Source organism: Podarcis gaigeae, assembly GCF_964106915.1.
Source record: "Podarcis gaigeae genome assembly, chromosome: 8".
Lineage (NCBI taxonomy): Eukaryota > Metazoa > Chordata > Lepidosauria > Squamata > Lacertidae > Podarcis > Podarcis gaigeae.
In genome coordinates, this window is record NC_139684.1 from 59,459,605 (window position 1) to 60,613,037 (window position 1,153,433).

Sequence of the window (1,153,433 nt, forward strand, 5' to 3'; positions counted from 1 at the left end):
CTCACGATGCTCTCAGGGTGGTGGCACAGAATCTCACTTTCAATACTGTTTGTGTCTGGAAAAGTTTTTGGGCTGCCACACAGCTTCATTTCCAATCACTGCATATCCCGCTGAAATCGCATAACATTTTATACCATGAATGTGTGTGGGTGTTGTTCCACTCTAGCCCCTCTGGACAGCAACAATGTGGTGACACTGGAGAAGCACCACAGAACAAATTAAAGCAGAATAAAGCCACCACTACTGGTGCTATGATTACATCAAGAACCTGTTGCAGAGCACACCCTGAATAAAACATTGGTCCGAAGGTGGGGCCTTAATGATGATGATGATGATAATAATAATAATAATAATAATAATAATAATAATAATAAATTATATATACCCCACCCATCTGGCTGGGTTATGTCTCTCCAAAGATTGAGCTTCTTGTGAGATGCAGAGCTACGGTGGGGCGCTGTGAAGTTGGCAACCCTGCCTCCTTGTGGTTTTGCAAGAGCCCTTGGGAAAACATCCAAAGCAGAGTGCTCATTTTAATGGAATAGCCTGAGTAAATTGGTAGATTAATCGACAGCTGACTGCTTTAATCAGCAAAAACAAACAAAAAAGGAGAATTTTAATCAGTTGGGCAGGGAGGCTCAATTCACCTGAAAAATTGTTACTTTTCCAGAATGTGGCAGCTAGACTGGTGACTGGGAGTGGCCGCTGAGACCATATTATATTGGTCCTGAAAGACCTACATTGGCTCCCAGAACATTTCCAAGCACAGTTCAAAGTGTTGGTGCTGACATTTAAAGCCCTAAACGACCTTGGCCCAGTATAGCTGAAGGAGCGTCTCCACCCCCATCATTCTGCCTGGACACTCCTGGACAGTCCAGCTCCGAGGACCTTCTGGCGGTTCCCTCACTGCGAGAATTGAGGTTAGAGGGAACCAGGCAGAGGGCCTTCTCGGCAGTGTCATCAGATGTCAAGGAAATAAACAACTATCTGACTTTTAGAAGACACCTGAAGGCAGCCCTGTTTAGGGAAGTTTTTAATGTTTGATGTTTTATCACTTTAATAATAATAATAATAATAATAATAATAATAATAATAATAATAATAATAATAATAATATTTTGTTGGGAGCCGCCCAGAGTAGCTGCCTCCTTGTCCTGATTCTTGTATGTGTGATATATGAGTGAAAAGTGTTAATGTCCCGAGGCACATGGCTCTCAAGCCAGATTGGTGTGCCCCATGACTGAATGGAGGCAACAGGCTATTCTCCATACACAGACTCCTGCAGAGATAGATTGCAGACCATAGATCCAGGCAGGGAGGGCAAGGATTTTTGAAGCACCAGGAATCATCCAGTCATAGCTGATGTAGAGAAATAGCAGAATCACCTGATTCCACACACCCCTCCCCAGAGGAAGATGATTGGATGGAGCCAACAAGCCTAGAGAAATCAATCATTCAGAGATGCAACAGGCAGCCTCTACTGTGAGCAGCACTTCTTTGGACTCTTGGGAGCTTTTAGTTATGTGATGCATCTATTTCTGTTTGGGATTTTGTTGTACTAAGCAGATCAAATTAAACAGGGGGAAACTAAGGAGATCAGTAGGAAATTAGCAGCCACAAAACCACTAAATAAGGACCCAGTGTGAACTTTAATTGTCTCAATTTCTGATAGGAAGACCCAGACATGTTTCCCACCCAATTTTCTGCCCCTAACCACAAACATTAGTCAGGTTTCTGTGGGAACTCAGCAAGGGGGACAAATTATTTGTTGTTGTTGTTGTTGTTTGCTCCAACCTCACTGTGCTGAATTCTTTTTGGGGGGGGAGCAGGCGGGGGTCCTTGTCCCATTGAGGTTATTTTTTGTCCTAAATACTTTTACACTTACAAAAACCTTGGGGTTCCCCCAAGGCTATTGATATTGCCTGGATGACACTGTCTGGTCAACATAAAGATCCACACTCAGAGAATTCCAGCCAGACAAAAATATTCAGGGTGCCAAGCAAGGTCAGCGAGAGGTGGGCCTGGGGAAAGTTCCAAGGGCCAGATCTGGAAGCCTGGAGGGCCACATTCAGACCCCAGGCCTGAATCTCCTCATTCCTACTCTATTATATAACCACTCAGTTTGCCTTGTTAAAAAACAGGGGGAAGCCCCAGACATTTTAGTCTTTCCTCATAGGTAAAGTGTTCCAGCTCCCTGATATTTTTTCTGTCCCTTTACTGCAACTTCTCCATTTCTGCAATATGCTTCTCTTCTCTTCTCTTCTCTTCTCTTCTCTTCTCTTCTCTTCTCTTCTCCTTTTTTGAGTTGGGACAACCAGAAGTGCCCACAATATTCCAACTGTGGATCTACCATTGATTTGCATAATGACAATTCAATACAGTACTGGCAGTTTTGTTTTCTGCCCCTTTCCAAAAAATCTCTATCCTGAAAATTGCCTTTTTCACAGCTGTCATATACTGGTTTGACATTTTCATTGATGCCAGATCTCTTTGCTAGTTAACCATTGCCAGTTCAAATCCTGTTCTGTATTTGTGTGAAGTTCAGTTTCTTATTTTAGTCTCAGTGGGCATCACTTGGCACTTATTTACATCAAACAGCATTTCCTTGCTTTGTTGTTCATTCAGTTATTTTAGACAGGTCCATTTGGATCTCGTTGCAGTCCACTTGTGGTCACCCCACCACCATCCTGAACAATTTGGTGCCATCACAGACTTGACCTCTTCACTGCAAGCTCTTAGCCTTTAACTGTCCAACAGGGAGTGTGCCCAGTCATCAAAATGACTTAAGTTGCAAGCGCTGACCTCATTCAAGGCAAGACTCAGGATATACTAGAAGAGAGCAATGCTCCAGTGTTGCTTCAGCAACAGCCAGCCTCTTAGCCTTACGCTGGAGCAGCAGTCCTGTCTCAAATGTAAGTTCTACCTTTACTGAAAGGTGCCTCTTCAGTTAAAGAGGCCCACCCCACTCCAACAGTCTTTGACAGAGCATGCAGTGTTCTATCTTTAATGATGAATAAGTCAGAGATCATGATAGCTCAGTCGGTCGAGTGTGAGACACTTAATCTCAGGGTTGCGGGTTCAAGCCCCACATTAGGTGAAAGATTCTTGCATTACAGGGGGTTGGACTCAATGATCCTCATGGTCCCTTCCAACTCTGAAGTTCTAGGGTTCTAAGTTGAAAATGAAGTAGTTCTAATAAAGAGCCATGCACAACAGGTCTTCTCTCCCTTCAACAGCTTTAGGCCTCCTAAACTAGATGTGACAGATGCCCTTAAAGGTATAGTCACACTTATCCTTACAGAGCAGGGGAGACTGATTGCACTGGGCTTCTGTGATGGTGTTGTCTGCCATCAGAGACCAGCAGATGCAACATCCTCAGGCCAGAGGTAGGATGAGCACTGACTCACCTTGCAGACTTGCATCTGAGACTAGTCCTGTGTGCAAATTCCCTTCTAACTCATTCTTTAACATCATAATGAAGGAGAAGACTCCAATCCCAGGGTCATGGCAAACCAGTTTCATTTTTGTGGCACTGTCAGATTACATCCCCTTAAATCTTTGCCAACGGAACCACTTCCCCACCTACAGATTAATCCCACAGGAGGTTGGGTCTGTTATGCTTTCAAAACGGGCTTTGGTTCCTCCAAATGCACCCACGGGATCCCAACTGCTCCAAGCCACAAGGAACAAGAATGAAAATTAAAGGCTCATGCATTAGTGAATTATTTAATGTGTGGTTGAGGGGCTTGGCACCGATGCCCGGTCCTAATGAGCGTCGCTGCTTTCGGAAGGCACTTAGAGATGTGGGCCATAAAAGCATCAATAAGTAATACCTCTGCCACCTACATTCTCCTCCCAGCAAAGGGGCTTGCTAGGAAAAACTGGAGCAGAAGCAATCTCCCGACGCCCAGGAAAAGGTGACCAGTGGTTGGTCAAGGCACATGCTTCCAATGTCCCTATTTACTCCTGGGCCCTCAATATAAGAGGAGCCTTGCTGCTGGGTCAGGCCAAAGGAGGACCACATCTAGCCTAACAACCTGTTCTCACGGTGGCCAGCCAGGTGTCCATGGGAAGCCTGCAGGCAGGACCTGAAGGCACCAGCACTCTCTCCCCACAACAGCAGAGATTCACTGTTGCTCTGCCCATCTTATGCTAAAGGAGAACCCCAGTTAGCTTTCTTTCTATTTTATTTCAAATACGCTTTATTAATTTTGCACACACTTTAGAAAACAATAAAACACAATGGGGGAGAAATGGCGAATCACATTCGGATGGGCAGAAGATATAAATACAGTGGTACCTTGGGTTACATAGGCTTCAGGTTACATACGCTTCTGGTTACAGACTCCGCTAACCCAGAAATATTACCTCGGGTTAAGAACTTTGCTTCAGGATGAGAACAGAAATTGTGCTCCGGCGGCACAGCAGCACCAGGAGTCCCCATTAGCTAAAGTGGTGGTTCAGGTTAAGAACAGTTTCAGGTTAAGAACAGACCTCCAGAATGAATTAAGTACTTAACCCAAAGTACTACGGTAATATAGATGGTTTGTGTATCTTGCATTTCACAGAAGGAATACAAACTTATGGATAGAGCCATGTATGGGAATTGTAGAGTTGGAAGGGAACATGAGAACCCACCTGTCAAAGGCGGCCCACTCCCTTACACATTCAGTTACCCTGGGTTGACAAACTCTGAACTGAACTCATAGGCTTGGCACATAGTCTGAAGGCCCAGGAGGCCTCAGCCTTGCTGGAACTGAGCAGGTCAGGATATTGTCAGCACCTGGAGGGGAGACCACCTGAGAACCACATTTATGCTGTCCTGAGCTTCATGATGGAAGAAAGGGAGGAGATAAATTAAGTACAAGATTATATTAATTTTGTCCGCTTACTTAAGGAGGAGGATCAGAGTTGCGTGTTGCACTGGGGGTGGATTACATGTTCTCCAGGATCCCTTCCAACTCCAAATTCTGTGATTCTGTGAAGAAGAATCAGTGGTTCCTTGATTGTAGCAGCAGGGAACTCTTGACCAGGGCTGTTAACTCTGCATGTTGCAGTTCTATAGGAGAATGGAGACACACAACATATGGTTTCCAGCTTTCATTTGAAAAGAGAACTAGGTTTTGAGGCCTTATTAGTGTGAGGCTATATTTAGGAAAGGCTGCCTGATGACATCTCACTAATTAAAGAATGTGACTGCCTAGTTCTGTGCCCTTCCTCCTAACTAGCATGACCAGAGACAACTATGCAAAACAACCAAGTTCTCTTCGTTTGCCTAATTTCTACATGCCACAGAAATCACCTTTGCTTGAAGCAGGATTTTTCTTTATCAAAGAACACGCAGAGTAGCTTTCAGCCCTTGACTCACCTTGCTTTTTCAGGATAAACAATCATATGTACAAGGGCAGGATGATCTTTTTCTGGTGGGCGTCTCTAGAGAGACACAGCTGAGCTGTTCCTTTGCCTGCTGATCTGCACAATCAACAGTTCACATGCTTAGTCTGCTTTATGGGATTAGCAACTGGGCCAAAGCTGGTCCTGAGAGGGATATTGCAGCCATTCTCCCAGTTGCCAGGCCAGAGAACTCAGAGTCAGCAGTGCAGTGGTCAGAGCATCGGACTAGCCCCAGGAAGACCCAGGCTCACATCCCCACTCACCTGAGAAACTCACTGGGTGACCTTGGGCCAGTCGCTCTCTCTTAGCCCAGGGGACATGAAGCGCCTTTGGTTCAAAGCCTGCATTTCCATCTGGACATCCTTCCAGTGGTGGGTGAGGCCAGAGGCAAAAGGGGGCAGAGCAACCTGTATGACTTTTACCTTTGCCCAGTAGCTTCTGCACACACCCCACTCCATCCTCCATCCAGGGAAGCAAGAAACATCACAGTATTACTGTTCAAGGACAAATTCCAGTCAGGCAAATACAATCAAGGATGGTGCAATACAGGTCTGGTGAGGGGTGTGGCCTGGAGAAAGGGGTGTGGCCTGGGGAGAGTTCCAAAGCCAGAAAGGTGTACATTTGGCCCATGAGCTTGAGATTTCATGTTCTGGTCTCAGCCTAGCCTAACTCACAGGATTGTTGTGAAAATAAAATGGAGTGTGGGTTGGGGGAACTATGTGCATGGCCTTGAGCTCCTTGGGAGAGAGGTTGTATATATAAATGTAGCAGTTGGGGGGGGCAGCAACCTCTGTGGCATGGCACTTGCCAGCAGGCTACATAAACAAGCAGAACCAAGGCCTCCATTCTCAAAGCAGGCCTCCAGCATAGCCAGCCGCTGATCAGGAATCTACTCCTGTGAGTGGTAAGAATGGAGCAGTATGCCACAGATCAGTTTCTGCAACCAGGGGTTTTCCACATCTCTGTGCCTTTCCTGAAAAGGCTTGCACAAAGTGTGTTGATGGTCTCTTTGGGTTGTTTCCTTTCTCTCCTGAAACTGGAGTGGAAAGGCTCATTTTGCCCTCCATAATAGCCTAAATGTGTGGTGGTGTTGGGCCAAAGGGAATTTGTTTGTGTGCATCCAGGAACCAGTATATGGGTCACCAGTTGCCAACCCCTGCATTAAACCATCCCCAGCAGAGCTTCTTGCAGCTCAAGAAAATGCCTCAAGCCTTCCATTGTATTCCGTTGGTGAGATGAGAGCATCTCCTCTATTATGCAGGACACTGAGGTCATAGTAAGAGCCTGGGTCTCTGGGTATTTTGCTGGCCATCAAGACATCTCCAACCATGTGTCCAAATGACCGTGGACAACCAGTTCCTCATGATGGTTGGAGGACGGAGGACTTTCCCTTGGCATCGGCCCACGGACACACAAACCACACCCGTGATGAACAATGACAGCTGGGATATCTTTGCCTCTGCTTTTTTGGTGCCTCTTCTGAACCTAGAAACCTCCTCCGATCGATTTCATAGCCGAGAATATATTTTGTTAGTTTTTGTCTTGGTCCAAAGCCAGAGAGTCTAAATCAATATGGCACCAACTTATCCATCAGATCTGTCATGGGTTTCGGGAAGCCAGCCTGATCTCTTTTGCTGCCACAATGGTGCCTGGTTGGACTAAGCTTCAGCACTCTCCTCCTCCCCTCAATGAAACTTTAAAAAGGCTTTCCAAGGCCTGAGCTAATAAGAACAGGGAGTCCTGAGCGCCTGGAGCCCACTCCACTCCTGGGAACGAGGATTCAGTTCCTGGCATGGCACTAAGGACAGAAATGGCATCCTCAGGGTTTCCTGTAAGAGTAGCTACACACACACACACACACACACACAACTGCGATGGCAGGGGGTGAGGGAGACCACCTTTGAGGGAAGCGGGATTTACCGTATTTTTCGCGCTATAAGACGCACTAGACCACAAGACGCACCTAGTTTTTGGAGGAGGAAAACAAGAAAAAATATATTCTGAATCTCAGAAGCCAGAACAGCAAGAGGGATCAATGTGCAGCCAAAGCAGTGATCCCTCTTGCTGTTCTGGCTTCTGGGATAGCTGTGAAGCCTGCATTCGCTCCATAAGATGCACACACATTTCCCCTTACTTTTTAGGAGGAAAAAAGTGAGTCTTACAGAGCAAAAAATACAGTAAATTGCCAAAGTGGCCAGCGCCTCATTCTACAGTCTCCACTGTGTGTGGTGGACTGGATCACATCTGGGTGGTTTCTGAGCAGGCCAGAACTGTGGGAGGCAACTTCTGAGTCCAGTCCAGGAGGGTCTGCTTTGCAGATCAAGGTCTGTAGTTGAAAGCTGGGGGGGGGGGGGAGAAAACAGCAGCCTTCCTGGCTGAGGGCCAGGCTCCAATTATTTAAACCAGGACTGCCCAATCCAGTGGCTTGGTTCTGTCCACCACCAATCCAGAGGCGACGTGAGGCCTGAAAGACACTGCAAGCCATGCTGAGAGTCCTAAAGGAAGAGTGTAATCCAGGAGTAGGGAGCCTCAGGCCCTTGAGGCCTCTCTATCTGGCCCTCGGAACTGGGGTGTTTTTGCCCGGCTGGGATATACCTCTGATAACACATCTTGCTTGCCTACATAGTGGATGGAAAGGGGTGTGTGGATAAACTACAAAGGTTACAATCACATTTGTTGCTCTGCCTGCTTTTTGCTTCTGGCCCTGCCCACCAGGGGCATATTGGCCGCCAGAAGTTTAATGCAGACCTCAGGCTGAAAAGGGATTCCTCACCCAACATAATGAATAGAACAGGCCATCCACAAAGCTTGAGTGCAAGCCGGAAAAAAGCATGGAGCATCAAACGCCAAGGGATGCACTTACATGGCTCACCCTCTGCTAGGGGTCGAATCAAAGCAGCCTCAGGCAGGCCTCTGACCTCCTGAGTGGCTAAAGCTCCATCTGAGGAGTTTGGAGTCCACCCACTGGAGTCTTCAGCCCCAGTAGAAGCAATGCCAAGGAAACCAGTGTCAATGTTTTAATATGTGCATTCATCAAATTCCTAAATGCATGCTGAAAGCAAAAACATTAAGTCTTAATGATCAACTTCTGAATGATTAAGCTGTTTCATGAGTCTTTGCTTTTCTACTTCCTCTGTTTGTCTACTCCAGCATCTCTGACCTTGGGTGATAGTAAACAGGCTACTACAAACACATAAAATTGTCCAGGATCCTAAGATTTTGCAGGTTGTGCTTGCAAGACCTTTGATCTTGGTTCACTAGCAGCTCAGTCACATTTAATCTCATTTACCGTAGGACAACAGCAGACCCTCCAAGTGTCCCTATTTTCCAGGGACATCCCTGATTTAGGTAAGCCATCCCAGTTTCTGAATTGATCCTAGAATGTCCCACTTTTCCTTAGGATGTCCCTATTTTCACTGGAGAAATGTTGGAGGGTATGGAGTTATCTGACCCACAAGACATCTGAAGGCACTCCTCTATAGGGAAGTTTTTTTTAAAAAAAAATGCAATAGATTTTCAAGGTTCCCATTGCTCCAGCAGTTTAGCTTTAGACAAGGCTTAATCTCATTAGCTGGCAGAAGATATATTTTGCAAAGTGCTTTGCACTGATCCTGTAAGAGCAGCTCTCTGCAATCTTATCTTAATTCATAGCATATATTGTGGTTGAGAGGACCTTAACAAAGGGCAAAGGCAAAGCCCAGAGAGCACACTCTATGCAAGCAGGAGGCAAAAAGCAAACCAGAAAACCCAGCCTCGAATCCAGGTAGCCACCACTCAAAATAGTGATCAGCAGGTGCAGGTTCATAAGGGATTTTTTATTTTTTTATTTTTGCATATAATGAAGCTGACAAGCACCTGCTTAAGACACTATCGTTTAGGCAAGACATGGTAGATGTAGACATATTATAATTGCTTTGACTGTTAATTGTAATTAACTTTAAAATTAATTGTAATTAACTTTAAATGCTTTTAATTGTTTTTCACACTTTTCATTGATATTTCTTGTAAACTCTAGAAATTTAAGAGCTCCTACTACTTTCAAGCAGTAAATGCAGGGTGCTTTTTTTCAGCCAGAACTCAGTTCCAGCAGCTCTCAGGTGGGCACCATTGTCATGATAAGAGAACAAGGGAGGTGTTCATGTTGACTTCCGGCACCTCTTTTTCTAGAAAAATAGCACTGAGTATATGTATTTTGTTTAATTAATTAAGACTATGATAGTTAGCTAGGAAGGGATGTGGGTGGCACTGTGGATTAAAGCACAGAGCCTAGGACTTGCTGATCAGAAGGTCGGCGGTTCAAATCCCCACGACCGGGTGGGCCCCTGTTGCTCAGTCCCTGCTCCTGCCAACCTAGCAGTTCGAAAGCACATCAAAGTGCAAGTAGATAAATAGGTACCGCTCCGGCGGGAAGGTAAATGGCATTTCCATGTGCTGCTCTCGTTCGCCAGAAGTGGCTTAGTCATGCTGGCCACATGTCCCAGAAGCTGTACGCCGGCTCCCTCGGCCAATAAAGCGAGATGAGCGCCCCAACCCTAGAGTTGGCCATAACTGGACCTAATGGTCAGGGGTCCCTTTACCTTTAGTTAGCTAGGAGACAACACAGCCCCCTCCCCAGAAAACAGGATCAGCCTACAGCAGGCACCCCCAAACTCAGCCCTCCAGATGTTTTGGGACTACAATTCCCATCATCCCTGACCATTGGTCCTGTTAGCTAGGGATGATGGGAGTTGTAGTCCCAAAACATCTGGAGAGCTGAGTTTGGGGATGCCAGGCCTACAGCATTTTTTGGCCTGAAAAAAATGGGAATGGAGGAGAAATTCAAATCAGTTCACATTTAAAGGCAAATTTATCAAACTCACACTTCCTAAAACAACATGCAAACCAAAACGCTGCCATCCTCAAAATCCACATTTATCTGAATTGTGTGATGCAGTTCAGCATCAAAAAATGCATGTATTGGGGAAAGCTTGCGTAAAAATGAATATATTAGTGAAAATAGCATACAGAAATGCATTATATTAGGGGAAACTGCTTTGCAAAAATGTTTATGTAAGTCAAAGCTTCCTACAATAAATGTGCTTATTAGGAAAAATTCTCATTAAAATGTGGATGAATTTTCACGAGGCCCTAAAAAAAAGTAAAATAATTGTAAACTGATGTGGAAATTTGGAGATCTGAATTAGAAACTGAGAAAATAGCTGAAATTGACAGACCCTTCCATCCATACTGAGGAGAAGGGTAAGACATTGCCATCCATTCCAGATAAAGAAGCCAGCCATACTTCAACACAAGTGGGATCAAATTAGCCTGGAGAAGAGGAGGTTAAGGGGTGATATGATAGCCATGTTCAAATATATAAAAGGATGTCACATAGAGGAGGGAGAAAGGTTGTTTTCTGCTGCTCCAGAGAAGCGGACACAGAGCAATGGGTCCAAACTACAAGAAAGAAGCTTCCACCTAAACATTAGGAAGAACTTCCTGACAGTAAGAGCTGTTCAACAGTGGAATTTGCTGCCAAGGAGTGTGGTGGAGTCTCCTTCTTTGGAGGTCTTTAAGCAGAGGCTTGACAACCATATGTCAGGAGTGCTCTGATGGTGTTTCCTGCTTGGCAGGGGGTTGGACTCGATGGCCCTTGTGGTCTCTTCCAACTCTATGATTCTATGATTCTAAATCTGGTCCAAAGCTCTGTTAAAAACAAATATCATCTTCATCAAACTGTCCACTATGGCCCCAAGGTCACATTCCTGGTTAGTCACTGCTAGTTCAGATCCCATGAGTGTATATGCAAAATGAAAATGTTTTGCTCCAACATGCATCCCTAATGGGATTGTAAGGCCAAAGAAAAAATCCTGCCCCTCCCAAAAAAATAACAGCTCCACAGCAAGCTAAACATGACAAAACCATGGAAGCAGCAATATCACACAGCCAATAGGGTGAAAATGGCATCGCAAATATGCACAAGTCTGGCTGTTACTGAAGTCCTGAGCAATATGGAGAACTTGCGGTTAAAATTAAACCAGCACTTTCTGTAGAATCCAGAAAGAAACAGGAAGCTGTGAATATTTGTGTGTGTTCCTCTTACTGCAGAACTCCCAGCTTTCCTGACCTCTGTAGTTGCTGCCCATCCATCAGGGTTGTCATATTTCAAAGAGTGAAAATCCGGACAGAAAGGTTGTTGAGCATTTTTGGCAAATTTGCCAAAAGAAAATAAGTTTTTGAGCTATTTTTAAGGGACGTCACCACTGCCGACATGGGCGGCCATACGTCCAGATTTTCCCGAACATTTTAGCGATTGCTGCCCAGGCACTGCTTCCAACTGCAGTATTCCGGATATGTGCAGGAAATTCTGGACCTGTTCCAACCCTGCATCCATGCTACTCAAACTTCTCTTCCTTTCCCTCCTCTTCCATTTTCTTACTGTCATGAACTGGCAGGACAATGGGGAGGAGGAAGAGGATCCCGGTAAGGGGTTTAGCCGGGACTGGGACACACTGGGGCAAGTGGTGGGTGGGGAAGGAAGTACTCACAGTGTGAGGGAGGATTGGAAGCGGATGGGGGTCAGAGCACAGGGACCAGAGCAGCAGGACCCATCACCAGAGCCAGAGGGACCTTTGTCTCTATGAACACAGTGGGCTCTGAGCTGTAGGGAGCAGCAGGAAGAGGGGCGCTCTAGGAGGCTGAGGCAGGCAAGGACCCACAGCCCAGCTCCCTAGCTGGCCAAGTTGGGGCTCACTAGCTCTGGGGGGGAGGTGTGCGATTCCTCAGCTGGAGTAGGAACAGGTGAGGAATGCCTTGTCAAGCCCAGATGTTGCAATCAGCATGCAAGGTATAAAAGGGCAGCAGAGTGCAGGTGCTGGGTCTGCTCAACTGCCCATATTGGATGCTCCAGGATCTCTGTGGGGCTTTGGATATGTGGATTGATCCTGGACTGGAGACTTGACAACTGACTTGCTGCAAGGTAGGCCAGGGGCTCAGGACACTTACCAACGCAGGCCCCACATAATGAATACCCACCGGATTGATTGGATATGTGGAAATCCCTGCTAGCTCCCCAGCTCAGGCCCAACCCCAATCTCCTCTTCCTTCTCTTTCCTCCTCTCCATGGGCAACACTCAAGGCCACAGTAGACACAACAAACGATTGTGTGAATGGCATCTGAAAAATTAAATAACAGGTACAAGGGGAAGGTAATGGTTAAAGCCCCAATTTAGATTAGGGGCTCCTTCCACACCTGACATTTACAATAGAAGCAACTACTGAACCAGTCAGGCTAATTTCTGTAGCTGGTCAGTTAAGTGCTCTCTGCAGCATCTCAAAGAGTAAGCTATGGGACACAGCGAAAACTCAGTGGTGATGCTGTTCCAGGAAAGCAGTAGGCATTTTCCAACTCCACTCACCTGGCTGGATGTCCCTGTCATCCTAGGAAGGAGGAAAAGACAGGCAAAGTGAGTTAAATTTTTGGTGTATGAGTTTTGGCTGATGCTGTAAGCTGGATACACAGAGGCACACTTTGCTCTGTGCTGGACCCAATGCTGTGGCTTCAGATGTCCCTGGAAACCTATTGGGGAAGCAAGATCTATTGGCATGTTAATGCTGTGAGCCCCTTTATCATATCCTCCAACATTTCTCCGGTGAAAATAGGGATGTCTCATCCCATAATGATAATTTTACTATATATGCCCCACACATCTTATTGGATTGTCCCAGCACTCTGGACAGCTACCAACATATATAAAAACTTAAGAGAGCATTTTTTAAAAAATCCTTCCCTATACAGAATTGCCTTCAGATGGCTCAGGGGTTAGAGAACTCCGTACCCTTCAACATTTCTCCAATGAAAATAGGGACATCCTAAGGAAAAGTGAGGGACACGGGTGGCGCTGTGGGTTAAACCACAGAGCCTAGGACTTGCCGATCAGAAGGCCGGCGGTTTGAATCCCCGCAACGGGGTGAGCTCCTGTTGCTTGGTCCCTGCTCCTGCCAACCTAGAAGTTCGAAAGCACGTCAAAGTGCAAGTAGATAAGTAGGTACCGCTTCGGCGGGAAGGTAAACGGCCTTTCCGTGCGCTGCTCTGGTTCACCAGAAGTGGCTTAGTCATGCTGGCCACATAACCCGGAAGCTGTATGCCGGCTCCCTCAGCCAATAAAGCGAGGTGAGCGCCGTAACTGCAGAGTCAGCCATGACTGAACCTAATGGTCAGGGGTCCCTTTACCTTTAAGGAAAAGTGAGATATTTTGGGATAAAATCAGAAATCAGAATGGCTTCTCTAAAACAGGGATGTCCCTGGAAAACAGGGACATTTGGAAGTTCTGCCTCTATCCTATGCACAATGTGTGTTTGTGTGTGTAAATAAAACAACATACCATAGACACCGCAGTCTCCACTGACCTTCAATCCAAGGAAACAAAACCTTGAAGTGTTGTAACCTCTGGAGTCTTCAGCTGCTCAGAGAGTTAGTGGCAGACTTTAGGCTCTCAAATTTCAGTGGCATGTTGTGCAACACTAAAATTCAGTGCTCCCCCCCCCCACCTTTCACGCTCCATTCTACAGCATTGTTGTGGTGCCCCCTGCAGTGTGGCCCCAGTGCGGCCAGACCAGTCATGCTACCCTAAAACCTCCTTTGCCAGAGGCTGGGGATTTTGCAGAAACATGCTATTCTTTTCTGCAACAAAATGGTTGTTATGCCCAGGTAAATGTGCTGAGCATCAGGGCAGCAGAAGATGACATCCTTTTGTGAAAAGACGATAGTATTTCTTTGGAGCTGATTGAGATGGAGTGACTGTCCTGTGAGGAAAGGTTGCAAGTGTATGTGACATTTTAGTTTAGAGGAAAGGTGAGGAAGAGGTAATGTAATAGACGTTTATAAAACTATGCATGGCATGGAGAAACTGGATAGAGGAAGGTTTTCCTCCCTTTCTCACAACTCATGAACATCCGAGGGAGCTGAATGTTGGAAGATCCAGGACAGAGAAAAGAAAGGACTTCTTCTCATAGCACATAAACTACAGAATTCACTCCCATGGAAGGCAGTGATGGCCACAAACTAAGATGGCTTTAAAAGAGGATTAGGCAGATTATTGGAGGACAGGGCTAGTCTTTATGGCTGTGCTCTGCCTCCGTGGTCAGAGGCATACATTGCTGGAAACCACAGGAGAGAGGGCTCTTGTGATCAGGTCCTGCTTGTGACCGGCAGGTGAAAGCAGGATGCCAAACAAGATGGTCCACTGGCCTCATCCAGCAGGTTCTTACACATTTATTTCACAACACTTTCTCTCTTCACCTCGCTCTTTGCAACTCCATAACCTTCCCGGAGGCCTAGAAATAGTCCAAGCTTCACATCTGAAACCAGCAGAGACAACTTTGGTCTCCGGCCTTCCTTCTGCACATGGTTGCTTCCCTTCCCCTGCCCAAAATCCATCGTTTTGGAGACATCACAGAGGCAGGATCTGCAGCAGCAGCAGGAGCAGCCACCCCCGTGCTCTTAGTGCTAAAGTCGGGCATTCCCCGGCCTGCTGCTTTGGGAACTGAGAAACGTTCATGAAAGTTCTTTACCACACAGATTTTGCTCTTTTTAAATGCTGCGCCAGCGAGAGCTTAAGAGTGCTGATCACCCGTTAAAGCTACAATCTCATCTCGAGGGAAAATCCGATCACTTAATCGTTTGGCTGGCTCCTTCCGCCACCCCCCCGCCTGCAATCCTCCATCTCCTCAATTTGGCACAAATCTTTTTCCTCGTTTTTTTTTTCATTCCAATTATAAAAAACCCCTTTTGTTTTTAGAAGCACTGCCAGCGGAATTAGCTGTGGTGTCCCTGAGATATCCTATTTATCACTGTGTAGGCGCAGCCACTGGAGCGGACAAATGACCCCAGGGGAGGTTTTAACATGTGGGAAGCTGTGCACAGGGTGTGACCAGGGAAAGGGCCATAGCTCAGTGGTAGAGCATCTGCTTTGAAAGCAGAAGATCTCAGTCCCCAGTAACTTATCCAGGTATGGTGGTGAGAGACCCAGGTCTTACCCCTCGAGTGCTGCTGCCAGTCAATGTGGCCAGTATTGAAGTAGAGGGGCCAATGGCCAGACTCGGGATAAGGCAGCTGAATTGTCTGGGGGAGGCAGAGTACACAGTCAGTCCTAGGTTCAATCTCCAGCATAGAACCCCTGATTGAAAGCCTGGAAAGGAACTGCCAGTCAGTATAGAGACAATACCAAGCTAGCTGGACCAGTCGTCTGACTTGGTGTGAGGCAGCTCCCTATGTTCCTATGAACACCCAATACAGCCAAATGAAATGCAGACCTTCCACATGTCCCTATTTTCCAGGGACGTCTCTGATTTAGAGAAGACATCCCGGTTTCTGATTTCATCCTGGATGTCCCACTTTTCCTTAAAGGTAAAGGTAAAGGTACCCCTGACCATTAGGTCCATTCATGGACGACTCTGGGGTTGCAGCGCTCATCTCGCTTTACAGGCCAAGGGAGTTGGCGTATGGCTTCTGGATCATGTGGCCAGCATGACTAAGCCACTTCTGGCGAACCAGAGCAGTGCATGGAAACGCTGTTTACCTTCCTGCCAGAGCGGTACCTATTTATCTACTTGCACTTTGACATGCTTTCGAACTGCTAGGTTGGCAGGAGCAGGGACCGAGCAATGGGAGCTCACCCCATCACAGGGATCCGAACTGCCAACCTTCTGATCAGCAAGCCCTAGGCTCTGTGGCTGAGACCACAGCGCCACCCGCATCCCTCACTTTTCCTTAGGATGTCCATATTTTTATTGGAGAAATGTTGGAGCATATGGAAATGTTTACTAGACTCCCAGAACAAGGGCCACCCAGTCCAACCCTCTGCAATTGAGGAACAGAACCCCCTGTGGTACATATTTCCTACTGAAGTTTCTGAATTTGAAACAACCTTGCAGGGTTGTTCTGAGGAGGTTGAAGCAGGGAGGGGAGAACCATGCATGCCATGTTGCACCCCCTGGAGGAAAGGCTGAGTAGAAAAGTTAAACAAACAAACAAACAAACAAAAAACAAATTAGCATACATAGGGTTGCAGGCTTAGAGTTTAGCAACAAAGTTTACATATGCTTTCTAGCAGTTTAGCTAATTGCAACGTACCTCAAAGAATTATCAGTAGGTGTGAGGTGACTGAGAATTCTTCCTAAGAGATCTCTTCCACTCTTTTCCCTCACAAGCTACAGTTCCCAGGCTTCCCTGGGGAGAAAGAATGACTGCTGGAGCTATTTAAATCTGTGGCACACATAAACTAGGGAAGAAAGGATGCAAACGGCAGAAAGAGCAGCTAATGCCTGGGAAACAGGTGGGGGGGGAGCAGGGAGAAGGAATTATTATTAGAGGTCCCTCCCAATTTCACCCAGAGGCAACAATGATTCTGGATTTGGAGGGTCCTGTTGAGGCAAAACAGCTGCAGGATTTAAAGTGGAGTGAAATGAATGTCAGTAAGATTAGGAAAATCTTTTTCAGGCCAGCCGGACTTTCATCATTTTATTGTCACTGGATTTGGCACAAAGTTGACATTGCAAGGTGAATTTGGAGGAGGTTCACAGGAAGGGTTAAAAGGCAGGCCTTTTCTTAGAGACTACCTTGGCCAGCCTGATCCAAGATGCTGCTGGACCACAGGGGGCAGATAGATCAGAAACATCCCCAGTTGCTTACTCTGGTGCAACACCAAGTGCAGATCCTCTAAGCCCTTCCTAAGGTAAAGAGGTTTTATGGTCAAGGAGATGGTGCTTTTATGGACAATAGCAACCTGCTGCCAGTCTAGTTTGATGTACCAAGTACCCAGGTAGGCACAGCTGGGTAAGGTGAGGACCAGCCAGCTCACTCACCTCTCTCTCCTAGAGGAGAGTGTGCATGAAAATGCACATAGTACTGTAGTGAAAATAACTTACCAAAATGCCTTATACTAGGGAAGGCAGCTTGCCAAAAATGTGTATATGAGGTAGAAAATGAATTCCAAAATGTGTTTATTAGGCGGAATTCACACTAATAAGCTAACAAAATTTCATGAGCATTTTAAAAAAAAACCATTGCAAATCACTTCAGGAATGTGGAGAACTGAATTTAAGATTGGGAAAATGAAAAATGGAGAGAAAACAAAATGGACAGTGCCACCCGTACTCTAGGGATGGGTGCTAATTCCCCTGTGGTGATTTCAAAGAATGCTGCGCCTGATGAAACTGTAGATTTAAAGGAGAGATTTGAAAGGAAAGGAAGAGCTGAAGTGTTCAGGGAGGGAGTCCTGTGCAGGGCAGCCAGAGAGAATGGGCAGAGTTGCATCAGAAAGCAGTGAGGCCTCTGAGCAGTGATGGTGGTAGCGTTACTGTTTGTTTGTTTGTTTGTTTGTTTGTTTGTTATTTGAAATTATATACCGTCCTATACCTGGAGGTCTCTGTGTTGGAGTAGCAAATGCCAAGAGCAGGTTTTCCTGTCTGAAAAATGGATTGAGTACAGCACAGCCACTGAGGGATGGCACCCAGGTGACCTCCCACAGTAACAGTATCCCAAGTTTTCTGCTGAGTGGAGACACTCGCTTCCTTTTAGCAGAGCTTAAAAAATCTTGCCCTTGCGTGCGTCAGAACGTCCCCTTGATCTCAGCTGAGAAGCGGAGACACCTCCGTCCCCGTACAACTGAAACATCATTCCACTTGGCAACACCTTCCGTCATCTTGCTTCCACCAAACTCGTCCTTTTGATAGGATATAATTTCACAAGGCAAGGGAGGCACATTCAGCAAGGGGTGCTCTGGGAGACGGCCTGCCGCTTGGGCATCTTAGCAGAGGGCCCTTGATTTATTGTTTGGAGCTGTGATGTCCACAGGGCTGTCCATGCCCACGGTGGGCCTGGTCCGTCTTCCCTCAGAGGTTGTCGCTCCTGAGTCCGGACTATTTTTAGCAGCCTCTGCTTCCTGGCAATATAAATATACCCGGCATCACTTTACCTTTGTGCTGGTTCCCAATTTTACCTTTTCCACCCTCTCTCACGGGCAAAGGAAAAACATAAACATGAACAAAATGGAATTTCTTTATTGCTTTTGGCTGTCAGCTGACCAGGGGAAAAAGCTTATTTTATATTAGCCAGAATTGTAAGCAGCAAGACTGCACACTCATCTTCCCCATCCTCTGTCTTTTGCTTTGTTTCTAGACATCCACCTTATTTGACAAAATACTCCAAAGTCTCTTGAGTAATCTTAGCAGTCATGGAGTAAGAAGAGAGGTCCTCTTGTGGATCAGTAACTGGTTAAGCAACAGGAAGCATTGGTTAGGAACAGTGAATAGTTTTCACGATGGAGGGAGGTAGAAAGTAGAATCCCACAGGGATAGTTACTGGGACTTCAGTTTTTAGACTTATTCATAAGCAAGTTAAGGAGGGGCAATGAGGTGGCCAAGTTTGCAGATGAAACTAAGTTGTTAAGGATTATTTTTTAAGAAACCAAGGATTCTGAAGATCTCCAGAAGGGACCTTTCCAACCTGAGGGAATGGGCCATAAGATGGCAAACACAGTTCTACATAAGTATATAGAGTGATAAACATGAGGGCAAAATAATCTTTATTTCACATGTATACTTGTGGGGTCTGAACTGGCGGTAACTGACCAGGAAGGAGACCTGGGGTTTTTAGTTGATAGCTTGATCAACCCAATTTTTGACAGTGGGGGGGGGGGAGGCAAATTCTCTGCTGTGGATAGTTTGGAAAGGAACTGAAAATAAAAGTACCAATATCGTAATAATACAAATATGCAGTGTGAATCTTCTGTACAGTTCTGGTTGCCTTTACCTCGAAAAGGATATTCTAGAGTTGGAAAAGGCGAACCAAAATGATCAAGGGGGTGGAGCAACTCCTGTTTGAGGAAAGGTTGCAGGGTTTGGGCCTTTTTAGTTTAGAGAAAAGGAGAGTAAAACATGCTGGAAGTTTATTAAACGATGCATGGCATGGAGAAAGTGGATAGAGAACAGTTTTTCTCCCGCGTAACTCCAGAATTTGGGAACATCCAATGAAGCTGAATGAGGATTCAAGACAGACAGAAGGGTAAAATCTTCCACCCATTCAGATTGAATGAAGATACAGCTGTCCCCTGCATCCTTATCTGACAGAGCTCAGTCATATAACTATGTAACGTTTAACCAGCCATCTTTAAAGTGGGAAATTCGATGCTACTGTCTCCGGAAGAATAAAAAAAATTAAAATGAGTCCTGCGCCCTCTAGTGACCAGAAGAGGGATAAAATTTGTACATTCTGGGGTCGGCCAGCTGCTACAGTTGCAAAACACAAAAGGTGCAAAAGACAGAGGCCTCCACTTTCATCTTTTCAGTTCTCAAGCAGGTCTTGCCAGTATAGCAATGCCCCTGGGAGATCTCAGAAACCAGATTGGGGTTGGGGATGAGACTCTGGTGCTCCAGTAGAACTTGAGACAGAACAGAAGTCTGTAACTACACATTAAGGGTGCAAACTTAAATTTTAAAGAGACTAGTTAAACAAAAGGTGCTCCCTAACCAATCACGTTACATATGTTATTGTTAAAGCTTTTTTAGGTTCAAAGGACTTCTGAAAGTTGCAGATAGTGCTTCAGACATTGTCTTAGAGCCAGGCATTCTCCCATCACTCTCCTAAGTTGATGCTGTGATGTGCATGTGTTTTGAAGCACCTTCAAAGCACCTCATTTTAGTCTGATGCAAACTTAGGGAGGTTTAATTTAGAAGACCTTATTTTATTAGATGGTATAAGACATGGATGGGTAATCTCAGGCTCAGGGGCTGAATGAAGTCCCCCCAGGTCTCTCTGTCTGGCCTTTGGGGAACTTCACTAGTCATCAGCTCTGCTTCACACTCTTCCGGGTGTAATGGGACTTTGTATTCCAGTATTCCATTCTCGCTCACTTGGACAGTGTGTGTAGAAACTAGGCAAGTGGTACAATGGCAACATTTTCATTCATTACTCTGCCTGGTTTTGACCCAGGCTCTGCCTGCCTCTGGTATCCCCCCCCCCAAAAAAAAGATTGCCCAGAGAGGAATTTGGCCCTTGTTGTACAGGTTCCCCACCTTTGGCTTCAAACTTTATTCACTGGATGGAAGACATATATGGTCATGGAATGATTGGCAGTGGTGTCCAAACTTTTTTCAAAGAGGGCCCCCAAAATGGACTCTGGACATGCCTGGATTAAAGGAAACGTATCCTGCCCAATTGCATGTTGTTAGGTCTGAGGGTACATTTCCTCTTTTGGGAGAAGCAGTGAGAGCAAAGGGGTAAAACTGCTACAGTATGCTGAGAAAGCAAGCAATTAAATAATGACTGGCTCCTGTAAATCCAGCATATGCACCCACTGAGGAGGCTGCCTGCTGTGTCTCTGCTTGATTTGTTGCTCTGGTCCTGCTTCCATCAATTTAGCTTGCTAGGCAGGGATGGGAAGCTTAATGTTGCGTTCCTGCCCAGGTCACTCTTCCTTCCAATTAGGAAGCAACCATCGTTCTCACTGAAGCACAAAGACAGGGGCTCCACTGAAGCGGGGTGAGTTATTTTAAATCTTTACACAGGCTAGCACATAACCTTTTTTAGGCATAAGAGCCAACTGAGCTCCCAAAGACTGGGACACCCAATCGTAATAAGCACGCAGGTCAGAAAGGCTTCAGATAACTGTAGGATTTCTGATGGTATTTTCATTGCTTCTTCTATGTCTTGAATTTTATTGTATTACAGTTTGGAATTCATAGAATTGTAAGTGGCATTGGTTAGACATGCCATGGACGACCTGAAAGAATCCCTCAGGCCACTGGTGGTCTGCAGAGCACAGTTTGAGAACACTTGCTGTAGGGTGGCTTAGCTGCTTCATTTTACACTCCAGATCAGCTGTAAGGGCAGCCTCCCGAAGAACACATTACAGTAGTCCAATCTTCAGATCCAGAGCATCAGCATCTTAGCCATACTAGATTTAGAAGAAAATCTTCCTTTTCACTCTATAAATATCCAGGGATTTGGAAAGTGTGAATTTAAAGACCGTAACAAATTAATTCTTTGGGCAGCTTTCAAGACTATTCAAGTGCACAAACTGACCATTAAGCAGACATTTTCTCTCTTTCTGGAACTGGCTCCCTCTGGACTAGCCAGATGCCCACAAAGACAATGTTAATCGTGAAAGACTTTGCTTTCTTGACTTGTCCCCCCCCCCCCGAACTGGAGACTGTGAGGGGGAAACCACCACTGTCACCCTAACTTTGGAGTAGCACCATCTCAAGAGATGCTTTGAGGTGTGGTTTCAATTTTGAAATGAAAAGTGAAGGTTTTCACAACTACGCCATGCAGAGGGGGGAGACATACCATCCAGAATGTTACAACCAAGGAAGATCTAATTTCAGCTCTCTGCTAAACCGTAATCCCAGCTGTGCCATCATGGCACAATCACCAACACCCAGCCTAACCCAGCCTTCCCCACTGCTCTCTCTGTGTTTTGAACTATAACTCCCATGCCCGACACTGGCAATGCTGGCAATCATAATCCAGAACATCTGGAGGGCAGTAGGTTGGGGAGTGATGACCCAACCAATTCCAGAATGAAGTCTGCTATATACAGCTCAGTTTCTCCAGGGAGGGATGCCTGGATACAAATGTGTTAGTAGCCACAAAGCAATGTCTGCCTGTACTGACAAAACCAACTCCAGCCTACTTCGCACTCTTGAGAAATGCCATCAAGTTTACTAATTTTGAATTCCTTTCCTAATAATACTGAACTTGGGTGCTGAATTGTACCAGTCAGGTAGGCAATCTCAGCATTCTTGGGGGAAGGGGAACCACGAAGTTTGTGGGGAACAGGAACACTATGGCAGATTATCAGCCTTCCTTTTAGGGCAAGGCCAAGCCTTCCAGTGTTGTAGGACAGGGCAGCAATCTTGCCTCAAGCAGTGGATTCTAGGGCAGCCTTGAAATTCAGTAGATTTGTCACTTTACCACTACAGGGGAAGATGCCAGTTATATCTTCTGCCACTGGGCCCAAGTTGTCTTGGACCATCCAGTGGGGGCTGTTGGGCTGCTGATTTGAGAGAAGGCACACGGCTCTTGAACTATCATACAAAACAAGTTTATTGCATTTCATGCAGCTTTATTTTACACATGCATTGACTGAGACTTCATACAGTTAACCAATAACCCATATCTGCATCCAAACCGAAAGTATTTCAAAAAAATAGTTCAAGGCCAATGTTAAAGCCTATGGGGCAGCTTTCCCCAACGTGATTCCCCACCCCCAATGCCCTATCAGCCCCAGCCAGTTGTAGTCCAGAACATCTGGAGGGTGCCACACATTGGGGAAAGCTGCCTTCAAAAACAGGCTTAATACAGAACTGCTGGGACTGGTTTACTCCCCCTCCCTGCCCCCTCCCTCAGAAGCTGAAGTTAACAATACTTAGATCTGGGACATTAAAAAAAGGAGAAACCTTTCACACACATACACCCACACACAGGCTCGCACACTTCCTGACTGAAATATGAAGATGGGGATATGTCCAGCTTATGCAGCCAACGCAGGGTTGTTGCAGGATGAAAGTCCTGGAAGATGAAGTTTACTGGACAGGGAAGTGGGAGGGACAAGGAAAAGATGCTGCACCAATGAAGAAACAGGGAAACAGATACACTGCTTTTGACTGAGCCCTATAAAAATTCATCAGTTATATATACAAAGCAGAATTGCTGAGCAATGTAGAATTTGCCATTTTCTTTTAAAAAAAGAAAAGAAAAAGAAAAATATTGCAACATTGTCAGTTTGTGGGGTTTCCTTGTCTGCCACCAGATTGAAGCAGTTCATAGAATACAACGTAGATTGCTGCCCTTGGCAGGTTTATATCAAATGCAGATATATATTGGGGAAGGGATGGAGGAGAAGAGCTGACGAGGGCCTCTGGTTGGCAGTACAGCAATCAAGATGGTGTATCTTCCATAACATCCCACAGCCCTCTGGCTGAACCAACTCAGTCTCCTGTAACTTGTGGGGCCTGTCCATCTGTTGTCTGATTGGTGGACTGGATGAACATGGGCTGGGTGATGTCCTGGCCGGCAGGCATGGTCACTTGCTGGATCTGGTAGAGCTGTTGGAAGAGAACAAGCAAAGAGACCCACTGAGATTCCCTCTTCAATGGATACATTCAAATACAGAATCGCAGCATCTTGGAACAACCGTTACATAGGCAAAAGTGAGACCCACTATGCCAGGTCAAGCAGTTTAATAAACACACTGCCAATGCAGCGTACCCCACACCATGGTCATGTATGATACTCAAGGAGTCCCTACTTCAATGAAAGTGAAGAATTAACACAGCCACTTACATCCCTAACAACATCATTGCTCATCCCAAAGGCCCAGCTAGTCCAGCATCCTGTTCTCACAGTGGCCATCTAGTTGCCCATTATGGGGAACTTGCCAGAAGGACCCGACCGCAACAGCCCTCTTCCCACTTGTGATTCTCAGCAATTGGTACTGAGAAATATTGCCTCTACAGTTTCCCTTTCTCCTACTGTAAGTTTGAAATAATCAAATGGAGACACAGACTTAACTTTGCAGAAGCCATGAACTTCCCAAGCTTTTCATTTTTTTAATGAAAATAAGAGGCAGGAAGATGGCCAGATAGGAGCTAGAGAAGACTCACCTCCTTCTGAACTACATCAAGGTGTTCTAATGTCAGAGCCCCCCTGGATCAGCCCAATGACCCATCTAGTCTAGTATTCTGTTCTCAGTGGACAACAATATGCTTATAAGAAGCCCACAAGCAGGACCTGAGCACATCAGCATACTTCCCACTTCTGATACCAAGCAACTAGCATTCAGAGGCATACTGCCTCCAACTGTGGAGGGAGAACATAGTAGCATCATGGCTAGTAGCCACTGATAGCCTTGTCTGATCCTCTTTTAATCCAACTCAATGGCTGTCACCATGGGTTCGGAAGCTCATACCTGTCCGTCTGTAAACTGGCTGAATTGCTGCTGTCCCTGCTGAACCTCCGTCTGTGCAATCTACAAAATAGATGATTGATTTATTGACATTTGCAGCCCCACCATGTAAAAACAAAAAAGGAGGTCAGAGCCCACTTGCCTTAACTGCACCCCCACACAGAGAGACCATTTTAATTTTAAAGACATGCTTGCCCCACCAGGCGGCTCTTCTCTTCGGCTGGTATCAGAGCCCTTTGGTTCACAAATCTACCTCCTTGCCCCCATTTCACAGAACAAGGCAAAAAGAAAGGATTAGAATTATTCTATGGAAGTATCTTCAACGTACAAAAACACAGCAATTTGCAAAACAAATTTTCTTCATCAGAGAGATTAGAGAGAATAAAACCACATACGCCTAGAGGAAGGGTGAGGACAAAAGGATGATTGAGGCTGCTTTGTTATGCATGCTAGATTTTCAGATTATTTTGCTCATGTGAATTATTTGACCAAAAAATGCCATGGTGCCTATTGAGATTGGATGGATGGATGGATGTATTTCACAGGAGGAAGTGGTAGAGACACCTGGGGGGTGGAAGTGATATTGAAAACCTCAAGACAAGCCTTTGATATAGGCCAGGCATAGGCAAACTCGGCCCTGCAGATGTTTTGGGACTACAACTCCCATGATACCTAGTTAACAGGGCCAGTGGCCAGGGATGATGGGAACTGTAGTCACAAAACATCTGTAGGGCCAAGTTTGCCTATGCCTGCTATAGGCCATTCACACAGCCAGCTGAGAGAAGGAAACTGCATGCATGGAGTAGGAGAGGAAAGGCATATGTTTTTTAAAAAACTGAGTGTGTTGCTAGGCTGTACCTAAAGATGCATCCCAGACCTGAAAGAGCAGGAATACTGTTTACTGTAAAAGTAAAGGATGCTTTTAACGAATGTATTAACAGTGACTAAAAATGGTTCTTGCAAAGTACTGGAAATCAGATATGGTGACTGAACAGAAATAATGGCTGTGTTAAATCTGGCAGGTGGCCAAAACAGAAAAGCTGACCTATACAAGAAAGGTGGGAGTGGGAAGAAAAGGGAAGGAATAGCATTTAGCTGAATTTGCCAAACACTAAAGGAGGCCTGTGCCAAACAACAGCCAGGTATTTGTATTCCAGCATGTGTTCCAGGACAGGTTGTATCTTTTGTATCTTGTAGTTTTCTCTGATGCATGACAGGTATTTCCTGAAAGTGCACGTTAAATGCAATTTGTTTTCTGGGAGTTGTCTTTTGATGGAAATTCTGGAGATCAAGCCTCGGGACCTTGCTTGAAAAATGAAGGGGTGGGGTAGGATGGAGTAGGTCCAAAACAGGTTTCCGTACTTTTTAAAATGGAAAAAGGCAGGCAGCAGAAAAAAGACCAAGGAAACTACTGCCACTCCCTTGCCTGAGTGACCAAGTTCAGGAAAAGCCACTTCTTTTCTACAGACTAGGTACATTTTAACAGCTATTAACAAGCCACTGGACCTCAGTTTATACCTGTTGTGTGTTGGCTGCAAGTGTCTGGATTTGGCCCTGGACCACCTGGGCACCAGAAACGGGCTGAGTTAAGCGGATATACTGCAGCTGACCGGCGTTGAGATGTACCTAGAAACAGTAGGAGATGGCACATAGTTGGTAACCTAAAACATGCAGGCTTTACACCCTTGTTTCCGAAAGAGAGAGAGATACTACACAGGGAGGGTTAAATAAAGCTAGGGCTGAAACGTGACCACATGTCCCCCTTTTACATTATCCCCCCCGACAGCAAAACAATAGGAGCATGAAAGGAATCAGGCAGAAATATAGGTATCCACATGTTGCTCTTCAGTGAAGGGGAACATGCAACCTAGCATTTCTCATTGAGCTATAAGCTACCATGTTATGTTCTGAATTATTACTATTACCTATGTCAGTAATTGTTTACAAAAAAGTCTCAAAGCAACTTAACAATAAAAAATACAAAAACATAAAGATAAATTAAGAGCCTTTAAAAAAAAAATCAACGTACAACACTATAAGGAGGGTAATTCTTACCCTACTACCCTAAAAGATGAGCACCTCAGTATAGGCTACTTGACTACCAAAGGTCTGGGCAAATGGAAATATTAGCCTTGCATCTACAAACTGACTGTCATAGGGCCAGTTGTGTTTTTCCGGGGACAGCATTCCAAATAGTCAACTTTCTGTCCTTTAACATTAGACACTTGTGTACTATATGCATGGAACCCCCCCTTTTTTTTAGGAGCAGGTGGGAGAAGATCTTCAGACAGAGAAAGTGTTTTAATACCTGTCACTGATGCCCAAACTATTTGGAGCAGAAACTATGAAGCTTGCAGTTTGCCCCCTTGCCGATTTCTCCATGATGAAATATTTTTCTCTAAAGGTCATCACCCTGTTACAGGCAAAGTGTAGCCCCCTGTAGCAGATATACTCTATGTGAGCACAGGCATCTCTATGCATTTGTCTTTCAGCAACGAAATTTGCCTTCAGGGGAAAACCCTGTTTGCCACGAAAGGCCCCTAGTTAGATTTTAACCATAAGAGCTAACTCTGAAATGGACAAGGCAGATTTTCAGGGGTTTAACTATTATACTACTGCTCACAACCAGAAAGCTTTTGTCACAGAGTTAAAGTTAAATCCCATTGCCTCAAGCTGTTTTGAGGTGCACCTGCAAAACCTTTTCCTAAGGTGGGCTGGGTATAGTTTGCAAACACTTTGCAGCACACACACAGACTCTACATAACACTTGAACAGTTTATTATTTAAAAGCATTCATATATCTTTTCATGTTGTTTTAAGGACTGCAACCCATCCTGGTTGTACAAAGCAGACAAATGAAGATTTCAGCGCTGAATGCAGCTTTGGTAACAAAAGTTGCAAGACAATGTGATCTTTGACTTAAGAGCACTGAATATATATAGTGGTACCTCCGGAGGTCCGTACTTAACCTGAAACTGTTCTTAACCTGAAGCACCACTTTAGCTAATGGGGCCTCCCGCTGCCGCGCCACTGGAGCACGATTTCTGTTCTCATCCTGAAGCAAAGTTCTTAACCTGAAGCACTATTTCTGGGTTAGCGGAGTCTGTAACCTGAAGCGTATGTAACCCGAGGTACCACTGTATTGTCAAAGTGTGCTGTGCAGAACATACAAATGACAGCCAATCCTAGCCATAGGGCTTGTAGCCTATGCGACAATGAACAAGATGTGTGCAAAATGGATGTGTGGATATGTGTGAGAGACAAGGAGTTGGCTTGGTGGAAAGAAGGGAAGGCTGTCAGAGGCATAAGGCATGCTCAAAAATTTAATGAATTCAGGTCCCCCCCCCCCCAAAAAAAAATACTTTCAGAGCCTCACAACCCTCTGGCAGCCAAGCACACAATATACTCTCACTTATCTACATGAATGTATGCAATTAGCTGCTGTATATAAGGATCTGTTGACTGAGATATGATGCCAACAGTGGCATCAGAAGAGCACGACCATGGCTCATCCAAGTCTTCCTCTTTAACCCATTCCACCAAGTGAAAGAAGCAGGAAGGGAATGAGCTCACTGGAGCCAGGAGCTCCCACCTGTACCTCACCCATCTCTGTATCTTTCATGGTAAGCACAACTGCTCTGGTGGCAAAAAGTCTCTGGCTCTGCCTGCTGGAGGATCCTCTCTCGCTCCCTGAAACTCTGGACCCTTCCTCCCAGTATTATGCACAGTTTTAGAGCCACTGGCGTAAGTCAGCAAGAGAGAAAGAAATGGAGACAGAAGAAATTTAGAAGAGGAGCATGAAATTTAGAAGAGGAGCAAGAAAAAGGAGGACATTTAGGCATAAGGTAGACTGCTGTGCAATGAATGGAAGGACCTTGAAGCTCACACAGAAGAGAAACAGTATGGATTTGAGAGTCAAGTGTCCAGAAAGCACTCCAATATGTGCTGGTAGCAAGGATGACACCCCACCCCCCGCCACCGCCGAATGCTCCCACACATCAAAGAATGCTGTGCAAATGAAAAGCTATCATGTCAGGGTGTCAGGCTCTATCCTAATCTTTCTGATTAGTTGGCTTTTACAGAAAATTGTGGTTTATGACAAAAGAGTTATAATTATTTCAGCGATTATTTGCAACATGCAAACACTTAGCTGGATTACAGAAGTGTTCAGACTTGAGAGCACTGTACCACATATGCTTTTTCTGAACTTCTGAAATGATGGCAGGAAGGAGGGGTACAGATGGTTTGCGAGTGTGTGTGGGTTGGTGGGTATTTGAAAGTGCAGCACAGCAGAAGGCAGAAGTGGGAGAAACACACAGAAGGGAGCTACTGAGTTCTTTATTGTAGCACAATGTTCTTTAACCTTGGGGCCTCAGATTTTGTTGGACTACAACTCCCATAATCTCTGAGCAATGGCTAAATTGGCTGAGGAGCTGCAGTCCAACAGCTTCTGGAAACCCAAAGTTGAAGACTGAAGCCCACTCAAAGCAGTGAAGGGTGCTGAGCAGACAGAAGTAAACACAAGTCCCTAACACAGTGCCATTTCTGCCTTCTGAGTTGTCTTAAAAGCAGGATATCATCGTCAACAACAACAGCCTTCAGAGAGAAGACCCTCTTGAGAACAAGGGTCACAAGAGGACAGCCTGAGTACAAAGAATAAGATTAGTCGGATGCCTCCTTACCGGTATTTGCTGAATTTCTCCAGTATTGGTGATGATCTGCTGCATGACCTGCATGGTCTGCCCAGTCCCACTCTGTGCTGGCTGAGCCTGCCCCTGTGGCTGAGCCTGGACAATCTGAACCTGCTGCCCTTCTCCGACCTGCATAGTCACAGGGGTGGTCTGAAAGAACAGAGCACAAGAGAAGCATCCTGAGCCTTGAGGTATCCCAAATATGCCTGAAGCCTGGCTGGTTCCCTACAACAGCCAGACTGAAAAGAAAGAGAAAAAAACCCCACAGAGCCTCAACTTTTTCCAAGCAATGACCCAATCTGCCAGAATTTCTCTGCTGACTACCTTCAAGGAAATTCAATGGATAAGATTCTGATTTACACATTTTGTGGTAAAAACAATCCAAAAGCAGAAGTGACTAGTACCTCCACTCCCAGAGGAAAGTGAAAGTCGGTTAGAATCAGGACACATCTATGCAGCTCAGTTGCTTTCTACCTGAAAAAAGACTGCATTTTTAGGTGTTGCTATTGTTAAAACTATTATTGGTCCAAAACCCCATGTCAACATACTTCAAGACATCTGCCAGTCCATAATCTAAGGTGCCCAACTTAAGCTTCTCCACTAGTCTTAGTACTTCCAAAGAACTGTCCATCCAGCAGCCAAAGGATCTTGCCACGTTTCTGGGTCTCATCAGAGTGCTGGCATTTTCCACTAGGAAGTGGAATGGGCTGCGGTATTATCTACGACATTTGTGGTTTCTGCTGCTGTCAGAGCTAGGGAAATTCAGGCCCAGGGACTAAATATGGTCCTCCAGACCAGGACTTTTTTCAAGCAGAAACTCATTGGAACTCAGTTCCAGCACCTCTCAGGTGGGCGCCACTGCCATTTGAAGAAAACGAGAGGTGTTCATGGTGAGTTCTGGCACCTCTTTTTCTAGAAAAATAGCACTGCTCCAGACCTTTCCATCTGGCCCTCATAACTCTCCCTTTGTTACGCCCATTTGCTGACCACATCTTTTGTTAGCTGTGCTGTGTCCTCCTTGGGCACTTTCACCTGCCTGGAATTTATCACTTAACTGTGATAATGCCTCTTGCTTGCCTGTATGGAGGATGGAAAGGGGTGCGTGTGGTGAAGCCGATTTCGCATGGCCAGAACGTACCAAGGTAAGTCACACACGTGGCACTCTTCAGCCCACCTCTAACGCAGAGCACAAGCCCTCAGGAATGCCATTTACCAACCTGCCCTTGCTGAGGCTGTGCTATGATGATCTGCCCTGGCTGGATGGTCGTGGTGGACGTGGTCGTCTGCTGCCCTTGCTGCTGCCCCTGCACCTGGACAGCTGCAGGCTGCTGAGCAAGTGTGAAGTAGTACTGGACAGGCTCTGCCGGGGTCACAGCCTGGCGCACCTCCTCCTGTGCCAAAGGAAAAAAAGGGGATGAAAAAGCAGTTCATCAGTTGAAGTCCTCTTTGTGATATCCAGTACAGCAGCCTGTGCAGTGCTTCGGAATGGGATGTTCAGATCCTAAGTAATGTGCAGCAAGTCTATGCCTACTGACCTGAAAATGATGGGCTTCAATGGACTCAGTCTCTCCACTGTCAGAAACCTTATGGTGTGCGTCCCCCAATATTTTTATGGATTTTATTTTATTGATTTTTTGTTACATGCAAAAACATGACACCAAAACAAACCAACCAACCCAGATACCTTATGTTTGATTGGTTTTGTGCATCTATCAGCCACTTTGCTCAGCATTCAGTCCTGCTTTCTGCCCAAGCACATTGTAATTTTAATTATTTAAAGGAAGCCACAAGAGGTTAATGTGTGCTGCATACATGGGACATCCCTCAAGGGTTTGGTCTTAGCAGAAAGTAGGCCAAAAACATCTGGGGGGCCGAGTTTCAGGAAGCCTGTCCTAGAAGGTCACTACAAGCAGTGGAGAAAATGGCAGTCCTCTAGCTGAAAATCTAGGGTGCAACAGCCAGTAGAATGGTGACCTGGAAACAGGAACACCAGGGTTCAAATCGTTGCTCATCTATGAAGTTCATTGGGCAAATCTTGCCTTGCCATCTCTCCATCTAATCTACCTAGGTATGGGTGAAATGGGACAACCTCTCATATGCCACTCTGAGCTTCCTGAAGCAAGGGTGGGGTGCTAAATGAACTCCAGAAGGAGAAAAATCACTCCCATTCTGAATTCTCCAAGGTGGATTTGGAGAGCAGAAATACCTCCTTGATCATAACCACTGCAGGCTGGATGAAAACTTCTCTGTAACTCAAATGTCTGAGTGTATATGGTGTAGGTGGGTGGGTTGCCCTTTCCGGAAGCATGTGGCCGAGAAAATTATTTGTACCATCTGGACTAGTGTTGCCACCCTCTGCAGATATGGTCAGCGTTGGGTAATAAACAGCGTAACCTTTGGGCAGGAAGCTTTCATAGACTGCTTTTGGGCCCCTATCAAAGCTGTGAGTTAATAATAATGAATTATGGTGATAATCTAGGGCTCAAAACCTGGCTCGGGGGTGTGTGTGTGTGTGTGTGTGTGTGTGTGTGTGTGTAAGAACAGCATTCTCTTCCCCACTTTGAATCAGCCTGTAAGAGATGATTTGGAAGTAGAAGACGAAGATATTTGAAGATGAACAATCCATGGCAGAAGGCGTAAACAACCTTCTCCCAGCCACCACAAAGTCACAGCTGAGAGTGTAGGATGTTTACACATGCTGCTGCATGGGAAATTCTGGTTCTATGTAGAGCACATGCCACAAACTGCTTGCAAATCAGTTTCTTTTGACTTCCTTTCTATCCTTGAAGGTCGAGAAAGAAACAGGGTATGGACACTTGTCACCTTTCAATTGCCAACTTGAGCGGCAGTTCTGCAAAGCTGTTACACAACTACCTTCTGGTTCAATGGCAGCGCACCAAACATCCAGTTCCTAGTACACAGACATGCATATGAAGCTGAAAAGTCTGTAAGTTAGTTACAAGATCCCAAAGTATGTTGAAATCCCTTTTTGGGAGCGTTGGTTGCATCTGAGGGTTAGAAGTCATTCATTACTTTTTTGTTCAGCCACAGTTGGCTTCAATGTGCTCTCCCGCCTCCCCAAAACGGAGTAAATTATCTCCATGTAGGAAAAAGGAAGGTGTGAAGATGTCCTCACCTTCCAGTGTTCAAAACTGTAGATCCTGTGGGTTATTCTGGCTAACTTTACATCTTATGCTTATCAGACACAAACAGGTTACACAAAGCAATTATCCTCATACATCATGGGGGGGGGGGAATAGTTCAAGTACAATTTTCATTGTTTCTGAAACATTTTTGAATGCACAGTGATTGGATTTTAATGACTTGCGCTCCTGAACCGCAGTCACAGTCATCCAGCTCTCCCACCAGTAGTCTTGTAGATTAGTGGAGGCCAAGAGACAAGACCACCAAGAATGGCTGGAATGGATTCCATCAACATAATGTAAGGATCTCTTGTGTAAACTTATTGGTCTGTCCCACTCTGTAGATCCACGGTTGATTGCTTTAAGGGGAGGAAAAATCTCTTTACAACGCAAGTAATGGATAATGCTTTGCCAGAAGAATGCATGCCCCGCTTTTGTCTGAAGGACACACTAGATATCAACCCCAAATAATGCTGTTAAACAAATCTATGGTACAGCCATATTTGGAATACTGTGTACAATTCTGGTCACCTCATCTCAAGGGTAAAGTTGAATGGGATTAAAAAAAAGAAAAACAAGAATGATCAAAGGGCCAGAGCAACTCCGAGTATGAGGGAAAGTAACAGTATTGGGCCTTTTTTTAATTTAGAGAAAAGGCGAGTAAGAGGTGACATGATAGAAGTTTATAAAATTATGCATGGCATGGGGAAGGTGGATCAAGAAAAGCTCTTTCCCCTCTCATATGATACTAGGACCTGTCGACATCCAATGAAGCTGAATGTTGGAAGATTCAGGACCTACAAAAGAAAGCACTTCTTCATGCAGCACATGGTTTAACTACGGAATTCAATTAAACTATGTCCTCATGTTCTTAAAGAGCAAGTGTCAGAACCATTCCTGTTTTCCCTGCTGTGCCATATAGCACTAGAGGGCTGAGGAGCAGGGCTGGCGGTCAGTCCCAAAACTAGGCAAGTTTTAGCTATACAGCAAGAGTTGGGGGCTGAAGGGTGAAAAAGCTAAAGATCCATTTTCTTTTCCTACAGCAACCCTGTATAGTAAAGGGAGGGGAGTCTTTTTTATAACCCAAGTGTAAACATCTCCCTAACCCTAATCCCTCCTCCTCCACCTCCTCCTCCAGGATCATGACTATAAACTGCTAAGATCTTGAGCAGGTCAATTACCTCTTCTTCCCACACACCTAGTTTATTCTCCCTCCCCTTCTAATGACACCAGCTTTTATTACATGGTGAAAGCTCTTGTGAGGCTGTTTTGGTTGTGTTTTTTATAAAACGAAACAAAAAATCTTTTAATTTGCAAACTTATGTACCAAGAGAGCTCACCAAATACGTACAAACTACTATCTTACTTCTAGGTGGTCCTGGTTTGCTTTCAAACCAATGACAAACACGAGGTGGTTAAGTGCCTAGTAGATAGGCTGAAAACAAGCATCTCCCAGCAGGATGTGGCCCAACTCAAACTGGGGTAGATGTAAAGCCATTTCTGCTTGGAACACTGCAAAATATTAACTAGGAATGCAAGCTATTAAGATGCTGAGGGTGACTTCATTCTAGACAAAATCTCCTTTGGAATCTGAAGTGTTGCAATCCTTGAATCGCAATAGGGAGAAAGAGCTGCAGCTTTCCCCACACTTGGCCTCCTGAGGCACCTAACGTACTCTACGTTTGCAGTGAAGGCTCAGCTGAAACAAAGTCTGCTTTGGGATTCACCTGGGAAAGACAGAAAGTAGAAAAATCTTCAGAGTGTTGCAGCCCAACCAGCTAGAACCAGGGCTGCTGATTAAGCTAGCGTTTGTCTGATGCTCAGCAGCTTCCTTGGAATCTCTCTGCAGCTAAGCAAGCTCACCCTCCCACCACACCTGCTTTCTTTATGGATAGAAAACCAAGGGCTGTCCTGCAATCTGGCAGCTGGCTGAGTGGAAGCGAGGCCTTTGGTCCAGACTGCCTGTCCGGCATTTCCAGTTGTGTTTCCAACATGCACATTCTCCCCGGCACACTGAGATATTGGAATTGAATTTGGTATGTGCTGTGGACCACAAGTTCCAGGGTTCAGAAGTGACTGCCAATTCTTACGTACCCAAAATTACACAGTCACAAAGCAAGAGGGAAGGTATCAGTAGGGTACCTTGTGGTTTGCATAAGAACAAAAAATCTTTTGGAAAAAGAATTACCAAAACAGCCCAATGAGAACATCTGGAAATGGTGCCCCTGCTGGAGTTATCAATTGTGCTGGAGATAATATCCATCATATTCTGAAGTGCGGGTGGGGGGGGGGATTTTAAAATCACAGAAAGCAGGTGATAGTTCCAGTATTACTGTATGTTTATTCTATAGCAGCTTTCAAAATTCCAGACATATACATGCTGTACTAGCAGTAATGGAATTTAGAAACAGGCACTCCCTGTGGTTGTCAGATAACAGAAGCAGAGGCTGCTGTATTGATGAGAGATTGAATTTCAAAGACAGCAGACCGTCCTTACAGCAATCCTGGAGAGTCAGCTTCCTCAGAGCTGAGGAATCAAGGCTATCTTAAGCTTCCAAGTAAAAGCTCTTAGATAATCTTGGAGCTCCCCAGTGACAGCCTTGCCCAAATAGGAAGCTTTCCCTTCTGCAGTGACTAAAGGCAGATTCTCACACACTCCATATCAAGCCCGTTTGTGTGCCTGCAACCAAGAAGTACCAGATTCAATGGACCACATTCTCTTAGATTGTCCTTTACATAGCAGACCTCGCCAACTGATGCTGAGTAAAATGTTGGATTTCCAGCCCACAACTACGAGAAGAAATCAAATGAGGCAGATCAGGACAAAGATACCACTGCTCTAGTAGCTTCCTTTTTAGCCACAATTTTACCCGAAAGGGTTCCCAATGAACCATCCCCTTGGGAAACAGACTGGGTGTAGCAGAACATCTAAGTACACACGACAACAGTGTGACCCTATAACCCTTGACAGCTTCACCCTTGTCCTTTTAATTATCCCAGTGATTTGAAATGTTTTATATTGCGATGTATTTTATATTGTGAGGTATTTGATTTGATTTGGAAGCAGCTGGCCCCAGAATCTCCCTGGATCCAAGGTGTTTAACAGAAAGGAACAGCATTTTGCATCCCTGAAGGAGAAAGCTAAATTGTGATTTGTTGCATTCCTGCAAGGGGAAATTAGCAACTGCCATCTATTAACTCCACTTGAACTGCACATTAACATTCCCACACAGTAAATAAGCTTGCAGAAGACCATCAGCTTGATGTTCTCCAGATGTTTGGACTCCAACTCCCATCAGTCCCAGTTAACACAGCCAGTGGTCAAGGATGATGGGAGTTGCAGCCCAGCAACCAATTCCCCACTCCTGAATAAAGGGATGTTGACAACATTGCTATTAAGAATACTTAAAGGTCTCTGGTTCATGTAACCCAGCCTAATTATGTGTAGCTTCATTTACTTCACCCTTTCCTTTCCTCCACTCCTGCTGCCTCCTGAACTGTCAAAATTTAGTTTATCATTTCTGCGGAGCCAGGGACCTGTCTTTTTTGCTCATGAAACTGCAAATGTCCCATGTACAATGATGGCTACATTACTGCAAACTTCTCTCTGAAGGTCTTCCAAAGACATTGTCTCTGCTATAAGACAGGCACAATAAGGCACCGCCTTCAGCATTTTTCAGGAACAGTGGAATACAAAAACAGTGGGATACAAAAATACAAAACGCTCTTAGTATTCAATTAAGTAAAATTATATAGCAACATCTGTACAGAAATGCAAGTCTGTTTATGAGTAAAGAAAGATGGTAACATAGTTGTAGGCGTTAGAGAATGAATACACACACACACACACACACCATAAATATATATGGTTTAATGTAAAGCTGTGACCGAAGTGTTGATCCTTAACCTACTCTAACACTGCAGTTGCCTCCAACCCCCAATGTCACCTCACAGCGACTCTTCAATACAAACCCGTTATATGTTTCAGGAGAACTGCAGCAGCCTGCCGCTGTAAACATCCGACTGAAAGCCCCTTCAAGCACCATACAGCTTCCAGTCAAGGATGTTTACAGGAGCAACAACTGCCGAGAAAGATTCGGGATGTGACATTCCTGGGGTGGCTCAATCCTTGTGGCAGGGAGGACATGGGCCCTCAATGTGGCCTGGGCTGGTGCTCTGTACGGCGTCTTGGAGGAACTGGAGTCTTCTGGAAGACGGTGGTTCTTCTAAATTAGGAAGTCCATGTTTGAACTATTTGACCAGCACACTTACAAGGTGTTTTGACCAGTCGGATGTCAGCACCTTAATGAAAGTTCCAGATGGCTGTGAGGAGAGTGTCATAAACCTGTATGTATCCAGTCTCTAAGCACCTGGCATAAACTGAGGGCATTGTGCACAGGTTATTGCTTATGTAATGGGAGCCTGCTGTGCAGCTAATCAAGTGCCCAATTGTGCATCTGTGGAAGGGTGCATGTGTGTGTGCTCAGCACTTCAAATCAACACTCATGCTGCTTTTCACAATTTCTAAAAGATTCAATTATCCTTCTCAAAAGGCGCCAGCAATACCATTTGTCACTCCAACAAGACAGAAAAGGTAAGGGTTTTGAGAATAAGCCTCATTTAATATAGGCTGGTAGTATAACTATACCCAGTTTAAATATATATGCAAAAAGTAGAGTGTTGAAGTTGAGTGAATAGCTCTTTCCCACACCCACTAAAGAAGATGTGAACTCTGGCGGCCATGCAGGTCAGCTGAACTTTGTTCATATATAACAGTCTAAAATCCGGTTCTGTATGACATCCACTGTCTGGATCTTGTGTCTTACCCATTCATTCAAGTCACTATCCCTATTTCTTCCCCCAACCCTTTGTGCATCACCTCCAGGTATCTGCCTGTCCCAAAGGCATGTTCCAAGGGCAATGTTTCAGGTGTACCCAGTACTTTGTGCCTGGTCTTCCAGAGCCTCTGTCTGACCATGGAGCTTGAAGTTGCTTCCACTGCGCCATTCGGATCCCCAGACCAAGCTCACCTACAGAGTGCCAATTGTCCCAAATCTCCCCAACCTGAGGATGCTACATCAGCACTGATTGCAAGATGGTCTGATGGGCTCTAAATGGTAGATAACGGAGGCTGGAGAATTTTGAGGGTGGTAAATGCTGCTCATGCAAGACCTCAGCTGTCTAATATACAATGCTCTTGTTGTTTAAAACTGATTTTCTTTATGCAGTTGTATCAATTGTTTTTATATCTGTAATTGTTTTATATAGGTTATATTGTAAATCACTTCAGGTGCTGCATAGGAAGAAATTCAAAAATGAAATAAAATCACCATCATCTCATCAACATCACAAGAGATTTGAATATGTGCCCTGATGTTTTTTTTTTGGGGGGGGGGGGCAAACAGCTAGTTAAGAATCAATGCAATGTTTCCAGACTAGTTACATCTTGATCCTAGGCAAGCACTTTTGTCTGTTGTATGGTGATCCTGGGGGAAGGAATCAGCACAGGCAAAAAATACTAGCAAACCACCCCCCCCGCCCCGCTCTGCCCAAATCTTTAGAGACCACAAACAAAAACAGAGCACAGACTGGTTCACTCTCACCTGGCGCTTGGGAGGTTTAAGTTCATCCCTCGGAACAATGTCAATGAGAAAGTCAAACTGATCAAACTTAGTGATGGCCATGGCAATGTCGTTTCTCTGCAACAAGGAGAAGGTGGTGGTTACATTAAGCTTTGCCCACCTGTACACTGCTGGAATCGACCGGGCTCAGATTAACAAGCAATAGCACCTCATAGATGTTAGAGTAGCCTTTTTCAATCTTGGGTCCCCAGATGTTGTTGGACTACAACTCCCATGAATCCTAACAAGCCGGACAAGTGGTCAGTGAAGATTAGAGTTGTACTTCAACAACATCTTGGGATCCAAGGTTGAGAAAGGCTGCATTAGAGATACTTGGCAATGAAGAAGCGAATCCTTAGCAGTGGGAAGCTATCAGAAGATCTGGAAGGAAAGGTTATTCTCAAACTTCTGAGCCTTGTGGAAAGTCAATCAATAAGGGATATCCTGAATGTTGCTAGTTTACTCAACCCAAGGACACATGCACTGCTTATTTAATATTATGTGGATGTGATTCAAAATTTAAATTTAGAATAGATTTATTATTTGTACCCTGCCCTTCTGGCTGGGTTTCCCCAGCCACTCTGGGCGGCTTCCATAGAAACCAAAAAACACTAAAATATCACACATTAAAAACTTCCCTGAACAGGGCTGCCTTAAGATGTCTTCTGAATATCAGGTAGTTGTTTATCGCTTTGACATCTGATGGGAGGGCGTTCCACAGGGTGGGCGCCACTACCGAGAAGGCCCTCTGCCTGGTTCCCTGTAGCTTTGCTTCTCGCAATGAGGGAACCGCCAGAAGGCCCTCGGTGCTGGACCTCAGCGTCCGGGCAGAAAATCCACCTAAAGATACTCTACATCAGCTGGTTAAGGTCACAAGTCTTGTATGCTTCACACAAAGGAACAACATCATTTAGTACTACCAGCCAACTACTTTTAATGAGTTGTGGGTGGTCCACTTGCCCATAACTGACCCTCAAATTGGGTGGAGAATTCTGGATCCTGAGATCTGATCATGGAACTTTCAGCATCATGTCTATTTTGGTCCTTAGGGCAGCTTGCAAGAAATCCATGATTATTATATTGGATTACTACTAGAATTCAGCCCCATGCGTTTTGCTCAGGAACCTCTAGAAAGGTGAACCACTATTGCAGCCAACCAACTGCAAGCAGAAGCAGAGGAGCACTTCAGAAAGGGGACTTCCCCCCACCCAGAAGTTAGGGATTCTTTTTTGCCTTCAAATTGTTTCCAAGTATCAAACCAGTGTGGCCACCAACGACAAAAGTCTGAGCTGCGCTTCTAAAGGCAATGACATTGGCGAGGTTGAACAGAGCAGCCTTTGCCAACCTGGTGCCCTCCAGATGTTTTGGACTACAACTCCCATCAGTCCCGCCAGCCCTGCTGCTCTAGTAATCTGAAACATTTGGAGGTGAAAGGTGACATGGAGGTTCGACAGAAGTTCTCAGGACACACATGTACTGAACACAGAGGCCAGAACTTCACATTACTAGCCACCTCACATATGCAGACACCTCAGGGCCACTTTCTCCTCGCAACTCTATCCTCACCCATTAGCTCCATGGGGTTCTGACATATATCTTCAAAGGAAACAAAGTGCGGAAGGGTTAAGTTCCTAAATGCTGCTTCTCCATTGCAAACTGCCTCCTCCTCCTCCTGACACCACTCTGCAGCAAAGGTGCTGTAACTTGGTTTTGCATGCCCAAGTCAAATAGCTCCAGTCTACTCTCCATTCCACTCCCCTGCCCCAGCCCCTACTGGAGAAATATTCAGAGAGCAGAAGAGCCATGGCACTTTTAAGGTAGCTGAGAAATAAGTCTTCCATTACCTGTAAGGTCCTGCGCTTGTTGTCCTCTGTGTGTATCCAGGCCCGTAGTGTCAGTTCTGTGATGAATATCTGAGCAGCCTTGGCAAACAGAACAGGCGCCTCTGCACTGATCATCTAATAAGGGAAGGGTGCATTTATTCTGACTATAGAAAAAACATAACTAGATGCTAAAGTCTGTCCCCGCACACCCTTAAGTCTTGCTGCTCAGACTCCAGAAAGAGGACTTCCTCATGTACAGGAAAGAGATGTCAAATCATTTTTGTATTATCATATTTGTATCATGCTCTACTCGAAGTGGCACATGTGAGTTACATGTAAAAGCACCTCATGGCCTCTTCAACCCAAGTTGATGCAAGGTCTCAAGGCCAGCAATGTCACAGCAACTGATAATATATCTAAAGAAGAAGGGGGAGTTAGGTCTCTGTGTTCTTTACTCTAGTGCGGGGGGGGGTGTGTGTGTACTTGTGTTGGTCACCCTTGTAGTTTAAGAGCAGATATGACAATTCCCCAAGTCATCTGCAGAACAGACAAACTTCCTCTCTCAAACAGGAAATGTCTCCTTTCACACTGTCAGCCTCAGTGCAACCCTCACCGCATCCAAATACAGTAAAAATAAAACTGTCAGTCAAAGAAGTATTAGCCAATCATGAGTTTACTCAGTTAAAATTGCTTATAAATAAAACGTTCTGAAGTAAAAAAAAATATCATTTAAGACACAAACACAACTACATGCACAATGCCAGAAGAGGTATTTTATCTTCTGTTTATTGAACCTCATTTAGCTAATATGGAGTCTACAGACAGGGGTTCAGAACTTCCATAGCCTCTCCTGATCCAAAAGACCAGGAGAAAGAGAGCTGTGTATTATCTGCATACTGATGACACTGCAAATCCCCAGATGACCTCAACCACCAGTTTCATATAGATGTGAAAAAGCAAGGACAAGGAGGACAAGCTCAAATGCCATGGGGTCAAGCAGGAATCCCTCAGTGCTATGTTCTGAAATTAATCCTGCAGATACGAGTGGACCCAGCAAAATCGCTGAGTCTCCCAACCAACAGAACCAATCCAGCAAGATAACTATAGTAAATGGTATCAGAAGGTATTGAGAGATCAAGAATAAACTAAGCAGGAGTAAACTCCCGGCTCTTTCCTGACAGAGGCCATATTTCAGGGTGACCAAGGTTGTCTCTTTGCCAAACTCGGGCCTTAATCTGGACTGAAATGGGTCTGGATAATCCAGAATATCCAATAGTGCCTGGAGTTGGCTTTGTTACCAATTTGGGAAGAGGTATCCAGCAGGGATTTTTTTTTAAATATTAAATATGCTCAGAACAAATTTATTGACTTGCAAATGTCAAAAGTCAACATTTTTGACAGGAATTTTACCTTTACATCTTCATCTAGTTTCATGATCTTCTTTATGCGTGCCAATGGAAGTTCCTGAACTCTGAAATCTTTCTGCAGAGATCAACAGAGAAGACGAGACTTTTTATCACTCTGGTACACACAATTCAAAGGCATCTACTACTAAAAAAATTAGCTAACACAAGCTGGCTTACAAACATATTGTACAGGAGATTGTCTATTTTTCCTTTAGGCAGGCTTTTTCGACCTGGTGCCCTCCAGATGTTTTGGGCTACTACTGTACTGGCTGGGGCTGATGGGAGTTGCAGTCTAAAACGTCTGGAGGGCACCAGGTTGAAAAGGCTGCCCTGAGGGAGGACAAATGTGGCCACTTAACATTTGGAGCTGCTTCTGCTCCCCTTCATTAGAGTGCCATTGCTATGGTTATGCAAGTGACCCACAGATCTGAAAAGGACAGTTTGGCTTCTGTAATAAAATCAAAATCTCCACAGGGATTGTCAGGAAAGGCACCTGACAATTACCCAATTCAAAAAAGCAGAAACAAAACAGGCTTAGCAGCAGCGATGTCAACTCTTAGTTATCCTAAAAATGAATCCTGCTCTAATAAATTATGTTCTGTTATCTCCCCACCCCCAAGGTCAGACTGGACAGGCATTTCTAAAGTTCAAGGGAAAATCTCTATAGCTTCAGGGTCACTAAAAAAGCACAAAAGAGATTCTGGTTTATCTTCCAGCTGTTGTGACTGCTTATGAAGAGATGTTTCTAAGCAGAACCTCACCAGTCGATCTTAACAAGCATGGGATTAATATGGGGGGCACTCCCAGTTATGCAGGGTCCAGGCTGCAATATGATCTTTAAAGCAGTGTTTCCCAACCTTGTGCCTCCAGCTGTTTTTGGACTACAATTCCCATCATCCCTTGCCACTGGTCTTGCTAGTCAGGGATGATGGGAGTTGTAGTTCAAAAACAGCTGGAGGCACAAGGTTGGGAAACACTGCTTTAAAGATCCAACTCCTGTCCTCTGAAGTGGGCCTAGAATCTAAAAGGTCAGTACAGCTGCTACTGTATGAAGTATAGACACCCATGATTCTGCACCTTTCACAAGTGATGGCTTTTCACACCCGTTGAAACTTCAAGATCATTTGAGAGGAACAGCCATCAAGTAAGCAGTCTGTGAAAAGAACTGAGTGGCAGGAGACCTCTTGACCTGGATGGACATTTATCTGCACTGTTCTTGGATTCAACTGTCAACCCTTGTGTGCACAAACAAAGCAAGCACTGGTTCCAGAGAGAAAGAAGCTCCCAGATGCTTAGATCATACACACTGGCACCATCAGCATACAGGTGACACTGCATACCAAAGCTCAGGAAGATCTTGCCCAGCAGCTTCTTGCAGATGTTGAAATTACAGAGGTGACGATGTGAAACTTTGAGGAACATACTGGTAGCCGTGATGTACAACAGGCTGCATTCTGAGAGAAATTAGCACAGTAGTATGCTAGCTGCATGAGAATTATGTTGGCCTACTTCAGTAGGTTGTTAAAGGATGACCAAAATAATATGGGAAACACTTGGAAAAGTGCATTGCAAAAACTTTGTGTTACCATAATCTCCACTGTCTCCTACAAATAATGGAATTAACACCTTGTGGTTAATTCCAAATAATGGAATTAACACCATGTCAAATACAGCCAAGAGGTTTAGGACAGTGGTTGCCCAAATGTATTTCAAGAAACACCAGGATTCCTTGGAACATCAACAACCACTCTTCAGTTAAAAGAGTAGACACGTTTCTCTGAAAACAGCTGCTTCCCTGCAACACAAGGTGTGCTCCAGGACAGAGTGCTCAGCTGATGTGAGAGGCAACATGCCATGTGAAGTTAAGGATGTCTCAGAAGCATCCACAACTGCAGGCTAATGTGAAGGGTTTTTTCCTACAGTCAAGTCAATGTGTAACTAGTCTCCTTAAGCTAGAAAAATATGGGAGAAAGAAAGAAAGAAAGAAAGAAAGAAAGAAAGAAAGAAAGAAAGTTTTTCTTCTACTGATCTTTCAGAACAGCCAAGAGGGATACCATCAGTAAGAGTTGTATCCAACTCAATTTGACTCAGTAGTCACACTGAAATTAAAGGACTGAACACTGTCATTTTCACTTATTTAAATGGGTCTACTCTGAGCAGGACTAGAATGAAATACAAACCAATGCCTTTGTCTCACATCCAGACCAGGCATATGACTGAAGTGGGACTTGGGCCCATTGATTTCATTGGATACATATAGCCCAACAACAGACACTGAGGTCACATCAAACAGCAGCAGAATCTGAACATTTTGTACACCCGCCAATTGCACAGTACAGGCAAATCAAGACCTCTATTTGCATAGAGGAACATTTAGTGGACTGGCTGTACAAGACGTAATTTCAGCAATGATTATAAACAGTATAGCTGTAGAGGGCTTTTTTGTAATTATCTTTCTTCCACAGTCCCTATTAAAATTTCCAATCAGGCAGAAGGGTTATAGCTTGACATTCAATGTTTTGTTCATTCACAGTGTAATAAATTGACTCACGTGTCCAGAGTACTAAAAAAACCCAAAAAACCCGCACCAAAAAACTGCCCCTTTTTGGAAAGCTGCACAAGACTTTTTACCACTGAGCTGAAATCTCAGACTTGCAGCTCCTACATGTCAGAGCTATGTTTACTAAAGGAACATAATTAATTCTGATTTTTATGCATCAATATCTTTCCACTGGCCTCCAAAAAGGCAGCTCTAAGCATCAGATCCAAATGGGAAATTTATCTTTAGCCTCTGGTTCCAAAGTGGGCTCTAGGGTTTATTTACAATTATATCAAGACTCTAATACTGATTAATCTCTAAGGTAAATTCTTCAACAAACAGGTCCAAACTTCTTCATAAATTTGTTGATTTAAAAAGAAGTGGGAGCAAGGTCTAAAAGGTATTGTACTCCTGACTGGGAATCTAAGTATAGTTTTTACTTATCAGATTTGTAGAAGGAGGCATATTAACTAACCATTCAAATTTAGATTTTTCTCAGAGATGTGTATGTTTCTGCAATTGATTAGTTACGATGTGTCTTATTTTAAAATATTCAAAAAATTGAGAATTATATCCAATTTTTCTAACGTGGTGGCGATGCAGGTCTCTAAAGGCGTCTTATTCATCTGTGAATCAACTATGTTACGAGTTTAGTTCCTTCACAAATTTATAAAAGGCACTGGACCTCAGGCCAATAAGCCATATGAAAACCTTTCTGAATGCAAGAGTCCTGTTTGGTCCATCAACTGCAGCATGGAGATGCTCTAGAAAAGCCCTTCAGATTGTGCCCTCGTAACTGGTATTCAAAAGCTCACTGCCTCTCACCTTGGCGATTTCATTTGGCCATCATGATTAACAGGCACTAAAAAACCTAACCTCTGCAAATTTGTCTACTCTTTTCCAAGATTCCTCTGAACATACATCACACCACTGAGCTTCTATTAGAGAGATGTGATTTGTGAGGGCATGGGCCCCATGTATTTTCAGTGATCCCACACATATTGTGAAGCAGCCTCCCAAGAGAGACCTCTTCATTACTCGAAGTCCTCCAGAAAGCAAAGACCTTATTATTTGTAAATGCTTTTACCGTCTGATTTTAACAGGCTGATTTATTCCGGCATTTAAGCCTGTGTGTTGCCACATTTAGTATTTCTTGTAGCTAAAAATGACTAATATTTAGTTCTATGTATTTTCCTCATTTCAAATTTGCCACCTTGAGCTTTTTTAAAAAAAAAAGTGGGAAGGTGCTCGATAAATTAAAAACCGAAATAAATAAAATGTAAGAAAATCACATGCGCTAGCTAAAGATATGAATGTCCATGCTTAGTGTGGGTGGCAATCAGATGACAACCACCTAAGTGAGGCATCTACAACAGGCACAATCACTTCTGTGGGACTACAGGTAGCATGAAGGAATGGTGAATGACGGAAAACTGTACAGAAGACCAGATACCTGCCATCCACCTCAGCTGCACGGCCCTACCCACCCACAAAGGCAAACAATACGTTTTCTGACCTGAACATATGTGTCTCTTGTAGTTCTATGGCAGGGGTCAGCAAACTACAGCCCCTGGGCAGGATCAGGCACACCTGAGTCCTAAATCCCGCCCGCGCTGCGAAGTCGGAACCCGCAACTTCCGGTGATGGCAATGGGAGGAAGAGGCCGAGCAGCAGCGGCTCTGCCAATCAAGCGCTGCGCCTGGTTTACTTCAGCGGCATTTGATTGGCAGAGCCACTGCCGCTTGGCCTCTTCCTCCCGCCACTGCCGCCCTGGTGCCCCTGTGGGCCAGAGAGCGGAGCAGACGAGCTCGCTCTGCCTACCCGCTTCACGAGAAGCGGCGGCAGTGGTGGTGGCAGCAGCCCCTGGGAAGGTAAGAGCAGTGCCTTCTTTCTCTCGGTGGGGAGGAAGCCCTTTGCTGAATGAGGCAGGCGGCAAACCAAGAAGGTGGCTTGCACTGTGCATAGGAATTATAGTCCGGCCCTCCACAAGGTCTGAGGGACAGTGGACCGGCCCCCTGTGGAAAATGTTTGCTGACCCCTGTTCTATGGGTAGGCATGGAGCTACGTTATGTTACTGGACACACACAAAACACTGCATTTCTTTGTGTTCTGTTCAATAAGAGAACTGAGCAAATCATACTCCTGGAAAGGCAAATATTAGAGACTTGCCCCTACACAGAATCCAACTCTACAGATGTGGTCCCTTGTAGAATTTTCTCTGTACTGCAAAGCTTCGCAAAAAGGCAGCACAGGAAGCAATTCTCTCTTGTGAAAGGGATGCTGCATGGAAGATGGAGCAAACTTGTTTTCTCCTGCTCTAGAGGGTAGGACCCAAACCAATGGCTTCAAGTCACAGGAAGGGAGGTTCTGACTAAACATCAGGAAGAACTTTCTGAAAGTAAGAGCTGTTTGAGGTGGTAGCCTCTCCTCCATCAGACATTTTTAAGCAGAGGTTGGATGACCATCTGTCATGGATGCTTAGTTGCCATTCTTGCATTGCCGGGGGTTGGACTAGATGACCCTTGGGATCTCTTCTAACTCTACAGTTCTATGGCCCCCTGCTTGTATTGCTGAGTTTATTGGAGGTAAGAAGGACAGTTACAAAAAAAAATCAGAAATTCAAACCCACCCCCCCCGAGAAGGCAGCATAATAATCAGCAATCCCTTGTAGATGAAACTAATCTGGTGGAAAATAACTCCTCCTCAATAATGCTGCAAATATCATATGAAAGTTCTGATTATTATTTTTATGGAATAACTTACCACTGTTAGATTTCGAATCTCCTCCATGACCCGAGGCCAAAAAGACTGAAGGCATTGCTGGGCATCACTGTTGCCTCCTGAGCCAAAGCCCCCATCTGTGGACATTTTAGATGCTAGAAAGAAATTAAGAGACATGTTAGAAGAAGAACTGTCTTGAGGAGCTGCAGAGTTCACATTTCAAAGGTCCTCAGATGGCTTTGGGACATGAAGAGCAAATGCAAAGCCTGCAGTGTTATCCAATAATCTGGGGGTGCTTCCCACAATTCTCCTTCATTACTAAAATTTTCTTAAGAGTCTTGAGAAGACATAAAGGACTTCTCCACAGATTCTATTCTTATATACAGTACCTTTCAGAAAGATCTTACATTTTACATTTCTGACCAAGCAGTGTACTTTTGGGAGTTTATTCTTCTTCCGATTCCTTCAGATTAGGAATGGTTGTTCTGGCTGGGGCTGATGGGAGTTTTAGTTAGCAGTATCTGAAGGGTTGGAGAAGGCTACATTAGACCTTTTCTGCCATAGCACCTACGTTGTAAAACAGTCTCCCCAAAAACCTACATTCCACTATTTTAATTCAGATATTTTTGTACACCAAGGCTGCAATCTCAGTACAGTACTCATACACATGTATTAAATTCTACTGAGCCCTGTGGGTCTTTTGTCAGAGCAGATATGTCAGAAAAATAAATAACTAGATTGTTTGGCATTTAAGTTAACATTTCTTGGCTTGCAGACACTTGTTATGCTTTTTCAATGTTGTTGTCAATTTAACATTTTTGATGGTAAATTTACTGCTTTGTATGATGCTTTTTGAAAAAGTTTATAAATGATATATATCAACTTCAGATCACCTTAGCTTAGGTCTGGGTGGGAGGAAAAGGTTTCCAATTCATTGATGACCTTGAGAAATATTGCCTTTTGGTAGCACGATGCCTTTTGATAGCATGACGGCCACAGAAACAGAAGACATTCCTAAATGTAAAATGAGAATACACTTCACATTCTAGCTAGGAAACAAGTGTTTCCTAGCATTATCCCTTCAAAGACCTTTAACGAAATGGATGCAAAGAAGTGGCACATTTCTCCTAACTTCCTAAGGGCTGCTATCAGGCACAGAATTCTTTGGAATGGCAGTCTGGTAGGAACTTGAAGCTCCATAACTGTACTGCTCATAAGGTAAGTACTTCCTCACCTACAACAGTTGTATCAGAAGGGAAGAAGAAAACAAGAATTAAAAGGGGGAAATACAGAAATCAGCACTCTTTCAGAACAAATTGAGACCCAGCCTCACAGCCGCTAGGCAGAGCCTATCAGTGAGACTGAAGAGCCCTCCTGAGAAGCCAATCTTCAGCTGGCCCTGCCTCCTGTTTAGATGGAAGAGAATATCCCAAAGGAGAAGATATATCTCTCTTGCCTTCACCTGAGAAGTGTGCAATCTCCAGGAGGAGATTGTATACTAGTTTTTTACAGGGGACAAAAGCCTGGGTTGGCCAGAGAAAATTTAAGTTTGTAAGTAAGTAAGAAAATTTAAGACTAGTCAGAAGATAATTCCACAGCTGGTTTTTTCGAAATGACTGTGTTAAATATACCTTCCTAAGTTTGCACAGAGGGGAGAAGAAAACCAGAGATTGTTTTTATTCAGACTTTTAAAGAAAGCAATCTTTCTGCATAGTGGCGTAATGGGAAATGGCTGGGGGCCAGGAACAATTCTAACATAAGTGGGTATGATTCCCACTGACTTATGATCTATTGTGTGTGGTGGGGTTTATTTTGGACTTTTACTCAGGCCGAGAAAGGGAAGAGTGCTCCCCTCCCCAAAGAATGTTGAGAATGCCGTGGTCCTGGGGCAGCTAGCATCTGGACATTGGCTTATGCTATGTAAAGCAACAACCTATTGCTTAAAAAAATAGTAACCACAGTGCTAAATAATTCTATTGTGGAAAATTATTAGTACTTAAGTTTGCAGATACAACTCCATGAAGAACAATAAATTCTGCTGCTATAAAAGAAAAGGAAAAATCAGAAGTTAGATAGGACTGGTTAAGTTTTCTAAGACTGGATTTTGATGAATACTCCCTAATGGCACAGCATCTGCAATATCTTGAGAAAATAAAAGATCGCTCGCAGCTTCTATAGAACATACTTATTTAAATGTAATCAATCCACTCAAATATGCAATTAGTTGACAACCCTAATAAGTTATGCTGCCACGTGTATGTAATTTCCATAATATATACCAAATAGATAATTCATGTGGAGCTGAAAAGACCAAGGCAATATGCAGCCTGATCCCGGGCAACAAAAGCAGGGCAAACCCCCACCAGCTGCGAGCACATTGTTTACTGATGCAATCTATATCACAGCAGGCCAGAGCAAGCTTGCAACAGAAAAGCACCTGCAGAGCAAACAGGTCCAAATGACAAGGCCACACCACCCAACATCTCATCTCATCTCACTGCAGAATCTAATTAGGCCTCTGGGGAAGGGAAATAACTTAATACATAGTCATATATGGTGGTGTGGATTGTGCTCCGACCCCAGTGGGCCACTTTGTGTATTCTGCCCCATCCTGGGAGATCCAAAAAACATTTCTGCATAGTGGTGGTACATGCAGCAGGGCATGGCACTTGCATTGCGTTGTACTGAACAGTCAACCTGCTCATGCAAGATACATGTACTTCCACACCAGTGCAAACACCTTGTCCATGAGGTGGGGGAAGAAAACTTCAGGAATCATATAGATGATGACCCAAAACACACCTTCCAAAATTAATTTTAGTCCATCTTTAAGTTGGCATCATAGTTCTACAGTGGTACCTCGGGTTAAGTACTTAATTTGTTCTGGAGGTCCGTTCTTAACCTGAAACTGTTCTTAACCTGAAGCATCACTTTAGCTAATGGGGACTCCTACTGCTGCCGCACCGCCAGAGCATGATTTCTGTTCTCATCCTGAAGCAAAGTTCTTAACCTGAGGTACTGTTTCTGGGTTAGTGGAGTCTGTAACCTGAAGCGTATGTAACCCGTGGTACCACTGTATTATGTTCTTGCACTGTCCACGGGAGATTATTCCAGATTTCCACATCAGATTTCCATCAGACATTTATATTTTATTTTCTAGCCTTTTATGTAAAGAAAGGGCTTATCTGGAATTCTCAAACAGAAGTACAAGAATGATGACCAAGCGTCCCAGAAAGCTTGCCCAACGCTACCAGTTCCCCCAGTAAAATTAAACTGCATGGTATTTTACAGCACACACAGTTTTTGTGGGTTGATGGCAAGAAATAATGGCTCAGGTGAACTGAGAACATCTCAGGATATTCTCCCAGCCCCAGAATGCTCAGCAACAGAGGGGTCCTCAGCAAATAAGCTAGTATGTGGAAGTGTTCTCCTAAAAGGGGGGGGGGGAAGGGTTAAGAGACTGTTCCTTGACAAGAGCACACACATACTGGCATAAAATTTACTAGGGGGTTTATATCTCTTTTAACCATTAACACTGTTTGCCTTCAGATGCTTAGAAATTTTTAAGAACATCAGCAATTGAAAGGTGTGCCTAGATCTTTTCCCTACATAAAGGCAAGTCTTGATTTAAGGACACACAACTAATCCCCCAGATCTGCTCTGTCCTGGCAGGAATCTCTTATGTAACTGATCTTTCAATGTTAGCACACTAGAACCAGGCAGGACTTTCTCCTTTCAAGCAGCAATATAATTCACTCAAAAAACCAAAATCAATATAATATCCCACCACCCTGCAATTTCCCCCTCTCAGTAGCTATTTTGCATCCCAATCTATTTAACCTCTGCCTTGTGCTAAAGCGAGAGAACAAGAATAAAACATGCCAGTCACTTGAAAAAATGTTTGCTATCAGTTATACCACAATTTGGGTGTTTTTTTATGGTATATCTCACAAAAAAATAAAAGATCAAACTATTTTAAAGATACATCTGGGGGGAAATGACATTTTGAAAAAAATAACAGAACAGCAATGGAACAGAATCAGTTTAGGACTGAAGTAAAAGCATCTGGCACAAAATGTGTGGAGCAGGAGAAGAGAGGAAGAAGTTTGATTTCTTTTTCCCATAATGAGTCTAGGAAATATGGGGGGACATAAATCAAATCTTTTTATTCCTAGCTATTCTCTAACATAGTTGAAAATGTGTACTTGTTTTTCTAAGTTGCCTATTGGCACAGAGTGTCCCTAAGACTAAAGTGCTTCAATCCTCTCTTACTAGGTCAAGCGATAGGTTGACTAGAGCAGGGCAGGGCAGCCTTACTGATGCTCTTAAAGCACTTCACATACATTGCCTCCAGAATTGTTAACTCTAGCAAGATGCCATGTTCTCCTTGACATGGCCCCACTTCAAGTTTCTCTCTACCACACCCTCTCCGCAGAAGCTTAGGCACACTTCTTTGTGTAGTATATCATCATATGGTGCTATTCCCTAGCCTGCAACACTGGTTGTCACTGGCATGGAAACACATGAAATGAAGAAGTCACTACCACACAAGGAAACAAGCCTAAATGTGAAAGAAGGGGAGACAGAACTCAACAGAGCTGCCATTTTCAGAGGCAGCATTATGCTGAGTGTAAGGTGTTCTTCCATCTTAACACAAACCATTATCATTATCCCCTTATTGCTGGGGGAGGGGATTATGAAGGTTGACAAAAATCTGTGTCTTCCTGCATCAGCTACATGCTGGCAAGAACTGGAAGTCAGGTAGGCAATGGCATACCTGCAAAAACAGCCACATTATTCTACATTATGGTATTCTTTTAAAAAGTTTCCTGTTTTTACATGATGCTTTAAAACCTAAACATCAGTGCTTCCTTTAAAAGTATCAGGGAGAAGAAATGGAGCCTGGTTTAGTAAGTTGTCTGCAGAATGAAAAGCCTACTAGAAACTTTCATTCAACAATCACAGAATAGCAAGAGATAGCAAAACAGCATTCCTGCCCCCATTGTTGCATCCTACATTTGGGTGAATGCTTTAACATATCGCACCTCTGCTCACAAAACTAAATTGCTTACAGTAATTTTTCAAACTTTCCACCTTCAGAGAACATTTTCCACATCTTTGCTGAGGAACTTCAGCCTCGCCATCAGCCCACTTGAATTGCGACTGTGTCCGACTTCTGTAGGCGACACACATTTCAGGGAGGATTTCCCAACATTACTGATTTTCTCGTTCAGGAACCCCCTAGTTTCTCTGGGCAGAATTTCAAAAAACAATACCTTGAAGACTGCTAGGTCCATATGCTCTTTAAGCCTAAAATTTTCATTTACAATACCAGTAAGAAAAGTTTCTAGCTCTCAGTGCAAATGACAAAAGTTTGAGAACACATGGGGAAATGCTTAGTAAAGGTTGGGAGGGGACATGGCTACCAGAAAGATTTCCAACATCATTAGATGGTGGTGGCAAGAATGCAACATACATACTTTATTTGCTTATATTAAAAATATTGGATTGCTTTGGAACTGCATATAAATGAGATCCCACTTCCCATTCTGCAGTTGTTGCATATATATGTAGATACTTTTAAAGCGTGTATTAATTTTCCACGTTGAACTGTGCTATGCTATATTTATCTTACAAAAACAACACTGAAAACTGCTGCATATTCTCAGCAATAGGAGTTTCCAAAATATGGGCTCATTTTACATTCACTTTTCTTATACTGGTTTCTCTCTTCATCCCTAACACAAATAAACGGAAAAAAGAACGGGAGGGGAATAATTTGAGCATACAATGACACATACACCAGTCCCAAGGATGTTTGCTTCAAGCTTTATACCACTCTGCAAAATTCACAAGCAATGTTTCTCTTTTTAGCAACTGACCTAATCAGTGAGAAACGGCAAGCAAAATGTGTACTTTTGTTATCAGATAACATTATTCAGTATCAATAACCATCTACATGACATATGATTCTCCCAAACTGAAGCTTAATTTTATTTCTTTTAAACAGTATCATGCTATAGCAGCAAAGCCAGGAAAAAGAACAACATTTGGTTCTTTAACACACTATTTGCTGAAAGGACAAGAGTTCCTCCACCCAGAGCTGCACAACAGTTACTCAACTGTAGCCCAGCTGTTCAACTATGGCTCCCCCAACGCCTTCAGTGCAAGTCTGGCCTACAAGCTTGGCCCCATTCCTGCTCACTTTCACAAGCAACCTACACTGTTGTAGGCACACTATGTCTACAAGATATTGTGCACAATATGCATGGGAGACAGAGCTAAACCATACAACCTGAACTTATCTGATACTATGGACTCTAGTCCCTATCATTCCTGACTACTGCCTGTGGCTTATGGGAGTGCAATTTCAAAACATCTGAAAAGGCACCATGTTGTTGTTTCAGCCCTTACCTCTGGTAAAAGTATTTCTCAAACCCAGTTCACACATCACAGGAAGCCATGGTCAATGGCTCCCTGTGAGCAAGCAAGGTACATGGTGCCCAGTCACTCCACTTGTTGCTCCTTTGCCACAAGAAGGAGTAACAAGTGATGAAGCCTGGATTGCTGTTATGTCCAAACTGGGATCATCATTTGTTTATCCTTAACAACCATGATCAGGAAGCCAAGAATAAACCATGATTTAATGATAACTGTTTGTCAGGGAGAAACAAACTATGACCTCCAATTTGGATGCAAGGGCAACCAACACAAATGCTATTGGGGAAGAGCAAAGTGAGAGCAATCAGGCAGTACATGCTAGCATGCTGCTCATGCACGGTAAGTAATTAACTATGGCTTACCGTGATGTGTGAACTGGGCCACTGCCAATGTCAATCAGATTTCTCCCTCACCCCCCTTAAATTGCAGGAAACTGAACTGAAATAGTTCAGGCTTGTCAATATTTAAAAATGCAAAATACAACAAGAGACAATATGGTGTGTTGCTTTAACATTAATTTATTCAAAATTTAGATGCAGAAAGAATAAATGCACCTGCTTTTCTTTTAAAGAGATAGCACCGTATAATGGGATAACGGAACTTGGGTCTGGAAGACATAGTGTCCCAATCCCACATCAACCCCATGTATTTACTGGGAAGTCTCAGCTAGCTCCAACTGTTTCATTGTAGTTTCACATGAGTCAAAATGTGTAAACTCTATACATACTTGCAGTGGCAGTGGAAAGAACCCATACAAGTCTGACATCTCATGTGAAGATGACACTGGGATCTATTTTTACATACTCAATGCAAGTGAACTTTCAAAATAAAGCTGATCTTCCCATTAGAGGCCAATTGTGTGTGTATGCATATATAAATATGTAGATCTGCATCGAAGGTTAGAAAGCGCCCAGGCTAAAAAGCCACCCAACTCTTAGGCTGAAGCTGATATCTAGAAAGTGAATTTATTCCAAATTTATATTCCACTCTTCCTTCCCAAAAGGAGACTATGGCAGCTCACAATAAAATTATGTAAAAGCAATTCAAAACTACACATCACAAACAAATGTTAAAAACAGTACTATCCTTCATAAAAATATTGGCCAAATAAGTATTTACATGTTTGCTGAATACAGGAAAGGGGTGGTGGGGATGGCGGGGGAGAGAACTGCCTGACTTCCCTTAGGATGGAGTTCCATGGCTGGACCCAAATTATTTTTTCCAACACTACTTGTACCTCTACAGCTACACAAACTGAAATTTTGTCCACAAAATTACTGGCTGGAAAGTCTACACACATAGTAGGGAATCACCTTGCCCTCAAAAAGCAAGAGAAAAGGTTTATGTACACACAGAGGATGGCATAAGAACATAGAAATAAGTGTCAAGTGTTAAGGCAAGCATGCCTAGTCCTGGTTCCATTCCCCCATTGTGCATAAAGTAAAATATGTGGTTATGGCCAGACGGCCTTAAAAAGGGACTAGGCAATTCATGGGGGATAGATCTATCAACAGTTACTGGTCACATTAGATAAATAAAACCTCCATATACCTCAAGTGATGGGTGGGGAAAGCAACAGGGAGGAGCTATTGCCTTCAGGCAAGTTTCCCAGAAGCACATGGCTGTCCACTCTTGGAAACAAAACACATGCCTACAGGAATCATTGGCTGGGTCTGGCAAAGTCCTTATCATCTAGCAAGAGACATTTTCAATTGGCAGTGAAGTGTGTATCCCATGCATCTACAAATGCACTGGGCAGCACAGTAATTGACTTCTTGACTCTTTCAACTTTTAAGATCGTTTTTAGTTCTCATGGCTGCACAAGGAAGTTGGAAAATAAATCAGAGCAAAACAGCAAAAAGCCAGAGTAAACTTTTATAGGCAGCAACCAACTTCCCACCAGATGCATGAAGTAGACCAAGAAAGTGGGAACACAAGAGGGGTACTGAAAAAGGAACTTGTAACCAGCATGTTTATTGTGATCATAGAATCTCTCAAGGTGCAGACATGGCACTGCCTCTTAGAAGCATAACTGATTTGGTTCTATTGTGTTGCTTCTATAACCATCTCTTCTTAAATAGATACTCAAGTGCTAACATTTCCACATATATGAAAAAGAATCTGTGGCTCTTAACCTGGCTGTTAACTTGTGGAAAAGTTTACTTTCACTAACTTCTTTTTGTTAAGTGTTTATAATCCACACAATTAAGAGTAGCTAAGCACAAGTTGTGCCCACAAAATAAAGAATAAGAAGTTAAGTAAAGCCGCACCATACATAATCCAATTCATGTACTCAAAAACTTGATACACTGGTGAAACATAGTTGCCTTGGCAGTTTCTTTCATGCAAGGTCGGAGGATTTTCAATTTACAAGGAGACGGAGGAATCACAAGTGGCTACAGAAACAGCATGCAGCAAAATTCCAGAAGAAAGGTAATAAGCTAAATGCTCACCAAGAGAAGAAATGACCTTTTGCTGGTGCCGCACCACAATCACAGTCCATTTGGAAAATGCTTCACTTGCTAGTTTTAAAAAGTAATGTATTAAGAGAAAAGCAAAACTCATTGGCATTGCTATTTCCATCTATTGTAGTTGTCTTTAAACAGAGCAGTTCAAGGACATAAATAAAAATGGTACTTCCAAAGTTAAACATTTACTGGGTCTAGTTTATCAAACGGCTCATTATTTTACATTTCCTCACAACCATTCAGATTTTCCAGGTTAGCAAGGTACTTTCCAAATGTGGAACCACCTTAGAAAAGATCGATTCAACATTGTAATTTAGATATGTTGTTAAATGCAAGTCAGAAAAGACTGAAACTCAGGGGTGAAACACTGCATGTCATGTGCTGAATAGTACACAGGTGGTGTGGTTTGTTCTTTAAGTTTTGTGATTTGAGGGTGAACTCTGTGGTGTGCTCTCTTTTAAGCTGGTAACATTCTGAAAAACAGGAGACCTCATGCTTAAGGCACACTGATCCCACCCTAATCTGCACCTCCTCCTGCCCATTCATCTTTCCAAAGTGTTAAGAGACTAGTTTCTTCGACCCTAAGACACTGTTTAAAAACAGTAATCTTGAGCAGTATTTTATATACATTTTCCAAAAAAAACTAAACAAAACACACACACACATTTTAGAAATAGGTAAGATTTAACTTCCTATTGGGGAGAACGGCTGTAGCTCAGTAGCAGAGCACACATTCAGTATACAAAAGTTCCCATGTTCAGTCCCTGGCATCTCCTGATAGGGCTGGGAAGGACCCTTGCTTGAGACCCTGGAAAGCTGCTGCTAGTCAGTTCAAACCAGGGGTGGGGAACCTCCAGGCATAGCTATCAACTTTCAGATTTGAAAATAAGGGATCAGCAGCCTCACCTGTCCCAGGGTCAGTCTACGGGATATCTAACAATCCGGGATAGCAGTGGGAATAAGGAAATTTCCCACAAAAAAGGGAAGGTTGACAGCTATGCCTCCAGGTCATGGGCAAAATCTGGCCTGGAATGGATCACGTGACATCAGGTGTGAGGCAGGTACCAATGTGGCTACTAAGGAACTATTAGGGGCTTAATGAGTTCCCAATTGTTCCTTTGGTGGAGCAAGACACTTTCCTGTCCCCATCAATAGCACAATTCAAAGTGTTGATGCTGACCTTTAAAGCCCTAAATGGCCTCGGTCCTGTATACCTGAAGGAGTGTCTCCACACCCCCCCATAGTTCAGCACAGACACTGAGATTGAGCGCCGAGGACCTTCTGGTGGTTCCCTCACTGCAAGGTGAAGCTACAGGGAACCAGGCAGAGGGCCTTCTCAGTAGTGACATCCACCCTGTGGAATGCCCTCCCATCAGATGTCAAGGAAATAAGCAACTATCCTACTTTTAAACAACATCTAAAGGTGGCCCTGTTTTGGGGAGTTTTTAATGTTTAATGCTGTATTGTGTTTTTAATATTTGATTGGGAGCCACCCAGAGTAGCTGGGGAAACCCAGCCAGATGGGCGGGGTATAAATAAATTATTGTTATTATCATCATAGCACAAAACAGTTTGTATTGAAACTGCTGCTAAAACCTAGCTTTTTTGTAGAGAACTGACTTATGCAGCTGACACCGTCAGAAAACAGGTTTGAACCCAAAGCTGTTGCAAATACCTGACAACCAGCTGGCTGATGGACAACTCGGAAGCACTGCATAAGGACCTTAGACAGGTGAGTAGAACAAGTCACTTGTCAGGTATCTTCTGTCATATCGGTCTGACTCAGTATAAGGCAGCTTCCTTTATGTCTTCTTGGTGGCCTCTTAAAAGAACATATTTACTGTATCATTTCAGGAAAACATGGGAGCTAGAATTTTCATCAAACCTCTGAGTGGACAATTAAAGAGTTAGTATACCTTCAGGAGCCACACAGCTCACAGCTGCTTATTCCTAGACACTTTCCTAAGTCATCCAAATTTAGTACGAGGTGCCACACATTTCCACAGATAATTGTGTACTGGCTGTACTGCAACAATGAGGGGGCCAGCTACATGTCTTGTGATCTACACTTTGGCCACCCTTGGCCATTGTGTGATCTGAGCATCTTGTAGGTGGTCTTTACCAACTCAAGAAGTTGGCCCAGGTCAACATCAATGACCAGATTATAACAACTGAAAACATAAATGTTCTGAACCAGCTACTGAACCACAGCAAGCACAGCAATGTGAGTCCAACTTCTGTTATTTTTCATTCCATGTTGCATTTAATGGAAGCTCTAAGAAGTTCTAACTGTAGAGGGTACAGACTGCTTCCTCCATTCTCTGCAATTCATTCTCAGACTCTGGGAGAATTATGTTTTCAAAACATATCTTAAGCACCACACTCAACAAATGTAGATTTTCTTGATTTTTACAAAGCTGGCTAAACATTATCTGTAATCCCTTATCCTTTATGATTGCAGATGGTGTAAAATATTCTAATATTTTTTTTAGTTTGTTATGGTATTGTATGCTGAAAAGTTCCAATCTTTTTTTTTTTTTTGAAAAAGTAATTATTCTAATTATTTTTCATTGGCTTGTGTTAAAAGGACTAAAGGACAGAATAACGTTTAGTGAAAGCATAAGCCAATTACAGTGTTAGAAACAGAGATATTAAAGCTGGGGCTAAATGGTACCTTAAACCTAGGTTATGGGTGCCAAAACATAATGTCTAGGCACACTTTTTTATAACAAGAATACAAAAAGCTGAAAATGAATGAACTGCAGCTAAAATATTGTGTTCATTTTTCACATGGTCCGGTCTTTTCCCTGCCCACCCCCCAATACTCTTAAGAGGGTCTCTTCTCCAGTCTTCAGAGAGTAGCTGGGGTGGGGAGGCAGAAAAGATCCCCCTTTCCTTCCACTCTGCAGTTTTAAACAGAAATTTTACTCGCAATACTGCGCCCTGAACTCAGAAACTGCGCACACTAATGAAATTCCCTGTCGCAAAATGTGCCTAGAACAATGCAAGTTTCAAACACTGGCCAATTATTATTCCTTATAATTCATCCCTTCCTTTTATGGCCAAATTGCACATTTGCAATCTGGGAGTACTCTGTGGGTATGTGGGTGGGTGGGTATGTGTGTTTTCAGGTGTCAGATTCTATGTGCACCACCTCCTACCACTACCGTAGTCCTCTTGAACTTACAGCATTGTGTGTAATGCCCAAGTTCTGCAATCCTCCTCCATCCAAAGACACAGACACAAGGATAATGGAAATCAGGGTATTAAATACATATGTATATGCGTACCTATGTCTCAAACATTACACTGCTAGTGAGAGTCTGCTATATGTACAATATTTCCAGATCATAGATTAGTTGTCAATTTTCTATTTAATTTATGTATAAGATTCTCTCTAAGTGACATACAAAACATTTAATCTGCAGGGTGTGGGGTATCAGTTTAATACAAATTGTTATAGGGTGTGTTTAGAATTGGCTGGAAGCCATTAAACACAATTTCCATTTGTATGTACTGTAATGGGAAACTAAGGCTACGTGCAGCTTCCTGGTTTGTTTTGCCACTCATGCAAAGGGAGGAGCAACGGAACTGCATACTAAATAATAATAAACCAGGACATGATCATGTGAACACAGTCACAGTCTTAAAACTGATTCATTTTCACCTATCAAACATTGTGTTAAAATTTGTTTTTTCTATGTAAACAAGAATCACTGGAGAGGATATCTAACTACTTAGGTTAATTATTATAACATGTAGTTATAACAAATGCTATATACATGTGGATTTCCTACTGGACTGAGGGACTAGCAACCAGGAATTGCACATCCAACAACTTGAACTGTGCAACACGTATAGTTCTCCATAAATACTTATGACTCTACTCAGCGTTTGAAATTGAAAATTGAAATTTAGCACCTGGCTTTCGACTACTTGCGACCAACTGAAGATGCCTGGGTACCAGTATGGTGCCTTACATCTCCACCTTCTGGAGGTGCATGCCTGGGGATCCTTGGATTTCGACTGTGTTCACGCATTGGCAACACATCCTGACATCCTGTAGAATTCAACCTGCTATATTTTATCTGCACAATCAGGAACCAAAAAGTTGTATTGAAAAATAGGGCTTTCGAGCTGTCAGCCCCCAAAATGGCAACTAGACATTCCATTTTGGCGACTATAACCCTGGTTTAAGGAGCCATTTGGCACCTAGCTTATATATCTAAGTTTCTAACACTGGCTCTACTAAGCAAAAGCATGGACATTAAAAGTTTGCATCACACGGAGATTCTATTTTGCCTAGTAACTCCTAGTCTTTACTTTTGGAACAGTTACAACTCAATCTTATGCTTACTTGAAAGAAGTACCACTGTATTCAAATAGGACTTAGTCGAAAAAATGGGCGTGGAATTGCAGCCTCAGCCTTCATGTAAGCGATCTTGCTTAGCATCCTTACAAAGAAAGTCAACAGAAATATGTTCCTTAGCTCTAAGCAGCAGTAATTCTGCAGTATAAAAGGCACATAAGTTGAATGATGAAAGGCATTCTAAAATGCTGCTACACTGAAGGCTCTATATAGCTGCAAATAAGTATGTTTAATAGTTATAGCAACTATTTAGTATGCATGCTTCCAAATGCTTTCACAAGGTTGAAGAGATACAAGAAGTTATTGATATTATTAACACCTGACAATGCCCACACATAAATGTTCCATAAGCTATTTATCAGAAACCATAACCTGAAGTGCATTTACAAAACATGGTCTATGCCAACTATGTGTTAGCATACATAAACAAACCATATTGGAGGTAATAGAACAATAATAGCAGAGGTTACTACACCATCGAAAAAAGCTGAGTGCATGGGAAATGAAAACAGACAGGCACCTTTAAGACAGGTTTGCCTAGTGCTTTGGGGAAGCTCAAACCATGGCTTAGAACCATGGGTTCTAAACTATGGTTAGCACAAACCACTGAGGGAGGAAAATGGCAGTAGTGAGTAAGATACCCTGAAAATGAGCTTGTCCGCCATTATTAGTCATCTCATTATAGAACACCTAAAAAGCTGCAAGGATCCCCAGGGTTCCCTAGAATGCATGTCTGAAAAGCATCAAGCAGCCTAAAAACCATGGTAAATAGTTCTGATGTTCCATCATTCTTTTCCATGTAGCCTTTCTCTAAACATGTCCTCCTCATAGTCAAGACTCCTATTTCCTTCAGACTTCCCTCAAAAATGCACTTCAATAACCTCATCTTCTCCAAATCCTCTATAACAACCTAATGACAGCCTAAATTTTGTCAAACAGAAGTGAAGACCTCAGTCAAGGCCCTGAATAAGCCTGAACAGAGCAATACTGTTAATGTCACTAAAATGGCAACCACATTTTGAGTGACATCATCAATCCTTTACATGGAGATCTACTGCTATCCTCTATTTGCCAGGTGGTTCAATGACTTGAATAAAGGGACAGGAGGCATGCTTTCATTTTATCTAGGACACAGAACTGCAAGCTTTAGCGAAAACAGGGTCAATCTTGAGAAACTGGGGTGCTAGGATAAAAGGCAAAACAATGCCTGGTTTATGATTCATAAAAAGGCCAGTTCTGCAGTTTCCTAACACACCTTTATGCGTGCAAAGCAGAGTCTATGCATTTAAGGATGGTGGTGACCAATAGGCTTGGCTTGAATCTTATCAGTCCCTTCCATGAGGAGCTAATACTGGGGCAATGCAGAAGCTAGTTGGAAGGAGTAAGTGTAGCAATGTACACAGAATATGCCAGTGGCACAGTCCACATAGAAGCTCTACTGTACAAGCTCCACTAATGTTGCTATTCATTTCAGGAATGTGCCCTAAGTTCTTAACTACAGCAGAAACAGGGATGTGTAGACATTTGCAAAACTTCAGTGCCAGCTGGGGAGGGGGGGGGATGGGAGACCTGAGGACATCCATGAAATGGGATATCTTGCTTTTGCAGTTAAGTGAGAGCTGCTACTGGGCAACAAGAGCATCTGTTTGGGAGATCTATGTCCAGCAAAGGGTTGCTGCTTGCAAATGGGGACAAATGAAGTTAGAGGTAGCTGAAGACAGCAGCAATCTTGCAATCTCAATCTCTCCCTCTCTCTCTCTCTCACTCACACACACACACACACATACACACACACACACATACCCCAGCAGCAGCATACATGGGGTCAGGGCAGTGGAGGAGGAGAAACATGCTTCCTGTCCCCTTCAGCAACTCAAGACACCAGGGCCAATTTTGAGGCAACAAGGCTAATGGGTGGCTGGATTCTTGCCACCCTCAGTCATGAACAGCTGATTCTTGAAGGGTGGTGTAAAATCCATCCTTAGAAACTAACACTTGGTAAAGTTTATTTCCAAAAGACACTGTTATGTCAACACTATGTTTAATGTTGATGCAAAATTAGGTTGTGCCCCTGCTCATCATCCCATTACATTGGGGGGTGGCTGGCAACCTGTTTTGAACGCTCAAAATTTAACTCCCAAAGCCAGTGGAGAAAGGTTGGGCAGGATATAAGGACAGAAAACAACATTCCTTATCATCTTAAATATCACAATCCCTTGGAAACTTTCGGACTGAGGCAAAGGGAGGGAGGGAGAACAATTTCAAGGATTTTTGTTTAAATGGCTTCAGTTTCAGTCTTCCACTTACTTATACCAACTATGGTTTTGCTCAGGTATTACAAATAACTCTTCAGCCTCCTCCTAATCCAGATGCTTCTTGATAGCTAAGAACAGCATAAACAAACTTTGTCCTTCAATCGTTAAAACTCAGAGAAGCAGTGCTTCAAGGTCACTCTTGTTAGCAAAGGAAGGCCTTGCTCCAGCAACTTTTACTGCAACACCATTCCAGCTATGAGGGAGAAATGTAAAAAATAAAAAAGCCATGAGTGTCAGTCTTTACTCAATGCAAACAGGTAACCCATTCCAGAGTGCACTTGTTCCCCTTCTTCCAGTAAAGGATGACTGATCTCAGTGGCAGGAACATCCCAGTGACCTTCATCATCTACTTACAACTAAGAAGAAAAGCAAAAGCCATCTAATACTTGTCAAAAGAAAGCAGAAGTCTGCAAAAGAGATGCAAGTCTTTTGGTACCCACAGCAAAGTCTTTAGTAGCCTGTGACCAAAGGAAAAACTTGTCTCACTTAACCTAGATAAGAGGCAGAAACTACAAGGGCAAGAGATTAAACCCTTCTCTGTCCCCTTACTTTCCCACATCAACAAAATGTGGTTGCTGCAAAGGTTTTCAGATCACAGCACATGGAAACTGACTTTATGATACATGCAATACAATACAGAATGACAGCTGCCACTCAGAACGATGGTGATTTAAGCAAGTAATAACCCCCCTCACTGAAGCTTTATAAACACTGGGGGGCGGGGGGGGGAGATGACAGGTGATAAATGTTGCCAAGATTTACAAATGCATGGCACCTACATTAACTCTAATATGTACAGAGTAATGTATCAGTTTAAGGCCTCAGCTATTAAAAACTGAATGGTATATAGCAAGGGAGCAGGTTAATGCTAACTCTCCTCCCTACACCCCCACTCCTCCAAATGTGTTGCCAATGTTCTTTGTATTTCCCAAAATCAAAAGGGCATTTGAAGAACAACTCCCTTATGTTTTTCTCCTTCTATGAAAGCTTCAATGCATTTGAACAAAGACAAATTATCAGGAGGGGGAAGGGGGGGAGAGAAAGAGTTCCAGGTTTTCAACCCAGATCTTGCACAAAAGATTAGATATCTCTGCACAAATTAATCTCTTTCCTCACACATCTCCTTTTACAGCTACAGAAGTGGGGGCAAGCGGGGGGTGGGGGGAGGACGGGGAGCCAGCTAAAGGGCATGCACAAGCCAAGGAGAGCAAGGTAAACGTAGGTGCTCCTCCGCAAGGTATGCAAGGAATGCAAAGGGGCCATTTTCTGAGACAGTTTCAACTTATCTGCACTCTTGGCTTCTTGGTTACAGCTAGGATCGCTACATAGAAAACAAAACAAAAACAATTTAAAAAACTTACCAGGGATTGCGTTTATTTTATGTGCAGTTAATTGTGCTTCCTCTGACAGAGCTAATTAAGTCATTCCTAGCCCTTCTCCACACAAACACACACAAAACCAGAGGTGGAGGAAGAGGAAACAAAGGCAGCAGGAGATGCAGGAAAAGGTCTCTGGAGTGTCCACTGTGGTACAAAACTGAACAGCTGCCCTCCCAACAAACTATTCGCCATTTTTCTTTGTCTTTCAGCTGACCCCTGCCTCAGTGAAAAACTCCCAGAGACTCCAATGAAACACTGTGCAGCCTCCTTCCACTTTAACAGTCAAAGACATTCAATCTAGCATGCTATTTGACACCAAACCTCGCCTCCGCCTGCATCTCATTGGCTAAGCCCCTTTATCTAGGAAGATCACAGAGGCTGGATTGGCTGCTCCAGTCATCACTAACCTCCTTTGTACACTTCCTGTTTTAAAGTTACCTTGAGATGCAGAACAGGGGTCAGACACGGAGACTTCAAGCTAGAAAGAACTTACATAAAAGGAATTTCTGGCAAAGACACACTTTTAGCAATGGGAATAGGAAATCATAAAAAAGAAAGGCAAGCCTTTCCCCCCTTTTTTTGGCTGTACCCAGCACAGTAACATCTACATTTCTGGCCCTTTCCTTCACATTATATTAATAAAAACTTGGCTCAGCTAATCATAGGATTTTTAAAAATCAGGTAATTAAAAAAAATCATTTTTAAAAAAAGCTGTAATTTTCACAGCATGCCTATTGGCCCCACAGGCTGTCCATATACAGTATAGCTTCACCGGCATTGAAATACAGAGCAACAGCAAGCACCTAGGGTTGCTCAGAAGTAAAGGGGAGGGGAGAAACAGTGGGCACATATCATTATTAGAGTATAGAGGCACCCTTATGGCAGCAGGACTCATCAGCAGACTTGTGGTTTAGGAGCGCTGGTTCTCTTCCCACCCACTCCTCTTGTGAAAGTGGTCTTCTGGCAAAATTAGCTCCTCATCAAGGGATTCCCTTACTGCACACAGTCATCACAAACGCTTCCCACACATCAGCAGTTACACATCAATTGCCAGAAATGCGGCAGGTTTCCATGCCCGCAACTGAGCTCAGCTTCCTGCAACTGCCAACGACATGCCAATATAATAATTCAAAAGGCAGGTGAAATCATTTTATGCACCTACACCTGCACGCTTTTCATGAGAACATTGATACCGCATAAGAACATTCAGATACCGCATAAGAACCGCATGTAGCACCTTCCCTAACACAGCATAAGCTGACGTGGACTAAAGCCTACTTTGTCAGATGCATTTGTCTATCTACTGAATGACCCGCAGCCTCTCTCTCTTCCTAGGTTCCTTCTTCTCCCTGACACCGCTCCCTCTCTCTAATCCAAACCCTCCTTTCCTAATACTGCCTGCTTGTCTTGGGCTGCTGCCCTCTCAGGCCTGTTTTCCCTCTTTCTCTCTTTTTCCATGTCCTTCTCCTGCTTCCCTTGATCTCTGAGTGGCTCAGACCATGGCAACAAAGCTGCGCTTCCTCCACAACCACCATGACATTAGAGCAGGCATAGGCAAACCTGGCCCTCCAGATGTTTTGGGACTGCAACTCCCATCATCCCTAGCTAACAGGACCAGTGATCAGGGATGATTCGAGTTTGCCTATGCCTGCATTAGAGTAACTCAGCTAAACAATGTTAAGACCAACACCACCATAATCTCTTGCAACATTACAATGCTTTACCTGAATTGTAATAAAACACAGTATTTCACTGAACAAATGTAGGTGGAAAGTGGCTAACCTAACAGGCAAACCTTACTTCTGTTTTGCGGACCTGGAACTGCGACCAAGTACTAAATTAACTGTGTACACCAGTTTTCAATCCAGAGGCAAAAGCAGAAATGCTATGGTCCTTGCATTGCACAAATCCCTTCTTCCCCAAAGTCCAAGCTCTTTGATCAGGAGAACACACTGCATATGTTAGGCAAGCCTTGCAACTGGTCTTTGGGAAGAGTAAATGATTCCTTGTAATACAATATAGCAATATAATAATGCCATCCCAACTCACAGGCAAATGTGCACAACCTGTTGCACAAGCAAGCCAATTATTCTGTGCATATATGAAAGGCTGAATTCTTTTGCTTCTAATATCTCTTTAATAAAAGGGGTGGTGGGAGAAGCAGCAGCCATGAATGGGTTGGCAGAAGAGAATCTTTGCTGTTCCATTCACTTCTGCCAATCTAGATATGTCACTCTAGATATGAACTTTACACAATCTGATATACAAAATGCCAAGCAGCCCCAGCCCCCAAACACAAATGTGAATGGGTTTAAAAAACAACGTTAAAAAATAAAATAATCTTCTATATATTTTGGAAACAATTTGGCCTATCTGTCTGTTCTCTGAGTTTGGCACTTCTTGAGATATTGTTGCCAAAGTTGGCACAAGGGTTTCCAAGGTGACGGTGGCAGACTTAGGTGATGCCAGGCACCATTTTGAATTAAGATGGCAGACCAAAACATCATTTTGGCATGGCTTTGCCTATTTTTTGGCATAGGTTTGGCCATCTCTTGAGATTACGTCACCAAACCTGGCACAAGGGTTCCTTCAGTGATATTTGTCAAAAGTTGGGTGCCGGGTGCCATTCTGAATGAATGGACTGAAACCTGACTGGTGTGGCTTCTTCCTTTTTGTGTGTGTACCAGGTACAAACTATGCTGATTTGGACACCTCTGAAGATACTGTCATCCCATTTGGCAGGTCTTCAACAAATTTAACCTGACAGTCCCACTCTGCACCAATTTGGACAGGTTGGAATCAGCAAAAGTTCCAGAAGTAGAGGTGGAAATATTTGCCTATTTTTGGACATCAAGTGCCATTTTGATTCAAGACTGTGGACAAAATTAACCATAATTAACCATTGGCTTCCCCCTCCCCAATTGATTCAGGCCTGGTTCCTTAAAACTCACACAAAACACTATCCATTTACAATCACATTTTAACAAATTTCTTCAAATTTCTGGGAAGCGCCAGGCTCTTCCCACTACTATAAAATAACTTGCATATAAATATGTTAGCCCTAATCTCAAAACTAAAAGTAATACCTACCAAATACATTGAGTTAAATGAGTCTTTTCTATGTAACTGAAGAACCAATTTGGTCATTTCTAAAGTATGAGTATTTACATTCTACCTGCCAAACACAGGCAGCGAAGAGATGAAACACTGCAAAAACTACTCTATTCAATTGTAAATTAACAGAGTTTAGACTGTAGCCATGTATACCAGGGGTAGGGAACTTTTATGGTCCAGTGGGTACCACAGCTAAGGCTTACTTTGACAGGTACAAAGTTGACAGCAGCAAGTCCCCAAGCAAAGGCAAATGTTTTGGAAACAAGCATCAATAGGAAACTTGATTTAAATCAATTCTTTTTCTTACTGATTGTTTTGTAGTAATAATAATTTATTTTGCTTTTCCTTCCAAAGCAGCCCAGGGCAGCAAACAAGTGATAAAACAATAAAAACTAAAGCAAAAACAATTCCAATATAGATGCAGTTGGATCAGATCTCAACTTAAAAGGCTTATTGAAAGATGAAGGTATTCAGTAGGTGTCAAGGCAACTGAAATGGCACTAGTTTAATATTCAAAGGGGGGGGGGTCCAAAGGGTAGGTGCCACACCACTAAAAGCTGGATTCCTGCATTGTGCAGAACGGACCTCCTCATAAAATGGTATCTACAGGAGACCCTCACCTTCAGAGCACAGTGATCAACCAGGTATATATAGCAGGTGAGGTGGCCTTTAAGGTATCCAGGTCCCAAGCTGTTTTAAGGCTTTATGCAGCATAACTAGCACCCTGACCTTAGTACAGTACATCATCAATTTAAATCATTTTGGTTTAAATCAATCTACCTGCTACTATATTCCTGTCAGTGCAGCTACCAACTTGCACAAATCTTCACAGCTAGAAGGAACATGTATAGGAGCATAATTTTTAAATGATCTCGTGCAATTCCTCAGAACCAAGTTGCAGCTCGGAAGTCAGCCAGATCAAAACAAAAACTCAATGGAAGCCTGAAAAAGTACATTCTCCTGTTCATAATAAGGGTACTAAACAGTCTGACAATGCGATTTTGTCTTTGCTCTGTTTGCTTATATGAACAATACTCATTTTTGTTAAGAAGCTAGTTTCCACGTTGTTGTTTTTTAAAGTGGATGTTTTCAACTTGAAATATAAAATGTTAGAAAAGAATAGGGGCTCCTCACCATTCAGACAGAAAGAACATTTCCCATCCCTAACAAGGGAGTTGAGAAAAAGAAGTTTCTTGGAAGCAGAGAGTTCCAGACTAAAAAAGAAAAGAGGGTGTAGAACTGTAGCACAGAAGGTTTAGTACAGGCATAGGCAAACGCCGGCCCTCCAGATGTTTGGGGACTACAATTCCCATCATCCCTGACCACTGGTCCTGTTAGCTAGGGATGATGGGAATTGTAGTCCCAAATATCTGGAGGACCAGAGTTTGCCTATGCCTGGTTTAGTAGGAAGCTATACATGGAAGGAAGTTTATGAAGAGTGGGGAGGTACCTTATCACACCTGTTAATCCTAATAATTGGCATAACCCTCCACCAGAACGGACTGATTTAAATCAGAAAAGGAAGCTGATTTAGATCTCAGATTTAAACCAAGTTTGCCAATGATTCTTCATATATTTCCTAAACAAAGTTGCACATCTGATCACTAAATTGTGTTAATTTACAAGTAAACAAAATACTGTTTTACTCTTAGGGCAGTTATATAAATTGTGTAGATTGGAAACCTTCTTGAAAAGAGCAGTGTCATTATTAATACAGTTCCCTCAAGAGCACAGGGAGACACAAGAGATCAGCATTTTATATTCCATACTGCATAGTATTTTATGTTCTATAGCAGAAGGGTGGAAGGAAATGTAACAATGATATAGCCATATTACCTTTCAACATCCAAGGGTTAGGAGGGAGGGAATGTATCGCTAAGCTGTCCAAGCAGGCAATGCCTTACTATTATTAGTGAACTTGTGTGGTTGGGGAAGATACACAGAATGGACCCTTGGCCAACATTGGTTCTTTGAGTGGAATGCAAACACGTAGATTTGTTTATTTGTAGCTTTTCATTTACTTGATTAAAATAATTTGTATGTCGCCTTTCATTTCAACGAAATACCTGCTTTAGTGGGAAAAGTCCACATATGGAAATAACTCGCACAAAGTGGCTGCTTGCACAGATAAAAACCATGCTGGCTACTGTGCATTATCACACTGTTTACAGATAAAAAGGGTATTTAAGGCTCATAACTCTCTGTGAAACACTGTGATGTTAAGTTGATAATAGGGAGCAGGGAAGGAAGAATAAACTTTTTAAACTTCTGTTCATGGGTCCAAAGTACAGATTAAAATCATTGGCAATAACCACTGAAATTGCTCTGGTGATAGGAACCTAAGAAGCTACCTTACACAGGGTCAGACCACTGGCCCTTTCAGCTTAGTATTACAGTAGTGCCTCACAAGACGAAATTAATTCGTTCCGCAAGTCTTTTCGTCTTGCGAGTTTTTCGTCTTGCGAAGCACGGTTTCCCATAGGAATGCATTAAAAATCAATTAATGCGTTCCTATGGAAACCGCCTTCAGACCAGGTCCGGGGACAGTCTGTCCCCCGACCTCTTCTGAAGGCCGGCGGGGGGCAAAAGTCTTTGCTCCCCCCTGCCTGCCTTCCCGGGAGAGCGGAGAAACGCAGCGCGTTTCTCCGCTGTCCCGGAGGGCTTTTGAAGGCAGGCGGAGGGGAGCAAAGACTTTTGCCCCCCGCCCGCCTTCAGAAGAGGTCCTAGCGCTTCCCTGCTATCCCGGACTGCTTTTAAAATGCTGGCGGTGGGGAGCAAAGCCTTTCGGCCCCCGCCGGCCTTCCTGGACCTCTTCTGAAGGCCGGAGGGGGGGGGGGGAAGGCTTTGCTCCCGACCGCTAGCATTTAAAAGAGGTCCCCGGAGATTTCCCTATGGGCTTTCTTCTTGCGAAGCAAGCCCATAGGGAAATTCGTTTTGCGAAGCGCCTCCAAAACGGAAAACCCTTTCGTCTAGCGGGTTTTTCGTCTTGCGAGGCGTTCGTCTTGCGGGGCACCACTGTATTTTGACTGGCAGCAGCTCTCCAGAGTTACAGACAGAGGACATTCCCAACTCTTCTCAGAGATGCCAGGGATTGAGCCCAGAACATTCTGTATATGCATGGTAGATGCTCTCCAACTGAGCTATGGCCCTTCCCCATGTTCAAAGGTAGCATACTTTTGGCTGCTATGAAGTATTATTTACTTCTACTGCTTTCACAGCTCACATCTAACTAAACTGTGTGGCTTGGTCAAGAGAAACAAGATGCAAAGTGGGAGTTTTAGACTGCAGTGGAGAAGCAAACTTGCCCCTAACTTCTGGAGAAGAAAAACAAACCAAATCAGGAAAAGAAAAGGGGGTGGGGAAGGTCAGAGTGTAAGAAACAGTAAAGAAAAAGACCAAAGGGGAACAAAAAACTCAGAGGAAATAAGGCACGTTTTGGAGGAGAGCAAGGCTCTCAAAGTGGAACCTCTACAGGGACTGACAGAAAAAGCGGAGTAAGCAATAGGAAATATGGGTTTAGTAGAAAAAGCAAACCCTAGTTACAAAAGAGGGATAGCTTCAGGCCAAGTCTGCCCACCAGTGTTAGAAACTGAGATATGAAGGCTAGGAGCTAAATGGCACCTTAAACCTAGATTATGGGTGCAACAACAGAATGTCTAGGCACACTTTAAAAAAAAAAAGAACACAAAGCTAAAAATGAATTAACTGCAGCTAAAATATTATGTTCATTTTGCACATGGTCTAGTCCTTCCCCTGCCCACCTCCCTAATAATCTTAAGAGGGTCTTTTTGCCAGTCTTTGGAGAGTAGCTGGAATTGGGGAAGCAGAAAAAGGTTCTCCTCTCCTCCCACTGAAATTTTAGGTGCAGTACTGCGCCCAGAGCCCAGAAATTGCTCGCCCTAATTAAATTCTCTGTTGCCAAATTCACCTAGAACAATGGAAGTTTCGAACACTGTTGCCCAAAAGATCTACTTTGGAGGAGAATGGACCTCCAGGGCCATTAGAAAGCTTCACTGTGTTTGGTTTTGATCCTTGTCTCATAGTGTGAAACACATCCAGCACAAAGTATTAGCCCAATAACTGTATGAAATCCCTTTCAAAGCAGGGCATCCAGATATGTAGCTGACACTGCCACAAGAAAAGAAGAAGTACAGAGAGCCACTATTATGACATCTTGAGGCAAGACAATCATATGACCAAGAAAATCAGAAGTTCCTGCAGGAGAAATAATTTGAGGCAGGCTGAGGCTGAAAATAAATCAATATAGTGGAGTAATAAAGATCTCCAAAGACAATCTGGAAATCTCAGAGGCTGAAAAAGGAGTCCTACAACAGAAAATCCAAGATCAAGAATGGGAGGCCTCTGAGGCCTATACTTCAAAAACTGATGCCGAGATGTTCAACAAGATCAGAAGAATAAACCAAGTAGAGACAGTGAAGAAGAAGATTACTCTGGACAACCTGAGGCAAAAATTTAGGGCTAAGACACTACTACATGATGATTTGGAAATAGAAAACAAAAAAACCCATAATCCATGCCTCCAAGGCAGAAACTGTTATCAACAAAGAATAAGAGTCAAACAGGGCCATGATCCCAATTTTAAAACATGGGATGGAATCCAACTATACAGCTTCGCTAGCACAATAACTTTTAATTGCATAATGGAACTTTCCTGCCTGCTTCCTCTCCTCTAAACCTGTTCCAGGAGTTCCTTCAACCCTACAGAGCAGATTTACAGGCACGCAGGAGGTACACAGAGAAAGGAAAGTTCTATTGCATCACTGGAAGTCCTTGTGCTAGTCAAACTGTTTAGACGAATAATGTTCATGGTTGTGACAGATGTTGAAAACAAGCTTTTATAAGATGAAACATTGCATGTTCTCTTCCTGCTCCAGAATCAATAGTTTGTTTGCATTGACAGTACAAAAAACTCTTAAGACAGCTGTGATGGTGTCAGATTACATTAGAGCTAGAGTGAGGAAGATGGTGCCCCCAGATGTTGTTGGACTCCAACTCCCATCAGCCAGTGTCAACATGGACAATGACAGGGATAATAGGAACTGCAAACCAGCATAGGAAGCTGCCCTATACAGAGTCAGATATTGTTCCATCTAGGTCCATATTATCTACACACTGGCTGCCAGTTTGTTTCTGGGACCAATTGAAGGTGCTCATGCTACTGTTTAAAATTGTAAACAACTGATGCCCCAAATATCAGAGGTATTTCCCTAGAGACCCTCTCATGTGTTAAGAGCAGCCAAGGTAACTCTGCCACCCTCAGAAGTTTCAGGTGGTGGCAGCCTGAGAGACAGCATTTTCTGTGGCAGCACCTAAGATGTGGAACTCCGTCCCCATAGAGCTGCATCTCCCAACCCACTACACAGCTTTCGATGAATGCTAAAGATGCACATCTTTACCCTGGCTATTGATAATATGTGTTTCCTGTGATATGTTTTAACTGTTTTTAACACTGAATTTCAAGCTGCTGTAAACTACCCCAGAACCTGCTGGTGAAGGGCGAGTAATCCATTTCATTCATTCATTCATTCATTATCTGACTGGCAGCAGCTCTCTGGGTTTCAAATGAGGAACAGTCCCAGCCCTGTCTGAAGAGTCTGGGGACTGAATCAGGGACCATTTGTATGCAAGGCTCTACCAGTGAGTTATCTGAAAGGCCACAGGTTCTCCCCCTCTGCATCAGAGTAGTAGGCAAATTGAATGGGATGAACTGCAAAAATCATATGCATGCTTATTAGTAAGTCAGTTCCACTGATTTCAGGGGGATTCACGCCATAGCGCACAGAAGTGCACTACACAGTATAACACAACCGCCAAATGGAAATTAGAATAGAAAACAAGGAAAGAGATAGGTAGGGTGGAATTTGTTATTTCTTTCAAACAAATTTGAGAGGATTCAATATCAGCTTAGTGTGAGAAATAATGATGTGTCAGAGAAATCAGTTTATGGCCATTTCATAGTTCAATTCTGTGTCTATCTATTCAAAAATAAGTTTTATTGAGTCTACTGAGATTTATGAGGTAAGTTTATATCGCTGGGGTGGGAAATCTTTTGGGCTTCGCAGGCCAAATCTTGGAGATGGGGAGAGATACAGGGGCCAACTGTGAAAGATCCAGTTTGGGGGAAATTGCCTGGTAGGCAAATGAGGAGGTCTAAGCAAGCTAAATTTGGCACATGGCTCAGAGGTTCCTTTTTGTTTGTGGAAAAAAATGCACTTGGAAACAAAAACATATCCAATGGGGCTTATGCAGCAACATTACTGCAAGAATGCCTTGCAGCTCAGAGGTTCATAGAATACACAGGTCCCTTTCCCATTGCCTCTAATGCAACTGAACTGCTTCAATTTACACCAGGGTGTCAGCAACCTAAGGCCCGTGGGCCACAAGCGGCCCATGGGGGTCGTTTAACCAGTCCATGGACCGCTACCGCCCGCTTGGTCGGCTCCTGTGCGCCGTGCTAAACCAGCGTGGAGTAGAGCGGGGACCGCCTTCCACAGTGCTGGCTGGCTCCCATTGGCTGCAGGAAGCTCCTGCAGCCAATGGGAAGCTGGGCACGCTTCCTCCACATCGGAAATAGCACTCCGGCCCACCGCGGCGTCTGCGGGACCATGAACTGGCCCAAGCCACAAAAACTTTGCGAACCCCTGATTTACACCCACCAGCATTCCTAGCACATGCTCATTTTAACTAGACAATACTACCTGCTGAGAATAGATCAGTGTTGTGTAGGGAAGCACAAGGACACAGAAATCACAAGCAAAGTCACTATGAGTCAAATATAGCCCTGGGCTGCCTAGTTAATGCCAGGACATTAAAGGAAGATAATAGCAGTCAAGCTGGAAACTTGCTTGACAGAACACTTCAAGGTGTAGTAATGTTTCCCTTAACATAAAATCTGGAGTTTCAAGTTTAGTGTTTTCTCCCACATAGTGCATGTACTGTTTTTAGAAAACAGCCACCTAGTTCTACATGTTTATAGCTGAAGTGTTGTAATTTATCACTATTTACCCTACTTATTTACTTTAATTGTACAAAATACTTTAAAGACATTATATGAATAGTATTATTAAATGCTTTCCCAAAAACATCTTCATAAAGAAGTTGATATTAAAGAGCCTTATATATATGTTTTAAGGGAAGGCAAATAATTATAGTAGCATCTCGGCTTACATTACCCTCGGGTAACGTAAACTTCGGGTTGCAAAAGCAGCAAACCCGGAAGTGTTTCACCGTGCACGCATGCACAGAAATACTCTACCGTGCCGCATGAATGCACAGAAGCAGTCCCTCCGGTTGCGGAAACCTCAGGATCTGACCAGAGCTACTGATCGGATCCCGTCCACTGTATTTCGATTCCCAGTGTCGTGTTACTTGCCGCAAGAGCAGCTAAAACATGCCAAATGCTTTATCTACTTGATAATATCTCTAAGTACAGTCATACCTTGGGTTACAGACGCTTCAGGTTGCGTTTTTCCGGGTTACGGACGCGCTGAAACCTCTAAGTACCAGAACGAGTTACTTCCGGGTTTCGGCAATTGCGCTTTGCACAGAATTGCCAAATCACAACCCGCACGTGTGCAGACGTAATGCTGCGGGTTGCGAATGTGCCTCCCGTATGGATCACGTTCGCAACCCAAGTGTCCACTGTAGTAGTAACCTCCAAAACAACATTTACTCAAAAATGACATTTAAAAGTAGCTGACTATATTCATATTCACACAGGATTAAAAGCTTAAAGGCTAAAATGTGGAATGTTGCAAGGCAGTTGCAACTGCCCCTCCATCTCTCTCCTCCAATGCATTACAGCAGAGCTTTCCAAACTGTGTCGCGACACTGTCGGCTGAAAGCTCCTCCTGGAGTTAGTTTAACCTCTGGTTTGCTAGGAAAACTCTGTCGTAAAATATGTTCATATTAAGATATCTTTACTTGCTCCCATGCAAATATGCTCCCATTTCTATGCCTTTCTATCAGATAGCATATTCAAATCCACTTACAACAAGAGGATTAAATCAAGTTATGAGGAAACAATGAAAATTGTTTGGGTGAAGCTTGGGAAGTATACAGGGGTACCTTGGAGATATTACGGGTTCAGTTCCAGACGACCACAGTAAAGCAAATATTGCAATAGAGTGATTCACACCCTTTTTGGTTCTGTTCCCCAGTGCATATAAAAAGTAATATTTACACTATACTGTAGTCTATTAAGCTAGCCCCCGCCCCGGCTGGAGGCAACAAAGCTACCTGCAACTGCATCCTCGTATCTGTGAAGTGCAATAAAATGAGATATGCCTGCACAATAAACGTTTTATCAAAGCTAAACAAGCAATACACAAATGAAAAAAATGAAGTGTCACAAACTCTATCAGGGCAGCAAAGGGAGGGAAATCACAAAAGCAGTTGAACATAACTTCATTGGGTCTTAAAATATAATAAAAGCTTCTATGCAGAGTTTGCTTATTTTCTTCCTTTCCTCCTCAATCCCTTTTCCATGTGCATCATTAATGTTTTATAAATTATAAACCTGTATTGCTTCTTATTGGCCTGTAAGCCTATCTAGGAATCTTTTCGGCTGAACAGCAAGGTACAAAGATACTTTAAATAAAATCAGGTCAAAAATAAAGTCAAGGCTTTTATGAATGGAAAAGGACGAACACAATGACTGAGGCAGCTTCGTTCTTTATTTAAATATCACGATAGCCCTCCAATGAGCTCAGGGGAATATACATGGCCCTTTACTACCCCTCTCCCCATCCTCACAACAACCTGGTTCATTTATTCTTTATTACATTTGTATCTCATCCTTCCTCCACCTAGCTCACATTAGCATACATCTATCTCCCCCACTCTATTTTATCCCCCCAACAGCACTGTGAGGCAGGTGAGACTGAAAGACAGCGAGTGGCCCAAAGTTACCTAGTGAGCTTCATGGCTGCATAGGAATTTGGGTTCTAGTCTAATAATCTACCCACTATACCACACTGGATCTAAGAGGTAGGTAAGGCTGAGAGGAGAACACATAGCTCAAGGTCACACACTGAGCTTCATGGCTGACAGATGTGAGCTACTCTAACTACTGTGCCCACTGCCTTTTTCTCAGGATTCTAGGTCCTGCATCCCTATAACATCCTTACTCTGAGGCCCCACTTGGCTCCTTCTGTCCAACCACCTTAAGCGTGCACAGGATATTGATGCCTCAAGGTCTACTAAGATTCCAAAGCCTGAACTCCCCTGATCACCTTCCCCTCAGCTCCACTCCGACAACTTCTCCCGCTCTCTCCCACCCTCTATCCTGGTTACTTCCATAAACTTCCATGCATTCCCTTTCAGACGCAAGCGCTCGCACTCAGCCCCGCCCCAATACCGTTGGGCGCTTAAGGGCATCAGAAAGGGGCGGGGGCGGGGAAAACACGCGATTTCCGTTGCATCCTGCTTTCTCCACGGTCCGCCGGCGGCACTGACCCAATCGCCGAGCTGGAGTTCCGGGCGGCCGCCTTACCCCACTGCCGGCCAATCAGAGGCAACACAGAAGGGCTCATCAAACCAATCAGAAGCGGGAAGGGAGGGAATGGCGGCGCCGAGCGAGGGGGAGGGGAAAAACAGAGTCCAACTGCTGCTACTCCTCTCTACGAAATCTACCTCCCCCCCAACCAACAAACAAAAAAGATCCATCCCAGACTCACCAAGCTAATCAAGAGTCCGTGGCTTCCGCTGCGCTCCGGTGGCGGGTGCGAGTGCTAGTGCGTCAACCGCAGCCCGCGCGCTCCCGGACGCAACGAGGAAGGGGGGGCGGGGATGTGACGGACGGAGCGAGCGCAAAGTGGCGGTGAAACAAGATGGCGGCGGGGCTGGGACTGAGGAGGGTGAGCCCCGCCCCTTCTCTACGTTTGTTACTTCTTCCACTTACTGCGCAGGCGCAAATCTCCCCCCCTCCACGTTTCTCGTAGTCGTTCGGTATCGCGAGATTGTTTTTGCCGTACGCGAGCGACGCGCTTTCTTTCCGCGTGGGAGCCTGGGAGTTGTAGTTTTTGTTCTACCTACCCGGAAGGTAATAGTTGTACGTAACAAAGAAATAGAACCACGTTTCCCAAGGAGTAACAGGAGAAGTGAGCCAAGGAGGATTGTGGCACCGCGATATGATCCTGTGCACACTTAGTTAGGCGTAGATCCCATTTCTTAGTTCAGTGGGGTTAACTCCCGAATTGGTTTCCACTACCTGTAGGGTATAGTAGTAGGAGGTGTCTCCCTCCGTCCTCGTCGTACATCCACGAAATTTTGTTTTCATCATTTTATCTGGGAATGGTGGTTATACGTACTGTCCTCATCGGCAAAAGACCTAGGGCAGACCTGCTTCATTCCCTATCACAAGAACATAAGGAGAACCTGCTGGATCAGCCTAATGGTCCGTCAGGTTCGGCATCCTGTTCTCATAGTGGCCAACCAGATGCCCATTATGAGAAGCCTGCAAACACGACTCCAGCACAGCAGCCCCCTCCCCTTCCATCAATTTGTAATTCCAAGGAGACATGCTTATAAGAGCAGGGGCGGGCTTTGGTAATCTTCTGTAATACAGCGCCCTGTGCAAGGCCAAAATTTGGTGCGGATTATAGGACAACAGGAGTGCAGGAAACAAGCATAGTCTTTGGGCTTATCCACACTTACTTTTCCCCCCTCTTCCCAGGCATGGTCCAAACTTTAAAGCTCTAGGTCTGAGCTTTTTCTTTTTCCCCTCCAGAAACCTGTTCTTTAGTGCCCAATCTGAGCAAAGGGCAATCTGCTTAAAACTCGAACTGACGTTTGTCTGACTGAGAACTGAAGAGCGAGTCTTCATGGGGCTGCTGAATTTGCTCCCTGGTGCCCTTTTAGAACAGACCAGCACCTTATTTCAAACCATCTGAGAAGTCCAGATGGCTTCAGGAGATTTCTGTCCATCCACTTTCCTTTTTATGTCTTACATTCTCTACCACTCACCAAGTAATGCTCCATTTCCTACCCAACAGCCTCTGTATCAGTAAATGAAAGCCATTGCTTCAACAGAATGGCCAGCTTGCAGTACAAAAAACACCACTGTCTTTTGCAGAACAAGGTGTGTGTGTGCCAGGCAGGCCTGAAAAGTTGCAGCTTGCAAAAGTGAAGTTTTCTGCCCACCCCCACTCAGCACATTCCAAAATAGAGTGGTACCTTGGGTTACATACGCTTCAGGTTACAGATTCTGCTAACCCAGAAATATTACCTCGTGTTAAGAACTTTGCTTCAGGATGAGAACAGAAATCGTGCTCCGGTGGCGTGGCAGCAGCAGGAGGCCCCATTAGCTAAAGTGGTGCTTCAGGTTAAGAACAGTTTCAGGTTAAGAACAGACCTCCAGAACGAATTAAGTACTTAACCTGAGGTACCACTATACATTCGCCTCTGTCAGTTTCATGATAGAGCAATGTCTGCAAGTCTGCAGCATTTTTTGTTTTTGCACTTTTGTCTGGCACCTCATTCAGCCTTTGCTGAAACACAGAAAAAGAGAGTTGTTTCTTCAGAAGTTAATTGTTAATTTCAGAGCATAGAACATCACAAATCTGCATACACCAAGTTGTAGATTTATGGGTATGGGGGAACAAAGTACAAGATGTTTCCCCTGCAAAATAGGCACTTAGAAAAACAATAATCTGCTGTTCCACATTGCATAATTTGCCTTGAACAGAATAATCAGAGGTTTCACGGTCAGTTTGATGGTCATGAACCCCCTATGTGTATCAGCAAAGTAAGGAAACAATATATTTTTGTCTTTCTTTTTTGCCTCCAGATGGAGGCAGAGAGTAACCACTGATCCTCATCCTTTAGACTGCTTTAGTTACCTTGCAGAATGAGATTATGATGATGTGTTGCGAAACTGAGCCCACTCAAAAATGCTAGCTCCAGGGCCACCACAGCTGAAACCACAATTTTCCCAACACACTGGAATAATTAATATGTAATCAAGCAATCAATGGCTTGTTGGGGGCAGCTTTCAACAGCCGTCCCCAAGCCAGTGCCCTCCAGCTCCCATCAGTTAAGGGTGCTGAGAGGATGTTAGGAGCCCTCTATCTCCCCCCCCCCCCCAGACCTACAAGTCTCAGGGTGCTTTAATTTTCAGTCCCTCTTCCCAAGGAACTCTTGGAATTGTAGCTCTTTGAAGGGAATAGGGGTCTCCAACACCCTTAACAAACGACAGGTCCCATAATTCTTTGAGGGAACCCATGATTGTTTATTGTGGTATCATGGTGCTTTAAATGTGTGGTGTGAATGTGGCCTAAGGAAAAGCACAATGCATAGGGCTCATCCACACTTCTGCTTGTTCTGTGTGTAGAAAGCATGGGTCCAAGTGGATTTCTGCTTGTCCCATGTTGTTTAGGCAGGGGTCCAAGCAGTTTGGGAATTCCCCTGCTGCTTTACCCTGGAAAACCCATTCTTTGGTTCTAAATAGGATCAAATGGCAATCCAGGGAAAATCCTTTTGCTGTTTGTTCCAATTCAGTGGTAAACCATGGGTTTTCCTTGGGGAAAGCGACAGGGCAAACAGAAGAGTGGATGGGACCATACTTAGCATGGCAAACTTCAGGCTTGCCAGATCTACTTTTTCTTTTTTACTAGAATCTGTCATGGACTGTTTGGATGCAGAGGGAGACAACTGAGGGAAGAAGGCTCAAACGTCAGGGTGTGGTGGTCGGACAACGGTGAGTGGTGAGAGCGAGAAGACTGGGAGGAAAAGGTTTCAGAAGCTGAAGAGGTCACAGGACTTAGTGAGCTGGAAGAGTCTGTGGCAGAGAGAAGTCCAGAATCGGAGGCAGAAGCTGAAGCAGGAGCGTGAGATGAGGGAGGCCATGAGGTAGAGATGAGTCAGACTGGTGAAGAGTCATGGTATCTCCCTCTCCTGCTGCAACAAGCTGCCCTCCCCCTTGTCTCCCAGAACCAGAAGAGGCAGGAAAAAGGCAGAGGAGGCAGGGACTTTCAGTCTCCACTTTCACGGAGGAACTCATGGTTTTTAATGCTAAAAATGAGTTTCAAAAGGGTTGTGATAATCTTATAGCCATATGATGTTCTTTTAAAACTTCAATAATGAGTTATTAAAATGTGACACCAGAGGGCGCTGCATAATTTCCCCTTTCAAATAAGTGGGTAGACCGTGTAGAAAAGGAAGTGGGGGAAAGAGAATGCCTTAATGTTTAGAATATTAAAAATATTGTTCTAAGAATGTTTAAAGAGTGAGTATAGATCCAGCCAGGAAATGTGCTGCTCTGCTCATTAGGCCTGACAATCAAGTCTGTGGAGATTGTGTTTTTGCTAATAAAGAATCAATTCCATCTTTGAACTGTGTGATTACTGACCGGCACGCTCCTGTGACAGAACCGCAAGATCTACCAACCAAAGCAAGAAGTAAAAGAATTAGGTAGTCTGTGAGCACATTCTGAGACTCAGAATTTATTTTCAGTACCAGAAGTTTGTTGAAACCCAGACTCCTAGTTAGTCCATGCTTCAACAGTCTAATCTGGTATGCAGGGGAAATGATATTTTTGATGAGACTGCAAAATGTCTACTGCAAAATGTCCAGAGATCTGCCAGTAGATCCTGGTCTATTTTTGGTCCCAACCTGCAGGCTATGAAAAGTTTCCGACCCTGCTTAGCGGCCTGGGCAGAACTCAATCTGGAAAGGCAGGGATACTGGACTGTGGCCAAATGCAAAGTAGCTGGCACACCCAAAGCAGGGTTGAACTTCTTGTTTATCAGCCATGTCTTTAGCAGCCATGCTTGCTTTTCCCCACACATGTGGTGTAACATGTGTCCATGGTTTTGGGGAAATGGCCTGGCAGGGTAAGTTTCCTGCTAGAAAGCAACCAAAATGGAATTTATTAGATGCACAGACACCTACACAGTGGCAGAGCTACCTGCTCCAGCCCCAGGAGCATGTACATCTGGAGGTGTTGCTGGCGTACATCCCAGGGGGCATGGCGCACATTGGGGGGGAGTGGCCTAGGGCGTGTGCGGTGAGCAACCCAGGGGTGCGCTGCAAGCACCGAGAATCCTGGGGGACGCGGGCAGCCGTGATAGCACCCCCTGGGATGGCACCTGGGTGGACCACCCCCATTCGTCCACCAGTGCACCTCCAGAATGTCACAAGTTGACTCTGCACTATGCAGGAGATCTGTGCATGTCTGAGACCAAACAGGTGCTTCAGGTTTCACTTTGGAGCTTGAAATGGCTGCCCTAGAAGCCATTGGCTTCATTGGAAATTAATTTGGAAGCTTTGCTAGAACCTGGGAGGGTAAAGATCTAGGTTAAATCCCCCCCAAAAAATATATATATATGCAGAGGGAACCTTATTTCTACTATCTCAGTTGCTCTCGGTATGAAGCTGAGAAAAGTCTCCTACTGTAAAATAAGATTATGCAGCATGCTAACATTTCTCCATCCCTTTCATTTCGTATGTTTGTCCTTGTGCGTCGAAGGGGACCCATAAATTAATACATGAATGCCATCTGTCCAGAGGCAGCATCCAGACCTACCTTTTAGCCACCTGCATCACCAGCTCTTCAAACACTCCAGATCAGTTCACAGATCGTTGATGAGCTTTGGAGTCAAGCCTATCAAGGAAGCCCTCCTTGAATCCTCTTAAGACATGTCTCAGAAGGCTAATCCTGTTAAAGCCATGCCGTTCCTTATGCAGAGAACCAACTGACAGTGATCACTGCCAGGAAGTGGCAAAGATCCAGCTTCTCTCAAGCTTTAAAAGAATGATTTGAATCAAGAGATTGAAAAAGATCTAGGATTCTCTGGAACTTTAGGCCTACAGAACAGTCTAGGTTTTTTCTTTTTTTCTTTATTTTGATTTATGTTAGAAGAGCTGGCCCATGACATTTTGCAGCCTGAGGCGAAGGACCTACCACTGTTGCTTCTACTGCGCACTGATCCCATATACAAGAGCTGAGCAGAGTCTGTAAGACTCTGAAGTTTAAAACAGTTGTGGAGTACTTGTGTTCCTCCAGATGTTCCTATCTGGGCAAGTGGGTGGGCCTTTTTCCACCTCTCTTTCCTAGATGCCACACCCTCCTTGGAAGGGGAACGATAGGCCATGGTGGCTGGGTACATGAGAGTTGTGTGTCTGAGCTTTTGGAGTGAGGCTCAGATTTCCAGACACACAGGCATGTCTGTTCTGTGCCAGACTTTCAGCTCCAGGGAAGTCTTTAGCATATGCGCTGCCGGGGTACAAAGATCCGCCCAGAGCCCCCAACTCTAACAAGCACCACCACTGTGAATGACAAGTGCCATCGTTGAGTCTGACAAGCACCACCATTGTAAATGGCAAGCGCCACTGCTGGCGCGGCACATCTTTGTTAAATGAGCGCACAAAGTCAAAAGTCCTTTAGTGAAACAGTAGGTATACATTTCGGTAATACCTAAGTATTACCTGGGTATAAACTACTAGGTATATATTACCTGGGTATTTACCTAGGTATTACCTAGGTATACAGTGGTACCTCGGCTTAAGTACTTAATTCATTCTGGAGATCCGTTCTTAATCTGAAACTGTTCTTAACCTGAAGCACCACTTTAATTAATGGGGCCTCCTGCTGCTGCTGCACCACCAGAGCACGATTTTCTGTTCTCACCCTGAATCAAAGTTCTTAACCTGAAGCACTATTTCTGGGTTAGTGGAGTCTGTAACCTGAAGCATATGTAATCGAAGTACCACTGTATATACCTAGGTATATATGCATTTTGTTTTTCTAGCTTGATCAAAATTATTTATTATTTCATAACAGGTAGATAGTTAAGAGCTTGGGTGGCTTCACCGGTGGGTGCCTTGCACCCCCCAGAATTTGGCACCCGGGTGCTCTGCACCCCTTGCGCCCCCGGGTAAAGATGGCCCTGTTTTAGCTGCCTTGGAAACCTAATGGGGAAGCAAGATCTGCTGGGGTGTTAATTCTGCGAGCCCCTCCATACTATACTCAGGGTGTATATATGTGTAACTGTTGGTCTCTGTTGACTATTCCAAAGAAACTGAATCCTGAGGAAGCACAGGAACCCCTGGAGTTTCTTGCTGATTAGAGGTTGGAGCGCCTGTTTGCATCTTTTATCTAACTTTCAAACTCTTGTGGCATATATTGTGCAGCCACGTTCAATGTTTTTGTACATTTTATGTGCTATTTTTATTTATTTCTCATAGCTGCTTTGACTAGAATGTTTCAGAAAAGCAGATTCGTTCAGTAAGACAAATATATGTTCTGATCTTCATAAAGCATTTTCCAGGAAAGGAATATCCTGCTCATGCATGGTTTTGGCAAGGGCGCTAAAAAAATACACAAATAGTTAATAGTTTCTCCTTCTGGCCCATACAGGAAGGGCAGAACAAAGTCTGGCCGGAATTGAGGGATTTGCAGCTGGGCCAGCTGTGAGGAATTAATTAATTGATCCCTGGTCACATTGTGGACAAGGAGACCTATGGGGAGCTGAAAGATGGCCTGCAGGGCTCCACTCCTCTCTTCTTAAAAGGGGCTTAGCTCTAAGGAATGTTTTCTGAGTAAGCACAGCATCCTTGAAAACCCAGGAAAGGAGACTTTGATTAAACATTCAAATATTGATTAAACCCTAGGAAGAACTTTTTCATGGCAAAAGCTGTTTTGACAGTGGAACAGACTCCTTAGGTGGTGGACGGCCCTAGGATCATTAGAGGCTTTTAATCAGAGGTTGGATGACCATGTATCAGGGATGCTTTAGCCGAGATTCCTGCATCACAGCGAGTTGAGCTAGATGACCCTTGAGGATCCCTTCTGAGTCTACAACAATAAAGTTTAAATTCAAATGGCATTTATCAACCTGGCTTAGATTTGGAGTTGCCAACGTTTCAACCGGCGACTCTAGTTGTGTGCTTCGTAGCAGGTAATGACAGATAATGTTAGTGGGTGTTAACATTTCTTTTTGTGTTTGGAAGCTTCAGCTCGTGATATTCTTGCAAAGTTTCTGATAAAGGCAGAAACCCCACTGGAAAACTGGCACGCCCAGCCCAGCTGGCAGTGAGTGTCATTGGCAGTGTCTTGTGGAACTCTCTGCCAATAGAGATTCAGTAGGCACATTCTATTTCTTTTAAATGCCTGCTAAAAACTTTTTGATTCCATCAGGCTTATGCAGGCAATTAAAGAATATGTACCGTGTTTCCATAACAGCTGGCTGAGCTCCGATTCTAACTTTTTGATACTTTTTTTTATAAGTGCTGCTGCTTCTTCTTTTCTTTTCTTTTTTAGAAAAAAAGGTGCCCAGGGCTCACCATGAAGTTGTTACAGTAAGCACCACACTTTTAACATTTGAAAGGGAGAAAAAGGGTGCCAGTACCCTTGAGTACCCCCAGAAAAAGCACTGGTTTTTATTGCATGAATTTATGTATAATTGTTGCGACTCCTCATTATTAGTATTATTATTGGCAAAATATAAACATTTTAATAAATATTAAGGAAGCAAAACAGTCTAGCCATCAGGAGCGGATCTATGTTTCAGTCAGTCAATGTTTGTTACGGCAAACAGCCAGCATATTAAACCAGAAATTCTGCATAATTCTCTACATAAACAATAAAAACGACCTATATGGGGTTTTAACAGTCAATATACTAATTAAGTGTACTTAAAATACGTGTCCAGAGGAATAAAACACCATAAAAGAATAAGAGATTTAACTCAGAACTGTAGCGGTTTATGGTGATCTATATATGTAATGCATCCTTAAGCTTTATTTGATGAGCTAGCATTTATTTAATAAGGTGATCTGGTCATCCGTATAACAGGGGAAGCTAATCTAGTGCCCTGCAGATGTTTTGCATTTGCAGCTCCCATCAGCCTCTGTAGCCAGCTTGACTACCGGTGAGAAATGTAGTCCCAGCAACAGCTGGAGAGCCACAGGATTTACCACTCCTGCAGTAAAGAAGGTGTTGGACTTTCCTTCATTGCTATTTTTAAAACAGAAGCTGGATGATCACCTGCCAAAGGTTCTTTAGCTGTGATTCTGGCATTGCAGGGGGTTGGACTAGAGGACCTTTGGTGTGCCATCCTTCCAACCTGACGCTCTATGATTCTGTGTTCCAGTCTGGTACCCAGACAACGAGAGCTGATATCCCCACCGGGCAAAAAAGGCAATTGATGATTTGCATGCTGAGATGGAAGCAAAACTGCAGGGTGGAGACAGGTGTGTGTGTGTATGCACGCACCCAGTGTTTTCTTAACCGGAGCAGCAGCTGCATCTGAACAGCACAGCTCAGAGTAGCACCGTCCAACAGTTGGGCTTTCCCTTGCCTCCGCCCCAGCTGTGATTTCCAGAAGGGGATGCTGTGCTGCCACTGCTGAGAGAGACAGCTGGTACCCACCCCGCTCGTTTAAGGCTGCATCGTCAGATCCTGGCAAGCATCTTTCTACAACAGCAGAAGCAGGGAAAGGCTGCGAGAGACAGGTGGATGCATGCAGGAGGCAGCGGGGAGCAGCTCTTCGCCAGTGGCAGCAGGGAGAAGCGGGGAGGTGAGTAGCTACTAGCAGCCGGCTCTGTGGGGGGGGGGGAGTGGCATTTGTTCTTATTGAAGGCGGGAGATGTTCTCTTTGGGAACAATATGGATGTTGTCTAGGAAGGGTGCACAGCCTTCTGGTCTCCTGGGTTGTATTCAAGCGGCTGCAATTTACTCTCGGCTGTGATACTCTCTTAAGTTCGACAAAGGGCCAGCCTGGGTTTTAATTCAACCCCACTTCCAGCAACGAATGGACTAAAGGGGCTGGGTGGGGATTGGTGTGTGTGCATGCACAGAACTTGTCTTTTTCCTACAGGTCCTAAGGAATTCTGGGGTATGCGCTCCAGAGGGCTGTTGGTCATCAGTTCTGCAGATGTCCTTCTCCCAGTATTATAGAGGAGTGCATTATTACTCCCTCCCAGGAGTTCTGACTTTTTTTCTGTGACTGATCCTGGTGATCTTATGCCTTTTGCAGCAACCTGCCTGTCCATGCCCCATAATATGCTCCCCACCACTTGGCTCAGTGATAGCGAACATGTGGCCCTCCAGGTGTTGTTAGACGACAGCTCCTGTGGCCATTGGCTATGCTGGCTGGTGCTGATGGGAGCTGTAATCTAACAACATCTTTAATTTTGCTCCACAACTGGAAAAGCTTGTATCTGCTGGTTTTGCATGCTGGGTGGCTGTTCTAGGCGCAGCAGCAGAGTGAGTTAAAAACAAACATGGCAACCCAACTGGAAGTGACCATCTCTGGGGGAAAAAACATCACCCCTGAAGTGTGTGTACTTTTTACTCCAAGTGTTTCCTTGCCAACAGTGTAAAAATATGCATCACGGTGTTTCATGTTTAGAATATTTAGAATCATTTTTCTCAGAGACTCCTAGAAGCTTGAAATAAATAACTCATCATGCAAATTAAGGCAGTGGTCCTCCTATGCAGGTTTACTTGGGAATCGGCTCAGTGGGTATTATCTCTGAGTAACAAGGCATAGGTTTGGGTTGCATGTGTTTCTGCCATAAATTAATACCCCAAAATCTTCTACACAGTATTTTGTTTATCGTCTTACAATCACCAGTCAGGTTTGCCAACATCTTTACTGCTCTTTGTTACAGTACCTTTGGTAACAATTTGATCCATATGCATTGACAAGTATAAATCTCTTTAGGTGGGCTTTGATAGCTTTTTTCTTCTGTGTGGTTTTTAATGAGTAAATGCTGCTTTATATACTTTTTATATTTAATTCTCTGGATGTATTCTTGTTGTGTTCTAATATTGGGAGCCACACTGAGATAAAATTTTCTATTTTTAAACAGTGGGTAAAAATGATTTAAATATATAAATAATGATAATTTCCATGTTGTCAAGTGTTTCACTGGCTGGTTTCTATAGCTGTTATTAAAGGCATAAGAGCATATCAGTCCTTTTTTCCCCCTGCTGAACTGGCAACCGTAGCCAAAGTCCAGCCAAAGTCCATTGCGACTAACTACCCAGCTAGATTTATGTAGGAATTCCATGTTTAGAGCTTCCAACAAATTTTTCTGTCCTCAGAAATAATGGTGTGTGTGTGTGTGGTTTGGATTGGGGCCTCTGTGCAAAAGGAAGAGGTCAGGTCCTGGCCCCTGTGCTAATTCCCCACATTAAAGCAGTCCATGGAACACAGGAAGACATGAAGCTGTCCCAATTTAGTGGGAAGCATACAGCCCAATTCTTCATGTTTGTACTTTGGAGCAAGCCTAGTAAGCTCAGTGAAGTTTATTCTTAGTAAGGATACATAGGATCGTTGCCTTACAGTGCAGTCCTTTACATTTTCATTCAGAAGCAAGACCCATTCAGTTCAATGGGATTCTTTCCTAAGTCAGTGTGTATTGGGCTGCAACCTCTGAACTGACAATTTTAGGTAGCTTGGGATGAACTGAGCTGATGGACCATCCATACTGGACTGTGGTTTTGTTCTGTTTTGCTTTTGAATTAGTTTACACTGGGCCATCTGCACATCTTCTCATAGTGGGATTTTGTGTACAACTGCTCCTATTCCATCATAAGCACTAATCATTATGAATGCACAATAAAAATCATGTTTGGATACCCAGTGTCACTGGTGGATTGTCCTCCTGCAGTTGTTCAACAGTTGGTCTATTGAAAAACTTGACAGAACATTTGGAGAATGTTCTCCTAAGTCCACCTTCTCCAACCTAGTGCCCTCAAAATCTTCTGAGACTCCAGCTGGAAGTCAAACAACATCTGGAGAGCTGCAGGTTGTATCAAGACAAGCAGGGTTTCCCCCACCTTGCAATCTGCTAGCGGGGGAATATTTATCAGTCAGTCACTACTTGAAGGGCCATTCCGTCCACGTTCTGTTTAAATAACTGTAAGAAGGGAGACCAGGAGAGGGGCTCAAAGTGGTTAGCACCATCAGTAGTGAACAGCACCTGGGCAACTGACTAAGCAGGCACACAAAACGGATCACCTGGTTATACTCTTATTCCCCACTATGGTGAGACATACCATGTTTCTATTTAAATTATAATAATTATTTCTAATTGAACCTATAAATTAGCCTCTTCAGTTTTATGCAACTCTCTTTTTGTAGTGGGGTGTGTGTTAATGCACTTCCTTTTTTTATTTTGGCCGCATCTGTGACCACTCTACTGCTGCACTGTATGCAGTACCTTTGCCCTTCATAATGTTGCTTTATGCAGCTATAACCAGATAATGAATCAGTTGAAACTCATATGATTAACTGATGGAGATTTCCTAATTGACTGGGAGCATGCTTGGCTACTGATAGATCTTGTGCCATACCTCTTTCTGCTAGCATTGCCAGCTTATCAAGGGGAGTGGGTAAACTTGTGGAAGGTGAGGATGCGAAGCAGCAACTGTTCATGGTCATAGAATTGTAGAGTTGGAAGGGACCCCAAGGGCCATCCAGTCCACCCCATGTAATGCAGGAATCTTTTGCCCAATATGAGGCTCAAACTCACGACCCTGAGATTAAGAGTTTCGTGTTTTACTGGCTGAGTTGTGATATGCTACCTCCAGGGTCAGAGGCAGCCTGCCTCTGAATTACCACTTGTCGGGGTTTAGCAGCTGGAGAGAACTATTGTGCTCATATCCTGTTGGTGGGCTTCCTTCCCAAGGGCATCTGGTGGCCTGCTGTCAGAAGCAGGATTTGGACCACATACGCCTTTGGTTTGTTCCACCAAGGCTGCTCATATGCTGTTATGTCCAGGAAATAGCTGGTTTGGCTGATTTTCTCAATTGAACAGCAGCCAGAACCATTCCCAGGTACTTAAAAGATTTGAGACCTATGTCCATAGGCAGAATTTGAAGAAAATTAGAATATGCTCATTTGTATTGTGGGTGCGAATTTAGAATCTAAATATCACAAAAGGCAAGCCAACTGACTTTCCATCCAAATCACCCTAAATTAATTCTTCTTCGGTTATTTTGCACTCTACCCCCAAACCAGTTTCTTTTCTATTCATTTGCCCCAATTAATTTCCCAACAGATCCTGTTATAAATCAATTTTCTTTCCGTTGCCCCATTTTGTGCCCCCAAATCATCTCTAGATAAGGTGATCTTAAATTTATTTTACCAAATTAATATTCACCACTCCGACACACACACACACTCGGAACACTTGGGGCACACAGGAAAAGATTTGGAGCCTGTGCCCCATATGACCACCCCTAACAGCACCCAGACAGGAGCTGGAGAGTTGGGAGTTAGCAGGTGAAGCTTTACATGGTATTTTCATCTGCTAACCTTAGGAGATCAGGCTGTTGTTAAAAGCACAAAAAAGCAGGGGCCGTTCAAGAAGTTGGCAAGCTTTCTTTTCATTCCATTCCTATGAGGTGCAGCCAGATCCTACACAGATGTATCTGTAGGTAATATTCACTGTATTCAGTATGGTCTGAGTTCTATGGAAGTGTCAGCCTAATCCAAAGTATGATTATTCAGAAGTAAATCCCATTGAGCTCAACGGGGATTGTTTCTTAGTAAACCTGTTTTGGATGACAACTTTGGCTAGGCACAATCCAGCCAAAAGAACTCTTAAGGCCCAGTGATTTCAGTGGCAGAGAGTTAAGCATGTGTTTCACTTGTGGAAATCAGTGGGACTTGAATTCAGGCAAATTTAAAGACATTCTTTATTTTTGCAAAGCTTTTCCAATTACACATTGATTGGGAGTGAAGAGTAAAACCCTAATAACTAAATGTCCCAGTACTAGAATTTAGCCATGGCGTTTTTATGAAAAAGTACTTATATGAGCACATACCTATCCAAACTGCCAATTCTCCACAACCAGTTTGCACAGATCAGGAAGCAAGACAGATCATTCCAGTTCTCATCCAAACAAACTGGATCCAGAAGACCTCTTCTTCGAAATGAATCACTGAAGGTCACACAGCTGAAATTCCTGTGGGTAGACAGTTGCAGAGTAGAAATCCATTCCTACTCCACTAACTTAACAAAGCTGTATCCACAACCTTATTTTGCAGGGGTGACCACAGGTCAGTGGCCCCCTATCTAGCCTGCATTGCCTCTTCCTTGTGCTGCCTGCCACCCTGTGCAGGTTTTAATCTTGAAAAAAGTATTCTACTGGATCCATTAGGAGGATTTTTTTCAAAAATACTATGGAGAATGGAGGTGTTTGCAGAGGCATCACAGCTGGGGAGGAAAAGGTTAGGCCAGGGGTCAGCAAACTTTTTCAGCAGGGGGCAGGTCCACTGTCCCTCAGACCTTGTGGGGAGCTGGACTATATATATATATATATATATATATATATATATATATATATATATATGAACGAATTCCTATGCCCCACAAATAACCCAGAGATGCATTTTAAATAAAAGCACACACTCTACTCATGTAAAAATACGCTGATTCCCAGACTGTCCACAGGCCGGAATTAGAAGGCGATTGGGTCAGATCCAGCCCCCGGGCCTTAGTTTGCCTACGCATGGGTTAGGCTTAATTTGGGGAAATAAATTTTAGGTCGCCTTATCTAGAGATGATTTGGGGGCAGAAAATGGGGCAACTCCAGAGGTCTGGTTAACAGCGAATGCAACCCTCAGGCTGAAAAATATTCCTTACCCCTGTTGCTGGGTTGAGGTGAGGAGAGGGTCCAAGAAACTTTTAACAAAGGATCAGACAGCCAGGGGTTAACAGGCTACCTTCAGCCGCCAGAAGCTCTCTTCCAATTAGCTTTAATAAGACAGCAGCAGGTCCCTTTGGGGAAATGTGGCTTGGACTAATTGGCGGCAAACTTAAATGATCTGGCCAAGTGCTGGGAATGTAAAACCGATAATGGAACAGGGGTGGTGTGTGCATGTAGAGTGCACAAGGCCAAGAATGAGGAATGCAGGGAGGTCTCCTGGAGTGCCACCTTTGCATCTTTTTAAATCATTTAGTTGCTTGACCAGTAGAAATCCAACAGGTGAAGCAACCCACTTTCCACAGCTTCTCATGTCAGCCAACAAGGAAGCACATGGAACTGACACTTTCTGGTGGTTAACACAACAAAATAGAAAGAAAAGAAAGGTGTACTGGAAGCTTTATCCTCCCTGGTCCTCGGCATGTGGGGATGCACCATGTTCTTTTAGCACTCTGCATATTCTCTGCTGCACGTAGAGTGGTAGAGCTCTGGAACCAAAAAACCCCATGGCCAAGGCTGAGTCATGGGGAGCTCTGGCTTAGCATAAACATTGTGTAAAGGTAAAGGGACCCCTGACTGTTAGGTCCATGCGCGGATGACTCTGGGGTTGCGGCGCTCATCTCGCTTTACTGACCAAGGGAGCCGGTGTACAGCTTCCAGGTCATGTGGCCAGCATGACTAAGCCGCTTCTGGCGAACACCATTTACCTTCCCGCTAAAGTGGTACCTATTTATCTACTTGAACTTTGACATGCTTTCAAACTGCTAGGTTGGCAGGAGCAGGGACCAAGCAATGGGAGCTCACCCCATCGTGGGGATTCGAACCACCAACCTTCTGATCAGCAAGCCCCAGGCTCTGTGGTTTAGACCACAGCACCACCCTTCCTTGGTTAATCTGGGTCTTCATCCACATTATTGCTTGAAATAACCAGTGTGGCATCTGAATCACACTTTCACGTGTCCATCCAGGAAATTAATCCAGCTACTCTGGATTAACACTAGTGAGGATTTGGGTGGGTACACATATCACTAGAAATATCAAGTTTCAATGACCAGCGTGGGGGAGCAGTTTTTGTCACCCACCCACTTTGAGGCTTCAGGAAGGGGAAGGTTAGAACAGACTGTGTTGCAATTAAAATTATCTGCATAAACACACTGGGAATCGTTTTTATAGTATTGCTCCAGATCAATAACTAGAACACGGGTGATGGAAGGGATTATGCATAAATGCCTCTTGTTTTTTTCACTTCTCAGACAAGGAGGCATTTAAAGCGAACCTTCAAGGCTATGCTAAACAAGCAATTAGCCTGGCACTGTATTACATCACTCAGTGTACTGAGACAGTGTCTTGTCTAGAGTGGCTGATTTCATTAGCACCACGACAGGGCCTTGTATTATCTGAGAGATAGCAGCTTATACAGCCCACAGCCCAACAGCACTCTTTGGTGCCCTGCTGCTTAATTTCGGAATGAAAACTTTAGCATAGCTGTTCATTTATTTCAGAGCTTTTATACCCCAATTTTCCTCCAGATCTGAGCACAAGGTTGTTTGCAATATGCACCATAAATTATGAACAGTGATATAAAATAAAACAGAAGAAAACCATGCATCCATTATTTTAAAAAACAGCAGCACTAAGCCTAAGCTCCAATCGGCATCGACTTCATCCTGCTCCAAACACCTGAAAAAATAAATATATTTTCGCCCGTCACGTAAATATAGCTGCTGTTTTCATGAATATGTGCATTTTTAATGCACATTTTACTCCATTATATGCATTTTTGTACACATTAATTAGCCAATGAACTGCAGTTCAAAGTCTGGAGGCAAGTGAATTCCAAGGGATGGCTGTTTCAGGAAGAGTGAATAGGGAGGTTTACCTGTAAATGCTAACAATACCAAATTTCTCCCCCATCCCTAATGTAGAGTGACCAAAAAAGAAAGAAGAAAAGCAGACTGAACACCAATATTTTATCTTTCATAGTAGTGCACAAGAGAACATGAATTTAGCGACATAAATAGAAAAATAGCCTCTTGGGGGTCCTGAACATAGGAAGCTGTCTGATACTGTCAGACCATCCAACCATCTAGCCTGGTGGTGTTTACATAGGCTGAAAGTAACTCTTTGGGAATTTAAAGCTGGAATAATTCTTCTTTTAGCATTATTCCACAAGATCCTGAGTTGGCAAGAATTAAATATGGGACCACCTTCATCCAAGTCTGGGCTTTCTCACTGAACTATAAGCTAATTTTAATTTTTGTTTCTTTTGTTGCCAAAGGCAATAGGTTTCCATCATGCTGTAGCAAAATAATAGTAATAATAATTGACAATGAAGGGCTAGAGGGAGTAAAAGCAACAGTGCTAGAGGCTAATGACTTAATTGGAAATCATTTAGGAAACTGCAAGAAAGGTTGAAAGCAAACCAGAACACAGATGAAGTCAGTAATTCTGGTTTAGGGGTGTACAAGACTTGTTTTAGACTGGAAATTATCTTAATCTAATGGATTATTTTGCCAGATGTCTGGAAACAATCTGGACTGAAGCCAAGGTTCAGGGATACTAGCATGGGCTGAAGCCATGGGTCTGCATCAGTGTACCAGGACTGGACAAATGGAGGTGGGGAGAAAAGGGACACAGCTTTGGGTGAAGAAGATGATACTCTGTAGCATCTTCCTCGGCCAGTGGCCCTCCAGACATTTTGGGCCATGACTCCCATCAGCCCCAGCCAGTATAGCTAAGCCCAAAGCATCTGGAGGCACCAGGTGGCAGAAGGCCGTAGTAATGCATGCTGGAAATGGTTTGAATTTTGAACACACAGTCTCTGCCCTAGAAACGGATGTCTTGCAATGCAGCAAAAAACGGGTTCTGACCTATTCATTTTGTTTTAGGTGTTTTTATACCACCCTTCAATCATATTCTCAGGGAGGGATGGCGAAATAAGAAAAAAGAAAACAATTAAAATGCAAGTACAAGTCAACCCAAGGCCACAGAAATATAAAACAGCCAGTTTTCAGATTAAAATTGTGTCTGAAAAGCTTGGAAGGGAAGGTCTTTGGAGGCTGAAAAGACATGATGGTGGTCACCTCTGGGGAGAGCATTGGACACCTGGGGGGCCACCAACAAGAAGGCTGCCCTCTAGTAGCCTCCTGCTTCATGTCAGTTGGTGGGGCACCTGCAAGGATACCCTCCATTGAAGATCTTCAGGAGCAGAAGAAGACACACTCTTTCAAGTTCCTTGGTCCTCAGGATTTAAATACAGTGGTACCTCGGGTTACATACACTTCAGGTTACAGACTCCGCTAACCCAGAAATAGTGCTTCAGTTTAAGAACTTTGCTTCAGGATAAGAACAGAAATTGGGCTCTGATGGCGCAGCAGCAGTGGGAGGCCCCATTAGCTAAAGTGGTCTTCAGGTTAAGAACAGTTTCAGGTTAAGTACGGACCTCCGGAACAAATTAAGTACTTAACCCGAGGTACCACTGTATCTAAAACAGCACTTTGGACTGAGCCTGGAAAAAGAATGGGCTCTTACGTAGCTCACAGGGCACAGGTATAATGTGAACATAAGTACCTGGTCCCAGTTAAGTACTCCAGTAGCCACATTCTGTGCTAACTGCTGTTTCTGAGCAGACTTCTAAGGCAGGCTCACACAGAGTGTATCAAAACAGCCTAAACTGGAGGTTACTAGAGCATGGATAACTGAGGCAAGGCTATCTCTGTTGAGATATGGGTACATCAAACTTTTAAAAGAATATCTGCTTGTTTTCGGCCTTCTTAAACCTTAGGGCCCTTTCAGAGGGCTGATGGCCAAAACTCTAGCATCCTTCACTGAAATCCTGTATTTGTGGAACCTCTAAGCAGAGGCAAAGCATTGTCGGTCTCAACATTATGCACATGTCTGCTGAAGCTTTGGTGGGTCTGAATATACTGATGAGGCATGGAATTTCTCTCCATTTGAAAACCGATGCCTTGCTATCTGATTTCCCCCATGCTGACCTCACTAATTTCCCCCATTTCTAAAACACAGGCAATCTTTTTGCCCCATAGGGACACCCCTCCCTCCTTGAGAGCTTCTCTTTTGTTTGTGGTAAGCACAATCTTCTCCAGGGTTTGCTGCCAGCCTTTTGGAGTTCTCCCGAAGGGAAGATTAAGTTTTGTTGTTGATGAGGCTGCAGTGCCCTAATGAAACCCAAGCACTTGCTTTGCAGAGATCAGCTTCTGCTTTGCAAGTAAGAGCAAAGTATGACTAAGAAGCCATCAAGGAAGGGCCCAGCAACTTATCTCTCTGGGTGAGGGGACGCTGCTTGATCCCTCCAACAGCTTTCCCCAGGGCAGGTGAAGGGTATTGAGGTTAGACATGGATGACCCTGTCAATTTTTGTTTGTCTCAGTTTCTCATTTTTCTAACCAGTTCTCCACATTTCCCCATCAGTTTTCATATTTTTTCAGTCCTCGTGGAAATTCACCAGCATTTTAATGCAAATTTCTCCGCATATTTACATTTTGTATGCAATTTTGCCTAATATAGACACTTCCTCAAAGCTTTTTTGAACATGTTACTTGGCATTGCAAAATTCAGAGAAGTGAAGTGTGAATTTGAAAGGCTGGCTGTGTTTGGTTTGTGAATTGTTTCATAAAGTGTGAATTAAAGTAGGTTTTCCTTTAAATTGAAACGGCATTGATTCCCCCACCCCTCATTCCTCATAAGAGGGCTGTTGGAGATCACTGCCCAGGTGGAGGGGTTGATAGTTAGGGTTAAGCTGTTTCTGGTTATGTTAATTTCACATGTGTTTATTCATAACTACATTCCATACTTGTTTCTGCATTTATCTGCATTAATCTCCATGCGAAAATTGTATTTAAATGCCTATTTTGTTACAAAATAGGTATTTAAATATAAACACATACTTTGGGATAAAGCATAAATGAGACAGAATGGATTTATAAACTGGCACATGCAAAATTGACACAGTACATATTTCATCTCAGTGTGTGCATTTCTAAACATACTTAATCTTAAAGTATACATTTTCATAAACATGAATGTTGACTTTTTAAAAATTTGAGGACTATATTGTAAAATTTTGGAGATGTGCAAAATCCAAATGATAATTGCATTTCTATCTGTTTTTAGTCTGGGACTTGTGAATTAGATCAGTTCTCTTAAGAATATTGAACATATATATATATATTGTTGATACTACTGTATTATAGCTGCCATCCCAGGATTCTAGCTGCTAAGCAGAGGTCACTTCCAAGCTGATGAACAGGTGGACTGGACCAGTGAGTGGTTAAAGAGCTCAGTCTGTAACCAGCAGAGGTGGTTTTAGGGCAGCGTGACCCAAGCAGAGAGGGTACCCAGTAAGCATGTGGCTGGTTATGGGAAGGAGCAATGAGGGCTCTGACAGGCCCGTCTTTAGCATACCGTATGTGCCACTGGGGTGCAAAGATCCGCCCAGTGCCCCCAAATTTAGTTTAGCCACTCCAAATTGGGGGGGGGGGCAACATTTGAAGCTACGGAGTAACAGAGCGATGGAGGAGGGGGCGGGGACTTTCGCTCCATTGCTTTTCCCTGCCGCCGATTGAGAGGGACCGGTATACAGTAGTTATACATTTGGCTCCCCCCGGAATTCGGCACCCAGGTGCCCCGCACCTCTTGCACCCCCAGGTAAAGACGGCCCTGGTCCTAGAGTCCTCCCACCTCCTTCCCAAAGCATTGTGGGGAAAAACAAACCAAGGAGGCAACCCACCACCCCCAAAATAGCCCATCAAGGGCTGAGTATGCTCTGAGGCCTGTGAACATCATCAGACACAGGACGTTGAGTGTCAGTTGGAAAAGAAAAAGGGGAAATAGAGATTGAAGAGAGGAGAGTTAGTGTTTGAGACCCTAACTAACAGTTTATAGTATTCTGGGGTGAAGGAATTGTGGATTTGAAAAGCAGCCCATCTATTGGGCCCTAGCAGTTAGGGGATGAGGATACACAGCAACATTTCATTATAGTCCCACGGGTAAACAGGTATTATGAAAAAGCCCGAAGTCTTCAGTACACTCTTCACTCTCCCTGCTGAAAATGTCTACCCCCTCAGGACATTGGGGAATGCAAAGTGATACAATAGTCACATGTTTGAGCAGAGTACCTTGCAAACAAATAACCAGGCATGTGACACACCTGCCAGGCACAAAGGCAACTCAAGGGCTTCCAAGCAGCTCCCCTGCGACTCAACAAGCACCACATTCTCCCTCGGTTCCACTGAGATATGTTTGTGCAGCTCCTTGGGTCTGATTACATATTGATCCTGGTGGCAGCTTCCATTAAGCCCAGTTCCCCTGGTGCTTGGCCTTGCTTCATAACCCTGATGATGGAAAATGCAATGGCTTCCCACAAAGCATCCTGGGAACTGAAGTTTGGCAAAAGCGCCCAGAATTCATCACTAGAGGCCTTGTAGAACTGCATTTCCCAAGGTTCCTGGGAAAAGGGAGTGACTGGGAATCTACTTTAAGATGTGTAGCTCATGCTCTCAGTAGTACACGGATGAGTCATGCCAGTTCCTGCCTAGGCTCTTGTTCTCACACCCGTTTTTCTCTCCTCACAGTTGAAAATTAGCATATAAGGGCCTGGCGGGGGGGGGGGGGAGAGAGCAGGGACCACACTTTTTTGTTGTTGCTTAAATTACTCTGTAAAGGACTATATATACAATGCTGGTAATAGTCAATAACTGTTCTAGTTTTAATAAAAATACCCCAAGGAAGCCCATTTTTCCATTGGTCAAGACACCTCTGTCAAATCTCTACTTTTTGAGACCCTTTTCTTATCCTTACTTGAACAACCCTTTACATGCAAACTGAATCAAATCCCCCCCCATTCCCTACCTTGATTTGTGGTGCACCTTGGGCCTAGAGGGGACGCAGGTGGCGCTGTGGGTTAAAGCCTCAGCGCCTAGGACTTGCCGATTGAAAGGTCGGCGGTTCGAATCCCTGCGGCGGGGTGCGCTCCCGCTGCTCGGTCCCAGCGCCTGCCAACCTAGCAGTTCGAAAGCACCTCCGGGTGCAAGTAGATAAATAGGGACCGCTTACCAGCGGGAAGGTAAACGGCGTTTCCGTGTGCGGCTCTGGCTCGCCAGAGCAGCAATGTCACGCTGGCAACGTGACCCGGAAGTATCTCCGGACAGCGCTGGCCCCTGGCCTCTTAAGTGAGATGGGCGCACAACCCTAGAGTCTGTCAAGACTGGCCCGTACGGGCAGGGGTACCTTTACCTTTACCTTTTTTGGGCCTAGAGGGAGAAAGCAAGTGAGTGGATGGCAGAAGTTGTGGGAGGAGGAGGAGGGGAGCACAGTGGTGCCATCAGGGCCTTGCAGGCAGAAGCTTGTTTCGCACTTGTGAGTAATTGATCCTTCAGTGCGGCAACACCTACTCTTTGGAACTCTCTGCCCCTTGATATAAGGCAGATGCCTTGGCTGTATTGTTTTCAGCACCTGCTAAAAATGGTTTTGTTTCAGCAAGCCTAGCCAGGCATGTAATTTTAACATGCCGTTTTAACATGTAATTTTATTATGTATAATGGATTGCTGATTTCATTTGATTCCACTATCCAAATACAATCTTAGCAGCGTGGGTTATAGTCACTGGGAAGCAGTAATGATATTGCCCTGATGACGTATGAATAGGCCCTCGGTGGAATGATTTAATGTGACAATTGTAGTGGATCTGCCTCTAACTGGTCCTCCTTTCTTTTCCCTCCTGCTCCCTTGAAAAATTGGGATTTGCATCCTGTGCCTTAAAAGTCTTCATCATTTGCATGCTTCCCTGTGATTGGGCAGCACAAACTGCAAAGTCCTAGAGGATGCCCAGTGAGAGAACCGCATGTAAATTGCAGCGTTGGTTCTTGTTACTATGTCAGAAGTGTGATGCTCTGGCAGATCAGCTTATGGGCATCAGACATGCATCTCAGTGGCTTCAGATTAAGGGGGCTGTGATTGCTGAGCTGCTGCCACAGAGAGCAAGATATATAGAGAACAGGGATGAGGACCCATCTTCAACTAGAGGGGTGTATCCCTTTTGGACCCCCACCCAGAAACAAAAGTGATTAGAGCAATGGATGTGGATTTGACCTTTGTACAGTACGGTAGTTTCTACACCCAACTCACACACCCCTCTCTGTCCTCCATGCAGGAAAGAAAGAGGTGTTATCAGAGTTGAAGGACATATCCCAGCCCGGCAAAAACATGCAAGGAGGGTACAAAGCAAGGCCAGTGGGTGTTGTGACCTTGGGGAACTGCATTTGGCCTCTGGGCCTGAGTTTCTCAACCCTAATACAGAAGGATAAAAGCAGGAGTCTAGTTACACGCTAATCTTGATAGCAATGGGGCAATATAACCACAGCAAATGACATGATGAAATAACTAAAATATTACTTAAATGGTCTCATGTTCCATCTTCTTAGTGTAATAATCATGGCACTATGATTTAAGTGAGTTTTAACTGTGAAACTGTATGTGCTCAAAGAGTTTTTCTATTTTAAACAAGGTGGCAAGCTGCTTTTTGTTGCTGTTTCTTTATGCTTCCTAACTGCTTCTTCCTTCTGCTTCAGCATATTTCCACATCAGTTTGTGATTTTATTTTTTTAAAGAAATGTCCCCATGGAAATTCATCAGTGTATAATGTGAATTTCTCCTAAACGTACACATTTTTGTATGCAATTTTGCCTGATTATACATATCTTTGCAAAACATACTTTCCCTAATTTCCCCCTTATGCTCACTAATTGTGTTTATGCATACTTTACCTTAGTATATGCATTTTTGTACACACTATTCAGATGAAGAAATGCATTGCAAAATTTGGAGAACTGCAAATTTCAAAGGATAGCTGTGTTTCAGTTCACCTTTTTTTCTTTTTTGCAACCTGTGAATCGGGAAGGCTCATCTTTAAATGCGAGCTGAACTGAATTTCTTCTCCCACCCTTTTTTATTTTTTTATTTTATTTTTTAAAATAACCTTTTATTAAGTTTTACACAAATATCGCCAATCAAACAATTTCATAGATAACATATTTTTATCTTTTGGACTTCCCTCCGCTTCTCTGACAATCATCCGTATTTAAATTTTTATCTACGCATTCCCCAAATTTAGTATCGCCTTTTAAAATACCTTTTCAAACATGTTTACATTCTTGCAATATTCCTCCCACCCTTTATTCTGGCTCAGAGCCATGTATCAGGCTGCCATTGAATTACCTTGAATGGTACCTTTTGCCCTCTTCAGTAATGACCTTTAGAAGCGCAAAATCTCTCTTAGACAGTGGCATTTCACATAGTGAACACTTGTCACCCCCCTCTTCTCCTTCCAGGAAGCACTGCCTGAACACCCCCAACCCTCACATGTTGCTATAGGCTTTATTCTGCCTGCTGATAATTTACTCTGCAATAGCGAGTCCTGACCTGGCTACTGAAGTACAAAGTATGTCTGTCTGGAAAAGCAGTTGACTGGGATAGGAGGGAAAAGCATTACACTGCTCTGCCCAAACAACAGTGTTTGGGAAATGACTTTAGCTCAGTGGTAGAGCATTTGCTTTCCAGGTTCAATTCCTGGCATCCCTAGATAGGGTTGGGACCCCTGTTTGAAACTCTGAAGGGTCACTGCCAGTCAGTGTAGATAATACTGAATTAGATGGACTAAGTTAGATGCATTTCTGTACACATTACTTGACTGGAGAACGGTATTGCAAAACTTGAAGAAGTTTGGTTTTCAAATGATGGCTGTGTTTTTGTTCATATTGTTTCAGAAAGTGTGAATTGGGCATTTAATTTCTCCCGCATCCCTTCTGAGATAACAAAACCTTGTCCAAAGCCCACATGGATTAGGATACTGAGAAATCATTTACAAACCTCTCCTCAGATGCAATGGGTTTGCGTGTACATTCACACATACTTGCCTTCTATGAAGGGGCCAGTTCCAGCTTAGATGCTACTGTTGAGGTCTGCTATACATATGATGTTTCTCTACTTTGGCCTTCCCCATTTTTGGTGACCTCCCCTGTGTGATAGGTGGTGGATAGACTTCAGCCCTCTTCACTGACCTGTGCTCTGCAAAGATTGCTCTCAGCCTCTTCTTTTATCCTGAATTGGATTAGGAAAGTTAATCAGCCATTTGATGGAGGTCTCAACCCTTCCTGCACTTCAGGATTAAGAACCTGCTGCCAGAGCTGTTAGCCACTTCTCTAACATGATAATTGTTTCTTGGCTGCTAATATATCCTGTCCAACCCCCCCCCCCCCCGCTTCCTTGCAGTGAGAATAGCTCTGTCTTAGGAGAAAGAAAGGCTCTGGAAGATACTGGTATTGCCTGTTGGTACGACTGTGCTCTCTTGATGTCTAAGCCACAGGGAACCTTTCTTTCACAAGAAGAAAGATAAGAAAGCTCTGATTCACACATGTATGCATGTCCTTTGATGCCTGCAATGCACAGAATACCACTGAAGCTTTCTGACATCAACTTAAATGCATTGCTTTTCAATAGAGTTTGTAAAGGCCAGGGCTACACAAGTGGCAGCGTGGGGTGGTGCGATCCTGCAGTGGCAGAATGGACTGTGCCACTTCAGACTTCAATTAGGGGGCAGGACACGGGTGGCACTGTGGGTTAAACTACAGAGCCTAGGACTTGCCGATCAGAAGATCGGCGGTTCAAATCCCCGTTACGGGGTGAGCTCCCGTTTCTCAGTCCCCGCTCCTGCCAACCTAGCAGTTTGAAAGCATGTCAAAGTGCAAGTAGATAAATAGGTATTGCTCCAGCGGGAAGGTAAATGGCGTTTCCGTGTGCTGCTCTGGTTCACCAGAAGCGGCTTAGTCATGCTGGCCACATGACCCGGAAGCTGTACGCCGGCTCCCTCAGCTAATAAAGCGAGATGAGCGCCGCAACCCCAGAGTCGGCCACCACTGGACCTAATGGTCAGGGGTCCCTTTACCTTTACCTTACCATTGTTAATGGTCTCTTATGTGTTAAGAACCAACCAAACCCAAACTTCATTCAATCCACACGGAAATTGGGAGGGAAGCTTCTAGTCCAGTGTGCTGTTGCATAACTATTCTACTTGAACAGAGTCCCCACCACCACCTATAGGCTGACGGGGTATAGTCCAGTCTAGAACCTCAGAACTATGCCACTATGTTCAAGATTTTGGGCTCAGTCTTAATGTTCAGCAGCATGAGTTGATGTAATGCTGAGGCAATAGGAATAAGAAACCTTATTCTCTGAACTGCATGTGGAAAGGAGATTACCATTTTTGAATACTCCCCATGTTCCCAGTTAATTGAAATAAACAACATTGAGGAAAGCAATTCTAGCCTAACCCTGTCCCTCCTGTACCTGCTTTCTGTTTGCAAGGAGAGGTTTTTCTCCTTGATGTAGGAAAGCAGTAAAAAAATATATGATTGGCCCACCAGGAATGATGCAGATCATTTTACCACCATATTGCTTGTTTGTTTGTTTGAAACATGCCTATATTGCCCTTCAATTAAACAGATGTAGAGTAGTTTTCAATAGGCTCATAAAACACAATGCATTTGCAACAATAAGTAAAACACTTTATTGCAGCAATAAAAAAGCAATTGCAGCAGAAACGTTCTAGGCAGTCTTCAGGGACAGCCCTATGCACAATGCACTGCGGTAGTCTAACCTGGAAGTTACCCAGATGTGGGTGATTGCAGCTGAGCTATCTCCATCCACGAGGGGTTGCAGCTGGCAGAGCAGCCTTAGCTGGTGGAAGGTGCTCCATGACACTGAGGCCTTGTGGGTCATTAATCACAGAGCTGGACTAATGAGCATCCCCAGGCTGTAAATATGATGCTTTAGTGCAAGTGTGATGATTTCCAGAACAGGCTGAGTAACACTCCCCTGGACAAATGAACCGCTCAACAACAGTACTTCTGTCTTGTCAGTACTGAACTTCAGTTTATTCATCCTAATCCACTTCACCACTGCCTCTAGGCAATGATTCAGCACATGGACTACTGAATTTGTAGGCCCACTCTCAGTGGTCATTTGTAAATGTGTGGTAATCAAAGGTAAAGAAATCAACAGATGTGCAACCCAATCCAAACTTGATATTATTATTTTTTACCCTTTCTTTATGAGGGCAAGAGATGCACTTGTGACCAACTTTGGCTTTGTCCAGTGGAGGACTGAATCTGGAACATGGGGTGTAGAAGGAGGAGACACAGAAACTTGATAAGCTTTAAAGATGAACCAAGTGTAGAACACCATAGCTTACAGAATTTTTGTGGTTTGTGGTTGACTTTCCAGGCCTCTCTGGCTTTCATCCATCTCTGGCCCTCTTCTGCCCCTTCATAAGGTACTGTTGCCTGGCTGGAATGTGTTCTTGAGTTCTGATAATGCCCCTTGCTTGTCAGGATGGAAAGATTGCTCTGCCCACTTTTGTATCTGGTCCCTCCCACCCCAGAAGGTTGCCCATGAGGGGCCATTGGGCTGAAAAAGGTTCCCCATCCCTGGGCTAGAAGCTATATATGAGCTCTTCTGGGTCAAGAAGTCAGTCTTAAGGAATGGGTGTTCTCTTGGTGAGCCCTGGATATCTAAGCCAGGATTTCTGTATAGCAACTGCTGCCATTACTACTTCACCTCCTTTTCTGGGTCCTCACTCTGCAGTTATTTGGGAATTTCAGTCCATTGACAAGCCTGTTAAGTTGCTAAGAGCAAGTATCTATTCCATCCTCCATGAAACCTGGGACAAAGATATGTGAGGCTATATTTTCCTTGGTTCCTGAGGAATGCTGTTGGAGTAAATTTATTGTTCAGCAGTGGGCAATGAAACAATTCCAGGTGACTTCACTGGAGCCAGAGTTTTCATCTTAGTCTTCAAACATCTTAATTCTGAAGCCGCCTTTGTCTCCTGCATCATTCCCAACATGGACAAATGGACATTTGGATGCATGGGCTTTTTTATAGTCAGCCTAAGAATCAAGTGCTCTGCAAAACAGAGCAACGGCAACAAAAACAGGGCTTGTTAGAACTGAAACAACAGTACACAGATATTCAAATTCACCCCAGAATGTCATTTGACAAATTTTACGTGCAAAATTTTGAACCTGAAACTCACATTTAAACATTGTGTGAAATTTTAAAGGAGTCCAATTTTCAGTTAGATTTGTTGGCATCTCTCGATTAGTTTGATTTGGGCAGGTGTCAAACCTCATAAACTGTCACCTCTCAAATACTAAATCCGATTAGACATAGGCCCAGTACACACAAGCATAAATGTCACTTGGTATCTAATCACTCAACAAATCCCTTATGACTCTCGGCTCAATGTCACAAACAAACAAAATTCCCAGCATCCAAATTTTACCCAAAATTCTATGGTTTCAATTCACCTGAACTTGTTTGCGGATCAGCACTGAGGCAGTGCTGTCATTACCAAAGCACAGGAGCAACCTTATGTGCATTGATTAACATATCATTTAAAAAGGAATACTGATGTAATGAGACCATCACATCTGGAATTTTTTCCTGTTGTGATTTAATCAACGTACTTATACATAATTACAGCACCAGAAACAAACCCATCAAGATCCCTATGTTGCCTGTCGTTTTGATCAATGCACATTTGCTCTCCTCCACCTGGTGGTCTGTCAGTAAGAAAGAAAAATACATTATGCAAACCTGCAGCAAACTGTGCACCTACCAATCCTGAAATTAATTTTAGAAATCATTCCAGTCAAACCAGAAACCCACAGAATGAAAACAAGATGGAATGGGGTGCACACCCACTTGTCCCTGGCAATTTGCGTTTGAGGTGCTGTGAGGTGATGCTGAAGCTCTGTCTGTGGCATGTGATCTGCAATTTTCAATTCATGCATGATACAATCACTGATGTCGCCGCCATCAGAAGATGGAACGTGTTCATTTGCAGCAACTCACAGCGGCAGGCAAATTCCAAAGAAGAGGAGCCCGTTTGGAAGGATTTTAGGGAAACTGTGAGGGTAATAGGGATGCATGTGCTGTGTGCGTCACCACTTGTCAGTGATCTGATTAGCATTGTGGAATAATGAGCCAGTGATTTGTACTGCTGTGGTTGAAATCCAGAACACTTGGAAGATAAATATCCTGTGTATTCCAATGAACCTTGAACCTTTTCCATTGAGCCTTGAACCATTAGCACTGTACTGTCTGCTTTTCTGCACTGGCTCAGACCCAGCGCCGTATCAGTGGTACAGGGGTGGGGGTGAATGCTGCGAGTGGGTTCAGCAGATTCTTGCCCCTCTCTACATTTCCTCTGTGGCTAATCCCTCCCTGTCACTATATACTACCCCCCCATGACAATATAGTTAATGGGGTGGGGAGGAGGAGACACAATATTTCTCTCCCCCGTTTCATTTCTGGAGGGGGAAGAAATCCAGAGGCTGCTTCCCACATGCTTGGACTTTCTTTCTTTCTTTCTTTCTTTCTTTCTTTCTTTCTTTCTTTCTTTCTTTCTTTCCTTTTTTCTCCCTCTCCCCCCCCCCCCAACTTTTGGCTGTGAGGAGAATTGGGTCAGCAAGGTAACCATGGTAATGCTTAAGCAAAGAGAGTCTACAATTCAGCCCCCCTCCCCACCATCTCCCTCTCCCTCTCCCCTTCTCTCTCTTTCCCTCCAGAAACCCTTACATTACAGATTAACTAGATTGTCAGCTCCAGCAATGAGATTTGGGGCCTGAATCCCTTCCATTTGGGGGCCACGATTATTCCGATCTATTTCTGGAGGGGAGGTGGAGGGCGGGTTGTTGAGCTGCTTCCGTGACTCCATTTACACTTGGATGCAATATAGGACTCGTCCATCTCTAGGTAAGGAGCATCCTTCTTCCCATCAGCATTGATGTTTATTTTCATTGATGTTGGACAAATGGGGGAGGGGGAGGGGGAGGGGGAGGTGTAGCATTACTTTTGCAATAACCCTTGGCAGTGTCAATTCTGGGTTGGCAAAGCTGAATTTTTTTAAACAAATACAGTGAGGAATTTGTCCGTCCCCCTCTGCCAAATGACTAGGTCTATGCATTGTATTTCGCTTGCCACAAAGGGAGATTTCTGTTTGCATTTTGCATGCATGGCTCTTTCAAAGAACAACCAAGCTGGCACCATGAGGCAGGGATGCTAAAAGATGCATTCTTTTGATGTCCTGCCACCTCTTTGCTTCCTAAGGGTCCTAGCAGGGATGACAGGTCATCAGGAATGTGAAATGGATGCATGATTTAAAAGAAATCTCAGAACAGTGTCTGGAGGCACAAATCTCACACACTGAGTTCAGTGGCCCTTACTCCCAGGTAAGTGGATGTATAATTACAACCTGCTCAAGCATCTGTAATCCTGTTAGCTGGTGACTGCCTCGCTACAAACCGCACCCCCCCCCCCCGTTCTCTTGAAATAAGTTTTTCATGATTTTAGGAACCTGGTATCTTTGAGAATGTTTTAGTTTGTTATAAAGTCAGAAGATGAGGGACAGAATGCTTCTGCAAGAGAAAGACAGCAAGACTTGGGAACTGATTGAGCTTCTCTTGCAAACCTTCCCCTCTTCTTGCTGTTTATTTGGAGAGAAATGATGAGGAAACGAACAGCGGTTTGGTTTTGGGATGCTGAAGTGAATGATGGTATTAGCTGTTGTGGGTCTTACAGCAGCCACCCTGTGGCTAAATTAGCAGTGCAACTCTTAGGGTTTCTTTTTTGGAACTACCTTAAAGGCATAAACAGCCTGGGAGAGCCAAGGAAAAGGTAAACCGAAAAGACAGGCTAAGAAAAATAGATGCCTCATCTTGTGTTCCAAAATGAGCAAAGAAGCACCCACCATTTCAGTTTTTTGCCTCACCTTCTCTTTCACATGTTGCATTGCCAGCAATCTTACTGGCATCGCTGTGGCATAATGATCTAATTTCTGCACCCACCCTAGTCTGGTGAATCTCAGCAGCAGCAAATAAAGAGCAGGGCAGAAGAGACAACTGACATGGTCCTTTCTACCTGCTTTTAGAGAAGGCTCCTTTGATTATTATTGCTGTTGTTAATCATAAATGAAACATAAATTTGCTTCATTTATGAATCACTCCCAATGAAGCATATCAAATCAATTTCACAATACAATAAAAACATACAAGACAATTTCGAATCCAATGCAGATATCGATTGGGATAAAAATCTCCATTTGGAAGTCTTATTGAAAGAGGAAAGCAAGCCCTTTTACCAACACAAACGTTCTCTCATTTAGCTATCTATGGATACAAGAGGTTTGAAGGATTATTGCACTCCACATGTTCTGCCAGTCGTACCTTGCCCTGTCCTGAAGCACAAGTTCACTTAACATTGTGGAGTGTTGTCATTATGATAGCAAAAAGAACTGTGGTAATTAGTTCTTCAAACATGTGGGAGAGTGGGAATTAAGCAGACCAACAGTGCAATTTATTGGATGCCTATCTGGAAGCAAGCCCCATTGAGTTTCATGGCGCTTACCCCCAGGTAAGTGTATATAGGGTTGCAGTCTAGTAGCCAAACTATACATGACCCTAAACCAGGAGTGGCATTCCAGATGTTGTTGACCATTAACCAAACTGTATGGGGCTTGTGGGAGATGGAGTCCAGCAACATCTGGAGGGACACAGGTTACCCATCTAGACACATCACTTGCAGTTGGTGCCTATCATGTCGCTGCATTCATGTCCCCACTGTTGCCATGAGGGGGGCTTAGATGGAGATGACTCACCAGCAGCCACCAGCACCTCTTTGATACCACCCAAACCTGTGGGCATTGCTCTCCAATCATCCTCAGACTCATCAGATAAGCCTTCTGTAATTTCTCCTGCTCCATGGCCCTACAGGAGCATGCGACTGCAGAAACAGCTGTGGGCTTCGCTTGCCAACTTTAAGACTTCAGATGACTTTGGTCCTTTGCTGAGACAACATTTTCCTTAGCTCAGCCAACAGGGCCTAGCACTCCTTTAACAGAGGTTAGATGGCTATCTGCCATGCATGCTATAGCTGGGATTGCAGGGGGTTGGACTAGATGGCTGGTTGGAAAGAGTCGTGCATCTCCAGTAGGTTGCTTAAGAGAAGTTTGAAAAGGATTTAACTTGTTAAGAACTGAGGTTGTAGCCTTCAACCAGTCATTTGTTAGATTAGTCAACTAAAAAGCTGACCCCAATGAACAAAGCAGCAGGTTTTTTAAAAAAGTGGTTAACTGTCTCAACACCAGAATGGGCAAAACCTGTAGGTGGCAGACAACTTTTTAAAGTGGATGTTTCCCCTTCTCTTTCACACATGACTGTAAGTTGGGTGCTGCTGTGACATGCAGAGACAACACTTAAACACAAATAAAAATGTCTTATTTACTCATAGAGGTATTGCTTTACTCATTTGCTAATAGAATAGAAATAAAAAACCTGTATCAGGTAAGAGTTCTTTTAATTGGCTGATAGACCCATTAAGCACTTGAATAAGAAGCGTTAGGATAGCTTCAGTGCTGGTGTTGTATGGCATCATAATGAATTTTCAAAGGGTCCATCTCAGAAACCTCAGCAGCCTCCTTTGTAATTGTAAGGAGAGTTAAGTGTCTTTCACTCTATATATGGGTCTCAGTGTTGCTATAGGAGCATTCAGATGAATCACTAGTGATCCCATTTGGATCAAATTGGGCTCTTAGCACTTCCTTATGCACTCTTCTGGCTGGGGATATGGCTCTCCCATCTTATTCATACTCTGGCTCTGGCTCCCCTGTGGCTTCTTTAGCTCCACAGTCATGTAGGAACACACAAGTTTGGAATCCACTATGGGTCCTTTAAGGATTGCAGGCAGCTTTCCTGGGAGAGGCGGGCAGAGTCACTGGAAAAAGAGGTCCTGACCGTTTTTTATGGCCTTCACATAATTCTGGTCCTTTGCTGATAAAACATCTTTCTATAGCCCAGCTAGCAGAGGATACATAGAACTATCCATGGTCCTGATTGTTGCTCCCTAGAACCTGCTACGACAAAGGCAGTAGTCAACTGACCAGCTTTGACCTTGCTTTTTATACCTGGACTTGTCTCCACATAGCTGTGATCTTAAGGAGCTGGTGTTGTCCCATGCCAGTGGCCTTAGATGGAAGAACTCTAAGGTGCTCTAAAATGTCATTTATTCAACCCAATTTGTATCAGCATGTATTCTTTGTCAGGGGTGCTAGCCAAACAAAACAGTACACTGCATTTCCATGGAGCAGAACAAAGTGGTAGGATTGGTCTGTACCCCTTCAGGAAGCAGATGAAGGAATTCACAGAGCATTCAAAATCCTGTTTTGAATAGCAAATAGGCACTGTTTTTAGGGAGAGAGCAAAACTAGAGCTTTTCTTCCCAATGTGCTACTTTGCTACTCACAGAGAGTCTTTGCATGAAAGAGCATTCTCTTTCCTGCTATCAGAAGAGTGGGGACTGTCTTCTTTTGATGTTTGTGTTGACAAGGGCCAGGCAAAGTGGTAAGAGACGATATTTTTAGGGTCACCAGTATAGGAACATGAGATCTTCGCAATGCAAGTAGGAAAGGTTTTGCACCAACTCACAAAGTGAGGAGGGATGATAGAAACTCACAAAATGGATTTGCTGCCAATGTGATAAAGTGAAGGCAAAGTTTTTCAAACTGAGCTGCTCTTAACTGGGGGCAGGGGACAGGGAAATTTGAGGTGCTCTGCAGGAGGCTGCAGTAGAAAGCACTTGCCAGCAGCTGAAAAGCCATTGTGAGTACCAATGCTTAAAATGTGCTGGGATTATTTTAGCCAATTTAACTGTCATTCTTTCTCTGCAGGGAATTCTGGGCCCAGTAGTTCTGTGTGTAGGGCCAAGGAATCTGTGGTAGAGAATTATCAGCACCCTCATCAAATTTCAGTTCCCAAGATCCTTTGGGAGAAGCCACTGAAGTAGCATGAAACCAACTTTCCCCTCATTGTATGGCTGAATACCTAGGTTTGCTAACATTGAACAGGTAACAGCAGCCAATCACTACAGGAGAAGAGCTTTAGCTCAGTGCTAAAGCAACTGCTTTGCACTGGAGTGATTTCTGACATGGTACAGATAGGACAAATAAGCAAACACTGGCAATTTCTGCTCCTGTTTCAATTTTTGTCAGAATTCTCTGACGACCCTAGTGAAGTGCACCTAAAATGTAATGTGTGAAGTGACCCTGAGAACTTCAATTATATATCATTGAAAGCAGGATGTTACAAAAAGTGTGTGTGTGCAGTTAAGGATCTCATTATTTTGACTATTACATTACTCTTTAATTTTCACCACTGTGCTAAGTATTGCTTTGCCATTTATGGCTGGCTTGAAGGAAAGGTCCCCTGCCTCGTTCATTTTCAGAGAATAGAAAAGCGACCCGCCAACCCATTTTGTTACTAGGAGCTGGTTAACGCTCTTGAGCAACAGCCAAATCTTTTATTGAAAGGCTGGCAAGAGAGGTCTATTTATCTAAATTTCCTGGGGAACAGCTGATTTGCAGGACTAACTGAGGGCTGGGGTGGCATTGGCAATGATTTAAACTTGCCGCACAATGCCTGTCTAAAACAGAGTCCTGCTCCTTGACAGTAGAGATCATTGGCCTACAGCCTACAGCCAGCACTGTCTTTGTTCTGGGCCACAAAGAAAACCTCAATTTCACATCCAAATTCTGAACTGAGAAAAGCCTGATTCTGCAACCTGAATAGATTCTGCAAATCAAATGAAGGGAGTCCCCTGGAGATTGAATACCCTGCCCTTTTAATATTCTGTTCATTCCACCTTGGGGCTTTTTAGATATTGTGGCTGTTCAAGGTTAACTTGCATTGCCAGGGGCTTAAAATATGCAGAATGGAGAGAGAATTCAGGTTCCTATCCAATATCATTGTCCTTCCCTTTGACTCCCCATCCTGCCCCCACTATATGATTGGAACAAAGTCAAGGGGAACCATCCACAAGGGAGTTCTCTTGCAGAAACTTCATTGAACTGGATGGGGAAAGCCCATGGACACCATGCTCTTGAACTTCTGCCATTCATGCGCAGGAGCTTTTCCCAGTGAATGGTGCTTTTATTCAGCACCTCTGTTTCTAAATGCGTGAGTAGCCTGGTGTCTCCTGCATACACTGGGAAAACCAAAAACCAAACGTTCAAAGAGCAGTGCAGGGTTGTTTGCAAAAAGGCCTTCAAACAGCTCTGGACTGTGCTTTGAAGTCATGAGAGTTAGGGCTTCAAAGCACAGCATCATCTGATGCAAGATGATTGGCAGGTGGGTGGCTCTGCCTGATGAATTTGACCAGGGGTGGGGAGATAATGATCTTGTCTAGCCAGAAAAGCCTCCCCACCCCTGTGGTATAGAGTAAACTGCTAAGTCATGGCTGGGCCTCCAAATTTGACCCAAAAGGCCATTTTGCCCACCCAATATTCACCTGACATCAGGTGCAGGACAGGTAAAGCTGTGGCTGCAAAGGAACAATGGGAGCCTTAAAGTGAGCTCTCCCAGTTGTTCTTTTGCAAGCACAGTTTGGTTCAGAATGTTTAGAATTGGCACAAAATCCATGCTGTGCTGCTTACAGCAGAGGTTAGATCCACCCGACATCATATGATGCCAGATGATTGACAGGGGATCTGGTCCTCTGGCCAAAAGTGCTTCCCCGCTATGATAAGTAATCTGTAATTCTTTCAGGCAAACAGCAATGTTGGCAAGCACTCTTTCTGGAATCAGATCAGATGAAGAGACAGGGCTCCTATGCAGAGAGAAGCAGGCTTAAGGTTCAGTCACTCTAATTCACTTCTGTGATTGGTAGACTGTCAGGGAAAGCGGGGCAGCTACCCCCCTCCACTCCACAAACCTGAGTTACAAGGGACATATTCCTCCCAACATTTTCTCTATGCTTTTCAGCAAGTGGCTGCCATTCACTTTTATAGACGAGCCTTAGCTCAGTGGTAGAGATCTGTTTTATATGAAGGTCCCAGGTTTAATCCCTGGCATCTCCAGATAGGACAGGGGAAAACATTTCCCTTAAATTCTGGAGACCCGCTGACAGTTAGTGTGGGCAGTACTGAGCTTGTTAGATCAATGGCCTGACTCAATATATAAGGCAGTTTCCAATGTTCCAGTGGCAGAGCAAACCCATTGCATGCAGAAAGTCTCAGGTTTAATCCCTGGCATCTCCAGATAGGTCTGGCAGAGACTCCCTGTCTGAAACCCTGGAGAGATGTTGCCATTCAACGTAGCTAATTCTGAACAAGATAGACCAATGATCGGATTCAGAGTAAGGTTTCCTGTGTCACCACTAGATTTCTCCTTTAGGTTGATGAGAAACAGTCTATTCTCTATAACCTCAAGGTGCTCTGTACTCAGGTCTAGGTTAGTAATCCCTTTGCCCAGTATTGCCACCTGGAAAGGAGACCTGGGACAGAAGCCTCCCTTCTCCAGCCGTCCATAATCAGGGCCAGCCCTACCATTCGGTAAAGTGAGGTGGCTACCTCAGGCGGCTGATTTTGAGTATCATGAAAGAGCAGCAGATTGTTAGTTCTATCATGGTCCACTTTTTGCTGCTTGTGCTATTTTGTGCCCCAGGTGCCCAAATAATTTGGCAGGCTTTGGGTACAATGCACCTTTACTGGAGGGGGGACACCATTTGCAGCTCCACCTCAGGCAGAAAAATGTCTTGGGCCAGCCCTGTAAATAACAGGGATGCTTACCTGGCTTCTTGCCAGTGACTGTCTCAGCACTCTGGTCCTTTCCTTCTTACTGTCTCCGACGCTGAGGTGAGACTCGTGTGTTGCTGTATCATGCCTATTCTGGGTAAAGGGCCATGGCTCAGTGGCAGAGCATCTGCCTTGCCAGGAAATGACCTGTTGTGATAGACCACTATCTGAAAGAGAGAGAGCTCCTGCCAGTCAGTGTAGAAAATATTGGCCTAGAGCAGGGGTCTGCAACCTTTAAGACAAAAAGAGCCACTTGGACCCGTTTCTGAAGGGGAAAAAAAATCTGGGAGCCGCAAAACAAGCCAAATGTAAATAACCACACCTTCTTCCCTTTCCCCCATTCTCTCTCTTTTCCCTGAGTCTATTTCAGATAGCAAAGAGGGGTATGGTACCTCTCATATCCATTTTTTGCAAAGCACCATGTGCATAGAGGGCATTATACAAATTAATACATAGAAAAGTTTCTGTCCCTCCCTGCAGTTCAACTCCTTCTCTTTTTACTAACAGCACATATCCATTCCTTCTGCTGGTGCAACTTTCTCATCATTTCTACATAGCAGCATTTATAAACCAGTGCCAGAGAAACGGGTGAAAGGAAGGTGAGAGGGAAGAGATATGAATATTTATGTGTGTATATGTATACATACATACACCTACACAATTACAGGTTTGAAGCCAACTTAAAATAAAAAGCTGGTAAGCAAAGGAATCTGTGGTGCTTTCCATGGGATCCGGGGACATGTCAGCTAATACTCTTTCTTATTCATTTGCTTGTCTCTGCAGCAAATCTCGAGGGGGAAGGGAGAAGGGCAGCAATTGCATAGGCACGAGAGAACGGGGGAAATCCCGCATGCAGGATTTTGGTGCCTAACAGCCCCCCCTCCCTCTGCAATTGCTCTCGTGCTCCCCCGCCACTCTCTGAGGCCGAGATGCTGCATCACGGCACCTGCTGGCTACCTCTGGACCCCCTCCTCGTCACTGACATAATTCACCCCTTCCTCCCTGACAGGGAGGGCGGGCCCATTTTGTGGTTCACCTCAGGTGCTCTCCCTCAACTCGGCGGCCACTCAGAAGCAAGGCACGGAAAAGGATCCCGAAGCACCACACACACACACACACACACACACACACACACCGCCATTTCCCTCGAGCGCGCGCGCTCTCTCTCCCTCGCCTCAGGTGAGGCAGAACTTCCCTCCGGCGGCAGCAGCAGCAGCAGCAGCAGCAGCAGCAGCAGCCCTTCTCTGGCCGCCTCCTCCTCCTCCATCCCAGCAGCCGCCGCCTCTCGAGCTCCGCTGCCGCCGCCGCCTTACTTTGCCCGGCTCGGCTGCCCAGCTCCATCCCCCTCCTCTTTCTGGTGCTTCTGCTTTTCTGCTCAGGGTCCCCGAGGATCTGCGGAGCCGCGGGTTGCCGACCCCTGGCCTAGAGGAACCAGTGGGCTAGACAGAATTCAATTCGTCTGGGATGTTTTCCCACACAAATTCCACTGAAACAAATGGAGGGTGCAGAAGGCCACAGTAATGTTATTGTACGACACCCAACTATTTCAGTGAGGTTTGTGCTGTGGAACATCTTCGTGGATTGCGCCTCACATTCATCGGGGTCTACAAGTAGGTGGCCTGTGAACTTTCTGACTCCGAGCATCAAAGTATTTCAAGTTGGACCAGCAGTAACAAGCTATTTACCCTCTTCCTTGCCCCTTAGTGCTGTTTAGCGTCCAAAATTACGTTTGCCACCTGAAAGGAGGAGAAATGTATGCATTTAAACCTGCCCTTCCTCAGAAAGAGCCTTGGGCAGCTAACAACCTTTATCAATACATCTGGGGTTCCCAAAATGGTGCCTTCACTACAGTGGCGTAGCGTGGGTTGTCAGCACCCGGGGCAAGGCAAGTAATTTGCGCCCCCTAACCCATGGATTTGCGCCCCCTAACCCTAACTCCCAGATGTTGCGCCCGGTGCGGCCGGCCCCCCTGCACCCCCCACGCTACGCCACTGCTTCACCATCTGACAAGACTGCATTTCTCTTTAAAAAAGAAAGAAAAAGCTTTCATTGGTAGGGGTTGCTTGGTTGGGTGCCTGTTGTTGTTTTTTGTCTGTGCATTATTTGTTCAGGGATCCACGTTTTGTCTCTTCTTTGGGGTGAGTGTCTGAACATCACTGTTTATTCTTCTTTTGTGGAATGAGTATATTGATGTGCCCATGACAGAGCCTTAGCTTTCCAAATGTGCCCTCAGGACCCAGAAAGATTGAGGACCCCTCCAATAAATCAACATCACCAAAATCATCACGCCAAAATCACAAGGATGCCACACAAGTTGCTACAATGTGGAATAAAATGCCAGGAATTTGTTGTCTCCCAGTTAGCTCCAACCAGCTAAAAGTGCAGCACAAAACCTTTCCCACACAAAAGCAGTCCAATTCCACCCAGGCACAGCTGGTAACTTGGCAGGCCAGTGAGAAATGTCATCTCTTGAGATCAAGACAGTTTGCTCATATTTAATCTTTATTTTATTTTTTCCTCCCCTTCCTCCCCACTTTTTTCTTTCTTACCGCTTTCCTGGAAGTGTTTTCCAAGGCGCAGCCGCCTTCCCCTCTTATTACAAAGTGGCAGGGAATGAATAATTTAGCTTCCTCTAGATGATGGATGCATCCCATCACATGGGAAGGCTGAATTATTCATGGCAGGGAAAAGCAAGAGTGAGCAAGTTAGGCATCTGGGCATTTTAGAGGAGCGTTGGAAGCTGCCTTATAGCGAATCAGGCTGCCTGTTCATCTAGCTCAGTGCTGACTGCACTGACTGGCAGGGGCTCTCCAGGATTCCAGGCAGGGAATTTTTTCCCATTCCCTACTTTGAGATTCTGCTGGGGATTGAACCAAAGAGTATCTGCGCACAAAGTGGATGCTCCACCATCGGGTTGCAGCCTGTCCCACTACGGTCCCTATGGCAAGGATGAGCCACTTTGGCACAGAATGGGCAAAAGGAGACATTTACTGGGAATATGACTAAAACCTAGGCTATCCCAATGGCAGAAGCTGCCAAAGAAATTAAGTGGGGCTGCAGGTGGGGAACCTCTTCTCTGGGAGCTGAGAGTGGTGGCCATACCTGTTACTGGCCTTGCCGCACACCCTCCTTGAAGCGTGATAATGCTTTTTTACTTGCCTGGAAAGAGTGTGCGTTTGTGTGTGTAGACCTCTGCCTTGTGACATCAGCAAGCTCTAGTTTCTGAGTCCCAAAGGACACATATCAGAAAATGTCTGGGAAATAACTGGAATGGAGTGTTTTGACCATATTATGCCTGTGAAATGTCAGTTCATTTCTGGGCACAGTTTAAAGTGTTGGTTTTGGCTTTTAAAGCTGTTAATGACTTGGGAACAGATTAACTGAAAGAGCCTCCTTTTCTTGTAAGTACTTAGCCAGCTCTTAAGATCTTCAGAAACCCTAGTCTGAGTGCCCTCACCAAACAAAATGAGGTAGGCCACCACTAAGGAAAGGGACTTTTCATTCAGTAGAGGCACCCCAGTTCTAGAATAGCCTTCCCACAGATGTTTGCCTTTATGATCAGAAGAGAACCTTCCTATTTTCTCAGCTCTTTAACTTCTGTTTCACAGTCTGGGCCTCTCAGTTTTAAACTGTTTTAATTTTTCAGATCAAGCTGTTCTAGTTTTTATTGTTTTGTGCTGCATGCTAATACTGTATTATTTAAAAATGTGTTATTACAACATTATTAATATTGTATTAAAAGCTATAGTTCAGTGACAGGGCATAGTTCAGTCCTAGCTGCCATCTCTGGCCTCTCCAGATATGGTCGGGAGAGACTCCTTTCTGAAATCCTGATTTGCTGCCAGTCAGTGTAGATAATAGCTAGATGGACCCAATGGTCTGGCTTGGTATAAGGCAGCTAATGTTCCTATTTTAAGGGTGCAATCCTATGGCCTGGGAAAGGGGAGAGGGATACAACAGTACTTTAACCACTCATTGGACGCCCTCTTAGACAGGCACCCCCAAACTTGGCCCTCCAGATGTTTTGGGACTACAATTCCCATCATCCCTGACCACTGGTCCTGTTAGCTAGGGATGATGCCTGCTCTTAGAGATGCAGAAGGGGTGGATAGAGTAGCATTCTGTCTTCTTCCAGATATTTCTAGGCTTAGATTTAAAACAACAATAACATTGAAAATATTTTCCCTCCTGAAAGGGAAGCAATAAGTTTAGACACACTCAGAAGTGTGACCAAATTTCTCTTTGTTTGGGGACCTAACAGGGAACTGGAAGAGCTTAGGATAGTTCAGATCTCATCTGCTTTCCCATAAACTCCACTGTCAGTTTGGCCACAGCAGAGCAGAGGAGCCTGTGTCATTGGAGAAGGCAGCCAGGGACAGGAAGGCAGATCATGGGCCTACTGTATTCTATCAGTTTGGCACTCATACCCCTAATGGATCAAATATTTAATTCACTGGTGGTGATTCCCACAGAGACAACCTAAGGAAGAGATCCTGTATAATCTGTGCATATAGGGAGGAAACTGTATCTCAGTGGCTGGAGAACTCACTTTGCATGCAAAATGTTGAGGGTTCAATTTTTCAGCTAAAGTTTCATGGGTGATAGTCAAAGAAAGGTCTAAGTCTTGGAAGCAACCTCCCCCAACCTAGACAGTTTGGACTATAACTCCTATCAGCCCCAGCCAACATGGCCATTGATATCCTTCTAGCTGGCTGTGCCAGCCCACTTGCAGGCTCTGCCATTAGCTAACAATAAAGAAAAGAAATACGGTGATAACCATAATAACATTTTATATCCTTAGCTGTCAGTCTTTGTTTAATTATGGTAGTAAATGAAAGAACATATCAGAAGACAATGCCAAAGGACCTGCTTACGTTATATGAAAATCACAGTTGAGGTCTGGTAAATAGATCTCCTGGGCATCAAGGACAACAAAAACGATTCAAGAGCTTCCCAGAAACTTGTTTTCTGGGTGTTACAATGTTGGCTTCTAAAATAAGACTGAAAGTTACACCATCTAATGGGACTTTTCAAATGTAGATATAGCCATTGGGTATTCATTGAACAGGTAAAAATATGGCTATAGGAAATGTTTGGAGGATTTGACTAGATTTTCAGTAAGGAAATGATACATATTTTATTAAGAGCACTGTTTCTATGTACTCAAAAGTGTCCCATGGAGTCCAGTGTGTCTTTCTCCTAATTACGCTGTGGCTGAGGCTCCAAAAAGCGCCTTTTGTTATCCTCCTCTTCAGTGTGAGAAATAAGAATATCCTGCATGATTTATGTTGCTGCATTTTTTTTTATTAAAGACAATTATGGTCTGAGATGCAAAACATCTCTGTTTTCTAAAGACCCCATCTCTGTGTACTGCTTGGTACTGTCATAATTCAGGGACAAATGCCATTGACTAGGCACAGCTAAATCTAATCCATGCCATGCGAGAGAGCTAAAACAGCTCTAATGTTCAAGCTGGCGGTCAGTTCTGGCAGGGTGGGGCAGACAGCAACACTCAGCAAAGCTTTAGGGCCATGGTAGCTGGTGTCCTTCGAGACTGGCAGGGTGGAAAGCACGGAGGCAAATGGTAGATGGAGACAGGACCTATGAGAGGCAGAGCCAATTAATGCTGGTTTTGTTTCCCCCTCTTCTTGGTGGAACGCTCTGTCACAAGAGACTAGGGCCCTTCGGGACGTGACATCTTTCCGCAGGGCCTGCAAGACAGAGCTGTTCCGCCTGACCCTTATGTTTTTCCTCCCCTTACTGTTTTGATCTATGGGCTACTTTTAAAATGAGGCTGCATTTTAAATAGCATTTTAACCTGTATTTTAAATTGGTTCCCCCACCCCCCCTTTTATGTTTTCTTTGTAATTTTACTGGTGTTAGCCGCCCTGAGCCTGGCTCTGGCTGGGGAGGGTGGGGTATAAATAAATTGTTGTTGTTGTTGTTGTTATTCCCTGCGGAGTTCTGTTAGAGAAAACCTGAGATTAAGGACTTATCCACACTTCCTCTCATCCCTCTGCCCCTCCCCCCCCAGGGGAAACCACTCTTTTGTGCTCAATTGGAGCAAACAGAAAATTGAGTTTTCTCTGGATTGATGTTTGCTCTTAGTGCTAAGGAGTGGGTTTTCCCTGGGAAAGGAGTGGGGCAAGGAGGAAACTGCTTGGACCCATGCCTAGAAAGTGTGGGCCAAGTGGAAAATGGTTTGGATCCATGCTTTCTGGACACAGAGAAAATGTGGACGAGCTCTAAGGAGTAGGAAGCTGACAGCCGGGATTGCCATCACTTGGTCCTTTTTAGCTTTTTAAGAAACAGGTGAGTAAGGGGATGAGGACATGTTTACCCCCCCCCTCTCATAATACTAGAACCTGGGACTTTTGGTCTTATCCCAGCCTTTAAAATAGGTAATTATAATGTTCAAAGTGAAAAAACCATTGAGACATTGACAGTCTCTTTCCTTGGACACTCATGTCTCCTTTGTCTTCTGTTGCAGCTTCACCCTGCTGGCAAGGAGCCACTGAGATCACCTCAGGTGACCATGCTTAACGGGGAGACAAGTTCTTCCTCAGCCAGGAATGTGGTCCGGAGCTCCAGCATCAGTGGTGAGATGTACAACATTGAGAAGAGTAATGCAGGCAACCCGGATTCAGCTAGCCTCTCATCCAATAAGAAGCGGCGATCCAGCCTGGGGGCCAAGATGGTGGCTATCGTGGGGCTGTCCCAATGGAGCAAGAGTACGATGCAGCTCAACCATCCTGGTAGGGAGGCTGTCAGGGATTTTTGTGTGCTGCGAGATACCAGGGGAGGGAGACTGGAATCAGCCTTCATAGACCTGAGAGTTAAGCAGTCTCTATGTATGGAGGGCTGAGTAGGGAAGCCTCGGAGGACTCCCCTTAAGTGGAAACACTGCTTTTGATCATGCTCAGGGGCATCATTTCCTGCCATAAAGCAGAAATTTTATTCATTTCAGGAAGCAGAAGGAACTCCAAGTGTATCTGAAGAAGTGTGCATGCACACGAAAGCTCATACCAAGAAATAACTTAGTTGGTCTTTAAGGTGCTACTGGAAGGAAATTTGTTTTGTTTTGACTATGGCAGACCAACACGGCTACCTATCTGTTCCAAGTCCCATGCTACATGATAATAAATGACACTTGTAGATATGCTCAAGGACAGCCTTCCCCTTACCTGATATCCTCAGGTACTAGCCAAGGCTGATAGTAATTGTAGTCCAAAACATCTGGAAGGCACCAAGTTGAGGAAGGCTGCTCAGCCAAGCCACTGAGTAACTATAGTTACCATTTGTTAAACAGGCTGATATGCATGTCAAATTGACAAGCATCTCTGCCTAGAGAAGGAGTTACTCTTTCCTGATTTAAAAAAGTAACCACAACAAATGTTCTCGAGATACAGTTAGGTGCTTGGCAATTCCCTGAGTGGTGAGAAATGCCAAGAGATTTGGAGGCTTATGTTGTTGCTGTTGCAGTATCTAATTTATTTACATATATACCAGCAGCAGGGAGGCAAACTTGCCCCCTCCGAGGTTGCAAGTTCCATCTAACTTCCTCCCCCACCAGTGGTAGAGCATCTGCTTTGCATGCAGAAGGACTCGAGCTCAATCCCTGTCACCCCACAGGTAGAGCTAGTAAATAGTCCTGTCAGTATAAATAATACAGAGCTAGATAGACCAATGGCCTGGACTTGGTATAAGGCCCCTTCCTACATTCATATGATGCTCCTTGCTTCTTCTTCTTCTGCAGAGTCAATTAACTCCCCTCTCTCGCTTACATGCACATTTTGCCCTTTCTTTTGCCTGTGGAATAGTTTCTCCTTGCAGAATTTCATGCCACTGCTCTCCCCAGCAGATAGCTTATGCTTTTTTTTTGCTTCGGCTCGGCTGCGGGCATCAGGGTCAGCTGCTGCTATCTGGCACCATGCTTGCTAAGCTGCTGCCTTGTCCTCAGGAGTTAGGAAGGGTTAGCACATAATGGACAGCTCATGCTGGCTCAGCCACCTGCCCCTTTTCGTCCCATCTCTCGCCAGAACAGTGATCAAATTATAATCATTTAATAAGGGGAAATCCCATTCCCGTCTGTCCTCTTTCTCTTCTGCCCTCTCTCTTTTTCTTGTAACCTCTAACATCAGATGGAAGAAATCCCCTCCAGTCATTGTATATAAATCACACAAAAGGGTTCACAGTAGGATACCGAACAAGCCAAGTGGCTGAGCTACATCCCTAAGGTTTTGCAGCATGCCTCCCCAAAGGACTTTGGAGAAAGGCCCTGCCACACCCTCGCAGCCAAAGAAAGTTTCACTCTGTTTTGCATGCAATCAGTGTGTTTATTCCTCTGTTTGAGGGACAGGGAGTCTCTTTCATTGTAAGTGCCACACTTGCTTCTGGAAACCAGTGGTGGATGGGGCCAGAGGCATAAAGGAGAATAGCAATTAATGTAAACTAGCAAGAAGCTAACTTCTACACCCACACCCACACTCATCTATTTCTTCCATCCTAGGACTGGATATTTGTGTGGAGGGGCTGTGGGTTCCATTCAGTTCTAGCCAAAACAAATTACTGAGCTCAGAATTCATTATTTATGACGTCTGTCTGTCTTCTGCACCAGGCTCTGGTCTTTGGATCTCAGGGTTCTAGTGAAAAACAAGCCTCTCATTTCATAAAACAGTATCTATCAGCAGTTAAACACTTTAGAGCAGCCTTCCTCTACCTGGTGCTCTCTGGATGTTTTGTACAACAGCTCCCATCAGCTCCAGCTACTATGGCCTTTTTCACTCTGGCAAGAATCCTGGAAGTTGGGAGCTGCTCCTCTTCTTACCATTTGAGTTGAGGACCACCTGAATGGCTTAATTAAAAGGGGGAAGGCGTGCCTCCTCCATCATCTGTACAAAGGAATAAAGGAGAAGGGGCTAGGAGTCTGGTGCCCTTGTCAGTTAAACAAAATCATGTGGTGGGGAGGGGCCTGCTTTCCATGTCAAAGGTTGCCAGTTCAGTCCCAGGAAATCCGAAGAGCCATTGCTAATCAGTGTAATGCTAGCCCGGAAGGAACAATCATCTGAGTTGGTATATGGCAGCTTCCTATGTTCTCATGAGTGGCAAAGGTAACAAGTGACATACCTGTGCAAATTGAAACAGATGTTAAACTTGTTTTGGTTGGACCAAAGACTGGGGAGATATAACAAGGGCATCACAGAATGATCCTGGACTCTGTATCTCAGCCTATTCTACCTTAAAGAATTGTTGCTGCAAGAATAAAAAGGGGGCACTGAACTCCTTAGAGAAGGGGTGTTGTAAAAACACATGCAACATAATTGAGCAGGAGATCAAAGCAAAGGGGAATATGTCTCAGTAGAGATGCATATTTTGCAAATAAACAAAAAGGCTTTCATGCATTCAGCAATTGCATGCAAGTCATTTTTGTTATGCAATTGCATTTTGAAACTTTAGGCTTTGAATACCTACAAGGCATGGGACAGTGGGCAGTATCTTCTGTGACCTGCCCTTCTGCATTTGGCATCATGAATTTTCAAAAGGGACCATCAAGTGGAACTGCTGAAGGGGTGTGGAAAATGCTCTTTCAGAAGAAAAGGAGCTTGACAACTATTACAGCTTCAGGAAATTTTTATTTGCCTAAAATAGATATTTGGGGGAAAGCCTGAAAAATAATAATATGAAGAGCCCATTATAATCTTGGAAGTTTTTCAAAGTCGCCCTTTGCATTATTATAGTTCTGGTATTTGCTGGCATTTCATGGTTCAGCTGTGATTTGAAAAGAAGGAGTTTATTTGGAGCTTTTTAAGACTTGCACATCTGAGATGTATCCAAAGGGTTGTAATTATCCGCAGAAAGGCTAAGAAAAGAAAGAGCAAAAATAAATAAGTTAAAATGGTGAAGAACATAGCTCAGTAATGTGGAACCCCAAAGCAACATTCTCAAATTCTACTGAACATGAAGAAATACTGCCAGTTTAGCTGGAGAAAAGGTGATGCATAAGAATTTTAGATATGAAGAAAAAAATCCAGTGCTCATTGCCCACATGGAACAAGGAGCAGAGACACCAACCCAGGTTCACCTTTGGTGGAGTGAATCAAACTTTCCCAAACTGGTGCCATCCAGTTGTTTTAGCCTCTAGCCATGCTGGCTGAGGCTGATGGAAGATGAGGTCCAGGACAGCTGGAGGGGACCGAGCTGGGAAAAGGCCTCTTTCCCACAAATGACTATTGTGCAGCAGGGGAAATTATTTATCAAACCATTTATATCAGGCATGGGGCACATATGGCCCTCCAGATGTTTTTTGCCTACAACTTCCATCATTCCTGACCATTGGTTATGGTGGTTGGGACTGATGGGAGTTAGAGTCCACATGTTGCCCATGTCTGGTTTATATATTGTCTTTTAGCTTCAAAAGAACCTCCCAGACCAGTTTACAGCTTTAAAATCACAGTGAGATTAAACCAGAGCACATTAAACATGCCAATAAAAAGCAAATAATAATAATAAAGTATGTGTTAAAATAAGTCAGAAGCTTGGTGGAAAAAAGCTCATCTTTCCACCTAAAAATCATTTTTTAAAGTGCCATTCTAATGTCCCTTGCATGTGTGTGGGGAAGGGGTGGCAGTTCTACAGAGAATGTAGAACCACTAAAACTTGCTTCATGAACAACCAAATACCTCTTGGTGATAGAACACAGCCTCCAAAGGTTTATGCAGAATGAGGTGATCCTTCAAATACCTGGTCCCTAGGTAAAGGTAAAGGGACCCCTGACCATTAGGTCCAGTCTTGACTGACTATGGGGTTGTGGCGCTCATCTCACTTTATTGGCTGAGGGAGCCGGCGTACAGCTTCCGGGTCATGTGGCCAGCATGACTAAGCTGCTTCTAGTGAATCAGAACAGTGCACGGAAACGCCGTTTACCTTCCCGCTCGAGCGGTACCTATTTATCTACTTGCACATTGACGTGCTTTCAAACTGCTAGGTTGGCAGGAGCAGGGACTGAGCAACAGGAGCTCACCCCGCCGCGGGGATTCGAACCACTGACCTTCTGATCGGCAAGTCCTAGGCTCTGTGGTTTAACCCACAGTGCCACCCGCGTCCCTAGACATTCCATTTTTCAAAGGAAAAAAAACACCTGCCGACTTTGATTTTTGAGAAGCATGATCTCACAATAGGTGGGGATCTATTTCCAGATTTTGGAATGCAATACTCATCAAGGGTTGAGCACTATCACCTTCTAGCTCTTGGAAGCGGGGACAGAGAAACAATTTGAATGTGGCAGAGATGATCACAGTGATAGAGAGATTGGGGGAGATGGGAGATGAGAGAGAGAGATAGCCCTGAGAGTTTTTGTCTAGAGTTGGCTGATGATGAAGCAGCTGTGGGTATTGTGGCCTTCCCTGGAAATCTGGGAGATTTTCTGCCTTCTGGAGAGTATCTGTTTCCAATAAGCTCAGCTTGAATATTTGTAATTAAAACATATGTTATAAAAATGTCAATAGATCACTGTCCTAATCCATAGGCAAGTGAATTCTGCAGTGATGCCCCTGAACTTCTTGCTGTTCAGGGAAATAAGGAACCAAGTGGCAATATATAAAGATGCCCAAACATCTCTTCTTACAGAATGAGTACAGAATTCTGGCCCATTAGGCGTTCTCCTGAATCCAATGGCTTTGCCAATATTCTAGCAGCCACCTAGAAAAGGTCGGAAGCTTAGAGCTGAGCTGATGTCCCTTGGTGCTCAGTATTGTATTATTACATCTTATGTCCCCTGCTCTAGATGAGCTGCACAGCCTCTGGGGCAAAGAAGTGAGACATAATTCAGTTTCTGTTGTGCTTGCAACCCCCCCATACTCTGAAGCTGCTGGATTAGCATGGGCCGAGGGTGCTGGCTGTTTGTATGGCATAGGTGCCCACCTACAGGGAACTGGACCAGACACGAAAGCAGCAGTTTTGAGTTTCTACCCTCTTGAGTGTTGAGCAGAAAACTAGAAGCATCTGTGCCTTCCTTTCCCCCTCCCCTGTCAATCTCATCCAATGGGGAGGGGGGTTACAAATCAGTAACACTTTGCCTTGCTGTCCATGGTGCTGAGCTTTTATAAGTAGGGAATGCATGTCTTCTGAGATATAGAGTTGTAATCAACCAAGTTCTATTCTGAGTAGACCTGCTGAAATTAATGGGTCTAAGTTAGGCATCTTCAGTTCAATGAGTCTACTCTGAGTAAGCCTAGCAACAAATACAAACTATAGTGCAAGTGTGGGGAACATTTGACTCTCCAGATGTTACTGAACTACAGCTCCCATTAGCCCCAGAAAGCATGGTCAATGGTCAGGGATGTTGGGACTTGTCATTCAGGAGCATTCAGAGGGCCAAAGGTTCCCCACACTTGCTGCAATGTTCTGGATTTAGACCAGAATCTCGAACTGCTCCTGCTCTGTTTGCATACAAGTCATTTTCAGGAAAGTTAATTTCTGACTCTATTTATTCTCCCACCCTGCAAATCTTGAATCCAGGCAAATTGCAGCATGAAGGAGGGGGAAAAAAGAAGCACAGAGGTTCAGCTGTAAATTAGTGTCAATGCAAATGGGGTTAATTAATCCTTGCCATGGATTTGCCCACACTGTGTTCTGATCATGAAGCAAAATAGAATGGGGGTGGCAGGACTTTTATCCTCCATGGCTTATTAGGAAATAGCTCTCTTATGCCAAGTCAGACCATTGATCCACCTAGCCTGGTACGGTCTACCCTCTGGACTTTGGGCTATAACTCCTATCATCCCTATCCATTGTCCATGCTAGTTGGGACTGATGAGAGCTGCGGTCCAAGACACCTAGAGGGCACCAGATTTGGGCAGGTTGCTTCATTCTAACTGGCAACTCAATGTAGCTGCAGTTCCCTCTCAGGACCAGCAGCACTGGGATACCAGGTACTCCTTAGTTTGAGCCTTACAGTGTTTGCCCCCTCCCCCGTGGCTTAATCACTGGCTTGAGCAGCATCCTAACTTAGGTTTGAGGGAGCCTGAGAGCATCATACTAGGAAGGGAATCCTGTCCAGGCACTGATTGTGTCATTTGGTTTCCTCAGAACACTCACTGGAGATTTCTTGGCATTTGGGGTGTTTAAGCCTCCCTCCTGCATGTCATGGGCTGGATTTTGTGGGCGTATCTGTGGGGTTGATTTCTCGATAGACAGTAGGAATGGGATACCTGTATACTCTTGGGCTCCAACTCCTACCATCCCCATGGCCAATAGTTGGGAATGATGGGAGTTGTAGTTCAGCAACATTTGCAGGTTTGCAGATATCCCATCCCTGATCTAGGGAGACTTGGCATGCCAACATTCCTGGGGATGGTTCGGCTCCCCACTGCTGGCATTCCTTCCGCTGGTGAGCAACTCCGGGAGGGAGGGAGGTGCAGTCATGAGCAGCTGGTAGTCAGGCCATGCTCTGTGGGGATGAATCACAGTCAACAGGACCAGAGGAACTGCCATGTCAGATCAGGCCACTGGCCCGTCTCATTTCCCTTCCCATGACAGGCTTACGCTTCAGAAGAAACAAAGCAGCCGGCCTCCACGTTCTGCTCCTTCCTCCCACAATGCTGTTTGCCGTGGTACTGGATGTGTGTGGGTGGTGGACTCCAGCAGATTCTCTCCTGACCTTTAAATCAGTTGACTTATGTCCTGCAATGGTCTAGTTTAAATTCTCCCAGAAATGCCTCCTGAGTGACTGTAAACCAAATTGTCTGGTAACCGTGAATGAAGATGGGAGTGAGGGGGCTCTCCAGTCTAGCGCAAAGGTTCACAGATGCTTGTTATTAACACAATAAGTTATTCTGTTGTACAAAAGGAATCCTCTCTAGGTTTCTAAATAGTTAAGTATTTGATGGAGAACAACAGGCGTTTCATAATGGGCATTTTGTACTGCTCCTTGACTAAAGAGCCACATTAGAAAGTATCCTAGAATTAAAGAATCATAGAATTGCAAAGTTGGAAGGGATCCTGAGGGTCATCTAGCCCAACTCTCTGTTGTGCAGAAATCTCGACTAAAGCATCCAAGACAGATGGCCATCCAACCTTTGCTTAAAACCTCCAAGGAAGGAGAGTTCACCACCATCTTAGGGAATCCGTTCCACTGTCAAACAGTTCTTGCCACCAGAAAGTTCTTCCTGATGTTTAACCATACCCAACTCCCTCTACCATTCCTCATAAGGTTTAGTTTCCAGATCCTTGATCATCTTAGTCACCCTTCTCTCCACACATTCCAGACTGTCAACATCCTTCTTGGACACAGAATTGGACACAAGACTCCAGGTGTGGTCCGACCAAGGCAGAATAAAGCGGTATTATCTGAAAACGATACTTCTCTTGATGCAGCCAAGAATAGCAATAGCTTTTTTTGCTGCTGCATCACACATTTTGAGTGATACAAGACAGCTAGGGGAACTAAGGTCAGCTTTGATTAGCAGAAGCTAACACTTTCCTTCCCCAACCTGGAACCCTCCAGATGTTTTGGGCTACAATTTCCATCCACCTAAGCCAGCACAGTCAGTGGTCATGGATTATTGGAGTAATTGTCCAAACATCTGTAGGTTGGGGGTGGCTGGTTGCCATATAAGAACAGATCTGTGTAAAATTTGCATATGCAAATTATTTATATAGTTGAAAATTTAGGACCAATATAATTTAAATGAACATCCAGTGCACTGTCCCATAGTGGGGAAGGCTGTGACCTGGGGGCATGGTGTGCTTGCTGGCAATGCACTAACAGTTGATGCACAGTTTCAAGGTTCCTTCTCTCCTGTCTCAGGTTCTTTATCTTGAAACAGGACACTTTCAAATAGAGGACTGTCCTCTTTAGTGCAAGACATATGGTCACCCTAAGGCCATCTCTGGTTCTGCTTTGTCCTTTCTTCCAGGCCTGCTCCTCCCATAAGGGCCTGGCGGTATGATTTATGCCAGACTCTCCCTGGGGAACAGCCTGCTGAAGGATGCTGGCACAGACAGATTAGTATTAGTGAGCAAAAGAGAGAGCATAAGCCTGCTCTGGGAGGAAGGTAGGTACTGGGGAGGGGGTTGACAAGGAGAGGAAGGGTTGTCATGGCAACTCTGTGAATGATTGTGTGAAGTGCTGATTAGGACAGAAATTAGGGGGCCAAAAGGAGCCTGGATGGTCTTGCTCAGTGGTGCACACAACTTCTTTTGCTTCTGTTCTGAAAATTATCCTTATCTACACCAGACTCCTTCATTCCCTCTCTAGGGGCGCCCCGTTTTAAAGCAGTCTGTGCTCCTGCATCTGTAAGAGAAATTTAGCAGCTTTGTTTTGCTGTCCAACTGCCCACACCTCAGTCTGTGGCAGCATGGTCATGAGTCAACACCAGCTGGCTTCTGAATCACATCTGCCTTGGTGTGAGGCAGTCATGTGGATGGCCCCTACATCAGACAACACAGCATCCAAGCTTTAGAGCCTAAGGTTACCCAGATGCAAACTGGAAAGCCCTGTTTGCCTTTTATTTGTTGGTTGGCTTGTTTTAGTAATTACATTTGCATCCCGCCTGGGTGGGAGCCCGGGGTGGCAAACACAAAAGTGGTAAAATAAAAACAATTTTTAAAATGTAAAACAGTCACATACCCTCATATCTAACAATTTTGAGGTTGCCAGAAATAGTCTTTCAGCTAAAAGATGTCTGGGAAAGCAGAAACATATTAAAATTCCAACTGAAAGCCAGTAATGAGGGAAAGAGACATCTCACCAAAGATCATTCTACAAAGGAGCTGCTACCAAGAAGTCCCTGTAATGGGTCAGTGCCAACTGGGAAGCACCCGGTGGCAGCACCTCCAGCAGGGCCTCCCGTGTTGCTTGTAGGGCCTGAGATGGTTGGTACTGAGGGGAGGCACTCTTTTAGGTCCTTAGGTCTCAAGTAATTTAGGGCTTTGCATGTCAGGCCTGAAACCTTGAATTGGGCCCTTATAAAGCAGGAGCTGTGTGCTCTTCCACTCCTGCCTCTTCTCTACACCACCCTTCCCTCTGCTTTCCATCCCTTCCTGCAGCAGGTCAAAGGCTGCTGCAGATGGAGGTAGAGAAGGACAAAAGAGCTGAGGGGAAAGATGGGCTTGAGCCTCCAAACAGGTTCTTTTGTCTCTAGGATTGCCACCTGACCAGGGAAAAAGCAGCCTGCTCTGTTCCTGTGCTTTTAACTGATGCTTGATAAACAGTTCAAACCACTGCCAAAGGTACAATTTTGGTAGCTAGTTCAGAAATTGGAAAACTAGTGCCTTGCATTGTTGGAATTTGACATTAAGTTGAATTTAGCATCTAGGCCCGGGAGAACAAACCTTTATCAATCCAAGGTTCCCTCATTTGCAACCTCCAAGGGGCCATGTGCAGGTGGTGGGCAGGGCCAGAGGAATAAATGGTCAAAGAAACAGTGAGCAGTATACAAAGAGTTGTATTCCAGCCAAACAAAAGTCACCAAGGTCTACAAACACTAGGGCTGCCACATCTTGAAGAGCAAATAGAGTACGGCCCCAGCCGCTGCCAGCCCGAGTGGGGAAAAGAGGTGCGGGGGCTACCACACCACTTGCCTCTTTTCCTGACTTGGGCTGGCAGTGGCCGCAGCGTGCAAAGCAGCCTGAACCCGAGCCGCCCAAGCCCAATCCCCCCTCTAAAACCCAGACATTACATTTAAAATGTAAACATCCACCAGGATAAGCATATTGGCCCCCCAAAAGAGGACATGTTCGGGTTTTGCCGGACATATGGCAACCCTAACAAATGCATCATTCAGGCAAATGAGAATCGGCATCATCATCATGTTCAAGGACATTCTAGCCAGCCCAAAACACTCAAGGAAGGCATGAAGCAGGGCCAGTGAAGTGTGTGGCCTGGGGAGGGAAATGAGGGCTAGTTAGGTAGGATTAGAGGGTTGCATTTGACCCCCAGGCCTCAGGTTCCCCACTCCTGATCTAGACCAAATTGCTATCTCTGCTGGGTAGGGTTCAATAGAATTTTAATCAAAAACATACGGAAGACACCAGGGTGGAGAAGGTTAGATGCTGCCTTGCCACCAAGGATCTAGAGGAGGGAGACGTATTATCAGTAAGATGGGCTCACCTTCCTCTTTGTTTGGCTCCGAGATACACAGAAGTGCCTGAGTTTGGAGCTGGAAGGGTTTAAAAATAGCTCTTTTATTTTGGATTCTCCAGAGGCCTGGCAGGAGGCTTGTCCGCGTGAGGCTTCATTGCGCAATCTGTGACAGCCTCAACGAGTTGCTCTTGAGCCCCCAAATATTGTGAGTGGTGCTGGTAGCTCAGTGAGGAGGAGGCTGCTAATGAGTGGAAAGAAGTACAATCTCTTGCACAGAGGCAAGCCTTTTTGATAGGGCTGGGGAAGTTTTCTTAGGCTCAGTTCTGAATTGAGTCACATAAAATGAGCTGATTTGGGATTTCTTTGGACCCATCTTGAATAGCTTGGGTCTATTCTGGAGACTAGGACGTGGGTGGTGCTGTGGGTTAAACCACAGAGCCTAGGGCTTGCCAATCAGAAGGTCGGCGGTTCGAATCCCCGCGACGGGGTGAGCTCCCATTGCTCAGTCCCTGCTCCTGCCAACCTAGCAGTTCGAAAGCACGTCAAAGTGCAAGTAGATAAATAGGTACTGCTCTGGCGGGAAGGTAAACGGCGTTTCCGTGCACTGCTCTGGTTTGCCAGAAGCGGTTTAGTCATGCTGCCCACATGACCTGGAAGCTGTACGCCGGCTCCCTTGGCCGATAAAGCAAGATGAGCGCCGCAACCCCAGAGTCGGTCATGACTGGACCTAATGGTCAGGGGTCCCTTTACCCTTTATTCTGGAGACTCCCAAGTTTTGTCACACTCCTGATGATATCATTGCAGACATGACCAGCTCTAGGGACCTTTTCTCCTCCACCACCCAAATCCATGGCTATATCTGGGTGGCACAGCACATGCTTTGCTCACAGAAAGTCAATCCCCAGCATCCCTAGAGTGGGCTGAGAAAAATGCTTTCTGAAACACTGGAGAGCCACTGACACTCAGCATAGACAACACTAAACAAGATGGAGTATTGGTCTGGCTTCGTATAAGGCTTTAGGTTCCTTTGCAAGCCCTCTCTTTCCATTGTCCCTGTTTCTCAGAAATGATACGGGGTGCTGCTCTGGCAGTGGCACCACTGTGGGTACAAAGGACTCCTGGATCCTGCGTAGCCTTTGGTAGCCTTATCCTCCATGAATTTGTTTAATACTTTTGTGCAATCGTAATACAAGTTGCTGGCCATCACTACACCCTGTGGGAGAGAACTGCACAGTTTAACTATGTGCTATAAGAAGAAGAAAATATACCTCTTTGCCTGTCCTGAATCTTCCAATGCCCAGCTTTCTTGCATGGCCCCAGCTGAGTTCTAGCATAATGAGACTGTGCACGTGCAGGATCTTGTTTTTCATTCTGAGCCAGCAAAGAATTTGGAGGACAAATGCAGCTCACTTCATCATACATCCAAGCATTTTGAGCTTGCTCCAGAGGGCAATGTTAAGTATTTCATCACTGAAAGATCAACTGAGCACATTAAAGGCCTTTTGAACTTTTTTTTTAATATAAAAAATATTGGTTGTGAATAATTTATCAAAGGGCCAGGGACTGGCAATGCAGGGATCAGAAATCTGTTGTAGGGAGTGCGCAGTGTGAATCTGCTTTGCTCTCATCTGCTTTCAAGTATTCGCAAGCGATGCCACCCTTGATTCTCCCCTTCCAGAGCCTGGGGGTCTGCAAGTCAGGGACTGTTTCTAAGTGGTTAATCTTGTCTGCTCTACTGTCCCTATCTGAGGGAAAGGTCAGTTGTAAAGGGCAGGTAAACAGCATAGCTGAAGCACAAAGTGGAGTCTTGCTTTGGTGAGCCATCCAGAGGGAAAATTCACTCTCTTGTAACTCTCTTTGAATTACAGCTTGGCCACAGGGGATGGGGGTGGGGAACACACTAATGGAGACATATTTGCTCCTCCAGGTTAATTGCTGTGGATTCTGATGTTGGCTAGTCGTCTGATTTCAGTTGTGGTTGTGCAGTAGAATTATCAACTTTTTTGTTTTAACTTAGGACAAAGTGCCACATTTCGAAAATTCTCCCCAGATGTCAATTCTGCCTTTTAAATCCCGGTAATGTCCGGACATACGGCAGCCCTGTTTTAACCATAGCCCACCCTTGTACATTTAGCAGTAGATGAATTGGAGGTGTTTCTATCCCTGTTCTGAAAAGCATCACTTGCTAACACCTAAAGCAAAAGCACAGAGCAAGTGCTCCCCTCTCCCCACTATGGTGGTGCAGAACATGAACTGCGAACCAGGAAATCCCTGAGTGAATATTAACCTCAGCAATGAATTCACTTGCTAGCCTTAGGCATGATACTGTCCCACACTTGTGTGACTAGCCTCTGACCCACCAAGCTGAAGGCAGCCCACTGGGGGATCAACATTTTTGCTCCCTCCTTGGGACACCACAGGCCACGGAATTGTGAGCGAGTTGTGCCAGTAGGCTGTGTACAACTCAGTGGTCACCGATTCTGCAAACCTGCCCCATTTTCTCAGCCTTAGTTTACCATGCCTCAGTCTGCAACATGGGATGGGGGATACGATCATGCTAAAATATAAACAGATTGTCAGAATCTGTATATAAATTGACAGGTGATGGAAAAGGAAATGTCTAACTTAGTGTGTTAGACATTCTGTTACAGTATGCAAAAGTATACTACAAGACATATTCATTTTATACCAGTTTAGTGGTTTCCCCCAGATAATTCTGGGAGTTGTCATTTGATGAGAATTCTTTGTTGTTTAGCTTCCCCCACCAGACTTTCCATGTCTGGGGCGGGGTGTGTGTGTGTGTGTGTGTGTTAAAAAGCATTAACTAAGTTTAATAGTGTGATGGGAAAGAGGAGGAGCTTTGTTCCTCATGGAAAAAAAGATGTGCATTTTGCATACCTAGTGTTAAAGGTTGACATGGTTGAAGGCCCATATCCATTGACCAGAGCCCTCTTAGCCAGCTCCTCCTCTTTCCCATCACTTCTTCAGATACACACTTTAACTAAGTGTGTATCTGAAGAAGTGTGCATGCACACGAAAGCTCATACCAAGAACTAACTTAGTTGGTCTTTAAGATGCCACTGGAAGGAATTTTTTTGTTTTGACTATGGCAGACCAACACGGCTACCTATCTGTAAGTTTAAGTCTGTATTAGATGTTAATGATGTTGTAATTTTCAAATGGAAAGGCGGGGTATAAATTTTTAATTAATAAATGACATTGTGGCGTAGATGCACCCAAAGAGCAATCCTCAATAATTTGATGGACCTTAAGGCGTCTTGAAACCAATAATAACCCAACCATGGGCACTTTTAAAGTCTCTGAAATCTACTGCCCCTCTCAAGTATAATGATTTCTTTCTTTCAGATGGTGGGCCAAAAAAGCTTCGTAGTAACATCCGCAGGAGTACGGAGACTGGCATTGCTGTGGAGATGAGGAACAGGGTCACCCGGCAAGGCAGTCGGGAGTCAACTGATGGAAGCACCAATAGTAACAGCTCCGATGGCACGTAAGGCCCAGTGGCAGTGAAGGCCACTTTTCTATGTAGGGCAGATGTCCCACATCTTTTTGTAAATGGCTTTCAGGTTTTACAATCAAGTGGTATATAAATTTTATGAAATAAAATAAACATAAATAAGCATAAGCACAGGAGAGACAGATTACACAGTCGTTCCCCAGCGGCTTGGTTTTTTCTTTTAGTGATCTACTGTTGGCGGCTCATAAATGGGACAAAGGCATAAGAGGAACAGGAAGCATGATGCCCTGCTGCTTCCTGTTCCCCTACTCCTCTGCATTATCAAAAACACATTCCTCAACAGAAGCTTCTGCAAGAAAAGTGAATGAAACATGAGATAGTTGGCCTGTCTTTTCCTGCTTTGCTTCACCATCATGTCTGAAACCACCCTGTGGCATGAGGAAGGAAGGAAGGAAGAAAGGAAGGAAGGAAGGAAGGAAGGAAGGAAGGAAGGAAGGAAGGAAGGAAGGAAGGGAGGGGCAAATGAAGAAGTGACTCACACGCCTTACCCTCCCAGGCTTTATCTGAAGGCAGGGGATGCATTTCTTCTGAGGGAGATAAGTCCTCACACAGAAGACCCCTTTGTTCCTCATGGAAAAAAAGATGTGCATTTTCCAGACCTAGTGTTAAAGGTTGACATGGTTGAAGGCCCATATCCATTGACCAGAGCCCTCTTAGCCAGCTCCTCCTCTTTCCCATCACAACCTGCTTGTTCACCCAACTCTCAGGCAGGATGAGCAGGTGGGGAGATGGAAGCAGAATTGCTGCCACGGCCTGCTTGGCTCTGTCTGTCAACCAGTCAGGTGGTAACACTGATGAGGCAGGGGAGCAGTAGCTGCTGGCAACAGAGGTAGTGAGGGGAGTAAGTCTGCTGAGGGAGGGGGTCCCACTGATGGCATCTTGCCCAAGGGTCTGCCAAAACCTGGGGCTGGCACTGCATCTTTTCCATTAGACAAAGGGATGCAGGGATAACAGTGAATCTCATTTCTGCATCTTCTCACTTTTCACCTCTAAAATGTCCAGTTTAGCACCTGCTCACTGTATTTCCACACTGCCATTTCTCTCCCCTCACTCCCTAACTGTTGTCCTTTCCTTTAGGTTTATTTTCCCCACAACCAGGCTGGGAGCTGAAAGCCAGTTCAGTGACTTTCTAGATGGGCTGGGGCCAGCACAAATCGTAGGACGGCAGACACTTGCTACTCCGCCAATGGGTGAGCGAACCAGTTCTAGGCACTCAGTGCTACAAGGTCACCTGAACACCCACCTAATTTGGATTTTGTGCAGTTAACATGCTATCAAAGTCATCTTTCACTGAGCAGGCATGGCACAGGGGCGGATTCCTGCTGAGCTCTTCTCAGACTGACCAGAATGGTGCTGTTCCTCGGGCCCATTGTTGAGTTTTGATGTGTGAATCACAGGTTCAAATCCTCACAGAGCTATGAAGCTCTCCAGATAGCTTAAACAGGGGTAGCAAATGCTTGGCCTGTCTGATGTTGCTGGTCTCCAGCTCCCACCAGCAACATGGCTGACGGGGATGATAGGAGTTGTAGTCCGGCAACAACTGGAGGGTCACAAGTCCCCACCTCTGCTTTAAGTGGTTCGTATTAGAAACAATCAAAGAAGGCCAGGAAAGTGTGCCAAAAAAGAGCCACAAATCCCCTTTTTGTCATTGTTAAGAGGGAATCTGTGATTGCCTTGTGTTGATAACCTTGCTATTATGAGGTATAACAAAATGCTCTATAAATACACCTGTTGTTTTGCAATTGAGGTGTGAACCTTGAATCTTTTCACTCCAGTACTTAATTTTGAAAATGAAGGTTTTCTGAGAGATTCAACCACCCCTGCTTGAAAGCCTGCCTTTTAAAATTCCTCTCGTCTTTTTTATATGGGAGTAGGATGTGGTTGTTAAGCAGTGAGGAAAAGTCTATCTGCACATGTTCAGAGGTACTTCTACATCTTTTTTTCTCGTGTTCCAAGCCTGAGCTCTGGATCAGAACAAGGACCCCTTCCCCCAATGCTGTTCTGTTCAAGATCTGGTTCTCACCTCCTATCAGCTCCATGTGCCACTGTTACAAAAATTCCTTTGAGCATACTGTTCAATATAAAGCAACTGTGAAAATGCACTGTTGGCACAACAGTAGTTTTCTTAAAAGGAGAGCTCCTTTTGTTTTTCTGTTTCTTGTGCTGCTTTCATCTTTTTTATTTTCCTTCTGTGCTGCTTTATTTTATTTCAATTTGCCTTTTCAGCCTGAAAACTGTGCCCTCTAGTGGTAAGATATGAGATTACCGATGGCTAAATAAGACATATCATAAAGGAGTCGTCTATCCTTCTGCACTCCTAGCAATGGAGAACCCAGTTTCTTTTTTGCCCTCTGCTGGTTAAAAACAGGAATGATGGGCATAGACAACTATCCTAGGGCTGTATTCACATGAACAGGCAAGACAATTTTGCTTTGTGCTGTTCACACATTACATGTGGGATAAGCAAGGCTTTTTTCAGCCAGAACTGGCTGGAACTCAGCTCCAGCACCTCTCAGGTGGGTGCCATTGCTGTTATAAGAGAACAAGGGAGGTGTTCATGGTGAGTTCTGGCACCTCTTTTTCTTGAAAAATAGCACTGGGGATAAATGTGTACAGAGAGCAACAGGCTGTGCTTTTAGCTCCACCCTTGGTGTTTGTTTCCTACTTGTGAGTAAGGGCTCTGCATAATCAGAATACCAGCACAATCAGATGTCCTGATGTGAAGAGCCCCCACTCATTAGCAGTTGCTCATACATTGAACTTCCTCCTTGCAGAATTGAGGCCCACATGTGGTGGATGGGGCAAGGAGATTCAATGTCGGGGCAGTGTTTAATGCATGGCCCTGCTTTCTACACATGTATTCCCTGTACACAAGTCATGTGTGAATAGGGCTACAGTCTCAGCATAAAGGCAGGACAAGACCATGCAGTTCTGTGGATACAGCACTGAATTCTCCTCTTTGGTGCTTTCTGAAGAGGATCATAGCTCAGTTGTAGAGCATCTGCTTTACATGTAGAAGGTCCCAGGTTCAGTTCCTATCGTCTGCAGGTAATACAATGGGAGACCCTGGACAGCCTCTTCCACTCAGTGGCAAGGAACCTATGGCCCACTAGATGCTGTTGGATTACAAGTCCCATCATCCCTGATCAGTGGCCATGCTGGCTAGGAGGTGGATGGGAGCCCAGCAACCTCTGGAGAGCAACAGCTTCCCTGTCAGTGCTGTAAGCAATTCCTGAACTCAATGAACCAAGGAACTCAGTTAGTAGATGCCAGATTACTAGGTTCCTAAGCTGTCCAGCCTGTTCAAAAGCATCCTGGCAAGGGAATGCATCCTGGTGAAGGGCCACTTTTGGTAAACGCTTTGCACTGATGGGGAAAAATGTTTTCATCTGGTGAACCCTGCTTCCATTTTATATTGTTTTGTTTCAATATTGTTGTTTTATTATAGGATTCTGATGTGTCTGGATTTTTGAACCCCCCTTTAGCAGTGTTGGCTGGTATTCATTGGGACTGGTAGGGCAGAAGGCGGGCGGGGGGGGGGGAACGTAGGTGGAGCCAGAGCCAATGACAGGGAAAGCCAGCTAATTCTGGTTTCATTCCCATCCTCCTGCCTGATGAGTTCTAAAAAGGCAAAACTGAGATGGAGGAGCAAGCTGACAGCCAGGGCCACCCCCTGGGCTGGTTTTGAGTAAGAGGCATGCAGGGTAGGAGCAGGCTGAGGTTGGTGGGACAGTGCCCCATTTGCCTTTAGAGACCACCCTCCGCTGCCCTTTAACCTGTATCCAATCCATGGTGTCACAGTATTCCAAATGTGGATATGCTACAGAAATGTCAAGGTGGCATAAAGCAAGTTGCAGAGATGATACATGACCGGCACAGGATTGTGAATATGTTCCCATGCTGACTTCTCTGACTTCTTCTAGGTGATGTCCACATTGGAATGATTGACAGGAATGGACAGCTGGAGGTAGAAGTAATAGAGGCCCGGGGACTCAGTCCAAAGCTAGGATCCAAGTCTATTCCTGGTGAGTAGCCACATCAGAGAAGGCCGTATGGATAGAAAATATCACGTATGACAACCGGCATGGAGCAATTGGATGTGGTTTGGGGAAAACAGACTAGTGGACTAAATTTGGTCCATGCACCAGAGGTATCCCATGGAGGTGTTAATTGAGTTGTTTCTAGTTGTTTACTTTTTTCAGAGTGCTAAACCTAGTCATTATACATTCTCCTGCCTCCTCCTTTAGAAGTAGAAAGAATATGTAAAATGGGGTTCATGTTTGTAGAGAGGCAACTGGGAATTTGAGGAAAAAGTACAGGGAAGACTGGGTCTTTTCCAGTAACTCCTTCCTCACTTAGTTTTTCCTTCCAAGAGTTTTACCATCATTAGTCTCACTAAGACACCCAATTCTCTCTATCATATATTTTTTAACTCTGAACACACAGATTACTATTATAAATTGACTTAGTAAGAGTGCTAATAAATGCTTAACATTTAATTAATTCATGAGATGTTTTCAAAAAGTGCTATTTGATTATACCTTTGTTGCCTAAGGGGACGCAGGTGGCACTGTGGCCTCAGCGCCTAGGACTTGCCGATCGAAAGGTCGGCGGTTCGAATCCCCGCGGCGGGGTGCGCTCCCGCTGCTCGGTCCCAGCGCCTGCCAACCTAGCAGTTCGAAAGCACCTCCGGGTGCAAGTAGATAAATAGGGACCGCTTACCAGCGGGAAGGAAAACGGCGTTTCCGTGTGCGGCTCTGGCTCGCCAGAGCAGCGATGTCACGCTGGCCACGTGACCCGGAAGTGTCTCCGGACAGCGCTGGCCCCTGGCCTCTTGAGTGAGATGGGCGCACAACCCCAGAGTCTGTCAAGACAGGCCCGTACGGGCAGGGGTACCTTTACCTTTACTTTACCTTGTTGCCTAAATATCTGGCAGTTCCTTTTTAATCCTGCCCCAGCTTCTACCTTTTTCTTTACCAGAAGGCAACATTTTATCTGAGTTTCCCTGCCACAGGATAATTTTGTTTAACCACAAGGGCAAATGAAAGTGCCTTAATGTAAGAATAAAGTCTCCCCTCAAGCCCTATCCCCCAGAGACCTCAAAAGTGTTTCATCTGCTAGACCGCCTCAAAAACCAGCCCCGAGACATAGTTGCCGTTATAACAGGCCCTTCATGTTTTTCTCTCTCTGCCAATGCAGCCACCTACATCAAGGTTTATCTGCTAGAAAATGGCGCCTGCTTGGCCAAGAAGAAAACAAAGACTGCCAAAAAGACCTGTGACCCGCTCTACCAGCAGGCCCTACTCTTCGACGAGGGCCCTCAGGGAAAAGTGCTACAGGTGATTGCTTTCCTCCTCTTTAAAGGGTAAGAGGATCACTACCACAGCTCATCTTCCCTCGGACCGAATATGTCCTGGTGGTACATGAGGGAAAGAATATTCTACAAGCTTTTATAGAAGGGCAACCCATTGGGGCAAAGTGAAAGTTTCTGCTGAGGTAAAATGCCCTGGTTATGGGGAGGGGCTCGGTAGGCCTGTGTGGGCATGTGGGCAGCAATAAAAAAGCCAGGGTGGTGTAGTGGGTAGAATATTGTACTAGGACCTGGGAGACCAGGGTTCAAATCCCCACTCAGCCATGAAGATCACTGGGGCCAGACCTTGGGATAGTCACTGCTTCACAGGGGGGTTGTGGGGATTAAATGAGGAGCGGGGAGAAGTGTGTACACTAAAACCGCAAGACAAAGGATTTGCTTCGGCAAAACCCCCAGTTTTAGACAAGAGTGAAAATACATAAGGCATGTTCAGGCATTCACAAATGCTGAAAGTGAATGAGCATTTCCTCAGTCCCTTATCTTTCCCAGAAGTCTGCTTTCTCAGGGTCCCCCAATGCAAGTGGAAGCTCCTTACAGATCTTCCCCACACAACAGGGGAACTGGCAGCCACTGTTCAGGGTTTCAGGGAAGGAACATTTTCAGCTCTACCTGGAGAAGTTGGGGATTGAGCCTGGAACCTTCTTGGTTGCAAGGTAGATGCTCTGCCATTGAACTATGGTCCTTCTTGCATAAAGCAGCCCTTTGGTTGACTCTGTAGGGAGGGATTAAAAGGGATATAGTTTATGAATGTCAGCAAGTTAAAGGCAATGGAGCTCAGGATTGCTGACTGTATACAAATTACTTTTATTTATTTGTTTGTTTGTTTGTTTGTTTGTTTATTTATTTATTTATTTATTTATTTATTAGTCATGCATATACTATTCTATTTCCTGCTTTCCTGTGTGTATAAATGTCCAGAATCCAGTTCAGATACAAAGAAATTAGAGGTGTCATTTTAGATTTCATATGGGGCCAAGGAGCTGATGTTAAAAGCCTGCTCTTCAATATATTCAAAATACCGTAGATTGTAGACAGAAAAGGAAAGGAGAGTAGCATTAAGGGCTCATTCATACCTTTTGCCCCTGTGCTTTCTAGGCACAGGTGGCACAGGCTGTGCTTTAAAGTGCTGTATCCTCCTCTTTAAAGCTGAATAAGAACAAACAGAAATTTGTTTTTTTGTGGATTGCTGTTTGCTCTGATTCAGCAGTAAAGAGTGGGCTTTCATGGGGAAAGTGCCAGGGCAAAGACAAACCCAACAACAACAACGCTTGGACATGGTGCTTTAAAGTATACACCTGTGCCTGGAAATGCGGCATAAAAGGAAGTCTAGATAAGCCCAAAGACTATATCTTTGTGGTTACATTTTTATACTTCATAGTTGGCATAGGAATGTTAACCACAAAGGTCAAACAGTTGCACATATATTCCCCATTTTGGAACACATGGATTTAATTGTTTATTTATGTATAGAATTTACAAGCTTACCTTTTGATGGGAACATCCTCAAGGATGGCTAGCAGCTTACAAAAATCAGTACACAAAAAAATAGAAGATATAGTTGTTACGCATGTCTAATATACTCTCTGTGCATGTTTGCTCATAAATAAGGATTTTTCTCATTTTACCAAATTCAGTAGTAGTAGTAGAAATAATAATGATAATAATAATAATAATAATAATAATAATAATAATAATAATAATAATAATATGCTGCCCTTCTGACTGGGTTGCCCCAGCCACTCTGGGTGGCTCCCAGCAGAATATTAAAAACCCATGTCTGCAGGAGTGTGTAATTCATACATTTTTGTGTGCCATTTTCACTAATAAGTGCATTTTATGCATGCTTCCCTTAATATGCACATTTTTTTGGTCACAAAATCTGGAGAAGTGCTAATTTCAAATAATAGTTATGTTTTGATTTGCATATTATTTCAGGGACTGCAGATTAGGTAGTAACCTAACCAAATGTCTCCCTAGTCAGTTCCACTGAACTCATTGGGACTTACTCCCAGGTAAGTCAGTATAGGATTGTACAGCTTAAACTGCTTTTGCTGCAATCCCTCTTCACGCTTGCCTAGGAATAAATCCCATTGAATGGTATGACTCACTTCAGAGTGAAGATGGATAGGACTGTCCTGTGGATTATTTTGTCACTCAGCGGCTGTATTGCACCTCACAGTAAACCAGGGTGAATGATTTATCACTATGTACAGATCACTCCCACTTTGCTCCCCTAGGGAGAAGGAGCAAAAAAACATAGTCCTTGGCTTAGTATTACATCTGAACCAGGGTTCAAGCAAGCCATGATCTGAAGCTAATGCTTGTTCTTGGCTTACCAATCATGGGTTGTTTGGAGCGAAACAAACCACAATCCCTAGTTGAAATGCAATGCTTCTGGGGAAGATCTTCATGTGCTCTGTGAAACACTAATCATGGCTTAGGATGGTGTGCGAATGCACCCAATGTGTAGAACTAGGGAGTTGGCTAGAAACATAGGGGCTCCTAAGGATTAATCATGTGGTCTGAAAAAGCAGAAGGCGGACAGATTCCTTCCCAACTTCTCTAAGTGGCATATCTGGTAGGCCTCCCCCTTACTTTTTACTCCCCATAGTGAAGTTCTGCTGGCAGTTCAACTCCTCCTTCTCCTTCATTTTAGGTGATTGTTTGGGGAGATTATGGGCGCATGGACCATAAGTGCTTCATGGGAATGGCCCAGATCGTTCTAGAAGAGCTGGACCTGTCCAGTGTGGTGACTGGTTGGTACAAGCTCTTTCCCACCTCCTCGCTGGCGGACTCCACCATCGGACCCCTTACGCGACGTCTCTCCCAGTCCTCTCTAGAGAGTTCAATAAGTCCTTCTTGCCCTTAAGGATGGACTGGGAGGAAAGAAGGAAAGCAAAGGAGGAGACACCCTGCTCTGCCACAAATTTGGTAGCATGGTTTGTAAATATCCCATGTCTTTCCCTCCCATCACCCTTCCTTCTACTTCTTCACAGAGGGAAGACTGCTACCAACGATTTTAGGCATTCCCTCACTCACCCTGCAGGTATGCGATTAAAGGAAGAGATAATTCCAGAATGTGGTGGGGGAGGAATTAAAAGGAGATGGGGGGGAGGAAAGGAACATGTGATAAAAGGCAAGTCATGCGACTGGCTCCCCATTTTCAAGACTGTTGCATCACTTTCAAACAAATTGCCTTTGAAAAGGAGTCACCCATTTCTCACATCTCTAATGCATTTTGGGGGACACATCTCGAACCTGACTCAGTTAATCCCATTGCAAGTAGCATGTTAATTGAATATGTTTCTTTCCTGCTCCATATTGTTTCATTTCCATATCTCTGAAGGAGAAAGTAGAGCTTTTCTCATTTTTGTTTAGAAAAAAAGAAAAAAGAAAGACTGACTGAAATCAAGCACTATTCAGCTTTTTAAAAATGAATGTAGCATCTTCAGACATTATGTAGCCTGTCATGTGCTCACAATTCTCTCTGCAATATATGGGTAGACAGTTTTCCTCCTGAATTTCTGGGTGCAAGCCTTGGAAATGTTGAGCAGGCAATCAGAGTTTTGTTTGTCTTGCATATAAAGGGTGGGAAGACAGGTGATTCTGCCAAAGTTGTGAAGTGGGGGGGGGGGAGCTATAAATGGTGCATTTGACATGACTGTTAAGTTTAAAGTATATTAAGGTTCCTGTTTTGCTTTCTCATCTTAGGAACAATTTAATTTGTTTCTCCTACTCCAACCAAGGCATTAGCCTTTGGGCATAATCCAATCTCTCATCCAAGCCCCACTGGAATTGTGGGGCTTGTGCAAGAGCCCAGTAGTGCTGCATTGCTTCAGCTGAGAGATGCACACAAGATAATGCCAGAGAGATTGGTGTCCTTTGCAGTTTCATCTTTGCATAATCTTTGCCTTTGCATCTGGGTCCAGTTGGCAACCCAAGAGGCAGGATGTCAAACCACTGGCATTCAAATAGAAGGGGAAACTTTCACTGGACAAGGTAGAATATGCCTCTTTGAAACCCTATTGGTGGGCATATTTGAATAGCACATTGTGGTTTTCTCATAAGGGTGAATGCGGTTCTGTCAATCTACTGTTTTGAATTTAAAACGTTCTGGCTGCAATCATAAATGCACTTACTAGGGAGTAAGTCCCCACTGAATTCCCAGTGGAGTTTTACACCTGTGTAAACCTGCATGGGACTGGATTATTAGTTGTGTATTCATGTGTTCTTAAGTAGCAATCTGGCACCCAAAGCAAGGGCCAGTTCCTGTAGCAAAACTGAGAATTACAGCTTTTAATGAAGGTGCCTACTAAAATTTGATGAAAATACTCAGGGGAGATACTACTGGAAATCATTATTTCTTGTTCATTATTCCTATGTTTTTTAAGTTTCACACTGACCGTAGTGTAGGAGATCTAAAACAGAAGGACCCCTTGTCACTGCAGAAGCAAACAAGAAGTTTCGGGACAATTTCTGCTTGCCAGGTAGCTTTGGATGTTTCATATTCAGTCCAACAGTGCTCAAATTGAGATTTTTAAAGAAATTATTATTAGTAGTAGGGAGCACATTTCACAAAGAAATTTCATAATCCTAGATATAATGCACAAGATAAGATATGGGTTCTTCTGTTGCTCTAGCCAAGCACAAAACAACCAAGTTCTTAAGAAGAGTTAGATTCAGAGAGATAAGAAAACAGCAAAGAATCATTTCCACCATTGAAATGAAGTGGATGGCAACCTTTTGCTGATGATGATCTGAAGGGATCCTGTCTCTGCCCTCACAAGGCACAAAGATCTGCACAGTAACCCTCTTTCAGCAACTTTAAACCTTTCTGATCTTTTGGATTTGTAATTTATGTGCTTTCATGTTTAAGGCATCAGATGTACAATTTCAGCAAACCTGCAGCCTTCAGAGAGTTGATGAAATTCCATTGGTCTGGGTGTTCTCCTTGGCCATTTCATGCCTTTGTTCCAGTATTTTGTCCATTGTGGCTCCCCACGCCCCCCCACCCCACCCCCAGAATAAGCAATATGTTGGTTTGCACCCAAAGTGCTCATTCTCGGGTTAATGTTAGAAAGTCTTCAGCGGGGGTGGGGAACTGATGCTCACTGATGTGTTAGTCAAGTCATCTGTATTGATTGCTTTTTGCTATCCTCCTGCTGTACCTGCAGGTGTGGGCATTGCAGAAGATATAGCAAAGCATGAACTACTTTAAGTTACTTTGTCCATCAGCATTTATGACAACCAATGCATCCAGCTTTGCTCTTGCAGAAAAGTGAACAGATCTGTTTGGAGGTGGAAAAAACTACTAAATCACCACTTAGGTCATGACATGAAAGTTATTCAATTGGCTGTCCAAGCCACCTACTTTCTTGTGCCAATAGTAGAACTGTGCAACCAAATAGACCTATTTCTTGAAACCAAAAGAGGGCCATAACGAGATTTGCTGCCAAAGGCATCACTGAGCCCACTGCTTGTTTGTGAGTGAAGTAGGAAAGACAATTGAGATAGTGGACCAGTTGACTAGTTCTGCAAGTTACACCAGCTGGAAGAATATTCATGAAGCACCTAATGCCTCTGGGCCAGAATAGGGAGGAACTCTCTTGTAATACATGGCTTAAGTTTTCATAATGGCACTCATGCTCTGGAAAAACAAGAATACAAGAGCATCACTTCTAAACACATCTCGCAGATATTTCTTCAGATGAAACTGGAACATTGTTGCCAGGCGGAAAGCACCTGGCAGCAGACAGAAAGCGGGTCAATGATTCTCCATTCCTCTTGCATCCACATGGTGAAGTCATGACAAATCAGTTTCCAATATGGACGCAGTATTCTTGAGCCAGTGCTGATAGGCATGAAAAACCTGACCTGCTTCACATTGCAGGTACAAACTGGGGCATAGAACCACTCAGTCCATGTGTCAGCACATGGGCTTAGGCTTTATCAGTTGGCCCATAACAAACTGTGGCAGTGGGATATCTTCTTTGCTTTTCTTACCATGAAGAACCCCAACCCACATTTGTTCAGCAATGTGTGAATTAAGATTAGCTCTATATTTTAATGTCTGCTTCCAAACATAAGTGCACTGGCCGGCATCCAAAGAAAAAAGCAATTACTTTCATGCATGCATTCAAAGACCTTTAAAAAACACAGAACACATTTAAAACTTTTTTCTAATGGCTCATGTTTGTAGGCAAGGGGTTGCATCCATGGACAGAAGATATAAAGGTTCAAATGGTATTTGAAAAAAAACAAAACATTCCAGATTCTCTTGCACTAAACAATTTTCTAGGGGACACACAACCCATTCTGGTGGCAGTAATACTGTAGGAAAGAAAGCTGATGCAAACCAAGGGTGATGGGTTCATAGGAGCTCCTTTTATCGGAAACCAAGCTACCACGAAGCAGCTACTCTGCATTCCCAATCTTATTCCACTAATAAATGGGACTTTGAGCAGTTTCCCCAGCACATCCTGAAGGACAGTTTGCCCCATATATTATTTGCCCCATATATTAATCCAGGTTACAGGAAATGCATGAAGGTGGTATTAAAATTGGGATCTATGGTTAAAACAAAGCTGGAGGGGGGGCGACTCATTTGAAATATTTCCTCTGGGAGTAGAAATGGTGAACAGCAACAGTCTTGGCCTTGTGCTGTTAATTAATAGTGCAAGACTAGCTGCTCCAGTTAACTGCTAGTTATTGGTTGTATACCTCATTATTTTAATTACTAATATGTTGTGACTTGTTTCAAGTGTTTTTCTGTCTGATAAAGGAAACTGTGGGTGTTGAGAAACAGCTGTGAGAAGCCTCCATTAGCACATCTCTTCCCCCGTTTGCTTTGCCCGTGAGTAGATACAGATTCAGATTTTGTCTACTAGTGTGCGTTTATTTATTGCCATCATGTATATTTCACTTTTTAAAAAAGTTTACAAAAAAGGAGTCCGCAGAACCACAATAAAATCACAATTGAAATAGTATCAGATAATTATGAGCACTTCAGCACAAGCTGTATAAAAGGCAGCCACTCGGGTAGTAATTCCCAAGCTGGTGCCCTCCAGATGTTTTGGACGCAGTCAGCACACATGTGCAATAACAATGGTTATTAGAGTTCATATTGAAGTTGCTGTTGAGAAGTAGGTCTTGTAGAAGCCATTTGTCCGTTCCACAACTTCAAAAAAAGTAGTAGTAGATTTTGGCTTAAAAAAGCAGCCTCAGAACTATTGAGGAGTGTTGGCAAAGGGGTGATGTGTTAATTGAGGTTGTTTTTAAGTCACTGGTCTCTGTCCACATTTAGGGGGTGGGTGGGTGGGAGGGGAAGAGAGAACGATGTTTGTCAATTAGACATTCCAAGCACTTGCTGGAATGGAGGACTGTATTTCCGATATTCATAGCAAGGACCTCGAAGCAATGCTTTCCTGATGCCAGAGATGACAGCTTGTTCTCACTGGGCTTGGGTGCAATAGTCTCCCCCAAGACTGTGCACCTGGCTTTGGCCTAGTAGCGAACAGCTCTGGACTGTTAGCACTTTTGATGTTGGTGGCCTTGTTGGGGTTTTTTTCCTTCTTTTTTTAAAAAAGGGCTTATTACCGTACCGTATTTGTTAACTGAATGAAAATCCTTCACCTCCCCATCAGTTTGGTCTTCCCATCCCTTTTAAACAAAGCAACTAGCAAAATAGCACAGGTGATACCCACTGAATTCCCAGAGTGTGACAATGGAAACTGGAGGCGATTCTACCTCTAAATCCTGTTTGGCCTGGAGCTGTTCTGGAACTAGAATCATGGTAAGGCCTGAGATCTATTCATAAGACAATTTAAAAAACACTCCCAAAATGACCATTTAAATAAAAAGAGACACTGATAAATGCAAACCTGATTTAGAAACTCTTTATATTGCCATTGCTTTAAAATGAGACCTAATGCTTCCCTGAAGGAAAGAGTCATTGTGAATATGATTCCTTCAAAATTGCTGCCCATGGCAGATGTGGTGCAGGAATTCATATATTTGCAGTTTTATGTCACTTTTCATTATAAAAAAATTCAAAACAGTATACAAGTAATTAAACTGCATACAAAACATACACACACTGTAAAAACCACATTAGCAGTAGAGCTGAGCAGCATCTTAGCCAGGGGTCAGCAACCTTTTTCAGCCGTGGGCCGGTCCACCGTCCCTCAGACCATGCAGTGGGCCGGAATATATTTTGGAAAAAAATATGAACAAATTCCTTTGCCCCACAAATAACCCAGAGATGCATTTTAAATAAAAGGACGCATTCTACTCATGTAAAAACACACAGATTCCTGGAGTGTCCACGGGCCAGAATGAGAAGGTGATTGGGCCTCCTCCGGCCCCCGGGCCTTAGGTTGCCTACTCCTGATCTTAGCAGATGCCACTTCTAAATGCATAACAGAAAAATATGTTAATCTGCTTCTAAAGGGATGACAGAGAGGGAGTCAAATAGGCTAAATGTTCTGGGGCTAAAACAGAAAAAAGCTCTGCTTCATGGAGGCCAACTTGATTTCTATATATTATACTTTCAGCAGTAGACCTTAAATTGGTGGTGTTCATATGGAAACAGATTCCCCATGGGAGAATCTGGACCTAAACCATTTATGGTTCTTTAGGTCAAAAACAGAACCCTGAACTGAGCTCATTAACCAGGGGTGGCTGACATTTGGTCCTCAACATGTGGGACTACAGGGCATATTGGCTGGGGCTGATGGAAGTTGGAGCCCCAACATCTGGAATGGCACAGGTTAGCCCTGCCAGGTTAACAACCAATGCAGATTCTCCAAGGAGGTGTAATGCGACTGCCAATAGTCAGGCAGCAGCTTTCTGCTCTAGCTTAAGTTTTCAGACTTGCTTCAAGGGCAGTAACTGGGAAGCAGGCACATCCGTCACCTCACCCACGTTTCCTTCTGTCAACAAAGTAGCATGGGCCATGGGCCATTTCCATGGAGACAGGGAGATGAGGAACAAAAGATTGACTTAGAAGCCTGACATGACTGAGGAATGCAGAAGGGGTATGCATGTGACACAATCACAGCAAAGAATGCTTAATTAAGCAGGGGTGACACAAACAATCACTAGGAGTTAGAATACGGCAGGGAAGCAGGGATCAGTCTATTTCTGGCCTGTGTCAGTTTCACATAACCATTTCCCCCTCTTTTGGCTTTAATCCGCAACTTATTTATTTTCAGATCTTTACAAAAATTAATATTTAAATAAGTATTTCATCTAGATATATTTTATCCCAAAATATGAATTTTGGTACACTTTTTGAGCTGATAACTTTATAATAAAATTTGGACCAGGGCGAAAGCCAAAAGATGATTATTTTCCAATCAGTGTATTTGTCTGGGAGGTGCAAATCTTTTGCTTAAAGATATGGACCAAATATAGTTCTCCTTCAAGGAATAGCTATGGTAGTCTTCACCATACAGCACAAAAAAGGTTTCTAAATCAGGTTTTTAAAATTGTGGTTTTGGGGAGTGTGTTTTTTAAAGTATGTAGAAAATCAATATTCCTTAAGTTGAGGTGGAGAACACTTTTGCCCTCCAGATGTAGCTGAGGTACAACTGCCATAATCCTTGGCCATTATTCATGCTTGTTGATGCTGATGCAACATCTGGAGGGCCAAAGTTTTCCCATCCTTGCTCTAAGTCAACCAATACAACTGCCAACCTGCCTTCAAATCTCTCCTATTTGGCTATCTTTTTTTAAAAAACAACAACTATATAACGGCCTTTGCTTTAAATGATAGAGTTACCACAAAGTTTGAATACAAGGGAAAACCCCACACTCGGAGATTAGAGTTCAAAATCTCCTGGTCACACTGAGCACAAGAAGGGATGAGCTTGTGATGGGCAGTGGAAAATTTGATTATTTACGAACCAAGAAACATAACACACACAAATGGCAATTTTATACCTGCGCTCTGTAATGTTTTCTATGTGATGTGGTCTTTCCTAAATGTAGAACTCTTGTATTTTTCTGTGGGTTTATATGCAGCAGGACTGACAGCTTTGAGGGTGCACGCTCAATTTTGTATAAACATTCTTGACAAGTTTTTTCTCCTCTTTCCAAAGGAGACAAGATGGATTAAAAAAAAAAGTTAATGTCTCTCCATTTGGCTTGTTAAATGCATGTACAGTATTTGGGCAGCAAGTAAAGACAATTAAAGCCAGTTTTGAAAACTGTTTTGACTGCAAACTGTGTTTGGAAAAGTTGCGCCAATAGTATTTCCAGTTCTTGACTACACGTTTCATGCATCCAGTACATGCAACCACGCAAATAAGCGCCAAAGGTAGGTGTTTGCATAAATTCACACTTGGTTTTAATAGGAGTCTACCATAATTCTTGCAGATAAATGTATGTGGCCGTGTGTACGCCACACTAAAGATGGAAGTGATTCATTCAACTTCTCCACAATTTTATCCCACCTTCATTAATCCTTTCACACTATTGTCAGCAAATGGTTCAACGATCTTCCTTAATGTTTCTTGCATCTGAAGCATCTGCTTTAACACATGTTTTTAGCTTTGAAATCGTTTCCCCCCTTGCTGTGTTGTCAACCTGCATGCATTTGTTTTTCTGGAATTTGTGCTCTTTTATCATCTCCATTTAGGCAAGACTTCCACTTCTTTAAGGAAGCCTTCTTGCATTTGATTATTTATCCATCTAAAAAAATTATAAACTGCTTAATGAAAGTACACCTGAGCAGCACAAACAAGACAATATAAAATAATCACAAGGCAGGAATCGAAAATAGTATAAACAAGGGTGCATGCTTAATGTTAATGGGCAGGAAGTTCAGAGTAATAGATGTTGCCACGATGAAAGAGAGACTCCTGATAGACACAGAATCAATACTGTCATTTGTAAAATGTTTAACAGATTTACACTGAGGAATTTTACTTCCCTCCTTTTTAACTAGTCTCATGTTGAAGAAGTTTCTGTTTTGAAATTAGTAGTGGCCATGGTGGACTTTCTGGATAATTGTCCACTTACACCTGTTCCTGGGAGGTTTTTCGATGCTTGCCTCACCAGATTTCAGGTCCCTCAAAGCTTCTTTTAACTGCACAACTTTTCTTGTGACTCTTTTGTTTCTGTATGCTCATTGCCAAAGTTCACCCCTCCCTAGTTTGAGGATCTGAAACACTTAACACCATCCCTAAAGGGTGAGTTTTCCCAAACCACATTCTTCCAAGCAGACAGCTCCCTCCCTAAGAGGTCACTTAAAAACCCATAAAATCTCCAAGTGAGTGAAGCCTGTCTCCTTCAACAAGTCCAACATGTCCCAAAATGTTCTCAGTGCTTACCAAATCTAAGTCCTTCCTCCCAGCACCAGCCTCATTGTTAATTTGCTTGTCAGACCCTGTCCAGGCAGTGATAATGAAAGCAATGCCTTTGAGGTCCTGGGCTTAACATCCTAAAATTTGGCTGCCAGGACCTTGCAACTATATTTATGGGATTACAACACTCTGGTCAGCCACCTTGGACTAAAGATAACAGATTTGTTTTCATAAGAGCCAGAAGCTCACAGCACCAAGGACACATGCATGGGTTCTACCTAGCAGGCAAAAAAAAGCATACACAGGATGCTCCATGCAAACAAACAAAAAAACAAAAACCAATGCATAGTTCTTACAGTTGCTGATTAGCAGAGACAACTGAAATTCACTCAGCATAAATGCTTAATGCATTTGGGTACATGTGTAGAAGTATTAAAATAATTTTAACACAATGAGTTAAGATAGAGAGAAACAAGGTTTCACTGCAATATTTTTATTAAGGAATTTACATATACACAAGGTAAAGTAGACAGAAGATGCCTAGCTTTCATTTATGCTTTCTTTCAAAACCACAGATTGGATATTCTTCCTCTGTGTAGTTGCTGAGGCGAGTCGGACCACCCCAGTCCCATAGTTTGTATTCCACCACTAAAACTTTCAGGCTGGCAAGTGTGTGTGTTACACAGGAAAACAAAAAAGTGCAAAAAAAAGTGCAAGGAGAAAACTTGCCAGGGTCTTGGCCCTTTGATCAATTAGGTCATTAAAATGTAAAAGAAAGAAAATATTGGTGGGCAGGTGGGGAGAGGAGAGGTTGTTTAAATAGGTCGCCACCACTGGTGGTTAGAAAGAAGAAGCAGTTGTTTCAAAGTGGCGCCAATTTCACCCCACCTTGTTCACAGTTCCAGAAAAAAAGATTTGTGCTCAGGGGCCTCATGGGAATTCTACCAGTTCCAGGGTAATAAATTTCAAGCTCATGAAAGGTGGAACTAGTTCTGGAAAACTCCATAGTGTGTGTGTGTGTGGAAATGGAATGTTCAGTAGAAAAAAGGCAAAAGGATGAAGGCAAGATAACTTTTTTTTTTTTGGTATGGGGGAGGGGGGAGAAGAGATCGTAAACCTCAGAGAAGGGGCTTGATTTCTGAAATACAGGCCACCTCCCACCTTATGTGCACGCTCACATAGTTTAAAGAGCCAAGATAGTGAAATATCCAGTTCCATCATCAGTTCCATGGATGTGGAGTTGGAAAGCAGCAGAGAAGGTTTCCCTTATTACAGGGAAGGTCCAGCCAAGATCACCAGAATGGAAAGCAAAACCTTAAAATAACCTCAGGGAGCAACTTTTTAATAATGCGGAAAACAAACAAACAAACAAAAACCCCTCAAACAAGAAAACAGAAGCAAAGGAAGAAACAAAAGGTCCAAAATCCTGATGTATTATTTCCACACCTGGGAGCTGAGGGTTTGATTGGTTCCTTGGGCCCCTCCTCTGCCCATAGACTGTCCATATCCCACCATTCCATTTGTGCCATAGAAGTTCATCCCAGCCATCTGCTGCGTCATCTGAATGAGAGAGAAGGCAAGAAATTGGTCAGAAGGCCCATTCTACAATACCAGGGATGAGGATCCTGTGAGCCTCAAGATGCTATTTGACTACAGCTCCCAACAGCAGTGGCCAGCGTGGCCAATAACCAGGATGATGGGAGTTGGAGCCCAGCAACTTCTAAAGTAGCCTTCGTCAACCTGGTACCTTCCAAATGTTTTGGCTGAGAACTCCCATCACCCCTCACGCTTAAGCCATGTTGGCTGGGGCTAATGGGAGTTTCAGTCCAAATCATCTGGAGAGTACCAGGTTGGAGAAGGCCAGTCAGGAGCACTGCAGAGGATACTCATCCCTGTCCTACACACACCTTTTAAACAGATTTCAGCTGGCTATGACACCTTTGCTGCTCTCATTTTTCTGGACTTGCTAGCATCTAGGTCCAATAACCAGTTGCTAGTGACCATGGTGGTTCTCAGAACGGACTTAATGAGCTTCCACAATTTCTTATCCTTTACGGGGAGAACATGATTGTTATGAAAAATATTCATTTTCAGAATATGTTGGCAACTAACTCCCTAGGCTTACTGATTGGAGTTCTGATGGATTGAACGCCACCGGAGCCTGATGTTCTGTCTCTGGATCCAACCCATCCAAGAAGGCGGCTGCCTCTTTGCTTAAGAGAGGCAGAATGCCTTCTTGCAATGCCCAGCCTTGAGCAAAGGCCAGACATCACATGTGCATGGTAGGGCTGAGCCAAATGAAGCTTCATCAGGCTCAGTCCCACCTCCAACACACAGACAGCAATGTTTTGAGGGGACTGTGAAATAGTTCTTAGTGAACCCTGTAGCTATAAAAGGAAGCAACCAATGTATCCTAATGTATTTCATTGGCCCTTCATGACATCAGCACATAAGAGATGTGATGTCATCACACGCAGTACATGATCCCCAATTGGCCGGGATTATGGGGGTGGGGGGAGGCTACTGAAGCAGAAGAGGGAAAACAAGTAGTAGGTTAGTTAAAACCCTGCATTTCCCTCCATATGTTTTAGTTAGGGCTACCAGGTTATTGAAGGATTCAGTCAGCATATTACCCAAACCTCTACAGTGGTACCTTGGGTTACATACGCTTCAGGTTACAGACTCCGCTAACCCAGAAATAGTGCTTCAGGTTAAGAACTTTGCTTCAGGATGAGAACAAAATCATGCTCTGGCGGCGCGGCAGCAGCAGGAGGCCCCATAACCTGAAGTGGTGCTTCAGGTTAAGAACAGTTTCAGGTTAAGAACGGACCTCTGGAACGAATTAAGTATTTAACCCGAGGTACCACTGTATCTCTCAGTCCCGAAAGGCACCTATATGAGAGACCCTATTTTAGTATCTCCTTTCATTCCCTCTTACAAGTAGAACACAAGAGCCAGAAAAGCTCACCCTGTTTAACTCCCAGCCTCCATCAATTACATTTGTTTCAAGCATTTCATTTAAGAAACTTTGAGAACTGTTACACAGAGAGCTACCTATATAATGAGAATACACATAAAGTGAGAGGCAATTTTATTTGTCAACTATTGTACTTTTCTGTGTACGTACTTTTTGGGGGAGGATTGAACAGAATTTTTGGGGGAGTTGTTGAGCTTTTGGAGGGGGGGCAAGAGTTGTTGAGCTTTTTTAAGGGGAAAATGCCAAAAAACGCTCACACGGCAGACCAACAATACCGTGCGCGCGCGTCACCAAAGCAACCTATCCTCTGTCCCATTGCTGAAAAAAGCAGCATATTGACCAGCCATTTGCCGCAGCGACAGCCAATCAACAACAGCCCTTGCAGCAGCCACCAATCACAATCTCCAACTCGTGGCAACAACCTATCCCATGGCCCCACAATGCACTACCCATGTATAAGACGACCCCTAATTTTGAACATGATTTTGGAATAAAAAAACATACGTCTTATACTAGGAAAAGTACGGTAACTCTACTGACTAAAGATTGCTGCATCATCCCAGGCTTCCCCTTACTCATCCTTGATCTCCTGTATCCCTACACCCATTTCTCAGACCTCCCAATTCATTGAAAAAAGAGTAGGCTAGAAATGTAAAAACTAAATTCTACATTATCTGTAAGAGCAGGCAGCTTGTTTTTGTGGGAAGCGAGAGAGCTTGCCCCAAGCCCAAAGGAGTTATGCAGCAGCCACCCTTGCCCCCAATGCCCCCTCTTACCTGGGCAATGTTCCACTGTAACTGCTGTGCTGGTTGCACCCCATACACGGGGGGCGGGACGGGTGCCATGCCAGCCACGTACCCAGCCTGCTGTGCTGGCATCATCCCATTGGGGACGCCGATGACTGCTCCCTGCATGCCGCCTACGTAACCCGCTGGGATGGCCATGGGTGCCACCATGCCAGCTGCTCCCTGCTGTGCCATCATCCCAACTGGTGGTGCCATCATGCCACCCATCATGCTGCTGGGGGGTGGCATGCCTGGAAAACTGGGGTATGCTGCAGGGTACCCCATTTGGGCTGGGGTGATGAACACAGCTCCTAGATGAGATTTTAAAAAAAAGGTGTTAGTGCTGAAGGGAGTCCTGGGAGGAGTCTGGGTTATTTCAATTTCTCTGCAGACATGCTGTCTTTATGCCTGACGAGCCCACAAGGCAGCCTTTCTTTCCTACTCCATTCTATGGGCATCAGAGTTTGACATTTTGTGTGAGTCACACCGATTGTAATCAAGAAGCAAGGTTGGGAATTGGGGGTGGGGCAAGAGGAAGAGACAATCACCTCTTCGCATACGCATATCCAAATCGGGAACTAACCTTGGGACGAAAGACTAGTAATGCATTCCTCCTCTGCAGCCTAGAAAAGTGCTCTCAAAGGGTGTGAATGACGTAAAACAGTCTGTGATGATGGAGACAGGGAGTGGGAGGAGGAGAGTGCAACTACTTCTTTCTCATGCAGCGTGGTGAAGCAGTTAACAGTGTCAGATGAGGGCTGCATCAGAATGCTAGCCACACCACTGCTATCCAAATACAGGATATCAAACTAAATCCGATGCAGAGTAGACCCTTTTCAGCTGCTGTCCCTCCCCCACTGCAAATGGCTGTAGAATGCTCCCCCCGGCAAGGACTGCCTGGACTAGGTGCCAAAATTAATAACTTTTTGGTGCCCAGTTACAAAATATCTCTTCTCCCATGCTTTCGTACGATTGCGATAACCATGCTTAATGGAGCATAGGAGAGAGAGGGCACGGCTTTATTGCTAAACTTCATGGAGACTTTTCCCCCCACCTAGAGCTGCTTTGTACTGGATGGTCAATAAATCAAACAAGTAGTCCATCAATTTCTACTATTAAATTGCCTAACTCCAGTGATTTCAGTGGGCTTGTTCTGAGTATGATGAACATTAGATATCACCCATAGCATCTAGGAGAAGCACTTTACTTGCCTGTCATAGCCCCGGCACCATAAAAAACCAACATAAAACATTGACATAAACTCTTCAAGGAAACCAATTGCATATTCAACAAGCCTTCCTAGCTTTACCATTAGAACATCTCCATGCAGTCTACTAACTTGAACAAAACCTTTCCTAATTTTAGAAGCTGCACCAAACAATGCAACTTTATGCTTCAAACCCAGCAAATGAGTTAACCACTTACAAAATTATTCTTTACTGGTTACATTCATTCGCCTTCCTCAAATATAGCATTAGTGATAACTGTCCACAGGATCTTTCCCCTACCCTTCCCATCCCTCACTGGGTACCTTGTGCAGGCATTTGTGGGGTCTGGGAACCATATAAGGAGAGGATAGAATCCTTTGAGAGCTGCTTCTTCCCCATTTCTTCTGACTTGCTTCCAGGCTCTGGGAAAAGGTTCAGGTTTTCAGGAACAGAACCAGCACTCCCAGCTGTGGGCATAGAGCCAACAACCTGGCAAGAGAATGTACCATGTTTATTCCCAATGGCAGAGGGAGGAAGGAAACAAGGGATACAACATTCTTCCTAAACATTCAAAAGCATTTCACAAAAATATTTGAGATACTGTACCTCATTAGTGACCAAAAAGGCCCTCAAGGTAATGCACAGCGAATCAATGTACAGTCCTTACACAGCAGCCCTGCATGGTAGGACAATACTGCCATTCCCATGCAACAGATGAAAAGCGGAGGACAAAAGAAAAGTGGATTTGCTGCTCTTTGAAATCTCAGCCAGATAGTCCATCAGGGACAAATAAGAGCAGATAGACAATGGAGAGAAAGATGGTCAGCAGCTCCACAGTCAGCCTTTAGCTTTTCTGCCTGCCTGAGAGGATCTTCAGAATTCTCAAGAGGAACAGCCTGACTTGCACAGGGTTACCTTTTAAGTAATGTGTAACCAGAATCTAGTTACAGTGGAACCTCGGTTGTAGAACGTAATCCGTTCTGGAATACCGTTCGACTTCCGAAATGTTCAACAACCGAGGTGCAATTGTTGGTTGGCAAATTCCTTTTAAAAATAGAGAAACACGCCTCAGAAGCCTTTCGACTTTTGAGGCGCGTTTGAAAACAGCAGCATTCACTTCCGGGTTGTCAGCATTCGGCTTACGAAGCGTTCGACAACCAAGGTTCCACTGTATTAGCAATTCGCCGCAGATGTTGCAATCAAACACTGAAAGCAGACATGTCAGCCAAGCTTTCTTTGCTAGTCAATTTGATTTAACAACAGTGAGACGCAACAATATACAAGCATTTGGAAGCTGGCTGCAAGGGTACACCAGCCCATCAACATGAATCTTCCTCCTCCTTTCAAAACTTGGGTTGTTGGGTATTCTACTTTTCTCACCTTTCTCTCAGAGGTCATGGAGGCAAACAGGTCCAAGTCCTTCTCTAAACAGCTACTTGATCTGCCATTGGGGAGGGTTGTTGAAACAGGAACATCTGGAAAAGAGGAATGTAATGGGAACAGCCTGAAAGAGGGGCTAACTAATCCAAATCCAGTAAAAATCCACTCGTGGCCAGCGGCCCAATCACCAGCTGGCCCGCCACTTGCTTGGGCCTTTTGACCCCAAACAACAAGATGCATCAAATCCTTCTAGCTATATAAAAAATGTGCAAATTAGGGTGAGTTCTCTCACCATGGATTATTTCTGTCGCTGTGTTCATATGGAGGGCAAGGAGCTACACAGGGCAAAGTCCCATCACCTAGACCAAATGAAATCCTATTCAGCCTCCCCGTTACCTCTGGCTTCCGAGGTTTCATCAGGCATTGCTCACACATGTACAAGTGTAACTTGGCAGCTATGCTGGCAGCAGGCAGTGAATTTGTGGCCATCCAGATGTTGTTGGGCTCCCAACTCCTATCAGTCCCAGCTAGAATGGCTAATGGCCAGAGATATTGGGAGTTGGGAGTCCAATTGTGTCTGAAGGGCCACAGGGATTCACCATCCCTGCCAGAGGGGCTACAAATTTGATTTAATTTTTTTACATGAAACGTAAGATTCTTAGGAAGCTGAATTTTACTCCATATACTGTAATCTATGCAGGACTAGGGGAAGACACAAAGCATTGGCTTCAGGATATAAAACGTTAGTGCTGCCCATCCCCCCCCCCCCAGTCATCTGTCTTTTTTGAAAAAGGCAGGCTGGAATTGTCATGATCTCCACCCTAAGCTAGGCACCCACCACTAACCCAACCCCAATGGCTCATGGTGTGTGTTAATTTGGAACACGGTGTCCTTTAAACCAAGCTACGCTCTTCACTTTGCTGATCCTGCAGAAGCAACTGAGACCACAAGCTCTGTTGCAGTGCTGGGTAGCAGCTGCAGTTCAGAGAAGACTCAATTCGGTGATTTCTGCTGCAGAGGCAGATTTTCAGTAGCTCAAAGGATATGTTCCTGTCCACCTCCCATCAGGGGACAACTCTTGGGGAGCAAAGGCAGAATATTACATGCTACATAATCTGCAAAGAAGAGAGCAAGTGCAGAAGGGAGAGTAATGCAGAGAGCAACATCTGCAGCTGTTCCTTAACCCCATTAAGAGGGAGGTGAGCTGCTGCAGCCAGGATAAGAGGAATTTCATGCATGGCTTGCAGTTTTGCTTTGTCGTCCCCCTCCTTTAAATGTTTCATCATCTTTAAAGAACAGCAGTGAGATGGGCTGGGATCTAAACCTTGGTGCCAGATAGAACTATGTGAGCTGCAGAAAACAGAAGAATAGAATATCTAATTCACTTTAAGCTCAAAGGCAGCCCTACACCAACAGTCTAGCTCGGTAAAGCCTACTCCGACAGGCAGCAGATCTTCAAAGTTTCAGGTAGAGAGAACTACTCTGCTAGAATAGGGCTTACAAGGGACTGAACCTGGGGTCTTCTGCATGCTAAAGCACCTGCCAGGTTATGGGTGTGCAAAACCCCTATGCAAAAGCACAATGATGTAGAGGCAGAGACAAGTTATACTACACTGGAGCCCACCACGCAGGCAGATCAAAGAATCCTATTGCCAATGCCAATGGTGTGATCCATGCTGCCAAGAGGCCACCTGCCAGGAGCATGCTCACCTGAGGGAACCTGAAGCACCCCTTTCTGCACAGGTATACCTGCAAATCCTGCCTAACAATCTGCTTTGCAATCTACCAAAGCCACCAGATCTCTTCCAAAAGAAACAATGGATGGAAGTAGATCCAGGAACATCTACTGAAAGGTAGAGGTAGCACTGAAACACCCCAAAGGATTTGTTGCTGTGGCCTCTCTAGGGAGCAGCACTTGTTATTTCTGCCTCCTCTTACTCACGAATGCCTAGTTTTAATACCACACAGAGTATGACATCACCTTGCTGTGCTCTTCTCCACCCACACTGCTGACTGGCAATGGTGCAGGCAGGGGGAAAAGGCAAGAACAAGGATGTTGCGTTTTATGTTGTGTTCAAAGTGGATCTTTTGAGGAAGGCAGTCCCAGGAGTGTGGGAAGGGAGACAGACTGAGCCATGGGCTCTCTTGGAACACCCAGTCTCATTCCTGAGTGTTTCAGCAAATGTTGTTTATGCAGTTCCATTTCAGTCAAGGATGAAGAATGGATGATTAAAAGGTTAGGCCAGAGTCTTTATAGGAGGGGTTGGTCTTGGAACTTTGAAGGCAGTGATTTTTATGCTTCCCTGAAACACAGAAGTATAGCACAGAAAGCTGCCTTATACAGAGATAGGTCATTTGCCCATCTATCTCAGCACTGTCTACAGTAGGGGTGGGGAACCTTTTTGTCTTGGTGGGTCAGAAATTTATTTCCACCCATCATGTGTGCCAATTTTAACAGGTGGTTGGGACCACCCACCTCTTAAAGTGGGGAGAGATAGTGAGTGACCAGCGGGCTTGAACTCCTTACACATCAACTGATGAGCAGGAAACTCAATCCTGCTTTCTTCAGGTACACAAGTGAGTTCCCAGCAAAGAACCCGCTTGTGCACCCAAACCAAACAGGATTGGTTCCTGTGATGATGCATTGCAGAGGATTCTGGGTGACACACAGTTCACACAGGGGTGGTGCAGGGCCTGACTCTACATAAGCTTGGGAGCATACAACAACACACCGTATGTTCCTCCACATCTCACACTGCAGAGGATGGGCAGTAAAATCAGGCACAAGCTGTCTTTCAAAGAGGCTTGCCTGCCATGTGTGTTTTCCTTATGGATAAAAGCCCTTTGTTCAAGGGAACACAAGAGTGGACAGAATACCCTGTGGCAGCTATTTAACCTGTTTCCAGCACCTACAGTGTGTGTTATCATGTATAGAACATGACACCAAGGTGCATTTGGACAAAGAAAAAGCTCCAAAGCACACATCATCTTACCAAGTCCCAGCAAGTCCATGACGGGCTCAGAAGATCTGGAAGGACTTTTCCTGGATTGAGAGTCGTCTTTCTTCTGAGGCTGAGCCAAATAGAGTAAAAAGCCCCTCAGTTACATTGTTGCAGACTTCACCAACCTGGTGCCCTCCAAACACTTTGGACTACATGCTGGCTAGGGCTGATGGAAGTTGTAGTCCAAAACATCTTGAAGGTACCAGGTTGCCAAATGTTTCCTTTACATGTTGTCAAAAGCTGCCTCCAGTTTGAAAAGTTTTTTCAAATGTTTGGAGGCTGTTTGAAAAGCAGAAAATAAACCTACTAAGTAAATTGGAGACAAGTAATAAGGAGCACTCTAGATGTTGTCAGACTACAACTCCCATCATACCTGGGAGCTGGAGCCCAACAACATTTGAAGGGCATCTGGTTGCCTACTACCAAAGTAAAATAACACATACTAGTTCTGTAAATAATAATAATAATTATTATTAATAATAATAATAATAATAATAATAATAATAATTTATTATTTATACCCCGCCCATCTGGCTGGGCCTCCCCAGCCACTCTGGGCGGCTTCCATAAAAACCAAAAATACAGTAAAATATCACACGTTAAAAACTTCCCTGAACAGGGCTGCCTTAAGATGTCTTCTAAATGTCAGGTAGTTGTTTATCGCTTTGACATCTGCTGGAAGGGCGTTCCACAGGGTGGGCGCCACTACCAAGAAGGCCCTCTGCCTGGTTCCCTGTAACTTTGCTTCTCGCAATGAGGGAACCGCGAGAAGGCCCTCGGCGCTGGACCTCAGCGTCCGGGCAGAATGATGGGGGTGGAGACGCTCCTTCAGGTATACTGGACCGAGGCCGTTTAGGGCTTTAAAGGTCAGCACCAACACTTTGAATTGTGCTCGGAAACATACTGGGAGCCAATGTAGGTCTTTCAAGACCGGTGTTATATGGTCTCGGCGGCCGCTCCCAGTCACCAGTCTAGCTGCCGCATTCTGGATTAGTTGTAGTTTCCGAGTCACCTTCAAAGGTAGCCCCACGTAGAGTGCATTGCAGTAGTCCAAGCGGGAGATAACCAGAGCATGCACCACTCTGGCGAGACAGTCTGCAGGCAGATAGGGTCTCAGCCTATGTACCAGATGGAGCTGGTAAACAGCTGCCCTGGACACAGATTTGACCTGTGCCTCCATGGACAGCTGTGAGTCCAAAATGACTCCCAGGCTGCGCACCTGGTCCTTGAGGGGCACAGTTACCCCATTCAGGACCAGGGAATCCTCCACACCTGCCCGCCTCCTGTCCCCCAGAAACAGTACTTCTGTCTTGTCAGGATTCAACCTCAATCTGTTAGCCGCCATCCATCCTCCAACCGCCTCCAGACACTCACACAGGACCTTCACTGCCCTCACTGGTTCTGATTTAAAAGAGAGGTAGAGCTGGGTATCATCTGCATACTGATGAACACCCAGCCCAAATCTCCTGATGATCTCTCCCAGCGGCCGCATGTAAATGTTGAAAAGCATGGGGGAGAGGACAGAACCCTGAGGCACCCCACAAGTGAGAGCCCAGGGGTCTGAACACTCATCCCCCACCACCACTTTCTGAACACGGCCCAGGAGGAAGGAGCGGAACCACTGTAGGACAGTGCCCCCAGCTCCCAGCCCCTCAAGACGGTCCAGAAGGATGTTATGGTCGATGGTATCAAACGCCGCTGAGAAATCCAGCAGAACTAGGAAACAGCTCTCACCTTTGTCCCTAGCCCGCCGGAGATCATCAACCACTGCGACCAAGGCAGTTTCAGTCCCATGATGAGGCCTGAATCCCGACTGGAAGGGATCCAAATGGTCCGCTTCTTCCAGGCGTGCCTGGAGTTGTTCGGCAACCGCTCGCTCTATCACCTTGCCCAAGAATGGAAGATTTGAGACTGGGCGATAGTTGGCCATTGTGGCCGCATCTAAAGATGGTTTTTTAAGAAGCGGTTTAATAACCGCCTCTTTCAGTGGGTCTGGGAAGGCTCCCTCACGGAGGGAAGCATTCACCACCCCACGAAGCCCATCGCCCAGTCCTTCCCGGCGGGCAAGGATCCAGGAGACAGGTGGTTGGTTTCACTCGTCCAAGCAGCCTGTCCACATCCTCGGAGGCAACAGATTGGAATTGATCCCACTCAACTTGACTAGACAGAACTCTAGCACTCTCCCGCCCTGGCCCTGCTCCCACGGTGGAGTCTACTTCTTCCCGAATCTGAGCGATTTTATCTGCAAAAAACTTTGCAAAATCATTGCAGGAGAACATGTGGCCCGTACTGGGCCCCGATGTTGCAGGTGGTTCCGCTAAATTGTGAACCACCTGAAAAAGTCTCCTGCTGCTGTTTTCTGCAGATGCAATAGAGGCGGTGAAGAAATTCTTCTTCGCCGTCGCTATCGCCACTTGGTAGGCTCGACGTTGAGCTCTAACCTGTGTCCGGTCAGATTCGGAATGAGTTATCCGCCACTGGCGCTCTAGCCGTCTCAACGATTGTTTCATTGCCCTCAGATCCGTGGAAAACCACGGGGCTCTCCGGGCTCCATGCAATTGGAGAGGGCACTTCGGAGCCAAACAGTCAATAGCCCTGGTTAACTCCACATTCCAGCGGGCCACCAGGGAATCGGCTGAAAGGCCATCAACATGGGATAAAGCATCCCCTACCACTCTCTGGAAACCATTTGGATCCATTAAGTGGCGGGGGCGGACCATCCGAATTGGTCCCACCTCCCTGCAGAGGGGATGGGTCGCAGAGAAGTCCAGTTGCACCAGGAAGTGATCTGCCCATGGCACTTCTTTTGTTTCACTTTTACTTAGTGTCAGATCACCAACATCCATAGAGGTAAACACCAGGTCCAAGGCATGTCCGCGGCTATGGGTTGGGCCAGACTTATTCAGGGACAGCCCCATGGAGGCCATGCTTTCCACGAAGTCCCGAGCTGCCCCTTGTAAGGTCGTGTCGGCATTCATGTTAAAATCCCCTAGGACAACCAAGCTAGGTGTCTCCAGGAGAACATCTGCCACGACCTGAAGCAGCTCGGGCAGGGAATCCTTGGTGCAGCGGGGAGGTCGGTACACCAAAAGGAATCCTGTACTGCCCCTATTGCCCAACTTCCAGAACATGCACTCAGAAAACTGGGTCTTCCCAATAGGACGCCTGGTGCAAACTAATGACTTTCTAAAAATCACTGCAACCCCCCCTCCCCGCCCACATGACCTGGGTTGCTGTGCGTAAGAGAAACCTGGTGGACAAGCAGCGGCAAGGACAGGCCCATCTGCTTCATCCAACCAAGTCTCTGTTACACATGCCAGGTCAAGTCCTCCATCCATGATCAAGTCATGGATGGCAGTGGTCTTATGAATCATTGACCTGGCATTGCACAGCAGCACCTTCAGGTCATGTGGGTATCCCTTGCTGATTCTAGTATCCATCCGGTCAGGACCAGACCCGGAGGCAGGAATAGTCCTCAGACAATGACTAAACCTGCCTCCTCTGTAATGACATGGTCTGGTCTTAGCGTAACTCCTCCTCCTACCCGTGATCACTGAGATCGGTTGTCCCAGTGCATTCCCCCCTGTGGAACATGCCCCAGCCATTTTGTGGGCTGGGGCCCACTCTCCGGTAGCCCTGACCCCTCCCCCTAAGAACAAAATAACAACTTACATAAACAAACAAAACCAATAAAACAATACAAACAAAAAAATGTAAAAATTACAAAAACATCAAAATAAAAAAAATAATTCCCCAAACCCAACCAAACATCCATCCCACCCCCACCCCCCACATACAAAAAATCCAAAAGAAATAAAGAGGATTTACCCAAATTCCCAACAAAAAATGAAACAAAAGATACACGGAGCATAAAATTACAGTCCCAGATGTTAACATGCCCCCATCTGTCCATCTGAAGTTCAGGAACAACCACACACAGCAGAAGGAAGGGTTGTCTTACCATTTTCACTTTCTCAAAGATTATTGGCTCCAGCTTTTTCCCTGAGGCTGTCTCTTTTTTCCATTTGTCATCCTTTTCTCTCTGTGTATACAATCAAATGAAGCAGTGAGAGAGTGAGGAAGGTAGCTGAACATGACATTGTCTTTTCCAGGCCAGTGGGACAGAAAGCCCAGCTGGTCTGGCAAATGTAAAACCCCTTAAAACACACCACACTTCCTCAACAGAAGCGAAGCATTCCTAGTTTCCAGCCATATTACGTCAGAAATGGGACCTGTGTTGGTGCTTATTCCCTTTCAACTTCTGCAATGTGCAAGAGGACACAGTAGCCACATCTGGCTGCTGAGCAAATGCAAAAAAGGTTCAGGTAGTCTAAAGTCCCAGTATGCTGACCAAGATGGCAGCCTCTGGCAAGCTCAACTGGATTTCTTTTTTTTTTTTGGGGGGGGGGGGAGGTGAAGAACTCTCATCCTTTCTACCATAAAAGGACAGTTTAGATGAAAATTCTTCCAAAACCTGGGCCATCAACAGTTTGGCTGTCTCATGCTAACAAATTAGTCCAGATTATGGCTTTATACTTTTGAATTTATACCACTGCTTTGTATGCAGCAGATCCCAGATTCAAATCCAGGGATCTTGGGAAGCCAGGCTGGAAAAGACACCTCTCTGTCTGAGGTCTTACACTGGGGGTAGTCAGTGTGGCTCCTTCCATGCTTTGGACTACAACTCTCATCATCCCCAGCTGGCACAAGGTAATGGAAGTTGTAGTCCAAAACATTCAGAGGGTGTTATGTTGGGGAAGGTTGCCTTAAAAGAAGCACTGGCAGTCAGAATGAACAGGACTGGGCTAGATGGGACTTAATGGACATCATATATTCAGGATGCAGCAAGCATTCTAATGCATTTAAGACTCACTCGCAACACGTTGATATCGAGGCTTCTGTCGATGTACTTCTTCTTTTCGTATTTGTCCCTGATAAAGCCCTCCACTGCTCTGCACGGAAGTCAGTTAAAGAAGAACAAGGAAGGGTTGACAGCTTGTGCACAACATGGTCAGGCAGCAGCAAGATTCTAGCCCAAGCTAGATCTCTGTCATGGCATGGTTTGACCCACACCTTCTCTATTCTTGTTGAAAAGGTAGACATTGTGACAACAAGGATCCTTGGCTGAGTCGCTATAGCTGTGCTTGCCAGCCAAGTGGTAACAGTGCCTTTCTAGTATGAGCTACAGGACATGTGCAGATCCAGCAGCAATCCAGTGCCTTTTATGGTGCTTTCGCCTCCAATCTACCTAAACCGTGGTGGGGATACCATTTTAAGCCCAATAATTACATTCCCGTCTGGGCAACCTTCTGGGGGCCACATGCCAGTGGCAGATGAGGCCAGAGGCAAAGGTGGGCAGAACAACAAATGTTTTTACTTTTGTATGGTAGGCTAGTTTTTACACACACATCCCTCTCTATTCTCCATCCATGCAAGAAGCATTATCCAAGTTCAAGGGGATGTACCAGCTGGGCAAAAACACTCAGGGTGCAAGCAGAGGTGGTGTGGCCTGGAGAAAGTCTGAGAGTTAGACAGAAGGGCTGCATTAGTCCCTTGGGCCTGAGCTTGACAATTAGAAATGCAGAGGCCATAGCCTTGGAATGTGCAACACATGCCAAGATTTTCTGAGCGAATGCTGTGCACCACCCACTCCAGTCAGTTCTCTCTTCCGTCCCTTTGATCAGCCCCCCTGCCTCGCAAAGAGACAGAGAGACACACACACTTCGCTTTTCCAAGGAATCTTGGATACAGTATAATTAAGCTGAGCGTTAAAAAAAGCACCTAGAGCTGAAAGAGGAAGTGAGAAAACACCACTCTTCCAACTCCAGCTCTATGGACTTTTCATGGGTGAGAAAAGTCCATCTCATGACCAAGGGGGATATATAGGAATATGGCTCAAAGGCATCATGGGTGCTGGGGAAGACCTCAAAGGCACAACTACACCCATGGGCAACCCCCAGTTTGACCCGGTGGGAGTGGGAGCAAGAGCATGACTGCAGGGAGGGGAGAGCAGATGGGTGTGCACTGGAATGCAGGCAGAACTGAAACATGGTCACAGTCATGAGGAAGGCAACCACCAATGAAGTTTCACCACCTCTTCTGCTGGCCCTGCATTCAAGACCCATAGTCACAAAATGGGACAGACCCGCTGCATCTGTCTGCTTTGCTGTGGGCAGTCACCCCTCTAGCAACAGCACCTTCTGCAGCCTAATTTTCCAAAAAGTGCCAAGTAACAGAGAGGCCTCAATGAATACAGATTCTAACAAATAATTTAAAAAGTTATACATTCCATTTAAGGTAGACTTCTGCTCCCTTCAAAAGTATGTATTCAGAGATTAGTGAGATGCCCTCCATCCAACAATATGCTGGGAGAAGAGAGGCAGAAGAAGGATGCTGGTCCGTCTGAGGTCGTCTGAAGTTCTCCGGAAGGTAAGCTTCATAGAGGCGATTTGCTTTGCCATTCCCCATCTCCTGCATGCACTGGAAGAGAAGCAAGAAACCTTCAATAATGGCATGGCATAGGGTGCTGCCAGTTAGGCTATTCTTGCCATCATTTCACTTTGAGCATAAAACGTTTTATGGAACCCAGAATGCAGGAGTATCACAGAGCCTGCTCTGTGCTGGTATGAAGGAGATGAGAGTTTTCAAAGTCTGCCAAAGCAGTTTCTGAAAGGTGCTCCTACACCAATCTGCAGAGTCATCGGTAACAGTGACTTAGTTAATTCATGCCCTCAATTTCTGACAGATCAGCAGAAAATGGCTGCAGCTCCTAATGGCTACAAAGAGCAGGCTTCTTGCAGTTTTTGTTCTTTCAACAAGGAACACTTTTTGCTTTTGCAATAGGACAGATTTACTTTAATTCTTCTCTCCTTCCAAAGTGGATGCCTGATATATTCTCAAGTGCCTGCATCTGTATTTGTCTTGCCCATTCATATCGCTGCCTGCCTCAAACTTCCCACAGTTCAGCTTTCCTTTGACGATGCCGCTTTTTCAGCACAGTTATTTAATTTTAGTTTTTATTAAAGTCAAGGCAAGGAACAGAGAACACTGCCAGGAATACATTTGCAATTCTTCAGTACTTGTGTGAGAGAAGTTCATCCTCACTCACTCGAGAATTAGGAATATCAACTGAAGTACAGATTGGGCAGGGTTTTGTAATACTTAGGGTTTGATTCAGGCTGGATAATTTTGTTTGTGTGTACTACAACCATCTTTTTTTTTTTTTACTTTCTACAGAGTGTGTAAGCACTGCAGCAAGCATAACCTGATTTGCATAACACAATGATGTCCTAGATCTGAAGCACAGTGATAAAAAGCAAGAGCTGAACTGCAGGGCATGTCAATGACAATCTCTGAGTAATAGCACACAAGCTCAATTTACTCTTGTTCAGACCCCCCTCCTTAAGGAGCACTACCTACCAGATCCCTTCTGGAGGGCAGACTTCAGGCTTGTTGGATCTGCATTGGTTGGCAGCTCTTGGGGTTCTAAGCAAAAAACAGAGCTACACTCCAGCACAAAGCTATGCTCCAGCACATGAGTTTTCTAACTATTGGGGGCAGGGAGTGGGGGGGGAAGATTGCATGGAGGAGCACCCGAGTAGTCCAGGCTCACGTTTTCCCTTCTTATCTGACATTTGAGAAAAGAAGGCCAAGGTTCCCCATATTAATATAAGCAGAGATACAGAACTGCAGAGAAGCTGAATCGTCCTCAATAATGAAGCCCACATACAAGGGAGATGGTATTTTGTTACTAACCTGTATTTGCTCTTGTGTCCATTGGTCCAGATTGACAGATTTTACCCGGGATATGTGGACACCCAGGTTCCTGTGGATTCCGGCGCAACGTATGCAGATGAAAACACCAATATTCCATGACGCCCATCTTGGCCCTGCAAAAGTACAAAGGAAGTGGTCACAGAAGCACTTCTGAGCATCAAGCTAGTTATGATGGGCTCTGCCCTGAAAACTGCTGCAAGCCAGGCAGGGGCTGAAGAGTTTCCATCTGCAATGTAGGCTGGCTTTAACACATTCATTACCAAAGGTCACAACCATGCTGGAGAAACGAGGGATTGGGAAAGAATCCGACCATGCTTTCTATCTTAAAAAACAGGCACAGGACTGGAGAGGTGGGGGACAAAACGGATGCAGGCAGGAAAAGACAGTTTCATTTTCAGTTTCAGGTCCAAAAATTTGTCTATTCCAACCACATTGACTAGGAATCCATAAGAAAAGCATGAGTTTCAGAGCACCATCTTAGAACAAGAAGAAACATTCGTTTTCAAAGGCAAGAGTGGAAGATTTCTCTGTATGCAAAGGCCTCTGCAGCAGATATGCATAAATCACAGGGCGAAGGACATTGGACACTTTCTAGACGCTGCTCCCATCTGCACTTAGGTCTAGTTTACACATGTGAAGAGACTGAGGTGCAGATTGCAGGTGAGGGGGATGCACCTCATTAAAAAAAAACTTGCTGCAAATCTGTGATTTGGGAGCCCCCGCCCAAATATGAATTGAGTTTCATTCATTGCAAAGCCAACCACAACTCTTTCCCACACAAGCAAACTAGGAAGCCCACTGCAGAATACGAGAGGAGTCACTATGCAAGGCCGCACAGTGCTGCTCACTTTGTTCATGTGCCCTTGAAACTGAATAATCAGCTGCTTTGAATACAACCAGCAGTGTGGGACAGAAACGGTTTCTCGCCTACGCTGCTTTGCACAGGCAGATCCTTAAAGGAATAGAATCACAAGTCTTCAAGTCCAGCCACAGAGGCAGTTGAGTGCAGCAGTATTGGGAAGGGCTGCAATTCAGTGGCAGAGCATCTGCTTGGCATGCAGAAGGCCCCAGGTTCAATTTCTAGCAACCCCACATAGGACCAGGAAAGACTCCTGCCTGAAACCCTGCTGAGCTGCTGCCAGTCACATGATATAGTTACACCTCACTTTTCTTGCTGGCTCTACATTCATGTCTTGCTTTTCCCATGGCTGTCTTAAGCATATGCAGTGCCGGGGTGCAAAGATTCACCCAGTGCCCCCCCCCCAGGTTGCCCAGTCACAGGCGTGCAGGAGGACAGAGCCGGCCAGCCACCTCAGCGCCTCGCTGGCTTGGTCACCCCTGAACTCGCAGTGCAGAACTGCCCGCAGCAGAAGAACCCACTGTGGCGTTCTGACCAACGGGTGGGCTCTTCCCTGGACTCAACTCTCGGGCCCGACTCTCTTATTCCTGCCAATAGGTTGCCTAGCTAGGGGGAAGATGCAGGGGGTCCAGTCCTGTTGGCATGCCTGCACACGAAATCTCAGATGCCAGAGAAGTCAAGCGTTTGAATGATGAAAAGAGAACCCAGGTAACCACATATTATAAGTTATTTTTAGCCCTGAAAGTTAGCTAGGAATCATTTAGGGTTAGGTCTAAAGTCCCTGTTATATTTAGCATTTACTTTGTTGGAAAGGATTAGTAATCTAGATAAAGCCGTTTCATCACCTTGAGGGTTAGCACCAACTGATTCACATACAGCTCTAGCCTGCGCTAAGAGATGCAAATGTTGGAAACATCTGACCCCCCCTCCTTCATTGAGACAGTAGATGGGGGACATACACCAGTTCAGAATATCATGCTGGTAGGGCAGATTTGTTTTTCCTTTTCACCACCTGCATGCACAGTTCTATTGAAAAAGCTTAAGCAGACATAATGAAAGCATTAACTGTTTTAATTGTGTCCTACTATTAAGAGGCAATTTTCAGTTTAGCTTCTTGGCTTCTGCAGGCACAAGAGTCAAAACTTAAGGGAGAGATCAACTGCCACCAACTAAGTTGATTTTAAAGGTGTTTTTCTTCCCTATCCTTCACAATCTAAAACAGGAAGTCTGTTTTATTGTTTCATTTCTATTTTATAAATGATGTAAGAACAGCTTTGAAGGCGCTGGATAAAAAACAGAATCTAAAGCTACTCAGTAAATCAATATATACGTAAAAGGGGCTCCCCCCCCCCAATATCTACTATCTCTGAACCTACGATCAGCAGGGGAGGCCTTATTGGTGGTGGCACCACTGCTGGGTGCTGCCCTCTTGGCATTAACCCATGATGGCACTTTCTCTGTGGCGTTTCCCTATCTGTGCAAAACCATCTCTGGTGAGGTGAATTTTGTCTCCCTCATTATTAACATTCAGGCAGAATTTTAAAAGCATTCCTGCTTAAATATATTTTTATCCCTCCCTTCCTCCCAATGGAGCCCAGGATAGCAAATAAATGGTTTTAATGCTCTTAAATTTAATTTATTTTAAATTACATTACAGTGGTACCTCTAGTTACGAACTTAATTCATTCTGGAGGTCCGTTCTTAATCTGAAACTGTTCTTAAATAGAGGCGTGCTTTCGCTAATGGGGCCTCTTGCTGCCGCTGCACCACCAGCACACGATTTCCGTTCTCATCCTGGGGCAAAGTTCTCAACTCGAGGTAACTCTTCCAGGTTAGCGGAATTTGTAACCTGAGGCATTTGTAACTCGAAGTACCACTTAATACCAAAATAGGCTTTAATTATATTGTGTTGCCACTCTTCTTACCACCCTGGGCTCCGCTTTATTTGTCCACCCCAACCCACAAGCTCACAAGCAACAAATGCACAAACCACTGGACAACAAGCCAGACTTTGGAGAAACAAAACCATGGCCAACACCACCACTGTGAATGCTTGGGGAAAGCGTGACATAAAATACAAAATTTATAACCGCCAGACCCTTCCTCTCCAGTGTCGATGCATTTTCATGACTCCATAGAATAACTTGAAATCTACAACACAGAGGTATTGAGCGGGGATGGAGAACCTTTTTCAGTCTGGGGCCGCATTTACTCATGGGCAACATTCCAGTGGCTGTATGGCAGTCAAGAGTGAAGCAATATTAGTATGGCAGGCTACATTCCAGACACACAGAAGTCATAGGTTTCTATAGAGACATCCATTTCTCCATCCAGGTATGCTAGAGGCATCACTACATTTCAGAGACACATTCCAGGCAGGCCAAAGCACTAGAGGATGGAATGAAGCAGAACCAGTGATGCTCATGACCTGCAAATAGCCCTGGAGAGTTGCATCTGGCTCTTGGGTCGAAGGCTGCCCACCCCTGTTTCAAAACACAAGAAGCAAGGAACATCACAGTATCCAAGAGAAATGCCTGAACAGGATTAACTAGGCTATAGGTGGGCAGGCTTCAGTGGGCTGGGAAGTAGAGAAAGATATCTATATAAATAAAACATGAGCAGAACACAAGCAGCTCTGCCTGCCAGCTCCACCATGAAAGCAACTTAAAAATGCACAAATGAACAGCAACTGTACTGCCAACCTCTCATGGTGCTGCACAGCACTAAAAATGCATGTATGCTGGAACTTTGGTATGAGGGGAAGTGGAAGACGGCACAATTTTTATCTGGATATGGAAAGTATGTACCTGCTCTTGTTGGGAAAGGATAATGGCCAGTAAGGATATTATTGAAACCAAGTTGGATTGTGGGCTTAATCTTGAGGGCTTCCCAACAATATTCAAGCCATGGCTGTGGAAGAATCCCTTAGTACAGTGTTTTTCAACCACTGTTCCGCGGCACACTAGTGTGCCACAAGATGTTGCCTGGTGTGCCGTGAGAAAAATGGAAAAATTCGAAAGATATTTTTTTTATTTAAAAAAAGTCAAATTTTCGCCCACTAGGCAGGTGCCGGACTGTGTCCACCCTATTTTCCATCCATCCTGGGTGGGGATCAGATCAGATGGGATCGGATGAGAGCGGACAGGTGGTCTGCTCTCATCAGATTCCCCATAGAGAGCAGCAGGGCTCTGACATTTCCCTCTCCGCACACAGTGCAGGGACGGAGCTGTCATCCGCCGGCTCAGCGGGGATCAGTGGATCGATCCCCGTTGAGCAGAGAACGGTCTGCAACGTTTTTGTTTGCCATTAAAGAAAAAAATATTAAACATTTTCTAATGGTGGTGTGCCTTGTGATTTTTTTCATGAAACAAGTGTGCCTTTGTCCAAAAAAATGTTGAAAAACACTGCCTTAGTAGACTGTCTTCCTAACAAAAAGAGATTCTAATGTTTGCTGCTAAGGAATAATTAAATTGACTTTGCATCCCTACTGCTAAGCTCCTGTGCCTTGAAAAGACCCAAGTGTCCAAGAGAAAAAACAAAATTAGCAAGTTTCTTAACATGTTTCTCCAAAAACAGTGTGTACAGTCACCTTTCCAAAACTGGTGCCTCCAGATATTTTGGATCCAGCCAATAATCAGGGGTGATGGAATCAGTGGTTCTGGAGGGATCCTGGTTGGAGAAGCCTGGTGTAGAGAACTCTGTTATTACAAGAAACAGCTTTTTACGCTGTGAAAGATGCACATTTTCCCTATACCTTAAATCAAAGTAGCAGCAACAATTCAGATATTAACCAAAGGCTATTGCAGGAGGTAAATATCATCCTACAATTTTATGATCTCAAATACTCATCATGTTTTCCAGGGCAAGTCAAGAAGGGGGAAAGAAAACACTGTTAGGCCTTCAAATGGAACAAATCCCAAAGGCACAACTGTATATATAGAAGAGGGAGGGAAGGGAAGGTTGTTTAAATTGTGGGTTGTGCCCAATTTACAATTTTAAGTGGTTTTAAAGGCTACAATGGGTTGTTTTAAAGGGTGGCTGATCCACCACTGGAGCAATAGACTAGGGCCTTTTCTCCATTTGCCAGAAAAAAATTCTAATCTATGAAGGTCCAGCAGAAAGTTTAAGCACATACCTAATTCATACTTAGGAGGAATGAGCCTTCAGGGTCAGATATCTGACCCCAAGTAAATTGGCCAGGATGTACAAATTGGTTCAAACCTATGTTGGAAGTGTCAAGAAATGGAAGGCACATTTTCCCACATGCAGCAGACCTGCAAAAAGGCTAGAGGATTCTGGGAGACAATATATATTGAATTACAGAAGATGTTTAAGACGTCCCCCCCCCCCCAAATAAAAAAAAAAAAATAAACCAACCCCAGAAGCCTTTCTTCTAGGAATAATGGAATTGGATATCCCTAAGAAGCTACTTAATTTATTCCTGTATTCAACGACAGCAGCAAGAGTAACATATGCACAAAAGTGGAAAGACAAAGATATGCCACCGAAGGAAGTTCGGCTGAACAAGCCGACAGAGTATATGGAGTTGGCAAGTTTGACAACAAAAATCAGAGACCAGGAGGAATCTATATTTTGAGAGGAGTGAAAGCCCTTTGCTGAGTATTTGAAGAAACATAACAATAATCAGATTAACACACAAGTAGGATTTGAACTGTAATCAGCAATAAAACAGTAGCTATGATGTTTTGATGACACTGTGTGAAATGTATTATGAGAAGTTGTGGGAACTTTTATAACTCATGTAACCTTTTGTTCAGGGTTCTTCTTCCTTGTTTTTGCTTGGGAGTTGGAACCTTGTTGCAACAATAAATGATCAGGCTTAACTAGCTGTTAGTTTTGTTTCTTTAACTTGGCTTTGGTCTCATGCTTGAACCTGACCAGTTCTGAACCCACAGGGCTAGACCCAAAGTTGGGAAACAATTTAATTAGAGAACCCCAATATCTCGTCCTTAATAACATTAAGAACACATTACGGAGCATCAATAATAAAAAACATAATATAAAGCATACCGACAGCATAATAATAAAATAGTCATGATAACAGTCCCCCCCCCAACCCCACTTAACAGGTCATAGATTATTTCATGGTTAAAGCCCACCATCACAGTGACACAAGTTTACTGATATAATCTCTCACCAGCCAAGGAATATGCTCATAATGTGTGTTGCCCAAAGTCAGATTTTGACTATATTTACGAAAACAATATTTGCTTTCATCACTCCCCAGACAGACAAGTCTCTCTGTTAAACTCCAAGCAGGTTCTGTTTCAAAAGAAAGTGGTATCCACGCATGTGGGTTTTATGAAGGCGTTTTGACATCTCCCAAAAGGATTTCATACATTCATCACTATGGCAACCTGCCAGGTTTTTTTGTGAAAAAATATTAAATTGAAAGTTCAATTTTCTACAGAAAGCATCTGTCTTTCACACAAAACTCAAATTTAGAGGCTCCAGTTTCACAATACAGCCCATGCTATGAGCTCAGGGGAAAAAAATGTATACATTTCATTGTTCATAACCAGGTAGCTCAGGGCATCTGCAAAATGGAGTCTGGCAAAGACCAACTAAAACATCAAATGGCTTGCAACCAATGTTAGGGAACACTGAGCTGTACAGCTCAGTTAGGATATCAAATCTTCCACAAAAGGTGGACAGTCACACAATTACATCACACACATGCCATTTCCTTATCAAACCACCTATATATGCTTTAGATATGTTGCTGTCTCTGAAACATCACTGGCTTTGCCTTCTAGCTCTAATGAAACCACACAGTGGCAGTTAGATTGCAGATGTAGAAAGTTGTCATTTCCACAGCTTGGAATGCAGGGTGGCACACTGAAAATAAAACCACACAAAAACTAATACAAAAGTTGTTTCCAGCCTTACTACTTCAAGAGCAGCTGCACATATAATTTAGCCATCAAATGCTATGCACTTAGCTGGAACTCCAGAAGACAACCCCAAGTTGAGAGCAGGTAATATCTGCCCTCCAGATATACTTTTGGAAACACATCTTATGTAACAGCCTATGAAAACAGACATCCCTTCTCCCTTTGCACAACTGATTTGGTAACCACATATGATGTTAACTAACTGCATCAGAGGCTCTAAGGCAGAAGCTGGAAAGCTACCAGCCACCTAGAAATCTGAATCAAGCTGGCATCCAGGAGTACTGAAATATTTATTTAGGTCTGTCCAAGGCCGGAGCCCAGAAGCTTCCACTCCCAGGGTGGAAAAAAGTACTTGTGCCTTGGAATTTGAAATACTCTTCCAACTTTGCTTATGGGAAGTACCCATGATAAAAGCAATGAATAAATGCTATGGTTAAATACCAAGAACTGTGCGCCATCACAAAAGTAAGGAAGGGTAAGGTCTTCCCATCTACCTGGCAATGTGCTGTAAGAGGGTTGGATTTCAGAGAGGGACTTAAGGGGAAATTCCCACAACACACTGGGGCAAGAAGGAAGCAGGGGAAGGCAGGGGAATGATGTTTGAACAAACCAAAGGAGGAATTAGGGGGCAACCTTAAGACCTGATGAGCAGACACAGTAGAAGTTGCAATAATCAGCTGGTGAGGGCTCCACTTGGGGAAGAACCTGCAGCTCTTGTCACCTGTGGCTCTGGATCCAAAGGAACCTGTGGGAAAGAAGGGATGTGGATCTGGAAGTAGAGAGGAAGAGTTTGCAGAAGGGGAAGCATCAGATACAGTACATCTGCGCAGCGTGATCAGTTTAGTGTTAAAGATTCAAAGACAAGCGAGCCAGAGATTGTCACACATGCTTAGAAAACTCCAATGTTAGCTTGACAAACCATTCTCAGCATCCATACCCCACAGCAGGGTTAATACAAATCATAAGGCAAGTTGGGCCCAAGGCAACATGGCCAAAGACCATAACCTTTTCTGGTTATGCGAGGCACCGGAGACCAGTGGGACAAGCCTACCCATCTTTATTTGCATGTGAACAATGTAACCAAAGCAGCTATCCTGAAAAACACAGTAGCATCCAAGAATACAGTAAACCTGCAACTTATGTGCATTTAACTTGTGCACATTCAGCTTTACTTGCTAGGCGATTTTTGTTTTTAATTAAAAGGTGGAAAGGGGGCAAGCATCCGGAGGGTGGGAGGAAATGGCAATTCCACCCTTCATTGCACGCAATGTGTTTTGACTATGTGTGATTTTGGCTTTATGTGCTATCCCCGGAATGTAACCCCTGTGTAAGTTGTGGGTCTACTGTATTCAAACCCACTTTGCATGCATATGAAATGCCACAAGTGACCATGGTAGGCAGGCAGAACAGAGTACGTATCAAGAGCTGCCATGGGCAGCAGAGAAGAGAGTTGGGTCGCAAAAGCATTTGGGGATGGGAGAAACAGAGACAGGTGTGGGTCCTGCGAACAAATGTTTTGGTGGGGACCACCCCACCCTAGGCAAAGCAGCAATCAACCTAACTAAAGAGGGACATGCCAGGGACAGCAGCTAGAGTAAGCCTAACCATGACAGGCTAAAGGGGAACAATGGAAGTTGCCTTATTGGTACATCTAGCTCAGTATTGTCTGTATTTACTGGCAGTGGGTCTATAGGATCTGACGGGTTCCCTCCCAGCCCCACATGAGGATGCTGGGGATTGGACCCAGGACTACTGCATGTAAAGCATCAGATTTGTCAGAGTTACAGCCTGGTTTATGGTGTGTGTGTGCATTTTAATATTACGTGCGAATGCACACACCCCTGCTTAAGAAGAACCCAAATTATTCCAAGGTAACCAACATTTTACATCCTGTATAAATTATGCAAATTTAAGCATAATTTTTGCAGCTTGCCCTATATCCACTAGACAGGACAATGGGGCCATGGAAGGCCATGTTAGATGTCACGTCTGAGAGTTCACAATCATAGTTTGCATGCTTTCAAGCATATATTCTCAACCATAAGGGCTGGAATCTTGCTTTTCGAAAAATAATAGTCCTGATTCTAGGAAAATGGAATTGTGCACCCAACACTACATTCTGTACTTTTCTAGCGCTACTGCAATAACAGTAGTATAAGTTATCACTGCAATTTAAGCAATTCCATTTTGTGCTGTGGCAGTGTTACCTTACACTGAACCTTTGTGGGTAGGGGCCACATGAAAAAAGTTTTTCCAGCCTGGAAAACAAAATGAATTTGTTTCAACAAACACATTTATTAACACACACTGAGCAGCCTTGACTCAGCTTTACCATCAAGCACTGGGAACGATAAAGGACAATTTCATCATTTCTCTGTGTAGTCACAGGAAGTTAACGCAACAGGACCTTTTGAAGACGACAGCATTGGCTACAGCCAGTTGGAGGGTTTCTTGAGCAAGGCAAAGGAAGCAAGCGTGGTTGAAGAAACAGGAGCTAAGTTTATGGTCTGGAGAAAAAACCTGTCAACAGCCTTTGCCCTTCAGTTCCTCTATTTGCCATACTTCCCCCTCACCCTCAAGAAAAACTCAGATAGCTGCTATGAACCAGAATAAGCTGCCCATGGATCTATTTCTTTGTTTATAGTGGCTCCAGTTCAAGTTTCAACCAGATTAAACATGCCATTGTTGACTGCAAAAGGTTTGTCACCTCCTTAGTGTGTTCTGCAACTGTAACATCCCAGAAGGCACAGGCAGTTCAAGTTCTTAATTACCAAAAATTTGGGAAGTATGTTCCACTGCAATCAGTGGGTCAGGCTGCTCATCAAGCAAAAGAAGTGTCATCATCACTGCAATATGTACAGCACTGAGCACATTCTGCACTACATAAATGTTAGAACACAGCAACAGCCCCGCAAACTGCCTTCACTCAGACTCAAGTATTGCAGGCAGGCAGGCAGGCAGGCGATCAAGTTTGCTCAAAGCCAGAAGAACAACCTTAGGTATACACACAAATGGACATCCTGCAATTAGCCATGTTACGCACAATCTGATTAATCTTCTGTTGTTGCCTTTGTCCCATTTTCTCAGCACTGAAGTCTATATGCCTGCTTAGGGATAAAACCCCCTCGTTCACTGCCATCCCATTTCTACAAGGTATCTTTCCCTCTTCAAGGTTGCTGTGGCAGCGTTTGTGCTGCCTTATGCCCCAGTTGCAATCAATAGAAAAACAAAAACACAGGTTCAAGCCAAATGCAACCTCCCATGAAACAAAATTGCTACAAGCCTGTACTAGATACCATTATCCAAGTGGGGAAGTGCTTTAAAAATGACAAAATCTCAATGACCATTATATACAGAAGAGGAACACGGGAGGAGGTCAACCTTCCTGTACCATCTTCATCTTCTGACTTCTGCCAGGCGCTCTGGCTGAATCACTAATTTTTACTCCATCTTGATCAGGATGAACCTCTTGGAAGTATTGGGGTGCAACCTAGCTTGCACTGTAGGCCGATGCATCTGCATGAGAAAGCGCCAAGTTTCCTAGACTGTCCTTATCCCAACCTGGGTTGTTCTTCCTTTAGCGTTACTGGTAAATTAGACCGCCTTCTTCCTTAGCAACCCTCTTGGGTGCTGAGATAGGCAAAGAAGACCTGCTTGGTAGTTCCTCTGCCTTCATAGAGACTCAGGTGGGGGTGGGGTGGGGATGCCTGGGAGAGAGCATTGTCTGTGGTGGGCCCTAATCTGTGGAACAGCCTCCCTATGGAGGTGCATCTAGCAACTTCATTATACAGTTGCTGGAGAATGCTGAAGATGCACTTTTTTACCCTGGCTTTTGACACTTGAGGTGCATGTTTTTAGAACCCACCTTATTTGTATGATTGTAAGTTTTTAGTGTTTTTAATGATGTAACCTGCCCTGGGACTTTAGGGTGAAGGGTGGATGATGATTATTATTATTAATTGCTGACCTGATCTTACTTCCTACTTCTCTTCCCTCCCTTAACAAGACAGAACTAGCTTCTTTCCTATCCAAAATTTATTCCAATAATAAATATCTTTCCTATTCTCCTAAAACCAGACTCTTGATGTGATTGTATCCAGAGCAAAGTGTGCTGCTCCAACAGGGTTCAGCTTCTGCCAGCATTCAACTCAAATGCTAATGCCCCCAATTCTGCAGTCCCCATATTTATATTTTGTAAACCAATTAGAAGCCAAATTTAGCATTAAACAGTATGTAAATAAATAAAGTTCCGCTTAACTAGCCTGCACAAACCCTTACTGTGGAGGATGCAAACCAGACAGCAAAATGTAGCATTATAAGCAGAAAGAACAAGAGTACTGCAGGCGAAATAGAAGAGTATATTCAGATAACTTAGGGAAGAAGACCAACTCTCTGCAACAGAAGGCAGACCACTCCCTCTCTCTCCCCCTGCCAGCCCACCAACAGCTGCCAAATCCCCAAATTAGGGTTGTTAATCTTGCCCAAGGGAGAAATTGTTTCAGGCCCAAAATACGGCAGGGAAGCAAGCAGTGAGCATTAAGAAAACCCTATCTACGAAGTCATCCCAAGAGATATTTAAATTGAGCACACTGTGGATGTGCATAGCAATCTTCACAGTCAATTATCTGGCCAGGTGTCATTTCAATGTCAAAACATGGCTCAGGAGACTGTTCCATTGAAGACAAATGGAAAAAAACCACGTTACCAAGGAGAGTTTAAGTCAAACTCAGGCAACTGCAAAAGGTCACTTTCCCTACCCATCTCTCTCCACCTAAGGCTCTACTCACTTATAATTCCAGTCTGAGGTTCTGCACTTTTGACTAAGTTCGCCTGCGAAGTTGGAAGCTCTACCAAGGTGAGGCAAAACCTCCTACAAGATACAGAGGATTCTGGAAAATGTCTGAGGTCACATACACAGCCCATATGAGATGACAACAAAGCCTGTTTGGTCTTGCCATTTACTCTGCAAAAAGGCAAACATACCTGTGAATGGATCCTAGAAGTACACAACACAAGGAAGGGTTGCCCACCATTACTGACCTGGCACTAAGGATCCAGAACTGTTATAAGACACCCTTAGAACCCTAAGTGTCCCTGATCACAGTCTGAAAATCATGGATCTATCAGGTATTAACCGCAGACTTCCCTCGTCAAACCTAACCAGTTTTCTTCTCGTGCTAGGCATCCTTTTTCACTTTTGTTTCCTTTTTGTCTCCATGCTTTTAAAATTTTCTGTACAGTTTTGCGGGGACACTGGCTGTTTAAAATTTGTTAGCTGTGTGGTACATTTTACATTTTTAATGGCACGCTTCAATTTTACATTAATTATACCACCAAGGTAGCTTGCTGTTTTATGGGCTACTCAAAAATGAATGCTGGCAGGTCAGGGAGTGGATATTAAATACTGTACAGACTTTAGGGAACCTTTTAGAAAGTGGTTTCAGCCAAGTATCATAGAGAGCAAAACTATCAGTCTTGGCTTCTCAGGGAACTGTCATAGAAATATCTTCCAACGCTCAACCACGGGGAGGCTAGCGTAGGCTGCTTGGAGTCAAGGACTATGAGCACACAGGAAGCTATGCAAATGAAGAAAGGAAACTCAGAAAAACAGGAAGTGGACAGAAATATGAGGCAGGCACACCAACAAGAAACTAAGCAAAGGTCTTCAGCAATATTGGTCATTGGTGCTATAGATCTGAACCCTTATTGACATGGGATAACATAAGAAGTGCCTATGGACTTTACAAGAAGCTTCTCCCTCAGACATACACAGATCTTATGCCGGATATGAATCAATGGTTCATTCCAAACAGGCCAGCACATTTTTAACAAGATGCCCTTAGACAAGCAGAGCAAGACAGAAATCATGCCTCTAGCGACTGGTATTCAGAGTTATACTGCCTCTGAACCTGGAGGCTCCATTTAACCTTTCACCATCACTGGTGGCAATGAATTCCATCTTTTTAGGATGTGTTTTGTGAAGAGGTATTACCCCTGCCACCAGCCTTGAGCTTCCCATCAATTTAACTTAATGACCCAATTCTGTTTGCAAACACATGGGCATTCTTCACATGTTCTTTGTAGCCCAGCCTAGAAGCTCTGAAGTTTGGTGCAACACAAAGAGTGAAAGGGGTAAAACCTAAATCAGCCTTCCCCAGCCTGGTGCCCTCCAAGACTATGAACCCCTATGAGAATTCATAATCTAAAACATCTGAAGAGCACCAGGTTGGGGCAGGATGACTGAAATCATTGGTAACTCAAGCTTCAAGCCATCAACATCCACCAAAAAATCCACTTGACTACCAAAATACAGGAATCCTTCTGCCAAAACATTCTTTGCTTAGAGTTGGGCAATCTGGACTGCATCTAATCTTTTCCCAATTTTGCATTGCACTTTGCAAAGTGCCACTAGACCCCAGAGCAGAGTTTGTTGGAACATGTTTAATTTATACTGGGTTCTCAATTGTAATCTATATTACTATTCTTAACCATAAGCCTTGGAGCCTTGCATCATGAAAGCAACCAGAAGGCCACTGGGTCCTGCTTCCTGAGCAGCTGGTTTGGGTAGCAACAAGAACACAGGCACACAAGCAGAGTGTTTTCAGAATGGTTACTGCAGAGCAAACAGCAGCGGGCAACGGAAGTAAGGGGGCAAAGATATATGAAAGAAGCCAAACATGCTCCATTTTTCTAGCTATCTTGATTGGGGGAGGAAGCATCATCTTCTCCATCCCAGATATGGCAATCCCCTTCCAAAGAGTTTTCCAAAATCAGTTTTTGAGGATATCATGAGTCAGCCTTCCTGCGAACTCTGAAAAGATCTTAGTAACCAGAGGCATTCGGAATAAATCTTGAGCTGCCTTACCAACATGTTTGTTTGTGACCCTTCCACTAAGTTTTTTTCAAACTTCCTTACAACCCGAAAAGCTAAAAAGTTAAGGCATTTAACAGGGAGCTGAGACACAGTGATGTTAACAGGAGCCTGGGAGTACATAATGCTAGACTCCAGTAGGCAGATGCTGCCCATGGCTCACATATACATTTCCCAAATCTGTATTTTTTGTGAATCATCCTTCCCTTCTCTTTTCTGATGCGGCCTTCCCATGTGATCTGGCCTTATCAGCCTCCGGAAAGAATTCATCCCCAATGTACCTTCTTTAGATACAGAATTTATAATACAGTCTGTGCTGTCAATTTGCCCAGTTGATGCCATTATGTAACCAACTGCATGCAGTACCCCCTGCATTAGGCGTGGGTTCCCTCCCCCCCTTTACAAAAATGCCAGCCAGCCTGCCAGCAACCTTCCTTTCATACCGCCACTTGATTTCTCCAGCATCAGGGACCATTTTCACCACCTGTTTGCTTTTCCTCCCTCATCCAACTCAAGAGGCAGGGCACGAGCGCATACATCCAAGGAGCTAGAATTTCTGACAAAGAAACCTGCAGTACATGCTTCTGCCTAAGAGGAAGTCTCATCCTGATACCACACAGTATTTATGAAGATGACCTGAAATTCACAGCATTTACTGCTTACATTTATATAATGCTTTTAGTAATTTTTTAATTAAAAAATCCTTACATGTATTTGTATATTATGTATGCATATTATGTACATATGCATATTAACACACTCTGGCACACACCAATGAAGATATAATCATCATCCACCAACAGTGGCACAATCTTATCCCACCTACTCGTTGGCACACAGTTCCCTACGGTAAGGCTAAGCTCAGAGTTTTCCCCAACCCCACAATACGTTCACCAGTTCCGCATGTTACCTTTGGCCTGACAGTCTGCACAGTATTTGTTCTCCTCTTCCAACAGCAGATTGGCAAGGACAGCCTGATATCTATCCACATCCCGGACCGATTTGCCTGTCATTGCAGATAAGAGATGGCTGCGCAGGAGTGCAAAAAATATTAAAAAATAAAAAGGGAGAGATGTCCTTTCCTTCCTTTAGCTCTCTAAAGCAGGCCTTTCCAGGCTCCTTCACTCCACACCTCTGATAAAGTGCACCCCACCCTAAAATTCAGCTCACACCCTTCTACATAATCAAGATCTTGGTCTAGAGAGAAAACGGCCTCTCAGCTCCCAACAATGCAACTTCCCCTCTTGGTCTTTGCCAAAAAGGCCTTCTGCAATGCTGAGCCGAGCACTCCTCCCCAACTGACTGTCACACAGTTTTTAACCCCTCCACAGACCTTCCCATTGAAATAATATCCCAGAAGCACGCTAACATGCTACAAAGGATTACGCTCCGTAATAAAGCCTCTCTGCGGCCTCCCTCTGGTCACAGCATCCCTCTAGCACTTCCCGAACCGAAAGCACAGGCCAGGTCAGGCTCCCCCCTTTCCACATAAGAAGCAAAACCCAACCCCAAAACTAAATAAGCTGCAGCTGCCAGTTCCTCCTCCCCCAACCACCACCACCTCAATTGACAGTCCCCAAGGTTTCCCTACCCTGGCAAGTTCTCTGGAAACCAAGGCTCCAAAACTCAGCCTCCCCAAAGGCACCTAGCACCCCGGACGCCTGAATGCCCTTGCTACCTCCGCAAGCCTAGACCAGCGAAGGGCCACCCCTGAAAGTAGCTAAGGAGCATGTCCCAAGCACACCTCTTCTTCCCCCTTCGCCGGCAGGCACGACAGAAGGGGCCCTACAGGACCTGCCAAGCACCTGGCAAATAAATACCTCTCTTTCCTCAGATATACATGCAGTGCCGGCACTCAGGTGTACCTTCGACCCTGGGCGACTCAAGAGGGGTTTTTCCTGAGGGACTCCGGAGCCTCCCACCGCCACCTTCGTGGGAGGGGAGGAGGGGACAGGCGATGCCTGTGGCCCTTTAAAACCGCGCCTAAAACTCCAGCAAAGGTCACCCCCCAAAACCCCCCAATAATAATACAAAAAGCCCTTCAGCCGCAGCTCTCCCCTCTCACACAAAGCCCTTCTGGCCCCTCAAGGGGAAGCAGGGGGAGCCCGAAAGACCCCCAGCCACCGGTGGCGAAGGAGGACGTTGTCAAGGTACGGAGAGAGGCGGGCAGGGAAGGGAAGGGAAGGGAGGAAGAAAGAAAGAAAAAAGAGGAAGGAAGGGGGGGGAGAGGAAAAAGACGTGCGCGCGCGCGCGTCTCCAGGCAGCGACTGACGGCGCCGCCTCCTGGCAGCACAACGCGCGCGCGCGCACACGCACACACATAGCGCCGCTAGACGCTTCCGGGAGAGGTGGGCGGGGCTGTGACATAAGCTCCGCCCACCGGCTTTTCTGAGGGTTTTTTTTACATACATACTGTGTATACTTTAAACTTGTCAACCTCGGTTTATTCGACGAGTGGATTGCAGAGGCGCGTGGGTCGAACGGAGAGCCAATCAAATTGGAGGGGCGGGGCGAAGTCGGTGGGGGAGAGGGTGAGGGAAGAATGAATGAACGGAGAGTGAATGAATGAGGGCAGCGGCGGGGTGGGGGTAAATGGGTTGGGGAGGGGGAAGAGCGAAGTGGTTTTTGTTTCAGGAGAAGTGGAAGTTGCTGTGGAGGGGGGGGGAATTTCGGAGGATGGGGGGCTGCTTTGCCTGTCAGATGCCCAAAGCTCAATTCCCAGCATCTCCAGTCAGCCCTGCTGAAGCCCTGGAGAGCTGCTGCCTGTCAGTGTAGGCTGCATACTGCAGATGTTGCATACTGCACACTGCAGAAGGCATACGAACATTTCTGCACACGTTATTTGGTTGGAAAACTTCACTGCAAAAGTTGGCGAAGTGGGAATTTCAAAGCGCATATTGTTTTAGGAAGTGCAAATTAGGTATATGCACCTCCAAGTGCAAACTGAATTGAATTTCTTCCTCATCCTTAGCTTTTATACTCCAAACTGTAATACTGCTGCCCTCCAAGACTAAAAACCTACACAATGTTTTTGTGTGTGCGCGTGTGTGCACTGAGCTTTCAGATCCCAGAAGTCTCAATTTGAGGTGCTAATTGGATTAATTAAGAAATGACACTATAGGAAAAGTGAGTAACACAGAGGCAGTGTCACAAGTGGTTGGTGGTAGGGAAGACTGTTGAATGTGTATGGCCATGCAGGAGACGCTATAGACCTGCCTTCCCCAACTTAGGTTTCTCCAGTTGTTTTGGACTACTCCCATTAGTCCCAGCTGTCACAGAGTTGATTATATCAGTTAAGTGTCTTTAACTCTCCATCTTAACAGATTGACCCAGAGTGAGCCATGGGTGCTGAGGGTATATTGACCTTTCCAGTGTTTTGAATAAACAGCTACCACACACTTTCAAAATCATCTTTGGTCTTGGTGTTCTGAAATGCTGTGTTTCAGTTTCTCCATAAGAACTACATTCTAAAGCTAGCCTCAGACCAGGCAGTATCACCTCTCACACAATAGCAGAACCTTTTTCAAACACCATTTTCCAAAATAATTATACAGGTTTGCATTCTCATCATATTATTTAGTTATTTGTTTATTTAAAATATTTATATACCTCTAGCATAAACAAAAATATCAAGGCAGTTTGCAGCAATAAAAATATGAATTTAGCAGTTCCCATTGTCCATCTTAAGATGGACACTCAGGCAGGATTTATGGCTTCAACACCAAGCTTGCTTCGTTTTTGTTGTGTTTCAAACCTTGCTCCACTTCAGGGACAGGGGCAGACAAGATGGAGATCTTCTCTATTACATTAAAAACCTCTGCCACCATTGGTTTCCTCCAAGGAGTTCACGCAGCACTCATGATCTTCCATTTCCCCACAGCAACTCTGGTTAAGCTGAGAGTGATTGGCCCAAGGTCACCATTAGTTTTGTGGTAAATTTAATCCTGGTCTCCCAGGTCCTAGTCCAGTTCCTATAGTATCGCCTTCACCTTCTAGAGAAACAAAAAAGATATAGGAGTGAATAAGCTGGGGAAGGGGAATTCCCGCCCCCCTCCAAGGGCTCACCCACACTTCTGTTTGTTCCATGTTTTCTAGGCATGGGTTAGAGATCTTTCATTTGCCCCACCACTTCCCCCAGAAAAATCCTGTTTATTGCTGAATCAGAACAACCTTCAGTCTACAGAAAACCCAATTGACATTTGTTAGGATTGAGCAGTAAACAGTGGGTTTTCCTGGGGAAAGCAGCAGGGCAAATGAAAAACTTCGAAAGCATGGGACAAGCAGAGGTGGGGATGAGCCCTCAGGAAGGAAGCACCTGAACAGTGGCAAATAATTTCTGCAGTGTCCCACATCCCACAAGAGAGTGATATAGGCTGTTCAATGTCTGCATGTCTTCCCCAGCTGCTGCCCACATCTTATGGCACGGTGCAAAACCTTTTGGAATTGCAGCTCCCTCACCACGCTCAGTGCAAACAGAAAGAATTGTGTCCCTGCATAACCTTGTAGCAGGCAACCTGTGAAAAGGTATGACAACACAAGCAGTTAATGAATAGCTAAACATAGCTTTGAATGGGATTGGTACAGCCTAGTCTGCTGTACTTTACTTTCTTTCAACCAGAGGTGGGAGATTACTAAAGCCTGTTCCATAGGTTTATGTTCAGTGGGATTTTGTAATAAAATAAAATAAACTATTTTGGAGTTGTGGAGTTTTAAATGCTCAGTTTATTTAAATCACAGTAATTTACAATTTAATTTAATTAAAATGAATGCCTTGTGGTACTTGTTTATTTAAATAAAGATTTAAATAATCTTTAAAATAAAGATTTAAAATACCCCTTTGCATGATTTTAAAGTGCCCTCTTGAGTTCACCCCCCTCCTCACCAGTGAAAATTCATTTAAAAAGCAACAACAATAATTTATTATTTCTACCCCGCCCATCTGGCTGGGTTTCCCCAGCCACTCTGGGCGGCTTCCAACAAAAGATTAAAAATACATTAAAACATCAGTCATTAAAAACTTTCCTAAACAGGGCTTCCCTAAAAAAACCCCCTCAGTGTCTTAGTCAAACAATACCTGGAAGGACACAGATTTCCCACCTCTGTGCTAAGGAATAACAACAACAACAACAAAACAACAACAACAACAACAATAACAACAACAACAATTTATTTATACCCTGCCCATCTAGCTCAGTATCCCCAGCCACTCTTCGCAGCTTCCAACAAAAGATTAAAAATGCATTAAAACATCAGTCATTAAAAGCTTCCCTTAAACAGGGCTGAATAATGAATGTTTTATACTTTCCCACAGTCCAAGAGGAGACAAAAGGGCAGGAAGCCTACAGTAATTTCCCTTCACCTGGCCCATGAATTCCATCTTTGAGGCCAGCTCCTCTCGTCTCATATGTCAGTGGGCTGGGAGGGGAGTTCCCAGTCAGGTCATTAACTCCCCTTTCACCAAAATACTACATATTAATGACCCACCATCTCCTCCCTTCTGCCTTTCTCTCTGCTCCTGTTGGATCTAAAGATTTAGTCATTCAGGGCTGGCGGGCCCCCACTTTTCATCCAGCTAGCCTGAAGACCTCGATATGGCTAGTTTTTTGGGTAGCCTCAAATTCTGCCTTCTTCTCCAAACCATCTCTTTCTCCGTGGCACAATTCGTAAGTTTCCTTTTTACCTATGATTCTACTGGAAAATGTCTAGGTGTGATCCAGATGGGGGGTGGGTGGGGGCCTAGAAAACAGCAAAACTTGTTTGCAGTTTGGGATCCAGTGCTGGAGGACAATGTCTGAATAATTAGTTTTAATACACTATCTTTTCTTGCAAGCTTAAAATAATGAGGGGATCTGGCACAGCTTGATTGTTGGGGTTATAAAACATACTCTTTTTTCTTTTCTTTGGCTGGGTCAGGGGAGGAGAGAAGAGCGTTCCTTTTATTCCTGGCGAAACTGGTTTTTTTTTGTTTTCAGGGGTCTCCCTGTGCTTCTGCACTGAGACTCCTGGGGAATTGTACTCCTTAGAAGTGAACGGGGAAGAGATCTGTGGAAGAGATTTGTGGAAGCAATGTTGTAAGAAGCAAAACAAAAGTGATTTCAGATGTCTAAAAGGGATCTTGCATTATACCATTATATTGAGTAGGGTGATAGTAAGTATTATGGCAGGAAATGTTGCCTTTTGTAGGGCAGCCCTGGGCAGCTGCGGAAAAACATCTTGCCTTTGGGAACCAAATTAAAAAGTACTTATGTGGATCTGTCTTTTGGGGCAAAAGATGTGTTATTATTATCCTGATAGTGATGAACAGGGTATGTCCAGCAACTGGTACTCTCTGTGGACTGCAAACAAAAGGAGCTGAAGAAATTTGGCTGGTCATCTGATGATGGCAATGGGATGTTTTAAAATAAAAATCCAAGTCCCTGGTTAATTCTGAAAAGAAAAAGAAAAACAGTTTTTGAAGCAGAAGATAATGCTTTGAGTTATTTGGTTTGGAAAGCCCTTGATTTGCTGAATATTGGGTCTCACCTTAGGGACAGTGACATGCAGTCAGAGATACATGCAGTCCTTTCTACAACTTCTTTTTGGTTTGGAAAAGAACGCAGGACCTTAACACAGAGAAACTTTTGCCACGCTTTTTGAGGGACAAAGGAGGCTATTCATTCAGCGAATGCCTTCAGGAAGCTTCCATCCCCAGTGACTGCAAAGCTGGTATTTTATAAGTTCAATGCCTTATTTAGGAACATGTACATATATTATTTGCATCAGTCCAGACCCTACAATGTCACATTTAAAGTAAAGAGAAGTGGGGGAAATAAAGCCAGAGGCCTCAGATTGCTTTAGGATGTGACTGGACTGCTTTGTTTTACGTAGTTCCAAGGCTCACAGGGGCCTGGACTCAATTTGCTGTATTCAGTGCTTTTTTTCTGGGGGGACGCATACCCCCTAAACATTTTGTGAATCTTTGTACTTTTGTCCGTTTACTGTATTTATTTTCCCTGATTTGAACTGTAAAATGGTGATTTTCTTGAGTCAAAATGAGGGTACCCCTAAACAATTTTAAAGAAAAAAAGCACTGGCTGTAATCATACATGGAGACGGTTAAGATGATCCTTACTAACCACCTAGTAAAACTTCAGACAGGAATGCTTTGTTTTATTTCAAACAATGTCAGTCTAATCATCTACCATCCAAACCCTTAAATAAGAATACTGGTTGATCTAGCAAAATGTAAGCACGCATTGATTTCAATGGAATGTATTTACTGTGCACATGCTTAACCCCACTGAAATCAATGGAACTGCAAAGTGCTTACATTTATCATTCCCTTAGCATTTATTGTTGAAAGCACTTCACATACTGAAACTCAATCAGCCTTCCTTACTTATTATTATTACTTGCTATTATTTATAGCATGCCATCATTGGGGGAAAACACAGGCCAACCCCTGACAGCTATAAATATATACCAAAGGACCTGTGCTTTCATAGTAGCTCCTTGTTTTACACACAGTAGTAATCTTGGGCTGACTCATTACTGTCTGTATTCAGGTATGCAGCCATCTATTTAGAGAAATTATGTACTGAACACGTTAGAATGTGATTCATTCATATGCTGGCAAATTTAGATTGTGCATTTAAAGGCGATTTGGTGCTCTTGTGCAACAAACCTGCTTCGCCCGAAAATTGGGTGTTTTGTGATAAAAGAATGTGATGGGGAAATGGACTAGAAAATGTTCACATATCCTTTTACCACAATGAGAGGCTTAAGTCCTGTAATGTCTTCCCTTTGGTGGCCAAAGATGTTCTCGCTGTGGCCAGCATCCTCCTAAGGAGTTCCTTAGATTGGAGAGTTGCTGTCTGATCTTCCCACAAATTCAAAAGGCCAAGTTGCAGAGAAACTTGAACAGAGCATTTAAAATGTGTTGATATTACTTAAAAAATGTCAGTCCAAAATTTGGATGCCTGAGGGCATTGCCGCAGCCCAGTGTATGAAGCTGTATGTGTTGGACAAGTAGGCAGTTGAAGCCAGTGATTCATATTTAGGGGAAATTTCATTGAAGCCAAATTTCATGCTGTCTTAAGATCCTGTGTCCAATTCTAGGACACCCTGAGATCTGAGAGGAAAAAGAGGAGGAAGCAAGATCTATTTGCCTCTTTACCTGGTTGATCAAAAGGGCTACAAAGTTGCAGCCAAACCTTTTTCTTTTTCTTTTTCCAAACAAAATTCTGTCTGTCTGTTGTTGCCCTTTTGCATGGGCTAGTAGATTATCCCATCTTACCATTACAACAACCCTGCAAAGTAGCTCAGACCAATAGATGGTGCTTAGTCTAAGGTTGCTCAGTGATTTGCCCGCCTGCTTGAGGATTTTAATCTCAAATCTCCCGGATCTATCATGATCTGTACCATATCGCTTATTGTCACCCTGCTTCTCAATGGTTGGCTTCACCTATTTTCAGCTGATTTTTTGTTGGTTTGTTTTTTTGCAATATGATCAGGCATGGGGGTTTGTGGAAATCTGTCTGCCCTTCCCAAGGCTTCAGGCACACTCCTATCCACACCTCTGTTTTGCAACCCAGCTCTCCAGGGAAGAGGTTGAGGCTTTCAACCTTTGGCTTCTGTGGGGTTGTGATGTGATTGTGAGACAAGCTCGTCCAGCTTTGTTGGTTCTTGGTTTTCGCCAACCTTGTTCTCCACCAAAATAACTTTGCTTCTTGTTTGATTTCTCTCCTTAGCAAGGTCCTCCAGGAGAACCTGGACCCCGAGGGCCCCCGGGTCCGCCAGGAGTGCCAGGCGCTGACGGCATTGATGTAAGCACACCACACAGGAACCTGAGCAGCAGAAGGGATGGTGTGTGTGTGTGTGTGTGTTGGGGGGGAGAGAGATGTTTGGGTACAAAAGAGGACATTGTATACAGGATCCCAGGTGCAGTGCCCGTCCAAAAAAGCTAGAGGGAGCCTGTGGGCTTTGCTTTCTCAAATCTGATTTACAGTACAGACCAGAATCTTACAAATGCTTCAGGTTACAGACTCTGCTAATCCAGAAATAGTACCTCGGGTTAAGAACTTTGCTTCAGGATGAGAACAGAAATCGTGGCGCAGTGGCAGCAGGAGGCCCCATTGGCTAAAGTGGTATCTCAGGTTAAGAACAGTTTCAGTTTAAGAACGGACCTCCGGAACAAATTAAGTTCTTAACTCGAGGTACCACTGTTCTCTTCCCGCAATAACACCCTATTACTATACGTGGACTTATCTTTAAAAAACATTCCCTGGAATGCTGAGGAGAGCTATGGGTAGAGTGGGGTGTTCATTCATTGGCTTTATGTATCAGCATTGCCTTTTCCTGAGGAGGGGGTTGTTGGGCTTCTGTTATTATTTAAAAGCTGCCTAAAGGAGATGGATGTGGTGGGATGGAAAAATGTAAACTGGGGTGGATGATGATGATGTGGAGGGGAATCTGTTTTATGACCCCATGATCCTTTGGGGTGGGGCCCAATCCAGGTCTTCCACCTCCTTGCTTGTAACCCTTAGCACGCTTATGTGATTCTGGGATTGCAGTGCAAACTCAGAACAGGATATCTGGATTGCCCATTGGTAATACAGGCACCTTTGATTTCCAAGTGCAAGTTTCTAGTCCTTATGGCTGCAGACGAAAAGCTTGGAGGGGTGAAATTGCAGATGCCAGGGACTTGAGAGGGCTTCCAGTACACAGTTCTGGAGTCTTAGTGCCTTGGATGCAATTTTTGACTCCCTACCATGAAAGATGGAAAGAAAGAAAAGAAAACCTGAAAACATTTGTTTTATTTATGAGATTTATCCCCCACGTCTCTTCAAAAGCAAATCTCAGAGCAGGTTACAACAATATAAAAGGCATTTTAAAAAAATGTTGTTTAAATACAACTGTAAATTTAAAATGCAGTTAAGACAGGGGTCGGCAACCTAAGGCCCATGGGCCACAAGCGGCCTATGGGGGTCATTTATCCGTCCCATGGACCCCCGCCACCCACTCAGTTGGCTAAACTGACACGGAGCAGAGCGGGGACCGCCTTCCGTGACACTGGCCAGCTTCCCATTGGCTGCAGGAAGCTTCTGCAGCCAATGGGAAGCTGCGCACACCTCCTCCACGCCAGAAGGAGCACCGGAAATCATGTTTACGCATGCGTGTGTGTGTACTCTGGCCCACCACAGCGTCTGTGGGACCGTGAACCGGCCCAAGCCACAAAAACCTTGCCAACCCCTGAATTACGGCATACCAGCACATCCATCTGCATTATATGGCATGTTCAGAAGGCCTGTTCAGAGTATGTTTGCCAGGTCAGGAGCATCCCAGATTTAAGGCTCCAAATCTGAGACCTGGGGTCATCCCCAGTGATGTCATGGGACGGTGATGTCACAGGGGCAGCCTCCAGTGATGCCATTGAGCCTGACATATTAAGCCATAACCACAGTCACTGAGAGCATGCCATTAAATAAAAAACTGAAAGTCTAACAAATGAGCAAATATATCACTGCTTAGAAATTAAGATAGAAACCTCAGACACCCTTCCTTTTGAGAGTCTATGTAGTAATCTGCAGCTGGCTCCTGCTGGGCTGATGCTTGCAAGCTGCATACACGGTCTTCGTAATAAAAATGTTTCTTAAAACTGCTCTCACCCACCTGGGTTGTGAAGCCTTCCACCTTCTACCTGGGTGTGCCAGGCAAAACAACCATATTTCAGAGGCCTGCAGAAAGAGGACTGTATTCAGCTGATGCCAGCCAGATTGATGGAAGGAGGATGTGCTGCAGCTGGGGGTGCCATTGTTGAGAAAGCTTTGTGGGGCGGTCACTTAACAGCTGATGTTGGCATTGCCATCCCTGCTGAATCTCAGAGCCCAGACAGGACAATATGAGGAGAGATGTTCTTTCAAGTAACCAGGTCCAAAGGTTGTCGGGTCTTTACACATAAAAACCAACACCTGGAATTGGTTCCAAGGAGGCAGCCTGTGCATATCTTTCAGGACCAGGGAACAGATATGCTCATTATATCCCCCAAAACTGCGTATTGGTGACTTTGCATTTCCAGTTGCTTTGACAGCGATCATTTCAAGAGGAACATGCTATTAACCAGTTCTCCCCTTTTTTCTCCAGGGTGATAAAGGCCCACCAGGAGCAGCAGGGAGCCCTGTGAGTATCTAAGCAAGTAATGTCAGCAGGGGTTACTTGGGCCTATAATTTGTTTATAGTGTGAACATTAGTATTAATAAAAATCTGCAATCAGTTTCAGGTTACATACAGTACCTGTCTCCCAGCTTTGAGTTGTATTGAACTGTCAGGATTAGGTCTAGAATGCAGAGCTCAAAATACGATGCTTATGAGAAGCTCTGTTGTGGGAGGCTTAAGCCATGTTTTGTAACTGTTGGAAAGCAAAGACAGCCTTCAGTTTAATATGCATTGTTTGTAAGTAGTATCAGCAGACCTTACCACTGTAAAGCTGTGGTTGTGATTGTGTGGGAAATCAAATTAAATTTGCACTAAAAAACAACAACTCACCAGTCTGCTCCAGGGGGTTGGGGGACCCTCCAGAGCACATCTGGGGGACATGTGGAGAGGGAAGAGGGAGTTTCATTGCACAAGTGGAACTGAGCTTGCAGTGTTGGACAGAGCCTTTGGGCCGGCCCTGCAAACATCCCCCAGAGTGGCAGTGTGCAACTGTGATGCTTTCACTTTCTTTTCTCCCTAAGAACACTTTTAATTCCTCAAATGTTTTTGTGTGACAGGGGGCCAAGGGAGACCCTGGCCTTCCAGGTCCAAATGGCCCTCCGGGGAAACCTGGGATTGATGTGAGTACAAATGGTTGTCCTCCTTTACTCGCTCCAAATCTGGTATGATTTGCATGCTTTGCTAGTACAGTCAAACCTCGGTTGTCAAATGTAAACTGTTCCGGAAGCCCGGTTGGTTTCCCAAATGTTCCACAACTGAGATGTGGCTTCCGATTGGTCGCAGCAAGCTTCCTGCAACCAAGCAGAAGCCGATTGGGATGTTCAGCTTCCGAAAAATGTTCAAAAACCAGAGCATTTTCTTCCGGGTTTTCGCCGTTCGGGAGCTGAAACGTTCCAAAACAGAGGCGTTCAGGATCCGAGGTTTGACTATCCATTTTCAGCCTGTCCATGGCAGGGTAGCCATATTTAAAAATGTGAAAATCCGGACGCAACGTTGTTGAGCATTTTGGGGCAAAGTTGTTGAGCTGCAGAAACTGGTAGTTTTGCACCACACTCGGGACACTTTAGCAACTCATGCTTTATATTTGTTTATTTGTCACCCCTACTTCCATTAGATGGAAAATCTTCTGTATTTGTAAGACTCCTCGCCCCACTGCCTGAGCCCCATCCTGCCTGCACGAGGTTGAGCAAACCCTGCTCTATTTGTTTACTTTGCAATCGCCTGCCCTGTGCTGATTTAAAAAGCAAAGAGGGCGTGTTGTTTTGGTTAAAGATATCCTAGAAAAACACTATTGTCCTCAGTTACATCTTGAGCTGGTGATAACATGTCAGGGGCTGCAGCAGCAGGTGAAATAGCAAACTGCGTGCTCTGCTTGGTGCCGCTGTGTTCCTGCATGTGCTGTCAGAGGCAGATGCACTGTCAAGGAGATGCAGCCGCCTCCTGCTCAGAGATTGAACTGCTAGCTAGAGATGTGGGGGCTGAAGCCAGAAGAACTGCAACTTGTGCTATCTCTTTATCCCCCACATCACTCACAATCACCCCCAAAGCTAAACCTTTTTATTTATTCACAGCATTTTCTTCTTCTTTTTTTAAGAAATAAGCTTTATTTTCAAAAGCTATAAACTATAAATACAGGTACAAAAGAAATAGATGGATAGAGGAAATAAATGGGGAGAAAGTACAAGAGATGGAGAGAGAACACATATAAATAGAAGTACATAACATTTTTATAGTATCCCCAGAATCTGAATTTGTGGTTTAGCATTTTCCTGTATTTTAAAGCCCTATACGGCCTAGGACCCTCGTACCTACGGGACCGCCTCTCCTGGTATGCCCCACAGAGAAACCTACGGTCTGCAAATAATAACATCCTCAAGGTCCCAGGCCTCAGAGAGGTTAGGCTGGCCTCAACTAGAGCCAGGGCCTTCTCGGCTGCGGCTCCAATCTGGTGGAACGCTCTGTCACAAGAGACTAGGGCCCTGCGGGACCTGACATCTTTCCGCAGGGCCTGCAAGACAGAGTTGTTCCACCAGGCCTTTGGTCAGGGCGCAGCCTGACTCCCTCCTCTGGCAACCTGCACAGAATTTTGCTTAATCGGTTGCCATCAATTTGATTTTAATTAATTTTTATAATGAAATATTTTTAGAATGTGTGATTATTTGACTGTTTGATTATTTGATTGTTGTTAGCCGCCCTGAGCCCGGCTTCGGCTGGGGAGGGCGGGATATAAATAAAATTATTTATTATTATTATTATTATTATTATTATTATTATTATTATTATTATTTTGTGACACCAGTACATAATAAAGGGATTCCATCTCTTATCAAAATACAGTTGTGCCTTGGAAGTCAAGCAGAATCTGTTCGACTTCCAAGACGTTCGGAAACCAAAGCGTAGCTTCTGATTGGCTGCAGGAAGCTCCTGCAGCCAATCGGAAGCCACAGAAGCCCTGCCAGACATTTGGCTTCCAAAGATAGTTTGCTCTGGGTTTGCAGCATTCGGAAGCCAAAACGTTCGAGAACTAAGCTGTTAGAAAACCAAGGTACAACTGTAGTTATCTGCGTGGCCGCCTTCTTATAATAGTCCTCAGCTTCAGTGCTGCTGCTTCATATTCTACTACTCGGAAACCCGTCCAGTAGGAAGTGCTGGGTAGGGGGAATGGGCGCTTATGTATGACCCTTCTTCTTTTCTTTTTCCTTTTTTAAAAAAGTTTTTTATTTTGCTTTAAACAAATACAGGTAAATATAAACAACCAAAATTACAAAAAAAGAAATCCTCAATAATAATAATAAAAAGAAATCCTCAATAATAATAATAATAATAAGGGATACAAAACTACAAAAAATATCAAAATGCATGGCGCAAAACATGAGCCGTTATTTTGGGGGAGGGGGGGGGTAGGGAAGAAGAAGAAAAGGAAAAAAAGAAAATAGAAAAATGAGCCAAAACACAAGAAGGCTCGTCTATTGTACTCTTCCGTCAAGGTCACAACAGATCATTATTCTTATCAATTCCCTCTATCTGCATTCCATGGAGTCCCTTATCTTGGTATCAGGGAACATTTCCCTATGTGGTATCGTTCTAAACATAACCAGGTCTTTACTGATGAACCCTTGCCCCTCAAATAATTATTTAAACATTCCCAATCTTCTTTCACCATCTTTTTATGTTTATCTCCTATTGCATCTGTAATCTTCGCGAGCTCCAAGTACTCACACAATTTAACAACCCATTCATCTTTAGTGGGTGTATTTGTATCTTTCCAGTGTTTTGCCACTATAACCCTTGCTGTTGACGTCGCATACATAAATAACCTGATTTTGTTTTTGGGAATATTATTTGATACAATTCCTAATAAAAATTCTTCCATTTTTTTCTAAATGTAGTTTTTATTGATCTCTTTATCTCTTCATAAATCATATTCCAAAATATTTGTATCTCTGGACAGGACCACCACATATGGTAGTATGTTCCTATCTGTTCCTTACATCTCCAGCACTTATTATTATATGATTGATTTATTTTTGCTAGTTTTACCCTTGGTCACCTCATATATTTAAGGTAAGAATGGAAAGGTCAAAGCGGGTGGGGGAGGCATCTAGTCTGCCCCCCCCCCCGAACCTGGCTGTGCCTGTGATCACTGGGATTAGTAGCAGAAATAGGTAATTTAGGAATCTTGGTAAGGGAATGCACATTTTAGGTCTTTTTTCGAAATGCTGGTTTAGATGACTAGCTTATTCCTTGATTTAGCAGTGAAAGTTATACGCACATGCCTGCATTTCCACAAAAACTTTATTTTACACCTGCAGTTTCTATTTCTGGATGCTCTGCAGTTGTGGCAAAGATTTTTGGTTTGAATTCGCTGCTTCACCCATTTTATTGCAGATGCCAGTTAATGTCCCGCAAGCTGATCCTGTAATTCTCTTTCCATTTTTTTACAGGGCCTAACGGGAGCAAAAGGGGAACCAGGACCTTTTGGGCGACCTGGCCCGAAAGTGAGTAACTGTTTTCTGTGTGACTCGAGGAGTGGTTCTTTTAAGACTGTGACAGCTGTGCATTGCAGATGCTGTAGTGGGGGCTGAAGTCCTCCAAATGAGGACTATTGGGGGACAAAATGATTCAAAGTGGTTTTGGATGCATGTATGCACTGTATACATCCCCAAGCAACTACAGCAGGGGGAAACAGGGGATGTAATTGGCCTGTGCAAGGTAACAGAGGGCTTAGGTGAATTCAGACAACAATACTGTCCAGACTGCACCTGCAAACACAAGAGGTTCAATCTTATCTGGTAGGGCTGGGTCTTTGGAGCTTATATCTGGATCTGTCCCATGAAGTAGATCTGCAGCTTAAGTCATATTCCACTTGTGTGGATCCTGCTACACCAAATATCTCTTCCCTCTTGCATTCACTCAGGGCCAGACTGGACTTCCAGGACCTCCAGGGCTTCCGGTAAGTGTTTATTCTTTATTGGTTGTATTTGTCAAGAAAGTATACGCTATATGAACACGTCCAGTGTACACAATCACACCAACGTGTTGGATTATAGTTGAGTGTGATGAGAGTGGGGTTGCATACTCCCCATATCTCCTCTAGTGCGGCAGTAAGGAGGAGTTATATAGCATTCACTTTTAAACTAACCACAGTTGCTTGTTACCTTTGGACTTGGGGAAACTGTGGTTTGTTGAAACAAGCCAAAATCAAGCTGTCCTTTATGGTGCTGGCTTGTTAACAATCCGTAGTTTAAACTAGCCAGAGACTCCCCAGGTTCAGACACAGAGGGGAGCCTTCATTAGTTTAAAAGTGGAAGCAGGTACTTCCGATCTCTTCTTTGCAGCCAGAGGAGGGAGCATATGAGCCTCAGGCTTATCAAGGCTCATTCCTATAGCTCTAAGCTATAGTTTAGGGCAGGTGTAGCCAACATGGGCTACTTTGGGCCAATTGCCATCTCTTAGCCTAACCTACCTTTCAGGGTTGTCATGAGGATAAAATGGGGAGTGAGGGCGGGGGAGCTATGTATGAAACCTTAAGCCCTGAAGAGGAGAGATAGAAGGCAAACATACTAATAACTAAGTCACTTATTTGTTATTGTCCCATTGATTTAAGTAGAGCTACTCTAAGCATGGATAACAGTTCAGTCCTAATCATCCATCTCTACTCATAAGTAGAGTGGACTCTCTTTCACTGGAGGGTGTGTTTTGCCCTGTAAGATGTTTTAAGCCTCTGCATTGTGGCTTTGATGGATCTGAGTGATGTACGCTCAGTTGCTATATTAGACCTGTTTGTTGGTTTTTTGTTTGTAACTGTTTTTATTTGCCTAAACTGTCTGTCACCCAAAGAGAACCCTGGTTATGGGGCAGGTGACTCAGAAATGCAGTTAATTAATATGACGCAACCAGATCGGGAAAACGAGACAGCTGCTCTGCCTCTGGGAGATGCCTCAGCTGCAGCCTTCATGTTTTTCAGCTGGTTTCTTCAACGCAGCATGATTGTTTACTGTGGCTGTCTTCTCATTTCAGGGGCCTGGGCTGAAAGGATCTCCTGTAAGTGCTGTTCATGTGAGCTTGGGTTTGGCTGACGGGAGGCAGTGTGCTGGATTTGTGAGGGGTGCTTAAAGGAGTGTGTGTTCATAGCTTGGCTTGGAGGAAGGGGCAGTGACCCAACACAAAGGGTCTTGCGCTGTCACAGCGTTGTGAGCAGTGATGTGCCACTGGTTTGGCAATTTTTTATTAAAAAAATAATATTAGTTCAGCCATTTGGAAGAGGGATCTTGAGCCAAGACGTACCAGGGGGTGGGGTGGAGTTTTTCCAGCCAGTGGGCCAAATCCTGGGTTCTCTTGCTCCCGTAAGCTACTTTGGTGGGTAGGTAAGAATGCCCACATGCCAATCACTTGGTGTCATCATGGCATCATGAAACGAGGGTCTCTGCTGATCTGAGAAGGGCTTGAATTCAGCACCTCTCAGCAGAGTATGACTCTACTTGGGAGCACTGACTTTCAAGGAGCAACCAGGAGCCCATTTCAAGGCTCCCAGTTGTTCCTTTGCAGCCACATCCCCCATATATATATATATAAACGAATGAAACAAAAAAATAGACCAAGTCTTTTAACGTCATTTGTATATCACAAAAATTGAATAATAAATTTGCAGGAATATCTGTGGTTCATTATTTGTGGTCAATGCCACATCTTTACCTGCCCCATAACTGACATATATGATGACAGATGTGGGACAAGAGGATGTGGCTTGGGGGGAAATAGCCCCATGAGAGCCCTGCAGGCCTAATTTGGCCCATGAGGCAGGGGTTGCCCACTGCTTCTCTGCATGCACCAGACGCTGACTGACAGCAAGGGGTGGGTGAGTGGGAATTTTGCTTAGTAGCAGAGCACCTGCTTTGTATGCAGAATGTCTGAAGTTCGGTTTCCGGCATTTTCAGTTAAAATAATCCTCTAGCAGGTGATGGGGAAATGAACCCTCCCTACCTGACCTGCTGCCAGAGTATTGGGCTAGAATCTAGATCGATCTGACTCAGCGTAAAATAAACCAGCCTTATCTGTTGATAACTATCCAGACTTTTGCTGGATTAAACAGATTTTTTTCCTTGCTTGGTCAGTGCCCAGAATTAGAAAATGCAAACCCAGAAGCGCCTCCAGATGAGCTCTCTCACCTGTTACATGTGCACATACTTGTGCTGTCATAGGGCACCTATGTTCACCAATGTGTCACCTAAGTGGGAGAATGAGGTGCTGCATTTTCAGCAGACATAGATGGAATCGTTTGCTGTTAGCTTGAGAGTGCCTGCTCATCTCTCCTTGCTTGTTAGCCTAGCAAACCCTTTGCCACCGCAGACGTCTGACAGAGCCTGAACAGATGAACAAAGGGCTTTTCCCATCATATGACTAAAAAAGAGCATTTTCTCCCCTCTCTGTTTCTTTCTCTTAAGGGCTCTCCAGGCCAGGTTGGACTCCCTGGAGAAATTGGAGCTCTGGGACCCAAGGTAAGGGATCCAGCTGAGATGGGTGAATACGACTTGGGGTTTGTTGGCTTTCCTGGGCCTGCTCTGCAATAAGAGCCTGACTATATGCTGCTGGAGACAGAAGTGCCTGTCGTGCTCTGGTCCATGGGGTCACGAAAAGTCGGACACGACTAAACGACTAAACAACAACATATGCTGCTACAGTTGTCAGAAGTAGATAGGCTTTACCTGTTGAAAATTAAGATGTGCAGAGAAAACTGAAGGGGATTACAGGCAAGCACAGGGAAAGCTAAAGCTGGAGGGCCATATCTTAATAGTACCAGCACATTACTACCACTACTACTACTTAAGTTAAACATTAGTCATTTTCAAAACAAAAGTAACTCAAAGCGACTTACAACAATAAACAAACTCACACTAGCATAAAATAAAACAATGACAAATCTAAAAGACAGTCCTGTTTTTTAAAGGCAGGATTAAAACATCCCACCCAGTCAAGGTGGTTACAGTTAATTAAGAGCCAAAGGCTTGGAGAAAAATGAATGTTTTTGCCTGCCGGTTTAAGATATGTAATGATGGCCTCAGGGGAGGAGAGCATTTCACAAATGGGGAGCCACTGCTGAAAAGGCCTGTTCTTGTGTTGCCTCCCTCCATATATCTGTTATTTACCTCAACTGCCTCACTCATCCTCATCTCCTAACTCTTAATGAAAATTTGCCCCTAAAGGAGGGAGAAGGTGACCCTGAGATGGAGAAAGGCATCTAGGGGCACTGTGATCATCTCCAACATTCTCTGCTTTTCTCCTAATGAATTTTTCGAATTCTGAATTGTCAGAGCATAGATATTTTTCATGTATTGACTGTAGCACGTAGCCAGGCCTTAGACTAAGCTTCCTGAAACTCAGCCCTCCAGGTGTTTTTGAGACTACAATTCTCATCATCCCTGACCACTGGTCCTGCTAGCTAGGGATCATGGGAGTTGTAGGCCAAAAACATCTGGAGGGCTGAGTTTGAGGAAGCCTGCCTTAGACCCAATGTTCATTGGCATCCAGAGCTGCTGTGATTTATATTTGCGTATTCAAATGGATAGACCATGCTGCACAAACAACTCAGGTTGGGGTGGGAATCAGCAAGGCTGCAACAATATGCAAATCTAAACATAAAGAGGTGGGTGGGTCCCCCTGTAGCCGAGGGGCTCATGTGCTAAGGAGAGGGGAAAGGACAAAAGATCCAGAAATAGAAAGAAATATGTCAGCATAAAATGAAAACAGCTACATCTCTTCCCGATTGCTTCCATTCTCTCATCCTCTTCTGTATCACTAGGACTGTGTATGCTAAAATAAATGAATTTCTCTGCCAAATTCTGTATCAATATGTGCTGTAAGCTACAACTTTCATAAATTATGCAAAATTATATTTGCAAACAAAAATGTTCCCTTCCACCTAATTCAGAAATCCCTTTCCGTTCAAACACACTCTAAATGGGTTTCCCATGCACATTTTGCAATATGCCTTAGTAAGCATAAGAAACATACTTTTTAGAATGAAACATGTATTCAACTTCCCCATGATGTTTTGCTCTTCCTCTGTACCACTCTGCAGAACTGCAGCATAAACACAACCTGGCCTAAGAACTTTCCTCCCTGCCCTTATCGCTGTATGTTCATTCTCAAATTCCCCTTTATTCCAAGTGGCCAAACAGTCTTTCCAAGGGCTGCAGATCAGTGGAAGAGCAACTGCTTTGCACTCATGAGGTTCCTGATTCAATCCCTAGCGGCACCTTCAGCTGGAGCTGGGAAAGGCTGAGACTCTGGACTGCTGCTTACTAGTCACTGTTGACAACAGTAAGCTAGATGGACCAATGCCTGGCTTGCTATGAATGAGGCAGCTTCCTGTGTTCAAGCCTGGTCGTGTGTTCCCATCATCTGCTAGCCATTATTCACCAAAGACAGCCTCTGTTCTTTTCCTTCCTCAGTTAACTCATCCTCCCAGCGACTCCTGTCGCAGTCGTTATCTTCACCCTGATATTGATGCCACCTTACTGGCAGCCACTGTACTCTTGCCTGCCCATCAGCACCTTTGGGTATTTGGACCTTCATGTCTTCTACTGGTGGCTGTCAGTGATTCATGTTAAAAAACAACATTTAGTAACTTCCCTGCGTAGGGACTGTGACAGTATTAATGGGGAACATTCTGGATTGTTTTTTCACATGTTAGGCTGCTAGTCTCTTGACTTTCATGTCTCTTTTTCAGGGGGTACGTGGACCAGAAGGGCCACAAGGGCCTCCAGGGCCTCCTGGGAAACCTGTAAGTTTTATTGCTACTACTTGGGATAATTTCCATAGAATTGGAGGGGGAAACACAAGGTTGGAAGCAGCCCTGGCTGGCAGACTACAATGCCCATGATGCCATGCAAGTGTGATACTTTATTTTAAAAAAAGAGTAACTACTGTGGGCTGTGGGAAGCACCTTTCCCTGTGCAAGTTGACCATGCACATTTATTTTTTGATCTGCTCCAGGCTGTGACCTCTATTGGTTGAATCTTAAATCTTTTCTTCTGGTTAAAAAATGAGAGGGGACAGTCCGCCTCTCCCCTTATCAGGCTGATGCACATATTGCCTTTTTGGATACTTGATTGTTTTTCTTTTCTTCTGCAGGGCCCCGTTGGGCGCATCCAAGGAGTTGAAGGCAGTGCAGATTTCTTGGTAAGGAAGGTTGCATTTACATGCTGTGTTCCATTAAAAAAAAGAAGAAAGCCACCCATCTTGTACACGATGCTTGAAAAGTAGAAGGCAAAAGATAGGAAGTGCATTTGGGATTTTGGCTTGGATTCCTTTGTTGGCACAGATTCGTTAGATGTTTTCAGAGCTTGGCAGTTCCTGTTTTGCCATTCCTTTAAGGGTGGCAGTGTGCACAGCCATAACTAATCAGAATCCATGATGCTTGGTATGCATGGTGCACTGAATGCAGATGCATGTTAAGGACATAAGGGCCCTGCTGAATCACTCTAAAGGATTTAGCGCCTGCACCTTGTTTCCAACAGTGGCTGCCAGACACATGCTTCTGGAAAGCTTAGAAGCAGAGTATGGTACTCATAGCATACAGAAACTTCATGTAGCTATCATATCTGCTGATAGGCCTATTCACCATGAATTTGTGCTTTCTGCTTTTTCAGCCCAGCGGCCATCACCATAAAGCAAGCGTGGCTAACCTGCGGCTCTCCAGCTGTTCTTGTTGGACTCCAGTTCCTGTCTTCTCCAGCCAGTCTTGCCAGTTGGCACAGATGCTGGGAGTTGTAGTCCATCAACATCTGGAGAACCACAGCTTCTCCATCCTTGCTATGGGTTGTCAGAGCAGAGGGAAGGGAATTTCTTTCTCACCCTCATTGCCTCTCTGCAAAAGTAAATATTCACACAGTGCATAGTTAAACTAAGAGGGTTGCTTCCACAAGTTGTATATTGATGGCCACCAACTTTAGAAGAAGACTAGACAAATGCAGGAGGATAGTGTACTAAGTATGATGGCTATGTTCTACGTCCACCGTCAGAGGCAGTAATACCTCTGAATACCAATTACTGGGAATTGCAAGTGGGCAGAGTATGCTGTGCTCACATCCTGCACTGCACTGTGAAAACAGGAGGATTCCTCCTCATCTCTCTTTGCTTGTCCTGATGTTCTCCTCCTCTTTGCCCCTCACAAAAAATAAGGCCATGTATAAACCTATTAGTTTATCACTGTAAGGTTCCTGGAGGAGGATACTACCTGAAGATCTTGTGAAAGACCAGGTAATGTGGGCTTTAGGAGGACTAGCTTATGTTTATCCCTAGCTGCTAAATTCCTTCTCAGTTGAGACGGACCTATAATCGCCTCTTCCCTCCCTTTTCTCCCCACACAGTGTCCAACCAACTGCCCAGCTGGACCCAAAGGCCCTCAGGGATTACAGGGCTTGAAGGTAAAGCATTACATGTTGTTTTGGGGTTGATAGTGGTTATGGTAGAGAGCCAGTGTGGTGTAGTGGTTAAGAGCGGTAGTCTCATAATCTGGGGAACCGGGTTCGCGTCCCCGCTCCTCCACATGCAGCTGCTGGGTGACCTTGGGCTAGTCACACTTCTCTGAAGTCTCTCAGCCCCACACACCTCATAGAGTGTTTGCTGTTGGGGAGGAAGGGAAAGGAGAATGTTAGCCACTTTGAGACTCCTTTGGGTAGTGATAAAGCGGGATATCAAATCCAAATTCCTCCTCCTCCTCCTCCTCCTCCTCCTCTTCTTCTTCTTCTTCTTCTTCTTCTTCTTCTTCTTCTGGTAACCTCAAGGAGTTGGGGAATCTTGGACAGCTGTTCTTAGATAGCTCAATCCACATACCCTTGAATGCTGAGGTGAATGAACCTGAATTAGCTATCACTTTCTACTGTCATTGTCACTAACAGAAATACCAAAATCCTGGCAATATGTTTGACACCAGCTTGGCAGCAGGAGTTGCCAGAAGGAGGTGTACAAGATGCCATCCAAATATCTTAGGGACTCCACTCTGAATTTGTGTAGGAGGTTTGGGATCAGAGTTTTCCTTCCCAGGTAGACAAGCCCTATCTGCCCCTCGCTTCGCTCTACAGCATGTGCAGAAATTGCCTTGTTGACCATTGAACCCACTATTGGTCTCGAAGCCATTTCCCGGGGTGTGGCCACTGTCGCATGCTGACAGCTTCTATGAGCCACAAATGAGAGCTGAGTGCAGTGTGGGGACCAAAAGGGGACAACATATCCCCCACCAGAGGTACTACCCCTCCCCTAACACTTCATACAACCCAAGGCCTGAAGTGAGGAAGAGAAAACCTCTCTCTTTCTTCTCAAATTATAGTTCTTGTTCCATTTCCTCTGTAAAGTGTTAGCAGGATCCCCCCCCCCTTTCGACTCCATCTGTGTTATTTAAGTGACTTTGCTTTGCAGAGGGTTGGATTGGGATGTGGGATACACCAGTTCAAATCCCTGCTCAGTCACATACGGTTCACTGAGACCAGCAAGCTGCTGTTTCTCAGGACAATCTGCTACACAGGGTTGTTGTGAGGCAACAATAACTCTTGAGGAAGGGTGGGTTACAAAACTTGTATTGATGAAAACAGCAAAGAATCTTGTAGGACCTCAAAAGACTAGAGCAGATTTATGGTGGCATAAGCTTTTGTGGAACTAGAGCAGGGGTCTGCAACCTTTAAGACAAAAAGAGCCACTTGAACCCGTTTCCGAATAATAAAAAAAAACTGGGAGCCACAAAACTCATCATTATTAAAATAACTTTTTAAAAACTTTTTTATTATTTCTTTGTTTGACCCCTCAGAATTACTCCTCCTCATAGAAATAAACGTTAAATTAACATGTTACCTTTTTTTTGTGTGTGTTCTTCACTCCCTTTCAAAACAGTGACCAGCGTACATGCCCCTTACAATGTAGCGGGCAGGCAGGAAGGTGATGTTGGGACGGTGCGTGACTAACGCACGCACCGCCCCCATGCGACGTCACAGCCAGTACAGCGCCCGCCACAGTGGGGAGTGTTGGGGTGCACAATGCGCCTCCTCCCCTCGCTAGTATCCGCCCCGGAGCCACGGCAAAGGTGTAAAAGAGCCACATGCGGCTCTGGAGCCGCGGGTTGCAGACCCCTGAACTAGAGTATAATCATCAAATGTTTCTGTTGGAGTAGATTCTGGGCCATGAAAGCATTTTGCCATAACAAATTTGTCAGATTTTAAGGTACTAGAAAACGGTTGCTTTTGCTTCAAGAGACTAACATAAGTAGCTACCTCCCTGCTCAAACCTTATTAAATAATACAGCCTTCACCAACCTGTTGCCCTTCAGATGTGGTTGGACTACAACTCCCATCAGTCTCTGCCAGCATGCCCAGTCATCAGACTGGATGGCACCAGGTTGGCAAAGACTGAAATAATAGGCAAACGAGCACTGTTTGCCCATTCTCTCTCTCAAATGGTGAGCTAGGCCCACACAGAAATGGCAGTACTCCATCCTTTTTCTGTGGTGGTTACTAGGCCACAAAAACATGGTGGCTCTCCGTCTCTGCTTATAACGATGGTTGCTAAGGGAACATAGTCTATGGAGCAGCTGTCCATTGTGGTTGCTAAGCAACATGATATGGTCCTCTAGAGGTGGCTGCTAGGCAGTGCTGTAGCTGTGATGCTGTAATTTATCTTCTCATGTAGTGATAGGGAACCTGTTGCCCTCCAGATGCTGTTGGGCTCCAGTTTCCATCAGCCCAAGCCAGCATGGCTAGTGGTCAAGGATGATGGGAACTGTAGTCCAACACTAAATAGAGGGCCAAGATTCCCCTAGAATGGCATCTGCTATACCTTTTCCCGCTCTGTGAGTCTGTTGCTTCTTTAAATAAAACAATCCTGGCATGTCATTGTCTTTATCTGAGACCCAACTTTTTGAAATTTCAAAACAAATTTTCTTTCTTTCTTTCTTTCTTTCTTTCTTTCTTTCCTTGTGCTTGGAGTTGTGAAGATGTGTTTGGGATATGCTTGGACTTCTTATTGGTATGCCTGAGAACTCTCTCTCTCTCTCGTCTCAGTCTCTGTCTGTGCGCGTGTGTGCATTCGTGTGGTCAAACCCCATGTAACAACCACTAGCGAATCGCATCGTAATTGGTTGGAGAGGTGGCATGCTGTTTGATTATAGAGTAGGAAACTATTCATTCTATGTGAGACTCAGGCAGCCTTTAAAATGTTGGCTCTCTTTCTCTATAGGGACACAAAGGCCGTCCTGGAGCTCTGGGAGAGCCTGGCAGACAGGGCAGACCAGTGAGTACATACTTGGTCTATCTCTTCACGATACTTGCAGTTGATTTTAAGAAGAAGGTTGCAGCCTGGGCAACTGAAGTGCTTTTCACACATTACACAACAGCAAACCCAGCCAGGCAACCGGAATTACATTCAGCTGGAACCTCTATCTAATCTGGGCTCCCCGTGAAGTTTATGTGTATGTTACACACATTTGCAAAATTAAGGCTGTTCCCATCTACTCCATTTTCTTTCCCAATGTGTATATCCTTTAAACATAAAAAACCCCACATCATGTGTGAACCAGCCCCAGGTTCTGAGATCTTCATATCTAGAGTGTTGTTGGCATGGTCTCGGGGATCTTCCAGGCGACCTTTTTATTGAACATTCACCCTTATTTGTTTTCACAAAGTGTGTGTGGAAGTTGTACTACATTGTGTCAAGTGATGGTTATCCCCCCCCCCCCATTTGATTTCCTGTCACTTTCCTTACTGCGAAAAGTCTGGGTGTTTTTTTTTTTTTTATGGAAGCACATGTACACCAAATCTGCTTCCTTTATTATTTTAAAATTTTATAAGATTGAATCCCATCTGCAAAATAGCAACAGGGTTGCCATATTTTGAAGAGCAAAAAAGAAGACACATTTACCGACTTCTGCTTTTTTCCTTTGAATCGCTATGATGACTCTACCCATGAAAAAGAGGACGTGTCCTGGAAAAAGAGGACATATGGCAACCCAATGGAAACAGTTTCAGTGTTAGGTGTTGGAAAAGAGAGAAGCAGATAAAAAGAAGTTGTGGGGTGAAGATTTTTTTTTTTTTTAAGGCAGAAAGTAGCAAGGGAAGACATGAAAATAGCATGGCAATACCAAGGGCAAGGATAAAGGCAGACTTGTGTAGGTTGATGAAGGAAGACCTATTGCACCTTGACAACATAGAACTGAATGTAGATTTCCTAAATTCCTTTCCATTCTACCATAGAATCAAATGTACAGCTTAAAGTCCACATTTCAAAGCTGGTTTTTGCATTTTTGTTTCACTTGTAGCTATGACATCTTCCATTTATTTATTTATTTATTTATTTATTTATTTATTTTCATTTCCTCAGGGTCCGAAGGGTGGTGTGGGCCTCTCTGGAGAACAAGGCATTCCTGGCGCTCCCGTAACGTATTTATTTATTTCTGTTTCTTAATGTTCTTATTTTCATCTTAGACTTGTGGGGACATAATTTATATGTTGTATTTTGTCTTTCCACCAGGTCAGTGTAATTATATTAACTGTATTAATATGGACACTTTTTTTCAAGAAATACGTATTTCTTTTTTATTTTCCCTGCATGTTCGGTTGTGCAAATAAGTCCACGAAAGGGTTTACTAGTGTATCTGTTCACATACAACCTCACCTGGTCACCTAGAGAGATGTTCATTCCTTACCACAGGCGACCAGATATGCTATTGTTTATACCCCTGTATTAGATAATATTGAGACGTCCATACAGTTTATGAGGTTAATTAATATAACCTTCATTTTTACTTAGTATTAGGTTAATGGTTTCTATTTTTAGTTTCTCTACTTGCTAATTGCCAAAGGGGGGAAAATGGCTGGAGAAAAATATGCTTATGATGTAGCTGCTTCAGTCTAGGCATATTGGGGGGGCAGTGAGGTGAGCGAGTGGGGAACTAAATAAGGCTTTGTTTGCTTGTTTTTAAACTTCATATTATACGCATAGCACTGTTTTATTTGTTACTCACCTGTGGTGCGAGTCCATTGGACTCAATAAAATTTACTTCTGAATAGATATGTACAGGCTTGAGCTGTAAATTGTATATAATGCTTTTCGTGTTTGGAATGCAGCCTGCAATCCCCTGCTGCTTTCATTGCTTGCTTCTGGAAGAGTCTTTGCAGGGCACTTCCGGATGACCTGTTTATTGAGCATTCATCCTGATTTGTTTGTAGCGAGGTTACCAGATTTTTTTCAATGAATCCGGGGAAACTGTTTAGCTTCAATGGATTTTGTATGGGGACTGATGTGTAAATCCGGGGACTGTCCCTAGAAAATGGGGGCATCTGATAACTTTAGGTTAGAGTACCTGCATCAAAGCAGGTGCTTTCTCACATTCCGGTGCATTTCCCTATTACTTTTCTAATCTCAGAAAGTCCAAATCTTTTGGGGAAACACCTTTGTTGAGCAAGGTCTCTCAAAATCACCTACAATTGACAACCTGTAACAGATTTAATTCCACCCCGAAATAGTGACAGTCTGGGAAGGACCATAATTCTTAACAGTCAGAGCCTGATCACTTTTTGACATGTGGGGTGTATCATATGGGCAGACTCTAGAGTTCAAAGGCTAAGTGGGAGGAGGGTCAGTTTGGGACTATATTCTTGGCCAATCCATCTTAGTTTATTGCATTACCATTGAGGCATTCTGCTTTCAGGGTCTACAAAGAGCTCACTTTCCCACCAAATTCATTAGTTCAAAGCTCTTCTTCTTTGGTGATAAGAAGGAATTAACAGGACGGAATTCTTTGTTGAAGCCGGGTGGAAACTTTGTCTTTGCTTGAGTAAATGTTATGGTCCTTTCACTTCATATAATCATTAAACTAATGTCTCGACTCCTGTATGGGGTTGTGGGCAGGAAATATCAGCATTAGGTGATAATCAGTGAATCAGACAGAAAAGGTGGTGAGGAAACTGGTGATTAATCTTTACGGGTAATGACTTCCCACGCTTCATCCATGGATGGATATTTTTCAAGATGACAGATGGGTTGCGGGTTTGAACGGCTTTAGCTACGACATGAGACCTCACCCAGAAGTAAGGTAATTAATCCAGGCTTGGTTTTCTTTTCTTTCCAGGGCCCACAAGGTCTCAGAGGATATCCTGGAATGGCAGGCCCCAAAGGAGAGATTGTAGGTACACTAGGCAGAAGGGAAATGGTGAATGAGCTGATGATGTCACAACTCAGCGGGACACCATTTGGGGGGTTTACTTTTGTCATCGGAGCACAAAGAGTTTGCTATGAATCTTAACGTCTGCTTCTTTTCACTCTGTGTTTGCATAGGGCCCTCAAGGTTATAAAGGCATGATTGGAACCATTGGGGCTGCAGGGCCACCGGTAATTTATTTTTTCTTCATTTCTTGGTTTGTTTTTCTGGTTAACCCTACACGTTCACTATGGTCCCATGTTTGAAGCCTTTGACCAGTGGTGTTTGGTGAATCTTTTCATAGGGGAACAGTTAGGGCCGGAGGCGCCATCTTGCGAGGGTGATTAGCAGGAGAGGGGGATGACGTCGCACGTGTGAGCGTTGTGCCTCGCTCCTCAAGCCAGGCGGAAGCTTCAAAGGCTTTGGGAGGGAAGCACCAGGCCTCTGACAGGATGTTGGAGCCTTGTTGCCCCTTCCCAAAGCCAGATGGGCTTTGAGAAGGTGGAGGAAGGGCTCTTGGATCCTGTCAGAGCATCAAGCCTCCCTCTTTTAGCTGGGCAGAAGCTTCCCAGACTTTGGGAAGGAGGCGCCAAGCTTTAATACTTTAATACTCTAATTTAGGGGACTAACCTAGTTCCCCATGTCCACTGACTGCACGCTACTGCCTTTGACAGCATGGATGGAAACTATATTGTGGGTGCAAAAGTCTCTTCCTTGGTTTTTGCTAGAGGAGTTTTCTTAGAGGATAATCTGAGCACATGTCCCAGGAGCTGGACATCAAAGGACATCAGTTCCCTGACCCCACACAACTTCTCCTGGAGCACAGGGCTTGGCTGTTTACCCATGTTCCACTGTGCACCACACGCTAAAAGGAACTCGTAGGAGTTACCAGCCCTGAAAGAAGCATTCATAAAAGATGCTAGAAACAACATTTTGCCTTGCTCTCTTTTGAACTAGCGAAGATGGTTAATACAGCATGTAATGCAGCCATTTCTTAAACTCAAATAGTGGCTCCCTCAAGGGTTTCAATAAATCATTGCATTTATGGTGTACATTTCAAATTTTCAAAGTGTGTGCTGTACATGAGTTCAGCTAACCATCTTCTTCACATTCAGAGGCGGAGCTAGCTACTCCGGCACCCGGAACGGCGCATATGCTGTGCACCTGGGGTTAGGGCGAGCGCCCCAGGGGGGTGGGATGGCGATGTCACCCCCCTCAGGGATGACACCCGGGGTGGGCTGCACCCACCACACCTCCTTCCTCCACCAGTGTTCGCATTTTGTGTTTGGTCTGTTGTTAACCAGTTAAACTTTTTTCTAGGGGGTATCCGTGTTAAGTCTTTTTCAGAGTCTTGTAACCTCACAAAGCTGGTCAAATGGGGCTAATTCTACCATTTCCTGTTGCTGTCTTTTGGGTGCTTTAACAGTTGCTGGGTTTTTTGTGTGCTCTTTTATTGGATATATATTTAATTGCTTTGTGTTACACACAGATATATGCCACTTGGATTGCTTTGACAGAAAAATGAGGAAGAAATAATGAACTGTACAGCCTGATGCTGGTTATTTTGTGTTATTTGCATATCTTAGATGTGGGGGAAGAAGTATTGGGCCTTAAAATGACAGTGGCTTGCCTAAGTATGTTTGTGATTAAGAGTTTTTTGTTTGTTTGCTTTAAACCAGGAACTTCTTGGTTTGGAGCTCTCACACTTACTGCACAATCAGACTCATTATCAAAAAGGCTTACTCTCAATTTAGCAAGCATAGGGATTACAGGATTAGCCACTCCCCCACTCTCAAAAGATGTAAATTGTCTATCTATAATTACCTGGAATCAGAAGCTCTTCCCAGCGCTCTGGCTCTCCATGAACAAGTTGAATCAGGCTTCAGGGACTTAGAAGGATCCATGTTGGAGTCCATGTTCTCTGGGAAGGATCATTAGAGTGCTTCCAGATAGTTGGGCATGTTGTGGGATCAGTGCAGTGTCACCCAAGTTCATTGGCATTAAAAAGGTCAGCCCATATCCCTCCTCCTCTTTATTTGTTTATTTTTAAAAAAAACCCTCTGTTGCCACTGACCATTTTGTGATATCTCAGTAAACTGCCTGCAATATTAATGCCACGTGTTAATTTTAGGAAGGCTTGAAAATGTTCACTTTCTTTTTCATTTTCTATTTTAACCATAAAGTATTTGTTGTAGGGTGAAGAAGGACCCAGGGGGCCACCAGGACAGGCTGGCGAGAAGGGAGACCTTGTGAGTAAAACATTTGACTGCAGCATTCAGTTGAATCATCAGGAGATAAGCAGTTTCATGATAAGGGTGCTCCTTTGACCTTTTTTGATCTCTTGATAAACCCACACCACCCTATCCCAGGGGCTCAAGAGCATGTGACAACTCCCACTTCAATTTCATTAATTTATTCCATTGATTTTAGATATTTCAGTTATATATCCCATCCTTCCTCTAAGGCTCTCAGGGCAGCAGAGCATATATTTCTCCCCCTACCCCCTTTATCCTTGCAAGAGCCCTGTGAGGTAGGCTAGGCCAGTGGATCCATGCCAGTTTTATGGCTGTAAGGGGATTTGAATTTGGCTCTTCTAGATGTGAAAATAATAATAGTAATAATGATAATAATAATAATAATAATAATAATAATAATAATAATAATAATAATAATAATAATTTATTATTTATACTCTGCCCATCTGGCTGGGCTTCCCCGGCCACTCTGGGCGGCCTCCAACAAAATATTAAAATACACTAATGCATCAAACGTTAAAAGCTTCCCTAAACAGGGCTGCCTTCAGATGTCTTCTAAAAGTCTGGTAGTTGTTGTTCTCTGGTGGGAGGGCGTTCCACAGGGCAGGTGCCACTACGGAGAAGGCCCTCTGCCTAGTCCCCTGTAACTTGGCTTCTTGCAGTGAGGGAACTGCCAGAAGGCCCTTGGCGCTGGACCTCAGTGTCCGGGTAGAACGATGGGGGTGGAGACGCTCCTTCAGATATACTGGACCGAGGCAAGGGCTGCCACTCAGTGGCATAGCATCTCTTTGCATACAGAAGATCCCAGGCTCCATCCCCAATGGCATCACTAGGTAGGATTGGGAAAGGTGCCTGCTGCCAATCATGGGAGACAGCGCTGAGCTGTATGGACCAAGGGTCTGACTTCCCATGTTGCCAATAGCACTGGAAATTCACTTGGAACTGGGCCTCTTAGAGACGGCAGGGCATGTCCAATTAGAATTAGTTCTGTAATCTGCTCCCCATCCACATCTGAAATTGCTTTTTGAAACTCTCCCAAGAACCTGAAGGAAAGAGCTTTCTGACCTATGCTTCCCTCCCCCCAGCTGTGATGTTTGAACAATACCGCTCCTTCCCTCTTTATTTCACCGGGGCAACAAAAACCTCAGCTCCTTCCAGGTTCCACTGGCTCATTAACTCAGCCATCATCAAGATGCATGTTGACTTGCCTTCAGTACAAACGGGATTAGTGGGATTCCAGCCTCCCTGCTGTAGCTGAAGAGGGAGGAGTTGGAGTCTAAACTTGTATAATGAAAATTGCTTTTGAAATTTATCCAACTACTTTCCTCCTCTCTCTCACGCACACACTCCCTGGGGCCAGCCTAATACATTTTGCTGCCTGAGGTGAAAAACAAAATGGCACCCTCCTCCTGCTCCAGATTCTAAAGCTGATGGGACTGGCAGTTTGGGGCCGGCCCATCCATGAGGCAAGGTGAAGCAACTGCCTCAGGCAGCAGGATCCGCAAGAGCAGCAGATCTGGCCTCCCAGGAATGCACTGTCTGCTGCCACCGCTGCTGCCATGGTGGAGACGAAAGCTGTGGCACGCTCTTTGAAGGCTGCATTTGCCTTCTCCACAGTAGTCCCCCTGCTACCTCTGCAACAGCCCCTTGGTGAATAAGCTGGTCTCTTTCCACCCCAAGTGTAATGGCGGGAGCAGCCCTCTGCAGACACATGGGCTCTGCACCCAGCCAGTGGGTTTCAGAATAGTGTTCGCCCCCACTTCAATCATCAGGTAAGGGTGAATTGATTCTTCCTGTTGTCCCTTCTTCCCAGGTAGTGGGAGGGGCGCCATTGTGTGGTTTGCCTCAGGTGCCAAAACATCTTGGGCTGGCTATGGCCAGTTGAACCTTCAGCCCCATCAGCACCATGCATTTAAGGTACTATTATGATAGGTTCTTTAAAAATAAAAAAAATTGGTTGGCTTTTAGTTCCACTTAGCTGATTGCTTTTGATTTCCGGTACAATGTGCAGTTACTTGACGATTGAAACCCCAGAGGAATTCAATGCCACAGGAACTCCCTTCCTTCTTGCAGTCAAAAGCCAGCCATTGATTTTCTGCACATTCAATGTCTTGTTAAAGTTTGGCGGGTCAGTTGGTGGCAGCTATAAGCAGTGCAGAAACCACAGCCAGAAGCTCATTCAGATTTTTGTGGTTGTCATTTCTTTGGTATATTAACAATGGGTCTTTCTGGGGGTTACTTTTTTTAGGGTGCTCGTGGTTTCAGGGGCCCTCAAGGAGGAATGGGGCCAAAAGGGGGACAGGTAAGTATCTCCTTTTTTCTGACCTCCATCTTGGAGTCCAATGGTGTTTGGGGGAGAAAATGAAATTAAGATTCCTTGATTTCCTGCTTGGGGTAAATCAGCTTCCAAACTGACTGAAAACATGTAAACATCCAGTAAACAGTATTACATTTTTCTTCTTTCCCCTTTGCTATAGGGTCTTCCTGGGATTGATGGCAAAGATGGCACCCCAGGTATTCCTGGGGTGAAGGTAAGAAGATGCCCTTAAACAATGTAATTGACTCTTTGTTATGTATGCATTTTCTTTTGTGTTGTTTATTGTTCTGTCACAATTGTAACTTGTTTGTCTACGTACAGCAACAGTGTTTTGTTTTGTGTTGTGTAGGCTCCTATGATGTTAGTAATGGGCCCCACCTGCTAGCCTGCTCCCTAAAATATCACATATTTTGTTAAGTGCAAATGGCTTTAGATAACTATTAGGTCCATGAATTACCATGTAGCATTATTCAACACAAAAAACCAATGACAATTTGTTGTTGACAAACAACAGTTGAACATATAAAGGGCCCCATTACATTCAGTAGCTTAGGGCCTCATCAAACCTAAATCCAGCCAGAGTGAGGGTTTTTGATGGGAGGGGCAGCAAAGCAGCTATACCTATCAAGTCTTTCTGTATATATACTCTCTCTGTATATATATTTATATATTATTTCAGAAAGCTAATTTATGGACCAAAGTCCTCCCTTCACAACCACCAAGCACATGTGACCCCTCCCCTCCATATTATTTATGGTGCCATCACTACACAAGACTTACTCCCAGTCTCATTCCTGTTTGGCAACCATGTCATGTCTGAATGGGCCTGTTCTCCTTCTTCCCTTTCCCATTTGTAGCAGTTGCTAAGCAACACAGAGCCGATGTTGTCCTTTTAGTTGTTAGGCCTCGCAGGTGCCCAGACATCGCTTGTGTTTGCTTAGGAATTCCCAAAATTACAACCCCCGCAGGTAATTTTTGCATACTAGGCCACAGAGGGGCTGGGGTTGCTGTAACAGTATTGTTATTTTATTTCCCCCCATAATTGTGCCCAAAGTGGTTCATGACACCAGAACAACAATACAACAACAACAACAACAACAATGCATATTAGTACAACCAAGATTCTAATCCTAATTCGGTTCATATGTAATGGCTTGTATCCAACTAAGTTCTGCTCAAGAGTAGGCCAATTGAACTTAATGGGCCTAAGTTAATTTCAATAGGTCATTTCTGGGTAGGACTGACATTGGAAGCAGCCTGCTTAATAATCTAAATGAACAGTTCATTTTGCTAACACTAACCTTATAACATTTTAAAATATCATAAATCATTGGATTTATCCATAATTAAAACACAATATTATGTATGAATTATATCATGATAAATGATAAACATTTGTGCAGTGCTTTCAAATGTTCAAAGTGCATTATCTAGCTGTAGTCCTTACAACAACCCTGCAAGTTTATTCAGTATTACTGTTATATTATTACTACTATCATGAGTATTACTGTTACTATTATATTCTAGTTATAGAATATATCACCACATTCTAGACTGGGGGACTGAGGCTGAGAATTGCTGGGCTGAGGCCACTTAGCAAGTTCAGGCAGGAGGAAAATTCAAACTGGGAGCCTCTTAATATTTGACTCAGTCTTCAGATTGCAAAGAGATCTTGTTGTGACCTTTGCTTGATGTTAGATCCCTGTGAGATCCCGCGAGTCTCCTTTTTTAATAAGCAATAAGATGGTGTTCCCTTCTGTGAGGCTGGAGTTGTGTTCCTACAGCTATTGAAGTTTTATTTTTTTAAAAGACAAAATTGTAAGTGCTGCAACCGTGTCCTGTCTTGCTGTTTCTCAATATTTGCTTCATTCTTTCCTGCCTTCCATTAATGGCTATTCTCCTGTCTTGTAGGGAATTGCAGGGCAACCAGGTCTTCCAGGGCCTCCAGGCCACCGAGGCTTAGCTGTAAGTATTATTTCAAATCATTTTATTATATCACCTGAAGGTAGTTTGGCAACCTTCCTAGTTTAGAATCAGCCCAGTCAATTTATCCATTGGTAAAAAACTGCCACTGCTGTATTTCATTTAAAACAAACAAACAAAATCTTCTCGTCTGTGTAATCGTAAAGCTCTTATTGAATATGTGTTGGGAACAGTGAAGATTGTGATTCGAACTAGAAAATTGGATATTACTGGGTAGTTTGGGAAATCTTTAGCTGAAATGGACAGGTTAACTGGATAATGTGGCTGTGGATGGGAACTGGGAATTCTCAGGAACTGCTGCAGAGATGGGCTCCTTAGGTCAGGAGTGGGGAAACCTTGACTCTGCAGCTGTTGCTGAACTACAACTCCCATCAGCCCCAACAAGCATGGCCAACGGCCAGGGATGATGGAACTTGTAGTTCAGCAACAAATGGGTTACCAAAGGTTCCTCACACCTTTGTTAGATATTTGAGCAATAGCTGTAAAGGTCCTCAATTAGGGGTTAAACCACAGAGCCTAGGACTTGTTGATCAGAAGGCGGTTTGAATCCCCGCAACGGGGTGAGCTCCTGTTGCTTGGTCCCTGCTCCTGCCAACCTAGCAGTTTGAAAGCATGTCAAAGTGCAAGTAGATAAATAAGTACCGCTCCGGTGGGAAGGTAAACGGTGTTTCCGTGCGCTGCTCTGGTTCGGCAGAAGCGGCTTAGTCATGCTGGCCACATGACCCGTAAGCTGTATGCCGCCTCCCTCGGCCAATAAAGCGAGATGAGCGCCACAACCCCCAAGTCAGTCACGACTGGACCTAATGGTTAGGGGTCCCTTTACCTTTATGTCCAATAACATATGATTTTAACATTTTTTAAAAAAACAACCATAAGCATACCATAGATTCATAGAAGTGGAATGGACCCTGAGGATCAACTAGTCCAGGCATAGGCAAACTCAGCCCTCCAGATGTTTTGGGACTACAACTCCCATCATCCCTAGCTAACAAGACCAGTGGTCAGGGATGATGGGAATTGTAGTCTCAAAACATCTGGAGGTCCGAGTTTGCCTATGGCTGAATGAGTCCAACCCCCTGCAATGCAGGATTATGCAACAGTGCCACACAGGGATCGAACTTGCAACCTTGGCATTATCAGCACCACACTCTTAACCAATCTATCCAGGCTGCCACATGTTGGCAGAACTCTGCTTATAAAAATGATCCACGTGGCTTATCTAGCTGAGTGCCACATCCACCAACCATCTGTGGTAATGCATTATCTAGTTTCTCTCAGAAGGAATTTCTCTTTGGATCTGGACTGAGAAACCCACCCCTCCCCAAGCCAAAGAAGGGAAGAAATTCTGGTATAATAAATATGAAATTATCATACAATAGATAATTTGGGGTTGCTGTTTTGTTTTTTTTTAATCGCAGGGCTTGCCAGGCACACCTGGAACCAAAGGTGGCCCAGGACAGAAGGTGAGTGCCTTGACTTAATAATATCACCTGCTCTTCTTTCCTTTTAAACCAGCCTTCCCCTGGTTGGGGCTGATGGGAGATGTAGTTCAAAACCTCTGGAGGGCAACAGTTTCAGGAAGGCTGTTATAAACCACATAAAGATGGCCACCACAGGCACATTGATGGATCAGGGAACCATCAAACGCTTTGAATTATGTCTTTTGATGTTTTAAACAGGGTGAACCAGGGGGTCGTGGACTGGCAGGCTCATCGGGGGCACCTGGGAAACTTGTAAGTAAAAAGGGATCTCCGCCCCCCCATTATATTTTGTTTCTTAACTTTAAAAATAGACACTTCAAAACAGCAGACACTAAGAGCTCTGCAATATATCCCAGTCTCTGAGGTTTCCTTGCTTATCCAGTAGGTGTTTGCTTCCTGCCACCTTTCTCATAATTTATTGTTAATTCATTTTATTTATCCCCCCCCCTCTCTCTCACACACACAAACACTTTTTTCACTTTTGCTGTTTGGAGAACCTCTTTTTCTCTTCTGCAGGCTGTGGGGGCTTTTTTGGGAGTGAGAGAAATTGTCTTCTTGGACTCACAAGCACTTTCTATTACATTAATGCTGCTTCTGCTATTAATAATGTATATGTAAATGACATCTCTGTTGGTTGGTTTCTGCTAGCTGCCTTGGTTATATGCCACGGAAATATTCAACATTTATAAATGAAGTTGGGCTCCTGTTACTCCCCACTGCAGGGGGAGAAGGTCCAATATGGCTTCACCTGCGGACATCAGATGCTTGCATTTGAATGGCAAAAAGGTGCCAGGGCAAAGCAGGTGTTGCTTTTGGTGCTTGCACTTTCCTGCTTTGGACAGCAGGGGGCAGCACGAGTCTATCAAATTCTTAAAAGCAAGTAAAGGCTGTGCTGCTTTTAAAGAAGTGCAAATATAATGATATTGAATTACCGTAATTCTGTGCAGTAATTTTTTTTAGCTTCCTTCCATGGCCGAGTAATCTTTCTCTACCCCCCCCCCCCCAGCCCTGCAACAAAGCAGACTTCAGGCCTCACCAGACTTACGTCTGGGACTGGTGTGTTTTGCAGATATATTCTGTGACCTGTCATTGACACAATAATAGTGAACTAGTGGTGGATTTATACTGGACCCTCCTCACGTTGTTCCACAACATGAGAGCCAGTGTGGTGTAGTGGTTAAGAGCGGTAGTCTCTTAATCTGGTGAACCGGGTTCGCGTCTCCGCTCCTCCACATGCAGCTGCTGGGTGACCTTGGGCTAGTCACATTTCTCTGAAGTCTCTCAGCCCCGCTCATCTCACAGAGTGTTTGTTGTGGGGGAGGAAGGGAAAGGAGAATGTTAGCCGCTTTGAGACTCCTGAAGGGGAGTGAAAGGCGGGATATCAAATCCAAACTCTTCTTCTTCTTCTTTGTGAATTGTTCTGCAATGCTTATCTGCTGTTACCACATTCATGCTGTCTGGAGGAGAACTTTTGTGCTATAGCACAATAAAAGTGGTACAGAAAAAAATAACTGGAGCATTAGTGGTATAAAAAGTTGCAGGACATGCACTGAATGGAAATGAAGCAGTATGTCCACCCCAGAACCTTTGCAGGCACAAACATAAGTGGGATTGCGTATTGCTGCCCTGATACCATCATGAGCGCAAATTGTCATCAGTGCACAAAAAGGGGCTGTTTGTTCCTTAAAACCAGATCTTCAGTTGGTGTGTTCTGCCATTCCCATTCAGGGTGAGCCAGGACCTCAAGGAGAAGCAGGGCCTCAAGGGATCGCTGGTGTGAAAGTAAGTCTTTTAAAATTAATTCCTCTAAGGTACGGATAATGTAGAGGCATTTTGGGAGTGGGGACAGCAGACTTAGTTTGTACACCGAATTGCTCAACAAATATCAGTGCATCCCTAGGGCCTTTTGCAGTTGAGGCAGATGATTCCTTGAAGTAGAGTATTTGCTTCAGAGGGTGTGATATTTTTCCATTCAGAGTCTGAGGTTTATGCAGACCAGCCTTCCTCAGCCTGCATGATGTTGCTCAACTGCAACTCCTATCATGCCTGACTGTTGGCCATGCTGGCTGGGGCTGGTGGGAGTTAGAGTCCAATAGCCTCTAGATTGGAGGAGGCTGGTGTAGGCCTTGTCGGGCAGGGCGAAGGATGTCTTGCTCCCTGTGGACACATTTAGCTCACGGTTATGGCAGAATTGAACATCTTGACCTCTCCCCTTCTATTTCACAGGGAGATCGGGGTGAGAGAGGCCCAGTGGGTCCTCCAGGAGTGCAGGGGAAAGTGGTGAGTATGAATAAATTCAAATGCATTCCTTCTGAAAAAAGAACCAGAGCTCTTTTCCAAGAGCTCCGTTGGATGGTGGTCTCCCTTCCGGACACTTCTCTCTCTGTTTCACCTCAGAAGAGACCATAAGAATCAAACTTTCATCCTACTGTTTTCTCCAAGGAGCTCAAGGTGACGTACATGGTTCTCCCTCTCCTGATCTAATCTTCACATCAACCTTGTCAGGTACTGTAGGCTGTGAGGCAAGTGTTTGGCCCAAGGTCAACCAGGGAGCATCAGACCTGAGTGGGGATCTGAACTCAAGTCTCCCAGCCTCAGTTTTTGAACGTCTCCATTGACGAACATTTCGTTTTTCGAACACCGTAAACCCAGAACTAAATGCTTTGGCTTTCGAACACGCCTCAGAAGTCAGACATGCCACGCAGCTTCCACTGAGTGCGAAATCCGGAGGCCTAGCTGTCGGCTGTTGAGTCCTAAGCACCCGCGCAACATGGAAGTGATATTTGGGCTTATTTGGTGACTGGGTGCAATATATCTGTGCTCATCGCATCTCAGGAGCACTCTTCCAACCAATTTGTTTTTGTGACTGTGTGGATCTATGGCAGGCATGTCCAACTCCCAAGAGACTGATCTACTCCCAGTATAAAAAAAAACTGGCAGTGATCTACCCACTGTCATTGGAGGGAGGAAGAGCGTGCATGGGGTGGGTGGATTGCCCAGAGCTGTTGAGCTTTTGGGGGGGAGGATTGCACAGAGTTTTTCACCTTTCTCCCCATAACATTTTGTACATGATAAGGATCCCGCGATCTACCAGGAACAGCTGGAGATCTACCAGTAGATCGCGATCTACTAGTTGGACATCCCTGATCTATGGTATCGTTAGATGGTAAAATTCATGTTAAATTGCTGGTTTAGGGGTTGATTTTAAAAGTCTGGACGGATTAATCCATTTTGCATTACTTTCTATGGGAAACTGTGCCTCGGTTTTCAAATGTTTCAGAACTCAAACGGTCTTCCGGAACGGATTGTGTTCAAAAATTGAGATACCACTGTACTTTGACTCTGCTGTAGTGTCTGTTGTATCATTGACTATTTTATTGTTTTTTAAAATATATTGTAAGCTGCCTCAAGAACTTTGGTTAGTAGGCAGGGTATAAATAACTCCTAAATAAATAAATGCTTGGGCAATCTCTGTTTGTGGCAGGCAGCCCATCGTCCATGATTGTGGAAGGACTGGAACACCTGCTTTGCATTCAGAATGTCCACTTTCAGTCCCCGGCAGCATTTCCAAGTAGGGCTGGGAGATAGCCCTGCCAGACTAGGATAGCAACCTCTTCACTGTGACTTACTTTCCTCCTAATGTGTTTTCTCCTTTTCTTTCTTTCCAGGGTCCCAAAGGAGAGCAGGGCCCCCCAGGAATTCCAGGCCCACAAGGTCTCCCAGGAGTTAAAGGTGGCAAGGTACCATCGTCTTGAACTCTCTGACCAGAGTGGTGTTGAGGACGGAGTCACACTTGGCTTTTCTGCAACTCTAGAAATGTGACAGCAGGTTTTGAAACTTCCAAAGCCGCTTTTAGAGCAGATTCTGCAAACGGAGCAGATTTGCATAAACACACATAATTTGCATAGATGTGGACATGGGGATGGGTGGGAGGAGGCAAAGAGGAATATCTCCCAGAATGCACCAGGCTTCTTATGCCAGGCCTGAGTTCCACTGAGATGAACCAAAGCTCTAGTTCCCACACAGTGTGATGGCCTGTGTACATAAGTACAGATCTACACCAGGGATTCTAACTCCAATTCATTTCTAGGTCCAACTTAGTGTTTAAAATCCTAAACAACTTAGGCCTCAAATATCTAATAGACCCCCTCCTTCCCTACAGACCCCTCAAAATGTACAGATCAGCAGGGAGAAGGGACCTCTTGGTAGTTCCACCTCCCTTAGCGGTCCATGGTGTGTGTGACCTGGGAAAGGGGATTCTCTGTGACAGCCCCTAAGTTGCAAAATGCCCTCTTCGTGGATGTGTCTCTGGTGTCTTTACTATCATCAGCATATTTTCAGGCATATCTTCTTAGCCATAAGGGCTAGAGCATCTTGCTTGATTCACTGGTGTTTACTCTGCAAGCCCCTTTTCCGTTGAAACTGGGCCTGCACACACTGTGGTCTGGTTTGTGGAAGGTTTTTGAGAGGCTGATGAATCATTTGTCTTTTCCATCTCCAGTGATAAGCTGGAGTGGGTGGTCTATTACTGGAAATTTATATAGAATTCAGCATCTCTTGGATCTCAGCATTTCTCTCTTGTCTGCTCTAGGGCTTTCCAGGAAAAATTGGGCCCAAAGGTGACATTGTAAGTCTTTATGATTGATTTTTGTCTGTTTTTTTTACTGCTCTGTTTATAGGGTTACATTGGTGTGAGCAGCTGGAAATTTACTGCCTTCTACTTTTGCCATATTTTATTAATTATATTTTTCATCTTGCACCTTGAGTATAAAATGCTCCCAGAGGCTAGCTAACAAACCATATTAAAAAGTCTTATGCAATTAATCCATAAAAATCAACAACATGACAAACAGTAGGAGATAAAACCTAGTCAGTCAATAAGTAAATAAGGCGGGCAAAAAACCCACCAGCTTAGGTTGTCTGGAAGATCCCAACAAATCTAGAAACGCTAAAATATCTAGAAGGCCTGGAAGATAAAGGTTGGGGGGGGGACACATCCCCAGGGCCTAAAAGGAAGCAGTGTAAGTGCCAGGTGAGTCTCCCTGAGGAGGGTCTTCAAAAGGTAAGATACACAGTTGAAAAGACCCTCTCTCTGGTCAGAGGAATCTAGAGAAGAGCCTCAGATGACGACCTCAGTAGCTAAGGGCATTGGTGTCAGGAAGGCAGCCCAACAGGGAGGGGCTTAAAGATAACAGACACCACTTTGAACTGAGCTTGGAAATAGACCAAGGCATGAACCTGCCACCTGGCCTTGTGTGACCAGTGCTGGTCTGAGATGCTTTGCCACTGTAGGCAAAATGCCCTGCCGCTGCTGCCACAGATCCAGGCCCCTACATTCCCCCCTCCCTGCCTCCACCATCATGCCTGTGATGCCACTGCCCCACCACCACAATTGCACCCTCATCTGTGGCTGCGCCCACACTGCTGCCACAACGCAGCAGCAAGAGCGCAGTAGTGAGGGCGCAGTGGCAGCAGGGAAGGCAACAGCGCTGTGGCAGCTGCATTTGGCAAAGCCCCAGCAGGGCTGATAGCAGCACAGTGGCAGGGCAGGGGCGGGGAGGAGGTTGGATCTGCCGCCTGAGGCAAATGGCTTCACCTCACCTCACTGAAGGGCCACCTCTGCAGTATATGCGGAACTGCAGTTTCTGGATTGTTTTCGAAGGGTGCCCCATATACAATGCATTGCATTTCTCCAAATGCCAGATTGCCAGAGCATAGATTACCATGGCCAAGCTATCTCTTGTGCACTAGTGGCTTCAGTTGGTGCTCAGCCTAAGCTGGTAAACGACTGGACTTTGTAGCAATTCAGAGACAAAGGGGCATGCAAGACATGAGGGAGTGGAGCACTGAGAGGGAACAGGAAGTGTTAGTTTGGGGATGATCATTTGCTATTTTGGCTGGAAAATAAAGCTATTGTTCCTTCCTTATAGGGAGATCCTGGCGTTGAAGGCCTTCCAGGGGAGAAGGGGGAAAAGGTAAGATAGTTTCCAAAACTGTGCCTCTTGCCTTGCAAAAGCCAACATTGTCTGGTGGGCAGAATGTTGTAGAGCAATTTTTGGAGCAGGCTCAGTTATGGCCTTATGGCAGTTATGAGGAACCTGTGGCACTTCCAGATGTTGTTGGGTTCCAGCTCCCATCAGCCCCAGCCAGCATGACCAATGGTCAGGGGTGATGGGAGCTGGAAACATCTGGAGGGCCACCAGTTAGACATGGCTCCCTTACAGCATCTTTGTGTCCTTTCTGAAAAATGTTCCCTTCTGACTCCTTTTTGTCCCTGAAAGTGCTATTTGCTGCAAACATCATCTTCAGCAGCAAGCAGTAGCCAGCTGGGGAGTGCTTCTGGCAGAAAACGGGCTTGAAGCCCAAAGCTATTGCCCTACTCTAAATAAAAGCAGCTGGACTAAGCACACCTGTTGAAGCACATGACCAAGGTCTTGCCCTGTTGAGCAGCCTGGCTGCTGAATTAGGCACCAGCTGGCATTCTGTACTCTCTTCATAAGCAGCCCCATGTATAATGCATTGCAGTAATGTAACCTAGAGGTTACCAGAGCATAGACAACAGAAGTTAGGTTATCTCTCTCCAGATAGGGGAGCAGCTGAGCTGGGCCACCAGCCGAAGCTGATGGAAGATACTCAGTGCCACTGAGACCACCTGAGAAGTACCCTCAAGCTGCAGACCCACTCCTTCAGAGAGAGAGTAACCCCCTCAAGAGCAGGCAACCTCCCATCCATCAGGTTTAGGGAACCATTCACTAGCAGTGTCTCAGTCTTATCTGGATTGAGCTTCAGTTTGTTGGCTTTCATTCAGTCCATTCCCAAGGAAAGACCATCGGTCCAGTGCAACCTCTGCCACACCTGCAGATGTAAAGGAGAAGTAGAGCTGTGTGTTATCAGCATATTGCTGACAGTGTATTCCAAACTCTGGATGACCCCACCCAGCTGTTTCATGTAGATGTTAAACAACATGGGGGATAAAAGCAAATGCTGCAAAACTCCATGGGACTGATCAACACTCCCCAAACACCACATTCTGACAGCGACCGTCCCAAGTAGGATTCTTTTTTTAAAAAAATAAATAAATGCTTTAGTGGTTGGGTTGAAAATCGCATAACATAACAAAAATGATTGGTTGATGTTAAAAACAAAACAAAAATAAGAGTATACAATCTTTCATTCCTTAATTGATACGTGCTTTGTACATCGTTTTGTAATTCAATTTAACTTGACCTCCGATCCTCCCATTGTGTTCCCTGATTAAGTTCTTTAAATAGGCACATGGATTCACATGTAGTGGAACTGTAAAAAGATTAGACAGTTTTGGGAAATGATTTACCCCTAAAAAAACTTGAAGCTTTCCTGCTAGGAATTATAGGTCATGAAATTCCAAAAAAGTTCAGGAGAATCTTTATGTATGCCACTGGAGCAGCCAGAATCTTAATTGCAAAAGATTGGAAAGGAGAGGCTATACCATCTAAATCAGATTGGCAAAACAAATTAAGGGAATATGCTGAACTGGTGAGATTATCAGCAAGGTTTAGAGATGTTGCAGATGAAAAATTTATCAGAGAATGGGATATAAACAGACTTTATGTAAAAGAACACTGTCAAATTGCCAATCCATTGGCAGGTTTGGATTGAACTTCTGTGTGTAAAATAGGAAAACTTGATAAAACTCAAAGTAAGTCAGACAACATGGAGAAATCTTAGGCAAGTCTGTCCAAGTAGGATTTGAAGCACTACAGAGCAGTGCTGCCCACTGCCAGTTTAGGCAGACTGTTGATTATGGTGTGAATGAAATATACATAGGGAGTTTTTCCTCAGCTGATGTTTAGAGATTGCCCGAGCAAGCTGTTAAGAAAAAACAGTGGATGATCTTTATTTTTGGTCTCTGCTTTTCATCCGTAGGGTGAATCGGGTGAGCCAGGACCAAAGGGACAGGTGATTATTTGCAAACAAATATGCATTTCCTTTAGCATTGTGAATTAGGTCGGTTTACACCTTTAAATACAAAAAATAATAATGTTTTATTCTGATGATGATCGGGGAGGGTGGATTGCATTACTAATGGGGCAAAGTGTGTGACTAACTGAAGCTTTTTTAGGTAAGAAAAAACAATGAAGGGGAAACATGCTAGTGACTTAAAAAGTTATGTGGATAGAATTTGGTATGAAGAAAATGCAAGGAATAGAACCAATAATTTCTCACGCTTAGAAAGCAAGCGCTATGGAAACTGATGGCCAGCAAGTTTAAGGCAATCATAAGGAATTCCTCTTTCGTGCAGTGCATAATTAACCCTGGAATTTGCTGCCAGAGGATGCCCTAATGGCCATTTTCATAACTCTTTTTCTTTTGAAGAAATGGTTTAGATGGGTTTATGAAAGCTATTGGGCAATTAGACATTTTAATCAAAAATAGAATCCTCTATGGCTACTTGGGGATTCACAATGGGGTGGTGGTGGATATTACCCTCATGCCTAGCTTGTTAACTGCAAGAGGCATCTGGTAGGTCACTGAAACATGGAACAGTAAGCTGGTCTTACCCACCATTAGAGATTCCAGAGAATACTGTACAAAACAGATACTGGGGCGGAAATTGTTGCAATGCTTATGTTTCTCCAGGGACAGAACAGAAACCATGCAAGCAGATACAAGCAGTATTCACTATTATTTGCATGCTAAATAATAACAATGTTACGTAAATAATTATTTTACTTTCCACATGTTTTTAATGTTTTCCTTCCACTGAAATTCATTGGAATTGATTGCATAATTACTGAATGTTAGTTTCCGCCTTTAATAGTGAGATTAATAACCTAGGTTTTAGTAGAAACCAAACTGTAGTGGAACGGAAACAGTGCTGACTGTAAAGATCACAGGATGGGACATAAATTTCTGCCTCCTTATGCCCCTGTCCACCAGGCCATTCTTATCACTGTGCATTAGCTCTCCAGTCTTAAAAGGGGCTTTGTTGAGTCTTGGGCCTCTTCTTAACTAGCATCTGATCTTTCACAGCAAGGTGTCCGTGGGGAGCCTGGTTTTCCTGGACCTACTGGAGATGCAGGCGCACCAGGTATCAGAGGCTTCCTAGGACCTCCGGGGCCCCGAGGGCTACCTGGGGAGCGTGGTGTACCTGGAATGCCTGGGACTCAAGGTGCTCCGGTGAGTTAAACCTGATAATGCCCCATGCTACCACAGAAAACAGCCACACAGCACAGCACATGCCAGAGCTAGATGGACCAATGGTCCGACTCATAGTATAAGACCGATTCCTGTGTATTCTGGCAGTGGCTCTTCAGGCTCTGTCCAAGAGATCCTGTTCTCACAATCTGTTAGCAGGTTTTTATAATAAGAGGTACTAGGAACTGGAACTGGGTTCTCCTGGATTCAAAGCAAAGGGGCAACTCACAGAGGAAGCAGTTCACTGTGTGTCTTCATGCCCCTCTGTGCTGGTCTTGCATTCTTCAAGTTACCCTCCTCTAGAGGTGAATAATTCTCGTCTGTGTCTCCCTGCATCAGGTGCAATTGGATCACTGAGGAGACTGGCCTATTACACCTCTGCATGAATAATTATTCCTCCTTCATGTCAGGATGCATGCCCTGCTGTTGATACTTTGGACGGTCTGAATTAGGGCATGGCACCCTCTCATGGCCATCACTAAGTAGTGCAAAAATAATCTTTACAAAATCAGAAAATTAATCATTTGCACGTGAAGTAGAAACCCTGGTTGGCTGTTGCTGTTCTGCAAGGATGCAGATCCACTTGTCAGCCCAGCAGAGCTGAACTGCAGGTTGTGTGGACACTGCCTCTCCAAGGAGATGCTATCACACACTGATATTTGCCCATTGCTTCCTCTTCCACTGATTTGCACACAGAGTCTTAGCAGTACTACAAGCAGAGAGTAGAACTGGAAGAGGCACTCTGGAACTGGGCATTGCTTGATAAAACAAAGAGGGGCGAGTAGACCTTCCAGGTTTAGTGGTTGGGGTGTCAGGATTCTGCATGGCTTTTCGTCCCCCACTCCCAATCCTTCATTGCTAGTAGATGCACAGCTGCACAGCTCTATTTAGGTAGCAGGTCTGATAGCACATGAGTCAGATATTTTCCTCCATGTAGAGTCCTGGTTGTGATAACCAACAAATCACCTTGCAGGCCTGTAAGGTTTCTGGAGTCCAGAGCTAACTATGTTGGTTAGAAATTGGTGCAGCCTTCAATGGGGGGAAATTGTTAGGCTATGGAATTCATGACCACAAGAGGAATGATGACCACCAGCTTTAAAAGTTAATAGAACCAATGCATGAAGGATTAAGAGCCTTGTAGGTGGTGTTGCTCAGGAATTTTACGAAACCCCCCAAATTGGTGCAGTTTCCAAACGTTCAGTCTACCGTCTTGATTCATAATGGTGTCCAATTTTATCTAGACACAGATGAAAGCCTGTTCCTTGATCTTGGGAGTCATCGTGCAAAATTTAGTTATGATATTTTAAGAGGTGTCAGATGCATAGCAAAGAGACAAACAACTTTTCAAAATATATGATAGACTAGAGGGTTCCACTCTGCTTGCTCTACTTCCCAACCATGTTAGTGCCTCGCGCCCTTCTCTTCTTGGGATGACCCATTCTGAGGTGGATTCCTGGTAGGGCTTTCTTCCAAGTCTTGGCTCAGTCTGTGTGCCTCTTGTACCCCCTAGTGACTCAGAGTGTTGTCATTGGTCATGATAGCTGTGTATAATCTCTGGTATCAGAGCCTATGCCTTTGAATACTTGTTGCTGGGAAACAACAGCAGGAGAGGATTACTGTGCTCGTGTCCTGTTTATGGGTGCCTCATAGCTATCTGGTTAGCTGGTATGAGAACAGGATGCTGGCTTAGGCGGGCCTTTGATCTGATCTACCAGGGCCTTTTCTTAGATCTACTGTGAGTGTAATGGTGGTGCGTGACAAGATCTCCTCTCTTTCCACTTTCCAGGGCAGGGACACAGGAGATCAGCACATTATTGATGTGGCCTTAAAAATGTTACAAGGTGAGTACATAGAAAGAGCCTACTGGATCTGAACAAGTTGGGTCTGCCTTAACCAGTGTCTAGATTACAACAATGTCCAGCCAGATGCGTCCTATGAACCCACAAATGGAGCATGAATGAAACAGCCTCACCCTTCCATTGTTTGTCCCCAAGTAAATGACATTCAGGGGCACATTGCCTCTCAAATTGGTAGTCCCATACCTTCTAAAAAAACCCCCAGGGTTGAAATCCATCACAGAATTCACACAGCATTTGCACAGATGTAGATATACAATGACTATCAACCTAGCGAACTGGCAGGATTTAGAAAATGATCTTCCACAGCAGATCATCTATTAACTATGAAAATATTGATAGGAAAATGCAACGAATATAGCGGCCCTATATACGTTGGGTTCATCAGTTATGAAAAAGCTTTTGATGCTGTTGAAACCTGGGCTGTACAATGAGCATTATGAAATTGAAGAATTGACAGCAGATACAACCAGCTATTGCAAGAAATAGCAGACAAGGCAACAGCAATGTATCATATCCACAGAAAGACCAACCCAGTACCCTTAGAAAGAGGCATAAGGCAAGGAGATGGCTTATCGCATAAGCTATTTACACTTGCATTGAAAGGTGTGTTTAAAATGCTGTTATGGTCAGAAAAAGGAATTAACATCAACAGAAAATGCCTAAATAATTTATGATATGCAGATGATATATAATTGCCAAAAGTTGACAAAAAGTGCAAGAACTGCCAGCAGAACTAATTGAAGTATAAAAAAGGTAGGACTGAAGATGAATCTAGCAAATACCAAAGTAATGTTTAAAGAAGAGAGTGATATACAATTAGAAATTAAATAAAGCAAATTGAATAATGTCTATTTAAGCCAAAAGAATAATACTGAGAATTGAAAATCAAACAGTGGAAATAAAGTGGAAATTAAAACAATTGTGGGTGGCCTTGGGAAACTGTATAATGAAAAAAAAATGCTTAGGCCTTAAAGCTAAAGTGCTCAGTACATGCGTTTTACCTGTGATGTGTTATGTTGCCGAGAAATGGACCATGACACACAAATGCACAAACAATGTAAGAATAAAACAATATGGCATGGAATGCCCAATGTTAACATATAGAAGAACTAATAATTGTATGTGACATAGATTGAAAGTTATGGATGGTAGTGGAAAACGCCACAAAATTAAAATGGACATATGCAGGACATGTGGTAAGAGGCTATTCAGGCTGATGAAATTAGCAGTCTTAGTATGGAGGCACTACAATTTCAAATGACCAAGGGAGTGACCTCCTATGTGACAGGTTGATTATCTAAAACTCACAGCAGGGCTTACGTGGTTGCAAGAAACAAACAACAGAAAATAATGGTGAGAACTTGAAGAGGTGTATGTCCAAAAAAGGAAGGAAGGAAGGAAGGAAGGAAGGAAGGAAGGAAGGAAGGAAGGAAAGATATACAGTGTAGTCCTTCTAGAGTTTCATCAGCTGCACATTAGTAAATAATGTCCTCAAAATTCAGCCACTTTTGCAGTTTTATTCTGCAATAAAATCTATTGTATTTGGCTACTGGGGTGTTGTTTTTTTGTCCCAAATAATGCTAATGTGAAAAGTGTCCCATTCATTATTTTCAAGGAAAAAACAACTCGGAGAAGCAGGTAAATGTCTTTCTCCTGACACGTTTAGCTTTGTTTTGACACATATTATCACTCCAAGACACACTGGAATTTGGCTTGGAGTAACAAAATGTCCATATCTTAGTAGTGGAGGGACAGGAATTTGGCCCAGCATTTAAATGCAAAGCTACCCAATTTGCACTTTCCAAACCAAAACATGAACTCAGCAATCCTTCGAAATGCCCACTTCTCTGAATTTTGCAATGCATTTCCCTAGCCACGGGATGTGTATAAATATGCATATATTAGTGAAAATAATACATTCTATTAGGGGAAATTGCATAAATTGTGTCTATTAGGAGGGATTCACATGAAAATGCTGATGAATTTTCATGAGGACTGATATGGAAAAGTGGAGATTTGAACTCAAGATTGGAAAAATGAGAAACTGTGAGAAACTAAAATAGACCGATTGGCCCATCCCTATTTCTTAGTTTCTGTCTGTGGAGGTTAATAGCCAATCATAGATCCATCCTCCTTGAATATACGGAAAGCACATTCTTTTTGTCTGCCCTGAATCTGCTGAATCCAGTAAGGATGGAGGAGCCCCAGGTACATGCAATGTCCCTCTCTCATTCTCTCTCACTCACTCTGCATTACAGAACAACTGGCTGAGTTAGCTGTGAGTGCTAAAAGAGATGCCATAGGTGGGGCAGGTGTGATGGGACCACCTGGACCTCCAGGACCACCTGGCTCACCTGGTCAGCAAGGGCCACATGGACACTCTGGCCCTCGAGGCATCCCAGGAATCCTAGGAGCTGTTGGACAAATTGGCAACACAGGACCTAAAGGTAAGAGCCCATCTCTGCATGAAAAGCATCATTGAGTTTTGTGGCTCAATTCAAATGACATGTGGCACGCTTCCTCCTCCCCATGCTGCCTTTTCTTCAGTGCTTTAATTACTTCAGAGCCAGTGTGGTGTAGTGGCTAAGAGTGGTAGTCACATAATCTGGGGAACCGGGTTCGCGTCTCCGCTCCTCCACATGCAGCTGCTGGGTGACCTTGGGCTAGTCACACTTCTTTGAAGTCTCTCAGCCCCACTCACCTCACAGAGTGTTTGTTGTGGGGGAGGAAGGGAAAGGAGGATGTTAGCCGCTTTGAGACTCCTTAAAGGGAGTGAAAGGCGGGATATCAAATCCAAACTCTTCTTCTTCTTCTTCTGCTTAGCAATGGTTCATTCGGACATCCAAACCAGCAAAATATGGTTAGTGTTTGTCCTCCAAAACAGTATCAGAATCCCCTTGGTAAACTTTGCAAATATGACTATTTTATCTGACATGTTCTGCAGTGTTTACTGTGTTGCATAGTTTCAAGTTTTGCTAGTCATGGGGAAGGGTGTCAAGGAGCTATGTGTGGGCACTTAAACCCCATCAGATTCCAACCACCTGCTGATTTCAGCCATGAGGGCTAGAAACTTGCTCAAATTTTAAAGCTGAGATTCTGAAGAAACTGGTTTCTGCACACGTTTGCACATTCTATGGGTTTTCTCTGTGGAATCGCAGCATAACTAAGCATAACTGGCAATGGGGGTGGGGAAGCTCAATCATGTCAGTTTCCTTTGCGATAGCTTATTGCTGATTTTAATTACCATTGTATATCTTAAAAAAAAAAACTTGTTTTAAACTGCCTTTTACTGATAAGTTCAATGTTTTAATTTTTGTAAACCACTTTGAGGTTTTCACTGCAACCGAGTGGTTTATAAATTTTGTTAAATAAGAGCTTTTCTTCAGCAAGAGCAATGCAGAATCAGCTGCTCTGCTGTCAGTCCTGGAGGGATGTGTGCATGAAGTGTTAAAAGTCTCTCACTATTCCCCCCCTTCCAATTTTACAGGAAAGAGGGGCGAGAAAGGGGAGCAGGGAGAGCCCGGCCGTGGACATCAAGGGATGCCAGGGCCACCAGGAATACCAGGTAAGGTGACTGCAGAGGCACCAAGGGCAAATCACAAACAGTAAGCTTTTTCAGGGACTTCCCACATGATATCGATACAAGTTGCCTGGGGCAGTAGTGGTACATGTGGTGTGGCAGAGGCGCCTTCTGGTGCCCAGTTTGCCCCTGGATGGGAATGAAGCAGTAGTGAGGTTGGGGCCAGGACACTGGTACAACCACACTGCCTTGCCCCTGCTCCATTTAGGCCCCACAGATCTACCCCACCACATGCTCCATGGCCATGGGTCTTCCACTCAGCATGATCCCAGATCACTTATCGCACCTACCTTTCAGTCCACTGTCTCTTTGAGCAGCTTTGTCAAGGGTCTTGCCAACAGGCTGGCATCCCGCAACCCAGTCCCCTCCCCAAAATGCCCACCCAGAAAGCGTGAGAATAAAGAGGTCACAGCAAACAGGCCCAGCATCAGAATCTAGGCTGCCATGGGTATGCCAGGGCTGACCCCAGTTGCTGTGACATCTTTTTGTTCTTATTTCTTTTAGAAACCTTTTATAGTCAGGGGGCAGCCAACTGGGCATGTCCATGGCTACAGATGATTTTTTCAATATTTTTATTTTAAAGTATATTTATTGATTTCCATGGTGCTTAAGGTAAAGGTGTTTAGCTGCGGGTGGCGCTGTGGGTTAAACCACAGAGCCTAGGACTTGCTGACCAGAAGGTCGGCAGTTTGAATGCCCGCGACGGGGTGAGCTCCCATTGCTTGGTCCCTGCTCCTGCCAACCTAGCAGTTTGAAAGCACGTCAAAGTTCAAGTAGATAAATAGGTACCACTCCGGTGGGAAGGTAAACGGCGTTTCCGTGCACTGCTCTGGTTTGCCAGAAGCGGCTTAGTCATGCTGGCCACATGACCCAGAAGCTGTACGCCGGCTCCCTCGGCCAATAAAGCAAGATGAGCGCCACAACCACAGAGTCGGTCATGACTGGACCTAAGGTAAAGGGGTCCCTTTACCTTTACCTTTACCTAGCAAAAGCAAACCCATTTTATTCTTACAGTCATGATGGAACTATTTCGCCTCCTTTTTCTTTTATGATTGGTAACCAGGTTTGGGTTTTTCTGTTTGCTTTAACATACCAAGAATGTGGAATCAGCTGTGAAGCGTGGAATGGCAGTGGAGAGGAGAAGAGAAATGTTAATTGTGTGCTTCACACCTGAAGCAATGCACTTGGCTGCCTGAAGGGTGTGTGTGTAAAACTGTTACAGGTGTGGGAAAACTGTCCCACCAGATGTTGGGCTCGAGCTCCCATCAGCCCCAGGCATCATGGCCACATGGGAATCTCCTTTGCTTTTCTCCCAGAGCATTGAGGTCCACCAACTGGAGCCAAATGCAAAATAGTGTCATCGAAAGAGGCAGTGGCAGTGGATGAGGGCACTCCCAAATTCATCTCACTCCAGGAAATTGTTCTCAGTAGTAGAACTGAGATCACAGTTCTCTCACACAAAAATCTGTCTTTGTTTCAGCAAACAAAAGTTGTTGTGATCATTAAGTGGTTGGGTGCCAGAAACACTTGGTGATCTATTGCAAATCAGCCAGAGACCTACCAGTAGGTCCTGACCTACTTTTTGCCCACAAAAGGTGCACAAGCATGAACTACCCATGCCTCTTTTCATTCTTCTAGGTCTTCCAGGACACCCTGGCCAAGCCACGAATGGCAAAGAGGGAGAGCGAGGCACCCCAGGTGTTCCAGGAGAAGCCGGGCGGCCTGGTTTACCTGGCCCTCCTGGTTCTCCTGGGCTCTGTGAGGCAGCCGCTTGCCTAGGAGCCTCTGCCTATGCTTCAGCCCGCCTGACTGAACCAGGTGCTGTCAAGGGACCTTCGTACTAAATGTGGTCAGGGAAAAGTTCCGTTGCATCGAGCTGGCAAAAGCTCCACCACTGGCATTGAGGGACCAAACACACCAGGACTTGAGAGCAAAGAGACGGGGAACAGCCAATCAAAAGCTCTTACGGAGTGAGGAGGCTCTGTCAAGCTTGGGCAACAGTCCATTGCTGTTGAGAAGACAAAACTTGGCCACTGTGAGTAGCCTGAATCGAGGTGAATTAAAAGGCGCCCATGGAGACTCGCAGAGATGCAAAACTTGTCTTAATAGCTTGGATCGAAATTGCACATGAAACCTCACTAAATGACTGTTCCTCTTTTAAATACGTAGAGGTAATTGTTGACCCCATCTCACTGCCATGAAAATAAAAGTGTGTTTTGTCTAGATAGATGTTGTCAATGGTTCCAAAGCAAGGGGGAGGGGATTTTATCCTTTATCTTGACCCCAAATCATATTATAATTTGTTGACTCTGTAGAGCAGCCTTCCCTAATCTGGTTTCCTCAGATGTTTTGGACTACAATTCCCATCAGCCCTAGACATCATGGCTGTCCTGGCTGGGGCTTATGGAAGATGTAGTCCAAAAATTGAAGGCATCATTTTGGGAGAAAGCTTCTGTAGAGTACAGACAGTGACTTCTCTCTGTTGGTGTTTGTGTGGAATAGTTCCACAGTGAGGAAAAATTGGAATTACCGCATGAATGAATTTTCTTAAAAAGTAGCATTTGATTTTTCAAAATGTAGTCTTTGATCATTCCCTACCCACCCGAGTTTTTCTTCACCTCACTATGTGTAAATAGCACAGCAAAGCTTGCTATCAGAAGAATTTAAGAACAAGCTTATCAATTGATCCCTTGATAATTCTTTAATTATTTCATTGATTCACTGGGCCCCCTTTACTCTTTCAGCCCCTTTCCTTCTAAATCTCTAACTTGTTAACTTTTTGTCACATTATATTGCATTTGCATGGAAGGATTGAAGTCTCCAAATTTGTCCTCATTTTTACTTGCATTATTATTGTACTTTTTATGAGATACAATTTTGATTATTTATCAGAGTCGCCACGAATCATCTCTCCAAAGCTGTAAATCTTTGTAAAATAATGTTATTTTATAAGTACTAATTAAAAATCATTATTTTTTTCCCTCCACAAAAAATAGCTAGTCAAACAAGACAATAAAATGAAGAATGAATGCCAATTAACTTAATTGCTTCTCTGGGTTTAATAGACTTGTAAAAATTTGCTTTTCATTAGTGTGTATTTCAATAATCATCTTTTGTGGCTAATTAATCATCCTCATCATTTATTTACTGGATCTTGCTTCTGTTCGGGAGATAGAATGGATTACTTTGGAGGACCAACCTGGCTCTGTGATCCTTTAGATACCGTATTGTCCACATTTTGTGGAAGGGCTTGAAATGTACATAACTTTCCAAATTTGATTCAAATTCCAGTCTGAAATGTGTTTGGTGTGTGTGTGTGTGCAGGGATGAATCTCATGTTTTAATGCTAGGACTTTAGCTACATCATTTATTCTAGGGGAGAGCTATACTGGACGATGGAGAGTCATGAAATGCTGTGAAGACCAACCATTTTTTGGTGGCATAAGCTTTCATGGGCTTTTTTAATTGGTTTTAGGTAAAAGTTATACATAACAAACGCAACATTTTCAACATTAGAAAAAAGGTTCTTTTGAACCTTCAGACCTCCTTCCTTCCATGGGTTCCAAGTCTAAATCTATTATATAATCATAGTGTCCTAAATTCATGTTACTTTACGAGTGTCTTTGTATTCCTGCCAGTGATTTCAATTGTATACAGTGGCCTTTCAAATATGTTAGAAAGTTATTCCAGTCTTTTAAGAATACTTGGCCAAGGGTAGTGTTCCATGCATCTGATGAAAGCTGGTTCACAAAAGCTTATGTCACAATAAATCTGTTAGTTGTTAAGGCAACACAAGGCTGTTTTCTCCGTAGCTTGTCACTGAATTTTTAACCAAAACTTGAAATTCCCCTACCCAAACTCTGAAGCCCTGTGTCATTCTCATTTGACAATTTATCCACTTTTAAAAAACAATTAATTGAGGCTACCACTTCATATATCTGATAACCAATTTAGCTGTAAGATCTACGAATTTGAAATCTTACAATTCAACTTTCAAAGCAGGAGGATGTGGTTGTAGGGAATGGCAGTTTTCTTGAACTCTCCAAGGTCCTGAAAAGCAGAACTGTCCAGGTTATTTAAAATAGGAATTCCAAGCACTTCTTGAACTTGAGGCTCTGTGTATAAGACCATAATAAATGTTCACAGCTGTCCTCTACAGGAGCATTTGTAGTGACATTACTTTTATTTGTGGGGAAGAAATTTATTCTTTCATTTCTTTATTTTAGAACAAAAACCAGAATAAGAAATGGTGTCATGGCAAATATTTCCAGTTATGCCACACCCTGTGGCAGCCATTTTGTGGCTGGTGCTGATAGAACGTCATCAAAATTCCAAGTGTGCTCATTGGCTTTAAAGATTTCGCTACTCCTGATGTACAGTTTTGAAGGACAAAACCGCTACCACAGACTACAATAGGCAGTGCCCTTCTTTCAGTATGGAAGCAATATGCCAGCTTGCACGTCTCACCAATTATAGGGTTTGGTAGGAGAGTCTGAATGCATAATAAAACCATCACAGATTTCTCATCGCTATTGCATTGTGCCCTTTTACAGAATACAAGTCCAGGTATCATTAGCTTCTGTGGGGATTGGAGAGGGACTAATAAGGAAGAAGTTGTTGCGAGACCAGCCAGTATAGCGACATGGGCGTGTACCATCACTGGTGAGTCCTGTCATGTGACGCCCAGGGGACCACTTCCTTGATTCTCTGCCACCCACCACAAGTTGGGCAAAATAGGTGGAAGTTAATTTCCAATATTATATTTGTAAGATGAAATTTAATCAAGAAATTAAGCCTCTTGCATACTAACAAGGCTCCACGATGCATCTGACAAATGGAAAAAATGAACGAAAACCCTCTTCCCCCTCCCTCCTCTTCCCCCTTGCATGCTCCATCTTTTTCATTAAGGGCCTTCATAAATATTCATTGTATAAATAGAAGATTGGATGCCATGAAAGCAGTGGGGGCCGGGGGGAGAGAGAGAGAGATTGAAATCAGAGTGTTTCTGCAGGAATAAAAGGCCAGGCGACTGGCCAAACTTCAGCCCAAATAACAATAAATCATTGGCACAAGGAGGATAAGAAACAGTCCTGTCATCTTTGTCATCTCAGTCTTCAGGGTAAATCAAAAGAGAGTTAGCGATTTTTTTTTATTAAAAAAAATTAAACAAAGACCTGCTGGTGCTTTAATTGTATTGGACACTTAGAATGAAGTGCTATGAATATTAATTAATGTGGCCAGAGGCAGCTAAACAGAAGACGTGAGAATATAACCCAAGTCAGCCCCAACCACCTGCTTAACAAGTTACTGATTCGGAAAGAAAAACGAGTTCCCTAGTTAGCTTAATAAATTGCACATTATAATTTATATAGCAGCTCAGTGTAAGATAATGCTGTGCTGAAAGTTCTGAATTGATTTCTTTTCTTTTGGGCACATTCCCTGGGGTGAGGAACAATAAAATTTTTCTGGGGAGAGAAACCCACAATCTTTGGTGGGCTGGCCATTTCAGAGGCTGGAGGCTGAATTTTTTGATGGACATGCCCTCCACCGCTCAGGACACGGGTGGCACTGTGGGTTAAACCACAGGGCCTAGGACTTGCCAATCAGAAGGTTGGCGGTTTGAATCCCCACAATGGGGTGAGCTCCCGTTGATCAGTCCCTGCTCCTGCCCACCTAGTAGTTTGAAAGCACGTCAAAGTGCAAGTAGATCAATAGGTACCACTCCGGCGGGAAGGTAAACAGTGTTTCCATGCGCTGCTCTGGTTCGCCAGAAGCGGCTTAGTCATGCTGGCCACATGACCCGGAAGCTGTACACCGGCTCCCTCAGCCAATAATGCGAGATGAGCGCCGCAACCCCAGAGTCGGCCATGACTGGACCTAATGGTCAGGGGTGCCTTTACGTTTACCTCCACCCCCAACTTTTTTTCCGCCCAGGGCAACCAGGGTCCGCCCCTGCCCCCCAGCTGCAACCCCCCCCCCCAAATGTACCTGACCGGATGCTGCATTGTCACTGCTTTTCTGCAGAGACATTTTGGGGTGAAATAGCCCCAGACAATGCTTGGAGCACCACTTTTTGTTTCCCATTGTGGCAAAAACATTTATAGGATGCCTGTAGACCGTCAGTGTTTTGTGCGAGGGACTCAGCACAGACCATCAATTTAAGTTTGTGCAATTCGTTTTTTAAAAAAAGAATGGGACTTTTTGAAGTTAGGGAAGTGACAGGAAAATGCATGGAGAAGTCGGGTAAATGGATGATTCACAAGAAGACACATAAACACCCCAAAGCCAAATCAGGATGAATGCTCATTGTCATATAACGGCCCAGCAATGAAGAAGAAAGACTATTCAACAAATACCAGGCAGCATCTAACCTTGGAATGAACACTCAGTATACAGGTCATCTCACGGAGCCCATAGAGAAGAAGGGGCAAAGGGGAGGCCTGTGCTGCTGCATCTTGCCAACCTTTCCTCAGAAAGTGCCTCCCCACTTTTGCTGCTATAGAATGGTGATTTTAAATTGGCACTTTCAGCCTGTTAGGGCAATCAGTTCGTATGTGCAGTTGTCGTCATTTGTCTGTTTGTTTCAAATATTAACCTACCGCTTACTGTTCAGGACTACCAAGTGGTTCAGGAGGCTCTCTGCTTCAAGCTTGCCGTCATTTGTGGAGGCCGGGGATGAAAAGCAGGAAGGGTTCATGCCAGAGGGGCACTGTTCCTTCCTTCCTTCCCTCTCTCGCTTGCATGAAGATTGCGCTTACAACCTGAGTGTACGAATAAGGCTTTGGTGTGTGATGCAATTGGCAGAGTAACTGTAGGAGCATAAGATGAGCCTGGCTGTTGCATCAGGCCAGAGACCCATCTAGCCCAATAGTTTCTTCTCATAGTGGCTAATTTGGTGTCTATGAGAAGCCCAAAAGAAAGACCTGAGCACAGCAGAAGGTATTCAAACTTAGGGACTCTGGCAGCCAGAGCCTGGTGCCTCAGCCTCTATGCTGCTGTGGAAGCTTGTTAGAAGAGGAAGTTGCTGATCTACTCCTAGCTAGAACACAGAAAGCTGTCCTATACCAAATCAAATCATTTGCCCACCTAGTTCAATATTTTCTACACTGACAGGCAGCAATTTGCAGAGTTTCCAGCAGGATTCTTTCCCATATCATCCTGAACAGAGGGGCATGGTTTGAATCTCAGACCATCTGCAAGAAAAGAATAGGTTCTGCTCCTGCACTACAGCCCAGCCCCAAACAGACAAGTTTTAATGTTTGCAGTCATTGGTTCCTCTCTCTCTCTCTCTCTCTCTCTCTCTCTCTCTCTCTCTCTCTCTCTCTTTCTTTCTTTCACCAGGGGGCACTGTTTGCTTTCCAAAGATGAACTGCAAAGCATAAGAGTTTGTGTTGAGGGAACAGAGCACTAGTAAACTGGGAGAAGGGAGCAAGGTGTACGAGTGCCCCTCAAATTCTCCCACTTTCAGATTAGATTGCTGCTCAAAGATTCTCAAATGTCGACACCGCGTGGGTTATGGACAGGTCTTTAAATCGGAGACCTGCTTTCACTTTATATCAAAGTGGGAAAGACATACACAAACAGTCGAACCGATGAACATAAGAATGTCTTTGCTGTTTCAGGCTACAGATACGTCTAGCCCAGCTTTCTGCTTCTAACAGTGGACAGCTAGATGTTGTTGGGAGTTCATAAGCAGGGCCTAAGGAGGGTGGTGGCCACCCGCTAGGTGTTGTGACAACCCCAAACGTTTGTATGGATCTGAAGCTACTTAGCCTACTGAGATGTAACCCACAGGTAGAGCCTGTGCTTTCAGTATAGAAGGTCCTGGTTCAGTATTTGGCATTGCAAGCAAAAGGATCAGGTGGCAGATGATGAGGCCTCACAGAGCCAGAGTAGGCACTGAAGGCTATGTGCTTTGTAGGCAGGTGATATCATCATTTTACTGAGACTGAGCAGGTCTGGGTCTGGTCAGTGCTTGGGTGAGAGGCTGTATGGGAGCCACATTTACACTGCCTTGGGTGTTGGGGTGGAAGAAAGGTGGGATATACATATGCAACGGGATAAACATAAATAAACAAAAATGTGAAAGTAAATAGTGTGTAGAATGAGATGAGGAAGAGAATTAGGCAGGGATGCAACGGAGCAATTTTGGAGATAAGTGTGGAACCAGTTTGACAAGCTGTCATATAGTGTATCCATAAAAGAGGAGCAATATAAATTGCTCTTCAGATGGTACCTAACGCATAGCACTAGAAAGATTAAATAGACTCTACAGGGCTAATTATTTTAAATGCTGAGAGTGCCAAGCTGATTGTGCTCACTTTCGTCATATGTGGTGGGGCTGTCGGACTGCTACATGTTACTGGAGAACAATTTTTCAATGTATGCCAGACATCGTGGACATTACAATAGGAGCTACTTTTTTTTGCTGGTCCTGTTCAGTGTCATTGGAAAGAAATGAGGTGGAGAAGACTGTAAGATTTTTAGTTTTATCTTATTAATGGCTGCAAAAATCATGCAGGCAAGGAAATGGAAGGACCGGAATTTACCACCCGTTTGGGAATGGCTAATGAAACGTGTTGAACTGGCAATGATGGATAAACTAACAGATGCAATTCAGAAAAGAGAAGGCATGAAATGGATTTCAATAGCTGCAGAGAGATGGAACTGTTTGGAGGATTATTGGAATGAGCTATACAGAAACGAGATTAGAAATATTTTTGATTATTTAGCTTATGTATTTGACTATTCCACCTTCTGTTCATCAGCCTATCATAAGCTACCATTAATAAATGAATAAATTGTCCAATGGGTGGTTAACCTATAGCTCTTCAGGTGTTGTTAGACTCCAACTCCCATCAGCCTCAGCCACCATGAGGGATGATGTGAGTTGCAGTCCAACAGCATTGGGTCTCTTGGCAGCCTCTGCTATAAGACATGACTCTTATAAGTGTCCTCAGTAAAGCTGAAATAAAACAGATCAAGGCACTGGATCCTTATGAAGAAAGGCAAAATGCTTTGGAGCATTTTGCTGAAGAAGAAGGCAGGAAAAGGATTAGGGGGGGGGGACCTGATTGACATTTATAAAATTGCACATGGGCCAGAGGAATTGGAGAGATTTCTTCTCTCCCTCCCAACTCCCACTTCATGATAAGAACATCTAGTCCAGCATCCTGTTCTACAGTGGCCAACCAGATGCCTGCAGAAAATTTGCAAGCAGAACGCAAGCACAAGAGCCTTGTCCCCTCTTGTGGCTTCCAGCAACTCGTACTCCTAAGCACACCCATCGTGCCAATCAGCTATTGATATTTTTATCCTCCATGAATTCATCCAGTTCTCTTTCAAGGCCATTCAAGTTGGTGGCCATCACTACATCTTGTGGCAGCGTATTCCATAGTTTAACCAAAGTGTTGCATGAAGAAGTCCTTTCTTTTATGTCATTGGATGTCCATGAGTTCTAGTGTTATATTGGGGGGGGGGGAGCTTTAGCCTATATACTTTCTCCATACCATTCATAATTTTATAAACTTACATTGTGTCACCTCTTAAAAAGCGCCACTTGCTGCAACCTTTGTGGGGGAGTCACCTGTTGATGATTTCGGTTTTCCTTTTCTGGACCTTTGATACCATAACTAGTATGGAGGATGGGAGAGATCACTTGATGAAACTGACTGCCTGCAGCTTCAAGAGGGACCAAAGCATGTCCTCCTTCATGCAATGCAGAATTAACTTAAGGAATCCACTTCAGATGCCTGGGAGGATGTTTGTGTTCATAGACCCTCCCAGGCTTAACAAAATGCATGGCAGAGGAAGAAGGAGTAGGAGAAAACCCTTCCACAAGCTTATGATTAATGAAAATGCAAAGCTTACCCTTTGGAGGCCTGGCCCAATCTTCAGAGGCCTCAGCTCATGGAAGGCTACTGAGCTGATATGATTAAAGAGCTTTCCCCACAACTTTAACAAGGCATTGATTTGGAAGGACAGTGCCTGAGCAGATTAAGAAAGATTATGTTTTAATTAAAGTAGCTGCCCAGGCCTCAATGTCTTTCTTCCTTTCCCTTTGCCAGTGCATGTCTTAGCTTGGCTTGAGTCACTTCACTGGTGCAGACCAAATGGGACTCGCCAAACCTTGATATTGCAGGGATATCCCAGGATGCAAAAGGACCCAGCTGATATCTTCCACTGCCCTCGTCTCTGAGGTTTCCCTTTTCGTTCTTGGATTTGCAGCTGCTGACTGAACTCAGGCATCAGACTCATTCAGCACAGAGCTGAAATGGGCCACGAGCAAGGCATGTTGTGGAGCACTGAGAGCTTTCAAGCTCTGGAATGACACTGACCCTCTCACCCAGGCTCATGTTAGGAGGAAAATTAATTACCTGAAGGTTTTACACAGTGTGTGGGACTTTCCTCTGAGTAAACTTGCATATAAAGCACTGGGAGTCTCTCTTCTTCCAGAGTGCCACAATCTGTCTGGAAAAGATTCAGGTAGGTAGCTGTGTTGGTCTGACACAGTCTAAATAAATAAAAAATGGTCCAGTAGCACCTTAGGTAAAGGTAAAGGTACCCCTGCCCATGCGGGCCAGTCTTGACAGACTCTAGGGTTGTGCGCCCATCTCACTCAAGAGGCCGGGGGCCAGCGCTGTCCGGAGACACTTCCGGGTCACGTGGCCAGCGTGACAAAGCTACATCTGGCAAGCCAGCGCAGCACACGGAAACGCCGTTTACCTTCCCGCCAGTAAGCGGTCCCTATTTATCTACTTGCACCTGGGGGTGCTTTCGAACTGCTAGGTTGGCAGGCGCTGGGACCGAGCAACGGGAGCGCACCCCGCCGCGGGGATTCGAACTGCCGACCTTTCGATCGGCAAGCCCTAGGCGCTGAGGCTTTTACCCACAGCGCCACCCGCGTCCCCAGTAGCACCTTAGAGACCAACCAGCTAAATTTGTGCTGAGCTCCTGGACAATTTTTTATTTATTTTGTCTGGAAAATATCGAGGAACATTTAACCAAATAAAGGAGGCAGGACCAGCCCACACATTAGCCTTGGTGAGGCAGTTGCCTCAGGCAGCAGACTGGTGACAGCTGGGAGGCCTAGCAGATCTAGGCCCCCCAAGGGACATGTGGCCCCATCATCTCCAGTACAGAACCCAAAGGATTAACAGTCTGTTGGGAGTGATCTTCCTGCCTGGATTATAGTTTTCTTCCAATTCCCTTCTCTCTCTCTCTCTCTCTCTCTCTCTCTCTCTCTCTCTCTGTGTGTGTGTGTGCACGCGCTCATGATTATTAATTATTTCTGTACTCTCTCTTGAAAGCCATAGGACCTGGGGATGCTGAAGTGTTCTGTAATTAAAGGCACCCAGTTGTGAGCATTTACCAGCGGGGGGGGGGGGTGTTCCAGGGTGGGTGGCAGGCTGCAGTTTGCATTGGCAGAAGCCCCACACTCCATCCACTTCATGTTCAGACATGTTTTTGACTCAAGGGGCTGTGGATGCAATGGTCTTCTTTCTGGGGCACCAGGCAAAATAATTGCTTCCTGCTTCGCACACAGAAATACAAAAAGAGCCCTGTTTCTTTTCTTTTCTTGGAACAACCAGAAGGAAAACAAGAAAGGGGGGAGCAGCGGATGCCATTGTAATGCATACCAATGCTCAAAGACTTATCAGGACATCATTGTATCCATGTCTCAGGGCCTGAGCTAGACATTGTTGTTATAAATTCCCCCCCCAAAATTGTACAAAATTCTGCAAAACACAGTGTTATCAAACAGGATCTGATGACAGTATACACAGCCCATATACAATGACAAATCACTGTTGAACAAATACAGGCATGAAAGCAAATAAGCTACAGGTAAGTGAATGCGTGGAAGGTAGCAACTAAAACTGTATATACCACAGTCATAATGGTTAGACAAAACAACAGCCCTATTACACCAAGGGAAAGTAATTGGAATATTCAAATGCCCAAAGCCATTCTATATCAACCATATTCGTCTGTAGGCTGTGGGTAGGGGAGGGATGCGTGTCTATTTATGGAATCCTATCTCACTGAAAAATTCCCTGCAGAATGAAAATCATCAAGTGCGGGAGAAAGGACCAGCCCACCTTTCCTCCTGACATGCTTGTCCTTTAATTTTAATTGTGGAGTTTTCAAATATTCACCCCAGCTGCAGCCTGAAATATTATATTCCAGAGCGTGTGTATATGGGGGGGGGGGAGTGAGGGTCTGGCTGTGCTCCCACCCTATACACATTCATTAGAAAATCTGAACACATTCTAATAAACACGCATGTAGTCAGGAGGAGAAGCCTGTTGTTGTTTTCCACACTCTGGGGGACTGCAGGGAGCTTGGGAAAAGCTTTAGCATTTTCTTTCTGCTGTGAAGAGGCCCTGGGGGAGAGAAATGAAAGCAAACTGCAAAGAGGCCCACAAATAGCAACTGAATCCACTGACAGTTGTGTTGCTCTAACTGCTAGACAAGCCTCCCCCAACCAGAGCTACAGTTCCTGGCCTGCCACCCATACTGACGGGCTGATGGGAACTGCTAGATGCATCCAGGTTAAGGAAGGCTGCACTTGCCATTGCATGCAACAAAGGCTTTGTGTGGCCAATGAAGGGCTTGTGTAGATCCATACAAAGTTGTTGCATTCCATTATACAAAGATGGGGTGTTCAGCTCAACTTTTAACACAGGGAAAGCTGCATCCACCCCCTCAAAAACAAAACAAAACAAATAAAAACAATATTCCAGTCAATTCTCTCCATAACAGTCTTTTACTGAGCTCACACACACACACACACACACACACACACACACACTCACACACTAAAATTTAAATGACTATTAGCTGAATTTGCTGCTGACCGTGTGGACTGCCTTCACATCATATTGCCTGTTACATTCAGTTTAGGAGTGGGTTGTCTTTTCTTCTTCTTCTCCATTTCTGTAATGAGAAGCTGGGAGAGAAATGAGACCGTCACGCCTCAGCTTCTTAAATTGGAAATGCATTTTTAAATGTTTTGCCTTCCTGGCTGGGTTGCATTTATTCTCATCAAATGTGCAGCATAGCTACATTTCAGCCCTGGGTTTCCTAGAGTTCAGGAGTGGAATCTGGGACACTGATAAACAGTGAGACTTTTGTGTTGGGTCTTAGATCTTTCCCTGCCCCCCCCCCCTTTTTAAAAAAGCAAAACAAAAAAGAAAAAGAAAAAGTTTTTTTTTAATTTACATTGACAACACTTATACAGTGGTACCTCAGATTAAGTACTTAATTCGTTCCGGAGGTCGGTTCTTAACCTGAAACTGTTCTTAACCTGAAGCACCACTTTAGCTAATGGGGCCTCCAGCTGCTGCCGCGTCGCCGCCACGTGATTTCTGTTCTCATCGTGAAGCAAAGTTCTTAACCCGAGGTACTATTTCTGGGTTAGCGGAGTCTGTAACATGAAGCGTCTGTAACCAGAAGTGTATGTAACCCGAGGTACCACTGTATACTGCTTCATGTATGAAATTTTCCAAGTACTGTACAGAGATAATAAAATTGTAGAATAAAAAGACGTGGGCGGGGCATGTCTATATTTTATTTCTGTTATATTTGGTTCTTATCTGAGCCTCCACCAAGGTAGCTGTCTCTCCCCGCACCCGCCATACACACCTGATGGATGGTTAAACTACCTTATTTATTCAAATTGACAATGCCAGCAACAACAAAAATGTAGCATAGACAAGGATATCCCAGAGTTCTTTTTTTATAATATTTTTTATTAGTTTTATAAAATACAGAAAAAAGAATAAAGAACATATTATGAAAGTGGAAAAGAAAAGTTACAAATTTTTCTTACTCTTTTTTCCCAATCTGTTGGACTTCCCCACGTCCTCCCAACCCTGCATTCTCTGTGATACATAACGTCTGCAATTTGTTAACTTATTTCAATACTTATTGTATCTTCCTTTTTATCATGTTACCCAATTTCAAATAAATTATAACCCAAATCATGTACATTTTCATTTTAACACAATAAAGTTGTTTCATTGTTCTATCTCTGACTCCTTGTACCTTAATTTCCATTTCTTTAATTTAACATTACTGAAGCTAGAATTTCCTAAAAGGTGTGTTTTTTAACATTCATACAACTTATAATGTTTTTCCAAATAGTCTTTAAATTTTCTCCAATCCTCCTCAAATGTTTCTTCTCCCAAGTCTCGGATTCTGCCAGTCATTTCGGCCAGTTCCATATAGTCCATCAACTGCGTGTGCCATTCCTCCAGTGTGGGTAAATCTTGTGTCTTCCAATATTTTGCAATCAGGATCCTTGCTGCTGTAGTAGCATACATAAAAAAAGTTCTGTCCTTCTTAAACACTCTCCGGTCCACCATGCCCAGAAGGAAGGCCTCTGGTTTCTTAGGTAAGGTAAATCTCAGTACCTTTTTTAGTTCATTATGAATCATTTCCCAGAAGGCCTTTACTTTCGGGCAGGTCCACCAGAGGTGAAAGAATGTCCCTTCCGCCTCTTTACATTTCCAGCATTTATTATCAGACAGGTGATATATCTTAGCAAGCTTGACTGGGGTCATGTACCACCGGTATATCATTTTCATAATGTTTTCCTTCAAGGCACTACATGCCGTAAATTTCATTCCGGTGTTCCATAACCTTTCCCAGTCTTCAAACATAATGTTATGCCCCAAATCCTGCGCCCACTTTATCATGGCGGATTTGACTGTCTCATCCTGAGTATTCCATTTAAGCAGCAGGTTATACATTCTCGAAAGTAGTTTACTTTTTGGTTCTAACAATTCTGTCTCTAGTTTCAATTTTTCCACCTGGAATCCAACCTTCTTGTCTACTTTAAAGACCTCTTGAATTTGTGCATAATGCAACCAATCTCGCACCTTGTTTTTTAGTTTTTCCAAGCTCTGCAACCTCCAATTGTCTCCAATCTTTTCAATAATTTCCCCATATTTGGGCCAATTAGCTTCCATATTAGGTCTCTTACGTGCCTTGGCCTCCACCGGTGAGAGCCACCTCGGAGTCTTACTCTCCAATAAGTCTTTATATTTTGTCCAGACCATTAAAATTGCTCTCCTGACAATGTGGTTTTTAAACAATTTGTGCACTTTAACCTTGTCATACCACAAATATGCATGCCACCCAAAAGCATTGTCAAACCCTTCCAGATCTAGGACATCAGTGTTTTCCAGTAAAATCCAATCTTTCAACCAGCAGAAGGCTGCAGCTACGTAATATAACCTCAAGTCTGGCAGGGCAAATCCCCCTCTTTCTTTCGCATCAGTTAATATCTTAAACTTTATTCGGGGCTTTTTGCCCTGCCAAACAAACTTAGAAATATCCCTCTGCCACTTTCCAAAGCATTCCACCTTGTCCACGACCTGTAGGGTCTGAAACAAAAATAGCATTTTTGGCAGTACATTCATCTTTATAGCTGTTATTCGGCAAGGATATCCCAGAGTTCTTTCCACCCAGGGTCTACATGTGCCAATGAAAGTCTACATCCTGTCGCCTTACTCTTTGTTAATGCAAGGAGGTGTTTGGTGAGTTGGTATCCCTCGCTCGCTTTTCCACGATGAAAAAGAAGAAGAAGGGTTATGAATATAGTGGTCCAGTTTGTGGCAGAAGTAGGGTCCAGCAATTCTTCTGCTCCAACTGAGAGTTGTGATAACTGATCCAGCCAAAAGGATTGGGAAAAAACATTATCCCGGCTGAAAGTGTCCTTTCCTGGTTGAAAAATTGTCTCAGAGCATGTGGTTCCCCATAGAGGACCAAGCACTGGAGCAATACTCCACACATTTATGGGAATTTGAAGCCAATGAAAGCTGGCATCCCACCTCAGATGGAAAGGGGCTGGACCAATGCCAAACCAAGTTCCATGTAAGTGGAATCACAGTAACCAATCAGAAATTTACTTAGAGGTAGTTTGGAGATAAAACCAAGGATATTTGTTCCCAGCAGAGGTCCAGAGTCCCAAACACTCTAGATGGTGCTAGGTAGAACTTATTTAAAGTTCTACCTTTTAGTCCCTTTGTGGATCAGAAGAGTATAGAATTTTCCATAAAAGATTCTGGGAATAGGGTCAGTTTTCCAGAAGAGAGTGGCAAACCTACTTCAGATACATTGATTATTAAGAAGTTGTAGTTTAAGCTAATCTTAGAAAACAGTCGGGTACCTACACCCTTGTGCGAATTAATTGAAACAAAGCATGTTTTCTATCTTACTCGTAATCCTGTACTCAAAGCAAAGACAAAAAGTCAGCTTGATCTTTTTTTTTACGTTTTAATGATGCAATCATTATGTCAGCAGCTACTGTAATGCATCAGATTGTAGAATCCTGTCCGACCACCGTAGTGTGTGATGCAATCATTACATCAGCAGCTACAGTATTTCACCAGCTTTTGATTTGACTGCCGTTCGAGATGGATGTGACACCTAGGAAACGTACGAAGATCGTACCTTTGCACGAACACACAGCTAAGATGTATCGAAAGATTGCTTCAGTGCTTGGTGTGAGTTTAGCAACTGCCAGCCGTGTCATCAAGTTTCGGATCGGTTTCTCCTAAACATAAAGGAAAGTGTGGTTGTAAGAAGAAAACCACTCCTAGAGATGATGCTTTCTTGCTTCGGCAAAGCAAAAAGGATCCCCGCAAGATGAGTGATGCACTGAATATGGGTTGGAAGGAGAAAGGAATCCAAATCAGTTCCTCTACAGTTCGCAGACGCTTTATTACAGTCGGACAAAAAGCCAGAAGACCTGTCAATAAACAGCTTTTAACCAAAAAAAATGAAAGAAAAGTGGTATACATGGGCAAAAAAGTACAAGGAATGGATGAAAGACCAGTGGAGAAAAGAATTTGTGGGCTATACGCAAAAGTCACCTCCATGCTGTAGACTGTACAGCTTTGGAGAAGCTCATTCAGGCGCTGATTCAAGTGTGGTACAGGAATCCGAAAATCAACAGTGAATGTCTGAAACTAGTAGACGCCAGGCCAAACCGTGTTCAAATGCTGCTTAAAAATAGCAGTGGTCATATCCGTTACTAATGTACGTATATGTGAGTTTTGTACATGTACATGTGAATTTTGTACAATAAACTACTAAATTCATTGTTTGTTTCAATTAATTTGCACAAGGCTGTATAGGGAAAACAAACAAAAAACCTTCCAACAACTTAGTTTGATTCCCTCCCTCCCTCCCTCCCTCCCTCCCTCCCTCCCTCCCAGGGAGGTTTAGATAAAATAAAGAAACATCTGGAGAGCCACAGGTTTCACACTCCTGGTGTAGCAAGTAAAGTCATTTTCTCAGTCAAACTAACCTCACAGGCCGTTGTGGGGATGAAATGGAATGACTCCCCATAGATGCCAGCTTGCTCTCCTTGGAGGAAGAGAAAGGAGAGGATATAAATGGGAGAGAGGAACTAAGTTGCCCAGTATCCTTGCAGTCATTCACCGTCTCCAGCTGTTTGCCCTTGTCCTCCGCCGACGTGACTTGGGTAGTGGTTGTTGATACCTGATATCACTGACTTGTATCTTTCTTGACTTTATAGGCTTAATGATGCAGGGCCCCATGTCTTTCTTAACTGTTCACCTTTTTGCCCCTGAGTTTGTGATTGTTTGAATTAATTCATGTTCTCCAAGAGACAGATTGAATATCGGTTCATAGCCAAGGATGTAATCAGATTTGATCCATGCACCTGGAAAGTGATATGCTCAGCATCCCTGGAGGGCGTTAGAACATCCTGACGTGAGGCAGCGATGGCCTGATTTGAGCCTGAGTCTATCAGCTGTGGCTTAGCTCCCAAGTGTATGTTCAGTGTTAGAGCTCTGCTCTCTAGCTTATGATATGAGAATGAGTTTCAAGGAAACCGGAGAGGTGTGGGATTTTAAAATAATATGTACAATAATAATTATTTTTCGAAACTCTCCTAGAGAGCACAACACATAATGCACAGAGTACATGCTTGACAACAGATAATTGAAACAGAGCAAAGAATGCAAGTCCAATTACGAGTTGTTATTTATCCTTTTATGAACATTAGAGGGTCTTGTTTTGTATGAAACCTCTCTGCAGTTTTGCTTGAGCCACTCAGGGTTGTAATAGCCATCTATTCCATTTCACCCAAGCCAAGAAAGGCATTGAAATTGTCTTGAACGTGTCCTTCTCCTTTTCCTTTTGGCAAAACCCCTTAGAAATTTATTATGATACCTCAAGTGCTCTGAGAGTGCAATTTCCCAATTCCCACCCAGTCAGCATTTCTCAGAAAATGAGGGTGTCATCCAATGACTGGCAAGCTCCAGGCACACACCTGTGACCAAGAGAAGCACCAGTGCCTGAATTTAGTATCCTCTGACCACTTGATAACAGAAAGGCAGGTCAAGGCGGCATCACTTGCCCTGTAGTAGCAGAGATTTCTGCAAAGTCCATGTCCCAGTAATCCCTTACCATACTCATCCCTTCACCACATGTCAAGTTATTTTCCAAGTAACCTGCAGTTCTGGATTCCCATGCCCCTTTTCTGGGACCTCTTCCCCCCAAGTTGAAGCAGAAGCTTCATATTTCAGCCCCCACCCAGTCACACCCTCCATCACTGGCCTTTCCACTCACCTGTCCTGGTGGTGGCTGCAGCAGGAGGCTGGGAGATTTTATTCCCTTCCCTAAAACATGCACCAGGGACCATGGGGTGGGGGGAATCTGCCAGTTTTGGTTTCTCTCCATTTCTCATTTTTCCAATCATAAATTCAGTTCTCTACATTTCCACATCAGTTTGTCATTTTTGAAGAACACTCATAAAAAATTACTAGCATTTTACTACAAATCTCTCCTATTATTCAAATGTTTGTATGCATTTCCCCCTAATATAATGCATTTCTCCATGTTATTTTCACTAAAATATGCATTTTCTTGCATGTAATCTGTTTGGAAAACTGCACTGCAAAACTGTGAGAAGTGTGAATCTCAGCTGCATTTTGATTTGCATATTGTTTCTGGAAGCGAAAATTCCAGATACAGTCTCATTAAAATATGACCTGAACCAATTTCTCTCCCCAGCTCCCCATCCCTACAGTACAGGTGTAATTACAACCCCCAGTGCTGAGGAGCTTGGAAGGGGTCAAAAGACAGGGCAAGGTTGGGAAGGGTCAGTATTTGAGGGTTAACTAGGGACTCGGACCCCATTTTTAAAATTCATTTTCAGAAAATATAAATTGATTTTTAAAAGGGTTTTAGAAAAACAGCTCTTTTTCTGACCTTCAAGAAAACTGTTCAGTTAACTGAGCATATTCCAAGATCCAGCCCAGGGAAAAGATTTGTTCATCTCTACTTTATCACTGGAGTGTGTAGGTAATCCACACAAGGGTGGCACGTTCCGCTTTGCCAGTTGAGGCAAAATGGGAAGTGCTGCCTTTCCTTGCCCTTTGTTCCTACCACCATACCTGTGACCGCCCTAACACCTCCACCACTGGTGAAGAAGTGGCAGTGCCTTGGCACAGATTTCGGGTGAGATCTTGCCCATTTTCAAGATCTTGTGAAATTTTGGATGCGATTTCAGCTGATACTGGCATCACTTCTGTGGCAGTTGTGGAAGGGAAGGTGGAGCACTTCCCCGGCTGCTGTCTTGGGGGTTATGCCACCTGAGGCAGCCGTCTCAGCTTGACTAAGGACAAATCTGACCCTGATTCCACACACAGGATCCTAAGAACCCAGGAGACTGTCAGATGGTTAGGGAAATATTTGGATTCAATGTTCAATACCCTGTGGGTCCAGGCTGGATGGCCAATAAGACCCAAACTCCAATGGTCAGTCAAACAGCAAGGCCAGTGTGACACAACCTCAACCAACAAGCAGTTGAGGGTTGGCACCAGAATGTGTCTCCTTGCCTGCAGATTTGTGGACCAACCCCAATATTTCCCCAACAAGACCAATGGTCCATCTAGCTCTGTACTGCCTTACACTGACTGGCCCAGTGGCGCTCTAGGTTTCAGGCAGGAGAGATTCTGAGCCCTACCTAGAGATGCCAGAGATTGAACATGGTACAAAGCAAATGCTATGCCACTGAGCTGTGGCCTTTCATCAACAACCCCAGTCTTTGCAGGCAAAAGCTGAAATCCTTTTCACTCACGGGGGCCCCCCAGCAACCTCCGGCACATCTTCCAAGTGTCACCTTCATCGTGCTTTAATTAGCCACATCAACCACAGGGAAGTGACCCCCTGTCCTAGTAGAGGGAGCTTTTAAGAGCTTGCTTGTTCCCTCTTTGAAGAGGGCCCTCTGATGCTTGCTGCCATCAATGTGATAAAAGTGGGGCGGGGAGGGGGGGGAGTCTGATACAGAATGCACTGCGAAAAGGCTGTCTTAATTATGGAAATCATTCTGATTACAGCCTGCAAACACTGTTATCTTGTAATTATTGCCAAGAAACCACCATTAGTACATGATTAAACACAATGACTTGTGGGCCGCCAGCTGATCGTCTGATGCCTTAGGAACTTAATTGGTTTGTGCAGATAGAGAGCGATTGGGGAGAGGGCAACTGGGGTTGTGGGGCTGGGGGGGTGCTTTAGATTTAAGAGGGTGGTACTTGAAGGGGAAAACAGGCTGGCAACTCCTGATCATTTCCAACAGGGATGCCTTAGTGCTAATAAATCCAGACCTCCTTTTTATCTGAGGATTAAAGACTTCTTTTATATGCAAAGGTTATCTTCATTTATGCACATTCCCTGTGCTTGCTCTGTGAAATGCCATTCAAACTAAGATGGTTCCTACTGGCACAGACCATCTAGTTTAGCATTCTCTTTTCAGCAAGTGACCAACTAGAAGCCCTGAGAGGCTAACAGTTAGACTACGATGGTGATGCATTTCTCTGTTGTTTGCTCCCAACACTTGGTATTCAGTGGTACACTGCTTCTGAACAGGGATGCTCCATTCACCTAATAAAGGTTAAACCCAGAATCTGCAATAAATTAAAGCAAATTAAAACACTTATCAACACTCTACATATCTAGGTAAACAAACAAACAAACAAACAAACAAACAAACAAACAAATGGTAAAGTACCCCTGGAGGGTTAAGTCCAGTCAAAGGCGACTATGGGGTTGCAGTGCTCATTTCGCTTTCAGGCTGAGGGAGCTGGTGTTTGTCCACAAACAGCTTTCCAGGCCATGTGGCCAGCATGATTAAACCGCTTCTGGCACAAGAGAACACCGTGACGTAAGCCAGAGCGCATAGAAAAGCTGTTAACCTTCCTGCCACAGTGGTGCCTAATCATCTACTTGCACTGGCATGCTTTTGAACTGCTAGTTTGGCAGGAGCTGGGACAGAGCAATGGGAGCTCACTCTATTGTGGAGATTTGAACCACCAACCTTCTGACTGGCAAGCCCAAGGGGCTTAATGGTTTAGACCACAGCGCCACCCATGCCCCATTCACCTAATACCCATGGATAGGCCTGTCCTTCCCCCATGGATCTTTCTAATGCTCTTTTGAAGCCATCTAAGCTAGAGGCTCCCAGTACAACTTGTGACTCTTGCTATGTATTGTCTCCATAGGCTCTGTTAAGAACATAGTAGCCTTGCTGCTAGATCAAGCCAAACATGCAATGACAGTCACCTGGCTGAGAAGCCCACCTGGAGATGCCAGGGATTGAACTTGGAGTCTTCTGCATACAAGCAGACTCTTTGCCACTGAGCTACAGTCCTTCCCCAACCCATGAATGTTAAAGTGATTTTTTAAAAAAGTGTTTTAAATGTATAGCGTGGCTGTGACCTGAGAGAAACTGAAATTGACAGATTCGTCCATCCCTAGATCTTCTGAAAAGTCTGGGCACAAGAGGTTGCCTATTTATATCCTATAAATCACCTCTCCTTTCCTCTACCTCCTCCAGTTTTATAATTCAGCAAGATTCTGCATAGAGGGACTGATGAGCCTCTCTCAAGCACCGCCAACCCTGACCCCTTTGTGAAACAAGGGCTCACAAACTCATCCTGACATTTCATTAGCAGGGCTAATTTGCAGCCAGAGTCCCCAGCCCATTGCAAAAGCCACCCGCGTCTAAAGCTCCAGTGTAGCTCACAGCTGTCAGGCAAAATGTTGTGATGGCGAAGGCTGCCCAGGTCACCAAAGTGTTACAGTTAGGTGGTGGAGATGCAAAAAAGATGGAGACAGAATAAAACTGCAGAGCTTTGAAAAATTGAAAAATAAAGTGCGAGATTGGCTCCATTATTATCAAATAATGGAGGCATACAATTTGGACAAAAAAGTTGGTTTCCACGTGGAAAAATCAAAATTGGAAACAGAATTGTTAGATTCAAAAATTAAGAACTTGTCAAGAATGTATAACTTGCTGTTGAAATGGAACACACAGGATGAAATGGTGAAATCTGCTATGATAAAATGGGCACAAGATGTTGGACATAACATAATGATGGCTGACTGGGAACAGTTATGGACCACAGGTATGAAATTTACGGCATGTAATGCCCTAAGAGAGAATTTAATGAAAATTATTTACACCAGTCAAGCTTGCAAAAATTTATAATTTACCTGACAATAAATGTTGGAAATGTAATGAGACTGAAGGTACATTCTTTCACCTTTGGTGGACATGCCCAAGGATTAAGACATTCTGGGAGATGATCGATAATGAAATGAAAAAGGTACTTAAATATACCTTTCTGAAGAAACCAGAGGCCTTTCTCCTGGGTATGATCGGCCAATTGGTGCCAAAGAAAGACAGAACCTTTTTTATGTATGCAACAACAGCAGCAAGAATACTCATCGCGAAGTATTGGAAGACACAAGATTTACCCACCTGGGAAGAATGGCAGATGAAGTTGATGGACTATATGGAACTGGCGGAAATGACTGGCAGAATGTGAGACCAGGAAGAAGACTGGAAAAAGTTTAAAGATTATTTACAGAAATACTGTAAAATCAATGAATATTAGAAAAATGTTGGAATGAAGTTATAGGGCTTTAGTAGAAATGTTACAAGGAACTAAGTACAAATAGATTACTAATGCATTAAAGGGAAAAAAATAAGGTTAGAATATGTTAAGATAAATTACAGGACAGAAAACAGAGGAAGGAGGAAAGGAATTGCTGAAACAGTTAACTGAAGTGGAATACAAAAAGGGAGGTGTGAGGAGGTCGTTGAAACAAGTGAATGAAAGATAAGATATTGAAATTATTGGATGTGTTTTAAATTGTTTTTGTTTTGTTTTGTTAGTTTAATGTCTTAATGTCTTTAATGTTATGTAGTGTCTTTGTTTTTGTATTGTATTGTATTATTTTAATTTCCTTTCTTTTGTAGTGTTTAAACTGTTAATAAATATTATTTTAAAAAAAGAGACGCAAAAAAGAAGAAGGAAGAAGGAAGGAAGGAGAAAATGGATGAAACTATTCTAATAAAGATTGCTTTGGTCTTCAGCTTAAACCCTGTGGTGCAGGAAGAAAGCAGCAGTTCTTTTCTTGGCCAGTTATTGTTCCTGCAGGGTGGCATCAAGCTATGGAATTCACTGTCAGAAGATGGAGCCCTGGCCATGACCTTGGAGGGCTTGAAAGGTGAAAGCAAGCTGACCTCTGGCCATTGTGGGAAGCGGGAAGCTGACCTGGACAGACTCACCTTGATCAGATTTATTTATGACAGTCTTTCATTACCCTGAGCTTCAGTCAAAAAAGGCTCCTGACAAAGCTCACCGTGAACAATAGCGAAAGAGTCTCTGCCCTGAAGGACACCATTCAGAAGGAAAGAAGAACATAAAAGCAGAAGAAAGGCCTGCTGGATCAAGACACTTGCTCATCTAGTCCAGCATCTTGTTCTGACACTGACCAATGAGATGCCCCAAGAACAAGAGTCCTCTCCCCTCCTGTGGTTTTCATCAACTGGTATTCAGAAGACTGTTGAGGCAGAGCATAGCATTCTGGCCAGTAATCACTGATAGTCATATCCTCCATGAATTTGCCAAATCATCTTTTAAAGCCATCCCAGTTGGTGGCTCTCGCTACCTCCTGTGGCAGTGAGTTCCATAGACTATCCACTGCAAGAAGAAGTACTTGCTTTGCTCTGTCCTGACTCTTCCAACATTCAGCTTCCTTGGTTGTCCACGAGTTCCAGTGCTCTGAAAGAGGGAGAAAATCTTTCTCTATGCTGTGCATAATTCTATACACATAAAACCATAGAATCACAGAGACAGAAGGGACCTTCAAGGATAATCTAGACAGTTTTAATCTCAATTCCTTTCCTAACAATCTCTGTCATGGAATTTGCCCTTTTCACAGTTGCCCCACACTGGGGCAGAATCTTCATTGAGCTACCCAGTAAAACTACAAAGTCTTGTTCTTCGTCAGTCGCTACCAGTTCAAACCTCATGAGTGAAATACGCTTGTTTACATTGAATTGCATTTGCCATGTCACTGCCCATTCACTCAGTTTGGAGAGGTCCTTTCAGAATTCTTCACATTCTCTTTTTTGTTTTAATGACCCTGGATAATTTAGTTTCATCAGCAAAATAGGTCTAGAACCCTTAGGAAATTAAAGAGCATGTTTCTTGGTGACTATGCATACTGACCAGAGAATGTGCATATTACACAGAGAATGTACAAAATAGAGATGAGAGATGTGCACCACCCAAAGCCTGCTGAAGATTATACATAATGACCATAATGTACAAAATTCATTCAGTCATGCTATGCACATTCTCCAAGATCTGTTGGGGAATATATTGACTAGGAAATGTTAACAGTTCCCAATTCATGTGTTCATTCTCCACGGGGCTTGGTGATTGTGCACAATAGCCAGTTATTATGCACATTAATCACTCAACTTGCATTTCCCTTAACATATATATCCTACATTCCACCCATTTCTTCTACAAAAAGGATTGCCTCTCTGTCTCCAGAACTGGATTACCCCATGAGGCTAATTTAACATGAGCATTTGTGTCCAATTGTAGCTGACATGTCAAGCTGCACTGTCTCTCTTGTTGCTAAAATTGAAGGTAGTCTAAGTCCTTCCTTTTTATTATTGTTAGACCCCATCACTAGCCATCCAAAGAGAGGTGTTAAATAAACCACCTCTAAAATTAACCAAGCTGGGATAGTGAAGGAAGAATAAACTTGGCAATCATTTTTATGTGCTAACAAACCTGACTTACAATATAGGCTAATATCTGGAAAATTAAAAGCACCTTTCAGATACTGGCATTCTCTTAAGTATGTGTATGTATGTGTATACACACACACACACACTTGGAGAATATATAATGAAACACCATGCAGTACATATATTACCTGTTGAAATATATTAATCTTTAGTGTATTAACTTTACTCCCAGACACTATATATAAGTAATGCCTGTTGTTCCAAACCACTACAAACCTCCATTATCAACTTATTCAGAGGCAATTTAATCATCTCAGTAATATCTCTTGCATCAGGACACCCAGGTATGTTAAGATCTTCTAGTACATTCTGTCATCTTGCAACTGGGAAAGGCTTTACTCGACCTACCTGATCTTTGAGATTATTTCTCGCTGTAGTGCTCTTCCTTCCCCCCTTTTTCTTTTTTAAAAAAAACATATGCACACCCCCCCAACCCCTCAAACAAACCTAAGGTCAATTCTTAATAATGTGTGGGTAATGAAGTCCCTGCAAAGAAGGGCTGTTGATGGACGCCTGTCTTGATGGGAATTGACAACAAAAGCTAGCAGAGCTCAAGGAGGACATGACAGCCAGTCAATTGTCCTCTGGTGCATATATGATACCCTTGCCTCAGAGCAGCAGCCAGTAATTTGTCCTTTAAGAGGCAATGTCACTTCTGTGGAACTGGCTGCAATTTGGAAGACAAAGGATTCCTCTTTGGCTTGAGGTGAGACACCACTGGAGGTCAGGCCAACAGTGTTCTCATAATTAACTTCCCCACTTCAGGCTTCTCTTCCACTCATGAAAACCTCTCAGCACTAAAGGTTGCAGGGATTATGCCTGAGGAAAGAGGCACTTGATTGATTTTTATTCCTTATACCCACCTGGAACAAATCATATTCTATACTTGCATGGCCCAGACTCCTGCCATTTGCATTCAGGTTTCCTCTGGTGTCTCCAGGCCTCCATTTTTAGCCCTTCCAGACCCCCAGCACCTCTCTTCAGTAATATTTACTGCTGTGCCAAATCAACAAGTAATAAGGGGACGGCGATAACTGAGAATTGTTGGGGAAAAGAGCTGCATTCAAAAATCATCAGAGGGAAGAGAAAATGTTGGTGAAATTAGTTGTATATCTACAAACAGCTCTTTTGATTCAGATAGTTTCAGATATGAGAGACTCCAAACTTCATCTTCTCAGGGGGCTGTGGCTCCTGGCCCCATCATTTCTCTCAGCCAGGCTGACTCAGGGCTTGTCCACACTTCTGCTTGTTCCATGCCCAGAAAGTGATGGTCTGAGCTGTTTCCCTGTCACTGAATCATGGCAGACATCCATCTGCAGAACTAGCATTTGCTCTAATTCAACAGTACAGAGCAGGCTTTCCTGGAGGGGAAGTGGCGACACAAGTCACAGACTCTGGATTTCACTGTGACAATTCTCCCCTGCAAGTGTGGGGGACCAGTTAGGATGGTCCACCCCTGGAGACTGATGGAATCTAATAAATTCCTTGACTATTCTGAGGGGTTTTCCAGTGGCCAGAGCAGGTGATCCTGCTGAGGCCCTAGTTTCATAAGAAGACCCTGCTGGATCAGGCTAGTGGCACATCTAGTCCATTTATCCTGTTCTCACAGTGGCCAGCTAGATGCCTATGGGAACCCAACAAATTCCTCCTGATATACTGCATTCTTGAAGGTTATTTTCACAAATTTATGCATCCAAACACACAATTTATGGTGGTGTACACGTTTTGGTGAACATTACTTGATTTCCTTTACTGCGAAATTTTGAGAAGTTCGGATTTCAGTGTGTGGCTGTGTTCACATATTGTTTTAGAACATGTGAATTATGCAAGTTTGCCTTTAAATGTGATCTAAAATGAATCCCCCCCCATCCCTGCAGATGCATGTGCCTTGCTTTCCTTCCTCTGGATTGCTGTTTTCTACTTGTCTCCGTCTGGTCCTTCTGATTGACTGCTTGCAGGCCTTTCCTGACCTTGGAAGGTCCCAACACTCTCCAAAATATGCCTGTTCCTTGACATCCTCTCTAAGCATCCCACCCCACCCCCACATGCCACTTAAAAACAACAAGTGTTATAGAAGAAAATGAAGTGGGGGAGGCCCAGAAGATTTGTTGCTTTGCAGAGTCATGTTCGACATGAGCAAATCAATAAACAAAAACTGTACAATGAGGTTCCAGGGTCTGAATAAACAACAGGCTGGGCAATTCCAGCCAATTGTCTGCCATGTTAAGATTCTCAGGAGAGACAGATTTGAAATGGTACCAACATTTCTTTTTTGCATGAGTTAATTACACCTCTAAATTTTCCATTTCTTTCCCCTGCCAGTTCCATTCTGCTGATGGCTTCCAGTCAAATGGAACTTTGACGACACTTATGTGGGAGAAGATCCCAAGATTTTTACCATTCCTCTCTGCCCATTTAGCCAAGGATGCTTGGGAGTGGGCTGTTATGCTCAGGTCCTTCCTATAGGAGCATTCGGCTGGCCACTGTGAGAACAGGATACTGAACTAGACAGGGCATGCTCTGATCCAGCAGGCTCTCCTTATGTTCTGAAACATAAATGATAAAATCAGCATAAACCAAACCAAAACCAAACTGTGATGGGATGATGAGCTGCTTGTGCGTAAAAGCTTAGTCCCTCAGAGTTTGGCCTGATTATCAAAGCTCTGTCTATAGCGGAGCCCCTTAAGCATGACTCCCTCAATCGCTGACAGAATCCGACAAGTGGGCGTTTGCGGAATCTCTTCCAACATAAAAGCTCCTTAACGGAAACGCGTCTTCTGGATTCTCGGCACGACAGTTTCCGGCGAGGGGTGGGTGTCCCTATAGGAGGTCCTGAAACTTCCCCACTGTTTTCGCTGGAAGTGTCCCTGAGCCATCCCTCCGACTCACTTTCCCTCGGAGCTCCTTCTCTCCCCCTGCTGGTTCCCTCCTCTGCTGCTGAGTCTCTCCTAGCCTCCGTGAGCCCTTCCACCACCTGCCCTTCCGATGGCAGTTCCCTGACACAAACCATAGCTATAGTTTTGGACAGGGCACCTGTAGGTTCACTGGTGCCAGTAGAGGCCTTCATAGGCAGCCCAGATTTTGGTTTGTTGTTGGCGTTGGATAAAGGTTGTTGCATTTAACAGCATGGCAGGCAGGATAAACCTTTTCTAGCATGGACATAAGATTATGGTAAAAGCATCACCAACTACAGGAAAAGTTTCACTCTTTCTAATGTTGTGTTATGCCATGCCCTTCATTGTAACCATTTTGTGCAGGTCCAATATGGTTGGTGACCCATGGTTTATGAACCTGTGAGCCATTGTGGTGTAGCGGATAGAATTGATGGCTTCACGTTCAATATTGACAGGAGGTTGTTATTCAGGGTTGTGGACTGCAGAAATTCCCAGCCATAACTGGAGATGCTGAACATTGAACCTGCAAGTTTTTGCATGCAGATCAGTTGCTTTACCACTGAGCTACAGCCCTTCCCCTGGTCAAAATATATCCACCATTGCAGATCAGTTGCCCCAAGGCCCCTGTGATGGAATTTCACCTACAGATGGTAGCTTGAACCACCGGTTTTGTTTTGTTTCGGTTTTAGGCCCTCTGGGAAATCAATGCAAGCACACAAAAATGAACAGCTGTTGGTTATTGTTTGACATGCTTGGGAAGCAGCTATAATGCTATTTTCTCTGTTTGTCCTCCTCAATGTGTCTGCAGGCAAGGAAGGAGAGATCTAGAAAACCAATATATCTGATGAAGTAGCCCCATGTATATCTACTGCTTTATCTATTTTGCTATTTCCCTAAGTGATTTGAGATATTAAAGTCAAATTCCTCTCAGTACCAAACCTTTTTGTCAGAGGTTGCCAACCTTTTTAGACTAGTGGGCACATTTTGAATTTTGAGAGTCATATTAAATTATGCACCAATGCATATAAAGTAGCATGTGCACATTTTATGCTCATTTGTACCATGGGCCTTTGACCGAGTGTTTTAAATATCCAGCGATGCTCCTGTCAGCAGCTACCTTTCTGTATGGGCCAGACTGGACGATCGCAAGGGAATTCCTCTCAACTGTAAGCAGCAATCTACACAATGAATAATAAGGAGATGTTACTTACTCAGCAGCAATCCCATAAATTTACAAATTCAATTCTTTTGTGAAAATTGGTAGAAATCTAATGACAACTTTCTTTTTCTAAGTGGTGACCAGCATAAAGGTTGGAATGATTTCTCCAACCTGACATCAAATTAAGGGCCATTTTAGCTCTACTCAAGCCAAGAAGTACCTAAATATAAAAACAAGAGGCTGCAGTACCCACAAATAACATTGGTGTCATTTTAAAAAAACATTGCTGAATCCATGGCAACTGAAGAATTATTTGGGGCATGTAAAAAACCCGACATGTTGTGGGGCTGCCAAGTCACAGAACACAAGGGAACTAATTCGGATGATGCACGGCCTTCTCCTTGCCTTGGCAGACATATAAGATCGGTTGCAGCTGGTGACTTTGTTAAGAGGGGAATTCTGGACTCCTCTTGCAGATATCTCTCTCTCTCTCTCTCTCTATATATATATATCTAGAGAGAGAGAGAGATGGAAAATACAGAACTATCTCATGTATATGATTTATTTATTTAAACTGGATTTATATACTGCTGCTTGATTGTAATATAACCTCAAAGTGGTTTACAAGAAATATTCAAATTATTAGTTAGGAAAACAACTCAGCAGTTTAAAACAAGCAATTAAAAATATTTAAAAGATAATTGAAATTAACTGTGAAAGCTTAAAATGCCCCAATGTGCCGAGACAAGCTTACCTAAACAAATATTGCTTTCTTACTAGTGCAGAATGAGCATTATGTGGCACTTGCAAAGAGCGCCATGTGTGCAGATTAGAGTAAGGCGATCCTACATGAAACTGGTCCCTATCTGTTAAGGGCTTGATATACCAATAGTAACACTTGTGGTCTTTCTGAAATGACCAGTAGAGGATACAACTCAAGTTGTGAAATGAGCCTGGCCAAGGCAACAGTTCTCCTTTATGTAGATAAAAATGTTCCAGCTAGCGTCTTCCAGAGGTGCCTTGTTAAGGGTGCAATCTGACCCCCCCAAAAGATGAAAACCTTCCCTGAATCACCCAGATTCTCCTCATAATCCAGCATACGCACAATATATCCTCTTTTCCATTTAAAAGAAAGTGGTCAAAGCAGCTGACAACCTTCAAGACACATGACAAAATGAAATAATGCAACATTAATAATCAAATGGGCAAAGATCAAAACCGATAGAAAACAAAAAGGTTTTAGCCTGGTGGCATGATCAGCAATACTGGCACAAGACCTCCTTGTGGAGGTCATTCCATAGTTGGGGCCATCCTACTTCTGAAATACTGTATTCTCTCTGCAATTGGTGTAAAATCCCACCTATGTCAGAGGAGGGCTAGAGAAGACAGCCCTAGAAAATGGCTTCCAAACTGTTTTCACTCTCCCTTGTAAGAGTAACTGAATGCTTGTAACTACCTCCCCCGATAGATACTGCATCCAGAACCTTTGCTCCCAATGATGATATATCAGTCAGTTATTCTGGACTATTAGCAAGCTATCAGCCTAACCACAAATGCTACATTTTTGTACTATGTTCCTGCACTCACTGGAACTGCCTCTCATCCAGCTACACCTCATATAAGAACTGGTTGACACGTACCTGTATATTATTTGCTTTCTCTGTCTTATACTTGAATGGAAACTGAATTCGTGTACCAAGTTGGCTTGAGAGCTGGCATTTGCCGTCACACAGGTGTTCTTTCTGGGGTTTTGATCTGGCACCTGGCACTAATGTTCCATTCGACCCACCTATTGCTTGGTGAGTGCTACTTTTTGATTGAGAAAGAAACACCATCAATTGGGAGCATCCTTCCCATGCCCTTCCAGATGTCCTTAAACTCTCTCTCGAAAAACATTTGCCAGGGGAGGGTGTGTTTGGGGGGAGGGGAATGGCAACTAGAATGAGTCTGCTTACATAATCACAACAGGCAGGACTGGTGCATTGCCGGTTCTATTTCTCCTGACCGTTAACCTGCCCATTTGTCTAAAAAGATCATTCCGGCAACGTATAATTTGGTGGTTGGAGAAATGATGCAAAAAGGGGATGTTTACTGGCCACCGAGTTTTCTTGCACACATTCGCCCAGCAAATTACATACCCCCAGCTCCACACAGGGTGCTATTAGGGTGTTATTTCCATTTCATTAGATAGGAAAGCATAGCTGCTGTTTGTCAAGAGATAGGTTACCTAAGCTACCATATCCTTTCCCTCCTTCCTCTTTTAGTATTGTGGGTCTAGCAAATGGAAAGACAGCTGCCTGTGCTAGACTGATAGGCGCTTCTTTTTTTTTGCACAGCCCCAGAATAAATACGGTAGCAGAGAAATGGCACCATGCAGATCCCAAGAAATGTGTGTGCCATATTTAAATGAATCCCTTCAATTTCCCCCCCACAATGCACATCTGGTATCAGTAAAAAAAAAAAAGTTTTCAGTTTTTAAAGACATGTTTCTAGCCCTTGTTATCACCCTGGTCATTTGATTTGCAAAGGCACAACGATAGGACTGAAAATGGGGGGAATGTTAAAAAAAAAGGAAAACTATACTTCCTCTGACTACTTTTGTTGTTGTTGTTTAGTTGTTTAGTCGTGTCTGACCCTTCATGACTCCATGAAGCCAGAGCACGCCAGGCACTCTTGTCTTCCACTGCCTCCCGCAGTTTGGTCAGACTCATGTTGGCAGCTTTGAGAACACTGTCCAACCATCTCGTCCTCTGTCGTCCCCTTCTTCTTGCGCCCTCAATCTTTCCCAGCATCAGGGTCTTTCCCAGGGAGTTTTCTCTTCTCATGAGGTGGCCAAAGTATTGGAGCCTCAGCTTCAGGATCTGTCCTTCCAGTGGGCTGATTTCCTTAAGAATGGATAGGTTTGATCTTCTTGCAGTCCATGGGACTCTCAAGAGTCTCCTCCAGCACCATAATTCAAAAGCATCAATTCTTCAGCGATCAGCCTTCTTTATGGTCCAGCTTTCACTTCCATACATCACTACTGGGAAAACCATAGCTTTAACTATACGGACCTTTGTCAGCAAGGTGATGTCTCTGCATTTTAAGATGCTGTCTAGGTTTGTCATCACTTTTCTCCCAAGAAGCAGGCGTCTTTTAATTTTGTGATTGCTGCCACCATCTGCAGTGATCATGGAGCCCAAGAAAGTAAAATCTCTCACTGCCTCCATTTCTTCCCCTTCTATTTGCCAGGAGGTGATGGGACCAGTGGCCATGATCTTCGTTTTTTTGTTATGTTGAGCTTCAGACCATATTTTGCACTTTCCTCTTTCACCCATATTAAGAGGTTCTTTACTTCCTCCCCACTTTCTGCCATCAAAGTTGTGTTATCTGCATATCTGAGGTTGTTGATATTTCTTCCAGCAATCTTAATTCTGTTTTGGGATTCATCCAGCCCAGCCTTTTGCATGATGAATTTTGCATATAAATTAAATAAGCAGGGAGACAATATACAGTCTTGTCGTACTCCTTTCCCAATTTTGAACCAATCAGTTGTTCCATATCCAGTTCTAACTGTAGCTTCTTGTCCCACATAGAGATTTCTCAGCAGACAGATGAGGTGTTCAGGCACTCCCATTTCTTTAAGAACTTGCCATAGTTTGCTGTGGTCGACACAGTCTAAGTCTTTTGCGTAGTCAGTGAAGCAGAAGTAGATGTCTTTCTGGAACTCTCTAGCTTTCTCCATAATCCAGCGTATGTTTGCAATTTGATCTCTGGTTCCTCTGCCCCTTCGAAATCCAGCTTGCGCTTCTGGGAGTTCTCGGTCCACATACTGCTTGAGCCTGCCTTGTAGAATTTTAAGCATAACCTTGCTAGCGTGTGAAATGAGTGCAATTGTGCGGTAGTTGGAGCATTCTTTGGCACTGCCCTTCTTTGGGATTGGGATGTAGACTGATCTTCTTCAATCCTCTGGCCACTGCTGGGTTTTCCAAATTTGCTGGCATATTGAATGTAGCACCTTAACAGCATCATCTTTTAAAATTTTAAATAGTTCAGCTGGAATATCATCACTTCCACTGGCCTTGTCATTAGCAGTGCTTTCTAAGGCCCATTTGACTTCACTCTCCAGGATGTCTGGCTCAAGGTCAGCAACCACACTACCTGGGGTGTACGAGCCATCCATATCTTTCTGGTATAATTCCTCTGTGTATTCTTGCCACCTCTTCTTGATGTCTTCTGCTTCTGTTAGTTCCTTACCACTTTTGTCCTTTATTATGGTAATCTTTGCATTAAACGTTCCTTTCATATCTCCAATTTTGTTGAACAGATCTCTAGTTTTCCCCATTCTATTGTTTTCCTCTATTTCTTTGCATTGCTCGTTTAAGAAGGCCTTCTTGTCTCTCCTTGCTATTCTTTGGGAATCTGCATTCAATTTCCTGTATCTTTCACTATCTCCTTCGCATTTTGCTTGCCTTCTCTCCCCCCCCCCCCCCCCGCTATTTGTAAGGCCTCGTTGGACAGCCACTTTGCTTTCTTGCATTTCCTTTTTATTGGGATGGTTTTCGTTGCTGCCTCCTGTATAATGTTACAAGCCTCCACCCATAGTTCTTCAGGCACTCTGTCCACCAAATCTAAATCCTTAAAACTGTTCCTCACTTCCACTGTGTATTCATAAGGAATTTGATTTAGATTGTATCTTACTGGTCCAGTGGTTTTCCCTACTTTCTTCAGTTTAAGCTTGAATTTTGCTATAAGAAGCTGATGATCTGAGCCACAGTCAGCTCCAGGTCTTGTTTTTGCTGACTGTAAAGAGCTTCTCCATCTTTGCCTGCAGAGAATATAATCAATCTGATTTAGGTGCTGCCTATCTGGTGATGTCCATGTGTAGAGTCGTCTCTTGTGTTGTTGGAAAAGAGTGTTTGTGATGAACAGCTTGTTCTCTTGACAGAACTCTATTAGCCTTTGCCCTGCTTCATTTTGAACTCCAAGGCCAAACTTGCCAGTTGTTCCTTTTATTTCTTGACTCCCTACTTTAGCATTCCAATCCCCTATAATGAGAAGAACATCCTTCTTTGGTGTCATTTCTAGAAGGTGTTGTAAGTCTTCATAGAATTGGTCAATTTCAGTTTCTTCAGCACCAGTATTTGGTGCATAAACTTGGATTACTGTGATGTTAAAAGGTTTGCCTTGGATTTGTATCGAGATCATTCTATCATTTTTGAGATTGCATCCCAGTACAGCTTTTGCCACTTTTTTGTTGTCTATGAGGGCCACTCCATTTCTTCTATGGGAGTCTTGCCCACAGCAGTAGATATTATGTCAATATTTATTCTTGCCATCTTATTTTTGACCACATCCAGCTTACCATGGTTCATGGATCTTACATTCCAAGTTCCTATGCAATATTTGTCTTTACAGCATTGGACTTTCCTTTCACTTCCAGGCACATCTACAACTGAGCGACCTTTCTGCTTTGGCCCAACCGCTTCATCAGCTCTGAATCTACTTATACTTGTCCTCCACTCTTCCTCAGTAGCATGTTGGACGCCTTCCGACTGGAGGGGCTCATCTTCCAGTGTCATAACTTTTATATGCCTGCTGTTTTTGTCCATGGAGTTTTCTAGGCAGGGATACTGGAGTGGCTTGCTGCTTCCTGCTCCAGGTGGATCACGTTTAGTTAAAACTCTCCACTATGACCTGTCCGTCTTGGGTGGCCCTGCACGGCGTAGCTCATAGCTTCTCTGAGTTATTCAAGCCCCTTTGCCACGTCAAGGCACTGACCCATGAAGGAGCCTCTGACTACTACAGACAGGCAAATAGGGAGCTGGAAAACCCAGATTCAAAGTCCCATCCCTGTCATAGACTAACTTCATAGCTTTAAGTAAGTTTCTTGCTCTAGGGGGTCTCTGCTCTCTCAATGCACCAAACTGACTCTATTGTATTATGCTGTTAAATTTTATTTGCCACAATTACTCAGCTAATAACAAAGCCGCTGATCAGTCAAGTGAAAAATCTAATCAGTTCACAATTCAAGGAGAGAAGGGGGGGTGTATTACCTGGGCAGAAAAACATCTGGAAAACATACTGGAAAGGACTGAGGAATGCTTTGCCGAGGGAAGAGGGAAGGCTGAGACGGGAAAACAGCAACCCCACCATGGAGGCTGTGTCCAAACCCCTCCGCCTACCCAACCTGCCCCAGAGGGCTTGTCTGCCCATAATTAAGGGCCTATTTGTAAGCAAGGAAGCAAGACAGGAAGGAAGGAGGGTTCAAAAGGCACTGCAAAAAAGAAATAAAGGAAATGTATCACCGAAAGACGAGGACAAATTTGTATGTGTTAATTTAACTGCATATTATTCTGTGTTATTATTTATGACATTTCTACCTCACCCTTCCTCTCCAAGGAGCTCAGGGCAGCAAAGACCAACATATAAACACAATTAAGACCAAAATAAAAGCGTATTTAAAACATTCAAAAGCAACGAAAAGTGCCAAGAACGTCTAAAGGCAATCGCATACCCTGATAAACGCAAGCTTACCAGAAACAGCCCCTTTCAGCCATTAGATGCCCAGGTGAATGGGAAAGTGTTTACATTCCTCCTGAACACTAATCATGAGGGAGACAGACACATGTCACCAGGGAGCAAATTGCACAAATGAGGAACAGCCACCAAGAATGCCCAACAGGGTAACCAACAACAGGACCTCCCCTCCCAGTCATGACTGATACTGGGTGTGGAGGTGCCCTTTTAGGTATAGTTGCATATTTGGAAAGTTTCTGTAATGTAAACAGGAGTGTGTCTTGCTAAACAGCAGAGAAAACTGTATAAGCTCCAAAATTCTGCTGATTAAAATTGGGACACATTTCTTTTGGTGGTGCTGGCACTTGCGAGTCAACTGGTCTCTCTCCCTCAGAAAGTGGCGGACTCTCCATCCATGGAATTTTTAAACAGAGGTTGGATGGCCATCTTCAGGGATGCTTTAGTGGGGGTCATCTAGCCCAGCCCCCAGCAATGCAGGAACCACAATGCAGGAAGGGTTGTAGCCGAATGGTAGAGCATCGGCTTTGCATACAGAAGATCCCAAATCCAATCCAGGAAGTATTAGGAAAGTTCCCTGTCTGAAATCCTGGAAATCTGCTGCCAGTCTCTGTAGCCAATACTGAACTAGACAGAGCCACAGTCTGTCTCAGTATAAAACAACTTCTTACTTGGACTCCTCAGCAGCCAGCATTCTCAGGAATCAGGGCTGACAGAGCTTTGTGCAAGAGATGCAATAGGAGACTTTCAAGCTAGTGGGTTAAACTAAACGCTACACTTTTCCCTTGGAGAAAGTCAATAGCAGAATTTTTGCTTTGTTCGTAGAAGGTCCCAAGTTCAATGTTTGGCATCTCCAGATGGGCGAAACACTTGTCTGAGACCCTACTGAGATGCTGTTGTTTCTCAAAGGCAACAATGGGCTGCAATGGTCTTCACTCCCTCTTAGCATATATTTCCAGTGGGGTCTAATTTGAAGAGGGACGTTCTTTTGTGAGAGACATTTCTCCTGCTGTGCTTATTCTACAACCAGCTCTCTTGGCATCTATTTCAAAGGCTTCTTAAAATCAATATCTGATTTATGTTAGTTGTGTATGGAAAGAATTGAAAGCAGGTCATCCTGGAGCTGATACATTCCATGTACAAGAACCTACAGGGAGGCAATCATTTCCCAGTTTGCGTGCCAGAGGTGGGGGAAGCTGTTTAACTACTATTCAGACTTTTTTAAAAAAGCAAACCCACCACCACACACAAATGCTTCCAACAAGATAAAAAAATTGATGTCATTTTCTTGTCTATATATACAAAATAATGCTGTGGTTGTCCTAGTAAGAGAATGCTTTCATGTCAGAGATGAGGGCTGGCCAAAAGGGGGAAATGTAAGGTGGAAAATAAGGAATATTTTCCTAGCCTGGTAATCAACTCCCATCATCCCTTACCATTGGCCAGGCTGGCTAAGATTAATGGGAGTCCACCAATATCTGGAGGCACATAGGTGAAGCACCTTTAAATTAAGAGCTGGAGCTGCATGGTAAATGTGGAAATGGTCACAATGTATTACACTATAGCCTAGACAACCAAATATTTTGATAACCCTCTAAAAGGGGATTCTGGGTGTGCAATATTCAGCTGCAGCTTTCATTTTGTTAGCATCTCATTGACATTGCCATCTCCCTCTGGGTTACCAAGGTGCATGGATAAAACGCTTCAAAAAAGATCTTTCAAAATGTGACCATGTATATGATTGCACCAAGTTCCAGTGGTTCAGTGTTACTCAAATGTGCTTTTGTACATTTGGTAAAACAACTGCAGTGAAGTAACTTTGATACAACTAAATCTGCAGTCAGGTCAAGCTTCCTCTTCTTCTTTGCATAGCGTTATCAGTCAGCAGAAGTGAAGATGTACACTGGGAAACTGCGAAACCAAATGTACCTTTATGTAACAATGTATTATTTATTTTATTTATTAAATGTATATCCCTCCCATCCTCCAAAAGGAGCCCAGGGCAGCAATCATGTGCAGAAGCCATGAGGATTGCTTGTACGTGTATGTATTTTATTATGCTATACAGTATACACACATATATATGTAAAGTGAGGGGGAGCAACATGAAGAAATTGAAAGTGGTGGTGTTCATTCAGAGTCCTTTGTGCAACAACTGAATTTATTTGTTTGCTTGTTTTAGAATGAAGTAGCATTCCTAATGCATCTGCTCTGTTTTTGGAAACATGCCTAAGTAATTCGGGACTCCAAAATCCAGAGAGAAATTTGGATGAGAAGACTTACAAAAATACCATTGGTTACAGTTCCCAACACTTTCCAAAGGTTGCACCATTAACAGCTTCTTTATTATTTAATGATTAAGTAGGTTTGTGTCCCACTATTTTTTTACAGGAATCCCCAGCATGGCTGACAACTTTCACAAAAAGTAACAATTCCATTAAAAACCTTACGAAAGTTTAAATAAACAGATCCACAAGCAATATTATTAGAGATGACTCCTCTGTCTCTTAGGACCCTCACACAACCCCCAGGGTTGTCAACAGACCACTCCCCCCCCCGATCTGACCAGCCCCTCCACAATGTGTCTTCAGGACTTGTGACATAGCGAAATCATTACATCTCAATCAATTTCAGTGTAGTGCATATTACAACTGAGCCTATTTTTATTTTCAGAAGATCATTCTTCTGAGAACTGTTCTTCAAATGTTCTTCTGTGCCCTCCATAAACCCTTGGAGAACAAGGCCCCAAGGAGACTTTTTGGAGAAATGTCTCCTACCTGATTTTTCCACCTGCGGGAGGATGTAGAATTTGGGAGGCCACTCTTACTCAGGCTTAGTTTAAGGGATTGGGGAAGACTCAGAAGTTGTTTACATCCCGGCGGGGCAGTTGAAAGTCTCGCATTCCCCAAACACTTTCAGCAGATGTAGTTTTGTGAGCCATCCTGCTCCCTCCTGGTACATTCTCATCTCCAGAACCCATCGACCATGAAAATATAATAAATAACCAAGGATTCATTTATCACACACCTGTTCAGTTATAATTTTGCCAGTGCAAAAAAAAAAAGAGGAAGCAGTAACACCACCTGCCTTAACGGCCCTGCAACTTTTAAAAACATCTCTTGGGAAAAGGCTCTGAAGAGCGAGTTCTTTTTCCAACATTTCATTATGATTATTTTTAAACTCTCTCTCTCTCTCTCTCTCTCTCTCTCTCTCTCTGTGTGTGTGTGTGTGTGTGTTTGGAACAGAGTTTGGGGGAAATGCAGGAGTGGGGATCAGCACAACATTAGAAGCAGAAGCCCAGTAAAGTAAGTTCTGGTAAACTCCTGTAAATATCATGGTGGTGATTAGGATACCAACCCCTTGTTCATCCTCAGCACCTGGTTCAGAAGCATATTCTGTTTCTGAACATGGAGGCTCCATTCCATTATCTTGCATTTTAGGCAAAACATATAAGGACATAAGTTCATCAAACCAAAGGTTCATCTAATCTCACAGTGAGCAGTCAAACCTGAAGGCAGCAGGCTGCCCCGCCCCCTGTGGTCCCTTAGCTAGTGGGTGACATTCCTGTGCCAGTTATTTTCTAGGATGGCTCTTATGGGCATCACTAAGCCCAATTTATGTAGCTTGGCACCTACCAAGCAGCACAAGATAGGCACAAAACAGGTGAGAAGGCCTCTTTGCACATGGAATGGAATGACAAGAAGCTGCCTTACGGTGAGTCAGAACCCTAAAAAAATAAGATAAGAAGAAGAAGAAGAAGAGTTTGGATTTGATATCCCGTCTTTCACTCCCCTTCAGGAGTCTCAAAGCGGCTAACATTCTCCTTTCCCTTCCTCCCCCACAACAAACACTCTGTGAGGTAAGTGGGGCTGAGAGACTTCAAAGAAGTGTGACTGGCCCAAGGTCACCCAGCAGCTGCATGTGGAGGAGCAGAAACACAAACCTGGTTCCCCAGATTACGTGACTACCGCTCTTAACCACTACACCACACTGGCTCTCTGCTGGATCAAGCCAGTCGCTCATGTAGTCCTGGATCCTGTTCTCACAGTGGTTGACCAAATGCCTGTGGGAAACTAAATCGGGACCCAAACAGTAAAGCAACCTCCCCTCCTGTTGGTTTTAGCAACTTGTATTCAGAAGCACGACTGCCTCCATGGTGTATAGCCATTGTCAATATGCCTCTTTTGAAGCCATCCTTTGCTGCCTCCTGTGGGAGCAAGTTCCATTCAAGCACTTTATGAAGAAGGGCTTGCTTTTACCTGTCCTGAATCTTTCAACGTTCAGCTTCGTTGGATGTTCATGAGTTCTAGTATTATAAGAGATGGAGAAAACATGCCCTTTCTTTTCCATTCCCCCACATCTCATCTCTCTCTCTCTCTCTCTCTCTCTCTCTCTCTCTCTCCCCCTTCTCCTAGTGGTGCAACAATAAAATTGTGGATACATTTGGATGAGGGACTGCGTGTTAAGGTTTCCATATTGCAGAGGGTTGGATTGCATGAGCCTCTGGGTCCCTTCCAACTCTACAATTCTCTAAATCCGGAGCTCACTACAGGATCTTCCACCAGCCCATGCTCTTGCCAACTCCCTGCACTCCCAGTAGTTCAGAGGACATCCTTTTGTTGCCTACCAACCATGACCTCCTCCTTGTCCTCCCTTGCACCCAGCTGCACCCAACAGAATGAATTCTTTTCCTCACCCCAGAAGTAATTTCAGTGCACGATAGAACCATGGTCTGCAAGGTCATGAAACCTCAACCCATATTTCATCCTTTTCCTTCTCCCCACATTACTGCTCTGGGAAACCAGTTTTAGAAAGAAGGCTATTTTAAACATCAAATTAACATACAAATGTAAAAAGGGAAGGAGGTGGCCTGTGTCTCTGCTAGAGTGACATAAATATAGAGGGCGGGGAAAAATATAATGGTGCATTAATGCTAATTGAAACAGCGAGGGCTCCACTTATGAAATCTGAATATGCATCGATTGAAGAAAGAATTAATAGCACTTCCCTTTCACACAAATGCTGCATTCTGTCCCCCCCTCCACCCCAACCATACAGCCCTTTCCCTACCATGGGTAAAATGTGTTAATTTTTGGAATAAGTGCCTGGATTTGCAAATGGAGATTAACCTCTGAGTCGCCAGATTGCTCTATAATTAATGGCTTTACATGTTCATACAGAGAATGCCTGCAGATGGACTCAAAATGAGCTGTGATTCCTTTCCTATCCTCTGTGACTGCCTATCGAGAGAGTAAATCTGTCTGAATGCATTTGAGCTGCATCTGTTCTGTAATAAGTATGATCAGATCATTGTGAAATTAAATATTCAAGGCTTCATTCTTTCAAAGGAAACTGTTGTGGGCATTTCCACCCGCCTGTACTTCAGAAGTCAGATCTGGCCAGGCTATGTCAGAATATATGGAGAGGGGATGGAGAGGAATGCAGGAATCTTCACTAGCAATGGGGTGGAAAAGCTCAGGCAATTATGGCATTAACTATCCTGAAACTGCATGGGATGTGTAAATGTGTTCAGTGAAGCCCTGATGGACGCTTTTTGTTTCAAAACAAGCCACTTTGGAAAAGAGCAAATCTTGGGTGGGTGGGGAAGAAATGCTTAACCCTTCCACAACTCACTGGTTTTTTTTTGTTTTGTTTAATTGCACACTCCTAAGCTGTTTCTTATGTAAGTACATATTAGTTAATTAACTTATTGCACATTGTGAGGAGGAGGCAGCAATGCTGCTGTGTCTGTATGATTCTTTGCAGGAACCCCCCAACAGCAAGCCATCAGGTCAGGCTAGAGATCATGCTTCTCCTCTCAGCATGCAGAGATAATGCAGACTCACTTGGGGGGCTGTGGTGGCATGGGATTAGAAAATTGAGAGAAGGAGGACAGTGGAAAGAAGGAAAGGAGTTGGCAGGGTGCATTTCATGCCACTTGCAGAGTGAGTAGTTTGGGGGAACAGAGATAAGAGGGTGGAGCCAGCACAGCCTTTAGCATATGCGCTGCCAGGATGCAAAGATCTGCCCAGCGCCCCCAAATTTAGTTTAGCCCCCAAATTAAGTTTTATTACGCTTATGTCAGACACCATGCTTACACCTTATCTCTTGTTCACAAAAGAAGGTAGGAAAAAGAAGCAAACTTTTATTTGCTCATTTATTTGCAACACACTTATACTTAAGTATACAACACCACCACATTTAAACTTATAAGTATTGTTTAGGCACCTACTTAGGAGAAACATCAGTTGTGTCAAAGGTGCCGCTGACCCCGCTGCCGCATAGCAGCTCAGTACAATACGTAACATAATATTTTGATGTAAGAGTTAATTTCACGTGCATGGCACCGTTGTCAATGACAAGTGCCGTTGTTAAGTCTGACAAGCAGAGCGTGTCTTTGGTAAATGAGCACACAAAGTTGACAGTCCTTTAGTGAAACAGTAGGTATACATTTTGGCAATACCTAGGTATTACCTAGGTATATATGTATTTTGTTTTTCTAGCTTGATCAAAATTATTTATTGATTCATAACAGGTAGATAGTTAAGAGCTTAGGTGGTTTCAGTGGTGGGCGCCGGGCACTTCCCATAATTCAGCACCCGGGTGCCTCGCACCCCTTGCACACCCAGGTAAAGATGGCCCTGGGTGGAGCCCTCTAAAGCAGCATCAAAAGAAAGAGCAGAGGAGAAACATGACTTTGAACAAATAAGAATGCAACAAGAAAGAGAGTCAGGATTTTTTTTGGGGGGGGGGGGAGTCCTAGTGGTGAACCTATAACAGGAGATGGGTGGAAAATAAGGAAGTAGAGGTAGGAAGCAGGATAAGGCACATGCTGTTGGGAGGAGTCCAGTGATGAAAAGGAAATTGTAGCATTTGAGCTTCTGTAGCAATGGTCCCAACCCAGCACACTGTGAAGTAAAAGTATCCTGGTGTTCTGAGGATCCTCTGGCGAAGGCGGAAGATGATGGGTGAACACAGAGTGAATATGACAGATATGCTTTGTGTTAATGAACTGAAAGATTTACTGACTGACTTTCAGGCATAACAAAGTGGTGCAGGAAAGCAAGAGGGCAATAAAGTGACAATGTTCAGAATAAAACAGCCACTGCCAGAACAAACACAGGTAGCTAGAAGAATCCAGTGGGTATCAGTGGTGGATCTCGGGGTCTCAAATTTCAGTGATGTCCTGTGTGATGCCAAAATTCAGCATCTCCCAATCTCTCACGCACCATTCTAAATCATAGTTGTGGTGCCCCTGATCTCTGTGCCCAGTGCAATTGAATCAGTCAAACTTCCCCCAAATCCACTTCTGTTGGTATTAATGGACAAGAAAAGTCTATGTGCAAAAATGTGTTTTCAGCATGTGTTGAAGTTGTATGAATGAATGAATAAAGGAATGAATTCCCATGATGGATGACTTGGGCAATTATGGTCCATTGTTCTTATGAAGAAACTGACAAACCTTTATGGAGAAAGAACAACCAGGAAGGCAGAATCCCTTTGGCATGATTTAACTTTATGCTGCCATCAAAGAACACCATGGCCATCTTCCAATCACTCAGGGTGATTTGTGGAAGAATAATTCGGGTTAAACCTTTGCACTTACTTGAACATGGTGGATAATTTGGCTCTGCTGTCGAATGGACTGGTGTTACATTTCCTGTTTTCTTGCATTCACATGCATTGTCTCCATTTTCTTTTTTCCTTATGGGTGACTCTGCTAAAAATATATATATTCAGTAAATATCATTTGTTTTTAAAAGGACATAAGAGTTGACAGAGGAAGTGGGAAGAGCATCACTCAGCCAACCTTCTCTGCTATGTTATTTTGCAAGGTTGAGAAAGGTAAGTACCCTCACTGCCTCATGCCCAAGAGAAAAAAGGGAGGGGCTCAGAGGGTTCATGGGTGCCAGGGGAGGACCTCGAGGGCACCAGTGAGCCCAAGAGCACCACATTGGAAACTCCAGGTGTGTGACTTCATTGTAGGAGCTTGTCTTAGCAACAAGAGTGAACATACATTTGGTGCTTTGCAGATATAAGAGCAGCTATGGAGGGAAGAAGCAGTTGAGTGCCCTCTACACAAACTCCTCAGCTTTAGTCAGGGTTTTGTGCAAAAGTAGGGAACCTAATAGCTAATATAACCTCTCTCTATGTCCCCCAAGGCCACACCCCTAAATGAACCTGTTCCACCCCACCCCAGTGCTTTTGCCTGGGTGGCTTGTGTCATGGGAATCTGATGACGCCTCCGACCTCCCTGGATGGAAGAGATCTGTGCACACAGAAACCTCTGGGTTTTGCATGGCTGGAGTGTAGCCTGTTGCACAATGACCACTCCCCGCATAAAACGGGGGGCGACCTTTGCGTGGACACGCGCAGCCCCTGGATCTGGAGCATGAGCATAGGCTTGGCTTTGCTTTCCCTCAGGTGGGATACCTGGAGGTCTCCACCTACCCCAGTCAGTTGTCCAATCCCACCTGGGGGAAGCGTGCCAAGGAGATCAGGCCAGGTAGGGGAGGGATTACCTGCCCACACAATAGAGGGAGGATCTTACCTGGGAATTCTCACTTGGCTCCAGAGCTTCTCCCACCCTACCCACCCTCAGTTGATGCATTATTTTGCAGGTTAACTTTTCTTCACAGGTTTTGCAGGTTAAATTTTCTTCACAGGTATGCGGGCACTGCTACGTCAAGGTCGCTGTTAAAGGGCCGGAAAGGAATTTCCCTGCATTGGCAGGTTTCGCCTTTTCCGTAGCAAAACGTCACAACTTTGGCGGTATCAGGCCTTCCTCGGGCGGAATCCTTTTGTCCATCTTCCTCTTTGCAGCGGCGAAAGGTTCCCCATTAAAGGGGTTTCTGAAGGGAGGCTTTGACCGTAAGCCAAAAGGTTGTCATTGCTCTTCCCTGCGGCGGCCTAACAGGGGCGGCTATCTCTGCTCTCCAGAGCCGGCCCATCCCCCCCCCCCCGGATAACCCTGATGCTCCCTAGGTCCCCGGCTGGGGACTGGGGAGGGAGAACGCCCAATGCCTGAGCCAAGGTCTACCCACATTTGAAATTTAATAAAGTTGTGGCCAATTTAATCCCATAGCACGTTGTCTTGAGTCATTATTCCACATGGGGGGGGGGCGCTCGGGATCTGGGGACTCCGCCTGTCCACGCAATGGCAAAAGCATCATCTCTTGCCCCATCCACACCCAAGATTATTTATTTTTTTCTTATACCACCTCATTATTTCAGTGTAAATCTCTGCAGAAAGAAAAGATTACCACAAATATCTTGTCAGCCACCTCAAAAGTAAGGCAACCACAACCAAACTACACAAGAGCTATTCTGCATTTCTCAGAAATTGGCCATTTAGTGTGGCAGCACCTGCCCTTTGGAACTCCCTGCCTATTGACATTAGGCAAGTGCCTTCGCTATAATCTTTTTGACGTGGGTGGTGCTGTGAGTTAAACCACAGAGCCTAGGACTTGCCAATCAGAAGGTCAGCAGTTCGAATCCCCGTGACGGGGTGAGCTCCCATTGCTCGGTCCCTGCTCCTGCCAACCTAGCAGTTTGAAAGCACGTCAAAGTGCAAGTAGATAAATAGGTACTGCTCTGGCGGGAAGGTAAACAGCGTTTCCGTGTGCTGCTCTGGTTCGCCAGAAGTGGCTTAATCATGGTGGCCACATGACCCGGAAGCTGTACGCCGGCTCCCTTGGCCAACAAAGCGAGATGAGCGCCGCAACCCCAGAGTCGGCCACAACTGGACCTAATGGTCAGGGATCCCTTTACCTTTAGCTTTTAAAAACATTTTTATTTAGACAAGCCTACCCAGATATGTAGAATGTCAATGCGTTTTTGAATCTTCATGTTGATTTTAATTATTATTGTAGATGTTAAATAGCTGTTTTTAATCATTTCTACTGATAATTTTATTGTTTCATTTCTTTTTGTAAACTGGTTTGCGTGTTCTTACAATCAAGTGGTATCTATCTTTTATGAAACATGTAAGTAAGAAAAAAAGCAAATAAAACCCTGCAGTGTACCTATGAGAATTTTACCATTTTCTCTCTCTCCTTTTAAACAATTCCCAAATGCAATTTCTTTTCTCTTCAATTGACGGAGAAGGGTTGCAAAACGCACCCACCCCAGCAAGTTGCTAATGAACAATAGGAGAATGTCAGAACGTTGCTCAATGCATTCTGCTCAACCAGTAGAATATTTTGGGCAAGGTCCTCTTTAAAAACCACAAAGCCTGCATGGGGCTTGTGTGAGTGTTTAAGCAGCTGCTGTTGCTCTTGGCAGTGCCAGGCTGCCTTACGTGACCCTGCAGTTTGAGCATTCAATTAAAAGATCGCTGAAGATTGCGCCTCTGCTAACGTAGATGGGACGTCTTGAGCATCATCTATGGCAGGGTTCAAATGGCCCTCTTAGAGGTATCGTAGTCAGGATTTGGAACAGAGGTCATAATTAAGATTTAAGCACCTTTGCAGGAAGGGACAGGGAGCTGATTCTTTGAACTAACAAGCACGGCATGGCTGAGCAAAGACTGAAAACTCTAATTAAATTGAGGGGTCAAATAGAACATATTTAATCTTGATGTGTTTTAATGCCCAAAGGACCGATAGAATTCTCTTGGAGGGGTATACAATTTGCACTTGCATCCTTTTGACTTAGAATGACCTTCCTGCTAACCAGCCATGGGATGAAGTTCAGATTGTCTTATTAAACTGTTATTTGAGTCACAAGAAACTGTAGATTTGGGACCAGGTTGGTGTGTGGGTGGTTAAGAGAAATATTGCGTGAAGCTGAAACCAACAATTCTCTCCCACATATGTATTTTGATGTGACATTCCCTGATTATTTGAGGTGTGGTTTGGAGGAACCATGGAGACCTGGGTTCAAATCCCTGCTTAGTCATGGCCATTGGACCATGGGATGTTGAGCCTGGGCACTGGGCCATCTAGCTCATGACAGGCTGCTCTCAGTTCTCCAGAGTTTTAGACAGATTGGCAAGTATTGCCTTGTTAACATTCACCCTCCTGCATTCAAAACGAAGACACAACAGTTAATAACACAGGCATTCTGCCATTGGTAAGCCAATTAACACATGTAGTGTGATTAAAACCCAGTGTGCTGATTCAGTGCCTCTGGATGCATTGCAGTTCAACATATTATTGGTTCCAGCCTCCCTTTGAGTTTTCTTTGTTCAAGGATGGGCAGCTTAAAGTCAGCTGAGGAGTATCCTGGGAGGCTAAAATGTTACCCCACAGGCTTTTCTCTATATTTCTGATCTCAGATTTGTGCCCATTTGTTCTTTTGCATAGAGACTGTTCTGTTTGTCTTGTGGAGAATGCAGAAAGGCCACTGTTCGTTGATGTATTATATTGGAAAGACAGGCAGGGGAATGATGTTGTGAATGGCATTATTAGTTCCTGTAATGGTGCCCTGCAGTCCCATATCTCTCCCTCTCCTGTAACCTGATGGAGCAGAACATAAAAGAGCTAATTACTAGAAACAACAGGCCATTCAACAGTAGACCCAGATGCCAACTCTAGCCCCATCTCTACCCTGGCAGCACTATTACAGGAATTAATAATGTTATCCACAACATCAGAGCTTCATTCACCTGGTTGTCTTGCAATGCAGTGGCAACACCAGAAAAAAAATTCAGGAGGGAGTACAGAAGGGGGAGAGTATTTTTCTAGGTGGGCAAGTTTTGTCCCACATATTAAGATCTCCATTGACCTTCATTCCAAGGAAAATGAAGGCACTCCTCAAAACTGGGATGCGTGCACCAATATCACCATTCCTTGCAATTTCTGTTTTTGAATGGCGATATTGCCAGTGTCTCTGGCTTCCTAGTGCCCATCTAGTTCCCTGTTCTTCATTCCCTGTTCTAAGTGCCCTCCAGCTTGCTAGCGCTGTGTGTCCAGAGACAGATGCCAAACTGCCCTTCTCCTCCGCTCCCCCAACCCCTTGATACAAGTCTAATTTCATAGAGTTGCCACGGCAGATGAGTGGAATGGGCTGTGAGCAGTTGGTACGCTTTCAAAGTGTCAGAAGCGATGGAGGAGAATGAAGCTTAACTCAGACCAGCAGAGCATAATGTTCACATTGTGTTAATATTAACACTTCCAGAGGAGAATGAAAAAAGGCAGTGGGTGGCCTGTGCTTTTTTGCTCATCTCATTAGTCTTCACTGGCAGCCTTCCTCTTCCATAGGGAAAGGAACTCAGTTCCAAGGGGTGGCGGGCGGGGGGTGGGTGTCAGCTTCCAAACCAAACCAATGTCCCTGCAATCCCAATGAGATGTTGCATTCTATGAGGGTTTCAAAATGGGGTATGTTTGAGAGCAGGGGAAAGAAGAAGTAGGGAACCAGAAAAAAGACCATTTGGAATCTGCTCAGCAACGCAGATGGTGTTTATCCATTAGGAGTTAACCTGAGTCCACTTTGTGCTGCAGCACTTTAATAGCATGGCAAGAATTTGATCCATTTTTCCCCCAAGGAAAGCAACCCACCCCACAAACAAAAATGTCAGGAAATGGGAAAGTGGAGGATCAGTAATTTTGCATTGGCATGAGAGGATTAGCTCAAACCCTAAGAAATCCATCAGAGCTTGAAAGGGCACAGTTGTCCTTCACACCATTCAGAAATTGCTTGAAGGAAATGATTGTCCCAATCTCGAATCGGGTCAGCCCAGTGAGAGCTGGAGGTTCCACACTGTCCTAGTTCTCAGCCATGGCCTGTTCTGGGCAGCTGGTTACATCCCTGGCCTCTCCAGGTAGGACAGTCTGAAAGCACGGAGACCCTACCGCCAGTAAGTTTTGCTTTAAAATGTGGACTGGAGAGAAATTCTCCACCACCCCTGCCTGCGGCACAGTGATATGACAAGGCTGCGCTCGTCAATATTCCCTCACTGACACTACTCTGAAAGGGGTAGCAGGAGTGCCGGTGCTATTCATTTTGGCTGTCCCTGGTGTAAGAATACTTCTAATCATGGTGGCTTAAGGCAGCTGAAATATACAGCCATTTAGGTTCTTCTTTTTTTAAAAGGAACACAACCCTGCATGATTCAGATTGTCCTTTCTGCGAGGGAAGGGAGGGAAAAATCACCTGCTCTTTTGATCAATTGGCAGCTTTTCACTTTATTCTTGATTGAAGGCAGAACAAGGAAGAAGAGAAGAGAAAAGTGCCAGTGGAACCACATTCAGAAGCCCTGCTTGCTTCTTCCAAGTGTATTTAAAGTGGGCCTCCGGGGGACAGAGGATAGAAACATGCAGCACGTGACATGGAGGCCAATTTATTCTGATGGCATGCGGTTTATACCCAGAGCACAAAGACAAGGAGCGCATAACCAGAGCAGGCTGACACATCGCTGAGCTGCATTGTGATGACTTCCAATTCCACTTGTGTTTAGGAGGCGCCAATCCATCTATCCTTCCCGGTCGCATAGTAACGTGGTGAACTCTGACATGCCTTGCTGAACTTCTTTGAGGAATAATTATAAAGATCTGAAGGAGAGGGAACTGATTACTCACTTCCTTTTTGCAGCAAGGGCAACAATAGCTAAACATTAGAGGGGGAAAATGTTAAGGTCATGAATCTAGAATATCGTTAGATTGTCTCGCAAACTTTGAGTAAGGCAGAGGTCAAAGAAACACAGAGAAGTTTTTGGAAGGCAGGCATTGGACTACTAATATTATAAGTAGCCAGGAATCTGGGAGATCAGTTCCAACGGCATATAAAATGGTTTGTTCTTTTTAAGGGGAAATAGCATCAGTTGAAGAAGGGTGAGATGAATTAAGGACAACAAAATGCGAATCTTTTTAATGGAGTTAAGGTTATAGTAAACCATCAACGCTGTAAAGGGGAAAAAATAGTATGATCTATTATAGTAGTTCAAACATTAAATTAAATAAAAGAGTCTTAATTCTACTTGTAGAATATATTGTGCTTTAAATGTAACCTGAATTTTGAAATACTGTTGATGGAGTATTTCTACTTCAATCAATATTACTGTTGTAAAACAGTTTGGTATGGAAAATAAATATAACGAAAAGGAAAATGAAAACCTCTGATGTGGAGGGCTGGGACACTGGATTTTAAGTGTTTGCCACCCCAAATACATTCGTTTTTCAACAGATGCCAGACCAGCATCCCAGTGCTTTGGACTCCAACTCGCATCAACCTCAACCAGCATTCTCAGTGGTCAGAGCTGATTAGATTTGAAGTCCAAAGCATGTAGATGTCTCCCATGAGCCAAATTGGTGATGCCTTCTGAAATCTGATGAATCTCCCCATTTTCTGCATTTGTATGAAGGGGGGTTCCAGTGCAGCTGGGGAAAGGGATCCTGGGGGCTTAGGCGGCGGGGGGGGGGAAGGCTATGTCTTTGCATCTAAGCCATCCAGAATTCACCATGGCACTAGGGTGCTGCAGTTGCTTGCATATTCCTGATGTGCTGAGAAGTTTGAAACAATAAAAAGGGGAAGTTTATGTGTCCACAAACTCAAAAGTTTATATGTCCCCGGACACCAAAATAAACATTGGGATACTCCATATCATACACCTGCACAATCGTAACAATAATGGTTGTATAAAGTTATCATGCTTCCAGAATAAATGCATGATGACATTGCATTGTCTACACCAGGCATAGACAAACTCCAGCCCTCCAGATGTTTGGGACTACAATTCCCATCATCCCTAGCTAACAAGACCAGTGGTCAGGGATGATGGGAATTGTAGTCCCAAACATCTGGAGGGCCAGAGTTTGCCTATGCCTGGTCTATACACACACAGAGAGAGTTGTATTTATTCATTTGGGGTTTTCTTTCCCCCTCAGGCTTCTCTAAATGCAACACTCTACATAAATTCAAAGATTTCTGTGCTTAAAATACTTCAGTTTTGTGTGTTTTCTCTAATAACTTTTGAATTTGACCAGGATAAAATGTTCAAGCAGTGATACTGATGTAGAATAGAATGTCCCTATTTTCATCTGAGGAATGTTGGAGGGTATGAAGTGGTTGCATACAACAGTCATACTGGGAGTGGACCCACTGAAAGTAATGCACATGAATAGTATAGGTTCGTTCATTTAAGTGGGTCTACTCTTGAGGAGAACTTTGTTGAATGCAACTCTATAACTCCAAATCTAACCCCACATACATGAACTAGCCCTACTGATTTCCACGGGACTTCCCCTCGAGTAGACATGAGTTAGGCTTGCACTATAAACTAAGTTACAGATAGGTAGCCGTGTTGGTCTGCCACAGTCAAAACAAAAAAAAAATCCTTCCAGTAGCACCTTAAAGACCAGGCTCATCACAGCTATCTGCCAATCACCCATTCCCACCACCCTTCTGAGTAATACCCCTCCCCACCTTCTCACTATATAGAAGGGTCTGGAAACTTCTGTTTCAGTGTATCTGAAGAAGTGTGCATGCACACGAAAGCTCATACCAAGAACTGACTTAGTTGGTCTTTAAGGTGCTACTGGAAGCTATAAACTAACTTATCCAGTGTCACATGTGCTGCTGACATTGCAAAATTATAGCATCATCAACAGTAGAGAGCCAGGATGCTTTAAATGGGCACTTACAGAAAAAAGCTCAAAGTCAAATTTTATTAAGAGTCTATTAACAACTTGCCATCACCAGCTCATTAGCAGAGACGTGAGACAACAAAGCTATTAAAAATGTATAAAACCAGCAATATGCCTCTCTTCACTGTTTTACAGGCTACTAGCAAGGCCAATAAAACAGTGCGCCAAATTTATTTATTTAATTTTTTTAAAAACCCCCAACAACAATTACACAGCAGTTTAAAGATCTGGAGCATCCTTCCCATATTAACCCCTGACAAATGTTTGGAGTGAGAGAGAAGATATGCACTTATATACATTACAAGTGCTTTCAAGCCAAGAACATCAAAACATTCTTCACTATGAATTAATAAATCACCAAATCAATCTTTTATTTTATTTAATGTATCAATGCAGCTCCTGCTCTCAGGTTTATAATCTAAGAGACACAACAGGAAAGGGAAAGAGATTGGGGTGGAGTGGGGGAGGAAATTTAGGCACCAGTGCTGTGCCAAATGGTCTTTATATCAAACATTCACAGCATAAGGGAGTTGAAGTGAAATTATTGTTGGGGAAGGGGGTAAAACACTTTTTAAAAATTGTGAGAGATGAGGTTGGGAGGGCCATAGGAATCAAAAAAGGCGGTAGTACCTGAAAAAGACCCAATATGGAGGCCAAATGGCCAAAATATTGGGAAATATTAGAAAAAGATGGAGACAATTGGAAATTGCAGAGTTTGGAGAAAATGAAGGATAAAGTGCGAGACTGGTTACATTATGCTCAGATTAAAGAAGTCTTTAAAAACGACAAAAAGCTAGGGTTCCAGGTAGAGAAATCGAAGTTGGAAACAGAATTGTTAGAACCAAAGACTAAGGTACTCTCAAGAATGTATAACTTGCTGTTAAAATGGAACACACAAGATGAAATGGTTAAATCAGCTATGATAAAGTGGGCACAGGACATTGGGTATAATATCATGTTCGAGGACTGGGAAAGGTTGTGGACCACTGGGTTGAACTTCACTGCATGTAATGCTTTGAAGGAAAATGTAATGAAAATGATATATAGATGGTACATGACCCCAGTTAAACTTGCCAAGATATACCATTTGTCTGATAATAAATGTTGGAAATGTAAAGAAAATGAAGGAACATTCTTTCACCTCTGGTGGACCTGCCCTAGGGTGAAGGCCTTCTGGGAAATGATATATAATGAGCTGAAAAAGGTATTTAAGTATACCTTCACTAAGAAACCAGAGGCCTTCCTTTTGGGCATTGTCGGTCAGAAGGTGTTAAAGAAGGACCGAACATTTTTCATGTATGCAACAACGGCAGCAAGGATACTCATCGCTAAGAATTGGAAAACTCAAGATCTACCCACGCTGGAAGAGTGGCAGATGCAACTGATGGACTATATGGAACTAGCTGAGATGACTGGCAGAATCCGAGACCTGGGAGAGGAGAGGGTCGAAGAAGATTGGAAGAAATTCAAGACTTATTTTAAAAAACATTGTAATTTGGTTGAATGTTAAGAAAGGATGCTAGATCATAAATAATTGTGCACCACTAAATTAGATGGAATTAAGATGATAAGTAAATTTGAGGAAAAATTATAAACCTATTGGAGAATTAACAGATTATATTTAAATGAACCTGACACAAGAGTGTAAACAAGATGATAAATTGCGGGCAAGAATTGACAACGATGCAAATGGGAGCGGGAGGTGTGAGGGAGTCCAAAGATGTTAAGAAAGTATGTTATGACATATGTTATTCTGTTTCTTTATCTTTGCATTTCTATTCAAAAATCTTAATAAAATATTCATAAAAAAACAAAACAAAAAAGGCGGTAGTACCTTTGGTGGGGGAAATGTCATGCCCTTTCCGGGGGAATTTGTCCACCTTTGGTTCCCACCTGGCAATCGACTCTCACTTGTGGCTCCTGGAAGCTGTCAGTGTGCGACAGCAGCCACACTCTGGGAAACCGCTTTGACTGGCCAGCTAAACCAGATGTGGGTAGCTGATGGGTCTCAGGTCCTCAGTAAGTTAGGGACATCCATTGCATGCAAAGACACGTTTTGGTGGACTGAGCAGATGAGACCAATAGTGAGACAAAGCAGATGAGACAAAGGCCAATAAGCTCATCAACCTTGGAAGGTAGTCCATCAAACTCTCATCCTTAACCTCCACACCTTGCATGATACCTTCGGGAGAAGGAAAGGCTAAGGAGTACACCCTACACAAATCTGGAGTGGTGCCTTGTACGCTGCCTTCAGGCAACTCCTGCAGCCAAGCTAGTGCAAATGCATTGCTGTGCTTTCCTTTGGACCCTATCAGTGAGGCCAAGAGAGGGTCTTGTTGTCTGGGAGCCTAGGACCTCCATACACTGACCAGGCTTGTGTCCCATGGAGGTCACTTTAGTGGTGCTAACACAATGGTTTGACTTCACCCCCGGAGGCACACTCCATGGTTTCTCAAGACAGACAGATGCCAACAAAAGCAAAACAAGACGCAGATCACAAGTGTTCCTAAAACTATCTTGCAATATAAATATTCACTTGCCAGTTTAAAAAGCCAGGCTTGCAAGCAATTTTCATTCTGGTCTGCTCCAGAAGCTCACTGCTGAATTCTCCTTACTGCTCAACACCCTTATGTAGCCACACTGCCAATATTCATCTTAAACTGATGATTCGGGTTATTGTGACGGATCATACCACCAGGCTTTCCCTAACCTCAATACTTTCTTGTCTATCTTGCTTCTGCGCCAGACTTCTCTCTCATCTCCTTCTCAGCCGGTGTTTCTCTGTCATCTTCTTCATTCTTGATTTCCTCTTCTCTTCCAAAGTCTCTCAACAGAATATGCCTACTAGCAAGCCTATCCTTCAACCAATCAGCTTTGAATTGGCATAGAATGCTCCCCCTCCACTTCTCCCATCCAGTGAGTGACCATGAATTGCTACCCAGTAAGCCAATCAGGTGTGATTTTAGAATCCTCTCAGTATTTTAAAGAACCCAGTTTTCCTCAGACCAGTCTTCTGTTAGTAAATAACAGCTATCTGTCAGCCACCAACTGATACTTAATATTTCAAATTTGCATGACCCCACATACACATACATTATATCTAAACCAAACCCTGTTTTAGTAAACATGTTTTAAAAAGTGATTTCTCCGTGCTAATTATTAACATTATTAAAGAGGGAGGGGAGACCCCAGTGTCTCCAAGCTGAGATACGAGAGCCCCATCTGTATTGGCATTCTGCTGGCTTTTGAAGATGCACCTGTTTACACAGGTATTCCTTTGATTTCTCCTGTTTTCATTACTGTGTTTTAATGCAATTGCCTTTTTGTGTGTGTGTTAACTATGGATCTTTATATTTTAAGTACTTTTATGAGATTGTTTTACTGTGTATTTTAATTATGGGTGCTTATGCTCTGCACAATAGGATTTTTATACTTTAAAACCACTGAGAAGCCTACTTTGGTATTGAGAATTATACTGATAAACAATTAGCACAGGCCTCAGGATGCTGGCAAAGAACCACATAGTTAAGTCCCAGTTTAACCCAGCGGGTTAACCAAGAAAACCTACTGGGTTTCTGAAGTAGGATGGCAATCTCCTGTTTCTTGCGGATGAGGGCAACATGTGACACTGAAGGAGTGTGTGGCCTTTTGCCTAAGCACTGAGGCAAGCCTCTCCCACCAGAGGAGAGAAAAAAACAGGCAAATGCTGGTATAGGAACTGAACTCAGCTATACATCACTGTCGGCAGCAATTTGCACCAGGGCATGGAGCTCTCATAGGCGTGTTATTGGCTGGATGGTGCAGTGCTCCTGGCCATATATTACTGGTGCCTGCCAGGGGAGGGGATTGTTCAGAAATAAGTGAGCCAGCAGCAAGTAATTGATGCCCAAGGTGGAGTTCGTCTCATTTTTCTTTCTCTGGTGCACACATCCACTTGCAAATCTCTCTCCTGTTTTATAGTAAATACCATGATGAGTGCAACGTATCCGAAGGGGTGGCATCTTGGAGGAATCATGTTGCAGTCACATCATTGATGCACAGAGAAGAAGGTGAGGATGCATACTGAAAGGAGCCTTCCCCAAACTGGTGCCCTCCAGATGTTTTGGTCTACAGCTCCCACCAGCCCCAGCCAGCAGTGGACCCGAGAGAGCAAATATTGGGGGAAGGTCTCTTTTAGGCCAGTACCCAAGTACCAAATGTATCCCAAACAATTTAGGGCTTGTTACACCAGGGTCAACACTTTGACTTGGGCCTGGTAGCTCACTGGAAGCCTGTGCAGTTCTTTCATGACTGGCAACTCACGGTCCAGTTGGGTTGCCCACATTCCAACCTAATACAGTGGTACCTCGGGTTACATACGCTTCAGGCTACATACGCTTCAGGTTACAGACTCCGCTAACCCAGAAATAGTGCTTCAGGTTAAGAACTTTGCTTCAGGATGAGAACAGAAATCGTGATTTGGTGGCGCGGCGGCAGCAGGAGGCCCCATTAGCTAAAATGGTGCTTCAGGTTAAGAACAGTTTCAGGTTAAGAATGGACCTCTGGAACGAATCAAGTACTGAACCTGAGGTACCACTGTAGCTGCATTTTGCACTAGCTGCAGTTTCTAGAGACCAAGGGCAGTCCCATGTAGAGCGCATTGCAGTAGTCCACTTGGGAGCAGACCTATTTTGGGTGATATAGTCTAACATATGCAATGGTTAACTACACTGAGGAGGAGATATAAAAGGTACGTCCTTTTATTTTTACCCTAAATTTGAGCTCTTTGCGTGGTTTAGGCACTTTAACAGCTGTGCGGCTGGCTGAAATTATGGTGAGGGAAAATGTGCATTTGGATGAACTTGAACTCTATTCCTTTTAAAAGGTAACTTTCCAATCGCTGGGGGCTACTAACACAATGCTATTTAGTTTATCCAGAAGTAAATAAGCCCTACTATATTCTGAGGGGGACGTGCGTGGTGCTTTGGTCTAAACCAGGGGTGGCCAACTCCTGAGGGACTGTGATCGACTTTCAGAATTAAAATCTGGCAGTGATCTACCACCCCCCCCTTTTAGGGGTTCAAAGTTGTTGAGCTTTTTTGTGTAGGGCCACAAAATGTGAGTGTCCAACAGCTTGCTCACTCTGTGTGTGTGTTTAAACAGGACTGAGAGCAGAGATCTGAGTTTCTGTTGGCTACTGAGGAAGGATGCCTTATTTGTGTGCGTGCTCATGAGAGTCAGCATTGGCCTAAAGCTCTGTTAGTTGCTAAAAAGGTAAAGGTACCCCTGCCCATAGGGGCCAGTCTTGACCGACTCTAGGGTTGTGCGCTCATCTCACTCTAGAGGCCGGGAGCCGGCGCCGTCCGCAGACACTTCCGGGTCACATGGCCAGTGTGACATCGCTGCTCTGGCGAGCCAGCACCAGCGCAGCACACGGAACGCCATTTACCTTCCCGCTATAAAACGGTACCTATTTATCTACTTGCACTTAAGGGTGCTTTCGAACTGCTAGGTGGGCAGGAGCTGGGACCGAAAGACGGGAGCTCACCCCGCCAAGGGGATTCGAACCGCCGACCATACGATCGGCAAGTCCTAGGCACTGTGGTTTTACCCACAGCGCCACCCGCGTCCCTCTGTTAGTTGCTAAGAATTAATAAAACTCCAATGCTTAAGAATCCATTGTTTCTTTTTAGGGGAGGAGAGGGGAAGGAAAGAACCAGAACAGAGAGAGGCCACACAACATTTCTCCTATCCTGGAAAAGGAACAGTGATAGCAGCAACCACTTCTGAACTAAAATAGTTTAGTTAGGTGCTGTTTGTGAAACTGCAATCTTAAGTGTCCAAAGTGTGTTTGAAAGGGATGAAAACGGTGAAAAACCAGGCGTGGGCACACCCCTGCAACCTTGTTGGCCAGCCAGGCACTCAAGAACTCCTTGCAGCTCCATCCAATCTAGTGAGCACCAGTCACCACTGGCAAATCCCCCCCCCCCGATAATGGGGTTCAGGAGTGCAGCTCTCGCTCTCTTTCATACACATCAAGTGTGTACATTGTTATAGATTTTGCAATTCACAAAGCAGCAGGCACTAATCAATGGGTCGAAATCTACAAGCCTTTCTTTAACTGCACCCATGAACTCAGTTTTATAGAAGCTGCTGTATGGATTTCCTCCTATCTCAGCCAATAGACTGGCTCTGCCTGTCCGCTCTTCTTATATCATCATAAGTGCTTTTGTGTGTGTGTTTGTGTGTGTGTGTGTGTGTGTGGGTGGGTGTGTGTGTGGGTGTGAAAACAGCTAAGCATTTTAATTCAGTGCGGGTGCCCAGCTGGAGTGCATTGATCCAAACTGTTGGCCAGTCGCTAGCAGGCAGAAAGCCATCCTGGCCTGACAGCGAACTGCTGAGGGAGATGCCTTTGAGGCTTCTGGCTCCGAGTGGCACATCAGTAAATCCCAGCTCATTGGATCAGTTCTGCAGCAGAGTCACCAATCATGCAACAACAACTTCCCATCACTGGGAATGCTATTGCCAAGCAACTGGTAGGTTGGAGGACTATTGGCAAGGCAGAGTGCCAGTGCATTGGAAATTCACTTAGGGAAGGGCCATAGCTCACTGACAGAGCATTTGCCTTGCATGCAGAAGCTCCCAGGTTCAATTTCTGGTATCTCCAGGTAAAGGCTGGGAGATAACCTCTGAAATGCTGGAGAGCCACTGCCCGTCAGTGTAAACAATATGAGCTAAAAGGACAATTCTTCTGAATTGGAGTGACCCTGATCGAACTGGATCTGGGCTTCAAACTGAATTGCACAGTGTTTAATGAGAATTGGGAGTAGGGGAGAAGAAGATGCAGATTGGCCAAGGAAGACTCTCAATGCTGATTGGTTTCTACAGGTCAGGTGATTCCTCCTCGACTTCCACGGCAGATCTGCCCCATCTTCTCAGCAACTCAGAAGTTTGCTCTTGCAGCTTGAAGGCTTTCTTTGCTCCCCCTTCCCTTGAATGGCAATCAGGTCTGGCACTAACTCTCCACCACTTGAGAAATAGCTGAGTGAATCGTCCCTTAAATACAGGAGGTGACTTGATGCCACCGCTAAAGTTTTATGGAGCGTCAAAGTCCGGGGGGAGTTAGGATTTTTCTTGCAGGCACACACTTAGTCACCAGTTCGCTTTAGGGCCCAGCTCAAAGAGAGTTATTCTCCTTGCAGGCTGGGTTTCAGGCTGCTCAATCATTCCTTGCCAGCAAGATGCAGACATAGAGCCATGATCCTCAGAGAAGGATCATCAATACTGCAGTAGTAATATAACCTTCAGCTTTCTCTAAGCCTCTAGTCAATCACCTGTCAGTGGAACCCATTTATCCAGCGATGCAAGGGAGGGGTGCTGGGTGGGGGATGCTATGCTCTTCCAGAACGCCTCTTGACTCCACTTACGTGATGTTCGCTGTTGCTTTTTGCTGCCTGTCTCCTTCTCTTGAGTCCTCCTCCTGCCTGGTGGTATGGAGGCTGGAGAACTGCAACGAAAATGGAAGCAGGAGTGGAACTTGCCGGTTCTCACCCTATTCATCCTATGAATACGACTGGTTCTTCTTCTTCTTTTCAGTTCACAACAAATATGTAATTGATTACCTCGCCAACCCCAATTGCATTGTGTTTTGTTTGCATTGAAATGTAATGTAGTAACAATGTAATTAATGCAATTTTACCACAGTGGACAGCGTGACAAACAATGTAGTTTTGTGTGGAAGACGAACCGTAGCAGAAAGGAACCAGCGTTGCATGTGATGAATACAGCGAGGAATGGAAATCAATGCCTTCTGACATCCCTGTGTGGTGGAGAATATTTCATTGTTGGAGTAAGATTCATTGCCAGGCCAGTTGGCTTCTGTAGGTGCAAGAGGAGAGTAGCGTCATGCACTTTGCTTCAGGCAGTCAAATGTATTGGGCTTGCCACATGCCTCTTTGTTGTTCTAAAGGCACAGCTGCTCCTCTTGAGATAGAAAAAAATATGGCTCAGTCCAGAGGCCTTTAGAAGAAATAGAATAAACATACAGATTCAATTCCTCACCTCTTGACCTTGCAACACTTCAAATCAATGATAATGAGGGGGGAGGGGATAGGACAGTGGGGAAGGAGGCCAACAGTAGGTGGCGCCAGAGCCAATGATAGGTGGAGCCCACTGTTTCTAGTCTTGCTCCCCATCCTCTTCCTGCCTGCTGAATTCTGAAAGGGCAACACAGAGATGACAGAGGAGGAGAAAGGCAACCGGTAGCCACCTCCGGACTGGTTGTAAGTAAGAAGGCAGGCAACTGGTAGCAGACTGAGGGCAGGCAGAGTTTGGTGGGACTAACAGAGGAGCTTCCCATGGTTTGCAAAGCTTTGCACACATTAAGTCCTGCTCAGGACATGCGGAGTGGATAGGGAAATCCTTCACCTCTTCTCTTCTCCTGAGCCTCCTGCCAAGTTAACTCCACATCCAGAACCACCGGCTTTGGGCTTGTCTACTCAGCCCCTACTGCTTGGTAATTTACCTTTGGCAGCTAGAAAATTATGAAGAATTACCATGGCCTGCTCACAAGAGAGAGAGAGAGAGAATCACTGGGGCAGGCCTGCTCATATTTCAGAGATCGGTAGATGGACACACAAGCACACATATCTTGGGCACATCACCTATCCAGTTTGCTCACTGTTCCTACATATTACTGTACCAGGGCCAGACACCCTGCCTATTTGTATTATGGATCTAGCTCAATAGAATAGTAGAATTGTAGGGTTGGAAGGGACCCCAGAGGTCATCTAGTCCAACCCCACAATGCAGGAATATTTTGCTCAACATGGGGCTCAAACCCACGACCCTGAGGTTAAGAGTCTCATGCTATACTGACTGAGCTATTCTGTTGCTCATTAAAAAACAGCAACAACTCTGCCCATGGGCATCCCTTCAGACCCACTGCCACTCCCTTCTATCGCTGTTTCCAGTAGCAATAGGGAAAACGCAGGTGCTCTGCTTGCTCCCCCCCTTGCTGGTATTTTGGGGACATTTTTAGATTGCAAAGATGCTCCAACTAAACGTTTTCACATCCAGCTAACGATGTGTTTCACTGATCAGCGTCACAAGAAAAAACTAAACTTCGTGTCCTTAGAACTACCAGTAACCTTCCAAATGAACCGAGGACAACCCAGCCTGTGTTCCTTAGTCTCAGGCGCTCCTACTCAGAAGTATGTCCTGCATTGCAGAGGGCTGGAATAGATGACACTTTGGATCCCTTCCAACTCTACAATTCTATGATTTTATGATTAAAGGCAAAGGGACTTCCTCACAGGTAAATCCACCTAGGAAAGAGAGGATGTTGTACCTGGGAATGAACAGCAGCAACAACAAAGAGGCAGGCTGAGACTGGCTGCAGTGGGTGCTGGCAGCAGTAGCTCAGAGCAGGATGGTAGAGAAAGGGAAAAAAATAGGATAGCACCAAAGCTGTGATATGGCAAATGCACGCAGCCAGACAAATCACCATGTAATCTGTTCTGAAACCTTACCATTTTACTGCCACTTAGAAGAAAGCTGGATGTTAGCCATGCAAAAATCATCTGATCAGTATGAATTTCACATGGTTCATCCAAAAAAATATAAGAGCAAGTGAAAAGCAATGTGTTTTTTTCATACGGTGCCAGGCTGTTATCCTACAGGAGTGGTCTTTTTTTTTACAGTTCCTTGTTGCAACTGGAGTCCCAGCAGGCACAGGCAACAACCAGCAGGGGGCAGCAGAGGCCAATGATAAGGTTTGTGCTCAGCCTTCCAAATAAATGCTCAATGCCTCATCTCTCCCCTCCCTCCACCCCGTGCCATTAGCTGACAAATGCCATTCCTGCAGAAAAACAGCAGCTTCAATCCTTCACCTATTTTAACTTGGATTTATAATAAATGTCCCAACTGGATTTTAAAAGGGGCTGCTGCATAAACTGTGCTATGCCTCTGCAGGAGTTGTGGCTGGCAGAGGCGGAATGGATAATCTTGCCAGCTGCAGAGTAGGAGGATCAACAGGAATCACTTTTTTTCCTTTGGGGTCAAAGCAAGAACAGACAGGGCACTTACAAGAGGCAGATGGACTAACCATGAGCTGGATGATCTCCAAACCAATAATTTGTTGGCTGGGAACGTAAATAAAGTAAAATAATAATAATAAAGTAAATAAAAAGAGAATTCCCTGGGTGATTAAGATCCAGGTTTTGGGCAAGTATTCTTTGGTGAGCAAACAAAGTAAAATGTCCACTTCTGCTTTAACAAGTGTGTGTATTGCATTGTTGAGATGTGACTGAAGAATACCTAGAAGTTGCAGCCTTCAGCAGGCCAGGTGACAGCCATTTCTAGCCAGTGCAGCGATCATCTTTAAGTCTGGATGTCGCCACCAAAAATGGAGGTTGCCAGAAGTTCAAGGGTTGTATTTATTTATTCTCACTTCATTTATGGATCGCTTCCTCTGAAACATCCTGAGGTGCTTGACAATGGAAATATATCTACACACATGAAAATATACCGCACACGTACACACACACACACACACACACTCACAATTTTAAATCCAATACAGATGTAGTCTGGGATATGAATCTTCAAAGACTGGTGAGAAATAAAATGCAAGGTGATCTTTCAAGTGTGCCACTTTAGTCATTTAACTGTGACCAATGGTGTCCTTGTCAGACAAACCACATAGAATCATAGAATTGGCTCCAGGCAGTCCACATCCCCTGCTCCTAAGCTGTTTATTCTCAACATTGCAAGGTATAAATCCCTTTCTTTTCTCCACCCCTTCATTCTTTTTGCCCCCAGGATTCCCCCTAACCTATTCAGCTTGTCAAGGAGTTACAGCTATGCATAAAAAACTGCATGATTTAAAAAAAATATGGAGACCTGGGCAGGAGTCAGCCATCATGATTTGAATTGCGCTCAGGCTGATAAGAAGGTAGGAGTGACGGGAGAAATTTGATTCATTTCACATTTAAATGTGAACCAGTATCATGGATTGAACAGCAGCCTGAAGGGGGAGAAGGTGAAGTGACTCCACCTGTGGCTGATCAGCCTTCAAGGACACAGAGAAGGCACTGATGAGAACCAGCTGGCTTCAGCCTACTTAAGTAGAGCTTCCAGCAGCACTCACAGGCTGGTAACAATGTTTGTAGTTCCTGGTCCTACCTTGATGCTTCCTGCTCGTTTTGACCCTTGGCCACTATGATCCTTGGATTCCCTGACTCCTGGGCTGCCTGACCAAGTGGACTGCTGTTCTCCTGAGCCTGGGACTGGACCTGACTTGGGATGCTGCCTCTGCCTCCAGGCAAGTACATCTCATAGACTCTTCTGGTTGGTTGGCCACTGAGCTCTGCTTGTTGTTGCTCAGCAATGAGACTACAGCAACCGGCCTCATCCACAACTTTCTGAAACAGTACAGAAACCGATATGTGGCCATCCTTCTTTGAATTTTGCAGTGCCAACCATGTGAAAATAACACACAAAGTGCATTATATTGGGGGAGGGGGCTGCTTTGCAAACAGGTGCAACTTAGGAGCAATTCAAAGTAAAATTTCTGGTGAATTCTTATGAAGTTAAAAAAACCAAAACAATAGCCACAAACTATTGTGGAGAACTGAACTTAAGGTTGGAAAAATGAGAAACTGAGAAACTGAAACTGGTAGGTTTGCCCCTTCGTAAACTGTAGGAAGCCAGGCTTCTCCAGGACCTGGCCTTGCATAGCCTTTTTTTTGGTGACGGGACAGTTACAGGAGCTTTCTTTCTATCAGGCATGGCCAAACTTGGCCCTCTAACTGTTTTGGGACTACAACTCCCATCATTCCTAGCTAACAGGACCAGTGGTCAGGGATAATGGGAATTGTAGTCCCAAAACAGCTGGTGGGACAAGTTCGGCCATGCCTGCTCTATATCCTCCTCAGAGGTGGTGCTTTGTGTTTGCCCGCCTGCATGATGGTCAGCTGGCATCCATGACTTGTGTCAATGGTTATTTCCAGAAGTCGAAGACTGGGCTGGCATATGCACTTTAAAACTGGTCTCTGGTTTTCATGGCTGTGGACGTAATGAACTGTTAAAGTATGAAAATGTCTCGTTAAAAGGTAAAAACACACACCCAACATCTGTAGAGGTTTTTGATAGGTGGACTCTGAACTGAGACCAGTTAAATTTGCAAAGTTGCCCAGAGACCTTTTGATTCTCCAAACAGACTACCAAACAGTTCTGGTTCAAAGTTCCTTTTCCAGCTTCTGTTCCCCTTATCCCACCCCACCCCCAATTCCCTTGTCAGAGAGAAAGCGAGATGCTCCAAACATTCTTTGGCTTCCCATCCTCCCAGATCACTGGAAGCCACAATGCCAATGCTAACTCAATGGATATGTATTCTTTCTTTTATATTAAAAATATTTTTTCCATATTTAGCTCTGGTGCTGTCTTCACACTGAAAGCTGAGATGGTAGAATAATAATAATAAAAAAAACACACCTTCACTGCCACTCTTTTGGGGCGGAATTCAATAATATACAGGCAAATTCATGTTATGCAATTACGGCTGATTGAGAGGCCCTTGCAACAAACGTGTTTCCCTGAAAGATCAGAGTTTTGGTGAGAAGGAAAATGATGAGAGTTTTGGTGAGAAGGAAAGTGCAGGATAACATTTGTCTAAAGCAATGGCACCTCACCTCCTCACAAACAAGTCCAGATGGATGCCCCCTAAAATGGTTCTCTGGAAAAGCCCCAGTTCTTCAAGCTTGAGCTGAGGAAAATGGTTATGGATTTTTCTTGATAAGCTCTGAGAACAACATCAGGTTTCCAGGGTTTGACCTGAGGTTTCTTCATCTCAGTCTCTCTCTTCTCAGAGTTCTGATTCCTATGGACGCTGGTTTATTATTATTATTATTATTATTGTGCATTCATGGTTATTTGCACTCATGAGGGCATCAGGGTCTTTATGTGCAGTTCCACGTTCAATGTTTTCAAAAGGTCCTCCTGGACCATACATTCAAAGCACTCTCGCGCCACTTTTAACAGTCATGGCTTCCTCAAAAGTATCATGGGAACTGTAGTTTAAGGGCAGGGAGTTGTCAGGAGATCACCTACTGTATTCCACTCACAGAGCTACAATTCCCATAGTTCCCTAGGAAGAGAGATAGTTTGTTATACTACTCTGTGAATTGTAGCTCTGTGAGAGGAGTGGATAACTCTCATAATCCTTAACAAACTACAGTTCCCAGGATTTTTGGGGGGGAAGCCATGACTGTTAAAGTGGTATAGAGGTACTTTAAATGTAACAAAGGTTACATTTGTGGGCTTGAAGAATTAACAGTGTCCTGGAAAAAACACCTCAAATAGTGAGGGAGCCACCTTAATACGCTGAAAAATGGAAAGCATAATGCTGGTGGTCAACAAAAGAGGTTTAAAGACTGTCTCAAGGCAAATCTAAAAAAAAAAATGTAGTATAAACACTGACAACAGGGAAACATTGGCCTGTGAGTGCTCCAGTTGGAGAACAGCCTTTACCAAAGATTTCATGGGCTTAGAAGACACTCGAACTCAGGACGCAAGGGAGAAAGATGCTAAGAGGAAGGCACGCTTGGCAAATCCACACCGTGATCAACTCCCACCCGGAAACTAATGTCCCCACTGTGGAAGGACGTGTGGATCCAGAATTGGCCTCCACAGTCACTTACAGGCTCATTGTTAAAACTGTGTTTATGGAAGACAATCTTACTCGGCTACAAGTAATTGCCAAAGAAGAAGTCATTAGGCACATTTTCCTTTTGGCTGCCACATTCCCCACTCCCACCCCTGAACTTTAATATATTTTGTGCATAAATCGATCCTTACAATCTCTAATACAAAACAGATCTTATTCTATCTACTGGCTTTTAAAAAGCCTTGATTTCCGATGGAGGGATATCACATTGGATATATGTGCACAATAATATGCACTTTGAAATATTTTCCTGAAAATATAAATAGAATAAAATAAATATTGACTACAACTGAACAGCAACACAGGTTCATCAAGTTGTTCTGTGTGTCTCTGTGTGTACACATGCACATCCTATCTTATAAGAAGAGAACAAGATGGTTTAGTGTTTGGCCTAATAGTTGCTCTGCAGTACACAGGCAATGACAGGCAGTTCCCACATCACCCTCCCTTCTAAGTTTTACAAGGGACAACACTGAAACTAAGGGGGAGGAGGAAGACAGGCAGAGCCACCCCAAGGACTGGTTGGGAGTAATAAGGGAGGCAGGATGGAGCTGGCTGATGGCAGACTGAAGTTGGTGGGGCAGTGCCCCATTTGCCCCGAAAGACCAGGCATAACTGCTATACAGAGAATGCTGCATCCTTCAGAGATTTGGGCTCTGGGTGACCACTTCTTGGCCCTCCAGGATCAAACAGGGAAAACAAAATATCCTTCCTGTTCTGTCTCTTTTTCACATATCACCAGCATTGCTTAAAAGGCAAAAATAAAACTTACACAAGTCCCACTGGTTAAAAAGAAAAAAGTTATTGACTTACAGTTACTCCAGTTACTTCACAAGGATGAGCTAAGATTCTAAACAACATGACCAAACTGGTTTCCTGGCAATGCATCATCATGCAGGAGAGAAGGGGAAGAGAAAGAGAGCAAGGGGCAGAGATTTCCAAACTGTGTTTCATGACACATTAGTGCAGGGGTAGGCAACCTAAGGCCCGTAGGCTGGATCCGGCCCAATCACCTTCTAAATCCGGCCCTTGGACGGTCCAGGAATCGGCATGTTTTTACATGAGTAGAATGTGTCCTTTTATTTAAAATGCATCTCTGTGTTATTTGTGGGGCATAGGAATTCGTTCATTCCCCCCCCCCCCCAATATAGTCTGGCCCACCACATGGCCTGAGGGACGGTGGTCTGGCCCACAACTGAAAAGGTTGCTGACCCCTGCATTAGTGTGCCAGCTGCAGTGTGCAGGTGTGTCGTGCAAACACTCCCCATTCTCCTCCCGGGGTTGGAAAGGGATTAGTTTAACCTCCGGTTTGCGAGTAAAACTGAATGACTGTGTCGCGAAATGATGCATGTCTAAAAAGTGTGTCACCAGCCTGAAAAGTCTGGAAAGCTCAGGCTGAGGGGTTTACTGTGAAACCAAAAGTGTATTTTCCCTTGCTATCTGTTGTCTCAACTCAGCCCTCTAGTGACTGGAAGCATGGAAGGTTGCTTATACCCAGCAAAATGTCCCCCGTCCTGGCAAAGTCTAGGCAAGAAAGTGTCTTCTGTAGACAACTGTATTTAAATTGTCCCCAGAACAAGGAGGGGACTTTTAGAAAGTAGGTGTTACGTCTCTCGCTGCCATGGACATGTGGATTTCTCCCCCCCCCCCTTAATCACAGCAAAGGGCTCATTCAAAAGCAGGCAGCAAAGCGAAAGCTGCAGGGATGAGGGCTGTGAGGTCTCATCAAGCAGCTGCCCCATGGTGACATGCTAGACAGGGCTCTGCAGCTTGTCTGTCAGCAATCATAATTCACCAGGATTTTGCAGTAGCTTTTTAAAAAGTGTGTCAAATGGGAACGATTGATCAGCTGCACCGGCAAATGAAGATAGCATCTTGGAGAGAGTGGTGCCCGAGGGAAGTGCCTGCCCTGTCCAATTGTTCTTCTTCTTAAATAACAGAGTTGGTGGAAGGGGGATTAAGTTAAGCATCACAACGGGCCACCTCATCTTGCTTCCTCAGCTTTCTTCTGCTGCTGCTGCTTGGTAGGGATGGGCAAATTTGTCAGTTTCAGTTTCTCCACCTTTCTCATTGTTCCAGTCTTAAATTCAGTTCTCCACATTTCCACATCACTTTGCAGTGCTTTTGTTTTTTCAAAAAGTCATCATGAAAATTCATAGTGTGAATTTCTCCTAATATACAAATTTTTGCAAAGCAAATATCCCCAATCTGATGCATTTCCATGTTACTTAAAGACACACACACACACGCACACACACACATATGCACACTTTGCACGTGCGCGCGCGCACACACACACACACACATGCATATTTGTACACCCTACCTACCTGACAAACTGCATTGCAATATTCTGAGTATTTCAAATTTTGAAAGTTTGCTGTGTTTCAGTTTGGCTGTTGTTTCAGAAATGGCGAATTAGGGTGGACTTCAGCTCTTTGTGAACAAACATAGAATTAAGCATTTTGGCAGAGTAGGCGTGTCAGGCCCAGGCGAGGATTAGGAAGTAAAGCACTTGTTCCTTGCAAAAACATGAGATGAACGACGCCTGCATATTTTGCCTCATATCTCAGTTTCTATAAATGCTACAGACTTCCCCCCTTTCTTAAGAAAAAGAAAGAAAGTTGGGAGCAGCAGCCCATGTAGAGATTGCCTTTCAGTGGAAAAACTGTAGGAGATTTATTGATTAAGAGATGGTTTAGATAGCATGTGGGAAATAGCCCTGTCAGGGGGAAAAAAACCTTATGCAACTTAGTAGGGTGATACAGGGGCAGTCTAGGAAAGATAAATTTGATCATCTTTGGTTCCCCTTGATACATTAATACAATTTTACCTTGATTTTGTCCTACAGTCATGCAAGTTTCACTGAATGTACAGCAAAGGGTATCTATGACATTTGTCCCCCTCATTGTTTCTCTGTCAGTAGGCAAGGCATAATCTGATAATTGTTATTGTGTAGCATGTTTCCCCGTCCTTATTTCATATTGTGATGTCCGCCTCTGGTTCTTCACTACTTGTTACAGATTTCTTCAATAATGAAAGCATAAAGAAATATTTTATTTAAAAAATGAAAGCTGGGAATCCAGAGATTACAGTTTACCTGGGTGAGGTGGGGGCTTGCCCCCCATTGCCCTGTGGGTGCCTATGGTCAGGCCCTCTTTAAAAAGATTTTAATTGATTTGTCTTAGAGATGTGCAAACTTACATATAACCATTATATTCTGTATAAAAGGCAAATTGCAGAAAGGGAGTTACATATATAAATGCTTCTAAGGTGAGTCTACGAGATGGAGTGCTTATGTGAATCTGTTTTTTGTAATCAGGCCATCTTGCCTAGAAATAAGTGCAAACAAACCCATAAGGCAGAGTTGAAGCTAGGACTAAAGGACTACATTCTGGATTCTTCATCCCCAGCTCTGTACAATTCAGACCCATATTTCCATTTTCCGTGAGAGCACATAGGTGCTGATCCAGCCCTTTCTAAAGCCCTTTCTTTCCTTTTGAAGAGAGGGGATGGGGAGAGTGAAAATGAACAAACCTCACTTTAAAAAAATCTTGCCGCCCTAAATAATGATTACAGATCCTTCTGCATGTAACAGCAAATGAAGAGGTATTATTATCACAGGCCAGTGAGTTATTTAGAGTCTAGATTCAATTAACTTATACCTCGTTTACCATTTGGAAGGTGTAAAAATACCTTTCGTTGACGTTAACAAGACACTCCGTAATGGAACTTGACAGTACGATGGAAAGGAAAGAGAATATAGCTTTAAAAAAAACTACTTCAGAAATGCAAATACAAAAGTTACAGTAGCTGGAATATGTGGTACCTATCAGAACTGAGTCCTTGGTGAGCCTGGCACCAGGGGTTGACATCACTATCAAGGCCCACACATGACCATTGGGCCTGCATTTAAACTCTTTCCAACACCTGGCCTCACATAAATCATTAAGACTTAATGCCAGGGTGGGGAACTAGTTTTTATGCAAACCATTTTATTCACCCAGAATAATACAAAAAAACATGGTAGCTTTGAAGAAGGGCCACTTTTGGCGTTTCTACAAATGTTCTCTTGGTTGTGTCTACATTAGTGGCGCATAAGTGCCAGAGCCTCGTCCCCCGTTCTCCCTGACATACAAAACAAAAGAAAAAGTGGCCCAGGTCCCATTCCCGCCACCAATCATGTGTGTATGCCTATCTGTCAGTAGCTAGCACATTTAGCATAATGTGTATTTTGTAGCAATTGTTTCCTTTTGGATGTGAATATGTCAAATGTTTGTTTGCATGTCATCTGACAGGGTCTTGCCAGCGGAACAAGATGTGCCGCCAAGAAAAATTCAGAGAAAGCAACAGTGTAAGTACATCTAATCTCATCTACTGTGTTCCTCATTAACCGCAAGGGAGAAAATGTATTCCTAGGGAGCTATTTGTCTCCTGCTGCATCCAGATCCATTCCCCCACCCCCCAGCTTTTAGTAAATGTTTGGGGACAATGAATTATCTGCATGGGGGAGGGTTAAAAAGAAGAAGAAAAGGCTTACATTTTAACTACATAAAATGTTACGAGGCAAATGTTTTGCACAGTTTCACTTTTGCCTGTGAATTTTCTGCCTCACCCCATTTTATTTTTAAAAAGAAATATCTAGACCATCTTTCCACAGCCCGATGCCCTTCAGATGTTTCAGATCAAAATCAGGACCATTAGCCCCAGCCAACTGACCCCATGTCTTGTAGGGATGCACACATGAGTTTATTTCAGTTTCTCATTTTTCTATGCTTAAGTTTCAACTGCTGCATTGTGCATTTGTTTGTAAGCTTTATTATTATTATTTAAAAATGTGTGCATATCGCCTTGAGACTCCCTGCATCAGGTGAATTCAATTGAAATGCTGCTGCCTCTAATAATAATAATAATAATAATAATAATAATAATAATAATAATTCCTCACAAAAAGATTGTCAGCATTTTAAGAACATAAGAGAAGCTTGCAGGATTGGGTCAATGGCCCATCTAGTCCAGCATCCTGTTCTCACAGTGGCCAACCAGATGCCTGTGGGAAACCAGTGAGCAGCTGGCATTCAGAAGCATTATGGCATCCAGCTGTGGAGGCACAGCAGAGCCCTCATGGCTAGTAGCCCTCTCCTCCATGAATCTGTCTAATCCTCTTTTTAAAGCCATCCAGGTTCGTGGCCCTCACTGCCTCCTGGGGGATTGAGGTCCATAGTTTGACTGTGCACTGTGCGAAGAAGGACTTTCCTTTATCTGCCCTGAATCTTCCAACATTCAGCTTCAAGGGATGAGCATGAGTTCTAAAGAGAGAAGGAAAAACACATTTCCTTTTACACGTTTCTATCATGCGTAGCACACATTTCTCCTAACACACACATTTCTGCAAGCATTTTCCCCTGCTAGCATAATGCCTTTTTGTCCCTTATTTCTTGGCTGGAGAACTGTATTGCAACGTTTGGAGTTGTGTACATTCTGAAAAGTTTCGCTGCATTTCACATGTGCATATTGATCAGAAGGTCAGCGGTTCGAATCCCCGTGACAGGGTGAGCTCCTGTTGCTCTGTCCCAGCTCCTGCCAACCTAGCAGTTCAAAAGCATGACAGTGCAAGTAGATAAATAGGTACTGTTGTGGCGGGAAGGTAAACAGTGTTTCCATGCACTCTGGTTTCCATCATCGTGTTCCGTTGCACCAGAAGCAGTTTAGTCATGGACAAATGCTGGCTTCCTCTGCCTGAAAGCGAGATGAGAGCTGCCCTCTCATAGTCGCCTTCGACTGGACTTAACCATCCAGGGGCCCTTTACCTTTTACCTTATTGTTCTGGGAAGTGTAAACCAGGCAGGTTTGGAAAGCAAATTTCTCTCCCCAACCTTGGGTTTCTTGTCAGATACTTTTGTGGAGGGAGATTCTTCATGGTGGATGTGGGACTGGGCTCACGACAGACTCTGGAACATCTGGGCTGCCTGCATTGGAAATGGCCAAACTCCCCCCCCCCCCCCGAAAGCAGCCTAGTACTTGCCTTTAAAAAGAGGAGAAACCCACACAGCCACCCCCGAAAGCCTCATTACTGTTGGTGTTGTTATATGCATCTGCTGGAGTGGAGTGGCCTGTCAGCAGAACACAAAAGGACCACTGAGTCCCAGCTTTCCCTAACGGAAAGCGGCCGCTCATCATTAAAATGGGATTGTGAGGGGTTTGGTGATTTCTTTTCTTCTTGCCAGTTAGGACTATGAGGAAGGTGATGGCGGGGGGGGGGGGGGGTGAGCTTTGCTTTGAATCCACTGAGTGTGAAAGAAACTGGGTCTGCTTTGTGACCAGGTTGCCAGTTATGTTAATTGACTTTGTAATTTTATAAGCTGTGTGACTCAGTTCAATCTTTTTAGATGGCCTTCTGTGTATCGTGGTGTTGGATGCATTGTAACTTAGCTGTTATTTTCATTGATTATAGCCTGGTGATGATATATTGTAATCGTTGTCTGATATTTGTTGTTATTTTGTGAGTTAATTTTACTTTGCAATGTTTTAGTCCAATTTTAATTATTGAACATTGCTTTATTTGATATAAAGTTGCTTATTTTAAAGTCAGTTTTTTAAAAAATTATTTGCATTGGATCAGATTGTTATAGGGCATGTGGACTTTGTTGTACATTTTGTTGGTTTCTATGGCTTGTAAGCTGCCGTGTGTTTAGCAATACAGAAAGGCAGCACACAAATTAAAAGTGAGATGGAAATAAAAGGAAATGAGAAGGTCCCAGGTTCAAACCCAATGGGATCTTCCTTGACCTAAATGGACCAAGTATAAGAATGCTCCCGATGTTTCTGTGCTGGGGTGCAGCAGGGAGATGTGATGAGGTTGGGGCTCTATGGATGCATGCCCAGCATAGCATCTACACAGGCTTAACCCCCTGCTGTTGCCCTGCCCCCATGCCATGCAAGTAAGCTGCAGCAATGCCAATGAAAGGAGAGTGGTTCCATAGTTCTTCCTTACCTCACTGGCTGCTACCAGCCTAAATACAGTATTTGGGGTGGGTTGGTATGACTTGAAAAAAAAGTTGATGGAGCCAATAACATATACGGAGACAAATTCATGTAGGACAGCTATATCAATGGCTATTAGCAGAGAGATCGGCAGCAAAATGTTGCCATATGGGCAGGAGGAATGTCAGAGAATTCAGAACACCAGAAATTTCTGGTGCTCACTTCTTCATCCTGTTGGGCAGCTTCACTTCTTGCAAAAGAAGGGACCTAAAGAAACACAGGTGTATATGGACACAGGCAACTATTCTATAGAGAAAAACAGAGCATCAGAGTAGGGGCCTTGATCCAACTTGTAGGGGATTGGACGAGATGACACTCTGGACCCCTTCCAACTCTACAATTCTAAGGACATCGGGGAGGGGGAATATCCTGTATTACCGCTATTTGCCTTGTTGTTCAACTCCCCTGCATCCCCAGTATTTGGAGATGGGCTGCAAGTCGTGAGGAAATGTTTTTGGCCTGCACCAATTTCTAGAGCAATCCCCAACCCTACCCTGGAGACAATGGAAGGAAGAAATAGATTTGAGGGGAAACTATTTTATGTTGGGATACTTGGAGAATTGTAGCAGGTGTTGCAACTGTGATCGCCAGCAGATTGATCTTCCCCAATGTTTAAATCTTTCATAATAGATGGGCTCTGAAAGCTGACAGCCTTGAGCAAACAGCCTTGAATCAACAGCCATGAGCTTAACTAGATTGGTGTCATGGAAAGCAACCCAAGAACAAGCCGTGCCACCCCTTCTGATAAAGGCAGCTGGGCCTGATAGTTCAGGGGGGGTTTGCTTTCTGTCTGCCTTGGAGACACAAGTAATTGATACACCTGAGCTAAAGAACAGGAAAAGGGCTGAGTGAAAATTCTTGGAGAACAGGTGCAGAGCTGAAAGGGTGGTAGTTAAGAAATTTCCCCATCTTTGAAAAGAGGAGAAAAGAGTATGCAATGCCATAGTATCTGGAAGGGGCCCAATGGGTCATCTACTACAACCCCCTGCAATGCAGGAATCATAGCTAAAGAATCCATCCCTGGCAAATGGCCATCCAACCTCTGTTTACAAACCTCCAATGAAGGAGGTTGGTCAACAATGTCTTGAAAAGTTCTAGAACATTGTGATCATGAAGATGCAAAATGGGTTCTTTAAGAACAAGTCGTGCCAGAATAACATCTCCCTTTTGGGCAAAATGATGAGCTTGATAGATCAGGGGAAGATGCTGTGGACATAAGCATACCTTGATTACAGCAATGCTTTCAGTAAGGTCCCCCATGAAATTTTTGTTGGCAAGCTGATACCATGTGGGCAAGCTGATGCTACTGTTAAGTGGATTTGTAGCCGATTGATGAACCGTACCTAAAGTGTGTTAACGAATGGCTCCTCATCAACCTGGAGAGAAGCAACATGTGGGGTGCCACCAGGAGCACTCCTAGGTAAATAAAAGACTTGGGACAGAGACCTGCGGCAAAACGCCAAATAAAACCAGCACATACTGATTTATATGCATAGATGTAAAATTAGTAGACTTTTGGGGGGAGGGGACTAACTCTAACTCTTGCTGTTAGGTCTTACTCTTGTCTATCTGGGCAAATGGGTTGCTCCCCCACCAACCTCAGCCTGCCCCGCAGAGAGCTGTCACCTGCCCTCCTTCCTACTTACAACCAGTCCAAGGGGTGGCATTGGCTGTCAGCTCACTTCTCTTTAAATGGAGTGTTGCCCTTATGAAACTCAACTGGAGGAGGATGGGGATGAAACTAGAATTAGTTGACTCTGCCTGTCATTGGCTCTAGTACCACCCAATGTTCGGCTTCCTGATTTCCACCCAACGGGCACCAGCCACCTGTGAAGCTATGGGATGCCTACAAGATTTTATGAGTGCTGTACATTGTGTCTCGTATGCAATGAAGCACTAAGTCAGCATCCTGTCAATGCAAAGATTCCCATGTCTCCTCCCTCTATACCCTTGCCAAATCTGTTCCAGACGGTTTGGGGGAAACCCAGAACAGATTTAGGGTTTGGGTGAGTGGGGAAGAGGGAGAAAGCCCCATCGCATGCGTGGGAACCTCTGTGCTAATGGGACACATACTTAGCACTGCAGTGGATAAACACCTATATTTGGATTGGCTCTTCTACCCCACCAATAATCTATTGTCAATAACTGCTGCTTGTGTACATGTTAAAATGAAAACCAGTCTTGTTCAAGATCTAATATGGCTTTTCTCCTCAGGCAAAATAAAGATGGACAGTGGCTCAGGTCTCACACACATGGGCCAGGCAGGGGTAATCGGCATTGTAGTCTAGCAACATCTTGAAAGTCACAGGTTCCCCATCCCTGACACAGAATGCATGGCTATTGACATTTTCGAAAGTGTGTGGGTATATTTCCCCACTTGCTTCTGCTCCTTCCTCATCCTAGAATTAGTCCCATACAATCTGGGATGACATAGTGAATAGAATGAGGTCACAGCAAGTTGCCTGCCATTGGGAGGTCATCTGAATGCCAGTAAATAGAATTACATGGATCGAAACAACCAATTAAATCTGGTAAAGTGATGACATCATTGAGAGCAAATGAGGGGAATGAGGCGTAAGGGCAACTTAAACAGGTAAGTGAATGTTTTCAGAAGGAATGCTGAAAAAAATCACATGAAAGGGAAAACTGTTTTACATGGAGGATGTTTTCTTTACAACCGCAAAGGAGTGAACAGTTAAAAAAAATGCAAGCGAGCTTTGTTTCCAATGAGCTGATATATGGTTATGCCTTTTGTACAATTGCAATCAATAAGGTGGGGAATGCGGTGGGATGAAAAGCTCATACCACAAGGGATCTCATTAGTTTTAATGGCAGTAATAACTCACTGTGCAGACCTGGCTCTATGTTAGAAAGGGCGGGGGGACAAGAAAGCTTTGTATTGGAGACAATTATTTCTCTCTTAAATATCTGCAGCCTCCCACCTATGAGCAGAAGATAAGAGGTGGAGTTTTTAGATTATTATTTTCTGAGGAGGGGCTTTTTGGGGGGTGGGGGGAGATTGTCAAAAGGGGGAAAGGCTCTTCCATGAGGGAAAGGAATTGAATAGTATCTACATGACATGCTAAGGTTCACACAAGGAACTGTAATATATTTGGAATGTTCTGTCTTTATTATTCTGTCGCCTTCAGCCTGCCCAAGATGACGGCTAAAAGTAGCTGAATCCTGGGAGCCATTTCAATGCACCCCAAGTCAGTTGAAGATTTACTTCCCTTCAAATTTGAGGGAAAGCATCCAAAATGCCTGCTGCTGCTTCTGTCCAGAATTAGTTCTGTTAGTTCTCTCACCCAGTCAGGAATCACTTTGTGATCTTGCTGTTATTTCATTCAATTCACATCTTGGCCTTGCTCTGAGATAGACTGCAGCTGTGGTCCTGTTTGGGTGCAGGGAGAGTAATATCAGGATCCCTGTCAGATTGGAAGAGGTCCTGGCTCTGGAGCCCTTGCATCATCCTGCCCTCTCCTTTCCACATACCTCACTTTCTAAGCCCTGTGCTGCCACTTTCTCTCCACCCTGTGGTTCAAAGCAAAGAAGAGATATACATTTAGCACCAGCTTGGTTGCAGGAGATGCTGGAAGGAGGTGTAAAAGGCACCATCCAGCCATCTTAGGGACTCCACTCTGGATTTATGCAGAGTTTACTCCATAGCCTTTTCTTCTCCTGAAGATATCCCGCAAGGCATTGGAGGTTTAGGATGAGAGTTTTCCTTCTCCTAGATGGAATACTTTCCAAGGTTGATGAGCCCCATCTGCCCCTCACTTCCCTCTGCAGTATGTGCAGAAACCACCTTCTTGCCCACTGGACCCATTATGGCCTATTACAACCCCTAGATAGATCCCTACTAAGACACTTAGTCAAGCAGCTACAAATCCACCTAACAGTCACCTCATCCAGCACACATTTTGCCAGCTTCTCAAGAACATCATGGGGGACTTTGTCAAAAGCTTTACTGATTTCAAGATACAGTACATCCACAGCATTCCCCTCATCAATGAAGCTGGCAATTCTGTTAAAAAAAGAAAAGAAATGATGTTCATCTGGCATGACTTCTTTGAGGAATCTATGCTGGGTCTGCAGGAACTTCATTTGTTCTCCAATAATTTTAGTGGCCCTGAGATTACATCAGTAAGCTCCTTTAGTACCCTTGAGTGCAGCTCATCATTGATGTGTTAAGCTGAAATGTTATCATAGCAATGATTGAAACTCTGCTTTGGGTGTCAGTTTGCATCATGCAAGCTCATCCAAACCCCACCACTAACATGGTAAACCACCTTTCACCAAAGATCAAAGGGCCTTTTCACACACTATACAGAAGTGTACTGATGGGCGTTTTCATTCAAAACATCTGGATGGCACCAGGTTGGCTCATGTATTTTTAGGTGCATACTAAAAATCTAGAATGTGAAGGGGTCAAGAAAGCCAATCCTCTCTGTAATTATATTTTTTTGCATTCAAGATGGTCTTTAGCTCCCCAAACCTCTGCCCATGCTAGTTAGGCTATGCTTTCGCTTTTAAATTCAGCACCAGTGTTACCTCCTTGTTATAAGACCTGGAAGTCTTGTTGCATTTTACTGGAATTGAAATGGCACATGATAATATCTGGCGTGTTCTCCTGCTGATGGGAAGAGAAATTGTGTCTCTGTGCTCTAATGGCCTTGCTCTGAAAGGAGAGTGAGGCAGGAGGAAGGGAGTGTGTTTGAGGTGTTTCTGGGAAGCTGTTTGTGGGGGTTGGGGAGACAGGCTGACAGCATGCAGAGCAAGCAATAATTTAAAGCATTAAGGGTTTGGCAGACACATTAGAGAAAGCCAAGAAGCAGGTAAAGAAGCGCTAAAGTGCTTTGCTACGGTTTTCAGCTGAACCACTGTTAAGAACTAGAGGATGGGCAAGCAATGTGGTGCCCTCTATATATCATTGGACTTCAACTAGCACCAGTACCAGCTGGCATGGCCAATGGTCAGGCTGGATTGGTATTGTAATGCCAACAAAACGTGGAGGAAAACATGTTGTTTGGCATTTAGCTAGAGAAATCCAGGAGCATCCTACATCTCTGATGTATTCCAGGAGGTGTCGTTTAAGAGTGCTGAGAGTTGTTATTCTCCCAGAACTACAGTTCCTAGTGTGGTTTCACAGTCAACCTCCCTTCTCAGGAAACTCTGGGAATTGTAGCTCTGTGAGGGCAATAGCGGTCTCAGCACCCTTAACAAACTACAGCTTTCATAATTATTTGGGGGAAGCCTCAGTTTGCAGTGGTCTCATGTTGCTTTAAAAGTGTGGTGTGAATGTGGCATTAGGCAGGTCATTGGTCTACAGTGCCTCATAGTGGCTCTCCAGGGTCTCAGCCCCCCCCCCCAGCCCTATCAGGAGATGTTAGGGATTTAATCTGTTACCTTCCAAATGTAGGGCAGATGTTCTGCCACCAATCTACGGGTCTTCCACACTTCCCTACACGATTATCAGGTGCTAAATCAGGCATAGGAAAACTCGGACCTCCAGATGTTTTGGGGCTACAACTCCCATCCTCCTTAGCTAACAGGACCAGTGGTCAGGGATGATGGGAATTGTAGTCTCAAAACATCTGGAGGACTGAGTTTGCCTATGCCTGTGCTAAATGCTGGGCATTGAAGTGGGAGAGCAGAGCTGGACAAGTGGCCCTGGTTTCAGCAGTCACCAGCTGTTTGAAGTCAAACTAGACGTGTCACTCAGAGATCTATGAATGGATGGGCCTCTGTATTTTTAAATGACTAAATTGGGGTGGTTAACTTGTGGTCCTCCAAAAGTTGTTAGACTACAGCTCCCATCACTCTGACTGTTGGCTATAGTGACCTGGGGATGATGAGAATCATGGTCCAGCAACATCTGGAGGGTCACAGCAAGCCCCTCCTGGACTAAATGCAGCTGCTTGCGTCTTGATTTGGTTTGAGGTACTATGGGGTGGCAGTTGCTTTTTCCTCCTGCTCCATCTTCCTAATCTGAATCACTGCCACACATGCTGCTAATATTCAATTAGCTTTTGGAGGGGGCAATTGAGACTGGAGACATGGTATGTGTGGAAAGCATTCAGCTCATATTCCCCAATGCCATGATCCAAAAGTGCATTTACACTTTTGAATACTGTGTGAGATATGATAGCAGATATATCTTGCTGTTTTACTCATCCAGCTGCATGCTTAGACTAACATCTGTTTCCCCCTCAACTTGTCTTGACTACTATCGGTTTCTAGCTCTATTTTGAAAAACTAACATTTCACCTGTTGCTGTCCATGGTACTAGTTCCTCCTACCTTGCTGTAATCCTGGAAGCAGAAAGGAATAATGCGAGAAGAAAACAACCACTCTGGGGCTTGTATCTATAAAGCTTTTGTAACTCCAGCCTCTCTAACATGAAGCCCAGGTAGCCCCAAAGGGCTGCTGTGTCAATATGTCATCACCCCTCTGAGAAGTCCAGTCAGCATCTTTTAATTAACGAACCATCTGGACCAAACAACAACCTATTCTAAGGGCAGATGCATTGTTTTATAGCAGAAAGTCTGCAAAAGAAGAAAGGCTAATGGAAAAGATAGTTAATCAGTGCAGCAATTAATCCCAGCATACTACACTCACACTTGCATCTCCATTTCCAAATAAGTTGCTGATGTCTTCTGTGTTTGAATGACACAGAACAAGATAAGGAGAAAGGGAGGGGGAAAATGTCCAGAGTGACTTGACTTCCCTCCTGTGAGCTTGAAGCAGCCAGACAATGGTAGCTAGTGCTGGAATACTGCACAGTTGTTCTATGCAAATTATTTCCAGAAAGAAGGGCAGTGGTGTGCAGTTGCTGGACCTTGAGTTCAGGAGAGGGTCCGGTTTTAAATCCCCATAGAGAATAGTTTGAAGATATTAGGCAGTGAATGCTTCATATATGTTGCTATCCATATTGAAAGGTCTCCTTTCTTCCCAGTCCTCTGATCTTGAAGTTCCTGGTTAGTTGACTTGTGCTGAGATCAAAACTAGTAAAACCATTCTAACAACAACACTTCAATTCACTATTTATTTATTTAGCTAGTTACTTATGCAAAGCACTTTTACCCTTACTCTTCAGTCAAACAAGGCTCCCAGAGTGGCTTACAAATGTCCATGATAAGACAATCAAAGCCCTCAGGCATAGAATAAAAAAGACACAGCACAAAAAGAGAAGCAATTGGAAGGGAGGAGGAAGAAAGAAACCCCAGCTAGAATGGAAATATTTCAAGGAGAGGGGGACATTTGATCGGAGGAACTGGCACTGTTGCAGTTGCCACATAATATTTGTTCCATATCTGCAAGGAATCTGTCTTCTAGTGCAGGAACTAGAAGTATTAGAAATAAACCATATTTATTTCAACACCTGATAAAAACATTGTTCAGACAAGCCTACCCAGATATTGGAAGGGACGTAGGTGGCACTGTGGTCTAAACCACTGAGCCTCTTGGGCTTCCTGATCGGAAGGTTGGCGGGCGGTTTTAATCTGCATGATGGGGTGAGCTCCCGTTGCTCTGTCCCAGCTTCTGCCAATCTAGCAGTTCGAAAGCATACCAGTGCAAGTAGATAAATAGGTACCACTGTGACTGTAACGTAAACGGCATTTCCGTGCTTTCTGGCATTCATCAAGGTGTCTTGTTGCACCAGAGGTGGTTTTGTCATGCTGTCACATGACCCAGAAAGTTGTCTGTGGGCAAATGCTGGCTCCCTCAGCCTGAAAGCAAGATGATCGCCACACCCTATAATCGCCTTTGACTGGACTTAACCATTTATTGTTTATTTGTTTACCTAGACATGTAGAATGTTGATAAGTGTTTTAATTCGCTGTAATTTATTGCAGATTCTGGTTTTAAAAAATGTCTTAAATATCTGTTTATACCAATAATTTTATTGTTTTGTGCTTTTTGCAAGCTACTTACAGGTTTTTTTTACAACCAAGCACTGTGAAAATTTACTAAAAACATGTTTATTCATTTCAATAGATGCACTCTAATTAGGACTAGCCGTGCATTTTAGGTGGTTTTTTTAATATATAAAAAAATCTGCTGGATATTTTACTTTTGTTTGTATATTCTATCATCTGAATAGATGGATGAATAGAGAGGTAATACATTTCCAAACAAGTAAAGTGAAGGGAGCATTTGCATCTCTTTATTGTTCCATTTTCTTTTATGATTGTATAATACCATATGCAGACTAAAAAACTGGCATATATATTCTTTCCTGCACTAGCACATAGCACCATCATGACCACAATTATATTACTATTTGCTATACTAATAGCAAACTCATTTGCCAAGCGTGGGTACTTATATAGGGGTAATCTACAAACAAGAAAGGCACACAAAATATTTAGGTAATAAATTGTAGAATTACAGCAAATATTTAGGAATTGACAGTTAAGGTGGAGGAGCACATCCCAAGGAATACTAAACTTGCTCAGTAGCCAAAGAATGCTGACTGAGATCCTGAGATGGAAACATTTAGGTAATCGAGAGTGGGTGGGGATGGAATGGAATATTTGCAGAGGGTCATGGCTCACTGGACCCTGAACTAGAGAACTCTATGCTGCAACATTTTTTTGCAGGTCTCAATTATTTTTATTTATATAACATCATGCATATGCATGGTGCCTTTGTCTAAATTGGCTAGGGAGAGTGCAAGTTGTACTCCACCAGGTAGGGATCCCAGGTTGAAGAACACTGTGTTAACAGAAAAAGACAGATCCTAGGTAGAACAACATTTGGAGGGTCACAGGTTCCCCACCCCTGTACACTGGTCCATCTTTCCCAGCATGCATTTGACCACAGAGTCATTGACTCCCCTCCTATTAGTGTAGTGTAGCAAGAGAGCTTTGCAACGGCCTCTCCTTGCCAGTATACTTTTGCACAGACTGAGCCTGTGGTATATCACAGCAAAATTGTTTTTCATTGGAACAAAGGGACTTTTCTGAAGCACAGGCTGTGTTATGACAAGCTCGTATATATCCACCAGCCAGCAAAAATGAGAAGCAATTAAGGCAGCAGCTAGAGGTCACTTTTGCATTTCCTTAACCTGACACCAATTTGTTTCCATTACCACAACTACATGGCAATTCATTAGAGGCCATTAAAGCCCATGCCTGTGCAACCCTTATCTCCATGAGGCTGAAGGCTCTGCCAGCCTTTGTTCCCTTGCACTTAATTATTGGCATTGGTCAACAAGGGAACCAAGCTCTAGGTAACTAGGTAAGTTGCTTGAGTGGCATTTAGGCAATGGTGGCAGAGGCTGACTCATTAGGTGTGTCATTCTAATTCAGGAGGCAGACAGAGCTACACCACAAAAACACCACAAATGTCTGTGAGATAGGGCAGGAATGTGGCTGTCCATGTCAGTAAGGATAGGGAGTTCTATAGTTTAGGCCCACTCAGTAGTGGCATCCCATCTCACATCCCCAAAACCTAGCAACATTTGCTGGTGGGACAAGTAGGGCACCCTCTGCTGATCTCAAAGCCTGGTGCCGACAGAGGCTCTCTATTGGATACCTGGGTCCCCAGCTATTACATGTAAACATCAGCATTGAAACTGTAACTAGGAATGTTTTCAGAATTATGACAGAAATTACCAATGTTCTCTTGTTCATCCGGTGCCTGGAATGGAAATTGATCCAGCAAATATGATAGGCATCACTATTGCTGTTTTTAAAATTTGCACTGCATTTCCTTTCCTTTGCATTGAAATGAATTGTGTGGAATAACATGGTGATAGCATGGCTGTTTAATTAACTATGTAGGAATCCACTACAGTGGATATCAAGATGAACAATTTAGTTTTTGCTGGGAGCTGAACTGCAGCTGAATGGAAACCATGTTGCATGCAACAAGCAAGGGTCAGAATGAAAACTGATGCCTTCTTATACCCCTTAAGACAATGTATATACAGCCATTGCAAATCCTGTAAAGCAAAATATTAGTTTTCAGAGATCGGAAGCAAAAGTTGTTGTATGCCTCTCCCAGTTCCTCAAACCCTTAGGCAAACTTTCTTAGCCTGATATGTACTTTAATATTTAAATAGTCTTCTAAGTTCAAGGAGTGTAGATAAGCAAAAGGGACACCTTGGTCCAAAGGTTGGAGCCTTGTGTGTCTCTTAGTTCTGTGTGACTGTCCCTCCCCATCTTCCCAGTCTTGTTAAAGCACAGAGCACCTGCAACTTTTATGTTAGCTCTCAGTGAGACAGCAGGGGAGAACAGAATCCCAGTGGAGACTTTGGGGAATAAAAAGCAGGGCAGCTGATGGATGTCTGCACTGTAGCATGGAGATGTTCTCTCTGCTCCCCTCCCTTGCCACTCCCAAAGGACTCTAACAAGACCTCCCAAGAGGAACTAGTGACTTGCTGAAAAGTAGCAAAGCAGAACAAAAGTAGCAGTTAACCATTCTATGTGGAGCAACTTGACAGAAAATGGAAGAGTGTCTTGAAAAAGGCATTTGGTCTGGTAAATAGAATTTGAATTATCTTCCTGCCCAAGTCCCTGAGTTTCTTTTAGTAGTTTTGCTCTTGATTTACCTTTTCACATCTGCCACTACTAGATCTGCAATTCAGGGGCCCTCACTTGTTCAGATATTGCTGGGATATCCCATACGAGGCAGTCAGGCGTAGGGGATGATTTCAGCCTCTTACTAAATCCCCCTTCAAAGGAGAGGAGAGCTTGACAAGCCCCGGAATTCCTCTCTCTCCTCTCTGATTTTGCTTCAACAGCCTCTTTTAGTCGCTCCAGTACAGGGTAATACAACTCCTCCCACCCTTTATTCCACAACCTGATGCCATTCAAAGTGTTTTGAGCTGCAACTTCCAGCAGTTTTTTTTTTAAATGATATTTTATTGAGTTTTACAAAAATTAACAACAATAAAATTAACTAAAATCACAAAAATCCAACAAACACACACATCAGAAATACAAACACAGAATAGAAAAAATAAAAACATAAAAAAAGAAAATTCAACATTAAAAAACTCTGTTTCAGATTAATACCCTTCCAAATCTTATTTTCTTTGCTTCCACCCGCCTTCCTTTCATGTATTCCACTTTAAAATTAGTTCAGCAATTATCATGTTATTCAAGTTCATCCTTTATCCTTCCCTTTATACTCTTACTTATCTTAATCACTAGAACCCCTTCATTTCCTTTACAATGCCCTTAGCATTCATAAATTTTACAATGTTTTTGTAGATAAACTTTAAACTTCTTCCAGTCCTCTTCCACCTGCTCTTCTCCTTGATCTCGGATTCTGCCAGTCATTTCTGCCAGTTCCATATAGTCTATAACTTGCATCTGCCATTCTTCCAGAGTGGCAATTTCCAGCAGTTTTAGCCAGCATAGCAGGCAACTGGAAGCCATAGTCCAAAGGGATGCTCTGGGTGGGGCTGATAGTTGTAGTCCAAAAACCACCTGTAGGTCTGCAACTTTGGGAAGAAAGAGTCTCTCTCACTTTGCTTGAGAGAGAAGGGTGGTGGTGCTGTGAGGTTTTCCAAAATCTTGGTTTAATCTATTTCTCTGCCATCAAGTACTCAAGATGATTTCCAAATTAATCTGAGAGGATCTTTTGAAAGCTCGCCCATTTCTAGTTCCAAAGAAAGAACAGCAAAGTGCAGGGTGAATAAATCCAGAGGCCAGAGTAGCTATTTAAATCTGCCTGGATAAAAACTCTTCAGAATTGCCAGACAAATTTGTCCAGCTCAGCATTCTGTGGCCAACCAGATGCTGCAGGGATGTACAAAAATAGAGCTTGAAGTAGGGCGCCTGTTGGTTGGCTGCTCTTTGGCCCCCAGCATCTGATAGAAGTGAGGGGATGCATCGTGGGGCATAATGATAGTCTTTGCAGCTTTTATTCTGGGCTGTTGCAGACCAGCACAAACTGCTCTTGCCTGGCAGTAATTGGCTGGATACTATGATGTCACAGAGCAGCTATTGAGGCAAATGGATCTGGAAAGGGTTGGGGAGAAGAGAAGCAGATGGTTGGGGGGGAAGTATAAAGCTTGGATGGAAAGGCGAAGAGAGTCAAATTTCACACACTGAGTCAAAATAACTTTAGCAGTAGGCTTCTGGGGTGATCAAACGCCACCGGCTGTAATCTTTCTTTGCTCATAAATAACAGGGGTTTGCACCAAACACATTTTATGATTTGATAATTTTAATGTGTCTTAATGATTTCATTAGACACTGGGTTAAAAAAAAATGGCAGTTTATACTCCCAAACAATCAAAATGATTTAGGTTTGGATTGCAATTCAGAACTCCTAGCACCTCATCCCCATTCCTTCGCTATCCTCAAACCAGCTATTTGGATTAAAGAATTGAGGGGATGCTCATCAAATCTGCAGATGACACCAAACTGGCTAATGTTGCAGAAGACAGGCCCCAGAAGACAGAAACGGGATTCTAGATGACCTTAAAAGACCTTAGAAGGTTGGATAACTGAGCCAAAACTAACAAAATGAATTTCAATAGGACAAATGTCATGTTCTGCCCGTAGGCAGGAAGAACCAGTTGAACAAATACAAGACGAAGGATATAGTTTGCTACTAATACATGTGAATAGGATCTGAGGGTCTTAGCAAAACACAAGCTTAAACTGAGTTGACAGCAATTATTACAAATTTGGCAGATATGCCACTGGGTGTGGTCCTTTGTCATTGTCAGAGGGGGAGATGCAAGGAGATGTCCTTCCCCTCCAAGGCTGTTGGGTAGCCCATTAAAGGGATCCCGGAAGAGGTGCTTCTGTCCATATGCCCATGCAAGGGCTGGGGGTCATAGCACTCCTTTCCACAGTGATCCTGTCAGGATTATACCTAATTGATGTGTGTTAAGAATCAGCCCTATATTAGGTCTGACCACTGGTAATTGTCCAGTAGGTGAGACAGGTGATACCCAATGCCAAGACAAATCTCAGTTATATCTGTAATCAACTAAGCTGCTGCCTCATTTGAACCCAATAATGTTGTCTGTGGTCCTTTCTATGTTTGCATGCATGACACAATCACGGCAGTGGGCAGACAGTGTCTGGGCATGCAACTGTGTGCCAGTTGAGCCGACTCCCTCAGAATGTGGTCTGGACTCTGTTTCCTTGCAGGTTTTTAAGCAGAGCTTGGATGACCATATGTGGTGTATGATCTCGTTGAGATTCCTGCATTGCAGGGGGTGGGACGAGATGACACTCATGGTCCCTTCCAACTCTACAATTCTATGATTAATGCAAATCGGATGTCAACATCTTGATATATTGGGTTCATTATGAGAATGACTAATGAAGGTTGAAATGATGGGCTTAAGTCTTGTAATGCATGAAGACATCAAGAAGATTAAAGAGTCCTTTGTTTGATGAGACTACAGCAAATAGTTATGGGTTTGTTGTGTATTTTATTAACATTAGTTCTAAGTGTTGATGTCTGCATGTGACAAAAGGATGTAATGATAACTGCCTCTTTAACATTTTAGAATGTGCTTTTGTTAATATTGTTGCTTAACAACAACAACAGTAATCATTCTCTCTCTCTCTCTATCTCTCTCTCTAATTTATTTATTTGGTTTTCAGATTAAAGTTTTTCAATCACATATCCAACATACAACATAAAGACAAGATTCCAAAGAATCTCCTGGACTTCCCTCCTCCCCTTTGTGGGTCCTATTGTTAATCATTTCCTCCTGCATCTTTTATGATAATCCAAATCTTTTACATCTCCATTATGTCCAAAATTCACCATTAAACTACAAGTAATCGTTAACTATAAAATAAAATAAAAAAACTCCCAAATCAAACCCCCAATTTATTTCAACATGGTAGCAAACCCGTTTTTAAAGGCAAGAGAGAAATTCCAGGAAGCCAAAGATATTGCTCCCTTTCCCCTCAAGTCTTCACCTCATTCTAGCTTGATGGTATTTTACCTGAGGCAGAGCATAATGACTCTTATTAAGTAATTGGCACTCAGTTGCTCCAGCACTAAATGTATGTTTTGTTGCGTTGTTTCAAAAAAACATCAGAGGCACAAAGAGGAGCTACACTCTGCACACTGCTAGCTCCCACGGAGTGCCACTTAGATAAACTCATTAAGGAAACGAATCTATTCCCAAGACTCCTGGGAAGCGAAAAGGCAACCGAGGAGGACACACCTAATGACAGCTATAGGCAAGAGAAAGAGCAATAGGTGCATTCTGCACATTGTGCTGAAAAAAAGTTAATTTGTCAGAGTTGGCCACATCTTGATGCCTAAAGAGCCCCTAGCATAATTTGCTTTCAAAAAGGATTTAATAATAATAAAAACCCTTTGTCCGTTGCACATTCAAAGATATCTTAATAAATCTCATGACTTTGACTCAATTAATTACTGCTAAATCTCAGTGTGAAATGCATTTTCCTTTCCTTCCTTTCCTTTTAAGATATCTTTTAAATGCAAGATGATGATGATGAAGATGTAGATGATGATGATTACTATTAAATGAAAGGAGACATATTTTTGAAATGGTGAATACCTTGACTCCACAATCCATTGTCACAGGCCTGTTTTCATTCATTCCCTTTAGGCAGCTTTGCTTGGCTATAAAACATATACTTGTCAGGAATGTCCTGCTTTGTGACTTGAGATGGTCTCTGAGGTAGACTAGGGGGAAATAAGGACTAGGTATTGCTCTGTGTACTATTTTGGCCTGAAATCATGGGCATGGCCAGGATTTTTTGGGGAGAGGGCAGGACTTTTGTTGGGGGGCAGAACTAATGTGATTGGTCAGTTAAATATTTCTATTGTTTTACTTGATCTGGGGGGCAGCTGTCCCTTTCTGCCCCACTTGGCTACCCCATGCCTGAGTTTAATTGAATAAAGTGATATTTCATTACAAAATAGGTATCTTTGATTCATAAAAAGAGGCTGATAGTAAGTATCCATAAGAAACAGACTCTCAGCAGATATCGCTGGCAACAGCAAAAACTTGCCTCTGTTTTATTTCTCAAGCTCAGAGCACCAGTTTGGCTAAGATGGCAAAATCCCTAATTTTTTCACACCACGCTCTGAGTCTTTTGGATATAATTTTTTATCTCTAGTGTTTTGCATAGAGAATTTTAGCTGCTGTTAGCATGTCTTTCAACCTCTCTAATTGTTTACCATGTACCTTATTATTATTATTATATTATATTAAAGGGCTTTCCTAGCCTAAAACCTTTATAACTTCATATTTTAGAATCATCCAGTATTTACTGAAAATAGATATATTTAAAAAATCTCCCAACTCATCTTGACATTTCTAGCAGAAGGGTGAGTAGTTCTTGCTAATTTTATTTATCTTGGAGTAATATGCCATCTGCTCATACTCTAAACCAGTTTCTCCCCTTATGCTCATGTTCAAAGAAATTTTGTGAGCTGGTGATAAAGGTAATTGAGAACTTACAAGATCTGTATGAAAATAATTATGGGGTGTTAGTTAAGGATTGCCAATTACTTAGGGCAGGGTGGCAGAAATTAACATCATTCTCAGGCAGAATAGCAGAAGTTAAAATGATTACAATACAAAAAAAATCTCTTTTTTTTAATATTCCAACCTCTACTACTTAAACTACCAACAAACTAGTTGAAGATGTGTCAACAAGGCATAAGAAAAATTATATGGAATAAAAGATCAAGGTTGAAAACAACAATTTTGTGTGATAAGAAAGAAAGAGGACTTCTAGTTCCTAATTTAAAATTATTATATGTTACAAACTGTATAACATGGTTTATGAACTGAATATATTTGGGTATCTCAATATTCAAATATAATATCATAGAATTTTCACTGCAGAAATTACTTTGAAGTAATAAAAAGATTAAACTTAATAATAATATTTTTGATACAATAACTTATAAAGATTTGGATTTATGATAAAGGTTATTGAGTCCAGGTCCATCCCAAGTTAAGTCTGTATTGAATAAATTTAAGCGTCTCAGCAGAAATACAAAAATTGTCTTTGGACCATAATAAAGAATATGTGAATAAAGAAAGATGTAAGAAAGGATGTGTAATGTGGAAAAATAACAATTTACTTAGGCATAATAGTCTTAACAAATGATAACCAACAGATTCCCTTCTTTGTTTCATTTTATCTGTTGCTACAGTTATGCAAACAATTTCTGTTTCTGCATTATTTAGCTTAAAATCTGCATCTGTATTCTTCAGTTTACCCTGATACATGCTGCTGAGACTATGCAGATGAAGGAGCGTGGCTTTGCGGACCTGATTCTCAAAGGCTGTGACCACCATCGACAAGTTTAGCTCTCATCTGTTTCCAAGCACATCCTTTACTTCTTACCTTTAAATGATGGCCATTCACCCTTAACGCCATGGTGAAAGGAAAAGCTCACCTCTGTAGTTGGGGAAACTGCTGTGTCCATCCAGCCAAGATGCTGGGTAGCTCACAATTCGAGCGATCTGCTGTGACTTTACACCTTTCCCAACACACATGTGCCATCAGGTGTACACATGTGCAGAATGCTGAGTGTTTTAATAGATGAATCAAGTACTGACATTTGCTTTCCCCCTCACTATACACATATTGCTTTGCAATGCATCTTTAATTGCTGTGTTTCTTGGTAACAAAAATGTCTGGCTAGAAATGCTTCTTTTCTTTGTCTTTACTACCTGAGACTTTGATTTAGGCTCAAGTCCCCCATGATCTGCGTGGCAATTGATTGGCGGCAATTCTGTTGACTGCGTGAGATGCTTCTGACACTGAGTGTGTCCTCTAACCAATCTATATTGTCCTAAGCCAAGGTGGTTGGGATTCCAGGGTAAATAACAGATGTTGATGCAGCCATATATCTACTGGTGGCCAGACACAGGGTGGGGACTTCAGGTCTGGAGCTGAATGCAGCCATCTCTATGTCCCTCATCTGCCCCACACCATGCCCTGTGAACCCTGTCACAGGAAAGATGGGGTGCAAATGTAAGAATAATAAACAAGAGAATAAGAGAATAAAATAAGAGAATAATTTCTCTTGTTTGGCTGGGTGGAGAATCGTGAGATGTGTGTGCAGAAACCTCTGAATCTTTGTGCATCTTACTAGGGACGCGGGTGGTACTGTGGGTTAAACCACAGAGCCTAGGGCTTGCCGATCAGAAGTTTGGCGATTCGAATCCCCGCGACGGGGTGAGCTTCCGTTGCTTGGTCCCACCTCCTGCCAACCGAGCAGTTTGAAAGCACGTCAAAGTGCAAGTACAGTGATAAAGGTAAAGGTACCCCTGCCCTTTCGGGCCAGTCGTGCCCGACTCTAGGGTTGTGCGCCCATCTCACTTAAGAGGCCGGGGGCCAGCGCTGTCTGGAGACACTTCCAGGTCATGTGGCCAGCGTGATGAAGCTGCTCTGGTGAGCCAGCACCAGTGCAGCACATGGAAACACCGTTTACCTTCCCGCTATAAAGTGGTACCTATTTATCTTTCGAACTGCTAGGTGGGCAGGAGCTGGGACCGAAAGACGGGAGCTCACCCCGCTGCGGGGATTCGAACCGCCGACCAGGTACAGTGGTACCTCAGGTTAAATACTTAATTCATCCTGGAGATCCATTCTTAACCTGAAACTGTTCTTAACCTGAAGCACAACTTTAGCTAATAGGGCCTCCTGCTGCTGTTGCGCTGCCAGAGCATGATTTATGTTCTCATCCTGAAGCAAAGTTCTTAACCCGAGGTACTATTTCTAGGTTAGCGGAGTCTGCAACCAGAAGCGTATGTAAGCCGAGGTACCACTGTAGATAAATAGGTACCGTTCCAGCGGGAAGGTAAACAGCATTTCCGTGTGCTGCTCTGGTTCGCCAGAAGCAGCTTAGTCATGCTGGCCACATGACCCGAAAGCTGTACGCTGACTCCCTTGGCCAATAAAGCGAGAGGAGCACTGCAACCCCAGAGTCGTCCGCGACTGGACCTATGGTTGGGGGTCCCTTTACCTTTATTAGGGTCAAGAGGTACTTGGATCACCTTTGCCTCTGCACATGCCCACTACTGGCATGCAGCACCCAGGTTTGCTCCAAGGGAGTGTGACCTTTGGGCTTAACAAAGGTTCCCTGTCTCCAGATCATAAGAGAGAAAGTGCAAATGCTCAGCCATTGACTTCAATGCTGCTTTGGGGGGGAAACCTCGTTCATATTGACTTAATGGCTCCCATTGCAAGCATATTGCGCGTCTCAGACATAAGCCAAATTGCACACGCTTTGCCTCTGTTGAAAACTGCGTCAACAGCATCTGTGTCCCCCTGACACCCCTTCTCTGGGCTTGCTTCTGCCTCATTAAATTCTGCAGACTCCCCTTGTCCCCCCTTTTGTCTGTGGTTTTTTTATTTTTAGGAGGTTGTGTGGGGTTTTATTATTATTTTTTTGCTCTATTTCCCCACTCACCTCCCCCCACAGCTGCAGAAGCTTATCAGGAGATGAAAGATTTGAAGGACATGCATAATTAATAGCCTGGCGTTATTTGAATAATTTAATTTTGCCATCACAGCGCCATTCTCCAAGTTCAGCCTTAATTTTGCAATTAGGAGATACAAGCAGAAGCTGCAACTCACATGATTAAGGCACATGGAGGAGAAAAGGGACACCGTGGCAGGGAGGAGGGAACAGACCGGAACGGAAAGCGGGAAAAGGCCCCTCAGGAAGGGCAACAAATTTAGGAAACATTTTCTAGAGCAACGCTATTGACCTAGACACATGGGCCCAGAGTCTGTTCATCCAGCTCTCGTGGAAGTGTGTCATGATGATGGAGCCACAGGGAGGGCTGTTTGTGCCATCTCTTGTTATGATACCCCCTAGGAAGATGGGGAACTCAGGTCCAGGGACCAAATGTGGCCCTCTAAGCCTCTCTCACTGGCTCTCCGAGCTCCGTTCCAGCCATGCCCTTCATCAGTTCTGCTTCATGCCTTCCTTGAGTGTTTTTCCCTGCCTGGGATGTGTGTTTGAATCATATCTCCTGCTTGCCTGGAGGGGTGTGAGAATGTGGGTAGAAATGAGCCCAGTGCACAAAGGCAAGGTTTATATTTGTTGTCCTGCTCACTTTTGCTGCTGCCCCCACCCCAGATGGGCTGGAAATGGTTCCATACCCCTCCAGTAACCTTTTTGACTCTTTCTGACTTTCCCAGCTATTCTCCATGTGTTGCATCAGTTACTGGCCAGAGAAAAGCTTCACTTCCTCTTTCATAACACTAGAACTCACAGACAACCACACAATTCAGGACAGATAAAAGAAATTACTCCTTCACACAGTGCATAGTTAAACTATGGAACTTGGCTCCCACAGGAGGCGGTGATGGCTCCTACCTAGAAAAGTTTTAAAAGAGGATTGGACACTATCATGGAGGAGAGGACTATCGAAGGTTATTAGCCATGATGCTTATGCTCTGTCTCCACAGTCAGAGGCAGGAATACACCTGAATAACCATTACTGGAACCCTTGGAGAGTGGAGAGTCCTCTTGTGGTCAGATCCTGCTTGCAGGCTTCCCATAGGCATATGGTTGGCCACTGTGAGAATGATGAGCCTTTGGGCTAATCCAGCACCCTCTTCTTATGGTCTGATGTAGGAGGAGATAAAGCCCTTTGGACATTTGGCTCAGGATTCTGCACAGTGTTTATCAGACTCCTGTTCTTCCTGGTACATCCCAGGCTCACCCTGCTACTACATCAGTAGTAGGCATCTGAACATCCTTTCCCAGAGGCTTTCTTCACCCCATCCTGATTTCTCAGGTGTCCACCTAAGTTAGCTCCCCCAATTGCAAGGAGCAGTGAGGAAACTGCAGCTGACTTGCCTTTCCCTGATCACCATTTCTTTCTTCAGAGCAGGTACACTGAACAGGCACCACTCAAGCGGGCAGCTGCAATTTTGTTCCTGGAGCATCATGGTCACCTTGAACAAGCTTCTCAGAGGGCAGATTATGCATGCTACCATCTGACGGCTACTCCCACCTTGGCAAGCAGACTTGCTGATGAGAAGGGATGATGGAAGTTGTGGAGAGAAAAGTAGGGTAAGTAACACACATCACTCAGCTTTAATTTATAAAACTCTTCATAATTTTCTGCTTAGTGGCTGGAGCTTTGGGAGAAGTTCCCTTGCACCCAAGAGCTGCTAAGGCATGATGGAAACATTGTTTGTGACTCGCTAGCATGTCTTCCAGGCAGGTTTTTGCAGTGTAATGTTATTGGCAAGCTTGTAAAAGCAGTTTGGGCAGAGGCACAAAGAATATGAGTGTGTCCAGCACTACAGCAGCCTCCCTCAGTCTGATGCTGGGAATTGCAACTTCCATCATTGCCAACCAGCATGGCTCTGTTCAGGAAAATTCAGGTCAAATATGACTTGTTCAAGCCGCTTATTGAGACCACAATATCTGATATCTCCCCATGCTTTCATGGTGACCACCATCCCCTTTCCCTCTCCCTCCTTTGGACCTCTTTGTTCCCCCCCACCCCATGTAACTGAAAGCTTCCAACCCCTCCCACCTCCTTCTAAGTTGCCACTTACCTTGAGATATAACTCCATCAGAAGCAACAGTGGTGGGGCAGAGGGATGAAATCATGTTTCTCCTCCTCCTGACATAGGACTTGGCCAGGGCTGGATTTAGGTTTGATGAGGCCCTAAGCTACTGAAGGTACTGGGGCCCTTTATACATCCAGTTGTCCTTTGTCAACAACAAATTGTCGCTGTTTTTGTTGTTGTATATTTGCCATGTGGTAATTTATGGACCTAATAGGTATCTAAAACCATTTGCACATAACAAAATATGTATTTTATCAAAGTAATTGTTGAACTGAAATACAATTAAGAAGAAGTATATTAATAGTGAATTTTTTTGGGGGGCCCAAGAGAGTGGTGCCCTAAGGTATAGCTTGTTTAGTTTATATGTAAATCCGGCACTGGATTTGGTTCTGGGCTTGATACTGTACCAGCATCAAGTGCCCTTGGAGGGAGGAGAAAGTTGGATAATTGAAAGAAACCGGGCTTTCCATTGTTTTGTGTGATGGAAACTTTGTTTTTGAAAGGTTGCATTTGGCCTTAAAGGTTCTCCCACACATGAGGGCCCAAAGTTTAAAAGCAGCTATTTTGCTCGGAATGTTTTGAACAGGAGAGTCAGAGATTTATCCTAGAAACCTTGCAGTTAAGGGGAAACAGAAATGTAGTCAAAACTCTACTCACTTCCTGATTGGCCAAAAGGTTAGAAGGGAAAGTGAAACTATTGTATACAAGTCAAGCTAGAAAATAAGTAAGTCTGGAAGTTCAGAAACCAGTAACTTGAAGAGGCGAAGAGCTGTAAGAGAAGGAAAGGGTTTAAACACTTTACAAGGTAAATGCATCCATTTACAGTATTCCTGTCTTAGATGGTTTTCCTAATAAAGCCAATACTTCTCATTAATATCCACCCTTCAGCTCCTGGGTCCTTTTAGGTATTTCTTGGCTTCTGCTGCATCTAGTTTTACAGTCAGAGAACTTAAAATGCGAAAGCAAATACAGGATATATGCATTCAGCATAATTTGTTTTGGGGGAGAAATGGTCTGATGCCTTGTTATTCACCACATGCCCGGATGACACTCTGCTCTACCCGGTAATGAGAATAGGTCAGTCTAGTCCAGAAAGTTAAAGGTCTGATTAGTGAAAGCAGCCAGAGAAGGCAGCCAGGGTTGGTTTGGCTAGTTAGCTTGCTTCCCTTCCCTATCGCGGTGCAGACTGCAGCCCATGCTGTTGTATTTGTATGCAAACCTTGAAGTTTCACACCTCTAACTTCAAATAGAAGGTAAGCATTGTAAGAAAGAGTATTGTGGTGCTGGAAAGACTACAGCCCTTCTCATCAGGTGCATGAAGTGCTATCTTTGAGCCGCAGGTACACACGTGAATTGGAAGCGGGGGTTGTAAACATTTTCAAAGGGATATAAAATGCAGAAAAGCACAGTGATAATTATGTAATTAACCATAGTAATTAAGAAAATAGTTGTTGAAAACACAGACATCTTGCATTGGAAAGCCAATTAACACACACAATGCGATTGGGGGGGGGGGAATCCCTTGTATCCGTTCAGTTAACAAGTGATAGCACTGAACTTCCCAATGTATTGAAATGCTCTGGTTTCACATTGCAGACTCTTAATGAAATTGCTTTGCTGCCCGTCACATTCAGAGTCTCCTACTAGGTTGAAATAGTTTCCCCAACCATCCCAGTTTGTATATTAGGAGAAATGCATCCTAAAATGCTGATGAATTTTTGTGAGCATATCTATTGTCTTTCATCTATCTATCTATCTATCTATCTATCTATCTATCTATCTATCTATCTATCTCTATCTATCTCTATCTATCTATCTATCTATCTATCTATCTATCTATCTATCTAATCTCACTGCTGCAGAAATGTAGTAAACAGAATTTAAGATTGAAAAGAAAGAGAAACTGAAATGGATAAATTTGGCCTTACTTGCTTTCTGGAATTAAAGGGGACAAAAATAAATCTTGTCTATTAAATATTATTAAAGAAAGGGGGGTTGGATAGCTTCCATTGAGTTGATGTAATGTCTGATAACATACTAGATAATCATTTCAAAAAGGCAGAAGTTTAGGCCCATGTTATTTCAGTAGTAAAGCATCTCACTTCTGTGTAGATCACATAGTTAATTCAGAACAGCCATAGACCATGTTGAGCAGGGCTGATTATCAACAGCATCTTGAGGGCACAAGGTTTGGATTATTTCCCTCAGGGGATAGAATTGCTATGTCCAGAAAGTGCCTGGCACCAGCTGGAGTGTAGTAGATTTATTCCAAGGTCCCTTCTAGGAAAATATTGCACTCTAATTGAAGTCTGTGTGAAAGGGCTTGAGGTTCATTTTAAAAAGACTCCGCCGTCCATGGAAGTATAGAACAGCTTGAGAGTTATTTTCAGCCATGTCTGTGGGTGACCCATTTGTTTCTAGTAACCAGTGGACATGGTTTAAAAATGCTGGTGGGGAATCTCTGGCCTGTGGACCTTAATTAGGCTTTGAGAGTTAGCCTACGAGGACATTTTGTGAGACTTACATCCTATTTTCCTGGGTCTGATTGTATATTATAGGTTGAAGCCACAGCTGCAAAAGAAGACAAAGAATGCATTCTAAGTGTGCTCCTGATCCACCCCCACCCTTTTTGCAGAAAAAAAAATTGGTACATTTTGAATTTGGTAGGGTGCCAAAAGCACAACAAAAACATCAAATTCAAAAAGTGTCAAGTTTTGGCTGTAAAAGAAAGCTCATGAGTGCACCTGGAGAACATTCTTAATTCTTCCTCTGCATTTGACCCACCTTTCAAATTGGCATGTGGAGTGTTGGCATCTACTTGTGGTTTAAAGCATAGGAAATGGACACAAGCTGTGGCCCATGACTTCATTTTATGTGGCCCTCCAATGCACCCAGAAGTGACTCCAATCTCCCACAATGATGACTTCTTTCTTGTCTCCCATCTCCTTATTTTTCCTGGCATTTAAAAGTAGTTTCTCCCTTTCTATAGACTTTCTTAACAATTGGGACAATACTGTATTGGGTAGATATGTTTCTAACCTTCTTATTCCTGGTTACGTGACTGGGAAAGACATCCTCCCTGCATTTTTTGAGAATAAATTGGTAGGCTTCAGATATGTAGGAAACTACAGTTAGAAAAGAATTACTGAGTAGACCAGCACAGGACTGGGAATTCTAATCTAAGATACCAGTGATGAAAATTGTAAGAAGGCTGACTTTATTTTGAATTAGTTAATCCAGTACACTTAATCAGGCTCCATCATAATCAGCCCTGGCTCTGCCCAATGATGACGTGTGGTTCTGAGAAGATTACCCTCAAGAGAATGCAGTCAACAATAGGGGGCCAGGAAGCCACTGACCATCCATGGTCTAAAGACTAAATCTCTGTAGTGTAAGCTCAGTACGTATAAACCCATGAGATCTAGCTCTTGACTGTTGGTGGCTTCTACCACTCCTTGCCATGGAAATTTGGATTGGCAAGGTGGTTAACCCACCACAGTGGGAAGTGTATTTTGGTCAGGGAAAACGGGCAAGAAGATAGCAGAAGTGATGGGATAGTCTAGCCATTTGGGGATAAAGGCAGAAACAATGAATAGACATGAGTTTTGTTTGCTCTTGATGAATTCAGGAAGCAAAATTAGATCACGGAAGGAAGCTATGAAGCATTTTTTAAAAAAATAATTTGAACAAAGAACAACAAATGCTTCCCTTGCATAAATGCTTAAACTCTATAAAAGCGGCAGAGAATGAAGGAGTGGGAGGGCTGGATGTGTAGGATACCCTGGGAGTTAATCGCTAATTTACAAAGAACTAGTATATAAATTGCTGTTAATTAGCTGGGTAAATGCCTACTGTAGGCTGCTGAATTAGAACCTGCAAAAGGGCAAGATCGGCAAACTGGAAGGGATCAGCTCTCTTCTTAACTTCCCACCTTGTGTGAATTTTAATGGGATGAGTGCCATAATAATATAATATAATATAATATAATATAATATAATATAATATAATATAATAATATAATATAATTAATAAATCTCCAACTTATAAAGGAAGTGCATCCATAATGTGCTCAACTTGTGTACATGTCAAGCATCCTCTTTGATGCTTGATAGACCCAGTGCTATTTTTCTAGAAAAAATGGTGCTGGAACTCACCATGAACACCTCCCTTGTTCTCTTAGAATGCCGCCCATCAGAGAGGTGCTGGAACTGAGTCCCAGCAAGTTCAGGCTGAAAAAAAAAGTCTTTTGTGCTCATCAAGCCAAAAGAAGCCCACCACCAAGTACATCTGTGTGACTGTGTCTTGGTGACTCTAAACTAGCCTGTTGCCACAGGCACAGTGGAGGTTGCTATCTAATGGGCTTCCATAGGCAGGAGTCCATCAAAAAGCCCTTTGTTGAAAGCAGGAGATGTATTTGCTGGATCAGGCCATGGTTTAGCTAATTCAGCAATCTTAGGAAGAATTCCAACAGCCCACAAGCATCAGGTGGTCAACCTGCAGACTGCGGCTAGGTCTAACTTCTGCCCACCCCTGAATATTTGCTGCATAAAAGAACGAGGAAGAAAAAATACACCATGTAAGAAAAGCAATGCAAAAATTTATATTTTATTTTAATTCAAAAATTTAAAATAGCTCTCAAATTCAGTAAAGTACGCTGAGACACAAAGGATAAGCCTCATATACAGAGACGGGATAACTTAAAATGTTATATACTGCAGACAAGCCAGCTTTATGTAGAATACATATTTACAGTTGGTTTTCTTTTTTTCCTTCTTTTTCTTTTTTTTAAATGGAAACCATATTTATACATTTTATTACATTTACAAAAAAAGCTGAATCTTCCACTACTTTTTACTACAATAATGAAAAAAGAAAATTTACATTGTGTCTTTTTCTCCACTGTACAAACCTTTATTTCATAAAAATATATCTCTGTACAAAAAAGTTTTTTTTCTTTTTTTTCTTCATTTTTTTTCTGTTAAACTGTGTGATGCAAGTCCAATGGGCACTGAAAATGAAAAGATCTCTTGTCCAGCTTTCAAAAAAGCAACAGGGACATAAAAGTATCTGTCTCTGCCCCCTCCCCCCCACGTTGATAAGAGAAAAGGAATTCATAAAAAAGAATCAAGCTTTCAGTGGGAGAATACTCAGCAGCAGGGGCCCCCTTGCTCTGGGTCAGCCTTCACCAACATAGTGCCTGCAATATGTTTTTGGCTGCAACTCCCATCAGTTGGGAGTTTTAGTCCATAACATCCATAGGGCACCAGGCTAGTGAAGGCTGCCCTAGGGTTTGAAGAAATAACATTGACATTGCAGCTTTATACTAGCCAGCCTCCCAGGGCAGTGGTTTCCATAGTTTTCTACCTTAAGCTAACTTTTCACAGTGGCTGCTCTGTTAAGTTCCCCTCAACTGCATGTGGCAATGGGTTCTGGGGCCTAAGCTCAGTCCACAAGGGGCCTGTTGACCACTTAAACTGAGACTATGCCTTTAGTACACACCAGAGATCAGTAATTGTGGGCAAGCTGCTCGCCATTGCTGATCTTCCTGAGGAACTTTGGAGAAGTCCTGAAGAACGGTTTGGAAACCATGTTCTATTGCATTATCTCAGCAAGTTTCAGAAGTGTAGCGCAGGCTAGGCTGATAAGGTCCCCTGCTTTTAATCCTTATGAGAATGCAAGATGACGATTGCAGGGGAAGCTGGTACTCTCCAGATGCTGGTGGACAACAGCTTCCATCCTCCCTGATCCCGGGCCATGCTGTTCAGTGAGCAGGTGAATTTGTAAAAGAGAACACAGCTTTTGGCCAACTAGCTCCCGAGTGACCCAAAGGCCAGGGACAGGGGAGGCAAGTTCTGAAGCAAACCCATGATGGCAACAGTGGCGAGTGGAACAAAGTTCCTTCAAGACAATAATTTAAACATGCTACTTCAGGGGTATTGCTGCATGGTGCTGGATGGGTTTGGAAGCATTCACACTGCCACATGCAATTATTAGCCCTCTGTTACCCATGTCAAAAGTTTAGCCAGAATCCCTGAAGTTTTAACTCATTGTCCTCTGGAGAAAAATGGTAACAAGCCAGAGTGGAACAGACTGCTTCAGGAGGTGTTGGGGTCTCCTTTCACTGGAGGAATTTAAGGAGAATGGACAGCCATCTGTGAATGATGTTGTATCTATAGCCTGCCTTGCAGATCAGGAGATTTGGACTAGATGATCTACAAGGCCTCTTCCAACCCTATGATTCTGTTCTACGAATCACTATTAATTTAGGGCTTCGGTTGAGGAAGCAGGGGACTTTGGGTTTTAGCATGAAAAGTTAGTGAAATTTGAAGGTTTGTTGTAGCTCAATATGGCAGAATGAGTGTTCAAATTTGCCCTTTTAAACAAGCTGTACTGTGTTACCTCCCATGGTTATGAAAATATTTCACTACTTGGTTTAAAGCCAAGCAAACTGCCCTGTATGTAGAAACCTATGCATTAGGGGAAAGATCCCTAGCCTGGCGCTCTCTCTCTTGACACTCACTATAGTACTTTTCTATGTGCAAATTGTTTCTTTCTTATGATGAAAGCTGCTCCTTTCTGCTCTGTCCCCAGCTGATGGGAGCTTCTACACAGAATGCCCAAAGTAGTTACACTGACTCTACTCTTCCTGAACTGCCCACACTCTCGGTTCCAAACAGCTCAGAGAAATCAGCACTACTACAAAAATATATCACCAAATCAGTGTTTGGAGAATGCTAGACTGCTAAGAAGTATACAAGGGTTGAAGGTGCACATTCACCCTGATTAGGCTACATTCCTGCTCAAAGCATATATTTTCTGTTGACATAAAAAGGGTGAAAAGTAATTTGGAGTCCTCAATACTAGCTCTCTGAAAATTTACTCACAATCTACTTGCTCCCTGCAAAAATAAAAAAGGGTAAGGCATGATTGTGATTTTACTGTCCCTGGTTCTGCCCAAACCTGGTTGTGTGTGTTAAGGCACCAGTATGTCTTCCGCCTTGCTGTGAGTCTCAGCTAAAACACCTCAACTATCACCAAATGGCGTCTTCCAACGAAAGCATGCTTTCCAGGTTGAAAGCATGAACCAAACCCAACAATACTGGTGAAAGTCAACACTGCCGGTTTCTCCCTTTTATTGGGGTGGATGGCAAAGAATGCAAACACCTGTGCTCCTTTATAGGGATTAAAAATGTAATGGTATTTGCACACAGTAAAACAATCCTGCACTTTGAATTTCCTCTGGGATTCTAAAGCCGTTTGGCGTAGAAATTATACAAGACGTTATTTGGGGGAAAGGTCAAAGAGTTCTTATCATGGGGTTGCTGTTCAAAAGTTCTGACTGCAAAAATCTCCTGAAAGGCTGGTAAGAAAGGTGATTCCTACTAAACATCAGGAAGAGTTTCCTGATGGTAAGATCTGCTTGACAGTGGAATGGACTCTATTGGAAGGTGGTGGAGTCTCCTTCCTTGGAGGTTTTTTGCAGAGGTTGAATGGCCACCTGTCATGGATGCTAAGTGAAGCTTTGCTTAGGTGATATTCCTGCATTGCAGGGGGTTGAAGTGGATGAACCCCAGGACCCCTTCCAGTGCTGCAATTTTATGGTTCTATGCTCTCAGGTGGATCCAGGATTACATCTAGAACCTTCTGGACATGACTTAAGCATGCTCCAGTTTAATCAGATTTTTGCCTCAAATTTGTTAAGCAGAGTAAAGTCCAGTTTTAAACCATCCCCCAAATGCCTACACAAATCCCAATTTTGTTTTGTCTGGGAAAATATGGGGCCCATCCACCCTAGTTTACACAAATGGTAACTGTAATATACCTTTGATCACTTGTTGATGGCTGCTCAGTAGATGAGGCACATCAAACATGTGTTCTCGATTGTACCACTTCAGACTGCAGGTGGGGCATTGCAGGGCTGTATTTATACCTATCCCTCTACTGTCTAAAATTACCTGCATGTGTGTGTGTGGGGGGGGGGGGGTTGAGGTGAATAGATGTCAAAGAGAATATTTTCAACCAACTCTCTCCTTGGCAGACTACTACTGTAACCAGCACTGAGCTAGATGGATCTGACTACATGTGACAAATGGGCTGCTCTAGACAATGCAAAGTCTCTAGTCTATTGCCAAGAGTAAAAATCCAATCTAGACTAGTAGTGCAAGATTCTGTCCTTGTAGCAAGAGATGGGGGCTGAGTGGGTTCGTTCAGTTTCTCACTTCAGTAGAGCAGTTGTGCACTCCAGCAGGAAGCACAGAATGTAATAAAATGGAGAAGAGAGCAGTTTCACAATGCTGCAGGCAAACGTATCTGCCATATTTTTTGAAATAAATGTAAAAGAAATGCGAGCAACCCTACTATGGTGGTAAAGATTTTGGGGGTGGGGTGGGGGCTCGGCCTCTTTTTCCCTAAAAGGAATCTAAATGAGGAGGGAGGGGGTCAGAAGAAAATGAATTAGTCTCGTTAGACACTGGTGAGGCCACATACAGTAACCAAAAGGACTTAATGACTCTCATGTTGCCATATTCCTCAGGGCATTATTCAAAAAAGCAAGGGAAGTGTATTTGTGAGAAATTGTTCCCCAGCGACAAAATATTGTAGTTCAAGGGCTGGCAAAATGCGACCGACCTGCAATGAATGTGCTAGCTAGGGAAAGATGCTTTGATTTCAACTTTGACAACTGTGCAAATAAGGCTGCCCATCCCCTGTGCCAAGAAAGGTCCTTGGCATGGTCCTTACTCTCTAACAATCCTGTCAACGCTAGCAAGGACAAAGCAACAATGGCAGCTGTGGTTTAAAAGGCAGGGTTCGAATTGGCCTTATACCTGGAACAAAGACAAGCAGCTGACCTTGACAGAATAAAGCAGAGGTTATTTTAAAGTACAGAATGAAGTGGGTTGGGTCTGGGTGTGTGTGTGTGTGTGTCAGGTTTTGCAGAAACCTCCAGTCCTTGAAGTAGGCTATTAGCATGAAGTGCCTACATGAGATGGGGGAGGAAGGAGAGAAGGAACACATATGAAGCAACCATTTCTCCATTTGCTAAAGCTGCTGCTTTAGTTCAATGTGATGGGTGCTTTTGTGCCCCACACTCTCTGCATCCAGGAAGTCTCGTCAGCCCCAATGCAGCCACTTCATCTTACATGTCTTTCACTTCCTCTGGTAATTTAATGCTCTTAGATTTCCCTACCAGGTCACAATGTATTCCCCAGAAGACGATAATCAACCAAAAACAAGCAGCTGGACAACCTCTGGTCTCCGGGTTCTAAAATTGGCCAGAATCGGCTAGAAAAAGGCTCAGAGGTGGGGGAACGTGTTGGTGGATCCACTCCCATGTAGTCGTAACACAAGGGCTGGAGTGGGTGCTTTGGTTGATTTGACTATCGGCTGCAGGGCAGAAGGGAAGGCAATGAGGATGTGGAGTGGTGATGAACAGCAAGGCAGTCACTCTCTTTCTCTCTCTGGATCAACTCAAAGGCACCATATCAACTCCACAGCCCCAACATTTCTGGGAGGGATGATCATGGGCAAAGATGAACCAGGAGGAACATCGGGCACTGGTGAGACTCCCGTCCCTGGAGAATGCTGCAGAGGAAGAGAAAACGAGAAGCAAGGCTGGATCCACAGCACAAAAGAGTTAACCTGCTGTCAGTGGGCTGGCTGTTAATTCCCACTACGTTTCTAAAATTGAGAAAGGGTATAACTAATCCCTGCCTGCTTATTATTCCAAAGTGGTGTGAATTATGTCCAGTCATGTTCAAATCTGATTACCGTTTTTTCCTTGTGGAACCTAAATAAACCAAGTAATTTTACCCCAAACAGCTGTTTATTTATGAAAATATTTACATTGCATATCTATTACCATAGAAAGGAGACCTTGAGGTGTCTACAATACATCATAAAAGTAACACCAAACGTGGACTCCATCAAACACCGAGCATAGTCATCTGGAGACAAAAAAAACCTAAATGGGGATTGTGAGGAAGCTTAAGAAGTAGAGTGATTTATGGTATGGCCAGTAGTAGTTGGTGGGATTTGTGTGTGGCCACATTGCTGCATTGCTGCTCTGCTTTCCCAACACCCTACATCATTCCCTCTTGGCACAGTGTGGGCAGGAGCATTGTATTGGCTTTGCTGCTGCAGGCACACCAGGCCGAGCTCCTGCTGCCTTGCCCCTCTCCCTCTCCCCCTGGATAGGCAGCAACAATGCACAATGTTAGGAAAGCAGGTCGGCAATGCAGCAATCCATCTGCACTGCCCTGCCAGTCACTACTGGGCATCCCATCCCTATTTATTGGAAATTTATGTCCTAATGCAGAGGCCCAGATCTGGGAAGCCTTTGGCCTGTGTTGAGTCACCAATAAAAAGGTTGGGAAGCTCCAGCAAATACTTTGCAAATTAAAAACGCTAGATCACTTGTGAACTGGGAACAGCTGAACAACACGGCACTTACTGCGCAGGTTTGTTAAGTGCTATACCGCAGTGCACACGGTGCTGACTGTAAACTCTGCCTCGTTAGCCATGATATCCGTCGGCTGCAAGTTGCGGTCATACATGGGGTTTTCAAACGTTCCACGAACATTGGTGTTTTCATGCCCAGCGTAACCATTGAATGGCACCTTCGGTCTCCTTCTGTACCAGACAAGACCAAAAAGAGGAGTCAAAGATGGCCTAGCAGGGCATGCCAGCAGAGAGGCTACTTTGATTGAGGTATGGTTGATCAGATATTGCTTATTCTTCGTGGGGAGTTCCTTGAGGCAAGCGTCCCTCCCGCCCCTGATCAGAGTAAAAAGATATATGGTGCCCATATCTTTTCCCCAGCACGAAGGGACAGAGTTCGGAGGGAAGCAATTTCGAAGCCCATTTAAGCAATTAATAAATAACAATAAACAGGGAAGGTTACGCAGCCTCTCTCTGCTTTTCTCCCCTCCACTCAGACTGGCAGACTGGTTAAGAACACACACAAACACAGAGATAGGAAAGCAATACAAAATTTGCATTTTGCTTTCTTGCCTCCCTCCGTTTGCTCCCAGGTTTGCTCACCTGTGTTTGTAGAGATAGAGCACAAACCCTGCAATAATCAGGGCAATGAAAGGCACAAGGATAGCAGCTGCCACTGAACTGCTGTTGGATGCAAATGGATGTCCTATAGACTCGGCATCTCGTTCAATGATGTCTGAAAAGGAAGATGTGCCATTAAATTGCACGCCATGCTTTGCTGGGAGACAGAGGTTGGGGTTTCTGAGTCTGGATGGCCCATCCCTCACCATGTGCCCACTACTGCACAGTTATTGCTCAATTCACACAACTTATGCAGAAAATATTGGCAGATAACTGGAAACTCTTATATGTAAGAAAAAGGGGAATAAATGCCAAAACTAACCAATTAGGTAAAGACTGTGGCAAGTAGAAAACACTCAGGTTTGTCTCAGCCTAGACTCCCTCTACTAGCCAATCAGAATCAAACCTTTTATACATTACAGCTTGAACTGAAAATTTCCCCATTGCATTGCTGTATAAAATTACAGAAATAATAGTTATACTGGTATTAAAATAATGTACAAGAAAAAATTTAAAGAATAGGATTTTTGCACGAAGGCAGGATAACTTACCTAGCCTCTGCAGGCCAAACTGCCCAAAACCTTTGCCATGCACAAACCCCTGGTAGACAAACGTCCCACTCGATGAGTCTGGAGTGACCTGCGTATGGGAAGGAGGAACAAACTGCAGAATCCCATGTTTCTGATTGAATAAAATTTTTTGGCTTTGGCGGCAGGGTGGTTTAGCATAGATTGCTAGACTTTTTCTCCAAAAGCCCCCAAATAATTATTCAACGAAATAACGTAACAGTACAAAAATGATGAAAGGACACATTTTGACAGCAAAGATATGGAGCCCACAGCAAAGAGAATTGATCACACACAGCAGGTTGCTCATCCTGAAAGCAAATCCAGCCCTCCTGAGTAGTCTTTTCAAATGTTGGAACTGCTCAAGTGTAGTGTTGGGTCCGGGTGCTCAATCAGCCACCCGAAGGGCACTGATTCAGCTCATGCTGGTTGGACCAGCACAGAAACTAAGTATGCATGATTCTCCTCTGTCAATGTGCTTCATGCTTATGCTGGTCAGAGAGACAAATGTTGGAACCAGAGCTAAAGAGTCCTTGCAGATCGCCACTGTTGAACAGCTCTAACCGTCAGACTATTCTTCCTAATGTTTTGTTGGAATCTCATTTCTTGTAATTTGAATTCATTGGTTTGGGTCCTGCCCTCTGGGGCAGCAGAAAGCAAGCTTGCTCTGCCTTCCATGTGACAGCCCTTCAGATATTTGAAGACTGCTATCATATTACTACTCAGTCTCCTCTTCTCCAGATTAAACACATCCAGCTCCCTCCACCATTCCTCAGAAAGACTGGCTTCCACTGTGGTGCCCAGAACTGGGCATAGTATTCTAGGTGTGGTCTGACCGAGGCAGAATAGAACAGAGCTATTACTTGCCTTGATCTGGGCACTTCTGTTGATGCAGCCTAAAATTGCATTCATTATTTTTTTGCTGCTGCATCACACTGTTGACTCATCTGAAGCTTGTAGTCTACTAAGATCCCTAGATCATCTTTTTTTTTTTTACATTTACTGCTGTCAACCCAGGTGTCCCCCATCCTATATTTGTGCATGTGATTATTCCTGCCTGAGTGTATATCCTTATCTTTGTATCTACTGAAATTCATTTTGTTAATTTTGGTCCTGTTCTCCAGTCTGCTATGGTCATATTGAATCCTGATTCTATCTTTTGTGGTATTAGCTGACCCTTCAACTTTGGTGTCATCTGAAAATTTGATGAGTGCCTCCTCTATTCCTTCATCCAAGTCATTTATAAAGATGCTGAACAACACCAGGCCCAGGACAGAACCCTGCAGCATCCCACATCACTTTTTTTCTAAGATGATGGGAAACCGTTGGTGATCATACTAGATTAGGAGCTAAAAATCTGGTGAAGTGGAATAGAATCCAGCGAGTTGTGTTGGAGAGGATATTCCATAACTATAGTAACTAGGGGGAGGTCACTACTCCAATTAGTAATCTTATGTTGACTTTTGCTTCTACAGACTCCCAGTGCAATGGCTCCTGCTGTTTCATGTTCCCATCCCTACTACCCCCCGCCCTCCGCAGCTCTAAACATCTGCCATTGGAACACTTCAGACAAATTCTGAAAGCGTAATGTGTGGATGGGCCAAACGAACAAGACAATACTGGGCTGTGCTAATACTTACATGACCATCTAAAGCCCACTTTTCATTCTTGAATTTGTTCATGAAGATCTCCACCGGCCCTGTAATCTGGTACACCTGGAGGAGCAGGTGGACATCTTCTCTTTTGTAAATACCTGTAAAGAGAATACAATGAAAAGGTTGGTCCTTCAAGAGCTTGTGCCTTCTCTTAGCAAAAAGAAAAGTGTGTGTGTGTGGGGGGGGGGACTTATTCACACTTCCTCTTGTCTCACTGCTTTTCCCTGGGGAAAATCACTCTTTAGTGCTCATTTGGAACAAGCATTAATTTGGGTTTCCTCCAGATTTCTGTTTCCTTTGACTTAACACTAAGGAGTGGGCTTTCCCTGGAAAAGGAGTGGGGCAAGGGGAAAACTTGGACCCATGCTTTGTGGACAGAGGATGAGCCAAAGTGTGGACAAGCCCTGAGAGAGACAGAATGAAAGTGACAGTGGTGGGTAATATCCCAGTGATATTGGAGAAGAAGATTTGCAAGCTCTTTCACACACTGGACTTGCACTCTCCAGTTGCACCATGTTAGAGTTAAGATGCATTTTATTTCAGATGCTCCTGTCTTCAGGCAGCACTGAATTATTCAGAATGGTGAAATTCCTAAGAGCTCCAAAAAGCTCACTCCAAACAAGGTGGATGGGTGATGAAACATCAGACAAAGGTAAGTGCGAGTAAGTGTGCAGCGATGCATCTTGGAAGCAAAAAAATCCTAACCATTAATAGAGTTTCAGTTGATTATATGGAAGCTGACCTCAGCTTGCCTCTTTGATCACTTGTTTTGCCTTGCCTGCTGGTTAGATGGCTGAGCAGGGAGGACTAAGGATCACTGCAATTCATGACTCTACACACTTTATTGCAAGGAACCCAAGGAAACAGCAGTTTCTGGGTCCTCATTGGTCTGATGCAGGAATGAGAAACCTGTGGACCCTCCAACTGGACTGCAACTCACATCAGCCACAGCCAGCATGGACAATGGATGATGGGAGTTGAGTCCAGCACTATCTGGAAGGCTGCAGGTTCCCTAGCCTTGGCCAAATGCTGCTCCTGTTTTGGCAGGGAGATAGCTACCTACACTTCTATCCATCACCTGGCACCATTAATACACTATTAATTTGCTACACTGTATACTGCAGGGTAGAGGGACGCGGGTGGCGCTGTGGGTAAAAGCCTCAGCGCCTAGGGCTTGCCGATCGAAAGGTCGGCGGTTCGAATCCCCGCGGCGGGGTGCGCTCCCATTGCTCGGTCCCAGCGCCTGCCAACCTAGCAGTTCGAAAGCACCCCCGGGTGCAAGTAGATAAATAGGGACCGCTTACTAGCGGGAAGGTAAATGGCGTTTCCGTGTGCAGCTCTGGCTCGCCAGAGCAGCGATGTCACGCTGGCCACGTGACCCGGAAGTGTCTCCGGACAGCGCTGGCCCCTGGCCTCTTAAGTGAGATGGGCGCACAACCCCAGAGTCTGTCAAGACTGGCCCGTACGGGCAAGGGTACCTTTACCTTTACCTTTTATACTGCAGGGTAGCCAATGTGGTGCTCTCCATGTTTTATTAGACTGCAGCTCCCATTATCCACAGCCAGATGGCCAATGGTCAGGGATAATGTGAGTTGTATTACAACCAAATCTGTAGGACACTGCATATTGTGCTAATTAAGTGAAGTACTGTATGGAATTTTTCCACTTCTTTATTACCCAACACGGATGGGCAACTGTGGCAAATGAGGATATACAGAAGTTGACCTACCAGACAGTTGTAGCTCCACACCACTGTGGTCTTTCAGGGTGGCATTGACTTTATTGGTGACTGGGTCAAAACTCCTGACAGAGAGCATAGTCAGCTGCTTCTTGCCCATGTACTCATAAGAGCCTTTCCAAAAGGAGTTCTTTGCAAAGACGTCAGCAGGAACTAGGAACAATGCAAGGCAGAACATTTGCAACAAGATGGCAACGGTTAGCCAAAATTGCCTGACATTCAGTTTCATGCTCATTGAAGCTGTCCATGGAGTTTCCATGGAACTGTAGTTTGGTGTGTGAATGCAGAGCGCATTGCAACTAGGGCAAGAGGCACCACTCAGTGGTAGAGCACCTGGTTTGCATGCAGAAGGTTCCAAGGTCGATCTTTGACATCTCCAGGTAAGGCTAGGACATACCCCTGTCTGAAATCCTTGAGAGTCTCTGCTGCTCAGTGTGGAAAATATTGAGCTAGGTGGACCAATGGTCTGACAAATGCAGCCTCCTATGTTCTTAAGGAGAATTTGGTTAGCACCCCTAGGCCAGCCCTTCCCAGTGAAGTAAACTAAGTGAAGTAGGAGCACAAGGATAGGCAAGCAGGACTTTATAAAATGTTGGCAGCCTAGCAAAGGGTGCAGATGACACATCCCTTCAGAGCTATATCTATGAGCACAAAGGGTTTTGCTCAACACTTGGGTTCAAGGTTGCTAGGAAATTTGCAGAGACATAACTTAGAGGAATTATTATAAGGCATATTGATATGGGGCAAATAGGACTCAAGCCTTAGGATATGGTTCAGGATAGCAGAAGGGATGGCTTACCCTTTAATTTTGCATTGCTCACTAAAACTACCTGGTCCTCTTACACTGAGATCATTCAGTACACCGAGCACACAGAGTTTATACTGGTGCTTACAACTTTAATGCGCATATGGGGCAAAAAAAGCTTCATTTATCTGTGAATTTATCTTCCTTTACTTCCAATTAAGAGCACTCATTTAAAGTATTTTAGTTGATTAATGGAATGAGTTTTGATCTATTAATCAGTTAATTATTTGATTCCACTTGCATAAATTTGCAAGCACTGATTCTGTTGGGGGTGTGGGTGAGTGGAATGGGTTCTGTGCCATTTCTTGTTTGAGCTGATTTTCTAAATTTGGTACTAAGGTAAAGGAAAGCAGTACCTGACACCTTGGGAAGAGGCAGGTCCCTCGCAGTGCCCACTGGTCTCCCACTGGGACGGATGTCCGCTATGAAAAAAGATACAAACAATGGTCAGTTCTCTAAGCAGCACAACACACAGGTCTGCCAGAACATGTGAGGAAACAAGAGGACCTTTCTGAATAAAGGGGAACATTGTTGGGGTGGGAAGGGTTAGGTGAAAGACTACAGGGGCTTTCTTGGTAGAGGTCTATAAAATTGTTGTTATAGGTTTTGGGGTCAGTCTTGATGATACCTCTGGGTACCTTTCCAGGCCTGTGATTCTGTAATCCAGTGAGGTCTAGAATCTATAAGAGGGAGCTTAGCTTGCTGAATCAGTAAAAGTAGTTCCTTTTTCAAGGTGGTCTTGACCGGCCTCATCAGCTAAGTTAGCTAAGAGGAGATATTGCCATAGTGACAACTGAATATGCTTCCAGGAGGGGGATAGCCATGTCCTCTGCACACACCTTGTTGGGCATCAAGTCATCCTAGGAGTTAGTTTTTGGTTTGTGAGTTTTGGCTGGTGCTAGAAGCTGGAGATACAGAGGCCTATCTACTCTGTGCTGGACCCAAAGCTGTGACATGGGGCTTCCCTGGAAATCTAATGGGGAAGCAAGATCTGCTGAGGCATTAATGTTGTGAGCCCTTCTATCTTATGCTCAAGCTATATTTATGTGTATATGAAAGCATATATCCTACAGACACCACAGTCTTCACTGACCCTCATTCCAAGAAAACTGAACCCTGGGAAAGCGGTGGAACACCTAGAGTCTCTCACCTCTTGGCGATTGGGACACAAGCAACACTGAATGGGGAGAGACAAGACGAAGGATTTTCTTCCCCTGTGGTGATATGTGTATGGCAGGCAATAGAAAGTAACTCTTTCTGCAGTGCATAATTCAATTATGTCAGAAGACATGGCCTTTCTTAAATGGCTTTTTTTTAAAGGACTAGCCAAATCCACAGAGGAGAGATCAATTGATGGGAGGAGTAAGGAAGCTTTTTCGGACCATGGATGCCCATATCTTTTGAGTAACCTGCAGGTCAGGGGATGCATGGCCCAGCACTGGGTGGAGCCAGAGGCAAGAATGGGTGGTGTAATGGGTGTGGGGGGGGAGGGGGGGAAGAGTGAATGAATGAATGGCCAGGATAGTGAAGGATGTAAATGCGATCTTGCAATCTCTCTCTCTCTCTGAGTCTGCAGGCAAAGGACAAATTTCAGCCTCATCACAGAATGCTTACCAAGGCAAATAGGGGGCTTCCCTGTCCAACTGCCATCTGCTTTACAGGTCCTGTGTTCTGATCCTCCGGTGAGGTAAAAGCCACTCTGGCAAGAGTAGATCAGGGTGTATCCGAGGGAGGGCAGGTCCAGAGCGCCCACGTTGACATGGGATGGGGTTTCTGGCTCCTTGCAAGTGTGAGCTAGAATTATACAAAGGGAGTACCCTGAAAACTCAACACAATTTACACCTACATAAATTCTACACAGTTATGGAGATGTACATTATTTCTAAAGAGCAGGAGGACACAGCAGGAGAGGCTGCTGGGCTGGATGGGGAGGTCCTGTGAGCTGCAAATGGGCCACTGGTTAGAGCTCCCCCCTTGCCAAAAAATGATTTAGCTACTCAAGCCAGTCCTATTGAGATCAGTCAGGAAGAGGTGCTCATTGTAAGATGCCAGGGGTCTCTGGTACTGGGATTCAGAAACTTATTTGTTTATTTTAATTATTTATATACCGCTTACTCTTAGCAGTATAGCTTTACTCTTTGAACCATCATGGCAGCTTAGCAGGTAAGGGAGCAGCTGCACTTCAGCGCCCCCAGTGTGGATGGCCAAAGAGTGGTATTGCACCAAAAATCTCTGTAAGCTCTGGGGCTAAAACTGCTGACTCTGGCCTAACGCCTCAGCCAGAGCAATTTGCTGCTCAGCCACAAAGCACAGTTACTTTAAGACATTGGCTTAAAGCACACCCTCTGATAAATGCAACCTCTTAGATCTCATCCCTATTTCCTTTTGTGCCATGTTACTAGACACAGATTTGTGCTTCAAAGGTCTGTGTCTGAGCCCTCTTTTTTGCCCCAGTGCTTTCCACATGAAAATCCACACTTTATCTCTGAAAACAATTCCACGGAAAGCCCAAATTGCTGCTTGTTCTGATTCAGCATTAAAGAGCAGGTTTTCACAGGGATAGCACCAGGGAAAAAGAAAGAAAGAAAGAAAGAAAGAAAGAAAGAAAGAAAGAAAGAAAGAAAGAAAGAAAGAAAGGTGATTGGACATGGAACACATGGACATATCCCTAGAAAGTGTGGGGCAAAAGGTACGTGTGGATGAGCACTTAAACTAAGAATGGCCAGTGGGAAGTTTGCTTATTCCTCAGACCTTATTGCTGTACCAAAGCTTAGCTGCTTGCCAGAGTGGAAGTGGAAGATGTCACAAGGGCAAAAGTGTCATAAGCTCCCCTTGCTATTGTGCTGCTACTCTGAGCACTAGGCTCACTAACCACGAGAGGAAGATAAGGAGATGGGCTGCAGAACTCAGTGGCAGAGCACATGCTTTGCATATAAAGGCTCGAAAGTTTGACCCCCCCAGCTTCTCCAGCAGTAGGGCTGTGAAAGACATCTGCCTGGGTTTATGGAGAGCAGTTGCCAGCCAGTGTAGACAGTGTACACTTGAATCTAAGCAAGGCAGTTTCCTATGAACGGCTTTCAGAATGCCAATCCCTGCTTCACTATTTTCTGGCCCATCTGCTTCCCAGCTGGACTCCCTGCCTGGATGGAAGCCATTGCTTCCAGACCAACCAACCCGTACACTTTCCATGGGGCCATTATAAAATCTGAAGGCAGTCTAGGAGACTTGCTTCACCGCATACCCCAAACCCCAGGATTTTAGTGCAGGCTGCACCCCAAAAGCTGGCCAAGACATTCTGCTTCACATCAGGCTGCAAGACTCACGGATGCAATCAGGCTGCATTCCACTCCATGTCAGGTTTGGGAGACAAGCCCGCGTGGTGGAGCCCTGCAACAGGTATCCTTTGTGGCACTTGAAATAGACGATGCTCCCGATCTGTTGGGATGGAGAAACAGAGACTGAGCGGTGGAAAGAAAAGGGGTTTACAGCCTTTACAGCCGTGGAACCTGCCTGCAATTCCAAGCTGTGAGATGTGGCCCAATAAACTTCAGGCAGCATCTTTAGGCAGCTCAGGCACAATCACAGCCACCCTTCCCAGAATGATGCTTTGAGAGCCTCTCTGGGCTATTGAGAAGGGTATATGTATTCCAAATAAATAATAATAATAATTGGTGCTTTTTAGAGTGCAGCAGGGACTCTATTGTTAAAGCTGGGGTGAAAGAAATAACCTAAGCAGGGGGAAAGTGGGCTAAAACAAAGAGGAGGAGTGGGGAGGGGCAGCGGCAGCAGCACAATATCTTGTGCCAGCCCAGTTTACGAAAGGCCATGCATAGCAGTAGCCAGAATGTTGGATTGCAGAAATGTCAATTCAAACCCCCAGTCAGCCGTGAAGTTCACTGGGTGACCTTGAGCCAGTCATTCTATCTCAGCCTTGGATTGTGTGTCTAATGCTTGCTGCTCCAAGTTCATTGGATAAAGAAGTAATAATCAATAAACAGGTATATACATCAGGATGGTGGTCAGCACATGAAGGGAAGGGCAACAGAAATAGGAAGTTGTGAGAACCAGCACCTGCATCCCACTGTCAAAGGAGGAGGAGAGGAGGGGATTTGATTCTGAGCGACTAGGAGTCATTAGATGCAGGGGCTGGTTTAGCCCCTACCTCAGTTCAGGTGACCCAAAGAGCCCCACAGCATCAGATTAAAGGTTTATCTGTACACAGCACCCCGTTTTCCCACAATGGACAACCAGCTGCCTCTGGAAAATCCACAAAGCAGAACAGGACCAAAATTGCACTGCCTCCTACTGCTGTTCCTCACCAACTGGTATGCTGCCTGTGATCTTGGAGATTGCAGGTGACCACCATGGTCAGTAGGGAGTACTTCTGCACACAGTATCTGGCTAGCCTACAGAATCTGTTGCCACAGGATATACTGACAGCTACCAGTTTCAAAAGAAGGACAAGACAAATCCCTGAATGATAAAGGTAGTGATGACCACTAGTCACGAAGAGTCAACCTCTCTGTGAATCACCAGTTGCTGGGAACAATTATTGCTCCTCATGTGCTTCTCAGAGACATTTGGTTGACCACTGTGGGCAGAAGGATGCTGCATAAGGTAGGCCTTTCATTTGGATTCAGTAGGGTCTTCTTATGCAACACATTTGCACTTCAGTTCAATCCAATCAAAGGAATCATTCTGTGTCTGGGAAACATTACCTGGAAGGGAGGAAGGGAGGAAGGGAGACTAGATTAGATGGATGGAAGGATCGAGAGATACTATGCATCAGGCAGATAAAGGAGTTCATTTAGAGAGAGGAGAGAATAAAATTAGATCAATAAAGAGGCAATAATAATTACCTGATAACCTTGGGAGTTGTTTTGCATTCCATAAAGGGGCACACCAGGATCTATACATGTTGTGTGTGTTGAGTCTGATTAGAAGCAGACAGAAATGTGGTAAAAGATTGAAGAGCAAGGAAGAGTTAATGACACTATTAATCTAGCATTATTTATCTCCATTTATCATGCTTAATTTCAACAAGTGAGCTGTGGCAAAGGGATGGGTGAATCTGTCAATTTCAGTTTTTTTCAGCTTCTCATCCTTCTAGTTGTAAGTTCAGCTCTCCACATCAGTTTGTGATTTATTTAAAGAAGCCCTCATGAAAATCCACCAGCATTTTGGTGTGACTTTCTCCTACTATACACAATGTTGCCTAATGTATGCATTTAGGCAAGCTATTTCCCCTAACAGAATGCAATTTTATGCTATTTTCACTAATAATAAAAAGCACATTTCCCGCCAATACACACAATTTTGCACACAATGTTTATTTAGATAACTGGATCATTAAATTCAGGGAAGTATGAGTCATGAAGGATAGCTTTGATTTTGTTCAATGATGGTTATGGAAAGTGCAAAATAGGAAGATTCCCATTAAATCCAAGCCAAACTGAATTTGGTTTGCCATTCTTCCCTATGGTTCTGATGAATGTTGCACTGGGAACTTCTGAGCTGACAGTTTTGCACTACAAGGCTCCATGAGCCCTCACCCAATCTTGTGTGTCTGGATATTTAAAGTAGTAGCCTGAGACAAAGATATTATCTCCGGGGTTGACTGGGAAAGGGAGAGGACTGAAGATCCCATCAACTGCAGTTGGGGAGGCACACAAGTGTCTCATACCCTGGTCTAGCAACCATACCAATCACTCTCCCTCCCCTTCCCCCCCTCTCTCTCTACACACACCCATCCATATGTATACAGTGGTGTCCCGCAAGACGAACGCCTCGCAAGACGAAAAACCCGCTAGACGAAAGGGTTTTCCGTTTTGGAGGCGCTTCGCAAAACAAATTCCCCTATGGGGTTGCTTCGCAAGACGAAAAAAATCTTGCATCCCCCCACGGGTTTTTCCCGCTTTTTTCACCCTTTTCTTAAGCCGCTAAGCCGCTTATCAGCTGTTCCGCTGATAAGCCGCTTAACAGCTGATCGCTGGAAGCCGCTTGACAGCTGTAGCGCTAATCCGCTAAGCTGTCAATGGGCTTGCTTCGCAAGACGAAAAAACCGCTAGACGAAGAGAATCGCGGAACGAATTCTTTTCGTCTAACGAGGCACCACTGTATACGTATATGTGTGTGTACACACACACACACACACATACACCATCTATTTTTTTTAATAATATTTTTATTAATTTTAAGAAATACAGAAAGAAGAATAAAGGATAGTTATAAGAAAGTAGAGAAGAATAACAAATTTCCATATTCTTTTTCCATCAGATCTAAAGGACTTCCCCGCATCCTCCAAACCCTGCGTTCTCTGTCATATAAAACATCAGCAATTTGTTAACTTATTTCAAAACTTAATGTATCTTCCATTTTATCATGTTCCCTAATTTCAATTTTACTATAACCCAATTCTTGTATGCTTTGTATTAAACACAATAAAGTTATTTCATTACTTTACCTCTAAATCCTTGTGTCTTAATTTTCATTTCATTAACTTACATTTGCTGAAGCTAGAGTTTCCTAAAAGGTGCATTTTTTTTTTAACATTCATACAGCTTATAGTGTTTTTTCAAATAGTCCTTAAATTTTTTCCAGTCCTCCTCAATTGTTTCTTCTCCCAAGTCTCGGATTCTGCCAGTCATTTCAGCCAATTCCATATAGTCCATCAACTGTGATTGCCATTCCTCCAGCGTGGGTAAATCTTGTGTCTTCCAATATTTTGCAATCAGGATCCTTGCTGCTGTGGTAGCGTACATGAAAAAGGTTCTGTCCTTCTTAAGCACTCTCTGGTCCACCATGCCCAGAAGGAAGGCCTCTGGTTTCTTAGGTAAGGTAAATCTCAGTACCTTTTTTAGTTCATTATGGATCATTTCCCAGAAGGCCTTCACTTTTGGGCAGGTCCACCAGAGATGAAAGAATGTCCCTTCCGCCTCTCTACATTTCCAACATTTATTGTCAGACAGATGGTATATCTTAGCTAGTTTGACTGGGGTCATGTACCACCGGTATACCATTTTCATAATATTTTCCTTCAAGGCAGTGCATGCCGTAAATTTCAAACCGGTGTTCCATAACCTTTCCCAGTCTACAAACATAATGTTATGCCCCACATCCTGCGCCCATTTTATCATGGCGGATTTGACTGTCTCGTCCTGTGTATTCCACTTAAGCAGCAAGTTATACATTCTCGAAAGTAGTTTATTTTTTGGCTCTAACAATTCAGTCTCTAGTTTCGATTTTTCCACCTGGAATCCAACCTTTTTATCTATTTTAAAGACCTCCTGAATTTGCGCATAATGCAGCCAATCTCGCACCTTAGTTTTCAGTTTTTCCAAGCTCAGCAACCTCCAATTGTCTCCAATTTTTTCAATTATTTCCCAGTATTTAGGCCAATGGGCCTCCATGTTAAGTCTCTTACGTGCCTTGGCCTCCACCGGTGAGAGCCACCTCGGAGTCTTACTCTCCAATAAGTCTTTATATTTTGTCCAGACCATCAAAATTGCTCTTCTGACAATATGATTTTTAAACAATTTGTGCACTTTAACCTTGTCATACCACAAATATGCATGCCACCCAAACGCATTGTCAAACCCTTCCAGATCTAGGACGTCAGTGTTCTCCAGTAAAATCCAATCTTTCAACCAGCAGAAGGCTGCAGACTCATAATATAACCTCAAGTCTGGCAGGGCAAATCCCCCTCTTTCTTTCGCATCAGTTAATATTTTAAACTTTATTCGGGGCTTTTTGCCCTGCCAAACAAACTTAGAAATATCCTTCTGCCACTTTCCAAAACATTCCACCTTGTCCACGATCTGTAGGGCCTGGAACAAAAATAACATTTTCGGCAATACATTCATCTTTATACAGCAGCTATTCGGCCTAACAAGGAAAGTTTCAATCTTGACCATGTTTCCAGATCTCTTTTGATTTCCGACCAACATCTCTCATAGTTATCTTTAAACAAATTCAAATTTTTGGAGGTCAGATACACCCCTAGGTATTTTACTTTTTTAACCACATTCAACTCCCGTTTCTTTAGAGAACTCATCTGTTTCTGTAACTGTCAAATTTTTTGCTAAAACCTTGGTTTTTTGCTTATTTAACTTAAACCCCGCCACCCGACCAAAATCAGAAATTAATTCTAACACTCTTTTGGTACTGGAGACTGGTTCCTGTAATGTTAATACCAAGTCGTCTGCAAATGCTTTCAATTTATATTGTTTCACTCCGACCTCGATTCCTTGGACCAACCGGTCCTTTCTAATCATGTTTAGCAACACCTCCAGAACTGAGATGAACAATAGGGGGGATAGGGGGCACCCCTGACGTGTCCCTTTTTCAATTTTAAACTCCTCTGTCACCACATTGTTTACTATCAATTTAGCTTTTTGTTCTGTATAGATTGCTTCTATACCATTTTCAAACCCCCGCCCCACTCCCATCCCTTCCAAATTTTTCTTCATGAACATCCAAGAAATATTATCAAAGGCCTTCTCTGCATCAATAAAAATTAAGGCCGCTCTAGTGTTAAGATTTGTTTGTAGGAGTTCCAAAATGTCAATAATGTTTCTTGTGTTGTCAAACAAATGCCTACCAGGGAGAAAGCCAGCCTGGTCCTTATGGATCACTTCATTTAATACTTTTTTAAATCTACTTGCCAGAATATCTGCAAAAATTTTGTAATCCACGTTTAGGAGTGAGATGGGGCGGTAATTCTTAAGTTGGGTCTTTTCAGTTTCTAGTTTAGGTATCAATGTGATGAAAGCTTCTTTCCACGTTTCCGGTGCCTTCCTTCCCTCCATAATCTGGTTGCAAACCTCCATCAAGGGTTGTATCAAATAATCCTTTAAAACTTTATAATATTTGGAGGTTAGACCATCAGGGCCTGGAGACTTGCCCAATTGAAGATTCTGAATGGCACTTTCAATTTCTTGCTGTGTGATGTTACAATTCAGGTTTGTTCTCATTTCCAGGGGTATTTTTTGTAATCCATTAGTTTTAAGAAATTGATCCACCTCGGAAGCTTTTTGCGGCCCTTGTAAGTAGAGTTCTTTGAAATATCTCTGGAAACACTTTCTAATTTCCTCGGGTTTCTGAACCATTCTCCCTTCAATCTCTAGATTTGTAACTGTATTTAGCTTTTGTCTCTTTTTCAACTGCCAGGCTAGCAGTTTCCCACACTTATTCGCTGATTCAAAGGATCTTTGTTTCATTTGTTTGATTTTCCATTCCACCTCTTGATTTATCAATTTCGAATATTGCGCCTGGAAAAATTTCACTTCTCTTAACACATCCTTCGACTTAGGCCTAGATCTTAATTTTTTCTCTCCTTCTCTTATTTTCTCCAATATCTTCTCCTTCTTTTCATTCCAGAGCCTTTTCTTAATCGTATTTTGTTGTATTAGAAACCCTCTCATAACTGCCTTGCTTGCGTCCCAGATTATTCTTTTTTCCACGGTGGTATTCAAATTTATCTCAAAATAGTCCTTTAAAGTTTTTTGGGCCTTCTTAACAATCTCCTGATCTCTTAATATAGTGTCATTCATTTTCCATCTGAAGGATCCGGTTGTATTTAGTCTCAATTCCACTTTCAAAGCATTATGGTCGGAGCAGCTTTTTGGGCAGATTTCCACTTTTCTAGTCTTAGGTGCCAGTCCTCTAGTTGTCCATATTTGGTCGATTCGTGTCCATGTCAGATGAGCTTCGGAAAAGAAAGTCCCTTCTTTCCCTAGAGGGTTCTTAACCCTCCATATGTCGATTAAGTCCATATTGTCAGTCATTTCAAAAAAGGTTTTAGGTAGTCTGCCATCTTTCGATATGTTGGCACTTTGTGACTTATCCATGTTTACAGACACAACCCCATTCATATCACCCAACATAATGATGTTATTATAGTCCAAGTAATCCAGCATAGTCTCATGCAGCTTCCTGAAGAATTCCAATTTTCCCTCATTTGGAGCATATATTCCTAATATCAAAAATTTTTCTCCTTGTGTCTGTATTTCAATCGCCAAAGTTCGGCCATGTTCATCTTTAAATAAGAATTTCGGTGACAAGCTCTCCTTTGCATATATCACCACTCCTCTTTTCTTAACTTTATCCGAAGAAATAAATTCTTGGCCTAGTCTTTTATTAATTAGCACTTTTCTGTGGAGCCTTGTCACATGTGTTTCTTGTAGGCAGATAACATCCAATTGTTCCTTTTTCAAAATGTGAAAAACTTTCCTTCTTTTTTCCGGGGAATTTCCGCCATTTATGTTCCAACTAAGAAGCTGCAGAGACATCCTGATTCAATTGACGGGTCCTACAATGGGGTGTCTAAGTTTCCCTCCGATCCCGGAGGAGGTAGTGCTGGTCCAGATCCAGGTGGTATGACTCTTGAAGGTGGTCCCGGTGGTGGTGGAGGCCAAGAGGCTGCAGCTCCTTTTTGCAGGTCCTCCTCGTGGTCGTGTAGGAACTTCTGCTGGTCTTCAGGTGATTTAATTTTTATTTTCCTTCCTTTGTAAGTAAATGAAAGTCCTTGTGGAAACTCCCACCTATAAGGAATTCCGTTGTGTCTCAACAGTTTAGTCAGGTCTATATAGGTAGTCCTAAGTTCCAAGAGATATTTGGGTATGTCTCTGTAAAGTTCCGCCCTTGTGCCTTCTACCTCCAAAGATTTCTTGAAGTGTAGGCCTAATATCTTATCCCTCTCTTCTCTTGATCTCAGAATAACTAAGCAGTCTCTGGACTTGTCTTTCTTTACAGATTTTCCCAGTCTAAAGGCTGTCACAATTTTAAAGTCCTTTTCTTCCTCGATTCCCCAGAATTTGGAGAACAAAAGTGTCAAAAATCCCTCTAGATTGTCTTTCTCCAGTTCCGGGATAGCCCTTATCCTGAGGTTGCTTTCTTTACTTTTCAATTCAACCAATGACAGATAGGCTTGTTGTTCCCCTACCTGTCTTTTCAGAGGCCTTACTTCCCCTTTAACTTCATCAACCTTTATATTCGCCTGTTCTGCTTTTTGATTGGCTTCCATAGCTAATTTGTAGTTCTCAGCCGTAGCTCCTTGCAGTTTTTCAATCGCCTGGGTGTGCTGCGAAACCTGTTCAGTTAATCTGCCAATAGAGGATGTCGCTTGGTCAATTTTTGATGTTTGATTGTCCACTTTTTGATTTAAAACTGCCAGTTGTTCCAAAATTTGTTTCAAAACTGTTTCAGATCCTCCAGTTGCCATATCTTCTGTAGCAGGCTGTACAAATTCCACCTCCTGTGCTGTCAGCACAGTTGGGACAGATGATCTACGATGATGAATTAAAGTTGTTTGCGTAAGTTGCCCAGATTTTTTCTCTTTTTCTTTATCTTTAGCTTTAGCTGCTCTTGTTCTCCCTGAGCCGCTCATTCCACACCTGCCTCTGTTCAAGGTCAAATGATCTTTTGTCCCATGAGAAAGACGAGTCCAAAGTATAAACAATTAAACCACAAAGAATTTCAATAAAGTTCAATTCCCAGGCCACTATACTTTCACAATCCTCTAGGGGGAGTATTTCAAAATTTCAAAGAAGGAAGGAACTATTTTCTGCCATTGAAGTTCCTATATTCCCCATGTTAAATTTTTGTAATTCCAATACACAAAGGAAGGTTACCAAAGCTTCCAGTTTCTTAAACTCCAGCCACAAGGTGTCGAAGGAGGTCTCAGCAACAATGTTAAACGTTAATATCTCAGTCCATGCAACAGTTTAAGTCTCTGCTACAATGTCGTCAGTTTGACAGCAGTTTGACAGTTCTCTTCTATACACTGGCAGCCCGATGACGGGGTTACCCCTTTTAGTTCCGTTTAGCTCAAAAATAGGGGGACAGTTCCAAAAGGCAAAAGTCCATAAATTTCACAATTCTTTCCCTTTTCTCCTCACAGGTACACAGTCTATCAATGCACTCTTTCCTCCACTTTTACAGTCCCTTTTAAACACTTCAGCTCGCTTCAGAGCCCTTGCTTTGGTCTAATTAGCAGAGTCGGGAGGCGGACTTCCTGTTACTCGCCTCCCGTTTTCAGCCGAATTTCTCCAATTTGGTTAAAGATTTAAACCCTTTACTCACGGGTATGTTGCTCCGAATTCGATGTTTTCAAGAAGAAAGGTCGGCGCTCAGCAGCAGCAGCAGCGCGGCTTTGCATCCATGAAAAGAGCGATGAACTCACAGCGCCGCTCCCCCTTTCACGTTCCGGAGCCTCTTACGAGGCTCCTTCTCCGCTTCTGGGGGGGCTCCAGGCGCCCGCCGAGTCCCACGGCCGCAGGCTCGCTCTGCCTGCGGTTTTTCTTGGTGGGTCTCCGCTTTGCCGTAGCGGACGACCCTTTTTCGCGGAGCCCCTCTTCACAGCGCGAAGAGGACCGCCATTGCTGTTTCACGCCGCCTCCGGAAGTCATTTTGTTGCCCATAATAGACTTTCAGCACTCACTGGCTCATAGCTTTCATTGGTGAAATGCCCCACCAAAATGCCCTCTTACCTATGCAGCTTGGCTGTGTTCCACTCCACGATCCATCAGATTGACAGAACCTCCTTGCTGATCCCACCAGCACCAGTGGAGGCAAACAGGAATACGAGACAGAGGAGCGATACGTGAAGCCCCGGTCTTCACGCCTCCCTTCAGCTGGGATTCCCGGGTCACCACAGAAAACGGCTGTAAAAGAGCAGTCAGGCTACCTTAACAAAGGCCACCAGTTCAGTAAGGTAAACACTTCCCAACTCAAATGAATCCTCCGATTATAAACACATCCCACGTAGAGCTGCAATTTTAAAGAAAAATCAGCTTCCGGCATGAGGGGTAGGCGAGCATCATTCAGTACACTTCTGCCTTGTCACCAATTATGGTTTAATTAATTTCCTTCTACCCACCATCTCCTAGTAGAAGGGTTAAGGGAGAATGAAAGGTAAGCTTCCATTTTTCACCCCTGCTTTGGTTTACATTCAAAATGTATCTTCAGTTGTACAGTGGAAAGTCACCACGGGGCACCACATTAAACAAGAAATCTTGTTTTGTTCTACAACAGGCTAGGGGAGGTGTGCAGAACATGAGCTCCCTCCACCCTCAATCTTTTGATGGCCATTGTCCAGGGAGGGCGGTGGGAAGAAGGCACCTTAATGCCAAGCTTTCCAGTGGCAAGTTATTTTAAGAGAACCCAATGCAGCAGCGATGTGGGCCGATGAAACTCTCTCTGCACAGAAACAATCAAAGCTTGTTCAATCACACACAGTTTGCTCTTGGAGAAGGATTTAGCATCTAGCAAGCCTTCAAACACTTCCTCAACATCAAGGGCCAAGTCTGCAAACAGAGCTTAGCTTCTCATTTTCTGTCTAAATGAAAGGCAGGTTTGAAAAGGGGTCAGCAAATGCCACCCAGCATTTCCCTCTGGTGCAAGAATGAAGAGGATGGGTTGTAAATTGTGGATTTGATGACACCTTTGGATCAGCAGTTTGTGTGTTAAGTAGGACTCACAAGTAGAGTAGAGTGGGGTGGGCTGAGGCTGGGCCACTTGAACCAAGGGAGTGCTTACAGGTCCCCCTGCTCTGCTGCAAGAGCCTGCATCCTGCCATTTCTCTTCTGCCTTGATTCCCTTTTGGGAAAGCAAGTAACCTTACCCCCTTTGCCTGTGAAAGACAGAGACATTTGGGAAGTGGCATGAAGTCTGGGCTCAAGTTACTTCAGTGGTCCTTCCACAGGCCTCTGGGTCCTGGCCTTAGCCCAAAGCAGGTAATGTCTGGAGTGAAATATGTCCTGCCCATTCCACTTCCAATTTTCTCCTACAGCACAGTTGAGATTGCATGCTTACGAAAACACTGCGGGAGTTCTCCGCTCCATGATCCATTCCCTTCGCAGGTCAGAATAGCGGGCAGGGATAGCTGATATCCTTCCAGGCAGCTGTAGCTCACGCTTGATCCCCAGCTGAAATCTGACCCTACAACTTTTCCATTGGGGACAACCTGAGGAGGTTTGCAGATGATAGCTGGGCAGAGAGAACAAAAGGGCAGATTCAGTCCCACGTAACCATCAGGGATGAGCAGAATCCAGTGGTTCAACTCCCCAGCGTTTTGGCAGACAATGGAATGGATCCAGATTAGATCTCAGCATCCAGAATGAATAATGCCAGGGGTGGGAAAGTACACTAGGGGTCATATCCAGGCTTATGTCAGGCCCTTGGGACTCTCTCCCCAAACCATGGCTCCCCCCCTGCCCAGCAACATCCTTCACTGTTCCTGCTCCATGCCTTCTCTAAATACTGCAGTAAAGGGCTGCAGTAATGTTTCTTGCTTGCCTAAATAGAGAATGCATGACTGGGATGCAGTCTATTGTACAACAATCACTTTCACTGCTCAGTTTACTTTTACCTTTGGCCTCAGCCATCATTGGCACACAGTCCCCAGAAATTTGTCCATGAGGGAAAAAGTAAGGGAGGCAAGCAGGCCCAGTGAGGTTGAACTTAGTGCCTGGGGCAGGATCATACTAGTGGAGGTGATCTTTCAGATAACACGGCCCCAAAGGCCCCAAACTGTTTTGAGCTTTAACCATCAAAACCAGCACTGCTTCATTTGGCGGCCCTCGTAGATAGGCATTCTTTGGTTTAAAAGAGAAGAGCAAAAACCCACCTGGTCTCTCTCCTCCAAAGGAAATTGACTTCATAAATGCCAGCCTGCCCTTTCCACTTGGGAAAGGGGATTGTCAAACATTGCATGGATACAGATGGCCCCCATTAACAAGGGGACAAGATGACCACAGCATGCATGCAACCAGCCATACAGTAAGTTGGCCATCTGGAACACCCGTTGTATGGCAAAGTGGACTTCAACACACATGCACACCCAGTCAGAAACCCATGGTAGGAATAGTAATATTCTCCTTGTCCTATTTACTGTGTGTGCAACTATTATAATTGCAACCTTGACAAATGGTTGTCTGTATCAAGCGCTGCAATCCAAATTTCTTTGGAAAATCTCAGATTATTCCCAGGCATACAATGCATCTTAAAAAAAAACTAATCCCGAAGATGCTGAACAAATAGGCCTTACCTTTGCAGACAGGTTTTGTTCCATTCCACGTCCGGTCCTTTGTGCAGGTCAAAGCAGAGGCTCTGTCTGTCTCCATCATGTAGCCGGGCATGCACAGAAACATGACAGTCTTATTGTAGGTGAAGTCATTGCCCAACCGAATGCCATTGGCTGGCACTCCAGGATCCCCACAGTTAATAACTGGGTGGGAAGAAAAACACATAAAGTGGTTACATTCTCAGAATGTCTCCAAAGCAAAGTTGCAAAGCTCTGAATAATGAGAGATAATGAACAAATCTTCACTTCAGTTCTAAATATAAACCTGCATTTTCTCCAGATTGCAGATTTGGGTGGCTGAAAGCAGAGAATGGTCATTTGCCTAATTCCTAAATGATGTGCTGGGTAAGGCTAAACTAAAAAACCACACACACCTAAATAATTTGTGGCCCTATTCACAGACTGCAAAAATGAGAGGAAGCATTTCACTGATTTTTGGGTGCCTGTGTGATTTTTAGCACATGAAAATCACTGAAGCTCTCTCATGGTTCTGATTAGCTTGTGTCTGCCATCTCCCCCTCAACCCCCACTAAAAAAAAAAGTCTAATTGCAGGGAGTATTCCAGGAGGAAATTCTGGTTGCCAGGAAAAAAGTGGCCATATTTTAGTGGCAGCTACCCCCAAAGTCCTTTAAAACGGGGGCACTTTGTATCTCTGTATGTGTGAAGGTTGCAGCCACCAGCCAACTAGATCTTCAAAGGAGCTGCAGTGACCCCCCCCCCAAAAAAAAACAAGAGAGAGGGGGAGAGTTTCACCCCCTCTTATGATTCAAACTCCACCCCACCTCCACCCCCCATTTGAGTACATGCCACCTGGGGCTGATGGTATTCCAAAGCATCTGAAAGGCACTAGGTTGGAGAGGGCTGATATAGAAAAAGAAGGGGCCAAATGGGAGTGGTGGATGCAAATAAACTGCAGAGCGGCTATTCAATTGTTCATCATTAAGATTGAGAGCCTGATCTGGACTCTTCCAATGGCATCTGGCTAACTGGTGTTGAAAAAGAAGGAGGACTAGACAAGGTGGGTGAAATTTTGGTCAGTGTACTGTATATATAATGCCTTAATGGATTTATCCCAGCTGCTCTTGAGCTATTCACCTGTACACTCTGGGGTAGTTCCAGTCCAGGTCCCATTGACCGTACAATGCCTGCTGAGCACCCCTGTGGAGTAGTAGCCATCCCGACACTTGTAAATGATGGAGCTTGAAAACACCAGGCCATCATTAAATGTCACTATTGCATTGCTGGGAGTCCCAGGGTTTCCACAAGATATAACTGCAATGAGTAAATAAAGGTCAAACAAGAAGTGTCAAAGGTTACTTATGAAAGCTACATTCCAGAAGCATTTGGATTGGTGTATGTAGTTGACTTAGGACAAGGTTCCCCAAACTTGGGTCTCCAGTTGTTTTTGCATTACAATTCCCATAATCCCTTCATCCCTGACCACTGGTCCTGCTAGCTATTGATGATGGGAGCTGAGGTCCAAAAACAGGAAAATAAACCACTTGGACCTGTGCCTGGAAAGCATGGTGCAAAATGAAGTCTGGATGAGTCCTACATCTGCGCACAAGATGTGTAGGACCAAACAGCTGTAAAAATGTATAGGAAAACGCAAATAAATGAATAGCTGTATACAATAAGAGTTTCCTTTATTTCACAAAGGAATCAGGTTCCCTCTCTCCTTTATATATAGTAACTGTCCAATTAAGTTTCCTCAACATGCCAACATCATTTTCAATAGAGCAAGAAGGTGACATAGCCAGTTCAGCCACATTTTGGTACCGAGAAGTTTGGCTTTAGAACTGCTGTTGAAGGTTCCAAATGCTGCTTCCTCCAGATCAGGTGACTTTTAAAGAATATGAGCTTCTGCACAGGAGTTGTGGAAAATATGACCTTCATCTCCTCAGTTAAACATATATATTAAAGATTATCAACCTAGAAGGCTCAGGAACATGAAATCTGGCCTTCTACCTGATCCTTATTCAGGATTTTTGATCCCACACGCTTCCCTTTATGTTTTCCTTGCTGCTGAAACAACAGCCTGCAATTGCCCCCCTAACAAGACACTACAATGCATTTGCTGAAAGCCTGCTTTGGAACAGGCTGTTGAAAGCCTTCAGTGCCCTTTAAAGTCCTTGCTTGGAGCTGGCTATTTCACACGCTTTTAAAATTAAACAGTAACTTACATTTTGCTTGAAATGCAAAGGAAGACGTGCCGGCATGGGGGAGAGGGATGGCGACAACAACAGCAACACACTCGGGCAATGTAAATGTACCTTTGACGGTCATATCGGAATACGGAGCAGGGGGACATTTGCCAATTGAAAGAGAACACAGCGGCATTGATTTCAAAATGTGTTCAGCCTTTTGTGGCATTCAAGGGGCTTGATTTTGAACAAAAGTCTGCTTTGGAAATCCAGTCGGGGGTATGAATGTGCAAATCAACGATGAAAACAGCAGCAGCAGCGATTGAAAACTATTTTTGTGAGATCCCGTGATGTCCATTTGTCTCCACACCACTGGCCCAGTTGGTCCCATGCTCGGATGAAAGAAACTGGGAGAAGGACAGGGGACAGCTTTGGCTGGCTGACTCGTTTTTTGTTTGAAAAAGAAAAATGCCCATTTCCATGTTTAAAAATTGCTGGAAATTAAAGTTAAATGAAGCCTGACACTTGCGCACGGAAAATGGGTCTGGGATACAAGGCAGCCTCTGTCGCATAAAGCAGAGAAGATAATACAGCAGACTTCTAACGCAGAGCGATTAATTAACTCGCTTCATTTCAAACCATTTGTGGCCTTTGAAATACTGATTGGGATTCCCCCCTCCCTTAAAAAAAAGAAATCCCTTTTTCCCTGTGAATTTTTATAATTATAGAAAAAAGACTTCAAATTAATAATCCCACAAGAGAGTAAGTGCTGTTCTTTTCACTGCAGATGAACTAGACCAGAAGGAAGCCTATTCCTATGTAGGAAGCTGTCTTATGCTCAGTGAGGCTATTGGTGCATCTTGCTCAACGTGGTCTACCAAGTCTGGCAGTAGCTCTCCCAGTTCTACCTGGAGATGCCATTCAGGATTGAACCTGGGACCTTCTGCATACCACTGAGCTACGGCCCCTTCTCCATCCCTGCCATTTCACTATGACTTGGAGGCAGAGGGTTTGGGGCAGCAGGAGATGTTGGTTTTGGGGAAGCTGCATCTCCCCACCAACTGCTTTATACACCACCCACTCTGGGCAGCTCTCAAAATAATATTAAAATACAATGATTCATCAAATATTAAAAACTTCCCTAAAAAAGGATGCCTTCAGATGCCTTCTAAAAGTCCAATAGTTGTTTATTTCTTTGACATCCGTTGGGGAGGGCATTCCACAGGGCGGGCGCCACTGCCAAAAAGGCCCTCTGCCGGGTTCCCTGTAACCTCGCTTCTTGCAGTGAGGGAACTGTCAGAAGGCCCTCAGCACTGGACCTCAGTGTCCAGGCAGAATGTTGGGGGTGGAGATGCTACTTCAGGTATACTGGGCTGAGGCCGTTCAGGGCTTTAAAGGTCATAGGGCTTGATGCCAGACTGCCACAAGTCTGGGGGTTTACAATGGAATCCTAACCATGTCTATGCAGAAGCATGGATGGACAAGAAACCCAGTTTGGTCTGCAGATGAAGGCGAACCTACCTAACCCGAGTTCCATGAAGCACAACGCAAACCAGAACATGATCATCCTTCAAATTCACACTACTCTGAATTTTGCAATGTTGTTCCCAAGCCAAGTAATGTGTATACAACTGTTTATAAACAGGGTGAAATGTGCATTGAAATACACTGTATTAATGAAAATAACACGCACTAATGTATTTTGCTACACAAAATTGCTTTGCCAAAATGTGTCTATTAAGCTGAATAGCATACAAAACTGTGTGAGTTAGGAGCATGGGCAACGGGCAATTTAGGTGTGTCCAAATGATGTGTGATCACACACACACACAGCACCAAACCCAGAAGTACCCCCAAAATGTCATAAAGATGTCATGAAAAAGGGGTTGAACGGGGGGCGGGGGCGGGGCAGAACAGGGCAGAGCAGGCTTAGGTGTGCTCTGCTAATGTGCACATGGCTCTCGAATGTAACTCCCATGCAAAATGAGGACAGCATGTACAGTGGTACCTCAGGTTAAGAACTTAATTCATTCTGGAGGTCCGTTCTTAAACTGAAACTGTTCTTAACCTGAGGTACCACTTTAGCTAATGGGGCCTCCTGCTGCTACTGTGCCACTGCACGATTTCTGTTCTCATCCTGAAGCAAAGTTCTTAACCCGAGGCACTATTTCTGGGTTAGCAGAGTCTGTAACCTGAAGTGTCTGTAACCCGAGGTACCACTGTAATTCATGCTAAAATGTTGGGTTTCTTTTTTTCTTACTAACAGTTGAATCTGACTTCAACGCTGCGGACAGGCCATAGCCCTCCACTGGATCTGAGGGCAGCCAGTACTTGACGCAGAAACTAGGTTCCTGGCAGGTGAGCCACTGTGGATTATTGGGAGGAAGAGAGGGAAGAGTGAGACACTGGGGAGGCTGGCGTGGGGTGGAAGCACCAGGGGAAGCCCATCTGCCACTCCGGCCAGTGCATTTGTACCATGCCAACCTCTCTGCCTTCTCTCCCCTTTCCCCACCCCCGTTTCCAGCTCATAAAGAAAGAGGTGCTGAAGAGAGGGAGGTCATGGCCATTGTGGAGCTCTGAGTTGCTTAAAGCAGGTCAGACCCAGGAAAGTAAAGGCAGAGAGCTGGTCTAGGAGGTTTTCTTTCGGGTTGCCTGCTAACAACATTCTTCTGTGATTCACATTTGGACGTCAGCCCTTCGAATACCTTCTCCTTCTGCTCTCTTTGTCCTGAATACAAATCAGAAGAGCCCATGAACTACACATCACTATGAATTACTTTCTGTCCCCTGATCGGTAAGCGCCTAACATTAAAGGATCCGCATTAGGGGCATAATATTCCTATTATTCATAAAGCTGTGATTAAAAAGTCTTGCCTGGGATCTGTATTCCTGCTTGCTTTTAAACTTGACAAGTTATTTATCCTGGGATTAATGTACATAACTCCTCCCTAGCTCAAGTAATTTTTTTTAAAAGAACATTTTTGATAGCACGGGGAGGAATCAAACCCTTCAGACCCCAGTATATTAATAAATGGGACACAGCGTCATTGGCTACATCAATTCAGAATAAATTTCCAACTCATTTGCAAAGAGCTCGGCTTTCTCATCAGCCAGGGAGACGCATGAGCTCGCTTTGGTCTTCTTGCGTGTTGTTTCCCTGCCTCTCTCCGGCTTTTGTGGCTTCTGCTGATTGATTTTAAAGTATTTCTATAACAGCATCTGTCTGAAAAGGTTGCCTGAGGTTTATCACACCGGATTACCTGATTTTACTTCTTCTTTTCTGCATGTAACAACAGTGGACACAAAATGATTTTTTTTTTAAAAAAAAATAAGTATCTGCATATAAATGTTTAGGGGGCTTCTAATAATACATTTAATGTAAATTAGTCTGGTGTGAGATGGCAGTGGGGAAATGCAAAAGCCTTCTTTTGACTGAATTTCCTCCTGCCTGCCCAAACCAAGGAAAGAATTCATAGATTTCTAGAAATGACTCATTTTGTGTATGTGTTATAAATCAATCAATGCAGCATTTTTAAGGACATAGGAAGAGCTTGAGGAATCAGGCCAGTGGCCCATTTAGTCCAGCATCCTCTTCGGTGGGCTGTGGCCTTATGGTCTTTTGTGACCTTTCTGGAGGCCACATTGGGGGGGGGCAGTTGGGGGAGTAGAGCTGTGCTGCCCCTAATCCTTTCCCTACTGCACCAACTAGGCTTAAACATAATAACTGCATTTGTGGGAATGGGCCTATTTTTCTAATTGATACAAAAAAAAATTCCTTCCAGTAGCACCTTAAAGACCAACTAAGTTAGTTCTTGGTATGAGCTTTCGTGTGCATGCACACTTCTTCAGATACTTAGTTACTTCAGATACTTAGATAACTTGGTTGGTCTTTAAGGTGCTACTGGAAGGAATTTTTTTTGTTTTGACTATGGCAGACCAACACGGCTACCTATCTGTTTCTAATTGATGCCACAACTGCCAAATTGCCCCGCCCCGCCCCACCCAGCAATGAGGTTTCAGATGAAAGGGTCCTATTTTCACCTAATCTAAAACCTATCTGGCATTGGGGTGATGGGCTATGGTGGAGGGAAGGGTAAAGAGAAGGGGGCAAAAAGAGAAGGGTGGGGGAGAGAAGGCAGAAAAGAAAGGGAATGACAGAAAAATTTATCCCAAGGGCCATGAGGCCTTTGACAGAAAAGAGGCTCCACTGCCCTAGACTGCTGCTGTGCCCTTGGTGGGTATGATGACACACTCTAATGGAGTTGCTTCCCTCAACATTTTAATAATAATAATAATAATAATAATAATAATAATAATTTATAAACTGCTTTTAATATAAAAATGTCCTGGAGGTGAACAAGGGTATGTAGTCTGTCCAAATAATTTGCTCCACCAGCAGCTTGCCCCCAAATCCTCTGTGCTTGTAGTGCTCCATGTGGCTCATTCGCTGCACTGACCTTCGCATTCTGGCTGAGTCCCACTCCAAGAACCGTTGGCTTGGCAGATTCTCTGCAGTGAACCCCGGAGGGTGTAGCCTGGCTCGCAGCTGAACCAGACGGTACTCTCCACACTTAACTCGTTACCGCCATGCCGGATGCCGTGGGAAGGTATTCCTGGGTCGCCACACAGTCCCTCGAGGCTTCCTGGCAAGAGGAAAGCAGAAGTGCTGTCATTCAGGTAGTCCCCGCTTTCATTTCTCTTTCCACGCCTAGCTGATGCTGGAAAGCAGAAAGTCCTAGGAGAAAGCTACCAGAGACCTCTTGGATCAGGCCAAGGCTCACCAAGTCCAGCATCTTGTTAGTACAATGAACAACCAGATGCTCGTGAGCAGTCTGAAAGCTGAAGTGGGATGCTATAGCATTTGTCCCACTTGCTATTCTCAGAAACTGGTATTCAGAGGTAGAACATAGGCTATCAATGGCTCACCCCTCTTAACTTCAGCAGGCATTTCCCACAAACCTTAAAGCCTGCTTTTGCAGCTGTGAGGGCTAGAAATCTGAACAGTAACAATATCAATAATAATATCGAACAAATGTGGAAGCCGGTATTCTGAGAGAGCTGAATTCTGTGCCCAAAACTGCATTTTACAAAGTTGCTTCTGAGTTTGTAGGGTTGTAAGAAGATGATTTCCATTTCAGCCTGTCTTCATCCCATTCCACATTGTTTCCATTCTGCCAGAGTGTGGTTTCTGCCACATACTATGTAATTCATACTGTTGCCCGCTATTTAATGTAATTTATGTTATGATTTATTGAAACTATTAATTTATATTATTATTTAACATCATTACATTCATTTCAATGTAAATAAAACATAAAACAATGCAAAAAAGCCATTAATTACATATCAATTGTGGGCTTTAAAAAAAGGGTTGTGAGTGAATACTGATTTCTGTTCCAGACCAGCAACAAAAACACAAATAGTGGAAACTTCCACTTCTGTTTCTGATAGAATTCTCTGATAGTCTTATATGCTCACATGGTACATACACAAGGATGGAAATGATACACCAATGGCTGAATCATCAGGTGTAAGAACACCCTTGGGTAGCTATGAGTACAATCTTAGCCAGATGTACACAGCAACAGCTGTTGCTGTTTGGGTATTTTTTCATTCGGTTTGCCAGCTCTGGTCTCCTCAAACTGAAAATGACAAGATGCTTCAAAGCCACCTGTTGTCCTCACTGACTCAGAGCTGCTGTCTTTATTGGGAATCCAGTGAAGAAAAAAGACATACCACTGAGCCAGCGAGTCATTTGCTCGCAGAGTACAGAGGTATGCAAGAAGGCCAAGGAGGCCACCTTGCGGGATTGCCTTGAGAGATGGAGATGTGCCTGTTCCTTTTGTGGCATGGCAACCATCTGTTATTGGCTCTTTCCACCAACTAGCTTTACAAACACAAAAGTCAGCAAACCATGAACACTGTGCTTCTCATGTGAAAGCCACCATCCCTTTCAAGGCCTGAACAGGGATCTTCTGAAGGCACAGCTCTGTGACTGGGATACAAGCATCTCCCTAGCAGCTTTGCACTATCCGTGTCTCATGTAAGCACCTAATGGGAACTTTTAAAATCTTTTGTAAAATGACTTGTTTGCAAACAAGGAATAACAGCATCCTCTGGTGTGGGAGCTCACAGAATCAGAAAGTGATCTGAAGGCCCACAACTCCCCAAGCTGTGCTGTGAGGCTAGGCCTTTCGCTTGCTGTTGCCAGAATAAAGATCACAGTGAGCCACAAGCAGGGAGGTTCTTCATTTCTTTTTCTCTTTTTACACAAGTTGCATCTAAATCAGACTTGGCAAACCTGTGCCCCCCCCCCCCCGCATGTTGCTGCCTAAGGCTGGGGCTCATGGGAGGAATACGAGCTCCCAACCCATGACCCATACAAGTCCCTCCTGGAAACTCTCATTTTCTGGGAAGCATCTGAATAATCCCCCCTAGTCCCTCTTGTAACTAATCTGTATGTATGTGTAATTGCACTAACAATATATTCTATCACATGACTTCATTTACTCTCCTCCCCATTTCTCTGTGCTGACTGGGGCTGACACAAGTTGTGGTCCAAAACATCTGCAGGGCACCAGGTTGGGGGAAAGCTGTATTGGAATGAACATCTCCCCTTTCATGACAATTGTCTTCACTGCATCCTACAACATGTAGGACATCCTACAACTTGATTACCAGCTGCTGGGGTGGCAATGCCATGTTCTTTGTACTCTGCTTACAAGCTTCCCAGAGGCACCAGAAACCAAGCCCCAGAAGGCCCATCTGAACTGATGGCTCCCCTCCTTGTTTAGATGGACCTCTGAGTACCAGCTGCTATAGGCCAAAGGCCACACGTTGTTTCTATGAGCTGGCAGGCCACTGTGGGAAATAGAATGCAGGGCTAGGTGAAGCACAGGTCTGAGCCAAAGGGCAATTATTTTGCTCTCACATTTAGCAAATGGCTCAGCCCACTTTCCAACGGTCTGTTGGCCTGCCCATTCCCCCTTGCTGCTCTTTCTACTTTGAACTGCCTCACACAACACCTCTGTGCAACCACCTCATTTTTTCCCCAGATGGCAGATGGATGATTTTTTTTCTTCTGTCAACATCCAATTTCAAAGTCATCCATCTATTTGTCTACAACTGTCCTAATTACTTTTTTTTCCTAAAGGCCAACTTGGATAAAAAAGCAGGAAGGAAATAAACAACTGCAGTTGGTGACCTTGCGAATTAAGGAGGCAATAAATAAAACCATCATTAGCATCAACAGTGCCATGCGGCCAAGTCTTCCCACCTGAGCAGTGAGGGAGAGACCCACTCCAGCGCCCATCAAGCTGACACATACGGGTGGAATTGCCAATCAAGCTTCTCCTTTCCAGGCAACTGTAACGCACCACAGAGCCAACTGTGTAGACGTCACCCAAGATCTGGGCATGGGGCGGGGATCCAGGATGACCACAGGAGACCACTGAAACAAGGTGGGAGGGGGACAAGAAGGTTTTGAGCAGACACAGCATTAGCCTTCCAGCACATTCAAAGGGCACAAACTGGAAAGCCACCTCGTCAATAGTGTTGGCAGTTTTGGTCCTAACCCAAAAGTAGTCAATTGATAGAACCATTTCTCATAAGGTAAGCCCAACCTGAGCTGACATTTCCGGTGGGTTTCGATTTGTGTTTCAATGGGAAATCCAGCTCATGCCTCCCTCAACATTGCCCAACACATCTTCCTAAAATGGACTGATAACATAGACGCATAGAATTGTAGCATTGGAAGGGACCCAAAGGATCATCTAGTTCAATCCAGTGGGCAAAGGAAGGCAAAATGCACTGGGTGGAAATAGATTTTTATTTCTAAGAGAGAAATAATGGTACATTTCACATTAACACTCCCATCCTAAACATACTTTCTCTGAAGAAAATCCTATTGATTTTGACGGAGTTAAACTACAAGAAAGGGTGCTTAGGGTTGCAGCTTTATTTTAATCTCCAGTTTATGATTCCCTTAGAGTTCGTACATTGAATTTCTGTATGTATGAACAAAAGATTAGAATAACTCCTTTTAAAGAAATGTAACATTTTAATCCTAACAATTTTAAATTGTATTTTTAAGTGTTAGATTACAACTACTTAGTTTATTGTTGAGATAATTATTAATTAAACTTTCTCTGTTAAGCAGATTCATGAACTTTTCTAATTAGAATTTCCTTCTATTGTCTGTCCCTTGGTCTCATGTATTATATGTTTGATAAAAACAATTTAAAATAGTCTGAATATGAAAAGTAACCACAGGGATTCAGCGGCTGGCAAGCTACTTGTACAGGACGGTACTTGGCACCCTTCCCTTGTCCTATAATTTGAAATGGTGCAGTCAACACTAGCATCTCATTCTGGTTTAGGGAAAGCAATATGGAAATGGGGGCATCATCAGGGAGCTGAAGCCTAAGGCCTGCTTTAATGTCCCAACAAGGAAGAGATTTGGGTCTATCTCTCATCAGTCCTGGGCTAGGTGCAAGCCTGCTTCCTTTTGGTCTGGTCCCAAACTTTCCAATCACCAACACGGCGTGACAACTTACGTGCTTTGCAGGCAGAAGGTCCCAGGTTCAATCCCCAGTATCTCTAGGTAAGGTTGAGAAAGCCAGAGTCCCTGGAGAGCTGCTGCCTTTCTGTGCTGACAATACTGAGCTAGATGAACCAATTCTGACCCAGTATAAGTCAGCTCCCTATGTTCATACGTGATTGCTTATTCTGTATGATTGTGTGAACTCATTTGCACTTGTCCAGTTAGATTGCTGTTCTTGAAGAAATTAACAGAAGCAGGTCCCAAGTGCTGCCTAGTCTAAAACTGCTTTTAAAAAGCCATGCAGCATCAACATATTATCCCAGCAATTAGAGGGTGGTGGACGCGGGTGGCGCTGTGGGTTAAACCACAGAGCCTAGGACTTGCAGATCAGAAGGTCGACGGTTCGAATCCCCGTGACGGGGTGAGCTCCCGTTGCTCGGTCCCTGCTCCTGCCCACCTAGCAGTTTGAAAGCACATCAAAGTGCAAGTAGATAAATAGATACCGCTCCGGCGGGAAGGTAAACGGCGTTTCCGTGCGCTGTTCTGGTTCACTAGAAGCGGCTTAGTCATGCTGGCCACATGACCCGGAAGCTGTCTGCGGACAAGCGCCTGCTCCTCGGCCTATAGAGCAAGATGAGCGCCGCAACCCCAGAGTCAGTCACGACTGGACCTAATGGTCAGGGGTCCCTTTACCTTTACCTTTAGGCTGACTATTGACAAACACCCTAACTTCTGCAAGAGTCATTGAATCTGTTCTCAAGTTGAAGGGTTCTTAACATGAAAGGAATGTTACCCATGGAAGCCTCCCCCATCCCCTCTCCCATTTTTGATGGGTTCTAAAAATGTTATTGGCAACATCCAGATGGAATATGCACTTTTTATTAACAATTAAAAGATTGAACTAATGTGTTTGCCTACATGAGCAATTTTGGTTTTGTCTTTTAAGTCCCTGGCACTGAGCTGTGAGCGAGACCGTGCCAAGATTTCCAGACCGATGCTCTGACAGCCAACGCAAGAAATCAGGCTGTAGCAAATAATTTAATAACTGATCCTCCAGGAATTACATCTAAGCTAAAAACCTGCTTCAGCGACAGCACTTCTAAGGATTAACAATGTACAATGTGCCAGATTTCACAAATGCATAATTCACCTTCCTGAGCAGGGTCTTTTAAAACTAGAAATTGCTGGAATGTAGCAATAATCTCTCCCTTACCACAAAAATTATATATATTAACTCCGTTTGAAATGCCTTATATAAACATGTGGATGCCAGCCATTAACTGATGCTGTTGGAACCAACTGGTTTTAAACAGGAATTTTGCCTTACTTGTACATTTTTTGCTCTTCCTGGTAGATGTGAGGCCAGCCACTACAAATGCCTCTCCCCATGACCTTAGACAGGGTCTTCCTCCAAGTAAGCCTTACTCTATGCTCAAACCATTCCTGAGCAATGGAACCCTGAAACATTCCCCAGCCTAATAGATGAGTAGAGAAATCCAAACTGCAGGGGTATGGATGGATGAGGTGGTGTTCCTCTGTTCAGATCTGCCTGGCTATGTGAATTTTCTGATAACCTGGTGGGCAACAGAATTACCTGACATCCCTGTCAATCATTCTGACACAGAGAAAGCACACTGAAGCCCAAACCAAAAAATGCAGTAATATCTAGGGCTATTATAGTTTTTTTTTTGGGGGGGGTCTCTCTTACCAGAGATAAATTTGTGACAAAAAAAAATGAATCTTAGCACTCTCGTTGCCAAGATTCTGAGACAGAAACATGACCTGCCACTGATAAATTACAAGCAGATAAAATACAATATGGCCCTTTTGTTTATGTATGGAAATTGATGGTATCCTACACTTGGCAACCACTAAAGAAAGCAGCAAATCGCATTCTACAACTGCTTAAGGTGAATGGGACAGGCAATGGGTAGATTAGAAAATTAATTATCAATACCTCATTTCAAGCACTACCTTTTCAACTGATACACTCAAAAAGGCTAAATAATTTTATCAAGCCCATTTCCAGAGAGCACAGTACAGGTCTGGGAAAAAATGGCAGATTAAATTGGCATAGATTATTTCTACGGTAATTCCGATAGCATACCATCTGCTCTTTTCTCAATCAGGTAGAGAAGCACAATTTAAGAACTGGAAAGTCAAAGGTCTCTACCCCTTTATAGGATTTCTACTCTGCTATTCAACCACTAATAATTAAAGCTACTCTTTAATAACAGTCAGACAAATTGGTTGCTCCTTAATCAAATTTGTTGGGGTCGTTGTTGGGTTTTTTTTTACATGTGATTATGTAAAAGTCAGATGTAGATAAAACAATCTGGAGTCAAGACAAGAACAAAATAGGGGAAACTCACCCACTAAAAATTGGATCCAGCTTTATTAGAGGACACATGCTGAAGTTACTCTGACGGTGGTCTTGCCCACCATTTTGCCCCTGTGGTGGGACTGTGATCTGGTAAAACAGTTTTGGGCTCGGGTTCACATTGAAATGTGTACAATTTCTATGGGATGGCTTATTGGTTGCTCTCAACTGATGGTATTAAATGTATTTGATGATGAAAATGCTAGCACATTATGAAAGGAATTCACGACTTATATGATATTAGCAGCTCACCTTGTTTTCGCAACCCAGTGGAAAATGGCTTAGGGTCTCATATTGGACAGATGGGAGGAAAATCACTCATAATCTGAAATTTAGGCAGGGACCAGAATCTCTAAATTCTTTTTATATGGTATGACATTCTTTCATATCTTACACAACATGCACCACCTTCTCTCAACAATAACCTCTACAAGTTTGGGATGTTTGATACCTATAGCTGACTGCCATATGCTGTCTCTGTACCTTTTCTTTCAGAAAACACCCAAGCTTGGAACAAGGCACAGGTTACTGTTTTTTTCTCCTCCCCCTTTTCCCTGTATGTTTTTCTTTTCTTTATTGTTGCCTACTTGCTGCTATTTTCTGTTAAAAATAGAATAAAGGTTCCTTAAAAAACCAACACTGTGACATTTTCTTACAGGTCCTACTAGAATTCCCAGCAATTTCTTTGGAGGTGTATCCTAAGTAGGAGAAGGCTCCCCACTTGAGAAATGGGGAGAATATCAGGATATAAAAAATGAGTCCCTTCCAAGTGATTATTTCTCTCTTCCACAACAACAACACCTCCTTCTTCTGGGTTCTTCATTCGCTGTAATAGCAATGGAGCTATCATGATGGGAGTGGAATCTCCCTAGCAGGTCTCTGAAGGCCTCGTCTACACAGCCTTTCCTCTCTCAGCTTTTCTAAGACAGCAACCTTAAGCCAGAGGGCAGAGCCTCTCTCTCTCTCTCTCTCTCTCTCTCTCTCTCTCTCTCTCTCAATCTAATCTATCAACACATACACACAAGCCACTGAAAAGTGCTGGTATGAAAACATAAATAAGTACCTTCTAAATTTCCAGCTTTCTAATTTTTTTAGGGTGTTTGTTTTTGTTTGCATTTAAGGGTTTTTTTAAAAAAATGATGTTCTGGGCTGTTAGGATAGGCGAGTCTGGTTCTTACGTTTGCTACAGTAGGGAAAGGACCTTTTTGTTTTGCTGGCTTCCTCAGTCTGTTGTGAAACTCCCAGAGGCATCACTTTCAAAATAGGCTCAAGCTAGGGCTCTTGTCATGATGGTAGGTCAAGACCACTACAATCAAGAGAAGGCTCTGAGGACTCCATTTCCAAACCTACAGCAGAGCCAAAGAATCCCTAGCTTCACCTCAGTCAATCTGAAGAATCAAGTGCAGCCACTTTAAGTACTAATGGCTCTCTGTTTGCAGGTAGCCTTAGAAGTCATGACATGCCTGCAGTGTATTCCTTCCAGGTAGCTATTGACCTTTGCTGGACTGGCATCCTCATCTGTTGCCATTCAGTGCCTGTAGCAACCCTGAAAAGTGTTTTGCTTTGTTCAAAGCTATCCATGGTTCTGCTTCTGTGCCTGAACTCTTGTTCTGCCCAGTGGTGTAGTGTGGGCTGCCAGTGTCCGAGGCTGCATGGCGGGGGCGGGTGGGAGGGAGGCACAGAATACACATGCACATTCAACTGCCTAACAGCATCCGCATCACCCAGCCACAGAGGTAAGAAAAGAAGAGTCATTGTATTGTCTGGAGAGGTCACATCCTGGTTCGCATGGAGAAGCCATTTTCAATGGAACCCAGCAAGGGAAGCATGCAGCAGTATTGAGGCAGCACTTGGTGTTGAAATTTTGCCCCTGAGGCAACTGCCCCTGTGGCCCCCACAATGCTACACCACTGGTTCTGCCCTCCCAGTCCTCCCTGTATACTTCCTCAGAACAGGGCAGGCTCGAACATGAATTTCTCCCAGCTCCTCTTGAAGCGGTCTGTGGCTCCATTCCCCTGCCTCAAAGCCTCCTCCATTTTTCCTGCTTTCTCAATAGACTTCGCCCGGAACAGGATATAGCCTCTGATGACCTTCTAAGGCTCCCAACACTCCATTTCCCAGCAGTATCCCAGAATGGGATTGTGCAGTCCCTTCCCCTACCCCTCAAGGCCCTGATAAATATTGTTAGTCTTACTTACTGATTGATTGTAATCCCATCAATCACTTTAACACCCTGCATATAAAACGTCACGCACAAACCTCCAGATTCACCTCAGAATTTTGCCTTAGGTAAAATTGCTGAGTGGTTCTACTTTCAGATCTTCTGAAATTCCCCCACTGTGTGGAGATATTCTTCACCAATTCCAGGCTTCCCAAAAGGTCATATATGTTGCTGGTGAGAGGCAGGACTTGTCTAATAACCTGCTTTAGTGTTTTCTGCAGGTCTCAGGTATACAGTAACCTCTGAGAGGTTGCTCCAGTTTCATCAAAACTCCTTGCACTTCATTGAAATTTCTCAGATGTGTAGGAATCTTCACATTTCCCCAGAAATGTTGCTTGCTGGTTGCTTCAGTTTTACAAAGAGCAGTTGTTTAACGCCATTTGTCCAATATTTACCCATCACCCTTAAGAATACCAATGTGGGATTCACTTATCAATTTCCCATGGTTTGCACACAGTGGCAAGGTAGCATGCTGATAACATGGGGAAAACAAAAGGTGCAAAAATGTGTGTGCGTGTGTTTAAAAAAACTGCTTAACGTGAGGGGAAGAAGGGAGAGGAAAAATAAACTAAAAAACCCCTAAAACTTGTTCAAAAGGGGTGAGACTTTGGACCATCTCAGCTTTATGAAATGTAAAGCTGTTGGGCTGTCCTGGTTGGTAACTTTTCTCAGGCAGTAATGATTTTCTAATTTGTTGGTGCAACCAGTGTCTGTCCTAAGAAGAAAAATATTGTCTAAGCAGGGCTGCTCTTGTCTCCATTGCCCCCTAATTCTACTAGGGATGATGGCTGAGGATCTGGATTTTTGTGAATTAAATGACAAGATATGGACCTATTAGACGAATGTTCAAATTTGAACTTTGCTATTTTGCAGTGCTTCACTCAAAAGTTTATCTGTACTGAAATACACATCTAAAACTGCATTTTCGGTAGATATTACACATTTAAGAATATGTATGGATATACTTTTTTTAAAAAATGAGCAGAAATGGAATGGGACAGGGGAAACATGCGAACATGATACAGACTGAAAAAAGACAGATTTATCTATTCCTAAAACCTACCCACTGGTCCAGTTTTTCAGGGGTTTATATGTATATGTGGGTTCCATATATTAAATTTTGGAGATATTTTCAGCTTTCACCTTCTACAACTATGTGCAACTACAGCTGATTTCAGCTCTAGTAGGCAAGAGGAGGAGGCTGAGAAGTCTCAACAGCCTCGGCATCAAAAGTAGCCCTATGCCCCTGCCAGGCAAGCACACAGAGAAACGTAAGCTGCTAGTTGGCTTTTCTCCATCATCTGTTGCTGTTGCTATTAAGTTATCAAACACACAAACTTCTCTAATGCCATACAGACATTGATTCCTGCATTCCAGGGAGTTGGACTATATGGCTCTTTGGCTCATTTCCAATGCTGCAATTTTATGATTTTATCTCTGGTCATCATCTTCAGTGGCTAATTATTCCTTGTCCTAGTAACTTTCAGGAAATATTAGAGGAGATTGAAGTTCTCCCTCCCTTGGGCCTGCAAAATGACTGACACGGGTGGAGGCCAAGTAACCCTCAGAAGTGAGGGATAATGAAGAGGAATTCCGCCAAGAGAAGTTGTATACACTGCCCAAAGCTGGGGCCAAACACAAACAAACAAAAGGGGATGGGTAGAGAATCCTAAATGATTGCTTATGTGAGTTTGTTGCAAACCACCTTAAACCTTCACCACTCAGCTGTGCATCACCTTACTTATCTCTTTACTCACCCTAAACCATTTTAATGTATAGATTCTATGATGTCGGCTTCACTTTAAGAAAGGTTTAACTACTTGAAATCAAACAGCTAAATATTCCTCTGCTCACCATTCTTATTATTCATGAATCTTAATTGGATAAAATCTTAAACACTGTGTTCCAAGTAGATCCATCAGAGAAAGTTTGGTCAAAACCTTCCAATGTGCATTGCAGGCTTTGGCCCAACTAAGCAAATAACTCCAGTTTCCTTAGCAAGATTTGGGTTGTTTGGTGGCATCTACATTTCAATTGGTCAGCTGTAACATGATGTGTATGTGGCAGTGGGAGATCACCATCTCAGAAAAAAGGGGGGGGGGACATTTTCAGAACATGTACCACCATAAGGGAACTCAGCCTCTAAAGGAAACTGAAGAACTTACAATGACACACTGGGAGGGGCCGATCCCAAGTGCCATCCCCCTGACAGGTAAGAACATGGGTGCCCAGCAAATAAAATCCATGGTTGCACTGATATGAGACAGTTGTTCCAAAGCTGTATCTGTGAGGCCCACTCGGTTGCACTTGTCGGACGCTGTTTTCCAGGTGCCCAGGGTCAGTACAGTTTACAACTGCAAGCAAATCACAGAAAAAATAAATAAAACGAAAAACAGAGGGTGTAACAAAGGGGGAAATATTCTTTTAAAACTAAAAAAGGGTGTTAAATTCTTACATAAAACTTTTCCAAAATTTGGTTTCTTTTCCACAATGCATTGAAATTAATGTTGTCGTGGTTTGTTTTTTGTTTTTTTGAAAAATGTTTAATTATAATGTGATTTTTTTATTAAGTAAATACGGTCATTCACAGGGGAGAGGGCTCCCAATCCTGAAAAGAAATGGAGGGTTATAATATACATTGCCAGTGGGATTGTTCCAGGATTGGGGTCCAACCTCACCCCCAATCAAGAGAAAAGACCTTGTCAAGATGTGTGTGTGGGGAAATATTTGACAAGGATATGGAAGGAAGGAGACAAAGGAAGGGAAGGGGGTGTGTGCCCAAGATGGGGGAAAGGCAAAAGGGTGGGAATTCGAGAAGTGAACTTTAATAAAATATATAATGCTACAAGCTGATAGAATAGCCCTGGAGGGCTGAATAACAGGAACAACATTGAGGGGCCTTGAGATAGGAAATATCTCCACTTGTGCCTGGCTGACATGACCTTTGAAAATGTGCACTCATTCCTCCTGCAATCATTTTCTTTTTTTACACATCCTTTTATCCAAATACCCTCAAGGTGGCTTACAAATCAAGCTGCCAAAACAATTCAAATTTCAATAGAAAAATGATATAATCAGTAGATTAAACACTGGTCAGCAACGTATTAAAATGCAAAAGCATCCCTCCCGATCTCTTAACCATCTGCAAAACTCACCCCCCCAACTAAAAAAGAACAACTCTCAGCCTTTCCTGAAAATCACCAGGGTTGGGGGTTGGGGGCTGTGCACCTCTTCAAGAAGTTGGTCCAGAGGGAGGATGGAAGGAAGGAAGGAAGGGATGGGCACACCATAAATATCAGCCTTTTAAATAGAAAGTATAAATTATTTAAAATGTCACGAACAACTCAAGCTATTTACTGATCAACATTCATGCAACACCATGTAAGTGATAATATGTACATTTCACAACCTGGAAGGGTAAAGCAATTTTCACCATAGTTACCTACTGCATCATTTATATATTCTGTCAAAAGTCAGCTATTCAGTATTTGCTTTGGCACTTTCAGTTGGTTTTAATATCCATTTTTAAATATCCATTTTTTCACTAATTTTTGTGCTCCTGTGAGAAAAATGCACTGCATATTCTTTATGAAATACATTGATGCTTCCCAGCTTCAGGCGTGAGACCTTATTCTCCTCCTTTGCTCCTGCATTCTTTTGGCCTCCCTGTCCCCCTTCTGCTTTGCGTAGTCTGGGGAAGACAAGACTCCAGGCCCCTGAGATACTTGGTTGAAGTGTCCCCTATCACCACCCTGATCTGCTTTTTATTCCTTCTCATGAATTATACTGGTTGTCCTTTTCCTGAATCTTTTCCAAATCTAGAATAGCCTTTTGGAGGTGAGGTAAACAGCACTGTACACAGTACTCCAAATGCAGTCGCACCACAGATCTGTAAAATGGCATTTTGATATATTGGCAGTTTTATTTTCAGTTCCTTTTTCACAGCTGAGTCCACTACTGCCCCAAGTTCTTGATCCTGGTCTGTCACCACCTGTCCAGACCTCATGAGTGGATATGTGAAATTAAATATTTTTGCCCTGACATCGATTTACATGTGTTTAACAAATGCAGACACAAAGGCATTATACGAAAAGAAGAAGAGAAGGTTGACTTACTGCGGCAGATGGGAAGGGCATTACTCCACTGGCCGTTTGCCAGGCATTGGGACTTGGATGTCCCTTCCAGGCGGTACCCAATGTTGCAGACAAACTTGGCCACATCATTCAGGTTGAACTGGTTGCCTTGCGTCAGGCCATTCGTTGGATTTCCCGGGTGACCGCAGGTTATGGCTGCCGTGAGAAAGCGGAGATGTTAGCCAGTCCACCCTTGCTGTGTGGCTGAAGTATGGGTGCTTTTGGACAGGGGACAGAACATAACGAGGTGCTATGTGCAAACTTTTTCAAGCACAGAGGATTGCTGCAGGGGAGAGACCCCTAGAACCATCAAGGGGCAAGTTCTTCCCCCTTCTTTGCCCCACCACTGATGCTTAAGTATTTACTTTTGCTCTTTCTTAACATTTTTAAATAGGGAATGTGCTTTGCCCTTTTGGTAGAAATGGAATGTATTTGGTTTTCTAATACTTTTGAAATGTTAAAGTTTCATTTTTTTAATTTTTAACATTTGCATTGTTTGTTATTTGCAATTATTCTTTGTGAGCCGCCTCGGGGGGATTTTTCAGCCAAAAAGTAGCATGTAAATAAACAGTAGCATAACATACCGTATTTTTCGCCCTATAGGACGCACTTTTCCCCCTCCAAAAATGAAGGGGAAATCTGTGTGCATCCTATGGGGCGAATACAGGCTTTTGCTGAAGCTTGGAGAGAGAGAGGGGTCGGTGCGCACCGACCCCTCTCGCTCTCCAGGCTTCAGGAAGCTATCAGCAAGCCCGGGGAGCCCGCGGAAGTTCCCGCAGGGCGCCCTTAAGCAGAGTGCCCCTTGCGCTGGGCAGACATCTGCAGCGTGGGGAGCCCTGCGGGAATTCCCGCAGGGATCCCCACGCTGCGGATAGCAGCCTGCCGCCCAGCGCGAGAGGCGCTCTGAAGCAGAGCGCCCCTCACGCCGGGCATACATCCGCAGTGTCGGGAGCCCTGTGGGAGTTCCCGCGGGGCTCCCCATGCTGTGGATAGCAGCCTGCCGCCTGGCGAGCAGGGCGCCCTGAAGCAGAGTGCCCCTCACGCCGGACAGACACCTGCAGTGTCGGGAGCCCTGCAGGAGTTCCCGCGGGGCTCCCCATGCTGCGGATAGCAGCCTGCCGCCTGGCGCGAAGAGCGCCCTTAAGCAGAGCGCCCCTCGCGCCGGGCAGACATGGATCAGCCCCAGAAGCTCGGGGGACAGCTGGGAGGCGCAGCACCTCCATACCACTGTTCCCTGACCTGGTTTTGTGGGGGAAATAAAGGGAATTTCCCCCCTTTATTCCCCCCCCAAAAAAACCTAGGTGCGTCCTATGGGACGGAGCATCCTATGGGACGAAAAATACGGTAACTTATCCAATGTCAGTCCTACTCAGAGTAGATTCATTTGAATTAATGAACTAGGCTTAGTTAGGTCCATTATTTTTTATGGCTCTACTCTGAGCAGCACTTGAGCAGTGACAGAGTTTAAACCAAAATCGATCTTTTTTAAAAAATATAAATATAAAAAGGGAAAGAAATTATTCTGCTGCCACCACTGCTACCAGTAGGGATGCACAGATGTGTCAACTGTGGTTTCTCTTCTGTTTCTCATTTTTTCAATCTTAAATTCAGTTTTCAATGTTTCAGCATCAGCATGCTAATTTTTTTTTAAGTCCACTTGTCGAACGCCTTGGTGTGAATTTTTCCTAACATATTTGTTTTGCTACACTTCGTTTGTATGCTACAATTTTTAGGGAGCAATTTATCTTAATATATCCCTGTTTTTTCCTAATATTACTATGAGTGCATGCATCTTTATGCATTCTTTCCCCAAATACCTGCATTCTTGTGTAGTTTTTTGGTTGGAGAAATGCAATTGTGAAATTTGGAGAGGTGCACATTTCGAAAGACTTCTGCATTTTGGTTCATGTTTGAAGTGTGAATTAGGTAGGTTTGCCCCACGCTGGAAAGTAAACCCAAATTTCTTCCCCATCCCTAAAATGGTAAACCTACCCCCCCTCACAAAATCCTGAACAGTTTTCTGCCCCTGCTAGTGGGCCCACTGGTTTCCTTGACAGTTGCCCAACACTGCTGACCCTGCCTGTTGCCCCTTTCTGATGTGAAATGCACTGCACCACACACAACTCTATAGTAAAGATAGCAACATACTTACGCACACAGACAGGAGTCTTTCCAGACCAGCGGTGGTCTTGCTGGCAGATCCGGACAGACATCCCAATGAGTCGGAAGCCAGGGTTGCACTGGTACACCACACTGCCCCGGTAGTTGTAGTTCTCACCATTTATTTGGCCATTGACGATGGGGCCAGGTTCGCCACAGTGACCCGCTAGGCAGAGACCAAACCGGGGGGGGGGGGGGAATCAGCCAGAGCTACTGGTTTACCCTAAGAACAGCATATGGTCCTCTGAACCTATACTTGATGTTTTTATTAATAATTTTAATATCTCTTTGTAAACTGCTTGCTTTTTTACTACAATCAAGAGGTAAAAATGTATAAATAATTGCAATCCTGGGGTATGTTTTGAAAAAGAACTTGAGCTTATTTTGTAGAGGTAGACCATAAAGTGCTAAACTAGTGTGGGTACCCAGTTGTGGTACCTTCCAGATGTTGCTTGACTCCTGACTCCCAACTCTCATCAGTCCCAACCAGTGTAGGCAGCGATCAGGGATGGTGGCAATAGGACTGCAAAATATCTAGGGGACGCTACAATGGTTACCTACCCCTAAGAGAAAAAATATTAGAGGGATAGGCACCTGCAAATCAGACGTAAGGCTGGAATTAAAAAGAATTAGAAGAATATTCTAAAACATCTGTGGCAGATGTAGGGTAGTTTGTTACTTATAAGATAATGCTAGCAGTGAGAAACATAAACCATACTTTTTCTTTTCCCCAAATCAGTGTCAAATGGAATTATTATTATTTTTTTAAAAAGTCGAAATGATTTGGGAAACTTTCTCATTTTAAATTTAGATTATTTGCAGTTCCCAAACTTGTTATGTCGAACTTACCCCAGTATTGTCTTGTTTTTAAATTTTTATTATAATGGTTATTGGCTAGAAACAATAAGAATCTGACTGATATCATTAACTTATCATTAATAAATTGATGCCACTCCAAGGATAAACATCAGGTAACCCCAACAACTGGGGAGAAATTCTCAAAGCAACCGTTCTTTCACAAGAATGTTAGAAATATCCCAATCAGGTAGTCAGAAGAACTGCAGAGATTTGTGACAATTCTCTTAGTTGCTTTATTAAGATCATTCATTGGCTTTTCCCGGCAGGGGGAGATAATAAAGGAAGTTCAAGGTATGTTTCAATCTAACAAACAAATAAACTAAATACTGTAATGCAAGTAAGAAAAACCACACATATTTTCTTTTATTGTGCATGCCAATCTAGCGTTTCAGATCCCAGCTGGTTAGCAATGGCAACCAGAGATTAATCAACCAATGTTTCAGTTGATTCATCTATTGGCTTGATTTAAGCTTGCAGCCTCCATTCTAAATCTACATGCCACAGAAATACAGCTTTAATGATGTTCATCAGGGCTACAAACAACGTTCAGTTTAGCGGCTCAAAAGCAGCAAAACAGTACTCAAGCACCTACCTAGGCATGTCACTTCCAATCCACTCCAGAGGCCGTTTGCCATGCACTCCCGCACACGTGAGCCCACCAAGGTGTAACCGGTATTGCAGGAGAAGATGGCGGTAGCACCATAAATGGTTAGGGTCCCAATCTTGTTCCCATTGGGTGGTACAGGCAGATCTCCACAGGAGATAACTGGAGGGAGAGGAGAAACATCCGAGTGAAGGACAAACAACTTGGGTAGAAAGAATAAGCAATGGTCTCCTGCTAGGAATACTCAGCTCACAAAGCTGGATTAATGATCGCTTACATAATGATTTTTTTGCAGGAAGTTTCTATCATATTGAGCATCAAAAAAATGCTTCACACAAGTTTCTTTAAAAAATCTAATTAGCAAAACATTTATATTCTGCTTCTTGCAGACCAAGGCTGGCGCCACAAATGGGTTATGTGTGTGCACACAAATATCCATGTGTCTGCATGTCTGTGGTGTGAAGCTCTTGACAGAATAGCAAAATTATCTGGTGTGGTGTGCTGTGGTCCACAATTTACACTTAATGGATTCTACACCTATGATCTCCGAAGAAGTTTGCATTGTTTTTTTACATACACAGACACAGGTAGGTAGATCAGGAAAAAAATAAAATGAGTTGCAGGTAGCTGTCAATTTGCAGCAGAAGTTTAAAAGAGCCAGAGCAACCTTAGGCTTGTACACCAAAACAGAAACTGCTAGTGATGCCACCAAAACACTTAATTATAATCTTGTTCTGCCAGTCCCATCATACAGATCAAAGGTTATTTCCCTCCAAAGTCCTTCTACAGCTCAGATTACAAAATGAGACACTGCATACACAGCTATTTTTAGTCTGTGTTTTGGAATCAATTAGTGCTCACACAGAGCTAATCAGACAATCCAAAGAGAGTCTCTCTCTCTCTCTCTCTCTCTCTCTCTCTCTCTCTCTCTCTCTCTCTCCCTCCCTCCCTAAAGGCTCCATACACTGGTAGTAACCCCCAGCAATGCTCATAATGTTTAGGATTAAGGAGCAGTGCAGCATAGCTAGGAATACAAAAAACCCCAAATTAAAACTGAAGGCAATCTAATATAGCACAACCAACATTACATGCCATTTTATAACTTGTTACGTGAAAATAAATTCCCTTTGCCCTATATTTTCCTCAAAAAATACTCCACTGCTATGAAAAACTAGTATCTTAGTGTTATCATAGCACTGCCATCAGCACCCTGTTTGCTCTCTGGTTATTTGGACTACAATTCCTACAATCTCCAGCCAGTTGTGCTTTTTGGTGAGAGCTTTACAGTGATGCCTCGGGTTACATACGCTTCAGGTTATAGACTCCGCTAACCCAGAAATAGTGCTTCAGGTTAAGAACTTTGCTTCAGGATGAGAACAGAAATCATGCTCCGGCGGCACGGCAGCAGCAGGAGGCCCCATTAGCTAAAGTGGTCTTCAGGTTAAGAACAGTTTCAGGTTAAGTACAGACCTCCAGAACGAATTAAGTACTTAACCCGAAGTACCACTGTACTAGAAAACATCTAGAAGGCACCAAGTTAGTGAAGGCTGTCATAGCACAACTCCTGGCTTGCTGACCACATGAATCCATAGTGGTGATGTCCACATTTCTGCCTAGTATGTACAGAGTTCAAAAGCGGCAAAAATTTGCTACTAGATGCACATTTTCTAAACTACTGACTTGGTCCATGTGCCCATAAGATCAACAGATGACATTCTGGATCATCTAATGGTTGTAGATGCCCTGTGGACCAGAAACCAAATAAGCTTGTGGAATATTGTTGTTTCAGAGCTGAGGATTGGGGAGACAAAGGGAAGGAGGACAAAAATGTGCACACACCATCCAATTGCCAAAATCTCCACCCCCCCATCTCAGCAGTAATTATATGGAAAATGTGTTATCCAGAGTGCAAAATACTTTTGTAAGACTTCCATTGCAACTTATGACATGAATTTCCTACAAATGAGAGCATTCTCTTATCAAGAATTCTTGTATTTACAGCTTGGTAATTCTTTGAAAGCAACAAACAGATCTGTCTGGCAAAAACTTACTGAACAGTTTTAATATGACAGATTTGGGCACCTGTGAGTAGAGTGAGTAGAGTGAAGACCTCAAAGAAAAAGAGGCATATTCTTCAAGATCTATGCCACAGAAATTGGCAAAGGAGTGATGAACCCTGCTCACTATTAAGGATGGATGCACCTGCTAATTTTTGTTCCTTTCAGGTTCTCATTTTTCTAATCTGAAATTCAGTTCACTCACTAATTTGCTTTTTTAAAAAGTCCCCACAAAAAAAACTATCAGGATTTTAGTATGTGTTTTTCATAATATACAGACTTTTGCAAAGCAATTTCTCCCCAATATAATGCTTTCTTTTCACTAATGTGTGCACTTTAATGGTAAAGGTACCCCTGCCCGTACGGGCCAGTCTTGCCAGACTCTAGGGTTGTGCGCTCATCTCACTCTATAGGCCGGGAGCCAGCACCGTCCGCAGAAACTTCCGGGTCACGTGGCCAGCGTGACAAGCTGCATCTGGCGAGCCAGCGCAGCACACAGAACGCCGTTTACCTTCCCGCTGGTAAGCGGTCCCTATTTATCTACTTGCACCCGGGGGTGCTTTCGAACTGCTAGGTTGGCAGGAGCTGGGACCGAACGACGGGAGTGCACCCCGCCGCGGGGATTCGAACCGCCGACCATACGATTGGCAAGTCCTAGGCGCTGAGGTTTTACCCACAGCACCACCCGTGTCCCTACTTTAATGCATACTTTCCCCTAAATATTAAAGGGCAATGTGAATTTCTGTACACAATTTTTGGCTGGAGAACTGCACTGCAACATTTGGAGAAGTGAGAGTTTCAACGACTAGCTGTGTTTCAGTTCACAGTTAAAATGCCGATTGAACCAAATCCTCCCCACCCCCAATTCCTACTCATTACACAAAAGCTCACCTGTCACTCAGCTATGCTTCTGTGGAGATTCTCATGGGGATTGGGATAGTAAACTGATTTTTTAATTTAAGTAGCAATTTCTCCTTGACAGTTTGGTTTGGCTTCATTTATCCCACCACAAAATGGGGAAGCTAGAATAGCTATGCAGTACAGTATGTGTCCTTGCAAAAGTGAGAAAATGTTCTTTTATATATATATATGAAGCCTTTTTTACGGGAGGGCAGCGGGGAGAGGGGATGACAACACTTTTCATAAATGCTGAGCTTAAAACACAACACTTTTGTCAGGGCTTACAAGACAGCTGTCACAGCTTCTGCTCTTGTTAGCTTGCTGTGAGTGACAGACTAGACCCTCTGATTTGTTTTTAAAAGCAGTGCTTATAGAAGACTGAGCTGGGGCACTTTTAGTGACCAGCTCTGTCAGCAATGAAAGGCACCCCTTGCCCAAACATGGATCACTGTGAAAGGCAGGTGTGTTTGTATGTGTTTGTGTGTGTGGGGGGGGGGTATCTGTCTATAAAATGAAAGTTACTCTGAATGGTCAATGCTTGTTCTCACTTATGCAATTGCTCAGGAACTCCAGCTTGACCAACCACTCCAAAAATTATTGCTTAGAACAGGAATGGGAACTGGATCTGCCCAGCAGGCTCAATCCAGACCTCTCCCAATTCCTATGGGCTAGTTTGACATGTGGGCAGAGCATCACAATGACAGGTGAAGCATTCTCCTTTGCTCTTGTGGTTTGAAATCAAATTGTGCAGACTAATGAAAGCAGGGAGGTTGCTTTCAAACTGCACAGGCAAAGGAAGTGTTTCTCTTATGCTTCTTTTGTCTGTGTGGTTTGAAATCAAACCGCAGGGGCAAATGAATGGGGTTTGCAGCAGCTGCTGATCAGATACTCAATGGCTACTGCTTTCTTTGCCTGTATGCAATCCAACTATGCAGGCAAATGATTTGCTGTATGTGTCAAGTAACTGTTCAGTACTGACAGCACATCTTGCTTGCCAAGGAACAACCAGGAGTGCACTTCAGGGGTCCTGATTATTCCTTTGCAGCCACCAATTTTCCTTGCCCCACCTAGGATAGATCATGGAGTATCTGGGGGTGATTTGGGGGAAAATGACACTGTGGGCTGTATTAGAAACCCCTGCTAGGCCTACAGGTAAATAGATATTTAAACTAATTTGCAATGTATGTTATTTACACTCTTCCAGTTTCTGAAGGTTGCTGCCAAAAGCAGCTGATGTGCACTTAAGACTGCACTCCTAAGCATGTCTCCTCAGCAGTAAATTCCATTGAATTTAGTGAAGCTTACTCCCAGGTAAGTGGGGTTAGGATGACGGTCTTTTTTCTGCTTCTTACTGTGAATTTCAAAAACCAGTAGAATGCATCACTCATTATTGTTCTTTATATATGAAAATAAATTATCCCTTGTTAGCTGTAGATTTTATCTCTGCTCCTCAAAGTCCTAGCCTGTTTGTCAAAGTGGGGAGAACCATCTGAATTTGACTGCTAATTCTAAAAACTCATTTTAAAATTAAACTTCTCCTTTTCTTCTCCTCCCACCCTTCCCTGACGCCTGAATGAGGGGAATGAGATTGTGAAACTAAGTTAGAGAGAGTGGCTACAATATTAACCTCACTTACCTGGGAGTAAGCATCACTGAATTCAAAGAGGCTTATTTCTGACTAGACACGGTTAGGTTTCACGGTCATTAGCTATGAAAGGGAAAATGGAGGGGAGATAATTGATTTGCAAATATCTATTGATGGCTGAAAGGGAAGTAATAGTTCTGCTCTATTCTGCCTTGGCCAGACCACATATGGAATAATGTTTATGGTGCTGGGCTCTACAATTTAAGAAGGATATTGACAAGCTGGAATGTGTTCAGAGAAGGGCAACCAATATGTTCAAGGGTCTGGAAAACTAGTCTTATGAGGAATAGATGAGAGAGGAGAAATGACAGCGATCTTCAAATATCTTAAGGGCTGCCACATGGAAAATGGAACAAGCTCTGGAGGGTAGGACACAATACAACGGATTCAAGTTACAAGAAAGGAGATCCAGAAGAACTTTCTGACAGTAAAAGCTGTTTGACAGTGGAATGGGTTCCCATGGGAGGTTTTTAAGCAGAGGTTAGATGGCCATCTGTCATGGATGCTTTAGTTGAGATTCCTGCATTACAAGACATTGAACTTGATGACCCTTGGGGTCCCTTCCAACTCTACAGTTCCATGATTCTATGAAATATGAATATCCATTTTGTGTTACATAACATATATTTCTGCATTAGTGAATGAAATGGAACACCTGAGTGAGATCAACTATTTGCTGCAAAACAGAATATACCAGATGAAAGTGCAAATGAATATTGGAACACATTGCAGCATATTTGTCCATCCCTCATCATCTTTATCTTCTCATTTCTGAGCAGCTAAAATGCCAAGGTGGCAGCTAGCTTACTTCTGCAGGTTGGCTTGGGCTCTCTTATGCTCCAGGTTTCATTGGCTTGACAGTGGATGACACGGTAACCTGTGTAGTAGTACCCGGGGTCGCAGATCAACATTAGTTGTGCATTGTACTGGTACTGGGTCTCGTAGATCAGCCTCCATCTACCATGCTCCACAGCAATGCTGCCAATATCAGGGCAGCTAACCGCTGAGCACCAGCCATGGAAAGAGAAGAAAACAAAAATAACAAAATTACCTGCAAGAAACCAGACCAAAGACCCACCACCACAGCTGAACATTGACCAGTATTGTGACCTGATGAAGCTTACAAGTAAGGCAAAATGGCTGCTTCTGCCACTGTTACTGAGCTCAAATATTTGGCAATGCATGAAAGTAGTTGTGAGTTGGTCACAGAGAGGGATGCTTGGAGGGAGCAAAAGGCAACACATCACAATTAGGATACTGCACCCTCATTCCAACCATTTAATGCTACCAATGTGACACTTGATAGTTTGTCATTGTTTAATGGTTTGTAAGATGCACTGGGAACCTTTTTCTGCCTGAAGTTTGGGTTTGTTTCTTTTTAAGTTCTAAACAAACAAACAAACAAACAAACAAACAAACAAGGTGAAATAGCTAAATGGATGAATAGCTTATTGGAAACTCTGTGATTGGAGGAAATATACATCCAGACCAGATGCTGAGGAGGACAAATGGCAAGGAAGGGTAGGTCTTTCAGAGGTAATTAGCCATGCAAACTGAAAAGGGAATCTCCTTATTCTTGAGCACCAGATGATAGGAACAGACTACAAAGGAAGGTTCTTCAAGTCTTCCCAGAGGAATGACTGGCCATTGATGGAAACAGAATGTTGAACTACACAGACCGTTTGTCGGATTCAGCAGAGCTCTTGTATTCTTCTTAAATAATGCCTGATGTTTAGTTCAACAAACATATAACTCTCAAAAGGGAAACATTACATAAAAGGGGACTTACCCACACATGGAAGAGGGTTATTGCCATTACTCCACTGCCCGTTTGTCAGGCACTCAATGCTGGATGCTTCCTGGGCTTGAAGGTGGAAACCCTGCTTGCACTGGAAGACTGCTTTGGTGCCCACTGTATACTCCTTGCCAAAAACGACCCCATTCTTTGGCGCTTTGGGAACTCCGCAGGAGAGGGCTGGGAAGGAAATGGTGGGGTGTGCCATCATTTGCACCTTACATGAGTTTTTTGCTTCTCTAACTGGATTATTCCAAAAATAGCCCTTCTTGCCTATCCACAACCTCCCACCCCAGAAGCACATGAAACAGCAATGCTGTGACTGCAAAATTTGGAATAAAAATATAGATCAATGCAAGTGGTAGAGATAATCCATTCCTTCTCCTTACCTCCCCAACGACTTTGACCAATGATTAAGCAGTGGTTCCAAAGAAAGGGGTGGGGCATGAAACAGCTGGCCCCACTTCAGCACCTTATTTGCAGGCAAATAAAAATTAGGGGGCAGCTGTGTTGGTCATGATTCAACCATGAAACAATTTGGGCGCTTGGGGGAAGAGGGAACTTGCAGCTGCAGTGCAGAAGGAGTTTTCTTTCTTCTTTTCTTTTTCAAAAGGAAAAAAAGGAACTCTCCATAATTACAAGTCCCTCCCTTCAAACAAGAAAAGTACGAATTAAGTAGGTCCACCTGAAAAACAAGCTGAAATTAATTCCCACCCTAGTCCTATTGCTGCCCAAATCATTTTGCCCCATTCTTTTATTTTGCTTTGTGGGTTTCCCCTGCCCCCCCAAAAACCCCACATCCAAATGCCCAAAATGAAGTGAAAGGAGATCTGTCCTATTCCAGATCTGTAAGTAGTGTTGGCAGAACTACACCTGGTTGTATGGTGCTTAAGTATCTGGTCTCAAAGGCAAATGAAGGCAAAAAAGAGAGTTCAAGTTCATGACACAAAAATCCAGACCGCGTTCAAATGGACAACAGACAGTAGACAGGAATGGACATCTGGGGAAGAATTCTCATAAGCGCCTCAGTGGGGAGTGTCATATAGTTAGCAAATGACACAAAGTACACTGTAAGGATCTCACAATGCCATAGCTATGGGGTGAGGGATGCTAGCTGGGGTTTTTTTGCCCTAGGTTAAACCTCCAGATGAGTGGCATTGAGGTTCCCAGGCTGTGTACATGTGTACACAAATGCATGCATGTGGTATGTCTGCCAAACTGCGTCTCTGACCAGGCTGAAATAAAGCCCAGTTTTTTCACCCCTGGGGTCTCATTCCCTACAGTGGGGCCCCTAGAACAACCCCATCCACTTGAAACAGTGCCAAATGCCCCACTCTTCCTTGGCATAAGGAGAATGAGAGCTGTTTAAACTTAGGATGAAATAAAGTGGCAGCTGGGATAAGGGGGGGGGGGGAAGAGGCCTGCACAAACGGATCTCACTGGCCAGCACAAGGGTCATCAGTCGCATTCTGGCTTTGCAATGATAATTGTGTGCATGTCATCTGAGCCACTAAGGAGCTCAGCAAATCCTTTGGCAAGGCCAGGCGTCTAGACGGCTGCTTGTGATGAATACCAATTTCACACAGCAGCAGCAGGAACAGCAGCAAGCACAGCAACAGGCGCCTGGGAATCCTTGCCCCTTCCAGCTCCAGTGCTGTAATCTCTTTAACCTTCAGGTGTTATCTGATCAAAACAATCAGGAGGGCCTGGTATGCAGCTTATCCCCACCTCCCCATACAGTCTATTCCTTTTCTTTTCTTTCAAATCACTTTTCTGCCTGATTCTTCTGAACTTCTGCACACAGACTCTTCTCTCTCTCTTTTTTAGATACTCATTTTGTACATCCTGTCCGTGCAAAACATGAGGGCCATTTTCCAATTGCAGGGCAGGACAACTGTGGAGCTGGCCCAGGCAAAGGGCTGTAGCTCAGTGGTACAGCATCTGTTTTGCATGCAGAAGGTCTTAGGTTCAATACGCAAGGGCACCTCTTGCCTGAAACCATGGAAAGGTTAGTGTAGACAATTCTGAGCTAGATGGACCAGTGGTCAGACTCAGCATATGGCAGCTTTCTATGTTTTGAAATATCTGCTCAGAGTTCACACAGCAGACAGCTTACGCTGTCCCTCAGCCCATCTGCTCAGGAGTCAGAGGGGAATTTGTCCCATCCGTATAAATCAAGGAAATACTAGTGTCAGGGCCGGATGGGTGTGTGTGTGGTTGTACCTGAACTTAGAACATATATTCTCCAGCTCAGCATCCCTCAGTCAAATCTTGAAGCCCAAATTGCAGCAGACCACTTTGTTATTCATGCAAGGGCAGCTGACTGGCGTGAATTAGGGAAGCTTTTAAATACAAATTGTATAAAATTTCTCCCCCATCCCTAACAGCACTGGCCAAAGTCAGGAGCCATCAACACATACCCTTATTCCTTTCTGTACACAAGCTATACAGGTGTTGAACACTACATGCAAATATCTGTATAAGTGGACAGCCCAGGTATTTGTGTATGCTGTTTAATATACATACATGAAACCATAGTGCAAAACTATCAGGATGATGATGCTCATCTTGGTCTCTCAGCTTGAACTTCAAAACTAGGAACTAGTGCCTGAGCTTGCTTTTTCCTTCTCCCCCTCCCCCCTCCTTCTCTCCCCCCCCTTTTCCCTCCTCCCTTCCAGTCCCTGAGGGCATGGGCTGTCTTATCACTGATATTTGTAAGCGGCTTTGGAAAGCACATTTCACCTTAAGAGCAAAGGTAAAATGCTTTAGATATATAAATGGTATAAATATTGTGGTGCATTATATATATATATATATAGAGAGAGAGAGAGAGAGAGAGAATGAGAATACTATTAGCTTGTTATAATAAAGGCTTTCCTCGAGTTGTTACAGCATCCCAAATGCCTTTTCTTTTTTTAAAAAAAAAAACCCAGCAACCATGTTCTGAAATCTGAATTCCAAACCATTCCCTGCTCCCCCACCCCACCAAAAGTCAGAATGAATGATCACAATTTTATTTGACTGCAGACATTTTGGCCCCTCTTGAGTTATCTGCTCCATAACTGTGATATTCCACACTTTAATTAACCATCTTTTAACATCTGGCATGCTTGCTTCTATTGCCCTGCATAGCTTCCAGCTGGATGATCTCCACTAATTCTATGTCAATATACAACCTAGTTAGTCTGAGCGCAGGCCTGTCCAGACCAGCTGCAGCTCACCAAAAAGTTCATTAAGCCACTAAAGGCAGCCCTTGACTTCCATCCACTTCACTTCCACCACAGATGGTCAGGCAGAAATGGACTCTGCTACTGGTTCATCAGAGAAGGTGGAGGCACCCCTTTGGCATCAAAATGACATCCCAGTTTGCAAAATTTGGCAGAATGTGGTATGATGAGTCTTTGTTTACATGCAGCAGAGAAACCTGGTTTTTCAGGATGGTAATAAATTTCCCATCTGCTCCTCCACGATACCCAGCAGAGAGTACTGCTCTCCAGGAGTGATGTAAAAGCGGACCAAAATATATGGCTTTTTGAGGGGAGAAGCTAGAGTGGGTATTTTCCTCTGAAAGAGATCCTACAGTCTTCAACTGGGAGACACCTGCTGGCATAGTGGTATTTTTATCTGTGATGTGCTAAGGAAATGAATCAGGAATCAGGACATAGATTTGAAAGTGCCAATAAGCCAATAAGCCACTAGCAAGCTCCAAAAAAACAGAGAAGGTTGTTGAGCCAGGAGGCACTGGCTTCTATGTTTTCCATGTTTCAACTACTTTTCCATGTGCAAGAGCACAGAAGCATCTAGGCCTTTCTTAATGCTGAATCTTCAGTTGCTGAATCTTCAGTTGACAACCCAGGCTACCTTTCAGCAGTGTAAGCTCTTGAAAAAGACATAAGGGAACTGCTGGGGAGGGTAAGTGGGCAGGCTGGCGGCAGGCAGCTCCTCTTGGCTCATTTCAAACCAAGTGTGGGTTAAATAGATAATTCAGGCTCTATGGAGCCAAGGAGCTCAGCCCTCACTGATCCTACTCCACACCCGAATGGAACACACTGACTCTCAAAAGAAAAATGGAAAAGGTTTCTGTCTATTCAACACTGAGAGTGCATGAATTTATATTCCATGGCAAGTGGTGTCTATTTATTCCTTCGGCTACATCAACCTGCTTTCAAACCTGGAGCCCTCCAGAGGTTGTTGGACTCCAACTTCCATCAGCCCCAGTCAGGATGGCCAATGGTCAGATATGACGGAAGGCATCAGGCTCTGGGGAGGCTGAGGCCCATTGGAATAGAGTAGTTGCTTTGGGTCCCCACTGTGGAAGGACGTGTGGATCTAGAATTGGCCTCCACAGTCACTTACGGACTCATTGTTAAAACCGTGTTTATGGAAGGCAATCTTACTCGGCTACAAGTAATCGCAAAAGAAGAAGAAGAGGCCCATCACATATAAATACGTATTTTGAGAGAAAATACACATTTAAATACATATTTTGAAATGGTTTTTTAAATGTAGCAATTGATAGAGAATTGGAAAGAAGCCTGCAAATTACTAGCCCACCAAGAGGCTAGTAGCCAGCATGCTGGCTATGGCAGAGGGGAAACTCAGTCCTCCTTGGTCTGGAAGAGGGAGGGAGTCCACCTGTGTTTTTATGCTGGTTCTGGGGAAAGGGACTTTTCCCCCTCTATGGCTATCCCAGAAAGCAAGTTGGCTGGTGACTGAACAACCAACCTTCCTTCCTTCCTTCCTTCCTTCCTTCCTTCCTTCCTTCCTTCCTTCCTTCCTTCCACCAAGACAGCACATTCACTCACATCAAATCCCAAGCACTTCCTTGCATGCAGATCATTTAGCCACAAACAAATGCAATGCCTTGTGACTTTACTGTGCTGTGACAGTGAAATACACACTTCACAGCAAAACTGCCAAGGTAAATCACAAGTCCAGAGAAACCTGGAAAGAGTTTTCAGTAAGCAGCAAAAGTGACCGCTGGCAACAGCTTGACCTAGTCTGAGAATAATAATAATAATTTTCTCTCTGATATTTCATGTGCTGCTGTGTGAACTATAACTGTAGGAAGCTCAGCTGGAACTTTCTTCATTCCCCAAAAGCGGCACACATTGCCACTTGATTTTTTAAAAAAATCTTTTTATAACGTCTCAGGAGCTGGCATTATTCAATGGAATATGCCCTTTCAGGGTAGTCAGTGCTTTGGGGATGGTGGGATGATAATTGCTGCACATTATCACTTGGCTGCCCTGGGTTCCAGCAGCTAAAAATCAGGTGGCTCTTCATTTCAGAAGACACTGATAATTAATTCCTGCTTTCACAGGTGGAGATGTGCTCGCACCGGTGGGTTTTTTAACATGTTGCTCCCAGTGGGATTTGAAATAGTTGCAGTTACCATGGTAACCCCAGCCTAGTGCTGAGTAGGCCGCACCGCCCAATTCTGCTGCTCCACTCAAAACTAGCTGCTTTCATCCCACTTCTGTTAGACTGGGCTCTCTCCTTTTTCAGTGAGAAGGAGGTACTGTAAGATTCTTGCAGCGATGCCCTACTTAGACTACTGGTGGATGTTTAGTCAGAAACACTTGATTAAAGATCTGATAATCCAGTTGTTCTTGTGTGACAATGGATTTTGCTGATCTAGCAGAAACTCTTTTTGAATTCCCTTGAACTTCCCTGTAGATTTTGCTCAAGGAGGAACTTTCAAATCCATGTTTACTCCCATTTAGGGGGCCAGGGGAAGCTGCGGATGACTGAGAGGTGGTTGGATCTTTCTTCCTCCTGGAAAATTCCATTAGGCTGATTGCTCCTTTTGGGGGGCTTCCCTCAAAATGTTTCATGTGAGGAAAACAACTGAAGTTTGCTTTAGATTGGGATTGTAACTTGAGAGACTGGTGAGAACTTGAGACAGCCTTGAGAAATATCACTCTCCTGTCTCCTGGTTGTTGTTGTTGTTTTTACTTCTGGCCTTACGTTTAGTCAGCCAAACCATGTTTTATTAAACCAATATTTGTTTGATCTTCTGGACCCTATTCAGTAGCTTAACTATGGTTTGTTTACTGTCAACAAACCACAGGCTGAAGCCATAGTTTGTTGGAGGCTTATGAACCGGGGTTTGTTTTAACTATAGTTTAGTGTTACATGTGAACCTAGGACATTTCCTTAAACATGGCTTGTTTGGCGACCCCACCCCAAATGGTCTTTAAACTATAAAAGCATGGAGCAAGAACAAGCCAAGCTTTAGAGAAGAAACCATGTTTTGTTTAGTCACATTTAGGACAACTCATTATTAACCCATGACTAAACAAACCACAACTTAAACAAAGCATGGCTTAGTGTTACACACAAACACAGCAATTGTGGCAGAGAAAATGGGACGGTAGGCTGAAGCAAATGGTCTCATATCACCTGAGGCTGGATCACTGCTGAAGCTAAGCAGCTGTGGATCTGAAGGATCCCCTGGGTAGGTGGCCACTTGGAGTGTAAGAGCAGAATATTAATAACAATATTGCAACAAGAAGAAAAAAAAATGGGAAGACGAAAAGTGAAAACCATCATTTTACTTGAATTGCAAGTCCAAGAAAAAGAGTTGTGGTCATGAACCTTTGGACACCTTCAACAAGATAACTCTTGTGCTTCAGACCTCTAATTTATGCAATATAACAGCCCATTTTTCCCCACTCCAAAAATATACCATATGTAGAGCAGGGTAAATCATAATCCTAAATAAACAATAGAAATAATGTGTTCATTTCACAGCTCCTACCTTGGCACAGAGGAATGGCTTCATTCCAGTGGAAGTAACCCTGTGGGTGCCTTGAACACGTCGCAAAGCTGTGACCAACAAGGCGGTAGCCAGCATCACAACCGAACTGGATGGTGCTTCCTGGCTGCAAACCAGTGTGGCTGAGGATGGAACCATGGACAGGAGGTGGAGGGAGGCTGCAATAAGGGGCTAGACAAGGGGGAAAGGAAGAAAACACACCCACAAGAGTGTGAGAAAAACATGAATTGCTCTTGCTCACATATACATCAATATTGCTACACAGAAGCTGGATTCAGATGACCCCACCTGCAGGCACTGAAAAAATGCCACAGGCTGGCCCTGCCTCCTATGTATTCAGCTGGTGTGTGAAAGGTCTCTGTACATTGGTACACACATAGATCTCCTTTTGATGGTTGCCAAACATGCTGATGGCAGAGGGTGTGGTCACTGGATGCCTTGGGGTCAGGGAATGGCATAGCTCATGGGGTCACACAACCCCCTGAACCCTTAGAACACACATAACTGTGTTGTCCAGAACAATTTCTTTAGTTTAGTTTAGTTTTCAAAGCCCTTTAGTATCTTGATTGCTTGTCACTGAACTGTACCCAACACATCCAGATATGTATTTATTTCTGCCCCACCCTCCAGTCCGAAAGGAACCCCCAGCTTGTTTACAAGAGGTAATAAAAATAAAATTAACAACTGCTCAGACCATTAAATTCAAGCAATTAAATTCACTGTATAAACCATAAAACCAGTAAAAAATAATAATGCGGATATCTGGCATCTGTATCAACAATGCAATGATGTTAGGAGGTGTGGCAGCACAAATTACAGCTGCGGCCAAACATTTATTATAAATGTCAGGAAATGTACCAGTAGAGGAGATCCTCAGGTGTGGGGGCTAAATGCAGCTCTCTAGACCTCTCTAATTAGCCCTCAGTGAGTTCTTTTTCCTGGATGGAATGTGTCCTTGAACTCTGAACATGCCTCTTGCATCATGCCTTGATGGAGGATGGAAAGATTGGTGTGGGTCTGGAGAAACCTTTGATTTTTGCATGGCTGAAATGTAGCTCATTGCACAAAGGTATGTCACATTCCTTGATCTGCCTTTTTTTTTTTTGCCCTGGCCCCACCTACTACTGCCATGTCCCGTTCCTCCGTCCCATGAAGAACAAGGGCTGAAAAAGATTCCCTCCTTTGAGATGTATGCTGAACATTTTGGAGCAAGGAAGTCAAAAGTGTATGTTAAGATCACCAGATTAATCTGGACTGGTGCAATGTAAGGAAGGGAAAGGTGTGGAGTATGAAGCGAGGAGGAATATGGGATACATCTTTCCACATTATAGTTAGTTGATTTCTGATTTTCACTTCTCCCAGCACATCTCCCTGTAACATGTAGCTTGGGCTTCATTGTTTGTTTCAACAGACACCACAATGAGAGGAAGAGAAAGGAGAAGGAAATGAGAAATGTACTGGTTTGCTAGCTAGCATTTAGTTATTAGCTTCAACAACTAGTGCCCGGCAAAAGGTCTAGAACAGGAGTGGGAAACCTCAAGCCCAGGGGCCAAATGTGACCCTCCAGCCATCTTTCCTAGGGACTCTGTCCAGACCACAGGCCATTCCCCACCACACATTCTCTTCTCAGGCCAGACACCTCACTGCCTTCACACCCTTTCTTGAGTGCTTTTGCCTGGTAGGAATCTGCTCTCGAATTCTGATAACGCCTCTTGCTTGCTTGGATGGGGGACAGAGATGAATAATAGTGTTTGACAGGCAGAGCCACCTCCTGGCTGGTTTTAAGTAATATGGCAGGGAAGGGACTCAGGTTAAGGTTGGTCGAGCACAACCCCTTTTTCCTGCATGCACCAGCTTCTACTGGAGACGATGTATGTGCCTGGAATCTAGCCTACTGTACAATGGGCATCTGTTGCTGTGCCCATTTTTACCTTTGACCTTGACCACCTATGGTATGTGGCTCCCCAAAGAGAATGTGGTCATTGGATGGAAATAAATGTCCCCAGCCCCAGTCTAGAAAGACAATATTAGAACAGACACGGCTATATAACATAAACAGGCTTGAGATGGCATCCAATATATTTCTGCTTGAATTTGCTTTTGTGCCTCTGTGTTGTGTTGTATTGTGGGGGAGGGGTGAAATGCCATGATAAATTGCCAATTAAAAAGGAAAGGAAAGGAATTGGATTTCCGAAAAGAGAAACAGCAGCTAGTTTCACCATTAACATTTTCAATGTGGGTGTTTTTTACACTGGTCTTGGTTTCATATGAAGTTTAATTACTCCGCCTGTATAAAAGCAATTACCGGGTGTTTGGCAAAGAGTCCCTTTAAAATTAAACAACCCAGTCTTGGAATGAAGCATATTTTAATTACTTAATGAAAAGCAATCAAACTCGGGACAGGGACACGTATAAATGTGTCATAAATAAGTTAATACTGTTATTCCATAAATGAATGAATTAATATTTAATTGGCAGAAATTATGTTTTGGTTGCGTTGCTGAATGAACACAGAAGCTTTGTTCCTCCGAGATTGCTGTGTGTTACTTTTCATCTCCTGGCTGCCATTTAGAGTCCCAAACAGAGTATTTCTGTGCACCTCAAAGGCTCAAAGCAGAGGAAGGGGGGATAAGAGGCAGAAAGTGGCCCCAAGTTTGAGAACAAGAAAATGTAGCATCTTAAAATATACAACAGGTTTATAATAACCTGTAAACAACGAGAGTGGGAGCATACTCACACCACATATTTAAAGGACCATGTAGCCACTTTAAAAAGCCATGACTTCCCCCCAAGCAATTTTGAGAGCTGTAGTTTGTTCAGGGTACTGGGAATGGCTGAGAAACCACCCATCCCCCCCAACAAGCTATAATTCTCATATTTATTTTTTTAAATATTAAATTTGTATGCTGACCTTCATCTGAAGACCACAGAGTGTTTCATAACATAAAATTTCAAAATGAGAACACAAAATACATAATAATAAAAACAAACTAACTAATAGCTCCCATCCCATAAACACATTACGTCAGGCTTTATCCAGGTGACTGAGCTGGGATATAAGGGTTCAGGTGGCCCCAAAGGTACCCCGGACCTAAGTTGTTCAGGGATTTGTGGATTAATACAAGGGCTTTGAACAGGCATCCCCAAACTTGGCCCTCCAGATGTTTTGGGACTACAGCTCCCAACATCCCTAGCTAAACAGGACTAGTGGTCAGGGATGATGGGAACTGTAGTCCCAAAACATCTGGAGGGCCGAGTTTGGGGATGCCTGGCTTTGAAGATGGGCTTGGTAGTAGATGGGCAGTCAGTGCAGATGCCTTAACACAGGGGTCAGCAAACTTTTTCAGCAGGGGGCCAGTCCACTGTGCCTCAGACCTTGTGGAAGGCTGGACTATATTTTTTTTCGGGGGTGGGGATGGGGGGTGGGATGAATGAATTCCTATGCCCCACAAATAACCCAGACATGCATTTTAAATAACAGGACACATTCTACTCATGTAAAAACACGCTGATTCCTGGACCGTCCGCCAGCTGGATTTAGAAGGTAATTGGGCTGGATCCAGCCCCCGGGCCTTAGTTTGTCTACCCATGCTTTAACATGTTATTGGCCAGGTGCCCCCCCCCAACAATCTGGCCACTGCATTTTGCACCAGCTGGAGCATCCAAACCAGGCCCGAGGGCAGCCCCGAACAGAGCACATTGTAGTGATCCAGCCTCGAGGTTTCTTCAAGACAGTATGTATAGGATTTGCAGTCTCAGTTACATGGGGAATCATTTAGCTAAAGAAAATGGGTTGAGCTATTTTTGTGCACGAGAACAGGATACTGGAGTTCTATTAATAATGTCAGATTGCCAAAAAAGCCCCAAACAAAACTGAGCATAAATTTCTCAGCTCGTTATCACTACTTTATGCATCAATACACATGTCATTTCTATCCCTGCTTTTTACTAACCTGAATAGCGGATTCTGAAGCCCTTTCTGCTATAGGAGTGGTCAGAGGACCAGTGGAGATAGACTCTGTTGCCAGAACTGGTTACCGTTAGGGGAGCAGAGTAATTCCCACTTAGGGACAGCAATAATGGACTGTGGCCTGAAGGACCTTGAAGAAAGATCAGACAAACAAAACATAATAATATATAATAAGCCCTTCCGCATCAAGCCATGGGTGCATATAGTTTAGCTGCATTTTGTTTCAACCTTGGTCAGCCAGTGCCTCTTGAAGCTCAGAAACTGTACCTAATGAAACAGCTGTCTCCTCTTGTTTGTCTCTAGGACTTGGTATTCAGGAGTAGGAAGCCTCCAAAAGTGGGTGCTTCACTTAGCTACCATAGCTAATGCTGATTGATAGACCCATCTTCCTCCATGAATTAGTTTAATTTCTCCTTCTAATAGCAAACTCATATGGTGAGGGCCAACTAATTTGAAGCCCAAACATGGCCATTGAAAGCAAGGAGGAGGTATCAGCATGCTTGAGGGGATCCTCAAGTTTTGCAGAACTACAAACATTCTTTAGGGAACCTAAAAATTGCTGGTAATTTAGATGCAGAGTGGATTAAGCCCAGCAAATTGGTGAGGAAAAAGGACTGGAATGTGACAGAATTGGAGATTATTATTATTATTATTATTATTATTATTATTATTATTTAAACAGCACACTTTCACAGATGTGTTTATGTTGTGCATAGCATAAAGTACAGTTGGCTCATAGGCACAGGAAAACATTATATACCTTACGCCTGGGGAATGTCACAAAGAGAAGGGAAATGTGACCAAGAGCACAATAGACTGAATGTTTCAGGAGGGCTCTCCAATGGGGATAAGGCTGCTTTATGTGCTAACAACTTTGAGTACTTGCAAATAAGAAGGCTGCATTGCAAAATGATCTCACTGAGCTAGAAGAATAAAGAGGAGAAAAAACGGAGACATGGCAGATGCTTCCTGAAAAGTCCCAGACCAGGACTAACTAAAGCTTGACCAATATATATATACAAAAAGGCTGTCTCAATAGAGAATTACTAAGCTGATAGCAAACATTGGCACTGAGATTTAACAGTACGGAATTAGTCTTAATCAAATGAGGTAATCATAGATGCTCATAAGAAAGGAAGGAAAATTGGTTTGTGAATCTTGCTGAGGCCTGTTAGATCTTTGCTTATGTGTAGCATTTGCTTAGACATGACTAAGACAATGGGTTTTGGTGAAGATCTTGGGTATTTTAGATGGCAGTCTTATTTCCTCCCCCATAACACTGTGATTGGAGTGCCTTGGGAAAATCATTCACTGAGATTAGACCTATATGTCAAAATGAAAGACACACAGGGCCAGCCTGCCCATGAGGCAAGGTAGGGCAGTGGCCTCAGCATAGCAGGCTTTGGGCAGCTGAGAGAGGGCAGATCCAACCTTTGAGAATGCCACTTAACATCTCCTGTGCTTGCTGGCCACCCCTGCTGCCTCCTCTTCTGCTATGCACCTGCATGCCATGGGTGGGTGGCATGTGCATGCATGTGAGCAGCAGGTGAATGCATGCAGCATTTTCTGTTTTGCATCTTGCAGCAAAACATCCTGGGTGGCCCTTCACTCACAAACTCTCTGCTCCCTCCCCACGCAATTATTTCCTTAGTCAGTTTGGTTTTGCTTTAAAATAAAAATGCAGCAGTCACTTTAAAAATGTAGCTTTTTTTGGTGGGGGGAGGGCGCCCAAGTCCACAGAGCAGCATGGGACTTTAGGGAGTCCCTGATCCAACTTGAAATGCCTTCTTAACAATGCAATCCAACTCAGGAATGTGAATGACTTACCCAAAGCATCCCTGCTTGCATTGTAAATCAGAAAGTACACAGAGGCAAATACACACGCCTCTGCCAGCTATTCTCTCAACACAATTCTTAGATTTTATAAGGCTGTATACCTTCTACTTCATAAGTTATTTTTCTTTCAATGACCTGAACAGCTCAAAATTTCCCAATCATCCTGGTGACTCACCATCAAAGATGCCAAACTCATCATACTGCTTCTCACTCAAGAAGTACTCAACAGTGAAGGTGATGTTGTATTCTGGCTCCACCTTGACCACCCAAGAGCAAGTCTGAAAGTGAGGGTAGCTGCCTGTGAAGGTCGGACTCAGGATCACCCCCATGGAGTCTGTGCGGACCTCATTCATTGGGCAATGAACTGATTGATGCAAAAGAAAGCAAACACAGAATGTGGCTTTATGCCAGTGCTACAGAGAAACAGCAGCAGGACAGTAAATATACCTTCAAGGGTCTTATAGGGACATAGGAAGTCAAATCCTTGGTCCACCTAGACTGGAACAAGGGAATTCTGTATGCAAAGCAAGTTGTGAAAACAATAAAATATTTGTGTGGGGGATTGCTCATGAAAATTCATCAGCACTTTAGTGTGGATTTCTCCTTTTGTATGCAATTTTGCCTAATATACATTTTGCAATGCAATTTCCCCAAGTATTTTTTTATTTAGTTTTCACAAATGTATAAAAAGTACATATTCAATCATGCACACTTTATCCAACTATATACAGCTTTGTACACATTACTATGCTAAATAACTGCACTGTAAAATTCAGAGAAATTCACATTTTGAAGGACAACTGTATTTTGGTTTGCACGTTGCTTCGGAAAATGCTAATCAGTTAGGTTCATCCCTAGTGCAATCTGAATCAAATGTCTCTCCCATCACTACTTCATGGGCCCTTCCTACTTTGGAAGGATCATGTATAAAATTATACCAAATTTCTTTTTATTCCTAATTTCCACAAGAGAATATCAGTCTGCAAGTTTTAGGAACACTGTAATTAAGGTATCATCAATCTCTTCTGTCGAACTTCTGTATAACTGCTGTATCTTTTGATATTTTTATGTCTTTAATATAGCTGTTGTTTGTTTTGCATTTAGTACACTTAGAAAAGATTTTAAAACTAACAAAGAAATCCATTGAACCCCATGTGCTGCCTGGTAGTTCCTGTCTCCCCTAGGGCCCTTCCAAGAGCCACAGTAACCTCTAAAAGACTTACCTTCACAAGTTGGGGGAGGCCCTTCAAACTGGAGGTGAGTACCAAGCCTGCAAGTCAGGATCTCATTTCCAACCAAGGTGAAGCCAGGAAGACACCGATACCTAATTATATCACCTGGGGAAGGAGACAAGGGAGTTCAAAATGCATTTCAACAGCAGAAGGGGCAAATCCCCCAATGAAGAAAATCAGATTGTGGTCAAACTAGAAAGAATGACTTACTGAAGGACAAATCTGTAAATTCCGGTTTCACTTAGTTTTTACAGTGTTAAGTTCAGTTCTCTATATTTCCACAACAGTCCTCATGAAAATTCATCAGCATTTTAGTGCAAATTTCTCCACATACTGGCATGCATTTTTGCCTAATATAGACATTTTTGCAAGCAAAAAAGTCCTCCTGCAATATTGCTTCCTCACCTTTTTTAATGCAAGAAATCCTTGCCCCACAGTTGTGCCCTTAGAGAGTACTGCCACAAAGGCAGCAACGTAACATTTATTGAGCTACTTTGCAATAGCTTCCCCAGCTGTCTGCGGCAACCAAACATTCACTAGCCAAGCCTCATTGCTCTCTGTGTCTTCATCTGGTGAGGTTTCCCCTCACTTTGCTTCAACCCCAGCTCCATTTATCTTCCAAATCCCGCCACTGCTGCAACGATGGAGATCCATCCCCCAAGCCTGGTTCTAAATCAACTGCTGAATGAGGTGGGTGAGTCCTGGCTTGCTAGAATGGTCCAAACATGTAAATCACTTTTACCTTGCATGCAAAACACTATTATGGAGTCGCCTAACAACTCTCAGCACAACCTGACATGCTGAAAAACCTGTCAGCTTAGTCTGCAGGACCAAGGACAGCAACTCGGCAACTCAACCTGAGTTAATTAATGACAAATGCCACATTCACCCGTACATTTAAAATACTCATATATCACGTTAACAGCCATGTTTCCCCCCAAAGTATCTTGGGAATTATATTCTGTTAAGGAAAATACAGAAAACACCACAGAGCAAGTGCCAGAGATGCAAGTCATGCAGTCAATACCTATGTTGTAATCCTCATTCTCTGTGATGATCTCAGCATTGGGGACCATGGTTGGAGGTTGGCATCTAGAAAGCTGATAGGCTGAGAAGAGAGGGGAATGAACAAGATATGTCACAATTCCAGACTGCTAGCTATATAGATTTGCATGTGCCTTTTGTGTTTAAATGCAAGGAAACCAGAAACCAGAAGATCTATCACCATCCAACCTACCTGAGACAGATCCTACCCATCCCCACCTCCAAATGCAACCTGCTTCATCTTTTTGTTGTTGTTGCTGCTGTGCAAGGACAAAACATTTTTTTAAAAAAGTAGGTTTGTAGCACTATAGAAACCAGTCATGCCAGGCATGTGAAACCTGTGCCCCTCAGAAGTTTGGTGCATTATAATTCCCATCATCCCTGACAACTGGGCATGCTGATAAAGTTTAGCAAAGGGTGGGCTTTTGTATGCTCTGGCCGCGGATACTTTTCAATGAGGAATGCAGCTTATCAATGCTTAAATAAATATGTAAATGACACTGTGCCCGACAAAATGTTGCATGCAATGGTTTAAAAAGACATATATATCATAGCAGATGTCAGCATGTCAGTGAGCTGTACAGACCGTAATAGTGAATCGCAAAGACTCCTCCGTTGGCCACGTCACTGTAGAATTTTAGGAGGACCTGGTTGGAAGAGCTTTGGGTGGCTTTCTTAGCAGAGTTTCCTGTAAAAACACCCAGTTGTGGGGCTGTCTGCTGAGGACCATCCCTAAAGAGAAAGAAGAAAGATGAATGGAAAAAACAAGTGCACAGCAGCTAAATGGGTCAAAGTGAGAATGTTGTGCATCAGAGGCTGGCTCCCTGTGCCTCCCATCCAAAAGCTCCAGATGCCTTATTTATTGCAGCTTTGAATGACTGTCAGCAGGATTAGGGCCTTCTAAGAGGATGTGGGAACTGTAACTGTGCAGGGTTACAATAATGCAGGCTTCATGCCCTTTTCCTCCTTCCATACCTCTAGAGCAGATTTGGAGAGGGCATGGAGTTTGTGTAGGGTGTGGGTTTCCACTGCACAAGCAGAAGTCCTTGTGTTGATGAAACACATCAACCATGGTTTTGACTCTTCCACACTCATGTGACCTCTACTCAAGTTGAACTACCATTGTTGGGCTTTCTCAGTCTGCATGTCCTTCTTACCAGACGGTGATGAAGTCATTATATGGCTCTGTTTGCAGCAAGGTGAAGTTGAGGTAGATGCCATATCCAGCTGACACAGTAAGAAGCCATGTGCAGTCCTGGGAACTGGGATACTGATTGGGAAAGCCTGGAGAGTAGATAGTGCCATTGTGTGCAGTGATGTTTCCTCCACAAGGAACTGCATGTTGATTGACAGGAAAGAGAAAAAGAAGTCTAGTAAATTCCTGCATCGCAGCAGGTTGGACGAGACAACCACCAGGGGCCCTTCCAACTCTACAATTCTATAGATAAATAACCTTCCAAATCAGGAGTGGCCTGATTTTGGTATGGCATGACCTACCTTTTCTCTCCATGAACTTTCAACTCATTAGTCAGGATCACGTCTAATAAGAATGGTCATATTCAAAAACTTTGCCTCTTGCCCTGTGGCTGACTTACTGAAGCAAAGTGATCAAAAGAGCAACTAGGAAGGGATTGTATAATGGGATATATTAGACCTTGAGAGAAACCACAGTAAAAAGGGGGTTTCTACTTGAGAGAAACCACAGTAAAAAAGGGGATGCAAGACAGATTCCATTTCAGTGCTGTCACTATTATTATTGGGCTTCATTGTATCTGTCTTCTAATGAATAAGAAGGGAGAACATTAAACCTTGTTAAAGGGATTTCCCAGAATATCCCTATATTTAGGGATAGTTCACCATCCCAGGTACGACACTCCAACTTTACAGGGGAGGTATGGTCATCCCAGTGGCTGAGGGGAACAAAGTCCCTGTGCAGTTCCTTGAAGTTCCTTAATCAAAAGATTGTCCGAAGGATGTGTTGCTCATAAAACCAAAAAGTTACCAGCGTTTTGGAATCATGGCAGTCACCCATGCTGGGTGGTTGAGAAGCGTGTGCTGACAAGCCATCCCCAAATCCATGGGGTTTGACTGTTGGAAAGCCATCTCTCAGCAAGTGGAGCAGCAAGGAGTTAGTCATTAAACTTACTCCAGCACAGCAAGATGGATGTCAAAGGCACAAAGCAAGAAGGTGATCAAAGCCCCGTTCCTTCCACCTTATTTATACTGCTGCTTGGCTCCTAGTTCTGCTCAGACTTTGATGGCTGATTGAATGTGAAAAGGCAAAAGCTCACTTAGAACAATAAAACTCCACTCTAATCATCCTAATGGAGGCAGGGGTGTCCAAAAGGAGAAGAAGGGAGAGAGATCAGGAAGGAAAGGCTGCCTTCATAGGGGAGAGGGGAAGGGTTCAGCAGTCGTATCTCGGGGGAAAATATAATGGCTTGTTTCAGATGTAATGTGAAACGAGGTCAGCTCAAGGCATTTTGCTGCCAGATCAAGATGGTGCCCAGTCCATGTCATGTAGAGAAGCCAATTGGGATGGCAGATGAATATTGCTTCTACATCGGTGACTGGAAAGCCAATTTTTACCACACCTGAAAGCAGTAGGTGGGCTTAGGGGATCAAGGGAACACAAAATTTCACCCTCTAATACTTTACCAACCACTGTCCCCCTCCCAGCATCTGTCACCTGACTGCCTAATGGTAGGGCCAAACTTGATGCTAAACCATAGCTTAGTGTTACGTGTATGAGCAGAAGCAAGCCTTACGCTTGTGTTTTCTCTGTTCCTCTCACCTCCACAGTGTGGCCACAAGAAGAAGATTGGAAGGATCCACTTCCTGTTTTAAGATAACCAGCATTTTGGGTTTTGTTCAAATGGGGTGAAACTCTGGTTAGTTGAAACTCTGGTTTGTAACAGGAGATGGGATCATAAACCATGGCATGACCTAGCTTGTTTCTACAAACCAGAGTTTAAACCAACCAGTTTCCCCACACTTTGAACATCAGAAGTCTCATAGTCAGGACGGCTATATTTTGTGTCCTGCTTCTGGGCTTCCCATAGGCGTCTGGTTAGCTAGTGTGAGGATTGGATGTTGGGCTAGATGGTCCTCTAGCCTGATCCAGCAGGGCTCTCCTTGTAGTCAAATACTGAGATAAAATGTTGCTGGCGAAGGGGGGAATTGTGCCCACTCAAGGAATTTCCTTTTTTAAAAATTGGGTTTTATAAACAAGAATAATGTTATACAAATAAGTATACCAAGTTTTCTCATGTCATATGTATATCACAAAAACAGCAAAAGAAATGTGACAAAATACCTACAACATATGTTTCAATATTAGTGGTCAATGTATGGGTTCTTGGTTTATGAATTGGTTTAAACAATTAGGAAGAAGAAGAAGAAGAAAAGGGGGGAAGAGGGGGACAGGAATGGTGGGTGTGGTGGTGTGGTTATGCTTCTATTATTCTACATAGTGTTTTCCTTTTTGGGAAGTGACTCAATAAAGCCATACCTTCACACCTGGGCAATGGGTGGTCCCAGTTTCTATTGGTTCCATGTTGACAGGTCAATACTGGGTGGCCAATGAGCTGATAGCCGGGGAGACACTCAAAGGAGATGGACTGGCCCACACTGTAACCGGCTCCCCTCACAATACCATTGGCAAAGGGCTCGGGGTCAGGACATTCCTGTAGCTCATAAGCTGGAAATCAAATGAGACAAGAGGTGCCATATTTTAAGTTAAGCATTTATTAGCACGGCTTCATAAGAGGCATCTGGGGCACAAGCAACTCTGGGACACACAGTCTATTTCGCAGAGTCTCTGGTGTCAGGGATGCTGAAGGACCAACTTCCCCTTACAATGGCTCTGTAGTACACTAAGATCACTAGAAGAAACCTTGCTAATAATGCAGTGAACTGTTGAGTGTGTCTGAAGACAGTAAGTCATCCATGGTAGCATGTACCCTCTGAATGCCTTCCTCACCCCACTGTCCCATCCCACCCCTGGCATTCCTCTGGAATGCCCTTTATTGGAGACTTGCCTCAACTGAGCTGGGATGGAGGACTTACACCAGCATATCTCTGGTGAGCTTGGATGGGGGACATCAGTTGGCATAACCCTGGTTGAATAGCTGGTTCAGTGGAAGATCCACTTATTACAAACTCCACTCATCCTGGAAGATCTTAGGTTTGAACTGCAACCTAAGTCCCTTTTCAAGACCCACCTTTTCTCTTTGGTTTAGATCCCCAATCAAATGTGTGCTTTAGGACATATAACTGCATAGGCTCACATATATCTCCCCCTTATTATCTTTCCCCTTCCTCTCTACTCCCCTGTTTTCTCTCCCAGTGTCAAAAATTTAGTTTGCAATTTTTTGGGGTGTGCGTGGGTGCTTACGTTTGGGGTAGTGGCTCTTTAGAAAGGAGCAACAATAATGCTAAAAACTTGTAGACAGACACCAAAGCTTTCTGTGCTTCTAATTAGAACCAGAATAAGAGCGGCAGGAAAAAGCCTGGACAAAAGACCACTGGGACAGAGTATTCTTCTGATGCAACAATTATGAGGTCTCCAAGCATCTAAGAAATTCAGGTCAGGTTGAAACCCCAGGCAGAGTACAGAAGCCCTTCAGGGAAACACATTGTGAATTAACTTGTCTGTGTTGGCAGGGTGAACAGGCCCTGGCTATTAGGATTAAGCCAGGCTACTATGTAACCCTTTTATAGTTGCTTGGATTAAAGCCTCGAGATATGACTTCAAAATTAGAGAAGTGGCTCTCGCATTCTGAGCACTCTTTCCATGAGCCTCAAGGGCAATCTGGCTGCATCATCCACAGCTTCATTGACTCCCTCCTCCTTACCTTGGTATTCTACCTTAAAGCCAGGCTTGTTCTGTGAGTGGTCGCTGTGGAAATACATGGTGGTTTCATGGGATGTGGAAAGGAGGGAGCCTGGGAGGTCACTCCCGCTAAACCGGCTGATGATGTTGCTGGTGTCATACGGCCCATTACGGATTTCAACAAAGTCATGGTTAGGCTCAGTGGAAAAGTTCAAAAATTGGAGGTGGGCACCTGTATGACAAGGGGAAAGAGGGAGAAAGGAGGTATATTCCAGGGTCCCAGCCAGAAAGTAGACTGTGGCTCAACTAGGAGTGCAGGCCACACTCATGTTCACATGTGCCCAACTTTAAGATCATTTCCACATTAATTTGCAATGGTTATTTTTTAAATATGAATAAAAATTCACATTTAAATACTTATTTTCAAATGCCCCTCAATACACATTTTTAATGTATTTCAGGACTTTTTTTGAAATGAGGACTGTGTCATGACATTCAGAAAAGTAACAAAAATTCAACAGATAGCTATGTCCAGATCTGCATATAAATATGGGAAGTGCAGCTCACTTCGGAAAGATTTGCAAAGATCAAATTCCTCAACTATCCCTGGGCTTGACAAAACTGTATAGAATTTGGCTGTAATCCCCAAAACATACCCAGCTCCTCATTTCCAGACCCTTGATCATATTGGTTGCTCTCCTCTGCACACATTCCAACTTGTCAATATCCTTTCTTAAATTGTGGTGCCCATAACTGGACACAGTAGTCCAGGTGTGGTCTGACCAAGGCAGAATGGAGTGGTACTATTACTTCCCTTGAACCAGACACTATACTTCTGTTGATGCAGCCTAGAATAGCATTAGCTTTTTTTGCTGCTGCATCACACTGTTGACTCATGCTAAACTTGTGGTCTACCAAGACCCCTAGATTCTTTTCACACGTACTAGTGGCAAGCCAGGTGTCCCTCATCTTATATTTGTGCAGCTGCTTCCTCCTGCCTAACTGTAAAACCTTACATTTGTCCCTATTACATTTGCCCAGTTCTCCAATCTGTTAAAGTCATTTTGAATCCTGATTCTGTGTTCTGCAGCATAAGCTACCCCTCCCAGATTGGTGTCATCTGCAAATGTGATGAGTGTAATGGAAGCACAGTTAAAAATATAGGCACAAGTCCAAAAGGTTTATGGTTAAAAGGGTGAAAGGGGAAGCACTGCCAGAGAACATAATCATCCTGGATCCTGGGAACCAGATGTTTCTGGAGAGGATGCCTCTCTGATGATTGCTCTCCCTCAAGTCTGGGCAGTTTGTCATTGAGGGAAGCCACTAGACCAGTGTTGGCCAAACTTGGCCCTTCAGCTGTTTTTGGACCACAACTTCCATCATCCCTAGCTAACAGAACCAATGGTCAGGGATGATGGGAATTGTAGTCCCAAAACAGCTGGAGGGCCAAGTTTGGCCCACACTGCACTAGACCCTTACTTTGAACTTCCATATTCTTTTCCTGCTTCCTATCTGTTGCACCCTCTGAATATGGATTACTGGAGCTTCCTCACCATTTGGGGGTTGGGTCCAGGGATGCACAATCCCCTTTGGTGCTCATATTGTCGATAGCTAATTATAAGAAACCTTTGCATCCAACTAAAAATGTTCTTATTTTTATCACAATTTGTCACCTACCCACTCCTATTACACCTATTGGTGTTGTATTAACTATTGGTTTTATTTAATTTTAAGTTGTACCATGGTTTCCTCGCAACCTGCCCTGGGACCTTACGGTAAATGACAGGCACAAAATCCAAAGAATAAAATAAATAAGTAAACAGACACATAAAAAAATTACAACATTCATTAAAAAATGGTTAAGTCTGGCCAAATTTGGCTAACTGATCATGAGTTTTTTGTTTTGTTTCTAAAAAGTTGATTTATATGGGACAAAGGCATGCCCTGCCCTTAGAGCGGATTTGATTTTCTCTAACTTCAGAGATCACAACATGTAAATTATAGCATGTAACAGCCACTACATTTTTAAAAGAAACCCTCAATGAAGGGAGGACTAATTTCTAAGAATGAGGTGTGTGTGTGTGGGGGGGGGGGTGAAAGCAGCCTTCATCAACCTGGTTTCCCCAGATGTTTTAGACTACAGAGCCTATCAGCAAGCACAGTGCTGGCTGAGGCTGATGGGAGTAGTAGTCCAAAACATCTGGGGGGAACCAGTCTGGCGAAGGTTGGGTTTAAGCCATCAAGTTCTACATAATGCAGAAGAAAGAAGGTAGAGGAGTCCTGAGGTGATATAATGGACTGCACCATTTCAAACTATAGGTGGAGAATTCCATTTCTGGATGCTTCCCTGCATAAGAAATTTAATAGATTCAGATAGGGCAGGCTGGGTTAGAATGGTTAGAATGATTTCTCCATATCATTATGATTTCCTTCTATTATTTAATTTATTCATTTTTTAAATTGCCCAGCGGTTGCTTGCACAGGGTTTTTATATAAAAGGATGAGCATTTAAAAATGGCACCCCCAACTTGCTGTCTTAAGTGGTACAACCCATTCTACAACTTCAGACTATGGCTTATCTCCACTTAACTTTCTTCTGCTTTTTCCAGGCATGGCCTGTGTTTGAAAGCCCCATGTCTGAGCACCCCCCTTTTTTTTTTGCTCCAGAGCTCTCCCCATTAAAACCCATAGACATTTGCTCTGATTAAGTACTAAAGAGCAGATTTTCATAGGGAAAGTTCTGGGGCAACATCCCCCCCCCCAAAAAAAGCCTTAGTCATGGCACTTTTAAACAGGGACCTGTGCCTTGAAAGAATGGTGGAAAAGGTCAGCTTGGATAAGCCCTGTGTAAAAAGGTAAAGGTAAAGGTACCCCTGCCTGTACGGGCCAGTCTTGACAGACTCTGGGGTTGTGCGCCCATCTCACTTAAGAGGCCAGGGGCCAGCGCTGTCCGGAGACACTTCCGGGTCACGTGGCCAGCGTGGCAAGCTGCATCTGGCAAGCCAGAGCCGCACACGGAAACGCCGTTTACCTTCCCGCTGGTAAGCGGTCCCTATTTATCTACTTGCACCCGGAGGTGCTTTCGAACTGCTAGTTTGGCAGGCGCTGGGACCGAGCAGCGGGAGCGCACCCCGCCGCAGGGATTCAAACCGCCGACCTTTCGATCGGCAAGTCCTAGGCGCAGAGGCTTTAACCCACAGCGCCACCTGCGTCCCTAAAAAGCCCTGTGTAGACAAGACCTAAACTTGTTCAACCTGAGGTCAGCTAACAACAGTAAGTGCAAATAGGTTTATTCATCAGGCTTTTGAGGAGATGCGAACAGCACAGGGCACTCTCTTACCAAACCCCACCGGAAGGGATATCCTCCACGTACAGTCGCTGTTGCTAGGATAGTTTCCTGGGAAGCCGGGACTCAGAATTACACCTTCCATCTCTTCCATGGTTCCACCACACTGAGCTGTTAGATAAGCAAGAAGAAGGTGGCCAGGAACAAATATCTGCATTTTGGAAAGCTGGTTATCTGTTTGCATCTTAAGACATTGTAATATAATTTTGCATGATGGTTCCTGAGATCAAGGAGCAGGTTTTCATATATTTTTGGGTACAACTGGATGACATTTGGAATCAAGATGGCAGACTGAACCTTTTAAAACAGCGCTGATTTTAACCACCAATTCCAAAACTACACTATTTCGTTTCTTGGAATCCCCAGCAACACCAGGCTGAAGGCTGCCACTTAAAAATAAACCTATTACAATATTGTTTGTCCTTTATCCTGAGGACACAGGCAAAGGGATCACAGCTCAGCAGTGGAACACGTGCTTTGTGTGAAGAATGTCTCAGGATCAATCCCCAACATCTCCATTTCAAATTATTTTCTTCTTCACCTTACTTCAGACTACTGTAAAAACCAGCCCTCTGAGAGAATATATGGCATAATGCCCCTACCCTCCCAATTTCACTACTGATTTTTGGGTGGTGGGTAATTTCGGGAGATTTAGCTCCACCACCATAACCCTTCTCACCTGAACCACAGAGTCCAGTTTTCATTTCCCAAACCTAAATTCAGGGCTCTCTCTGTTCCTAATTCCTCTATATTCATTCACCTATGAAAGTCTCCGCAAATCCTCTTGGGTCCCCCCCACCCCTGCACAGTCTAAAATAGAACATGGAGGCCTGTGCTTTTAATCTATGCTGACACTGACAACACAGATTTCCCTCCATTTAATGGCTCATTATATGTATTTTTTTTTCTGCTGACTTTGCTAGTCTCTAACTCCCCACCCTCTTGATGTCTACTTAAATGGAACTCCTCCTCAATTATTAAAAAAGGATAACATCTGGATTAAAGAAGAAGAAGAAGAAACAGCCAGTCGATCTTGTAGGGACTCATGAACATTTCACCAAAGCTTGATCGCTTCTGCCTTTCTAAGTGTGGCATAAAAAATATTTGAAAAATCTCCAATCTAGTTTCTCTGCTATGAAATGGTGTGCGCCTTTGTGTGTGTAGCTGTCAAAGGCAATTTCTCATTCGGGATCTGCAGCTAACAGACTGAGATTCAAATGCATATTTATGCACCAAATTAAGCATCCTGATTTTCAAAAGGAGCAATGAAAGACAAACTCTCGTGGGAAAATGGGCTTCTGATTTCAGCTGTTATAAAGCCGAATTGCCTAACTCAATTACATTGCAGACCAATATTCTAGTTTGCAATATTGGTTTGCAGACCATCGGACCTTCTTACATTCTGGTTTTGCAAATGGGAACCTACTTATCAGGCTTTTGGGTTAAAACTCTGATCCTTCTGCACCCCAGTGCAGCTGTGCTGAAAGGGAAGGTTGAATGGGGAAAAAAGCTTATAACCCTTTATTCTCCCCAGTGGTCCTGAGATTACCATTCCTCCGAAGCTGCTATTTACATTAGGAGGAAATTCTGCATTCAGCCTGAGAAGTGCTGTGGAAAAGGCTTTGCAAGTTTCTGCCAGCTGATTGGTGGTACCTGAAAATGATATTTCAGCTCAGACCTGTGATATATGACGACAGCCATAGAGCAGTGTGTGTGGCTAGGCTAAAACAGGGAGGCCTGGTGAGCCTAATTGGACCAAAGGGCCAGAGGTCCCCCAACACTATAACAGAATCAACAAACAGAACAGCTTATCAGTTCAGATTCACACGACAGCCATAGAGCAGTGTGTGTGGCTAGGCTAAAACAGGGAGGCCTGGTGAGCCTAATTGGACCAAAGGGCCAGAGGTCCCCCAACACTATAACAGAATCAACAAACAGAACAGCTTATCAGTTCAGGTTCACCCAAGGGATCCCTTAAGCAGCCAGGACATCAACAAGCTCCCTTTAAATGAAATGGAAAAAAAAATAGTAAATAGTGAGGAGGCTACAAGGGTGTCCCTCCAGGATGTCACGGTCTTAAAATAAATTTCATGGTGGACTTTTCCTACCGATGCAAAGTGGAGGAGGATAGTTCCAGCGCCGGACAGTCCCTGGCATGCAGGAAATGTGAGAATGTCCCTGAAGCAAGGAAGGAAAGCAGACTATGAGATGGTGGGATAGAGGAAGAACTGAAAAAAGTCCTAATGAGAAGTGAGAGTACCAAAGCAAGTTTATATTTTGCACCACCAAAACAAAAAACAAAATATACACAGACTTGAATCCTAAATTAAGTTAATTTACATGGTGTGTGTTTTTAAAAAATAAATCACGTATTTATAAATTGTACAAAACCACATTAAAGACCAAAACAAAATATAAACATGAATACATTAGACAGCTAAAAGGATGGTTATATAATCCAGTTCAATTTCTTTCCCAAAAATAAAATTTAGTTGTCAGATTAATCTGGAATTTCCTAATCTGTGTCATATAATCTATCACATAAGAAGAACCTGCTGGATCAAGCCAAAGGACCATCTAGTCCAGCATCCCATTCTCACAACAACCAGCCAGATGCCTGTGGGAAGCCCTCAAACAGGAACCGAGTGCAAACAGGACCTGAGCATGTTGCCTCTGTTAGTGGAGGTGGAACATAACCATTGTGGCTAGTAACCATTGATAACCTTGCCATCCATGAATTGGTCTAATCATCTTTTAAAGCCATCTAGGTTGGTGGCAATCACTGCTACCTGTAGACATAAATTCCACATTTTAACTATGCACTGAATGAAGAAGTCAGTTCTCAGGTATGGAACCTGATCTGAGGAACAAGTTACGTATGTTTACTAGAAGATCAGCAATTTCACATTTGAGTTGTTTGAGAACTCTCAGGTGGATGCGATCCAGTCAGTTTTTGTTTTGTCTATTAGGCCTAGAACTTCATCAGCCTTCCTTAGACTCCCCCCCCCCAAAAAAAAATCCTTCTTAAAGTACCGTATTACTTAAACCCATCTATTCATTGACTCACTATATATTTCACCGTCTTTAAGGAACACTGCTACTTTCATTATAATTCATTATATTCAGCTGTTTCCAGATTTGCCCAACTACATCAAATCCACCCATTGGTTTATGGGTATTTTCCCATGATCTGGCATGTAAAACTCTGCCCATAGTTATAGTATATAATGTTTGAGTGAAATATATTGTCTTAATCTCAAGAGGTACATCACAGCATCTAATGGAATGTTAGATTGGAATATTTATTTAATCAAGCTGATTACTGCAGCTCAGGACACTCATGCTTTATAACATTCAAACCAAAGCTGAGGTCACTTCATATAAGAATTTGCAATGCTCAAATGCCTTAACCATCCTGTTTTCCCCTGAATCTGTCACATCACAGATCCCTGTGTATCTCTTTCAGTCAGCTCTGTCAACTCACACATGGGCAGCTCACATATCCACAGTTTTCACTGCAAAGTGAAACACTTCACAGACTCAATAACACTTAGTACCTGGAGTGCATAGCCTGGCTCACACTGAAAGGAGACAACATCATTCACCAAGTATCGCTCCCCGATCTTCAGACCACTGCTGGGGACAGTGGGTTCTGGGCAGCTGGAGAGGCCTACAGCTGCAAGAAAGCAAGAAGAGGTGAATGGGGGTAGCTGGTGTGTGTGTGTGTGTGTGTGTGTGTGTGTGTGTGTGCAAGAATTCTGCCAGAAGTGTACAAATCAGGATGTAGATTGGGGCTGGGAGGAGAACCACTGGCCTTATCAGTCCCAGCATGAGTCTCAATTTGGCCCATGAGGCCATTACCCCCAAATCACACCAACCTGACAACAGAGACGTAGCTGCCACTGAAGAAGCTGTGCTTTGCTTCATGCATTGGTCTGAGAAGTGCACATTTGATAGGTCTGCATTAAATGCACAAATTTCTCCTCCATCCCTACTGGCACACAGCTGATTAATCAGCTAAGTCTAGAGTGGTGCTGCTCCTAAGAACTGTTAGCTGGATCAGGCCAGCGGCCCATCTAGTCCAACATCCTGTTCTCACAGCAGCCAACCAGATGCCTGTGGGAAAGTTTCAAGCAGGACCCTGCAGCAGCTATTACATTTTACAAACTAGACACACTAACTGCATTGACGTGATAGCGTTGTGTCCAGTTTGGCCCTAAAAAGAACTCCCCCACCAGGTTTAAGTGAAGTGAGCCTCCAATTCTAAAGCACCACCAGATGTACTAAGCCTGTACACATTCCGTATGGAACTGTGTGTATCATGTCTGCTGTTGATCTCTGTTTGGTGAATGAAAAGTAACAGAACGCTGCTCTCATTTCTGAAAGTGACCTCTCCCATGGGACTCCCTCCAGCGGTTGGCACTGGCACTTTACTTTTCAGCCACTATGACGGGCGCAGCAGGCGCAGTCCAGCTGCTCTGCTGTTCTCAGCCAGACGTTTGGCTGTGAAGGTAGCAGCTGAGCTGCAGGACTTAACGCCTTTGTGATCAATGGTGCATCAGCCAGGGAACTGGCAAGAGCTTTAAAGCCTCATGGAGTTGTGCTGTCTGCACCAGGTGATTTGTGCACCACTTGTTAGCTGCATTGTGTTGCTGGTTTGTGTTACATTTTTGGAATCTTGAAATTTTCCTGTCGACCACTTTGAAATCCATCTTCTTGCTTCTTCTTTTGGATCAAGGGCGGTTTATGCATGCATTAAAACACATAAAGAAGCATGTGCATAAAACACATTCCCTGCCATCTCCAGCTAACAAGCCACATCTCTCATTCCTGCCTGGAGCACCTAAGAAATAAAACATTGCAGGAATCAAAGAAGAATGCCCCCAATTTTAATTCAGAAATATTAGAACTTGGAATATCATCATTCTGGGGAAGGCTGCTAGCATTTTCACCATGCTCTTCATCTTGGCTACTGGCCTACCTTTCCATTTTATTTATGAAGGCTACTTTATTTCCTTTTTTAAAAAAAAAAAATATGTTCATTTTGGTAGCACATTATTGAAGGCTCAGTGGTTGAAATCGACTACTCTTATGTAGTCATTCTAGTTTCCACCCAGTGATCTTCTCTGGTTTCTGAGCATTCCCTAGTCACCACCTGCATATCCCCCAGCCCCTTTCTTCAGTCATGAGATCTGGAAGCTTGGCTTTATTTTAACTTTTATACACTAAAGTTTCAAATTATATTAAATTCCACATCATATACCCTTTCTCAATCTTGTATTTGCATGATCACTGCGACAAAGTGTGCACAGCCCTGAAAGTAATTGCTCTCGCAGCAGAAGCTACAACCTGGGCATCTTGGAACAGCATCATCAAGAAGAATCCTTACTTTTGTACTCAAGGTGAAATCCTGCAGCAGAGACACTGATGTCAGAGTAGAAATGCAAATAGAGTTGGTTGGAAGTGCTGTTCAGCAGTGCAGGGACTGTGGTTCCTAGGGGAGAAACACATGCACACAAGAGGCAGAGACGTTACCAGGGTGTTTCAGAAATGTTGGAGAGGATCTGGACCATTTCCAGAGCCACTCACCATATCTGGGGAGGTGTCCTCCCTTCACCCCTTCCAGCCACCCCTAAACCCTGGAAAGTAAGACTAGAAGAGGGGATTTGGCGGTGGTGGTGGGGTCCCATCTAGCACAGGAAGCAGGCAGGTCTTTTGTGCATTAGGAAAAGACAAATCTGTCATTTCTGGTTTCTCTCAGTTTCTCATTATTTCCAATCTTAGCTTCAGTTTGCCATAATTCTGCACCAATTCGCAATTCTCTTTTTATGGTCCTCACACCAGTAGCATTTTAGTGCACATTCTCTTAATAGACTCGCAATTTTGCCCTATACAGTTTTGCAAGCAACTTCCCCAAATATAAGGCATTTTGTATTTTGTTTTCACTAATATATGCATTTCTAGCCACACTTTCCATATACAGTGTGTGTGTGTGTGTGTACACACACACACACACACACACACACACACACGCCTTTTTGTACCACATTTTGTTTGGTTGGTCGGTTGGAGAACTGCACTGCAAAATTCAGAGAAGTGCAAATTTTGTTGGCTAGCTACATTACAGTTTGTGTTTTGTTTCGGGAAGTGCAAATTAGGTAGGCTCACCTTAAAAAATGAACTGAACCAAATTTCTCCAACATCCCTAATGTGCACACACAATTATAGAGGTGTGAGCATCCTGAGTGTTAGCGCTTCAACAGCTCATTACTGAGCCAGTAAAAGAATCATTTCACACTACCAGCAGATGTCCCCATAATAGATCTGTATGAAAAGGATGAAGAATGAATTAGACTTAGGGGGCTGCTCTGCACACACCCTTCTATCCCATTGGTCTTGAAGAACTGCAGGGCAAAGCCTGAGTCTTATCTGAGAACACATCAGAGATTGCATCTGTGTGTCTGAGAAGGCAGCCTTTAACTTTGGCAGCATGGTTCATTTTTGATCAAGCTCCACAGAGGCCAGCAGAGGGATACTCAGAAATGTAGTTTTCAAAGCGCAGAGACACATTTCTCATCACAGAAAGCATTACCCGGTTGGACTAACAGATATAGAAAAGGATTTGGAGATGAGAAGTTACAGGGGGGGGGGGAGTCACAGAGGACCCCTCACGGCACTGTTCTCCCCTCTTTGCTGGCTGAATAACAGCTTGGGGTCCTGAAATGAAAGGAATAAGGCAGCTCTGGAGGGGAATGGATGCAACTCTGTGGAAAAATGGCTCAGAAAGCTTTCACAAGAGACTCCAACTGTGGTTTAAGAATGCAAACGGATTCACTCTCAGCTTTGCTTCTTTGATGCACTTTCCTGTTTTGAAAAAATCCACTGCCCACTTAGTTTCTTACTCCACATAAGCACCATTCATGCATTACTGACATATAGGACAACACAATTCTTTAAGCCCTATATCCAACATCACATCTGTTTCCCCCAAGAACCATGTACTGCACATGGATGCCTGCAAAACAACTTCAAGGCACAAACTCTTCATCATGTGCAATTGCCCCACACAACTGAGAGACCCAGCTGTACAGGTGTCCTGATCATGTGGCACCTTTATGTGCAAACAAGAGTTCACACAACCGGTACAAACAACACACCATTGTTGAAGGTGGCAGATGTGATGTTGGAAGTAGGGCAAAAAGTGTGACCCTGCTCTCAAGTGAGCACGACACTGTCCTTCACCCAAGTAACATCATTCACAGAAGTCAGGTAGGGAACAAGATGGGGAAGAGGTCCAAATATTAGCACAACTGACCCCTTCAAAATAAGTGGTATTAAATTTGGAAATGTTGGCACTGCTCCAAGCCTAAACCAGACCACAGGATGCCAGCTAGTTTGTGTTGGCAAGAGTAATGACAAAAAGGTTTCCCTTCTCAAGCATTTCGAGTGAAATGTAGTATTTCCAAGTTTGTGCTTGCTTCTAACATGCAAAGCATGGGAGGGAGAAATTTGTGTATGTGGTGGTGGGGAGGCTGTGCATGGGGGTAAGTGTGTTCAACCTGTTCTCTGCCTTGTCTGTGCAAGTGCTGCCTTGTACTTTTGTCATTAATTAATAGATTATTATATTTGTTCATCCCTTTTTAACATAAATTGTCTCAATGGAACCAAAGGGTTCAATAAATAGTGATAACAGGAAATATTCAAAAACAGCAGTAAAATTAGACCTAAACTGCTATTTATATATACAAACATACATAGAAAAGGAACGCATCCTAGCCACACCCCACTTAAAAGCGTGAACACAAAAAGGGTTCACAGATGTAACTAGTTGCCCTCCCAATGAAGGACCAGTGGCCTGGGTGCCATAAAAAAGAGTGATGTTTACAAAAAGGATGCTTCCCTATGTACAGAATTCCACAAGCAGGGAGCCACCAAAGAAAAGACTTTTCTGTGCTTGACCATGGAAGCAAGTCTCAAAGCCCAGCTGGAGGAGAAGTTGCAATGGAGGGAAAGTGGAATCTTTCTGTCCTCTGTCTGTCTTGGGCGTTCTTTCATTACTTTGGAGGTGGCAAGCCTGGAAGACTGAGCCCAGTGAATAGTCAACACTGGAGGCTGCAAAGGCAGACTTCCTCAACCTGATGCCCTCTAGATGTTCTGGACTGCAGTCAAGCTGGCTGGGGCTGCTGGGAGTTGTAGTCCAAAACATCTGGAAGGCACCAGGTTAGTGAAGGCTTCTGTGGCCCATTCTGTGTCCGCTTCAGAACTCACCTGAGAAGCTGCCCAGCATGGTGGCTGTGTTATCCCCACCGTCAAAGACTTCTAGGGAATCCCAGTTCTGTTCTGTCACAAAACTGATCACTTGAATCTGGGAAGAGGGAGGGAGAAAAGAAAAGAACTGAAAAATTATGATATGGATTGCCTTTTAATTAGTAAACCAAATTTAATTTTGTAAAAAGAAACAAAACATTTGAGGTAGCCATTGGCATACTTTTCTGCCTACAGAGAATCCTTTCCATGTTGAACTATCTGTCAGGATCCTGATGGGCACTCTGAAGTGCATTGAAAAGCATTGGCATCGAGCATAGCCTTGACTAGCAAGTGTACATTCTAGGGCACAGACTTGATTAGCATGTGGTCAATTGGGCTCCCCTGTTGCCACACCAAATCTGACAGCATGCTCTTAAGCAGGCCCCTGCAGTTGCCAGTGGTGTTTTTTCCCAGGGAAGCTCGCCTGCCGTTAGTGATGTTCTGTTTGAGGAAACCCTGTTAAATGCCCAAAATACCTCAGGGTTCCCTGAAACACTTGCATGCTTCCTGTATGCATCTGGCTGGCTACTGCAAGAACAGGATACTAGACATGCTCCCCTAGGAGCCTCAAGTAGTACAAGTCCAGGTTAATTTTCACTACTTGATTCTGATGATAGTATACACCAGCCCCAACTTGGTCTCTCTCAGCCTTTCCTGGACATTCTCTAGGAAGTGCTTGATCCATGCTACAACTGTGCAAAGTTCCTCCTCTTCTGCCAAATACCACGGAGGGAAAAGGATTGTGTCACAAGAGTGATAATAAACCATTATCTCTGACATTCTAGCTTGCTTATCCTGAATAACAACTTTGCAGGGACTTTAAAGCAAAAGCAAAAACATGAAAACCTTTAGAAACTGAAATGCTAATGACCTCCACCGAGTCTTTACCAATTGCTCCAGCCAAATCAGCATCTGCATAATTATCCCCCTAATAATAATTTCATGCATTACAGAAACAAGACTGGGGGGTTTCCCTCTCACCATCCCATCTGACCCCCAAAGCTCCCCTCCCCACACTGGAAGGGCATGAACATTGTAAGCTTCTAATTTGACGCTCATGTGCAGGATTTCACGAAGGATCAGCCTGTATTTTCTGCCAGGGATCTAAATTAATTCACCCAGGGAAGAGCTGCCTTTGGGATGAATAATTCATACCAGAAGTGCTAGTGAGCAGGATGATTACATAAAATCCTCACTGGCCTGACACTGCCTCTGTTGTGCTATCAAGAACGCTTTCATCTCCAATGCCTCCTCTTGTTGTGTCACCACTTAACCTATACCTGCGGTACAAAACAGGGGTTAACAGCTGTCTAAAGGGATGGGCACCGATGGAGCTGGGCCTCGTCCTAGACACTGGCTGCATGTTCTGCGAGTCTCCAAACCAGCACCCATTCAAAGCACAGAACAGCCCTCTGCATTTGATGGCACTGGAAGTCTGCCAGCCCTAAACCAGAACATTTTACTGGTATATGGGAAGGGAGAGTTGGTGGCGCTCACTGCCTCCTGTGGGAATGAAATCCATAGTTTAACCATGTGCTGTGCCAAGAAGAACTTTCTTTTATCTACAGATAGGTAGCCGTGTTGGTCTGCCATAGTCAAAACAAAAAAAATTCCTTCCAGTAGCACCTTAAAGACCAACTAAGTCAGTTCTTGGTATGAGCTTTCGTGTGCATGCATGTGTGTATCTGAAGAAGTGTGCATGCACACGAAAGCTCATACCAAGAACTGACTTAGTTGGTCTTTAAGGTGCTACTGGAAGGAATTTCTTTTATCTGTTCTGAATCTTCCAACTTTCAGCTTCTTTGGTAGTCCATGGGTTCTAGTGTTAGGAAAGGGGAAGAGACTTTTCTCTACCCACTTTCCCCATGCCATGCATAATTTTACAAACTTCTGTCATGTCGCCTCTTACCTGCCTATTCTCTGGGTGAGTGAAACTCAAAACATTCTGGGTCTCAGTTGCTCTCAACCTGACAAGGCTCATGCAGTCAATCTGGATTCTAGTTTCTGCAAACTATTCCCCCTGCCAGATATCTCTATAGGCTCAGCTGCCATAAACATCTCGTAAGCTCACAAGCTATCAAGCGAGTTGTTTCAAAAGGAACCAATCCTTTCCCTTTCAGCTTTCAAACCTCTGTACTTCTTCCTATTTAGGGCACCCCCAAATATGCAGAAGCAACAGCTGCATTCTGGGGTGGCCCCATTTAGCTTCCAAAGCGACTTGACTTTGCTATAAGAGGGTTTGATGATTGTGGCAGCTTTTGTACTTTCTACCTCTGAGGAGCACTTCAGCTATGCAGCTGAAGGAGCCCTGCACAGAAGAAATGGATAGTTGAGCATATTCAAGAGTCCACACTCAGGTCACACAGAAGACTGGTTGGCCAGGATTTCTGGGCCTCACCACTGCACTCTGTGAACTGTTTCCAAGAACACATTCAACATTCCCCTTTGGTTGCACATGGCAGAGGGGGATCAGCAGCAGTGATTGAACTGTCTTTTAGGAGAGCGTATCTGTCACGACTGATCTGCTCATTTAGGAACCCTTAATAAGCTTCTGAAAAGCACTAGGTAGCTTTCTCCAGGAGAAAACCTGAAAATCGCTGCAGTGGTATTGCAGGAAGTGGGAAGAGAGTTCTACTGTATGAATAAAGTCATGTTTTGCTTAAATGTTTCACTTTTCCCCAGGTTTGGATTAACCATTAAGCGAAATAAGCATGTGCTTAGGGCATCAAGGGAAGGGGGCCACCACAGAAATTTTCCATTGCCAGATTTTTAACATTAATCATCATAAATCACTCAGCTGAATGTTCCTTTTCTCAGTTGAAAATCCCAACAGAACTACTATGCAACAAGGCAGGTTGGGTGCCTTATCTCTACTAAGTATAGAAGCAGACATGTTACATAAGATTAGGTTTGAGGATCTGATCAAATACTTTGCAATTAGAAAAGGTAGGAGAAAAAAATTCAAATATAAATAAAGTGGACGTATACAAAAAATAGACATCCCCTTCCATCTTACTATAGGTTTTGTTTCATTTTCAAAAATAAAAGTTTATTTTACCATTTATTATTGTGTTGTTTTTTAAATAGAATTTGAATTATGGGGGCACCACAATCTTCTAAATTTTTAGGGCCTCTAAAGTTCTTAATCCAGCCCTGCTTTTTCTTTTTGCATATATTCCAAAAATCCATTAGCAGCTTCACTGAGGATAATCTCAAAATTCTCCACTGCGTTTCAAACAAAAGGCGCAAAGAAAAAGAAGTGCTTCATTAGTGGATATTGCTCTCTCTTCTCCTCATTTTCTTTCCCTCCCTGCTTAAATTAATGAATGAATTATCACCTTTTGAAATTGCAAGTGCCAAATGCTTTGCAACTCCACCTCAACTGTTCCAACAGTTTTGCTCTGCTAAAGTGAGTATCCCCCCCACCTCTCTCTTTCCCCTTTGCAATGCCTGTGGGAAATACTGATAACAATGCAAACAAGTCACAAGATATCCAGGGCAAAATTAAACATAGCGGGAGGGGAAACAAACCCAGAACAAAACCGATCTGTTAATTAGCTGTAGCACCCACAGAAAGACATGCCAGTTGCTAGTTCGGAAGTTGTAAATAGGTTCACTTGCTGGCACTAATTGTTCCTCTGCCTCCCTTTCCCTGCCTACCAAAGCAGAGCAGTTGCTATAAATAAAGAAATAATAATAATACATTTTTTATTATTAAGAATATTGCAAACAAGTATAGCGGCATCATAATACACTGGATCTAGGCTAAATTTGTTGCATCTAAGTCCCACTGAAATAAATTTGAAAAGTTACGTAGCTTGGATCTATCCTATGCAGTTCTATGGATCTAGACACATCAAAAAAGCGTTTCAGAAAAATGCGTTGTAAACCTCAAAGGGGGAAATCAAGTTGATGAAAGACAGAACTCCACAGTGCCATCTGGAGTGACAGTGTAACTAATGTAGCTGAGTCCCAAGGCTCATAGTGGAAGCAGGCAGTGCCCAACCATTATCCAATCAAAGTCGGACTCAAAGCAGAAAGCAGATAAGAACAGGGCCTTAGGCAAAATGGACTTCTGTGTTGGCCAGGCCTAGCATAAAGACACTGGCCTTCTGATTTTTCCTTGCCAAGATAAGAACATAGGAAGAGCCTGCTGGATGAGGCCAATGACCCATCTAGTTCAGCATCTGTTCTCACAGTGTCCAACCACATACCTGTGGGAAACCAGCAAGCAGGACCTGAGCATGAGATCACTTTCTTCTCCTGTGGCTTCCAGCAAGAGGTATTCACAAACATTGCTGTCTCTGACTGTGGGGCAGAGCATAGCCAGCATCTTCTGCCTTCTGCAGTTTGCTCCTTGCCCTCACCTGTGCTCAGATTCACACCTTAACTCTGGCCCCAGCATCTTCAGCAACTGACTCCAGAGGCCCTGGGTCATAGAATGTACACTACTCCAAATGTCACTCCAGATACCTGGGCCCGCTGCTGTTCAGACCATTAAAGGTAAGCAGCTGTACTTTGGCCAAGAGTGAAGTCTCTCATTATATTAGTGCAATGATTCACCCTTGTACAACTTACCCCCTTCCCCTATGCACTCCTAGACCTGTGTCCCACCCCCTGCATTGCTGACTACCTTTTGCATTGCACCTGGTAGTGGACAAGCAGTCAGTGGAGCTCATTACATGAAGGTCTCAGAAGTTCTCAGCTCCTGGTCCCAGTTAGCATCCTGACATATCTGGCTACATCAGGAGGGAGTTTTTATTGCTCTTGGGATATTTGGGCTGGGACTGCTGTACAAGTCCTTCAACTGAGCTTAACAAACAAGGCATTCCTCTAATGTTTTACCTGTATTCCTGCTCCTTCAGGGACGGTTATTTTCCATACACAGTTGAGGCTGTTCAAGTAGGGCTCAGGGAACCCAGGGGACAAAATGGTGCCTTTTCGCTCAGTTAAGTTTCCACCGCAGGGCACTGAAACATAGAAGACAGGCTGCTACAGGTCTATTCCATATGAGGCTTCCTAATTGCTAGCAGGCTGCTACTACTCTCTATCAACACTGTTATCGGCTTTCACTTTCCCCTAAGTCCTAAGATTTATTCATAACATTCATATGCAGCCCAACAATAATGGTTCTCTGGGACACTTACAAAAAGATTTAAAAAATAATTAGACCATAAAACCATAAAATCTAATGCAGTGTGGTGCCTGCAGCCACAGATAACATCCATGCAACAAAGCTTAAAGCAACACCAGAATTTCTACAATAGAACCTAGGGCCTTTTGCATGCAAAGCACTGAGCTGTGCATCATAGCTGTCAACGTTTCCCTTTTTTAAAGGGAAATTCCTTTATTCCGAATAGAATCCCTCGCAAAAAAAGGGAAAAGTTGACAGCTATGCTGTGCATTCTTCCCTTGAACAAAAAGCTGTCTTATCCCAAGTAATAAAAATGGCCAGTCTTGTTCAATATTGTCTACACTTACTGGCAGCAGCTTACCCAGGTTTCAGCCACAGTCCACTCCCAGTCTTACCAGGAAATGCTGGGAGTTAAACGTGGGACCTCCTGCATGCAAAGAAAATTCTGTACTCCCGAGATATAGCCATTCATTATGTAACAGGAAAAGCTCTCGCTCTTCATTTGGCATGAGCTATTGGAGAAGGGCCTTGGGAGATTGCTCTAAGGCCTGGATAGGTATTTGTGAGAGGAAGCCAACCTTCAGGTAACATGTCTCCAAGGCAGTTAGGATTGTTAGGGTTGCACCAGAATCTTGAATTGCGCTTGTAAATGGGCTAGAATCCAGTTCTAATGACAGGGGCAATATGATCAACAAGAAACCGAGCCTTCAGAATCATTGGTTTCCGAAAGGCATCTTGTCAAGAGGAGAGGTGCTTTTGGAGGAATGGAATTCACATCAGAAACAGTGGAGAAAATGCCAAAGAAGAGTAAGCAGCCAAACTTCCCCTTCAGTCTTACACATAAAGGTTGGGATATGTCTGTTTATCAGCATTGTGTGCCTAGCCTTGCTCCCTTGCATGGTTAATGAAATCAGGGGTCCCTGCGTGCTGTCCCTTGGTGCTAGCACCAGCTCAAATCCTAGCTTAAGCCTAAGACTTTCCAGGAATCTTGGAACTGAACAGATCACAAATCTGTAGTCGGGTTCAGTGCTGTTCCAGATTTTATAGGTACATACCAACACAAGTAGGCACAGAGGAATTCCACTGAGCAAGGGCTCCGGGCATTGTCAGGCACTCAATGCTGTGGGATCCTTGGAGGGCATAACCAGCAGTGCACTCAAACCGGATCACAGCCCCCACGGAGAAATCACTGCCTATCCGCCTCCCATAGCGGGGTTCAGGCACAGAGCTGCACTGTGTGGCGCTAGTTCGTGGGACAGCTTCAACAAACACACAGGGGGAGAAAGTTACAGAGCAGAATACATGCCTAAAATGAGCAAACCCTTAAAGCAATAATCCTGGAAGGTTGCCCCTCAAATGAACGTGGCTCCTCAGGTTGATCCACCCCACCCACCCACGTTAGGCAGGCACAATAAATTCACTCCCTGCCTTGCTGTTGGAGTTAATCTTCAGCCGTTGAAAACTTCTTAATAATGCCACACTGACACAGCTAAAGTCATCCGCCGGCTCCTGCGTGTGGCCAGCAAAAGGAGGCAAGAACTGGCCATCAAAGCAGACAGTGTCCAAATGGAAAGGTGTTTGATGTGGACTTAAGAGAGGTCAGATGCTGGGTGGGGATTTCTCCCATTGCTATTCCTCTCCAAAAGGCAATCAGAAACGATTGTGCAGCCCAGGAGAGGCTGCAATTAACTCTCTGGAGGGAAGGCGGCAATTTTTATTTGACTTCATCAGAGTCTTTGATTCGGTTAAATCATTAACAATTGCTATCAAAATCTCTTCCCCCATAATTAGGTACGAGAGTCAACTGAAAGGTTCTCTGATTAGTGCAAAAAAGCGTCAAAAGAAATCAGGGTCGAGCCTTCCTGCGGAGGCTCAAGCTTGCAACTAAGCTGAGCTACCCAGGATATCTAGGGGCTATCAAAAATTATGAAGCCCTCCTGAGGGAGGAACATCTGATGACTTTGTATGCTTTCCCTACTGGGATAAATCATGCACACCAGAATTGTCATTAATTATGGGCTCCCAATTAAGCTTTTGAAAAACACCACAGGGAAAGATTTATTTTTCCTTCCCTTAGAGTAAAATTGTCAAAAGAATATAAAAGCAGTGTTTTGACTCGCAATAAGAGAGGTATCTAGACCAAAGCCAGAAGGCAAGCACACAGAGGCAGTCTCCTCTCCACAGAGGCACATACAACTGAGGACCTTCCTAACCCTGCTGTACTCTGCGGAGGGAAGCCATGGCTGAAACAAAGCAACCAAGTCAGAGTCTTTGTCTACCTAGCTCAGTATGGCCTGCACTGACTTGGCAGAAGCTCTCAAGGGTTTCAGGCAGTAGACTTTTCCTGTCCCACCTGGATATGGAGATACATAGATAGAATACCCTCCTTTTCTTCCAAACTAGGATTCAAGGTGGCTTACTGTTTCTTGGTTATGCTCAGAATGAGGCAGAATTTTGTGACTAGTCAGGGGTAGCTATATATATAGCTTTGAACATATTTTAGTGGAAAGGGAGTGGGCATTTCAAAAGAAAAATAGACAAGTGAGACCTGCAACAAAATGTTTCAATGTGGAGTGCTCCTGTTCAGGGTTCCATCCAGCCATATCCTCTCTTCCAGGATGCTCCATTCACTTCCTCCTCTACTCTGGTTTCCTGTATCCACACTCAACAGACAGCTAGCATTTTGTGGCCGCTGAGCATACTTGGTCCTCAGCTGACTGTGTTCTGCCCTCTTCATTCCCCTGAGTATGCTGGTAACTTTCTCTATTTCCCTGCCCCTCCTTGTCTGAGCTACAATTCTGTTAACACTCACAAGCTGAGCTCACTACTAGAGGGAATGATGAAGAACAATTACAAGTGAGTGGTCTTCTCATCAGGGCACACCTGAGGAGAGATGGGGACAGCAGGAGTGAGCACTCAGCCCAGATTAGTTCTGGATTTAAATCTGTCCTTGTAATATATTGCACAACTATGATCCTCTCAAATAACTCTCTCCTGAGTGACCCTCCCTCGATGGCTTCCACACCACCCAACACATGCCTCCATTCCAGTTTGGTTATTGATATCTCTGCCTACCTTGGTAGACAAAATGGAAACCTTTGGCTGTGGCTTGACCTTTGGCACTGAACTTGATGAGGATTTGGTTGGTGGTGGCCAAAGGCAAAGATTCACCTAGGGAAGGAGAAAGCACACAACAAAAATAACAACTCCAAAAGAAAATACAATAAAGCACAATTCTCACCTAAGTGAAGCCAGGATTGGTCTGGTGCAGTAAGCCAATAAGGTGGCAATTTGAATTTTGTAGGGCAGGAGAGGGGAATCTCAGCCTTGGAGGCCAAAGGAGGCCCTCCAAGCCTCTTTATCCTGCTTGTCAGACTCCCCTGAGGCCACACTCTCTCCCCAGCCGCACTCCGTGCTGGCCTGGTTCTGCACCCTCATTGAGTGTTTTTGCTTGGCCAGAACATAGCCTTGCTTGCCTAGATGGAGGATAGAGGTGTGTGTGTGTAGAAAACAGCTTATGCAAAATGTCAAATCTTAAGTCTTTGCTCCACCCATATTGGCCGCATCCAGCACTGGCATTGACTGTATCTATTATATCTGAAAGCTGCCTTGACTCCCTTGCCAGGGAAAAAAGGCAGGATATAAATATGATGATGATGATGTGGCATCTGGAAAGTTACCTGGATGGGAATGCTGTAGGACCATGCTGCTCCAGCCAGAAAAGAAGAATTGCTGGAGGACCTCCTGATAATGCTCTGCACAGAATGCTTCCTCCTCTGCTTGGATGTTTGGATGTGGTCAGGGGGCAGGGGTCTGCCAAGCCTGGAGTCAACTGTTCAGATGCTGGCCCAGCCCCAGAGCTCTCTACCAGCCCAGAGCTCTCTACCAGTGGGACGCTACTTCCCATATGGCAAGAGACTGAGAATGGGGTTGATCAACAAAACACTAAGAAGTTGTGCCATAGTCACATGTTCACTCAGGTGTAGGACACCTTCATGAACCACTGGAAGAGGGGTCATACTTCTAATTCTGCCACAATTTTGCATCACCATTGCTGTGCTGCTCTGACCTCTGCACCTTAAGTAAGGTGCTGGAGGAGACTCTTGAGAGTCCCATGGACTGCAAGAAGATCAAATCTATCCATTCTTAAGGAAATCAGCCCTGAGTGCTCACTGGAAGGACAGATCATGAAGCTGAGGCTCCAATACTTTGGCCACCTCATGAGAATAGAAGACTCCCTGGAAAAGACCCTGATGTTGGGAAAGATGGAGGGCACAAGGAGAAGGGGACGGCAGAGGACGAAATGGTTGGACAGTGTTCTCGAAGCTACCAGCATGAGTTTGACCAAACTGTGGGAGGCAGTGGAAGACAGGAGTGCCTGGCGTGCTCTGGTCCATGGGGTCACGAAGAGTCGGACACGACTAAACAACAACAACAAATAAAGGGTGCCTTTTGCAAGAACAACTACTTATGCAAAGGTTCCAGGGCTCAGCCATTCTCACAAAGGATGCAATTTCCCTGACAGATGATGCAGCTGGAAGCATTCATAATGTTATATATTTCTGTTTCCTATTGGCACAGTGCTTCCTACAGTCCATTAAACATCAAGCATGGAGCTTCACAACACTCTACTGCAGGGCAAGTATGTTATGGACTTTCTCCTGACTCCCCACTAAGCTATGTAGGCCATACATCCTGCCCCACATCCATCCTATTCTCATCTCCCCTCTAGTTTCAGGGCTTTCCCACAAGTCAAGCTTCCATATATGCCTTCCATGCCTACCCCCAGGGGAGTGTAGCCCAGATTTCAGTTATGCTAGGCATGAATGTACCAGGCATACTCTACAAAAGGCCATGTCTATAGCAGCTGCCCGTTCTCCCCTCACCCCACTTTACAGAGTGCAAACCAACAAGCGTACACTTTTACACAAACACTTGCACATGTGTAGAGACAGCTTGTACCTGTGCTCAGTGCACTGCATGAACAAGCCTCTTATCATTGCTTTGGCAACAGGCAAAGATGTTCTTTTTCTTTTTCTGGAGGCCACCGATAAGATATTAGGATACTGTACCGTTAAATCTGTTTTTAATGTTTATGTGATTTTTATTGCATGCGGGGGTTTAAATACGTTGGTTGTAAATTGCTTCAGGGTGTTTGAGTGGGAAGCAACATAAAATGGAACAAACTCACCCACTCCCTCACAAGAACAAAGCAACTGATCTGCTGGATCAGACTAAAGGCCCATCCAGTCGAGCATTCTGCTCTGAAAGGCACACTAGCAGGACAGGAGGGCAATATCACTCTCCCGCTCATTTTCCCCAACAACTGGAATTCAGCTGCATATGTCAAAATCACTTAGTTAGGGCATCTCCTCAGGGCTACCTGTTGCTGTCGCCCTCAGTTTTCTCTCCACGCTACTGAATGATGCCTGAGCAGTATGTATGGCCCAAGCAAGCTTAGGATCTTAGGGAGCCTTTATGTCTCCAAAAGGGAGATGAGTGACAGGGGGAACATACTCTTACCTGTGTGAGAACCAGAGAGAGAGCTGAGGAGACGGGAATGCTGGTTGGGTCCATCATGCACTTCAATGATATCATGGAGAGCGGTCTGGAAGAAGGCAAACTGACCAAACACCACTGTCAATGAAGCACATTTGGCGCAATTAAACAGCAGATTAAAGAGCAAACATTTACCATCACGCCAATGAAGCAACAGAGACACAACAGAGTAGTATTGGCATACCCCAAAGTATGTAGAATCGCAACAAGAAATCAACAACTAACAATGATTATTTAGGGGAAGCCATAACTATTTAATGTGGTACTGCTTGGAATGTATAGCGCAGATGGAGCCTTAGTTGGATAAAACCCTTTGTGGTTTCAGCTACCACTGTCCATACTGATGTGGGGCTTTATTATTTTATATTTTACTGTATGGCTGGTTTGTATTACGTATTGTATAACTCTGCCCTTTTATATCTACACAGATGAAGGGCACATTATAAATATTTAAAATCAATCTTGACGTGCAAGAACACAGATTGTGGATTGGAGGAGCTATGGGTGCTCAGCAATATGCCCCCAAAAGTGTCCATTTATTTACAGAAGTCCCACTGGAAATGAATGGAAGCTGCACAGAAGCAGCACTTATCTGGATTCTGCCCAGAAAAAGGTAGTCAATGTTTAGTCCCATCAGCTCCCCCAAACGCTTTCATTGTAAATACATCTAGCAGATTCCTCCCTCTCCAAAAATGAGAGGGAAATAAATAACAGGCAGCTCATTAGTCCATTTTATTTATTTCTTTTCAAAATATTACCTTCTGAGGGCTTTGGGTTATTTATGCATATCTATTTTTTTTCAAAGCAAAACAGCAGTTTTTCTGACTCAAAACCCTGAGGCTCAAGTTCTTGTTGTTGTCGCTTGTTTTTTTGCATGCTAGATTTGTTATTTGCAGCTTGTAAATGCCCATTTACAGATTCACAAGTGCCTCTCTCTCTTGTTAGGAAATTTCAGCAGTGAAGCCAGCGGCAATGTTTGTGAACTTTGCAAAATCAGATGTTGTGCTGGAATGCTGCAGGGAGCCCCAATCTTCTCCTGATGCCCCCTCAGGTATTCCTCCAAGGAAGCTTCTCCACAGTCCTTTCTTGTCAGACTTTGTGGCACAACTTGTGAAGCCTGGATAATGCTATATCCAGTAGGTCCAAGCTGGTGTCCTTCTGAGCTTGCTAGATTACAACTCCCATCAGGCCCTGCATCATATGGCCAGGCTGGCTGGGGCCAATGGGAGTTGCAATCCCTGGTGAGCTGCTTCCTAAGTCATTGGGCCACATTGGCAGGCCTATTTGGTGGTGGTGGGTGGCAACAATCTCCAGTAAGTGTCAAGAGAAAAATCACCTTTTTAATTTCCCACAGTAGGCCCATCACAGCATCTCTCAATCACAGGTAGGCCCCATTGGGATGCTGAAGTGCCTGAAACCACCCAAGGATGCCACATGCTGATTCTAGTCCTGATTTCACTCTGCAAGGGTAGCTAACCTGGTGCCTTCTAGACTCCAGCCCCAAACACCCATAGCCGGCAATGGTCAAGTATGATTGGAGATGTAGCTCAGCAACATCTAGAGGGCACCACATTGGTCACCCTTGTTCTGTGGAACCCTGGAAGTCTCAATCTTCCCCAACAAAGTATGGCTGCAGAGGACAATTGTAAGATTTCTAGAGCTCAAAGAGTCGAGGCTTTAGACCCCTGTATTAGTTCTCCAATGAATACTTTTGCCTGAAAAGTTTGGGCCACTGGGGAGGGGAGCTGAATCTACAGGATTGGTTCCAGGTTTCTGGGGGCACAGGATTTTTAGTGGGCTCATTCTTCCCTTGCTTTCCTCTCAAACCACACTCTTGGCCTTTAAAGCAAAACTAATCTTGACAATATGGCAATCCTTTTCTGTCAGAGAAAAACAACACAACATTTTGAACTTTTGAACTGATGAGTGCCATTTTGTCATCAGTGAATGGCCACACCGCTCCCACACATCTAAAATTAATCCTTGGGTCTCCCCAATAAAAAGTGTATACACTGCTGCATGCAGATTAAAATATTCTACTAGACCAGTCCTGAACAACTTGGTGGTCTCTAGGTGTTTCAGACTATTCCTCCCAATGGTCTTAGGGACCAGTGGAATATATTCTTCCAGAGGGAAAATCACCAATCGTGTTGCTTCTTATTATACTTCTCCCATCAAGTGGCACTTTTATTTCCTGTCTCAGGAAACAAAGATGTCATCTGCTGGGCGGAACTGTAACAACGTGAGCAATCTAACCATCAGGGCTTGTGAACACCAAGAATATACCATAGTCTTTGGGAACAACGATGAAATACAGGCACACTTGTCCACTGGTGTAGTTCTGAGGATAGTTTGGAGACAGGACGACACCATCTGATCCTGTGTACTGACCGCCACATGGTGCTGGAATGGGCGAAAAACAACAACAGCAACAATAAATTTGTCTGTCTGCAGCACGTGCTTTTCTCCCCCCCCCCTTTGTTTTTAAAGCTGTCAGACAATGCATTCTCTTAATACAATGCCCAGCAAGCAGTAGGAACCCTGTAGTATCTCATTGAGGAAATAGAGGAATCCACCCTAAGCAGAACTTGTGCCTGATACATATTTCATTACAAACTTTGTGCCATCAACTGGAAGGTTTATCACCATGATGTAGGGTCTGTTTAATCTCAAAAACTGTCGCAAGCAGCATCTTGAACTATGTGGGTTGTTGAGAAGTGGAGTGGGGTACGCATGGGTGGTAACTGCTTGAACTGCTCTGCTATGATTTTGGATGCATAACTATCTGTACCTGTGCAACAGCAATGCTCACATGATGCAATTTGAAGCTGCCCTGGTCAGCTTTGGGAGAATTTTTCCTTATATATAATTATTCCTTATATATCTAGTAGGTCACTGAGGTCTGTGCAAGAGCTCCTCCTGCAAGTTTCAAAGATATCAGAAGCCAGTCCCACAGTAACTTGGAGCAGGGCTTTCACAGTGTGGCTGCCCACTCTGTGAAACTGAACTCCTGTGGAGATACAACAGGCATCCAGTATTTGCACTTTTTGGAAACAAACAAGTATGTTTTTTGTTCTGACAGCCTTTCCCAACTGCATGAATGGGTCTCTGCCTTAAGTGCCTATTTTGTATCTATTGTTTTATTTAAAATATACCAGCTATCTAAAACTGTTTTCAAGCTGTTTTTATTGCACGTTGCCTTCAGACACATGTGCAGAAGGTGATAACTAACTAAACAGAAAGAAGTTCACTTCCACTCTACCCTGCTCACCTGTACACGTAGGTCTTGGTTTGTTCCACACAGGTTTTCCATCTCCTCCCATAATGCATGTCAAGGTAGACACCCCATCAATCACATAGCCACTGCCACAGTAGTAGGTGATAGTGGATCCCAGTTTCAACTCGCTACCAGCCCGGGTGCCATTCTTAATCGAACCAGGATCGAAACAAGATTCTCTGGGGTTTTCTGGAACAATAAATTGCCAGGATGTTAACTGTTTACTGCTAGTGACCACCCCTGCTTTGTCTTTCTGAATAAAACAAAGTGTCAAAGGATCCTCTCAGGAAAGAATGCGGGATGGTTTATGGAAAACATATTCTGGAGCACCTATTGACTACCTATGGAACAGGGATTCAGCAGGCTTAAGCCTTTGAATCCGTGTTGAAAACTTTTCTATTCCACCAGGCTTATGCAGGGAATACACACTGCTATACACACTTAATGAGAAACATGCCCTATGGAATTCCATCAAGCTTTCCTTCTGAAGAGACCTCCATAGGATTGAAATATGTCTCAATTTATATATAAATAATTCAGGGGGGAAATGAATCCAGAAAAAGTGTGCACCTTTTTTCTAATCTCCCCTCATCTCCTCCTGATTTTTGTATGCATGAAATATAATTAGGGGCTTTGATTAATCCATAGCTTTTGTCTTTTGAAAATTGCTCATTAAAAGCCCAGGGCTTTTTATTGTATTTTATTTTAATTGTGAACATCGTGGCCCTGGAACAATAAGAAAATGTGCCCTGAAATTAGATTGTCATGGTTCTTTAAAAAACACACAAAACCCACCACTTCCCCCCATACCTCACCTATTCTCCCTCAAAAGATCCAAGATCTTATGTCATCATTAGGTGTAAAAAGTCAGATACTGTATTGTCATCTCATCTTCTTTGCCACTTGCTTCTGCTCCCTTAGCTAAACTGATTCTGCTTATTTACAGCCTCAACTGAGTTTCCAATAACTACAAACAGAAACCATATTCCCCAAATAGGAAACTCCCTGGAAAAGACCCTGATGTTGGGAAAGATGGAGGGCACAAGGAGAAGGGGACGGCAGAGGACGAAATGGTTGGACAGTATTCTCGAAGCTACCAGTATGAGTTTGACCAAACTGCGGGAGGCAGTGGAAGACAGAAGTGCCTGGCGTGCTCTGGTCCATGGGGTCACGAAGAGTCGGACACAACTAAATGACTAAACAACAACAACAAAAAATGTTGCAATTTAACAGGCTGAAAGGAAAATACCACACTGTTGCATGAGAAGAACAAAGGAACGTTTATTGTCTTTGCTGGCCAGACAGACCGGCTCAGTGGATTAACATCCAAAAGGACTTAGCACCCTCCCAAAGAAGGGGGCTTCCTAATATACTTTCCCCTTATCAGGTAAGACTATACATATGCACATGAGCCTCTTCTGTATTATGCATACACTTTGGTATGTGGTAACAAGATAAGGAGTAATGCCCTTCCTGGTACCTTGAGGAAAGAATGTTTCCTGATAAAGGTAAAGGAACCCCTGACCATGAGGTCCAGCTGTGGACGACTCTGTGGTTGCGTTGCTCATCTTGCTTTATTGGCCAAGGGAGCCTGCGTACAGCTTCCGGGTCATGTGGCCAGCATGACTAAGCCGCTTCTGGCGAACCAGAGCAGCGCACAGAAATGCCGTTTACCTTCCCGCCAGAGTGGTACCTATTTATCTACTTGCATTTTGACGTGCTTTCAAACTGCTAGGTGGGCAGGAGCAGGGACCAAGCAATGGGAGCTCACCCCGTCACGGGGATTCGAACCGCCGACCTTCTGATTGGCAAGCCCTAGGCTCTGTGGTCTAGACCACAGCGCCACCCGTGTCCCTAATGTTTCCTGATATAATGGGGCAACTCTTTGGTGCAAGATTAGCTGCAGGTCTCTAATTGCCACAGTAAGAAAGAAGGCAGGTGAGTGGTGTAGCCGAGGGAAGACTGTAGCTGGTGGGACAGCACCCCGTTTGCCCCAATGGAGCAGCCTCCTCTGACTACGAGAGAGAGAGAGAGAGAGAGAGAGAGAGAGAGAGAGAGAGAGAGAGAGATTGCCTTGATGACTCCAGCCCCAAGCCACAAAGTAAAAATAAAAATGTTGCCTTTCTTGTCTGCAGTGTTGACTTCTAAGGGATATTATTATCAGGCCCTTTCTCCACGCTAAAGAAACTCTCACCCCTACAGGCTTCCTGCTACCATTCAGTGCCTCTATTTCTCACTCCCCCCCTCCCCACTTGTTATTCTGAAGAGCCGTGGTGCCTTTCATGTAAGGAGCTGAAGCAGCTACCGCTTGACACTCTGCCTCCCACTCAGCTGTCAGGCATCTTAGGTCTTCCTCTTGATCTCTGCCTCTGTGCTCCCTTTGAGAAAAAAATGAAATGAAACCATACTGCACAATGTTGTGCTTTGTTGCTGGAAAAAGAGGTGGGGAGGGGGATATTCCTTGACCAACTGTCCTCCCCCCCCCTTAGCTTTTTCATGGAGATGTCTTCTCTCTTCACTTTCATTCCTTCTTTAGCTTGGAGATGGAGGAGAATGTCAATTGATCTGCACTTTGAAGCAAACTGACCTAATTTGCAAACTCCTGGACCAATACACAAATCAGACAGTAATTATCCTTCAGGATTTCGCACTTCTCTGAATGCTGAGATACAGTTTGTGGCTCAAAAGTGTTTATAATATGTTGAGAAATGTGCACCCTGAGATAAAATACATGTTTAATTGAGCATTTTGTGATAAAAAGAACTTATCTAAGTACTATGTATATATGAATTACACATTTAAAAAGAATCACAAAAAAGAACAGCAACCCCCCTCATATCTTAAGAACAATGGAAGCTGCCTTATTCTGAGTCAGGTCATTGGTCCATCCTCTCATTTTCTTTTTTTTTCTTTTATTCAATCTTTATCATTTTTTAAAATATACATTTATACAACACTCTCCGCTTTTGTTTGTAACAAAAAAGCAAATGATGGCAACTGAAGCAAAGATACTTTGTATACCTCACAATACACATGACACTACAACTTATAAATAAATAGATGATAGATAGATAGATGATAGATAGATAAAAATAAAGAAGAAAAAGTAGTTGAGGTTTTAAAAAAGACTTCCAAACATTTTCATTGTATGTTATCTGTTAAACACACTTTTACAGCACAGTTATTTATTTCTTCTATTTTTTATCATATTTCTATGTAAATTGCTAATTACCTTTATATACTACAAGGCTCAGTCTAGCTCTGCCAGGAGATTACCCTTTATACCATGGTTCTTCAAATATTCTTTAAACATTCTCCATTCCTTGTGGACTTTTTGTTTTGTTTGGCCTCTAACTCTTCCCGTCACCTTTGCTATCATTTTCATCTACAATCAGGGGCAGCAGTTCTCCTGAATTTCAGTTCAAAATATTTCCCATCCCTACTTGGGGATGCTGAGGATTGAACTTGGGTCCTCCGTATGCAAGCAGAGACTCTACCTCTGAGCTATGGCTCTGCCTCTCACAACCCTTGATTTAACTCCTGCAGTCTTTAATTTCCCCTCACTGGATAGAACGAAGTGACATCACTCCATTACATCCAGAAATCCAGAGTTAAGTCCCTAAAGCGGCTGGAATCTTGCATGCCTCCTTCCAGCAACAACTACAGCTAAGCTGGTGCCAACTGTATTTGTTTTCCTTTCCTTTGGACCACATCAGTGAGGCCAAGAAGGGGAGGATATTGTTGGCTGGGCAGCCCAGGACTTCCATATACACCACCCAGGCTTGTGCCTGGGAGAGGTCACTTCGGTGCTGCAAAAGCAGCGAAAACAATGCGAGAGCCAGCAGTTATGAGTTATAATCTCTACCTGATTGGCATATGATACGTGTGCTATGGGTTGCCTTTGTTGGTGGGAGAGATTGCCATGGTCAGCCTGGACAGCACACTCAGAGGAAGCTCTACAGCAGCCTTTCTCAACATGTGGGTCCCCAGATGTTGTTGAACTACAACTCCCATCACCCCTAACTAGCAAGGCCAGAGCTCAGGGATGATGGGAGTAGTAGTCCAAGAACATCTGGGGACCCACAGGTTGAGAGCCGCTGCTCTACAGAGACTCATAAACCATTTTGCACAAGCACACAGGGAGTTCAGCCTCACCATCAGCTTTACGAAGACCAACATCCTGGGTCAGGACATCACCAGCACTCCTAGTATTAGCACTAATGGCCACACACTTGTTCTCATTTTGAAAGAGCTTCAACCTTGTAATCATTTTGGGTGCCTTTTTAAAAAAACTAGTGCTAAGTGAATGCCTAAAAGGAGCAACAGCTAAACAGGTTTAATTGGCTGGATGTAAATAACTGATAATTGAGCTTTTTTATTTTTTTAAAAAACCCAAAATTTGTTATTGCTAGGTCTGGAGATGGGGGGGGCAGGCAGTGTATTTTAAAAACATGGCTTACTAACCTGGGGCTTGCTGACAGATTAGATTATCCTGAGATGAACAGCCCCCAAACTCACATAAGGCTCATGTTCAAGAAGTGAAAGAGAGGCTGACAGTGCGTTAAAACAGAATTGGCAACAGGTGGCATAGATGGGGCAGTGGGGTGGGGAGACAGGGGTCACTCTCTTTCACCCTAGAGTAAGTTATGGCGTGAATAATGAAACTTCTGCTGGGTGGAGTTTGATACAGAAACACACAGGGCATATTTAAACTGGCTTAAGTCCAGTGAGTTTAACAGTCATCCTTTCTGCCCCGGTGAAACCTGAGAAGCATAACTAATTTTGGGAGTAAGAAAGAGCTACAGATTCTCTGGAAGCAAATCACCATCCTCAAGAGGCAATACATCCTGGGCCAGCCCCGGGGACTGTATGAGCTTGGTTGGACAATGCCCCGTTTGCCCTAATGGAGCAGTCTCTAATGCAGCTGGGGTCTTCTTAAATTCCTTCTTGGTACTCAGTCTTGTCAGCATGCAACAACTCAGTTTGCTATTAGAGGGAGTGATGGGGCTCAGGTGAGACTTGAAATTGGGACTCCCAAGATTACAGTTCATTCTCTCAACAGCCACACTGCATTAATTCTCAAATCGAACTAACTTCACTACAGAGAGGTCTGACTCTGGAGCAAAGTTTCTTGTTAATTTTTCCCTTTGAACATGCCAGAGTTGAAGGGGAGAGAGAGACAGGGCAGAGCATCCAAATTCCTTTTTAAGAATGACATCCATGCATTCGGCATTAAGTCAAGAGAGGTTACCCTCACCCCCACCCTTTCCCTCCAAAGAGAGCTAACAACCCATGTGAAGAAATCTTTAATCCTGCTGCAATACACAGAGAGGTGCACCTGGTTAACCCCCCAGTGCTCTCCAAGTACTCTGGAGGCTGAAAGCCGAGAGGAAGTTGCAAAGGGCACGCTCTGCTCTTTGAAGGGTTGCAAATGCGGGATAGGATTAGTCAAATGCAGAGAAGAAATGGAAGGGGAAAGAAGATGGAATGTATTACACCTGTACAATCCCACTTCGTTCCCTCTGCAGATGTTCCTCACCAGGCATCCACTTAGGAGATTATGCTTTTGTTTAAAAAAAAATAAATTGCTCCCTTGTCCCCTTTGAAAATGTTAGACGGTGTGATTCTCAGCTAAATGGCAGCAGGTTTATACATGAAAATCAGCAGTGTTTAATATTTCCTTTAAAACAAAAACTGCTCATGGAGCTGCAATCATTCCTGGTTTTGAAATTCTGATGGCTTTCCTTCTAAATGTGCACCACACTGCCTTTACATGAGACTAGAAGCTGAATCCATGTCATTTCCAGCTAGTGTCGGGAAGACACGCTTGCCTGAAACCCTGGGCAGCCACTACCAAACAGTATAGGCAAAACTGAGCTGGCTGGACCAATGGATTAGCTCAGCTTCCTATGCCCCACTGCTTTCCCTCAACCATGGCGCAAGCTCCCATTCTTTTCTTACTCTCTCCCGCACGCCTGTCTCTCTAACCCCCTGCCCCCCCCATGCAATGCTCATGACAAGCCTTCGCTGCCACAATGGTAATATAACATAGATGTCTGCTGAATTAAATGCGACTAGGGACTGGTAGCAAAAGATAGGGCAGGATAAAAAAATGGTAGAGATAATAACAACGTAGCTATCTCCTAGAATTTGACACACACCTGTGTAATAGATTACAAATCCCATGTTGCTGACGGAGGCGTCACTCCGGAAGGCCAGAAAGAGGTTATTGCTGCTGCTCTCAATCCTCTCTGGTAGCTGAGTGTCGTAGAAACTCCCAATAAGGGGGCTAAGCGAGCTGGGACCATCATAGATGTGCAAAAAATCGTATCCTGGTTCCAAATTGAAGCTGATGAAGAAGGTAGGAAGGGGGGGAAACCCATCAGTGTTAGATTTATTACCATTTCCACCACTGCCACCAAGTATATTTTTCAGTTAGTTGCCCCTCTATTAAAATGACACTAGAATTAAGTGATAAACTAAAATAGAGTTGGGAAATATTTTTCTGCCTGAGCACAACCTTCGGCGGGGGGTTTCATGTGATACTTACCTTTGTACAGAAGGCTTCATTTCAGCCATGCAGAAGCCAGATAATTCTACACACACACACACACACACACACACACACACACACACACACCATATATCTCTCCATCATTTATTCAGGCAAGGAAATGGGATAATCAAAGTCCAGGGTCATATTCCAGCAAGGCAAAGTACTCGTGGAGGGCACAAATCAGGGGCAGGACAGGGTGTAGCTCAGAGTCTTGAGAAGGGGCTGCATTTGGCCCCTTGGCCTAGGTTCACACACCATGCAAAACAGAAAATAATGACAGGCTTCAGCACAGCAAACCTTTATCGTTTTCAGCCAGCAGCCATAAGATAAACATCATAAATAAAAATTCAAGCTCAAAATATGGGAGAAGAAAACAACAGCAACTAAAAATTGAGACTTAATTTCAGTTTTGCTCGAAATAGCATCAAATCCAAATATACCAATGACTGAAACATCACCATGGCAATTAACTACCAAGTCCAAAATAGCTTTTACTTGGTTTCTTGAGTGTAGAGAGAAACCCCATGGGTCACATAAGAGTTTGCGTCATACAAGAGGTAACTTAACTTTTTTTTAAACAGAGAAATTGGAAGTAGGATAAAATAGCTCTTTGAAATTGGGAGCGTGACTCAAGATAGACAAAGGGGAACTGCATTAATGTGGAAGGTCTTCCAATGCAGAAGCTCCAGAAATACAAACTCATTGTGCCAATGGAACCCGGTGGGATCTGCTGGCATAGCTTAAAAGTGAATGGTTGTGAAGGTTTCTCATCTCAGAGCCTGCAGAATGGAACGGTAGCCGGTAGGAGGTTCTATTATGGTCATGCTAAGATTTACAACACGAGATAGAAAAAAAAAGTTGCCCATCAAAATAGAATGTTTTGATTTTTAAAAATGCAGCCTCAGAATGTAAACACCAGCTTCAGAAAGGGCCTGAAGATCTGTTGGAACTGAGATGGAGTCTACAGTCATTGGCCCTCTATGTGGAGGCATAACGTGGGGAAGAGGAATAGGATTGTGCCTCCTGAACCACACCCCAATGTCATGCATCTGCCCTGCCCTGCTCCTTTGAGCTCCACGTGTTTGACAAAAGTTTAAAGGAGAAGCAGATGTCCTTGCAAAGGCTCCTCCACACAATATGGAATTCTAATTTGTGCAAATCTCCAAATCATGCCGTGGAGCCTCCCTATGTAGAGCCACCTCACCTTTCATCCCCCAATGCACCAAAGTCAAGGAGACATGGAAGGTTGGAGATGAGGCCAGCGGCAAAGCCCTTCATCCCCTGCTTCATGACAGTGTTGACCCTTCATGTAGCCACTTACATGAAAAGGGCTCTCACATTAAAACAACACTACATTGATACACAATAAAAGCAGCATGGAGGAAAAATACAAAGCATGCATCCATGAGATTCATTTGGCAGAATGACAGGATACTGATTTAATAAACAATTACACACACACACACACACACACACACACATTTCCAATTTCATATATATATATATGAAATATATGTGAAATATGTAAACAAATGTATTATCCACTGGTTCAGAATACTTGTAGGAAAAATATGAGTTGTCACTTGCCAGCAAAAAGGCAGCAGAAAAGGTTTCCTGGTGGATCTGTAAATGCTACTACTGCAAAGCAGGATCTACACTGTGCCTCCCATCCCATTGCTCTCATTTCAGCAAATGAGGTGGTGAGGAGAGATGGGGAGCAAAATAGCATCTTTAGGGCCTTAACAAATAGGGATAATACAAGCTGGGGTTTCAACTTGGGCTAATGTGTTTATCACACTGGCAACACACTGGTTAACAAATACTCAAAGAAAAAGCAAAACATATCTGTGTAACAACGTTCACAACCCTTTGGTTATTTCCCACCTCCATTCCCAAGTTTGCAGCAGCTGAAACTGATCTCAAAAGTTAGGCTGAGAAATGTTTCTGCCCAGAAAGATTTATCACTGTTGACAAAAATCTGCACCGTGACAATGAGGAATGTTCCCACCCAAAAAGATTTATCATTGTTGACAAAATCTTCACCCTGCCAAAAGCAGAATTAAAATCTGACCAATGTTACAAAAGCTCTTTGTTTGATCTCAGAGCATTGTCAGTAAGGAGGTTTTCTAACAGCTGAAGTTCCAGCAAATGCCTGCAATCATTTTGGATGGTGGCTAAAAAGCATCTCATATGATCAAAGGCGTTCAGTTTTCAGTGTGGGTGTTGCAGAGGACACCCATCTTTGATTTATTTCAATGTTCTATCTACAAGAAGGTAGGAACAACCACAAGCTTCATTCCAGTTTTCCTCGTGCTCAAATTTGCAAAAAATGGTAACAGGGGAAAAAATGCATCTATCTAAGTGGGGAGAAGTCAGTGACTGAGAATATCATACTTGTAGCTAAGGGGCCAATGCAGAAATGCAGATGTCCAATTGTTGTAAGGAGGACTGCTGATGTTAATGACACCCCCTCCCCCTTTTGCAATAAATGTGAAGTGTGTTACGGAAGTCATTCCTTTCAAAATTTATTTTGGAATTGGTTCATGCACAGTTTTCAACCTGTATCTTTCCCTCCCTACACAGGTAAGAGATGTGCATGAGCACATAGATTAAAACCACCACACAAAACAGATTCCTGATGTGAGCACATAATCACATCAAGATTCCTTTACGTCTGATGTGTTCCTCAATCTGCATATGCACTCATGCACACCTGAAAAAGAAAAGGAAATATGCACATTGAAAAAATATGTCAAACTGAACTTGCACTATGGTCAGAACCAAGTCTGGAAATTGAATACAGAATCATGTAAGATCACTAAAGCACTGGTAGTGCCCCAGGCACCCTAAAACTCTGCCTCCAGAAGAAAAGAGAAAATACATAGTGATTAACACAGAGGGGGTTGCTCCTTTTTTTTCATTTTTCCAAATGATTTTCTTTCCATTTTTTCCCCAATTTATCAAATACGTTTGCATTTTTTTAAAAAAGAACTTCACATGAAATTCTTATTTCCACATGTATTTCTTCTAATATTTGTGGATTTTTTGTACTTAATTTTACCAAGTGTCTGTATATTTGCAAGCAATTTCCCTCTCCTGTAATGCATTTTTGTAAATTGTTTTCTTCTAATATTCAGATTTTGTGAGCGCTTTCTCCTCATATACACGAGAAAGCTGCTGCATCACGCAGTTTGGTGAAGCATGAATTTCAAAGCATAGCAGCAAACTGAAGAAGGCACCCCCCTCCCATCCTTACCTGGTAAGAAAGAGAACTTACGTGTGAAATACCAAGGCAATGACATAATCGGGAGAGACAGTCAGCTTCCAGTCACACTCCTTTCCTGGAGGGTAAGGCTCTGGGTAGTTTGGTGACAAGATCACTCCTGAAGGTCCAGTCAGGATCCCACCACAGGGAGCTATAAGAGAAGGCATACATGAGGCTTATCTTTCAGAGTCTCTTTCTCATGCACACATGCAATGCATCTGTTTCAGGTACTGGAAAAACTTAGGAGCAGTCTAAGGACCTGAGTAGGGACGCGGGTGGCACTGTGGTCTAAACCACTGAGCCTCTTGGGCTTGCCAATCAGAAGGTCAGCGGTTCAAAACCCCGCGATGGGGTGAGCTCCCGTTGCTCGGTCCCAGCTCCTGCCAACCTAGCAGTTCGAAAGCACGTCAAAGTGCAATTAGATAAATAGGTACCGCTCCGGCGGGAAGCTAAACGGCATTTCCGTGTGCTGTTCTGGTTTTGCCAGAAGCAATTTAGTTATGCTGGCATCATGACCCGGAAAAACTCTGTGGACAAAGGCCTGTAAAGTGAGATGAGCGTAGCAACCCCAGTCATTCATGATTGGACTTAACTGTCAGGGGTCCTTTACCTTTACCTTTTTAAGGACCTGAGTATTACCTAGCAACTTTAGGAGCAGCTTCCTCCTCTACAACCCCTGTATCTTCCTAGGTTTGCTGCTAATGACATTTTTCCCTCCAACAATATGACTTGAAATAATTTACAATCAAGCCAGGCTCAAAACACAGAAAAAAACAGAGCTCAGTTGAGAGTTGAGGTTTTGTCGGGTGAGTTGGTCTCGGCAAGAGGGATTTTCATAGGAATGGTTATGTGGCCCTTCTCCCTGCTTACAGTTCTTTTCCTTATAAGGCTGAGATGGGCCCTGCAGATGTTGACAGATGCCAATTCCCATGACAACATCTGGAGGGTCCTGAACCAACCCATAAGGCATTTCCATGCTTTTTGGTGCATGTTTGCCAAAATAATGTATAGTTTCACCTTTCCAAAACTTTCCAAAGCAGTGGTTTATCTGGGTACGATTGGTTGGGTTGGGTATCAAATTATCAAGTTAGTCACCCACAAAGGAATGAAACCCATAAGCTGCCCTCCAGTGAAAACAGAGAAAGAAAGAAAAGAAACAGAAAACTCCTGACCTTCTTTTTAAATTAGTTTTAGAATGAAAGGGTATTAATTAATTTCCCTTGCTTGGGATTATATTTTATAAATACAAATTAAGTACAAGAGGATGACACAGACAGCTAACATTTAATTAGGCCATTAATTGAACATTTATTGCTTCAGTGTACTTGGCATGACAATTTTAATACAGTGTGGACCTGTGTGTGCATGCATTTAACTTTTGGCTGGGGACAGGGAGGCAGGTTTGGTGGAAAAAAAGGGGTAACACTGCTCTTTCCTCTTTCACTGTTTCGAAATTCAGTGAATTTGGGTGATGTGGAATTCACCCAAACTGCTCCCACCATTTTCTTTTCTGGAGAATGCCCCAGAATGATGCCACCTCATGACACAGCATCATACTGGGCCATTCTGGTGAAGAAAATAATAGCGGCTGGCAGTTGACAAAAGCCCTTGTGCTCTTCATCCCCCTCCTCACAATATTTACTCCCTCCAGTCACTGAAAATGCTCCCCCTCCACCAACTACAATCATCTCTTTGCAACACAAAATCCTGGAAGATGAGAGGGAAATGCAGCTTCAGCACTGCCAGAGTTACTGGGTCCTCTCCTCCCAACTCATTTGACTTGCCAGCTCAAAGGGGAAAGACCTCTGTGAAACATCTTTTTTTAAAAAATAAAAATAAAAATCATACCAAACTGTATTACAAAAGTAAATATAAATATAGATTATCCTCCCCCCTCCCCATGAAATGCATTTCAAGATTCAGCTTCTATTTGTTTAAACCACAGTACAGTGGTACCTCGGGTTAAGTACTTAATTCATTCTGGAGGTCCGTTCTTAACCTGAAACTGTTCTTAACCTGAAGCACCATTTTAGCTAAAGGGGCCTCCTGCTGCTGCCGCGCCACCGGAGCATGATTTCTGTTCTCATCCTGAAGCAAAGTTCTTAATCTGAAGCACTATTTCTGGGTTAGCGGAGTTTGTAACCTGAAGCGTATATAACCTGAAGCGTATGTAAACAGAGGTACCACTGTATATTCTACAGGTAGGATTAAGAATATTCTGTTTCACACAATAATGTGCTACAATGTACAATAATAATAATAATTTATCTATTCATTTATTATTACTACTACTACACTAGATTGAAAGATCACTTCACTTGCAGCTCTGGCCCTGCTCCACACTAAGTTCTCATGAAGCAGAGAAGTGATCCAAGCTGGGCTAAGCACTTCCTTTTCCTGCTGGTTCTACTGTGACTGTCTCTAGCTGCTGGGCAACTTCAGAGGGAGCCAAGTTGAAGTCTCTACCTATGCAGGTGGGGGGGTCAGGTTGCCAGAAAAACCTGTTCTCAATCTGCACGCAGCTGATCTTGGCGTCCCCCTGCAGGGCGTAACCAGGATCACACTGGAAAATGATGGAGTCTCCTGCCTCCTTGCTGTCACCACTGCGGCTCCCGTTCTGTGGGACACCCGGGTCATTGCAGGAGGTGGCAGTGGACACTGAAAACAAGAAGGGAAAAAGTGAGTGAACTAAGGCAACAGCGTTTCTCATATATTAACCAGTTCTCAATGATTCCACAGTTCAAACCATGGGACTAGAACCTCTTGGCTGGAGGGAGGATAGAGAGATGTGTGCAAGTGTGTATAGAAAAAGACTACTGTTCAAGGGCAAAATTCACATTCGTTGCCCTGTTCTCTTATGCTTCAGGCCCCATCCAACACTAGCATGCAGCCCTTGATCTGAAAAAGGTTTCCCACCCATGGCTTAAACCTAGAAAGGCCAAGTGAGGTACTGTGGACTGGAGGTGCTCAAGGTTCCCTGCAGACAGCAAAGGGAGAAGGGCCATCAAAATAAGAGCACATCTGATTGTCAGTCAATATTGGTCAATACCAGCATATACCAGGGACACAGGGCTTCTATTCTTGCCTAGTCAACAGAACAGAGGCTTCCACTCACCATAGCTTTCCCTGTTTCTGTTTCCAGTCTAGTCCAGAGTGGGAGATCCTGAGCTGGAGAACATGACTCTCCTTTCAGGTACCTCCACCCATAGTCTGACATTGTTGAACAGCGCATCTCAGACACTGAACGTGTCACTTGTCATTCAAGGGAAGTTCCTAGAGTGTATACCAGTCTTAGCCAATCTGGGGGTATTTATACTGCCTGCCACTTTCCGGACTTAGAAGGATGAGGCTGCAAGGTTTCCCTGCATCCTGCTCAATGGAAGAAAAGTGTGGGGCAAGATGCCCACACTCCTAGTCCAATATTCTAACCTCTCTACCACACTGGCTCCCTTTGTCACCATAGTTAGCCACTAGGCGACATCAGCATTCCTACACTTCAAAAGTTCTGCAGAAGTTTGCCTCCTGCTGGTTGAGGACAACAACAATGCCAGGCCATCTATGCTACATGGTCCCCTTTGGTGTTCCCACTGCCTGAAACTTCTTGCCTGTGTGCAGACAGCCCTTCCTCCCAGCCTAGATGTTCTGTTTTTGGTTTCTCGGTGGCAATGAAGTACACTCTGCACATGCTTAGATGCGCTGTCACTGTTTCAGTGTAAGGCATAAAGCCTGGCACTGACAACAGGCTTTGGTGACTCTGCACATCCTCACGTCAAACTCTGGTGTGCACGTGTGTGAGCTTGCACAGGGATGTGTGCTCAAGCACACAATATCACTCGTTTCACAGATAACATCTGCCTCTGCAGCTGGGAAAAAGCTGCAGGGGATGACAAGTTCAAGTGTGCTCCGTGGAGTTCAGCCTGATGTACATTTGCACTCGTTCATGTTTACTTAATAAGCCTGGGCATCTGCTAATCCTACATGGCATTTTGTTACAATCTTATGTCAACCATATGCTCTCAAATAAACTGTACTGCAAAAAGATGCTCCTACTAAGTGATGGAGAGGAATTTTGCCGCCAGCTTTCAGAGGTAGTCATGGGCCTGACCTTTTTATGGAAGGAACTTGGGAAATCTGATGTTATGTTAAGTGAAAACTCACTCTTGTTCTTTCCAGTGCCCAAGGCTTTAAAAACAGACAGAATACCTCTTAATTGGAGGGGGTGCTGAAAGCAGCAAGCAGCCCCTTGAAAAGAGGGACTCCAAAGTACGCTTATTAAAAATAAAACAAAGCAATGGCTTTGTTTGGAGGAACACTGAGGGTCCCCAGGTGCTTCTCAGGGGTTACTCAAATAAGATCATTCAACGCCTTATACAAGACTTCTGACGATTCGCTGCAATGTGGAGGAAAAGTGCTGAGGGTTTAGAAAGCATTTATGACACACTTGGGCTGATCCTGGGGCCCAAGAGGCATAGCTGGGGACCCATGCATCCTTGGGTGTGCACCAAATAAACTTCTCAAAATCCTCTCCTGTGCAAATGTGTTTCTGCTTGCTTGGTTTGTAACACACTATCTCAGAATGGAATTTTCATTGTGGAAATGAGATTTCAAAGGTCATGAAATGTTCTCCACTATCTTAGAGGTTTTTTATTTTTTCATACCTGTTTGCAAATAACATCACAGCACAGTATATCCAGATTTAGCTTCCTGGTGACATGACTGAGAGCAACTGAGGCCCTTGTGTTGCCCTCACTTCAAATGGGGGGGTGGGAAGAAGGGAACACATTCCCTTTGCTGAGGCAGCTAGGCCAACATCCCCTGTCTTGCCATGCTGCTCAAGAGTTGCACCTGGGGAGTTAAAGGACCAGTGTTTTTCTATGCTGATGTTTGATTCTTTGTGTTCATGGGGTTTTTTGCGGGGGGGGGGGCACTCCTCAGGACATTCCTGAGCCTCTGATGGGTCTGAGGTGCAGAGTGCAGAGTATGGTACAAATTAAAAAAGGGCTACTGGTGTGCTGCTAGTGCTCAAGATTCTGCACCTAAGGACACCTGGTCTAAAGCCAATGACAGGATGAGGAAAGGTGCTTCCATCTGATTATTGCCCTCCTCACACTCTCAAATGATTAGTACTGTTTATCAGACCCACCTGAAAACTGAATGGCAAAACCCTGCTTGCTGGTGAAAAAGTCTGTGTTGAACTGGAGGACCACGGAGTTGAAGGTGCTGTGGACGTCACTGGGCAGAGTGGAACCGCTGACTTCCTTCAGGAGAATCCCTTTCTCCACCGGCCCATCCCAGATCCTCAGAACATCATGGAACTCCTCTGTGTGGAAAACCATGAAATGGAGGCTGCCATGCAAAGTGAGAGGTGGAGGAGAGAACAGATACAATAAGTCTTTATCTGCACTATAGACTTGTTGTAAGTTTCAAAACTGCAACTACCTTGGCTCCCCCAGAGAGCCCTGGGAACTCTAAGGAGATAGGAAGAGTTTGCTGAGTCAGGCCATTGGCCTATTCAGTCCAGTATTCTGCTCTCACAGTGGTCAACTCTAGCCTGATCAGAATGCCCCAAAAACTTTGTTACATATCTCCTCCCACTCCCTTCACTGCACAGTTGTCCTCAGGATTCCTGGGTTGTGGGGGAGGAATTGGCATTAAACAAGTCACTAGGGTGGAAAAAATAATATGAGATTGCTGGTTAAAAGGAACATGAAGAGGAGCACAGTTCACGGTGACAGGAAATTGGGTATTTGCTACGAAGAAAGAGGGATAACTGGACAGTCACAAAAAGATTCAATTCAAGATAAGCTCATTACAGAAAGCAGAAAAGAACAAGGAGAAAAGGAGCTGCCTTTTCCAAATGTCTCTACACACTTCAAGCCAAGTTTAACAACCACTTCAGTTTTCTTTATTATTGGTGTTCTTTTCCACCTTGTTAGGCGGTGGCCGCAGCGGCACGGCACTTTCAATATTTTAATTCCATCTTCGAGATAATGGGTACTGTGGCAATGCATTATATATGTCAAACAACTGCATGGTTATTAATTGACTGCTTTTTCAGGCGGCCCAAACCTCTCTGACTTTTTATTGAATATGCTTGTTATATCTGTATTTTCACCAACGTTTGTACTCGAGATGCAATAAAATGTTGAGGGAAAGCAGTGAAGGAAGATGTGAGGCTTTGAAGAAGGTCCCATCACTATTGTTTGGCACTCCTCTGAAACGTCTTAAAAGACAAGAACCCCATCCTTCCTCCCGCTGAGGGAACTTACAGGGGACTCATAGCTCGCTCACAGTAACTGAATCTGTTTATCCATCAGTATGTATCTATTCTCTCTCTCCCATACACACTTGTCCTACTTAATACAGGGATGGGGAACTTGCAGCCCTCCAGCTGTTGTTGGACTCCATCAGCCCCAGCCACTATCACGGATGGTATGGGATGATGAGAACTGTAGTCCAACAACTTCTCCAGATATTGAGCAGTGAGTTCAGAAAACCAAGTCCTAGGGAAAGCCTGACAAAATAAGTAAGTTTTCAGTAGCTGTTTAAAGCCTGCCACAGTGAGCACCTTCTGGTTTGCATAGGGAAGAGACGTTCTAAGGGGTCAGTGTCACTACAGAGAAGACCCACTTTCATGATGTCACAATAGGAGAATCTGCCAGCCATGATTTGCACACGGGGCCTCCTTTGACATATATCAACCGTCCTGTCATGGTTCCTTCTAAGCACTCTGATTCAGACAAAGAGTGGGAGCCACCTGAGGATGAGGAATCTGAATGGCAGGTGGGTTGAGATTATGCATCAGAGCCTTCTTGATGAGACCCTCCTCTGACACCAGATGCACACAGATCTATGGGCGAGGCAAGAGATCCAGGGACTGAAAATTATAGGCTGATTGCTTTGATTAACGTAGGTGTATAATACTAACAGTGATTTTGGCTAATAGCAATGTTACAGTAGTATATTGGGATCAATGGACTTTTATTCAGCATAGACAGGGAGCTGATCATTTACATCACCAAAAGGGTGCAAAGAGCTGCTTAACCCCATTTGCAACCCCTGCTGCCCATTTGCTGAAGCCCTCCCTGCTCCTTCCCTTTTCTGGCCTCAAGGAGGTGACTCCATGGCAAAGCAGCACCATGGAGAGATCCCAATAGGGCAACTACACCTGTGGAGGGCTGGATTTGAAGTGAGGTCTTTTGAACTTCTGCCTTCAGTTTCACCCCTTATGTTGGGGGACTGTAAACTCTAAAAGGGCCATCCCTCTGACCTGAAAACAAGCACTTCTCCACATGTCCCCACATCTGGTGCACTCCATGTGCTGTTGGTCTAGCAAAGTGATGTGAGAGGCCCTCAGTTCCTTGGGTCCACGGAAAGGTGCCTGTGAGGGTTTGGGCTCTATGGGCCCTTCCACTGTGGCACCCTGGTTTAGTGTCATGACACACACCACACCCTGACCCTACCAGCTAGGTTCTAATATTAGAAGTAAGTGTAGGTTGGGAAAAAGTTGAGTGGAAGGGGAGAAACTGCAGAGGAAATGATGGGAGGGCAGACAAGGAAGGATTCAGCATTCTTTGACCAAACCTCTTTTTGGTATTTTGAATTCCTGTTTGGGGCACTCAAAGATTTCCTTTAGCCAGTAGCATAAGGTTACCAGATGTCCCCGTTTCCCAGGGACAGTCCCTGGGTTTACGGCTCAATCCCCATACAAAATCCATTGAAGTTGAAAAGTGTCCCCAGTAACCTTACAGTAGCGCCTAGGCCAGAATCACAATTTAGAGTATGTTCAGCTTCTGGGCTGCAGACACTGCAGTTGGGAACATAGATCTTTCCAGAAGTAATCCTTGCTATAAACTCTGCAGAATATATAAAACTGATTGGTGCCTGGATGGAAGGACTCTTTTCAGAGTAGATCTACTGAAATTAATGAACATGACTTAGGTCTATTAATTTCAGTGGGTCCTCTCTGAATAAAACTTAGTTGCATGCCACCCACCATGACAACCAGTTTTTTTGCAGGGTTGGGAATCTGGTACCTTTTTCTTTTATTTTCCCAGTCCCTATTACAGCAACAGGCACAAAGATGAAACTAACCTCAAAAGAATCAATAGGTAGGGCATTAACTCTCTGCCTCTATGATTAAAGCTAGCCCACCCGCCACTGATTAATCAACTGGATTTTTTAGAAACAAAATAGTTGATTAATTTACTGATTATGAAGCTTGAGGTCCTATTTTTTAACCTTCTGCCTATGCAAAATAGTAAACATTGCAAAATAAATTATGCAAAGTAAGAGAAATCATGCAAATGTGGTCAATTTGCATAATTCTCACACATTGCACAATCCAGCTACTCTTGCCAGAGATTTTGGGTTATTTTGGCACAGGCTTTTTCATCTATTTATTTATGTTTAATTGCAGAGCACAAACAGGTCTACACAGGGGCACCTGTTCCTTGCATATAGCATGATGTGTTTTAGATCACCAGGGGACATGGGAAGGGGAGTTGAGTGGGTTGCCCTATCTCACATCGTGAGCCTGTTTTAGAGAAGTGTAAATCTAATCTATTCCAGATCTATAATTAATAAAAGCCATGTTGCTGAATCAGGCTAAAGAGCCATCTAGTCCAGCATCCTAATCTCACAGTGGCCAACCAGATGCCCATGGGAAGCCCACAAGCAGGACCTGAATGCAGCACCATTCTCTCCCTGCTTATGAAGCCCAGCAACTGGTATTGGGAGGCATGGCATCTCCAACAGGGGAGTTAGAACATAGCCATTATGGCTGGTACCTACTGATTGTCTCCTTCTCCCCCACATATACGTCTAATCCTCTTTTAAAGCCACCCAAGTTGGTGGTCATCAATGCCTTTTATGGGAGCAGAATTTGGTGCGAAGAAGCACTTTTCTTCCATGAACTCACCCTATTGTGCAGCCAGCTTCTGCTTCAATAGTCCAGACACAGTTGAGGTTGTGGTCATAGGGTGTTGGGTAACCTGGAGACAGGATCCTTCCTGAAGGCTCATCTTTGATACTGCCCCCACACTCCGCTGAAAAATAGCAACACTGGGGTTCCATTGCTGCTCTGCATGCCATTTGCTTAGTAGTCTTTTGCAACTCCCCCTCCCCCGTATAACCCTTTGAGTTCAAGAGGCAAGGGATCATAGTAACTGCATACAGTACATAAAAATACAAGGGAGTTGATAATAGAGAACAGCGTCACCAACTATAGGGGGGAGAAGGGGCTTCACCCCCTCGATATTTGTAGGTAGAGGGCTGAGCCCCCTGTATTGAGGGGGCCACCGTCCTCTACCTCCACTTCATTCAGAGCGAGGACAACCTTCTAAAAAGAAGGGCTGCAACTTAGTGGCAGAGCACATGCTTTGCATCTAAAAGTTCAGATAATCAGTCCTGAGTGTCCCCAATTAGTGCCGGGACAGATTCTGCTTGAAACCCTCATCAGCTACTGCCAGTCACTGTCCACAATACTGAACTAGACAGGACAGTGGTCTGATGGCATAAGGCATATTTCTATGTAACCCTTATTTATTTATCTGGTTGTTTTTTTTTAAAAAAAACACCCTTTCAAACTATGAATTATTTTTGTCGTCCATTGAACCAGGTAAACAAATCTGAAGCACAAGGTGATTGCAGCACTTGTCCCAAGGGGAGGAAGGACTGAGCCAGGTGAGGCTGTGAAGATGTTCACCACAGAGTGCTACTACCACTTGCATGTCAGATACCTTGGTGGATAGAGACTGAAGCTGCACTTTTGCTCACCAATACAAAACATCACTTGAGAAAGTTTATGCAAAAAGTGGCCCTCTGTGACTCACAATGGAAACCTTCCAAAGGGGGCTGGACTAGATGACCCTTGTGGTTCCTTCCAAAGCTACAGTTCTATGATTCTATGAAGAAACAACCCCCAGCCCTGAAGATATGTCCAACAAACAAGCTAGTGTCCTCTAAACAGATGAAAAAGTAAATTTCATTCAAATTCAGCAATGATTATCATACTGCTGATCAACACGTACACAAATGAATGGAGACTAATTCCTCTCCTGTGTGGCTGGAAACTAAAAGGACAGATATTCTTATGTGGACAGATGTAGCCAAACTATTAAAACAAGATATTGCAACAAGTGGAGGGCTTGATTTATATCCCCATTGTATACTCAAGGAGACAAACAGCCCCGCTCCTATTGATTGGCTAGTTAACCTGAAGGTTATTGGAAAATGGCTGGTGCGAAACCTGGAATGGAAACAGCAGCAATTAAAACTACTGCCAGCATTTAAAACTGAACTGGATGAAGCACAAGTGAGTAAATCTTCTGGAACAGCCCTTCCATTGATTGGTTCCCACTATTAGAGCTGGTGCTCAGCTCCTACTGCACTTGGCTCATTCAGAGCTGATTTCAGACTGAGCGTCAGAGCGACACTCAAATCCAGACTTGGAAATGTTGCTCTGCAGTTCAAGCTCCACGAGTTCAGCAGGCTGAGCTGAAGAAGGTGCTATCAGGAGGCCCTACTCTGATAACCAAGCAAAAACATGTGAATCCCAGAGACCCTGACACTCAGGAAAGGTAATCTGTAGGACTGTTTTGTAGCAGGCAAGTCATTGTTCTAAATGAGGGGCAGATCAGCTTGGTGTCCTCCAGATGTTTTGAAGTACAACTCCAATGGTCAGGGATTCTGAGACCTGTAGTCTAAAACATCACTGGCTACTCTTGTTCTGAATTCAATGGAGACTGGTTCATAAAGAGGTGTTGCCATACAAACTTTCCTTACCTGCCTGCCTGCCTTCCTACTTACAACCAATACAGGAGATGGCTCTACTGATCAACTTCCCCCCTGCTCCTTAGTCCCAGGTGCAGACCTTGCAGAACTCAGTAGGGAGGAGAACAGAGACAAAGCTAAAATTAATTGGCTCCGCTTGTCATTAGCTCTACCACCACCTACTGTCTGGGCTTCTTGCCTTCTACCGCAGCAGCCCCAAATGGCACCAGCCACCACTGTCAAAATCATCCAGCTCCTCAGACAATGGCCCCACAGCAGACATGCTAAAAGTGACCCAAGTGGGTGGATGGTCACACCAAAGGGAGGAGTCATACCTACGCAGATGGGGAGTGGCTGATCCCAGGCTCGCCGCTCCCCAGTCAAGCAAGCCAGCACCCGGCTCCCTCGCAGCGTGTAGCCGGGGTCGCAGTTGAAAGAGACCGAGCTGCCCGCAAAGTGCCCCTCATCGTGGACTTTGTAGCCAAACTGCGGGATGCCAGGGTCCTCACACCTGATCAGCTCAAAACCTCAAAGCAGAACAGAGAAGAAACTTGTTGTTTTGGAGACCTGGCCTGGCCCAATCCACGCCACTGCATTAGCAGAACCTGCTCACAACTGCAACTTCCACTGGCAGATGAGGCCTTGTTGGTGGAACTATCACCAGGGCCTGCCCAATTGGCACTGACCCGTGACAGGGCCTTTTCAGTAGTGGTTCCACATTTGCAGAATGCTCTTCATAGTAAAGAACATCTCTCTCCATTGCTATTTAATTTTAAGAGGAATTTGACAACATTCCTGTTTACCCAGGGATTTGGTGGGCTTCTTTGGGAGAAAGCGTTAGGCATAAATTCAATTAATAATAAATCAATAATCTGAGTGCTCCCAGGATCTCAGCACCATAACCTCGCCAGGATTGAACCACTGAAGGCATACAGTAATGATAACTAACAAGCAAAAGGAATAACTATAGTTGGCATTTGTGTGTCTCAAGGGACAATGGAGGGCACCTTTGGGAGTGAAGTCCAACCACTGTGTTAGCAGCACCAAAGTAACCTCCCCAGGAAACATTCCTGGACAGTGTGTATGGAAGTCCTGGGCTGCCCAGACAACAAGACCCCTCTCTCAGTTTCACTGATGTGGTCCAAAGGAAAGCAGAGCAATAACAGGCAAGTAATAATAAAGAAGAGTTTGCAGCTGAGTACATAAATATTGCAACAGCAATAGATCTGGAGTAGGTGACAGGACTTCCAGGGCCAATTTCTGGGTAACCATCTCCTATTTTAGAAAATAAAGCATTGGTGATCCACCACATCACACAACCTTGCTATTTGCTGAAGGCCCCAAAATAGTGATGGGCAACTGGCAGCCCTTGAGCTGAATGTGACCTACAAGCTCTCAAATGCAGCCTTCTGGTTCCTCACAGCTGCTTTAGGAGAGAAGAAAATCTGCTCCCAAAGCACAGGCCGCATTGCCCACTAAACCATACTTTTCTCAGCTCCACAGATTGGCAGCCTCAACCATGTTACCTCTGCCTATCAAGTTGTCCTGTGCTTAAGTCAGGATACAGGCAAAAGAGCTTATAAACCAGAGTGTATTAACCAGCTTCTCCCCAGGGGGAAGAGCCCCATTCCTATATGTTAGCTAAAACAAGCAAGGCTGAAGCTGAGGCCAGCAAGGGGAAGAACTATGGCCAGAAGCTTTGTTGATATTCATACCAGGTGTTTAAAAATCCCAAGATGTGCTTGGGATCACATATTGAGAGAAAGCACTACAAAACTAGGAGCTCAGAGGCTGGAACATGAGGCTGCTAGTTGAATGTACCTAGTGGGCAGCCCCCCCCCCCCACCTGTCAAAATGTCCTACAGTGTTTAGGGAACAAGACATGAGGTCCACTGGCTAGAAACAGTTTCTTGCCTCTGCATGAAACGTAGGAGTCCCACACGATGATGACCCAGCTTTTATGCCTTGTGTCACAGCAAGGTTGTCTATGGGCTTACTAGAAAACTGCAGTTCGAATCCTTGACTTGTGCTGTTGCCATCTGAGATGAATTCGAGCCACATGGAGCTGGAGGTGCTGTTGACACTGAGGCCCAACATCTCTGTCCGGCTGAAGGTGCCCAGGAGACGGGCAGAGTTATTGTTGCCATCATATATCTGGAAAAGGGAAAAAGAACTGCAACTGAGGATGGGCTCCTCCCCACAATTCTGCCCACCCCCAACCTTTGCATTGTCTTGACCCACTGCCTCCTTCTGGATAATAATTCTGCTCATTTTCTGCTTTTCTTACCTATAAACACTGATGGCATTATATCAATTAGAGTTGAGTGAATGCCCCTCCCCAATTTCTTAGTCCCATTAATTGTGAAATGGGAGATATTTTGGTGGTTTTCAGGGGTTGCGGGAAGAGAAGTGAGATTTCCCAGAGGTTTTCAAAGTTCTGCTAAGCTGTGTCTAGTGCAGATTTCCCACAATGCCCCACTCTTTTTGTGGGAAATTAGTTGCCACCACGGGGGGTGGAAATGATACCCCTCATCACCCGATTAATGGCATTTTAATGGATTAATCAGATTATTTGTTAAATTAGCATAAATTTGCATATGTTTGAGGAAATAATTATATCTCACAGGAATCACAATATTAAAAGTGACATTCTTTCTGGGATAAGGGTGAAATGAGAAGCTGCTGCAGCTTATATTATTATTATTTATTAAATTCATATTCTGCCTTTCCTGGTCAGCAAACGTGTCAGTACTAAAACAACACAATTAAATGCATGTATAAAATGTTTGCATAAAAAGGGTGTTACCTGATTAACTGGGAGGGGGGCAGCTTTTCAGTCAAATAAAAAGTTTCATCCAATCAATCAAACTGATAAATCAATGAAAAGCTGCACTGAGTGTATTAGATAGTGTTCACTTGAACTCCCCTGGTGGCTACATTATTTTTCTGTTGGAGGGTTTTGCTTTGTCTTTTAAGAAGCAGAAAGGGAGAGGCAGAAGAGGAGAAAGAAGACAGGAAGAGAATGAGAGGGGAGGAGAAAGATGGACATGTAAGGTGGAAACTAAGGAAAAAGAGTGCCTGGGGCCTCAGGTTGTGTTAAAGGTGCTCTGTATTTCCCTGTGTGGTAGACTACCTCATAATAAGCCATCTCTGCCCCACCCTTCACCCCAAATCCAAGGAAAGTGTTGTATATTGTGAATCAGGATGTACTGAAGGGGATTTAGATCTTTGGCATTAAACTAGAACAAATGGCAATACAAAGAAAACTCACTTTCCCAGATGAAAGAGGCAGGGTAAATGGAGGTAAAGATGAGTCCTTAGTACTAAGCACTTTATAAAAAAAATGAAATGAAATAAAATGATAGATGGATAGCACTTTGGTAAAAAAGACAGAAACCCAAAGCCCAGTCACCAACATCATCCCGTCCCTTTAAAGTGGCAGATATGCTTTCCCAATAACTTTTCATTGAAACACCAACCACCATTTTGAAGATGTTTTCTCTGACAAAAGTTTGAGAAAATCTAGGCTGTCAACATTTGGGAAGCAATTGTACTCTGACAGCTGGTTCCTGCTTGGCAGAGTTGCAAATTCTGATCAGGATTAATCCATTTGGAGATGAGTGGTTTTTCCTCATTGTAAGCCTTTCATCTGCCACCAGATAATTAGCCATTACCTTCAAGACATCCCGGGCCTCCAGGCTGAAAGTCCTGGCTTTGAGTTGAATTCCTTTCCCTGGCTGTGTCTGGATGGAGTAGATACATTCGTGGTTGTTGTTGTAGTTCAGAGGGTAATTTGGGGACAGCAGGACGCCTTGAGTGCCGGTTACAGAGGAGCCGCATTCAGCTACAGAGAGATGCAGAGTGGTTGGGTTTTAATATTTCCGGAACAGGCCACTAGTATAAAGCGTGAGCACACACACCTTTAGTGTTGTTCCCTATCTGGGTTGGGATCTGCACAAATTCCCCTATCTACACACATACACAGAATTCTAGATCCAACACAAACACATGCTAAAACTCCCATGAACCACAGAAAAGAAAGCAGTGCCATCGGGGCAGGACTTTGGAGAAGAAGTTCAGGATCCCACCCACAGCAGGGTAAGCAGGGATGGTGTTTCCTCCATTCCCAAGAGGACCAGCTTACCACATTTTAAAGTAAGCAAGGACACATTCAGGCACTTCCCTGAGCATGAAAACCCAGTGGAAGAGGTGCACATGTGAACCCTGAGCCAAACGTCCCCACTGAGTGGGGGAGATCTGCAGGGGGTTCTTGTGTTTACTTGAACAGAGGCAGAACTATCTGTGCAAAGGATACTGATAAAGCATAGTCTCTTCTCATGCGAAGCTTTCCACTTGAGCTCAGGCAAATGTGAGTAAAAAACAAGAACAAAACCCCCAACCCTGCAGACCTCAAAACAAAATATCTTTCCCCCCTTTCCAGTAGCACCTTAGAGACCAACTAAGTTTGTTTTGGGTATGAGCTTTCGTGTGCTCATACCAAAACCAAACTTAGTTGGTCTCTAAGGTTCTACTGGAAGGATTTTTTTTTTAAAAAAAAATTGTATCAACTACGGCAGACCAACATGACTACCTACCTGCACCTAGACCTGCAGAACTCATTCAACATGAGGAGGTTGGCAACACAGAAAGGAGGCTGATGCACACAGCATTTGCATGTTTCAGAACTGGGAAGTTCCCATAACACCTTTTAACTCCTTCTGGCCATGACACACACATTGAGAAGAAGAGGAAGAAGAGTTTGGATTTGATATCCCGCCTTTCACTCCCTTTAAGGAGTCTCAAAGTGGCTAACAATCTACTTTCTCTTCCTCCCCCACAACAAACACTCTGTGAGGTGAGTGGGGCTGAAAGACTTCAGAGAAGTATGACTAGCGCAAGGTCACCCAGCAGCTGCATGTGGAGGAGCGGAGACGCCAACCCGGTTCCCCAGATTACGAGACTACCGCTCTTAACCACTACAACACACTGGCTCTCTCACACACTGAGGAACTCAGGACTTAAAGTTATAGCACTCAAAGTTATAGCAGACCAGCCTGCTGCCCAGCAGAGGGACTGGAAACAACCTCACCTTGACTGAAATATCGAACCAGCCATATCCCCCAGCTCCAGTAAAAGCAAAGCCAACCTCAAGATTCCCTTGCGAACAGCCAAGGTGACCAGGGAAGGCAACAGGAAAACAGTGGTCCTGAGAGTTCCCCACAGTTTCACCACTGACAGCATAGGAAGACATCTTCTTCTTCCAGGTCAGACTATGCGACTCAGAATTGCTACCTCTGATTGGCATTGACATTCCAGGGCCTCAGGAAGAGTTGTGCTGATGGGAACTGTAGTCCAAAATGCTTTGAGAGCACCAGGATGTGGAAGGCATATACCAAAGTGGGAATAGAGATCTGCATCTGTGACTTGCTGCAGGCAAAGCATTTCATTGCCCGTTTCAATGTGCTGCCCTGTCTCCTACAGTCACCCAATGTTACAGCCAACCCAGGGATTGCTAGCATCTGGTGTAACACAACCTTTTAAGAAGTGCAATTAGCACATGTGTCTTTATGGAACTCATTAGGCTCCTGATTATTGAGAGTGGCAAAATTACCGAGGGAGCACTTCAGCATATTTAATTCAGGAAAATGGATCTTCAGCAAAAGAAAACCTCCAGGTCCTGAACAGACTTGTGTTCTGAGGCTTCGCAGTCCACAAATACGTACACACATATTTTCCAGTGCTCACAGTAAATGTTTTGGCATGTCTACAGGGGTCTCAGTCTCCTAATTGCTCTAATACCTAGTAGATATGGTATTGATTTATCACTGCCTTCATCATCATCATAATCACCATCATCATGATGATATGAGTCAAGGTCTTCAGGGGAAACAGAGCACCTGAGGTGGGACTAGGACCCCTGCATGAAGGCCACACTCTAGGCTGCCTCCTAGTAGTGGAGGAGTGGGGCAGCGAATAGAGATTGTTGGTGAAGAACACCTGGAGACTGAGAGGTAGTCAAGGGAAAAATTACTTCCTTAGCTAGATCTATTAATAGAGCCTCCTTGAGAAGGTGCAGTATATCTGGAGGAAATTCAGGAATTAACAATGCTGTCTTCTGAAGTAGAGGCTGCTTTTGGACAGCTGAGTAATGAGGTTGAAACACCGGATTCATGCTAGAGTGAGCTGCATGAATACCTTAGCTCAGAGAGAGATTTCCAGGGGGTGAGGAAATTCCTCTAAATTCAGTTGAGGAAGATCTTCCCTTTGAGATATTGAGCTGGTGAACTGCTTGCTCTCCTTCATCAGGGAGATAGTCTGTTGTCCTCCTCTCCCTTTGTAGTGAGCGCTCCTCAACCAAAGCAAGGGAAGAGCCTCCTGCTGACCTTCCATTGTAACATCCCCTGTAACTAGAATACTTCCAGAAGGAGGGGAATTCATGGGCCCACCTGATCTGGCTCTGAGATGCAGGAGAAGGTGGCCAACTGGGAATATCTGCCATAACTGAGCTGAAAGTGGCAGGTGCTGCTATTGAATGTGGAGCCAAAACTTGAGGAGAAGCAGAGCTGGCTATAATAATGTCTAATACCTTTACAGGCTGCAATTTTGCTGCTGCAATTCACTGAGGGGGGTGGGGAGTGTGGATTCCCCCCCTTCCTATTTAAGGACAAGCAAAGAAGCCCTTTGAACAAATCCATTGTTAGCTGATCGTTAACAAAAAAAAAAAAATGTGGGAAAACTGGCTAACCTCCCACTGAGAGCTAACTACTTAGTTGGTCTTTAAGGTGCTACTGGAAGGTATTTTTTTTTGTTTTTACTAGCAGTTTGAAAAGACTTCTCTGTACTGAGCAAAAGGATGGCAGGGAGAGGAATCCAGAGGCTATTGCATCTGAAGTCAGAGTCTAAAGAAGATGCAGATAAGCAAACTAACAATTGAATAGGCCTCAATAAATGAGCAGGAAAACACCAGAGCTGCGGAAGGAGAAGAACTGTGTGGCTGGATTGTAGCCTCCTGTAGAAAGTAACCCACATATTTTGCTCCACTCATTTCAGCCTCTAGTCTCATCCATCTTTTGCCTCTGATCCTGCCCACCACAGGTTTGTGACACCCAGAGAGTTAATTATTAGATAACGAAGCCCTTCAGCTGGAAAAAAGAGCTCTATTGTAGACCATTAACCATAGTTTTCAGGTTTGCACAGAACAGGCAGCTCCGATAAAGCTCTGGCTTGTTCACCTGCTTCCATGATGGAAGGAACGAAGCTTCCAGAAAGGGGCTTGGACCAGGTGCACACCACTTGTTCATGTTCTGGATTATTAAGTCAGGATTTGATCACAATAATTTGCTGAGTTTTGCCACCATGGTTTGAGCTCCCTATGCTTTCCAAGTCCTGATTTCACCTGCCTATGCTTAGGAGGAATGACAGTGCAGATGGAAAGCTGTTCTAAAGTTTTAACTGCATGTGACGACCCAGCTTTCTCCAGGTCTTTGCTTGTCCATAGAATTGTAGAAGGGATCCTGAGGGTCATCTAGACCAACCCCTTCCAATGCAGGAATCTCAGCTAAAGCATACATCACACATGTTTTAAGCAACCTCTGCTTAAAACATTTGATGGAAAATCTACCACCTTCCAAGTGAGTCCATTCCACTTTCTGACAGCTCTTACTTTCAGAAAATGATTCCTAATGTTTAGTTGGAATCTCCTTTCTTTTTAACTTGAAGCCATTGGTTTGGATTCTACCCTCCAGGGCAGAAAAAACAAGCTTGCTCCATCTTCCATGTGACAGCCCTTTAGCTATTTGAAGATGACTATCGTACCCCATCTCAGACTCCTCTTTTCCAGGCTAAGCATACCCAACTCCCTTAACCATTCCTCATAAAGCTTGGTTTCCAGACTCTTGGTCACCTTCCTCTGCACATGTTCCAGCTCCCTGTTGTCAGAGAAACTCCACATGTGGGTGGCGCAATAGAATGCAAGACAGATCCTCCTATCTGCCTTTCACTTGCCTTGCCCCACCTTGTCCCTCCAACGCTTCCTGCGTGTTGACACTGAGAAAGCCCACAACCCCACAGAGGACTAGCTATTTGCCCGTGTAACATTATGACATGGTAGATTGCCCAAGCAAAATTAAAGCACGTGACCACCTACCAACACACCTTGGCAGAGGCGAACTCCACACACGCCGTCTACCGCCCAGGCAGGTAATGCGCGAGACGCCCTCCAGCCGGTACCCAGGGAAGCAGGAGAAGGTTAAGACATCCCCCACACCAAACTGAAGGCCTTTGCGGATGCTGTAGACTGGCACTTCTGGCTCGTCACAAGGCTCTAGGTCATATTCTGACAAACAGACAAAAAGCAGGCATGGCATTACTGAGCAAGCCAAGAGTTTTTCTTCTCCCACGATTCAAGGGCAGCCCCATGTAGAGCACATTGCTTTATTCTCCATAAGGATCCAGCATTGCCCATTCCCACAAGGCTTTTCCTGCTTCCTGAGCTCTTTAACTTAAAACCTTCATGTCATGTCAGAGCTCCAAGGGCAACAAATGTTCCTTTGAAAGATTAGTTGCCTGATTTTTGGTGACTGGAGGCATTTTGGACACACACACACACAAAAATAAAGTTGTAAGGATTGTGTAGTTAAGGAGGAAGCAGAAAAGGCCATGTTTTTGTGTGTCAGACAGCCACATCAAAATATTTAGGAAGGTGGATAAATGCTGTAGGTTAGCTACCCTTGTTTTAAAGGAAAAACAGTGCCTACCTGAAAAGGTGATGTTGAAGCCCTCATAAGAAATGGAGAAGTCTGAAATGAAGCGGATTTGAGCAGAGAAGTTCCCGAAGAGGCCAGCGCTGAAAGGAGCAGGCAGGTGGGAGCCAGTGAGCTGTTTCAGTGGCTGGCTGAAGCTGCCATTCTCCGTGATCAGCAGGTAGTCGTGGCCACTCTCCAAGTGGAAGGTGTGGAAGGTGAAGAAGACACCTGTGGAGTGACACAATGCAGGGAGGCACCCCAGTTCAAAGATATGTGTTGAGAAACATGGTTGAGCAGCAGCAGCAGCAGCATTAGAATTGACCATTCACCAAGCCATGGTACACAGCGTTTTTCAAAGAACCAGCTTTTCACTCCGAAAAGACGACAGCCAAGGCAGTCTAAAGAAAGTTTGCTTTTCTATTTTACTGTTTTACATATTTTATTCGTATTATGGAATAGGACAAGGAGCTGGCCTCAAACACTGGAAATCTAAATCGGATATCAGGGATATGTAAAGGAAGTTGAAGCAGCTGCAGGTTGGAGCTGCTGATTTGATTGGAGCAGTTCCTGCATTAAAGTTAATAAATAACAAAAATAAAAATAAATGGGGACATTTCATCCTTATTTAGGGGCCATTCTCACTTTTTGCTTTCAGTCATACGGATTTGAAAATTGACTTCTAAACAAATAGCAAATGATAATAGTGAGATACTCATGAACTATGCACTTTATATAACATCATGTGGAACCTGCACTCCTTTTCTACTCTCATGTGTGGAATCACAGCTCACACAGAGCCCTGAACCTGGATGCAGCTGTGCTTTGTTGGGGGTGGGATTTGTATGTAGGTAAAAGCCTTGGGGCTTGAGAGGAGGTACAGTGGAGAAGCGCTACTGCACTGGGCCCAGACTCAGAAGATGGCTCCGACTCTGAGATTTCATTCTCACTTCTTTCCTAAAATTGTCTTTTTTAAAAAAGCAAGTCTCTAGGCCTTACCCAGGAAGTCCCATCTCTAGAGTTCAGACTCCCTGACTCCTTTTTTGAAGGCTATATTTTGGTCTACCTTGATGCATGTGCCACTCTATGACTTTTCTCTAGAAGTAGACATTAGAAAAGAGGTCGTCTGGCTCCCTGTGAAGGGACTCCACAGACAGAAGCTGCGTTTTTATCTTCCCTGGTAGAGAAAGCAAAAGGTAGCAGCACAGACAGGAACACATGCTCTTTCCAACTGAGGTTCAATTTTACTTCTCTTCTGAGTGTGCAAACATTTTTTAAAAAACATTCTAATGCAAATAAAGCCCACCATTAGGACCTCCATGTTGCAAGCAAAAGGCAGTTGCGGTTGAGAAAGAGTTGGTTGCATCAGCCCAGCAAAATTGTCCAGTGTTGCTGATGGAGGGCTGAGAGAGAGAGAAAAAACCCTGCAGTATAGTTCAGTGTTTCTATCTAGTCTCATGTCATATTAGGGTGTTTTTTTTTGGGGGGGTGAGGCAGCTGGGGAGATATTAAGCAGATTATAGCAGCAATGTGGGAGGAGTGATTTACTGCTTTCCCACCCCTGGGAAAAACAAGGGGCTCCTTGGGGGTGGATTGGTGCTGCTGGTATGAATGCCTAAGTGAGTATGCCTATTTCAAAGGCTCAGATTTTTATTTTATTTTTTTGCTAGAAAAAAGCAAAAAAAAAGCAAAGCAAAGGGAAGGGTGGCTGTTTGACCCATGTTCATAACATCGCTGTAATTACGCATTATAAATAAATAACCACTACAAATGCTCTTAGGATGCACTGTTTGCTTTTTAACAATTTATGCTTCAATTTATCCAAGCATGGCCATCTGAACCTTAGTTGCTGTAAATCTGAAATCTCTTTTGACATATACGCCTGCCACCTTTGAATATGGCAAATACCATGCCTGGCCTTGTGCCTGTGTGTCAGGCAGAAATTCAACAGACGAAGCCTTTTTTCTTTCTTTTTTAGTATGGAGGTACAGTTATGCAAATTAGCATCCGCTTTTGCGAATGACTTGGGGTGGGGGTGGGAATTGCATTCAGTGTATTGGATCTAGAAAAATCCTCTTGACATCTCTAGTATTAATCTAACTGAGGCTTCTTTCTGGGTAAATATGCCCTGGATCAGGGAGTGTGCTTCTCTTTGGGAAACCCCATAGAGAGAGGTCCCTGAGCTCAAAGGCTGCTGGAAGAAATGCTCTATGATATTGCCAGTGCATCATCATGGCAACTTAGATGCGTGATAGAAACGTAATTAGTAATACTTCACAACTGCTGTACCTACATTATATCACTCATTCTTATAACAACCCTGCAGTTGGAAGGCTCAGGGAGAGGTTGTGGCTTGCCTAAGGCCCTGAGTGAGTTTAGGGTCATATCAACATTTGAACTAGGGATGTCCTGATTTGCAGCTTATTCCCTTAAACACCCATTCATCACAGATCAAAGCATGCTGAAAAGGGTATTCTGGTCACACACCAGGGCTGTGGAGTTGGCTGACATACTTAGCAGCTTGTCATACAAGTGATATACAGGGAAGTAAAAACTGAACAATACTGTAAGGTACATCATTCTGAACATACACTGTGGTGAAGGGTGGAGACAAAAGCACTCTGCACATGACCCAAGGCATTCCCTTCTTTATTTACTTATATTTCACATGTTCAGAGAGCGACCATTGGCATTAAAAACAGGTCCAACATTCCTTGCTGAAACTGAGCTTTGCTTTTTATTCTTAGCAAACCCGGGTCCTGCCAGACAAATTGGTCGAGCTGGATTCTTAGCTATCTAATCTCTTACAAATATACTGGGATTTCTTTCTTTCTTTCTGATGCATTTTAATGTCTTAAAAATAGATTTATTTTTAAACTGTAATTTTACAGCTCATTAGTCCATAATGCAGATAAGTTCTCTTGGCCACACAGAAAAGAGATTAAAAGCACAGAGAATCACAGCTGGGAGGCGAACATGGGGGAAAGTCTTATCTCTACGGTGCTAAAACATGAGTAAAACCTTGGACTGAGCCAAAGCCACTCACGGTCGGTACAAAAAATGATCAACTGTGCCAAATACATCTCCCCCGCCCCAACACTCCTTAAGAATTATCCATCTGCATACTGAGATTGTCAGTTGTTGTCGGTGCCCTCCATGATAGCATGTAGAAATATCTGATTGGTTATGCAGTACAGCGACATCCTCATATTCACTATGAATCTGACTGGCTTGGATCACCTGCATGACTGCTCTAGGAAGCATTGCTCTTACTCATATTGCCCACATTTACCCTCACTGACAACACTGGGAAGCAGGATCTGATAGGCTAGGGAGTGCTATGATGGCACCTCAGTCACTACAAAATATGTGACTTGTGATTGGGAAAGGGAGAGAAGCAGTAGTTGTGGGTGGAGGCTACCAGTGCTAAAGCAGAAGCTTGCAAAAGAAAGTTATGGCTTACCAGGACAGTGTGAAAACGTAAGCTCTGGGAGAGGAGCTTGCAAATACTTTGCACCTCCCTGGTCTCTCTCTCTCTTTTTACTCCCATACCACACCGTGCTAAGCCAATATTAGCATGCTATCCAAACTAGAACTTGTGGTTCAGCTCTCTCTTCATTAACAATGAGGTGTAGCCAATGGCATAGTGCTGTCCTGCTCTTTGCCCCTCAACAGGTGGCATTCAGTGGCATATTGCCTCTAATTCTGGAGGTAATATATAGCCATGAGGACTATGGAACCTTTGATGAATAATTGTCCTGTCCGAGCCCTACAAGAATGCATCTATGCTATTCTCCCATCACTCCTTTGCAAGAACTTCATGCTTATAATTGACTTGGGGGATCAAGATGCCAAGAGTCGATTTCATCCATCATTCTAACTGCTGCCAGCCAGATGGTTTTGGGAAGCTCACGAGGTATGAAAACAATAGCCTGCCCTTGTCAATTCTCTTATGTTACCTGGTATTCAAAGGTATACTACCTATGAAAATGGAAGCTCCATGAATTAATTGCTAATAGATCAATGTATTAATTTTTCTGATCCTTAAAAAAAAGCCACTTGAGTGAGAGCCATGACCCCTATTTTAGGGTAATACTACTTAATTATCTGCTTCCACTGATTCACCTTGCCAATCAATTTGGAGAACTGCTTTCTGGTGAAGTGGGGTTTCCATTTGGCTGTGCCAAGTGTCTGAATCACCTAGGCCCAGCTAATCATGTGGCTTCTTCCTGTCTGATATTAATGACGCATTCAGCCTTGAAACTGCCATCATGGCCAGCCCCAGATATACATAGCAAACTAAAAGCACATCTGGAAGAGGTGTCCTTGTGCCAGTACCACCAGCTTGCTATGCTGTCCTCCACTAACAGAAGACTCCAGTTCAGAAGTCTTAGTGAAACCACATTCTCCTCTGCTCCATTAAAGTCAAGGACTATTAAAGGAAACTGGGCCCTTGCAAATGAAGAGGCTCTTTTCATCAAGGGCAGATGAGTTAGTAACTGAGATAGATCTGCAACTTCTGTTGAAAGCTCAGTTTTGAGGATGATCCCTGCTGAAGCAACCTCTGAGCTTTGTGCTCATGAAGCTTCCAGCCAGAGCCCTGCATGGAGCTGTCCAGGGTGCTACATGGCCTTGCCTTCCCTATTGCTGAGGACATCACTCAAAGCAGAACACTACTTAAGGGTGAAGATTCCTTGCCTGGGGATAAAAACCTGTTTCTTATCATATTGGGTTGAAACCAACAGTGTTCTGTCTTCCAATAGTGGCTCCCTATGAAGGGCTGCAATCCTTCTTAGGGATTGATCAGTGCCTGGGGACTGTTGTGATCAAAAAAACATTCAGCAGTAGCAAGGAGGAGGGGGCAGCTAACTGTAAAGCAGCCATGTATAGGAAGAAAAGCTGGCAGCCTCAAAGCTTTGATAGCACAGGATTTAAAAGGCTAGCAACTTAATTCCAATGGATAACAGAAAGCACCGTGCTTAGCTTTAGGTTGGTAAGAAGGAGAGTTTGCTTTCTTAGTTTTCAAAGGCAGCCATGGCTACATTTGCAAGGTTGGATCAGAGACGTCAAGATCCTTGATATGCAAATGGGCATGATTCTGCTGTACCTCCAGGAGACCATGAGACATCAAACCTCTCTGACAGTCTGTGCAAGTCAAGCTGGGTGGGGGCTGGGGAGATGGGGAGACAGAAAGACTAAGCAAGCAGGTAAAAACCCCAAGTGAAAAAAGCAAGACTATGGCCCTAGGAAAATGTGTGCGGGAGGGGAGGGGATCTATGTGTTAGATCCTTCTTAAGACACAGAGGGGAAAAGGAGAATACCTGCCTCTGTTTTGAGAACTGGGCAGTGGAAGCCTGTGGAGGTTGGTGCACAGCTCCCCTATATGGTGAGCAGGCAGGATTGCAGTTTTTAATATCTCCCTAGTAGGTAAAGCGTTTCCAGGTACTAGAATGAGTCTGTCCATCCAGATTGGCTAGTGTATCTCTGGCCCCTTTTAAGGCTCTGAGAAACCGCCTGAAGGCTAAAGGCCCCACCCTACACTAATTCCTTCTCACTGCATTGTTTGTCAAAATCATGTTATTTTCTCAAGAAAACAAGCACACCTAGATAGGCAAAACAAAAAAAAATTCCTTCCAGTAGCACCTTAAAGACCAACTAAGTTAGTTCTTGGTATGAGCTTTCGTGTGCATGCACACTTCTTCAGATACACACGAAAGCTCATACCAAGAACTAACTTAGTTGGTCTTTAAGGTCCTACTGGAAGGAATTTTTTTTGTTTTGACTATGGCAGACCAACACGGCTACCTATCTGTAACTGAACCTAGATAGGCAGGTATTGTTATTTCTGAAAACGCAATAAACACTTCTTTAAAAAGTAATCGGCAGCAACACACACTATTGAAAACAGAAAAGAGAGTGTCACAAAGGCCCACCAGCTGCAACTGCATGGAAGCCTTAGCAAGTGCATCTGCGTGAACAGAGGCCTCATGCCCACAGACATCTGCACTGCATGCAGAAACACTAGAGGGAGGCAGGCTGACATTTACAGCATGGGAGGAGAGACTACATAGCCTACCCCTCTTCCCACCCACCCCCTTTGTGTCCCGGGTGAATTGATGAGTAGAACGCTTGAATAAGAACTGAATGTCTCAAAAACTGGAAGAGAAAAGCAGGAAAAGTCCCTTGCAAATAGCAGGATTTCTCCCACATCTGGGATCACGTTTCATCAACTAATAAACACATCAGATACAAAGTCAAGGGTTGTGGCAGAGCCAGGAAGCATCCCTTGCTGTTCTTGGCTGGGGTGACAGCCTGGCTGGAGGACAGGTCAATGGAGCTATCAGTCAATCAGCAGAGGACAGGAGGGATGGAGTGTGTTGGGCTAAATGTTGATTAAGTTTGCTGGTGGAACAACAGGCCAATGGACAGATCCTCATGTCCACAGCACAGCAAATGGAGCTGTGGGGAAAACTCAAAACACTGAAATTACTTCTGCAACTGGGTGAAACACTGACCCGTATTATTACATTGGGAGTGGGGGAAATGTTCTGATTGTTTTGAAAAAAACAGCAACATTGCACTTTATTTCACCCTCTTCATGGGTGAGGTCCAAGTTAATTGCCCATATTCTCTCTATCTTGCCCCTCCCCCCAGGGCCTGGCTCTCCTCAACAAGAGGGACCAATAAAACCTTCCTCTTCAGGCTGAGACGTTGCCTGAGCAGCAATCATCATTGCTGGCCTCTTGCTACTGGATTCTGCTTTGCCTCTTGACACCCGTCTCTGACCTTGATGTGAACTCCTGCTCAATGGCTGCCTGCAGCTCAGCTCTGACAGATTGTCTGGCAGTACAAAGCTTCAGGATTAGCTGGCCTGATATGAATAATTCCAGGAGACTGGCTTTCTCCCATGGCCCTGTCAACAGAGCAGGACCTTCTGATTGCTGTACTTCATGGTATGATCTGCTCTGCCCCAATAATGGGATTCAGGCAGGGATGGGGAACCTGTGGCCTTCCAGATGTGGTCAGGCTATAACTCTCATCATCCAAGACCACTGGCCATTCTACCTGTGGCTCATGGGAATAGGAAGCCAACAACAGTTTGAGGGTCACAGGTTCCACACCCCTGGATTAAGGTGAGCTGCCCCTTCCCAATTCTGATGGGCCTTTATACTCCTTAGCACAGACTCATGCACTGGAAGGTACCAGAAGGCCATTTAATCCATAAAGACACATGCTTCAACAGGGGCCAGTAAAAGGCATTAGGCACTCATAAGCATAGCATGAAGGCAAGCAATCCTGCCTCTGCTGGTTGCCTCCTGCACCTGATATCTGTAGACACAATGTTCCTGTAAAACAGAGCATCCCTGTACATTCAGTTTACCATGGCTCATGGCTGCTGATAGACCAATCTTTAAAACACTCCAAAAACTTATCGTGTAGCACAGGGGTGGTGAAACTTAGGAATGGTGGCTGAATGAAGCCTTGTAGGGGTCTCTCTCTCTCTCTCTCTCTCTCTCTCTCTCTCTCTCTCTCTCTCTCTGGAGTATCCACAGCCCACATCTCCTCCTTAGACCTGCTTCACATCCTCCTTGAATGTATTTCTCTGGTTTGAATGTGTACTTTAACTCTGGTAATCTCTAATGCTTTTTCTGGAGGACAGAGAAGGGTTTGTGTAGAAACTAGCCTGCTATTTTAAAAAGTACACTCTACATTCATTGTCCCACCCACTTTTGCCTTTGGCTCCACCTACCACTAGCAAAAGGCCTCCAAAAGGTTGGCAAACAGGTAATGTGGCCATCAAGCTGAAGGTTTCCCACCCCTAATTAAGCACGGTATTTTGTGACTGTGGATTTTTCTTGTTACTTTCATATTATAAGAAGAAAGGCTCATTACTCACCCTGGGCTTCAGACAAGACTCAGACATGGGTGGAAATCAGGTAGCCTAGTTGAGTAAGTGCTTGTCCACACTTCTGCTTCTCCTGTGCCTAGACAGCAGGGGTCCGAGTGATTTTCCACTTGACCTGTGCTTTCTAGGCACGGAACTGAAAGGTTTCATTTTGGCCCTGGCAACTGCTTTCCCCTGGAAAACCTGCTCTCTAGTGCTAAATTGGAACAAACAGCAATCTGCAGAAAACCTGACTGCCCTTTGTTCCAATTCAGTGCTAAAGATTGGCTTTCCCCAGGGGAAAGCAGTGGGGCAAATAGGTGTGTGGATAAAGCTGAAGTCAGCACTAAAGACAGAAGCACTGGATTTAATTCTGATAGTGAGCTTGAACCTGACAGACAGAAGCCCCTGAAGCACAAGACCCTTGAACAAGGACACCCCAGAAACTGCTTAAGCCAAACTTTCCCATGGGATGAGAACCTTCCCTGTTAGGTAAGTCATGGGCTCCAGTTCCTGCTCTTCAATGCAGGTAGTGCAACAAGTGAGGGCAGGTGGATAGGTGAAAGAGTACTTGAATTCAGGATCAAGGACTGGCCCTTAAAGGTCCTCCTCTCCCAAGTCAGGGATGGAGTTGGGGCTGTGGAAAGCTGGTTTGGGTCAGTTTTGAGCTCAGATGTCCTTGGAACAAGTGATCAGTTCTCCATTGACCTGTCCAAGGTGCTGAAAACTCTGTATTTGACTGCCTTCGATATTTATCCTGTGTTTGTGCTCCTGGATTTGAGTAACAAACTGGACTCTTGCCTGCACTGCCAGTTCCTGCCCCCTTCGTGAGCTTCTGATTCCATCTGCCTCCCAAGGGCTTTTGAATGTTCCTTGGGACATGACAGCTTACACCAACCATATCGGCTCCACTATTCATAATTCACTCTAGCCCCCTAAGGCTGATACAAAAGGCCCCACAGCCTTTCCCAAAATGAACAATTTCAAGCAAAGGTGTCCTGGGATCCACATCACATGGCCCCACACGGCTTGCAGATGCTGCTCATGTAGGGTGGTCGGAAGCCACTCTTTGATCTTCAGGAAAACAAGGAGCTGCACGAATTACATCTTACGGGAGAGTGTCAGGCTCTGTGTGCTGCACGTTAAGCATAGCGGTAGGATAATGGGAAGCCTCTCATCAGAAGAGAGAATCCAGGGCTGAGTGGATTAATGAAGAGTGGATTGCTCCTGCTCTGTGGGGTACCTTGCACAGTGTGTAACGCCTGCACTAATGCGTTGCGCTTTTCAGTGACTGGTTTATCTGCCTTAATACAATTGGCATCACAGAACTGATTGATAGTGGCTCCCATTGTGCTGGTATCTGGCAGAACTCAAAGAGCAGAGCTGCTGAATGCAGCTCAAAATTAATGTGCACTTACGTGCCTGATTTCCTCTCTCTTTCCCCTTTTAAAAATCTGGCTGTTTGCTGCAGCATTTCTTCAAGTCCCAACTTTGTCCCAAATCAGCATGAATTAGCAGAGGAACCAGCAAATCCTGTGCAGCTGAGGAACCGCATTGAGGGCAGGGTGTGCTGGTGTGGCCTGCAGAAGATTAATACCACAGCCAGAGGGGTACAGGTGAAAGGGTGTGGCAGAGGTTACGTAGCCCAGGACTGCACCCCATCACAGGGGAAAGATGATTAGAAGCAAAGCAGTGAGGAGGTCATGAAAACAGTGTTGGAAGATTGCAAAAATTAAAAAAAAGCAGGAAATTCCTGCCTATCTATTGCAGCTCCACATTCCATTCCACTTCAGCACGGTGAAAAACTGAGGAACTAGGAAATAAGAGAGAGTTTGATTCTTGATTGAGGGCCATGCCACAAAAGACAGGGAGCAGGTACAGAGCTCCTTGTTTCATGCTGTCTTTGAGTACATCCTTTCATTTTCTTATAAAACAAGGGAAACTACTATCCTTTCAGTTTTATCATTCATGGAGGTACTATCAATATCACCGTATTTATAAATGCTACAGTGCATTTCAAAGCCAATACATTATCTGACACCTATTACAACAGCATTGTTTTATTAGTATTTCCATACTGCAGAAGTAGGCAGTAGGCTGCTCTGGGACTTAAACCACAGAGGGATGTACCTTTTGCACTATGTTACTCCAGAATAAGTTTTTAGTCCTTCCACTTCATGGTAACCTCAGAAAATGTGGTGGAGGGACACCTCCCTGCTCTGAGGATCAACTGGAGGTCCACAAAGCTAGATCCTTTCTTTCCACCCCCTGTGGGATGAAAGGTGGGAGCATGTCATGTAAGTTACCTTTGCCATGAGAAGCTTCTATAATCCAAGTGCAGTTCAAATTGTTGGGGTAGAAATCCGGGAAGCCTGGAGAAAGCACGGTGCCACTGGAACCATGGACGTAGCCTCCACAGAGAGCTGTGATCAAGCAAGAGAAGAAGAGGAGACATTAAAAGCCAGAGCTCTCAGAGGTGGGGAGGGAGGAGCAGTTGCTTAGCAAAGACCCAAGCACTTTCCCAGCCACTGCCTGGTTTTCAACCTTGCTTGGGCTAGGCAGCCTGATGCTATTGGACAGCCTTTATGACAATTTAGCAGTACTGAAGGCACCTGCTTGAATTGTTCCACTGACTGAAGTTGTTCCACTGACTGAAGTTGTTGTCGTGGGCACATGTGAGGTAAGGCGATCTCATAGGTGGCCCCTGACGCTGCCCTGTTTTTCCATCCTCTCTCAGTTAATTTTGGCTTACTTCCACCTTACTTTCATGACGTTTTAAAGTGTCCACTTACCCCAATTTTCTATTCATATCAGTCAGGCACCTTGTCTGCACTCTTTACAGCACCGGCTAAAAACATTTGTTTTGTTTTGTTTACACACGTCTACCCAGGTATGCCGAAAGCTGGCCGGTGTTTTAATCTGTTTTTTAGCTCATCATTTAATTTAATTATTTTTCAATGTTTTAAAACCTGCTCTTAACTGCTTCTACCGATCATTTTGTTGTTTTGTGGCCTCCAAGTCAGAGAGGAAAGCAACAGAGAGTCAAGAGAGTGCTGGCACCTTCTCTGATGCAAGTGCTTCTGGTTTAGTATGTATAATCCATGACTGGGCCTGATGGCAATACTCTGCTCCACTCTGAACCCTGGCCTCATCCCCTGAAGAGTCAGGATACTTGAATTAGATAATCCTAATTCCCTAAGGTTTACACAAATAAGAATTAGTTATGGTAACAAGCGGAATGAAGAAAACAGCAAAAAAGAAGAGAAACATAGAAGCTATTTTGGAAACAAGACTATGAGCCATTTTACTTCATGGTGAGCAGGAGAGAAGGATGGATGGGGCCAATGGCATAGTGCTCTGTTGTTATTATTCTTCAAGCCCAGACTTTTTAGCTTTTCAACACTCAGCTCTTACCCTCACAGCTAGGAAGAGGCCTGCTCCACTGAAAATTAGGTTCACACTCCAAAGCTTCACTGTCACTCAAGGTGTAGCCTGCGTCACAGCTGAAGGTCACCAAGGCCCCCACATAGAAATCGTCCCCATGTCGTTGCCCACTGACAGGAATCCCAGGGTCCAGGCAGTGGTCTGATTGGAGTTTTACTGCTGCAAAGAACACAGAGGGAGAGGTTTGGCTGCTGGTCCTGGGCACATATTTGGCCATTGAAAACATTAAACGCAACATTTATACTTATTTATTTGCAGATTTATAAGCCACTTCACAACCAAAAAATACTAGAGTGATAACAAAATAAGAGAAACACTTAAGTTTAATTGGATATCACATTGTCTTAAATTTACTTGCTTATCACATTGACTCAGCTTCAAGGTATTTGGAGGCAGAAGTGGGGGTGGGGAGAGAATCACACCTCAGAGATAGACATAACTCTGCACAATAAGCATGGATAGCCCACCCTGTTTCACCACCTGAAGCAAAATAGGATTGCTGCCTCCTGGGCCCCCCTGCTGCATCCCAGTTCCACAGTACTTGGCAGGAACCTGGGTCCTCCTCAAAGTATGGCTGTTCTCTCGGCTTCTCTGTCTGAGGGCAGGGAAGATGAGCAGAAATGCTACATGCTGGAACCCCTCCCTCTAGTTGGTGGAAGTGTTGGGGTGGGCAGAGTGCTGACTCTTGCACTTCTGCCACCTGAGGTGGGAGCTTACACCCTGTGTCATGGGTGGGCTGGCTCTGTCGATAGGTAATGATTTTAGGATTCTGTCTTGGGCTGCAATCCTCTGTACATTTACTTGGGATTAAATCCCATTGAACTCAACAGATTTACTTTTGAGTAAATATGCATCATGTTGGGCTGCCAGCCGATCTTTAAGGGGACAGGGGTGCACTTTGGATATGAGATTGCTTTCATTCTGATCTGGTAATATAACATGAAATGGAAAAAAAGGCCTGAAACTATGCAAGGGAAACACAATGCAAATTGGGGTGGGAGCAGTGATCAATTACATATCATTGCATAGCATTTAAGGACTGAAAACAACAATAATTGTGAATTATGATTAGCTGCAATTCCTGCATTGCAGGGGGTTGACCTAAATGACTCTTGGGGTCCCTACCAGCTTTACAACTCTATGATCACATTTGCTGGGTTGATTTCTGCTCCAGAAGCAAACATTGGGAATTTCATTCTTTCATTTCTGTTTCTGCCAAAATTCTCCATCATCTTTAGATATAGGTTTATATATAAAGCTGTCCTGACATTTCATTTCAAGATTCTGCAAAATGTTGCTCTTGTGTTGGGGAGAGTGTTGAAATTTAAATCAAACAGGGGAGCCAGCTAGTGAGAGATGGATCGTTCCTGATGTAAGTTTGATCAGGACAGATTATTTTTGTAAGATGCTTACTTGAGATCCTCAAAATAATATAGACTGAATCTGGTTTGGAATCAGTTTTCCCCAGCCTGGAACTCACCAGATATTATGAACTACAGCGTTCCATCATCCCAGCTGACATGGCCAATGGTCAGGGATGATGGGAATTGTAGTCCAAAAAAGAAAAAAAAGGAGGGCATCTGGCTAGGGAAGACTGATCTAGAAAACTATGATGAAGGATGATATCATCACCACATGACTGGACCCAGGAGCCAAAGAATCTATAAAATATTTCCATCACACTCTCATTTCCATTCAACACTAAGTCCCCACCCTACACCAAGCTTCATTTCTGAGTCCCCCCATATACAGGCTGTGACTGACACTAAAGAATTTCAAGGTCTTCTAACATTTGGTATCAATAGTGCAAACCAAGCAAAGAAGATGAATGGGGGGGGGGGCATATTCCAGACAGCTATAAGGAGTAATTTTATGACACTGGTGAGGGCGTAATTGCCTGCATTTCCTGACTTACTTTCATAGCGGATTTGAAAGCCGACATCAGAGTGGCTCTTGTCAGTTGTGAAGAGGAGGTAAAGGAAGTTGCTGGTGCTAATGAGGAACTGGGGGACCTGAGTGCCGTCATAGACGCCTATCAAGGGTGACGAGTAGGACTTGCCATCGCGCACTTCCAGTGTGTCGTAATTCACCTCCGTTTTAAATCTGCAATGGGGCGAGAGAAGTGCCTGTAAAAACCAACTCCCTGCGTCCCCATTTGCCCGTCCCTTTCTTTTAAACCAGGGTTGCGGAATATTTTTCAGCTGATGGAGCCTCGTGAGCCGCTTTCTGGGGCCTGTGTGCCAGTAGGGGCAAGGGCCAAAGACGAAAGTGGGAGGAGCCACAGATACAAATCCTGTACAGTAGGCTGCATTCCAACCCCACAAAAGGCAGGTGTTCGCACACATACCATACCAGGCTTGATCCCTGGCATCTCCAGGTTGGGCAGCGAAAGAACCCCATTTGAAATGCTGGAGAACCACTGACCTAAATGGAACTATGTTCTGACTTGGAATGAGGAAGCTTTGTATGTTCTTAAAGGGGCAAAAGTTCATTTGAAACAGAATAGTCCAAGGATCTCAAGCTTGCCAGGTACACACAGTTCTCAGGTTTCTGGCAACCACACTGTTTTAGTTTATTCTAAAATTATTTTTTGCATTTTTAAAGTGATTTGGTTGGAATAAATCATAATAGCACCCACCTGTCAAATGTAATTTTGATAGGGTATCCTGGCTGAGCTTCTATGACCCACGCACAGTTCAGAGAATCCTTGTAGAATCCAGGCCAGCCAGGAGACAAGATCATTCCACTTGGAGAGGTCAGATGACCACCACATGGAGCTGTCCGTGTGTGGGGAGGGGAGCAAAAATACAAATGTTAGGCCAATAGATCAGTGCCAGCCGCACACCCGCATTTATGCCCCTCCCCCACTTCACAGAAGGCTCCCAATAACCGCTATTCACTTTCAACCCCAAATGTCCAGAACAGCCCCATATTTTTATATACCACCATACCAAATGGGATTCTGGAGAGGAAAAGTGGTGGCTGTCAACAGGCTGCCTCTCAGAATAACCTTGGCAGAAGTAAGGCCACACCTTGAGAATTGCTTAAATTCTCCCTCACAGTTGCATGGCCTGCAATCGTGCGGTAAAATGGGAACCACACATTATACACACAGTGTGTACAAAACTACACCAAAGTCATTTAGTTTGAATTGTTCTGAAGAGGAGGGAAATTCTGCTGGAGCAACTTCTTACCCCACATCTGGCAAGCTGTATTTCCTCCAAAGTCTCCCCTTTCATGCATGTGTTAAAAGACAGGGACCCATCTTCATCTGATCATCCTAACACTTCAGAAGAAGGGTAACCCTTATACAAAGTATCTGATTAAACATGTGGGGGCTTAATATGGGGGCATGCAAGACTCACCCCCAATGTCACTCCATATGCAAAGATCAGAAGTGGAGTTGGTAAACAGAGGGATGTTGGAGGTGGGCCACCCCATTTTAAGCTCACAATCAATCATGAGTATTGGGTTATGACAGAAAAACCTAAAAACAGTAATAGAGCAATCCAAACTCTCTTTGTGCCAGGCTGGTTTGTGCATGGATTGAGCAGAAGTGTCACTCCACCAGAGCAGAGCTCCCCCTTTCATTTCCAAATGGGGCATTCCAGGCATAGGGAGAAGGTGATCCATTGGATCTTGAGTTCACCCCGCTCCTGTCACATGATGGCATCAGCTTTGGTTGTTGTACTAGCTCCAGCTGGAGCTCCCTCCCCCTGCCTTCTGCCCCCATCTGGCATGGTTAGCAGAACTGCAGAACTGCAGATATGTTATAGGTTGATCTTATGAGTGGTTCCTGGGTCTACTGATTCACACCTTATTTATCATGCTATTGTTAGAATTCCTGCTCCATGATTGCAGTCATGGGATTTTTGTCTTTCACATGACAGAGTGAGAAGTGATGGAGACAGGATGTTTGAGTTACTGTGTTCTGTGAAGTGGGACTATTGTCCTTTGTCCTTTTTCTCTTTGCTGTCTGATGGTAGAGAGAGAGGGAGCCATGTTGCAGTGCTCTGTGTGTGTTTATATGTAAATAAAGTAGATTAGCCAAAATGCTGAGTTGCTGTGGTCTGTTACGCAAGTTGCGCAAACTCTGCAGATCCCTAAGTGTGCCGGTGTCTGTTGGCATCGGTCGCTGTGATGTTTGGGCAGAAGAAAGCTTTTGAAGCTCCTGAACAAAAGACCAGGAGGGAGAGAAAATGGCAGTCTGGCATGTGTCTCTGCCAGGGTCCTACTCAAGTGTAGGCTGAGCTCCTCACAGCTACATGGCTCAAAACTGTCCAGTGGCTCAGGACTGGAGACCTGGTGCCCTCTAGATGTCCCATTTGCTCTAGTAAGCATTGGCAATGGTGAGGGATGATGGAAGTTGTAGTCCAGACACCCCTGGAGGGCACCAGATTGCTGCTCCTGCTTTAACTATTCTGTCAGGAATGGAACAGTTGGAAAGGGAGCACCTCTGCCACATAGTGAGCCCACAAAAGGATGCTTCTCTTCCCAATATAAGAAAACAGGAAGCAGCTGTACACTGAGTCAGACCATGGGTCCATCGAGTTCATTACTATCTATGCTGAGTGGCAGAGAGTTTTCCAGGGTTTCAGAAAGAGAACATTCCTTGTTCTACCTGCAGAGAGCCAGTGAGGTGTACATGTGAAGGATTTAGGAAATATCCCTATAAGAGTGTTCATATAGTTTCAGAGAAGCATGATGTCCTTATAGTGTGATGTAGTGGTTAGTGTGTCAGACTAGGACCTGGGAGGCCAGGGTTCAAATCCCCACTTGACCATGAAGCTGATGGGTGGCCTTGGGGCAGTCACTGCCTCTCAGACTAGCCTGCCTCACAGGGCTGTTGTGGTGTTTAAATGAGGAGAGGGAGAACCATACATGCAACCTTGAGCTCTTTAAAGAAGAATGTGGGATACAGATGACTAAATAAATCAATAAATAAATAGCTTCCCCATATTAAGGACATAAGAAACTGTCTTATCCTAAGCCAGACTATTGGCCCATCTAGCTCAGCACTGTCTGCACTGACTGGCAGCGGCTTTCCAGGGTTTCAGTCAATAGGTCTCTCTCCCAGACCTACCTGGAGATACCAGAGATTGCAGCTGGGAACTCCTGCATGCAAAGTTAGTCTTTCCCCAAAGGCAGAAACCTATAAACTTTGAGGTGGGCCCACCTTAGTGATTCTGTTCCACCTGCAGCTTTGTGAAACCACACCAGAGACATTTCAGTAATCTTAACATTTTGGCTGATCTTAATTTTTCACATGATGAGGACACAAGTTGGGGGGTGCCTAGAATATCTATGAGGGGTGGGGAATCACTCATCTTATTGAAGCTTCTCTAGCCTCTACTGAAATTCCCAGATGGGTGGTGTAAGGAACAGCTTCCAAATTCTATACAGGTTTCCTTTTAGCTTTTGTAGAAACTCGGGATAATTTTTGGTGGCTACGCTATCCTCTCTCCCGACGGAATCTCAATCAACCTTGCTGGTTCTCTCTGCTGATTTTTTTATTCAAATGTCAAACAGCACTTTAAATATTCTAGACAGTCTTCTCCCCTCTTACTTAATTAAAAAAAGGAAGCTAATTAGGACTCACATTTAATTGAGCTCACACTGGAGGGCGAGTCAAAGGCGAGTCAACGAGATGGGCGATAAAGGAGTACACGTTAATATTGGTGGGGTTATCAAAGCTTCCCAGAGATGAAAAGCAGTTTTAATTTTTTTGAAATATATTATTCATTTCCCCCCACCACTTAAAGAGAAAGTGAGGAGGTAGGAGTATGCAATATTATACCAAAGGCAGTGATGGGAGGAGGGGGAGTAAAAATTCACATTAAGTGAATTAAAGTAATTAAAATGAGTAAACAAATAAAGCCACAGGCATTTTCTGACAGTATTGATGGTATTCTGGAATAGAAATGAAAGAGAAGAGAGCAAAACAACAAATTCCGTCATTCCAGTAACTGGATGAGAACTACCGCCTCTCTGGCAAGCTATCACAGTATGACCCACTGATGCAGTTCATCATCTGATACCTCAGATAATTGTCTGCCGTTTCCTGGCATTCCAAAATGTGGAAGGTAGAGCATGTCTACTTCATCCTGCCAAATGGTAGGGCCAGCTCTGTTCTCATTAAATCAGGCATGGGCAACATGGGGCCCTCCCAATGTTGCTGGACCACAACTGCCCTAATTCGCAACCACAAACCATGCTGGCTGGGGCTGATGGGTGTCTGGAGGACCACGGGTATAAGGTGCACTAATTATGTAGGAAGGTTAAATCAGCTTACATAAGATGAATACAGGTGACCAGCTAAGCAAGGGTCAATTGCAGGAAAGTCTCTGTGTTTCTAAAATGTGTGCTAATGGGCAGCAACACAGATGGTTTTGGTGGGCCTTTGTAGTATTTTTTTTGTTTTTTTGCTGCTGCTGTTGCAGCCCCTTTAGTTACTGACTTGTTCTAGTACTATGAAGCAAAGACAGATCCCTCCATGCATCAGGGTATGGTTCCTAATGAGCATCCCACACTTTGTGATGTTGCCCATTGACATTAAAAACTCGGAGAACCAATTACTAGAATTATTTCTCAAGAATTTGGCACATCTGTATTCAAACGATTGCAAAGATATCACGCACTGGCATCTTTCTCAGAGAATAAAGGGCAGGCGAAAGCCTTTAAATTTGTAACAACTTATTTTCATTTCACTTGGTTTTCCTGTAACAGAAAATGTTAAGGCTCGCAAAGCAGCTTGCTGGAGCGGGGATATGTTCTATCAGAGACTTTAATTTGCTATCACTTTAACTGCTCTTTCTTTCTTTCTTTCTTTCTTTCTTTCTTTCTTTCCTAAATTGTATGCCCGCAATGCAGAGTGATGGATCACAAGATATCTAACGTCAGCATGCCAAAAGCTATGAGCTTCAGATATGTCCTAAGGCCATTGATAAGCTTCAGATCCATCCCTTGAACAAATCCCTGAAAACTTTACTCTGGTAGCGGCAGCCATGTACATCCAGACACTGAGGGTTGTATCCAATGCCCTTCCTACTCAGAGTAGACCCACTGAAATGAATGAACATGAATAAGTTAGGTCTATTAATTTCCACACTGTGTGTTGGTGTGAATATCAAGCTCTGGAATAGTGCACAACTATTTGGTGGTGCTGTGGGTAAAACCTCAGTGCCTAGGACTTGCCGATCGTCAGGTCGGCGGTTCGAATCCCCGCGGCGGGGTGCGCTCCCGTTGCTCGGTCCCAGCGCCTGCCAACCTAGCAGTTCGAAAGCACCCCCAGGTGCAAGTAGATAAATAGGGACCGCTTACTAGCGGGAAGGTAAACGGCATTTCCGTGTGCTGCGCTGGCTCGCCAGATGCAGCTTGTCACGCTGGCCACGTGACCCGGAAGTGTCTTCGGACAGCGCTGGCCCCCGGCCTCTTAAGCGAGACACGACTGGCCCGTACGGGCAGGGGTACCTTTACCTTTACCTTTATTCTTAAAGGGTCAGAAGGTAAACACTCTTACTCAATTAACCAGAAAGATAAGAAAAGGGTACATTCACCCCAACAGTTTATTAATGTGAAGAGTAAGACTTTCTGTATACTACCACTGCAAAGTTTGCACTGTGGACCAGGAATGGAGCTTCCTTATGCTGCCCTCTAAAGTGTGGGTGGGGCTCTTTTAGCTGCATAAGGAGCTACACTCGGAGAAGTAATTCACTATTAATATATAGGATGTTCTACATGCATATGTTAGAATATCCAACATGCAATTTTCAAAGATGGATTAGATATCAGTAATTGCCAGCTGATTATGCCAAACTTGCTGCATCTGCCTCCATTTTGGCCCATCTCTGCCCCTGTGTCAACCTTTTGTGATTGCTAAAAGGTAAAGGTAAAGGGACCCCTGACCATTAGGTCCAGTTGTGGCTGACTCTGGGGTTGTGGCACTCATCTCACTTTATTGGCCGAGGGAGCCAGCATACAGCTTCCGAGTCATGTGGCCAGCATGACTAAGCCACTTCTGGCAAACCAGAGCAGTGCACGGAAACACCATTTACCTTCCCACTGGAGCGGTACCTATTTATCTACTTGAACTTTGATATGCTTTTGAACTGCTAGGTCAGCAGGAGCAGGGACTGAGCAACGGGAGCTCATCCCGTTGCCGGGACTCGAACCACCGACCTTTTGATTGGCAAGTCCTAGGCTTTGTGGTTTAACCCACAGTGCCACCCGCGTCCCTTTGTGACTGCTAGGCCTCTAATTGTTAGCCATCTCAAGTGGGCCCTGAGGGTAGAAAGTTTGAGGACACCTGTACTGCTGTCATTTTCTACTGATCCATCTTTAAGGTAAAGGTAAAGGTACCCCTGCCCATACGGGCCAGTCTTGCCAGACTCTGGGGTTGTGCGCCCATCTCACTCAAGAGGCCAGGGGTCAGCGCTGTCCGAAGACACTTCCGGGTCACGTGGCCAGCGTGACATCGCTGCTCTGGCGAGCCAGAGCTGCACACGGAAACGCCGTTTACCTTCCCACTAGAAAGCGATCCCTATTTATCTACTTGCACCCGAGGGTGCTTTCGAACTGCTAGGTTGGCAGGCGCTGGGACCGAGCAACAGGAGCGCACCCCGCCGCAGGGATTCGAACCGCCGACCTTTCGATCGGCAAGCCCTAGGCGCTGAGGCTTTTACCCACAGCGCCACCCGCGTCCCGATCCATCTTTGGGAATAGCTAAATTTCCTTGTTTCCTTGTGGCAAAGAGCTGCATAGCTCTGTTTCTGTCATATGAAGTAAATACGTCTGTTCTGGAGATAGTCTCACAGCCTTCCCACTTAGAATTTGCTATAAATAGAGACATCTGTTTTCTTTTATATTTTTCTCTTCCCACTTCCATATGCCTCTTACAATTTGTTTTACTCATTTGCTGCATGAAGGGGGGGGGGGGAATCACATGCATGGGTGCATTTAAAATAAATCCATATTTTAAATGCAATTTCTCCCAAAATACACATTTCCAAATGTATCTTCTCCTCAAAGTACGCATATTTATACACATTTTATTTCAAAACACACATTTTGAATTGTATGTTAAAAAGCCTTTTTTGGGGGGGGGAACCACTTGAGAAGTGTGAAAGCCATCAGAGAAACAAGTTCAAATCCACACCCAGGCGAGTCTGTACTGGAAGAGGCAAATATCAAACTCCTCCAGGCCCCCTACCTTGTCTGTACCCCAATCAAGAACATGGCATGCCAGTTTGGCAGCTCACCTTCACATCTCAGCACGGAGTTGTCCCACACCACGTTGCCTTCCTTCAAGACGCAGGTGATGGTCTCCGAGCCATGTGTCCTGATGAACCCCTCATCACACAGGAAGGACACTGAACTGCCAAGCTGCAGACTGTCACCGAAACGCTTGCCGTTAACTGGCACACCGGGATCAGGGCACTCATTGTGTCTGAAGGCTGGAAGGAAGCAACAAGATGGCAGATGAACAAAAGCATTTCCCTTCCGGTGGAAGTGCAAATAACCAACAGCTTATAGGCAGTCTACATTCATGGATCTTTCTGCAGTAACAAGGTAAAGGTAAAGGTACCCCTCCCCGTACGGGCCAGTCTTGACAGACTCTGGGGTTGTGCGCCCATCTCACTCAAGAGGCCAGGGGCCAGCGCTGTCCGGAGACACTTCCGGGTCACGTGGCCAGCGTGACATCGCTGCTCTGGCGAGCCAGAGCCGCACACGGAAACGCCGTTTACCTTCCCGCTAGAAAGTGGTCCCTATTTATCTACTTGCACCCGGAGGTGCTTTCGAACTGCTAGGTTGGCAGGCGCTGGGACCGAGCAGCGGGAGCGCACCCCGCCGCAGGGATTCGAACCGCCGACTTTTCGATCGGCAAGTCCTAGGCGCTGAGGCTTTAACCCACAGCGCCACCTGCAGTAACAAACCAGTCTGTAATCCTGGACCCAACACTAACTCTTCTGGCCACTGAAAGAGACTTACATCCCATCCTTGTTCACAAGGAGCTGCTAGCTCTGCTGCTGGCTACAGCCAGACTTGAAATCGCCAAACAGTGAAAGTCTGCATTAGGTTCATCTAGGATGGTTTGAGAGGGTGTGAGATGCTGCCTTGTCTGAGTGTTTAACTCATCACACGAGGGTTCTAAGAGGGGTGGTAAATTAAGACCATTTTGATGTTGTAGGGTTTCTGTTTACAGTGGTACCTCGGAAGTTGAACGCCTTGCAAGTTGAACATTTTGACTCCCGAACGCCACAAGCCCAGAAGTGAGTGTTCCAGTTTACAAACGTTCTTTGGAACCCAAATGTCTGATGCAGGTTCCATGGCTTCCGACTGGCTGCAGGAGATTCCTGCCACGCCTTGGTTTCTGAACATCTTGGAAGTCAAATGGACTTCTGGAATGGATTCCGTTTGACTTTCAAGGTACTACTGTATATGCTTTATAAATTAAAATAGAAGGCTGCATCACACATGCTTCTATGTGGCAAGGCTACCTTATCAATATTTGACTCTTACTTCCAAAATGTCCTGTTGTTGAATCTAGGCTCCCATCAGCCCTGAATGTTGGCCATGGGAATATTGGCCAGCTGATGGGAGTTCAAAACAACTGGAAGGCACTGGATTAGCCACATCTGTGTTAACTGAATGGTTTTCAAGGGCAGCCCCATGCAGAGTTTGTTACAGTCATCTAATCTGGGAACAATTCCAGAAAATGAGCCCTATAACACAGCTCAAACAGCAAACTACATTCACATTTTCTGTATGTTTTGGATGGAAATGTGCAGGCCTAACCCTCCTCCCTTGTAAATATTGCTGGGCTTAGCATAGCTTTGCTGACTTCCCTGAAAAATTCACAGACTTTTCACCTGGCTTCCTATATACAGTCGTACCTTGGTTCTCAAATGGAATCAGTTCTGAAAGTCCATTCAACTTCCAAAAATGTTTGAAAACCAAGGAGTGGCTTCCAGTTGGCTGGAGGAGCTTTCTGCACTCAATTGGAACCCGTGGAACCCGCGTTAGATGTTTGGCTTCCAAAAAAGATTCACAAACCAGAACACTCACTTCCGGGTTTGTGGTGTTTGGAAGCCAAAACATCTCAATCAGAAGAAGAAGAGGAGGAGGAGGAGGAGGAGGAGGAGGAGGAGGAGTTTGGATTTGATATCCCGCCTTTCACTCCCCTTCAGGAGTCTCAAAGCGGCTAACAATCTCCTTTCCCTTCCTCCCCCACAACAAACACTCTGTGAGGTAAGTGGGGCTGAGAGACTTCAAAGAAGTGTGACTGGCCCAAGGTCACCCAGCAGCTGCATGTGGAGGAGCAGAGACGCGAACCCGGTTCCCCAGATTACGTGACTACCGCTCTTAACCACTACACCACAAGGGGTTCGAGAACCAAGGTATGACTGTAGATGATTAGGAAACTGACTTTGGTGCTGGGAATTGTAGTTCTGTGAGGGGCACATGGCAGCCCCAATTAACAGAAACTGCCTATGCATCATACATTTAAAGAACATATAAAAATGTATAGTGCATATGCATCCTCTTTTAATACATTACCAAACTATTCCTCCACCTCTCTAAATTTGCAGCAGCAACTGCTTTGCTGACTAACATCCAGAGAGCAACCGCTCAATCCATGATGTGACCCAGAATAACCCCTCTGTTCCCAGTGGGGTGAACAAATTCCACATCCACACTTCTAAACATTAGGCATTAAGCCCCTGGCAACCTATCCCCACAAAACCCCCCAACAGGTTAGGTGACTTTGATGAACCTGTCCCCTAATCTAGCCCAGCAAATTATTTTTAATAATAGCCGGTTTGCAGTTGCCAACCAGAAATACCATTAATTTTGCAGAGCTGTTAACCACTGTTATAACAAAGGTCGTTCATCACTCCTGCCAAGCCAATGTAATCGTGTTCTTTAGAAAATTATAGGAGAGCGCGTGAGAGCACATTGCTATGGAAAGCTGGCATTCATGGCTCAAATTTAAGAGGACCCAAAAATATTTCCTGCTCTGTTATTCTATGCAACAAAGTTTATCCTTTCATTTATGTAGTGCCTGGCGAGCACAGTACATTGAGGCCATGTTAATTCAAACAGTAATATTTGGGGCACTAAATAAATATGCAATGAATATCCAGGGTCTCCAGAAGTGAAAAATCACGTATTTGCAGACTGTTGCTAAGTATTCTTGAATAAAGTGACAGGTTTCCAAATATTTATGGATCCACACGCAAAAATGAAGAAAAAGAAGAAAGGAAGCTGAGGTCACATCCACAACACACATTTAAAGCAACCTGAAGCCACTTTAAGCAGCCATGACATCCCCACAACATTTTTGGGGGAGCTGTAGTTTGTTAAGGGTGCTGAGAGTTGTTAGGAAGGTCCTATTCTCCTCCCAGAACTGCAAATCTCAGAATTCCCAGGGAAGGGGGACTGATTATTAATCCACCCTGAGAAATTTAGCTCTGGGAGGGGAATAGGGGAATCCTAACATGCTTCTTGGGAGAAAAGCGATGACAAACCTAGACAGCATCTTAAATAGCAGAGACATCACCTTGCCGACAAAGGTCCGTATAGTTAAAGCTATGGTTTTCCTAGTAGTGATGTATGGAAGTGAGAGCTGGACCATAAAGAATGCTGATTGCCAAAGAATGGGTGCTTTTGAATTATGATGCTGGAGGAGACTCTTGAGGGTCCCATGGACTGCAAGAAGATCAGATCTATCCATTCTTAAGGAAATCAGCCCTGAGTGCTCCCTGGAAGGACAGAACCTGAAGCTGAGGCTCCAATACTTTGGCTGCCTCATGAGAAGAGAAGACGCCCTGGAAAAGACCCTGATGTTGGGAAAGATGGAGGGCACAAGGAGAAAGGGACGACAGAAGACGAGATGGTTGGATAGTGTTCTCGAAGCTACTAACATGAGTTTGACCAAACTGTGGGAGGCAATGGAAGACAGGAGTGCCTAGTGTGCTCTGGTCCATGGGGTTATGATGAGTCAGACACAACTAAATGACTAAAGAACAACAACAACAACATCTCTCAGGGCCCTTAACAAACTAGAGCTCCCAGAATTCTCTGGGGGAAGCTATGACTGTTTAAAATGGTATCACAGTGCTTTAAATGTATGGTGTGAATATGACCAAAATCATTGCATAAGATACTGTGCCTGAAGCTAGGACAAGGAAGAATGTAGAATAGGCCAGTATTTCAAGCAACCATCTAGTACCATGTGAAATAGTTTCATGGTCTTCCTGTTAATCATTCATTCATTTTACACATACCAGTGCATTTTCCCATCACTTTCCTAAATGCAAAAAGTCCTTTAGAAATGGACTTGTTTTGCTAGGTCAAACCCACTTTAACTGTGCAAACTTAAATTCCTGGTATGCACTTGATCCCTCCTGCAAATTAATGACAGCCTGGAGGTGACCATTGCCTCCCTAAACATACATGCTGAAGAGAAAAATATCATTCAGGGGCAAAACTACTTATTTAGAAAGAAAAATGAACCAGTTCTAACTCAAACAAGCTTTGTTGTTGTTTAGTCGTTTAGTCATGTCCAACTCTTCGTGACCCCATGGACCAGAGCATACCAGGCACTCCTCTCTTCCACTGCTTCCCGTGATCAGGCACTCCCATTTCTTTAAGAACTTGCCATAGTTTGCTGTGGTCAACACAGTCAAAGGCTTTTGAATAGTCAATGAAGCAGAAGTAGATGTTTTTCTGGAACTCTCTAGCTTTCTCCATAATCCAGCGCAGGTTTGAAATTTGGTCTCTAGTTCCTCTGCCCCTCAAACAAGCTACTAAGTACTGGCCTTAAGTATTCAAAGGCTGCAACCCTTATAAACCACATTATTAGGAGAAATGTGTACAAAGTCTGGAAGAAATACCAAAAAAAGAAAAAAAATTGTTGGAAAGAAAAACACCTCTATGGCTATCCCCCACTGAAGCAATTACAATCAAGAGAATTAATATGGATAGACAGTGGGTAACCTACAGAGACTTGTTGGACCTTTCAGGAAGTGAACCCAGACTGAAATCAATGGAAGATTTAAGGAACCACGTTACAGATTGGTTACAGTATCACCAGTTACCAGTATATGATATATTTAAACAAGATAAGAAAAATGGGTTTTTGGACCAAAACTCACAATTTGAAGGAGAGTTATTACAGAATAAGGATACATTACTCTCTAAAATGTATAAATTATTATTGGAATGGGAAACAAAGGACGAACTAGTTAAAGCATCAATGACACACTGGGCAATGGACATAGGGCATAACATAGATCTAAATCTTTGGAGAAACTTAGGAAGAATGATTTGAAATTTACTGCATGCTACACACTGAAAGAGAAATAAATGAAAATGATTCATAGATAGTATTTAACCCCAAGCAGACTGGCTAAGATGTATAAAGTAGAATCAGATTTGTGCTGGAACTTTTTTTCATATGTGTTGGGAACTTTTTTTCATATGTGGTGGGCATGTAAAAAAGTTAAAGAATATTGGGAAATGATTAAAACAACTTTCCCAAAAAGTTTAAAACAACTTTCCCAAAATGTTTAAAACAACTTTCCCAAAAATGTTTAAAACAACTTTCCCAAAAAGAGCGGATACATTTCTGTTAGGAATAGTTCAGTCAGAGGTTCCCAGGTGCCAGAAAAACTTATTTATGTATGCAACAACGGCAGCCCGGGTTTTGTTAGCCCAAATATGGAAAGTGAGGGAGGTCCCAGGTAAAGAGATTTGGCAATTTAAGATGATAGAATATGAGAAATTAGCTGGTCCAACATATAGAATAAGAGAGGGAAAAGAACATGTATTTAAAGAGGAGTGGAAAACTGAGTATATGGAAAATAATTGTGCACAGTTGAAAATGCTGGCAGCATTAGGGTAATTCAACAGTATAAAAACACTTGAGTGATGTAAGATTGGAGACCCTGAATAAAATGGTTATAGTAAAATATGCAGGAATGGTGGATAAGGAAGGGGAAGGAGGTCACTGAATGTATGGTTCTATGTACGATGTTTATTTTGAGATGTAAAATTGAAAACTTAATAGAAACAATTAAAAAAAAAACACCAAAGGCTGTAACCCTGAATAAAGGGGGGTGGAAATGACCCTTCAGTCCATGCAACATGAACATGTTTGCCCACTTACTGGTAAATGTGATATTGAAGCCTCGCTTTTCGGTGGAGTGGTCAGTCTGAAATTCCAGCCTGGCGACATGGCCGCTGCTGGTCAGAGAAGATGGTAGCTGACTCCCAGAGAATGTTCCCAAGACAGGCGATTCAGCTGTCCCTCCATCCTTGATAGCCAGGAAGTCAAACTGGGGCTCCACGTCAAAATCATTAAAGGCCAAATGGATCCGGCTTTCAGGTTTTGCAATGATTAACCAAACACAGTGCAGGCTGCTGCCGTATTCCTCTGGGTAGTTTGGAGAGAGAACGATGCCAGATGACGTGGTGAAGTTGAAGAAGCAGGAAACTGCAACGAGAGTGTGCGAGTGAAGGTTGGTGTCAGTTAGGCATTGGCAAATATGTCAATTTCAGTTTCTTGCAGTTTTCCAATCTTAATTTCAGTTCTCCATGTTTCCACATCGGTTTGAGATTTTTTGGAAAATATGACCTGCTGTAAAAATTCATCAGCATTTTAGTATGAGTTTGTCCTATGATGCATGCATTTGTATGCAATTTCTCCTGCTGTGGAAATCTGCAAATAAATTTCCTCTAATGCAATTAATTTTTGTATTTTTGATAATATATGCATTTTACTGTACACCTTAGCCTAGTTCATGCATTCTGGTACAAATCACTTGGCTGGAGGACAGCACTGCAAAATTAGGAGGAGGGTGGATTTTGAATGATGGGGTTTTTTTTAGTTCATATATTGTTTTAGAAAGTGCACTTTAACAAATCCCACCCCCCCACCCCCATTCCTAATGTCAGACAAGCCACGATGCATCAAACTGGTTTGATTTATTTTTTAATTTTTTTATTAAAATATTTGTTAGTTGCCCTTTATCTAAAGATCCCAGAATTTTGTACAAAAGTGTAAATAGAAACCAATTCAAGTTCCAATTTTAAACCAGGAAAACACCTGTAACAAAATATAAGGGGGGGGGGGGACCAAATGTAAAACGGAAGCAACCAAAGCACAAATTGAAACAAACAAAAAAATATTTAGGAAGGTATTAATATTGCACTGAAAACCTTGGAGTGCTGGTGCCAGCATAAATACTCAGGGAAGGGATTCCAAAGAGCTATAGCTAAAAATACCTTCTGCCTTGTAGAAACAGAAGGCAGCTCAGCTCAACAGGGGACAGACTTCTGAATGTGAGATTTTGGGGAGGAGAGAAAGAGGGGGAGTCATGCAAACTAATAATCTCTCAGTATTACAAAGGCAATACAAGGAAAGGGGAAAAGAAAGGGGGGACAGAAGAAAATTGGCTGCCTCGGCATCAACGCAATAAGCAGCTTAGAAATTAAAAATAAAATAAAATAAAATGAAGGAAAATGTGGCAATATTATTATTCACTTACCCCCCCTCCCTCTCTCTCTTATGTACCGGATTAGCTATGCTGCTAAACTTCTGTCTTGCAGCTGGGTCTTTAAAAATATATAAATAAAGTTATAATGTATGTGTGTGTGTGTGTGTGTGTGAGAGAGAGAGAGAGAGAGAGAGAGAGAGAGAGAGAGAGAGAGAGAATATGAGAACGAGAACCTTTCATTTACTGGGCCAAGTTCAAAGTGCTGTTTTTGACTTATTGAGCCTTTTGTGGCTCAGGACCCCAACACCCCAATGACTCCCCATTTGAATGGATCCAGATGCTGATCTCCATCTGAGGCTCTTCTTCATGTGTCCCTTCCTTGAGAGGTCTGGAGGTTGGACAACAAGAGAACAGGCTTTTTCAGAGGTGATTCCCCACTTGTGGCATATGCTCTTCCCAGGGAAGCTCACCTGGTGCCATCATTACATAGCTTCAGATGCCCAACAAAAAGATTTATTTTTTGACCAGGCCTTTTGCTATTAATTATCTATACACCCCTTTAGTGGGTGGGAAGTTTAAACCTGCCTCCCCCCCTTTCTTTAAAAAGGTCTTTCATATTTTTTGTTTGTTTTCCTTTTATGTCATTTTAATGTATGTGTTTGTTTGTTTACATGTCGTAAGCTGTTTGGGAACCCATGCTGTGGTTCTGATAAAAACCATCTTCTGCCAGGGGAGCAACAGATAAATGGCCTGGGAAGGCTGGAAGATGGTTAGAGAACTTTTCCTTCCAACCCCATCTAGAGGGAGAGGGCAAGGTAGCTGGAGATTGAAACAAAAGAAACATATATCTTTATCAATATCTTTTTTGAAGAGGGCAGTCTGGGAGAGGGGCAGATGACAGGGTTTAGGGGCAGTGTCCTTAAATTAACAGCATCAGGCAATGCAGAACTACATCTCTCTCTCTCTCTCTCTCTCTCTCTCTCTCTGTGTGTGTGTGTGTGATGTGTGGCAGTGCATTTAACTGCCAGTTGTAGTACTAAGTTGTGCTGCTACCTTAGCTCATAGGAGCATACAAGCTTCCTTGACCGAGCCAGTAAGAATGGGTGAATCTGTCAATTTTGGGTTCTCTCAGTTTCTCATTTTTCCTATCTTAAGTTCAGTTATCCACACTTTGACATCATCTTTCAATTTTTTTAAAAAAGTCTTCTTGACAAATCACCAACATTTTAATGCTCAGTTTTGCCAATATGCATATGTTTGTATGCAATTTCACCTATTCTTACATATAGTAATTATGTAACAGTGTTGCCATGCTGCAGTTTGTGTAGCTGTCAAGAGGTGGTGCTGCTGCAAACTATGGTGTGACAACAAACTCAGCTCTCAGAGCTGCTGTGCTATTTCAGCAGTGTTGGAGAGTGAGGAGGGACAGCCGGGGCGAGTGAGTGAATGGGCGGTCCAGGCTGGCAAGCTGGTTGCCCAGGTAAGCGGTTAGGGTAGGTGGCCCCAGTCAAGCCACAGAGGAGCAATCAGGACAGACTGAAGCAGCTCCCCAACATCTGTCCTGCACTGCTGCTGCTGCCCTCTTCACACCCACTGTCAGTCAAGCTGTAAGGGGACAGGAGGTGGTTCAGAAAAGCTGTAAATATTGTGTGCAGTGGCAGTGGCTCTGCAGGGTTTCACATGGAGTGTTTCTCAGCCCTAGCTGTGGATGGTGTGGATTGAACTTGGGAATTTCTGCATGCAGTCCCTTCCTAAGGACACTGTCTCATACTGAATCAAACCACTGGCTCATCTGGATCAGAACTACCTATACTAACCGGTGGCAGCTCTTCAGGATTTCAGATGCAGCTTTTCCTCAGTCCTTCTTGGAGATGTTGGGGATTGAACACAATACCTTTTGCACATGAAGCAGATGTTCTACCACAGCCACAGCCTCTCCCCTGGCGTAACCATTCTGCGTACAGCCAACTCTCCGCTTACATAGGGATTACGTTCCGGGGATAGCACATGAAGCCAAAATTGTGTATAGTCAAATCACACTCCACCTCCACCTCCGAATGCTCTTTCAAGGCCACTGAACACTCTCCCTGCACCTGCAAATGCTCTTCCAAGGTGAGTGCAGTGGCAGGTGGGATTGCTGTTGTCCCCTCCCCCAGGATGCCAGCCCCCTTTTTATTTTTATGTTTTTCGGCCAAGTATGTAAATCCGCTCCACTTCCCTGTGGGGAGGAGTTGCAGTGGACTGCGTGGCCACCCACTCTCCTCCGGGGGTGGGGGACTTAGTCCCCTGTTGCCTGGGGGATCCCTGCCACATCAGCGACTGGCCAGCCAATCCGCTGGCCGGGTGTGTGACTGGGACCATTTAAGCAGAGGTGCAAGCCGGAGGGCTTCCTCTTTGGCTTGCTTCCTCAATCACCCACCCTCCCTCCCTATTTGCAGGTTTTAGTCATTGGCCTTGCTATGGACCTTGGTTGGTCGCCGTTGAGCGGCCTGGTAGGAATTTTTCCACTTGGCAGATTGGCACAGGTCATTTGGTTTTTGCCTACCTCGTAGTAATCATCACAACTTTGTTAGGGTTGCGGTTAGGCATTGTTTGACCTTGTGATGGGGGAGGGGAGGTGTGGCCATCACCTGTTCCTCCAAGCTTAAGGGTATTCCGTTAAGGGAATCCGGGGGGTGTTGATCTTGTCCTAAGCCCGGTTGGGGGCTAGGGCCATGACACAACCCCAACAGGAACACCAGGGGGAGCTCGAGTTGGTATGCATCGACAGGGCTCCCCCTTCTGGTGGTTTACCCTTACAGGACTCCCTGTGCATCGGGTAGGAGTCAGATATAGTTGGGTCCATTCAATGCCTAAGCCAATACCGCTCACATTCTGTAATCAATAAAGTTGTGGCCAAAATTTGCCCAATAACATTAACCTAATATCTGTGTCCTTGTGTGTGTTATTTCTCAATGAGGGGGTGGCTTCGGGGTCTCGACACGCAAAGCTGAATTTGCACAAGTTAAAAGTGCGTAAGTTGTGAGTCAACTGTATTGGTCAATAAGCTCAAAATGCCACAAGCCTCCACTGACCACCTTCCAAAGGAAACTAATATCAGGGAAGCATGACATCCCTGGAACACCTCCCTGCTTAAATTGGGGCAAGCAGAACTCAAAAATCATCCAATGCATGAGGCCTAATTGCAGTGTCTCCCAAAAAGTTTTTGGGGGGAGGCATATATGCATCTTCAGTCATATCAATCTGGGACTGTCAGTGTTCACATGTCCATCTTAGCTACATCTAAGACACTTGCCATAAGATTATTACAGTGGTACCTCAGGTTACACATGCTTCAGGTTACATATGCTTCAGGTTACAGACTCCGCTAACCCAGAATATAGTGCTTCAGGTTAAGAACTTTGCTTCAGGTTGAGAACAGAAATCGGGCTCCAGCGGCGCGGCAGCAGCAGGAGGCCCAATTAGCTAAAGTGGTGCTTCAGGTTAAGAACAGTTTCAGGTTAAGTATGGACCTCCGGAACGAATTAAGTACTTAACCCGAGGTACCACTGTACAAGGTATGAATTCTTTCCTTGCCAGTGCATTCTACACATCACTGTAGACAGCGCACAGTTGTGGGTGGAAATGCTTTACACAAGACATCAGAAAACAGTGGACAGGAGGAGCATTGCACACTATGGAAGTAGTGTGCAGAAGCTGCCACTTGGAGGCTGTTTCCCACAGGAATCTGGTTGTCCGCTGTGGGAACAGGATGCTGAACTAAATGAGCTCCTGGCCTGATTCACCAGCCCCTTCTTATATTCTAAGCAACGGGTGAACCACAGAATTCCAACTCACAACATGCAGACTTTTGAAGTGCTACGGAGCAACTAGTTGCCACCCTGCCTGTCATCCTCTCCCTTTATGAGCAGGCCAGGGGCCTGAGCTAACCAGGTGTGAAGCCAGATGCTGGAAAATTAAAGGCAATTAAGGAAAATGTTTAAAGCACAACAATGAACATGGAGCCCTTTAGCTGTCTAGAGGGATTTCCCCCCCCCCCACACACACACACATTGCAGCTGACAGGGTCCATTTGCTTCCCATAGCAAGGAGGCTGTTTAATTGGTACTGTCTACTGCTTGTCTAACACATTACTGATTTAATAGTGCCCCCACCAACACAACACACACAACCAAACTGGCTTGAGACGCTTCACCTCCTACTCCTGGATACCCTCTGGACCTATCCCTCCTTCCACCTAGTATGTAAAACCTTTTCATGTTAATTGCCGGCCAGAAGGAAAGGTTCATCAAGCATGTTTTCCCAAACACAGAACTGTATTATTATTTATGCTGTTGCTTTTCCACCTTCCCACACCCCCCACCAAAGGTTATGATGCCATGATTATATTTTTTAATCTATAAGGGCTTCTGCTGGTTTAGCCATTTTCTGAAATGAGAGAGGAAATGGGAAGCAGTTCCATTACAAGGACAAAAGAACTTGGTGATGCAATTAAGTCATGGGTGAAATATCTTTTTCAGTCCAAGGGCCAGATTCCCTGATAGTCAACCTTCAAGCGGCCACATTCCAGTGATGGGCAGGGCCAGAAGCAAAGGTTGGGCAGAGAAATAGATGCACCTCCCATCTTTGTGCTATAGGCTACATTCCAAAATATGTTAATACAACAGGGCTTTTCCAAACTCCTTGCTTTATCCAAACTTCGTTTTCAACTGTCACTTTGCTCCCTCTGTGTTACTTTCTGCTTCTTCTTCTCAAACCTCTACTTTTGTTTACAATGGCCACCTCTTTTTCTCCCAGTATCCCTCCGCTCCAGTTTACTCAAACTTCTGACACTGTTTAAAACAACCACTTTTTTCTTTTCAGTTTTCCTCCCTTCTCACTGAACTCAAATGCTTCCCTCTTCCTTTCCTCAGGAAGAGATAGGGATGTAGATCCTTCAAATATTTTGTAGTACCTTCCTAGAATGAAGGAACTTTACTCAAACCCTTGCCATTGTTTAAAACTGCTATTTTCCTCTCCATTTTTCCCATCTCTGCTTTACTCAAATTTCTGCCAGTGTTTTAAGACACCAGTTTTCTTCCCCCAGTGCTCCTCCTTTCTCACTCCCATGCCAGGGCCACTGCTATTTTGCAACTGGCGTTCACTTTTGTTTCCCTACTTGACTTCAAACAATTGCAGGATTATGACAAGGCACTACAAATCCTCCAGTGAGAGCTGTGTGATGACATTCTTACCTTTTTATCATAGACAGAGACAAAAGTCAGAGGTTTCTGCACACTCACACTCAGCTTGCATCCAAGCAAGCAAGATGCATCATCACAGGCCAACACTTTGCTGCCAGGCAAAAGTACTTGAGAACGAGAGGGAACAGGGATAATGGTGGTGGTGCAGCTGAGTGGCCAACAGAGAGTTATGAAGGTCAGGAAGAAAGGCCCCTGAAAAGTGTTAAACTAGTTGTCCTACACTGGCAGAGGCAAGCAATTCTATTTATAAAGGCTTCCAGGACCAAATCATTCACAACAGTATCCAAATTGCTGGTGAACTTCCATACCACCTAAAAGACCTGAAATGTGGTTGAATGTATAGACAAAGGCAACTTATTTACTGAAAAAAGTTCTCCAAGTTAGACATTTACACACCTCTGTCTTGAAACACATTGACCCCCCCCAAAAAAAATACCACTTTATGCATCGCCCCTCCAGACATGAAACTTGATCATAGGCCTTTGGAAACTCATACAATCTTACTGGAGACTAGGAGCTGTACCCCTATTCATGTTGCTCACCAAGCCCACCTACTTGCCACCCTTTGCCAAGCCCTATCTCCTTGCCAACCCCACTCCCTTTACACTTGACCAACCCCCCATTACAGCTTTCCACCCACTTTACACTTCATTCCCTTCCCCCAAACTAGTGGTGAACATGACTTTCGCCTTTCCAGAGCAGCCATCACAACAGTATCAGAAGCATGAGGGTGGTTTACAAAGGGGACAAGGATTTTCTCTCCTTCATTTCCCTCCCACCCACTAGTGGTGGTGCTAGCAGGGGAAGCAGCAGCATAGCATAGCAGGATGGTTGTAGGGTAGCTGCCCCAGTCTGTCCCTGTGTGGCTTACCTGGGCTGCCCACCACCTGCACTGCTTGTTCTCTCTGTCCACTCACTCCCCCTTTCTGCATGAGCAACAGCTGAATGACAACACCATTACAATTTTATTATATATTAAGAAAGGGATTTTTCAGAACTGCGTACAGGTTTGAGATGGAGCCCAATGGCTGTTATTTTAAATTTGTGGAGAAAGAGTACATCTGGGGGAATTGTGAGAACTTAAAAATGGCAGCTTTCACACTTGACTGCCTAGTGGAGGGGAGCAGGGCAGTCATCAGTGCTGGTGAGTATTGCACAGAAGCAGTTGTTCAAAGGTGCCAGTTGCCAATGCCAGGCCAAGGTTTAATTTTTCCGGTATGATGGGTGAATGACACTTCATGGAAACACAATGCTAGAAAAGGACTTTTGTGGAGAGGGAGGGGAAGGCAAGGAGTCAAAATGACACCTAAACTTTCCACCTAAACTTTAAACAGTTCAGCTCTTACATTTACCCAAATGACAGTAAGGTCAAGGAATTATTCAGCCTGCCTCTTTCATTACAACAGGGTTGGAAAATCTTTTTTCATACCAAGGGCTGCATTCCGTTCTGGACCACCTTCTGGAGGCCACATGCCAGTGGTGGGAAAAACCAGAAATAAAAGGGGGCAGAGAATTGTTTTCCCTTTGTACAGTAGGCTGGCTTCTATATGCACCCCTCTGCGTCCTCTATCCAGGCAAGCAACAGGCATTATCAGAGCTTAAGGACACATTCTAGCCAGGCAAAAAACACTCATGCAGGGTATGAAATAGGACTGGTGAGGGTTGTGACCTGGGGAGAGTCACAAGGGCCAGTTAGAGAGACCTGGAAAGCTGCATTTGGCACTCAGCCCTGAGATTTCCCACCCCTGCACTACAAGAAAATATGCTAGTCCACAATCAGAATGAGTTGCACTTAACCTCTATTGAGGAAATAATAGCAGTTGACAGGAAAGTAGTACAATGATGAAACTAGTGCTTGATTTAGAAACAGAGAATTGATCACTTGGCTGTAAAATAAATGCAATGAACTACCTACAGCCAACATCTGGCTTTAAATGCCTTCAGTTCTTGGCACATGCACCTCTCCTCTCTACACATTCTGCAGTTTCCTCCCCCTTCATGCTCTTGCTTGGACTGATCATCTCTAGAATCAGAGGCAACTTCATTGCTAGAGACTCTCACATTGTCTGCCTCGTTCCCCTGCCATGACATTAGAGAAGTTCAGCCACTTAGTGCCAATTGTTTTGTGAACACCACCATCACAAAACAGCTTTAATACACAACCACACAGATAAATATCCATGGAAATATACTTTGTGCAAATCAAGGATTATGATGTGGCACTACAAATCCTCAATTGGGGGCTGCATGATGACATGCATACATTTTCATTATATAGAGAGACGAAAGCCAGAGGCTTCTGCACAGCCACCTTCAATTTTTGATCCAGGCAAACAAGAGGATAGCCCAAGGACTATCCAGCTTTAAGACCCAATTGTTTAACTGTGAGTATGTGTTCCACTACTCATGAAGTTTGGAAAGAAGCAAACCCAGCTCACCCTGAGCAGAAGTGTACTGAATCATAAAACGGATCCATGTGAACCACTTCACTGTGGGGAGTTTAGGTCAGCATGGGTTAGCCTGCTTTTGCATTTTGGCCACACTCACTTTGACATGCATCCCCAGGAGGATTGATCCATCCCTGGGTTAGCATAAAGCCAAAGCTCAGGGCAGATGTGCATTGCAGCCTGAAATTCAAGTAAATTCACAAAGCAGCTTTGACACAAACATGATATCTGCAGTGACTCTGTGGTGCAATTCTGATGGAGGACAGTCTTATGAAGGGACCAACAGATGAAAGGTGACAATGCAATACATATCCCCAAGACCATCCTTCCATGATGTAACAGTGAAGAACACACAATGAGTAAAGCACACTTATCTGCACCTTCTCCCCTCCAATCCCAGCTTGATAACCCGTAACCTCTCACCTAGCAGTGATTAAGCTGTGGCCCTAAAGAAGTTGTTGGACTCCAATGCTCATCAGCTCCAGCCAGTATGGCTAATAATCATGAGTGGTGGGAGTTATAGTCCAGCAACATTTGAAGGGTCAAAGCTAAGCCACCTGGGCTCTAACCCCTTTCTGATTAGCCATTCTAAAACCCACCTCCATGTGCAGGCCAAGGTGGTTCCTAGGCAAGATCCAGCTGTTTTATCCTGTTGGCAGAGGCAGTTTTAGGGTGGCATGACTGGTGTGGCAGCACTGGGCACTGCGCTGCAGGAGGCACCACATTTAAGCATCACACAGGGCACCTCTGAAATTTAAGAGCCCAAAGTTTGCCACTGCTGTTGGAGATTAGTTGATAAAATGCTTGTACTCTGAGGTTGTTGAGATCTGAGTTCAAACTCCTGCATGAAGCTCTCTTTTTGTGTGTGTTTGTGTGTGTCTTTGGGCCAGTTACTATCAGACTCAACCAGGTTTTGTTAATTTATACCTTCAATGTATGCAGCTCATAGTACAGAATAACCTACTTTCCGGAGCTGTTGTGATGATAAAATAGGAAAAGCTCACGTACACAATCTTCAGTCAAAAAGAGGAAGCATAATACACAAAATTGCAATAAAATGAAATAATTGATTTACAAGGGGGGTGGAGAGGAAAGTGGGAGGAGGAGGGGAGGGAGGAAAGGTCAAGATTACCTTTGCAACAATTAGGATTTATAATCTGCATTCCAATGAACCAATGAAAGATAAGATTCTCAAGATGATGAAGTCTGAACAGCCCCGATGTTTGAACTTGTACAGTAAACAGAAGAATGTGTTGGGCATGCATGTGGTCACAAATATATTCACATACCCACCCACTCATTCTAGAAATGCTCTGCTTACAATTTATTGGACTGCTCTTTGCAGCAGGCAGTTTATTTTTCAGGACATCAGCAAATGTAACTAGGCTTAAGGGGATTTGGCACAAACCTGCGGGAGGTTAATCCACTACATATTCCTTCTGCAGTTCTCTCCTGAAGTTCAAAGCAGAATCCACAAACTCTTTTTAAAATACAGCAACCCATAAAACAACAGGCAGGCAATTACTCCTCAATTCCTTAGTGGAACTTGGCAAATTACAAGGAATGGTTCTTTTATTGTTTAATTGTTTTGAGATGTTTCATAGGATGCAATTCAGAAATGGAAATAAATAAACAGATAAACAACCTCAGCACAATGTTATGTAATATTTGTACTCAACAGATTCCTACAAAGAGATTTCCCAAATTAACAGATGTTACATACAGGTGTCGTGAGCATCCACCATTTTTCTGCTCCTGAGGGAAACCACAACACACACACACACACACACACACACACACACACACACACTCACCATTAGCAGATTTGTTAATACAGTATAGTAGTAGCATAACCTTTCAATTCAGTCCTTCTTCTTATTTTAAACCAAGATAGTTCCTGCCCTCATACTTACAATCTAAAAGACACAATACAAAAGGATGAAGGGATGAGGTCAGAGAAGGAAAAAAGCAAACTCAGGCACTAGTAGTGAGAAGCTGGGATGGAAACTGCTCAAAAAGAGGAGCCAAAAAGAGCTGATCTCTCAGTAGGGCCAGTGCATTGGGGTCTGCAGGCCCTTCTCTTCCTCTGCTGCAGCCTAATGGAATGGCTGTGGGTTGGGCATCCCATATCTGCCATTGCTGACAGAAAAATACCCTGAATGGACACAGCTAGACTGTGGAAAAGCAGAAACCAGGATTTGTCTGCCTCTGTCCCTTTGGAGTGAGAAACCAGAGGCTACAGGTCAGAGTGTTTCATGGATGGGCAAAATGTTACCACACTTTGATGCAATTCAACTCATGCAGTCTAGTCACTGGCTCCCCTTAAACTGGAAGGGCTAGAAAAGCAACCATGTCAAGATCCGATTTATTCTGGGCAACAGTAGCATCTCCTGTGACTGACTCTGACTTCTGATTCCAGGTTGTGACTCCACAGGTCTAGAAATGGCTACACCTTTCCCGCAAACTCAAGGTAAATCAAGAGGAGGCTGAAGCTAGGCTCCAGCTTATGCTGATCAAACATAACTGAGATGACTTTGGAGACAATTCCATTATCTTGGTTCCTTTGCTAAACAACATGCCACACCTGTTACCAAAAACCCAAGAGAAGATATGTTAAGAATGTGAGAAGAGTGGCTGGATGAGGCCAATGTCCTATCTAGTCCACCATCCTGTTGTCACAGTGGCCAACCAAATGCCTCTGGGAAGCCCCAAAGCAGCACCTGAGCACAAGAGCAAAACTCCAGAAAGTGGTATTCAGAAGCATTATTGCCTCCCAGCTGTGGAGGCAGAGCATAACCACCACTGTTTTGTTTCCCATCACTCATTTCTTCAACTTGCCATTCTGGGGCTCTGTATGAAGTTGTGCATTATGGGAAGGAAGAAGTGAGAGAAGGAAAGTTGGGAAAGAAAGCAATAGTCAAGTGACAGGTTAATTTTTAGCTCATCATAGTTAACAGGAAATTATATAGTGACTCTGGAAACATTGCGAGGAGAAAGCCATTGATCACAGTTTGAATTCCCCTCTTATAATCCTGAAAGCATACATGGGGCAGTGAGCACAAGAGGCTAGACATTCAGAAAGCAGCCTGTTTATGATGGGGGCCTGGGATCGTTCAGCAGGTATAATAAGGCAATATGGGATTAACAAGAACAGGTAATTACTACTAAGGGTTGCAAAATTAATGCACGAGAAAGAATCCATTTTGGCACACAGGAGGAAGGGCTAAGAGGAGGATTAGCAGAGAAACGAGACTTCAGAAGGGGAGAAAAACTTTTACAGCTGTTAAAAAATGGCAATTAAAAATAGTCCCCCACTTAAATCTAAAAAGTGAATTTAGGCCTCTCAGGTGCCTACTGCATCATGGGTAACTGTGGCTAATGCAAAATGAAACAGGAAAGTGAAGTTTCTAGCTCAGGTGTGGGAAACCTGTGGTCTCCAGGTGTTGCTGAGATACAAATCCCATCATGCCTGGCCATGGTTGTGAGGGCTGTTGGGACTTGTACTTCAGTAACATCTAGAGAACCCAGGGTTCCCGAGTGCTGTGCTAGCTGACAGATATTGTAAATTCACGCAACATTATTGGAGCCCAAGCAAATTTAAAAACTCAGGTGTGAAAATGCCCTTAGAGGGTGGAATGAACATGAAGCGCTCCTGTTTTCCATGGAGGTAAAACATCAGGCAACATCTGGACACAGAGAGTTAACTGTAAATGAAACAGATAATTCTAGACACAAATAATATGCAGAGGCTGTCAGTATTCTCGGTGGATATCCTCTCCTCTTTTTTTTACAAAAAAGAAAGTTAATATCCTGCCTATTGATCCGAAAAATCTATATGATGGCTCAGAAATAAAACCAATACAATAGCCAAAGAAGATGATACAACAGAAGCACACAGCAACAGCAGGGAAATCAAAATCAACAAACCAAGAAGAATTAATCTGGCTGCCCACTTGCACAAAGCTTGCATGGAGGTTACACAATGCCTGTTCTTTACTGAGCATCCATTATATTTTCTTTAAATGATGATTATACATCTTCCTGTCAATCAGTCTTTATACCACATATTTTAGTGAATCTACCTGTCACTGCATTCCCGCCCCAGCAATTTTTATTATTATTTTAACACAACAATACAAACAACACATGAAACTATACAAAGTTTTTCCAGTTTTATGGATATATTGGGTGAAGCCCAGCATAGGAAGAAGTGAAGCATTAATTAAGGTGATAGCAAAAATGATCTGTTCATAAACATGGAAATATTCATCTTGCCCTAAGTACCCGAAGGTCAGGTCATCATAGCCACTGGCCTACTTACACAACCTCTCCACACAGGGGCTTGGGAATCCAGGGGATACAGAGAGTAATGGAAACAAAATCTCCTCAAACCTATCCCTCTTAGATAATCCTCTTGTCATCCTTCTGTGCTGCATGAGGCTATTCAAAAGAGCTACGTCTGAGATGCTATTTATCCAAGCTTCCATCAGGAGCTCTGAGTCAGATTTCCAGTGATAGGCAACAACAAATTGCACTGTTAACAAAAAAGAACACTAGGTCTCTGTGCTTGATCTCTGGATTTTTGTCATTTTGCAGTGATAGCAGGGCTAGGGATAGATCAAGTTTCAATACTTCGGCCATAACGGAAGAGGCAATGGCAAAAATCCATGCCCCCCTTTTTTGCGCTTTGTTGCAGGTCCACAGCACATGAAAAAAATTAAGCATGTCCCCTGCAGTCCTTTTAGCACAAAGGGGAAAGGGTTTTGTTTAATCTGGAGAGCCACACTGTGGTCCAGTGCCATCGGAGAAGGACCTTGAGGTGCACCAACTGCAGGTGCACAAAGGTTATCTTAACCACCTGGGGGGCAGGACCACACCCCTTTCAACTTATATCCATCAATTTGTATCTCAAGGTCTCCCTCCCAGACCTAAATGTGGGATGTTTAAGCAGTGGGGTAAGGGGGAGGATACACCCAGGACCAACACGGAGCTCCTCTCCCTCCAAGGCAGAAAGTTGTTCTTAAGAGTTATTCGTTTCCCTCACTGCTCCCCCGGAGAACCACAGAAAGGGAAGTGCTCTAATGGATGGTGTGGAGGGAGAGAGCTCAAGCTGTTCCAAAGGGGTCTCCAGAGAGACTCTGATGAGTGGAATTAAGTGTTTGGCTTGGAATGCATTATAGTAGGACTTCAATGGGGAACACCCAGCCCGCCCCCCTCTGTGCTGGGTCCATAAAGCGTAGTGGGGCTTACCCTCCATCTCTTTTCCTGGGACACAAACTGTTTAACAGTTTTTGGCAATGTTTAAAACTTGCAATTTGGAGCAGGGATGGGAATCACTTGGAATACATCCAGAAATCTGGCAAAATAGACATTTTGACTGCTGTGATGCAGCTGAGGCAAATTAAGACGGCTCCACCTTTTTAATTCTGCCAAGATTTCTTTGCACAGGTGGCCAAAATTTTGCTCTGAGAATTGATAGGGGTCTGACATAAGAATTAGACCTAAGTATTTTTTTAAAATAACACCACCACCACAACAAAATTGGGTTGGAGTAAAGGTAGATGCAGTGAGTGGCCACTTGTGTTTGGGCTGGGACATGTTAATTGGGAGGACAACGCATTTAGCGTATTAGATTCCAGTCCTGCTACATGATAAAACATACTGAGCTGTGATTTTAATGGTTTCAGGGCTTGTCTGGGCTTTTGCAACATTAATAGCATGTTAGTCACCAACATATTTACCTTATGTTCTGCTCCACAAAGCATCACCCCCTCCAGAGCAAATGGCAAGGGTGAGAGAGGGCTACCTTGTTTACTGCTCCCCAAAAGGCTGATTGCTGAAGCATCGTCCCATTAATGGAGATCATTGTATGGGATTTGGAGTGGAGTAATTGCATCACATGGAGGAACTTCAACCACAACCACGTTTTGGAAAGTAGTAGACTTAGGAAGTTCCACTGAATTGTCACATTCAGAATTTGGTGCCCTATGAGGCCAACGCTGCAGAGGAGCGGGTAGAGTTGACTTCATTGATAAGGTTTATTACCTTACTAAATGCCCCTGCGGGGCATGAAGACAGTTTGGTAGGGCACTAAGTAACGATAGGGCAGTAAGTAATTTCACATCCACATTTATGAGGGTGATAGGAGCCCAGAGCTCTGGGTTTGAACAATAACAACAGTCTGGAGTTGTGCCACATAAGTGGATTTTTGCTCCCATCCAAAATAAAATAAAACAGTTTAATCAATCATGACAACAATTCTTCTTCTTAAGCTTTGTAGTATTCCACCATGAAGTCATCAGTCTCTGGGGATTTCCCAGATTTGAGCTTTTGGATCACTTCCAACACCTCCTCCCAAGTTACAGAGCAGCTCAGAAGTTCTATCTGCTTGTCAGACAGCTCCTTTAATTTAACCTTGGAAAGGTATGTATTTATGTTACACTGATCCCAGACTGTCTGACGATTACAAGGGTGCAAATAAATTTTAATGCCAGGTCATCAGTTGCCATTTGCAGGACTTGTCTCTCCAACTGACTGACTAAGAGTCTCATTTGCCATTTTGGACATGTTCAAAATCAGATTCCTCAATGTTTCCATTTCTTTTTTTTTTTTACTTGAGCGATAACAAGGTGGTTGCCCAGTCCGAGGAAAAATCTTTGCTAATTTTAATGACATATTCATCTGCTTCTTGGGCCTCCTCCATTGTGAGGATTGTTTTGTGCTCTTTTGTGAGTGGCAACCTCTGCTTTTCATGTCGGAGTCAAGAGGCCTCACCTGACAGCTCTGAGTACTCTCCCACAACTTCTTCCTGTAAGTCAAGTTTATCTAGCATACATTTGGGGACACACAGTCTCTAACATCACCTTGCTGGGAATGTAGTTTTTGAAATGGGAAAGTGGAAATAAATGCCATGTTGCCTTAGATGTCCCATTGTAACTGGAGAGGTTGTTCCACCATTAGCCTCAAAAGTTAGCCACTCCCCCAAGAACATTTTTTTGTAAGGTAAATTTGCTGTGCCTGAACAGTTTAATCCACTTTAATTGCACAAACCTAAATTTCCAAGTATACTATTTAATCCTTCCTACCAAACAGTAACAGTCTGGGGGCAACTCTAATCTGAACAGCAGGTCCAAGCATCAACAAATTAATGATTTTTCCCTAAGCTGCAAATGACCAGGATTAGAGCTGTATGTCAAACTCTGATTTTGCTGACATTTTAGTTCCATTTCAGAGATAGGTAATATAGCTTCTTCCATTTCTTGAATGCTGTTCATCCCAGGTTCCTAACCATTCACATTCACCACACATTTCCATATTTATGTATTCAGTTTCTAACTTACTAGTCATAGAGGCTTCAAAATAATAGTGAGGTTAAAAGAAAGAACAATTACAGTGAGGGCAGCCAACCAAAATTAAAATACAGTAGATGGAAACTGAACAAATTTAGGAACCTCCCCTCAGAGGTTGATAGATGGGGTCCATAGTGAAAAAACTCCACACCAGTCCCCAAATTGCATCACCAAAGTAACTAAACACAAACATCATATAAGGGTTTGTTGACCAAATCAGTGATACTGACATGTGAATCCCTCTAGAAACTCCATGTTCAGGAGCAGTATGCCTTATAATGTCTAGGTAAATATCAACACATGGTGTGGAATCATGACACTTTGCTGCTTGTCTTTATGGGTTGTTGCTCAGCATCTGTGCTCAGCAACTGGTGTTACATCACACATTATAGTTATTCACAAAGAGGTTACAAAGAAGGCAGGGAGCAAAGGGACACAGAGCAATGAGAGCCATAAGCTTCATGTAACGTGCAGTTAACCCAGAGACAATATCCTCCCAGAATGCTATGTCAGCTCAAAGTAGAAAGCAGCATCATATGTACCTTTCACATCACAGCTATTCACGGAATACCAATAAAGTGAAATCAAATAAAAATAAAAAAATTATAATGCTATATCACAAGAGCCACATTTTGGCTTGGAAATGGTAGTTCCCACTTTGGTTGCAAAGTTAAGTAGATGCACAAATTCCAAGAAACTACAAATTCTAGCGGAACAACAACGACTTAAAGACCTAAACAAGGACTTTAGCCAATTAAGACAACCAAGCTTATTTCTTGTTGAGTGTGCAGGCATGAGATAGTTGTGGCCTATCATGCAGCCAAACGTAGAGCATTCATCATGGACAAATCAGTCAAATGCAGTTCCAGCCATAGAAGGATGAAGTGATCACTACCTTTCTTTTGATTCATTAATATTTGCTTAAGAGTACATGGCAACAAGGAAAAACAGACTTGTGAACACCTGGGCAAGACGCTGACAGCGGGGCTCACAACTCTACTGAGGCTCTCAGCTGAGACAAGTTCATTGCAATTTGGGGGTTAGTGGCTGAAAACACACACACACACACACACACACACACACACACACACACAGAGCTTCCCACCCACATTCCCTTGCAATATGCAGATAAAATGAGAGGCAGATAACACCACAGTGTTTAATACTAGGAAGACCCTCCCCTCTCCCCTGCCATTCCCAGTGGCAGGGAACTGCAGGGCCCACAGGCAATGCCACCAGCCCTAGCACATGCCCCCCTTGCCAGCTGAGACCCTGGACCTCTTCCTCACAATCGTAATGTGTTTTACCCTTTTGTTTCCCCAAAGTCAGCTGCATATGATCACCACATACCCATGCAGCCCCCAAGTTGTAAGGCTGCCACTCATTTTATTATACAGCATCAGATCTAGCTTTGTGGGTAAGTTTGGGTTGGAAGTCCAGATGGACCGAACTACCACTCCCCACCTGATCAAGATGCCACTGTCTTGCCAGTCCTGGGAAGTGACTACAGATGCCTGGACAGTAGAGTAACTGGGGGTGGAGGCTAAGCAAGACACAACAGGGTGCTCAAAGCTGTCACTGAAGGTACCACAGGCTTCCTGGTTATCTGGCTGACCTTCTGATCCAATCTGTGGGCTTGAAAGAAACCCATAGTTCTACTCAGCACATTTCCCAAGACATTAAGGGTTCATGGAATGTCATGGAAGCTTTCCCCAAATCTTCAGCCTGTAAAGAACCAGATCATTTGTGACACTCCTTGGCCCAGATCCAAACCTGCTCATGAACTTTAGAAGGTTTGTGGAACAAACATAGCCCAAAGTAGTCCACAAACTGTTCCAGAGCTATTCAGATGATAAACTATGGAGAAGCTACATATGACAAAATGATGTAACATAAATGTACCATGTTCCCATGTTATAACACACACATATGCATTTATTTATACTTTTAAACATTTCATTCTCTTTGTTCCTCCTCCAAATTCCCACCACCACTAATCTACTTCTTATTCTCAAATAATATTGAATTACAACTACAGAGCTACAGGTCAGCCTTATGTACAATCAGGTATCATGTGCAGTGGTGGCTGCTAACCATTGGGACTGGTGGGGGACAAGGCAGTCAGGCCAATGGTGGGTGGAGCCAGAGCAAATGAGTGGCAGAGCCAGAACCAATGGCAGGTACAGACAACTAATTCTAACTTTAGTTGTCCTGCCCATTGAATCTCACAAAGGCAATACTGAGTCAGCTCCACCCCCTGGATTGACCGTAAGAAAGAAGACAGGCAGGTGGGGGTTAACAGGGAACAGAATGAGTTTGGTTGGGCAGTGCCCCATTCTAGCAATAGCATTTAGAACTATGCCTTCACTGGTGGCATCTCATGCAAAAGGGTGTCAAGAGCAGAGGAAGACACAGCTGATTTCTTCATTAATATGTTGACCAATTTTGCTGCAATTCCTGATCAAACATCTGCATAGACTCCTTCCTACCATCTCTAAGCCTCCCCCTGCACTGCTTCATATCCAACTACTGAACCATCAGAAAATAATCCAGGATAATCCAGAAACCAAAACAAAACATACCAAAACAAACCCCACAAACTCTGGACCTAAAAGCACACACAGATTTCAACTGCACTAGTTAGATCAATAAATTAAACCAGGGGTCACCAACCTGTCATCCACCCCAAGTACAGAAACCTTTACAGAAGCTCAAAGGGTCTCCTCTTTCTACTGAAATTAGGCTTAAAAATTGCATACAATTCAAGCCAATTGAATAGGTGGTAAGACTTATTTGGTTGTGGGGTGTGCACATTTGTGTGGTGCCCACCAGTTTTTCTGGTATGGAAACATGCCCACGTGTCCCAGAAGGAAGACAGCCCCAAATGCTAACAGAAAGTTTCCAGAGCAGTTTTATATGCAACATATTAATAGATTCAGCCTCCCCTCCCCAATATAATGCTCTGTTCTCTATAATGTTTGACAATCAATAATTGTGAGCATCAGTGATATGCTGTGTATGTCCCCAAATTAAGCTGCATAAATAAAAGTACTTTGCCTATGGCTATTTTTTGAGGGGAAGCTCAGAAATTTCAGCTAAGCATTTCACAAGAAACCAAGGCAGGCCTTACGTTAGGTGACTCAGCCCCTAAAAGGACTCAGCCCCTAAAAGGAGAATCAAGATGGAAAGTAAAGCCCACTACAAGTGCTCTGTCTGACCTAATTCTACTCTCACACAGCCTCAATGCCAGTCTATTGCACTTCCCCCACTCCATGGTCAAATGCTTACCTTAGGGGCCAGGCAGCTCTTTGGATGGAATGGGGCTGCCTGGCCTTGTGACCATGCAGTTGGGCTAATGACCCATGTGGTTCCTTCCAGCTCTACAATTCTATGAAATTCTTGCTATGAAATACAGCAAGGATCTTGGTGTCGTGGAGCCTACTTCTGCTTGGGATCACACTTCCTATCACAGACACCCAGCACAAAATGTGAATGGCCAAAGATGGGGAGAGCAATGCCCCAAATCCAGGGTGTAAGTAGCTGCCATCACATCAGGATGCCAGTTGCGTCTTCTATCACTCTGGGAGGAAGAATGGAGGAAGGAAGCTAGGTGGACATAAGAATGCAAGAAGAGCCCAGCTGCATGGATCAAGCCAAAGGCGGCCAGTCTAGTTCAGCATGCTGTTCTCACAGTGGACAGCCAAATACCTATGGGAAGCCTGCAAGCTCATACATGCAGTGGGTATGATCCATCCAAGGAGATGACCTCCAATATGGTCCCCATGCCAAGCCTTGGGCAAGGACAGACTGGGGGCAGTGGTGGAGAAAGAGGAAGGAAGCAGGCATGGGGTGGGTTGGAATAAGGAAGGAATCAGCATTCCCAATGACTCTCAATCACTTTCCTCAGGAGTTTCAGTGTCTGAGAGATTCCAACTCATATTAAGGGCAAGTAGACTGTTGTTCAATCTTATCTGTTTTCAACAAGCGGCCTCTGTTGACATGAATGCAACATTCAACCAGGCTCTCAGGTGTGATTCAGACTCAGACCAGGACACCTGATTGTCTCAGGAGCAAATGGGGTTGATGGTTTTACGACATGGCAAGGATTACATGTTGTATGAAATGGCCCCTCCACATAGTAGCATTGTTTCTTATTATCAAGGTGGCTCAGTCTGGTAGGCTTGGGTCCACCTCCTCCCCAGACCCACTCAGCCTCCATGTCTGTGTCATTGCTGAACTTTGAGGTTTTGACACCCCCACAGACAATCTATGCATGGGCTGCTGAGAATCTAAACTGCTGAGACTTTGAAGCATTCCCTGCCCCCTGCCTCCCCCCCCCAGTTGACCTACTTGTTCAAGATGCAGCCTGCAGGTTCACTCGCTCCCTCAACCTGCTCAAAAATGTTTCCAGAGTTATTGCATTAAACAAAGAACCAAAACCTCAATTTCCCAATATCCCACATAATAACCCAGTTCCAAAATGTGCAATGTCGACAGCTCCTTTGCCATCCCTCACAAATGGCTCAAGGCTGCATTCCTTCTCTCTGACTTACAAACACAGATTGGTTTCTGAGAGGACCATTGGCTACTCTTTTGACAAGTGATTGTTTTCTGTCCTTTCAGTTCAAATGCAGGCTGGCATTCAAACGTCAACGAGTCCCCGTGGCGAAAGGTTGACCCTTGTCTCTTGCCGTAGGCTGGCACTCCTGGATCTCCACAAGTCCCCTGGTCGATTTCTGAAAAAAACACAAAAAGAAAGAGACAGGAAGAGAAGTGGGGAGGGGAAAAGGAGACCTGGGTGCAACTTCTTTTTACAATCCCTGGATATTATTCTTGCAAAGCTAGGAACGTTCTTTTTTAAACACAACAAGGAACACCACCACTTGTGATTAAACTAGGGAACTCTGGCTTGTTTTCCTTGTTTAAATAATAATTTGGGGGACACTTCTAATTTTCCAGTGGCAGCGATACACTTCTATAGAAGAATGTGCAGTTCCATGACCTTGTTGCCCCCTTCTGGCCTCATTGCTCCCCTTCCTGGGAAATGAGTCTGGCAATTTAGAAGTATTGCAGAACCTCATGTTTCCAATCTGATGTGGAAGGCAACTTTGGGAGCTGAGAAAAGCCAAGAGTGACGTGGTATTGGCAGCCTCTGGGATGCTGGCTTGCCACCCCTTGGTATAAAAAGCATGTTTTTAGATCTAAAGGGGTTTTTTTGGGGGGAAGTGGCTCAAATTTCTCTGAAACAATGCAGCTCAAAGTGTAGGATGAAGGGGAAGTTACCTGCAATCATGTACAGGCTGTTTCCCAATCTCTCCTGTAAGTTTTTCTTTTAGATACAGAATAGGGGTGGGGGTGAGATAGCAGCAAAAAGAGAAATGCCAACATCTGAACGAGCTGCTTGCTAATCCTCAGCCCAACACACACACACACACACACACACACACACAAAAAAGAGAGAGAGAGAGAGAGAGAGAGAGAGAGAGAGAGAGAGAGAGAGAGAGAATGGCTAGGACCAGAACACCTATAAAACTGGGCCAAATCGTTTAAGTGGTATTTTGCCAGATTAATTGCTAAAAATACATTTGGATCTATTTTCAGAGTTCATCTCATTCTATCTGCCTTCCTAACTGGCCCACTTTAAGCCACTATTGTCATCACCTCAAATGTATTTGGATGTTTAATTAGAGAGGGAGGAAACATTTCCTAGGCAGCGTTTTTGTACTCCCTGCAGGGGAACTGAATATTTATTTCATTTTGTGAACATGGCTGTATGAACAATGTGAAAAGTCACTTTGCTAAGAAAATTTTCCAAAGCTCAGAGCCATTTTGAGCATGAAAATAAGCAGCACAGAAGTAATGGTGAGGAAGTGCAATCCACCTATGCTTCCTCTGTCCCAGTTTTTCCATTGAGTAACTTTTATCATGTCATTACAGGGAACTGTGGTGCTGGTGGGTTTCTCTTGTGGTGACTTTTCCACCTTAAAAATTATGATTGTGTGAACTGGCTAATCAAGGCAATTCCCTTTACCAAGTGCCCAGGGGTGCCAACTTGAATAAAATATTTTGGGGGAGGTGAGGTAAGCCCTGTCCCAAATAATTGATCACATGACACAGCACACACCATTTGAATGACAATGCTCATCAACTGGGGTGAGGCTGGCCCCCTCAAATATTTTATTGGGTGTGTGTGAAGGAACCTGAGCCCCAGGAACTGACTCCCATGCAGGTGCCTTTAAGTTATTAATTACATTAAAATTTGCCATAGTGAACAGTAAGCCAGATAAAGTGTCTTCCTGTGGAAAGAGAATGGCAGCAGAGTGGAAACAGCCCCAGCCATTATGAAATACAGGTAGGAATGGAAACGGCTGCCTTTTTACATCCCTCGTCTTCAGAAACACTTTTTGTAAAACACTCCCAATGCTCCCACCTAACCCTCCCTCATCCAGTCTTGATTGCTCAGGGTAAATTCTGTGTCTCTTCCAGTCTCCCTGCTCTGCTCACCTAACATGGAAGAGCTTGGTATCCTGCACAGTTTCACACACTGATGAGGCTAAGCAACAGTGATGCCACTGGCGCTGTCCAAGCTCGTAGTCAACATTGAACTGCAAGCGTCTGTCAAACCTGAACTTTTCAAATCTAACAGAGAGGTCCCCCCAGCCCTCATGCCTCGTTAGCAGCTTGTACACAAGCATATCCAAGTAAAAGGGTTGTATGAGTGTACACTTCTTGATTTCGACAGTTCAGCTGTGTACACCTATTGTATATACACAGAACGTAACATGTGAACACCCTTACTAGGACAGGCTTGCAGAACCATCAGAGCTGTGATTTCTCAAAGGGTTCCTGCAATCGCAAGAACATAAGACCCTGCTGGATGAAGCCAATGGTCCATCTAGTCCAGTCTCCTATTCTCACAGTGGCCAACAGCCGTCTCTGGGAAACCCACATGCAGGATCTAAGAACAACAAAACTCTCTCCTCCCGTGGTTTCCAGCAAATGGATTTGGAAGCACTATTACCTCTGGCTGTGGAGGCAGTGCACAGCCATCACGGCTAGCAGCCATTGATAGCTTTATCCTCCATGACTTCGTCAAATCCTCTTTTAAAGACATTCAAGTTGGTCAACACTGCCTCCTTGTGGGAGTGAGTTCCATAGTTTAACTGCGTGAGACTCCCAACATTCAGTTTCCCTGGATGTCCATGAGTTAGTGTCATGAGAGAAGGAGAGAAACATTCCTCCTTCCACTTTCTTTGCGTCATGCATAATTTCCTATCACGTCACCACTAAAAAGTCCCAAATGCTGTAATATTTGCTCATAGGAGTGTTGCTCCTTGTTCATTATGCATGCCCTTTTCTGAACCTTACCCAACCCTACAATATCGTTTCTGCACTGAGGTAACCAGAACTGCACACGGTATTCCGAATGTGGTCACACTGATCAGAATAACTACAGGAGGAAGGGAAAAAGCAAGAGGCAGATGGGGAAGGGAACTCTTTTGATTAATGTGTTGTGTTGCTGAATATGATGGATTGAGGGGTGGGGAGATGGCTGGTGGGCTGAACATGTCATCTGCTGGGCCTCTGAGCACCTGAATTGACTTAAAGATCCCCCCCCCATGACTTCTTGTACACACACACCCTGCCCCCTGAAAAATCTCAAACAGATCTGAGGAGCTGGCTGGCTCATTTTTACTAAATTAAATGTCAAATCAAAGTGTGAAGAGATGCAGGGTGTCAGCTCTTTTGCAGAATCATGATGGAAGAGAGAAAAGGTGTATGTGTGTGTATGTGTGTTTTGTGTTGCATGACCATTGCAGGATCATCTCATTTATTTTATTTATTTCATAAAGTTTAAATACTGATTGATTGTAAAAAAACAAACAAACCCCAAACCTAGCGTAAAAGATTCTCTCATTTCTAAAACCAAGGCAAAACACCCTTTTGTGTTTCTGCAGAGATATACAAGCCTTGGGGAGATAAATAGCATTCTGAATCCAGGAATATTGCCTGTGTGCAGTCATCCCCCAGTCCCAGTTATCTGCTTACACACCATTTCATTTCTAAAGAATTTCATTTCTCCCTCTTGCTATTAACACCAGCAGTTTCTCCCTTTCATACCTTCTCCAGTACTTTCCTGCTATTAATCTGTGTCACGTTATTCCCATTTTCCACTTTCTCTGGCCTTTTTTTATCCCCTTCATCTGTGATCAACCACCTTGCTTTCATTGCCCTTTCTTTTAAAAACTAAACTAAACTAAATGTTTCTCTTGGTTTTCTCCTCCTCCTTCTCCTTCAGTTTTTGATAGCAAATTTGAAACATCTTTTGTGACACCTGCCTTACAGAGAAAATTACATAATCCATGATTTGCATTAATCCAGCTCCTGTTTTGATGCAGGCTGAACAGCAATGAGATTTTCCCACTGCTGAACTGTCTCTGGGAAGGCACTGATGCAGGTTGGACTCTCTGCCAAATAACTAAGATGGAGACATGCTTCATAGGTGGTGAAAATAGAACAATTTGTTGTTTTCAATTTTGTCACTGCTGATAATATGTCAAGGACACAGGCTCTCAAACAGGCTGGATTCTGACCTGCCCCTGCCCCACCATAGCTAAAAACCAAACGCAGGACATTAAAAAAATAATGATTAACTGTTTATTCATCAGGAACTCTGAGCTACTTAATGCTGAAGAACTCCTCCCAACTCCTGTGGGAAACTTTGATAAGTGGTCAGGGTTACCCAACTGGCAATCACCAAACAACACCATGATCTCCTAAGCCAGCAAGGGGGGGGGGGCTCTGGGACTAAATGGGTCTGTGAGGCTGTTTTCCCCAATACATCTGCTCCACACCTCACATCAAATGTGACTACAGGTGTGGGACAGGTAAAAATTAAAGCAGGGTTTGATATCAGTGCTGATCAGCCCTGACTTCAAGCACTGCTGGTATTGGATACACTCTGGAGTTCCCAATTGTGAGCTCTGGAATGCCCCTAGTTTCAGGTTATTTTTGAGGGTGTATCTGGATCCTCAGCCTCTCTTGGAACACCTTTTTTTAGTCTCTGTTACTAATGGAACACTGCTGATGAGACTTCCCTGAGTGCTGTCCTACCAGAGTTTCCCTCTTCTCTGACAGAACAGGTAAAAAAGTAAAGGTAAAGGACCGCTGGATGGTTAAGTCCAGTCAAAGGGTTGTGGTGTTTGTCCTCAGACAGCTTTCCAGGTCATGTGGCCAGTATAACTAAACAGCTTCTGGCACAATCATAACAGAAGCCAGAGCACATGGAAATGCCATTTACCTCCCCACCACATCAGTACCTATTTATCTACTTGCGTTGATATGCTTTCAAACTGCTAGGCTGGCAGGAGCTGGGACAGAGCAATGGGAGCTCACCCCGTTGTGCGGATTCAAACCACCAACCTTATGATCATAGAAGAGTTTCCCTGTTCTCTGGAAGAACAGCACACATGCTTCTGGCCAAAAGACTTTTTGCAGGATTACACTCTTCTCCTGCTTATTTGTTTAAAAGCATTTATAAGCAACTTAATGTTTTTAAAATAAAAAAAAAACCTCTAAGCCGTGCAACACATAAAAACAGCAAACGTTGAGTGGTATCCAACACACTTGTTCTGTCAGTTCAGGGATTTATGCTTGTGCAACAGAACTACCCCCATCTTCCCCTCGTGCACACACAACACACCCCTCAAATCTCTTCCAGAGGGTTGGGAGATCCCACAAAACAGATTGGCACATAGGAGGACAAGAGAGGGGAATGGTCTGTTGCGCAAGTGTGAATCCTTGCGCTGAAGGTACAAGTTACTTCATGTTACAGTGGACACAGTCCAATATGAAAAATACAACATAAAACCAGTAAAACAGTAGTATAAAAACATAGAAAAACAAATGAAAGCAGAAATTCAGGGAATTCAAACCAATAAAAACAGGGCTCATCTCATTGGTCAGGCAAAGCCTGTGCTTATAAAAAAGGAGGGATTTAAAAGACATCTGAAGCAACCGGTTGCTGCTTCATGTCCAGCAGAGGAAAGGGCATTCCATAATACATGAATTCCATTCAAGTTGATCAAATTCTATTTAACGTGATTGTAGTTAATGATGTAATGCTCTTTTGTAAAAAGAAGAAGTAAGGATTGATGTTATCCAATTTCCATTCCAGTGCATAAAAATAGAAACACATTTTCAAAACTCTTGTAATAATCCAATGCAATTTTTAAATGTTGTATACAACACTAGTTTAATTAATTTGTATGTGTAAACAATGTGTATAAAAGCTATTGTTAAGTGCTCTGGTTTTAATAAAGTCAATGCTTTTAAAGAGGCTTGACCATTATTTGACTGTATTTGACTGTTCAATTTTTATATATTTCCTAAATAAATAAACATTTATCACCCTTCACCATAAATATTCTCAGGGTGGCTCATTAAAAACACTGAACAACAAAATATACAAGGAACAAAATAAAACCCTTCATAGAGTTATTGCAGAGGAGGGGGGGAAGCATAATGGTTAAGAAGGAAAAGTCTGGGGAAATAAACAGCACTCAGTCTGCCATTGGAAAGGCCCTCCCTAGGGTCAGAGCTCCATAAATGTGGGAGGGGGCAAACATTTGAATGCCCTATCCCCACTTGCCCCTGTTGGTGAGGAAAGCTAAGGGTAGGACTCCAATGACAGTTCTGGGTGTATGGATAGGATGATCTGGAGTCAACTGATGAAAGCTATGCACACTGCAGAGTATAATGGAGCCCCTTGTAGGATAAGGTTACCAGATTTTTTTCAGTGAACCCAGGGACACTTATTGTTTGCTATGTACATGTGAATGCTGAGAAAGCTGTAAATCCGGGAAATGTCCCCGGGAAACAGGGACATCTGGTAACCTTATTGTAGGACACCTGCCAGTCTTGTTGGGATTGCTGACTCCCATGAACTGAAACACATCAGCGCCCCACAACAACTGCATACTTGCAAGAGGCAATGGAGGGCACATGCTTTGTTTTAGGAAAAAGGTTTGCCTGCCATGACTTATCTTCTCATTTAGGAACCCTTGACAGGTTTCCAAACCATTTTAGGAGTGCCTGCAACCTTTCAAAAATGCTCTTCCACCCAGCAGAAGGGGTGGGTAAGTGCAGGCTCACAGCATCAACAGTAGGTGGATTTGAGCTGAAACAACTACTGACAGCCTCAAGTAACAGAAAGGAAAGTAAGCAAGCATTAGATTGCACTGTGGGGTTGGCAGATCAGGGGTGTGTGACTTGTAGGCAATATTAATGTAAGTACATAAAAAAAAGTCTGATGGATGAGGTCAATGACCCCTCTAGTCCAGCATCCTGTTCTCACAGTGACCCACCAGATGCCTGTGGGAAACGCACAAACAGGCCACAAGCACAAGGGCAATCTCCCCTCCTGTGGTTTCCAGTAACTGGTATGCAAATTAAGCACAATGAAGGGGAAAGCATTGAAGAAAAGTTTAGCAAAAGCGAACTCCAGATGGCTTAAGCAAAATGTCAACTGGCAACGTGAAATGTTGCCCCCCTTTTAGTCTTCACTCCATTAAGCTTTAAAGTCGTTAAGAGGGGTCAATAGCAGTCAGTCTGGAGGCGGAGCGACAGAAAGGGGCGAGTGTGGGGAGAGAAGTACATTAAAAAATAAACATCCCTTGAATATTCGGCAAACATCCATTACAAAGGTCGGCGAACTCATAAAGCTGTTTTGGCAGAGAGCCAACAAGGGTGGGTGGGTGTGTGTGTGTGTGTGTGGGTGTGTGCGGAATATGTAGCACTCAGAAAACAATTTGTTCTGACCTACTTCTTTTGAAAACTAGATGATGAAATCATCTGATACAGCAAGAAGGCTAGTCGAATATCTGCAGCACAATACATCTGCAAGTATTTGGGCATTAATCTGCTGACTTAACCTGCAGAGAGCAGGGCTTGGGTGTGGATCACAGAGGCCCACTATAGTCTCCCTGCCCTGTCCATGGTGCTGAATGCACTACTGTCCTGCTGGACACATAGCAGTGCGGCCAGTGTGTTCACTTTCTGTACACTGCAGCACCTCATTCAGTGACTCAGCCCTAGCTCCAGACCCACAGGTTGCTAAACAGCCACCGTATTTCCAGCTGCATGAGAAGAGGGCTGGGCAGGAGTGTCTTTTCATGCTATACAGTGATATCTGCATTCCTATTCTTCATTGATATTTGCCAGCCAACCCTGCATTGAGACAGACAGAACAATCCACAGACCCCCTTAAGGATAGGAAAATAGGGAGCAGCTTTAGCTCAGTACTTTGAAGCACTACTGACAGTCTGTGAAGGAGACAGTATACTTCCAAATACTAGTTTCTGAAAACTACAGGAGAGGAGAGTGCTGTTATCCTGCTTGCTGGTTTCCCACCAGCATCTGAATCACCACTGTGAAAACAGGAAGCTGAACTAGAAGAGCCACTGGCCTAATCCAGCCAGGTCTTCTTATGCTCCTGTGTTTCAGACCAAAGTCTTTCCTGGTCCTACCTGGCAATGCCAGGGATCCAACTTGGAACCCTCGGCATACAAAACATGTTTTCTACCACTGAGTTTTGATCCTCCCAATCTTCTTACACTGAAACTATCTTGCACCAAACCTCTAAAACTATTTAAGCATGTTGAGTCCTACTGACTCCAGTGGGAGTATCTTCTGGATGGCATGGCTCAGTATGAACATACGGGAGAATTAGAATTTGTGACCTGCCTTTAGTGCAACAGTAGTACAGTGGATGCTTGGGTTGCGAATGTGCTTCCCTCATATGTGCGGGTCACAATTTGGTGCTTCTGCACATGTGCAAAGGGCGATTTAGCGCTTCTGTGCATGCGCAAGCGCCAAAACCCGGAAGTAACCCATTCCAGTACTTCCGGGTTCGACGCAGTGCACAACCTGAAATCACGCAACCCAAAGCGTCTATAACCCAAGGTATGACTGTAATAATAATAATAATAATAATAATAATAATAATAATACCCCACCCATCTGGCTGGGTTTCCCCAGCCATTCTGGGCAGCTCCCAACAGAACATTAAAAACAGAATAAAACTTCAAACATTAAAAACTTCCCTAAACAGTCACATTCATTGAAGTATCCTGATCTTCCACCTTTTCACTTCCCTTTTATCTTATTCTAATATAATGTGCAAGCTGATGCCCCAGAACTATAATGGGCAGGTTGATGCCCCGGGTTGATGGCACATGAACAGAGGTGATGGTAGCAGATTGGGTGGAGCTCATATTGAGGGACTGGTGAGCAGGCGATGCCAGATGTCCCTGCTCCTCTGAGCAGGTCTACAGATTCTCTCTCTCTCTCTCTCTCTCTCTCTCTCTCTCTCTCTGTGTAAGCATTCCCAGATCTGGCTGCACTCCCAGAGTCCCAGGTGGTAACAGTGGGAAGGAGTGCATCTGCATTTTGCTATAAGGAACATTTTAATTTTTAACACCACCACCACCCTGCAAAAAAAAAGAAAAAAAAAAGACTGAGAAAATAGGAACATAGAAAACTGCCTTATACCAAGCCAGACCAATGACCCATCTCTCTAGCTCAGTACTACACCAACACTGGGCAGCAGCTCTCCATGGTTTCAAGTAGGGGACTCTCCTAGCACTGCTTGGATTTGCAGGGAACCGAACAGAGGACCTTTTGCATGCAAAGCAAATACTCTGTCATTGCAAGATGGTCCAGTTATGGTTGTGCTAAATTGCTAATGCAGCTCATCCCTCTTGAGGAATAATCCACAGGAGCTCTCACTTAGTTCAATTCTTGTCCTTTAAGTGAAATAAGACACAGGAGAACCTCCATGGCAGCTGTAGCAGAAAACAGAAAGACTGGTGTGTTCAATTGATTCAGTGTTCTTTAAATACTGAGGAAGGGGGGTTATATTTGTTTTCAAGAGTCAGCACAATAAAAGAATGGGGGGAAGGATGCTAACAAGAGCTTTTCTGATAGGTATTGGGGGTGGGAATACAGTATAGATGGAGAAGAGACATTCAAACACTGCAGGAACCAAGGTTTTCAATTTTATTTTTTAAAAGGAATATATACGTACTTCAAATGGGGGGGGTGTCATGTGAATTTACAGTGAGAGGAAAGAAGGGCTGGGGGAGAACCATCCATGAATGCAGGTCTTCCCTGCTGTGCTTGCAGAGAGATGGGCAGATGGGAAGGTGTCTGTATGTCCTTGCTGCGGCTAGGATGGCTACGCCAGAAGTGGAAGAGCTTGCATTTAAAAAAGGATCAATGGGTGGGTGATGAGTCAGTGTGATGCAGTGGAATGTGTGTTGAGCTCGGCCTCAAATTCCCACCTACTCCCCCATAATTTTCAGTGGGTAGCATTGAGCAATAACTCCTTCATTGCTGGTAGTGAGAGAAATGAAAAGACCCTGATGTACACTGCACTGAGTTCCTGGACAAAAGCCAGAATACAACTGTGATAAATGAGTGGTGGCTAAAAATTAAGGAGGGTGGCACTCTAAAGAAGACAACAACAACAACAAATCGGTGAGGGAAAGTGAAAAATGAGCATAGTTGCACGTGGTTGGAAGGGGAAGCTCTAGGGGGAATAGCAGAGGCGTTGGCAAGCAAAACAAGCAGGGGCACAGTCCCTAGTAACCACATAATCTGTAACTGTAGTGAATTCAAGAACTCTGAGAATTTTGGAACGCTCATTGGCTTTACATGACCAAAGGATTGGAAAACATAACAGAATAGGAGAAAGTATTTTTGTAAAAAACAAAAAAAACAACCCAACACACACATGTGCGTGTGCGCACGCGCACACACACAGTTTTCCCCTCAGAGACTTGCTTATTTAAGTCTATTATTTATCCAATTACATTTCAATATGAAAATTCAGCTCCACTAAAGACTTTAATTAGCGGATTAAATGAGGTACTCGGCTACTATAATGAAGTCCAGCCGAGAGGGCCAATCTTAATAGATTATGAAAGGGGGAGTCAAGCTGACAAGCACCCCTCCCATACACTTCATGCTCACTACTTTCTTCTCTTCCACCCACCTCCAGACAGGTGTGCTGGATAGTCATGTTACATTGGTATAAGATCAAGATATTGTATTCAGGAGACTTTGTTAAGCAAGGTGCTATGAACTTGTGGTGAGTCTGTGTGCAAGCCACTCCAACACTTGAGATATTCTGCAGTTCTCTTAACGTGTGTGTGTGGGGGGGGGAGTTGTAAGCCACTTTGAGAAGCCGCTGCAGGATAGCGGCTAGTTGCTAGGGAGACCCAAGTATGAAACCCTGCTCAACTGCAGAGCTTGCTGGGTGACTTTGGAACATTTACTATCATTCAGCTTAACCTACCTCAAAGGTTTTTTGTGTGGCAATGCTGTGGGGAGGAGAACCATATACACTGCCTTGAGCTCCTTGGAGGAAAGATGTAATATAAGTGTAATAAACACACTCAAGTTATTGATAAAGTGGTGGGCTGTGGCTTTTAAAAACATATTAACAATTATACTAGTTTTGCTTCTCTTGAAATCCCACAAATGTGCCTGAACAGGAACATCCAGATTAAACTTGGAAGACGTTGCTTTAGGAAAACCTCAGTGGGGACTTAGGGCTGTGCCAACACCACTTCCCTCCACACGTGATATGCTGCTAACCTTAGCAATACATTTTGCTTCCTCAGATAGCTCACCCAAGCAGAAACCTACAAACTGCCTGAGGCAACTCCTACACTCTTATATGACTCACTTATATGTCACAGTTTCTCACACTGCGGTACCAGAGGAAAACTGATTCCGGTTCGCCCACACTGGGTGCCAGGCCGAGAGGGCCCTGCAGGGGGTACTGCAATGATGATGTAGAACGGAAGGCAAGAGGTGGCAGGAGGAAGGGCTGTCACTGAAATTTGAAAGCCCAAAGTCTGCCTTTCCTGAGATCCCATTTCACATCTATGTCTGACATCCTGGTGGTGTCAAGAGGAGACTTTCCCTCCTTATCCTCAAAATGGAGGAAAAAAATCATCTTCAGAAGAAGAGTTTGGATTTGATATCCCGCTTTATCACTACCCAAAGGAGTCTCAAAGTGGCTAACATTCTCCTTTCCCTTCCTCCCCCACAACAAACACTCTGTGAGGTGAGTGGGGCTGAGAGACTTCAAAGAAGTGTGACTAGCCCAAGGTCACCCAGCAGCTGCATGTGGAGGAGCGGGGACGCGAACCCGGTTCACCAGATTACGAGACTACTGCTCTTAACCACTACACCACACTGGCTCCCATGCAGTGAGCTCAACTACTGACCAATCTCCAAAAGCATATTGCTTGTAATCCTTGCCTAGCTGGTGGTAAATTTGTGGGTGGGGAGAGAGAAAGGGTTTCCACACATGTGGGAAACCTCCACACCTCATTGTGACTCAGGCATGACCTTGATCATGAGCCCCACTGCATGTGGATCTTTGTTTTTATTTCTAAAGCCACACACTGCTACAGTATAAAGATGGCCTGTTGTCAGGGCAATCATAGACTCGCATAACCTGCATCAGACTTTAGGTCAGTGAAAACCGGCTTGCTATGAATCTAGGAATCTGGAGTCACTGGTTTGAGTAAAATTGGTTGCAAGTTTTGCCTCAGGGTGAGCAGACTGTATTGTTCACCAACTGAGAGACACTCTGTAAGTTGAAAGATGATTCATGCCATGGTCAGGATATACAAGGCCGCTGTGAAATACGTAAAAAATAAAATAAAAAATATATAAAACCATCCTGCCTTCCCTGAGTTCAGTTCTCCACATTTCCATGTTAGTTTTCCAAAGTCCTCATGAAAATTCAGCTGTATCTTAGTGCTAATTTCTCCTAAAATACACTTCTTTGTTTTGTTTTCCTGATATATGAATTTTTTATGCACACTTGACTCTAGTAAATGAATTCTTGCCCCTATTACTTCACTGGAGAATGGCATTGCAAAATTCAGAGAGGTGTGAATTTTAAAGAATGGCTGTGTTTCCATTTGCTTATTGTTGTGAAAAGTGCAAATTAGGTAGGTTTGCCTTCAAACGTGAACTGAATTGAATGTTTCCCCAATCCTTAACCCACAGTAGGTGTAACAAATTGCTTTTTTGGCAATGGGAGATACTTAAATCTGAGGCCAGCATTCTATTTTCTGGACAACAGTAAGCAATACTATTGCTGGACCAGTGTGTTTCCTCCTCCACCACCTATTCCTCACCATTTTACCCTGGGATGTCTTTTTTCTCCTTTGCTACCTTATTAACCAGAATAAGATTAACACTTACATTTCCAGACTGGCACTCCAGGATGGAGAACCTGGCCAGGATATATGGCTATTTAAACATACTACAGAAGCCAATATCTCCCCTTTCCCTCATAATTTTTGATGAGGTTCCACCTGCCCCCGTTTCCATCTAGGTTTAGCAAGGATCCATTAGCTGTACTTTCTTTCAGACAAGCTGGCTGTAAAACTACATCCAGTTTGCAAGTATGTTGCACATAATTTCATCACCTAATTGGCAGCCCTCTAATTGCTGCTTTCCTCTATAAATTTCTCATTCTGTACTCCAACTCAAAAACGCTTTCAAGGCGGGATGCATCACCACTACACTCCCCACTGCCTTGCACACAGCTGGTTCAATTAGCCGCAGGCTACCCCCAAGGGAAGGCTCCCAGCAGGTTACATGTGATGCTTTCTGTATTTTTGCTATTCACACTAGAGCTGAAGGAGGGGGCATGTTTCACAAACACGTTGCTCACTGCTGTGTGCCCTCCCCTTTTGCAGAACAGTGCAAAGCTGTTTGCAAGTAGAGTGGAAGATGTGTTGACTGGATAAATGTATATATTTGGTCCAAGGGTTACACTCCCTCAAGGACATCCTCCAAGAGGCCTCATGTCAGCAGTGGGTGGAGGCAGAAGAGGTGGAATGATAGACATGTACAGTCCAACTAAGTGTTACTCAGCAGAGACCCACTGAAATTAATGAACATGACCAAGTTAGGTCCATTAATTTCAATGGGCCTATGTTGAGTAGAACTTAGTTGAATATCACCCTAAGTCTCTAGCATTCATCCAGACAAGCAAGAGGCATTATCACAGTTCAGCCAGGCAAAATCATTCCAGGATAGTGCAGTGCAGGACCACAGGGGTGTGGAGCCAGGGAATGTAGGATGTAGGACTGGGAAGGGATGTGGCCTGGGAAGAGTCCCACAGGAAACATAGAGCCCTAGAGAGCCACATTTTGTTCCCAGACCGAAGGGTGGCCACACCTATGCTAAGACAACTGGGCTAACTCTCTTTCACCCCAGTTAAGTCACACATAATTGACTTTTTTGAGCAGAATGTGGATGGACATTTGAATGGCTATCCCAAGGATGTTGTCTGAATCTTAATGTGCATCTCTAACCCTGAGCTAGTCCACATATAAATAAGTGCAAGCAGAGTTGGATGAGGCTGAAAGTCTTGAAGCTTGATGAAACAGGGAAACCAGTATTGATGATGAGACAGCGTGGATGCATTCTCCTTCCCCACATCTACACATGGGATAGACCTCATTTGCACTTAGCAGCATCAAAACTAATCTGATTGGCTGCATGGTACTTTTATCATTGTGATCAATATACGATCCCTGATTGCATGGTTCAGCATCATGTCTAGTTTTGGGCAAAGCCCTTTTAAGTCAGAACAATGAGGACTAACTGGAATTAGGTTCAGAGACTTGTTATCTGTTGCTGCCCCAGAGGGCAAGATTAGATCTAGTGGTCTTAAATGAAGGGAGGGTAGATTTTGGTTGAGCATTAGGCAGCATTTCTTCATGGTAAGGGCATTCCAGCAATGGGGCCAAGGGTGGATGGGCTTTCCCTTGCTGGAGGTAGTTGGAAACTTTCTGTAGTAAAAGGTTCGACTGCATGGACAACTCTGTGGTTCTATGACCGACTGGATAGAATTCCTTGTGGCAGTGCAAACTATGAGCTGTATCCTTTGCAAACTATGAGCTGTATCCAACCAAATTCTACTCAAGAGTACAGTGGTGTCTCGCAAGACGAAATTAATCCGTTCCATGAGGCTCTTCATACTGTATAGCGGTTTTTTCGTCTTGCGAAGCGCCTCCAAAACGGAAAACCCTTTCGTCTAGCGGGTTTTCCGTCTTACGAGGCGTTCGTCTTGTGGGGCACCACTGTAGTCCCATGTCAGTCATGCTCATTAATTTCAATGAGTCTACTCTGAGTAGGACTAACACTGGCTACAACCTTATGACTACACACAAGCATGGAAAAGCACACAAAACAGTGGAAGGATGATAAACATGTTTGTGCCCATCTGCACCTGAACAACAACTTCCAGAGCCAAAACATAAACTCAAAACAATGCACAGCAACACTAATTCTTGTCCCCTCCTCCCAGGGTAGGAGGGATGTGTGATTTCTGAAGTCTCACAGCAAGATGAAAAACCCATTTATGTTTCAAGCTGTGCTATTTTGCAAATAATTCTACAGAAGTTGTTGGTCAACATGTTGTTTGTTTTGTTAGATTTGTGTGGGTGGAAAGGCTATGTCAATTATGTGTAGCATACACTGACAGACTAATAGGGGATGGAATAAACCCATATAAGTTGCAAAAACAACTTATTTTCTGATCTCCTAGAGGTGATTTTCTTAATACAGGAGCCTGTTGAGTGGCTATTTATACAGGATGTGGCATAGTACATGCTAGGCACATCTCCTGGTTCAAGGGCCTGAAACCCTAGAGAACCACAGCCAGTCAGGATACTCAACACCAAGTTCAGTGCACCAATTGACTGACTCAGTAAAGGCAGCTTTTTATGTTCCTTATACTACTAGTAGCTCTCCAGGGTCTCTAATAGAAGATGCCAGGAAATCTGGAGGTGCCAGGGGATGAACCGCCCTGAAAACTTCTGCACACACAGCATAGACTGTACTAGTGAACTAAGGTCCCATTGCTCCCTACAACCTTTTCTGCTGTTTACACCAACTCTCAGCACACACACTCTCTACCATTATGTTTTCTTTCAATTCTGTACAGAAAGTGGAGCCAGATACCTGGACCAGATTGTCAGTGGCAACAACAAGCAGCAGGCAGAAGGAACAGGTGATTGCCCGAAATAGCAGGTCAAGATGACCTAGCCTATGCTCTGAGAAGCTATCTCATCTCCACTTACACAGTATCAGTTCTGAGCCTTGTACTTTGCTTTGTTAAACAAAGCTGGATACCTGGCATTCAAACAAACTAAAACAAACAAATGGACAACAACAACAACAACAGGCTGCTGTTTGGTCATTGGGGATGGAGGAATCTGATAATTTCTATATATATGAGTTTCTCATTTTTCCACTCTTCAGTTTGCCCCATTTCTGTATCAATTTTGGCACTTTTTTTTTAAAGGGGGGGATCTTCATAAAAATTCTTATGCATATTATCTTCATCAAAATATACATTTTGGTGCATAATCCTACATTTAGAGCTGGTCCTAAAATAGACAATACTAATTTTAATGGACCAACAGTATAATGAAGCTGCATAGGTTTGTATATTCAGCTATCAGTGGCTGCTAGCCACAATGTTTACATTCTGCTTCCACAGCTGGAGGCTGTATCCCGCTGGTACCAGCTGCTGGGTATCACAAGGGAGGAGAGTGCTATTGCACTAAGGTTCTGCTGACAAGCTTCCAATGTGCATCTGCTTATCCACTGTGAGAACAGGCTGCTGGAATAGACAGGGATTAGATAGGGTGCCTTTGACCTGGCTCTCCTTATGTTAGGGAGGTCTCAGAGCTCAGTGATAGAGTACACATTTAGCATTTATAAGGTCCTAGGTTCAATCCCTAATGCCCATTTAAAGAAACTCAAGTAGCTAAGCTGGGGAAGACTTCTTCCCAATACTTTAGCCAGCTCCTACCACTCAGTAGGCACATGATGGGGGGATCAGTATTACCATGACAAAAGGGAAAGGAACAGAAGCATTTTTTTATAAAGAAAAGAAAAACACAACCCCAAAATTGTAAGAAACTTTCCCTTAAGAAATGTGGGATTGTGTGGCATAGTCCTCAGCAAACCTCCTGACAAGTTCTCTCTCAGTGGTTAATTGTTCCACGTTAAATTTTCTTTTGTCTTGCCTTGTTTCCCATTGTGCTAAGGAACATATTAGCATAGTCAAACACAAAGACACTCTTTGATTTTTTTTTAATAGTCACTGAATACTAAAGTGTCGCCCTGCAGGTGCCTTTCTTTGAATACCTTGTATACATTTGTATGCACTGGAAATTCCCCTTAAACTGTGTATTCTTAGCACCCAGCCATTCATTGAGGCCACTGGTTTTTACATGGTGAATGGAGACAGCCGTAGACTCCATTGGCAGTTCTTCACCAAAAGAAACAGTGATGGCAGGAAGGTGCCCTGAAAAGTCACTCATCACTTTTCCATGAATGTGTGGTCTGACTCCCCATCTTTAGGAGATGTGGCCAAAAATTTGGAGGAAATGTTGGAGAGGGAGAGGGATTTTCCCTCAGAACTAGCCCCAGACATTCCCGCTGTCTTGAAACTCTGCTGCAAGAGGAGCCTCTTTTGCCAGAACTTCTCTGGCCTTAGAAGCTCATGGTGCCTTCCTTAGATTCTTGCTCAGAAGCCCCAGCAGAAATCCTTGTGCTACTGGAGGCAATGGCTACCAAAACTCCATCACTTCAGAGGTGGACCTAATCATCTATGGAGCTGCAATTCCATTTAAGTCTTAGTCTAGTTTTGCTTGCTACTGAAGCAACATTTCAGCTCATGTTTCACAGGGTGCTGTCCAAGGTGCTGCCAGCTTTTCTTGGAACATGATCTCTGCTTTGCATGATGTTGCCTGACTAGAACATGAATTTAAGACTAGTACATACTTGAATTTAAGACTAGTACATACTTTCCTCCAAGCAGCTCAAAGTGGTATACAGTCATACCTTTGATCCTGAACGCCCTGGAACTCGGACATTTTGGCTCCCAAACGCTGCAAACTCAGAAGTGATTGTTCTGGTTTGTGAACGTTCTTTTGGAACCTGAACATCCAACGGGGCTTCTGCGGCTTCTGATTGGTTGCAGGAGCTTCCTGAAGCCAATCAGAAGCTACAATATGGTTTTCGAATGTTTCAGAAGTTGAACGGACTTCTGGAATGGATTCCATTCAACTTTAAAGGAATGACTGTACTCATTTCTTCTCTTCTCATTTTATAATATTGAGTGTGTTCTAGGTTGCTCTTTTAATTCACACAGCATAATTGTGGGTCCCAATAGCCCTGGTTTCCACTGCAGGCAAGTCAATGGGGAAAAGGGACTCTGAGGGTGGAAAGTTTGGAAGCCACATATCTAGTTATTTAACTCTGAACCTCTAAGAATTGAGAAGAATATGCAGTACTTTTGCAAGAACTGCATAAAAGGTACAATTGTATGCACTGCCCTGTGTTATGTTTGTAACCCTTGATTCACCTGGACAAGAAAACTTCAGGGAAGTTGCAGAAGGGGATTAATCAACATATTAACCTGGATTACCTTCATATGTTGCTTTGAATCCCAGTAAGTTCCTCACACTGTCTGTCTGGAACAGAAGCCACATCTGATGTTGGGTGCTGACAATCAGATCAGGGACTGTTGTGCCTGTTAAACTGTCAACAAAGAAGACAAAGGAATGGTAATAGCAACAGTAACATCAACCGAAGGCAACAATTTAACTGAATTTTGGGGTGGGAGTTCCTCCTGAGGCAAAAAATAAAATAAAAATAAAAATGCAAGGAGTGAAGATTTTGCTAGGGCAACTGATTTGTCCTGACCACAGATTCCAGCAGACAGAGAACCAGAGGTTTCAGGGTCAATAGCTAAGGAGCAAGACCAGGTTCCTGAACTTCTTTTAAACCCAAGGCAGCAGCCTTCTGGAACAGATCTGACAGCACCAGCACCACAGATTCAGAGCCTTTGGGGCTGAGAAATGGAGTGCTTCCTGACCTACCTCACAGTCTAAGGGTACAGAAAATGCACCAGGAGGCCAGGGATTGCAGAAGAGGTTCCCATCTCCAGGCCAGAGTGTTAACCCTTTAAGGACTGTATTACTCAAGAAGGGGGTGGAACCTAGAAGAGATGGACTGGAGACTCAGGCTCAAAAAGGCCTCAGTTCACCTCTAGCCTTCAGTGGAGCAAGTTGTTCACTCTGTTGTGCTGCAGCACCTGAACTACCTTGCTGTCCTCCTCTGTTGGGCTCCCTTTCAAGACCAGGACAGGACACAGTTGGGGATGAGGGAGCAGGATCTAGCTGGATTTTATTTAGTAAGGTTGGATCAGTTGCCAGAGATTTTCAGTAAAAGCAAGCTGCGTCCCTTCTCCTTAGTGTGCATACAAGAATTGTGTAGCCAACTCATGAACAAGCAAGGCCACCAAAGTTGGCTGCTATACACCACCCACACACTGCTGTGTACAATATCACAGTAGGAACAGGAATGTATGGGTGCTTCCTAACTGCCCTGCCCCTAATCTGTTGAGTCAAGAAAGGCTGTATGGTTTGTGGCAGTGTAGCATGGCAATACAGCAACAGCACCTGGGGAGATTCTTATCACATCCACTTCCCCACATTGTCTTGCCCCTAAACCTGCCCCCATTTCCACTGACCTCATCCAAGTAACAGAACTCTCAAAATTGAGTGTGGACAACCCAATGCTTTTCATTAATACAGTATTTTTAGAGGGCAGAATATAATTTCCTTACCAAAGATGGCCTGCATCAATATTTTCTGAAGGTACAGATCATAGTCAACATGGGGAATGTAACCCAATCTAACACGTTAGGTTAAAATAATACTCAAACCAAACCCACCAGCTCCAACTGCCTCTAAGGCTTCACTTGTAACTCCTCTACTCACTTAAGAATAAGCCCTGTTGAATTCAATAGGATTTACTACTGAGTGGACATGATTAGGATTGTGCTGTAAATCCTTAGTTTAAAATACAGGCATCATCTCAAGTATCTTAAACTCTGCTGTCCCTCATTTCTGTGTAAGTCTGTGCCTACAAATACCCTGAAATCGATCCCTGTCAATTTGGTCATTCCAGATAAATGTTATGGCATAACTCTCCCAAAGACAAACCCGTGTTGACATCAAAAGAAGAACTCTTAAACATTTGGGATTTTCACTGTTGTGGGAATGAGGGACCTCAAACAGTTGTATTTCCTAGCTTGGTCAGGACCAAAGACCCAGGGATGTGGCTATGCTGCATGATTCCACGTCAATGGATTCATGATCCACCAAGGAGCAACAAAGTAATTCCCAAGGAGCTCACAGAATCATAAATCAAGGGATCATCATCCAATCCCTAGCTTCAAGGTTAGGCTGACTCATGTCAGATTAACTAATCTGACACATCTAACAAGAAGATAAAGTATGAGCAGACTTTAGACTAAAACCCTGCAAAATGAGGACTGAGGGGAAGACACTAAAGTATAACTCTAGACCCAAGGTGGGAACTAGATGTGTGACTGGTTTGCCCTTGCTTAACCCATCATTAAAAAAGAAAAGAAAAAAAAAAGCTGTGGGGTGGATTTGGAGCATTTTGTGTGTGTTAGGGGGATTTAATGCTTTGTCCCCATATTGAAACCTCCCCCTTGCACCTGTTATTTGCAATGAGAAGAAAATACTCATGGCACCCTATATAGATGCATTTATCCCTTGACAAAATGACAGTGTCTATGCCGGGAGATGAAAGGTTAAATCCCTTTCACCATGTGACATGGTCCTGATCCATCTTAAACCCCTCCCAACTAGTTGCTGGGTTTTCTTTTCAAGGTGTGGGTGGGTTTAAAAAGAGTCACACGAGGCAAACTACATGAGAAACACCACATCATCAACTCTGGTACTGTCTCCAAGTTTTTCTCCACCCCCCCTTTTTTTTGTAGAGTGGATGGAGAACTCTGTTGTTTAGCAATAGCAACAACTAGACTGCATCAGAAATCTCTTTTGACCTTCTGTAAAAACCCATAGATCTCATTCTGTTTACCGTTAACCTAGATTAGAGTGCCCCGCAGGCAGGAAACACAAGCAAAGATTGCCCATCATGGTAAGGGATGGGGTTTATGCCCCTGGAATTCCATAGCATCCATTCCTCAGGGAACCTCTTGCAGTGAAATTTGGGTGGTTAGTGAAAATTTCTGTCTCCCGCCAGGTTTATGGGGAAGCAGATTTGAACCAATTGTGTTGCTGCTATCTTGATTGATAATAGTCTGGTTGTTGTTGCACTCCTGTGGATTTTGTAATATATTATTTTGATGTTGTTTTTATGATAGTCTTGTGATTGCTTGATGGTTGTTTTATTGATTTCAATGCTTTTATATTTGTAGGGTTGGTTTATTGTTCCTTTGGTTTCCTTTACTGGCTCCTGTGCATTGAATTGTGGAAAAGCAGCCTAAACTTTTTTAGAAAAGTAAAGAGAAGGAAAATCTCTCCAATCGATTCAAGCAAAAGTCCCACACTATGTGCGAGTCAAACAGCAGGTGCAAGTAAGGCAATTGTGGAGCAGTTGACAAACCTCAGGTTTGGACTGGGGTGACTCACGTTTAAATCCCCCAACCCAAAGCACACTGGATAACCTTTGGGCCAGTCGCTGTAGCCTGGTCCCAGTTTAGATCCTAAAGGTACATGAAGCCATCACCTTGATGAAGCTAAGCAGGTCTGGGTCTGGTTAATGCCTGGAGGGGAGGGCACCTGGGAATGAGTCGTGATGCATGCTAGCATACCTGGGAACTCGCCTTGATGCATTCGCTCTGCCTCCATGGCTGGAGGCAATAATGCTTCCAAAGAGCAGTTTAAGGAAACCATGAGGAAGGGCCACCATGAGAACAGGATGTTGGACTAGAGGGGCCACTGGCCTGATCCAGCAGGCTCTTCTGATGTTCTAACATCCAATCCTGGCACAGTTTTCAGACCTCCAGACCAAAAACATTTCTGCCTTATCTAGACAGCTTCAGACTGTCAATTTCCCAGTTACTGCCTGAAACAGTTCGCTGTTAATTCTACTGACCCCTGTACTGCACATTTCGACCAGCAAATGAACAACTACATGTACAGCTCACAGTTCCCAATCTTTGCATGCCTTGCCCCTTGGCTGTTGTCAGCAAAACCCCAGCACTTGCTTCTGTCCTTTCACTGGGAACTTCTACTTGGAAAGCCTTTCCAGAATTAACCTGAAGTCTTTTGAACGGCTATTTCTGTTAGGATATTTCCATTCCACCTTAAAAGGGAGTAGGATGTTTGTGTCACAGCCTGCGTATTTCCTGTCCACAGGATGTTTCTGTTGTGTCTTTGCTTTCGTTTCTCTCTCTGTGCCTGAGACATTTGAAGCAGGCAGTCATGTTTTCTTTGTTCTGACCAACGCTGAATAAAGTTTTAAATAATGCTCTCCTGCGTGCATCTTTCGCTATGTGAATTCTGCTGATAGAGCGTGCATGAGCTCTGGAATGTGGCAAGCTATTTCTGGAGCTCGTGTCACTAATTGAATGATACTGCATTGTCTACGGGAGATCGATGGATGTCCGGAGGCGGCTTGGGGGCCATGATGGACTTTGTTTCCCTGGTAGTATCCCAACGATTTCATCTTGCCCTCAATCTGAAGCAGGGACCCGACTATGCTGCTACAGAACAAGAGGGTCCAGATCCTTCTAGTCTCTCTCCCAGCAAAAGCACATACATGTCCCAAGAGGTGCTGGACTCACAGTGGAGCATGGGCCCCTTACAGTGCTTGAGTACTCTTGAACAACAATTGTCAAAAGAAAGATGAGGTACAGGACCACTGAGGAAGTTATTCCTGGCCAATATGAAATACTCCAATATGAAAGTCCAGGAGGATTTGCTCTGCAACTTCCCTGGACACTTTTCTTACAAGTGCTTCTCACCCCATTTAGAAAATGTTGTTTTGTGAAGAGAGCCCCTGAACTCACTTCAGCTTCTGACTTAGGTATCGAAAGGGAAGAGAGAGTGTCTCTAGCACAATCAGACTTACAGGAACCCAGGGAGCTAAACAACTCCAAGTCAGATCCACCTGGCTCTATAGTGTTCACTACTAGTTTCAGAAAGTGAGTCTGTCCCAGCTCTACCAGGGGTTGAACTTGGAACCTTTTGAATGAAAGCACATGTTCTGTTACTGAGCTACACCACTTCTCAAGATTCTTTAGACTGTGAGACCTTTTGGTCAGGGTCCTCTTTCCCACCTCTTTATATTCTCTTGTAATTTCTGGGTATACTGACTCTGCTGTAAAAACAATCTCTTGTCTTAAAGCAACTTATCATATTAACCTTGGCATGGCTGTGAGGCTCTTTCGGGTGAGAGGAGGCCATAGGTTCAGAAGGTAAATTCAGACCTAACTAAGAAGAATTTTTTTGGGGGGGGGGTAGAATGGCCTGTACCATTTCAATGAACTGTACTTTTTAATTATCCCCTAGTAAAAACTGCCCGCAAGCAAAAAAAGTGACACCATGAGGAGAAAGGTCCCAGGCCATGCTAGCCTTCTATTGGTGGGTGGGTGTGTTCCGGTTTGTTTTTTATACAATCGCATTGGGTGAACTGATCTCCCTCACCTGCAATCTGAACTGTTATGGCTCACTCTACCACCTGAGGATGACCATCTCATTCTGTTGCGTGTGAAGATTCAGTCACAGCAACCAGTAAATGGCTCAAGACAACCTGAAAGATGATGTAGCTGAACCAACCTGAATTTCTTTCTTGTTTTAAATGGAGGAAAGCAACTTTGAGATAAATCCTCTGAATCTTGTTTGTGTAAACAATCTAGTAGCCAGTGCAAAATATTAACAGTGGGGCAACATTTAAAATATGTGCCCAAAACCAGAGTCCAGAACTCAGGCTTTGTTTCAGCCAAGATTCCCCAGGGACCTGTGACTCAGAACTGGAGTTTCTGAAGGAATAACAAAGAAGAAGGGGAGGAGGAGGATAATTTCCTCTTCTTTGTCCATTTATTGTTTCAGAATATCACTTTGCCCTGAAATCTGATCTACGCAAGGAAAATATTTTGACGGTACAAATGAACCCTCAAGATTGCTTTTCAATGCTGAAAGTGGTGGAAATTTGTGGATATTCTAATTCGATAATTAATCTTATGCATTTTACTGACACGTGCATATGCTCAAGTGTATTGGTAAGGCACCTGATAAGAAAAACAATATTCATACTATTGTATATATCTAGAGAGACAGAGAAGGTCAGGATTTTATTCTATTTATTTACTAGCAGTTTTGTACCTGGCAACACTCAGGAATTCTAATAAACCCCAAAATCATTGCAGATTTGAAGTCAGTTTTGCAAGGTTCAGTACTGATTCAAAATGGCATTCACAGGAAAACATGCTCCTTGATCTCAGGAATCATCATGCAAAATTTGGTTACAATATCTTAAGAGATGTCCCAATGCATAACGAAGACATAGTCAAACCACTTTCCAAGCTATATAGTAGATTTAATAAAGATTTCAAAATGTGCACATGGCAGGAATGAAAGGGGGGCGGGAAGAGAAGATGCAAAAGGAGCTAAAAGCAGTAGTGAATCTTGCATATAAGTGCTTCATATAAAATTCAGTAATTGACCTTTTAGAGGACAACAGAGGCTTTTAACAAATTTAAGAGAACTTAATTTGCTTTGGGTTGCCTTGGGCAAGATAAAGCGACTAACAAATCTTAATAATAATACAGTGGTGCCCCGCAAGACGAATGCCTCGCAAGACGAAAAACCCGCTAGACGAAAGGGTTTTCCGTTTTGGAGGCGCTTCGCAAAATGAATTCCCCTATGGGGTTGCTTCGCAAGATGAAAAAAATCTTGCATCCCCCCCGCGGTTCCCCCCCGCTTTTTTCGCCCTTTTCTTAAGCCGCTAAGCCGCTTATCAGCTGTTCCGCTGATAAGCCGCTTAACAGCTGATCGCTGGAAGCCGCTTGACAGCTGTAGCGCTAATCTGCTAAGCTGTCAATGGGCTTGCTTCGCAAGACAAAAAACCGCTAGACGAAGAGAATCGCGGAACGAATTCTTTTCGTCTAGCGCGGCACCACTGTAATAATAATAATAATAATAATAATAATAATAATAATAATAGCCTGCTAGATCAGGCCCATCTAGCCCAGCATCTGTTCTCACAGATATGCTCTAAGGGCCACATGTTATGGAACTGAAGAAATCTATGAAATGGACCTTCAAGTTTGGTACATCAGAAGTACCCTGTTGGGAGGGTCAGGGCAATCTAGTCCACCATCACACTTCCCATACTGGCCAGCTGGATGCCTTTAGGAAACCCATACACAGGACCTGAAAACAACAGCCCTCTCCCATGATTGTTCTTCAGCAACTGGTAATACGGAGGCATGGTGGTGCCTCTGAATCTGGGGGGAACATTTAGTCATCATGGCTAGTAGCCACTGATAACTGTATCATGCATCCTCTTTTCAGTAGCAAATTCTACTAGTCAGTAGCTGACTGTGAAGGACTACTTGTCCTGAATGCTGTCCACTTGCCCTGCTTTTGATTCACAGCAGCTGGCATTCAGAGGCATACTACCCCCAGCATTGAAAGAAGTACATGACCATTATCGCTTGTTGCCTTATGCTCCATGAATTTGCCTAATTCCCTTTTAAATGCATCTGAATTGGTGGCCATCACTGCATCTTGCAGTACTTCTGGTTGCCCTTTCCTGCACCTTTTTCAGCTCTCTAATTTCCTACAGGAAATGTAAATGGCATGAAAGCTGTCATTTCCTCTGGAGTACCACGATAAACTGACACCTTCAGTGCACTTAGCTAAATCATCTGTTTGCACAGTGTCTGTCTTGACACTTCCAAGTTACAGCGGAATCTCTTCATTTGTCCAAACTTAATTCCCAGCAGAAATTTTGCTGCAGGGTCATCTGAACTGGAACTAGTTAACCTGTTGGAAGAAGGAAAATATTTCCCTCTCCCAGATTCTGTGTGTCTTGTCCCCATGCTTCTCTCAATGCATAATTCATCCGTCCATCTGTCCACCCATCTTCAAATAAAGACCAAGTCTGCTTACTCCTTTGTGCTGAGAGTGAAATCAGTAATGGCATTAGCTTCCCCCATAATTCAGTGCTGGCACAATCTAATGCACTTGTTTTCCCAGGCAGTTAGTGTAATGTGGTTTGAATGATCACTTACTAAATGCATTTATAGCCTCAAGGTCAACTTGAGCTTCTGTTTAGCAGAAGGGGACTGGGGAACACTATGGGGGTGACCTCCTTTCCTTGACAATCGCTCTAACTTTTCCATAAGAACCAAGAGGAATTCAACGTGACTGGTAGAAACAGGAACTCTGTGAAAAGGCTTATTTGATTTCTATCCTCCACTTAAGTGTATAAAGTTCTTTAAACTGTCTGTTGTTCCAAGCACAGCTTTGTTTTATTTGTTATAGTTTTGCATACTTTAGAACTTGAATTGCTTTTATTGCTTAGAGTTATGTTAAGCCACATAGATCAAAGGATGAAACGGGATCCAAATAACTAGACGCCAAACCTTTGATGAGCAATTTGCAATTGGGAGCTGGGGAAAACTCTTTCACAGCTCCAAATATGGCCAAGATGCTTTTTGGAAAATGCCCTGTGTTTCCTCAGTGTGTTCGATTTGACATCATTTGTGCCAGTATTTCCCCTCCTGACAGCCAATGAAGCTGAAGGGGAGAAGAAAATGGGAACGTGATGATGTCAGAACAGACTTCTTTTCATCAACACATTACCAGGGACACACTGTTCAGCAGCATTCCTGCTTTTCCATGTAATATGGAATTTGGGTTCAATACCCTAAAATGTTCAGTACTACCCCATCCATTGAGGGTGCTATATTTGGGGTGGGTGAGTGGCGGAATCTATTTTGCCTTGTCTCTAGCTGCAGTCACTCACAATTATATCAAAACATTTCCATAACAACCCTTGCCACCAAATCCTACAGATGTACTTGCTACCCCAGTGGCTACATTAACTAGTCCAATAGCTGCATTCGGAAAATGACAACTGAATAGCTCCAAACCTGAACCACCAAATGTCTCTTCCTCAAAACCCACTTCAGAACTTGATGGTAGGTGTGGGGAGGGAAGACTGCCACTGTTGACTCTGATTTGCCTCCAATCCATGGCACACCAAATGCAGGGTTCAGCTTGATAAATGTCTGCCCTCTACCACCAGCTGTGTAAATGGAAGAAGCCACCATCTTTCCATTTCTTCTTGGTTCTCTCAACCCAGAGTATGTGGCCACGGACACTGTTCTGCCTATTTCCCCAAGACAGATATTTCAAATTCTAAGAATGCCGCATGTCACATATATCAAGATAATATCAAGCCCAGTGGGAAAGGCAGTAGCTCAGGGAACAGCATGTGCTTCACATGTGAAAGTTTCCAGGTCAATCCTCAACATCTCCAGGAAGGGCTGGAAAACACCCTTGCCTGAAACCCTGGGCAGCTGCTGCCAGTCAGTGTAGGCAATGCTGAACTAGATGGACCAAGTATAAGGCAGCTTCCTATGTATACAGGCTTTCAATATACTGAAAATTAATAGGTGATACAGAACAGGCAGCCACCCAGACTCATTGGTGTGGGTCTCTGGAGAGACCTGTGGCATCTCAGCAGAGGAAGTGGTTACAGAGCTGAGGCAGAAGAAGTGGTGTAAGCTACCATTTCTGCAAGGCCTAGCAAAACAAATAACTTCTTGCTGTAGAGAACAAGCTCTTTAATCTAGGTCCGTTATCACTTGCTACCTGCCTGAGACCCTTGCCACAATCCAACACCAGCAACTCTTTCCCAACAGAGTGACCATTCTAGTAACACACATTTGCTTCTCTGTTCCAGGCCACCCCAGCAAATTATTTAGTATACAAAAGTGAGCATGTGCATTCTGCCAAAGAAGTCTAAAATGCCTACAGTGATGAAGACATGCACACTCCAGGAAAACCCAATCAGAATCACATGAAGAAAAGCCTACTTACACATAGAGCACACTCTTCTGGTCTCCGACCTGACCACCGTCCCCCACAGTTAGCGTATCATAACCTCTCTCCAAGTCGAATTCTTCAAAGTTGAGTTTGATGACCTACCAAAGACACATGGTGTTAGAACAAATGGTTTAAATGTCAGGGAGGAACCAGGTTAACAGAAGGAGTGGATCGAACAAACTGGGGCTAATATGGAGTAGTGACTAGTGTGCTGAGCTGGGGTGCATTATACCAAGGTTCATATCCCCACTGAGCCATAAAGGAAACTGGGTGGGCCTTGGAAAGCAACAATCTTTCAGTCTGTCCCACTTCTAAAGGTTGTTGCAACACTGAACATCTGGGGTAACAGCCAGTGTTATAGAAGAGATGCAATGAATGATCAAGAAGCCAACTTTAGTGATTCTACCCCCAACTATATTCAAGCTGTTCAATCATGTAAATCAGCCATATTGCTCACAGTAACATCAAGAGCATCAGCATGGTGTAGTGCTTACAGCATCAGATGAAGACTGGGTTCAATTTATTACTCAATCATGAAACTTACTGAGTAACCATAGGCCAATCAGCCTAACTTACCTCACAGCATTGTTGTGAGGATATATGCTGCCCTGGGCTCCTTGAAGAAAGGGTGAGATTGCTCCCCTTAAAAGCTTGTGGGTCAACAGAAAAGAGAGCCTAAATTAAGCCACTGGGAAAGAAGGTGAGGGATGAGTATCCCCCAAGGATGTAGAACTAGAATTTTTTTTTTAAAAAAAGGAGGCAGCCCCCCACCCCATAAAGCCCTGTGAAGACAGAGCATACTCAGTGCACACTTAGGAAGGCTGAATGTCAAGAGGGGGGAGGGCTGAGAGAGGAGGAGAATGAATTTGCTTGCATCCATGTCAGTTTTTCAGGGGAAGCCAGTTCTTGTTGAGCTACACCTCTCATAATCTGTGACCATTAGCCATTCTGGTTTAGGCTGATGGGAGCTGCAAATCTGTACAGTACCAGGCTGTCTAACATTCCCTAGATCTTGGGAAATGACAGTGCTTGTTTGACAATACTGCGGCTTTGGTACAGCTGACCAAAAAATAGCATCACTGACTGCTTTAAGCAAGTGTAAATCATTGAATCCAAACAGGGTATTCTGGCAGCAGGAACTAGGCACCTTAATCTCTGCACTATCTGGGAAGCTCTCAGGTAGACTGGCATCAACCTTGTTGCTCTGCATGCTGCAACCCTACAGCCTAGCAGAGATCATGACACCAAGTCAGAGGATGCAGTGCTATGAGCTAAAGAACCAGATTTGGTCTCTGGTTCTGAGCCTGATGCTGATGATTATGGGACCACTGAACTTGAGGTTGGCTAGCAGGAATCCATTGAACCAGCTCCCACATCACCAAGGAATGAAGAACTGGGACCAGGACTCTCACAGGCACATTCCCTGGGTCTAAGGAGCTATGTTCCTCCCACAGTATCTTGCCAGTCCAGTGGCGGAGGAAGAGCACATCAGGAGGGAGGCCATGGAGCAGAAGTGCCTTTCTTCAGGTCAGAGGGCTGGCCCTTAAGAGACCCTAGAATAGGACAAAACCTAGGAAATGTGGGCTGGAGGCAGAGGTTCAAGAGGGGCCAGTTCACTTCTAACCCTTGAAGTAAGTAGCTCATTAGGAACTCTCCTTCGTGCTGACTTGACACCTGACCTGCCATGTTCCATGGGTGCCTCTGCAAGACCAAAATCGGACACCACAGGTCCTATTGTGTCATATGATATACAGAGTCCAGTTGGGTGACATGATATAAAGAGCCAACTGTCTATTTTTAACTGCTGTGTTAAACTTTGTTCCCCAGCCAGACCAACTGGTTGAATGAAGCAGCTGTACCGGCTAGTCCTGTGCCCTTGCTGCATTTTCGAAGCTGACCTTAATTACACACTTGCCCCTGGTTCCTCAGAACTTTGATTTAAAGAAGAGAGAAATAAAAATAAGTTTTTAAAAGTGGGAGAAATATGTTTGTGTCTTTTTGGAAGAGAAGGCATGGTGAAAACTCACCACAGGATGTTCTTCAAAGTATCTGACTGTATTTATGGGAATAAGAAAGGTATCATGCAATAGGCACTGTCTAAATCAACCTTCTCCAACCTGATGACCTCCACATCCTGCTGGATTCCAACTCCCATCAGCCCCCAGCAAACATGCCCAATGCTTAGAGATAATGGGAATTGCAGTCCAACACAACTTGAGGGTACAAGGTTGGGGAAAGCTGGTTTATTGGTTTTTGTTGCTGTTGTTGTCTTTATTCAGGATCAGGAACACTGTGCTGGTAATCCCAGCATTGCTGAAACTCAGCAGATGTGGACTTGATCAGTCCCTTGGATGGCAGACCCCTGGGAACACTATTTCACATTTATTGATAACCAATAAAATAGATAAAGGGCAGGAGAAGCGAAACCTTCAGGGAAACAACAGAAACCTTTAGCCCAGATTTGCTCATCGCCTGAAGGTCTAGGCTGCAAATTTGTGGGTTTTTTTTAATTATCTTACTGAATGTATGGCCCAGCACTTCACTTACTATATGCCACTTTGGAAAACACAATCCTGTAAACAGCTTAATCTGGGGATCCAGCACAAAATTTAACACCACCACTTCTGCAAGATATTTTTTTAAAAATGCAGGAGGAGAGAGCTCCACAGCTGCATCAGCATCACCAGCCCAAATTCAGACTTGAAGCCTCTATATCTCTGAGCTGGTGAACTCCTCTGTGGGCATCATGTGGAGTCTCAGAGAGGAGGTGGGAGGCCAGCAACTTGCTCCCACAAACTCAAGATTTCCTTGGTTGTCCCACCAGGTTGCATATGTCTGGATGAAAAGCTACGCTTCACTGAAAGAGCAACTTTCAATGTGGAAATCAAAACAAACAAAAAATCCAATCCTGCCCAAGTAATAATATATCACTGGAAAAATGACAAAGAAATATAATGTGGTACTTTTGAATAAAGCACTCTCCACACTCCTCAGCCACCAAGTGAAAGTTCTTACACTCTTTTCAAAGTGAAGGTAAAAGTGTTTGCATTTGTACATGGGAGGAAAAGAGCACAATCCTTCTCAAAGATGGCTGTAGCCCATTCGTGCATTCGGTTCATATGGGTCCCACACATGCAAGGGAAAAGTGTCATAGGATCACACTAGCAAGCCACAGACTTTACATGCTAGTCATGCCACTGAATGGTCATGCATTCAGTGTGAATGTCAAAGGCTCCTATTGCATAAGACCCCCTCCCACAGTGCTGCCAAACACAAGGGCATGGCTGGCACTCATGTCAACCTGCAGGGGGCACAGGGAGTGGGCACATTCTGCCCTCTGGCAAGGAAGAACAGAGTGAGGGCAGCAGGCAAAGACAACACCAGGGCCTGCTTTAGCTGACCCCCACCTGGGGAAAACTGTACATTATGTTTTATTTATTGTAGTGTTTTAAAATTGTCATGTGCCTTGGGTTCCTTGGTAGAAAGGTGGTATATAAATGCAGCAAACAAATAAATACATACAATTCCACTCCTTGCTTTATGCATTTGGCCCCCAAGAGGCTCTGTCAAATTCTTTTTACTATTCTCCCTACACTAAGTTGCATTAAACCTCCACCTAGTATGAACCTGTACTAAAAAAAAATATTATTAAAAACCATGTAATGATTGAATAATGTAATTAATGCAAAGAACAAAGGGTTGTTAAGTGACACACATCATTAGTTAAAGCAGCCATTCAAGTAAACTACATTTTAACAAGTCTGACCCTAATTAAATAGCTAATTACATTGTAGTACACTGTGGACCATAACCTTGTTGCAGAGGCACAAGTTTCTAGAGTCCAAGAATTATTTATGTATTCTCTCCTCCCCCTACCTTTCCATTCTCTTCCTTGCCCTAGTTTCGCTTTTGCTCTTAGTTAAAAATTGAAAATTATTTAATCATTAAAGAATAAGAGACCTCCTAGAAAATATAGATAAATGGATGGCATAAAGCCCACCTTTCAAAAGTCACCAAAACAAGTAGCAAAAAAAACATGAGATGTGGTGAGATCTGCTGAGCAGTTTTCAATGGGCCCAGCTATTAAGGCTTGTCAATAGTCATTATGGGTCACTTTACTTCAGACTCGTTGGCTGGTTATTGACAACCAAGGATAAGATTTCAGCTTAGCAGATCTGCTGGTGTGTGTGTCCATGCATATGCAGGCCGTAGAAATTCCATATCCTTACAATTCCATATCTAGGAATATTTCCACAAACCACAATCTGCTAGGGCCGAGTGACCCTCCAGATAGTGCTGGAATCCAGCACCTATCAACCAAAATCAGTATGGCTAATGGGCAGTGATGATAGGAGTTGGAGTCCTGCAACATCTGGAAGGTCAAAGGTTCACCACTCCTGTTTTAGGGCTACACAATTTGCTAGCCTTTGAACACAGGAGGTAGCTTACATGGAGTTAGACCACTGGTCTTTGTCTGACCATTGTTCGGTGGCTCTCCCAAGGTCTCAGGTGGAAAGAAGGTTCCCATCACCAGCCATCTGGGGTTATTCTAACTAGAGATATTCAGGATTGAACCTGGGACATTTTATATACAATGCATTTCTATTAATGAGTTGTCATCAGCATTTTTACTGTCTCGGGGTATATCTGTGTATCTGACTGCAAGAGAGGGTGATTATAACACTTAACATTAAAAATTTTAGTCCAGTAATGTAACCCATCAGAAGAAATACCCAAAGTCTCCAGTTACCCACATGTGGGAGATTTCTCTCTAGATCACCCTGCCACCCACATCTTCAACACACACACAATTTGCTTTTCTGACACACTCTAAACTCGTTCAGCTGTATTTTCTGCAATTGCTGCAGATTCTGGTGACAGCAGTCAAATGCTAAAAGGAATTGATTTGTTTTCCACCTTCTCTCTCTCTCTTCCCCCTCATGCGCCTGACAAGAGAAGCCCACAGGACTGTAAGGAATATCCTCAGCTATTTAAACACAGGGAAGATATCAGTCATCGGTTGTGGAACAACTTCTCAAACTAATAGCAACAAGCTGAGTGGTAACAAGTGAGCATAGCTGCACTTTTTCAAAATCCATCAATACAAGTTCTGGCCAGTCATCTGATTCTCAGGAACAAGGACAGCGAGGATTAAAGGAGGGCCTTGGAACACATCCAGGGAAAAGTTTCCTGTGCTGTCTGCTAGTTGTCAGGAAAGCCAAAGGGTCCCAACAAAAGATGATTGCATCTTCTCCTTGTAATATTTCATGTTCCTTACACAGGGTACAACTCTCCACATATCACACTTCATACTGAACTAGAGGTGAGGAACTTGTGGCCATCCAAATGTTGTTGGACCTCCATCAGCCAGCAAGGTCAAAGATGGGACTTGTAGTCCGTTAAGATCTGGAGGGCTACAGCCCTACAGCCCCCACCCCACATTAAACATACAGTATGACAGAGGTCAATAGAGAGGGTCTTTCTATTCATCTGCCTGGCCCAACTGCCATCTGGACCATTCTCCCTCTTGCATCAACAGCAGCCAGCCACGCAAGAAATTATGAGCCCAACTTTGCAAACACGCTGCTCAGGTTTCCCAAAAGAGGGCACACATCCAACCCGCCCCCAGCAATGCATCCGCAAGACCTACCTTGGCTGGGTTGACTGCTGTTATCACCCACACGCAGTAGGCATTGTTATCGTACTGGACAGGATAGTTTGGAGATGTGATAATGCCGCTGGGGCCTCGGAGGTACGTATCACACATCCTAGCTGTGGGGGTGGGGGGAAAGGAAAACAAAAAGCAAGGAGTATATGTGGAGGGAATGTTTAAGCTTGGGGTGGCCCCTTTGTTAAGAGGCCAGGAATGCACAGGCAGCAAATTAGGTGTCATATTTTAGCTGCTGTTTCCTCATCCCACCCCACAGCTCTGCTTTCCACCCACCAAGTCATAGAATAACAAAAGGAACAAACTGAAAAAGCACCTGAAGATCATCTACTCCCAGCCCACACATCACAAGACCACCAAGCTGAATACATCCCACTAGTCATGTATGGAAATACACAAGGGTTCAGCTTCTGCTGCCTGCCTTTGACTCTGTAAAGGGGATGGGATTATCAAGAACCTGGCAGACTTCAATGGAAGGCTGGTGGCCTGTGTTCAGTTGATTGCAGACTGTGCCAACCTGGTACACTCCAGATATTTCGGGTTATTATTACTATTAATTAAATTTATATACCGCCCTTCAAGGATCACAGAGCTTTTACAGTATAAAAGCACAAATGTATAGCATAGTAACAAACAAAACAATAACCCCCCTGAGTTTAAAAGGCCATAGATTGTTTAATTAGCCAAAGGCCTGGGAGAAGAGGAATGCTTTTGCTTGTCACCTAAAAATATGCAATGAAGGTGCTTGGGGAGAGTATGCCACAAATGGGTCCATTGGTCCATCTAGCTCAGCACTTTGTCAACTATGCGCCCTCCTGATGTGTTGAACCACAACTCTCACCTGCCTCAACCATCCCAGACATATGGTGTCAGGGCTGATGGGAGTTGTAGTCCAAAACACCTGGAATAAGAACAGCTGGAAAAGCTGGGCCTATTCCAATGGGTGCCAGCTCTTCATTGTGCTTCCAAGCCAGACTGTTTGAAATCATTTTACTCAGAGGTGCCAGTGGATCAAACCTTCTGCATATGAATTATGTGCTAGCCAACCTGAGGGCTATCTCCAACTTTCCACCTTTGCAGTAGTATTAGGACACAGTGGCAGGGATGCCACACTGAGCCAAGCGCAGGAGTGAGTCCTTCAAAATCTGACCCAAGCATTGCATCTAGCTGATTCCAGAGTTCCTTTCCCAGTCCCCTAAAACTCCCATCAGCCCCAGCTGGTTTATTGGGTCACAGCTTGTGTGGGCCTGAGCTACTGTAAACAGGTTGCCCAAAGGCAGGATCATCCCACATTTTGGATCTTGAATGCACAGAGTAATCACACAAGTACAGTAGCAGAAAGGGGGTGGGGTGGGATATTAACTCAATAATAATAATAAAACCAACCCCCTCTCTAACACAAAAATAGCAAACCCAAACTGTACTTATGGGGAAGGGGTGTTTATAAAGCTGAGTGTTTTTGTCTTTTGCCCCCACAAATCTAATCTACAGACCTATACCCATTTACCTGAGAGTAAGCTCCATCAAATTTTATTGGATTTACTTCTGAATAGACATGACGAGGACTGCCCTGTGCATTTTTAAAAATAGTTTTTTTTTTTTTTAAATGTTCAAGTGTTGGTTTGTAAGACTTGAGTTATACAAAACAAACAAAGAAGCAAAACATACCTTAAAGTCTTGTGGCCGAATTCTAAGGCAATGACATTATAAATTATTTACCCTTTATAGTTCATTTACAAACGCTAGCTCCACCACCAATGAGAGCTGGAAACTTATTTTATAGTTCTTGTTTTTACAAGAAGAAAAATGAAATAAAAATGAAATAAAGCTGGGATTCAAAAGATGCAGAGCACCCTACAAGATTGTGCATGCAACTCTGCACTTATGAAACTGAGAAGGTGGTTTGGCATAGATATCTCAAGATGCAATCAATTTATTTCAAAAAAGATCAGGGAGAAGAGGCTATACCTGGCAGCTAAGCAGACTATTGGCAACACTATCAAATTTGTTTTGCAGTATGGCTTCCTGATAGAGAGTGAGGTGGGCTTTAACTTCCTTCACCCATGCTCAGCCTGAAGGCCTAATCAAATCCCAGCACTGTAAATATTTAATAGAAGGCAGTCAAATTAAGTTTGGCTTTTCCACAGGTTCTGGGATGATGGAGAATATTTCTGAAGAACACTTTGGATGAAAGAGAGGAGAAAAAGGCAAGATTTAAGAAGAAAAGGTGGACACAAAGTGTCTCTCTCTGGGTTCATGGGGAAATCCATAAATTTGGATGCCAGCATCAAAATTCATTTCAGATTAGGATTCAGATTCATGAAAGGCTCAGTTTTAGACCTTAAATGCTCTGAACATTGGGAGGCAACATATGAGGAATCTCTTATAAGTGTCTTTTAGATCTGAGCAGGAACAGAGGAAGCTGCCTGATATCAAGTCAGACCATTGGTCCTTCCAGCTCAGCATTGTCTATACTGATAGGCAGCACCTGCTCAGGGTTACAGACAGGAATCTCTCCCAGACCTACTTGGAGCTGCTGGGGATACGTCCCTTCACCAAACTATTAAACTGCTTTATTCTGAAACAGACCTCTTGGTTTCAGATATGTAGAAGTCTTTCCCAGCTCTACCTGGATATGTGCTGGGTCTTGTCCAGGGACTTTCTCCATGCAAACTGTGTGCCACATCACTGAGATAAATCCCTTCTCTGAAGCAATTCCTGGAAGCCTATTGTGCTATCCTTACTTTTCCCCCAACCAAACAAATCAAGTGTTGCACACACACTAAATTGGATCCTTCCTCAAAATACTAACAATATTTACTCTTATAAATAATAATGACTAATTGCTGCTAGTGGTAATAATAAAAGCAGTTTTGAAGAATGTATTAAATTTACACATATTTTTTTCTAAATGAAAGGAAAGCACAGGTCCTGCCCTCTTGCTCACATTACAGATGAAACAAGGGCGACGTAATATGAGGGTGATACGAAAGAAGAAATGACCACAGAGGAGATGCCTGAGCAAAGAAGAGTGTCTTCAGCAGCTGTTTGAATACAGAGACAGATGGAGATGTCTGTATGTCAGGAGCCAAGACATCCCACAGGAATGGTTCATTTAGCAAAAAAAAAGATGGAGATAGGAGACAGAGGAAGACATCTCAGACATGGCGTGGGGAAGAAGGGACTGAATGCAGAAGGACAGAGCGGGAGAAGCAAAAAGAGAAAATGAGGATCAAGAGAACTGGCTACATGCATTTAAAGTACGATGATATTACTTTAAATAGTCATGCTCCCTCCCCAAACAATTATGGGAGCTGTAGTTTGTTCAGAACACTGACAGTTGCTAGGAAACCCATTCCTTTCACACAACTACACTTCTCATAGTGTCTTAACAATGGATCCCTCTTCCCAGAGAACTTAACAAACAACAGCTCCCAGAATTATTTGGCGAAGTCCTGACTGTTTAACATGGTATCATAGCACTTTTAATGTATGACAAGAATATGGCCAATGTAAAGCCAGGGACAAAAGGTAGTACCTGTGTGTATTTAAGAAAAAAATGAATGTCAGATGTGAAGGGCATCCAATGAGTGAAAAGTAAATATATCTAACTGGGAAATGGGCAGGGCAGGGGGAAGATGTTATGGCATATTTGAGAACACACCTATGCACACGGCGTTCACCCAGGGAGTTTGGCCATGGGGGAAGCGAGTCATCAGATCCAGTTTCTGCAAAATTTGGGGGTAGGGAGTCAAGACCTAGAAAGTATACTGCCGTGTCTAAGATGTTGAAAAGATCCCCAGCAAGTATTCCATAAAAGTGTGCAGGAGGGGCACAAGCATACCCCTAAATGTGAAGGGATCCAAAGTGTATACAGGTTTATTTGCACAGGATCTCCTCTGGATAAGCCAGATCCCTGGCTAATCTGCTTTCTCACTTGACCAGAGGAGCTCATACAAGCAAACATCTGTCTCTACATAGTCTCTTCAAACTGATGTCCTCCCATCAGATGTCAAACGAATAATAGGGAACCCTGTTTAGGGAAGTTTTTAATGGTTGATGCTTTATCGTATTTTTAATATTCTGTTGGAAGCCGCCCAGAGTGGCTGGGGAAACCCAGCCTGATGGATGGGCTATGTATAAGTAAGTAAGTAAGTAAGTAAGTAAGTAAGTAAGTAAGTTCTGTCAGATTTGGGGCCGTAGGGAATAGACAGTGAATGCAATCTGACTGCCCCCTCCCCAGTGTAGTCAGTGAACACATGGGGAGGTGTTGCTTGAACTTTCTTAGTCTAGCAGAACCACTAGGGTGAAAGGGGTTCTGCCCCACCAACCCCCTAGCAATCTCCTATCTGCTCGCCTTCTTCCTTCCAACCAGTCAGGGAGTGGCTCTACCTGTCATTGCCTTTGACTCTACAATGGACACTAACCACCACTGATCAGAGCCCTTCTAGCTGGTCAGACTTGAATTTGATAGCACTCAGGGTGCTCCACAGTATGTACTGTTATGGGAAATCATTCTCAAGAGCCTTCCTCCCCTTGTAGTTCCCCTGCCCCAAATGGCTAAAGTAGATTTTTGGAAGCCTTGATGAATACCCAGCTAATGTTCCTTAGGTCCCCGGTTGAGCATCTGCAAACTCACTTCTTAATACAATTCATCAAAAAGGCAAGGCTTCAGCATTTGAAAGTTATTTTTTTAAAAAATAAAAAACCTAACAAACCCAAAATACAGTATAAAAAAATAGTTACATGGATAAGAAAAGTCTAAATTTTAAAAGGAAGGAGTTTGTGACTGTATATAAAATTAATGATTAACACTGTCACAATGGCACTGGCAAGTCCTCCCTTATTTCAAATGAAAGGTTGCTATAGAATTCATTTGCAGAGTCAGATATTTATGCCAAATATCCTCTTATGTTGATTTAATTCATCCACACATCAGGGAATTAGCCGGGATTTTGCAGTGCCAAGCAAGTACCAAGAAAAAAAAGGAAAGAGCAGAAATGCACAAGCTGTGCAGTGATGGTTCAAAAAGACTTGTGACGGAGAGATCCAGTGAAGTGGAAAGTGTGATGTTCCCTATTAACTAAATACTACAGCAGATAGAGAAGGAGACAGGACTCTCAACTTCTGTCTCCAGGACATCTCTGGCACAAACTCGCCTCTTCTCTTTCCTTCTTGAATGTCTTGTAAGCCCAGAGAAATACCTTGTATGTGCCCCATGGGGCACAGAAATCTCCAGTACGCCATACATCCTCTCCTTTCAATTGCTTGGGGCTATTCCACACATACTTCCACTTGTCCCATGCCCAGAAAGCATGGATCAGAGAGGCTTTCCATTTGTCCTTTCTAGGCATGGGTCTGAGTGTTTTCTCATTTGTTCCAATGCTTTCCCCAGGAATACCCACTGTTTAACACTGAATCGGAAAACAAACATCAATCTGCAGGAAAAAAACACGATAGATGTTTGTTCTGATTCAGCAGTAAACAACAGGTTTCTCCAGGAGAAAGTGCAAGGCAAGCAGAAGTGTGGACGAGCCCTTGGAGTCCCTATTTGGTGATGGCATTAAGAGCTTATCCACATTTCCTGGGGGGTGGTGCTCTTTAGCACTCAGTTGGAGCAAACAGCAATTCTGGTTTCCCCTAGTTTGCCATTTGTTCCGATCTATCACTAAAGAGTGAATTTTCCCTTAGAAAGGAGCGGGGCAAGAGGAAAACTGCTTGGACCCATGCTTTCTAGGAGTGGAATTGTGGATGAGCCCTAAGCGTTATTAGCAATGATCCTCTGGCCTAATCCCCCCCCCCCATTGATTGCTTATGCCAGGGGTGGCTAACCTGTGGTCTTCCAGATGTTGCTGAACTACAACTTCACTCTACCCCCCTTGACCATTGGCTATTGCAGGTTGGGACTGATGGGAGTTGGAGTCTGACAACATCTGGAAGTTCACAGTTTAATCGCCCTTAGTTGATGTTCATTACATGTACTGTTTCTTTAGAAATGAAGATAGTAGACTCTCTCCTGCACTGGAGGCTGTTAAAGAGAGGTTGGGTGTTCCTCTGTCATTCCTGCAATCTGTGATTCCTGCATTGCAATGGGTTGGACTACATTACTTTTGGGGTCCCTTCCACTGCAATTCTATGATTCCATGAAATAAATAAGTAAATAAATATATTAACCTCAAGCAAGTTTCCCTGTTACGTTCAGTAAACATGGCACGTGGCTGTTCTGTGTAGGCTACTCAGTATAGTATCATCATGTCAACATGAAATGTTCAAACTGCACTTTTAAACATCTATGGAAAACCCCCATGAACCAGCGACTGTCACCTTTCCTTGCTTTTAGCCTAAGCATAAAGGATTTCGGAGATCATACCTGTTGAACTGTTTGGATCTTGAAGGACGCTCTGACCCCACCATCCCAATTCCTGCTGATTTGGGACACTAAAACACTTAGAAAATGGGCTTTGGTGCCTAATGTTGCTCACACCTGTCCCAGCCAAAGAGGTAAGTTTGACAGCTGGAGGAAGAACTCAGTGACTGCACCTCTTTAGCTGAACCACACCTTACAATTAGGGAAACGTGTGTTTAGAAGATTAAACAAGGAGAAGCAATTAAACCATTCCCAGCCCCACTGCAGGCTACACATGCTGCAGGATTAATGGGCCAACCAAGGCTCTCAGCAAGAATGTTATTGGATGCTACCTTGAAAAGAGACCCCTACCGAGTGAACTTGATACAGTTCACAGCATCATATTCCCCCCCCCCCCCCCGCTTATAATGAACCCCCAAGAAGGTGGAAATTGAAACCAATTTCCTGCCCAATTTGGAGTGTTTGGCACTGCACAGTTACTTGCCTCACCTCTACAAACTGGCCTCTGGTCACTCCAGGCTGCTATCATACCACTTAGCTTCTTACAGGTGATGCTTTTGGAACCTTGCAAATCGTAGCCTTCGTTGCAAGTGAACTGGATGCTGGATCCTAACCTGAAAGATAGAAATGGCGTTGCTTTCAGCTTCTGGGAAAACAGATCAGCAATAAGAACTAAAAGCTGTTCTTCGTGCATTCTGGTTTCCAGTCAGGAAGTCACTGCGGCAGCTGACTGGCCATTTATCTATTTATTTGCTCTTCAACATCCAGACTTTCTAAGCAAAGTACTTCATTATAAAAAAGCATACAAAGAATAAGAACAATTTAAGAAGCCTGCTGAAATATGGAAGTTTTGGTAAAGTGCCTGAAATTCAGGAGGGAGTTCAGAAAGGAGTCCAAAGGACTGGGTCCACAATACTGAATGCATGGCTTGTGGTAGCTACAAGCTATGCCTTTGGGCCATGGGAGAGTACTAATAGAGACTGCCACTTGGAGCTCATGAGTGCAGCTGATCCCTGCCAAAAGTCAACAGTGAAAATAGCACTGACCAAATGATTGGTGGTGACTTTACAGGTGGTTTGGATCAACAGGGATCTTCCTTTGCGCTGGCGCTTGAACTCAAGCTGAACTGCAGATGAAAAATGGGTCACCTGACATCATTGTGATGTCAGCTGACTGACAGGTGGTTGGCCCTATCCAACTGTCCGAGTGGCTTGCCAGGAGTGATGGAGCTAAGGATCTGGTCTGCCAGTCAAATCCTGTCCCCCATCCCCTGCTCTATGATATATATCAACTTTTTTATTATTCTAAGGTTTATTTGCGATTCCACCAGGGACATTTCAAAGGGGCATTTTCAACACATATTAAACAGAGTGGTACCTTGGTTTACAACCATAACCTGTTCCGGAGGACCATTTGTAAACCCAAACAGGTTGTAACCCAAGGCGCGCTTTTGCAAATGGGGCCTCCCAAAAAAAATTTGTTTGTAATCCAAAAAAAAGTTGTAATCCAAAAAAAAGGTTGCAGACTGGGACACACACTTCATGGTTTGATGTGTTTGTAATCCAAAATGTATGCAAACCAAGACATATGCAAACCAAGGTGCCACTGTACCTGCACCTTTTAACCTGCCCCAAATATCAGCATAGCATATGGTGTGTCTTGGCAACTGGCACTTCATTGACACAGCAATCAGCTCACCACATCCTAAATACTTATTTTCTGGTTCAATGGGGAGAGGATGTCATTGATGGAACAGGGAGAAGCCTCTGTTGAGGTCCTGGAGAGCAGCTGGTCTGAGGGTGCATCTTACGTTTGATGTAGCATATAGATTGCAGCTTATAGTGTCTCCAAATACTCTTAGATGGGATTGTGTGTTTGCTCCTTCCCTGCCCCATCATATCCCTCAGTGGACATCATTATTTCTTTGGTTCTGACCCAGATTCCAGAAGAATATGGACAGAGGCTTGGGGTGAAAATTGAAAGGCATTTTTAGAGAACAAATCAGGACTTGGCAGAGAAGTTAGATTAAATATTGATCCACACACCCCCCCACACCCTTCACACTCACAATGTGAAGAGCTTGACTGGCTTATTTTAAGCCAAAGGGAAGAGATGGCAACACAGCAATGGGAAGCCACTCATGCAATTCAAACAACATCATGGGGTAGTCTCCCCCAACATGGTATCCTTCACATGTTTTGCCTGTGCTGGCTGGGGCTGATGTGAGTTTTAGTCCAAAACATCTGGACGGCACCAGGCTGGAGAAGACCATCAAAGGGGTTGGTTCACACACAAACATTTGTAGCTTGGCAACTATTGGTGCCAGCCACTTGTCTGGATTGAGAAGCACTTTGCTTGGGTTGGGATGTAAGCTCTGACTGGCTGTGGTATTTGATCTGTGACTGTTAAATCCATGCAGCTTTTCAATTTACACAAGGACAGACATTGGCACTTTATATTTTAGCCACCATCTAACCTGAATTCCTGATGACTGCACAGCTAATTTTCCCCAGGCCACAAACACTCAGGCTGTTTCACACATTCTCATGCACATTAAAAAGGTAAAGGTAAAGGGACCCCTGACCATTAGGTCCAATCGTGACCGACTCTGGAGTTGCGGCACTAATCTCGCTTTATTGGCCAAGGGAGCCGGCGTACAGCTTCCGGGTCATGTGGCCAGCATGACTAAGCCACTTCTGGTGAACCAGAGCAGCGCACGGAAATGCCGTTTACCTTCCCACCGGAGCAGTACCTATTTATCTACTTGCACTTTAACATGCTTTAGAACTGCTAGGTTGGCAGGAGCAGGGACCGAGCAACAGGAGCTCACCCCGTCACAGGGATTCAAACTGCCAACCTTCTGATTGGCAAGCCCTAGGCTCTGTGGTTTAACCCACAGCACCACCTTTACCTTTACCTTTACCTTTTTAATGTGCATGAGAATGTGTGAAACAGCCTGAGTGTCTGTGGCCTGGGGAAAATTAGCTGTGCAGTCATCAGGAATTCAGGTGTGTGAGAGTGACTTGGGCTGTGTACTCATCATACACATAATCTCCTGCCCAAAGGATCATGGGAACTTTAGTTTACCCCTTGCAGAAGCATAATTCACAGCACCCTTATCAAACTACAGCTCCCAGTATTCTTTTTTTTTGGGGGGGGGTGCTTTTAACTATATAGTGTGTATGCAGCTGTGGGTTCAATCCCACACCAACCCTTCACTGAGGGCTCCTTCATACAGGAATAACTCCTTTTCAAGGGACACTGAAACAAAAGGGGGGAAGGGGGGAAGGAGAAGAGTGATTTCGAAAAGAAGTGATAATTACATGATATGGGATAACTCTCTGTAAACAGTTGTGGCCATACTAAAAAATTTACATAGAAACTACTATCTCTAGGGACACATCCAGTCAGTAGGAAACTTTAGCACAGACCCCACTGTGGTGACTTGTTAGTATTTCCCTTTCTTTTTCCTCACCATGTTGAGAGAGAGAGAGAGAGAGAGCCCCCATTCATACGTTACTCATGTGCTGGGCTTGCCATGTTGAGATGCCCACCCCATTTCACTATTACTTTCTGCAACAACCACGTGTGTTGTGCACAGTGAAATTTCAACATGGAAGTATCTGCTGGAGGTCATAAGGAGGGTGTTGGTGTAATGTGAACAACAGGCTAAATTACACAGCGCTTGGTCTCATGTACTGAGTGGCACACACCCCATGTCTGCATGTTCTGAGATGCACTGGGTTACCATAACAACACCAGTCTCTAGGGCGTTTCCTTTCTTATGTCCTCTGTCAGGTTCTGAATCTGTGAGAGTCAGAGGAGGAGGTTGTGGGTTTTACACAGCAGCGTTAGCTAGCATGGTGGTACTGTTAGTGGACCTGTACATAAGTATCTTTACTTCAAAGACCAGAATACTGTAACTGCATATAGTATATTAGCTTTGTTTTGTATCTGGAGACAATAAACACATTGTTACTTTGAACTGTGTGGGAGAGGAGTTTTTCCCTTAACTGGAGACTCTGGAAGAAGCTGTTCTTCTGGGAGCAGGAAATCTCTGCAGACCCTTCTGATACATCACATGGGTTGAGGTGTGGTGGACTAACAACTGGCTTCCACAAGACACTAGCATAGGAACATCTGGTAGTGTAGGTCTCCTGGTTTTGCAAAGCCCCTGCAGGTGTTATAATTTCACTACCAGCAAGTGCACATGACATGTGGTGTTTGGAGAAAGGAGTAGGGACCTTGGGGGTGATGCTAAAAGCACAACCCTCCTTACCTGTGGACATGGCAAGGCCCTAAACACAACACAGGGATATTGTTACACCAGCCTTTGCCAACCTGGTGCCCTTTAGATGTTTTGGACCATAACTTCTGCAACTACGATAGGAGTTGCAGTCCAAAACATCTGGAGGGCATTAGGAAGTTCCCCACACCCTGCAGCAAATAACCAGGATAGCATTTGAGCTACAGGCAGCCATTCCAAGAAAGATACCCAGGAGGAGTGTTCTTCAATTCAGGATCCACAATCCCAGATTTCTGAGGTTCCCATTTCAAATGTCAGAGCCTCAACCAGCTCAGGGCTTGGTAGAGCGATCTTTAGCTGGGACTACCATGGAATGTGATCCATAGGGAGTAGACAACTGTGTGTTCTGAAGGCAAACAAGCAAACCCATAAGTGGACAGATGAGAGGATGCTTGGGACAAATCACATGAAGAACAGAACTATAATGCACTGGTTTTCACACTCTGTTCTGGGGAACACTGTAGCTCCACAGAATGCTATTAGGAATTGACCAATGAGATGATCATTGACAGTGGACAGCTCCCAGAAAACTACAACTTAACACCACCACCCATCTGCTGCAATACCCTGTAGGGTGCAGGAGTGTGTTGCCACATTCTAGAGTGCACTTGCATTTTGAAGTGAGGGAACTCTGGGGCACTCAAAAAAGAAAATTCTGTCAATTCCAACTTATTCAGACTCTCAGTCCCCCCTACACCCCCATATTCAGTTCACACCAGTTAAGGATGTATTTTTTTATCAGCTCATATATGCATTTTTGTGCACATTTTTTCTAATACACATTTGCCCATTTTTACAAAGGTTCCCCTAGTATTATGATTTTTTTGTACTTTTTTATTCACTAATGTACACATTTCAGTACACACTTTCATTACACACATTTTAACAACACTTTTAAAATAACACATAATCCAGAAAATGGCTACGTTTTGGTTTGTGTACTGGTTTGGGAAGTACAAACTATGCAGGTTAACATAAAAAATTGAACCAAACAAATTTCTCCCCCAGCTTTATAACAGACCTCACCAATCCTGAAGACCTTCACCCTATGCGGCTGGCCTTGAACATATCCCAAAGTCCTCTGCACCTCACCGAGGCCATTTAGCATATACAGCAATGTGGAAAGACTCATCAGAGAGTTTGAAAAGTGATGGAGTGGGAGGAAAACAAATATAACATTTCTCCTGTGACACTCCCAAGCAATTAAGAGAGCTGTGTGGATCAATGGGGCCTCGGTGTGGGCTGAGACACACCACATATCTGATTGTAGGTGCCTACATATCCGACCTATGGATTCAGGCTAGTGTGGCCCCCATGTTGAGCTGCAATCCTAAGCAGTTTCTTGAAAGTGACTGAAGATGAGATCAACCATGCTTGCGCTTGAAGGAAACATGGCTGCAATGAGGTTGCAAGGCTCAATTCAGATTGGAAGAGGTCACCATGTTAATAATAGTGTAGACACTCATCCCATCATGAAATAGCACATTCTTGGGTTACCTTAATCACTTTTTCAACAGATCCATCTGTGAATCACTCCTTATGGAATAATCCACTTTGTCCAACTGAATGAGCTTTGTTTTCCACCCATTTCGCATGGGCAGCTGATAACAGAAATATTGTGTGTGTGTGTGTGTGTGTGTGTGTGTAGAAAAAGAACATTATGAAGTATGTTTTTGACTCCTTAAGAACAAAAGAATAGTCCTGCTAGATCAACCCAAATGTTCTCACAGTTGCCAACAAGCCCTCTCACCACTTATAATTCTTCTCAGCTAGCTTCAGAGGGATATTGCCTCCAACCATGTGAGAAGAACATAGCCACTCTGACTAGTAACCATTCACAGATTTTTCCTCCGTGAATTTAAAGCCATGCAAGTTTGTGGCCATCACAACATTTTACGGAAGCTAATTTTTTTACATTTAACTATGTGCTGTGTGAAGAAGTCGCGAATCTCCCAGCATTCAGCTTCATGGGATATCCATGAATTATATAGTCTTATGAGAGTGCGGGGGGGGGGGGGAATTCTCTTCAACATTCATATACATCTTGATCATGTTCTTACTCACTTTTTTCTACCAGGTCCCTATTGCTGTAACCTTTCCTCAAAGGGGAGTTGCTCCAGCCCCTTGATATTTTTGAATGTACTTTTCTGAGTTTCCCCCCAGCTCTACAATATCCTTTGTGAATTGAGTTAACCAGAAATGTACACAGTATTCCAATGGTGGTCACACCACAGATTTGCTTAATGGCATTATGATAGGGACAATTCCATTTTCAATCCCTTTCCTAATTATCCCTGGCATACAATTTTTACCTTTTTGATAGCTGCTGCCCACAGGGTCAGCATCTTCTTCATGCTCTCCACTGTGATCTTCTGTCACAAGCCCCATGATTATGGCAGCCCCAGACAGAAGAGAAGAAGGACCAAGAGAGAGCAGATGGGAGTCCCTTGTAACTCTAGACAACGGGGGGGGGGGAGCAGAGCTGCCTGCTCTTGCCACCCGCCCTCACATGGACTACAAAGACTTATTAGGCAGCAAGGGAGGACTCTACCAGCCAGAGGGAGAAACTGAAGAAGAGTTGAATGTAAAGGGGCAGGGTATTGTGCCTGGTGCTGCTTTTATAAGTGGGATCAGCTGTGTTCACCCAGGAGGAGTGGGCAAGTTCATGCATGGAAGCTCCATAGGTCTTATGTGAAGGTCTTATGAGTGAGCAAGCCCTACCTCAATTTTGAAAGCTTGGAGGGAGGGGCATGTCAAACTGTTGGGACATCTCCGTAGCTTCTGTTTGGTTCTGAATCTCTCGCCTTGCTCATGTACTCTGAACTCTTGACTCCTGGACCTTGTGCTTGCTGCTGAACCTATATGCTTACCACAAGCTTGGCATTATTGAAACTCTTTGATGGCCCAAATAAATTTTAAAAGAACAAAGAGCTTCTTGTTGATCTTATCGTGGCTAGGTGGAGAAAAGTAAAATTTTGGAAGGGGAAATATTTAATCTTTTTTCCCCCCTGTAGTTGCTAGTTAGAAATTTTGTATTTTGTAAAAAGGTAACTGAAGGGGAAGAAAGTATCTAAATATTCAAGCACTGCTTTTGACAGTTTGGTAAGTTTATATTAATTGTGTTGTCATGTTTACATTGCACCTTGGATTGCAATATGTCATCTGGATCCTATTTATCTCTGTGAGTGGGTGGGTGTTTGAGTTTTTGGGTAGTTTTCTATTTTTGGTAGTAATGTCTTATCATTATTTTTTATTATTTGTTGAATTTATATTCCACCCTATACCAGGAGGTCTCAGGGCGGTTCACAGAAAAATCTTATGAGTGTCAATGATTTCTCCTTTGTAATATGTAAAAACCCAATAAAGGACTTTAAGGGGGTGGGTAAACTTGAATAAAAATCTCTTCTTACTTTGACATTAGTGCCACCATCATTGTGTTCTGGGACAGGAGCTAGACATCTCCCAACATCTCATTTTTAGGTCAGTCACTGCCAGTACACACTCCATACTGTTTCCAACACCAGCCAGCTAATTTCTCTCGGGAAAAGCTGGGCACGAAGGCAACAGCATTCCCTAGCCATGCCCTTGCCCATTGCAACTGATATTCAAAGCAAATTACCTCTTCTTGTAAGGATTCTATGTAATAATCATGCTTAATGGCTGTCAGTAAAACTCCCCTCCACAAATTTGTCTAACTCCTTTTTAAAAGCCTTCTAGACCATATCTGTAACCACCCTTGCTGCATCCAATTACAGAAGCTAACTGTGCATAGGGTGAAGAAGCTTCTACCTCTGATCTGCTCTGAACAGACTTTCAAAGAATCAAGAGCAGTACTTTGCTGAAACACCTGCAGGGGCTGATGAAGACTGAAGCACACACACACACACACACACACACACACACACACACACCAGTGGAGTTGGGGAACAGATAAACAAATTCTTACCTGAAATCATTGCCTATCCTTTTGCCTTGGTCTGGAATCCCAGGGTCCGGACACATGTTATGTCCCTGGGACACACCAACCTGTGTTACTACAAAGCAAAAAACAGCATATACAGAGATAGAATAGAAGACAGAATCATTAAAAAAAAATCAACTCTGTTGGTGAACGTGAAGAGAAAATGGAAAATTACAAGTTGGAATGCATTTAATTTGTATGTTTCCCCCCTTTTTAAAAAGCAACAAAATCTTTACATGTCTACTAAGGGAATAAGTGCAATGGAAAGACTTAATTTAGCTCAGTCTATGCAGCAGCCTCTGAGATCCACCCATCACTGCCCCCCGCCCTGATGCGGAGCATGTTTTTGCCTATCTCTCACACACATGCACACAAATTAAAGGACACATTTCCAGAACCAGCTATTTAAAAGGACACCTGTGGAATGATTCAGAATATCTGTAAAAAGCCCACCATCACCAAGACACAGATGTGAAAGAAAGAGACACAGCTAAATAAATAATGAATAAATAAATAAGTTGTATAGTGTGACATCAAAAGTGTGCAGAGATATGAAGGGAGAAGAGGTCAGAAGCTGGTTGCACTGCTCCAAAGTTGGTGATTTAGTCTGAATGTGGGGCAATCTGCAACAGAGCAAGCCTCTTCCTATTAGCAGAAGATTAAGAAAAGTCAACTGGACCAAGATTAACTCCATCCCACCCACTGCAGTCTTGCACTCCTCTTGGCCACAAACACACACAGCAGGGATCAAACCAGGATGAAATGAGATTCAGAGAAAATATGTTGGTCTTTCAACTGTACACCAGCTTCTTTTTAAAAAAGCAAAGCCCCAAAGTAATAAACAAAGAAACAAATAGTTTCTACTGCATAAATGTCATGCATCTTCATCGTCATTGCTTTATTTCCTCCAACCCTTCTGTTATTTGATGCAGCTTAATTTTCTGACATTGCACTGGGTGGCTGGGTGAAGAAGAATGTGAAAGTTCTTTAGCAATGAATGGAAAAGCCACAGAGCATGAAAAAAAGGAATAAGCATGCCCAGTTCCCACTGCTGAGTGGCTAACTAAATCACACACACACATACACACACATCTATACTATGTGTCCATAGGTCTCAGCAGATTCCCAAAGATCACTGGAGAAGACTGGGTGCCAACGGTCATAACAATGATGAAAAGTACAGGTAGATCAATTTTGCACATGGAACTGAGGTATGCCACAGATTGAGCCCTCAACAGGGAGCCATGGTCAATGTTGCCATGGCTTTGGAACAACAGTACTTGGCAAGATACATAGGCTTGCAACCACATATGTTTCTGACAGGCTGTGCCTGCACTCAGAACCAGACAAGATCTCTTTAGAGGGCAGCCATATCACAGACCCCAGCACATAGTGATACTGGGAGAGGCTGGGATTAGGTCATCCTTAGAATGACACTGAGGTCACAAAATATCTATCATCTATCTATATCTATCTATCTATCTATCTATCTATCTATCTATCTATCTATCTATCATCTATCTATCATCTATCTATCTATCTATCTATCTATCTATCTATCATCTATCTATCTATCTATCTATCTATCTATCTAATCATCTATCTATCATCTATCTATCTATCTATCTATCTATCTATCTATCTATCATCTATCTATCTATCTATCTATCTATCTATCTATCTATCTATCTATCATCTATCTATCTATCATCTATCTATCTATCTATCTATCTATCATCTATCATCTATCATCTATCTCACTTCCAGGTTTTTAATCCTAGCAACATTTGGGAAACTCCATGCCATTGTGTTCAAAACTTGTCCCTCAAGGCCTCTGACTTCCAGTGACTCTGCTGGTACTGCTAGATAGCTCCCACCTTGACTGCCAGACCCTGACTTTCAATTTTGCTGACTTGGATGAACTGCTTTCCTAACTCAGCCTAGAAGACCTTGACACATTCACACATTTCACTCTGAGGGGTGCACAATATTTTCTGAATGCACACTAGTAACGATGATGATGATCATGATCATGATCATGGTGTGTGGAGCAACCCTCAGTTGCTATGGTGGGATAAAGATTGAAGCAGTATTATCAGCATTCATCCTTGTATTGTGAGTGCATTTGTATTCTCAGAAACAAGACACAAGCCCCACGAGCACACATATGAAAAAAGACCTCAACAACTCAATGCAATCTTTTTTTAAAAAATAATTAGGTAACATCCCTTTATGGCTGATATTCTAAAAGAGTGTTTATATTGCCTCTTTCTTCACTTCTATAATATGAGGCTCACCCCCACCACCTCCCTTAGCAAACCCTATCATCCATCCTCCCCAATTTCTGCCTTTGGGGTGCAGATTCATCACTCCATCTTGAGACTCTTGAAGGAGGGCTCGTCAGTTCTGTGCATTTCCCACACAGACATTTCCCTAAGGAATGAACCATTCATACAACCAACCTGCAGGTCGTCCTATGAACCACAACATTTTATGAACCCAGTATCACCTCTCTGGGCCTTCTTTTCAAGCACATTGCATGGAAGGCCCAGTCCACAAACCATTTCTGTATGCATGAACCAAAACAATTGCTGCAGAAGATGAAAGGAAGACTCGGAATGCCACATCCATATACAAGGATGGGCTCATCATCCAGGTGGGAGACAATTTCCTTGCAGCTGCCACATATGGACACAACACTTTTTTCTGTGGAAGCACTATAACCATCAGCTATATTATTTAGAAGCCACTGATCACATGCTTGGTCCACCCATTTGGTTCCAGTCACCAACCTTTCTTAGGCCCATGGGCACATTTAGATTTTTGAGTGAGTGTTGTGGGTGCCATCCTCTCTGGCGACTGCTTTCTCTCCCCCTCCCTGTATCAGCCACACACACCCCCAAAAAGAGAGAGAGAGAATGTATGCAGATACACATTTAGCTTCTCCAGGGAATTTGGGCAAAAGCCAGATCCAGTAGAATTTATCTGAGCCTTCAAAAGCACATAGAGCTGAAAGAGGAAGTGGGAAAGAGCAGCAGTCTGCCAACTTCCTCCTTCAGCTCCATGTACCTTATAAAGGAGGAAAAAGTAACCATCTTCACCACCTTATGACCAATGTGGCAGTGCAGGAGGAAGCAATCTAGAGGCTTTGTGGGCATTTGAGTAAGAGCTCAAGTTCTTGTGTTGGTGAAGCAATCATCATATTGTCAGGGAAACAAGAGAACACCAATGCAACCCATTATTACTACTACTACTACTACTACTACTACTACTACTACTACTGCATCACTGTCAGTGTGTATGGCACTTTAGAGAGTCCTGAGAATGTGGACAAAAGAATATAGATCACAATAACCATGAGAAGGTGTCAGGATTTTACTTGATCCAGACTCACCACCATTATCCCTTCCAACCTGCCTTGATCCCTTGTTCTCCCTGGGATTGCTCCTCAAAAGCAAAGGTGGGAGCTCAGAGTCACTGTAGGAATGCAGATTTGGCTGCCAGAAGTCATCAGATGACTCCTTGGCAGGAGGGAGAAGATCCAGCTGAGAACAATGAAGATGACGATGAAGAGCAGAAGTTGACAGTTTGTGGGGGTGGGGTGGGTGTTTTTGTTAGTTACTATGTTATGCAGTTTTGTTTTTATATGGTAAACCACCCTGTGATCCTCAGATGAAGGGTGGTATAGAAATGTAATTAATAGCAATAATAGCAATAATAGCAGCAATAGTACTAATAGTAATAGTAATAATAATTCTCTCCATCTCTTCTGGACCCTTGTTGAGTTAGCAGCAACTTATTGAACTCTTGGCCCACTTGGCTCAACTTATTGAGCATTTTAATCACTTGGCTTAGATTCAGTTCCTATGCTGGATGCTAGTCACGGTTACAGAGAACATTGGTTCCTGGGAACCAAGGAGTGGTTTTAAGGATGGTTGGAAATCAAGGCAGTCAAGACACTGTGGCTCTGTTTGCATGTCACATTATACCATAGTTAAAATAAACTATGGCATCATGTGAATGCAGAGTGTGCTGGTGCCTTGCTCCTAAATTGTGGATGCTTTGCTCCTTCTCGGTTCCTTCTGATGCTGCCATGTTGTCAGGAAACAAGCCATGCTCTGGCCTAATGTTATGTCCATGATTTGTTTTCTTCAAACAAGCCATGAGTGATAAGTCTAGAACAAGCCTTGGTTATGACTCATGGTTTGTTTAGGAGCAAGTGTGGTGTAGTGGTTAAGAGTGTTGGACTAGGACCTGGAAGACTAGGGTTCTAGTCCCTACCTGACCATGAAGTTCACTGGGTCACCTTGGGCCAGTCACAGCCTAACCTACCTCACAGGGTCGTTGTGAGGATAAAATGGAGGGGAGAGAACTGTGTACACCATAGTTGAGCTCCTTGGAGAAAAGATGGGATATGACTGTAATAATAAATAAACTAAATAGAGAGGAAACAAGCCAGAAGCCTGGGTTCAGAAGTCAGACTATGAGCTGGGATAGCTCAGTCGGTAGAGCATGAGACCCTTATTCTCAGGGTTGTGGGTTCAAGACACACGTTGGGTGAAAGATTCCTGCACTGCAGGGGATTGGAGTGGATGACCCTCAGAAAGAAGGGAAAGCAGCCTTCAGGCTGGAAAAGGGTTCCCCACCCTGCCTAGACACTGACGTGTATCTTGTCCTTGCCTCTTGGACCAACCATCTGCGTCAGCCTGAAGGACAGTCCAAAGTGTATGCAGATGGGGGTGGCTGGAGCTGTCTTCTACTTCTAGATCCTAGCTAGCCAATCTCTCCTCTGCAAAATAAATAAATACAATTTGCCAATTCACAGTTCTGTGTTAAATGTATCCAATTATGGTTTCATTGTTTGCTGTGATAATTTACTTCAGCTACTCAAAGGCCAGGCAAACCCTCCATCCCTCTGTACACAGCATTAATAAAGGGATAATTGATCCGTTTTTTCCTTGGGGGTGGGGGAAGCTTCCATTCAATGAGGGGTTGTCTTTTAATATCAGCTAGAAGATAAATGAGTTTCATATTGTCTGGGGAAGCAGGATCTTTAGTTAAAAGAAAACGGGCCCTCCCATTAAAAAAGCTTAGCTTTGGCCTGTTATTCCTCAAAGACTCTGTTGTTTTGTTTTGTATTGTGTGGCAGATGTACAATAAAACACTTAGAAAACACAAAAGGACATGGCTGTGAACAAACAGAGGACATTCATTTTAAGGGCCTCAACTGATTCCATGATAAACTATCCTAAAGTTTCACATACACAACTGGGTGCTGGGTGGAAGGCTGCCTGTGTGGAGGTCAGAAGATAGGACTAAACAAAAAAAATTCCTTCCAGTAGCACCTTAAAGACCAACTAAGTCAGTTCTTGGTATGAGCTTTCGTGTGCATGCACACTTCTTCAGAAGATAGGACTATTGGTCTTAACCCTTCTCAGGAGTGTGTACACAACCAAACAAGAGTGTAGGAACACAACTGTCAGGGTCCAAAGAGCACTACCAACTTGACACACACTGCATGAATTGTTCATCTTAACACAGAGCCATGACCATCCGACTGGGAGGATCGATAGACATGAAATCCACCAGACTGAGAAAGTCTTTCCAAAATTTGAATTGCTCCACCCACCTCTGTTCTCTCTTCTAGAGATTCACCCTGGCAAGGGCTGATAACCCAAGGCCATTCAACAGCAAGAAAACTGGTCTTTTAAATTTCCTGAAATGGCCCTTGAAATTCTGGCAGTCATCAGGCCCTGCATGAGTATAGAATAGCTCAGTTGTGAACACTAAAATCTGTTGGTTGCAATCTGCTTTCCTTGGAAGCTTGCTCAAGTCCTGGAGTTTGCTGCATATTACCTATAACTGTACGTTGTAGTCTAACAATATCCAGAGGGCAACTCATTTCCCATCCCTGGTTTAGACTGATTCAGATGTACCAATAAATCATTGTTTCATGTCATGACAACACAATGTATTTTAGGTTTGTGTGCTCCTCCTCCTCACCTTACATACATGTGCAGAAGATTTAATGCTGCTCATCACAGTTTGTAACAACCTGAAGTTTCTGTTGCATCCAAACAAGGAAACTGTGGTTTGTACAAACTCAGTTAACCAAGTAAAGTACTAAACCAGGATCAAAGTGTTTTCTTTTCTGGTTTGTTAACTTGCTGTGCTTTGTATAGAACACAGTCTTCTATTTTCAGATCGCAAATGCCTTTTTCTAATGAACTTTGATGAAATGCTTTACATTTTCTCCACCTGTATGTGAAGGAAGGAGGAAGGGGGTATATGTGAGCCTGAGGTTCATGCCTTTGGCAACAACAAGCAATTTGTTGTTATGTATGAACTGAAACTTAGCTTGGTGCCCCACAGGTTCTTAGCATGGTTGGACGGACGAGCTCAGAAGGATTGCTAACCACCCTCCCCTTAAACAGCTGACATGCAAATCACCAGCGACTCTCTTAAATTGCAAAAAAATGGCTCACCATGTGGCAAGGCACTTTTTGAGAAGCATAAGATCAAAGCCTGGTTGTCTGTCGCTAGGAGGCCTTTTCGCCTCCCGTATACTTATAATTCATATCTTAATTTTAAAAATGCCATTTCACAGTTCTATTTAAACAAATCCATTCTTTGCTTTACATGCAAACTACTCTCTGTACATATCCATTCAAAGCTGGTCCTATTATTAGGCAGAGTCAGGCAGCCACCTTGGGCTGCAGATGCTGGGGAATGGGGAGCAGCTAGTAGTGAAGTGGACAGAGTTGTGTATGCCACACATACACTAAATTAGACCATTCAATTGCCACTTCATTCAGCTTCTGCACATGGAAGTGTACATGGAAGTGGACCCCATCTTACTCAACAACATCTTGGAGAGGCCCTTGGCACATCCAGGTGCTAGACAATCTTAGTCTTCAGCTCATTATGGCTACAAGCTGGTTCTTGCTAGATTGCTTGCTAAGGAGCAGAACCACTCACTGCATTATGTTGAGCCCACACCATTCCTCTATAAAATTTAGCAAGGGGTGTGCCAGTGTCGGATCATCAGTCTAACCTTTGAGTGCTTAGATTACCTGTGTGCCTTGGATTAACTATGTGTATTGCCTGCTGCGCCACAAACCAGAGATTTGCATAGGTATCACACCAATCTCAATATTAAAGCCTTTGGAAAGAATCATTCTCCGAGTTTTTGTTCTTCTTAAGCTGGGAGTCAGGATAGACAGCTGCTTGTAGACAAGATGTGGTCCTTCTAAGGAGACAGATGCAGGAACTGCCTATGTGGACATGTGAAACAAACTCTCTTGCCGCTAGAAATATGTCTGCAGGAATCATTGCTGCTAGTGACGAGAGGACCCAGAAAGCCAAGATCTGATTGCACCTCGCATTAGCAGCCATTGCAAAAACTTTATTGAAGTAATGGACAACCACCTTCGCATCTATTTGGGAAGAAATAGTTTGACATTTTGGCTCCTAATACAATCTGGGCTGAGAAGATCAAGCATATTATATTTTTATTCTTAAACTTCCTACATTTTTAGAAAGACCCATGCCATGTTGAGAACATGGTGTGTCACTGAACTAAATATCTGATTTAAGAGTCACTTGGTTGCAGGATGCCCAACCAGTATCTTACAACATGATTAAGAACACAAATTATTATTTATTTTTGCTTTGTATTGCCAAAGCAGAGGGAAACCGAATGTGCCCCAATATAAACTACTGTGCTGCTTCAGATGAATTTGTGTTGAAGAAATGGGCACTGTGACTTACTCTGCCATGTTAAACACACACAATCTGTCACAACTGTAGCTTATCTCTCAGCTGCTGTCTCTCCTTGCTAATCAATCTCTTAAGAGTCCCACTATCCACACAGACAACCATGTGAAATAAATAACACATAACAGAGCACAGGTGGGGATGAGTAGTTAATAGCAATATTCCCAGCCAAATAAGTTGGACTAGATCAAAATCAAATTTTATGTCACCATCTGAATCAGGTATTATTACCCCTTCACCTTGAGAATGTTCCTTTAACTCTACATCCTGTTTTTCATCCACTAGCCAAACTACAGCCAGTTTGTGCAATCGCAGCTCAGATGCCAGAAATGAGCAGAAGAGTAGAATACCATTTGAAAGAGCAATTCAAAACCACTCTGGTTTTTTCCTGCTGTCTTTCTCTCTGATACAAATGCCCAAATGGAATTACTTCAAAGCAGTCTGCATCCCATAACGCTACGGAACCACAAAAATAGCACAAGTAACCTTTCCCCATACCGCTTTGAAAGATGTCAGTGTTTAGTATATTGACCCAAGCAACCAAGTAAGTTTTTAGTTCTGATCCTATGTTAAAGGTAAGCCTAGAGGCACTTCTGCGCTGTCTAGGAATGACACAAACCTTTCCTGCACAGCCATTCACACCACCAGATGCCCACTCTTGCGCTGTTTCTATTCACATCCAGCAGGGGAAGACTTTGTGCTTTAAAATTTCAGTGATGCTCTGTGTACGTAATGCCAAAATTTGGCAGCCTCCAGGCTCACTCGTCTTCCATTGTTCATCACTGTTGCAGCGCCCCCTGTGGCACCCTCTTGGCTCAATGCCCAATGCAGGCAAACTGATCACACTCCTCTATATCTACCTTTGACATCCAACTGCAAAATCCCAGCTCAGTTTCCATTCCAATGCAATTCTATGGAGGGAATCCACACCCAAGGATTGCTCCACTTCAAAATCACACACCTATCAAAGGAGTGCATCTAATGCTTTTTGTGTGTATAAGGGATCACATGTAGAAACAAAAGATCACGCGCACACACACAAAATACCCAAAGGAGTCTGTTAACTTCAGTAAAGGAAAAATCCCAGGACAAAACAAACTATCTATTCTAGGTCTGTTTCTAGCAAGTTGTTTGTTTAAAGAAAGGCAAAGTTAGTGAAAAACTAAAAAGCACATCCAGAATAAGTGTGGTGAATATTACTATTTTCTCCTTTTGTCTTTTTCTTTAAGTTAGGCACAGTGAAATTCAATGACCAGGAATGGGAGAGAGGAAAGATCTCATTTCAGATTATCAGTGGAGTTACTGCAGCTTATTTTGTTGCTTGCTTCCTCACCGCTGATCCAAGTCCTCTTACATTCATGCTAGACAAATACATCTGGTTGTCAAAAAATGTGTTTGCATCGTGATGATTCTATAGAGTATGTGACAAAAAACAGAGATATCCGAGTCTCCCAAAGCCCTCCACAGGATTACTAACACTATAGATTGCACACACATGGCTTTCCCCTTCCCACCCATCCAGGCCGCATCTTGACAGTTAGTAGGTGCTTGCAAACAGAGCACCAGAAGAAGGAGGTGAGGCGATAATGCAGGGTAGGAGGTGGGTATAACAAGCATTAAAACTTGGGAGAAAGAGTGGCAACATTCTGGAGACTGCTGTAGAGTCATGGAATGCTTAAGGCGCTAGTTCTCACTGAACGTGCAACGGTGGGTGAAACTTACACACAGATGTCTTCTGGTTTGTGTCCTTACTCGGCATCAATTTCACTCCCCGGGACTTCATCTCCATTTGTTTTTTGACTAGAGAGGAAATGAAAGGGAAGAGAAATCAGCAAAAGATGGACTGCAGCCTGCCAAGAAAACAGACTTTTCTACAGGCCAGTCCATTTGCAATGGATGCAAATCAGACATTGGGGTGGGGGGAGAAATGCTAAGGAATTAGTGGAAAAACAATTCAATCTCCCAAAGGAATTTCACCCACAATGTTTACAGCCTTCTTCAGTTCCTCGCCCCTGAGGATTACACTATATGCACCTGATAAAATGGACTTTATCTTTTGAAGCTTATAACAAAATGTCTCTGCCTTTAAAGTAACACAAGACTGCTATTCTTGCAGACTTTTCCATGTAAATTGCTCTAAGTTCAGGTGGAATAATTTTCTCCAGAAGCTCCAGATCACAACAGGATGAATGACCCACATTAGTAGAATTACCCCCTATTTCCTTCTTGGCCACTCAGTTCCTGAGCCTCACCTGTCTCTCACCCTCTCAAAGATTCCCTTGAAACAACAGGCAATAGACTCTTCATTGGACTGTACATATTTAGTGCATGCCTTGCCAGTATCTCCAAAAAATACTAGGAAGGAGTCTCTCCCAGAGTAACAAAAGGGCATCAAGTAAACTATTAGGGTTAATGCACCACTGAAGAATATGCAGGGTATTCAAATATAAAGAGATGCAACCAATGTTAGGTCCCATCTGCACTATGTTTAAAGACCTATGATTTCACAGTCATGGTTTCCCCCAAAGAATTGTGAGAACTGTAGTTTGTTAAGGGTACTCAAAGTAGTTAGAGGACCCTGACTGATTGTTAAGGAACTCTGGGAACTGAGAATTGCATCCACTTTCTCTTGCTGGGAGGAAAGCAGATGGATGTGGTGTTTTGAATAGACAAATAGAGGGATGGGAAAAGGTTAAGATACACCTTCCACCCACAGCTATAGCCTTACAAATATAAAGGAAAGGGTAAGGGAAATAGTAAGGTTTAATTTAGCTCTCTCTGTCCTTTGCAAGCATCTTTTGTCATCTGTCTAAGCATAAACCTGTCTCTAAAAAGTAACACAAGAAATTGGTTCCGAACCCCCTAGTGACTCTTCCATATGAGCAATGGCTTCTTGGAAATTTATCTTTTAAAGCACTCAACATGCAAACACTCAGACTATTATGTCTAAGGTTTTTTTTTTGGGGGGGGGGTTAACCAAGCTTACTGGATTAGAAGCCCCTGACATTTTCCTTAATCAGAGAGGAAATTATAACATTAATCTTTACTTGACTATTTTTGCAAAAAAGGAAAAAAAAAAAGGTATGATTCAGGCAGGTGTATTTTTAATAAGCAAAGCAGCAATCATGACTTTGATTTCTCTTTTCTTTTCTTTTTCTTTTTTTAAAAAAATCAGCATCAGGGCAACTGAAAATTATGACTAAACAGCTTCAGGTATTAAATCTGAAAGATGATTCATAAAGATCACAACCTGCATTTCTTAACCGCAGAACACAGTGGTGGGAGGGGAGGAGAACCCAGTCTGAATTAACACATATGATGTCTTATTCTGAAAGCACCATGCATCTCACACACACCATGGCAGAGGTTTGAGACTGGATCCTGCTGGTGCTCTGGATTCTGACCACCCACAAAACCTGCAGGTCACTTTGACAAGTGAACAGGGGCACCCACATGCCAACCACCTGACTTCATCACAGGTGAAGTGCTTTCCTTTGCCTGAGTAATTTGAAATCCGCAGTCCCCGCAAACCCTGATTTCAGTAGGAGGCTGCATATTTAACACAATTGCAGGTATAGAGCAAGATTGGTATAATTCGGGGAAAATGGTCTCCTGAATGAAATTAAGACCCTGGAAGGCCAAAGGAGTCCTGTGAACCAGAAAATCTACACTGCTGAGTTATAGACACAATCCACCTTCCCCAAAAAGTTCTGATTTGAAGAACACGGGAAGCTGTTTCATGCGTTTTGTCAATCAAGCCCAGTATTGTCTGTTTTGACTCACAGCCACCCTTCAGTGTCTCTGGCAAAGGACATACATCATCTGCCAGCTGATACTTTTAACTGGAGATGCCAGGAGTTGAACTTTGGACCATCTGCATGCAAAGAGGCAGCTCTGTCACTGAGCTATGGTCACACTGGCATGACTTTCCTTCCTGGCAAATGCCAGACAAATCTGAGGTCTGCAGGCCGTGCAAGAGTCACCAGCCTTGCCCTATTTGTGGACAGCAGTTCCCATTGCTAGCCATGGCAGTGTGGAAAAGAATATTTCAATACAATATTTGTAGCTCTGTGTTAAGCTATAATTTTGTCTCCTGTTTCAAAATAATTGCAAGGAGTTGATCAGCAGGGTGGGGACAGAAATGGATAAACCCAAGGAATGCCACAGGGTCTGCTTTGGAATACAGCCCACTGAGGTGGTTATGAGCAAGCAAAGGCCCACTAGGTGCTCGAGGGATTCCAATATTGGTGAATATCAATAAGAGCTGACTTAATCCTCCTCTCCCAGACTAATTTATGGATTAGATTTGGCTACCTGCCAGCTTGCACGTTTCCTGAATATTCTGACAAAGTTCTCAGCTCAAAAAAGCAGCAAAAACTAAAAAAAGCACCATGTTTAGATATCTGCATTTTGATTAAAAGTCTATTAAAATAGGATGAAAAAATGAACAAGAAACTAAAAGCTGCAGCAAATAATGCATACTCCAATTCTCAAGTTGGTTTTAGGAATTCCCACTGTTCATTGGTCATTCAGGAGGAGCAGGGGACTGGGCAGAATAAATCAGGAGACTGCCAATACCTTGGTACTGAGCACTGAAGCCCTTCTGCCTGTGGTTGCCGTCTGACATAAAGTGCATGCGAAGCCAGTTTTTGCTGCTGATTACAGGGGCAGGAAGGTTTGTTCCCGTAAACCTGCAAAAAACAAAGACAAAACAAAGACAGCAAAGGTCAAAATTGTGTGGATTATTACTATATATATTTTAAAAGTATTCTTTGAAGATGTAGAGGAAGTTTCTGTTCTAACAGTATCTTTCAAATACCACCTACACCCATAGTCAGTGGATTTTTGTGGCTATTTCCCTGCCTTCAGATGGTCTCTTTCCACCCCAATGAAGGCAAGGAAGTTGAAATGAATAATAATAATAATAATAATAATAATAATAATAATAATAATAATTTATTTATACCCCACCCATCTGGCTGAGTTACCCCAACCACTCTGGGAGGGTCACCAGGAGCTGAATCTCTGTAACAAGTGAAAATGCTACCCTTCCACAGCTTCCCAACCCATTTCAGAGAATTTTTTGAGAGAGGGACAAAATATACTACTGTAATAGAATGAGTCAGCATTGCTCAAAAATTCCTAAAACAAAAAAGTTCTGCCATCTTGATTCAATATAGCATGCGAATGTATCCTTTCATACAGATTCAATCTCGGGAACTGTCACACCTAATTGGTTGACAACACCTTCAGAGCTATTCTGATCAGTGGTGTTTGGATGATTTTGACTGCCATCCTGATTCAAAATGGCATCCAGTGGCCTCCAAACATGGATGAAAGACAGCTCCTCCATCTTGGGACTTTCTCAAGAGGGGTCCAAATGCAGAGAGAACAGATAGACTTTCCAAAACATATAGAAATCAGTGAAAGGAAAAAATACCCCACCGACCTTCCTCCTCACACCTCATCATTTATACAAACCTGGTTTTAACTAATATATGTATCATGTTGTTCTGATGTATTAAATTGGTTTCTATGACATTTTATTATCAGGAGCTGTCCTTGACTCCTTTGGGGAGGAAGGTTGCATTGTAAATTTGAAATCATCATGATATCAACATGCAGGGAACGATTCCATCTACTGGTCAGGAGCCCATACATATTTTTTAAAAATAAATAAATAAAGTTGTTTATATGTTTAGCAGAGGCAGAGCCTGAATCCAGTTCTGAATGCAGGAAAATATTGCTCAATGGTATCACTGCTCTTAGAGGCAGATACTTTGAGCAATTATGGTTCCTCTTGACTAAGACCACATTCACACCATATATTCATATCAAAGAACTCTGGGAGTTGTAGTTCGTTAAGGGTGCTGATAGTTGTTAGGAGACCTCCTATTCCCCTCACAGAGCTGCAGTTCCCAGAGTTCCCTGTGCAAAGGCATTCACCATTAAATCATGGACCCCAAAATTCTTTGTGGGAAGCAATCTCTTGTCAAGGTGGCATTGTAGTGCTCAAACTATATGGTGTGAATGTGGCTGAAGTCAACAAGAAAAATAAACAAAAACATATTGAGATAGGCCATGAAAAAACACACAGAGACATTATCCATGGCTCACTTTGGGAGCACTAAAATGGCACTGGTATTTCCATACAGCATTAAACATCCTATTGATGATCCAATTAAACAAGAAACCACACAACTCTCTACTCACTTATTCAATACTATATTTTCACTTTTTTAACAAAAGGAGAGAAAAAAAGAATTGCAATGAATATTTTTTCTTGGAGGGGGATAGGGAATTAATAATAATGAGGGAACTCTTGGCCAAGCCATCAAGTATTCTGTCGGAAACAAATGTTTACCTAATAGTCACAAGCACCCTTGAAAATTGGGGTATATGAGAGCAAAATTAATGGCCTTAACCAGAACAGTGCAAACAACATTAATGCGATAAGAGCTATTACAGAATCCAATTACTTTTAACCAAAGTCCATTTCAGACATTTTATTAGAGACAGTGTCACATTAGTTATATGCTATTGGCATTCTAAGACCAATTCCGTGTTTCAAGAACAGCGTAAAAAAGAAGGCAATGACAAGAAACCCCACATATTCTGCCCTTGAAGAGACTGTGGTTTTCGGCTCTCATTGCAAGAACAAATCACCAAATCAATATGCAACCAAGTACAATCACCAGAATAATCTACTGAGGATGCGTCTGAGATAATAGACCAATTCAGCAGTTAACCCTCTGCATGAAGAAGTAACATATGGATGGGAAGGTGTACCATGCATCCTGGCATTGCCCCTACCCCACCCACCTCACCATTCCCAGCTTGCATAGGTGACCCGGAGCTCTAATAATTCAGGTTTCCTAACTTAGTGGGTGAGTCTACGCCAGTCCAGCTAACTCCCCTTCCATACCTTTGCTGAATGTGTGGCCAGATGGGTGGTACCAGCTGTGTAGGTTTAACTTTGGGGCGAGGATCCCTTATTCTCCCACCCTTCATGTGGCTAATGCAGCCTTCCTCAACCTTGGGTTCCCATATGTTGTTGGACTACCAGTCCCATCACCCCTGACTGCTGCCCTGCTGCCTATGGATGATGGGAGTTGTTGTTCTGCAACATTTGCAGACCCAAGCTTGAGAAAGGCTGAGCTAATGTGTGGATAGAGCTAATGCCAGGTGTGAAGAACCTCAGGCCCAGGGGACAAATGCAGTCCTCTAAGCCAGTGTTTCCCAACCTTGTGCCTCCAGATGTTTTTGGCCTACAACTCCCATCATCCCTAGCTAGCAAGACCAGTGGTCAGGGATGATGGGAGTTGTAGGCCAAAAACATCTGGGGGCACAAGGTTGGGAAACACTGCTCTAAGCTACTCTAACTGGTGCTTAGGACTCTCCCACAACACACACCCTTTCTCCACGCCCTGCCTCCCAACGGTCTTGCTCTGCATTCTCCTTGAGTGTTTTTGCCAAGCTGGAATGTTTCCTTGGATTCTGACAATGCATCTTAATTGACTGGATGGAGGATACAATGGTAGGTGTGCATATAGACGAACCTATTGTTCAAAGGCAAAATGTGCATTCCTTGCTCTGACCCTGCCCAACAATGGCATGAAGAAGGATACCTAGAGGGGAATGAACCCCTAGGCTGAAAAAAATTCCCCACCTCTGGGCTAACGAAATAACATAAGTAGAGTACTGAGAAATGGCACCTGCACTCTCCTGCCACTTTGCATTCCACATGAACAGCCATTGGGGTGGGGTGGGGAGGTCCTCAGTAATTCCCTGCATGTTGCAGACATTCCCCAGCATGGACAATGGAAAGAGGAACCCAAAGTACAGCTTATTCATGAAAATACAAATCTACCATGGTGTAGATTATCTGAGCTAGGCAGGTATTGGTTGAGATGGACTAATGGTCTGATTCTGCGGAAGGCAGCTTCATATGTTCAAACAGGGTAATGCCACCTTTCTGTCACAATGCAAGACTTCACTAATCCTCCCTTAAGAATGACACAAAGAGCCTTTAAATCATTACGTTCCCCGACCCAAAATAAATCTAGAACTATTCTGTGTGGGTGGGGCTTCTGGCTTGGGTAGGGGTGATATAAAACTAGTAAAAGAAACACTTTGCCTTTTAATTAGACTAATTGCTTAGAAGGCAATCTCTGGCAGATGATGCATCTGTGCTGATCTCAGAACCCAATGCAAAGACCCAGGGGGATAAATTAATACGCGATGCAAAGGAATGTTTGTGGCAGTGGCTGTCTGCTATTGATCTGCACTGAAAACTATGCATGTCGGGAATTGATGCCTGAAAACTTTGTTGTGTGACTAGAAATTGCATAACTTCTCACGTCTTGATCTAGTTGCTCAATCTGCTTTAATGCCTCAAGTGTGTGTGTGTGTGTGTGTGTGTGTGTGTGTGTGTGCATTTTGGTGCATGTACCCACACCTATCTGAAATTTATGTTCTGGTTTATTCCTCATAGGGTTGTGTCCACTTGGTGGGGAAGCCCTGAGGAATTTCAAGGGAAGTTAGAGTAGTTAGATGAGAAAAGGGAAATTTCTTGGGAATTCACACATCCTTATGCAGGCCTCCCAAGGCAGCTGAAGTCCTACCAGAAGCTTCTCCTTCCTGAATAGTTTGCTCAGCAGCTGATTGAACAGCCATCCTTTCATCCATGTTCAACCCAGTTGTGATTCTACAGATTCCAGTTTAGAGAGGCTGGGTGCAGCATAGAGCCCTAATGGCCATCTCAGCCACAGCTAAGAAAGAATCAATTGCTGCATGGAGAAAGAGGCAATGGAGGACACGACTTGAATACGATGAGCAAGAAGATCACTATGAGATACATATCTTAAATGAGTCCATTGATTGATAACTGTTAATTTTTACAACAGAAGACTGTGATCTCCATAGGGCTAAAAAGAATGGTGATGAAGCTTTAATGCCTAACATAATGGGCTATTTAATTATAGGTAAAGACACACAGAACTCAAGTAGCTGCTTAGCTCAAGGGCGTACTTTAGGGGAGAAAAGTCTCTCTTGCTGCTTAACATAATACAAGTTTCCAGTGCAACAGGAGGCAAGTGCTCCCACCCTCAGGAAGGAACTGGGCACTGTAAAACACATGGAAGAACCACCACTCCATGGCCCTTTGCCCTCGCTTCCTCACAATGTGACCTGTATATTTTTAAAAAGATGGGTTTGTTGAGCTTTCAGAAATAACAATATACTGACAAAACAAGCTTAAAGTAACAAATAAAAATGGATGTGTGGAGCACATACTGCAATTGGAATATGAACAAAAGGTTTAGTACACTTTTTCAGATGTCAAAATAAAATAGATCTTACAAAGGGAAGTAAAAGTCGCATATTTTTAGGTAGCATTGTCTCATAGGGGCATACGTTATCTGGGTCTTACGCAGTTCATTAATGTTATTTATAAAGCATAAAAATGGAAGCCATATAACCATCCTATGACGGGTTAAATGCTCTGCTAATGTGCCCTATTAATACTATAAATGGCGACATGTCATCAGTCTGTGCATCTCCCAATCACTGTCAATCAAAGATCACAAGGATGCTTGACACCCAATATGATGACATCCTATCACCCCACATAACCCTGCCAAGCTCCCGGCGGACTGAAAAGATCTGGGTCTACTTTCCAAGATGAAGTATTAATATATACCAGGGATGCCAACTTGAATGAAATATTGCGGGGGCCCAAGTAATCTAACACATGACTTGGTGCACACATACTATTCAAATGCCATTTAATGGCAATGCCATATTTTATTATGGGGCCCAAAGCCCCCACAGCTCCTAGGAGTTGGCTCCTATGATATATACAGACTTTATAGAATTATTTACTATGATCATTACCCACAGAAGCGGTTTAGTCATGCTGGCCACATAACCTGGAAAGCTGTCTGTGGACAAACCCTGGCTCCCTGGGCCTGAAGCGAGATGAGTGCCACACCTCAAAGTCGCCTTTGACCAGACTTAGCCATCCAGAGGTCCTTTACCTTACCTTTACCTTTAACTGCTACAATTATATATATGGTATGCTTTACCTCTGTAATCACCTGGCATGGGTTTAAATATTAGTCTCAAATCTTTGTAGTTCATACTAAAATCTCCACACATGCTGACCAAAAATATTTCATCAAAATTCCAGGCAATTTCTAGGCTTGTTTGTTGTTCATTGGCCAAATTGCTTCCTCAGCAAACTTAAAACTCAGTGGCTTAGTGGCTTAAATGCACTTGGTCTTCGTGTTTTGCCTTAAGCTATGTGCTTACTTGCCTTAACCTGGTACCTTCCAGATGTTTTGGACCACAACTCCTGAACTCAGGGTTTGTTGCCCACAATAGCTGACAAGTACCAGGTTGGGGAAGGATGATCTAAACAGCTTATTTCTTTCTCTCTAACCCTGCACCCCCAGAGAGGCCTTAATTTAGAATGGCTATTGAACTTCCACTAGTGAGTAATGATTATTGATTTTTTACTTTAATCTTAATAGGCGGCTAGTCATCCAAACCCATGAGGATATCCAATTAGTATATTGCAATCTTTAGGAAGTTGAAGATGTACTTAGATGGTTCTTGTTTCCAAATAAGACCAATGCATATTAGCCCCACTCCCAAAACAAGGGTGTGATGTTCCAGGGGAGGAGGAATAACCTGGGAAAGAGGAGGAAACTTCAACCATATCTCTATTTCCTATCTATCCAGATATGTTCAGTGTAATGCTGGCCCAAAATCCTCAGCCCCAGGGTCTCAAAAATATTCTCTCCATGCAAACATTGGGGGTAGGCTCCTAAATGTTCAGGAGGCAATTCTTCAGCCTTGCACTGCTTCCTGTCAGTAATATTTCCCAGGATGCCTTCAAGTAACACAAGGAGACATGATGTTACATGGCTCCAAAGGTGTTCTAAGAAGTGATGCAAGCAGGAAGCTGTGAATTTAGCTTTCTGCTGTTATGAGCAATATGGGGCTTTTATCTTAAATAGGATGGGGAGGGGCGGGGACTGGAAAGCACTTGGCTGCTTCATAAGTTTAAGCAACCAAAGCTCTAACCCTTTCCTACACAACAGAGAAATACACACAAACACCCCTTCACCGTCCCTCAGGAGGGTTTTCTTTTATCCCCATCCATCAGATGGATGAAAAAAGAGAGTAATTTTCAGTGCAGCTCTAATTCAGTGGCCAATTCATGATGCTCCAACAATTTAAAGAGACTCCAAGATATTTCTGTTGACCATGGGCTGAGGTCCCAGTCTCTTTAGACTCACTTTTGTAGATGTGAGTTTGTTTGCTTTCATGTACTAAATTGCTTCCAACAATAAAGCCATCAGAAACAAGAAAACAAAAAACAAAGTGTTGTGTGCATAATGGGATTCCAATGAGAAGCCCAGCAATAATTCCCAACCAATTCCCCACTAGGAACACTGCTTGGAGATCTCAAGAGGGTCACCCTGGAGCAATTGTCCTGGTCCTGGGGATCAGGTGACTCAAGGGAGCCAATCTGTTGTGAGCAGAGTGCTGAGCTCAGGTGAGGCTTGGTGTAAGACCAGGCTCAGTCTGGATGCAAGTCCAGACAGGGTTCCAGCTGTGCTATAAGAGAGTTGAGCTATGATGCAGCAGCAGCAGCAGCAGCAGCATCTGTATCCCAATCACTAGCCTGGCTGCCCATGGAAGGTGCCATCACTCACTCCTTCAGTCTTCTAATCTGGTAGATCAGGGAAGAGTTATGGGGTGAGTTCAGTGGCAGAGCCCTCTGAGTGTGAGGACAGCAACACCTCAGCCTCAAGCCAGAAGGGTGCTGGCACTACAGGCTCATCTGGTGAAAGCCCACCTGGAGCTAACCTCGACTGCCTTTCCCCTTCTGCTTCAGAGTCCTCACCCCTGTCCCCTGAAAACAAAGGATCCACCTCCAGGTTCATAACAGCCTAATATAAAGCTCCAAAGTTCTGGTGAGCTCCCTCACTCTGAGCAACTCCTTGCTGCAAGAAGCCACGAGGCCTTCACTTTTCATTCCCAAGCTGCCTGCCTGGCAGTTGCTTCCTCTGCTCCAGGTTCACACTACTTCTCAAGGCATGGGATGGTAGATTATTGCCAGCACTCAGTCAAGCAGAACAGTGATTTTACAATATGGTGTCGTTCCAAGGATGAATGAAGCAATTCACAATACCTTTGCATAAGACCAACTGAAACAAAAGGGAGCAACACAAGATCTTTTCATGTCAGCTTCAAGTTCCTGGTCCTTATGTTTAAGTAGGTCTTCAGAGATAACACACATTTCTAGGTAGTGGATAGAGGGGCATGAAAAAACATGCACTTCAAGAGTCAGTGTGAGGTAGCAATCTAAGCTTGGATCTAATGTTGGAGAGAGACCTGGGTTCAAATCCTCCTTGGCCATAAGGCACATTGGGTGGCCTTGGGCCGGCCTTTCAACCTAAGTTACCTCACAGAGTTCTCCTGAGGATAAAAAAGGGAAGGGAGAAGACGTGGGTCACAGCTGAGAGGCAGGTGACAGGGGTAAAATAACAAAAACAAATAATAATAGTGCAGACTTCCCCCTTTTTTCTTAAAAGCAAAAAGAAAAATAGATATTACATTAGACTCAATATTTTACTGTCTTCACATTTCATGTTTCTTTCTCTGGGGGAGTTTTTATTTTATCAGTTATACATTATATTTGAGATGTATGCACAGTACAGCATACATCTGAAATAGTTCTACAACAATCGTAATGAACAAAACTGGGGAAAGGGGGACACATTTCATGTTTCTAAGAACAAACTTGTCTTGGTGAGGAACCCCTGCAGTGGCTATCCCACCTGATGGCTGCAAAGCTTATTAAATATGAAAACCACACCATTAAGCAATTCATCTACAGAAAAGAGAGGGAAAGAGAGGGTGCCGATCTTTCAGTAAGCAGAAGAGACAGTGTTTCACAAACTCTACATCATTATTTATTACTGTATTCACTTTTTTTTTTACCCCTTAACCTTTCCCTCCGAACTTCCAGTCTAATTATCTGAAGAGGTGAAGAGATGGCCCTTAATTTAAAAGCACGTTATTTTAGGCGATTCTCTTTAATAAAGCACACGGGCAAAGCCCCCACCCAACCTCCCATTTTATTTTACCAGCAGGATGAGAAAATTCCCGCCAGGGCTGGACTTCTGCAAGGAAAACAAGTAATTAGGTCAAGTTGTTCTTCAAGATTAAAAGCCACAGGAGTAAAGAGCAAGAGCACTTCTCCAAATAGATCCATCTTGTTTCCAAACAGGAATTGATGAAGCCAGAGTTCCAGTGGTTGAAGGGCATGAGGGGGGGCCTGTCACTGCTTCAGGGATTATGGTTTCAGGTTGCAGTCCAGAAACCATTCAAGTCATTTGCACAGGCAATGAGACCCCCCCCCCCAATAAACGTTTCAGTGTATATGCTGGGGCATTTGCTCCTTATGCTTTGCCCCTTAACAATGGTAGCTTAATTGTGCTCCATATTACACCTTGGCCATTTAACAAATCTTACAAGTGTACATGAGCTATCACTGTGTAATATAATCAAAACATCTCATAACCAGTTTCATCAATAAGTTGCACAAATTCAGTGCAAGAGAGGGTATGTTGTGTAGTAGTTAAGCATTCAAAACCAATCTTCTACTATGAAAAATTAAATGTGTGCCCATTTAGCATACGTTTGAAATCTAATTATCACCGACTGTAATTCTGGCATCTCACTGCCATTCAACTCCCACCTTACAATTTTCTCCATTATACTGTACATTATAATCTGCCAACTAAGCTTTTGCATTCATGCATCTGACAAAGTGGGGCTGAGTCCACAAGATTTTTTTCCATAATGAATTTGTTAGTATTTAAGGTGCCATAAGTCTTTTTTATGGTTTTTGCTGCAGGAGTTTTTGCAGCATGTGCTGGCCGAGGCTGATGGCAGTTGTTTTCCAAAACATCTGGAGGACACCAGACTAGGGAAGGCTGTGTTAATCTGAATTTCCTATTAGAAGTCACCATTCATGACAATATTTGAAGCGTAATTCCCTCCTCACCAATCCTAGGCATTTTCAAGCCTGTTCTGCAGATTTGGACATTCAGTGCATTTATAGCACTACAGGTTTATGGGGGGTCAGTTTGAATGATATCCATGAATCCCTTCCAGGCCCATGAGTCTGTCTCAAGGCAGCTTAGAAGAGACCACTGTCAAGGTTATTGTCTCAGTTAAGTGCCCATCACCTGCATCTTAAAAAGTGAGCTCTGTTGCCATAGAAACAAATGGGTGAGCATTAGCCCACCTCACCTGGCTTGATAGTACATCATCCTAGGCTGGAGAACAATAGGCCAAGAGGTGTGGGTGGGTGAACTAGGCTGCTGCTGCAAACTGGGGAGACACAGAGACATGTCTGCTCTGAGCTAGACCCAAGACCTGCGGTTTTGAGTTCACTAGACCCCTAATGGGGAAGCAAGATCTGTTGGGGTGTTAATGCTGAGAGTCCCTCCAACCTATGCTCAGGTTGCATATATGTGCAAATAAAACCATGTATCCAAAAGACACCACAGTTTCTGTCAATCTTCATCCTCAAGAAAACAAACCCTGGGTACATGCCGGTACCCCTGGAGTCTTGCGCCACTTGGAGGGGATGCAACAATAGCTGCATGATGGAACTGAAGGTAGAAATAGGTAATTTATTGATGAGACATGAAGCCACCTAACTCATGAAGGTAGAACGTCTGGTTGTCTGAAAGGAGATGTGGTCGGTACTTCAGGGCTTTATTTGTCTGCGAGGAAACCAATTCAAGAGGATGACCCCTGTATCTTTACTGAACAAGCAAGCCCCCAGCAGAGCAATTCCCCCAGCACCTGCAAATCAAAAGTCTTCTAAGTCAGCAGCACCTTGTTCTTAAAAGGCATCTTTTGGAACAAAGGCCCTTTCTTACTAGAGGTGACCTGAGATAGTGTTTATCATTATCTCGACCACTTTGGGGGAGTTAGTTCCCATAAAAGATGCAAAGGCTTGCACAGAACAAGGAGAATCAGCCGGGGCTGTCAGCTTTAATTACCATCTACTCTCGCATTACACTGGTTGGCCAAAAACAAAACAAAGCAAAAAACAGAGAAAGAAACCAATCAATTTTTTTTTCCATTGCAAAAGATTTACAGTGATATTCTTAATTCATGCTTTTTTAATTTAAAGAAGATAAGATGCAATTTGAACTCCCTCAGATTTCTCAATGTGGCGAGCATCTGCAAACACCAGCTGCCTCTTTAAACAACAAAAGTGGAACAAAGCTAGTTTACACTTAGTTCAAGAGTGTTCATGAAGACTCACAGTGTGGGAAGGGATAGGGATACCTGCCCTGCCCTCAACATCCTCATGCGCACCCCTGCCCTGTTCTACTCCCTGCCCCTCCTCATGCTGGCATTCAAGAGATGCCCCATGCAAGATGGGGTGGTTGGGGATGGGGTGATGTGAACGAGGACACTGTGGGTGGGGCTTGCATGTGCACCCCTGTTCCCATATTCTATTTGAGCACACCTATATCCAAGCAAAGGGACACGGATGGCCCTGTGGGTTAAAACACAGAGCCTAGGACTTGCCGATCAGAAGGTCGGCGGTTCGAATCCCCGCGATGGGGTGAGCTCCCGTTGCTCAGTCCCTGCTCCTGCCAACCTAGCAGTTTGAAAGCACGTCAAAGTGCAAGTAGATAAATAGGTACCGCTCTGGCGGGAAGGTAAACAACTTTTCTGTGAGCTGTTCTGGTTCACCAGAAGTGGCTTAGTCATGCTGGCCACATGTATGCCGGCTCCCTCAGCCAATAAAGCAAGATGAGTGCCGCAACCCCAGAGTTGGTCATGACTGGACCTAATGGTCAAGGGTCCCTTTACCTTTATATATGCAGGCAAATGCCTGAATGAGCCTAAGGTATGTTCTGCATTAGCATTTTCTAGCACCATACCAGAAAACACATCCTTTTTTGCACGTTCCCATGGCCCAGAAGGGATTGCAGGAGCATAGTGGTTTGCATTCACAAGAGCCTGGGTTCAGTCCAGACAAACCAATTGTCTGATTCAATGTAAATTAACTTTGTGTATCCTTTATGACTAGCTGAGGATGTAACACAGGAAGCTGCCTTATCCTAAGGGCTCATCCACACTTACCTTCTCCCTCCCTGCACTTTCTAGAAACAGGTCTGTGGATTCTCTGTCCCCACCACTTGCCCCAGGAAAAAGCGTTCTTTAAAATTGAATTGGAACAAATGGCAATTTGGGTTTTCCAAATAGTCTGATCACTTGTTTATCTAGTTGTCTACTACAGTGATGGGCTGCTGTGGCTCTCTGGGATTTCATGAAGGGGCCTTTCCCAGCCCCATCTGGAGATGTGAGGCATCAAATCAGGGACCAAACCTTTCTGCATGCAAGGTAGGTGCATTAAAAAAAATGTAACCAAAGCCTGGAATTCAACAAGCCTACATTTTTTGCAGCATAAAGCACACTGCTATATAAATAATGTACTTTAGCCATACAGATATTTCCTTAATGAACTGCATTCCAGTTGCAGGGGGGAAAAGTGTTTTGTTTTACTGGAAGGGATGATGGTAGTGAAATGGGAGTAGGGATGACATGGGTGGGAATAGCTCATCAAGAGCCCTGCCCTAGGATACTCCCTGCACAGACCCCATTCCATGTCTGAACATTTACCACATAAACTGCCACACTTTTCAAATGAGGTCTTATTAAGGAGAATGGATGGGTAGTCTCAGGATCCATCAAGTGGCATAACGTGAACGCGCCAAACTGTATTGGGAAGCCCCAGACTTCTCTGCCTGGCTCTAACAACTCTTCATAGGTCACTAGCCCATCTTTGCACCCTCCTGGGGGGATTTTGAACTGTGATGTTGTCCCTTGCTTGCCTGAGGGTATGTGTGTTTGTAGAAATCTCTGACTTTTGGATGTACAGTAATCTGTTGTTGTTGTTGTTGTTGTTGTTGTTGTTGTTGTTGCATTTTCCATATATATTATACGTACTTTTGTTTTTCATCCTATCATGTGTATGTGTATATGTGTGTGTGTATATATATATATATATATATATATATATATATATGCTTTCGTAGATTTTCACGGGTACCGGAATGCAGGTTTTGGTGTCCTCGGGTGTCTTCCCGTGTAAAAGTTGGGGTGTCTAGGCGACGTTTCGACGAGGTCTCACTCGTCATCTTCAGGCTGGTGCTTTCGGCTTCTTGTTACTGGAACAGAGCGGGATCTCAATGTTTGAGTTCCTATAAATACTGTAGAGGGGGTGTGGTGTCTAGCCTCCAATGTTCTGGGCAGAGAGGAAGTTCCCAGGCTAGTGTGCCTTTTCTTCTTTTGTTCCTTAATTACTTGAGAGATACCTTGAGTGATTTCTTGAGTGATATCCTGAGTACCACTTAGGTGGGTCATTAGGTGTGGATTAGTTGCTAAAGTCTTTGTGTCTTGACCTCTTGAACTTTGTGAAGAGTTTTCCTGAGAAGATGGCTGTATTGCACTTAGTTGTGCTTTGGCTTGGCTTCGTGTATAGGGGCGAGCTGTGGTTTTGTGGCTTGTGTCAGCCAGATCTGTGTAGGGATTGCAGGGGGGTGCAGCATCCGGAGGTGCCACCATGGATTGGCTACTGGATGGTGTCAGTAATTCATCTGTGGAGAGGGTCTGGGTTTGGGTCTGGTGTGGTTGATTGGTGTTGGCGTTCTGTGTGCCTCTGGATCTGGTGTCAGTTTTTGTGGGGAGGGCTAATTTCCAGATGTCTGGCAAGCGGGATGTGTCGTCACGCTTGTTCATGTTGTGAGGGTGTTTCTCTATCTCGATGGCTTCCATGATTATTCATCACAGATGAATAGCCAATATCCTCAGAAACCCCAAGGATAAAATCCAGTTGGAAAACCAAGGGATCTATGAAATACCCTGCAAAGTCTGCCCAGCCACGTACATTGGACAAACAAACAGACGAATAAATGCACGTATCGCAGAACACAAGAATGCCGTCAAAAAAGAAGAAAAAACTTCCTCTCTTTTCCAACACATGAAAGAAACAGGACACGAAATTAATTTTGCAGATTCCAAATTGCTCTTTAACACGGAACATCACCACAAGAGAATAATCATGGAAGCCATCGAGATAGAGAAACACCCTCACAACATGAACAAGCGTGACGACACATCCCGCTTGCCAGACATCAAAACCTGCATATATATATATATATATATATATATACCTCCCAACCTATCTTTCCTTGACATCCTATTGTACATTCTGTTGGCTTGCCACATCTCCCTTTATTGTCTATTATTTTCTCCCTCCATTCATAATCATTTGTTTTATCTACTGCTGTTCATAGGGTCAACTCTGCTTGTAGATTTATCTTAATACCGCTTCATTTTAGATACCCTTCAAGTTGTTCCCACTCACTTATTACTGTCTTTCCATCTATATTTCTTATTGGCTGTCATACTTCCTAGTTCGACATATCCTATTAGTTTATGCAGCCATTGATCTTTTGTTGGACTTGACTTCTCTTTCCACATTTCTGCGTATAGTATTCTTGCAGCTACCGTTGCATACAGAAATAAGTTTTTAATTTTCTTTGGTATTTCCTGACCTACTACTGCTAACAGGAATGCTTCTAGGAGATTTTTTTCTTTTTGGGGGGTGCACTTAAGCATCTTTTTTTAGTTCCTTCTGCATGTAATATGCTGTAAAAAAGCAAGACTGACATTCTGGTCACTTCTTGCTTATCTATGGCCCTGCCCACCACTGGCATGCAATCCCTGGAAGAAATACAACCCTCAGGCTGAAAAAGGTTCCCTTGTCCTGGTGTAAGAAGGAGAAACATTTCAGGAATCACCAAAAAGATCCACTCCTTCCCTGACCCAAAATGCCATAGCTGTGTTTTCTCCTAGCCATTTCCTCAAGCTAATTTAATAGCTGACTATTTGTATACATGGCCTTCCTGCTCACACCAGATCAGAAAGAATGGGACGTTATTCTCATTTCCTTCCTATATTTAAGCCTCTGAATGTTTCTGGTGATGGTGATTCAAGCTGGCCCTTTGGCAGCTTACTCTATTGTCTAATAATCATCCCGACAGCTATAAAATTGGCTTCTTGTTCTACCTTCGGTTACCACTAAGAATAAGCCTCCTCCCTTCCTTTCCGGTATATTCACACATGCTTTTATAGTTATAACATCCAACTTCATCATCTTTTACATTCATCTCCTCAGAGGGCTCGCTTCGAAATACATTTCTAGAACTGCCTGTTTTGAAATTCCCTTCTAAACCTATTGGATATTTGCCTGTAGGGGGAGGGCTGGGTTGCTTATTTCCACATTCCAGCAGGTCTTTTGCAATAAGCTGTGTCCCTGATTTACTTCATGTAAGCCCCCATTTTGCCAAAGGCAGGAAGCTAGAAAAAAGAGAGTATTGAACATTATGTGTCTTTCACACTCTGACTAATATGCTGCAATCATTAAATTTTTGCCAAAATTCCTTTAGTGTGGGTGGACATTTTCTGTCATCCCACAGAAGCTCAAGCAGTGGGTGGGGTGGGATCTCAATGATTAATGGAGAGAGAAAACAAATGTGTGCAACTATGTTTAGTATATGCCCAACTCATTCAGCTCATCAGAACCTGACTTTATTGGTAGAAAAAATATATATGAAATTGATTACTGAAACACTTGCACATTAACATTGGGTAAAGTTCCCAGCACTTCAATCAGAATCAGCTTAAAACAAGCAATCAGAATGAGGGTTCTGAGCTTCTCCTTGAGCTGACTATATGGATTTATGTATGCACGTATTTCACAAGATTTAGATACTGCTGGATTGTAATAAATCTCATAGCAATTTACAAGAAGAATAAAGCAATAAAACTATCAGGTAAAAAAAACAACCCCACCACAGTTTAAAAAAAAACTATTTAAAACATTCAAACAACGATTAAAATTAGTAGTACATGAAAACCTAGGTCAATATTCCACCTGTCTGGATAGGCTTGTGGCAAGCCACTTGCCTAGACAAAAATATTTTAGCAGCCTCTGGAAAGAGTTCATTGAAGGCACCTGCTTGGTGTCATTATGCAGGGAGTTCCAAAGTGTGGGTGCATAAATGTTGCTGGGGCTGTGCACATGCACAATGCTGCATTGCACCCTGGGAACTGTAGTTGGTTTCACCAGCTCTATGGTCACAACTGCAACACCCAGCCATGGTGAGAGGCCTTTGGAAACTCAATGTTTCTCCTTCCAAACCCTGCACAACTGCAGTCAGTCAGACTTTCACCAGGAGTGAGGGACTAAAATCAAAGAGCTTGCATGTTTGCATGAAATGCAGAGCACACATAACTGTTTTTATTTCCAGAGGGAGGGTCCACAAAACTCAATTCAGCTTTGCTTTCTTACATATAGATTTATACGTCACACCTTTAACACATGTTTATGTTCCCAAGGAGGCTAAAAACGTAGCAAGAAGGAACAAATATAAAAACAGCAATACAAAGTAACGCAGAATTTTTAAAGCAACAAACTAAAACAGCAACAGCTGTGCTAAAATGAAACTGATCTAAGATTTAAAAGGCTTAAATTAGCAATTTTTTAAAGCCTGGGGCACGGGAAGTTTTGCCCAGCACGTTTTGCCAGGTAATGAGATATCTAGGCAGGCCTCCTTAGGGAGGGCATTCCAAAGACAAGGAGCCACCACAGAAAAGGCTGCCTCCCAGGTCACCCCCTACCACACCTCAGAAGGTGGTGGCGCCCAGGAAAAATAAGTTTCAGAAGACCATCTCAGTGGGCAGGTGGGTTGAGGCAGGAGAAAGTTGTCCAACAAATATCTGGGGCCCAATTCATCTGACAGTTCTGAACCAGGCAAATCTGTAGGCTGAATGAAGTAATGACAACCTCAAATGGCATCACTGCCACAAAGAGCTCATTTGGGCTTGTCAACATTCTAGGTCAGGCACCAATTTCTTGCTCTACAGGAAGGTAACTGAAGACAGTTTGTGCTAGGAAACAGACACCGTGGATCAGAGTGCCACCCGTTTAATCTCTGAAGGGATCTGTCCATTTGAGATGACAACTTAATTGAGGTACTGAGGTTGCTCAGGAGTGTCCACCCTATTTGCTATCTTTAGCCACGCTTATCCCAGTAGCTATCAGAGTGCTACCACTTGTGCTATCTGGAAATATTAGTCTGTTTACCACCTCACCTCTCAGGGGATTTCCAGCTTACATAGTGAACCTATTCCCACTTCTGAGTATGCAGAGGATGAACTAAGGGAGTAAAGTGCAACTCACAGTGCAGAAGGGCAGCCATTAAAGAGTTTTACTCATCCAATGCATTTTATTATTGTGTTTCATGGAATTTTTATTAAAGTTTTAAAAATATAAGAGAAGGAAAAAGAAAAAAGAGGAGAGAGAGAGAATATACTAGGGAAAAAAGCATTCTGCAGCATCAACCCAGGCAAAGAACATGAATACAGCACAAATATTGTTGTGGTTTAATAAATATACATATTTCGGAGGGGGAAATACCATTATGTGGAATGCATGGTGGATCAAACAAAAATGTTGATCTTAATTCTCATGCTTCCTTATGTGTGCACCATATGAACAGAGCTATGGCAAGATATGATAAAATAAAATAAAAGAGCATAAGTGTCCTGTATACCTGAAGGAGCATCTCCACCCCCATTGTTCAGCCCAGACACTGAGGTCCAGTGCCGAGGGGTTTCTGGAGGTTCCCTCACTGTGAAAAGTGAGGTTACAGGGAACCAGGTAGAGGGCCTTCTCAGTAGTGGCGCCTGCCCTGTAGAACTCCCTCCCACCAGATGTCAAGGAAATAAATAACTATCTGACTTTTAAAAGACATCTGAAGGCAGCCCTGTTTACGGAAGCTTTTAATATTTGATGAATTATTGTATTTTAATATTCGATTGGGAGCCACCCAGAGTGGCTGGGAATACCCAGCCAGATGGGTGGGATATAAATTATTATTATTATTATTATTATTATTATTATTATTTGTATCTTATTGATTGTATTTTCATGTAACCAATTCTATAGCATAAGCTGGAGGGTCTGGGGACTCTGACTCTTTTTGTCAGAGTGTCCACTTCAAGACCCACAGAGCATGCAAGCTTTTACTTCTCACGACAGGCAAGACCACCTTCACTGAGGTACTTTGAGGTGCCCTTCCTTGTTTGGCACTCCCATTTGTCTAGGATCCCTTGAACAGGTCACCATGTAAGACAGCAGTGTCGTCTGAGCCAATTTCAGAAATGGTTAACTTGCCAAGGAAAAAGAGTGATTTAATTATAATCAGTGACTGTTCAAAGTCCAGCTGCAGTGGGAATATTCATTAAGCATTCCCATACCCTTCTTTGCCATTCCCTCGCTGCTACTCTTTCCTGCTCAACCTGCACATGCATGCACATCCTTGCATGCTTGTACTCTCTTCCCTCTCTCTTGTGCACACACGTCAAGCTTAATGAGGCATTATCTCCTCTGGCTCCTGGCAGGCTTCAGGAACTGAAGACAAAGGAGGTCAGTAGCCAAGATACTTAGGGGGCTTGGAAAGCTAAACCCACTGAAAGGAACAAGGTTCCTGGTTTGGATACTTACATTCAAAAGCTGCAGGATGCAAAGGAAAAAGAAAAAAGTTGCTGGCTCTTTGCCGTCTAGTGGAGAGAATGAGCCAACAATATTCTACACTGTAATGAAGCTAGTAAACGGTTAAGGAGTTGGAGGAGTTGGGGGAACCACCCCAAACACAAAGTCACCAAATCCCAGAGACAGGGATTTGGACAGTTATTCGAGCTGCCTCACAACCTTCTGGAAATAAGAGGTCTTTAAATTTGTAAACTGCCCTATGACTGTTTGTTAAAGGACGGTATAGAATCCCTCCGTCCCTCAATTAACCTATAACACTATGGGTGAGATCCAATGTTAGAGGTGCTTGAAGCAGATCCACTGAAATCACTGGGTATACTCTGACTTAGTTGGCTATCACCCATTAATTATTTGCTATAAAGAGAAAAAGAGGATCCAAATCAATTTACAACTCCGCTTGATACTTTAACCACCAAGTCCACAGCAGTAGCGGAGGAAAGAGGGAGCGGGGAGTGCGGCCCACCCTGTGTGTCATCACTGAGGGGGGGGTGACAAAATGAGTTTTGTTTTTTTAAAAAAATGGGCTCATGAAACTTTTTAGTAGTGACATAGTAGCTTAGGCACCTGCAGGTTCCACGCCGCCTGAAACGGCAGTGTGCGACTTGCGTCTGCCTACTGCCTCTCCCTCAGCGGCCCTACAGTTGAGGGGGAGGTGGTGGAGAGGCTCCAAGCGCTGGAGAGGCTCGCCCCGCTCCCATGGGTGGATCGCCCTGCCCCTGTGGGCATGGATCATGCTGCCCACGGCTGCAGGACATGCCTCCACACCAGGCACCCAAGCAGCTAGCTACACCCCTGATCCACAGTCCTCTCCTAGTTTCTTCCATTCTAACCTGCCTATGGTTGGGAGGTGCTAGGGAAAATAACTAACTAACAATTTATTCACTTACAAGTACAATTCACAAAGATTCTAAAACAATGCCTTTATGAGGAGCATTTTGTTTCAGTATTAAGAGAGTAATGGAAGAAACGCTTTACAGACTGTAAGACCTGTGTTATATGCAGATGATCCCAAAGATCTTGGGTTATGCAGAGGCACACTGGGACAGGGAAGCAATGGAGGTTCTCCATTTGAAAAAAAATAAAATCTGGAGCAGTTATACAAATTCTATTCCAGTGCTAATCAAAACTTACATGTACCCCATAAAGTGGAGACAGTAATAAAGAAAACCACATTCTTTCCAACCTTTAATGGCTATGAGCTGGGAATCATGTGTTTTCTGCTGCTGGGATGTCTCATGTCAAGACTCAGGGCTTAGCTACACTTACCTTTCCTCTGTTCTTTTCAGGCACATTCCACACATTCAAGCACTTTTTGTTGTTACTGATACAAAGTTTTCTCCATGAAAACATGCTCTTTAAAGCTCAATTGGAGGAAACAACAATCCGTGTAAAACCAGAATGGATGTTTGCTCTGATTAAGCACTAAAGAGCAAATCTCATACGGAAAGCTCTGAGGCAAAGCAAAAAAATGCTCAGGCACAGATTTCAAGCACAGACCTGCCCCTGAAAAGAGTGGGGCAAAAAGGTAAGTGTGGATAAGCCCTCTGTGGCTGAATCCTTTATTATATTCCTACTATATATTGCTGAAGTTTCTTCTCCACCTGCTGAATGATGCATTCATTGACTCTGCTATAAGTCTGTGTGGGCTTCTGAAGCAGACTGTGTTAAGCATTCTGGCAATACGAGCTGACAAATGGAATCTCAATCTCACAATGGATTTGGCTGCAGTAATTATGAAATAGCTGTTATTTACATGTATTCAGCAATATTTACTATATTGGTGCTGATTGTGGGTGAAGGATGAAAGTGAAGCTATTGTAATACAAATGTTAAGTCCATGTACAAACGTATTCATCAAAATTAGTGAACAAACCTTTTCGCTAAAAGGAGAATGTAGGAGTGAGGGGGGTTGAGAGAGTGAGACGCTTCACAAAGACTTGCCCCATATTCCCTTTTTTCACTGCCAAAGTCTGTTCTGTGCTATATTGGTAGTGGTAGCCATGCTCCCTGATTATGGGTTCCATGTGAATGCTGCTGCATTTAAGTTTACCCACTACTATAACCCTGTTTACAGGTCCTGCCAGAAACTTGCCCAAATATCCCCATCTTTATAGTTTACAAACAAAGTGGTAAAACTGGAAAGGGGCCATTTTGGTACATCCCTAGATGCACATGAATTGTCAGTGTATGCATAGGGATTTTGGATATTGAGATCGCAAAGAAAGGGAAGAATCCCAATGAAATCCAATTCACAAACATGTTTAAGACACACACACACACACACACACACACACACACACACACACACCAATCTCCTTCCCCTGAGTCCTATGGCAAACAAAAAAATCAAACAAATAGCAGAAGCAAAAGTATACTTAAAAACAAAGCAAACCTAGAGCCCTTCGCCCCACAGAAGTCAGTGAACTCCCCCTGTTTGTGGCTTGATATGATTTCTAAATCAGCATTAAGAAAAATTGCAATCACAACACTAAACATGAGCTCCCTTTCACTCCTAATAAGCAGCTTCCAAGACCTAGCGAGAACTATCATCAGCTTTTTATGACTTCAGGCAGGTAGCGGGAAGAAAGAATTAAATTGCCCTCCAAGGTCATCTTTGCCCGGCACTCGGTAAATGAGGCCTCCCCAAGGATTCATAAAAGTGAAATACTTGCGTGCCATATATTAAAATATAAAAGATCAAATATTATTAAACATCTGAGCAAAATCTATAAAAGGCAGGACACCCTGAACGAAGGCTGGGATTCTGGATAGCCTCCAAAACATGGGCTAATGGAGAGCAGAGAAAAGAAACAGACCAACAGCAGCAGCAGCAGCAGCACCATGCAAGCTATTAATACACATACGTGCACTTGGACAAAAAGTTCTTTATATCACATGTGGCAGCCGCTGCTGCTACAAACACTCCCCTCTGGGAGCTGGGGAAGGAGGCAGCGATACTTCTCACAGCCACCGCTGCTTGCAAGGTTGCTCCCCTTAAGAAGCTGGCTAAGGCCTCAGCCAAGCCAACCCACCTCGCTGCTCTGAAGCAGAATGGAGTTCAGGTGATTGGCAAGCCCCCACCCAGCCTGCTGCATGTTGGAGCCCCTGTTGGCTAGCAGCATGGGTAGACAGAAAAGAGATTAATAGATTAAGGTGGGCTAGGGAGGGAAGAAGTGGCTAGAGAAGGAAAGTGAAGAGAGACTTTTATGACTTTTGTTTTTTTAATACCTTCTTTGACTCTGTTTGTTAACCTTGCTGACACCTGCCTGTCCCTCATAGTACTTTTTCCTGATCCCCTGCATACCTCCAGTTGTGCTTCTAATATTGTGTTTTTGAACAACTCCTAAGAATTTTGGAGCGATTTGTTGACCCCCTGCAGCCTACAGCCTCATTCTCCACCCTCTGTGAGCAGCCTGATGAAGGCAATATCGACGAAGACCTCTTTAAAGAGCCACATTAATAATGCTGCTTTATTAGGGTAATACATACATGGAAAAGCAGGCTGTGGCAGCAAAATTAGCAGCACTATGACAAAGAAGGATGCTTATGAAGGTGTGAAGATACAGTAACGATGATGTTGAAGAGGCAGGAGGCAACGTGCATTGGTCCCCGTGGTAATTTCTGCAACAGCTATAGGGATGTGATCTATAGCTTCATTGCCAGGAACTATTTTATAACCTAGCAGATTCCTCACACAGTTAGGCTCAGGCATTTAAAGCTCTGTTATTCTTAACATAAGTCCCGGTTTATTTTTGTTTATTTTTTAAGGGTTCTTGGTAAATTGTCAATACAGTGGTACCTCGCAAGACGAAATTAATTCATTCTGCAAGTTTTTTCGTCTTGCGAATTTTTCGTCTTGCGAAGCACGATGCACCTTGGTATTAACGGTTTTAAGAAAAAGGAAACAAACTCGCAAGACGTTTTCGTCTTGCGAAGCAAGCCCATAGGGAAATTTGTCTTGCGAAGCAACTCAAAAAATGAAAAACTCTTTCGTCTTGTGAGTTTTTCGTCTTACGAGGCATTTGTCTTGTGAGGTACCACTATATATTAAATTCAATGCAACAGTGATGCACTGAGGCAGATTTTCCTTACAGAAGAGAAAAGGTGAGTAAGGTATTATAGACCAGAAGTAGCATGCTGAATTATGCCTCAAGGAAATTCTGAGCCAAAGCAGACAGAGAAGACTGGGGCAATATGGATCACTGCAGTGGGCATCAATCTGAACTTACAGAGTGTCATCAATGGTAAACCCATCTGAAGTAGAACACAATAGTTTAACTTTAAGATTATGTTAGCCATAAAGATGTCTCGGGGATACTAAAATAATAATTGGGGAGGACAGTGACCATTCTGAGTAAACTTTCTTTTCTACTCACAAGGGGTTGAGTTGTTCCTAGCTATGCAGAGAAACACTGAAGGGGGGAAAGTGGCTGCTTAAAACAATGACAGAAGTCTGAGTAAAGTGGAGGGACACTGAGAGGAAAATGAAAGTTTTAAAGCCAATGGGAAGAGACAGAGAGGTTGCTTTTTTAAGAAAACAAACCAACCAGTTTTGACAAGGAAAAATAGTAGAGGGGTACAAAACAAAATTTAAAACCAAAAAGCTAACACAACACAGCCTTTCCCAACCCTTTATTATTATAACCAATGTGGACATGCCCAAGGATTAAGGCTTTCTGGGAAATGATATATAATGAAATGAAAAAGGTATTTAAATATACCTTCCTGAAGAAACCAGAGGCTTTTCTTCTGAGCATGGTCGGCCAATTGGTGACAAAGAAGGATAGAACTTTCTTTATGTATGCTACAACAGCAGCAAGAATACTTATTGCGAAGTACTGGAAGACACAGGATCTACCCACTCTGGAAGAATGGCAGAAGAAGGTGATAGACTATATGGGACTGGCAGAAATGACCGGCAGAATCCGAGACCAGGGAGAAGAATCAGCGGAAGAAGATTGGAAGAAATTTAAAGACTATCTACAGAAATATTATAAAATTAATGAATGTTAGAATGATGTCGGATAGAAATTAAGTGGTTTTCAGCTGTAATGTTATAAGAGATATGGAAAAAAGGTTCAGAAGTAGGTTAAAAAAATATTGATAAGGATTTGCTGAACTAACAATTGAAGTGGAATACAAAAAAGGGAGGTACGAGGAGGTCTGGGAAATAAGTTAATGAAAAATAAGTTATTGAAATTTTGTGTGTTTTTAAGTATTTTCTGTTTTGCATTTTTGTTATATTTTTCTTTTTGATTTTCTTTTTATTGTATTAATATTGAAAACTTTAATAAATATCTTATTTAAAAAATATTATTATAACCAATGTTATAAACTGCCACTTTCCACCCCTCAGTGCTTCCCCTTGCTGGCTCTACTCAAAACTCTGTCATTGTTTAAAACAACCATTTTCTTAGCAGTATTCATACACCCACAATGACCCTCACCAGCCTTGCCTTGAATGACATTGCCTGGCTGGAATGTGTCATATGAACTCTGATAATGTCTCTTGTTTACCAGGATAGGTGATAGACAGAGGTGTGAGTGTCTACGTAGGAACTAGTTGATTGTACAAATGATGAGGTTGTCCATGATAGCCCTTGGTTTGTAAAGGTTCCCCACACAGAGGGACGTGGGTGGCACTGTGGTCTGAACCACTGAGCCTGTTTGGGCTTGCCCATCAGAAGGTCAGCAGTTTGAATCTGCACAATGGAGTGAGCTCCCATTGCTCTGTCCCAGTTTCTGCCAACCTAGCAGTTTGAAAGCATATTGGTGCAAGTAGATAAATAGGTACAGCTGTGGGGGGAAGGAGTGCATTTCTGTGCACTCTGGCACTCATCACAGTCCTCTGTGCACCAGTAGCAGTTTAGTCATGCTGGCTACATGACCCGGAAAGCTGTCTGTGGACAAACGCCGGCTCCCTTGCCCTGAAAAGCGATATGAGTATCGCACCCTATATTCGTCTTTGACTGGACTTAACCTTTTTACCTTATAAAGTAACAAGAAATGTCAGGCTATTTTTCAATGCATGCAGATCAAAAAATTCAACATATTCAATAACGGTGAACTTTAAGAGCAATAATACTACACTTGCAAGAATATAGGTCACTACTGATCTTCAGTAACAGGGTCGTTAAACAAACAGACAGACAAAACGATGGGATTTTATAAACCAAGACATTACAGGTTACTTCTTGACACTAGCAGGCCTAAAAATTCAGTTGATTAATTTCAACAATGCTGTATTTCAGTAGCAATACTCTTGCAATAAGAGTTTCAATAAGAGGTCACCGGGGTTGTGGCAGGGTCTGCAGTGGTCCTTCTTTGATCTCTCAGATACCATCCCTGCTGTTGAGGGCAATGTTAATGGGCTCAGATCTTCTTCAAGAGACCAAAGCAGCACCCTGAAGTTGTGCTTGTAAGATCATGTATATTTACTGAGCAAGCAGATGAATAATTAGAGCAGAAAAATACAGAACAAGCCTGGGTCCTATCACCTGAGTGAATTATTTAAGCAACCCATTCTTCAAAGACTGGTGCAACAAAACGGTTTCGTGTTGACGGAGCACTCTGTGACTTCACGGTAAATAAACCATCTCATCTCGAAGGGTCGGGAGCATCTTCCACTCCCTGAGAAGTAGACACTGATGTATTTGCTGTAATGTGTTAGCACACCAAACAGGAACAGACGGGTTTTACTGTGGTCTCTCTTGCAAAAAATAAAAAATGAAAAAAAATGAAAAGGTGCATATTTAAAGTAAGGAGGCCATTCCATGCAAACATGCAGCCAGATCACTGGATACCTGCAGGTAGCTTGGTTCTTTTCTAACAAGTATAGGCAGTAAAATAAATTAAAATAAAAGTGCCTAAGGAAGGGGATTGTATGTATACAAATTTAGGGTGGATTTAGATGGCTGTGTAGTCACAAGATGATTGCAATTATCACAGTGCTTCCTGGTAGGCTGGAGCTTAAATCCAAATGTGTGCCAAAGTGAGGCAACTCTAGAAGAATAGTCTTCATCAGATGGCATCTATGTGATGAAGCTAACTACCTCCACTACCAGAGGCATTAATGCTGCTGAATGCCAGGTGCTGAAAATTGCTGGAGGGGAGGGGGCTGTTGCACTCAGGTGCTGCTTGCATGGGATGTTGGACTAGATGGGCCACTGGGATGATTCAGTAGGGCTAGTTTTATGTTTTTAACAAGCCATCTTAATCTACCCTAAAGCCTGGTTCATATGCTGCTCCAGGGGCTGGAGCACCCTCCCTTATAATTCAGCTCAGTTCAGTAGTATCACTTGAGATCAGGGGTGCAGAACATTTTTCATCCTGAGGACTATATTCTCTACAGGGCAACCTTCCAGGGGGCACATGCCGGGGTGGACAGACATTATACCTTGGACTTATTATACCTTGGACTAGTTTCTTCATGGTCCCACATCACTCTCTAGACAAAGCAGGAACCATTCTCAGAGTTCAAGGACACATTAAGGGAGTGTGAGAAGCAGGGGTGGGCATAGCATAAAACAAAATGGCTGCTGTGAAGGTATGCAATATTACAAAAGGGATGCTGTGGGAGCATGAGATAATGGTTGATACATCTTTAAAAAAAGCAGAAAAAGAGACAGGATCAGAGAATGGTGTGAGCATATCCCTGTGATGTAGGAAAGGGTATATACATCAGTTGTCTCCACAGTTGTTCAAAAAGAAAACTTATTTGTACCTCTCCTCTATTCAAAACAGACTGGCATCCAATCTTGACCCACTAGATCAGGCATCCAATCCAATGATGGGTTGGCATGCTCAGCATAGAAGAGTCTGAACCAGTGCAAAAAGTAACAGAGCAGGAAACGCCAACAGTTTTGCATGTACTGTGGATTTTTGAGAGGATATTTGCTTACACCCTTCACAGACACCCTAAGAGGCACTGGTGAGCAAACTGGAGCCTGTCAGCACCACACTGGCAACTCCTGAATTAGACCCTCTAAATGTATTTAGAATTTTAAAATGATACATATTTGCAGTCATCCTAAGAGGGCATAGTAGCTAGAATACTAATACATGTCTGATTCAAGTGATGAAGGTAGGGCTCGCCACTGCAGTCTTATATAGTAATTGTGGTCTAACAACTACATGATGTTGTCTCATGTGGCTGACATACAAAAGTCTTGGAAACTGAAAAACTGTCCAACATTAACAAAAGGACACTCGTCAAGGTTGGCTAAACATTGCTGTTAACTTTTCTTTAATTAATTGCATCATCCATAATGATAATGCAAGGTAATTCATTCTGAGCTGGCCCTAACTGTCAAGATGTTGCTCAAAAGAAGCTGCTTGGAAAGTCCATGTGGCCAAGCCAGGCTCTGTTTCCCCAGAGTCATAGCCGTTTGCTATGTGAAAGCTGTTATCTTTTAGGGTCAAGAAGGATGGGTTTTGCTGTTCCTCATATGTTATCTTTTGTGCAGTCCTTCCACCTTTATTTTGAGCACCAGGGACTATCACAAGCAGATATAGGCTGCTGAATGACATTAGTTTGTGGCACAAGACTGTTTACCTTGGGAAGTGTCAGTGGATGAGAATTGCTCTTTAAGACAATCTGCCACATTTGTAAAATAGAAGGGCATTATCCCTTGTGTTAGAGTGGCTAAGAATACTTAATATTTCCAGTTTTTTTGAACATGCAAAGACCTTCACAGTACCTTTTCTGACTTTTCCAAAAGCTAACCGTGAAAGGGAGACCAATACCACTACACCTGTGTTGCAGATTGAGAAGAGAGGCTGAAAAAAGATTGCTGAAGAGCACCACCTCCCAAAACAGTCTTTTTCATTGTTGCATTGTCCACACAACATCAGAAAGTACTTCCTCAACCACCTTGTATTTAGAACAGGGATAGGAAACGTGTGGCCCACCAATGCCCACCAGCCCCATCCAGGATGGTGAAGTATCTGGGATGATGGAAACCAAAGTTCTGAAATATCTCTGGTTTAGTGGTAAGATTTAACTCACTTGTCCCCTGAAAATAACCAAAATATTCATCAATACTTTAATTATGATAATTGGGGGTGAATGGCCCCACAAAACTGCATGTGTATAATATTCAGCACATCTTTAATAGCAATGATTACCATCTTACATATTTTTTCTGTAAAATTTCTTAGAAGATTAATGTGAAATGTTCTAAACTAAGGCTCCAAACACTGAAAAAAGTGGTTCCAAAATGCTAATTTATAATAATAATAATAATAATAATAATAATAATAATAATAATAGCCACTGACTATTTTCAGTCTAGCTCTTCCAAAAACATTATCCCACACTTCCCAGTACTCAGATTTGTCTGAACAAGTATAGTATATGCAGAGGACCTATTCTTGGTTGCCACATAGCAAAAAACAAACAAACCTAGAAGTCTGACTACCTGGTGAAACTGACTGAAGATGATTTAACATCCCATCCCACTCACCCCTACAAAAAGAGCTCTGCATTTGTTCAGAAACTGATCACCACTCAGCTCAAGCAATTACAGTATGTCAAAAATAAAATTCAACGAGGAAGTGAAATTTCCCCTGAAATTCAAAGCTTGAGAAACCTTTCATCATTCCTCAGCATAAATACCAGGGATCCCATCATGCACTGGCTCTTGCCAGCTAAACAACAGATAGGAAGAAGCTGGAATAACCCCCTTATAAAAAGGCTCAGAGACATTTATTCTGCAAAGAAATAAGAGGCCAGATTCTCCAAGGAGATACAGCTAAGCTTTTAAGTCAGCAGTGAAAAAGGAGAGTGGGAAACCGGGAGAAAAGCAGACAGAAACATATTAAGGAGCTGAGGTTTCTCCTTATCCAGTTTCTTCTATCAGTATATACAGCAAGCTCAATGTACCTTGTTTTTGTATTCGGGCAGAGCCAGTCATTTTAAAATTATAGCGCCTTATAAACTGCTATCAGATAACTCCTTGTTCCATTTTATTGTGATGTTACTGACTTATCATATTTGACAGGGAAAACAAACAAGCAAGCAAAACAACAACAACCCAATGCCAAAAGTTTTCCTAGCAAAAGATAGGCTGTCAGGTGCTAAGACAAGTATGAAATGCCATTCCTATGATGGAAAGAAAAAGAAAGAGAGACTCAGGCTGAACTGTGGACATCAATATAAAACCTGTAGTGGGGAGGGGAAAGGGGAAAAAACAAAACCTAGGCAGTATGCATGTTGTAAAAGGGTTGACATGAATGTCATTCACCTAGAGAGCCAGCAGCTATGTTGACAAAAGACAATGGAAAGGTGATGAGACATGGTCCAAAGCAGAGCAATATGTTATGAACTTCAAGAGGCAGTACCTTGTCCTCGTCTGGATGACTGTGAGAACCATCAAGGTCACCTCCCGACCTTTGGTATATTGCAGAAGGGAGTCAAGCGCATACCCAAAATGTAGGTTTGTGCAATTAAAAGGGATTAAAGCGCTCCATCTCAACAAATCCACTTAAAAAAACCAACAGATTTTCTGTGGTTAGGAAATTGATGGGAAATGCAATGAAAAGTGTGGGATAAACAAATAATTAACGGGAAGGTGTATAAACACGCCACAAGCAAATCAGGATGAATTCTGGTTGAATGGTCATTGTTGTATGACCTTACCATAAATGAATCTGAACAAATGTTCTGGAAAGACAGGTCACAGGGATGGAGGAGAAGTTCAATTTGGCTCCAACTTAAAGGCAAACCTACCCAAGGCAGGGGCAAAGCTAGGCTTTATTTCACCCAGGTCAACATCCAGTTTGGTAAACCCACTCACACACATTTGCATACACACACACATACACAAACAGGCTGGGAGCCTCAATGGTGTCCCTCTGGAGGCTTCATCTGGGGCAATAAACCTGGCTAGTCCCCCTGTAGCTATGGCACTGCCCAAGGTACCATTTAAAAACGGTACACAAACGGAAACCCAGCTATCCTTCTAAGTTTGCAGTTCTCCAAATTTTGCAGTGCAGTCCTCCAGCCAAGTAAGTTTTACAAAATGCATATAGAATGCATTTATTGGTGAAAGCAACATACTGTACAAAAAACACCTTATATTAGGGGAAATATTGTTTTGTGGAAATATGCATATTAGGATAACTTTGCAGTAAAATGCTGGTGAATATATATTAGGACTTAAAAAGAAAAAAAGAAATTCACAGACTGATGTAGAAATGCGGAGAGCTGAATGTAAGATCGGAAAATAAGCTGGGAGAAACCAGAATTGTCAGATTTGCCCATCTCTAGTCATCGTCTAATTTCTGTGTAAGTTTAGTGCAAGCAAATCAGGATGAATGCTCAATAAACAGTCTTTCTGGTGAAGTCCCATGGTGACCATATTGACGCTATCGAAGCAAACCAATCCATAAAGGAATGTCATGGTTTATTATCACCAAGACATCTCATTTTAATGGATGTGATCCCAAAAACTCTCACTGTGTTTAAGTCCCACTGATTTCAATGGGGACATTATACGCCGCAACAACAGAAGTATAGCATCCAGATCAAGGGAAGTTATAGTACCACTCCATTCTGCCTTGGTCTGACCACATCTGGAGTAGTATGTCCAGTTCTGGGCACCACAATTTAAGAAGGCTATTGACAAGTTGATACTTGTGAAGAAGAGAGCAACTAACATGATCAAGGGTCTAGAAACCATACCTTATGAGGAACAGTTGAGGGAACTGGGTATGTTTATCTTGGAGAAGACTGAGGAGTGTATGATAGCCATCTTCAAATATTTCAAGGGATGTTACATGGAAGGTGGAGCCATGTTGCTTTCTGCTGTTCCAGAGGGTAAGATCAGATTCAGTGGATTCAAATTACAAGGAATGAGAATCTAAATAAACATTAGAAATCACTCTCTGATATTAAGGGGTGACAGTGGCATGGACTCCCTCAGAAAGTAGTGGACTTTCCTTCATTGGAGGTTGTTAAACAGAAGTTGGCACTCTGTCAGGGATTCTTTGGCTGTGATTCCTACATTGCAGAGGGTTGAACCAGATGACACTTGGATCCCTTCCAATACTGCACATAGAAAACTAGATGGCAGGGGAAAGGTCTTTGCTTAGTTTTCTCTCTGATATAGGCTGCTTTGCTATGTGTGGGATTTCCCTTTCCCCTCTTCTGTGTGTATGTGTGTGGATGGAGGAACATTCACCTTATTCAAGTCCCCACATGCAGTCTGAAGTAGCAATGCCCAGACATAACTCTGCTGTCTGTGAGACGTAGTCTGCAGTCAGTGCTTCTGAGCTCTATTATTCCGGGCACGAGTCTCTTGTGGACAGAGGTTGCCTGTTTTGCTAAATTATTTACTTAAATCTGGGGACAATGGGAAGTGCTCTGCTGAAGATGCGATTAAGAGCTGCATCTCCAAAGCCGTTTTAGACATGACCTCTATCAAATGGTTCCATTTCTCTCATTCCCTAAGATCATCACTACAAATGCTGCAGGTTCCTGGGGAAAGAGTGGAAATGACTCCAAGAAAATGAGGCTAAATGAGCTTAATCAGGGGTTGAAGAAACTGATGGGGGCGGTGGGAGTGAGAGGTGAAGAAGCTACCTAGAACTCTTGAGAAACAGGGAATTTGGAAACATTGTTGAGGCTGAATTAGTGAGATAATAAAACACCTGTTTAAGGGACCTTAATCAAATTATTTTGCTGCCTCAGAATAATCAAATATGCTTATTTCGTTTTCTGAAGAATGGCAGGGAGAGGGGGTAGCATAACAGGAGGACAAAACAAAGGATATGACCCAACACATCCCAGCATGCAAGAATCACAGCAGAGAAATGTGTTCTGTTATTGAAGTAGTTTGGGCTGAGTGGATTATCAGACATTTTATTGTTTGCTGTGAGGTCATTACTAAAAGGCACCTTCGGGACATTCGTACTATAGGTCAACAGGGGATTGTCTGCTTGGTTTCACAAAGTTCACAACTGGGAAGAAAACATCTTGATTCTTGCAGACTGGATTATTCCAAATCCACAATAGCAATGCAGCTAGAGACTGAAATTTTGCTCATAGTGACATTATTCCAAGTAAATTTCATGGTTTCTCATCAAGCAAAACATTTGAAGGATATTAATGGAAGTCAGCACAGTTTTATGGCTAAGGCTTAAAGTGCTTTTGAGTAGTAGTAGTATTTTTTTAAAAAGGTGGTGATTTGTCATGGAACATCCCCATTGAAGTAGAAAACAGAAGTTACCCAGACCTTGTTGCTGGTTGCAAAGGTCCCTCCATCAAAGTTCAAGTTCAGGGCCCCCCAAAATCTAGTCTGTCACTGGGCATGGGAGACTCTTGCCCCCTCCACTCTACTTTTAACCATTTGCACAAGTGCAGGAGCTACGCTTGTGAGAAGGCTTTAACCTGCACTCATCAGTTGATGAGCAGAGATTAAATCCTGCTGCTTTAGCTGTGCAATCCTGTTCCCTTCTGGGAACTGGGCACACAGCCAATGCAGGATTAAATCATGTCCTTCTGCCTATCACCAGTGATGTCAGCTGATGGGTGGATGGATGGATGTGATTTGAGGGAAATGGTTTTGGGGGCCAAATTGGACACCCTTGTGGGCCAACATTTGCCCAGATGTTGGAGGTTCCCACCCCTGTATTATTTCAATTATTATGTCTGCATTTCACTATCTTGAATGTGTGGTGTTCACCAAGTTTAAATTTGATATGGATACCACCACATTCCCTGCATTTCCCAAAGGATGAATCAAATCTCCAGGGCCCTTCACAAACTACATAATGGGAAACCTGAGTTTACATTTGCTAAGTGAAAGCTCAGCAAGAAGCTCCTACTAATCACAGCTCCTTGAGGACAAGACCGGCATAATACACTTGATTTCAAACACACAGTTAGTTAACACAGCCACATTTTACATTTTAGATGTGCATTCAAGGCAATTAAACATGGACACCTCTAAATTCAATTTGTGAATTAGTCCCAACACACACACACACGCTCAAGTGCACACACACACATTGTGTAGCAGCCGCTACAAAATGCAAATGTACTTCAACTTGGCAACCCGCAAACAAAGCTGATGCGTTGGGACTTGGCTCTTCCTTAAGGATTCTCAATTACCACTTAAAGAATAATGCAATTTCAGGACTGCTCTGAAATGTGCCCCTCACTCGCTACCTCACTCGCAGGCGGCAAAACTAGAGGAGGAGTAGGGCATTTTTCAGGGTCACAGGGCACACAGTTTTCAGGGATGGGTAGATCAACAGAGCATCTGAAAATTATTACTATTACAGTTGTGCCTTGGAAATTGAATGGAATCTGTTCTGGAAGTCCGTTCGACGTCCGAAACATTCGAAAGCTCCTGCAGCCAATCAGAAGCCGCGGAAGCCCTGTCAGATGTTTGGCTTCCAAAAGAACGTTTATAAACCAGAACACTTACTTCAATTTTCAGGAGCTGGAATGTTCGACTCCCAAGGCATTCCGTAGCCGATATATGACTGTATAATATATTTCTATGCCACCCTTCATCCAAGGATCACAGGGCAGTTTGCAATATAAAAGATGAAAATACATACCACAGCAACAAACAAAAACAATATCCCCCGCCAGTTGACTGCTGTACCACATTTTGATTTTCCCAGAATGATTTGTTCTGCAAGGCCTTCTTTCCTTCTCCTTTTTTTTTTTTTCCTTTTTGGGTTGGAAATGAAATGGTAGCTGCAACAAAATAGTGGCTGCCAACTGATCAGAACTGCAGAAGCTATGGAGAGTTTCACCTGTCAAAAATGGCATGTTCCAGCCTTGAAAAGGCAAAAGAGGGGAAGGCATTCTGGGAGGAAAGTGCAGGCCCAGCTTCATTCTAACTATGTGGTTGGTGAGCCAAGGTATTATCCCACCAAACAAGAGAAGGCCCTTTATGTTCATTTGAACACTGTTTCTTGCAAATGGTCCCTTGCAATGTTTCATAGAGATTTTTTAAAATCACTGTTGACAAGAGTCTCTACAAACTTTGCTGTTTCAAACTCACAGCTTGCTAGCAATTTGAAATGTGTGAGGCTGATAAAGGGACTGTAGCAGTAGTGGTTCATGTGGTGGGGCAGAACTGCCCTCCTGACACTGACATCATCGCTGCTTACCTGGATGGAGTTGGGTGGTGGGGAGGTTGAGCAAATGCAGTTGCACCAGAAGGAGTGATGCTGCCTCATCCCTATCCAGCAGCCATGGCAACACTGGCAGGAAGATGAAGGTGCAACACCCCATCCCCAATGTTGGTTTTGCTCAAAACTACCCCATGAGATTCATGGCTGAGCAGAAATTTGAACTTGGGCCTCCTACATGTTAGTTTCTGTTTCTCACTGTGCAGCTGCTTTGTTTACATTCCAAAGAGTCCAGATACTATTGGAGTCTCATGGGAAAGGGAGACGGGATGTGACGTTACTGGTTTCCTGTTTCCTTTGTTTTCTTTGTTCAGTTGCTCTCTGCTCTCACAGGGAGAGGATGTATATTTTCTTTGCTCTCTGCATAGCTTAGTAATAAAGCATAACAATATAGCCATACCTATCTCATCCTTCCACTGTGGTGTTGTTTTAATGCTCTGCTGGGAGGGCTCAGAGGAAGATGAGCCTTATCTGCTCGGAGGACCGGAGCTGAAATCCCAATACTACATACAGGCCCAACACTGTTCATTGCATCACACCACACATCTCCCTGCAATACAAAATCACTCAAGGAAACCATGACGTCAAAGGGAGAAGAGAAATATCTGTATTTTCCCAGGAGGCAAATTGTCTTAATTGAAACACACACGCACACATCCAAATACTAGAGTGGGGGGGGGGAGAGATAGTTGTGCTCCCTTTTGAACCTTATTACATTTTCATTTACTAAAATGTAATTAATGAAGGCTTTTAAGCCCCAAGAACCTTTCAAATTAATGAAAAGTCCACCCAAGTAAATTAGACTTGTAGTCCAAGTGCTAGAGATTTAAATTACAGTAGTTAGGCTGACAGCAACCAAGAACAGTTGTCACATACAATTATTTTTAGGGCAGCAACCAGTTCTTACATTATCAGCTGCCACTTCTCAAGGGCTAACAGTAAGACTTCATGTTTTACCATACCAAGTAAGTGTGCTTGGACTTCTAGCTTCCTCCATTTGCTCACTGGGGTATGATAAATATTCAGGTGGGGAGGGGGTTTGTCTCCACTTCACAATGCTGCCAGTGCTTGAAATGTATCAAAACTAACAAGACAGGTGTATGTGCACACAAAGCAGGAATGACGCTTGAGGCGGCAGCTCCGACCCCGCTGCATATTTTATAACGTTAAAGACAATCTAAAGCACCTTTTTTGGGTTTATCTTAGCTTTGTGCTTTGTAAATATTTTAAACCAAGTGATTCCAAAACGGCAGCTAGAAATACAAAGGCTGGTCAGGGAAACATGGCACCATCAGCAATGGCTATGATGGGAGCAGTCACAGGGCAAGTAAAACAACTTACTGCCTCTCTAATTTCAGAACGTCAGAATGCCTTTGAGCTGCTAAAAGATCAGCTGGAGAAACTATCACAAAAAAAACAAACCACAGGCAGTGGAAGCAACTGATGACACAGCTCTACACCTAGGAATAACACCCTCTCCAATAATCCAGGGTGGTTTTTTCCCCCTGAAAGCTGACAGAGAACTTAGTGGAGATGATGACTTATGGACTTGCAAGACTCTAGAGACTGGAAAACAGTGACACCTAGAGAAAGGTGTCCATGCTTTAACAAGCAAGGAGAAGCACAGAAATCTATGAGGCCACCATGCTCTTTCTCTACCCACAGAAGGGACATTACAGTGAAATCCAATGCACTCATTATCTTTGGGCTACTCCTTTGTTTGCTATATATATGACTATATTACTAGCTGCTTTAATACTGTCTTTGGGGCGTTTTCATTACTGGACATGCAGATGCAGGTTTTTATGTTTCCCTGATTTTGTTTAGACAGGTACAATTGTATTGACACTATCCTGTTAAGGAACCTTACTAATCTTAAATACTAACTGGGGTATATCTAGGCCTGGGGGAGGATGTTTCTCAATACAGTTTTCAAGTTTCTTTCCCTGCAGTTTATAACATGCCTATGCAAGATAACACATCCAAATGGATGTGTCTTAGAAGCTCATGAAAGGAGTAGGGTTCTGCTTTAGGCATGAAGTTTCTGTTCGTTTGTTTTTCTGGAGTTACTGAGAGCCACAAGAGTATATGGATTATCCTATACAGTCAGCATGATTCTGGAGATGGGTAATGTTGGTTGATATATATCAGGAGAGAGATTTATCCCAAAGTATTTCAATTCTCCTCCTGATGCCTTATTTTATGTGTTACTCACAACTAATGCTATTAAAATTTATACCCTGGGTAGTCCAATTAAAAGGCAGATAGTTTATGATTTAATTCAAAAGGACTACTCTCATTTTTTCCCCATCAAGAAATCCGTAACGGAACACAAGACGTCTCCCACATAATCATTATGGAATACAATATTTAGCCCCAGGGAATTCAAAATTGAGGGGAGCTGCTGTACTGCTGACACAATCTTTCGCTTTTGTATGTAAACAAATCTGTAAAGATAAAGAAGGTTGCTTTGTTTGTTTTTTTCCCCCAAAGGTAAACTAGCCAGAGAAGCAGGGGACAACAGTAGGGGGAGATGAGTGGGGCACACCCCACAAGGAAGGCACCATTAGCTGCACAGGCAAGCAGCTCCCTGGGACTGTACCAAAGCAGGGAGCCTTTTAGAGGATGGCTCACCTGGGCTGACGGCAGGGGCAGGGAGGAGGTGTCTTTAAACCACTCACAGTGCCACCCCTTTCCACAGTTTCACATATTAGGGGCAAGAAGCTCAACCAGCACCTGTATCTTCTGTTGCCACATCCCTTGTTGCACTTGTGTGACTTGTATGTAGCCACCCTTGCTGTCTGCCTGCTCGCCCATGTGAAATGCAGAATGCATTGTTGTGGGTCTACCTGCTTAGGTAAGTTCTCCCTGGCCAACCTGGAGTCCTGCCCGTACTTCTAGCTGGACAAGGAGCCCATCAAGGAGCTTTGCCTGATGCTGGCTCCCCACCTGCAAACTCAGATCCCTGCCCACAGGGTCATCCCCATGCTCTAGAACAGGGTTTCCAACTGTTTTGGGACTACAATTCCCATCATCCCTGACACTGGTCCTGCTAGCTAGGGATGATGGGAGTTGTAGTCTTTAAAAAGCGGGAGACGCAAGTTTGAGGAATTCTGCTCCAGAAGTTGCTCCTGGGCTTGTGCTACTTGGCCATGGATGTGGCCTATGGTGCTCAACCTGCCTCCCAGTCCTCCACCAGCAGGTCTTCCTTGCTGGATGCCATAAAGGCCCACCCGCATGTTTACTGCCACCACCAATACTCCATCAATGTGATGGCCATCTGCAGCAAATAGACTTTTTGCAGTTTGGAATGTGGTGGGGAAATGCATTGAAATGAATAATGGGAGACTTGTAAAAAACACTCCATATGGAAATCAGGATGACTGCAGGTTGATGCTCATTGTCATACAACTGCCCTGTAAACAAATCAGAGTAAATGCTCTTCAAAGACTGAACATGGTCTACCAACCACATAAGCTTTCTCCAAGCAAAACAAGATGAATGCTGAATAAACGGGTCTTCTTGTGCAGTTCTTTATAAATGAGATGAAGTTTAAAACATATGAAGAGAAGGTAAAAGAGGCTATTTAGGTTTGTGATAAAAGCAAGGGTGCTTGGGGGGGGAAATGATCTTTGCAAAATCTGATATGAATAGATCTGAACTTCACCACCTACACTAATGTGCAGATGGGAACTTGGGCTGCAAGCCTAACCCATTTACCTGTGAGTAAGCTCCACTGATTTCAATAGGGCTTACATCTGAAAAGACGTGGTTAAGATTGTGCTGTTGGTTTTCCACTGGCTTTCACACTTTTTAAAAGATGCTTATTTTAAGAGAAAATACACATTTTAAAACATGTATTTAAATATAAATTTGCATGCTGATTTTTATTTATAATATAGAAATGTGACAGCAGAGACTTATGGCTGAGCAGATGTGAAAGGGGCACAAATCAGACATAGACTGGTTTGCTCATCCCTAGATAAAAAAGAAGAAATAAGTTCCCAACTCAGGGGCAGGGGAGGGATGTCAGAAAAGTTCAAAATGAAAACAGTGACAACCACAAGTCCTAAAGGAATGTATTGAGAGAGGGTGAATGAGAACATGCTTGGTGTGCAAAGGACTATTTCAGAAAGCGGGACGATTCCCTGAATGACCTCTCAAAAAGGTCCCCCTTCTTCATGCCTCTTTTCCTACAGATCACAGCAGTTGTGGGTTCCCTCTCTCCCCCAACTAGGGCTGCTTCCTTCTCACAGTAAGATGGACCAAGTTGTGAGCATAATAACACTGCAGAGCAAAGCAGATTAGGTCTTTGTGATGATTCAATGAAGCCAATTCAGAGCGAGGGTGGGAAATATTGCTGTCATTCTCTAGCTGGGGACTGTAGATGAAGTCTGAGTGGCAATCAGAGGAAGGATGAGAACGTTGCTGTAGCCACAAACCTGCTTAATGTTAACGGTTTCACCTCTTGCATGCTTGCCCCCCATCATATGCCCATTGAGATCAATACCTGGCCATTCCTGCTCATTGCGCCCTAGCAGTGGCTCTACACAGTGAAGGTTGATTCAATAGGGCATATGTGGCTCTGCTCCACCAACCTCAGCCAGCCCTCCGACAGCCCCCACCTGCTTGCTTCTTACTTTCAACCATTCCAGGGGCCGGAACTTGCTGTCGCCTTTCTCCTCCTCAGTGCTGCCCTTGTAGAACTCAGCTGGGAGGATGGACCAAAAATAGAATGAGTTGTCTCTCACTGATTCTGGTTCCCCCTGCTGTTGGGCTCCTGGTCTTCCAGCCTACCATTCCCAACAGGCACCAGGCACCATTGGCTCCACTTTTTGCATGCTTCCACCACGTGCATAGTAAGATCAATACCTTCATAGTCTGCTCCCACCTCACAACAGGTGAACGTTTTCACACACACATCCCAATTGCCAAAATAGGTGGGAGTTTGCACAGCAGGAAAAAAGTCAATGGAAAATATCTCACCCTTCCTGTTCCATCTCAACTTTATACCCAGTTTAGGTTACAGTGCAAAAAAAGGCTGCAGTGACATTTGCAGTCTCCAAAGATAAAGCAAATTTTATTCTTTGCTTTCTCGAAGGGGTAGCCAACTGTGCATGTTCCAGATGTTTTAGACTACAACACTCATCATCCCTTACTATTGGCAAAGCTGGCTGGGGCTGATCTGATGGGAATTGTAGTCCAGAACATCTGGGGAATACCAGATTGGTTACATTTCCCTAGGGAAACTAGCTACAGTTAGCAGACCCTTGGCCTGCAAAGAAAAGCCTGGAAGGACTTAAGCTGCCTTTTGAGGGTATGTGGCTATACTGGCAAAGAAAACATGGCTTATATCAGTAATGAGTTGGTACATTCCTGCTTGTAACTATGACTTTGCAATGGGCCAATAGGCCTGAGGTATGCAAATGGTTAAAGTCAGGCTTTGTCCTTATTGGTTCACTTTGAAGTTGAAGACACAATCACTCTCTCTTATGGAACAATGGTATATCATCCAAATGCACAAGCTGGTCTAGGGAAGGCCTTGAAGGCCCACAGTAGCAGGGGTGTGTGTGCAACCAGGAAGACACCTCCAAGATGACCGCCATCATGCGTTAACACCCCTTTATAGACACAGTCCGGTATAGCATGTCGGAATCAAGGGGCATAGTCTCGTCATAGGCGGCTTTTTTAATCATCTTCAAGGAGCAGCAGTCCAACAAGCTGAACTTCATTGAGCTGTTTCTAGAGGTGCTGAAAACAGCAGAGAAAATTGCCCGAGAAACGTGTGAGAAAAGGAAAGTATGACAACATGGCCAAGGGATACAGGACCCACTGCTCAAAGAAAAGGCAAAGATCCAGTCGGCTGAGAAGAGTGACAAAGTCACACCGGAGACATCGAACAAGATCAAAGAGGAGGAAACATCACTCCAAAAGACGGAGGCCGTTACCTGCTTTCTTCCTCTTCATGGCAGACAAACGTCCCTCGCTCAGGTGTGATCATCCAAACTGGACTGTGGTCCAGATGGCCAAACGGTTGGGGGCTATGTGGCACCAGCAGTCCACTGCTGACAAAGAAAAGTACAAGAAAAAAGCAGCTCAGCTGTGGAGCCAGTACCATAAGGGCAAGGGCAAGGGCAACTGCACCAAGAATCAGAAGAAGAAGAAGTCAGGCAGGTGCTCCGGATTTATGAGAGACTTGGAACGCCTGGGCTGTTGATAAGTCTGGGAAGCCATTTTAAGACAGCTCCTCACCCACCATGTCCAGAGCTTCTGTTAACGCTTGAGTAAAACTAAGGGCACATCCCTAGCTAGTGTACTGATTTATGAGTGGAATTATTTTCTAGAAAAGAAATAAGCTGTTGGCAGGGGGAGGGGATGATTTTGCTTAGCCAGGTATGCAACTTCTTCTAGTGATGGCTATAAGGTTTAAGATGATTCAGAACTCCAGATTTCCAACAACAAGGTGGTAAATTTGGGGTGGGGTTGGGGTGTGTTGTCTGGCAGAGAGAGGATCTAGTGCTACACTGGAAAGCCGTCCAGGAAGACCTGAGTAGAAGCAGGCCTGCAGAGGATGCTGCACCAGTGGCAACTGAAGATTTATATACAGGACTGGCCCTACCATTAGACAACATGAGGTGACTGCCTTATATGCTCACATTAGGTCTACTGAATGTGGGGTATTGTCCTTGGGTATGGTCAAGGGGTTTCTTTGGGTACCATGTCATCCTATGGTCAAGCTAGGTCCACCGAGTGGGGTCCTCATCAGAGGAGGACTTCAATTCCAGCTATAGAAGCCAGCGGTTTTTAAGACCAGATAAACTCTGATTCTACTTAATGGAGCTTTAATTGTCTACTCCACTTTCAGTGAAGTGTTGTTGTTTTGGATTGCTTCATTTTTATCTGCCTTGTGTCTGTTTACAGAGAAAGGCGAGGTGCAATGGCTGTTCTAAATACATAAAATATGCAGTCAAAGACATGAAGCTCCCTTATATCAGGTCAGAACATTTGCCCAGTTTAACCCAATACTGGCTACACTGACTGGATATAGCTCTTCATGGGTCTTGGGCAGAGAAGAGGGCCCTTATCATCAGCTTTTAACTGGTGATCCCAGGAATCAAACCTGCAACCTTCCAAATACTAAGCATGTGCACTGCCACTGAGCTGTATGACCCAGTGGTCTAATGCTGCACACTGCAAGCATAACCCCCAGTCGATGGATTAGACCTTGGTGTATATTCCAACATGCACATTGGAACAGATCAAAAGGGGTATGCACATGCACACACACTATTGCAGATATTGAATTTGCAGGAAGAGTGGGGCATTGGGGAGCAGCATGGCCAGCAGATTTTAGGGTAAGGCTGGCATGCACAATCCTGACCCCCTTTGCACATCCAGTGAATGTTTTGGGAGGGAGCATTGATGTGTGAAGATCCCTGTAACAAACAGGTTTACCTACAGCCCCTACTAGTAAGATGGGCTATGATGGAGGAAACAAGGGCTCAATCAGAGCAACTTGTCTGTTACCTGGGAGCTGCCCTTGGTTCTGCAAACCCACCACTCGATTCTGCTTCCTGATCTCACTTTGGAAGCTGGTATCTCAGAGTCTCCAGGACTGCATTTATGAACTGTGCCTCCCTCAGCCTCCCATTCATCTGTCAGGTGAGCTCTGCCTGAGGTCTGGCCCATTAGGACTGAGCAGAGAGGGATAGGATTCTAAACTACTTTACTGACTTAGGTTTCCCTGGAAATTAGCTAGTACACCACATATGACTTTCTTCCCTTTTCCCCATTGTCAATCCTGCCCCCCCCCCCCTCAAAAGAACAAACTTGACACCATCTGCTCTGATGCCAAGAGAATAATTCTGATGGCCACAATTTTGCCTTAGAGAGAATTTAAGAAGCAACGACAGTTTGTTGTTGCAGATGCCACTGTCATCTTGAGCGAAAAACAACAACCACCCAATTCTATTCCATTCTATGACTTCGTGGCAGAGTATTTAACTGAGCAGGGACAAGGAAATATCACCCTAATGGGACACCAGCATCTTGACAGTCTCCATTCATTAAAATCTATTTCTAGCCATACTCCAGAAGGGTAACTGCTTGGGTTATTTTTCACTGATACTGCTAAAAATGTTTGAAAGACTATTAAGTTTTGTTTTATATTCTTAAAAAATAAAATAAAATGCATGTTTTAAAACTGCATTGTGCTCCCCTAAATGTGGTAATAGGAGGAAATAATGCAAATTAATATAATTAGAATTATATTCTTTTAAGGTGTGGCTCACAAGCACTCAGCAAATGGATATGAAAGTAACATATGTTTGATCAGTTTAATGGCAGTCTATGTTCAAGGGAACCTAGATGCTTTGAAGCATATAGAAGATCAATGATGTCAGGAAAGTTTTACTAACAGGCAGAGTCCGCATCACTCAGAATGCTCCCCCCTGCAAGGCATACTCTCAAGGGAGTGTTGGGCAAATCTCAGCTCACTCAGTGTAATCATGAAGCCTAACATAGTCACACAACCAGTGTCAACTAGGATTGCAACCTGGAGCATTCTACGGATTCCCCAGAATCAGGAAACGGTCCTGTGGCAGATGTGGATGGATACCTCAGCAGGCAAGTGTGCACCTTAAGCAGGAGGATATGGTATTATTTTTCCTTGGGGCTGCTGCTGCAGCTCTTGAACAGCAGCAGGAAAAAATGGGCTGGGCTGCCACACTCAGGATAGAGAAATCTGTCTATTTCTAGTCTTTGCCACTTTTGCAGGATTTTGCCCATCGTTCTGTTGTTTTAAAGTTATAAATTAGGAGTGGGGGAAGACTTTGGGTGGGGGAGTTCCATCTTCTAGAGAAAACTCATCTGATCTACAACAACCAAATCAATGTGTAGACTGGAATGTGGTGTGCATCAGAATCTGTATTCCTCCCAAAGAGATCTGTGCGGTAGTACTAGTAGAAGGGCATCTTAAACTCTTCCCTTCTTTTAAAAACAGGATCTGGCCCTTCACAGAGACACTATAGGGGAGATGGCTGCCCCGTGAGAGACAATGGCATCACCTTCTGTCTCTCACAGCCCACTTCAAATTGTGTGGCAGATGCTGTGGTATCTAGAAAGATGTAAATACAGCCCTCAGACCACCTTATAAATGTTTTGTGAGTATATTGGTGGAATCTGTGTTTGTTTGTTACAAAGTGCATTTTTACAGGGGGGAGGGCCCTATACTTGCTGTTTCAAACTAGACCCAAAGGACTTAATATTGGTCATGTGTGGACCATATTGAGGCCAATCTGTCCATCCCTAATTATACTACATATTGTAATGTGTATTTCCCCCCAACATATGGTTTCCAATGCACATTCTGATAAACTGCTGAGACTGTCTTACAGCATTTGGAGAAGTGCAAAATCAGGTAGGTGTCTCTGCTTCTTTGGAGAAGGGATAAAACTCAGTGGTGGAGCATCTGCTTTGCATGCAGAAGGTGTCAGGTTCAGTCCCTGACATTTCCAGGTAGGGCTGGGGAACACTTCTATCTGAAACCCTGGAGAGTCGCTGCCAGTCAGTGTAGATGGGTCAATGGTCTGACTCAGTACAAGGCAGCTTCCTTATGTTCTTATGATCCGCTTGGTATTCTCAGAGATGTGGAACAGGTTGTTTCAAGTGAGTTCTGATCCATTCATAAATCTTAGAGATGTGGATCAGGTGGTTTCAAATAGGAGTTTTGCAGAGTGAATCCCTGTGCCCAGGCTTTTATCTCTAGGAGCTCTGAGGTTATGCCACTGGCTATCAAGGGGTCTTAATTCCATCAGTCCTGACAACCTCACTTAATGTAAGCCCCTTTGACAGCAACCATAACTTCTAACAATGTATAGATCTTTTGGGACTCCCTCCGCCTACTCTGTCCTATTTCAGCTGCAATTTCTCTCTCTCTAGCTAAGGTTGAGCTAAGCCTCTAACTGTTCTCTGATCCTACAAGAACTTAACCCTAAGCACCAAAGCAACCATTATATGGGCAGATGCACAGTCCCATCCTCCTGTTTGCAGAGAAAACACCAAACACTGAAGGGGGTCTGCTTTCAGGAGAAGAATGGAATGGGTTGGGAGGAGTGAACCGGGTTCGATTCCCTGCTCCTCCACATGCAGCTGCTGGGTGACCTTGGGCTAGTCACACTTCTCTGAAGTCTCCCAGCCTCACTCACCTCACAGAGTGTTTGTTGTGGGGGAGGAAGAGAAAGTAGATTGTTAGCCGATTTGAGACTCCTTCGGGTAATGATAAAGCAGGATGTCAAATCCAAACAACTCCTCCTCCTCCTCCTCCTCCTCTTCTTCTTCTTCTTCTTCTTCTTCTTCTTCTTCTTCTTCTGAACAAGGCAAATCTCCTCTGGAAATCCCTACTCCCAGACAGACTCGCTTTTATTTTCTGAGCCAAGCTTGGGAGACAAGTTTACAAACTGGTGAGAGGATTTTTGGGCAAGATTGGCAGAAAGGACAATAATTAGTGCTCACGTACTTCCTGCCTGGGATGTGGGTGGCACAGTGAGTTAAACCACAGAGCTTAGGACTTGCTGATCAGAAGGTCGGCGGTTCAAATCCCAGTGACCGACCGGGTGAGCTCCCGTTGCTCGGTCCCTGCTCCTGCCAAGCTAGCAGTTCGAAAGCACACCCCAAAGTGCAAGTAGATAAATAGGTACCACTCTGGCGGGAAGTTAAACGGTGTTTCCGTGCACTGCTCTGGTTCACCAGAAGCAGCTTAGTCATGCTGGCCACATGACCTGGAAGCTGTACACTGGCTCCCTCGGTCAATAAAACGAGATGAGTGCTGCACCCCAGAGTCGGCCATGACTGGACCTAATGGTCAGGGGCCCCTTTACCTTTACTTCCTGCCTATCAAGTCTCATTTGAAAGTACTACACAACAGGTTGAGGTTTGATCCCTGTATGTGACAGCTTCAGGGTCCTGCATTACAGGGGGTTGGATGAGATGATCCTCAGGGTCCCTTCTAACCTACAATTCTATGAACACACACACACACACAGCTTAGTCCCTGCATCAGGAAGAAAAAGAGGTGGGAATCCACTATTCATGTGGTATCACCTAATGTGGCCCTAGGGCACTCTCAAGAAAGGGACAAATCCTCACATTCTGCTCTCACAGAGCTCTCATCAAAGACCTGAATCTTAGTCTCTGTCTACATCAGGGGTGGATAAACTGTAGCTCTCCAGCAGTTGCTAAACTATGGCTCCTATCATTAGTGGCCATTTGCTATTCTGGCTGGGGTTTGATGGGAGTTGGGAGCCCAGCAACATATGCAGGGCCACATGCTCCCCACCACACCACTCAACATCTTAAGAACAACACAGCATGACAATAATAATAATGAGGCTCCCCTGCACACTTGCAGACTCCGAATTCAATGTATATTGGTTCAATCTGGGACCATCGCTCCTTCTCACATGCACAGCCTTCAGCAGGGAGAGACACTTTACATATTTTTCATATGCTCCAAACTAATGAAAATGACATTATAATAGATCTTGTAATATCATTTTTATACAGCTTAATGCGGCCTTTGTTACCGTTGCTAAGAGGCAGGAGATGACTAAAGAGAATACCTTTTAAGTTCTGCCGAAGAAAATCAGCAGCAATGCCACTTTAAATTTAGCGAGACAGGCTAAATGGATTAATTTGGATCACTGGCAGATAAATGAGTGGTGGTGTGCGTATGTGGGGAGTGGAGTAGAGAATGGATTAATTTTGATGGCTACCTGACACAGCTGAAGAAAATACTGGTGCTTCAGTATGCTTAATCCACTGATCCAGGAAAGGATATCCCCTTACTTTTTAAGGGCTCACAGCAATCAAGACAGGGACTAAGATACTGGTGGGCAGTGGAGGTGCCAGCCATTTCCTCCTGAGCCATTTTCTTGATCTAACCACCACCATCCCGCCGCCCACCAAAAAGTCAGGAAAATAGTACAGAGGAAATGGCTAAATCCCCCTTCCCCCAGCATCAGGGTGCTGATCTGAACTTTGCACACACATACACATCTCTCAAGATATTTGCATTAAAAAAAAACCCTGCACAATGAATGCAAAGCCAGGTTAATGTCACATGGCTCTAAAACTAGCAAAATGTTTCAGAAAGGTTCTATTCTCCACTGTAAAGCTGCGTTCCACTTCCCTAATTCACAGCGTCACTAGGAAAGCACTAAAGTTTTATTAGGCACCGGATAACCTGTACACAATACAACCTGGATCTGAAACAAGTTTGCTATTTTGATGTAACAATTCCCTCCTGAGAAGTGCTTTTAAAATAGGTCCTGTGAATTCATGTGAAGGTCATGTTGGCATTTAAAAAAGACAAAGAGTCAGTTTGATCCCTGTACCCCAAATCTGAAAGCAATACATTCACAGAGCTGAAAGAAATCTATAATTCTGATCATATTAGGTTGCTTTAGACAAAGCCAGAACATTGGTCCCATCCACTCCCTGATTTATCTACTCTGAGAAGTTGGGGCTTGTGGAACCTCAGCCAGTGGCATTTCCTCTTCATTCATCTAAGGGTGCCAATAATTAAATCTGGGATCTTCTGCATGCAAACCATGAAGCTATGGCTTCTTCTACCTGTTGGGTTGATCAACTCCTGAACCAGGGATCAAGCTGCTAGCCAGACTGGACCTTTAGAGAGAGCAGAAAGGCATATCTGTCCCTGGAGGCCAACCCAAAAATGGTAATCCCCAAAGTTCCCCAAAGAAGCCCCCAACCCCATCACAAAGCATAAAAGTACTTGATCTGAAACAAAACCAACCTGAAACTCTCTGGGAGGGGCACTGAGAATCTTAGATGAGATTGTGAGATGCTGACAAACCTAATGCATTTCTGGAAGCTATGTATGACTGACACACACACACCATTTTTGAAGGTCAAAAGCATCCCTTGCAAGGAAGACTTTACACGATTAAGATTCCCTTGGCAGATGTATTAAATTTTAGACAAAGGTCTATTATTAACTTTAGTGGTATTTCCAAAAAAGGGAGCTATGTATGTCTTTAAAAAAATATGGGGAAACAACAAGGTCAAATTAAACACACACACACCAAGCAGCCTGAATTGTTGAAAGAAGAAGTGAATTACTATGGAAGGAGAGGTGAGCTAACCTTAAAATGCCTCTCCAAGTGAGCCCCCTGCCACTCCTCTAATGGAGGTTATTTGTAGCTATACTCATTTTAACCGGCAGAGTTATGGCTGCATCAGCGCTTTCTATTAACAACATCTTTCTCTTCTACACCTTTAAGCCACTGCACCAAAAGTTCTACAGAATCAAATCTATAAAAAGGGAGGAGATTTCTCTCAGTTTCTCATTTTTCTAATTTTAAGTTCAGTTCTCAGCTTTTCCATATCCTTATGAAAATTCATCCGAATTTTAGTGTGTAAATTCTCCTTATATACTCATTTTAATGCAATTTTTGCTTGTAAAGCATTTTCCCCAATATGAAGCATTTTTGTTTGTTATTTGATGATAGATATCATTCAGTTCTCCTATTGTTCCAGAAAGTGTGAATTAGGCAGGTTCAACTTTGAACGTGAACTGAAGCAAGTTTCTCCTCCAGCCTTGCATGCATAGTCTCCAACTGCCCCCAAAATGCCAGGACTGTCACAAAAAAACACTTAGGCCACTGCAACTTCTCACTTTGTCATGCAGAATCACAAATTCCTATCCTGCCGCTACTGAAAGACCTAGCTCACTGCTAAGTCTTCACCAATCAATGCGCTCCATATATTATGGCTTACAATTCCCATCAGTCCCAAGTCAGTATGGTCAATAATATGAAATGATGCGAGCTTTGAAATAGGACTTTATTTTATTTCATTTCCTGGTGCAAAACATAAAGGGTTTCACAAATTCAGATCACCAAGCCAAAAGCTTTGGACAATAGAACACTGCCCCTCTCTTTGACTGTGGCTCCTCTCCACACCAGTGTTACTATAGGTTGGAATCCACATGGAGGGTGCTTTGTGAAATTTGATGCAAAATTGGGATAGAGTGGGGAGGAGTGATAATAATAATAATAATAATAATAATAATAATAATAATAATAATAATAATAATTTATTTATACCCCGCCCTCCCTGGCCAGAGCCAGGCTCAGGGTGGCTAACACCAGTAAAATTACAGTAAAACACAATAAGGGGGGGGGGGACAACAATTTAAAATGAAGCCTCATTTTAAAAGTAGCCCATAGATCAAAACCATAAGCAGAGTGAAACATAAGGGTCAGACTGAGTCCAAACCAAAGGCCAGGTGGAACAGCTCTGTCTTGCAGGCCCTGTGGAAAGATGTCAAGTCTCGCAAGGCCCTAGTCTCTTGTGACAGAGTGTTCCACCAAGTCGGGGCCAGTACTGAAAAGGCCCTGGCCCTAGTTGAGACCAATCTAACCACCTTGTGACCTGGGACCTCCACAAAAGTTGTCATTTGTGGGCCTTAAGGTCCTCTGCGGGACATACCAGGAGAGGCAGTCCCGTAGGTATGTGGATCCTAGGCCACATAGGGCTTTAAAGGTCAAAACCAGCACCTTAAACCTGACCCTGTTCTCCACCGGGTGCTAGTGCAGTTGGTAAAGCAATGGATGAAGAAGAAGAAGAAGAGTTTGGATTTGATATCCCGCCTTTCACTCCCCTTCAGGAGTCTCAAAGCGGCTAACAACCTCCTTTCCCTTCCTCCCCCACAACAAACACTCTGTGAGGTGAGTGGGGCTGAGAGACTTCACAGAAGTGTGACTGGCCCAAGGTCACCCAGCAGCTGCATGTGGAGGAGCGGAGACACGAACCCGGTTCCCCAGATTATGTGACTGCCGCTCTTAACCACTACACCACACTGGCTGAATGTGATCCCATGGCAAGGACCCCGTAAGGAGCCTCGCCATGGCATTCTGCACCTGCTAGAATTTCTGGGTCAGCTTCAAGGGCAGCCCCATGTAGAGCTAGTTACAATAATCAATCCTGGAGGTGACCGTCGCATGGATCACTGTGGCCAGATCAGGGCGAGAAAGGTAAGGGACCAACTGCTTAATACGGCGGAGATGGGAAAATGACACCTTTGCTGTGGCTGCAACCTGCACCTCCTTGGAAAGGGAGGCATCAAAGGTTACACCCAGGCTCTTGACAGATATTGGCACTAATTGAGCCCCCACAAGAGATGGGAGTTGGCTCCCCAACCCCATGTTGTCCCAACCCAACCAGAGGACTTCTGTCTTTGAAGGATTTAACTTCAACTGGCTCCCATGCAGCCATCCAGCCACAACTTCCAAGCATCTGGTCAGCGTGTCCAGGGCCGAGTCAGGGCGGCTGTCCATCAGCAGATAAAGCTGGGTGTCATCAGCATATTGATGACAACCCAGCCCAAAGCTCTGGACAATCTGGGCAAGGGGGCGCATAAAGATATTGAAAAGCATCAGGGAAAGGATTGCACCCTGTGGGACTCCACACACCGTGGTGACAACTCCCTCCCTTGTGCCACCCTCTGTCCCCTACCTGAGATAAAGGATCACAGCCATTGTCGGACTGTGCCCTGAATCCCCACGTCGGCAAGGTGGTGGTCCAAAAGCTTATGATCGATCATGTCAAAGGCTGCTGACAGATCTAAGAGAATCAGCAGTCCTAACCCGCCTTGATCCAGCTGTTTACAGAGATAATCTGTTTGGGCGACCAAAGTAACCAGGGTGAAAGCTGGACTGAAATGGGTCCAGAGCCAATGTTTCATCCAGAAACCTACCAAGCTGTTTGGCAACCTCTCTCTCAAATACCTTACCCAGATACGGAAGATTTGAAACCAGGCGGTAATTGGATAGATCTAAAGGATCTAGAGATTTTTTCTTTAAGAGCTGATGTACCACTGCTTCATTCAGCTCCCTTGGGAAAGCCCCCGTGCAATGGACTGACTGATGATCTCACTGGGGGGGGGGGACGCACCTCGTCTGGATACACTCTAATCAGCCAAGATAGGCACAGGTCAAGGGGGCAAGTGGTGGGCCTTCCAGCTCGGAGGAATCTGGCTACATCGGCAGGGCGTATTTGGTCAAAGTGGTCCAATACTGGACCTGAGGACAGTTGAGGGGCCTCCAGTTCTGTTACTGTATCCAAATTGGCAGGGAGGTCACGGCAGAGCAGCAAGACTTTCTCCGCAAAAAAAAGTTCGCAAATGCCTCACAGCTGTGGGTCAAATTCGTATTTAAATTTGGCTGTTCCTCTAGAGTTCCTCCTATGCAGCCCATAGCTACCGGCATGCCTGTGTTGAGTTTCACATATCCCCTCTCTGTGTATTTGTATATATTTCATCTGGAGAATTTCCAAGTGCTATTCCCATGTAATTGGCAGCCATTGCCAAGGGCAAGGAAAGACATGACATGTTGATTACCAGCATACACGAGTCATGCTTAGTCAATGTGGCAAAATAGAGGCCTTCTCATACAACAAATCAGTTGAACAGAGGCCTATCAGTGCAAGGACTTCCTCACCCTCTCATCTTCTCGTGCCCTTGCACCCCGTAAAACTGTTCTGGGGTTTTTCCCAACCTTCCAGAGCAGTTTCAGGAGCTCCATTACTCAAATGGAAATCCCCGAGTTAATGGAACAAGTGTGTTGGACACTGCCGTAATGTCTCGGCTGATATGACAACTTCCTCCCTTGACTGAAGACCTTGAGTCTTTTCCCTCTCAGCTGTTATGAACATACATGCTGAATCAGACCACTGGTCCGTCTAGGTCAGTACTGTCAACACCGACTGGCAGCAGCTCCCCAGGGTTCCAGGAAGGAGTCATTCCCAGCCCTAGCTTAAGATGCCAGGAATTGAAGCTGAGACTAAGGTAAAGGTAAATGGACCCCTGACCATTAGGTCCAGTCATGGCCGGCGCTGGGGTTGCAGCGCTCATCTTGCTTTATTGGCCGAGGGAGCCGGCGTACAGCTTCCAGGTCATGTGGCCAGCATGACTAAGCCGCTTCTGGCGAACCAGAGCAGCGCACAGAAAAGCTGTTTTCCTTCCCGCCGGAGTGGTACCTATTTATCTACTTGCACATGACGTGCTTTCGAACTGCTAGGTTGGCAGGAGCAAGGACCGAGCAACGGGAGCTCACCCCGTTGTGGGGATTCGAACCACCGACCTTCTGAGCAGCAAGTCCTAGGCTCTGTGGTTTAACCCACAGCGCCACCCGCGTCCCTTGAAGCTGAGACTATCTGCATGCAAAACGTGAAAACTATCAATTTTCTAAACCTTCGTGAGCAGAGATCAAGTTTGCCATCCAACATCCTTCAAAAGGACAGTCGGTAACACAACACAAAAATGTCTTACAAGCATTGTGTGTGTTCTACTGTTAAGCTGCTGCCTGCCCTGCACCCACCTGCCTGCCCCTGCTTCATACAGATCCCCCAGCCCCATCTGTTTCATTTCCACATAACTCAGTTGCAGAGTCCATCTGCTCCTCTGGAAAAACAGAGGCTATTTTGCCAAAAGGAATGTTTATCAAAAGGGTCCTGGAAGACAATTTGCTGTGGTTTGTTTTCTTAAAAAGCTGGAGCAAATGTTTATAGAGTCTTCAGCTCCAGAGGAGGGGGTCATCTCGAAAAATATGCATATTAAAAAGCCAATTTTGCCTACAAGGAGTAAATGAGCTCCCCTCAAAGTGATTTGATGTCATCCTTTGGCCAATTAGCCCGAGACAACAGGCTTGCCAAGCAGCCTTACAATGCAGTTTTTTACCATGCAGAAACAGGCACAATATGCTAATCGGTTTATTAGTGGCATTACTTATAAGCCATTCCATAGCTCTCCAGCTGTGATTACTGCTATGCCACAGTCAAATTTTCAAGAAAATGGCCAAAATTAGCCACAGCGTAGATGAACTTTCCCCCCTCTATCCATCAATAAAAGGCTATTAAAAATTCTCTCTGAGTTCAAGCCTTGTGTTTCATGCCAGAGATTACACACACACACCACACACAAACTCTCCACCACAATTGCCTGTAATGTATTAGCAATATTCCCAGTCAAATTGCATTAAACACTAAAAGAGCACATTTTGCAGCTGGGGAGCAAGTGTTTGTGGGTGGTTAAGTGCCACTTTAATGCAAAAGAATTAGTGCAATCTTTATCATTTTATTTTACGGGTGGTTGTGCAGACAGAAAATCCCTACATTCCAAAAGACGAGCAAGAGATGAGAACCAAATTCATAAAAACTGCATTGTCTCAATCAAGGACAAATCCAGCACTCAGATTCCAACAGTGGCTTGACAGGAAGCTCAAAAGCAGGCATGAAGGCTCAACCTTCCCCTGAAGTTTGTCCCAACACTCAGTACTCAGAGATATATTGCCCCTGGACATTGAGGTTCCATCATCAGGTTAGCTAATTTTTATTTTATTTTAAAAAGCCATTTAAGCTACTAGGCAGAGAATTTGATTCAGCAATGAGCAGAACAGCTCATAACTGGGGTCTGGGCAGGTCAGTAACAGTGTGAATCTTGATATTGAAAAAAGGAGAACTATTCAAGCCTGAGGAAGGGCAAATCTGTTCATTTCAGTTTCTCCCAGTTCAGTTCTCCACATTTCCATATCAGTCAGCTTTTTGTTTCTTAAAAAAAAAAGTCATTGTGAAAATTCAGCAGCATTTTAGTGGAATCTTACATTAATATACAATTCTTTGAATACAAATGTGCCTAATTTGGGCACTGGGTTATCAGGACAGATTAAGGATTCTGCTGGTTTACGACCTGCCTTGTAGCCCTGCAGTCTCCCTGACTGAGCTGACAGAGCTGGTCTAGTAGGCAGTGTTGAGGACTCCCAGTTTGTGGGGCCTTCAATATCCAGGCCAAGGCAACTGGCTCTGGGGTGTCTCAGGACTTCATGGCTGCCATGACAACCACAGGGCTGTCCCAACATGTCATTGGCCCAACGTATATGGCAGGCCGCACTCTGGATCTTGTCTTCTCACCTGAGCAGGAAGAGGGTAATACGAAAGTGGGGAATACTGACATCACTTCCTTGTTAAAGTCAGATCATTTTGTGTTGAGATTCAGGCTTTCAGCACCTTTCCCCCTCTGCAGAGTTGGGGGAACTATTAAAATGGTCTGCCCTTGGAAGCTGATAGATCCAATGGGTTTCCAGTCAGCTCTTGGAGATTTCCTGGCTGATGAGACTGGAGCTCCTGTTGAAGCCCTGGATGACCTCTGGAACATTTGAATGTGCCCATTGCTGTGGACTCACTTGAGTTTGCAAAGGGCCACCATTTTGATCAGACAAACAGGAACAAAAGCTTACTTAAACCGAGTCAGACCATTCTACTGCAATGCACTCTGTCTGGCAACATCTCCCCAGGGTCCCCAGAAGAGAAGCTAGGCCTCCTAAGGGCGGGGTATAAATAATAAATTCTTCTTCTTTTAACTAGAGATGTTTGGGACTGAACCAGGGACCCAGCCATATTGCACAGTGCTATACATGAATGTGAGTCTGTGCTGAGGAAGTTGTTATTTTTCTTTGTGGAGGAAAAGCTGCTAATGCTGACCCCAACAGCAGCTAAAGCTGAAACTCTCATCAAAGGTTGAGTAAGTCAAAGCACCTGACTGCCCTGACTGAAAACATATGTAGTTCTGGCAACTGGAAATAATATTTAAGAAGTTGTTAATTGTTTGGGAGGTGGGAAATGTCTGAAAATCTCAATCTCTCTCTCTCTCTCTCTCTCTCTCTCTCTCTCTCTCTCCACACACACACACACACACACACACACACACACCCCTCTTCCTCTGAAAGAAAAGAGAGGCACATGCCAACAACTAATTGATTGCCAGCATAATAAACCCTGTTACCCAGCAACGTGCATAATCTATCATATTGTCCCCTTGGACTTAATTATTCCAAATTTGCAAAGAATGACACCAATAAAGCTGTGTTAAGCATTAACAAATCTTCCTTCCACTTACTTCAAAAACAAGTGTTAATTGCAAGCCTTCAAGGTTTGCAGAAATTCCAGGGTGGCATAATTTGTATGATGGCTTTATTTCTCACACACATTTTCACAAGAAAAAGGCAATTACGCAGCCCACCCCCCAATGCTAAAATCTGCCCATTTTGTAAGGGGGTAAACAAAGCATCAAGAGAGCACCCCTGCACATCTTCGAACAAGGGAGGGACATGCTGGCACATCTTTGAAATGAGCATGTTCTCTTGAAGACTTCATCATTTGTGGCAAAATTCCTATAGACTAGCGACAGCAGCAGCCCAAACAAGCAATCATTTATATGTGTACAAAGTACAGAGAGGGAGGGAGGGAGGGAGAGAGAGTTGGGAGGAAGCCCAATGGGCATTGTGGGTGGCGCGAATGTTCAGAACTAAATGCCACATGATTTAGTTCTAGGTTGAGTTTCTGTGCTTTTGCCTAGGGGCATGTCTCGCTGTAATTAAAAACAATTAACATGACTTGAAAGTTGCATTCTTTTAGCTTCTAGGATGGTCAGAAAAAACTCAGTAAACTCCTGGCAAGCATTAAACTGAGCCCTTTGTCATTAAAAGGATAAGGCTCCTTAGGGGCATCTTTGGACGCCCAGCCATTCTCACAATTCCACATATATATCACTGTATGATAGCTTAACAATGATACAAAGTCAATATCTATAAAGGCTAGGATTGTGCTCTTTAAGCCCAGCAAAGCATCATTGTCAAGTAGCAGCAAGGATGGACAAATCAGGCCAATACTGGCTCATGTCAATTTTACATATGTTCACTCCTTAGCCTACTCTGCCTGGTTCCACGTTAGCATGTCAGATATTTTAATGAACATGAAAATTCATATTTAAGTGCATATTGCTAAAAAAATTCTCTCAAAATATAATATTTTAGGCATATTTTCCCATCAAAATGCATGTTTCAAAATGCATTTTGGTACATTACTGAGCTAAGAGTTGTGCCAGGATGTTTGGGAAGTGTGAAAGCTAACAGAGTAATCCAAATCTGCATTGTGAGGAGATGGAAGTGGTGGGTGTGTTTGGGACAGAGAAGTCCCTCAGCTCATCCCAGGCTGTGTAGGGAGGACGCCAGTGTCAGCCCACTTACATGCAGCTCCCCCTGGGAAGAAGGCAAGGCAGATGCAGGGCTGAGATAGCATGGGGCCCATTGGATCCTGAGCCAGGACCAATCTGGGGCCATTGTTGTAATCTGCCTATCCCCCTACTCCATCCACCTTGGCTACCATGTGTACTAGGGCTACAGATATGTTGCCGCTCCATAACTCTGCTGGGTTGTGGCCCTTTGCAGCCAAAACAAGGCATCAAAAGTGAGGTGGGGTAGAGGAAGGAATAACCTTCCTCAGGCTCCAATATGGATCCAGCCCCACAGCAGTTCATTGGCTCTCCCTAACCTGTGGCCTGGCTAATAAATTGCTTCTAGGTCCTGCCAGCTTCGCCCTGTCCCTTATTTTTGGCTTCTTCTGTCTGACCCACCATTGCCCTCTTGCTCTCTATCTCTTGCCCTTCTCAACTAGGCTGACTTATACATGTCTCTCTTCCACTCCCTTCAGACTGAAATCTTGGCTTCAGTCCTGATACCTCTCTCTGTACAACTGCTTCTGAGTGATGACTTCCACTTCAGGTTCTGGGTTTCTGGCAAATTTGGTGACTCACCCTTCATGTTGTATGGGCTGCCTATGGGCCAGAGTGGATGCACAGTGGGGGGTTTTCTGGGGGGATGCAGGGGTATGCATACACCTAAACATTTTGTGAATCTAGGTTTGACCTCATTGAGGGGCAGTATTTCAATATGAGTAGGAAAATGAAAGTACCCCTAAACATTTTTTTTTTTTTAGAAAAAAAGCACTGAGTATGCATAAGGCATTCAACTGCCTTCAAAAATAGAAACTGGAATAAAGAAGTGGAGGGAGGCTTCTCCATCACAACAAACAGGCCACTGCCCCACCAACCTCAGTCTGCCATCAGCCATTCCCCACCTGCCTGCCAGTCCAGTGATAGCACTGCCTGCCAGTTTCATCCACCTTAATATCAACGTTGCCCTTGCAGAACTCAGCAGGGAGAAAGAAGATGGGGGCAAAACTAGAATCAGTTGGCCCTGGCTTCTCTTACTGTTGGTCTCCCTGCCTTCTGCAGGAAGTTCCCAAGGGGACCAGCCACCATGAGAATAAAGGGGTAAATTTCGAGTTATGGGTCACAACTGAAAAGAGATGAGTCAGGGCCTCCTGAGCTTGCCATCACAACTGTTCTTCATCTTCTGATTCATCTCCAAGGTTATGTAAACTAATGAAATGTTAAAGTGACATGAAAAAGGTTCTTTTCTCAGGACAACTGATTGTATAAACAAGTTCTTAGAGAGTGCTGGACAGTGCATTGTTTGAACAGAGTTGCCTAAGCAAGACCACAGAGGAAACTCATGTAAACTGGTGGTCATTCTCTCCCCCCCCCCCTCTCTCTCTCTCTGTGTGTGTGTGTGTGTGTGAGAGAGAGAGAGAGAGAGAGAGAGAGAGAGAGAGAGATCCTTGCCCAATGACTTTAATGGAAGACTCAGAAAAATATGTGGAGTAGTTCTCTCCTCCCCTCTTTCTCAGACATTGCAATTTGCCTGATGCATCAGCATCCCACTGTATTACTCAATGATTAACAAACACTTGCACACAGTGCTTGGATGTAGTAAAAGCACTTACTACGATTAAGTGCTGAGCAATGACACTGTTGCCAATTTCCCTGCATTCACTGGGTGAGTTGTCTGACTCATTGACTCTCTTTGTAGGCTGCCTTTTGTTCAAGGCATTTAACAGGATGTTTTATCTGCCCCTGGGCAACCTTCAAATATCCACATTACCCTTCAGTTCTTTATGCTTCATGCTCAGGCCCTCATCAGTGTGCAATACCAGAATGCCAGCCGAGTCTCTTACCCACAACGGGGCTGTCTCAAAATTGGTATCTAACATGTGGCAAATGAAGAGCAGAAGAACAGCAGCTTACAATAGGCCAACCACATGTAAACTATTCAGAAACCCTCCAGGAAGCAAAGAATCACACCCCAAAAGCTAACAGAATGGATGCTCTAGAATAGCTAATGTTTTCCACTTCTGCTCCTAAAAAGAAAGTATTGGAAGATCTGCAAGAAAAAATGAAGTTTTAAATACCCACCATACTGCTATTGGAACAGAGGAAGCTGCCTTATACTGAATCAGACCATTGGCCTATCTACGCAGCTTCATTGACTGGCACTGGCCCTCCAAGTTTTCAGGCAGGGGAACTCCCCAGCCCTTCTTGGAGATGCCAGGCAGGGATTGGACATTCTGTATGCAAAGCAGATGCTCTACCACTTAAGGTTCAGTCTGTTGTTGATAACATATGTGCGGCACTTGGTAGTTATTTGGACTTAAAAAACAAAAACTTAGGAAGCTGCCTTTTACCAAGTCAGGCCATCAGCTACCTAGCTCAAAATATCCACTCACTAGAGAGTATTTGCCACTTGGCTGATCCTGGGGCAGTGAGGGGGTGGGGCATCTTCTTGCGCTGACAGGGGAGGGGATGGTCACTTGGTGCCACACAACTCCAGTCATGCCAGATGCTCCATTTGGGGTGGGCCTCACCCACAAGGCCAATCAGGGCAGGGGCACAGGGGCACCCTGCCATATTTAAGCGGGCTGCCATGTGCAGGCCACTAGAATGCATTCTTGCCTAATGAGGACAAGTGCACAACAGCAAACCAGTCAGATGTGAGTTGCAATGCAGAAATGAAATAAAAAATTTAGTTCTGATGCAGTATATTTAAAAGTCCAAATCTCATCTATAATGAAATCATAGTGATGCTAACCTACTTTATATAAACAACCAAGAGTCTTGTGGCACCTTAAAGACCAACATATTTTGCTATTGCATAAGCTTTTGTGATGAGAATACACATTATAAGATGTAAGAAATACAAGTAGACATTTCTACTTCAATCTTTTTATGTCGTTTTCAATATTGCTGCTGATCTATCTACAGTGGTACCTCAGGTTACAGACACTTCAGGTTACAGACGCTTCAAGTTACAGACTACGCTAACCCAGAAATAGTACCTTGGGTTAAGAACTTTGCTTCAGTATGAGAACAGAAATTGTGCTCTGGTGGCAGCAGGAGGCCCCATTAGCTAAAATGGTGCTTCAGGTTAAGAACAGTTTCAGGTTAAGAACGGACCTCTGGAACGAAATAAGTACTTAACCTGAGGTGCCACTGTATCGGCACTGCTCAATATTAAGAAAGTGTAAGGTAGTTTTACTTGCATGATACTTTGTAATTATTGCTCTGCTTCTATGAACCCTTATTCAGCACTTCGAAGTGGACATTTGTGCTCTAAACGGTGGTCTGTATATCAGTTAATGAATAAAAATACATTTGAAAAAGAGGATTGTAAGGATTTAAAAAATCTCATGGATATGAAGTGCTCTGTACATTTCTGAAGCATTTTGCCTCAGGTTTGTGTCTACTGAGCTAGTTGGGCAGTGGCTGGGGAGGAAAACAACAGGGAGGGAGGGAGAAGTGATTAGCTGGTGTTGGAAGAGCTTTTTGTATGTGCCAAGTGCCATTAAGTTCTAAGTGTTATTAATCCACCATTTGATCACTTCACTTTTATCAGCAGCACAGCTGTTTCCCTATTAACCCCTCTCTCCCCATCACTTTCACACAAAAGGAAGGTTGGTGCAACAAATTTTGAAAGCTCATCAAAGGCAGCTTCTATTTCCCCTGGCTTAAACTAACATCATGTTGGAAATTACTCATTCTACAGGTCCACTGACTTTAATAAATAAATAAATTATTTGATGTTGTACAAGACAGCTCAAATATCCCATTAACTAAAACTAGGAACATAGAGAGCTGCCTTATATCAAGTGAAACTTTTGGGTCCACTTAGTTTGGTACTGTCTTCACACATGGTAGGCGACATGGTACTTTCCAGAAGTTGCTAAACTGCCAACAGCCCCAGCCAGAATGAATGGTCAGAGATGATGGGGGTTGTTGTTCAATATGTGGAGGGGACAATGTTGGCCGACCCTGGTCTATGCTGGCTGGCAGCGGCTCTCTATGGTTTCAGGCAGGAGATTCCCAGTCCTGCTTGGCAATGCCAGGGATTGAACTTGGAACCTTCTGAATCGGAAGCACGCACTCTGCCACTATGCTATGGCTGCTCCCCAGAGAGAGACCACTCCCTCAAGATACACTTGAGCAAGGTTGTATAGCAATTCAAAGCAGGGGGTAAGTGAAACTGGCAAACACAGGTTTGGGACAGTGAGTGCTAGGTTCAAGTAATCACTCAGCCAAGAAGGTCCCTGGAAGATCTGGGGACAGCCACTATCTTTTTCAGTCTAACCTGCCACCATTAGGCTGTTGTGAGGCTATCACGAGAAGACCCCATACGCTGACTCTGAGATCTTTGGAGGAAGACTAGAATACATTTGCTTTTTAATTGCTCCAGCACAGTTCTATCACACTGTTCCTTCACTGAACTCAGGATGGCAAATGGAGTCTACAATCACAACAACCCAATGATATAGGTTATGCCAAGGGATAGCAACTATCTCAAAGTCACCCAGTCAGCTTCATGACTGAGTGAGGTTTCGACTTCTTCTTTCCCTGGCTAGAGTCCAACATTCAAACCACTACATCATAATGGATCTGTTATAGTGATAGTCTAATGGGCACCTGTTCCCATATTTGCTGAATAACATGAATACAGAGTAAGGCGTTCATTGAGAAGCACCGTTTTGTGCATGTGTGTGTGTGTTTACCTCTGCCAGACTCATCACTTTCTCCTTGCAACCCTCATTCCTTGGTGATCATCGCTCACTCTCTTGCTCTCTTAAAGGTAGAAAATGGATGTCAGGGAGACATTACTAGGCTATTGGTGGCGGCAGAGGAGAGGCAATGTACTCCCTTCTCACTTGCCAATTCTCTCAACTGCAAAGGGCATGGCTTGACATCTTACGCTTCCTTGGGAATTTAAGCTCTTCAAGGTCTCTGTAGATCTAAGTGCTATGAAACAAGTTCTTCTCCCTGGACACATGCTGGTTGGCAACGAGAGAGCTCTCAAGGATGGAAGGGCGTGCGTGTGGATAAGGCTTCTGCCATCCTCATGGGAGGCAGCCTGCTTTGCAGAGTTATCCCTCCTGGGACCGTATGCAATAGGATCTGCCTCAGAGTCTTCGTCACTGTCACAGTTTTGCAAAATGAAGAATACCAAAGCAAGGCCAAATGTGAACGAAAACAACTGCATTTACAGAGGAAGCAGCGGCAATGGTCTGGGTCTGGAGGCTTAGGGCAGGGAAACTGAGAGTGCAAAAGAGTTTGTATGTGTGAGCCTTTGGAAAACACTTTTGATTCACCTCTGATAGCACTTGGAGCTTGCAGATGCTATTAACAGAAGGAAGACTCTTGTAGAGAAATGGAGTGCACAATCCTGTCAGTGTAGATTTTACAAGTGCCTTAACAGGATTTCTTATTCACTACAAAGAAACAATGAGTAAAAATACTGGGATATCCAAAATACTTCTTTTTCTTTTAACTACCAATGTAAACAAGAGCAAGAAGAAAGAGAACAAAACTAGCAGATTTGATGTGCCTGGTGAAGATCCTGAACAAGCAGCAGTTTTGAGAATGTTATGATCAGATTTACCCAGAGAGGAAAGACAGGATGCCCAATTAAGCCAATGGTATATGCAGTACACAAATATTATTCAAATCTGCATAATACTGCCCTGAGAGAGAGTTGAGTACATTTCGATGGGGCACTGAGGTTATTAATGCACATGCAACACACAACAGTTATTTAGATCTGCAATGCAAGAATAGCAAAAACTGTTCTTGCAAATAACTGTCCCAAGCCATGCCTGTGGAAAGAAAATGATAGGTTTTGCATATCACCTAGGCAAACGGCCAAGAAAAGTTCTGCATCAGCCTGGCAAAAAGGAAGGAGGGTCTTGTCTTGGAAACTGGGGAGAGAAATCCCAATAAGGACTATAGGCCCAGCCTGAGAAAATGCCTTAACAATTCCTTAATAAGCTCACATAGCCTTAACAAGCTCAGATTTCGAGGATGTAACATTTTTCATGACATAACAGATTATAAAAATTATTCCACTTCCACCCTACTTGTGCTTGCACACACTCTGGACATCCAATTTCCTGTTTTCTGTCTCCTTCCTTCTTTCTCTATTCTTTCCATATGACACTTCCATAGAACCATAGAATTGTAGGGTTGGAAGAGATACCAAGGGCAATTCAGGAATCACGGCTAAAGAATCCTTGACAAATGCCTACCCAAACTCTGTTTAAAATCCTTTAGTGAAGGAAAGGCCACCACCTTCCGAGATAGTCTGTTCCACTGTCAAGCAACTCTGTTTGTCAGAAAGTTCTTTCTAATACAGTGGAACCAAAAGCCTTTGAACTCAAACGTTTTGGCTCCCGAATGATCGAAAACAAGAAGTGAGTGTTCCAGTTTTGAAATGATTTTTGGAAGCCAAACCTCCAGCATGGCTTCTGCAGCCAATCAGAAGCTGCACTTTGGAAGTTGAATGCTTTGGAAGTCGAATAGATTCCATGTGACTTCCAAGGTCCGACTGTAATTTGAAACCGAAACAGCTCAGGCAGAATGACCACAGCAACTCTTCCTAGTAGGTCTTGCCCCAATGAGGCAGTTGTGAGGACTGAAGGTCCTCGCCTTCCCACAGTTCTCTAAGTCTTGTCCTCACCCAGCTCCTTCTCCAGCAACCCACGGCTCCTTTGTCTTGTCTCTCTTTGCTCCACCCTCTTCATTCCTCTTCATGTTCCGAGAGACCAGGAGGAAGGGAAGCTGGTCACAGCAGGAGGGGGAGACTCCCTGGCTTCTTAATCAGCCTGCCTATACTCTGCCTCTTGGCGCCCCTCCTCTCCAGTCCCCACTTCTGCCTAAACCCTTTTACCTCTTCAGCTTTCAACCCCCCCCCTTCCCAGTATGCTCCCTCTTCTCCCTCTGACCACTCATCATTGTCCCACCACCAATCCCCTGGCTCTGAGCCTTCTTCCCCTGTGGCATCCAGCAAGTCCATGACACTGACTTGGGAGGGGAACAGGCATGTTTTGGTTTCAACAAGAACAAGACTTATTGCTTTTATGCATGAAACTCCCACTATATTTTTTCATAGATCCCTGTTGAAGGTTGGGGATCTCAGCATTCTACAATGCCCAATTAATGTTACTGCAGTAGCCAGCCTCTAATAAGAGTGGTCTAATTATTGCCAAAGGTATTCGTCCAATCTCTTATACCTCTGCCTCAGCAACTGTAGTAAAGCCATTTGTCTAGAACACCCCATTAATAAACATATTCAAAGTGTGTACACCAAACCATCTTATGCAAAGACACACACCTTGCCTAGAGCTATTTTCCCTTCCTTTCCTTTGAAAAAAAAGCTGACATTAAATAAACTGTGCTTCATAATGAGAAAACTAACAGGGGCCCAGCCACATTATTATAATTGATGCAATTAATTACATTTATGTTTTTTTTTAAAGGGTTTCTTAATATGCAAGGAATGCTTGCCAAAAGAGTTAATTTGAATCCTTTCATTACCTAAAAGACAATCAGCAAAATGCATTTAAAAAAAAAATCAGCAAAGGGAAAGAGGGAAATGTATACAGGTGATTCTTCCTTCTTATTAACTAGTTGAATTTTGCACTAAGTATCCACATGATAGGGGGATGTGGGTGGTGTTGTGGTTTAAACCACTGTGCTGCTTGGACTTGCTGATCGGAAGGTCGGCGGCTCGAGGCCCCACGACGGGGTGAGGTCCCCGCTCCTGCCAACCTAGCAGTTCGAAAGCACCCAGTGCAAGTAAATAAATAGGTACCGCTGCAACGGGAAGGTAAACGGCGTTTCCGTGCGCTGCTCTGGTTTCCCCAGAAGTGACTTAGTCATACCGGCCACATGACCTAGAAAAACTGTCTGCAGAAGTAGACAAACGCCAGCTCCCTTGGCCTGTAAAATGAGATGAGCGCCGCAACCCCAGAGTCGTCCACGACTGGACCTAATAGTCAGGGGTCCCTTTACTTTTATCCACATGATAAGCTCTTCCTGACACGGAGTCAGCTAGCAGCCAGTTCACACATTCATGCACATCTTGTGCATGCTTATTACTGAAGGAGTCAGCTGTTGATAAGTTGAAGCTGAATGTGTGAACTAATTTCCCATGAAGGCACTGTTCCTAAGGTGACATGAGAGCTTGCTTGTGGTGTTGATAGCAACAACAACAACAAAGAATGTATAGTGTGTCAAACATGAAGAATGGGAAGAGGGGTCTCTGTCCCAAATGAGCATACAATTCAGAAAGCAAGACAAGGGAGAGGAAGGGGAGATGGAGTGTGGCCTGGGAAAAGTCCCAAGAGCAGAATAGAGAGGCCTAGAGGATCACATTTGGCCATCAGGTCTGAGGTTCCCCACCTATTTTAACATGTATACTATTTTTATATCTCCCTGTCCAGATTTGTGTTATATTAAGCCTCTGCCTGCCAGCTCCTTGGGCAATAAGCCTTATTTTGCCAATGTGAGCTAGATGCCACAGCATATGCCCTGACCTATGATGATGCCTGTGAACTTCAGTTGCAACCTCCTGGGTCTGATGCTTGCCAGCAATTATTTCTGAAAACTGGATGTAACCTTCATTGAGCTCTCCTGCTGTTAGCTAGCGTTCTTTCCCCAGCTGCCAAGGCTCTCTGGGGATGGAGAATTATAAAGAGAGAGATGCTCATGGAGCTGCCCTCAAAATGACAAAAGCACTCAAAGTTTAAAGCCCAGGAAAGAAAAGACGGACAAGCTTCCCAGGCACAGTTTGACATTCATAGGGATCTTAAAGTGGTGCCCATTACAGTAGAGGAAGCAGCAAAAATGGCATTAAAGGAGAACCTTGAATGTTAGCAAATTCTCTAGTGTGCGAAGGCTAAAGGGCTCAACAAACACTGCAATGAAGTGCTGTGATATCCCAGCAAAATCACACACATTCACAAGGTGCTTTGAAATAGCTAATTGTCTTGCTTTCAGAGCAACCTTGGGAGTTGAGGTCATTAATATTCGATCTTTTACACAGAACTGATGCTCAAAGCTATGGGGAAGATTCATAGATTATTTGAAAAATTATTGTAAACAAACAACAACAACAACATCAATAATAATAATCATTTATTATTTATACCATGCCCATCTGGCTGGGCTTCATTAGTAGGATTAATTTAAAACAAGCAGTTAAACATATTTTTTTAAGGAAAACATAGGGAATAACTAATAAATAGAATTAAGTGGGAGATGCAGTAATGAAAATTGAAACATATGAAACTACAGAAGGAGGAGGGAAGTCAAACTGTATATTTTTTACTTGAAAATCTAACTAATCTGTATGATTGTCAAATGAATAAAAAACTGAAAAAATAAACTGATGCTAAAAGTTGACGTGATGGAATGCACATAGTTGGCACACAATTTATTATTATTAGTACTGTTGATTAATTTATTAATTATACTTATTTACTGCTCTTCATCAGAAGACCACAAGGCAGTTTACAACACACAACTCAGCATAAACATCAAAACAATTATGTCAATACAATGGTAATACTTTTGCCTCTGGCCCCACTCACTATTGGCAGGTGGTCCCAGGAAGGTTGACCAAAAGGTAAAGTGGCCCCTCGGCAGAAAATTATTACCTGTCACTCCCAAAAACACTAGTTGTAACATTAGTTCTGAAGAATGCCCATTTCCAACAATGTTACAATGCCTCTTTTCTCCATGACTGTCAGCTGCAAAGAGTTGGCAGAGTTCAGTCCCTCGGGGCACCCAGTCACTTCAACCTCCAAAGAAAGTCTTTCTGTTTGCTGCCTAGCAGATTAATACTTGCTGTCTCCAAACTTGCAGTTCAACATGTCAACATAACCTGCATCAGATGTGGAGAGACCAAGATACAGCCTGCTGCAGCATAATTTGGGGAACCAGGGTAGGATTTTGATGCATCCACTGCATCTAGGGGTGCAGGTGGTAAATAAGGCAAAAATTCAGGCCTATTTAGCATTCAATAGCCACACAGATAGGGGCGCAGGTAGCACTGTGGGTTAAACCACAGAGCCTAGGACTTGCTGATCAGAAGGTTGGCGGTTCGAATCCCTGCGACGGGGTGAGCTTCCGTTGCTCGGTCCCTGCTCCTGACAACCTAGCAGTTCAAAAGCATGTCAAAGTGCAAGTAGATAAATAGGTACCGCTCCAGGGGGAAGGTAAACGGTGTTTCCGTGTGCTGCTCTGGTTTGCCAGAAGCGGCTTAGTCATGCTGGCCACATGACCCGGAAGCTGTATGCCAGCTCCCTCGGCCAGTAAAGCGAGATGAGCGCCGCAACCCCAGAGTCGGTCATGACTGGACCTAATGGTCAGGGGTCCCTTTACCTTTACCTAGCCACACAGATACTACACACACACACACACACACACACTCCTATGTCAACCAAACTGAGGCAAAGGGATTATGATTCACACCTCCTCAAAACCATATGGCCTGGGCTACGTTCCCCTGGCCCCTCCTCCCACACTATGCCCCTGTTCCACACAGCACCCAACTCCCTCTCCGGAAATTCCTCCTTGTTCTATAGCAGGGGTGAGGAGCCTCCATTCAAGTTATGGACGTAGAAAGCAGGTATTTTGGCAGGGGCACCTTTTTGGTGCAATCCAAAAGGCAAGAACCAAAGCACCCTTGGCCCTTTGGCCCTTGGCCCTTTGGCCCGTGGCCCGTGGCACAGCACCCGTGGTGAAAAACTGAAGAGGTGGATTAAAAGGGCAAAGGGAAGGATTTGTTTAGAAATATCACTTCCAAGGCTGGCCTTACACAATGAAATATAAGCCAATGATACCACAGATAGAGACTGTCATCATTCATGTCTACAGACTGCCTTGAGGAACATGCGTAAGCGAAAGCAACCCTTTGAGATGATCCTTCAGAGGATCCAAGCAAGAGTACCAGAAACTGTATGCCCTGCTAAAGATAGCAGGATTAGCAGCAGCTTGATAGTATTATTGCTATATTGAACATGGAACACAATATCTTTATATTTGATTTTTTTTGTTTTTCATTGCCAGCCACTTCCATGCATTATTTTATCAGAGAGGAGAGGTTTAACCTCTCCTTCACCTTATCTTTATTTAATGTTACTTGCAACCAGTTTCTGCTGGGAATCTTTATCTAGCGTCTGCATTCTGGGAGGATGGTAAACCAATGCCCACAAGAATGTACCCTCCTAAAGAATAATACCCCTGGCATGGGACTAAGGCAACAACCCCAAAAAGCTTCTGAATAACTCAACCTGGTGCATTTTAGAGGAAGCCACTCAAGGACAACAGCTCCTCCTAATTTTCAGTGGCCTTGTCAAGCTGAACTTCAGAAGGCTGGCAAGAGGGGAAAACACAACCTATTAAAATGTGGTGAAGTAAGGAGCAGCAATGGACTAGCTCCAAATACTTTCTAATCCTTCATCTTAAAAGTCCTTTTTTTGTGCTGTGGCAGAGAGATGACTAGGATATGCTGTTCCTTTTGTTTCACCTCTCTTGACACATGAAGCTTGGCCTCCGCTCTGCACAGTTAATTAATGTTTTTGTAGCTCATCCTTTGCCAGATTACTCAGGCATTGTTTCATTCTAGCTTCCTGTCTCCAGAAAGGGAGCTTTATGAATGGGAAAGGTATCTGGCTTTGTCTTTGGGGGGAAAACAAAGATAATCACTTTCTCTCATTTGAAGTGAGGATTTCACATGAAAAAAGAGTAATTAATTCAGGGTAGTGGGGATGGCTACAAAGGCATACCTACAGTATCTGTGCAGATGAAATGGTTGGGCACTTAACACACTTGTAGAGGGTTGATTTTGCCTCAGTGTAAATAAAAGAATCTGAAGATTTGCTGTAGAGTCACAAGGAAAAGGTTGCACAGAAGAGTCCACCCTCCAAAAAAAAAACCCCACAACCTCTTTTTAAGGGAATCTCTTTATTTCATAATAAAGTTGCATTTCCAGTTAAAAGCCACCTCCCAGATTCCAAATTATAGGGTTCTATCCAAAGTTGCATTAAATAACACCTCCATCAGCACAAGGGTTTCCACTTCGGTAATGGGACCTTCACCTTCCCCCATGCATCCTCTAAAATTGTTGTACAGCAGATTTCCCAGAGCAGATTTGAGGACGGTGCAGGGTGCATGGGAGGAGAAAGTCCTATTACACAGGCATAAATCTTTGTGCTGATGCAATTCATTAGCTGAATACTACCCACAACCTCTACAGATGGCAGCTCCTTCCACCAAACATGCAAAAAGAATGTAAGAAGAAGCTTTGTGGATCCATCCAGTCCAACATACAGTTTACATCGGAGGCCCCAAGGAAGCCACCAAACAGAGCAGTTACAGCCATTTCCTGCTGTCAGCTCCTTTACAGGAAGTGGTATTCAGCTACATACTGTCCAGGATCATTAAGATCCAGTTGGGTCATCATGGTCTGTTTTCGTTCTCATCTTCTTTTAAATTGATCAGACACCACAACCATATGGAAGAGTCAATAAGATATACCATATAGCAAGAACTACCTGCAATGGTCCACCAATCTCTTCACCCAAACCAGGACATGCAGCTTTGCATGAGGTCACAGTTTCTATCTAGTTAAAAAGCTCTCCAATAGGAGGGGTGGGGAGCCCTGCATGAGGTACTGGGGAGCCACTGCCAATTGCTGAGCCAGAGGAACCAGTGGCCTCCCACAGTAGGAAGCATCTTCCTATCTTCAGTGCCTTGACTCTCAACCCTTTTCAAGTCAAAAGGCAAACATGTCTCCTGCACGGACTGACTGACTGGCACAGAGCAACAAATTCCCTGACATTCTGTTCCCTCTTACTAAATTAAAACCAAACAGGCAGCTAATGAACAGATCAGAAGCCAGAGCACTGAGTGTACACATAAAGGGTGATCATGTCTCCCATTCACAGAGGATAGTCCTCAGTTTCAGGAGCTGCCTAATCAAAGAAAGAAAGGAGATGGGGGAGGGCTCCCAGTCAGTTGTCAATCAAAAGTTAGCACCTGCCTGGATAGTAGACTGAGTAGCCACACAGATCACCTGGTCATATGGTGGTGATATGCACTGCTGTGTGCAATGCTTAACTCTGGATGGTGAGAGACTCCAGGGGTGGCTGCGCTTTCTCAAGGTTAGGTTTCCTTGGAATGAAAGGGACTATGGTGCCTTTAGGATATATGGTTTTATTTGCACATATATACAACCTGGGGATAAGATGGAAGGGCTCACAACATTAATACTCCAACAGATCTTGCTTAGCCTTTAAGTTCTCAGGGAAGCCGCAGCCACAGCTTTGGGTCCAGCACAGGGCAAGATATGCCCCTGTGTCTCCAGCTTCTAGCATCAGTCAAATAACTCTCACATACACAGGTCTCCTTGGCTTGTTGCCTTCCATCCTAGGATGTTGCAGCATCCAGCCAGGTGATGTGGGGAAAAGCACACCCATTTATCTCTATAGCATCAGAGCAACCTCTTTGGATACCGTAAACATAAGTACTTAACTGGCCAGCTAAAGCCATTACCTTAACAAAGAAACTGGTTTGGCTGGCTTGTTCAGCATCCTCTTCTAATAGATTATGAACAGGCCTAGAAGGTACCCATGGGTATCATCCAGTCTGACACCAAGCCTATAACAGTATTCTATTTCCATTAGCATTACAGTAATTATTTCTAAATTTGCATCTATACATATGCATTAGAATATGCACATTTAAATTAAATCTGTGTCCTCTTTTTGCCCTCTTGGTTATGCATTTTCTCTTTCTTGGCAATTTGAAAGTGGCCATCTACACACACCATACATACATCTACACACACACACCATACATACATCTACACACACACACCATACATACATACATCTAAACAACAGAAGTGATGCACCTCCTTCAAACTGCTAATGCTGATGGAGGAAGTGTGCACATCATCCAGTAGACTCATACAATGTAGAACTCTTACCATTACTGATACAACACAAGTGCCTGCCATTGAGGAGTAATAGTAGGATGGCAACAGCATGGTGGCACATGTAATTTGTAGATAAGGCTCAGCCTGGAGTGTGTTGATAGTTAAAGCAGAATTTCTAAGGTGATACACACCCAGGTTTCTGTGGGCCCTTGAACAAAAGGCTGTCAATGCCCACCCCCTGACATTAGGCCTATTTTGATGTTAAAACATTAGAATAAAAAATGAAATAAAGTACATTATACTCCTTTGCCTGCAGCCAGCTTCAAAACATCTGAGATAGGGAGAACAGACTTTTGGGGTAAAGGCATGAACCCCAGAACCTCTAGTTTCACATAATGGAGTTTGGTGGCAGCACAACCAAGTCTAAAATCCCAGCTAAGCAAAACACCCAAATAAAAAGACAGACACTCCAGCAGCATCAAATATACACTCTGCTAGCAATGAAGTATCTGAGGACCGGGCGAAGATCCCACAACAGTCTCTGGGCTTTAGGAAATGTCCAACTGTGTGAGACACTGACTGTGGAGAAGAGCCATTCTAAAAGTGTATGTGGAAAATCATATGTAGGGAGTTTAATACATATATAAGAAAAAGAATAAATTGCAAGTATGGAAGAAGAAAGAGTTTCATTTCATGGTGTGTTCAGGCTGAAATTGTAGAGACATGCCATTAATCTTCTGGTACATTTTTTCCCAGCCTCATTCCTCATTCATATACATCTGCCTCACCTGAGCTTCAGATTTGTTTTCAGAAAGAATTCTCTCTCTCTCTCTCTCTCTCTCTCTCTCTCTGTGTGTGTGTGTGTGTGTGTTTGTGTGTGTGTGTGTGTGTGTGTGTGTGTCCCTCTCTTTTTCTCTCTCTTTCTCTCACCTTACCTTCCACAAGGGAGGAAGTCTGAGATGGGAGTTAATTGTGGAACAAGAGAAGCATTGGCATCTTGAAATCCAAAATGAATTTAAACGCAATGGTGTGATGAATTAAACCTTATTGAGCCAACTGACTTGCAATTCTTGACCAAAGTAAAGTGACAGTGATAAGTTGTAAGGACCCTCTTAGGCACTGTGTGCTTAAGATGCTGTTTTGCTGACTCTTGGGATGGGGCACAGGGGTGGCGAGGGGTTGTAGAATCCCATAATTGTAGAGTTGGAAGGGACCCCAAGGGCCATCTAGTCTAAACCCTTGCAATGCAATAATCACAGCTAAAACATCCATAACAGATGGCCATTCAACCTCTTCTTAAAAGCCTCCAAGGAAAGGAAGTCCACAACATCCCAAGGGAAACTGTTCCACTGTCAAACAGCTCTTACGGCCAGAAAGTTCTTCCTGATGTTTAGTCTGAATATCCTTTCTTGTAACTTGAAGTCACTGGTTCGAGTCCTACACTGCGAAGCAGGAGAAAACAAGCTTGTACCATCTTCCATGTGACAGCCGTTTAGATATTTGAAGATGGATATCTCCTCTCAATCTCCTCTTTTCCAGACTAAACACAATGAACTTCCTCAACCCTTTCCCATAAGGCTTGGTTTCCAGATCCTTGATCAACTTGGTCACCCTCCTCTGCACGTGTTCATGCTTGTCAATACCCTTCTTAAACTGTGGTGCACAGAACTGGACACAGCATTCCAGGTGTGGTCTGACCAAGGCAGAAGAGTGTGGTACTATTCTTCCCTTGATCCAGACATTATACTTCTGTTGATGCAGCCTAGAATAGCAGTAGTTTTTGTTGTTGCTGATGCTGCTGCATCACACTGTTGACTCTTGTTAAGCTTGTAGTCTGCTAAAGAACCCTAGATCCTCTTCACATGTACATGGCAAGCCATGTGTCATTGACCTCATTAAGTTTCTCAATGTTCAGAGAGAGGGGAGAAAAACAACAGGTTATGCATTGGGTTATGTTCCCATGTCCTTTTATGAACATGTCCTAAACCACATCTCCATAGACCCATGGCTCAACCACAATAGCCTTGGATTTGATAGACATATTCCTACTACTACTTGACATTGGGCACACCTCACTATGAATTTTACTGAATTCTTAGGGAGGGTAGACTTCCAGTTCCCCACTTTCTAGCTCCACATGTCTATAGGATTTCATTTTGCTATTCATCTTTAAGCAGTATTTCCATCCAATTTCTCTTTTTCTTTCTCTCTCGGAGCTACATTTGCATAACCTGCCAATAATTTCTTTTTTAGCCTGCAGGTAAAAATTTATTTTTGGAAGCAAGGGTAAGATTCAGAAGGATGAGGGGTGGAGAACCAGCAAACGGGAATGTTTAAATACTTCTCCTCCAGCTTCACATTCTTATTCTCATACTCTCAACATTGTATACTCTCACAATGCCATGGATTTGGAGACAGAGCCGACAAACCATAAACTATGTAAATTAGAATTTAAGTTAGTGTATTGATAACATGCCATCCTCTTTATGTCTATTGATGGAGACCAAGGACGCTAATGCGAAATTAGGAGCAGTGGTAATCCGGACCATAAAGAAGGCTGATCGCCAAAGAATTGATGCTTTCGAATTATGGTGATGGAGGAGACTCTTGAGAGTCCCATGGACTGCAAGAAGATCAAACCTACCCATTCTGAAGGAAATCAGCCCTGAGTGCTCACTGGAAGGACAGATCCTGAAGCTGAGGCTCCAATACTTTGGCCACCTCATGAGAAGAGAAGACTCCCTGGAAAAGACCCTGATGTTGGGAAAGATGGAGGGCACAAGGAGAAGGGGAAGACAGAGGATGAGATGGTTGGACAGTGTTCTCGAAGCTACCAACATGAGTTTGACCAAACTGTGGGAGGCAGTAGAAGACAGGAGTGCCTGACGTGCTCTGGTCCACGGGGTCAAGAAGAGTCGAACACGACTAAACGACTAAACAACAACAACAATCCACAACATACTATGAACAACACGTCTGTCTATTTTTCAGCTCACTGAGGTCATGTCATTGATAATTTCTTTTTAAAATCATCATCACCAACAGCAACAGCAATGAACTAATGCTGTATTGGGACTAGCACTGCTAGCCTGTAAGCTTGCTCCTCGACCCTGATAATGCCTGCTCAACCAGTGTATTTGAAAATAAAATTATAATGATGCTATCAGCAGCCAGTGTTTCCTGGGGAATTTGTCCTATAAAGGGTGCCATGAACCTAGCACCAATAGCGAAAAGAATGGCATGAACTGGGACCATAGCAATTGTCCCAGAATTGTAGAAGGGCTATAAGCTCAGTCCCATAACATTCACTTTGCATGCAGAACATTCCAGGTTCAATTCCTGGCAACTCCATGTGGGGCTGGGAATGTCTCTTTCCTGAAACCCTGGAGAAACCTAGTGGAAACCTTGCAAAGCCCCTGCTACAATCTTGAGCTAGGTGGAACAACAGTCTGACTTGGTACAAGGCAGCTTGCTACATGGGAGAGTACAGTGGTACCTCGGGTTACATACGCTTCAGGTTACAGACTCCACTAACCCAGAAATATTACCTCGGGTTAAGAACTTTGCTTCAGGATAAGAATAGAAATCGTGCTCCGGCGGCACGGCGTCAGCAGGAGGCCCCATTAGCTAAAGTGGTGCTTCAGGTTAAGAACAGTTTCAGGTTAAGAATGGACCTCCAGAACGAATTAAGTACTTAACCTGAGATACCACTGTAAGTGTGTAGGATCAGGATATAGAGATAAAAATATGGCACTGTGGTGACATTGCACCACAACATCACCCCAGTAAGTCAACTCCACAACATTGTTGGCTGGAGTTGATGGGGGATGTAGTCCAAAACATCTGGACAGTACCAAGTTGGGGAAGGCTGGTGTATGTGTTCATGGGGAAAACACCCTGGCCTATCTAGCAAGCTAAATTAATCATATTTCAAGTATGCTGAGGAGCAGGGGAGGTGAAGGAAATCAGATTAGTCAGGAAACACTTTATAAAATCTAATCATGTTTTATTGAATGAAACAAAGCAGGAAAGGTCAAAGGGTTTCTGCACTGTAATGTGTTGTGAATTCTTTTTCTTAACTGCCTTGCTGCAGAAGGGGAGCAAGGACAGCCAGAGGGAAGGGGGATGGGAAAAGAACCCGCGGCCCAACTGCAGAAGTGTAATGCACCCTCCAGCCACACCAGAATGAAAAAGGGAAGGCCATGCTAAGACTTTAATAAGCAGGATTGTGGCTTCTCTCCAAGACAGCTGTCTGGAAGGGCAGCTCCTGCCAACAAACTGGATTTCAAGCTTCAGAATGAATACAAGTTTGATGGTGCACATGATGATTCAACAGTAATGGAACATGCAGCACCCCATCCATGATACCCTGGGCTCCTCCACCTGCAACCCAGTGTGGCATGATGCAGAATTCAAAAACAATGTGCAAAAGTCAGGCTTCTGGGGTGTTACATTAAGCTCTGGAGGGGGTTGTAAAAGAAATCCAATATACCCTAAATCAATCACTCACTCACTCACTCAATCAATCAATCAATCAATCAATCAATCAAGTGGTGGAGTGAGCTTCACCCTAGGCAGAAGGTGGAAGCTAGCAAGATCTGTTGATGCACAGAGAAACAGCCACAGCCTCCAGCAAACAAAGGTGGATCCTGCAAGTTTCATAAGGCTTCAGGCGAGACATAGGAACCATGTGTGACTGGCAATTAGCAAAAGAGGCAGACAGACAGAGGACAGCCAAGGAGCCATCCCCAAAGGCTCCATTATAATAGATGGGAAAACCAGGGGCAACCCACCTATGATACAGGATGAAGCAGTCTGTTTCAGGAAACACCTGGACAGATGGTTAAGTCCAGTCGAATTTGACTATGGGGTGCGGCACTCATATCCGCTTTCAGGCTGAGGGAGCCAGTGTTTGTCCACAGTCAGTTTTTCCGGGTCATGTGGCCAACATGACTAAACTGCTTCTGGTGCAACAGGACACCATGACAGAAGCCAGAGCACAGGGAAACGCCATTGGGAACACAGGTGGCATTGTGGTTTAAACTACCAAGCCTCTGGGGCTTATAGATTACAAGGTCAAGAGTTTGAATCTGCAAGACAGGGTGAGCTCCCATTGCTCTCCCCCAGCTCCTGCCAACCTAGCAGTTAAAAACATACCAGTGCAAGTAGATAAATAGGTACCACAGGAAACACCACTGTGGGGGGAGGGGAAGATGAAGGCAGGAATTGATGACTGAATGGTACAACAAGTATTTTCACAAGTAGTCCGTGCAAAGTCATGTACAACAAAATTCCTTAGGGTGGCATTGGAAAGAACCAAGAGGAGGAATCAGGTGATATCAGACATTATTTCCTTCATCTGAGGCCTTTGATTCCAGGTAGACTACATCAACATCACATTTCCTGACATGTCAGAAATGCCCTTTCCAGTGAAAGACATTGGAGAGAGAAGCATTGGAGATAAAATATTTTGCCATGGCTAACCATAATCTGCCTCCAGCAATTGCCTCTCATCTTGAGACTTTTACTCTAAAATAGAGTGCAATAATAATGTGGGTGTCTCTGAGCATGTTTAGTAGAGGGATCCCTGACCGTTAGGTCCAGTCATGGACAACTCTGGGGTTGTGGCACTCATCTTGCTTTACTCGCTGAGGGAGCTGGGTCATGTGGCCAGCATGACTAAACCGTTTCTGGCAAACCACAGCAGCACATGGAACCGCCGTTTACCTTCCCGCCAGAGCAGTACCTATTTATCTACTTGCACTTTGACATGCTTTTGAACTGCTAGACTGGCAGGAGCAGGGACCGAGGAACAGAAGCTCACCCTGTCGCAGCCTTCTGATCAGAAAGCCCTAGGCTCTGTGGTTTAGACCACAGTGCCACCTGGGTCCCTTTAGAGGGCACCCATTCTTGAATAACCAAATTCATCTCTCTCCCCTCACTCCCCCACCCCAATATGGTTTCTAGGTAAAACTGATTCCTGGTACTGATTCCTGGTTTCCAGGGTTCCTGTCTATATACTGTAGCATACACACAGAGTGTCTAGTATATACACATTTAGTAAGACAAGTCCCTCAGTGCCAGAGGCAAGGCTTTCTGATGGCACTGTTGATGAACTCAAGTTGTTAAAACAGCAGACAGTGAAGCAAAACATGGAAAGGGAGCTTGGTCAGCTGTTTCCCATCAGGCAGTATTCAGCTCACTGACTTGCAATTTGCTATTGTAATGTCAATCGGAAGAACACAGTTCTGAAACCTACTGAAGGGGCTAGAGGCACCTGAAGGCAGCCTTTGTGCACACCCTTGGGAGGAGGAAAAGGAAGATCGAGTGAGTAGCTAATAGCATCTTCAAAGCCACTTACATGCCACTTACATGCCCAGAGACCCTCCAGAGACTCCCATTCAAAGCTCCTTTGCAAACCTTGCTGGAGATGGTTCCTTGCACAAAATTCTGACCCTTCCATGTGCGACAAACTTCACCAAAGAAGAGTTAAAAAAAAAGTGTCAGTTTAGTGACACAATATTTCTAGAGACAGGGAATTGTCCAGTCCATATAATTTTTGCTTATGTTGGGTTTTCCTCACACTTGAACCAGAAGGATTGAAGTCTTGTCAGCATAAAACACCTGTGCTCAGAGATCTGCACTGTTTGCAGATTTGCTGCTGGGCGAGGTTCAAGGTGTTACTATTAGTATAGAAAGTCCTTAACATATTGTAACCAGTTTACAGTGGTACCTCGGGTTAAGTACTTAATTCGTTCCGGAGGTCCGTTCTTAACCTGAAACTGTTCTTAACCTGAAGCACCACCGCCGCACTGCCGGAACACAATTTCTGTTCTCATCCTGAAGCAAAGTTCTTAACCCGAGGTACTATTTCTGGGTTAGCGGAGTCTGTAACCTGAAGCGTATGTAACCTGAAGTATATATAACCCGAGGTACCTCTGTACCTACGAGATTGCTTTATCCCAGATGTGCCTACACAACTGCTTCAAATACTACTACAGGTGCCACATGACACCCCTTCCACATTTTAAGAACTTGATCATTTAGTGTGGCTGCACCAAAAATTTGGAACTCCCTGCTTATTGAGACCAAGCAGGCGCCTTCGGTGTACTGCTTTCAGCACCTGCTCAAAACATTCCTGTTTAGACATGCCTACCTAGATGCTTAGAAAGTTGAGATATTAATCCTTTTTTTAGTGTTTTAACTTAAGCAGGCAACCTAAGCAGTGTGAGGTACCACCTATGTAATAGCTTTATCCAGTTCTTAATCTAAGTAAAGTGTTCACAGCACTAGAAATGAAAGTAGGCAACCATGACTGGGATCAGACAACCCTGGGCAAACAAAGCTCTTTCTCAGATCACAACTCTTACCTGGGAATAGGACAAGTTTCAAAAGAGCACAGGCAAGGCTATGGGAGCCAGGGAAATGATCACTAGCTTTAGGATCTAATTTTGCACTTTTATTTTAAAGATACATCATACATACTGAACTGACTTCCACACAGTTACAAGACGGTAATTAACATTCAAGCAGCAACAGAGAGAAAAACTGTGTGTTTAAAGAAAAGGTTCTAACAACTGATTTGCACGACCCCATTTGGGGTGGAGACCAAGAACTGATCATGTGGATAGGGTCAACCTACAACTCACTTTCCAGCACTTTTTGGTGAGAGCTGCCAGACTCTCAAATCAAAGTCTGGCAGTCCTAAGTATTTGGGATGGAAAGACTAGAGGCAAGGATGCCTGTGCAGAGGAATAGCAACCCATTGTCCAAGCTACAGAAGTGCAGCAGGTCTGGTGGGAACTGCCTGCAATTTCATCAGGATAGCAATACAAGTCCTACAGTGCTCTCAGCTCTAGGCTCACAGTAGCTGACAAAAACTATACAGCAAGACCTTAGGCTGGGGATAGGCAATTGTTCTTGGACTCCAGCTTCCATCAACCCCAGCTCCAATGGTGACAGATATAGTAAAATAGCATATGGAGGACACCAGCTAGGCTCCCCTTGGTCAAGGCACTTGAAGATGACGCCACATGTGGATCTTGCAGAAACCATTTAGTTTCACAGCTGCTCTTTATTTCTGAGGACATATTGTACAAATTGTTTTCAGTGTTGGTGCTTTTTAAATCAACATAATCAATGTGCCCTGATCACATAGTAACTTATTCACGGAAGGGTTGTTTTGCACCTCACACTAGAAAGTTGTGCAAGATGTTCTACCATTTGCACAACCTCACACACAAAACTGAAGTGGAACACATCTATTACAGAGTAACACGGACTCTTTCGCAATGTTCTTTGGGCCCAACCCTCTGAAAGGATTTCTGTTAGAATGACTTTTGTTATAATCTACTAGTTCACAAATCAATACTGCTTACCAGAATGGGAGCACAGGAAGCCGCCTTACTCAGGGTGTGATCGATCACTGGTCCACCTAGCTCAGTACTGCTTACACTGACTGGCAGCAGCTCTTCAAAGTTTCAGGCAGTGGATATTCCCAGCCCTACCCAGAGACACCAGGGACTGAACCTGGGACATTCTGCATTTAAAACAGCTGCTCTACCACTTAGCTTCCTGTAAGGATCACTTTGTAAGTTCTTCCCTTTTCTTTGCAAAGTACATTTCAAAGCTGGTCTCCAATTTTATCTTCCAACTATATGTCCTTAAACAGTACTAAAATCAAAAGCTGTTCATCATCATTACAGAAGACACTGTTCAGTGGCAAAGCAATAATTAACTATGATGAGGAAGCTGTTCATATTCTGGGGACAGAACAGTTGTAAAAATGTGTCATTTAACCACCAGAGCCTCTTTCCCTACACTCCCCCTGAAAGCTAAATGTTTAATGACAATTGGCCAAAAGTTATAAAAATCAATTAAATGATATTACACTTTTAACTTCCATATTCATCATTGCAATATCTAAGAACACTTGCCTTAAGAAACTGCAAGCTATTGCAGTTTGGTTTTATGGCTTGCATTGACAGCATTTTGATGGAGAGGCTATCAATTAATGAATAACCCAACCTTATTTCAAGTGCCTGAAATTATTCCAGGTTAAATTCACCTCCAAGGGAAAAGCCAAAGCAAAATATCTCTATGCTTGCAGTTCATGGCAAATTCAGATATCTTGTTAGATTAAACTTTTGATACCGGAGCACACTTGGCCCCAAGGGTTAAAGTCTAAATCATGTATTGGACTCCAGATTTTATTTGATGGATAAGGTGAGGAGAGATGATCTATTGAGAAATCACCATTAGGATGAAGCAACAAGGAGCAGGTCTCAGATGCTAGAGAGTTGGTTACAGCAACTGGCCAGTTTAGGTACTACAGGACCAGGGAGAGCTCCCAGGGACAATAGCATTGTTCTATAATCCATTTCAATCTATATGCCTCAGTGATGGCCTACCATGGCCCAACTACCAAAATTTCTAAATACAGAAAACTGTATTTAGGGAAGAGATGCAAATGAACTGAGGAAGCCAAAACTGCAGCAAACTGCACATACTTCAGTGCTGGAATTAATTCTAGAAATTCTCCTAACTATACCAGAATTCAGAATAAGAAGAATGCTGGCCAGAGAAACTCATATGGGGCATTATAGGCTATATCTCTTAAATCCTAATAAGAGACATTTAGCCTAAGTAAGGATGTACCTAAGAAGGATGCACGGTGTTTCCGTGCTCTGCTCTGGTTCACCAGAAGCGGCTTAGTCATGCTGGCCACATGACCCGGAAGCTGTACGCCGGCTCCCTCGGCCAGTTAAGTGAGATGAGTGCTGCAACCCCAGAGTCGTACACGACTGGACCTAACGGTCAGGGGTCCCTTTACCTTTAAGGATGTTCAAGTAATTTCTCAACTCACAAGTATATCAAAATACGTTTTAAATGCATAAATTGGAGAGGCTTTAAAAAAGTAAAATATCTGTTTTTAATATGAATTTTCAAGCAGGTTCTTTTTTATGGCAAACTTCTTGCAGATGCAAGAAAGAAACAACTAATGGGGGAACACATGAAAATTCTGCAGACCAGAATACATTTGACCTGAGCATCCATCTGTGCTGAGCAGTGCAGTGCAACAGTTAAAGCAACTTGAAGACTTGCTCTCCTTACTATTGTGAAGCCTCCTTCTACCTTTCCCACTTCACCTTTCTAGCTTGACAATAATTTGGTCTAAACCAACAAGAAATCTAGGAGAGGTCAATGTTGATGCCTGTTTATATCCCTGTGTTCTGGTGATGGCTGAGAGGTGGAAACAATAGCTTTAGAAAACGAGAGGGTCAATATGGCAGAAAATATATATGGTATTTTTGTTTTCTATTCTTCTATAAAGCCTGTTCACCCGTTCCCTACAAGAGAAAACACAATTAGGGAAGGCCCACTGAACTAGAATATGTTGCCAACATTTCCCTACCAGGCGAGAAAACCCAGAACTGTCATTTCTAATTGGCTAGAAGGCTTTTCATTCCCCCTCACTGCTTCTCTCCTACTTTTATTCCATCTCCATTACAGCTTCATTTCACACTTTTCAGGAAAACAGGAGGGCCCAAGATCTCACCAGAAACAGTGCAATTGCCATTAAAGGGGCTGTAAAAAGTGTTGTTTCATGAGCTGTGTGAAGTGTCGTTTCATTGTTAGGTGATCCATATGTGGTGAACCACTCCTGGACTGCCTGTTTCACACCCACCTGGTAACATGATATCCATGTGAGCCTGAGGCAGGTAAGAGTCAAAAGCCAGGAGGTCAAATGCAGGAAGCAAACAAATGCCCTAGCACATGTCAAGCTCAGAAAGAAGTTTAGCAAAATCCTGCTTTCTCGCAACTGAAGCAATGGCTGCATGACACATCTATGGCATTCACATTTCATCTGCAGAAGAACAACAAAGCTGTTCTGATGCATAGAGAAACTCACTCTGGAGTAGAGCCGAGGAACAAAATTTGCAACAAGGCTCAAAAACTCACTCTTGGGATTAAATCTAATGCAGGTCAAACTATCATCCTTTTTATTAAAGGATTGCTGCTCTACTTTCTCCACTTGCAAACCCTACCTTGCCAACCACTCTTCCTCCACACCTAAGCAAACCTTTTCACTTTCCACTTCATCCACCCCCTTGCCTATACCCACAAGCTCACCACCTGCCCCCTGCCCTCCCAGCTCATCCCTACCCCATTTTAATGGAATTGGAGAGGTGCTTTGTACAGCAGCTTGCTAAACTGCTACGTGAAGTGCCTCCCCCTTCATTAAACCTCACTGCAGGTGTGAGGCCACCTACTGGCAGCACCTCTAACTGCAGCATGGTGACAGTCTGATATTTTTATGCATATAGGGGAGAAATTGATTTGTGCCTTTGACATGCATTTATTTACTTGCTTATATATCACTTAAGGACTTTTTAGTGGGAAGTGATACATAAATTTAATGAACCTAAACTTAGCAACAACTATGACTATGACTGCTACTTAATATTTGTTGCTGCTAGTAGTTAACATTTGTATAGTGTTTTAGTGTTCTAACTTTTTCATGTTATCTGGTCCTAGTTCTAACAACAATCCTGTAAGGCAAGTCACTATTATTATCCTCAGTTTTAGTGGATGGGAAAGAATGAAGCAGAGAGAGAGAGGCTTGTCTACTGAGTTCATGGTAGAAGTGATATTCAGACAAGAGGGCACCTGGTTCTTAGCTCAGTCTCTTAGCACTTGGTATGTAAAACCAGACCGCTGGCATGTATAGGTTATCCTGAGACATAATTGTATACAGACATAAACAGAGGGGGCAGCAATTACTCCTCCAAAATGGCACCCCAATTTTGTGTTAGGAACAGCCACAATACACTGTTATTATGTATCGAGACCATTTCTCCCTCACACCATCCCAGGCATTAGGAGTGAATATCTTAAGCCTGGCTGAATAAATTTTAAACTGGTTAATTTCTTTAAAAAGGTAACTTTCTAGTCTTAAGCCAGAAACAGGTTTTTTATATAGAAACAAGAGGGAATAAATAGTTGACTAATGACTTAGCAGGGTACATGATATAGCCACTACTAATCTGCCAGGAGCAGCCTTGAAAACAACAACAACACTAATTTCTCTATATAAATGGGAAATATAGAAGCTGTAAGACTTCCCTGCAAGTGCCCATTTTTCTTCCAAACCTTGGTTCCCAAATCTAGAAGGCATGTATTGATGCGATGCCCTGCTCTGTCCGTTGTGAGTCCTGACACAAAAGGCAAGACTTTTTGTGTGTGATGGAGTCTCATAAGGCAAGCCCTTCTTTTTGAGGGAGGGGAGTTTCTCTGGATGTGAATTCTGAGAGATTTAAGGTAGCTGGGATCTCAGACTTGGAACTTTGGTCATGCAGCCCAGGCACATTGGTTTTTTTTTCTACCAGAAGGAAATTGGCAGCTGGAGGGCCTTGCTTGATCACCACTGGACTGTCACATAAGGAGACTAATAAAGCAGCTCATGCCTTTGGAAAGATGAGGAGGGGCAGAGACAAAACACATCCCACCTGGCACTGTAAAATTGTCCTAGCTCGAGAATGAGCTACTAGCATGCTGCCAATTCTTTCTTGTTGTCTCCAGGCTTAGAAACTTCTGTTGAGCTGTTTTGCGTACAGATGCTTCCTCCTCTTTCTGGAAAAGAGTGACAAGTGGGATGCCGCAGGGTTTTTTCCAGGACTCAATGTTGTTCAACATCTTTATAAATGACTTGGATGCAGGATGACACCAACCAGGGAGAGGTAGCTAATGCTGCAGAAGGCAGAATTGGGATTCAAGACTGAAGAACTGGGCCAAAACTAACAAAACAAATTCCATTAGGAACAAATGTAAGGTTCTCAACTTGTGCAGGAAAAATATGACTTGACAACAATGCATGCGGAAAGAATATGGGGTTTTTAAGAGACCACAAGTTTAGCATGAGTCAACTGTGTGAAGCAGCAGAAGAAAAAAGGCTAATGCCACTCTAGGCTGCATCAACAGAAGTATAGTATCCTGATCAAGGGAAGTAATAGCACTGCTCTATTCTGCCTTGGTCAGACCACACCTGAAGTACTGTGTCCAGTTCAGGGCAACACATTTTAAGGATAATACTGGCAAGCTGGAACATGTAAAGAGGAGGGTGACCAGGATGTTCAAGAGTCTGGAAACCAAGACTTATGAGGAATTGTTGAGAGAGTTGGGTACATTTAGACTGGAGAAGAGAAGACTGAGAGGTGATATGCTATCCATCTTCAAATATCTGAAGGGCTGTCACATAGAAGATGGAGCAAGTTTGTTTTCTGCTGCTCCAGAATGTAGGACCCAAACAAATGGATTAAAATGACAGGAAAGGATATTCCGACAAAATTTTAAGAAGAACTTTCTGATGGTAGCAGCTGTTCCACGGTGGGATGGACAACCTCAGAGGGTGGAGGACTCATTTTTTAGAAGTTTTTAAATAGAGGTTGGGTGGCTATCAGTCAGGGATTTTTTTCAGTTGTGATTCCTCCAACCCTCCAATTCTTTGATTTTATGCTGCCTCCAGTTATGGTTGTGCCTCTTCCATCCTGAAGCACGGCACCACATCCAATACAAGTTTGCTACATGGATGGTTCAAATTTTTCTGTGTGTTTTCTATGAGTTTTTTTGACCTAATTATAGCTGTTTATAATTCTTATTAAATATTTGAGTCAGAATGCATAATTCGGCCTTGAGTCTATCTGGCATGTTGCTAATAATTAAAATCATGGCTCTTATTTTGTTTTTAATAAAGGAAATTAAAAGGCAAAAGGGGAAATGATTTCTAGCAATATTGTGAAACAGAATCATAAACATATTTTAAACAAAACACCAGATTTCTTCTCTCTCTCAGCCCACTCCACCTCCACCCCCACTGGCAAAAATTACTTACAAAAAGAAGGGGGGAAATGAATCATTTGAATTTAATTACCAACCTCTGGGTATTCTTTGGCAGCTTTCAAAAGTAAAATTTGAAAAGCCTTTTCCAAGTCTGTGCTAGAACTTGAGAAGTTAGTTTCTTGTGAATATGAAATTAAATTATGCTGAAATCATGGGGAGTTCTCCAGGCCAGTAGACTGGAAAGAGCAGCCCTCTGGCTTACTTTAGACAACAGAGACCTGGCCCTTTTCTGAAAAGGGACTCTTAGAAATAATGAGGTTTGCCAAAGACAGCCCAAGGCAGCTAGTCCCTGAGGGGGTGGGGGGAATCCACACAGTACCCACTAACATAGCATAATGCACCAGGAAGAAGTCCTGCAGAAGCATAACAGAAAGATTGTCTGCTAGTCTTCTCCCTGACTCATTCATGCTGTTCAACACCCATCAGCCACAGACGGCATACCAACGGCCAATTGTAACCAACAAAATCTGGAGGGCCACAGGTTCACCATCCCTACTTCCATTCACTGGATATAATCTGAAAGCTCTTATAGAGATCAGAACTGGTCACATGACATGATGTGGTCTTAATCACTGTTAACCAAGATTTTGCAGATCCAAAATACCCAGGAGAAATCTCTGCCCAGGAACATAGCAAGCTGCATTATACTGTGTCAGACCATTGGTCCACCTAACTCAATACTGGCTGCAATGGCTACAAGCAGCTTTCTAAGGTTTGAGGCAGCAATCTTTTCCAGCCCTTCCTGGAGATACCAGGGATCAAACCAGAGACCTTCACATGCAAAGCAGATGCTCTACCGCACAGCTACAGCCCTTCCCCTGATGGTAGCATAATACCACCCCATATTCAGGACCAGCTGCAAACCTGGGCTCTTCTCTGTCCTTAGGGAAGAGAAACAGGACAGAAAGGCTGTTGGGAGAAGCTCACGTCCCTCCTACCTGCAACAGACACTCGCTGCCAGCATTACACCAATAGTCTGAATAGTCTCAGAAGCTTCATAGCTTGTGAAGTTTGCCAGCACCAGATGAAAGTGACTGCCCCCTAAAGTATTAACGTACACTAATAAATGCCATTTCTGCATTAAAAAGAGCAACATCTAATTTTCATGCAAGCTCCAGGAACATTAAACAATTGGGTACGAGTTAAATGGCAGCTATCCCAGATTAATAGCTTTGCAACAACTCAGACTATAATTCCCCCCAAACAGCTTGTCAGGCAAGTATAAAATTAGCTACATGAATACGTCTTTACTTCTGATGGTGACACAACTGTGGTAAACACATTACCTTTTAATTTAATACCCAGCAATATCTCTAATTATGTCAGCAGTTGACAACCTTTCCCCTTCCTGAGAGGATTTGGAGTGTAGAAATAATGCCCCCCCCAACATCTTGTAAATTGCCTGGTCACCTACGATGACTAAGGATTGGTTATGAGTGACAAGGCAAGGCAAGGATGATCTGGTCAATTAGAAAAGAGTTCCTCTCCACCTCCTTTTCACCATCTAACTACCACAAATCACTTACAGCATTATGTTTGAGAAAAAGAATGTTTGCAGTCACTGGAGATTTCAGGTCTGTGTCAGCATTTTTCATGGCTAGAACAGGGGACCTGCAGGCCTGTGTTCTGCTGTCCTATCTGGTGAGCCACTGAGGCTGTAGGTTGGAGCATTCCCTGGATGGTAAAGTGCTCGTAGGCTCTGGAGTGATTGACCCAAGTTGACCACTGGCTCTCTGATCTGGCTTTTGGATCAGGCTGGGATTTTTCCTGGGCAACACAAGTGTCTACTCTACTGTGTGTGGCTCCCAGCTCCTGATGCTCATTCCACAGCTACAAAAGGGCCAGAACTTATACTCTCTTTTTATCAATCCAGCAGTATGTTCAACAGGACTTTGGAACTTGAAATATTAGAAGTAAGTGAAACCTCTGGGCTGCCAAACCTGCAAAATTTCAAGAAATGTGTGAATGTGCACAAAGCCTATCTGTGGTGGAAGCAGGTTCTTCTGCCAATGGCAGACAGTGGGTGGCTGCCATGATTCAACATCATTCCAAGTCATTTTGGGGGGGGCGGGTTGGGGTTGGTGGCTACTGGACATCCAATGCTGCTGGCACTAATAAGACCTCCCTCCATCGCACCGACCCCAATTTACAAAACATATTCCTTCTCCAATTTAGCCACCTGTAGATTTGTTTCAGTCCAACATACTGGCTGCTTGTTGTGGTGGTGGTCATTTCCACTTTCATGGTGGCATTTTATTTGGGCAGCCACTAAACTCCACCCAACTTGGTTTCTCTTCTTCAGATACTTCACAAGCACCCTGTCTTGGACCTCAAGTCATGCCCTCTGTGTCCTCCTCCCTTTCAGAAAGCAAGCAAGCACAGGTCCAGCCCCAAATGCAAAGGTTGCTCTCTTTTCCCCCACTGAGAATTATTTACCACAGGAAATAAAAAAGAAACACAACTGTGATTACAAGAGAAGATTGATTTATTTTGCTCTAAGCAGATGGAGCCTGTGTTATTTTAAGACTCCTTCATGAATGATTCTCTGCATCTTTTATTCTGGGTATCTCTCAGTCACAGTGTCTTGTAACACAGCAGGAGGGGAGAGCGGAGAGATAGGTGACAAAATGCTAATCCTGCCATCAGAGCCCAAAAGGAAGACCTTGTCTTTGAAGAGACTGCATTCCTATCCTGCAATGTAAAGCCCTGGAGTCAGCAGCCGCTGCAGCCTAAGTGGGGGCCTTGATAAAAAATACTTTGTCAGTGTCACACGGGCCCAGGGTACACTTACACATTAGAAATTAAGGCAAAAGCAATATACTACAAAAGACACATGGCTGCTTCCAATTGCTTCACGTATCTTCCTTTCATCTTCCCATTTAATATTTGATTAAATATTATTTCATTGCAATTAAAGTTTCCATGTCTCATTCTATTTCCCCATCCTAGAATCCTCCAGAGCAGTTAGAAAACAAAAACCTGCTTTGAATTCCTCTCCAAAACACATTTGTATTGCCTTTCCAAGAACCCCCATTTTACTTGAACATAACAACATTAGAACATAAGAAGTGCCTTGCTGGATCAGGCCAATAACCCATCTAGCCCACCATCCTGTGCTCATAGCGGCTAACCAGTTGACTATGTGAAACCTCCAAGATGCACCTCGGTTACAGCATCATACGAACACTGAGACCGCCTGGCTTCAAAAGTCTTATGGCTCCTGTTACTGCTGGTACATCTTAATTTAAAACAGTGGGAAATTTCCAGCAGCACAAATATCTTCTTCCCCTTCACAATTTCTGGGGGTGAGGATGAGGTGCCATGGCAGAAGTTCAGAGTTTCACCAAGTCAACAAGGGATTGTGTACCCTAATTGCTTAACTAGCGCCACCAATGGTTACAGAGACAAATGGACAGAGGCAATGGTAGCGTTCCAAAGGGAAGGGAGCTTTACTGGTCTACATGAGCCTGAGGTTCATCCCAAGCCACAGTTCAGAGCAAACCTAATTTTAGCAAGATCACCACTGTTCCCATAACAGAGACAGCAACCCATTTTAAAATAATCACACCATTCTAAAAAGCAAGGTTATGGACCGTTACATCCTACACTTTAAATTCTACTTAACCAGCTCTCTACTATGGAAATCATCAGCAAGGACATGTATCAAAGACAGAAACCCATTGCTGCAAAGCTTAACCAAGCTATCAAAAATATCTAGATATTTCTCATTACTGCATGCTTTAAAAAGCTCTTAATAGTGACTATAACAAGCTGCAAATCCTGATCATGAAATCTTCTCTTTAAGTGCAAAACTTTAGTGCATCATAGATGACACCCTGCATTTCATTTCAGAGTTAAAATCATAAATGCACAGATACAATTAAATCTGTATGCCAATGTGAGCAGTATAGAAAATCAGAACTTAACTGCACTCCACAAACACTAACAGCAAAGGGTTGTATCCAACATCAGCTATGCTAAAAGAAGACCCACTGAAATAAATCTAAATTAGTCATGTTCATTAATTTCAGTGGGTCTACTCTGAGTGTAACTACTGTGAGATACATCCCACAAATCCTTAAAAAAATCTGGACCCAGACTATCAAAGAGGCTGCCTCAACCCCTATGATATATTGCAGCTTTTAAGACTCGCAGTGCCCTTTTTAAATACCTCTACTTTTATTTATTTATTTTATTTCAGAACTCATCTGCTGTTCTACATCAAAGTGTGCGCGAGTGGTGTGCAGAAATAGAATATAAAACATAATACAGGTCATAAAGCAGTGTTAAAAGAAAACAACCAACGAGAATGAAAGACTGCATTAAAAATAGACTAATTTTGGAAGCCTTTAGAGATATGTCTCATTTAAGTCTGCAAGGACACACACGTAGAGGCTTGGAGCTTTCTTTCCCCACAGATTCACCAAAGTTGAGAGATATACTGGCAGATAACCCACAGATATAAGAAAGCATAGCCATCATCTTACCATAGGGAGGACCCTTCAGTTCCCGTAACCTCTAAAAAGTCGTATTCGTCTTCTAGCTGAAAATCCAGGAATACCAAAGCGATGGTGTCCCCAGGCTCTGCTAGAATGGTCCATGTGCAGTCTGCATTGTTGCTGTACTCCGAAGGATAATGGGGGGTCGAAATAATCCCACTCTGCCCCCGAAGCGTTCCACCACAGGCATCATCAGCTGAAGGCAAAATATGAAGGCAAAATTAGAAGTAAGATGTATTCAGTTTGCATTTTCAGGCAAACCTATGTCATTCTCACTTCCTTACAGATTTTGTGATGTAGTTCTTCAACCAAAATGGTTTGCACAGAAGTACATATAATACTGAGGCACCCTTAGTGGGTGGTTACCTAGACCAATTTTTGCATGGAGGAAGAGGAGGATGATGATGATGATGATGATATATGCAAATGGATGTGGAAATGGGTCAACTGCCCCACCACCATCCCTAGACACCCACAACTTAAGGACAAACTCCAGGCTCTAGCTTCATAAGGTTTTGGAAGACCTGCTCTAAAACAATGCAGCTGGAGGTGCTTCATCGTGTGGGGAAGGCAGTCTGTGCATGCTTAGAAGCAAATTTAATATTTCTTCATGCATATTCCAGGATCCAACTTTAGGGCTCATACAAACTCATGCTTGTCTCTTGCCTAGAAAGCACAGGTCTGATTAGTTTTCCCTTGCCTCTCCACTTTCCCCTGGAAATCCCGTTCAAACTCAGTTGACATTTGCTCCAGTTCAGCAGTAAAGATCAGGTTTCGTTGGGGGGGGGGGGAGCTGCAGGGCAAGGGCTGGATGAGTCCTTAGTCTGCTTATTTGTGTTTCTGGCTTCTACAAGGTTGGGGGCTTTGTTGTAAATGCCATCAATAAAGTATATCCCTCATCCCCATGGGAGGGCACAGCAAAGTGATGACAGTTTGCCAAAGCTGAAATATTATGTCTATATGGTTCTTTGCGACACACAGTCATTTAGCACAAGGCAGTTCAGGCTCAAACGATACATGGCAGAAATGTGAGTGACCTTTTGCCCTGATATAGTGGTTTGTTTTTAATGTAAAACTCCTTGGAGGTGATAGCAAGGGGGAGGGAATGCAGCTTGGAAGGGAGCAATAGAACAGATAGAAGAGACCGGGCAAATCTGGAAGGTGGGTGGAATCAGGAACATAGAAAGCTGTCTTATAGCAGGTCAGACTATTTGTCCACCGAGTCCAGTATTGACAGGCAGCAGCTCTTCAGAGTTTAAAGCAAGAAGTCCTTTCATATCACCAACTAGAACCTGATTCTTCTAATGGGATACACTGGAGACTGAACTGTAGATCTTCTGCAAGAAAAGAATGTGCTTCGCCACTGGGCATTAGGACCCTCTACTCGGGCATGGGGCTTTGAGCGTTAGTGCGTTAGTGGGGCACCACCCTCCTCTGGGGCAAAAAACCAATTCTGCTTTGGAAAAAAATTCACCACTATTGTTCTTTTTGCAATAGCTTATATTCTGACATTCAACATAAACAGCACCCAAGGCAGCTTTCTCCATGAAATGGCTTGCTTTGTCCTTGTTTTTCATCACGCCGGTTGTGGAGTTGGATGCAATGCTCATTTTACTGTCTATAATGTAAGCCTACTGTCCTTGGCTGAAACCCCTTCTCAGCCACAAGCTCACAAAACTAACAACAAATAGGAGTGCAATGAAATCTGGAGTGCGCTTGAACATAGCTTGAAGGAAACAGTTCACAAGTATTCTATCAAGGTGGCAAAACACAAAAATACCAAGGCAGCAGCAGCTTTAATGAAAACAGAAGAATAGACAAATGATTGATTTAGCTATCTGCAAGCTGAATTCTATATACAGTAATCTTGTATTCCACAGCATTTCAGAAGAATTTGGTAATTTGAGTTATCTCTTGTTGACATGTTGGACATTTTCATTTTTAAAACTTAATCTATTTAAATTTTTGACAAGTCACAGTCAAATATTTGGTTCTATTTAGTTTATTGTTGCTTATGCCATAGAGTGTGTGCATGTGCCAAGTGGCATATATAACTGGCAATTATTTGTAATAGCTCATGGCTAAAAACGACTTAAAAATGACTGATTCATGAATGTAATCCTTTCCGTTGCTTAACATGCATATTAAAAAAGAGAAAAGACCACAAGTCTCCCCCCTTTCCATATTTCAGAAATATATTATGTTAGCAACCAAAAATAATGTCTTTATTGCCATTTTCCTGTCTAACAAGTCCGCTTCTTTGGTGGGTGGCCCTGGGTCCCATGGTGATCCGAGCAGGGGACAGAGACTGGCGCCCTTCTCACTGCTTCTTGTCCATGCCGCTGGCACTGGGTGGGCTCCTGCTCAAGGGGTGGGCTTGAGGGGTGGGAAAGTGGGGTTATCCAAGGCTGGTGAAAGGGAAATTATTCCCTTCCTTCCTCCCAAACTCCATCATCTCTTCAATATCCAAGGCCTCATCCCCAAAGCATTAGGAGTTTGGCAATGAATGCAGTAAGGGAGGGCTGAATAGTAAAGGATGATATAGGAACGGAATGGGTGCATTTGCTCACCTTTGCTATTAAACCACTATTAAATCACTATTAATATTAGGTGGGTTTCCTCTAGTTCCAAGTTCAGTCTGTGATTATTGCTGCTTGTGTAGCCAAATCAGCACCGCCCACACATAAAAGAAAGGTATCAGCAGGCTGGGGGAATCCCAAGGTTTGCAGAAGGAGAGAAATACTGAAGGGGAAATAACCAGACCCAAAAACAATGAAATGAGGACAGAGGCATGAAAAACCTGAATGGAAGGTTTTTCATGGACTGGAGTAGTTGGAATCCTAAATAAAAGTACTGTACTTCACACTGCAATGTTTTGCTGCAGGTCCCGCCCACCTCTAAATAAGCAACACACACACACACACACACACACACACACACAGAGTCATTCAGTAAAGCTGACAGCATTTTCTGTGCAGAAAGAGAACGGGATCCGTGGCTTGCCACAGGTTATCTTCCTGTACAAGCTGACTCTATTAACGCAAAGCTATTAGAGCAAATAAAGTAGGAGGATCAAGGACGAAAAACATGGGAAGAAGATAAAGGGAAGTGAAGAATTAATTTGACTTGCATTGTGGTAGTGTGTCACTTTAGGATGTTGGAGTGCCATCAAAAGGCGGCACTATTTATTGAGAAGGCGCCAACAAAAGCCTGTTAACTTTACAATGCACACTACAGAACAGCATTGCAGATGCGTTCGTCAAGGGGCTCTCTCCAGCTTTACATGGTGAACACCTATTTGTCTCAAGCAGCTTTAAAACCCAAGGATAAATATTGTCATTATATTTTCAAAAGACTTCTGGTTGAAGGCACAGGTCATCTCCACTTGAACATTTACAGCACTGGTGCATCAAACTCATCAGTCCTATATCTGGAAACTTCGGGTCACACAATACTATGCCATCAGCAAAACAGCCTCTTAACCCCCCCCCCCCCAATACATCCACTCCCTGGATGTCCTCTTCAAACTGAAGAGAGGGAAATATTTGAAAGGCCCAATACCATCTTTAGTATACATCAGTCTCTTATAGCCTAAGCCCTATACACTTCTCATTAGGGTATTGAAGCAGCTCATCAGATTGCCTTCCTACTTTAAGCAAAGCTGTTGTGATGTCATATGCTGCAAGCTTGCAACTTATGTGAATTTAACTTGTGTTCATTCAGCTTTAGGCTCTTGGCAAAATATTCTCAATAAATTAAAAGGGGGTGGAAAGGGGCCGGGCATCCAGGAAAAAAGACTTCAGCAATCCGACATGCATTGCACCCAATATGTTTTTGACTATGCACGATTTTGGCTTTAGGCATGATCCCCGGATGTAAGTTGCGAGCTTACTGTACATCTTTAAAAAGTGAGTAAACACATTCATGAAGTAGGCAAGCATTATTGGCTACTAACCACAATACCTAGGTTCACCATGAGTTCAAGGCAGCCTGCTGCTGAACATCAACTACTGGAGGACAAGCAGAGAGCTATTGCCTCCATGCCCTGCTTGCCTGGGATAGCTGTTGGGTCGCTGCAGGAAACAGGATCCAGACTAGATGGGCCTTCAGTCAGACCCAGCGGAGGGATTTAAAAATGTACCTGTAAACCTCCACTGTTCCCTGCACTGTCCTTACCTTATCCCACAATGACTTGACAAGCTTCTATCTGCTTCTTTGGTTCTGCCAGTTTTTTCTTCTCTAGACCAGAGATATCCAACATGGTGCCCTCTAGTGTTTGCTGGACTACAGTTCCCATCAGCTCCAGACACAATGGCCAATGGTCAGGAAACTTGAGTGTTGTAGGAAAACAATCTCTGGAGAGCAGCATGTTGGCTACCCCTGCTCTAGACTGATCCTTGGTCAAATCAGCAGAACTCTCCTTTTCACAATATGAGACAGCTAGCTTGGTCCTGGAATATTTACCACCAAGGCATATTGTCACAATGTTATCTTGATTATTTCCTGCATAATCTGTGCCAAAGGCTTTGGTCTGAGCTAATCCACAGCCCCAATGGCCAGTCCAAACAGGTACACTTGGTCCAAAAGGTGCTCAGGATTTGGCATCTCTGGAATTGTAATATTGGTAGGTATACAGAAGTTTATGGTGAAGCACTAGGCCACATTGTGCAGGAGAATTCTTGCATCAGTATCTTATTCCCAATACTTCAAACAGTCTTAAAAAGAGCGAGAGCCACAAATAGAACTCAGAAGCCTGAATAAAGCTTGCAGATCATCATTTGTCATCTGGAATTGAGGCTACGCTTGGAGCAAGGTACTGGGTGTGTATAAAAGCTGGACACAAATGCTCCAGCAAGGGAGATTCCCAAGGAGGTGGGATCCACTGAGAACATCTCTTTCCCCACATTTGCTGCCTGAATCTAGTACATGGATAGCATCATTAAGAGGAATCTCTCTGTGCACCTTAAAATATTATAACGGTATCCAGCGGAAGGAAGCGATCTTTAACACACTTTGAGCCCGATTTATGATATGGCTTGGTAGAATATTGGTTTCTGAACAATTCAGCCACCATCTCAATGAGCAGGGCCTGAAATGACTGCTGTAAACTCCAGGAGGAAAGAAGCTCCCCTTCACGCCAACTCAGATTTCTTATGACCATCTGTTGCCCAACTGTGTCAAGCCGGTGAGGCAAACACATTGCGTAAGTACAAATTGCATCCCTGTGTGTGACAGCTGGTACTCAGGGCAGAAATAACCCAAACCACAATTCTGTCTGCATTTTGAAAAGGAACAAGCCAAACTGGCAAATAATTGCTACAGCCACTTGGGGGACAGGAACAGTGTGTGAAAGCCATGGACATGCGAGTTTCTTAATCACTTCTGTGGAGTCCATTATGCATTTCCTCATGTGAGGAAGGCTAGAGGTTCAGCAGTGAAGATGCTTTTGCTGACAGGCCCTGATCCAAACAGGTGCTTCAGTGACCTTCAGCCTCCTCCCAAGTAGCCTTGCAGGCAACTAGCAGGGCACTTTGGCTCTGAAGTTTCTGCCTGGCTTATTGCTTCCTCTACCCCTGTGGTTCTGGGTGAGACGAGAGTAGTCCAGGAATCCAGGCAGCTGATGTGAGGCAAGGCTTCCTTAGGACAAGGTTTCCTCAGGAACATTGGCATTATGGAGATTTGCTGGAGAGTCCTGCTCCTCTTGCTCCTCCTCTGAGGACAGTTCAAGTTCAAGGTCTAGGCAGAGTTCAACTGTGACAACCACGATCCTTTACTGGCCTTCCAAAAGCCCAAGTTCCATTTAGAACAGAATTAGTAATAACAGAATTAGTTTAAGTATTTACTGTATGTATGTCTGCTGCTCAAGTGCTTATCATAAAGTACCTCAGGAACCCTTCCAACAGCCTTCTAAGGCAGGCCAGTGGTATTCTCTCCATAATTAGGAAAGGAGACACTGAAGCTGAGAGGAATAGTGGTTAATTTGTGGCTGAGGCAATCTTCTTCAAAACCAGGAGCTTTCCAAATAACACGCTGCATTCATTGAACCATTTCCAGCATCCTCATCTGGGTAAATCAGACTAAGTTTCTGGTACTCGTGATATCATGATCAGGCCAAAGTTGTGTGGTGATCATCCTCAAAATCCAGAACTAGAGTGTGTTCTCTCCATCTTAGGATCCCTAAGGTCAGTTGCTGGAGCCAGAACAGCTGGGTTTCAGCTGGCATAAGGCATTGCTCTGTCAGGCAGGCTGGGGCAACTTCTAGAGTTTATAGTATATTTGATTGGCCAAACCAGAGGCCTCTTGCTGCCTGCCATTTTCACAGAGATGGATGCTACACACAGCCCCATCTCCTTCTGTTGTGCTGACCAGTGAAGAGCAGAAAGTCAGGTTATCAGTCCACATAGTAGGCCTGCCCAATCCAGAGGCTTCCCAGTGCTTGTGAATCAATATGTTTTAGACAGTAGCAGTTGTTGTGCAGCAGCATTCCTTTCCACATCTGAAGAGTGCTTTGAGGTCTAAGCACACATGGTCCCAGGTAACACACCAAGATAGGTCACAGCCCAAGGCTATGAGTTTTGTAGTTCAACTTCCTGAGGCCTGGGTGACATGACTGTTGATAGACAATTTAAGAAACAGAGCAGTAGGAATACTGATGACAGAGACAATGTGGATATTTCTTTTTTTTAAGGCCCCAATTAAAGAGTCAATTTTCCATCCTGAAAATCATTTCTCCGTTAAATTCTTCATGGAAATCATCCCACGGCACTCTCTCTCTGAATAAAACCATTATGTCAGACCCGATACCAAAACAGTATAAAACCAGCTGGTTCCTTTTCTGGAGAATTATCCCCTTTGTTCTTGAAACTTTAATTAAAAAATCCTTTTAAAATATTAAGAGCTTCCAGCACTACTTGTTAATATTTCCCCTAATTTGATGAGCTTATTTTTAACTTTTTATTACAACATATCAAAGTGCCTGTCAAGAGCCCAGGATAAATAAATAAATAAAAACAAAACATAAACACACACTTTGTGCACAGCGCATTCCAAGCAACTGTTTGAGTTCTAATAGGCCAGGGCACATTTAATGAGATAATGCGTATTTGATATGCTTAAAAAGCAGCATTACAAATGTTCTCAACTCCTTCGGCTGGCTTCCTGAATCTGTGCTCAGCTGCCAAGTGGAGTCATAAACCCATCAGCTCCGCTTAAATACAGCAAACTAACTAACAAAGGGTTTGGGGTGTTTTTCACTTAGCAAGCTTTGCTTATGTGGCGGGAGGAAGGTGTTTTTTTTTTTTTTTTTATTCCTCCTAGAGCATGGAAGATGGTGTGGTGGCATCTCTATTCAACCATGAGGGTAATGAGCCATGAGAGGATTCAAATGACACACCTCTCAAGAGCTGAAGATCTTTGGAAAGTACAGGTATTTGGAGAGAGTGGGTAAATTTTGTAGAGGTTCAGCAAAACAGATATATTTGTTATTGGGCTGGTTCTGTATCCATTTTTTGTTGACTACTCCTCCTCCTAATGCTTTGCAATTATATGCATGATCACCCTGCAACAGGTTGACAGACATAATATTTTAATTATGGTTTTACTCTGGTGTTTTCCCCTTGGATGCTTGTAACTTCAGATGCTGTCTCATCTGCGTATGTCAGCTCTTTTGTGCTGATCACTATTACCTAGTGGACTGAACTGAAGGTGGCAAAGCAATCATATCAGCCACACTTGATTTTAGAATTCTGTTTCCAGGACCTTAGGAAGACAAGTTGCTACTTGTCTTATACTTGTTCATATAGCTCAGTACAGTGGTACCTTGGTTTTCGAATGTAATCCATTCTGGAAGACGGGTCAAGTTCTGAAACATTTGAAAACCAAAAACTCAACAGGTGACAGTTAGGCCTCAGGATCTTGCACTCAGTGGAAGCCGTGTGGTATGTTCAACTGCCGAGGTGTGTTTGAAAACTGAAGCATTTACTTCTGGGCTTACGGTGTTCAAAAACTGAAATGTTTGTCAATAGAGACATTCAAAAACCAAGGTACCACTGTACTGTCCTGCATCTTGCTAGATGAAGAACTTGAACTTGGATTATGGTTTCTGCCAGCATCTTGCATGCTCAGATAAGTACAGTGCAGATCAGCAAGGTGAAGGGTTGAAGGCACAGCAGAACAACATAGCTAAGCAAGCTAAGACAGTGACCCAGTGAACAGAACACCCCTTGCTCTTTGCTTCTAAAGAATGGGATGGGCACAGTGCCTTTAGACTGGGAAAGCAAATGGGCACTCCACTGAAAGAACTGGGCCTTAAATGAATGTGGGACATAACTCAAAATTACTGGCAAGTGGTGTTAGACAGCAGCAAACAGTTGCTGCCTATAATAGGTTATGAGGGTATTGAAACTTTTCCAGATTTATTTTTGATACATTTGATTTTAGGTAGGCTGAGACAAGAAAAGTGCAGATGGAAGGGCATCCATAAAAGATGGGGGGGGGGGGAATGCAGGAAAGGTAGGGGAGATTTGGCTCCTTAGGAAGGGAGACTCTTACTTAACCTTAATTGAATTCCTAAGCAAATCCTCTGCAAGTCTACTCAGAAGTAAGGCCCATTTATTTTTAAAGGGCCCACTCAAGTATACACAGGACTGCATCTTTAATATTTCAGCATTGATTTGGGAGTATTAATATTTAGTTGCTTTTAAAAAAGAACTGTAAAATGAAAAGACTTTGCAAACTAGAAGAAAAGAAACTTCTTGTTTTGGAACAACGATGTGTTGCTTCAGAGTGGGAGAAACAAGTTTCTTCAAACCTGAGCATCCCGCAAAGAGGCAACAAAGAACAGCTGCTGCCTATGTTAAGTTAAGAGAGTGACCTCCCCAAGAAATCCTGTTGATTTTTTTTTTCCAGGCAAGCTGACATTAGGAGGGGCCAAGTATCACAGAGAGGTGAACTGAAGTAGCAGATAAGGTGAATTAAAGTGAGCAGAGTATAAAAGAAAATGAGAGGGAGACGGAAAGACATTGCTGACAGGTAAAAGGAAGTGGAAGGTGAAAAAAGTAAGGAGAGAAATGTTCGAAAAGGTAAAGAGAATATGGAAGAAGGCACAAAGAAAGAAGCTAGAGGCAGACAGCTGATGATAGAAAGGGTTGTGGGGAGGGGAGGCAACAGTAAATATAGCAGAGGAAGAACTGAGAACATGCAAGGAGGCAAAGGAGAGGAAGGTGAGAGGAAGGGAAAAACAAAGGGAAAACAGGTAACAGAGGACAAATACTTCAAGAAGGTAGATGGGGGGTGGGGGCAACCGCCATCTGTCCAGGCGGGGGGTGGGGGCAGGAGGAGGGGGGGAAGAAGGTAGATGGAGAAATGGGCACCAGCAGGAGGTAGATCAGGCTTCCTCAAACTCGGCCCTCCAGATGTTTTGAGACTACAATTCCCATCATCCCTGAACACTGATCCTGCTAGCTAGGGATCATGGGAGTTGTAAGCCAAAAACATCTGGAGGGCCGAGTTTGAGGAAGCCTGAGGTAGAGAAAGAAAGGTGGTGAAAGTTGCAGAAACCAAGAAGGTGATAGAAGGTGCTTTTAGAGGAGGTCTTACAATAAAATAGGTTAAAAGAGAAATATTTTACATGACGTTATTTTAGCTCAGTGGTGATCAGGACAGGTTGCTTCCAGCATAGTTGTTTGCTCCTTGCCCTCACCCTTTTATCTATTTTGTGGGTTTGTTTTTTGTTTTGTTTTTGCAAAATCATAGAATCAAACCCATTAACAAAGCAGCTCTGAAAATAATATGAACAGGGTTTCCCCTGGAGAGGGAGGAGGAGCTACCAGGGACAGAAGAAGCATGCCTCTGGTTTCATACCCTGGAATGCTTCCTAACTGGCCCAGGAAACGAAATACCAAACCATCACTTCTCAAACTGTGCAATGGAAGATGTCCCATGCTCCAGCCCTTTGTGCCAGCTGTCAGTGCTGTGGGCCAAAGGAGCAACCCTCTTTCATTTTTTGGCGCATTTCTTGCCCTGCTCTTTTTTTAAAAAAAATCCTCCTTCCACTACGCAACAAATGATAGCCATAACTCAACCAGGGAGTCTGTGCAGTTGAGGGATTTATTACTTCTTTTAGCTCAGAGCTCGAGAATCAATTGTGGCGTAATGGGGCTTCCGCGCCAGCACTGACAATGCTGCAGCAGCTGCACCCATGAAAATGCGCCTCCTGGGAAACGTTGGGCCTCTGTATACAGTGAAGCCACTTTCAGCAAGGCCTGCACTGGTTACAGCTGGGTGCCACATCTCTATCCATTTTTATTTATGTATTGAGGCTTCCAACTGAATGACCATAGGCAGCAGGACACTGGATCTGTCTTTCTCCCTACATGGTGATTCTCATGCTACTGAAGCTTCAATCATATGCACACTTTCCTGGGAGAAAGCCCTACAAGACACAGCAGCCCAATGGGTTTTTAAGGAAGCACGCATCAGCTTGTGCTGTAAATTGCAGACCATGTCAATGACAAGACAATTCTGAACTCGCTCAGTGAAAGGCATGATAGGTTGTTACTATCAACTTATTGACCTGCTTGGCCCTTTTAACAATTGACCAGCAATTTATTAGGATCTCCATTATTCTTTTCTTTAACAGCCCTGTTCCCCATGTCAGTAGAGTCTTCCTCCAAGGTAGGGGCTTTCAAACTTTAAATCTTAAGAGAATTCTTTCCACATCTAAAGACTCTTGAGAGCTGCAGAGGATTCCAGAAACATTCCACTCATACCCTGCTTCACACAATATGGGGATTAGGATGTTTGGCTTCATTGCCACCCTGTATTAACTAAATTCCCATCCTAAAACACACCTGGCACTCCCTACACCTACTTTCACACAACGCGGGGGGTGGGCGGAGCTGTCTTTCAGGGAAGCTTGTCTACCATTACTGATCTTCTAATTAAATAACCCCTGACATGGTCTGAGGAACCCCAGGTTTTCCCAGCAAGAGTACCTCCAAGGAAGAACTGGATTGCACTCTTGTTTTATTTGAGGCGGCAGTCTCTGTTGGGGAAAGGGTCTGTGGTGGCACAGCTACAGTGGGAGAAATAACAATGGGTTCCATGCCCAGGGTGCAGTAAGCAGAGTCATTTAATTTTAGGTTGATGTCTGGAAGGGCAGGTCAGCAAACAGGAGTCCAGTTCCAATGTGCACAGGCAGACACAGCAAAAGGTCAAGTTCTAGGATGGCCAGAAAGGAGGAGGTTCTAGAAATGTAGTCAGACTAAGCAGAGGTTAGGTCTCCAATGAGCAGAACCCAAGGAAGTTGGCAGCACCATGCACAGCTCAGAATGGAGATGGAAACCAGAGAGGCTTAACTGGACTGATAGCAAACTCTAAATAGGTTTTTGGCCAATCACAGGGGCTTATAAGTGGTGTGTGTAGGGCTTTGAAAGCCCAGACAATCAGCTGATCACTTGGGTTTGCACAGCAAAATGACAGCAGGTGATCTGTTTTTGTCCATGCACACTTTCTGGGACCTTTTCCATTGAGAAAGGGGGGGTTGGAACCCTGGGTTGTGGCAACTCCAACAGCAATAGTTTTTCAAAATGCTGTGAATCTTCCTTTGGCTGCAACAGGTATCCTTTCACTTTTCCCCATGACACAGGAGCAGGAACTCCTTGGCAAACGAGTCAACTTAGAAAGAAGTATGAAAACAGTGTAGATGCTATAGATCCGATATGGGGAACCTGCAGCCTTCCAGCTGTTCCAGTTAGCCCCAGTCAGCATGTGAACAGCCAGAGATGATGGGAGCTATAGCCCATAAACATCTGGAAGGCCACATTCTTCACTCCTGCCAGAGATGGGTATTTGTTTTTACTGTCTCATCTCTGCAAGTCTAATTTGTCACAATGCATGATGCTGGGGTGTGTGTGATTTTGAGGTTCTTCTTGTGGCTGCTCCCCTAATAGTCACAAATGCCTGCACGCTGCCATTCCTCCCACTGGTGTGCAAACTAATAAGTGAGGAAAGTTAGTATAATGCTGGCGCAGAAGATAAATTTGACTAAAGCTAATTGGAACAGGCAAAAGAGATAAAGGAACGTGATCACTGTGAAAAAATAATCAACAGCCGTAAGAGAACCACAGATTCAGAGCTGGCTATGCAGGGACGTGATCTGAATTTTCAGAATGGGATGAGTATTCTCTGGGCAATTCTGCCTCTAATGGGCTGCAGGTGGCAGTGCATAATTGACGCTCCCATTGTTGCCCAGAGTGGCTAAAAAAAGAGAGAGAGAGAGTACACACAAATCCACATACACAGCACACACACTCATTGCACATATGCAGCCTTAACGCTTGATTGTATACATGGACACAAACTCACATGCACACACACATACACAGCATTCTCTGAGTGCTGGGAGATGCTGCTTTTTAGTCTTCACAATACGATCTGTGACTGCAGTGTTTAAAGGACCCGCACCACCACATGGCTCTGGGGTGGGGTGAAATGCTTCATTTTCTTTTTCCTATCTAAAGAGCAGGCAGAGTGCCTTATCTCTGGATCTCATTACTGAGCACCACCGCTCTAGGATCAGAAGATAAAAGCTGTGTGGCCTGGCAGACCATTTCCCACAGCTTGACAGGTCAGATTCTACCCATGGGTTTGCCACCTATGCCCTAACAGGTGGGTTAAAAGCCATTAGAGAGCAGCAACAGCATGCAGCAAGGGCTGCTGAATATGTATAATGTTTAGTCAGGGGCTCCCAGCTTGCCCTGAATCCTTGGTTCCCAGCAACCCCGCATTGGCAAACGCCTCAAACAGCATTTGCTCATCCACAATATAATGCAGTGACAGGTCATTTAAGGCTCCAGATTCCGTGTTCTCATGGTTGGAAGGAGGGGCTGCAATCAAGATGCCATTTTCAACAAGCCCCACAAGGGTCTCTCAGTAGTGGCCTTGAGACCCGTTACCTCCTTGTGAAGCGAGTCCACACTTCTAAAAAATTTCTTCCACAATGCGGTGAGCTAGAAGACAGTGGTCCCAAAAGGGTCTCCCACAGTTCAGAGACCCCACTTTCACCTGGTGGCTGCATTTCTGTGATGGGGGCATCTTTGCCTGTTGGCAGTGTAGTTTTCACTTGCGAGGCTTGGTGTTGCCCAGGTTCATCAAAGACGTCATCATAAAGTGCTGGGTCAATAGACCAGTTAAGCATCTCTTCAGCAGTGACAATATCAGGTCTGCCTTCCACAGGGAGATGAACCATAGTGAGGCCAGGGTTTTCATGATTATCAAGAGGCTGAATTGCACCTAGGCAATTGTGTCTGCAACATTAGTCCTCAATGGTGTGTTGTTTTCTGTCAGATGCTTTAGTTGAGATTCCTGTATAGTGGTACCTCGGGTTACATACGCTTCAGGTTACAGCCTCCGCTAACCCAGAAATACTGCTTCAGGTTAAGAACTTTGCTTCAGGATGAGAACAGAAACTGTGCTCCGGCGGTGCAGCAGCAGCAGGAGGCCCCATTAGCTAAAGTGGTGCTTCAGGTTAAGAACAGTTTCAGGTTAAGTACGGACCTCTGGAACGAATTAAGTACTTAACCCGAGGTACCACTGTGTTGCAGTGGGTTGGACTAGATGACCCTTGGGGTCCCTTCCAACTCTACAATTCTATGAACTTTGTGGGTTCAGCAAGTAGGTTTGGCTCAGTCCTCCATACAACACTGGTCTCTGCCAGTGCAGTGTTCTCCTCCTTATTCTTGCAAGAAAATAAAACATGATGCGGAGCAGAGCACCGAGATAAAATGATTATTTCCTACAGCCAAGTTGAAAAATAAGGTTTCTCGGTGGAAGCACCAACTCAGCATGAAGTTCCGCTAAGGAGTCAAGATGGATGATGCTAACTTCAGAGAAGAAAAATGAAGGAGGCAGAATCGTCCCTCTCTGGTATCACCCCAGCTGCACTAGCCGTACTCTTCGTACTCAGAGCACTGGTAACAAAAATGGGCAGGAGTGGATAAATGCAAGACAAAAATGCAGCCAGCTGCATATATCAGAATTAAACTAAGGAAAGCACCGGGAATTATGCATCACTAGGCAAACCATCTTTGCTCAATTTAAATATAAGATGTATGCTCCAGCTCAGGATTGCTAATTGATTACATGAACAAAGAATCAATATGAGAGAATTGAGTGAAGGGTGCGTAGGATACATGATAGAATGGAGGAGAGAGGCAGAATTCTCATGACATTTATTACTGTGTATCAATTCAAATGCTTCTACTTATAGATTGATTGGCTAGTCCCAATTGTGAGGTGGGGGGTATTGGGAAGCTTTCCCATGGTCTCTGCCATGGGAGCATATTCACCCAGTGCTTTTCAAGCTGCACTGGCTCCCGGTGGAGTACAGGGTCAGATTTAAGGTGCTGCTTTTGACCTTTAAAGCCCTTCATGGCCTAGGACCCTCGTACCTCCGGGACCGCCTCTCCTGGTATGCCCCACGGAGAGCCTCAAGGTCCATAAATAACAACACCCTAGTGGTCCCGGGCCCTAAGGAAGTTAGTTTGGCTTCGACCAGAGCCAGGGCCTTTTCAACTCTGGCTCCGGCCTGGTGGAACGCTCTGCCTCATGAGACCAGGGCCCTGCAGGATCTGATTTCTTTCCGCAGGGCCTGTAAGACAGAGTTGTTCCACCTGGCCTTTGGCTTGGAGCCAGTTTGATTCCCTCCCTCTCTCTCTCTCTCTCTCTCTCTTCCCGTTCTTTTCCTTCTCCTCCTGCGATGAGGCTACATTTTAATATTTTAATGTTCCATTATTTTAATGTTGTGTTTTATTTTTGTTTTTAAGTTTGTAATCATTCATCTTGTTTTTATTATTGCTTGTAAGCCGCTCTGAGCCCGGCCTTGGCTGGGGAGGGCGGGGTATAAATAAATTATTATTATTATTATTATTATTATTATTATTATTATTATTATTATTATTATTTAATCAGAGTTGGAAGGGACCCCAAAGCGTCATCTAGTTCAGCCTTTGAGATATTTGAAGATGGCTATCATATCACCTCTCAGTCTTCTCTTCTCCAGGCTAAACATACCCAACTCCCTCAACCATTCCTCATAAGGCTTGGCTTCCAGACCCTTCATCATATTGGGCGCCCTCCTCTGCACACCTTTCAGCTTATCAATATACTTCTCAAACGGTTGTACCCACAGCTTTTCTAAAGATGCATAAAAGAAATGAAAATAGACATACCCCCCCCCCCAGCCCTCCTTATACATTCCATAGTATAAGCGGACTATTTTTATGTCACAATTCTGTGGAAGCGCATGGGGGGAAATGCAAAATGTAGTATTTAGGTTCTTATGCATTCTCCCTTTTACTTAAAACCAAGTTTCATGCCATTATGGGTACCAAATTATATTTACGTGTCAGCTGAAGTTGTGGAAGCAAGTAAGATGACTGGATATTAGCATTTCTAGTGGTTTTAATAAGGAGGACTTCACTTCCTCCCCCCGCTCAGCAGAAACATAATAAATTATACATAATAAAATACTCAAATATTCCCAGCTTAGTTTATATATGCAGGCCTCACAATTCAGCTTTGCTTGGTGCAGAATTTGGACTGAATGACAGATTCTCCCCCACACCAAAAACCAAACATCCCATTAAAATGCAGTCTGAGTATTGTCCCTTCCCTACAGAACAACTTCAAAATGTCTATAGTGTTAGTCTGAACTTAGACATTGGAATGACCCAACAATAGTGATTAGGGGGGGGGGGGGATGACCTAGTTTGCCATTAAAGATTAATCTACATAATTCCCACTTTCCAAAAACAATATGCAGACTGAAATTTATTCATCCTTCAAAATTCCCACTTCTCTGAATTTTGCAACATAATTCTCCAGCCATGTAATGCATACGAGAATGCATATGCCATGTGAAGTGTGCATAAGAAGCATTCTGGGAAATTACTTGCAGAGGTGTGTATATTAGACAAAATTGCAACAAAAGTGTCCATTTTAGGAGCAATTCAAACAAACATGCTGACCAATTTTCATGAAAGGGAAAAAAAAACCTCATGTGGAAATATGGAGAACTGAATTTAACACACCATCCCTTCCCCAGAATAAATGGAAGGGAAGCATACTTACCTCGACAGAAGGGCAGAGGGAAGTCCCAGGAGGCAGTGTTTTCTGAACTGGAGTGACAAGTGAGCAGTGCATGACCCTCCAGAAAGAAGCCCGGGTTACAGCTGTAACGCACTTTGTCGCCAACACTGAACGTCGTCCCCTGCTGGATTCCATTCTGCAGCCTTCCTGGATTTCCACATGTATGACTTGGCAGAACTGAGTGGAGAGCAGGAGAAGAAGGAATGACACTTGGTTAGTCAAAAGCACCAAGCTATAATCAATCAAATGTTCAGTCCCTTCTGCAAACACAGGCTTCATTTACTGCTCTGCCCTCTTCCACCACCCTCTCGCTTGCCTTCCCATTATTCCACATCACTGAAAAGACTCGGAATACAGGAGCAGTGTCTTGTCTTCCTCTTCCAGACCTTTCAGGTCAGGCCATGCAAAGCATCAAACAATGGGAATCGTGACATGACAACTTCTTCCTTGATAAGCTGTAATAGCTCTGAGCTCCGGGCCCAGGGAATTGGTGGAAATGAGTACAGGGGTGCTTTCCCCATGGTTCGCACTTCATGTCTCAGCCTTCAAGGATCAAGACAGGCAACACCAAATCAATGGGAACAAAACCTGTCCGTATGTGCTCTACCTTATCCTCATCTTGTTTTGCTTAATTGCTTATTTCCTGCTTTATGACAAACCATAGTGACATCCAATCCTTCAAACTATAACTTGCCCTTGTCTTGCAAATTACATCAAACCCCACAGATACCTTTTCTCTGGCAGCAGCTATTATTTGAAATGTGTTTCCACTGGAAGCGAGTTTAGATTTAGCAACCACTATATGTGGTAGATCTTCGGGAAAGTGTCTGCTGCTGGCTGGAGGCAAATGAATTTAGTTTACTTCCCCTGCCCCCCTGCATACCTATATTTTTAATTGTCACTGTTAATGTTCTACAATATCCAACAGTAATGTTTTGCACAGTTTTCAATGTCATTTCAGCAGCACAGAACACAGAATTAGAATTTTTAAGATAAATGAATAGAAAACACATTTTTATAGGAGATATTATACAAACAACTTAGATCTCTTCTAGGGATTAACAGCTGGAAGTCTCTAGTTCCTCGAGGAGTACTTAGCTGCTAACTGATGAGCAAGATAGATGAATAAATTCCTGTGGCAACAGCACTTCCATGAAGACAGCCCTCTGTAGCAGAATGGGGCCCCACTATACATAATCTTTCCTTCAGTGTGGTCCAGTTGCTGACTAGGCTGTACACATGTTCAAAATAATAGAATTGTAGAGTTGAAAGGGTTCCCAAGCATCATCTAGTCCAGGCATGGCCAAACTTGGCCTTCCAGATATTTTGGGACTACAACTCCCAGCATCCATAGCTAATAGGATCAGTGGTCAGGGATGATGGGAAATGTAGTTCCAAAACATTTGGAGGGCCAAGTTTGGCCATGCCTCACTAGTCCAACCACCTGCAATGTGGGAACCTCAACTAGATCATATATGACACATGGCCATCCAACCTCTGCTTAAAAACCTCTCAGGAAGAAGAGTCCACCACCTAGAAAGTGTGGTGCTCCTGTTAAGAGAGCTGAACTAGGGAGCAGGAGGCCTAGATTCAAATTCCTGCTCAGCTATGAAAAGGTTCACTAGATGACCTTCAGCAGGCCACTGTCTCTCAACCTGGCTTACCTCCCAGGATCATTATGAAAATAAATGTGTACTCTGCCCAGAGCATTTTAGAGGAAACATTGAATCAAAATGTCATAAGTAAATATGCCTATTAAGTCTGAATGTGTGAAGTTATCAGGGCCAGCTCCAGATCTAAAGAAGGTATGGGAGAAGTGTCATCTTGTTGGCCCCTAACCAGTGGGTCCCAATGGGACCACCTGACTGCAGTGATGATGCAGTGGGTGGCTGTGTCTATAAATGTCTCAGAATACCCCAGGATGAAGTTTAGTTGTGGCATTGTAGGGAGTTAAAAGGATGGCTCAATCCAATTGCTTGGCACAGTTCATAGTGATGGGTTAAACAAAATAAGAAATGGGGGTGGGGAAGTCATCCACAATGGGTTCCACCAGGGTGATGTGTCCCTGGCAGCACCCTTGGGTGTCAAGTGCTGACACCAGCCCTGGAAGCAGCTCTGCGGGGCAATTCCCAAGCACCTCATGTATGCTGTTGTGGCTAACTGCACCTCTGCTCAACGTCCTTTAATAGCCCAATTGTTTAAATGTGCTCCTCAGTCTCTACAGACACAGCAGGCGCTATGACTCTCTAGTGGTTTGACTTCACCCCCAAAGGCACACTCCTCCACCGTCTGCAGAGACAGACGGATGCCCATTAGAGTGTCCTGAACCCCTGGCCTACCTGGCAGCAAGTCAGTATGTCAAGCCCCCAGTCCAGGGTCAATCCACACATCCAAAGTCCAAACTGAAGCACAGTCTCACAGAGATCCTGGAGCATCCAAGCTAAGGTCCATCAACATGGGTAACTGAGTAGACACAGCTCTGCTGCCCTTCTATACTTTGCATGCTGACTGCAGCATCTGGACTTGATGAGGCAGGTGACCTTCACCTGTTCCAAGACTACTTCAGCTGAGAAATCATACTCCTCCTCCCAGAGCTGGTGAACCCCACCTGGCCAGCTGCTGAGCTGGGTTTTGAGCCCTTGCCTGCCTTAGCCTGCCTCTGGTGATGGGTCCTGCTGCTCTGGTTCTGTCACCCTATGAGTACTTCCTACACCAACCTCTCCTTCCCCAGCTTGCCCCTGTGTGCCCCAGTCCCCCTCACTGGGATTCTCTTCCTCCTCCCTGTAGTTCTGCCAGTTCATGACACAGAGATACCACCAAGAATGACTGCATTACTGTGGCACCCCATCACATGGGAAATGAGGCAAGAATCCTCCAGTGCTCCCACAAATAGGGGCACCATTTAAAATGAACAAATGGTTTGAGGAGCAGCACAAAATGAGCACTTCATTTTCTGCACTGACACTCCAGTACCCAATTTAATTATATCATTGATGTCATTTTTAAAACAGCAGCAACAAAAATTGAACCTGTTCCCGGCTTTTGAGCCTTCTTCGCTTGAAATTAATGACCGAAACGTCACTCCAAGTAAAAATCTATCTTCTTTTTTTTCTTAAAAAAGGTCACCACTGAACACTCTCTGCTCTTTACTTAATGAACTGTTAAGATAAGACGCAGGTTGAGGCTGCTTTCTTCTTTACACATAATATTTGGAAAACTAGAATCTCGTTTACAAATTCTGCCTCATTTGCCTCTTTTAGCAAATGTGATATTCACTTCTAGACAACATGCACATCCTGAGGGCTTGGGTGCACATTACAACGTTGTAAAATGCACATCAGTGTAAGCTGGCTATGGGCAGGGCTGGGGCTGCAGGCAGATATATCCTAGCCTAGTAAGTGTATTCCCTAACTGAGAACCTCGGCTTATGCAGGAGTCTGAGACCCAGAAGACAGAAAGTTCTGTTCAGTTGACCAGGTCAGAAGACCATGTTCCTCTTATTTACAGCAAGCATAGCCAATCCTGGGATTTTATATTGTCTGCCAATCACAGGTGCTGATACTACTCCAGGGTTCATAGACCACTTCTGGCTAGCTCATTAGGCTAGGACCCAGTCTTAGGCCGTTAGGTTTAGTCCTGTATCCCATGATGGTTATACTCAGTATATCTTTCCTTTAGGTTAAGCAGGTGGGGAGGATCTGTGGTCCTTGGGATGTTGTGGTACCCCAACTCCCATCAGTCTCAACCAACACAGTCAATGTTCCAATAAAATTTGGAAGGCCATGAACTGTCCACCTCTGGATTAGAGGCAAATTGGAATTAACCCCTGCTGACCCTTCCCTGTCCCTAGGAATGTGCTTACAGCAGGTGCTGACCATTTTTCTTTTGAGAGTCACATTTTTTTGAGGGCATCTGCCAGCAGCAAAGCCAGAGAAGAACTTCTCTGGATTAATGAAGTGAAGATGTCTTTCCTTCAGTTTTCACTATGGCCACCTCATATTAGAACTCTCAGTTCCATTGTAGGCCTATTCAGAAGAAGCGACTCACATGAAAACAGTGCTGAGTGACAGGGGAATGGCGATGCCATGGGAAATCATACAGGAACCTCCACAAAAATCTCCACCCTGGTTCATACTTTTGTTGAGGTGTGTTCAAATGGGGCCCTGCTCAATCCACACTGCATGTGTGCTTGCCATCACATCCATCTTCACAGATCCAGAAACATACCCAGGAAGTGGGCAGGATAAGAGAGAGAAGGCAGTAGGAAAGGTGCCTTCTTTGAAGGGTCTTGTTTTACATGAAGGACCATGGCTCAGTGGTAGAGCATCTGCTTTGTATTCAGAAGGTCCCAGGTTCAATCCCCAACATCTCCAGGGAGGACTGGGAATGCTCCCTATCTGAAACCCTGGAGAGCCACTGCCAGTCAATGTAGACAATGCTGAGATAGATAGATAGATCAAGGGTCTAACTTGGTATAAGGCAGCTTCCTGTGTTCCTGCATGTGCCTTGCTTGGAGCACATGCAAAAATGTAACTCTGCATGCTCTTGTTCTGAGCACATGAAAAGTGCCCTTTGTGCATGCCCATCCTCTCTCCCCTCTTCTTTCCTTCCCTGCTTTCATAATTCCACATGCTCACTCAGTGATGGTGAGCTTTCGGGCCAAGGAACAGTAGATTTTCATGTTTTATAATACAGTGTAAATCACACCAAGAGTTCCTGGGATACAGCAGCATATAAACTTAAATACATAAAAATTCCACCACCACAAATGTCCTCTGAACTAATATTATTGCTTACGTTTGCCTGATTGTCAGAGCTGTCCCCTTTTCAGCTGCTGCTGAGATTAAGGCATAGATATTATTTATTATATCAGATGCTGTGCAGTGTAATAATAACATCAAGCCTTTAGATCCAGCCAATTTCGAATTCCTCTACAGCCTTTGGAAACAGGTCCCCCTCCATAAAAGCTTTTCTGCTAACAACCAACCAAAGAGTCTCCCTTCCCGTAATTATATGGAAGCCAAGGCAGGCAAAAGACAGAGATAGATACAGCTGCATAAAAGCCCTGTTTATTGGCTCGCAAATAAAAATCCAGTTCTCTGCCTGATGCATCAAATTAATGGATGTAGAAAAGAAGAAAACCTTTGGGAGTTGTCAAAAGATTTGCTGAATGTTTTAAAAGCAGGGAGCAAAGGGGTATACGTGCAGATATTTGCTCAGTGATGTCTCCTAGAACAGTTGGAGGGGAGGGGAAAAGGACCACTTTGGATGTTTAAAAAAAGATGGGGAAAGATGAAAATGCTTACACACCTGTCTCTGTATGTCTGAATGGCCACAACTGCTGAGAGGAATGAGATCTTGTCAGCATATAACAGCTCTGCTCAGACACCAGGACAGCTTGTTGATTTTCTCCCAGGCGAAGTTCAAGGTGTTATTATTAGCGTATAAAGTCCCCAAGAGCTTGGAACCAGTTTATGTGTAAAGGTGCCTTACCCCATCTTTAGCCCAATTCACTGCTTTGATCAAACTGTTACAGGTGCCACATAATATTTGTTCCACACTTGTAAGAAATTGATCTTTAGTGTGGCACCACCTACGCTTTGGGACATATTATTTATTTCTCCTCTGCTTGCCCCCCCCCCCCTCAAAATGAAAAGACCTCATGTTCACATATAAACAGGGAAGGGAGAGGAGAAAGGCAAACAGGAACAAGAAAATTCAGGCACTAAAACTTTCTAGCAGGATGGCTATTCAGGGTGCCCTCCGAGCTTATGGAGGGGAGCCCTGTTTTTTCACCTCTCCCTCTGCCACAGCAGGTGGAACAGTGGCTGTCAGATGGAATCTAAACTCCAGCCAGAAGCAGCCCAAAGGGCACATATGCCTGGCCATTTTTGATACTAAAAGCTTGAAGCTGGTTTCCTTACATAGCTGAGAAAGATGCTTCCTCCCGTGTTTCTCACATAAACAAATCTGGCAAGAACAGCACCATCTCAGATAATTTTCAGTGGGAGAAAACTACCCCCTGCTCATTTACCATTCCGATTAAATGTCTTCCCCAGTTTCTCTCCAGATCAATCTACAGTTCTGTCTCCATCCTCTTCTGCACAGCTTGCACATAGATATCCATTCCTCAGCCTTGCCTATTGCCTTATTTACATGGCTAAAAGAAATACTTTATTGCCTGAATTACTTGTGGCAGCCTATGACAGCTATATTTTAAACACCATTGTGGCTCCAACCTTGAAGCTTTATCAATGAGAGAAACATCCTTTGCCTTTAGGAAATAAGGTTCCTACACAACTTCCTCAATCATCAGCCAATTCACTTTCGAAGAGCGGGGGTGGATGAAGCTTCCTCAAATTCATTCATTCATTCAACATACCCTCACAGTTAAGGACTAAGGTCAGGTCAAAATACTGAAACATCAGATTAACTGAAAAGCACCCTTTAATAATAATTAATAATAATTCAAAGGGAAAAAAACAAGGACTTATGCATATAAGGAAAGGAATGTTATTTGCTGCTTTAACAGTCTTCTTCCACTCCCCACCCTGACCAAAAAGGAAAGGAAAGCCAGGCTGTTTGGAGAACATAAAATCTGTATGCCAAGAGAGGGAGAGGAGAATCTTTCAACACATTTGTCCTTTAAAAAGTGCAATGTTTTAATAATTATTAAGTTTTTTAAAAAACAAAAAAACTGGTCTGATTCTTTAGAGAAAGATGCATTATTATTAATGGTGGGTGTGATACCAAATAGGACAATTTATATAGCAAGACCCATTTTTTTCAGGGTTTTTTGTTGAACCAGATATAAAATGTAATATGTAATATATATGTATGATAACGAGGCTGCAGAACAGAGAGGGAGGGGAGAGGAAAGGCTATCCTATCCCTACTGCTGAGAGACTAGCTGTCTTTAATCCTCCATGAGCTACCACCTAGAAGCAGCCATTCCATCAGATGCCCTGGGTTCCAAGTTGGTTGTTACAATAACTGTTGCCTGAGCTGACTTGCCTCCTTGCCTTCTCCCTCTCCACCCTTTCCCCCTTGTGTGTCATGTCTTCAAGACTGTAAGCCTAAATAAGAAATAACATTCTTATTACTGGTGTTTGCAAGATGCTTTGGCGGGAACCTTTTTGGCTAAAGCATGGGATAAAGGTGCTCTAAATCATAAATACTTGGGGGAGGACATTTGGGCTTGAGGGAAAGTCAGACCATTGGTCTCACAACAACTGACACTGTGAGTACACTGGTTCTCCAGCACCTAAGGAATAGATAACCTTATGCCAAGACCTTACAGGTACACACAAATGGATATGCATTTGGAAGCTGAGCATCTTGATATTGAAGGGTAGGATGGACAGAGCCTTCCTTTGCAAGTGTTATTCCTCCACCTACTCCTATGCAAAGTGGCTGTGAAAATCTTTAATGGGAGGTGCCTATCATTGGATCCAGAGCTTTCTGCATGCAAACAACATGCATGGCCATTCATCTACGATGACCTCTGTACAAAAAAGCTACCACCTCTAAAAACACTTAAGCCATACTAGCTTTGTCGGCAGATAAATTTGTTTTCCCCAATCTGTGGCCATAATTCTTGGCTAAGTAAGGCTGTGGCTGTTTGAGAGCCTTTTATCTCGATCTTCATGTGATGTGTTTCAGTGCCAAAGCAAAGTTTTTTAACCTTCAGAATAAGTGTCCAGCGAGCTCTAGAGAAGAGGAAATAAATGGTATCTTTTTTCATTTCATTTTATCCCCCTTTTATGTCACGATTCATTTCCAGTATGGCCAAGAAAGCTAAAGCTAAATGGAAACTATTTTCTTGCTCTTCTCTATTTCTTTGTTCACTAAAAACAACAACCAGAAAGATACTTTCTCCCTCTCTCTCCACCCCCACCCTCAAATGTAATGGTTTTGAATGCGACATCATCCATCTTGTAGATATCGGGAGGGAAGGGGGGGTATGTGGGGAAAAAACACTTTTTCCAATTTTCCACTTCTGGAATCTGCCAGCACAGGAGAGGAAATTGAAAGTACAAATCGAACAAAATCCTAGGCATGGTTACTTGGAAGACAGCCCTACTGCATTTGATGGGGATTACTCGCTAATTGAGACATTAGAAAATTCCAACGAAAACAGAAACAGGAGCAGAAATTAGCAGTGTTCGCTTATTCGTTCCAGCCAAAATCATCAGTATTCATGGTTGCTTTCATTTTGCAGATAATATGCAACCGATTACCTTTTCTGCATTTGCATTGTGTTGCCTTTGCACTGAAATCAATGGGGTGGAGTAAGACAATGCCAACATACATAACGTAATCAGGTAACTTACCTAAATTGTGTAATTTCTCCAGAGCAGACAGCCAGGTGAATATTGTAAATTTTGGCAGAAGATGAACTGCAATGGAATGGAAATAGTGCTGCGAGCAACAAATACCGCAGGGGATAGAAGGCAATGCCTTCTTACATCCCTACTCCTCAACGCATGTTTTTAGAACTGCCGCCACAATGATTTCTCATGGAAATAGCATTTCTTCTACTCCATGGCCATGACCTCCAGGATACCTTTAGACCCCAGATGTTTACTCTCCATTAAGAGTAAACACACACACCCCAGGCCACCAAGAGTAAACACACACACCCCAGGCCACCAAGTTCTTTACCACAGAGAACCTGAATGCTTGGAGGGGACTAGGGATGTTCCTGCCGTCTAGGACCCTGGTAGTTGCCACTGCAGCACAGATGTTCCTCCTTAACAAACACAGTGACAGGCATACAGAAACTTCAGGATGTTTAAATAAACTTGAACAATGTGTTCAGAGGAATTCCTCCCAGGCAGAACTCGGCATCTATGGGCAGATGGCAGGGTCCCAGCAGCCTGGGATGGTCTATTGTGAATGCCTGCCCTGGGCCTGTATTTACTCATGAGCTTTCAGAGGATAGCTTGCTATTTAAAGGTTTCCTCTATTTGTGGGCTGTCCAGTCCAAAGCTGGTTTAAAGGCAAAGAACCATCAAAAGAAAGAAACAGGAGTCACCCAACAATGGCTTGCAGCACCTGCAGCCACACAAGCCACCTGGTGTGAGATGTACTGTGTTTCTATTTAAATTACACTAATTGCTACTAAATATGTGTCTATACATATTAATTACCATAAGCATTTTTTTTGTCCTTTACTGATGAAAATCCTCTTTTTCGGCAAAATTAAATTTTCCTGAGAAATTTTGCTCATCAACTTCTTAGGTTTCTTTAAAATCTTCAGACAATTTTCCTGAGAAAGAATCACTAAACTTGCTTTTCTCAGTTATATTGCCTTAAACAGAACCTCCATATTTGCCCCCAAATGGGCTAGCAAATAGCTGCATGGGTCAACAAACATTGCATTCTAGGATTCTAGCTATCGGACATGATTAGAACATTTTACACCTTGATTTGCCAGCAGGGGGAAGACAGGGAGACAGAGGTTCAGATCTGAAATTATTTCATCCAAACACTGGGGGCCAGTGTTGATCTACACTGTATATAATATGCTGGAGATTCCTCCTCTGTCCAAGAGGTTTTGTTTGTTGATCATGAAAATACTCAGAAGCTTACAACTTTATGGGAGTCAGAAAACTTTGCAGTCTCACTGACCTTCCCTCACTACTGCTTGGCTAAGAAGAACAAAACATCTTGCCAAGAACATGGCTGGGAGCATTCATCAAATTGAATGAAGATGTAATTTGCTATGTGGATTTCCCCTCTTCCATTTCTCTCTCAAAAGGTAAAAGCTGTGAGATAGCAAGAGGGTAGGGTGAAGGCATCCCGGACCCAAGATATTTAGATGGCCAGAAGGAAAATCCACATGACATCCCCTTCCTTAAATTAACTGTTAGATGAACCAACTATGGAAAAAACAGTGAAAGCAGATTGTAAAAGCTACCCTTCAAAAATAATTTATAATGGCCTCCTGTGAATAGAAGAGCCTTGCAATGTCATCAGATGCTATCTGGTGAAGTACCTTGCTTGGTAAGCCTCTCTGGGGAGAGTGTTCTACAGTTGTGGTGCAACCACCGAGAAGGCCCTACTTCATGCGCAACATCTGCACACAGGCTAAGAAAATGGAACTATGACTAGAGCGCAGATAAATTCCTTCCCGCCTCCATATATTTCCTTTGAAAACATCAGTACCTTTTCAACATTATATGCTGCACAGAGATAACTCACCAATCAGTTTTGATCATGTAGACCAGTGTTTCATTATACTTTTTTGTTCCTTGGGTTCCCCCCACCACACTAGTTAAAATGGGAGGCACATGTGAAATGTTACACAAACATTTTTTGAATCAGCAGCTCCCCAAATAATGGGCTGCCATCTTCCTTGCGATTACAACATTCTCCAGGTGTGCCTCCCAACATTCCTTTACATGGTTATTTAGAGCTCAATGTTGGAATTGGGCTTTGTGGGAATTGGTGGTGCTTTCAGTCATTCCTGAGAAGTGTAAACTGCAATTCAGGCTGACTAAATGAATCCCTTTGTGATCACCATCCCCAAATAGTGACAGAAAAGGGGAGAGGAACACTGCACAGTGCCTCCCTGCTCAAGCAGACATACAATATGGTACCTTAGAGGTTTTTTCAAGGCACATAATGCAACTTCTCTTGGGACACTCATCATGGGACTCACTGAGCTGGATGTAAACATACCCACAGCCAGCATCTCACTTTCTCATCTTAACAGATCAGTCCTAACACTCCATTGCAGCTGGGAGGGTGGACTCTGCAGAGCACTGCAGCCCTGTTGCATCGGTAGACAGGTCACTTATGGCAGCAGCAGTGGAAGCTCAGCGAGGGCAGGGAGATTGGTCCTGGTCCCCATGCCAGCTCTGAGCTAGTGCAGTGATTGAGCCAGGTTCAGGCCTGATGCTGGCAGGTGCCAGCCACAATAGTGGCTCAGAACCCAGCAGACCCACCACCTTCAGAATGCCTAGCTCAGCCAGCCAAAGCAAGCGGTATGTGTGTGTGTGTGTGTGTGTGTGTGTGTGTGTGTGTGTGCTTCCACTCAATCCAAACTCCCCACAATCCAATGCAAGGTGGGCTTGGATTGCATCTTAAGTCTCCAAAATAATACAAAGCATACTATCTGAGTCTGAAATGTACATATACACTTGCATATCATATGCATATGAATTAATCTGCATGTTTTCCAGGTGGGAATTTCATTTATACATTATACATTGTATACTCATACATTATGGGTATGAACCAGCCAAGCACTTTGGAGTCACATTGATTTCAGTGGGGAAATTAAGAACATGCTTAAATCCCCCTTGCTGGGGGTGTGGAGTGGAAGCAAAGTCCTTAACTTTGGCTGCATCATGCCCCACCACTTCCAGCATCACACTATTGCAAAATTTGCCCGCTCCAAAACATGGTCTCAAGTAAGCCTCATTTGTCTGAGTGGGGTATACAAAGGAGGCAATCCTCACAAGGTTATTATTGTGGAATCTCAGACAGCATTTGATCAGACTATAATAGAAAACATGACCTTTTTGACATTTCCAGTCCATGAACCAAAACCTTGCAGCAGGGAGCCTGCAAGCACCAAAGGAAAAGTGTGTGTTTGTATGGAAGGGTTTGTGCGTGTTGTGGGTTCTCTCTTAGAGGCTCATTAATAAGGCGCACCAGAAATGCTGAGCTCATAGTTCAAGTCAGCTTATGCTACAATGCAAAAAGGTCACATAAATTTCCCCTGAATGGGCCGCCAGACCATTGCATTGTTGTAATGATTATGGCGTTTTCTCACGGAGTCTGGGAGATTGATGACATAATATGCAGTCATAAACGATCATCAAATAGGAGAGTATGAAGTTCAAGAAGAAATCCTATTATTCTGTACTGCAAACAAAGCTGAAATGGCATAACTGTGTCATAAAACATGCCTAAGGGCTCTGCATCTCACTACTAGGGTTATTCATGGGGGCCTACATGCCAAAGGTGGTCAGAGGAGTGAGATGGGGTGAAGAACAAGAGGAGGGAGCAGTCTCCAGGCTCCATGTTGTTAGGGACTCTTGAGGCTTCAAGTGGGAACTACTTGGCCTGCAACTCAGGTGTAGCCTGCTGAGCTACCTGAAACAATCCATGCTCAAAGTCTCTTCACGCACAGACAGACCAAAGATGTATGTACCACATTAGCTGCATAATTCAAGGTGCTGGATCTTACCTAAATAGTCCTAAATGGCCTTTGAGCACAGACTTACAGGACCATCATATTAACTTGTTCATTATTTAAGATGTGCAGTGATGACCCTTTTCCGTGAGAAGTTTGTAAGGGATAGCGACTGTGGAGACTGTACATCCCTTAGGCAGTTCAGCAGACACCTTCAGGCATCACTCCAGGACTGTCCTATCCTACTAAGCATTGCTTCAGCTTTTATTGGCATCATGCCTTTATGCCACCTTTGAGTTGTTGGTTTCATCACATGCTTGGTTTTTAGAGTGCATGGATAGATGGAAGGGCCATAGGTCAGTGGTAAAGCACCTCCATTGCATGAATAAAATCCCAGGTTCAATGTCCAACATTTCCAACTAGGAGATCCCTGCTTGAAACCCTACAGTCCCTGCCAGTCAGTGCTGATAACACCATGCTACATGGACCAATGGTCTGACTTGGTAGAAGGCAGTTTGCTATGCTGTTCGTATGGATGGACATATGTTGTTTTGCAGTTTTATTGCAAGGCACTTTATAGATTCTATAAACAGAATGGTAGGGTAGAAATCAATTAAATAAACAGATAAATATGCTTCTAGCCCCAATTTTAGGTTTCAGAGATAGCCAATAAATCATAGCTCCCTTCAGCTGAACTCAGAAGTCCCTGGTAAGGAGGTCTGATCCAACATGACTCTTATTATGTTCTACTCCCGCTGTCAAAGGCATTGTGCCTTTCAACGTCTGTTGCTGAGAATCGCACATGTTTCACTCAAGTTCTGCTTTGGGGCTTCCCACAGGCTGGCCACTGTGAAGAATAGGATGCTGAATGATGGGCCATGGCCTGCTCCAGGAGGGCCTTTCTTGTGTTCTTAAAGGAGAGAGAGATGTGCAAAGTAAATCAATTATCTAAGCTGGCACTAGTTTCCCCAATATCCACGCATTGACGTACCCTACTCAGTTTCAAGAGGAGCTCCCAAGGGCCCTTCAGTAGTGTTCCACAGACAAGGGCATTGCTGGCATTCCAAAAAAGAAGAAAGCCACATGGAATTGTTGCAAAAAGAGGGGAGGGGGTAGAAATGAGGGAGGTGGGGAAAAAATAGAAAGGCTATTTCATAAACATTGTCATGGAAACAGAACATCTTCTCCACTTAAAGGCCTTTAAAAGAGAATTGTACGTATAAGGGTGGGAAGAAAGAGGCTGCAGCTCAACCCGGAATAGAATGGAGCTGATTAACTCTTCTCTAACCTTTCCACCCCCCCACTTTCCTTCTTCAGCCTTGATTGCACTAATGCAAATTCTTACAGCACTTTTGATATCTCTTGCTCAGCCCTGCTCCATAAAGCATTTTATATTCCACACCCTGCCCCAGAAATAGGCAAAAACCTATTCCTAGGTCTTGGAGCATTATCTAATGATGCTCACTGACAAAAAACAAAAACAAATTCCCAAACTCTTGAACCCTATGACATCCCCATCACATGTGAAGATATGATCTAATAGAAGATGGTGGGCTCTTCTTCATTTGCGGTTTTAAAACAGAGGTTGGGTGACCATCTGTAGGGGATTCTTTAGCTGTGACTCAAGCCCTGCAGAGGGTTGGACTACATGACTCTTGAGGTCCCTTCCAACCTTACAATTTTATGCTTCTATGTCCTCACTTACTCGCCTTTTAGCTCCAGTTGTTGTCATATGAGAGTTGCTTGGTCATTTTGCTTGCTTTTTCTGCACATTTTCCAACTCTACATAGCCATTTTGGAGGTGCACCAACTGTAATAGTACACTGTATTCCAAATGTAGTTACACCATAGGTTTGTAAAGCAACATTATAATGCCATTATGCAAAACTACCCCAAAACCCCTCCCCTGTGACCCACGGTAGGCACACAACGTTCCAGTGGCCATGGCACTCACACATATTTTTAACCATCATTCCACTCCACTGATGCATTAATCTGCATTTTTTTAAAAAAGGATCCCTTTTAAGATGTTTATTTAAATATGAGCTGTCTCTCTCCCAGAAAAAAGATATATTTTAGATGTACAGTATATTTTGATATACTTAAATTCAACTATAACCTATCTTCAATCTGGTGGACAGTGAAATTCCAATGTACATATTAATGCAAAGGGTTTCTGTGCAGACCATTCATTTCAAAAATCAAATTCTTCCAATAATAATAATAATAATAATTTGTTATTTATACCCTGCCCAGATGTTCCTAGTGGCACGCAGACAAGGTACAAAAGAACGGACCAGGGACATGCTCATACTTCTAAATAAACTGCCTAAGCTTCTCTCTTGGAAAAAGCATATAGTCTTAAATCAACAAGTCAGCAGTAGGCTGTATGCTAGAAAAGGAATCTGGAAGATTAGCTGAACCACAATAGCCCAAAATGTGTACCTAATGATGCTTGCTATGCACTTCTGCTATCTATCTATCATCCTCCTGTTCCATTTTGATGGACATTTCTCCAGGGCAAGAGCTATAGCCCAAGGCCACCTTCTGTTGTCACTGCTGCAATATATCTCCCCATGATGTTTTAGAAACATCATCCACTGAAACGTGGGAGAGTTGCTCAGATGCTCTTCCTGTGCAGTGGTAGAATCACAGTGGTTTGTGACTAAGGCTGTTTTATATAAGCTGGCTATGGACAGATCGAGGGCTTATCCACATTTACCTTTTGCCCCACACTTTTCAGGCACAGGTCCAAGCTTTAAAGCTCTGTCCAAGTGCTCTTTTTTGCACCCCAGAGCTTTCCCTGTGAAAACCCACAGGCATTGGCATTTTCCATGTATCACCATTTCATTTGATTCAGAGTGGGTTTTCTAAGGGAAAGCTGTGGAGCAAAAGAAGAAGAAAAAGTGATTGGACACAGAGCTTTAAAGTGTGGACCGTGCCTGGAAAGCACAGAGGAAAGTTAAATGTGTGAAGCCCTGAGTTAACAGCAAGATCTGAGATTCTGAGATTCAAACTGAAGTTTTACTCAAGGCTCATTAGGATTTGTTCATATTCCAAGGCTAGTACAACTTGTAAATAACCTATGAAACTCACAGCACAATATTTGAAAAGAAACATAAGGAGATGAAAAAATTATAGGCATGGCTATTCACCCAGTTCACCATGATTACAAACATCAACTTTTGTGTCAAAAGGGAGCACTTAACAGATGACTAAACATCCAATTTGCCGCAGAGACAGAAAGATATTTACCAAACCCAACAAAGTCAGCAGAAGGAGCAATGTCCAATGCAAAAATCAATCCATGGTGCCCATTTAATTTTCCAATATGTGTGTTTCTGAGATGCAATTAATTCTTCCTTTGTAACTCAAACAATTGGACAGTGGAACCTACCGCTGCAGGATATCATATTCAGCACTAGCATAAATGTTTTCAAGAAAGGAAGACACACATAGAAATAGCTCCTAGCTAGGGATGTTGCCAACTTTGCACCAGGAAAATTTCTTGTATTTGCAGTTTAAATGATTTTCATCATCAGAAGCATTTCAACATAGAGACAGAAAGACTAGAAGACAAGGAGAAACAAAACAAATCTGATTTAAGGCTCAATTACTTGCAAGCTGCCATCAAGCATATTATTTTACTGCCCTTGAATGGTCCAATTGACTCCAAAGTGTTTCACATGACTGGGCCCCAAAACTGAATGATGGCTTCCCTTTATGGGATTCTTAATTCCAGTTCCAGTGGTTGCACCTTTTTGCGCTGTCAGCTCTCACACACCCAGTTCCTTGTTTGCTCCTGCATTGCCACCGAAACAACGCATCACCATTTTGTTGCCTCCTGAGCACCATTACAGATGCCCTGGGGATGGGAGGACATGGTGAATTGACCTTAAAGGCAAAGCCATTAACTAAAATAACTTGCAAACCTATGTTCAAAAGGTCACTATGGTGAGATGTGCTGCATTTCTGTTTCAATTACAGTACTTATTTCTAAATCTGTGTTTATCTTTGTGGAAACAAATCTTCCTTCGGCATTTTTGTGTGTGGTGCCTTTTCTTCTTATTTGGCAGTGCAGAAACCACTACTTTAGGAATCCTTAATGGAATGGGGGGGTGAGGCAGGGGTGAGTTTTATTAAGACCTTCCCTACCGCTTCTCATAAGTCAAGCACCAAGCTAGCTAGCCCACAAAGATGGGTGCAACCTAAACAAATCCAACACATTGATGATGTGGAATTTTAAAAACAAAACAAAAACCAGCACTTTCAGTCAATAAGAATCAGCAAGTTAGTGGTGGCGAATCTTGGTCAATCATGTTGTACATGAGAAAATGGAAAATAGGGTTTGTGATAAGATTGTGCAGATTTAGATAGCTGAGGACCTACAAATATATGCATTTGTGCACCCATCAGTGTGTGTTTTATTTTTATCCAATTAATCTTTGTCAGCACTAAAATACAAGGAAAATGCATTTGCTGTTCCCCAAGGCATAACAAAACAAAACACGAAGATCTTTTGTGTTAAGGAAAGGATGGAGCTGTTTATACAACAATGACAAGAAGATGAAATTACTGTGAAAATACCCCCTCCCCCTTTTTAATAAAGATTTTCTTTATCTCGTCTGATTTCTGAGCCTGAGGACAATATTATTCTGAATTGAGTGTATGGATTCTTTGACCTTCTTTCCCCATCTTATTAAAATTTCAGCTGGTTTAATAGAAAGGGGAGGGGGCACATGGGTGTCACAATTCCACTGAAGCAAAGATTACAGTATTTGACTTCATGAGAATCTGTATTCTTTCATTTCTAAAAAAAATAACAAGTTTCTAGCCTTCATGGTTGGAACGCCACACTGAAAGCATGTGGACAACACTTGGGATGGACAGATCAGCCTCTCCACACACCCCATCATTGCCATTCTGTTTTATGTGGATTTTAAGGGAGATATGGCTATCTGAACGCTTGATGGAACACCAATGGGTAGTCAAAGATATTTCAAAACATGACAGATTCAATGGGGCTTGCTCCTTTTCTCAGCTACATAATTTGGCGTGGAACTAATACTTTCCCATCAATGTTGCGTGCTACATTATGGAGCAGATATGTCCAAAAAACTTGAGCAACTTGGTTCATTTCTTAAACTTTAAACAGTACTATATCTGTATTTTGATCAGCATACGCTAACCTTGTTGAACATTGACTGATATTACTCAAGTCTTGTTTGTTTTCTTGTACTTTTGAAAATCAATAAAAATATTTACAAAAAATGACCACCAGTGAAATCACAAGCAGATAAACAGCCTCAAGGTTACTTGTGCAGGGATAATGATGGCCAGATCCCCTCTGTCCAGAAGGTGTCACAGCTTAATCTGGTAAAAAATGTTCCAAACTGCAGCAGCAGGAGGTGTATCATGCCCTCAGTAGGCATATGTGGGATGAGGACAAAAATATATATATTCACATCTCGCTTTCTGTGGACATGTATTCTTTACACAACTGTCCATTATTGCAAAGGCTCAAGGTCCTGGCATTAATTTACAAAGCCATGGTCAACCCGGGTAAAGGGTACCACAGGGACTGCCTGAACTTGATCACCGAGATCATTTGCAGGAACATCGTTAGTCATTCCCTGCGTTGGCAAGGTTCATTTGACAACAAGAAACTGAGGGTCATCAGCCCAAGCCTCTGGAATACTATTCCAATAGAGATTCAGCATGCACCTTCTGTTTTCACTTTTAAACGGCTGCTGAAACCTTTCCTTTCCATCAGGCTTTCGCTGACAGTAAATCTTTCCACAATAGTTATCGGATTTTTTATTTTACTGTTTTTAATGCTTTGACGGTTTTGTGTACAATTGTTCTAAACCATTCTGTTTCTTTAAATAAATAGAGGCATATAAATATGTTTTATAAATGAATGAATGAAGCCACCATTAAAAAAAAAAATCCACCTACCCAAATCCCCACAGCCGTGTGGTCTTTAACAAAGTCACCCCTAATGTTAAAAGCAGCCACTGTAAACAAAGCAACTTTCTGTACTATATATGGATACACATGCATCACTTCCATTGAAGGAAAAAAGCCATGAAAAAGATACAATAGAATATCAAATAAAAATATATAACATTCTGCTTCGAGGGCAGGCTGCTGAAACTGCCTTGGTGATGTGGGACTAATTGCACACAATGTTGAATTCTGGTCTGCCCACCTACAAAAGCTCCTCATAACCTTTTACATAACAAGCCTGGGAAGAAGGTTGTATTTATTCCCATTTCAACAACAGCAATAGAGATGGCTCAAAGGACATCTTATTTCTCCAACATAGAACAAAAGCTGTTGAAGAATCATGGTGAAAGATACAATGTGAAAGATAACATAGGAGTACAAAATTCAGATAGTTCACAGGGGGGAAATCCTAACCCAACCCCTTCCCCCTTCTTCCCCACCCATTGAGCAAAAAAAATATCTCAGGTTCCATCAAACAAATTTGCTAACAAGAGGTGTCCAAATGCATAGAGAACAGACAGAAACATTTATATACAGTGGTACCTCACGTTAATAACTTAATTCGTTCTGGAGGTCCATTCTTAACCTGAAAGTGTTCTTAACCTGAGGTACCACTTTAGCTAGTTGGGCCTCCTGTTGCCACCCCATGATTTCTGTTCTCATCCTGAAGCAAAGTTCTTAACCCAAGGTTCATCCTGAAGCAAAGTTCTTAACTATTTCTGGATTCGTGGAGTCTGTAACCTAAAGCGTCTGTAACCTGAGGTACCACTGTAATTGGTTAAAATATGAAAAATCAATCAAAAAGAATTGCAAAGAAAGAGGACAGGAACAACTTCTCAAAATATATAGTAGATTATATTGATGATAATGTTAATAATGATTTGTTCAAGCTGAAAGGAGTGCAGATTCATACAAGACAAATTCAAGTTCAGCTTCACGTTCAACCACGAAGCTCTCTGACAGGTTTCGGACAAATATCTACCACTGAGTCTCAAATTATGGAACAAAACATATTTATATAAACATCATGTCAAAAGTTGCAGTGCATTTGGAGAATGGAGAGTACAAAAACACTGACCACCACAGCAAACAGTGCTCATTATTACTGTAAGCATTTCCTGCTAATTAAAGATAAAGGTAAAGGGACCCCTGACCATTAGGTCCAGTCGTGACCAACTCTGGGGTTGTGCCGCTCATCTCGCTTTATTGGCTGAGGGAGCCGGCATACAGCTTCCGAATCATGTGGCCAGCATGACTAAGCTGCTTCTGGCGAACCAGAGCAGCGCACAGAAACGCCATTTACCTTCCTACCTTCCTATTTTTCTACTTGCACTTGACGTGCTTTCGAACTGCTAGGTTGGCAGGAGCTGGGACTGAACAACAGGAGCTCACCCCGTTGCGGGGATTCGAACCACCGACCTTCTGATCAGCAAGTCCTAGGCTCTGTGGTCAAATGCTTCATTGGTATATTAAATGTTCAGTTTCTTACTTAGTGATCAAGACCACTCTAAATGGTCCAGGTGTTGTCACTTTCACACACACACACACACAGAGAGAGAGAGAGAGAGAGAGAGAAGCTTCCCTGAAAATACTTGCCAGCTAATAATCTGGCAGTGGCCATCTTTGTTTAGGGAACAGCTCTATCCTGGAAAGTCAAATCAGGCACTGAACAATCTTGGCCCAGTCACTGTCTCACAGTCTAAACTACCTCACAGAGTTGTTGTGCAACAGTAAACTGAGTAGACGAAAACCAAAAAATAACAAATAAAAATTAATTAAGAGTTTCAAACACAGAGGGGTGTATCTAACATTAGAAAGTTTAATCTGTTTTTAGCACATTGTTATTTCAACTTCTCGAAAGTCTTGAATTGTTATTAACTATTATTGGTCATTTTGTTGTTTTACCTTTTTGGTAAACTGCTTTAAGGGTTTGATTGTTTTACAATGAACATTGCATAAGTTTTATGGAATAAATAAGTAAAATTGGTCCTACTCAGAGTAGACACATTAAACATAATGGATGTGACTAGCTTAGGCCCAGTTATTTTAATATGCAGGACCCAACTGGATACAACCCAGAAAAACAACATCCAAATTCAACTCTGCGCCGCATTGACTGTGATCCAGCTCTCAGAATGTGAAAGGGGTGGGGGTGGGGAGCTGTGTGACTGCTTTCATGTTGTTGGGCATGGGAAGAGGCTGTCGGAAAAGGTTCCTTCCCCTCCTTCCTTCTTTTGTGTGAGAAATTGCAAGATGTTTTGAAAACAAATACACACTTACTGTATCAGGTTCAAACCTTAAAAGCATTAATTATCTTTTCTTAAAGGTAATTTCATCCTTCCAGTGCCAGCAAGCACAATAAATAACATAACAATGTAGGACCAGAAAAAGCAGAGAAAAGAACAGTCTTCTTCAGCAGCAGGAGCCAAGACTCACGGGGAAGTGGTGTGTGTGTGTGTGTGTGTGTGTGTGTGTGTCAGCACACCCCAAGCTTCGGGCTTAGCGCAGCGCACCTGGGGGGGAAATAAAAAAAAATTCCTTTATTTCCCCCCAAAAAAACTAGGTGCACCCTATGGGCCGGTGCGTCCTATGGGGCGAAAAATACGGTAGCTCCAGTGCTGAAAGGCTTGCACTGACTGCCCATATGACACCAGGTCAAGTTCAAGGTTCTCATATCAATTTGCCAGGCCCCTTAACAACTTGAGTCCAGGATACCTTAAAGGACTGCCCGATTCCTTGTATTTCTGTCTGATTGCTGAAAAACTCTTGTAAAGCTTTCAAGGAGCCCAGAGTCCTCTAGAACACAGTTTAAAACAACAACAACACTGATCTATGTGACACTCTGGCTTTTCTAACAATTATAAAATTCATTCCAATATTTCACAGGTCATATTTCAGTTGGATGTGAGCTCTAGATAGGTTCACACCACCTGATTTGCTGGTCATAATCATGATTTGTGCACCTCTCCCTCTGGTCCACCGATATCTTCTACAGATGAATTTTGGGATCCATTAAGCTTTGTTTGCTGAGTATATAGCGGGGGGAGAATTACTCCTCAAGCAACTGCCACTCCAGTTATGCTCAAAAAAGTGAGGCCCTCAACTACCTAAGTTCAACAGATGATTGACTGGTTGACCTTTAACAGGTGCTGGGTTTAGGTGGTACCATGTATGTTATGATTCCATACCTGGAAGTAGTTCAACGCCCTCCAGGGTGCAAGCCTGCTCTGGTATAGATTGGGGTCATTCTCAGGTGAGAAATGGGAGAGGAGTATTAGGTGATCCAGTGGGAGTGGAGCATGAGTCCATTTGGAGTGTATTTTGTTTCTGTGTGCTTGGCAGTGACCCTTTGTATTTGGGTTGTAATACTGTTGAGTGTGTGAGTGGCCACTGAGCATGTTGGGTCTTCATTGGACTGGTGTGTGTAGAGTTTCTTTCTTCTTCTGCAAATCTTAGGATTTCCTCAAGTGCTCTGATACTTTTCTCACAAGTGTGGGTGGTGTCTGATTGGCTACATAATATGACTACATAAAGACAGCATTTGGAGAACAAGTTTACTATTAGTATGTAGGATATGTAAAACACAGTCTGGATAAATAGAAGATTCTCCCACTCTCTTCCCACCTCCACCACAATTCCTTTGGCCCAGACTTTATCTTAAACAGAGTACGGCTAATCGTCCTGCAATTCTTAATAAAATTTTGTTCAAGGTGAAATACAGCTTAATCAGACACACACAGATAAACATGTGGTGCACAAACTTGCTTCTGGAAGTGGAGATTATGTTAATTAAAGTCATTTAATTTGAATTAAGATGGATTCACTCTGCAGTCACCCTCAGTAGCTGCCATCCTCCAACATTATTATTTTTTAAAGGAATACAATGTAGATTTTTGCCCGAACACACATGATTCCACCACCATCATCCAAGAGTGTGGCTGTCATTCCCTTCTATTTATAAATGGCCCAACTGAAAAAAGCCATAAGCATCATAGAACTGTATTGCCTCACCCTGTGCAGCTTTGTTTACTTCCCTTGTCCCACCTCTTGATGCCACAATAAGTCTTTGGTCCCAGGTACAATCTGATTCCTTTTATTGTCATCAACTTGGGTTCTTATATGTCCAGAGGGGCTGGCCTGTATTGGTTTGGGCACTTAATTGCAGAGGGCAGGTATAGACAAGGTGCTGCCCTCTAGATTTTGGTGGACATTAACTCTTCAGCAGGTCCAGCTAGATTATAGGAGTTGTAGTCCAGCAACATCTGGAGGGCACCACATTGGCTGCCATTGATGTAGGGGTTCCGTGGTAACATTAGAACATGAAACCATGGTCATCCCATGCAAATTTAGACGCACCTCTTCAGGGGAAGATGGGAGATTCCCCACATCATACTCTGCAGAGGAAACATGATAGGGAATGATTTCCCGCCCCACCCCCTTATTTTGTTTTACTAACATCAAACAGCTGAAAGGACTGCAAAATGAAACTATATCTAATCCTTTGGCTAGGAAAGCACATATTGGACAAACTGCTTTGAAGTTCATGGCTCCTTTACAGTCAGGCTCTGCTGGAGTGGTTGACAGTTTAATCATGAAAACGGAAAGAAACACCACCAGGTGAAGAAGAGGAGAGAAAAGTACCAGTCAGGGGCCAGGCGGATTTGAGCGGATTGAGATGAGATGTTTTACAAGCAGCTTAGATCCAAATCAGCTGGCAGAAGTGGATTTTCTGCGGCTGCATTTTCCCTTGCTCCACAAGTACCAGCAGAAGGATTTGAGCATGTCTTTCAAGCAATATTTGCTTCTTCTATTCTCCTTTACCAAATCTGCACACCACCCCAAGAAAGTGGGAACCCAGGATGTACAGCATGGGTAGGCAAAATAAGGACCACGGGCCAGATCAGGCCCAATAGCCTTCTGGATCCAGCCCACAGACAGTCTGGGAATTGCCGCGTGGATCGTCAGTGCACAAATTCTTTCCTTCTCCCTCTCTCTCCCTCACACGCAGCCACTGCCACCTCCACCCACCCTCCTCCTGGCTTCTCCCCGCCCTGCCTAGAGGAGGAAGGGGGCTGGGTTTTGTTGGTGCCAGCAGCAGCAGCACCTGAGTGGCCGCCATTTTAAGCAGCCCCTCTCTGGAGCCCTTTCACATCATCCCTCCACCGCTGCCAGTCCCTGCTGCTCGCAAGACACAGGTAAGCAGCCACCGGGGCTCGTGTTGCTCTTGCATCATTTCCGCCCCCCCCCCCAATATAGTCCGCCCCCGCCACAAAGTCTGAGGGACAGTGGACCATCCCCCTGCTGAAAATGTTTACTGATCCCTGATGCATAGCATGAAGGATGAGCCTCACAAAGCACTTTGTGGCTCCTTGGTCGCTTTACAAGGCCAAAGCAATAATAGCCAATGTTATAAAAAGAAAATGACTTTACACACTGAAGTGAAGAGAGTAGGTTAAGGATGGGGAGGAGCACCATAAAAGCAAGAGTGTAAAAAACTAAAACAAAAGAACCCAATTAAAACATAGTTATAGAAAACACCCACTTGACATTTCAAAAGAAATAATGGTGAAGTACCAGAGAAGATACAAGAGTAAAAACACAAGGAGATCAAGGTAGTAAACACAGAATCCAACTGAAGCATTACTTTTTAAAAGAAGTCTAGCACTTATGAGATTGCAAACTTCACACCACGCAGGCTGGTTGGTCTGGACCAACCTCTAGGTTTCTCCTAGAAAGCCTTTCCAAGGCTACCTTTTCCAGAGCTGTTTCACTCTCAGTGCAAGCAGCTCTTGCTGGATTTGACAACTTTCAGTTAAAAAAAATAAAAATAATTGTGGATTTCCTTGGTGATGCCAGGGGACAGAGTTAGGAAAAGCAGAACTAGTGAATTAAGGGCACAATCAGGCTACAATGAGAGTGGTTTGTGAGTAGGGTTAAAATAATTTCCCTCACCCCTTTCCTCTAGTTCACTGTACCCTGGATTTTACTCCTCCTGAATTTTGAATGAAATAGGACAATTTCTAAAACTGGAGAATGCAACTCCTTCCTTTCATTTGCATAAAACACTCCCAATCCAGACCTGATTGCTCAGGATCACATTAAGATTCTCAAGGTGAATCCCACCAAGACTGAAGCGCTGCTGATGATGGTTGGTTCTTGTGGTGCAGCAAATGACAGTTCAGCCTGCTCTGGGTGGGGTTCAGCTCCCCTTGAAGGAGCAGGTATGTAATCTGGGAGGGTCTCTTACTTGAAATTGTAGCAATGTTCTCATGTTGATTTATGATACTTTGCCATCACCCTCTCCAACACCCAAAAGTTAATATTAGACTTTGTATGATGGTAGTTGTCCAAGTTCATAGAACCTATGCTTGTGTAGATTTTTATAATTTGTTTAAGCAAAGGTCACACAATACTGCTTCATTAAAAAAAAAAAAAACTTGCCCCCTACCCCACCCCACCCATGAAGGCATTCACAAGCACAGAAGTCAAAGCCCCACGCTCTGACGGCTTTCAATAACCAAGGATGGGGAGAGATCAAGTTATGAGTCTCAAATTTCCTTTATGGGAATTTTGGTGTTAAACTTAGCAACCCCCAGAGGAGGTGTTCTGCCTGGTGAGTTTCCCCCACCCATCTCAGATCTGACCCACACAATTTGATGGAGGCTGCCCCTTTCCTTCCTTCTTCCCCATCCCCGCATCTATCTCTCTCTCTCTCTCTCTCTCTCTCTCTCTCTCTCTCTCTCTCTCTCACACACACACACACACACACACACACTTCCAAGGCAACAGGTCTTCAGAGAGCTCTTTTGCCTCAGCTCTAATCGGACAACCCTCATGATCCCAGGAAGTGCTATAGCTGAGGTATATCCAGGTCATATATTACATTCCCTGTACAGAGACACATTCAAGGGTGATCAGGAGTGCTTGCATATAAAAAGAAAATGCTATGTCAATGGATATAAAGTTGGGAGGGAGGTGAAATAAAAAGACCAGATAAATCCACCACAGTTATTAGCCCATCTGCTCATGCAAAGCAGTGCAAGTCATTGACAATAGATCAACAGCCTGAAAGGCTACACACAAGCCAACTCGCTTCTAGCTGGAGACAATTGATACTTGCCAGAGCTTAGTGGGCAAGTGGCTCTTCTGCAAAAGACATTACCATGTTTTATACTTATACACACACACACACAAAACATAAGATTGGATAAAATTAGAAGCAGGAGGAGGGGGAGAGCTTCAGCCAACTCGCCATGTGGATGGAAACACCAGCAGTTCCGTTCCTAATTTTGATGGCTCACTTCCATTGATGAAATATAGCCGGGAACCCAACATATGGAGGATAAAAATAAAACTAAAAAATGAAGTAAAAATTAAAAGGAGGGGAGCAGCTGTACAGCATCCACCAGGGAGGGGGCACATTCTTCCAAAGCTTTGATATCATGGGATGTCATCCTTTACTTTTCTCCAGTCTCTGTGATTTACACCTGTTTCCTCATTGCACAAGCCAGTTGGTACTGAAGGAGGGAGGAGACTTATAAACAAATTGTCTTGGCAGAGAATCTGATGTTTTATCACAGTTAATTGGTAGCCAATATTGGAGAGTTTGCCTTTTCTACCAGATTCAAACACATTTAATGATTGTATGATCTGAAAAAATAAACTCAAGAGTGAACAAAGAGTTCACTTGGAAATACTTGGGGGCAAAATTAACTAAGACCCAACATTTCCATCTCTGGTTCGCAACAGTGTATTACTGTTCAGATATCCCTTGCTTTGGGCTAGTTCATACTAATAGTCACCTCTTGTTCTTAAACTGCAATCTGGGAACTATAATCTGTTGCCCCTGGCTCTTGAGATCATGATAGAAATACTGAAGGCAGAGAGGGGTTTTTTTAGAAGATTTCACAACTTGCTGAAGAATCAGCCCATTTACATTTTCATTTAAAAAAAAACTATCCAGCTTGCCTCTTCTGCAAGGAAAGGGCTGCTGCAAACACACAAAGAATGACCCATGTTGTGGGTACCAGAGATGTTGCAGAAGTTCACCTGAGTGATTGTTCTTAAAAGGGCTCCTTGAAAGAAAAGTGTGCTTCTAAGTACCTGCAAAGACGCAGATGGCATCACAAAAGTGGACTCTGAAAGCCCTTAGGGTTGCAGAGACCTAGGGAGTGTGCACATTGCCACCTTAGAGCATAGTGAAGTTCTGAATGTCAGTTAATGGAAATCGCACAAGGAGAGAGTGCTCTTGTGAGAACAGGATGCTGAACTAGATAAGCTATTGGCCTAATCTGGAAGGTGGTTCTTATTTTAGATGCTTAAGCTAGAATCAATAGCATATATTTATTCTTCATGTCAACTTACAATGTTTCTATCTTTTTCTTTCTGTAATGTTTGCATTTTTTTAAAAAAAGAAGAACCCACCCCCCAAAAGCTTTTTGGCTTGAATCAATACCCAAGCCAGAAAAGGATTCACAACAATCCTCCCCGCATGTTTATCCTTGCACCTACTCCCTCCTGGCCATCCTAAAATGCTCCAATGTGCATCAGGAATGGAAGAACAGTTGCGCTTGTAAACTGGAGACCTCTCAAGATCTACCTGTCATAGCTTTTGCAATGACTTTGATCAAGTGCGGCTCATTTGGTCCAGATGTGCTGCCCAGTTTGTTATGGAGGAAAACTAGCCTTCTCCGTGCTGCTGCTACCACCAAAGTCTCCACTCCCTCCTTGTAGTCAAGTTTGCAGATTGGTGGACATCTCCTGAACCCCACCCCCAACTGGCTCAGGAAATGATCTTTAGACTATGACATGATATGACAGCATTCTGTTTTTACGGTGACCAACCAGATGCCCATGAGAAGTCTGCTTGCTGGACATGAGCATAACAGCATTCTCCCCACCTGTGATCCCCAGCATGGTGTATCTGGCAGTGTAGGTAGAATATAGCCATTGATTTGTCTAATCCTCTTTTAAAGCCATCTAACTTGGTTGTCATCACTGGCTCCTGTGGGAGTGAGTTCCATTGTTTTATTGTTTAACTATGCACTACATGACCCCCACCCCATTTCTGTTTGTTTGGGTCCATTTTCAGTTCAGTCCAAAAAGAGCAAAGGATAGTTTGTTTATCCCAGGCAGGGGAAGATCTCACCTGTGCATAAATATAGTTCCACAAAAGCAAGACCACAGAGGAGAAATGGAATTATTTCGATCTCCCACTCAAATATGCTCCATGAGAGTATCTGCAAAATGGGTATCTGATAGTGCAGACAAATTAGAATATCAGTCCTCAATTGTAAAAGCACTTCAGAGCCACAGAGTGAGAAAGATACCATCTTTTTTCTGCTTTGACTCCTGATTGTCTAAATAAGGACATGGAAACTGTGTCCTACCAGATTTTGCTGGACTACAACATCCAACATCCCTGATCCGCCACCACAACAGCTTTTTCAGCCAATGTGCTATGAGGTGGGCAGAGCAGCGACTTGGGTGAATCCAGCAATATCCATATAACAACATAGGATATGTAAGTATGTATCTGTAGAGGTGGCTTTTGACTGCCAGATTCTCCAGGTGGTTCTTTAGGAAGCAACTCTGGGTTTAAGCTGCTGATTAGTTAGTATGTAGGGCTCATCATGTTGTTTAGATGTTTCTTTCCTGTGTAATAATCTGTTTCCAATGCCTTCTATGGAACAGATTGAGGAGCAGGGGACGTGACCAACAGACAAAAGACTTGGTTGTGTTTCCTGTCTTTGGACTTGAGATGGCGATATAATCATTGCGGGAATTAACATTGTGGGATATAAATATGGTGGGGATGCTAATTAGGGACAATGGGAATTGGAGTGCATCAACATCTAGACAGCCACAGGTTCCCCACATCCCTGAACAAAAACAATGGTGAGGCTGCAGGTGCAATCTGCTACCAATACACTTCAATTAGCTGGCTTAACTATTGCAAGATAGCTTACTGGGGAAAGGGATAGAATTTTTTCCCCTGGAGAAGTCAGTAAGGAAAGCTGGCCCAGTGCTTGGAGGCCATGTGCTGTGTTTGCTGCAAATGGGTTTCTCTCACTCATGTCTGCAAGCAAAGTCTCTCTCTATATATATTTTCTAGCTGACTCGGCAAATGCCATTAAACTTCACTGCTTTCCCAGCCTTAAAAATCAATTAGTTAGTATATTAAGCCACACTGGCTGGGAGCTCATTTAAGTAATAAAAATCGTTTTTGTGTAGCTTAACAAAGTGGAAGGAGGAGGAGAAGAAAATGCACGTGGATGAGGCTGGGTTCCAAGTGCCCCCCGGGAGTTGTTTTAATCTGAAGTTGTAATGGAAAAGAAAAAGGAAGGGGGAAATCGGGGCATCTGCTTGAATTGCTTATTGAAATGGGATGCTAACACTAACAGTATTACCCAGCACACAGGACATAATGGCAGAGATAAGCGGAAAATGCCCACTCTTCTGGCAAACAGATCTTTGTCTCTTGGAACAAAATACAACATGCCTGTTTACCCGTAAAGACTTTAAAAGATACATTAACCCTCTTAGGAGATGCAGGGAGACAAGTGGGAGAGAGACAAGGTCCACTCATCAGAGTGAAAAAGAATTTTGTGTTTGTTTTTTTGTATTAACAAAACGATTGGTGATCAGCAACTGAAGTTGTCCAGTTGACCAAGTGACCGGAAACATAAGAGCAGGAGCCTGTTTCTTCCTCTTCCTTGCCCATCCAGCTTATCCTTGCTTGCTATCCATCAGACTGAGTCACACATCAGCCAGGATCAAAGTCTGGAAATACAGCAACCTACATCTCAAGATGTTAATAGCAAATGCCAAACTGCAGGAAGGGTTTCCAGCCAGGAAACATTTTGGATCTCACCCATCCATAGTCCAAGCTGATCCAAACTGGATCCCTGTCAGCCTTAGTACTAATCATGGGGTTCTCTGAAGGCTTGCAGCTAGCACCTATCTAGCCTCTGTGCAACTTATTGAAGGTGAGGGAAGATAGCAGAGAGGGATCAAAGGAACACAGCAGTAAGCATACAGGCCCCAAAGGTGTAAAAGGGTTCACTAGGGGTGGAATGGGGGGTACGGGAACCTACTAATGGGCAGTAAAAAATAAGGAAGCAGCTGGAGACAAAGACTCATGGTTTCTGTTGTCTCTGCAGTATGCCTGAAACGTATGTGAGGGTTACATTCTGGGGTGGGGTGGGGTTAGTGCACAAAAGCAAGATCACATAAAGTTGGGAAGACCCCTGCAACTGCCACTCCTTCCTCCATGACAATATCTATCTGTCCAAAGCTAAAGTGTTGAGCGGGTAAGATCTTGGGAGCACCATCGGACCTTCCTAGAAGCCAGTAAGCAAGGTGGAAGGCTTAAAAATTTATTTCCATGATGGGTTTTCCTGCTGTGGAAGGAGCTTTTGAAGTCTTCCACCTTGCTTTCCAGGCTTGGAAGGCTCTTGTAAGATCTCTCACAACCCGTTTTGACATTTCCCCCCCTGTCTCCTGCCCCTTATCTATATCTATCTATCTATCTATCTATCTATCTAGCTATCATCTATCTATCTATCTATCTTTCAGCAACACCTGCAAACCTGTGAACACATGAATAAACTGCATGTAAGTTTCAGGCCAACTGTACAGTAAATCTGTGACAAGAAATTGATGATGATGTATTTTCTGCTTATTTTCTTTGTATTTCTATCCCTTTCTATTCCTTAATATATTTACTTTTACTTGTGACTATAGATGTGTATGGCTGGTTGCAGCAACTGAAAATTATCTCTAATTTCAAGTATCTTCTATTTCTATCTTCTAGCTCCAATCTACAGCAGCACACTAGCAACAGACAACATAACAACCAAAGCTTAACAGTGTCTGGAAAAGAATAAAGTTTTTCATTCATTAGTTGTCAGCAAGAACAACTTTTTTCTTTCTGTTTTCTTTTGGAGGCAGCAGCCATTTTGTGTCAGACCACACCCCTGGGGGCAGCCATTTTGTGACTTGTGCTATTGGCACCTATTCCAAATTCCATATTTGTCTGTGGACCAATAAAAGATTGGCAACGGCTGCCTAACAGATAGTAGATGGGTATATATTTGTGTACACATTACCTGGCTAGAGAACTGCATTGCAAAATTCAGTGAAGTGCAAACTTTTTTTAATAAATGCTGTGTTTTGGTTCTATATTGTTTTGGTGTGCCTTTAAATGTATTCATTATTTATTTGGCAGAATCTTAATAAGAAATGAAACCTATGAGTGTTTTCATGTGATCCAAATAAAATGTCTCCCTCTTTCCTAGCTCAGAGTACCATTCTCTCTCTCTCTCTCTCTCTCTCTCTCTCTCTCTCTCTCTCTTTTTTTTTTTTCTCTCTGCCCTTGACTTTCAAAAAACACACATATGGTATTATTAAAGTAGTACTCTCTGGTGATGTGAGGGATTGCACTGTGACACATAGAAGAAGCTGGGCACCAAGATATGAAATTTCGTGCTGCATTAAAGAACCGAAGAACACCTTTTAAATATAAATATTTCAGCACATCAGTGGGGGAAATGCAATCAACCTGGACAAGATTTATCTGTAGACAGGATAAAACAAACAAAGCAAGACTAGGTGAGGGCTGGTTGTACGGTGTGTGATGGGTTTTTAAAAAATCTAGAATATGAAAATTCAGAAAGAGAGATTAAAACATCCCTCAGGATCTGAGTGCTGTTTATGCGGATTTAAATTACCTCAGGCATAGATGCAAACTGAAATTGCTCATCAGCTAGGGAATTTCTAAGTATTGAAGGCTGAGAACGGTCATTGCTTAAACAAAAAAAGCTACAGGCCCATTTGTATTTCTTATGTATACAGGAGACAAGGCGACCCAGGAAATGCCTGAACAGGCCCCACCTATGCTGATGTATTTAATCACCGGCAATGGCTTCAGAAGTGGAGAAACTCTCAGAGGGCTAACTGGCATAAAACAAATCTAAGATTTTTATGTTTCTTCCCCTCCACAACCCTCCTACTGACTCATCTGCAAAGTCCAGAACACTACTAGCTCCAGGGTATTGTGGAGGATGCAAAATGATGGACAAGCTTCTTCTACTACCACTACTACTTGCTCTCTCTGTGTGTGGTTGGGGGGCAGTAGGAAAAAGATTAAGGAGCTCTGCTCCTGCCAATGTTGAGCCCTACTACAGAGAAACTGTTGGATAATCTGACCTCCCCATGGAGAAATTCAGAGAAATGGTCCCTGCAATTTATCTGTCTGTACACAGGGTGGAAAAGCTCAAAAACTTGAGACATGTACTCAAATTCTTAGGGATTGAACATTGCATGCTCCAGTAAATGGAGGGGGGGGGTCCTGTTTGTGGAATTCCCAAGAGGAATCTGGTTGGCCAGTGTGAGAACAGGATTCTGGGGAAGAAGGACTTTTGGTCCAGTAGCTGGGCTCTTCGTATATTCTTATGAAAATCACCGGTGACATATTCTAGGTCCTAAAAGGCTCAAGCCATCTGGAAGGTAAGTTGAAAAGAAAGAGGCGCTCTTTAGAGGCTAATCAATAATTTAAGGCATTAAGAGGGATGCGGCTGAGTGCAGGTCATTTGTTATTTTAAGCACATTAAGTTGCTTCCTAACAGGCTGCAGCCGATCAGGCAAATGAAATGGTCTTGGGGCACTGATAAGGAGAGAGAGGGGTTTTTCCTCTCCTAACCTAACACAACAGCAGGAAGAGGAGCTTTTTAATAGGGATGGTCAGTGCTGGTTGCCTAGAGGTCTTGGGTGTTTGCCACTGTCAGGTGGAAGGCGGATTTCAAACAGAGGTTGGCAGATGTGAGACTAATAGGATACACTTTCCTGCCTTCTTTCTTTCTTTTTCTTTTGCCACAGCACCACCTCCTATAGCTAAATGTAAAATGGTAGCTCCACATGCAGGACCAATTGCATATGGCATCCATCAGGCCTTATGGTAGGGTAACCTGCATATACAAATACAAATCTCTTATTAGATTGAAGGTTAGCCAGCTGAAAAAAATGACAGGGTCCTGCACATTTAATAGTTGTGTGGAAGAGGGGAAATTCTATAGTTGCAGCTTCCATGACCCTACTGTTGAAGGGGCAGGAAACTCTATCTCTCATTTTACTTCCCCGCCCCACCATAAGTTGCTACTGGTCAGAGAATTGAGGAAAAAGACACTAAAATTTGACCAGGACAACTGCATAAAAAACTTGGCCAGAGGCACCAATCAATACCCTTATTTTACAGCTTGGTGAGATTAAAGGTGCTTCCAGATTATTACTATTTCCAACAATCTGGCAATTGATGTTGCACACAGAACATTTATTTGGCACTCTTGTGCAGCAAAACCACTTTGTCCTCCCCAAATCATAATTATTTTCAATAAGAAAATTTACAAAAATATTCACTGGAAAGCTTGAGATAATAATTCCAGAACTTCTGGAAGTGGCCTAAGAGGTAAATGATTAGCACAAGGCCAGCTATGGCAGATAATGGGTGTGGTTGTTTTTTAATTAAATATATATATATATAATTTGTAATATTACTTTCTATGACTAGATCATTGGAAATCAGAAATATTTGCTGGTCTTCTGCAGGGAGCCATGAGATCTACCTGTAGATTCTGATCTACCTTCTGGTTTATAAGACATGGAAGGGTCTACATTTTTAGATGCCAAGTACAGAGCGCTGGGAAAATTCGTTCAAGGGACTGATTAGGCTGCAGAGGAGACTGGGCTGTGCCCAGACAGCAGTTCCTAAGGTTCTCAGGACCAGAAACAGATGACAGGATTGCATAGGTAAAGGAATTGACTAGGGGGCAACTGTAGACAGCAACAACTTGGAGGCACAGGGGCGGATCTACTGTGAAACTAATGAAGCTTAAACTTCAGGACCCCTAATCCTGGAGAGAGCCCCAAAACGACTTTGGTCTACACTGCATATTTTTTTTTGGTCTAGTACAGTGGTACCTTGGGTTACATACACTTCACGTTACATACTCTTCGGGTTACAGACTCTGCTAACCCATAAATAGTGCCTCGGGTTAAGAACTTTGCTTCAGGATGAGAACAGTAATCGTGCTCCGGCGGCGCGGCAGCAGCAGGAGGCCCCATTAGCTAAAGTGGTGCTTCAGGTTAAGAACGGACCTCCAAAACGAATTAAGTACTTAACCTGAGGTACCACTGTAGACCCAATTTGATGCGCATGACTCAAAATGATTATTTTTTTGTTGATGTATATATTTCAACAACCCCAAAGTTTGAGAGTCAGTAGCACAGATATTGTAAATATGTGGCAATAAGTCATGGAACTATCCCATTGTAGAAGATGACAGTGGTTAACCAGACCTCTCTGCTGGTTGCAAAGGGGCCCCCATAACAGTTCAAGCTTCAGGGCTCCCAAAATGTAGGTCTGCCACTCAGTAGGCAGCAGGTAGAACACCTGGAAGCCAAAGTGCACCTAAACACATGGCAGTAAATACTACTGAAGGAAGGAGTTTGACACAAAGATTTTTATAGCTGGTAGTGGTAAGGGACTTGCTCTCTTAGAGCTTCCAACTCTGTTCTATAGTATTATAATTTTCTACTTCAAGCAGAAACCCTAGCAGTGCAAGAACTGGTACCTTGCCCACAAGGCTCCTGATTTGAACCTCGTGACAGATCCACTTTCATGTTGTGCTATCTCTATTGTCATATATCAAGATAGCTGTTTGGATTGCATATTGTTATTTTTTAACCAGCCTCATAATTTATTCTCCTCTCCACCAAGTAGAAACTGTAAAACCAGCAATGTCTGGTGTTAAATCTGCCTGCATTTAAATGCATTAAATTTGTGAAAGATGCAGATGTTCTTATAAGATAACTATTATGGAAAAGACTTCAAAGTTCATCCAGCAGAGCGCACATGTGTAGGAGTAATACAGCCAGGTTATTTGTTTCATAAAAATTCTACACACACACACACACACTGCTTGATTGTTAAAAAACCTCAAAGTGGTTTACAAAAAAAGATAAAACAAGAAAATCAAGAAAAAATCACAAACATACTTTAAAACATACAAAAGTTAAAATACTAAAACTGATTAAAATTTCCTTTTAGACTTTGTCTAAACAAGAATGTTTTCAGCAGGCACAGAAAAGAGTGATCTCAATAGGTAGGAAGTTCCAAAGCGCAGATACTGCCACACCAAACAACCGAGTTCTGTAGTAGTGCCAATTCTGCTGAAGCTTTTGAGTGGGCACATGTGGGTAAGGTGAAGAATATTTCACCCAGCACTCTGTTTCCAATTGTGAAATATCATGTGCTCTGAGGACACTTGGAAACAAAGTATGCAAGTGATGATCTGTCCCTGGGATCTTCCCCCAGGATCTATCATTCAAAGGTAATAAATAATAAATAATAAAGGTGCATTGCTTATATAACACTTCTGAACATAAAGGTTCCACCAAGCTATCATGACTGACTGTCAATACACCTATGGTCCATGAATATATCCAGTCCTTAAAAGGAAAGTCAATATAATCTAGAGGCTGCCACCACAATTTCACAGTAGCAAATTCTATGTGTGAATTTTGTGTCATGTCAGTTTGTCCCTCACACATACTGCTAATTGACTTTGCCAGATGACCCTGAGTTCTAATATTGTGAGAGATGGTAAAGTGATCTAGTAACTGAACCATGTGTTCCTAAAGTTAAAATAATGCAGTCTTAGAAGGCATGCAAAATCAGATAGGCTTGCAAATCAAACTGATGGGTACGCAAGAGAGCAGAAAGCAGAGTGGCTTCAGGAACCACTACAAATAAAACATTTTGTGCAAAAAAGGAAAGGAAAGGAAAGCTTGGGGGAGGGGAACAGAAAGAGAGATGGAGGGAGGGACATACACACAAACAGAGAGAGAGAGATACACTGTCATTTATTTAAGGCTGCTTCTCTCTGTATGTAAATGCTTCAAATTTCTTAAAATAAGCAGTATGCTTCAATGCATAATTACTGCTTTTCAGTGTTTATGTTTGTGGCCATCAAATTTGTCACAGCTGGAATCACAACACAAGAAAATGAATCCTCACCTACTTTCAGAACAGAGCACCTCTATGGAGCAGGATAACAAAGCACCACACTTTTCTCGATTGAATGCTATAGTACACAACCATCACAAACCACCTAAGGAAATGAGCTTGAACCATGGCATGACAGATTTCAAGCCCAGCAATGAACAGGAGGTTCGACAAAGAGACCACCAAGGTCCCTTTCAATGCTATGATTTCCCTGATAAGAACAATGCAAAAGAATGTTCTCCCTCTCTCTCCCTCTCTCTCACACACACACATAACACCAGAACTCGTGAATATCAAATGCAGCTAAATGTTGGACGATTCAGGACAGATAAAAGGAAGTAGAGTGCATTGTTAAACTTTGAAACACACTCTCCCAAGAGGCAGTGATGGCCGCCTACTTGGATGGCTTTAAAATAAGGCTGGCCTCCCCCCTCCCCCCCCCACCTCCGCCAAGACAGTGTGTGGCCTGTGAGTTCTGTGTTGAAATACTCTTGCAGCCCACTTGGTACGAAAAGTTGGGCCACCCTGCCTTAGATACATGCTTTAGTTATTCGGCTTGTAGCAGTTTAATTTTGTTCAGAACACTTAATAATGTCTGTATCTGTGGCCATATCACGACTACACCATCCCCTAATGGAATAGCTCTGCCTGAGAACTGCTTCTTATAGACTAATTGCTTGACTTGGTAAAGACTCTAACATATGCAGGCAGAAAGTAGCAAGAGGAAGGAAGCCAAAGAGAACTAGTTCCACCATATTTTTAAACTAACAAAGTTCCACATAAGGGGACCAGATCTCCATGCCTCTAGGTCCCTGAGCCAATTAGAATGGGGGAAGTCATGGATACAGATATGCACCAGAGCTTTGTCGCCTCATCTCAACCTATGCCTACTAACAGAGTTATTAACATTTAAAATAAGAGTCTTCAGAAGGTCCGAACTTACTCCATGTGTAGATTAGAGAGGCTTAAACAAAGGAAATGTAAATTTCATCCAGATGCCCTTTAGGACTGGCCTTAGAAAATCTTAAAATGCAGTTTGGACTTTAAAAAAATGGAAGCAAATAAATGTCAAATCTGATCAGTCCCTGTGAAAATAACTCACAGCCACATTCTAATAAAGCTAGGTGTTTGCATGTCAAAGTACTACATATGCAGCTGAGAGTAGGGAGGTTCAGATAATCCCCCACTCATTCAGGGGATGGGGGCAGGAGCCTCATGTGTCCACGTGAGCTAGCCATGCTTGCCACTGCTGCCACACCTGGTAGCCACACAGCTCTGCTAGGAATTCCCTCCCCACATGGTTGCTGGCATTCATCTGCCTTGAGACACAATGGGTGAAGTCAAACCAGTGCAGAATCACTGTGGCTGCGGAGACTGGTAACTCATAACTGCTGCCTCCTGCATGGTTTTTGATGCATTAGCAGCACCAAAGTGACCCCTCTGGGGCACAAGCCTGGGCAACGTATATGGAAGTCCTGAGCTGCCCAGGCAACAAGACACACCCCTGCCCCCAGCCTCACTGATGTGGTCTAAAGGAAAACAGAGCAATACATTTGGTATGTTTGGCAGAAGCCACCTTCTTGACCACTGGACCCAATATTGGTCTCATCCGTTCAATCTGCTGGAGCCTGTCTTCAAAAGACAAGGCAAGTGCCTAACCCACCAAGGGTTTGAGACCCATTGACTACCTCCACCTAGTTTAGCCAGCCAGTAGAAGCTGTTTTCTAAGGTGTGGCTGCTGTCATATGATGACAGCATCTAGGAGCCACACATGGGAGCTGGATGCAGGGTGGGGACCAAAGGTGAACAAACTACCCCAGAAGGAGCACGATAATAATACTACTGTTCCCCATCACCACATACATTCCACATGACCCAGAGGATGTACCCAGAACTCTGTCTCATTCACTGTGACACAGAAGGGAGTTTCATCTGAAACCTTCTACTTTCCTTGAGCAATCCACTGCTGCCTCCTGGACTGCTGAAGAGGCAGGCTGTTTTTACATCAAAACAGCAGTTGCTGCACTTTGGAAGGTCACACATTGCTTTCTGACAATCTCTGGGGTTAAACGGAAGAAATGCAAGTTTTGCTCGTTTGTAGCATGACTCAGCTGCATGTTGCTCTGACTGACTGGCAGCTTTGACAACAGAATACCACCTTCTTATCCTTGTCCTCCCACCAGTTTTTCAACCTCTTAAAATTAAATTGGTCATGTTTTAGTTGTTTCATTCTTTGATTTCCCTTCAGTATGAATGTTGTGGCTGCAACCTGAATAAAGAAATGTGAAATTGATTAATCATATGCATTTGGTTGAGTGGCTGATTGATATATCAGTAAGATTAGCATATGGGTTGAAACAATATTTCTGAATCAAGAAGACCCTTTTTCAATGTAAGCAGACATTCTTTTAGAAGGCTAGGTAAAGGTAAAGGGACCTGACATTTAGGTCCAGTTGTGACCGACTCTGGGGTTGCAGCGCTCATCTCGCATTACTGGCCAAGGGAGCTGGCGTTCAGTTTCCGGGTCATGTGGCCAGCATGACTAAGCTGCTTCTGGTAAAACCAGAGCAGCACATGGAAACACCCTTTACCTTCCTGCCAGAGCAGTACCTATTTATCTACTTGCACTTTGACATGCTTTCGAACTGCTAGGTTGGCAGGAGCAGGGAACGAACAATGGGAGCTCACCCCATCGCGGGGATTCGAACTGCCGACCTTGTAATCGGCAAGCCCTAGGCTCTGTGGTTTAGACCACAGCGCCACCTGTGTCCTTTTTAGAAAGCTAGTTATCTTTAAATAGTACTTTGCAGCCATTGTGGCAGACCTTCAGTAGCGCAGGTGCTTTTTGGACAAGCGCATCCACAAAGGACTCCTCATACTGAGTCACAGAGGATCAGTGTCACTTCTGTTTTGTCAGCAGTGGGTGCACTAGCAGAAGGCGCTGGAGATACTCACATATTCACACACCCTCCTGATTTTCCAGGAACAGTCCCAGAATTATGAAAACCATTTGACTTGATCCCAGAATGTAACTTTTTCCTCACCAGCAGCACCACTGCCAAGCTTGGGGAGGAAGATGAGCCAGAGCTTGTCCCGAATGATGATAATGGCCACGGCTAAGAAGGAACACCCTGTTGTCTCTCCATGACCGCAGCAGCTGGCCTCCTCCCTTGGAAGCTCATGGCAGCTGCTGGAGAGTGGGCCATCACTAAGGCCAAGGCCCACATGACATGCCGTTTCTGAAGGGGCAGGCAGAGGGCAGAGCTGCCCTTGGTGGGAAGAAAGGGGGAGCAGAGCATAACTTGTCTTGATTGGGGTGGGGGAATGTTTTGTGTGTCCTTGTCTAATCTTGCCCTTTCTAAAATTCATTCATTGGTGTGTGTTTTTGTTTTGTAAATCTACCAAAGGAAAAAAATAAAATCAGGGTTAAGGGGTTTTCTCAAGATGGTGGAGGACATGTCTGCTGTGTCCCATTGGTATAGTGGTGGTGGCACTGTTAGAATTCCTGCTCCATGATTGCAGTCATGGGATTTTTGTCTATCACATGACGGTATATGTTTTGACTCCACAGAGTGGGAAGTGAAGGAGACAGGATGTTTGTGTTCCTGTGTTCCATGAAGTGGGACTATTGTCCTTTGCTCTTTTTCTTTTTGCTGTCTGATGCTAGAGAGAGAGAGCACAATGTTGCAGTGCTCTGTGTGTGTTTATATGTAAATAGAGTAGATTAGCCAAAATGCTGAGTTGCTGAGGTCTGTCACACAAACTGCAAACACTCTGCGGATCCCTAAGTGTGCCAATGTCTGTTGGCATTGGTTGCTGTGATGTTTGGGCAGAAGAAAACTTTTGAAGCTCCCGAATGAACGACCAGGAGGGAGAGAATATGCCAGTCGGGCATGTGTTGCTGCCAGGGTCGTACTTGAGTGTAGGACAAGCTCCTGACAGGCACTTGCCCTTCTTCTGATAGGAAATGCTCTGTGGGGCAGGGGACACAAAAAATGGGGAGCTAAGGAGGGTCAGTTGGGGGAAGAGTGATTAATGTCCCTATTTTCATCTGAGGAATGTTGGAGGGTATGTACTCAGTGAGTGGGCTATGAGGGACTGGTGGGACTGAAGCAACCATGGATGAGAAGGAGTCAACTCAGTTGTATCCCATGCTTCCACCAGTGAGCATTGAATGGGGAGCATACCCTTCCCTGTCTGCCACCTCAGTCAAGTGGCTCAATGAAGCTCATAGTAGGCCTCACTCTGCCTCCAGAAGTTGTTGGACTCCAGCTTCCACTACCCCTGAGCATTGGCCATGCTGACTGGGCCTGAGATCCAACAACATCTGGAGGGCCAAAGGTATCCTACTCATGGATTAACTGATTAAACACTCTAACTTTTTTCCCCAGACACAGCCTGCTAAATGAGCATTAAACTGAATACAGCATGCATTTGTTTTTTAAAAAGGTTGACATTAAAAAAGGTGGACAGCCTGTCAGAATGATGTAGGGATAATGTGCAAGAGACAACTGAGCCAGTATTGGAACGAGGACTAAGTATGTGTCTCTCTTTTACAGTGAACACACAGGAAGGAAAAGCAGATACAACTGCTGTGCAAATGTGAGCTTTAAAACTGAAACTGCAATTTGGATTGTCCCTAAGATGCACCGTACTGGGAACTCCAAAGAGATCTCAAGGTCATCATCATTTTACATACGATTTTCATCCTGGTGCAAAGGGGAGTCTGAAAAAGCATTAGGAGACCACAGAAAGGTCCAAACCTAGGTGGGATCAATTCCCAAATCTTTCAAGTCACTCCCTCCACTTCACACCTCCTTCAACATCTGAGGATGTTTGAAATGAATTGGTTCCTAGTCCTAAAGAGAATTCTAACACCAAATTCTTCTTGGTTTTTTCTTTCTTTCTTTAAAAAAAACATCATTATGCTTAGCTTATCAGTAAGTAGGATGGATTGGTTCATTAACACATCAAAGGTACAGTATAGCTGCTACTTTCTTTATCCAATGGACAGACCACCATCAACCATCAGAGCACCAGACAGTCATGGTAGACAGCATGTTGCCCAGCTAAGTGCTTCAAAACATTGAACCAGAAATCAGCACAAAAAGCTCTGAAACTTTATTAAGCCCAGCTTGTTGTTTTATAGAACTGCTCCTTCTTTATTTGCCTTATGATAAAGAACAAACCTTCCCATCACTGCATTTAGCTTTTCCTGACTTGTTACTCATGCCCTCCACGCAAACAACAGCACAGCCAAGAGGCAGCGGTTTATAAATTATAATGCAATTCTGTCATGCACACGGTATTAATGTGCTTATTTTAAAAAACAAAAAACCTCGTTCCTCTGCTATGATGAACTGTTGTTGGTATTAACCAGGATGTGGTGCGGAATTCATACTGATTTCCCATTTACTGCAAAACACTCCCTCAATTTATTTTAAATGTCACTTCACCATATATTCATCAGGTATGCTGTAGAGGTGATTGTAATTAATTTCACATCGTACCGACATGGCTAGCATACATAATCCTCAGGGAAGGGTACTAAGAGCACTTGCTTGTCTGCAAGCCAAGGCAGGCAGGGTGAACACCAAATCAGCCTCTCTGTGATGGATAGAAAGATATAGAGACAGACAGAGATGCAATCCATGTCTCTCTATATCAGGCATAGGCAAACTCGGCCCTCCAGATGTTTTGGGACTACAGCTCCCATCATCCCTGACCATTGCGAGCAAATAGTTAGAGCATATTGTCCAGGCTCCCACTCTCATTCATGGCACTTTGACTCTCAACTCGATTATTCCCAAAGACTTTATTCCATAAGTTAAGCACAGGGGTCAGCAAAGTTTTTCAGAAGGCTGATCCACTGTTCCTCAGATCTTGTAGGGGGCAGGACTATATTTTGAAGGGAAAAAAGAACAAATTCCCATGCCCCATAAATAACCCAGAGATGCATTTTCAATAAAAGGACACATTCTACTCATGTAAAAGCATGCTAATTAATAGACCATCTGTGGGCCGGATTTAGAAGGCGATTGGGCCAGATCCGGCCCCCAGGCCTTAGTTTGCCTACCCAAGAATTAGGGCATGGTTTAAACATAACTCTAAGATACACTGATAGGCACAAGCTGAAAACTTTGTCTCAACACTGGACATGCCCCTTGGGCTTCTCTTTTGAAGAGCGGGGTGGGCACAGGGCATGATTCACATCTTAAGAGATGGGATTGTGCAAGCAAGTAGGCTTTCCTGCGAGTGGGATGAACAGGTGTTCAGTGGCATATTTAACAGTGGTGGACCTTAGGGTCTCAAATTTCAGCAGCTCCCTCAACACCAGAATTTGGTGCCCCTACACCTCTCACACTCCATGTGCTTTTGTGACCAACATAACACACTCAGCCAACATATTTTTGATTGCCCTAAGCTCCTCTGATCTTATTACTAACATAAAACTTCTTCTCTGTTACCAAATAAAAAACAAAGATATCAATATAATAAAGGATCATTAATCTATTGCCTATTTGTTTGGAGATATCTTTAACTGAAGATTAGAAGAAAATTATTGTCTTGTCATCTTGGATGTCACGCTTCTAGTTATTTTACTCACATGTAAAGTTCCATTTTGAAAAATTGTTGCCAGATAATGAAACTTCGGAAAATTGTATTTAAAATGTTACAGAGCATATTAACAATAGATGAAAATGAAAAATGGGTTGACATTTCCATGGAATTACTCACACATACACATAATTTGTCAATTTAGCCATTGTTCTGTGTGTGTGTGTGTGTGTGTGTGTGTGTGTGTAGACTGATAGATAAACATATACAGTAGATGGAGTTTCTTTGTTGTTGTTTTTTTAAAAATGTAAGGAAAGGAGTATTAGTCCAAAAATCTAGTTATATACCCCCCCAAAAGCATATTAGGGTTGTGAACAGTAATGTAAAAACAAAAAAACCCCACAACTAAAACCAGGACAGAACTGCAGCAAAATACAGGACAAAGTACATAATTCACAGAATTTACCCTTAAGAAAAAAGACAATGGTTTTGAGTTGCAAAACATAATTTGTCCCAGAAAACCCAAATGGATCTTGACCTCCTGTACAGAAGCAAAGGCTGGACACCGAAAGCTGACCTACCTTCATAGTTTGCCTGAAATCCTTGAGCACTGACAGCATAATCGCTTACAAGCCACAAGGACAGCACCACCCCAGTACTCACGATGGGAGGAGGCAGTTGGAATCCTGTTAACCTGAAAGAGATCACAATGGGAAGAATCACACCGGGCACTTCCTATTAAACATGTAACACAGAACCATCCTGTTACCAACCTGCCCAACCATCTCCTGCCTTCCTTTTAAGTGAAGGTGTAATACTGTAAAATGGGGATTACTCAGATTGTGGCACAGCCTGACCTCTTGTCTTTGCACTACCTGTACAACATGACTGCCACCCACAATGGTTGGGTCCCCTTTAAACTCTCCCCAGACCATAACTCTCCCCAGACCACATCCCTCAGCAGCCCCTACTTTGCACTCTCTGTGGATGCTTTTGCCTGGATGGAATGTGCCCTTGAACTCTGATCATGTTTCTTGCCTGTCTGGAAGGAGAGAAGGGGGAGGGGTATGTGCAAGTGTGTGTAGAAACAAGGCAAAATTTACATTTATTGTTCCATCCACTTTTGCCCTTGCCCTCCCCCCCCCCCACTGGCATTTGGCTCCAGAAAGAGGCCCAGAAGGGAATCTACCTCTCAGAATGAAAAAAAGATTGCCTACCCAAAAGCTATAGTAGATGAACAAAAAGGTTGACAATTACAGCAGCTTCATATGTTCATTCACACTGATAAAAAAGCAACACTTATGTCTTTGCCGTCAAAGTAACTCATAGGGCAGGCTCAATGAGCTTGACAAAGGCTGACTCGATATGTGAATTAAAGATAATAGCTGGTGACATTCTGCAGCCCTCCTAGGTTCCATCCCTGAATGACTTTTCTTCCACAGCTAGATGGCAATTGTTAATTTTATTAACACAGGTTTGTTCAGCAATCATTTCTGAACTGGCATTACGATATCCCAGGTATTAATTCCCAGCTGTTCTATTGACACAGCTGGGAAATAGCTGATGTACATTTTTGACGAACAATTACAGTTTTATCTTCCAATCCTATTGCCTCTCACCTGGCTAAGGCAATTTTTTTTAAAAAAAGCTTTAAATGTGGATTTTAATTTAAAGTGCTCTCTCTCTCTCTCTTTGCTTTCATCAGCTTAACACCTAAAATTATACTACATAAAAACACTGGAAAGAGGCAATACCTCAGTGGCAGAGCTTTGAACACAGAGGTTTCCAGGTCCAGTCCACAGCAACTCATGAAGCAGGGCTGGAGGAAGGCACTGAAGACACTGCCAGCCAGTGTAGGCAACACCAGGATAAAAGGACCCATAATCAGACTCAGATGTAGGGACAAGAGAAAAATTCATTTGGTCCACTTTTCCCAGTAGGCTGACCCAACACAATGCTACCAAACTTCTTTCTGGACTGGAACACGACTCTTGGTGGGATAACCCTCTTCAGCTTTGGTGTGGAAAATGTGTGCACCCCATGCTAAATAAAAGATGCACACAAAAAACTGAAAATTGTGTGTTTTTTATGTAAAAGGAGCTGTACAGGCAATTTATGTCCACACTTTTAATGTGTTCCTTCAAAAAGTCCACACAAATTGAGGTTAAGCATCAGTGAGACTGACAAAGGACAGAATTACTTGTTCTGTTCACCACCTACCTAGAATAAAGCAGTTCCCTAGGTTTGTTGGTTGGTTTATTACATTTATATACCACCCTGCATTCAAGGATCACAGGGTGGTTTGCAGTATGAAACACAAAAATATATAACATAATAGCAAACAAAACAACACCCCCCTCCTCAGTTTGAAAAGCTGTAGATTGCTAATTAGTCAAAGGCCTGGGAGAAGAGGAGTTTATTTTTTTTCTGCTATTGTTGTTTTTTCTATTATATTTTGTTCTGCTGTTTAAATTGTGTGGTGTTTTCTTTTTTCTTTTTTAAAAAAGTTAGCTCTCTCATTTTGACTACAGCTTCAGAACCATAGCTCTCATTTAAAGTTATATTCCCGTAGTCATATAGTCCAGGGTTTATCAACTATTTTAGGCCCATGGGCACATATACAAACTACAGAAACTGTTATGTCCTCCCCCACAATCAAGTACACACCACAACCTGCTGTATATTTCAAGCCTAATTCAGCAGGGGGCTATGGCAGCAGAGAAGGCCTCTGAGGTCACAGGTGTGCCCACAAGCACCACCCTGGCAATGCAATATATATCGTATGTGTCTGCAGTTGGCAAGGCAGTGCCTGCGAATACCACAGCACCCCCAGACTTCTCACTTGCTGCCATTTACACTTAATAAAAGTTTGCTGGATTGTAACAAAGTCTCCATTGTACCAAAGTTGGACTTTGGGGTACACATGACCTTCCTAAACTAGAGTACTCCCTGACAGTTCTGTTAAGGCTGCCTGAAGCCCAGTTCCCAATATCAAGCTCTTAGGGGAGCGGGTGGCACTGTGGTCTAAACCACCGAGCTCAAGAAGGTCAGTGGTTCAATTCCCCGCAATGGAGTGAGCCTCCCATTGCTCTGTTCCAGCTTCTGCCAACGTGGCGGTTCGAAAGCACACCAGTGCAAGTACATAAATAGATACTGCTGTGGCGGGAAGGTAAATGCCATTTCCAAGCACTCTGGCTTCCGTCACAGTGTTCCGTTGCGTCAGAAGCAGTTTGGTCATGCTGGCCACATGACCCGGAAAGCTGTCTGTGGACAAATGCCAGCTACTTCAGCCTGAAGCGAGATGAGCACCACAACCCCATAGTCGCCTTTGACTGGACTTAACTATCCAGGGGACTGGATTTAACTGTCCTTTACCTTTTTACCTTTTTACTAAGCTCTTAATTACCGTAGATAAAGATATGACCAACTGCCACAAATACATCACATAATATGAGAGTCTACCAGTGCTCACATCCTCCATTCTCAAATTTTCACCCTCAACTCATATCACAGGTGAAATAAGGGCGAGCACATTGACCTCTGTTAGTTGCTACAGCAACACACAGGTACACACTTGTAGATTCAAGAATATTGTAAGTGGGAAAACATTATTGTCAATAAAGTGGGTTTCTTAGTAACATCTATGTCATATTGTCATCACCCCTCATACATCCTTCAAACAACTTGAGAAAAGCATTATGCAGTATACTCACTTCCCATTGCAATAAGCATTGTAGTAGTGATTACAATTGGACTATATAGCAGACAGCTACAGCACAAGTGGTTCAAATCTCATGGTGAGTGTGACAGAACAGAGCACATAGTCATGTTTGCTATGCGGCAGCAAAGAAAGCTTACTTCTCTGACTCCAATGCACCCCAAGTCTCCAATGCACCCAGCTCTGCAGCGCATTGTAAGAGTTTTGCAAAAACTTTCAGGTAAAGTCCATCTCACCCATTCCAAACTTGATGCCACAGTTGAGCAGGTCTGGTGGAGGTGTTTAGGCAACCATCTGGTCAGAGTGTGGCAGTTCAGGTGCCTGGCTGGCATTCTCTTGTGCCATTGGTTTGATCTCTGTGCAACGGCTGTGGTCTGTTTAACTTCCATTATTATATTTGTCCATTCTTACAAATACTGTAATAGGTTAAGATCTGGTGAAGTACAATAACAACTTGGTAAAGTATATAGTTTTGGGTCCCCACCCCCCTTTATTTTTCCTTCTATACGGGTGCTGTTTCTCTTTTTCTCTCTCTTTTATTTACAGCTTACCATGTTTAGTGCACATATAACTATGTACTTTCTGAACTTTCAATAAAGATGTTACACACACTCATTGTTCTGTACTGTTGGTGAAGAAGGCATCATGGTAAAAGGCAATTCACGTTTTGCCTAAAGTGGAAATTTAAGCAAACCTGTGGGTTCCGCTTGAAGCAAAACAGTTGAGAAATTTTGAGGGAGTTTTGTTACAGCAATTAAAAAAATCCAGGAGTAATTTTTAAAAAAAATATATTACTGAATTATGTCTATAGTTAAATATGAGACATATTTGAAGGTTCTCTCTTATATTATGTGTCTGGATAATTCCAAGGGAAATCAAGAGTTCTAATTAAGTCTAGCAAAGTTTCCCAGAAACACTTCTCCTGTATTTGATATAGAGAGATATCCTGTCATATCACAAAATATAATATAGGCATAAGTGCCCCCTTTTCCTTCCTCTAAGTCTAAAACTTCTCTGTGATAACACAGAATCCATTACCCTTTTTTCTGATATGGTTCTCATCATCAGTTCAATCAACAACAAACAGTTACTGCTTCTGGGGACTAACCTATTAAAAGCCAGAAGGCCAGGGAACTCTCTCCAAACTTTTCCGACTTCCTCTAATGAAAATCCAGTGGAATGCACCATTTAACCTGGCATTAAATTACTCTACCTCATAGTCCAGTGCATTTACTCACACCAAATTTAAATGTCGCCTATTAATGAGAATTTCCCCATCAAATTACCTTTTCTCTTGCTTTTAACCATATGCAGTTAATATGATATGGGGTCTTGTGGGGGAAAGCAGAACAAGGCTACCTACTCTAGGAAAAACTGCAAAGTTGGAAGAAAACATCTTTTTAAAGAGAAGCAAAACAGATACTAAATGTTTTGAAACATTTATAATCCACATATTAATTAGGCAGCAGACCTCTCAGCATTCATTCAGTAATGAAGACTAACCAGAGATCCTTTCCAGAAATGAACAGCAAAATAAATTTTCTGAGTTTTTCCTTCATTAATTTGCAATTCACGTCTCACTATCTGTGAACTGCATACAGCAGAACTATGGCTCTGCCAAATGTTTGCCCATTTCAGTCTTCAGGATGAAAGATGTGCTTTGGAAAGGGAGCTGTAATTTCCCCCGAAAAACCACTTGTACCTTGGTGTGTTTGTTTTTGGTGACTGTTCCAGTCATCGTGTCCCCTTTTCTCCATTGTTGGCTTAGAAGCAGAATTGTAGAGCTGCCCCCAGTAAAACTGGGAGCAAGAGCAAAAGCCAGGACCCCTCAGAGGACCATTGGACTAAGACCATTGGACTCATTCCCATCTCCCCAGGGCAGCTCTTCAAATCTGCCTATAGCCAAGCAAATATTTATATAATATTATATTATCTACCTTTGTCTTGTATGTATTATACTATGTTATGATAATTATGGAACTTATTTCCCACTCTTCCTCCCAAAGGAGTCCAGGACAGCAAATAACAAGCAATACAACAATAACAATAAAAACATATTTAAAATAATCCCAATATAGACACAGGCTGGGAAAGAGCTCTACCTAAACGTTTTGTTGGAAGGTCTACAGAAGGTGCCAAAAAGAAAACAGAGGCAACACCTAATATTTTAAAGGAGGGAATCCCAAAGGGTTGATACAATAAAGGTTTGGTTCCTGCATGGTGCAGAACAGAGCTCCTGGTTAAATGGAATCTAGGAGAGGTCTTCACCTGCAGAGCACAGTGATGAATTGGGTATATAAGGGGTGAGATGACCTTTCAGGTGATCCAGCCCCAAGCAATTTACAGCTTCATAGAGCAAAATCAGCACCATGAACTTAGACCATGAGCTAATTGGCAGAGATATGTCTTGTTGCTTTCTCAGGGACCTGTTTTGAAAAGCTCACACACTTACACACAAAATCTGAGTGTAGGACAAAGCCTACCCCTACAAGAGACTCTCTTGGCCAGACAATCCCATCCGGTGGGATGTTACCCTCCCATTTCCCAAGGGACAGGGTGCATATTGGAAACAGTGTTATCCAATACTGTATTAGTTTGTTAGAAGCTGAAGATCTGCACCCAGAAAAAAATGGGGATGAGGAGAAAAGCCGCTGGGTCAGAGCCATTTACAGAAAATGTAGTCAAAAGACAGGCTGATGACTGGTTAAACAAAAGCTAAAGAGCTGGAGGCAGGAATGACGTCAGATATAGGCTGGATAACAGGTATGAGGGAAGGGAAGGGTTAGGGTTGCTACTACTATGCATTAAGATGAGTTACTCAGACTAACATGATTTGGAGCATAGGTTATATAGAGTTATATAGAGCCAGCCAGCCCATATTGACTCTTCAAGTAACTTGGCCCTGGCGGAGCTGTAGGACTGCAGATCCAGCTCTAGCCATCATATGGGTGTTGTTGTAGCCTAATAGAGACTGGGCCTGTACAGCTGCACTCAAAGTGATACTCCGAGGGCACTGGATGCCTTCAAAGCTTTCTCCCAAAGATGGGGGACCTGTGGTTGTGGGACTCTGACTCCTAGCCAGCAACAACCAAGTGCCAGAGGTGACAGGACATCTGGAGGGTCACAGTTCCCCATCTGGTTCTGCTACACTGGGTGCTAAGTCTAGGAGTGCCTAAGGGAGTCACAACTATGATGTAGTGAATTAAACAGAATGGAAGGTGAGAGGCAGAAGGGGAGGCACCAAATTTTGCCTTTGCACAGGGTGCTGCTGAAATTTGAAATTCCAAAGTCCACCCCTGCTCCAGGCCCCACTGCTTCCCCTCTCGTGCTTTTCTCGTGTATTTTTATTTTTGCCTGGTCAGAATGATATATTGGACTCTGATTATGTAATTTGCTTGTCCCTATGGAGAGCAAAAAGAAGTATGTGATGAGCGTGAACCAGCCTACTGTGCAAAAGTAAAATTGACATTGATTGTTCTACCTGCTTTTGCTTCTAACCCTGCTCATGTGTTCCTTGGAAGGCTGTAGAAAAGGGAATGTGTCCCTTTGGCTGAAAAAGGCTCCCCATCCCTGCTTTAAATGCAACTCTGCTTCCCTCCATAATGAGATGGCACACAGATTGCCAATGCACTGGCCGCCAGTGGTGAAATTGAGGGAAAGTTTTCACTGTAAGTTTTGATGACTTCCATTTTTTTTTTGCCCCCTAGTTGTTACTTTGAATTTTTAATACTACAAGCCATTACAATGAGATTTGTAGAGTGACATTATTTTATATTGGCAGAATAATAATTGATATCTTAAATAACCTCATTAATCAAGAAGGAAAATTAGCTCGGTGCGGAAGCGAAGCAAAATTCTGCTGCACTGCCTTATATGGAATCAGTTAAAGGGCAGTGCTGTCTGCCAGGCTGAGCTTAGGAACACTACACGGATGGTTGTCCTTTAAATCTCTGCTCCCAGGAGGCAGACACGGTGCTCTGGGCCACACCAAGCTCAGCCAACTTCAAATTATATTGTTATGACACACTAAGGCAAAGGCTTTGTGTAGGTTTTTGAAGCCATTTGTCTTTATTTGATGGCATTCATTCCCTGTCCCAATGATTAGGCTAATCCCTCCAGTTGATTTTCCACGCAAAAGACAAACAAATGAAAGAGAGAGCCAAACATGGGGCTAGAGTATAATCAAGAATTCTGTGTAATACATAGGAGTTCCTCAGAATGTGGAAAGGGACCCACACATGTAGAAAGCTTGAAAGTCATTGTCCTGGCAGAGATGCATCAAACCTGTGGCCCTTCAGATGCTGTTAGATTACAACTCCCGTCATCTCTGCCCATTAGTGGTGTGAGCCTGGAGTAATGGGAGTTGGGAGTCCAACCGTATCCAGAGAGCCAAAGGCAGCCACCAGGATCACAGGGTCACATTCTACCTAAAGGACAAAGGATGATCTTGCCTGCTCTCAAGCACCTGGAACCACTTGTGCAAGTGCCAGTGATATGTGTCCCCTGCCACAACAGACATCCAAGTGTTTTCACTGGTAAACTATAGATTAACTAATTTGAGCAGATCTTACTAACCATTGCAGATGTCAGTAATCTGGAAGGCCTGATTTACAACCTGGGCACAGTAATTCCACTTCTGATTACAATTGTGGGGTAGGGAAATTATCAGCGGTTGAATGTGCAACTGCACACACAGGAATTTATGAATAGGGGGTTCACATCCAATTGTGCCTCTTACTCAAAGCAAAGAAATGCATCTACATTTAGATGTGCATCCAGATGTGCACTAAAAGCAATGGGCACCATTGAGATATCAATGTGCATTCCCATAGCCCTTCCTGTTTACACACAAGTATGGATTTCTAAGACACTCTGTAGAGTTTCCATGGATATCTCACGCCAAAGGGGAGAAACTCCATGAAAATGCAGGGAAAGGATTTGCATATCCCTATAGGCCACTCACCCACACATTTTCAGGTTTCCAATGCAAAAACAAACAAACATATAGTCATCTCTTCCTTTCCTTTCTTAATTTAAGAACCTATTAATTCTACAAGTTAGGGAGGGAACAGGCTCATTGCACTCATAGTAGAAATGAGAGATGGTGGAAGCCCAGCGTATTGGAATGATTTATGACCAAAATCAGGCCTCCTTTAATTTCAAGTCAAGCTGCACAGAGATCTCTGAACCAACACCTTCCATCATGGACATGTTGCAAGAAAAACACAGCAAGCCATATACTTGTTCCTTTCAGTACACACAGAATGTACAACTGTGAGTCAATGTAGTTGCTAATGTGAGCCAAGTTAATCCTCTTTCATCCTATGCTCATCTCTCAACCTTCCACTTCACTTCCCAAAAGCTTGACTTGAGACCCTCTTCTTACATGAAGTTTGTTACCAAGGGAGTGTTTCTGGAATGAATCCCATAAAGGAAGACATGCATGCAAAACAATCCTGTTATGGCGGAATTGGATATTATCTGGACCGTTTTGAGAATTTCCATATCCTTCCTGGAAAACCCACTTGAATGAACAACGTACAGAACTTGCCCCAAAGCATTTTAATCATTTCCCATGAAACTCTTTTGGCTTTCTTCATAGTTTGATTTTGCCTTAGGTGCAATTTTGCTGGCAGGTCATGATTACTTTGGTCACACCTTTCCCCACATCAGTTCCTGCCACTGTTGTAATTATTCTACACATACTCCCCTTTGAATGCAACTCTCTACAAGGTAGCTGACCCTAAGTACTCTAAAAAAACAAACAAACATAAATTCAATTTGAACTGATCCCTTATATCTATCTATTACACATAAAGAACCTAGGAATGTGGAACAGAAGTTTGATTCCTATCTTTCCATGTATGACCACAGCAGTGATGTGAAAATACAGAGAAGTGAGAATGGAAGCACAAGACAGAAGTCAACAACACATATCACATCCCCACCTCCTGCCTTAATCTCTTCTCTAATTTTAGGTGTGATTTGTTTATTCTGCATTATTTGCTTATTTGTCATTTTTTCCTCCTTTCTTTTTGGATTTGGATTTGGACTTGATATCCTGCTTTATCACTACCCTAAGGAGTCTCAAAGCGGCTAACATTCTCCTTTCCCTTCCTCCCCCACAACAAACACTCTGTGAGGTGAGTGGGGCTGAGAGACTTCAAAGAAGTGTGACTGGCCCAAGGTCACCCAGCAGCTGCATGTGGAGGAGCGGAGCCGCAAACCCGGTTCGAGTCTACCACTCTTAACCACTACACCACACTGGCTCCCAGTGTGTTCTTTGCATCAAACCCCGAAGCAAATATGGAATGGGATAAATAAAGCACCTGAATGTCAATATTGCACATAACCCCCTTTAACCCCCACCTTGTTTTTCCATGTACCAAAAGCAATGTATCAAACTGCCCTCTTGCTTATTACTCTGACATTGATAATAAACACTCCATTAACCAAATAACATGGTCTTGTCTCTTGGGACAGTCTTACATTTCATAGTGGATGGATCTTTGCATTCAGTTTAATTGTATCTGGGGAGATATCCTTCCTAGACAAGACAGCACCCTCAGCCAGGGATCTCAGACTACACAAGTAAAGTCTTCACATATTCTGAATACTCTGAATATCAATAAACCACATTTTCATATTGCATAATCAGGGAAGTTAAAAAGCATGCACTGTCTCTGATGCCTATCACTTTTCCACCGTACAGAGTACTAGGTTGCTTCCTCAGTTCAAATCATGATGATCAAAGGCAGGTTTATGCAAAAAGAACATGTGACCATAACCCCAAAATGGCTAACTAACCAAGGTTTTTGTTGAGCATTATGAAGCGACAAATAAATCTGATAGGATCTGACAAATTTCTGCCCCTGCATGCACTGACATCCTAAACAAGGTGCCCTAGGGACAGAAATTGAGACAAGGGGGAGAACTGGTCATGATTAAATCCAGGCTGGGCAAAGACACATCAGAACTGGCAACACTTCCACCATGTGTGGCTGTGTTAGCACACGACAATAACACCATGGTTTAATAATATGCAGACTAGCTTGGCATTCATACAAAAACTGATGGATTGGGTGGATTTGGGTCTGATCAAGGAATACTTATACTTAAAAGTAGGAAACATTTAATATTACTTAACATGGAAAAGCTATAAACTTTGAAAAATGTATAAGCCCAGCACACTTGGCGCTACCACAAATTAATCAGCAACATATTGCCTCTGCCTCTGGAGGTTTCCTTTCCAGCTATTATGGCTCACACCCATTGATGAACTTACTATCCATAAAACTGCCAATATCATAACAGCATCACACAAATCTACAGTGTGTATTCACTTGGAATATTACACACTGATCTGGATGCTGTGCCTCGAAAATGATATTGTAAAAAAGGATATTGGACAAGAAAATCCAGAATGATAATCGGGCTGGAACAACTGCTCTATTAAGGGAGAAAAATAAATGGTTTTGGCTATGCCAAGCAGATGAACAAATCCCTGGGAATGGGGAAATACTCTAAAGTAAGTGGACAGGGACTAGTCATCCTGCCTTCACCCTGTTCTCATAGTACTAGAACCATTGAGTGAAGCCAAATATTGAAAAATCCAGGACAGACAAAAGGAAGTACATGTTCACCCACAGTTAAACTATGGAAGGCACTACCAGAAGCTTTTGCAATGGCCACCAACTTGGATGGTTTAAAGAGGAGTAAGATGAATTAGCTACTGGCTACTATCTCCAGTAATAGAGGCATCAAGTCTCTGGGTGCCAGTTGCTTGGAAACATGCATGGAAAGGCTACTGCAAGCATGTGCTGCTTGCAGGCTTCCTACACGCACTTGGTGAGCCACTGTGGAATCAGAATGCTGAATTAAATGGGTCTCTGGTCTGATTCAGCAAAGGCTTTTCTTATGCTCTCCACGAATTTTTCTAAATGACTGTTTTAAAGCCATCCAAGTTAGTCATCGTTATGTTTTCTGGTGTGGGCTTCTGTTAAATGGATAAAAATTGTGGCCACTGTTAAAAATTAGCACCTGGCAGGCCAAGCCTCAAGAACTGAGACACACCTCCATGGAATGCTCCCCCCCCCATTTAAGAATTTGCTTGCAGAGTCCAAGCATGCAAAAGGTATTATTTTGTTTTGTTTATTTATTTATTTTTAAAGATGTCTCTGGCTATTTCGGCTCTATTTCTGCTTCTCCTAAGCAACAAAAACATCAATCTGACAAATTTTGACAAGCGGTTCCATATAGTGAGCCTGACAGAACGGTTAATTATGTTTCTTGCCAGGAGAATATGCGGCATACAATCAATAATGTCAAAAGGGGGGGGGGATATTACTACCTACGGGCCATTGCCACAAAATGGCTCACTTTCCCTCAATCTCTCTCTTCATTTTTCAATGAAATGGTTTCATTTATGATTTGGTATTTTTCATTAAATCCTTCCAATCAACAATTTAAAGCAGTTTGGGATAAATGACAGCCATGCTGTGCAATTTTTGTGGGGGTTTGTTTTACCCCCACTCAAGACTACTCAAGGATTCTCAGGGTTTTGTTTTACTCCTTTCTCCCCCTTCTTTGCCTTTCCCTCCATAATAGCTTTGTAACAGTTCCATTTAGAATTATTTTTCCCCTCCCGAAAACAATGGATAAAAATTGTGGGTGCCTGGTCCCTTCATGTGGATTGTTGGGAGGTCTGGAACACCCAGGGCCCCAGACATTTGGCACCTATGCTGAGGGTGGAACAGAACGTCTCATTTTGCACTGGCAGTGGGGGGGGGGGGGGAATAGGAGGTCTGCTTCTACTTTTCCTGAACCAATGAGAATTGTGGCATCTTAGCTCAACAGACTCCTTACCAGCCTCTACCTCCACCATCAAAGACGAAATGCTTCTGAATACCAGTTGCTGGAAATCACAGAAGGGGAAAGAGCTGTTATGCTCAGGTCCTGCTTCCCATAGGCATCTGGTTGGCCACATGAAGAGGATGCTGGACTAGATGGGCCACTGGCCTGATGCAGCAGACTCTTCTACCCCCCCCCCCATAACGTGATTGTGTGTAGAAACCAGCTTACTGTACGAACGTAAGATTTACATGTGTTGCCCCATCCACCTTTGCCTCTGGCTCCACTCACCACTGGCATGTGACCCTCAGAAGGTCATCAAGAAGCAAACGTGGCCCTCAAGCTGAAAAAGGTCTCCCAGCCCTGGATTAGAGGAAAATGGCACAACACCCAACACATAACCAGTCTAATTAGTGTAAGTGAAACACTCTGCCAACATCAGAACCCAGGAGCTGTCCACTGTGCCAGGAAAAACACCACTCCAATCATTCCTAGCTGACACTTCCCAATGGTGGTTCAAGAATATGAGGGAGCTCCTTGGAGATAGAAAATACCAACATGTAGTCATGGGCAATGATGTATAGATGTTCTCTCCCATCCAGTTCCTTTCTTTCAGCTTTTGAATCTGAATTCAGCCCTGAAAAACACTCCTGCCTCTCATCTGCACTACCACTGAGTGGCTCTCTTACATAACTTCTGGTGTCACCTGCACACTACAGAAGTTGAGGACTTCTGTTTAGACAGGTGTGAATAGCCAGAGATCTTAGCAAGGTGACTAAAAAGTCATAAGAAAGTGCTAAATCAGAAGCAGTACTCTTAAAAATAGTATGAACCATGCACCATTCTTCCCATATGGAGGGTATTTGTGATTCATGGGCACCAGGGCAATTAAGAACCAAAATTGAGAAATGTATGTTTACTCAGTTTCTAAGCTTGATAGAAAAACATGCACACAGGCCATTAACCATAGACTCAGGATTAAGACAACAGCATCCTATCTCGCTGTGATGAACAGCAGCTGATGGCTGAAATAAATATGGATAGACAGTGCAAATCGACATAGCAAACAAGGATTTTGCCAGCTATTACAGGCTTCCTCCATAAATATGTGACTGGTGTAGGCATAGCTCTGCTGTCAGATGCTTCACTTCTGTCAGAGCTGCATATGATCCACAGTAAATAAACTTCTATGCCTGAAATAGATTGGAGCAATGGGAGAAGACCATGGCTCGGCCTGCTAATGAAGGGTGAATGTAGCTCTGGCCCACACCATACAGTTCCCCCTCTTTCTTCGGTCCAGTCATTCTTGCCCCACTCTTCATCCAAAAAGTACCCCAGAGCCTTTTACAAAAATCAATAGCAAGCATGCACTGATTTGGAGTTCTTAAAAGGTTCATTAAATTTTGTAACAAAAGTCCAGAGCTGGGAGATGCTACTTCTAAGGATAGTCCCCAAAAGAGCCTAAAGTTAAGAGAGAGAAAATATAGAAATCCTCCCACCTGCACTCAGGATTTGATGTTGTCGTTATATATACTGCTTAGATTTGTTTATGCTGTATATGTTGTTTTGGAATATTATCTGTTCCTTATAATAAAAGCTTTAAAATAAATAAAGAATCAGTACCAGCCTTGGGGTTATCATCTTAACAACATAAAAGGAAAAATGGGGATGGGAAGGGAAGAGTGAAAAAAATCAAGCTCAGACACCAGTTACAGTTCCACTTCTCATAACTACCAGCTGGGATGGAAACAGTTCAGGTAGCCTGATGGGAGACTGCCACTAGGTAATGACTGAGAGAGAGCTGAAGACAGCTGTTCTCTCAGCAGAGGAGATGGAATAATTATTATTGTTATTAATAATATCAATCATCATCTCATTTTTATTTAACATGCACCATTTGTGTAGATGCCTTTTGCAGAGTAATAAAAGCAAATGACAGCTGCCTGCCCCCCCCCCCAATAAAATCCTTACAATCTAAATTTAGTCAGAGTGTGGGAAGACAACAGAGGCAAAATTAAGCAAAGTAAAAATGATTTAGGGGGAAAAAATACATGAAGAGACATTTTGTGTCATCTGTGCCTACCAATATTGTCAGGTCAACATCTGAGGCCTTGTCCTGGAGTTTGCTATGCTCAGAGATGGGACAGGTGAGCACGCAGGGCAATGCCCTTTGGGCCATGGTATTTTTTCCAGCAAGTCCTCCCAAGGAAGAACCCACTTGGTCCCGTTACTGATTAAAACATGATGCCTGATTTTAAGAAGTAATTAGGGTATTCAGGCCTCATCATGGGACTGAAACTTCCTTGGTCACACTGGTCGATGATCTCTGGCGAGCTAGAGACAAAGGTGAAAGCTGTTTCCTAGTTCTGCTGGATCTCTCAGTGGCCTTTGACACCACAACATCCTTCTGGACCTGGGGGCACTGTTATACAGTGGTTCCGCTCCATCTTCCTGGGCTGTGATCAGAAAGTGGTGTTGGGGGACAAGTGTTCGGACCCCTGGGCTCTCACTTGTGGGGTGCCTCAGAGTTCCATCCTCTCCCCCATGCTTTTTAACATCTATATGAAGCTGCTGGGAGAGATCATCAGGGGGTTTCGGCTGGGTGTTCATCAGTATGCAGATGATACCCAGCTCTACCTCTCTTTCAATTCAGAACCAGTGAAGGCTGTGAAGGTCCTGTGTAAGGTGCGCAGCCTGGGAGTTGTTTTGGACTCACAGCTGTCCATTGAGGCACAGGTCAATTATGTGTCCTGGGCAGCTGTCTACCAGCTCCATCCCTACCTGCCCGTGGACTGTCTCGCCAGAGTGGTGCATGCTCTAGTTATCTCCTGCTTGGACTACTGCAACGTGGTCTATGTGGGGCTACCTTTGAAGGTGACCCGGAAACTACAATTAATCCAGAATGCAGCAGCTGGACTGATGACTGGGAATGGCCAAGACCACTTAACACTGGTTTTGAAAGACCTACATTGGCTCCCAGTATGTTTCCAAGCACAATTCAAAGTGTTGGTGCTGACCTTTAAAGCCCTAAACACCATCGGCCCAGTATACCTGAAGGAGCATCTCCATTCCCATCGTTCGGCCCAGACACTGAGGTCCAGCACTGAGGGCCTTCTGGCTGCACTGTGAGAAGCAAAGTTACAGGGAACCAGGCAGAGGGCCTTCTCGGTAGTGGCTACCACCCTGTGGAACACCCTCCCATCAGATGTCAAAGGAATAAACAACTATCTGACGTTTAGATGACATCTGAAGGCAGCCCTGTTTAGGGAAGTTTTTTAATGATTGATATTTTAATGTATTTTAATCTCCTGTTAGAAGCTTCCCAGAGTGACTGGGGAAACCCAGCCAGATGGGCAGGGTATAAGTAATAAATTATTATTATTATTATTATTATTATTATTATTATTATTATTATTATTATCATCATCATCATCATCATCATCATCATCATCATCATTCTATAAGGTATTTAAAAATCTGTTTGGCATCTTTATTATGCTTCATACTGCTGTTTCTGCTTGTGTGTTTTAAATAATTATTTTAATTGTTATATCATTCTTGGAATGGTTGTCTAGCGGCTCCTTTGGGATTGGAAGACAGAATAAAAGGAGGAAAGGATGGACACACAGTTGTGTTTCCTTGGGATTTGTTTTGGTTATGAATAGAAACAGAGGTTTAGCCAAAGACTTCATAGAAAAGGTGGGCTTTGAAGAGGCATTTCAAGAGAGATCAGTGACACCATGCAGATGTTCCAAGGAATAGGATATGTATCAGGAAACTTTAAGAAAGAAGCCAGAAAGGATGGCCTGTTTTGCACCCAGAGCTAAGACAAAGGTGGAAAACCTGTGACCTTCCAGCTGTTGTTTGGCTCCAACCTTCATCAGCCCCAGCTAATACTAGGGATGATTGGAGCTGTAGTCCAGCAAAATCTTGAGGGCAACAGATTCACTTAATGATGGTTTAGGATTACAAGAACAAAAAGCAGTGACCCTCAGGTTCAGCTGCTCACTTGTCCCCTTTCCTCCTCTGACATGGTCATTAGGAGATACAAGCTTTTGTTTCCATGATTTTTCATTCCAATTTGTTAATGAATCATAGTTTCAGCTAACTAGAGTTCCTCCATGTCGGGTGAAACAATAAACTATTGTTATTCTAAAAGCAGATGCAACAATCTCCTTCTCAAGGCTGGACCAGGAGGTGGAGACAGGAAAGGAAGTCGAGAAAAGAATACAATTGCCACTGAATGTGCCTAACTCAGCGCTTCTCTCATACTTAGTCTAAGGCAAACTGAAGTAGACATTGTGAAGCAGGGCATGGGAGGTGACTGGACATGGAGCTGCCATTTTCAATGACAGCTTGGACTCTTTGCCATGTGCCATTCCGTGGGTCACTGTCAGGAATCAGCTGACCTCAGAGCTGCCTTCCTGAATCCAACTCTGGCTCTCCCTTCTCTCTCCTGGGATATCAGGAGCAGAGATGACACCAAACAAGGGAAAGACTCAGAGGAAACACCAAATAGCCCACTTGACTGCATGTGGCTGCCCCTTGCATTGTATTAATTGGCAGGAGGGGGAAGCCAGTACCAGTGCACAGCTGGACCAGAACCTAGCTGTAAATCATGAAAGGATGGAGTGACCAATACTTAGGCTTAATGGTGCAGGTGCCATAGGAAAGGCATGTTGTGACTCAAAGACAAACTTTTAGCATTGTGGCACCAGTTCTGGATTTCTCTTCCCTAAGAAGAGCAGCAAGACCCAACTTTCTTGTGGTTTTGGTGTTTATAGAAAATCATTTTTCTGCCAAGCCTTCCCAGATAAGCCTATTTATTTGTACAGTGTTAAAAAAAAAAGTTAGTTCTCATGTTGTTTCTATAATCTGTATTTTGCTTTACATTTTTTTCCCTGTCCTTCACATTTTATGCTTGTTTATTGTTTAGTTGTATCTTGTATTGTTTATATTTTATTTTCAGGTGGAGTTGGCTTTTATTTGAGATTGCAAGCTCCTTTGTGGAGGCAGTTCCCCAAAAAGCATGGTATAAATGTTTAAATAAAAATGAAACCAAATGGTTCCCATAGGTTTTCTGTGAAAACTCCAAACCCATTACCAGCTCCACCTGAGGTCTCAAGGTACAGACACCTTCCTCCTCCCTTCTGGGGATCGGGGAAGAAAGCATTCATCAGTTGAGGCTGCTAACATATTTCTTCAAAGCTCTGAAAACCCAACGATTGTTTTCTATACTGAATGAAGAAAAGGTTGTTTGAAGCTTGCCTCTCTGAGCACTATTTTCCAATTCTTAAGCTGCTTCTCAAAGCTGCATTGTTCTTCCCTCCCCTTAGAGAGCCCAGCAGCAGCAATGAATTAAAGTCAATGGGTGCAAAAGATTTGTCAGTTCTCCATTTGATATCTCTAGCAATTTGATATCTCTAGCAATAGCACGCCACAATTTCATTGTATCTCCAATGATCTACTAAGATTGCATTGCTTCTCGTAGGAGGCCATTAATTTTGATAAAAGGGAAATATAGCAGCTAAAGAGGTGCCTCCCTTGGGAAACTCTGAAAGTCATGACTACTGTGTGTGTACGTCCCTGCATACACTCCCATTCTCCCCACATAATATATGAAACAAAAATATGCATACATCTATGCTGGTATAATCATTTATTGAGAAATAACTGAACTTCTCTATTACACAGTCTCTGTCTCTGATATATTATAGAACTCCAGTTATATGCAATGATAGTACAATATTAACCATCTGTATTGCTTAAAAGCCAAAGGAGTGGTGTCAGTAGTGGGAGGGAAATCAAATCATCTCTTACACGGACAGTTGGTTTTGCCCTTGTAACCTCACCCCTTTTACTTTAGTGATGCCCATTCAGAAACCCCATTGCATCTGTGCTCATGTTTCTCCATTTAAGAAGCAATTACATCACTGGGGAATAGCACATATTATTTACCAGCTAGAGACCCTTTATGTTTGGCAGGCAAAGAAAGGGAGAGGGAGAAATTCAGAGCCGGTCACCATCATCCTGCAACAGAACATAGGGAGCTGCTTTATTCCAACTCAATCCAATGGATTCATCTTGCTTAATCTGATCCACACTGACTGGCAACAGCTGTACAAGGTTTCAAGACAGGAGTCTCTCCTATCCCAAGCCCTACCAGCAGATGGCAGGGACTGGGACCTGTGGCTTTCTGCACAGAAAGCATGTACTCTACCAGTGAGCTACAATTCTTCCCCCAAAAGCAGGCCTACACATGCCTCCCACAACATTTAAGACTGTCAATAAATGCTAGATGCCTGTAGTATGATATACAGGGCCTTAGCCTGCATCTCCAAATGGGTACCTGTTGGTCAGACCATCCACTGTCAGGGGCGGTAGGCATGCTGTGCCCCAATGTCTCCATTCTGCCATTCCCCAAAGGAAGGATTGGCTGCCATTCACTTATATAGGAAAAACTAAGGTGATGTCAGTTTCCAGGGAGCTCACATCAGAGACTCTGGCAGCAAGAGCCAGATTCCTTATTCCCTGTACCACCAGGCCAATTGTCAGGTGAAAGAAGCTATTGACATGATTTTTGGGACACTGTTGTGCCACCTAGAGGGGGTCAGAGGGGGATACTGCTACTCATTAGCCCAGCCAGACCAGGTGATCTGGGGAGCAAATAGGAGTCCAGCTGGCCTTATATAAACATTGCCTTGGGTTTGATTCCTCAGTTTACGCAACTCGTCAGAAGTTGTAGCTGTTCTAGACTCCTGTGCCTTGTCATACCATCTGACCAACTGTCTGAGCTTGACTATGAACCAGCCACTGGCCCCTCAGAAATTTGGTTGGTGCTCTGGATCTTAACTTTCACCTGACCTGGACTACCTACTTGCTCCTGACCCCACCCCCTTCGCCAGTTTCAGGACTAGCTCTGCAGCAGCCTTGCAAATGGTGCAGTTCTGAATACTATTGGGGAGGGGTCTACATCTACTCCCACTCCCTGGTATCTCCATCTTTTCAGAATAAAAAATGATCCTATTTGAGTTTGTATGGAAGGAGGTGGTCTTTCAGATATCTGGGGCCTAAGTCATTTAGGGCTTTGAACACTAATGTCAGCGCCTTGAACTGGGCCCAAAAATGAGCTGGCAGTCAATGTGGCTGTTTTAGAACAAGGGGCTATATGAGTTCTAAAAGCAACCTCTGCCAATAATTTTGCTGCCGCATTTTGGACCTGTTGAAGTTTCTGGGTCGTCTTCAAGGGCAGCCCCAAGTAGAGTACATTGCAATAATCCAATCTGGAATTTACCAGCATTTTGGGCACCATTGCAGAATTGTGCCCTGCTTAGTGCAGAATTCCAGCTTTTCTAGCATACACAGCCTGTGTTACAGTCTATGCTTCCATTTCCATTACCCATCAACATAATTCCTCTCAAGCCCTTTTTAACAGTAATTTTGCATCTCCTGTTCTATTTTTCTCCTCCAACAAGCCGTCTCTCTCATTAACCACACTAATTGAAGGTCAAAATGATCATCAGGTATGTGTGTTTATATAACACAATTCATTTTTATGGCTGTAAGAGGAACAGAGACATTTATAAAATGATCTAAATCCCCATTCATTCACCACAACAGAGTAGCTGTTCTGCTTTCTCTCTCTCTTTTTTAAGTGTGGAAGTAGCAATTTGCAAAATCTACTAGTGGCAAGCATTTGGGGTCAGCATTAGGGAGACCCTTCCTTTCAAAAGGAGAAGGGAGAAGCTAAAAATACATTCTTTCATACCACTTTGAGGGTCTTTGGTTTTTTTGCAAACCTTCAAGCACAGTGACACCTCAGAGTTCGGGAGTCGGGTGCTTCCATTGACTGATGAGGAAAAATATGGTACTGGAAGGTTAAATGGCTAACAAAGGCTAGAGGCAGGGGCAGATGAAGATAAATTACAAATCTGAATGTTTGGAGGAGGGGAGATTTTGATCCCAGACAATTGACAAAAATAATTAGGGTTGCCAGCCAGCATTTGACTAGCACAACCAGTAAAACTGTGTTCTGCCAGGTAATCAGTGCTGAGGTACGGAAATCTAATAAACAAAAACTTGTGATTCTGCTACCTTTCACCATCCTTAAGCTGTCATGTTACACCTTGGGCATAGTTGAGATTGGAGCTGAGCCAAAAATGTCATGAAAGACATGTTTTTGGGTGGGGCTGGAATTCTGAGAAGTTCCTCAGCCCCTTTCCTCCCAGAAAAAAAGACCACTTAGCAGAATTTTCTATAAATATTCTCCACGGTTTTTTGGTGGCAGCCACTGCCCCACACATACACACTGGCCCAGATGGATGCTAGGTCCCAGGCATTGCAAAGGATCTGACCTGGTGGCCAGAAGGGCAACACCAGTGCTGATGCTGCTACTTGTAACTGCAGTTTCCCTGGTGGCCCACTGGAATGCGGAGTTAACCAGGGCTAGTGAAGCGCCCTCTCCGATTGCATTGAGCCCGGACAGCCCCATGGTTTTCTCCAGGGCTGAGGGCAATGAAACAATTGCTGAGATGGCTAGAGCATTGGTGGTGGAAAACTCATTCTGAATACGACCAGACACAGGTTAGAGCTCAGTGTCGAGCCTACCAAGTGGCTATAGTTGGATCAGAATACATCAAACAAATTTAGAGTTACTTTTAGATATATTCCAGGTGGCTGGAACTAATTGAGAGAGATCTTTCATTAGCTTTCAAGTTGTTTCCAGGTACAATTCAGAGTCCTATGCAGCCTTACCTGTTATTGTGTGATGCATGGCTAGAGAGACAGAGCCTTCTCTGTGGTAGTGCCCCAGCTGTAGAATGCTCACTCTAGGAACACAGCTGGTATCTAGCTACCTTTGCTATCTTTTCAGAGCTAGGTGACAACCTTTTCCCCATACATTTAATATATAACTTTTGAGAGCCTCTGGTTTTAATTTTCATATTTTTATGCTGGGTTTATGTTCATTTCGTGGTTCTCCCACAATGACTTTAATTGCAGTTCTGTTGTGATAAATTGTTCTTGAAAAGTGTCAGCTACCTTGGAAGCTTTGGCTAAAGTGGGGGGTGCTAAACACCTTTTTTTACAAATAAGAAAAATAAAGCCTGATTTCATGCACTCTCAAATTTTCCACCATTGCAGAAAAGTGCCGAATCATTTTCCCCAGACCAACATTGACTGTCCTTCCTGTCTCTTGCCTTGTGCAGTAGCAGGAGTCAAAGTCATATATAAATATTCAGAACCTCCCTAAGGTGATATGACAGGACCTCTGATTACCTGACCTTTCTCAGGTGAATATGTGCGGGAGACAAACAGTGCATAGTTTATTATTTTCCAACAGCAGCACACAGATGTTAAGTGCATTTAACTCCCGGCAAGCCAATGCAACATGACAAACAATAAACTCCTCACATCCCTCCAGCACAGCAAGATTGGTATTTCAGAAAAGCTAATGCAGACACATATAATTTCCCTGAATACAGCTGTTTTGTATATTCTGCAGAGGTTGCAAGCCAAGTTAAGTAATGAAGTGATCCATAGCACAGAAAGATTTCATTTTAACTGGAGAGGTAAAGATTCAGTCTCCAGCTTAGCAAGGAGCTCAAAGAATTGCCAGATGAACTGTGCTGAACCCAGGCCCCCTTGCTCAACATGAATCTACATCCACATGGGCTACTGAAGGCTGACCATGATGTCATTCCAAATCTATAGTGGGGAAATTTCACAGGATTACAACCCAGACCTCTCTGATTCAGACCCAGATTCACATCATCTGCTGAAGAGGTCTCATAGCCCCTTGAAGAACCCAAACACACTATTAGAGCAGCAGCATTCTGTGGAGGGCAAACCTGGCAGCAACAACTGACCATTCAAGAAGCACGACTGTTTCTTCAAAGTTCCCAAAGATGAAGGCAGAGAGCACACAATCCAAGGGATTCCCTGGTGACAAAGCACGCAGCATGGACCCAGAATTCTAAGAGTGCAGCCCTGCTTGTGGATAAAAGGACTCAGCTGGGCTTTGTTGAGTCAACTCCTACTGTTCCTGGGAGGTTTCCCAGATCCTGCAGTACCTAAAAGCCAAAACAGACATGGTTTGCAAGATCCATCATGGATCTTGCAGCCTATAAAACCTTTTCAAAAACGGAAGTGCAAATGATACCAACAACTGGCATTCAAAGGCATTTTCGCCTCTAACCATGGAGGCAGAGCATAGACATCACAGTTAAAGGTAAAGGTAAAGATACCCCTGACCGTTAGGTCAAGTTGCAGACGACACTGGGGTTGCAGCGCTCATCTCACTCTATAGGCCAAGGGAGCAGGCGTTTGTCCACAGACAGTTTTTTCTGGGTCATGTGGCCAGCATGACTAAGCCACTTCTGGCGAACCAGAGCAGTGCATGGAAACGCCGTTTACCATCCCGCCAGAGCAGTACCTATTTATCTACTTGCACTTGACGTGCTTTCAAACTGCTAGGTGGGCAGGAGCAGGGACCGAACAACGGGAGCTCACCCCGTCACAGGGATTCGAACCACTGACCTTCTGATCGGCAAGCCCTAGGCTCTGTGGTTTAGACCACAGCACCACCTGTGTCCCTTTAGTCATCATGGTTACTTGCCATCAATTGGTCTAATCCTCTTTTAAAGCCATCCAAGTTGATTAACTATGACCTGCATGAAGGAGTACTTTCTTTTATCTGTCCCAAATCTTCCAACATTCAGTTTCACTATAGGAACACAAATTCCATCACTGAGAGGGAGAAAAGCTTTCCTCCGCTTTCTCCACCTCATGCTTAATTTTACAACATCTATCATGTTGCCTCTTACTCACCTTTTTCTCCAAACTAAAAAGTACATGCATTGGGTAGACAGCCTGCTATGGATAGTGTCGCACTCCTGCTGAGCAAGCAGGTTTATAGCTTGCAGGTGCTCTTGGAGTCATTGGTGTTTTTTGGAGCCCAGCTGTCTCCAATGTCATGAAGCACCTTTACCCAGCTATGGCTGGTTCAGTAGCTACTGCCGTTCCTGAAATGGCTTAGTTACAGCCGTGCATCCTCTACTAACCTCTTGATTATATGATTCCAGTGGACTCTATCTGGGGCTATCCTTGAAAACTTTCAAGGTTTCAGCACATACAACTGAAAATCATTGAAGCCCAATTCTCTTGCAAGAATAACTACAAGATTAATCAAACAAGTAAACAGGTAATTTGCCAATGATCTTTACACTGACCAACCTGGTTAATAATTGATCCTCACTTCACACAATCACACAATAAAAGTTTTGTTTAACAATAATGACAACAATAATAAAATTATGTCTCTCATCGGTTGATCACACTGCTGAGGAGGCCAAGTTTTACAGCTGCAAAAGCATTTAAGACGCTTTTAAAGCCAATAGCACTCATTCGCAGATCTGACGAGGGCATTTCTCCATTAACAAATGATGTATGTTTCTGGCACCGGGCTCAGCGGCTGCCATTGAACAGCACACGAATGCCAACAGATGCTCACTGAATAATGGATAAGAGATTCTACTGTTTCCTCTAATCTTACAGTAGCAGTGCTAGCAAATGTTTCCTCTTTGATGTCAGGGTCCATAATCAGAACATGGACAACAAGGGAGAAGGGATATCAAAACATAGGCTCTCATTCCAACCTCAATTTATATGGCTCCAACATTTCCTTCTTCAGGTGTCGGGTTGTGATTGGCAACAGAAAGAAACCAAAGAAAGGGAACAAGGGAACGAGAGCAGGTAAATGCATGCCTGGGGAACCTGAGACTGCAAACGTATCAAAAAGGAAAAAAGAACAACTAATCTTAAGTGTGTGAGGAGGAACTATGCCCTCAAACAGTCCAAGGAAGATGGAGCGTGCTAAGTAGCCATGGAATGTGGAAAGTCAATTGGAAAAGAAAAATGGGGAATGGGTGGGAAGAACAGAGTGGAGTAACCTGGAAGAGGGAATGGCTGACTGACTGGCTGGCTGGTTGGCACTCTGAGCGGGTGCGCTCCTGTTAGAAACTAAATCTAAAGTGAAACATTTACTAATATTTGTCATTCAAAGAGCTGAGTGGACCTCATATGTAGAGGCTTATGTTTTTCTGCCTTGTGTAAAGGGGACTTTAGAAATTCTTTAGAATCTTGGTGTGTGCAGGATTGAGTTTACCATATGGCTGCACGGTGGTTGACAATGCTGTGTGTGTCTTTGTGTGTTTGTTTCCTCATTAAAATGTATCAAGTGCTTTGCAACCTACCCAGACTGTCTCCCTTGTTTTCTTCCTAACCCAAAAAAGGTTCTCTTGGAGGAGAGTTACTTCATGACATCTTCCCCCGAGCCAATTTCAGATTCTCAGTTTCTCATTTTTCCATTCCTGAATTCAGTTCTCATCAAGATCAATCTGCATTTTAGTGCTAATTTATCCTAATTTTACATAGGTAATTTTGCTTAATATACACATTTTTTTGCCAATTTCGCATAACAACACATTTTGTACCTTTTTGCAAAAACATGCATTTTTATGTGCACTTTACCAGCAATGTATATTCACTTTTGTACACATTACTTAGCTTAAGAACTGCATTGCAAAATTCAGAGAAGTGTGAATTTCAAAAGTTGCCTATGTTTCAATTCAAAATGTAAATTAGGTAAGTTCACCTTTAAATGCAAACTACATCAAATTTCTCCCCCATCCCTATGCAGGAAAAGGAGATGCACAGAAGGAAAGCATTTGGGGCAGGGAAATTATAACCAGAAAAACAATCTTTGAAAAGGGATATGCACTTTCTCCCTTCTGCCACATTTCTGCTCCAAAGAGCAACCTTCTCCATTAAAAAGAAGAAATCAAATGCAGATGGGGCCTCATCCTATGCACTTGACTGGAGCATGTTTCATCGATGGACCTGTTCATCTTTCCTTCCAGAAACTTTCCTCTATAGTCCTCCCCTGCTCCCCTTTTCTGGCCAGCAAGTTGGTGGCATGAGCTTTGATAAATGATGTACAGTCATCCATCTTCAAGGCTAGCAGGCAGATGATGAATGGAGTACATTTGGAAAGCAGAGAGAGGAAGTTGGGGGGGGCACGTAAAATTGATAGCTTAGAAAAGAAACAAAAATTCTGTATTGGCAACAGCTGTGAGTTTTTTTCTTTTTTGAAAAAAGTTTTATAAAGCAAGGATGTAGAAAAAAATATTAGTAGAACCAAAATCATAATGCTGATAAAGCACAGAACAATGAGACATGGGTTAAACTCTTTTTAAAATTCATTTTTCAGGATGGGACATCAACTAAAGCTGCAATCTTAAGTATATTTACTAGGAAACTAAAGCCCCAGGTATGCTGGTGTGTGTATCTCCATATATATGAGAGAGAGAGAGATCACCCATCCAGCAGAGGAAAACCATTGCTGGCATAGATGTATGCTGTCAGCGCCCACAGGATCTGCTCAGCATCACCATACCCTCAAAAAGGAAGAGGGGGAAGTGGGGAGATTGACCACTTAAACTTGGCACTGACAACACACTGTGGGGGGCGTTGGGAAGATACAGCTGCAGACAATAGCAACCTTCTTACAGAGGGTTTGCAGCACAGTCACCGCCTCTTGCAGCCATTCTGGTCCCCTGCAGCAGAATTTGATGAACGTTTGTCAAGACCTGCTGTGAGAGAGGGTGTTTGATTTGCCTGTCTCTGCTCTGAGCTGCTGTGCCATTTGGGGGCTGCATCGCCTTCCATGCTTGCAGTAAACCTTACTTTAATGGCTCCCCATCTGTGGTGTTTGTTCCTTGGCCTGTGTGCGAGAGACTGCCATCACTGGGCACTAGGGACTTTGGACAGGTCTGTGTATGTTTAATGTTCTGCTTGGTCTTGCTGTTTGTATATGTGTTCTGGCTGTGCCATATATACCTGATTGTGCCTGTACATGGGGAGGGTATTTGTCCATGTTCATTCATGATTGTGTGTGGTGGGGGTGCTGTGCATGCCGAGTGAGCAGTGTGTGCTGATTCTGTGACATCAGTGGTGTTGCTGTGGGTGCTGTATGAATCTTTGTGTTTCCTCCACTGGGCTCAGGTGATTTCTGCTGGCATCAGACCCTCCCAGATGATTCTGAACAGGGTTTGAATGAAGTTTTTAAGTTGGGATCTTGCCAGCAGACATAAATCATGCCTATAGTTTTGATTGCTCTGTCTGTTTCATTTAAGCTAATGGAACTTCCAGGTAACCACATAGAGGATTAGGGTTAACATGGGGATACACAAAGGTTTCCCCCTTCAGGAAAAAAAACCCCAAAGAGATATTTTAAAATACATTTTGCTTTAAGTTGTGCTGTCACAAATATATGACACTTGGGAAAGTGAACCTGATGGGTTTGAAAAGACTGGATGTGCACCAAGCCTTACATGGCCCCTAGCTAATATTATTGTAATTCAAACCACGATCAATTGCAAGTTAATTTGAAGTTTGTGTGCTTAGCTAAACTCTGCCTGCCTGCCTTCTCTTCAGGGTCACTGAAAGCACATATTCAAGAATGCCTCTTTTGAATGAGCATCTTTACTTCTCATCTGTCCTCTTCAATGCTTGGGAGACTCTCATTGCCAATGTTCTTCAAGAGAATTAGTCAAAACGTTTGCTGAAGAACAAGGATGACCAGGTGTTCCTGCTGATTAGTTGCTAATGCTCAGTGCTGATGAGTTTATGTTCACTGACTGGGAGCTGATTATTAGTTGTTGATGATGAGAATCCAATGTAAGATTTGGTGGGTTTCCACCTTGTTTTTATGAGTCCCCTTACTTCCAATCTGCTTGTATATCTGAGAGTAAGAAATGTAGCAAAAAGACACCAGGCATCTTTATTACTGTAAGATAAAAGCCCCATTGGTGAAAGCGCGCCTTGGGTTACAACCTGTTTTGGTTTACAAACGGACCTCCAGAACGGATTATGGTTGTAAACCAAGATAAACGGTAAAGGGACCCCTGACCATTAGGTCCAGTCGTGGCTGACTCTGGGGTTGCGGCGCTCATCTCGCTTTATTAGCTGAGGGAGCCAGCGTACAGCTTCCGGGTCATGTGGCCAGCATGACTAAGCTGCTTCTGGCTAACCAGAGCAGCGGACGGAAACGCCGTTTACCTTCCCGCTCAAGTGGTACCTATTTATCTACTTGCACTTTAATGTGCTTTCGAACTGCTAGGTTGGCAGGAGCAGGAACCGAGCAACAGGCGCTCACCCTGTTGCGGGGATTCGAACCGCTGATCTTCTGATGGGCAAGTCCTAGGCTCTGTGGTTTAATCCACAGCGCCACCCACGTCCCTCTTCATTACTGTACCTCACTCAAAAGGAAACTAGACTTCATTGTTGGGGGATGTGGATTGTTGTTTTTATTTTGATTATATATTTTGTGGTTTTCTATTTTGATTTTGTTCTGTGAACCGCCCTGAGAGTCTAGGGTGATATATAAATTCCATTATTATTATTATTATTATTGTCAGTGTTGAATACCACCAAAGGCCTTCTTAGAATAAGGTTCCACCACCTACATGGACAAAGAAGATGCTTTAAACCAAATCAGACCATTGCTCCATCTAGCTCAGTACTGTCTAGTACAGGCATCCCCAAACTTGGCCCTCCAGATGTTTTGGGACTTCAACTCCCATGATCCCTAGCTAACAGGACCAGTGGTCAGGGATGATAGGAATTGTAGTCCCAAAACATCTGGAGGGCCGAGTTTGGGGATGCCTGGTCTAGTACATTTACTGGCTGTGGCTCTCAAGGATTTCAGACAGGGGCTTTCCCAGCCCTAACTGGAGATGTTGGGGATTAAACCTGAGACTTCCTGCATGCAGAGCAGATGCTGTAAAACTGAGCTACAGCCCTTCTCTTTTAGGAATTAAGTAATAAAGTAAGAAATTTGCACAAACTTGATCTTAAAGATAATAAAAAGAATGGAAGTGAATGCTCCATTGTCATAAGCAAAAGGTATAATTTATTTACTGGCACTGCTCTGCTCATCTCTCACACCAGCAGAGCAGCTGGTTTCCACTGTAACTTCTGCTTCTTTAACCCAGATTCTTCTGGTTGAGCTAACAGAGACACTCAAAGGTTGTAGGACTTGTTCTGAAGTTACACCAGAGAGCAAATGGCTTACTGTATAATGTAACACATGATAACTTTCAGAGTACTTCAAGGCCAGAGGGGACCATTAAAAGTTGTCAACATCTGACCTTGTGCACATAATTGGGTCACACAGAAATCCACCCAGTTAATTCCTGCCTCAAATCAATGATGGGAGATCATGGCCCTCCATTATCATAGCTTTTGCTTGGTTCTGAAGTTTTTGTCATAGTGAGATCTCCATCGGCTAGGGAGTCAAGGCATGAGGATGTGCCAAGAGGACTGAAAATACTCAGTTCTTCAATGAAATTTTCCTGCTAAAGGCAGTCTGCAGCTTCCACCTGGACCTTTTCAGGATGCTGCTCCTCAGATTACTGTACAAAGTGGACACGTGGCCCATCTCACACCAACACTGTCAAACTATTGATAGGCAGCAATTATCTAAGGTGTCAGGCAGTCTTCCAGCTCTGCTGCCTGAGGTCCATGTAGACAGGGGTGTCAAAGACTGGGGCTGGAACCTCTGCACATAAAGCATGGGATTCACTACTGAGCTACAGCCACACATATTTGGAAATCATCTGCTGGACTATACATGGAGTCTCACACTAGGAAACTCTGCAATCTGAATGAAATGCAAATCAAATGCAGTTGTGTAATAAACTTTGCATAAACGGTCTTCAAACAAAACATCTTGAAGGTCCCAGGCCACAGAGAGGTTAGGCTGGCCTCAACTAGAGCCAGGGCTTTTTCGGCTGTGGCTCCGATCTGGTGAAATGCTCTGTCACAAGAGACTAGGGCCCTGGGGGACTTGACATCTTTCTGCAGGGCCTGCAAGACAGAGCTGTTCCACCAGGCCTTTGGCCAGGGCACAGCCTGACTCCCTCCTTTGGCAATCTTCACAGAACTCTAGCCCAATGGTTGCCATCAATTTGATTTGAATTAATTTTATAATGAAATGATTTTGGAATGTTGTATTATTTTATTGTTGTTAGCCGCCCTGAGCCTGGCTTCGGCTGGGGAGGGCAGGATATAAATATATATATATATATATATAATTATTATTATTATTATTATTATTATTAACGTTCCTTTGTTAAACTCTGAGGAAAGAACCAAGAAACAAAGTAGGGGGCTGGTGTACTGACAAGGAATGTGTGAGCATCCTGCTGCTTGTCCCAAACAACAAACTGTGCTCTTCAAGTGATCCATACTCCATGCTCAAAACCGCTCTGAGGGATTTTCATGTGTTCAGTACAAGCACTTAGAAAGCTTAATTTAATTTAGCCAACACTCTTTTCCCCCTGGCCCCTTCTTCCCCAAGTGGTTGCACACTCAGTAGCAAACGGCCTGTGTGGAATCATTGCCCGCTGAGGATCATGGGGCTGGTAGTATTTCTGATCATGGGATCTTACCCAGTAGTTCTTTCAGCTTTTTGAAGCTTTTTAAAGACAAGAGTGCACATCCAATTACACTCAGTTTTCTCTTTCCTCTGTATCATGACACCCAAGAGTACATGATCAATTCTTCCCATGGTTTGCAGTACTTCCACTTCATCGATCCATTTCTCTCTTTTGTTGAGGACCCTCCCTTTTAGTGAGGACCAAGTCCAAGATAGATGTTCCCTTTGTTGCTTCCTCCACCTTCTGGTAAATGAAACTGTCAATGGGGAAATTTAGGAATTTGTTGGATCTAACATTCTTGGCAGAGTTTGAGTTCCAACAGATATCAGGTTTATTGAAGTCTCCTATGGCTACTATATTTCTCCATTTTGAAAGTCTGATAATCTGCTCTAGGAAGGCATTATCTAATTCTTCAGTCTGGCGTGGAGGTGACACAGTAATGTCACTGTTGTTTCCATCTCCTACAATATTCCTCTATATACTGTCAATCTGCCTTCTGTGCTCCAGGTCATGGATCTTTTCACAAGTGTACACATCCTTTACATATAATGCTACTCCTCCTTCCTTCTTGTTTGGTCTCTTCCTTTTAAACAGGTTATACCCCTCAATTTATATATTCCAGTCATGAGTCTCATCCCACCAGATTTCAGTAGTGCCTACCAGGTCATATTTGCCATCCTGTATTAAAAGCTCCAATTCTTCTTGCTTGTTTCCCATACTCTGTGCATTAGTACAGAGAAAACTAATACCACAAGCTGCTTCCTTCTTATGGTTTCCTGCCCTTTGGCAAGTTTCTGTACCACCATCTCAGTTTCCTGTGCAACAATGAAGCTATTATCTCCAGTACCATGTGTTCCCCTATTATCTGTAATATTGTCTCCCTCCCCCTCAGGATTTAGTTTATGGCTCTCCTAATCAGGTTCATGAGACTCTTAGCAAACACATTATTGCCAGCTGCTGTGAGATGCAGCATGCAGCCCATCTCTAGCCAGAAGTCCTTCCTCCAGGAAGTGGAAACCAAAGTCCAAGAAGCCAAACCTTTCCTGACTACATACATCTCAGCTTGATATATCCCAGCATGACCTCTTATATTCCAGTTTGATCACTTAGACCATCTGAAGCATTGCTAGTTGTTACAGGGGGGGGGCAGACTTCAAGTAGAAATCAGGGATTTAGTGCTGTTAGCCCCATTCTTGGGTAACATTCTTCCAGCAGAGATTTCACAGGCATCCTTGCTTTTGACTTTCAGACATCTCTTGAAAACCATTTTATGGTGACACACCTTTGTGGCTTTTATTATTATTTTTTTAAAAGAAATGATTTTCCAATCATCTTAACTATTATCTGTATTTTATTTTTTTAAAAAACAACACTGTGTTTCTATGTTTTATATTTTAACGGCAAAGCACCCTGATATTTTATGATATATTGGTACAGAAATACTATATAAAATGAACAGTACAAGGTTTTGAAGAGGGAGACTTCAAAAACTGGAGAGGGGGTGCAAAACCTCTCAATTTTAAGAGTTTCACAAATTGCCAATTATTTATCTGCTATCCCTAAAGATGGGGTTGCAGGGAGGGGAGGGACTTGACTTTTAGAAAGCTTCCTCTCCAAGCTCAGTTCCTCTAGCAACAACTTCTAATTAACTTTTCCAGATGTCTCAGGCAGCAACTGCACTGATAACACTATGCCATCGAACATGCTTAGCAATATTTTTGAGGCCTTATCAAGTGTGTGAAATCCAGACAGCTGAGATAACTTTACAGAAATAGAGCTAGGACCTGCTTTTATTGAAACATAAAACCTTCATTCAAAGTGTTCTAATCCAACCAACAGACATCTTAATGTGCTTTTGAACATTTCCCTTCTCTGAATGACAGATTTTTTTTTAAACCCTCCTTTTTCATACCTCGTTCTTAGATTTCCCTGCTGAGGCAGCCCATCGTAGACAGACAGCACATCAAAATCTTCCTCTAGCGCAAAGGACTGGAATACAAGCTGCACTCTGTTCTGCTCCTTGGCGGTGATTGTCCATGTACAGTTTGCATAATTTGGATAGCCGTACGGGAATCCTGGACTTTGTATTGTCCCGTTCGGACCTCGCAAAACGTAACTGCAGTTCTGGGCTGGGGAGAAGAGGAAAGGAGAAAATATGACAGAAGCTGCATTATTGCTGCAGGATTTTAGCTGGGCAACACAAGAGCCATCACTGAATCATTAGGAGATTATAGCCCAATCATAGTAATGACTAGCTCCCCCATAAACTCAAATGCCACAAAACAACTAATTGATTTCAATGGGTTTGATCTGAACTAGACCATCATGAAGGCAAGTGTTTCTTTCATTCATGAACATACTGAGCAGGAGATCCTGCTGACAAAAGTCTTGTTGAGGGGCAATTTCCCCCCTGTTCATCCAGCTCCTTGTGCCACCTCTCTCTATTTGTGGAAATGCAAGGGGCTGAAAAGGAAATCGGCAACAGTCATCTCTCCCCCCCCCCCCCAATCCTTCACTGGTAGGGGAACCACATGAGCAGGACCACTGACAGATGTGAAAAAGAGGTCACACTTTGGGGGAGTCCAAAGCCAGCAGAAGCCCCAGACTCTTAGATCTCAATTTCAAAAATCAATTGGTTGTTTCTAAAGAATGTTGGAAAACAAAGCATGAAGGCAGTTCTTAACTTCTGCTAACATCCACTGCTGTTGCGAAGCAATCAGAGGAAGGAATGTGGACCACTCCTAAAGATGTAAGTTTCACAAGGAAGTTGTGGACTTGGATTGAATTTGGGAGACTCTGGAGTGAGAGTGCTATAAGAGGAGAGCAGCCATCATAAATGCCTTTGTTTGTTTCACTGCTTTCTGAACACAGAAACATAAGAGCAGCCTTGCTGGATTAGACAAAGACCTCTACAGTCCAGCATTCTCTTCTCACTGTGGACAGTCAGATGCCTATAGGAAGCTAACAAGCAGAGCATGAGTGTAATAGTGCTTTCTTGCTCATGAGCCCTATCAATTTTCTCAATAAGCCAATTGGCAAGAGTCTTGTCTTTAAACTTTTTTTAAGTCAGCCCATCAGATCCAGAGACCTAATTGAACATTTCTGCTGCCACAGGCTCATTATGCATTACTCAGCCAAAGGGATAGCAGAAATAAAGCAATAGCCCGGTAGTAATTTGAAGATGAGCAAATGTATAATTACATAAACGTACATAGATTATGAGGAATGAGGCATCCAATAGCCAAATAAAGCTTATGCCACCATATTTATCCATTTATTAGCCTTTAAGTCACAGTTCCTTTTGTTTTGCTAAAGCTGCACTACATTCTACTTTACAGGTCTGCTGTAAGGATAAACCGTGTTTATGGAAGACAATTTTACTCAGCTACGAGTGATCGCCAAAGAAAGGATAAGAGACTATAAAACAATATGGTAAATTTAAAATGCTCTTAGAAAAAAGAGGATAGTTCAAAGGAGAACTCAAGTGTGCAAAGCCTACATGCAGCAGGGGAGCATGAATTGCAACCTGCCTGAATGCCTCACTCATACAAGCTAGTCCCAGCAGGCAGTTACACATTAGATCTGCTGCGGATCTACATGTAATGTCTGGTTGTGTCCCAGATTCCCTTTTCCTTGATTTCTAGGGCTTTTTTTCCTAATTCCAAACCTGCCTCCCATCCCACACACCCATTCAAAATCAGAGAAAGGCAGGCAGGAAACAGACTTTTTATTATTAGCATTTTAAAATTTATCATTAGCCACATCCCTGTAACCACCTAGCAGCCCAACAGGTCTAGTGAGCATAAGCTGTCAAGGGGGGCATAGATCTGTATCTTGATTTTCCACCAAGCAGCTCAAGGTTGTGGATGTTTCCCCCCCCCCCTTTTATATTTGCAACAGCCCTGTGAGGTAGGCTAGGTTAAGTTGTTACGTGTACATATGCAGCAATTCTTAACAGATGTAGGGAGGAGGTGGAATGCCGGAGGCCCAATCCACACACAGTGTACTGGGCCCAGGAAATCCTGTTGGCATCCCTGCATATGAGTGTAAATCTGTGCAGGGAATACTCCTGCCAACAGGAACAAAACCAGGATCTCAGCCATTGAACAAAATGCGCACTGAAAGGCAGCATATAAATAGTGAAACAGACACATTATAAAAATTAACCACATTAAAAAAAACCAAAGCCACAGCGAGGCTTTGTCCTGATGCAATAACTACTGTCTCCCCTTCACCCATGAGTCTGGCTTGGTTCACCCCTTGCACATGATAAATGCTGAGCCATTTTAATTTTAAAATGCATTGATCTGTGGCAGTGATGGCATTTTTAAAAATATTTCTTTCTGCTTACTGCTGCTGCTTTTCATAAACATTGCCAGTGGAGTTACGAACACCAGGCTGATTGACTACACCACGTCCAAAACGCACACAAACACACCAAGGAACTAAACTAAATGTGAGCATTCATTAGAACCAGACGTAATTTGATTGACCTGCTTTGGCACCACAAAAAGAAACCAATAGCTTTATGTCCTTTTTGGTGGGGAGGGTGCATATTTGTCTTTTGAAAACTTTGACTCCAGTTCTGTGACTGTCTGCTTGCTGGACTTCCATTGCTCCCCTCCATAGATCTTCAGTTGCCATATTTATCCCAAGGAGGGAGCCTGTCTGTAGTTGGATTAGGCAAATGATCATATTTATTAGGATTGCTCCAGAGGGGCAAGACACTAATGAGTCACACAGTTAAGTCAGATCAGCAAAGCGAAATTACAGTGCCTTTACAACAGGAATGTACCAAGGTGACCGATATATAAATAGCTTGCTAGATGCTGTTCCAATAAAAAGAAATCTTTATTTTTCTCAGCATTCTATCTGCTGACAACAGCCAACCACAAGCCGCTGAGAAGCACACAATGGTTTCATCGATCCCTCCCCTAAATCAGATTAGGCACAGGATCAGTTTCTTTCCAATCCGTCTGTCACTCGTAAATGTGTTCACTCATAAACCTGTTTTGTTCCTTTTCCACGATAATTTGCATTTTAAATAAAACTCACATGAAAACCCACATTTGAATATGCATTTCTAAACACATTTTGATGCTTTTTGTGAGCCAAGAACTGAGTCGCAGCATTTGGATGAGTATGAAAGTTGGTGACAGCTATGTTCAGATCTGCACATTAGTTTGGAAGGTGCAGATTAGGTCAGTCCATGTCACAGTTTGCAAGATTGCATTCCTCAAGCATTCCCAAGTTAGATCCATACTGTGGCTGAAAGTGGAAGGTGTGTTTCTGGAGTTCCTGACTAGTAGCCATAAAGAAGTCCCGTCCTTCTCTAATCAATCTCATTTTTTTCTCAAGCCATTTTATGTGAGTGGCCATAATGGCATCCTGTGCCAAACAGTTGCATGGGTCATACTGAGTCTAAGTGGGTAGGCATTCCAGAAGAAGACATTGAAGGGATGACGATTGGTGTTTGTGCCTTATATCCCCCACCACAGGTATGCAGGTGCTGCTACAGTCTTAGGATGGTTGCTGTTAAGGGACAGGGAAAGAATTTCCCTGCATTGGCAGGTTTCGCCTTCCCCATAGCAGATGTCACAACTTTGGAGGTTTTAGGCCTTGGGTGGAATCATAGCCTATCTTCCCTAAATGTGGGGGAGGGGGTGAAGTGGTGATGCCTCCCCCCCCCACGGCAGCGATCCCAGGGTTCCCCATTAAAAGGGCTGAGTCAGTGGGGAGTCACTGACCATACACTGAAAGGTGGTCAGTGCACTCCCCAGTGCTGCGGTGAAATGGGGGCGGATGCTCTGAGTGAACAAATGTCTTCCAGATGTTCCAGACGCCAGCCCACTTCCCAGACAGACCTGATTACCCTGATGTGCCTCAGATCCCCGGCTGGGGACTGGGAGGGATACATGTCCAATTCATAAGCCAAGGAAAGTTTAAATAAAGCTGTGGCCAATTTAATCCCACAACACATTGTCATGAGTCATTCATTTCTTCCAGGTGGCTCTTGGGGTTGAGGGTCTCCACCTGGGCATGCAATAGATGCTCTAACACTGCCTGTAACAGTTGGGTGGTCCTGCTGCTGAATAACTGGCCAGTCTGTAATAAAAACATGCTGATTTGTGATTTGACCTGGTGACCTGGTGTGCATCACTAAGATCTGGGTGGGGGAACCTGGTGGGCCAAATCTGACTCAGCTCTTTCCACCCAGTTACTCAGTGCAACCAAAGCCTAGCCTGGAATGGGGTTGTGGTGGTGGTGGTGCAGGTTGTGTTATTGTGATCCACAGGAGTTCACTTCATACCATCAGGAAACCCCTCTCTCTTGGTGTGGAACTGGAGGGCTTGCATCTGGCGTTGGGGCCAGAGAGACAGGTTAGTAGTTGACTGACTGAGCTGGCTGAGGTTGTTTTGGGTGTTGTGTTGAAGGAACCCAGAACTGTGGTCTTGGGTGACTTCTACATCCATGCTGAGGATGCCTCAGGTCTGGCTTGGGAATTCATGGCCTCCATAGCAATGATGGGCCTTTCTCAAACGGTCATCAGTACAACACACAGATCGGGACCATGCCCTTGCTTTAGTCCTCAATCCATGTGGAGAGAAGGGTGTTCTGGAAATGGGGGGGGGGGTGTGAATTGTCATAGTCACCCACCAAAGTCTACCAAAAGTCCATTAAGCTAAAGCCTAATGCTTTAATATGCATTTAGCTAAATGGGGACTTAGTCTTGTGGAGTAAAAATAAAGGAGCACTTCTGTGCATGTGCCTTCACATATCTAGCCAAAGTTACAAAGTTACAAAGAAGGACATTAGCTCACTTAGCTCGGATTCTCTGTAACAGAAATCAGCAAGAGACTGCTGCATCAGGTTGCCGAAAGTCTATTCGCATATTAAGGGGCCCTTGGCACAGTATCAATCAATGATGGGCTAAACCCCCACCACCCCATGACACAACCTCAAGTGCACAGTATTTACCCCAAATGCTAGATTGTATAGGTCTATAGATTTTAGAGATCTATAGTCTGGGTATACACACACACACACACACACACACACACACACACACACAGGGGCATTGCATTTTGGATAAATTAAGCTGGCAAGAGGCCACTGTGAATGGGAGCCAACACAGGCACTTGCCCACCACTAAAATGGCCAGCGGAGAGGAACAGTGAGTTGACAGCAGAGTCAATTCAAGGCCCTTTTGAGCTCCTGGGGCCCTTGGACAGACTGAGATGACATTTTTCTTTAAAACTGAAATTAAAGGCTAATTTCACCTGAAGAGCAATCTGTGGCAAATTTGGAGGCCCCTCTTCCAGCAAGAAGAACAGCAGGATAGGAGGGTAGAAGAGTGTTGAAATGACCATCAGGAAAAACTTTCTGACAGTAAGAGCTGTTGACATTGGAATGGTCACCCTCGGGAGATTGTTGTGGATACTTCAGCTGAGATTCCTACATTGCAGGGGGTTGGACTAGATGATCCTTCGGGTGCGCTTCGATTCTACGATTCTATGGCCAATAGTTAAGGAACACTAAATTCTCAAAGGGAAAAAATTCAGTTGCCTTCGACTTCCACCTACAGCAAAATTCTGAGGAGATGTTTGGAAGTTCCTGCTTGGGAAAAACAGCTGATGACTGTCAAGAAAAATTAAACAAGTTTTGATAAGACTACCAAAAAATATTTTAAAAATGGAGCAGGAGGGGGGAATACAGAGTGCTACTATTGCACAGGGCTCACAGACCTGTCTGTGATGCCTTGGTGATGGTTTCAAAGGGGTGCCCCCGCCCTTCTGCCAGATATCACTTCAAGCAAATAGACAACATGTACGTTCTTTTCCTCAGGGCCTCACAAACAGGCCTGGGAGCCGCCACCCCCTCAATTTTTCAGCCTCCCTGTCAAATCACATTCCCATCCCTGTCACATCCACGACGGCAGCGCAAGGGTTCAGCAAGCGAAGTCGAACGAAGCCATTTGACTCTACAGTATACTTTTAATTTCAATCATCAGGAAATGTCAAAAAGATGTTAAGAAAGTAGCAATTTATAAAGGCTGCATCACCAGAGGAGCTGCTGAGAAGTCTGTCAGATGCCGGCATGGCGTTAACTGTGCAATTTCAAGGCTGTAAGTTTAGACATAAACACCAGAGAAACCAAACTACTGTATGCTGGGGGATTGGTCTTATCTTGAGGATGTGAAGCTGGATTTCCTCAGAATAGCAGTAAATCCTAAACTTTCTGATACTTGGACTCTTTTCCTTAGACTTTCAGAGGAAACGTAAAGGAAGTCAGTTTGGACTCATGGGAAGACCAGTAATCACATCCCAAGCTTTGAAGTTTGCTGGATGACCTTGAGTCAGCCCCTGTACCTCAGAAAAACCTTCCTCTCAGACTTGCTGCAAAGATAAAATTGGGGGGGTCCCAACATGTAACATGCAATACAAATAGAATAGTTTCATTAAAAGGCAATATTTAAAATATATTAAAATGTTCATGGGAAGACAATATTTAAAATATTGGTTATTAGGTTTACTTGCCATTTGAGAGTTTGTCCTTGTAAAGCAGCTCATTTAAAATGTTAGCCCATGTTCTTCTATAATGCAACATTTATGGGGAGAAAATATTCCAAGTTATCTCTCTAGAACTTTCTTGGCATGTGGGGAACACAGATGATTTCCATGCTTCAATTTTAATAGCAGACTTCAACATAAGTTTGCAGATAACATAGGCAGGTTCTTCACTGTAGCCCTCAAAACTGGACCACCATTATTGAAAGGAATATAGACCCGATAAGAGTCTAAAACTTAAACCATATTGTAATGGGAAAAGGGGGATGCTCATGCTTAAGCGTTTAAGTCCTCCAAGCTTCACATCAGTTCCTAAACTTTCCCAGTTCGAGGAGCCATGGGTGCGTGGCTACCTCAATCGCTGGAAGAATCCGTCAGTGGGCATTTCCGGAATTTACTCCAACATAAGAGTTCCTTGACGGAAACTCTTCTTCTGGATTCTCTGTGTGACAGTTTCCTCCGCGGAGTGGGCGTCCCCAGCGGAGGTCCTGAGCCCTCCCCGCTATTCTCACTGGAAACATCTTGGAGCCCTTCCTCCGATTGAGTTTCTGCAGGAACTCTCCCTCTCCCCCTACTGGTTCCTTCCTCCGCATCTGAGGCTCTCCTAGCCTCCTTGAGCCCTTCCACCACCTGACTCTCCGATGGCAGTTCCCTGACACATATGATCAAATTGAAGTGTTTTTTTTACAGGTTGGGTGCAATATCATCAAGTCAATGATATTTTTAATGTTGATAAGAAAGTTGGTTGTGAAAATAAAAAATCAAGATTTCTAATCGATCTGCTGGAAAGCAGAAGTAAATTATTATCTAAGATGTACAATTTGTTGTTAGAATGGTATACAAAAGATGAGGAAATCAAAGAAGTGATGATAAAATGGACAATAGTTTTTGGGCACAATACTGAGTTCAATTCTTTGACAAAATTGTGGAATGAAAACTTGAAATTCACAGCTTGTATGACATTAAAAGAAAATGTAATGAAGATGATGTATAGATGGTATTTGACACCAGTAAAGTTAGCTAAAATGTATAGGATGAGAGACAAAACATCCTGGAAATGTAAAGAAGCAGACAGAGACTTTTACCATATGTGGCGGACCTGTGACAAAGTGAAAACATTTTGGAAACTGATCTATAATTAATTAAAAAAGATATTTAGATATACCTTTCCCAAAAAACCTGAAGCATTTTTGCTAGGTTTGATGGGAGAGGAAATTGCAAAGATAGACCAAAGACTATTTATGTATGCCACAGTAGCAGCGAGAACTTTAATGGCCCCAAAGTTGAAGTTACAGGAATTACCAACGATTGCGGAGTGGCAGGCAAAGATGATGGACTTTGCAGAATTGGCCAAACTGACCTGCAGGATTCAAGACCAGGATTATCAAAAATTTCAAAGGGACTGGAGTAAATTTATTGTACATTTGAATAATAATTGCAAAAATCTGAGACACTAGCAGGACTGAAATAATAATAATAATAATAATAATAATAATAATAATAATAATAATAATAAATTTTATTTATATCCCGCCCTCCCCAGCCGAAGCCGGGCTCAGGGCGGCTAACAACAATCAACAATCAAACAATCAGATATTCATACATTCTAAAAATATTTCATTATAAAAATCAATTAAAATCAAATTAATGGCAACTAATTAAGCAAGATTCTGAGCAGGTTGCCAGAGGAGGGAGTCAGGCTGCGCCTTGACCAAAGGCCTGGTGGAACAACTCTGTCTTGCAGGCCCTGCGGAAGGATGTCAGGTCCCGTAGGGCCCTAGTCTCTTGTGACAGAGCGTTCCACCAGATTGGAGCCGCAGCCGAGAAGGCCCTGGCTCTAGTTGAGGCCAGCCTAACCTCTCTCAGCCTAATCCTACAACGTGGACAAAAGGTTATAGAGCTAAAGTGTGAGATAGGACTTGAAAGTGGAAAAGCTGCTGAAGGGAGGGAGGGAAGCCACAGGCTCGGCAGAGCTGAAAGTAAATGTGTATTTTATTGTATTGTTGAAAATATTGTTTAAGGAGAAAAATAATAAAAAAAAACATGTTTTCAAAAAATGAAGGGAACATAAGTTCTGAGTCAAAATTGCCAGTAATTTCTATATCTGATTGTTTTCTGTTTTTGTTATAGATTATTTTAAAGACACAATTTGTGTCCATGTATTTTGTGCTTTTTCTCTTCAGTGGTTGTTTTCATAATCTTATACTACATTATATTGTTTTGGGCTTACTGTCTGGTTATTGCAAATGAGACAGTTACCATGCTCTTGCTCTAATGCAATACCTGAGCATAGTCTGGGAATAGACAAAGGAATGTTACTATTTCTTAATCGGCCTGTAAGGCTAGTTTATGCCTCTTTGGGGAGCTAATTGTTGGAAGAAAATTTCTTGATACAATGTTCTCTCTGGAAAGTGGTAAATACAGAAGGATGATAGAAGCATAGAATTGTACAGTTGGAAGGGATCCTGAAGTTCACCAATCCAACCCCCTGCAACGCAGGAAATCTCAACACATGGTCCCCCATCCAGTTTGAAACCATACTGGACCCTGCTGAGCTTTTGCAAGATGTGGGGAGCATTGGTTGCTCTGACCACATCCATTTTTGGCAATATGGCCCACCCCTCCACTGGAGTCTACTATGTGGCGGCAGCAAATAATTTTTATTTCTCCTTTGCATCTGCAAAGTGTTGGGGAACAGATACTCCAAGCAGGGTGCCTAATTATGCACCACCCAAAAAAGAAGATATACAGTGGTACCTCAGGTTAAGCACTTAATTCATTCCGGAGGTCCGTACTTAACCTGAAACTGTTCTTAACCTGAAGCACCACTTTAGCTAATGGGGCCTCCTGCTGCTGCCACGCTGCCAGAGCACGATTTCTGTTCTCATCCTGAAGCAAAGTTCTTAACCCGAGGTAATATTTCTGGGTTAGCGGAGTCTGTAACCAGAAGCGTATGTAACCTGAAGCGTATATAACCCGAGGTACCACTGTATATTGGCATTATGCAAGGCATAGATGCAAATTTAGAATTACTAAAATAAGAAGTGCATCTCACCATAGTGAGGAAGACTAGATGACCCGCGTGCCTGCTCAGTCTGTTCTCCAGATGCTCGCTGTTGACAGGAAACTACTTCAAGGCCCCTGTTCTCCCTTCTTTAGAGTCCTTTATCTTTATAGTGGACTTGGAATGGACAGCTATTCAAATAGACAGCTTCCTTCTGGAAAGTAGGACACACGATCACCCAAGTGGCAGAAGGGCTATTTCAGCCTTCCCCAGCCTGGTACCCTCCAGATGTTTTGGAGTACAGCTCCCATCAGTCCCGAACAGGGTGACAGAGTTGTAAAACATCTGAAGGACACAAGGTTCTACATGGTGTACTTTTGCTTGTTTTTAGTATTAGAATGGCTGTTTCCTGCTTTTAGTTTGGTTGCTGGCTTTATAAACCAGTCTGGAGCTGATGAAGAAGGAACAGACCACTCTCTCTTCCACCAGCCTGTTTAGTTGATATGTGGACTTTCAGAAAAGAAAAGCCTCTTTCACCACAACCAGCACAGAAGCACAGTGGGTTGTGGATAATCTCATCTTCCCTGCACCAGTCCAACTGGTAGAAAGCAAATGTTTTATCAGCATAATAAGAGACTAGGAGCCTGGTCCTTGCAAGTGGGTACTTCCCTCCTCTTAGCAGACTAATAAAGAATATGCAGGCTAGTAAATTGGTGGGGATATTTACAAGTCGATTTCATACTGCCTGCTTTTATTGTGGTTTTACAATAGTTTTGTATCATGCATTTGATTTTCATACTTGGGCATTTTTTTGTAATTCTTGTAAAGCTCTTTTGTGTATCCTTTGGTGATATAAAGTGGGAGGGATATAAACAGCCGCTGCCACTGGGGATGGAAAACAATAAACACACGAGGGCGCAGCGTCTAAGAACAGGAAAAGAAAAACAGAGCACCTTACTTTTCCAATCAATCCACTAAAAATAATTTTGCATTCACAATCCTGGCTAAAAAGCACTTTGCAGATGGATCTGTCCATAAGAAGAATTTCTTACTGCAGAGGAAAATAGAAAGGGGGGGGGGGAGAGAAAATAGATTTTCCCCAAAGCTGACAACCTAGAAGGCAATAAATTCTTCATCAGCTGTAATAGGCAGGAGCTTGGATTATATTGGATGGTGATGAGACCAGTCAGAAGGCATGGGAAAGAGACGAAGGAGCCACAGGAGACCTCATTCACACTAAATAATCTGGTTTGGGTTGGTGGTTGCTCAGTCTGAGTTTGATCAGCCATCCTCAATTTAAAATTCTGCATTTCAAAGCAGGGAGGGAAGGAGAGGATTGGAGGGAAGAGTTGTGAAGGTTCATCATGATTCTCCCCACTATTCCTCTCCAGCGGCCTTTGTTAAATACAGAAAGGAATTTATATTTTAGCAAATCCCAGACCAGCACCTTGGAGACCTGCAGGCCACACATTCAGCATGCATCCCTGGACTCCCACAATGACTGCACATCACAATGTATGGCTGTTGCTCCTCTTGTGACTGTTCTGAGAATATATGGGGGGGGGAGAATACCAAATACAACTTCAGCCCCCAGATCTTGGGGGGAACTCAGCAGTTCCTTTTGAGAGCTGTCAGGTTACGAGATGTACATGTTTTTCCCCACCTGCTGGGTGACCAGCATGCTTCAGCTCTTAAGGCAGGCCAGGTGCAGGGAGGGGAGAGGAGGATGTAGAAAGCAGTTGCCTAGCAACCGAAGGACACATTCCTTGCAAGCCTCTGAAGAGCATCACTGCAGCAACAGAACTGTACACCTCCCATCTCACTGTCAGAAGCTGCTCCTCCCCATGCTGGAGAGGGCAAGGCAAAGGCAAGGCAGGGTGGAAACAGAGGTGGGTCTACTGCAGAGAACAACAGCTCTTTGTTGCCCAGATGATACGCAAGCCTAACCTGGAAGCATCCACAGGCGTCAGGAGAATGCAGAAAACCTAAGGTACAACTTTAAAGGTTTGTACGGAAACCTTTATTTTGGAAAGCCAACCAGCCTTCTTCCAAACCTATCACTTGCTCAGGCCTGGTCTCTCTCTTTCTCTGTGTAGCTCAATTATCATCCCTGTGTGAAGTTGAATCAGTTGCCCATTCAAATATTTTCAATTTCTTCTCCGATGGCCTAAGTATACTTAAATACTTTCAAAATGGTGAAGGGAGCTTTGTACATTTTCCTCTTGATGGGCAATGTCCACCTTCCTCTGTTTTTCAGCGAAAACCAATAAAGCTTCACAGAATTTATGTTATTTCCAAAACATTTTTCTCCCTGCTTTTTCTGTTACACTGTTTTGCTATAATAAGTTGGGAGTTGTTTTGAGACTTTGTTATTTTTGGATGGTGTAGGAAGCTGCCTTATACAGAGTCAGACCACTGGTCCACCTAGTTTATCCCTGTTTACACTCACTAGCAGGATCCCAGGGCTTTCAGATAGGGAGTCCTCTTCAGCCCTACATGGAGATGGAAGGGAATGAACCAGGCATCGTCCACATGCAAGCAGGTCCCCTAACAACAACAACAACAATTATTTATTTATACCCCGCCCTTCCCGGTTCAAAAACCAGGCTCAGGACAGCTAACAACAAATTTAAAACACTTAATTATAAAAGCAACATAAAATACAGTATCAAAACATGAATAACAATAAAATTCAAAAATCAATTTAGGGGAAAGAAGCATTAGATAATCCCCATCAGCCCCAAGTAGCATGAACAATTGCCAGGAATGATGGGAGTTGTGATCCAAAAGTTCTGGAGGGCACCAGGTTGGAGAAGGCTGCTAGAGAATATCACATAGAACTACTCACTCTCCTCTCGAATGTGTCCACAACCATTTTTCTTTTAAGGATGGGCTTTAAAACTTTTGAAATGACCTTTTCCAACTGAGAAATGAAACTTCCTGCTCTGCCCCTCTGCCAAACGTTCAGAAATAAGCTAGTATTAAAGCACGGACCTTTTTCATGTTACTTGTTGATCTTTCCCCCCATCTTTCCCTCCATCTGTTTGAAGCCTATAAACCCTGATTGCCATGAATAAATCTCATTTCACTTTTTAATCACCAGAAGTTTATGCCTAAGGACTTGATTCCGCACCCCAGTCCTACCCACTTCCATGCTGAGTCTGCTCTCATAAAGTGTTTGGAACTAGAAATGGACAAACCACCCAGGGCTCACATCAGACGGGATCAGAAATGTGCTAAGTCACTTTTAAACAACTATAATAGATGAGGAACAGCTATTTCCAAGCCACTCTGAATCTGACCACCCCCACCCCCTCTCACACGAACAGCAGTCAGGGATCACTTGCAAGCTCCCCAGGGCTGCACCTATAAACACTTTTGGGGGAGATTCCCACAAGGAGAGAATTTAGGGACAAGAGGGCAGTCTCCAAGGAGTCCCCACACACACACCCATAAGCTTCTACAGTTACAGCTCCTTCAAATTGCCCTCTCTGTGGTTCTGATAGACTAAACAGGGGGTTTGAAAGAGGCTTTAGCCATAAAACATTCCCTCAGAGGAGCCTTGGGGCAAGGTTTATTCTATTTATTTCAGCAATTTATATACCACTGAGCACCGTGGTGCCAAAGCAGTGTAAAAGATAACAAAGGACACAACAGATATAAAACCAGAAAACGCATTGAAAATGCCAGCTGAAATAAACAAAGGTATTCACCAAGCAAGTTCAACATAGAGGGTCCTGTTTGATCTCAGCCAGGAGGGAGTTCCACAGGATTGGGTCCCCAGTATTGAACCAATAGCTCCTGATAAATATGAGCCTTATGTCTGAGCTGTGGGGTACCACTAACAGTGGCAGTGCTCCAACCATGGCAGAGTGACTTAGAAATGAGTTGAACTAGAGATCTGAGTTTTCCCTTTGCATCAGTGGCTTTTACAGCTGCCAAAGTCAGCCACAGATTGTAGGAGGTGTACAGGCCTCCCTGGTCCCTGGCTTCCCTTGGTAGATTTATGTAGCTAAGAGACATCCCAAGGAGGGTTCTCCTTGGCCAGAGAAAGTTGTCATTTGGGTTTTCAAGGCCTGGTGGGTCAAATTAAGACTTCTCTGACTCAGAGTTCATTCCAAGTTGGCAAAAAACTGAGGGCTTTGCAATGCTCACTTGATTTTGAAACACACATGCACATGATTACTGGGAGGTTGTTTTATGCTCTTATATAAAGCACCCCACATCCTTTGTTTAGTAGTGAGGCAGCCACAGCAGGTCTAAGTGTTTTGTGCCTAAGCAGAGACTTGGAGCTCTCCAAACCTGCTTGTGTCAGCCCAGATTTCTGCAGGGGATATTGCATGTCCCATTCTGGCCTATTGCTGCAGAGTCAATCCTCAATGAAGATCTTCCAGTAATTTCTTCTTTGGTCAGAGCTGGGTAGAACACACAAAAACACTCTACCTGATCTCCCTCCAGTCCCAAGTTCAGGGCTCACCATTGTGTGACCAGGCCGTGACAGCCCCAGCCCCCAGGGATCATAGGAAAGGGATAAAGACTCTGACAATGTGTTATGGAATTAAATTAGGCCACAACTTTATTAAACTTCCAAATGTAGGAAGACCTTGGCTTAGGGCCTTGGGCATGTACCCCTCCCAGCCCCCCCAGCTGGGGGGAACTGGGGCTCATCAGGGTAAATGGGATATGGGGGTGCTCTACGAGACGTAAGTGTAGCAGGCAGCCCAGCCCATATCCCCTCATGCAGGGTAGTTCACTGACAGCCTTTCGGTGTATGGCCAGTGACACCCATTATATAACCCCTTTTAAGAGAGGACTCTGGAATTGATGGCACAGAGGGTGAGTCACCACTTCATGCCCCCCCCCCATATAGGGAAGAAAAGACAAAAGGATTCCACCCAAGGCCATAGCCGCCAAAGTTGTGATGAATTGCTATGGGGAAGACAAATCCTGCCAATGTAGGAAAATTTCATCCTGGTCCTTCAACAGCAACCAGTCAAAGACCACAGCAGCGCCACTAAACAGGAAAAAAAAGTTAACATGCAAACAAGAAAACATTAAACTAAGAGAGGGGAAGGTGGGTGAATCTCCTGAGCCAACTGCCTGGCTACTGTCAGCTCCAACCCCTATACAGTGGTACCTCTGGTTAAGAGCTTAATTCATTCCGGAGGTCCGTTCTTAACCAGAAACTGTTCTTAACCTGAGGTACCACTTTAGCTAATGGGGCCTCCTGCCGCTGCTGCTGCGCCACCACTGTGCGATTTCTGTTCTCAACCTGAGGTAAAGTTCTTAACCCAAGGTACTACTTCCGGGTTAGAAGAGTCTGTAACCTGAAGTGTTTGTAACCCGAAGCGTTTGTAACCCGAGGTACCACTGTATATAAATGGGACTGGCCCCACCTGCCAGCAATGAAACTTGACTACTGAGGCTGGGCATAAACCTCCAAATAATAACACTGAGAGGCAGGCCAGTCCCTGTTTGCCATAATGTTCCCTGGGAACTGCAGCACCACGTGTGATCCCACAAAGGGCACCCACAATGTAAAGTGTGAGTGCTCATTGTGGCTCAAGTCCTGAGGTATCCCAGACATCATTACTTCACTGAGCATGATACACCATGCGATGGTGGAGAGCATAGGCCTATAACTGATGTGCACACAACATAGTCGTAAGGCATGGTCTCCTTAATAACCTCTGCACAAGTATCAAGTGAATACATCCACAGAGAATTAAACCTGTCTGAAAATGCCTTGTAAGAAACTCTGAAGCAAGAGTTTGTTTGTGCCATTTACAGTTTAGGCCAAACTGAATGCCTGTCATAAATCCAGCGTGTCCCTACACTGTCCCCACAAATCGTCTCAGAGCTGCCTGATCAAGCTAAATCATCGTCACAGCAGATGCCAGCAAAACACTAGGGCAGACAGAACCAATGCGATTGCAAAATGCAATTTCCTAGAGCAGCGGGGACTCTTGGCTGGTGGGGGCAGGCAGCAGGCCTGGCAAGGAGGTGGGGAAAGAAACAGGAGCTGCACAGATTGAACAGTTAGGAAGGAGGCAGAAGTCCCACCAGGTCCAAGTATTTATCACTAATCACCCATTTGCCAGCCACCTGCAGATTAACCTACATCATCCAGGTAAGAGGCAAAGAGAAGTAATGATTACACATAGTGTGGTGGGGAGAACTTTACATGACACAAGCCCCATACCACGGGGCAAAGGAATATTCAGGTCATGCATTGATGGTCCTCACCTGTGCCAAACTCCCCACCCCACCCAATTTTATTCTTCACTCAGTTACCTTATTTGCACATAATGCCAAGTCACAGTTTGTTTATCCAGATTTGGTTTACTTGAATATACAAACCCAGGCAGTAGACTAACCATGGTTTGTTCTCTAGCAACAATCTGCAATGTGAAGCCATGATTTGTTTTTGATGTGATGCTATGGTTGGATGGTGGCTTTAACTGCTGTTTAGAGTTCTGTTCAAACCCAGTAGTCTCACCCCACCCCAGACACTTGCCAATCTATAGAATCTATAGAGGCATAATGCAACAGCAACTGGAACACAAACAAAGTTTTGGAGAAAGAAGCCACAGCAGTTCGCTTGTCTGTGGTTGAACAAACCATGACTTAAGTGTTATACACAAGAACAGTCAATGCCTCCTCTGCTGATAGGAACCTCCAAAATTCCAGAACAGGGACAGTTGCAAAACTCAAAAAAATATGTAGGATGGAATTCAGACATTCAGCTTTGTATGACTCTTCCACCCTCCTTCCTATTAGCCCATCTATGATGGGATTTTAAACCGGATGCCCAGGTTCCAGCCTGACAAAATAGGACTGCAATGGATCACTTTGCTACCTCTGAACTCAGTCACGTGGCAATGACATTCACCACAAACATCAGGGAGAGCTTTGTCCACACAATCGAAACAGTCTGCATCAGATATTACATATATTAAGATTTCAGTTTCTTCATCAAGGATATAGTGATAAGGGTCCATAGGTTTTAGCTGGTTTATTGCACCTCCCCCTCTCTTTTACTGGGGAAAGAGCCATAACTTGATGACACAGCAAGTGCTTTGCATGCACAGTGGTGAAGTGTGCATATAAATGCCTATAATCATGAAAACAGCATTAAAAAGGCATTCTATTTTGGGACAGCGCTTTTCAGAAATGTGTATATTAAGCAAAATTGCATACAAACATGAGCATGTCAGGAAAAATCATGAAAATTTTGATCGTTTTCCATGGGGTCTTTAAACAAACTGATATCAAAATTTTGGGAAGTGAACTTAAAATTGGAAAAATGAGAAACTCAAATTGACCAATTCATCTGTCCCCGGCCCAGAGTCTAAAATCACCTAACTACATTGGTGGCAAGGATGGCAGCCAGGAGCTTGTCCCTGTTACGCTCAGCATCATACTCACCAGAGGCTAAGAAAGGGAATGTATATTTAGAAGGTACAAACTTCAGAACAGGAGAACCACAAAAAGCATGCTATGCTTCAGCAGGATCTCAAGCCCTGGAGCTCAACGCATATCTGGCAACAACTCGCCTATGTTTCTGCTATAGCAATCACAAAGCCTGCTTGCAAACGTTGCCCTGTGTGTGTGCACACACACACATGCGCACAAATGTTGGTTTTGTGACTTCTAGTAAATCTACGTTCTTTATTTCCATATCTGCATACAACTAGACCTAGTTCAGGCACACCATATCACAACCAACATCACTTCTGCTGGGGCTTCTTCACGGCTCCTTTCTCCTAAAGCTTTCGACTTTTTGCTGCTCTTTCTACTTAGCCCACAATCTCATAGCAGGAGCCTTCTGGGTAATGAATAATGCAGGACAATTCCATTTGCTATAACTTTTAATCAAAATTCACCAGTACAGAGAGAAGAACATCAAGGGGAAAGCGGTTGTCATTTCGCCTGTTCAGTACTTCCCTATCTCTTAAGGAAAACACATGTAAAACACTCAGTGGTATGCATCAGTCCTAAGCCAGGAATTTCTTTGTTTCTCGCCGGAAGGCAACTCACAACATACATAGCTTTTCCATAGCTTTTCCAAGGTCACCTGCCCAAGAAATATCAGGTACAATTAGGGATGGGGGTAACATCCACTTTAGTTCCCATTTAAAGGCGACCCCACCTAATTCATACTTCCCAGTACAAGACATAAACCGAAATGTAGCCACAACTTTGCACTTCTCCATATTATGCAATGGAGTTTTCCACCAAGTAATGTGCAAAAAAGGGATGCGGGTGGCACTGTGGGTTAAACCACAGAGCCTAGGTCTTGCTGATCACAAGGTCAGCGGTTCGAATCCCCGCGACGGGGTGAGCTCCCATTGCTGGGTCCCTGCTCCTGCCAACCTAGCAGTTGAAAAGCACATCAAAGTGCAAGTAGATGAATAGGTACCACTCCAGTGGGAAGGTAATGACATTTCTGTGTGCTGCTCTGGTTCGCCAGAAGTGGTTATTCATGCTGGCCACATGACCTGGAAGCTGTACACTGGCTCCCTCGGTCAATAAAGCGAGATGAGCGCCGCAACCCCAGAGTCGTCCACGACTGGACCTAATGGTCGGGGTCCCTTTACCTTTTAATGTGCAAAAAAACCCCTGCATGTGCTAGGTAAAGTGTGGATGAAAATGCATATATTAGTGAAAATAATTATCCTAGAGGAAATAGCTTGCAAAAGTATGTGTATTAGGGAAAATAACATAAAAATATTCATATCCAGATAAATTCACTCTAAAATGCTAGTTATTTTTGTAAGGACTTGAAAAATAAATAAATAGCAAACTGATGTCAGAATGTGGCAAACGAAATATAAGACGGCAAAAACCAAGAGAAACTGCAATTGACAGACCTGCTCATCCATATGTGGTCACTTCTGTGTGGAGACTTAAACTGGTTTAACAAATATTTATTTATCTTCAGGGAATTGTGGGGATTGTAGGGAGGGGTCAAGCATAGGGACCTATAACAGAAAATTGTCATGACTCTTATGCAACTAAAATAACAAGGATTCTTTGGAATTGTGAGACAGCCCTGACAGTTAAACTGGTATACAGCCAATGAAACGTCGAGGCATGGCAGGTGGCAAATTGAGGGAGGGCATTTTGTTACTTTTCAGAAGAAGGGGGGGGGGGGCTAAATGATTCAAATGGTATGGGGGAATGCACATTGTTGCCGTGCTAGTGGCAGCTTCCTCATTTTAAACATTTGCGTATTCAGACCTTTAAACCTCCCCCTTAAATAAATTCAGACAAGACTCAAATTTTGGTTTGGTTTTTGGCAGAATTTAGAACACAACTTTATTGATTACAGAAAGTGACTGGTTGCATAGACTCTGGTTCGACTAGCTCCCTGCACCGTTGCAAGTAGCACTGACCCAGGGCACCAGCATAGGGCAGCCTAGGGTGAACATCTGGATAAGCGGAAAGCCGGGAACAGGCTATCTCCACCACCCAAATGCCCCCCTGGATTCAGGCACGGGCACAACCCCCTCACAGGGGTTGACCAAACCATTGAGTCCTGGATTCCTTTAACGGAATACACATAGGGATGGCGGGAGCGTTCTCCCATCCCTATCACCTGAACCAGAGCCTATCCGCAACCTTACAAGTTGTGGCAATTTGCTACACGATAGACGAAACCCAAATGGCAACAGCCAATCCGCCAAGTGGGAAAATTCCTGCCGTGCCCCTGTCTCAATGACAGACGACACATGACGGCATAGCAAGGTCAAGTGCACAAGCCCTAAATATAGGGAGAGGTGGGCAGGTGTTCCGATGCACGCACCAAGAGAGGAAGCTCTGGGTCACGTCCATAGGTATATATAGGTCCCTTGATCCGTTTAGCATGCGTCCCATTGGCCTGATTAAACCCAGCATCAAGGGACCTACCAAATGGGTGTTGTGGCTATTCAATCAAACCCACCCACAACACAGGGTTTGGTTGCCAGGTCTCACCGCAACACGTGCCCTCTTTAAGGAAGGACCCAATTTCCTTAGAAGTTTGAGAGCCGTTGGGGGGATTTTTTGTTCATTTGTTCAGATGCCATGCTTTTCTCCTTTTGGAATAGCAGCAACCATGGGAAGGGGTACATAGCAAATGAATCTGCTCTGGACTCCATGGTTTAAATCAGGAATGTGACCCATCAGCCCTGACTAGAATTCCCAGCTTCACAGATCACTGGTAATTCTGGCTTTAGGTGATGAGAGGTAGAGTCCAATAAGGTTTTCAGGCTTTCAAAAACTCAAAATCAAGTGAGTTTTAAGTTGAAAAGAAGTTAAAAAACCGTGTCACCATATTAATAAGATATCTCTCCTTTCCCTCTTAAAACCAGCTGAATTGTTTTGTCTACACCCAAGACATATACACCATTGAAAATCATAGCTCCCATTTCAGGAAACCTCCAAATGCCCCTCCTTAGAGAAAATGCTTCATTTCAGGGATTTTGCCACAGTCCTAATATACACCCTACAGCATTCCAGGAAAAATGCCAGTGAATTCTTGGGAACACATCCAGGAACCAGCAGGTCTCCCCACATGGTCTTAGTCTCACTCCTTGGAGTCACTGAGATATGCATGTTCAGGTATTTAAACTAAGGTTGGCAGGTAGAATTCAGTTCTGTTTGCATTCTAATGCGAAACTACACAAATCAGATTTCAAACCAATATGTGACTCAAACAAAGCTTCATTCAAAATTCACACTTCTTCAAATTTTGTGATGTGGTTCCTTAGTGTGCACAGAAGTGCACATATTAGGGGAAAGTGGTCAAAAAACTGCATATATCAGTGGGGAAAATATACAAAAATGCAGCATATAATGGGGCAATTGCTTGCAGAAAGGTGTGTATATTGCCAAAACTGCAAACAATAATGTCCATATTAGGAGAAATTCACACTACATTGCTTCCAAATTTTCATGATGGTTTTTTAAAAAAAACCACAGGGATTTCTGTGGAAAAGTGGAGTATTTACTTTAGGTTTTGGGGAAAATGAGAAACCGACAGAAACCAGCTTTGACAGATATATGTGCTTTGATGCTGAGAGTCTTTCCTTGGTGACATTAAATGGGGGTGAATCAATGTTTCATTGACTGATAGTCTTTCCAAGAACTGGGAAAACTTGCACTGAGTCTTTTCAGGATGGAATGGAAGTTCATAGTAGCATCAGTTTGAGACTTAATCCCTGTGTCTTATTTACGCATACCTGTGCCACTGCTTGTCACTGCAGCTGCAAGGTGCTTTTCTTCAGGGTTTCAGCTTTTTTTCAAAATTCAATACATAAGACCAGTCCTCCCGGATCAGACCAAAGCTCCATCTAGTTACTCTAGTCCAGGTGTGGAGAACCTTTTCTTGTTGTTGTTGTTGAGGGCCATATTAGCTCAGGAGTAATCTATTGAGGAAGGGTGCTGTGGTCTAAACCACTAAGCCTCTTGGGCTTGCCAATCAGAAGGTGGGTGGTTCAAATCCCCGCGACAGGGTGAGCTCCCATTGCTTGGTCCCAGCTCCTGCCAACCTAGCAGTTCAAAAGCACGCCCAAAAGTGCAAGTAGATAAATAGGTACTGCTCCGGCAGGAAGGTAAACGGCATTTACATGCGCTGCTCTGGTTTTGGTGTTGCATTGTGCCAGAAGCAGCTTAGTCATGCTGGCCACATGACCCGGAAAAACCGTCTGCAGACAAATGCCAGCTCCCTCAGCCTGTAAAGCGAAATGAGCACCACAATGCCAGAGTCATCTGCGACTGGACTTAACTGTCAGGGGTCCTTTACCTTTAATCTATTGGGGACCACATAGCAGCAGAGGGTCGGAACAAAACCAGCAGTGGTTGTGGCCATCTCTTTTATCTCCCTCTTTTTGCCACCTCCATCTCTTGAGCTCTCTTCATTCCCACACAGTGGGTTGTCTGGAGTGGGGCAGGTCATTCTCCATAGGAAAATGTCCCTAAAGAGCCTCATAGTACACAGAATGCAACAGTAATACTTCAGTGTCAAAAATTAGCATGAGGTCATATCCATAAATGAGCCCTCACCCAATCCCAACTGTGATGGATGATGTGAGTTGTAGTCAAAAACATCTGGAGGACATAGGTTGGAGAAGGCAGCCATAAAGCATTCACAACCCAGTGAGTTTCATATGCCCTCATATGCCTCATAAAACTGTCAGGTCTGCTATTTTAAAAATAAGTTTGGGGTTTGTTTGTTTTTAAACTAAAATAAAATCACTCAAAACTTCACTCCGGAAGATTCCCATTTGGTTTTGATGGCGTAATCTGCAGATAAACCACAGCATGACTGAAGCTCACAATTAGTCATCCACAAAGCTTGGCCACGTAAGTCCTCATTTTATGACAACAAATAATTGATGAAGCTTGTAATGTTTTCACGGTCAATAGCTCTAAGAAGGGTTCAGGTGCCCAGCATTTTCAATCATTCCAATGGGCAAGAATTGCGCTTCTTTTGTCAGGAGGCAAATTCCCCAGCTAAGGCGGCCTGGCTAAGAGAATTAAACGAGCAACTCAGAAGCAGCCAGAAACTCATCGGTAATTTCATTATCCTATTGAGCCCCCCCCCCCTTCTCCTTCTTGTATTAAACCAGTCTATTCTCAGGCACACAAACAAGCAGATAAATTGACCCAGCGTAGCCAGACAAAAGAGAGAGCAGTTCCCAAAAGAAGCCTCTCCAAGAGAAGCTTTTAATAATGGCAGCGTTTTTTATATTTTATTTTTGTCATCGCTGTTGCTATTTTGAACAGCTCAGATTCCCACTTTCTTCAGTAACAGAAACACGAGGTCTCAAGATGTCAAGCAAACACAAAGGATAGTACTCATCACAATGCACCACAAGGCTGCTGAATCGTAACACCTGCTGGCATACAGACACCTTTTCTCTATTCTCTCCCTCTCTCTCCCGCTCTGTGTGTGTCTATGTCTGGAAGGAGAAATGAGCATTAACAGGGGGTTGTAGCATGGATGGGTGTCTTTGGTCTTGGTGTTTGGTTCTGCATAGGAACAGCAAAAGAGGTATAGCTGGAGTAGTGTTTCTTGGTCCTGATACCCAACACATACTTTTTTCCAGAAATAAAATCAGAAGGAAAATTTCATTTCTTCACTCAAGTAAGCTAGGTCACAGGTTCCTCACTACTGATTTAAAGCTACCTCAGATTACAATCTAGACCTGTCAAATATAAAGCAGTTCCCTCTCCCCCATCCTGAAGCCTTTTTTAAACAAGTTTTGTTTTCAATAAGCTGCTACCTCACTCTCTCTCACACACACACCCTTTTATGGTTCCCTTACTATGTAAGTTTAGGTGTATAGTTCCACTTTTAGCAAACTTTTGCATGCAACTTTTTAATGCCTGGATCTCTGAGATGTTACAGAGAGCTTCAGGGGTCCTTGTTCCAGCCTGTGAATCCCACTTTGCCTCAGACAAGCCACAAATCCCTCTGAGGCACCCTACTTTGGCTGGGATTATGGGAGCTGTAGTTCAATGACATCTGAAGGGCCACAGGTTCCTCACACCTCAACAGGCAGTTCCCACCACAGATGGACAGAGTTTGCTGCAACTCTAAAATTAGGAGTAAAGCAGAAGAACTAACTACAAAAACTGACTAGAAGGAGGAAAGGCTAGAGCTGCAAATCATGCAGAGAAGCAACAGGCAATATTGTTGGTGAATATTATTGGAGCCTTTAATTTAATTCTCATGCTGCACAAATTGGGGGTTTTAATCAGCTAGAGAAAAGTACAACAATGGTCAGTGCCTTCTACATAACTATCATTGCTCCCCTCATGCTGATTAAACGCTTGTCCCAGTTCACAGGCTATGATCCTAAGATGTGGGCTGTTAGAATTCTACTTCAGCCATTCCCCGGACATCTGAAAAGTGCCTTTGACCTCAAGGAAGATAACATCACTACTCCACTAGCTTCTTCCCTTATCCAGCCAGCTCCCCCCAGGCTCCCCATCAGCTGGGAAGGACTTCTGTCCGAAAGCCTCTGCCAATCAGCATAAACAATACTGTGCTAGATGGGCCTATGGCATGACTCAGTATAAAATGACGTCCTATGTCTTTAACTCTCCTTCCTCTGGTTGGACGGCAGAGAGCTGTCTCTCCAACTGGACCTTTAGTCAACTGGGGTCTGGGCAGACCCGAGGCAGACTTCTGCACCTGCCAGTACAGAATTTTGTCTGCAAACCTTTCCACGACACAAGGATTCTCAATGACCTTTGCACTCGTTTCATTTATTTTTAAGCCAAAGCAAGTCACTAGGCTCTCATTCTCTTGAAGGATTGCTTGCTTTTTTGAGGGTGGTAGTGGAGGTCCACTTATCATGCTTGAACAGTGACACACTCGCAACCTGAGCTATCTCAGAGGGTCATTTGAGGATATCTGTTGAAATCGACATGCTATAGTTATAAATGCTTTACTTGAATCTTCATCTGGGAGAGAGACCACCCTCCTCCCAAGTGTGTCAGCCCTCTAGGATCAACAGTAATGTCTCACTCACATGAGTTTTGGACTGCTGTGACATCAGCAACCTGTAGACCAATCCTCTCCCTCTACCATACCTGTAACATCTAAAAATTCCAAGCTCAGATACTGCAGAAACCATTCCTTCCTATCCTCTGGTGTTTATGATCCTAGTAATCCTTGAACCATTGTGAGTCTACAGATTATCTTGCTGCTCATGTTTTGGCCAGCAAACAAACCATAAGAAATGAAAAATGCAGTCCAAAAAGTCCTATTGAATTCAATGCTGCTTACTCCCAGGTAAATGGGCTTCAGATTGCAACTGAAGCAGCTCAGTGTTCACACACAAGTCTCCCTTCCTAGTTTTCTGCAAAATCTGGCTTCAAAAACATCAAAAGAGGTCTGCAGTGCTTTGGAGAAAATGATACAGATTCAGTTCTGTTATCACTGGGTTTCAAAAAGCAGCAACGTCTCCACAGCAATGCCTGTGGCTGGCAAAGATCCAAGGAGGAACCTAAGTATAGGAATGCATCGTTCAAAGGCAATGATTTGCTCTGTGAATAAGAAGCCTAAAGGTAGAAGAGAAAGAGAAAAGCAAAAAGCAGAGGAGGGGTAGGGTGTAATCTGCTATACTGAAACCCCCCCCCCCAAAAAAAAAAGAACAAACAGCATTAACTGGCAACTAATATTAACTCCTTGATTTGCTCTGGATTTCCATACAAATTCTCAAAAAGATAAGTCTTTAAAAAGAGCACACAAGCTACATACAATGTTAGGGTAAACCATAGTTTAGTCCTATGTGAACATGCTTTAATAGGCATCCTCTCTTCTTCTTGCATGGCTGTGAGAAGTTGAAAAATTTACACTTCCAATTTTTATTAACTACAGTTTATTGTGTAATCCAGATTGACCAAACATGGCTAATGTTGTCTACGCTTTCATTTAAGCCAGCCAACTTAGAACCATGGTTAAACATAAACCACAGTATATTGGTTCAGACAACAAGCCAAGCTGCGGCTGAGCAAAGACGGAAGCAAATCTTCTAGACTCTTTGCAGGGATGCCAGAGCAGGAGAGAGGACAGGGATATCATACAAACCTGAATGTCACCTAGGTTCATTCACATCGTGCTGAACTATAGCTTAGCATGGGGCTGATGCAGCCCTGGTCCTAATTTTATGGGGGTGAGGAGGAGGAGGGAGGGGAAGAAGTAGGCAAAGAAAGAGAGGAGAGGTCCCATATCCACTTTTGGACCTAACCCCACCCCCTTCCTTAAGCCTCACTCACCGCTGACATATGGCCACTGACAAATTGCCACCCTAGGGAATGCACCTGTTGCCACACACAGATGTTCCACACCTGTGATATAGCATAACATCCAAGCACAGCAACTATTTCACAGCCAGGGGATCCTTCCAGCACATTTCTGATTGATATTTTGGAACAGCAGTTTTGGAAGGTCAACCACGCACACCACTCTTCTACCTGAAGGGGCAGAAATGCCATCAGATTATTGGATGCTTTCCCTGCCATTTCTCACCACTGTCCATGGCATGTACTCTTCTTCATCCTCTTGGCCCAATAGCCATCATCACCTCCTTGCTCTCCCAGGTGAATAGTAATGGCAGCAAGGAGAGTCAGGTATGTTTGCCACCTTCACTCTCCTTCCAGATAGGAGTGGGATTAGCCTTAACAGGAATGGAGAGATTCGTGTTGAAGCATGAAAATGTGGCTTATTTCAAGTAAGTCAATTCTGCTCAGTACTGTCCACACCAGTGTTGGGGGACTGCATCCAGCTAGCATGACCACCCCACCCTGGGCAACTTGGATAGGTGGGTGAGGCCACCCACCCAACAGTCACCTGATGTCATTGTCACATCTGCTGACAACCTGAATGGGACTCGCATTCAAAGTCCATTTCCAAACACTTTCGCGATACAAGCCATTTGCAAAAAGACTTCAGTGTGATGTCTCCTGGTGCCCATCAGCTAATCAGCACTAAGAGACATCACCTTCAAAGTCATTTCAATTTCTATGCAAACTACTTGGAAAGTAACTTCAAAGGGATGGTAGCCACGCCTTTACTTGCTTCACCCCCCAACTTCAGGGTTGGGGTAGGTGGGCGTGGTTTGGGGGAAATGGCCCTGTGTGACAAATTAGGTCCCCTGCTGGGCCTCACTAGACCTGTGGACCAGAAGTTCCCCACTCCTGGTCTGCACTGGCTGGCATGCAACTCTCCTGTGTCTGCGAGCAAACGGCAGCAGTTGACGCATCTCCCTGGATGATGGGCCTTGGCAGCTGCCTGAGGATGCCAGCCCCTAACACTGGCCCTGAATGCCTCCTGACAGAGACTACAGTGTACTCTCTTAGTTTAGTCAGCATCATTTCAAGAGAAGAACCCCTCCGTGGCTCATACCAAGGAGGACAGAAAATCAATGATCTGCTCCTTCAAGGAACAAGATGCCTTTGCACCCCTCCTTTTAAACAATGATTGCAAAAAAAAGGAGAGAGAGAGAATTAAATAAAATAGATACATGAAACACATCAATAGATTTTAGATTCTCATTTGACCACACTGGTGAGAAGGAAACTGGGATGATTACAAAAGGAGGATGATAGAAAAGAGTGTTGCACACATTCACAACAGAGCAACAATCCCCGCTGTCAAATTGGGTGTTTGGGGGTGGGGAGGGTGCAGCATTTAAAGGCAGCCTTTGGATAAAAGATGCTCAGTGTGACATTGAGAGAACCTCAGGCATGGTTGTCATGACAACACAGCACACACACCTCTCTCTCCCCTCCCCTCTGCCCCATAAAACAAGGGGGAAAGCAGGGGACACACATCCTTGACGCTGACTGCCAAACAGCACTCTGAAGACTTTGCACCAGTTAGGAGGACACATGTCACAGGTCAGTCAGATCATAAGAGAAATCCAGGCTTAAGCATCATTTAGCAAGATTTCTAGAGTAAAGAAGGAAAACCATTCAGCCCAATTTCTACATTCAGAATCACTGCGATTCTGCCAGCATTTGGAAGGAAGGAGACATTGCATTTGGAGCCTTAGCAACTCCTCTTTATTAGTGTGTTTGCATACAAGCTGGCCACTTTGCATTTCCATGCAGTACAAATGAATGAAAAACTCACCTTAAAAATGGTAATAATCTAGTGCTAGTGATTATGGAAGAACATTAGAATAATTTACACTGGAAAGTATTTTTCAAAATGTCCAGAGCAGCATTTGCCAACCTGGTGCCCTTCAAATGTTTGGGATGGCAATTCCCATCAGCCCCAGCTAACATAACTCATTTAGGAACAAAGTAAGCTGTCTTATACCATGTCACATGATTTGCCAATCTGGCTCACCATTGTCTACTCCAGCCTCCCCCTACCTGGTGCCCTCTAGACCAGTGTTTCCCAACCTTGTGCCTCCAGATGTTTTTGGCCTACAACTCCCATCATCCCTGACCACTGGTCTTGCTAGCTAGGGATGATGGGAGTTGTAGGCCAAAAACATCTGGAGGCACAAGGTTGGGAAACACTGCTCTAGACGTTGCTGCATTACAAACTCCATCATCCTATGCCATTGGCCATGCTGGCTGGGGCTGATGGGATTTGGAGTCCAACATCATCTAGAGAACATCAAGTTGCAGATGTTCCCTTAGGTTTCAGGCAGAGTAAGGTATTTCCCTATCACCTCTTTGAGGCTTGCTCCACTCCACTGACATCTGGAGAGGGTCTCCTCGTGAGCCATGGGGACTTTCCAGCTCTCTCCTGCCATTTCTGGGTTTTAATTGAATAATTTATCTTTTTCCCAGCACTTCATGTATGGGTGGTCATGTGCGAGTTGATCACATGTAAGGGGATTTTTGGGAGGAGGGCCTGTATGCATTTTGGTTCGTGAACTGCATTACAAAATTTAGAGGAATGTGACTTTTGAAGGATAACTCCATTTCAGTTCTGCTGTTGGTTCAGGAAAGGCAAATCAGGTGGACTTGCATTAAAAGGCAAAGCAAAACTATTTTATATTTCACCTCTAACTGGGAATTATACATTTTTTTTCATAAAATGCATTTTTCAAAAAATACACATTTTTTTCTGTACAATACACATTTTATATACATGTTTAATGTAAAATGCATTATTTCTTATGCACTAAAACTGCATGGCAAAATCCAGATAAATCTGGGTGGGGAGTTGCGTTCCAATCTTCAAGCAAGTTTGCGAGCTTTGGGTCTAGCTGGTCTGCTGTAAAAAGCAGGCCAAATGAATTTCTCCCCCATCCTTAGCCTTTTGGAGAGAAAAGGCAAAATAAAAACCTGGAACAAATGAAGCATTCCAGCATTCACATTGGAAGGGAAGGGCCAGAAGTTGCCTTATCTCATATCAGACCATTGGGTCCATTTAGCTCAGCATTGATGAGCACTGGCTCTCCAGAGTTTCAGACAGGAGTCTTTCCCAGTCCTACCTGGCAACGCCAGGGATTGCACAAAGGGTCATTCTGCATGCAAGGCATGTGCTCTGCATGCCCACTGAACTCTACATGCCCCTCCTTTACATCACTCCTATACACCCCACCCACTTGGCACAACTTACACAGCAATGAATAAACTAGCCAAAACAGAGCTTTATTTTTAAAAACATCTCCATGCTACAAGTGGCCTTTTCTCTCACGTAGTAACATGGCTGCATTGAAAAGAGCCGAAGGTCCGCAGATGGCCCTCCTTTTGCTTTATTTTGTTATTAAAGCAACTCAAGTCTATTCAGGAGGGTTGCATAGGTGGGGGCAGCCCCATCCTCCGATTCTGCCAGGCAAGTCACAGCGTGAGAGCAGTGAGTCTTCTGCAAGCACTCAAGGAGGACTGAAGATCAAGAAACGGGAGCCCAGCTTTTGAATGCTTCGCGCAGGAGGCCTGAATATCTTTCGTTACAAATTACCATTCTAACCAGCTCCCTGACAGCCAGCCTGGTTCATCCCCTTGTGATGGATTCTTTGCTGTGACGCTATGACGTTGGTAGGCACAGTTGCTAGGCAAAGGCGCACAGGAAACTGCTGAGCTGTTCTATGGCAGGACAGGCTTTGAAATAAAATAAAATAAAAATGAAAGCCGGGCCTGGGTGATTAAATAAACAACAAAGGCTTTCTGGAGGACAGGAAGGGGAGGAGAACCCCGACTTAAACAGTGACCAGCTTATAAACAATCCCTGGCGAATTCAGGCTTGCATTCCGAGAGGTCACCACAACTCAGGTCTGTTGCCTCTTTGCCTTTGCAGCACCCAGATCATCAATATTCAGCAGCACTAAGTGCAGTCTGGTATACCACAGGACAGAAGGCCTTTTGCAAAAAGAGACGAGAGTGTGTCAGGGGCTAAGTAGCCACAGGGAGCTGGAAACCCGATCCAAGAGTTCCCAGTTCCAGCTCCAATGGATTCTGACCATGTAGACAGAGGCAAATACAGAATAGGCGTAGGGCAAGGAAAGGACAAAATGGGGGTCAGGAACCTCAAGCCTAGGTGCTAAATGCAGTCCTCTGTCTGACCCTCCAAAGCCATGCCCCTCACTAGGCCTGCCTTATAACCTCCTTGAATATTTTCCCCTGGCTTTAATGTGTTCTTGGACTCTAATAATGCCTCTTACTTGTCTGGATTGAGGATAGAGGTGTAGGTGTAAGTGTGTGGGTGGGTGGGCGGGTTTGTGTGTAGGTGTAGAAACTAGTCTACTATATGAAGGTAAAATAAATACAATTTCCCCACTCATTTTTGCCTGTGGCACTGCCCACTACTGACATGTGGCCCTTGGAAGGTTGCCAAGAAGGGAACAAGGCCCTCAGGCTGAAAATGGTCCTGTACCCCGGTATAAGCCACCTAGCTATGGAATGAAGAGCTAAACTCTAAACTGGATTTTTAGCCCGATAAGAGTTTCAATCTTTCGGAGATTAATTCCTTGTTCAAAAACTACAGGGGAAAGAGAAACATAAAGCTGCCTAATATTGAGTCAGACCCCTGCTTCATCTGTCCCAGGAGATCAGATTAATTTATATGCTGATTTTCCACAGAAAACTATCCTTAAAGAGGCTCACAATAACACAGAATATAACAGCTAATATTAGCATGAAAATGTATCTCTAATCTGGAGCCTCAAGATGTTTTGGACCACACTTCTCATCCGTTCCAGCCAGCATTGCCAATGGTCAATAAGTAAACATCAGCAATTTCCATTCCTGTTTCTGTTTTTGCTGGGACTCTCCAACATCCCCAACCAGTGGCCATTGCCAATGGCTGACCAGAGTCAAAGAAGAAACACCAGTCCAACTCTGAGCCATTCCCGGTTGCTAGATTTAGTCATGCATTTAATTCTTTTGCATTAGTATCTCTGTGGGGCATTGTAGGAAATAAAAAAGATGGCTAGTGCCAGCCAGCCATAATTGTTCAGGGCACTTCCATCACAGGCAAATCAACCACTCAGAGAGGAAGGGAAGCCACCAAAGGACACACTGTTTGTCCAGGACCTCCCCCACCCCCAAAGCCTAGGGCCAGCCCTGCTTCACTTCCTGTGTCACAAATGCAGATCAGCAGAGCTGTGGCTACCACCAATAAGCCCAAATTCTGTTAAACTCTGAACTTAAAAACAGAACGGATGTCACAAGAGACAGCTTGGCAATGATCACTGGATTTCAAGGCTACTAACAATGATCACAGTCACGGCTAAGGGCAGGTGGGTGAGTGCACGAGAATAATGCAGCCTTATCAATACCAAATTGGACTATCATTTCAGATTGCAGCAAACAAGACACCCATGTGACACAAGGTGCAGCAGACCTTGTCCTTCACAACAGTAGCATTGCAGAACGCAAGGCGTATAAAGCAAGCACATAAAGCTTAAAAGGCAGGAAAAGGTCTCTCTGTCCCACCCTTGGCCACAAGCACAGCCAAGTGAGGAAAGATGGAGTGGGACGGGGAAAACCATGACGATTCACCACCTGAGAGATGAATGGATAAGGGAAGTGTCTAGAACAAACCAAACATTGTGCCTTCCAGGAACAAAGGTTAAAATTCACTGAGCTTATCGAGGCTCCTAAATGGACAGTATGTGGAAAACAAGGAGATTCCAACTAAACACCAGGAATAACTTTCTGGAAGTAAAAACTGTTCAACAGTGAAACAGTCTCCCTCAGGAGGTGGTAGACTCTCCTTCCTTGGAGATTTTTAAGCAGAGGTGGTCATCTGTCATGTATGATGTACCTGAGATTCCTGCATTGTAGGGGATTGAATCAGATGTCCCCCCGTGTCCCTTCCAACTCTACACTTCTGTGATTTTCAAGGAAGAATGGATCACTGCCTCCATTTACAGGTGGCCCATAAGAGAAACTCCTTTGAATGTCTCCAAGGTTATCTTTAATTGCTCTGACAAGTATTTATTTATTTTGTTATCATGGTGTCTTAAAGGGAGATCAGTTTGGCATTCACCCCTCATTGTAGCAAAACTGGGATCAAAGTGAGAAAGCCCTAGTCATACCAGATGCTTCAGAAGATTCCTGTTGCAACTAAGGGCAAAGCACATGGAATTAAAATAATATCATATTCTGTCCCCGTCTAGCTTCCCTTCCCTCCTTCCTCCGTTGATTCTCTCTGTTTGTTTTTTTAAATTGTAAACGCTTTGGGGGTTGTGACCTGTCATATCTGTTATTTGTAAGTGCCATGAATACAAATACGAATAAAAACAAAAGGCAGCAGCGGCAACAATTCACAAAACCAAAATCACACAATGTACCTTGATTAAGAGGGTGTTCAGCAGGACACAGTGTTGCTTTACAAACCTACTGGGCTTTCAAGTTTGACTGTATGCCTAGGGCTTTCCTTCAATTTGCAAGCAATTTTTCCTGAAGATTACATGAAAATGCCAGAAGGGATGCAACCTTGTGTGTTCTGGCGTGGTCAACCAGGAGTTCAGGGTATTGGAGGTACAAATATGAGCAGAACAGAACTAATGCACAGAGGGGAATGCATACATTTGAACAACTCTTATTAAAATGGCACACTCCCTATTTTCCTGGTACAGTCCCTGGTACTGACCTAGCTTGGAGACACACTAAAGCACAGATAAGTGCCATCTGCAAAAGTCTGCTCCCCTCCCCTCCTAAGCCTACCTGGCTGGAAACATCTGCTTCCATTTTAAACTATCCACAGTTTGTCACTTTGTCCAAATTGCAAACCATGGTTAGTTTTAGCTATTGTTTATCCAATAAGCCAATATCACAAACCACTGGTTGGAGTTTGTTCACATCTACAAGTTTTTTTAAAAAATAATAATGGTAAGCTCAGATAAGCCATAGTTGAAACTAACCACCACAACCACCCAGTTCAGACCAAGCAACAAACTATATTTAGTTGAAAATGAAAGCGGCCACTTCCCATATCCTATTTGTGACCACATCAGAGAAGAAAAAAGGAGGGGTTGTGCAAGTCTAAATTTCAGTCACATAAAAATAACTTAAAGCTTTATATCTCTAACTAAGATGGTGCCTTAACCCCCGGCTCCTTCCCACTCCACAAATAAAAAGGCAACACTAAAAATAGAATACCATCTTGAGAAACTCAATAAGCCCAAATTGATATCTGACCAATCCACCCATCCTGGTGGCTACACTGTAAGCTTCTATAAAGCCATTGGCAATCCATAGATTCCCTTCTTATTAAAATTATTCCTAGATATTCAGGAAAGTGGCTGAGTCCTGAAAACCTGGAGAACTACAGCTATTGTAGTAATTTCCAAGACCCAAATGGGTCTGGAACTGGTGGACTCTTATCAGTCACCTGTTGACTTCCTTTGAACATATAGTATATTCCACCCACCCTTTGGGGGATACTTTTAACCTCATTGATCTACAAGTCCTTGTTTCAGTTTTCCTTAAAACCTTTAACCACTAAAGGCCTGCTGGGAACAAGACTCAGGCAAATCCATTGATGATACCTCCTGGAATCATATGTGGAATAAGGCCCCCTTTCCCTCTTGTTCAGAAAGAGCCCAAGAAAACACACTTAAATTAGTCCACAGCACCCTCTTTTGCTTAGCTAAAATAAGGAAAACTAACACAGCAAACTTTAGAGAGCTTGCAGGTCGAATTCACTTGCTAGTTGCTCTGGCACTGCAGAACCCAAAGGAAACAGGCTCTGGCTCCATCCATCAAGCAGCAGACTAAGGGCTGCTGGGTTGTGTTTATATGTGTACTTTGGGAACTGGGGTAGCATTATTTGAAGAGTGTTTGTCCATTCCAAGGCTGAGAGACCAGCCCCACCTTCCTTGTGACTAGAATTATGAAAAAACCTTCTGCCTGGGACTGCTTTTGCATTGGGTAAAGAAGCCCCCTTCCCAGAGGGAATATGTCAACTGGTGCTGACCTGGTGCTTAGCAACCATTTCTGAAAAACTATTTTGGAATTATTCTGACTTTGTATTAAATTGCACCAGTTGATTACTTAATTGCTTGTGTGTCCCCCACCCCCTTTACTTATATGGTATTGTTGGTATTTTATTAAAAAAATGATTATATTGATAGAAACGTTTGCAAATTAGGAATTCTTTGTGAGCCCACTTGACGCTTTGCATCATTGTTGGAAAATGACAGACAAATATTAAATCAAATCAGATTACAACCCTCTGTAAGCAGCCTTAATAATAATGTGATCAAAAGGTGAGATGTAACTCATTAAAAAATGAACAAAATGAGCAAACCTATGTGGTGGATGCCAAGCAACACATACTATAAGTTATTGCACACTTTTGATTGATGTAAGAATTCAGATGAAGAACTGGCGAACATCACAGAACTTATCAAGCTTTGACCACCACAGCCTCTTCTCTGGGGACATAATTTACCTTTTAAAAACTTTCCTCCTCTTAACCATCTCTTAATCGGTTCCATTGGGTCCCTTAGTACATTGCATAGTCATTGTCAGCATAATGATAACCCCAGGCATTACTCAGCTATTTCTCACCTCTAATCCACTACACAAGCATTAACCAATTAACACCCATTTTTCCAACAGTCTCGCTAACCCGCCTTGGATTTTTCAGTTGCATGCATCTGTCATCCAATCCCCTTGGAACTTACTTATTCTTAATATTTTCACCCTGTTCTTCTTCCATAGGTACTCAGATCAGCTTACAAAATTTAAGGTACATAATAAATACAATGTAATAAAATTGCAGATAAAACATATGCAGTACAATGATCATCAATAAGAATCAATAAAGACCTATTGAAATAAAATTATCTTCCACCACATGCTTGAAGGCCACTAAGGAGTGGAGCCTGGTGGGCTCTCCTCCACAGATCATTTCAAATTCTTGGCACCACAGCAAAAAAGGCCCTACTCTTCATTTGCAGCCTACTTTGAAATTTTAAGGATCAGTATTTTGAAGGATTTGTGGTTCAAATTACCATATTTTCCGATGTATAAGACGACTGGGCGTTTAAGACTACCCCCAACATTTCCAGTTAAAATATAGAGTTTGGGATATACTCGCCGTATAAGACTACCCCTATTCCAACACACACCAAATAATATTTATTTATTTTTTATTAAAAAAAAACCTGTCTCCAGTCCGGCTCGGAAATCTGCTCCACTTCCCAGTGGCTGGGTGTGCGCTTAATGCTGTTGTTGGTTCCCTGCCTTTGTTGTGAGCCTTTCCTTTTCTTTTACTGCAGGGGCTGCTTGGGCTGAGGCAGAGGCCACGTGTCTAGTTGCTAGGGCAACGCAAGGCTGCCATTTTGGATCACGTGGTTTACTACGGGGTGTGGTTAGGGTCATTCTGTTGCTGGTGATGGGGGAGGGCTTCTGGGGCCAATTTTCAAGCACATTTCTGCTTGGTGTCCTCTGATTTAATTTGCTGTTGTTTTGTCATTTGGTGGAAAGTTGCTGCAGGAGCTGCTGCTGTAGCCGGTGTATAAGACGACCCTCGACTTTTGAGATGATTTTCCTGGGTTAAAAAGTAGTCTTATACGCCAGAAAATGCAGTACTGTCTTCACTTGGTCTTATTGTTGACAGTTTTGTTTTAGTTTTTTGGTTTGTGATTGTTTTAATGTATTTGTTGGATTCTGATTGCGTTGTACCCAATGCTTTTTCTGATGGTGCTCATAGGTACAAAATACTGGCAGTTCTTTTCTTTTTTGCTGCCAGTGGCAGCCATTGAGTGCTGGTACCCACAGCATTTTATTTGGGATCCAAGTACCAGCACCTCATATTTACGCACATACCCAAGCACTGGTTGTATCTACTCCAAGATCATGAGAGTTGGGCTACAGATAAATAAAGGTCTGAACTAGCACTTTGAATTGGGCCCAGAAACACACTAGTTACCAATGGAGATGACTTAATACTGGAGAAATATGGCTTGACCTACTAGCCCTAAATCAGGAGGAAGCAGCCTCAAGTCTGGGGGCCATTGTGTGCTTCAAAACATATCTATCTGACTTCTACAACTCCTCTCAGGCTGCACCCCACATCAGCTCGGCTTCTGCCCCCACCGCCTTGCAATTCTTCCTGACTGGAGTGTGCTTGCACTGTGATAATGCTTCTTACTTACCTGGAGAGAGGATGGTGAGGTGTGTGAGAGGGTAGAAACCTCTGGAAGTCTATTCTATTGCTCCATCTACTTTGCCTTTTCTCCCCACCCCCACCAGTTTGTGACCCTTGGTACATACCCTGTGAGATAAAAGTCCCTCAGGCTCCTCACCCCTATCCTAGATAATAACTTGGCAAGTGCATTTTGAACCAGATTAAGCCTCTGTTCAACACATTGCACCTAGAAGCATTTTCTTCTCTTTACCCAGCAGACCCTGCTGCAAATCAACTTGGCTGATCCTTAAGAGAGCTGGGAAATTTCCTCTCATTCCGTTCTTGCCATTCGAAATTTCATAAACCTCTATCATGTCCCTCCAGACCTGAACTACTTCAGAAGAGCCACTGCATTTATTTAAATCTTTGTCTACATAATCTTCCTCACAGCTGCTCTGTCTCTCCAGCTGCTCAAAGTTCTCTTCGGTGCCCTCCTTCATTTTCACAGGGATGCAAAGTCATTTTCTTGAACAGGCCAGTTGGAAAGAACTTCTGCTGATGACTGTCATTTCACATGCCACGGTTATAAAGCAAGCACTAGTTACTACACATTTCCTTAACAGGTTTAAGCTGCTCTGTCCATTTTCCCCCTGTAGTTTCCACCACATGATATTTAAGGTAATTTAAGATTCTGTTTAGGAAGAAAGCCAATTTACCTTTTCTCTACTCCACATATATACACAGATACTTCAGTGGGTAGCTAATGTTTTTCTGCTAAATCCACACAGTCTTTAGAGGCTGGGATTGTCCACCAATGAAATATTATTTATTAAACTGAAAACTCTTCTGCCCTGGGCTAATTTCAATCTGCATGGTTCTCTGAACCTCAACATAAGTGGCTTTTGAATGTCATTAAGGGCTCATTTTGCCACACCCTGCACTTACTAGGCAAAAGTCCATGTCTAAGCTCTGTGTCCGAATTATTTTCAATTTTTGTACCCTGCCACTTTCTCCAGGGAAACCCATTCTTTAATGCTGAATGGGAACAATGATCAGTCAGAAAAGTCTGCTATTGATCAAAGTAAAAATTATATAACACTTATAGATCAACAACCAGTGATATCTGCAACAAATGTGGTAGTACGGAGTGCTGCAGGTCAGTATACCAGCTAGCCAGCCATGCCCTTTTCCAGGATACTCCATTCCATACTCCCTTGGCATTCCATCATCCTTACTCCACAGACAGTAAGTCAGTCAACATTCCATGTTCAATGAGAATGCAAAGTCGTCACTGAACTATCTGGTGGTGTTAGGTGTTCCCACCCTTTATACTCCCCCCCCCCACCTATAGATGTTATGTACTTCTGCAAATTTCAAAGTGGGCACACAGTGTCACACAGGAGGCTGTTGAAATCTGAGAGCCCAAAGACCACCATTGCAACAGTTTTGCACTAAGGTTGTAACTTGCTTCTTCCACAAAATGCTAACAGGCAGGCAGCATGCATTGCAAAAATTCTGTACACATAAAAAACATAATACTTAAATGAAAGAGAACAAATTTCTAGCTGACAGTGAGGAAGGGATCCACCAAACTCACAATTCCAAAGCAGACTCATCTGATTTAATTTTGGCAGATCAGATCAAGGGTCCTCTTCCAAATCCACAGATCCCTTTACATTAATCTAAAATATATTTCCTCATTTAAAAACAAAACAAAAATCAAGCAATCCAGCTGCCTACAGTAGCCAGCATATGGAACTTCTTGCCACCACACACATTGAATACAGTACATAAAGTCTCTGGGGAGCAATGGGATTTAATGACCTTCCATCACTCTCAGGAAAAATTAGACAGAGGGGAAACATAGCTGCCCCTGTTCTCTACAAGACTCCATCAGTCCTAGTCAGAATGACCAATGAGAAGGGATAGGGGCTATTGTAGTTCAACGAAATACCGAAGGCACTGTGTTGGCTACCCCAGCTAGAATGTCAGACTACAGCCAGGGAGACTCAGGTTAAAATCCACATTCTGTCATTAAGTTCAGTGGGTAACCTTAAACTAGTTACCATTTCCAATACTATTTAAATTACCAAAAATAGGGTTGCTGTGAGGAGAACGTTGGAAAGGAAATCATATAAAGCACCCTGAGCTCCTTAGAGAAAGTGTGGGGGGGCGGGGTTATAAATGAAATTTCCTTCCTAGTTTCAGGCAAAGCTTCCTATATTTCTGGTTTCACCTTGTCAGCATTACAGGGACAGAGTCTGTAGACATAAAAAATGGGGGCAAATAGGTTCCTGCAAATTAGATCAGGATTATTCATGTAATCTATGGTGGCCAGAAGCATCTCAAGAAGGGGGCTGTGTACTAACAGCACTTTTATGTATGGACGGTTCAGAAGCAAGAACTGTCTATGAAAGTTTCTTGACAAGATATTGCTGCTGGTCTAACATGGAAGATGAACTGTTACCTCTGCATTCGGTACACTAACTGGCACCAAGAGAATAAATGAAACAAAAGCTGCAAGATCTGGCTGGTTACCTCTAATTGGTGTATGAAATTGAGCTCTCCAAATTGAGGCATCTCCCTGGCCCAGCAGCTTTTGAATATCCACATCCAATTGTTTGCCAACATACCACTGATCATCTGCAACAAGGACTGTCAGTCCATTTATCTGTCAAGTGGTTGAGTAAAAGCTATTACTTGACAATGGTCAAAATATTCTGCAAATGTCTGTACAAGATGGCAGCTGATCTTTCGTGTTTTATTTTGTTGTCATTTGTTAGGATGGGCAGAAATCAAGTCAGTGTTGCCCCTGACCTTCCAGCAGTGAGGAAGGGCTTCTCCTGCTGGCCACTTGCTAGAAATGAACACATTTCCAAGCAATAACACAGATACCAGTGGAAAATACCTAGGTGCAACCTTCACCAACCTGGTGCCTTCCATTTGTTGCCAAATGTCATAATTCTGAATTTCCATCATCTGGAGAAGAGGTCATAGACTCAAAGGACATCTCTCCCTGGGAGGAGGATGCACCCTCTGAACCTTAGCCTTTGATACCCCTTCCTTCTTAGAAGTTCCAGCACCTGAGAAATACCAGCATTTCTCCAACCTAAAGAAATCAGACTCAGAGGCCTCAGAAGCCATAGTAGAACCATGGCTTATCCAGTGCCGCTGGAGTCCATGGCCCTAAAAGAGAAGAGGCTCCACTCATCAGAGGTGACAGCAGTTTCTCAAGGGGAGATGAAGGTCTATTGTGGGTCAGGCAGAATTTGCGGGCTGTTGGAGCAATATCCAAGTCTGCTTCATCTCACCAGCAGCTGAGGAAACTCTTGGAGCTATCCAGGATGCTAATTATCTTGCTTCTTTGCTTACCTTTTGGACTTTGTCCTCTTGCTTATCTGCACTTACACTCTGCTGTGTTTGACCTTGCCTTGCTGGAACCTGAACTATGCTTGGCCTGATTCTGTTTCTTAGATTTGGAACTGGTGCTGGTGGTATTTGAACTGGTGTCTCTGGATTGTGTGTAAGCACTGTCCTGTGGCAGGGACCACTGCCTGGGACAGAACCCTGGGCTTCCACTTCCATCATCATTGATCACTGCCCATGCTGTCTGGAGCTGATGGTAGTTACAATGCAAAATACCTGGAGGGCACCAGGTTAAGCAAGACTGTCCTAGTGGGAAAAGTAATGGATTAGGAGCCGAGAGAGCCAGGTCCAAATCTTCACACAGCCACAAAGCTTCTAAGAGCCAGTTGCACACATTCAGACTAGCCTACTCTATGGGGCTATTGTGAGGATCAAAAGGGGGACAGGGAACTAGCTTGAGTTCTGGAGAGTAGAGGAGAGATGGTGCTGTAAAATATGTAATAAAATAAAAACGAGCAATTCATTACAATTAGTGGATTACAGTGAACTAATGTTTAATAAGAGTAGACCCAATGAAATGACTGGATATGATTAACTTAGGTCTATTAATTTCAACTCTGAGTAAAAGTTAGTTGGATGCAATCCAATGTAATTGTTTCACAATAGCTCTCTCATTTGTTATGATTAGCATAGATATCAAACAAAACTTTGTTGTGCCCATAACACTAATGCATTAAAAATAGTTGATTGGTCAATTAGCTACATCTTTTTTTCCTTTGGGGGGGGCAGTCAAATGATTAGCCCTTTCTGTGATGGAACCCCTCCTGTTGTAGAGGACTGTGAGTCATGATCTGGGGCAAAGAACACACTCAAGACACGTGGGAACCCTGTTGAAGACCATGAAGCTTCACCATTGCTCCAAGAAAACAGAGGAGGATGAGCCCTGGAGCACCCCTACCATTCACCTGTGGAGGTATATTGCTGGAGAAGCTGGGGACAAATAATCTTTCAGGGAAACTTGGTTCACTATTTCTGATAATCTCATCATGAACACCAGGAAGTTGATCAGAAAGCTCAGTGGTCCACAGTGCGTATTGCCCATAGGGCCCCCAAGTGAGGGGGACCATGCAGACCCTATTCACACATCACTGACACACCCTTCAATTCCTAAGCACCTTAACCCCAGCACTGAACCCCGCCCCCATGTTTAGCTTCTCTACTCCCTAAGCAGCAGATGGGATTGCTTGACCCTTGGCCCTAACATACCCACCAATTAAGTTTCCCTCACAGCAGCACTAATTGCCAACACTGACTGACCCTTCCTCCTTATTAATTAAACTATTCATTCTGTACTACCATTATAACTCAGGAAGGAGATTGGGAGAAGATACAGTGGTGCCTCGCAAGACGAAATTAATTCGTTCCGCGAGTCTTTTCATCTTGCGAAGCACGGTCAGTTGTAACTGCACCTCTTCAAGCGGTTTTAAGAAAAAAGGAAACAAACTCGCAAGACGTTTTCGTCTTGCGAAACAAGCCCATAGGGAAAATCGTCTTGCGAAGCAACTCAAAAAACGAAAAACCCTTTCGTCTTGCGCATTTTTCGTCTTGCAAGGTACCACTGTACTGCAGGTAACCAGTAACTAGGTTTAAGTGTAGATATCTGTATCTACCCAAAGACAGGTCCTAGGGAATTCAGTTTCTGTGAATTCTGAACTGTATCTCCCAGACATCTTCATGCAGATTAAATAAATAACGGCAGATCAATAGGAACACGGGATGGAGCAGACTTAAAAAGTGAACATGTGCAAAAAATGGCATGCACCAAAAACAAACTATTTGCCCATTCCTGTATCTATATTAATAGTCTCATGACAATAGTAACCATGTGAACCAAATGTCCCATTTGAATTTGAGTCTTTCCATTTGCAGGCTAGCAGGCTCACATAAAATATATGCACTACCTTAAACAGCAGCAGAGTACCTTTGCCCAATCCAGCAATATGCCCAGAGTAACAGATCATCAACAGTAAAAGAGTGCTAAAACAATTCTGTTAGTCAATGGGATTTTCCCAATTACACATTAAACACCATCAGATCAGGCTGCTGCAGTAGCAGCACATGGTACGAGTATAGATGTGGGTTTCACATTACCATGCAGTGTTTATCGTAAGCCAAGTTCACTGAATTACATAAATGTGTTGAATTTCAATTCTTTTTTAAAAAAGAAAAGAAACAGAGGTTGTATAAATAGAAGGTACAGCTAGAGTGGTAACCTCATTTAATTGCTTCTTTTAAAAAACCAAAACCAAAGCCATCCACTGAATTAGCTTCCTTCCTAACACCACATCAGACAGCACTGCAAAGCACCAGGTAATAATTACCCGTTACAGCAACTGGGACTGTTGGAAAACCTTGGCAACCGGTAACAATCATTCTCCACCATCTCCAAACAACACAGCAGCAACATTTACCAAAGGAATGAGGCTTGCCACAGAGCAGCAGCTCATACTGTGCGAGAACAAACAGTGATCGGAAAGAAAGAAAAACACGCAGGCAGATTTTGTTTTTCTCGTTACACTCATCATATCAATTCAGAGAAAGGTGTCCATTTTTAACAAGGACATTAAACCCTAAGAGACAGGCAGCCAAGCCTGCTTCATTCATCCCCACCAGGGTCATTCCTTGCCCTTCTATGACAGCAGTAAGTTCATTTTTTCCAGAAAATAAGAGTGTTTATTTTTACATGTATAGCCAACCTTTCACATGCAATGGCTCTTGGGTGATTTTCCATCCAGGCACTGACCAGAGCTAGACCTGCTTGTCTTTTGGAAGGCTGCTGCATCGTGTACCTTCAGATCACATTCTAAGGCCTTCTTCCACCTCCACCTCTTCTTCTAAGTGCTCATGTCTGGCTTGCAGGCTTACCACAAGCATCTTGCTATCCACTGTGAGAACAGGATGCTGGACTAACTGGACCTGTGGCCTGATCCAGCAGGGTTGGTCTAGTGTGCACTGGTACTTTGGTCCTGACTTCTGACTTGCCCCACAGCTTCTGTTTCTTGTCTCACCTTTGACTACCTTCAAAGGCCCAACCCTGACCCCATCACCTCCTTATGATTAGTCTGTATGTGGAGGTGAAGACAGCAACCATTCATTCTAGTCTCCCACCTGATTGTCATGTGCTCCTTTGGCCCAGCCCCAACACCCACATGCTCAGTGTGCTGTATGGGCACAGCCTCTCTTGCTGATTGGCTTCTCCATGATGTGCCAAGTCCATATGTATACAACAGATACATTTTGCCTGATGTGTGCATGATGGCAGCAGCATGTTTGTGGTGTTGGGAGATGATGACCAGCAACTGTGCGCCTGTTACCCCTCCACACATAGATTAAATGTGTGAAGGCAGCTACATGAATAAGTCTAACAGTAAGAGAATACCACGAATGAGTTGTATCACAGATGTGGGCTGTTAGGTGGATTTGTAGTTGGTTGACTGGCCAAACCCAAACAGTGCTCACCAATAGTCCCTGGTCATTCTGGAAAAAGGTGATGTGGGGTTCTGTCCCAGGCCTAATGTTGTTCAACAGCTTTATATATTATGTGGGCAAATGAATTGAGGGGTTGCTAATCAAATTTGCAAATGACACCAAACTGGATGGGGTAGTGAATACCGCAGAAGATAGAATCAGGATTCACGATAACCTTAACAGATTGGAGAACTAGGCAAGAATTAACAAAATGAATCTGAATAGGCTGAGGAACACCTGTCTTGACAGCTGTACATGTGCAAAGGATTTAGGGGTCTTAGTAGACCACAAGTTTAACATGAGTCAACAGTGTGATGCAGCAGCAATAGAAGAAGAAAAAGCTAATGTTGTTGTATGCTGCACAACAGAAGTATAGTGTCCAGCTCAAGAGAAGTAATAGTACTGCTCTATTCAGCCTTGATCAAGCCCCACCTGGAGTACTGTATCCAATTCTGGGCACCACAGTTTGAGAAGGATATTGACAAGCTGGAACATGTGCAAAGGAGGGCAACGAAGATGATGAGGGGTTGGGAAACTGAGCCTTATGAGGAATGGTTGAGGGAGTTGGGTATTTTTATAAACTTCTGCCATGTCATCTCTTACTTGCCTTTTCTTTATATAAAAACACTGAACACTACAACCTTGAGAGTTTCTCCACCCCACCCCCCGTCTCCCCCAAATCCATGTTAGAAGGACAGGAGAACCCGTGGAACAGTACGCAGGGGGAGGAAGGGAGATCAGTCCTGCTGGAAGCAGAAACGCTTGCACTGAGGAAACAATTGTGTCCGCTCAACGTTAAATTCCATCCAAAATGTGACCCAACATGCAGCTGTCCTTTGACTTTTGTATTTCACTGAATTTTCCTGTGTATTTCGCCAACTAAAAACTAGGGAAACGCTCACATATGTTAGTGAAAACAGCATACAAAAATGGATTATATATGGGGAAATTGCTTGCAGAAGTGTCCGTAGAATCACAGAATTGTAGAGTTGGAAGGGACCCTGCGAGGTGTCTACTGTCTTCAGACATCTAGATGTCTTCATCTGAAAAGGTCCTTTTCAGAACCTTTTCCAACTCTACACTATCCTTTTTGAGGTGAGGTGACCAGAACTATACACAGTATTCCAACTGTGGTGTCACCATAGAGTTGTATAAAGGTATGATACTAGCAGTTTTATTTTCAATTCCTTTCCTAATGATCCCTAGCACCTGCCTTTTTCACAACTGCCTAAAGGGGAAGGCAAAGGCACATATACCTTGAGGACATCTAAAATTAAGGTGCATGTGACTCCAATCTTGTGTGATCTGCACCAGCTCAGCATACAGGCTAGAAAGAGTTGATCTTAACATTTCTGGGGATTTTTGTGGGAGGTGGGGTATAAGATGTATATTGGATAAGCCTTAGTTTTTTCAGCATGTCTTTGATTAATTTGATTCTTTCCTTCAGATTTTCAACCTCATGTATTGTAGTGCTTGTGGTTATGGTAAATCTGTGGGTTGTTGTTGCTGTTGTTGTTGCATTTTGTGGTATCTTATTTCTGTGAGGTTTTTTATTGATTTTTACTAGCAAGCCAATCTGGTGTTTGTCATCATATAAGGGGAAGGGGAGCACTTATGAAATAAATAAAATATTTGTCCCAGTCTTTTGCTGACTCAAGTGAAGAATTACACTCGTTGCTTTCAAGAAAAATCACATCTTTTGAGTTTCAAATAAGTGTTTGGAAAACTATGACTATATTTAAGACACTTAAATACAGCCAGAACTTTGTGAAACAGTAATTTACAGGGAGATTGAAGTAGACTTTGCCTTTTTCCCACCTGAAAACAGCATCTCAAGAAACCATATAAAAAAATCCAACCCTCATAAAATTTTGCTTTTGCACAAAAGTGTCTTAAGAAGTGCCAAGTCACTTTCTTGATAATATGAGTTTGTAGAGAGGAAGATTTTGCATGCCAGTCATAGAATCATAGAGTTGCAGGGTCCGCAAAGCTCATCTAGTCCAACCACCTGCAATGAAGAAAACTTTTTGCCCAATGTGGAGCTCAAACCCACCAACCTTAAGATTAAGAGTCTCATGCTCTACTGACTGAGCCATAGCTGTCATGTCAGAAGCACCACCTGTGTTAGTGCAATAGAATACAGAGGCAAAAACCTGGTGTGGGTGGGATGAAGAGACCTATCCAGCTTAATGTATGTGCTGCTACTCATGCTGCCTCAAGCAAGGGAAGCACTTTGCACCTGCACCCAACAAATTGGAAGGTGCGGGTGCAAAGGAACTTACAGACACTGTCTGTTAGGTGCCACAGTCCTCTGTAATCAAATGGAAAGGGGGCTAAGTGGAAAGAGCTTTGTATGCAGAGGGTGCCAGGTAGGGCTGACAAAGATGCTGTTTAGGACCTTGGAGAGCTACTGCCAGCCAGTGCAGACAATATTGAACAAGAGGAGCCAGTGATCCAAATTGGAATTTAACAGTTCCCTGTGTTCACCAACCGCAACCTTACAAGACCAAGGAACAGAGAGTGAGGTGAGCAAGAAAAAGAGGAAAGCAGTCAGAAGTTCCTCCTAGACAACTTGCCTCCCACAATTCTCTCCCTCAATGCATCTCTCTTCCTTCTCCCATAGCTCTGATGGAACCGCTATCCATGGGAAACAGAGGAGATAATGAGGGAACCAGTGGTGCTGTTGCTAGGCAACATCCTCACATGCTGTATTAACTGTTTCGAGCCAGGCACAGCCAGTACAAAGCAAGGACACATGAACGCTTCTGACAGCAAAGACCCAAGGATGCACCAGCAACCATAAAGCACTCTAGTCACATGAATGGTAAAACAGCAGAGACACAAACACATGTGGTTCTTACTTATGATGTTACACTGCTCACACAAGTAAACTGTTCTCATAACTAGGGTTTTGCTTGTGTATGCATGAACATATAAGCATGCTCATATTTTGTCAGAAACGAACGTTTGGGGTAAATAAATATAGCACACTGTGTCATTAGGCTCTCCTTATCCACCCGGTTCAAGACTGGTTCACACATGGGTATTATTTATTTGTTACAGTTTTACCCCACCCTTCTCTGCCACAGCTTAGGGTTGCATACTACAAACCAAATCAATCCAATTAAAATCCTTAAATGTCATAATATAAAACTAATATTAAAAACAGTAAGAATCTGCCATGCTGTATACAGTAGAAATAAATAATGGGCAATTGTTCCCAATCACCATTCCCCAGACACTTGAGTATGTTTTTAACTGTTGACAGAAAGATAACAATGTGGGGAACAGCTGCAACTCAATGGGGAGGGAGTTCCACATTCCAGGCGTCACCACAAAGAAGGCCCTGCTATTCAAATGGGTCATACCTGTTGATGTGACAACAAGCAGGGCTCAGCAGCAATTCTAAATGCCAGAGACAGTAAATGGACAAGGAGCTGCTGCAGATTTCAATAGCCCATCCCTCTCCAACTTGGTGCCCTCCAGTTCTTTCTGACTCCAACTGGGGCTGATGGGAGTTGGAGTCCAAAACATCTGGACAGTTCCAGGCTGGTGGATGCTGTGACAGCCCATCAAGTGGTGTTGTCCTACATGGAGGGAGGCTAAAACTGGATGCTTTACAATATGTGTGTGCTTGCATTTAAGTCAGTTATATTAAGTGTCTCTTTTACAAATAACATTCACTTGCTTGAAAGTGATTTCAGTTGCAGAGCCTGACACCTGTACTCACAATCTCTTAAAACAGAATCTGCAGCACCAACTTAAAACCTGCTTTCTTATGTAATAGGAAGAGCCATAAGAGAACCGTATCTGACTTTTGAGGTCAAGGACACCACAGGTCACATGTTATTGTGGCAGGTTATGAATATTTATGACTCCATCAACTAAAATGCATGGAGATTTATTTTTCATTGCAGAGAAGAAAACACAGTTCTATCCAGGAGCAATCAGTCCATGCTTCTGGAAAGCTATGAGAAGAAAAGGCTTAAGGGTTAGGCTATTTAAATCACACTGGAATTTAATCCCACAGATGCTTGTTTTTATTTATTGCATTTGGAATAATAATAATAATTTTATTATTTATACCCCACACATCTGGCTGGGTTTCCCCAGCCACTCTGGGCAGCTCCCAACAGAACACTAAGAACAGAATAAAGCTTCAAACCTTAAAACTTTCTCCAGGCTTTCTCCAAGTAATTAAGGACAGGATACATGGGATTCCACCACCACCCCCTGCCTAACTTTAGCACCACAACAATCCTGCATGGTAGGCAGGCTGAAAGAAAAAGTTTAGACCAATGCCATTTGTCACTAAGCAGGATTCTGAACCCGAGGCACACCCACTGCAATTTCAACACTCTGTTATGGCTTCAAAGATGTGCTTGCAGGAGTCTTACAAAGTTACACAGAGATTTACAGAGTGAACTCCAGCTTTTGAAGGGTCTTTTGGCAAGTCACCCTCCATGGGCCTTTCTCTCTCAGTGAGTCCACCTCCTCCTTGCAGCATGTCTAGAAGACTCTTGTTGGGCACCCAGTTGGGCTCTGTAGATCCTTGACCATGCTGACTCTTTACTTCAGCTTTGGAAGCATCTCAAGAGTTATTCAATCAGATCTTCCATGGAAAGCAAGCATCTCTGAAAGGAAGCTTGCCCAACACTATCTTCCCAATAATACGCAACTACCAATGAATATTAAGCGTGTTTAAAACTGCACTTTGTTTACATATTTCAGTGGTGCAGAAACTCCTCATTAGACCCATTAGGCTCCTCAATAGCTCCAATTTGGTTTATGACATCACAACATATGTGATGGCAGGTAAGGACACGGCTGGAAAAGATCAATCGTAAGTCTCTAAAGTGTATTCCTAATTGTTCCTTGCCAAGCAGGACTCATTGACTGACCACTTGAGATTGGCTGCACCAGGATTTCTAATGGGTAACTCCCTAATGCAGCACATGGACCTTGTACTCAGCATTGATCAGCACTGAGAGTGAGGCCCTTTAGAACGATGTCAGGCATTTGCAGGCGGGTGGCCCTACCAGCCTGTTAAATGTGTCCCATGAGATAGATGAGGTAAGCATTCAGCACACAGGCTGGAGCCAGTTCCCCACTCCTGACAAAGCCCACCAGGCTTAGCCTGTGCTCCACACAAATTCAACATGCACCCTTGAACATCACTTAGAATTTACTGTTGTTGCACTGGGATTCCATGGCAAATAAGCAGGGGTAATTCAGCACACAAATCACAATGGAAATGACTCCCTGAAGACAGAGAATCCAAAAGCCATAGCACTCTTTTACATGGCCAGTGCTAGTCAAGTATTTACAAGGATATGGGGGGGGGGGGAAGAATCATGTTTTATCTAGTCAACAAAGACAGAAGAGGCAACAACACAGCAGGAAGCCAGTTTGGTATTTTAAAATCTAAACTCTGTGTGTGGGTGGGTGGGTGAAAAGAGAACTGCTTAACCTCTTCAGGAAATCCCATTGCTTGTTCCCACATCAGGAGCTGAGAATTTCCACCAAAAATCAAGTCCTAATATCCACATTCTATAGGAGTTGCTCATACTGCTATTCCTTTGAATGAAAAGTCCTGAACTTTTTAAGTTGTTCACCGCTTAAGCAGAGACGTCACTGAAGATCCACAGTCACCACACCTGGGGTGTACATACAAACTTCCAGACTGAATCGAGCTCAGGAGCAACTGCTTTTTCCTGTTGCCAGGAGAAGCCAGATGTTCAGAACACCAATTGGCTGGCCCTTGTGGGAAACACAAAACTGCCCCTCCCTCGGAAGTGTGCAGACCACAATCATGAAACCCCTTCCAAACTCCCTCTGCAATGTTTCAAGTCTTTTAAGAAATGTGCTGGCTTCAAATAATATCAATGATCACACCAAATAAATGTTTGAAATAGAAACATGTCCAGCACCTAGGGGAGCTAAAAATAGCCAAGAGACTTATGGAGGTGAGCATAAATGCCTGCACTATCATCTGAGCCAAGGATAGAAGAGTGAGAGCAGGAGGAAGCACAATGGAAAAATGCACACTTGCTCCTGGAGGAAGGTATATTTGTTTGTTTGTATGCAATCTTATTGACCACAAGATGACCAGATTTTCTGGTACTGGTTACAGCTGTTTTTCACTACAGGAAACAGTCTTTGCACATGCTTTGAACTTCTCTAGATCCAAGACTGAGAGTTCTCACATTTGCTCAAAAGCCTCTCACTGCACTTTGTGACACCAGCCCCCTAAATCTATGTTTGTGGGTGCTGGCTATGTAAGGCGTAAGAAATCAGCCCCAAACCATAATTCATCCACCAATGAACCCAGCACAATCTTCTGTGTGTTTAATATTACATCAACTGGTAAAGAGTTTCTCAGGAAACAACTGAAGTAATGGGAATCTTTTTTTTGTCCAGAACTGCCCTTGAACTGACAGTTTTTAAAGGCACACAAGCTATGTTCAGTCAAAAGCAGCAGCCTAGGCTTTAATTTCAGCCAAGGAACCCTCTTCTCCCTGCCTGGATATAAATGGCTGATTTAAGCAAAGGTGTGACAAAGGGTCTTGCAAGGTGGGGGGGGGGGAAGGCATTACTATCATGTTTTCTAGAAAGCCTTTTAAGAGACACAGCAATTCAACAGATGCTCTGTGCTGTGATGCATGAAACAATGGCTTGGCTGGCATTTTCACACACCTAAGACTTTGTACAAATCTTTAAATGCAGATACTTTTCATTTAGTGCTGGGTATGGAGTTGCAAACCTTCCTCAAGAGAGGACATCCGTTTTTGGATCAATTTTGGCACAACATTTAGAAAAAGGTATTCGTTTCCCGTACTGTCTTATATGACCCATGGCGTAGCGTGGGTTGTCAGCACCCGGGGCAAGGCAAGTAATTTGCGCCCCCTAACCCATGGATTTGCGCCCCCTAACCCTAACCCCCAGATCTTGCGCCCGGTGTGGCCGGCCCCCCCCCTGCACCCCCCACGCTACGCCACTGTATACGACACAAAATAAGACTGAAAAATCACTTTCCTTCAAGGTTCTCCAGTATAGGGAATAAAACCCAAGAAAACCCCAACAACAAAACCTTAAGAGCTAAGAAATATAACACATGAGATTTGCATAGCCCTGACCTTTCATTTGCACAGCTCCACCCAGAGCTCCATTACTTTTCACACTGGAGTGTGACTGCAGGACAGGCTTCCATTTATATTTTATTCTTCTCTGAAACCACCACGCCTTTGAGGATCCAATTTCTCACCCACTTATCATTCCTTCTAACTGCAGACTCAGCTGGTGAGTGTCAACAGAATGTGAACCCAAAACAGAGTAACTGCAGAACAAGAATCCAGCATACTCAGGGGGACTTCAAAGTCTGCTGAAATAAAGGTCTGTTTAAGTCTACAAATAAACCCCAACAAACAAACTAACAAAAAAACCAATCCGCAGAATGCTGAGCATCAGATGGGAAAGAAAAGTAGTGGAGGGTGGAATGCCTTGGTTGAACTCTTTGCAGTCTAGCACAGGCACCCCCAAACTGTGGCCTTCCAGATGTTTTGGCCTACAACTCCCATGATCCCTAGCTAAAAGGACCAGGTCAGGGATGATGGGAATTGTAGTCCAAAACATCGGGGGGGGCCAAAGGTGGGGATGCCTTGTCTAGCAGGTATAGCAAATGTGGCACTCTCAATATGTTTGTGGACTTCAATTCCCATGAGCTCCAGCTGGAAAGCCAATAGCCATGATTGATGAGAGATGTAGTCTAACAACCTCTGGAGGGCACCACATTGGCTCTCTCTATTTCAATTACAGTGCTACCTCGGATTACAGATGCTTGAGGTTACAGACTCCGCTAACCCAGAAAAAGTACCTCAGGTTAAGAACTTTGCTTCAGGATGAGAACAGAAATCGCACGGCGGCAGCGGGAGGCCCCATTAGCTAAAGTGGTACCTCAGGTTAAGAACAGTTTCAGATTAAGAACGGACCTCCAGAACAAATTAAGTTCTTAATGTGAGGTACCACTGTATCTTGAAAGAGCACTGCTGAACAGAAACCCTGAATATGAGCCCTCCTGTGCATAAGAGATAGATTGTCACAACTTGTTGTGATATATCAATCATGACGGTTGCACCCCACTTTTCCTCTGAGAAGTTCAATGTGATGTACATGGCTCTCCTGCCTCCCCTATTTTAACTTTCACAGCAACTCTGTGAGGTAGACTAGAAAGTGACCGGCCCAAGGTCACCCAGAGAATTTCATGGCTGAAAACTATACAACACTGGCTCCTTTAATTAGCCATTTAATCAATTGTTTTAATTAATTGATAAATAATGGCTGAGGAGGGGCCCCATCAAATGTCAGGCTCCTTTAGAGCAGTGTTTTTCAACCACTGTTCCGCGGCACACTAGTGTGCCGTGAGATGTTGCCTGGTGTGCCGTGGGAAAAATTGAAAAATTTGAAATATTTAAAAATAAAGTATTTTATAATTTTTCATATTTCTGTTTACTTACTATTTCATAATAAAGTAATTATAAAATACTTTATTTGTGTTTATTTGATTCCTATTCAATAGAATTACGGTACTTTATATATAGTCAATATAGGCACAGAGTTAAATTTTTAAACATTTTTTAATGGTGGTGTGCCTTGTGATTTTTTTCATGAAACAAGTGTGCCTTTGCCCAAAAAAGGTTGAAAAACACTGCTTTAGAGCGTCTAAACCAATGATTGTAAGAAAGAGCTCGATGCAAGATAGAGGGAGGGAAGAGAAGAGGGGGAAATCATCCTGGCAAATTGCTTAGTGATACTCTCAACAGTGAATCAACCTGACAGTGAACATGAATGACCGAGATCCCATGGCAGAGTGCCTGGATCATATTCCATGCACCCATTTTGATATGTGTCTCCTTCTGACAGAACCTCCCAGACAACTGGAAGACGGCAACACAAGGTTACCTCTCGCCTTCCTTCCTTCCCATCAGTGGCTCTGCAGAAAAAGCTCAGCAGGCAGACTGAACAATCCTGAGACCAGGGTGTCCCTTGACAAGATTTGTACTGCTGAAACACCAGGATGTGTGAGCCTGACTACCAGAAGAATCAAATACCAAGGTATGCTGTTTGGTGAGTGGCATTTGTCACTGCTATTGCTATTTCTGCTATTATTTAAAATATTAATAATCCAGCCTTTCTGGTACTAATGTGACAATGAATTCCCAAACCTGAGCTCGGGGGGGGGGGGGGGGAATGGGGTGGTGGTGGAAAAGAGTCCCCTTATTTCAACACAGAGATATAAAATAAACTGTAGGGGCATACTTTGGAAATTAAACTGTGTATATCTTCACTACAACTTTCTGTGGAACAGATTTGTTTACCCCCAAACTCTCAGTGTTTACTTGCCATGTACTGGTGTGGGGATTGGAAAGGCCAGGGAAGACTTTCCTTGACTTTTCCCAAATCCCAATTTAGAACAGCAGATTCCACCACAGCCCTTTTTGAGATGCTCTTGAGTTGCACTGTTGCTTAAACTAAAATGGTACCTGACACACACGGAATTAACCCAGGGCATAACACTGTTGTGATACCACAGGGTGTTGTAATAGATCGCTTCCTAAAAAGAGTGAACCGCTTCATGGAGGATAACCTATCCATTGCCATTGGCCATTGAAGCAAAGTTAAGCCTTCAAATGCAGAAGTAGAACACCTACATCTCATACTCTGGGCACAAATAATGAGGGAATGCTATCACCTTCAAAGGTGATAGCTTATAACTCCAAAGAGGCAAATGTTTCCTCCTGGAAACAAAATGCTGGACTAGAAAGCTATTGAGGCAATCCTCATGCTTTTACAGTCTACCAAGAGGCAAGTTCCACTTGCTTCAAGATGTTCAGAGTGGATCTGAACCTCATTTGGCTTTCTTTCCCCTCTCAATCTTAGCATTCAGCAGTTGGGACATCTGTATGCTTCTTTTCCACTCTCAGATTCTAATCTTAGCACTGGAATTATTGGGAAGGTCAGCCAGTCTAAACCCCCCCCCCAAGAGTTGGACACTGCACCCACAACCTTATTACAGATTAAGTGAACTAATTCAGAGTATAAGCAAGGAGTAGGAATAAAATAAAATCACAACACCAGAGGAGCAGAAATGTTCATTAGTTCTAGCACAACATGGCTCTAGTAAGTGAGCCTAGTCACATGCAGACCATATGAAACTGTCTCATACCTTCCCCATCACTCCAAATGTATTTATTTGGTTTCCAAAAGTATTTCTGTCTCTTTTACCAGGTCAGAACATTGGCCCATCCCAGTATGGTGTACTAGTGGTAGCTTTGAAAGATTTCAGGCAGAAGTCTTTCACAGTGGTCAATCAGTCGTGTTTTTCTTATCAGCCATTTTCAATATTCTTTTTTTTTTAAATGAAGCAATAATAATTGATTGTAATCAGCTGATACTATTAACGGGAGATACCAAGGAACCTCTTACTTTCAAAATTGCTGCTTTACCAACTGAACTATGGCCCTTTTTAAAACACACACACACACACACACACACACACAAAACAAAAAACCAGGGTCACCTATTAGGTCTTAGGGAATCTCTTTCCTGTCCCAACATAAGGAGAATGGTTTTCCACCCACCATTTCCTCATAAGGAGACTATTTGGGGATGACCTCTACTGGGATGAACACTCATCTTTCCTAGCCTGGTCATTGTTTAGTCATTTAGTCGTGTCGTGTCCGACTCTTCGTGACCCCATGGACCAGAGCATGCCAGGCACTCCTGCCTTCCACTGCCTCCCGCAGTTCGGTAAATCTCATGCTGGTAGCTTCTAGAACACTGTCCAACCATCTCGTCCTCTGTCATCCCCTTCTCCTTGTGCCCTCAATCTTTCCCAACATCAGGGTCTTTTCCAGGGAGTCTTCTCTTTTCATGAGGTGGCCAAAGTACTGGAGCCTCAGTTTCAGGATCTGTCCTTCCAGTGAGCACTCAGGGCTGATTTCCTGGTCACACCAGTCCCTAAATCCATCCAGGTCTGAGGGGGCCCTTGGCCAAAGGCACTCTGGTGAAACACCTCCTAAGCTAACTTGATGGTACCAATAGCTTAGTGGCCATTTTAATATCTCACAGTGTCCTGGAAGCTGCATGCTGATGTTGGATGTGCTCTGAAGTCTTAGAAACGGTGGTCAGCAATCAGGTTCCCTCACCAAACAGTTTTGAGAATGGAGTCTTCACCAACCTGGTGCCCTCCAGATGTTTGGGACAACAACTCTTATCAACTGTATTGGCCAGGGCTGGTGGGAGTTCTACTCCAAAACATCTGGAGGGCACATGGTTGGCGAAGCCTGGAATAAGAAACAGAAGGCCAGGGCTGCAACCCCATCCAATCCAAACAGCTGCTGCCAGAGCCTATTGCCGCAAGCACCACAGCCTTTTTTTCTTTTCTTTTATTACATCCACCTCTGGGTGGGCAGTGAGGAGATAATGGAGGTGCACCGACAGGGGCCTGCAATAGCTGACCCCTACCCTTGAGAAAAGAGCAGGTGGCGGGAAGGAGAGCAAAAGGAAAGGAAGATTCCAGATGAAAGGGGAAACACATTTCATACCAGAATCTTCAAAGCCAAGATGGGTGACTTAAGAGCACCCGCTGATATAGTGGGAATGTAAGATGCCTGGTGGAATGGTGATAATCAATGTGATGCAGTTATCTCTGGATATAAAATCTCTACATAAAAGAGAGTAGGTCATGCCGGCAATCGTGTTGCCCTACATGCCAAAGAGGACACTGAGCACAATAAATCAGAAAACTGAGGAAGAAATCAAATCACAGAATCACTGCTGGTAGAAATACCAGGTTAAAAAGGGAAATATATTTACACTGACTATTTTCAAAAGGTACCTTGGCTATTTATATGAAGAAATAGTTCTTTCCTTTAGAGACAGAAGAAGCTGCATTCACTGTTGCAATGAAGCCGCTCAGTTAGGCCATTTTAGACCTTTGGTGGTCTAATGGCCTCCCTCTTTAGATGGTCATGTGCAATGCTTTTGAGGGGGCTCATTCTGCTGATTGGGGACCCTGAACTTCTTCCCTTGAATCCTGCCCTGAGAATCAGGGGCACATATTTCACTTTAGACTTCACATTCCTCCGTCACTTTTAACTTCCTCCCTCCAGAACATAACCTCTCTTCCTTATCTGTACAAGGCAGGGTATCAAGACTGGGTCTTGGGCAGGGGCGCCGACTTATAAAAAATATTGAGGGGGCGGGGGCCCATACCGACTTATAAAAAATATTGGGGGGCCCAAGACCTCCAAACCGCTGCTGCTGGGGGAACGAAAGGGGCGAGCCCCGGGCTACCCCGACCTTAAGTGAACCTGTGAGGGCCCGCCCTTTGCGGCAGCCGATTGGCTGCCGCCGTGGGCGGTGAATATTAATGAGCTAGGGGCCAGCCCCGCGAGATTGTTGATGGGTCGAGAGCCCGCAACCCCACCCCCTCTCTAGATCGGGAGTGGCTTTGTTTTAACTCATTACTGAATGTATTTTAAAAGGTAACTATCATCAAACAAGGAAAATAAAAAATACCAACATAATTTTGTGATTTTACAAAGCATAATATAACTAATAATTTTCTTAAATTATTGGGGGGGCAGAGCCCCCCCAAACGAATTTTTGAGGGGGCTCGGGCCCCCTCAGGCCCCATGGAGTCGGCGCCTATGGTCTTGGGCCTTACCCCACATTGAAGTGATTGTTAATACAGTGGTACCGCGGAAGTCAAACGGAATCCATTCTGGAAGTCCGTTCGACGTCTAAAACGTTCAGAAACCAAGATGTGGCTTCTGATTGGCTGCAGGAAGCTCCTACAGCCAATTGGAAGCCACAGAAGCCGTGTCAGACATTCGGGTTCCAAAGAATTTTCACAAAACAGAACACTCACTTCCAGGTTTGATGCATTCAGGAGCCAAAATGTTTGACTCTCAAGGCGTTTGGGAACCAAGGTACCAAGTTTCTCACATTCATTTGAAGCTGAAGATTAGACTTGCTTACAGTCAACGCCAACTCCAGGTCCAGCTTTTAAGGCCTCTAACCATCATAAAAACTCTTGTAGTAGTTTGTTTATATCAGTGGTTCCCAGTTAGGGGTCTGGGGACCACTGGTGCTCCCTGGCAGGGGATGGTGCCAGGGGGGTCCCCGGCACCACGCCCTGCCTGGGACTCACTTACCTTGTTAATTGCACATTGAAAGCCTTCCACAGATCATCCAGCCACTGCTCATGATTAGCGCCTGCTTGCTTGCAGGGAAAAAACTTGTGAAAGAGTTGCTGGATTGCAAGTGAGCTGGGATTGGGAGCAAACCTCTGGTGCAGTTTCTTAAGACTCGCTCTTGTGATTGGAGGGGTGGGGGAAGAGATTGCAAACAGCTCACATGCTTATCGTTAAAAAAAAAAATATGTAAGGGATTCCTTCCCCTTGCTCTCTACTTTTTAACTGAAAAGAACTTTAATTGCTTTCAACAACTATCAAGCTTTGAGCACTCTACCAGTGCTTGTAGGTAGGGTTTTCATTGAATCTTGCCTCATGAGTTTGGGCTTCATATTCCCAACAGGGGAAATAGCTAAGCAAATTGCCACAATGATTAGCACAACAGCTCACCCTCTGATGATTTAGTTTAGTGCTCGGGCTGGGTGACACTTTCGTTTCAACATCGTGATATATCAGCAGCTAAATGCTGGTATATGCTGATATATCACAATGACTGGAATTTATTTTGGCTGCTTCTTCCTTCCCTAGGGCAGGCCTTCCTTAGGGAAGGAAGAAGCAGCAGAAATACATGGCCCAGCCCTACACAGTGAGCGAGTCCTGATGCCTCTCAGGGCTCACGTGTGAGTTGAGGAGCACTGGGGCTTTCCTGAACTGCTCAGCTGGGGGGTGGAAGAGGCCTCAGAATTGTAGAGCTGGAAGGGACCCTGAGGATCATTTAGTCCAACCCCGTGTAATGTAGGAATACGCAGCTGTCCCATATTGGGATTGAACCTGCAACCTTAGCATTATCAGCACCACACTCTAACCAACTGAGCAATCCAGGCTGGATTATATTCTTAGATTTATGATATGTTTCTATTAGCCTTTCAGTTTGTTGGACTATTTAAAATTTGCTATGTCTTCTAATTGTTAGTGAAATATCTTACATAAACTTCCTGATGTCGTGAGCCACTTTGAGCATACAGTGATACCTCGGGTTAAGGACTTAATTCGTTCCGGAGGTCTGTACTTAACAATTGCTTTTTTAAAATTAAGTTGTAGTGGAGTAATGGAGACAAGTTTTTCCTATTGTCTGGGGATAGGCAAATTGTGGTAATATCACAAATTTTATGGTCTGGGTTTTGTTTTTTTGTACAGTGGTACCTTGGTTTACAATCATAATCCGTTCCGGAAGTCCGTTTGTAAACCAAAACAGGTTGTAACCCAAGGCACACTTTCACCAATGGGGCCTCCCAAAAATTTTTGTTCATAATCCAAAAAAATGAGATGTAATCCAAAAAAAAGTTTGCAAACCGGGACACACATTTCCAGGTTTGATGTGTTTGTAATCCAAAATGTATGCAAATCAGGCTGTTTGCAAACCAAGGTACCACTGTATACCGTACCTAAAATCCTTTGCTTTTTAGAGACCACCCCACATTTTCTTCAGAAAACTGCTTTGCTCAGGTAACTACCATTGAGTTATCAAAATTTTCAAAAGTATGGGGTCCGTGGCTTAGCTTTTGAAAAATAGGGGGTCCTCAGTAATTAGCTAATTGGGAACCACTGGTTTATATAATCAGCTGATCAGAGAGGACACAATCATCATGGTCTAATCTTGTGCCATCAGAATGGATGTATTTTAAAATGTTCATAAATATTAATTGACCTCTTTTAATATGACAAAATCTGCATTGGTTAGCATATTGATCTATCTCCAAATCACATCTCTTATTTGCTTAAATTTGCTGCTCTAAACTGAGAGTGTGTGCGACATTTTGGCCAAATACAAGTAAACAAAAGGCGGTAAGCTTATCGAATGCCAAAAGATTAAGTGTATTTTTTAAAAAAAAAATTCAACACCACAAAAACAGGTAACACAAAAGAAAAACAACAGAGAATCAAATGAAAACTAAAATTAAACACGCCCAGGCACAGGCACACACATACAAAGTAGAAATTTGGCTGTTTCATTGCCATTCCCAGGCCAAATGCCTCATCACCACCCCTTAGTTGGTCCTGCTTGCTTATATCCAATGTGCTGTTAAACTATCAAGCCATTGTTAAAACTGAAACAACAGGACCTGCGATCAGGATCTCTGCAAATTCTGGTCTCATCACCAGCTGTGTTGTGGCCAAATAATGATTTAGACAACTGGTAAGAAAGATAACTACAACACCCCTAATTATTCAGGCGCTCTTTTCTTGACTCCTCCTTTCTACTTCAGATTTATCCCTGAATCATGTAAATAATTTGTTTCAATCATGCATGGATCTAAGATGTATCAGACTAAAGACACGTTTCCCCAATCAGTCAGTTCTCTCATATCCCTTATGCACAGATTGGAACCAGCATATTATTTGCATAATTTGATAAAAACAAAAACGAAATACCCACTTCAAAGCCACAACACACGACAATGGTCTGTATGGGAAAAGCAAAATTCATGAGTAACAGCTGAAAAGAATTATGATGAGACTAACAAAATACCCACCATCATTGTTTACTTGTATCCTGCTTTTCCACGGTAAACCATGCTCAAAGTGGCTCACAGCATCAGGAAGTTTATGTAAGATATTTCATTAACAATTAGAAGACATAACAAAAATTTAAATAGTCCTACAATCTGAAAAGCTAATAGAAACATGTAAGAATACAACCCAGCCTGGATAGCTCAGTTGGTTAGAGTGCGGTGCTGATAATGCTAAAGTTGCAGGTTCAATCCCAATATGGGACAGCTCATATTCCTGCAATTACGCGGGATTGGACTTGATGATCCTCAGGGTTCCTTTCAGCTCTACAATTCTATGGTGGTATATTAGACATTAGGGGCTTCTGGCAGAATTACATTAGGCAGGTTTTCCTCACTCTTTCAACCTGGTCCTGGTCAGAGTCACCTTGCTGGCCACTGTGAGAACAGGATGCTAGACTAGATGTGCCACTGGCCTGATACATCTGCCTTGGTTTGAGAAGTAAATCTCTCCGTACCTGCATATCCCAAAGTTCAGTTACTCCATTGCTCTGTAGCATGACCAAGTACTAGAATACAGCAAGTGACCTTTATAGAAACTAGCAACATTCCCACCACCCTGAAGGGCGAATGTATATGGTGGGAGAGCATGGCCCCATGCTTTTGAAGCCCACAAAGCCATATGTGATTCACCAGCCTTTCAGGTATCCTTGGGTTGAGAGAGGTAGCCTGGTGCAATGGACAGAATGTTTGGATAAGAACCATCAAGATTTGGGTTCAAATCCATACTCAGGTATGAAAGTTCCTGGGTGACACTGGTTGAGTTGCTATACTCTCAGGCTTGCCTACTTCACAGGGTTGTTGTGATAATGAAAAATTTCGACCCTAGGAAAACTCTGTCCCTTCTTACAGCTTGTTACTGAATTTCCCCCCCTTAAATGCTTTATTCCAAAATATCTTTATGCAAAAGAAGCATGCTCTTTTGACAGACAATCCAAATCAGAAGTAACCTTACATAGAATAAGCTATCTATGCATCTCAGGATTTGGCTGTACTCGTGATCACCTCCAGCCATCAACATCTGCAGAGAGAATTGGTGTATTTGCCCCTTTTTTTGCAATGCTCATTTACAAAACTCCAAAAGCAATTCAAAATATTGACAGGTTTCAATAATTAGAAGAAGGTTAACGCAACACTAGTAAGGTGGGTGGGTTTAGATACACAACTGAATTTATACATTTAATACAGGCTACAACTACTTCCTGGTAGTTTTATTCACACAACTGTAGTGCCACACTTTGGGCACTCCTGGTCATTACTCTCTAATAAAGCACCTTTTTCCATGGAAAAAGAACCAGGTAGATGTCAGACCACTGAGGTTCAAATTTTGCTCCATTATAATGCCTAATCCTTTGACTAGCATCACACCGCAGCCTTGAAAAATGCCAACAGTTTGATGGCAACAGTAACATCTGTGCAACAAAGGAGCAAGGAAGCAAGCATGAAATGATCACTGCATTCATTTATATATCTATTTAGGCAGTAATAACTTGTTCCCTTGGGGAAGGAATATCATTTTTCTTCCTAAAATCTAGATTAGGTATTTTTTTTTTCTTTTTTAAAAAACCAGACAGGTGGATTCAATAGGTGTGGATTTAAGGAACCCAACTGAAACTCACTGAACTCCACGGAGACCACGGACTGAGGAGGTGGCAGGAGAGCATAAGGGAGAACCAAGAGATAGTAGTACAGACTGTACCTCTGGACACAATCCAAAGTATTGTTTTTCAAAGCAAGCATCCATTTATAAATAAATTAAAAAGGCACATGAATAGGCAAAATTGCGAACATCAAGTGATCACAGAAGTTAAAACTGGAATTAGCCAGTGTGAAGAAACAATGGAGATCAAGGGAGGAGAATAGTAGACCCATATGACAATCCATCAGCCATGGCTAACCAGTGTCCCACTTGTAGGATAAACCAGATATGACTGCTTTTTTCCCTTTCCCCATCACAGACCCACAAAGGTTTTGCAAAGAAGAAAAAGCACCTGCAGCAAGTGAAAAGCAATATTCTACCCGTACCCAGTTAGTTGACTGTCTCCGCACCCCCTCCATCTCAATCCCCATCCATATACGAGTTTCCAAAAGATACTCTCAGACAAACAGTTAATTGTCAGCCAATGTCCTCTTGGAGAGACTCTCCCTATGGAAAGACCTCGGTGCTGAATTTCAATTACAACCACAAAGTTGACCAGCCATATAAATCTATCCACAGAGCAATCCTACACTGTTATTTTTTCTTTCTGCAGAAGTAATCCTCATTATGTTCAGTGGAGTTTACACCCTTGTAATGTATTTTAGGATTGTGGCCCACCACTTTAAAAAGTAGGGTGGGGGGAGAGAAGGGAGGAATACCTTCATGATTCTGGTAGGGAAGAGTGCCAAAAGCAGCCATCTATGAAGACATCCTCATTATTCCAGACAGTAACAGAAATTTTAGGAAAACCCTCGTAGGGAAGAAAACTGACCACCACTTCTTCCTTCCCTCAATCCCACTCCATCAAGAAATGAAACTTCAGCAATAGATTTCTTTGCTTGGTTTCTGCAGCAAGGGCACTTACAGGAGAAGCAGTCAGGGGCTAGGATGGAAAAGGGGGGCATTTGTGATACCAGTCTACTCTTTTACCTCTTCTGGTAGACTGGGTTATCAAAAATGCCAGGGCCAAAATAGGAAGGAGCCCATCCTTAACCCTTCTGTCCTTATAATGTGGGGAGAGGAGGTGTGATGTGTTACACAGTGGTTCTATCATCATTCAAGAACTACAGGTTTACAGACACAACATTTGGCGAGGGATCATCAAGAGGGGTGGCGGGTGGAAAAAGCCATGAAACATGTTCAATTTCCCACCTTGATGGAGCTATCACCCTGCTTTGCAGGGGGGGGGGGGGTTGTAGGCTTATTTGACATTCTGAAAAGAGGAGTTGCCCATTTCCGTCCCATCTCACCCACCCACCCCCAAAAGCAAATCTCCCTCGGAACAGCGTTGCTCTCACAACCAGATCCCTGCAAACTTTAACATCCTGCTGTAAAAACAACAACTGCAAAGCAGAGATCCTAGCAAGGCTTTCCTTAAGCACAGAGATTACCCCCCCCTCCGCCCCGACACACACAGCTGAAAAATGCATGAGAATTTAGGTGATTCCATGGACTGGGGGAACCCCCAGCCTTAGCCCAAAGTCACCCGCCACCCACACCTCGAAAGGTCTTCCCAAACTTAGCCACCCTCCTCTGGCCCCACTTACCGGCGGCTGATGTTGCCAAAACCCCCACCGAAAGCAGAAGAATTCGGCTCCAGTAGCTCACCTCCACCGTCATGAGAGCAAAAATCCCCAATTTTCCCCAATTCCGTTTAAAGCTGCAGTGGCATGCCGGCTTGTCCCAACCGAAAGAGGGTTGCATGTCAAAGAGGGGTTGGGGGGTTGATTTGCTTGGAGGAGGAGGAGGGAAGACGGGGAGGAGGAGGAGGAGGAGGTGGAAGAGGAGGAAAGGGGGGGAGGAGAAGAGAGAGATGGGTGATTGGTTTGAAATTTTCGTCTTAACCCCCCCTTCCTTTGCTCAATGGGATAATTAGGATAGGAGGAAAGGGAGGCTTCTTTTAAAGGGGGGGGTCAGGATGGCGCTCATTTAATCTTATATACATATATACATACATATATATTTGCTCATAAAGAAAAAAAAGATCCGAATGCACAGAGTGCTTTTTTTCTCTCTCCTCCCAGCTGCTGCAGCTGGGCTAAACCAACTCACACCGTAGCTTGGGGAGAGAACTGGCTATCTCTTTCTCTCTCCCCCTTTTCCACCCTCCCTTCTCTTCTTCCTCGGTCTTTTTTTTTATGCCTACCTTGGATCAAGCTTTTCAGGATTAACAGCTGAAGCTCCCCAGGGAATTATTCTTTTAAGTTCCAGGTGATTAATCACCGCTACATCGCTGGGGATTTTGTTTTAATGGTCTCTTACCTTTAAAACAAACACTAAATACTGGGGGTTGGGAAGATTGAGGAGGGGGACTCAAGTCTGGATGGGCCGCTGAAAGGTTCGTTAACTTCCCAGCGCTTTCCGCATCGTGCGGGGAAGGAAAACCCTCCAATCCAGCTTGCATTAGCTTGATTTGATGAGAATAAAATTCCCTGCAAAATCTCTTCCTCATCACCACCTTTAAGGAGAAAGGGGGGCGCCGGGGAAGCGTGCCAGTTTCACGCCACCATTTCTTCCAGGGAACAATCCACAGACCCTTGAGTTGAATTGACAAGGTTCAAGCAAGCCCTGCATTGATGGAAAGGTGGGGGAGAGAATCGCCCTTTTCGCTCGGGAGAGCGAGGGCGAGATGTCTGCATTTGTAAACCATTTGTAGGATGTTGCAAGAGCTAGCGAGGAATTACAAGGTAATTCTCTCCCCCCCCTCCCCGCAACAAAGAATCGGAGCCTTCCCCCCCCCCCCTCTTTCGCCGGCGACTTTGTCTCTGTCTGCTCTTGGAAGGGCTTTGAGTGGGACGGAAAGGGGATTCAGAAACCCCGGCCATTACCCTGCCGAGTACTCCTTAAATGATGCTGGGCTCGGGTACTAGTGTCCTTTTGCAGAGAGGAGAACGGCTTGCTGGGGAAGGAGGAGGGGACGTTCCCCCCCCTCTCTCCCCCACCCCCTTCAGATGGCGCACCTATGCAATGCAAAAGGGCGAACGTAAAGGAAATTAAAGAAACAGTGGGGGGCTTGATTAGCTTTCGGCGGAGGCTGGAAATGGTCAGGCTGTCAATTCCCCCCACACTCCAAAAGCTTCCGGATTCGTTCCAAAAGGCATCTCTCTCTCTCTCTCTCTCTCTCTCTCTCTCACACACACACACACACACACACACACACACGGCTTTTCCATTGACCATTTCTACCCCAGTGTCCCCTCTCCGACGACAGATAAGGGGGGGGGGACACCCTCTTATTTAGCTGAGAAGTGTACTGGTGCTGTGGGGAGTAATATTAGATCAGATTCAAAAATACAAACCAGGAGAAAGAACATGAATGAGAAATTGTGTAGTGTATGCGCGCGCGCGCGGAGATTCGGGTGGCAAACGCGCTTGAGGTGCAAAGATGCCTTTCTGGGACAATGCGCCAGCGAGAATCAAGGCAAACAACAAGGTCTCACTTGCAATACTGTACTATGCACACTTCCCCCCCCCCTTAAGTAACACTTAACTCAGTGCAGCTTACTCCTGAGTAAACGCGTGGCTGCAGTGCAGCCCTCTGTATGCTCGAGGAAGTAAATGCCAGCAAAAATCAAAGGAGCGATTACTTCCGAGGAAGCATGTATTCTGCACACGTTCTAGGCTTGCAAGCTGATTGCATTAAATGTAAAAGTTACCTCGCTTTGTTTGGGGTTGGAGGGCAAGGACTGTTTCCCAGAGAGAGTAACTGTCCCTTCTTCTGTTACAAAGACCTGACTGGTTTCAACTAGAAGTTGGGTCTTTCAGATCACTGGCCATACGCAGTTTGCTCCTCCTCAAGCAGAGATTCAGCAGGAATCCTCACTATTGACTTCCAGGTGTCTCTCGAAGACCTCTTTGTGATGACAGGCCTTCTGCAGCTGTTTAAACTTTCTTGATTAGCCAGTCATTTAAATGGATTTCTAACCCCTTACCTGGGAGTAAGCACCACTGAATGCAATAGAGCTTGCTTCTGAGCAGACATGGCTAGGACTGAATATAAGAACAATCTGCTGGATTAAACAAAATTCCCATCTGAAGTATACCTGAAGGAGCGTCTCCACCCCATCATTCTGCCCGGACGCTGAGGTCCAGCGCCGAGGGCCTTCTGGCGGTTCCCTCATTGCGAGAAGCAAAGCTACAGGGAACCAGGCAGAGGGCCTTCTCGGTAGTGGCGCCCGCCCTGTGGAACGCCCTTCCAGCAGATGTCAAAGCGATAAACAACTACCTGACATTCAGAAGACATCTTAAGGCAGCCCTGTTCAGGGAAGTTTTTAACGTGTGATATTTTACTGTATTTTTGGCTTTTATGGAACCCGCCCAGAGTGGCTGGGGAGGCCCAGCCAGATGGGCGGGGTAAAAATAATAAAGTATTATTATTATTATTATTTAATCCAGGATTTTGTTCTTACAATGGCCAACCAGATGCCTCTGGGAAGCCCACAAGCAGGACCTGAGCACTATGCTCTTTCCAGGAAATAGCTTTCAGTTTGCCGTGGACATAGAACATAGCCATTGTAGCCAGTAAGTATTGTGCTGTAAGTAAGCAATTTTGCTCTGGACCGATCCATTTGCCACTGTTTTGAAGCTTAGGCCCCCAGAAAGTTTGTGTGTGAACAGAACAGCTGCCTTGAGCTTTTTGCCTATCAGTCCATTACCTTCCACCAGGCTCTGCTCCTAATGACTTAGGTGCCTTCAGTGGACTCCATTTCCTGCCCTACCATGATCCATTCCCTAATCTCTAAGACACCACCCCTGAGCTCCCAAGCCCCACCTTCTATCTGTCTGAACCTCAGGACAAAAACCAGCCATATGATGAAGTTTCCACTTTTGGCCCTTATATCCAGCTTTCCATCATCCACAAATATGATTTTCCTGGCTCCCTTCTACATGCAAGGAAGCAATAGCATAATGTGGGTTGCCAGTGCTTCGGGCCACATGAAGGGGGGTGGGAGGGAGGGGAACAGATGGAGGAGAGGTGCGCCTCCAACTTTGTAATGGCCTCTGTGTCACCCAGGAGATCGCAGCTGCAGAGATAAGAAAAGAAGAGTTGCTCTCTTGTCTGCAGAGGTCACTTCCTGGTTCTCTCAGAGAAGCCATTTCCAAAGGAGCCCAATGACAGAAGAGCACAGTTGTATTGAGGCAGCAACGGGTGTTGAAATTTTGCACCCCTAAGAATTTTCCACCTGGGGCAACTGCCCCTGTGTCCCCCCCCCCCCCCATGCTACACCACTGCAAGGAAGGGAGATAAGAACTGTACCTTTCACGTTTAATTACAATACACATACATACATACATACATACATACATACATACATACATACAGGACAACCACATCTTACACATATTTAACTTGCACAATTTCAACCCACACCCTGTTGAAGGCCAGCTGGCTGAAATGCAAGCAAAGCAGGGGAGCTTAAAAGCTCTTTTTTCTCGGGGGGGGGGGTCTGTCTTTCTTGGGATGCACCAATGGAAGCTCTCATGAGATCTCATGTCACCATTTGAGTTCCTCTGCGAGCATCCCTAGCCTCCTGGAGCTAGTGTGCTGAGTGGGCCTTGCCTGACAAGCAAGGCAGAGAGCTTTAAAACTTTTTGTACTAGGTCCACTTAGGTTACCCAGTGTGAAAAGAGCTTTTAAGCCTTGCTTTCCTTGCAAGGACCACTCAGCGCACCATCTCCAGAAGGCTAGGGATGGTCATTCTTGACTATACATGTTTTTGTATATAGGTGGAACCCTTGGAACCAAACCCCTGCATGATACAGTTGTACTGTATGTGCAAAACTAAGCACAGGTCCAGGGTCAAGCCTAGCATTAAGCAGATTGAGGCAGCAGATGCTATGGTGGGAGTGAAAGGTATCAATTCCTGTCCTCAGGTGCTGCTCCTGTACTCTCTCCTGCCCTCCCCCAATTCCCATTGTCCTGATTCGGTGCCACGCATGCCTGTAAGTGGTTTGGGCTGTCTTGCCTAGCTGTCTTCTCCCAGTGTCTCACCAACAGCACTGCTTGGAATGGCCCATCACTGAATAGGCAGAGAGCCATCCCAGCCCATGTACTCCAGCAAGCATTGTGCATGCATGTGCATTGCTCTGATCACGTGCCACATACTGGTGCCACCACTGCTGCATTGCAGCAATTGTTTGAGTGAGCAAGTGCTAGGCAGAGCACTGAGCAAAGCAGAGGCAAGTTTCTTTTTCCTCGCCAGTGAATGCTGCTCCATTAGGGTGAACTGGGCACTGCCCCACCAGCCTTTGTCTCCCCTCTGCTAGCCACCACCTGCCTGCCTCCGTAGTTACAACTAGTCCAAGGAATGGTCCTGGCTGTTGGCTTCTTCCTTGTAGTCTCATTGCTGACTTTGTAGAAATCATTAGGGGAGAGGGTGGGGACGAAACCAGAATGAGCTGGCTTTGCTGGTCATTGGGATCGCTGCTCACCCTCATATGAGATAAGGGGAGAGAGAAGAGGTGGTTCTGTCCACTTTATGTTCAGCCCCACCCACCACAGCTAAGAGGCTCCTAAAAGATTACCCACAAAGGGATCCAACCCAACATAAAAAGCTTCCCTACCTTTGTCTCTGCTCCATCTCCAAATGGAGATAAGAGTTTAGGTAAGAGCTTAGGTCCCAGAGAGAGAGCAGAAGCAGTATGCTTAGGTAGATCACCATTGAGGAACTGAGCCACTACTGCTACTGGCTCCATCATCTCTTTCTCAGGTTCCACTTTCCTACTGTGAGAGATCTGCAGATCAGGATTCCAGGATGTGTCATCAATTAGCCTAATTGAAACAGAAACATCCACCCTTTTCTGCTGCATTTGCCAGAGTGAAACCTCCCATGCCTAATGCAAACGTTCCTTGAGTCTTTCAACCAGCAGTTCTCCCAGATTTTTTCATTTCTGCACTCTGCTGCAATATATACCAAACTCCAACAAGTCTCAGATTGTGAGCAGCCAGATCTGGAATTAGATCATATATTCACACTGGGTAACAAAGCAACTCATATAAGAACATCCCTTGGTACTGGGTTGAGGCAAAGGCTCATCTAATCTAGCATCCTGTTCTCACAGTGGCCAACCAGATGCACTCATCAGAAGCCCACAAGCAGGACCTGATTATGAGAGCACTCTGCACTTGTGAATCCCAGAAACTGATATTCAGAGGCATACTGCCTCCGGCAGAGAAGGTAGAACATGGTCATGTAGTGAGAGAACTAGGAAAAGGCTAGCAGCTGGAGGCAGGGGCTTCTAGTAGCAAGTTCTGAATACAGTGGTACCTCAGGTTACATATGCTTCAGGTTACAGACTCAGCTAACCCAGAAATAGTATCTCGGGTTAAGAACTTTGCTTCAGGATGCAAACAGAAATCATGCGGCGGCGGCACAGCAGCAGCGGGAGGCCCCATTAGCTAAAGTGGTGCTTCAGGTTAAGAACCGTTTCAGGTTAAGAACGGACCTATGGAACGAATTAAGTACGTAACCAGACGTACCACTGTATAGGGACTGGTTTGTGGGATTTCCTCCCATTAGCCCCTGTGTACATTTAACTCAGAAATGCATCCTACAGACTTGAATGGGCCTTGCTACTGGCACTTAAACAAGTTAATTCAACAGGCTGCTTACTTTCTATTGGCATGCATGTCTGGACTCTTGCCAGAGCATGCATGCATGCATAGGATTCGTGACTTCCCTGTCTTTTGCAAAAGCAATGGCTATGTGCTTTATTTATTTATTTTTAAAAATGGAACCTGATCTAAGATTTTCAGCGAAAGAAAACAAGCCTGAACAAATTTATGGGTGGGGAGAACAGAAGCCATGACATTGCTGTAAATGCAAAGCCAGTGCCAATGAGGGGGTGGGGTTTGTCCTTACTTCCACTTGTCCCGTGCCTAGGAAGAATGGGTCTGAGTGGTTTTCTACTTGCCCCACTCCTTTCTCACAAAAAACCCTGCTCTATAGTGCTAAATCAGGGCAAACATCAGGGAAACATCAATCCAGAGAAAACCCAAATCACTGTTTGCTCTGACTGAATGCTAAAGAGTGGTTTCCCCTGGGATGTGGGGCGGGGTGAGAAGCAGCAGAACGAGAAGTGTGGTTAAGCCCTTACCTGTTCCTTGGAGGGGGGGTAGACTTTCATTACTTGCTGCCTGTCCTTTGTTCCTTTCAATATAACACTAAGGTTATGGGTCCAGCATTTGAAATTAACTTTCAACAAACCCCTGCCTACTTAATTTCAATTTCTTTATGAAAGTGAATGTTTTCCCAGGGAAATGGTTGCATACATCTCAAATAACACACAAACACTCTCTCTTTTTGCAAAAGAATTTATTGGTTAATCAATATTAGACCTCTCTGTCCTGAACCCTAATTGGTAAGTGTTTTACTTTGCTAAGAAATATATTTAAAAGCTCATAACCATTTCGACTAGTTGTAAAAAGAAAAAAGAAAACAAGATCACTCTGCAGTGCCATCTACAGTCAAAAGATAACGGGAACAAGCAAGTGGAAAAGGATTCCTCCTGTTTTGAAACTCCTACCCAAAACAATACAGCAATTGAAGGCTGAATAAGCCCCTTCAATTCCAGGAGCTAAAGATACCAGGTTATACATCTGGGACTCTGGGATAAAGAAGCAATGATTGCTCCCCGTCTCTTATGAAGCTACCTATCACTTGCCGGTCGGTCAAATGCTCTTAAAAGGCACAGCTATGGGATCTGTTGAAAAGTTTTACATGGAGAGCGGCTGCAAGCTCCCCCCCTTCAAATTGCTTCTCGGGATCTCTTCTGTGGAAACTTTGTTTTAACACAGGTATTTATCTTTGTTGATATATATTGATAGGATTAGTAGGGCAGCATCCAATGAGACAAACATTCCATCTATTGTTGTTTACTACACCTTTGCACACTGTACTCAACAGAATAACATACCTGTTTTTAGCAAGAAGAGGCAAAAGCTTACAACTTAATTTTGACAGAAGAAACCAACTGTAGAATGCAGGGAGGAGAAAAGAGAGCATCAAGGGATGGATTTCCTTGCCCAAATGCGCTTCTATGTGTTTGGGCTTAGAACCCTGTTTCCCAATGTGGTGCCCTCCATATATTGTTGGACTACAAGTGGAGCTGATTGTATCAGTCCCAGCCAGCAAAACTGAAAGCAGCATCCCAGATTATATGTTCCAGACATATCACTTTGAGACACTGAGCTCCTTTGAATTCATTTATGTGCCATCTTCCTTCAGCTGCTGCTGGGTCTTTGGGACTCAGTATAGCTCCATCCAGTTGTTATCCTTCATAACAGTTGCTATGCCACAAGGGTTCTACGGTTACTTGGCTACCACGGTTTGTTGCCATCTAGTTCATTCTATGCCACCTTTTTAAAAAATAAAAAATAAATAAAACACACTACCCAAAGGTGTCTAGGCAGCTCTCCTGTTTTTAATTTTTAATTCCCCTGTTCTTTATTGTACAAGGCAGGATGCTGACTGGTAGGAGCAGCCTTCAGTGTTCAACAGTCAACCCTAAAGGTCCTTTCCCCCTTGGCCCTTTTCCAAGACACATCTGGATCCATCACAACACTCCCCAGGACAGCTTGGACAAAGCCTGCCATGAGATCTGGAAAAGGGTCCAAGGCCTCCCTGAGGAACTCCAACCAAGATCCTCATCACCGCTTCTCCAACTTAGCTGTCATCCTGTCACATCTTCAGAGGCTCTCAGAGAAGATAGCAGTAGTACCACCAGCAGCTCCCAAAAAGAGTGAGTGTTTAAAAAACAAAACACCTCAACAAAACAAAAAGGAGAGGAGGAATCTTTCCTAACTCACAAATCAATAGAAGCTCTACCTAGCTAGCTGAAACTGGAGTCTTGGAGAATATACTTCATAGCGGTTAATCTGAAATAATGGGAAAGTGTTTATGTAATTCATTTATTTAATTGTATAATGCCCTAATCAGTCCCCATGGGCTTCACGTGCCCCAAGGACAATCTTCTTCGATGCACCCAACTGAAATTTTTGTGGTCAAACCCTCTTCAAATTTTTCTCAGTCTAACTTTGAGCCTCGACCTGTGAGCATTCAAGCCAAGGACCTCTTTGAATGCCAGAGAACCATGCATTAATAACAGAGTGGAAAGTAAATATTGAGCATCTGTTGAGTGCCTTGTCATAACCACAGGCACCCTGGACCAGTAACACTTCTTGGCCCAAAATTATGGCTGTAGGAAGGATGCCACACATTCTCATATTTTTGGACATTAAGTGTTTCGTGTTCTCCATCTGCCAAGACCATACAACAGGGGTGGTTAACGTTGGGTCTCCAGAAGTTGTTGGAATACAACTGCCATCTTCCTTGGAGGCCGTGTTAGCTGGGGGCTGCTGAAATTTGACAGTTGGCCACCGCTGCCATGTGGCAAAGGCATGTAAGAAGGGCCATAGATCTGTGGTAGAGCATCTGCCTTGAATGCAGAACATCCCAGATTCAATCCCTGGCATCTCCAGGTCAGTCTGGGAGAGACTCCCTGGTTGGGAAACCCTGGAGACCCACTGCAAGTCAGCATAGACAATAGTGAGCTAGAAGAACCAGTGGTCCTACTCAGTATAAAACTATTTCCTATGTTCCTATGCATGTGGAAAGGTATGCTTAGCTGCTAATCCTCAACTTTAGAACTCTCCTCCAGAGATCTAAAACAGTCAAACCCCAAGAGGATTTCATAAGTAGGGGCATGGAATTCAGATTGGCTGCACATTTAGACTCAAATCTTTTTAAGGGTGAAATCTGACCACACTATGAGACGGCTTCAATACCATATTAAAAGAGAAGGTGCAGAATAAATAGAACGTCTTTTTCCCCACTGTAAAAATTGTCTCCTTGTGATATAAGCCTACATCTGTGATATTGGAAACAACCACAAGTCCCCATAGTTGCTTGTGCATTTATATTTTTAAAATTGAAATATTTCAAGGGGAAAGATGAAAGGAAGCATTCAGATGTTAAAAACGAAAATGAGTTTCAAAGGTAGTGGCTAAAAAGATCTACTTTTCTGAAATGCCAGATTTGGCAAGGGGGTGCTTTACCAAAGCCTCCATTGGTGAGGAAATGTCAAGGGAAGAGGTAGAAAAGAGAAAGGGAGAAGGAGGAATTTGTATTTATATTTTCATTCTCTAGGATGCTGCCAAAGTAGGAAGATTATAGCAAATTTTGTAAGCATGTGAATTGATTAATGGCAACTAGCAACTGTCCAGTTTTGAAAATACACGAGACAAATCAGGGAGCAGGTCTTGCAGGATGGTCAGTGCCATGGGGCCCATCAGCTTGGACACTAGCCCTGCCCAGAAGTAGGAGCGTCATTGCCCAGAAAGTATTGTCTACCACTGAACTCTCACTGACTGAACAAAGAGTGGGGCAACATTAACTAGGCTGCCATTCAGTTACACGGAAAATGAGTGCAGAGGTACATACATTTTTATTTTTATTTTATTTTATGAGTGTGTGCCTCTAGTTTTAAACTGTGTCCTCAATATCAAAAGTTTGGGAAAAGGTTGTACTTCAGTCTCAGTGAGGAAGGGATAACAAGTTGGGGCCAGAAGGGATTCATGATGTTAAATTATGGCATCTCTCAGCCTTAATGTAATGAAAAATAATGTTGACACTGTGATAGAATTCTCCTAATTCTCATCCCTTTGTGGTTACAAAATAACACTAAGCAAAAGAAAATACCCCAGACCAGGAAGGCAAATCTTTGTTGTTTGTTCAAAAGATTCCAGAGCCCTTTCAAATTGGACTTGGAGCATCCTATTTGCATAAGTCAATATGTTAAAATAATTAAAGGCCGTGGATCAAGCAAAAGGGCAGAAGGTATAATCTTGGCCCAAAATGTTGCAGCAGATGACAAATTGAGCAGACACCTTCCATCCTTGGCAGGCAAGTGTAGGCAGAGATCTAAACAGGGCAGCGGCAGGATGCAAAGAACAACAACAAAATTGTGCCCTTTAGGAAGACTCTAATGAATCAAAGGTGTTTGTCATGGAGGCTTCTGCTTCCATGGTCAAGAGAATTTAAAATGACAAGATCAAAATTCTCTTCACTTTATTGAGTGAGATTTAATCACATGCCTCAGTAGAAGCTGACCAGAATTCACACACACCACACACACAGTTTGGCTTGTGTCATGCCTAATTTTTTCTCCCTCATCAGAAACAGTCCCCGAAAGGTGATATGAAATTTCTCAAGTTTCTGCTGTTTCAAGACAAGCCCCACTGCCTAGCAGAAGTCACATGAGGAGGGAGAACCAGGCTAGTCTTCTGGGTTGTGTCTCCTCTGGAGGTTTTCAGGACAAAATGAGGCATTGAGAGATATAGGTGCTAGTAGCAGAGAACGGCAGTCCCAAATTGAGTTGATTTATCTAGGCTACTTGGAGCTCACTTTTCAATTTCAAATAAAAATAATAATATCCAGAGTGATAGTGTTAATATCAAATAATTATAAACAAAAAATATTTTGAAACATCAAATAATGAAAGCCGCATATACAGTGGTACCTTGGGTTAAGAACTTAATTCATTCTGGAGGTCCGTTCTTAACCTGAAACTGTTCTTAACCTGAGGTACCACTTTAGCTAATTGGGCCTCCCACTGCTGCTGCCCTGCTACCGCCGCACAATTTCTGTTCTCATCCTGAAGCAAAGTTCTTAACCCGAGGTGTGTGTGTGTATAGTTGTTTATTGGATTTTGATCAGACTTTAATGTTACTAGAGAAGTGAAATTGATATTATACTATTTTTTGCAATTTTATCCATTTTGAGTACTGGCTTTCATCAATTTTGTTACTATCTATTAGCTGTAAAAGGATTTTAGTCAGGTGTTGACTTGAATAGACAAGTCAGGCAGATGTTGTCCCTATTTTCCAAAAGGGGAGGCAGAAGACCGAAGCAACCACCAACTGGTCAGCTTAATGTCAATACCAGGAAAAGTCTGAGAACAGATAATTAAGCAGTCAATCTGTGAGCACTTAGAGACAGATGCTAGGATCACTAAGACCCAGCATGGGCTTCTCAAAAACAAGCCATGCTAGACAAATCTCATTCATTCATTCATTCATTCATTTAGAGTTACAAGCTGTTGACATAGTGTATCTGGGTTCAGCCACCAACTTGGATGGACTTAAAAGGGGTTTAGACAAATTCATGGAGGAGAGGGCTATCAATGGCTACTACCAGCAATGGAAGCAACAATGCTTCCAAGTGTCAGCTGCTGGAAACTGTCAGGGGGCAAATGCTCTTGTGCTCATGTTTTGCTTGCTGTTTTCCCACAGGCATTTGGTTGGCCATTGCAAGAACAGGAAGCTGGACTAGATAAGCCATTGGCCTGATCCAGCAGGCTCTTCCTATGTTCTTACAAACTGCATTATATGCCTCACTGTCTATTTTTATGGCAAAATTATGTAACTTGAGTAATTAACTACATAAAATACATTGTCGTTATGTTATACCACCCCATTCATTTCAATACCAAGGAAACAATGTGAATGGGGAAGGAGGAACACGATCAATTATTTGTTGTTTGCAGACTGAAAGTAACAAGTACACCAAATATCGCTCATATTGACTGGATTGATTCCCGTTCCAGACATAGAACAAATGAACAAACACCAGCAATTTCCACCTTTGTTTCCATTTTCCCTGGCGTTCTCAGACATCCTCACCATGCCCCTGCAATTTGAGCAGCGATTCAACAATTGGTGTCCCTTGGCCAATTCCACTTTCCTATGTACTGACATTTACCCCACTATGATCACAACCCAAGAGGCAAAGGAGGAATGGAGACAACTAGCCCTTTTGACAGTGACATCAGACCACCCAGGAGTCTGGTGGGTTAATTTCTCTGGTTAACGATCAGGGGTGTATTTCAGTCTTTTGCATCAATTGCAGGAGATATATACCGAGAAAAGATCACTGAATTAAAAAACAAAAACCCAGCAACATTTCAGAGATGCTCTAAAGGAAAGGGAATGGAAGATTGGTTCAATTTATAAAATAATAAAGGCCTCTCTAATTACACAGTGATGCCATAATTAGAGGATAATTAAGTAATATGCAGTTTACAAAGAAATTTGACACAATATTTATATGTATAGATAAGTACATACATAGTGCATGTTTATAGCACCAGCTGTTCCATCCTCAGAGCCTGTAACAAAGTAAGTAAAAAACAAACAAACTACATTTATGCTGTTAATGGCAATCGGTAATGAGTGATCAAGCTGGATTGGCAATCCAAACAAAGTTCTTGTTTGTGTTGCCAGATGGTGCAGTTGTACAAACTCTTACTGTGGCTTCTTCCTCGGTTTCTCAGACAGCATAAAAGCAAAGGCTTAATCTTTGTGGCCCTCTTTTGTAGCATGGAAATGGACTCCCTTGCTTTAGTTATTCTTTTGTTTCTTTTCCACAGTGCACCTTCACTTCACTTGCCACATCATTCTTTTCACCCCTGTTTGTTATATTTCCAAATAATATCAGAGCTCTGGAGTAACTAGGGATGTCAGAGAATTCTGACAAAAGCAGCGAGAGAAGAAATTGTCGATGTTTGCTTATTCATCCCTTGTCTAGAATGGGAATCAGTCCAGCATATGATTGGTATTCACTGTTGTTGCTTTCAGTTTGCAAAGGATATGTAATTGATTACATCCTCCCACACTTTGCCTTGTGTTTCCTCTGCATTGAAATGAATGCGATGGAACAACTTAATGACAATGAGATTTCTGGTATTTGTGTATTTAATTATGTGATTTTTGTAATTTCACCACAGCAGAAAGTAAGATGATGGATGTAATTTTGGGCAGAAGGCAAACTGCAGCAGCATGGAGACAGTGCTGCATGCAACAAATACAGGATAGAATGGGAAACAATGTCTTCTTTAATCCTTATAGTAGTGCGAGTTGAGGGGGTAGCAATATTTCCTACAAATCCGCTGATCCCAAGAGAAAATGATGCTTCAACTTTTAGATCCATTGGGCAGCCAGGGTAACAGGCCTGTCTGGATCATAGTCAAAGGCTTTCTCCTACCACCAGTAACTTTGCTGCCTTTTACAAAGGTTAGTTGCAAAGGGGGTAGAATGATGAGCAGGAGAGGAGGTCTGCCATCTGGGTTTGGTAAACATTCCTTGCAAGTAGTCATAAAGCCCATGGAGGCTTTTCAAGTATTATCAAGGAATGATTGCAGGACCCGAACAGTTCTTCAGGAAAAATGCAGGTGGGAATTGGTGACCAACAAATCAGCCTTTTCCAATGAGTATTAGTTTTTCACACACACTCTCCCCCCCCCCTTGCAATAACTGTTTCAATACCACAATGAGCAGAAATTATCGTGAATGCTCAATAAAAGGATGTCTGAAGGGGCCCTTACTTTAGTATTTTAATTGATGTGAATAGTCTTGCATTTCTGGACAAGCCTCTTTAGGATCCTATATGGCTGAATGGTGATGTATAAATATAATATGTAGAATTTTTTGTTTGTTTTCTTTTAACATTTTATACTGCCCCCAATCAAACTTGGTTGAAGGAAGGATTTGTTTTCTATTTACACTGGTAGTTGCCTTTTCTATGATCAAAGGGAGCTGGTCTACCTAGCTCAGTATTGTCCATGCTGACAAAAGCTGACAAAAGCCAGTAGCTTTCAAGGTTTCAGAGAGGGGTCTTTCCTAGACCCACATACTGATGTCAAGGATTTTCATGAAATGCATGTGCTCTATCACTAGGCAATAGCCCTTCCTCTTATCCAATTTGTGCAATCCTACATAAATGGTTCTTTCTCTGTTTCACATAGATCTTTGGAAAACAGCATTTGTAAAGATGAAATATCCATGCTGGTTGAGCAAGAGTATTTGAGCCTTACACAAGAGAATGCAACTGAACTAGAGATGCAAAGATCTGAAGATGAGAAGGCCACCCCAGCTGCTTCATGTCAGGCCCCAGCAAGCAACCACCTCACAATGCCCTCTGATGGAGACCAGATGTTAGATGAGAGGGATGCAATGGAAAATGTCTACAGAGCACTCACTGGAAACAAAAGGGAAGTGAAACTGAGGTCCATATGTGATGTCCAGCTGTCCACTAAGTCCACTGTCACAGGGATCTTGCTCCCTGCAAAATTAATCTACAAGAATGCCAAAAGTACAGAAAGTGGAAACAGTAATATGATGGGTTCCAACACTCAGATTGCCAAGCTTTTGGCGCAGTTCCCACTCAAACGTGTTGAGGCCACCAAGACTCTGGACACCAAAACGGTGACAGAAGAAACCAAGTTTATCAAGGACCTACTACTGCAGAACAATGTCTTTGGATCTGCAGCCCACAAAGACAATGTAACAAGGCCATCCCCAATAATGGCAGTCATGGAAAGTCAAGGATCTGTGCAAAAGAAACAGCTCCCAGTATTTGCCAAGATCTGCTCTAAAACTGACCCTGAACTAGTTGCTGATGGGCTCTGTCAAAATAATGGTAAGGGTTGTGGGCTAACTAGTGATGATTATTCGAGAATGATGAAGGGAAAGGAACCCAAGGTGTGTGGTGAACATGTGCAGAGAAAAATGCTTTCCTTATCATCATTGTTTTATGAAACTGATTGATAGGAGATTCAGGAAAGACATGTTCACATATATTCATCTGCAGAATTCTCTGCCAAAAGATGTAGTGATGGCTTTAAAAGGGTATTAGACAAGTGTATGGAGAAAGACCAGTCTATAAATGGTTACAGCTCATGCTGACTATATAAAGCCTGCATGTTCCAAGGCAGAATGCTACTGAATATTAGTTGTCCTGCCAGAGGGCTTCCAAAAGCATCTGATTGATCACAGTAGGAAACAAGATGTTAAACTAGATGAGCCATAGTTCTGATTCAGTGGGGCCCTTTGTATGTTATTATGTAGCATTCTGGTTAAAACAGACGAGTCAGTTGAGAGAACTCCTGTTACCCACTCCTCCTGTTATCCTCTTTCCTTTGGCATCCCAGGAGTTCCCGTTTGTTTTGCAGTCAAAGTCTATATGAAACAGGTGCCCATCCTTGCTCAATCTTCAGTTTTACAGGTGGGTCACTTCTAGTAGGGGGGGTTGTCAGCTCTGAGCTGTGGACAGGAAAGGCAGAGCCAAGCTTGGATAACACCTTGGGGTCAGGGATTAGGGTTGATAGAGGATCCTCATAAATTACCTTCTTTTATTGTTCCTTTTATTGCTCCTTCGGTTCAGAGCAACTGCAGCAACTCATTGGCAAAGCACAAGTTTTGTATGCAAAAGGTCTTGAGTTCAATCTCTGGCATCTCCAAGGATGGCTGAGAAAGACCCCCTGGAGAACCACTAGCAGTCAGAGAACACAGTAGTGAACTTGGTAGAGCAGTGTTCTGACTACCACTACTACTGTTATTGTTGTTCTTCTTCTTATTTATTACAACAACAGTGGCCCTCTCTTTCAGCTGCAAAAATGCTCTGTTTAATAGAGGTCTACTATCTATTTTAGAAAGTTGCTTGCTCACTATACATTTGGACACCTCTTAAGCTACCATAATCAAATTTTGCATTGATGGCTCCTGAGATCAAAGAACAGGTTTTTGTTCAGGATACAACTGGTTTTGTACAGGATACAACTGAATGCCATTGGAATCAAGATAGCAGACTCAACCTTTCAACCGTGCACTGATTTGAAGCATTGATTTCAAAACTGTGCTAATTGCTTTGGTTTCCTAGAATTCCTGACTAATGCCAGATATGAGGCAAATATTCATATAATTAAAATGTTAAGCATTCTATCAAACAGCCCCCATTGATGGTGCCTAACTCTGTTTTGTATTTTCCACAGCAACCTCTACAGTCATTGATAAGAACAACCTTAAATACAGTGGGAATGTTTTCACCCCACGATTCCCGACGAACTCGACGGCCACCTCATTAAAACAGCCAATGTGGCTTAGCCTTAACTACCCTCCACCTCCTGTTTTCCCAAACCACTCCAGCTTCCCACAGTATCAGGTAATGAATGACACAAGCCCTTATGAATGGGGTGTGGAAAGAGCTCCAAAACTGAATGAGGCTGGCAGTGAGGAGGAACGAAAGAGCTATGAGGTTGCATAACTCAGATTTAGAAACACCGACAGGCAACCACGCCTGAAGTGTCAAGATTCAGACCAAGACCAAATCTGGAAGGGTGGCAATTAATAGAAATTAAGAGGGCTTCTAGACATTCTGGAAGCCCAGAAAACCTAACTATGGATTCCTTCAATGAAGAATCCAGATTGAAGGCATGTGCAACAAACGTTTGAGTCATAAGGCAGGCCGTGGCCTGGGATTGACTCATCCATGTTCATCTGATTTTCATGACCAGATGAATTCTAGTTTGTGGTATCTCCTCCGCGGTTACTGCTGCTGCCATCAGTTGCCTGGTGCAAGAAGAAAGGTCCCTCCCTCAAGGAATTTACAGTATAAAATTTGACACACAAGAGACAACAGGGAGGGAAGGAGAGGCAGTGGTTAACAGGGAAAGAATATTTGATTTCATCACATATTTAATCTGGAGCCCAACTCTGTGTTCTTTCTGGAAGCATGAGGAGATCAAGCAGGTATAGGGTCGAGGGCATGTACACACACCCTGCCCCCAGTGTCCCCATATGTGCTAGGTATGCCTGCTCCAACGCGATGCTGAGTGTGAGGGTCTGAAGGAGGCTTCTATGCATGCTCAGTTGGACATGTTTAGAAACCTTCCCATAATCGGGAACTTTATTAGGGTTCCCACCTGGTTGGAGGTTTTATAGTGAATTTGGGGAAAATAATGCAATTCCAAAACCCCTTCAGAACAGAGTTTATGTGCCCTCAGCCCTTGTGTGCCTAAATAGGGTTTTGGTTATCAGCTTATTTAGATTTAGGCCATATCCACACCATATACCTTAAGCAGCCAAGGCTTCCCCCAAATAACACTGGGAGCTGTAGTTCATTAAGGGTGCAGAAAGTTGTCCTCTATCCCTTTCCCCAGAACTACCATTTCCCAAGTGGTTTAGCAATTACCGTATTTTTTGCACCATAACACTCACTTTTTTCCTCCTAGAAAGTAAGGTGAAATGTCTGTGCGTGTTATGGAGGGAATGCCTACGGGTGGCGGGGGGGGGGGGGATCTGCTGCAGTCATGAGCAGAGGATCCATGGTTCCCCTTCCTTCCCTCCTCCGTGGCTCGCTTTGAAACAGCAAAGTGGGAGAAGAGCCGCTGAGTGGGGAGGAGAGAGGGACAGAGAGCCTGCTTGCTTTAAAGGAGCAAAGCGGGAGAGGAGAGAGGCCGCTTACACGAGTGTAAGCGGCTCCTGTCCGGTTGGTTGCTTTAAAGCAAGCAGGCTCTCTGTCCCTCTCCCCTCCCCACTCAGCTCGCTACATAGCAGTAAAGTTTTTCAGCTTGCTAAGCCGGGGATGAGCGGGGAGGAGGAAGAAAAGCAGAGCCTGCTTGCTTTAATGGAGCAAAGTGGGAGGGGAGAGGAGAGGAGCCTTCTCCCCTTATACCCCTCTTCTTCATTATTAGCAGCATCCTTCTCCACCCACCCCACGCGTGCTCCTTGTCCCTTGAGTGCTTTTCTTCCCTCCCCAATTAAAACATGGTTACAAAGCACGGATCCACATGGATCCTCAGGATTTTGGCACTGGGTCACCCCAAATTCACCATCAGATCACATAGCATGTCCATGGCTACATCTTGCACCAAAAAAATCATGCACCCATTGTTGCCTGGGGCCACAGTGGTGCAAAACGTGGTTACAAAGCATGGATCCACATGGATCCTCAGGATTTTTGCATTGGGCTACTCCAAACTCACTGTCAGATCACATGTCTGTGGCCACAGCATGAACCACAAAAATCATACATCCACTGTTTCATTTAGAATATTTTTTTTCTTGTGTTCCTCCTCTTAAAAACTATGTGCGTGTTATGGTCGGATGCGTGTTATAGAGCGAAAAATACGGTAATCCCTCTTTCAGGGAACTCTGGGAATTGTAGCTCTGTGAGGGGAATAGGGGACCCTTAACAACTCTTAGCACCCTTAACAAATTACAGCTCCCAGAATTCTTTGGGGAAACCCATGACTGTTTAAACTGGTGTCGTGGTGCTGTAAATGTATGGTGTGAATTTGGCTTTAGTTGTAGACATAGTTGCATCAAGGCATGGGAATTTGGGGAGTTGTGCCCAAGACATTGTGGGGAATTGCGGGACATTATGGGCATTTTTAGAGTAATGCGAAGTACAAGAGGTAGCATCTAGGGGTGGATGGATCTGCCAGTTTCAGTTTCTCTCATTTTCCCAATCTTAAGTTCAGTTCATCATATTTCTACATCTGTTTGCAATGTAAAAAAGAAAAGAAAGAAATCTTAATGGATATTCATTGGCATTTTAGTGCTCATTTCTCATATACACATGCTACTCTGCAATGCAAGCAATTTCCTGTAGTATAATGTATTTTATATGTAATTTTCACTAATATATGCATATTTATGCATACTCCTCCCTAAAACATGTGTTTTTGTGCCCATTTTTTGGTTGGTGAACTGTATTACAAAATTCAAGAGAAGTTCAAACTGAAGTGAAGGACAGCAGTTTTGCAGGAAGCGCGAACTAGGTAGGTTCGCATTAAAATGCAAACCAAATTTCTCCTCCATCTTTAGTAGCACCAGATAGGCATTCTGGGAGGCTGTGTGAAGCATAAGAGGCAGTAAATCAGAGAGGGCAGGAGTCTCAGTGGCACAGGGAACACTGAAGCAGTTCCTGATCTCCACGTGTTCAACTTTTCAGGATACTGGAGAGGACCTGAAAATCACCAAGATGCCCATTCATGGTGTATGTTGATAGGGGAACGGATTCAGAGGAGGCCACTAGTAATAACAGAGGACCTTGGAGACACACCTTGTGTGAAAAAGCAGGAATAATTGGGTGTGTTCAGTTAAGTCTTTTGCTACAATTGGAGGAAGGTGTGGTCTAGACATGGAAGGATTCCTGAATGCTCTCAGAGTTTTTCCAGTGAACACGCAATCCTGTTGAGACCCTTGTTTCACTGTAGAATGGGGAGAGGCATTGAGCTCTTGACAGGGGGTACCCAAGTGTCTCCTCTAGCACTGCAGAACTGGTTCTGCACCTTCGCGTATCAGAACACTAAGGATGATGAAACAGGCTGGACAACTGAGTGCAAGTAGCAAAAGATGCACTGGGAAGCTGACCCAACATGAGTTAAACAGCACAATCATGTTTATCACATGGTATTGAGGACAGGGAAGATGGGTCACTTCTCTGCTTTCATCACATCCTCAAGTAGCCATCCCGCGGAGCTTTTCTGTATTGTCCAGGGCCTATAAACATCATCTCCAGTGAATAGAGTTTTAGACCAATTGGAAGCCTATTGTGTGTTATTTGAAAGGCACTTTGAGGGTCCTGTCTCTCATCTCTGTAGCAATCTTGGCCTCACATTTACAGCATTGAGATGTCCAGGGCAACACCCACTGTAACATCATGGTTTCAATACCCTTCAATACCTGTCTCATCAAGGTAGCTCAGGAGGATACTGTGGGCAATGGTATCAAAAGCCATTGAGAGATTAAGTAATAATAACAGCACCACACACACATCCTTTTGATAAAATTCATCCATCAGCATGACCAAGGCTGATTCAGCCACAGAACCAGGCCAGAACCCAGATTGGGTAAAGATTATCTGTTTTATCCAGGTGTGTTTGCAATTGTCCTAACATGGTCCTCTTGATCACCTTCCCCAAATGAGGTATTTGACACTGGGTGGTAGTTTTCAGAAATCAATGGATGCAGTGCATGGTTAGCTCACTCTTGCACCATGGAGTAGTTCTGGCCATCTTGAAAGAGGTGGTGATTCAACGTCCAAAAATTCCCATCCTTGACTTGTTGACCATCTCTGGCACCAGAGGCTAATGTGACTTCAGTGGTGAACCATGCCTTTTATCAGCTTTGGTTGGTAAGACAACTACAGCTGTTTCTACATGGGGATAGCCTGCTTGGACACTGTTGACTTGGCACTATAACCTCCAGGTTGGAACAGTGCAATGTGCTGTATACAAGGCTGCCCCTGCGGTTGGCCCTGTAGCTGCAGCTAGTGCAGAAAGTAACGGCTCAACTTCTCACTGGGGCAAACTATCACCATCATAGCAGGCTGTTGCTAAAAGAATTACAGTAGCTACGAATCAGCTGCCAGGCTAAGTTCAAGGTGTTAGTACTAGTGTACAAAGCCCTATACAACTTGGCACCAGGACACCTAATGATCAAATTACCCCTTATATACCCAATCAACCACTGTGCTCTGTGGTAGAAGACCTCCTGCAGATACCATCTCATCAGGAGATCCTTATGTTCAGTGTAGGGGTCAGGGTTTAGCATGGTAGCACCTCTACATCTGTAAATGTTTTTATGGTTGATGTTTTTAAATTATGGAAAATAAATAAGAAAGAGGAGATGTACAGGTTTGATTCCCGATCCAGTGGGGAATGTATGTGCCCTGGATTGGAGTGTCTATAGAAGGGAAGATAGAATTCCATATAAATATCATGATACCATGGTGCCGGAAGAGACTCTTGAGAGTCCCATGGACTGCAAGAAGATCAAACCTATCCATTCTGAAGGAAATCAGCCCTGAGTGCTCACTGGAAGGACAGATCGTGAAGCTGAGGCTCCAATACTTTGGCCACCTCGTGAGAGGAGAAGACTCCCTGGAAAAGACCCTGATGTTGGGAAAGATTGAGGGCACAAGGAGAAGGGGACAACAGAGGACGAGATGGTTGGACAGTGTTCTCGAAGCTACCAGCATGAGTTTGACGAAACTGTGGGAGGCAGTGGATGACAGGAGTGCCTGGCATGCTCTGGTCCATGGGGTCATGAAGAGTCGGACACTACTAAACGACTAAACAACAACATCATGACAGTAACTTGTGTGATGGCACAATGCAACATAGACCTTCCCCCGCTATCTTTAAAGCTCTTGTTGTTCCCTGCAGAACTCTAGGCAAGGAGAAAATGGACAGGAGAATGCCATGTCTATTCTCCCTCCCAATTTAGCACTGCAGAAAATACAGGGCAGAGATCCAAGCTGCAGCAACCTGGGGAGCCCCAGCAATTACTGCAATGACAATAATAATGATTCCTATTATCTCATGTCTACATAATGATTTCCCAATGTGTCTACTGATGATCCCTCCCAAATTAAAAGTCAACATGACTTGAGAAATATAAATCACTTCCATGTTTATTTAATTTTCTATACATAGCACAGAAAGAAGCAGCAGAGGTTGATCCGTTAAGGCTAATGGGGCACTGTCCAACGCACCTCAGATTGCCCTCTCTCAGCTTCCTCCATCTTAGACCCAGTGTTGCCCTTGGAGAACTCAGCAGGGAAGAGGATGGGGACAAAATTAGAAATAGTGGACTTTGCCTATCATTGGTTCTGACTCCATCTGCTATTGTCCTCTCTGCTTACTGTGCTAACAGTCCCAATGGGCAACAGCCACAGCTGGGGGGAAAGGATAGCAGCAGTAGCCATATTAATAGGTAAAATCCTTAATTCCTTCCATTTATATATTAATTAAAGCTTTGGTTTAATCAGAGGGGGGAATTTATCTTGGATAATTGGAAGTTAAGGGCATGTTGCTCACCTTTGGGAGCTATTGTGGTTTTGGTGTGTTACTGTTGTACACAATGGGGAAGAAAAGATGTCTTTTCCATCTAGCAGGTAGTGAAGCTTCTTGAATATGATATCTATGCATTACCTTGTGAACTAACCTGACTCACACCTGCCAGACTCGTGTGTGGATTGGGAACGTACAGATCACTTCTCTGAATTTTGTGATACAGGCTGCAATCCTAACCCAACTAACCTGGGAGTAAGCCCCACTGAATTGAGTAGGCCTTACTTCTGAGTAGACATGGTTAGGGTTGCACTGAACATTTTAGCTTAAAAGAAATACCAAAATTTCCCCCGCAATGCATATTTTAGGATAAAACACACTTTAAAATGTCTGTGTTAAGATAGAATACATATCTAAATAAGTTTGTAATATGACCTATTTAAATTGTCATGTTGATTTTTTTGGAGGAGGGCAGAATCACAGATTAATGCAGAAACAGGACAGAATAGATTTATGAATAAATAGGTGCAAATTGACACAGACTAAAAACAGACTAATCTGCCCATCATTACTACTAAGGTGGTACCTTCTGCAATCCTATACATGCTGACCTAGAAGTAGGAATGGGTGAAATCTGTCAATTTCAGTTTCTCTAGATTCTTCTTTTCCCAGTCGGAAGCTCAGTTTTCCATATTTCCACATCAGTTTGATATTTTTAAAAAATGCATCCTCATGAGAATTAGTCAGCATTTCAGTATGAATCTCTCCCAATATACACATCTGTATGCATTTTTGCCTGATATACACATTTTTTGCAGCACAATGCCCCCTAATAAAATGTAATTCTGTATGTATTTTTACTAATTTTACTGGACATTTTACTCCAGTATATGCATTTTGGGGCACATGACTTAACTGGGGAACATAGTAAAATTCGGAAAAGTGGAAATGTCAAACGATGGCTATGTTCAGTTCTTGTGTGGTTTTGAAAAGCTCAAATTAGGTTAGTTTGTCTTTAAATGCAAACATAATTAAATTTCTCCATGATCCCTACTTAGGAGTAAGGAACATTAAACATAGTGAAGCTTACTTTTGAGTAAATATGTATAGATTTGCACTGTGAGTCAGGGATGAGGGCACAAGGATTCCAGTTGACATTGGAATAGACCAACCTTTACCTGTTGTGATTCCTGCATTGCAGACTAGATAACCCAATTCTATAATTCTATGATTCTATGATTCTCTTATTCCCTCAGTTTCTTAAAAAAGGACCTGTCTTAGAGTCTGGCAAGATGCAGATTTATTCAAATTTGTATGAGTAGCAAATTAAAAAGCAAAAAATTGTCCACTCATATAAGATATGACGGTGAGGTCCTCAGATCAGCTTGTGATATCGGAACACAGATCACCACTGGAGTGAGATCCAAAATTAATTGGTTAATCATAATCATAAGAATAATAGGTTGAGGCCTACAATGGTCACTTCCTGCCTTGTGTATTTTTAACAGAGTTTGTATCAGCAAAGAGCACGGATCCCATACCAGCAGACGCTACATCCTCAGTTGGGATGCTATTCTAGACAGGTATGGCATAAGTACTCTAGCATGAATCAGTATAGAGGCTGTTGATTTGCTGGGCATGGGGAGGAAGAATATGGTTTCAGCTTTCAGTGGCTTTAAGCAAGTCCATCTCTTGCAGCCTTTTGGTGCTTCCAGAATGTCACCATATTGGGGTGGGATTCAATCACATAACAGCAAATTTGGGTTGCGCAGTTATACTTGGTTGGGAGGTCTTGTGCAACAAAACTGCTTTCCCAAATGGTTAGACTTTTTGCAATAAGGAAAGTGATGGGGATATGCCGTGGAAAGTGTGGGGTTATTATGTTTTGGCATAACATCATCTGGCCTTGCTTAGTCCAAGCTTCACTGCTACCTTGGAGCTAGATGGCTGTCAAGGGCAGAAGGATTGACCTAAGTCCCATATTTGTTCTCTGGAATTGTCACATGGAGTTAATGGTTTAATCCCCCTTCCAAAATACTATACATTGGTAGGGGCTTAAGCAGGCCATTTCTCTTCCTCCTCCATTTTCCTCTGCCCACCTCAGTGACATGGCTAGGAATCCAATTCTGGGCTCCTCCTGCTGTGAATTCTCTCTAAAGTAGACCTAGGGTGGCACTGTGGGTTAAACCACGGAGCCTAGGACTTGCTGATCAGAAGGTTGGAGGTTCAAATCCCTGCGACAGGGTGAGCTCCCATTGCTCGGTCCCTGCTCCTGCCAACCTAGCAGTTCGAAAGCATGTCAAAGTGCAAGTAGATAAATAGGTACCGCTCCAGCGGGAAGGTAAACAGTGTTTCCGTGCGCTGCTCTGGTTCGCCAGAAATGGCTTAGTCATGCTGGCCACATGACCTGGAAGCTGTACTCCGACTCCCTCGGCCAATAAAGCGAGATGAGCACCGTAACCCCCGAGTCAGTCACAACTGGACCTAATGGTCAGGGATACCTTTACCTTTACCTAGGCAATATTAACAAGTGGAGGAGATCAAGTATGGCCAGCTTGGGAAGATGATTTTTTATCAATAAGAGAGACTGAGTTGTACATAGTTTGCAGACTATTCTGCTGGAGTAGGGCAAAAAGCAGGGGCTCAAGATGTTTGGCAAGTTTAGAATCCATATGGATTTTCTAGGTAAGTTGAGAGGGAGAGGATGATGAGGGAGAGAAGGGAGCTTTCTCAAAGTGGGAAGATCAAGGCCAAGTTAGGCAATCAAGAGGCAGCATAAATATACCTTGTGTGGCAGAAACCCAAGAGGCAGCAGCCTCATGAACACCCCATGAACACTGAGAGCCAGTGTGGTGTAGTGGTTAAGAGCGGTAGACTCGTAATCTGGTGAACCGGGTTCGCGTCCCTGCTCCTCCACATGCAGCTGCTGGGTGACCTTGGGCTAGTCACACTTCTCTGATGTCTCTCAGCCCCATTCACCCCACAGAGTGTTTGTTGTGGGGGAGGAAGGGAAAGGAGAATGTTAGCTGCTTTGAGACTCCTGAAGGGGAGTGAAAGGTGGGATATCAAATCCAAACTCCTCCTCTTCTTCTTCTTGCCTACCTTGCTGCCTCTGTCACTGTAGGAGAAGTGGCAGTGGCTTCTGGTGAGATCTCTCAGGTGGTGAACCAAGATATGCCACCCCTTTATGTAGTGCCTGTTGCCTCAGATATGCCCCCCTCCATAAATAATGCTGATTTTTGTGATCCCAGCCCCATTTTGAACAGGTATAACAATTTAAGACATTGAGTTGTAGCCAAGTAAATTCTACTCAGAGTAGACCCATTGAAATCAATGGCCTAAGTCAGTCATGCCCATTAATGCTGGTGTGTCTATTCAAGCCATTGTGAACTATAAAAAATTTCCGCTTCCCCCAAAGCATCATCCCTTTCCATTCCTCTTTCCCTCCTGATTCTTTAGGTCACTCCGTACAATCCGCAGCAAATCTTCCGCTCACCTTACACACCTGTGCTCAGCTACATCCCACTGGTTCAGCCAGGTTACTCATATCAGCAGAGGAACCCGACCAAGCCATCCAGCAGCGTACGTGATCCCCCAGCAATGGCAGGTGATGGTCCACAGTATCCATTTTCTCCTTCCTATGGGTGAGTCTGTGCTTTGTAGTGGCCGTGCATAAGTGCAGAATAGTCAAAGGTGGAAATCAATTTGCATGTTTAGGGATAGGATAGTTTCCTTTCTCTCAATTTCAGGATTCACTCTCTTCTTCTTCTTCTTCTTCTTCTTCTTCTTCTTCTTCTTCTTCTTCTTCTTCTTCCTCCTCCTCCTCTTCCTCTTCCTCTTTGGGGGTCAGGGGTGCGTTTAGGATGAATTATGAAGATACATGTAGGGAAAATCCTGAAATGGGGAGAAGAGGGTGGCATAAAGTATTTCAGGCCAATTTTGGAAGGAGGATTTTGATGACAGATGGGCTTCTTCCTTTCTTAAACACATTTTGGGAAATAGTGAAGGAGGCTTAAAATGGACAGAGAGGTGTTGTTGTTTTTTACATTTCCACACTTTTGGGTAACTTTTAAAGCATAATGTGGTACTCTCCAGATATTGTTGGACTACAACTCCCATCATCCATAGACCCTGACTGTTGGCTATGCTGGTGGGAGTTGGGGTGTCAAGCAACATCTGGAGGGCACCGTGTGGCTCCCTGGCTCCCTTGCCACCCTTTCATTATCAGAGTACTTTGGGAAAGTATGCTGGAGAAGGAAAGGAGGGCAGCGGCCATCACTGCAAGATTTGGCGGGAAAATCTGTACCAATGGCAAATCTGCATTCCCTAGAATTGCTGAAGAAACAGAGCCCTGTCTGTATCTTTAGAATCTCCATAGGTGATGATTTCAGGATCCAGACATGTTCATGAATTGGAAGAGGGGGCAGCATACAATAGAAAAAATAAAACAATGGTAGTTATTCAGGGAGGCTGAGCTCAATCTGTTTGTTTTACTCTCAGGTTCACATCTACTACTGCTGGACCTGTAAGGTCCAATCCTTACTTCTCTTCCAATGGAGGTGGCAACAGTTTTTAGATCCGCCAGCACTGTTTTTAGGGTGAGGTTTTTTTGAGAAAGGAACATTTTGGGAGCAGTATGAAATCCTTGGGGTTTTTTATTTCTGTTTGAACATTTTGGAACAAAGTTAAAATAATTTGATTCCAAACAGCAAACAGTGTAAATTCAGAGCAAATAGGCTGGGGGGGGGGGAACACACCCAGAAATTTGTTTAGCAGAAATGGATGAAACACTCAGGTACTTTTAAGAAACTTGTTTTTTATTTTTTTGAAATGAAAGAGAGAGGCATAATAATAATAAAAAGTTTATTGAAACTGTTTAAAGTTGACTTTTGCTGTAATAAAGATGGCTGATGAAGAAAGGATCCCATTGTGTTTTCGTTTGTGTTTTAAATAGAAGTGATATCTTTTAGCCAATGTTCAAAGTGAGATTAACTGTTTGACTGCTGACCTGAGTTTATGGGTTATCATTTGCAGCAGAGCTAGGGAACTTGCAGGCCCTCTCATATTGGTGGGTTACAAGTCCCATCATCTCTGACCATTGGCTATTCTGACTGGGGCTGATGGGAGTTGGAGTCTAAAGAACATCTGGAGGGCTGCAGGGTTCCCCATTCCAGATTTAGGGTAAATCCTGAAATGGAGAGAAAGGGAATTTGTGCCATTTCAGGGCTTTTGATGACATTATCTTAAAACACTTTTAAAGGAAAGATGTAACAATGGAGGTAGGAGGGCCTCTTCCCTTTCTCCCATTTTTGTAACTTTTAAAAGTTGTGCATGGTGGGCAGACATGTCTTTGACACCCAAGCCTCACCTTCAAAGAAAAAAATGAGGGCTGAGAAAAAACAGTTTTGTTTTGTTTTAATGCTTGTTTACCGGGGGGGGGGGGTGATCCCCTGGTTCTTTGTTTTGTCTTTGGCATGGCATTCTGTGTTTCTGTCAGCACTGGAACATACAGCAGCTCTTTAGTTGCTGAGCTGACAAATATTAGGCTGAAAGTCAATCTGTGGGTGACCATCTCATGCCAAACAAGGGAACTTCAGAGTAATATCTGCTAACTTTAATTAATCTTAGTTTCTTTTTTTCCAGTTTTAAATTTAATTTGCCACACTGCCACACCAGTTTGATATTTTTTTTTTAAGTCCTCACAAAAAATTGTCTGCATTTTTTTTTATTTCCCAGTTTTTATCGACCATTATCCATTACATCAGTCGACCCCGGGACAGTTTCCAACATAGAAGCGACCCAATTAAAATGACTTTTAAATGGAACAACCAATAGAAATTGAAACATTGCTGTAACAGTTCAATGACCAATAACAATGGCAGCTCGCGCTGGTTAACCATCAGTGCCTGGGAGAATGGAAATTATTTTTTTTGGTGGTGGAAATCGGTTAAGGTCTCTGCTGTCATTCTCTCCAAGAGAAGGGAATTCAAAAGCTGGGGAGCCACATCAGAGAAGGCCCTATCCTGTGTCACCACTCAGCAGGCAAAACCCAGTGGAGGGATAGCGAGAAGAATATTCCCCCAACACACACACCAAACACAGTGCCTGGAAGGGTTGATATAGGAAAAGACTTTGACAAATAGTGGGGTGTGCATTTTAGTAAATGTACACAATTTGCAAAGTGATTTCCCCTAATATAATGAATTTTTGTATGTTATTTGCACTAGTATTGTACTTTTCTGCACACTTTATGCATGTGTTTTTGTTTACATTTGGCTTGACTGGAGAGCTGCATCACAAAATTTGGAAAAGTGTGGATTTTGAGGCATTATTTTGAGTGGTTGGAGCAACCCAGTCAGATGGGCAGAGTACAAATAATATTTTTTTTATTATTTTTATTATAAATGAATGCAGTATTCCCTACGTCCAGGGCCAGTCCACCCATGAGGCTAGGTGAGGTGAAGGTCTCAGGCAGTAGGATCCACAGGGGTAGCAGATCCTGATGTAGAGCTTTAACCCCCAGCCCCAAGATATAGATCTTCACTCACCCCTTCTTCGCTGGCAGGAAGGGCAGCACCATTTTGTGGTTTGCCTCAGGTGCCAAAATGTATTGGGCCGGCCCTGCCCATGTCTGAATGCACCTTGGTCTTGCTGCCTATAAGTCACTGTTGCGGACAAATGTCCAAGGAACACAGTGGAACCAGAGGCTGATGTTTCTGTAATGTGTGCTGGTGTGGAGGTTATGAAGGAGATGATGACTAGGTTTTTCTTCAAAATACTGGGGGAATTTTTCACAACTACCCATTATTCTCCGGTATTCCTAACACAATTTAAGTAATGAGATAAAGCAATCATCAAGTCAAATTACATCCCTCCTCCACCTCGGCTTCTCCTTTAGCAAAGGGCTGATGACAAACTAGGAATCTGATTTGTTATTGAATTACTTTTACCACATAGGAGTTCATTAAGTTAGAGCGTCCAATAAAAACTCTCATCTATCAAACGGCAGGACAGACTGAAAACCACTTAGCAGAGCCGTGTTCATTTCCACATTTCCTTCTGTGATCACATGGCTCGCTTTCTGGCCCACAGTCATGAGAACTTAGGGTGCATCAAACCTGCAAAGATGTAAGCTTGGGACTCTGGCAGGATCCTATTACACCGCTGCACCCTTTAGGACAGGTATCTATAGCAGCCAGGACTGACTTGAGAGTCTGTCTTGGACAGCATGCCACCCAGGGCCCTGTCACAGGCAGAACATATGTAAGGAGAAGATCCCTGCTGGATCAGGCCCATGCTCTATCTAGACCAGTGTCCTGTTTAAAATAAAAGAAAAAAAATGCAATTTCAGACTGCATAAAAATGCTATTTTAGAGGGAATGTGAAAATGGATAAATTTTAAAGACACCACCAGTAATAGTTGGGAACCTACTTTCTAGCTACCACCTTATTATTTTTGAATCTCATTTACCACTGCAGATTGCTTGTTTAAACTGTCAAGATTCAGGAGCTCTTATCTCAAGGAGCGGTAAGAGTGGGATAAGGAGAGCATTTGTTCAAAGCTGCAGCTTTCAAACGCTCTATTGCCTCTCTGTGCCTACGTATTTGCTGAGCAACCACCGAGCCTCCAATCACACTGTTTAGCATTCTGGGGTAACGCCTGTTCACCCAGGCTCAGACTGCACTGTAAGGAACATAGGAATCTTAACTAATACCAAGTCAGACCATTGGTCCATCTAGCCCAGTATTGTCCATACTAGCTTGCAGCAGCTCTCCAGGGTTTTAGGCAGGAGCCACTCCTCCTTAGACTTTCTGAGGATTGACTCTGCACACAAATCATGTGCTCTATTGCTGGGCCACAGCCCTTCCCTATCACCATCTCACATTATAACACGGACCAGCAGTGTGGTGGTGCCCTTCAGATAATGCTGGACTCCAACTCTCATCAGCCCCAGACAGCATGGTTAATGGCCCAGCAGTATCTGGAAGGCACCACATCAGTTTCATCACCCAACATTTACTGAGAGTGCACCCAATTGCAGCACAGTTGCACATTGCAACAAAGGATACCAGGTGCCATAAACGGTTATTCAGGAGAGCTTGCCTGCCAATTCAGAGATGGAAGAGAAATTCAATTCAGTTTGTGTTGAAAAGTAAAGCTTGCAGACTTAACATATAGAATAAGAGATCAAGAAGGACATACGTTTAGAGAAGACTGGAAAAAGTTTTTTGAATATATGGGAAATAACTGTGTGCTGCTGAAAATGCTGGCAGCATTAAGATAAATTCAACAGTGTAAATAAATTTTGATGGAGGTAATAATGGAATATTGAATGGTATAGTTTTTGTAAAATATGCAGGGATTTATGATATGCAAAATGAACCATGGAAAGAGAAGAATGGAAGTCATTGATATCTTAAGGATGTAAAAATGAGTGCTTTAAATTGTAAAACAGAAAAGTTAATAAAAAATATATATAAACGAAAGGTGAACTTTCACACTTTGAAATTTTGCACTTCCCAAAACAGTATGTGAACTGGAGCACAGCCATCTTTTGAATTTCACACTGCCCTGAATTTTGTAATGCACTTCTCCAGTCAAGTCTTGTGTACAAAAACACATATATTAGCATAATATATGCTGATGAAATGCATATACTAGTGAAAAGAAGATATACAAATGCATTCTATATGGGGAAATTGTTTTGCAATAACAAGAGGCAAAATGGCACACAAAATGTGTGTATTAGGAGAAACGTGCACTAAAATGCTGACAAGTAAAAAAATAAAAAATACAAACTGATGCGGAGAACTGAATTTAAGATTGGAAAAATGAAAAACTAGGAGAAACTGGAACAGATTTGCCCATCCATAACCATCTTCTCATTGAGGTATGCCAGATAAGCTTCAGAAGAACCCTATTCCAGACTACATTTGGTGGCCATCACGTGGGGTAGATGCACCTGAGTTGATGTAAGCAACTACAATCTTGGGTTGAGGTATTTTGGCTTGGCTGGTGCTATCACCCACTGTGGCAACAGGGGGCCTCTTGTAGCAAGGAAAGGTGAACCTGGATCAAAATGAGAAGTTTGCGGAAAGAGGCATGGTGAGGTCAGAAGCCAATGATGGCAGTTGGTTCAAGTCAGGGTGTAGGAATGGAGGAAGTAGGGCTGATGCATACTAGAGAACCAGGGAAGAGACTCACAGGGCCTAGAAGAGAAGCAGAAACAAATGAGAACAGGAAAGAGGGATAAGAAATGAGACCTGATCAGCATCGCATCCACAGCCTGCCCGCACACATTTCCACACACTTGGAGTACCTTGCTAGTCAGTCTCGTAACTAAGGCGAAGCTCATTTGTTTGTGTGTTGATAAATCAGAAACCAAGTTTCATGCCTTTAATTCTTTCTGACTTTTAGCAGTACTTTGCAGATTAACCTCTTAACACTCAATCATGCTATGATAGACACAGGTAATAAGCATATTGTACTGTTAACAGGCCTCAGGGACTGAAACCTCGTAGATGCTGAGGAGGTATTTATCAATCTCTGTGCGTAATTACTCTTCTTAGAAAGGGGAGGGGAAGAAAGGGGGCTGTCAATGGAATTGAATGGCTAAATCCATCTTTGTGACTGAAGCATAAGAGAAAAGCTGTCATTAGGGAATGGCAATGGTTAGAGGAGAGTAAAAGATGCTCAGGAATAGCATCCGACACCTTGATATGAAAATCTAATTCCATATGCATAGTCACTTTTTTATGAACATGCCTGCAAGTTAATCTTCCTGGGATGCTTATGCAAAGAGGCTGATCAGAAATTAAGTGTCTCCTTGAATTGGTGCTCAACCCTCACCTCACGGTTCAGATTGTGCCTCCTGGGAGACTGAGGCATCCAGCACAGATGAGCAAATGGCAAATCTGCTGTGATTTTCAGCAGATTGCATTCAGAACAGGAAGTCAAACTGGCATTTGCTTAACTTGGGCTCAAGTTGGTGCTGCTGACTTCAGATCTAGTTTAAACCAGTCCCAGGCTCACCTCTCATTGGAGGTGAAGAAGAAGCAAAGTGCATCTAGAAGAAATTATTTGTGTGAGATCTTATTGAGGAGGGCGGAAAGTTTGCATATTCCTCCCCCCCCCCCCGCCGCCTGTGTTGATTAGGAACGGTTGCCATTCGGTCTCCATCTCTCCATAAGCACCTTCCAGCTATCCATCAATGTCACACACAGATAGGAGTCCAAATGCAATCATTCTGACCCATCAGCTTTCTCCTAGTCTGGAAGAGATGAACGACAATGATTTGCTGTCAAGGTCTTCACAATCTCTGTGACTGGAGAGAGGAGGCATGGACTGATAAGCTCTGGGAGGCTGGGGTGTGTGTGTGTGCTTCTGACCACTTGGGGCCTTTATATATTTGCTTGCTGTTGGCAACTTCAACGAATCTTTTGTAACAAGTAAAGAAGGATGGAAGGAGACAGGGACAGGCTGCAGACTAGAAGGGGGGAGCTCTGCAAAGCACACAGCTGGGTGGGTGGGAGGGAATGAAAATCTGTGCCAAGAATTTGGACTTAAGGATATACGTTTTCCAGCCACCTCTGCTTTCAGCAATCATATCCAGATTGCGAGGCAGCTACCTTAAGTATTTATATCATGTTACATTTCTCTTAAAATGGACTTTGAACACTTATATTTCCTTTAGACTCTTGGAAGGCTTGCTAACTTCTTCTTTCTTACTGGCCTTCTCCTGTGTCTCACCACCAGCCTGATCCGAAGGACAAGTAATGCGAAGGAGTTGAGCAGATGAAGCCCCTTGACTACTGCATATCTGGCTGCTGCGAAAAAGCACAGGATTTGGGTTGGTACCCAAACCTCAAAAGACAATTGGCAACTTTTGCTGTCAGAGAGTGGGTGGGCAATTTGGGACTGGGATGTTTTGGAAAACGTTTTTTTTAAAAAAAATATTATTATTGTTGTTGTTTTTATTTAACCAACATAGGGAAAAAGAAAGACATTATAATATGTTGATAAACAGAAGGAAAAGCTAAACACACAATCTAGATCACCAAACAGATTTCTGGAAAGGGTATCTGTATATTGGGGCAGTTCCCAGTAAATAATAATGGTTGGAGCACATGTCCACCCTGTGTTTAGATGGGTGGTGGGCGATGCATCCTATTTTTTACCCCTTGCTAAACTAGGAGTAGAAATGACACCATTAATGTTTTGAGGTAGATTTTGTTCTTGCTTCATGCTTCGGCATCGCTCTGACACAAGCACAAAAACAGGCAGCTTTCATTGAATGGTTATATGAATGGTTCTGTTTGTGCTGGAACCTCTATATGTCTGTTGTTTTCTTCCCCACCCCCTTCTGCTCTTAGACTGTTACCATAGCATGCATTTCTCTTGAGAGGTTCTCAGTCCAAGGTGTGTTCATCAGATTGCGTAGTGATATAAATCCACTTGCCTTCATTTTGGTCCTTCTAAAAAGCCTTCTTCTAGTCACCATTTTCAAGTATTCCTTTTAAAAAAGCCTGGAACAGGTTTGCGAAGTGAATGGTGGGGTTGGGTGGGGATGTCCTGGCCTGCTCCCTTGGCTTTAGCAGTGGCAGGAGACCATTGCCTCAGAAGAGCGAGGAACATTCTCAGGGATGACTCACACCCTTGCCAGCACCTTTTTAATCTCCTGCCCTCGGGCAGGAGATATAGAAGCATGATAAGTTGCAGCAACAGATTAAAGAACAGTTTCTACCTGTGGGCTGTGAGGCTACTGAATGGAAGACAGCAACATTGCAGATGACGTTCGGGGTTGGTGGTTGTACGACAGCACACAGAGTGTAACAAGGACTGAGAGATTGGGGGGGAGGGAGGGCTCATATAATCTCATTGTAAACAAGTGGTAAAGTGACAATAAAGTATTTCTATTCTATTTCTATTAGCAGGAAACATCAGGCACAGCTTTATGGAGTTGAGCAGAGCAGCATTACAGATCAAGCCACTGTTAAGGTCATAGGAACAGAAGCCTGCAGCAACATTGGCTACACAAGGAGGCTTACCATATCAGTGCAACTGCAATGTGAAAAACCATGGCTACCGTAGATTAAATGGGTTTCAAACTCATCTAACCATCCAGTTCCTAACAAGCTGGGAACTGCTGATCTGTTATGAAGTGGCTAGCAATGAGCAGGGTGTGTGGCAAGTAGAGTGGTGCCTCGGTTTAAGAATAGTCCGGTTTAAGAATGATTCGGTTTACAAACTCTGCAAAACTGGAAATAGTGTGTCCTGGTTTGAGAACTTTACCTTGGTCAAACAACGGAATCCAAAGAGTGGAAGGGCACCAGCGGCAGGAGGCCTCATTAGGGAATGTGCAACCTCGGTTTAAGAATGGTTTTGGTTTAAGAACGGACTTCCGGAATGGATTAAGTTCGTAAACCGAGGTACCACTGTATAAAAGTTAAAGAATAATGTTGGATTACTGAAGTACAGCTGTGCCCAGAAACCCAGAAAACTCTGGCCAGCTCAATCAGTCTTCAAAAGTATAATTCAGCCTCCGGGATCCTCATTGTCTTATTTTCCATGCTTCTCCCAGAACCTCTCTTCCTCCAATCCTTCAAGTTTTATAACCAGCCAAATATTTCTGCAATTGCATTACTATCACTCGTCTTTTTCTCCATCCCCCAGACAGACTCCAATATCAACTTAGGCAATCAATTCTGTTCAGATAGAGGACTGTTCATTTTTTACTGATAAATGTTTAAACAAAAGCCTAAATTATTAATTGGGGAAATTTTTTCCCCTGTTCTTTTTCACATTGTCTCGGAGGATGCAACTGGAGAGTTTGGAAAGAAAGGGATCTATAGAGATGAAGTGGTGGTAGTACTTTATGGTTTCGGAATGGGAAAGTTTCCCATCCACCCCTCCCTAAGTAGATTTTGGAGTCTATCCAGTGTCCTGTATCTGGTAAATCAGAGCAGTGGGAAGAAGAAAAAGAAAAGAATACTGGGAAAATGAAATATAAATGTATAATAATAACTTGAAAAGAAACTAGAGTAGTACCAGTAGCAGCAGCAGTAATAATAGTAATACTGAGGTGACATCAGTGCCAGCATTTTTATTTACTTATTGATAAAATATGTGTACACTGTTGTGTAGTAAAAAATGTATCAAAGCGGTTTACAGCAATTAAAACATAAAACTATACTATGGAAACAATGAAGACGTTAAAAACAGACATCAGTTAACCATTGTGGAATGATGACGATGATGATGATAGTAGTAATAATAATAATAATAATAATAATAATAATAATAATAATGATGTATTACAGTGGTACCTTGGTTCTCAAACTTAATCCGTTCCGGAAGTCCATTCCAAAACCAAAGCGTTCCAAAAGCAAGGGGCGTTTTCCCATAGAAAGTAATTCAAAATGGGTTAATTTGTTCCAGACTTTTAAAACAACCCCTAAAACAGCAATTTAACATGAATTTTACTATCTAATGAGACCATTGATCCATAAAATGAAAGCAATAAACAATGTACTGCAGTCACACAGTTGATCAATCAGTAGCTGGACTGGGTTCCACAGTGTCAGACACAAAAAGAGCCGCATAAACAAAAACGCAAAATAAATAGCAAAAACAGACAGACCTCAATGTAACACTCAAAATGGAAGTGTGGTACTCAAATTGGAAGCATAACACTCAAAACGGAGCACGTTCAGCCTCCAAAAAAGTTTGCAAACCGGAACACTTACTCCCAAGTTTGCAGTGTTTGGGTTCCTAGTTGTTTGAGTACCAAGGCATTTCGAGAACCAAGGTACCACTGTAGTCATCCCCCACCCATCTGACTGGGTTGCCCCAGCCACTCTGGGCAGTCTCCAGCATAATAAAAGCACAGCAAAATGTCAGACATAAAAAACATCCTAATACAGGGCTGCCTTTAGATGTTTTTGGAAAGTCATGTTGCTGTTTATCTCTCTGACATCTGATGGGAAGATGTTCACAGGGTGTTCCACCACTACTCAGAAGGCCCTCTGCCTGCTTCTCTGTAACTTAGTGTGGCAGCTAGCTAACAAACAACCCTGTATGGCAGGTCAGTATTATTGGCCACCAATTGCAGATGGAGAGTTGAGACTGAGGAAGACTCTTGTCCAAGTCCCTGTCTTGGTTTACAGACCTGTCTTGCACCCATAGGCTACGCCAGCATCCATGTTGTTGTGCCTGTGGACATAGCAGTGTACATTCTGTGAGGGCCCTGCTTCCCAAGTAATAGATGCAGGGGGGGGGGCTGGAATGTATAATAAGATATGGTGCAACATTTATACTTCCACTCAACCGGCACAAGCTAAAACCTGACTTGAGAATTAAAGCTTTTATTTTAGAAAAGGAATACACAGATAAGCCATGTCTGGAAAGAAGTGGGGATTTTCTTGCAGGCACAGAAGTTTGGTGGTGGATTAGATTTATTTGTTCCTTTGTTGGCCGCCACGAGGATGTGCACCCATTCGCAATTCACTCTAAGGTTGCCAGCGTTTTAGCTAGCTGTTGTAGCTATATTTTTAACACCAACACTCCCCACTAGAGATGGAGAGATGGAAGGATCTGCCAGTTTCATGTCTCTCAGTTTCCTTTCTTTGTTTCCAATCTTAAAATCAACTCTCCATGTTTCTGCTGCAATTTGTGCAATCCTCATGAGAATTCTTTAGCATTTTAGAATGAATTTCTCCCAACAAACACATTTCTGTTTGAAGTTTTGACTAATGAAAACATTTTTGCAAGCAGCTTCTCCCTAATAGAATGCATTTTGGTCTGTTATCTTCACTAATAATACTAATAATATATTTGGTTTTATGCAGACTTTCCCCTAATAAATGCATTTTTGTAATAGGTTTTTCATTGGAAAACGGTATAGAAAATTTCAGATCAGTGCAAATTTTGAATGATGGTTGTGCATCAGTTTTTTTTCAAAAAGTGCAAATTTGGTAAATTCAGCATTAACTGTGAACTGAATCTCTCCCCAATCCCTACTCCCCACGTCACTGATGTTCCAGTGGCAGAACTACCTGAGTTTTGGAGGAGAAGTCGCTGGAGAACAAAGCGTGTTTTTGCAATAATTGATCCCTTTTTTTAAAAAAAAAAAAAGCAGGGGTGGGGACCATTTCATTTGTTGGGGTAGTAGCCTGGGAACTGTGAAAGGAGCATTGCCCCACCAACCTGTCTGCCCTAAGCCAAGCCCCCTTACAAAAAGGATAGGAGGGGACACTGGCGATGATCTTCTTCCTCAGTGTTGCCCTTGTAGAAATCAACAGGAAGAGAATGGGGACAAAACTAGAATTAGTTGGCTCTGCTTCTGCCTGTCATTGACTCTGACTCCACCTGCTGTTCACCTCCCTGCTAGCCCCAAAGGACACCAGCCACAACTGCCGAGGGAGTGAGGATATGCTGCAATATTTTGTTGCTGGTTGAACTTGCTGTGGCAACTAACCTGTATGTACAGGGCAATATACTTGAGTATATAGATACTGAGGTCAAACCACAGTCTCAAGTCTAGTCCGTTTTCATTTAGGAGACCACAGGGGAAAGCTGCAATGAGATCCATCTTGGAAGGAAGAAAGTACATGAATGTAAGAAATAAATACTCTTAATATCATGCCCTGCTCCTGACCTTTCCAGAAACATTTTGCTGGTCCCTGTGGGAGACTGGATTAGTCTTTTATCCTTGGAACTATGGTTAAATTATATTGCAGAGTAAAACATCTGCTCTCAAACTAGGAAGCTGTGGGAAGCCTTACTCCTGTTTTGGCCCACTAGATATCCTTATCTAGTGGTTTTGATTAGAAAACCCATAACCACCTGCCCATTCCATTATGTGATGTCTTATGGTGTCATATGATGGACTGGCGAAGCTACAATACAAAATTCCAAAGGAGGAATCAGGAACATGTTCTAAGCAGGCATAAATATATACCCAGTACTTCACAGCACTGGCGGAGGAACAGGAGTGCGGGGGGAGCCCACTGCCCCTGGCAGCGCAATCCCAGTATGGTGCCATCATGGCTGCCCCCCACCACCAGGACGTGCTCCTCACCCCAGAACATGTGCCAGCCCCACCTGCTCTCCCCCCCCCCCCCGGTGCTGGAGCATGAAGCTCTGCCACTGCTTCACAGTGGTCTGTGGGTGAGCTTTTCCTCCAAATTCCAAAATACCAGATGCCCACTCCACCGTAACATGGATCAGAGCTTCCATTCTGGTGCCCCTCTTCTATGGATCATCATTCCTGTTGGGATGTGACTGGTGCACACTATCTGCACTTTCCAGAAATGATACAAGACATTTCTGTCCTGACAAGCTTTCCTAGCTGGATAAATAGGTCTCTGCTGTGGGTGTCTACTTTTATTGCTGGGGCACAAGGCAAAGTACAAGATGCCCCACCCCCTCACCATTCCATGTACAGAAGCTGAATGGACTGGCAGTTCACTCTTACGTCAAGTCTTGTCAATGGGATTTCATACTCCACCACATCTGATTAGTAGGACAAATTAGGATGCTAAGAACAGACCAAGTGGCAACAGAGGGAAATAGACTGGGACCTCAGGACAAACGGCTGGGAACTGCCACCACCCAGCTTCTGCCCCCTGATGCCGTCATCCAACTTTGCCTAATAGTAGGGTCAGCCCTGCTTCTGAACATCAGGCAGAGACTTTTTTTAAAGAGAAAGGTCTTTGATGGAGACTGCAGGCTGTTTTACTTTTGTTTTCTTTTTGTTGCTGCCTTGGGATTATGTTTCCCTCTTTATTGTTGACCTGCTGATTGTTTTTAGTGGTTATTTTGCTGATTTATGCTGCTCTTGGTTTTTCTAAGAAAAACCTGGACTTGAGAAAATGCAAAGGTTTACGGTATAAAACATGCCAAATCATATCACAGAATAAAGAATGTGATTAGCAAAATCATATTGAAGAACACAAGAAAAAGGCAAAGAATAACAGAAAAGAGAGATGTGTGTATAAGGGATATCTGTCTATCTATCATCTATCTATCATCTATCTATCATCTATCTATCTATCATCTATCTATCTATCATCTATCTATCTATCTATCTATCTATCTATCTATATCTATCTATCTATCTATCTATCTATCTATATCATCTATCTATCTATCTATCTATCATCTATCATCTATCTATCTAATCTATCTATCTATCTATCATCATCTATCTATCATCTATCATCTATCTATACATATAGTCCTATGACATATGCCAAAAACATAAACAGATGCTGTCAATGATACTCATAACTTTTCAGCAAAATCATATGAAGGAAACTAGCCCATCAGGTTGAGCATGATCTTGGAACTTTACACTCCAGTGCTTTTGATTTGTTTCTGTTTCTTTCAGTTTTGTTTTTCTTTGGTTTATATGTTGAGTTGATGCCATTCAATTATATCATATGCTCTGGCTTTTTTTGAAGAACAGTGGGATACCTTTTAAATATATACATTTTATTTTATTTTTTGCAACAAGAAACAACTGATTGTTTTAAAAAGCTCCAGAAATATACTAGTCACTGTTGTACAACAATACAATGCAATGGCCCTTAGCCACAAGCTTATGATTTAAAACAGGGTTGGGGACCATGTGACTCTCCAGATGTTGCTGGATCTAAACTCTCTCCATCCCTGACCATCGGCCCTTCTGGCCAATCTATCTGATTAGGATTACCATATTTTTAAGCAAGCTGTACTCCTATATCCTTAAGAGAAGTCTGGCACATGGAAATCAAGCAGTTTTGCTTTGTTGCCCAGCTGGCCAGCCTTGTGTGCAAATTCCTTTCCTTGGGTCTGATGCAACAAGGCCATGATTCAACACCAGCTCTCTTTTGCACCACACCTCCCTTGGAGTGATGCAATCACTTGAGCAACCCTTACCTTGGATGATCCAACAGGTTAGGGCAGCAGTGGGGAACCAGTGGCCTTCTAGACGTTACTGGACTGCAATTCCCATCACCCCCTGATCATTAACCAAACTGGCTGGGGCTCCATAGTGAGTGGTGGGGCAGAGCAGGATAGTGTGGCTCACCTGGCTTCCCAACACAGAGGCAACCAAGAGGGAGAGGGGGAAGGCAGCAGGGAAAGAAGTGCAGGTGCAGCAATGGAGCCAATCCAGCACTCCTGCCACTATGCCTGCACTGTGCTAACCTCCATGTCCATCTCTTTCTCAGTTATTGCCAGGGACTGGACAGAGGGGGAATGGTGGAGACTGCCTCCCCAGCCTGACCCTTCCAGAGAAGAAGATGACAGTTCAGAATTACAACAGGGGTTTGAGGGAGGTCACAGCTCAGAGGAAGATGGGGGGGGGTTGGGAAATAATGGGAGAGGAGGAGGAGGAGGCAGAGCCGGAGCAGCTGGCTGACACGTTATCACTAGAAAGAATTCCAGACCCACCATCTCCCAGAACCTGGTGAGCCTTAAAAGTAGGAGAGCAAAGAGCTTGGAGACAGATGACCCTAAGCAGCAACCATAGCTGTGCTGGTGCTGTTGATGAATGAGAAGAGGGAGAAAAGTGGGGTGGAGATTTACTCGGGACAACACCATTATTCCAAGAAGCTGCATTCTCAAGCCTATCTCTGTAAATATTGAATAAATGCAGATGGTAAGGACTTTTCCTTGTCTTATCTGTTCCTGGCAACCTGCCTTGGGGGTTGGTTCCTTTGCTGCCTGACAGTTATCGCCTGTGACTTCCGTGTTGGAAAACCAGGTGAGCAATGATGCTCCAACTCACCAGCAGTTACTGCAGGGGCTGATGAGAGCTGGAATCCAGGGACATTTGAAGGTTCACACTGTCCCCATCCCTGATGGAAAATGGCAGGGCTTGCCTATGGTAGGGCTCAATGTTACACTCCTCTATCCCAGGGCATTTCCCACCTTGAGGCTACATAGCCCTAAACTGCAACCCCAGCTATTGACATGAAATGATCACAGATCTATGCAAGCAGCAGCAGTGGGGTTGGCTGGTTATGACTGCCAGCCAGTTTGCTCTAGCAAATACCTTACACGGTGGATGAGGGCTTACTCATCCAGCAAACAGAATGGATGTTGCTATGGCATGGAAAAACATGCACAGCATGGAAATCAGGCAAGTGATGGGAGACACAAATAAAATGACATGCTATTTATTCATTCAAGCCGGTCTCGTCGGAAGCAGCCGTTGTTTACCTCGGCATTGTAACAAATCCCTTCTAGAAAACCAGGAGAGAGTGTGTGTGTACACATTATAAACGATACCTTTTAAAAAAAACAACAACACAGCAACAGCAAGTAAAACAACACATTTTGCTCTGTGGACAAAAGCCTGCCAGCAAGGAAAATCTTGCCTGTCTGTTTGTTTGCTTTTTGGTCAAGGATGGAAATAAAATGTGGTGTTCAACAGATGCTCCAATGGTGTGGGATCTTCACTGGCTGCCGATATGTTACTGGGTCCAATGCAAGGTGTTACTGTTTGCATTTAAAATGCTGATTTACCTGGGACCTGGGTTTTTGGTGGACCACCACTTTCTCCAGATCAGCAATTCTGGCTCTGAGATCAGTTTGAGGAGTGTGCACTTGTGGTCCCATCAGCAAATGTATTTCATCATGTGGGAATGCAGGACAGGGCTTATGGGTAGTTGTGCTTTGGCTTAGGAACTTCTTCCTCCTCAGAGTCACAGATGCTGTTGACTTATATTTTCTCCTAGGCCTTTAGAGGAGCTGGTCAGTTTGCCCTGGGTTTTTCAGGAGCCCTTTTAAGCTGCTCTGTTGCTACTGTCTTATTGCTTATTTTCTTTTACTGTTACCTTTTTTACCCCACCTTTTCTCCAAGGAAAAGTGGCCTATAGGGCTCTCCTCACAACAGTCCTATGAGGTTGGTTAGACTGAGAGGCAATGTCTGCCTCAAAGTTACACAGGGAGCTTCATGGCTGAGTGGGGTTTTGAACCCACATCTTCCAAGTCCTAGTCTAAACTCTACATAGGTAAAGGTAAATGGACCCCTGGCCATTAGGTCCAGTCATAACTGACTCTGGGGTTGCGGCGCTCATCTCGTTTATTGTCTGAGGGAGCTGGCGTACAGCTTCTGGGTCATGTGGCCAGCATGACTAAGCTGCTTTTGGCGAACCAGAGCAGCACACGGAAACGCCGTTTACCTACCTGCCGAAGCGGTACCTATTTATCTACTTGCACTTTGACGTGCTTTCGAACTGCTAGGTTGGCAGGAGCAGGGACCGAGCAACGGAAGCTCACCCCGTCACGGGAATTCAAACCGCCAACCTTCTGATTGGCAAGTCCTAGGCTCTGTGGTTTTTCCCCACAGCTCCACCCGCGTCCCATAAACACTATATACCACACTGATTATTGTTACATTGTGATTTTATTTCCATTTGTTTTAATAACTGTACTGGTATTATTATGACTATTTTGGAAACTACTCTGGGGTGTCGACAGAAAGCAGTATAGAATTATAATCATTTATTTATTGCATTTATACACTGCCCTTCCTCCTCAAGGAGCCCAGGGCAGAAAACATCTGCAAAAGCATTATAAAACATTATAAAAGCAATCACAATGAAGAACATCTAAAAGCAGTTACCGTGGTAGACTGTCCTTCATTAGGTTTTTTTAAAACAGAGGTTGGAGGGCCATCTGTCAGTGATTCTTTAGCTGTGATTCTTGCATTGTGGGGGGTTAGACTAGATGAATGTTTGTGGTCCCTTCCCACTCTACAATTCTGTGAATCATGAATTCCAACTCCACATCCATGCCACATGTTCTGCACTACATTAAACAGATAAATCAATATTTACAAATCCCAGTGCAATCCATGGCTTTGTCAACATGAAAACATTTTACCGTGAAATACTGAATCTTTTTTTTTTTACTGTATTTCATTTTCACTTTAGATAATATAATATTCATTATTCAGCACAGCTGAATTCACCCTTTTTGTGTGTGTGCCTCAAGTAATGTCCCTAGAGACGAAAAATCAAGAGTGAAGCAAGTAACTTTTTAAACGGAGAGTGAGCAGAGAAAAGTGGTTGTGAGGTAGGAAAAGATGTACATATTAAGGCCTTAGAAAATCTGAGCCGATTTCCACATGATGCAAAGAAGTCACTTTTTCTTTAATGACTCAAATATTGAGGCTGTTGAAACTATTTAAATATTAAGTCAGACGGGGAGGCTGGGAAGCATTAGAAGCTGGGATGAGCTGAAATGGGAGAGAGCTCAGAAACATTTGCATCTCCTATAAAATCCCCCCCCCCCATTTAAGCAAGTTTAGTAGAGTCCAACCAGCCATGACACCCAGGCATGTCATTAACTCTGTGTTCTACCTACTAATCTCCTGCTATATATATTTGCCCTCATTCTTCGGTCTCAATTTCTTGTTCCCTTATTATCTTGTCTAGGGTGAGGGCAGTATTTTTGCTGGTCTGCTGCTGCTTTCATAGCAAAAATGGCACCACTCTTCAAATTCCTTTTCTACTTTTGCCTCTCTTTGGGTGCTGCCTCTTAACTCTGCTACCCTAAGGCTAAGTTGTTCACTCTGAAAGCAGGATGGGAAGTGTCAATATGGCTCATTATCTTTGCTCTTGTTCTTCTCTTTGTTCTTATTCTGACTCTAGATTAAGCCCATGCCCTCCCTTGGTGTTTCCGCCCTCTACTCTCATTTCATCAATTCGCATACATGCCCCTAGACAGGTATTATTTGCCAGTCAGGGACTCAAGGCAAAGCAAAATGAACTCTTTCTCCTCTTTGCTGACCTAATTAGAAGCTGTATGGTCTGTGCAACATTTATGTTCTTAATGTCTTCAAAATGACTTAGCAAGTAGATGTACTTGGGTGGGGTAGGGGAGAAACATTTGAGGACAATAAGCTGGATATGTGAGTGTTGGAACATAGGCAGTGCTACTAAGATACAACCACACTGCAGTTTTCCCCGTGCCTTTGTGATGTATTACGGGGTCCACCTGACTGCTTTTATCTGGCATTTAATATCTCATCAACTTTAGTTCAGAAGGAACCAGTGGCTTCCTCTTGGGTGTGGTGGAGAATGGAGCCATGCAGACACCTGGAAAGAGGCAATATTGACCGTTCTTTCCCTTCTTGTGACCTCTGGCGGCTCTCCAGGAAGCTCCTGGGCCAAATTCCAGCTGATCTGGTCATATTGGTATCCAAGTTCAAGTATTGATGTTGTGTCAATAGACCACAGAAACTGGTTGCATTTCACCTTGATCTTGCTGAAGATCCCACAGTACAATACAGTGGTACCTTGGTTTACGAACATAATCCGTTCCAGAAGTCCGTTCTTACACTGAAACCATTCTTAAGCCGAGGTGTGCTTTCTCTAATGAGGCCTCCCACTGCCGGTGCCCTTCCACCGTTCGGATTCCATTCTTAGACTGAGGTAAAGTTCGCAAACCAGGACATTGCTTCCGGTTTTGTGGAGTACATAAACCGAATCGTTCGCAAACAGGGCTGTTCTTAAACTGAGGTAACACTGTATACTTCAGCACAGTGATATCTTCACAAACTGCTCAGCAGCAAATCCTCCACCACATAGCATTCCAGTAGCTACCTGAGATCCACACTTACCAAATGGCATTGCTATCTCCTCAGCTCCAACCAGATTGAATGTAACAGCCTTCAATTAGAGTAATAAGCATCTAAGTTGACTTGGCAGCTATTTAGACAGAATGATGCCTTGAATCCTAAATTAAAGCTGCATTTTTTTATTTTTTTATTTTTAATGAAAGGTCAAAGCCTACAGTCACCTGAGAATTTGCACAATTCAAACAGCTTGTTGCCAGTTTCCTTGATATTATTTTCTCCCATCCCTTGTTGAGGTTAGAGCCAACTTTATGCCAGTACTGACTTTGGGGAAAGTGACCTTTGCTGGGCAATGTCCTTGAGTGTGACCTTCTTTCAGTGCTATTAATTACCAACTGGCATTCATCAACTGCATATGTCTACCAATAAATAAAATAAAAGGCTCTTAATTGAGAGAATCAACCTACCTTTGCAGTGACAGGAGTAAGCAAGAGGTCTTTGCATGCAAAACAGCAGGGCTCCTTCATTTATGCATTCTTACTGGAGCAGAAATGTTTATCTATTCAAATGCCTCTGCTGAATATTCACAAGTCTGGATTTTTGTCTTAGTAGTAGAGATTTTAGTGGGGCAGAGGAATATAGCATATACCCCCTTCTAATGAAATATTTACCTAATGTGAATATTAAACACTGTGAGTATCCCTCACAGTGAATCCCTCTGGTTCCTGCCACTGCTTTCTCTTTGTAGGATCAGTCGCAGAGTTCAACCCAATCAGTCAGGCACCATGCATGAATGAGATGACATGGATGTGCAGTGCAGCTGACATTGGGGCTGGTATCACTGGGCTGATGGTGCCCAGTGAGGGAGGAGGGGGAGAAAACTATGACAATGTAAATTAATAGGGAAGGGATATTTCTCAAGGAATGCCAAAAAGCAGAGCATTTTTAGACCCACCCCTCTCTCCAAATATTTTTTGCACAGAATGCATAAGATGTGTTGATAATCATTTGTTTAGATAGCTTTAAAAGGAATTAAGGCACACATGTAGAAGATAGGACTATTAGCAGCTACTGTCCATGGAATTAAAATGGAACAGAGGGAGTATTCAGTGAACTAACAGTAAAGAGGATGGTGGCCCTCGTCGTGTATTGTGGGTTTCCTTGAAACATTTGTTTGCCGATTGTAGGAAAGAAACATGATGAACTAGAATCTAGTCACTAGTTCAGAGGGGGACCTTGGGGAAGGGCCCCCTCAAATGTTCCAGGCTTCTCCATCTTGCCATAAGAAGTCTCCACAGGAAACACACCTTCTTCCATGGTCACATCCCTCACCAGACCTTCTTTTGTACCTTTGCTTTTGCCTGGCTGGAACGGAGGACTCTAATAATGTCAGGGACAGTGCTGAGGAGGGCTGCACTGAGGAAAAATGGTGGGAGCCACCCCCTCCCCCTGATCCTGAATCTTCCGAGGAGCAGGAGGACAGTACAGATTTGGAACAGTGGTTTGCAAAGGGGCATAGTTCAGAAGGCAGAAGCTGGGAAATACTGGATGGGGAACAGCTGGGAGAAGAAACACTATAAGAGAGAGGGTTAACAGATTCACAGTCTCTGGACAGCATTCACTCCCCTTCTCCAAAGTCACAGAGAGCTCAGAAAGTGTTAGAACAGAAAGTGCAGAGGGTACAAGCTCAGATTACAAGATGGAGGATAATTGAGAGTACTGCCATTTCTAGGAGGTGTGTTCTTTGTTCTCTCACTGTGATTATTAAAGATTCTAACTGGTAAGACATTCCTTTTGTTTGATCTTCTTATCTACTGCCACGGGGGTGGGGGAGCCGATTCCTCAAAGCCTGACAAATAACGCCTCTTGCCTGGCTGGCTGGAGGATTGGTAGATGTGTGTAGGAAGTAGCATACTGTACAAAGGTAAAGTTGTTCTGTCCTACCAGCCACTGGCATGTTACCCCTGGAAGGTTGCCAACAAGAGAATACTGCCCTTGGGCCAAATAAGTGTCTCCATTCCTGCACTAGATAGACCATCAGTGAGATCTAGTGTGGCTCATCTTGTGTTCTTAAGTGAAACAGCAGCTAAAAATGCAAAGTTTAGATTGCAAGATCACATAATGATCCATTACTGGTGCTATGCTCATTACCCCAAATTTGCCTAATATTGAAATACTTTTGTCCCCCTCCCCACTGATTCCTTGCCTATTAGATCAAAAAGAAACCTCAGCATTTGCTGCAAACTTCACTTTAGCTGATATTTGGGGTCCAACATCACCAAAGAATGGCTTCCCACAGGCGTTAGATGAGACACTGTGAATAGTGGTCTAGATTGGAGTTTGGTCTGATCTAGGAGTAAGGTTCGTCTTGTAAATGATAATAATATACATTTAACTAGGCCTATGACTTTGGCTAAGGTAAAACAATCAAGGGAGTTTTATGCACAATGAGCAAGCAGAATCTGGGTTCTAGAAGCAGGGGGAATTGACCAGGAAATAGATGCATGGGTTGTTTTCTTCTTCCATAGTAATGGAGGATGCCTCCTGTACATAAATAATCATGTCTCCCCTTTAACTGATGAAAGTGTAAATGACTTCTAAATATAGCCCTTAGTTCCCTACATGCCACAGTCACAGTGCCAAGTTTTAACTGACAATGCTGTAAGCTATATGCCAGACACCTGCATGGAACAAGAATTTGTAAGAAATAAATGAAAGGGATTGCATCGTACTTTCCTTGTGAGGAATATATCACTCCGATTTGGCCTTGTGTTTGGTCCATGCAAATACCTGCCTGCAGAAACACAAAGGTGTTTTACAAAGAAAATTTAATTCCAGATATAGCCTCCTTTACACATCTGGGCAGCTTTAGTGATTGGAGGTTTTTACTCTCATTATGCTTTTAATACATGGATGTATTTTTTATCACTCTATGTCATTCTTGTTATAAATCATATCATGGCTTTTTATTGTGGGAAGGAAAATATCAATTCAGTTAATCTAACCTTTGGATAACAGGGACCTTAATGCATTCCCTTTCCCCAATGAAAGTGGGGATAACAGGGACCTTAATGCATTCCCTTTCCCCAATGAAAGTGGGGATCACTTTGATCTCCTGCACAATTTTGATGAGTAGCACTCATTAAGATGGTTCAAACTGTCGACAGACTCAGGTTTGGATTTGGGCTGATGGAAACATGTTCTAACCCACACAGAGAAATCAAAAGGCCTCTTGTGAAAGACGGTTTTCAAAGGCTGCTGAGTCAATTTCTTTTGTGCTCATTCCCAGTAACTTTCCCAAATGATTTATGGTGGGCCACAGCAAACGTACACAGAAATTAAGGACTCTCTCATGCTGAACCGTCATGTTTGGAGCAAGACCCTTGGAAAGAGGATCTAGCAAATGGAGAGAGAGTTTTGGAGTTGGCTCTTTTAGCGTTCAGCCGACAATCTTGACAAAGTGTGCCAAAATCGAGTCCATATGGGGATACCTCTCAACCCCTGGACATCAAAATGAGGGATAGAAGCTCTCTACATGAAGGACAGTCAGGGACATGCCCTCTCCTCAGAACAAATGAAGGCATGAAGGACACTGAATGTTTGATGAGAACAATTACAGAGAAGGAAAGAAATTCAAAGCCTGTGAGTCTTTGTAACACAGTGATGGGAAAACTTTTTGCCACCTGAGAGGAGCCATCTTTCCCATATGGCTTAGTGGTGCATCGTGCCATGGCGCTGGACTCTTAGGGGCACCCCAGCAAGTAGGGGAGCTGTGAAGCTTTACCGGAGGCCTCCCCTTTCCCTGCATGCCTGCCAGCATGCAGCTTCCCTCCCAAGCCTCCTCAGGAGGAGAGCGATCCTCACAGAGGGAGTGAAGTTGCACCCCTCCTAAGCCTCAGTGGGAGGAGAGCGCAGCTTCCCTCCCAAGCCTCCTTGGGAGGAGAGCGATCCCTGCAGAGGCTTAGGATGGAAGCTGCGCCTCACCAACCATATGGCTGGCGGGTGTGCAGCTTCCCTCCCAAGCCTCTGCGGGGATCGCTCTCCTCCCAAGGAGGCTTGGGACGGAAACTGCACTCTCCTCCCACAGAGGCTTGGGAGGGGCACAACTTCACTCCCAAGCCTCTGTGGGGATCGCTCTCCCACAGCAGCATGGGGGAGAGTTGTGCCCCCCCGATGGCTGGCAGTGCGCAGCTATGGCCACCCCAACACTATTTGTGGTAATTTGGGGGCACTGGGTGGATATTTGCACCCCGGCGCCGCATCTGCTAAAGATGGCCCTGCAACTGAGGACCACATTCCGTTGTGGGAAAACCTTCTGAGGGTTACAAGTAAGTGGTGGCTGGGGTCAGGAATTGGGAAAGGTATTATTTATGTTCCTTACCTGTCCTTCACTATGAGGTTCCAACAGTGGGTAACAACAACAACATTAAGACAAGCGAAAAAAGATTACGGTCAAGAGAATAGGATGGGCCTAAGATGGGCCTAAGATGGACCTAAGATGGGCCTTTCAGGTGTTAAAAGCCAGGGTGCATCTTCAGGGTACCAGACACACCTCCACAGCTTAGGGGCTGCCACAAAGAACACTCTGACACTCTTTACACCTGATATTGTCTGTCGGAAAGTTGGTAGTCTTTCATAAATTTGGGGCCTAAGTCGTTTAGGGCTTTAAAAACTGATACCTTGAATTCATCTCAGAAACCAATTAGCAACCAGTGCAGCTGTTTTAAAACAAGGGTCATTTGAGTTCTAAATGGAAATAAGTGAATTTACTTTCTGAAAGTATGTCATAATTGACCTGCAATGGCATTTGAAATTTGCCAGTTACTTGATAACCAACATGTAACAGTAATTGTTAAATGGGATACGACAAACAGTGGTTGGAAACCCAAACCCCATTATATGGGGTGATGCTGACAACCTTACCAACCAATATAATGTCCGTGCAATACTGCTAGACTGCAGCTATGAACGCCTCCTGCTAACAATATATGACTGCTAAAGTTATTGAGTTCAACCTCATACAACTGAATCCTTCCTGATGTTCCAAAGCATATATAGAGTCCTCCCTCTTTCCTAAATTACTGCATGCAGAAGAATTGTCCATCTATCAGAATTCATAACCTATCTGTGACCTTTTAGCCTCTCTTGAATGAGAGAAAATTAGACTTTCTAATCCCAGACTCATTTAAAAGATCTGGTGTACTTAGAGCTACCTCCACCTGAACTTGCACTAGGAAGGTTCAAAACAGGAAAGGCCTGCAGCTAACCTAACTTGTAGCAAAGCCCCTTCTGAGTTTCTGTAATTAAACTATCGGTGATCCCTCCAGTTTTTGCTTCAAAGGCTTTGGCCTCTACATATTTCCAACATGTCAGAACATTTGCTTTGACTTTAAACCACTTAAGAGTAGCCTGAGCCCTTCTTGTTCCTTTAATCTTCTTTAAAATGACAGTCATTCATTAAATCTGCCTCAGGAATTAGATTTATTCCTACTATTAACTCATGCAAAGAATCTGCTGGCCTTCACTGACCAGAGTGTTCATTTCCATCTTCTCAATAACTTCATACTTATCACAAAGCTGTTTCCATAGTGTTTGCTGTTGTTGTTTTGAACAATCTATCCTTCTATCCACTGCCGGAGCCCAGTATATGGTTGTGGAGATCACAGGATCACCAATGGGAGCAGGAATCCCCTGAGTCTTCATGCACATCCACTGTGGAGAGGGGTTATTGCTTCTTCAATCTGATTACTGAGGCAGGAAAAATCTCCCTTCCCACTCCCACCCTTTGCTGCTGCTTTCACAACATTGGGGGAGGGTCCAGGGCGGGGGAGAGAAAGAAAAGTTTGGGGAATTGAGCCAGTGTGGAGCCATTTTTGACCTAGCTTGACTTGCAATATGCAAGCTATCTACTTGCCATCTTGTGATAGGTCTTTGGGGCTTGCTGGTCCTTTGCTGACACCTTGCCCTTTAAGCATGCCCACCCCTTCCTCCACAGGGAGGCATAGAAGTCTTGGATTTAGCCTGGCAAGGGCAACACCATGGAAGCCAGGCACCCCAGGAGAGGAGGCCTGCTGAAGGACATGGGTGAGAACAGCCTGGGACATGGGTAGAAACAGGCTGAGAGATGCTTGACAGGCCTTCGGCACACATAAAGTTGTGTTCTGCTGCCTTGCTCTGGCTAAGAGTAGGTCTGGCTGCTGGCTGATAAGTGGGGCCAGAATGTCCTTTCCCCTTGCTTCTGTATTGTCAGGACAGCTGTTGTCATGGACTGGCTGGATGCAGAGAAGTGGTGGGAGGCACCAGCTGGGGAACCCTCAAGGGAACCCCTAGGGGTAGAAGACTCAGAGCTAAGGGACTGGTGGTGGGACAACGATGAGTGGTCAGAGAGAGAAGAGGGAACAGGCTGGGGGGAGGAGGTGTCGGAAGTTGAAGGGGCAAGTGGGTTTAATGAGAAGGAAGAGGCTATGGCAGAGAGCAGTTCAGAATCAGAGGCAGAATCGGAGGGGGATCAAGAGACATAGTGGAGGCAGGCTGCTGAATAAGCAGGGAAGCTCCCCCTCATCCTGTGACGAGCTCCTCTCTTCACTGGTCTCCCAGAACATGCAGAGAAATGAAGAGGGTGGAGAAAAGAGAGACAAAGATTAAGGAGACTTAGGTTGCTGGGGAAGGAGCCTTAGAGAGTGGTGGGAAGGCCTTGGCCTTCAGACCTTGCAACTGCCACATTGGGGTAAGACCTACTGGGAAGAGTTGCTCCAATTACTAGGCCTGGTTTCTTTGAATAAAGAGTTAACTTCACTGACATTGGGTGTTTTATTGCTGATCTAGCCCTATCTTGTACTCTACTTTTGATGGTTTTAATGGACGTTGTACAGTACATAAACATTTTTAAATAATTAAAATTATTCTTAACATTAAACACAATGAACTTATTACTACTAGAAATAAGAGTAAATATAGAGGTTTTTATTGGTCTGTTTAGTGTAACAGAGGAAGAATCTGAAAGGAAGTGGCTGGACTGGGAGGCGAAAAGCTTGGATGCGCCTCCTGTGAGCACCATTTCCATATCTGAAATGAAGCTCTTGTCAGGAAGATGAGCAATAAAACACAAAAGCAGCTAAGCAGCCCACATCCAGTCTTGCTACGGCCATAGGGCCCTGCCCTATTCACTCTACAGATCACTCTTGCCACAAAGCTCTGGAAAGTTTCCTTCCCTCCCCCACCCTCCACGATGCTGCCCTTCAAAATGGGAGAGATCTGAAGCTGTCCGAGTCTCAGAGGGCCCACTAAATGGCTGTGCACCGACTAGGAAAGAAATAATATGACGCTGTGGTCCACAGCCCTGTCCATACGCCATGGCTCAGCAGGGATGCAGAACCCTCTGTGAAGTCTTCAATTGTCCAGGTGGGGTTTCTACAAAGGCAGGCGGCAGGAGAGCAGCTGCATGTCAAGTACCAGGCCTGTGGAAAGCAGGCCACTGCACCATGGGAGGGTGATGAGGTCTTTTATCTGACTGAATGGGGGAAGTGGAAGGCACCCCCCTCCACATAAGAAATACAAAGGTGGAGTCATTAACAATACTGTAGTATCAGAGTAAGCTATAGTAAAAATTGAAGGATGGCTGCTGTCTTTATTCTAGACTCCTTCCTTCCTGCCTTCCTATATTTATACGCCAAGCTGAAGCTGGCTTACCTGCTTCTCTCCCTCTTCATTTTATCTCCACAACACACCTGTGTGGTAGCTCTGTGAGACTGTGACCCAAAGTCACCCCAGTAGGCTTCATGGCTTCATGGGGATGTGAACCCTGGTTTCCCAAGTTCTAATCTCAAAATACTCACAGCAATACACCATACTAGCTAATCAAGAGCACTTTGGGCACCGGCAGCACCCATCGCTGGTTTTTACCCTCACAGCAAAATTGTCCTCAACAGGAAAAAGGTTCCTCCATGCCTATGACGTACAACTTGGGAACTCAATAGGTTAGCATGCATAGGATTGCCCTGTCAGGTTCAGAGGTCTGGGAGAGGGCCATAGCTCAGTGGCTTTGTATACAGAAGGGTCCAGGTTCAATCCAGCGAGGGTGGGCAGAATCCTGGAAAATGGCACCTCTAGTGACAACTCTAACAGCATTTGTAAAAGTCTACCCCAAATCTCCTTGTAGGCACAAGACAGGCAGGAATTTTCTGAGGACGGTTACTGGAAATTCAGGATTGTCCAAGAGAGAGAGAGAGAGAGAGAGAGAGCGCGCGCTATTGAATCATATGGACCCTTTTAAAGCCATTCAAGTCAGATGGGGCAGACATTCCATTTAAGTTTGCATTTATAGGAAGACCAGTCTAATTTGCACTTGCCAAAACAATATGTGAACGGAAACACAGCCATCTTTTGAAATGCTCCTTTTCTGAATTTTGCAATGTAGTTCTCTCGCCAAATAACGTCTATAAAAATGAATATACTGGAGACAAGTAGCATAAGGATGCATATGTTAATGAAAATAACACCAAAATACATTAGGGATAATGTGTATATTGGGCAAAATTAAAACAAAATTGTTCATATTAGGATAACTTTACACTGTTGAATTTTCACCAGGACTTAAAGTTCCCAAACTGTCATGGAAATGTCAGTTAATATTGCTATAAATTGTTCTGGAGATTGTGGAGTTTAATCTGAAGGTGAGTTAGTTGGTGGTACTTCTGACTGTTCTTTTATATTGTTGATGTTTGTTATACTGCTAATATGTTTGTATTTTGGTACACTATAATGCAGTTGCTATGGCCTTTGGCTAGCAAAATAAACTTATTGAACTGAATTTGGAAATGTGGAGAACTGAACATAAGAGTAGAATAATGAGAAGCTGAAACTGATAAATTGATCCATCCCCTGTACACACGCAGATTTTGATATTATCAAACTCATCTCTCTCTCTAACTGCTTTTGGTGTTTGCACAGCATGCCCTATTTGCGACCAGCACCAGGACTTTCTGCTGCTGTACAATGCTTGGCCCCTCTGGGGCTCTGAGACCACCCCTGATGTTTCACTGTTGTTCAGGTTACATCATTCTGCCTCCTGCTTGCTTCTTTTGAAAGAGGCTCTCTGACTTGGCTTTCCTGGCCTGTTGATCCTGCATAGAATAAGCAATGCATAGTAATGCCACTCATAATAATCATGTCACATTTATTTGAAACCTCCTAAAGACCAGAAATTGCTGGAGTTCTGAAACTAAATTAATTAAGTCTCAACTTCCACCCTCCCTTTTGCCCTGCATGAGACCTTCTCAGCACTTCTAGCTAGCCTGACTGCACCACTTTGGCATGGTTGTTATTAATTGCTTTTGTGGTATTCAATGTCTTCATCAACAGAACGATTTAGCCCTTGCAGCTGAAGTCTGGGCTGGGAAGAGGGAAATAACCAAGTCCACAAAGGCAGTGTTTTAGCAGCTGCTAATTCTGGGGTAGATCGATGGATTACTCTCCCCCCATGTACTACAGAAATAAGCAATAAAAGGCCAGTTTGTTACACCACTGAGATTAATGGAGAAGGTCCACTTAACCGTACCACCTGTGCACTGATTTTTTTTTTAAAAAAATATTCATTTTCAATTACAATCTTCCAATTAATGACAAATTAAATCAAATCAGTCCAAATTACAATAATAACAATACCACCAATTATATATCCTGTGCACTGATTCTAAGTGTTGTGCATTTATATAGAGAAGCGTTCTTCAATGTGCTCCTCATTTATGGAATTTCCTTCACCTGGAGGTTTCATTTATGGTGGTGTGGATGTAATGTGCAAGATATTGCCGAGAGATTAAATGGTTTGTGCCATTTTGCAAGCAGTAAGGGTGTCTGGGAATTCTAACAAAATCACCAGAAATTGTTGGTGTTCACCTATTCATCCTATATCTGAAACGGAATATAATCCAGCAAACAAGCAAACTTGTTTTTCAGTTCACAAATGATACATCATTGATTACTCCCCATTTCTATTTACATTCCATTTCCTTTGCACTGAAATGAATGGGGCGGAATAACAAAGATAATGTAACATATAATTTACACCCTTAATTATATAAGGTATATAGAGTACATAATTTTGCTGCAGAGACAAAGAAGGTATTTTTTTGGTGAAGAGAAACCACAGAGGAATGAAAACAGCGCTGCTTGTTACAAATGCAGGGTAGTACAGAAAACAAATCTGTTGGCATAAAAAATTCGTGGCCTGGATGAAATGTGCATTATTGCGTGAGAGACAAGAATTTAAACATGCAGTATCTCATTTATGACTATTGCTCTGTTTCCATTTCTCTGACCAGGGATAGGGATGGAGGTAGAATTTGTTCATTCTGTTTTTTTACAGTGGATTGACCAGGTCTGATGCTTACAAATTCCCTTGAGGATCGTAAGTGGTGGAAAGTATAGTTAAGGATGAAATAACCAAGCATATAGAAAAACAAGCATTGCTGAAGCAGAACTGGTATGACTTCTTCAAGGGCAAGTTCTGTCTCACAAAGCTATCAGAGTTCTTTAAGAGTGTCAATAACCACATAGAAAGGCATGATCCAGTTGACATAGTGTACTTGGACTTGAAAAAGCCTTTGAAAAAGCAACTCACCAAAGATTCATGAGTAAGCTGAGCTGAACAAGAAGAGAAGTACTTTTGTGGATCAGCCACAGGTTAAGTAGCAGGAAGCAAAGAGCAGGAATAAATAGTTCTTCATATGGAGGGATGCAGAACATGGAGTCCCTCAAGGATCAGTATTGAGACCTGTGCTCTTTAAATTGTTCAAAAATGACCTAGAGCTAGGAAAAGCAATGAGGTGGCCAAGTTTGCTGATGATATTAATTTGTTCAGGGTTGCTAAAACAAAAAAGAGATTGTGAAGCACTCCCAAAGGAGCTCTCCAAACTGAGTAGATGGGCAGTAAAATGGCAAATGCAATTCATTGTAAACAAGTGTAAATTGATGCATATCAGAGCAAAAAAATCTTAATTTCATGGATATGCTTATGAGGCTCACACTGTCAATGATTGACCAGGAATGAGATTTTGGAGTCATAATGGATTGTTCTAAGGAGATGTAGACTCACTGTGTGGCAGCTGTGGGGAAAAAGGCAAATTCCATGTTAGGGATTATTAGGAAAGAAATTGAAAATAAAACTACCAATATCATAATGGCTTTTTATGCATTCAAATGTGACTGCAGGAATATGGTGTACAATTTTGGTCACCTCACCTCAAAAAGGATATTGCAGAGTTGGAGAAGTTTCAGAAAATGACAACCAAAGTAATCATGGGGAGGGAGCAACTCTCCTATGAGGAAAGGTTGCCACATTTGAGACTTTTTAGTTTAGAGAACACGTAAGAGGTGACACAATAAAGATTTAGAAAATTATACAAGGCACGGGAAAAGTGGATAGAGAAGTGTTTCCCCATGTCATAACAATAGAATTCATAGATATCTTATTAGGCTGAATATTGGAAGATTCAGGACGCACTAACAAAAGTACTTTGCACCGTGTATTGTTAAAATATGGAATTTGCTGTCACAATTCCCCAAAGATGATTTAGACAGATGCATGAAGGATAAGGCTTATCGATGGCTTCTAATCAGGAGTAACCTGATCCAGAGGGAGGAAGTAATCCTTCTGAATACCAGGTGCTGGGAAATGCAGTTCAGGAGAGTGCTCTTGTCCTTAGGTCCTGCTTGTGGGCTTCTACAGGCATCTGATTGTCCACTGTGAAAAGAGGGTCTTGGAGAATGTGAGCCTTGGCCTGATCCTGACTCTTCTGATGCTCTGGGATCCCACCTGTAGCTGACCTCCTTTGGAATGTTTTTGTTTACTGCTAATTAGTTGGTTCAAATGTATATTTCATATTTGAATTTCATCAGTAATGTCTTATTCTGAATTGTTTTATTTGATGTTTTAATATATTGTAAACTGTTTTGAGATTTCCCCCCTTAAAATATAGAAATGTAATGAATAATATGAGGTTGCCATATTTCAATAAATTGTTGACCCAAATTTGTTGAGCTTTTTTTTTTTTGAGAAATAAACTGAGTTGTTAGGCTATTTTTTTTTTTGGGGGGGGGGTTGTTGGGCTATTTTTTTATAACCATGATTTTTTTGTTACGTTACCGGAAATCCAGGATGAGCCCCCAGATGTCACAAATGCAATTGAAATCCCGGTAATGTCCAGGAAAATCCAGATGTTATGCAACCCTAAATAATAATAAGAGAGCTATGTGACACTGCCATTCAAGCAGTGACAACTATATTGAGAAACTGTAGCCTTGAATTCCACCACAGGCATGGTCATGGAGCTTGCATTTAGGGTGGTGAATATGCATTTTCGGGCATCTCCACTAGGTCTCTGGCTTTCCATTTTCACCAGAAATTCAAGCTGTGTTTTACTCTTATTTTTCCTCCTGTTTCTCTACTTTCCAAAACACTCCCCCACCTGTCATAATAGTGGGTGTTTTGTTAGAGGATAAGTACTGGTCTCTAGTCCCATCATTGTAATTATTTTAATTATTAAGTATAGCATTTGAAACAAGGTTAAAAATGCCAGCTAGTGAGAAATAGTTCTTTTCTAATCAGCATTAATGTTTTCACCATTAGTGTTTATATTTCCCTTTGAAATACTAAGCACTTCTGTGACCTAACCTGTGAGCGATAGAGCTAAGGGGGTGATATGCATCATAGTCCTTTATTACCTTGCTTAACAATTTTAGTTTGCAGAGAAAGCAAGGAAAACAAAATATCACATGATATCTCCACAAGCCATGTTTTCCTCAATTATTTCATTCATTTAGGCAAAGTAAACCAAAGCCAAAAACATCTGCTTTCCTTTAGTTCTCTGAAGTCTCCAACAGGAAACCTTTCCTTCCCATATACAAAAATATGCACATTTTTTGAAAATAGACTGATTGGTGCTTGTTATTGCTTGTTGGAGCAGAATGTGTTGCCATATTCTGTCCTCGCACTTTGTTGTTGTTCAAGATGTAAAGAGCTTCCTGGTTGCTATCCAATTTTGGTTAACAGTATGATTTCTTTGCATGTCTTTGTGTTCCTCAAATATTTTTCATTGAATTTTAATAACAACTGGCAGGTTGTTATTAACAACCTTATTGTGTTATTAATGAACACAATTCATTAAAAAAATTATAAGTTACCACAATTGCCAATAAAGGAAATACAGGATAAAGCTATGCAATTTACTGAGTCAATAATAAAACATACCAAAAGGAAAAGGATGGGTAGTGTATGATTAAAAAGGGTTCCATAGTCTAAATCAATTACAAATTTTTATTTCAAAAAAGAAATGAAAGGTAACCTTAAACAGTACTAAACCCAGACATTCACACAGACTTATCAGACCTGACCGTCTTGTGTTTGTATATGAAATAAAATTAAACCACATGGCAAAGAAGAAATCTCAAGCATTTTGGCCAAGACACATTCAGCTTATGTGAGATTTTTTCACGCAAGGTGATGTGCCATGTATGGGAATACCAGTGGTCTGAATTATTGATAATTAACCATGAATCATGAAGGGACGCGGGTGGCACTGTGGGTTAAACCACAGAGCCTAGGACTTGTCAATCAGAAGGTTGGCAGTTCGAATCCCCGCTACGTGGTAAGCTCCCATTGCTCGGTCCCTGCTCCTGTCAACCTAGCAGTTCGAAAGCACGTCAATGTGCAAGTAGATAAATAGGTACTGCTCCGGCAGGAAGGTAAATGGCGTTTCCGTGCACTGCTCTGGTTTGCCATAAGTGGCTTAGTCATGCTGGCCACATGACCCGGAAGCTGTATGCCGGCTCCCTCAGCCAGTAAAGCGAGATGAGCGCTGCAACCCCAGAGTCAGACACGACTGGACCTAATGATCAGGGGGCCCTTTTCCTTTTACCTTTCACCATGAATCAACTGCCAGCAGTGCAATTTCTCATATGTTTCTTCTCCATTCATTTATGGCCCAACACTCTAACCACTACCCCACTTTGGCAATAGCTCCCACTGAGGAGTTCTGAATTGCTTTTCCTTCTTGTAGTGCTTTTGCTGCCTAGATGCTACTCTGGCACTGTTGAATGCAAGGGTACTAACCCTAGCTTCTGCCTTGCCAGTTGTCACCTGAGATGCATTACAGTTTTAAGTACTAAAAGAAATAAATGTTGCAAAGATGCAGCACCAAGGTTAGACATCTGCTGGGGACAACATAGTACCAAGGGTGTCCATTTTTGCAGTGACCAGGAAGCCCAGGAGGCCCCCCAAACCTGGAACGGTTACAAAACACAGCATGAAAGACTGATTGTTGCTTGAGGAGCTGATAGCCCAAGCTCCCTGGCATGGTTTTCTTCATTTCAGGCTGCAGACACTGAAAATGGCTGCCACCTGACAAAGGCAGAGAAGTAAGATGTTGGACAGACAGGTGGGAATTTTGCTCTACTACACAGGTCAACATAAGGTTTGTTCACAAGCTGCCAGCCATTGTAGAAAATACTGAGTTAGATGGACTAATGGTCTAAGGCATACAAAGCAGCTTCCTATGTTCCTACAGCTTCTGTGGTTTTGTCAGAGGCTGTGACCCACTCAATTCACCAGCATTCTTCAGTGACAGTTCTTCAGTTTCAGCGATCACCTTTATTTGCTCAAAGAGGCATTTTCAGGAGTTGTGGTCTAGGAGCCTCTTCCCAGTCCTGTCAAATGTCCTATGCTGGATTTGTGGAAGCACAGGTCTGAATTGTAGCTAGGAGAACAATTTGCGTATTCAAAGCAGCTGCCAGTTTCTGAAGATGCAATACTGTGACATTTTCTTCCAGCACTCCTTTTGGATGATTTCAACATTGCCAGTAAGTGACTTTACAGCAGAGGTGAGCAGCAACTGCTTTGGGGTGGTTTGGTTTGGCCACAGGGCATTGGATATATAATGATGTACATGAGCGCTGGGCAGATTGGGTGATTTGGAGCAGAATATCATGTTTCCCAGTTGGATCATGCTGTTAATAAAGCATGTTAAGGCGGTCTCCAACCATCTCAATACTTTTGTTACCTCTGTTTTTCAAGCAAATACCCTTTGATTTTATGAGAAACAGAATCAAGCTGCGAAATGCCCAGACCTTGAGAAGGGAGGGGTGGAGACTTGGGGAATATTTCATTTTGGCAAAGAGAGCTAGCATTTCACCACAGTGAATTACTGTCTCAGTGCACTCCAGTTGCAGTGATTTACAGGAAAGGTGGTCTTCATATAGATTTGGGTTCTTCTCAGTTTCTCTTTTTTTTCAGTCTTACATTAAGTTTTCCACATTTCCATGTTGGTTCACAATTTTTTAAAAAAAGAAATCCACATGAAAGTTAATTATCACTGTAGGGCAAATTTCTCCTTTTAGACACATTTTTGTATGTAAATTTACATAACATGCACATTTTTGCAAAGCAATTTCCCCTGATAATGGTGTGTATTTTCACTAATGCATACATTTATATTCACAGTTTACCTGAGTGTATGTGTTTTTGTATGCATTACTTGACTGGAGAACTACAGTACCCTGCAAACTTAGATAAATGCAAATTTAGAAGTGTGGCTGGGTTTCAGTTCGCACATTGTTTTGCAAAGTGTGAATTAGTTAACACCACCTTTAAACGCAAACTGAGTCAATTTTTCTCCCCTGTGCCTACCCAGGAGACTGTGCTAACTGGAAATCCAAAAATTGCTTAACCACGAAGTTCACTGGGTGATTGTGGGAACATTGTTTTTCTTCTTCTTGAAGTGTAATCTACCTCGCAGGATTATGGCAGGGTTAAAACCTGATAAACCCATTTATGTGGTTCCTGAGCTGCTTGGATGAAAGGGGGAAGGAAAGGGGGTGAGGTGGGAGGATGAAAAACAAAAACAAAAACAAAAAAAGGATAGCAACAATATGAGAAGTGCCCCCAATTTCACCCAAAGCAATTTTTCACCATTACACATATTATAAACAGCTGCATCGCCTGTTTACTGATTTGATTTGAAAATGGCTGGCAGCATTGCTGGCAGATTGTACCAATGGCAAACACTGACTGTGGAAGTTCTTGGTTAGTGAGCATCCCAGCTGTTCCATGTGGAACTATTTTGCTGTTTACTTTGCATATTAATGCTTGGGGTCATTGTTTGAAGAGGGCGCTGTGGTGTGTGAATACTAACAAGCCTATAATCTACTCAAGGAAAGCATCCCTGGATGCCAATGCAGCAACTGCAATGGAAGGAAACACTCCCTTGCCTTCGTGAGATCCCGAGAAGAGAACCGGCTGGGGAAGTACAGACTTGGCCCGAGACCTATCAACAAAAGCAGATGTGATTTTTCACAAGGTGGATCTCAATTATTTCTGGAAATTGCATGGTGAGGAGAGACCCCAGACTGAAACCGTGGAGAGCTGCTGTCAGTCTAGATGTTACTGAACTAGATGGAACAATGGTCTGACTTAGTATAAGCAAAAATGAAACAATAGTAGTACTACTTTAGAGGCTCGTAAAGGTATTATTACACAAAATGATTACCAAGAATGAGACATTTTATGAAGGTTATGTCAAAAGAAATTTGTTAGTCTTTAAGGTGCTAGCACTATACCTGCTGATGTTTTCCTACAATTTACAGGTTGTTATGAGGCTAAAAAAACTATAAAACACTTTAGCAAATTGAAACCATGATTTAAAACAGCAAGATAATTTGAAAATGTATGGATTCCCATGTTAACAACCCTGTGTGGAACCTTTAATACTAACCAATTCAGGCTGTCGTCCTGTACTTACTTATCAGGGAGCAATCCTCATGGAATTCAGTGGGGCTTACTTCTGAGAAATGTAGTTTCTTTGGCATGAACCCACACTAGAAACGGTGGCAGCAGAGACCTCTTCTGAACCAAGCTATGATACTTGAATGCTAAGTATGAACAAAACTGCAATGTTTTAAGTGCCCACTGTTTCTTTGCAAGGGAGGAGGATAGGAAGAGAACCAGAACAGGGTAGAACTCACACAACCTTTCTCTCGACACCAGGAACCCTGCTGAATCAAAGCAAGACACTTTTCAGTTTAGTGATAAGTATTTTTAAAAGTGTAATGCTTAAATTCTCACAGTATTTTTTTGCAAGGGAGGAGGTTGGGGAGAAAACCAAAACAACTTGGCCACATCACTGTGACCTTATTGGCTATGCTTCTGTGACCTCTTAGGACCCCTCCCCCCCCACCAAGTCTTGTCTGCACGAACCTCCACTGGTTTGGCCCAAGAAGGATACAAGGCTTCAAGTGAGCAACAGATCTTATGGGAGGAAGGTGTCTGCTTAGAGCTGCCCAAGGTCCTGAAATTCCAATCTGATACTCAACTGAGACCTTTTATCCCCCTTAGGCAGGGTTACAGAACCTGTGACCCTTCAGATTTTGCTGTACTACAATGCCCATCATCCCTGATTGCTGACCATGCTAGCTGGAGCTGATGGGAGCAGGAGCCCAACAACATCAGGAGGGCCACAGGGTTCTCTTTCAAGAGGCAGTCCTCTGCCCTCAAGGCTGGAAGTCCATTACCTCCCAGTCGCTCTTCATTCACACTCTGTGTGAGAGTAAGGTTGTGCACTGGGATCCCTGATCTGATTCAGGGCCTGATCAGGCACTTTGGAATGGTCCCAAACCAACCTGGGATGATCTGGGGGCAACCTGACCTCTGAACTGATTTGGGGGCCTTGCACAGTGAAGTGGGTGGAGGAGATATGCCTAGGCTGCCTGCACATCTCTCCTCATTATCAAGCCAACCCCATTTTGATAGCCCCAGATTAGTCTGGGTAATCTGAGCTGGGACACTTCAGGGCTGCCTCAATCTGATCTGCCCAAACCCTTGTTTGTGATCCGGTGCACAGTCTTAATATGAATCAGGTCTCTAGATTGTCTGCATTCTAGGCACTGTAGGCCTCAGCTTCTATCTTCAGGTCCAGGAAAAATGCCTCCACTGGGATGGAGAACCCACAGACAGCATGGTTGTCTATCTGTCTTGTCTAATCTTTAATTGCCAGTGAATGTTACTCACATCTGTTCCATAAGAGTCAAATGGGACCAGATAAAAGTCAACTTCTCAAAACAGGAGGAAAAGAGACAGAAACAGAGAAACTTGAAATATGTGGTGTTTCACGGCAAGGTGACAGATCTAAACACAGTGCAAGGTCAACACCTGGATTAGCAATAAAATCATGTCAAAATCTGATCTGGGTGTTGAACAATCTAGAGACCCTGATTCATTCTCTGTTTTAAAGAATGGAAACAACCCAAGTGTTATCAGGATAAAAGCATCCACTTGTCCACAACCCTTCCCCCCCCTGTTTTTTTAAAGAAGAGAACATTTCCCAATTTTTCTTTCCCCTATTCCCCTTTCCTTTTTTTCTTGCAGAAGAAAAATGGACAAGATGAACTGAAGCCTATTTTATAGCAGCCTGGGGAACGTTTCAAAGATGAGCGCTTCCATAAGCTAATTGGTCCCCATTATCATGAAATTAAAAGGCACCGGGAGAAAGAAAGAGCCGCTCAAACTTGTCTTTCTTGTATTGTTATTTTTGGAGAGGCACCTTGATTTTTGAATAATTCCAGGGAAGCCAATTTGATGTATGAGGCTGACAGCCCTTCTGCTTCCTTGTCAGAAAAGGGCATATCATCGAAAAGTCCAAAGGTGCTAAAAATGACAGAAATGACAGCTGGAAAGCTTGGGACTGCAATGAAATATTCTGTAGGTAATCTAGAAACAAAACATTATATATATATCCCACCATCTTAACCACGGGGGTGGGGATGAAATGTTCCTAGGAAACTGACACTGGGTTTTTCCACTTGCAAAGATTTGGTGCACTTGAGCTCTAAGACCAAAAGCAGTAAGTCTGCTTCTATTGGCCAGTGTCTTTGGCCAATTCCTTTTGACCTGTCTCATATAAGTTGCCTTACTGAACATGGGAGACAATAACTAGTGTTCAGCTTGTTGAGCAAGGATGAGCTCTTGAGGCAATAGAAGAGCAGTGGCATCTCATAGGATTGGTACGTTGGAACCTCACATGTTCTGGTTTAGTTTTGGAATGGAGGAGGACTGTGTATGATTTGGGTGGGTTTTTTCAGCAGACCAAGCCAATTCAATGTACCTCAAATTATGTGCATATTGGAACACCACTTCTTCATCTTGTGTGATGCAGTTTCACCCCTCCCCTCAATAAATAAAAAAGAGTTATTTTATTTACTGCATATATATCCCAGCCAAGGAGCCCAAGGTGGTCACATTCTTTACTTCCACCCCATTTTACTATCATAGCAACCCTGTGAGGTAGGTTTGACTGAGAGACAGTGACTGACCTTCGTTCACCCAGTGAGGATTATGATTTGAATCCCAGCCTCTTAGGTGCTGGTCTAATACTTTAACGCCTACAACACACTAGCTCTATGCCGCATAAATGTGGTTTTCAAAAAACGCACTGAGTGCGCTCATGACTGAGCACCAGCAAAGCTGACACAGAAGGGATGCGGGTGGCGCTTTCGTCTAAACCACTGAGTCTAGGGCTTGCTAATCGGAAGGTTGGCAGTTCAAATCCCCACGACGTGGTGATCTCCCGTTGCTCAGTCCCAGCTCCTGCCAACCTAGCAGTTCGAAAGCACATCAAAGTGCAAGTAGATAAGTAGGTACTGCTCTGCTGGGAAGGTAAACAGTGTTTCTGTGCACTGCTCTAGTTTCGCCAGAAGTGTCTTAGTCATGCTGGCCACATGACCCGGAAAAAGTGTCTGCTGACAAACGTTGGCTCCCTCGGCCAGTAAAGTGAGATGAGCACCGCAACCCCAGAGTCGTTTGTGACTAGACTTAACTGTCAGGGGTCCTTTACTTTTGCCTTTTTTATCCTTCACTAAGTCAAAACATTTGGTCCATCCAGCTCAGTATTCTATACAGCAACTGGCAGTAGCCCTCCAGGGGTTCAGACCAACATCTTTCTCTGCCTTACCTGGTGATGCCCAGAATAGAACCTGGGGCCTTTTGCATGCAAAAGCATTCACTCTACTGCTGAGCTATGACATATCTCATGGTGCCATTGGTTAGTTTCTGAGATATTCTGGATCTGGGTTGAGACCTAACCTGCCAACTTTTACCCTTGTGATGGGCAGAGAGCACAAAACCTCTGGATATTCCCAGTATAAGAAGTATGTCTCTCCTTGCATGATCAACCAAGAGCTTTCTGCTTGCTAGGTCTAGATTTTCTGGCTCTGGATTATCTAGATCCATTTCAGTCTGCTTTAAGGCTTATTTTTTTGCACCTAAACAGCCTTGGTCACCCTTTATCAGGAGAGAGGCAGCAGAGTAAGTCCCTGTGTGTGCTGGCTGGGCTGATGGGAGTTGTTGTTCCAAACATCTAAAGGATGCTAGGTTGGCAAAGGCTGCTCAAGAATCAACTAACTCCTGGAACAAGGAGCATTCTGGTTAATGGTGCTAGCATTATAGCATGATCTGCTGGAAGTTCACTTCCCCATCCATCAGCTCTGCCTCCGGAGGAAGTGAGGAATGGTTACCTGACCCTGTAGGGTTCCTGGTGCAAATCTTGCAATGTCCTTCTTGGTAGCAGTAGTTTTGGGGAAAATGGCTGTTCCTATCTCTTGGGAGCCTTTATAAGAAATGAATGGAGCACTGCACAAGGCAAGTCTGAAGAGGCTTTGCAGCTATTATTGGCTCCTATGATCCATATATTTCTAAATATGACTAGATTCTTGATGGCTTTAAATAACTAATATTCAATTCAGTCTGCTAGTTTCTAGCTGTGATCGGTCTCACTTTTAGCACTGCAGAAACTGGCCAGCTAATTATTTTTATTTTATTTCGCAAAGCATAAGACCTTCCTTTCACTTCCAGGGCGACCTATCATGGCAAATGAGTAGTGCAGCATTTGCTCTGTGAAATTGCTTTTTGATTTTGTTGCCCATTCAGCTATTGGGGATATAATCAAATATCACTCGAGTACAACAGGGGCCGCAAATTGTTTTGCGTTCAACTTTTGTAACCTTATTTTAAAAGGGGTTGTTGCACCTCGGGTAATTTATTTATTTACTCCTCAATTGGGTTATTGCAAAAAAAAAAAAAAAAACTGGCAACAATTGGTCCGGATAAAGACCTAGCTACTCAATAAGATTGCTAACAGTTTGGGAAGCTGGAAAGGGCCATGGTGACAATCTGGCTTGGGCTTCATGCATGACAAGAGTAAGCAGTGATGACAGAAGTTTTAAAAAAGTGTAGCACCGAGAGAAAGGGAGAGTGGCAGGAAAGGGACTTTGTCTGCTGCCCACATCATATGAAAACTGGAAGTCACCCAAAAAGCTAATTGGCATTTACATGCAGGACAGCACAAATTTCTTCATACAATGAGTCATTTATTTATGGCCATGGTAAGGAACTCCCCCCCCCCCCAATCAAGGGTCACATCCTTTGTTGTTGTTGTTTAGTCGTGTTCTTTAGTCGTCTCCGACTCTTCATGACCCCATGGACCAGAGCACGCCAGGCACTCCTGTCTTCCACTGCCTCCCGCAGTTTGGTCAGACTCATGTTTGTAGCTTCGACAACACTGTCCAACCATCTTGTCCTCTGTCGTCCCCTTCTTCTTGTGCCCTCAATCTTTCCCAACATCAGGGTCTTTTCCAGGGAGTCTTCTCTTCTCATGAGGTGGCCAAAGTATTGGAGCCTCAGCTTCATGATCTGTCCTTCCAGTGAGAAGGACACATCCTTACCATCCATTTAAAACAGCTTATACCACTTTAACAGTCATGGCTTTGGGAACCTTTGGAACTGTAGCTGGGAGCTATGATTCCCAGCACTCTCAACGAAGTTCCATTACCAGGATTATTTGGGGGAAGCCATGCACTTCAAATGTGCTTTAAGTGTGGATATGACCTAGGGCTGCATTTCCTCAGTGGTATTCTGAGGAAATGCAGGGGGTGTATGTTCGTGACAGGTTGGGTCAAAAAACCCTGGCAGGTAGATCAGATCTAAAAGTGGGCAGCACCCGAGTCAGGATGGGTGAGGCCTCTTATCTCTCCTTCCCTCATCCTCCCTCTTCTTTCTCTTTCTGCCTTCTCTCTCTCCCTCTCCAGCCCAAGCTTTCTCCCCATCCTCCCTCATCCAAGGGGCTTACAAGAGAAACACAGATTGCTCTTGCCAGGGGAATGAAATGGTTACCTGCAGAGTGCCCCTCTCTGCCTTCTATTGTTCACTGAGTTTTTGCCTTTACCTTCTTTCCCTCCCACCTCTCCCTACAAACTCCTGCACCCCTTGAAATACATCCAACTAAGTTTCACTTAACGTAGATCTACTGAGATTAAAGTTAGTCATATGCATTTATTATACTCTAAGTATGATTAACACTGGTTAGAACCCTATGAAACCAACTTGGATGGCTTTAAAAGAGGACTCCACAGTGCAGGAACAATAGCAGAAAATGCCCATTTTCTGATCACCACCCTATGCTGTTCTTCATGGTATGGCACCATGGGTTGAATTTTCCTAGATGTGATCTTACAGGTCTACCCAGGGGCAGACGGTCTTTCAGGTAACCTGGCCCTAAGCTGTCTTCCTGAAATGCCTTCCAAGTTCTGCTTGCAAATTTGCCAGAGGTTTGGCTCAGACAGGAACCTCCAGATTTTCATTTCCTTTAAAGAGGAAACCTCTGCATTTTAGATGATAGTTTGAGATGGGAGATGTCAGGTTAGGTTCTTCTGAGCAGGCTTCAATGCCCATTCCTTATGTGAAGGCCTTCCAAATCACCTCAGTATGCCTTGCTGGCAACTCCACCCGTCGAACGTTGTTGTGGCTCAAAGCTCTTTGTTGCTGGGGCTGTGGAAATGACATACAGATGCCTTTTCCTGAGTTCCACCGCTGCTCTTCTAACTCTTCCTTTTCACGTCTCTCGGAGACTGTAAGGCTATTTGACGGGACTTATCTTTTTTTCAAAAATACTGGATGTCAGACTCAATGCATCTTTACATGTCAGCTTCTGTCAAGGCTCTGAGGCGAGGGGGGGAGAGAATGGAAGCCAAGTAAACCAGACAGCATAGATCTGCTGTGCATGGCATTTTTTTTAAAAAAGGACAAAAATGGCCATCCATTTGTTAGGCTATATTTTGTTGTATTAAAACAGCCTTCACCAACCTGGTATCCTCCAACTCCTAACAGTCCCAGTCAGCACAGCCACAAGAGTATAGGATATAAGTGGAGAAATCTGAATGGAAATGAGATTCATCATGAATTTAATGAAACTTTATGGTGCAACCCTATGTGTGTTTTTGTAGACGTAAGGGTGCATTCAGACATGGACAATATTGCATTAGTTTTCCTGACTGTAATGTTAGCACTTCTTTTCTGTTTTCTAATGGTCCTTTCACTCTGCAGTATCTATTGTGTTATGGAACTGTGGCGTTTTGAGCAAAATACTGGCATGTCATTCCACAAATTTATTCACATCCAGTGGACGTGGTGTGACATGGCAACCAACTTCTTTGGACAACCGTGCTACGCCCCCTCCCTATTCACACATGTATGTTCCTGCTTACCCATGATTCATCCATTAAAACAGCTGTATGTTGGTATCCCACCCCAAATTTCATCCCATTACTCCTGTAATTTTCTGAGTTAATGGGGCTGCACATGAATTTTGTCAGAATGAATTAACATAGAAATGAGTGCTAAACATCCGCTATATTCTGCAAGATTTCCTGAAGTGGCTTTCACATCATGCAAATGCTCAAATTCCCACTGAGTTTGATGGGACTTACACTCGAGGAAGCAGATGTAGGATTCCAATTTAAGAGTATGCAGCCGTGTTCTTGGCCCAAGTGAAGACAAACTTTTTCAGTCTGAGGGCTGCATGTCAGTGGTGGAGATGGTCGGTGTCAAAAGCGGTTGTACAGTAGACTATGTTCCAGTAGTTCAAAAGCGAGAAGCTTTCTCTTCTACCTGCCAAGCAAAAGCAGTTCAATGACAGATTCTAGCCAGGCAAAAGCACTTGATGAAGGCATGGAGCAGGGCAGAAGGTGGGCATAGCCTGAGGACAGTCCTAAGAGCTTGACAGAGAAGACTGGAGGATCATATTCATCCCACAGGCCTCAGTTTCTCCACCCTTGTGACAGTCTGGGCCCCTAGGTTAGTTATGAACCTAATGGTGTTAATAATATGTGTTAATCACTTCATCAGTTGATTTGCATATTATGCAAATTGTCCATGCTGGCTGGGACTGATGGGAGTCCACCACCATCTGTTTCCTTCCACATATTTTCAATTGACTTTCACCCCATCAAGCAGCCTCCACTGGTATATCTCCATACCTGGCTGGCTTCCTCCTCCACTTGGGTGGACAGAGGTACCTCTAGTGCCAAATATCTACACCACAGACAGAGTTCTTGGAGTTGGTGCATAAAAGTGCCAGGGAACAGGAGTAGGAAGTCTCCAGGCACATAGAAATATCTTTATTCAACCATATGCAGTTCACATATAGATGGGCTGAGATTTAAGAAGGACATGTATAATAAAAGGAAGAAATGGGAAATCATGAAGGAAAAGTATACATGAGTAGCCAACAGTTGCAGGGAGAAGGTTAGGCAGGCCTAAGCTCAGAATGAGTTCAGGGTTGCAAGAGAGGTTAAAAATAATTTTAAAAGTTTCTTTATCTGTGTTTGAAGCAAGAGGAAGGTCAAGCAAGTAGTAGGTCCTCTGTGTGAAGAAGATAGAAAAAATGCTATTGGGTGACAGACATAAGGCAGAACTGCTCAATACCTACTTTGCCTGTCTTCGCCCAATAGGAAAGCAGTGCCCTACCTAGTGATAACAGTATAAATGATGCAAGGAGAGAACTACAGCCCAAGATAGGAAAATAAGTTGTAAGGGAACACCTTTCTACTTTATATGACTCAAATCTCCAGGGCTTGATGAGCTCCACCCAAGGGTACTAAAGGAGATTGTGGATGTAATTTCAGAGTCTCTGTCTATAAACTTGGAGAACAGGTGAGGTCCCTATGAACTGAAGGTGGACAAATATTGTCTCCATGTTCAAAAAGTGGCATGTGGGAAATAACCAGGTAACTACTGACCAATCAGCTTGATGTTGATAATAATAATAATAATAATAATAATAATAATAATAATAATAATAAATTTTATTTATATCTCGCCCTCCCCAGCCGAAGCCAGGCTCAGGGCAGCTAACAACAATAAAACAGTACAACAGTACGACACAACACAATACTCTAAAAGCATTCATTATAAAATTAATTCAATTCAAACCAATGGCAACCATTGGGCCAGAGCTCCCCGAAGATTGCCGAAGGAGGGAGTCAGGCTGTGCTCTGGCCAAAGGCCTGGTGGAACAGCTCTGTCTTGCAGGCCCTGCGGAAAGATGTCAAGTCCCGCAGGGCCCTAGTCTCTTGTGACAGAGCGTTCCACCAGATCGGAGCCACAGCCGAAAAAGCCCTGGCTCTAGTTGAGGCCAGCCTAACCTCTCTGTGGCCTGGGACCTTCAAGATGTTTTTATTTGAAGACCGTAAGTTTCTCTGTGGGACATACCAGGAGAGGCGGTCCCGTAGGTACGAGGGTCCTAGGTGGTATAGGGCTTTGAAGGTTAAAACCAGCACCTTAAACCTGATCCTGTACTCCACCGGGAGCCAGTGCAGCTGGTATAGCACTGGGTGAATGTGATCTCGCAGCGAGGACACCCTAAGAAGTCTTGCCACGGCATTCTGCACCCACTGGAGATTCTGGGTCAGTCTCAAGGGCAGCCCCATGTAGAGCAAGTTACAATAATCCAATCTGGAGGTGACCGTTGCGTGAATCACAGTGAAAGGTGTTAGAACAGATAAACTGTCTATGAGCACTTAGAAAATTATGCTGTGATTACTAAGATCCAGCATGGGTTTCTCAAAAAGAAGTCATGCCAGATAAATCTCATTCTTTTTTATAGATAAAGTTACAAACGTGGTGAATCAGGGGAATGCTGTGGATGTAGTGTATCTTGATTTCATTAAGGCTTTTGACAAAGTCTCTCATGATATTATTGTGGAGAAGTTGGTAAAATGTGGGCTGGACAAGGTAACTGTTAGGTGGATATGCAGCTGGTTGACTGAACCCAAAGAGTGCTCAGTAATGGCTCATTATCATCCTGGGGGAAAGTGGCAAATGGAGTATCACAGGGTTCTGTCCTGGGCCCATTGTTCTTCAACATCTTTATAAAAGGCTTGGATGAAGGAATTGAGGAGATGTTCATCCAATTTGCAGGTGACACCAAACTGGGAGGGGTAGCTAATGCCACAGAAGACAGCATCAGGATGCAAGGTTATCTTAACTGATTGAAAAACTGGGCCCTTACTAACAAAATTAATTTCAACAGGGACAAATGTAAGATTATTGATACCAGGCTTGCTAGTGGTACATGTGAAAAGGATCCACATGTTGAACATGAGTAAACAGTGTGATGATGCAGCAAAACAAGCTAATGCTATTCTAGGCTGCATCAACGGAAGTATAGTGTCCTGACCAAAGAAAGTCTTCCTTTAATCTGCCTTGGCCAGACCACACCTGTACTGTGTACTGGGTCCAGTTATGGGCACCACAACTTAAAAAGGATATTGCCAAGTTGGAGCATGTATGGAGGACAGTGACCGAGATGATCAAGGGTCTGGAAACCAAACTTTATGGCAAATGGCTGAGGAAGTTGGGTAAAAGAGGAGACTAAGATATGAGAGCCATCTTCAAATGTCTAAAGGGCTTTCACATGGAAGATGCAGCAAGCTAGCTTTCTGCTGCTCCAGAGGGTAGGACCCAAACCAATAGAGTCAAGTTACAAGAAAGCAGATTCTGACTAAATGTCAGGATGCTCTGTGTGATGGTAAGAGTTGATCGACAGTGGAATGGACTCCCTCAGAATGTGTTGGACTCTCCTTCATTGGAAGTTTTTAAGCCGAGGTTGGATGGCCATCTATCATGGATGCTTTAGTTGAGATGTCTGCATTGCAGGGGGTTGGGCATGGATTTAATCTGGAAGTTGAAACAATTTCTATTTAACCTATTGACTGCCATTTCCTTTGGGAGGGGGGATCTTCTGTATGTGTGCATTTGAAATCCCAGCTGTGTGTATGATGAAGGCAAAAGCTGAAAGGTTTAACTCTCTATTTGGACATTCACTTAGACCTGGAAAAAAATGATACATTTGCCATGTGACTGCCTGCCCAATACTTTTTTTAAAAAAAGAAGAAAAGTGTTTGTGCACACTTGCTAACCAGGGTAGGGACTGTGATACACAGGGATGATGGTGAAATCTGATTCTTCATGCCACTGAAAATTCCCAACCATCTACCATTTCTCTCTTAAATCAGTGTGAATCATCCAGTGGATCTAATCAGGCTGGTAGGCTTCCCCATTTGGCCCACAATGCTATTTTGGCCAAACTATTGCTACCTCCCCTACACAGTTGATGTCATCAGGTTTGGGGTAGGTAAAGACCTGGCTGGACCCAAAGAGGGCTTGCAGTCACTTTCTATCTGGCAACACCTGCAAAGCCACTTGCACAGTCCTTTGCAAACATTGATGATCAGCTGATTTAGACAAAGTTCAGGCTATTACAAACATATACTCAGTTCTGTGGTGTCTGTGTGAATGTTTGTGTCTATGAAAGAGGGAGGGAAAGAGAGATCACAGAGCCAGGAATGGAATCTTACTAGAGGATTCTGAGATCCAAGAGTCTTTTTTCTGCACCACTGAGAAAGTACAAAGCAGTGTAGATATTAGGATTACCAAAAAAAAAGTCATTCGGGAAGCTTTAGAGATTATATGATGCTTAGAATCTACAAACAGCATTTCAACATTGACAAGGGAATTAAAGCCTTTGCTTCATGTGAGTGTCAGCTCAAGATTGATACCAACTTTGATTGAATCTGGGGAACTCCCCTTTACCATTGATTTATTATGTACTGTGGACTCCTCTAGAGCTTAGGTGCTTCAGTTACCTTCAGGAAAGCATCACAAATTCTTCCCAATTCAACTTCAGCAAAGACAACATGACTCCTAGTATGTTAGAGATGAAGAAGTTGCATTTCATCCTGTGTACTCTGAGCCTAGAGTAATTTCATATGAAACATCTGAGCTCAGGAGAAGTGTACAGGAGGGATGATCTGAAAACTCTGGGGTTTTCCATGTTGAGATGAGATTGGCTCAGATCACTATCTCACTCTTGCTTTTCCTGTGAAATTTGTCAGAGGTTTGGCCCGAAAAGGAATTTCTTAATTTGTGCTTTGTGTGAAATATAGAGACGTATCAACTCTTTGAGAATTTCTGCACATCTTTGCAAGACTCTTTCAGAACAAAGATGATTTAAAATGTCACGTTAAGCAGAATTTGGGAGATCAACTCTAATGAGTCTATGAAAAAGCAGCCAGCCTCTCCACACTGCATTTCAAATTGTGTGGCTTTGTCAGTGAGATATGGCAAAAAGTTTAAGGTTTATGCTCCCACCCTTATGCAGATAAGGTAAATACCACATTTCTGCTTTCCCTGTATCCTAGGATGATGTGGTATCCAACCAGGTGAGAGAGGAATAAGTCTACCCATTTGATTCTATGACAATAGAGCAGCTTCTTTGGATATCCTAAATAGCAGCACTTAGCTGCTGAGAGCCAGTGTGCTGTAGTGTTTCAGAGCGGTAGTCTCATAATCTGGTGAACTGGGTTCGCGTCTCCGCTCCTCCACATGCAGCTGCTGGGTGACCTTGGGCCAGTCACACTTCTCTGAAGTCTCTCAGCCCCGCTCACCTCACAGAGTGTTTGTTGTGGGGGAGGAAGGGAAAGGAGAATGTTAGCCGCTTTGAGACTCCTTCGGGTAGTGATAAAGCGGGATATCAAATCCAAACCCTTAGCTGACCAGCCAAGGCTTAGCTGACCTTAACATAGGAACTGATTTGGCTGATTTCCTCCTTTGGATTCTGTCTTACAGACACAAGATCACAGGTCTTAAAGGGATGTCAGATGTTATCCAAACCCCCAAATTCATAACAATGTTATTTTCATCATGGTATAAACTAGAGATGGGGAACTCATGGCCCCCCTGGATGTCTTTGGATTCCAACTCCCATCAGCACAGACCAGCATGCCAGGGGTGGTGGGGATTATAGTTCAGCAATGTCTGTAGAGCCACAGGTTCCCCATCCCTAGTGTAACTCCTTGTGGTGCATAGCTCCTGCCTGTTCATAGCTCCCTACCCAAACACTGGAAAGGCTGTGAATGAAGGCATAATAAGGAAACTTGCAGCTTCCCATTGAGCCAAAATGAGCCAAGGAAATGTATTTCTTTATCATAATTGAATTCTCTCCCTATTTGTTTTTTTCATTGCTGTTTAATAATTTAGGAGGTAGTGACAATTCATGTACAACTATGGATATATATTCTAGGCAGTTTTATACCCATTTTGCAAAACAAAGACCAAAAAAAAAAGCACTATTTCTTTGGGCGGAAGAACTGTGCATGTGAATTTTACAGAGTGGTCTTTAATAGAGCTATAGATTTAGCCACACTTGTATGATTGACTGCAATATGTGCTGTGTGGATAGGAAGGGGTACTTGCATCTGTGCCTGAGGCCCCAAACATACATTGTTCAATATCATATCATTACATTCTTTTCCAGTTGAATAAGTTTGAATTAGACAGTTTGCTGCAACCTGCTGACAAGAGGAAGTGAAGTGATTGCCAGTTTTTTAGTGACACATTACATAGCGGGTGTTCAGGAATTGGGCCTGGCTGCTGAACCTAGTTGTTCAGACCAAGAGAGGTTCCTGTATCAACAGAGTCAGGAAAGGGCCCTCTCACTGCAGTTCCAATACATGCCCAAGACCTGAGCCCACCAACCTTACCAGGGTTTTGTTCCATAGACATGAGCTGGCCCTATTAAGTACAAGTGAAGAGTATTTAATTCAGGAGAGACTTTATATCCTCCAAATGTTAGATCATTATTATGGAGCTTTGAAGCCCATTGGGAAGTCTACCAATCTTCCTGAAACTCATCTAACTTTCCTCAGCAATTCATTGTAAGTAAAGGTAAAGGGACCCCTGACCACTAGGTCCAGTCGTGACTGACTCTGGGGTTGCGGCGCTCATCTCGCTTTATTGGCCGAGGGAGCCGGCGTACAGCTTCCGGGTCATGTGGCCAGCATGACTAAGCCGCTTCTAGCGAACCAGAGCAGCACACGGAAGCAGAGCAGCACACGGAAACGCCGTTTACCTTCCTGCCAGAGTGGTACCTATTTATCTACTTGCACTTTGACGTGCTTTCAAACTGCTAGGTTGGCAGGAGCTGTTACCGAGCAACGGGAGCTCACCCTGTCACAGGGATTCGAACCGCCAACCTTCTGATCGGCAAGTCCTAGGCTCTGTGGTTTAACCCACAGCGCCACCCGCATTGTATTTTCCACCAAAAGAGTAACCCCCAAATTTGCTTTGAATTTTGTTTTAGGCTGTTTTAATATAAAGACAATTCGCTTTTCAAAAGTCTTTTGATACCCCGCAAACAGCGATACCCCCCTGTCCCTAAGACAGGGGGACGGATGGGCAAATTTGACAGTTTCAGTTTCTCTCATTTCCCCCCAAGGTTTATGTTTAGTTTGCCAGAAGTCCTCAACTTCTCAGCTGAGAAGGACCTCCCAGTTTGCTTTAGGCAAAATTTCCATAAAAATTCAAACAATGGCTCCCTTCTGCCTGGTCTTTAGTGGCTACTAACAGTTCTGTCTCTTCCACATATTTTATCCCAATGCTTCCAAAGTGGAAAAAGCTTCTTCTACTAAGACCAATGGGAATTTAATTAGATTGTGGGAATCAGTTGCCTTCTGTTTATTTTCCATCCCTTAGCTTCTCAAACAATATGCTGTTTCAGGCGCATCTCTTGAGGGGGATCAGGTTTTGTTGCAGCTTTTACGCACTGACTGTTTCCATTTAACACACCTTTGTCTGGCTCAGGTACACCTCAAACAGTTGGTATGGAATAGAAACATGACAGCAATTGCTATGTACATTCTACTCATTTTTTACACACAGCCATAAAAATGCTCCAATTACTCTGTCTCTGTAGTATTTCTCTCTCTCTCTCTCTCTCTCTCTCTCTCTCTCTCTCACACACACACACACACACACACACACACACAGAGAGAGAGAGAGAGAGAGAGAGAGAGAGAGAGAGAGAGAGTTCATTTGTGCCAAGAAAAGGAAGTCTTAAAAGACATAACTAAACTTGCCATGATCATTTGGTAGTACTTGACTCACAAGGTGGTAGGGGCTCTTCATGTTATCTCTAGACCCTGTTGTGACTTATTTCCTCAGCCCCCTTTAACAAAATAATACCCTCCACTACAGAAAACTTCTAAAAATAGTATCTAGGATAGCAGACACAAAAGGTAGGGGGCCACCAATTACAATTTGAGTATTAAATTCTGGTGGAACGCAGGGCCTGCAAGACAGAGCTGTTCCACCAGGCCTTTGGCCAAGGCACAGTCTGAACCTTCTCCCTCTGTAATCCTCATAGCACTCTAGCCCAATGGTTACCATTAATTTGATTTTGAATTGATTTTAGAATGTATTTTAATTAATTGATTGTGATCTTATGTAAACTGTGTTATTTTTACTGTTAGCCACTCTGAGCTTGGCTTTGGCTGGGGAGGGCGGGATATAAATAAAAATTATTATTATTATTATTATTATTATTATTATTATTATTATTATTACTACTACTACTACTACTGCTACTACTACTATTATTAAAGTATGGACATGTTGGATGCCTGCAGCAAATATTTTATTGGCCAAATCAGTAAAAACATGTTCTGTTAGATAACCAGCAGTGGAGTCTGCAAAAAAACAGTAAGCTCCAGATCCTATCAAGTTCAGTCCAAGGCTCCACCCTTGATTTACTAGACTCTTTTTAAACTCCATCCTGACCCAAAGATTCTGCCCTGCCCCACCCCACCCCTGATTCATCCCTGGCTGGTTCCAGCTGCTGCTCCTGCTGGTAGGGAGTAATTTTCAAATCAAAAGTAGAGAGACCGGAAACTAGGTGCCTTCTGAGATTTGGCAGTTGAAATGAGAAGCATTGGTTTTTCTTGGCATTCGGCTGTTTCAGGAGACAATGGAAGGGTGTGCCTCTGAGGGTGAAGTCAAACTGTTGGAAGGTTGCAGGGTTTGCTGTGGCTGTAGAGACTGACGTGGAACCTTCTGACATATGACACACACTATTTCCATTTGTAGTAGGGGTAGGTGAATCTGTCCATTTTGGTTTCCCCCGGTTTCTCGTTTTTCCATTCTTAGGTCTCCACATTTCCACATCGGTTTGCATAGTGTTTCTCCCTCCCTCCTTTTTAGAAGCAAGTGCTCATGAAAATTCATCAGTGTTTTACTACAAATTTATCCCAATCTGTATCCTTTATCTTAGTATATTCATTTTTGTAGCCATCTTAGCTGGAGAACTGCATTACAGAAACCAGTGAAGTGTGAATTTCAAAGAATGGCTGTTTCTTTTTGCATGTTGTTTTTAGAAAATAGTGCATTGGGTAAGTTTCCCTTTAAATGCAGATTGGATGGATTTCCCCCTGCATCCTTATTTCTGTAGGAGGTGGAGAACATTGTCCATTTCCAATTGGTCTAAGATGGCAGGGCAAGTTCTCCCTATGTCAGATTATGTAGGACTGGCCTTAAGCTGGCTTTGTTATCACAAAGAGGAGTCAACAGAGATGGTTGGAAGTCCCTCTTTTGAAAGGTGGAGGGTCTACTTAAGGCTCCCCCACTCTTTCACTTTTTCTGTGCCTAGAAAGCCCAAGTGGTTTTCTGCTTGGCATGGGTCTGAGAAGTTTTTCCATTGCCGCACTCCTTTCCCAGGGAAAACCCACTCTCTAGTCATAGTTCAAAACAAATGGCAATCCGGGGAAAACCTGAAATGCCATTTGCTCCGATTGAGCACTAAAGAGAGCTTTTCCCTGATGAAAAGCACTGGGACAAGAAGAAGTGTGGATAAACCCTTAAACATAGTTGTTTAAAAATATGTGCCTCTCACATGGGAAAGGAAAGGAAACTGTCACAGTGTGTTATTTGGCCTCTTATTTAACATGACAGCATCAAAGTAGCACTTGTGTTTTGTACATGAGGATAATGAGTATGTTTGTGCAGGGGGGTGGAAGAATAACACAAAGCATTTCCCATTTCTCTAAAGAAATGATTAGATGATTACTTGGTGGGTAAACTGGGATGTAAAGGTATTTGCTTCTCTTTTTACTCTCATCAGCATCTTGTCGTCTCCTATTATAATAAGGGATGATGTATTTGTTCTGCACTGATTCAAACAGATTGACATTTGCTGCTTTAAATTATCCATTGTTATCTGTAGCGTGAAGCAGGGAAAGTTTTAGAAACTGGAGTGGAACCTACAGCCCAAAGTGCCGCCATTTATTTCAAATCAATGCAAGAAGTTTGGGGAGTTTCCAGGCTGTCCTTATTTCCAGGCTCGATTCTATCACATACTGGCAAATTCAGGGCACACAATTAAAGTGGATTTGGTGGTGTTGTGCAACAATCCAACCCTCCCAGACCTTCTGCAATAAGAAAAGTGACAGGAAAAGCTTGGTGCAATGTTGTATTAGCTCCCCTCAAACAAATCAGAATAAATGCACAATAAATAGTGGCTGTCATATAACCTCCCTGAAAACTTTGCGCAATCAAATATGGCTTAATGTTCCGTAAACTGTTGACCTGGAAATGTCCTGTGTGTCCTTTGCTCCTTCTTGTCCTTGTATTCCAAGTATGGTCGCACAATCAATTTGTATAGTGGAATTATATTGGCAGTTTTATTTTAAATTCATATCCTAATGACCCTAAGATCTCCTTCCTCGTCAGTCCCTGCTACTTCAGGCCCCATGAGCGAATACATTAAATTAAGATTGATTTATTCTTTGCCTGTCTAAAACATAGCCATCGTGGCTAGTAGCCACTGATAGTCTATCATGAATGTGGCTAGTTTAACCATGTGCCATCCGAAGAAGTACTCTCTATTGTCTGTCCCAAATATCCCAACACTGAGCTTCATTGGGTAGTCCTGGGTTCTAGTATTGTGAGAGAACAGAGTCAGGCCCCTGGTTTCTCTGCCTCATGCTGCAACCCTCCCACCCCCATGGCCTTTGGCCAATGGCCCTCGGCATAATTCTACCTCCTCTTAATACGTATGAGGTAATTGGTTTACATATATTTTTTATTGCGTCCCATGATTAGAGGGATGCGATGCGTTCAGATATATTATATATTCCTTTAGTTTTATTATATTACAAGGAGCCACGTCCTAAAACAGCCGTTGCCTTAAACACCTTATAACTTATTCATAGCCTCTTGTCATTGAGAGAGTGGTTTAATGGGGCAAGAAATGTCTATATAAAGTTGTATACATTCCGTTTTACGGGTGATAGTGGTATTATGGTCCATTGAATAAGGGAATTGATTTCATATAGATAAATGTATAGAGGTAGGCAGGGGGAGTGGAGAGGAGGGAAGGGACACAGAAATCTCTGGGCAAGCTGTTTTCTCATCATCCAATCATCCAAAATCGGTGAACCGCATCACAGCACAACACAAAGGGGGGGGGTCCGTTTCCTCAGGTCAGGAAGGCTGAAGCTTGGGAAATGGTATGAGAGCTGTTCATCCAGCAAAAGAACAGCACATACTGGAAGGTTGTACAGGAGGAGAAGGTTCCACTCATTCATGGCTCTCTGTTGGACCCTGATCAGTGGTGGCTGGTGTCCACTGAAGCTTGCAGGTCAGAAGGCAGTAGCTGGAGACAAAGCCCATGAGAGCCAGAGCTAGCTATTTTTATTTTTGTCCCCACCCTTGTCCTGCTGAGTTCTACAAGGGCAACATTGAGACTGAGGAGAATGCTGACCGCCAGCACCTACAGCCTGGCTGTAAACAAGGCAGGCAGGCAGATAGGGGCTGGTTGGTGGCAGACTGGAGTTGATAAGGCAGTTGATAAGGGATGCTGCCAGGGAGATAAAGTCCATCTGAGCCCCCAAGCCGGCTGCCGGACGATCCATCGACCTCCCGTAGATACAGTATCAGCAATTAGCGACACAAAGCCTAAGAAATAGCTTGCCACATTCTTGGGCTGGTGCACACTCTGTCAGCAGAATTCACACAGCAAAAGTTGCACTCAGGAGGGTATCATTTAGAATGTTTATTCAGCGTTGGTCAGAACAAAGAACAAACGTGACTGCCTGCTAGCGTGTTCTGGCGCAGAGAGAGAGAAAACGAAAGCAATAGCAAACATAAACATCCTGAGAACAGGAAATACGCAGACTCTGTGACTCACAAGCCTGCTCCCTTTTAAGGTGGAACGGAAATATCCTAACACTTTTGCCCTACTGTGGTTTGATGACATCACCACTTAAGTGCTGCAGTAGAACAGCAGCCCACTTACCATGTGGCTTTGTCAGGTTGGGTATGTGAAACCAAATCACCTTATTTGCCACAGACAGACATTGAAGCAGTACGAAAAAATACAAATGTGAAATGTAGAAGGGTTGTTGTTGTCTTTTGGTGGGGTGTGTATGAGTACATAGTTTTTCAGACATCTGTGTATGTTCTGGCTCTATGGACCTTTGTATATCGCACTTGCAGAAAAACTGATGTTCAGTATAAAATTGGCCAAAGGAAAGCTAAAACCTTTTGACTCCCTCCACCCAAAGCCCAAGTATGGAATACATTAAGGGGCATATACAAGGTCTTCATCACTTAGCTGCCTTCCTGAGACTGTGTAACACTGGTTGAAATGTCCTCTGTCATTTGGACTCTAAATTATTCTGCTTTGGATAGCCTCAAAAGCTATTCAGCTGCTTATTCTTGTGTGGGTGAGTGAGGGGAAAATTTTTCTCATGAAAATCAATAAAATATATTTTAAATAAGAAATGAAAGAAAGTCTTCAGTTTGTCTAAGATGTTGCCCTTCAGAGCACACACTGTTGACCTTGATGGAACAATAAACCAGCATGATACTGTCATCAGGAGATAGAAAAGGTGGGCTACAAATTTATTGGGAAAAATCTGTATCTTGTAACACTCAGTTTGATACTTTAAGTTAAGTTATAAATGCCTTTAAGATGTTTTTGTTTTTGAAATATAAAGTGGTTATGGTCTGTCATGAGGATAGAATATAATAATCCCATATATGTCTCTCTCGCACAAAGATCTTCTTGGCTGAAGTGTACAATGATGATAAATCCATTTCCATAATAATTGTTGGCAAATTTCCTACCAAACATAATTCCTCCATTCAGCAACCCTCAGTTTGTTTGCTATTTTCTAGAGTCAATCATGATTGATAAAGTCATTTAATTTGCCATTCTTTAATTGCTGGAAATAGCAAACAGTTGGATATATGGGTCCATATCTATCTATCTTCTTGCTAATTGCTGTTTTCAGTCATTCTCTCAGCTAGCTATGTACACCAAGCAACATCTTAGAATATTAATCAGTCAATTATATATCTTGGAAAGCAGATTATAAGAACATTTAAAAGTACTGAATCCTGACAGGATGGAGGTATTGTGGGTTGGTGGTTCCTGGGTCTAGTAAAAGGGTTTGATATCCAGCATCTTTTGAGTTTCTTCCCCTTTTTTGAATATTTGACCGAGTTTTCATAATGTCCTCAGCTTATTTTTAATATTTATTATTACATTGAGATCCCAGTTTTCATGTTGGCATACATGGTTCTGCTTCCCTCTAGGTAAGTTAGAATGAGAAACTGTGACTGTTCCTTTAGCTTCATGGCTGAGTGGGGATTTGAAGTGAGAGTAGCCTTTAATATTTTTTCCTAGCAAGGGTTAAATTTACCTGCTCTCAATGGATGATTGTCAAGGTCCAACAAAACCCCTGGTCTCCCAGGTCTTAGTCCAACACTGTGATCACTACGACCACATTTGCTCTCAATAATTCCATATAATATATTTTGTGTCTTCATTCTGGAGGGCAGAATGTCCCTATTAAACTGTACTTTCACACACAAACATAGTCACATTTTAAAAATTGACACTTCAGGTTTCACCTCACCTTGAATGAATACACGTATCAGGGTTCAAATTGGACAAAGAGTTCAACTTTAAAGTGTTTGGAGGGTAGGAAAGAGCCAAATCAGTTGGTTCATGGAGCTGCACTTTCTTTAGTGTAAACTATTAGCTGTTAAAAGAGATTTTTCCCCCTCTTCTCTCTTCTGGTTTGATCTGGTGATTCCAGAACATCAAAGGAAAACTTCTGAATCATGGTATCAAAGTGATTTGCAGTGAAAATGGAATTTCATGTTGTTGTTTTTCTCAGCAAAGGTTAGATTTATCTGATATCAATGGATGGTTGTTAAGGACCAACAAAAATTCTGAAAATTCAGTTCTTTGGTTTTCCAAAAATGAACAAATGCTATGATGAATGAATAGTATGAATCATTATCTCTCTCATACACACACACACACACACACACACACACACACAGACACTCAATGCCTTCACCTGTTGATTCTGAATTGATGTGATTCTCTGCCTGACTAAGGTGGAGTGGGAAAGTGGGATGGTTTGAAGACAGTGAGGTGGTTTTGAAGCGGGAGGAAAAAAGGAAGTGGAATGGCTTGACCTTGTTGGGAATCTTGCTACTTGCACAGAGGCAAACAACTAGGCCTCTGCTGGGATACCTGCCATTTCCTTTCCTCTGTTGCCATTCTCATGACATGACAATTTGCCACCACATTGATACCTAGTTTATGATTACCTTGAAACTTAATAAACATTAGGCAGATAATTATGTTTGCTAGATAAAGGGAAGAAGAAGTATTCACACATGCATGATGGATGAAGAGATATATGTGTATGGGGGGAGGGAGGTGTAAGAGCTATGGAACCCTTTGTCAATTATTTGCTTTAGTAGCATTTTACCCATAGCAGAATGAGGGGGGGAAAACTGACTACCTGGCATTTTTCAATGACCTTGAGCTATCATTACCTTCAGCTCTCTGCAACATCCACTTATAGCCTGCAAAGAGACAGAAGTAAATTAAGACATAAGAAAGCTCTCATCTTCCAGAAATGCTTTCAAATTCCAGGGCATCACCCTGGAAGTGCCCTATAGGCTGCCATCTGTCATATTTGTAGAAGAAATTTCCCCTCTGGTCAGAGGGGACGTTTCTTGATTTTTCTTAGTGTGCCTTTTTTTTTAACTTTACTTGTTCTCAGGTCTGGTGGCCTGGAGGCTCAGACATAGATGAGCTGAGCAACAGAAGGGTGATTGCCATCAGTTAATCAATTGGAAGACGGGATGCACTGCTGTGATGCTAGGCAAAACAAAGTTACAAGCAGGTACACCCTGTCCATCTAGCAGCATCTAGGGACTATTTTGTAAGGACAAGTTGCTCAGACTGAAGACCCAGGATGGAGTGGCAGGCTTTGTAGGGCCAGGAGAAACATGTCACATGGCACCTGCTGCATTAGTGGAACTTTAACTCAATGTCTCCCTCTGGCCATGTTGGAATGCCCTTCAGCTGCCCTGCTCATGAGTAGACCTACTTGCAAGAAGGCTTCCATTTGAAGTGATCCTTTACTTTCCTGCATTCATGCCTTATGTGTGGCACACTGTATTTACATGGTAAACATCTCAGTTCTTGAGAAACTGCATGCCTGGGTGGTAATGATATTGTTTGGTTGAAGTGCATATGGAACAGATGCACAATCATGCTTTCTTTTTTTCTTTTTCTTTTTTGGAGACCGATTAACCCTAATCGTGCTGTCAAAATAGCTTAATTGTAATGGCTCCACTGGGAAGATTTGTATTTTTCTCCCCCTCCCTAATTTCTTTTGTTTAATTTACGAGGCATTATTTATTGGTATAATCAAAGCACAAGACAACTTACAGCTAATAATTTGTTCAGTGATGTATTGAAATCTCAGCAGAGACACGATAATAATATCCAATATTTATCAGAGGCAGAAATGTAATGAAGTGTGTGTGTGTGTGTGTGTGTGTGTGTGTGTGTGTTTCATGGGTGGAATGGAGAATGGTGAAGTTGTGCGTCTACTCTCAAGGACAAAGTGGGAAGGAAAGATGGTGCCTGTTGTAGGAGGTGTTTGTGTTTTTTAGAAAACAGAGGGTGGAATTAAAAAAAGAAAAACCCATAAAAGTCAACCTGCATGCTCAAAGGGTGTGTTCCCTGTCCAAACAGCAAGGCAAAACCAGAAGGCATGGTCCAGCCAAAATTTAGCATACTGAGAAGTTCACCTTTGGTTGATGGTGAGGCCACCCCATTACCAAGTTCTGACTTCCCAAGCCAGATTATGATCCAGAGTGAAAGGGTGGGTCCTCTCCAATAGTGGTCTCTTTTCTCTGCCCATTGGATGGATGGCCTGTTATGCCCTGCCCCACCCCCCAAAATGCATTGAAGTTTTTATTTTTTATTTTTTTATTTTCCTTGGTACAAAATTTTGCTGTCCCTAAGTCAAAATTTCATCATAAACAGAGCCAAGAGAATAAACTATATTCCACTGAAGCATGCAGAAGAAAACAGGGGACATTAAAAGGATATAAGCTGGCCATGTGGGGAAACATGCTTGCTAGCCTCACCCCAAACCTCCAGATGGCCGAGGTCTCACTGGTATTGGGTTGAAGTCCTAGTGAGCATAGGCTCTGGACATGGAATGTGTCATTGCAGAATGGATGGCATGGATCGTATATGAGGAGCATATGAACATTTGGATTTTTGCACATACTGTAGGTCCTATAGGGACATCTGGAGATTGGGATGATAGCCTCTCAGTTTCATGGGAGAGTGTGGGCTAATGGGATAAGGATTCTACTGGCATGAGATGTGTGTGTGGATTTTTGGATATGCGAGAAACCCAAACTGTGCAGACTTCCAAGTGGGATAGGAAACAACAATTTGCTCTTTAGTTGCCATCTGTATTTGTGTTGTGATGGTATCTGTATTCTTCCTTACTATTTGATGCTTTGTTGGTTTTATTGTTATGGCTCCTGCTGGTATTAGATTTCTTTGTTTTTTATTGCTTTTGCTTATATTGCTATATTGCTCCTACATTAATTAGATTCAAAATGTCTACCGATATGCTGATATATATTTTCCTCAATAAATTGCTATTGCTTTCGGGGTTTCTGTGTGCGTTTATTCGGAGCCATTCAGAATGCAATTGTTTGTGGGAAACTAGCATGTGCATTTAAAAACTCATCTCCCAAACCCCTAACCAGATCACCTGGAAGTTCTATTGATTTCCATGGGAGTGATGGAACCAAATGCTTAACTCTTCCAGTGATATCAACAAAGGTTTGCATTGTTGAACAAAAGCCAGTCTGGGCAAGTGAAGCCAGAGAAATAGGTACATAGGGACAAAAGAAGCTGCCGTATAGAGTGAGATCATTGGTTCATTTAGCTCAGTATTGTCTACTGCAAGTGGGAGGAAGCCGGCTATGCTTGCTGGTCTGATGGGAGATGTAGTTCAGCCACATCTGGACGGCCAAAGGTTCTCCACACCTGATCTACTGCGAGCTGCTGTCTTTGCAAGCACTGATGGAGCTACCAGGTTTTAGTCAATTTGTGCAATACTCAGCTAAACAGCATTGAAGGCACAGTTTTGGAGCACAGCATACTGAAGCACACCACACCTTGTGGTGTGGTGTGGACAGAGCTCCCATCAGCTCTAGCAAGAATGGCCAGTGGTCAAGGATGTTGGGAGTTGTAGTCTAAAAAATCTGGTGGGCATATTGTTGGGGAAGGCTGATTTAAATACAAGGGTGTGGGGCTCCATTTCAACCTAGCAAGCTTGTCTTCTCCTGCCCCAGAGGGTAGGACCTGAATCAATGGCTTCAGGTTACAAGAAAGGAGATTCCGACTAAACATCAGGGAGAACTTTCTGACAATAAGAGCTGTTTGACATTGGAATGGTCTCCCTCGGGACATTGTGGACTCTGCTTCATTGGAGGTTTGAAAGCAGAGGTTGGATGGCCATCTGCCATTGATGTTTAAGCTGAGATTCCTGCATTGCAGGTGATTGGACTAGATGACCCTTGGGGTCTCTTCCAATTCTACATTTCTAAAATGCTACAATTCTATTATTCTAAGACCCCCAAACCTAATGAACTGATGTGCCTTAATCACCTGTATTGCCATCACTGGGCCATTGCCATAGCAACTGGCTTAGTTGACCTTGCACCTGTTGTCTTATCTCAACCATAAGGTGATTTGTGCTCATGAAGGAAATTAACCCCTTCCTCCATGTCCAGTTCCTCCAACAATTCTAACTAGTCTCCCCCACCCATGCCCAACAGCATGAGTTAGGACTGCACTGTAACGCAATTAAGAACTCTTATTTCTCTTCATTTCCTTTTTATCTTATAATCTGATATAACGATGTTATTTTTAAACTAACGACACTAAATTACATTTTATTTCCTCAACAGCTGCTGACTCTGTGAGACAGGCTGGGTGCTCAGTTATCTCAGCAGTGAATGAATCTATTTTTTCAATAGCATTTATGGTAATTCTATATGATGGAGATAGCTGGGTGACTCCCAAGAACTAAATGTAAAGACAAAGCAACAAGAATAACAAAGATGCAATTTAGTACCTAGAATGAGATGGCCACCTCTTTCTCAGGTTAGGATCAACTGTGGGAGGGGAGAAGCCTCTGAGCATCTATATCTCACTCTCAGGACTCTTCCTCAGACACACACCCTGCTTCCTAGGCACACCTCATAATGGCCCTGCTATTAACCTTCGAGTGTTTTTGCCTGGCTGCAATGTAACCTCTTGCTTGCCTGGATGGAAGCTAGACAGGAGCACATGAGTGTGTGTAGAAACTAGCCAACTGCACAATGGTAAAATTTACATTAATTGCTTTAGCTGCTTGTGCCTCTGGCCCAACCCACCACAGGCATGTGGCTCACAAAACGTTGCCCGGAAGGGAATGTGGCCTTTGGGCTGAAAAAGATTTCCATAATTTGTGCACTGTGCAAAGAAATGCTTCATGTTGCCTTGAATTTCCCAACATGCAGCTTGCTTGGATGATTCTGTCCCTTCCTTTGGATTCTTGCATTATGAGGAGGCCAGCTTTTCCTCCTGACTATTGAGCTGAAAGCTAGGGCTGTGATTGTGACAGGATCTGGAAAGAGAGGGATTCATTCATCTGTGGATTGCAAAAATGGAAACTTGTAAGCAACATGCCACATGAAGCCTACCTGGAGCCGTGCACACAAGCAAGTTGATCAACATGATCTTTCTTTCTTGGCATACAAAGAAGAGAGGAAGTAACCACTTTCCAAAACATCAGTGGAGCTTACAGACTTGTAGCACAAAACAGATCAATATAAGTAAGTAGATCATAAAAAAAGAAGGGGGGAGGGAAGGGATGATCATATTCCCTTTATATTTTTAATGTACACCAAAATAACTTCTGCACTTTGACACGTGAGTGGCTGGAGCACAGGGCACTTCTTCCATTTTGCTTATATAAGTGATAAATTGATACGGCACCCAATCAAAATGGTACTTCTAGTGCCCCCCAGAAGCGCTCTAGGATGGTGGGTGAGATGCTCTGAGAGTGCTTGAAACCTGCCTGTTGGCAATGGAAGAGTAGAATATTTCTAGTGCCTAGCCACTGTCATTCTAGTGGCTGCGAAGAGCAAAGATACAAATGTTTTCTGTTTGACTTCAGGATTCTAGGTCATTTCCAGAGATAGCGGAGCTAAAGAGGGGCCTCAAACAAGAGTTTTACCTGCAATAGCATATAATGGAGGAAAGACTGAAGACCGCAAATGCCAAATCTCCCCACATTCCCATCACATATGGAAGAAGGCACTCCTAGATCACAGTTATTAAGATGATTATATACTAATCTACATGAACTAGTACAGGGGTCTGCAACCTTTAAGACAAAAAGAGCCACTTGGACCCATTTCCGAAGGAAAAAAAAACTGGGAGCCGCAAAACTCGTCATTATAAAAATAACTTTTTTGTCACTTTTTATTATTATTTCTTTGTTTGACCCCTCAGAATTACTCCTCCTCATAGAAATAAACGTTAAATTAACAAGTTACCTTTTTTTGTGCTTGGGTGGACTACCTGCCGATGGCAGAGTTTGCCTATAACAACACGAAGCACGCGTCCACGGGGGTGACGCCGTTCTTCGCGAACAACGGTCGTCATCCCAGAACCTTCCCGGGGTTCGGGGCACCGAGAGAGGGGGTGCCGCAAGAAGCCGACCAGTTTGCAGCGGAGCTGCAGGAGGTGCACGAAGAGTTGCGGAGACATTTGGAGCTGGCCAAGCAAGCATATAAGGTGCAGGCAGACAAAAACAGGAGAGCGGGGGAGGAGATCCAGGTGGGGGACTGGGTGTGGTTAGCCGCCCAAGCGATGCCAGCCAAGTCGTTGGCCAAGAAGAAGCTAGGGCACAGGCAGTTAGGGCCGTACCAAGTGGAGGCTAAGATCAACCCTGTAGCCTTTCGACTAGCCCTCCCCGAAGGTTCCAGAGTGCATCCGGTATTTCATAGGTCGGTGCTCACCCCCTACAAGGCACCGCACAGGTTTCAGGAGTCTGAAACAGTCCCACAACTACACACTAAGTCACAGGAGAGGGAGAGGGCGCCTAGGGCCGAACCACTCAACGAGGTCACAGAAATCCTGGACTCGAGATGGGGGGAAGAGGGGGTAGAATACTTTCTAGCCACAGAGGGCACTCCAGCCAGTGCCAACGGTTGGGTGCCGGGCTACGCTTTAGACGAACCTCTTCTAAAAGACGAGTTCCATGCCCTTTTCCCGCATAGACCCATGCCAGCCGAGTACTTTGATGACTGGCTCTTTACGCCCACACTCTCAGGCAGTACTTTCCGGGGTTTTTCTTCAGCCGAGGAGAGAACGCCAGAATCTAGCCCGCCCAGGGGATCGTGCTCAGGGGTGGACACAGAACCCTCTTATTGGTGGGACGAGCAACCAGAGGAGGACTGGCGCAGGAAATGGCTGACGGGACCTTGGCCGGCAGCACCAGACGAGGTACCAATGGAAGAGGGAGAAGAGAACACTTTGGGTCAAGAACCCGAATTCGAACACTCATACACCGAACTGCAAGCAGAGGATATGGAGGTACACAACCTGTATCCTGCATCCACCTCCGAAGAGCTGCAGCTCCTACAACCTGCACCCGATGGGCGGGAGGGGGGAAGGGGGGGCTTCGAGGGGGGGATGGATGTCAGGGTTTCAGGGACAGAGAGCGAGGGGGAGGGGTCCCAAGGCGACGAGGAAGAGGACGACGACGACCCGAGGTTGTCAGTGAGTCCGTCAAGTGAATCCGAGGATTCCCAAAAGGGAGCCCCCCTGGTCAGGCCAAGGGGCAGTAGAGAGGGAAGCAGTCAGAAGCAGGGGAACGAAGAGGGAATCCCCAGTGGGGGTTGGAGATCGGGACCGGCCTCTCCGTCGGAACGGAGTGAAGGGGGTGGAGTTGCCAGTGTGTCAGAAAGAGCAGAACAGGAAGCAGAGAGGGGAAGGAGTTCGGAGCAGAACTTCCTGCCGGAAGGGGAGGAGTGTAGTACCGAGAGTAGCGTAACGGTCGAAAGGAAGGTCAGAAGCAACGTACGCGCGCCAAGTTCAAATGTGGAGGCGCGCGGAAATGAGGAGAGCCCTGAGGAGGAGCCTGGTCCCAAAGCACGAAGGAGGGGGGAGCAGGCGTCAGAAGACTCAGCCTCGGGGGAGTCCCGGAGGGAGGGAGCACAGGGGGGCAGGAAGACCCTGCGGAAAAGGAAGGAGAGGAAAAGGTGGAGCAGTACAAGCCTCTTAAGCTGGTGCAGGGGCGGGACTGACTCAGAGGGGACTTCTAACATCTAAGGGTAACAGATGCTGAGCCACGGAGCTTGGATGTAACGACAACAATGTTCTTCAATAAAACCTTTTGTATATAACTTGGACTGGATTTTGGTCTCTTGTGAGCTGGGACCTCGGGTGGCTCTGACAGTAAGTCCCCTCCCAAAGAACGCAAAATTTTTTTTTGCAAAGCTCACAAACGGTGACAGCCATGAGTGCGGAGGATCAGCTGACAGCACTGCGAACTACAGTTTCCGAACTCACCGCTGCAGTCCTTGCGTCTCAGAAGAAGCATGACGAAATGGAGAAGCGCTGCCAGGACCTGCAAACAAGGTGGGAGCGTGCAAACAGGGAAGGGTTCCCAGGGTCCAGATCAGAGGGCATTGGACTTGGAAGGCGGGGGGGCAGCCTAGTCACCCACTTCGATGGGAACCTGAAGCACTACCCCAGTTTCAGAGCAGATGTTTTGTATGCATTGCACTTGCTTCGTCATGACTTTAAAGATGAGGAGGAGAAAGTGGGGTTTATTGTTTCTCACTTGCATGGGCCGGCCAGAGACTGGTTGCGCAATTTGTGGCGTGAGGATGGCCCTGCCCGCCGCGATTCTGATGAATTCATTAAAGCGATGGATGCCTGCTTCCAGTCAACCGTAGATTTGGATCTTGCACGCAGGGAGATATTTGGACTGCGGCAAGGCAAAGCCACTGTGCGTCAGTACCATTCCAGATTTTTTGCTTTACTGACTGCGTTACGCTGGGAGAAAGACTGCACACCTGTGAGGGATTTGTTCTGGGAGGGTCTCAGCGGTCCCATAAAGGACGAACTTGCCAGGGGAGACAGACCTCAGACCCTGGAGGAGATGGTGCAGCGGGCTCTGGCGATTGGGATACGTCACGAGGGACGTCCTTGGCACAATGAGGAAGAACGTCAGGTGCGTCCACCAGCGAGGACGTCTTCTTTCATCCCCAGGGAGTTCAGTCAGTCACATCCCTCGCCGCTGGGGAGGCAGGGGGAGGAGCCGATGGAACTTGGTGGTGCTAAGGCTCAAGCAACAGCCAGAGCCCCAGCTTCCGGTGCAGTAAAGGCGAAGCCTCCTAGAGGGACCAGGAAGTGTTACATCTGCGACAGTGCACTGCACATGGCGAAAGAGTGCCCCCAGAGGCTCCAGAAACACACTGCAGCTTTAGCGACGGTAGCTGCAGAAGTGATCCAGGAAGAGGAACCTCAGGGAAATGACAATGCCTGGCTGCAAGCAGAATTGCTGGGGCTCAGCCAGGCGAATCTGTAGAACAGTCCCCAGCGTCTTTGCAACCCACAGACCCTTTACCACCCAAGCCAGCGGTGCAGCTCACTGCAACACTTCAGTTGCCAAATGGGACCACCCTAGAAGTGCCCCTCACGATCGATTCGGGGAGCAACGCCGATTTCGTGGGGATGCAATTCGTCAAGCAGCATCGCATAGCGCTTCTGCCCGCCACAACGCCTCTGAACGTAGTCACGGTGGATGGCAGGAAATTGCTAGGAGGGCAAGTTGTGCAACAGACACCTCCCATGGTGATGCGGATTGGAGATCACCGAGAAGTCATTAGCTTCAATGTCACCCACCTGTCTGACACGCCTATAGTATTGGGCATGAGTTGGCTGGAGAGACACAGTCCTGCTGTAGCGTGGTACCAACGCCAGATCACCTTTTGTTCATCGTACTGTGCTCAAAATTGCATCCAGTCCTGCCAGGAGGAGGGGGCTGAGCAGCAGCTGCGACTTGGCATGGTGCAGGCAGTACCTAGCAAGTACGAAGGGTTCCTGGAGGTTTTCTGCGAGAAGGAAGCTGACCAGTTGCCACCCCACAGACCTTATGATTGTGCCATCGATCTGGTGCCGGGGGCACAGTTGCCGACTGCAAAGCTGTATTCCATGTCTGAGGACGAAATGCAAGAGCTCAGGGAGTTCATAGAGCACAATTTGAAGCGTGGATTCATCCGGGAATCGAAAGCAGTGGGGGGCAGTCCTGTGTTCTTTGTGAAGAAGAAGGACACGCCCCAAAAGAGACTAATTGTGGACTATAGAACCATAAACAGTATGACCAAACCCAAGGCCTTCCCCATGCCTAAGATTGATGATCTCCTAGCAACCGTGAGGAAGGGGAAGATCTTCACCAAATTGGATCTGCGTGGAGCGTATAACCTCATACGCATCCGGGAGGGCGATGAGTGGAAAACGGCCATGTTCACGCCTCTGGGCACGTATGAATACAGAGTTATGCCGTTTGGTCTCCAAAATGGATCTCACGTCTTCCAAGCCTTTATGCATCACGTGCTAGCGGGACTCCTCTACAAGAAATGTGTGTGTTTCCTCGACGACATCCTGATCTTTTCGGAGACGGAAGAGGCCCACGAGAGGGACGTAAAGGAAGTCCTGCAAAGACTACGGGAGAACAGGCTCTACGCCAAGTTAGAGAAGTGCCAGTTTGATGTGACGGAGGTGGATTTCCTGGGCTACAAGCTGTCCGACAAGGGGCTGGCCATGGACAGCGTCAAGGTCCGCGCGGTGTTGGACTGGAAGAGCCCACGCAATCGGAAGGAAGTCCAGAGATTCGTCGGCTTCGCCAACTTCTACCGCAAATTCATCAGAGGTTTTGCAAAGGAGACAGCAGTGATCACGGACACTCTGAGTTCCAAGAAGAAGAGGTTCGTGTGGACGGAACAGGCGGAGCGCTCTTTTCGGAAGCTTAAAAGCCTTTTCGCCTCAGAGGAGCAGCTGCTGCACGTGAATCCAGGCAGGCCCATGCGAGTAGAGACCGACGCGTCAGACAGGGCGGTTGGAGCCGTGCTCCTGCAAGAAGATCCACATGGGAACTGGAGACCCGGTGCCTTTTACTCCCGAAAGCTCAGCAAGGCGGAGCAAAACTACACCATATGGGACAGAGAGCTGTTGGCCATTCACGCAGCGTTCAAAGCGTGGCGACACTTCCTCATAGGAGCCAAGCACACGGTACAGGTCCGCACGGATCACAAGAACCTAGAGTATTGGCGCACGGCGAAGCTCCAAAGCCAGAGACACATGCGCTGGGTGGAATTCTTCGCGGATTTCGACTTTCGGATAGAGTACATCCCCGGAGATTCCAACGTTATAGCCGATGCGCTATCCAGGAAACCGCAATATCTCGATGAAGCGACACCAGTAGCAGCCAGGCACATTTTCGCACCGCAGGCGTGGTCGTGCGCTGCCATCACAGTAGATCTGGACGCGGTGCGACGCGTGTTGCAAGTGGATCAGTTCGCACAGTCCAAAATGGAGGAGTTGCGCAGAGGTGTGCAGAGTGGCGAAGATTTCCAACTACACGACGGGCTGCTAACTCGCAAAGGTGCCCTCTACGTGCCAAGCGACGAGCTTCGCGCAAAGGTTCTGCAGCAGTTGCACGACGCCCCCAGTGCGGGCCACTTCGGCAAGGAGAAGACAATAGAACTGGTGGCAAGGGACTTTTGGTGGCCTCGGATGCGTGGAGAGGTAGCGGATTACGTCGCCAGGTGTGACACTTGTCAAAGGTCCAAGCCAGTACACCAGAAGCCAGCGGGGCTGTTGGAACCGCTGGAAACGCCACAGCAACCGTGGGAGAGGGTAGCCCTGGACTTCGTTACTGACCTGCCCAGCTCCAGAGGGAAGACGGCGGTACTGGTGGTTGTGGACCTGTTCACCAAGATGGCGCACTTCATTCCGTGCGCAAAGGTGGCGACGGCAGAACAGACTGCCAAACTCTTCATTGATCACGTGTTCAAGGTGCATGGGCTGCCGCAGTCCATCCTGTCCGACAGGGGGCGCCAGTTTGTTTCCAATTTTTGGCAGAAGCTTTTAGGTATCCTGAACGTCAAGATCAACCTTACGTCGGCGAGACACCCACAGACCAACGGCCAAGCTGAGAGGGTCAACGCGATCATGCAGCAGTACCTGAGATGTTACGCCAATCAGCGACCCGCAGCTTGGGTGGACTACCTGCCGATGGCAGAGTTTGCCTATAACAACACGAAGCACGCGTCCACGGGGGTGACGCCGTTCTTCGCGAACAACGGTCGTCATCCCAGAACCTTCCCGGGGTTCGGGGCACCGAGAGAGGGGGTGCCGCAAGAAGCCGACCAGTTTGCAGCGGAGCTGCAGGAGGTGCACGAAGAGTTGCGGAGACATTTGGAGCTGGCCAAGCAAGCATATAAGGTGCAGGCAGACAAAAACAGGAGAGCGGGGGAGGAGATCCAGGTGGGGGACTGGGTGTGGTTAGCCGCCCAAGCGATGCCAGCCAAGTCGTTGGCCAAGAAGAAGCTAGGGCACAGGCAGTTAGGGCCGTACCAAGTGGAGGCTAAGATCAACCCTGTAGCCTTTCGACTAGCCCTCCCCGAAGGTTCCAGAGTGCATCCGGTATTTCATAGGTCGGTGCTCACCCCCTACAAGGCACCGCACAGGTTTCAGGAGTCTGAAACAGTCCCACAACTACACACTAAGTCACAGGAGAGGGAGAGGGCGCCTAGGGCCGAACCACTCAACGAGGTCACAGAAATCCTGGACTCGAGATGGGGGGAAGAGGGGGTAGAATACTTTCTAGCCACAGAGGGCACTCCAGCCAGTGCCAACGGTTGGGTGCCGGGCTACGCTTTAGACGAACCTCTTCTAAAAGACGAGTTCCATGCCCTTTTCCCGCATAGACCCATGCCAGCCGAGTACTTTGATGACTGGCTCTTTACGCCCACACTCTCAGGCAGTACTTTCCGGGGTTTTTCTTCAGCCGAGGAGAGAACGCCAGAATCTAGCCCGCCCAGGGGATCGTGCTCAGGGGTGGACACAGAACCCTCTTATTGGTGGGACGAGCAACCAGAGGAGGACTGGCGCAGGAAATGGCTGACGGGACCTTGGCCGGCAGCACCAGACGAGGTACCAATGGAAGAGGGAGAAGAGAACACTTTGGGTCAAGAACCCGAATTCGAACACTCATACACCGAACTGGAAGCAGAGGATATGGAGGTACACAACCTGTATCCTGCATCCACCTCCGAAGAGCTGCAGCTCCTACAACCTGCACCCGATGGGCGGGAGGGGGGAAGGGGGGGCTTCGAGGGGGGGATGGATGTCAGGGTTTCAGGGACAGAGAGCGAGGGGGAGGGGTCCCAAGGCGACGAGGAAGAGGACGACGACGACCCGAGGTTGTCAGTGAGTCCGTCAAGTGAATCCGAGGATTCCCAAAAGGGAGCCCCCCTGGTCAGGCCAAGGGGCAGTAGAGAGGGAAGCAGTCAGAAGCAGGGGAACGAAGAGGGAATCCCCAGTGGGGGTTGGAGATCGGGACCGGCCTCTCCGTCGGAACGGAGTGAAGGGGGTGGAGTTGCCAGTGTGTCAGAAAGAGCAGAACAGGAAGCAGAGAGGGGAAGGAGTTCGGAGCAGAACGTCCTGCCGGAAGGGGAGGAGTGTAGTACCGAGAGTAGCGTAACGGTCGAAAGGAAGGTCAGAAGCAACGTACGCGCGCCAAGTTCAAATGTGGAGGCGCGCGGAAATGAGGAGAGCCCTGAGGAGGAGCCTGGTCCCAAAGCACGAAGGAGGGGGGAGCAGGCGTCAGAAGACTCAGCCTCGGGGGAGTCCCGGAGGGAGGGAGCACAGGGGGGCAGGAAGACCCTGCGGAAAAGGAAGGAGAGGAAAAGGTGGAGCAGTACAAGCCTCTTAAGCTGGTGCAGGGGCGGGACTGACTCAGAGGGGACTTCTAACATCTAAGGGTAACAGATGCTGAGCCACGGAGCTTGGATGTAACGACAACAATGTTCTTCAATAAAACGTTTTGTATATAACTTGGACTGGATTTTGGTCTCTTGTGAGCTGGGACCTCAGGTGGCTCTGACAATTGCTTATCAACTTTTGTTGACAAACGTTCCCAAAATATTGTTTTATTTATTTATTTTATCATTAAGATTGAATGTACCACTTGATTGTAAAAAGAACCATCTCAAAGTGGTTTAATAAAATAATGAAATTATCAATAAAAACAGTAAAAAAAAACCACACCCCAATTTGCAGAACATTAAAACCAGCTTAAAACACATTCTACATATCCGGGTAGGCTTGCCTAAACAAAACTGTTTTTATCAGGTGCCAAATAGGGATACAGTGAAGGTGCCTGCCCAGTGTCAGTATGGAGGGAGTCTCAAATTGTGGGTACTACCCAATAAAAGAGTAATTTCTCACAAATGCAGAAGTAATATGTGGTATCTGCAATACTTCCAGTTCCATAGTCCATGATGCTAGGTTGTGTGTGTGTGTGTGTGTGTGTGTGTGTGTGTGTGTGTGTGTTGGAAACAAGGAAGCAGAAGGAAAAGATATGAGCCAGGCACATTGCAATTAGAAAGTGGAACATTGATAGAGTTCACTGCTGGCTCCATAACACGTACAGAGCTGCAAAAGTCCCCCACACATGTCATGTTGCCATTTGTTATCGTTAGGGCTTTATTGACTAAAATTCGGCAGAGGAGAATTGAGAGCAAGCTCTTTAATAAGAAGCACGCTTTGGCTTCTAAGCTTGGCTGCACCCAATGTCAGGCAGCAATCTCTCTCTCTCTCTCTCTCTCTCTCTCTCTCTCTCTCTCTCCCAGCCACCTCTTTGTTTCCCCTCCCTCTGCCTCGAGTCGCTCCCTTGCCAATAGTAGAAATTAAAAAATTATACCAATTGCAATTATTATTTGCTAACAAGGCAGCTGAGGGCTGTCAGAGGCAAAACATTTGGAAAGGTAGGGAGAATCAACATTTGCTCATCTCCTTCCAGTTTTTCATTCAGAAGCATAGCATGGTTCTCAGTACTCTTGTCTCTCTTTAAAAACAAAACAAAAAGGAAGTATTCAAATGCTTTTAAATAATTTTTGAAAATGCAACATGTAAGTTAAAAGAGAGATAGGGTGAGCAAAGGTGCTCATTCTATCATTTCATATTTGTTTAGTTACCTTAGTAACTAAATCACACTTCATATGCACTATGAATATAAATCATGCAATTAACTGGAAAGAATTTAAGAAAGCTGGTTTTCAGAAGTATGTTCGTAGGAAATCCTGTGGTTCGTTAGTAGCTTCAGGAGGTTCCTTAATGATAAGAGCAGTAATAACGATTGAGCTTTCCTGAAAGACAGTTTGTTCACTGCTGCTGTTCGCTCTCTGGAATTTGAAGTCTTGGGGAATTGTTGGGTGTGCTTTAGATATAGGCCTGGCTCATTGCCTTCTATGGATTGAGTGTGTGTGTGTGTATCCCTAGACAATTGCCCCAAATCCTCTTGCAGCATGCAGGGATTCATTGGTAGATGCACAGGTGGCTCTTGTCAGCCTAGACAGGGTAATCAGAAAATAGCTTGGAAAAATCACTTATGTAAGAAGTTCACAAGCAGGACCTGCAACAAAATGATGCAGTGCAAAGGGATCCTTTACACGATATTCCGGTTGGTTTCTGTGTGTTGCCACTATGCAGTGCTTGGAGTCACAGGACTCTGTTTACATTCCTGGGGATTCCATACTGTTGGAAATCTCACGGGAGACGGATGTGACATACTGGTTTCCTGTTCCTTTGTTCCTTTGTTTGTTTCAGTTGCTCTCTGCTTTCATAGAGAGAGGATGTATATTTCTTTGCTGCCTGCGTAGTAAGAAATAAAGCATAGCGATGTAGCCATAAATCTCATCACTTCCCCGTGCTGGAAACTCTGCTGAACGGGAATGTTCCTGAGGCCTCATCAAAGGCTCAGGTCATTAATTATCGTTGGAGGACTCGGCCAGAGGAAAATTAGCCTTATCAGCTTGGCCGAGTGGAGATCCCTACAATTCCATCCATTCCCAGTCTGCATTCTGTGACTACTGAGCCTGCTCATCCTCACTGGGCTCTTCCCCTTTTAGTTTTCCTTCCTGAATGTTTTCTTTTTTTTAAAAAAAAAGGCTGTCCCCAAACTGCGAGGGTTCTCTCGAGCATACTCAAACCTTCCTTTTTGATATGGACATGGCTTTCTAGCTACATCAGGGCTGGCACTCAGAGAATGACACTGCTATTCACATATATTAGGCTGTGCATGGTCCCACTGTAAACCCAAAGGTCCCAATCTGGGGGTCCCCAAGCAGGCTGACCTATCCTGGGCTACCTGCTCTCACCCTAGATCTGATATTGGATTACTTTTGAGTTGGGTCTAATGTTTATATTTTCCTCACTGCCAACTGACAGCAGCGTGGTGAGGGTCAATTCTGCAAGGTGCTCCTTTGCCAGTGGCTTCTATGCAAAGAAGAACCCACATCATGCAGGAATGTTGCCTCCATTGTTGGAGCCATTGATCCTGCATGGTGTTGCTTCCAGGACTGGCCTCAAGAAAGAAGGCAAGTCAGGCAGTGGGCTCCTATAATAATGATGACAATGACAACAATGACAATGACAACAATTTTATCATTTGTACCCGGCCCATCTGACTGGGTTGCCCCAGCCACTCTGTCTTCTCCCATGAAGATGCAGCTGGCAGTCAGGGTAGGTGTGGGCCTTTTCATAGGGCTTCCTGTCTGATGCCTTGCCTCCTTATAGCCATGGCTTGCTCTAGGCTATCCAACCTATAGTGATCCATGGCTTCCTGTACCCAACTTTTCCGATGACCAAGTCATTCTGCATATGCTTGGCTTGAGCATTTGACAATTCTGGTGCACAGCCCTAGTATGTATGATGCTGTTGTTCTTAAAGCTCTAGGAAAACAAAAATCTGTCAATGACAATTTCAGCCCCCCCCCCCTTTAGACACATAATGGGATCCGTTCCTTCAGCTGTACAAAATATATATTCACACAGCTAGGTTGTTTTGACAACAGTCAGTGTTTATTCACCTGCTCAGGGCCTCGTCGAGCTACATATTCATCAGCTGTGAAGAATCTCCAGTCCAACCCTTTGATAAATTTCACTAGTCTTGTTGAAACTCAGTTTTGCTTGAGGAGGAAGCCCTGAATTTATCTGCCTATCTATGCGGCATGCACACATGCTTTCAGTGAAATTTGGTGGCAGGTTCTATTTCTTGCCTGCAGTAGAGCCAGTATGGTGTGGTGGTTAGACTAGGATTTGGAAGACGGGTTCAAATCTCCACCCAGCCATTAAGCTTACTGGGTAACCTTGGGCCAATCACCACATCTCAGCCTAACCTACCTTACAGGGTTGCTGTGAGGAATTTGGGAAATAATCAGTTGATCAAACAAACAAACAGCACTGACCTGGGCTGGACTCCTGGAAACTTTCTAAGGGATTTTTTCGGGGAAGGGGGTGCACCAGCCAGATACATGCATAATTCATCTTCCTTCAATACACATACCTTGATTCTGGCCTATTTTCCCCCAATATACAATGGTAATTTCATCCTTCTTGACGCTAATAGAGGTGTGGCCTCCTGTTGCCAATCTCTGTATTAACTCAATGGCATTTATGATGCCTTTGGCACCTCAAACATTATCCTTCAGTTCTGTGTCAGACCATTGCTCCTGCATACAATGGGAGGCAGGAGGGCATCAATCAAGATTTAGTATTATTTCAGAGCCTGACAGCTGTTATAACTTCTGCTGGGCTGAAAATGCCAACAAGAGAAACCGCATAGTTACTGGGGAGGTTAATAAACTCTTCAAAGTGCTCCTGAGTCAGGAAAGTGTCTGCCTGATAGCCACCATTATCTTAACTCACAGATAACCCCTATCTGTTCGGTTCCTTCCTTTGCCTATCATGTCTTATGAGATAGCAAAGATACTGCCAACTCTTTTACAACTGCACATATTTTGCCCGACTGTTCAACGAAGCCTGGATAGAGCATGACTTTTACTTGGGCAGGGAGAAAGGTGAAAAACACAGTTTCCTTTGCTGAAACATGCACAGGCTAAGATGCCCTCCTTACACATGACTCCCACAATATGGATATAAAGGGTGTGGAGCTCCATGCATTTAGCCTTAGCCCCACCCCAAGGTCTCACAGCTCTTACCACCCCCTTGTGTGTTGAGGGATAGTTTGTGAAGTGGGCAACCCTTTTCATTCAGCATTCTCAATAGTCTGGGGAGCTACATGGTTATAAAATTCTTCCTTCTTTCTCTCTCCTGCTGCTGAGACATCTTTTAAGGCCACTGGGAGCTGTCCAGAGTTCTGGTCTGCCTAGAGTTACCATCAAAATAACTGCAAAATAAACTGCCTAGGCCCAGTATACTTGAAGGAGCATCTCCACCCCTGTTGTTCTGTCCGGCCACTGAGGTCCAGCTCCGAGAGGGCCTTCTGGTAGTTCCCTCACTGTGAGAAGTGAGGTTACCGGGAACCAGGCAGAGGGCCTTCTCGGTAGTGGCACCCACCCTGTGGAATGCCCTCCCATCAGATGTAAAGAAATAAACAACTATCTGACTTTTAGAAGATATCTGAAGGCAGCCCTGTTTAGGGAAGTTTTTAATGTCTGAAGTTTTACTCTGTTTTTAATGTTCTGTTGAAAGCCTCCCAGAGTGGCTGGGGAAACACAGCCAGATGGGCGGGGTAGAAATAATAAATTATTATTATTAAGAAGAGAAGAAGAAGAGTTTGGATTTGATATCCTGCTTTATCACTACCCGAAGGAGTCTCAAAGTGGCTAACATTCTCCTTTCCCTTCCTCCCCCACAACAAACACTCTGTGAGGTGAGTGAGGCTGACAGACTTCAAAGAAGTGTGAGTAGCTCAAGGTCACCCAGCAGTTGCATGTGGAGGAGCAGGGAATCGAACCCGGTTCACCAGATTATAAGTCCACTGCTCTTAACCACTACACCACACTGGTGTAGTATTATTATTATGCATAGCTTGACTTTGGAGGAACCATCTGACTTCAGGGACAGGACTAAATGTGTGGCTCTACAGCTCCTTTGTACCTGTATTTGTTTCTTTATGCAACTGCATATAAAGAGAACTATGGGTGTGACATATTCTCATTTCACTAACCAATACACCAAATGAGTCATGGGTTATGATGATGTGATGTTGTAATAGGGACAGCAAATTGAAACAGTTGAGAGGGAATGCTGCACCTGCTTTCAAAGGGCAACAGGTACCCCAGAGGCACCTACCAATTGCACAAGCTTGCCATATGTACTAGTGAATCAAGTGCTTTCATGTCTTACTGGTCAGTTAGCTTTAACTGGCAAAGCCACAGTTGAAACCCCTTGCCCTTGTTTCATTTGAAGTTTGGTATGAGAAGCTTTTCAAAAGAGTACTTCCTTGTTGACATAACCTTTCTGTGACAAAATATGCCTCCAGATTTCCTGTATTTTGTGGAAGGATTGAAGTACATACCAGAACTTTAAGTTTGCACTTTAAAGTGAATTAGAGGATGCTGTCACCCTAACACAACAGATCCATTTTAAAAACAAATACTTTTGTGGTTGAAAGTGATGGAGAAATGCATTGAAAAGTGTAGGATGAATGAATGATTAATTGGATGATAACCTGGAAGGATGAATGTTCATTGTCATATAAGTGTCCTGCAAAGAAATGAGAATGAGTGCTCAAAAAAGACTGATGTGCAAGCAAATCAGTATGAATCTTGAATAAATCGGTCATCTGGAGGGGCCCTAATTGTTCCACATGAGATACGTGCTTTCACTTCCCCTTTGATTCTGAAGGCCTAGTAAAACTCCCTCCTCCCCAGTTCCTCATTATAAAATGAAGTATCAGATTTATTGTCCCACTGCAATGAATTAAAAGTTTAGGGAGTGGGTGCTGAATTTCAACGGGTCTCCTTAGGAAGGAGAAGAGAGACTTGTGAAGCTTCTTCAAATAAAAAGGTACATCCTATGACATTTGGAAAGCAAGTCTCCTTTTGAATGCAGATGTATAAGTCTAATAAGAAAGCTTCTGATGCAAGGTGACTATTGATTATTTAATGGTTTGATAAATACCACAGATAGGCAGAGTAATTACTCATTTATGCTGGTTTCTCAGCCTGTGCATGTAAGAGATGAGGAAAGTGCCTCAGCAAGATTCATGTCTCTGCAACTAGTTGTTCGCTCTGACAGTGATTACTTGCAGATTGTGGCTCCATGCCTCTTAGAGGTGCTGGGTGTCAGTATTTTCACTTCCAGTAGCACCATAAAGGTAAAGATACCCCCGCCCATACGGGCCAGTCGTGTCTGACTCTGGGGGTGTGCGCCCATCTCGCTTAAGAAACCGGGGGCTAGCGCTGTCCAAAGACACTTCCGGGTCACGTGGCCAGCGTGACAAGCTGCATCTGGTGAGCCAGCGCAGCACACGGAAACACCGCTTACCTTCCCGCTATAAAGCGGTACCTATTTATCTACTTGCACCTGGGAATGCTTTCAAACTGCTAGGTTGGCAGGCACTGGGACCGAACAACGGGAGTGCACCCCGCCACGGGGATTTGAACCGCTGACCTGACGATCGGCAAGTCCTAGGTGCTGAGGTTTTACCCACAGCACCACCCGCGTCCCCAGTAGCACCATAGAGACCAACTAAGTTTGTTATTGGTATGAGCTTTTGTGTGCATGCACATACCAATAACAAACTTAGTTGGTCTCTAAGGTGCTACTGGAAGGATTTTTTAAATTTTGTTTCAACTATGGCAGACCAACACGGCTACCCACCTGTAACTAGGATTTCCACTGCTTCTATTGCAGAGGGTCACATGATTGAATGTTTCCATTTCTTATCACTCTGTGTATAAGCAGAAGTTAGGCTGACGAATGTCCGCTCTTTGTTCTCTCTCTCCGGACAGAGAAGATGTATGAGAAGGAGCTCACACTGCACACCATGTTGCTTTTGTTTTCTTTACTGTAAATAATAAATGTTTGATGCCACAATTCCTGCACAGTCTTGCTTCTGCTGACTCTGTTGGTGTCTCATAGCATGCACATGTCTTTCGGATGTGTATCGATGTTTACTACAGGACTCTGGCAAGTGGGTCATCCTGTTACTGGATGTTTGTCTCACACATCTCCAGCAAATTAGTGAAGGTGTATAAAAAAGGGGTCTAATTCATGCTGGAAGTGCCACAAGGTGGAGGGAACCCTGATCCATATGTGGTGGTCATGTAAATATGCTAGAGAGTATTGGGAAATGATCCATACAGAATTTAAAAAAAAGATTCCAAAATTCACATTTCCCAAAAGACCAGAGGCCTTTCTATTAGGGATAATAAATGATGAAATTCCAAAAAAGCAATATATTTCTGTATGTAACCACTGCAGCTAGAATAGTATATGCAAAAACAAAAAACAAAAAACAAAAAAAGGGAAAGAAGAAGAGATACCCATGAAGGAAATTTGGCAGAACGAATTGATAGAATACATAGAATTAGTAACCATGACCGCGAAGCTAAGGAATAAGGATGAGTTAAAGATAAGAGAAGAGTGGAGGTGTTTTGGAGATTATCTTAGAGGGTATAATATACAATTGAACCTACAAGTAGGAGTTAACATATGAGCAGCAGATAACATCAAAAAAGGAAGACTTGGCATGATAATGGGTGAAATATCAGGATATGCAGCAGATCAAGATTTCCCTAGAATGCCACAGAGAGATCGACTGGGAAGTCTTAGGAAAAGAGATAAGTGATGGATACTGTACAATGTGTGTATAAAGGCTGTTAAAAGTGCATAAATAAAAGTTTTTTAAAAATGAATGAATGATCTGTTTTGGGGGAAGTTATTGCCTGTGACCTACTGCCAATGGCTTGACGTATCAATAAATTAAGTGACATATTTAAAATAATAATAATAATAATAATTTGGCTCATACATCTAAAGAGAAAATCTCACATATCACAGCACCTCCTGTGAAGCCTTTTCCTTGGCCAGCTCATCTGCTAGCCTTTGTTATATGCTGCCATAACTCTACCCCCACAAAAGAAATCAAGAAATTGTAAAACTTCATTTGGGTTGTAGTTCTTCCCATTAGACTTAATTAGGTTGAATCTGGCCTCTGGGTGTGTGTAAATTGAAGACCAATTGCCCTCCCCCCAATTGCCTCCAATAAAGGAATATTTAACCATGTGAACCCCTGTCTGCAGTATGATATGGTAAGAGCTCCAAGCACCTCTGTGACAGTAAGAGCTGAGTCTTGGCATATTTAGTTCAAAATATTTTTTTTACTATTGTCTTGAGCCAACAGTTGCAGCCCAGGGCCGTGAGATCATTTGCAAAACAGTGATAAATCTTCCAACTCCCTCTCCCTCTCTCTTTTTATTTTCTATAACACAATTTCCTATCAATAAACCCAATTTATGATGTTGTAGTGATGATCGTGGAGGAGCAAGGCTTTCTGCAAGTTTGAGACTACTCCAGTTGTTAGACTCAAGGGAGATCCTTTATGATCTTTTGCAGAAGACAAAAAAGAATGGAACACTAATTTGCAAACAATCTGTCATGGTACTACAAGTTAAATTAAGACAGTAAAATTCAGATGAGTGGGCTACCACCCAATGGGTGAACTGTGGAGCTCATAAATGCCTTGCATCTAAAGCTCCTGCATCGTCAAACAAAAGTTGAAATTGAAAGTGTTTTACAAGGACAGCATCCTGAGCCCAGTAGGGTTGTATGGGATGGCAAAAAGAAATATGTGGCAAATACCCATTAAAAGAATGATTTGTTCACTTAGAAGTAGGTGGTCTGTTGGCTCTGCAGGAAACCTAAGGAATTTTACATGCTGGCAGCTGGTGTACAATCTTGTACGAATTATTCTTAAGGAAGGGGATTATTAACTTGGAGATAAAAAGTAATAAGGAATGTGAGAGCCTTGACTAAGCTCTGAGTAGAAAGAGAGGCAATGATAGGCCAAAATCCTGTGGAAAAAAGCAGTGTGCTGGGAAGCCATGTGCATCAGGAAATATGCGGGGCTTGTTCACATGTTACGCTGCAGACAAAGGTACAAGCTGTTTCTAAACACATGCAAGTGCTTGTTTGAATTAGGGTTGCCATATTTCAAAAAGTGAAAATCCAGACGCAAATGTTGTTTAGCTTTTTTTTTTTTGGCAGTGTTGTTGAGCATTGGAGAGGTGGGGGTGGAGTTATTGAGCAAATTGGCAAAAACGATGCTGCAGACATGGGTTGCCAGGCATTCTTCCAACTGCAGTATTCCAGGTATGTCCAGGAATTCTGGATGCATGGCAACCCTAGTCAGAATGGGTGTACATATGTTGATTTGTACAGTTCAGCCACAGTGTACACTCATCCTTACCTTGCTTTTGGCAGCAATCAGTTGCATTACAGACTTCCTAATTGGGAATGGTTGATCAGGAACTTGGCAATTGCAGTAAGGGATGATCAGGCTCCCTACTGTTCCTATGCAGCCAGGTTTTTATCGGCTCTACACTTGGCAACACATATGATGCCAAGTATGAGAAAGGTGAGTGTGGTTTGTGGGAAATGACCTTATAGGCCAAATTAGGACCCTGGCCACACCTGCATTCAAAGAAGGGGCTTGTGATGTTCACAACAGCATCGTTCCTTTTGCCTACGCTTCCTAGAAGGGCTTCAGCTCCAGAGCTACTCCATGAATCATGGTTGGATAGTGCCAAGTGAGCTAGGTGCTCCATCGACCACTGAGACAAGACTGAGCCTTTGTAAGCCTACACCTGCAGACTACCTCTTTCAGGCTCTGCCTCCTTGTGGATTCTTAAAGGACCAATCCTCTGGCCTGAAGAAGGACACTCCTCCTCAGTTCTGTAGACCCCCTTCCTGGTGCACTCTGTGTGCTACTAGACAATGAGGTCCTGTGGGAGGCATTTGGCTCCTCAGGCCCAGGGGAAGTTGTCCATGAGGGTCCAGGTTCTTCTGGTGGCTCATGTCCATCAGCTTCGGGCTCAGTGGTCTCCTGATCTCTAGCAGCAGACTTGGGTCCTGCACCTGGTCTGGTTCCTTAGCTGAGACTCTGCAGCCTCTGAATCTCTACTGCTTCTGAACTCTTGGGACCATGACCGGAGCTGGTGTAGAGGAGCTCACACTGTTATGAGCAGTAAGTTTCTTTTCAAGGTTTTTTTAAAAAAATGAAGTAACCCACAGCCACCTCATGTGTTCAAGTTAAGTGGCTCACCCTGCTCCTCTCTGAGGGAGAACAGCGGGGGGGGGGGCTGGAAAATACCTGGTCTATGAGGTACATTACAGAATGAAATGAGTGAGGAAGGGAGAACAGAAAGCTAATAAAATCCCATGAAAAATAAAGTGGAGAGAATTTACATATGGGCTATGTGATAAATACCAAAACTCATGACTCAGTATAACTAACATCTGGATGCTCCTTTCAAGAATTTGAGAAATGATAGGCTATTATGATGCTTTTATGAGCATCTTTTTTTCAATTTTGCAAGCACCAGTCCCAATGAATGTGGGGAATGAGGTGTTCCTGCTTGTGAGTAGATTGTAAGTGAGAGGTATGTGGTCATTAACACTGATCCCAGAGGTTGCCATGAAACCAGGGAATGATATAAATTGTTTTCTCTTTGTTCTTAATCTTTGAAGTAAAAAAAAAAAGTTGTTTTATTAAAATTGGAAGGTAGGCAGACTTCTCTTCACTGGGGAGTTTTCTATCTCATTGTCTGATTCTCAATTTTTTTCTTTTGCTTTACTGCTATTAAAGGGAGTGGTTCAAATTAATTTAGAAAACTGAACTTTGGGAGTCTATTTAGAGGCTCTGCAATACAGTCTCAGAGGCCATGTTTTCATTTTTAATATAAACAGAATTCCGAATTTCTGTATTGTGGAGCTTGTAAGAAGCTTGGTATAAATGTAAAAAAATATGAACAAGTAATGGGTTGGATCCAGATTGGCAGTGCAATTCAAATTTTCTATATGCTGGCCTGGTGGAAGATTGGGTGCAGACACCCCCTGCAGCTCTCACAATTTCCACTGGCCTCTGCGCATAGAGTGACATCCGCATTACTCTGCTGATGTGGAGCAGGCAGAAGTGTTGCTGGTGAGATCCCTGCCAGCAGGAACCTCTTCTTGTGCTGCTTACACATAATAGCACAGAAACTATAACTATAGCCATGGGAAAATTAAACAGCATCCAGCAAAACAACAACAACCCATTGAGAAATGCTTTAACTGAGCTGATATTCTTAGCAAAATTCTAGATACTTCTCAGTTGTCTCATATTTTCAGTATTATGCGCCACCAACTGTGTACTTTGCAGAAGGCAGCCCTGTGGCCATTTGTATTTTTATTTTTTTTACTCAGAGGATGAGTTTCTTGGAGTACCTCTGTCTCCCTAGCCTTGCAGAAGTCAAAGACTGCAAAACCAGGTGGGGACTCAACAGCGGAGGTAATTTTTTTAATTGACATATTTCATAAAATGTATATACTGTTTCCTTGTAGAAAAAACATCAAAGAGGCAGAACAGAGCCAGAATGGCTCTCACCTCTCAGTTTCCCATGTCTTTGTCTACTTCTCTTCTGAAGCCATCCAAGTTGGTGGCCATCCCAACATCTTGTGGAAGAGAAGGTTGGGCAGCTCAGCCAACATGCAACTTTATCTTCAGTGCTACCCATATAATCCACCTCCCAGCTGGAATACAATGTTGAGCTCTGTGAATAGCTCTACCTATTTTCCCTTGTTGACCCTTGCAGGGATGGATTGTCTTGCATTGTATCCAACAGCCAAGCTCTGTTTCCATTCCAACAATTTAGCAGCTCAAGTATATTGAAAAACAAAATAAAACACCACAACAAAAGAAGGTGCCAGGAAAAAGTAGGATTTGTGGCCGTGACTGTACAAAGTTATCAAATGCAATTAAATTTTCCAGTGATTATGGCAAATATCTCCCACCCAATTTCCCCCTCCTTCTATGAAGCTGATCATAGCACCGTGTGAAATATTTATGCTGAATTCATTTAGAAGGCTGCCATGTTCAGCCACAGAGCTGTTCAAAAAGCATTTGGATCCTGCAGTAGGGATAGCATCATGCAGTAAGAGGCATTGCTCTAGTTTCTCCCCCACCACCTCTGTGTGCTCCATGCGGTGATAAACCTGCCATTGAGAAACAATGGTGGAAAACATTGCTTAATGAGACAACAGTCTATGTATGCAAATTGCTAATCTCTTTTCAAAGTGGCATGCAGAACTTTTTTCAGCCCAAGGAAAACCTTCCAAGAACTACATGCCACTGGGGGCAGAGCAACATGTATAATACCTTTTTGCATTGGTTAAAAGTAAAGGACCCCTGACAGTTAAGTCCAGTCACAGACAACTCTGGGGTTGCGGCGCTCATCGCACTTTACAGGCCAAGGGAGCCGGCGTTTGTCCGCAGACAGTTTTTTCAGGTCATGTGGCCAGCATGACTCAGCTGTTTCTGGTGAAACCAGAACAGTGCACGGAAACACCATTTACCTTCCCGCCGGAGCAGTACCTATTTATCTACTTGCACTGGCATGCTTTTGAACTGCTAGGTTGGCAGGAGCTGGGACCAAGCAACGGGAGCTCACCCCATCACAGGGATTCAAACCACCGACCTTCTGATCGGCAAGCCCAAGAGGCTCAGTGGTTTAGACCACAGCGCCACCCACATCCCTTTTTTCTGCATCGGTTACATTCAGCTAAAGGTTTCTCTAAGCACACCCTACACAAATATGAAGTGGAGTCCCTAAGGCAGTTGGCTGGTGCCTTGTATGCCTCCTTCTGGCAACTCTTGCAGCCAAGCTGGTGCCAATTGTTTTGCTTTCTTTTCCTTTGGACCACATCAGAGAAGCTGAGAGGGGGGTCTTGTTGTCTGAGCAGCTCGGCACCTACAGACACATTGCCCAGGCTTGTGCCAGTGGTGGACCTTGGGGTCTGTGTGACACCAGAATTCAGCGCCCCCTGCCACTTGTCTTCCTTTTTAATCTCGTAGTTGCGGAGCTCTATGTGGCGCCCCCAGGCTCCACACCCAGTGTGACCAAACCAATCACGCTCCTCTCAATCTGCCTCTGTTTGTGCCCCCTTTTCCTCTCCTGATTTCTCCCCCCTCTGGTGTTGCCACTGGTTCAGGTTCCACCTGTCATTGGCTCTTTTTCCACCCACTGTTGTTTTCCCTGCCTTCTGCCCTTCTGTCCCAAGAAGACACCAGCCATTATTCCTAAGCATGGCGAGAGCATTGGTTACATCACTTCCTCTAACATTTCTCACCCAGGGGATTGTGAGGGAGAAAACACCATTTTCTGCTGCTCTCTGAAGTCCTTAGAGGAAGCATGGGATGCCAATGAGATAAATCAATAAATCCACTGGGAACAATATAAGCATTCCTGGAATTTGCTACCACTCTCCACTCCAAGAAATACTGCAGCCTTTTTCTTCTTCTTTTCCTTTGGATGCTGCCCAGGCTGCTTCAATGATAAATATGCCACGCTACTGATTTTAATAATTAAAAAGGCACTTTATAAAAATGGTCCTCTCAGCCTCTGCTGTAGGGCAGACGACGGCATCTGTTATAGCCTCTCCTGATCCTAAAGCTGGAATGTGGAGGTCTTGTTTTTATATTGGAAACAAACAGATGTCTCTCAAACAGCCTTCTTGTTCATCACAAGTGTAGTTATGTTCTCTTTTAAGATGTGGCATCTGGATCATTTAGATGCATCCCTTTTTATTTAAGAAGTGTTGTGAAGGCCAGAATGATGGGGGAAAGGTTGGTCTGAGGGAACAGCTGCCCCCCGCCCCTGCCAACACAGTTTGGCACACAAGGCAAAATGCCCTGCCATCGTGGCAAGATTGGTGGGAGAGGGGAGTGGTGAGGCTCTGCAAGGAAAAGCCTTCAAACATATATAAAAACACTATAGAACATTAAACATTTTTTTAAAACTTCCCTATACAGTCATATCTCGGGTTACAGATGCTTCAGGTTGTGCTTTGTCGGGTTACGGACCGCCGAAACCCGGAAGTACTGGAACGGGTTACTGTCGGGTTTCAGCAGTCACACATGCACAGAAGCACTAAATTGCGCTTTGCGCATGTGCAGAAGTGCTGAATCACAACCCGCACGTGTGCCGCTGCGGGTTGCGATTGCTGTGGGAGCGTCCACTGTACAAGGATATCTTCTAAAGGTTGTATAGTTCCTTATCTCCTTGGCTCGGGGGGTTGCATAACTCCATACCCTCCAAGATTTCTCCGATGATAACAGGGATGTCCTAAGGAAAAGCAGGACATTCCAGGATCAAATCAGAAACTGGGACAGCTTTGGTATATCTGGGACTGTCCCTGGAAAATAAGGACACTTGGAGTGTCTCGATTCTGTGTTCACAAGAAGAAAGACAAATTCATGGAAAATAAGGGCATCAATAGTAAAAATAGCTTGTGGTCATGATGGCTATATTCTGCCTCCACTGTCGAAGGCAGCATGTCTATTAATACCAACTGCTGGGAATCTCAAATGGGGAGAGCTGCTGTTGTGCTCAAGTCTGACTTGTAGGACACTGTGAGAACAGGAAGTTGGACTAGATGCAACTGAGTTCTTCTTTGGCCAGATGCAACTGGTTTCTTCTTATGTTCTTAGGATGTTGTCACACCTATCTGTCCCCGAGAGCCACATGTTTCAGGGCACACCTGCACAGGGATGCCTATGTGTGTGCAGCTATATGTATGCAGGCACTTCATGGAATTAGGAGCCCTGATTGCACACAGTTAGGAACGCAGAAAGCTGCCTTTCGTTGTGTCAGGCCATTGATCCATCTAGTTCAGCCTTGTCTACACTGACTGGCAGCAGCCACGATGTCTTGTTAGCTGCTGAGTCCTGACAATGCAATTAGTCTGTATAGTAGACAATTCAAGGGAGAATGGTAAGAAAAATGCATGACAGACAGAGCTGTTGTCAACAAACCAAGGCAAGAGAGGCCTCTAAAATTGCTAAAGAATTGGGAGATGTGTCTGTATTTCAAATTATGCCTCCTGCCTCCTAGCCCAATTGGGCAAGTGCTGAAATGCAGTCTTTTGCTTATGTTTCTCTCTGTCTGCATCATTTTACAACAAGGTTCCCTGTTGTGGGAGTATAATGAAGTTAATAATAACCTTCCCAACACAAGCAGATGAGATATCAGGCTATACATACACATATGCACCATTGTCTGTCACTGTGGAACAGGAGACTCTAAAATAAAAGATTTTTCTCCTCCAGCACTGGGGGGGGAGAGATATGATTCTATAAACAGGGATGAAGCATCTCTGGCTTGGGAGCCAAATGTGGCCCTCTAAGCACCTCCATCTGGCCCTTGGGACTCTTCCCCAGCAAATGTCCCTCACTGGTCCTGCTGTGTGTGTTTCTGCTTCCTTGGAATGTATCATACCTCTTTCTTCCCTAGATGAGGATAGAGAGGGGTTGCCTACTGTACAAAGACAACTATTATTATTATTATTATTATTATTATTATTATTATTATTATTATTAATCCTTTATTCCTCCAAGGACCTCAAGGTGGCATGCATGGTGGTCCCTCTCCTCATTAATCCCCACAACAACCTTGTGAGGTAGATTAGGCTGAGAGACAGTGACTGGTCCAAGGTCACCCAATGAGCTTCATGGCTGAGTGGGGCTTTGAACCGGGGTCTCCCGGTCCTAGTCCAACACTCTAACCACTGCACCTCACAGCCTCTTTGCATTTATTGCTGTGCCCGACCCTGGCATGCAGCCCTTGTAAGATGTAGCCCTTGGCTGAAAAAAGGTTTCCCAATCTCTTTTTCTTTTTGTTTTTTTATAAAAAGAATAATAGTTCTGCTGCCACGCCACAGAATAAGGATGATTTATTATTTATTAATTTAATTGCTAGTTTACAAAATTTTGTTTACAAATTTTTAGAGTAAAACAAAAACAAAAAACATTGGCAATTCATTCATTGTGCATTTCTCCTACTATTTTTAAAATGTAATTTTGCCTAATATACATACTTTTGTAAGACAGTTAGTATTTCATTTTCACTAATAGATCCAATTTTATTAACACTTTCCAGAGTTTTATATGCACACTTTTTTGCACATTATTTGTATGGAGAACTGCATTGCAAAATTCAGAGAAGTGGGAATTTTGAAGAACAGCTTGCTTCAGTTTCTGTTTTTGTTTCAAGAAGTGTGCACTACATAGGTTTGCATTCACTGTCTGCCGCTAGCACTGGGTTCCTATTTGGATCCCGCATCTAGCTGTGATAATCTCTGTGTAATACAGAACAAGAAGAGAAGAGTTTGGATTTGATAAGAAAGAGTGGCTAACATTCTCCTTTCCCTTCCTCCCCCACAACAAACACTCTGTGAGGTGAGTGGGGCTGAGAGACTTCAGAGAAGTGTGACTAGCCCAAGCAGCTGCATGTGGAGGAGCAGAGACGCGAACCCGGTTCACCAGATTACAAGTCTACTGCTCTTAACCACTACACTACACTGGCTCAGAACTGGGAGCAGACTTGCTACCAAAGTTTGCCTAGAGCAACAAATGTTTAGGGGGATGTAAATGTTTGTGCAATAGGGGAAACACCTGTGGATTTTCAAATTAGAGAGAGAGAGAGAGAGAGAGAGAGAGAGAGAGAGAGAGAGATTTGCTTGAAATATTCTGCCTTTCTCATTGTTATACTACTACCTTCCCCCATGATCTCATTTAGTCAAGGTGCATGACGGACAGACCTTGGAGCTCCCTCCTTGGGACCCAACAATCAGTGAGAACATATGAGTAGATCAGCCAGCTTGGGGGGGGGGGTAGAATTTAAGTTAGGTGCTCACAGTTAGCAGTCAGATAGGGACAAGGACTGTCTGAGAGAGTGGAAGCATGGATTGTCTGTGGATTAGGTAGGTAAAATAGGGATTTTCTGTCTGGGTGGGCAGAAGGGGTATTTGATTATCTGAACATACTTGGGTAGGATTTATGTGTTAGAAGGAACAGTTCATTTAGTGGCTCTCAGTTAGAGTTAGGAAGAATCTATGCCCAGACAAGGGTTTAACCAGCTGAGGGAAAAGCTACTAGCACCGTAGAACGGGCTGAGAGGTTTTTAGGGATAATATAAGCCAATAGCCATCCTAGAAAGAATTTCACTGCGCAGTGACAGATGGAAAGTTAAGACAGTTATTAAACATCTCTGTTAAAAGTGAATATTTAAAATAAAATATTGTGCCTTGCAAAAAGTAACCAATAAGCTACGTCTATGAGTGTAAACAAAGTTCCTGTTTTGCTTTAAAAGTGCCTCATCCTTACAGTGGTACCTCAGGTTACAGATGCTTCAGGTTACAGACGCTTCAGGTTACAGACTCCGCTAATCCAGAAATAGTACCTTGGGTTAAGTACTTTGCTTCAGGATGAGAACAGAAATTGTGCAGCGGCAGCAGGAGGCCCCATTAGCTAAAGTGGTGCCTCAGGTTAAGAACAGTTTCAGGTTAAGAACGGACCTCCAGAATGAATTAAATTCTTAACCCCAAGGTACCACTGTACTTAGTTCTGCTGGGTGAGGGTTGAATGCTTGCAGAATCCCCTTCAACCTATTTGTTATCTTGTGAGTTATCTGAATGATATTTGAGAGAGGAGGGTGGGGGAGAAGAAGCTACCCACAAGGCTTGCCTAATATTTTTTCACTCTTTCAGAAATTTAACATGTGGAACAAATCTGTTCCCCTCATCAGAATATGCCTCTCTTTATTTAGTTTTAGTTTTGCCCTGAGCTGTACAGTACTGCCTGTGTGTGAAAGGCTGTGTATTTCAGCTCTGGGTAGTAAAGCACAGACAGATTTACAAATGTGTGTGTTGGGGGGACAGACTTCAAGAGGGGCCACCTAGTTAGGCTGCAATAGATTGTAATAGATTGTTTTGAAGTCATTTCAGCACCAGGTGAAAAAGGAAATCACCCCAATGCCCCCTCCCCAGCTGTCCTGTCCTGTATTTTGCTAGAACAAAGGTGGCAACCCTACTTATTAGCTCCCATCAGCTCTTGTGGATTCCTGATTTCCATGATAATGGCCTTGTTAACAACAACAGCTTCACTTGCACAAGCAAAGTTGCCTTTGGTAAGCAATGTGCCCTTTTGCTCTGCTCTTTCATCCCCCTGGTGTCTTCCCTTTTTCTGTATGAGGTGGATGGAAGGAAATAGCTACGTAGCCAAAAGCTATAATCATTTTTCTGCAGACATTCCCCCCATTTTTATTGTTGCACCTTTTTGATATATCTGGTCGCTTTCTCGGAGCCACCGGTTGAATTATAATATCTTTTAGTACAGTCCATCAATCAGATTTCATCATGGGCAGACCCTATTACTGATAATGCGTCTTTTTCCTTCAGTGAACACCATAAAATCAAAAAGAGAGAGACAAGAATTGCTTCTGAAGGGATAGGAGAAGGGGGTGGTAATCAAATCGCTGTGTCCAAAACTTGACAGGAGCAACAGAGTCTCTTTTTGCCATCTGAAGAAGCTGTCTAGATATTTGGTTTGTGTATGTGTATGTGTTTTTTAAAAAAGCAACCTCATACTACCCTGTTCTTCAAAGGATGGATGATAAAGTTATTTCATCTCCTTGGGTTGCTTTCATAAATATCAGGATCTTTCTGGTTTTGGCAGCTGTTGGAAACAAATGTAAAAATAGGATGTTTTGTATCATTATCATGTACTCTGTGAACAACATGTCAGCTTTCTCCCTGCTATGCCAGAGAGGTAGCTCAAGGTAACTTATTGAAAAGAAATGAATTAAATTGTCCGGTTGTGTAGTACAAGGCCTGGTAAAGCAATCAATAATTTTTTGGATCGCATGGCTTTGGTTTGCATGATAAACTGGCTGAAGCCGGCAGTCAAAGGAATACAGTGAGCTGTCGCTAGCGTTTAAAAAAATCCAACCTGCTTATTAATATGCAACCGATTTCCAAGGTTCACTGGGAAGGAGGGGTGCAAGAACACAGTTGCTCAATCTTCCCTGACATGTTAAAAAGGGGGGCTAGTGAGTGGCAGTGCACCCTCCTTGCTGAAGAGGACAACTGGTCTCTCCTCAATTCTTGCCCCAATATAAAAACCCTTCTGAATTAGACTAAAGGACCACCTAACCTAGCATCCTGTTCTCACTGTGGTCAACCAGAAGCCTACGAGGAGCTCTCGGGCAGGTCTTGAGTGGAACAGTGCTCCTTCCCACATGTGGCTCCTAGTATTCACAGTCATACTGCCTCCAACAGTGAAGGTAGAATGGTTTTGTCTAACTCTCTTTTAAAGCCATCCAAGTTGGTGGCCATCTCTACATATTTGGGGAGTCAACTGTGTAGATTTAAGTATGCACTGGGTGCAGAAGTATTTGCATCTCCCAATATCCAGCTTCATTAAATTCTAATATTATGTGCTTTTGCCACCCTATCCACTTTCTCCACACCAAGCATGGTAAACCTATAACCCCCCCCCCCATATGTCACAGTCCAGTTCACAGGCGATTGAAGTCCCAGCAGGGGACGTCAGGACCAGGGGCAAGATGGCGGGGTGGGAGCAGGAACGGGGGTCCAGATGCCAGGATTCAGGAAGCCAAGGGTCCGAGGGTCAGGAAGCAAGGAGTGTCAAAGTCAGGGTTCCGAGGAACAAGAAGCAGGGAGTCAAGAAGCCGAGGTTCAAGGATCAGGAAGCAAGAAGCCAAATGCAGTAAGGCAAGAAACGTGTTGCTGTGGCAAAGAGCTGAAGGGAAATGCTGACCTTATAACCCTTCCCAGCTCTTGCCACCAGGTGCTGTGAGTTACCAATCGGCCTCACCTGTGTGGCCGCGCCTTGCCTCTTCAGAACAAACTTAGGAAGGCCCCAGTCCTGCAAAGTCCTATTGGTCACAGGGCCCGGCTCCTGCACGCACACCTGACACCATATATATGATCATCTGTTTTCTCCATAAAATTATGGCATGCATTTCTGTTCTACCCACCCTCCTGTTTTATATAATCCTCTCCTCAGACTTTATATCTATTTTCTCCTCAATGCCACTTCTGAAGTTCTCTCAAAGCAGAACAAGAGTAGCCAATGAGGTGCTTTTTCAGATATCAGTTCCCATCAGCCTCAGACAGCATAGCCAATGGTCAGGGATTATGGGAGTTGTAATCCAGCAACACTGGGAGGGTACCACCATGTTGACTACCCCTGAAGTAGAAATTGGAAGATTGGGTGTGGCCACTGAGGGCTCACCTACACTTACATTTTGCCCTCTGCTTTCCAGGCACAGGTCTGCACTTTAAAGCATCCTGCAGCATTTTAAAGACTAACTATAAGGCAGAGTCCACTTCATTAAATGCAGAGTCCACTTCATTAAATATCACCTGTTGGCAAATAGACAGATGCACACACATACATTATTACATGGGCACAGAGAAAAGTGCCTTATAAATACTGGTGCCTGCAAACCATGAATTGTGGCCTGTGATATTTCTTTGCAGGTCTCAATTATATCCAAGGTAAGAGCAGAGTGACCCATTCATAAAAGCAATCACAGGAGATTTGGGTTGGTGTGCTGGTCAGGTCACTGACTATTCTTTGAATAACAAATATCCCAAGAATACCATTTTGTTGCTGGCAGCTTACGTTTTCAAAAATAAAAAATAAAAATCCAGTGTGGTGTCATTTGTTAAGGAGGGCGGCTTGCCCCTTAGCTGCTGCCTACCATTTCCAGAGCTACAATTCTCAGAGTGGTTTAACAATCAATCCCTCTTTTCAGGGATCTCTGGGAATTGTGGTTCTGGAAGGTGAGCAGGGGTCTCTTAAGAACTCTCAGCATCCTTAATAAACTACAATTCCCAGAATTCTTTGGGAGAAGGTGTGAATGTATGGTGTGAATGTGGTCATAGTATAAGGCAGCTTCCTGTGTTCCTAGTACTCACGTGGTTTACCTGAATCTGTGAAGCAGAGCTACATTTCTGCACATCTTCAGGTTTTGTGTGCCTATATTGAAGTATATCTGCCAAATATATAGTTGATCAGCCTGGAGAGCTTAGATGGTTAAGGTAGTATAATAGTGGTAAGAAATTTACAGTTTGAATAATACAAAAATAAAATAAAATAGGCAGTGCTTCCTAGATTAGAAATAAAGAAGTGGATCAAAAGGTCAAACCTTGGAGGTCATAGCTAGGTTCATGGAGACAGCGGCAGCCAAAGGCTGCATTCCTGCTTGACACTGCCAAATGCACTTGGCAGGTATGAATCTGGAACTGATGGGCAATATGAGAAAGGCCCTTTTCTTTCAAACGCTGACCTTTGTGCATTACACCAGCTCCAATGGCAGCTCATAAAACCCCCTCGTCCAACATTACCTTTTATAGTCCTCATTCTGATAGAACGTATAGAGCCCGGTTATGGCCCAGGAAGCTTTCTGAATCGGAATGTTTAGTGAAGTCCAGTGCAGCAGAACTTAATATCCAACAAGAGACAAATATTTACAGACACAAGCACACAAAACCCACCTACTGCAGCACTGAGCACACACAATGACTACAGAACACTGTAAAGTTATACAGGGCATTTAGAGACTTTCTCGGCCACATTGAACAAATAAATATATTTGATTTCAAAGACAAAATGATAAGGCATGCTGCTATTTCACCACAGGCATTGGGGAGCTTGAGATTGTTCATTCTCAAGTTATTTTTCCCAGGTAGGGGAGAAATATTTTAAAAAACCAAACAATAAGTTATGAAATCTTTGAACTTCTTGTGAAAAATAAAAAATGGGATAGTCTAAGGATAGGCAGAATTGCTAAGCTCAGTTCATAAATGTTTTTTTTTATAAGATATTTATTCAAGATTTTCTTAATACAATATAAAAAACAAACAAAATGACATATAACTTTACAATAATCTTACTTTCTTCACTTCATTGGACTTCCTCACGTCTCTCGTTCCTGCGTTCCAGGTTTATCAAACTTTGTACAGCAATTTATCACCTTGTTTCAAATCTTATTTTATAACTTTCAAATATTATGTCCCAAATGTTAAATAATTTTACCCCAATCTTAAAAACTTAATTTTAACATATTATTTAACCAAAATTTAACTTTTCATATATTTTCACTTATCTTCATATCCCTTTCAACTAATTTAATGGTGCCATATTATTTATAATCTTGCATCTTTCCCAACACTCATACAGTTTACAATATTTTTGTAAATAGTCCTTGAATTTCTTCCAGTCCTCCTCCACGGCCTCTTCTCCCAGGTCTCGGATTCTGCCGGTCATTTCTGCTAACTCCATATAGTCTATCAGTTGCATCTGCCATTCTTCCAGTGTGGGTAAATCTTGGGTTTTCCAGTGCTTGGCGACTAGTATCCTTGCTGCTGTTGTTGCATACATAAAAAATGTTCAGTCCTTCTTTAACACCCTCTGGCCGATGATGCCTAAAAGAAAGGCCTCTGGTTTCTTAAGGAAGGTATACTTAAATACCTTTTTCAACTCATTATATATCATTTCCAGAAAGCCTTGACTCTAGGGCAGGTCCACCAGAGGTGAAAGAATGTTCCTTCTGTTTCTTTACATTTCCAACATTTATTATCAGACAAATGGTATATTTTTGCAAGCTTGACTGGGGTCATGTACCACCTATATATCATTTTCATAATATTTTCTTTCAAGGCATTACATGCCGTGAATTTCAGACCGGTGGTCCATAACCTTTCCCAGTCTGCAAACATAATATTGTACCCAATGTCCTGTGCCCATTTTATCATAGCCGATTTAACCGTTTCATCCTGTGTATTCCACTTTAAGAGCAAATTATACATTCTCGAAAGTACCTTAGTCTTAGGTTCTAACAATTCCGTTTCCAACTTTGATTTTTCCACCTGGAATCCTATCTTTTTGTCCAACTTAAAAACCTCTTTGATCTGAGCATAATGTAGCCAATCTCGCACTTTGTCTTTTAATTTCTCCAAACTCTGCAGCCTCCAATTATCTCCATCTTTTTCTAATATTTCCCAATATTTTGGCCATTTGGCCTCCATATTGAGTCTTTTCCGGGCCTTAGCTTCCATTGGTGATAACCACCTTGGGGTCTTGTTTTCCAGCAAGTCTTTATATTTTATCCAGACATTAAACACTGCTTTCCTGACAATATGGTTCTTGAAAGCCTTGTGACTTTTAACCTTGTCATACCACAAATATGCATGCCATCCATAAGCATTGTTAAAACCTTCCAGATCCAAAACATCAGTGTTTTTAAGCAGCAGCCAATCTTTCAGCCAGCAAAAAGCTGCTGATTCGTAGTACAACTTTAAGTCTGGCAGGGCAAAGCCCCCTCTTTCTTTAGCGTCAGTTAATATCTTAAACTTAATTCTGGGCTTTTTGCCCTGCCAGACAAATTTAGAAATGTCTCTTTGCCACCTCCCAAAACACTCCATTTTATCCATAATCTGTAAAGTCTGGAACAAAAACAACATTTTTGGCAATACATTCATCTTTATAGCAGCAATTCGGCCCGACAAGGAAAGTTTCAATCTTGACCAAGCTTCTAAATCCCTTTTAATTTCTAACCAACACTTTTCATAGTTGTCCTTGAATAGGCTCAGGTTCTTAACTGTTATGTTTACCCCTAGGTATCTTACTTTTTTAACCACGTTTAACTCTGTCTCTTTCTGAAACCTTTCTGATTCTAAAGGTGTCAAATTTTTTTCCAATACCTTAGTTTTCTGCTTGTTAAGTTTGAATCCCGCCACTCGACCAAACTCCTGAATCAATTGTAATACCCTTTTCGTACTAGATTCTGGCTCCTGTAAGGTCAAAACCAGGTCATCTGCAAAAGCTTTAAGTTTATACTGTTTCGCTCCGACCTGAATTCCTTCCACCAACCGGTCCCCTCTGATCATGTTCAAGAGCACCTCCAGGACCGAAATAAATAACAAAGGACAGATAGGGCAACCTTGTCGTGTTCCTTTTTCAATTTTGAACTCTTCCGTCACCACATTGTTCACTATCAATTTAGCCTTTTGTTCTGAATAAATTGCGTCTATCCCATTCTCAAATCCCCGTCCCACTCCCATCCCTTCCAAGTTTTTCTTCATAAACTTCCAAGAAATATTATCAAAGGCCTTCTCCGCATCTATAAAAATTAACACTGCTTTAGTATTAATATTTGTTTGCAAAAGTTCCAAAATGTCAATAATGTTCCTTGTGTTAGCAAACAAATGTCTACCTGGGAGAAAGCCTGCCTGGTCCTTGTGGATTACCTCATTTAAAACTTTTTTAAATCTACTTACTAAAATGTCTGCAAATATTTTATAATCCACATTCAGGAGGGAGATGGGGCGGTAGTTCTTAAGTTGTGTCTTTTCAGTTTCTAGTTTGGGTATCAATGTGATGAAAGCTTCTTTCCACGACTCCGGTGCCTTCTTCCCCTCCATAATTTCATTGCAAACCTCCATTAATGGATGTATCAAGTAGTCTTTCAATGTCTTATAATATTTGGAGGTAAGCCCATCTGGCCCTGGAGACTTGCCCAGTTGCATATTCTGAATGGCTTCTTCAATCTCTTGTTGTGTTATTTTATAATTCAGGATTGTTCTATTTTCCTGAGACAGCCTTGGTAGACCATTCTTTGTCAAAAATTGTTCTATCTCCGCCTCATTTTGCGGCCCTTGTGTATATAGTTGTTTAAAGTATCTCTGGAAACACTTTCTGATCTCCACTGGGTTCTGAATATTTCTTCCTTCAATCTCTAAATTTGTGACCGTGTTCAATTTTTGTCTCTTTTTCAGCTGCCATGCTAACAGCTTTCCACATTTATTTGCCGATTCAAAAGATCTTTGTTTCATTAGCTTGACTTTCCATTCCACTTCCTGATTTATCAATTTAGAGTATTGTGCTTGGTAGAGTTTAGTTTCTCTTAAAATCTCCTTTGACTTCGGTCTCGATCTTAACTTCTTCTCACATTCTTTAATTTTCTCCAGAATCTTGTCTTTTTTCTCATTCTGTGCTCTTTTCTTTTTGGTGTTCTGTTGTATCAGAAACCCCCTCATAACCGCTTTACTTGTGTCCCAGACAGTTCTTTTTTCCACCGTAGTGTTCAAGTTTATCTCAAAGTAGTCCTTCAAAGCTTTTCAGGCCTTTTTAATAATCTCCTGATCTCTAAACAAATTGTCATTCATCTTCCATCTGAAGGAACCGGTTGGAGTTAGTCTCATATCCATCTTTACGGCATTATGGTCGGAGCAGGTCTTTGGGCAGATTTCCACTTTTCTTGTCTTAGGTGCCAGACCTCTAGTTATCCATATTTGGTCGATTCTTGTCCATGTCAGTTGGGCTTCAGAAAAAAATGTTCCTTCTCTTCCCAGGGGATTCTTTGTTCTCCAAATGTCAATCAAGTCCATATTGTCAGTCAGTTCAAAAAATGTTTTAGGTAGTCTGCCATCTTTTGTCACATTTTGACTATGTGACTTATCCATGTTGGTCGATGCCACCCCATTCATATCTCCCATCATGATGATGTTGTCATAGTTCAGATAGTCCAGCATTATCTCATGCAACTTCTTATAAAATTCCGATTTCCCCTCATTTGGCACATAAATTCCTAATATCAAAAACTTTTCTCCTTGGTTTTGTATCTCAATTGCCAAAATTCTTCCTTGCTCATCTTTAAATAAAATTTTTGGTGACAGGCTCTCTTTTGCATATATCACCACACCTCTTTTCTTGACTCGGTCCGAAGAAATAAATTCTTGGTCTAATCTTTTGTTTATTAACACTTTTCTGTGGAGCCTGGTCACATGTGTTTCTTGCAGGCAGATAATGTCCAATTGTTCTTTTTTCAATATGTGAAATATTCTTCTCCTTTTTTCCGGAGAGTTGGTGCCATTGATGTTCCAACTCAGAAGTTGCAGAGACATCCTGGACAAATCTGTTATTGCTCTAGTGGTGGTATCTTTTTCTCCTGGTCTTCAGACCCCGAAGGTGTAGGTGTAGGTGCAGGCGCTGGTCCAGACCCTGAAGGTCTTTCAATCCCTTTCTGAAGGTCCTCTCCGTAGGCACTCAAAAATTTATCTTTATCCTCGGCTGTTTTAATTTTCACCTTCTTCCCTCTGAAAGTAAAAGATAATCCTTGGGGAAATTCCCACCTAAAGACAATTGAGTTGCTCCTCAGCAGTCTTACTAACTCAGTGTAGGTGGATCTAAGGTCCAAAAGTTGTTTAGGGATATCTTTATAGATCTCTGCTCTTCTGTCCGAAATTTCAAGTGACTTTTCGTAATGTAGGCCTAATATTTTGTCTCTTTCCTCCTTAGATCTCAAGGTAATCAAACAGTCTCTGGGCCTGTCTTTCCTTGTCAGTTTTCCAAGTCTAAAAGCAGTCACAATTTTAAAGTCCTTTTCTTCCTCCAAAGGCCAGAACTTGGAAAATTCTTTTGTCAGGAACTCAATTAAATTTCCTTGTTCAAGTTCTAATATTGACCTCAATCTTAAATTATTTTCCCGAGCCCGTAGTTCTATCATAGACAGATAGGCCTGCTGTTCTCCAATTTGCTTATGCAAAGGTTTTACCTCCTGCTTTAGTTCTTCAGCTTTTTGGTTGGCTTCCTCTGCCAATTTTTGGTTTTCTGCAGTGGCTTCAAATAATTTGCCAATTGTGCATTCAAAGTGACTTGTTCAGTTAGTTTGTTAACACTGGCTGTATTTTGGTCAATCTTAGCCGTTTGCTCATCCGCTTTTTTATCCAAAGCTTCCAATTTTTCAAAGATTTTATCTAGTACTGAGGTAGATCCTCTTGCTGCCATATCTTCCGGCAAAGGTTGCACAATTCCTTCTTCCCCTTCCAAAACAGCAGGGACAGATGATCTACGCGGCTGTGAAATTAAAGTCAAAGTTGTTTGTTTAGCTTTCGCTTTAGCCGCTCTTGTTCTCCCAGTGCCACTCATTCCAATTCTGTCTTATAATCAAGGTCAAACTGAGTGAGTTCCCATGGGAAACCACCAGCCCAGAGGGTAAACAGCCAAACAGGAGGAAAGGAAAGAGAAAGCAAAGTCACATACAATTGTAAATCCAAAGTCCTCTAGAGGGAGTTCGAATATATTTTGAGGGAAGAAACCAAGTTGTTAAAACCAATTGTTCAAAAGTCCAATCATTTCAAAGTTCCAAAACTTTTAAAACAATGCCCAGACAGCCATTAATTTCCAGAGAAACCTTCAGTTTTCCTGTAGTTGGCAGAGTTGGTCTTAAAAGCACAACAATGTTTCTATCAAGTGCCAGAAAAGATGATTCAATATAACAGTTCCAGTAACACTCAGCTGTAGCAATCCAAAGTAACAAAGTGTCAAAGTTTGCAATCTGACAGCTCTGTTAAACAGGCAGACCACCTGCCTGGGTCTCTCTGTAAAATTGTAATTCCGAAAGAAGAGGTAAAGCACAGTCCATACTAAAGATTAAGTCACTTTAACCATTAAATCCTAAATCTCCATAAAAACAGCTCCGGTAGATGCGCAGATTGGTTGCTTTTAACGCCTCATCAAAGGCTCCAAGCTTCAAAGTCCTTTGCTTTAGATCTTAAGCAAAGACGGGAGACGGACTTCCTGGTTGTGTCTCCCGCTTTTAGCCGAATTGTCAGTAATTTAGCCTCCAATTATTTCTAACTTTTTCTTACTCACGGGTTGGTGCTTTTTGGATCGAATGTTCCCAGGAAAAAAGCTCAGCGCTCACGGACAGCGGCCATGCGGCTTCACTCCACGGAAAGAGCGATCGACTCACAGCACCGCGCCAGCCCCTCCGCGCTCCGAAACCCCTTACGGGGTCTCTTCACCGTTTGGGGGGGCACTTCTGGTGCCCGCCGAGTCCCCACAACCACAGGCTTTCGCTGCCTGTGGGTTTCTGATGCGGGTCTCCGCTTCGCCGTAGCGGACGACCCGTTTCCGCGGAGCTCCCCCTTCACCACTGGAAAAGGGCAGCCATTGCCGTTCGCGCCGCCTCCGGAAGTCCTCAGTTCATAAATGTTTAGCAGAACAAAAGAGATCTAGTTTTGCTTAAAAAACAGCTGAAGTGGACTTCTAAATTGAGAGTGAATGTTGCAGTCCATTTGGCGCTTGTAGCTTGTGGAGCTACCAAGGTCACTGTGGAGTCAGTGGTGAAAGTGAACCTGCACCATGGCCCATGTCATGAGTAGAGAGGCATGCCATGCCTAGGGGTCATTCCCAGGCTATGCTATTCCTGGAACTGACCTGTAATCTATAAGAAATATGTTTTGAGTTTGGGCCTGAAACTGGTCAGTTTTAAGCAGAAGCTGAGAACTTGTCACCTAATCAGTGCTGGTCTTTGGGTGATCTTGGAACTGTATGGAGGTGTTTGGCTTGCACATAAGCATAATGAAGCTTAAATCTAAGTTTCCCACACCCACAGGGCCTTTGAAGCTTAGGACAGCAGAGTTCTTGAGCTTTTTCACTCCTCTCCAAAGCTCTGTGAAGGTAATAAATCAAAGGAACCAGGGAATGCAAGTGAAGTTGCTGAGGTTATCTGCTGAGAGAGAAATTGACCTGAGTGTGCATGCTCTGATTTATGAAGAGGAGGCCTGCAGTAAGGCATGCAGCTCCTCGATGACACTCACGGGTGTGGGATTGACAAATGCCTTAACAGAAGGGGAAGAGCAGGATGAGCAAGAGTAAAAAAATAAGAAGAGGTTGAAGGGCTGATTGGGCCACTGCCCTCTAATGGTTAGAGGAAGAAATAAAATCAGTTTCAACCCAGGTGACTGAAATCACTAAAATGAGGCAAAGTTACTGGCTTCAGACAGTCAAACTGAATTGGAGCTATTAAAAATGGTGAATGCTGACATTGAGCTGAAGCTAGAGGAGCACTCCAAACAGGAGTGTGTGAGGTCCAAGGGAAAGAGGGAGGAAGAGGATAGATATGCCACTTTCCTGGTGGGCTGGTTTAAAAGTCTGAATCTTGATCTCCCTTTTTCCCTTGATGATTTTGAGAGGCCCCCTAGGGCATTGGGTCCATGGGCCCATAGTGATGGCTCCCCTTACAACATAATTATTCAGTAAGAAGGACTCTGTTTTTAGGGCACCCTGCAACTTCAGGGAACTAAACTATAAGCAGCCATTAAGAGAGATTTTCCTGGATAGCTGCCTTGAAATTCTGAAGAGGAGGTGAGCGTTCATGCCCTCCACAACAGCGCTGAAAAAAAGCTAGAATCCCTTATCACTGGCGGTTCCCTTTCAAGCTCATTGTGCCATGAGCAGGCAAGTTTCTAACAGTTAGTGATGAGAGGCAAGCTGAGCAAGTGTTAGGTGATCTAAAAATCACTTACTCTGACACAGGCCCTCCCTCAGAGTCAGACCACCTCTAGGAAAGCAGAGAGGAAGAATGGAATATGAAGAAAGCATGTCAGGAGAGAAAAAGAGGGCCATACCTAAACCACTGTGTTGTTTGCAATTTGAGCTACAAGCCTCTGCAAGGTGTTGAAAAAGGGTGAGAGGCTGCCAGCTCTGCAGGCTAAGGTGACATAGCTGGGCTCCTGAGCCCCACAGTAGGGGAACAGTTAGGGCTAGAGGCACCAGCTTGAGGGAGATTATGGGGTAGGGGGACGTCGTGACGTCACTCACATAGCATCGTGCTCTCCTAAACCAGGCAGAAGCTTCCCAGGCTTTAGAAAGGGGGCACTAGGTTTTTATACTTCAATACCCTAATTTACTGGGAACATTTAGAGGACTAGCCTAGTCCCCCTAGTCCACTGACCACATGCCACTGCCCCACAGGGGTGCCGCAGAAAGAATGTAGTTGGTCAAGGGAGCTGTGGACTCTAAAAGATTGAAAACCTCTGGGCTAGGGGAACAATATTCTGCTGCTGCAAATTCTAAGTCACAAGGTGTTGCCATATTAATAGTGCCCCTAGTGGTGAAATAAATGTGGATTGTTGTTGGCATTCATCTATTTTGGGAGATGGTGGGGAGTGCTCCTTTGGGGTGAAGTCAAACTCTCAGAAGGTTACAGTGCTTGCTGTGGCTGAAGAGACTGAGACTGGAGAGACATGTTTGGTTGTAGCTGGAGCAGATGGGTGTGCCCCATTGTACTACTTCAAGTTGCACTGTGACATTTCTTCTCTCTGCAGTTATTCTTCCTCAGGTCACTGCTGTGGATACACAACCTGTCTGTCTCCAGGCACAGCAGTTGTCTGCAATGGTTTTCCATACAGCGGGGTCAATGTTGCCAGCCTTCATGTCATGCTTGCAGACATCTTTGTAACACAGAGTTGGTCTGCCAACGGGCCTGGTGGCTGAAGCCAGCTCCCCGTAGAGCACATCTTTGGGGATCCTGCCATCTTCCATTCAGTGGACCTCACCAAGCCAATGTAGAGGCTGCTGAGACAGGAGTGGGAACATGCTAGAAATGTGGGTTTGGGAGAGCATGTTTTCATTGTTAGCTCCTCACTTGTGGAATGCTGCCTCAGGGAGGATCATCTGGTATCATCTGTGTTTAGTTTTAGGCACCAGGCAAAAAAACCCCAACCCTTTCTACCAGGGCTCTGGCCATTAGTTTGAAGGGATTTTAAGTATTTATGACCTCTTTTCTTTGGGTGGGATCTGTTAGACTTGTCTTTTATTTGGATAGTTGTGTTTGTTTGTTAAGTTTTTATTGATTCTGTTTGTTGTAATTAGTTTTTAGTATTTCTATTGTGTTTGTAAGTTGCTTTTTATGAGTAAAGAGACTAAACAACAATTTAAAACGTTTTGTGGTAGTGTAGCCAATCTGGTAGCACAGAGCTTCACAAGCATTGGTACAGCCTACCTGGATGGGACTGGAAGTGGGGCTGGGGGGGGCTGTGTGGGCAAACTGGCAGAAGCAATCTAACACTCCCATTGGTACATCCACAGAGTCCCCCCCCCCATCCTGTCAAACTGCAGCAATGCCCCACTCCAGCCCCATTTAGGGAAGCTGTATCAATGCCCCATTCCAACCCAGTGGCATTGCAAGGGGGGTGGGGACAGTGTGCCCCAGGTGCCATGTCTGGGGTGTGTGTGACAAGAAGACACCCCACAGAGTGCTCATCCCGCCGCCCTTGGGCACGGCTGCATGAGCAGCAATCACGCCACCACAGCCGCATGTGGAGGATCCTCCATTTGCAGCTGCAGCTGTGAACAGAGGATCCCGCCACCGTCTGTATGGTGTTTGAGCAGCGTCGGTGGCAAACCACTACGTACAACGCATGTGCTATATGTAGCAACGCCACACATTTGCTGTACAGAGTGGTTTGCCACTAGCACTGCCTGAGCACCATACGGATGGCGGTGGGATCCCTCCATCGCCACTACAGCTGCAAGCGGAGGATCCCACCACTGTCCGTATGGCTCTTGGGCAGCGCCTGCGGCAAACCACTACATACAATGCATGTGTGGTGTCGCACACATGCGCTGTACATAGCAACTCCGCACATGCATCATTTGTAGCAGTACATCACATGCGCAGCCGGCAGTTTGTCCTGCCCCAGGTGTCAGTTAGCCTTCATTTGCCCCTGTTCCAACCCTGTCCAGATAATGACCCACTCTGGCGCTATCCATGTAAGCTGAAGTTGGGCCCTGTGGTAGCCCCATCCAGATAAATTGCTGCAATGCCCCACTCCAGTCTCATCCAGGGAAGCTGTAGCAATGCCCCATTCGAGCCCTGTTCCAATAACCAGTTAAAATGCAGCAGTACTCCCCCACTCCAGCCCCATCTAGATAAGCAATGTGCCCCACTACATCGGCTTCTAGTGCATAATGCTAATACGTTTTCTAAATGACACCTTTTCTTTTTTCTGTTTGATACCCGTTCACTCTGTATCTCCTCCCCCACCTCTCATTATTTCTCTTCTCCTTTTGCTCAGGGTGACTCCATCCACAGTGGCTACGGGAAAAGGTTTTAAATCACACAAGGTGCATATGGCAGGCAACCCTGCAATGAATAATCTATGGGATTGGCCCATAAACAACAGGGTTTCTCCTTTTTCCCCAACCAAGAAGGCTCACTTTGCTAAAATTATGGCAGGGCGCTTAGAAAACCCAGCTTGTTAATAATGGACTCCCCAACCCAGTGCTACTGAACCAAACGCAAAAGCAACACAGAGGAAAGATCTGATATTAAAAATGCAAGACTTGAGCAACTGCATAAATCAGAACAATGAATGGGCATAAAAACAATGAATGGGAATAATTTCAGTGTGGTTCTTTCCAAGATTCCCCCACCCAGATCCTGTCCTGATCTGCAGCGCTTGAGACTTTTTAGTTTAGAGAAAAAGCACGTAGGAGGTGACATATTAGAAGTTTGTGGAATTATGCATGGCATGGAGAAAGGGAATTGAGCAAAGTCCCACCCCCCTCATAACACTAGAACTCATGGACACCCAGTGAAGCTGATTGTGAAGCTACTTCTTCATGCAGGGCAGAGTTAAACTATGGAACTCGTTCCCACAGGAGACAGCAATGGCCAGCTACCTAGATGGATTTAAGAAATGATTAGACAAATTCATGGAGGAGAGGGTTGTGGAAGGCTACTAGCCAGTAAATGCCTCTGAATACCAGTTCCTGGGAAACCACAGGGACGGACAGTGCTCTTGTGCTTTGGTCCTGTCTGAGGGATTTCCCACAGGCCTCTGGCTAGCCACTGTGTGAGCAAGATGCTGGAACAGATGAACCATTGGCATGATCCAGCAGGTTCATCATATGTTCTCACGTTTGTTCCTACGTCCACCTGGAGATTTGCCCTGGGAAATCCCTCATATCACATGACTGAAGAAGAAGAAGAAGAAGAAGAAGAAGAAGAGTTTGGATTTGATATCCCGCCTTTCACTCCCTTTAAGGAGTCTCAAAGCGGCTAACATTCTCCTTTCCCTTCCTCCCCCACAACAAACACTCTGTGAGGTGAGTGGGGCTGAGAGACTTCAAAGAAGTGTGACTAGCCCAAGGTCACCCAGCAGCTGCATGTGGAGGAGTGGAGACACGAACTCAGTTCCCCAGATTACGAGACTACCGCTCTTAACCACTACACCACACTGACCTAACAGCTTGAAGTGATGGGGCAGGGTGTCAGTGTCCTTCCAGGTGAGCAGGTGAGGGGTAGAATCCCATTCTTTTTTCACATGAGCAATGCTACAACTGGGCTTGAGGTTCCACCCAGCAGATGTTAGACTGATGAGAGCCTTTCATTGCCAGCTCATCATCATCTAATAATAATAATAATAATGATGATGATGATGATGATGATAATTCATTATTTATACCCCGCCCATCTGGCTGGATTTCCCCAGTCACTCTGGGCGGCTTCCAACAAAATATTAAAATGCAATAGTCTTTTATTAAAATCCAGCTGATGGAGAACCTGTTTGTCTTCCTCTGCTGGTCAGTATCCAACAACGAAGGAATGCAGAGAATAGAACAGAATCAAAACAAACCAACACAACTATGCCTGTGATTTTCAGCTACTTTGGCCCACCTTTAGATTCCCCATTATAAGCAATGGGGTGGTTTGTTTCATATGAAGCAACTCAGGAACTGAATTGAAGATCAAAGCTTGAGGGAGCACAGAGAGACCCAGAAACAGATGGCAATTTAAAAAAGCACACAGACATAAGGTGAAACTTGGGTCATGTGCACACCCTTAGTTCATACATATGTGTATACGTAGTCCTTTGAATCAGTGTTCTTCAATCTTGGATCCCCAGGTGTTGTTGGACTACAATTCCCATCATTCCCAGCCAGCTCAGCCAAGGGACACCCAAGGATGAAGAGCACTTTCTTTAGATAGTCTGGCCCTACTCTGTTTAGAGCTTGGAAAGTCAGTATCAGCGCCTTAAACTGGGCTTAGAAGTTAATCGGCAGTCTATGAAATGGGCAGAGTAGAGATAATGTAACTAGAATGAATGCCTGCCTCTAACAAACATTCTGCCTCAGTTGAAGCTTCCTAACCATCTTTGTGTTCTTGCTCTTCCTTCTGCCTCTTTTCTCTTTCTGCCCCTGCCCACTTTTCCCCCTCAGCAAGGACAGAGGAGAGAAATGCTCTCAGAACGCCTTGAGTTAAATTTGACACTTCTGTCAAGACAAAAACATATCCGTTGAAGGTGAGCAATTAAATCTCACTCGGCTACAAATAATACCGCAGTTACTCACTTATGTCCCAAGCTGTTTAAAATGCCATTTGGCCCCCATAGGCTGAGCTGTGTTGGATAATGGAGGGTTTCTGTACAACCTGACATGCCTTTACTCACAAGACTTATGAAGGTAGCAGAGGCATAAATCTTCCTTAGCAAGCCACTTTAATCTCCTTACGTTTGCTAAAAAGCAAAATGGTATTTGGGGTTACATTAGCAGCCAGCACGCTGCAGATAAAATGTGAGAGTATTGCACACACGATTGCAATACATGATTTTCCTCAAAAGTGTGGAGGCCAGGACAGGTCAGGTAGGACTGCCATGAACCTTCAGCTAAAGCTCAGTGCTTAGTGGAATCTGGAGGTTCCTTCTTGAGTGAAACAGGTGAGGTGTTACAAAGGCAGGGGAAAGAAGTGTTAGTGGTTCATTGCAAGGAAAAGAGACTAGGATTTTACTTGGCTGGAAAGATTGCCATCTAATAGGGGAGCTTCTCCCCTTAATTCTTGATGTTTTCCAGTTTCTCTGGAGCTACATTAGTCTGATCATGGTATTTCAGACTTTAGGGGGTGAGGGTAACAGATGTTTGTTTGTTTGTTTGTTTGTTTGTTTGTTTGTCAGTCACATTTATACCTTGCCCTTCAGCAAAAATAAATAAATAATAAAAATGCAATAAATTAAAGTAAGATAGTCCCTGGGCTGTTGACTTACAATCAAAAAGACAAAACACAAAAAGAAAAAAAGGGACAAGGAGGGAAGATGAGTGGAAAGAAATTCAGGTGCCAATTTTTGAAATCCAAAGAGTAGCTCTTGCAAACTTTGTTGGAGCAAATGCTCACATGGAGCTATCCATGGGCTGATGACCTTTGACCATCTTTGCAACCAGCCTTGCTGTTTTCTCCATAGGTTCTGTCATCGGACCAGAATGTGATAGTTTCTAAGCAATGTACATCTGAGTGCCACCTGCCAGGGAAAAACACGGGCAGAGTGGGACCATTTGCCTTCATGCTCTGCTTGTGAGCTCCTGAGAAAATGCATCTGTTTGGCCACTGTTGGAAAACAGTGAATTAGATGGGTTCTTGGTCTGATCCAGCAGGCCTCTTCTTCTGCTTTAATGCTCATCATAGCATTAAATTGAAATTGTGCTGGCACTGTCCATAAACAAGCTGTTTCAGGGATGCTGAGAAATCGGGCTCCACTTTCATGAGACTTTTGCATTAGGCAAAATTCCAGGTCTTCCCTTGCCAAGACTCCGAGCAAGATCTCCTCACTTCCCTGAGCTATAATTTATTTCTCTCTATGCTGACAGTGCATAATCATGATGATTTTTTAAAATGACACTCTTAATATGGATTTACCCAGAGTCCACCTTTGTTTTCCCACTAATGCTTGATTCCCCTCCCCAATCTTCTTCCTCTTCTTCTTCTTCTTCTTCTTCTTCTTCTTCTTCTTCTTCTTCAATGCATAACTCACACTGCACCCTCAGGTCCCAGGGCAGATCACAAGAATTTGAAGTGCAATATTAAAAGCAGCTTAAAGCAAATTACAGTCATGAGAACAGGGTAGCTGTTTAAAGTAAGGAGCAATTGGCTTCCTACCTTGCACCCTCATTGCTCCTTAATACCAGACTTGCCTGAAATCGGTTTGAATGTACACTACTTTTGGAGCATGCAAAGGCTTGGGAAGTTGCCAGGGAAAGATAGACAGTCACTAAGCATACTTGTTTGCTTCATTTTCTCATTTCTCCCCATGAGGTGAGTTCCATTCACCTCATTTCCTAATCACTTTATGAACCCCCTACCCTTGCCCCTAAAAAAATTGTGCATATTTCTCCTAATATATGCATTTTTGCAAGCAATTTTCCAAATATAATACTATTTTTCAAGTCATTTATTTATCAACGCATTTCAGTATTGAGGCAGTGTGCAATGAAGTCATTAAAACATAATAAAATCATAAAGTACAGAAGAAATGACCAACACCGATTCAAATTCACTATCTAAGAATAATTAACTGAGTAAGAATTATCTAATTTATTATCGAAGAACAATTAAATACTTGGCGAAACAGAAACATTTTCAGTAGATGACAAAATATCAGGATTGTAGGTCCCTTAAAATTGCACCAAGCAGGTGAATAGCAGTCAGTTCAGAGCACTGGCATAATAGGCTTCCCATGGCTGCCCTTCTATTAGATACTGGTGACAATGACCATGTGGGCATTGCTGTATCTGGCTTCAAAGTTTTTACATTAGAAATGATGGTATAGAGAAGTCTTCCCCTTCCAGATCTTTTGGACTCTAACTCATTGACTGGGGCTGATTGGTGTTTGGAAGGGCATGAGGTTGCTTATAGAGGAAGCAAATAAGATAAAATATTTTGTAACCTATTGTCAAACGTTTCAACTGAGTGGGAAAGAACTGTTCTGAATAAGGGGGGGGGGACATCTGAACCAGTAAAATTTGTCTCCAGATGTAAATTTTGTTTTAAGAGCCAGGTCCGCCCCCCCCCCAGCCTTTTACTTGATACTGAAAAGCCCATCGTGAAAGCCTGAAAGGAGCGGAAAATGTTTCTTACTTTTGTGTTGGCTTCCTGGATGCCCGAGCCCAGCCTTTAAATGAGATTCTCCAAACAATATTTAGCAACAAGTGCCTTCAAGTCAAAACATGGCTATTAATTGTTATTTATGTTGAGAGGGTTTAACAAAATCTTGGCTTTCCCTGGAGTGTAATCCGTCACAGTTTGAAATATACAAACGAAATAGCTTTGGGGGCAGAGGGAATCGGGGGCAGAAACAGAATTACTACATGCCCAGCTTTAAGCTGGCCAAACTCAATTTGCTTACCTTATTTCCAGAAATAGTCATGAGAAGAGGAAGAGGAAGAAACAGCAGTTTGGTTTCTTAACCAGATACCATTTCTTTGGTGTGCTAAATTCAGGCTTGGCTTCAGGTATAATTTCTGTTAAGCCTCCATGATCTGGTTTACATGTTTGATTGGCAGTATGCAAAATCTGTTCCCAAATATTTACATCTTCCTGCTTGCTTAAAATATGGTCATGCATCCAGGGACTCACCAGTCAGTGTAGAAGGTGGGGCTTGTTTTCTGCATCAACAGAGAAGCCATATTAGGCCTGACCAAATTAAGATTCAGCAGTTCCTGGGCTGGCCCAGCTCCACTCCCATAATCATTTTATCTTTGATCCAGAAAAGCTGGTTGCCATTTGCAGGGATATCATCAACAGTAGCTTCCACCCACCTGCAATTTAGGTAAGTGAAGCAGGGAGCACTTTGATGGCAAACCTATATGAGCAATCTGCACCCAGTCAGAGCTGGGCATAGGAACCCTTCCACTTCATCCAACACCTCCACCCCAGAGTGGCAAGTTGAGGGTTTGGATTGCCCTGCTCTCTACAGAAGAGTAAATACAGGCAACACCCCACCTGAATTTATGCAAATTCAATATGTGTGTGACCACGTACACGCACATTACGCCAAACCTGGAGGTGACCCCAAAAGTCACAAAAAGGGGCAGAATTGGGTAGGGACAGAACAAGATGTTTGTAGGGGTTTTTTCCAGTGGTGTTTCAAATATATGCGATTACGCTGACTCTTGTGGTGCATTGAAATGTAACCCCCACATAAATGGGGTATGTGTGCAGTTTTCACAGTTCTGAACAAAATCATTGCTGCACTAAATCATTGCTGCTCCGTCTGTCTGTCTGTCTGTCTGTCTGTCTGTCTATCTATCTATCTATCTATCTATCTATCTATCTATCTAATCATATTCCCAGTCTGAAAGCATGGCAGCAAACACAGATAAGGACCACTGTTTTGAATTGTATGTCCTACGTGCATTCAGAAACACGAGCAGCAGTGTATATCACTGCAGATCTGAAACAAAACACCCCAAACACAATTTGCTCTATGTGCAAGCCTTGAGCTATCAAGCCACCCCTTCCCCTAAGTTGTGATGATAATCACCACACAACTACTACCTTACTGGAGCCCTTATCTGCTCCACCAAATGTATGGGGTTTTTTGCTAAGCTATTGGGAAATCATGATATTCATTCTCTAAGTTTAAATGAATGCCCTGGTTTGGCCAACAGTCACTTAACCCTGACTATGGAAGCATCTTATTGAGGCATCCATTCATGATTCTTTTAAGCATTGTGGCAAGTTCAAGCTGTACAGCAGCATGAGTTACCCTAAGGGTCTCGTATCTCTGCAACGGCAACTTGATTGTGCCGTATCTGCTTCCTGCCTGCAAAATTCATTTCCCACTACCTCAGACTTCCATTCCTTCTTCAGCAACACCCAAGCATGCACATGGGGGCTAGATGTAAAGATTTACACCCCTACATAATGTACAGGCCTGTCTCCTTGGGATTCTGAAGCCTGCTTCCAGCCTCCCGGATGACGCATTGTAGCCACACTCCATCAGAGCTATGGGCCCCTAATGATGTATTACTTTAATTTTCTATATCTTTATTATTAATAAAGCAGGCAATATGGTTTTCTGAGATGGGGACTTGGCTAATGCTAGGAAGCTTTGTAATTGTTGATGGGTTGGGGGAGGAAGAGATGGTGGCTGAGAGAAAGGAGACAAGAGGAGCTGGAAGCGAGGACTAACATATATCCTCCCATATTCTCAATGCAATAAAGAGCCTTTTAAAAAGAAGCTATAAAAATGTTGTTAATGATTATTTATTAGCTAAAGATTCCATCAGGCAAAGAAAGGGAGATTATCACCCTCTCTCCTGCCAAGAGCATGTTGATGGAGAAGGGGGTGAAATTGGTCCAGCCCCTGTTCAATGCTACAGACTGACCACAGTCAGAGCATTTAAATTTATACTCCCTGTATTCCAGGGAGAACTAGCACTCCTGCATATAATAGGAATGAACCTGTTTAATTCACAGCAGGGATGCAGAACCTGTGGATCTCCAGATGTTGTTTGACTACAACTTCCATCAACCCTGGCCACTGCTCATGCTGAGTAGAGCTCGTGTGAGTCCAGCAACTTTGAGAAGGGCTACAGGCTCACATCTCCTGTGGTGATTGTCCATGACACATGCTTCATTCTCTTTCTATCTTGGGATTGCTGTCCAACCTCAGGGCAGCGAATTATGACTGACAAACTCTGGACAGTCTCCCATTGGGTAGAATAGGGGAAGATTCAGTGAAGTCCAAAGCCCAGTGCTTTGATACAAACTTGAATTTGTAGTAAACAGGTATACTTTAGGAAGACTAAAGTGCAAGCTCAGTTGGGAGAGCATGAGACTCTTAATCTCAGGGTGGCTGGTTCAAGCGCCACGTTGGGCAAAAGATTCCTGCATTGCAGGGGGTGGGACTAGATCATGGGTAGGCAAACTAAGGCCCGGGGGCCAGATCTGGCCCAATCGCCTTCTAAATCTGGCCCGCGGAGAGTCTGGGAATCAGCATGTTTTCACATGAGTAGAATGTGTCCTTTTATTTAAAATGTATCTCTGGGTTATTTGTGAGGCATAGGAATTTGTTTATTTTTTCTCTCTTCAAAATATAGTCTGGCCCCCCACAAAGTCTGAGGGACAGTGGACCGCCCCCCTGCTGAAAAGGTTTGCTGACCCCTGGACTAGATGACCCTTCCAACTTTGCAATTCTGTGATTCTACAGGGTCGTGGCTGAGCAGTAAATAGTGGAGCCAGGAACCAGGGGACAGAAGCAAGGGTATGTGGAATAAGGTGGTTTCTCAAGGACATCGATCTTTCTATAACAAGGAGTTTATTTACTAACTCTGAGGCCTTAAACCTGGCCTGTCACCATATTGACAGCCAGCACAGACCCATCAGCGAAGTTGTGATCCAGTGTGTTCTGAGATGTTCCTTGGTTCTATGGAACATCTCAGAACACACTTATTATTACTTATTACTGTTACAACTGATTAACTGTGCTTCACCAGGGTGGGTTACAATAAGTAAAATGCAATGTTTAAAACATTTTTAAAAACAAAGACACTTGGACTCCTTTACAATTACTGTATTTTTCTGTCTGCAAGATGCCCCCATGTATAAGACACCCCCTATTTTGGGGGACTCAATTTTAAGAAAATGAGGGGAGATGGCCCAAGTTGTTGAACTCCCCCCATGTAGCTGCGGGCAGGAAACACTGCCTAGATCATTTCCCGTGCACAGTGGCATTGGGGGAAGTTGTGCTCTCACCAACTAGTTGGCTGACAGGTGTGCTGCTTCCGCCCCCCCCCCCCATGCCACTATCCGTGTATTGGACAACCCCAGTTTTTTGACATGATTTCTGAGTAAAAAAAACCCTCGCCTAATACACGGAAAAATACAGTACCACTAGATGGGTCTGTTTTTATTCAGACAGGGCTTCCCAGAGACACCCTAGCCATGTCTACTTTCAGTGGTGCTGTGCTCTCAGCTGGCTCACATGCAAGCACAGCACCACTTTTCATCAGAGGAATGTTGGAGGGTATGGGAGACCCTTTATTCCTCACATAGAGCTACAGTTTCTAGAGTGGTTTAACAGGCAAACCCTCTTCCCAGCAAACTCATGGAATTGTTGCTGGGGGGCAGGGGTCTCAGAACCCTTAAAAGATTATAATGTCCCATAATTATTTGGATATTATATGACTATTTAAAGTGGTATCATAGTGTATGGGGTGAATGCAGTTATACTGTCTGCCAGTAGCAGACAGCATGGTGGGTCTACACCATTCACCTGACCTTCCTTTCGCTGAGTCCCTGCTGCATTCTGGGATAGGGAAAGGGGGGGGACTACCAAAAGTGTATAGAAATTTATTCATGTATGCTACTACAGCAGCAAGAATGTTAAGGTAAAGGTAAAGGGACCCCTGACCATTAGGTCTAGTTGTGACTGACTCTGGGGTTGCGGCGTTCACCTCGCTTTATTGGCTGAGGGAGCCGGCGTACAGCTTCCAGATCATGTGGCCAGCATGACTAAGCCGCTTCTGGCGAACCAGAGCAGCGCACGGCAATGCGGTTTACCTTCCCGCCGGAGCGGTACCTATCTGCTTGCACTTTGACATGCTTTCAAACTGCTAGGTTGGCAGGAGCAAGGACCGAACAATGGGAGCTCACCCAGTCGCGGGGATTCGAACCATTGACCTTCTGATCAGCAAGTCCTAGGCTCTGTGGTTTAACCCACAGCACCACCCGCGTCCCTGGCAAGAATGTTACTTGCCCCAAAATCAAAAGAAGCAGAAGTCCCAGCAAAGGAAGCATGGATACAAAAACTTATGGAGAATATGCAGAAATGGCGAAACTTACCGGAAGAATAAGAAATCAAGATAACAGATTTTTTATAAAAGAATGAAAATGTGTTATTGAATATTTACAGATAAATTGTAAACAGATAAGAACATTGGCAGGATTATTGTAATAACCTACAGTTTTATAAGCATGTACATTTAAAGTAGATGAATAAATGAGCAAATTAAGTTAATTTGGATATGCAGAAGATATTAAAAATAAATTTAAGGAACAGCAGAAAGAGGGGGAAGGAAGTCAAGTTTTGAAATGTGAAAATGATTGTAAAATTAGTGAAATGTATAAACCTGAAAATCATAAATAAAATTTTAAAAAGAGAGAAAGAAAGGGAGGGGTGTGGTGGTAGAGAGGTGAGTTTGTTGCAAATGCGCTGGGAAGAGTGTAAGATTGTCTCTGGTGATGCATTTGCATTGCACCAACCTCACTCCACCACCCCACTCTTGGTCCTTGTGGGCAGCAGTGAAGCTAGAGAGTCAGGAGAGCAGCACATCTGCTATTGGTATCTATGGGACACAGGTCCCAAGGGCTTGGAAGAGCTACAAGCCATCAGAGTCTATTAATGAAGATCTTATTGTCCATAATGATCTGCTATAGAAGAGCAGAAAGAGAGGAGTGCAAAATAAAGGAGCATGTTCACAATCATGTTTTTAAAATACATCATTTTGAAATTGGTTTACTTATCAGTCTTCTGGTTTAGTTATTCCAACGCTATCTGTCTACAGTCTTGACCAAACTGAATTCTCCAACACTGTTATCTGAGGAGCATTTCTGTTGGGAAAGGGGGTAAATTGGCTGTGACATATACTGTATTTTTTGTTCCAAGTGGTTCTGCTGGAGAATTAAGAAAGGGTGGCATCTCCACCCTTTGAATAAAAATTAATTATTCAGTGGGGATTTCACAGCTGGCCCACTTGAATACAGTAAATCCAAAAAGGAAGATCCAGGTTTAAATCATTAAAAGCATTAAAAAATGACCTTTACCTGCAGCAAACATAATCCATTAATAATGTGTCTTGTACTGGAGAGATAGTGGGGGATCTTACTCTGGGGATTAAAGGATTGTGGGAACTCAGAGCTGCTGATTCACTTAGAAAGCAGTTTATATCTCAGAAGGGACCATTAAAATAACCCACAAAAACCCTCTACTCAAATGCTCTGCTTTTCTGTTCTCCTTGATAACAATCCTGAAGGGGCACAGAAGAAAGTTCCACCCCCAAAGATGGCAAAGACAAATTTGTGACGTGTCGAACTCTGCTTATTATTATTATTATTATTATTATTATTATTTGCATTTGTACACCACTCAATTAAAACAAGACAGTCCCTGTCTGCTAGCTTACAATATAAAAGTTTGCAATAAAAAAGACAAGGGGAAAATGACAGAGGGGTGAGGGATGGGGTAAGGGAATCAAACTCTGGCACCAATTCTTAAACAGGTGTTCTTATAAATGCCCAGGTGACACCGCTCAGGAGTAGGAGGTGCCTCATGGAGTAGGTCTTTTGGCAAAGCTGATGAAATGAATCTTGCTTCCCATCTCTTCCACTGATGCAGTCTGATTAAATGACTGCTCCCTGGTGAAAGGTGCAAGAGAGAAGACCTGATGGAGTTGGCCTGTCACATGTCATTTCTCCAGATGCTTCCACATGGTCAGAAAATGGCATCATATTTGGGTCTGCTGAAACAGGCTGCAATATATGCATGGACAGGTGTGTGTGTGTTTAGTTGTTCATTTGCATGTAATTTCAGATGGTAGCATTACTTTGCAATGTCTACCATCCTTTCAAAGCAGTGGTGAGGAAGGAACCTGTGGTCTTGTAGGTGTTGTTGGACTCTATCTCCAACCAGACCCACTCAGTCTGACCAATGGTCGGGATGATGGGAGTTGTAGTTCAGCAACATATGGAGGGCAATAGGTTCCCCTATCTCTGTTCTAAAGACACATGGATTAATTTTAAAACCATAAGTGTATGTGTGCACATCCAACCCTTTTAAACAAATTTAACATGCTCTTCTGGATCGTGGGGGCAAGGGAAATTGTTTAATTGTGCATGCTTCTTATTTACAGCACTGACTGTCCATTACTCATCTAGTTACCCATTGAGAATCCTAACCAATTTGTTACAGCTCATCACAGCTTCCCATTCAAAAGACTGACAGGTCTGCTATTGAGCAGGTGCCAGCTATTGCTCAAAGGGCCAGCCTCGATGTGCAACAAAGTGTTGCATTTCCCACCATGGAACTGCAATAAAATGTCCAGGATGCTATTATTTTAGTGTGCATTCATTTTCAAGAATGAATGAGAAACAACATGTGGTTACATTCACTTGTGGTTCTTTTCCCTTTCACCTTCATTTTACATGAGGACCTTTTGTTCCATCTGTCTGGAATTTAATAGTTCTGATGGCCTGGCGGAGATTGGGGAGGGGGAACAGCAGAAGGCCTGAAAAATTCGTGCCATTTGAATGGAAAATGCAAACGTTATCAAGAAGCAGGAGACAAGGATGGGCCTCCATTGAAATCAGTAGCAAAACAAAAACGAAGTCAATGAAACAAAAACAAAAGATGATGAATGTGGCTTTCAAAAATGAAAACAACTCAAAATAGTTCCCCCCGTTGTACACCTATATTATTTTGCTTAATTCAGTACCCTTATCATATTCACATTTAATATACACATTTAATATACACATTTAATTTTCATATACACATTTAATTTTCCTCCAGGAAATAAAAACCATCATTGCATCCTTCCCTCCAAGTATCCTGCCCTGGGAAACAAGCCTTTTAAAAAGCTGTGAAAAATATTAATAGAATGAGGACTTTTTACTAAAAAAAATTCCTAACACAAGGATTTGGAACCTGTTACCTTCTTTTAAGTGAAACCAATGCATAAATACAATAAATGGAACTTAAAATTGAGAGAAAGTGAAAGTGCCATATTTATCCACTCCCAAATATCATTCCAGGTCAGAAGAAGAAGAAGAAGAAGAAGAAGAAGAAGAAGAAGAAGAAGACTGCAGCTACTGGAAATACCTGTATTATTGCAGTATAACTTAGATAAGATAGCTGTTTCTAAAAACTGTGTTGGAAGAAGAAGGAATTTCCCAAGATGCACTGGGTCTTCAATAATGTACATTTTCTAGCACCTGGTATTGCCTCTCTCTCAACCTAGCCTATCTCAAAGGGCTGTTGTAAAAATAAAATGGGAGGGAAACATAAATTTCAACTGGTTCTCTTCGTAGGAAAGTCTGAAAAGGAATGTAGTAGTAGTTGTAGTAGTAGTAATAGAAAGTGCAATTTTTTCAGGTTGAAAACACATAAATCTGCAGTGTGAATCTTGAGTTAGGCCTATCTGAAACTTCAGATTGCAAACCCTAAATTGCACAACTTTTCAAGTCCATTGTGGCTCCCACTATTAGCTGTTTGTCAAGTCACCATGAATACAAGTGCACTTTCCTCCCAGCACTCATTGAAATTCTTCTTAGAAAGCCATCTTGATAACATTCATTAGACTGTCTGAGATTAATCTCTCTGGATTTATTTCCACGCAATGAGATTTATTGACAAGCATGCTTTGGAACATGAACCTCACTTGTAAATCCCTTTTCCAGGTGAATAAAATAGTGCTGGGACATGGAAGAGAAAACAACAGTTCTTAAGAGAAATCCTCCTTACCTGAATTTTTCCTGGGATATTGAAGTTCTGAATTTCCTGGGATCATCATATCTTTGCAACCACGAAGAGTAAAAGCTTGATTTAAAAAAAATAATAATGAAATGCAATATTCTTAGGAAACTGATTGTGCAGTCCTGTACACATCTACTCAGAAATAAGCCAGGTTCACTTCCATGAGGTTTAGTCCCAGGTAAGTGTGTGAAGGATCCTAGCCTGAGCCTGTCATCCTCAACAACCAAGAATGGGGTGGGGAGCAGGAGGGGCTGAATGTGCTGCTCGAAACCCCTCTGTCTAGTTCTCAGGATTCTCTCGGTCTGTGTCTGCTCCCTAACCACACACCCTCTCCTTAGCCAGCACCCCTGCTTCCTTATATGCTTTTTGTTGACATTCACATACCCTCCAATAATCCTCAGATGGAAATAGGGACATTTTCATTTGAGGAATGTTGGGGGGGTGCTGCCCCTTGGGCATCTGTGTTTCTGCCACCACTCCCCAGGAGTTCTCACTGCCCCCCAATTGGCCCTCAATGACCCCCACTTTTTTGGATCCCCCCAACCTTCACACAGAACATTTCCCACTAGAGAAAGGGCAAGTGTCATCATTACCCAATGGGATTCAGCACGTTCACTACCAGAGCAGGTACTTCTGGGAGTGGGACCCCTTTTGTTCATCCCACAGATGGGATCATGTGACATGTGGATGGGTATCTCTGCATCCATCTCTCTTCTGCCCTGCAGCTGCCCCTTCAATGTCTGTGCTTCTGCCCCCAGTAGGAGTTCTCACTTCCCTCCAACTGACCCTCTTGGACCCCATTTTTTGCCCCCCACCACAGAGCATTTCGTGTCAGAAAAAAGGTGTGTGCTACCACCCCAACGGGACATGGCGCACATGGCCTCCACTGTTCTGTGAAAACACCTTAATCCCAATTTTATTTTATTCTTTGGTAGATTTCCAAAAAGAAAAACACATACCAAAAAATAAATTTTAGAAAGGGGCAAGATTAGACGCTGATAAAGAAACAAAACTCCTTGCTCTCTGCTCCCCTTTTCTTCCCACCCAGGGTGGCCCTGCTCTCAGCCTGCCCCTCAGAGCTGGCATGTCATGCAAGGCTGGGCCATGGTGGCGGCAGCCTCTCCTCCTCCTATCCAGCAGCTGCTATGAGCCGCCCAAGGGAGGAGGCTGGCAGCAGCGGCCATGGAGAGATAATGGGATGCTCCTTTGCAGCTGCAGATGCAGGACATTTGCTCGGGACAAGCCCTGGCTCCTCCTCTTCCTTGAGCTTGGTGGCAGCAGCACTAGCAGGAGAAATAGGGACATTCCCAGATCAATTCAGAAACCTGAATGGCTTTTGTAATTCTGGGATGGTCAATGGAAAATTGGGACAATTGGAGGGTATGCATTTGTCTGTCTCAGGAGACAATAGAAGACTGCGCCTTCGGGGGTAAAATCAAACCGTTGGAGAGTTACAGTGCTGCTGTACTCTACTGATACAGGAGAGATGTTTTGTTGCAACTGGGGCAGATGAAGACGTCCAGTTGTGCTGCTGCAGATGCACCATGGCATTTCTTCTCTCGGTGCTCCTCCCAGCAGTCATTCTTCCTCACGTCACTGCTGTGGATACAAAACCTGTGTGTTTCCAGGCACTGTGGTCATCTGCAAGGGATTCTCACATGATGGGGTTGATGTTGCCAGCCTTCAAGTCACTTTTGCACACATCTTTGACACACAGAGTTAGTCTGTCAATGGGCCTAGGGCCTAAAGCCAGCTCCCTGTGGAGCATGTTTTTGGGGATCTTGCCATTTTCCATTTTGTGGACATGACAAAGGCAGCATAGGTGTTTTTAAGACAGGAGTGTGAACATGCTAGGAACGTGGGCTTGGGAGAGCATATCTTTGTTTCAGACTCTGTCCTGCCATGTGATGCTCAAAATCTTCCTGACACAGCACATCTGGAAGGTATTGAGATATCACTCCGGATGGTTGTAAGTTGCCCATGACTCACGTCCATAAATATGCATTTCTGTACAAATTACTTGGCTGGAGAACAGCATTGCAAAATTCAGAGACATGTAAGTTTCAAAGGACGGCTTGGTTTCAGTTCTCTTACCATTTCGGGAAGTGTAAATTGGGTAGCTTTGCCTTTATATGGGACCAAACAAATTTCTCCTCCATCCCTAATGGGGGGGGGGGGAGGTGCGCAGGCACACACAAGCCATTGATTTTTCATGACTGGAATGTAGGCCACTGTACATACTGTAAGTACAGTTACTTTCTCATTGCAACCATTTGCTCCACCCACATTTTGTCCCTTGTTCCACTCACTACTGTCAGGTGGCACCTGGGAGGTTGCCCATAAGGCATTGTCCCCTTCAGTCTGAAAACATTTCCCCGTCGCTCCTATACACGTGTACCTAAGAGTAAGTCATATCAAACTCAATGGAGCTTATGAATAGGCATGTATAGGATTACATTTTAGCTTGTCTGTGCAAAGGGCAAAATAAGTTGATGACTGGCTATCAGGTCTTGCTGAGCAACAATATTTTCCTCTCCCTCCTGTGGCCTCACTTGCATAGGGAACTCATTCTTGATTGCAATGACAAAACATTACCTTACTTTCAGAAGGCAGGGGGCAGCGCCTGGAAAAGTAATGGAATTGTATCTCCTTAACAGTAATGAGCTACCTCCTTCCAGTTTTTGTTCCTCTGTATGGTGATTAATACACAATTTCATATTCACCCTAGTTGTGTGTAAATAAATTATAGCTGGATGTTTTCTTTATAGCTCTTTGGGAAAGGTTATGATCCCATTTGGCAATACTTATCGTGTGATTGAAGGTTGTTGTGGTCTCCCCCTCCTCCTTCCAACATTTCCTCCTCTGCAAAAACACCAGCTGGAAGAATCTCACAAAAGCAAAAAAAAGGTAACATTTCAATATAGGCCAGAAGGGAATTGTGCAACAGATCTACATAGATATAGAAGCATAGGAAGTTGTCTTATTCTGAATCAATCCATTGGTCCATCTAACTCAGTACTTTCTAGACCAGGGTTCCCAAAATTTGGTTTGCAGACCACCAGTGATTAGTGAACATTATTCAAGTGGTCCTGGGCTTGGGAATTGTTTAGGGTTTCTTTTCTTCTTGGGGGTGTTGTTGTTGCTGCTATTGATATTAATTTGTTGTATCTTTATTTTAGAACTTCTTAAGATTTGTGGGGAAATTGTTCAATGTGGGGTTTTTGGATGTTTTATTTATTGCTTATGACTACTGTTATGTTTGTAACTCTAGGTTGTTTTTTTTACATGTTGTAAACTGCTGGTTTTAACTTAGGAAAGATGACATACACATAAAATGATTGATTGTAGCAAACCTTTTTTAAAAAAATCTTAGGATGTAGTAGCACAACACATTACAATCGCTAAACAACAGGCATAAAAAAGGTTCAGTGCTCTGCCAAGATCCTGAGTAATTTTCAAGTGGTCAAAAGGGGGTGGGGAGTTTTGGGACTGACTGGCAGAGATTCTCCATGGCTTCAGGCTGGAGAACAATCCGAGCCCTACCTGGAGATACTGGGATTTGATCTGGGATCTTCTATATACTGTTTACCACCTGTCTGTCTTGGGAGACAGTGGTAGAGTATGCCTTCAGGTCACACCACTGGAGAGTAACAATGTCTGCTGTGGCTGTAGAGACCAATATGGGAAAGACATGTTTTGTACAACTGGGACAGATGAAGGTGTCCGGTTGTGCTGATGCAGGTATACCAGGGCCTTCCTTGTTTCTGTGCTCCTGCAAGGCACTACACTGTGGCTCATTATGAAATGGCAAAGACAGGTATGTAAAGAATTGGTTGACAGCTTTGAATCAGTGTCTGAAAATCAACACAGTACAACAGGGGGATTTTGCTAGGCTTGCCAAAACTCTTTTGACATCTCCCAAAATTCCTCAGACGTTTTGCTTGGCAAGGAACTTTTGAGTTGGCTCCAAAGGTTAAGAGGGGACTAAAGATTGGATGGAACCTAGGAATGTGGAGAACTTTGTCCCCCTTCTCTGTAAGAATGTCACTACTTCATTGGATACTTTATGGTAGGGCTGTAATACGGCATTGTTTTCCCATTCTGCCCTGTAGTTGTCTCATACAGCACTGTTTCCATTCCACTGCAGTTCAGCTTCTGCCAAAATCCATGTTGTTCATCTCACTGTCTGCTGCAGCATAATTATGTAACTTACTTATTTTCCTAATTAATTACGTATATTATGTAAAGTGCATTGTCATCTAAGCATGAGGTTGCCAGAGCTAAGACCATCAGTTGGAGAAAGAGATGTAGCTCTGTGGTAGAGCATCATATTTGCATGCAGAAGGCCTAGGGTTCAATTCCCAGCATGTCCAGCCAGGTTTGGGAAAGACTTCTTCCTGAAGCCCTGAAAAATGTCTTCCAGTCAATGTAGGGAATACTGAGCTACACTGACAAGTGGCCTGATAGGTGCAAATATTTGCAGCATTCCTACCAATAACCAACAAAACAGCATTGTGCAGGACTGGCAGAATTTGTTGCTATACAGCCAAAGATAAATGTGTGCATATGTGTGTGCTCCTGTCTGAGGTTCCAGATGGACCTAATGTGTCATCTCTGTTTACACTGCGGTGTATCTCCTCTAGGCAATGGACAGGTTTTTCCTTTTGTTCTTTGACAGACCTTTTATTCACACATGGCTGCAGTCTTCTGCCTTGCTCTGAGCCCGCTGTGTTAACAATCAGATGGTGTTTAAGACTGAGCAGCTGCCGGGTTAAATGACAGGAGAATGTAGCAACTAGGTAGCAGGTGGGCATGTTCTTAGGTCCCAGATTAGACTTAGATTAGGCTTTAATTTCTGTGCTGCTTTCCAACCAAAGTGATTGCATTTGAAACAGCTTGCAATATACAAAACACATTACTGCCTCTAATGGCAAACTCAGGTTAGATGTTAAGCAGGAAAAGGGTGCCAGGGGTCAGGAGGTGGTGTAGCATGAGCTGTGGAGCCTCTAAAAGGCACATCAGTCCTGAAGGAGAAGCAAGGAATGATGAGTCTGTGGGTGAGCAAAGTCTGGCAGCAAATACTTTTTCCCCCAGAGGCAGAGTTATCAGTGGCCTATTGATCTCACAGTGGCAGAGAGGCTCATCCAGCCCTGGAGGAAATGGGCGGGGGGGGCTTGAGCGGTTTGGAGGTACAAACTCCAGGAGAAGGGCAGTAGGAAAACTCCTTCCTGTGATGCAACAAGGAAAAGAGCTAGCAGGTAGCTGGGAGTTGGATTCACCTGTAAAATGCCTCTCACAGCATACTAAGCTTCCACTCTCTTGGAAGTGTGTCTTCTTCAGGGACCATCACTATGGAGTGAAATAGGATCCCTCCCCACACACCTAAGCATTTCCAGAGATAATTTAATAGATGGCTCTGGGGCCACATCCACACCATACAGATTCCCCTGAGAAGAGAGATTGATTGTTAAATCAATCAGGGAATTGTGGAGGGAATAGTGGCCTCCTAACAACTCTCAGCGCCCTTAGCAAACTAAAACTCACATAATTCTTTGGGGGGAAGTAATGATGGTATCAAAGTGCTTTCAATATATGGTGTGACTGTGGCCAGGATCTAGAGCTTTTGTTTAGCTAACATTTAACCTTTTGCCTCTGTTTCTCCTCTGAAATGATGATGATGATAATAATAATAATAATAATAATAATAATAATAATAATAATAATAATAATAATAATTATTATTATTATTATTATTATTATTATTATTATTTATTTATATCCCGCCCTCCCCAGCCAAGGCCGGGCTCAGAGCGGCTTACAAGCAATAATAACAAGATGAATGGTTACAACTTAAAAACAAAAATAAAATACAACATTAAAATAATGGAACATTAAAATATTAAAATGTAGCCTCATCGCAGGAGGAGAAGGGAAAGGAAAAAAAAGAGAGAGAGAGAGGGAGGGAATCAAACTGGCTCCAAGCCAAAGGCCAGGTGGAACAACTCTGTCTTACAGGCCCTGCGGAAAGAAATCAGATCCTGCAGGGCCCTGGTCTCATGAGGCAGAGCGTTCCACCAGGCCGGAGCCAGAGTTGAAAAGGCCCTGGCTCTGGTTGAAGCCAATCTAACTACTTTAGGGCCTGGGACCACTAGGGTGTTGTTATTTATGGACCTTGAGGCTCTCCGTGGGGCATACCAGGAGAGGCGGTCCCGCAGGTACGAGGGTCCTAGGCCGTGAAGGGCTTTAAAGGTCAAAAGCAGCACCTTAAATCTGACCCTGTACTCCACCGGGAGCCAGTGCAGCTTGAAAAGCACTGGGTGAATATGCTTGCTGCAGCATTCTGTACCCGCTGGACTTTCTGGGACAGCTTCAAGGGCAGCCCCGCATAGAGCGAATTACAGTAGTCAAGCCTGGAGATGACCGTCGCATGGATCACTGTGGCCAGGTCGGGGCAGGAAAGGTAAGGGACCAACTGCTTGATGCGGTGAAGGTGGAAAAATGTCGCCTTGGCTGTTGCTGTAATTTGCGCCTCCATGGAAAGGGAGGCGTCAAGGATTACACCCAAACTCTTAACGGAAGGCAATGGCACTAATTGGGCCCCCGCAAGAGAAGGGAGTTGGTCCCTCATCCCCATGCCATCCCGACCTAGCCAAAGGACCTCTGTCTTCGAAGGATTTAGTTTCAATCGGCTCCCACGAAACCATCCAGCCACAGCTTCCAAGCATCTGGTCAGTGTGTTCGGGGCCGAGTCAGTGTGGCCATCCATCAGCAGATAGAGCTGAGTGTCATCAGCATATTGGTGGCAGCCCAGCCCAAAGCTCCGGGTAATCTGGGCAAGGGGGCGCATAAAGATGTTAAAAAGCATCGGGGAGAGAATTGCGCCCTGCTGCACTCCACACACCAAAGAGTGGTGCGACGACATTTCCCTCCCTAGTGCCACCCTCTGTCCCCGATCAGAGATAAAAGAGCACAACCAGTTACGGGCTATGCCCTGTATCCCCACGTCTGCAAGGCGGTGGTCCAGAAGATCATGATCGACCATGTCAAAGGCTGCTGACAAATCTAAAAGGATCAGCAGTCCTGACCCGCCTCGATCCAGTTGTCTACGGAGATCATCTGTTAGGGCAACCAGAGCCGTCTCCGTCCCAAAACCAGGACGGAAACCAGACTGAAATGGATCTAATGCTGATGTTTCCTCCAGAAACCTACCAAGCTGTTCAGCAACCGCTCTCTCAATTACCTTACCCAGGTATGGAAGATTTGAAACTGGGCGGTAATTGGATAGGTCTAAGGGATCTAATGAAGTTTTTTTTAAGAGTGGACACACCACTGCTTCCTTCAATTCCCCGGGAATGTCCCCGTGTCAAGGGACAAATTGATAATTTCAACCAGGGGGGTCCGCACAACATCTGGATACTCCCTAATCAGCCAAGACGGGCACGGATCAAGGAGGCAGGTGGTGGGCCTACCAACTTGGAGGAATCTATCCACATCAGTAGGGAGTATCCGATCGAAATGGTCCAACACTGGACCTGAAGTCAGGCGAGGGGTCTCCAGTTCAGTCACTGTATCTAAATTGGCAGGGAGGTCACGGCGGAGCAACAGGACTTTCTCCGCAAAAAAACTCACGAATGCCTCACAGCTGTGGGTCGAATTTGTGCCTAAATTTGGTTGTCCTCCTAAGGACGTTATTGACCTAATTATTTTAAAAAGTTGTGCTGGGTGAGAGCTAGCGGATGCAATGGAAGCTGCAAAGTAAGATTTCTTAGCAGCTTTCATAGCCATCTCATAGGCTTTCATAAGCGTCCTATAAGATGTTCTTGAGGCTCCGTCACGAGTCTGTCGCCATACTCGCTCTAGCCGTCTGAGATCCCGCTTCATTTTCCGGAGCTCCTCAGTAAACCAAGGGGCCCGGTTTCGACGGGGTCGCAGAGGGCGCTTAGGCGCAATCTCATCAATGGCTGCCAAGAGCCGGTTATTCCAGTCCTCAACAAGGTCATCTAATGAGTCGCCAGGAGGAGCAGGGTTCCGCAAGGCTTGTCGGAATCTATCAGGATCCATCAGTTTTCGCGGACGAGCCCAAATAGGTTCGCCACCTGAGCCGGGGAGGAGCGGGAAGTCTATCTTGGCTTTCAGAGCGTAGTGATCAGACCATGGCACTTCCACAGCAGGGAGCATGATCACATCTATGCCAGCCCCAAAGATCAGATCCACCGTGTGGCCTGCTTGATGAGTGGGGCCCAAAACAACTTGGGAGAGCCCTAGTGTTGCCATGGAAGTCACTAGGTCCAGAGCCTGTGAGGAGGGAGCGGCATCGGCATGGACGTTGAAGTCTCCCAAAACCAGTAGGTTTGGGAACTCCAAGGCCCAGCCCGCCACCACCTCCAGCAGATCTGACAGGGTGGCTGCAGGTGTGCTGGGTGGTCGGTACACCAGCCAGACAGCCAAGCTCTCCTTGGTGCCCCACACAAGACCAACACATTCAATGCCGGAGATCGCCAGTGATGGCAGAGCTCTGAAAGAGCAATCCTCCCGGAATAACAACGCTACTCCTCCCCCCCCCCGACCCACAGTCCGCGATTGTGAAATGATCTAAGTGTACCAACAGCACACTTTGTGGAAGTCAATTTCCTAAGTCAAGGATGCATTACATACTTTCTTTTCTCTGCCCCGAATGTCCTGCCAACCCATTGGGTTGGGTGAGCCCAAGTTTCTAGTAACTCTTTCAGTGTTATTGCCTTGCTGGAATAGGTCAAACTCTGATAATGTCTCTGGCTTGAATAGGTGGAGAGAGAAGAATGTGTGAGTGTGTAGAAACCTCTGGCTTGTGTGCTTAGAGGGGTATGTAGGCTACTGTACAAAGGGAAAAAACTACATCTGTTGCTCCACTCACTTTTGCTTCTGGCCATGCTCCCCACCGCATGCAGCTCCTAGAAGGTTATCAATATGGCCCTTGGGCTGAGAACTTTCTCTCGCTTCTCCTGGTTCTACCACGAGTCCCTACCGTTGTTACCTACCATTTCCCCAAACCAAGTAGTCCTCAATTCACTATCCCAATTGGTATGCGCAGTTCTCCAGCCCCATATTCTTTATGGTTGCCCTTTCTATTTTGGTGTGTCATTAAAGATTTCAGCCTCCTGCAAACAAAGCATGGACGGGAGCTTGGCCTCCCAGCTCCCTTGTGGCTCCCTTAAAGGCCCTTTCTTTTATTGGTCCAGCACTGCAAAAATGACAGTTACTACCCTGAGAAACACACTGTTTCCCATTGCCCTTTTATTCCTTCAGATAAAAAAATAGAAGCAGCATGTTCTGCATGGCAAGGGAGCCAAGGGTACGCAGCATGCGGCAAACATTTGGAAAGAGAGCAAGAAGCAGCAGCAGCACCCCCCACAAACCGGCTCACTTCTGCAGTCAAATGATTCTTTTAGACCTCCGAAGGACACTAATGAGACCTGAAGAGGAGATTCAAAATCAAACCAGAAAATATTTCATAACCAGATTGTTTTGTATCTCTGGAATTTTTAACACCCATGTTGCTTCTTGGGCTGAGACACCGATCAATTTTATGTGACCTCCTGGCACAAGGAAGCAGTCTCAGAAATTACTTTTTAGATCTGAAAACAAAGCCGACCCATTACTACGTAGTGTAAATGATGAGCACATTTAAAGGGCTTTTAGTTCTTTCTCTCTGTGGCTGCCATATTTCAGGAGTAGCATCATTGCTGTCAAGGTGGCTCCTCCTATTATAATGCACTAAAGGTCAAACGAAGGCTTTTAAATACTTTTAAATAAAGTGTGCTTAACCCCAGTCTTTTCCTTTTCACCTTCTTCCTCCTCTTCTTTTCCTGTTCATTAATTTATAGCAACTGGATAGGTACCTGTTCTTGATTGGGAATGTGGCATGCAAGAAGGTGGGTATTCATTCATGTTTATTATTATTATTATTATTATTATTATTATTATTATTTTATTTAGATGAAATTTTCAGGCAATTGAGTGGTTGAACCTTCCAAATTACAGGCAGGCCCTTTCACAAGTTTTCATGTGGAGGACTTTACAAAAAAATTAAATAAAAACTTTTTTATTTTCTGCCAGACATAGATGCAATTTGCAGATGTGGTTGCTTCTTCTGAGGGGAGGAAGCCTGACAAATGTCAGAATGATAAGTGTGGTGGTTTTCCTGCAAGAGCAGGAGTTAGCATTGCAGAATTGGTAAAACAGAAATCTCTTACCTCCCCATGTGTTTTGTGGGCAATCAGTCTGGAAACCTGGTGACGTGAGAGATGCCTCTGGGTAGGTGGGTAATTAGGCTGGCAATGATCAACACGCCTGGGAGCTCATTTATGGGACAGGCAGGCCTGGCTGAGTGAAGGGAAAGTACCAGTCCTGGAGAGGGAAAAGGGAAAAAATCTTAATATTATATTAATAACAAAGGACAACAACAATTCAGTGTAATGAAATCCTAGGTATCCTAAAAGTGAAGAGAAGAGGATGCAACATTGCAAAAGTAAACCAAAACAAGGAGGAAAACAACTGAGCATGAATAAAAAAGCAAAAAAACACATGCACATGCTTCATTTGTGACCTATTTAATTAATGCAGTTAAATAGTCAATAATTAATCTGTAATGTCAAGCAAAGAAAACAAAACTGCCCCCCTTTCCAGTCAATTCCAGAAAGGGAAGGGAAAAAGAGAGGTTTAATGTATATACCTGTGACAGTCGGATGATGATTATGATGATTTCAAACATTACCCTCCCCCTTTCACCATAAGGTGTCAGGACAGGTTACAGTAATATAAATATCCAACATTAAAAGCTGTTAAAACAAATTAGAAGTGGGGAAAAGGGTGGATTCGGTCATATCCTTGTGTTAACCAGGTAAGCTACACCAACCAAACAAAAAAGGGCCACACCACTTTCCCACCGCCAGGCTCAGCTGTAGTTCAGATTGAGCTGAGAGATAGCAAGCAGGAGTTGTGCCAGCAGGGTGTGTCAGAGTTGAGGACTCAAGCCAGCAGATCAAGAGTCAAAGCCAATAAAGGAAACCAAAACATGCCAGAGTGAGGAAGCCCTTTGGTTTGCAGGCAACATTCCAAAGTTGTGTCTGAAAGCACCCAATGGCTTGCCTGGGTGGGTGGAGCCATCCTAGAACCCACAGACACTATTCTGCCCAGGACAATACTCTCAAGTCACAGTTGTAGTGTTGGAGAAAATGAAAAGGGGTTCCTAGACTAAGGTTACCAGATGTCCCCATTTCCCAGGACAGTCACCGGATTTACAAATCAGTCCCCTGACAAAATCCATCTATTTAGTAGAAAGTTGAAAAGTGTTCCTGGATTCATTGAAAAAAATCTGATAACCTGAAGATATCCCACCCAGAAACTCAAAAGAAAAGGATGCAGGCTCCAAGTGGAAAGATAGGCCTTTCCTGAAATACAAATGTGAATAGGGACAGCTTAAAAAATAAGGAGGAGGCTGAGAAAAACATCCAAAGCAATGTTTCTTGTAGACTTCCAGATTACACACATGATTTCTAAACAACCCATCAAATGATCACAACTTTCCCATAGAAATTACAACCCATAGTCATCAGTAGCTCTTTTCACTAGCCAACCACAGTTTTCTCATTATAATAATGTGTGATCACACATTGTCATCCTTCAAGGTCTAATTTAATTTCTGATTAATTATTCTATTATTTGCACGTCTACAAACATCTATTCTTAATAATCAATGATTAACACATCCATTCTCTACATTAACTTAAATTCAATTATACTGTTCTGCCTAGCCAATCTCCTTTCATATATTCTCAACTTTTCATTCTTTCGCATTACAATACAGGGTGTTTTTAACATTAGAATACAGGGTGTACTTGAAACAATCTCTCTTTTTCTTAACTAGAAGGGGTTGGTTGAGAGTTCATACATGGGTTGTTAAACAACACTTCTAATATCAAATATGGAGCTTTAACAAACAAAATGGAATTCTAACAGAGAGATAATAGGAGATGAGACATTCTCGTTCACTGGTAGCTTACCTCAGGGACCAGCCACACAGAGAGTGGATGGTTCCTGTTTCTAGAGCAGGTATTTCCTGTTACATGGTGGGCACGAAGCAGTAAACCTGGCACACTTCCTAATGAAAATGATTTACAGGTGGTACATGACACCAGTCAAGCTTGCAAAAAATTATAATTTACCTGACAATAAATGTTGGAAATGTAATGAGACTGAAGGTACATTCTTTCACCTTTGGTGGACATGCCCAAGGATTAAGACGTTCTGGGAGATGATTTATAATGAAATGAAAAAGGTATTTAAATATACCTTCCTGAAGAAACCAGAGGCCTTTCTCCTGGGCATGGTCAGCCAATTGGTGCCAAAGAAGGACAGAACTTTTTTTATGTATGCAACAACAGCAGCAAGAATACTCATCGCGAAGTATTGGAAGACACAAGATTTACCCACCCGGGAAGAATGGCAGATGAAGTTGATGGATGACTGGCAGAATCCGAGACCAGAGAGAAGAGTCGGTGGAAGAAGACTGGAAAAAAAATTAAAGATTATTTACAGAAATACTGTAAAATTAATGAATTTTAGAAAAATGTTGGAATGAAGTTATATGGCTTTAGCAGAAATGTTATAAGGAATTAAGTACAAATAGACTTTTAATGTATTAAAGGGAAAAAATAAGGTTAGAATAAGTTAAGATAAATTACAGGACAGAAAACAGAGGAAGATGGAAAGGAATTGCTGAAACAGTTAATTGAAGTGGAATACAAAAAGGGAGGTGTGAGGAGGTCGTGGAAACAAGTGAATGAAAGATAAGATACTGAAATTATTGGACGTGTTTTAAATTGTGTTTGTTTTGTTTTGTTAATTTAATGTGTTAGCGTTAGTGTAATGTAGTGTCTTTGTTTTTGTATTGTATTGTATTGTTTTGTTGAATTCTTTTTCTTTCTTTTATAGTCTTTAAACTGTTAATAAATATTATTATTTTTTTAAAAATAAACCTGGCACACTTCCATATCTTCCCTCTTCAAAGGGATGGAGACAAGTTGACTCCTGCTCTTTGATGGGGTTAGCCCTACCATTCTTAGGCAGAGACTTGAGATGTTATGAAAAGACAGCAAATTGTTGGTGACTTAATGTGTTATTGTTGTATTTTTATTGCCAGTGGTGGGATTTTCTACCTAAGGTGCCAAAGTAAGTTGACCAGCCCTGTTTATTTCTATACATTTTAAAATTTTTATATATGGATGCTTTATGATGGCCTGTACTTGTAATGTCTAGTGAAGGTTTAGCAAAGTGAACTAGTTGACCAGCCTTGGATACTATGCTCCTTGCAAAATGTCTTGGCCTGCCCCTTTTCTTGGAAGAGGTGGGAAGGAGTGCAAATGCCATGACATATGTGGGGGGGATGTGGCTTCATTTTTAACTTGAGTGTCTGGATTCACCACCCTTAATTGGGTTTCTGCTGCTCACAAGTTTCCGTGATTTGCTTGTGGCCAATTCTTTTCTCTTCCTTGCTGACCTTGTCAGGAATATCCTCCCCACCCAACATGCACCTCAGGGTCTTCATTCCTAGGAAGTGAAATTATCTGATATGGGGTAATTTTCCCTGGGGTTGCTGATGCTATTATTTCTACTGCAGCTTATTATGTATACTGTGGCAGCAGCGATACACACAGTGCTCTAGGTTACAGTAAAATGAAAGACACGGATATTTGGGATTTAGAGGCTGATTAGTTCAAGCATCACCAGGCCACTGATTCACTTGCAGCTTTCTTTTCTAAACGTATGAAGTTGCTGGGTCAGTATTATCTACTCAGATTGGCAGCAGCACTCAGGAGGAGCTCCTTTCTGGCAGTGATCTCTAAGACTGGAGATGTGAAGGTTTGAACCTGGGATCTTCTGATTATATTGGCTAGAGTGTCATGATTAAAGTGTTGGACTAGGGCCTGGAAGACCAGGGTTCAGCCATGAGGTTTATGTGGGCTTCCAGCCTTATCTTATGTTGTGAGCAAAAGAAGAAGAGGAGGAGGAGGAGGAGGAGGAGGAGGAGGAGGAGGAGGAGGAGGAGGAGGAGTAGTTTGGATTTGATATCCCGCTTTATCACTACCCGAAGGAGTCTCAAAGCGGCTAACATTCTCCTTTCCCTTTCTCCCCCACAACAAACACTCTGTGAGGTGAGTGGGGCTGAGAGACTTCAGAGAAGTGTGACTAATATGGGTCAGGGAAAAGCTTGGAGGATGTGGCAACTCAGCTGGGCCGTTACTGTTTCAAGCTGGCTTTTCTAAAAAAAATCTAAAAGGTATTTGAAGCAAGACTGCCCAAGCCTTATTCATAAGCCCCCAAACACTCACCTCCAATTTTTATTTTTTGCTCTGCCCCCCCTCAAAAAGTCCTTTGGTTTCACCCCCAGTTTTGCCCACCTACTACAAGCCACCCCTCGAAGAAGAAGAAGATGAAGAAAAAGAAGAAGAAGAAGAAGAAGAAGAAGAAGAAGAAGAAGAAGAAGAAGAGGAGGAGGAGGAGGAGGAGGAGTAGTAGTTTGGATTTGATATCCCACTTTATCACTACCCAAAGGAGTCTCAAAGCGGCTAACATTCTCCTTTCCCTTCCTCCCCCACAACAAACACTCTGTGAGGTGAATGAGGCTGAGAGACTTCAGAGAAGTGTGACTGGCCCAAGGTCACCCGGTTCACCAGATTACGAGTCTACCACTCTTAACCACTACACCACACTGGCTCTCAAACAGAGGTGCCAATTTGAATAAAATATTGGAGGGGGCAGGTAAGCCCTGCACCACCCTGCTTAATCAGTCACTTGACGAGGTGTACACACACCATTTGAATGGCAATGCACATCAACTTGGGGGGAGCCTGGCCCCCTCAAATGTTTTATTGGGGGGCTGAAGGGACCTCGGCCACTAGGAGTTGGTTCCTATGATTCCAAATAAGCAAATGGGTCCATTTCGCAAAGTCTGCTGTACAGCATTATCATCTGTTTGCTTGAACTCTGGCACTCTTCTGAACTCTGTTTGCTGAAGCTGACCCCAACTTGCATGATCAGATTAACTGGGAGGTTTTACACTCATTTCACAAACCACAGGAGCCCTCAGCAATGAAAAAGAAAAGCTCCCTTGCCTCCTTTGCCTTCACTTCTGCATTTTGAATGTTATATTTCACTCTAGCAGAAAGGGTATGTCTTGACTGGGCAATTGATTTTAAATCAAATGGCTTTATGCTTCTGACAGCTGTTGCGAGCAACGAAGGAGTGTGTGCGTATGTGTGTGTAAGGAAGCTGTGAGATCTTCTCTCATGGAGGCCCGGCTTCTTGACTCTTCCCTCCAGTCCTCTCTCTCTCTGCCTGTGAATGACGCGTGTCAGACACAACTCTGAGCTGCATCGGGGCACTTTGTATCTTCATCCTGTGTATTGATTTGCTTTTATTGCTTAAGCCTTCTCACTGCACCAAAGAGAACTGGAGCATCTTGACCCTGCTGGGTTAAAGGAAGCCTAAGGAGGCCTGGGGAACATGTGTTTCAAAACAAACTGAACAACCAAGTTGCTCATGAATGCTCTGGTCTGATGGAGTCATGCTGTGCTGGAGGCTGTGAAGCTATGTCTCTTTTTGAGAGAGAGGGATGAATTACAAAAAAATGCAATAGGAAGTACACAGCTAGCAACAGAGGTCTAGAGGACTTGGGTATCTAGGCCTCCAACTGGAAGCCCTTGAAGGTCACGAAACTTGCTCAGATGTCTCCATATGTCAAGAGCAATTCCTTATGGACTAGTGACTTAAACCAAAGGTTGCACAACCTGTGGCGCAGCAGTTGTTGTGGGATGTCATCTCCCACAAGGCCCAGCCAGCATAGCCAATGGTGATGGGACTTGTTGTCATCAATGCCTGAAGAGCCACCTGGTTTTAGACAAGCAGTCCTCTGGCATTAGATCCCCTCCCAACATACAACAGTCACCATATACTAATGCAAAGGTGACTCCGTTGTGTGTTGTGTTGGATCTGATGCAATGTAATGCAATGGTGACTAGTGAGGCTAATGAAGTTTGCTTATTCCCTGGCTTGGAAGAGAACTTCAAATACATTATGGGGCAATCATCAATATTTGATAGTTATTCTCTGGCTTTGATTGTAACCCAAACTGGAGAAGATATTTACCCTTTGTTGTAGGCTGTTGCCCCACCACACATACCCATTGGTACCCTGGGAAAACAAGTCCCTTGTTTCTGTGATACTAACATTCTTAATAGCAGAGAGAAGGGGAAGTAGGGAAGGAAGGAAGGAAGGAAGGAAGGAAGGAAGGAAGGAATAAAAAGAGGCACAGAGAGACAGAGAGAAGAGACTGCTGAGGCCTCCAGAGCTCCACCAGGCCACAAGAGGAAGAAGAGGATATGAGAGGCAACATTCTTGCTGGATATATAACAAACATAGCAGGATTTGTGAATTCAGAACTGAGTCCAGCAAAAAACAAGCTCAATTTACTAGGACTGTGTATAGGCCATCTGGTCATATTTGTGACTCCAATTCGTAAAACCTGATTAGGCCTGATCAAGTCTGACTTGATCTGGATCCAGATCCGGATTTGACAAATCTTCAGAAATCCCATTGACTTGTTTTGAGAAACAAAATATGGCCATAACATTATTGTTTTTAGCCCAGGGACATGAAATTTGGAGACATGGTAGCCTCTGTAGAGGGATTAAATCTTCCCAAATTGCAGATATGTAGCTCCAGGGGTTTTCATGCTAACCACCTTAAAAAAAAAATTATGAGTGTACAGTCATGCCAGTTCTCGTGCTTTATGATCATCATCCTGAATTCAGAAGGCTGTGGCTAATTGATATGCCCACAAGGTTTAACTGACTACTTAAAAAATATAATAAAATTGTGTAACCCCCGTTGGCTACAAAAAACATAATGCATCCCTTTTTGCAATTTGTGACTAGCAACTGGAGATGATAATGGTGGTGGTGGTGGTTCTTAGCAATGAGAAGATTAAAACATACATAAATATTCTACAAGTCTGGTTTGGCTTGTCTAAACAACAATGATTTTAGCAGGTGTCTAAAAGAATGCTGTGAAAGTGCCTGCCTGATGTCAATAGGCAAGAAGTTCCAGAGTGTAGATGCTGCCACACTAAAGTATTGATTTCTTACAAATGTAGAACAGATATCATGTGGCATTCCAGTTCTGCAGATCAAAGCAGTTGGGTGGGTGTATATGGGGTAAGGCAATCTTGTAGGTAAACTGGACTTTATATACTAAAAGTAACACCTTGAACCTGTCTTGGTAGCAAATCAGTCATCAGTGCAGATCCCCGAGCACACGTATTATATGCTGACAAGCTCTTGCTTCTCTCAGCAGTGGTGCTGCAGCATCCTGCACTAACTGCAGCTTCTGGATCAGGTGCAAAGGAAGCCACGAACAGAGCTAATTGCTAACCAACTCACAAACTACTGTCATCAAGCTTCCATGGTCCAAGAATGATCATACCTGTTGTACCAATAGCAGTTGGTAAAAGGCACTTCTACCAAAAGAGCCTGCCTGTTGACCGAGCGGGATCCAGTACAGGCATTTGTTCTTAGAAAACGGCACCCAAGTACAAAATATTGTGAGAAAACTCTTTTACAGCCAGCAGGTATTGCTTTATTGCTTACATAAATAAGGACAACCATACACTCCCTAAGGCATTCAAATTTGGGAGGGTTGCTCTGACTTTTCTTTTCATAGTCTGGATTCTGGCCTGGGAGTAGTATAACCTTGTGTTATGGCATTGCTGTTGTGTCAAGAGGGTTTTCTGTTAAGGGAAGGATTGTTTTTAAAAAACTAATAAAGATTGTGTAGACCGATGGATAGATAGATAGATGATAGATGATAGATAGATAGATGATAGATAGATGATATAGATAGATAGATGATAGATAGATAGATAGATAGATAGATAGATAGATAGATAGATAGATGATAGATAGATAGATAGATAGATAGATAGATAGATAGATAGATAGATGATAGGTGATAGATAGATGATAGATAGATGATAGATAGATGATAGATAGATGATATAGATAGATGATAGATAGATAGATGATAGATAGATAGATAGATAGATAGATAGATAGATAGATAGATGATAGATGATAGATAGATAGATAGATAGATAGATAGATAGATAGATAGATAGATGATAGATAGATAGATAGATGATAGATAGATAGATAGATAGATAGATAGATAGATAGATAGATAGATGATAGATAGATGATAGATAGATAGATAGATAGATAGATAGATAGATAGATAGATAGATAGATTATAGAGATAGATAGATGATAGATAGATGATAAATAGATAGGTAGATAGAGATGATAGCTAGAATCAACATAAAATATTGTGAAAAGACGTCCTAAGATTAGAGTGCTTGTTGGTTTGCACTTAATTCTTACTGTAGGATAAAGGAATCTCTGGTGGCTTTAGGCACTTCCCAATCTGACCCTCTTCCCCTTCTCAACAAATGATTTGTCCGCTTATGTATTTCTTTTATTAAAATTATATCCTAACTATACCATCAAGGAGTTCAGTGACCAATTCTGAGCAAGCAATGGTTTCAACAGGGCAAGGCAAAGGAAGACTTCAATTGCACCATGGACAGCTCCATGCAGGGCTCAGCCTGGAGACTCTGGAAGAAGAGAGAGCAAACACTGGCATGGGGAGAGGCAGAGGGAGAACTCTGTGGTGACTCGCATGTCAAGCTTGTAATCAGAGGGAATGGTTTTACCCAGAAGGCACATCCCCTTTAGTTCTTAACACCCAAGTAAACTTTAAAAGTGCCTAGTACAAAAGCCCCTGGACTTGCTTGTCTGCAATTTGTCAGCCTTCTTACTGAAGGATTCAGCGCTCTGCAATTTTTATGACAATTCTCCACAGAACACTAGGGGAGAGATTCATTTTTTAACTATCCCTAAACTGTAGCAGCTGTCACTATGTTGAAACCATTTTAAAATTTGTCAGAATCCATTTCCTCAGAAGGAACTGATGTGCCTACAAATTTTATCAAATTCTGTTCAAAAACAAAACAAGAAATAGACTTAAAGAGAGAGAGAGCAAATTTTAAAAGTGCCCAGAACAAAAAAAAATCCTGCACCTATTTGTCTCTAACTTGGCAGGTTTTATCCACTCTGGAGAAAAGGACTTGGAACTGATTGTCCTCCAGTTGTTGTTGGACTGCAACTCCCATCAGCCCCAGGCAGCGTGGCCAATGGTCAGGGGTGATGGGAGTTGTAGTCCAACAACACTTGGTGGACCACAGATTAGCCATCCGAGGTCTGCACTCACTAGATTTCTCAGACAGGGGCATTTCCCTGCCATGCTGGGAACTGATGCTGGGGTTCAACCTGGGACCTCATGCACACAAAGCATGTGTTGTGTCACTGAGCTATGGCCCTTCACTGAATAATGCCCCTTTCCACAAGCAGGAACAGCAGCCACCTTAAGAACCCATCAGAATTAATTCAAACTATTACAATATGTGCCAAGCAGTTTGTGTTTAACATATGCCATTTTGCGATGTGTCCCCTTAATGCACAAGCTCTTCTCAACTCTGCCTTCTCTGAAAGGTATATTTGGCCTCGAGGATGACTCACTGTGTTGTGGAGAAGGATCCCTAGAATAAGAAGTACTTAGCTTGTCCTTAACGATCCTACCTACATCTCCTTGCGCGCACTGCAACATGGCCCCATCCTCTGCTCTGCTTCCCTGTTTCGGTTTAACATCTTTAGGGGCAGATGAAAAATGAAGGTAGGTGCAGAGACAAACTGCGCTTTTGATCGATAATGTTTAGCAGCAACACAGCCCAGGTCTCCTCCCCACTCCCCCACCCACATGAGAATTTGTTCAGATGTTGCTGTCACTGTACTGAAACCTTTGAAACAGTCACAAGAGAGAGAGAGAGAGAGAGAGAGAGAGAGGCGGCAGGAAAATTACATTTCTGATGCTACCCAGCATTTTGACCTATTGCAATTGATAGTGATGCTGAGTTGCTATAGCAACCGCAGAACCTCAAAAATGGTCCTGAGTTTGTGAACAAGGATGAGGATGCCACATTCTAAGAAACTCCTGCAATGTCTAGATAACATGATGACTCTAGATAGGAACCTGGTAGGGAAGCAATCCCAGTGGTTAATTTCTTTTTATAAGGGGTATTGGGGGGGGTGTGAGTTTGGGATTCCAGTAGATGGAATTGATTTTCCTTGTTATACTAGAGAGTATTAGGATAGACAGATTATTATTATTATTATTATTATTATTATTATTATTATTATTATTATTAAAAAGTGTCTAGGAACATATAAATCTATATATTTCTGGTCTGTACCACTTTAGCATATTTTTACCATAATTTTATTGCATTCTGTTTCCAGGTTAATCTGAATTTAATTTTTTAAAAAAAACAAATATTCTCAAAAAACATATTATAAATGTATATTTTCTCTCAAAATAGGCATCAATTTGATATGTTCAAACTGCCCAGACTAGCATCAAAACATCTGAAGAAGTGCAAAAACTGATGGAAATCTACCGTAAGTTTGGACATATTAACCCAAGAGATACAAATCGAGCCATTTCATGTAGGAATTTGCAATGACCAGATTCTTCAGTCTTCCCTGGGTGTGGCAGCATTTGGAACACAGTTCTTCTCACTCCATCTCAAAAAGATTGTTGCAGAGCTTGTAAAAAGCATCTAGAAAGAGTGACACCAGCAGCAAGCATCCTCGGGCCTGGAGGCCAAATGTCCTCTCTGTCTGGCCCTCAGGTTTCTCCAAAGGCTGCATCCCTTACCAGTCTTCATTACAACTTCTTTGAGTGCCTTGCCTGACCTGAATGCATCCTTGAACTTTCGTAATGTCTCCCAGTTGTCTGGATGGAGGATAGGGAAGATTCCATGAGTCTTTGTAGAAACTACCATAACATATAAAGTTAAAATTCCATTCTTTGCTTCCATCACTGCTGTGTGGCTCACAAAAGCTTGCCCAGATGGGAATTGGTCTGAACAATGTTCTTCATGCCTGGGTTGTGGAAATGATCAAAAGGTCAGAGCATCTTCCCCATGAGAACAAGCTAAAGAGTTGGTATATTTTAGTTTACAGAGAAAGCTGGTATAGAGGGACTTCTGATAAGAGATGGGTAGATGAACACACAGCGTAAATAAAGTGTACAGAGAAAAGTTGTGTTCACCAGGTAATATGTTGCTTCAACATCCTTCTCTCAACACCTTGAGTGCAGAGCCCTGGTAAAATCATTCCCTCCAACTAGAAATTAGACCCATCCATCACAAAAGAAAAAAGCTCCACCTTCTCCTTCACCTCAACTTAGCATTTTTCCTTATATGGCAAGCTTTGGGAGAAAAGTTTTGGGTTTTGCATAAATAAATAAATCTGGTTCTCTGAAGCTTCTCAAAACACTTTGGAGGTCACACTTTGCTTGGCAACACATTGAGGAGTTCCTCCATTGACTTCAACAATTGCCAATTTGGTCTACAGCAGGCATGTCCAACTCCCAAGAGACTGCAATCTACTCACAGTATAAAAAGACTGGCTGTGATCCACCCAATGTCATTGCCAGAAGCTGTTGAGTTTTTTAGGGGAGGATTGACCAAAGTTCTTGAGCTTTTTTTAGGAGAGGTTTTGCCAAAGTTGTTCAGCTTTCTTTCTTTCTTTCTTTCTTTCTTTCTTTCTTTCTTTCTTTCTTTCTTTCTTTCTTGTTTTGGAACACTAAGGCAATCGACCAGGGACACCCCCTGGACCTGCCTGGTCTACAGCAACCCTATTTAAGTTCTTGATTTGGGATTTATCTGATTTTTTTTTTTTTTGCATACCCCTGGTATTTAAATGTATTTTGGGTGGAGGTTTGGAGGTTGTTGTTTTTTTTAGTGGATTAATGTGAAACAGGATGGAATAGACTTATGAGAGCACTCATGTAAAAGGAACATAAACTGGAAATAGAATGGTTTGTGATGTTAGCTGTGACCTTTTGATGATTCCACTTCTGGTTTTTGTCTTCATTCTGGGGTGATCTGCACTGCATTTGTATGGATGTGGGGTTAGCTTGATCTGGAGTCACATTCAGAGTAATATTCACTGATTGCTCAGGATTCATGTGCATCCTTCAGCAATGGGCCCACCAGGACAATTACCCTTCCACAATTATCATTCTGACAATTTCTGAAAGGCGGCTATTGTCCCTTATGACAGTTTGATAAGCAGCCAGCATCTTCTGTTGATTGTTATGGAAATGGGTGATGACTTTCTTAACAAAGTAGTTAGTTCAGCTTTGGTGTTCATGTTGGCCAAAATGTCTTTCACTGATTTTATCTGTCTGACATCATTTACATAACAATACACTGACTTCATCTCAGCAGTTCTTTTGGCATGGGTTACCTCATTGAGTGACCCTTCAAGGTACTGATCAAAAGAAAACCTCCCCACATCAAAGTCTCTGCATAATTTAACAAGTCCACTTAATAAGTTTAGAAGGAAAGTGGTTTTGCATTAAGGGTTTCAGGAAGAGTCTTGGTTATCATTCAAACCAGGCCTATGGCATCGACCATGCTGCCTCTCACAAGGTAAAACCTGTTGATAAAAACAACTGTGTTGTTATTAGCCATTTTGTACCTTGTTGTTGCCAGGAAAGATTCATATTCAGGGCCAACATTGCTAGTATTCATTATTTCACTGACAAACTCTTTAATAGCAACTGTAACTGTGCCTTGCCTACACTCACTTGCAATGGCTGATCAGGCAGATTCCAGGCAGTGTGATATGTGTATCTGAAGAAGTGTGCATGCACACGAAAGCTCATACCAAGAACTGACTTAGTTGGTCTTTAAGGTGCTACTGGAAGGAATTTTTTTTGTTTTGATAATAGTTAGTGTTGGACTAAGACCTCAGTCTCTAGAGTTCAAATTCCCATTTGGCCATGAAGCTCAAGACGTGACCTTGGGTCATTTACTGTCTCAGCCTAACCTACTTCACAGGGTTGTTGTGAGGTAATCATGAGATATTTTATTCCATAGGGCTTCTTCAGTTAAGAAACTATTTGCAGTCAGGGAGACTGCAGAGTGCTGGAGAAATGTTTACTAGGAAGAAAAGCACACATGCCACCTTCAGCCATCTCACTATGATAAATTAAGCTCAAAGCCCCTCACTGTCTGAAATTCTAAACGAAATTCTAAGGTGACTCAAGAATGGGGCAGAGCCATGGAAGCCTCTTTGGCAGGGGAATTAAGCTTTCTGCAAAACTGCAGGACAGATTTCAGTACAGCACAACAGCACAACTAAAAACAGACAAATAACCTGTTGACATTTGACTCAGTTTTTCCAAGGAGCCCAGCAAACCTACCATGTAATCGCCACTCTTCCAACTCTCCCCCTCTCAAATAGGGAAGAAGGGCTCTGTCAGTTGTGACAGGAGTGATTCCAAGAGGTGTTTTTTTAAAAAAACACACCAAATCCTTGGTTATAGAAGGTGGATGACTCAAGTTCACAAAGAGAACAAACTAAACCTGCAGTTCTAGGCACAATTACCTGGGAGTAAGTCCCAATGAATATCCTATACACACTTATCTAGGAGTAAGTCCCTTTTGAGCAGGCATGTGTAGAAGAAGAAGAGTTTGGATTTGATATCCCACTTTATCACTACCCTAAGGAGTCTCCAAGCGGCTAACATCCTCCTTTCCCTTCCTCCCCCACAACAAACACTCTGGGAGGTGAGTGGGGCTGAGAGACTTCAGAGAAGTGTGACTAGCCCAAGGTCACCCAGCAATTGCATGTAGAGGAGAGGAGACGTGAACCCAGTTCCCCAGATTATGAGACTACCTCTCTTAACCACTACACCACACTGGTGGAATAACACTGTTAAGAGCCCCTTAGCTAGAAACCAGAATATCTGCATCCATTAGGCCATGCTGTGAGCCAGCTGTCTAAGGAAAGGTACAGATACAGATAATGGTTATTCTAAGACCAACCTTGCAACTATTCAAAAGTGGAAACTCAGGGTGGGGATTTGTATAGAGTCGAGCAAGAAGGCTATTCGTGTCTCTTGTTGTTTTCTACTCAGCCAAGATGTGAAGAGTCATTCCCTTTTCCATACAAGTGGCTTGCTCATTGTATTTTAGCCAGGAGGAAGAATGGAGTATGGTTCATGCAGTGGGTATGATGGGTTAATGCAGAGCTTTTCCTCCTCTGCTGAAAATCTACAAAGTGAGACTTAGTGTGAGTTTACATAATGGGTATTTTACAATGTAAATGTCACCACCAGGTGAACTCCAACATTAAAAAATAAGCCTCCATAATGTCTCTTGTGAATTTTTATAATTTCATGTTAGGTGATGAAATGGATTTCTTCTGCATGGAAGGAAGGAATATTCTCTAAAATTAGGAGTGGCAATATATATTTCTGTGCTCCGTATAAATTTCACATGTGCTTCTTCCATTCTGTTGCTACATTAATCTGATTGTTGTTTCACGAAGCACATTTTTAAATATGTATTTTATCTCAATCTACACATTTCCAGATATATTGTATCCTAAAGTACATATTTTGTATTTTGGTACGTTCTTTGAGCGAAAGATTGTTAGCACAAATTTCAGGAAAGTGAAAAATTCAGATAACTGGGTTCCAATCTGCTCTTTATTTTCCTGGAATGTGCAGAATTAGGCCAGTTCATGCCAGAAATTCATAAAAATCCAATTCTTCAAGCTTCCTTAATGCATTCATGCCTAAATACATGCACACAGAAAACATTTCAAAGCTACAGTTGCTCCTGGGTGGTGGAATTCCTTATAATGATCCTTTAGAAGGCTTGAATAGTCTGTTGGCTTGATTCTGGCTAACATTTTACAAAAACTATTGAGTTGCATACGGTTTGATGCTTGCTGTTTTCCAAAAGGATGAATTCATGTAAAATGGTATGGTTTTGTGGCTCAGGGCTGCACATAGGATGAGTCCTGCTGGATCACTCCAAATGCTCATCTAGTCCAGCATTCTGTTCTCACAAATCACACACACACAGCCCCCCCCCCCCCGGTCTATCATTCTTAATCCTAGGGTTAGAATGACATCTAACCAGGTGAGGTGGGTAAAGGCCCACCCATTTATCTCTATGGCAACATAGCTTGATCTTTAAGATGGAAAGGATAGGTACTTAAATTATACATCCTAGTGTCACATACCAGATTGCATGTGTGGAAAGTCCCCCTGCCTGCAACCCAGTATACCTGAAGGAGCATCTCCATCCCCATCGTTCTGCCCTGGATGCTGAGGTCCAGCACCAAGGGCTTTCTGGAGGTTCCCTCACTGCGAGAAGTGAAGCTACAGGGAACCAGGCAGAGGGCCTTCTCGGTAGTGGCACTCACCCTGTGGAATGCCCTCCCATCAGATGTCAAGGAAATAAACAACTATCTGACTTTTAGAAGACATCTGAAGGCAGCCCTGTTTAGGGAGGTTTTTAATGTTTGAAGTTTTATTCTGTTTTTAATGTTCTCTTGGGAGCTGCCCAGAGTGGCTGGAGAATCCCAGCCAGATGGGTGGGGTATAAATTATTACCATTATTACTATAGCAGTATGTTGTGTAGAGCCTACCTACACAATGTTGACTTGATGCTTGCTGACACTCTCAAAGAACTTGAAAAGATTGATGAGGTTTACTTGCTAAAGGGGTCTGCTTCTGAACATGGGGGTGAAGTGACATCTATTTCCTTCACCTCAGCCAAATGATTGGCCAAGGGTCCCTGTGTGAGAGGCATAATAGCTGGTTTGCCCTTGCACCTCTTGCTACAGAGCTGCCTTCCTATCTCCAAACTATATTAATTTCCATTACAAACCAGACCAATAAAGATACCCCTTTCTGAGATAAAAGCTAGCACAGCCAGGTCACTGGTGAGCTGGCCTAGGTATACTGCAGGTAAATCGGTACAGTACCTTTTATGACAAGCACAATTTATCTTGTGCTGGGGGGTGGGGAACCCTCCTCCTTCCCATCTAATGGAGTGTGGGGTCATTCATCACACTGTTATTTTTATAACAGTTCTGAGAGTCCCACAGTCTCCCAACCTCCACTCCACCACCAAACCTGACTCCGAAAACATATTACCAAACTATTAAAAAGAGAGAGAGAGAGATGAGAATGTGTTTCAGTTCATGTGGGCAGCTGATTGCAAAAGGAATTACTTCCCCGTTCTTCTGCTTCCCCTCTGCAGAACACGGGGGTTTGTTTTTCCTAGTAATGTACATCTCAGACTGGAGATTCGGTTGCCAAGTTATCCTTGGAGGTTCGGCTGTAGCTCAGTTGCTTTGCATGCAAAAGGTTCTGCGTTCAGTCCCCAACATCATCAGGTTAGGGGTGGGGGAAACTCCTGCCTGAAAGCTGCTGCTCGTCAGTGTACACGAAACTGACCTAAATGGACCAAAGACCAGATATAAAGCAGCTATCTATGAGAGGCTCCCAGAGGAAGCTGCCCTATAGAAATTTTTCTTTTTAAAAAAAATTAAAATACATTTCGATAATGTTTTTGTTACTTGCTTTAAAAAACAACAACTTGCACATGTTTTATTGATGTTGATTTAATTTGCTCCTGTGCATATCACCCTGAGCTCCTTTGGAGGAAGGGTTGTTCATAAATATTCCAAGTAAATAAATATAATAGGGATGCTTTCAAGTATTTGGGGCCCTAGCCATTTTACAGCTTTAAACTCTCATATGAACACCTTGAATTGGGCCCAGAAATGAACTGGCAACCAGTGAAGCTGTTTTAAAAAAGGGATTATGTGAGATCTAAAGGGAACCTCAACCAGTAATCTGGCTGTTTCATTTTGGACCAACTGAAGTTTCTGAGTTGTTTTCAAGGGCAGCCTCATGTTCCAGGAGAATTTAGTCTGGTCTCTACTTTTAAGCAAAAGTGGCCCAATTTGCACCTCCTAGACTAATACCAATGACCATTCAGATTTCACACTTTGAGTTTTTGCTTCAAAAAATGAAGAAAAATGTGTATGAACTGAAAATGTGTAAAAATATTTTTTTTAGGCTTAAATACATTTAGAAATGTGTGCATCGATGAAAATGTGTGTTTTTGTACTGTCTTTCACTGATTCCTTATGCCCCTGAGGTTTGGTTGGCCTTTACCACAGACTGAGCCTTTAGGGTGGCAGGCACTGACTAGCAGAACTCCTTGCTTGAGCCGCTCATTCCTAAAACTTAGGAGGAGGAAAACCAGAAACACAGGAAGTCTCTTTCTTGAGTTTCTAGCAGCAATGAAGGCCTTTCAGCACAGAGTGCCTTCCCCGCCCAGAGTGGCTGGGTGGGGTATAAATAAATTATTATTATTATTATTATTATTATTATTATTATTATTCTAAAGCCTCAGTAAGGGACGCAGGTGGCGCTGTGGGTTAAAGCCTCAGCGCCTAGGACTTGCCGATCGAAAGGTCGGCGGTTCGAATCCCTGCGGCGGGGTGCGCTCCCGCTGCTCGGTCCCAGCGCCTGCCAACCTAGCAGTTCGAAAGCACCTCCGGGTGCAAGTAGATAAATAGGGACCGCTTACCAGCGGGAAGGTAAACAGCGTTTCCGTGTGCAGCTCTGGCTCGCCAGATGCAGCTTTGTCATGCTGGCCACGTGACCCGGAAGTGTCTCCGGACAGCGCTGGCCCCTGGCCTCTTGAGTGAGATGGGCGCACAACCCCAGAGTCTGTCAAGACTGGCCCGTACGGGCAGGGGTACCTTTACCTTTAAAGCCTCAGTTGCAACCAGGAATCCACGGAACTGTAGTTTTCAATTTGCTCAAGCACAGCTTGCTCCATGGGGGCGACGCAATTCCCAAGCTTTCTTTCTGATTCCCCTCCACCCCAAAATTCACCATCGCCATTGGAGTTCAGAAATGGCATCTTTACAATGCTGCTTGCATACTTCTCCCTGGAAGGAGTGAAGGCAAGAAGATAGATATCAAGAGTTCCACTTTCCTGCTTCTCTTAAGAGATGGTGACAAACTTTCTCTGGTCTGTTAAGGACTCTCCTCCCTGCAAGAGAGGGGAGTGGTTGTGGGCGGGAGTCTGAGCTCCGCCCCTAGCAGGGGGCGTTAGCCCCCTGCCTACATTACCTGGCTGGCGCCCACACCCCTTGGCAGGCATCCAACCAGGTGCCTGAGGGGGGGCGTGTTTAGCAGCCTTTTGCTGCGGTGCCAGCCTCTTCCCCGCCTCATTCTTCGTTGTCTCTGGTCTGTTAACTTATTAGGACATGGCAGGACTGGGGGAAAAGTTGTCAGTTTCACCTGTTTAGAATCCACTTTTTTGATTTGCCTCCTTCTCTCACACTTTGCATGCATCATTTAAAATGGTTCATTTCCCCCCAGTAAGTTTGTTTTTTCCCAAAGAAATGACAATGACAAAAAGGAATGGCAGTTTTTCTTGCATCCTCTAACCTCCAGGGAGTCTGTGAAGTTGTCTACCCTACGAAAGCTACCAAAGCATAAGGAAGCAAAGTGCCCTGCCAGGAATCAGCTAACTGAAGGAAACAGTAAAGCCATCTGGAAATATAGCAATACAGAAGCCAGAATTAGATGCCGTGGGAGGTGCGTGGTTGAGAGTTCCCTGTCTCTACTCCACTGCATTGGTTGTTGGTCAGGAAACTGACTGTACAATGGCAATAGCCCCCTATACTCTGTAATACTAGGTCTGGAGTAGGGATGTGGATTGGGTGGTGGGCAAGATTCAGTGCCGGATTTACGTATAAGCTAAACAAGCTATAGCTTAGGGTCCCACTCTCTTGGAGGCCCCCAAAAAGATTAAAGGAGAGAAAAAATTGGGTGTACATTTCCAAAATATAAGATAAAAAACAAATAAAATAAAACCGACATACAGCAACAGTGGCAAATGGCTTTAGATACCTATTGGGTCCATAAATTACTATATAGCATATATTCAACACAAAAAACAGTGACAATTTGTTGTTGACGAAGGACAGTTGGATATATAAAGGGCCCCATTACCTTCAGTAGCTTAGGGCCTCATCAAACCTAAATTCGGCCCTGCCAAGATTGACAGGTCACTGACAGGTGGGGGGGCCCACAAGTCCCCCCCCCCACAGAGTTTGAAATGAAATCGTGTAGGCAAAGGACCAGCCAACACAAGGCACTATGCAAGGCCCCCACGTGCAAAATAAAATGTATCGCTTCCTAATTACAGTTTCAACCCCTGGGTGGAAATGGATCATCTCACCAACACAGAATATTAGGAACAAACCTTCAAATATCTGGGAGTCTGATCCATTGCTAGAGCTCACTAGGTGGTTTTTGATAAACCACTGTTCTCTCACTCTCTCAGATGCAGAATGGATTCCCATCCCGCTGGTTCACCATAGGCTGGAGTAAGGATGATTGTGAGGATATTGATAAAAGTGCTCCAACTGCTCCCAAATACCATCTTAATGTTTTACATATGAACCGCTAGCTGCTACAGTCACTCAGAGGCTTCTCACCGTATAGAGCATTTTTCATGGAGTTGTGCATGAACGGGCCCACAGATTAACACACACACACCCCAGCTGCTCACCTTCAAGAAGGTTTTAATAAAAAGTGAAGCTGCTTATTAAATTCCCAGCTGGGTACAACCTTGCCTCTGGAACTACATTTTAATGCAAGTGTGTACCCTAGTGGCAGTGCAGGGACCAGACCACATCATGGAGGAATTATTGTATGCATTCTAGGGTCTGCCTCAGGGCACGTGGTCCAGTCTCTGCCTAGGATCCCCCTGGCATTTGTTACATCTGCTGCCTCGGGGAGCAGGAGCAGTAATGAAGAGCCTGAGTGGAAGAGTGCTTTTTAAATAATTGGCAGCAAGGACTCCAGCCGTCGAGCTAATATTGAGCAGTCATGTGTGGTGGCTTCAGGATGAAATCCCAGCTTGAACCCTGGATTGACACACGGGCTCTGAATAATCTGGGCAAAGCAGGCTTTTCTCTTGCTGGTAATGGGTGTTCTTGCATCAAGCTTCCAATCGTTGTTTCTTTAGCCAGTTATTTTATTGTATTTTATTTTTTAAAAAACAAACCAGACAGACATTAAACACAATTTTAACCAGATAGCTTTTAGCAAGTGAAATCGATTCAAATGTTATGATGAGCACTCCTGACCCACAAGCATTCCTGAAAAGGAAGGTTTGACTTCCTGCAAGAATACTATGAAAGGAGGAAACAAGACTAGCTGCCCTCAGGATAACATGAAGGGGCCTGCAGCAGGATCAGGCCAGCATAATATTCTCACAGTGGACAACCAGATGCCTCTGGGAAGCAAGAAATGAGTGCAACCGCACTCATGCTAATTGTGATTCCTAGCAACTGTTGCTCAGGCATTTTATCTCCAATGTTGGCGGTAGGGCATAGCCATTGTGGCTAGTAGCCACTCATAACATGATCTGCCAGGAGTATTGCATCTTATGAGAGAGGTAGAAAAATGTCATTCTCCATCTTTACTAACACGAGACAACATAAACTTCAAAACAACATCAAAAGATGTTTAATTCAATAAATACATTGTCCTAACAGGTTGTCATCCTACCAATAACCCTAAGGTATCTTCTGAAGGCATCGCCTGAGCCCATCACCTTCCTGAAGCTAAACAGGTCTGAGCCTGGGTCTGGATGAGTGACCACCTGGGAGCCGCATGTATGTCACCTTCAGTTCCATGATGAAAGAAAAGGGGGTTATAAGTAGGGCGAGTGACTGGTTTCGCCTAGGAAGAGTCCCAAGGGCCAAATAGAGAAGCCTGGAGGCCACATTTGGCCCCCAGATCTGAAGTTCCTAACCCATGGAATATAGGATTGCATTGTGTTTATTTGGAGAAATTATGCCCTACTTAAAATTACTAGCCCCCCTCCTGAAAATGCAACAGATTTTTCTTGTTTTTATTGAGATAATTGAATGATGTCTTCCTCCCCTCCACCCCCAATGTCAAAATGAGCTCCCTAGAGCCTGTTGGCTAGCAGAAGCTAACCCTTCCTGAAAGCCCATTGGGCCAGGGATTGAGAGTCCTGTTGTTATCTTGGAAGGTATGTCACTGAGGAGGCAGGGGAGGGAGGTGTAGGTAGAGAAGTAGTAGTATGATGATTGTCTGGAGAAACATGGCACTGAGAATTATTTTCAAAGTGCTGCCCTTAAGACAGGATTGCAACTGAAACCTCACCTGAGTTTTCCATTAGCACACACCCTGACACATTAGCACACAGTTCCTTGGGGCTTAATGCGCTCTGCTGCCTTTTAAGAGGATGCAAATGAGGTTGTTGAGAGGCTATTAATGATAGGAGAATGAAGTGAAGAGACTACGGTGCTCAGTCTTTTTCTTCTCATTTATTGGAAGCTTTAAACCTCACTTCATTCATGGCTCTTTAACTGCACTGGGAGTGCAGACAGTTGCGCCATCTAGAGTCACTCTATTATGACTCCTCCTGTTAAATCCAGGCCAGTGATCTTTGCTGCTGTCTTGGCCACCCTAGAGTCTCTTCCAGAACAATCACAGAATCATAGAACTGTAGAGTTGGAAGGGACCATGAGGGTCATCTAGTCCAACCCCTGCAATGCAGAATTCTTTTGCTCAACGTGGCGCTCAGACCCATGACCCTGAGATTCAGAGTTTCATGCTCTACCAATTGAGCTATTCCACATGCTTTCAATGGGACTTCCTCCTAAGTCTAGGGCTGCCACTTTTAACCAACTCCATCCATTCTTTCTTGCTGCCCTCCAGACCTGGAAGGTCTTCCTAGAGCATGATTTCATCTTCCAGACCAAACTTTTTCACAAGGAAAAAAAATTCCTTCCAGTAGCACCTTAAAGACCAACTAAGTTAGTTCTTGGTATGAGCTTTCATGTGCATGCACACTTCTTCAGATACACTGAAACAGAAGTTACCAGACCCTTCTATATAGTGAGAAGGTGGGGAGGAGTATTACTCAGAAGGGTGATGGGAATGGGTGATTGGCAGATAGCTGTGATGAGCCTGTTTTTCACAAGGCTCAGACTTATTCTATGGGAACAAGCTAATGTTTGCATAAATACTATCCCTGGCTTACAGCCTACATTCTACCTCCACTGCCAAAGGCAGAATGCCTCTGAATAATAGTTTCTAGGATTCACAAGTAGGGAGAGTTGCTGTTGTGCTCAAGTTCTGCTTGCAAACTTCTCATTGGAACATCTGGTTGGCCACTATGCTGATGGGTCTTTAGATGAACCAGCCCAATTCTGCATTTTCTGAACTGTGGTTCTGAGCAGGAAAGAGCCTGCCACCTTCAACCTCAGCGTGTCTATCCCTGCCCACTCAGTATCTGACTTTCCCATGTTGATGGTAGAAGGTTTGAAGGGGGAATTCTACCCATGTTTTCATGAACCCAAGCTCAAGACCCCATGCAAATGGAATCATAGGGACATAATAATGTAATAAGAATCTGCTGGATCAGGACAATGGCCCTCTCTCTTTCGGTTGCCAGTAGTTACGTCTCTCCTAGGAAGCCAGGGAAACTGCACCGTCCCACCCCACCGACTGCTGCTGCTTATATAGTCTCTCAGCTTCATCGGCATTGTCTCACTCTGGCTTTTCTGACTTGCTCACACTACACTATGACAAACAGACAGAATATACATGTAGAGTCCCAACAGTTTGAGGGGTGGGAGGTACTCTACACTGGATTGATAAAAGAGCGGAGATTCAGTAACATGGGGAGGGTCTGATGGGGCAGTGGAGGAGCAAAAGCAGAGAAAAGAGAGGTAAGTGAATCAGGATGGGAGGGCAGCAGAAAATATAGTTGTCACATAAAGAGAGAACAGGGACAGGAGGTGGAAACTTCCCCCCCAGAACTAAAGCAATGCTGACCAGCTTATGCAGAAATTTGGAAACAGATAAGCAAATGTCCGTATACTGACTCCCACACCCAAGGTTTCCTTCATCCTCTTCAATTTAAAATGGTTCAAGCTATGGATTTTTGTTCTTTACATCCCCCAGGAGATCTTTGGGCTGCCTAATTGAGATCACTACTCAGCTCTTTATCCTGACGTTCATCTTCAAATGATTCCCGGCACTTCATCTTAGTCTGTAATTCGCCGTACGATATGCGTGGCCCACTCAATACGCAAGCGAGGCGTGTTGGCCCATCAGCCATGCCACATAATTAGCCACTTCAAAAGACAACCACCGGAGAGGGATGCCTTCATTACGGCACAGAGCCGGGGATGGCTCTAGCAAAGGAGAATCATTTCCCTTCTGAAGGGAAAGAACCACTGGCTGTCACTGACACACACACCTCACTGCTAGTTTTAACACCCATCATCATGTCTCCACAGCTGGAGGCCGTAAAATTTCCAAAGATCAATTGCTGGAGGTCACAGGAGGGGAGAGTGCTCTTGTGCTTGGGGCCTGCTTGTCTGGCCACTGGGACAACAGGACGTTGGACTAGATGAGCCATTGACCTGATCCATCAGGCTCTTATATTTTTATGGAGCTTGGGTAATCAGAATAGTTGTTTACATCTTTCTGTTTGGTCAACTCATCCTTAGTGGCAAAACTGCACACACACACAAACAAAAACAACAACAAAACTCAGTCACTGCTCTTAGGGGGCTGTTGGGACATCCAGTTGTTTCTTCAATTTGCTTATAGGATGTAAGAATGTAAGATCCCTGCTGGAGCAGCAAAAAGGCCCCACAATCTTTGGCTAACCATACTAAGGAGGAAGTCCCATTGAACTCAATGGGATTTCTTCTGAGTAAACAGTAGGGATGTGCACTGGATTCAGTCCAAACCTGGATCCCGAACCAATTCAGACAGTTCTGGGTGGATCAATTCTTTGGTCAAATCAGGTTGAAATGAGACAGCTCAGATTGCTCCTAATTAAAGCCTAATTAAAGCACTTGTCCCCAAATTGATTCAGGGTCCAGATATGGGCTGGGTTGGCTCTGGATCAGCTTGTGTTGGGGCTGATCCAAAGTTCAGATTGGGGGAAGACACACAGAGCCCTATTAAACAGCCTTGGGATTGTGATGTGAAACTCACGTTCTTCTCAAACTGATTGTCTTCTTTCCCACTGCATTCATCTTCTGTTGTCTCTTTCAAGCCTTTTATATTAGAAGTCTGAGGGCAGGGGCTGTGCCTTTTATTTTGTTTTGCATTCATTTAGATTTTCGTTGAATAACCATTCATGCCACTTCTCTGTGGTTCAAAATCGCTGACAAAACACAGACAGTGCCATCCACTTAGCTTTCATTGGGGGCAGATTTTCTCTTCCCTCCCACCTAGAGACAGGGCATGTGGGGAGGGAATGGACTGCTTGCCAGAAGGGAGGGGGAAATGGCAGGGAGGTTGGCACAGTGCAGACACACTGGCAGGAGCACCAGATCAGCCCTGCCAGTGCATTTGCACCATTCCTACCTTCCTACCTTCCCACCATCTCACCCCTCCTGGCATGCAACAGCAACCCACCTGCTGGGAAGTTAGCATGGTGTCCCCACCCCAAACAGCAAGCCACTTCTACTTTGTTTTGAACAATGTATCAGTCCAGAAAGAATGCCTCAAGTGGCATCATTTAAATATGCAGACAGAATGAAATATTTGAGCATCCCTAGTCTTCCTATTAGTAGGGCTTTGGGGGCTAATAATGGCATGAACAACTTTCCTCATCACAACTCCATACCACCCCCCACAGAATGCTGGAAGGTAAATTTTGGGGAAAGGAAAGGAACAACTTAGAATGGGCAAAACTGTTTTACAAGCTGAGCTAAAATCCAAAAGGGTGTGCATGTTAACTTGGAATGTAAAAAAGCTTCTTCTTGCTGGACGGGTGGGTGGGTGCTTGTTTGTTTCTGAACCCACAATTGCAAAACTTGGCAGCATCCCTCCTTAGCATATCTCCACGGTTCTCTGTTCTCCCACTGCAGACCTGGTTTTGTGCCTTATTGTGAACTTGGCACGGCAGCAGTGCCAGCTCTAATGTCACCACAATACCTTCTGCTCCTGTGTCGCTGCTCACTTAGGATCTTAAACAGCTTTGCAAACAGAAAATAATTAAGCCCACCACAGCCTCCCTAAAGAGCATCTGATTCCACACATTCAACAGATGCATAAACAAAGGCCCAGAGAGCTCGATAGTTTCTTTCTTCCCACTCCGCTCCTCACAATCCCAGGTTGCTTTTCATTTTTACATGCAAAACACTTTGAAAAACATTAGTCCTCGGTGCATTATTTATCAATTTAATTCAAGGACAAAGCTAGGTCATTCACCAGAGCACTCCAAAGTCAGAAATTATCTGGGCTTTTTTGTTTTTGCTTAGTCCAAGTAGTAGTGGAGCTAGCTGCTCCTGCATCTGGAGCAGTGAGGTGGGGCGATCCGTTCACGGGGTGGGGCAGTCTGCCCATAGGCGGGGCAATCTGCCCATGGGGCGACCAGTGCAGTGGTGGGATCCTGGGGAGGGTCTGATCGTGATGAGGTGGTGCGATCCTCCTGGCAGCGGTCCAATCGTGGTGAGGTGGCACGATCCTCCCGGCAAGGGTGTGGTGGCACAATTCTCCCAGCGGGGGGTCAATCACAGCGAGGCGGCGCAATCCGCCCGGGGGGATTTTGTCACCCTCCTCTGGGATGGCACCCGAGGTAGACTGCCCCCACCGCACCCCCCTTCATACGCTCTTGAGTCCAAGAGCGCAAACCTATTTGTGATACATTCATACCAAGCCTGGCAAACATGGGAGTCAAGATTGTACACTAGGAATGGGGAAGCTCAGCCACATGGGCCAACTGTGACCCTCCAGGCCTCTCAGTCTGGCTCTTAGGCCACACAATCTCCCAAAATGCACCTCTTTTTCACCCTCCATGAGTGCTTTTGCCTGGCTAGAATGTGTCTTTGAACTCCGATCATGTTCTTGGTTCCCTGAATGGGGAATAGAGAGCAATGTGTGAAAGTGAAGAAACTAGCCTACTGCACAAAGGTAAAATTCACATTTATTGCTCTACCCATTTTTGCCTCTGGCCCTGCTCACTGTTGGGATGTGCCCCCTGGAAGGTTGTCCAGCAGGGGGCAAAAAGGATTCCCCCTTCACTGTATTGTTCACTGGGGACTTTTAGGTGTGATGGGTATGGCGGCTGCTCGCTGTCCAGGTGGAGTGTCTGTACTTGTGGAAGAAATGTTGCCACCACAGCAAAACTGGTGGTCATTGTCTGAAAAGGTGAGCTGGATGAGAACAACTTTTGCCAGTTGAAAGTTTCCCTAGGTTCAGCCCTGGATAATTGTGACACAATTGTCAGGGCAGGCCCTACCATTAGGCACAGTAAGGCAACTACTCCCATAGTTGTTCCTCCAGAGTCTACTGGCCACACCCACTGGGTGGAAGACAGGGCTGTATGTGCCACATTCTCTGTCTTGCTCCTCTGTATCCAGCCTCCTGCTCTCAGGACCCTTTCCTGCTGGCAGTATTGAAGGAAGATTCAACTGTCAATCACCTTCTGAAATGGAAGTGTGTGTGTGTGTGTGTGTGTGTGTGTGTGTGTGTGTGTGCATCTTGTCCTTTGCTTCAGGTGACACCCGAGAATCATTGGGCAGTTCATCTTTCAAACAACGTCTACAATTTAATGAAGGGCAGAATGGAACATTTGAAAAGTGTGGGATGGGGGGTTTTTTAGCCAACAGAATATATAACATAATTTTGCTTCCTGTTTGGCTGGGCGCTAGTATCGGCTCTAGCCCTGAGACTAGTAGGATTAAAACTAAGCTTGATGCTGAATCCTCCATCAGCTCTCTTGATACTAGTCCAGAATTTTTTTAAAACACACACACATTCACAGAGCAAGAGCCTCTGGCATTCTGGAAGCTCATTATTACATTTTAATAAGTGCCGGTCCCACAAAACCCAGGTGGAATTAATTACACTTTCCTATAGAATTCTACTTACTCAGTTAATTATTAATTAATACCTACCCATCTCTCTCTGTTAACAATTACCTGCTCCTAATCACTTTCTCGCCATATCACTCTGGTCAAGCGCCAGCGGGTACTTGCTGTCGGGGGGAGGGGGAGGCCCTACTCTAGTAGAGACATTAATACAAAGGTAATTATGCTTTTATTGCTTATGTAATTTTGAATCACTTACATGGTCATTAGATTTATTTCCCGTAGAATGAAATGTAAATATGTTTTCACTCCACAGCCAATTTTGATTCCCACTCCCCACTACACACACACACACACATGCTAACAGAGTGTCATATCTTCTGGTAAATAGAGAAGTCATCTGTAAATGGGGGAAATATATTTTCTCAGGAATCAAGATCTCTGGGCATTGCAAAAATTACTGGTGAGAGGGGGAGCCTTGTTCTTGGAAAACACATGAGACCATTGCAGAATGGAGGCAGGCAAATGTTGTCCCCACCTTCAAAAAGTGGGGGGAAGAGGACCCAGGCAACTACTGACTGGCCAGCTTTCATTCATACCAGGAAAGGGCCTAAACAGATAATTAAGGAGGCAATCTGTGAGCACTTAGAAAAGGATGCTGTGGTGACCATGTTTTGTTTTGTTTTTAACAAAGTTACAAGCTTGTAATGTATATTCATTTCAGTAAGGCTTTTGACAAAGTCCCCCATGATATCCTTGTGAAGAAGCTGGTAAAATGTGGTCTAGATGATGTTACTCTCAGGCGGGTTTGTAGGAGTGCTCACCAATGGCTTGTTGCCAAGGGGAGTTATAGTACCACTGTATTCTGCCATGGTCAGACCCCACCTGGAGTACCGTGTACAGTTCTAGACACCACAGTTTAAAGAGGATCTTGACAAGCTGGAACATGTGTAGAGGAGAATGACCAATATGATAAAGGGTCCAGAAACCAAGCCTTATGAGGAATGGTTGAGGGAGTTGGATATGTTTAGCCTAGAGAAGAGAAGACTGAGAGGTGATAGAATAACCATTGTCAAATATCTGAAGGGCTGTCACATGGAAGGTGGAGCAAGCTTGTTTTCTGCTGCTCCAGGGTGTAGGACCCAAACCAAGGGATTCAAATTACAAGAAATGAGAGTCTGATTGAACATTAGGAACTGCTGTTTGACAGTGGAACAGACTAGCAGCCGGTGGTTTGCTTAGCTTGACTGCTTTGTCTGAACTTTTGCTGTGTTCTCCCTGTTCTCCCTTTGCACCCTGCCTGGAACAGGATAGAGACAGAACATCTTTATTGATCTCGCCTGTCCATATATGCTTAGGATAATGGTTCCTAAGGACCTGCTAGGGATGGATGAATCTGTCAGTTTTGGTTCTCTCAGTTTCTCTACTTTTCAGCCTTAAGCAAATTTCTGCATTGGTTTGCATTAAAAACAAAACAAAAAGATCCTCATGAAAACATGTCAGTGTTTTAGTGCAAATTCATCCAAATATACACTTTTTTGCTTGCACTTTTCCAATACATGTTTAGTGAGCAATTTCACTTATACGCAATTTTATGTTACTGACACTACCATATGCATATTTATGCAACCTTCCTGTAATACATACATTTCTGTGCACATTATTTGGTTGGAGAATTGCAACCAAAGGTGTGTGACTTTTGAAGGGTAGCTGTGTTTCAATTTGTGCATTGTTCTCCTAAGTATGAATAAGGTAGGTTTCCTTTAAAATTGAAAACATTTATTGCCCTTCCCTATGTGTTGTTAACATTCTTTCTTGTAGTGGCTAGGATGAAGGTACCCAAATGATGAAAAGCGTCTTCGGATTTTTCAATAGTGGGATGGTTGTTGAGGCGAGAGCAGAGTGCAGGTCAGCAATAACTCACAAGGTGTCTGTGAAGCTGACTCTTTATTCAAAGAAACAAAACAGCTCAAGCTTAGTGAGCACAGCAACTCTTCTCAGTAAGTTTTGTCCTAATGAGGCAGCTGTGAGGACTGTAAGTCTTCTCCTCCCCCCAGGTCCTTCTAAAGACTTGACTTCTTTGTCTTGTCTGTCTTGCTCCACCTTTTTCATACCTCTCTGTGTTCTGGGAGATGGGGAGAGGAATGGAAGCTGGTCACAGCAGGAGGGTGAGACCCCCTGGCTTCCTCAGCATAGTACCTCATATCTGCCTCTTGCCCCCTTTTCTCCAGTCTCTGCTTTTGCCTCTGATTCTGAATTGCTCTCTGCAACAGCCTCTTCCTGCTCATTAAACCCTGTTACCTCTTCAGCTCCTGACACCTCCTCCTCCCACTCTGCTCCCTCTTCTCCACCTGATTGTTTATTGTCATCCCACCACCAATCACCTGGCTCTGAGCCATCTTCCCTTGGGGGTTACCCAGCTGGTGCCTCCCACCATTCCTTTGCATCCAGCCAGTTCATGACAAAGATATACAAGACATGCATCTGGTCCATCATGCTCTCTGAAAAACCAACAAAACACACATTTAATGTGGCTTAAGTCCAATCCAAAGGGACGCAGGTGGCGCTGTGGGTAAAAGCCTCAGCGCCTAGGACTTGCCGATCGAAAGGTCGGCGGTTCGAATCCCTGCGGCGGGGTGCGCTCCCGCTGCTCGGTCCCAGCGCCTGCCAACCTAGCAGTTCGAAAGCACCCCCGGGTGCAAGTAGATAAATAGGGACCGCTTACCAGCGGGAAGGTAAACGGCGTTTCCGTGTGTGGCTCTGGCTCGCCAGAGCAGCGATGTCACGCTGGCCACGTGACCCGGAAGTGTCTGCGGACAGCGCTGGCCCCCGGCCTCTTAAGTGAGATGGGCGCACAACCCCAGAGTCTGTCAAGACTGGCCCGTACGGGCAGGGGTACCTTTACCTTTACCTTTAAGTCCAATCCAAGTATGGACATTCATATGGGGAATATGAATATTGAATGTGAATATTTGTAAGAGGAATAAGGGTCTCCTAACAACTCTCAGCACCCTTAACAAACTACAGTTCCCAAAAATTTTTGGGAAAAGCCATGGGTGTTTAAAGTGGTATCATAGTGCTTTACATGTATGGTGTGTATGCGGCCCATGTTGCAAGCTTCCACAGAGGAAGAGGGGAATAAAAATAAAATAAATAAAATTCCCTGGACATAGAAAAATAGTGTGCATGGGGAAGTGGTAGGGTTCAGGAATAGCCTTTTGTTTTTATTATTGTCCCTCCTCTTAAATTTCTATCCCACCCTTCCTCCCAGAAGAGTCAGGGCAGCAGGCATATAAACTTCTAAAAATAAATCCAATACAGATGCAGACTGAGAAAGATCTCTGCAGACTTGGAAAGATCTCAGTAGGCACCAAAAACAACAGCAAAGATTGTGCTTGTCTAATATTTAACAGGAACTGGGGAGACCCAATTCCTATATTGTGTAGAATGGGCCTTCTGATAGGTTGGTATCTGCAAGACACCCCCACCTGCAGAGCACAGTGTTAAATTGGATATATAAGGTGTGAGATGATCTTTTAGGTTGTTGTTGTTGATGGCGATGGCGAAAGATTTTTTTTTTGGGGGGAGGGTATAAACTGACTCTCATTTCCCCTGTTATGAAAACAATTTCATTTGTCAATAGCTAAAATAGCTTTATAAATTCAATGTGAGTTTTTCCAGCAATTGAGTTCATTGCAGGCTCTAGTGACCTGGAACCAGTTTTTATAGCAGAAGCGGTGGAATGGTTTATCGTAAAGCCTCCATCCTTCAGTGAACCTCAGCTACAAGAAGCTGCAAACTCAACTGGATAGTAAAAACATGGCTCAGGGGCTAAGCTATGGCATCACCAACTAGCTGAGTTTGATGGTGAACCTCCTGGTTTTGAGGGAATTCAGTAGATTTCCAGACACAGCCTTCCCCCTGTGGTGCTGGCAATCCATACTCCCATTTCCATCTCTCTCTTCCCCACTCCCCCTCACACCACACTGGTTGCATCCCTTTTTGTTTGTGGGCCAAAATGAATAGTGGGACCTGCGTATTACCTATATGGTATTTTATGCCTGCTATAGAAAAAGGGACACCCTATGCACAAAACTCCAGCAAACTAAGTGGCTGAATTTCCAGGAAGCAGTATTGTAAGGTGTACTTTTAGTTTTGAACAAGGGGTGATGTTGCAATGAAATGATTGGAAACATACCAGGTGTTCTACCCATTTAATCCAGAGCTTAAACATTGTTAATGAAAATATAATAGTTAACCAATTTGTATTTCCAGAATGGATATTTGTATTTCCAGAAAGGATAAGCACAGAGCAGGTTACCTTCCAGTTCCACATTTCCCATTTGCATCCATAGATCACTTTCATTCTCTATTATTAGGGAAAACATGTGACTTAATTGGGAAGCATAATAGTAATGGGCAAGGTTCAGAACTCCAGCCACCAGCCAATAGTCTTGTATAAAGCTCTTTTAAAATAATAATAATAATTCTAGGTCTAGTTGACTTAAAGATAAACATATTTCATACCCTCCAGCACCTTGAGTTCCAAAACTGGGACATGCATTTTGCCATCCATGTTCCCACATGAGATCACAGAACCCAAAATACATGCATTTTGGGGTGGCCATGCTTACAAAGTTCCAAAAGATGTGCACTTTAGGGTGCCACATGAGATTGCAGCCCCAGAACCCCCCCTCCTTTTTTTCAGGGCGAGATCTCGGCTCAAAATTGTGTGAGCTTGTAGTCGTTTAGTCGTGTCCAACTCTTTGTGACCCCATGGACCAGAGCACGCCAGGCACTCCTGTCTTCCACTGCCTCCCGCAGTTTGGTCAGACTCATGCTGGTAGCTTCAAGAACACTGTCCAACCCCAAAAATGATTACAGCCCCCCAAAAAGCTGCTGTGCTCTTGTGTGAAAAAATGGACTGTCCCTTTTCCCCAGGATACTTGTAAGGTATGCTATTTAGTTTCTTTTTACATAAAGCCAATTGTGTTGGGGGTGTATCCAAACTGGAAGTGCTTGAAAAGGGGAGTCTGTATATATGGTTGAATATTAATGAGCATAACCCCTAGTTTATGGAAATTCTCTTTCAAGCCAGAAACTATACTCTCTCCCTGCCCTCGCCCCCCCCCATTCTTCTTTCAGAATCATAGCTGTGTGAATTGGATGAGTGTAGCCCACACCATGTTGTCTGAGTACGTCTCTAAAATGTATATTTTGTCACTAGTCAGGAGCCCCTGTGTTCCCACCACAGTCCTCAAGTGCAGTGCCAGAGGCTCAAAAACTAAAACAAATAGTAGCTGGAACGGAGGACAACTCCTTTTTTATGATTTTGTAGCATATAAATATTCTTGCAAAATAAATAAATAATGATGATTCTGTCCTGCAGGCAAAACATGACTGCCATGGAGCTTCCTCCATCCACTGTGTCCTACATGAATAACTTGCTTGTTTCCTCATTAACTCCTTTTCCCTTAGCAGGACATCTTTCACAGATGGCAATACATCCCTCAGTGCAAGGGGATGTTGATAGGCTCCCATCTTCCCTATCATCTCCTCTCTCTCTCTCTCCAACCAGGCCTCAGGCCTCAGGCCCCCAATGTGGCACGGCCTGTTTCCCAGGCCTGCTTGAGTGAGTCGGGAGCGGTTGCCATTTCCCAGGCACCAGATGAAAGACTGCCAGCTCATTTGCACTTCCCAAACTATCTTTTCTCCTGACCTTCCAGATGGTGGCTCTCCTGCCACTTGGAGACTTGTCAGTTGGGAAGGAGAACAAATGTCCAAGCAGCTGGTGGCTGGAGAGAGAGAGTAATATAAAAGAAAGAATCTAAACCAGAACATAGCTGTATGGTGTCTGGTACAGATGCCTATGCGGTTCCATGCTTGGTGTTAAATCAGTGTTTGTTAAATCAAGTGTTTATTGTATGTTGTATAAATAATTTGTTGCTATATTATTATATTATATATATTTATAATATAATATAATATAATATAATATAATATAATATAATATAATATAATATAATATAATATAATATAATATAATATAATATAATATAAATGTTCATATATTTATATTGTTATATTTATATCCCACCTTTCCCCCAGATGAAATAGAGCAAGCTAAAAACATACAAAGGACAATCATGGAAATTTAATTAAACACTAATTCTATTATTGTAATATCAAAGAACCATTAAAAACACAACCATTACTTCACCAGCCCTTTCCTCAAAAAGTCAGTCACCAAAGGCCTGTTGGAATAGAAATGTATTCACTTGCCAGTGGAAGGGAGCAAGGAGGGAGCCAACCTAACTTCTCTACAAAGGGAGTTCCAAAGCTTGGGAGCAGCTACCAAGAAGGCCCTCTCCCATGTCACAAGCCATATCAGGTCATAACCAGTGCTTTGAATTGTGCCCAGAAACTGACTGACAGCCAGTGGAGCAGTTGTAACAGAGGATTTGTATAAGGATCCTGGTCAACAGTCTGGTTGAGACTGCTGGAGTATCTGAGCGCTTCTCAAATGTAGTCCCATCACCACCATCATCACCACATAAGCCGTGTTCTTGTTTTTCACACACAAAAAAAATAAAATATTGGAAGGTGTGCTAAGAGGGGATCTTTCCTAGAAGGTGGGCTTTAAGAAACAGAAATCCTCAATCGCCTGCTTTAATTCAGTGGGCCAATACATAAAGTGCTTGGACAATTCCACTATCAACATACAGGGTTCTATAGAGTGATCTCTTCATATAATTAAATAAAATTAATTTCCTAAATAAATGTGGTGGGGGTTTTTTGGGGGGGTTCTTTTTAAAGAAGTAACAAGAAGCCTCAGTTTTTCAGAATTTTGTTGATCAATATTTCTCAGCAGGTTTTAAACAGTGAGGAGTTTAATGGATCTGTTTTCGTTCTCAGATTCCGATGTTCTCTTGGTTCAAGATCAGGTTAATTCTTGTTAGAAACCCGATTTTGGAACATAAGCAATGGGATCTCTCTGTCTTCAGGCCGGATTCCTGTTTCCCAAAGCAGCCAGACCCCGTTCCTACTAGAATTGTATATATGGGATTCTCTTTCTCACACTTGCTCATTCTCTTTTTGCATGTGTGTGTGCAGCAAATGTTGACATTTTGACAACTGCAGGGAGGTGGTGGTACTGGGGGACATGACAGAAGTTTTTTTTAAAAAAAAAATAATAATTCATGGTGTCGAGGAAGTGGCTAAATGGGAACTTTCCTCCCGTTTTGTAACACTAAAATTCAGGACCATCCAATTAAAATGATTGACAGGAAATTCAGGACAGACAAAAGAAAAGTATTTCTTTGTGCAATACATAATTTATGGAATCCATCGCTGCTAAATGCAGTGATAGCTAATAGCTTAGATGGCATTAAAAGGGGATGAGACAAGTTCACAGAGGAGGGGATGCCTGTCAATGGCTAGTCACCATGATGGCTAAGTGGAACCTGCAAGTCCAAAGGCAGTTTGCCTCTAGGTAGGAACTGCAGGGAGGAATATGGCCTTTTCTCGTGCCTTGCTTTTGAATTTCCCAGAAGCATCTGGTTGGCTACTGTGAGAAGCAAGATGTTGAACAGATAGCAGTGGTGGTCCACAAAGTGTCCAGCAAATCCCCAGTGTTTAGTTTGGTGGCACACTGTGCCCTAAGGCAAGAATGGGGAACTTTTTGCAACCTGGAGACCTCATTCCCTTCTAGGTAATGGTGGTGGGTGAGGCCTGGGGCAAATTTGGAGTGATGGATATAAATGTTACATTGTTAGGGGTGGCTGAATCTATCTATTTCGGTTCCTTTCTGTTTTGCTCTTTTCCAATCTTGTTTTGTTTGCCACATTTCCACATGAAATTTATGAAGTTTTTTTAAAAGTCTTCGTGAACATTCACCAGCATTTTACTGTGAATTTCTAATATATACATGCTTGCATGCAATGTTTCCTAATATAATTTTTGCAAAGAGGTTTTGCCTAATATAATGCTTCTTTGTACACTGCTTTCACTACTATACATGCATTTGTATGCACACTTTATCCTAGTATATGGATTTTAGTACCTGGTGCTGAGCTGGAGCATTGCGCTGCAAAATTCAAAGGATGGTTGCATTTCAGTTTTCTTACCGTTTTAAAAAGTGCAGATTAATGAGGTTTGCCTTTAAATGCAAACTGCGTCCAATATTATGCCCGTCCCTAACTTTTGCACTGATTTCTACAAACACTCACACTCCCCTCTCTGTTCTCAGTCCAGATATTCCCCATCTGTTTGCTGAGTCCAAGTTTTCAAACATATGAATAATAATGTAATCCTCCCTATACCTCTGGGATAGCCAATGTAGCACCCTGTAGCATCTCTGATGGGGATTCCCTTCTTCATTTGTAGGTGCTATTCACTTCACCAAAGGTTGCCACTTTTGTCCTTTGTACAAAGAGTTGAAAAAGGCATATAAGAGCAGCTGCTACACAACAGGCTAGGAATCTGGCATCCTGACACCAGGCAATTTCTTAGCTGGAAAATATGTTTCAACTGAACACACAGCAGAGAACCAGACAGGAACATGACTTTGTACTTCATCTGAGACTTGGCAGCTCCCCAAACTTGGGAACTGGCTCCAAGTGAAATCCTCAAATTACTGTGGTCAACATGCTATTCTTGCTACCTTCACAAACCCAACTACTGGAAATAATTGATAATTATGTATATGCGGCCCTCCGTAATTGTGTATAGCTGGATACAATTCATACCCTTAGGCCCAAGGATACAAATCCAGACTTTCAGATCTCTCTTTCCAGCCCTCAGGTCTCTCTCCAGGGCATCTGCCATTCCCCCATGCCACTCCTGTCACCAGTATGTTCCTTAACTATTTTTACCTGTCTGAAATATGTAGTTGAACAATATTGCCCCTTTTGTTTAGCTGGCAGGATAGAAAGAGGTGCATGAGTTTGTGTAGAAACTAGTTTACTGTAGAAAAGCAAAATTTGCATATTTTTTTTACTCCCCTCAGTTTTGTCTCTGGCCCTGCCCACCACAGGCATGTGACTTCAGGAAATTTGCCCAGATGAGAATGCCTCAGTTTGAAAAGGTTCTCCACTCTGTCTGTACCTCAGGGGGTAAAAGGTAAAGGTACCCCTGCCCGTACGGGCCAGTCTTGCCAGACTCTGGGGTTGTGCGCCCATCTCACTTAAGAGGCCAGGGGCCAGCGCTGTCCGGAGACACTTCCGGGTCACGTGGCCAGCGTGACATTGCTGCTCTGGCGAGCCAGAGCCGCACACGGAAACGCCGTTTACCTTCCCGCTGGTAAGCGGTCCCTATTTATCTACTTGCACCTGGAGGTGCTTTCGAACTGCTAGGTTGGCAGGCGCTGGGACCGAGCAGCGGGAGCGCACCCCGCCGCGGGGATTCGAACCGCCGACCTTTCGATCGGCAAGTCCTAGGCGCTGAGGCTTTAACCCACAGCGCCACCTGCGTCCCTACCTCAGGGGGTACTTTTCTCATATTGGAAGTGTACCACACATACCTACCTGCAACCTACAGCAAAATATATTTATCAGTTAATTTATTATCATAACAGCATACAGAATCATATCACAAAATGAATAAATTGTTCATGCTAACACAGAGCTTTCCAAACTTTTTGTGTTGGTGGCACACTTTTTAGACGTGCATCGTTTCATGACACAGCAATTCAGTTTTACTAGCCCTTTACTAGCAGTTTTACTCCCTTTCCAGCCCAGGGAGGAGCACAAAGGATCATTTGTGCAACACACCTACATACTGCAGCCAACACACTAATGTGTCGCGACACACAGTTTGGAAAGCTCTGTGGTAACAGATAAAACAATATAACATTGATCCCTTAATAATAATCCTTTAATAGCCAAAAGCTTATCCAAAAGGTAAACTTTAATCTTAAACCCATTTGATTTTCAAATTAATATAAAGCACCATTTCCATAATTTTCTTAATCTCTTAATATATAAATCATATCTTTATCTACTTTCTATAGGACTATTTTTAAAATTTTAATAGTATTTCTATCATTTTTCCACAGTACTATTAATACACAGTAAGTCCATACGTATTGGTTGGGATTGATACCCCATACATTTCTGCCCTTTTGCCAAATAATTATGTCAACTCTTCTTCTTTCTTGATCTTTTAGAAAGTTTGTTAATCCATTTTTTCCACCCATTCTTTGATTGTTGGTATAGTGACTGTTGGTATTGTTTGGAATATTCAATATTCAGCACAAAGAATTCTAGCTATAGTGAGCATTTAAGAAACCATCTCTTGGTCTTCTAATTTCACCAATTGTCTAACTTAATTAAACGAAAAGAATATAGGGTGCAGTGGGATCTCATATCCTAAAATCTGTATAATTTGGTTTTTTATTATATGAAAATCTTATACTTCCACCACATGTGGATGTAGTCCCTTCTCGCTTCCTGACATTTCCAGCAACTTGTTTCAACCAAGTTAATCCTCTGTGCAATAGCCGTGCTTGTTGCACACTCCTGATCTAATCCCAAGAACTCCTTAAATGATTTCTCTAGCTATCCCACCAAATGACTCACAGAAAATATTAACGCAAGGTTGCAGATAGGGATATGCAAATCTGTACATTTCAGTTTCAGTTTCTTTAGTCTTAAGTTCAGTTTGCCACCTTTCCACATTAATTTGCAATTTTTTATTTAAAGGAAATTCATTAGCATCTTTGTGAGAATTTATCTGAATGTCTGCATTTTGTGTGCAAATTTTGCCGAATATACACATTTTTGCAAAACAATTTTCTCTAATATGTTACTTTCATGAATTTATACATATTCCAACCAGGCAAAAGGAGGGTGTGAAGGGCCAGTGAAGGGTGTGGCCTGGGGAGAGTCCCAAGGGCCAGACAGAAGGGTCTGGGGGCCCTCTTGACCCTGGGTCTGAGGTTCTCCACCCCTGTTTGGGCCTTTTGTGATTTTTATATATTTTTAAAAAAATGCATAGAACAAGACAGGGCAGGCTTGTGATTAACTAATAAAGATGTCAGTGCACATCTCCTATGGCAATAAGTGAGGACTAGAGGAGGGCCTGGCTTTTACCCCACTCTCTTTCACAGTTCAGCCTGCCCCATCTTATTCCATGACTGCTAGCTACAAATGAGAACTTCATCATCATCATCATCATCATCATCATCATCATCACCATTTTATTTGTATGCCGCCTTTCCATAGTTGAAACTATGCTCAAGGTGGCTTACAACATGACAATATTAACATAAGTACAATCATAACAGAAGTCATAAACAATAAATAAAACACATCAAAAAGTACACAACCAAATGGAAACAATTTCCATGTAAATCGTAAGATCTAAAACTAAAGATACAACAATAATATCAATAACAGCAACCAGCTCTCTCAACCCCACTTAAACAATACTCCAGCCCAAGAATCTATTCAACAGTCTCAGCTTTTGTAGCTGGAGTCAGTCAGCACTCCACTCTCCCAGGCCAGATGGGGAAAGGCCAGCAATGCAGGGTGCAGGTCTTCCAGGACTTTGGAGCTGTGTGTGGGTATGGCTGAGAGCTGATGCTTCTGTATAGATGGTGACTTTGGAGGCTCAACTTAGATTTGCTTAAAAGTAAGCTGAGTGGGAGGGATGCGGGTGGTGCTGTGGGTTAAACCACAGAACCTAGGACTTGTCGATCAGAAGGTCGGCGGTTCGAATCCCCGTGACGGGGTGAACTCCGGTTGCTCGGTCCCTGCTCCTGCCAACTTAGCAGTTCGAAATCATGTCAAAGTGCAAGTAGATAAATAGGTACCTCTCTGGAGGGAAGGTAAATGGTGTTTCCGTGTGCTGCTCTGGTTCGCCAGAAGTGGCTTAGTCATGCTGGCCACATGACCCGGAAGCTGTACGCCGGCTCCCTCGGCCAATAAAGTGAGATAAGCGCCACAACCCCAGAGTCGGTCATGACTGGACCTAATGGTCAGGGGTCCCTTTACCTTTACCTTTACCTTTAAGCTGAGTGGGAAATGGAATGACTTATTTCTGAACCAATCCCACAAGAGCTGGTGCAGGGTGGAGGAATGTCTCTCCTATCTATTTGGTAATATCTGGGCATATACTAGCCTAATGCAAAACCCGAAGTTGAATTTCAGAGAACCTTCTTTGGAAAAGAAATTTCACCAAATTTTGGAAGGAGTGTCAAAACTCTTCCAGCGACATTTCAGAGAGGTGTTCTTCATGCCCTCAAGGGACAGGGTGTGCATTTCTAAACATATTCACAGCATGCCCAGAAGCATAGCTGGTTTTGATGCTTTTGACATGCTAGATGGGAAGATGGTCCCTTGTATCTTCATGTCCCAGCAAATAGCCTTGGGCATCTTACAAGGCTGAGTAGATTTTTGTCATTGCAAAATGGGATTTGTGTCAAAATGCGTTGGGAGGAAATTTCATCTTGGCGGTATCCATCAGCTCTAACTAAATACTACTTGCTGTATCACATTGAACATAACCTAGCTTGGCCATGTTCATTACTGTAAATGATAGAACAGGAAACAGGACTTGTGAATTCCCATTTCCTGCTGTGCTTATAGCCTGTCCCCTCTTACTATTGTCAACAAGAACTCCCAGTAGTTCTAAAAAGTACCTGCCAATCTAAATGACAAAAATAAATGAAATTAAGATGTACTGTAGGTAGACACAGTTGCCTTGAACACAACCTCTCTTTCTCTGCTCTACAGATTTAAGTGTTGTATCTAGACCCCTATTCTTTTCAAACCCATATTGATATTAATGTCAGAATCTGTTTGGCTCTTATTGAAGATTTTTCTACAGAGTCTCGTGAACCAATCTTGTGAATGGTTGTGGCTATGAAGATTTACTGTGCAAAATACTGGGAAAAGATCAAAGTTCCATTAACATTATTTTTTATGTATGAGTTAGTGCATATTGTAAGAATATAGTTTATATAAACATTTTTAAAAGCAGGACAACTTTTTAATAATAACAACAACAATATCAACAACAACCATTATTTATTTCTTATACCCCGCCCTGGGCTGGGTTGTCCCCACCATTCTGGCAGCTTCCAACAAAAGTATAGGTAAGACACAACAACAACCATAACCATTAAAAGCTTCCCAAAACAGGGCTGCATTCTAATGTCTAACATTCCTCCCAATCCTTTTCTCCTGTAGTTTTTTGTGGTTTTTTTTTTTTGTTTTTTTTTTGCTTGCAAGTAAAGCATATTCTGCAATAGATCAATGTGTTCCTAACTCCATTTACCTGTGAATAAGCTCCAATGAATTCAACAGGATTTACTTCTGAGCAGACATGGATATGATGATGGTGGCGGTGATGATGTCCCACCATTCATCCAAGGAGCACAAAGTGACATACTTGGTTTTCTCCTTCCCCATTTTATCAACAAAACAATCTTGCAAGGTAGGTTAAGACTGAGTGACTAGCCCAATGTCACCCTGGGCTTCATGGCTGAGTAGGGATTTGAATTCTGGTTTCTGAGGTCTTACTGCATCACACTGGTTCTTTTGCATCAGGTGAAATTCCAAGTGGTCCTGTTGGTTGACCTTTTCTGCACATAACAAATGGGTCTAATTCAGGAATAGGGAACCTGGTGCTGTCCAGATGTTGTTGGACTACAACTTCCACCAGCCAGGCCATTATTCAGGAATGAAGGGAGTTGTAGCCCGGCAACATCTGGAGGGGGCTCATCTTTCCTACTCCTGGAGTAATCCCTGCTTGATTCATTGCCATGACAACCAAAGGAAAAGCCCACTGAGCAGAATGGAGAGACAAAGATACATCCAGCTGTATCCTGGTATTTCTAGGTGAGGTGGCTGCTGTTGATGGCACCTGATATGGTGTGGTGGGTCAGCATCATTGTCCAGGACAAGTAGCTTTGTGAAGGAGTCATTCCTGGTGCCTGAACCAGTGCTGCTGAGATGAACTAGAGATGAACAGATTTCTAGGAGAAAATCTTGGGTTACCACTGGGAAACCTAGACGTCAGTGGCAAATTATAGTTTTGCCCATCATGGAATGACTCAGAAACAGATTCAGGAATTTATTCTAAAATCTAGCAGATTTAAAACAGTCCAGAGATGCAATATGCACTGTGATAAATCCACCATGCCATATTAGAGCTCCTCCATTTTTTGATTGAGCATTAATCCCAGTTTGCTTTTTAATCATAAGTGTTGTGTATTGAAAGTGAGACCTCTTGCATACAAAGCCTGTGGTCTACCATACTGCTGTAGTCCTTCAATTAAGCTGCCTTATTCCAAATCCGAATAAGGATGAAAGCTCATACCAAGAACTGACTTAGTTGGTCTTTAAGGTGCTACTGGAAGGAATTTTTTTTGTTTTTATTCCAAATCAGTTGGTCCCTATAGCTCTGAATGGCAGTGGTTCTCCAGGGTTTCAGGCAGAAGTTATTCCTGGAGACACTGGGAATTGAATCTGGAATTTTCTGCAAGGAAAGCATGTTCTCTACTGCAGCATCTTTCCGAACCCTTGAGTGAATTATGGCCCTTCACTAAAGCTCTGGGTGGAAGTAACAGAGCCTGAGTCCACATTTTGCAACTGAATCAAAAAATGAAACTGAGAAATCCAGGGTCTACCTCCTCTCACAACACCTGGCCTGTATGCAGAGAAAGGCAGCAAAATCACTCAGGTGCACTATCGTTTGTGACTGCAGCCATCCCAGGGTTTTAGATAGGGTGCTTCATATCTGCCCAGGCTGCAAAATGAAGTCTTGGGTGTCATATTTCAGTCACCAATCAAGACAAAGCAACTGCACACATATTTCTTCCTCTCTTGATGCTCACTCACTTACCAAGCTGTCAACAGTCAGGTTTGCCAAAAGGTGCATTTGAGTAGCAAGACGTTTGGGGGGGGAGGGGAGAAAGACATCCTCTGCTGAAAGCAGAAATGCCTCAGAAGTCGATGATTTTAAGCTGAACCCAGCAGGCATGATAACGAATGTGGAATCAATGCATTTCTGGTTGCCCAGACAATAGATTGATTTGATTGGGTATTTTTAACCTGCTCCGTCTCTGAATGCTCAACGTGGCTTACAGTGGTTAAAAACCAATTAATAACTAAAACCCCGCAGGCAAAAATATGGCTGGTATCTCAATATGTGAATTTCAGAATCACCCGCTGCCCGTTAGCTTTGATACCGACTTCCTGGGGCAGAATTATAAAGCAGAGCTGGACGAATCTGTCATTTTTTCTCAGCTTCTCCTCTTTCCAACCTGGATTTCAGTTCTTCACATTTCTGCAGCAATTTGCATTTAAAAATAAAACTCATGAACTTTCACCAGCATTTTAGTGCGGATTTCCCTAAATAAACACAGTTTTGCATGCAATTTTGCCTACCATACTTACTTTCAAAGCATTTTTCATTGCTAATATAATGCATCTTTATATGTTATTTTCACTCATATATGCATTTTTGTATACATTGTATGGGAGAAGAACGGGCTCACAAAATTCAAAGAAATTTAAATTTTGAACAATTGTTTTAGTTCACATATTGGTTTCAGAAGTGTGAATTAGTTATTTTCTCATTAAAATTGAAAGAAAATCGAATTTTTCCACCATCTTTATTTCCAGCTCTCTGAACCACCACTTGTAGTACAAGCAGCACACAGCCCCTCTTTTCCCTCTTCATATTATGACCCCCAGGAATGAAACTTTGTTCCTCCATGCCTGAGAATTTTGCACACCTCTTTTTTAAAGCATCAGGTTTCCAGCTATCCCTCTTCCTGCCATTGTAGTCTCTATAATTAGGTGATCACCCACTTCATTTCAAGTGACTGGTACATTAGCGTACCTTAGTGAATGCAGAGGTTGTTTTGGAGATTTTTGGAGATAACTCCAAAAAATAATGATGATAATGATGATATTAACAATAATAATAATTTGCCAATATCCTCCTACCTTTGCTACCCTTGGCTTTCCTTCCTTTCCTTCACACAACTCATTTTGAGGCAAAAACCTGTATTTTGGCTTCTTTTCTTCTTCAAATGCTTTGCTTGAGGAAGAACCTCAAACATTTGCTTCTCACTTTAGACCACCTTGGGTTGCATGTAACACAATTGAGAAATTCCCCTCGCCATGCCTTCACTTCTGATATGTTTGTGTGTGAGAGAGAAAGAGAGACCTAAGTTTGCCTAGGTGAAATATTGTTGGGAATTCTAATGCAGAGCCCTCTGGTCCTCCTTCATGAAGAAAGTCTTTCCTGAAGCCCAACTCCTTCCCTGCTTACACACACAGGGCTCAATATAAAACATCTGACAGTTTCACCTTGTGTCCTGGATTGTAGCCGATAGTCATCTCCTTTCTGCAAGAAGAATACAAGTCAAAACTGTTAAGTACAACGGTGAAAGTAAAGGTTATGTAGTCCTCACCAGACCCAGTCTACTTTCTAGACTGATGTCTTATAGCATCCTTCTTGACATGAAAGAGGCCTGCAGAGGCCGATAACTGTTCTAAGCTGGAAGCAAAGGGACTGATCATAAGTAGTCTCCCCTTCCCTCCCTCCTCTATTTCTCTTTAATGGAGATGCAATTTCTTCTTTGAAGATTTTATTCCTAGGGACAGCAGAACAGAAATGTCTTAATGGATTTTGGGTTAGAAAGTGGCCATTGGCATATCGCTGATCTTTAAAATCCATTGGAATAGCCTGGCTGTTAACATTGTCCCATAATTATTGACTGTCTCAAGGAAGGTAATGCTCAGGTAATGGGCTAGAGCATGCTTTGTTGCCTAGGAGGAGGGAAGAGAAATACCCTTTTAAAAACATCTTAATAAATAGTAATCTCCACTTACACAATCCCAAGGAAGCACCCCAATAGCCATATGTGGCATGCCCTTTATAGCAGGCAATTTATTTATTCCTGGAGCCAAAAATAAAGCACTGCACCAGAACTACTGATGGGTTCAATCCTGGAAATCCAAATGAGGACCACTGCAAAACTTTTCTCATTAATGTCATCCTACCTTAAGGGAGTAACCTTAAAGGACTGCCTCTTAAAGTAATATCTGACTGGTATTAAAGGCATATCTGACTGGTAGAGCATTCACTTTGAAACCAGAAGGTATCAGCTTCAATCCTCAGCATCTCCAGGTAGGGCTGAGAATGTTTCCTGCCTGAAACCTTTGAGAGCTACTACCAGTCAATGCAGAGTTGAATGGCCCAGTGGAACACTATAGAGCAGCGGTGGGGAACCTCTGGCCCAAGGGCTAATCTTGGCCTACAAGGGGCTCCAATCTGGCCCTTGTGACCATTTCCCCCAAACCAACCATACCCAGCTGTCATTCATGAACTCAGCTGATGTGCAAGAGGGTGAGATTGCCAGGTCTATGCTCAGAGCTTCCCAAAGCACTGGATATAGGGCTAGCAATGCCCTTTGCAATGTGGTTCCCAAGTGCCCAACAGCCAGATGTCAATCATGGTGTCATAATGGCATCATTTGATTGGCAGGGGGTTGTCCCTCTCACCTGTCAAAATTGACTTGCAAGGTGGGCAAAAAGGGCTCCTCACACCTGCCATAAAGCAAGTTTTAGACTTGCATTATATCTTCTGCTCGTCACTCAGTTATCTAGAAGAGCAAATCACATTTAGAAATAAGACCGTCCTTCTCCTCCCCCCCCCCCAACTTTCTGGACAGGTTCAAAGCACCTTTGAGGTGGTTAGAAATAGCTGTCAACAGGTTTCAAAGAGAGTCTCCTCTCAGAGCTAGGGAGATGCATGGACCATGTCTTAGTAAGAAAGCAATTATCAGGTAACCTTAACACTTCCTATTTGTTACATATCAGGATCCATTTTGTTGTCTCTTTGATGGTTGTGTGTGGAACGGCAAGAAGAAATAGAAACCTAAAGCTTAACAAGAGATTAATGGCAGAATGTGACAGAACAAGTGTGTGCGAATAGGAAATGAAAACTGAAAAATGTTCCTCAAAAAAATCTATCAGAGAAGAGCATTTGACTGCTGTGGATTTACACATGCTTTTTTCATAATATCCTAACCTCTGGTAATCTGTTCCAGATTGATCTGTCTAACAAGGAATTTCAGTACTCGCGGGCTACATTCACACCACACAGTTAAGCACCATGATACCATCCTAAACAGTCATGACTTCCCACAATGAATTATGGGACCTGTAGTTCTTTAAGAGTGCAGGGAGTTCCCCACACAGAGCTGCAATTCCCAGAGTGATTTCATAATAATTCCCTCTAGCAGAGGAGATGTGCAGAAGAATCTTGGAAAGGTTACAGTCCACTTTGCCCAATAGAGGAGTCTCCACTGGAGGAAATAGTAACCAACACTCCAACATCATTATTAGCCTGCCAACTTTGAAAAATCTGCCAACTTGGTCTGCAGGACCAAGGACAGCAACAAGGCACCTCAAACTTCACTGTATCAAATAGTCATGGCTTCCCTCAAGGAATTCTGGGAGCTATAGTTTGTTTTGTTGTTGTTTAGTCATTTAGTCGTGTCCGACTCTTCGTGACCCCAAGGACCAGAGCACGCCAGGCACTCCTGTCTTCCACTGCCTCCCGCAGTTTGGTCAAACTCATGCTGGTAGCTTCGAGAACACTACCCAACCATCTCATACTCTGTCGTCCCCTTCTCCTTGTGCCCTCAATCTTTCCCAACATCAGGGTCTTTTCCAGGGAGTCTTCTCTTCTCATGAGGTGGCCAAAGTATTGAAGCCTCAGCTTCATGATCTGTCCTTCCAGTGAGCTCTCAGGGCTGATTTCCTTAAGAATGGATAGGTTTGTTCTTCTTGCAGTCCATGGGACTCTCAAGAGTCTCCTCCAACACCATAAGGGTGCTTAAAAAACAGGATTGCACTCTTATGCCAACCAATTTTGAAATAGCCTGTTTTGGAGATGGTTGTCGTGTCCTTTCAAAGAATGAGTTCCACAGTCTAGGTCACAAAATGAGGAACCTGTGGCTTTCTAGATATTATTGGACTCCAACTCCTGCTGCTTCCTTCCCAGATTGTTGTGTGCTGCAATTAATTTGCATCTCAGTTCTTAAAATGGACACTTAAAGGTTTTTTTCTTTGAAATTGTTACAACCATATGGATTTTTTAAATAAAAAAAATCAGCACCTTTGTGTTAAAAAGAAGAAAAAAGTCTGAAAGACAAAAGGGGGGAGGGTTGCCAGCTGCTAAAGACCAATACATTCTGCAGTTAAAGAATACACTTGGCAAAGTGAAAATTCAGGGTGTAAATTAAATTTGTCAATAAATATGGAAATGGCTTCCAAGTGTCTGACCCCCCGTATTGATGCGATTAAATTTCCCAGTTCCATGTCACTGGCAGGACGGGAGAGAGATCTCTCAGGCTTCTTTTGTTATCGTAGGCTCGGTATGAAGTGACATCAATTATCACATCTTCAGATTAGTTTGTTAATTGTACATTCAACAGGAGTAGCATCCGCCTGAACTCTTGCAGCTTGGGCTCTGTTTGGTGGTAATTGCATTTAAGGGATTCGAAGCAACAGGGCTCCTGTGTGCAGGTTTGTCAGTGATGGGGAAACCATCTGCACAAATTGTAGATTTTGAGATCGCTATCTGGGGCAGTCCCCTGGGCTGAGGGAGGGAGGAGTGGGTGGTCATTGTACATTGGGAGAAGGAAGACAAAGTAGGATTGACTTTATTTGTTTGTTTGTTTGTTTGATGCACAAGTCACCTCATAATATAATAATAATAATAAATTTTATTTATATCCCGCCCTCCCCAGCCGAAGCTGGGCTCAGGGCGGCTAACAACAATCAAAATAGTTCAACATTCTAAAAACATTCATTATAAAATTAATTAAAATCAAATTAATGGCAACCATCAAGCAAAATTCTGTGCAGGTTGCCAGAGGAGGGGGTCAGGCTGCGCCCTGACCAAAGGCCTGGTGGAACAGCTCTGTCTTGCAGGCCCTGCAGAAAGATGTCAGGTCCCGCAGGGCTCTAGTCTCTTGTGACAGAGCGTTCCACCAGATTGGAGCCGCGGCCGAGAAAGCCCTGGCTCTAGTTGAGGCCAGCCTAACCTCTCTGTGGCCTGGGATCTTTAGGATGTTTTTATTTGCAGACCATAAATTTCTCTGTGGGACATACCAGGAGAGGCGGTCCCGTAGGTACGAGGGTCCTAGGCCGTATAGGGCTTTAAAGGTTAAAACCAGCACCTTGAACCTGATCCTGTACTCCACCGGGAGCCAGTGTAGCTTGTATAGTATTGGATGAATATTATCTCGCAGCGAAGACCCCATAAGGAGTCTCGCTGCGGCATTTTGCACCCGCTGGAGTTTCTGGGTCAGTCTCAAAGGCAGCCCCACGTAGAGCGAGTTACAATAATCCAGTCTGGAGGTGACCGTCGCGTGGATCACAGTGGCTAGGTCAGGGCGAGAGAGATAAGGAGCCAACTGCTTAGCTTGGCGGAGATGAAAAAATGCCGCCTTTGTTATAGCTGTAATCTGTGCCTCCATAGAGAGGGAGGTATCGAAGATTACACCCAAACTCTTAACGGACGATGCTGGCACTAATTGCACCCCCGCAAGAGATGGGAGTTGCCCACTCAATCCCATATCGCTCCGTCCCAGCCAGAGGACCTCTGTCTTCGAAGGATTTAATTTCAACTGGCTCCCACGTAACCATCCAGCCACAGCTTCCAGACATCTGGTCAGTGTATCTGGGGCCGAGTCAGGATGGCCGTCCATCAACAGATAGAGCTGGGTGTCATCGGCATACTGATGGCAACCCAGCCCAAAACTCCGGACAAGCTGGGCGAGGGGGCGCATAAAGATGTTAAAAAGCATCGGGGAGAGAATCGCACCCTGAGGCACTCCACACACCAAGGAGTGGCGCAATGACAATTCCCCCCCCAAGTGCCACCCTCTGTCCCCGACCAGAGAGAAACGAGCGCAGCCATTGAAGGACTGTGCCCTGGATCCCCACATCGGCAAGGTGGCGGTCTAGGAGTTCGTGATCGACCATGTCGAAGACTGCTGACAGGTCTAGAAGAATCAGCAGCCCCGACCCGCCTTGATCCAGCTGCCTGCGGAGATCATCTGTTAGGGCGACCAGAGCCGTCTCGGTCCCATGACCAGCGCGGAAGCCGGACTGGAATGGATCGAGAGCCGATGTTTCATCCAGAAACCTACCAAGCTGTTCAGCAACCGCTCTCTCAATCACCTTACCCAGGAATGGAAGATTCGAAACCGGGCGGTAATTGGATAGATCTAAAGGATCTAATGATGTTTTCTTTAAGAGCGGACGCACCACTGCCTCCTTCAGTTCCCCTGGGAATATCCCGGTGCCAAGGGACAAATTGATGATATCACCCAGGGGGGGCCGCACCTCGTCTGGACACGCTCTAATCAGCCAAGACGGGCACGGGTCAAGAGGACAGGTGGTGGGCTTTCCAGCTTGGAGGAGTCTGTCCACATCGGCTGGGGATATCCAGTCAAAGTGGTCCAATACTGGACCCGAGGACAGTCGAGGGGCCTCCAGTTCCTTTATTGTATCCAAATTGGCAGGGAGGTCATGGCGGAGCAACAGGACCTTCTCCGCAAAAAAGCTCGCAAATGCCTCACAGCTGTGTGTCGAATTGTTATTTAAATTTGGCTGTCCTTCAAGGGACGTGAAAGACCTAATTATACTAAATAATTGTGCCGGGCGAGAGCTAGCGGAGGCAATGGAGGCCGAGAAGTAGGACTTCTTAGTGGCCTTCACTGCCATCTGGTAGGTTTTCATAAAAACCCTATAAGATGTTCTTGAGGCTCCGTCACGGGCACCCCGCCATACTCGCTCTAGCCGTCTGATGTCCCGCTTCATTTTCCGAAGCTCCTCGGTAAACCAGGGAGCCCGGTTTCTGCGGGGTCGCAGAGGGCGCCTAGGTGCGATCTCATCGATGGCTGCTAGGAGCTGGATATTCCAGCCCTCAACAAGCTCAGTCAATGAGTCACCAGGGGGAGCAAGGTCCCGCAAGGCCTGACGGAATCTATCAGGATCCATCAGCCTCTGCGGGCGAGCCCAAATTGGCTCGCCACCTAAGCAGGGTGGGGGTGGAAAATCAATCCTGGCTTTCAGTGCATAGTGATCAGACCATGGCACCTTCATCGAAGGAGACATGATCACATCTATACCGGTTCCAATGATCAAATCCAGTGTGTGGCCTGCTTGATGTGTGGGGCCCGAAACAAACTGGGAGAGCCCTAGTGTCGCCATGGAAGACACCAGGTCCAGAGCCTGTGAGGAGGGAGTGGCATCAGCATGGATGTTGAAGTCACCCAATACCAATAGGTTAGGGAACTCCAAGGCCCAGCCGGCCACCGCCTCCAGCAGGCCTGACAGGGTGGCTGCTGGTGCGCTAGGTGGCCAGTACACCAGCCAGACAGCCAAGCTCACCTCGGAGCCCCACACTAGGCCAACACATTCAATGCTGGGGATCGATGGCGATGGTAGAGCCCTGAAAGAACAGTCTTCTCGGATTAATAATGCCACCCCTCCCCCCCGGCCCACAGTCCGCGACTGGTGGAGGACGGAGAAACCCGGGGGCGCCATCTCTCCTAAGGTAACAGTTTCCCCTTCGCGCACCCAGGTCTCCGTCACACAAGCCAGGTCAACCCCGTGCGAGGTGAAGAAGTCTCGCAGGGTGGCGGTTTTGTTGCCTATAGACCTGGGATTGCACAACACCAGTGACGGAGGTGAGTAATCGTTGCTCACCCTACCGTCGTCTCTCGGGATGGGGCGCAGATTGGAAGGGGTACGAGCATATCCGTATATCGATCCCCTTCGCCTATTACATCTGCCCCCACCGCCATACCTCCCTCGCCCCACTACGGTAGCAATCCCAAGCCCCAAACCAACCTCCATTTACAAAATAGAAAAACAAATCAAACCAAAAACAATTATACCAACAAAACAAATCCCCACCCCACCCAATATCCAACCCCAAACCAAAATAAAATGGAAGAAAATAAAAATACATCAATAAAAACCACCGTTCACGGTGGTACAACAAAGTAAAAAGTAAAAACCCCTATAAAACACTTTAAAATATATAAAAACATTTTAAACATATGCTGCGGCGACACCAGTGTCCTTAAAACAGTAGTGGTGGCGAGTGTGGGCCCTGCCCCCTAGGCCTGGTGGAGTGGGCCTACAGGAGGGAGCGGCCTTCCTCAACCCCATGGTGCAGCAGCAGCAGCAGCAGCGATATCCCAGTGCCCCAGTGCTTAGATTTTCTAGACAACATGCAACACAGTTAAACAAATGCAACTTTATATTTAAATATTGTTTTTTTTAAATAAATATTTATTAAGGTTTTTTTATAAAAGAAATACATAGATAATAAACAACATTACTTATATCATAACAAAATTTCATAACTTGTTTGGACTTCCTCACGTCTCCTGCTCCCACTTACATCGTTAAAAGGTTTTTTTCAAGCAAATTATCATCTTGTTTACAATCTTATATCCACTCATTTAAGTATAGTCTAGCAATTCTCCGAAAGATTTATGTTTTCCTTAATCTCACTTATCATCAAATTCCAGTCTAGTTTAGTGGTGGCCAGTTATTTATGATCAAGCATCCTTCTTAGCATTCAACCAAATTACAATATTTTTGTAAATAAATCTTAAATTTCTTCCAATCTTCTTCAATCCTTTCTTCTCCCAGGTCTCGGATTCTGCCAGTCATCTCCGCCAATTGCATATAGTCCATCAGCTGCATCTGCCACTCTTCCAGTGTGGGTAGATCTTGTGTTTTCCAATTCTTAGCGATGAGTATCCTTGCTGCCGTTGTTGCATACATAAAAAATGTTCGGTCCTTCTTTAACACCTTCTGGCCGACAATACCCAGGAGGAAAGCCTCTGGTTTCTTAGTGAAGGTATACTTAAATACCTTTTTCAACTCATTATATATCATTTCCCAGAAGGCCTTCACTTTAGGGCAAGTCCACCAGAGGTGAAAGAATGTTCCTTCATTTCCTTTACATTTCCAACATTTATTATCAGACAAATGGTATATTTTGGCAAGTTTAACTGGGGTCATGTACCATCTGTATATCATTTTCATTACATTTTCCTTCAACGCATTACATGCAGTGAAGTTCAGCCCAGTGGTCCACAACCTTTCCCAGTCCTCAAACATAATGTTATGCCCAATATCCTGTGCCCACTTTATCATAGCAGATTTAACCATTTCGTCTTGTGTGTTCCATTTTAACAGCAAGTTATACATTCTTGATAGTACCTTAGTCTTTGGTTCTAACAATTCTGTTTCCAACTTTGATTTCTCCACCTGGAACCCTAACTTTTTGTCATTTTTAAAAACTTCTTTAATCTGAGCGTAATGTAACCAGTCTCGCACTTTATCCTTCATTTTCTCCAAACTCTGCAATTTCCAATTGTCTCCATCTTTTTCTAATATTTCCCAATATTTTGGCCATTTGGCCTCCATATTGGGTCTTTTTCGGGCCTTAGCTTCCAGAGGGGAAAGCCACCTCGGAGTTTTATTTTCCAATAAGTCTTTGTATTTTGTCCAGACATTAAATACTGCTTTTCTGACAATATGGTTCTTAAAGGCCTTATTGATCTTAACTTTGTCATACCATAAGTATGCATGCCAACCAAAAGCATTGTTAAAACCTTCCAGATCCAATACATCAGTGTCTTCGAGAAGTAGCCAGTCTTTTAGCCAGCAGAAAGCTGCGGCTTCATAGTACAGCTTTAAGTCTGGCAGGGCAAAGCCCCCTCTTTCTTTCGCATCAGTTAATATCTTAAACTTAATTCTGGGCTTTTGCCCTGCCAGACAAATTTAGAAATATCTCTCTGCCACTTCCGGAAGCACTCCGTCTTGTCCACAATTTGCAATGTTTGAAACAAAAACAACATCTTTGGCAATACATTCATCTTAATAGCAGCAATTCGGCCTAACAAAGAAAGCTTCAATTTTGTCCAACTGTCCAAGTCTCTCTTAATTTCAGACCAACATTTTTCATAATTATCCTTAAATAGACTCAGATTTTTTGCTGTTATGTTTAGCCCTAGGTACTTTACTTTTTTTACCATAGTTAATTCTGTTTCTCTCTGAAACCGTTCTGACTCTGTATCTGTCAAGTTTTTTCCCAGCACCTTAGTTTTCTGTTTATTTAGTTTAAATCCCGCCACCCGACCAAAGTCTTGAATCAGTTGTAATACTCTTTTCGTACTAGATTCTGGCTCCTGCAGAGTCAAAACTAGGTCATCTGCAAAAGCTTTAAGTTTATATTGTTTCGCTCCGACCTGAATCCCTTGCACCAACCGGTCCCCTCTGATCATATTCAAGAGCACCTCCAGAACCGAAATAAATAACAGAGGGGAAATCGGGCAGCCTTGTCGTGTACCTTTTTCAATTTTAAACTCTTCTGTAACCAGATTGTTAACTATCAGTTTTGCCTTCTGTTCTGAGTATATTGCATCAATCCCATTCTCAAAACCCCGTCCCACTCCCATTTCTTTTAGATTTCCCTTCATAAATTTCCAAGAGATATTATCAAAGGCCTTCTCCGCGTCTATAAAAATTAACACTGCTTTTGTATTTATGTCTGTTTGCAAAATTTCTAAAATATCAATAATGTTCCTTGTGTTAGCAAACATGTGTCTACCTGGGAGAAAGCCTGCCTGATCTTTATGAATTACTTCATTTAAAACTCTTTTAAGTCTGTTTGCCAAAACATCAGCAAATATTTTGTAATCCACATTTAAAAGGGAGATGGGACGATAGTTCTTGAGTTGTGTCTTTTCAGTTTCTAATTTTGGTATCAATGTGATAAAAGTTTCCTTCCACGATTCCAGCGCCTTCTTTCCCTCCATAATTTCATTACTGACCTCCATCAATGGTTGTATCAAATAGTCTCTTAATGTCTTATAATACTTGGAGGTCAGGCCGTCTGGCCCTGGAGATTTGCCCAATTTCATGTTCTGAATGGCTTGTTCGATCTCTTGTCGTGTTATTTTGCTGTTCAGGAGTGATCTATTTTCTTGTGACAGTTTTTTAAGTCCATTTTTTTCCAAAAATTGTTTAATCTCAACCTCATCCTGCGGCCCTTGAGTGTATAATTTTTTGAAATATTTCTGAAAACACTTTCTAATCTCCACGGGGTTCTGAATGTTTCTTCCTTCAATTTCCAGGTTTGTGACTATATTTAACTTTTGTCTCTTCTTCAACTGCCAGGCCAGCAGTTTCCCACATTTGTTTGCCGATTCAAAAGTTTTTTGTTTCATTAATTTAATCTTCCACTCTATTTCCTGGTTCATCAGTTTAGAATATTGTGCCTGATGGAGTTTAATTTCTCTCAGAATCGGCTGTGACTTCGGATTTGATCTTAACTTCTTCTCTAACTCTTTAATTTTCTCCAAGATCTTATCTTTCCTCTCATTTTGTATTCTTTTCTTTACAGCATTCTGTTGTATCAAAAACCCCCTCATCACGGCTTTGCTTGCGTCCCAGATAATTCTTTTTTCCACCATAGTGTTCATGTTTATCTCGAAGTAGTCCTTCAAAACTTTTGGGGCCTTCTTAATGGTCTCCTGATCTCTAAACAAATTGTCATTCATCTTCCATCTAAAGGAACCGGTTGGTAATAATGTCATGTCCATTTTCAGTGCATTATGGTCGGAGCAGGTCTTTGGGCAGATTTCCACTTTCCTGACCTTGGGTGCCAGACCTCTAGTTATCCAAATTTGGTCGAATCTTGTCCAAGTCAGCTCGGCTTCAGAGAAGAATGTTCCTTCTTTTCCCAAGGGGTTCTTCATTCTCCAGATGTCAATCCAGTCCATATTGTCTGTCATTTCAAAAAAGGTCTTTGGTAGTCTGCCATCTTTCGTAACATTTTGACTTTGTGACTTATCCATATTAGTTGATACGACCCCATTCATATCTCCCATCATAATGATGTTGTCATAGTCCAGATATTCCAGCATAGTCTCGTGCAACTTCTTATAAAATTCCGATTTCCCTTCATTTGGTGCATAAATTCCTAATAACAAAATCTTCTCTCCTTGATGTTGTATTTCGATTGCCAAAGTTCTTCCATGTTCATCTTTGAATAAAAATTTAGGTGACAGGCTCTCTTTTGCATATATCACCACGCCTCTCTTCTTTACTGTGTCTGAAGATATAAATTCCTGACCAAGTCTTTTGTTTATTAACACTTTTCTATGGAGCCTAGTCACATGTGTTTCTTGTAAGCAAATAATGTCCAATTGTTCCTTTTTTAATATATGAAAAATTTTCCTCCTTTTTTCCGGAATGTTACAGCCATTTATATTCCAGCTCAAAAGTTGCAGAGACATCCTGAATAAATCTGTTTATTTTTCTGGGGGTGGTACCTTATTCACTGGGTCTTCAGAATCCAAGGGTGCAGGTGCCTCTGGTGCTCCGGGCCCCGAGGGTAATCCGAGTCCTTTTTGAAGGTCCTCTCCGTACGCGTTCAGAAATTTGTCTCTATCTTCCAATGTTCTAATTTTAATCTTCTTCCCTCTAAAAGTAAAGGATAATCCTTGAGGAAAGTCCCACCTGATGATTGAGTTGCTCCTCAACAATCTTGCTAGTTCCAAGTACTCAGATCTAAGATCCAAAAGTTGTTTAGGAATGTCCTTGTAAATTTCAATTCTTTTGTCCAAAATGTCCAGTGACTTTCCGTAGTGCAGGCCCAAAATCTTGTCCCTTTCCTCCTTTGATCTCAATGTTATCAAACAGTCTCTGGGTTTGTCTTTCTTTATAAGTCTTCCAAGCCTGAAAGCTGATACAATTTTAAAGTCTTTTTCCTCTAAGTTCCAGGACTTGGAAAATATTTTGGTCAGGAACTCAGCTAAGTTGTCTTCTTCCACTTCTGGTATCGACCTTATCCTTAAGTTAGTCTCCCTGTTCCGCAATTCAATCATAGAAAGGTAGGTTTGGTGTTCACCTACTTGTTTACTGAGTGGTCTTACCTCTTTCTCTAACTTTCCAAGTCTTTGGCTGGTATCCTCAGCCAGTTTACAATTTTCACCTGTAGCCTCCTTCAATTCTCCAATTGCTTGTGCATTCTGTGCCACTTGTCCAGTTAGTCTATTTAAACATTCTGTGTTTTGGTCGATTTTGAATGTTTGCTCATCGGCTTTTTTATCCAAAGATTCCACTCTCTTGTCCAAAGATTCCAATTTTTCATAAATTTTCTCTAAAATAGAAACAGTTGTTCCTGAGGCCATGTCTTCCAATTGTAGTTCCTCAGTTTCTCCTTCCCCTGCCCGTGGCAGAGAAACAGCTTCTTCCTCAGAAAGCAAAATAGGCACAGACGATCTGCGTGACTGTAAGGCTGAGGCTAAGGTTGTTTGTCTAGTTCTTACTCTAGGTTCCTTTTCTTTAGGCTCCTTTTTTCTTGCACCACTCATTCCAAAGTTATCTAAAAGTCAAGGTCAAGCTGAGTTATTCCCATGAGAAAGAGACGGCCCAGATGGTGACAGTCAGACAGGAGGCCGGGAAAGAGAAAGTAAAACAATGCCACTGCTGTAAATTCCAGAACCTCTAGGGGGAGCTTAAAATGTCTTTCGGGAAGAGATCAATTCCAGTAAAGTTCATAAAATCAGAATTAATGTCCAGGAGCCTTCAAATAATAAGTTTTGGCAGAGTTGGTATTAAAAGAACACAATGTCTCAAACAGTGCTTGCTGGTATTCCAAATGGTGCCTCAAAGTAGCAAATCCAAACCCCCTCAGATTGTTTCCAAATTTATATTCAAAATATCCAGATCTGCAGACTGACTGCTACAGTTACTCAGGCAGTTCCAGCACCTGGGTTTCTTACTTAAATTGTAATTTCAATAGAAGAGGATATCACAGTCCAAGTCAAAAACATAAAATCCAATGCTTACAGTCCTTATTCTATTTCAAGAGAAGTTCAGTGGGTGCTCAGATCCATTAGGTTAAAAGTTCACTCTCTGCCTCCACTCTTCCTGCTCTTTGCTTTGAAGTTCAATAGCAGCGGAAGACGGACTTCCTTTTTTTTCGTCACTCCACTTTCAGCCAAATTCAGTAACTTTAAAATCTTTAGATTTTTTAAAAGTCCTTATTACTCACGGGTTGTTGCATTTCCGAAACAGAATTTCCAGGAAGAAAGGTCAGCGCTCACCGGCAACAGCTACACGGCTTCGCTCCGTTGATTGCGGAACGACCCTCAGCGCCGCTACCCCCTCCGCGATCCGGAGCCCCTTACGGGGTTCCCTCAACATTTTGGGGGCAGCTCCTGGCGCCCGCCGGGTCCCAAGACCACAGGCTTCTGCCGCCTGCGGTTTTCCGATATGGGTCTCCGCTTCGCCGTAGCGGACGACCCGTTTTCAGCGGAGCTTCCCTCTCCTGGTTAGAAGAGGGCAGCCATTACCGTTCGCGCCGCCTCCGGAAGTCCCTATATTTAAATATTGTTGCATGCGTCCCGGTCACTGAGTAGCAAGAGACTACAGGGGTTCATGAACTTAACAGGATTCAGTTTCCTTGGAATGAAGGGCAACAGAGCCTGTAGTGGATATATCTTTTTATTTACACAGATAGAGTACCTGAACAAAGGATGGAGGAGCTCACAGCATTAACACTCCAGTAGACCTTGCTTCCTCATTATGTTTCCAGGGAAACCCCAAAGCTGACTGTGGGTTTAGCAAGAGCAAAAGGTGTTTCTGTATCCAACTTCCAGCATCAGCCAAAACTCTCACTCAAAACTGTCCCATATACAGTTCCCCTGGTTCTATTGTTCTCCAAACTAGGATGAGGTGACATCCAGCCAGGTGAGGTGTGGAAAGGTCCACCCATTTGTATCTATAGCAAAAGAGCAATCTATTTGGATAAGGAAAATAGCAGTACTTAACTAGTCAGCCAAAGTCATTACCTTAACAAAGGAACCGGTTTCTTCTACTAGAAGATTATAAACAGGCCTGGGAAGGAACCCATGGGCATCATCCAGATTGAACTCCCAAACTAATAACAATATAAAGTTGTTTTCATTTAACTTCTTGTATATGTTGCCTGGAAAATCTATATCATGAGGTGATGAATATGATATTAAAAGTTAAATATAGCTATGCATTCATTTCAGTGGCAAATGTTACAATTTTTTTGAGATCAAAGGCAAAAGGAGACTAAGGTAAGATTTATTTTTTGGGTAAAAAAATGGATGTTGTTTATTGTTTGGAACAGAAAGAGTTAGTTGTTTCCAAACATGGAATGCAGTTTTCAGTAAATGGAAACAATGCACAGTCTATTAAATTTCTATTTCTCCCCTTTTCTTTCCTAATAATAATATGCATGAGTCTGCATCAGCTCTGACTGTAGGCCAAATAATCAGGCAAATCAGGGTTGTTTGGGGGGTCTGTCCCACCTTCTGAGTCAAAGCACCATGTCATTTATACAATTTGAGGTGGATCAGGGCCCTCATAGAGCATTGTGGAACTCTGCTATTGCTGTACTTATAAGGAAATGCAGAGCTATTTGGCACTCATAACTGTTTCTCTAGGTCCATGAGTTTTAGCTTACAAAGAGTGAGACTGTCCAAAATATTGCCTGCAAAGCGCTGAAGAGCTCTATATTTTTTGTTGGTGTTAAAGCACAACAGTGAAGGATTAAAAAAAACCACATTATTTATGAAGCTTCATTTACATTTTTTAAATAAAAAAAATACGTTGCTTTGCTACAATAATAGCAAATAGTCTAATTCAGTAGCCAGCTGCATTTTCCACACACACTTTCAGGTTCAGCAGGTTTGTGAGATTCCCAGGGGGTCCCAAGGATGGGGAAAGGACACCCCTCCACTCACAGTTCTTTCCATAGCCTCTTGCCCTCTCCTCCTCCAGCTGCTATTATACTTAAGCCTTACCAGATTGAAACCAGTGGATGGAAAGTTTGGGGTGACTCACACCTATATTGATTGTACTTTACTAGTTAACAGGCTTCACTCTGGGGAAATTCTTCCTGTGCTTTTCTTGCCAAAGAGAGCAGGTACAAGAAACAAAAGTCACTGTCACCTTCCACCCTCTGTGTGATGGATTATGAGCTGGTGACTGATAGCCTTCATTCACATTCTCCATTACATCGTCTCAATGTAATATTAATATCATGGAAGCAGCTTCACGTCTTCCCTGACCTTGACGCCTGCAGTGTTGCTCCACGGGCAGAAGGGCAATGCCTAGAGCTGCTGAACTGAGTCAAAGGCCATAGGACCCGAGAGCCTGCTTTAAATCCAGGCAGATGCCCAGTGATAGCCACACATGGCATAAGAACATACAAAATGCCTGGCTGAACCAGACTAAGATTCATGTAATCTATCATTCTTTTCACATCAACAGGTCATCAGTTGCCTCTAGAACAGGAGTGGGGAACCTGTGGCACTCCAGAAGTTGGGACAGGCCCATAGCTCAGTGGTAGATAATCTGATTTGCATGCAAAAAGTCCCAGGTTCAGTCCCCATCACCTCCAAATAAAATTGGCAGAGACACCAGTCTGAAATCCTGGAGAATATAGGGCTGTGTTCTTATGTTCTTACCTTTGAGGAAGAGATTTCGGTCAGTGGATTAAGGTTTGCTTTGCATGCAGAAGGTCCAGGTTCAATCTGTAACATCTCCAGGCGGCATCTCTTGCCTGAAACCCTGGAGAGCCGCTGCCAGTCAGTGCTGACATTCCTGAACCAGAAAAGAAGAAGAGAACTGCCATTCATCAAACTTAAAAAAGGCAGGTGTCTCTCTCACATTTCACCAGAAGTCTCACTTTCTTTTAGAACTGCTGTAGGATTCCCCTGAAAGTGCTATTTTGGTTTTAGGGGTGGGTTGTGGCTCCTTTATGCAATTGTCTCATTGCTCCTGACTATATGGGTGAGATTTCAAGTTTCCACAGCCGTCTGTGTGGCCCCAGAACCTTAGGGGTCCCAATGACAAAATAATTTATTTTTGGGGTGCTATGTAATCTATGCGTGTGATTGGCTTGGTATCCATGATCTGAAGGAAGAGGCTTTGAGTCCCTCTGCAACCCCCTATTTGACCCTAAGAAGCCTGACAATGAGAAAGTCTGTTCCTCCATCCTTAAACTTATGGAATAAGGTTTGAGTCCTGGCCTTTCCCCAGCTCACCTGGCTTGACGCCATCTCATCCTAGGATGGAGAACAATAAGCCAAGAGGGGCTGTGTATGGGAGTGTAGGGTGTGTGAGAAGCTTTGGAGCTGAGGTTGGAAGCTGCAGACACAGAGATGTGCTCTGTGCTGGACTTGGGGCTTCTTATGAAATTTAATGGGGACGCAAGATCAGTTGAGGTGTTAACAGCTGAGAGCTCCTCGGGATGTCTATATGTGTAGAGAAAACCATATATCCTAAAGACACCACAGTCTCTGTTAATCTTCATTCCAAGGGAATCAAACCCTGGGTAAACATTGCACCCCCTGGAGTCTCTCACCATCTGGACATTAGGGTGGAACTTCTTTGGACATATCCTTACCCCCTCCTGCTAGCAGCAACAATCAGGGGATGAGGACTCCACTGCAGAAATAACAAACATTGGGAGTTGGTTTCTCTCTCTATAGCATTTTTCAGTGTCAGCTTCAGCTCAGTCTCTACCCAATCAGACTTAAGTATCAAACCTTGAAAGAATCTGCCTTGCACTCCACCCTCTGGACCTGCAAATCAGCCCATTGTAAAAACTTCCTGCTCCCTCTGCAGTAAATTGTCTTCTTCCTCTCCTCAAGTCCTGATCTTTGCAAGGCCAGGGAAAAGATGTGACGAGAAAGCATGTGTGAGAAGAATGGAGGTTGAGATCGAATGAGCCCCCCAGGGGAATAAAGTCTATTCATTTTTATTACCTCTTTTCAAGATGCAGCGAGGACAGGCTCTGGGACAGGCTCTCTCTCTCTCTCTCTCTCTCTCTCTCTCTCTCTCCCTCCCTCCCTCCCCCTCCCTGCCCCCCTGTTTATGTCTTACAAAATACTATTTGCCAAATAGCCCTGGGATTGGCTACAGATATTAAAACAAAGTATTTAGGCCTGAGTGGCATGAGTCTGGTTGGATTTACACAGACCTTGCCTTTATCACAACTGCGCCAGGCTTTGCTGTTCAGCAGCTGCTGCCAGTAATTAGCATGCATCGCCATGCCAGGAATGGAGCGTTCCATGTGCTAAAATCCAGCTTTGTCACCAAAGTAGAAGTGCTTGTAACTAATTAGATCCAAGCATTATTGGGCCTGGCCCACTTAAAGACACTTAATAACGCCAGCCTTTTACCATTCCAGACACACACATAGGGACACTGGAAGCTTCCTTACAATGAGTCAGAGAGTTGGTGCATCCAGCGCAGTGTTGACTACACTGAGTGGCAGGGGCACTCCAAGATTTTGAGCAGGGTATGTTGCTTTTGCAGTCCTGCCTGGAGATGTTGGGATTGAAACAGGGACCTTTCGTGTGCAAAGCCTGTGCTTCACCACCACTGAGTCACAGCCCTTCTAAGGGCTCCTAATTTTTACAGGATGAGTAGTTGTTTTATATGAAGCCTGGTCCATTTAGTTCAGTGTTACATGGCCAGGAAAGGGAAACTTTTAGGTTCAAAACCATATTTTGAAGAGCAAAAAAGAGGACGCTATGATGGCCATTCAAAGCAAATAAATGCAATTTGTCTCACATTTTACCCCTGAAAAAGAGGGCGTGACCTGGAAAAAGAGGACACATGGCAACCTTATCAATGGCCTTCCAGATGTTGTGGAACTGCAACTCCCATCTTCCATGACCATTGATTATGCTTCCTGGAGCTGGTGGGAGCTGTAGTTCAGCAATATCTAGAATGTCAAGGGGTGTGGACAATACTGAACTGGAGACCCTCTCTGTGCAAAGGCACTACAGACCTTTTCATCTAGCTCAGTGTTGCCTACCCTGATTTACAGGGTCTCTCCAGGTTTCAGGAGATGGCAGGCATTGAACATGAACCTCTTGCATTCCAAATCATTACTATACTACAGAGCCAATGATGATAGCAAGAGCAATAATGAAGTCCTCTTTCAAATAACATCCTACAGGTACAGGCCACAATAGGTACAGATTCGTGCTCATTACCTTGAATTATCCCAGTTACACAAGATGTTTAATGAGATAAATTCATGTTATATATAATTCATTGTGCTGGGACCTTTTTAAAAAATAAATAAAATAAAAAAGCAAGGGGATGACAGACTTCCATGGCTTGCTTGCAAGTATTCAGTTAAAAATAGTAAGTAAAAAATAATAATGAAGCTATTGCTTCTTTCACATTTATTTGTTGTATACATCTATATCCCAATTTTCTGCCCATGGCTCAACAAAAGAGAACTTTCATTTTCCTTTATTGAAGAGACTGTGTTTTCATGTCATGATGTTCCTGGCTGTAGGCAGGTTATAGATTTGCAGGGTGAGGAGTAGGGATGCCTGGGACCAGAGCCTCAGTCAAACCAGGACAGATATTCATTCATTTAATTATAGGATTTCCTACCTTCCTTTCTTCACCATTAGGTCCCAAGGTAGATTGCAACAATTAAAAAAATAAAATTTTAAGATATGTTAAAACAATTTACATCACAAGGACAAGGTGACTCCTATTGTTATGTAGTGAAGTTTCACCCTGGGCCAGCAGGGGGATACTGTAGATAGTTTTCACTCAGGTCCACGTCGGTTATTTTAGGCGGGAAACTCTGGGTTGTTGTTGCTACAATGTTGACAGCCGGCTGCCTATAAAAGCAGGCCGGCTGAGCTGTTTGCTGTTCAGTTCTGTCCAGCTTACAAGTAAAGAGCTGCTCTGGAGAAATCGCTGTGTCGTCTGCTATGTTCGCCCACAACTTAACACCTATAGATATCGTTCAGCTGTCAAAGGCCAGGGTAAAGAGGTACAGGTGATGAAAGCTACACATTCAAGGAGCCAGAGGGAGTTGCACAACTCGAGGGCTGGCATAGAGGATCCCCTCTCCTGGGGTGCCACCCATCAAACACCCAAGGGCAAAGGAATTACCCAAAGGGCCCTTGATAACAGTGGGCAGATAAGGTCAAAGCTCACTGTTGCCCAAAGAAACCCCAAGCTTTATCCAGAAGCATTTATAACAGGGATGGGGATACTCCAGCCTGGGGGCCACATGCAGCCCTCCAGGCTTCTCTGTCCGGCCCCAGATCACACAAGCTCTGCAGTCACAGCTCTCACCAGCCATGCCTTGAGTGTTTTTGCCTGGCTGGAATGTGTCCTTGACTTCTGATAATGCTTCTTACTTGCCTAGAGGGAGATTGAGGAGAGGTGTGTGAGGCCTGCCCATCACTGGCATGTGGCCCCCGGGAGGTTTCCTAGGAGGGTATATGGCCCTCAGACTGAGAGTGGTTTTCCATCCCTGATTTATAGCAATGCTAGTTCAAGGGATCCATAGGAGGGCCATGGAAGGTGTCTCTGTCACACAGGGAACTAGTTGTGGTAGCGTGTTGATACTCCATACTGTCACTAGAAGAGGAATTGAGCAGGAGATCTATTATCGCCTTTCTGAACTCCCACTTTCCGAATGACATTGAGATGAGGGGGCAATAAGGGTAATTATAATTACCTGCATAAATCCAAATGCTGATCAATGAAGTTTTTCTGCCGGAGGAAATTGTACAGCCTGGAATTGTAGAGCCCTCCAATTGCCACCTGCTCCCCGCAAATTAGTCAGCAACACCAAAAGACATGCCTCCCTATTTTCAAATCAAAGAGGTGGATGCAGAGCAAGAGGGCAGGGCGTCTTTAAGGCTTCTGTTGCATGGCTGGAGAAAATAATGCCTTTGTGAAAGATCTCTAGACATCTTTAATGCAGAGTCTCCTTAAGAAGAATCCCAAGGTGAGGGACATGAGTGTTGGTCTTGGGTGTTCTTGGCAATGGGCCTGAAGGCCACATTGAGTTCAGTGCCAGGAATGGCAGGCCCTGTGCAGCTCCAGCCACTTCGTCCGCTGATTCTGGCCATATGCTTTGTAGACCAGCCAAGACTGGGAGCTGTCTCCTCCTCAACGGGAGCAGCAGAAGCTGCCGCCACCACAACCTGTGGTTCAGAGGCCAGAGTTGGCCAGAGCTGAGGTGAGGAAATCAAATAATAATTAAAACACCCATCTTTTGGTGCTGGGAACCAAAAGATGGGTGTCCCAATTTTCATAAGCCAAATGTTGGAGGGGGTGTAATAAATTCTCAAGGACAGGTATCAGAAGCCCTCAAAGTTCTGGACAGATTAATGTGCTTTCTGGCAGGTTCCGGAACTCAGTGATGCCTGCCTTATTTCTAGGTGGCGATAGTTCTATAAACTGGGTGTTGCTACAGAAAAGGTCCTCTTGTTGGTAGCTGCCAGATGTACATCCACTGGCTCTAGCACAAGCAAGAGATTCTCATCCTGAGATCTGGGTAGTCAGGCACAAGTGCTCTCTCAGGTAACCAGGCCCCAACACCTTAAACTCTTGCTTCAGAAGCAAATTGGCTGAAGCTAAACCAAATTCTGGGTCCCAAAGGCGAGATGATTCAAATGCATGGAAATGCCACAGCTTTTTTAAACGACCAAAGAGACTCTTTAAGGAAACACAAAGAGAAGGGATGTCTCCTTGCGGATGTTACAAGGCATCCATATAGCTAATTGGATGGTTTGGGCCTCAATCTTCTCCTGACGTTCTTTTATTGTTATGGATTGTCATGCAGGGGGGAAAAAGAAAAGAAAGCTTTGCTTTCTCAGAAGTGTTTGTCTCATCTGGTTGCATATTCTGCATCAAAGGGAACAATTCTCTCTCTTGGCATAATAACCAATTTAAGCGCTATCCAGCTGCGATGCCCACCCGGCAATTAGAGCTTTAGATTTTGGATGGGTCATTGAGACAGAAGAAGAGGTTTCACTTTCAGATTCTTTTTTAACAAAACACCTCTTGTTTACAGGCCTTTTCGTGTTAGCTATGCAAGGAAGTTATGCATGGGGAGGTTTGGCAGACACTCAGCTGGAATCTGATAAGCTGGACCATCTTGGCTGTGAGTCCTGGAAAACCTGCTTCCTGCCTTGAGGGCTTTTCCCACCTGACCTGGGGAGACGGGACCCTGATTGACTCCAACTACAGCAGTCCTAGCTTTTGTAGTTGGAGTCAGTCAGGGTCCCATCCCTGCAGAGAGGCCAAAGACCATATTGGCAGTCTCTTAACTGCAGACCTAGGTCATCGAGTCTTAGCTTCGACAGCCACCGCCCACTATGAACCACCACTGGCAGGACTGGCAGCAAGATCAGCAGATACTGTGTGTTCTATGCTTATGATAATATTTTATTCTCTTGTTAATTATTCTGTTTTAAATGTGCATTTGATATCTAACTTCCTTTAGTAATGTTTTCTTTTGAAATGTTTAAGATATTTGTTGCAAACTTTGCTGTATTGAATATGCATTCTGTAGTTGATCTCCTTTATAATGTTTTATTTTGAAATCTTTAAGATAATATTTTAGTTTTCTGTTAATTATGTTGCTTTGAATATAAACTTTATATTTGACTTTCTTCCATAATGTTTTATTATGGATTGTTTTATCTGATGTTTTAGTGTGTTGTAAACTGCTTTGAGATTTTTTTCTTTGAAATATTAAGCATCATATTAGTGCTCTGATTCAGTATAAGGCAGTTTCTTCATTATAGGATTTCACCTATCTGATTTTTTTGGAAGCCCAACCAGCTATGTTTTCATGGAGTTTGTAGTTCACTGTTCTTATAAGCAGTCAGCAGCACCCATGAGGTTAGAGTTAACTCAGTTTCTTCCAAGAATGAAATTTAACGTGATTTTGGGAGCATCCGAAAGTAAAATGTCTCAGGAACCTTAAGAGAAGCTAAAAAAGGGTTACAGAGACTAAACAGATTACTTAGGACAGGGGTTCTACACATTTTCCCAAAGGTATCCCTTTTATCCTCACAACAACTGACACCACATCTGCTCTATACACCCATAGGACCATACCACTTGAAAGTCATGGTTCTTGTTACGAAGACCCCTAGTCTGCTCCCAGAGCTACTATTCTCAGGGTAATTTAACAACCAATCCCTCTTCACAGGGAGCTCTGAGAATAGGGGTCTCCTAACACCTCACAGCACCCTTAACAAACTACAGCTCCCAGAATTCTTTGGGGGTTGTCACAACTGTTTAAAGTGATATAATAGTGTTTTAAATGTCTGGTGTGAATGTGGCCTTGGTGTGACAGGAATATGCAAAAAAACCAAAACCTAATGTACACACTCACAGCAGATTTCATGTCTCTGTGCATTAGAGAAAGGAATGAAGAAAAAGGAAAGGAAGGGACGGGAGCCTGTTGTAAGTACCTCAACAGAAAGGGAATAGAGTGGCCTGCGGCTGCTCACCAGGAAGAAAGGGAAAGCAAACAAAAGGAGAAGCAGAAGACAGTGGAGAATGTCAGGCTGCCTGAGAGACCCAGAGGAGGAAATCAACACAAGTTTAAGAAGCAGCAGGTAAGGGAATAGATTACAGAGCTTTTAAATTAAAGGCGTTAGGGGGCTCCTGGCGGGAAGAGGAGCTCGGCACAAAGAAGAAAATTCATTATGGATGGGGCTTATCCGCTCCAGTGATTCACCTACTCTGTCTGGCTCCATTAAGCCATGTCTTACATTGCCCTCAAAACTCAGACAGAATTGGTCCAGCTTGGTGACAGCCTGTTTATCTCATCTCAAGTGACCTTTAGTGGAGGAGGCTTTAGAAAAGAGGCAAGCCAAACATTTACACCAAAACTCCACCCCTTTTAATTGCAGTTAAATGAGTGCTGGACATTGGCAACTCAGGGGATGAGTGATGCCAGCCTTTGCCAACCTGGTGCCCTCCAGCTGTTTTGGACTACAATGCCCATTAGCCCCAGCCAGTGCCTACCTTCTTGCCATCTTACTTGCAATCATCCAGACGGTGGGACTGGCCCCAAGCTTCCTGCTCCTCCAAAGTTTCAGTGTTTGCCCCTGTTGAACTTTTCCAACTTCCTCTTTCAGTTTGATGTACTTTTCTAGGGATTGAAAGTTAGCCACCCTCTGATTGGGGGGCTCAGAGGATTGTGGACACCATGTTGGCAACCCCTGGTCTAGAAGCTCTGCAGCACAGGAACATGTAATGAAGCCAATTATGAGAGCAGAGGGGCCAACTAACCACAGTGACTAGTGACCAGCATCCTCCCTTTCTTTTCCTTTATTTACACAAGCTGGTAAATCACCAGCCTGACCCCTTTAAGAACATAAGAAGGGCCTGCTGGATCAGGCCAATAGCCCATCTAGTCCACTATCCTGTTTTCACAATGGCCAGCCATACAACTGTGGGAAATCCAACAGCAGGACCCCAAGCACAAGAGCACCTTCGCCACCTGTGTCTTCCAACCATGGAGATGGAGCATAGCCATCATGCCTAGTAGACACTAATAGCTTTATCCTCCATGTTTACCACCATGAGCTCCTTGGAGGAAAAGCAAAATATAACAATAAGGTAACTTTGACCACTTGCTTAGGCAGGCTCTTATGGAACAACTTCGCCAATCTTTGTAGCTTTCCCAAAAATTGACAAAAAGTGCAGATTTTGCAGATTACGAATGAAGCTGTGAAGTTAGGGCTGATGATTTATCTCACCTCATCTCGGAAAAAGAGTAAAGAAGAAAAGATCTCCCATGTATCCATCTGAAAACCCGAACATTAATGTCACTCGATAGTAAGCTAAGTTAAAGTTACTCCAGAATTACATCTCATCCTATTTATAGTGGTGTCACTCAGGTCTGCCCCCCGTGGACTTTCTCTGCATTTGCATCCAATCTCATTTTCATTAATGTCAGTCTTGTACAATCTCCGTGGAGTGCTTGTGGCTTAGAGTCCAATCTAATATGCCCCCCCCTTTTTTTGCACCATCAAGAGTGGCAATGGGGAGAGCCTTTCTGAATTTGCACCTCATCTCACTGACATTGGCATTACACCAGAAAAACTGTAGGAGAGTTACTGTGGCCCAGGCAGCAGTAGCTGACCAAACACTCTAGGAGCAACTGGTCCATGTTGATGTGGTGCCCACTATTTAAGAGACAGAATAGGGAATGTGTGGCCCTCCAAGATGTTGCTGGACTGCAACTCCCATCATCCCTGGTTACTGACCACTTTGGGAGGCTGACCCCTGATTTTAAAAGATTCTGTAGATTATTTAGAAAACATATTTGGTGGCATCTCTTCACTAGGTTCAGTAGAACTGATTTCACTGGCTGTCTCCTTAGGGCAACCATTCTATTTTATCTAGCTGCCCTTCATGTTGAATCATTCTGGGGCATTCTGTGGGGTGGGGGAATGGTGTCCACCAGTAGGGGCCACCATTTCACCCCCAGATTTCCCCATAACAATGTCATGTCAGGGGGATCTGGCAAAATAAAATGGTGGCCTCCAAGGGGCAGGTAATGGAATCAGTTTCAATGTTGCCTTAATTGGCCGAAGGAAAGGGGTTGAGGAGTAGGGGAAGCAACATATGAAAGAAGAATGAATGTAATGAAACAAACGTGACTTTAATTATCATGTAAGAGACCAAATATGATTTTAGGTAAAAGGGTAAAGGTACCCCTGCCCGTACGGGCCAGTCTTGACAGACTCTGGGGTTGTGCGCCCATCTCACTTAAGAGGCCAGGGGCCAGCGCTGTCTGGAGACACTTCCGGGTCACGTGGCCAGCGTGACATCGCTGCTCTGGCGAGCCAGAGCCGCACACGGAAACGCCGTTTACCTTCCCGCTGGTAAGCGGTCCCTATTTATCTACTTGCACCCGGAGGTGCTTTCGAACTGCTAGGTTGGCAGGCGCTGGGACCGAGCAGCGGGAGCGCACCCCGCCTCAGGGATTCGAACCGCCGACTTTCGATCGGCAAGTCCTAGGCGCTGAGGCTTTAACCCACAGCGCCACCTGCGTCCCTACCAATATGATTTTAATGAATAACAAAATGAATGGCATCTCTAATAACAATAACAACAAAACTCAAATGTAATTTTGAAATAAACAAGTCCTTGCACAATTTAGCTAGATTCCCAATGGTCTCATGTTTAAGCACAAATCAGGTCCATACTTCATGAGCTTTGACTGTGCTGCAGAATGAAATGCTTAAAGATTAAACAAAGAAAAGCAGGATGGTGGGAATCCTGATAATTTTCTAGGCTATTGTGTGAGTCCTCTAATGCTTGGCTCCTACAGTCTGTTGTAGGGAGGGAGGAGGAATCCATTTTAAATTGATTTAGACACAGAATATGGCTGTCCCCACTCGAATGAGCTATGCTGGCAATGGACTTCCTCTTGCATTGAAAGTCTGCCTATGTCTGAGCCACTCATGAAGTATTTGCTCAACCTACCTCACAGGGTGGTTGTGAGGACAGAAGGGAGAGGGGTTAAAATTATTGCAGATAAAGAGATAGCTAATTTTGCATGTTTATACTTGCATGATCTGAATGGCCTTGGTTATAGCTTCCAGTGTGTATGCCACAGAGAGAGAGAGAGAGAGAGAGAGAGAGAGAGAGAGAGAGAGAGAGAGAAATGTTATATACTTTGTAGTTTTTCAGCCTCTGAAATCTATGGCTTGTAAAACACTTCCAACAACCCTCAGAGCTGCAACACCACGAAGTATTGTTATTGCCTCTATGCGACGTGCCACCATTTCCCCTCTCACTCACAGAGGCCAGGTCAGAAGTGCTTTGGTGTAGGTTGTATACTCTGGGTGGCAGTTGCTATAAAGGAGACAAATACTCTGGTACAATTCCAGGAGAAACTCTTAATGGCCTTGCTAGATCGGGGGAAAGAGAGGGCAGAAGGTGACTGCCATCCCTAGAGCTGCAGCAAGTAATTTTAACATACAGGGAGCAAAAATAGCTGTTTATAAGCACTGCCACAGAGTCATATCCTGTTGGGCTGTTTCACTGATATCTCTTTATATACAATATCTGGTTTTTTTATCCAACCTAGGGATGTCTGATGAATTTGATTTCTATGAATTCCTGTGTGAACTGAGCAAAGCTGTACCTCTCAGGCTAATGTGGCTATCAGAACATAATTACAGTTGTACCTCTGGTTACAAACTTAATTTGTTCCTGAGGTCCGTTCTTAACCTGAAACCGTTCTTAACCTGAGGTACCACTTTAGCTAATGGGGCCTCCCATTGCTGCCGCGCACGATTTCTCTTCTCATCCTGAGGTAAAGTTCTTAACCGAAGGTCCTACTTCTGGGTTAGTGGAGTCTGTAACCCAAAGTGTTTGTAACCCGAGGTGTTTGTAATCTGAGGTACCACTGTACTTTATGCTCATCTGAATTTTGCAGTATACTTCTTGGCTCAAAAGTATACCACATTCATTTTCAATGTGTATTTAAGATTTTTTAAAAATTGTTTAGAACAGTCTGAAGGATGCATTCTTTCATAGGCAACTCTCATGCCACCCCCACTCCAGCTATGGGGTGCCCTGGTACTACCCATGGAATCACCTCAGCTCCCTTGTACCACCATTCTTCTCCCTCTTTCTGTAAGGTGTACAGTCCTGAGCTGGGTTTGTTAATAGGTATTCTTAAACTCTGTTTCTACTGCCACCACAGATACCAAGTAGCTGACTATCTCCTACCTCTAATACAACCAGTCTATAGGCATGAGAATATGATACAGCAATTTATTAGAACAGAAGTAATAAAAACGGCGGGAGGCAGTGGAAGACAGGAGTGCTTGGCGTGCTCTGGTCCATGGGTTCACGAAGAGTTGGACACAACTAAATGACTAAACAACAACAATAAAAAGGTTTTAAGGTAACTCAGAGTACAGAAGCATATTGTTCCAGTTTTGCCCTTCCTTACCACTTACTTTGGTTCATATAAAGCAACAACTAATAACAATGCTGACCCTGCTCCCTCAAAACACACTCTCTCCACATACAACTCTCACGCCAGCTTCAACTCAACTGTCTCTCTAAATGGTCTCCCACAAACATTCAAACTCCCTTTCAAACTCTTATCCATTTTCCATTGACTTCCAGCATTCCAAGCACACTCCCTCACTGATATCAACCAAACACTATGATTTACATATTATATTTACCTACACATTTGTCACATATTAGTTTACCTTCATTACTCTAATATCTCATTACATTAACACATGACATTATTTGCATATACTGTACTTTCGAACATCACGGCAAACTTCCGGGGATGGATGAGGCCAGAGGCAAAAGTGGGCAGAGTACTGCCTGGGTGAAGCACTTTGACAGGAACTGTCAGATCACCTTTGTTTTAAAGTGGACTTTATTGGATATAACTCTTTGTGGGGGGAAAAAGTGGGCAGAGTAATGGATGTGACCTTTATCTTGACACAGTGGGCTAAATTTCCTTAATGCTCACCTATCCTGCCCAGCACCACCACCACACATTTGAAGGGCACTGGTAGAACAAATCATGCAGAAGGTTCCAGGTTCAAGGAGACAAACCTGTTTAAAGTGTGTGGGCTGTGCCCATGAGCTAAACCCCTGTATGCTCAGGACTCCTTCTCCACTCCTCATTATAAAGTTTTCCTCATTCGCTAAAGAGGCACCTCTTTACAGTGACCTTTTGCAGTTAAGATTTCTGTGAGACCACCTCTATTGTCTTGTAAACATTCTTTGTTTTGCTAAATCGTTTGACCGAATTTTGTTATTGTGTGGCTGAAATAATTTGGAACCTTTCCCTTACAATGATTGAGACCTAATCCTAGTTTTTGTAAGGAGACTGATGACAGCAAGGATGGCTTCCTGTTTCAGAGGGCCCTGGGCAAAGTGCCCTGCTGTGGACCCCCTGGCTGTGGTGGCAACATGTCAAGCAGCTAATTGCACGAATGGTATCTCATCTAGTTGGGTTGTAAGTTGATGCTCATTCTTGTTGGCTTGAGAGCAAAGCGCTGGTTTAGAAAGGGACCAGAACATACTGGAAGCAAATAATAACAGCACAGGTTCACCTGGCATCCTCAGGCAGCTGTCAGGCCTTCAGCATCCTGTCAGGGATCACTGCTGATGCCTGCCCTACCCAATTCTTCATTTCTTTTTGACTGGACAGCATGTGCAGCACCAGACAGGTGGATCTAGTTACACTTTTAATTACCCACAATTTCCCTGAGTGATGCTAGAATAGAGGCTTTAAATGAATGGGTAGATCCAGCCACACAAGTAGGGTTGCCATATTTCAAACAGTGAAAACTATAGTATTCCAGATATCTCCGGGAAATTCCGGAAGTGTGGCAACCCTACATATGAGACTGCTGGGACTACCAGAACAGCAAAAAAAAAAGTAGAGTGTGGTCTTCATCAGCAGTGAAACCTGCCAAAGAAGGAGAGCTCTGTCAGCTGCCCAGGGTTGCCAGTGCTGGGCAATAGGGCAACACTTTGACCTAAGTGGAAAAGGAAGATCCATTTCTTAGTTCTTCCCCCTTCAGTCTATGAACTGGTTTCAGGAGGGAAGCAGGCAAGGTGAGTTTTGTGGAGAGGCAATGTCACTTGTGCTACCAAATTATATTTTTCATTGCCACCAAGCCAAGGAAGTGATCAAGCTACTGCCCTAGCAGTTCATCAATGTGGTAGAGAAGGATGTTTGAGACACCTGTGAGTTTACTTTTTTTAAAAAAATACTTAACAGCAGGGTAGCTAGTTAGTTGGGCAAAATCAGACATGCAGCAGAGTGAGGGGTGGTGGCAGCCTGGGAAGGGCCCTGAAGGGCTGCATTTCTGTACCCAAATGCATCCCTTCAGGTCTATCTGTCTGACCCTCTGGACTCGCAAGGGGCTGGGCATATGTCATGCAGAGAGGAAATGCTGATGTCCCTTTTCCTCCAAAACAATTCCTCAAGGGGGGGGGGGGGAATGATCACCATAAATTACAAGGCAATAAAGATCGTTAATAGAACATCCCAGTGCTGTTCATTTCAAAACTTCACTTTCTTCGCTGGGGAAAAGACGCTTAACTCTTTACAATGGCTCTCATACGTTTTGCTTCTAGGTCCATAATGTCAAGTCTTGGAAGTTTTAACTGCTCATTTGCATAGAGATTTTGCTGAGATCAGGCCTTTTTTCCTCCTCCTGTTTTTTCCACTCCTAAATCTCTTAACCATCCTTTTTCCATTTGGTGGGGTTGTAATAAAGCCCTTGTGTGGAGGATTTTATTACCAGCCGCAAATAGGCCAGCTTTAATCACGCCGAGACGGAGAGCTCTCTGCATCCCTGCAGCAGATAAAGAAAGCTGGGAAATGACTGGTGGATAAGGTCAGGGTGAGAAGTCAATCAGCCCAGCCATTTGGTTATTATTTTAAGAGGCTATTCATCCCATCTTGGGATTATTATTATTTTTCTTTTTATAAAAAGGGGGAAAGGAAAATAAGTGAAAATCTGACTCAGAAAATGGTACCTGGGGGCCAAGTGGGCTCTAGAGCAGCCTTTGCGAATGTGGTGCCCTCCAGATGTTCTGAACTGTGACTTTCATCAACCCCACACAAGAGGAGGAGAAGGAAAGGCAGGGAAGCCCCATTGCACAAGGGTAAACTCTTGCACTGATGGAACAGTTACTTTGTGCTACATTGGAGATAAGCCTCAGAGCCCATGATGCTTAGGGAAACACATCTTCTTAAACAGGCATTTAAAACATGTTACTGTTGACCTAGTGGGACGCAGATGGTGCTGTGGTCTAAACCACTGAGCCTCTTGGGCTTTCCAATCAGAAGGTTGGTGGTTCGAATCCCCGCAACGGGGTGAGCTCTCATTGTTTGGTCCCAGCTCCTGCCAACCTAGCAGTGAAGAAGAAGAAGAGTTTGGATTTGATATCCTGCTTAATCACTACCCGAAGGAGTCTCGAAGCGGCTAACACTCTCCTTTCCTTTCCTCCCCCACAACAAACACTCTGTGAGGTGAGTGGGGCTGAGAGACTTCAGAGAAGTGTGACTGGCCCAAGGCCACCCAGCAGCTGCATGCGGAGGAGCAGGGAAGCGAACCCGGTTCACCAGATTACAAGTCTACCGCTCTAGTGCAAGTAGATAAATAGATACCACTCCGGCGGGAAGGTAAATGGCATTTCTGTGCACTGCTCTGGTGTCAGTGTTCCGTTGCACCAGAAGCGGCTTAGTCATGCTGGCCACACGACCTGGAAAAACTGTGGCCAAATGCCAGCTCCCTCGGCATGTAAAGTGAGATGAGCACCACAACCCCAGAGTCATCTGCGACTAGACTTAACTGCCAGAGGTCCTTTTCCTTTACCTTTTTACAGTTGACCTGGCTCTAACAGTTGCACCTCTTCTGCCCAGACATGCATAGAAAGGGACCCTGGCACAGTCTGCAGCAACTCCCACCAGGTTTGGGACAAAACCTTGGCTGAAACCCCGGGGAGTTGCTGCCATGCAGTGCAGACAATGTTGAGCTAGATGTATCTGGCAGCTTTTATGTTTCCGTGTTGACAGGGGGGGAAGTCACTTCATTTTGGCATTGTACTATGCCTCTAGTCCTCTTCATTCATGTGTCTTATCATTTCTGTTGAGGAAAATCTGTGTGCCTTACTTATGTCCCATGCTTGCCACCATTACTGTATTCAACTGGGAAAGCATCCCACCCCACCCCCCATAAAAAGCAGGATGGAAATAGAATGAATGAGTGAATGAATGGATACCACACCCTTCCAAACACCTGGTTGAACTGGAAGACAAGTTACTATGCTCTTAACCTGATAGGAGGAGCTCTGATCTTTTGAATTCTGAAGCAACCAACCTATCAACCAGTGAAGCTTGATCTCCCATGGGTCCTTGATGGAGCAGGGTGAGGATGTAGTTGAAGGCCATTAAATGATGCCACAGCTCAAGGCTTAGAGGCAGAGCCTTTTTAACTTCCCTACACTTCTCGTCCCAAAGAAGCCCAGGAGGGAAAATGGTAAGGCAATGCAATTAAAAACAAAATAACATATTTAAGACATTTTAGAAGAATTAAAAACATGTAAATGCAGTCACATACACTCACACCTAGTAATTTCAAGGTTGCCAGGAGCCTTGTCTTACTGTCATCAAATGCCTGGGTGAACAGAAGTGCATTTAAATTCCTCCTGAATGTTAATAATATGGGAGACAGAAACACCTCACCAGAGATGACATTCCACAAATGGGGAACTGCCCCTGAGAAGGGTTTGCCATGAGTCAGTGCCAAACAGGCAGCACCTAGTGGCAGCTAGAACTTCTACCCCAACTCTTCTGCCTGTAACATATTGTACGCTGCTACATTTCTCCAGCTGAAGGTCAGTAGCACCAGTATTTGGATTAAAGCTTAACAGACTCAAAAGCAGGGCAGGGTGTGGCAGAGCAAGGCAATGGGGCCCTCATATTAACCCTCATGTGGAGACATGCTCCAATTTCTTTTCTTTTTTGGGGGGTGTGGAAAAGTCAGGTTTGTACAGAATCACAGGTTCTAGTTGAACTAGTCACAGCTAGAATGATCCTAAAGATAAATATTATTTAAATTGTTCCACCAATCCACTTGGGTACCCATGTTTCTCAGCTGTATGCTAAATATACCTTATTAATTGCCTTGCTCTTTACTTACACCGGAGGCTAGATCATGGTTAAATACGCCACGAACACTTTTATTTCCTGAAGGTTTTCTTTCTTTCTTTTTATTAAGCTTAGCTGTTCCTTCAGATAATGGCTTCTCTGAATACAGCAGGGCTTGGCTTGGAGTGTGTCTTTCTATAATCCATCCTCAAATGAAAATACCCTTATATCTGTCGAGTAAATTCGGCACTATAGAAGGTGGAATTATGAGAGGGGGGCATGAAAGGATTTAAGAATATTTAGTGCTTCAGTCAGAGAATAAATTTGTTCAAATGCAAAGGATGCAAGGGAGATGGGCAGGGGACAGACCCACCCTGGGATGCAGGGACACAGAATCTGTGGCCAACAGATTTTTCTGGTCTAAAATTCCCATCAGCACTGACTAAGGACTATACCGGCTGCAGCTGATGGGAGTTGGAGCACAACAACATCAGGGCAGAGGTTCTCCACCCCTGATTAAACGACTGCCACACTCTCACATTCCAACTTAGTGTGTGGCAGGTTAGTCTTCACCTTGAAAGCACTGTTGTCTCCCCTGAACTTATGTAGATGTTGCCCTGGGGACTACTCCATGCTGAAGTAGATCTAGATTGTGATTGTATGATTGTTTAGACTGTGTTTGATAAGATGCATGGGATTTGTAGGCTGCTTTGGATGAATAGTACTTAATGCTCAAACACTCGGATGAAAGAGTTTTCCAGAAGGAGGCAGCTTCCGATTTCCATTTGTCACAGCCGTTCCCGGAACACATTGTTGGAAACAGCAGTATTTGATGGGTCTGTTGTTGGAGCCATTAGGCTGAGCTGAGCATATGGACACTGGGGATTTACGAGTACACAGTAAACATACGCAAAGGGCAACTTCCCTGCAGTACTGATTGTGTAATAAGCTTTTAATATAATAAGCCATATGGACAAAATGTAGCCATGCTTCAATATATTATGGGAAACTGTCTGAGTGCAGAATATTTTTGTTGGCTGAGATTCAGAGCACAATCTGCAAAGCTGGTTCAGTTCAAAATCTCAGGGTTTCCAGTAGGATATGCAAAAGGTTTGGATAACTCCCAAATCAAGAACCAAAGTAGAGTCACATTTGGAGAGATTCAGAGCTTGTCAGAGCTGAAGCAAGATCTCTCCAAAGCATCCCAGGCTGAAGTGCGAATCTCTGGAGTGCTTTGGAGTGTTTCAGAGATTCAGATGTTTTTAACAAAAAACACTGTGTGCATGCAAAAATTGAAATATTTCTCCCCAAGCATGCCATATAAGGAAAACCCCATGCTCTGGGGAGCGGGGAGCTCCTCTGATTGACAGGTCTAGCTTCTAATAAGAGAGAATGATTTCAAGATAATGATGTTGAAATATTGCAGCACCTCAGAACTGTTGCTGTTGCATCATCCAGAGGCTTTGGAGGGGGAAAGAATGATGGCTACCACAAGGATCTTTAACCCCACTACCACCACAGGCTGTCATGGAATTCTCCTCAATATCAATCCAGAGCAGATTCCAATGTAGAGCTGGAAGAATAAAAACTTAAACACGTTGCAGGATTCCCAAAAAATAGACCAGAGGCAATTATAGTTCATCCAGCAGAGCTTTACTGCTACTGAAGGCAAATGAACACAATGTTAACAAATCCAATATATTCAGAATTGGCACTGCCCATAAGAAATCCAGTTTCAGCAGACTTAACTTAAACTTACAATAGCTTATAATAAGTCTAAACCTTAACACTAAGCATACTATGAACACCACACCAGAAGGAAAAGAGAGAGAAAGAGAAAGTGAAAGCCAGGCTCTTTTTGACCTTACTTTTATAGTCAGCATGACCTTGACAGAAGAAGATAAGAGAACCATTTCAAGCCAGCTATACTCAGTTTCTCTGAAGGTATAACCCAAACATCGTGAACCTTTTTTCACACAGAGAAGCTTCCAGAACCCTTTGGAATTTAGTAGAATAGGAAAAATCTTTACACATCGGATCAATACTTTCTGCACTAAGAAATGCAAACTGACACAGGCAGCAGCAAAAAGAATTCATAAAATAGGACCTGTTAACACTGTCAGTAGAAGCACCTTGGAACTTCTGAGGTGTCTTACTACCCTCCAAGCTAACCGTTGTATGGCCTTTACTCTCCTGTCTTGCAATTTGGCCATCTGTGGAAAATGTCTAGGTATATTTTTATTATGTCATCCATCGTATTTATTACAGTATCCATTAACACACTCATTCATTGGCTATTTTGTGCACCAGTTACATTGCCTTGATTTGGCTGTTTTTATTTTTATGTCTCTGTTTTATCCCATTTCACAGTGATATTTGCTTTGTGTGCTATGCTCAATTAATTGTATAGTGTATCTGGGTTTCTAAACATTTAGCAAAGTTCATTCATGGAGTGGAACTGTTACATGGCAGCTGTCCAGGCTCCCAGAATATTTTTATTGCTCACTAATTTTCTATTATCCTGCTGCTACCACCACATTGACAGGATTCAGAAGATGGCCTCATAACCAGTAGATGGTGACGATTCAGCTTTAATGCCATACTTAACCTGTCAGATCATGGCGAGTTGCATTGCGCCAGACCCATAAACTCCAGCAGCTATTAGACTTCGTCAGAATTCTGCTTGTTCATTTCAGTTAACTATAGCACAGCACACATTTTGTTCATCGACTCCATAGGTAGAAGAAATTTGTATCCATTTCTCATAGTACTGCAACTCAGAATGGCCCAGTGAAATTAATTGGCAGTAGGTTCAGAGTTAGAGCTGTGTGCAAATGGCCTCTTGACAATCTACATCCTATTTCTTAGCATGCAAACTGGGAGGGGGGACATTTCACCACATTTCTCCAGGAGGAGGGGGAATTCTCCAGTTGTTACACATGGGAGGGGAGGGCAGACACTGGTGAATGACATTTAGTACAACATGCCAGTGTATCAGTCGAAAAGCCACAGTTCCATAGCACAACAGGTATTGCAGGATGCAAAGAACATTAGAAAAATGCTAGCACTGTAATCAGGAAAACAAATGCAACATTCCCCAGGTCCAGACCCTCCAATTGTCCCTATTTTCCAGGAACAGTTCCAGATTTACAGAAGCCATCCCCATTTCTGATTTGATCCTGGAATGTCCTGCTTTTCCTTAAGACATCCCAATTTCCATAGGAGAAATATTGGAGAGTATGGGATAGAGGACGTCCCTGTTTTCATCAGAGAAATGTTGAAGGATATGCAGATCTGAATGCACACACAACATCCAGAACATGATACCTGTCAGGATGCTGTCAGCGGGTGCCAGCTTGTTGCCCAGGAAAATATAAAGACAAGGGAAAGTTTACTACCATCCTTTTTTATTTCAACATTTACAGAGAGAGGCTATAGAACCCAGCCTCTTGGATAATGGCATTGTACCGAGTGAATCTCCACCCCACCCCATTCCCGTCTCTCCCACTCCCTCATTCATTATTCTCATCATCTCTTCTACGGGTGCAGCTACGTGCCCTCTGTCTTTGAGTTCTTTGCTCTCCTACTTTTAAGGCTCTTCAGGTTCTGGGAGATGGAGGATCTGGAATGCTTTCTAATGACAATGTGTCAGGTGGCTATTGTTCCAGCTGTCCCATGCTTTCCCAGCTTTCCCCCTCATCTGCCTCTAAGATGCTACCTCCCTCAGATCCCTGTTCTAAATCTATACTGTCTTCCCCTTCCTCCCCCCTGGAAGGGTCAGGATGGGGAGGCAGTTTCCACCATCCCTCCTCTGCCCAGTCCCTGACAATTCCCAAATGGAATACTGAACCACACCAACCTTAATGCTCAACCACATTATCATAATCTAAATTAGAGGAATTAGTCTGAGGAATTAGGGGAATTTATGGATTGAGTTGGCAGCCCTTTCCCATAATCCTAAATCCCCCCTCTCCCTCATTATTGAATGGTTAAGGAAAAACACTAATTTTTACTCCACATTATAATTGAAGCCCTGGCACCATAAATAGGGTTCTACTTGACCATGGTTTAAATTAAGATCTGGTGAAAGATATTCAAAGAGTTATTTTCAGGAAGCTCCTCAGTCTACAAGCAGATAGCTTATTGCTGAATGAGCATCGTGAATGATGGACTGAAATGCATAGGGAATCGTATTTGCTATTCAGACTGTGGTTTTTGCTTGAGAATTCTTTTAAAGCCTTTGGAGACCAACCCCCCCACCCCATTTGCCAGACCTTCCTTGATGTGTTTGTCTTCTTCAGCCTGGGGCAAACTGAGTTGCATAGGTTTCTCAGAAGATGTAACCCTCATCACCCCTCAGCCATGTTTACTGAGGAATATTACTGCCCTAAGGCAGCAGAGGTTTTGCTTGGGCAGTCACTAGCATGAGCAAATGGGTCATCTTCTCTGCCTCCCTCCCCTTCATGAGCTCTGCTGGCCTCCAAAAGGCAGAACATTTAAATATTTATGGAGGATAAGAAATAAATATTAAAGCCAACGCCATCCACATTGCCTCTGCGGAAAGAGAGAGCCACAGTTCAGCAAGCAAGCGAGACAATGGGTAGTTCATGCATTATTCACACTGGGTCAGGTCCAGAGAGAAACTTGCAAGGCCGCATGCGACAGCAGTCAGGAGCAAGGGATAATAAACAATGTCTGACTGGGGTGATCTTCCTCCAGGTAGTTGGCTGTGGGCCCCAAGTAGTGGAAAGTCCAGGAATCTCACCTGAAAAAACCTCCTCGCCCACCACTGCAGATGACAGCTCCTGGGGCTGGCCTCTGCTAAAGCAATAGATTGTGCAGAGGACATGGTAGACAACTGCCTTCTTCTCGAACCTTCAGAGTCAATCCCGTCTCTCCATTGTAAGTTGCTCTGGGTTTGCCCTAGGCCAAAGATGGGGATCCTGTGTCCCTACAGATGTTGCTGTATCCCAACTCCCATCATCTCCGACCATTGGCTGTGCTGGATAGGGCTGATAGGAGCTGGAGTCAAACAACATCTGGGTGACCACAGGTTCCCCATCCCTTCCATAGGCAATTAAGCAAGTAGGGAGCTGAAATGCACATTCTGGCCATATTGGTGAGAATGCCCTCTACAATTTCACAGATGAAAAGCGGGATACATATTTAATGCTCCTGATCCCATACATTGCCAACTCTATCTCCTTCAACCATTACACATTGCTGAAGGTTCTTCAGTTCCTATCCTCACATTTACACTGCAACAGCCATGCCCCCTTCCCAAAAGGTATCTGTTTTGCTTACAGGTATGCCAGAAAAGCATAATTGTCACCCTAAAGCTCTCATGCATTTATAATTTTATTTGTACACTTCTATTACACACACACACACACGAATCATGCTCAAAGTGTCTTACAGCAAAGAAAAGAGGAATACATCTCAAAATCAAACATGGCGAGAACCATTGCTTAATAACATAAGAAAAGAGCCATGTAATAACGTAATAGCAAATATAACAACATACATCTAAAACAACATTTCAGAATGATAAATATAACAAGACAGGGCCAGCCCACCCATGGGGCAAGGTGAAGCAACTGCCTCAGGTGGCAGGATCCACAGGGGCAGCAGATCTGGCCTCCAGGGAATGTGTTGCCCACTGTTGCCCACGTGGTGGCAGCAAGGACTGCAATACACTCTTTGGAGGCCAGATCTGCTACCTCTACAGTGGCCTCTCAGTGAACAGGAGGCTCTGCTGTCCTTCTCCCTGTTAAGAAGATTGCAGTCACATCATTATGCCATTAAGGTGGTGGACTCTCATTCCTTCAAGGTTTTTAAGCAGAGCTTGGATGGCAATCTGTCATGGATGCTTTAGTTGATATTCCTGTATTGCAGAGAGCTTGACTAGATGACCCTTGGTGTCCCTTCCAACTCTACAATTTAATGATTCTATGACAACCATATTCAATATCCAGTAATTAAAATGACAATTATTATAAACACACAGGGTCTGTGGCCAGGGTAAGGATCATCTCTTGAGTGAACTTGTTGAACCTGCTCAGAGTTGTGGGGCTCAAGGAACAAGGGATAAGTTCACCAAGTAAATGGCAGTTGAACTGTATTTAGCTTTCTGCACAGATTGTCACCCTCCAAATCTCCCTAGTTAAAAATGCAGACCATGTTGTACCCACTTCCCACTGTTTTGTCTTCTTCTTTCCTGCATTATGGTCATAGCAGCAGCAACCACAAATGTGAAAGCTACAAGCTAAGGAATAAGGTAACTATAGACACAAGATCCTTTGGTTTTCCCCTCCCACAACAAAACCTGGGCGAAGGGGCACCCGAGTCCTCTTGTACAGAAATCTGCTTAGTCATGTTTTCTGCCTTGACTCACTCTCATTAAAATAAGGGCATTGGGGTGAGTCTCCACAAATGCTGTTGTCTTTTACCGATAATTTGTTAAACTAATAGCCCAAACATTTTGAATGCCTCTTCAGCGCGCAGCACAGTAATTGAATTTCTAATTTATTCTATCCAGATATAATTAAAATAAGTATTATCTCAATTATTTATGGCTGGCAAAGTGGCCAAACGCTCACAGGAAGATGAAGACATAGATTTCCTCCACCCATCCTTCGCAAAGATTCACTCAGAAAGGCTCCAACAGGCTCAGCAAGATCTCGTGGGGCCAATGGGGAAAGAAAATGCATCCAACTAAGTTTCTCTTGGCAAGTTGCCTTCCTAAGTGAGACGGAAGGTTCATCTAGCTCAGCCAGCCTGCCCAGCCATCGGGGTGAAGGGAATTGTAGTCTAACAACATTTGTAGCATCCCAGGCTGAGGAAGGCTGACTCAGACGTTCCAAATGCCCATCACAGCCAATGGTCATTGGTAGACTTATCTAATATTTTAAGAAAAGCTATCTGAGCTAACAGCCCATTGCTCTGTTTGGTAGTTATAGTAGTGAAAGCCACATGAGATATTTATGCATTGTGTAAAGGACTTTCTTTTTCCTTCCCTGCCAGTCAATTTACAACAGATGCATTACATTGCTAACAATCACAGCAATCTCCTAGGAATGACACAATATTTTGAATGATTGGGATTGCTTTTCCCTCTCTCTCCTCTTTCTATATCCAGATTTTCCTCAAGCGATCTCCGGGCAGGAGATATAGCCAAGCAATTTTATCCATGCATGGAAACCTTGTGAAACACAGCTGAATGAGCAAAGGTGGTTGGTGGCAAGGTTATCCAGGAAATTCCTTGACAGAGCTGCGATTTGAACCCAGGTATTTGACTTCCACCCCTGCCCCCTAATTAGAAGCTATGGAGGAGAAAGGAATTATGTAAATATTTTTGGTAACTTTGTACATTGTTATTAGCAACAACACCCATAAGAACATAGGGGGCTGTCTTATACTGAACTGGACCATTGGTCCACATAGCCTAGCATTGTCTACACTGATGGGCTGTGACTCTCCAGGATTTCAGACCACAATGTCTCTCAGTTCTACCTTGGCATTCCAGGAATTGAACCTGGGACTTCCTGTATGCAAAGCAGATGCTCTGTCACTGAGCTATAGCCCTACCTTACAGTCTGAAGATGGATGTAGAGCAGCAAGACAGAAAGCAGGGAGGGAAACAGGAATAAAGGGGGGGTGAAGAAATGGGGAGAGTATCACTGTGTTCGACGCAGGTGGCGCTGTGGGTTAAACCACAGAGCCTAAGACTTGCCGATCAGAAGATCGGTGGTTCGAATCCCCACGACAGGGTGAGCTCCTGTTGCTCGGTCCCTGCTCCTGCCCACCTAGCAGTTCAAAAGCACGTCAAAGTGCAAGTAGATAAATAGGTACCACTCCAGCGGGAAGGTAAACGGCGTTTCCGTGCACTGCTCTGGTTCACCAGAAGCGGCTTAGTCATGCTGGCCACATGACCCGGAAGCTGTATGCCGGCTACCTCAGCCAATCAAGTGAGATGAGCGCCGCAACCCCAGAGTCGGCCACAACTGGACCTAATGGTCAGGGGTCCCTTTACCTTTATCACTGTGTTCAGGTCCCCCTTGAGAGTTTCCCACAGGCATCTGGCTGGCCACTGTGAAAACAGGATGCTGGCCTGATTGGGTCATTCGACAGGTTCTTCTCATGTTCATATGCAAATCTGCATTTGATCTGCCCCCCTCCCTTTGTATTGTTACACTGCTGGCTGACCACTGGACATACCTTTGTTAGGCAGATTGCTGTTTAATGGCTCAGAATGGTTGGCTAATGGGAGCTAATGGTAAGGCATTTTCCTGCCTTATGAAATAGGGAGCAAAAAAAAAAAAAGGCTTAGCTTTCAAAAAGTGAGTGATAGCGGAAGAAAAATGTTTCATGGCTTGATCGAAAAGCACCAAATCCAGCAGCTTTTCCATCATGCGCAGAATAATTTTTTCATCTGTAACCACCCCACCCCTCACATTTTTAAAAATAAATATCTTCAAATGTTATGCCTGCAATTTTGATCCTCATTGCCAATTTAGCTCTCATGGCTTTAAGAGCAGAACATAATGGCCATTCTTCCGTCTCCAGGAACACAGTTGTCATCAGTCTCATTTTTGGTTTCTGAGTACTTTATATCCTCTAAAAGAGGAACAAAGCAGATATATGCAATTTTATTATTTTAACAAACATTAGCATGATTATACATACATTTTCTTGGACATATAGGGTTGTAGCCAACCAGGTTTTATTCCAAGTAGACACACTGAAATTAATGAACCTAATTTTAAGTGCAACCCTATCCCTAGATCCACTGGGATGAGTTAGGATTCAGAATATCTCTGGCTCAGCCGGCTGGGTCCTGGCTCAGCTGGCCATGCCAGAATAAGTCTGCAAGCTCAGTTCAGACAGGACATAGCTGGCTCGGCTGATCCTAGTGGATCTTAAGCTGCTGTAGGTCCTGAAAAGCAGGTGTCCTGGGGGAGTGGTGCGGGTGGGACCAAGCAGGACAGACTTATGCTGGATCCTAACCCCATTCAGCTTGGTCAAGTGACCTGGCAGCCCAGCAGAACTAACAATGACCATAAATGAGAAGGGCCAGATCCTAGGAAATCAGGCCCAGGCTCACACCCAATGAAAACACTTTCCCAATGATTTTCCTGGGAGAAAGTAGCTTCTGAGAGAGAAGCAGGAACATATCTTTCTGCCTTTCTTCTGTTTATTGACAGCGGGTTGGGAACCATTGCTATGATTTCCAAAGGAGGATTATCTCATCTGTCCCTTCAAGGCACTTGAGAGGAAAGGAGGCTCATTTAATACTTAGTATTGATAGACTTTTCTGGAATGCATTGGATAATGGATCTGGATGCATATTCAGAGGAGAAACGATCTACGCCCAAATGGAAGAAAGAGGCACTGACATCTGCATATTCTTTCTGATAAAAGGTAAAAGGGAAGCGTGTAGTGCTGTGGTCAAAACCACTGAGCCTCTTGGGCTTTCCAATCAGAAGGTCGGTGGTTTGAATACACACAATGGGGTGAGCTCCTGTTGCTCTGTCCCAGCTCCTGCCAGCCTAGCAGTTTGAAAGCATGCCTGTGCAAGTAGATAAATAGGTACCACTATGGCAGGAAGGTAAACAGCATTTCTGTGCGGACTGGCTTCCCTCATGGCGTTCCGTTGTGCTAGAAGCGGTTTAGTCTTGCTGGCCACATGACCTGGAAAGCTGTCTGTGGACAAATGCCAGCTCCCTCGGCCTGAAGCAAGATGAGTGCCGCAACCCCATACTGGACTTAACCATCCAGGGTCCTTTACCTCCCCTCCCTTTTTATTCCTCCTGATGCAAATGAATTTGGGCTGGGTCAGTTCTTATGGCCATCTGGGATATGGGCAAGGCATGCGTATACAAACATTTCACACCAATGATGGTTGAGGTGAGAAGGCAGGTGGAATATTTAAGCACCCACAACTAGCTCTCTTTTGCTGCTCTCTTAGAACTGCACTCCAGGCTAGGGTTACAGCATAGGATTAATTAATTGCAAATGAGCTGAGTAGGGGGTTGTTGTTGTTTGCTTACCAGATTGGCATAGTTTAACAGTGAATTCGCCTAGTCTATGCTGTCTACCCAGTGTTAGTACCTTGCATGTATCTAAAGGTACATTAAGCAAGTTGTTTTGGCTATTATGGCCGGGGGGGGGGGGTACAGGAAAATGTAACACAGACAGGAAAGAACAAAGGCAAGGCTTCAGAGGGGATTTCCGAGACATTGCACTCAGGGCCACAGGACCCAGCTAGCAGGGCACAAAACCCATTTGCTGTCAAATTGTCCGACTTACTTAGAGCTGAGGGACTTGGTTGAGTGGGGATTTGTACCCCGGCGTTGCATATCCTAATGCAGCACTCTAACCACAGCACCATACTGCCTCCCTTCTGAACGTCTCTTAAAGATGTATGCTTATCCAAGCTTTCCTTTGGATTTTGTAAACTTGCACACTGCTCATTTTTCTTTATGATATGCAGATGTGGTTTGATTTTATCCAGTTTTTAGAAAAGTATATTGAATGTCACATTTTTATTGTTTTTATGTAAAGTGCATAGAGGTTTTTTATATTAAGCAATATTTTTATATTTTATATTAAGCACTATTTTAAAAATAATTAATTAATTAATAAACCATCCCTTGTTGTTGTTTTTTGAGGGGGGATGGGGGAATCCCACACCTTCAGGTGAAAAATAATTACCAGATGTATGACTTGGGCAATTTCAGTTTCACTCCTCAGTTTATGCCCTTCGCTCAGCCTGGTGTACCCACTAGATAAATGTTAGAGCAGCACTTTCTCCCTTCCAATCAAGAGTTTCCCTTAGGCTGCCGAGGGGTTGTTTACTAAACAAGACATATCCTACTCTTGAGCCTAGCAGTTTGAACTGAAGAGGTTTGCATGTGGAGGTTTTTACAGAACAAATATAAACGTCACCATTTGTTATTGCCTACAAAGCCCCCTGGCAATGAGAACTGCTATCAGAGGCCTCCTGGCAATGAGAACTGGCAGTGGGGAGCGGGGGAATGGCAACCCTGCTTGCCCTGCATTTAACAGAGCCTGGTTGTACAGGAGCTGAGATTACATCACCAATCCTAGTAAGAACATAGGTATTGTCTCCCCGACTGGCAGTGGCTCTCCGGGGTTTCAGACAGGGTTCTCTCCCAGCTATACCTGGAGATGTTAGGAATTGCAACCAGGACCTTCTGCATGTAAGCCATATGCTCTGCCACTGAGTGACAGCCCTTCCTCACAGGCAGCATCCCTAACAACCCCTTGCTTTTCAGTGCATCTTTTTTTTTCTCCAATTGCTGCTCTGCACTTGGAGAAGGCTTGGCATCACAAGTTTGCTTGCAGATATTCTAAAAACAAAATAGAAATTAAGCAATGGCTTAACCAAGCCTGTAGACAAAATTAATTTTCAGGCATCCAATACTCTGGCCAGAATAACTATGAATGGAGTGTGTGTCGGTGGGAAAACCTATAAAGCATTATGAACTGTTTGAAACAGTTTTGAAAACCGAGCTGTCAAAAACTCGGTGAATGTGGTCTTAATGACTGGCAGGCATTTATTGAGGACATGGTAACCCACCTGCTTCAGCAAATTGTAAAGAGACCTGCAGGTGAGTATATTTAAGGGACCAGACCGGAAAGTCTATTATGGAAACAATGAATGGGGCTGAACGTGGACTGGGCTGGTTTCGCAGTTGTGCATGGGACAAGAGGGAAAATGGAGAAGGCTCTGCAGGGTTTGGGGTTTGCTTATGGTACACATCTAGCACGAACAAATTACACACACACAGACAGACGCCACATTGAAAAACTTTGAAAAACTGCTGGGTTATTTTTTAAAAAGAGAACTGAAAACTGTTGTGCTTTTTTAAAAAAACAACTCAGCAGTTTTGTCAAAATCTTTTAAATATCTGTGATTTTCTCTCTGTGTGTGTATGTGTGTAACTTATTCATTGCTGGATGTGCCCCAGAGGCAAACCCCCAAACCCTGCAGTGCCTTATCCATTTCCCTGCTTGCCCCTTGCACAGCTGTCAGACTAGTCTGGTCTGCATTCAGTCCCATTCATTGTTTCCATAATAGACTCTCCAGTTTGGTCCCTTAAATGCACTCACCTGCGGGTCTCTTTTCAATATGCTGTAGCAGGCGGGTTACCGTGTCCTAAATAAATGGCAGCCAGTCATTAAGACCACATTTGCCGAGTCTTAACAGCTCAGTAATAGACGGGGAATCGGCTTGGCAGACTTGTTACCGCATAAATATGCTTTGATAAGCAGCTGGCGCTTAAATGCATTGTAATACAAGGCAAGCCTGTAATTTGCTGATTAACAAAGGGCTGATTGCAATCGTTATTACAATGTCTATTTCCAAACATTCTAAGGCTGAAACATCACCCAAAAAGAGCATCATGAAAGGGAAAATCTCATAGTGTGACAAGACGACTGGGTTGGAGCAGAGGGATAACCTATCACCAGATAGTTTTTATCTCAATGTTTTATCATCAGCGATATGTATGAATAAATGTGATTGCTACCGGGCCTTTTGATCCTGAACTTCTAAAGATTTTATGAAAAAGTATAACATACAATCAGAGTGGGGCTATTTTCACCACCTTTGACACATAGCACACCCTGGTGTGCTCCCTCCCTCACACACACACAACACCCGCCATTCATTAAGTCATTGTGGGTTGGCTGTTCTCATTACCCTTCATTCATTGCTGGCAATTGAGTGTTCTACCAATGCCCCGCATCCTAACAGGGGGCCCTACTGATGAGAGTCTCCTAGACCTGCTGTGGTGAATATGCTGGAGGTGGCTGGTTCCTGGGTGGGGGACCCTAGGGTAAACTGTAAGGGGTGTGGCATGGCACACAGGGCACCGAGTCAGGGAACCACTTGATCTTAGGTCAATCATCCTAGGGGAACTGAGCTGAAGACTCCTTCTTTAAGTCATAGAATCATATAGTTTGAAGGGGTACCAAGGGTCATCTAATCCAACCCCCTGCAATGCAGGAATCAGAGCTGAATAATCCCTGACAGATGGCCATCCAACCTCTACTTGAAAAACTCCAGTGAAGAAGAATCCACCACCTTCTGTCTATTTCACTGTCAAACAGTTCATACCATCAAAAGGTTCTTTGTTGTAATTTGAATCCATTGGTCCAACCAGAAAACAAGTGTGTTCAGTCTTTCATGTGACAGTCTTCTTTCAGTCTTCTTTTCTGCATGCTAAACATACAACTACAGTCATTTCTCACATGGCTTTGTGTCCAGACTTTTAATAATGTTAGTGGCTCTCCACACATTCTGGCTTGTTAATATATTTCTTAAACTATGGTGCTCAGGCACACTTCCTCCACACCAGAGGTTATATGGCAGAGCATAGCCGTTATGGCTACTGGCATTTGATAGTCTTATCCAGTTCTCTTTTAAAGCCACCCAAGTCTGTAGCCATCACTACACCTCGTAGAAGCAAATTGCATAGTTTAATTGTGGGCTTTGTGTGGCATGTCTACCCTGTGTCTTCCACTTTGAAGCTAGTATTTTTGATCTGCAGATCAAAGCTGGAGAATGTTGGGCACACCCCTAGACTTGATTTATGTACAGCATTTATTTATTATGGATGCACTAAACATATTGTTATGTCTTTTTGTGGTGGTTCAGTCTGGATGATTCCCTGGGTCCCTTCCAAACCTGAGATCCTTTATCTGTGAGGGAAGAATGTATAAGAAGAAACCTGCTGAACCATCCAAACTGACCAGTTAAGTACTTCTATTTATATGTGCTAAGAGGCTGCCATAGAGAGAAATGGGTGGGTCTTTTCCTGGCTCATCTGGCTGGAGGACAATAGGCCAAAGGGAGCTGTGTATGTCAGATATGTGTGTGAGTTGGGCTGACGCTGGATGCTGAAGAGACAGAGGAGTGTCTGTTCTGTGCTAGACCCAAGGCTGTGAGTTTGGGGCTTCCCTGGAAATCCCAATGGGAGAAAAACCTACATGGGTATTATTAATGTTGTGAGCCCCTCCATCCCATACTGTGGTTGTGTGTATGTGCAAATAAAATCATATATCCCAAAGACACTCAGGTCTCCAAGGAAACCAAATGATGGGTAAGCGCTGGAAGTCCTCGAGTCTCTTGCCACTTGAAGACTGGAATTTCCTGCAACAATATATATAAAAATAATCATAATAATGAAGTTTCCCATGAGCCCCTCTTGCAAATACAATTGCCAGGGGCGGGGTGAGTGGAAAGCCATGATTAGTAAACAGAATGAAATATGTAAGTATAGACCATGCCCCTAGAGAAATTGGATCACCTCTGATAGTAATCCCATTTAAGCTTTAGTAGCTGATGGCTCAGGCAGCACACAGCATCTTGCCTGGATTTCCAAATGTCATTAGATATGCGTCATGCAACCCCCAGCAGAACCCATCTCTGGTCTATCTCTAAGGCAAATGCTGCGTCCTTTTAGTCATGTTGTCAATAATTTACACAAGGCCCGTGGGGATACAAGGCACCTGCTTGTGAGCTCTTTCAAAAGGTTAATTCCTTCGGCTGACTGCTCTCTACACAGGCTGGAGCAGAATGGTATTCCACAAAAGCCCTTTGCAAGTTATAGTCTATTGGGCAAGTCTGTTGCAGAGAAAGCAGGAAATGACATTGTCATTTTAGGTGCAGGCTTTTCTTTTTTTTAAGGGCAGCTGCGTTTTTATTTTCTGCTGCCCTTGTAACTATTTATTGTATTGATATTTCATTCACCCCAGGGCTTGGAGCTGTTAACAATATTGTGTCAGGGACTCCAGGCTTCCCTGAATGGTAGCTTGAAGGGGCAGCTGCTACAAGATCAGTGTCCTTCAGAAGAAAGAGGACTAGGATTTTGTGTCTGTGTATTTGTGTAGTATCTCTTTATTTACAAATGTCATAGCATGAAGCAAGCAAGCATGCAGATGCAGATAGTGCAAAAAGCAGTCTCTGTTTTCCTAAAAGCAAACAGCATGAAGTTCTCCTCAGCTAGCTTCAACATTCATAAGTGTTTCTCCATTGCTGGCTATATTTCAGCAGCCAGGCTATGTCTCCACTGACATACACAGAGGGAAAACACTTGTCTCAGTCCCCGCTGTAGTTGAGTCCAGTAGCTAGGGGTCTGTATGGTGTTACAAGTTGTGCAACTAAGTTCCTGATCTGGACTCTTTTGCAGAAATAAATTCTCTTCACCACAAGAATGAGGTTTACAACCCTACTGTAGCACAGTCTTTCTTGAATACTAAGTAAAAAATATAAATGTTTCAAAAATATTAAAAAGTCTCTGTCCTCTATCCACTATAATGCAGACACTAAAATGGATAAGTTTTTCCATTTGCCCAATGTGGATAAAACTTAAAGCCACAGGAGCCTCTCTAGAGTGGATGAAAACAACTAACTCAGGCGGTGTTGGAAAGAAGAGCCATATCTGATTCATAATATCTCATTCAGTGACTAACCCCTGGTTGGGTAGGATCATCTATATGACTAATCTAGAAAGCTTTGCCCTTAGTGATGTCATCGCATAGCCAACTTTGTTTACCTGTAAATCCTTGTGAAATCATCCTCTTTACCATCCATATAATCCCCCAAAAAAGTATAGTGTCCTGATCAAGGGAAGTGATAGTATTACTCTATTCCGCCTTGGTCAGACCCCACTTAGTTCAAAGCACCACAGTTTAAAAATAATATTGACAATAAGTTAGGTATGTTTAGCTTCAAGAAGACTGAGAAGTGATATGATAGACATCATATCTGCAGGGCTGTCAGGTGGAACAAGCTTGTTTTCTGCTGCTCCAGGGCATAGGTCTCAAACCAATGGATTCGCGTTACAAGAAAGGAGATTCGTACTCAACATTAGGAAGAACTTTGAGGGTAAAAGCTGTTTGACAGTAGAATATATTATGTCAGAAGGTGATGGACTCTCCTTCATTGGAGATTTCAAAGATTCTGTGATTGATTCACTTATTCATAATTTCAATACGTTTGGTGTACACACACATGCACGCACACACCAAAGAACAATATAAAACAACACTATAACATAATGCAGTTAAAACAAGTAGAGTCAAAACTTCATAAGACTATTGGCCAAAAGCCTTGATTTTTTAAAAATAAAAATATCTTTACATATTCGCTGATTCATAGAATCATAGAATGCAGGTACATGATTATGAATTTATACCTCTCTTTTCTGCTTTTGGCAAAGCATGCTGCTCATCGCTAGTACATTTTTCAAAAAAGGTCTTCTGTACGTTTCTTGTGTATTGCTACTGCAGGAGACACAGACAGTTCCAATACACAGAAACAATAACAGAGAGCAAAGTTACAAGTTAGTTCAGAGATTGAGAACAGTGACATGAAATTCGGGATGAAAGTATTAAAAGATCGGTATCGAAGACTGCTCGCTAAGTCTTGCATGTAAGGCCGGAGATTGGTTTCTGTGTTAGGGAATGAGCTTTGATGGAGTTCTTTTGCTTGCTCTTAACAAACGTTGGCACCATCCATACACGTGACAAATCCATGAAGAAGGATCCAGCTGGGAGGAAAATGACAGTGAAGCAGCCTCCCCTAGAGGAATTCATGGCATTGCCCCTTTCTTTTCTGCCATCCTTCACAAATGCCTTTTTTAAAAAAATCATATTTCCCTGTCAGTTGGCGACTCTGTTTTCAAGACTGTCACCCCAGCTGAAGCCCAGACGTGCAAGGAAAAAAAGGTTATAGTACTTCTGATAAAATACACTTGGCTTGAATTTTGGTGAGTTCTTGATTGTGGAATCAAGAGGAAAGGCAGATTTATGTCAAAAGATGACACAAAAATCCCCAATACTTTTGGTGCTTATTTTGCTGTTCATTGATAAAAATCTGTAGAATATAGAAAAACAACAACCCAAGGTTCATAAAAAGAGGAATAATACATTACACTTAATGCCCCCCCCGAAATATACACTTTCACAGTTTGCTGAAAAATTTCCAAAACACAGAATGCCCTTGTATAATTAGAGCAAAATGAACATGATCTAAAATAAAAGGCTGCAAATGCGATTTGCCCAAATCATACTGCATATAAGAATGTCTATTAAATTAAAATGTAGAGATGGTTAAGAAGCTTTTACATAACTAAATCAGCTCTCTCTTTCTCTCAGGGTTACAAGACTAGTTTTAAATATATGCGCTGCAGTAGACGGCAGTGACCTGTTATTTCAACTGTAGATTCATCTCAGTTCACGTAAAGACCTCATTTCTGCTCGCTAGGCCCTGTAAAGTCTAAAACCTTTCTCCCCTGGACAGTTCTGCTGCAGACCTAGTGAATTAATAATACAATGGAGCTCTGTCACAGAGATCCACTCTACCCTTACAGTCCCTACATTCTGACACTGTAATGGTGTGATCAGATTCGGTTAGCTACAGTACAAGCAAAGGAATTGTAGTCATCAAGTCCAGCTTCTTCTCCCCAAAAGCAGGATCCTCTGCTCACCAGCCCCACATTAATTAGCTGTCATCATCTGAACCACAAACAGAGAACAAGCACAAAGAATACACTCTACTAAGGAACTCCAAGGAGGTAAAAACTTACCTGTTCATACAGGCAAGCACCTCTACACTCTAGTCAGGCTCGTTAGTGGGGGACGCAGGTGGCGCTGTGGGTAAAACCTCAGCACCTAGGACTTGCCGATCGCATGGTCGGCGGTTCGAATCCCTGCAGCGGGGTGAGCTCCTGTCGTTCAGTCCCAGCTCCTGCCCACCTAGCAGTTCGAAAGCACCCCTAAGTGCAAGTAGATAAATAGCTACCGCTTTATAGCGGGAAGGTAAACGGCGTTTCTGTGTGCTGCGCTGGCCACGTGACCCGGAAGTGTCTCCGGACAGCGCTGGCTTCCGGCCTCTTAAGCGAGATGAGTGCGCAACCCTAGAGTCGGACACGACTGGCCCATACGGGCAGGGGTACCTTTACCTTTATTCAGGCTCGTTTGTTTCTGTGGGTCTACTCTGAGTAGCTCGAGCATTGGATACTACTCCACATATGCAACATGCTATGTTTTTTAAAAAACTGAGGCACGAATATTGTCTGTTTCAGTCTATAGTTCCTAAAGAAGGACTTCACTCCAACATGTGTATCTTCTTCCCAGAACATGGAACGGTGGCCAGCAACACAGATGGTTTTAAGAGAGGATTGGACAAATTCCTGGAGGGAAAAGCAATCAAGGACCACTAGCCACAACTAGTCCAGGCTCTACTGTTGCCAAAAGCAAATGCTTCTGAATGCCCATTAGTGGGAATTGCAAGGGCAGAGTTGCTGTCACACTCAGCTTCTTTTTGTCAGCTTCAGTGGTTAATCACTGTGAGAAAAGGATGCTGGACCAGGCGGAACCCTGTCCTGATCGAGCAAGCTCTTCCTTACATATCTATGCAAAAGCAACCCTTTGTAAGCCAAAAGTTTTGCATCACTTCTTAGCTTTGACCACATTTTACTAACTTATGTATGCCACAGATCACCTTGGGTGTATAATGATCTTATGCCCCCTGCTACTGTCTATCTCTTTGGGGCCTGGGAACACCCCACAAAACCCGTGTTGGACAGTGTCAGTACAGATGAACATGGTTAAATCAGACATGCATGCATCCGAGGGCAAAACAAATATCACTAGGCAAACATCTAAACCTGGGGTAAGATAGATTTAGATTTATTATTTATACCCCGCCCATCTGGTTAAGCCACTCTGGGCAGCTTCCAACAAAATATTAAAATATTAAAATATTAAAAATACAATAAAACATCAGACATTAAAAACTACCCGAAACAGGGCTGCCTTCAGATGTCCTCTAAAAGTCAGATAGTTGTTTATTTCCTTGACATTTGATGGGAGGGTGTTCCACAGGGCGGGTGCCACTACTGAGAAGGTCTTCTGCCTGGTTCCCTGTAACTTGGCTTCTCGCAGTGAGGGAAGTGCCAGAAGGCCCTCGGTGCTGGACCTCAGTGTCTGGGTAGAACGATGGGGGTGGAGATGCTCCTTCAGATATACTGGACCAAGGCCGTTTAGGGCTTTAAAGGTCAGCACCAACACTTTGAATTGTGCTCGGAAATGTACTAGAAGCCAATGTAGGTCTTTCAAGACCGGTGTTATGTGGTCTCGGCGGCCGCTCCCAGTCACTAGTCCAGTAAGTGTTGTCCATGTGATACATAATATATTTTAAATTATTCCAAGAGCACAGTTAAAGGAGAAGTGGAGACTTTCCCCTGCCTTGCTCCCCCCCCCCCTTTTAACCTTGGGACAAATTAAATCAAATTCTTCTGTGAAGCCTAAAGACATAAAAATTTGTTAGCTGTAACAATGTATTCTGCCAAGCAGCCAAGGCTCTGTAGTATTAATTACTTTACTCAGTAAGTTAAACAAATGATATCATATCAGAATTCAAGGGAGAGATGCCTGCCCAAGAGTTTTGTGAGAAAGATGAAAAGGTTAGTCCTTCTAAGAGCATCCAAACTAGAATTGCTAATTTGATGCAAAAGAGTATTAATCTGTTCCAATGCTGCTTTCATTTTAATATAATGCTGTATCAAACATGGTAATAATTAACAAGGTTCTCAGGGAAAAAAACACCCACAATCTCTTCCTTTACAGCAGTGGTGGCCAACCTTGGGTCTCCAGCTGTTTTTAGACTACCCATCATCCCTAGCTAGCAGGACCAGTGGTGAGGGATGATGGGAATTGTAGTCTCAAAACAGCTGGAGGGCCAAATTTGGCCACCACTGCTTTACAGTATTTTTGGCTATTGCACTATAGTGTCACATATAGTAAAATTGAGGGAGGTCTCTTTTAACACTTTGTTTGAATTTGACTTTGCTAGATCCCTCATGGCATCAAATGTGCTGGGGGTGATGGAGCCCAGGTATCATCTGCATGCTGATGACACTTACCTCTATTTCTCCTTTGCATCTGAATTGAGATGTAGCAGTGGATTCTCTGAAGCAGCAGCAGTAGGCTCAAGGAGAGGCAATGAATCTGAACACATTTTATCTAATATTGAGATGCTGGGTGTTTGGAGTCCAGCTGATCTTGAGGCAATGCATTGTCAGCATACGCTCCAGCATTTCTCCCATGAAAATAGAGATGTCCAATCATATCATCATCATTTTATTATTTATACCCTGGGTGGCTTCTATCATATATAAAAACATAACAAAACATTAAAAACTTCCCTATGCAGGACTGCCTCCAGGTCCTCTTCTAAAGGTTGGATAGTTACTTGTCTCCCTGGCTCACATAACTATATACCTTCCGATGAAAATAGGGACGTTCTACCATACCCTTCAACATTTCTCTGGTGAAAATAGGGACATCCTAAGGGAAAGTGGGACATTCCAAGATCAAATCAGAAACTGGGGCAGCTTTTATAAATCCAGGACTGTCCCTGGAAAATAGGGACACTTGGAGGGTCTGTGTCTGCTTTGGATACTCCTGGGTCCAGTGGTGCAGCTATGGTCAATATTTCATTTTTAATAATAAGAATAAAAGTAAAAAAAGAGAATGAAGGATGAATTTGATTAGTCCACATATGAAGAAAACCATATTTACCTTATACATAGATGGGGTCAGATTAGATACTCCTCTGAATTTTGCAATGAATTTTGGGATGGAAAAGGTGTGTAAAACTGTATATTTTATGGGGAAATGCATACAAAAATACTAAAAGAGGAGGGGACACTCTGAAAAGCACACAAAATGTCTACCTGTCTACTGTCTCCTCTTCTGACACTCTGTGTGAGGGGAATTACCAACTTGTGGTGGGAAGTCAAGGGAATCTTAACTTTTCTGTTTACAGAAGCTCTTTCAGCTTTCATAGGATGCTGATTCCACTGAGCTTATTAAATCCAACACTGAGATATTTTCATTAAGAAAATGTGCTTCTTAATGAAGGGCCTATATTAATAAGACCCAATTGGATGACTATTTCTGGAAACGGGTAAGTAAGGCAAAAATTCAAGAGGAGGAAAAAAGTATTTCTAGACGAAATGTGCTTTTCCCTGGATCATTGTCTACTCTGCCCTGAGATCTGTGTTGTGCTGATTCAGCCAGGCTCCTCTTAGGTGGGTGTGGGTGTTGTTGTTGTTGTTAGCATCTTCCAGGAGAATTCATCCTTCCCTGTAAGATATTATGAGAGACAAGATACAAATCTCCTAGGTAAGAACTTGCTAGGGAAATTCCCTATACCATCTCTAATGCCATCTCAAGCCTTTTTCTTTTTTTTAAGAAAAATGTTTTAAAAATCTTGATGGAAGAAACAGAGTAAACACAGGAAAATGAGAACTGGCAAAGTTTGAATGGTGAGAACAAACTTTTTGCAAAAGCAAACTTTAAAGGTGACTAGCATGGAAACCCCTTGAGCAACTCACCTGAATTTGGCAGGGTCAATTCCCCTCTGTATGGTCTACCATTTCGACAAAGTTCACATCCCTATGTGGGGGAAAAAAGATATGTCCATTTTAATTTCAAAAACATTTTTAGCTTTAAAGGTGCTTTGAAAGGTGAAAACCCCTGGAGCTACACTTCTGAAATACTGTAGGGGCTAACATGTCCATGAATTTCATACCCCTATGTTAAAAAAAAGGCAAGAAGGTAATAACTATATCCAATTTGCAATGGAAGTCAATGGGATACCCAGATATTTGTAAAACCTGGATTCAGATGTGCATTTGGATCTACATTGAGTTGGAATGGGTCCGGATTGGGCTTACAAATTGGAGTCACAAATCAGATTGGGAGGGTCCATGCACAGCACTGTAAAATGCATGGGCTGCAAATTGTGCCCCTAACCCTGTTTTAGAACTTTGGCAGGGTCACTTACCTAGAACCTAGAACCTACCCTGGAAACTTCTGCAACAAGACCCTTAAGAGTTCTTCTGAGATAAGCTGGTGTAGAAATCGTTATCATTGTCATCATCATCATCAGTGCTTTTTTCTGGAGGTACTGAAGGATATGAAGTACCAGGACATTTTCTGTTTCAGATGTTAAAAGAGTGGCACTGTAACAACGTCATAGTAAGTAATGGCACCTTTTTATGATGATAATAATCATAATTAATAAATAGCAATTTTTGACCCAAAAACACCCAAAGTGGCACACTATATGCTATAATAAATGGGATGAAGTCAGTGGTGATATGCTAACTTGATCTCCATGTGATTAAATCAACACTAGCTTTCTTTGGATCCAACTCTGTTCCCCTCCCCCCATTAATAAACAGCAACACATTTCCTACAGGTAGTAAGTTTGAAAACCACTGGACTACTGCAGGATGAGAACTCGTCCTCTGTAATGATGGTAACCACAGCAGGCACCACAATGACAAAGAATCAGGCTGCGTGAAGCAACTTTCTGCCCTAAGCAGTCAAATCCATGAGGAATGGAGCCACCATTGCTGAACCAACAAGGTCCCTGCTTGGGGTGAGGAAGAAGAGACTAATTTTTTATTGCAAGACTCCACATATCTCCAGCTGCATTCCAGGGGCATATCCATCACAATGTAGGTGGCGGCAGGAGGGGGAACAGGAGGGAAGGAGATCTGTCATATTTCCCCGAGGGCAAAAAGGGTGAAGATGAAAAGCAATTGAGGAAGGAGAGTAAGCCAGAGAGAAGCACCCATGAAAGATCCTTTCATTACCGGGGATAGACCTGCTTCCTGCTCAGGCTGAGTGTGCTGTCACATAAATACAGCAGCCAATGGGTTGTGGTAGTGCCAGCCCAGGGAAGGAGAGGCTTTTGAAGGAACATTTCGACCTTGTAAGCCATTGCTCAAAATTACTGCCGTGAGGTCCTGAGCTGCTATGATCCAGGCATTATTTATCGCCCAAGGATGCCGATTCCATCTCCTTGGAGGTGTTCTGAGGCTTAAAGGAAAGGTTAAGGTAACTAATGTCAAAAATAAAACCCGCAGGGCACATGCCCCCTCCCCACCAAAATCCACAGCTCAAAAGCAGGGAAGCGGATTGTGGCAAGCTATTTACTCACAACAAAGACATACACTAAGATAATAAAGGGCTTATCCACACTTACCTTTCCTCCACTCTTTCCAGGCACAATCATACTTTAAAGCTCAGTGTTCTCCCTCTTTTCTTTTCTTTTCTTTTGCTCCAGAGCATCTCAATTCTTGAGATATCAGGGCCCAAACCTGAGACCAAAGGAGGCCTCTGTTGAAGTCACAGTGGTCAGGGCCTGGTCACATCATTAAGCAGGACATATTAAGCATAGTCACCAAGAGCACATCATTCAAATAAAAAAAACACAAAGCTTTTAAAATAGGAAAAATGCCACTGGTTGGACATTCCAAAAACCTTAGCAAAAGGGGGTGTTCCCGGTTTCAGGTAGGTAGCCATTTTGGTCTGCCGTAGTCGAAACAAATAATAAATAAATAAATAAATAAATAAATAAATAAATAAATAAATAAAATAAAATAAAATAAAATAAAATAAAATAAAATAATAAAAAAGTTCCTTCCAGTAGCACCTTAGAGACCAACTAAGTTAGTTACTGGTATGAACTTTCGTGTGCATGCACACTTCTTCAGATACCTGGAGTGTTCCCAGGAGCTGAAATGAAGAAACCCTTCCTTCTCACCTGCTTAGGGAGCCTGGTTAGGAAGATTTTAATCTAAACTATTTGCTTCTGGCCAGAATGGTTTAAGTTCTTCTGCTAGGCTGAAGCTTGTAAGCTGCATGTGCAGTCTTCGGGCAATCCTAAATCTGATAAGTATGTCCACAGATGCATCAGTGTATGCAACTCTGAATACAGAATGTTCAAATCCTTATCTGAAATATTTATAAATCACTTTCATGTCAAAAGATCCCTAAGCGGTGCACTAAAATAAAAAATAAAAATGAACAATATGCAATAAAACAATGTTTAAAGCAAGTCTGTACCATTACAGTGATAATAATGTCAATGGCTGGCATCAGTCCTCTGGGAAAGCTTACAGAAATAAAACAAAAAAGGTTTTCAGATAATATCAGAAGCTCATTATTGATGGTGCATGTCTTATATCAGTGGGGAGAATGTTCTTTATAAGAAGAACCATGATGCTGAAGGTCTTTTTCTAGGGACCTCCGCAGAAGACCCCAGGAGCATGAGACTCCACCAGGAAAACCTCAGTGACTAGGCAGGTATTGGGTCATGGTTATTGGGGCAGGGGACAGAGAAATGTGGGACCCAGAGGTTTTCTGAAGAAATGAAGATAGTGGCTAGTTGGGTGGCGGTGATTTGCTTTGCACTGCATCCAGCCAACCACATTTTTAAAAAATCAGTTTTTTTTAATTGGGAGGTGGCAGGGACCCTTGTGGGCCCCAGGGGAGACGTTCATGAGTTCCACACTGGGGGAAATGGGTATAGGCAATATGGATTTAGATGGTCCATGGTCTGACTTAGTAAAAGGCAGTTGCCTTTGCTCCTAGGCCAGCGTGGAGCAGTCAGGCAAAACATTGGTGGTTGACTGGGTTTCATGGAGTCCTGTTGTCCTTTGCAAAGCATCGTATTAAATATAAGTAGCCATTTCCTCAGTAACGCACCATAAAACCTTCCAGCTATGGACATCACGGTAACGGTAAACCTGCTCCTCTCATCCTCTCTGATTTACGCGGCTCCAGTTTTTGTGAGCATGCGGGTGACAATAAAACATTTGTGAAGAGAAACAAAATAGATTGCAGATAAGCCACTTCATGCATGAATTATAGAACCATAGAAACATAGAACTGTAGAGTTGAAAGGCAACCCCAAAGACCCTCAAGTTCAACCCCCAGCAATGCAGGAATCACAGCCAAGGAATCCCTGACAGATGGCCATCCACTCTATTTTAATACCTTCAGTGAAGGAGAGTCCACAACCTCCCGAAGGAGTCCATTCCATGGTTAAACAGCTCTTCCCCTCAGAAAGTTCTTCCTAATGTTGAGTCAGAATTTCCTTTCTTGTAATTTGAATCCATTGGTACGGGCCCTACCCTCCAAAGCAGCAGAATAACAAGCTTGCTTCATCTTCCTTGCGACACCCCTTCAGATACTTCTCAGTCTTCTCTTTTCCAGGCTAGAAGTATACTCAGCTCACTCAACTGTTCCTCATAAAACTTGGGTAGAATCTGCACACACGTTTAAAAAATGCTATGAAAATGCTTTTTTTAAAAAAAAAAGTTTTGAAAAATATTTTGAATTTTCCATAGCTCACCATTGCCATCTAGTGTACCCTTTGTATATTGCACTTTATAACACACTTAAAATGTTTTATTTGCAGCTGTATAGCTGAGTCCTTGGTTTCCAGGCCCTTGATCATCTTGGTCGCCCAGACGCCGGACTAGAATCATAGAATTGTAGAGTTGGAAGGGATCTGGAAGGGATCTGGAGGGTTATCTGGAGGGAGCCCTCAGCAATGCAGGAATCCTGCTCACAGCGGTCTCTAGGTATGCTTGAACCACCAACCTTCTGGTTAACAGCCTGATCCACTGGCCCATTGTGCCACAGGAGGCATTCTTATGCTGTAGCATCATTCCAAAGAGGCTTCAGGGAGGTGGGGATAGTGGCGCCTACTGGCAACCCCAATTCCCCCCCCCCCACAAGCCCCCTTGATGTAGCAATGGTCGGGTCTGCATGATAAAGATGGCAGGTAGAAGAAGCTAGAAAAAGATTTGCTGCCACCTGCTGATATACCAGCCGTGAGAGAAAGAAAAGGTAAGGTAGCCGTGGGATGCCTTTCCCACTTTTCACCTTCCTTATTTGAATCCAAAGTTTTCATGTGAGGAATTTTTTGCTCAGTCTTAGTGTATAAACTCAATACACTGCTCTGTCTCTAGTAGGCATTACAGGGCTTAGTGCAAGCCTAGTTAGTTCCAACTTGGTAATGGAAGAAAGGCTTATGGGTTCTTTATGCAGCTTCTAGCAAAATTCCTCTGGGGCTTGACTTTCAGATTTGTGGGAGCACAACCCCAGAATTTAGTTGGGTCTGAAATTCCTCTACAGCTCACTCACTTTCAGTCTGACTTCCCCCACATCCCTTCATGAGGACTTGAAACTTGTTCTTTAAAATATACAGAGCCAGGGAATCTGTGCAGCGAAACGGCAGGTGCGTTCAAGTCGCACAAAACAGATTGCTGGTGCCCACAGCCCATCTTCCTTCCGTTTTTCCTTGTTAAATATCATTTAAAATAAATTAAGCTGAGCCAATACCTTTGTAATATCTCACTTTGCACTGGATTGTTTAATAACTGTTAGTGTCATTCATATTAATAATTGGAATAGCCAACATGCAGTTCTAATTGCCTTAAATGTTACTTATTCATTATTGCATCCACAATTTACTAGACTCATTTAAAGAGAGAAGAGAGTATTGTACCCTTGGAGAAATAATCCAAATATATGGTTCTCTGGCACAGTCTTTCTTAATAAATGTACTCCACAGCTTGTCACATGCAATAAGATGAGTTTTGGCCAGTGAGGCAGCAGCTGCTGCAGCACGTGCTTTTCTTTTCCCTCTTTGTCCATCTTTTCTTTTGTATCATGCCTTATCAGATTGTGAGCTCGCGGAAAGGGCTTATCTTTTAATATATGTACATCACTTACAAAATGTCAGATGCTGCGATGCTGGTAATGATAAATAAACTTGACGTTATATAGAGCGTACTTAACATGAGCAAGAGCCATGCAATTCAGCCCTGCAACTTGCTGATCGTAGATGAGATGAGTCAGCAGGAGGTTACCTTGAGGAGTCAAATTGTTCTGGGTTAGCCGACCAGCAAAAGCTTCATATAGGTGTGGTCAGGGGTGTGCAGAGGTCATGTTGGCATTTTACAATTCCAATTGGGAGAAAGCTGCACTCGCAGAGCACAGGTGATGCTGGATTTCAGCATATATGTCAGCCCTTGTGGAAAGATAACTGCACAGGTAGGAGAAGTGATCAACATTTTCCAACGTTACACCGTTAAGTTGGATTTGTGGCACCACAGAAGGCCGTGTGGATCCAGAATTGGCCTCCACAGTCATTTATGGACTCACTGTTAAAACTATGTTCATGGAAGAGCATCTTACTCAGCTACGAGTAAAGAAGAAGTTACAATTCTGGTATTACATTTAGAAATCATCCTACTTTAAAAATACACATTCAGTAGTACATAATAACATAGGATAAGCTTGCTGGATCAAGCCAGTGGCCGGCCTAATTCAGCATCCCGCTCTCACAGCAGCAACATGGCAGTAGGACCTGAGTGCAACACCACATTTCTCTCCTACAGTTTTCAACAACTGGCATTCAGTGGAGGTAGAACATATCCATCACATTTAGTAGCCATTTATAGTCTTTTTCTCCTTGACTTTATCTATTCTTTTAATTCCACCCAAGTTAGAGGCCATCACTGCCTTCTGTGAGATTCATCCCTTCCTGCAGCCCCATCAGATTTTAATTAAAGTGTGGCATTTTTTATTTTTTTAAAGTGGCTCAGTCTCTCTTCTCAGGAGAAGCAGCAGCAACGATCCACTGTGTGTATTGCATATAAATGCTTTGTGTACTGCTGCCATCTTAGACATTTGCTGCTACCTGCTTTGTGAGGGGTTTATGCAAGAGGCACATTTATCCCCGGGAGGATTTTAAGCATCTTGGGATCATCACTGTTCCGTTACCTCTTCAATTGAGTGTTTATTGATTATTCAATTGAAGGTGTGCTTCATTGTGACCAATTTATATCACTTAGCTTGCTTTATCTGCTTTAGCTAATCAGTGTTGCCATTAATGTGATCTTTCCCTACATGGTTGAGTTCAAATGAAGATTATGCACCACTTTCAAAACTAGTGGTTTTGTTTGCCGTAGATGCCTTTGCCATGGAAAATATTTAAATAGGAACTTTTTCAGGAATAGTCCTTGTTTTCTTGCAAGTATTTTTATGGATGCTTGTAAATTCTCCTTGTTCACATTTATGCCTGGATTTTGAACTATCCATTTTTGCAATGGAACCATTGCATATGTCATCCTTTCTCAGTTTGGTGTCCTCCAGAGCTTTGGAACTCCAATTCCCATCAATCCCAGCCATCAGGACCAATCTAGAGGACACCAGGTTGGAGAAGGCTGAACTAGAAAACTCCCAGCCCCCATTGTTTTCCATACTTAAGCACTGAGCACTTGTGCCTGTGCTGGGCTGTACATAGCTTTCATTTCATTTAGTTCATTTGTGCCTTTACGTACCTCCTTTTCTTTGCTGATGTACCCCTATGTGTTGATAAGAAACTGCTAAAAAGCAACCCTCATGGGGCAAATGTACTGTTGTATTGAGATTCCTGTGTGCTAATGAGCTCAGGCTGTATCAGTATAACAGTGAACAGAACATAGAAACGTAGAAAACTGTCTTGAAGCTCCTCTTGATGAGCATTTATCCTGATTTGCTTGCAGAAAGCTTACACAGAGGATATATTATATCCAGTCTTATAACAATAATTCTGAGAAACAATAAACCAAAATTATTCTACTTACTTCGCACAGCACACAGTTCAGCCGTGGAACACATACCCACAGGAGGCAGTGATGGCCTCCAACTTTTAAAGGGGAGATCAGACCAATTCATTGCCGTAAAGGCTATTTGCAGCTACACCTTCCTCAAATGCTTTGGCCAGACTGAGATGTGTCCTTGAATTATGATACAGTAATCCCTCCTACTTGCCTGGATATGAAAGGGTGAGTTCTGACTTTTGAACAGCTGAAGGGTAGCCTACTGATGCGAAGGTATCAAATTCCTTCCATTGCTCTGCCTACAGTTGCCTCTGGCCCTTGGCATATGGCCCGTGGAAGTTCAGTTAGGAGAGAATGCTGCCCTTTGGGCTGAAAAGGTTCTCCATCCCTGACCTGAAGGGAAAGAGGAGTCTGCAGAAAGAGGATTAGAAAGAAAACTCAGGCTGTGGACGAAACTGTAGGCATGGGATGGGGTGGCGGCAGGGAGGAGGTGGACGGAAGAGGCACTTTCTTTTTCGTTGTAGGGCTTCATTAACTCCCCATCACATCCCCACCGCCTAGTGAATAATGGCTACCTCTAACACAGAAATATGTACTGCACTCGCCGCATTAAGCAAGGCCTCTGTGTGTGAATGTCTCCCACAAGCAGAACTAATAAAAAGACTAAAGAGAGTGCCGGATCCAAGGCTGATAAATGGCCTATGGAGGAGATGCTCCTCGAAGGGGCTTGTTTTTCACATTCCTGGAGATTGATCAAGGGCAGATTGGAAATCAGTTGACCTCTTGAATGCCTTTGGAGGCAGTGGCTCACTGAGGGTTTTTTTTGCCCCTTCTTCCTGAAGGCTAACCAGGGCAGGATCGGGAGGAGGGATGATTACATGGCACCGGTAGAGGGCACTGGCACAGTAGGACTGTCAACCCACTGCCAGATAGTTATGGTTAGCATGGCCACTGAGGCATCTTCAAAACCCCAGCATCAGAGATGCAGTGTCACCAGAAAAGAGGACAAAAGAGGTCAGTGGTTTGCATAAGATTTATATATGTACATCTGTATATATGTGGGGCTTACCTGGGTCCCCCCAATAGGAACATGGCCCCCTAGAGTGCAGGGGATGAGTTAGACTCAGAGAGTGAACAAGGAATCGACTCTGCAGATGAGAATTGCCTAACAGAATCGATAAAGGGCTGTCTGGCCCCCCTTCAAGGGGAAGACTCTTTTAGCTCTCAAGAAGAGGGAGAGTTGGAAGGCAGCCAGGGTTTTGCTAGGCAATCAGCAGATAAGCAGGAATCTGAGGCTGGGTCGAGTGAGAGTGGGGAGGAGATGGAATGTCAGCCTCTCAGTCCCCGACTAGGCGTTGGGATAAATCAGATGGCAACAGAAGGGCAAGAGGAAAAAGGCAGGAGTCTGGTGTCCTTCCTGCTGTGGGAGCAGCAAAACTTCAGACTGCACAACAAAATGTAAATTTGAGCAGGAGAGAAGCTGGGCTTGGGATGTGTCTTTTTGTAAATAAACGTACATAAACTTTCTGGGAGTCATTATTTCTTTTTGGAGGCTTGCTTGCCTGCCAGAGATCATTGTGCACCCCCCCCCAATATTTTATTCAAGATGGTACCCCTATCCCTGCATGCATATCCCTCTTAATTCCAGTCCAGGGTTGTAAACAATGCTAGTCCTACTCAGAGGAGACCCATTGAAATGAATAAATGCAAATAGAGGTCCATAAATGCTAATAAATTAATAAATTCCAACACTTTTGTTGAGTACAATTCCAAATAAATTTCTCATCCCCCCTGACTTTTGACAAGAGCCTGATTCTGCCTTTACCTTTTGAGAGCTTCGCTTTGACTTTTTCAGCTCTCTTGCACCTGGGTCTCTGGAATGAATGTAAACTCCCATGGAGTTTAATGAATCAACAGGAGACCTGAAATGTATGCGATAGCAGTTCTATTATTTGCCAATTTCTTCCACCCCACCCCAACCCCACCTCTGCTGAAAACATTTCCCTGAGTTCAGCAGGAAAAGTGCTAGTGGTGTCTGTTCTGGAGAAAATCCTTTCTGGAGAATCAGTACGCTGGCATTCTGTTTTATCATTGTATATAGAGAAAAAGAAGAATGATTGGATTCCACCCTTGAACACTCTCCATTTATTTTACGAATGACTTGTTGAGGTGTTATTTAAAATTCTCCAACAGGGTATGTGCGAGAGAGAGGGAGAAACAATACAGCAACATACTCAGGAAGGGATTGGCTTAAGGATCCGCAGAGTCCTTTTCCTTCCCAACAACGTCCCAGAAGACACACTGCCATGTATACCACTTGTTTTCAACTGGTGGGTCAGGACCCACCAGTGGGGCACAGCTTGATCCAAGGTGGGTCACCACAGCAGCCCTACTTACAAATATATGGCAAAGGATTAAGAAATGGCTCCCCAAATGCACGTTTGGATTCAAAGTGGGTCCTGGCTCTGAAAAGGCAGAAGACTACTCATATACACTACACACCCAGGTAATTCATGCCTATAGAAAGCAATGTGAAATCCCATCCTCCATCTCCTGAAGAAATCAACCCAGTGCAAAAACAAGTTGTTCAGTTTCTAACCTTGCCAATATTTGAAGGGTTATTACATAAGCCCTATTCACGTGACATTTGTGTGGACATAACCGCTGCATCAGTCTGGATCTGCTCTCTCTGTTTCTCATTTTTCCAATCTTAAATTCCATTCCCCACATTTCTGCAACAATTCCCTTAAAAAAACACCACACAACTTCATGAAAATTCACCAGCAGTTTATTGGACATTTCTCCTAATAAGAGCATTTTTGTCTGCATTTTGGACCACTAAAAACATTTTTGTAAGCATTTTCCCCAATATAATGAATGCATTGTTGCATATAATTTTTCGTGTTATTTTTCACATACATTTCCATGCACACTTTCTTCCAATAAATGAGGATTTGACAGATTAATGGAGGACAAGATTATCAACATCTACTAACCATGATAGCTATGTTCTGCTCCATGGTTGGAGGCAGAAATGCTTCTGAATACCAGTTGCTGGAAATCAGATGAAAGGAGAGTGATCATGTGCTTAGGTCCTGCTTGTGGGTTGACCACAATTATAACAGGGTGGTGGACTTGATGGGACACTGGACTGATCCAGCAGACTCTTCTTATATTCTAAGTTGATGTGAGTGGCCGCTGAGACCACATAACACCGGTCCTGAAAGACCTACATTGGCTCCCAGTATGTTTCCAAGCACAATTCAAAGTGTTGGTGCTGACCTTTAAAGCCCTAAACAGCCTTGGCCCAGTACACCTGAAGGAGCATTTCTATCCCCATCATTCAGCCAGGACACTGAGGTCCAGCTCTGAGGGCCTTCTAGTGGTTCCCTCACTGTGGAAGTGAGGTTACAGGGAACCAGGCAGAGGGCCTTCTCGGTAGTGACGCCCACTCTGTGGAACACGCTCCCACCGGATGTCAAGGAAATAAACAACTACCTGACTTTTAGGAGACATCTGAAGGCAGCCCTGTTTAGGGAAAGTTTTAATGTTTGAGTCTATTAATATTCTTTTGCGAGCCATCCAGAGTGCCTGGGGAAACCCAGCCAGATGGGTGGGGTATAAATAATATAGTATTATTCTTATTCTTATTATTTGCTTGCAGTTTTTTGTTCTGTTCTTCATTTTATGGAGGCGATTGTGGGAGACAAGAGTCCTCAGAGAGTTTACCCAGAGTCCCTGAGCAATATCTGTGAATTCCTTTGGACTTGCAGTACCACCTCTGCTTGGAGACATTGGATGGAAATCATCTTTCTCAAGGAGGGAAGAACTACAGCAAGGTGCTTGGCTCCTTGGTTGCTCAAAACAAAATGTAACAGCAGATATTGGGCTAGGAGGTGATTCTCTGAGTGCAATGCCATCACTTCACTGTATAAAGTATTTTGATTCCCTTGGATCCCAATCTTTACATAGCAGAACTTCAAAACATTTTAGGGCCAGTAGTGAAGTCTGGATATGACAGATAACAGCAACCAACGGCAGGTGGTTAGAGCAAAATTTAATTTTCAACAGACCAATGAAGATGAACTTTCTTTTAGAAAAGTCAATATTATTCATGTTAGAAGAGAGGAAGGAGGAGGTTGGTGAGAAGGTCTCACAATGGCAAGAAATCATGTACAAGATGTAAAATCAAATGAGAAACACATCTTCCTCAAACTGATGACGCCCTCAGTGGAGTTTGATACCACTCCTATTAGCAAAAGCTATTACAATGTGGTGCTGCAAAACATATTGATGGGGAGCCAGGCAAAGTTGGGTCCCACAGCTGTTCCTCTTAGTGGGCTCCAGGGAACAAGGCCAAAGAGAGGAGAAGGAAGGGCAATGGGAGCCAGGAGGAGGCTTCATCTGCTTCTCAGCCACTCCCAAGGGAGCAGCAGCAGCACAGCCCTTGCAGCATCAGGTAGGGATGGACAAAAGTAGTTATCACTGAGTTAGACCATTGGTTCATCTGACTTAGTATTGTCTACCACAGCAGGCAGCAGCTCTCCAAGGTTACAGGCAGGGGATATTCCCAGTCCAAGATGGAGCTGCCTGGGATTGAACATAAGACCTTCTTCATGCAACACTATTGTCCTTTCCCATTGTAAGATGTCATCAGTGGGCCCTGCTCTTCTCACAGATGTTCCCGATTCTCATATGTTTGGCTTCTCACTTTGGGTCCCATCTGTACGCAGAGGGAGAGAGCAAAGAAAAGAGAGGCTGCTTCTCCTTTGCCTTGGCCCTGTTTTTGGTGTCTTCCTTAGAGATGCAAATAAAGCCATTTATCTACCTTTGCTTGGGAGGTGGAAACAAAAAACCAGGACGAATGCTCATTAAATAGCCAACATTGTCTAATCTCCCTGCAAAAAAATCAGGATGGATGCTCAATAAACAGAGTGCCTGGAGCATTGGTGCTGGGGGGTTTTGTATGGAGGTTACACAAGAACAAACATTCATCCCAATTTCCTTGTATGATGTTTCCACATCTTTCTGTTGCTCATTCATTCATCCCACATTTTTGAGTGCATTTCCCCATTGCTTTTGCAATCCGAAAAATCCCAGGGTTGTTGTTGTTGTTGTTGTTGTTGTTGTTGTTGTTTTAAGTAGATATGTTTTACCAGAGTGGCAGAGTGCTTTAATCCACTTTAATTGCCAAACCAACATTTCTGGTATGAGTATGAATCACACCTGCAAAACAATGACAGTCTGGAGCCAATCTAAAGCCATATGTAGGAATTATAACTCCTGTGTTCATCAACATGGGATCAAAAAGAGGGGCCCCACCCTCACATCATGCACACCCAACTAGGCCTCCACCTGACATCGACAAGTACACCAGAAATGTCTGTAGGCAGTGGGCCTTTGTGTGTATGCATTCAGAGGCCCTTTCCCTATAAATGTTACCATTTGCATGTATGTTTATTGGAAGAGGAGGGTACAATACAGTGGTACCTTGGTTTGCAAACAGTCTGGTTTGCATACATTTTGGATTGCAAACACATCAAACCCAGAAGTGTGTGTCCCAGTTTGCAAACCTTTTTTGGACTACAACCCTTTTTTCTTTTCTTTTTTACGAACAATTTTTTTTGAAGCTCCATTGGCAAAAGCGCGCCTTGAGTTACAACCTGTTTTGGTTTACAAATGGACCTCCAGAACAGATTATGGTTGTAAACCAAGGTACCACTGTATTGGAGACAGGGCTACTCTTTGTGGTATTGGGCATACAATATATTCCACATATATTGCAGTTTAATGCAGTTTAGTATATTGCAGTTTAAAGCAGCTTAGTCCTGGGAAAGTTTGCAAAGGCCAGCAGCTATACTTTGAATCCAGTCTAATGATTTTAGGTAGTTGTTAGGCTATGTGTCCATGTAGATTCCCCCCCACCCCCAAATACTAAATTTAAAATGAAGAGTCCTTGTTTTACACCTGTCTGAAATTTGGCAGAGCAATCCCTTGGAGAGGCAGTGACATGCCTGAATATGCCATACTAATTTGAATAAAAACACACAAGTTGCAGGCAGCTGAAGAGCATCTGAGTCACCCATTGAAGGCAATGGGAAACAGGAGCAATTAAATCAAATCTAATAATAAAGGTGGGTGTGATTGGCTAAATGAATGACCAACTAAAGAAAGAGGTTCCAATAATGAAAAATGAGTGGAGAAACTAAACATGCAAAGCCCCTGGTCAGGGTCTGCTTAAAATAGTTTCAAAGTCTGATTGCCTGATAGCACTCCTCTGGTTGCCCACTGGAAGAAACCCATTTTGCATAGCACGTCCCCCAGAAAACAGGTTTGTCTTCTCCCTACAGAGCTTAATCTAGCTGGCCTCCCCCTGACCTCATTCCGGAGGGGTGTCGATCACTCTTGACGCAAAGGACATGGCCAGAGAAAGGAACTAGATAAAGTAAACAGATGTCAGGCAGCGGCAAGGCACTGAAGGTGGACAGCTTTTCCATCCATGCAAACTGGGCAGCTTTTCAGCAATACCTCAGCATGGCTGGGTGACCTGACTGCACTCGGCCTTGTAAACGTGTCACTCAGCCCATTTCACAAGTGACGGGAGGAAGATGCTGCGTCAGCTTCCTGTCTCAGTGGAATGGCTGTCTTTGATTTAGCACATGTGCTTGTGGCAGCAATCGTAGTTCCAAACCCAAGTCAGCCTGTTGTACTGGGGGAGCCTAAATAAGCAGGGCTGTGGGACTCCTTGAAGGGCAGGAAAGACTTCTCTTCCCCCTGGCAGTGCATCTCTTCAAGCTCCCTTCTCTGTAAACCATACCTTCTCTCTACCTGCGGCCCAATGGTTGGTTGGTGATTTCAGATGAATACAACTTTCCCTGCCACTATAGCTATTGACTGTGTTCTCATTATTCTTCCTCTTCTCTCTCTCTCCCTCCCTCTTTATGTTTTATTTCCCTTTTAGAGTCATCACATGAACATGAAAATGCCTTGTACCTATTGGCCCACTGTAATCCTTAAAATTGCACACTTCTCCAGTCAAACTGCATACAAAAATGCACACACTAGGGTAAAGTATGCATAAAATTGCATATATTAGTGAAAATCGTGTTTTGAATGCATTATATAAGGATAAATTCTGTTGCAAAATGTGTATAATAGGCAAAATTGCCTACAAAGACATGTATATTGCGGGGGGGGGGGGATCACAGAGGTGTTGATGAGTTTTCATGAGGGCTTTTTAAAAATAGTAATAATAATCACAAATTGATGTGGAAACGTGGAGAACTGAACTTCAGAATGAAAAACTGAGGAACGGAGAGAAAGCAAAATGGGCACCCATCACAAGGCTCTTCCTCCTTTTTTTGTCTCCACATCACAGATCAAAGAACAACTGCTTGGAGAGCCATTCCTGCTGGGTGAGGAGTGTGTCAACAGGACATTTCTGGGGGAAATTTCACATATCCTAATCTCAGTAGCAGGAGGGGTAGGTGTGCTTACTTGACCTCCAACACTAGAATTTTTGTAACTTACTGGGAGGGAGAGGTGGCAGTGAGGTAAACACAGTGCAAACATATAGATCATGCAATCATAGTATTGTAGAGTTGGAAGAGACCCCAAGGATCATCAAGTCCAACCCCCAGCCTTGATCGCTAACAGATATTAACTTGCCAGGTTGACAAATACACAAGTTGGGCCTAGGGCTTCTGCTTATTAGGTTGTCAGCTTACTAAAACAGAAGGCCAGGCAAGTGCTGCCACTCCACCCACTGCTACTGTCTAAAATCTACATTGCTCAGTCCACTTGAATTGTCCTGTGGAAAACGCTAGACGGAGGATAGGACAGAGATGTTGGAACAGGGGCAATGAGGAGAGTGGATCAGCTGGTTCCTGGCTATAATAAAGGCTCATGTCATGAGACAGAGAGAAGTGTCAGTAACATGGAGAGACTTAATTGCCAATGCTTTGTCTTCCCCAGGGACATGTGCTCTTTGCCAGATGACTCTCACTACTCCAGTCTCACCCTGTCCAACATGGAGGAAAAGGAGGAGTTGGATCCAGAGACCATCAGCTTGTTTTGACAAAATGACATTAGCTAAGGGCAGTCCAACGCTGGTGCCTCAGGAAGAGAAGGCCTCTGTTTGAATATGATGAGCCATGACAGAGAGATTGGTCAAAGCTCCATGGCTCTGTGGAGGAAAAATGCTGTCCTGGGAAATATTTGAAAGGTGGGATAGAAATGTAGGTGGTGGTTAGGTGCAATAGCAAAATATTCTATGTAAAGGTGAAATGACACAATTTCCAGAAGACAAAAGCATTTTTAGGATATTGAGGGTATACTTGGGCAAACTGAAGGAAGTCTTTCCTATAGTGATCTCATTGCCACATCATGCTGTAATGTGGGAGGAGGTACACCTCAGGCTTGTGGGTCAAATGCAATTCCCTGGGCTTCTCTTTTGGCCCTTGGAGCTTTCCCTGACCACACACCCTCTACCAAGGCAATGCTGCTCCCCAGCCATGTTCCATACCCTCCTTGCATGTTTTGCCTGGCTGGACTGTGTCTCTAAAGGGGGGGGTATAGAGGGGCGTAGTGTGTGCACAAGCAGAAACTGGCCTACTTTACAAAGGTAACATTTACCTTCCTTGTGCCTTCCACTGTTGCCTCTGGTGCTACCCACCACTGCTGTGTGGCCCTTGTCAGGCTACCCAAAAGAGAATGTTGCTGTTAGGCTGAAGACATTTCTCCACATTTCCTGATTGGACCAGCCCCTCCAGGACTCATGACTGATGTATGAGAAGAAATAAGGGATGCTCAGAACACAAATGCTCTCACACAAAAATTGTTGAGCTTATCAAAATGCTGGTGGGCATTCTGCTTCTTACCCACAGTTAGAGTTAACCCTAGAATCTGCAGAATCATTCTGAGCATCCTCGGATTCTAGATGCTAGATTCTGGAGGTGCTCAGAAAGATACCTCTTGGTGGACCCCTATCCCATCCACGGCAGATGACTTGAGCAAGCAGATAGCAGCTCATCCTCAGCATCCTACTCTCAGAGCTGACCTTACCAGGAGCTGTGGCATGAAGCCAATAGGAAGGATCAAATAGTTCCCCAGGATTCAATATCAAACCATGAGGTAGGATTGAGGAGTAAGCCAGAGCATCAGGGCCAAAGGACAACTGAAGGGTTGAGAATTTTGAGAGGTTAGTGAAGATGGACACCATCACCGTTGAGGAAATAAGGACACATCATAATTCTATGAAGCATCTGACAAGTACTGTTGTCACATATGGGTAAGGGGACCCAGTAGCATTGACATTTCTCAGGGCTCAGCTATGGGAAGCAATCTGAGTTTAGTCAAGAGTTGTAGGAACAGTTAGTAGTAATCAGTATCTAAGAGCAAGTCAGAACTGGAGGACTAACCAGAAGCCAGGGAATGAAGAAGAAGCCAAAAGCTTGGACCGAATGACAACCAAGGACACTGGAAAGCTCCAAAGCTCAGGAAGACCTGGTTTCTCAAGCAAGACTCACCTGGAACAGGAAGACTTCTTGTATTCCTTCCTGACTAAGAGGAGCCAATACCCAATCTGGGTGGGAAGGGACAGCCCAGGTCATGAGGATACTAAATTGCCAAGACACAATTCAGTGGCAAAAAAAACCAAAAATTGTCTTGGGGCAATGTGTAAAAAAACTTAGCAAAAAAAAACAACAGTTAAAAACACAACAAAACCCAATCAATACATTTAAAGCCAAAACAATACAAAATAGACACTCATAGCAAAATAGAGATGTCAAGCTTCAATGGCTTTTGACAACCATGCAGTTAAAACAAAAAATTCCTTCCAGTAGCACCTTAAAGACCAACTAAGTCAGTTCTTGGTATGAGCTTTCGTGTGCATCTGAAGAAGTGTGCATGCACACGAAAGCTCATACCAAGAACTGACTTAGTTGGTCTTTAAGGTGCTACTGGAAGGAATTTTTTGTTTTGACTATGGCAGACCAACACGGCTACCTATCTGTAACTGGAACCATGCAGTTAGTTACTCAGAAAGCCAATGGGTGAGTCAATAGCAGCAAGGAAGTGGAGCAAATAGATGCTTGCTCTTCTGCTCCCTCCTTCTGGGAGATGGTAGGGATTAGCGGAAATGTAAGCAAAGTCTGGGCTGTGAGCCCTTTCAGTATACCCGTGCCTAGACATCTCCCCAAAATGCCAGTCCCAGGTGCTGATCCGGCTCCCAGCCTTGCTCTATTTCAGCCCCAGAACCCCTGCTGGATTATTTACTGTATATCTCCAATTCTGCCCATGCCCCTGCACCACTAAATCTCCACTCTATTTGGCTCTGCTGATATTTGTCATCCATCCAACATCCCCCCGCTCTTCAGTTATTTTGCAGTTCTCATTACTGATTTTCTCTCTGTCTGGCAGAGCATCCAGAGCAGCAACTCACATGTTCAGACAGAAAAATAAACACCAAGTGCCAACTCTCTCTCTCTCTCTCTCTCTCTCTCTCTCTCTCTCTCTCACACACACACACACACACACACACACACACACCAGCTGTGGATATCTTAGTGCTAGGAGATCAGACACATCACAACTCAAATCCCCAGGCTTGTGGGTAGAAGTGGCTGGCTGGCAGGGAGGGGCTGATTTTCCACTAGGGTTCCTCTAACAAGCAAGCACAGCATCCAGGATGTACAAATACAAGGCACATTAGGCTGAATTGGTGTGATAGCTCTAAGAGGGAGTGTCTAGGAAACAGAACCCAATAATCAAGTTAGCATCCATGCCCAGCTGGCACGGGAGAGATGGGGAAGGAGAAGCTAGACTGTAGAGGGCCTTGGAGACACATTTAATTGTATAATCAGATATTTGTTTGGCTGACAAACTATATGCACTAAGGTGATATCTAATTCCCAGTATTCTGGCAAGATACCCAACACACAAGCTTGTGCTGAGTCAAAAAATTTCAGTAGACATTTTCCTGAGAACATAGCTGAGATTTTATTTTTTTTATTTTTACAGAAAGGCAACTTTCTTTATCCCATCTGTTTCCCATCTGTCTTTTGGGTGGTGGTTGCTATTCACTTCCCCCTCCCCAATGCCACTCTGTTGCCCCAGAATGAGGTTGGGTTCAAGGTGACAGGTGGTATTCAACTAAGTTCTTGCACTCACACAAAAATGAGCACCAGCACAAGGGAATTTATCCCTCCCCTACATGCACACCCCACCCCATCCCCAAATCTGCTTCAGGGTTGAGGGAACAACTCAGAATAGATTTAGGGGGCACACAGGGAGAGGAGAGGCAGATAATGTTCCTTTGTGCAAGAAAAATCCTTGTGTTAATGGAACATTCACCTTTGCACTATGTTGAGTACAACCCAGTATTTCTAGGCTGCCAATACAGGTCCTCCTGCTTTCACTTTCAGTAGTGATGGTGGTGGGAAACCTTGGGGTGGGGGAGGAAAGGAGATGTCCTGTTGTCACGGCTAATGGTGACACCCACTCATGAGAAACATGCTTCTAATGAGCTTCTAATCTTTCCTTATCAGCTAAATACTAAATGCTGAGTCAAAACAGATGTGTTCCCAGCGCCTGCCCTCCAGTTAAAAATATGGCTGTTAAGCCCACGTAAAACTAAAAAAGATAAAACAGATATGCTCCTTGCCTGCATGCTGCGATTAATATTAACATTAACAGCTGAGCCAACTGACTTTAAAACTATTCAAAATAAAAACAAATTAAAACAGGCCACGAAGCTTAATGATGAACAGCCTTACCCATTTCCATCTTCAACCAAAAGTCTCAGTTATTACCCTCTGGTTACCTCCTGTATAGGCTAATGTAATGTACTCTAATTGGGCTGCCCTTTAAAAGCTACAGCTACTACAGAATGCAGCCCTGAGAGTACTGACCGGCACTGTGGTGTTGTGTTATATAAGCACCTATTCTGAGGACTCTGCCCTGGCAGCCTGTATGTTACCAGGCCCAATTTGAGGTGCAAACATTAAACAATAAGGTTCTTCATGATATGGGACCTAGTGTTTGATGGAATGCCTCTATCCATACAGCCTGACCCAAACAGAGAAATTGGCAGACTTGCCAACAATTCTGCTCCAGATCCAGAACAGGACCTTTTCCACAGTGGCACTGCAATCACGCAGTTCCCTCCCCTTGGCAACCTTTATGGGTTTTTGCAACATGGAGAAAACCCACCTATTTTCTAAAGCTTTAGGGAGACGAAATTTCAACCTGGATTGTTGCTCTTATCAGGAAATGGAATGAAACTGTGCATTGACTAATATGGATGTGTGGTTGCTTTTATTGATACATGAAAGCTACTTGGGAGTCGTTATGACAAAAAAGTGGTATACAAAAGTCAGAAATAAAATAAAATAAATAAAATAATAATGGGAAGGTGTTTTTCAAGGCCTTGGCGGCATTCATATGAACTGTGTGTTCTGCTCTAAAAAGCACCTTTGACAATGCCATGTCTTACAAGTAAGATATAAGACAGAAGCCCTTTGCTAATAAGATCTAGTGTTGAAAGCAGAGGTCAAAACAAATGCAGGGCAATCCGAAGCAGAGGATCCTATTAGCATGTCCTGAAGGTGCCACCACTTCTTAACGAGGCAAGGATTAATTATGCTGCCTGTGTGGGTCCCACGGCCTCAGCGTCTTCCTTGCCGCCTGTCTGCCATCTCATTAGTTGCAGAGCAGAAATTAACTCCCTGGCCCCACCAGGCCCAGCCTCATTACTGGCCTCACATTTGATGTGCATGCGCTGCATGCCACGACCAGTCTCTCTTTTTTTTAACACACCCTCCTCCTTGCTGTTCCATAGATGGGGAATGAATTTATTTCTCAGGGAAGAGAGAGAGAGAGAGAGAGAGAGAGAGAGAGAACTGTGCTGCATCAGGGTCACTGGTGTAACCTCCTAACAAGAGTCATAAAAGGGACTTACTCCATTATCTGATATGATTAGAGACAAATAGCTGTACAAACAAGGGGAGAAGGAACTCTGGGTCAGCACATCTGGTCAAAATAGCCACCTGGATCCATTCATTTTCAACCTTATGTAAATTCAAAGCTTCCAATGGTGGTTCTGTTTGTAGCTCTCTGCATATCCCATAGCTGTCAACTTTTCCCTTTTTTTGCGAGGAATCCTATTCAGAATAAGGGAATTTCCCTTAAAAAAGGGAAACGTTGACAGCTATGGCATATCCTGATGTGTTTCTATAATGGAGCAAAAATGGGGTGTGGTGTTGAAGTTCTAGATATAATTAATCCAAACCTTTGTGGGGGGGGGGTCCTCCTTTCCCCTCTTTCTTCAGAAGTGTTAATTCCTTGAATTCATCACCCTCCAGGCTTGCCCACACCATAGATTTAAAGCACTAATATACCACTTCAACCAGGGGTCAAGAAACTTTTATTGCTGACATTCAATTTCAGATGTGTGCATATATGCCCTGGTGGATTCACACTGGGGTAATCAATATAGCTTCTCTGAAAATCCCCCAGATGCTGTTCCTGAGAAGGAACCACCACCTCAAATTCTCCTTGAATTTCACTTCAGGTGAAATTTGGTGGGATCTCTAACATGCAGTTCCCAGACTAACTCATTTTGGGCATTTCTACAGAGTGTTAAATCAAAGATTTCCATCTCATATGCAAGGCTTGCTTGGGCCTGATTACTTATTGCTTAACAAGTACATTAGCGTAAATCATGTGGCATGTTTCAATTATCTAATAGAAAAATTATCGATCTTCCCCCTTGTTCCCATTGTTCAAATGTTCCAGTAGGAGGAATAATATTTGTATATGCTGTACCATGGAAAAACAGCTCTGTGTTTCAATTAACATTGCACTTGGAAGGACCAGGTGCTCCATTTCACTGTTTGAGGAGCTGCAGCCAAAAGAAGGAGCACGTGCCAGGGTCACATGAAGTTCAGAGCTTGGAGTCAGCTCTGGAGATATTTATCTTCTGTTTCAGAAATATCTGGACTTGTCATAAGGACATAGCTCAGTGGCAGAGCATCAATCCCTGGCATCTCCAGGCAGGGAGCCTAAAACCCTGGAGAGCCACTGCCAGTCAGTGTAGACAGTACTGAGCTAGATACAACAATATAAACCCAAATGCAATTCAGTGTAAGTGAGGGTAAAGTGATACATGTTGGGTCAAAAAATCCTACTTTCACATGGGGTCTAAACTGGCAGCGACTGACCAGGAATGAGATCTTGGAGTCATAGTGGATAGCTCAATGAAGATTTGAACCAGTGTGTGGCAAATGTAAAAATATATATGCAAATTTCTGCTTAGTGATTCATTAGGAAAGAAATTGAAAATAAAACTGCCGATAGCATAACGCAATGACTATGTACCACTACATTTGCAATACTGTGTACAGTTCTGGTTGCCTCACCTCAAAAAGGATATTATAGATAGCTTTATCCTCCATTAAATTGTCCAAAGCCATCCATTATATCTTGTGGGAACAAATAGCCCGCTCTCTTGCATAACCCACTGTTCTTTGAGACTCTCCTCTTTCCTCAGTTGTCCCTGTTCTGAAACAAGTGTCTGATCTTAAGACAGCTTTACATAAGAGGGACTTCAGCATTTCCCCATTTTTTTAAAAACCAAACACAAAAAGCCCATCCATTTTAGTAAGCATTTCCACTGTTTTTGGAGCTGAGAACCACATCACACCATGAGATGCAAATTTGGCTGGCTCACTTCACCTCACCTCAAAAAGGAAATTGTAGAGCTGGAAAAGGTTCACAAAAGGGCAACCAAAATGATAAAGTGGATGGAGCAAATGGATCTAGGAGGGAAGGTTGCAGCATTTGGGGCTTTTTAGTTTCAAGAAAAGGTGAGTAAGAGATTACATGAGAGACATCTATAAAATGATGCATGGCATAGAGAAAATGGATAGAGAAAAGTCTTTCTTCCTCTCTCAAAACACTAGAACTCATGGACATCCGCTGAAGTTGAATATTGGAAGATTCAGGACTGATAAAAGAAAGCCCTTCTTCACTCAATGCATAGTTAAACTATGGAACTTGCTCCCACAGGAGTGCCTTAGGTACAGGATTGGACAAATTCATGCAGGATAAAACTATCAATGGCTATAAACCATAAGAGTTATCTCCTGCTTCTGAATGCTAGCAGCTGGAAGCCACAGGTTAGATGAGCCACTGGCCTGATCTAGCAGACTGTTCTTAAGATCGCAGTGCCACCATACTGGGACTTGAGAGGATATTATAGCTCTTCCCTCCCCTACTAAGCAGCCTTGACTGTCTCAGGCCCCAGGGAACAAATGCAAAGAGAAGCAGGAATTTGCCACCAGGTTCCTCTTGCCATCCGCAGAAGAAAATAGGGGAGCAACGCTCTTGTCTAGGTATAACTTCCCTCCTTACTGTGACACATTGCTGTAAGTGCTCCTTCTCCACTCTTCATCCCTTTTGTATGCTGTCTTTGTTTACACTGCAGTCCCATCCTAAACTGGCTTCTGTGGCATAAGTGTGGCCATAAATGTCCTTTTTGCGGTAGCTTGTGAATGTTTAACACAATGTTTAATCTCATAATGGATTCGTTTATATTGTGACAGAACAGTTGCATGCCAGATACATTGAGAAACATTTGATATAAAAACATTAAAAGAGCCTCATTGGATCAGCCACAAGGTCCATCTAGCCCGACACCTCCCCTCCGCCCACATGGACTAGAAGCAAAATGCACCTCCCTGCCCCATTCAGCAATTTAACTTCAAGTTCAGGGATGGGGAACCTGCAAATCTCCAGGTGTTGATAGATTACAACTGCCATAATACCTGAATATTGGAGTGCATCTGGGTACCATTCATCCAACAGATCAAGAGTAGTCAATGCAGTGACTTTCAGAAGCTGCTAGACTCCAACTCCCATCATACCTGGCCATTGGCCATGCTGGCTGAGGCTGATGGGAGTTGGAGTCCAACAGCACCTGAACAGCACCCTGCTATCACCATATTAGGAATGGAGATGGGAGAGAAACTCAGTTCAGTCCTTTTTTTTTTTTTTTTTTTTTTTTTGCAAACCTACCTAATTCACATTTCCCAAATCAGTATGTAAAGTGGAACGCAGCTGCCCTTTGAAATTCACACTTCTCCAAATACTGGTATGGATTTCTGCAACCAGAAATGTATACAAAAATGCATATATGGATGAATGGTTTATTGCTCTTTGGCCAACCAGGCCAATGCACACACATACTGGTAATACACAGATCACAAAGCAAAAGTATGCATCAGAATAAGTGCATGCAGAATACATGATTCCATCACCAAAACAGGGCAATACATTTATTTTAACCTTTGTGATCTTCAGCTGCAATCAATAGCCTATTTCACAAATGTGGTGGTTCCCAAGAAAAGAAGCTGGGCATCAATGACTTTCACATCTCCTCTAGCTTTGCACTTCAGTAATTGCACACCAACAAGTCCGTTTCATTGCAATTCATGAGGACAGTAAACACAATATCCAGCCTTCCTTGTCAAAGAGTTTCATTCAGGTGACTTTATTTCAAGACTTTCTCTGATGTGAGCCCGAGGAACATTATTCATCTCATGTTTATTAAAGGAAACATCTCTCCACCACTCATTTACTCAATGGCAACGATAAATCTGCTGAAGCTGAGAAATGCATAAAGAAGGACAGGAATTGCATTTTTACTACTTCACATTGAACATTTTGTGCTGCCAGTCTTGAGCAGGAGTAATAGGTTGAACCGGATGTGCTGCTGCCTGTACCTAAGACTTGCAATTATTGACCACCACGTCACCTTTCTCTGAAGTGGAGATGTCATATTTGCAGCGGCTTTTGGTTACCAAATCGCATTCACACACATTTTGGATGTTTCTATTTAACATTAAGTTTATTTAAAAAATAATAAAACCAACTTTAAAAGTGAAGAAAAAGAATTTTTGTCCTCTCTTTTTAATTTGCTTGGAACATTCATTTTGAGGAAGTGTTCATTCTATGTTAACAGCAAGCTTAGATATCATATGATGAAAAGTGACTGGCAGTAACTAAGACTGCAGACTCAGGTTGCATTTCTAACCCCACTTACCTGGGAATAAGATTGAGTGTGTGTACTGCAAAAGGGAAGTTGGTTTAAGTTTTCAAATGGAGAGAGAAGGCTGAGAAGCCCTGTGAGAAATGACTTAACCCTCTTCATTCTACCCTCCTTCCCCTGAAGCCTCTGAGAAGGAGACGAAAACCCTTATAAGGTCAAGTCAGACCTTGATGCCCAGCAAGCCTATCAGAGATCCTGGGAACATGCTATAATTACAATGTGACCAACAATCCTTCATGAGAGCCAGTGTGGTATAGTGGTTAAGAGTGGTAGACTCGTAATCTGTTGAACCAGGTTTGTGTCCCCTCTCCTCCACATGCAGCTGCAGAATGACCTTGAGCTAGTCACACTTTTCTGAAGTCTCTCAGCCTCACTCACCACACAGAGTGTTTGTTGTGGGGGAGAAAGGGAAAAGGAGATTGTTAGCCACTTTGAGACTCCTTAAGGGGAGTGAAAGGTGGGATATCAAGTCCAAACTCCTCCTCCTCCTCTTCCTCCTTCTCCTCCTCCTCCTCCTTCTTCTTCATGTTTAACTCTTGGAGGTCACAGGCCTGGATATTGCTGCCTCTTCTCCTTGCTCCATTGCTGCTTGGTTTGGACACAAGGCTTACTTTTCTACCTACTGGTTTTGATTAGTCCCACTTGAGCCATTATTAGAACTTGAGTCAGGAAACGACAACACTGGATCCCTGTCGAGGCCCACCCCTCTTCCTGTTGCTGCCTGTGCAGCTGCCCCCTCCAAACAAGTAGCAAGGAAGAGGATCTCCCTCATGCCTTCTCGTTTTTCTCTGAGACATAGTGTAGATTGAGCCCAGAGGAAGAGGCAAGCAAAGCAGCGATGGCAACTGCAGTGGGCCAACTAAGGTGCTATTGCCCAAAGGATGTCTATAACATGGAACCATACTGGCAATTATAAAGGGAAGCATCCTTCCAGTCTGCTGACAGCTTCATCTTCCTCACTGAGAATCATAAAGTAGCAGCTTGGGCCACATTTTCTTTTCACAATTATATCAGTTGCTACTAGAAGCAAGATAAGGGTTTATTCTCGGGGATGGGGGGGGGTTTTAAAATATGTGTATTAAGAAAAATGTACACTAAACTGTTGGTGATTTTTTTGTGTGAAGACTTAAAAAAAAATACAAGACACCAAACTGATGCAGAGATGTGACAAACTGAACTTAAAATTGGAAAACTGAGAAAATGAGCTATGATGAAATTGACAGATTCGTTCCTCCCCAATGCCACTCCGGCTCCTTCAAGTACATTGCCTGAAATACTAAAATGCACATTTTGAGTTTCTGGCCCTGCTCCAAAACATCAAGCAGAGCAGCATGACCATGACCCTTCTTTAACACTCTGGACTGTGCCCAGAGATCAGTTGTTTGGAAGGGAATCAGAAGGGTGCTAAAACCAGCCCTTGCCAGCCATCCCAAACAGCAAATCAGGAAGAATTCCAGCTTTTAATGTAGATGGAGCCCGAGGGGATTTCAGCACCTGTTTGCACAAGAAAAATCCCATCTATACTTCTCTGCTTCTCAATGCCCCTCCGTCCATCTTTGTTTCTCAATCCTTCTGCAACTGATCTTTCAAGGGCTGCATCTTGGAAGCTGAACAAGCTAAGCAAAGAGGATCAACATTTATTTATTTAGATTCACAACCCTTGGTGGAAACATGGGTTTGTGCCCTTGAGTGTATCAATGGGTCACGCAGGCTCAGTGAGGCAAAAGCTATCCCAAGAGGATGTTTTTCTGATGAAATGACATTACCTTGTACCACTGTATCTTATAAGCAACCTTGTGACCTTGGTGTCTCTTCAAGGCAAGCAGGAGAAAGCTGCAGCAAGCTTAACACCTGGGGAAGTCTAAAGTTAAAAAAAGAGCAAAGTAGGACACCAGTATGTCGCACCTTCTGCCCTCCCCATCCAGTGGTAGCAAAGGAAAAAAATTGTGATGCTATTTATGAACTATTCAGGCTTAAAAATAGCGAGAGTTATACATGGAAATAGGTTAGTGATTGAAATCAATGCCTACATATGATGAAATCCTTGAGGGGGGAAGGCTCATGGGGAGGGAGGCCTCCTGCAAGGCAATCAGTAATTCCAGGAATACATCTAGTCTCCCCCTGCCTATGGCTCGAGGTGATACTTCCTTGGGGAGGTGCCTGTGAATATGACCCAAATTAGGTCCAAATCAAGCCACTTTTGCACTTCCGATTTGAATCTCCAAAGTAAACTCGGATTCTCAGTAATCATCATAGACAACCTTTGTGAGACAGTGAAAGCCTTCCCAGGTTTTCATGGTTATAATCTTAGGCAATGTTCATTGCACTGTGCATCAAGCTGGGGAGAAGGCACGAGGTGGCATTTTGACAGTGCATAGAACATGAGAACAGGACTAAGACCAGTTTAAACTATGGGGACCAGAAGTGACATTTGTCTAAGGATGTCAGAGGATTCTGACTCAAATGAAAATGGGAGCGGACCTTGCCAGTGTTTGACTTATGCATCCCATGTTCAGAATGGAAATCAATCCAGCAAATACAATCAGTATTTACTGATGTTGTTGCTTTCAGTCCACAAAAATACATCATCAATCACTTTTTTGCCTAATTTTCACTGAGTTTTCTTTGCACCAAAATAACATAATGCCAACATAATTGGCATAACTTACCCACTGATTACATAAATTATGTAAATTTCCTACAGTACACAGCAATATTAATACAGTCACATCTCTTGTTGCGTTTGCTTCACGTTGCGGCTTTTCGGGTTGTGAACGCGGCAAAGTGTATACTTCCAGGTTTCGCTGCACACACAAGTGCAGAAGCATTCTATAGCACTCCAAGCTTGTGCAGAAGCGCTGCTGTACTTGTGGACTTTTCGGGTACCACTGTAAAGTAATTTTAGAGGTACCACTGTAAAGTAATTTTGGGAAGAGGACAGATTGCAGTGGAATAGAAACAGTGCTGCCTTCTTAAATCTCTGCATGTGCCATGGCCAAGCTAGACCTGACAAGTGTCCCATGATCCCTGAGGGCAGTGGCAGAAGCTGGAATATTGAGCTGGAAAGTGGTCCCCAAATTTTATTAGCACTAGATACTGAAGTTGTCCAAACATGGACAAAGTTCAGAGTCTCAGATAGCATTAATATTATATATACTTGATGGCAGAAAGTGAGGAGGAATTAAAGAACCTTTTAATGAGGGTGAAAGAGGAGAGCGCAAAATATGGTCTGAAGCTCAACATCAAAAAAACGAAGATCATGGCCACTGGTCCCATCACCTCCTGGCAAATAGAAGGGGAAGAAATGGAGGTAGTGAGAGATTTTACTTTCTTGGGCTCAATGATCACTGCAGATGGTGACAGCAGCCACGAAATTAAAAGACGCCTGCTTCTTGGGAGAAGGGCAATGACAGGCCTAGACAGCATCTGGAGAAGTAGAGACATCACCTTGCCAACAAAGGTTCGTATAGTTAAAGCTATGGTTTTCCCAGTAGTGATGTATGGAAGTGAGAGCTGGACCATAAAGAAGGCTGATCGCCGAAGAATTGATGCTTTTGAATTATGGTGCTGGAGGAGACTCTTGAGAGTCCCATGGACTGCAAGAAGATCAAACCTCTCTATACTGAAGGAAATCAACCCTGAGTGCTCACTGGAAGGACAGATTGTGAAGCTGAGGCTCCAGTACTTTGGCCACCTCATGAGAAGAGAAGACTCCCTGGAGAAGACCCTGATGTTGGGAAAGATGGAGGGCACAAGGAGAAGGGGACGGCAGAGGACGAGATGGTTGGATAGTGTTTTCGAGGTTACCAGCATGAGTTTGACCAAACTGCGGGAGGCAGTGGAGGACAGAGGTGCCTGGCGTTCTCTGGTCCATGGGGTCACGAAGAGTCGGACACGACTAAACGACTAAACAACAACAAATACACACACACACACACACACACACACACACATACATGAGAGACTTCTTAGTATCCTGTCCTAAATCTCCATGTTCAAACTTCATTTCCTTCCTGTCCATCGCTGTTGCTCATTTCACCCTTTCCAGCTGCTGCATTCATCAGTTAGAATGTTTGTGAACATTCTGCAACGCAACAGCAATTCATCCAAGGCCAAGCCCCCCCCCCCCCATATCAGGATATATAGATATATATGAAATTGAAAATCCTTTTGATGAATTGGAATAACAAGGGGAGAGATCAAAACAAACAACATAAAAATTGAGAATTTACATCATTCTATTTTTCTCTGCTTTCCTCAAGTGGAATGTGCGAATTTATAGCGCATGGAGATGGAGGACTTTTCCAGAAGAATATTACAACACAAATTTCTTGGTGGGGAGCCAACTGGTCTATCAGCAGTTCTAAATTTTTATATTTTATTGTAGCTGGGGACATAAAGCAAGCACACTAGCTCCTAGCAACAATAATAAGACTTTGAATATCCTACTCTCATTGCTGTATTCATGAAAATATTACATTTCTTCCTACATACTAATCTTGCACATATACTACTTCATGAGTATTGCTTCCATCATGACAATTTTATTATTAGATGTTAATATTGATTATGTTTTCATTCTGCTTGAGTTGATGGAAGGGGGTGAGAAGTTTCTGGTTAGTCGGAAATGCAGTGATCCTCAATGAAACCCTCAGAAAGGATCTTGTAGTGGTAGGAAAGTCCACACAAGGCAGACAAAATAATCAAGGGGATGGAGCAACCCATCTATGAGGAGAGGGTTCAGCATTTTCTTTGCAAGCATTTGGGGATGCAGGTGGCGCTGTGGGTTAAACCACAGAGCCTAGGGATTGGCGATCAGAAGGTTGGCGGTTCGAATCTTCGTGATGGGGTGAGCTCCTGTTGCTCGGTCTCTGCTCCTGCCAACCTAGCAGTTCGAAAGCACGAAGTGCAAGTAGATAAATAGGTACCGCTCTGGTGGGAAGGTAAACAGCGTTTCTGTGCGCTGCTCTGGTTCTCCAGAAGCGGCTTAGTCATACTGGCCACATAACCTGGAAGCTATACGCCAGCTCCCTCTGCCAATAAATTGAGATGAGCGCCACAACCCCAGAGTCGTCCACGACTGGACCTAATGGTCAGGGGTCCCTTGACCTTCACCTTTAGTTTAGAGGAAAGGCCGAGCAAGATGTGACATGACAGAAGTTTATAAAATTATGCATAGAGAAAAAGTGGATGTAGAGAAAAAAATTCTTCCTCTCTCATAGAACTAGAACTTTTAGGCATCCAATGCTGTTGAAGGTTGGAAGATTCAGAACAGATGAAGGAAAGTACTTTGTGCAGCACCCAGTTAAACTATGGAACTCACTTCCACATGAGGCAGTGATGGCCACCAACTTCTGCCTCAAGAGTCTTTTCCCTTGAAGAAGGGGGTTCTGATGCCAGGGTCATGCCAGGGGCCAGACTGTTCTCCTCCTTTCTATGATGTTCTTCCTGGGAGGCTGAGAGTGCAGAATCCCTATGGCCCTCGAGCTCCTGGCTGATGGCAGGAGCCACAGTGTGTGTAAATTCAGCTCCTTAGTCCCAAGACAGTCCCTCTGATTGCTTGCACACACCGCCGGCTCCAGTAAAACTGCTGTTCTCATAAACTGGGTCGCTTTCCTCATGTATGTATCAAGGCAGCAACTGAAATTAGGAATCCACTGAAAGTTTTTGTGTGTAAAATACCTGACTGAAACCTTAAGACTAGTTTTGGCTTTTTTGTTTGAAACAAAATTGCATAGCATTTCCAGAGACATTGTAAAAACAAAAAACAAAAACAAAAAAGGAAATGAATGCTGTTTTTTTAAAAAAAATGGAATGAAATGGGGTGAGTAGTTTCATCCTCCTATTACAATACTCCACCCCCACCATTTCCCACATGCTTTATCACCTCTACTTTAAAAAATACACGGCCATGTTAAATGGGCATTTGAATTGCACTCATTCTATATGCATTATTCCTTCCCCTGAAATATGCATGTGTGTAATTTTCAGCACATTTCCCTCCAAGATTCACATTTTTTATACATTTTTGAAACAAAACTGCATTGCAAAATTCAGAGAAGTGTACAGTTTGTCAGCTGCATTCTAATTTACATTGGAACCAGCAAATTAGGATGGTTTGCTTAAAAATGCAAACCAATACATTGTATTGTATTGTATTGTATTTTGTTTGTAGTATTTACAATCCATTCTTCAGCCACAAAGCTTCCTACAGCAGCTTACTTACCTTATGGTCAGTTAAAACCAGAACTCACTGCTCATAGGGTTGCAATCTAAAATAAATTATGGAAAAGGAAAAAAGTGAGAGGGAGGAAAGAGGAAGAAAGCAACCTCAAGCACCAGTTCCTAAAGTTAAATAGGTTCAAGGGGTTTGGGAGATGGGGTGGGGCAGGGATTTAAAATGTCAGAGACCCATTCTTGGCCAGGTCAAATAAAAAGTTGGTTTTGCAAAGAAACAGTAAGCTAGTATGTCAGCTCACCACATACATTCAAATGTTTTTAGAGTTATAATTGTCATAATAAAAACCTCACTCCCATGCCTCTCATCCTTTCTTTTATTACTTCCCCCTATGTATCTGCAATGGCATTGCAAAGATTTCCATCTGTCTCTTTAATATGTTTTGGTTATTTTCTTATTTTTCTTGGTGTGGGGGGAATATGATTAGAATGTGAAAAGTTTGTTAAACCAAAGAGTTCATCAGATTCTCACAGGGAAGGCTGAGTGACAAAGCCCTGAAGCAAATTCTCGGGGGAGAAAAGAATATTAAACTTCCATCCTCCTCCTCCTCCTTTTTTTCCGTAATAAAATGAGAAGAGCATTTAAGTTTTATGGGAGGAGACAAGGGTAATGCAAACAGCTGGAAAACAGGAAGGTGGGATTTTATCCATCAAGTGCCAAAACATTTGAAAAGCAAAACAAAAAAGGGAATAAAAATTAAATCCTTAAATGGCCATAGGATTGGCTCATAGACACTAGCCCAATTTGGTAGGAAGTAGAGACGCCAGACAAATCAATAAAACCCTTTATAACCATGCTGGGGAACTAAGGCTTGTGGATCACATTTGTTTGTTTATAAAAATATTTATAAACCATCAGTTCATTTAAAAACCATAGCAGTCTGCAAAATTATTATTAGAACATCATAAAATGATAAGATAATTAAAAAGATCATAAAACAGAACAAATGACCAACACGGCATGAAATTACCTAAAAATGCTTGGGAAAATGACATTTGGAAAAACAAAAGCCATGTGACCCTCAGAGCCTAATTACGCGCAGCCCATAGAGATGTGGAGGAGGCGGGGGAGGGGAGGAGAGGGAGGGGACTGGCAATGGCACATGTCTGCCCCCCCAGGAGAGCTTCATAGCCCTGGTATTTAGAGAACATTCAACACATGTTCAGGCCAATGCACTTTTAGCGCAAAGGTCTGAAGGTTTTTTTAAAGGAGTATCCACCTAAAGGTGCTTAGAAACTAGCCCTGTGAACGAAAACCCTGATGAGCCAAAGTTTGCCATTTTCAAGGAGGCTTCTGTGTATCTTCGATTCAGGGCACTTTTCAAAATTTTGTCCATGGCTGTTATCGATGTATGTGGAACTAAGTAAGAGGGTTAGGACACAAGATGGGGAGATAAACTTAGTTACGCAAAGGGGAAGCATAGATTAAGGGAACCAGGAATTGACTTAGCACAAGTCATAGAAAGACAGAGAAGGAGAGTCAGAGAGAGTATGGGGTGGAATGCAAGCTTATGTTAATAAAGTTATTTGTCTTATATTACTCCAGCCTGGCTCTTAATAATAACTAACACAACTTGAAACAATGGTTTTAATCTTGCTATTATTCTATAAGTAGCTTTGGGTCATTTGCAGGTAACTCACAACTTTTACAGGTAACTCACAACACACATTTAACTTGTGCACATTCAGCCTTACATTTCTTGGCAGAAATAAAAACTCAAAAGGGGGTGGAAAGGGGGCAAGCATTTGGGAATTCCACCCACCATTGAACCCAATGTGTTTTGACTAGACCCAATTTTGGCTTTGCCTGCTATCCCTGGAATGTAACCCCAGCACAAGATGAGAGTTGCCTGAACTCTTAAAAAACAATTGACTAAGAAATGCAATAAGTAAACAAAGGACCACTTCCAACCTTTGTACTTATCATGCAAACATCTGAATGCGGGTGGTGCAACTAAGGACCAGGACCGAATTTAGGTTTGATGAGGCCCTAAGCTACTGAAGGTAATGGGGCCCTTTATATGTCCAGCTGTCCTTTGTCAACAACAAATTGTCACTGTTTTTTGTGTTGAATAAGGAGCAGGCTAGCAGGCGGGGCCCATTACTTAAATCAGAGGAACCTACACAGCACAAAACACTGTTGCTGTATGCAGGTTTTATTTTATTTGTTTTTTATCTTATATTTTGGAATTATACATCCAGGGGTTTTTTTACTTAAATTTTTTGGGGGGGCCCCAAGAGAGTGGGGCCCTAAGCTATAGCTTGTTTAGCTTATACGTAAATCCGGCACTGCTAAGGACACATAGCCCAGCTCAAACCTTGCCAAAGTCACACCCTCGGACCCTCCCCCCTGCAAATCTCTAGCTCTCACTCTCTTCTTCACAGACAGATTTTCTGGGATGGGGAGGGGTGAGAGAAAATGGTGACTTTTCCAGTTTTATATAACATAAAATAAAATCATCTGATAACCCCAGGAACTATTTGTCTGAACCTTGACAAGCTTCTTACCCAGGAGCACCTTCTTCAAATCCTCCAGTTTTCAAACTGATTCCTCACCAAATAGGTAAATAAGTGGGTGGGGTGGGGAAGAACATCTTTTCTATTTTTCCACACTTGAAGGACAACTGCTACAGCTATCTGGCTGAAATTCGGCAAGCTCCGCTCCCCTCAGAAGGGCAAATAGCTCTCCAATTTGCACCAGTTCTTTTTTTAATAAAGAAATATATTAAAAATTAAAGGTTCCCTACATGAAAACATCCAGGTGGATTTGGAATTTGGCAGGCTGAATCCACTCTGGAGGGGCTCCTTTGATGTAATCATCATCATCATCATCAGTAGTAGTAGTAGTTTATTATTTATAAATTGCTTCCTATAAAGCAAATTCACAATACAATAAAACAGTTGAAACCACTGCAAGTATAACAACAATATCAAATCCAATATACCCACTTAGTGAAGAAGGGGGAAATAGTTATAGCTGTTTTTAGATTCTCCATGATAGTCAAGAGGGGATGGAGATAAACAGAGCTTTAGATTTAACAGATCAGATTTGGATCCAAAAAAGAATGACATGGAGAAAATCTGAAACAGATCTATCTGCATCTGAAAAACTACAAGTGAATCTTTTGGTTGCTACACATATGGATATATTCACAATATACTGCACTTGATTTCACAGCTTGGGAGCAGCAGATACCTTTTACTAATGGGAAAATATCCTTAATGTTCTTGAAAGAACTCTTGCCATTATTCTTTTTATCCTTTGGACTTTGTGAAAGGACACTGGATATTATGGAACTTGCTCAGAATAGCATATGTTCAGTTGCCTTTAAGATGAAGGATGCTGTACTGCTTAGGTCTTTTGAGCAGGGCAGAGGTGGGTGGGGTTAAGGTATAGGGAAATTTTCAGGGAGTTCAGAAGTAAATGTGTGTGAGTAAAATGTCAATTAAGAAAATGAAAATCAGAGAGTGATATGCAATTAATATTGCTTGAGTTAGGAGAGAGGCTCACTGATTTATTTATTTTTAATATACCCTTCAATTAAAAGCATTTTAATTTTAAGGAATATGTCAGAATTACATGGTGTGGGACTAGGAATTATCCTCACCCCCATTTCATAAGATTTCCCTAGTTATATAGTTACAGCTATATAAATCCAAAAGCATGGACTCCTTTCAATTAAAGTCATTTTAATTTCAGGAGGCAAAAAAGCCCCCTAAGGAAACTATGCCAGCTGTCTTGAGACATTGTGGTAATTATATCCTCTCTGTTTTGAAGAGCTTCTCTCAGGAATGAGTGCCTACACATTCGTTTCTAAATAATATTTGACTCCCATACCCCTCCAAACTGTTCTGGGGAGAGGTATAATTGGATAGCATAATTAACAATTATGCTCAAAAAAGTCTCCTGACCACACCTGCCCCATTTGTAGAGTAGACCTACACACTTGGCAAGTGGTGAGTTGATGACAAATGACAATAAAGCCTTGTGAAGATGGCATCAAAGGCAGGTCCTAGGGCCTGGGCAGGGAACCTCAGGCTTGTGGGCTAAATGTCCTCTTTATCTGGTCCTCAGGTCTCTCACTGTCACACTTCCTCTTGTCAGGCCACACCTCTCACTGGCCCTGCTCCATACCTCCTCAAGTACTTTGCTTGGCTGGAATTATTATTATCTTTAATTTATATCCTGCCTTTCCTCCCCAAGGAGCCCAGAGGAATGTGTCCTTGCCCCTCAGGGTTAAGCCCAAGACATTTTGGCACCTGAAGCAAACCCCAAAATCATGCTCTCTCCACCCACTAGGGAAGAAGGGGTGAGTGAAGCTCTACATTGGAAACATGGGGGGATCAAACCAAACTCACCTGAGGGAAAGATCCAGATCACTCTGGATCACGGTAAGCAAGCACAGAGCCCAAGAGACCCCAGAGGGTCTGCCACTTCCTCCTTAGGAGGAGACCAGCAGTGAGCCCTATTCACTGAAAAGCTGCTACAGAGGCAGCATGGTGTGGTGCCGCCAAGCACACCACAGATCTGGCCTCCAAGGGGTGCACTGCAACAGTGGCACCAGCAGCAACAACAGGCAGTGCATTCCTTGAAGACCTGATCTGCTGTCCCTAAAGATCCTGCCACCTGAGGCAGTCGCTTCACTTTGCCTCATGGGTGGACTGGGCCTAATGCCCCTTTTTTGCCTGGATAGTGAGATGTATGTGCAGACATATACATGCAGAAAACTCTGATTTTTCTGTAGCTGGAATGAAGCCTGTAGCGCAAGATTATAGCTGCAGCCATTGCTCTACTTACATTTGCCTCAGGCCTTGCCTCAGGCATGTGGCCCCCAGAAGGTTGTCCAGAAGGGCTGGAAAAGGTTTCAGACAAGGGATTATGGGAGGGAAAAATGTTTTCTGTGGTTCTTTTAAGTGAAGGATTGTTTAATTGTGCAAGCATGACTATGATGCGAGGTTTTCAGCTGTCCCTTCTGGTCACCCAGCTCATCTGCCATTCTGACATCTCCACTTCTGGGTCTGGATGCTACTATTTCAGTTACCTGGCTTGAGAGCCCAATTTGCTCTAGATAGTAATTATGGCTGGGGAATAAAACCCAATCAGTCAATCAATTGGGCCAAACATTTAACCTCAAATCGAATGTTTCTGGGTGAAGAAATGGACAGTGGAACATACAGCATAGGAAGCTGCCTTATACCAAGTCAGACCATTGATCCATCTACTTCAATATTGTCCACACTGACTGGAAGTAGCTCTCCAGGGTGCCTGCAGATTGAACCTGGAAACTTCTACATGCAAGGCGGATTCTCTGCCACAGAGCTTCAGCCCTTGTCTTCTCTAGGTGGTGCCATGTGACACCAACAAGGAAAATAACCTAGCTTCTTGAACCCGGTTTTGCAAAGGTCTCTTGCTTCATGTCTCAGCCAGCTGTGACAACAGCCTCCCACTTGAGATATTACCAGGGCAATCACGAAATACACTGAAATCATTTTTTAATGCAGGCCCCAAACTATACATAGATCCCCTTTATTACAACTGTAACAAACATCCTGGGCATTTAGAAAGAGGATTCTTCCTACCGAATGAGCCATTTTTCTCCGACCTTATGAAACTAATTATTTTATATTCCCAAACCGAAATGTATAATTCAATGTAATTGGCAGCTGCAGTCTCACAGCACCAATAACTAGGGCTGTTATTATTTCCTCAGCTAGAACCGCAGCATGAGGGCTGGGGAAAGCAGACTACCATTCTGATGTTTAATGGCAAGCATTAAAATAAATCAAGCCAGACCCAACAATAGGTTTCCCCATAAATAATCCCTTCCCCATTCAAATTGTTTAAGTCTTGTTGGAGTTCAGCTGAGCAAGGATGGAGCCTTTTGTGGCAAGGGGAGTATAATTTACCACTTAGGAGAAAGGGCATGCCAATCAGGAAGCAGGTGGAAATGATGACTATTGGACTGAAAGAGAGCCCTGCTGCCTCAGAGCAATGCAAAAAGTCCCAAAGGCTGCAACTGTTCCTCCTAGGTGAGCTGCTCTATACCTTTGGTCATTTTGGTTGCCCATTTCTGGATCTTTCCCAACACTATCCTTTTTGAGTTGAGATGAAGTGAGCCAACTGAATTTGTACCACATGAACTACTACGCAGACCAGAATGCAGTTGCCCTTCAGATTCCCCTGGATTTTGTGGTTCTCGGCTCCACAAAAAGGGAAAATGCTTAATAAAATGTATACTTTTTATGGGGAAATGTTGAAGGCCCTCTTATGTAAAGCTGTGGTAAGATCAGGCACTTGTCTCAAAGCAACACAAACTGAGGAGGGAGTGGAGTCTCCAAGTCAAAGTGCCATTTTCTGAAGACCAGTGGGCCACATAAAAGGAAAACTATGGAATTTGCTCCCACAAGATGTACCATATTTTTCAGTGTATAAGACGATGCTTTTTGCTTAAAAGGGGGGGGGCAAAAATTGGGTGTTGTCTTATACAGAGATAGTGAATGCAGAGGGGGGACGTGTGATAGATGGCAGCAGCAAGCAGGATATTGGCAGCGATGACTGGGCAGGTGATTGGTGGCTGTGGCACGGCCTGCTGGCGATTGGCTGTGGCTGCGGCATTTGGACAGGTGGGCTGTTAGTGGTGGTGAGCAGGCAGACAATTGGCGGCTGCAGTGAGGTGTGCGATCGGCAGTGTCTGTGGCAAGCGATCAGCAGTTGTTGGGAATTTCAAATGGGGAAAGTGCTGAAAAATCTTGCTTTCAGGTTTTCCATGGGCAACTGCTTGGCCAACGGCAGAGGATGCTGGTCTAGAGAGGTTCTTACATTCTTATTTCATTTCGTAATGTTGTGGCTTATTTATAAAGTGACCTTCCTTTGTTCTTGTCCAAAGTTATCTTTAGGGCAACAAAGTCTGGGGCAAACAAAGGGGGATGTTCCCTCTGGAAGGAATTTTCCCAGTCTGCAACCCATTTTCCTTGTAAAGTTCACATATGCTTTCACTCCATCCATTTGAAAGGAGCAGGTAAAAGGGACTTATGGTCAAGAAAATGGGCAGCATGATAAGTAATGATTGCCATATCAGGCCATGTTGATCCAAGTGATGTGTCAAGAATTGAGGTTCCCTTGGGAGATTTCCAAATTAGCTGGAACCCCTAGAATCCTGCTCCACAAAGCAGCTGCCTCTGCTGCCTCTTGGGTTGGGTCAGCCCTGCCTATTGGACGCTCCCTCATCCACATTGCTACCCAATTGTTTATTCACAAGATGATGCAACTTTCCAACCTCATTATTGCAATTTGATCTACGGCTTCAATTAACTCTCCAGAGAAGTCATGTAAAACGTTCCTTTCCCTCCCTCCCCCCCTAACCTGCTCAAAACTGTATTCATTTCAGCACTGGATGTTTCCAGAGTGGCATTTCATCTGAAAAGCAAATCACAATTTGGCTTGGCAGTCATGCCAAAGAATTGCCCACTGACCTAAGCATGTCTCTCTTTGTATATGTGTGCATAACGGGGAGGGGGCACAATGTGAGCACGCACATGAATGGACCAGCTTTGAATGTATGCAGAGTCATTTATGTGGAGCATGAGAGTATGTATTAGCATTTATTCATTTCTCTGCTAGACTCTGTTTGCATTCATCCTGGCCTTTTCCTTTAATGGGCCTCTGCGCTCGTAAACAAGCAAAATGTGTTATTGAAAAGGCTGGCTTCTGCTCTTTTGCCTCCATTTGGAACAAGTGTCACAGTGCCCTTTTGCAACAGAACAGACCTTGTGGTCTGACCCAGTGGGGCTTCCATTATGGGTCAGAGTACCACACCATAATGGCACAGGCTGACTCTGGATTACATGGAAAATGCCAGTCAGATTCTTATCGTCCTCTTCAATGGACACTGTTTACATGCCCAATGTAAAATTCCAGGTAGGTACAGAGATGGGTGAAACGTGCAAGTCTTGTTCATAAGAGGGCTTTGGGGACTTAGTATCTGTCCCATCTTGAGCAACTGCAGGGCAGTGAGAGGCCATCTCTTCAGGAAAAGGAGAATAAGCAGGATGGGGTTCCAGACATTCTCCCCCTCCCCACACGCCCCTACAAAAATTCCCAATTTTTTTCTCTGGCTTAGATTAAAATCTGAGCAGAGAAGATTTCCATGTTGAGCATTGGAAGAGTTGATTTCAGGAAAACAGACGGGGCAAAGCCTACTCCATGTAGGGTCCTCTTACCCCTAGGATCATCCCCCCCCCCATGAGGATCAACCTAATTGGACCCCTTTGTAGCCCACACTTACACACACACAAATATATATATATATATATATATATATATATATATATATATATATATATATATGCAGGTTTTGGTGTCCTCGGGTGTCTTCCCGTGTAAAAGTTGGGGTGTCTAGGCGACGTTTCGACGAGGTCTCACTCGTCATCTTCAGGCTGGTCGAAACGTCGCCTAGACACCCCAACTTTTACACGGGAAGACACCCGAGGACACCAAAACCTGCATTCCTGTACCCGTGAAAATCTACGAAAGCAAATATATATATATATATATATATTTGCTTTCGTAGATTTATATATATATAGTCCTTCAACGACCTCCCTAATGAAGCTATGGAAGCATCTCTCCATGACTTGCCAAGTGACTGTCTTTTAGAGCCTTAGACTGACTTGGGGAAATAAGCGAGTTGATTCCCTCCCCCCCTTTTCTGGTTACATGTGATGGTAGTTGCAGTCCCAATCATCTAGAAGGCACCATACTTAGTATAACAGAATCATAGAGCTCTAGAATTGGAAGAAACCCCAAGGGTCATCTAGTCCAACTCACTGCAACGCAGGAATCACAGCTAAAACCTAAAGACTTCTATACAAAAAGACGGGCTCTCTGGAGTGAACTTGGAATATTTGGAAATATATACTTGAACTGTCATTTTATAGCCCAGCCTGGTGCCATCCAGCTGTCATTGAACTACAACTCCAGCTTCAGCCAGCATGGCCAACATTCATGGATTATGGGAGTTCTAATCCAGCAACAATGGGGGGGGGGACACACACCAGAATAAGGAAGGCTGGTATAGTGTGGGTATTCAGGGCAGTGGGAGATAGCCTCCCTGCCCCTTTGCCTGCCCAGCTGAACAGAATCTTCTGCTTATCCTGCTGCATCACAGCCTCACCTCCATCTCCATCCCCTAGACTCTAGAACCTTGGATACTGGCACTTTTACAAATGCTTTATAATGTTCATTCTGCACTTGCGAAGAATTAATATTTCAGTGTGGCACTGCCTACACTTTGGAACTCCCTGCCTACTGATATAGCCTACAGTTCCGAGGATTGTTTGAGGGTAGTCATGTGCTTTAAATGTGTGTTGAAATGACTCCCCCCCCCCCACTGAATCCCGGGAACTGCAGTTTTCTCATCGCAGAGCTACCATTTCCAGCAACCTTAACAAACAAGAGTCCCCATAAGTTATGTGCTTTAAACATGTGATGAATGTGCGTTGAATGTATAGTGTGGATCTGCCCTGAGTGGTATAAAAATCCTAGAAATGAACAAATGAATTAAGATATATACTCAGGTTTACAGCTGTGGCGCAATCCAAAGCCCAGTAGCCTTGTACAAGGGTCTTGTTTTCCTTGCCAATGAAAGGTCTCCCCTTCCTTTTCTGCCAGTTTATTCCCTTTCCATTTATTTCCAGGCAGCATGGCAAATGTGTCCTGCCTTCCAGAACAGACCCTGCTTACTCCACCCACTCAATTAACATTCTCTAGTTTCTATTCTCTCATTATGGAAGAGTCAACATAGCCATGCTGAAACCAGCTGTTTGGATTCCCTTTCCCAGCTGTGCCCGGAGATACAAGAGAAGCCTCCTTCAAATTATTGGTGATAGGGATGGGTGGTAGTGGAAGTGAATATGTTTACCCAGGGGCCGTATATGACAATCAGTCTCCACAGGCCCATTACAAAGCTATCTCCCTTGTGGCAACCTGATATATTAATATATTTCTCTTCTTCCCCCGCCCCATCCCTCATTTAATCTGCTTTTCATTTCTGCCTATTTATCTCCCAGGTGGAATCTGCAGTGACAAGCTAAATGAAGCCGCTTGTCTCTAAACACTTAAACAGAAATCACTTTTGGACTGACAAATTTCTGTGTCTGCTAGAGACCACGATTAGGAGGAAGCGACAGCTTAGCAGAACACACTTTTTGTGAATAAGGCTATTTGATGCTCCGTAAAGAGTCATGGCCCCTAGAACCCAGAACATGGACTGTTATTTAACCCATTGTGACATTTGTATCATGCCTAAGACTGAGCTGAAAGTGAACATTCAGCTCAAATTTCAGTTGGAAGGAGACATAGGCGTACCTATTTTGCTTTCTTTCTTCTTGAACTGAAATTACAATTATACCTACAATCAAATACATAGTTGTGAGAGACCTCAAGAATCTTCTAGTCTAACCTCCTGCTGATCCAATAAATAAATAGATGCATTATACCAAGTCAGTCCACTGGTCCATCTAATTTAGTATTTAGTAATTTAGTCTATGGAGGGACGCGGGTGGCGCTGTGGGTTAAACCACAGAGCCTAGGACTTGTTGATCGGAAGGTTGGCGGTTTGGATCCCCACAACGGAGTGAGCTCCCATTGCTCGGTCCCTGCTCCTGCCCACCTAGCAGTTTGAAAGCACATCAAAAGTGCAAGTAGATAAATAGGTACCGCTCCAGCGAGAAGGTAAATGGCGTTTCCATGCGCTGCTCTGGTTCTCCAGAAATGGCTTAGTCATGCTGGCCACATGACCTGGAAGCTGTATGCCAGCTCACTCGGCCAATAAAGCAAGATGAGTGCCGCAAACCCAGAGTCAGCCACGACTGGACCTAATGGTCACGGGTCCCTTTACCTTTTTAATTTAGTCTATACCGACTGGTATTGGCTCTCCAGGGTATCTCCAACCCATACCTAGAAATGCCAAGGATTGTAACTGGGACCCTCTGCATGCAAAACAAATGCTCTTCCATGGAGCCATGGCCCTTCCCCAACAGATAGTTAGAAATGACAACAGATGGTTGGAGTGGAAGGCAATTTGAAAGAAGGGTGGCTGCCCAGACTGTGTCAACTCAGCCTGCTTTCTCCTTTGGTGAAGAATATTTTGTATTGTTTCAAAACTCTGCATTACTGGGGAGAAATTTTTGTTTGTCTCCTGCTTATATGCTATGTCAGTCACCTCTATCTATATGCTTGTTGACACCCTCAAAGAACTCTAATAGGTTTGTGAGACACGACTTGCCCATGCTGGCTCTGCTTCAACAAGCCTTGTTGTTCTACATGCTTGCTTATTTTATCTTTAATACTTTCCACCAGTTTTCATAGGACAGACGTTAAATTAACTGGCCTCTTATTTCCAAACTTGGATCCTTAAAACCAAAACTGGTGTTCTCTTCATTTGGACAAGACTTCAGCTTTTTGAAGGAAGCCTTCTTACCTTTAACAGCCTCTTTGACTCTGCTTATTAACCACCCAGGCATCCTCTTGGTCCTTGTGGTATCTTTCCTGATCTGCACCCCAACACAAGCCCCAGTTAAATCGAGTACAGGTCCCAGTTTGGCCCATGAGGCCATTTTTTCTTATAGTTCCTTGGTCAGGGAAGCTGGCTGTCAGAGTCAACCAACTGATTGACAGTGAGAACAAACCAAGTTCAGTGGGCTAACTGGAAGCACTGAACAGCTGCTTGGTGCTCGCAGGAAGTCCACTGAGATTGGCTGCCCTTCAGAGTTCCTGATGGGGAACTTCGTAGCACAGCCAACACCTGCCCAAAGCTACCTTGCTTTAAGTGCCAGATAGCTGATCTGTACTGACAAAGTGGGGTTTTCTGTAAGCACAAGTACATTTGCCCATTACTGGAATGAAAAAGCCAGCAGTGTAAAGGATGTTCTTCTGTAGGTGTATCTTGAGCCACACTCTCAACAGTTTTTTTGTTTTGTTTTGGTTAACCTGACATCATTGTGACATAAGGTGATTGACAGGTGGGAATTTCTATTCACTTGTCAAAAGAGCTGATGAGAATGGGTCAGGAACACAAAGATCCAGCTACTTGCCAGATCCTGTTCCCCACCCCCATCTACAGCCCTGCCCTACATCCTTCCAGAGGGGCCTTTCACACTCATGGGTGGGGGGAGCTGGAGCCAGGAAAACCCCAACACATTAGTTCAGTTTCTCTCATGTCTTCTCTAGATCCAACCCCACATATCTATTTAATTTCAGCAAAATTCCAGTGGTCAGCTCTACGTGTAGTTTACAAGGGCATTATGCTGTATGCAGTGCTTTAAAAGCCAGATAATTCCTTGCAAGTCAGCCATAAGAGCCAGGAGTTCCCCCTGGGTTGGGGAGATAATCAGATATTAAAGTCTAAACTGAAGGGTTTAAATTTTGAAGATTTTGACTTTTTGTGAAGCTTAGCTTCACCCCTCATTTAATATGAGAGCTACTCAAGTTGGTTGTTGAATTAAAAATGAAACGGGTTTTTTAGCTGATGTACTTGTCCTAACGTGAATCAGAGCTGATCACACCACATCTAAATCTTCCCTTTACTTAATAATTTTGCCCCAGCAGAACAGAAACCACCTAATTTGGGCATAAGATGTTTGCCATGTTGACTCTGAAGCCAAAGGATTATGCTTACTTTCTCTTCAAAGGTCTGGCCTCTCTTCCCATATGACTTGGAGTTGCCAATTAAGCCTCCCACAGGAGCCAGAACTGTGAAAGTTATTGATTAGAGGCTTAATTGCTTATCTCTAGGAATTCCTCCTCATACCCCAGTGAAATGAACTCAAAGGGAATGCACCAAGAAAGAGATGGATCATGAAGCGCACACCCTCTGCTCCACAGGGATCATGTTTAACCATTGTTTCCAACTGGTACAGGCTTTACGATCACATCATCTCTTCCAACCCTCGTTGCAAATGATTTGTTGAAGAGGTTCCAGCGTGAGCCACGTGCCAATAAGCCTTTTCCTATTTTGATCAACCAGGGAGCAATTCACAGATGACTTCTTGATGCGCTACAGTCATTTTAAGAGTGTCTCTCTTTTGAATGACACACCAGGGTGATTCCTCCATGGGGAGGCTGCAGCTTTTACCAGTTGTGGAATTTGGGTAACATTTTGTTTAAGTTGGCACCTTATTAGTATTTATTTAATGTATTTATATCCCCATCTTTCTCTCCAAGGAACTCATTTCACCCCCATTTAATCCCTGCAGCGACCCTGTGATTAGGCTGAGAGGCAGTGACTGGCTCAAGATCCCCCACTGAGCTTTTGACCAAGTGGGGACTTGAACTTTGGTCTCCCAGGTCCTAATCTGACACCCTAACAGCAACATCACACTGACTCTCTTAACAGCACCTTTCTGCACAAATTATTGTGTGAATTATTGCTCCCCTCACCAACCTAGGCATCAGGTTTCCAATGGCTGGTTTATCACAGTACTAAAATGAAATCTGCACCTCATTTTCAAGAAGATGGTCCATGCCTTATAAAATGAGATGCTACATGGGGATGAGATAATGTTCATTGAACTATTGGGGGGTTAAGGGGGGATTAGTCTTAATTTACCTAAATGAGATGCTGATATACTTTTCCCCCATTTTTTTTATAGCATAGATAAACAAGCCTCCCATGACTGCCCTGAACAGGTACAAATCAACTTTGGAAATCTCTGCCCCGATATGATTCCTACTGGGTGTTGGCCCCAAATGTCCATTTATGCAAGGAAGGGATGGGGCACCTGCAGCCCTCCAGATGCTGGACCCCAAGTTGCACTAGTGGATCATTCATGGTTAGAGATGCTGGGATTTGTAGTCCAGCAACATCTGGAGGGCCACAGGCGCCCTACCCCTGAGGCAGGATAAGTTAAACCCTTCCCTAAACTGAAAGGTTCAATGACATTCATCTGTCCTTAGCCCATCTCCAAGGGCTCCTCCACTTCAAATGACTGAAATAAAGCAGGATGTTTCAGTTTAGCATTCGTGTATTTTTTTGGGGGGGGAGTGAAGATTTTTATTTCATTTTGTAATATATATAGCACAGAGAGAACAATTATAACAACAGAAGAAAATGAGAAAAGGGAAGCAAACTATAAAATAGGCACACAGAATGAGCACAGCTGCACATAGTGGCATTAATGTATTGATCTGTCCTTTGCTGCTGCTTTTTCTACCCTGCCTTTCTTCCAAGAAGCTTAGTGTGGTGTGCATGGTTCTCCTGCACATTCTGTCCTTACAACAACACAGTGATGTAGGAGAGGCTGAGAAATAATGGCTGGCCGAGATAATCCAGTGGTTTTAGTGACTAATTAGAGATTTAATGCAGCTCTCCTAATTCGCTACCCTGTCCACTGTGTGGCAATGGTGTTACGGTGGCGGCACGAGGCTAGTCAACCTTATATAGAACCATGGACTGCAGCTCAGGCAGGGATTCAACTTGTGTGCCCCACCACTTGAGCCTGAACAAAGGAAGGAATGATGTGGAATTACTACCCACATCAGCCCAAACAACTTCCTTGCATTTATAGACCTGGGTGGGCCAGGTGATAGTGTCTAACCCAGAAGTGGTTAATCATCCAGGTGCTACTGGATGACAACTTCCATAATCTCTAACCATTAGCTGTTCTGGTTGTGGCTGATGGGTGTCACAGGCTGAAAACAACTGGAGGACCACAGTTTAGTCACCCATCCCTGCCCTGTCTCCTAAAAAAACCTTCCAGATCGCTGCCTGTTTGTCTAAGCAGCTAAGGGCTTACTGTTGCCTCAGACCACCAGAGGAACCAATTCTGACTGCTACGTCCCTCACCTTGCCTCATCTCTAAAAATGAAGGTGAAATTGTATCGCGCCTCAAAAAATAAAAAAATCCCACGCAGGATCACATCACAGCAAAATTCGCGAGCCATTAAACTCAGCATTCAGCTTCTGTTGATTCTTTACACCAGTGGGTGTTGAACTGAGGGAGATGTGGTGGGGAAGAGACATCAGACTCTTCCTCCTCCACTGTAAATCACCCCTATCTAGTCCAAATTGAAAAGTACAACACTAGAAACACAATGAGGCGCTTCTTTACAGTTGAGATGGGAATATTTGCCAACTTGGCTTCTCTTGCCAGACCTCATAACTGTAATAGAGATTTTCAAGGTCCCATCTCTGCATTAATGATGAGCCCCCACCCCTTCCTTGCAGGCTTCATTTGGTGAAGAATGAAAAGCTGTGTCAACCACTAAAAATGACTTGCATTGTAAAATATTATTTTTTAAAATGCTTCTTTTATCTAGTTTCTTCAGCTATTTTATTCTGTTCTCTTGACTTAAAGCTTGCTCCCAATGTGCTCTATAACACCCCTGTGTCTCCCCCTCCTTCTGTCTTTTTTTTCCCCATTCTCATGCCTCACCATTCCCTTCACACCATTCCAGTCCTAACTAGAGATGGACATAACCATCAAGTTTGGGTTTCACTCGGCTTCTCATTTTTCCAAACTTCAGTTCGGTTCATCCCATTTCCACATTGGTTTGTGATTTATTTGTTTTTCATCAACTTAAAAAGATTTCATGTACATTTCTCCAGATACACACATTTGTGTATCCAGTTTTGCCTAATATGCAATCTTTACTAACAACTTCCCTTAATATATGCATTCCCCCGCTTTTTTCTGTTTGGAGAACTCTATCACAAAATTTGGACAATTATAACTTTCAAAGGTTTTCTGCAATTCAGCTTACTCATTGGTGTGAAGTAGGTAGGTTCACATTAAAATGTGAACAGAATAAAATTTATCCTTCATCTCTGCTACTAGTCCAGTTCTGTTTTTCCTTTGGCAAAGTGAGGGATGTTGTGCAAATGAAGCCAACCACATATAAAATACCCAGCCTTAACCCAGACTTGCAGAATGCTAGACCTTGTACAATCAAGCCTATTGCATGTGTGATGGGCAGCATTATACTGCTTGACTTTTGAATGATGGGGAGCAACTTGCCATTATGCTGATTTCAAATGCCACCAATAGAACAATTCACAAATGGCAAAAGTCACATTCTAGTTTTAGCAAAAAAATATTTATTTATATGTTGCATTTATATACCACCTTTTTCTTCCAAAGCGTTCAAGGTGGTGGAGATGGTTCTCCTCCTTCCCATTTCATCCTGTGAGGTAGGTTAGGCTAAGAGATGAGGACTAGCACAAGGTCACCCAGTGAAGTTCATGGCTGAGTAGGGATTTGAACCCTGGTCTCCCATGTCCTAATCCAATACTCTAACCATTACACCACATTGTATTCATTATGTATCCATGATGCCAATTTTCAAGAATTCAAAAAAAAATTCTGTGCTGTGCAGTAGGTTGTTGTATGGGCTCGGACAGATGTAAACATGGTTGTGCAAGAGATGACATGGTGCCACCGACATCAAGGCTACAATTTCCTGGCATCACCCCTCCTCCCATATAAGCTGCAGCTGCAGTAGGTGTGTGTGCTTCTTGTGAAGCATCACCCCACACGATTGAGTCCCCATGCTCTCATTTGAGAAATGGGGAGGGGGTATACTCCCCACCCCAACTGAAGCCTTCTTAAGAACCTTCTCAAGGGCCTCGATCTGTCACATATGAGTTGAATGGCTGTTCACCTTCTTCCAATGGAAAGTCTACTTTCTGACTTTGTTGTATATATCTATACAAAGTTGTAAACACAGATAGAATTCCTACTTGAACAAATGCCACATCATGTTGACATCACCTCACTGTTGGGCAGTGTTTGTGTGTGTGCATGCACACGCATATGCCTGTCAGCATGTGAGATGGCTCTGTTGTGATCAGATGTCAGTGAATAAAATCACACTGCCGTTCACATCGTTTTGAGTCCTTGACAAGATCGCAGTCCCTTGGCCTTAGTTCTGGGCAAACCATGTCAAGCATTGTATTTTATTTTATTTTCCTGAGGTCATTGTCACAGCCTTCATTTCTCCCCCGTTTCTCTCATCTCCCAACAAAGCTCATGAATAAAGAAATCTTCTCTCCATGGGGCTACATGGAGCTAAGTCAATAGAGCAAAGGTCAAAACAACTGAGGACATCACTGATGCTTTGCAGACTGAAGACAATAAACCCACTGTACAAACCCTGGCCTTCGATTCTTCTGGATGTGCACAGAAAAAAGCAGCAAATAACTACCCCAATCCAGTTCCAGAAATTCTTTTAAAAGTTAAGTACTCTTAAGAGCTTGCATCAGAAACTGGATTGGAATGCACATTCAAATGCATATCCCAATAAAGCATTTTTTTCTAGCTCAAATATCTATTCTGATGTGCATGCAAATGTTAATCCCATTGAAGCAAAAGTTATATGATAGCCACAACTGGATGTGTGCTCTGATGGGCCTCTGATTTTCTAGTGCTGAGCCAAAGTCAGGAAGGCATTTTCATAAATATGTGCATCAGGCTAGGGATGGGGAAGAAAGTCATTTCAGTTTGCGTATAAAGGCGAACCTATCTAATTAATCCTTTTCTGAATGCAAACCAAAACACAACCATCTTTTGAATTTTGCAGTGCAGTTTTCTAGCCATGTAATGTGGGCAAAAATGTATATACAGTGGTACCTCGGGTTACATACGCTTCAGGTTACAGACTCCGCTAACCCACAAATAGTTCCTTGGGTTAAGAACTTTGCTTCATGATGATAACAGAAATTGTGCTCCGGTGACGCGGTAGCAGCAGGAGGCCCCATTAGCTAAAGTGGTGCTTCTGGTTAAGAACAGTTTCAGGTTAAGAACAGACCTCCGGAACGAATTAAGTACTTAACCCGAGGTACCACTGTATTAGGGTAAAGTGTGCATAAAAAATATACATTGGTGAAAATGACAAGCAAATCACTTGCACTTGTGTGCATTAGAGAAAAGTGCATAACAAAATGTGTAGATTGGGAGAAATTTGCACTGAACAGTTGATGCATTTTCACGAGAACTTTAAAAAACAACACCACCACACACAAACTGATATGGCAATGTGGAGAATTGGACTTAAGAATGGAAAAAATAAAAACACAGAAACCAAAATTAACAGAATCACCCATCCCTAGGCAAAACTGAGAAGCAGCATCTCCTTTCAGCACCTTGGTCCCAGAGATCATTGCAAAAGTGTTGAGCAACTGCCCAGTTATTATGGTGATGTGTGATTGACTAGGATGTGGCTTAAACAGAAAGCATTGACCTGTCTAACATGTTTGAGTTAATCATGAGTGACATCAACAAGTATCTCAATCTCATGGGTTGCATTCATCCATTTACTGGGTGCTCTATAACAGAGTTCTCAGGGTGGCCTACAAATAGACAGTAACAACCCAGTACCACGATGCCTCCACAGCCAGTACATGAAACTTCACTGGTTGTGATCAGTAAATGAAGAATAACACTGAGAAAAACCAGCTGCCAATTGAGCAGCAGAGGTTTCTGTGTGCTGGAAATGATGGGTGTGCAGTGTAGCTGCGCTTCTGGTCCTGCCTGCTTTAATGGAGGTAGCCCCTACGACAGCGGGGGATTGTCGGCAAATGAAAAACAAGGATGACAGAGGGTAAATCATCCTTGCAAAGTCCCCTCAGGGACAGGGGGGATGGGCTTCACTTGCAGTTCGTCTCGGTACCTGGCTCTCACTCCGGCATGGAATGTGGGTGGCAGGGAGGCATTGAGTGCAAAAGCACTTTGCCTTGCAAAAACCCTCCTATGCCGCCATTAAGAAGCAGAGGTTTTCGGTTTAATTGGATCTTGGGGGAAATGGCGAAGATCTGCAACATGTTTTTCTAGTGAGACAGAATGGTTTCTAGCAGACTGCCGCCTATTCCAAAACATCGAAGCAAGGGATGGAGAGATGAGACCTCTAAGAAACTTCAAGATTCAGTTCTGTCCCAAGCCACGGTGGGAGAAAACAACAGCTGGGAAGTGAAAGAGACAACACCATATATGGGCAGAAGGGATCTCCATGGATATAGAAGTTTTCACACGCAGGGCAGAATAAAGATAATAGTTTGAGTTCCTCACTTAAAGCTTTATAAATTTACATATTGTAACATCACAAATGGAAATCATTAATTATGTAGCTTTTGACTAAGGGATTATTATTATAACTGAAATGTAACTGATATTAATTAAGATTAGGGAATGCAGTGATTTAAGATCGGAAATGCACCCAAACCACCATGCAGGGAGCCACTTTAACAAAAATGGATTAACTGGAAGTTGATTGGCATTTTTATAAATGTATAATTTTGGAATTAATTGTTATTGTTATAATTTGGCTATTATGGGGAGAATAGTGAAAAACTAAAAATAATAACAGTATGCAGTGTGGCTGCAATCATTTGCAAGCAGTGACAATAAGGGAAGGATCAAGGAGCTATTCAGAAAATCCCCACTGCTTTCAAGGTGAAAGTTGAACCTGGATGACATTCAGCTCAGCACCAGTTTACATCAATGTTTACTGATCCAGCAATTGATACATGTCCAGATCTGCATAGCTGGGTTGACGCACAAAGACATCAGTGGCAGACAGAATAGAAAGGACATTCAAGCCCTATATATTTCTTGCATTTGCATGCTGTGCAGATCACAGTTAGAGTGGAAAGGGATTTTGCCCACTCACAAAGGTAATGGCTGAGCTCCCTATAATTTGCCAAGTTAAAAGATTGAACCATCTAATTTTGATAAGTGCTGCTTGAGAGAACCTGTATCTGCCCCCCAAAAGGAAAGGGTCACATCTCTGAAGCAGAGCATCTGATCTGCATGCAGAAGGTCCCACACGCAATCGCCAGCATCTCTGGGAAATAATCCTGCCTGAAACCTAGAGAGTCACAGCTAGCCAGCACAGACAATACTAGGACAGAATGATCAGTGGTCTGACTGGGTATAAGAAAACTTCCTATGATATTCCTCCCTCCCTCTCCTTCACCACTATTAAAGGTGTGCGAACCCTGTCCTCATTTGCATTTGGTCACCCTACGGTTTAGGTTTCCTTTGATGTAAAAGGAAGCTCCTTTTTTAATCAACTCCCTGCTTTATGCTCATTACAGGAACGAACCTCACCACAAACCATTTCTGTCACTTCCCAGATGTTCATGCTGGGTTCCAGCTGTGGGCAAAGATACCTTGAGTCAACCTTTCATTTCTGTACTTCAAACACACAGGCTGTGTGAGAGCACTTCATCCTGATGTACCAATCCCCTCTGTGCTGTCCGTAGTGGTCCAAATGAATGACGCTTAAGGGAGGGCAAGCAAGAAGACGCAGAGTTTTCATCGCTGGCATCGGAGGACAGGGCAACAAGACAGAGGAATGCACTGGGCAAAGGGATGACAGAACAAAAAAACTATCTCCCAGGAACAAGAAAAGAAAACGAGGGCTGTCAACAGCTTTGGCCACAGCCTGAACTAGATTGGAACAATTCTGTGAGGATCCAAGCTTGGACTGAGTTGCCCAGGGTGTTCCAGGGCTGCCAGGGGGCAGAAAGGCTGCAGGGGTCTGCTTCACCAGTGTGTGTTCCCCACAGGGAATGTGCTGGGAAAGCAGAGCCCCAAGAGACTGAGTCCTGTGGGGTGCAAGCACCTTCCCACTCCTTACTGTATGTTTAATTGGTTTAAAGAGGGGGGGAATACCCCATTGGGGCTGGATCTGGGGTGAGGCAGATAGTCCCTGGGTCAGGTGGTGATGGTGGGGGAAAGTGCACAGTGCTTGGGAAAACAAAGCACGACTGAGATGCCTGTGGAAGCTGGCTCATTAGGACAAATGGGCACTGCTCCAGCAAGCTCAGTCTGCCCTCAGCCAATCTCTACCAGCCTGCCTTCTCATTTCCATCCTGTCCAGGGGGTGGCTCTGACCGTCAGCTTCCTCCTCCCTAGCCTCAGTGTCGCCCCACATAAGGAGGAGGATGGAGGCAAAGTTTGAATTAGTTGGCTCTGTGTGAAATTGGCTCTGGCACCACTTCCTGCTGCTCTCTCTGCTTCCTGCCCTACTGGTCCCAAGAGGCACCAGCCATCACTGTGGGATGCTCAGTAGCGATAGCAGAGGAAGATTGGTGTCAGGGAGGTCATGAGTTTACAGAGAGATGTGAAGCCTAGGAGCTGGAGATATTCTGCAGATAGAACTAGGGAAATACTATGGGACCTCTTAATCAATCAATGTTTAAAAATAAGGGTTTAAAGGGGGGAACAGGAGTTTTTTTATATATAAAAGACCCATTTAGCATGAGGACAAATGAGCCCCATACCTTACTCAAGGCTTCAGTGAAAATCTCTGAAAAGCCTCCTTATTAGGCCTGCGAGGTCATTTCATCCAAGCCATGCTCACCTGCATTAATGGGGAAATGATCAGTGTTACCTTCTAGTGTGAAGGAGTTGCAGAATTGGGGAAACCAAGTCATTCCCTGGGAAATAGCTCCATTTGCCAAGCTGATTCTGAATAAACACCAAGGAAATAAGAGTGCAAGCTAAAACACAACTCAAATAACACCTGAGTCATGAAGTGATTGTGAAATGGGTCAAGAAAGCCACCCCCCCCCCCCTTGGCCTCAGTCCCCCTCCCTCCAAACTTTTAAAGGGGAAGATGTTATAACTATCAGTCATAATCTTCCATAATTTGGTGAGTTTCTTTGTGTGTGTTTTTACCAAGTCCCTGTAATCTAAATTGTCTGAGTCTTCCTCCAAAAGCACAATCAAGGATGTGGATTGGGGAATTGCTGCTTCCACCGATGACTTAATTAATGCAAATGCGTATGAGAAAACCTTGCCATGATTATAGCCCCTGGATGCTCCCCCCTCCACTGAATATCAAGAATGCCTCCCATACCATTATATTGTAAAGTCAGTTGGAATTGCACATCTCAAGAAATTCCAAAAGCAAAACTGATTACGCCATTTTAGTGTGTGTGTGTGTGTGTGTGTGTGTGTGTGTGTGTGTAGGGCGTTAGTTCCTATATTTGAGAGAGAGAGAGAGAGAGAGAGAGAGAGAGAGAGAGAGAAGTAATATAAAGGATACCCTAGCAGCAAGTGATTATTGCAGCTGGCATTATAATACCCAGAGGTCTGTGCACACAAGAAGCCGAAGATTTGTAATGAAAAAAACATTAGAAAACATTATCCTTTGTTGCCTTCAACAGAATCTTGGGGGAGCAAATCTATTATACGATTGCTAAATTCCACACTCCCCCTCCTCCTGACTAACAGAACACTTACTTTCAAACTTGTTATTAGAAGGTTTCTTGGAAGCTGCATTTAATGCAGAATCTGGTTTAATTCTGCACAGAAATTTTAAAGGGCTGGTTTATTGTCCTCATGGGCTGTTGAAGCAGACAATATCAAGCCACCTTTGCCCTCAGTGGTCAACAACAATTCCACATGGCTGCAGCAGGAGCAGAAATGGGACATCAGGTCCCACTCCATCATTTCGACTGAGATACTAGCTGCCTTTTGGCTCCTCCTTTCCCAGAAAGGTTTCCATTCAATATGGTTACTATAAGAATCTGGTAACTTTAAGAACTGGTGTCTCCTGAGCTTGCTGTTTTTCCTCTCCCCTCACCATCCCCCTTCCCTTTTGTGTCATGTATTTCAGTTTATAAGCCTGACACCATGTATTATTTTGTTCTTTATTTCATATACACCCCCACTTAGAAATATTTAGGTGCTTTAAAAATGAATCGTCATTCAAGTGTATTTAGGATTTAGTAGGCACGTATGAAGTTACTTTACAGAGTCAAGGGTTGCATTACAGAGACAATCTTTTCCTGGACTGTAGCACATTTGGCCTCTCTTATAAAAACACCCCTTCCACTTAGAAAGCTTGGAGGTCAAGTACAAAGGTTTGACTTGGCCATCATCTGAAAACAGGGCTGTGCATAGACTCCCTAGGCTACCCTGTGTCAATTCGCCCTGTGCTGTCCTGGGGAACCACCCACCCCACCATGGATCCATCCCTACAATAATTTGGGGAAAGACTTTTAAGATACAGGTTTTAAAAGGTTGGGGAGTGCATGGCACCACGTAGGATTGGCTCTCACTGCTTAACAGCTATTAAGCAGCATGATCTAATCCTGCATAGTGCTGATTGCTGTTCCTTCATGAGTGGCATTCGAGCGAAACTGCTCCCAAATGAGGAGGAGCCAGCACTGCACAGGATTGGATCCTCCTGCTTACAAGCTGTTAAGGATCTGGTGCTGCACTCCATGGTGTTGAGCCTTCCTTCCAGGAAGATGCAGCTGCCTATCAGGTTTTCTTGCATGGTTTTCCCACCCTTCCTGCCCTCTTTTCCCTCTTGCTTGACCACTTCCTTCCTCCACCCCCAGCCACAGATTGCTCTGGGTCAATCCAAACCAACTTGCAGCAATCCATCGCTGTGTGTGCCTGACTTGTCCAAGGCTCTTCAATTATGTCTGTTTCAGCTGGGTCAAAACTTGTGCAAAGCCCTATTAGGTGATGCTAGTTAGTGTGGAGAGATTTTTGCTTTTCAATGGAAAGGAGGATACTCAAGCGTGAAGCGACAATCTCCCTCAATGGCCACCGATAAAGAATGCTGTATTAATGGGTTTATTAACATAAGAGGAGCTTGCTGGATCAGGCCAATGACCCATCTTGTTCAGCCTCCTATTCTTGCAGTGGCCAGACAGATGCCACAAGCAGAAATTGAGCACAACAGCAACTCTCTCAACTTGTGACCCCCAGCAGCTAGTATTCAGAGCCTCCAATAGTGAAGGTAGAACACAGGCACCATAGCTAGTAGCCATTGGCAGTCTTCTCCTCTATGATTTAGACTACTCCCCTTTTAAAGCCATCCAAGTACGGGGTCATTGCTGCATCCTGTAGAAGCAAGTTCCTTGGTTTAACTATGCACTGTGTGAAGTAGTCCTTTCTTTTCTCAGTCCTGAATCTTCCAACATTCCACTTCATTAGATGTCCACAAATTATAGTATTACACGAGAGTTCTGGCATCTTAATTTTTTTCCTGTACTGGCAGGGGGTTGACTAGATTATATCTGAGGTCTCCTCCAACTTAATGGTTTCTACAATTCTATGAAATGAGACCACTGAAGAAGAAGGGAAGTGTTTCCACTTGATTATTCTGATTGTATGAAGTGGCTCCTAGAGGTCAGGATAGATTGCTCAGCAAATGGGACTGCCTGTCTGCAGGAAAAGATCTGAGGTTTCTTTCCATCCTCCTGACAAGCGATTTCCCTGAAATTGTAAAAGAGAAGATATGCTGTGGGACTGATAATTGAAAATAGTCTGGTGTCAAAAATGCCTGTCAGTTCTCCAGGTAGATAAAATTATACTGTATTGATATTTTATAACAGTTTTCATCCAACACATCTGAAATGGCTCCTTTCCTCCACCCCTCAAGCTAAGCTTTAAAAAAAATAATACATCTGTCAGCAAGACTCACTATTCCAGTGCTCTTTCATAAAAAGGAGAGGAGAGAACCTTTTGGCTTCAGTCAAGCTAAGGTTATAGCCTGAGGACTGCCTTGAAAATGATGCTTTTCATACATTCTACCTTCAAAATGCAACCTGTCTAAAGAACTAGCATCTGTCAGGATCCTGCCGAAACTAGCTTGGAGAGATCTGAAGAGGAGGAGTGGGATCCTGCAGAGAAGCCCAGTGCTACTGAGCTTGAATGAACCCACTGGCAGAGGAAGAGGAGTGGGGGGGGAGCGCACCGCCCCCGGCAGCGTGATCCTGGTGGGGTGACATGCCGGCTGCCCCCCACCTGCGCTGGGCACCACGCCCCCGCAGACGGTGCACCACACCCCCAGGATGCGCACCAGCCCCGCCCCTTCCTGCTCTCCGCCCCCAGATGCCAGAGCATGAAACCCCACCACTGAGTGAACCTGCTCCATTTGTTAGACCCTCCAATCAGAGGTGGAGCTACCTGCTCCAGCACCAGAAGCGATATGCACCCGAGAGGCGGGAGTAGCCGCCCGCAGTGGCAGAGCATGGGTCCCAGGAGGTGCTCCAGCTGTCGCACGCATTCCAGAGGATGCTCCGGCTGCCGCTCATGTCCCAGGGGGTGCGCCGCCCATGGCATGCATCAGGGGCAGCACGGCAATGTCACCCCCCCTCAGAGATGGCACCCGGGGCGGACCGCACCCACCTTTCTCCACCTCTGCCTCCAATACTGAATAGCAAGTGTGGGAGAGGGCCCAGTTATAAGCCTAGACTGTAAGCATGGGGGAGAAATTTGATAAGGTTTGAATTCCAATGCAAACCAACCTGATTCTTACTTGCCAACACAATATGTGAATGCAAACCTAGCCATCCTTCTAAATCTGCACTTCTTCTGCATGAAACCAGGGTGCAATGGGCTTTAGTCCTGTCCCGTGATGAACTAGGCTAGCACAGGTATTCTCCTTGGGGGCTAGCTCTCTACTTCAAGCATTCCTATCAAGGTGGCAAAAATTCCAGATGGCGGGGGGAGTTCCAGAAGAGCTAGTGTCTTCAGAAGCTGCCTTACACTGAATCAACCCATTGGCTCATCTAGCTCAGAACTGTCTGCACTGACTGGCAGCAGCTCTTCAGGGTTTGAGGGAGGGAACATTCCTGTCTGTACCTGGGGGTGCTGGGGATTGAATCCAGGATTGAATCCTCATGCAAAGGTGGTCCTATGCCACTGAGTTACAGCCCTTGCCCAGTTAAGGAGGAGATTGGGGAAAGGAGGAAAGCCGTAAAGCAGTTTAAAAGAGCACCAGCTCTTATTAACACACAATACAGCTTATTAACTGACCTTCCTCCCTCTGTGTTTCAGAGTTCAGTCCCAGTGTATAGAAAACTGCCAATCTCATAATGGGATTATGCACATCTATGGCCTGACATTACTTGGAATATACTGTGTACAGTTACAATCATATCACAAAATGATCAAGGGGATGGAGAGACCATCCCCCCTCCATGAGGAAAGCTTACAACATGTGTGGCTGTTTAGCTTAAAGAAAAGGGGAGGTAAGAGGGGACATGATAGAGGTGTATAAAATTATGCATAGTAAGGAGGAAGTGGAATGAAAAGCTTCTGAACCTCTCTCCTCCTACTAGAACCTGTAGGCATTCAATAAAGCCGAATGTTGGAAGACAAAAGTTTAACTATGCACTCTTCGCAGAGTGTGTAGTTAAACTATGCAATTCACTCCCACAGGAAGCAGTGATATCCACCAGTTTGGATGAATTTAAAAGTATGTTGAACAGGCTCATGGAGGATAAATATGTTCGACCTCCACGGTCAGAATCAGTATACCAGTCTGAATACCAGCTGCTGGGAATTACACAGGTCCTACTTGCAGGCCTCCCGTGGTCATCTGGTGGGGCACGGTAAAAGTAGAATTTTGCACTAAATGGGCCTTTTGCCTGATCCAACATCTTCCTCTTTTGTACTTAATTGAGTGCAAATAGAAACTTCCGGTCAACATGGAAAGGTTGGGAACTATGTGGCCAGGAACAGGTATGTTATCGATGCATCTTCATTGCCTTCTTCTTGTGTTAATTTTTCCAGTTCAGGCATAACATCTGAACGCAGCTTCATTCGTTTTTGTGGAAGTGCCACAGCTTAGGAGTGTATATGGTAACCCCATCCCGTTGTCCTCATGCACTGCAATTATTATTATTTGTGGGGGAAGGGACTTCTATTGGCTACAATAGACATCTTCCTTCTTTCAGTGTGGAGAGGAGGTAGGGAAAATTGGGTCTTGTGAGTGCCTCTGCACTCGCAGATGTCGTGTATTAGGGGGAAATGCACACAACTCATGAGCAGTTTTTTCATTTATATTTTCCTGGCAATCTACAGGAGACTGGTTGGATTTATGAGGGGAAATGTGTGAAACTGCCACCTAGTGAAAATAGGCTGATACCGACAGATAGGATTGAGAGAATTTTAAAGGGGATTAGATAAATTCATGGATGTCATCAGATGCTAGTAGCCATCAAAGCTAGGTGGAACTGAGGGAATGTATACTTCAAGATACCAGATAAGTGATGATGATGATAAAAGTAGAGAACTGCTGCCCTCAGTCCTTTTTGGCGGGCTTCTGTCCACTTTTGGGAACAGACATCTGGCCTAGGTGGACCACTGATCTGATCCAGCAAGGCTCTTATTATGTTTTGGTCCTTGAAGGGATGAAAAAGTTGTCCTTACTGAAATTCTTTCTCCTACACAACTACAGAGAAGGCATGCTGCCCATTACACGAAAGCCTACTGCTTTCTGTTCTGGAATCGTATTTGCACCACTGCCCTCTTTCATGAAGAATGTCTTAACTGGATGAAAGGATGGCCCAACCACAAGAAACTGGAAATACAATTTCCTTTTCGGCTTTGTTTTTGCAACGGAACAAGAACGTTTGTGTGTGTGATATTAGTAGGCACGGATGATAACAGATTTCAATTGGCTTTTTCTGTCTACTTTGTTCTTTGCCGAGAGACGTCTAAGAAGATGAAGGTCAGAAAGAGAAGGGGGGGAATGACATAAGTGTGTTTGATGTTCTGCTTTACACATACACACAAAGGCGTGAAAGGAAACCCACTGGCTGCAGAGACAAAGAGAAATGAATCTGCTCTCTTCTCTGGCTGACCAGGTGGAAAATGTGTGCACTCTGCTTCTCCAGAGCTTCTTCTCAGCTCATCTGCTTTGACTTTGAATCTAGCAGAAGGACACTGCCCCGGCCACCATCTTAATCTATTGTCTTGATAATGAAAACCCATCATGTGCAACAACAGCTTTGTAACTTTTTCAGCGACTGTGCTTAAAATAAAAACAAAAATGGTGAGCTGCGTTTTCCCTGACGTAGGTGCTCAGAGCAGCTTCTTTTTTATTTTTCATTATTCAAGAGGGTTCTGTCCCACCCATCTCCCATCTGGAGCTCAGATCAGTTCACAACCAATAGATGAACAGTAATAGTAGTAGTAATAAAGCCATAAGAGGTGAAAGGGTGTGGCTTAGTGGTAGAGCTCCTGCTCTGCATGTAGAAGGTCCCAGGTTCAATCCATGGTATCTTTATTTCAGGCAGGGAGAAAACCCTGTCTGAAATTCTGTACTGTAAGGTAAGTGTAGATAATGCTAAGCTATGCAGATGGGTCAATTGCCTGACTCGGTCGAAGGCAGCTTCTTATTTTCCTAACAGCAACAATGCAAATGCAAAAAATATTGGTCAACCCACAACTAAAAGAAGTTTATACAAATGTCTGACACATTAGCAAACAGCTGAATCTTCAAATTGCAGTACCTAATAAATCCCACAGCAGTTTAACTAAACTGTAGCAGTAAAGCAAAAAAATAAAATAAAAGAATGTACAACAACTACAACAGAATAATCAGCTAAGAGTAGTGAAAATACAACAAATAAAACAGGAGAAGCAGTATCAATATGCCTCTTTATATAATAAAAAAGTAAGAATGTCATCATGCAACCCCCATTGGAGGATTTGTTGTGCCTCATCACAATCCTGGATTTGCATGAAGTCAGGATGAAACAGCGGAGCAATAGTGAAGGCAGGTTGTACAACAACAACAGTGGTCATGGCATAAGAGCAAGAAAGAAGAGACACTGAGAGGGGGAAAGTGGCTGATTTAAATAATGGCAGAGGTTTGAATAAAGCTGATGTGGAGGCATACAGAGAGGTCCTTATATGAATATGGGAGGGCTGAGCCAAAATTGGGCTTCAAAATTCTCCACTATTTTCAGGCAGTTACATTGTATGTGTTGAGGGGGGCGGAGAAAACTTTGCTATACAGTGGTACCTCTGGTTACGTACTTAATTCGTTCCGGAGGTCCGTTCTTAACCTGAAACTGTTCTTAACCTGAAGCACCACTTTAGCTGCGCCGCCGCACAATTTCTGTTCTCATCCTGAAGCAAAGTTCTTAACCCGAGGTACTATTTCTGGGTTAGCAGAGTCTGTAACCTGAAGCGTCTGTAACCCGAGGTACCACTGTACATAGATTGAAAGAAAAGTATCAGGGATAGGTGAGATGTTTTGGCCGGGTTTGGTTCACATTTTGATGCTAACCTACCTAAACTATGCTTCTCAAAACAAATCCGCAAAATGAAACACAGCTATTCCTCAAAATCCACACTTGTCCCAAATTTATGGTGCAGTGAAAAATGCATACAAAAGGCATACAGGCACAGAAAAATGGCCTGTGTTAGTGAAAATATTGTGCAAAATGCATTATATTCTGGAAAATCATTTGCGAGATGTATATAAATACATGCACTATTTCATGTGCCCCCTCCATTTTAAAAAATCTGTTGTAGAAAAAGGCAGTATTGAATTTAAGACAGGGAAAAAGGAGAAATGGAGAGAAACCAAAATCGAGAGATTCAGCTAGTGTTAGTACATGCTGGTGTATGAAGGAAGCAATGGGCTAAGAATGGAGGAGTGGAAGGAGTTAGGGGTCAGGCCTATTCTTTCCTTCGACAACATTAAGTACATAAGAAGAGCCTGCTGGATCAAGCCAATAGCCCATCTAGCCCAACCAGACATTAGAACACTATTAAACAATATTAAAACTGAATCCACAGGTGCGGCTGAAGTTCTCCACTCTATTTTCAGATGGTGAAATTTTGGGAGTGGGGGGATGGGGAAGTAGTACTGAATATTCTCTGAATAGGGGTGACATTTCTTCCATCAACTCCTAACAAGAGGAGTTCAAAAGCAGACATTCTCACGCAACGTATCAGCAAATTCTTTTCTGAGGAATTTTGGCCCAGCTCAACAAGACCTGCCTTATTCTGAGCCACATCACTGGTCCATCTAACCCACTGTTGCCTGCTGTATTTTGCATCACGGCAGCACCTTTCCAAGTTCATGGAATCCAGAAAACAAAACCCGGGGGGGGGAGTTTTCAAAATAAATAAACAAAATAAACAAAATATCGGGTGAGGGAGAGTTTATTCCACTCTCACTGTTGCCCAATATCTGCTACATGAGATGATAGGTTCATTCTGACATGATAGGGCCACCCCTGGTTATGTCCCAATGCCTGGAGCCACTGTGCTGGGGGCTTTCTGAGAGTTGGCCCAGGGACAAGGTGAACTACCTGCAGAAGTCAGCAACCTTGATTGCTTCAGCAAGTCCTCAATATGCTATTTGTAGTCTATTTGTTATATTGACTAACATTTGGAGTCAAAATTAGGAAGCCAAGGCTAATGACCAGCCCAGAATGTATTTCAAGGTTGGCTACGCCTAAAATTGAATTCCTTGCATCTCTATTTAGCTTTGCTTGGGTTTTTTAAAAAAATAAATCCGTCCTTTCCCCCCTCTCTTTTCCATCCTAATTAGCCCTCCTCGGTGAACAGGGACTGACATTTAAAATTAGCTCTGCTGAAACTAGGTGTACCTTAACACAGCTTCCCCTAGCCATTCTTCCAGTGAATGGCTGGGCGAAAAATCGTAGTGAATATGTCAAGCTCTCTTTTTAATGATTAGGTGTCTGTCAATATTCATGTCAATTTCATTCATGGAAGGTGCCCTTTCTGCAAGACAGTAGGTCTCAGGCTGAGTGCAGCAGCACAATTAGAGCGCCACAAGAGAGGGCTGTAAGACGGTGCCTTGGAAAATAAAGTTATAAAGTTGGCAGAAACCCATCACTCTATGCTCACTGGAGCAGGCAGACCCTTCCTAATGCACTGATTAGAGATTGGGAAATCTGTCAATTTGGAGTTCTCTCATTTCCCCATTTTTTTCAGTATTAAGGTCAATGCTCCACATTCTCATCAGTCCATAAACGTTTTTTTAAAAAAAAACCTTCGTGAAAATTCATTAGCTTTTTCATGCATTTTTTCTGATATACACATTTTTTTGTATGCAATCTTGCATCATATACAGATTTTTGCAAAGCAAATTTGTACATTTGTATATTGTTTTCACTAATATGTGTACTTTGATGCACATTCTACCCTAATGTGCATTTTTGTATTAAATTCCGAAGTGAGAATTTCAAAGGATGGCAGTGCTTTAAAGAGTTCACATATGGTTCACATATTTGGTACCATATTTTTTTTAATTGGCCCTTGACACAGAGAAACATGAATAGTTTAAGAACAACACAACATGCCATGGGACATGCAATGTTAGGAATATAATTAAAAGATATAGAAACTAATTGGATATGGCAAAAATTAAAAGTTGTGAAAGAGGACTGGGAGAAATTGTGTTCGCTGAGCCCGTATTTTATACAGTCTCTATATGATGTTTGTTTGTTAATGTGTGGTGTGCTATGCCTAATAAAGGATTTTGAATTGAATTGAATTGAAAGTTGTGAAAGTAGTGGAAAAGGCTGGGAAGTTGAAACGGACATATACTGGACATGTGGCAAGAGGAAATTCAGACCGATGGCGGGGGGGAGACATTGCTAGTGTGAGGACCCTACAATTTTAAAAGACCAAGGAAGTGGTCACCTATGCAGTGTGTGGATGATCTAAAACTAACAGCAAGGCTGTTTAACAGAAAATGATGGGGAGAGAATGTATCTGTTGACTTGCATAGGAGAGAGGGTGGTGGTATAAATGACAGCAAAGACCCACGAATCACTGTGACTGAAGTTGCCAGAGAAAACAATTCACTGTGACTGAGACCTGTCAGTTATAATGAAACAACCCCCTCTCATCTTTCCACTCTCTCCCCCAGGAGTGCCAGCTTGGCCCCGTGACCGTGAGTGCCCTGGCCATGGGTCCCATGCAGCATGCATGGCCCTGGTGCTGACATTTGTGAGTGCTTGGTCCCTTCATGGGGAATTTCAGGGGTGCTTGAGCACCCGGAGCCCCAGGGAGTCAGCATCTATGCTCTCCCCACACAAGGAGGGATTCTTCCTAGTTAGCTTTCTTTCATTTTCTTAAAAAAAAATAAAAATGCAGCAGTCACTTTTAAAATGTCACATTTTGTGGGCAGCCAAACTGACTAAGTGACTTGGAGCATTAGGGAATTTCTGATCCTCTCTGAGACTCCTTGTTTACAGTGCAATTTGACTTGAGAATGTGGACAGCTCACCTAAATCACCACAACTGGTCTCACTGGAGAGACAGTGTGGTGTAGTGGTTAAGAGCAGTAGACTCGTAATCTGGTGAACCAGGTTCGCGTCCCCGCTCCTCCACATGCAGCTGCTGGGTGACCTTGGGCTAGTCACACTTCTTTGAAGTCTCTCAGCCCCACTCACCTCACAGAGTATTTGTTGTGGGGGAGGAAGGGAAAGGAGTTTATTAGCCGCTTTGAGACTTCTTCGGGTAGTGATAAAGTGGGATATCAAATCCAAACTACTACTCCTCCTCCCCTTCTTCTTCTTCTTCTTCATAATTCGGGAAGTAAAAGGCTGATGTGGACCCCTATTAGCAGACCCCTGTTTTAGAGAGCTCTGGAGTAGCAGCTAAGAACATGGGCCACTGTATAGTTAGTTCGGAAATCTTCCCCCTTTATATGGTACCTTACACCACAGGAACAATAACTCGACTTGCTATAACTAGCTTACTTCTAGTTATACTGCTTACTGCTTTGCTATATTGACAGCTCCCCCATACATGCAGACCATTCACTCTGTTGGACACAGTTTGGGTACTTCCTTTAAATCTCCAAACTGCAGGGAAATCAGGGCTAAGTCAGGAAATCCACCACTAATGCATAAGGCTAAACTTGCTTGAGGCCCCAAAAGCCCCCAAATAAATCTACAGATATTGTAAGAAACGAGCCCCTTCCTGCGTTTCAGAATTTAAAACCAATGAGTGCAGTCCCAGGTATGATTGACATTTAGGAGACTGCTTGTATGAAAGTGATGAGTGGTCTAGCCATTGTCAGAAGGGAGAAGAGAGAAGAGATGCTTTGGTTCATTTTGAATCCTTTTCTTATTTTTCTTCTTCGCTGCTGGAGTATTGTTCATAGAAAAGAATAGCAAAATCCCGAATTTCAGCATAGCTGTTATTGAGCATTAGTTATTCTGCCCAGAACAAAAGGAAGAAGCAGAGACAGCAGTTCATGTTCTTTCTCACTCAGGGCTTCTTTTCAAGAAATACCCTACCAATGCAGTTCTGCAAAAGAGCCGAGTATTGCTACATCCGTATTGCCAGCTTGGGGGATGGAGAGAGAGAAGTGTATGGGAAGGCTGCAGTATTCTCCAGCACTGCTATATGATCTCCTGCCACTTGTTTTCTGTTTAAGGAAATGTAGTTGGGGGAGTAGGGATGGGGGAGAAATTCAGACCAGTTCACATTTTAATGATATTTAATGCAAAACCACTTTTTCTGAAATAATACACAGAATGAAATGCAGTTGTCCTTCAGCATTCGCGCTTCTCTGAATTTTGCAATGCAAAATTAGAGGAAATTAGGGGAAAGTGCTCGTAAAATGCATTAGTAAGTGAAAATAACACACAAAAGTTCATGATATTACAGAAAATTGCTTTCAAAAATGTATGCATTAGGAGAAATGTGTAATAAAATGCTGGTGAATTTTTAGGGGAATATTTTTTATAAACATCACAAACTGCTGCAGGAATGTAGCAAACTGAACTTAGAGACTGGAGAAACGAGGAACTGAGAGGAACTGAAACTGGCACATTTGCCCATCTTTAGATGTGGGGTGTGAAGCTGATTGCAGCAGCATTTCTGGGGTGGAATGAAAGGGTGAAATGGGGTAAGTAATTACTTTCCCGTTCATGCAGGAAAGGAGGCGAGGACCTGCAGGCAGAGATGGAATGGGATTTGAAAAAGGGAAAGTGAAATCTTTATCACACGCCCCTTCAAGTGATGCTTCTTCAGTAAACTTAGCAACACCCCCCAACTAAGCTTTCCTATTTAAAATTCCACTAAACAACCATGTATATAGATTAATCCCTGTGTTCTTAAGCAGTACTTTACATTCTGCACCAAAAGTCCTAATTCTCACCCCGCTCATATTTGGTCACTTTATGCCAATGTGTGGTTTGGTTTCATATACCTCTACAAAATAGACCTTGAGTCTCAGCAAATAACTGTTTATTTGTGTGTTTGTTTGTAGTCATACTTATAGGCCACATGTCACCAAGCAGTCCCAGGGCAGATTACAGAAAGATCACAATTTACTTCAATTGCTCCTCTCAGACTCGCTCGCAACCCAAATCCAGCATTCAGCTCCATACTCCATTTAATAAATTACCAAAAAATGAATTAAATCACAGGGGAAAACAAGGTGAATAACCTAGTCTCTTTGTTTGCAGAAAATGAACAGCAGTGGAATGGAAACAGTCCTGCATGTGACGAATACAGAGTGGGATGGCAAATGATACCATCTTGCATCCCTATCCTCAAGACTCTTAGAAATCATGAGGCAGGTTTGATTCCTACAAGTGCTGCAGGTTGTCTTACTTTCATGCACACCATAATCTTAATCCCCAGATCCCCTCCCCCCTCCACTGCCCATCCCAGTTATAATTTGGAATGAATAAATAAATGAAGCCTCCAGTTTTAATTCTGAAAGAACCTGTGTGTCAGGTACCCAAAGTCTCAGGCACACAGAACTCACCATATCATCAACAAGAATAACTCTGTTAACACAACAGGGAGAGGGCTTTTCCCCCCCTTCTAAATGTGCTTTGCCTCTCTCATCCTCCCAGGTTTCAAATGAAGCGATTTGGACAATTCCTTACAGAACATTAACAACTCATTCAAGCTGCTTTACAGAGTCCTGGAATCGATTCACAATGCAAAGCCTCTTCCATAACATTGGCACAGAGAATGACGCAGCTCCGATAACATATGAACCCATGAATAGCTTGGCTTGAGATTACTGCTTGCTTTGCATGTCTACAACCTGACCACAGCCAAATCCTCTTGACAAAAGAGTGAACCGAGAAAGGATACCTGGCTTTTTTGTAGCAGTACAAAAGATCGCAGAAGCTGTTCTAGACTCTGATATTGGTGGATTTGGGCCCACATTTTGAGAGTCTTAAGGTAAGAAGCTGAAGTAGCTTAAGGTAAGAAGTGCTTAATCTAAAGAAACTTTCCTTCAGATCACTCCATTTTGCTAAGTTCTGACTGCTTTGAGTGTATATTCTGCTGGAAGGCAATGCAAAGTTTCTGTGGGGCTTTGATCAGAATCATCAGTTGCCCCAGACTACAAAGGGTGCAAGACTTCATTTGGTTCTACCCATCAGCACCAGAGACCAACAGCTGCTGAGAAACTGGGTAGCCCTGAGCCTAAATGAATTTTCTCACCTCACTGCCCTGTTTGCAAGTTGCAAACACCACCAGGACAGCCCATGGTCTTCCTGTACCTGTCAATGATTACTTTTGCCAAAGACTGTGGCTGAGCTGGGATGGGATGGCTCCCCATGGCATGAATACCTGTGGCTCAAGAGAGAGACACACTGGTCTAGGTTTTCAGCCTTTTGAAAGAACCCTCAAAGGAAAGGGGGGGAATAAAAACCAAAGTTGCAAATGAGATCAAGATTTAATGGAAATGGTAGGGGTGTCTCAGATTGTATGAACCTCATAATGAAGGACTAGGAACATAGGAAGATGCTGTATACTGAGTCAACCATTGGTCCATCTAGGTCCGTTTAGCTCACAGTTGCCTATATCTCTGGGGTTTCTGACTGAACCTGGTCTTTTTCCATGTAAAGCCACATGTTCTACCATTGAGCTACAGCCCTGCCCCACTCCACATCCTTGGTACACAATCATACCCACCCAGACAGCATGGGTCCTAATGCTCGGTGATTTTAAAAGGGTTGTAGGTCTGCGTGTTAGATGTTTATTTGGAAGTGCTGCCAAGAACTTAGCTGCTGTGGTGCAAGGGTGGTCACATAGGAATTTTAAAAAAAATAGCTCTCAATCTTGATAGCAGATTGGAAGGTACTGATACCTATGGTAGAATATCCAAGGGATCAAGGGGGGCTGTGATCAGTCCTCCCCCTAACCCCTGCTCTTCTTGTTCAATAGCCCAACACATTGCTGTTGTATGGGAGGCTGGGGGAACTATGGCCCCAACAATGTTTTGTTTTGTTTTGTTTTGAGGGGGCACAACCAGGTGCCTCCATGACAGGCACCCTTGTTGAAGCCAGAGCCATAGGGCAGGAAGCTGGGGCTGGGACAGTCCTTTGAGGCCTGGCTCCAGCAGATGAGGGAGCTGTGAAGGCAGCTTCTTTGTGCAATGGCCCAATGCCACCAGGCGGCCACATCTTCACTCTTGGGTCAGGTTTGACCTGGGGGCAGAGAGGCAGAGAAGAGGCGATGGCAGCGTTTACTGATCCCAGCCTTGGGGCCTGACCCCAGCCTTGCAAAGCCATGCAGGGCTGTCAGGGTGGCCTGAGTGCACCCTTGAAACAGCGGTGAGATGTAGCCACAGTGTGCTCCCTCCATGAGACATATGCTCTGCCGCTGGTCCAACAGAGGCCATCCCAATTGGCAGTGGTGGCTGGTTACCATTGGGGCTGGTGAGGCTGCAGGCAGGGAAGCCAAAAAGAGGTTGCCCCGGAGCCAATCACATCCACAGCCTACTCGTTCCAGTTTCCTTCCCCATCCTCTTCCCTACATGTGGCAGCTCTGAGACTAAGGAGGATGAAAGTGGCAGGCAGTGCCAACCCTGGGGTGGTATGTATGTAGGAAGGCAAACAGATAGGACAGAGGTTGATGGAACAGTGATCCATTTGCCAGAATGGACCAGCCTCCACTGGCAACAGGTTTCAAGATAACAAGCGTCAGAAAGAGATCAAGGGGCTGTTTTCCCCCCTCCTAAGCTCTGGCTACATGCTGGACACACAAAAGAGCCTCTGTCTCCTTGGCAACAAAATTCCCTGTGACGTCAGCGTCAGCAAAGTTTCCCTTCATCAGACCCCTGCAGCTAAGGGAATAAGCTTGAAAGATACCGTCCAAGATATTTTTCTTCTTATTTACATTTGTTAAAAGAAAGGGTTGTGTGAGGGGAGGAGGGAGAGGGATGAGCCATTTGTCCTCTCCAAACGAGACAAAAAAAGACCAGTGTGAATAACCAACATGGCCCTCTCATTTTCCCCATATGTTCCTAGGTATTAAAAGCAGCAGGGGTCATTATGAGCAACTCGCTTAACTTCCTGTCTTGGGCAGAAGAGAATTTTCACACAGCTATCCCTACACTTAATGGAAATTGCTCCTGCAAGGCTGTGTGTTTTCTTGGTTGCCTGGCTTGACGTAGCTCATTTAAAAGCATTTTTCCTTTTCGTAAGGCACAGCTGAAGAACATACAGATCATAGGACATTACGTGGACAGCCAAAAGCTTTTTATGTATTCTGGGAAGGAGTGGAAGAATCCCAAATTAATCTTCTCATGTTTGTTTGCTGGTTCGTTCATAAGCATGTAATTACATCCTGACATATACACAGCGCATTTGTATGCCATCTTTCATTTTGCAAAACTCCTAAGGCAGCTCACAGACTAATCAAAACAGTTTCAAATGCAATAAAACACAATATTAAATTGGGGAACCACTAAAAGCACAACCCACCAATAAAACCATCAGAATCAGAAAAACAAAACGAAGCAAGTAATGCCAGATGTCAGACTCAACCTACCTCAGGTTTCCAGCATTCTCTTACCTTCAGACACTACCTGGTGTGTCCCTTGCTACCAAGGCTTGGGTACCCATCACATCACAAGACCCTTAATTTATTTTCTGTAGTAAAGCTGATCCTCGCTCACAGTCCAGGTTTTCCCCCTCCCCCTTTCCTGGCTTGTCACTGGGCTTAACAAACCTCAGAGTGGTTCCTTTGTCACATATGTAACTATACTTTTGTCTCTGTTCTCTCTTTTCCACCTTCTTGTTTCTCAGGTTACACCTTCCTCGATCTGTCAACTTCCCTGCCTCACTTTCTTCCGAACGCTGCCCCCCAGCCCCTATGTTGTCACGTTGCTTCAGTTCCAGCCTGCCAATTTCTCTATCCAATTGGGCTAAGGGAAGAGCCACGCAGTGAGCTATGGCATAGCCCTTGTCCTCCTGACCCCAAGTTACCAGTTACTGATGAAATGCCAGAGTTCGAGACAAATAAATCTATAAGGTCTTCCCCTGACACCAGAAAGATATCAGATAAGGCCATGCTGGTTGGGGTTGATGGGAGCTGGAGCCCAGTAACATCTGGAGGGACACAGGTTCCCCTCCCCTGCTTTAAATTGCTGCAGTGGAATGTGAATTCCCCAGTCCTATTTGCTATTTCATTGCTACTACAATTCAGTTCACAGAAGGGTAGAGACTTTCACTTCTCTTCTGCACCTAGAGACCTGTGGGGGTTTAGTTCTTTGGTAAGTAAAGGCTGCTTCCACCAATGACGTTAGTGGCATGACATTGAAGGCATTCATCTTCTGTCCCTCTTTTGTCCCCTGACTCCCTATCCAGCTGCCAACAAATCAGTGCTGAATAAAGATCCAGGATTAAAGGGCTAGACAGGCAACTACAAAGGAGCATATCCATGGCCAATTGCTCTCCAAGCATTTGCTGTCAGAGGTCTGGAACACGCACATGCTCACATAGTTGAAGGGACTTCACTTACACCAAGCCAATATAAGGCTGTTTGGATGAATGGTTTCATCTGGACTGCCTGGCATCAAGACAGAAAACAGGGAGTCAAATTGGACCAGGTATCAAACTGCTCAATTATTGCATGGGTGTTTCTTGTGCAGCCACACCTTCCATCCAGTTCTAGTGGTGTTTCCTTGGCTGGACAACTCCCTGCAGCTTCAGCAACCTTGCCATAGATTGACTTCTTGACCTGTTGCACTGGTTGCTATCCTTGCTGGCATGATGAGGAGTACAAAGCCTTATCATTCTAGACTGATGGGAATGGGATACTGCTAATTGGAGAAGACAGTAGAAGAGTTCCTATAACTCCATGTGACCAGGAGCAAGTTCGCACCACAGACATGACCCCGGCACATTTGAGATTACCATGAAGGGGTGCTACATGTACACAAATTTATGCACATTGTGCTCCTCCACACTCTGTGAAAATCAGGGTTCTCACTAACATCCAGTAACCCAGGACTGAATGTGGGCCTCCACACCTCTCTATCTGGCCCTTGAGTCTCCTTCTAGACCACACCTGCTCCCAGCCATACCTCCTCCTGGCTCTGCTTTGCACCCCACATGGAGTATTTTTGCCTGGCTGGAATTTGTCCTTGAATACAGCATCTTGCTTCCCTGGATGGTGGATAGAAAGAGATATGTGAGTGCAAAAAAGGATCCCCCCCCCTATTTTGGTTTCTGGTGCTACTCACCTTTGGCATAAATCCCCCATATATGTGGCCAGAAGGAACATGGGTCTCCGGCTGAAAAAGTTTACTCAGTCCTGAAAAAAACCCTATGTATCTGAACACACAACATGATCCTTCACACTGATGCCAAACCTGTGGCAGATGAGGAGAGTAGCCAGCACACACAGAGATGTGCAGGTGCTGTGGGTGATAGCCATGATCGTATTCACCCCTCATACTTGTGAATGCACAGGAGAGATCATGTGAGCCCACTTCTAAGAAGAGAAGAAGAGTTTGGATTTGATATCCCGCTTTATCACTACCTGAAGGAGTCTCAAAGCGGCTAACATTCTCCTTTCCCTTCCTCCCCCACAACAAACGCTCTGTGAGGTGAGTGAGGCTGAGAGACTTCAGAGAAATGCGACTAGCCCAAGGTCACCCAGCAACTGCATGTGGAAGAGCGGGGACACGAACTCGGTTCACCAGATTATGAGTCTACTGCTCTTAACCACTACACCACATTGGCTCTCTAAGTATTGAGCTAGCTAGGCCAATGCTCCAAACCAATACAAGGAAAGCTCCCAAATGCTCACTATTATAGGTAGGTGTCCTGTTGTGAACTGGCCACAGGAGGCAGGGGGCTGCATCCTCCAAGTGCGTTGATCAGGTTGCATTTCTACCATCCTCCGAGACAGTGCACCACAAGGCAGACTGAAAACAACAAGCCCACATGCCATGTAGCTCCCTTTCTGCTGCTCACCTTCACTGTCTGATCCATTCAAGGCAAGGCCAAGTGAAGAGGAAGAGCATCTGTTTGCAAACCAAGCCAGCTGCCAGGTGTGTGGAATCTTTCCCCTGCTCATCGACAAGAGATGTTCTGATGGGACCAGGATGAAAGCAGGTGACAGTGCAGCATGGCCTCGTCAGTCTAGCGTGATGCATTGCCGTCAGGGTTGCCGGGAAACAAAGTATTTCTAAACCAGTGAGGCAATTCAGGCTCGCATAAAAAAAAAGAAATAATAAAAGTGAGGTGACGAGTCCAGCTCCCTGATCTGTCGATCACGATGATTTACTGTAGCATTTCCAAAGTGCCGGGAGCTTTACTGTCATCACTATGATCCCCACAAAATCCTGGGGCTCATGATTAATTCTTCAAGCATCACATCATTAATGTGCGGAATCTGTGGCCACAAGATGTAATGTCAGCCAATATTGTTTATTATTGATTTACTTTATTTATAGGATTTGTTACTCATCCTTCACCATAAGGTTCCAGGGCAGGCTATGACAATATAATACAATGTTGAAATCAGTTAAAACAATTTACATCAGACGAATTGGGTGGGGAGGGGAGGGTGTCAGGAGCTGGAGTCAGAAACAGGTCAGAAATAAAACACAAGTGTCAGTGAAGTTAACTCTTGCTGTGGTCACAACAACTCTTCCCAGTAGGTCTTGCCCCAATGAGACAGCTGTGAGGACTGAAGGTCCCCGCCTTCCCACAGTTCCCTACAGCTGCTCCTCTCCTGGGTCCTTTATCAGCAACCTGAGGCTCCTTTGTCTGATCTCTTTATGCTCTGTCCTCTTCATTCCTCTTGGTATTCTGGGAGACCAAGGAGGAAGGGAACTGGTCTCAGTAGGAGGGGGAGACTCCCTAGATTATTCAGCAGTTTGTCTCCACTCTGCCTCTTGGCTCCCCTCCTCACCAGCCTCTGCTTCTGCCTCTGCTGCTGGACTGCTCTCTGTCACAGCCTCCTCCTGCTCACTAAATCCTGTTACCTCCTTAACACCTCCTCCCACTTTGCCCCCTCTTCTCCCTCTGACCACTCATCATCATCCCACCACCCATTCCGTAGCTCTTCTTCCCTTGGGGGTGCCCAGCTGGTGCCTGCTACCACTCCTTGGCATCCAGTTCATGACAGCAGGATCCAAAATAAGATAGCTTACCTGGATTGAAAAGAGGCTTATGAAATTCAGATACATCATGGGAGACTGCTGACCACCGTGTTCCAGCTGTTAGGTTCACCAGCCTCAGTGCTGTTGAGCTGCATCCATCTGAATGCACAAGTTTTCACCCTAGAGTAGAGACATCACAAGGTTTGGGAGAGGGGCATTATATTATTGCATTTGGGAGTGACAGTCTGACTTTCTCCCAGCCTCTTACTCACCTTTGGCACCCACCTAGAAGCAAGAACATAAGAACAGCCAGCAGGATAATGATCAGGATAATGGCCCATCCAATCCAGTAAGCTGTTCTCAGAGTGGCGAACCAGATGCCTATGGGAAACCTGCAATCAGGACCTAAGCGTAAGAGCACTCTGCCCTCCTGTAGTTTCCAGCAGAAGGTATTCAGAAGCATTACTAACCATGGAGGCAGAGCATGGCCATCTTGGCTTGTAGCAATTAATGGCCTTATCCTCTATGGATTTGCCCAATCTTCTTTTAAAGGCATCCAATTCGGTGGACATTGCTGCCTCCTGTAGGAACGAGCGCCACAGTTTAATTATGTGTTAGGTGAAATAGGACTTTCTTTTATTGCTAGCTGCTGTGGGAGCAAGTTCCTTAGTTTAATTATGTGCTGGGTGAAGAAATAATTTCTTTTATCCATCCTGAATCTTCCAACAGTCAGCTTCATTGGATGTCAATGAGTTGCTAGTGTTACGAGAGATGGAGAAAAACTTTTCTTTCTCCACTTTTTCCATGCTATGCATAATTTTATAAACTTCAATCCGGTCACATATTACTCACATATTTTTCTCTTAAATGAAAAAGTTCCAAACTCATAGGTGAGTCACTCAATCCCCCGATCATTTTGCATTTCTTTCTTAATTTTGATGTAATAAAGGGGAATCTGCATCTGTTGAGAAGCTTCTGCTTTGCTTTACTCTTCCATGGGACCTTCAGTATCTCCAAACCTTAACGCATCAATCAGACCCCCATAACCACAATTTCCCTCTAACCCAGTGTCCTCCAGATGCTTTGGACCAGAACTATGTCAAGGTTGCTGGGGCTGGTGGGAACTGTAGTCCAAAACATATGGAGGACACAAGGTTAGGGAGATCTTCTTTATGCCAATTTCTGTCTAAGCAGCCTCCAGTTTGCGTCAATAGTTTGTCTTTCTTCCTGTCACCCGCTCGGGAAGGGATACAGCATTGCCATTTGACTCTGCAAGGTCAAATTGGAGAAGAGCCGTAGCTCAGCAGTAGAATATCTGCCTCGGTTGCAGAAGGTTCCAGGTTCAGTGCCCAGCATCTCCAGTTAGGACTGGAAATGTTCCCTGCCTGAAACCCTGGAGAGCCATAGCCAGTCAATGTAGACTATACTGAGCACCAATGATCTGATTAAGCATAAGACAGCATCTTGTGGTCCGTCAGTCTTCATGCTTATAGAAAACCTCCTAATTTTGCAGGCTGCAAAGGTTCCTTGGGAAGAAAAAGCAGTCATTTTGGACCCAGCATTGCCTTGCTGCTAATTTCCATCATCGAATTCCCTGGGAATCTAGCTTTATAAAGCTTGGAAGCTTTAGAGAAAGTGCTGGGAATCCCACCACAAACCGTTTCTGAAATAACTTTTTTAAACTACATTTTTATCCATGTTGGGTGCACACTGGGTGTGAGTCTTCAGGAAAATCTTCATAGCCATCAGATTTACACAGCTGGTAGCAATCTCTCCCTCCCCTCCCCACTTCGCTCTCTCTCACACCTTTTAATACTACAATGCTATAGTGTAGCCTGCTGTTTAGTGGAGAATATTAGCTCCCCTGTGCATTTTCTCTGCTGCTCCTTGCCAAGAAGGGGGTGGAGGGTGTTATAGCAGCACCGGTCCTGTAAGCTCTTATTTATTCTGGCTATTAATGGCTTTCACACAAACATTGCTCATTAGTCCAGTTTCTGACTGCTGTCACCAAAGCTCATAGGCTAGGCTGTCGAGAGCCGTGCAGTAGATGGATTATCCCCAAGAAGCATCCTGTTAGATCTCATCAAGGCTCAAAACTCATTCAGTATCTCAGGAGTGAGGAACCTCAGGTGGGGACTGAATGTGGCCCTTCTGCAAGCTTGCAAAAATTTACCACTTGTCTGATAATAAATGCTGGAAATGTAAAGAGACTGAAGGCATATTCTTTCACCTTTGGTGGACATGCCCAAAGATTAAGGCTTTCTGGGAAATGATATATAATGAAATGAAAAAGGTATTTAAATATACCTTCCTGAAGAAACCAGAGGCCTTTCTCCTGGGTATGGTCGGCCAATTGGTGCCAAAGAAGGATAGAACATTCTTTATGTATGCTACAACAGCAGCAAGAATACTCATCGCAAAGTATTGGAAGACACAAGATCTACCCACCTTGGAAGAATGGCAGATGAAGGTGATAGACTATATGGGACTGGCAGAAATGACTGGCAGAATCTGAGACCAGGGAAGAGAGATGGCGGAAGAAGATTGGAAGAAATTTAAGGATTATCTTAGGAAACATTGCAAAATTAATGAATGTTAGAATGACGTTGGTTTAGAAATTAAGTGGTTTTCAGCTGTAATGATTAAGTAAAAAGAAAAGAAAGGCTAAAAATTAAATGAAAAATAAGGGAGAGGATTTGCTGAATTAATAATTAGAAATTGGAATACAGAAAGGGGAGGTATGAGGAGGTCGGGGAAGTAAGTTATAAGAAAATAAGGGATTGAAATTATACTTGTTTTTGTTTGCGTTTTGTTTGTATTGTTGTTTTGTTTTTATATAATTTTTGAAACTTTAATAAATATCTTTTTAAAAAAATGAATGTGGCCCTTCTGGAACTCTGGCCCTCTGAACTCTGTTTTTGGCCTGGCTGGTATGCATCTTTGATCCACCTGCTTTTGCCTCAGCCTTACCACAGCTAATATGTGGGCCCTGAAGGTAGCCTAAAAGTAAGGGTGCCAACTTGAATAAAATATGGGGGGCAGACCTGCCCCACAAAATTGATCACAAGATGCAGCACATACACACCACTTGAATAGCAATGGCCATCAACTTTGAGGTGGCTTGGCCTCCTCAAATATTTTATTGGGGAGGCTGAAGGGACCTCATCCCCTAACAGTTGGCTCCTATGCCTAAAAGGGAATATGGCCCTCAGGTTGTGAAGGTTCCCTGCTCCTGTAGGATCCTCTTTCTAGCACTGACCAACTTCCCAAAAAGCCCATAGGCAGGAGCCTCACGAGAACAGGAGTTGTCTCCTGATGTCTGGCTCCAACCGTTAGTATTCTAGGGCATATTAAACATGGAAGCTACCTGTCATGGTTCATTACTCTTCGGAGGGCCATCCATTAATTCCTTCATGAATTCAGCTAATCCTTGTGTAAAGCTAGTGACCATCATTGCATCTTGTCAGGGAACTGCCATCAGTGCCAGAGGGAGAGAGCAAAATCCAGAGGGATTCCAGAGAGCGTCCCGGGAGTGGGAGAGACAGCCCATCTTCTGGGGAAGAGAATCAGAGTAGCACTAGTGGAGAAGGGGGGCAGATGGGGGAAGCGGTGAGGCGGTCCCATGACTCCTTGCGAGGAGAGTAGGGGTCCTCTGCTGCCTATGCCCTCCTTGCACAGAAGGCTTTCGCGTAGAGAGAGTAGGAGGGGATTAGACGTCAAAGAGCTTCTTTGCTGGAAGAAGTTTAAGAAATGCCCACTGACGGATTCTGCCAGCGATTGAGACAGCCACGGGTGAGTGGCTGTCCGGACAGAAAAGGTTCACTCAGGCAACCCAGCCAGGTGTTTGCACCGGCTTACGTACGAGCAACCCCTAGAACCATTACACATCTTGTGGCAACAAATTCAACCAGCTATTTAGACATGAGAGGAAGGTGGTGGACTCCCCTTCATTGGAGGTTTTTAAATAGAGGTTGGATGTCAGTCTGTCAGGGATTCTTTAGCTGAGATTCCTGCATTTCAAGGGATTGGATTATATAACCCTTTTGGACACTTCCAACTCTGCAATTCTATGATTCACATGTTCCTAAAATGAGCAACCTGGAATGGAAGAAATATTCTGTGAGGTTCCCACGTAGGCTGGGAAGCTAGGTTATGAACTTGAAAGGTTCCCCTTTCCTGCCTCCTCCCCCTCCTTGCTCTGATTTATTATTTCCTTCCTGATGTTTCTCTGATTTGACGGCAGCAATTGCCAGTTGGCCTGCGACGGTTCGGTGTCCCGCAGATTTAATTTTCTGCCTTTCATGTACTGGCAGGCAACAGTTTTGTGGGAGTATTTCCCATGGGTACCACGCTTTGAGTACAGAATAGGAAAGATTCCATCTTCAGAGGAGAAGGAGAAACACATGACCTCAAGGTAAACATCTGCTACAAGGAAGGTGAGCAGCTGATGACCCAGTTGGAGATGAAATCCTATTTGGGAAGAGCTGGGTAATACGATGAGACAGACAAGCACATATGGAGCTCTGGCAGAGGATGCAGTGCCCGCATCAACCCTTCACTCACGCATAGGAGAGGAAACCATGTAACAGACAGTGACAGAGAACTACTTGGACATCCAATTAAGTATCTTCCCCATCAGGAGCCACTCCACACTCCTAACCCATGAGGAAATTCCCCAGGTCTGGAGAACTCCTTGTCTGTCAGTGGATAGGGTGGGTGGGCAGGGAGTGGGTGGAGATGGCTCAGTGGTAAAGTATCTGTTTGCAAGCAGAACTCCCAGGGTTCAATCCCCAAGGGCATCTCCAGGGACGGGCAAGAAAGGCTGATGTCTAAAACCCCAGGGAACTTTTGCCATTCAGACTAGACAATATTGAGCTAGATGGAGCAATGATCAGACTCCATTTTAGGTAGCTGTCTATGTTCCTATGCCAGTCAGAACAGCAGGGATTGGCCCTTCAGATGTTGACGTGTGATGAGACGCTTATAAGCCCTAACCATTGGACCTGTTTCTCGGGTTGATGTGTGTTGTGGTCAAAGAAGTTCTGGAGGGTCATAGGTCCTCCACCCCTGGCTTAAGGACCCTACTGCCCTGTGTTGTAGGCTTGCTAGCCTAGCCAGGAGGTATATTAATCCAGGTCATTTGGAATCTGTTTGCCAGCTTGGTGCATAGCTGTGATTCCTGCATTGCAGGGGTTGGACTAGATGGCCCTTTGGGTCCCTTCCAACTCCTATGATTTTATGAGTATATGCAGCTGGTTATTAACTGTCGCAGTCATGCTTTTGCCAACCAAACTGGGAGTGATTACTCAGAATCCTTTGCCTACTCTGAGATTGACACACATGCACCTCATTTAGAGAGGATGTTGCAAATGCATCCTCAGCTCTTCAATCTGAATTAATTAACACTTTAAGCACCTCTACACAACCCTTTTGAAATTCAAGGCCTTCTCAAATTTCTCTGGAATACCTGGATCAGTTTTGCCTGAATCAATCAGCACATGGCAGGCAAGACCAAGATGTAATTGCATACAAAGCTTGGCTCTCTATATACAATTTTAAGTAACTATATCAAGACTCCATTTTTCAAAGCTGGATTTATGCTGTGCATTAGAATCCTGGCAATTCAGAGCAACTTCTGTGCCACAGCAGCTGAACATTTTGCTCTCCGCCCCCAGTCAAGAGACCCAGTCTTGTCCAGAGTGTACATAATAAACTAATACTGAATTGAAATCATGCTTCCTGTGTAATCTACCTACAGTCCTTGTGCCGGTAACAATTCCTTTCCAGTTCCTGCAGGATGTGCTTTGACATCAAGTGTGTGGTGGCACAGGGTATGGAGAATGGGAGCACAGTCAATTCCAACCATGTTACCCTACAGCAGCCTTCTCCAACCTAGTACCTTCCAGATGTTTTGAACTGCTACTCCCATCAGCCCTAGAGGGCACCTAGTTGAGGAAGGCTGTACTAAAGCTTGTGAAAAATAGCTGCATGGTTTAGCTGCAGAGTGAGATCTGCACTGCAAAGTGCAAAGTGAGATCTGAGGAAATCCAAAAGCTTGTTCAATAAATCAGTACAAAGTCTCAGTATCAGCTCAAAAGACAAGATACAAGATTCCTAAGTCTACAACAGATCTTAAGGTTCATGACTAGGCAATAGCTAAGACATGGTCCCAGCACTTGATATGCCCCTCTTTTAAAGAACAGGATAGGACCAATCATTCACATAGTTTGCAAGCATGCACTCCAGCAAGTAGTCTGGGTCTGTTCATGCATGTCCTTGGCGATGGGAGGTGAACCAGTCCCTCTGAGACCCTTCCATCTCTGGTTCTTCTGGCCTCAGCATGAAGTCAGGTCATGGAGGCCTCACTCTTGGAAGGTAGATTAGGCACTGGTCCACTTGGTTCTCCATTCCCTTCTGTTATGTCCATCAATAATGAGGCAGAGGACTATCCCAACTGAATACTGAGGTTCTCCCAAGCTCCAGCCTTTGAATCCTCCTCTGACAGCTCCTTCCAGCCATGAGTTAGGCAGTGTCATGGGACCCATGACATAGGCAAAGCAACATCAATTGGGGTGCCTCCTTCCCTGGTAGATTTGCCAGCACCACTGCAATTTTCAGCAGGCTGACAAGAGATGACCAACATTTTGACATTTTCCTAACGTCCCAACATAGCATCACCCCAGAGCATTGTAGGAATGTCAAAATGGCTTCCTCACCACCTGCCGCTCAGTTAATTCACTGGAGAAGACAGGAAACCCAAGTCAATTGAGCTTCCAAGATGCTTGGCTATTAGCAACTGCCTGAAGATGCCAGGTACTGCTCCTAGTCCTGCATGTGAAGTTAAATTTCCAGACTCAAAATTCACAAGAAGAGCCTGCTGGTTCAAGCCAATGGCCCATCTAGCCCAGCATCCTGTTCTCACAGTGGCCAACCAGATACCTGTAGGAAACTGGCGAGCAGAATCCAAGCACAAGAGCCCTCTCTCTTACTGTGGCTTCCAGCATCTGGTATGCAGAAGCATTACTGCATCGTAACCATGCAGGCAGTTCATAGCCATTGTGGCTAGAAGCCATTGATAGCCATATCCTCCCCTCCAGTTTGACTCCACTGTCCTCATTTCACCTCTCTCCATGCTCTCTCTACTTATCTATAGTATTTATACTCCACCTTCTGATGCAAAGGTGGCTTACAAGCAATCAATATTAACAATGACGCGTAATAAAACAGCAAAACAAGAATAGAGGCACAATGATAAATGCAGTGCATTAAAATAGAAGCAAGAAACATATAAAATGATCTTCACTGTCATTAGAAGAATGAGAGAACAGGATGGCCTTTGCTTAGTGCAGGGGTGGGGAACTGCAGCCCAGGAGTCTGGGTGTGGCTCTCCGGGCCTCTTTACCTGGCCCCTGGGCTCTCCTCAGACCATGCCCCCTCCCAAGCCCCACTTCATACCCTCCTTGAGAGTTTCTGCCTGCACAGAAGGTGCTCTTGTACTGATATATTAGTGAAAATAACATACAAAACTGCATTATACTAGGGAAAACTGTTTTGCAAAAATATGTATACAGTGGACCCTTTAATAATTTTTGCGCCACCACATTAAAGACTGTTTCTTCATTAATCATCCATCTGAAGGGTCCTAAGAGAGTACCCTAAGCAAGGAGCTGATAAGGAGTAGGTGACCTATTAGATCTGCTAGCTAAACCTGAGGACATTCTGTTTTTTACCCACCAAACTGCTCTGAGCTGATCTGAATTGAAAGGATTCCTCCAAAGACTTTGCTAGTACCAAGTTCATAACTCTACCTTCCTCAGAACACTTGTCAACCTTTCAGAGAAAGAAATATTTCTTTCAAGAGAAATTGTGGATTGTTTGGGACAAATATATCCTGAAAGTAGCTGACCACTTGAGTAATATCATGCTTTTCTATGTGGGTGTCTGGTACTGAAGGGCCTCTGAACACAGAGAATCTATAGATAAGTGCTACCAAATGAAATAATTACATTTCCTGCTTTATTTCCCCCTCTCTTGCTAAGCTGCTTAGGAAATCAATGGACAGAACTACATGAAGTAAGAAAACACAAGCTTGCAGCCATGGGTCAGGAGCTAGAAAGCGGCCCACAGGCCCACACGGCTTCCAGGACAAAAATAAGAAGAGCCCTGCTGGTTCAGGCCAAAGACCCATCCAATCCACTGTCCTGTTCCCACAGTGGCTGACCAGATGCTCATGGACATCATGGCAAAGGAGGAAACTACCCTGAAATTTAACTTCCAGAGACCTGGTAAGTAGGGCTGACCTCTGGAGCCGTGCCCTGCACTTCTCCAAAAGGCAAGATAAGGACAGAACTAGAAGATGTAGTTGCTCTTTATGCAGAACATTCCTAGACAGCTTAACGTTTAAAACTATCTAGCAGTACACAATATGCGATAAAACATAATGCAAAAAGATGCCACAAAATCATTAAACACATCATAAGAACAGTAAAAATTACAACAGCAGAAGAACAAAAACACAGAGGTGTAAAAATCCAGCCTCAGGGATCTGGAAAGGCCCAGGCAAAAAGAGATGTTCATGAGAGGCAGCCAAAACAGAAAATTGAAAGCACCTTGTGAATTGCAGAGGGGGCAACTATGGAAAACCCTGTTTCCGGGGCAGTGCTCTGCAACAATCTGCAGGGTGTAGTGCCAGACTTATTTATTTTTATTAATTTGCAAAAATCCCTATACTGCCAACATTAGGGGAGAGGAGTGCTACAGTGATTGACAGCATAAAATAAACACTTTAGCCCTTGTATACTCTCTTTCCCCCTTCCCCTCCTTTTTCACATATTTCTAGTTGCAAGTTCTTTTATAAACCAAAGGAAACAAAAACACACATATACAAGCCTGCAAGTGCCCATTCTAGACACTTCTTCGTCTTAGTATCCTGTTGAAATTCTGTAGGAGGCAGCCATAAAAGAAGATTAAAAGCAACAATGTCTTATTAAAGTTACCAATGGATCGGTTGATGTATTAATGTGTTCTTCTCAGCTGTTAGAAGTCTACACTTATCCAGAGAATCAAACACTAATATATCAAGGCTTGAATGCCTGCTTCGTCCCATGGGAAATGAGAACCCCTTCTATTGTGTATTTATCTGCTCCTGAAACAAGGTGGTCAAAACACACAGAGGTCAGACAGAAAGGAGAGAGGGGGAGTGGCAGGCTGTGAGTGGAGAGACTCATCTCTATTACTCTCCAGAAATGAATTGTCTAAACCGAGCACAGCATTTCTCAAACTTCCAGGAGCTGAAACACATCCATGAGGGATGAGCTCCATGAGCAAGGCTTAGGAAACATTTTATGGGGATCACCTCCCGGTCTAGCTTCTTCAAGGAGCCCTCAAAGGGGGGTGCGGGGAACAGCAGGGCCTGGTGCTCACCAGGACTGGTAGGGCAGAAGGTAAGGAGGCCAACAGTAGGTAGAGGCAGAGTCAGTGACAGATAGAGCAGTCTAGTTTTGGCCCCATTCTTTCCCCTGCTCAGTTTTACAAGGACAGCACTGAGCCTATGGAGGAGGAAGATGATGGCCTGGGCTACAACCCCCTGGACTGGTTGGAAGTAGCTAGGTGGGCTGGTGGTAATTGGTTGAGCGCAGACTGATGTTGGTGGGGCAGTGCCACATTGATTTTAATGGACCTGCTTCCAATGGTTGGGCAGCTTGCATTTCACCAACTTTGTAGAAGGTTTGGAAAATCCAAATGCAAGAGGAATGCCCTCATGGCTCCCACCACCCAACCCTTGAGCAGCCAGACTCCCTCTCAGCCACAAATGCATTCTTCTCAGCCTCTCTGTCTGGCCCTCAAGACTCTCACACTCTCCTGGAGTGTTTTTGCCTAGCAAGCTTTAAAGTGTCCTTGAACTCTGATGATGCCTCTGGCTTTCCTGGATGGAGAACAGAGGAGAGTGTGCCAGGGTGTGTAGAAGGTGACCTACTGTACAAAGTAAAATTTAAATCTGTTGCTCTTTCCACATTGTCCCATTTACTGTTCCCAACGCAAATAAAGTAAATGCACACACACACACACATGCACACACATTATTTTAGTTGCAAAATCCATTCAGATACCAACAATCTGTATGCATAAAACCAGCAGACATTACGTTTGTTCATGTCCACAGCAGTAATTTCTGTATTCTCTCCTGTTCTTCATAAATCGATTAAAATCTTAATCAGAGGTAGGGTTGATGCCAACAGGCTTTTCTTGCTGGTGCCAATGTAAAACATTCCTGTGCCCCCAAGCATTTATGTGAGATAAGTCTATGGAATTGTTTGTGGTATCCTCTGAATTTTTAATAGGATTTTTTTAAAAAAATAATGGTGGTTTAATCGTTGCATCGTTATCTGCTCTTATTTTATTGTTGTTGTGATCTCACTTGCCCTGGAATCAGCAACAATGAAGGGTGGAGAAGAAATCTTTTAGATAAATAAATGAATAATATTCAGCCGCATCACCAGCTCCTACTAACAAAACTGAGTGCCTCCCTTTTTTGGTAAATCTTTTAAATATAATTTTCCCAATACAGAAAGAAACTCTGAAGGTATTCCCCTAGTTTATCAAGGAAGAATGCACTCATTCTCCACTTTTACTTGTGGGCAAGTAAGAGTAAGTGAGGGAAAGAGTTTTTGCTGTTACTGTTTTTTTATTCTTATTGACAGTGAAATTTATTTATTTATAATGATGACCTTATAAGAAATTTTAATAACAAAGATAAGCAAAAAAAAAAAAAAGAACAACCACAATAATGGGAAGGTAGAGATGCATTATAATGGTCAGAAAATGACAACACTGACAACATCCTCCTAAATAAAAAAATAAAGGATTGTACCCAATGCTAGCTGCACCCAGAGTAGAACCGCTGGAATGAACAGTCATGACCTACTTTGGTTAATTAATTTCAGTTGAGCTGTTCTGAGTAGAACTTAGCTGGACGCGACCCAAAGAAAGAAAGAGACAGCTTCTGGTCATATTCCTCCTAATAAAGAATAAGGTTGAATTGTGATTTGAACCCTCTTATTCCTATCATGAATGAATAGACACAGATCTGATGGCAATTCAAACTATTGATTGAGGGTTGACTCAGAGTAGGCTCATAAAAATTAATGGATACAACTAACTTGAGTCCTTTGATTTCAATGTGCTCTGAGTAGGATAAACATTATATACAACCCCAAATTGGGGTTGAAGGTTGGGGGGAGAATACCACCAAAAATGTTCACCTTCCCAAAGGTTGAGTTGCTTCAGGTCACCCCTTAATAGAAGCTACCAGCAGAAAAGTCTCTTTGAAATGAGCTCCGTCACTTGACAGGCCCAATAATCACTTGCCTCCACAAGCTGGTGCCCTAAAAATCCCTATCTCGTTTTCTTCAGATTCATTTGAAAGGCCTGACAAGAGGCCTGGAGAAGAGGCCAGGGTGAGGAACATGTATCCTATTAGCCATTTACAAGAAGCCTTCCATCAAAACCTTTAAGTGAAGTTTTTGGGTTGATTGGAAGCAAAAGGCTCTGATTAAATAAGAAACTCCATCTGGTTCAAGGGTCCAGCAGAGGATAGGGGGGGAAAGAAGCCCAAGTGAATACTTTCAGCTACTTGTCAATGACATTGCTGTAAGAATGTCTCCCTCCCTCCCTCCCTCCCTGGTTACAATCAGGTAATAAGCAGGACTGAAAGAGCTGGTCTGAAGAAAAGAACAAGCAGGGTGAAAGGCTATGGAAACATATGGGTGACTTCTCGTGGTTCTACTATTTGGGGGTTTTCTGATGTCCCAAGGCCCAGACCTAGCACACCCTTGAAGGGCAATTTGTGTATTCTGATGTAGCAAGGATGGGAGACCTACGGCCCTCCAGATGTTGCTGGACTACAACTCCCTTCAAGACTGACCATTGGCCATGCTGGCTGGTGTTGATGGGAGTTGGAGTCCAACCACGTCTGGAAGGCCTATAGGTTCCCCTGATGTGGAGCAGTCAGAGATTTGCGGCTCATGGGTGCAGCGGAAATGATACATGTGTGATGTGGTCTTGGGTGAAAATGTGCCACAACTTTATTGACTACACAGCTGGTAAGTAGGGTTTGCATGGCAGTAGGGCAAGGAGCAGGTCAGCATTCCAAGCAGCCCTTGCTATTGGGGTGGTATTCTGCTCGATGACTAGGAAGCATCCAAAGCACCTATGGGTGTTCCATCGTGCTACAGGAGAAGGGGAGGGTTGGGGCTCCAGGCCTCTCTATTGATTCTGCTGAAGGACCAACAACCTTTAGCTCTTCCCCTCTCCTTGAACTCCTTCCATTCAAGATGGTCATTACATGTATTGTGTAACTTCAAAATAGTGCCTGGGTTTGCTTTCCCCCTCCTTCTTCCCCAGATTTCTGTTGTGCTACGTCTTTTAGATTGTAAACCTGAGGGCAAGAATAGCTTTACTATTGATATTTGTACGCCACTCTGGGAACTGCTATTGGCTGAAGAGTGATATTAAAATGTTGTAATTTAATTTGATTTTCCCCTCTTCCCCAGCATGCTCTAGGAATGAGATTACACCATGACGTGATATTATTCCAGGGCTTTCTGGGGGGGGGGAGAAAGAAGGTTGCAAAAGGGCTGGCAAATTTCACCCCCAGTCCCCCAAATCTGCCTACACTTCCCCCTGAAATACAATTGAAGGAAGAAAATTTCGTCCCCTCTCATCTCTGCCTCTCTCTCTCTCTCTCTCTCTCTCTCTCTCTCTCTCACACACACACACACACACACACACACACGGTCCAATGTTCTCTGCCTGAAATGAACTGTATATCTTGTGGCAATGCAAGACTGACAAACTTGGCAGTCCCTGTCCTTGTGGACTTCCACAATGGGCTTTCAATTCCTCAAGTAATTGTGTGGAGGACATGCAAGTTGTGCCTCTCCTCTTGTCCTTAACAGTCCCTTGAGATTCTTTTTTTCTACATTTTGATCAGCAGCTTCAGCCTCGCCTCCTTCCTGCATTCTCCCACATAATTAGAACATCTAAATCTCTCCAATATTTCACTCTGGCTTCGTAAAATTTACTTTGATTACTGGCACCCAGACTGCGGACTTGCAAAATTCCTCTAAAATGGTTGAGATAAGCATAATTGCTTCTCATTGTTCCCTCTGAAAACATCTCCTACTTTTATAGCTGCACTGAATTCAATCACCTTTTGTTGACTCTAGGAATCTTTATGGAGTACTGTGCATAACGGTGAAAGTCCCTGGTGCCTCTTGATTGCTGCGTAATAAAATGCCTGGGTTTGAGAGACGTTTCTTGAAACCAATCCCTTCCGATATGCTATTCCTACATGTGCAATAAACAAATTCACCAGGATCTGGAGGAGAAGGAACTGTCAGAGAGCATTCAAAGATTATAAGAACCAAATTTGTATTTTCAAGTGTATATGGAAAAGCTTCAGAAATGTGTAAGAGGGAGGGGGAGGGGATAGAGAGGAAGTGCCAGTTGCTTATAAGAACACAAGATCCTGCTGAATCCGACCATCTGGTTCTTACAGTGACAGAACAGATGCCTATGGGGTGCCCTAGAACAAGACCTGGGTGCAGTAGCAATCTGCCTACCTGTGATTACAAGAAACTGGTACTCAGACAGTGGAGGTAGAACACAGCCATCATGGCTAGTAGCCACCAGTAGCCTTGCCCTTCATAAATTTCTGTAACCCTTTCCTAAATCCATCCAAGCTGGTTGTCACCAGCGCCTCTTGCCGGAGTGGTATCCATAGTATGCACAGCATGAATAAGTACCTTTTTGGTCTTTTCTGAATCTTCCAACCTGAAGGAGTGTCTCCACCCCCATTTGGACACTGAGGTCCAGCTCCAAGGACCTTCTGGCGGTTCCCTCACTGCGAGAAGTGAGGTGACAGGGAACCAGGCAGAGGGCCTTCTCGGTAGTGGCGCCTGTCCTGTGGAATGCCCTCCCATCAGATGTTAAGGAAGTAAACAACTATCTGACTTTTACAGATAGGTAGCCGTGTTGGTCTGCCATAGTCAAAACAAAAAAGAAGTGTGCATGCACACGAAAGCTCATACCAAGAACTGACTTAGTTGGTCTTTAAGGTGCTACTGGAAGGAATTTTTTTTGTTTTATCTGACTTTTAGAAGACATCTAAAGGCAGCCCTGTTTAGGGAAGTTTTTAATGTTTGATGTTTTATCGTGTTTTTAATATTCTGTTGGGAGCCGCCCAGAGTGAGTGGCTGGAGAAACCCAGCCAGATGGGTGGGGTATAAATAAATTATTATTATTATTATTATTATTATTATTATTATTATTATTATTATTCAGCTTCATTGAACGTCCTGAGTTCTATTATTTTGGGAGAAAAATGTCTCTCACTCCACTGTCTCCATACCTTGTACAATTTTATACACCTCTGTTATGTCACTTCTTGTTTGCCTTTTCTGCAAACTAAAAAGCCCACACGGTGCAACCTTTTCTCATAGAGGAGTTAATCCAATCCTTGGATCGCTTGGGCTGACCTTTTTTGAGCCTGAAGCTTGAGCTTCCTGTCTTCGCTACTTGCACAACTCTACCAACTGTGAGACGCAAAAGATATATCTTGTGCCTCAGGTATTATGAGTGTAGGAGATGTGTATTCATTCCAGGCATTATAACTGTCATAATGGGTTGAGCATGTGTTGTGGCACAGCAAAGGCTTTGCATGCAGAACATCCCAGTTAATCCATGGGATCATCAAGTAGGACTGAGGAAGGTTTGCTAAGAACCCTGGAGAGCAGCAGACGTTATTGAGCCAGATGGACCTGTGGTCAGACTCTGGTCAAAGGCACTCCTCTGATGACATAATAACACTGGAAACTGCCTTTCATGAGAGCACATGACCACTTATCTCTTTAGGCTCCCTCTGCATTCAGTGGTGTCCAAAGCTGCTCATACTGCCATGGAAAGACCACCAAAGCCAAAGAGGGCAAGAAGGATGAGAAAGTTTAGACAAGAACAGGGCAGCTGCTGCTTCCAGCTGGGAGTTATGGAGCCAAACAGAGAAATGGTCGTGTTACTGTTGCTTTCTGATGCTTGTCACAGCTTGCCATCATCATTGCAATACAGTGAGCAAAGTAGACAGAGCTTTAAATGGAAAGCTTTTCTCCCACCCAGAAAAGTCTCCCGCATATAGGCCTATTGCTTTCACTGCTTTCCATTGCCCGCTAAAAACATTTTTGTTTAGACATACGTACCCAGATATGTAGAATCTTGATATGTGATTTAAACTGTTTTTAGCCTATTAATGATTGTAGTTTTCTTTGCATGCTTTTAAATAGCTGTCTTTAACTGTTTTTACTGATAATTTTATTGTTTTATTCTCTTTACAAACCACTTTAAGTTTTCTTTTCTTTTCAATCAAGTAGTATAGAAAATTTTCAAAATCAAGAAAAAAATATTTCTTTATTAAGAAACAAAAGGATGTGCACTTATAGGGTGGTGTCCCACCCCCTTGTTCCATTAGTGCACGGATTGATGCTAGCGCAAGGGAACCTTCCCCTATGCATGCCCTGCACCCTCCCCAGATCTGCTCTGGAGGGTTTGGGGAAAACTCACAACAGATTTTGGGGAAGGGAGGGGAGTTCCATTGTGTAAGTAGAAATCCTTGTGCCCACAGAAAAAGTGACAGCGCCACATTGGAATCAAGTCATTAGGTGCAACAGTGAAGACTGATAAAGCACTATTTAACCAGTAAGAATATGCAGTGGAGCATTCTGTATATGCAAAGCATAAAGAAACTAGATGACGTATTTCTTTTATGGGGTGTTCCCTTGTTTTGGTTTTTTGACTTTGGAGTTGTTACAGTTTCTGAACCTGCACCTCAACATTCCACACCTGGAAGCTCACAGGTTCTCATTATATCAAACATTTTATTTTGATGAAAAGTAATAATAATAAGTCTATAGTCAATGTACTTTTGTTTTCCTAGACTCCCTAGGAAAGTGTGTGTCAGAGTAAATAGAGTGTTGGACTAAGACCTGAGAAACCAAGGTTCAGATCCCTTCTTAGCCATGGAGCTCACTGAGCGACTCGTGCCACTCCTTTGCTCTCATCTTAACCTACCTCACAGGTAGTTTGTGGGGAGAAAGAGCAGCTACTGTTACAGAAGGGGGGGGCATGTCTTCTTCACCTTCTTCTTCGCTACAATATATCAATTTATTTCCAATTGTCAATGTCAAAAGGGACTAAAATCTATAAAATTCATAGAAAATCAGCGTGCCAGTTTGCTCAATTACTCTAGGACTCCATCACACCTCCCCTGTCCAGCATAATCCCTCAAGCAAGGTGTCAAGACCCTAATCCTTTCAAATTGCTCTGATCAGCCTTTCCTCCAAACAATGTCAGGTGGCAGACTATGCATATTTGGGACCATTGTTTTCTCATCCCCAGGAAGTGTTTATCTGTGCATATCTCCAGCTCTGCATATTCCCCCCTCCCTCCTCCATATGTTAATCTGTGTAACCCAACCTCCCTTTAATATATTCATGATGTAATCTGTGTAACCAAACCTCTCTTTAATGTATTCATGACGTGTTTTGCACTGTATTCTGGGACATGGAGGGAGTTTCAAAAACTCATGTCACCCCTTTCTCACTGTTCAATCTCGCCTTGAACCTGTTGCGCAATAAACTTGGATCTTCTGCAGTTTGCTCCTGTCTACGGCTGAGCTCATTTTTCCTCCGCAGGGACCCACGGACTTAGTCCGATGAGCTGGGTGGCAGAGCAGCCTCGCACCCAGATTTTGCCGTAACAGTTGGCGCCCAATGTGGGGCATGCGGTTCTCCCGCGTTGCTGACCGGGGCCCCCGAAATCTTCAGCCGGCACCAGGCCATTTTGCCTGGGAAGATCCTTTGGACCCCCGGCCATCTTCTGGGCGGTAATCAAAAGCCCCAGGAGTTCAGCCGGGGAGCAAAGAGGGATCCAGCCGGCTTATTCATCCTGGGATCATCATAGAAGACGCGTGAGTATAAGAAAAAGGAAAAACCCAGTGCACTGGTGGGAAGGGGGTGGAAATCTCCTGGCAACTGAATTCTCTGCCCCCCTCTCTATTGTTCCTTCTCGCCTTTCTCTTGGTCCGGTTAGTGAGAGAGATCGTGGACTGCTGCTCGACCCAAAAGGGGGGTTCTGAGCTCTATCTCTTTCTCCTCTCAAACCCTCCAGTCAGCCGCACCAATTGAGAGTCCAAAAGTAAGACGGAGAGACCCGGCTTGGAAAGACAGCCGACTCTCTGCAACGGGCATCTCAGTTGAAAGCAAGGAGCTGGAGTTCTTCTTCCGAACTTCCCGAGCGCCCTTACGGAGGGGGCAGGAAGGGGTCTTGCTTTCTGTATCAATCCCAGCCGCACTGGTCGGTGCCACATAACACGTGTATCGTGCGTGAGCCCGCTTCCAAAAGCAAGGGGGATTTTCGGTTCGAAACTCTATCCAGGGATCACCCGATCTGGCACTGCATGGCACGGGCGTTCAGTAGGGCCCCTTTTCCTGAGCTTGTGACGATAGGTAGGAGGTTGCCAGGAGGGATAGCCCATGAGGAATTGGGCAGGATCGGCAGAGTGGAAAGGAACCCCAAGTTATGGAATAGGAAATAAGACAGGAATAGGAAAAGAACCAAGTGGGTAGAGCTCGTTAAATTGTTAGGAAGTTGCCAAGCAACAAGGAAAAGGAAAAACCCTAAATAGCCCCCTGTACAAGTTACCCAAATCCTAATCAACCCCTCTCCTTCTCCCTTCTCTATCCCCCCCAAAAAGAAAACAACAACAAAAGCAACAACAACAACGCATGCATATATAAAGGGGTACCCAGTCAACTAAGCATTGTGAGCCCTGCCAGTTTGGTTAACTGGTGGTGTTTGAAGAGGCAAGGAGGTTCTTAAAACCATGTGGGACCTTCCTACTAATTTCACTTAATGAAGCTAAAGGAAGCAGCCCAACTCCTTGCAATAACCAACTAAAGGATGAGAGTATATATGTTTACATGTTGTCTGTTATGTGTGTTGTGTGTTAATACATATATGAGAATATGTGTGTTTACATGTTGTCTGTTATGTGTGTTGTCTGTTCCTTCTGTCTCTGACAGACTGCCTTTCTTAAGCGCGCATAGTTTAAACTGCAAGCTTGCTTCAAAATTTTAAATCTAAGGAAGCCATGCTGGACCTTATCAGTCTTAAATAAGACCAAATGAGAATGAAGGGTGCAAATGTTTACCCCACCTCTTGCTTTGCCGCAACTTTTCAGATTGTGAGTCTACAGTCTATTTTGGAATGTGAATGTTTCTAATGTTTCTGGAATGTGAATGTTTCTAATGTGAATTAGATGTTTCTGCTGCAAAAGCGTAGTTGAGCACAACTGCTCTCTCAAGCTAAGATGCAGTGTATTTATTTCATGAAGCACATAAAAGGTAGAAGCTTTGATGGACAACAATTGTCTATCTATAGAGTCCAGTCCTGATACCAGTCTCTAAGATCAACCAGGGTTTCCTGGCTTCTTATTGGAAAATACCTCCCCCACTTGTTTCTGTCTCTTTCAGGTCCCCCCCCCTTCTTACTTCTGTGCCAAGTGAATTTACTCCTGAGTAAGCTTCCTTCAACAAGGGAGGGGGGCACATTCTTTGCTAAAAGTACCCGACATTATTTGAGTGGGTATATCAACTGAAATAACCCTATGCTTATAAAATATTCTCTCCCAGATTCTCTTCCTATCTTATCTTAGGAAAACTGTTCTTCCTTCAGAGAGTTCTGTATAAAGCTGAGTACTTTTATTTTCCTCTTCCTTAGTACATGATAGGAGCACTGATTGTGCTCTCTTCCCCAGTAGTGCCTGTGTACATAAGTATGTGTGTGTAGTACAAATCTTGCTGTGAAATAAATCTTGCTATGAACACTGTATTTTAGGGTTGGACTAGATGACCCCAGAGTCCCTTTCAGTTCTCCCAATTTGTGGCTGTGTGGAGGGTAATTCTTAAATTCTGGTGTGGTGATGGAGTTGAAATTCAGCCTAGCTTTGCTCTTTACTTTAAAGGTGAGAGGTGAAGCTGTGATGTTTTGAAGCACAACTGGTAATATCAAGCATTTGAGTGATTACAGTGTTTATCATTTTGTCTACTATTTAAAAATCAGACTTCAAAGTCAATTCAAAGTTTAAACACATACAAATACATATGGGCCTTGACCAATCCTGTACATAAAGGGGGCAGGAAAATTTTTGTCTGCAAATGGTAAGGCCGAAATAACTTAAAATGTTAAAAAAAATAAAATCCTATGAATTCTGACTCTCTGGCCATTTTTTCCCATATATAAGGGCGTGGCATTGTTCCGCGAATGGCCAGAGGGATATTAGCCCTTTCCTGTACATAAAGGAAGCAGTCCTTTGCTTGGGCTGAAATTGCTAGGTTTTGTTGGTGAATACTTCAATTGCTGAGTTTCTCTTTTTTGTTTAAATCTAACCCTCTTTTAAAATCTACTCCTTACCCTTCCCTTATTCAAATTCTAATTTTGCCAAAAGATGCAACATTTCAATAGTATAAAAGGTTTGCTGAGACATGAACTCCACACATGCACAGAGACTAGATCAGCAAAAAAAAAAGGATAGGAAAAGAAAAGAGAGAGAGAGAGAGGAAGGAGGGGGAACTGTGGGGGGGGAGGAGGTTTATGTAAAACTTGGAACCATTGAGAGAAATCACCCTTAATGTGTCTCAAGTTTGAAATCTTAACATGCCAAATTCTTTTCACAGGTAAATATCAAAGCATTCCACCCCTCAATGGGATTTAAATCACAGACTTTGTTTGTGTGCATTTTAACAGGACATGTGAACCCCAATAACAAACTGTTTGTCCCTTTTTCCTCCCACAGCAACTTTCTTTCTGTTCTATGAAACAAGTCTGAATCCCTACTATATTAGTGACTTCTATCTCTTTGTGGCTTTGACACTTTTAGAGTTACAAATAATCTGTTTTCACTTATTTAATCCGTTTTTCCATGATGTCTATGAAGTTAATCGAAGCACAACCAAACATTGTTTGTGGAATGGTGTTTGTTTACCTTTTGCCTGAGCATTTCTTATTAATTCTGTCATTTTGGCTGGTTCAAGGTACTTCCACAACTTAAATTGCCATTAAGTCATTTCCCAGTATTTTGCTATTAACATTCTAGCCGATCTTGTCACATCAAGAAACACTCTTTTATTTTCATTGTTACTTCAGATTTCTTAAAATTCTGTGTCTTAGCATTTATTTATTTTGGTTCCTCATAGGTCATTGTGTGTGTGTGTTTGTGTGTGTGTGTGTTTTATTATTATTTTAACTGTGTCTTTTAAGTCCACCCTGCCCTTACAGGATATCACTTCTACAAGTGTGTTACTACAGATCCAATGAAAAGCTTCGCCACCACAACAGAAGACACCACAGCTATCTCTTTCAAAGGATATAGACTGCCGGGGGAGTGGGGCTGACAAAGGGGGGTGGAGTTGAATTACAAGGACATTTTCTGCCTTTTGAACCTCAAGATACATAAAATATCCCAATTGTCTCAAGATATGCAACTGATATTTAATTAGTTTGTTTTGTATTATGTGTTATTACGTAGGAATGTTGAAATGTGTCTGACAGTGTGTCATTTCCACAAATGGGGGGGCTATTTTGTGGCTATTTTTGTGTGTAAGTGTTTTATGTCTAATGTCTTATTCCTTACACCCCAGTGGAGGATCCTCATACATTTTATACCTTTTAACAGATCAGGCTATTATGTAGTCCAATGTTTAGACTTAGATAAATTTATAACCATATTTCGTTGTTTCACCTGGCACTCTGCCAACATCCCTACCCATTTTAAAAAATGTGCTAAAACCCACTTTACCAAGGAGACGCTTCTAAGATACATGAAGGTGGATATGCTTTGGTTTAGCAGGAATGATCCCTTATACAGTTAAATTGACTTATTTCGACAAGTGCCCTTTTAAGAATGGTTTTCTTTTAACAGATTGGTTTGAAGAGTTGAGAACCATGGGGAAAGATAAATTCAAATTGGACTCAGTTTGAATTGGGCAAGTGTATCCAGGCTGCAATTAGCTTTTGGTCCTTAAAGTGCAAGTGAGCAACTTCCCATGACTGCAAGACTACAATAATAAAACCCCATAGGAAGCCAAGGCAAGGACATTTCCCTCAGGACGTGTCCAAACCTGTGGCAGCTGTGGTGAGTGCCAGGCAACATGGTTAATATGAAAGCCCTAAGTGGATTCACCAGGGATTGCCACTACTGTGAGACCACAGAAAAGCTACCTTGACACCTGAGAACACAAAAATGGCGGGGGGCAAAGCAAACTGCATTTTTCCACTTAATAGTGGACCTTCCTGCTAAATGTAAAGCATAGACCACTACTGAACAAAATACAACAGGTGTTCCTTTATGCGATATCCTATATCCAGCTATCTGCACTACTATACTTGCAAATGACCTTAAGAGGCATGGCTTGCAAGTCCCCTTCAGGTTTGCACAAACCCACACACCTAGTACGGTAGATACAAAGTTATTATTTAGTGCCTATCTATAACACGCATGTACATTGTATTGGTCAGTGTTGCTCCCTCAACCCACCCCCTTTTTCCATTGGGCCTATTCCCACTCACAGGGCACCCCTACCTTCACCGAGATCTAGGGTGCGGAGAAAAGATTTGGAAGTTCTTACAGAACTTTAATGCAAATCTATCTCCGAATGGGGGACTGTTACGGAAGGGGGGGCATGTCTTCTTCACCTTCTTCTTCGCTACAATATATCAATTTATTTCCAATTGTCAATGTCAAAAGGGACTAAAATCTATAAAATTCATAGAAAATCAGCGTGCCAGTTTGCTCAATTACTCTAGGACTCCATCACACCTCCCCTGTCCAGCATAATCCCTCAAGCAAGGTGTCAAGACCCTAATCCTTTCAAATTGCTCTGATCAGCCTTTCCTCCAAACAATGTCAGGTGGCAGACTATGCATATTTGGGACCATTGTTTTCTCATCCCCAGGAAGTGTTTATCTGTGCATATCTCCAGCTCTGCATATTCCCCCCTCCCTCCTCCATATGTTAATCTGTGTAACCCAACCTCCCTTTAATATATTCATGATGTAATCTGTGTAACCAAACCTCTCTTTAATGTATTCATGACGTGTTTTGCACTGTATTCTGGGACATGGAGGGAGTTTCAAAAACTCATGTCACCCCTTTCTCACTGTTCAATCTCGCCTTGAACCTGTTGCGCAATAAACTTGGATCTTCTGCAGTTTGCTCCTGTCTACGGCTGAGCTCATTTTTCCTCCGCAGGGACCCATGGACTTAGTCCGATGAGCTGGGTGGCAGAGCAGCCTCGCACCCAGATTTTGCCGTAACAGAGGAAAGTTGTGAAATAAAAGAAGAAGAAGAAGAAGAAGAAGAAGAAGAGTTTGGATTTGATATCCCGCCTTTCACTCCCTTTAAGGAGTCTCAAAGTGGCTAACATTCTCCTTTCCCTTCCTCCCCCACAACAAACACTCTGTGAGGTGAGTGAGGCTGAAAGACTTCAGAGAAGTGTGACTAGCCCAAGGTCACCCAGCAGCTGCATGTGGAGGAGCGGAGACACGAACCCGGTTCCCCAGATTACGAGACTACCACTCTTAACCACTACACCACACTGGCACCATATAAGTGATAAATACAGTGGTACCTCGGGTTACAGACGCTTCAGGTTACAGACTCCGCTAACCCAGAAATAGTTCCTCGGGTTAAGAACTTTGCTTCAGGATGAGAACAGAAATCTCGCTGCCGTGGCACGGCAGCAGCAGGAGGCCCCGTAAGCTAAAGTGGTACCTCAGGTTAAGAACAGTTTCAGGTTAAGAACAGACTTCCAGAACAAATTAAGTTCTTAACCCGAGGTACCACTGTAAATATATGCGTACAGGCAACAACCTATTTAGGTGAATACAAAGGATGTGCGATCGCACATATGCACACAGTGTCAAACCTGGAAGTAGCCCCCACTACGTCATAAAGATGTCACAAAGGGGGGCAGGGCAGAGTGGGCTTGCATGGGCTCTGCTGATGTGTGCGGGGGTTCAGAATGTAATCCCTGTGCAAAACGAGGATTGCCTATACTCCTTTATATTTGAGTGGTTCTCTCTTGATTCCAAGCTGATAGGCACTTGACCCCCTGAGATTGATCTGATGAAAGATAATGGTTTCTCTCCCCCCAACCCAACCCCAGAGGAAATGGTTCATTCTCTTTCCCTCCATTTTCTTTTCCACCCCAAAGACTAACATTTAGCCTTCTGCAATCTGGCTTTGTACTTCTAAGCATAAATGGTCATTCATCAACTCTGCATGGCTATGCATTTCTGCTAATGACCTGATATGGGAACCTTGCCAGTTCTGCTAATAACAGAGCGACTGAGTAGGCAAAAAAGGAAAAGAAACCCTAGTTATTGATCATTATTAGTTTCTTGTTAAATGAGGTGCGACATTGACAATTTACCTGCTTGGTGAAGAAATGTGTTAGTAGCCAATAAGGCAAAGTATTCCTCATGTCTTCCTTTTTCCTTAATCAGTCATTTTAAAACACACATATATAGAATTATATAATATATGTAAAAATATGCCTAAAATTACCCCGTGTCTATCCCTAACAACTAAAATATTTCTAAATAGAGAAATGTTACATTTAGGGCTGTTATTCATTTGCGTTCATTCATATTAAGTGAGTAATGAATTAAATTTCAATAAATTTGCATATTGCTTAAACCTCCATACAGGTGCATTTCTGAGATATTGAAAGAAGTGTGAGCTAATGTACAATGTAATAAAATTGCATCTATCATTCATTGTTTACAATTTACATTTTTTCTGCTATGGTAAGTTGCAAGAAACCTAACAGCCTTAAGAAATAAGCATTCCCCCCCCTTTACTCAAAGCCCACCAATTAAAATTTACCTCCCAGCCAATTAATCAACTGACATTTTAGTTGACTGATCTCCTGATTATACTTGTGTGCAGTATAATCCTAGGCATGCCTACTAGGAGGAAAATCCAACTGAGTTTAATGAGACTGATTCCAAGATCACTATGTTTAGGATTGTGTCCTCTTATTACTATCATCATCATCATCATCATTTATTGCCTTCCATCAGGATCAAAAGAGAAACTGGGATGGCTTCTGTAGTTCTGGGGCAGTCCCTGGAAAATGGGGACACTTGGATGGTATAATGTAAGTCATTCTGGATCACTTAGTGAGAAAAATAATATGGGTGTCAGGATTACAGATGTCCCTCTTACACCAAGAATGCAGCAAGCTAGTGGTTTAATTGCCCTTAGATTTATTAGTATTTACAGAGTTGTTTCAGTCTGAGCTCACAACTCAATCAACTGCTGACAATGACGTTGAGCTCACTAAAAGGTGGGTCCTCCACCAACAGGATATCCTCCATCGGCCGCCCCTCCTCCTGTTGGACTGACACCAAGCCTGGACCCTACTCCTTCATTGTGTCCGGGGGACTCGGGAGCAGTTTGCCCATCCCCCTCTGGAGCCATTTCTAAAGGCTACAGTTCTTCTGAAGCTGCCTCTGTCTGACCTACGCTATCTTGGGAATTTACAGCCGGCTCTCCAGGATGGGAGGGGCTTGCATTACTCTCAGTATGGGAAGGAAGGAAGCCTCTGTTTTCCCCATCTTGCCACCCCTCCTCTTCAGAGTCCTTGCTGTTGCTCTGGGGAGGGATGTTCTAAGTACAGTGGTACCTCGGGTTAAGTACTTAATTCGTTCCGGAGGTCCGATCTTAACCTGAAACCGTTCTTAACCTGAAGCACCACTTTAGCTAATGGGGCCTCCTGCTGCTGCTGCACCGCCGCTGCATGATTTCTGTTCTCATCCTGAAGCAAAGTTCTTAACCCGAGGTACTATTTATGAGTTAGCGGAGTCTGTAACCTGAAGCGTATGTAACCTGAAGCGTATGTAACCCGATGTACCACTGTATGATACACTGGCTGGCAGCTTCTGTCCAGAGTTTCGGGCAGAAGTCTTTTCCAATTATACTGGAGATATCAGGGATTGACCTGGGACCTTCTGCATTCAAAGCAGATGCTCTACCACTGAGCTACAGCCCTTCCTTTGACTCATCCTAGACAGGAAGCGGTATAAGAATACTTCCTGTTCTAGCTGAGCTTGGCTTTGGCAACAAGGTGCTTCCTGACTTCTGATGTGTTCCTCTAATTCTTGGTTATTCTTCAACATGGAATCCTAGTTTGGCCCTCAACCCTACCACCTGGCTTCTCCTTCATTCACTGCATACTCTTTGCTTAGTTCATTCCCAACCATGCCTCCTGGTTCATCCTTTTTGGTTCTGACTAGAGGCTGATCCCATGACTCCTGGCTTAACCCAGACTGCTGCATTCCCATAGGCCTCTGGTTGGTCTGGTTGGTTACTGTGAGAATGCAATGCAAGATTAAATGGGCTCCCTTTGGCCTGAACCATAGCAAGTTTCTTCTTATTCTCATGGAGCAAACCTGGCAGGATCAGGCCATAATATTCTGCACCTACCAAAGTGGAATCCATACATTCATCTTTCATGTCCACATTTTCACCTTCTGGGAGGCAGACATGAAAGCAACAGATCCTTTATCATCTCACAACCTCTGCCAAGTCCTTCATACTTTTAACTTATCCATTTCCCTTCAGAATTCTTTATTTTTTTACAACATCCTATTAAAAGGGAAAGCACTAAAGAGATCTAAAGCTGCAAAAGGTTTTGCTAATGAGAAGGTGCTGAGGACAATTTCAAGCCCACTTTTTCCTTTCCAACTCTTTTTTTTTGCAAAGAGGGGGATACTGATTACTATTTTCAATTTAAATCTTGGACCAGCTTCTTCCTCTCTCTCTCCTTCTCTCCCCCCCCCCACCCCCTGCCCCAGCTCTCCTTCTCTTTGATGTGCATGAGGGTCCTTCTAGTTGCAAGCAATGAAAACTAAATTGCCATTTCTTTGAGCAAGATTGTACTGGGAATAACTGGCACAAACAACAATGGATGGTATTTGGCAGGGCATACCCAGATGCCTTGGACCCCAAACAGAGAGACCAATTTTCATCCAGTCTGATGGGGGGCTTTCACTAATAGATTGGGGATTTCTCAGAGCCTCTCATCTTGTGGCTGAAACTGAGCGGCATTGACTCCACAACTGTATTAGCTGACCTTTTCTGGAAGTTGCCCAGAATGTTTGCAGAAAGGAGAAAACAAGGAAAGACGGAAGCACCTCCAATTATCAGGGAAAGTCAGGTATTTTTCAATCTCAGCATGATACCTATGACTGTTAAATACTAGAAACAGCTACCAGGCAGGCTGGTTGAAGCTAAGTGTTAACATGTAAAAAACAAAGCAACTGTTGCCATATCCGCTGAGAAGAGAAAACAAAGCAAGAGGTTTCAATTGCAAAAGGAGAAACCGAGGCCTGCTTTTCACATCCATGTCCACTGCTGGATTTCTCTGCACTGCACATACAGCAGCACTCTTGCCAGGGCCAGACCTACCATTATGGAGAGTGAGGCAGTTTCCTCAGGTGGCAGATGCTGGGGCAGCACTGGTGAGATGTTGAAGAACAGGGCTGCTGCCTTCAGGTGTAGGAAATTCAAACTTGTTGGAATTCAGCATATGGAATGGGGGAAGGATCCATTTGAGCCAGCCTTGATACTTGTACAGTAGCATGTTCCAGAGCTACTAGACACAGCTCTCACAGATGGACACGTGCCAAGGATAAGGGTGACTTGCTTTGCTACTATTTAACTTGACAGTATGGTGCCCCACCTCACAAGGGTGGTGTTGGCGGGCTTCTCACTAGGCCCAAAGCATCTGCAGTGAGGGGAGTTGAATCAAAGGAAAAACAGCAGAAGTCTAGGGATCTGTAACAGTTACTGAACAGACTGAATCAAGTCCCAACAAAACGAGGAAACTGGGAGGAGTCATAGAAACAGTCCCCTCTGAGGTTTTAAGTGTTGTGGTGCAGCATCAGATAGCAGGTATATCCTACCTGGTTTGGGCCATGCAGCCCCTGAAGACTTGGCCAAGTGGACAACCCACCCTAGAAGCAAAAAAGATGTTCCCACCCCGTTTACAAATCTGTACACCTGGCCCTTGAAATATGAATGGGAATAATGATTCAATGAATGTGCGGCATGGCATCTGATTCTAAAGTCTTCTACTGCTCAGTGATTTTTGCCACCAGCCCTCTCATAGGAGCTTAGGAAGCTGCCTCATACTGAGTCAGACCATTGGTCTGTAGCACAGCATTGCCTACACTAACTGGCAAAAGCTCTCCAGGGCTCCTAGCCGTCTCTGGAAATGCAAAGAATTGGACCTGGGTCCTCCTGCACACAGAGCAGATGCTCTAGCCTTCATTCTCCCCTCTCTCTCATTCATTAATCCACCATTCATCAATTCTCTCTCTCTCTTTCACTCTTATGGTTGGGCTGCACATGAGAAGGCCCCCCAGAGCCCACCCCAATTCCCAAATTGCCTTGAAACTTCCCAAAGAAATTCATGGTGGGATCTCACTCCAGTACAGTGGTACCTCAGGTTAAGTACTTAATTCGTTCTGGAGGTACGTTCTTAACCTGAAACTGTTGTTAACCTGAAGCACCACTTTGGCTAATGAGGCCTCCTGCTGCCGCCATGCCACCGGAGCACGATTTCTGTTCTCATCCTGAAGCAAAGTTCTTAACCCGAGGTACTATTTCTGGGTTAGTGGAGTCTGTAACCTGAAGCGTACGTAACCTGAAGCTTATGTAACCCTAGGTACCACTGTATCTCAGTGTTTTCCATGTGTCATGGGCTGAAATGCTTGGGAAAGCCTTGAGAAATATCACACACTGGTCTTACTGAGTCCTTTCCATGTTTGCAAAATTCTCCTGAGATGTTCCTGTCCAGCAGGAACCTCCAACTTCTCCTCGGCTGCTTTCTGTCAGCAAAATTTCCCTGCCAGCTCTATTCTTAAGCCTCCTTTGTAAGTTCTGCTTGAGGGAAACAGTTGGCCTTCCCTGAAGGGGGTGCCACCAGGGGCTCAGTTCAGAGATCAGCTTGGCAATGGCAGCCGAAACGATTACAGCCAAAAAGAAGTGCACTAAACTGAACCTAAGAGGCTCATTTTGCAGCAAGAAAGACTTTGAAAGGGCCATTCACTTCTCATCACTCTCGAATCACCTGGGAATAGGATGGGAAATGCTGTTAAGGGCCATTTATTCCAGGGAAGGAACAAGTGGACAAGGAGGCTGCTGGCTCTTGATGCTTAGGCGGCGCCGACATCAGTCTAGCCTGCCAGGTGCGGGGAGTCAGGGAGAGCTCCAAATTAAATTCCTTTCATGAGCCTGAAAAGCTCTAAAGGGTGGCTTGTCCGAGATGTGTTGGGGAGCTGGGTGATTAAGGACCTATGCCCAGTGGTTGGTGGTGTCACCATTTAAAATATTGGGGGCAGCGGGAGATCAACCATGTAGGTCAGGCAGGCCACATAAGGGGAAGGACCCCTAGACATCTTTGCTTCTTGGAATCAATTTTTTCTCCCATGCTCTTTAATATCTGCATGAGTCATTGGATAAGGTCATCCAGAGGTTTGGGCTAAGGTTTGTTTTGTTGTATTGTGATTTTTAATGTGATGAGCTGCCCTGAATGGTGCATGGGCATTTTTATATACATAAAATAAATATATTAGGATATATCCATCACAATGCTAAGTGAATGTTCCATCAAGTGCGAGGATTTCTGTTTGCTGAACAAAGCATTCTCCCCATCTCCTCCTCTTGTATGTCCCCTAAATCTCTTCTAGATGTTCAATGAACGTTCTGAAGCAGATGTGGGTGAGAGTTGCATGTGGAGGGAGGAGGAGGAGGAAGTCCCATTGCAGAAGTGGACATCTTTGTGTTAACAAGACATGGTAGTTGAATACTGTTGTTGTTGTTGTTGTTGTTGTTGTTGTTGTTGTTGCCAAAATAGGTTGCAAAATAAAAAAGCAAATGCACAAACACTGAAATATGAACACCCATAACTAAAATATATGATAAAATAATCTCATTACAATGTGAGGTAGGGGTGTGTGTGTGTTCCATCCATAATTAAAATACACGAAAACAGAAGACTCAGGTCAAGAGATCAAAGAAATACCTGGGTGCATCTTCACCTATTTAAAGAAGTATGCAGGCGACACACAGCTCTGCCTCATGTTTTAAGATTATTGATAGCTGTCCTGGACTCCAGGAAGGAGGAGGATGTGGCATAACAACAACTAATCAGTTGGCCAAACATGCCTGGAGGTAACCGAACCAGGATCAGAGTTTGGAATTCAATACGGTCTGGATTAATTCTGGGTCAGAGAGGAGAGGTTTCTGCCCAGCTCTACTAAGGGTCAATGTTAGTTTATTTCTCAGAAGTAGGAATGTGAAAATGCCCTGTTTTCCATTGTGCCATGCAGCACTGTTTCTCTTCTGCTGCAGTTTCCCTTCTGCCAAAGTTCATTATTCATCTGTAGCAAAACTATGTAATATACATAATTTGTGTAATTAATGAAACATGCTTAATTACAGATTATTTGTGAACTGAAAGCAACAGCAGTAGGAGACACCAACCATATTCATTGGATGGAGTTCTTCTCCAGACTTGGGACAAATAAGTAAAAGTTGCCTATTTCCACTCCTATTTCTGTTTTCATCAGGATTCTCTGACCTTTCTATCCATCAGCATTTCCCACTGATTTCAGTCAGATTTACTTCCAAGTGCACTTAGGATTGCAGTCTCAGCTGTCAGAAAGGACACCTTGAATTGATCCCGGATGTCTCTAGTCAGGGCTGATGCTGGAAAAACAGTGAGGAAAGCAGAAAGAGCCTTCTGTCTTTAAGCTGAAGGGACTGACAAAGAATATTTGAAAAGTCCAGCAAAGTTGGTGTTCAGGGTCATGAAACTGGCTGTTCTGAGTGGATTTCTCCCCCACCAAATAAACCCCCACCTTTTGCTGGCGCATCAGATATAGATTTTTCCCCCATCTTCTGTTGTTGTTCTATTTGCCTCAAAGGTTAATACATGTTGGTTATGAATGGGATTCTTGCAAAAAGGCAATTATCTCTAGTGCAATTATAGAGTTTCCCACTCAACAATAGATGGCTTCTCTGTATATACATTGTAACTACTTTTTTCTCATTAGCATTGGCTCGGTTGTTTATTGGGAAGATTATTCTAGCAAAGGAGCTGGAAGGATGTGGTGGTGGTGGTGGTGGTAAACTCACTGCCTTGGCTGCACCACCCTCAGACTATCACATAACAGATTTCTCTACCATGGTAAAAGGTGGGGAAGGGGGAGAAATTCGGCTCAGTGCAAATTTGAAGGCGAACTTACATAATTTGCAATTTCCGAAACAAGATGTGAACTGAGCCACCACCATCCCTTCAAAGTTATCATTTCTCCAACAGCACAATTTGCAGTGCTGTTCTCCAACCATGCAATGTGTACAAAAAACGGTATACAGTGGTACCTCAGGTTACATACGCTTCAAGTTACAGACTCCGCTAACCCAGAAATATTACCTCGGGTTAAGTACTTTGCTTCAGGATGAGAACAGAAATCGTGCTCCGGCGGCACAGCAGCAGCGGGAGGCCCCATTAGCTAAAGTGGTGCTTCAAGTTAAGAACAGTTTCAGGTTAAGTATGGACCTCCGGAACGAATTAAGTACTTAACCTGAGGTACCACTGTAAAGTAGGTTAAAGTGTGCATATATTAGTGAAAATAAGATACAAAAATGCATTCTATCAGGAGAAATTGCATGCAAAAACGTAAGAACACAGGAAGATCCAGCTTGGTCAAGCTAATGGCTCATCCAACATTGTGTTCTCACAGTGGCCAGCAAGATGCCAGTAGGAAACCATCATTACTGGGGCCTCCTGTGGCTTCCGGCAAGTGGTGTTCAGTCAGTCTCTGGCTGTGGAAGCAGAGCATAGCCATTGTGGCTAGTGGGAATTGATAACCTTATTTGCCATTAATTTGTCCAATCCCCTTTTAAAGCCAAAAATGTTGGTGGTCATCACTGCCTCCTGTGGGAGCAAATTCTATAGTTTAACTATGCTCACCTACAAATGCATGGTAGGAGAAATTCACAATGAAATGCTGATGAATTTTCATACAGTCTTTTTTAAAAAAATGAAATAAAAATTGCAGACTGATGTGGAAATGTGGGGAACTGAGCTTCAGGTTGGAAAAATGAGTGACACCAAAACTGATAGATTTGCACACACACCCCACTCTATAAGAAGGAACATTTCCATTGTGTCATTTCTCCCAGCACCACCTACACTCTGGAGTAGTACAAGCCGGGTATGGTTTTACCGCCACCAAAAAAATTCACCCAGTGAAGACCTGAGTTATGAATGCATAACCATTATGCATCATTTATTCAGGTATACAAGCTCCCAGTGTGGTTTGCTGATTCTCCCCCCAATGTGTGGGAGACACAATGTCATTTGTCTGCTTAATGTCTGCTCAGTTAAGCAGTCACATGAGAGAAATTCCTGCTGCAGAAAATCAGTGTGGGTCTAAGGAAGTGGAAAATTTGACTCATGTATTCCATCCCACTCAATGTAACTTTGACAGTGGCTTACATGGAAGCATTTATTTATCAACTGTTCAACCATTACCCAG

General features: G+C 43.7%; 6 protein-coding genes and 1 long non-coding RNA gene across 24 annotated transcripts; 4 read left to right on the forward strand and 3 right to left on the reverse strand.

The window, feature by feature from the left end:
- Positions 1 to 22,462: 22,462 nt before the first annotated feature.
- Positions 22,463 to 76,246, reverse strand: NFYC (nuclear transcription factor Y subunit gamma). Of its 5 annotated transcripts, none has more exons than XM_083751870.1 (11): positions 76,070 to 76,246; positions 46,328 to 46,440; positions 41,030 to 41,101; positions 39,641 to 39,754; positions 37,779 to 37,874; positions 30,250 to 30,423; positions 29,024 to 29,182; positions 25,860 to 25,967; positions 24,345 to 24,404; positions 22,716 to 23,481; positions 22,463 to 22,618 (listed from the first exon to the last, which is right to left on the reverse strand). In XM_083751870.1, exons 2-10 carry the CDS (start codon positions 46,430 to 46,432, stop codon positions 23,365 to 23,367), a joined length of 1,005 nt encoding a protein of 334 aa, XP_083607996.1. In that variant the 5' UTR covers positions 46,433 to 46,440; positions 76,070 to 76,246; the 3' UTR covers positions 22,463 to 22,618; positions 22,716 to 23,364. The 5 variants fall into 5 exon arrangements, with proteins under 5 accessions (XP_083607996.1, XP_083607997.1, XP_083607993.1 ...); XM_083751871.1 differs by lacking the exon at positions 76,070 to 76,246 and adding an exon at positions 63,240 to 63,542; XM_083751867.1 differs by lacking the exon at positions 76,070 to 76,246 and adding an exon at positions 51,358 to 51,456.
- An 8,155-nt stretch (positions 76,247 to 84,401) lies between these two features.
- Positions 84,402 to 143,537, forward strand: RIMS3 (regulating synaptic membrane exocytosis 3). Of its 3 annotated transcripts, none has more exons than XM_083751883.1 (7): positions 84,402 to 84,910; positions 118,244 to 118,508; positions 132,203 to 132,344; positions 133,449 to 133,561; positions 136,295 to 136,396; positions 137,571 to 137,710; positions 140,399 to 143,537. In XM_083751883.1, exons 1-7 carry the CDS (start codon positions 84,854 to 84,856, stop codon positions 140,609 to 140,611), a joined length of 1,032 nt encoding a protein of 343 aa, XP_083608009.1. In that variant the 5' UTR covers positions 84,402 to 84,853; the 3' UTR covers positions 140,612 to 143,537. The 3 variants fall into 3 exon arrangements, with proteins under 3 accessions (XP_083608009.1, XP_083608011.1, XP_083608010.1); XM_083751885.1 differs by having other exon boundaries at positions 137,571 to 137,736; positions 140,399 to 140,506; XM_083751884.1 differs by lacking the exon at positions 84,402 to 84,910 and adding an exon at positions 104,630 to 104,885.
- A 5,988-nt stretch (positions 143,538 to 149,525) lies between these two features.
- SMAP2 (small ArfGAP2) lies at positions 149,526 to 182,128 on the reverse strand. Of its 3 annotated transcripts, none has more exons than XM_083751830.1 (11): positions 181,642 to 182,128; positions 180,732 to 180,850; positions 166,156 to 166,289; positions 164,795 to 164,880; positions 163,274 to 163,352; positions 162,362 to 162,442; positions 158,392 to 158,470; positions 155,399 to 155,493; positions 154,342 to 154,507; positions 152,802 to 153,121; positions 149,526 to 150,608 (listed from the first exon to the last, which is right to left on the reverse strand). In XM_083751830.1, the coding sequence occupies exons 2-11, from the start codon at positions 180,832 to 180,834 to the stop codon at positions 150,483 to 150,485; spliced, it is 1,269 nt and encodes a 422-aa protein (XP_083607956.1). In that variant the 5' UTR covers positions 180,835 to 180,850; positions 181,642 to 182,128; the 3' UTR covers positions 149,526 to 150,482. The 3 variants fall into 3 exon arrangements, with proteins under 3 accessions (XP_083607956.1, XP_083607958.1, XP_083607957.1); XM_083751832.1 differs by having other exon boundaries at positions 181,687 to 182,113; XM_083751831.1 differs by having other exon boundaries at positions 180,732 to 182,113.
- Positions 182,129 to 185,310: 3,182 nt separating this feature from the next.
- COL9A2 (collagen type IX alpha 2 chain) lies at positions 185,311 to 232,573 on the forward strand. The gene is made up of 32 exons (XM_083751729.1): positions 185,311 to 185,484; positions 188,551 to 188,625; positions 190,943 to 190,978; positions 191,572 to 191,634; positions 194,959 to 195,012; positions 195,432 to 195,467; positions 196,535 to 196,558; positions 197,959 to 198,012; positions 200,244 to 200,297; positions 200,648 to 200,695; positions 201,886 to 201,942; positions 204,740 to 204,793; positions 205,880 to 205,933; positions 207,630 to 207,683; positions 207,836 to 207,889; positions 209,894 to 209,947; positions 212,202 to 212,255; positions 212,431 to 212,484; positions 214,182 to 214,235; positions 215,672 to 215,716; positions 215,933 to 215,986; positions 217,463 to 217,516; positions 217,961 to 218,014; positions 219,403 to 219,474; positions 220,326 to 220,361; positions 221,665 to 221,709; positions 223,640 to 223,672; positions 224,747 to 224,893; positions 226,698 to 226,752; positions 229,029 to 229,217; positions 230,258 to 230,335; positions 231,989 to 232,573. Exons 1-32 carry the CDS (start codon positions 185,413 to 185,415, stop codon positions 232,192 to 232,194), a joined length of 2,073 nt encoding a protein of 690 aa, XP_083607855.1. The 5' UTR covers positions 185,311 to 185,412; the 3' UTR covers positions 232,195 to 232,573.
- Positions 232,574 to 329,844: 97,271 nt separating this feature from the next.
- CSMD2 (CUB and Sushi multiple domains 2) lies at positions 329,845 to 804,135 on the reverse strand. 9 transcript variants are annotated; one of them, XM_083751582.1, is made up of 71 exons: positions 803,710 to 804,135; positions 742,101 to 742,317; positions 710,704 to 710,816; positions 668,328 to 668,522; positions 652,185 to 652,392; positions 565,477 to 565,589; positions 562,621 to 562,698; positions 553,108 to 553,195; positions 545,345 to 545,469; positions 538,471 to 538,592; positions 532,815 to 532,918; positions 523,346 to 523,458; positions 505,356 to 505,538; positions 484,434 to 484,760; positions 478,522 to 478,716; positions 471,903 to 472,041; positions 471,180 to 471,367; positions 469,235 to 469,423; positions 468,127 to 468,243; positions 457,951 to 458,166; positions 457,341 to 457,529; positions 452,869 to 453,038; positions 451,192 to 451,348; positions 449,530 to 449,721; positions 447,342 to 447,468; positions 443,565 to 443,767; positions 440,888 to 441,079; positions 438,434 to 438,572; positions 434,762 to 434,949; positions 428,595 to 428,789; positions 427,610 to 427,726; positions 425,288 to 425,401; positions 422,840 to 422,935; positions 420,820 to 421,023; positions 419,476 to 419,600; positions 414,592 to 414,688; positions 411,713 to 411,817; positions 409,881 to 409,999; positions 408,432 to 408,501; positions 406,318 to 406,434; positions 403,000 to 403,209; positions 401,655 to 401,843; positions 399,301 to 399,478; positions 398,730 to 398,875; positions 398,127 to 398,207; positions 397,091 to 397,204; positions 396,043 to 396,231; positions 394,015 to 394,161; positions 390,044 to 390,232; positions 383,275 to 383,460; positions 382,294 to 382,488; positions 376,872 to 377,045; positions 375,414 to 375,587; positions 373,244 to 373,417; positions 371,294 to 371,482; positions 363,262 to 363,435; positions 360,443 to 360,628; positions 354,937 to 355,113; positions 353,805 to 353,984; positions 352,571 to 352,744; positions 351,247 to 351,420; positions 343,618 to 343,691; positions 342,082 to 342,193; positions 340,373 to 340,552; positions 339,115 to 339,180; positions 337,945 to 338,106; positions 336,201 to 336,313; positions 334,546 to 334,633; positions 333,977 to 334,109; positions 333,387 to 333,565; positions 329,845 to 332,518 (listed from the first exon to the last, which is right to left on the reverse strand). In XM_083751582.1, exons 1-70 carry the CDS (start codon positions 803,864 to 803,866, stop codon positions 333,406 to 333,408), a joined length of 10,791 nt encoding a protein of 3,596 aa, XP_083607708.1. In that variant the 5' UTR covers positions 803,867 to 804,135; the 3' UTR covers positions 329,845 to 332,518; positions 333,387 to 333,405. The 9 variants fall into 9 exon arrangements, with proteins under 9 accessions (XP_083607708.1, XP_083607710.1, XP_083607709.1 ...); XM_083751584.1 differs by lacking the exons at positions 565,477 to 565,589; positions 652,185 to 652,392; positions 668,328 to 668,522; ... (1 more) ...; positions 742,101 to 742,317; positions 803,710 to 804,135 and adding an exon at positions 563,151 to 563,243; XM_083751583.1 differs by lacking the exons at positions 505,356 to 505,538; positions 523,346 to 523,458; positions 532,815 to 532,918; ... (1 more) ...; positions 545,345 to 545,469; positions 553,108 to 553,195 and having other exon boundaries at positions 803,710 to 804,134.
- On the forward strand, positions 791,995 to 811,429 carry LOC310850467. Its single transcript, XR_014567348.1, has 3 exons — positions 791,995 to 792,089; positions 793,617 to 793,808; positions 810,737 to 811,429. It is a non-coding gene; the product is annotated as an uncharacterized lncRNA (long non-coding RNA).
- Positions 811,430 to 811,508: 79 nt separating this feature from the next.
- LOC310850354 (uncharacterized protein C1orf94) lies at positions 811,509 to 830,718 on the forward strand. Of its 2 annotated transcripts, none has more exons than XM_083751779.1 (6): positions 811,509 to 811,903; positions 817,964 to 818,637; positions 819,989 to 820,158; positions 827,305 to 827,379; positions 829,256 to 829,440; positions 830,297 to 830,718. In XM_083751779.1, exons 1-6 carry the CDS (start codon positions 811,626 to 811,628, stop codon positions 830,370 to 830,372), a joined length of 1,458 nt encoding a protein of 485 aa, XP_083607905.1. In that variant the 5' UTR covers positions 811,509 to 811,625; the 3' UTR covers positions 830,373 to 830,718. The 2 variants fall into 2 exon arrangements, with proteins under 2 accessions (XP_083607905.1, XP_083607906.1); XM_083751780.1 differs by having other exon boundaries at positions 829,256 to 829,403.
- Positions 830,719 to 1,153,433: the final 322,715 nt, after the last annotated feature.

What these genes read in the sequence shown, in the direction of transcription:
- NFYC (XM_083751870.1), bottom strand. Translation starts at nt 46,432, where the DNA reads ATGTCCACAGATGGGGGCTTTGGCTCAGGAGGCAACAGTGATGCCCAG. An exon ending in ACAAGCGCAGGACCTTACAG is followed by an intron (nt 37,875 to 39,640) that starts GTAATGGAAGAC and finishes TCCTTGTTGCAG; the next exon opens with AGAAACGACATTGCCATGGC. An exon ending in GAGAAATTCAGCAAATACCG is followed by an intron (nt 25,968 to 29,023) that starts GTAAGGAGGCAT and finishes TACTGTTTCTAG; the next exon opens with GTACATCTCAACGCCGGTCA.
- RIMS3 (XM_083751883.1), top strand. Translation starts at nt 84,854, where the DNA reads ATGCAGGAGGCAGCGGGGAGCAGCTCTTCGCCAGTGGCAGCAGGGAGA. An exon ending in AGTAACAGCTCCGATGGCAC is followed by an intron (nt 132,345 to 133,448) that starts GTAAGGCCCAGT and finishes CCTTTCCTTTAG; the next exon opens with GTTTATTTTCCCCACAACCA. An exon ending in AGGATCCAAGTCTATTCCTG is followed by an intron (nt 136,397 to 137,570) that starts GTGAGTAGCCAC and finishes CTGCCAATGCAG; the next exon opens with CCACCTACATCAAGGTTTAT.
- SMAP2 (XM_083751830.1), bottom strand. Translation starts at nt 180,834, where the DNA reads ATGACAGGCAAATCGGTCCGGGATGTGGATAGATATCAGGCTGTCCTT. An exon ending in CATGGACTTGCTGGGACTTG is followed by an intron (nt 155,494 to 158,391) that starts GTAAGATGATGT and finishes CCTCTTTTCCAG; the next exon opens with ATGTTCCTGTTTCAACAACC. An exon ending in CCATGACCTCTGAGAGAAAG is followed by an intron (nt 154,508 to 155,398) that starts GTGAGAAAAGTA and finishes TTCTCTTGCCAG; the next exon opens with GTTGTTGGCTCTATGCCCAC.
- COL9A2 (XM_083751729.1), top strand. Translation starts at nt 185,413, where the DNA reads ATGGCTAGTTTTTTGGGTAGCCTCAAATTCTGCCTTCTTCTCCAAACC. An exon ending in CAGGTATTCCTGGGGTGAAG is followed by an intron (nt 212,485 to 214,181) that starts GTAAGAAGATGC and finishes CCTGTCTTGTAG; the next exon opens with GGAATTGCAGGGCAACCAGG. An exon ending in CTGGGACTCAAGGTGCTCCG is followed by an intron (nt 224,894 to 226,697) that starts GTGAGTTAAACC and finishes TCCACTTTCCAG; the next exon opens with GGCAGGGACACAGGAGATCA.
- CSMD2 (XM_083751582.1), bottom strand. Translation starts at nt 803,866, where the DNA reads ATGCAACCCTCTTTCGGTTGGGACAAGCCGGCATGCCACTGCAGCTTT. An exon ending in TCAGAAACCAATCTGTGTTT is followed by an intron (nt 484,761 to 505,355) that starts GTAAGTCAGAGA and finishes CTCTCGTTGCAG; the next exon opens with TTTCCTGCTTCTTCAACTTC. An exon ending in CTTTCAAATCCGCTATGAAA is followed by an intron (nt 469,424 to 471,179) that starts GTAAGTCAGGAA and finishes TGTTCTTTGCAG; the next exon opens with CAGTAAAACTCCAATCAGAC.
- LOC310850354 (XM_083751779.1), top strand. Translation starts at nt 811,626, where the DNA reads ATGCTGACTGGTAGGAGCAGCCTTCAGTGTTCAACAGTCAACCCTAAA. An exon ending in ACCAGCAGCTCCCAAAAAGA is followed by an intron (nt 811,904 to 817,963) that starts GTGAGTGTTTAA and finishes TGTTTCACATAG; the next exon opens with ATCTTTGGAAAACAGCATTT. An exon ending in TGGGCTCTGTCAAAATAATG is followed by an intron (nt 818,638 to 819,988) that starts GTAAGGGTTGTG and finishes TATTTTCCACAG; the next exon opens with CAACCTCTACAGTCATTGAT.